Genomic DNA, 968,348 nt, shown 5'->3' on the forward strand with positions numbered 1-968,348 from the left:
TACTGCATCGCAACTTGCATTTTACTGGGATCACCTGGGGCTAGAGAGTATTGGAAAGGGGCTCCCAGACCATGCTGTGAACCCATGTGTAACTGCAGTTCCTTTGGGCTCAGTTGGCTGGGCAGCCTCCTGGTAAACAAAAATATAAATGTGCCTGACTGGCTGAGAGTTGCTGAGAGAACTGGAAGCAAATCCCTTAGGGTAGAGAAGGAGGAAGGTTAGGGAGCCACCAAGGACAATTTGGTTGGGGAATCCCATTTCAACCTGAGGTTGTGAAACTGAGATGATGTTCTCTCCCCAAGGTTAAAATAGAGAGAGACAACTTCATAACTGAGGAAGCAGAAGGGCCCAAGCTTCTCCCCCCGATCCTTCACCTGGTCGTTATCACCTGAGTTTGTGGTTATCATCCTCCATGACCTCTTCTGTGTTCCTAAAAACCTTCTTGTTTGAGGCTGTGGACACAATTTGATTCCTGAATAACAATGTAGAGACCATAGTAATGGGAAATGGGAAATGTTTGGTCAACCTAGGCTTGTCACCAAGCATAATTGCTAGAATCCTAAGTGCTAAAGTGTGATCTTCTACAAGGCAGCTGTATTCTTCTAAGTGTAAAACTATAAGGGAGGGAGGGAGAAGACGTGTTAGTGGGGCCAGCAGGGGGCACTCACCCAGTGGTCTGTGTGGGTCCTAATGCCCCAGTGTAGTGACGGGGACACTATACTGTAAACAGGCGCCGTCCTTTGGATGAGACGTAAAACCGAGGTCCTCTCTGTGGTCATTAAAAATCCCAGGGCATTTCTCGAAAAGAGTAGGGATGTTACCCCCCGGCATCCTGGCCAAATTTCCCATTGGCCCTTAACAATCTTGGCCTCCTAATAATCTCCATCTATGAATTGGCTTCATTACTCTGCTCTCCTCCCCACTGAGAGCTGGTGTGTGGTGAGCGTTCTGGCGCACTATGGCTGCCAACGCATCATCCAGGTGGATGCTGCACTTTGGTGGTGGAGGGCAGTTCCCATTACCTGTAAAGCGCTTTGAGTGGAGTGTCTAGAAAAGCGCTAAATAAGTGTAAGCAATTATTATTATTATTATAAGATACTGTTAATTGCTGATAAGCAGTATAAGGCTTGTCTTTTGATTGGAAATATACTGTATGTCAGCCCTAGGTTTGCTATCCACTATGGTAGCTACAGTACCATCACAGGGTATTAGAACACTGGTGGTTTATTATCAGTTCTGGAGCTAATTCACCAAATATTTCAAAGGTGATTTTAAGAGCAATGACTCAGTAAAGATGGGCTTGTCACAAAGTGCTGTTCAATTAACTTTCACGTGTGTACTGATAGAGGGGTATCCTGTCCAAGATGGGGTGTCTCAAGCTATAAGCCTGTACTAGGGGATTGGATCCAGTCTGGCACAACTCCTGCCAAGAATAAGTTTTCTCTTACTAGAGAGATAGAAGTCTGTTGACAGTCTTCAACAGATGCAACAGGAATAGACCAGGCGGTGTGATTGGAGCTTACTCATCGGATTTCTGCCCTCACAGCTGTGAATGAGATAAATCTGAATAAGAAATTGATAGAGTCGTCCTGGGGGAGGGGGTATAAGCACTTTAAACAAAAAGAGACCCAAAGTATTTTTACATTAACTTTTATCATTCGACTAATTTATCATCATAATTCTAACATTTCTATTATGAAAGTGAAATTACTTTGCTTGCTAAATCATGCACTAAATTATGCATTAGGAAACAAAAGACATTTGGATATGCAAATAAACAGAAGACAGAAGCCCAAAGTAAAAGAGATAATGCAATATGTGCTTAAATATGCAGAATAACTGCAATTTAATTGTTTTCCTTTGTGATGCTTGAATATGTACAATAGGATTTATACTTTATAATCCATTATTTAACCAGATAAATGAATTAAGATGAAATTCTCATTCACAAGGACAACATGGAGACATCCCATTTAGGTAGCAAGGCATTGTACTGGAACTGAGTACCTGCGTCACAGCAGCAGCAAGTTGAACTGGAGCCCACAAAGCTCCAATGAAGACTGCAGAACCCTAACTGCTACTCCCCTGAACAAAACAGTTGCTTAAAATTCACAGAGAAGTTGTGCCTGATTTTTTTTAATGTAATAACTAGTAAGATGTCACACTATGGTGCTCAGTTTTAGTCACCATACCACAAAAAAAAAATATCATGGCCTTAGAAATACTTACAAAAAGAAGACCATAAATTTCAGTCTCATGAGAATGAAGGAGTCAAATCTCTTCAGTCTAGAACAAAGAAAGTTAAGAGAATATTTATTTCAAGTATATAAAATCCTATGAGCTACGTTACAAATAGGGTAAATCGTAAGGACTATTTATCATTCAGTAGTGATACAAGGACACAAAAAAGTCACAAATGAAAATGTAAAGGGAGCTCACTAAGGACAGAGAAAAGGAAAATCTAATTCACTCAAATAGTTGTGGGTATATGGGACAGGTTTCTCAACCAGGTAGTTGAGACCCAAACACTGGACACTTGTAAAATTTGACTGGATGGCATTTTTCAATTTTACTTTCAGAGCTACTGAACCTCAAAATAAGCAATATGGATCAAATGGCTTTCTCTGGTTTACATCTTTTCCATTTTTAAATAATTTCAATCATTCCAGCAACACTCTGATTGGCTGCCTTAAAATGTATGAGACAGGTCTTTGAATGCCATTCAAATATAAAAAAAGGTAATTTGATTGTACTGTATGAGTCTCCAGTCTCCTGGAGAATGATTATAGTCATAGAAAAATAATAGTTTTACATGGAATAATAAGGACCTTGTCACAGTCGACTAACAGCCAGCCAAAAATGATTATTTTTTACTTAAAAAATTAAGTAAAAGATAATTCTTTTAATTAAAAAGACACCCATCTTTTTCTAAAACAGTCTAAGAGTTAATTGGGATATAATGAACCATCAGCAATTTTTCACCACACTCTGCCCAACATTACTCTTACTTTATTATGTTTTGCTTTACTTAATGCCAAGTGAATGTGGAGAAAGTCAGAGCACAGGGTGTCTTTCTGGAAAACCTACAGTAGCAAAGGAGGAATTCTCACATGGCACAATCTGATGAGGATGATGGATTAGAAATGATGGAGATGATTAGGGTGATATCTCTAATTTGTTCATGTCTGTTCCTTTATTTATCCTGTTCTGAGACCACTTTTGTCACAAAATCCATTTAATGAAAACAACCGTATTTATTGAGCCCATTATGTCACTGTCACTATTGTATATTTATGTTTTAATATGGCTGACTTAATGATGCAACATTTTTACACTGCTCATGGCACAAGGACAATAGTGTTAATGCCGCAAAACAATGTCCATTGTTTCAAATAATTTTAGAATAGAGTAATCATGTTGAGAAGACAAACCAGCTAATCCAGCTAAAACTCAGCTATACAACAATATCATAGACTAAGCACCGGACTTGGCAACCCTACTGAGGAATATTATCCATCTCTTGTACAGCAGATGTCTTCAATGATTTAAGATCATATCTATGTTGATTATTTAAGTCATGCGTTGTTTCAATTGAATACTGTAACTGCATATTTCACTCCTTTGAATCAATGTGGGTGACCCCTGTTCTACAGGTAGGTCATCTAGCGACTGTTCCTAGAGTTACCCTGTTTGGAGAAAACTGTTCCAAACAGGTTTAAGCAGATCATAAGCCCACATGCATGCTTTAGCTTTTTCATATTGTAACATGCATGCTACAGTGGCTAAAGATACAAACCTATTTAGCAGTGGACAAGACTCACTTGTTTCCGTGAGAACACAGCAGTCTGCTCCAGAACCTATTCTCTATAGTCCTTTATAGCTGATAATTAGTGTGTAAGCCTATCCCTTAGAAACAAATGACCAATAGTCTCATGTGCACCATCATTCTGTTTGTGAAGTCAACAGAAAAAACATGAAGATATACTGTAAAGGATGTAATTATTTGTTTGATGTGATGACGATTCAGTACATTTAAAGGGTTTTAACTACCAATTCAGGAGTTGGAGCCTATCCGGACAAGCATTGGGTGCAAGACAGGATACATCTTGGATGGGACACCCGTCCTTTGCTGAGGGCTACATCTATTTATTGATAATTCCTGTCTGTGGCTATACAATACCAGTTTGAAATGTGTGCCGGATCCAAAGTGATTTTTTTCTCCCTCCTTTTCTAATATTGGTGGATCAGGTTGCTAAACTGATGCTGAGACACAGTATCAAAATCACTGTTGATGTTATTGTCCCCGTCAGGAAATGGGCTGTTGAACTGAGAAAAGTAATAGGATTGAGAAACAGCAAATTGGCCCGTGGAATGAATAAATACAGTAAGTTGTTGTTTTTGCAGTTGTGAAGATGTAGTTCAGAAAGATGTGCAGAAAGATATTGCAGTCCACAAGAAAATTGATGATTTCAAGCTTGCCACCTTTTTCTAAAAAAATAATTATTAACGGATTAAAACATTAGTATGTTAAATGAATTATGAAAAAATGTCTGACATATAAATGATTGATATTCATGGACATTCAGGCACTGCTGTGAACAGTAGGGCAGGAGATGTGAGCATGGCACCTGCTGATCATGCTTGGCAGAGGTCTAGTAATGCCAGGAAGTCCACAGTAAGAGAATCAGAGGGCAGAAGGGAGAAAAGGGGGCTGAGAGAAATGTTGAAAGTGTTATCTGTGTACTGTAATTAGAAACCTCTAAAAGGCCCAGTATCTGCTGAGAACAAAGTGTAGTAGCCACTGTCGGTGTAGAACAGAAGCGAGGAAGGGGGAAGTATACAGCAAATTGCTTTAGAATAGAAGAGTAAATTAAAAGCACTAAAGTAGTGCTGTAAAATGTACTTTATTGTCTGAGTGGAACAAAGGAAATAAATTAAGGAATGGTGGCTCAGCATTTAAAAATTTGCAGATTTGCTCTGAAACGAGCACTATGGAGGACAGTGTGCAGTGATTTTGAATCCATGAGTTCTGAACTGCTTCCTAGTTCACAGAGACACAGAGATTCAAGTGCTCAGAGTATTTGAAACTTTCTGCATTGCATTAAAGGTAGATGGGGATTAAAGTAGTGTATCACATTGCCGATTTCCATCTGTTTTCTAGTAGTGTACAATAAGCGATGTGAGATGTTAAGTTACTAGAAACAACAGTGGGACAGGTTAAATAATCTTTTCAGTAAGGTTTGTGCCACTATGAGAAATAATCATGTTTAAGCACTTCAGAATACTCTTTTCTCCTGGTAACTTCTTTCTCTTTTTATATGTTCCGCCTGTTCATCTTTTTCTTTCCCTGTGAAACAAATTCTTCAAGCTGACATCAAGCTCCCATTGAATGTCAATGGGATGACATAGACAGGGTTGCAGGTTTTGACCACTACAGAGACACATCACTGTAGCTTCCCTACAGGAGACATACTGACAGTTTAAACAAGGCTGATTACTTTAATGCTTGAAAGAGCAAGGTTTTTCTTAGTCACAGTAAACTTTTTAGACATAAAGGTGCAAGGTGTAATGGTATGCTTATTATTTCAGAACCTCTGTCTGATAGAGATTATCAGATACAACAAGTTATCTCTTTGTTCTTGAAAAGGAGGCTGCACAGAATAAACCAACCTATTGTCTGAGGACGGCAGTGGGCCAGGTGCCATGTGTGCAGTGTGGAGATCTGGATTTCTACCCTCAATTGTTTATAGAGGAGGCTGTGAAGCTCAGGGGTTCCTCAGATTGGAGGAGTTCTTCCAATCTTCCTGAAGGGACAGACAACAAAGTACATAACGGCTCGTGAAGTGCCTCTGAGCTGCCATTTGCAATGTTGAGTTTGTTGGCAAAAGCAGGAGACTTGTGCAACACGAAAACTGGCAACTTTCAGTCATCTCTGCTCTGACTATAAAATTCTCTCCAAGGGCTTGGCAAATTGACTGAGATCTGTGTTGAGATTCATTGTGCAGACAGAACAAACATACTTTTATAATATTGTTTTAGTTCAGAACATTCTAGTAGCTTCTAAGTTCTTGCATTTTTTTTTTAACTTATGGCTTGTGAAGCCTGAGCATATGGACATCACAATGGTCAGCAAAGATATTTTACCAGTAGAGTTTATTCAGCCAAAATTTTCTACTAATTGGCACGAACTTAGTATGTTCATTTTCCTGTAGCTCTACAGTGAGACATACAGAAAGTTTTGTTGCTGTGTTATTGGAATGGGATGTATTGGATTATGCAAGGGATGTTATATTTACCTGCAGAGAAATGGAGGCAGGACTTAATTGATGTTAGCATTTGGACTTCAGACTCAATTTTCTGCAGAGGCTCCTATTTTCTAAAGAACCTTTTCCCTGGAGGGATATGACTTTTCATATTTTTTTTCATAAAGTCAGAAGCCTGGAATGTTTTAGAAATGTATGTACTGTATAATAAATAGGCATAACCTTAATTTGTCTGTAATGTCTGTTTTTAACCAGGGGATTTTTAAAGACAGTGATTTTTATTCTCTAGGCTTGAATAATCGTGATCATTATTGTCCAGTTTTAGGTTCTGATAGTTTTGTGTTTTTTTTATTATCCAAAGGGGTTTCTAAAATTTCTAGACATGAACAAGATAAACATGAACAAGAGAGACTGGAGAATACCTGAATGCTGAGCTTCTCAATATGCACTGTTTTTTTTTAGAAGGAATGCTTTTATTATGCCTTTTATTGTAGGGCTTGTTAGTTTTGAATCAAAATCTCCGGTGCTGGACTGCAGATCACACTAGTTGTGACAAAGCACTGCCTCATTTCTGAGAATCTTTTGCATTTTGGAGATGCAAAAGGCACATTCCAAAATTTTAGTGGCACAGGAAAAAGGGCTACTATAGAGTTTGTAGAAAAATAATGTACTGTATGAAGTGAAGTATTACAATGTTCTTAACGATTACACTAGCAAAATCATATACAATAGGTTCTAAAATCTCAGAATCTCAGCATGGTGGAATTTGTATAAGCCACCACTGCAGATGAGACTGGGTGAGTGGGTCTACAGTGGAGAATATTGCATGGTGTACTAGGAATTAATTCCTTTCTGTGCGTCATTGAGCCCATTTCAACAGATGCATATCTGTTCTATCTGGATAGAGAGATTGTCTTTCAGTGTATGATGTATTGCCCAAGATTGCAACTTCTCTTTTCGGTGCTGAAATACCTGTTCTCTGGGTTTGGGATTTTTTTCAGTTATATTGTGTTTATGTTTAGATAAATTACTTTAAAAACAAAAAGGGTCGTGTTACAAATTTTTTGTTTGGTTCAATCCAAATTAGCCATTATAAAGATTTGAAAGGATGGAAAACATAGAAAAAAATAAATTGATGCAGCATCTACATTAAGAACCTCTAAAGTGCTAATATCCTCATGGATCTATTTTGAATGTTCTTATATACTGTAGATTAATTGCAGCTATATAAATGCATTTAAAAATTTTGGGGGGTGGAAGATGTTACAGAAGGGAAAATTGAAATTAATTTTGTTAGGTTTGTTTTTTTTAAATATGTAATATGACAAATGTGCTTTGTGAAATTCAATGTAATAGTAACCACAATAATTGATTATTAAATGTTATTTTGAATTGCCACCTATTATGTGATCCTGCAGCTGCCAAAAATATATTGTAATATAAAAATATTACAATACCCTGGTAAATTGCTTGTTTGAATCATGGCAAGTTTAAAAAAACCTTCTTCCCTAATCATGTCTTCAGTTCGGCATCCATGGAGAATTTGACTAAAAGCTTAGGATACTGCCAATCTTGAACATCCAATCTGCCATTACCAATGTCATTGTAACTATACAATTCTAAAAAAAAGTACTAAATGTGGAGTATTAAGTCTTCCATCATGTCCTTCTGTGTGCCAGTACTCCATGCAGCTCTCTGAAGACAAGAAAATCCTGCTAAATGATAGCTGTATTCACGATGTCCCTCTTGGATCCATGGCAGTGACACAGCATCCAACTCAGATGGCGCCCAGCTCGGGCACCATCTGTACATCTGAGAAGGAGAATAGGATAGTTTGGTAAGAACAGATGTATCTACCTGGAAGGCCAACACTGAGTTACACAACGGCATGTACAGCAGCACCAGCAGCCATAGCTGCAAGGAGCTACTGTATGATGTAAGGTGTGAGCAGGCTACGCTGAAGTAATGGGTTTTCAGACTGGTTTTAAATCCTGAGATTGACTTGGCATCCCGTACATAGGCTGGCAGACTATTCCATAAACTAGGGGCCCTGTAGCTTAAGGCCTTACCGCCAGCTGTTTTTTTATGAATATGTGGAATAAGAAGACCTGCGTTATGTGATCTAAGTGGGTGACTTGGATTGTATACTGTATATTAATCCGCTCCATTAAATAGACAGGTGCCTGACTTCTGAGAGCCTTATAAGTAAGTAAAATAATTTTGAAGTCTTTCCTGTACCTAAAGGGAAGCCAATGGAGAGTGCTAAGTATAGGTGTTATGTGGTCATATTTTCATACTTTTACATACCTAGTAACAATTCTAGCTGCCTCATTTTGAATTCGCTGTAAGGTGTTGGAAGTGTGATAGGTGCTCCCTGATAGTAGGGCATTACAGTAATCTAATCTGCTGTATACAAAAGCATGTATTAGTTTCTCTGTGTCTTGAGTAACCTATTTACTTCACTGATGTCTGGCCTCCTTTTTTGCTAAATCACATTTATTCCAGTTTTGGAAAGATTTTGTTAACCAAAAAAGAACAGCATTTACACTATTATCCTTAACAGGGACACATAGACACTTTGATTTAAAACCATAAGGCTGGCTACATGGTCTGACAAATAAAAAGCTTTTATTGTTGATTTTCCTGTTTTTTGTTTTCAGAACTGCATAACAATGCTAGAAAATGAGCAGAACTGTCTACCAGTGCCCCTGCTGACTTCTGCTCAACAGCCAATGTCATGTTCTCACATTCACGTGAAGTAATAAAGGTTTCAAATTCATGTCTCTGTAATCACTCCTCCAACCTTTACTAAGTTATCTGTCAATGTAAGTGCCTTCTCACAAGAGTAAAACAATTCAGCTGGTGAAGCAGAGTGGGTTTGCTTGTTTACAAGCTTGCCTGCAGAGCTGAGCTCTTGCCTTAGTAGCTGGATGGATAATGTAGTACATCACTCCTGGAGGTGCATTTCCACACACAGATTAACACTGTTTCCCATTATCTTCAAAAGCTAAGGAGGAAGAACAAGAGCCCAGTCACAGCTTGCCATTTTCCTATTCACAAAATGATTTTCTCACAGTGTCAGGCTAAGGTTTGCAAAATCCTGTAACATGGTTCTGTAATTTATTCCATACATTGATAATTCTTTGTCAAGAAAAAAAATCGTATCACTTTTCTGCTATCCATGTTAAATGGACTTTTACCAAGTTTTCAATTACATATTCATATTTATTGCATTTATTATAATTAGTATATCTACCATGCATAATATCCCTCCATCTATTTGTTTTCAGTCCACGTTTCCTGAAAAGAAGCACAGTAATCACTATTCTTACATATTCATTCTATTGCTTGTAACAAATTTTAAAAATCCAGTATCATTTAAGAGTTAAATTTGTACATGTACGTGATGCCCCTTGATGTACAGATCACCATTTCCTGAATTCACGTTTTTCCATTAAATCATTGAAAGTTACAGGAAAGTGGCAATACTTGTGTAAATCAAATTATTCTGTTGCCTAGGAAGAACAAAACTAGTATACCCAGTGAATAACATTCAGTACAGCACTGAGAATAACATAACAGTAGGAACTGCTGTCTCTAATGTGCTGTAATCCATAATTATGATGGTCCCCCTGTGGATGGTATTTGAGTTAAAACAAAGCATGAAGGCAGACAACAACAGTCGTGAAGCATGAAGACATGAAGTGACCATGAGACAGCAGAGGGCAATTATGGAAAAAATAGGATTGAAGCAGTTTGTCATTCAGTTTTCTTTCATTGACTTCACAGCAGAAAGCCCTGAGCGCTTTATACTGTACAGTATATGTTCTGGTACAGAGCCTGTCATTTTGGTAACTGACACAAGTGCACCACCATCTTCTAATCTCTTTATATATAAAAAAAAATGAATTCTAAAACAAGGCTCATTACATCAGCTTTTCCAAGCCAAGCTACTGTTTACTACTTTTTTATTCTGATCTCCTCAAAGTTTAGGATGTTAGGCCTGCTCAGTCCTAGGATTGGAGACTTCAAAGGAAAACAAGATTGGTGCTATACTGTAAGTGGTATGGTATGAATGAACCAGTAACTGCTACTATATCCTGTAGACCAGAATTTATAATCATATGTCCCAGTACAGGAACTGTTATGCTGTTGGAGGGGTTGTACTTTTGATATATGGTAACATCTCTCATAATCTGTGTATTGGGGCTCCTGCGTATCAGTCAGTTGGCTAGTGATTAACAGTCATAGTAGTCGAAGTAGGCACCCTATTAGATGTAAGTACTGTGTGATCCTTTAGAATGAAATGTGCTGTACAAAATGCAAAGAATTGTAATTGGTTATTCAACCATAATCTCCTCAATCTTTTTGTTTTTTCTTTATTCATTGAATTTTGATCATCCAACAACTTCATCAGCACTGAGGGTATTTTTGACGAGCAACTGACAATCTGTCTTATTAATGTTATGCACAGAAAGTTATATTTCTTTCTGCTGGGTGTTCGCTAGTGAAGCTATTTTGAAACTAGCTAAATTGATTACCTTCTTAAGTTGTGTCATACTGTATGTGTGTTCCAAGTGTGGTTATTTAGTTAGACGGGAAAAAATGTATACCTACTTACTTAATAATGTGTGTCAATAATTTTATTTTTTTTCAGTGATGTCTTAAGTAATGGAGTTTTGTTTTGCATTAACAAAGCATTACCACCTTCAAAGTTTTATTTAATTCTGCAATGTAATATTAGGGGTTCCTGAAAGGACCATTCATGCTTATGGTAAACCCCAGTTAGTTTATTTTTTCAGTTTAAAAGACTTTTCTGTATTTTCTGTGTGTTCTGTATTCTTAATGCCAGCAGATGAACCATCATTCCAATGCAGTTTGCAATTAACTAATCAGACACACCTTCTTTCACCTGCCTCACCTGCTTAAACCAACCTGACCCACCACTCCTTGCTCAGTATTGGGTTTTAACTAGCTAGAACTGGGTTGTTTCCTGTTCCCTTTTGCAAGATCTCTAGGTTTTTTGGGCTCTGACCCCTGGCTTTGTCTCTGACTTCGTCTTTTGGATCTTGACTTGGTTATTGTGGATTTATTGTTGTTTTTGTTACACTGGCCTGACCTCCTGACCCACGTTTTGGATAAACTCCTCCTGAAACTTTTGAGTTCTGAGGATTCTGCTTAGGGTCCTTCTTCCGTAGCGTAACGGGTAGGGTACAAGGTGAGAATTCTGGAATATTTGTTTACAAAGCCTTGTCAGCAACAATTTCAGCAAAGATTGTGTAACAAGAAAGCCCCTTATAAACCAAGCATTTGCAAAGTTGCAAATTAAAACCCCAGTATGATGGTAAGTGCCCGTTGGATAGAAACGGGAACCTAATAAACAAAAATAACTGGTTTCATTATCCATGCCTTACAGGTTGGACAAAGATTTTATTTAGTCTTGGCCTAACATAATGGGGGAAAAAGAAAGACTATGCTAACTACTCCTTTAAGGATGGAATATAGTAAGAACAAAATAAATAAATGCATGTGTTGCTGCCATGGAAAAGAAAAGTATAGGCACAGAAATCATTAAAATTAATATACAGTAGTCAGGGGCTCTAGGGAATTAAGCTGAAATGCCACTGTCATGGAAATATTAATGACAAATGTAAGGCTCAATGGCTTTGACATTAATAAAGTGAGGAGTGATTTGCCATTCTGAAGGTATACTCAAAATCTTTTTTTTTATTAAATTTTCATATGGAATTAGCATGTGGAGCTGTGGAATATTTAAGAGTGTTCCAAGAAAGGGAAAGCTGTTGAAAACAAACACCTTTCCAAAGAAACCAGATAGGCTGTGTTCACAATACACATGTGGCAGGATACGAAAGTGACAGTCTCGGCACCCTGGCATGTGTGTCGACCTCCTTTCAAAAGAAAGTTGCCCATCGTTGAACAAGGTGAAGGAGACGACAAGATGTCCCGATTTTCTTTTGGGAAGTGGAACTGTGTCAAAGGCAAAAACTGCTTTGCAGGCAGATCTGCCTCAGAGGCAAAATTGATTTACAGAAAACCAGTGCATGTGAAGAACTGAGGTGGAGCACAAAAGGAAGTTATTTAGTTTTCCCAAAAAAGGAAAGAAGGGCACTCTTCTGTGAAAAGTAGAGACAAAGATACAGGTTTTTATCTAGGGAAGCAATACCTAGGGATCTAATATGCACTGGGGAATATACGTGTTTGAAATTTGATTTTTTTTGTCCTTCTCTTATCTGGATATTAATGGGCTACTGGACACCATCAACAAACATGCACATGAATCAAAGTAAGGATGATGAAATGGCATTAAATGCTTAGTAATTTCCAAAAACTCTAATTCATACAACTGTAGCAAAATAAAAATTGCAATAATAATGCCATTCATTTTTCATGCAGTTTTCATTACTTATGACAGTTAGATTTAGATAAAAGACTGTGTAAGTCACAGTATGTCTGAATTCTGAAAAAAATGTACATTTATTATACTGTTTTTTATAATAACTTTAATAGTAATAAAATAATGTGGCACAGCAGTCAAAGTGGATTTATTGTATTACTCAGCCATGCTTATCTGTTCAGAAACACCTAAACATTTCAAGACTCAAACAAATTACTTGCATATTCTTTTGTATTTCATGTCTGAGCTTGGAGCAGAGATACTAATGTTGGCACTGCTGCTACCTTCCAACTGTTACCAATTACTTATCCATTTCAAAAGAAAATCAACCTTAATGGTACAGCTACATAAAAGCACCTGGCTCCAGAGGAGGTTCTAGTTAAGTTTTTTTTCTTTCCTTATTCAGTAAAAATGGACAGTGCTGACACCATGCAAACTATAAAAACCGAAATTGGTGGAGAACTATTGCAAAATACACGAGTCAACAGCGCCCCCTAGAGACAGTTTGCCAATTCAACACTTATTTCTAATACTGGCAGAGCAATTTACTTTTCTAGATGGCAGTGGAAATTTTAGTAACGGCATGTGTAAACTTCATAAATAAATGAAAATCATTGCTTTCTTTGTTACCAGAGATAACTCAAACACAATGGTTTTTACACAAAAAAACACTGGTATGTTTATATTAAACAAACATTTTTCCTATCCCTCAAAATGTGTGGAAATGCAAAGAAAAAAAAAGTTATCCAATACATTACTATTTGACATTTGAAATAAAAGGAAAAATGAGCAATTAGAAAAGGTGGCAGACACATGCAGTATAACAATCCACATGTACTGTGAATGTATAAACTAATGTATCTATAAATGGTGGAATTCCATAAAATAAATCAGTGCTCCAATAGTCTTCTATAAAACCTTGTGAGGAAAAAGGCAATAGAGGACTTGTAGCTCATTATGGTTGCAGCAAAGAATATATTAATGCTTTAATATTACAATTTGAAGCGTATAGTTAAAAAGTGTTCTTTGAACAACAACGATTATCCTTTGTGGGCCTCCATGGTGAGCTCACACTCCCTGGGCTCAGCTGATACTGTATGTGTGAAGAGGGAACTGTCTATAATCTTGCTCTGGCAGGACCTCTGCTTCCCTGACTCAATGGAAGACAAAGAGGTATGTCAAGCTGCCAAGTCAGCTGGCTTTGACCAGCACAGTAATCCATCACAAACGCAACAATATAGTGGAAAAAAGTGACTTCTGTTTTTAAAACCTTTAGGGTGTGCAGACCTGGAGAGTCACAGTTTAATAGGTTTTAAAGGTATCTTTAGATCAGCAGAAATGTAAAAGCTAGAAGAGTCTTTTAAACTGACAGTAATGTAGTCATCAACATAGTTAAAAAGCTGAGCTGCATTGAAAACCTGCTGACATATTGACCCTCCAGGACTGGAATTGACAATGCTGGTCTATGAATGTTGAATTATCTTTCCACTAGGTGGCACCAGGATGTTTGATGAATTGGTTCCCCGATATCTCCCATCAACTTTAACAAGAGATGTCTGCATTTTAGTAAAGGTTACAATGTTTCTGTTTATACTTTCTAAGCTGGTCATTAAACTATTACTTAGAGTAACATGCAATTTAATCCTTGTACAGGTGGCTTAGTTTATAGAGATTTACTCTTTGTCACTCGTGAGTAAATATCTTTTATTGGGGTAGATAAAGAACAAAAAAAGTTTATTTTTTTAATATTTAACTATAAATGTTGCATGTCATATAGTGCAGAAAATTACAGCTTTCCAGCACACCACAAACATTTGAGTTTAAATAAGAGCGCCTTGAATGATGACAGCAGTTACTGTCAAAGAGCTGAAACTGTCTAATGTTGGTGTTTAGTGTCAAATCAGCACTTCCTTGTTAATAGATGTTGTTACATATTTAATGTATATTTGTTTAAAAATATGAATTACTTTTTAAGTTTGTGGATAACTACAGTATGAAACTTGGGGAATGCGAACCTAAAATTGATTCAGGTGGGTAGCTGGGTCAGCATGCGTAGGCTGCAAAGGAACAAGTAATAGGCTTATTCCATGCTAGGGGAAAAAAGAAGAAAGAAAACGCAACATTTTGGCCATGGAGCCTTCTTCAGGTGTGAGAAAGACAAGGCAGTAGGCAAAGGTAATGTAGCTGGAGAGCAAAGGCTGGGAGAGAGGAGGAGTGAGAGGTGGGAGCAGGGGACAGAAAGAGAAGCCAATCAAGAGGTACAGTATAAGTCAAAATAGGTGTAGACAGGTGTGAAATGAGCCTACAATGAATAGAGAGAATTTAGAAGAAAAGTAGTCTGTCATTAAGAGAAGGGGAAGGTGCGATCCTAGCTGCAGGATAATTTTGGTTTCTGTAGCCTTTCTGATGTATAAGTTTGGAAAACCATCATCAGACTCTCTCAAAGCTTACTGCCTTGTCTTTCTCACACCTGAAGAAGGCTCCACGGTCGAAACGTTGTTTTCTTTCTTCTTTTTTTCAGCGTGGAATAAGCCTATTACTTGTTCAATAATAATTATACAGGTTTCCGATTCCATTTATAGTAGCAGCATAATACAACAGCAGGACTGTCATTTCAAATGCCAATTAAAAAAACAATGTGATGCTCTGGAGGAACTGCTTTCCAGAGACGTGCTTATTGCAATTCAGTGTCAGCAATTAAAAACAGAATGGTTAAAAAAAACTAAAAATATGTTGAAGTGCATCTTTGCAGAACTTAATGTCTTCTCAAAACAGGGTTATTTTCAAAATTATTGAAGGCTTTAATGTCTGCATGTACAGTATGTTTGAACTACTTAATTCTGGCATGTTCAATGATTTTGTTTTGATTGACCTCAGAGGTGTGGAATGTAGTAATCAATTAAACATGTTTCACTTGAATAAGTTGTAACCCCACTTTTTAAAAGTGGAAACAACTTGCTAAACTGACAATACTTTTCAGATTTCCCAAGTGGTCTAAATGATAATGACACTCACCTGAGTTTAGGTTGAGCTTTTATGAACACAGGTACTGTATATGACTGGGTCTTGTCACTAACCAACTATAACCAGGATTCCCCAAGCAGCAGTGCAGAATTGCCACTGAGAACCTGTTGGGGTTAGTTGCCCGGATCTGTCTTGGCTGCCTGACAGTGACTGTCACACCTGCAGACTCCTTGACTCTTACAGACATAAAGGCATGGTGAATGACACACATCTCCTCCAATAGGCAGTGAACATCAGTATTGGCTATTTACTGCCAGTGATTTTTTTTAAGTTAAGTGGCTCAAAAGTGTTTGGGCTGCAGGAGTCAGTCTACATGTCCTCCTTCTCCCCTGTGTGCAAGTTTGTAATTGTGAGCTGAGCTGAAAAAAAATACCCTTCCTTATTGCAAATCAGGGACTGGAAAAGAACTATTTTAAATGGCACTTCAGTTCAAATAGCACTCTGTATTACTTTACTTATGAATATGTATTTTCTGAAAATAAAAAAATACAGATTTGGGATATTAAATGTTATTGGAGTAATTTTGACTAGCAGATCTTTATTGACTGACTGTTACGCTTTGACTTGCTGAATAACCACTAGATCCCTTCACTAGTGAGAGGCGCAAGCATTAAGGTGATTTAAGCCATTAAATGTCAAAACTGATAGAGGAGGGAGAATACAGAAAGGAACTAATCTGAGGAGATGGATGTTTTCATGTCATCGGTTGCTGCTATTAGCTCGGGTGGAGTAAAAAACCGCAACAGTCAAATCCTCTTTAGTGATAAATTTAAGTTTTCAGCAAATCATCCAGATCAATGTCAGTGAGTATACTGAGGACTCAGAAAAATGTTGTGTGCACTAGATCAATTCATGAGGAGGTCCCAGTATAATGGGCTGGGCAGAAGCATCTAGCTGCCACCAAATTCCACTTTTACTGATTGATGGCAATCTGACTGCACATTTCACATTGATTCAGTCCTGAAACCGCAGTTCCCTTTTTGTGAGCTGATGTGCCAAAAAGGTGCAACATGTACTGTACAGTAACAACAGCTTCCTTGTAAAATAAGGTGATAATTATGTTGTGGATGTGGCATGTAGGGTTCATAGATCAATACGTTTGCCCAGGCTGTATGAGAGGAACTGGACAGAATCTCTCAAGACAGTACGCAAAACCTGGCATACAGAATGTATCATAGACGCAAAGCTTGCATTATTCTGGTGGTGAACACACACTAGCATGTGACTTTTACAGCAGACCTCATGTTAATCAATTCTGTAACAATGTAATGAATTTATCTATGTCAAGTCTGTGCACACTACAGTATACTGTATATATATTTTTTTAATTAAAAAAAAGCAAATCTGTTGCTGGGTGAGTTGCAGTTGAAATCAAGTGGTTTATACATGACACTAATATAGATTGTAGGTTATTGAATATGAGATCAGGACAGCAAAAGTACTTTAGCTATCAGTTTTATTTTACTTTATTACAGTTTTTATACTTAATATATGTGCTGATGTGCCATTCTTGTGTTATTTATAAAATCATAAAGCTTCAACTCTTGACATGAAAATAATTATGTATACAGTACATACTGTATAATGGATTCATATGTAAAAAGTATTGTGTGTGTATACAGTATATAGCATATAGTTTCTGTTGTGTGTTTTTATTTAATTTTAAAAAAGGAAACAAAAACACTAAGTATCCAGATGACTTGCATGACCAAATTTTCTGATAATATTTTAATGTGGATAATAAGATCAATGCTTTAAAATTAGTTGAAGCCTTTCAGCACATGTGGCATGTTAATTCATTTAAATCTTATTAATAAACAGATTAGCTGAGAGAGTAATTACATATTAGGCTGAGAAACAGCAATGGGGTGTAAATGAAATTAAGAGAAGGTACAATTGGTTCCTGCATTATAGAACATTATATGAATAATTTATTGATTTATTTATTTATTAGATAAGAAGGTGAAATTAACGACACTGTACATACTGCCGATGTGTTAATGTTATGTGTTCGTGTTATCTACTGTATCATGGCACTGTTTTCAAGGTGATCTATTTTAGAGTCACAACTTTCCCAAACTGTTTAGGAAAGAAGCAATGTTATCTCAAGGTTAAGAAGTCTAACTGAATGCGAACACCCCTCTGTGGAATTTAAGAAAGGTTATTAATGTAGGAAATACATCCTTACTTATTCGTTTCAGACTGAAAGGTTCAGTTTCATCAGTTGGAGAGTTTTCCATGGTTTTGCTAAAATCCAATTCCCTCTCATGTGATTATTACTGTACATCCATCAGAGTTTTTTTTACTCAAAGGTTTTTTAAATAAACAGTGTATTATCCACAGTTGGGAGTGGTATTTTTTCCATTTCTAATGTAGAGTGTGTGTATATATATATATTTAGAATTCACTGGCACTGTCCGAAGTATCATTTGTTATTGCCATGACTCTAGATACGGTTACTGCTCAGCACCTTGGGAGAAAAAGGGAAAGATTTTTTTTCTATTGTTTTTTTGTGAGTATAACATCCCTCTTGTATACACATGACAACCGTGTGCATTTTTTTAAAATAATGCCTCGGGTACTAATATAAGAGTTATTGAAGACCAAATATTGTGAGCACTGAAAAAGAAGACAAATAAACACACATGGAATGGCCATGGTTAGTCTCTTCAATTATTTATTGGGGCTGTTGACTAATGCATACTGGTGTTCCTGTCTTTGAACATATTAAAAATCTTAAGAGAAAAGAGGCTATTTTTGTTCCTAATGCATTTTTGTGACTATGCCAGCTAAAATCACCTAAAACAAATTCCGTGTGGTCTTGATCTATTATGTTTTGTCATTAAGTAATTACTATATATGGATGAGGTTCACCAAAAGTCTCTGTAAAATAGAGGAACTTTTTTAAGGGTGTTTCTGTCAATGTTATGGATCATTCTGCTTTAGCACTGGGTACACGCATCCCCCCTAATGCAATGGATAAACAACTTAGTTTATCTTATACAGAAACAACTTAACTTAAGTTGGTTTCTGTATTAAACTGTTCCATTCGAAGGGAAATACTGTAATAAACTTGTTTCTTTTATTTACATTACTTACATGATTTACATTTTCTTTTATTTAAATACAGCTATTTGGATGCAAAATGAATTTCTCAAAAATCAGACAATCAAGTATTATTGGATCATATCATATTTGTTTAGGATGTTAATAATGGCACTATACAAAAATGAGTCAATAATGAGTGGCAAAACTCTGGCAAATTAATTTACCGTCTGCATCTTTCAGAAAGCTGCAACATCTTATGAAGGGATGCTTTAACAGTGCAACTGAAATTTGTTTTGGTTTCGTTTGTTTTCAGGACTTTTTCAAGTGTTTGTGCACCTTTTGTCCTCTGATAATTATTGCCAAAATAATTTGTATATGTGGTTTACTAATTTAATAATTCTTTATTAATATATTGAACATATGTCAGATTATTGCAAAGCAGTAGTAAATGATACTAATACCGTATCATTTACGGTATTCAAAAGTGTCTCATCGCTAGTCACACATTTTCTACTAATTTTGCAGTATAATGTATGAATAATATGCCCAAAATCCCACCAAATCCCCACTTGAATCAAGACAGTATTCTAACAACTAAAAGTTATTGCATCACATTATAAAATCTCAAAGTACCATGTTAATTAAGATAAAAACTCAATCTCCATGCATTTTATGGCCTTTTTAATTTACAAGAAGAAAATGTTCATATATTTTGCCTTGAGGTGATGAGAACAATAACTTGAAACAAGTAATGATTCATTTGTCAAACCTGATTAAAGGGCCGAAGGTCACAACATGCAATTTTTTTTCTTATAATTGCGTCTCCAAAGAACACAGTTACAAAGTGGCTTTGAAAGTCAATTAACTTATGCAATTATTATTCAAAGTTACTCATTTTGCTAAAATGTTTTTTATTCACAAAAAGGTCACCAAATCTTTCTTCAGTATCCAAGTAATCAGTATTGGGCTAAGGTAATTTGCAAAAGTATTACCATAAATTTGTCCTGAAAATGAAGAATGCTCTGGAGTAGAATTTTGTATTCTGTATTCTGAGAGTTAAATGTTACTTACTAAAAAGGCTGCTGAGCATATAATCTCAGAATAATATGCTGTATAGCATTATGTTTTTGTAAATGTGATTGCTACTCTTTCATTTATTTGTAATATATGGTACTTATTTTTGCTGCTGAGTTGGATGTAGTTTTTCTTCAGTTTGGACAATATGACTGACTCCTGTGGCCTGGAGCCTTATTATTGAGAGTCACATACAGTATCTTGTCAATCTGATTTATACTTTTTAAGATATGGGCATGCCCTGTGCATAGAAGTGGATAGTCAATGCACATTTCTTGGGATGACTACATGTAGTTTTCTTCGCTGTGCAAGTCTGGCTGTAGAAATGAGCCAAGTTGATTAACCGAACGTGTTTCTGAGCCAGGGCTACATGAAAGTCTATTGTCTTAAAGTTTGTTTCAAATGGCCAGTGTCTCCCCAAGGCTTGATGAGTTTCTCACCTTGTCCTTTGAGGTTCCCTTTGATCAAGGGCCCTCCTGGTGTACGCATCTGTGAATTACCACATGGTTCACAGGTGACGTGGGCTTGTGAGATGCCACTAACTGGGCTTCTGACTGAGAGGGGTCCTAGACAGGATAGAAATATAAATCATTCCACCTGGCCATCTGCATGCAGCCAGTTGACCAATGAGCAATTAACCAGTTAACTGTGCCCACATCTAAGACATCAAAGGGTCATTTCAAGAATAGAGGGGGGACAGATTGCAGGGGGGGACCAAGGAGAAGACTCAAGACTCCAGGGACTCTATAGAGGGCAGTGGAAAAGGGCCTTCCCTTCCTCCACCCCATCCAGATACCTGAAATTCAGTGACTCAGAGAATAAACAGGGTAGGAGGGGAGGTATAAGGGACCCCATTTCTTAGGACAGATGAGGCTGAAGATGATGCCTTAGAGCATTGAAGGAATCCATAGATGTTTCATCCCTTCCTTCTGTGTCTCGGAAGGATGCACTCCAGGAGAAAAACACTTCTGGCCTTCCATGGGGTTGTACTGTTTTGCACATATGACAAATTACATTATTTGATCTGTGTGTGGGGAAGGAAATTAGAGACTTTGTGTCAAGGGTCCTGTGTGATGGGTAGATTGATTTACTGGAATAAAAAGTTATTATTTATATAGTGGAGGGGGGAGTGTCCTAGCCCCTTTAAAAGTGCTAGGTTCCTATTCAGCTACAACAGATAACATTATCCTGAATTCAGGGATAATTTTACATACATATCTAACTTTAAAACCAGCTTTTAAAAAAGACACATCTGTCATGTTGAAGAATATTAAGGCTTTTTTCATTAACTTAATTAATGTCTCTACAGAAAATGCAAATGTACTGTACTTAAAAAAATATATAAAATATGAGACAAAAGTAAATGCAAGAATAAAAAAACAGTAATGACAATGCCATGTCAGCTATTCTCATTAAATTAAATTAAGATGATTATCAGGATCTTATTTATATATAAATCTCTGAATATCACCCCAGCTGGATTAATGAAGATAAACCAGGCATTATCTGTTTAATTTAATTAAATTAAGTCTAAAGAGCACTTGTATTTGATTCAGAATTTTCTAGAGCAGTCTCATTAAGGCTTTCATATTCATATGAAAAGCTGTAATTCAAAACCCTAAGTCAGTAGTTAAAATGCAAAGTATATCTTGATTTTAAGTATTCTAATCCAAAGGCTACTAAATAGTTATGGGTATTACAGATAAATTGCGATGAGATTACTGCATTTCCTTTAAGAAAAGCAGAGATGTGAAAGGGTTGATAAAAGCTAAATCAAAAATGTCCAAATTTGAGAACCTGCAGTAATGCCATTTTTTTGTCAGAGATTTAACGTGCTCTTTTAACAAGTAGGTGGCATTGTGTTTCTGAACTGCTAATCTAGAATCCATTCATTGAATAATGGACTAAGGAATGCTTTTACAATAATCATCAGAGTTAGAGTGACATAGGTTGAGACTGTGTAGAGTGACAACGCTAATAATAATAATGGGTTTTAGCATATATTTGTCCAAAAGTATTTACAAAGTCTAGAGCATATAGTCAGCTATACTGTAGGTCAGCAACATCCTTGATAGAATTTTTAACAATAGGTCCTCAGGTCTATACAGTATTTTCTGTACAACCATTTTCTTACTGTTACGCCCCGATGAGCTCCAGCACCGCCGCATTAGGTCCACTAATTACCAGTGCGCATTCCACACATGCTGAAGACTCATTGGGGCCATCCTCTACGAGATCAGGCCGGGCCGATCAGGCCAATTAGGATACCTCACACAGTATTTAAGTCCTGAGGAACCATTCCTCAGGGCTCAGACATTGAGTCACTAACCCTGCTTTGAGTTTGTCTCAATTTTAGGTTCACATACATATTTCTCACTGTTTCTTAATCCTTGGTTTCCAGTTCCTGCCACTAATCACCTCTTCATCAACTCAGACCTCAGCCTCTGCTCTGCCTGCTTCAGCTGTGCAGCTACTGCCTCAGCTGTTTCTTCAGTCTCAGCTCTGTTTGTCCTCTTCAGTGCTGTCATCAAATAAATTGTCTTGATTGCTGCATACTTTGGCTCATTGACTCCAATTTTTGCTGAGCCCGTTTCAACACCTTGTCGGGCCCCCCTGAACACTTACCACTTGAACACAGGGTTGTAGGGGAGCCAGAGCCTATCCCAGCAAGCAACAGGTGTAAGGCAGCACACAGCCAGGATGGGACGCCAGTCCATCACAGAGCAGACACACACACTACCAAACGCAAACACTCACTACCAGGGCAAATTTTGGGAGGAAGCCATGTGAATTTGTGTGGGATTAAAAAAGAAAGTCCATAATGTTGTTTTCTATTTTAGTGTTTTGTGTGTCTGCTATTGTCTAATGTATTAGTAGAGACATATGGTTTTAAATGTTAACTTGAATTGTCCGGAATCATGAAAATAATACTTTTAATAGTGCTTTATAATGTGAGAAACTTTATGGTCTCTTGCTGCATGGTAAGATTTATTTTGCAAATGCAATATAAGAAAGTAAAAAATATACTTTGAGTGCAATAACATAAAGCTGTCAGTGGGTGTAAGACATGAAACCGTGACTGCATATTCAAGTTTCTTTGGCCCAAGTTTTCTGATTTGTATGAGGAAAGATGTTATTCTACGGTTGGAAGTTTTAAAATTATGCCTGCTGATGAATTTGGCATGTTGTTCTGCTCTCCTGAGCTAGATATCAAAATTAAAAAGGACATGTACTGTACATGGAGCATTGAATTCAACAAATGAAACATAAATCCATTAGTGTTTCATGATTATTTATAGAGTATTCCATTCAAATACACATTGTATGGAAGTTTACATAAAAATGAAATAACATAAAAAATATAAAGCTAATTATTAGTTGTTTTGAATTATTGGGCAAAACACAAATTCATTCTTAAGGCAATGGCAAGATGTTGTGTTATATTTAAAAATTAACATTTCATACTGTATTTTCATAGTCACTTCTGAACTTTTTTAATAAAAAAGAGTAGTGTAGGTTTGCATGTTGACAAGTCCCCATGTGCTCTTTCTTCTTAATAGCTGATGATAGTGAAACAGATATGACTAGGTGTTTGCCAGCTTTTTTCTCTTAGTCTCTCATCTCTTACACTGAATTAGTTGTTTCATTTTGGTTGTTATAGTATATCCTATCACAGATGCAAAGGAAGCATGTTGATATACTGTAGTAGCATTAAAGTGCTGTGATTTCCAAAGGAGAAAAGAAATACAATATTCACACATGGTAAGCTGAGGCATTCTAAATGTTCAAATTTTTAGTGCAAGCCCTTGCACCCAAATCGGAACGTACAGTAATGATATACATTGTATACAGTATGTATACAATATAGCTCTGACTTGCAGTATGTGTCACGATCGTTACTCCTCCTCTTAAGGGCGCTCCAGCCCTTCCTCGTTCTGTCCCATTCTCCACACCTGTTCCTTATTCCAGCCCCTCTTTAGTTCCACCTTTAAAGCCAGACGCAGGCGATTGCTCGGGGCTTCTCATTGATTTCCGTGTCGTGAGAGCCCGGGGTCTTGCCGCGTCTGGCTCCGTTATGGTTTTAGTTTCCTGTTCCTGTTTCCTTACCCCGCCGGTCCCGACCCGGTTCTGGTTTTAACTACGGATGGATCCCCTGGTCTTGGACTAAACCTCCCGTTTTGGATTCCCCCTCTGGATTTACCCTTGGATTGTTCGCCCTGGATTCACTCTCCCCGGATACTAGCACTGCATGGACACGCCCCCCTGTCTCCTGACCGACTCCTGCATGATATTTTGCCCTATTGTTTCTTCACCTTTTTGGATCGTGTCGCCCGCATAGGGCCCGGAAAGAACTGTTCCTGACAGTATGCAAAGTCAGTGAGACTTATGAATAGGCTTTTTGCTAGGCCTGGGTGAAGGCAGACAGATGAGGTGGAGAATGCAACTGGCAGACAGGCAGAGCTGGTGATGCACTAAACTGACTGACAGAACAGGGGATGAGCTGGGCAGACAGAAGACAGACAGAACAGGCAATGTGCGATGCAGGCAGGCAGAACGGAACATGGAAGCCCAGCCTCAGATATGGAGTGGTGCACCAGTGACTTTCAGCAGTCCACTCTTGTTGCAGTGTGGCCCTAACTAGGTTGGCTTTTGCCTCGGGAGGAGAGACACTGAACAGATAGCCCGCAGGAGTTCGATGAGGCAGTCTTATTCCCGGTGCAGCGGAAGCAAAAGGGCTTTAGTGTTGCAGAAGATATCAGCAAAATCCTGATACTCAGTGTAGCATTACGCAGGGCATGTTCAGTGTGGAGGCGGAGCCCTTGTCTGGGGCTGACGCGTTGCCCTGATATCAACAGCTGAGGCGGTTAATTTTGGATTAGCCACAGCTATGGGAGCTGTTTAAGAACGCACTGGACACTTCCCCGGGGGGACCAGCTAGCAGGACCTTTGTCCTGAGTTAGTTGCAGCTGAGAGAGGACGTCTGTAACTGCAGTAGCTCTCCTATGTGAAGCTCGTCTATGTGAGAGAGAACCTGGTTGAAGTAGATGTAAGACACTGCTGGTGTGAATATACTGTAGCTAGTAGTATGTCTACCTGAAGAGAGAGGAAGAAGACGGTTCCAGGGCTGTAACTAACAGACCCCTACAAAGGGAAAAATTAAAGTTCCAGTTCCAGAGGGATTGTGGAGAGAGTGTTCAAGCCACATTTTTGTTTGTTTTTTTTTCTCCTCTCTTGTCCCGACATGAGAACACATGGCAGGACAGGAGAGGAAAGCTCAGTCTGCCCCGGCGAACTCTCACGGTGGGATAGGAGAGGATATGCTCAGTCTGTCCCACCTGCGCGAGTGAGTGACTCTCGCGTACTATCAGCTATAGTTGCACCAGCAGCGTCTTACATCTGCTTCTACTTCGACTAGTTCCTGCTACTTGGTTTCCCCGGGGAAGTATTCAGTGTGTTCTTAAACGTAATGCCACATCAACTGGAGGGTTCGTAGTGTTGAGGTCCAAGGTGACGAGCAGATGCAGAGTGACCAGAAAGTGTGGGGTGGCGAGGCAGCAGTTCAGACAGACTGATCTCCATGCAAGTTTCCTGGAGGTCCAATCCAGGAGTGGATTATGTTTTCTGGAGCCATGGGAATGCAAGAACAAGGGGGCTTGTTATCCTTTTGTCTACATAAAAAGGTTTAGTAAGCACAGTACAAGAAGTATCCCCAAGTCAAGGGCTAATTGGAGATCCATGAAATTACCTGCATCCCACCATCTATGAAAGCATAGATCAGGTGAGGACTGTGAGTGCCAGGAGAGCTTGACAGGGAGCATAAGGCACTGCAGGGTCTGAGGGAGAAGTTGTCAACCAGCTTGGTAAGCACTCCACCCTGGTTACCTGCGCCGGGGCATTCCCTGTACGCACAGGACAGATATTGCACCATTGACCCTTGCCCATGCAATACTGTAGCTGTACAAGCCTTCCTGGTAGTGCCAGAGAAGGTCAGCTGGCAAGATCTCTGCCTCTGTTGCACATCATCACAGTCCGGTGGTGTGGTGTCATTTGGACAGCTGGGAAAAATGGGGCACTGCCACCCTGCTGAGCCATTCTGACTATTTCCTTTGACAGCTTTTCATTTCCTGAATCCAGGAGTCCAGGCGTATGACCAGGGCAATCAGTGCTTTCACTGAGGTAGGGAGATCCTTAAATGCAAGCACTTCTTTGAGTTCCTCTGACAGTCTTGCCTCGAACACAGCAATGAGTGCCTCCTCTTCCCATCCACTTTCATAGGCCAGAGTGAGGAACTGAATGGTGTATCAGAAGGTTGATTGATTTCCCTGCTTGAGGTGTAACTGATGAGGTAATTACCTGTTAAGCAGGGGCAGGTGGCATGGACAGCTGCCCCAATCATGTTCTCATGGCACTAGAAGGCTGTTGCAATGGGGACTACAAGCTCGGATTTGCCTTGACGTAACAAGGACTAATCACTAATCAAATCCAGATTTCTATAGTTTAAATCACATGTCCAGGAATAATTAGCAGTCTCCATGCTAACATTTTAGTAAAGTATATCAACTTTCAATAAATCCAAAGCTACACTAAAACCGTTTTGGAAATAATCTTTGACAGTTTTGAATGGTCCAATATTCTCCGTGTTGATACATCGCGGATGATGTGTTTTGTGAAAACCAGATCCCAGTTTGTTTGTGGAGCATACCAAATATCTAATGCAAAAACAAATGCAACAACCTGCAGAAACCACCGCGGCTGTGACTCATCTCAAGGATAACAAGAAAAAGTGAAGAGTGAACTCTAGCAAAAAATGAGGTTGAAAACTGTAAAAATGAGCCACATGGTCATAAACTAAAAATAGAAAGTCATATGTCTGATGATTCACTGTGTGAATACTGCACTTCAGCTGAGCTTGCATTATATGTACCAACATCAGCCCCTCTCCCCCCCCACCCTTGCTTTTTCAAGGTGCCCTAAATACAGCCCTTGCAGTACAATGCTGTAAGATTTGTGGGCTTCATTTGTTTACTGTAATTTATTTGGCTGCATTAAGAGTCATTGAATATCAAAAGTTAAGACTGCCTGATTCTAAATCAATACAAAGTTTGGTCCCCTAGTAAATTGCTTGCCTGTGATGAATGGAATCATTCGGTATTTCATTTGTGTCGTGAGTAGAATAAGCCAATTTAATGCATCTAGCAGGGGCAAAGGAAAATGAAAATATATAGACGTGAAGTAATAGCAGCAAAAAAAAATAACCATTGTAATTGCTGTTCTCTCTTTATCCTCTTGCCCTCTTATTTGTCCTTTTATATTGTTAGGGTTTTCAATCTTGTTCTTCAGTGATACCTACATTCTGTATTCCCTTACACGTTCTTGTAAACGGTGTTTACATTGGAGAGAAATACAGTAGCTGTTTATTTTGTGCTTCTTTGTGATATTTGTCCTCACCACAAACAGCAGAGACCTTAAAGTTCTTTTGTTCCTTTTGTCTTTGTCCTCCGGCAGCTCATGTGTGCTTTAAAAGTCATATTCAGTGAAACGCATACAGGGAATAAAGAGAGGAATATTCAAAATGTTATCTTCAAAGGGCACAGTTAAACCTTAAATTAACCTCTGTAGATATAACATTGTGAGCCTTTTAATTGCTTCTCCGCATTGCCTTGCTGTCCATAATAATATCCCCATTACAGATTTTCTGCGAAGATCAATTAATTCAGATGAGCATTATTTTATTTCAGTATTTGCATCAGGTCATAAGGGAGCTGCCACCTGGTTTCTGGTGTAACCTGAGAAGCAGTTCAAAAGTTAAAATCTGGCGATGCCAAGATTCGAGTTAAAAAAGAAAAGGTTATGCACTTTTCCACTATTTAACTGTATAATAGATTAGATTCAAGGCTGAAAGCTATAGTTGCAGTAAGTTTCTGTAAATCAAATAATAGCCGTTACAATTGTAATATTTATCAATCTCTGTCATTTAAAAGTCACATAATGCTTTAAAGAGTAATAATCTTCCACCAGACTCCAGGCACCTAGCAAGGATTTGGGTGTTTGGTTGCTTAAGTGGCCCAAATAGAAAACCCTAAGGAATCAATGATGAAAGGTTAATCAAATCTAACCATTATCAGAAAGGATTTGGATGGTGGAAAGAAACTAGAGATGGGGAAAAATACAGATAGAACATAGGTATTCCTAGCATGAATCCAACTAGAGACCCAAGAGCACTAAGGGAACTATGGGACCTGTGCTGCTCAGTCACAAAAGTAATATTAATTTTATACAGTTCTTTTGATGACATAGGTTCTCAGATGGTATACAAAATGTAAAAGCAAAAACATTAGAAGACTTACATTTTATATGTTTATTTTATTAACAGTACCTCTTCAGAGTGTTGAAGGAGCAAACATCTCTGTGTTCTGATTCTTAAATGTTCTAAAGTGTATTATCTATTAAAAGTCTGAAACATCTGTTTGGAGTAGCTTCTAATATTTTTGTAATTTTGTAAATGTAATTTTTACTGAACTTTGTTCTCGTTTGTTAAACTGGGTCTCCTTAGCGCACATAAAATTGACTAGTCTATTTTTTTTCCTTTATTTTATTTTAACTGAGTCCCTGATGTAAAGGTATATAGAGCATATACAGTAGTACAAAATATGGTAGGATATAAACCATAGGCTTAGTAATGTTGAAATCAGGGAACAGGAGAACAATGACATATATTTTGTACTTCAAATACTTTCCAGGATGGCTGATGGGGATGAATAACAATCCTTTTCACAGTAATAACTGAGAGTGTTGAGGTAGTACTTGTGTATACAGTAGATGAGTTGGTACAAACAAACACACAAATACACATTTATGCAGGAGAAGGAAGTGTTTCTGAAACTTGGGCTTTCTCCTTGTAATTGTATTTCCCTTTTACAACAGCAGGCGGAGACAAGTGAAATTTTTGCAAAAACTTCAGAAACTGTTAAACAGTTTATGCTGGGTCTTTGGAAATGTTATGAGTAAAATGAAGGGTATTGCTTTCATTATTGCACTAATTCCTTTGTATACAGTATGTATTGTTTTCACAGCTTTTATCTCCTATTTTTTAAAAAGATTTCACATGCTTGGAAAAGGTCATGTTGCTATTGCTATCAGTAAATCAGTTTACTGTATCTACAGTATGTGCTTACCTTTTGTTATTAGTTTGCTTAATAGACACTCTTATCCATGTGTCTTTTTTTCCCATTTTCAAATTTTAAGTGAATTTTAAGAAATATTATGACATTATGTTCAAGTACAAGGAGTAATTCTACATGTCTAAAAAGCTAAAGATGGTGGATACTGGTTTATCTTCCAAAAACATTGAAAGTGTTACCTGCTTCCTGCCAATTAAATATTGTCTTTACTTTTCATAGTAAACTCTAAAACCCTGATAAGCACAAAAGGTCAAAATTTAACAGCTACTGATAGAATCTTTTCAAACCTACGTAATGGAAAAATATTTTTATTAAGGCTAATGAGCACTGTATCATAACATTATAAATCTACGCTCACCATTTAGTTCTTAGTATCAATATTATGTGTTAATTTTTCTTATCATTTATATGCCTTATCATATTCTAAAATTCATTTTAAATTTAGAATTATAGAAATATATTTCCCATGTTAAGACCTGTGGTTATTTCCAGTGTCTCAGTTTCCAGTCATATTTTTAGAAGATCTTCTCCTGGGCACCATTGTAAATTACATGCTCATTATGCTGAAAATGAGTTACCTGGACCTTAAAAACATTTTCTATACCTAGAGTTCAGGGGTGATATGTTATTGACATTTGTAAAGAATGTCTATAGAATATGTTAAATATGTGATAATTAGTAGAATTCCATCCTTCATATTTCCAAGAGGCACCAGAATGGCAAGCAACAATAATGAAGTTAATGTCTTAACCCTTTCATCAATAAGAAAGTCATGCAAGGACAAAACAAGCAGACATCAAATATCTAATACAGCTTATTAAATTCATCACAGAATTAGGCTTGAAGTTTCCCTTCTTATGTTTTTTTCAAGAGAACATGGCTAGCGATATCTTCCGCAGCATGTGTTACTGTATTTACATTAAGGATTTATGTCAAGGGATCTTCTAATTAATTTAACTTTGCTGATAATTTGTAACAGAAAGGTCAAACGTCATTGCCCACGAGAAAAAGAAAATGTGTTTGCAGCTTTCTTTTTGTGTCTTCCAAAAATTATTTATATGTCTTGTAAATATCTTGTCTTTGGATAAGAACAAAAGAAGACAGTGTGTCGATTTAAAATGTCTAAGCATGCATATTTTCAGTATGTGTGAGAGACAGTGTGGCTTAAGCGAATAATATCAGCAAAAATGCATTAATCCAGATCAGTTCCTACACTGATTTGTGAATCAGTATGGTTACCCTGTCTTTGTAACCAAATAATAACTTGAGATATGCAAGGATTTCGATTGTAAAAACTAAAATGCTTTTGAAAAAAACAGCTTATTTCTTAGTTCCAATAAGTGATCATTTAAGTCTAAATACCAATCTCATTACACTGTTTAGGAGCGATTAAGGTACTCTGTAATGTTCATGGTTCATTTATTTTTTTAATTATCACACAATGGGAAAAAAAAGATATGGTATTTAAGGATATGTTATTATTTATATTGCAATAAGCAGCAAAATGATTATCCACCATAGAAACATAAAGTGATTGATGACAAATAAGAATGCATGAGCAAAATATGAGAAGAGTATGGTTTGGTATATGGTTTTGGTTTAACTTGGCTTCCTCCACGTCCAGTAAAATAATAATTGCAGGACATCAATCCATAAATAGCCAAGACTGGTCCAACTCAAATTCAAATGCCAGTAGCCAGTAGCAAGTGTTAGCCTGGTTAGTAAGTGGGTGGAAGACCTTCTGGAAAACACTAAGGTTGCTGCTGGAAGTGGTGCTAGTGAGACCAGTAGGGGGCACTCACCCTGTGGTCTGTGTGGGTCCTAATGTCCCAGTAAGGTAAAAGGTACCGTCCTTCGGATGAGACTTAAAAGGTCTGACTCTCTGTGATAATTAAAAATCCCAGTTAATTTCTCAAAAAGAGAAATTTCTGACTTTTAACATTAAACATTAACAAAATTAGCATTTTCAATGCAGTTCACTTAAGATTATAAATACACATATCATGTAATTAAATATGAAGTGTTTATAGACAGGTTTATACAGTTTAAAGCACAGATAATCATGAAAAACCTGGTTTCAAGCAGGTGTACTCAATCTTTTGACTGGTACTGTACATCCAAAATGGAAGTAGACCTGATACTTACAGGCAACAACAGTGAAGAAATATTGTTGCTATGGCAATGTTCATAATGCTTCTACACTAATCTGCATTAAATTATATTTTTTTTTAGTCATTGATGAGAAAGGGCTTTTGCACAGAATTCTACTTGTGTTTTTCAATTTTGCTTTGTGTTCAATAACTCACCTCATAAATCCTGAGCGTGTGCAAGTACATTAGGAATTATGGGATATGTCCTAGTCAAACAGATTTTTTGGCAAATTGGGAAGGATGTGTGGTGGGATACTAACAAAAGTGTTTTTATCTAGATCAGTCTTCTTCAATGCACTGAGACTTGGGCTGATCAGAAAATCAATTTCTCTCAACCTATTGTTGGAGATTCTTAATTGCTGAAGTTTCTGGAGTCATATGAATGTGCTGTTGTGCAGGTGTTCAATTCCAGTTTCAAATATCCAGCAGTTCCAATTCTCTGAGATGTCTAAAAATAGTATTACTTGTGTTTGTGTAGTTTTAAACAATTTTAAGTTGGTCAGACCAGCCATTTCATATGGAACAATAACGTTTGTGCTGTGTAAGAAATATCAAGGTATATAGGTTATTTTTAGGTTCTTAAAAACATGGAAACCCCCAATAGCATTGTGTTTAGTGTGGTGAAAGCCCAGAAAAAGGCAGTCCTTCAAACCTGATTTCAGAAATAATGTAGCTTGATTTTGGTTAATTATAAGAGTTTCTGGGGTTACTTGGTATGTCAGCTCAGTTGTGGGTATTTACTGTAAGTAGTGCTATTCATCCTGAATTAAGTAAACTTAATCTGACAGAAATTACTGAGCAAAACTGTGATTTTGGAGGCATTCACCATGCAGCAAAATATGTCACCATGGTCTGCTATACATTCTTTTAAAATAACATACATTTCCTGTAATTGAAACAAGCAAAACCCATCTATAAAATCGTTGTCTAAAGAAGCATACAGAGACAAATTTGTATCTGCAGTTACCAAGAAATAACCTGTGAACTTTAAGAATGGCAAGTGCTTTGAGACCATCCCTAAAGGCACCTGGAAGAGCAAAGGTATTTTGTAGATCACATTCTTTCAAATATAACCCCTTGAAAGAACCAGTTCTAGAAATCTGATTTCTAGAAAGAATCGGCGTGAGGATACTGACAGATGTTAGCTGTATTTTTTTAGCTATAAAAGAAAGTTTGTGGTAGTGTAAGTCAAACATCCCAAATATGTTTGAGATGCTGTTATTTTAATCACTTGTAAGTTGTTTGATGCAGCATTTACTTCTTGCAGTTGAGACAAAGGATGTATGAGGAGGTCATCCAAAGAAAAGAGACCAGTTTTTGCAAGCTTCTGTAGTGTTGTGTTGGCACACAAGTAAACACATTACTTTGGTAATGTGCAATTAGATTTCAAGTAAAAATCAAAATGGTCAGGTTCCATTTATTTATGTGAAAAGAGCTGTCTAGAATGAATGTAATATGGCACCTGTAAAACAAAAAGATGTACTACTTCGTGCTTTCAACTGTAAAAACAGGTAGGTGTAGGTGTGGTAGGCTGGACACTCAATCGGAAAAGAGAGAGAAGAGGAGAAGGAAGGAGACAGGAGCAGAAGGAATGGCAAATCTACCCCAGCTGCTCAGAGCTTCTGGCTGGCTTGATGACATGAGGAGATCTAAAAGAACAAAGCTTATAGTATCATGAACGCAGAGCCGCTTGTTTTAGGTGGAGGGTTGAGTCTGAAGAGATGAAAAAGCAACTTTGGTTCTGGATGAATACGATGAGACCGAGGTCCCAGCAAACACAGAATAAGAAACAGAATAAATCTCCATCTACAACAAAGCTAAATGCAGAGGGCTAGAAGAGATGCACACATTGCGGTAGTCAGCTAAGGAGCTATCGTGTGCAGGAAGGGGATGTATGAGATTAGAAAATAACCTCCACCCGATCTTCTGTTCAAAAATGCTAAATTGAATTATAATATCACCTGGTTTCTAGCAACAAATTTTGCCATAATGTACTGGATGTTGGGAGGATGTTATGTTAACAGCACCTGATAAGGCAGCTTAGAACAAATCATATGGCAAAGACAGGCTATTCTTAAAGACCTGCTGTTTGTGGTAATGGACTCAGTCAAAGCATAATACCGAGGTTAGGGGAGCACTTATACATATGTTGAAGGCACAGTTGACCAGTTCTTGCAAATTCTTCTAACTGCTATTCCAGAGTTGCACTGAACTCTGAAAACAGATGTTACCTTAACATGGATAAGGGCTCTCTTCCAAAACTGTGGCCATTTATGTCTCTATATGGAGCTATAAATTGGATCATAGCGCATCGCATGATGCAGGAATCATAATGGAAGGTTGCACTGATCTGCCAATCTTCTACAGTATATACAGTATAGGGCAGTATAGTTACTCTGATGCATTGACATCCTTCTATTCAAATGCTTTCAACAGCTGTCTTCTCAAACTTTAGTACAATATACCATATCTCTAGACCTTACTAGCACAGTCAATGACTTTTTTTAGAGACTAAATATAAATCAAACTGGGTTGGTTGAGAGGGCCACCCTATGGCTTGAAAAATGTACAGTACTTGTATCTCAGTGAGAGAAATGTGCAAGAATCTGGGCCCAATGCTCCTGTGTGGCTTAACTAGTGTGGGGCTACTCCATGGGCAATGGAATCTTTGGAAGAGGTTTCCTCAGTTATTCTGCATACAGCAAGTCCTGTAATTTCATTCAATACCTTCAGGATTGCAGTGACCATGTGAGTAAGTGAGCAATGCACCACCCCTGCAATTAGTACTAGCTCTTTTATCAGGTGCCACAGAGCTCAGTGGAAATAATAAAGGTGAATGGCTCAATGAGCAAGTAAATTGGAACTGTTAATCTGCCTCCCCTCTTTCTCCCCATGCAGTACAGGGGTTAATACAGTGAAGCTAGACATAAAGAAAACAATTGATAATTTGAAACCTCAGCAGTAAGTCTGAAGGACCATTTACTGCAATAAGCTGATATCCCATGGTTATCTCTTTTTTAATATCTCACACTTTTTGGAATCATTATTATAAACAAAAAGATTATTACAATGATTATAAATCAATATATACTGTGGGCGACAGGCCCCCCTCAAAATAAAACTTCTTGGGGCCCAGGTCATGTGCAGCTCAGTTAAATTACATCTGCAAAACTAAATCATAATTCCAGAGCTAATTTATCACTTTAATTCATCTGCATCCTTGTTAATTTTTATTTACCTTTTTTTTTTCCTAACTGAATTCTGATTTTACAAATGATTCTCCTTCAAGGTAATGTCTATGCCAAAACCACAAGTAACAGAAATAAATGAAGCCAGATCCCAATGTCCCAATAAATAACCTCAAGTGATACATTAGCTCATTCAAAATTAACCATTTCTCCATATCTGAGGATATACTTTATATTACCCAGATCTATCCAAATATCTCAATATGTCCAATTGCATGTAAACATATAATTTTTCAGGTGTAAGCAATGTTATGTTTCTTCTTTCTCCTTTAAGAAGGCAATTGACCTTTATTTGTTCCTTTGCAGACAATGTATGCTGACATACAGTAGCTTCCCACTTAAACTTGATAACAATATTCAGAGAAGAGCTCTGTTCTGTGTTGCTCTGGACTTGCATGGGTCTGACCACTCCCTTCCTTGCAAATTTGACAAAATGATTTTAAGAGGCAAGTAAAGCCCCACTGGAAGACCACTTGAAAAACAGACTGAATAGCTGTTAAAGTACAAAATTAATTCACCTACCTGTACAGTGTATGTAATTGATAGTTCATTGAATCATGTTAGGCACAAAGTGTTAGTTATTAAGACATTACTTTATGTATGTACAGTATGTATTTTTATATACAGGTGCACTTTTGAATTTATTTTTTATATCTTTGTTATTATACATATTATTTAGATTAACTGTTGTGTAGCTGTCTTGTATTTCCGCAGTGCTAAACCATCACAACCAACAACAGGCCATCTAAATTCTTATAACGAGTTAACTTCACATCCTGCAGAAATATATATTGTCACAGGATGCTAACAGTGAAGACAGGAAAAGGCTTATGGGCTGTGTTTAATTGAATTTGCATGTAATGTCCAGTAATCTTGTCAGTTTTGGTGGGTTTGTTGTTTTCCTGTGTGGTTGTTTCTCACCCCTAATAAAAGATGTTAAATACAGATAGTGGGGAAGGAGGCACTTAACAAGGAAGGAGTCAATTGTGGAGTTTGCAAAGCATTACATCTGGTGCAAAACCAACACAGCCAAGCACAGACTCGGTCAAACATGGTGATGGCAGCATCGTGAAATAGGAAGCTTATTAGTACTGAAGGGAAAATAGGCTGAGCAAAATACTGTACAGGTAAACCTGTTTCAGTGTTGTCAAGACTTTGGGTATCGTGGCATAACGTGGGGGCGAGTTCGGAGCGGAGGTGGAGCCCTGGAATAAAGACGACACATTGCCTTAGCAACCACAGCTGTCCTGGCTAATTAAGGACGAGCCGCAGCTGTGGGGGCCCTTAAAGAAACCACATCTCCGGAGAGATGAGTACTCCACAGCAAGGGAAGAAGCTTCCAGTGATAATCCCATTCTGGAGGGGATTGTGTTGAGAGCATAAGGCCATATTTTTGCTTCATTTTATTTTATTTTCTCCCGTCCCACCTTGTATCCTCCACTGGGGCAGGTTTTTGGGGGTTTTCTTTTGGCTTTGTGCTCCTTTTCTTCCAGTCTGGATCCCACTAAATAGGGTTAATCCACACTGGATAACACTGTGCCAAGCGATTCTTTTTCCCCATGCTGGACTAAATAGGGACAGTCCAGCCTGGACACTACTGTGCAAAACAATGTATTTTTTTCATTTTGCTTTTGTTTTTTCTTTTCTTTTTTTATTTTTGGTGAATCTGCCTTCTCAGAGGGGGCGTTGACGTTTGCCACGGCTCCTCCCACTCCTGCACTGTTAAAGTACTGTATATATATTTGCCATTTAGCAGAATACTGATCCAAAGGACAAGGCTAAAGCTGTACTGGAGTAGCTAAAGAATAAGAAAGTGCATGTTTTTGTGTGGCACAGTAAAAATTAAGAGTTTAATCATATGGAGAAATTATGGAAAGACTTGAACACTGCTATCCATAAGTGATCCCTAAGCAACTCAAGAGAGCTTAAAAAAATTGCCCAAAAATAATGGTCAATACTTGTGTGCAAAGCTGATGGAGAGATTCCCCAAAAGATTTGTAGCTGTATTTTCAGTGGACTGGGTTTACAGGTCCGAATGCGCCTGTGGCTGGAAGGTTGCCGGTTCAAATCCTGCCGCCGGCGGAGGAATCTTGCTCCGTTTGGCCCCTGAGCAAGGCCCTTAACCCCCAACTGCTCCAGGGGTGCTGTACAATGGCTGACCCTGTGCTCTGACCCCAGTCTTCTCTCCCTGTCTGTGTATCTCATGGAGAGCAAGCTGGGGTATGCGAAAAGATGAATTCCTGATGCAAGAAAGTGTATATGGCCAATAAAGTGATCTTATCTTATCAATCAACATTTCTTTTTTTTTTGGCTGATATTTAATGTCACTCATGTTATGCCTAGACGTCTTCAGCTGGAGCTCTTAGGTTTTTATTAAAATATTAAGTTTAATACAATTTGCAATTTCACAAAAAGAGACACTGTAGGATAGATCTGTATAGTTTTATAAGGTACTAAAGGTTATGTCTGGCTGTAAGTCCATGGTGTCTTTATTCACTCATCAGTCAAAATTGTGTTGATTGTAACTTGGGGCAATTTTCTCTTTCATCTTTGACTTATATAATCTGTGTTACTGACCCTGAAAGGTGATGCTGGGGTCCTGGCCACTAACAGATTAATAAAGCATCTGTCACATATTTGTATCTGTGGCGTGACATTAGTATAACTGAACAAAATCTTCATACCTGAAGAAGACCCCACAGCCAAAACAGTGTGTTTCACCTATGTATGCTTGACCTATGTATTTTCAAATACATTGGTACAGTATTTGTTCCTTTCCTTAACTCCTGTTTGATGTCCTAGGAAGTTCCCAAAAGCTATGGTGAAGTTTCTTTATGCAAGCTGCAATATGGTCATTGGGCATAAGGGAATTCTTAATGATGTGAAGGGAGAGTGGGAGGAATTTTCACAAAAACGTTAATGTGGTGAAATATATCCTCTCATCACAAGATCACCTGCAGTTAGTAGGCCAATTATCCCCTAAAAATTCAAACACTGGTTGGCAGTCACGAGAACAGTAATATAATCAAAAACTCACCTGCATTCATTTAACCCAGGTAACAAAGTGTTGCTGCTGCTGCTTCTCTCATCTAATTCTAAATTGCCAGTTAAGTGGCAGAAACTGCTTGAGGTAATTAGACCGATTTGATACTGTTAACAGCAAGGTCATAAACCCACTGTATTTATCATGAAAATGTCATCAAATCATCAGATAATACCATGATTCCTTCTTCTTGCCATCTTCTAGAGAGAATGTCCCAATTGGGTCAATTTAAACCAGATCAGTTAACAGAATTGCTAAAAGAGGTTAGAAATGTTGTGAATGTTTTTTTGTACTGTATACAAGATAAATAATTTAATTAATTTTAGTTTCATTATAATCTTCACCCCTCAGAAATCCAGGTGCCATCTAAATTGTATAGGGCACTTTAACACTGCAAGCCACTGTTAATCAAGGAAGTGAGCAATATACTGAAACCCTACAGTAGGTCACTGAGCCATCACAGTGAGAGTAAAACCAAAAAGTACAATATAAATATCTCAAATAAATTTTAATACAAGATTCTCTTGTCCTCCTCTAGAGGGCACTCCGACCCTTTTGTGTTAGCTTCAATATCCCGTTCACCTGCCCCTTGTTCCATCCTTTATTTAAACCTGGTGCTCCAAAAGCTCAGGGCTCTGCATTGGAATATGGACGCTCGTCTTGAGGGCATAGGCTTCTGAATGTTGTCCAGACCAGCTGAGTCCAGGGCTCAGAGCACCTGGCCTTGTCATTCTGTTTTTAATTTCCTTGTTCCTGTCCCTGATCCCGTTCCTGGTTTTAATCCTGTGTCTTGGATGGATCTCCTAGCAATTGGACCCTGGACTGCGCCCTACTGTAGTTTCCCATTTTGGACTTCCCTCATTTGGACTTGTTTGCCTGTGCTCCCCCATTGACCTGGGTCATTGTCTGCACTGCCCCCTGTTCCCCATCCCTTGCATTCCTCTCCGTGTTTTCCCCATAGACCTTCCCCAGTAACAGACAGTTCTACTTTGTCTTTCACTCTCTTCTCCTACCCTGCCTGTCAAAAATACTTCAATGCTTTGCACTTAACTAACTTGTCATTTCTGGACACTCCACTCAAAGCGCTTTACAGGTAATGGGGACTCCCCTCCATCACCACCAAAGTGCAGCACCCACCTGGATGATGCAACGGCAGCCATAGTGCACCAGAACGCTCACCACACATCAGCTATAAGTGGGGAGGAGAGCAGAGTAATGTAGCCAATTCATAGAGGGGGATTATTAGGTAGCCATGATTGGTAAGGGCCAATTGGAAATTTGGCCAGGACACCGGGGTTACACCCCTATTCTTTTCGAGAAGCGCCCTGGGATTTTTAATGACCACAGAGAGTCAGGACCTCGGTTTTAAGTCTCATCCGAAGGATGGCGCCTGTTTACAGTATAGTGTCCCCATCACTATACTGGGGCATTAGGACCCACATGGACCGCAGGGTGAGGCCCCCTGCTGGCCACACTAACACCTCTTCCAGCAGAAACCTTAGTTTTTCCCAGGAGGTCTCCCATCCAGGTACTGACCAGGCTCACACCTGCTTAGCTTCAGTGGGTTGCCAGTTGTGAGTTGCAGGGTGATATGGCTGCTGGCCATGATGCTTCATTATCAGTGCTTCATTGATGGTACCCAATTCTATATGTCTTTCTGACCCTCTGACACACTTCTTCTCACTTCTGGAAAGACCTGTCCTTCTAGGTGACCAACCTTCATCTCTGCATCCCAGCCAGGACTTTACTTTATTATGACTGACATGAATGACAACCTCACATTCAAAGAATACATGTCACCTGCGACTGGCACTTGCAGATTCTTCTTGTACAACATCAGGAAGATCTACCCATACAGTACCAGTCCACTTACTCAGCTCCCCCTCTAGGCATTAGTCATCTAATGGCTGGCCAACTCAAACCTAAGTAGAAAAATTGTCATTACTGATGATAAAAGGGGTTCCAGTAGAGTATTAGATGGCCCTGTCTGCACAGAAGTGGATCAAAGAGTTTCCTGTTGTCTGAATAACGTTTTTGATTTAGATGGACAAAAGAGTCCAGAATAGAGTCCTGTGAACTCATTTAGTTTATTACAGTAAGCAATTGTGAAACCATGAAAGTGGGTTCATATCAAAATCATTGCTACACCAAAATTTCAGCAGAAATTTGGAATTAAAAGTATTATTAGATAAAGCTAGAGCTATTTGTAATAAAACTGAGGGCTTTTAAAACAGTTGTAATATACCTACTGTATCTCCAGAACCAAATACCCTGCAACACAGACATTATGTACTTTGTAGTCAAAGATAAGTTGCTAACAATTGTTTGCCATTATTTTAGAAAGGTAAAGCAAAATGTCTATACTGTAGGTATACAGCAGATAGGGTCTATCATCCTCTTTGAGTAAGACCAAAAATTCTTGTCTTCATTTTAAAAAAAAATCATAAAACAGATTGAACTCATTTCAATCTTTAGGGTCAGCAGTGCAGATATTAAACGAGTCATCATGTTCATGTTGTGGAACAGTTTGTATTTCGATGCAGACAAAAGAATTCACTAGATCTAAAGAACTCCCTTGATCAGATGATATGAAGTAAAAAAATATATTATGAAAAGTTTTTCTATGAACACCAGTTTTCCACAGCATTCCTGTTATAGCTCTGTGTGTGGCTAAGATCATGTCTGGGCGTCTATTTAAATTTATGTTCTGTATTCCCATTTTATGATTGACATCAGTTGCACAGTATAATCTCATGTTAGAGTTTTGCAATATGGTAATTATAATTGGAAACTGAGATTTTTGTTGAACTTAACTTTCTACTTTTATTATTTCATTCTAAACAACACCTGATCCCACACGTTTATTCTGATGTTGTTCAGAAAGGTATATATTTACACGTTCTCAATTTTTTTGTGTTGTTTTTCTCTTTTATATGGTTATTGACTAAAGCAAGTAGAGATTGTATTATTTCTTTTTCTTGTTCTTGTTGTTTGCAATAGGAGAAGGGAAGGAGGTAACCTGTTATTTATCTCTCACTTTGCACATACGTAGTAATTGCTACATGCTGTGTACTTCAATCATTCAGGTTAAAGGGATTTCGTTTTTAGAAGATATTTGTGATGGGGATTACTTACAATTTATTTACAGTATATGCAAACCAACTCATGTTTTTTATTTTATTTTAAAAGATAGACTAATAATTTCTGGTGGTAACAGTGAGAGATCAGTACGTATTGGTAATAAAGTAAATCCTAGCATAGCCAGAAGTATCTTAAGAAAATTTATTTTTAGACCTTGAATTCGGGATATGTCTTTATATTCTCTGGAAACAGTGAATGATTTTTAAAAAGGAAGTCCTGCTTTCTCTTGCTTCATAATAAATGTGCAAGATGGGTAACAATTTCAACTAAATCCTAGATGTCCTAGATGCCGGGGACTAGCCATGGAGAGAGACCAGTGAGATGGGAGGACCCTATGCGTAGCGGTAGGAACGGACCGAATGAGAGGGTTCGACCGGGCTCAAGGTACTGGGTGGAATCGGAGTGAGACATAAGCCCTCAGGTAGGGGATGTGGGGCGACCTGGTGAGGCAAGCCTCTTGACAACCGATCCCAATCCCGAGCGAGTAAGAAGGAGAGACCTGGAAATATAAAGCCCCAGACACAAGACACACTGGAAGTACAAGGAAAGCACAAGGCAACTAGGAACAGGACAGAGCAGGAGCGCCCTCCAGCTGTGGAGGGTGTGACACTACCAGCTCTTTAAAGACCTACGTTTCATCTCCACTGGAATACAGCCCAATTTCTAAATTCTTAGACGGAACAAGTGCACTCAATAGGATTGTGGGATATGTCAAAAGCAGAGAGGTTTTTTGGCAGCCTAGCAAGTATATTTTGAGGACTACTGTTTACATGTTTTTATCTAAATCTATTAACTTCAGTGAAATAAGACTTGGGTTCAAAAGAAAATCTATAGTTGATAATTTATTGATGGAGATAATTAAATGCCAACGTTTCTGGAATCCTGTGACCCCAGTGCAAGTGTTTAATCCCACAGACATTAAGGTATTCCAGCTGCATGAGGTTTTTAAAAATATAGGCAGAAATATTCCCCCAAAAAAGGATTCCAGACATCTTCAGTATCTTTAAACTTGTCAGACCATCCATTGAATTATGAACACTTAAATAGGTATTTGTGTAAGAAATATCAAGATATTTGAGATTTTTTAGGTTTTGTAGACAACCGTATTCCCCAATAGTATCAAGCTTTGAATAACTCAGATCCAGAATTTCTAGATATTCAAGTCCGTTGAAGGGTATGATATAAAACCTAATTTCAGCATTGTAGCTCAAGTTAAGGTATTTTAATTGGGGTGATCCAGAAAACTTTAGATTACAGCAATTTTTCATACTAAGGTGATTAGAGCTAATATCTTTTTTATTTAAGATTGATCATGTATGTAAAACCTGATAAGAATGTGGTCAAAAACTCATTATTTCTTATCACTTTCTCTAAGGTTGACTGGTTTGATATTTGTGCTGTAGGTAAGTCATTAAATGCATTCGTACTCAAATCTAACACTTTAAGATTCTTAAACTAGGGAACAGCTAAACTCTCCAATCTGTTGTGCAGTATTTTGATAGTAGCTTTTGCAAGACAAGAAAATACATCCATGGTTTCAAGATATTTTGGGAATTGTTTCATATTAAGGAGATGTATTTCCTGACATGTGATCATGCATAAGCCCTCAAAAAGGTTAGTCTGAGATGATATGAGAGTTTTATCATCTCTGTAGTTTCCAAGGACAGGTTTGTCAACTTTTAGGCCTGCCATTGCTCTTAGGCAGTTCTTCGTATTTTCAGGAGAGGTAAAGGCACTTCTCAGGTGAAGTTCACCAATGTGCATTCCATTGAAAGCTATAGGTTCAATGTCCGCAATTCTGTTTTTTGATAAAATGATTGTTACAGTTGGTTTGCTGTGTTCGTATTTCTAAAACACAAAGTATCTTTTGCCAGTACACTTAAAATGTTACTATTGCAAAACTCAAGAAGGGCAGTGAAATTTAATGTATGTGGCATTCTTATTGTCTTCAGATTGTTCTTGCCCATGTTCAGCTCCGTCAGTTTTGTCAAGGAGAAAATAGGCAAGTCCCCTATAGAAGAAATACAAACTTCCACAAATGTAAGCTGCTGTAGTATCTTCAGATGAGAGAAAGATCTATCTGAGATTTGTTTGATTGGGTTCCCAGTAAAAATTAAAATGGTCAATTGTTTCACATGCAGAAATACATTGTCTTCAATCAGGATGATTTTGCACCTGTATTGTTGAACATAGAGAAAAAGGGATACTATGAGATGACTTGTGCTATGCATTATGCATAGAAGTTCCTTTTAATAGATACTGTCACACTCATGGTGTGAAATAAACTCTTCTGCTGTCTGATAATAATTTACAATACCTTTTTTTTGTATCCCAAATGTACACATGCCAAATTAAAAGCTTTAAACTCATGCATCATTCATTAAATCTGAAGATTAAGACATGATATGTATATGAAATGTTATGGAAAGCATTGCATGTATCATTAAAATTGATTTAAAGTAAACAGTAGCTTTCATTGTTAATAAAACAGTGTTTCCCAATTTTATCAGGATTCTGCTAGCACATCATATTTTTCAATCAGCCAGGTGCATATAATGTACTCTACAGTACATACAAACATGCAATCATACATTATAAAATAAAAAGGTTGTCATTAAAAGTTACACCCAAAATAAGCAGTGCTGGAAAAATGGTCCATTGCCTATGCTAACCCAGCTCTTATGGTCCTCCCCTTTATACATTTTTAAATTAAATAATGTTAAAACTCTTGGCAAGTACTCGGAAGTTCCTTACTGGCTAAGGATGTATGGTACATGAAAGAGCATATAGGAAGTTTAATAAGGAGGTCAATAGAAACCAGGCTCATAATGAGCAAATTATCAAACAGAAGCAACTGGCATAAGATAAACTGCTGCACAGATGCTCATTCTCTATACGGGCGTGTTGAACTGAATCAAAAGATGCAATAAACAAATACACCACAAACTGCAACATCACTGCATACAGTAAGTGTGTTTTTCTATAATTATTTCATTAAAAAAGGAGAGTGAGCAATACCTTGTGTGGTCAAGAGCAGTTAGATCAGGAAGCAGAGTGAAGGAAGCTTGCTGTAGTATCTTCAGGTGGTTAAAGCTGAAGTCTAGACCTATGACAGTAACACTGGAATTTCATCAGGTATTCTGCTTAGGTTTAGCGCCATTCAACAGAAAGAGAAACCAGTGACAATCTAAAGAAAATGGAAATGTTTCTTGGTTAGTTATCCTAAAATAAAAAAAAAATATGCAGCTATGCAAACTTAATATGTTTAACTGTAAACATAAGTCTTACAAATTACAAAATATGGGACATTTTTCTCACTTTGGTGGTGTTTATCAACCATGATGAAGTCCTTCTTGACTTTAGGCTTAGTGCTGTACATGTTCTTAAAAATTGGAAAGAACAAAAAACCAAGAACACACAACAACTTCTCCTCCAAATGTTGTGCTACTTAAAGTAGAGTTGAGATTTCAATAATTTGTGGGAAGCCTATCTTTGACAGCTTTACTGTAAAGGTTCAGCTAACTACAAAACTCACCAGGATATTTTTAACAGAGGTGTTGTTGCTTTTTCTGCGCATTTATGTCTCTAGCCCAAAGATAAAGGAGCAGTGTAAGGCATCACAGAATATTTTATTTTAATTTTCCTGTATTGTTAAAGCCTCTGAATGCATCATCCCATACAGTATAATGATGTGCACAATAAAGGCTCAAATATAAAAAATATATAAAATCAAATATAATGGATACATTCTGGCTGCGGAACTGGTAATAAGCTTGAATAGAGTTAAATATTGTGTGATCATGGATGTGGTAACTGAAGCAAACAGTTTAGGGTCTCATTAATGTTTTTGAAGGTATTAATGAACATTGAAGATGGATGTACCACTGGATACAGGACATCAAAAGTTGACTTGGACTCAGAGAAACAAAGTAGGGGAAGCATAAACTATTACTTTGTTAGGGAAGGCAATGACTGAAGAGGGTGCCTAAGACCCATTATAAGACAACAAAATGTTTCTTCACTGTGGTGGAAGGGGCAGGCCAGGTCATCAACTGGAGCTCTATTTTGCAACATGGTGGGCTGCTGGACTGCTAATCTGGGACACTGGGTTTTGGGTAACTGGGGTCTATGGTGTTCATGTGTTTATGAAACTGTGTGTCCCTCAGGGATACTTTATTAAGTATTATTATTAAGTCATTTAAGTGCTCTGTGTTTTTGGATAGAAAGTGATATAGGTGTTTGAAGAATAAAAAGTGCAACTATGTGATTTTAATTAATGATATTAATATTACTATTACTGTCTTGGTCTAGTCTGTGGACACACTGGTGTCATTGGCTAGAAAGGTTCAAAATTTAGAAGGTTACTTAATCTTTCTATCCATTTTCTAACCGCTACTTTCAATTCAGGGTCGCAGGAGAGCTACTGTAGTGCCTATCCCAACAAGCGACGGTCACAAGGCAGGGTACACCCTTGATGAGATGGCAGTCCATTGCAGAGCAGACACACAGACACTAACAACTCACACTGGGACCAATTTTCCCCACAACCAATTAACCTACTAGAATGTTTTGAAAACCTTTATGAACATGAGGAAAACATAAAAACCTCCATGCAGATAGCATCCTGGGCCTGGAATTGAACCCTGGATTACAAGGCTGCAGTGCTAACCACTGCACCACCATGCTCCTTAATAGAGTAAAGTACTTCATATTCATTCCTGGCTGTCATATGAACTTAGCAAAATTAGTGGAAGCAGGAGCTTGTAGATTTTTTATACACCATGGTATTACTACAATTCATTCACTCAAGATCAGAATGGGATCCTTCCAGTCTGACACTTTTGAAAACATATGCTTTGGTTTATTTTTGAGAGCATTTGTTAGCAGCTGTTCTTTACTTTAAAACACTATGGGACACCAGCAATGAGAAGTGCTTCTTATGGAAAGTGCAAGCTGCTGTGCATCACAAAATACAGAGTATAAGGAAGCCCTGGTCAGATGATGCTCTCAGCAGCAGGTGATGTGAATTCAAATTGTGATGCATGACACTGAGTTCCATCTGACACAATTCCACACACCATTACCTATACAAGCAAAACTCGGGGGGTTTCCTACTCTTTTCCTGTTCAAACATTTTCAGAGGCATACCGTTATTCATTTAAGGGTCCTAATATTTTGGCCTATTAATGTCTTTTGTATTGTACTTGCCAGTTCTATTGTATATGTATAAAACTACAAGGAATTGAACCCTCTATTATCATTCCTGTTAAGATTCGTGGTAATAAGAAGAAAAAAGTAAAAACAAAAGTCATACAGTATATACATCTTATTTGCGATCTTAATTAATAATAAATCTAGTGACTTTAAAATGACCATAAAATACTCTCGAGCTGTCAAACAGGGTATTAATCACTCTAAAAAAACCTCTTTATTTTATTCTTTGTTTTCAGTTCTGTTTTTTTAGTTCCTCCAAAAGTAATCACCCAACTTACATAGCTACAATTTCTGCATAACTACAAATGCTAAAAAAATGTTTATGAGCTTTTCAAAGAAGAGAGTTTAGAACACTGCAATAATAATAATGTAGTTTAGCAGGTACAACTTTAGCATCAAAGCTGTTAAATGATTGTCTATTATTTATAAGAAGAAAATGATCAAAGAGTTCTGATACTAATATTAAAAGGTGGTGCTACCTGGTGGAGACTGAGAAAAATATGGGGACTGTACATTTTTTTTCTTTTCCTTCTGAATTTTGCTTAAAATGGTCATCTCCTTCAATAGAAAATACTGTAGCTGAGTGTTAGAAATGTTTATGATAACACTACAACATCATCTATAAGATAACTTTACTAGCCATGCACAATTTATTGTATTAGGAATTCATCTTTTCACATTCCCCAGCTTGTTCTCCATGAAACACACAGACAGGGAAAGAAACTTGGGGTCAAAGCGCAGGGTCATCCATTGTACAGCGCCCCTGGAGCAGTTGGGGTTAAGGGCCTTGCTCAGGGGCCCAACGGAGTAGGATTCCCTTCTGGAAGGCAAGCTTCCTTAGCCCTAAAGCCAGCGCACTGGCCCTATATGATATTAATATAGTTTAATATGTCAGTATTAGTACAGTATGTTGATCATTAGGTATGTTGTCAGTAGATTCAGAACATAGGTTAAATTCTTAATTTAATGTATTTCCCCCAAAGAGTTACAATAGAATAAAAATACAGCAGTGATATTTCAGTGACTCAGACCATTATTTTACTACACTAGTTTTTTTGGAACCACTTTTTCAATATTTTGTAATCATTTTAAATCATTACTTCCTCAGAACACATTTTAATATGTCCTGCTTGCCAGCAGATCTAAATTTAATAAATACAAAAAGCTGTTGAACTACATAATCTCTTCCTAGTTCTATCCCTTCCAAAAATATTATGTTATAAACCTCTCTGCGTCTTTTGTCAACTTCCACAGTTCGTGATCATGCTGCCAAACACAGAAGAAAAAACAGTCTGATTATGTTGTATAGGCATCTGCTTGAATCCATTTTTATACAGGAGATAAAGGAAAAAAAAAAAAGAAAAATAATGTTTCAGTGAGCCTGTAAAAACAACAAACAAAATTGTGTCCAAGATTGTGTGTTATTGAAAAGTCAGCCTGTTAGGAAGTAAAAATGACACAGTAGGAATGGCATAGCTATGTGGAAGTTGTTGAGACAAAATTTGCATGAAGGTTTTGAACTGTGATCTGTCAGTATTTGCAAGAAAAAATTGAATGGTTATAGCTGTGGAGGTGTTATTGCCCAAGCATCTTGGAACAATACCCTCATCTCATGTCTTGTCAATTCTGAAGTAAGCTGAAACTTTACCTTGTAAAATGACTTAGCTGCATCTGGTATAGAAATCACACAAAAGGCAATGGGTATTAGAAATTATTTTAGCATTTAATGGTACATTATCTTGTCATTTCTAAAAATGCCTTTTCTACTTTTCAGTTTAGGTAGAAGTTATATCTTTACTGTTCTTTAATTGTTCTTTGTATTTATTACATTAACTTTTATTGTGGGCTTATTAAGAAGCACACAACCACTCATTGATGAAACATGTTTTAGAGAATACAGTAATATGTAAGATTCATCCCTATATGACATGAAGTTATTTTAGACTAATTTGTAACTTTTCCAGTTGTTTGACTAGGGAAAAAGAATAAAAATAATCTTAATCCCTCTGAGTGTTGTACATTGTTGTGGAAGTGTAGACAGAAACATACTGTACAGTACTAATTTATAATTTTCACTAGAGTCTCTTAGACACACGCTCAGTCAGCATTTTGCCTTGTATTCAATTTGTTTAAAAACTCCAGTCATTCTCTTTTTAAAAAATAAACATTACCTGTACAGTATCATAAGTTTTCAAATTTTGTTTGTTGTCTCCTGGCTTGTGGTGTGAGTGGAAGCTGGCGAAATAGGGTTATTTGACAAAGCCCTGCAGTCTTGTGGTGTCACATTATCTGAAGCAGCAGCTGGTGTGAATGAGATTTTGCAATTTTTCCACAGCTAAGCTGAACACATCATGTTGCAGATGCCTAAAACATAACACTATTTAGGTTGTTACCTTGAAGCATGTGCTTTTGTTTTACTTTACAACCACAGCTGGCAAGTATGATCTTTCAAAAATAACAAGTAAGAATTAAATCATGCAAAAGAATTTAAGTTCCAGTAGCACTGTCAGTCTCAGTAATTTAAAAAAAAATTGAATTGTGTTTCCTCTGTATTATCCTGAATGTACTCAGTTGTTGAGATATAAACCTCTGTGTTGGTTTTGCTTATGATAAAGACAAAAGTTAGTTATGTCATTTATCTATTCCAGAGTTGCCTGCTGATTGAATAGAGCCAAGGTAAAATTAATTTCTTAAGGCACAAACCCAGGCATTGTTTTGAATATCAACCTTGCTTTGAAGTCTCACATCTGCAATTTTATCACTGCACATTTTTTGTCATTGTTGATCGTCCTAAAATGTCTCTTCTAAAATTCTGTCTTTCCCATGCTTTTATCTCCCCAAAGGGAGATTACAACATTGCATGGCTGTTTTGGCATTTCTTCTTCTGTACTTCATTAACTTAAGGATGTTCATTAACAAAAACAAGGTGAACCTGTTTTCTTTTGTTTTATATTATTTACATGGGCAACCTGCTAAATGTGATCAGGTTAGTTTTGTTGCTTACAAACACAATATTATATGCTGTGTGCCCCATAGTAAAATACACACAGGCACACACAGACAAACATGATATATATATACAGTATGCAAAATAGTTTACTCACATTCATAATCTACTGTACACACATACATGCTGTATATACATTTAAAGATTCCTACTAATTGATTGCTGGTTTATAAATGCTTTAGCAAACTGATTAGAGCATTTTGTGAGTTTTGTTCCAATATGAGTATAAGCATAATTTGTCAGTTTTGAATTCTATGTAGGAAACAGCCAGGAAGGTAAGGATTAGTTATACAATTGCACAACAGAAAAGCTGCTCATGTTAAAAGAATTCCTTGCAAGTTTGAAATCCTGTTGTTAATGTACCATACAGTGTTTCTATAGTGTCACTGACTAACATAAGGTTTGCAAGCCGTATCCCTTGACCTAACCGAAATTGATTTATTTTTTCTTTGCAAGACAAAAGTTCAGCATTTTGCAAATGATTTATTTGTGCTGCAGAAAGGGTGGTGATTTACCTCTAAGGTGCCATTTAAACATGAAATTGCCCAGACTCCTGATATAGTGAGTCTAAATGCTCACTGACATTTAAGGCATAACCGAATGGCACTAAACCCTAGTTATTCTATTAGACAATCCAGAGTTTAAATGTTATTGATTTTCTAACCCCAGAAAATAAAAAAAAAATATTTTCAAATTCACCTTTCTGTGAAGGAATTAGTTTCAGACGCAATAGATAATACATTTTACATTTTTGTTTTAGTAAAGCCAAATGGGTCCACTGACTGCTACAGTAGGTTGAGTATAATGAGCTCTGTTGAAACTAAACAGAAAAGTTTCCACAGCTTCCATTAGCAGCTTAGTTATTCTTCGCGTAGTATTTTCTTGCAGAAGCACCCGTAACTTTGTAACACAATTTCTTCAAACTACATACAACAGAAAGGAAGCAGAGCTTTTATGGAGTTTAAAACATTGTAACGACCACGGGGTTCGGCACGGAATGGAGTAGGCGTAGGACTCGGGAAAACGGTTTAAACAACACATTTATTAACCAGAACCGAGGAAAGGTACACACACGTCGACAAGGATTACTGCGCTCCATCTACACTAATACAGACACGGGAGGGAAGTGGTCACCTTACAACCCCCGCCCCTTTCTATACAGTCCGTTTCCCCCCAAGTCTCGCCCCTCAGCCGCTCTTCCCAGACCACCTTGCGCATGGCCACAGGGGACGAAGCAGCTGCTAAGCGTCCTACGTGGGCGTTACAATACTAATACCAACTTACAGTGATCAACGTTTCAGTTTCTTCAATATTTCAAGGTAAAAGAGAATTGCACAGTTCGAGCCTTTTTAATTAATAGTATATTAAGATGGTGTTGAATAGCCAGTTGCAGCTAAACATTGCAAAACAAGCAGTATTTGGCTAAATTCTGCTAAACAGCTATTTGCATTTTTCTTTCAAATCACGGGTAAATAAAAGTTCTTGTTTTAGTATCTATTATATTAACTCGAAAACTCCTAAATTTAAATTATACCTTCCCAGAATGTAATTAGTTATATTCATGTGAGAACTCATTTTACCACCTTGTTGTATCTGCAAACGAAAATACTTATTTCGGCGATGTTTAATATTTTCCAAATGCTATATAGCATTTGCAATTCCACCGTGAGAAAAATATGACTGGCTGTATTTTAAATCTTTGCAGTGAATAACATACAAACAAAAATTAAATTAAATAAGGCTATGCTTACACAGGATTTGTTTATTTTTTAGGTCACATGTCTGAAAGGAGCCTGTACAATCTTAAAATCCAAAACCACTGATGAAAAAAAACTAAACAGATTTCCCAAACATTTCTGTTTGGAAATAACAAACAAATATCCCCAAAGCAAATAATTATTGGACAAGTATTGTAAGGGTTGAATAAGTAATTGCAGCTTAATTTCCATAATCTTCCAATAAAGATTTCCTCTGCATACATCTAGGGGCATTATTATGAATACAACCGTTTGTGTTTCATTCTAGTAAGAAGTCCAATTAAAAAGTGGAAAGCTCACTTGAAATTGCAGTGTGTCATCTGAGAATTCTTCTGTAGTCTCATCTCAGCGGGTAGACCTGTACTGATATTTTCATGTTATCTTTGAAGAAACTACAGTATTATTCCTTTATCCTTTCTTGCATAGAGGGTCTGAGTCTTGGTGCATATTTCTCTTTTATTTAACCTGTCAGTTACTCAGATAAAAAAAAAACAGCACAGCAAACTGTGACAGGAACATGTCTTTATTGTATGGAAAATGACTGTACCAATTCAGCTGTACAGCTCACTGAGATGGTTATTTCCATCAAAATACATGGTTACCCAATAATTAAGCAAGCATTTTATGACCTAGGAAACAGATACTTTATAGAAACAAATCAAAACATGCAAAGATCTTGACTAGGGGCAGGATAAAACAACCATAAACAAATCAGTAATATGTAAGCAATATGTAAGGCAAAACAGAACACATTTTTAGAGGTGTTTTGAAGGAACGCTTGATATCTAATTGTAAACACCTTATGAAACCATATTACACTTTGGGAAGTTTTTTTTTTGCCTAGGAGCTCTCTGAATGTACATTCTGTTCAGTTGATTAGGAGCCATAACTATAGCCGCAGGCAGTCACTAAACAATAATCCTGCATTTTCGAATATGGCCCAGCTTTATTTGGACTGTCATGTTGCTCAATTTACAGCGCTTTATTTACAGATAACTCTTTCCTGGGGTTTATCTAAGTGTTACACTCGTACCCTTGGGCTTCTTCAAAGCTATCATGATAGAATGTATTTAGAATGTGTGGTGCTCAGAGTTCCTGACCTTGCACATTGGATTTTTTTTTGCAGAAGTAGGAAGGGGAAACATTTTTCAAAAGCTGACATAAACTTCTTGTTTTCATGAAAGGTGTTGTGGATTACAACCTGACTTCCCCCTATATTGCAGTGCCTTTACAGCGGTATCACGATAATGTATCTCATAAATGAGTGTGAAATGGACTGAACCAATCAGACCTCATGAATTCAGTACAAGACCACCAGGAAAATAAAAAGCGGTAGCTTAACTTACACCAGCTCCTGTGTGTTGTTCATTCAATGTATTACAAGTTAGAGCTTGGGTAGAATGGCCCATTTTCCTGAAGATACTATCACAGGCAGCATATTGTACTGGATCTGCCATGTCTTCAAACCTCCTTACCAATTTAAGATTTATGTTATAATCCAGAGGTTTTTTTAAAGAAAATCTTTAAAGCGCGACTACTGTGCATGTTTTACAGAGTAGCATATACATTAAATGAAGTCTAACCACTGTGATTACCCCCCACACATTACTCTCCCTGACTTGCGTCTTCCATTAAGTATAAAGGAATATACCAGAGATTGCTATGGAAGTGGTGGTTGCAAACCTAGCTGGCTGTTAAGTTATCAGAGACAACACTGGAGTCCCTGGTAAATTGTTGCTAAATCTAAATTATTTGGTCCCAGCAGCTGGAGCGCTTGTGGACCTACAGAGTTATGACCTCCTTGTCATGTAAGACCAGTTGTTACTTTGGCTGGGTTTCTGATACCAGCTTCTGAGAGCCCATTTGGTTTTTAGTCACTTTCTCATCAAGTTAAGCTAGTCTCATCCAAGCTCAGGACACACTGGGGTTGTGTTCTATTCCTCCAGCCCTTGTAAGCTGGTGTAATTCAACTGGTCTGAAGTCGTAGATTTCTGATTCTTATTTCTCCTTCCGCATGGAGTTAACATCAAGCACTACCCCAGACGTGAGTCAGAAGGTTGTGGGACATTCCAGCCCTGCCACATATACTTCCCTTAGCCCTTTTTTCCCTTAACCCTTAGAAAGGTAAACATGTCAAGGTATGTAGTATTGAGACAGTACAAGTCGTGTTCATCATCTTCACAGCTATCACACCAATCATGGTCACTCTCTGTATACTACGCCCAGTGGTCCCCAAACCAAGACCGCTATTCCCAAGGATCCTGGGCTGAGGGCCAATCACTCCAAATGGATTGCCACACTCCCTTACACGCAACCCTCCAGCACATTACCCTGTGGATGCTCTTTTGTCTCCCAAAGCTTACCTGGGTTTTGTAAGATGCTAAGGTCTTCCACTCTTACCTATCTGACCTGAATCACAAATGCTTCCAGTATCTGCCCTAGACCAATGTGCACGTTTTGTCAAGGAAAAGAAAAAAAAATAGTCTAGGGAGTATCACATCTTTTCTCAATCAGGCCACAAACCCAGATGAGCCTCCAGATGGGACAGACCCCACTCTTAACTAAGGCAGGTCAAGATATATGAACGCTTTAAAACTCACTCAAGGTAATATTGGAACTTGCAAGTTCTACAGCAGAAAAACACATTCCTCAGCAGCCCACCCACAACTGCTATTAAAACCCAACCAAAAACTAAATACACTGTGGGGACACTCACACAGACTCTTCACCTGTAATTCTTAGGGCGGAGCGGTGGCTCTGTGGCTAAGGATCTGCGCCTTTGGCTTAGAAGAGGAGTCCTACTCCATTGGGCCCCTGAGCAAGGCCCTTAACCCCAGCTGCTCCAGGGGCGCTGTACAATGGCTGACACTGTGCTCTGACCCCAAGTTTCTCTCCCTGTCTGTGTTTCTCATGGAGAACAAGCTGGGGTTTGCGAAAAGATGAATTCCTAATACAAGAAATTGTATATGGCCTATAAAGTGATCTTATCTTTATGTAGTGAATCATCCCTTAGGAATGTTCCATTAAAAAATAACAGTACTGACCATATTCAAACTGGAAGATTCCCTTTGTGTATGGCAAACTTTTCTTTTTGTCTTTGTTTAGACATAAAAAAAATCTTTCCTATCCAATACAATTTGTATTGTATTGTGAGTGCATTTCACATCACACAGTATAAACCTTCAGAAATTCTTTAATGTGTAGATTTATATTGTATACAAATGTGTTACTGGAAAAATAATCAATTTAAAATAATGGATTTTGTTATTTGCTACAGTATATCTCAACATTGTACATGTCATTTCAAAAACAAATGTTATATTAAAATGACTTTTATGGTCTCAAAAATAAAGCATGGGTGAATATTATAATAATGTTCTACGCATACTGAAAGTATGTGTTTTGAAAACATCCCCTTACAGAGCAAAATGTTTAAATTGCCTTGAAACAATAATATCAGACAGAATCATTATTCTTTAGGACCTTTTGGATGTTGAATTTACCATGACCTCATCCCATCATTAACATAGCAACTCTGAGATCATTAACACAAAGATGTCTTTGTGTCTATTTCTCCGTTTCATTTCTGAAGCTGTACTTTTTAAACAGCTTCATTTAACATTTAAATTTCATTTGTTCACTCACAGTTTCAAGATACAGTGTTGAAGGTTTAATTGCTTAACCTTCTGTAGCAAGTGGGTCTGTGAGGGGACTGTTGTAACAGCTAACACATTGGGTGATAAATAGATAATTAGATTATTGGTGTTTTTTAAAAATACTCATACTGTAGGGATAATGTGTGTGTATTGCATATAAATGGCCTCATTTAGTGCCACATTAAACTTCACTTTCTAAATTCCTCCCTTTATTTTCCCAGCTATGATTGGAACTGCATGAGTTCTGGAGATCAATTCTCTTCTCTGAACAGAATGACTTAGTGAATCATATGGAAAAAATAATCCAGGGGAAAGCGAATTGATAAATTTGATTCACTGACATGATTTGTTCCAAAAGTATGAATCAGATGCAAACTTTACCTCTTTAGTGCTCATAACAGGCCTACATGTAAGCAGCTAATGTAAGTGGTGTCTTTGCATCGTTACAGGAACCAGAGTGCTGGTGCAAGAAAAATACTGTACCAATGCCATAGAAAGAGGCTCATTCATTAAGCTTTATTCTGCTACTGTGGAACAGAAAACCGTTTGTCTCAAAAATACCGGTGCTAATGCTAATACTGGTGTTATTGAGCTTGCGTTAAAGTCAGCATACAGTATATTCATGGTTAAAAGCTTTCACTGGCAGAGCACTCCAATAGAGATGACAAAAGAATTTGGTGGGTCACCAAAGCCATCAAAACAAACAGAATATAGGTTCTTACCTACATGCAGATGGATATACTGGACTACATATTGTTTCAGACTATCCCCTATACTAAAATAAATGTTGACCTTGAAAAGTGAAAACTGACCTTTTCATGATTTTAACGTTATGTTATATTTCTTTGTTGGTTAGAGTTGGAGTGTATTCATCATCTGTTTCTTTACCCATTTCTCCATTTGTGCAGTATGTGTTCGAATTTAACAATAATCAGATTTCTACTTTATGCCAAATAGTATACAGTAGCATACAGGTAGCATGCCTTTTGACTGCAACATCTTTGGCACAGTTTGTTGTTGTGTCTGTGCATAGCCAATAAATTACAACAACGAACTTTGCATGCAAATGAGTTTAAACAAAGTAACATTGAAAAGGTTTTGGTAATTAATATATATATATACAGTACAAGAACAAAATAAACTTCTAAAAGGATCAAAGATAAAAAAACATAAAAAAACTACTGCTGAAACACACTGACATTGACAGTACTATATTATCTGGTCCTAGTAGCTAAAGGATCTGGTTTAAAACCAGTTAGTTGTGGTTATAAGCAGCTTTCAGACAGGTGACCCAACCCTATTTCTGAAGCAGGATTTTTCTTGCACCCTGAACAGCTCTATCATTAATAAAAAAATGTTGAAGTGTTGAAGATAGAGTCTGCATTTTGACAAGGTATCACTATTTTATACAGTACTATATTGCCCATTAGTCATTTTCAAAGAGTCGCAATTTCAACACTAAGCATACAACTGAGTGGTGGTGATAATTTAATTAATGATAATTCAAGTAAGATTATTACTATCCCATTACTCTATGCACTTATGTTTTTAGAAGAATAAATATACATGTTATGGATATTTATTAAATATATTGGCGACATTTTGATTAACCGATCATTCAGGGCTGATCTTAAGGCTGAGATGAGGCACTTGATTGCTTCAGTAGTGAGAGAGTTTGGAGGGTGGTTTAACCTGTTGATTTCCAAACCTGCTGAAAATCAATAATGAAAAATGGAAAGTAGCCACGATCTGCTTATCAAGAGAAAAGGCATCTTTATTCTATCAGTCTTGAATGTGAGTTTACCAAAAGATTCAGGGACACGGTTATAAGACAAAACTTAATTACTTACTGTACATGAGGCAAGGCACGGACAAATAATTACAGTACTTAAGGCCTTTGTGTGAGGTGCCTTGGGGCTACAAAGGAGACATCTGTTTCCACCAATGGTAGTTTCCAGGTACTGGAGTAATTTATGTTGAAGGCAAACTAAGCCAGCACACTGTTGCTGGGGTATTTACTCCAATTAAAAGCAATTAATAATGTGTTACTGTCCATCAGTGATATGATGGACAGTCCACTAATGGTGTTCTAGATCCACGATTAGTCACAAGATCTTATCAAGATTGACACACCATCATGTGATGGAGGTCCAAGTGTTAATATCTGAACAGGAGGGTCTACTAGCTACAGAACTAGCTATCGGCAACCTGTCTTATAGTATAGCTCTGCATTGTCCTGGGACCTCACTTACTTTTCTTCCTCCAGGATTATCCTCACATGACAATAACCCAGCAGGACAGCACATGTCCTCATGCTGGTTGTGTAGCATAACTGTTCAGTTATGCTTTGAGTGCTCTGCTGATTATTCCTGGTACCATTGAATATTTGTGGGATAAACTGGGATTGTGTGTGATATCTAGGATTCAGATACCAAAAAACAAGCACATGCTTATGTACAGTCGACTGTACAAAAGAAATAGAGCAGAATTCCACAAGACATTCTGCAACATTGTGTGAAGTATGTGTCAGAAATGTATAGTTTGTATTGCTTCCAACAGTGGTCACACGTGCTACTAGCTTGTTGGAAGCAATACATCTTTCACACTGGAGGCCATATGGATCAAACCTGTTGATAACGGATGTTTCTCAGCGTAATTAATTTACCAGAATCATTTCTGTTCAAGGGCGGGTGCAGTGGATAGCATTTCTGCCTGGTAGCATTGGTGCCCTGGGTTCAACTCTGATCCTAGAGTGCTATCTGCATGGAGTTTGTATTTCTCCCTGTGTTTGTGTGGGTTTCTTCTGACAGTCCGAAGACATACTGGTAGTTTAATGGTAGTTTAGACTTCTGGGAAAATTAGCACCTTTTGAGTTTGTGTCTGTATGTGCCCCATGCAACCTTACATTGGATAAAGTAGTTAGAAAATGGATGTATGTCTGTTCAATAACAAATCTGTGCACTGCAATAAAATAAAGGTATATATATAATTTTCCTGCAACATATTTTGTGAATTTGTTTTGGTTATATGTTTGTCATTTATGTTAATTAAGATGTTCATATTCTTATGTTTATGCAATGTGAACTGGCATTTTTGTAAAAGATAACAAATGACTTTGTTGAGGCACAAAATGGAAGATGCAGAAATGCACTGAATGATCTCCTGGATATACAGTACCTGCAGATTTAGCTAAATAGACAAAGCAGCATAATAATTGAGAATACAGTGTTTGTACTGAATAATGATACAAATCCTTATTATCTTCTGTGCTCCTGCTGTCCTGCACTGGTTTATGAATTTTGTCTGTATTTGCAATTTAATACTGAACAACTAATTCAAGTCAAGTAGAATGGCTGGATTTGATGTCTCAACATGGTATATTTATTGCTATATTATTAGTCTTTAATTTGTCGTCTGTCTTAGTGATCAACATTGCAGTTATAAATGTAATATGTAATATCCAAAATATGTGCAAAAATAAAAACAAAGACTGTGTGTTTCAGTAATTGACTAGAGAGTGCCATCTTCTGGCCCAATGAATTCTATCCCCTGTGAGAGATGAAGTCATTTGAGTTTCACAGTAAGCAGGCTCAACAATGAACCTTATCACACTGAATCATGAAATGCTTTTTGTTTTTACAAAACTATTGCACAATCAATTTTCTAATTCAAGGTCATAAGTCAAAATGGCACATATGTGTATAGGTTTATTAATTATGTTCTTTATATATTTTTATATTCTTCTGAAATAAGCACGTCAGCTTAATCTTCATATTCTCTTTGACTAAATAGGGATGCACAAGAAGTACTGTAATTACCTTCGACGCAAAACTACCTGAAACTAGAAATGCAAATGGAGTGAAAAAATTGAAGAATTATGTATTGAGAGAAGGTCAATACATATTATTAAAACATTAAAAAAATACCCAAATCAGCTGTCTAAAATAATGTCCAATACATATACAGTATATGCAGATCTAGCTTTTCAGAATGTGCGCCAAATAATGCAGCAATTTGCGGTGCACATGCCTCACCATAATATACTGGACCACAGTTTTTTTTTAATATTCTATTGTCGGACTGCACTATTTTGAATGCTTAATATGGCATGTGGATGTTGCCAGAAAACACTTAGTTTCAAATCCTGAGCCCCTTGAGACAACCATTTTCCAGTTATAGAATTAAGTTGAACTCTGTATTACAGTATGTTAAATATTAAATTAATTAATAAAGTAGGGCTATTTTACAAAACAAAATTACTCAGTTTGATATATAAAAAATAGTTTATTATTATACTGAAGCTTGTTGTGAACGAGATGAGCTTCTTTCAGGTTAACATCCGTATTAAGATAATTTATATTTTGTCTTAATTTAAATTTCAGCATTTAGTAATCACGAACCATTTTATCTTTTGGTTTATATTTTGGTTATGAAAAATATATTTCACACATACTGTACTCTAGTGGCTTTAAAACCATATGGTAGGTAGTAGTGGTAACTACAGTAAATATAAAAAACAAAGTACACAACAGTATTCCACCTTCTTCATGAACATTTAATGCATCAAAGTCTTTAACCCGGTAATTTTATGGTGGTTATTTTTTAAAAAGTTGATGTGTTTACTCTAACTATTGTATATAAATTTATATAGTTCAGATAAAGCTGTAATGTTTTATCCTTTCCTAAGAATATGTAATGAGAACACTATGTTAACCACTGCAAATTATGTACGTAACCTGCATTGTGATCATGTTAGGGAAACAACTTTTATTTGCTATTTTATTTTTATTATTTAATGTGTGTTTTATTTTGTGTTGAAGTGCTTAACTGTACAGTACTTATACATTTGATAAGTAAGTAATTCTGTGAGTTTACTGTACTGTGTATTTTTAAGTGTATGCTCTGTTTATTTGGCATTTAATTATTCTAATTACAAACATTCTTTTTTTTCTCTCCACTATAAATAGCAGGAGTTTCTTTTTCATTGTCTACCTTAAAGACTACTACTAGCTGCTGCTACTCTCTCTCTCTTGCTCTCTACAACCCTTTTTTGATTAGTATACACACCTGTTGACCATTAAAGGTTAATAATCCTCTGATAAGCTTGCATTTCCACTCTCTTGTCCTTTCTTCCTATCTTGCACATACAGGTGTAGCAATAAGGCATAATATTCACATAATATTAAGTTTTACTATGATTTTTTTCTGTGCCTAGCAGGTTGGGCTTGTCTATAAGCACAGAGGAATGTGGCTAAGAGGTCCTTTTGATAGGAGACATCGTAAAGCTATATCCAATGCAGTACAATGTAATGATATGTACTGTAGCGCAAATGGGCTCCATTGAGTCTGTAGTCTGTTTCTCCCCAAGGTAATGGGTCCTATTACAGCATTGAAGCGTATGCTATTGTGTAGTTGTACTATATTGTTTTTATGCAGCAAAAATCTATGCATTTACAGTAGCTAGACCACAAAGGGTGGAAATGGCAGCAGGTCAAGACAAAATACAAGAACATCATCCATAGTGGTCCTGTACAATACAATGTCGTGCAGTCCTCTGGAAGAAAATGTTCCCCATTATTAGGCAACAAGAAATGTGCACAACCAGATGCAAGTCACTCTTCACATCACCACCAAGTTCCCACCTACCTGTTTACGGCACCCTCTTTTATATTGCATATCCCGTCTTTCAGTTTGCATGCTCTCCCTTTTTAGAATGCGGGTCAATGTTTTTTAGTTTGCACATCTACATTTTTTAGATTGCATGTCTACTCTTTTCTACAACATCTGCTGAATTTGCATGTCCACATGTATTAGTGTACGCTATCCTTTTTCAGTTTTCTGCCACATCTTTTTTATTTGAGGCACATGTGATTTATTTGCTTGTCTTTTTCACTTCAGAACCACTGTACCAGTATCACTGTGAGCTACATTTCTATCACCGTACTGTGATTTACTTGAGCGTATCTGTTACCATTTCTGCACCTTTTCTATCCTGCAATCCTGTCGAACTCACTGTGCTCAGATGGACTGTACCAACTGTATTCTAATAATTTTTCAGTCTCACTGTGTTTTATTGGATCATACCATCTCTATTTAAAATTTCTCTCAATCTCAATGTGCTCTGATAGACAGTACCTTCTCTAGTCTAAAGTAGTTAAAGTAGGTAGCTGTGTCAGCATGTGTACGCTGCAAAGGAACAAGTCAAGGTTTATTCCATGCTAAAAAAAAAGAAATGAAACACCGTTGTGTTTTTTTCTTCTCTTTTCAGCATGGAATAAACACCTTTACTTGTTCTTCTATATTCTTCTCAGTCTGAATGTACTCTGATGGGCTATCAACTCTATATTACACTCCTTTCAAACTCATTATGCTCTACTACTGTATACCATCTCTGTTCTAAAGACCTTATTCTCTCTACAGTATGTTCCAAAGGACAGTACTATCTGTATTCTACATCCTTCTCTGACTGACCATGGTATGCTGAGTTTTAGCATTCTACCCTTTTTTCTGTGTAACTGTTAGACTGTTAGACTGGTCATTAGTCCCCTCACTATGAGCTGAAAGAGTGTAACAACTTTATTCTACACTTACTGTATACAGCCTCTTTGTACTCTGATGTATTGTTCCATCACTTTCATTCCTTTGAGTCTCATTGTCTTCGGATGGACCATACCAACTATAGTCTACACTTCTATCAGTGTCACTGTGTTCAGATAGCAGTTTTATTATGGGACTCACAGGACTTTTTTTTTTACATAAAATTAAACTTGTATTGCAGTTGCAGTTAAGAGCTGTTATTTTGTTTTTATTATGTCCACTATTATCAAAGGAAAACCCCATTATAATACCATTCTTACAAAAATACAATTTATAACAATGCTTGAGAAAGATGTCTTTATTCTTTTTGTGCACTGTTCATTGAGAAAAAAAGCAAAGGAATTTATATGCTGTCATTAAATATCTCCTGAAAATGGGCTGTAATGGTTTAACAGTGTGCAAGCATGGATACCCTAGATCTAGGATACACTATTTTGTGATTCTTATTTTTATTTTTCCATAGACATTCCTTTGAGATTATTAAAAAAGGATAAATTATAGCTGATATAAATTCAGCAAAACAAAGGTCACAGAGGTAAACCACACAATAATTAATCATGCTATGGTCAGCCATAATAATCCAACAAGGTTGCACTGGCCAGAGTTCATTTGTTTGAGTTATGAGATGTAATTCTTAAGCCTCTTATTCCTCTGTAAAGGTTTTATTTATTCCTTGTGTGTGAGCTTGTTAAGAGTGGGGGGTCTGTGAGCGAGGTACATTTAGGGCTGGTCTTATGTGACTGCCTTCCCTAGAAAAATGTTATGTAATCAGACTGTGATATACGGTATATGCTGTATATACAGATTATGAAGCATGATCAAGATATCATTCACTTGCTTTTATTTTCTGTTTTACTTCACCTGGTGGTTTTAGCTGTTTAATTATTTGTCTCTCGCTGTTTTTTTTTTGTTTCTTTCTCAAAACTACTCTATCAAAGTCTGGCTGTGTTAGAGGCAGGGTGTGGCAGATCAGCAGTCATTAGAAAAGTAGCTTCAGCTGACCTGCCACAAGAGGTCTTTTAGACCTCCATTGTGTGTAAATAGGTTCACATGTGATATATTATTGATAATTGGTGAAGGGATGAGAGTCATATTCTCATATGGGTTTAATTTAGATTGATTTAGTATATAAACCTATTCATAGCCATCCATCTTGTTTGGTTGGCTAGTGCAGGTTTTCTTTTTGTGTTTGTTGCTGACCTTTGGTAGAATCTCATTGCATGGTGTTTTCTTTTTTTTTGCTGTTATGGCCATGTGCTCAAGCCTTATGAGCCATCTGAGGAGAGGTAGGCTTCTTACAGAAGTTCAATTGCAATGATGATGTTGTGGCCTAGTTAATATGAAACAATCTGGTGATCATCTCAATATTTTTAGATCAATTACAATGTAAAAATGTGTAGAACAAAGCTGGACACCAGCTGAACCCGTGCTTAGTATTGGCTAAACATTGTTCTAATTAGCATGAACTGTAGGGGGCTCTGAATAAAAACATTACACTTAATCTGATTTATAATTTAATATGTAGGCCACATTCGTGTATAATTATTGTTTTGTTTATATATAACTGAATGTCCCTGACAATGTAATGTTGGTTTTTAACTTAAGAACTGTATTTATGCTACAATATACTAGATAGGGGTATATAACTACTAATACAATAGTCAATTGCAATTAGTCATGAAGCAAATGAGTACAGCAGTTGCAGGCTTGAATTTGACATCTACTGTATAGTATTAGCAGTGTTTATTTCCATTGTTAAATTATATAGATTCATATGGATATCCTTCAAACGAAGGTTTTATGTATAGGCTACATTTGTTGCACTTCATTTAAGTTTTTTTATCTTTTATGTACCCTTACATTTGCCTAGGCAATTTTATCCTCTGTACCTCTAATTCCTCAATATACCTGTTTTTCCCCGAAGAGGACAAAAGTAGACTCCCATCATGATTGATCGATATGCAACAAATCTATTCAACTGACATGCAGAATGTGATGGAACACATTTAAGACTTACTCCCAGTTTAAATATTTATTTAATTTCAGTTCTCTTCATTTCCCAAGATATCTGTAAATTCACTCTTGCATACTAAAGGCTTTATATTAAGCTTCATTTTAATGACACTTTTTTAATAAATGTGTATTAATAAACTTCATTATTAATAAATGAGGTGTGACTAGAAAGCAATTCTAGTTAAATATTACAATAATTTTCCATATATATTATATCCAATGCTCTGCTTAGTATGCTACTAAATTGCTGAATCCATATACTGTAAAGAGATGGTAACCTCTAGAGGGAAGCAACTATTTTTTGGGGTTCATTGCAATTGAAGGTTTAATATGGTGCTCCAGAATACTTTTAGCTGCTCAGCTAATTGCATTTGGTCTTAAGTTAGATTAACTAGTTTAGCACAGAGCTGCATGCTAACCATGTGTTGAACTCTATTGAGTACGCTGCTTTCAGTTTGTGTATCAATTGACCCATTTGAAGAAGCTTTTGTTTGATTATTGTGTGAATAAACTCTGAACCTTTCTTACATCTGTTACAATCTTTTAATGTGTACAGGTTCCTGTGCCATTCTACTTTCTTATTTTACAATTGTTGGTCTGTGTTCTGCTTTACTTTGTTTGGTAGCTCAGAAATAAGATGGGGATTGTCCAGCATTGTCAGCTTCATTTTAGCATGGGGAAAACAAGTCTGCATTGCTCCCAAATGTGCACAGTAAACTTATCCACTGTGTTCCATACTGCCAACTCCATAGTCACTCACAGAAGATCTAGTATCAACTGGAGAACTGGTACCAGAATGGCTACAGGCGCTGCCTTCATGTAGCAAAATAAGGGTAATATGCAATTCAGAATAACCTGAAAACATCAATATACAGCCACTGGCTTACTATTTCTATCAATATTTTACTTGGAGTAGTTGCCTGGGCCTTATCATACTATTGGTACTCTGTGATCTGCTTCTGTAGTATTTCAATGGTTAAGCCACTTGGGATCCTATGACCAATTATTTTTGCTATAGTTGTTATTCCATTGCTAAGTGATGTGGTTATTGTAAGCACACAAGTACTATTTTCTATTAATATTAAAATACCCAATATGACATTTAAAGGCAGTCTGCTGTTACTTTAAAAATGGCCAAAGCAAATGTGTACAGAAATATAGAAGTAAATTAAGTAATCTGGGCTATCACAGTGAGCAAAGTCTAATATTTAGCTTTTTTAAGCATAGCGTATTTCATCAGGATTTTTAATTTTTAAGGTCCTTTCTAAACAAATGAAATGTTATATTGAAGTTGCAGCCTCGAATAAATAATTGGGGAATTATAAATATTTACAGTAATCGACCTGATTATTCGCTCCAAGGATGAAACAAAAACAATTATTACTTAATTATTCACCAAAATAAAGACCACACAGAACTGTGAATTTTAAAACCGATTTCAGGCCATTGTAATAAATCTGTAGACCCCTAAACATACATTTTGAAGTATAATATATTTTATGCTTTGCTTTCCAATTAATTGCTGCAATGTTAGTACTTATAATTTAGTGGTATGTAAATATTGCATTATCATGCACCATCATGAAGAAAAATGGAATGCCATGTTTTTACAATACAGTCTAAGAAGTTAGTTATTCCTCTCAGATACACGAATCATACCCTGGCTGAGTATTCTAATTTTGTTTCACACTAAATTGTTTATTTTAGTGCAAATATATAGTAAATTAACCAAGTCATCACAATATTCATTTGATGGTAGTTCCTGAGTAAAATTTAGAAAGGTGTTTTCATTCTTATGCCTCCCTAATTATTAAGAGGTATCATTTTGTACAAGCTTTGGCTCAGTGAAATGTTTAGACGTTTTAACGCTTAATGTTATTCTGCATTGCACAAAACAGGAAAAAAATAAAAGCACTTAGTGTATTTTGGTGTATGTTTAGTTATTTTAGTGTATTTACAGTATATCAGTATATAATATGAAAGCATTCTACTTTGGTCTGAATATGATTTTAAAAGATTTGGAAATTTAAAATATAGATACTGTACAGTATGTGATGTTAATATTACTGTATACTTATTGTAAGCACAACCATTGTAATTTAACATTGCTATCAAAGATAGTATGTGTCCATTAAACTAACATGAGGTGGGTATTTGTCACATTCATATCCTTGGCACACTTCATGGTACAGTAGTTGCATGATGCACAGGTCTCAAGAGTTTGGTGCCCTTGAGATTCAAAGAGTCAGACAAGGTGCAATGATGTCCAGGGTAAACTGGAAATCTGGGTCAAGATTATAGAGGGATATGCAGGTGAAATAGAGATCATTTGTATTATTGCAACAAGGTAATGCTTAGAGTTAAGTATTCAGAAAGATTTCAATTATTTTCTCTGCCTTGATTTCAAAATAAGATTTCTTTGAGTCAACTGTTAAGGAATTTTGAGGGAATGACAGAATGTGCTGGCTTTCTGACACACACACAGGAACTCCTCCAGTGATGAACGGCTAAATTGATGCCTATCGACAAGAGGAAATGATATCTGTACTGTGACCTCCAGCTGGGGAGGTCCTCTGTCATAAATTACATGACAGGGCCTGTGATCCACCAAGAAGGAATAAGCCATGTGCAGATTCCTGCTGTCAATCCATGGTACCACAATTTAGAGATCTCTGCAAAGTAGTTTGCAAGGCTCCCTGTTGACAGTTAACAGTCAACTTCATCACATTCCTGTGTGACCAGAACTGTCTGAACTGCAACTGAGACAAACTTAGCTTCCATTGGACTTCTGTCGACACCACTTAACATCTCCAAATATTCAGTGTAGCAGTAACAAAATATGGATGAGCAGACTGTAAATTTATATCCAAGTCACAGCTCGCAGCTGGTCCAAAGTCCTGAAAACTTTGTACTTGAGTCATTGGAGAAGTTGTCCTCAGTGCAAGGCTACCGTAATTGGTACCCTTCTCTTTTCCTACACAGCCTTTGGCTCAGATCTATGAAACTAAGACTGGGCAAGCAGTGAACAGATGTAGAATTCCTCTCCTTTAAAAATCTGATCAGGACTGTGCCTGGCTAAGAATTTCATAATCTGGTGAGTACATATTCAATGTTTACATTATAATGCTAGTGAATTAAGCTATTATTATTCCAAATAGATGAGTTTAACAAAGATTAATTCACAAATGTATTGGATATCTTTCTTTCAAAAATATGAATGTCCATGTTGTATAAGACTGATTATTACACTTTTTACTACAATAAGTATTTTGTCATCTCTGAATGATTGTTCAGGTTTTTGCATCACTGCAGATTCATTAATATATACTTTCTTAATTGAGCATTTATGAATACTCACTAAAACGGGTGATACATATACATACAGTACCTATTTTTGTTATACAAGTTAATTTCCCCTGCTAATACAGGCTCCAAACATGCAGCTTGTTCTTCCATTTGTTGTTTTTTTGCTTCTCTCTGCTGTTGACTGTATTATTATTATCATGAATAATAATTTCTATGGCACTTTCACAGTATGAGGAAAAAAAAGTTAAGAAGAGTTAACAAAATTAGCACTGTTTAAAATTAGGATGTTTCTGCAAAGGGCAAATACAGAACCGATTAAGTTAAAAGCCTTTCTAAAGAAGAAGGTTTTGAGTCTGGATTTGAAAGCACTCAGGGAAGGTGACTCTCTGATATCCTTGGGGATATCATTCCAGAGCTTTTGGGCATAGCAAGATGTACAGTAACTATCTGAACAGTAATTGTAACTGTATTATACCATACTAGTTAAGTATAGTTAAGTAATAAAATTTTGAATGCGTAATTTATACAAATAATATTGATTCACAAATCTTAAAATGTTTTGCAAAGGAATGTTTTATTTTAATTATGTTCATGATAAGTGCACGGTGTTGAGATTACCAGACAGCCTGATGCTCTTATGTTTACAGTTATGGGTTTTGTTCTCTTTGACTTCACAAGATTTAATAACTAACAACAGAAAAAAAAAGTTTAGTGATACATTTTGATTAGTTTGTGTATTGTTTACAGTATGTGCAGTAAATGAGTCATGCAACTTTTTCCACATAACTGCTTCACAATACATTTAAATATAAAGGCTTGCATAAAAATCAATGTCAGTAAATTCTACTTGTTGCACAATATGCTTAGCAATTTATGCTGCCAAACTATTCGGATACACCAGAAACATGCCTTAACTCAACTGGTTTGTGTCAAGCCAAGAGCACTTGGAATGAATCAGGGACTTTTAAATGCATTTTAATGAGAATCTATTGTTGCTTTTAAAAGTTTTTGCTGATGAATGGAAATTGTGAAAGCAGTTGTTCTTGAATAGCTAGGGATGAGTATATTCATTTTTGTAATGTTTAGTTTGACATTTTATTATTGTATTTATAAAATTGTACACTGTGTTCATTTAATTCATGTGTTCAAGTTGCTGTTTCATCTCAGTGACTTGATTCCTACTTTAGTAGTCTCGCCATCTACATTGGAGAAACATGAAGGAGACTCTAGGACTTCGAGACCGAGAACATGTTAGGGCTGTGAAGATTAAAGATCGCTCCAGACTCATTGTTTCTCATTTCACCTCTGACGGCCACGACCACTGACTCTCCGTCTGTGTTCTCAAAGATGGTTTTCCGAACTCATACATCAGAAAGACCACCGAAACTAAAATTATTCTGCAGCTAGGATCACACCTTCCTCCTTCTCTTAACAACAGACTGCTTTTCTTCTAAATTCTCTCTTCATTGTAGGTTTCATTTCACACTTCTCTTCACCTATCCTGACCACACCTCCTGATTGGCCTCTCTTTCTGTCCCCTGCTCCCGCCTCTCGCTCCTCCTCTTTCCCAGCTTTTGTTCTCCCGCTACATTACCTTTGCTTACTGCCCTGTCTTTCTCACACCTGAAGACGGCTCTGTGGCGGAAACGTTGTGCTTTCTTTCTTATCTTTTCAGCATGGAATAAACCTATTACTTGTTCCTTAGTAGTCTCTGAGTTTACTATCCTCAACCCAACACACCACAAACATCATTTTCATACATTCTTATTACTCTTGTCTTGTAAAACAAATATGGATTATTTACATGGGTTATGCAACTCATAAACAGTGAGATGACAGTGTGATTATAAACAACTTGTAGTGTTCTTCACAAGTATTTGTGAATATTTAATGCACATTCCAGTAGATGGAAGTATTGAAGCAAAACATCAGTAATCTTTGCTCCAATGAAAATTATTAACAGTGCCTAGCTAAAATAAAAACTAAAACCCGTTATTTGCCAGCAGCTATCTTACAGAAAGTGAAAAATTGAAATATGCTGCTTGCATAAGAATTCAGACCCCATACATTAATATTTGGTAGAGACACCTTTGGCCGCAATAAGGACGTCAAGTCTTTTGGGGTAGGTGTCTACCATTTTATCTTTAAAGATTTTCTGTTTGAGTATGTGAGCTTGCAATAAGAATACTGATTGGGGGAAAAAGTACCATTTGTAATCCAGCAACATTTGAACACATTTGAAAGGCACTGTATTTGAAATTAAATTTGCAATGTATAATTTTGTAAATAGTTCCTTTTTGTGTGGGAATCCTTTAGATGAATATACATTAGCCAAATACAAGCATTTCTATATTTTTTGTTGTACAAAGATGGTTCAGAGCTTTCAAATTTTGAAATGTTATTTACACTAATGATCAATAATGTCACAGCAAATATCACCACCTCACCCCCATTTGACCAAAATAGCATTGTACAGTACATAAGAGTTGTGACAAAACTTTAAATACCTTGTCTGTTATCACTCTTGTAATGATTCAAATCCTGAAAAGTGTTTAGTCCTGTGTACACTCACTTCCAAGATATCAGAGCTCAGCATGGCACTAGTGCATGTTTCAGACTGCTGTCTTTCTGAGGTCACTCAACTTTAGTGTCCTGAGCATTTACAGTTGAACCATACTTATAATGCTGTGACTGTTTAGATAAAACCATCACACACAGTAAGCAAATTCTAAGCTAAATGTTTATCTTCACAGAATTCTTTGCTATAGGTCTGAATGTGGATGTTAGAATCTCCATGATTTTACAAAGCCCAACTCAAAATATGGTAAACTGGTGAGCTCCAGATATTGAAAGAGTGCTAAGTTATTTTAAGAGAGTAGAGTGGGAATAGGATATTCTTTATTCTTAATCACATCATTTTGCCCCAATCCTAGATAGAGGGTTTCTGGTGAGACTACTCATAACCATGCAGAGCGTGATCCAAAAGAAGACAAAGTGAGGTGGCACAGGGCATAAAATATGAACTGAGGCATTGAAGAAAGGAGTCTACAAAAACAGACAGCTTTGGTTGAGTATAGAAAGCCAGCATGATCCAAATTACTGCAGACTGTGCCAATGCATCACTCATGTTAGCTGTCAGTTTTATCGGTGACAGAATGAAAGAGGCTTCCACTGGGAAATCAACAGCCTCTTGGCAACTAATATTGAGAGCGGTTATACATTTTCATGAGTGTAAGTGGACAGAAAAAGAAGGCGGGTATCAATAAAGACTAATAGCATAGAATTCAGCTTGCTTTAATGTTTTTCCACCTTTTTTAGCACTCCTGAGGTCCTGAGGAGGATTATTTTAATAGTTCTAAATACCATGAAAAGGCAGAATAATAGAATAAAGAACATATTTTTAATGAACTTAAAATGTTAATACACAGTTAAAATATAAAAATACTCACACTGTCAGAGACTTAGTCATGAACACAGTTTTACTAACATTGTTTAGATATTACTGCCTACATGTGTATATTTGCTATCAATGCTACATTTTTCATTAACAAAAACATTTTTTAACATTTAATTGCTTCTGAAAGCATCACAAATGCGAGTGATATCCAACATTCTCTAAATGTAACCATTAAGTTTGTTTTCACAGCAGTGAAACAATTCTTTAATAAACAAATTAACAGCAGAACACTGACAACATCATTTAAAATGGAAACTGCGCAACAGGTGTATTATAAAGATTTACAGATGTGTCCAATGGAGGCAGTCATCAGAGAGGTGTGAGTTATGGAAATTGATGAAGAAAATTGGGAAAAGGTTCAATTAGCAAAACTGCTTACTTTAAGTTCAGTTTGACTGTCATAATTCAGATATCACATGTCTGAGTTTGGATCATGGTACTAGCTTACAGATTGGGATTCTGTTGGCATTGGTACATAACTGGACACAAGGATATCTAGTACTAACAGATCAGATCTCTATGTAATAATGAAGTAACACACTGAACGATGATCAGTATATTACACCAATCTAACTCTTTTCATCAAGAGGCAGGCAATAACAATCTGGTAGTCTGTTGGCACAGCAGGATGTCTTCTCACATCTGGACATCCTGCCTCATACTGGAGACTAAGCTGTAACTGTCTTCATGTCTCCATGTTGTACCTTTTCTGCTCCATGGAACTGATACATTGACTCTGACAGTTGCAATATGCAGAAGAGTGGATGCGTTCAACAGCTGGTGCTTAAAGCAAATCTCACGCATAATCTTTCTGCAGCCTGTCACGGGTATGGAAGTTAGATGCATAGCTGAACAGCCACCTGTCTCTGCTGTCATCAAAGCTGGACAGCTCAAGTTGTTTAGATGCAAAGCCAGTGGCAAGAGGAAGAATTACAGCACCAGAGCTAGCCAAGGCAACAGCTGTAGATATCAGAAATTAGGAGATCCTCACATAAGGAGATTACAGTAGAGACGGACCTCAGAGTCATGAAATGATGGCTTGTTAGTGGGCACTGAAATCATAAAGTCTAGCCTTGTGACCACCAGTCAGCTGGATATTCATAGTCAGACTGGACTATAGAAACTAACGTATAGTTAAAGCACACTGGACATTAAACTGATTATTCACTATAATGTTATTGTTAAAAGCATGATCACTTAATGCTTGTTAAATGTAAACATAGTGGGGTAGTTGGTTCTAAAGTCCCACAACCATTTCAGTAAAACTATCAACATGTATTTTGAGGTTTTTTTTTAAGTTACATATTTTAAATGACATTTTAAAATATTTAGATTACATTTACATTAGATTGTCGGCACATAATATATTAGCTTGAAATGAATAATTATGTTCAAGGGGGCAAAAGTGTGGCAGATTTTGAAATAAAAAAAAGAACTCTCCTGCTTTCATTGCGCACAATTAGAACATATCAAGAAAATATGTTCACTTAGGCTTGCTTTGGAGCTGTGTAAAAGAGAAATCGCAATGAAAAATTGAATGCCAGTCCTGGGGGAACATTTTTATTCTAATGGTATTGGCAATGCACATCACGAAAATGTTAAGTGAAAATACAGTGCCTACAGGTACTTTTTTATTGTTTTTATTCTAAATAAACTGTGATCTTTTTCTGTGTCCTATGGCAGGTGACTGCAGATAAGAATAGGCTGTGCTCCTGATCCCTGTCCTGACTTCCGTCATCAGTCCTTATATTATCAGCTCATACTATACTGTGGTTCTTCCAGCTGAGATTTAAATACCTTGAAATCCAAGTGAAGGCAAAAGCATAGCAAGCCAGGAGTTTTTTTTTTCCTTTAAATTTTTTATTACTTTCAAAGTAAACAAGTGCGGGACTGTGCGTAATGCAAGGTCATTGGTTGTCAGTTCTTAATGTTTGTGAGATGCTTTACAACATTTTTCTGAAAGTACAAAACTTATGTATCCTTCATTGTTTTGGATATGAAGATATGGTTTTTGCTCACCTAATTTCTTTAATTTTGAACGTTACTAGCAGTGTGGTACTGTACACTTGCATTTTAAAAGAGTGAAACCTAGAATAAATCTTAAATCTTAAAGGTATGAACAATAGCTTAAGGTAATAATAGTGGTGCTGTGTGCTGCAGTAACTGTTAAATATCTGTACAATCAGACAATGTACAACTGCGCTGAATCATTAAGTGAAAAGGATGGGAATGGTCAGTGAGCTACAGACACATGGAGGTCCCCTGCCTGGCTGTCTTTCCTATCTTGATCAATGATGCCAGCTTTCCAACGAATCAGCACATCTTCTCTATCCACGAAAGCTGACCTCCTTATGGATTGTTTATTTCAGACCTTTACAGTAATCCACTTACCAAACTCGGCTTTGTGTCCAGATAATTTACTGGAAATAGCATTGCTGTATTCCCTGTACATTGCTGTATAAATGTCTTTAGACATGTTTGTTTACCTCAGCAATTTTTAACTTGCTTCCTTATCAAAAAAATTTAAAATGCCGTCCTGTGAAGTCAGAACAAATAATGAAATCTTACTAATTATTTTTTGTTTTGTGAGGCATAAAATGTACGATGAAAGAACAGGTGTCAAATTGCAATATTTCAACCTTCTGCTCAAATTGCAATTTGTGGGTCAAGATGCCTAGAGCCTGACTTTTTCTAACAGTTTTTGAATCATCATCATCAGATAGGTACTGGACACAATGAGTTTTAGATAATTGGAAATTGTACTGTAAATCATTCCTTCTGAAAAAAATACTTATATTGCATTATACATTATTTCCAATTGTCTTGTACTGGTAATACCATGTGTCTCTAAGAGTAATTGCTTAAAATGAGCTAATCAGTGTGAAAAATGTTTTCAAATATTACAGGCTGGGAAAACTAAGAATAATTAAAACATTAACAATGGCAGTACACATTTATAATTTCCCTTACTTTGTCCATTCATATTTCCCTTGATTCAGAAAGTGTTCTACAGTATGTGACAATCTAAAATGATAAAATAAGCTGGGCAGCCTTCAAGCATTACTGTTCTGTATAAAGCGTCCCTTGTCGGCACTTTTAAATGTGGTACAATAGCTTGAAAATGTTGCACATAAGACCAATTACTGAGCTCTACCAGAAAAGATAGGAATTTCTACGTCATAAAATCAGTTTAGATAACCTTAGTTTAAGGCATAGGTTCCAGAATATATTAACAAATGCACTGAACAGGACAATGAGTCAGATAGTTGAAGCAGATATTGTAGTTATTTATAAGGGTACATATCACTGCATGTTTGCTCAGACATTTATTATTTGCATATAGTATTATTTACATACTGCATGAGCACACGTGCGCAAATTACATGGATACGCTTTAAAAAAGAGAACAAAAGCCACTTATTTGTCCAAAGGGTGAAATTGAGTTCAAGAAATGTTAAAGAGTTGACCTGCAGTTTCCTTCATGAGATTAATAAAGTATCTATCTAGAAGATCCTTGGATGAATTAACAAGTAACTGGCAAATGGGCTAGATGGACCAAATGACCTTCTGTGGTTTGTAAACTTATGTTTACAAAAGAATGTTTTTCTTATTCTTATGCTTGCTTTAGGTTCTTATGTTCTATAGAAACACAGCAGTGAACATTTGACTTTATTATGACTCTGCCATGGGTCTTTACATTTGTCTTTATCTCTTGTGATAACCATGCAGCAAAAGTCCAGGCTGAAGGGGATCACTTCTTGGGTATGGCAGATGCCTGTTATTGGTGTAAGAGTTCTGGGAGAAATTTAGTGGAGCTGCTTAATGGATACCTCTGTAGATCGACAGACAATTCCTTTTCCCAAACAACAGAGGAAATAAATGAATAAAAACTTTTTTTTTCTTTTCCCCTGGAGGTTGTAACAGTAGCCATTGCAAGTGTTTTATCATAATCCGCATCTTCAGAGCAGATGGGAAAACCTACATAAAAGTAGCATGTAAATAAGTGTGAATGGGTTTGATGGTATTCTACTGAATTGGCCACATTACAGACACAGTCATGTTCCTATGTCAAGATATTGGTTCTGCTAGCTAAAGTTTATATGATAACTGGCATTTATATGTGAGCTATTTTTTATATGGTGGTAACTATCAATATTGTCTACGTAAAGGACAAAATATATAAATACACACACCTTTTATGTACACAGAATGCAACAAATGAGTATCAGAAACATTAACCATTTAAATGCCCTGTATATACTGTAATCTACTGTATTATGTTTTGGGTTTCCTTTTCTGTCTATTTTCAATTGTTTTACTATAACATAACATAATGTAAGATGTCCCCAAATATTTGCTGTTAATTTCTCTAGCATTTGATTTACACGTTATTCTATGATTATTCTGTAGATCGACAGACAATTCCTTTTTCCAGACAACAGAGGAAAAAAATGAATGAATAAATGGGGTGAAATCAGTCTTATTTTCTAGCTACCTGTTCTTGCTATGCATTTAAGTTTAAAGAGCTGATGTTGGCATAAACTGTTTTACTCCAGACAGAGATAAATGATGTTCCTGAATTTGCACTGGAAAGCACCAGGGCTGCTACTGTGCTTGATTCTCCACCAGTGACTTGAGGCTCACACAAGGTGATAGATTTATTGCTAAGTTAGTATGCCATGGTCTAGTTTGGGCTCTAAAAAGCTACTGGACCTGGTGCCTTATTGCTTTTGCCCAGTAGAAAAAGCTGTTAAACAATAGTGCTCTATTGAACCTTTTCAAACTAATGATCTGTCTTGTAATCTTCACAGTCACCTTTCTCATTTCTGCAGTGAATCAACCTTACCTACAACGGGGACCGCTCTTTTCTTTGACTTGATCTGTTTTTACGATTACTACCTGCTGCCTAAAGGTGACCACAGGATGCGAGCAAAGAGTCTGAGATCAGACCCATTTGCTGTTCTGTTGATGCCTGGCTTCTGCTGTGCAGTCTAATGTCTCTGTGAACATGAGAGACCTCAATGATTCTGACCACAGTTCACTTTTTAAATAAAGATGATGGCCCAGTAGTAAATGAGATCTCATCTTGAATTTGGGGATGAAGGTCATGGAAGGGCTCAAGGCCTGTACACATCCTCTTACCACTTACAGCAAAAACTTTTCATAAACCTTCCAATTCAGATTAAATAAAATTTAATTAGCAGCAGAGCAGTAGCAGCAGCAGCAATTATTGCTTCAAAGGAAACACCAGCAAGAATTTTAAAATTTTCTGCAATTTTATAGTTTCTAGATTATTTTTAATCACTGACCAGCTGATTTAAAGATGAGCAGTTTTATTTCTAGTACTTCTCAATTCCTCACAGATCATTCTCTTTTGTTCAAAGACTTGTCAAAGACTTGTTACAAAGTCAAGTAAAAACCTTATGAACATTTACAGAATTTCATATACTTCCCATTAAAGTGGCAGTTACCTTGAGTGGGTATGCGGTTCATATACAACCTATTTAAACTCAGTAAGTTCCCATCAAAGACTCCTTTTATTTTTAACGTATCCTTTTCAACTTAGATCATGTAAATCTTACTCTTTCAAAGTATAACATCTGATAACTTTAATAGATTTAGAATCCCTAGTATAATTCCTTATACACAGTACCTATCACTATGCTGAAAACTCAAAACAGCTTAAAACTATGCTGAAATGCAATAATTATTGTGTTTAAACCCAATGTTATCTAATTTAAACTGTCGTTCTTTTTCTCTTTGGTGCTAATAGGCTTCGGTACATTTGCATCTCCAACAATATTGTTATAGAATTTGCAGGTTATGTTCTGCTTTGCAGCAAGAAAAAGTGCTGAGAAAAGTGCAATTCTGACAATGATGGAAAATATTTCAATGACCCGTGACTGTAGGAATAAAATTGAAATAACATGCAAAACAGGAAAATGTAGCTGTGAAGAGAAATGTGAAGAGAGCCATGTAGGAGGTCCAAACTTTGAGGTAAAACCAAGAGGATATTGAAACTCCTTTTAGAATTTGAGTGTGTTGTCCATTAATATATGATGAACAGGGACAGCAAAGGAGAAAATTAAGTGGGATATTTGCCTAAAATTGCTATTAATATAAATTACTTCATAGTTTCATACTGTATGTATGAAAGATAAAGATATAGCAAAGATAAGAATTACAACTACTATATTTCTTTCTAGCTTTCGGCTTATGTAGATAGACCTTTAGTTTGATTAAAAGACACAGTGATAGTCATTTAAGGTAGGAGGATTGCATACCTGGGATGACTTGCTGTCCACCCAGTCTAATTCAGGTACAAAATCAATCTGTGTTATTTGGAAATGCATTCATGTGTAAGGAAAGTTAATTAAGTTGGCTAGACAATTTACAATTTTTAAATCAAATTTAAATCACTGAATTTTTTATGCTCAGTCCTCATCGAGGGCACTCAATTATCTTTCAAATTAAAACTCTAATATTTTGTTTTGAAATAGAGCCATTTTTCAATTTGTATTAACCTGACTTTACTTTTTTAGATCTGGTTCAGTGTTTAGACCCTACTATACCTGTACTGCATATCAGCCTACAGTATATCTGAGGAGTACTGTACCTAAACCAGATGGGTTTAATATACAATGTTTCTGGCTGACCTGCTGAGCTCCTATAACACTTACCTCAATGATTGTTTTTTCAATCAAACATGTCTTGCCTCCTCTCAGCATGATAATAAGAGTCTTCCGTGTAGTCAATTTTTACTTCATTACCAAGAGCAGAAATATAATTTCCATTTCCTAAGAGAGGCCCCCACATACAGTAGTTTGACAATTTTGGTACTGATCTAGTACAGCTGTAGAAATTCATGTCCCCCATTTGTTGCACAGAGGGATAATCTTTTATGACATACTTTAAATCATTTTGGACAAATCTAGTGTGGCCTACATACAGTACATGGAAACGAACTCTCTAAAGCACAGGAGTACGTTTTGATGCATTTTGTTTTAAAATAGACAGAATATTTTAACTTTGTTAGAAGTATTGTTTTTAATCCTTTTTTCTAACATTAAAAATCCCAGGGTGTTTCTCGAAAGGAGTAGGGGTGTTACCCTGGCATCCTGGCCAAAATTCCCCATTGGCCTTTACCAATCATGGCCTCCTAATAATCCTGCTGCAAATAGGTGGTGGTGGAGGGGAGACCCCATTACCTGTAAAGTGCTTTGAGTGGAGTATTCAGAAAAGCGCTATATACAGTAAGTGTAAGCACTTCATTATAATTATTAACATTCCACTGTATTTGCTTAGATATTTGGTAGGTCTGCGTAATTAAATTGCTCAGTATTTAAAGGACTTAATGCCCTTTGGTTATAATCAACTGTGGTATACTGTATTTTGCAAATGGAAATATATGCAGCCAATGAAACAAGGCTCATAGAAACTGAACAGTTTGTTCATTTAGACCAGTGGTCCCCAGTCCCAGTCCTGGTGCCCCACATACAGTACCTTCTGGTTTTCCTTCCAGTCCACCTTAATCAGATAATTGAAGCCTTACTTGATCTAAGAAGTTGCTTCGATTGAATGTTTGTATTATGTTTCTAGACTGGGAGTTTGGGACTTAATTTCACTTGTAAAACTCTCTGGTTAAAGCTCCAATATGTTTAAGGGCTGGGAACAAACAGTTCAAATTAATCTCATTATCATGTTATTGAATTTGATTTTGTCACTGAGGGTTTGCTGGAACAAAAACCAACAGGTGTGTGGGTCACCAGGACCAGAAAATTAACAAATAAGCTTCCCCTCCCCCTTTAAATTACACATTCATACTGTATATGATTCATGTGCATTCAGTGCTATAATGTAATTATTTATAAATTGAATTGTAACTTTATTTTTTTGCTTTAAAAAAAACTCATCCAAATGTCAACCCACATGTAAAGCAGAATTTAAACAGATCTAAGCAGAAGGATTACTAAGCCAAATGCACATAACAGAGTCATCCTGAAGAATTGGCTTTTTGAGTTGTCTGCTTGAACTTCCACACAATTCAAAGTAATCTGTGGCTGAAGATATCAAAGTCAATATGTGATCTGAGACTAAATGACCATTATTATTTTCACTAGCAACAATGCTGTTCATGTTCCACTTCAAAAACATCCACACTACATTCATCTGTAAAAACTATACAGTAAGTCAAAAAAATTTTTCTGTAAGGTGTTTTCAGTTTTATTAATTTTAAGTAGAAATAGTTCCATGTTATGGATATAACAGATGATCAGGACTGAAAGATATTCAAGTTTCTTTAACTTACAATTTTCAAGTAATTACAATTAAAGAGTAATATAATGACATGGTCAGCAAGTTCAGTGAAATAGGAACACTCAGTCTGCAAGGAGAGGTGGGGCAAAATAATGGTGATCAATCAGAAGAAGAAAGTATTCTGTCTGAGTCAAAAACCCTTTACCTGCTCCTTGGCAGGTAATTTGGTAATAAACATTATGTAATCTATTGAGGAAGTACTTATCAGGATCTTTGTAAAAATGGGCAAGCATAGTTTTAAGTGCAGTTCTTTGTGTACTTTGTGTTCATAAGACTGGAAGTCATACTATCTTATATTAAAACAGTACGTGTGTTCAGGTCTTGTCAGCAACAAGTCTGCATGCCTCACTCACTTAGGGGACATCTCTGAATAAGAGTAGGCCTGTTCTCCCTGTGACTTCACAAATTGATAAGCACTGTGAATCATCCTCATTGGGGCAAATAAGATTCCCGTAGACAGCATCATAAAACCATTCTGCCACATAGGGACGAGAGACCTCATGTCCCAAGAGACAGGATAGAAGGGCCATAAAATTGGCAAGACATGCAAGAAAGCACCACTTCAAAAGGATTATAGTAAATTCGGATTTTATCGAATAAATTCATAGTTTCAGATCTAGAGAATATATTTGAAACCAAACTACATGGATTAAGGGTCAAAGAAGGGTCAAATACTAACTGGTCCCTCTAGAGGTGAAGTGAGGTACATCACCTCCCATTTTTTACATACTGTAGGTAATTGGAATTTAGAACCAATAAAATAGCATCCGTTATTCTTTGTTAGTAGCAGACTGCACAAAGAACTGGTGACGTCAGCGCCCTCACTGCGCGTAGCAGGTACCTCAGCTGCCTGGGCTGAGGGAGGTCTCCTTTAGCTCACTCGGCTGGTTCCCTGTTGCGTTACGCCGGAGACCCGGGTTCGCGCCCCAGGTGCTGCGGGACAGAACGGGTGGCGGGGGGCACGATCCCGCACAGAACCGCGGCGATCACATTACCACATCACTTCCCTTATTCCCTTATAAAAGGGTTAACTCAATCCATCCATTTTCTAACCACTTGATGTAATACAGGGTTGATGGGGAACCACAGCCTATCCTGGCAAACAAAGGGAGCAAGACACAAAACACCTTGGACAGGATATAAACAGTTATTCGTTCACTTTAATAGTTTTATTCGTTTTTGAAAGAATTTCTAAATTCAACGTGTTTCTCACATGGATAGAAATTTAAAGACATTCTAGAAGCTGTTTGTTTTTATTTTACTCTAATAGATTACATTGATTGCTACAGCCAGGGGAATGCCACATATTAAGCACTGAATACTTCTTTAAGTCAACATAACACATTGTAACAGTGCATTGTTAAATTAGATTAATTGCTTTATTTTCATTTCTTTGTTTCTTAACTGCTCTTTTCAGTGTTTATCCAGTGCCTGATCACAATAGAACACTTTTCTTGGTTAACATGCTGATTCTCTGCACTGATTGGACAAACTATATATACAGTACTAACACTACATGAGCTTTTTATCTGCAATACGGGTACATATTGTACAGCGGAGCTCTAAAGTCAGTTTACAAGAAGGATGGTTAGAAAAATGTAGTGCATATAAACCTACATCTTACTCGTCAGGCAAATAAACTCAATACAAGTATTTAACCTTCTTAAATGTGAGTGATTGCTAGGTTAAACTAGACTGATTTTTTTATTCTTTTCTATCTGTATCCTAATTCTATTAGAAGATCCAGCACTTTGAACAAATCCCTTTCTTCCAAGTACTTTGATAAGAATTTATGCAGATGACAGTTTCAGCTGTCAAGCTTATTCTCTGAAATGTATCCTCAGCATCATTTTCATTAGACTACAAGCCATTATAAAAAAGAAAACCTTTTAAATAACTTCTTTAATTGCTGACAGAATAACAGGCTGAAATGAAAGTTAACAGGAATTAAATTGTCCATGGATGAGAGTTTGATTTAGATAATGGCTTCTTAACAGTCATAAAATCAATCTGTTTAAATGTATTTCCCAAATGCAAATGTTATTTCATTTGATCAAAAAGGATTTTCATCTCTTTTGATAATTTATATGATGCGAACCTTCATCTATTCAATTTTCAAAAAGTGATGAAAAAAGAACTTTGTGATTTCTTTTTTCCCTGATGTGCTTATAGAGAATGAGCTTATAGAAAAAGAGATGGATGGCCAGATACACAATTGATAATACAAACTGACAGTATTTTGTATTTTTTTGTTGCCTATAGTTTTATCAGTTATTGCATTGCAAGTGCAAGAAGAATATTTTGAAATGTAATCAACTGTTACAAACAAAACTTGTACACCACAATTCAGTAGATATTGCCGTACATATATATATAAATATTATATTTAAATGTTACATGTTTCATCACATCTCAAAATAAAGGCTATACAGATTATTTTTGTGTTTCTTACTTTTGTTTACTGTAGGTTTCTTTCTTTACAAAACAGAGAAAACACTTTTTAACATCTGTATGTAAGATTCACAATTAAAGAAAAGCTCTGTCTCTTCAACAGAATAAATAGAAGATTCCAGTGGGGGGAAAAAAACAACTTGTGTTATTGTGCATAAAATAGATTTGTATACATGCCTTGCAATCTCTCTATTGGTTTCTCTCGAGTGTCGGCATACTTGATGATCGATATGTGTGCACTCCATTACCTACAGTACTGTTAAGATTAAGACATATTAGAAAAATTCTTAATTCTTAAAGTTCATACTTTCAAGCAGCTTTCTTTACCTTTAATTACTCAGAGTTTATGCATTTGTTAATTAAGCCTGCGAATATTTTCTTAATATCCTTAAGTTTTAAATTAATTCTGACCTAATATTGATGGTCATTTGTTTTTTTTTTTTAGATGAATATCTAGAAAGGCCATTGTGTATCCTTTGTAGTTGAATTGTTATTTTTTTTCATTTGTGACATTTACTTCTGATTTTGTGCTAATTGTCTTTGAAATCACAAGTTGAAATGTGTCAGGTTTAAAATAGCTCTGTTTAGAAGTTAAAAGAACAGATTTATTTTTGTATGCAAGGAAATCACAGCTGGGAAGTGTGAAGAACTGTCTACCAGCTCAAATAATTTTAGTGCAGTTGCTATCTGTAGTATCCAAATCAGTACACTTTTCCAGAAGCTCCACATTGGAATTCAAAGCATAGCTATCATCTATGTGTAAACAAGTTGATAAAGCTTGAACTTTTTTTGTCATTTAAGGACAGCAAGAGTAGTTTAAAAGTTTAATGCATTTCATTTTTTAAGTATATTAATAATTCATGATTTAAGTCTGTGTATACAGAGCTCAAGGTATCCTATACTCTCCAATGACACTAAATTATTCAAGTTTTCATTGTTTTGTCTTCTGTCCTTTGGCAAATTATGACAAAAAACACAAAATACAGCTTCGTTTAGATTGGGTTAAACACGTTATTAACAAAAAATGGTACTCTGAATATCACTTATGTTACAGTACACATAGCCAAAATGGAAGCACATGTTTTCCACAATCATCACATCACATTAGTATAAAAATCAAAGAAACTTGTACTGTACACCCCACAATTAAGTACAATACCCCTCCCTGTGAAATCTGTCCACTTTCAAATCACAATTTAAATGTATTTTTGTTTAAATTGGCATTCCTTTGCATGTAAGAATTATTGATGTATTTTGTTTAAATGTTTTGTTTTCTTGAGTTATTATATTATAAAATGTGTTTAATTTTTTCTGAGATGAACTGACAAGCCACACAGAGTATACCCTGCCTTTTGCCTATTGCTTGTCAGGATAGGCTTCATCTCTCTTGTGACCTTGTACTAGAAAATTTAATGAATGTTTTATTTTCCATCATAATCCAATTTTATTTATGAGAGCTTTACTGCAATCTGTAAAATATCACATCTAATACAAGACAGAAGCACAAAAACGTGGAAACAAGGAAAATAACCCAGCAAACTTAATTTCACTTAAAGAGAGGGTTTTAAGCAAGTTTCTAAAACCTCAGCAATGTCAGGCAGTTCAACTGCACATGGAAATGTTTTATGAGTTGTTTTGTAGGGTCTTGTCTTTGGCAGAGTAAGAAGACCATAATTAGCTGACCCAAGGTTATAAGAAGGAATATAGCATGTAATTAGTATGTAATAAGTGAAAAGCTGCTGTTCTGCAAGGTGAGCTTCAATCTGTCTCCTTACACCGGTTGCCACAGATCTTTATCTCCTAGGGACATGGAGCACTTGTAGTCAGTTTTTCACCACGTTTGTCCCGGGTGTTCTTGCAGATAAGCACTCAGATTTGACAGATCTCGGGGCTCTGTCATTGAGTTTCAACTCTGAGCTCTTCGAGGGCTCTTCAAGAGTTCCCCTCTGAATCCTCTCGGATGACCCCTCATCTTTGTTAGTCTGCAGGGTTTCTCGGATCTGACCCTGGCCATGTACTGACCCATGGGCTTGGTACTGTACATTTAGCTCGCCAATTGGCAAACAGCCTTCACCTCATCTCCAGAGCATGTTTCCCTCTTGGTTCCAGTAAAATGTAGCTCTGAGTAACTGCCTGTGTAGTTTCTCTAGAGTTCACTTGAAGTTCATAAAGACAATTCTGGAGGACAAACCCAGATTTCCTCCAATCATAGACCCTCTATATGATAATTCCTTATTTTTAATCAAATATCTAACAATAATATTTGTAATACCCCTCGCACATAAATCTTTAAAACCAAGCAGGTTAAAGCCAAACATGTAATTTCCACTTATTTGCTGTCATGCTCACCCTGGCTGCTGGACAGCAGGGCGAGCTAGCTGGGACATATCAGCCAGTGACATCATCATCAATCTGTCTCCCTTCCCCGGCTACCAAAGTAAACTGATCACCTAAATCACCAGGGGTGGGTTTATGACCACACCCTTCTTCAGGTAATCTTGTTTTTTTTTACAGTAAATGGTTAATTTCAACCATTTAACATACAAAACAGACGGTTTAAGTAATCTGACATTTTGTTTTAAATTTTACTTAACAGCTTTGATTGAATGCTGAATAAGGCTTAGCTCCCACACCTTAAATCTCTTGCTTTGGGTAAAAGTAGGATTGTTTCAGTAACTTGTGTGCTTTGTTCCATCTAGAGAACTGTATTGTGTTCTGCTCATGATGTATCTCTTTTGTATTTCAGACTTTGGATAATGAAACTAGTCAGCTAGGCCTGTGGGACAGCTAGGTCAACTGCAAGGAGGCTGGCTTGCGTCGATGATGGAGATTAATCATAAGCAGCTCTTAACTGTAGGAGACAGAAAGGTGATATCATCTCTGTGCCTTTCAGAAGGATTTGTGCCACTTACGGCACAGCCAGAAATACAATTTAGTATTTAAAAGGTTGTTTCAGTATTTAAAGTTTTGTTTTCAATATGGCAGAAAAAGGGGTTTATCAGTATCACATCAGCGAAAGAATGGCAAAAAGCAAGCAAAATGTTTCTTGGATAATAAAAAACATTTAGATAATAGGGAAATGACTGATGTATTCAAATTTCACTCGGGCATTTGCCAATGAAGAAATTAACAGCATGCCTCAGGCTAAGGAATGAGAATTCTATATTAAAATAATATTAAGGTATTCAAAATATTTAAAGGCATTCACAAAGTTAATCCAATTGAATGGAAAGTGTATCGATTGTGGGAGAATGGAACAAGAATAACTGGCCATATTGACAAATCACAGTTGTCAATATTGCAGCTTCTTTGAAAAAAAAAAACAATATTGGTGAGATCATTGAATCAAGCAAATAAACAAGCTAGAAGGGCCAAAAAGCATCCTCTGTTTCTAATCTTTCTTATGTTCTTATCTATATTTGAAACTATCAGGGAAGAGTTTGTGTTTGTAAGGAGCAATGGCCTGGAGCATAGCACAGTAGGATATTGTTCTATTTTACAGCAAGATTATACTGTAGCTCTTGGTTATATTTTATTAGTTCAGTAAACTGGAGAACAATTATTTTCTTTCTTCTATACTTTTCAATTAGACACAGTTTTAGCGGCAGTAATATGTTTCTTAGTTTAGAAGCCCTTTAGAATGTAACTGATCAAACAATGTGAAAGCAGGGAGAAAAATGTAGCTGTGTGGGCAAAAACTAACAATCTTCACATCTGATCCCATCGCTTCAGTACTTTTCTTTTTCTTCTTAAGTTTAAATTTTATGTCTAAAACCAAGTGTGGAATAAATAAGGTATAGATGGATTTTCAGTGACCAAATCCCATTTCCTTGAGTCTCATAACTGTGACTGTACTCTGATTTTACACTGAAAACTATTCAAGTAAGGTACATATTTCAGGCAGTTCCATGAAAAACTAGTCATCTTAATGAAGTGAAACTTTTCAGTAGAGTTTCCTGAACTAAATCATGCTAGAAGAAGTCTGGGTACACGTTAGATTGGAATCTTGCACTTTATCTCACCTACAAATAAATAAATTACATGTTGTCCACAACTCAGTGAGCATTTCACCAAACTTCCCTCCTTGCACAGCTGTACCCTTCACTCCAGTGGGTTGTGACAACTCTGAATTTCTGTCTTTTTTTAAAAGGGGACAGGGAGGTTAGGAACTGATTTATGATAAAGCAATGTCTACATCTTGCATTAAAGTGTAATAAAACGTATAAATACAGCACAAGGCAGCATCTCTAACATTGGGGATAAAGGTCTTATCTAAAGAGATCATCCTCTGAAAAATGCCAGCTCTAAATGCATTTTAATCCATCAAATGAGTCTTTCAAGAAAAACCTTGAATGATTCAAAATGTATTTTGCAACAATACAGTAAATTAAATCACAGCAAAAAAAAAAAACCATAAAACAGAACACAGAGAAGATTGCAGATTGTACCTCAGCACTTCCAGAACGGTTCAATTTAATATCAATAATTGTGGTACCCCTTCCTGGAAAAGCAGAAATATCAACCGCAGCTAACTTTGGAGTGTACTGCAAAGCAGGGTATACAATATACATATTGGAAAAACTGCAGGAAAAAAATGGAAAGTCTAATGCTGTCAAATCCTAAAGTTTTTAGCAGTGGGGGGCTAGCATTGTCCAGAAAGCACTTCTTAAAGGAGTTGCCCTTAAAGGCATGTACAACCATGATTTTGTTTCATAGTATTTTCAGCTATGGTATTACAGTAGGTCATTGAATTTTCACACTTTATTTCAACATAGATTTTTAAAACATACTGTATGCTGTAGGACGTGCTTGTCAATGATTGTTTCAATTATGAAACTGTTAAAGGATTAATAAAGCAGCTCTAAAAATGCAGGGACATGAACATGTAATTTTCTATCCAGTACCTATTATCTAGTTCCACATTATTATCTTTAAAAAGCTAAATAAAATCTAACACTGTTCTCAAAAGACTTATTCAAAGCTGATTGCAATTGTAGCTAAAGCAATAAATGTGAAATATTTTAGGAGCATAATTCATTTATATGTGTTTGTTCTAGACATCTTTGTTGTTTTTAACAGACAGTGTAAATTGTTACATTTGAATCAGTACAGCACTGTCTGCTAGTAGTACTTTGTGGAAGACATGGTGATACAGGATAAATAGAGACATTTTACAGATTGTGGTATCACCTTTTTCAATAAAAATATTGAAAAGATATCGGAGCTTTGTATGAAGGATTCTTCAATTACCCATCTGATATTGAAATTACCACTTTATCAAATCTCTGTTGGTTCTTGATGAATAGCAGTTGTTCGCACAGTTCTCTTCAGCATTAAAGAGCTGAAGCCAACTTTCTGTCTGGGAGGATTTGAGAGAACAATACAGTTAAAATAATTTGTGGAGCTAACATGATCTGAAGTCTTAACAAATGCACACATTTGCATCAGAACAAGACGTTTTTAAAAATATTTAATGCATGAATTGCTAGAATGTTCAGACTGAAGCTAACAATCTCTATTTATATTTCAATCCTTAATGATATGACACTGAGATAATAAAGATTTTTTCCAAGCAATTAAAGTTATTTATCCATTTCGAAGTAAAGTAATAAGAGTGGGTAATAGTTTGTTTATTTAAAACCAAAAGCAAACGTTTCACAGAATCATTCATTTAAAGAATGAATCTAATGTAACTTTACAAGAGGTTTCTTACTTGTATGACTTCATTTTAATAATTTATTATACAGCTGCCATTCAAATTCTAATGGCTGAGTTAAATGGAAAAAAAAAGTCCAGAAGGCTGTGTTCTGGGAAACCTTTCTGTTATTGTTTGCCTTTTATGCTACTTTCAGTATATGGTTTGATGTTATGTTTTATTCAGGTTCTTGAGAGAAATATCCAGTAGATGGAGGTAATAAGCCTTTCATATCCTCCCTGAGATTCCAGTAAGATACAAACAAGGAAAAACAAACATTTATATCAAAAGCAAAATAATGCTGTCTTAGTTCTGATAAGATCATTCATGAAAAGTGCTTCAAAATAAATAAAACATTTTATTTTCTTAGCTAGCGGGGAAAAAATATGCCTGTTATATTTCATAAATGTTAACCTGTAACCTGGTTTCCCTGTTAGCAGGAAGAAATATACCTGCTTTATAACTCTTATGCCATATAAAAATAACTTATATAGAATAAGAGGTCATTTTCTAAAACTATATATTACTTTTCACAGACATTCTGTAGATTGTATGTGTCATACAGTACTTACTTCAGAAATTGGTGCATTACAAATGCTTTGGTCACAAACTTTTATCGTAGGATAAACCACTGTTATTTACATTAACATGTAAGCTCACAGTAAAAAAAAAAAACCCTTCCCGCCCTTGATGAGTGAAGTAATCTGTGTTTACTGTTTCATTTGTTGAACCATCTGTAGCTAAACCTACTCTTCAAGTTTGAACTATGGATTAAATCTGCAAACATACAGTATATTAATGTTTAATTATGATCTTGATGATCAAGTACAACTCATACTAAAGCATGACCCATCTGGCTGAATTCCTCATGTTAGCAACCCCTCCCCCTCTCTTTTCACATTTCATCTGTGGCACCCCCTCCTCCATCTCACCTTCATCTTTTGGAGCTAACCCTTGGTCACTTTTTACTCTGCAGGGGGTCCCAGACTCCTTGTCTTCAATGTCGTCACTGCTTTGCAGTTGATCACTAAAATGATATTGCACCTATGTTTTTGAGTGGAGCATACTGTGCAGTACCTCAATGTCAAATTGCAATATCGAAAAATTCAATATACGATCTAAATATAGTGCACACTTGTATTAGCTGCAATAAAAGTTACTGGAAATTACGTACATGGAGTCATTCAGATTGAAACGTATTTTAATCTGGCCTGTCTTGTTTCATTTTTTACAGTACTTGTTTATTTGCTTTCAAATATATTACGAGACTATGGCTTTAAAGCAGAAAACAAAACACCACAAAGCTAGGCATGGCATCATAAAGAAAACAAGAACAAAAGGCAGCAAAACAACTGTATATAAAAAATATTTTAGATTATAAATGTAAGAAATATATTAGACTTATTGGCTTTAATACTTGTATATAAAATCAAATACAAATGTAAAAATTCTAAATGCAATTTTAGTTTAAGAGCCCCTTAAAATTCCTTTACTCTATCTGAGCATCCTTGAGATCATAGGTCTGGTGATCAAAATGACTGGTAGAACTGTTTTTCTATTTATAAGTTTGCTAACTCTGTACTATGGAAGTGAATTCATTGTTAATATTATTTTTAAAACCACAGTCATTTCATTTTCCATTACAGCAATAATGACAAAGTGTTAATGGGAAATGTACTATAGTTAAAACAAACTTGTCAAAGCTCTTCCTGAATTACTACAATAAGTGAACGAGTTAAAGAATTGATTGCATAAAATGTTAATGAAAAAGGTGGAGTACTGTTGTGTATGATTTTTTTTATTTTTTATTTTCATCTACTAACTACCAGATATAAATATTTATAGTATTTATTTATATTCACTAATACCATTTATTAAATTCAGAAAATATTATACTCTGGATATTTTTATTTTCAGCTGCCAGGATTTCCCTTTAGTGTCATGATTCAATATTAATATTCCATATTAAGTGGATTTAAAGTAGTACGACAGATTAAATGAAGCTACTGTTTCGCTCATACAGTATCTACTGCCCCTCAGGTGGCATCTATTGATCTTCAGGCAGTGAACAGCTAATTTCGTCATGCTGAATAATACCGTGATACAATGCAGCTACCTTACTGTGGACACACGTTTGGATGTGCATTCTAAATATCTGCATCGGTTTATAAGAACATAAAATCACTCATTAATGAAAGGAGGTCATTAGGACTATCTACGCCATTTGGTAGTTAGTTGGTAATTGACCGCATTCAGCCTTTTCTTGAAATAAGTCATAGTATCAGCTTCAACAACGTGCTTTTAGTTAAGGGAGTAGTTTGTGACATACTCCCTTAATAACCTGTTGGATAAAGATTTGCCTCCTCTTCTCACATTTAAATGCACTTTTAAATGCCCTTAAATTGTATCTCTTCTCTCCCCAACAATACACTTTAAATACACTGTAAATAAGAATGTGTTAACAAACACATGATTGTTTTAGGATGTATAGGGGTTCTCAGAGTAGTGGTTGAATCAGAGCTCTCCATATCCATTTAAAATATGATCAATAAATTAGTGGCCAAGATATTAAAATTATTGAGTGGATTGTGTTGCTAGCCTATTATGACTGTGATTGAGGTGGTGACACAAGATTGGCTTAGCATCTCTGGGGAACGTAAGGATTAGTTGGCTAGGGTTTGATCAGCTCTCTAGCTGTCACCTTTGTGACTGTGTGCCCGCAGCCTTGCAGTGACATCATTGATGGATGTGTCACTCTTCCAGTCAATGCTACCTCTCCTTTTAGGCACGGTGGAGCACGTCAAATGACAAATGTTTGTATAGGTGGACATGTTGGAGAAGCAAGTCTCTCCTGAATGGTATGTTAGTATTTGTCAGGAGCAAAGCCTGAATACAATTTCCTGGCTCTAATAAAAAATAGTTGGGGATTCCAAATTTAAAAGCAGATGCAAAAAAGGTGTCAAAATGAAAGTTATACTTTCTTGACTGTCTGCCAAAGTAAAACTGAAGTTGTTTTCACACAACTTTATCATCCCTTGGATTTGCTTATAACTTGCATCTAGTTTTCACTTCTGCATTTTTTATGTTCTATTTTATGCATGTGCTTTTCCTACATTGTTTTTTTTTCTCCACACTATAGCACAATAAACCATTGGAAAGGATGAATCAATATGAAGCAGGCCAAGAAAATGACAAAACTTGGGGCTTATAATTAAAAAAATAGAAACTTCCAATCAATACTAAAATCAGATATCAGGTTTTCACACCTACTTATTTTGCAAGCAAATGTATAATCGTTATTTTTTATCCATTATTCAGAAAATACTGAATATCACATGGCAATTGTTTTATCTGTTTCTCTGGCATAGCATGTTGACAAAGTAGTAACTAGGTGGCAAACGTATGTTTACAATAAATTACACAATACAAAAAACATAATGTTGCTTGGCTGTGTACAGATATTTACAGATCTGAGAGTCAAAGTCCTGCCTTCTATAGATACAGAAAATGCAGAACTCTCCCTGTGAAAAGAGACACAAGTAATGTATAGGTACAGTAAAGGTAGGAAAGGAATCTGTGTCTTAAAATATCTTATTCTGAAATGCAGAACTTCAAGAGGGTTACTAAGCAAAATGGGATCTATTCAAAATAATGCAAGAAGGATAAAACACATATGAAATCAGTACTGTGAAACAAGTCCCGTTCTTAAAGCTTACAATCATCTCTCTCTTAGTGCTCTGACGTTTCAGTCTCTTGGTCTGTTTAAGGAGCAATTTGGGCTCCTTAAACTGGGCAATTTCTTCTCAACCCCGGTCTTCTCCCTTCATTTCTTTCTACTCTTTCTGTTTCTGTATGCTTTTTTATCCTGACGTAAGGCTTACTTTGCCTTTGTCATGTCTCCCGTGTAGGCTAATGTAATGATAAAATGATTTTAAAAACCAGCAACCATATCAAACTGCAGCCCATTGAAGCTAAGCAGGTGTGACCCTGGTCAGTCCTTGGATAGGAGACCTCCTGGGAAAAACTAAGGTTGCTCCTGGAAGAGGTATTAGAGGGAACACTCACCCCAGGGTCTTTGTGGGTCTTAATGCCACAGTAAAGTGACGGGGACACTACACTTTGAAAAGGTGCTATCCTTTGCATGAGACGTTAAACCAAGGTCCTGACTCTGTGGTCATTAAAAATCCCCGGGTGTTTCTTGAAAAGAGTAGGGGTGTTACCCCGGCATCCTGGCCAAATTTCCATTGGCCTTTACCAATCATGGCCTCCTAATAATCCCCATCTATGAATTGGCTTCATTACTCTGTTCTCCTTCCCAGTGATAGCTGATGTGTGTTGAGCATACTGCTGCACTATGGCTGCTGTTGCATCATCCAAGTGGATGCTGCCCATTGGTGGTGTGGAGGGGAGTCCCCATTATGTGTAAAGTGCTTTGAGTGGAGTGCCCAGAAAAAGTGCTATTGAAGTATAAGGAATTATTATTATTTAACTGCAATTGGTTTAGTTCATGTTAAGAATTGATTAGCAACCTGCATCTTTGGACATTGTGACTGCCTCACTTGACAAAATAAGATAAGCAGTCAGTCTATGCAAACAATCAAAGTATGGCCATTGTTTCGTCTTACAGAATAAGGTATGTCAGTTGGGATGAGGCATGCAATAGTATGCTATCCCTTTTCTGTGATGTCAGTTATAAAAGCTCTTAAGATAGCATCTAAGTGTTTTATATCTCTGTCAGCTATGGGTCTACACTTTCATCAGTGGTCTATGAAGAAGTGATGGTGCGTCTAGATGATTTGGGTTTGGTGTATTAACGGACTTACATGGCATTAAACAGTATGAAATACCTTCTGGTTAAAGGGCCTTGGATAGCTGCAAAATTTCCTGGGCAGCTGAAAAGAGCTGAAGTTCTGGTAAATCTTATGCAGCTTCACACACAATATCAATGACCTTGATAATCTGTGGAAGATCTATGATGAAGCTAGTCCATGTGGCAGATATCCTAGAGTGTAGTTGGAAGAGATGTGTGGATACGTTCAGCTGTTGCTTCTCAAGCTGAGAAATAGTATCCTGGGACAACTGGCAAACACTATTGGGTATTATAGAAAACTATTCATATTCCTCTTTTTTAAAAACAAGGCTGCAGATGGTGAATAGCCTGATGTTCTTACAAAACACTAGATGGATCTTTGGGGAATATAGTTCATGCATGATATATTAGCAGTTGTTCTTCATTTTTATTTTCTTCTTGACTTGTACATGCATTTTTCTTCTCGTACAGCATTCATGGATAAGGTTTGCAATTTATAATTTCAGCTTTTAGTTTAGAAAATTTTAATACACAGCCTTCAGTTTTTTCTTCTTCTGGTAATTAAAAAAATCACATTTTCTACTTATTTTGTTTGGGAATTAATTCTACTTTGCAATGAAGTGACAGGGCTATTTATAGTATAGTATATGTGAACAAATGCAGTGTGAATTGTTTTTTTTCCCCACAATGTGTTTTTTAATCAAACTAATTATAATATTTTTAAAATACATTGGCATTATTGGTATTATACTGCAGAGGTGAGGTTTTCTCTGACACATTTCTCGGAAGAATTTGTAAATTTGTCACGTTTCATTTTACACATTATCTGCTTCTCAAGCAGTTGATCACACTTTCTGATCTGAGAACACAACTTACTGTCATGCTAAAATGCAGCCCTTACTGGATTATGTTCCTTCCTCTCCAGCCTTTCCTTTCTTCATGGTTTATGACATGTACTGTGAGTCTAGATTTTTCCTTTTGTACATACTAGTAATTTACTGTAGATTCTAGAAAGCAATCTTTGAATACTTTAATTTGATTTTTTATCATCTTAGCTGGAACAAGCTTATTCATTTGTTTCCTCAAGTGTACAATTAGTATGACATATATGAATTTTCGACAATTTAGTTATGTCAGTTAAAACTATCAATTAGCTTCATCTATGCAACACACATACCAGCACAAGTGCGATGAAGAATACACGTGCTTTCCTCCACATGCACTTGTTACGGCTATCTTCAAAACCAGTATTTCCCAGTTCTGGACCAGGTAACCCACACACCTGTTTTTGTCCCAGCCGAGCCCTCAGTTACTCAATCAAATCCTTCACTGACTTAAGCTTGTTGCAAATAAGCAAAATGCAAAATTCAATTCAATTGAAGCAATGTCTTAGATCAATTAAGGCATCAATTATCTACAAGTAGTTAGCGTGGGTAGCTGCATCAGCATGTGTAGGCTGCAAAGGAACAAGCATAGGTTTAGGTTTAAGGCTGCACAGCCGAAACATCGTGTTTTCTTTCTTCTCTTTTCAGCATGGAATAAACCTATCACTTGATCAGTTATCTACGTAAGGTGGGAGTATAAGAATCAGCGAGTGTGTGGGTCACCAGGACCAAGTCTGGGAACCACTCTTCTATATAGACAGTGCAAGTGCTATACCAACATTATTTGTTGCTTGGTGAGACACGGTCATTTTTGCATGGAAATCCATGCATACCCTTACAGCCTCAAGCCCACCCAAACCTGATGTCGCATGTACAATTAGAAGCCACCACCGGCAATGGCAATGTCTTGACTTAAAATGCCCCTCCCCCCCGGAGATGAATATTGAATTTTGAATTGAATAAATCTCATCCTGCATTTTAAGCAAGCATTACTCAGGAGCCCCAGTAGTTTACAAATTCTTATGTGGAACTCAACTTTAATCAATCTTCTTTCATGGAAACACCTTAACTGCTTTGCTTATTTGTAAATCTGAATGACAACAAATATTACAAATGCATCCTGTGTATAGTATGGAGAAGAAGAATATTCAAACAATATTTAACAATATTAATCAAATCTACGTTTTTTCTAAAAGCTTAAATTTCAAGGAGTGTTATAACATTTCCATACCTGCATTTTAGATGTTATTTTCTCTTTGACAGAACAGCCAAGAGCACAAATGATATTTTTGTTTTTTTCAATTGGTCCAATAATCCACAGTTCTTTTTTATTTCCAGTGGTTGTTTTAACATTTCCACTCTTTCCTATTGTTAATCCTTTTCATTAAGTAGTCTGGTGCATTTTCTATGAAATATAGTAATGTGGAGAAAGATAACTTTCATTATTTGATACATGCAGTACAGTATTAAGTCACCTGAAAAGTGATCCAGGTGTTTCATTTTAGATGCATATCTGTAATAATATCTGAAGTACATGTGCGTATGTATTTATAGACTTTTGCACTCACACTGCTTTAAAAAAATATATTTCAAGTTAAAATGTATTTTTGTTTTAATGTGTTAAATGTATTTTGTATTGATTTACATTGTAAGTAGCATTTAATTAGTGAATGTAAAACAGCAAAATGTAGGAATAAAAAAAATGTAAAATGAGAAATTAAAACATTCAGAACCCTTATTAATCTCAAGGAACAATCCCTGAAGCACAGTTAAAACTGAGATAAAAAAGTTAAGCTAAGAATTTATACAGTATGTGCAACTTGCATGTAAATCCTAGAGCAGGAGGGTACCTGAGCCAAGCTTGACAGAAAAGAGTAATGAAATGAAGTGCTCAGTTCCTTTCTTCATGGAGATCTGGATCAAATCATAGGCGACACAAAATATGCCATTGTGTATCATTGAGTGGTTGAAAGAAAGTGTCTTGAGAAAACCACATGAGCACAAAGGGAATATGCGCCTGTCTGTCTTCACACAAACAGAATTAAACTCAGGATCTGCAAGGCAGTCTTCTGTCACATCAAAGTAGAAATATAATTGAAGAAATAAAGAGTAATATCTTATATAAAATGATCACTTTTAAAAACATTAAAGTCCTTATGCTGTAAAGGATAAATGATTCATTTTTTCATTCAAGTTTACCGACATTCATTTAAGCTAAATTGAACTGCAATTGAGTCTTTCCTTCTTCCTAAAAAAAGTGGTATGCACTATAATAAACACAAAATATTGGATAAGCTTCACTGTCAAGTTCTCTCTATATGCTTCTCTGTGCTCAGTGGATCACAGTTATTTTCTGAATAATCAAGCAGCTCCTATTCTATTCATTAAACACCGCTTAATAGGAAAAATATTGGGTTTTTTTTCTAGAACAGTTTTGCATCTACTGTGTTTATTATGTTTATTCAGTTTATTCAAGTGCTGATTACCTGTTTGTAGCAAAAGAGAAACCGTAAAATAATAATGGATGGCTAGTGCATCATTTCTGTCTTTTATTTTCAGGCTTTTGTACATTCCCTTGCTTCATCCAGCCCAGCAGTAGCAGCATGTACTGTACATCTGTGGTTTGATAATACACCTGGAACCTGTAATCATCACTTCCAGAGTGATTTTGTACATTATTGACAATAATTATTGAAACATAAAGGGGAAATAAAGTTATCTAATACGGTAATGTTACCCAATGAGCATGTAGCTGCTTGTGCTAAGTTTTAAAATGTAACCTGAGATGAATTTGTTGATATGATCTAAGATCACTATGACTGTGCTGTTTCATGGATATGCCCTGTGGTGTCACAATAGAAATTAGTTTACGAAATCATTTGCAGTACAGTGTGGACATATCTATTTTAGCAATTCATTTAGAACAGCCTCAGCTCATTACACACTTACTATGTGTTGAGAGCCTTTTGGATCTCTCACAAGCTGTGTTTAGGCTGGCATTGGAACTGCTGTGATCTGGCTTGTTTGCAAACTTGGGAATGTCTTCAGCATCTCTTCTTTTAGGTGAGGATATTTTGCTCTTCTGTAATGAATTCCAAATTCCCTACAAAATCATGTCTAAATGTTATAGGTGAGGGCTATTACTGTAGGTTCCTAGTTTTTGTATATTTCTAGCAGTGCATAATGCTTGACATTTGAAGTGCTTTGAGTGAAGCCATTATATTTATCATTTGCTAAGATCCTTTAGGGCATTTTAAACTTGATTGATCCTTTGCTAAAATCCTGTAGGGCTTTTTAAACTTGATTAATTTTCCTTGTGCAGAAAATGTTTGCTGAAAGCAAACATATTTTGAATAAAATTGCCCCCAAAGTGTTTTTTTTTATTTTAAAGGTTAAAAAATAAGCCTGTAAATTAAAATGCCAATGCCATGCTCACACACAATGGTACATTGATTCACCTTGGCATAAAGAGTGCATGTACTGTATGCATTTCAGAAGACAGCACCTGATGCATATGAGGTAAATCCATGTTTAATTTCACTGAAGGTCAATGGCTGAAGTTTGCAGCTGCTCATTTCAGCTGTCCATCTGTCACTGTGTAGAGCCATTACGCCTTAACACTGCTCCACGAGCCACTAGCCAGAACCTGCTTGTCTATGGGTGACAAGTCATTTTTTCATGCTATAATACTGTATATTTTCAAGGCAAGGAGCATATGGAAGCCTAGCAGATGCACTTGTTCTGCAGTTCAGCCTAATGCAAATTATTTAAAAATTCCACACTGAATTCCAAGAAGAATATGCCACATCAGAACTGATGGCATCCATCTAATTTCATATGGCTGTATGCACATCTGCCATCTTAAATTCAGCAATCTTTCATCTTATTAATTTAAGTAGATTTCGTGATAAAAATATTGATTAAGCTTCTTGTGTCTCATCTTTAGTTCAGCTTTCCAACTCCACTACTCCAGGGCAGCAGTCAAGTAGACCTCTTTTAAACAACATCATAAGATTTAAAGAAGACAGTGAAATCAGCTTAATTAGACCAATTTACCCTCCTGCACAGGCTTGACTGTGCTGCTGATTTAAGGAGACTTATAAAACCTGCTGCAGTGTTGTCCTTGAGAAGTGAAGATTTTTGTTATTTTGTGAGTTTCCCGTCCTTTTCGTCTGCTGTGGTACTGTGGTGCAAAGAGCAGATTGGTTCATTAACTTCTCCTCTCAAGAGGATGACATTATAATAGAAGTATCATTTTGTATTCTTAGCTGACACACATACACACAGAAGTGTAAAAGATAATAAGACAGAGTACTGTTCAGTAACATGGGTGAAACCATACATTATAGGGACGATAATATTCATTTTCTGATTGATGTCAATCTCTGTCGCAACACTAAGAAAGAAAACGATACGGAATCACAGATCTTTGAGTGCTGCATGATAATGACTTCTGTTGGAGTCAGATGTATCTTTTTCTTCACATGATCACATTTTCCACTGCAGTGTAAGACATTCTAGATAGCTGCCCCTTTGCACCATTGATTTAGTTATGAAATCAATTGCTTCAAGTTTCTGCATTTGTATTGAAAACAATCTTAGAGGCTGTAGACACTTGGAGATCTGTAGCAATGAAAGCCTTTTCATATTACTGTAAAAATATGTAGAATCCCACTCGTGCAAAGCCAAGCCAATGTTTTTATATACTGTGTGTTATATTGTACAAGGACTCTTCACATTTTAGCATTATTATTTTTTAAAGAGAAACCTTTGCTTCATTCTATGTGTCATAGGTCAATACTGTACATGATTATCTCATTGTGACTGGTTGCCACGAACAGTTACTGTAGTTAGAGATTACACACCTGACTGTAGACTTCAAATGATTTCCATCATTCAACAAACAGACTATAATAGTATTGCAATAAATTTTACTTATTGCCTGTTTTTTCATGAAGCAATCCTAATATTTTTTTTTAAATTTATATTAAATTAATCAAAATCCAGATATCAAAAGATTGTTGAATGAAACATAATTAAACTGCCATGATCTGCATTTTTTAATTTTTGCTAGTAGGAAGAATTTAAAAGATTAAAGTAGTGTAATCTACTTACAAAAAATATTAAACCACCCTGTTTAAAAAAGGCAAATACTGTATATAGTTGAATATTTTTCCACGTTCTGTTAGTTAACCTAATCTATTTCTTTAGTGCTGAGTGCAGACTTGGAGGAGAAGAAATGTGTGGTGTTTTATGACATAACTAGGGCTCTAGACTCAAGGATCTTCATATATCAGCAAGTGACTGTCAGAGAGTAAACTTTAGTTTCTGCATGTGATGTTTATTGTATGTACTGTAGCTGTTTGTATGTCAAAATTACATTGTTCATCTTATGTATAGTCTTATAATCCTTTACCTGCTATATGCAAAATTAAAATTAACAACATATTCTTGATTTCTAGTGAGAAACTGTCTCATTATTATTAAATAAAGGTTTATAGTGTGAGATATCAGATGTACTTTCTTGTTCAAAAAAGTTTGATCATTTGAGAGCACATTCATGAAATGTGTTACCAATTTATGCATTCCACATGTTCTGGGAAATGTACAAAAGCCATTTAAAATGATCATGGCTGGAAAACTGCAGATTAGTATGAGTTTTTTATTGCTTTATTTTGCCTGATTCCTTAAATGTATGCAATGCTACGTGATGGCTAATATAAACTGACAGTGCCACTGAGATTGTGTGCCTCCTTAAACTATTGATAAACTTATTTAATTTGAATTGAAAATGGAATAGCAATTTGGAGAATAGTTTCAAGCTGGTCACTTGGGGCCAGTGTAAGGCTGTTGAACATGTATGAATAAATTGTGAAAGCATCTGTCTTACAAGAAACAAAAGCATTTCCATACCAGCACTCTTGTACAATTAATTTATATTATAATTCTGTTTTGACAGCGGCTTTGTTGTCAGTGTTTTCTGGAAGTTGAGGTGACAGGGGAGAGAATGGAAAGTGACTACACTACAGTATATGTGTACTGTATTTGGCATTTGATATTTTATTCGTACAAAAATCACTGTGTGAAGTGAACTCTCTATAATCTTCACATTTACACTGCTGGGATGTAATGCTCTGCCTATGTAACTCTAAAAAAAGCATGAATGAAAGAGCAAGTTTATTTCAATGTTTATGGTTAAAGAGTACAACAGAAAACCAAGGCAACCCTCTCTTTATAATTTCTGACTGAAGCAATCACACACAGTATCCTACACCAAACTCTAAATTTGGAGTCTGGTAAAATTCCGGTTTAAACTATTTGAACATGGGTAAACCCAGATATTAACTATAAAATGCTGACATTTGGATATCTTTTCATCACAGATGTACTGTAGCTTTCTGAAACAGCCTCACATAATCTCATTGCCATTCAGAAATTGAAAAGAAAACGATTAACGATTTGGGTGTCATATCATTTACAGAAAGAAGATTAAGAGTTAAAAAAATCTTATTTTAGCTTGGAGACTGACTCCTTTTTTTAAAGTAGAGAGACCCTTCAAACAATTAAAAGATTTACTATATTGTTCATACACATGTGCACAAATGCTAATGCAATTTGATATACCAGAAACACAGAGGTGGATATACAGTAGTACAAAGTCTAGAAATGATATGATATCATACAGTATATGTTTGTTCATTTAAAAAAATGTATTTTACTTTCTTAGCTGTTATGCCTTTCTATTTTTAAACTCTCAGAAAATAAGGGGGTAAAAAAAATATAGCATTTAAGTTGGCTTCTGAAACTTAAAGAAAAGAGCAGTAACTGTGCCCCACTTCCAAGGCATTATAATTATACAATAGTGATGATACAAAGCATCTCATACCATACTTCAGTGCATGGTGACCTTTCTGATATTCAGAAGGCAGACCATTCAGAAATACACCCTGCATAGAAAATGAATGCAGAAGCATATTGCGCCAGTGTGAAATGTAATGTTTTAGGTGCCTAGAATGGTTTTCTGATTTGATGACAGTGTGGAGTAAGGTCAAAAGGGAAAGCATGCTTCAGTAGATCCAGCCAATATTTAACATATTTTATATACAGTATACATTTTTGATAGCTTCTTAAGTCAAATATTAAGTTTGAAAACCAAGAAGCAATTAAATACAATTATGAATGTGTTGAGTGTCTATATTGTGTGTCAGGCAGACACTGGATTTGATATGGAGGTTTGAATATATTTGATTCTGTTCAGTTCATATTTGAGTCAGGCATTCTGGCATCATGCATGGGTAAGGAAAATTAAATTAGTGTGGAAATGTATTTAGTATTAGGGTACAAGTGAGATTATGCCATTTGGCCCATCTTCCTCATTTAATGTAGTGGCTAAGAAAAACTCAAAGTTTGTTATATCATATATTGTACTAATGTATTTTGTATATTTCCTATAATTTCAGGGAGATAAACAATTGAGTATGAAATGCTCCTGTGGGTTATCTATATACTGCACCTCTTAAAACCTTACATACATAAATCAAATCCCTCCTTAATCTCCTTTTGAATTGAAGAGATTTAGTTCCCTTAAGCTGTATGTACTGTATATGACAGTTCCCAGGCATTACTCTTCTTTGAACTCTAACAAAAGTACAGTAGATAGATAGATAAGACTTTATTGATCCCGAAGGGAAATTGATGTAAGGCTATCTACCTTAGAAAGCAGAATCAGTATATGTGGAGAATGTTTGTTATTTTTTTCCTTGTTGCAAATGGGAAGGTTGTTTCTTTCATGTTCCAATTTGCATATTGAAGAGAATAACATTATTTTAGCACATTTTACCCCTCAGGCAGCTCTTCATTACATTAAGGAAAAGAAAAACAATCAAACAGCACCACAGGTAAAGAGGTTGTTTCGTAGAAAGGCTCATCGCTGTCAATCATGAATTATAGATAGCTGGTACCTGTGTGAACTCTGTTGCTGAACATGATTTTTTTTAACCCAGCTTATTCATGTGATTTTTGATCAGAGATTAGAGTATTGCAATGCTGGAGCAAGCCCCCGGGAATGTCTCTTGACTCAATTATTGAACCGTTATAGCTCTGCCTATTCAATTTCTTCCTCATATTCACATAGTGACATGTTTGCAAATGCATTTTTTCCCCATCATTTGCGTACTGTATCAGGCTACCTGCCTCCCTCTGGACAATTTGGAAAATGAGTTTCTGGCTCCCAGGCGCATTTATCCTGGAGTGAGATTTTTTAAATTAAATTAAGACACAAGTGTAAAACCTAAAGCAGAAGGATTAAGGATTCTTGTCAACTGTATTAACTGTGCTCATCTTTACCATTTTTGATTGTGCCGTGATACTTGCTTATGGTTCAGATCAAGTAAACTGGACCGCTGGTATTTCTGGAAGTCGATTATCTTGTTTGGCTTTTTTACAACGCCAAACACAGTCATCCTTTTTTCTAGTGTTCACAGAAGAAATTAAACAAGTGTGGGTTTTCATTAGAAGAAATACCATTACTGGTATAGAAAAGCAAGAGCAGTTTCCAATAAGTCTTTAAAAGTAACAATAACAAACAGCATTTCATTTTTATCTTGTGATCAAGCGTGTGTAAGCATTAATTGGATGTACTGTACCATCTTAAGTTGAAATGTCCATTTTACAGTCATTCAGAATTAGCATGAGGTTAAAAGTCTTAGACAAGTGCATTTAAATACAAATGGATTGGATACAAGTTTCTTATCAAGTGTTCCTGTACCTGTTAAAGGTTCCGGGAGCAGTCTCTATTATTTTGCAACTAATCTACAATTAATATTTCTTTATTATTTTTCTCTAATTTTAAATTCCCAAACTTATATACAACATGGCTTACTGCTAAATCACTTACAGTATATGAGAACAGGCAGCAAAAAATAATTTCTTTTTATTCCAGCCTTTGTTAGAAACCAGGATAACACTCCAACAAAGGTTACATTCAATCCCACTTGATTGTACTGGGTACTGTCAGTTTGGGAATTCAGCTGCAATTGGTCAAGTGATATAAACCAGACTTGTGCAAATAACACCTTTACTGATGAAAAAAACTCAGGGATATATGAGGTCACAGATGGGCCAGTATTAATAACAGATGAGTAACCTGATGTTTCCGAAACCCTATAAGATAAAGAACAGAGTACAGTTTTCAGAGTGTGACAGAAGTAGTATTATGTTTCATAATTTTCTAATTGAGTAATTAGACTCAATTTTAGCTATTCTGAATATTGCTGCAATGCTTTTGGTGCTGAATAAATCACTCACATGGAACATCATCGTTTTCTTAGCCAATTATGAAAAGTATTGACAAGAGGCAAGTGTTCTTACAGAAACTGCTGTATCTGTAAAAAAAAAAGAAAGCTATCTTGCATTTTTGCAATAAGATTATTTATTCCTTTAGCCAAATGTAGTCTTGCCCAAACAAGACCAGCAGAGGTTACAGTAGATTTCATCGACCTACAGTATTAGTTGTTGTGAAAATACAATTCAGACTTGGGAGAAAAGTTTACTCTGATGTGTGAGGAAACTTTTTATATTGTTCACTATTCTTCTATAAGCGAAATCTAAAAGCATCATGTGTCTGTGTGTTTGTATCATCTGTGTGACTGGGAATAGGTGGGTGAGCTTAACAATTTTCTTCTTTAATAAATGTATTTCTTTTTGTTTCTATGTCATAGGGGTTTATACTGATAAACTGTTACCAAAAGAGGTCTCGGTCTGATAGGGATTTGCCTTACTTTTGTCAGTTTAGGATTGATAGTTCAGTGGGAAAACCAGTGGGATGTGAGTTTTTAAAAATTCAAAGGACACAAGAAGCTACAGTATGTATTTGTTTGATTGTCTTGTCTTGCTATAAAAATGTGTTGGCGAGGTAAGGAAAGTGGTGAGATGTACTGTAGTAACATAAGAACTGCTTGCAGAGTAGTTGAGGCAGTTGTTTTCTTAATTAAGTTGATCTCGTGTATAGGCTGATTAAGTTTGGAGTCATAATCAAAGGGGATCTGGATACAGTTTTGTAATTTTGCAATACTGCCAAGAAAAAATATTTGTAATGAACATCCTTCTGCTCTCCAGAATGAGCTTCAGAGGAGCTGAGCTCAGAGAAATTATCAGACACCGACAGATCATGTTGAAGATGTCAATGATCCCTTTGGGCTTTAAATCTGCAGAATTTAAACATTTTCATTCAGAAGAAAGCAGTCCATAATTTGAATAAATTCAATGGAGATTTGAATATGACATTACGGTTCAATTTCAAGTAAGTTATAATGCTGGTTTTGCTACACCAGAACAAATGAAATGTTTTTAATGGGGGCATGATATAAGACCTGAGACTAGAATCTGATGGGAAAACACAGCAACAGACTTTTAAGTTAGCAGGGCAGAATGGTCTGAATTACAATCTCAATTGAAAGGGGAATTGTTGATTCTGGAGAGGCATGGGGGTTCAGCGTTTGTTGAAGTGCAGACTTGAGTTTATGGTATAAAGACAGACATGGGGTCGTATAGATACAGGGGATGGGGTTTCTAAGTAGTAGACAGAGAAACAGGTAGTCAGTTCAGGGGAAGTGATGTAGGTGGGGGACATTGAAAATAAATTGCAATTGAAGTTGCTGAGCAAAATATAAGAAATGTATTAATGAAACAAGGTAATTTATCAGAGTACCTTAAAGCCACTGAAGATACTCCACTGGGAAGGCATCGCCTTTGGTTTAGCGAACCTAAGTGATTGAAGAGAGTGGCAGTGGTACCAATTCCAACTGCCGAGCTGTTGTCAGTAGGAGATGAGAGCAGGGTACAGCACAGTGACTATCTCTGCATATTTAGACAGGATAAAAGGTAAGTATTAAATTAATATAGTTAATTACTTTCCAGATTTGTTTTTAAATTTTAGTTTGGCTCAGCAGGTTATGCTCAACGCTAAGGTTGGGCAATTTTTTAGGTATAAGAGATCCCCCCCTTCAAAATATTGAAAATGTTTTAGTATTATCAATTGTTTTTCTTTAAGAAAGTTAAAGATAACCTTATTTCCTTATTTTATAAATAGTTATTTCCAAAGCTGCTATGTCCAATATATTTTTATGATTTTAGTCTTAAGAAACTGATATGTTTTGCTGCCATTTTTTCTACTTTCTTAATGATTCCAGTAAAAAAACAAAACGAAGTCCAGATTAAAAGTTTTGATTTGAGTGATTTTTTTTGACCCTACAGTATATTGCATTGTACCTAATACAAATCTGCTCTATAATACGATCAGTATATTTAAATTGTAAATATTGCAATTTGATCATTTTTTTTAATTTTAAAACATTGCTACTTAAATTAGCATTAAGACAAAAAATAAATTATGTTAATGTGTATGTTCAGTAAACCTGAAAAAAAAATCACTTTCACAACAGAATATACAATAAACTATTTTTATATATTTCCGGATGAGTAATCTTGCTTTGTTAAATAGCCCTAGGATGTCATGTTTTCTACACTAACTCTATACTTTACAGCTTCATACAAAGCTATTGCTATTTTTATTGTTAATATTAATTTACATATGATTTACATTATAAACATACTGTGATATATAAATTTAATAAAATGTCAATTTAGCATACATATTATTTATTGTATTTTACCATTAGAGAGAGAGTCTTTATTGTCCCCAAGGAACAATTTTTAATAGTGCAAATTGTGCTTTAGTTGGGATTTGAAGCCCAGTCACCCACAGATGTGCAGCTCCCTTATAGAAAAACCCTTTATATATAGTACTGCAAACTTATCAGCTTCAATGCAACTAACAGAACATGAAAATATAGTAAGTAATTCATTGAAAATCATTCAGGTCACTATTAGCCTCTTTTTATTTATATGTGCATATTTGTTTTTAAATGCAATATATTTTTAAAGCCGCTACATATAGTATAATTTAATCAATATTGAAAATAAAATTATCCGTTTTTAAATTATTTATATACAATTACAGTTAAATTACAGTTATATTACAATGTAGTTAAAATGATCATTCCATAATAATTAGATGATACAAATTAATACAGTACAGTCTTGTCTGAGAATGACATGCTGCTGTGCTACTCACAGTAAGTAGTACAGTCCTGCAACATATTTGAAAAGAAAATTGAAAAACAAAACCATGATACAGTGCTGTCTGGGATACCTCAGTGCCTAATATTATGTTTTTCAAAGTGGTGGCTTATGCAGAAAATGTAGCTGTTTTCAACTACATTTATACTGTAACAGCCACAATATTTCATGAGTAAGTGTCAGGATTTTTATCTTATTTTTATCTTTTTGTCTTCTGCTTTTGTGAATTGGGATATAAGCAGTATTCTCTGTTCAGGGATTGGAAATAAACCACACCACATCATGAGTTACCAGGAGAACTCTGGTGGAAACAGAATCTAACGGTCTTTTTAGGACAGGGGCTGGATGTCCAAGAGTGACAGAATATTGATTATCAATTATATCTCATCAATGCTTTGACTTAGACTAATGGTTTTGGACCACCCCACCAGCTCTTGTGAAGGTATTGCAAAGCCTATTTTACTTTATTGTCCTTGCTTTAGGGAGTCATTGAATTCCCCTTCCTGCACATTGTTGAGGAGATGCATTTAGAGTGGGTTGCCCTTCTGTTTCAGCACTATATTGAATTCATTGAGCTTGTGGCAAGAAAAAAAAACTTCTTAATGTCTCATGATAAACGCATTCAGTTTACACAATTTATTGACAACCTTGAAACATACAGTACAGTTTAGTTTGATAGAAATGGAAAATTTAAGTGATAATGCTGGTCCAGGAAAACTTCTGTTGAGATAATTCTTTCTGTTGCTTCCTCTTTTATTTGAGCCTGTGTTTGTACACTTTTTAAGTTAAAAAATGAAGTTAAAATCTGAAACACAACAAGGCTAGTATTGTATGTGTGTGGAATGGTTTATTTCTGCAAAACAAAAATGTTGAAAAAGTTTTTCTTGTATTTTTTCTTTTATATGCGGTTAAACACATAAAGAAAAAATGGCTTATCTTCATAAAATACTGTAGTGTCTTGTTTACTTTTGGTTAATCATGGGTTGTTTATTAACAGGCCTACAGTGACAGATCTGAGTCTGAGGCCTTATTGGCTATTAAATGAAGGTTAATAAACACTTTTGCTTTCTTTATGAAAATCTAGTTTTTAGTTTTTCTTCTATTTAAGTAATGAAATGGTCAGAAAGATTGATCATTTAATGGATAAATATAATAACTGGTAGAATGTTGTCTATCTGCATTCTACACTGGCAGAAAGGTTGGTGTGGTTTATTGACTGGGCAAATGTTACTTAAAGAAGCAGAATCTCTAGTTTTTGGATTGCAGTCTTGGGCGCTTATTAACACAAATGGTAATTAGTAAAGAAACTGATTAATTTTGTTAAGGGAGAACTTTGTTTTATTCTTTGAAGGAGGGCCTTAATGGACTGTGTTTAAAAGTGAATAATGATAAGGATCTCGGCGATCTTCCATTCACATTGAAGGGAGAAGTCAATTGTACTTTAAGCCCTACTGTATTAGCCTGTATAAACCTCCACTGAAAAAAGGAGATACATATTTACAAGGCAGAAATTCAGACACCATCAAAGTCACTAATTCCTTTCTGGCAGTTATTTAGCTAGGAGATGAGGATAAGAACCCCTTCACTTTACAGAGAAAAATGGTGTTCCGTTGCAAGGCATTCTGCCCCAGACTGAAACCACTGCATTTTCTTTATTGGTTTTAGCCACTAGAGGGCAGGTTTGGGACATTCTACATATGAAAATGCAGGAATGATCATGAGGTTCTAAGAAGAATTTAATGCAGCTGTTATCAATAAATGTTCAACAAAAACATTTTTTAAATAAGACATTTTTGAAAACACATGAGAGGGCATAAAGTCTTGTAGTGAGATCACACCAGTCTAGTCCTGTGACCAACCATGGTTTTGGAGGATCAGTGTCTTCTGCTTGTATTTGGTATCATCATTACCAGTTCCTGATTTTCAGAACTCCCTTATTCATTTGTGTTGCCTGAAGTCTAACCAACCGAACCTCTGCAGTAAGAGAAAATGTTCTTTGTGGGAATGTCTGATTCAGTGTAATTTGCATATGTGTCAGTTCATCATAAATTGAGCAAACAGTAATAACTCTTTAACCAGAAATGATAACAGGAACATAAAAGAGAGACTACATAAAGGTCTGAATTCTGAAAGTGTTGAAACAGTAGCTTAAATGCAGGGTATATTTGGCACCAAGATTGATCAAAGAAACTACTGTAGTTACAGATGCAACCATCTAGAATACACAAGGTGTTTAGTTGGTACTGTATCAAGCATCAATTATAAAACAAACGGTGTGGCCCTCCCCCAGTCCACTGCAAGGTGACAATGTAACCATCAAGTTACAAGACAGTTTTTATCATTATTTTTATAATCATTTGACTGCTTCGAACTCCAAAGATTGAAGTCTTTGTCTCACAGCACCTATTTAAGCATAACTTTTCTGATGTGACATGGGAGCGTCTCACACCCTGATGCTTGCATTGTCTCCTCACAGGGGGGAGGTACTGGAGGAGTCTTGCACAAACCAAAGCTCTTTATGGTATAAAAACAGCTACTGTATATGGCTTTGGAGCAGTTAGCAGCCATGTTTATTGTCTTTTTGATGCCACTTAGGGATGTAATGGAAAAGGAAACTAATTGTCAATAAAACAACTGCTTGGCCAGTTGCTTGCTCTCCTTCCCAGTTCTTGGCTCCTCGGTATGGGTGTGTGTGCGTCATACCACAAATCAGGACATTTTGCTGACTTTTTTAATCCACTTCATTCCACACATTGTATTGTACTGTAGATATTTGAAACAATGCTCTTCTTAGTTTAATATTTGATACTAAAGTCCCCAATACAATTTTGATGCCCAATTGTTATGTTCTCCCCAGTGGCTATGCTCTGGGCTGAGCTAGCACAGTTTTGTCAGCCATTTACAGTACGTCACTACCTCCTGACATCTCCACACCAATTTCCCTGGGAACAGAGCATCAGAGGTCTCAGAGCACCTGGTATTGCTTTTTGGTCATGCCCTGACCAGATGCAGTGCTCAATAAAGACTTGAATCCGACGTGGCACTGAACCTGGTTTCAGTGTCTCCCTGTCTGATCTGGCTGTTTATCTATCAGTCCCAGTCTGCTCTGGAATCAGGTCTAGAGATTAAACTGTAGACCTCTCTAGAACTCTCAGGTTAAGAGTTTTATCTTTAGCTTGTATTCTCTTTAATGTAGTAGGTAGAGTATCTCTCTTATTGACCTATGTAGGCATTATATATGATTTTGAATACTTGGTAGGACTCTGGAGTTTTTTCTTTAGTTAGGATGTAGGCCTCTGAGATACCTTGTTTGTAAATAGAGTGACTTGTAAATTTTGTTGTACTTTGTGTTTAGTTTGTTATTAGTAACTGCTCAAACCCCTATTTTTAACAATATGATTTATAGGTTTATATATATGCTGGCATTTGTTGTATATTTGTAGTTCTACAACTATACACCTAGTACTACTAATGTTACTATTGCTACATTTAAAAATGACAGCTTTCTTAACCTGCCACTACAAAGCTAAATCTGGCATAATTACGTAACAACAGTAATACAATATGTTGTATACAATTTTAAGTAAGCTTTGATTAAATTCTTTTGTTAACATAGTCTGCCTCAGCATATGCTTTTATCTGCTGGTTTGGCTTAATTGGAAAATTAATTGGACTTCCTTGAGGGATAAGTTAATGAAAATAAATAAATGATGAAATTGATTTAGCTTTTCTTTAAATAAATGACAAGCTGCTTTTAATAAATGTCAATGCAGACAAGAATGCTGTTGCGATGCTGAAAGTAATTAGCCTAATGACTCAGTGAAGGCTTCAGTACAGAAAGATCATTTTTGTACTTATTGCTCTAGTCTTTGCTTAGATGGCAATTTGTCAAAGACAGAACAATTCTACAACATTTGAAATAAAGTATGTAAAATAAATGATATGCTTAAAACTTATTTTACCCTGTTTTAATTATATAATTTTATTTATATTTAGGCAGAAGAAAATGCTAGTATGTTTACTTGTCGTAATTATTTTCACTTCGTGTCATTAGCCTGGTCTACATTTGGTCTGGTCTGCATTACAGTGTAAGGTTCCCTTGGAATAAGATTAAAGAAACATTTTCTCAACCTTTTTCAAAAGGTCAGCCTGAAAAAAAAACTGATATGTTTTAATTTACAATAATTTATACAGCTGTAATAATTCCATGTTGAAGTATTTCTAAGAGATTATGACAAAATCCTATTTAGTCTTATAGTATTTTAATAGTTATGTATTGAATGTGCATTTTATAATACAGTATGTTCCTGTGTAATGTTGGATGGAAAAATTTAATTGTTCATTAGAATTCTAACACCATACACAAGTCCAAACTATATGTCTGTGTAGTGTATTTTATATAATAAAATTCTCAGATTAATTTTGAATCTTTCTCAAAGCCTGCTATTATTGTCCTTAAGGTTTAGGCAGTTTTGAGGCTGAGACAGCTGGACTGAAATTGATTGTATTAACAACTACTTTGTTTATCTTTTTCTTCTTGGGGGAGTTGTTTTCTCCAGTTGTGTGGAAACTAATTTGTTGTGATCTCTGGGTTTGTTACAGAGTTTTTTCTGGTACTTTCTATGAGCCTCTGGTACAGTATGTTTACTGTACATCTGCCTTCTCCCCATAATGAATTGGCCATTCCTGTTTCTTATGTTTTCTTTTAGTTCATGTGATCAACACCTGCAATGTTGATTTGCTGGCCAAAAGGAATTATAAACCCTGACCTGTGTCAGTGGAAAGGGGTGTTTCCTCAATCAACCTGTTGATTTTGATGTAGAGGACCAAAGCAAGGGAAGGCCTTCAGTAACAGTATGGAGAAGTGAACAATTTCTTTGGGATCTAATAGATGAGAGTAGAAACTACCCTGACAGTTGAGATACTGCCTTCTAATGAGTTGTGTAGTTTATATTATGTTTCTTTTTTCAGATAAAATTAATATCAAGGATAGGGGAAGGGATAAAGAAAAGGATAAGGACATCTTCTCTGAGGTACTAGTTGAGACAAAACTATTCTGCTCTATTAGAGGTTAATTGTTTTCTACCCACAGTCTCACTGACTTATTCCATGCTGAAAAGAAAAAAGGAACATGGTTTTGGCTGAAGATACCTGAAGAAGGCTCAACAGCTGAAACGGTGTCGCATTTCTTTTCAGAATGGAATACATCTACTTGTTCTTTTACAACATAGGAACTATGCTAGTCGGAAGGAATATGATTTGAAAATATACTGGTGGTAACAGATACAGAGCTGGAACAAAATTGATAGTCTTACATTAAAGCTAATTGGTTTCAGTAAATACTCTGGATTAATTTTGAACAATTCATCAGAAGAAAACAAACCAAAAATGGCCCATTTCCCAGCAGGGGAGTTAGAGACCACAAAATCACTAAAATGGTCCAGAGGGAAAATAAATAAATGTGTCACTTTTCCCTGCAATTTAAAAGCTAAGAAAATGGCAGATAGTGCAATCATTTCTGCTTGGGAATCTCTGGCTGGCTCTTCCACTCCACCATCTTGTTTTGGCAGGGTGGGGAGGGTACCTGGGCAAGTCTTCTTCCCTGGGGGATGGCATTTTCACGCCGAATCTTTCTCAGGATGTTAGGTGCCCATGTCAGTAGTTTACACATAGGCCTTTTAAGGCTTTCAACATAAACCACAAAATTTAAAACTATTAAAAAAATAATAAATAAACTAGTAAAAAATTGACAACTTTTTTTCGGATCCAGAATTTTGCAAACCAAAACACGAGCGAAAGAATCTAACATTCCCTGCCCAACTCTTCAACTGGGTACTGTATATTGCATTTGAGTTTCTAACCACAGGACCCCTAAAATAGTCGAACAGCTGTGATAGAAGAACTATGCAATGAAGATTTGACCATGTGGGCAGCAGCTCTCCAGGTCTCTGCTGCATCACAGCCCCTCTCCAGGCATAATGTATCAGAGCAGAAAGGCACTCCGTATACTGTACATCGAGTCAGGCTATGATGACTTCCAAATGCCTGGGAACAAAATTTAGAGGCTTCCAACACAAACCAACATCATTTTAATTGTGGTAGGAACATCCAATTTGATATGTGTCTTTTCCTATTAGAAGACAAAATGAGTGCTAGATGAGAGCAAGGGATATTTCTTTTTTTGGGGAATTATGGACAAAGTCAAGGTTTTCAAAATGAAACACGGACTCTCCTAAAACATGTGAAATGGTGCCCATAACACTACATGGACAGAGAGTACACCGGGGAATAGGAGCATTATTCCCCAACGTTTGTTTATATGATAGTGAAATGATAGCATCTACAAGGGGTCCAAATCACTTTGTAAAGAAAATGTAATTGTAGAACAGGATTTTTAGAAACCACATTTATAATGTCCTTGGGAATTTCATATGTAACAAACAAATCCTTATTCCAAATACTAACAGCTGCTAAGGCTTTGTATGAAGCCTCGAACAGAAGCATATAAAAAGAAAGCCAAACTCTTTGTTTTACCTCTGAATTCCCCCAGATTATACAGGTTATGTAGATAAACTCCCCTCTCCCCCCAACCATCACCATCAGGGGATGTCATAAACATGCATCGCAGAACAGGAAAACAAGTTTTAATAAAAGAAGTATCATACTGATATTGCAACTTGCAGAATGGCTAAAGAATCTCCTTTAAAAATATCTAAAAGAATATGATTCCTTTTATTTTTCCAAAATTTTATACTTTGGCTCTGTTTAAATCTCCGTCTTCATAAAAAACTTCATTAAATCTCCAAGTTGTCCAATTAAGCAAATAGTCAGCTCAAAAAGACAATTAAGAGCTCAGGTGGAAAACAAAAACAGAAACCTTATGCCTTTCCAGGACAGGAGGTATGCACCTCTGATATCTAAAGGGAACACCATCCATCCCAATTTTCACACCAATGCAGGGCCGTGGTAAGTTGACACTTAAGTTCAAAGACTGTATCTACAGGATACGGTACATCCCAGATGGGATGCCATGCATACCAAAGAAAAGTTAGAGACACTAATACACCCAGGATGTCTTTCAGGCAAAGAAGGACCATAAGATTTATAGGACAACACTGCTAACCAGACTTCAAGTGAATGTTGAGATACAGGAGTTTCAGGATTAAACTAAAGTGACAATAATCACAATAGGAGTACAAGAAACATTTGCCAGAGCTTGGCCCTGTGCAGCTCTTTCATGCTACAGAATGAAGAATTTAATACATGGTCATTTCCCTTTCCATATGAATTTAGAAATTTCTAGAGTGCAATCTGATCCAATCCACTAACAGGGGAACTACAGTAAGCCACATTCTAACCAGGGAGCACTTTCATAATTATAACCAAAATACAAACTGGAAGAGAACTGTGCCCAAATGTTCAAATCTGTGTACAAGTTTAAAAATGTTAATAAAGCTGTTATTTTAATACATGTGAAGAAGAGAACATTTTAATACCAGGGTTTTCTAAAGTTTTTATATTGTAAGTGCCACCATCAGAGTTAGAGTGGTTTTGAATTTGCATTTTCTACATATGATATCTACATATACAGTATCTAACAGGGTTAGTTGGGGACTGTGTTTTTTGCAGTGGACTGTGAGCAGATGTGCTGAGATGCTACTGTATGTTATAAAGAATCCTTCAATGTACTTCTTAAGTTCTTGTAGTTCCGAACTGTGGTTCAAGTCACAGAGCAGCTCAGTGAAGGTTTGAGATGAGTTTAAACTGTGATGAAAATGGCCATTTCCAGAGAACAATGGGATTAGACAAACCACAAGGTGTATCCCCTACCCTGTCCTAAATTACAACAGCAGGTCTCTGTTTAAAATTCACTCAAGCAAGGTGAAAAGTCAAAGAGTCAAATTTCTACAGAATCCTCAGGGCCCCTTACTAGGTAGGAATCTGTTACATAGACAACTGGAAAGCTTACTGCCTGTCGTCATCCTCACCAGAGGATTGGCATATAACTTCTTAACAATGTTAATTACACCTTATCATGAATTTATATGATCTATCACCATTCGAGTCCGTCAAAAGCCATCTAGACATCCAGTGAAAAATCTTCAGAAAGCAGTCTCTGTACCCATAGGAAAAGTATGAAAGAAGTATTAAACACTATCAGAAGTAAGATATTGCTACAACTGATCATGTTGTACTGATGTATCCATATAGAGTAGGATAGGCCTCCAGCAAATGTGATCGCACCTTAGAAGAGAACTTGTTGTCGGAGCAAATCTGAAAGTTGGGCTGATCTCATGGAAATTATCTTTTTCAATAATAGGGATTTAATGGCTGTATTAACATCCCTTTTTAAAAATACATTTTCTTAGTGGCAATGTTTTTTTTTCAAAGAAAAGGGACCTAACCTATAACAAATGTCAGATAAAATTCAGGAGGAATTAAATCAATGTCAGGTGATTAACACTTTGCCGTGTCCTGAATCACTTTAATTTAGATTCAGATATCAGTGCTTTCAGTACAGCCTTTTCTGCTAGAGAAAGATTATGTAAATTAAGAAACGGATGAACACTATGCAATTTGTTTTCTGATTAAATTGTATATTTAAACCATATAACTCAGGAAAAAAACTAAATGTGGAGTCTATCTGCATTGGATCTGACAGTAATAACCCCCGGGTTGACCTAACAATACAAATACCTGCAAAGTGTTAAATTCTGTGGAGTCTTAATGTTAGAAAATGGCTGGATTGCCTTCTCAAAAATTAATAATTCTGCCTCAATCTAAATATAAAAAATCTGGCAGGATGACTAAGCAGAAAATGTCATTCTTTTCTTTCCTAGATGTGATTTCCAGTGCAGTACCCTCAGTAAAAGTGAATTGTTCAGCATGTTGTAGGAGAGACAATTTGGTCTGAAGGTTGCTATGATTGCAATTAACACTGATTTGCAGAAACTGGCATGGTGAAATGGTCAGTATCTATGCTTAGTGTGCTGCTGAAAAATTACCTTTGGCAAAAACAATCAGTTCTGCAGTATGATGTTTTCGTCAATTTGGCTGAAGCGTTACACACACCATGCATCTACCATACCCAGATCAGAGATAATTTATCTTATATACTGTATATTACTAAGATATATTATTTCTTAAAGCTGTATCCTTAGCCTCTTTGAAGCTCAGAGAGTTCAAGCATGAATTGATCTTTTTGTTTCATCCAAAATATTAGTTTTAGATAAAAATAAATTGAATTAAATTAAATTCAAGGTTCTAGCCTTCTTTTAAAAAAAAAAAAAGATTGGACTGCCTCCTTTTCACCTGGGATCAATAATTATGAATGTACTTGGTGCAACAAGAAAGACCAGATTCTGTTTTTTAATTAAAGTGTCTTACTGACACTGGGAACAATATTATTGCAGGAAAATTAAATCCACAACTTAAAGACCATTTTTTAATGTCAAAAGATTGTTTTTTTTCTTTTTAGTTGCAAGTATCCCAGCAGGTTATCACTATCCCTTGTATCCTCCCGTTTTCTCCATCAGAAATAAAAGCAAGAAAAGCTCCTCCCCTCAAAAAAAATCCAGGGGCTCAGACTGGCCCTCAGAACCAGAGCTCAGGTTCATGAAAAATAACTTAAAATACACAACATCTTTAAAATGCACAGATTGGGCTGTTACCTCTCTTGCTATCATGAGAGAGCTGGAGCTTATCCCTGCAAGCAATGGGGCGCAAAGCAGGATACACCCTAGATGCAAAACCAGTTCCGTCATGGGATACATGCAGACAAACATGCACACATTCACGCCAAGTATTCCTGAAGCCAGATAACCTGCCAGCATGATTTTGGACTGTGGGAGGAAACGGGTTCATCTGCCAGAAACCCTTTGAAACCCAGAGAAACAATTCAGACTCAAAGCAGATAGCAATTGCAGGAATTAAACCCAAGGCCTCAGCGCTGAAGAAGGCTCCACGGCCTAAACTTTCTTTTTTTTTTCAGCATAGAATAAACCTATTACTTGTTCCTTTGCAGCCTATGCATGCTGACGCAGCTACTCACCTGAACAGCTGTGAGTGCAATGCTAACTACTGGACTCCTGTACCACCCATGGTTCAAGTCATTTACTGTATGTATATTAAATGACTCAAATGACCACCAGTTCATCACTGAATACTCCCAAGGAGATGTTTAGTACAAAAATATTATTCATAAAATAAGTCAGCTTTAAAATGTATCTCAGTAAAGAAAACAATGCATGAAAACAAACAAACCTACTGTACAGCAATGCTATTGCAGTAACATTCAGTGTGATAGAATAACATTTCACCTCTCTTCTGCATTGTGTAAATCATTATCTATTGTCTGTTTCACATCAAAACTGACAAATTAATACTGTCAGTATTTTCATAGTTGTGTTAAGTTACTTAGTGTAAAAAATGTACTGATAATTTATCTTGACACTTAAATCATTTGAGTTCCAACTGTTAATTTCTGAATAAACAGCCATTTGTAGATTATCACTTTATGATGAACAGACACAGATGGGAATGACTTTAAACATTCATACACTCCAAAAATGATTTTCATTCCTTCTGAAGAGGTCAAATTGGTTACACTTTAGGCAACACACCTGTGTGAGGGCCATGGTGAAACTTAGAAGTTGGTACAGGGTTAATGAGGGGAGGTCTGATAATCAGACAGCTGAAAGTACATGATTCAACCAGAAAATTGAAAACAATTAGTTTTTAAACAATTATAAAAACTCAGACTAAATGTTTAGCTGGAGAAAATGAGTAATAAGTGTCCCAAAGACCAAGATTCAGAACTAATGGTTAATGAATAAGTGGTTCCCAAACCTGGTCTTGGAGGATCACTATATTCTGGATTTTGATCCAGTGGCAAAAGGAGATGAACATGACACTTCAAGTGACCCTCAAATTTCCCTCAATTTCCCTCAAATTCCCATTGAAGCTGAGCAGGAAAACTGGCTGCAAGAACTCAGCATCTATTGATCAAGTTCAGGCAGGCAAAAGAGTCTTGGAACCACAAGTGAATTGCGGAGAGTACAAAAGGCATGTTTGCAAAGACTGAAAAGATGGAATACCTTCAAAAACAGGGGGGGAGACAGAGCTGGCGTAAAGGATTAGCTGAATCTCCAAGCCGAATGGAAATCAATAATTTTGATGCAAAAAACCTGAGAGAGGAACTGTTTTTTGTCTCAGGGGTCCCCTGAGGTAAGGCACGAGGAGCTCCCTGTGTCCTAAGAGTAACCAGATGTGAGAAAGATGCTGCCCTTTTCACCTGTGCCTGAAAAAGATCTTCCCTGTTCTAAATAGCTTTAAGGGAAAGGTATGACAGTCTCTCAGGCATCTACTACGATAGTCCAAAAGGAAGAGGGAAAATGCATAAGTTTTGTATCATTACATTTGACATCTTTTTCAAGGGTTGTGGGTTTGAGTCCCACCACATCTCCAAAAAGAAATATGCAGTAGTCCAGTCCCTGGGGGAAAACATAATTTGAGATCAGGAATTGAAATGTACATTTTCAGTCCTGGAAGGGGCACTGAGTACTGAATACAAGGACGCAATAGATTCTGCTAGATCCAGCTACTTTTCCCACATCATTGAGGACAATTATAACAATTTTAGACACCTGTTCTCCACCATCAACAAATTGTTTAATTCAAACAGCCCCACCACATTACCTAACCCATCCCAACTCTGCAACACATTTTAAGTGTTCTTTAGCTCCAAGATTGACAACATACAGTATGGCATCACATTCACTCTATAATGCATATGACCTCCACACCTCCTCCCTACTTGCCTAGCTTTACCGGTTATCTTCTCTCTAGCTTGTCTTTACTTCATGCCGCATGCTTTTGTAAACTGGTATCACATATGAAATCCACCATCTGCCTATTAGAGCCCATTCCCTCTGCTTTATTTCTGTTTTGTTTCTCAACTCTCTGCCCTATTGTCCTCTACATAATAAATGAATCATTGAGTATTGGTGTGGTACCAAAAGCCTTTATAACTCCTGCAGTTACCACTGTGCCAAAAAAAATCAATGTCTCTGAAAAACCTAAACAAACTTCAACCTATATTTAACCTACCCTTTCTTGCAAAACATTTGCTGTTACATTTCAGTTAAACAACCAGTTCATTGCAAATTACCTCTTCAAATCTTTCTTCTTTCTATCTTTATTATTCTTGACCTTCATGCAGTTTTTGACACTGTTTATCATGATATTTTACTTTCTTGTCTTGAGACTGTATTTTAAATTTGTGATACTGCTCTTAAATAGTTCCAGTGTTACCTCACTGATTGCCATCACTTTTTCTCTCTCTTGGTGGTTTCAGTTCAGAATTCTGGTGTTCTGCAGGGCTCGATATTGGGCTCCATACTTTTCACATACTGTACATGTTTCCACTTGGCCAGCTATAATTAGTACACTGATGATACTCATACTAAACCAAGCACTGAAGTAGCTGACTCTGCTCTCTCTAATTGCATCTCATAAAAACATGAATGACTAAAAATGTCCTTCATTCAACTGCAGCAAGACTGAAGTCATGCTTCTTGGCACCCCCATCAAATATGTAAAGCTAATGCAGTAACCCTGTCTGTGGATGGTACTGTACATGAGTTTCATATCCAGCCTCAGCTACAGACAAAAAGATACCTGCATTTTATTTAAACCATGTGAACCAATTTTATTGCACACAGAAGTCACTCAGCTACTTGTGTAATTCATAAAGGTAATTTTGTGTACCTAAATTAATTTAGGTTTGGCACAGCAAAGGGTTTGAATACTTATGCAAAGTATTAAACTTTCATTTTATTTTTCAAATTAATATTCTACTTACTTCTTTCTTTTTGTTTTTTGTACTTGTATGTGTATGTAAAAAATAATAATATTTTAAAGTCTCATGTCTGCCACCATTACAGCAACAAAATACAATAACTGCATGGGTCTGAATATTTTTTATAAAAAATGATATTTTTATCATTGTTTTTAAAAAAATCTTGGTTAATTACAGTATGTAGTAAAATGCAAGGTATCTGTCATCATTTTAGTCCTGTTTAGTGGAGGCTTCAAGCACATTATATATGTGTTCTGGACAGTTTCTGGATTGAAAACAGCACAAAGAGTTCTGGCAGGTGCATATGAATGATTGTCAGATTTAAAATGGCTCCACTAAATGAATTACTTTTTGGAGACTTGATTAGAGCATGTGGAACAGGTTCTGCAAAGAGAATTTACATCTACATTATTTTGTGGGTCTTAGAGAACAGAAGAGACCTGAGGAGAGAGGCACAGTTGGTAACAGTAACCTTTAAACAGTATTTTTAGCATTAAGGGTTATGGGATTTAGGCCCTTCAAGATAGCTTTTGTGCTCCAAGGACTTTAAAGTTAATCTTCACTTTGTAAATGGCCCTTGAAGTGCACATTTGTATTGATTAGTTATCTTAAAGACCTACTCAGTTTAAACAATCTTGAGCTGTTGAAAGCTTTCCAAATACCTTACAGTTTTGGACAAAACATGTTTACCACCTCTACTCCAAAATGCCATTGGTTGAGCATGTGAAAGTCATTTGACCTTTTTGTTCTTTTCATAGAACACAAACTAAACACTTTGTCGGAGTGGCATGGTATTCAACAAATCCGCACACTGTAAGGTTCTCTTGGCTATGATTGAAGGTACTTTTCCTGGGGTGGATGACAAACCTGCAATTTTTGTCGCTAAATGTCAGGTACTTCAGTGCAGCTTTTTTTTTTCCCCTAAGCAATTCAGTTTCAAAAGAGAAAGTTTATGTGCTTGTGTGCTTGAAAGGACCCTTTTTATCAATTCGTTTCCTCTGGCAGGTGGCAAGGAGCCAAGAAGAAAATTGCTGTTATTTCTTCTTATAAATACAAGGCCTTGTAGGAATAACAACCCCCTTTTTTCAAATGACTGCTCTTATCCAATCCTCAAAAGTGATGTCTCTTTCTCTCTAGCAGTTATTCCTAGATGTAGAACATTAAGGAAAATGCAGTATAGTACAGTGTTTTCTATCTACAGCATTTTTTAGCATTGCTCTTCAAGAATGAACATTGTGCACTATAAAACTTTTGGGAACAAATATTTCCCTTTTGTTGAAGCAAAAAATAGATTATTCCTTATTTTTACTTTTAGGTCATTATCTTTTATCAATATCAGCTTTCTTTTCTATAAGTCAGTTAATTTTTTTAAGTAACCAAATTGGAATGCGTTTGAAGACACATAATGTAGCACCTTGCACAAATTTCCTATTGCAGAATATCTTTCTTAGCAGACACCTGACAGATCTGCTTGACATGCAGGGCTTGTGAATTCTTTTCCAGGGCAGCGCAGGGTAAAGTACATACTGTAATCAAACACTTGAGTGATCTTAAATATCAATTGTCAACTATGGCTTTTCTAGTCCTGTAAGCTGTGATTTCCATCCATTTTTATCACTTTAAAGATGGCATACCCTATCCATAATCAATGGGGAAAAAACAAAAAACAGTTTCTCTCTTTGTAAAAAGTAACAGCATCAATTTTCGACATTGAAGTTTGAGGTTGCTCCTTTTCCAATTGTAGTAAATATGAATTCTACCATTCAATCCACATTTTACACTTGTGTAAGTGGAAGCTCTTCAACTCTTCTATTGATTATAATTACATAGAACTGCTTTCCTGAGCAATTTGGCATGTTAAAAGGGTCAGTGGTAAAGAATTTAACAATTATCAACAACATTTCTTAACTAAACAGGTTGGCCTGACACCTTTTGCAAAGCCTCTTCAGAACAAAATGTTTTAATTTTGACTTCTTATTCCTTCTAACATGTCATTATGCATGTCATATGCATGCAGTGTGCTTTATTACATTATTAAGTATTTAAAACTGTATAGAATGTTTGAAAAAACATTTTAAAAACATTGTTACACAGGCTATATTAATTACCACAATTATTTTCTTAGGTCTAAAGAAAAGACAAGTTTTGTTACTGATTTTCAAATGTAAGGTTTGGTTAAGATTATTTAAGTCTTGGAATGGAAGTCAAAAGGCCGATCAAAATAGGATGACTAGATCAATATTCCTAAATAGCAGCACTATGTAGAGGTGTAAGTGTTTGGAAGAGACTACTTGGTGATATTCCAGGGAATATGTTCCCCTGGGATTCCTTAAGGAGCAACTTGATGAGATCATCATGAAAATACCTAATTACAGGGGTATGTTGAGCCAAATGCTGTTTAAATTCCCAAATCAAAATCTTTTAAACAGCACTGGTTTGAAATTTCTGTGTATTTTCCTTGCAAAGTTGTTGACATCTGAAAAACTGGGTGTCAAAAATAATCAGGCATTTAAGTAACAAAGAGAAAGATGTAAAGAAAATCACAAATCACCCCCAACAAAATGAAGGAGGTTTGACATCTCTAGATGGTTTTGTTAAGAAAAAAAATGAAAATCAAGTAAATATTAAACTTTGAACTAACTTAACTGCTGTGGATTTCAAACTTCTCAGCACCCATCCACTGTAGTACTGTGACTGGTATAAAAGCTGTCTAGTTTAATCTGAAAAGAAAACATTACAGCAAAATGTTGGAAATCCTGAAATCTGACAGAAAATTCTGATGCCAGTTCTTACACGTAAACTCCAAACTCAGCAATACAGATAGTTCATTGTTTTGAAAGTTCTTTAAGATGTTGGAAATAGTGGAAAGCTGAGGTGTCAATGCCCTGAAAACATTTGATGTTACAATGCCCGTAACAGTTTGATCTGCACCCTACAGATAGAGGTTGAGTTCATTCATACTATATGTGTGGTGATGTTAGCTAGAAATATTCGTTTTGCAACTCATTTTTCATCATGCATTTCAGGGTATTTTTGACCTTTTTCAGACAAAACAAAATGGTTTGATTTCATCAAGACAGTCCACATTCTTCCCCTTCCCCTTACCGTGTCTGAATTCATACTCAAGCATGAAAACTTTTTTCAGCCTCAGGGATTGCAAGTTTTCCTGTAAAAACAATAGGGAAGACCTGCTAAAATTGCAGTAAGTAAACCAAGTGAATAATTTTTTCTATGCCAAAGAGCCATCGTTTTTATCATTTTTAATTTAGTTTATTAGACTTTTATTGCACATGTGGTTAAAAATTCCTTTGCGTGCCAATGATGTCATCCAGTACATGCCATTGTTTGCCATTCCCTGAATTCTAGTAGATCGAGCTACTACCAAACAAAGAAGTAATTATAATAAACTTATGTTTTATATGGCGCCTTTAAAAGTGGCTTCTCAACATGCTTTACAGAATGATAACAAAAAATACACAAGATATACACAATGAGAGGAGACAGTCGATGGAGGTACTGAATATGGTAGGAGCAAAAGGTTATGTACTGTAAAGTACAGTAACAGAACCAGTTACTGTAAGTAAATGCCCTTCTAAAGAAGTAGGTTTTGAGTTTAGATTTTAAATAGTTTAGGGAAGTTAACTCTCTGATATCCTTAGGGATAGAGTTTCAGAGCTTTGGGGCATAAAGGAGAAGGTTCTGTCACCCATAGACTGTAGACAGGCTCGGAGGACAGATAAGGAGACCAGAATTAGGAGAGCAAAGGTCACGAGATGGGGAGTAGGAGGATAGTAGCTCAGACAGGTACTTACCATGCCAAACCATGCAGAGCCTTATAAGTGAGACTGTAAGACATGCCAAAGACGTTTGTGAAACAGTTTGAAGACACTCTTATTTGTAACATTTTGCCAGCAGCCATATGACCCAACAACTCAACTGGCAAACCACTAAAGCTAAGCAGGTGTGAGCCTGGTCAGTACCTGGATAGGAGACCTCCTGGGAAAGCTAAGGTTGCTGATGGAAGAGGTATTAGAGGAGTCAATAGGGGGCACTCACCCTGCGGTCTTTGTGGGTCCTAATACCCCAGTATAGTGACGGGGACACTATACTGTAAAAAGGTGCTGTCCTTCGGATGAGACGTAAAAATCAAGGTCCTGACTCTCTGTGGACGTTAAAAATCCCAGGCTGTTTCTTGAAAAGAGTAGGAATGTTACCCTGGTGTCCTGGCCAAATTTCCCATTGGCCTTTACCAATCATAGTATCCTAATAATCCAGCATCTCTGAATTGGCTTCATCACTCTGTTCTCTTCCCCACTGATAGCTGATGTGTGGTGAGTGTACTGGCACACAATGGCTGCTGTTGCTTCATCCAGTTGCGTGCTACACATTGGTGGTGGTGGAGAGGAGTCCCCATTACCTGTGAAGCGCTTTGAAGAGTGACCAGAAAAGTGCTATATAAGTATAAGCAATTATTAATTGACCCTAGTTTAATTTCTCATTCAAAAGACATTTTTGTCCATTTGTGTTCAGTGGTTCATATTTCATTGTTGATTCTGCATATGTCCACAGACTTTGTCATTGCCTTTGAAAATGTTTAATGCTTGAGCCAGGTGCTCTTGTGGACTCTGTTCAAGGTTCAGGATTAATGTCAGAACATTTAATTTGATCCAAGGAATGAACCTGGTCCATTTTATCCAGATGGATTCCATCCAGATCACCATCCCGTTTTAATCTCTTGCCAAAGCATTGTATTCCAAAGTAAGTCTTGTTATAGTCTTTGTGCTAACAATTAGGTATCACTAGTTTTGAAGTGTTAGCATCAGTCTACCTTTTACTTCATTTAATACGGTCTGATAAAAGTAATTCTCGGGGGTCAAAGTGTAGCCCATTCACATTGATAATTTTGAGGTAACACTAACTCTACTCTAATAATGTTTAACCTGCAATTAGAAAAAATGTAAAGCAACCAATCTTTGTGCATGGTCGAGTTTCTGCGAAAGTGTATAGTATCTTTTAAAAGCTGTATGTTCTTTACAAAGGGCAGAAGCACACTGAAGTTCAACAAAATAAAGATTCTTTCTGCAGGTCTCAGCGGACATCTGGAGAAGATGTAAAAAGATTAAAGGCTCTGAAGGTTGTCAATAAGTCTAAGAAAAGGGATAGTAAAATTGAGGCTTGGTATAATTTAATGAGTTTGAATAGTGTTACAAAACTGGACTATCAGAATCTTTTTGCCGATATGTGTGTCCCTCTGCAACATGATGCCTATGTAAATGTGGGCTAAATGTAATGTATCCAAGAGGGGATTATTGTTCATAGCTCTGTGAGCTTCATAAAAGCTTGGCACCACGATTACAATCCATATGCTCTCCAGGGTAAAAATCCTAATGATCACAGCAGCTTATAATAAACACTTCAGCATGATAGATCAGCCATACGTAACAAATACACAATCCAGCACAGAACAAAAAAGCACGAACAATTATGAATCACACCACCAATTTGGATGTTTTAGGATTTAAAGAACACATTTTTATTAAATTTTATTTCTTAATATTTTGGTCAAATTGTACAAATCCAATTAATTCAAACATTTGAACTTTTCCCTAACTTAAAATAAAATTCAGTTGTGTGCTGTTAATCTTCAATTGAGATGGAACGTGTGTGGTCTTTGTTTAGTCAATCAGCAATACAAATTTGCCTTCACTTGAATCATGCTGAACACTGTGAAGTGCATACTTTGTACGGCTATTTGCTTTTTCAGAAATTAAGACAAACGTAATGTATTATCAAATTATCAAAATTAGTAATGATTTTAAAACACATTTATCTTCTGATTCATATGTACATCGTTGTTTTATTAAAAATATTAATATTTTTACCAGTCTATGATTAGTCATGATATCATTGTACATTGCATACTGCTTTCCTGGGTGTGTTTTTATTTTTTCCTGTAATATACTGTATGGCTTCTTTTCACTAAACTGGACTAGATTTATCAAAAAAATCACCCGATGCCCCTCAAATTTAATTTGGAATTGTGCAATAAATTATGCATGAATATGATTTAAAGATTTATAATTGTATATAGTATACTGTATATAGAAACACAAATTGCATATACTGTATACATGTAAAGTGGAGAGTGAATCATCATTCATGGAACTTTAGTAATAGAAACATGCACTAACACTAAAATGTGGCCTTTTGTCTGAGGAGAAAAGCGAGAATCTTGTGCACAACATCTGTAGCAGCAAATGAACAGGTGCGTGTGCAGCCTTCCTCATCTAGTTCATATTTCATTTCAGCTCGACTGCTTTGATGAATATGCTTTTTCCGAGTTTCAGAACGCCGAATGTACCTTCTTAAATATATAATATTTCATATCAACAGTTCCGCACTGTTTGCCTCTTTTTGTAGAATATTAAAAGAAACTCAAGCCATGAAAACATGATAAGGTGTGCTTGTTTGGTTGTTTTATATAACAAAATGGAATTAAATGCCTGGAAACTTCATTGATGGATGGAGAAGCCAAGTGCTCTGGTTGACATTGACCTGATAGAGAGAATTAATGCTGACACCTTGCAAAAGAATGTAGGTCTGCACACAATTCCAGGCCCTGTTTTTCCCCTTCATTTTCTGATAGAGAGTAAGTAAAAGAGTGCTGTCAAAAGTATTGGGCTGTATCAATGACAGGGCTCATTATTTTTCTGTGCTGCAAGCCTGCTGTTGGCATTAGAGAATGTCTTCTTATTTGTCTTTTCCTGATTGTTTCTACTATCCATGATGCATTTACCACTACTGTTGAGCACAGATCAGATTGAAGGGGTTTACAAATCAAATGCGTCTACAGATCAGTTTTTGCAATAAACTGGAAAAAAAAAACATTCACTTTAATACATCCCAGGCTCAATTTGTTTTTTTTTTCTTATCATTTTAGAATAACTAGCTTGACGACTGGGCAGATGTTTTAATTTTCTTTTATCCATTAGATGCTATATGTTCTGTGTTTAGAATTAATTAAAAACAGTATTTTTGATCTGCTGCTGGGTCCTGACATCTTATATGATGTATATTGCATCTTCAGTGCAATGTTGGACATCTTTTAATGAAATTAGAATTTGTTTTATACACTAAAAATACAAAAATAAAAGAATTTTCCAAAAGCATACTGTATCTATCAAATTTGCTTCCAGTGATGTGGATGGTCAATCCTAGAACTTAGAGATTACTAGCTTACATCCATACTGTGACACAAGTTGATCAAAGCTGAGTTTCCACTAAATTGTGCTGAATACTATGTGAGAGTCCATAGCTACCCATTACTAGAAAGGAAGGTCATCTAGAAGATGTCTGCCTACTACTATGTTGGCACCACGTACTCATTGTGGTGTTCTACAACACCACTGGGGAGGAAATTTTAGCAACCTTCATTGAGTGAAGGTTATCTTCATATTGGAGCAATACAGGGGAAAATAAGCTATTTGTATCTTTATTTTGATTGATTTATTAAAAAAAGAAACTGTTGTAGAACTATGTAGTCAGTTTTTCAAATATCTTATGAGCCATTCCTGATACTACACTGTAGCATCAATGTGTAAAACAGTATTCACATATAGCTTGTCTTTGCATAGAACCTTCTCCCTGTATTAAAAATATAATTACCATGATAACAGTGAAGGGAAGGAACCTTTACTAACCCATTTATTTGGTAAACTTGTGTGGTACAGTATCTGTATCTCATACAGTTATCATGGCTTCTTGGTAGGTTATGATATAAGATTATAAGGCCTGAATGATCCCCATCCTTGTAAGCATGTATTGTAAAGACACAATGTTGAACACAATATCATAGTGAATTCAGTGTTCAACTACACAACAGAATTAGGCAACCAAGATAAATTGTGAAAATGCAGAGGAAAACAGGTAAAATACAAAATTCATTTATTGTGAACAATGGGAATTCCACCTCAGACATCCCTACGTTTTATTCCTTTCATCTATTTTACATGTACATTTATTTCCCTGATTTTCCAAATCTTTTACACCATCACTTCAAGTTACAGTATGTTACATATAGTTTCCTGGAATAAATGTATTTTTAAAACTAATGATGTGTCAGGTCTGTTTGTAATGTATCTTATGCTACAGTATTATTTTGTAGTAATCTCAAAAAGAAGCCAGATTTAACAATGGAAAGCAAAGATTCAAATTCCTTATGAGTCCCACATATAACAGAAAAGTGTAAACTCGTTTAGCTGGAAAAGGGCCTTTGCATTATTCATCACCAACTGTGCTTTATTATCAGAAGCAGTTTCCTCTGAGAAACCTGAGGAGTTCTGGAGAATACAGATTGTTTATAATTGAGAGGGGAGCCATAGGATTAAGGTCAGATTTACTTGTGGGGAAATTGTGTGAGTGGATGGATGTAATTAAGAAAAAAATCACTTTGACTCTCTGGTATTTCAAGAAAATGAGGTGCAAGACTAGGTCACAGGAAAGAGTGCCAGGAAGGTCAACTACAAGATCAATTTTTCTTAAAGATCTTATCCCTGCTCCCCCTCAAAAAATGAAAATGTAAATATCATTACCTACTCTTTAGTCTACTTATTTCCCTTTGCTTTCTGTTTTATAAATTGTGAATAGGACATTTTTAAATGTCTGCATCTACAAATACAGTCTTTCTCTGTCTTGTGAAGTAGAGTGAACTTGGATCATTATTTTCACACTCTAAATCTCCACTACACACACTTGCCATGTGTTAGTACATGAGAAAAATGAAAGAAACTACAACATAAATAATCTGATATTTTGATGGTTAAAATGATGTGGCTCATTACTATGTGTATGTATAGCCGGCAAAGGATCAAGTAAAGGTTAGAAAATAAAAAAGAAGAAAAGAAATGCAATGTTTCATCTGTGGAGCCTTTTTTAAGTGTGAAGAAAGCTCCACAGCTGAAACTTAGTGTCTTTTTTTCTCTTTTCAGCATTGAATAAGCCTTTACTTTTGGTTTGCAGCCTACACATGATGGTGCAGTTGCCTACTTGAACTACATACTGTATATATGACCTTGTACAGTACATATACCATAGACATAGATAATATAGCTTATTGTCTGAAACTGTGCAAATAATCTAATTATCCTCTGTAAGTCTAATACAGTGAGTTCACCTTAATATGTACTGTATATTAAGTCCATGTCAAGAGATCACATTTCTAGCTAAAATTTAAGCACAGTACGTGAACAGAGCTGCAGTCAATAAGCAGTATTTTTCTGTTGTTTGTCAAACAACCAGCATATTTGGTTTATCTGGCTTATGTTTCTCTTTGCTTTTGTTCTCAAACCAGGCTAATTGATTTCAATCACAAGGTCTTAAGCTTAAGAATTCCACTTTGTTTTTGTGTTCACTGATATTAAGTTTTTGTGATAAATGTCATGAAATAGAAGGAGGACACAAAAAACAAGAATCACAAAGGGTGTTTTCTTTTCAGTGATGTCTTTATCACATGATGTCTTTTTGTTTTGCTCTTCTACTTTTCTAGAAAATGTTTTTTTTCAGCCGCATATAGACATTGCCTTGTGGTGGCAGAAGGTTATTAATGGAAACTTATTTATGGTATTTCCTGTCATTGCTCTCCAAGTCTTGTATTTTGCTCTTTATGTTGCTGTAGAAACATGCCAGACTCTTTGTAAGGTGGATCATGTGTGGATGCTGCTAATTGCCTGCAAATAAGCTAATTTGACAAAGCACAGCAAGTGCATTTGGGAAGAGTACATATGCCTGACTAAGAACGCTACTCCATCTGGCAAAATAATTATATTTTTCTTTTTTCTTTTACACTATAGATTGCCTGAAATATCATAACTAATAATGAGACTGCATTGCCATAGAAACTCTTTGAACACAGAAATGGTGTCATTATGTGATAGACTCATATTATTCTTAGTTTTGGCATTATTGCATGGAAACATATTGAATATTGTAAGAAATAGGGGGTTACAAAGTTAGTGAAATATCAGCAGTTAGTCAAGCAGGTAAATCAATAATTGAAGCAATCATAACCCGAAACATGAAATGATTTTGGCAAGAATGTACCCAAGTTGTTGATGTACAGTATCTGGAGACACCGGAATTCCTTTTTCTCTGGTACAGCAATGACACACTAAACAGCACACAATATAAACATACAACATACAAGCTACAGTATGTACAAACTTACTAGGATGGTGTTTCAGGGGCCTACTGTACATCCTGAAAACAAAAACAGACTGCTACCAAGGATTCAGCTCTTATATAACACCTACCTGTACAATGACCAAAAAAGAAAGCTGTCTTCTAAACTAAACAGAATATGACCGATAGATAAATGTCTCTCTCTGTAAACTTTGATGCTAGAAAATGAATTGAAACCTTTTCTAAAAATGCATTCCTTAACCAGGAGAGGCCATTTTTAACTGAGGGATTTTTTTATACAGGAAATCAGAGTTTCTAACAACAACAAAATAGCAAGCTTTCTTAACAAAGTTCAAATAATTAATCCCAATCAGTTCTTGACTGATGATCTGGGCAAGGAGCTCCGACTTCCAACTTTGTGTTCCCATCTTCCCTCCTGTATTTCTTGTCTTTCTTCTGTTGGCCTGTTTCATTCTGTGGTCCTGGAGTGTTGCTTGACAATTTATAATTTACCCAGAACTTAATTAACTATAGAATTTTGCACCCTACATCATAGAAACATATCTTTGCTTTGACGTTGCTGAGAACTGGAAATGTTGACAGTAACCAGGTGTAATCCATTGTATCTAGATTCTTCAATAGTCACTTACAATAGCCTGTTACAATATAGTAAAGTAAGAGCCAGAGATGCAAAGTTCAGTACATTTCATCTCCATACATAAGTATTCAGTTATATTGTTGTAGCAGATGTAGATACCAGGAATACTGCTCCACTGAGAGTGACAGGGGTAAGTAAAATATTGATGCTGAAAGGAATTTTTCAGAACACTGTCTCATAATTCAAAATAAATAAATTCTTGCATTTATTTTGTTCAGACAAATAGAAAAAAAATCAGACATCATAATAATATATAAAAGAATATAAACCAAAATCCAAGAATCATAGCCATTTCTTAAATTAAAAGCCATACTCTATCTTCAGCTTCAACGACACTGATAGTATATTTGTTCATGAGTCTAAAGCAGCAATGTCATTTATTGTAGGATGAAGACCAGAATTTTACAAAGAGAAAGCCATAAGTTTCATAATATTCTGTTCCCCTGCAAAAGAACTCACTGTATCACCTCTAAATATATATATCCAATACCACGCACAGTCAAGGCACCTCTGGACAATTTCAGAACACTCAGATGACATCTTGTATTTCGAGCAACCTTATTTACTGCATCTCTTGCAGAAAATGACCAGCTGTTTACATTGGTGAGACAGGAAGGAGACTAAGAGACCATTTCAGGGAACATGTCAGGACTGTGAGGATCAAAGATCTCTCCGAACCCTTAGTTTCCCATTTCATACTGATCTTTCTGTCTGCGTTCTCGCAGAGGGGTTTTGGAGCTCCTATTACAGAAAGACATCCACAACCAAAATGATCCCGAAACTAGGATCGCACCTTCCCCCTTCTCTCAATGATAGACTCATTTCCTTCTAATCCTCTCTATTCATTTGCAGGTTTTGACTTCACACCTCTCTTCCCCTCTCTTGACTTCACATCACCTGAGTGTCGATACTGCTTCTCTCATGCTCCTGTTTCCTTTCCACTCCTGTCTTTTGTTCTCCCATTCCTTATCGACTGCCATTTTTCTTCTCTCCCCCACACCTAGAGAGAAGGCTCCACAGCCAAAATGTTGTCTCTTTTCTTTTTAACATGGGATACACTTTTACTTGTTCTTTTGTACACTAGGAGTCATTGACTTAATTATTGAGTTTCACAATAAGCAACTAAGGTGCTTACTAGCCACAAAAAACTCAAACAAAAAAGGCCATATTACAAATCCATTGCTCACTCTTGAACTCTGCATCCTGCACCAAATATTGGATTCCTTTACCAGGAAAAGGATTGTCACACCTGTGCAGAAATCCACTTCTGTTACTAACATTCTTATCACATATTTGTGGTGCATGAACCTGTCGACTGTGTTTACATAGGTGTTCTCATTTGTGTGATAGGGTTTATTCATATTACAAATGTTAAATACATATGAAGCGAATATAAATGGAATCACAAATTATCTCTTATTCCTTACTACTGTATATATATTATATATATAGTAACATAATATAAATATAGTATAGTAATAATATATTAAGATATAATATATATATTATTCCTTACTATAGATTAGTAGATATTAGTTTGATTGGCTAGGCCACTTTTTGATGCCTCAAATCTCAAATAAAAATGAATAACCGTTTATTTTTCAAGAGGCTGATCTCAGGAACATGGAGCATGTTAGGTCATGTGTACTTCTGTTTAATACCAGTGTAACACTAGTAATTTAGAAGAAAAAATATCTTAACACTAAAAATTAGTTGTAGTTGGATTTAATTATCATCTGATAATATTGTTGCAGGTATCAGTGAGATATTTTAATTAAATTAAGGAAGGTAATCTGGTCATTTTAGTTGCACCTGACGTGATAATTATTGAGCCCAGGTGAGAAGGAGGCGGTCGGAACCTTTTTTTAAAGAGAAGGTTGGAATCTGGAAGAAAGGGAATACTGTATATGTCAGAAAAAAAGCAAGGAGGACAAAAGCCGAGGAGACAGGCCAGTTCTTTCTGTTTATATTTCTTCAATAAAGTTCATGTGCTGGTAGAAAAACATGACTACACTGAGTCAACTCCACAGACTTTTGTCATATTCAAAATATGTTTTAAACATTCCAGGAATATTCATTTTTTTTGTAACATCAGAAGATCTGAAAGAAAAATGCAGACAAACAGTATGGTGGGCAAACAGCCACTGTCTTTTGAGTGAAGCATTGAGGCATTGAAGTGGTCTTTAATATTCTTTATATCACACATTCAGTGATTATACAATGTAGTGAGTAGTAAAGATTATTCTTATCCATTGGCTGCTTTGGCATTTGAACAAAAACTGATAAAGGAAACTATTTCTGTATGAAAAGAAAAGCAATTTTGGGGGGATGTAGACCATGTGGAGTATGGTCTGTGGGTTCAATAGCTGTGTAGAAGTGTTGCATACACAGGGTCTTGTAGTTATCAGGATGAAACTTTCTAAATTAAAGACATTGTTGTAATCATGCTATGTTTTGACCCAATAAGGTTATTTAAAGTGTTGAGAAAATAAGGATCTTACTGTAGAGATTTCAATTAAATGTTTGCTAAAAATCCTTTTGGCATTGACTAGCTTCATTCATTTGAATACATTTCTATCTTGAAGTACTGTATACTGTACTATTAGGTGAGAGGAATACCAAAACTGTGGCATTGATTTAGTTATTTCTTTATGTACTGTACTGTACACCAACAGGAAGAAAGTATGAATGCATAATCCCCATCATTGTCATCTTTTGATTTTCTTAATAACTGAAGGTGTTTTTTTTCACTATTTATTGTCCTTTCTTAATATCTCCTTAATGAAGGCTCTTCCTTTTTATTTCAGTCTAAAAGCTTTTTATCTATACCTCAGACATCCTCTCAGTCTATTCTTTAGGATAGCTTTGAATGCATTAGAATCTTTGGGTTTGAGATATTATAGACATACTGTACAGTACCTGAATTATCCCAAACCTGGTAAAGCCAGGTTTCTGTCAAGCATAAAAGACATATAAAATAGTAAAATGAATAATAAGGAAATAGAAACACACATTTTCTTCTGCACTGCATCCAGCAGAAATCCCAACTTACTTGCTCTTCATTTTGAATATTTGACCTGCAGAGGAAGTGAGAGTGCAGGTACTGTAATATACCCTCCAGAGCATAAAGCAAATGCTAATGTCAAAACAAATAGGACATTGTACAGTATGTCTAGTACTTTAGTTCAGATTCTGTGCTGTGCCACAAATTTGATTGGTCTGCAAAGGTGCACTATGCAGGATGTCCATAGTTAATTAGTACTATATTGTACATAATATAACTAATTGTTTTTTTATTTACTTATATGTAGCTTTTGTTTCTTCAGTAAACCTCACACATCTTCACTATGTGTTTTACCTAATTATGGTCATAAAATTATAACTGTGAGATCTACCATTTGATGAACTAACTTGTTGTTAGTTATGATTGTTTTTGCTGATACAAACATCTGTGCACTCATTTTGAGAATGTGAGTGAGAGCCATGAATAACAAATGAAGGATTGTAAAGTCTTGCAATCTTTCAGGTGTAGAAAAAAACTTTAGAGCTATATCTAACTTCTAATAATGCTCAGTGGAGTTATTGATTGTATCAATGATGAGTCATGTCACATCCATTGGCTGTTGACTGTGCTGAGGGATCTGACATAACACAATGGGCTTGCCCTTATCCTTTGCCTTCTGTTGGTGCTCACATTATCATATGTACTTAGCTAACCTATAGATAAAGCACTAAGATAAAACACTAAAAAAACTGTTCAGGGAGATATTTTTTACAAATGACCAGACTACACCTCAGAACTGTGTAGCTCCTTAAAACTGGGAATTATTTTCACAGCTTTTGATGCAATATTGAACAGCTCCTCCTTTTGAATATTTGGAAATCAAATATAGATGGAGTTCACATAGGGCTTTAGAAGGAATCAGGTTAGATCGCTTATATCTAAATCAAAACCTCCTAAATTATATATTAACACCATGTGTTGTAGATTCACTATTACGTTAAATATCCATATGCACTGAAATGACACTGAAACGTATTAAACTATTTTTTTACTTTGAACTGTTTCAAGACTTTATCAGATCTTACATTAAGGATATTATTCAGCAGATTGTCTGTTTCAGTCTGAAGAGTGCTGCAGAACAAAATGTAGTAATGTAAGCATTATCATAAGTAAAAGAAAACAAGAAGATTTTTGATTAAAAAAGAAACTAAAGATGTGTACTGCAGTGTGAAATATATGGCTGAGAGGAATGGAAGACAGCTAAGCTGATTAAGTAAAAGTAGGTAAACAGTGAGGTTGGTTTGAAAACTACAGTACAGTCATGTGCCTACAGAGATTCGACTTGCACAAAAGTATCTGTATTTTATGTGTATTATTATTATTAAAAGTATTATTTTTTTCCATATATAGATATTTGCACTGCATTGGTCTAAAGGGGACTGTAGCCTAAATTGTCCTAGAGGCGAGATTTTGAAAGAAAGTGATAATACTGTTCAGAATCTTGTCTTTGGCATTGAATAGAGAAGCATATTAACACATAAAGACACATTTTGGGGGTATTCATGACATTTACCCAGTTAAGCTTGAAAGCATGCTCATTGAGATCACCATCCAAAACAAAATTTCTAAAAGTAGAATACATGTCCAAAAATGGATTTTTTCCCCTTGTTGATACATTCTCTTTAGTTCAGTGTGCTTGCTCAACCATTTCAGACACATATTTTGTTTCAGTGAAGTCTATTTTGCACTCAAATGAGTGGAAGGTTGCATTAAATAATTTGTAGAAATTCAGAGCTCTAACCCTAACCTGGTGCAAACCCTAAGCTAGGGTTAGGGTTAGGATTCCTGAAAGACCTAGGCCTTTTTTGATGTCATGGCTGTGCTTTAGGTCAGAAATGGTTGTTAGGAAAGGTGTTATTACAGTGATATCTGCAGAATTATTTTTTTCCATATATAGCTATTTGCACTGCAGTGGTCAAAAGGGGACTGTAGCCTAAATTGGCCTAAAGGCGAGAGTTTGATAGAAAGTGATAATACTGTTCAAAATCTTGTCTATGGCATTGAATACAGAAGCATATTAACACATAAAGCCCACATTTTGGGGGTTATTCCTGACTTTTACCCAGTTAAGCCTGAAATCATGCTATTTGAGATCAATATCCAATACAACATTTCTAATAATAGAATACATGTCCAAAAATGGAATTTGACCCTTGTTGATACATTCTCTTTAGTTCAGTGTGCTTGCTCAACCATTTCAGACACATATTTTGATTCAGTGAAGTCTATTTTGCACTCCAATGAGTGGAAGGTTGCATTAAATAATTTGTAGAAATTCAGAGCTCTAACCCTAACCTGGTGCAAACCCTAAGCGAGAGTTAGGCTTAGGATTCCTGCAAGAGATAGACCTTTTTTGATGTCATGGCTGTGCTTTAGGTCAGAAATGGTATTTAGGAAAGGTGTTATTACAGTGATATCTGCAGAATTATTTTTTTCCTATATACCTATTTGCACTGCATTGGCCAAAAGGGGACTGTAGCCTAATTTGTCCTAGAGGCGAGATTTTGAAAGAAAGTGATAATACTGTTCAGAATCTTGTCTTTGGCATTGAATAGAGAAGCATATTAACACATTAAGCCCTCATTTTGGGGGTATTCCTGACTTTTACATAGTTAAGCTTGAAAGCATGCTCATTGAGATCACCATCCAAAAAAAAATTTCTAAAAGTAGAATACATGTCCAAAAATGGATTTTTTCTCCTTGTTGATACATTCTCTTTAGATCAGTGTGCTTGCATAACCATTTCAGACACATATTTTGTTTCAGTGAAGTCTATTTTGCACACAAATGAGTGGAAGGTTGCATTAAATAATTTGTAGAAATTCAGAGCTCTAACCCTAACCTGGTGCAAACCCTAAGCTAGGGTTAGGGTTAGGATTCCTGCAAGAGCTAGACCTTTTTTGATGTCATGGCTGTGCTTTAGGTCAGAAATGGTAGTTAGGAAAGGTGTTTTTACAGTGATATCTGCAGAACTATTTTTTTCCATATATAGCTATTTACACTGCAGTGGTCAAAAGGGGACTGTAGCCTAATTTGTCCTAGAGGCGAGATTTTGAAAGAAAGTGATAATACTGTTCAAAATCTTGTCTTTGGCATTGAATAGAGAAGCATATTAACACATAAAGCCCATATTTTGGGGGTATTCCTGACTTTTACCCAGTTAAGCTTGAAAGCATGCTCATTGAGATCACCATCCAAAACAAAATTTCTAAAAGTAGAATACGTGTCCAAAAATGGATTTTTTCCCCTTGTTGATACATTCTCTTTAGTTCAGTGTGCTTGCATAACCATTTCAGGCATATATTTTGTTTTAGTGAAGTCTATTTTGCACTCCAATGAGTGGAAGATTGCATTAAGTAATTTGTAGACATTCTGAGCTCTAACCCTAACCTAGTGCAAACTCTAAGCTTGGGTTAGGGTTAGGTTTCCAGAAAAAGCTAGACCTTTTTTGATGTCATGGTTGTGCTTTAGGTCAGAAATGGTAGTTAGGAAAGGTGTTATTACAGTGATATCTGCAGAACTATTTTTTTCCATATATAGCTATTTGCACTGCAGTGGTCAAAAGGGGACTGTAGCCTAATTTGTCCTAGAGGCGAGATTTTGAAAGAAAGTGATAATACTGTTCAGAATCTTGTCTTTGGCATTGAATAGAGAAGCATATTAACACATAAAGCCCACATTTTGGGGGTATTCCTGACTTTTACCCAGTTAAGCTTGAAATCATGCTCATTGAGATCACCATCCAAAACAACATTACTAATAGTAGAATATATGTCCAAAAATTAATTTTTTCCCCATGTTGATACATTCTCTTTAGTTCAGTGTGCTTGCTTAACCATTGCAGACACTTATTTTGTTTCAGTGAAGTCTATTTTGCACTCCAATGAGTGGAAGGTTGCATTAAATAATTTGTAGAAATTCAGAGCTCTAACCCTAACCTGGTGCAAACCCTAAGCTAGGGTTAGGGTTAGGATTCCTGAAAGAGCTAGACCTTTTTTGATGTCATGGCTGTGCTTTAGGTCAGAAATGGTAGTTAGGAAAGGTGTTATTACAGTGATATCTGCAGAACTATTTTTTTCCATATATAGCTATTTACACTGCAGTGGTCAAAAGGGGACTGTAGCCTAATTTGTCCTAGAGGCGAGATTTTGAAAGAAAGTGATAATACTGTTCAAAATCTTGTCTTTGGCATTGAATAGAGAAGCATATTAACACATAAAGACACATTTTGGGGGTATTCATGACATTTACCCAGTTAAGCTTGAAAGCATGCTCATTGAGATCACCATCCAAAAAAAAATTTCTAAAAGTAGAATACATGTCCAAAAATGGATTTTTTCCCCTTGTTGATACATTCTCTTTAGTTCAGTGTGCTTGCTCAACCATTTCAGACACATATTTTGTTTCAGTGAAGTCTATTTTGCACTCAAATGAGTGGAAGGTTGCATTAAATAATTTGTAGAAATTCAGAGCTCTAACCCTAACCTGGTGCAAACCCTAAGCTAGGGTTAGGGTTAGGATTCCTGAAAGAGATAGACCTTTTTTGATGTCATGGCTGTGCTTTAGGTCAGAAATGGTAGTTAGGAAATTTGTTATTACAGTGATATCTGCAGAATTATTTTTTCCATTTATAGCTATTTGCACTGCAGTGGTCAAAAGAGGACTGTAGCCTAAATTGTCCTAAAGGCGAGAGTTTGAAAGAAAGTGATAATACTGTTCAAAATCTTGTCTTTGGCATTGAATAGAGAAGCATATTAACACATAAAGCCACATTTTGGGGGTATTCCTGACTCTTACCCAGTTAAGCTTGAAATCATACTCCTTGAGATCACCATCCAAAACAACATTTCTAAAAGTAGAATACATGTCCAAAAATGGATTTTTCCCCTTGTTGATACATTCTCTTTAGTTCAGTGTGCTTGCATAACCATTTCAGACACATATTTTGTTTTAGTGAAGTCTATTTTGCACTCCAATGAGTGGAAGGTTGCATTAAATAATTTGTAGAAATTCAGAGCTCTAACCCTAACCTGGTGCAAACCCTAAGCTAGGGTTAGGGTTAGGATTCCTGCAAGAGATAGACCTTTTTTGATGTCATGGCTGTGCTTTAGGTCAGAAATGGTAGTTAGGAAAGGTGTTATTACAGTGATATCTGCAGAACTATTTTTTTCCATATATAGTTATTTGCACTGCAGTGGTCAAAAGGGGACTGTGGCCTAAATTGTCCTAAAGGCGAGAGTTTGAAAGAAAGTGATAATACTGTTCAAAATCTTGTCTTTGGCATTGAATAGAGAAGCATATTAACAGATAAAGCCACATTTTTGGGGTATTCCTGACTCTTACCCAGTTAAGCTTGAAATCATGCTCATTGAGTTCACCATCCAAAACAGAATTTCTAAAAGTAGAATATATGTCCAAAAATGGATTTTTTCCCCTTGTTGATACATTCTCTTTAGTTCAGTGTGCTTGCATAACTATTTCAGGCACATATTTTGTTTCAGTGAAGTCTATTTTGCACTCCAATGAGTGGAAGGATGCATTAAGTAATTTGTAGACATTCTGAGCTCTAACCCTAACCTAGTGCAAACCCTAAGCTAGGGTTAGGGTTAGGATTCCTGAAAGAGCTAGACCTTTTTTGATGTCATGGCTGTGCTTTAGGTCAGAAATGGTAGTTAGGAAAGGTGTTTTTACAGTGATATCTGCAGAATTATTTTTTTCCATATATAGCTATTTGCACTGCAGTGGTCAAAAGGGGACTGTAGCCTAAATTGTCCTAAATGCGAGAGTTTGAAAGAAAGTGATAATGCTGTTCAAAATCTTGTCTTTGGCATTGAATAGAGAAGCATATTAACACATAAAGCCACATTTTGGGGGTATTCCTGACTCTTACCCAGTTAAGCTTGAAATCATGCTCATTGAGTTCACCATCCTAAACAAAATTTCTAAAAGTAGAATACATGTCCAAGAATGGATTTTTTCCCCTTGTTGATACATTCTCTTTAGTTCAGTGTGCTTGCATAACTATTTCAGGCACATATTTTGTTTCAGTGAAGTCTATTTTGCACTCCAATGAGTGGAAGGATGCATTAAGTAATTTGTAGACATTCTGAGCTCTAACCCTAACCTAGTGCAAACCCTAAGCTAGGGTTAGGGTTAGGATTCCTGAAAGAGATAGACCTTTTTTGATGTCATGGCTGTGCTTTAGGTCAGAAATGGTATTTAGGAAAGGTGTTATTACAGTGATATCTGCAGAATTATTTTTTTTTCTATATACCTATTTGCACTGCATTGTTCAAAAGGGGACCGTAGCCTAAATTGTCCTAAAGGCGAGAGTTTGAAAGAAAGTGATAATACTGTTCAAAATCTTGTCTTTGGCATTGAATAGAGAAGCATATTAACACATAAAGCCACATTTTGGGGGTATTCCTGACTCTTACCCAGTTAAGCTTGAAATCATACTCCTTGAGATCACCATCCAAAACAACATTTCTAAAAGTAGAATACATGTCCAAAAATGGATTTTTCCCCTTGTTGATACATTCTCTTTAGTTCAGTGTGCTTGCATAACCATTTCAGGCACATATTTTGTTTCAGTGAAGTCTATTTTGCACTCCAATGAGTGGAAGGTTGCATTAAATAATTTGTAGAAATTCAGAGCTCTAACCCTAACCTAGTGCAAACCCTAAGCTAGGGTTAGGGTTAGGATTCCTGCAAGAGATAGACCTTTTTTGATGTCATGGCTGTGCTTTAGGTCAGAAATGGTAGTTAGGAAAGGTGTTATTACAGTGATATCTGCAGAATTATTTTTATCCATATATAGCTATATGCACTGCAGTGGTCAAAAGGGGACTGTAGCCTAAATTGTCCTAAATGCGAGAGTTTGAAAGAAAGTGATAATACTGTTCAAAATCTTGTCTTTGGCATTGAATAGAGAAGCATATTAAAACATAAAGCCACATTTTGGGGGTATTCCTGACTCTTACCCAGTTAAGCTTGAAATCATACTCCTTGAGATCACCATCCAAAACAACATTTCTAAAAGTAGAATACATGTCCAAAAATGGATTTTTCCCCTTGTTGATACATTCTCTTTAGTTCAGTGTGCTTGCATAACCATTTCAGGCACATATTTTGTTTCAGTGAAGTCTATTTTGCACTCCAATGAGTGGAAGGTTGCATTAAATAATTTGTAGAAATTCAGAGCTCTAACCCTAACCTAGTGCAAACCCTAAGCTAGGGTTAGGGTTAGGATTCCTGAAAGAGATAGACCTTTTTTGATGTCATGGCTGTGCTTTAGGTCAGAAATGGTAGTTAGGAAAGGTGTTATTACAGTGATATCTGCAGAATTATTTTTATCCATATATAGCTATATGCACTGCAGTGGTCAAAAGGGGACTGTAGCCTAAATTGTCCTAAATGCGAGAGTTTGAAAGAAAGTGATAATACTGTTCAAAATCTTGTCTTTGGCATTGAATAGAGAAGCATATTAAAACATAAAGCCACATTTTGGGGGTATTCCTGACTCTTACCCAGTTAAGCTTGAAATCATACTCCTTGAGATCACCATCCAAAACAACATTTCTAAAAGTAGAATACATGTCCAAAAATGGATTTTTCCCCTTGTTGATACATTTTCTTTAGTTCAGTGTGCTTGCATAACCATTTCAGGCACATATTTTGTTTCAGTGAAGTCTATTTTGCACTCCAATGAGTGGAAGGTTGCATTAAATAATTTGTAGAAATTCAGAGCTCTAACCCTAACCTGGTGCAAACCCTAAGCTAGGGTTAGGGTTAGGATTCCTGCAAGAGATAGACCTTTTTTGATGTCATGGCTGTGCTTTAGGTCAGAAATGGTAGTTAGGAAAGGTGTTATTACAGTGATATCTGCAGAATTATTTTTATCCATATATAGCTATATGCACTGCAGTGGTCAAAAGGGGACTGTAGCCTAAATTGTCCTATATGCGAGAGTTTGAAAGAAAGTGATAATACTGTTCAAAATCTTGTCTTTGGCATTGAATAGAGAAGCATATTAACACATAAAGCCACATTTTGGGGGTATTCCTGACTCTTACCCAGTTAAGCTTGAAATCATGCTCATTGAGTTCAACATCCTAAACAAAATTTCTAAAAGTAGAATACATGTCCAAAAATGGATTTTTTCCCCTTGTTGATACATTCTGTTTAGTTCAGTGTGCTTGCATAACTATTTCAGGCACATATTTTGTTTCAGTGAAGTCTATTTTGCACTCCAATGAGTGGAAGGATGCATTAAGTAATTTGTAGACATTCTGAGCTCTAACCCTAACCTAGTGCAAACCCTAAGCTAGGGTTAGGTTTAGGATTCCAGAAAGAGCTAGACCTTTTTTGATGTCATGGCTGTGCTTTAGGTCAGAAATGGTATTTAGGAAAGGTGTTATTACAGTGATATCTGCAGAATTATTTTTTTCCCTATATACCTATTTGCACTGCATTATTCAAAATGGGACCGTAGCCTAAATTGTCCTAAAGGCGAGAGTTTGAAAGAAAGTGATAATACTGTTCAAAATCTTGTCTTTGGCATTGAATAGAGAAGCATATTAACACATAAAGCCACATTTTGGGGGTATTCCTGACTCTTACCCAGTTAAGCTTGAAATCATACTCCTTGAGATCACCATCCAAAACAACATTTCTAAAAGTAGAATACATGTCCAAAAATGGATTTTTCCCCTTGTTGATACATTCTCTTTACTTCAGTGTGCTTGCATAACCATTTCAGGCACATATTTTGTTTCAGTGAAGTCTATTTTGCACTCCAATGAGTGGAAGGTTGCATTAAATAATTTGTAGAAATTCAGAGCTCTAACCCTAACCTGGTGCAAACCCTAAGCTAGGGTTAGGGTTAGGATTCCTGCAAGAGATAGACCTTTTTTGATGTCATGGCTGTGCTTTAGGTCAGAAATGGTAGTTAGGAAAGGTGTTATTACAGTGATATCTGCAGAATTATTTTTATCCATATATAGCTATATGCACTGCAGTGGTCAAAAGGGGACTGTAGCCTAAATTGTCCTAAATGCGAGAGTTTGAAAGAAAGTGATAATACTGTTCAAAATCTTGTCTTTGGCATTGAATAGAGAAGCATATTAAAACATAAAGCCACATTTTGGGGGTATTCCTGACTCTTACCCAGTTAAGCTTGAAATCATACTCCTTGAGATCACCATCCAAAACAACATTTCTAAAAGTAGAATACATGTCCAAAAATGGATTTTTCCCCTTGTTGATACATTTTCTTTAGTTCAGTGTGCTTGCATAACCATTTCAGGCACATATTTTGTTTCAGTGAAGTCTATTTTGCACTCCAATGAGTGGAAGGTTGCATTAAATAATTTGTAGAAATTCAGAGCTCTAACCCTAACCTGGTGCAAACCCTAAGCTAGGGTTAGGGTTAGGATTCCTGCAAGAGATAGACCTTTTTTGATGTCATGGCTGTGCTTTAGGTCAGAAATGGTAGTTAGGAAAGGTGTTATTACAGTGATATCTGCAGAATTATTTTTATCCATATATAGCTATATGCACTGCAGTGGTCAAAAGGGGACTGTAGCCTAAATTGTCCTATATGCGAGAGTTTGAAAGAAAGTGATAATACTGTTCAAAATCTTGTCTTTGGCATTGAATAGAGAAGCATATTAACACATAAAGCCACATTTTGGGGGTATTCCTGACTCTTACCCAGTTAAGCTTGAAATTATGCTCATTGAGTTCAACATCCTAAACAAAATTTCTAAAAGTAGAATACATGTCCAAAAATGGATTTTTTCCCCTTGTTGATACATTCTGTTTAGTTCAGTGTGCTTGCATAACTATTTCAGGCACATATTTTGTTTCAGTGAAGTCTATTTTGCACTCCAATGAGTGGAAGGATGCATTAAGTAATTTGTAGACATTCTGAGCTCTAACCCTAACCTAGTGCAAACCCTAAGCTAGGGTTAGGTTTAGGATTCCTGAAAGAGCTAGACCTTTTTTGATGTCATGGCTGTGCTTTAGGTCAGAAATGGTATTTAGGAAAGGTGTTATTACAGTGATATCTGCAAAATTATTTTTTTCCCTATATACCTATTTGCACTGCATTATTCAAAATGGGACCGTAGCCTAAATTGTCCTAAAGGCGAGAGTTTGAAAGAAAGTGATAATACTGTTCAAAATCTTGTCTTTGGCATTGAATAGAGAAGCATATTAACACATAAAGCCACATTTTGGGGGTATTCCTGACTCTTACCCAGTTAAGCTTGAAATCATGCTCATTGAGTTCACCATCCTAAACAAAATTTCTAAAAGTAGAATACATGTCCAAAAATGGATTTTTTCCCCTTGTTGATACATTCTCTTTAGTTCAGTGTGCTTGCATAACCATTTCAGGCACATATTTTGTTTCAGTGAAGTCTATTTTGCACTCCAATGAGTGGAAGGTTGCATTAAATAATTTGTAGAAATTCAGAGCTCTAACCCTAACCTGGTGCAAACCCTAAGCTAGGGTTAGGGTTAGGATTCCTGCAAGAGATAGACCTTTTTTGATGTCATGGCTGTGCTTTAGGTCAGAAATGGTAGTTAGGAAAGGTGTTATTACAGTGATATCTGCAGAATTATTTTTATCCATATATAGCTATATGCACTGCAGTGGTCAAAAGGGGACTGTAGCCTAATTTGTCCTAGAGGCGAGATTTTGAAAGAAAGTGATAATACTGTTCAAAATCTTGTCTTTGGCATTGAGTAGAGAAGCATATTAACACATAAAGACACATTTTGGGGGTATCCCTGACGCTTACCCAGTTAAGCTTGAAATCATACTCCTTGAGATCACCATCCAAAACAACATTTCTAAAAGTAGAATACATGTCCAAAAATGGAATTTGACCCTTGTTGATACATTCTCTTTAGTTCAGTGTGCTTGCTCAACCATTTCACACACATATTTTGATTCAGTGAAGTTTATTTTGCACTCCAATGAGTGGAAGGTTGCATTAAATAATTTGTAGAAATTCAGAGCTCTAATCCTAACCTGGTGCAAACCCTAAGCTAGGGTTAGGGTTAGGATTCCTGCAAGAGATAGACCTTTTTTGATGTCATGGCTGTGCTTTAGGTCAGAAATGGTAGTTAGGAAAGGTCTTATTACAGTGATATCTGCAGAATTATTTTTTTCCATATATAGCTATTTGCACTGCAGTGGTCAAAAGGGGCCTGTAGCCTAAATTGTCCTAAAGGCGAGAGTTTGAAAGAAAGTGATAACACTGTTCAAAATCTTGTCTTTGGCATTGAATAGAGAAGCATATTAACACATAAAGCCACATTTTGGGGGTATTCCTGACTCGTACCCAGTTAAGCTTGAAATCATGCTCATTGAGTTCACCATCCAAAACAACATTTCTAAAAGTAGAATACATGTCCAAAAATGGATTTTTCCCCTTGTCGATACATTCTCTTTAGTTCAGTGTGCTTGCATAACCATTTCAGACACATATCTTGTTTCAGTGAAGTCTATATTGCACTCCAATGAGTGTAAGGTTGCATTAAATAATTTGTAGAAATTCAGAGCTCTAACCCTAACCTGGTCCAAACCCTAAGCTAGGGTTAGGGTTAGGATTCTTGCAAGAGATAGACCTTTTTTGATGTCATGGCTGTGCTTTAGGTCAGAAATGGTAGTTAGGAAAGTTGTTATTACAGTGATATCTGCAGAATTATTTTTTCCATTTATAGCTATTTGCACTGCAGTGGTCAAAAGAGGACTGTAGCCTTAATTGTCCTAAAGGCGAGAGTTTGAAAGAAAGTGATAATACTGTTCAAAATCTTGTCTTTGGCATTGAATAGAGAAGCATATTAACACATAAAGACACATTTTGGGGGTATTCCTGACTCTTACCCAGTTAAGCTTGAAATCATACTCCTTGAGATCACCATCCAAAACAGCATTTCTAAAAGTAGAATACATGTCCAAAAATGGATTTTTCCCCTTGTTGATACATTCTCTTTAGTTCAGTGTGCTTGCATAACCATTTCAGGCACATATTTTGTTTCAGTGAAGTCTATTTTGCACTCCAATGAGTGGAAGGTTGCATTAAATAATTTGTAGAAATTCAGAGCTCTAACCCTAACCTGGTGCAAACCCTAAGCTAGGGTTAGGGTTAGGATTCCTGCAAGAGATAGACCTTTTTTGATGTCATGGCTGTGCTTTAGGTCAGAAATGGTAGTTAGGAAAGGTGTTATTACAGTGATATCTGCCGAATTATTTTTATCCATATATAGCTATATGCACTGCAGTGGTCAAAAGGGGGCTGTAGCCTAAATTGTCCTAAATGCGAGAGTTTGAAAGAAAGTGATAATACTGTTCAAAATCTTGTCTTTGGCATTGAATAGAGAAGCATATTAACACATAAAGCCACATTTTGGGGGTATTCCTGACTCTTACCCAGTTAAGCTTGAAATCATGCTCATTGAGTTCACCATCCTAAACAAAATTTCTAAAAGTAGAATACATGTCCAAAAATGGATTTTTTCCCCTTGTTGATACAGTCTCTTTAGTTCAGTCTGCTTGCATAACCATTTCAGGCACATATTTTGTTTCAGTGAAGTCTATTTTGCACTCCAATGAGTGGAAGGTTGCATTAAATAATTTGTAGAAATTCAGAGCTCTAACCCTAACCTGGTGCAAACCCTAAAGTAGGGTTAGGGTTAGGATTCCTGCAAGAGATAGACCTTTTTTGATGTCATGGCTGTGCTTTAGGTCAGAAATGGTAGTTAGGAAAGGTGTTTTTACAGTGGTATCTGCAGAATTATTTTTTTCCATATATAGTTATTTGCACTGCAGTGGTCAAAAGGGGACTGTAGCCTAAATTGTCCTAAAGGCGAGAGTTTGAAAGAAAGTGATAATACTGTTCAAAATCTTGTCTTTGGCATTGAATAGAGAAGCATATTAACAGATAAAGCCACATTTTAGGGGTATTCCTGACTCTTACCCAGTTAAGCTTGAAATCATGCTCATTGAGTTCACCATCCAAAACAGAATTTCTAAAAGTAGAATACATGTCCAAAAATGGATTTTTTCCCCTTGTTGATACATTCTCTTTAGTTCAGTGTGCTTGCATAACCATTTCAGGCACATATTTTGTTTCAGTGAAGTCTATTTTGCACTCCAATGAGTGGAAGGTTGCATTAAATAATTTGTAGAAATTCAGAGCTCTAACCCTAACCTGGTGCAAACCCTAAACTAGGGTTAGGGTTAGGATTCCTGCAAGAGATAGACCTTTTTTGATGTCATGGCTGTGCTTTAGGTCAGAAATGGTAGTTAGGAAAGGTGTTTTTACAGTGGTATCTGCAGAATTATTTTTTTCCATATATAGTTATTTGCACTGCAGTGGTCAAAAGGGGACTGTAGCCTAAATTGTCCTAAAGGCGAGAGTTTGAAAGAAAGTGATAATACTGTTCAAAATCTTGTCTTTGGCATTGAATAGAGAAGCATATTAACAGATAAAGCCACATTTTAGGGGTATTCCTGACTCTTACCCAGTTAAGCTTGAAATCATGCTCATTGAGTTCACCATCCAAAACAGAATTTCTAAAAGTAGAATACATGTCCAAAAATTGATTTTTTCCCCTTGTTGATACATTCTCTTTAGTTCAGTGTGCTTGCATAACTATTTCAGGCACATATTTTCTTTCAGTGAAGTCTATTTTGCACTCCAATGAGTGGAAGGATGCATTAAGTAATTTGTAGACATTCTGAGCTCTAACCCTAACCTAGTGCAAACCCTAAGCTAGGGTTAGGGTTAGGATTCCTGAAAGAGCTAGACCTTTTTTGATGTCATGGCTGTGCTTTAGGTCAGAAATGGTAGTTAGGAAAGGTGTTTTTACAGTGATATCTGCAGAATTATTTTTTTCCATATATAGCTATTTGCACTGCAGTGGTCAAAAGGGGACTGTAGCCTAAATTGTCCTAAAGGCGAGAGTTTGAAAGAAAGTGATAATACTGTTCAAAATCTTGTCTTTGGCATTGAATAGAGAAGCATATTAACACATTAAGACACATTTTGGTGGTATTCCTGACTTTTACCCAGTTAAGCTTGAAATCATGCTCATTGAGATCACCATCCAAAACAAAATTTCTAAAAGTAGAATACATGTCCAAAAATGGATTTTTTCCCCTTGTTGATACATTCTCTTTAATTCAGTGTGCTTGCATAACCATTTCAGGCACATATTTTGTTTCAGTGAAGTCTATTTTGCACTCCAATGAGTGGAAGGTTGCATTAAATAATTTGTAGAAATTCAGAGCTCTAACCCTAACCTGGTGCAAACCCTAAGCTAGGGTTAGGGTTAGGATTCCTGCAAGAGATAGACCTTTTTTGATGTCATGGCTGTGCTTTAGGTCAGAAATGGTAGTTAGGAAAGGTGTTATTACAGTGATATCTGCAGAATTATTTTTATCCATATATAGCTATATGCACTACAGTGGTCAAAAGGGAACTGTAGCCTAAATTGTCCTAAATGCGAGAGTTTGAAAGAAAGTGATAATACTGTTCAAAATCTTGTCTTTGGCATTGAATAGAGAAGCATATTAACACATAAAGCCACATTTTGGGGGTATTCCTGACTCTTACCCAGTTAAGCTTGAAATCATGCTCATTGAGTTCACCATCCTAAACAAAATTTCTAAAAGTAGAATACATGTCCAAAAATGGATTTTTTCCCCTTGTTGATACAGTCTCTTTAGTTCAGTGTGCTTGCATAACCATTTCAGGCACATATTTTGTTTCAGTGAAGTCTATTTTGCACTCCAATGAGTGGAAGGTTGCATTAAATAATTTGTAGAAATTCAGAGCTCTAACCCTAACCTGGTGCAAACCCTAAACTAGGGTTAGGGTTAGGATTCCTGCAAGAGATAGACCTTTTTTGATGTCATGGCTGTGCTTTAGGTCAGAAATGGTAGTTAGGAAACGTGTTTTTACAGTGATATCTGCAGAATTATTTTTTTCCATATATAGTTATTTGCACTGCAGTGGTCAAAAGGGGACTGTAGCCTAAATTGTCCTAAAGGCGAGAGTTTGAAAGAAAGTGATAATACTGTTCAAAATCTTGTCTTTGGCATTGAATAGAGAAGCATATTAACAGATAAAGCCACATTTTGGGGGTATTCCTGACTCTTACCCAGTTAAGCTTGAAATCATGCTCATTGAGTTCACCATCCAAAACAAAATTTCTAAAAGTAGAATACATGTCCAAAAATGGATTTTTTCCCCTTGTTGATACATTCTCTTTAGTTCAGTGTGTTTGCATAACTATTTCAGGCACATATTTTCTTTCAGTGAAGTCTATTTTGCACTCCAATGAGTGGAAGGATGCATTAAGTAATTTGTAGACATTCTGAGCTCTAACCCTAACCTAGTGCAAACCCTAAGCTAGGGTTAGGGTTAGGATTCCTGAAAGAGCTAGACCTTTTTTGATGTCATGGCTGTGCTTTAGGTCAGAAATGGTAGTTAGGAAAGGTGTTTTTACAGTGATATCTGCAGAATTATTTTTTTCCATATATAGCTATTTGCACTGCAGTGGTCAAAAGGGGACTGTAGCCTAAATTGTCCTAAAGGCGAGAGTTTGAAAGAAAGTGATAATACTGTTCAAAATCTTGTCTTTGGCATTGAATAGAGAAGCATATTAACATATTAAGACACATTTAGGTGGTATTCCTGACTTTTACCCAGTTAAGCTTGAAATCATGCTCATTGAGATCACCATCCAAAACAACATTTCTAAAAGTAGAATACATGTCCAAAAATGGATTTTTCCCCTTGTTGATACATTCTCTTTAGTTCAGTGTGCTTGCATAACCATTTCAGGCACATATTTTGTTTCAGTGAAGTCTATTTTGCACTCCAATGAGTGGAAGGTTGCATTAAATAATTTGTAGAAATTCAGAGCTCTAACCCTAACCTGGTGCAAACCCTAAGCTAGGGTTAGGGTTAGGATTCCTGCAAGAGATAGACCTTTTTTGATGTCATGGCTCTGCTTTAGGTCAGAAATGGTAGTTAGGAAAGGTGTTATTACAGTGATATCTGCCGAATTATTTTTATCCATATATAGCTATATGCACTGCAGTTGTCAAAAGGGGGCTGTAGCCTAAATTGTCCTAAATGCGAGAGTTTGAAAGAAAGTGATAATACTGTTCAAAATCTTGTCTTTGGCATTGAATAGAGAAGCATATTAACACATAAAGCCACATTTTGGGGGTATTCCTGACTCTTACCCAGTTAAGCTTGAAATCATGCTCATTGAGTTCACCATACTAAACAAAATTTCTAAAAGTAGAATACATGTCCAAAAATGGATTTTTTCCCCTTGTTGATACAGTCTCTTTAGTTCAGTGTGCTTGCATAACCATTTCAGGCACATATTTTGTTTCAGTGAAGTCTATTTTGCACTCCAATGAGTGGAAGGTTGCATTAAATAATTTGTAGAAATTCAGAGCTCTAACCCTAACCTGGTGCAAACCCTAAACTAGGGTTAGGGTTAGGATTCCTGCAAGAGATAGACCTTTTTTGATGTCATGGCTGTGCTTTAGGTCAGAAATGGTAGTTAGGAAAGGTGGTTTTACAGTGATATCTGCAGAATTATTTTTTTCCATATATAGTTATTTGCACTGCAGTGGTCAAAAGGGGACTGTAGCCTAAATTGTCCTAAAGGCGAGAGTTTGAAAGAAAGTGATAATACTGTTCAAAATCTTGTCTTTGGCATTGAATAGAGAAGCATATTAACAGATAAAGCCACATTTTGGGGGTATTCCTGACTCTTACCCAGTTAAGCTTGAAATCATGCTCATTGAGTTCACCATCCAAAACAGAATTTCTAAAAGTAGAATACATGTCCAAAAATTGATTTTTTCCCCTTGTTGATACATTCTCTTTAGTTCAGTGTGCTTGCATAACTATTTCAGGCACATATTTTCTTTCAGTGAAGTCTATTTTGCACTCCAATGAGTGGAAGGATGCATTAAGTAATTTGTAGACATTCTGAGCTCTAACCCTAACCTAGTGCAAACCCTAAGCTAGGGTTAGGGTTAGGATTCCTGAAAGAGCTAGACCTTTTTTGATGTCATGGCTGTGCTTTAGGTCAGAAATGGTAGTTAGGAAAGGTGTTTTTACAGTGATATCTGCAGAATTATTTTTTTCCATATATAGCTATTTGCACTGCAGTGGTCAAAAGGGGACTGTAGCCTAAATTGTCCTAAAGGCGAGAGTTTGAAAGAAAGTGATAATACTGTTCAAAATCTTGTCTTTGGCATTGAATAGAGAAGCATATTAACACATTAAGACACATTTTGGTGGTATTCCTGACTTTTACCCAGTTAAGCTTGAAATCATGCTCATTGAGATCACCATCCAAAACAAAATTTCTAAAAGTAGAATACATGTCCAAAAATGGATTTTTTCCCCTTGTTGATACATTCTCTTTAATTCAGTGTGCTTGCATAACCATTTCAGGCACATATTTTGTTTCAGTGAAGTCTATTTTGCACTCCAATGAGTGGAAGGTTGCATTAAATAATTTGTAGAAATTCAGAGCTCTAACCCTAACCTGGTGCAAACCCTAAGCTAGGGTTAGGGTTAGGATTCCTGCAAGAGATAGACCTTTTTTGATGTCATGGCTGTGCTTTAGGTCAGAAATGGTAGTTAGGAAAGGTGTTATTACAGTGATATCTGCAGAATTATTTTTATCCATATATAGCTATATGCACTACAGTGGTCAAAAGGGAACTGTAGCCTAAATTGTCCTAAATGCGAGAGTTTGAAAGAAAGTGATAATACTGTTCAAAATCTTGTCTTTGGCATTGAATAGAGAAGCATATTAACACATAAAGCCACATTTTGGGGGTATTCCTGACTCTTACCCAGTTAAGCTTGAAATCATGCTCATTGAGTTCACCATCCTAAACAAAATTTCTAAAAGTAGAATACATGTCCAAAAATGGATTTTTTCCCCTTGTTGATACAGTCTCTTTAGTTCAGTGTGCTTGCATAACCATTTCAGGCACATATTTTGTTTCAGTGAAGTCTATTTTGCACTCCAATGAGTGGAAGGTTGCATTAAATAATTTGTAGAAATTCAGAGCTCTAACCCTAACCTGGTGCAAACCCTAAACTAGGGTTAGGGTTAGGATTCCTGCAAGAGATAGACCTTTTTTGATGTCATGGCTGTGCTTTAGGTCAGAAATGGTAGTTAGGAAACGTGTTTTTACAGTGATATCTGCAGAATTATTTTTTTCCATATATAGTTATTTGCACTGCAGTGGTCAAAAGGGGACTGTAGCCTAAATTGTCCTAAAGGCGAGAGTTTGAAAGAAAGTGATAATACTGTTCAAAATCTTGTCTTTGGCATTGAATAGAGAAGCATATTAACAGATAAAGCCACATTTTGGGGGTATTCCTGACTCTTACCCAGTTAAGCTTGAAATCATGCTCATTGAGTTCACCATCCAAAACAAAATTTCTAAAAGTAGAATACATGTCCAAAAATGGATTTTTTCCCCTTGTTGATACATTCTCTTTAGTTCAGTGTGTTTGCATAACTATTTCAGGCACATATTTTCTTTCAGTGAAGTCTATTTTGCACTCCAATGAGTGGAAGGATGCATTAAGTAATTTGTAGACATTCTGAGCTCTAACCCTAACCTAGTGCAAACCCTAAGCTAGGGTTAGGGTTAGGATTCCTGAAAGAGCTAGACCTTTTTTGATGTCATGGCTGTGCTTTAGGTCAGAAATGGTAGTTAGGAAAGGTGTTTTTACAGTGATATCTGCAGAATTATTTTTTTCCATATATAGCTATTTGCACTGCAGTGGTCAAAAGGGGACTGTAGCCTAAATTGTCCTAAAGGCGAGAGTTTGAAAGAAAGTGATAATACTGTTCAAAATCTTGTCTTTGGCATTGAATAGAGAAGCATATTAACACATTAAGACACATTTTGGTGGTATTCCTGACTTTTACCCAGTTAAGCTTGAAATCATGCTCATTGAGATCACCATCCAAAACAAAATTTCTAAAAGTAGAATACATGTCCAAAAATGGATTTTTTCCCCTTGTTGATACATTCTCTTTAATTCAGTGTGCTTGCATAACCATTTCAGGCACATATTTTGTTTCAGTGAAGTCTATTTTGCACTCCAATGAGTGGAAGGTTGCATTAAATAATTTGTAGAAATTCAGAGCTCTAACCCTAACCTGGTGCAAACCCTAAGCTAGGGTTAGGGTTAGGATTCCTGCAAGAGATAGACCTTTTTTGATGTCATGGCTGTGCTTTAGGTCAGAAATGGTAGTTAGGAAAGGTGTTATTACAGTGATATCTGCAGAATTATTTTTATCCATATATAGCTATATGCACTACAGTGGTCAAAAGGGAACTGTAGCCTAAATTGTCCTAAATGCGAGAGTTTGAAAGAAAGTGATAATACTGTTCAAAATCTTGTCTTTGGCATTGAATAGAGAAGCATATTAACACATAAAGCCACATTTTGGGGGTATTCCTGACTCTTACCCAGTTAAGCTTGAAATCATGCTCATTGAGTTCACCATCCTAAACAAAATTTCTAAAAGTAGAATACATGTCCAAAAATGGATTTTTTCCCCTTGTTGATACAGTCTCTTTAGTTCAGTGTGCTTGCATAACCATTTCAGGCACATATTTTGTTTCAGTGAAGTCTATTTTGCACTCCAATGAGTGGAAGGTTGCATTAAATAATTTGTAGAAATTCAGAGCTCTAACCCTAACCTGGTGCAAACCCTAAACTAGGGTTAGGGTTAGGATTCCTGCAAGAGATAGACCTTTTTTGATGTCATGGCTGTGCTTTAGGTCAGAAATGGTAGTTAGGAAACGTGTTTTTACAGTGATATCTGCAGAATTATTTTTTTCCATATATAGTTATTTGCACTGCAGTGGTCAAAAGGGGACTGTAGCCTAAATTGTCCTAAAGGCGAGAGTTTGAAAGAAAGTGATAATACTGTTCAAAATCTTGTCTTTGGCATTGAATAGAGAAGCATATTAACAGATAAAGCCACATTTTGGGGGTATTCCTGACTCTTACCCAGTTAAGCTTGAAATCATGCTCATTGAGTTCACCATCCAAAACAAAATTTCTAAAAGTAGAATACATGTCCAAAAATGGATTTTTTCCCCTTGTTGATACATTCTCTTTAGTTCAGTGTGTTTGCATAACTATTTCAGGCACATATTTTCTTTCAGTGAAGTCTATTTTGCACTCCAATGAGTGGAAGGATGCATTAAGTAATTTGTAGACATTCTGAGCTCTAACCCTAACCTAGTGCAAACCCTAAGCTAGGGTTAGGGTTAGGATTCCTGAAAGAGCTAGACCTTTTTTGATGTCATGGCTGTGCTTTAGGTCAGAAATGGTAGTTAGGAAAGGTGTTTTTACAGTGATATCTGCAGAATTATTTTTTTCCATATATAGCTATTTGCACTGCAGTGGTCAAAAGGGGACTGTAGCCTAAATTGTCCTAAAGGCGAGAGTTTGAAAGAAAGTGATAATACTGTTCAAAATCTTGTCTTTGGCATTGAATAGAGAAGCATATTAACATATTAAGACACATTTAGGTGGTATTCCTGACTTTTACCCAGTTAAGCTTTAAATCATGCTCATTGAGATCACCATCCAAAACAACATTTCTAAAAGTAGAATACATGTCCAAAAATGGATTTTTCCCCTTGTTGATACATTCTCTTTAGTTCAGTGTGCTTGCATAACCATTTCAGGCACATATTTTGTTTCAGTGAAGTCTATTTTGCACTCCAATGAGTGGAAGGTTGCATTAAATAATTTGTAGAAATTCAGAGCTCTAACCCTAACCTGGTGCAAACCCTAAGCTAGGGTTAGGGTTAGGATTCCTGCAAGAGATAGACCTTTTTTGATGTCATGGCTGTGCTTTAGGTCAGAAATGGTAGTTAGGAAAGGTGTTATTACAGTGATATCTGCCGAATTATTTTTATCCATATATAGCTATATGCACTGCAGTTGTCAAAAGGGGGCTGTAGCCTAAATTGTCCTAAATGCGAGAGTTTGAAAGAAAGTGATAATACTGTTCAAAATCTTGTCTTTGGCATTGAATAGAGAAGCATATTAACACATAAAGCCACATTTTGGGGGTATTCCTGACTCTTACCCAGTTAAGCTTGAAATCATGCTCATTGAGTTCACCATCCTAAACAAAATTTCTAAAAGTAGAATACATGTCCAAAAATGGATTTTTTCCCCTTGTTGATACAGTCTCTTTAGTTCAGTGTGCTTGCATAACCATTTCAGGCACATATTTTGTTTCAGTGAAGTCTATTTTGCACTCCAATGAGTGGAAGGTTGCATTAAATAATTTGTAGAAATTCAGAGCTCTAACCCTAACCTGGTGCAAACCCTAAACTAGGGTTAGGGTTAGGATTCCTGCAAGAGATAGACCTTTTTTGATGTCATGGCTGTGCTTTAGGTCAGAAATGGTAGTTAAGAAAGGTGTTTTTACAGTGATATCTGCAGAATTATTTTTTTCCATATATAGTTATTTGCACTGCAGTGGTCAAAAGGGGACTGTAGCCTAAATTGTCCTAAAGGCGAGAGTTTGAAAGAAAGTGATAATACTGTTCAAAATCTTGTCTTTGGCATTGAATAGAGAAGCATATTAACAGATAAAGCCACATTTTGGGGGTATTCCTGACTCTTACCCAGTTAAGCTTGAAATCATGCTCATTGAGTTCACCATCCAAAACAGAATTTCTAAAAGTAGAATACATGTCCAAAAATGGATTTTTTCCCCTTGTTGATACATTCTCTTTAGTTCAGTGTGCTTGCATAACTATTTCAGGCACATATTTTGTTTCAGTGAAGTCTATTTTGCACTCCAATGAGTGGAAGGATGCATTAAGTAATTTGTAGACATTCTGAGCTCTAACCCTAACCTAGTGCAAACCCTAAGCTAGGGTTAGGGTTAGGATTCCTGAAAGAGCTAGACCTTTTTTGATGTCATGGCTGTGCTTTAGGTCAGAAATGGTAGTTAGGAAAGGTGTTTTTACAGTGATATCTGCAGAATTATTTTTTTCCATATATAGCTATTTGCACTGCAGTGGTCAAAAGGGGACTGTAGCCTAAATTGTCCTAAAGGCGAGAGTTTGAAAGAAAGTGATAATACTGTTCAAAATCTTGTCTTTGGCATTGAATAGAGAAGCATATTAACAGATAAAGCCACATTTTGGGGGTATTCCTGACTCTTACCCAGTTAAGCTTGAAATCATGCTCATTGAGTTCACCATCCAAAACAAAATTTCTAAAAGTAGAATACATGTCCAAAAATGGATTTTTTCCCCTTGTTGATACATTCTCTTTAGTTCAGTGTGTTTGCATAACTATTTCAGGCACATATTTTCTTTCAGTGAAGTCTATTTTGCACTCCAATGAGTGGAAGGATGCATTAAGTAATTTGTAGACATTCTGAGCTCTAACCCTAACCTAGTGCAAACCCTAAGCTAGGGTTAGGGTTAGGATTCCTGAAAGAGCTAGACCTTTTTTGATGTCATGGCTGTGCTTTAGGTCAGAAATGGTAGTTAGGAAAGGTGTTTTTACAGTGATATCTGCAGAATTATTTTTTTCCATATATAGCTATTTGCACTGCAGTGGTCAAAAGGGGACTGTAGCCTAAATTGTCCTAAAGGCGAGAGTTTGAAAGAAAGTGATAATACTGTTCAAAATCTTGTCTTTGGCATTGAATAGAGAAGCATTTTAACATATTAAGACACATTTAGGTGGTATTCCTGACTTTTACCCAGTTAAGCTTGAAATCATGCTCATTGAGATCACCATCCAAAACAACATTTCTAAAAGTAGAATACATGTCCAAAAATGGATTTTTCCCCTTGTTGATACATTCTCTTTAGTTCAGTGTGCTTGCATAACCATTTCAGGCACATATTTTGTTTCAGTGAAGTCTATTTTGCACTCCAATGAGTGGAAGGTTGCATTAAATAATTTGTAGAAATTCAGAGCTCTAACCCTAACCTGGTGCAAACCCTAAGCTAGGGTTAGGGTTAGGATTCCTGCAAGAGATAGACCTTTTTTGATGTCATGGCTGTGCTTTAGGTCAGAAATGGTAGTTAGGAAAGGTGTTATTACAGTGATATCTGCCGAATTATTTTTATCCATATATAGCTATATGCACTGCAGTTGTCAAAAGGGGGCTGTAGCCTAAATTGTCCTAAATGCGAGAGTTTGAAAGAAAGTGATAATACTGTTCAAAATCTTGTCTTTGGCATTGAATAGAGAAGCATATTAACACATAAAGCCACATTTTGGGGGTATTCCTGACTCTTACCCAGTTAAGCTTGAAATCATGCTCATTGAGTTCACCATCCTAAACAAAATTTCTAAAAGTAGAATACATGTCCAAAAATGGATTTTTTCCCCTTGTTGATACAGTCTCTTTAGTTCAGTGTGCTTGCATAACCATTTCAGGCACATATTTTGTTTCAGTGAAGTCTATTTTGCACTCCAATGAGTGGAAGGTTGCATTAAATAATTTGTAGAAATTCAGAGCTCTAACCCTAACCTGGTGCAAACCCTAAACTAGGGTTAGGGTTAGGATTCCTGCAAGAGATAGACCTTTTTTGATGTCATGGCTGTGCTTTAGGTCAGAAATGGTAGTTAGGAAAGGTGTTTTTACAGTGATATCTGCAGAATTATTTTTTTCCATATATAGCTATTTGCACTGCAGTGGTCAAAAGGGGACTGTAGCCTAAATTGTCCTAAAGGCGAGAGTTTGAAAGAAAGTGATAATACTGTTCAAAATCTTGTCTTTGGCATTGAATAGAGAAGCATATTAACACATTAAGACACATTTTGGTGGTATTCCTGACTTTTACCCAGTTAAGCTTGAAATCATGCTCATTGAGATCAACATCCAAAACAAAATTTCTAAAAGTAGAATACATGTCCAAAAATGGATTTTTTCCCCTTGTTGATACATTCTCTTTAGTTCAGTGTGCTTGCATAACCATTTCAGACACATATTTTGTTTCAGTGAAGTCTATTTTGCACTCCAATGAGTGGAAGGTTGCATTAAGTAATTTGTAGAAATTCTGAGCTCTAACCCTAACCTAGTGCAAACCCTAAGCTAGGGTTAGGGTTAGGATTCCTGAAAGAGCTAGACCTTTTTTGATGTCATGGCTGTGCTTTAGGTCAGAAATGGTAGTTAGGAAAGGTGTTTTTACAGTGATATCTGCAGAATTATTTTTTTCCATATATAGCTATTTGCACTGCAGTGGTCAAAAGGGGACTGTAGCCTAAATTGTCCTAAAGGCGAGAGTTTGAAAGAAAGTGATAATACTGTTCAAAATCTTGTCTTTGGCATTGAATAGAGAAGCATATTAACACATAAAGCCACATTTTGGGGGTAGTCCTGACTCTTACCCAGTTAAGCTTGAAATCATACTCCTTGAGATCACCATCCAAAACAACATTTCTAAAAGTAGAATACATGTCCAAAAATGGATTTTTCCCCTTGTTGATACATTCTCTTTAGTTCAGTGTGCTTGCATAACCATTTCAGGCACATATTTTGTTTCAGTGAAGTCTATTTTGTACTCCAATGAGTGGAAGGTTGCATTAAATAATTTGTAGAAATTCAGAGCTCTAACCCTAACCTGGTGCAAACCCTAAGCTAGGGTTAGGGTTAGGATTCCTGCAAGAGATAGACCTTTTTTGATGTCATGGCTGTGCTTTAGGTCAGAAATGGTAGTTAGGAAAGGTGTTATTACAGTGATATCTGCAGAATTATTTTTATCCATATATAGCTATATGCACTGCAGTGGTCAAAAGGGGACTGTAGCCTAAATTGTCCTAAATGCGAGAGTTTGAAAGAAAGTGATAATACTGTTCAAAATCTTGTCTTTGGCATTGAATAGAGAAGCATATTAACACATAAAGCCACATTTTGGGGGTATTCCTGACTCTTACCCAGTTAAGCTTGAAATCATGCTCATTGAGTTCACCATCCTAAACAAAATTTCTAAAAGTAGAATACATGTCCAAAAATGGATTTTTTCCCCTTGTTGATACATTCTCTTTTGTTCAGTGTGCTTGCATAACTATTTCAGGCACATATTTTGTTTCAGTGAAGTCTATTTTGCACTCCAATGAGTGGAGGGTTGCATTAAATAATTTGTAGAAATTCAGAGCTCTAACCCTAACCTGGTGCAAACCCTAAGCTAGGGTTAGGGTTAGGATTCCTGCAAGAGATAGACCTTTTTTGATGTCATGGCTCTGCTTTAGGTCAGAAATGGTAGTTAGGAAAGGTGTTATTACAGTGATATCTGCCGAATTATTTTTATCCATATATAGCTATATGCACTGCAGTGGTCAAAAGGGGGCTGTAGCCTAAATTGTCCTAAATGCGAGAGTTTGAAAGAAAGTGATAATACTGTTCAAAATCTTGTCTTTGGCATTGAATAGAGAAGCATATTAACACATAAAGCCACATTTTGGGGGTATTCCTGACTCTTACCCAGTTAAGCTTGAAATCATGCTCATTGAGTTCACCATCCTAAACAAAATTTCTAAAAGTAGAATACATGTCCAAAAATGGATTTTTTCCCCTTGTTGATACAGTCTCTTTAGTTCAGTCTGCTTGCATAACCATTTCAGGCACATATTTTGTTTCAGTGAAGTCTATTTTGCACTCCAATGAGTGGAAGGTTGCATTAAATAATTTGTAGAAATTCAGAGCTCTAACCCTAACCTGGTGCAAACCCTAAAGTAGGGTTAGGGTTAGGATTCCTGCAAGAGATAGACCTTTTTTGATGTCATGGCTGTGCTTTAGGTCAGAAATGGTAGTTAGGAAAGGTGTTTTTACAGTGGTATCTGCAGAATTATTTTTTTCCATATATAGTTATTTGCACTGCAGTGGTCAAAAGGGGACTGTAGCCTAAATTGTCCTAAAGGCGAGAGTTTGAAAGAAAGTGATAATACTGTTCAAAATCTTGTCTTTGGCATTGAATAGAGAAGCATATTAACAGATAAAGCCACATTTTGGGGGTATTCCTGACTCTTACCCAGTTAAGCTTGAAATCATGCTCATTGAGTTCACCATCCTAAACAAAATTTCTAAAAGTAGAATACATGTCCAAAAATGGATTTTTTCCCCTTGTTGATACATTCTCTTTAGTTCAGTGTGCTTGCATAACCATTTCAGGCACATATTTTGTTTCAGTGAAGTCTATTTTGCACTCCAATGAGTGGAAGGTTGCATTAAATAATTTGTAGAAATTCAGAGCTCTAACCCTAACCTGGTGCAAACCCTAAACTAGGGTTAGGGTTAGGATTCCTGCAAGAGATAGACCTTTTTTGATGTCATGGCTGTGCTTTAGGTCAGAAATGGTAGTTAGGAAAGGTGTTTTTACAGTGGTATCTGCAGAATTAGTTTTTTCCATATATAGTTATTTGCACTGCAGTGGTCAAAAGGGGACTGTAGCCTAAATTGTCCTAAAGGCGAGAGTTTGAAAGAAAGTGATAATACTGTTCAAAATCTTGTCTTTGGCATTGAATAGAGAAGCATATTAACAGATAAAGCCACATTTTAGGGGTATTCCTGACTCTTACCCAGTTAAGCTTGAAATCATGCTCATTGAGTTCACCATCCAAAACAGAATTTCTAAAAGTAGAATACATGTCCAAAAATGGATTTTTTCCCCTTGTTGATACATTCTCTTTAGTTCAGTGTGCTTGCATAACCATTTCAGGCACATATTTTGTTTCAGTGAAGTCTATTTTGCACTCCAATGAGTGGAAGGTTGCATTAAATAATTTGTAGAAATTCAGAGCTCTAACCCTAACCTGGTGCAAACCCTAAACTAGGGTTAGGGTTAGGATTCCTGCAAGAGATAGACCTTTTTTGATGTCATGGCTGTGCTTTAGGTCAGAAATGGTAGTTAGGAAAGGTGTTTTTACAGTGGTATCTGCAGAATTATTTTTTTCCATATATAGTTATTTGCACTGCAGTGGTCAAAAGGGGACTGTAGCCTAAATTGTCCTAAATGCGAGAGTTTGAAAGAAAGTGATAATACTGTTCAAAATCTTGTCTTTGGCATTGAATAGAGAAGCATATTAACACATTAAGACACATTTTGGTGGTATTCCTGACTTTTACCCAGTTAAGCTTGAAATCATGCTCATTGAGATCAACATCCAAAACAAAATTTCTAAAAGTAGAATACATGTCCAAAAATGGATTTTTTCCCCTTGTTGATACATTCTCTTTAGTTCAGTGTGCTTGCATAACCATTTCAGACACATATTTTGTTTCAGTGAAGTCTATTTTGCACTCCAATGAGTGGAAGGTTGCATTAAGTAATTTGTAGAAATTCTGAGCTCTAACCCTAACCTAGTGCAAACCCTAAGCTAGGGTTAGGGTTAGGATTCCTGAAAGAGCTAGACCTTTTTTGATGTCATGGCTGTGCTTTAGGTCAGAAATGGTAGTTAGGAAAGGTGTTTTTACAGTGATATCTGCAGAATTATTTTTTTCCATATATAGCTATTTGCACTGCAGTGGTCAAAAGGGGACTGTAGCCTAAATTGTCCTAAAGGCGAGAGTTTGAAAGAAAGTGATAATACTGTTCAAAATCTTGTCTTTGGCATTGAATAGAGAAGCATATTAACACATAAAGCCACATTTTGGGGGTAGTCCTGACTCTTACCCAGTTAAGCTTGAAATCATACTCCTTGAGATCACCATCCAAAACAACATTTCTAAAAGTAGAATACATGTCCAAAAATGGATTTTTCCCCTTGTTGATACATTCTCTTTAGTTCAGTGTGCTTGCATAACCATTTCAGGCACATATTTTGTTTCAGTGAAGTCTATTTTGTACTCCAATGAGTGGAAGGTTGCATTAAATAATTTGTAGAAATTCAGAGCTCTAACCCTAACCTGGTGCAAACCCTAAGCTAGGGTTAGGGTTAGGATTCCTGCAAGAGATAGACCTTTTTTGATGTCATGGCTGTGCTTTAGGTCAGAAATGGTAGTTAGGAAAGGTGTTATTACAGTGATATCTGCAGAATTATTTTTATCCATATATAGCTATATGCACTGCAGTGGTCAAAAGGGGACTGTAGCCTAAATTGTCCTAAATGCGAGAGTTTGAAAGAAAGTGATAATACTGTTCAAAATCTTGTCTTTGGCATTGAATAGAGAAGCATATTAACACATAAAGCCACATTTTGGGGGTATTCCTGACTCTTACCCAGTTAAGCTTGAAATCATGCTCATTGAGTTCACCATCCTAAACAAAATTTCTAAAAGTAGAATACATGTCCAAAAATGGATTTTTTCCCCTTGTTGATACATTCTCTTTTGTTCAGTGTGCTTGCATAACTATTTCAGGCACATATTTTGTTTCAGTGAAGTCTATTTTGCACTCCAATGAGTGGAGGGTTGCATTAAATAATTTGTAGAAATTCAGAGCTCTAACCCTAACCTGGTGCAAACCCTAAGCTAGGGTTAGGGTTAGGATTCCTGCAAGAGATAGACCTTTTTTGATGTCATGGCTCTGCTTTAGGTCAGAAATGGTAGTTAGGAAAGGTGTTATTACAGTGATATCTGCCGAATTATTTTTATCCATATATAGCTATATGCACTGCAGTGGTCAAAAGGGGGCTGTAGCCTAAATTGTCCTAAATGCGAGAGTTTGAAAGAAAGTGATAATACTGTTCAAAATCTTGTCTTTGGCATTGAATAGAGAAGCATATTAACAGATAAAGCCACATTTTGGGGGTATTCCTGACTCTTACCCAGTTAAGCTTGAAATCATGCTCATTGAGTTCACCATCCTAAACAAATTTTCTAAAAGTAGAATACATGTCCAAAAATGGATTTTTTCCCCTTGTTGATACATTCTCTTTAGTTCAGTGTGCTTGCATAACCATTTCAGGCACATATTTTGTTTCAGTGAAGTCTATTTTGCACTCCAATGAGTGGAAGGTTGCATTAAATAATTTGTAGAAATTCAGAGCTCTAACCCTAACCTGGTGCAAACCCTAAACTAGGGTTAGGGTTAGGATTCCTGCAAGAGATAGACCTTTTTTGATGTCATGGCTGTGCTTTAGGTCAGAAATGGTAGTTAGGAAAGGTGTTTTTACAGTGGTATCTGCAGAATTAGTTTTTTCCATATATAGTTATTTGCACTGCAGTGGTCAAAAGGGGACTGTAGCCTAAATTGTCCTAAAGGCGAGAGTTTGAAAGAAAGTGATAATACTGTTCAAAATCTTGTCTTTGGCATTGAATAGAGAAGCATATTAACAGATAAAGCCACATTTTAGGGGTATTCCTGACTCTTACCCAGTTAAGCTTGAAATCATGCTCATTGAGTTCACCATCCAAAACAGAATTTCTAAAAGTAGAATACATGTCCAAAAATGGATTTTTTCCCCGTGTTGATACATTCTCTTTAGTTCAGTGTGCTTGCATAACCATTTCAGGCACATATTTTGTTTCAGTGAAGTCTATTTTGCACTCCAATGAGTGGAAGGTTGCATTAAATAATTTGTAGAAATTCAGAGCTCTAACCCTAACCTGGTGCAAACCCTAAACTAGGGTTAGGGTTAGGATTCCTGCAAGAGATAGACCTTTTTTGATGTCATGGCTGTGCTTTAGGTCAGAAATGGTAGTTAGGAAAGGTGTTTTTACAGTGGTATCTGCAGAATTATTTTTTTCCATATATAGTTATTTGCACTGCAGTGGTCAAAAGGGGACTGTAGCCTAAATTGTCCTAAATGCGAGAGTTTGAAAGAAAGTGATAATACTGTTCAAAATCTTGTCTTTGGCATTGAATAGAGAAGCATATTAACACATTAAGACACATTTTGGTGGTATTCCTGACTTTTACCCAGTTAAGCTTGAAATCATGCTCATTGAGATCAACATCCAAAACAAAATTTCTAAAAGTAGAATACATGTCCAAAAATGGATTTTTTCCCCTTGTTGATACATTCTCTTTAGTTCAGTGTGCTTGCATAACCATTTCAGACACATATTTTGTTTCAGTGAAGTCTATTTTGCACTCCAATGAGTGGAAGGTTGCATTAAGTAATTTGTAGAAATTCTGAGCTCTAACCCTAACCTAGTGCAAACCCTAAGCTAGGGTTAGGGTTAGGATTCCTGAAAGAGCTAGACCTTTTTTGATGTCATGGCTGTGCTTTAGGTCAGAAATGGTAGTTAGGAAAGGTGTTTTTACAGTGATATCTGCAGAATTATTTTTTTCCATATATAGCTATTTGCACTGCAGTGGTCAAAAGGGGACTGTAGCCTAAATTGTCCTAAAGGCGAGAGTTTGAAAGAAAGTGATAATACTGTTCAAAATCTTGTCTTTGGCATTGAATAGAGAAGCATATTAACACATAAAGCCACATTTTGGGGGTATTCCTGACTCTTACCCAGTTAAGCTTGAAATCATACTCCTTGAGATCACCATCCAAAACAACATTTCTAAAAGTAGAATACATGTCCAAAAATGGATTTTTCCCCTTGTTGATACATTCTCTTTAGTTCAGTGTGCTTGCATAACCATTTCAGGCACATATTTTGTTTCAGTGAAGTCTATTTTGTACTCCAATGAGTGGAAGGTTGCATTAAATAATTTGTAGAAATTCAGAGCTCTAACCCTAACCTGGTGCAAACCCTAAGCTAGGGTTAGGGTTAGGATTCCTGCAAGAGATAGACCTTTTTTGATGTCATGGCTGTGCTTTAGGTCAGAAATGGTAGTTAGGAAAGGTGTTATTACAGTGATATCTGCAGAATTATTTTTATCCATATATAGCTATATGCACTGCAGTGGTCAAAAGGGGACTGTAGCCTAAATTGTCCTAAATGCGAGAGTTTGAAAGAAAGTGATAATACTGTTCAAAATCTTGTCTTTGGCATTGAATAGAGAAGCATATTAACACATAAAGCCACATTTTGGGGGTATTCCTGACTCTTACCCAGTTAAGCTTGAAATCATGCTCATTGAGTTCACCATCCTAAACAAAATTTCTAAAAGTAGAATACATGTCCAAAAATGGATTTTTTCCCCTTGTTGATACAGTCTCTTTAGTTCAGTGTGCTTGCATAACCATTTCAGGCACATATTTTGTTTCAGTGAAGTCTATTTTGCACTCCAATGAGTGGAAGGTTGCATTAAATAATTTGTAGAAATTCAGAGCTCTAACCCTAACCTGGTGCAAACCCTAAACTAGGGTTAGGGTTAGGATTCCTGCAAGAGATAGACCTTTTTTGATGTCATGGCTGTGCTTTAGGTCAGAAATGGTAGTTAAGAAAGGTGTTTTTACAGTGATATCTGCAGAATTATTTTTTTCCATATATAGTTATTTGCACTGCAGTGGTCAAAAGGGGACTGTAGCCTAAATTGTCCTAAAGGCGAGAGTTTGAAAGAAAGTGATAATACTGTTCAAAATCTTGTCTTTGGCATTGAATAGAGAAGCATATTAACAGATAAAGCCACATTTTGGGGGTATTCCTGACTCTTACCCAGTTAAGCTTGAAATCATGCTCATTGAGTTCACCATCCAAAACAGAATTTCTAAAAGTAGAATACATGTCCAAAAATGGATTTTTTCCCCTTGTTGATACATTCTCTTTAGTTCAGTGTGCTTGCATAACTATTTCAGGCACATATTTTGTTTCAGTGAAGTCTATTTTGCACTCCAATGAGTGGAAGGATGCATTAAGTAATTTGTAGACATTCTGAGCTCTAACCCTAACCTAGTGCAAACCCTAAGCTAGGGTTAGGGTTAGGATTCCTGAAAGAGCTAGACCTTTTTTGATGTCATGGCTGTGCTTTAGGTCAGAAATGGTAGTTAGGAAAGGTGTTTTTACAGTGATATCTGCAGAATTATTTTTTTCCATATATAGCTATTTGCACTGCAGTGGTCAAAAGGGGACTGTAGCCTAAATTGTCCTAAAGGCGAGAGTTTGAAAGAAAGTGATAATACTGTTCAAAATCTTGTCTTTGGCATTGAATAGAGAAGCATATTAACACATTAAGACACATTTTGGTGGTATTCCTGACTTTTACCCAGTTAAGCTTGAAATCATGCTCATTGAGATCAACATCCAAAACAAAATTTCTAAAAGTAGAATACATGTCCAAAAATGGATTTTTTCCCCTTGTTGATACATTCTCTTTAGTTCAGTGTGCTTGCATAACCATTTCAGACACATATTTTGTTTCAGTGAAGTCTATTTTGCACTCCAATGAGTGGAAGGTTGCATTAAGTAATTTGTAGAAATTCTGAGCTCTAACCCTAACCTAGTGCAAACCCTAAGCTAGGGTTAGGGTTAGGATTCCTGAAAGAGCTAGACCTTTTTTGATGTCATGGCTGTGCTTTAGGTCAGAAATGGTAGTTAGGAAAGGTGTTTTTACAGTGATATCTGCAGAATTATTTTTTTCCATATATAGCTATTTGCACTGCAGTGGTCAAAAGGGGACTGTAGCCTAAATTGTCCTAAAGGCGAGAGTTTGAAAGAAAGTGATAATACTGTTCAAAATCTTGTCTTTGGCATTGAATAGAGAAGCATATTAACACATAAAGCCACATTTTGGGGGTATTCCTGACTCTTACCCAGTTAAGCTTGAAATCATACTCCTTGAGATCACCATCCAAAACAACATTTCTAAAAGTAGAATACATGTCCAAAAATGGATTTTTCCCCTTGTTGATACATTCTCTTTAGTTCAGTGTGCTTGCATAACCATTTCAGGCACATATTTTGTTTCAGTGAAGTCTATTTTGTACTCCAATGAGTGGAAGGTTGCATTAAATAATTTGTAGAAATTCAGAGCTCTAACCCTAACCTGGTGCAAACCCTAAGCTAGGGTTAGGGTTAGGATTCCTGCAAGAGATAGACCTTTTTTGATGTCATGGCTGTGCTTTAGGTCAGAAATGGTAGTTAGGAAAGGTGTTATTACAGTGATATCTGCAGAATTATTTTTATCCATATATAGCTATATGCACTGCAGTGGTCAAAAGGGGACTGTAGCCTAAATTGTCCTAAATGCGAGAGTTTGAAAGAAAGTGATAATACTGTTCAAAATCTTGTCTTTGGCATTGAATAGAGAAGCATATTAACACATAAAGCCACATTTTGGGGGTATTCCTGACTCTTACCCAGTTAAGCTTGAAATCATGCTCATTGAGTTCACCATCCTAAACAAAATTTCTAAAAGTAGAATACATGTCCAAAAATGGATTTTTTCCCCTTGTTGATACAGTCTCTTTAGTTCAGTCTGCTTGCATAACCATTTCAGGCACATATTTTGTTTCAGTGAAGTCTATTTTGCACTCCAATGAGTGGAAGGTTGCATTAAATAATTTGTAGAAATTCAGAGCTCTAACCCTAACCTGGTGCAAACCCTAAAGTAGGGTTAGGGTTAGGATTCCTGCAAGAGATAGACCTTTTTTGATGTCATGGCTGTGCTTTAGGTCAGAAATGGTAGTTAGGAAAGGTGTTTTTACAGTGGTATCTGCAGAATTATTTTTTTCCATATATAGTTATTTGCACTGCAGTGGTCAAAAGGGGACTGTAGCCTAAATTGTCCTAAAGGCGAGAGTTTGAAAGAAAGTGATAATACTGTTCAAAATCTTGTCTTTGGCATTGAATAGAGAAGCATATTAACAGATAAAGCCACATTTTGGGGGTATTCCTGACTCTTACCCAGTTAAGCTTGAAATCATGCTCATTGAGTTCACCATCCTAAACAAAATTTCTAAAAGTAGAATACATGTCCAAAAATGGATTTTTTCCCCTTGTTGATACATTCTCTTTAGTTCAGTGTGCTTGCATAACCATTTCAGGCACATATTTTGTTTCAGTGAAGTCTATTTTGCACTCCAATGAGTGGAAGGTTGCATTAAATAATTTGTAGAAATTCAGAGCTCTAACCCTAACCTGGTGCAAACCCTAAACTAGGGTTAGGGTTAGGATTCCTGCAAGAGATAGACCTTTTTTGATGTCATGGCTGTGCTTTAGGTCAGAAATGGTAGTTAGGAAAGGTGTTTTTACAGTGGTATCTGCAGAATTAGTTTTTTCCATATATAGTTATTTGCACTGCAGTGGTCAAAAGGGGACTGTAGCCTAAATTGTCCTAAAGGCGAGAGTTTGAAAGAAAGTGATAATACTGTTCAAAATCTTGTCTTTGGCATTGAATAGAGAAGCATATTAACAGATAAAGCCACATTTTAGGGGTATTCCTGACTCTTACCCAGTTAAGCTTGAAATCATGCTCATTGAGTTCACCATCCAAAACAGAATTTCTAAAAGTAGAATACATGTCCAAAAATGGATTTTTTCCCCTTGTTGATACATTCTCTTTAGTTCAGTGTGCTTGCATAACCATTTCAGGCACATATTTTGTTTCAGTGAAGTCTATTTTGCACTCCAATGAGTGGAAGGTTGCATTAAATAATTTGTAGAAATTCAGAGCTCTAACCCTAACCTGGTGCAAACCCTAAACTAGGGTTAGGGTTAGGATTCCTGCAAGAGATAGACCTTTTTTGATGTCATGGCTCTGCTTTAGGTCAGAAATGGTAGTTAGGAAAGGTGTTATTACAGTGATATCTGCCGAATTATTTTTATCCATATATAGCTATATGCACTGCAGTGGTCAAAAGGGGGCTGTAGCCTAAATTGTCCTAAATGCGAGAGTTTGAAAGAAAGTGATAATACTGTTCAAAATCTTGTCTTTGGCATTGAATAGAGAAGCATATTAACACATAAAGCCACATTTTGGGGGTATTCCTGACTCTTACCCAGTTAAGCTTGAAATCATGCTCATTGAGTTCACCATCCTAAACAAAATTTCTAAAAGTAGAATACATGTCCAAAAATGGATTTTTTCCCCTTGTTGATACAGTCTCTTTAGTTCAGTCTGCTTGCATAACCATTTCAGGCACATATTTTGTTTCAGTGAAGTCTATTTTGCACTCCAATGAGTGGAAGGTTGCATTAAATAATTTGTAGAAATTCAGAGCTCTAACCCTAACCTGGTGCAAACCCTAAAGTAGGGTTAGGGTTAGGATTCCTGCAAGAGATAGACCTTTTTTGATGTCATGGCTGTGCTTTAGGTCAGAAATGGTAGTTAGGAAAGGTGTTTTTACAGTGGTATCTGCAGAATTATTTTTTTCCATATATAGTTATTTGCACTGCAGTGGTCAAAAGGGGACTGTAGCCTAAATTGTCCTAAAGGCGAGAGTTTGAAAGAAAGTGATAATACTGTTCAAAATCTTGTCTTTGGCATTGAATAGAGAAGCATATTAACAGATAAAGCCACATTTTGGGGGTATTCCTGACTCTTACCCAGTTAAGCTTGAAATCATGCTCATTGAGTTCACCATCCTAAACAAAATTTCTAAAAGTAGAATACATGTCCAAAAATGGATTTTTTCCCCTTGTTGATACATTCTCTTTAGTTCAGTGTGCTTGCATAACCATTTCAGGCACATATTTTGTTTCAGTGAAGTCTATTTTGCACTCCAATGAGTGGAAGGTTGCATTAAGTAATTTGTAGAAATTCTGAGCTCTGACCCTAACCTAGTGCAAACCCTAAGCTAGGGTTAGGGTTAGGATTCCTGAAAGAGCTAGACCTTTTTTGATGTCATGGCTGTGCTTTAGGTCAGAAATGGTAGTTAGGAAAGGTGTTTTTACAGTGATATCTGCAGAATTATTTTTTTCCATATATAGCTATTTGCACTGCAGTGGTCAAAAGGGGACTGTAGCCTAAATTGTCCTAAAGGCGAGAGTTTGAAAGAAAGTGATAATACTGTTCAAAATCTTGTCTTTGGCATTGAATAGAGAAGCATATTAACACATAAAGCCACATTTTGGGGGTATTCCTGACTCTTACCCAGTTAAGCTTGAAATCATACTCCTTGAGATCACCATCCAAAACAACATTTCTAAAAGTAGAATACATGTCCAAAAATGGATTTTTCCCATTGTTGATACATTCTCTTTAGTTCAGTGTGCTTGCATAACCATTTCAGGCACATATTTTGTTTCAGTGAAGTCTATTTTGCACTCCAATGAGTGGAAGGTTGCATTAAATAATTTGTAGAAATTCAGAGCTCTAACCCTAACCTGGTGCAAACCCTAAGCTAGGGTTAGGGTTAGGATTCCTGCAAGAGATAGACCTTTTTTGATGTCATGGCTGTGCTTTAGGTCAGAAATGGTAGTTAGGAAAGGTGTTATTACAGTGATATCTGCAGAATTATTTTTATCCATATATAGCTATATGCACTGCAGTGGTCAAAAGGGGACTGTAGCCTAAATTGTCCTAAATGCGAGAGTTTGAAAGAAAGTGATAATACTGTTCAAAATCTTGTCTTTGGCATTGAATAGAGAAGCATATTAACACATAAAGCCACATTTTGGGGGTATTCCTGACTCTTACCCAGTTAAGCTTGAAATCATGCTCATTGAGTTCACCATCCTAAACAAAATTTCTAAAAGTAGAATACATGTCCAAAAATGGATTTTTTCCCCTTGTTGATACATTCTCTTTAGTTCAGTGTGCTTGCATAACTATTTCAAGCACATATTTTGTTTCAGTGAAGTCTATTTTGCACTCCAATGAGTGGAAGGTTGCATTAAATAATTTGTAGAAATTCAGAGCTCTAACCCTAACCTGGTGCAAACCCTAAGCTAGGGTTAGGGTTAGGATTCCTGCAAGAGATAGACCTTTTTTGATGTCATGGCTGTGCTTTAGGTCAGAAATGGTAGTTAGGAAAGGTGTTTTTACAGTGGTATCTGCAGAATTAGTTTTTTCCATATATAGTTATTTGCACTGCAGTGGTCAAAAGGGGACTGTAGCCTAAATTGTCCTAAAGGCGAGAGTTTGAAAGAAAGTGATAATACTGTTCAAAATCTTGTCTTTGGCATTGAATAGAGAAGCATATTAACACATTAAGACACATTTTGGTGGTATTCCTGACTTTTACCCAGTTAAGCTTGAAATCATGCTCATTGAGATCAACATCCAAAACAAAATTTCTAAAAGTAGAATACATGTCCAAAAATGGATTTTTTCCCCTTGTTGATACATTCTCTTTAGTTCAGTGTGCTTGCATAACCATTTCAGACACATATTTTGTTTCAGTGAAGTCTATTTTGCACTCCAATGAGTGGAAGGTTGCATTAAGTAATTTGTAGAAATTCTGAGCTCTGACCCTAACCTAGTGCAAACCCTAAGCTAGGGTTAGGGTTAGGATTCCTGAAAGAGCTAGACCTTTTTTGATGTCATGGCTGTGCTTTAGGTCAGAAATGGTAGTTAGGAAAGGTGTTTTTACAGTGATATCTGCAGAATTATTTTTTTCCATATATAGCTATTTGCACTGCAGTGGTCAAAAGGGGACTGTAGCCTAAATTGTCCTAAAGGCGAGAGTTTGAAAGAAAGTGATAATACTGTTCAAAATCTTGTCTTTGGCATTGAATAGAGAAGCATATTAACATATAAAGCCACATTTTGGGGGTATTCCTGACTCTTACCCAGTTAAGCTTGAAATCATACTCCTTGAGATCACCATCCAAAACAACATTTCTAAAAGTAGAATACATGTCCAAAAATGGATTTTTCCCATTGTTGATACATTCTCTTTAGTTCAGTGTGCTTGCATAACCATTTCAGGCACATATTTTGTTTCAGTGAAGTCTATTTTGCACTCCAATGAGTGGAAGGTTGCATTAAATAATTTGTAGAAATTCAGAGCTCTAACCCTAACCTGGTGCAAACCCTAAGCTAGGGTTAGGGTTAGGATTCCTGCAAGAGATAGACCTTTTTTGATGTCATGGCTGTGCTTTAGGTCAGAAATGGTAGTTAGGAAAGGTGTTATTACAGTGATATCTGCAGAATTATTTTTATCCATATATAGCTATATGCACTGCAGTGGTCAAAAGGGGACTGTAGCCTAAATTGTCCTAAATGCGAGAGTTTGAAAGAAAGTGATAATACTGTTCAAAATCTTGTCTTTGGCATTGAATAGAGAAGCATATTAACACATAAAGCCACATTTTGGGGGTATTCCTGACTCTTACCCAGTTAAGCTTGAAATCATGCTCATTGAGTTCACCATCCTAAACAAAATTTCTAAAAGTAGAATACATGTCCAAAAATGGATTTTTTCCCCTTGTTGATACATTCTCTTTAGTTCAGTGTGCTTGCATAACTATTTCAAGCACATATTTTGTTTCAGTGAAGTCTATTTTGCACTCCAATGAGTGGAAGGTTGCATTAAATAATTTGTAGAAATTCAGAGCTCTAACCCTAACCTGGTGCAAACCCTAAGCTAGGGTTAGGGTTAGGATTCCTGCAAGAGATAGACCTTTTTTGATGTCATGGCTGTGCTTTAGGTCAGAAATGGTAGTTAGGAAAGGTGTTATTACAGTGATATCTGCAGAATTATTTTTATCCATATATAGCTATATGCACTGCAGTGGTCAAAAGGGGACTGTAGCCTAAATTGTCCTAAATGCGAGAGTTTGAAAGAAAGTGATAATACTGTTCAAAATCTTGTCTTTGGCATTGAATAGAGAAGCATATTAACACATAAAGCCACATTTTGGGGGTATTCCTGACTCTTACCCAGTTAAGCTTGAAATCATGCTCATTGAGTTCACCATCCTAAACAAAATTTCTAAAAGTAGAATACATGTCCAAAAATGGATTTTTTCCCCTTGTTGATACATTCTCTTTAGTTCAGTGTGCTTGCATAACTATTTCAGGCACATATTTTGTTTCAGTGAAGTCTATTTTGCACTCCAATGAGTGGAAGGATGCATTAAGTAATTTGTAGACATTCTGAGCTCTAACCCTAACCTAGTGCAAACCCTAAGCTAGGGTTAGGGTTAGGATTCCTGAAAGAGCTAGACCTTTTTTGATGTCATGGCTGTGCTTTAGGTCAGAAATGGTATTTAGGAAAGGTGTTATTACAGTGATATCTGCAGAATTATTTTTTTCCCTATATACCTATTTGAACTGCATTGTTCAAAAGGGGACCGTAGCCTAAATTGTCCTAAAGGCGAGAGTTTGAAAGAAAGTGATAATACTGTTCAAAATCTTGTCTTTGGCATTGAATAGAGAAGCATATTAACACATAAAGCCACATTTTGGGGGTATTCCTGACTCTTACCCAGTTAAGCTTGAAATCATACTCCTTGAGATCACCATCCAAAACAGCATTTCTAAAAGTAGAATACATGTCCAAAAATGGATTTTTCCCCTTGTTGATACATTCTCTTTAGTTCAGTGTGCTTGCATAACCATTTCAGGCACATATTTTGTTTCAGTGAAGTCTATTTTGCACTCCAATGAGTGGAAGGTTGCATTAAATAATTTGTAGAAATTCAGAGCTCTAACCCTAACCTGGTGCAAACCCTAAGCTAGGGTTAGGGTTAGGATTCCTGCAAGAGATAGACCTTTTTTGATGTCATGGCTGTGCTTTAGGTCAGAAATGGTAGTTAGGAAAGGTGTTATTACAGTGATATTTGCCGAATTATTTTTATCCATATATAGCTATATGCACTGCAGTGGTCAAAAGGGGGCTGTAGCCTAAATTGTCCTAAATGCGAGAGTTTGAAAGAAAGTGATAATACTGTTCAAAATCTTGTCTTTGGCATTGAATAGAGAAGCATATTAACACATAAAGCCACATTTTGGGGGTATTCCGGACTCGTACCCAGTTAAGCTTGAAATCATGCTCATTGAGTTCACCATCCAAAACAACATTTCTAAAAGTAGAATACATGTCCAAAAATGGAATTTGACCCTTGTCGATACATTCTCTTTAGTTCAGTGTGCTTGCATAACCATTTCAGACACATATCTTGTTTCAGTGAAGTCTATATTGCACTCCAATGAGTGTAAGGTTGCATTAAATAATTTGTAGAAATTCAGAGCTCTAACCCTAACCTGGTCCAAACCCTAAGCTAGGGTTAGGGTTAGGATTCTTGCAAGAGATAGACCTTTTTTGATGTCATGGCTGTGCTTTAGGTCAGAAATGGTAGTTAGGAAAGTTGTTATTACAGTGATATCTGCAGAATTATTTTTTCCATTTATAGCTATTTGCACTGCAGTGGTCAAAAGAGGACTGTAGCCTAAATTGTCCTAAAGGCGAGAGTTTGAAAGAAAGTGATAATACTGTTCAAAATCTTGTCTTTGGCATTGAATAGAGAAGCATATTAACACATAAAGCCACATTTTGGGGGTATTCCTGACTCTTACCCAGTTAAGCTTGAAATCATACTCCTTGAGATCACCATCCAAAACAACATTTCTAAAAGTAGAATACATGTCCAAAAATGGATTTTTCCCCTTGTTGATACATTCTCTTTAGTTCAGTGTGCTTGCATAACCATTTCAGACACATATTTTGTTTCAGTGAAGTCTATTTTGCACTCCAATGAGTGGAAGGTTGCATTAAATAATTTGTAGAAATTCAGAGCTCTAACCCTAACCTGGTGCAAACCCTAAGCTAGGGTTAGGGTTAGGATTCCTGCAAGAGATAGACCTTTTTTGATGTCATGGCTGTGCTTTAGGTCAGAAATGGTAGTTAGGAAAGGTGTATTTACAGTGATATCTGCAGAATTATTTTTTTCCATATATAGTTATTTGCACTGCAGTGGTCAAAAGGGGACTGTGGCCTAAATTGTCCTAAAGGCGAGAGTTTGAAAGAAAGTGATAATACTGTTCAAAATCTTGTCTTTGGCATTGAATAGAGAAGCATATTAACAGATAAAGCCACATTTTGGGGGTATTCCTGACTCTTACCCAGTTAAGCTTGAAATCATGCTCATTGAGTTCACCATCCAAAACAGAATTTCTAAAAGTAGAATACATGTCCAAAAATGGATTTTTTCCCCTTGTTGATACATTCTCTTTAGTTCAGTTTGCTTGCATAACTATTTCAGGCACATATTTTGTTTCAGTGAAGTCTATTTTGCACTCCAATGAGTGGAAGGATGCATTAAGTAATTTGTAGACATTCTGAGCTCTAACCCTAACCTGGTGCAAACCCTAAGCTAGGGTTAGGGTTAGGATTCCTGAAAGAGCTAGACCTTTTTTGATGTCATGGCTGTGCTTTAGGTCAGAAATGGTAGTTAGGAAAGGTGTTTTTACAGTGATATCTGCAGAATTATTTTTTTCCATATATAGCTATTTGCACTGCAGTGGTCAAAAGGGGACTGTAGCCTAAATTGTCCTAAAGGCGAGAGTTTGAAAGAAAGTGATAATACTGTTCAAAATCTTGTCTTTGGCATTGAATAGAGAAGCATATTAACACATTAAGACACATTTTGGTGGTATTCCTGACTTTTACCCAGTTAAGCTTGAAATCATGCTCATTGAGATCAACATCCAAAACAAAATTTCTAAAAGTAGAATACATGTCCAAAAATGGATTTTTTCCCCTTGTTGATACATTCTCTTTAGTTCAGTGTGCTTGCATAACCATTTCAGACACATATTTTGTTTCAGTGAAGTCTATTTTGCACTCCAATGAGTGGAAGGTTGCATTAAGTAATTTGTAGAAATTCTGAGCTCTAACCCTAACCTAGTGCAAACCCTAAGCTAGGGTTAGGGTTAGGATTCCTGAAAGAGCTAGACCTTTTTTGATGTCATGGCTGTGCTTTAGGTCAGAAATGGTAGTTAGGAAAGGTGTTTTTACAGTGATATCTGCAGAATTATTTTTTTCCATATATAGCTATTTGCACTGCAGTGGTCAAAAGGGGACTGTAGCCTAAATTGTCCTAAAGGCGAGAGTTTGAAAGAAAGTGATAATACTGTTCAAAATCTTGTCTTTGGCATTGAATAGAGAAGCATATTAACACATAAAGCCACATTTTGGGGGTATTCCTGACTCTTACCCAGTTAAGCTTGAAATCATGCTCATTGAGTTCACCATCCTAAACAAAATTTCTAAAAGTAGAATACATGTCCAAAAATGGATTTTTTCCCCTTGTTGATACATTCTCTTTAGTTCAGTGTGCTTGCATAACTATTTCAAGCACATATTTTGTTTCAGTGAAGTCTATTTTGCACTCCAATGAGTGGAAGGTTGCATTAAATAATTTGTAGAAATTCAGAGCTCTAACCCTAACCTGGTGCAAACCCTAAGCTAGGGTTAGGGTTAGGATTCCTGCAAGAGATAGACCTTTTTTGATGTCATGGCTGTGCTTTAGGTCAGAAATGGTAGTTAGGAAAGGTGTTTTTACAGTGGTATCTGCAGAATTAGTTTTTTCCATATATAGTTATTTGCACTGCAGTGGTCAAAAGGGGACTGTAGCCTAAATTGTCCTAAAGGCGAGAGTTTGAAAGAAAGTGATAATACTGTTCAAAATCTTGTCTTTGGCATTGAATAGAGAAGCATATTAACACATTAAGACACATTTTGGTGGTATTCCTGACTTTTACCCAGTTAAGCTTGAAATCATGCTCATTGAGATCAACATCCAAAACAAAATTTCTAAAAGTAGAATACATGTCCAAAAATGGATTTTTTCCCCTTGTTGATACATTCTCTTTAGTTCAGTGTGCTTGCATAACCATTTCAGACACATATTTTGTTTCAGTGAAGTCTATTTTGCACTCCAATGAGTGGAAGGTTGCATTAAGTAATTTGTAGAAATTCTGAGCTCTGACCCTAACCTAGTGCAAACCCTAAGCTAGGGTTAGGGTTAGGATTCCTGAAAGAGCTAGACCTTTTTTGATGTCATGGCTGTGCTTTAGGTCAGAAATGGTAGTTAGGAAAGGTGTTTTTACAGTGATATCTGCAGAATTATTTTTTTCCATATATAGCTATTTGCACTGCAGTGGTCAAAAGGGGACTGTAGCCTAAATTGTCCTAAAGGCGAGAGTTTGAAAGAAAGTGATAATACTGTTCAAAATCTTGTCTTTGGCATTGAATAGAGAAGCATATTAACATATAAAGCCACATTTTGGGGGTATTCCTGACTCTTACCCAGTTAAGCTTGAAATCATACTCCTTGAGATCACCATCCAAAACAACATTTCTAAAAGTAGAATACATGTCCAAAAATGGATTTTTCCCATTGTTGATACATTCTCTTTAGTTCAGTGTGCTTGCATAACCATTTCAGGCACATATTTTGTTTCAGTGAAGTCTATTTTGCACTCCAATGAGTGGAAGGTTGCATTAAATAATTTGTAGAAATTCAGAGCTCTAACCCTAACCTGGTGCAAACCCTAAGCTAGGGTTAGGGTTAGGATTCCTGCAAGAGATAGACCTTTTTTGATGTCATGGCTGTGCTTTAGGTCAGAAATGGTAGTTAGGAAAGGTGTTATTACAGTGATATCTGCAGAATTATTTTTATCCATATATAGCTATATGCACTGCAGTGGTCAAAAGGGGACTGTAGCCTAAATTGTCCTAAATGCGAGAGTTTGAAAGAAAGTGATAATACTGTTCAAAATCTTGTCTTTGGCATTGAATAGAGAAGCATATTAACACATAAAGCCACATTTTGGGGGTATTCCTGACTCTTACCCAGTTAAGCTTGAAATCATGCTCATTGAGTTCACCATCCTAAACAAAATTTCTAAAAGTAGAATACATGTCCAAAAATGGATTTTTTCCCCTTGTTGATACATTCTCTTTAGTTCAGTGTGCTTGCATAACTATTTCAAGCACATATTTTGTTTCAGTGAAGTCTATTTTGCACTCCAATGAGTGGAAGGTTGCATTAAATAATTTGTAGAAATTCAGAGCTCTAACCCTAACCTGGTGCAAACCCTAAGCTAGGGTTAGGGTTAGGATTCCTGCAAGAGATAGACCTTTTTTGATGTCATGGCTGTGCTTTAGGTCAGAAATGGTAGTTAGGAAAGGTGTTATTACAGTGATATCTGCAGAATTATTTTTATCCATATATAGCTATATGCACTGCAGTGGTCAAAAGGGGACTGTAGCCTAAATTGTCCTAAATGCGAGAGTTTGAAAGAAAGTGATAATACTGTTCAAAATCTTGTCTTTGGCATTGAATAGAGAAGCATATTAACACATAAAGCCACATTTTGGGGGTATTCCTGACTCTTACCCAGTTAAGCTTGAAATCATGCTCATTGAGTTCACCATCCTAAACAAAATTTCTAAAAGTAGAATACATGTCCAAAAATGGATTTTTTCCCCTTGTTGATACATTCTCTTTAGTTCAGTGTGCTTGCATAACTATTTCAGGCACATATTTTGTTTCAGTGAAGTCTATTTTGCACTCCAATGAGTGGAAGGATGCATTAAGTAATTTGTAGACATTCTGAGCTCTAACCCTAACCTAGTGCAAACCCTAAGCTAGGGTTAGGGTTAGGATTCCTGAAAGAGCTAGACCTTTTTTGATGTCATGGCTGTGCTTTAGGTCAGAAATGGTATTTAGGAAAGGTGTTATTACAGTGATATCTGCAGAATTATTTTTTTCCCTATATACCTATTTGAACTGCATTGTTCAAAAGGGGACCGTAGCCTAAATTGTCCTAAAGGCGAGAGTTTGAAAGAAAGTGATAATACTGTTCAAAATCTTGTCTTTGGCATTGAATAGAGAAGCATATTAACACATAAAGCCACATTTTGGGGGTATTCCTGACTCTTACCCAGTTAAGCTTGAAATCATACTCCTTGAGATCACCATCCAAAACAGCATTTCTAAAAGTAGAATACATGTCCAAAAATGGATTTTTCCCCTTGTTGATACATTCTCTTTAGTTCAGTGTGCTTGCATAACCATTTCAGGCACATATTTTGTTTCAGTGAAGTCTATTTTGCACTCCAATGAGTGGAAGGTTGCATTAAATAATTTGTAGAAATTCAGAGCTCTAACCCTAACCTGGTGCAAACCCTAAGCTAGGGTTAGGGTTAGGATTCCTGCAAGAGATAGACCTTTTTTGATGTCATGGCTGTGCTTTAGGTCAGAAATGGTAGTTAGGAAAGGTGTTATTACAGTGATATTTGCCGAATTATTTTTATCCATATATAGCTATATGCACTGCAGTGGTCAAAAGGGGGCTGTAGCCTAAATTGTCCTAAATGCGAGAGTTTGAAAGAAAGTGATAATACTGTTCAAAATCTTGTCTTTGGCATTGAATAGAGAAGCATATTAACACATAAAGCCACATTTTGGGGGTATTCCGGACTCGTACCCAGTTAAGCTTGAAATCATGCTCATTGAGTTCACCATCCAAAACAACATTTCTAAAAGTAGAATACATGTCCAAAAATGGAATTTGACCCTTGTCGATACATTCTCTTTAGTTCAGTGTGCTTGCATAACCATTTCAGACACATATCTTGTTTCAGTGAAGTCTATATTGCACTCCAATGAGTGTAAGGTTGCATTAAATAATTTGTAGAAATTCAGAGCTCTAACCCTAACCTGGTCCAAACCCTAAGCTAGGGTTAGGGTTAGGATTCTTGCAAGAGATAGACCTTTTTTGATGTCATGGCTGTGCTTTAGGTCAGAAATGGTAGTTAGGAAAGTTGTTATTACAGTGATATCTGCAGAATTATTTTTTCCATTTATAGCTATTTGCACTGCAGTGGTCAAAAGAGGACTGTAGCCTAAATTGTCCTAAAGGCGAGAGTTTGAAAGAAAGTGATAATACTGTTCAAAATCTTGTCTTTGGCATTGAATAGAGAAGCATATTAACACATAAAGCCACATTTTGGGGGTATTCCTGACTCTTACCCAGTTAAGCTTGAAATCATACTCCTTGAGATCACCATCCAAAACAACATTTCTAAAAGTAGAATACATGTCCAAAAATGGATTTTTCCCCTTGTTGATACATTCTCTTTAGTTCAGTGTGCTTGCATAACCATTTCAGACACATATTTTGTTTCAGTGAAGTCTATTTTGCACTCCAATGAGTGGAAGGTTGCATTAAATAATTTGTAGAAATTCAGAGCTCTAACCCTAACCTGGTGCAAACCCTAAGCTAGGGTTAGGGTTAGGATTCCTGCAAGAGATAGACCTTTTTTGATGTCATGGCTGTGCTTTAGGTCAGAAATGGTAGTTAGGAAAGGTGTATTTACAGTGATATCTGCAGAATTATTTTTTTCCATATATAGTTATTTGCACTGCAGTGGTCAAAAGGGGACTGTGGCCTAAATTGTCCTAAAGGCGAGAGTTTGAAAGAAAGTGATAATACTGTTCAAAATCTTGTCTTTGGCATTGAATAGAGAAGCATATTAACAGATAAAGCCACATTTTGGGGGTATTCCTGACTCTTACCCAGTTAAGCTTGAAATCATGCTCATTGAGTTCACCATCCAAAACAGAATTTCTAAAAGTAGAATACATGTCCAAAAATGGATTTTTTCCCCTTGTTGATACATTCTCTTTAGTTCAGTTTGCTTGCATAACTATTTCAGGCACATATTTTGTTTCAGTGAAGTCTATTTTGCACTCCAATGAGTGGAAGGATGCATTAAGTAATTTGTAGACATTCTGAGCTCTAACCCTAACCTGGTGCAAACCCTAAGCTAGGGTTAGGGTTAGGATTCCTGAAAGAGCTAGACCTTTTTTGATGTCATGGCTGTGCTTTAGGTCAGAAATGGTAGTTAGGAAAGGTGTTTTTACAGTGATATCTGCAGAATTATTTTTTTCCATATATAGCTATTTGCACTGCAGTGGTCAAAAGGGGACTGTAGCCTAAATTGTCCTAAAGGCGAGAGTTTGAAAGAAAGTGATAATACTGTTCAAAATCTTGTCTTTGGCATTGAATAGAGAAGCATATTAACACATTAAGACACATTTTGGTGGTATTCCTGACTTTTACCCAGTTAAGCTTGAAATCATGCTCATTGAGATCAACATCCAAAACAAAATTTCTAAAAGTAGAATACATGTCCAAAAATGGATTTTTTCCCCTTGTTGATACATTCTCTTTAGTTCAGTGTGCTTGCATAACCATTTCAGACACATATTTTGTTTCAGTGAAGTCTATTTTGCACTCCAATGAGTGGAAGGTTGCATTAAGTAATTTGTAGAAATTCTGAGCTCTAACCCTAACCTAGTGCAAACCCTAAGCTAGGGTTAGGGTTAGGATTCCTGAAAGAGCTAGACCTTTTTTGATGTCATGGCTGTGCTTTAGGTCAGAAATGGTAGTTAGGAAAGGTGTTTTTACAGTGATATCTGCAGAATTATTTTTTTCCATATATAGCTATTTGCACTGCAGTGGTCAAAAGGGGACTGTAGCCTAAATTGTCCTAAAGGCGAGAGTTTGAAAGAAAGTGATAATACTGTTCAAAATCTTGTCTTTGGCATTGAATAGAGAAGCATATTAACACATAAAGCCACATTTTGGGGGTATTCCTGACTCTTACCCAGTTAAGCTTGAAATCATACTCCTTGAGATCACCATCCAAAACAACATTTCTAAAAGTAGAATACATGTCCAAAAATGGATTTTTCCCCTTGTTGATACATTCTCTTTAGTTCAGTGTGCTTGCATAACCATTTCAGGCACATATTTTGTTTCAGTGAAGTCTATTTTGCACTCCAATGAGTGGAAGGTTGCATTAAATAATTTGTAGAAATTCAGAGCTCTAACCCTAACCTGGTGCAAACCCTAAGTTAGGGTTAGGGTTAGGATTCCTGCAAGAGATAGACCTTTTTTGATGTCATGGCTGTGCTTTAGGTCAGAAATGGTAGTTAGGAAAGGTGTTATTACAGTGATATCTGCAGAATTATTTTTATCCATATATAGCTATATGCACTGCAGTGGTCAAAAGGGGACTGTAGCCTAAATTGTCCTAAATGCGAGAGTTTGAAAGAAAGTGATAATACTGTTCAAAATCTTGTCTTTGGCATTGAATAGAGAAGCATATTAACACATAAAGCCACATTTTGGGGGTATTCCTGACTCTTACCCAGTTAAGCTTGAAATCATGCTCATTGAGTTCACCATCCTAAACAAAATTTCTAAAAGTAGAATACATGTCCAAAAATGGATTTTTTCCCCTTGTTGATACATTCTCTTTAGTTCAGTGTGCTTGCATAACTATTTCAGGCACATATTTTGTTTCAGTGAAGTCTATTTTGCACTCCAATGAGTGGAAGGATGCATTAAGTAATTTGTAGACATTCTGAGCTCTAACCCTAACCTAGTGCAAACCCTAAGCTAGGGTTAGGGTTAGGATTCCTGAAAGAGCTAGACCTTTTTTTTATGTCATGGCTGTGCTTTAGGTCAGAAATGGTATTTAGGAAAGGTGTTATTACAGTGATATCTGCAGAATTATTTTTTTCCCTATATACCTATTTGAACTGCATTGTTCAAAAGGGGACCGTAGCCTAAATTGTCCTAAAGGCGAGAGTTTGAAAGAAAGTGATAATACTGTTCAAAATCTTGTCTTTGGCATTGAATAGAGAAGCATATTAACACATAAAGCCACATTTTGGGGGTATTCCTGACTCTTACCCAGTTAAGCTTGAAATCATACTCCTTGAGATCACCATCCAAAACAGCATTTCTAAAAGTAGAATACATGTCCAAAAATGGATTTTTCCCCTTGTTGATACATTCTCTTTAGTTCAGTGTGCTTGCATAACCATTTCAGGCACATATTTTGTTTCAGTGAAGTCTATTTTGCACTCCAATGAGTGGAAGGTTGCATTAAATAATTTGTAGAAATTCAGAGCTCTAACCCTAACCTGGTGCAAACCCTAAGCTAGGGTTAGGGTTAGGATTCCTGCAAGAGATAGACCTTTTTTGATGTCATGGCTGTGCTTTAGGTCAGAAATGGTAGTTAGGAAAGGTGTTATTACAGTGATATTTGCCAAATTATTTTTATCCATATATAGCTATATGCACTGCAGTGGTCAAAAGGGGGCTGTAGCCTAAATTGTCCTAAATGCGAGAGTTTGAAAGAAAGTGATAATACTGTTCAAAATCTTGTCTTTGGCATTGAATAGAGAAGCATATTAACAGATAAAGCCACATTTTAGGGGTATTCCTGACTCTTACCCAGTTAAGCTTGAAATCATGCTCATTGAGTTCACCATCCAAAACAGAATTTCTAAAAGTAGAATACATGTCCAAAAATGGATTTTTTCCCCTTGTTGATACATTCTCTTTAGTTCAGTGTGCTTGCATAACCATTTCAGGCACATATTTTGTTTCAGTGAAGTCTATTTTGCACTCCAATGAGTGGAAGGTTGCATTAAATAATTTGTAGAAATTCAGAGCTCTAACCCTAACCTGGTGCAAACCCTAAACTAGGGTTAGGGTTAGGATTCCTGCAAGAGATAGACCTTTTTTGATGTCATGGCTGTGCTTTAGGTCAGAAATGGTAGTTAGGAAAGGTGTTATTACAGTGATATCTGCCGAATTATTTTTATCCATATATAGCTATATGCACTGCAGTGGTCAAAAGGGGGCTGTAGCCTAAATTGTCCTAAATGCGAGAGTTTGAAAGAAAGTGATAATACTGTTCAAAATCTTGTCTTTGGCATTGAATAGAGAAGCATATTAACACATAAAGCCACATTTTGGGGGTATTCCTGACTCTTACCCAGTTAAGCTTGAAATCATGCTCATTGAGTTCACCATCCTAAACAAAATTTCTAAAAGTAGAATACATGTCCAAAAATGGATTTTTTCCCCTTGTTGATACAGTCTCTTTAGTTCAGTGTGCTTGCATAACCATTTCAGGCACATATTTTGTTTCAGTGAAGTCTATTTTGCACTCCAATGAGTGGAAGGTTGCATTAAATAATTTGTAGAAATTCAGAGCTCTAACCCTAACCTGGTGCAAACCCTAAACTAGGGTTAGGGTTAGGATTCCTGCAAGAGATAGACCTTTTTTGATGTCATGGCTGTGCTTTAGGTCAGAAATGGTAGTTAGGAAAGGTGTTTTTACAGTGATATCTGCAGAATTATTCTTTTCCATATATAGTTATTTGCACTGCAGTGGTCAAAAGGGGACTGTAGCCTAAATTGTCCTAAAGGCGAGAGTTTGAAAGAAAGTGATAATACTGTTCAAAATCTTATCTTTGGCATTGAATAGAGAAGCATATTAACAGATAAAGCCACATTTTGGGGGTATTCCTGACTCTTACCCAGTTAAGCTTGAAATCATGCTCATTGAGTTCACCATCCAAAACAGAATTTCTAAAAGTAGAATACATGTCCAAAAATTGATTTTTTCCCCTTGTTGATACATTCTCTTTAGTTCAGTGTGCTTGCATAACTATTTCAGGCACATATTTTCTTTCAGTGAAGTCTATTTTGTACTCCAATGAGTGGAAGGATGCATTAAGTAATTTGTAGACATTCTGAGCTCTAACCCTAACCTAGTGCAAACCCCAAGCTAGGGTTAGGGTTAGGATTCCTGAAAGAGCTAGACCTTTTTTGATGTCATGGCTGTGCTTTAGGTCAGAAATGGTAGTTAGGAAAGGTGTTTTTACAGTGATATCTGCAGAATTATTTTTTTCCATATATAGCTATTTGCACTGCAGTGGTCAAAAGGGGACTGTAGCCTAAATTGTCCTAAAGGCGAGAGTTTGAAAGAAAGTGATAATACTGTTCAAAATCTTGTCTTTGGCATTGAATAGAGAAGCATATTAACACATTAAGACACATTTTGGTGGTATTCCTGACTTTTACCCAGTTAAGCTTGAAATCATGCTCATTGAGATCACCATCCAAAACAAAATTTCTAAAAGTAGAATACATGTCCAAAAATGGATTTTTTCCCCTTGTTGATACATTCTCTTTAATTCAGTGTGCTTGCATAACCATTTCAGGCACATATTTTGTTTCAGTGAAGTCTATTTTGCACTCCAATGAGTGGAAGGTTGCATTAAGTAATTTGTAGACATTCTGAGCTCTAACCCTAACCTAGTGCAAACCCTAAGCTAGGGTTAGGGTTAGGATTCCTGAAAGAGCTAGACCTTTTTTGATGTCATGGCTGTGCTTTAGGTCAGAAATGGTAGTTAGGAAAGGTGTTTTTACAGTGATATCTGCAGAATTATTTTTTTCCATATATAGCTATTTGCACTGCAGTGGTCAAAAGGGGACTGTAGCCTAAATTGTCCTAAAGGCGAGAGTTTGAAAGAAAGTGATAATACTGTTCAAAATCTTGTCTTTGGCATTGAATAGAGAAGCATATTAACACATAAAGCCACATTTTGGGGGTATTCCTGACTCTTACCCAGTTAAGCTTGAAATCATACTCCTTGAGATCACCATCCAAAACAACATTTCTAAAAGTAGAATACATGTCCAAAAATGGATTTTTCCCCTTGTTGATACATTCTCTTTAGTTCAGTGTGCTTGCATAACCATTTCAGGCACATATTTTGTTTCAGTGAAGTCTATTTTGCACTCCAATGAGTGGAAGGTTGCATTAAATAATTTGTAGAAATTCAGAGCTCTAACCCTAACCTGGTGCAAACCCTAAACTAGGGTTAGGGTTAGGATTCCTGCAAGAGATAGACCTTTTTTGATGTCATGGCTGTGCTTTAGGTCAGAAATGGTAGTTAGGAAAGGTGTTTTTACAGTGGTATCTGCAGAATTATTTTTTTCCATATATAGTTATTTGCACTGCAGTGGTCAAAAGGGGACTGTAGCCTAAATTGTCCTAAAGGCGAGAGTTTGAAAGAAAGTGATAATACTGTTCAAAATCTTGTCTTTGGCATTGAATAGAGAAGCATATTAACAGATAAAGCCACATTTTAGGGGTATTCCTGACTCTTACCCAGTTAAGCTTGAAATCATGCTCATTGAGTTCACCATCCAAAACAGAATTTCTAAAAGTAGAATACATGTCCAAAAATGGATTTTTTCCCCTTGTTGATACATTCTCTTTAGTTCAGTGTGCTTGCATAACCATTTCAGGCACATATTTTGTTTCAGTGAAGTCTATTTTGCACTCCAATGAGTGGAAGGTTGCATTAAATAATTTGTAGAAATTCAGAGCTCTAACCCTAACCTGGTGCAAACCCTAAACTAGGGTTAGGGTTAGGATTCCTGCAAGAGATAGACCTTTTTTGATGTCATGGCTGTGCTTTAGGTCAGAAATGGTAGTTAGGAAACGTGTTTTTACAGTGATATCTGCAGAATTATTTTTTTCCATATATAGTTATTTGCACTGCAGTGGTCAAAAGGGGACTGTAGCCTAAATTGTCCTAAAGGCGAGAGTTTGAAAGAAAGTGATAATACTGTTCAAAATCTTGTCTTTGGCATTGAATAGAGAAGCATATTAACAGATAAAGCCACATTTTGGGGGTATTCCTGACTCTTACCCAGTTAAGCTTGAAATCATGCTCATTGAGTTCACCATCCAAAACAAAATTTCTAAAAGTAGAATACATGTCCAAAAATGGATTTTTTCCCCTTGTTGATACATTCTCTTTAGTTCAGTGTGTTTGCATAACTATTTCAGGCACATATTTTCTTTCAGTGAAGTCTCTTTTGCACTCCAATGAGTGGAAGGATGCATTAAGTAATTTGTAGACATTCTGAGCTCTAACCCTAACCTAGTGCAAACCCTAAGCTAGGGTTAGGGTTAGGATTCCTGAAAGAGCTAGACCTTTTTTGATGTCATGGCTGTGCTTTAGGTCAGAAATGGTAGTTAGGAAAGGTGTTTTTACAGTGATATCTGCAGAATTATTTTTTTCCATATATAGCTATTTGCACTGCAGTGGTCAAAAGGGGACTGTAGCCTAAATTGTCCTAAAGGCGAGAGTTTGAAAGAAAGTGATAATACTGTTCAAAATCTTGTCTTTGGCATTGAATAGAGAAGCATATTAACATATTAAGACACATTTAGGTGGTATTCCTGACTTTTACCCAGTTAAGCTTGAAATCATGCTCATTGAGATCACCATCCAAAACAAAATTTCTAAAAGTAGAATACATGTCCAAAAATGGATTTTTTCCCCTGGTTGATACATTCTCTTTAATTCAGTGTGCTTGCATAACCATTTCAGGCACATATTTTGTTTCAGTGAAGTCTATTTTGCACTCCAATGAGTGGAAGGTTGCATTAAGTAATTTGTAGAAATTCTGAGCTCTAACCCTAACCTAGTGCAAACCCTAAGCTAGGGTTAGGGTTAGGATTCCTGAAAGAGCTAGACCTTTTTTGATGTCATGGCTGTGCTTTAGGTCAGAAATGGTAGTTAGGAAAGGTGTTTTTACAGTTATATCTGCAGAATTATTTTTTTCCATATATAGCTATTTGCACTGCAGTGGTCAAAAGGGGGCTGTAGCCTAAATTGTCCTAAATGCGAGAGTTTGAAAGAAAGTGATAATACTGTTCAAAATCTTGTCTTTGGCATTGAATAGAGAAGCATATTAACACATAAAGCCACATTTTGGGGGTATTCCTGACTCTTACCCAGTTAAGCTTGAAATCATGCTCATTGAGTTCACCATCCTAAACAAAATTTCTAAAAGTAGAATACATGTCCAAAAATGGATTTTTTCCCCTTGTTGATACAGTCTCTTTAGTTCAGTGTGCTTGCATAACTATTTCAGGCACATATTTTCTTTCAGTGAAGTCTATTTTGCACTCCAATGAGTGGAAGGATGCATTAAGTAATTTGTAGACATTCTGAGCTCTAACCCTAACCTAGTGCAAACCCTAAGCTAGGGTTAGGGTTAGGATTCCTGAAAGAGCTAGACCTTTTTTGATGTCATGGCTGTGCTTTAGGTCAGAAATGGTAGTTAGGAAAGGTGTTTTTACAGTGATATCTGCAGAATTATTTTTTTCCATATATAGCTATTTGCACTGCAGTGGTCAAAAGGGGACTGTAGCCTAAATTGTCCTAAAGGCGAGAGTTTGAAAGAAAGTGATAATACTGTTCAAAATCTTGTCTTTGGCATTGAATAGAGAAGCATATTAACACATAAAGCCACATTTTGGGGGTATTCCTGACTCTTACCCAGTTAAGCTTGAAATCATACTCCTTGAGATCACCATCCAAAACAACATTTCTAAAAGTAGAATACATGTCCAAAAATGGATTTTTCCCCTTGTTGATACATTCTCTTTAGTTCAGTGTGCTTGCATAACCATTTCAGGCACATATTTTGTTTCAGTGAAGTCTATTTTGCACTCCAATGAGTGGAAGGTTGCATTAAATAATTTGTAGAAATTCAGAGCTCTAACCCTAACCTGGTGCAAACCCTAAGCTAGGGTTAGGGTTAGGATTCCTGCAAGAGATAGACCTTTTTTGATGTCATGGCTGTGCTTTAGGTCAGAAATGGTAGTTAGGAAAGGTGTTTTTACAGTGATATCTGCAGAATTATTTTTTTCCATATATAGTTATTTGCACTGCAGTGGTCAAAAGGGGACTGTAGCCTAAATTGTCCTAAAGGCGAGAGTTTGAAAGAAAGTGATAATACTGTTCAAAATCTTGTCTTTGGCATTGAATAGAGAAGCATATTAACAGATAAAGCCACATTTTGGGGGTATTCCTGACTCTTACCCAGTTAAGCTTGAAATCATGCTCATTGAGTTCACCATCCAAAACAGAATTTCTAAAAGTAGAATACATGTCCAAAAATGGATTTTTTCCCCTTGTTGATACATTCTCTTTAGTTCAGTGTGCTTGCATAACTATTTCAGGCACATATTTTGTTTCAGTGAAGTCTATTTTGCACTCCAATGAGTGGAAGGATGCATTAAGTAATTTGTAGACATTCTGAGCTCTAACCCTAACCTAGTGCAAACCCTAAGCTAGGGTTAGGGTTAGGATTCCTGAAAGAGCTAGACCTTTTTTGATGTCATGGCTGTGCTTTAGGTCAGAAATGGTAGTTAGGAAAGGTGTTTTTACAGTGATATCTGCAGAATTATTTTTTTCCATATATACCTATTTGCACTGCAGTGGTCAAAAGGGGACTGTAGCCTAAATTGTCCTAAAGGCGAGAGTTTGAAAGAAAGTGATAATACTGTTCAAAATCTTGTCTTTGGCATTGAATAGAGAAGCATATTAACACATAAAGCCACATTTTGGGGGTATTCCTGACTCTTACCCAGTTAAGCTTGAAATCATGCTCATTGAGTTCACCATCCTAAACAAAATTTCTAAAAGTAGAATACATGTCCAAAAATGGATTTTTTCCCCTTGTTGATACATTCTCTTTAGTTCAGTGTGCTTGCATAACTATTTCAGGCACATATTTTGTTTCAGTGAAGTCTATTTTGCACTCCAATGAGTGGAAGGATGCATTAAGTAATTTGTAGACATTCTGAGCTCTAACCCTAACCTAGTGCAAACCCTAAGCTAGGGTTAGGGTTAGGATTCCTGAAAGAGCTAGACCTTTTTTGATGTCATGGCTGTGCTTTAGGTCAGAAATGGTAGTTAGGAAAGGTGTTTTTACAGTGATATCTGCAGAATTATTTTTTTCCATATATAGCTATTTGCACTGCAGTGGTCAAAAGGGGACTGTAGCCTAAATTGTCCTAAAGGCGAGAGTTTGAAAGAAAGTGATAATACTGTTCAAAATCTTGTCTTTGGCATTGAATAGAGAAGCATATTAACAGATAAAGCCACATTTTGGGGGTATTCCTGACTCTTACCCAGTTAAGCTTGAAATCATGCTCATTGAGTTCACCATCCAAAACAGAATTTCTAAAAGTAGAATACATGTCCAAAAATGGATTTTTTCCCCTTGTTGATACATTCTCTTTAGTTCAGTGTGCTTGTTAACTATTTCAGGCACATATTTTGTTTCAGTGAAGTCTATTTTGCACTCCAATGAGTGGAAGGATGCATTAAGTAATTTGTAGACATTCTGAGCTCTAACCCTAACCTAGTGCAAACCCTAAGCTAGGGTTAGGGTTAGGATTCCTGAAAGAGCTAGACCTTTTTTGATGTCATGGCTGTGCTTTAGGTCAGAAATGGTAGTTAGGAAAGGTGTTTTTACAGTGATATCTGCAGAATTATTTTTTTCCATATATAGCTATTTGCACTGCAGTGGTCAAAAGGGGACTGTAGCCTAAATTGTCCTAAAGGCGAGAGTTTGAAAGAAAGTGATAATACTGTTCAAAATCTTGTCTTTGGCATTGAATAGAGAAGCATATTAACACATAAAGCCACATTTTGGGGGTATTCCTGACTCTTACCCAGTTAAGTTTGAAATCATGCTCATTGAGTTCACCATCCTAAACAAAATTTCTAAAAGTAGAATACATGTCCAAAAATGGATTTTTTCCCCTTGTTGATACATTCTCTTTAGTTCAGTGTGCTTGCATAACTATTTCAGGCACATATTTTGTTTCAGTGAAGTCTATTTTGCACTCCAATGAGTGGAAGGATGCATTAAGTAATTTGTAGACATTCTGAGCTCTAACCCTAACCTAGTGCAAACCCTAAGCTAGGGTTAGGGTTAGGATTCCTGAAAGAGCTAGACCTTTTTTGATGTCATGGCTGTGCTTTAGGTCAGAAATGGTAGTTAGGAAAGGTGTTTTTACAGTGATATCTGCAGAATTATTTTTTTCCATATATAGCTATTTGCACTGCAGTGGTCAAAAGGGGACTGTAGCCTAAATTGTCCTAAAGGCGAGAGTTTGAAAGAAAGTGATAATACTGTTCAAAATCTTGTCTTTGGCATTGAATAGAGAAGCATATTAACACATAAAGCCACATTTTGGGGGTATTCCTGACTCTTACCCAGTTAAGCTTGAAATCATACTCCTTGAGATCACCATCCAAAACAACATTTCTAAAAGTAGAATACATGTCCAAAAATGGATTTTTCCCCTTGTTGATACATTCTCTTTAGTTCAGTGTGCTTGCATAACCATTTCAGGCACATATTTTGTTTCAGTGAAGTCTATTTTGCACTCCAATGAGTGGAAGGTTGCATTAAATAATTTGTAGAAATTCAGAGCTCTAACCCTAACCTGGTGCAAACCCTAAGCTAGGGTTAGGGTTAGGATTCCTGCAAGAGATAGACCTTTTTTGATGTCATGGCTGTGCTTTAGGTCAGAAATGGTAGTTAGGAAAGGTGTTATTACAGTGATATCTGCAGAATTATTTTTATCCATATATAGCTATATGCACTGCAGTGGTCAAAAGGGGACTGTAGCCTAAATTGTCCTAAATGCGAGAGTTTGAAAGAAAGTGATAATACTGTTCAAAATCTTGTCTTTGGCATTGAATAGAGAAGCATATTAACACATAAAGCCACATTTTGGGGGTATTCCTGACTCTTACCCAGTTAAGCTTGAAATCATGCTCATTGAGTTCACCATCCTAAACAAAATTTCTAAAAGTAGAATACATGTCCAAAAATGGATTTTTTCCCCTTGTTGATACATTCTCTTTAGTTCAGTGTGCTTGCATAACTATTTCAGGCACATATTTTGTTTCAGTGAAGTCAATTTTGCACTCCAATGAGTGGAAGGATGCATTAAGTAATTTGTAGACATTCTGAGCTCTAACCCTAACCTAGTGCAAACCCTAAGCTAGGGTTAGGGTTAGGATTCCTGAAAGAGCTAGACCTTTTTTGATGTCATGGCTGTGCTTTAGGTCAGAAATGGTATTTAGGAAAGGTGTTATTACAGTGAATTCTGCAGAATTATTTTTTTCCCTATATACCTATTTGAACTGCATTGTTCAAAAGGGGACCGTAGCCTAAATTGTCCTAAAGGCGAGAGTTTGAAAGAAAGTGATAATACTGTTCAAAATCTTGTCTTTGGCTTTGACTAGAGAAGCATATTAACACATAAAGCCACATTTTGGGGGTATTCCTGACTCTTACCCAGTTAAGCTTGAAATCATACTCCTTGAGATCACCATCCAAAACAACATTTCTAAAAGTAGAATACATGTCCAAAAATGGATTTTTCCCCTTGTTGATACATTCTCTTTAGTTCAGTGTGCTTGCATAACCATTTCAGGCACATATTTTGTTTCAGTGAAGTCTATTTTGCACTCCAATGAGTGGAAGGTTGCATTAAATAATTTGTAGAAATTCAGAGCTCTAACCCTAACCTGGTGCAAACCCTAAGCTAGGGTTAGGGTTAGGATTCCTGCAAGAGATAGACCTTTTTTGATGTCATGGCTGTGCTTTAGGTCAGAAATGGTAGTTAGGAAAGGTGTTATTACAGTGATATCTGCCGAATTATTTTTATCCATATATAGCTATATGCACTGCAGTGGTCAAAAGGGGGCTGTAGCCTAAATTGTCCTAAATGCGAGAGTTTGAAAGAAAGTGATAATACTGTTCAAAATCTTGTCTTTGGCATTGAATAGAGAAGCATATTAACACATAAAGCCACATTTTGGGGGTATTCCTGACTCTTACCCAGTTAAGCTTGAAATCATGCTCATTGAGTTCACCATCCTAAACAAAATTTCTAAAAGTAGAATACATGTCCAAAAATGGATTTTTTCCCCTTGTTGATACAGTCTCTTTAGTTCAGTGTGCTTGCATAACCATTTCAGGCACATATTTTGTTTCAGTGAAGTCTATTTTGCACTCCAATGAGTGGAAGGTTGCATTAAATAATTTGTAGAAATTCAGAGCTCTAACCCTAACCTGGTGCAAACCCTAAACTAGGGTTAGGGTTAGGATTCCTGCAAGAGATAGACCTTTTTTGATGTCATGGCTGTGCTTTAGGTCAGAAATGGTAGTTAGGAAAGGTGTTTTTACAGTGATATCTGCAGAATTATTTTTTTCCATATATAGTTATTTGCACTGCAGTGGTCAAAAGGGGACTGTAGCCTAAATTGTCCTAAAGGCGAGAGTTTGAAAGAAAGTGATAATACTGTTCAAAATCTTGTCTTTGGCATTGAATAGAGAAGCATATTAACAGATAAAGCCACATTTTGGGGGTATTCCTGACTCTTACCCAGTTAAGCTTGAAATCATGCTCATTGAGTTCACCATCCAAAACAGAATTTCTAAAAGTAGAATACATGTCCAAAAATGGATTTTTTCCCCTTGTTGATACATTCTCTTTAGTTCAGTGTGCTTGCATAACTATTTCAGGCACATATTTTGTTTCAGTGAAGTCTATTTTGCACTCCAATGAGTGGAAGGATGCATTAAGTAATTTGTAGACATTCTGAGCTCTAATCCTAACCTAGTGCAAACCCTAAGCTAGGGTTAGGGTTAGGATTCCTGAAAGAGCTAGACCTTTTTTGATGTCATGGCTGTGCTTTAGGTCAGAAATGGTATTTAGGAAAGGTGTTATTACAGTGATATCTGCAGAATTATTTTTTTCCCTATATACCTATTTGCACTGCAGTGGTCAAAAGGGGACTGTAGCCTAAATTGTCCTAAAGGCGAGAGTTTGAAAGAAAGTGATAATACTGTTCAAAATCTTGTCTTTGGCATTGAATAGAGAAGCATATTAACAGATAAAGCCACATTTTGGGGGTATTCCTGACTCTTACCCAGTTAAGCTTGAAATCATGCTCATTGAGTTCACCATCCAAAACAGAATTTCTAAAAGTAGAATACATGTCCAAAAATGGATTTTTTCCCCTTGTTGATACATTCTCTTTAGTTCAGTGTGCTTGCATAACTATTTCAGGCACATATTTTCTTTCAGTGAAGTCTATTTTGCACTCCAATGAGTGGAAGGATGCATTAAGTAATTTGTAGACATTCTGAGCTCTAACCCTAACCTAGTGCAAACCCTAAGCTAGGGTTAGGGTTAGGATTCCTGAAAGAGCTAGACCTTTTTTGATGTCATGGCTGTGCTTTAGGTCAGAAATGGTAGTTAGGAAAGGTGTTTTTACAGTGATATCTGCAGAATTATTTTTTTCCATATATAGCTATTTGCACTGCAGTGGTCAAAAGGGGACTGTAGCCTAAATTGTCCTAAAGGCGAGAGTTTGAAAGAAAGTGATAATACTGTTCAAAATCTTGTCTTTGGCATTGAATAGAGAAGCATATTAACACATAAAGCCACATTTTGGGGGTATTCCTGACTCTTACCCAGTTAAGCTTGAAATCATACTCCTTGAGATCACCATCCAAAACAACATTTCTAAAAGTAGAATACATGTCCAAAAATGGATTTTTCCCCTTGTTGATACATTCTCTTTAGTTCAGTGTGCTTGCATAACCATTTCAGGCACATATTTTGTTTCAGTGAAGTCTATTTTGCACTCCAATGAGTGGAAGGTTGCATTAAATAATTTGTAGAAATTCAGAGCTCTAACCCTAACCTGGTGCAAACCCTAAACTAGGGTTAGGGTTAGGATTCCTGCAAGAGATAGACCTTTTTTGATGTCATGGCTGTGCTTTAGGTCAGAAATGGTAGTTAGGAAAGGTGTTTTTACAGTGATATCTGCAGAATTATTTTTTTCCATATATAGTTATTTGCACTGCAGTGGTCAAAAGGGGACTGTAGCCTAAATTGTCCTAAAGGCGAGAGTTTGAAAGAAAGTGATAATACTGTTCAAAATCTTGTCTTTGGCATTGAATAGAGAAGCATATTAACACATAAAGCCACATTTTGGGGGTATTCCTGACTCTTACCCAGTTAAGCTTGAAATCATACTCCTTGAGATCACCATCCAAAACAACATTTCTAAAAGTAGAATACATGTCCAAAAATGGATTTTTCCCCTTGTTGATACATTCTCTTTAGTTCAGTGTGCTTGCATAACCATTTCAGGCACATATTTTGTTTCAGTGAAGTCTATTTTGCACTCCAATGAGTGGAAGGTTGCATTAAATAATTTGTAGAAATTCAGAGCTCTAACCCTAACCTGGTGCAAACCCTAAGCTAGGGTTAGGGTTAGGATTCCTGCAAGAGATAGACCTTTTTTGATGTCATGGCTGTGCTTTAGGTCAGAAATGGTAGTTAGGAAAGGTGTTATTACAGTGATATCTGCAGAATTATTTTTATCCATATATAGCTATATGCACTGCAGTGGTCAAAAGGGGACTGTAGCCTAAATTGTCCTAAAGGCGAGAGTTTGAAAGAAAGTGATAATACTGTTCAAAATCTTGTCTTTGGCATTGAATAGAGAAGCATATTAACACATAAAGCCACATTTTGGGGGTATTCCTGACTCTTACCCAGTTAAGCTTGAAATCATGCTCATTGAGTTCACCATCCTAAACAAAATTTCTAAAAGTAGAATACATGTCCAAAAATGGATTTTTTCCCCTTGTTGATACATTCTCTTTAGTTCAGTGTGCTTGCATAACTATTTCAGGCACATATTTTGTTTCAGTGAAGTCTATTTTGCACTCCAATGAGTGGAAGGATGCATTAAGTAATTTGTAGACATTCTGAGCTCTAACCCTAACCTAGTGCAAACCCTAAGCTAGGGTTAGGTTTAGGATTCCTGAAAGAGCTAGACCTTTTTTGATGTCATGGCTGTGCTTTAGGTCAGAAATGGTATTTAGGAAAGGTGTTATTACAGTGAATTCTGCAGAATTATTTTTTTCCCTATATACCTATTTGAACTGCATTGTTCAAAAGGGGACCGTAGCCTAAATTGTCCTAAAGGCGAGAGTTTGAAAGAAAGTGATAATACTGTTCAAAATCTTGTCTTTTGCTTTGAATAGAGAAGCATATTAACACATAAAGCCACATTTTGGGGGTATTCCTGACTCTTACCCAGTTAAGCTTGAAATCATACTCCTTGAGATCACCATCCAAAACAACATTTCTAAAAGTAGAATACATGTCCAAAAATGGATTTTTCCCCTTGTTGATACATTCTCTTTAGTTCAGTGTGCTTGCATAACCATTTCAGGCACATATTTTGTTTCAGTGAAGTCTATTTTGCACTCCAATGAGTGGAAGGTTGCATTAAATAATTTGTAGAAATTCAGAGCTCTAACCCTAACCTGGTGCAAACCCTAAACTAGGGTTAGGGTTAGGATTCCTGCAAGAGATAGACCTTTTTTGATGTCATGGCTGTGCTTTAGGTCAGAAATGGTAGTTAGGAAAGGTGTTTTTACAGTGATATCTGCAGAATTATTTTTTTCCATATATAGTTATTTGCACTGCAGTGGTCAAAAGGGGACTGTAGCCTAATTTGTCCTAGAGGCGAGATTTTGAAAGAAAGTGATAATACTGTTCAAAATCTTGTCTTTGGCATTGAATAGAGAAGCATATTAACACATAAAGCCACATTTTGGGGGTATTCCTGACTCTTACCCAGTTAAGCTTGAAATCATGCTCATTGAGTTCACCATCCTAAACAGAATTTCTAAAAGTAGAATACATGTCCAAAAATGGATTTTTTCCCCTTGTTGATACATTCTCTTTAGTTCAGTGTGCTTGCATAACTATTTCAGGCACATATTTTGTTTCAGTGAAGTCTATTTTGCACTCCAATGAGTGGAAGGATGCATTAAGTAATTTGTAGACATTCTGAGCTCTAACCCTAACCTAGTGCAAACCCTAAGCTAGGGTTAGGGTTAGGATTCCTGAAAGAGTTAGACCTTTTTTGATGTCATGGCTGTGCTTTAGGTCAGAAATGGTAGTTAGGAAAGGTGTTTTTACAGTGATATCTGCAGAATTATTTTTTTCCATATATAGCTATTTGCACTGCAGTGGTCAAAAGGGGACTGTAGCCTAAATTGTCCTAAAGGCGAGAGTTTGAAAGAAAGTGATAATACTGTTCAAAATCTTGTCTTTGGCATTGAATAGAGAAGCATATTAACACATAAAGCCACATTTTGGGGGTATTCCTGACTCTTACCCAGTTAAGCTTGAAATCATACTCCTTGAGATCACCATCCAAAACAACATTTCTAAAAGTAGAATACATGTCCAAAAATGGATTTTTCCCCTTGTTGATACATTCTCTTTAGTTCAGTGTGCTTGCATAACCATTTCAGGCACATATTTTGTTTCAGTGAAGTCTATTTTGCACTCCAATGAGTGGAAGGTTGCATTAAATAATTTGTAGAAATTCAGAGCTCTAACCCTAACCTGGTGCAAACCCTAAGCTAGGGTTAGGGTTAGGATTCCTGCAAGAGATAGACCTTTTTTGATGTCATGGCTGTGCTTTAGGTCAGAAATGGTAGTTAGGAAAGGTGTTATTACAGTGATATCTGCAGAATTATTTTTATCCATATATAGCTATATGCACTGCAGTGGTCAAAAGGGGACTGTAGCCAAAATTGTCCTAAATGTGAGAGTTTGAAAGAAAGTGATAATACTGTTCAAAATCTTGTCTTTGGCATTGAATAGAGAAGCATATTAACACATAAAGCCACATTTTGGGGGTATTCCTGACTCTTACCCAGTTAAGCTTGAAATCATGCTCATTGAGTTCACCATCCTAAACAAAATTTCTAAAAGTAGAATACATGTCCAAAAATGGATTTTTTCCCCTTGTTGATACATTCTCTTTAGTTCAGTGTGCTTGCATAACTATTTCAGGCACATATTTTGTTTCAGTGAAGTCTATTTTGCACTCCAATGAGTGGAAGGATGCATTAAGTAATTTGTAGACATTCTGAGCTCTAACCCTAACCTAGTGCAAACCCTAAGCTAGGGTTAGGGTTAGGATTCCTGAAAGAGCTAGACCTTTTTTGATGTCATGGCTGTGCTTTAGGTCAGAAATGGTATTTAGGAAAGGTGTTATTACAGTGAATTCTGCAGAATTATTTTTTTCCCTATATACCTATTTGAACTGCATTGTTCAAAAGGGGACCGTAGCCTAAATTGTCCTAAAGGCGAGAGTTTGAAAGAAAGTGATAATACTGTTCAAAATCTTGTCTTTGGCTTTGAATAGAGAAGCATATTAACACATAAAGCCACATTTTGGGGGTATTCCTGACTCTTACCCAGTTAAGCTTGAAATCATACTCCTTGAGATCACCATCGAAAACAACATTTCTAAAAGTAGAATACATGTCCAAAAATGGATTTTTCCCCTTGTTGATACATTCTCTTTAGTTCAGTGTGCTTGCATAACCATTTCAGGCACATATTTTGTTTCAGTGAAGTCTATTTTGCACTCCAATGAGTGGAAGGTTGCATTAAATAATTTGTAGAAATTCAGAGCTCTAACCCTAACCTGGTGCAAACCCTAAGCTAGGGTTAGGGTTAGGATTCCTGCAAGAGATAGACCTTTTTTGATGTCATGGCTGTGCTTTAGGTCAGAAATGGTAGTTAGGAAAGGTGTTATTACAGTGATATCTGCCGAATTATTTTTATCCATATATAGCTATATGCACTGCAGTGGTCAAAAGGGGGCTGTAGCCTAAATTGTCCTAAATGCGAGAGTTTGAAAGAAAGTGATAATACTGTTCAAAATCTTGTCTTTGGCATTGAATAGAGAAGCATATTAACACATAAAGCCACATTTTGGGGGTATTCCTGACTCTTACCCAGTTAAGCTTGAAATCATGCTCATTGAGTTCACCATCCTAAACAAAATTTCTAAAAGTAGAATACATGTCCAAAAATGGATTTTTTCCCCTTGTTGATACAGTCTCTTTAGTTCAGTGTGCTTGCATAACCATTTCAGGCACATATTTTGTTTCAGTGAAGTCTATTTTGCACTCCAATGAGTGGAAGGTTGCATTAAATAATTTGTAGAAATTCAGAGCTCTAACCCTAACCTGGTGCAAACCCTAAGCTAGGGTTAGGGTTAGGATTCCTGCAAGAGATAGACCTTTTTTGATGTCATGGTTGTGCTTTAGGTCAGAAATGGTATTTAGGAAAGGTGTTATTACAGTGATATCTGCAGAATTATTTTTTTCCATATATAGCTATTTGCACTGCAGTGGTCAAAAGGGGACTGTAGCCTAAATTGTCCTAAAGGCGAGAGTTTGAAAGAAAGTGATAATACTGTTCAAAATCTTGTCTTTGGCATTGAGTAGAGAAGCATATTAACACATAAAGACACATTTTGGGGGTATTCCTGACACTTACCCAGTTAAGCTTGAAATCATGCTCATTGAGTTCACCATCCAAAACAACATTTCTAAAAGTAGAATACATGTCCAAAAATGGAATTTGACCCTTGTCGATACATTCTCTTTAGTTCAGTGTGCTTGCATAACCATTTCAGACACATATTTTGTTTCAGTGAAGTCTATTTTGCACTCCAATTAGTGGAAGGTTGGATTAAATAATTTGTAGAAATTCTGAGCTCTAACCCTAACCTAGTACAAACCCAAAGCTAGGGTTAGGGTTAGGATTCCTGCAAGAGATAGACCTTTTTTGATGTCATGGCTGTGCTTTAGGTCAGAAATGGTATTTAGGAAAGGTGTTATTACAGTGATATCTGCAGAATTATTTTTTTCCATATATAGCTATTTGCACTGCAGTGGTCAAAAGGTGACTGTAGCCTAAATTGTCCTAAAGGCGAGAGTTTGAGAGAAAGTGATAATACTGTTCAAAATCTTGTCTTTGGCATTGAATAGAGAAGCATATTAACACATTAAGCCCACATTTTGGGGGTATTCCTGACTCTTACCCAGTTAAGCTTGAAATCATACTCCTTGAGATCACCATCCAAAACAACATTTCTAAAAGTAGAATACATGTCCAAAAATGGATTTTTCCCCTTGTTGATACATTCTCTTTAGTTCAGTGTGCTTGCATAACCATTTCAGGCACATATTTTGTTTCAGTGAAGTCTATTTTGCACTCCAATGAGTGGAAGGTTGCATTAAATAATTTGTAGAAATTCAGAGCTCTAACCCTAACCTGGTGCAAACCCTAAGCTAGGGTTAGGGTTAGGATTCCTGCAAGAGATAGACCTTTTTTGATGTCATGGCTGTGCTTTAGGTCAGAAATGGTAGTTAGGAAAGGTGTTATTACAGTGATATCTGCAGAATTATTTTTATCCATATATAGCTATATCCACTGCAGTGGTCAAAAGGGGACTGTAGCCTAAATTGTCCTAAATGCGAGAGTTTGTAAGAAAGTGATAATACTGTTCAAAATCTCGTCTTTGGCATTGAATAGAGAAGCATATTAACACATAAAGCCACATTTTGGGGGTATTCCTGACTCTTACCCAGTTAAGCTTGAAATCATGCTCATTGAGTTCACCATCCAAAACAGAATTTCTAAAAGTAGAATACATGTCCAAAAATGGATTTTTCCCCTTGTTGATACATTCTCTTTAGTTCAGTGTGCTTGCATAACCATTTCAGGCACATATTTTGTTTCAGTGAAGTCTATTTTGCACTCCAATGAGTGGAAGGTTGCATTAAATTGTAGAAATTCAGAGCTCTAACCCTAACCTGGTGCAAACCCTAAGCTAGGGTTAGGGTTAGGATTCCTGCAAGAGATAGACCTTTTTTGATGTCATGGTTGTGCTTTAGGTCAGAAATGGTATTTAGGAAAGGTGTTATTACAGTGATATCTGCAGAATTATTTTTTTCCATATATAGCTATTTGCACTGCAGTGGTCAAAAGGGGACTGTAGCCTAAATTGTCCTATAGGCGAGAGTTTGAAAGAAAGTGATAATACTGTTCAAAATCTTGTCTTTGGCATTGAGTAGAGAAGCATATTAACACATAAAGACACATTTTGGGGGTATTCCTGACACTTACCCAGTTAAGCTTGAAATCATGCTCATTGAGTTCACCATCCAAAACAACATTTCTAAAAGTAGAATACATGTCCAAAAATGGAATTTGACCCTTGTCGATACATTCTCTTTAGTTCAGTGTGCTTGCATAACCATTTCAGACACATATTTTGTTTCAGTGAAGTCTATTTTGCACTCCAATTAGTGGAAGGTTGGATTAAATAATTTGTAGAAATTCTGAGCTCTAACCCTAACCTAGTGCAAACCCAAAGCTAGGGTTAGGGTTAGGATTCCTGCAAGAGATAGACCTTTTTTGATGTCATGGCTGTGCTTTAGGTCAGAAATGGTATTTAGGAAAGGTGTTATTACAGTGATATCTGCAGAATTATTTTTTTCCATATATAGCTATTTGCACTGCAGTGGTCAAAAGGTGACTGTAGCCTAAATTGTCCTAAAGGCGAGAGTTTGAGAGAAAGTGATAATACTGTTCAAAATCTTGTCTTTGGCATTGAATAGAGAAGCATATTAACACATTAAGCCCACATTTTGGGGGTATTCCTGACTCTTACCCAGTTAAGCTTGAAATCATACTCCTTGAGATCACCATCCAAAACAAAATTTCTAAAAGTAGAATACATGTCCAAAAATGGATTTTTCCCCTTGTTGATACATTCTCTTTAGTTCAGTGTGCTTGCATAACCATTTCAGGCACATATTTTGTTTCAGTGAAGTCTATTTTGCACTCCAATGAGTGGAAGGTTGCATTAAATAATTTGTAGAAATTCAGAGCTCTAACCCTAACCTGGTGCAAACCCTAAGCTAGGGTTAGGGTTAGGATTCCTGCAAGAGATAGACCTTTTTTGATGTCATGGCTGTGCTTTAGGTCAGAAATGGTAGTTAGGAAAGGTGTTATTACAGTGATATCTGCAGAATTATTTTTATCCATATATAGCTATATCCACTGCAGTGGTCAAAAGGGGACTGTAGCCTAAATTGTCCTAAATGCGAGAGTTTGTAAGAAAGTGATAATACTGTTCAAAATCTCGTCTTTGGCATTGAATAGAGAAGCATATTAACACATAAAGCCACATTTTGGGGGTATTCCTGACTCTTACCCAGTTAAGCTTGAAATCATGCTCATTGAGTTCACCATCCAAAACAGAATTTCTAAAAGTAGAATACATGTCCAAAAATGGATTTTTTCCCCTTGTTGATACATTCTCTTTAGTTCAGTGTGCTTGCATAACTATTTCAGGCACATATTTTGTTTCAGTGAAGTCTATTTTGCACTCCAATGAGTGGAAGGATGCATTAAGTAATTTGTAGACATTCTGAGCTCTAACCCTAACCTAGTGCAAACCCTAAGCTAGGGTTAGGGTTAGGATTCCTGAAAGAGCTAGACCTGTTTTGATGTCATGGCTGTGCTTTAGGTCAGAAATGGTAGTTAGGAAAGGTGTTTTTACAGTGATATCTGCAGAATTATTTTTTTCCATATATAGCTATTTGCACTGCAGTGGTCAAAAGGGGACTGTAGCCTAAATTGTCCTAAAGGCGAGAGTTTGAAAGAAAGTGATAATACTGTTCAAAATCTTGTCTTTGGCATTGAATAGAGAAGCATATTAACACATAAAGCCACATTTTGGGGGTATTCCTGACTCTTACCCAGTTAAGCTTGAAATCATACTCCTTGAGATCACCATCCAAAACAACATTTCTAAAAGTAGAATACATGTCCAAAAATGGATTTTTCCCCTTGTTGATACATTCTCTTTAGTTCAGTGTGCTTGCATAACCATTTCAGGCACATATTTTGTTTCAGTGAAGTCTATTTTGCACTCCAATGAGTGGAAGGTTGCATTAAATAATTTGTAGAAATTCAGAGCTCTAACCCTAACCTGGTGCAAACCCTAAGCTAGGGTTAGGGTTAGGATTCCTGCAAGAGATAGACCTTTTTTGATGTCATGGCTGTGCTTTAGGTCAGAAATGGTAGTTAGGAAATGTGTTTTTACAGTGATATCTGCAGAATTATTTTTTTCCATATATAGCTATTTGCACTGCAGTGGTCAAAAGGGGACTGTAGCCTAAATTGTCCTAAAGGCGAGAGTTTGAAAGAAAGTGAAAATACTGTTCAAAATCTTGTCTTTGGCATTGAATAGAGAAGCATATTAACAGATAAAGCCACATTTTGGGGGTATTCCTGACTCTTACCCAGTTAAGCTTGAAATCATGCTCATTGAGTTCACCATCCAAAACAGAATTTCTAAAAGTAGAATACATGTCCAAAAATGGATTTTTTCCCCTTGTTGATACACTCTCTTTAGTTCAGTGTGCTTGCATAACTATTTCAGGCACATATTTTGTTTCAGTGAAGTCTATTTTGCACTCCAATGAGTGGAAGGATGCATTAAGTAATTTGTAGACATTCTGAGCTCTAACCCTAACCTAGTGCAAACCCTAAGCTAGGGTTAGGGTTAGGATTCCTGAAAGAGCTAGACCTTTTTTGATGTCATGGCTGTGCTTTAGGTCAGAAATGGTAGTTAGGAAAGGTGTTTTTACAGTGATATCTGCAGAATTATTTTTTTCCATATATAGCTATTTGCACTGCAGTGGTCAAAAGGGGACTGTAGCCTAAATTGTCCTAAAGGCGAGAGTTTGAAAGAAAGTGATAATACTGTTCAAAATCTTGTCTTTGGCATTGAATAGAGAAGCATATTAACACATAAAGACACATTTTGGTGGTATTCCTGACTTTTACCCAGTTAAGCTTGAAATCATGCTCATTGAGATCACCATCCAAAACAAAATTTCTAAAAGTAGAATACATGTCCAAAAATGGATTTTTTCCCCTTGTTGATACATTCTCTTTAGTTCAGTGTGCTTGCATAACAATTTCAGGCACATATTTTGTTTCAGTGAAGTCTATTTTGCACTCCAATGAGTGGAAGGTTGCATTAAGTAATTTGTAGAAATTCTGAGCTCTAACCCTAACCTAGTGCAAACCCTAAGCTAGGGTTAGGGTTAGGATTCCTGAAAGAGCTAGACCTGTTTTGATGTCATGGCTGTGCTTTAGGTCAGAAATGGTAGTTAGGAAAGGTGTTTTTACAGTGATATCTGCAGAATTATTTTTTTCCATATATAGCTATTTGCACTGCAGTGGTCAAAAGGGGACTGTAGCCTAAATTGTCCTAAAGGCGAGAGTTTGAAAGAAAGTGATAATACTGTTCAAAATCTTGTCTTTGGCATTGAATAGAGAAGCATATTAACACATAAAGCCACATTTTGGGGGTATTCCTGACTCTTACCCAGTTAAGCTTGAAATCATACTCCTTGAGATCACCATCCAAAACAACATTTCTAGAAGTAGAATACATGTCCAAAAATGGATTTTTCCCCTTGTTGATACATTCTCTTTAGTTCAGTGTGCTTGCATAACCATTTCAGGCACATATTTTGTTTCAGTGAAGTCTATTTTGCACTCCAATGAGTGGAAGGTTGCATTAAATAATTTGTAGAAATTCAGAGCTCTAACCCTAACCTGGTGCAAACCCTAAGCTAGGGTTAGGGTTAGGATTCCTGCAAGAGATAGACCTTTTTTGATGTCATGGTTGTGCTTTAGGTCAGAAATGGTATTTAGGAAAGGTGTTATTACAGTGATATCTGCAGAATTATTTTTTTCCATATATAGCTATTTGCACTGCAGTGGTCAAAAGGGGACTGTAGCCTAAATTGTCCTAAAGGCGAGAGTTTGAAAGAAAGTGATAATACTGTTCAAAATCTTGTCTTTGGCATTGAGTAGAGAAGCATATTAACACATAAAGACACATTTTGGGGGTATTCCTGACACTTACCCAGTTAAGCTTGAAATCATGCTCATTGAGTTCACCATCCAAAACAACATTTCTAAAAGTAGAATACATGTCCAAAAATGGAATTTGACCCTTGTCGATACATTCTCTTTAGTTCAGTGTGCTTGCATAACCATTTCAGACACATATTTTGTTTCAGTGAAGTCTATTTTGCACTCCAATTAGTGGAAGGTTGGATTAAATAATTTGTAGAAATTCTGAGCTCTAACCCTAACCTAGTACAAACCCAAAGCTAGGGTTAGGGTTAGGATTCCTGCAAGAGATAGACCTTTTTTGATGTCATGGCTGTGCTTTAGGTCAGAAATGGTATTTAGGAAAGGTGTTATTACAGTGATATCTGCAGAATTATTTTTTTCCATATATAGCTATTTGCACTGCAGTGGTCAAAAGGTGACTGTAGCCTAAATTGTCCTAAAGGCGAGAGTTTGAGAGAAAGTGATAATACTGTTCAAAATCTTGTCTTTGGCATTGAATAGAGAAGCATATTAACACATTAAGCCCACATTTTGGGGGTATTCCTGACTCTTACCCAGTTAAGCTTGAAATCATACTCCTTGAGATCACCATCCAAAACAACATTTCTAAAAGTAGAATACATGTCCAAAAATGGATTTTTCCCCTTGTTGATACATTCTCTTTAGTTCAGTGTGCTTGCATAACCATTTCAGGCACATATTTTGTTTCAGTGAAGTCTATTTTGCACTCCAATGAGTGGAAGGTTGCATTAAATAATTTGTAGAAATTCAGAGCTCTAACCCTAACCTGGTGCAAACCCTAAGCTAGGGTTAGGGTTAGGATTCCTGCAAGAGATAGACCTTTTTTGATGTCATGGCTGTGCTTTAGGTCAGAAATGGTAGTTAGGAAAGGTGTTATTACAGTGATATCTGCAGAATTATTTTTATCCATATATAGCTATATCCACTGCAGTGGTCAAAAGGGGACTGTAGCCTAAATTGTCCTAAATGCGAGAGTTTGTAAGAAAGTGATAATACTGTTCAAAATCTCGTCTTTGGCATTGAATAGAGAAGCATATTAACACATAAAGCCACATTTTGGGGGTATTCCTGACTCTTACCCAGTTAAGCTTGAAATCATGCTCATTGAGTTCACCATCCAAAACAGAATTTCTAAAAGTAGAATACATGTCCAAAAATGGATTTTTCCCCTTGTTGATACATTCTCTTTAGTTCAGTGTGCTTGCATAACCATTTCAGGCACATATTTTGTTTCAGTGAAGTCTATTTTGCACTCCAATGAGTGGAAGGTTGCATTAAATAATTTGTAGAAATTCAGAGCTCTAACCCTAACCTGGTGCAAACCCTAAGCTAGGGTTAGGGTTAGGATTCCTGCAAGAGATAGACCTTTTTTGATGTCATGGTTGTGCTTTAGGTCAGAAATGGTATTTAGGAAAGGTGTTATTACAGTGATATCTGCAGAATTATTTTTTTCCATATATAGCTATTTGCACTGCAGTGGTCAAAAGGGGACTGTAGCCTAAATTGTCCTAAAGGCGAGAGTTTGAAAGAAAGTGATAATACTGTTCAAAATCTTGTCTTTGGCATTGAGTAGAGAAGCATATTAACACATAAAGACACATTTTGGGGGTATTCCTGACTCGTACCCAGTTAAGCTTGAAATCATGCTCATTGAGTTCACCATCCAAAACAACATTTCTAAAAGTAGAATACATGTCCAAAAATGGAATTTGACCCTTGTCGATACATTCTCTTTAGTTCAGTGTGCTTGCATAACCATTTCAGACACATATTTTGTTTCAGTGAAGTCTATTTTGCACTCCAATTAGTGGAAGGTTGGATTAAATAATTTGTAGAAATTCTGAGCTCTAACCCTAACCTAGTGCAAACCCAAAGCTAGGGTTAGGGTTAGGATTCCTGCAAGAGATAGACCTTTTTTGATGTCATGGCTGTGCTTTAGGTCAGAAATGGTATTTAGGAAAGGTGTTATTACAGTGATATCTGCAGAATTATTTTTTTCCATATATAGCTATTTGCACTGCAGTGGTCAAAAGGTGACTGTAGCCTAAATTGTCCTAAAGGCGAGAGTTTGAGAGAAAGTGATAATACTGTTCAAAATCTTGTCTTTGGCATTGAATAGAGAAGCATATTAACACATTAAGCCCACATTTTGGGGGTATTCCTGACTCTTACCCAGTTAAGCTTGAAATCATACTCCTTGAGATCACCATCCAAAACAACATTTCTAAAAGTAGAATACATGTCCAAAAATGGATTTTTCCCCTTGTTGATACATTCTCTTTAGTTCAGTGTGCTTGCATAACCATTTCAGGCACATATTTTGTTTCAGTGAAGTCTATTTTGCACTCCAATGAGTGGAAGGTTGCATTAAATAATTTGTAGAAATTCAGAGCTCTAACCCTAACCTGGTGCAAACCCTAAGCTAGGGTTAGGGTTAGGATTCCTGCAAGAGATAGACCTTTTTTGATGTCATGGCTGTGCTTTAGGTCAGAAATGGTAGTTAGGAAAGGTGTTATTACAGTGATATCTGCAGAATTATTTTTATCCATATATAGCTATATCCACTGCAGTGGTCAAAAGGGGACTGTAGCCTAAATTGTCCTAAATGCGAGAGTTTGTAAGAAAGTGATAATACTGTTCAAAATCTCGTCTTTGGCATTGAATAGAGAAGCATATTAACACATAAAGCCACATTTTGGGGGTATTCCTGACTCTTACCCAGTTAAGCTTGAAATCATGCTCATTGAGTTCACCATCCAAAACAGAATTTCTAAAAGTAGAATACATGTCCAAAAATGGATTTTTTCCCCTTGTTGATACATTCTCTTTAGTTCAGTGTGCTTGCATAACTATTTCAGGCACATATTTTGTTTCAGTGAAGTCTATTTTGCACTCCAATGAGTGGAAGGATGCATTAAGTAATTTGTAGACATTCTGAGCTCTAACCCTAACCTAGTGCAAACCCTAAGCTAGGGTTAGGGTTAGGATTCCTGAAAGAGCTAGACCTGTTTTGATGTCATGGCTGTGCTTTAGGTCAGAAATGGTAGTTAGGAAAGGTGTTTTTACAGTGATATCTGCAGAATTATTTTTTTCCATATATAGCTATTTGCACTGCAGTGGTCAAAAGGGGACTGTAGCCTAAATTGTCCTAAAGGCGAGAGTTTGAAAGAAAGTGATAATACTGTTCAAAATCTTGTCTTTGGCATTGAATAGAGAAGCATATTAACACATAAAGCCACATTTTGGGGGTATTCCTGACTCTTACCCAGTTAAGCTTGAAATCATACTCCTTGAGATCACCATCCAAAACAACATTTCTAAAAGTAGAATACATGTCCAAAAATGGATTTTTCCCCTTGTTGATACATTCTCTTTAGTTCAGTGTGCTTGCATAACCATTTCAGGCACATATTTTGTTTCAGTGAAGTCTATTTTGCACTCCAATGAGTGGAAGGTTGCATTAAATAATTTGTAGAAATTCAGAGCTCTAACCCTAACCTGGTGCAAACCCTAAGCTAGGGTTAGGGTTAGGATTCCTGCAAGAGATAGACCTTTTTTGATGTCATGGCTGTGCTTTAGGTCAGAAATGGTAGTTAGGAAATGTGTTTTTACAGTGATATCTGCAGAATTATTTTTTTCCATATATAGCTATTTGCACTGCAGTGGTCAAAAGGGGACTGTAGCCTAAATTGTCCTAAAGGCGAGAGTTTGAAAGAAAGTGAAAATACTGTTCAAAATCTTGTCTTTGGCATTGAATAGAGAAGCATATTAACAGATAAAGCCACATTTTGGGGGTATTCCTGACTCTTACCCAGTTAAGCTTGAAATCATGCTCATTGAGTTCACCATCCAAAACAGAATTTCTAAAAGTAGAATACATGTCCAAAAATGGATTTTTTCCCCTTGTTGATACACTCTCTTTAGTTCAGTGTGCTTGCATAACTATTTCAGGCACATATTTTGTTTCAGTGAAGTCTATTTTGCACTCCAATGAGTGGAAGGATGCATTAAGTAATTTGTAGACATTCTGAGCTCTAACCCTAACCTAGTGCAAACCCTAAGCTAGGGTTAGGGTTAGGATTCCTGAAAGAGCTAGACCTTTTTTGATGTCATGGCTGTGCTTTAGGTCAGAAATGGTAGTTAGGAAAGGTGTTTTTACAGTGATATCTGCAGAATTATTTTTTTCCATATATAGCTATTTGCACTGCAGTGGTCAAAAGGGGACTGTAGCCTAAATTGTCCTAAAGGCGAGAGTTTGAAAGAAAGTGATAATACTGTTCAAAATCTTGTCTTTGGCATTGAATAGAGAAGCATATTAACACATAAAGACACATTTTGGTGGTATTCCTGACTTTTACCCAGTTAAGCTTGAAATCATGCTCATTGAGATCACCATCCAAAACAGAATTTCTAAAAGTAGAATACATGTCCAAAAATGGATTTTTCCCCTTGTTGATACATTCTCTTTAGTTCAGTGTGCTTGCATAACCATTTCAGGCACATATTTTGTTTCAGTGAAGTCTATTTTGCACTCCAATGAGTGGAAGGTTGCATTAAATAATTTGTAGAAATTCAGAGCTCTAACCCTAACCTGGTGCAAACCCTAAGCTAGGGTTAGGGTTAGGATTCCTGCAAGAGATAGACCTTTTTTGATGTCATGGTTGTGCTTTAGGTCAGAAATGGTATTTAGGAAAGGTGTTATTACAGTGATATCTGCAGAATTATTTTTTTCCATATATAGCTATTTGCACTGCAGTGGTCAAAAGGGGACTGTAGCCTAAATTGTCCTAAAGGCGAGAGTTTGAAAGAAAGTGATAATACTGTTCAAAATCTTGTCTTTGGCATTGAGTAGAGAAGCATATTAACACATTAAGCCCACATTTTGGGGGTATTCCTGACTCTTACCCAGTTAAGCTTGAAATCATACTCCTTGAGATCACCATCCAAAACAACATTTCTAAAAGTAGAATACATGTCCAAAAATGGATTTTTCCCCTTGTTGATACATTCTCTTTAGTTCAGTGTGCTTGCATAACCATTTCAGGCACATATTTTGTTTCAGTGAAGTCTATTTTGCACTCCAATGAGTGGAAGGTTGCATTAAATAATTTGTAGAAATTCAGAGCTCTAACCCTAACCTGGTGCAAACCCTAAGCTAGGGTTAGGGTTAGGATTCCTGCAAGAGATAGACCTTTTTTGATGTCATGGCTGTGCTTTAGGTCAGAAATGGTAGTTAGGAAAGGTGTTATTACAGTGATATCTGCAGAATTATTTTTATCCATATATAGCTATATCCACTGCAGTGGTCAAAAGGGGACTGTAGCCTAAATTGTCCTAAATGCGAGAGTTTGTAAGAAAGTGATAATACTGTTCAAAATCTCGTCTTTGGCATTGAATAGAGAAGCATATTAACACATAAAGCCACATTTTGGGGGTATTCCTGACTCTTACCCAGTTAAGCTTGAAATCATGCTCATTGAGTTCACCATCCAAAACAGAATTTCTAAAAGTAGAATACATGTCCAAAAATGGATTTTTTCCCCTTGTTGATACATTCTCTTTAGTTCAGTGTGCTTGCATAACTATTTCAGGCACATATTTTGTTTCAGTGAAGTCTATTTTGCACTCCAATGAGTGGAAGGATGCATTAAGTAATTTGTAGACATTCTGAGCTCTAACCCTAACCTAGTGCAAACCCTAAGCTAGGGTTAGGGTTAGGATTCCTGAAAGAGCTAGACCTGTTTTGATGTCATGGCTGTGCTTTAGGTCAGAAATGGTAGTTAGGAAAGGTGTTTTTACAGTGATATCTGCAGAATTATTTTTTTCCATATATAGCTATTTGCACTGCAGTGGTCAAAAGGGGACTGTAGCCTAAATTGTCCTAAAGGCAAGAGTTTGAAAGAAAGTGATAATACTGTTCAAAATCTTGTCTTTGGCATTGAATAGAGAAGCATATTAACACATAAAGCCACATTTTGGGGGTATTCCTGACTCTTACCCAGTTAAGCTTGAAATCATGCTCATTGAGATCACCATCCAAAACAAAATTTCTAAAAGTAGAATACATGTCCAAAAATGGATTTTTTCCCCTTGTTGATACATTCTCTTTAGTTCAGTGTGCTTGCATAACAATTTCAGGCACATATTTTGTTTCAGTGAAGTCTATTTTGCACTCCAATGAGTGGAAGGTTGCATTAAGTAATTTGTAGAAATTCTGAGCTCTAACCCTAACCTAGTGCAAACCCTAAGCTAGGGTTAGGGTTAGGATTCCTGAAAGAGCTAGACCTGTTTTGATGTCATGGCTGTGCTTTAGGTCAGAAATGGTAGTTAGGAAAGGTGTTTTTACAGTGATATCTGCAGAATTATTTTTTTCCATATATAGCTATTTGCACTGCAGTGGTCAAAAGGGGACTGTAGCCTAAATTGTCCTAAAGGCGAGAGTTTGAAAGAAAGTGATAATACTGTTCAAAATCTTGTCTTTGGCATTGAATAGAGAAGCATATTAACACATAAAGCCACATTTTGGGGGTATTCCTGACTCTTACCCAGTTAAGCTTGAAATCATACTCCTTGAGATCACCATCCAAAACAACATTTCTAAAAGTAGAATACATGTCCAAAAATGGATTTTTCCCCTTGTTGATACATTCTCTTTAGTTCAGTGTGCTTGCATAACCATTTCAGGCACATATTTTGTTTCAGTGAAGTCTATTTTGCACTCCAATGAGTGGAAGGTTGCATTAAATAATTTGTAGAAATTCAGAGCTCTAACCCTAACCTGGTGCAAACCCTAAGCTAGGGTTAGGGTTAGGATTCCTGCAAGAGATAGACCTTTTTTGATGTCATGGTTGTGCTTTAGGTCAGAAATGGTATTTAGGAAAGGTGTTATTACAGTGATATCTGCAGAATTATTTTTTTCCATATATAGCTATTTGCACTGCAGTGGTCAAAAGGGGACTGTAGCCTAAATTGTCCTAAAGGCGAGAGTTTGAAAGAAAGTGATAATACTGTTCAAAATCTTGTCTTTGGCATTGAGTAGAGAAGCATATTAACACATAAAGACACATTTTGGGGGTATTCCTGACACTTACCCAGTTAAGCTTGAAATCATGCTCATTGAGTTCACCATCCAAAACAACATTTCTAAAAGTAGAATACATGTCCAAAAATGGAATTTGACCCTTGTCGATACATTCTCTTTAGTTCAGTGTGCTTGCATAACCATTTCAGACACATATTTTGTTTCAGTGAAGTCTATTTTGCACTCCAATTAGTGGAAGGTTGGATTAAATAATTTGTAGAAATTCTGAGCTCTAACCCTAACCTAGTACAAACCCAAAGCTAGGGTTAGGGTTAGGATTCCTGCAAGAGATAGACCTTTTTTGATGTCATGGCTGTGCTTTAGGTCAGAAATGGTATTTAGGAAAGGTGTTATTACAGTGATATCTGCAGAATTATTTTTTTCCATATATAGCTATTTGCACTGCAGTGGTCAAAAGGTGACTGTAGCCTAAATTGTCCTAAAGGCGAGAGTTTGAGAGAAAGTGATAATACTGTTCAAAATCTTGTCTTTGGCATTGAATAGAGAAGCATATTAACACATTAAGCCCACATTTTGGGGGTATTCCTGACTCTTACCCAGTTAAGCTTGAAATCATACTCCTTGAGATCACCATCCAAAACAACATTTCTAAAAGTAGAATACATGTCCAAAAATGGATTTTTCCCCTTGTTGATACATTCTCTTTAGTTCAGTGTGCTTGCATAACCATTTCAGGCACATATTTTGTTTCAGTGAAGTCTATTTTGCACTCCAATGAGTGGAAGGTTGCATTAAATAATTTGTAGAAATTCAGAGCTCTAACCCTAACCTGGTGCAAACCCTAAGCTAGGGTTAGGGTTAGGATTCCTGCAAGAGATAGACCTTTTTTGATGTCATGGCTGTGCTTTAGGTCAGAAATGGTAGTTAGGAAAGGTGTTATTACAGTGATATCTGCAGAATTATTTTTATCCATATATAGCTATATCCACTGCAGTGGTCAAAAGGGGACTGTAGCCTAAATTGTCCTAAATGCGAGAGTTTGTAAGAAAGTGATAATACTGTTCAAAATCTCGTCTTTGGCATTGAATAGAGAAGCATATTAACACATAAAGCCACATTTTGGGGGTATTCCTGACTCTTACCCAGTTAAGCTTGAAATCATGCTCATTGAGTTCACCATCCAAAACAGAATTTCTAAAAGTAGAATACATGTCCAAAAATGGATTTTTCCCCTTGTTGATACATTCTCTTTAGTTCAGTGTGCTTGCATAACCATTTCAGGCACATATTTTGTTTCAGTGAAGTCTATTTTGCACTCCAATGAGTGGAAGGTTGCATTAAATAATTTGTAGAAATTCAGAGCTCTAACCCTAACCTGGTGCAAACCCTAAGCTAGGGTTAGGGTTAGGATTCCTGCAAGAGATAGACCTTTTTTGATGTCATGGTTGTGCTTTAGGTCAGAAATGGTATTTAGGAAAGGTGTTATTACAGTGATATCTGCAGAATTATTTTTTTCCATATATAGCTATTTGCACTGCAGTGGTCAAAAGGGGACTGTAGCCTAAATTGTCCTAAAGGCGAGAGTTTGAAAGAAAGTGATAATACTGTTCAAAATCTTGTCTTTGGCATTGAGTAGAGAAGCATATTAACACATAAAGACACATTTTGGGGGTATTCCTGACTCGTACCCAGTTAAGCTTGAAATCATGCTCATTGAGTTCACCATCCAAAACAACATTTCTAAAAGTAGAATACATGTCCAAAAATGGAATTTGACCCTTGTCGATACATTCTCTTTAGTTCAGTGTGCTTGCATAACCATTTCAGACACATATTTTGTTTCAGTGAAGTCTATTTTGCACTCCAATTAGTGGAAGGTTGGATTAAATAATTTGTAGAAATTCTGAGCTCTAACCCTAACCTAGTGCAAACCCAAAGCTAGGGTTAGGGTTAGGATTCCTGCAAGAGATAGACCTTTTTTGATGTCATGGCTGTGCTTTAGGTCAGAAATGGTATTTAGGAAAGGTGTTATTACAGTGATATCTGCAGAATTATTTTTTTCCATATATAGCTATTTGCACTGCAGTGGTCAAAAGGTGACTGTAGCCTAAATTGTCCTAAAGGCGAGAGTTTGAGAGAAAGTGATAATACTGTTCAAAATCTTGTCTTTGGCATTGAATAGAGAAGCATATTAACACATTAAGCCCACATTTTGGGGGTATTCCTGACTCTTACCCAGTTAAGCTTGAAATCATACTCCTTGAGATCACCATCCAAAACAACATTTCTAAAAGTAGAATACATGTCCAAAAATGGATTTTTCCCCTTGTTGATACATTCTCTTTAGTTCAGTGTGCTTGCATAACCATTTCAGGCACATATTTTGTTTCAGTGAAGTCTATTTTGCACTCCAATGAGTGGAAGGTTGCATTAAATAATTTGTAGAAATTCAGAGCTCTAACCCTAACCTGGTGCAAACCCTAAGCTAGGGTTAGGGTTAGGATTCCTGCAAGAGATAGACCTTTTTTGATGTCATGGCTGTGCTTTAGGTCAGAAATGGTAGTTAGGAAAGGTGTTATTACAGTGATATCTGCAGAATTATTTTTATCCATATATAGCTATATCCACTGCAGTGGTCAAAAGGGGACTGTAGCCTAAATTGTCCTAAATGCGAGAGTTTGTAAGAAAGTGATAATACTGTTCAAAATCTCGTCTTTGGCATTGAATAGAGAAGCATATTAACACATAAAGCCACATTTTGGGGGTATTCCTGACTCTTACCCAGTTAAGCTTGAAATCATGCTCATTGAGTTCACCATCCAAAACAGAATTTCTAAAAGTAGAATACATGTCCAAAAATGGATTTTTTCCCCTTGTTGATACATTCTCTTTAGTTCAGTGTGCTTGCATAACTATTTCAGGCACATATTTTGTTTCAGTGAAGTCTATTTTGCACTCCAATGAGTGGAAGGATGCATTAAGTAATTTGTAGACATTCTGAGCTCTAACCCTAACCTAGTGCAAACCCTAAGCTAGGGTTAGGGTTAGGATTCCTGAAAGAGCTAGACCTGTTTTGATGTCATGGCTGTGCTTTAGGTCAGAAATGGTAGTTAGGAAAGGTGTTTTTACAGTGATATCTGCAGAATTATTTTTTTCCATATATAGCTATTTGCACTGCAGTGGTCAAAAGGGGACTGTAGCCTAAATTGTCCTAAAGGCGAGAGTTTGAAAGAAAGTGATAATACTGTTCAAAATCTTGTCTTTGGCATTGAATAGAGAAGCATATTAACACATAAAGCCACATTTTGGGGGTATTCCTGACTCTTACCCAGTTAAGCTTGAAATCATACTCCTTGAGATCACCATCCAAAACAACATTTCTAAAAGTAGAATACATGTCCAAAAATGGATTTTTCCCCTTGTTGATACATTCTCTTTAGTTCAGTGTGCTTGCATAACCATTTCAGGCACATATTTTGTTTCAGTGAAGTCTATTTTGCACTCCAATGAGTGGAAGGTTGCATTAAATAATTTGTAGAAATTCAGAGCTCTAACCCTAACCTGGTGCAAACCCTAAGCTAGGGTTAGGGTTAGGATTCCTGCAAGAGATAGACCTTTTTTGATGTCATGGCTGTGCTTTAGGTCAGAAATGGTAGTTAGGAAATGTGTTTTTACAGTGATATCTGCAGAATTATTTTTTTCCATATATAGCTATTTGCACTGCAGTGGTCAAAAGGGGACTGTAGCCTAAATTGTCCTAAAGGCGAGAGTTTGAAAGAAAGTGAAAATACTGTTCAAAATCTTGTCTTTGGCATTGAATAGAGAAGCATATTAACAGATAAAGCCACATTTTGGGGGTATTCCTGACTCTTACCCAGTTAAGCTTGAAATCATGCTCATTGAGTTCACCATCCAAAACAGAATTTCTAAAAGTAGAATACATGTCCAAAAATGGATTTTTTCCCCTTGTTGATACACTCTCTTTAGTTCAGTGTGCTTGCATAACTATTTCAGGCACATATTTTGTTTCAGTGAAGTCTATTTTGCACTCCAATGAGTGGAAGGATGCATTAAGTAATTTGTAGACATTCTGAGCTCTAACCCTAACCTAGTGCAAACCCTAAGCTAGGGTTAGGGTTAGGATTCCTGAAAGAGCTAGACCTTTTTTGATGTCATGGCTGTGCTTTAGGTCAGAAATGGTAGTTAGGAAAGGTGTTTTTACAGTGATATCTGCAGAATTATTTTTTTCCATATATAGCTATTTGCACTGCAGTGGTCAAAAGGGGACTGTAGCCTAAATTGTCCTAAAGGCGAGAGTTTGAAAGAAAGTGATAATACTGTTCAAAATCTTGTCTTTGGCATTGAATAGAGAAGCATATTAACACATAAAGACACATTTTGGTGGTATTCCTGACTTTTACCCAGTTAAGCTTGAAATCATGCTCATTGAGATCACCATCCAAAACAGAATTTCTAAAAGTAGAATACATGTCCAAAAATGGATTTTTCCCCTTGTTGATACATTCTCTTTAGTTCAGTGTGCTTGCATAACCATTTCAGGCACATATTTTGTTTCAGTGAAGTCTATTTTGCACTCCAATGAGTGGAAGGTTGCATTAAATAATTTGTAGAAATTCAGAGCTCTAACCCTAACCTGGTGCAAACCCTAAGCTAGGGTTAGGGTTAGGATTCCTGCAAGAGATAGACCTTTTTTGATGTCATGGTTGTGCTTTAGGTCAGAAATGGTATTTAGGAAAGGTGTTATTACAGTGATATCTGCAGAATTATTTTTTTCCATATATAGCTATTTGCACTGCAGTGGTCAAAAGGGGACTGTAGCCTAAATTGTCCTAAAGGCGAGAGTTTGAAAGAAAGTGATAATACTGTTCAAAATCTTGTCTTTGGCATTGAGTAGAGAAGCATATTAACACATTAAGCCCACATTTTGGGGGTATTCCTGACTCTTACCCAGTTAAGCTTGAAATCATACTCCTTGAGATCACCATCCAAAACAACATTTCTAAAAGTAGAATACATGTCCAAAAATGGATTTTTCCCCTTGTTGATACATTCTCTTTAGTTCAGTGTGCTTGCATAACCATTTCAGGCACATATTTTGTTTCAGTGAAGTCTATTTTGCACTCCAATGAGTGGAAGGTTGCATTAAATAATTTGTAGAAATTCAGAGCTCTAACCCTAACCTGGTGCAAACCCTAAGCTAGGGTTAGGGTTAGGATTCCTGCAAGAGATAGACCTTTTTTGATGTCATGGCTGTGCTTTAGGTCAGAAATGGTAGTTAGGAAAGGTGTTATTACAGTGATATCTGCAGAATTATTTTTTTCCATATATAGCTATTTGCACTGCAGTGGTCAAAAGGGGACTGTAGCCTAAATTGTCCTAAAGGCAAGAGTTTGAAAGAAAGTGATAATACTGTTCAAAATCTTGTCTTTGGCATTGAATAGAGAAGCATATTAACACATAAAGCCACATTTTGGGGGTATTCCTGACTCTTACCCAGTTAAGCTTGAAATCATACTCCTTGAGATCACCATCCAAAACAACATTTCTAAAAGTAGAATACATGTCCAAAAATGGATTTTTCCCCTTGTTGATACATTCTCTTTAGTTCAGTGTGCTTGCATAACCATTTCAGGCACATATTTTGTTTCAGTGAAGTCCATTTTGCACTCCAATGAGTGGAAGGTTGCATTAAATAATTTGTAGAAATTCAGAGCTCTAACCCTAACCTGGTGCAAACCCTAAGCTAGGGTTAGGGTTAGGATTCCTGCAAGAGATAGACCTTTTTTGATGTCATGGCTGTGCTTTAGGTCAGAAATGGTAGTTAGGAAATGTGTTTTTACAGTGATATCTGCAGAATTATTTTTTTCCATATATAGCTATTTGCACTGCAGTGGTCAAAAGGGGACTGTAGCCTAAATTGTCCTAAAGGCGAGAGTTTGAAAGAAAGTGAAAATACTGTTCAAAATCTTGTCTTTGGCATTGAATAGAGAAGCATATTAACAGATAAAGCCACATTTTGGGGGTATTCCTGACTCTTACCCAGTTAAGCTTGAAATCATGCTCATTGAGTTCACCATCCAAAACAGAATTTCTAAAAGTAGAATACATGTCCAAAAATGGATTTTTTCCCCTTGTTGATACACTCTCTTTAGTTCAGTGTGCTTGCATAACTATTTCAGGCACATATTTTGTTTCAGTGAAGTCTATTTTGCACTCCAATGAGTGGAAGGATGCATTAAGTAATTTGTAGACATTCTGAGCTCTAACCCTAACCTAGTGCAAACCCTAAGCTAGGGTTAGGGTTAGGATTCCTGAAAGAGCTAGACCTTTTTTGATGTCATGGCTGTGCTTTAGGTCAGAAATGGTAGTTAGGAAAGGTGTTTTTACAGTGATATCTGCAGAATTATTTTTTTCCATATATAGCTATTTGCACTGCAGTGGTCAAAAGGGGACTGTAGCCTAAATTGTCCTAAAGGCGAGAGTTTGAAAGAAAGTGATAATACTGTTCAAAATCTTGTCTTTGGCATTGAATAGAGAAGCATATTAACACATAAAGACACATTTTGGTGGTATTCCTGACTTTTACCCAGTTAAGCTTGAAATCATGCTCATTGAGATCACCATCCAAAACAAAATTTCTAAAAGTAGAATACATGTCCAAAAATGGATTTTTTCCCCTTGTTGATACATTCTCTTTAGTTCAGTGTTTGCATAACCATTTCAGGCACATATTTTGTTTCAGTGAAGTCTATTTTGCACTCCAATGAGTGGAAGGTTGCATTAAGTAATTTGTAGAAATTCTGAGCTCTAACCCTAACCTAGTGCAAACCCTAAGCTAGGGTTAGGGTTAGGATTCCTGAAAGAGCTAGACCTTTTTTGATGTCATGGCTGTGCTTTAGGTCAGAAATGGTAGTTAGGAAAGGTGTTTTTACAGTGATATCTGCAGAATTATTTTTTTCCATATATAGCTATTTGCACTGCAGTGGTCAAAAGGGGACTGTAGCCTAAATTGTCCTAAAGGCGAGAGTTTGAAAGAAAGTGATAATACTGTTCAAAATCTTGTCTTTGGCATTGAATAGAGAAGCATATTAACACATAAAGCCACATTTTGGGGGTATTCCTGACTCTTACCCAGTTAAGCTTGAAATCAAACTCCTTGAGATCACCATCCAAAACAACATTTCTAAAAGTAGAATACATGTCCAAAAATGGATTTTTCCCCTTGTTGATACATTCTCTTTAGTTCAGTGTGCTTGCATAACCATTTCAGGCACATATTTTGTTTCAGTGAAGTCTATTTTGCACTCCAATGAGTGGAAGGTTGCATTAAATAATTTGTAGAAATTCAGAGCTCTAACCCTAACCTGGTGCAAACCCTAAGCTAGGGTTAGGGTTAGGATTCCTGCAAGAGATAGACCTTTTTTGATGTCATGGCTGTGCTTTAGGTCAGAAATGGTAGTTAGGAAAGGTGTTTTTACAGTGATATCTGCAGAATTATTTTTTTCCATATATAGCTATTTGCACTGCAGTGGTCAAAAGGGGACTGTAGCCTAAATTGTCCTAAAGGCGAGAGTTTGAAAGAAAGTGATAATACTGTTCAAAATCTTGTCTTTGGCATTGAATAGAGAAGCATATTAACACATAAAGCCACATTTTGGGGGTATTCCTGACTCTTACCCAGTTAAGCTTGAAATCAAACTCCTTGAGATCACCATCCAAAACAACATTTCTAAAAGTAGAATACATGTCCAAAAATGGATTTTTCCCCTTGTTGATACATTCTCTTTAGTTCAGTGTGCTTGCATAACCATTTCAGGCACATATTTTGTTTCAGTGAAGTCTATTTTGCACTCCAATGAGTGGAAGGTTGCATTAAATAATTTGTAGAAATTCAGAGCTCTAACCCTAACCTGGTGCAAACCCTAAGCTAGGGTTAGGGTTAGGATTCCTGCAAGAGATAGACCTTTTTTGATGTCATGGCTGTGCTTTAGGTCAGAAATGGTAGTTAGGAAAGGTGTTTTTACAGTGATATCTGCAGAATTATTTTTTTCCATATATAGCTATTTGCACTGCAGTGGTCAAAAGGGGACTGTAGCCTAAATTGTCCTAAAGGCGAGAGTTTGAAAGAAAGTGAAAATACTGTTCAAAATCTTGTCTTTGGCATTGAATAGAGAAGGATATTAACAGATAAAGCCACATTTTGGGGGTATTCCTGACTCTTACCCAGTTAAGCTTGAAATCATGCTCATTGAGATCACCATCCAAAACAAAATTTCTAATAGTAGAATACATGTCCAAAAATGGATTTTTTCCCCTTGTTGATACATTCTCTTTAGTTCAGTGTTTGCATAACCATTTCAGGCACATATTTTGTTTCAGTGAAGTCTATTTTGCACTCCAATGAGTGGAAGGTTGCATTAAGTAATTTGTAGAAATTCTGAGCTCTAACCCTAACCTAGTGCAAACCCTAAGCTAGGGTTAGGGTTAGGATTCCTGAAAGAGCTAGACCTTTTTTGATGTCATGGCTGTGCTTTAGGTCAGAAATGGTAGTTAGGAAAGGTGTTTTTACAGTGATATCTGCAGAATTATTTTTTTCCATATATAGCTATTTGCACTGCAGTGGTCAAAAGGGGACTGTAGCCTAAATTGTCCTAAAGGCGAGAGTTTGAAAGAAAGTGATAATACTGTTCAAAATCTTGTCTTTGGCATTGAATAGAGAAGCATATTAACACATAAAGCCACGTTTTGGGGGTATTCCTGACTCTTACCCAGTTAAGCTTGAAATCAAACTCCTTGAGATCACCATCCAAAACAACATTTCTAAAAGTAGAATACATGTCCAAAAATGGATTTTTCCCCTTGTTGATACATTCTCTTTAGTTCAGTGTGCTTGCATAACCATTTCAGGCACATATTTTGTTTCAGTGAAGTCTATTTTGCACTCCAATGAGTGGAAGGTTGCATTAAATAATTTGTAGAAATTCAGAGCTCTAACCCTAACCTGGTGCAAACCCTAAGCTAGGGTTAGGGTTAGGATTCCTGCAAGAGATAGACCTTTTTTGATGTCATGGCTGTGCTTTAGGTCAGAAATGGTAGTTAGGAAAGGTGTTTTTACAGTGATATCTGCAGAATTATTTTTTTCCATATATAGCTATTTGCACTGCAGTGGTCAAAAGGGGACTGTAGCCTAAATTGTCCTAAAGGCGAGAGTTTGAAAGAAAGTGAAAATACTGTTCAAAATCTTGTCTTTGGCATTGAATAGAGAAGCATATTAACAGATAAAGCCACATTTTGGGGGTATTCCTGACTCTTACCCAGTTAAGCTTGAAATCATGCTCATTGAGTTCACCATCCAAAACAGAATTTCTAAAAGTAGAATACATGTCCAAAAATGGATTTTTTCCCCTTGTTGATACATTCTCTTTAGTTCAGTGTGCTTGCATAACTATTTCAGGCACATATTTTGTTTCAGTGAAGTCTATTTTGCACTCCAATGAGTGGAAGGATGCATTAAGTAATTTGTAGACATTCTGAGCTCTAACCCTAACCTAGTGCAAACCCTAAGCTAGGGTTAGGGTTAGGATTCCTGAAAGAGCTAGACCTTTTTTGATGTCATGGCTGTGCTTTAGGTCAGAAATGGTAGTTAGGAAAGGTGTTTTTACAGTGATATCTGCAGAATTATTTTTTTCCATATATAGCTATTTGCACTGCAGTGGTCAAAAGGGGACTGTAGCCTAAATTGTCCTAAAGGCGAGAGTTTGAAAGAAAGTGATAATACTGTTCAAAATCTTGTCTTTGGCATTGAATAGAGAAGCATATTAACACATAAAGACACATTTTGGTGGTATTCCTGACTTTTACCCAGTTAAGCTTGAAATCATGCTCATTGAGATCACCATCCAAAACAAAATTTCTAAAAGTAGAATACATGTCCAAAAATGGATTTTTTCCCCTTGTTGATACATTCTCTTTAGTTCAGTGTGCTTGCATAACAATTTCAGGCACATATTTTGTTTCAGTGAAGTCTATTTTGCACTCCAATGAGTGGAAGGTTGCATTAAGTAATTTGTAGAAATTCTGAGCTCTAACCCTAACCTAGTGCAAACCCTAAGCTAGGGTTAGGGTTAGGATTCCTGAAAGAGCTAGACCTGTTTTGATGTCATGGCTGTGCTTTAGGTCAGAAATGGTAGTTAGGAAAGGTGTTTTTACAGTGATATCTGCAGAATTATTTTTTTCCATATATAGCTATTTGCACTGCAGTGGTCAAAATGGGACTGTAGCCTAAATTGTCCTAAAGGCGAGAGTTTGAAAGAAAGTGATAATACTGTTCAAAATCTTGTCTTTGGCATTGAATAGAGAAGCATATTAACACATAAAGCCACATTTTGGGGGTATTCCTGACTCTTACCCAGTTAAGCTTGAAATCATACTCCTTGAGATCACCATCCAAAACAACATTTCTAAAAGTAGAATACATGTCCAAAAATGGATTTTTCCCCTTGTTGATACATTCTCTTTAGTTCAGTGTGCTTGCATAACCATTTCAGGCACATATTTTGTTTCAGTGAAGTCTATTTTGCACTCCAATGAGTGGAAGGTTGCATTAAATAATTTGTAGAAATTCAGAGCTCTAACCCTAACCTGGTGCAAACCCTAAGCTAGGGTTAGGGTTAGGATTCCTGCAAGAGATAGACCTTTTTTGATGTCATGGTTGTGCTTTAGGTCAGAAATGGTATTTAGGAAAGGTGTTATTACAGTGATATCTGCAGAATTATTTTTTTCCATATATAGCTATTTGCACTGCAGTGGTCAAAAGGGGACTGTAGCCTAAATTGTCCTAAAGGCGAGAGTTTGAAAGGAAGTGATAATACTGTTCAAAATCTTGTCTTTGGCATTGAGTAGAGAAGCATATTAACACATAAAGACACATTTTGGGGGTATTCCTGACACTTACCCAGTTAAGCTTGAAATCATGCTCATTGAGTTCACCATCCAAAACAACATTTCTAAAAGTAGAATACATGTCCAAAAATGGAATTTGACCCTTGTCGATACATTCTCTTTAGTTCAGTGTGCTTGCATAACCATTTCAGACACATATTTTGTTTCAGTGAAGTCTATTTTGCACTCCAATGAGTGGAAGGTTGGATTAAATAATTTGTAGAAATTCTGAGCTCTAACCCTAACCTAGTGCAAACCCAAAGCTAGGGTTAGGGTTAGGATTCCTGCAAGAGATAGACCTTTTTTGATGTCATGGCTGTGCTTTAGGTCAGAAATGGTATTTAGGAAAGGTGTTATTACAGTGATATCTGCAGAATTATTTTTTTCCATATATAGCTATTTGCACTGCAGTGGTCAAAAGGTGACTGTAGCCTAAATTGTCCTAAAGGCGAGAGTTTGAGAGAAAGTGATAATACTGTTCAAAATCTTGTCTTTGGCATTGAATAGAGAAGCATATTAACACATTAAGCCCACATTTTGGGGGTATTCCTGACTCTTACCCAGTTAAGCTTGAAATCATACTCCTTGAGATCACCATCCAAAACGACATTTCTAAAAGTAGAATACATGTCCAAAAATGGATTTTTCCCCTTGTTGATACATTCTCTTTAGTTCAGTGTGCTTGCAGAACCATTTCAGGCACATATTTTGTTTCAGTGAAGTCTATTTTGCACTCCAATGAGTGGAAGGTTGCATTAAATAATTTGTAGAAATTCAGAGCTCTAACCCTAACCTGGTGCAAACCCTAAGCTAGGGTTAGGGTTAGGATTCCTGCAAGAGATAGACCTTTTTTGATGTCATGGCTGTGCTTTAGGTCAGAAATGGTAGTTAGGAAAGGTGTTATTACAGTGATATCTGCAGAATTATTTTTATCCATATATAGCTATATGCACTGCAGTGGTCAAAAGGGGACTGTAGCCTAAATTGTCCTAAAGGCGAGAGTTTGAAAGAAAGTGATAATACTGTTCAAAATCTTGTCTTTGGCATTGAATAGAGAAGCATATTAACACATAAAGCCACATTTTGGGGGTATTCCTGACTCTTACCCAGTTAAGCTTGAAATCATGCTCATTGAGTTCACCATCCTAAACAAAATTTCTAAAAGTAGAATACATGTCCAAAAATGGATTTTTTCCCCTTGTTGATACATTCTCTCTAGTTCAGTGTGCTTGCATAACTATTTCAGGCACATATTTTGTTTCAGTGAAGTCTATTTTGCACTCCAATGAGTGGAAGGTTGCATTAAATAATTTGTAGAAATTCAGAGCTCTAACTCTAACCTGGTGCAAACCCTAAGCTAGGGTTAGGGTTAGGATTCCTGCAAGAGATAGACCTTTTTTGATCTCATGGTTGTGCTTTAGGTCAGAAATGGTATTTAGGAAAGGTGTTATTACAGTGATATCTGCAGAATTATTTTTTTCCATATATAGCTATTTGCACTGCAGTGGTCAAAAGGGGACTGTAGCCTAAATTGTCCTAAAGGCGAGAGTTTGAAAGAAAGTGATAATACTGTTCAAAATCTTGTCTTTGGCATTGAGTAGAGAAGCATATTAACACATAAAGACACATTTTGGGGTTATTCCTGACTCTTACCCAATTAAGCTTGAAATCATACTCCTTGCGATCACCATCCAAAACAACATTTCTAAAAGTAGAATTCATGTCCAAAAATGGAATTTGACCCTTGTTGATACATTCTCTTTAGTTCAGTGTGCTTGCTCAACCATTTCAGACACATATTTTGTTTCAGTGAAGTCTATTTTGCACTCCAATGAGTGGAAGGTTGCATTAAATAATTTGTAGAAATTCAGAGCTCTAACCCTAACCTGGTGCAAACCCTAAGCTAGGGTTAGGGTTAGGATTCCTGCAAGAGATAGACCTTTTTTGATGTCATGGCTGTGCTTTAGGTCAGAAATGGTAGTTAGGAAAGGTGTTATTACAGTGATATCTGCAGAATTATTTTTATCCATATATAGCTATATGCACTGCAGTGGTCAAAAGGGGACTGTAGCCTAAATTGTCCTAAATGCGAGAGTTTGAAAGAAAGTGATAATACTGTTCAAAATCTTGTCTTTGGCATTGAATAGAGAAGCATATTAACACATAAAGCCACATTTTGGGGGTATTCCTGACTCTTACCCAGTTAAGCTTGAAATCATGCTCATTGAGTTCACCATCCTAAACAAAATTTCTAAAAGTAGAATACATGTCCAAAAATGGATTTTTTCCCCTTGTTGATACATTCTCTTTAGTTCAGTGTGCTTGCATAACTATTTCAGGCACATATTTTGTTTCAGTGAAGTCTATTTTGCACTCCAATGAGTGGAAGGTTGCATTAAATAATTTGTAGAAATTCAGAGCTCTAACCCTAACCTGGTGCAAACCCTAAGCTAGGGTTAGGGTTAGGATTCCTGCAAGAGATAGACCTTTTTTGATCTCATGGTTGTGCTTTAGGTCAGAAATGGTATTTAGGAAAGGTGTTATTACAGTGATATCTGCAGAATTATTTTTTTCCATATATAGCTATTTGCACTGCAGTGGTCAAAAGGGGACTGTAGCCTAAATTGTCCTAAAGGCGAGAGTTTGAAAGAAAGTGATAATACTGTTCAAAATCTTGTCTTTGGCATTGAGTAGAGAAGCATATTAACACATAAAGACACATTTTGGGGTTATTCCTGACTCTTACCCAATTAAGCTTGAAATCATACTCCTTGCGATCACCATCCAAAACAACATTTCTAAAAGTAGAATACATGTCCAAAAATGGAATTTGACCCTTGTTGATACATTCTCTTTAGTTCAGTGTGCTTGCATAACTATTTCAGGCACATATTTTGTTTCAGTGAAGTCTATTTTGCACTCCAATGAGTGGAAGGATGCATTAAGTAATTTGTAGACATTCTGAGCTCTAACCCTAACCTAGTGCAAACCCTAAGCTAGGGTTAGGGTTAGGATTCCTGAAAGAGCTAGACCTTTTTTGATGTCATGGCTGTGCTTTAGGTCAGAAATGGTAGTTAGGAAAGGTGTTATTACAGTGATATCTGCAGAATTATTTTTTTCCATATATAGCTATTTGCAGTGCAGTGGTCAAAAGGGGACTGTAGCCTATTTTGTCCTAAAGGCGAGAGTTTGAAAGAAAGTGATAATACTGTTCAAAATCTTGTCTTTGGCATTGAATAGAGAAGCATATTAACACATAAAGCCACATTTTGGGGGTATTCCTGACTCTTACCCAGTTAAGCTTGAAATCATACTCCTTGAGATCACCATCCAAAACAACATTTCTAAAAGTAGAATACATGTCCAAAAATGGATTTTTCCCCTTGTTGATACATTCTCTTTAGTTTAGTGTGCTGTTGCATTAAGTAATTTGTAGAATTTTTACCTAGTACAGATCCTAAACTAGGTATTGGAAAAGGAACATTTTACCCTTTTTGATACATTCTTTTTAGTTTTTTTGCTTTTTTAAAAATTTCGGACACATGTTTTGTTTATGTTAAGTAGCTATTTGCACTGCATTTGATAAAAGGGGAGTGTAGCCTAAATTGCCATAAATGCTCAAGTTTGAAAGAACATGTTATTACTGTTCATTTTAACCATCTGAATAAAGTCAAACAAATTTAAAGTATTTTTTTTCCTATGCATTATGTCTTTTCTCACATTAAACCCTTTTTTGTTCATATTGGAGTTATTCTGTTCAGCCAGGTCTATCCGTCCTTATCCATATTATTTTTAGGTTGTTTCTAGTACAGTAACTTTTTAGTACTGTAGCTTCTCACATCAAATAATTTGTGATTTTTTTATATTAATTTACCTATCCTAAATGTACAATGAACTCCTTAATGGCTCCCATGCAGTGCTGAGAAAGTACCATAAAAGCAGTGTCTCTCAGTCTTACCACTGCTTTAACCAAACCTTGACCTTAATCAGTTAGATCAACAAATCTTCGTTCTGTACATTCAGTATGCTCCCATTTTCATAAACGACATGAGTCGGTTAGGACTTTCATGCATATTAATTTCACTTATCAAGATAAGGCCCAGAGTTTGTGTTCTCAAATATAAAAATGTTATCTTACTCTTTGCTGGAAATTACAAAAGTCTAGATATATTGTTTACAGAAGACACCATTAATGTTCAGTGAATTAAGCATTTTTGTTTATTTTTTTTCACATTAAAATAAAATTGTAGTATCCTGCACATTTCCTGGTAGGTGAACAAAACAAAAGCTTAGTGGTATGCTGCAAATTGCATAGTCATTATAATCACCGTAGTGCCTAACTTTAAATGTCATTGCTTGCATGGAGGAAAAGGTCTTTTAATGGCTGGGGTACTGAGAGTCTCAGGGAGAAAAAAAACAAAAAAATGAACCTGACATTTTCTTATTCTAACTAACAGGTGGTGGGCAAAAAACAAAGAAATAATTCCATAACAAGCCTCATTATTGGCATATCCACAAGCCTCTGTTTTTGTTTCTTTTTCACAATAAATTACATGTAACATATTGTGTCACGGGAGGGGGATTCAGCAGCATAGGGAATTCAATAATGCCACAGCATTTAGCAGCTCCCTGTCATCTGATATTTCTTTTGAACTTCGCTGTTGGCAGCACAATGAAATACCACAAAGGAAAGGTAAAAATCTTTCTTTGGATGATAAATGTTGCTTAATTGAAATCCTGCAACCCGTTGGTTTCATATTTATAAAAAAAAAATAATGGGTCTTTTTTCCCCACCAACGTTTTGCTTCTTACAGTGCCCCTATGGATGTCTCCATTGTTATTGTTGTCTTTCTATAGCCCTTGTTAATATAAGAGAACTTACATTTTAACATATGTTTAAAGATTTTTCTCTGTGGGGTTTCTCATTCCCATGTTTATTACCTAAATCAATTAAAAAATTAAGAGTGCGGTTGCCTAGCTTTTCAACAATGTAAGATATATAAATACTGGCCATATGGGTCTACATTTTTACTGCTGTTGTAATGTGGAAATGACTGACATGCTTAGTCCATGGGCTGGACCAGATATCAAAACTCCTGTGGTGGCAAAATATCTATTTGTTTTCGGGGTTTTTTTGTCTATCGATTATATGTTGATATGCCATCGTATCACGTTTACATCAGGTAAATACAAGTTAGGACACAATCTATTTATTAAAAATCTTTGAGATGTTCTTGAACTTCAGACTTGGTTTGTGGTAATAAAATCCTAAAACTGCATCCTGTTTCTTTTCTAATTTATTCATTTTTGTATTTTAAATTGTTTTTCTATATTTCCCCACTTATTCTAGCCATTACATTGCTAATTTTTCTGTTGCTCTTCATTAAGAGTTCATTTTTGTCTGTTAAATCTGAAGTTCTGAAGTCTGGTGGGCCATCTGAACTGCCATCTCCCAGTTATTCAGAAGAGCAGCCCGCTCAAACTTGGCTTTAAAGGCGCTGCTCTGCCTTTATCGTCAGGAGCCCGGACACTATGGCCTGTACTCCTGATTTAATGCTAAGACCTGGCTTATCATTTTTGCTGTGGTGATTGTGACCACACACACATCTAAACCAGGCTGAATTTCCCTCTTTCTTCACCTAAGTTACTCTCTGGGTCTACAATTGTGATCAGTCAAGGTCAGGTGTTTTGACTCCCAGACAGCACTCCTCCAAGGACAGTATTTGATCTCTGCCCCAGCCCAACAACTGTCAATATTGTTCTGAGCAGAATTTGAATGCACTGAAATTATTTTTCCCCTTGATTCAAAACAGTTTAAGGGACAAATATTTTTATTTTGTAATAAAAATTTCTGGAAAATGAAAAAAACCCTGAAATGTGTCTTGTTGACTGAAATATTAATCCCCTCCGAGTCTGTAAAAACAATTATTGTTATGAGTCTTCTTGGGTATGGTAGGTCTGTATTTAGGCTTGCATATTGGGATTTGGGGATATTCACCCATTCTTTTAGATTTGCTGAAGTTCTGTCAATCTGGATAGAGAGTGTCGGTGAACCACAATCTTCAAATCCTTCGACTACATCTAGATTGGATACAATTCAGGGCATTGGTTGGGCTCAGGGAAATTCATCTTCATGTTCCGAGGAGCAAGTACAATTACCTTGGAGTCACTGTCCTGTTGGAAAATTAATATTCTTTCCACTCAAAAGTCTTTTGCAGTCTGAAGCATATTCTTCTCAGGGATTTGCCTATTTATGGCTCCATTCATTCATCCCAGTTCCTGCCACTGAAAATCATCCCCAGAAGATGTTGGTAGCTTCTAACTAGCCACATTCACATAGAAGTAAATCTTTGCTGTTCTGCACAGAACTGTGGCGGAACAGCTCAGTTGCTCAATTGCTGAAGGCCTGATCTAGGAAGATTCTAGGTGATTAAATATTCTTTCCTCTTCTTAAAGATGGACCTGCCTATGCTCCTGGGAACTTCCAATGCACTATATATGGTTTTATACCCCACTCCCAGATCTCCTCTCCTCATGGAGCTCTGCAGATGGCTTCTTTCTATAGTCAAGTTTCTGCTCTGACGTACACCGTAAATAAAGGGACTTTACACAGACGGGTGTTTCTTCTGAAATCATGTCAACCAATTGAACTGACTACAGGTGGACTCAATTCAAGTTTAAGAGTCGTCTCGCAAGGAAATTAGATGCACCAAGGCAGTAAAAACTTATCAGATGGTGTTATCAGTGTTTTCTTTTACATATAATATTTGAAAAATGTCAGAAAATGTGTTGCACATTGACATTACAGAGAAGTTTGCATATTTCAGTGAAAGAATTTGCACATGTACAGTATAAATGAATTTCTGTTTGAGTTTGCAACATAATAAAATTGTGAAACATCCAAGAGTGAATACTTTGTGAAGGCACTGTATTTCTGTGAAAATCCCGATCATGTATCATGGACTAATAATATCACAAGGATTTGATATAATGTCCGTAAGGACACTGATAAATGCATTTTTGCATTTTCATCAGGAAAATCTCAAGAAGTAAAAGTTAAGTGAAGCTGCTTATTGTGACCATGCAAAGCAGAAAACCACCAAAGTCAGCAGTTACAAATGAACAGTGAGAATTCCAAACTTACATTTTGTCTTCAAAAGTTCTTTTTTATGATAAAAATTTAAGTCTGAATGTCTTATTATTTGTGGCACAGGGACTTGTTTTCTCCCTTTTCAATTCACTGAAACAGCAGTGCAATCAGTTTCCTCAGCCAGATTAATAAGGCGATCGGCAGACAACAGTAATGAAACCTGCTTAACGTGCATAGCAGCAAAGGGGTCACATTTTCTTGTCGCCAGCCATTAATCCTTTATTAATGAAGATGAAGATGTTGATTATCAGGGGTATAATTAATATTTTCTAATTATTCATTTTGTGGCTTAATGATGTTTGTCTGGCACAGTGTTTCAAGTGATGGAACTAAAAATTATTTAATGCTAACCTTTATTTAGTCTTCTATAGAAACTCACCATGTTTGAAATACAAAATCAGTTGGTTAAGAGCAGAAACCAGGAGATAGCTGGTGAGGATCTTTGCTGTCCTGTGCATTTACAATATAGCCTTTCAGTTTCCTGGCAGGTATTTGGAAGACACAAATGCAAGATACTACCTTTAATGTCAACAAAATTGATCTGAGAAAATCTTGTGTGATGTTGTTCTGTCTAACCAGAAAAGGTCATTACATGATGGCTACCAGAAGAGGAAGAATTATTTGTTAGGTAAAGGTTATGTGCTTCATATTGATTGCACCAACAGTAGGCTCCTATATTTCCATCAAAGAGGAACCAGAAATGATTGCCAGAAATATGTTTTTATTTTCCATAATTGTATTAGTCACTAATGAAGCACAGCTACATATTTCATTTTGCTTTGTAACTGGCAGCTGTTTGTGCAGGATGGCAAATGGCAAACATACAGCCCAAGCTAAATTTAAAGATAGCATTCATTATGTTGACAGATGTTTATCTACATATCCAGTACTTTGTTAGAAAACAGATGTTCCTTGTCATTTAAAACAGGCAGCAACAGTATTTCTGAAAACGTATGGCACATTTAATTAGGGAAGACTGTTTTTCCTGTTAAGTAAGTCTTTTTCCCCCCACAACTTCGGAGGGTATGATTTTTGCATGGAAAAGGCTTCTCCACTTTCTTAGGAAGTTTGTACTGTCTGACAAAATATTAAGCATTGATGGTGTGCATTCTAAAATATTTCATTACATGATTTTAAAAGTTTAAAATGGTGTGGAGAGAATATAATCTATTATATTATAGACTTCTGAATCCAACAGTTTTAGGTTTTCTCCTTTTCTCTGTATTGAAGCTACAGGATTATGGAAGACAATTTTCAGAAGTAAAAGACATTGTAGCTGTCAGCAGTTTCAAATTTACTGATTATCACCCTGGAAGATAAGCTTTAACTCTAATCATAACCAATGCCAGAATACACAGTGTGTCACTTGCATGGACAGCATGCATTATAAGATTAATGTTTGTTTAAGCTGCCCTTATAAAGTTAAAGGTGGGTGTCAATGTAGTTACAGTACATATAATTATGAGTTTAGCCAAAACCGTTATCTCAATTCATCAAGATATGTCTTTATTTAATTTTTTTATTATGTTTTAAAAAGTTGCCTATGGAAAATAAATAGTTCTGCAATCTCAAGTATAAGGAATTTTAAATAGAAAAATCTATTATTTTCCATCATTGACTGTGACGGCACAAATTATTGTGGCCTGAACCGCTGTTATTTAATACATATTGCAAAAATAACTATGTGCACCTTTAACAATTGAGCTTTTCCATAGCAAAGGGTAGAAATAATAAACAATTTTATTTTATATATTTAAACATTGCTTCTCAAAGAGCTTCACATAGATAAATAGAATGCAGAAGATTCAAAGGAACAAACATCAATTAAATAAAAGCCTTTCTGAAATATAAGGTTTTGAGTCTAGATTTGAAAGCGCTCAGGGAAGGTGACTCTTTGACATCCTTGGGGGTTTAGATATTCAATTTGGATAGAATCCAGAGTTCTGGTGCAGGTGAAGGTCCCGTCACCCCTACATAGAACGTAAACGAACTTTGGGAACAAACAGACTGGATGAATGATGGTTGTGAGGTGGAGAGGGGGAACAAGTCAGACAGGTACTGAGGTATCAAGTAGTGTAGAGCCTTAAAGATGAACATGAACATTGTGAAGCCAACACAAAACCTGATAAAAAGCTGTGCAAGGACTCCAGGATAGGAGTAATGTGATCACTTATGTACAGTAGATCAAATGGTCTAACCTCCAGTTCATCATCTACATATTGTAAAAGAATAGCACATGTAGCTAAACCTTAGACGCTGTTGTATGCACTTTTGTACACGAGCACCATACAGTACCTCGTACCTCATGTCCTCGACATAACTGAAACACCAACGGAATGTATAAAACAGGTCTTACGATCTAGTGTTAATTACCACACCATCCCCTAAATGATGAAAACACAGTCTAATGTGATAATTGACAGTGCTTAACAAGTTCAAGATAGCGGTGAGGTTGATCTATGTGAATTCAAATCTGGACTGCTTCATTTTATTAAAATAGATGAGCTTGTTAGGGATAAAAACAATACAAACAAAAGTTTGAATAGAGTTCAGTAAGTGGTTGGGAAGTAGAACTTAGAAAAGTGAATGTTGCTAAGATAAAGAACAACTAAGTTTTAGTAAACTTCAAGTCCATTTTGAGGCAAAAGGAATGTAAAAGTTATGTTACATTCTTACCAAGATAAACATGTTTGCACTATTCTTATCAAGGATTTAACCCAAGTGCAAGGTGAATGCAAAGTATTCCTTTAGAAGGTACACATACTATAAAAGCATGGTGTATTCCTATCACTTATGTTCTGGATAGTGGGGAAGTAGGCATCACCTGATCCGTGAGTACTCATCAATGTGAGTAGCGCTGTGAACCGGCTTTGGAGCTGATCCAGCATTGCTGTGGAGTACAAGCAGATGAGTTGCTGGCTGGAAAGGATGGCTCAGCACATCAGGCTTTGCTTCCCTAGTCCAGTTGATCTCTTTGATACTTCTCCTTGGCGTACTAGCTTCCTTAATCGTGGGCTTAACTTTCTGTCCTCTCAGAGCTGACTTTTGAAAAATTGTTTTTCTTGGCTTGCCTTAATTGTTAACCTCAGAGACATGCCTTAATGTTTTGTTTGCAAGGGTTCGATTTGACCAGTTTTAATCTCAGATTTACAAATTTGAATTTTTACTTCTTCTGTCAGAACAGTTAGGGAAGGATGTCCAATATGTGTGAAAACCATAACTTCTGAGTAATACACACAGGTTTTATAATTAGATTTGTAAACTACTCACATTTTACCCTTTCTATTGATACCATGCAAGCATAGCCCACCCCTTCTTTGAATAATTATTGTTCCTTATAATGAATTTTATTTTTTAGTTTACACTTTTGTTAGGGAATGAAGTATTTAATGTAGTAACACAATATTTTATACAGTCTTTTAAATAGAATAAAGGATACTATTTTATTGGGTCAAAATTCTGCTTTGCTATACAAGCAATGGGAGGGGCTTGTACCTCATTTAGCAACTAGAGGGGTGACTTGGTATTCCAGACTTGGGCCCTCATCCGGAATGGTTGGATCAGAATAATCTATTATCTAAATCTAATATAAACAGCCTTTAATTCAAGACCAAATATGTGTTATACACAGGTATTGGCCCAGGAATCTTTTTTTCCTGAAGTTTAATATAGTTGGTTACTATATATACTGTATATAGTTGGTTCTTCTGAGAAACCACGTGATTTCCTCATTTAATATCAATGGAATGGTCAAACATTGAGTTTGCGGTACACAGGGTAAATATATGGATGATCTTTAAGGTATGTTTGCCCGTTTTCTTAAAGCTGGAGTTTGCATACTTACTTGTTAGCAAGAAATAAGCACACATACCTTAATATCAGATAGTATACACTTTCTTACACCATTAAGTAGGGCATTGCAATAATCAATTATTATAGAGAAGATGAGTATGTTGACCAGCTTTCCAGCTACAGTCAGAGACAGCATAGGATGTAGTCTGAGAGATATTTCTGTGATAGAAGAATATTGTTTTTACAATATTTTGCACATGTGAGTCAAATGACAAGCCTGGATCAAATATCACCCCAAAATTAATTTATATTGAAATTCAAGTGTAGTATCATCCACACATAGGGCTAGAGATGTACTTAGTGCAGAAACTGCCACTTCAATGTCAGGTTTAGTATGAATGTAGGTTTGAGTATCAATAGATAGAAATCAGACCATGTGATCTTAATAGCTGATCAAGTGGGAACATATAAATGCTGAACTGTACCCAAAACTGAAAGTGCTTAGTTTAAGCATTCAAGTTTTGATTAAATATTTACTCTTTTGTAATTTGTAATTCAATGCAAGGCACTGTAAACTTGTATGGCATCAATACAAATTGTTTTCACAATCCTTTGAAAGTAAATCCCATATTTATTGCGCTGTCTATGCTTAGAACAGAACCATTTGATTCTCATACCAACCTGATATACACTGTGCGCTTCACATACTTTTCCATAACTCTTTCCTGCTGACCTCCATGTTTGCTCTGACCTGCCTGCAGGGCTGTGGGAAAAACATGATGCTTTGGGGTACCAACCCTCAAGATCTCTGTCCCTTATGGCATCATGTACTCACAATCTTATATACTGTACATTTCAAATATATCTTCTTGGAGAAAAAAGTAAAAGCATGGTTTCCAAGAGCAGTATAATCCCTGTAGTCCAAATATTGTTTTGCTGTGCTGTTTGCTGAGTGTGATTAGAGTTTCTCAAATGGTAGTGCATGGCTGGTGTTGGGTAAGTTGGGATGCCTGTGAGCCATTTCACTGTTCTTTTTGATGGCAAACGCAAGGTGGCTCACAAAAATGCAGGTTTTGGAGAAAAGCCAAAATGAATCTCAATTATCTATTGCAAATGTTTTGGGGGCAAAAAACAAATAGCAGTTTTTACTTTTTGTGTCTATCTGTAAGTACCTCTGACAATTAATAACAGCAATGTGGAGTAGTGCTTAAGGTTTAGTAATTGCCATTAGAATTGTGTGTTCCAATTCAAGGTGAGGCACCACTGTTGTGCCCTTGAGCAAGATGCTTCACTCAGATTGCTTCAGTAAAATGCTCAGGTGAATACATAGATAGAAAATATAAGTTGCTTTAGTTATAAATTAAAAATAATAACATACTTTGACGAAAAAAAGTGCTTTTGCAAAGCATCATAATTCTAGAAATCTAGTGTCCAGTTTTGGATGTATACTTGAACATTTTTTCAATGAAAAAAATTGTGAAAACAGCAGTTCAAACTAAGCTTTTCATGTGAAATAATTTGCAACAAGATGACACATCGATGCCAATATAGTCAAAGAATGCACATTATGCAAGCAGCTGTTTACAGAACAAAGGAAAAAAAACAAAATAGTTTGTCTGTAAAGGTTTTTCTTTAGCTACTACTTTTGAAGTAGTGTTACTGTTATAGTCTCATTCACACTATCAGTGGTGTACTGTGGAAAAAAAAACATTTGACTTTTTTCTGACTGTTTTACATGCAAAAACTAAAAATTGGAAATCTCATTTTTTATTAGTAACAAACTAAAGATTGGACACTGTATAGATACAAAATGGAGGGTAAAGAACAATATGGAATGGCCTGCCACCTTCTATCACCTGACCATTTGGAAGAAGACAATAGGTTGGATGACATTTAAATCCAGAAAACAAAGGAAAACAAAAATTCTGGTGGGTTGTCAACCTCTGCTCATAGAGAAGGGAGCACAGAAGCTACTGATGGACAGGCTCATGGATGCATTTGAAGTGTTTCTTTTTGGACAAAACTGCTTTGTTTTTTGGGAACCTGTAAGCAGATTAGTTGCCCAACTGTTTATAGAGAGGAACCTTTGATGCATTCTAGTCTGAGCTTCAATGCGATCTCAGACATTTGTTTGTCTTTCATACTATTTTTTTAACATATGGTCTGAGATTTACCTATAAAAAGATACTTGTTGTGGCACAAGTGTTATAGTATCAACAATATTTTTTTTATATTTTTACAGTACATCTTAATGCAAAAATATTAAATGTTTAACATTGAGAAGATGAATTGTGGGTGCTATTTTACAGGACAGTAGAAATGTCTGAGATGAACAGGACCACTTTTTTCATGTTATTTCATACTATTGCAGTGGGCTATACATTTTGAGACAATTATTGTAGTGTGCTATATACAATATCAGATTGACTTTAAACAATAAACAGATTAATGCTGTTTTGAATATTACATTTATTCATTAAGGTTACAAATAGCAAAGGTAGTGTTTGGAAGTGTATACTGTAGATATATTTCTTCACATGAAGCATATTGTTTAACAAATCCTAAAAAAAAACTTTCATTTTCCACTGAGCATTATAAGAGCCTTCAAGAATTCAGGGAAGTTTTAATTGATTAGCCAATTTAATTTTTATTTTTTCATTTCATTAAAATATGTAGATTAACATCACAACTTGTTTGCATTTCATTCTTTTCACAAAGTTCTGCTTCTTACAAGATGAAAGATATTAACCTTGTTGCTATGGTGCTGAAATATTTCAAGCTTACTGTGAGTTCTTTAATTTCTGATCTTGCAGCCCCAGGGATATGTCTTTCTAATTAAGCTCAGGTGTAGCAAGTTAAACTCAGACTTCAGCCTGTAATTGCTTTCAATTTCTTTGAAGGGCATCTTTGTCTGTTAAAGTAGTAATGTACTGTACATGTGCGTAGTGTAAATCCATCAACACAGCAGTACTTTGTAATATATTAAAGACAGGACATGACTATTGTATCCATAAAAACAGCAGGATGAAAGCAAACATTAAAGTTCTTGAAACATGACATTGCCTTTAAAAACTATTCTCCTTCCAATTATGTCCCATTTTGTTAAATTACATACACATTTTTAAAGTGAATATTTTCATTCAAGACCCGAATGTTATACAAAATGAACAATTTCAAGAGTGAAAGTAATTGAATTTCAGAAAAGAAAAATCAAAAGCGGTTGATTGCTTAAGCATTTTTCCCCAAGACAATGCAATGTAGAAGCACCTTTTACAGATTACAATGTAGAAGCAATTACAGCTGAAAGTATTTTTAGTCTTTACGAATTTTTAACACTGGGATGGTGTAATTTTTTGCTCATTCTCCTTTGTAAAGTTGCTCATGTTCAGTTAATTTGGGAATAGGGTTTTGTATTATTTTGGTGATTGTCCAGGCCTATGTTGTTTTCTAGGGTAAAATCAGGAACAAAGGAATATACAAAATATCCCCAGTTACATAAATTTGAAGATGTCTGATACTAGCACATTAATATAAACAAGACGGCCACCAACCTTGAGGGCAAAGGTTACCTAGACATCAAAACTGAATGAAACGTTGATTCTAGTTGATGTCCTCCTAATTTAACTGGGCTAATTTTTGCTCAGGAATTTGGCGGAGGTGGTAACATTACTTAGTTCATTTAGATATACATTTATAGGAAAATTGTCTTTAGTTTTCTTTAGTTAAAACATAACAAGGCCCTTTTACTTGGGGGGGCTAGAGATAATGAAAAGGGGGTTAGGCATCAGTTCTTTTTAATGAACTTCAAAATTTAGAGTATGGAGTTGATCCTTCCGGAAAGCCAAAGCTGGTTACTTGGCTTTCACTCAAGATTTATGTGCCAAGATAAGGGAATTTTAACTTTTCTCAGTTTATCTCGTTCCTTCTATTGTCTCTTTTCTTTTACCCCCTATACCCCCATAGACCTCCAGTGGTTATTTCCTGGCCTGGAATTATGGAGTTATTTTCTAATAACTTTGTAAGTAAAGACAATAGTTTAAGGCTTTAATGGAGGCTAAAGGTTCTTTATTTATAGGTCCAGGTGCTTCAGTATCAGCACCCCAGATCTTTTTTTTATTCTTCTTTGATGGGGTTTATTATCCTTTCTGTTTTTGTAGTTCTCACACTGTTCTTCTCTCTTTTTATATGTTTGAAACAAAAGCAACTTAGCTAAAGAGATGGGAAAACTGCAGCTTCTGTGAGTCACAACATTTTTCCACTTGCTACTTTCCCTGCTTGAGTGTTTGTTGAAGTTCAGGGCCTGAAACTCTCTGTTCCAGAATTCTGTGTACCTCAGTGATCCGTGTGTTCCTTTTGATGCTTACAGTATGTGTACATCAGTCATCCTTTGCAGAATAACATTCCAGTGCTCCATGTTTCTACCAATCTGATCCACTTCTCCATTGCAGGCTGCAGTTTTGTAGTCTGTTTTCAATAAATTATCTCTTTGGTTGTCCCTATGGAGAGTTCATTAATGAAAGTTGAGAAAATATAATGTGCCAGACCTAGTGTACAGTATATCCAGTGTGGAGATGTGAGTTGGGTAGCATGCTCCTGACTGGCGTATCAGCAGCAATGATATAAATATCTTAGGCCTCCTCACCCTAGAGGCGGTGTAACTATTACCAATGGGAGATTACTCTGATCTTTTGTTTTTTCAAAAATGACCGGTCCTGCAGATTTTGGAATTTTTCACATTGATGTAGAAATTCCCAATGCAGTATAATGCATAAAAACCCACAACTAAAGCGATTTTGCATTGCAGGACAGACCACACAAGAGTTATGCCAGTTGCCATTACCAAGCATGCAATGTGTTACCACATGAAAGGCTTTAACAGACTTTGTCACACCATTCATGGGATCAAGTTCAAGTTCCAAAGATCTTAAAGAATCCCTTGCATCCCAGAAGTCACTACCAATATCACAGAATTGGTTGAAAGATGTCCCATTTTTTTAGGCTCATTGAAAGTTTCTTGCTATTTGGAAATTATTTAAAAGAGATTTATGACCTATGAAGACACCTTCTTCACACCATTATACAGCATTATATTGTTTAGGTGTGGGTGAAATCTTTGCATTTTGGTGCATGTCTACAAATGTTAATCCCCTATATAACACCTCCTTTACTTTGAAAGCGTGCATTTTTTTAACCAGTGTGAGAACTTCTTGTACAAACTTTGCACTTTAAGTAAAACAAGCAAGCAGCAGTTTTGTAAGAATCAGCACAAGAACTGTATATGGAATACACACATATTAGATTCAGAATCTATAGGTTGAACACATTGAAATATTGATGAGAAACAGATTCTAGACAGAAAAGAAAAACTGCAGGCTCACGACACATACACACAAGTGAAGTCAGTGGCATTTTCTGCCTGTAAACAAAAGCACATGAATTCTTCCCTATCTGTCAATGACTGCACAGATTTAGAGAACCTGGCCCTGAGGTTTTGTTTTTGTCACAGTACCGGTGTTTTAGAAAATCGTATTTTTGGAACTTGGACCCACAGAGCTCTTTAACAGCCAAATGCAAACCATGTTGGCGGAAGCAACTGATGATGCAACTCTCCTATATGACTTTGCACTGTGTGTACCTAGATAACGTATTTAGTTTAAATACATTTCTATATGGTCCAAACTGGTATCTCTCCTTTTCAATAGGCTAAAGCAGAAACTTGCTGTTTGAAATCAGTAGGTGAGAAGCAGGTTTCAGGTTCCCTTCAGGTATGTGGCTGCATTTGTATTATATATTGTGTTATTCTCCAGGAGAATCTGCTCACCTGTGCAATTTGTTGAATTGTGATAGGATTTATAATGATCAATTTTGTTGTGATTTCATCAAGAGCTGTAGATCGCTGCAACGTAACAAATTAACAGAGAGATGGGGAGCTATGTTCATTTTAAAACAAAGTCTTGTATCTATTGGCTCTGCATTTTATTAATTAAATATACTGTATACAATATAATATTGTTTTCAATGTCTTTCTCAAAAAACGTTCACTGAATTTCTTTTAAGCTTGGGGGAAAAAAACCTTTCTGAAAAACTTAAAAAGTATTTAGCAGTCAAAAGAAATTGATAATTTAGGAATTTCTTGTTTAATTTCTATATTGTCCCTTGCTGAGACTTGGCATTCTGCAGTTCCTTTCTCCTCAAGTGGTGATTCAGGCCCTAATACTGTAAATCTGCATTGTTTTTAGTTATCTAGGAGGGGAGTAAAGGTTCAATAACAGCCTAGAGTCTGTCTGCTGGTTGAGGGTCACTGAAAGACCAACAAGGGGTCAGACACAGACCAAAGACCACGGCCCCATTGCCAAGCCAAATGATTCCTTGTCACATTTAATCGTTATCTGCAAAGTTGCTGAATCCCTGTGCTGCTGGTCTTGACATATATAGCCTCATTCATGGCAGGCATTGCAAAGACCACAAACATGGAAAAAATGTTAAAATAGGTACAGAATTATTTTTAATTATTTTTTAATTCTGGGTTTTAAGTAGATCTATGGCTATGGTAGGGTCACTAAAGCACTTAAAGTAACCAGCTTGGATAGTTAACCTGTATTTAGTGAACACAAACAAATGCAAATTCTTTCTGATAAGACCGTCTGAAATTACATTTATTACAGTATATGTTCAGAATACAACATAAAATGGAAAGTCATATTAATGTGCTGCTTTTAGTTTGACATTTTATGCATACTCAAGGGAAGACATCGTAAAGTATTAACTGGATAGGTTAATTAAATTTAGTAATGACACTTCCAGTGGCTTACTAATATCCCAAAAAGCAAAGAACGCATAAAAGGTCCATTCTTGCTTCTGTTTATTAGCATACACTATCTGCAGCGTCTGTCCCTCCACTTTCTAAACAATACAAGGTCACAGGAGGAGTGGAAGGAAGCCTATACCGGCAAACAGGCATAAAGCAAAATACAGTCTGGATTGGACGGCAGTCCAACACAGGGCACACGCAGACAAAAACACACACACGCTCTCACACCAGGGCCTCTTTTCCCAAAAGCCAATTAACCTACAAGTACAGTATGTCTTTGGACTGTGGGAGGAAACTGCAGCACCTGCAGGAAACCCATGCAAACACAGGAAGAACATGCTGTACTGTACCCCAGGAATTGAAGCCAGGGCCCCAGTGCAGCAACGCTTAATACTGCACCACCATGCCTTCCTAAAGGTTCAAGTTCAAATTATAATTCTTGAGAATTTGAGTTATTCCAAACACGTTTAATTTTATAACCTTTAGTAAGCGACTACTTACTAAACTCTTTAAGACCTTGAGCAAAATCTTCAGATCTATATTTTATTGTATGCTGAAGCCAGAAATTAGACTCCAGCAGCTGTTTTGGAGTGGCTTTTTGTATCCACTTCTCTGACTTTGGCACTGAAATGTACCTTGCAGTATTCTGAAAAAGATACTTCACCATATAGTATTCCAGGAATCTACTGCTGTTAAAGTAGTAAGTCATAAAACCATGTTCTTTATATTGATCTAAACAACAAGAAGTAAAATCGGATGTACTAAGTAGGAGTATAAGGATTAAAGAGTATAAGGCTTTTAAGTCTTTAAAAGAACGGTAACACTTCAGGTGCAATGATCTTGATAATGTGTAATACCTTAACAGAACATCAATTGAGTGTTCACAAGGAATAATTGTTAGATCACTGCTGTCTGCAGAGCTCTGCCACAGTCAAACTGACAGGCTGATCTCCAAATCCAGTTCTTGGGATTCTCCAAGGAGAGTCAAGGATGAAAGGAAAGCTAGGCACGTAAGATGGACCACACGGCTATTAACTCGCAGGTGGCAGGTCACCAGGTAACAGGTTGGCTTGTACAGGGCTGCCTGGGGAAGAGGCATATTAGAACAATGCTAGCTGAAGGTCAGGTAGGTGGACTGACAGGAACGGGGTTCGCTGGGAGACAGATGATTATGGGCTTGACTGGATGAGAGCTCCAGGAAAACATGCAGGTAGACAGTAACGGTGAGGCTTGTGGAACAGGCAGTTGGTTGCAGGCAAACAGGGAACTTTCACCGTTGTGCTGGTGCTGAAAGAGAGAGATGGTCTTCAGAGTATTGCAAGAATAAGAGTTTACAGCTCAGAGCTCCTGTCTAGCTCTTCAAAGCTGAATATTTGAATAGGAAGACATAAGGTTTATATACCATACTATGAGAACATTGACATTATTTTTAAAGACACAGACAACAAAATAACTGAGAAAAAACCTTTTGTAGTTTTATTCGTTATAATGTAGTGTTTAATTGGTGTGTTGATTGAAAGCTTTGCTCCCTAATTGAAAGGGAGCTGGGCGAACAGAAAGGAGGCCTGAACTGGTCCTAACGAAGTCGGCTTAAATGGTTATGCTGAAGATGGAGCTGACAGTGTATGCTTGGGCTGGTCTCGGGAGGAGACCCTCTTGTAGGGCATGCACCTTGAGGCAGCCAGCTGCTGATGCCATCCACAGCCTGACTGGAGTTTCTTTCTGCAATAGGCAGCCTACTGGGCATGGAACAGCTGGCAGCTAGGGTGACTCAACCCATCCTACACTTTTCTTTTCTGTGCTTCAGCCCACTTTCAGTTTGTAGACTAGGGTTGGGGATCGCTGCTTTATGACATACTCCCTACTCTGTCTCTTTGGAATGCCTGTAGTCTTTTTTTTTTCAAAACATTTTTCAATGACTTTAGCAGATCCTCAAATATATTTTACGAACAAAAAAAAAGCTTTCAATAATCAGCATGTTCCCTGTGCATGCCTGTCACATTTAACAGCATCAACTTGTCAATTTTCTGTTTCCGGCTTCAAGAGACAAGACAGATTGCTTTGTGTCTCCAGTTTGAAGGAAAAAAATATTTTAAGTGTTTATTCTCAAGCAGGGCAGAGGTGGCTGTGCCACTTGAGTCTCCGCAAGGAACAGAGGCTGTCTAGTTCAAAAGAAAACCAACTGAAGAGTCAACAGTCAAGCAGTCCTTTCTAATCAAGCGGACTGTCAAGCGTTCATTGATGCACAGGCCAGGGGTGTGCTCAGGGAGCTCTCTTCAAAGGCAGCTATGGCCCAGTACATTTGCAACCTTGTATCTCGGCAACAAGTCTTAGGCACAGCTCAGTGTTAGAGTGGGGTGAGTAGGTCAGACAGAGAGAAAGTAGCAGTAATATGCCAAAGCAGACAGATCCACTCCACTCTATGCACTTGTGATTTGTGATTTGAAGCTTGATTCTTCACCTGTTTTAGCCCTTCAACAGATCAGATAGTGAAGTGGAGTGGTAGTAAAGTGAAGTGAACTGTCAGTATATGAAAGTCCATTACCCATGGATAATAACCACAAATTTGGAGATTTTATACATAAACAAAGTCAATGTCTTTTGCTCTAACTGTGTACTGGGTGTATTTTAGGTACACTTGGTACATAAGGTACCTTTAGTACACTTGGGACACAGGGTAAATTGAGTACATTAGGTACATTGGGTACACTGAGTAGCTTGGACACATGCGGACACATTGGGTACATGCGATACACTAAATACATTGGTTTAATTGGTTACACTGAGTACATTTAGTACATTGGGTATACTGAAAACACTGGGTGCAATGGGTACATTGGGTCCATTGACAAAACGTTTGAGTTCATTAGGTACGTTGAGTTCAGTTACTTTGGATACATTAAATTAATTGAGTACATTGGGTACTCTGGACATATGGAGTACTTTGGGTAAATTGGATACATTTGATACATTGGTGGGATATATAATTTGCCTTTCATTAAGTGTACATACAAATGGTATGCATTAACACAGCATTCCTATATGTAGAGTATCCTAAAATTCTGGGTTTATTAATTGATTTTAGTATTTCATTTTTGATTAGCATTTCTTAACTTACAAAGCAGCCTCACTTTTTATTTTATGACCCTTGAAACCTCAAATTTGTCACCCTTTAAACTTCAGTTTGATCTTTTCTGCCTTCACCTTTAAGATCCAGTGAAGAAGGTTGAATTGGACAATTAGGTTTTAAAAACTGACTCCAATTTGAATCACTTTCAGTTTGTGTAATACATCTTTAATTAATCGACTGTCTACGTTTTCCTCAACCAAACTGAAAATGAAAGGAACTGCATAATCTTGCAGCTGTGACCAGTGGGTGTGCTTTATTTTTTAAGTTTTCAAAATTGTGCTCAAACAGGTGTCAGGACTATCTATGATTTAGATTAATTACCTTTTGACTAAATATTAGAATGTCTTACAGTTACCACCCTTTTACATAACAATGTTAGTACATAAGTAAGATTATGTATGTACTTTACAGTATGTCATTGTAAGGCAAAACTGCAAATTACCTTTATTCTCAAATGATCCTTATAAGCAGGGGAAATATACTAATTTACTTCTGACATGGTTGGTTTTTGTAAATCTGGAAATGCTTCTGCCTTTAAAACTTTTAATCCCATCAGCCATTGATACCCTTAATTGTAATAGGACCTGCACTTCCACCCAAGGGGTATATTGTGAGGTGCTTTTGTCCATTCATGTTAGGAAGCATTGCTGTGTTTTCTTCATTGCTTAATTGCTATAAGGTTTCCATTTGATTTTGGTGTTTCACATACAATGCATATGCTATGTAAAAACTGCTTCAGGAGATTTACTGGAGTCATACATATAAAAAAATGGGTTTAGATCCTGTTCTCATCTTGTTGTTTTTAATTTGCTAAGGGTGAAGAAAGGTTTCTCTTGTGGCAAGGTCTAGATGGCGGTGATAAATGCCCTTTTACACAGAAGGAGGGTATAGTCATAATAAAAAGCCCTTTATGATTTGCATGCTTTTCTCTTAGGTTTAAATATAAATTATGCATATACAGTTAATATAATTCCTGTAAATGTCTTAATTATACTAAAATGTATATCCTAATGTAAAGCTGTGATCAGGAATTTGTTCTGGACAGCACCCAATCACACTCCAGTTCTATTCCACCCAAGGGAGAATCATCAAACATGACACACAGGTGATATGTTAATAGTACTACCACAAAGACACAAAAGCAAATGACTCTAGAAGGTTCAGAATTGGACTTTTTTACACCATGTTACTGTTTGAATATTAAAGTATAGTGTTACATGCTGGATACTGTCCCTTGATGGGACATTTTTAAGACCTACTATATAGTATCTGTTGTCATGGGAGGAAATAATAACTGTTCGGTGCCTTAGTACACTGTTGGTCTATTTAGTGTGGTTGGAAAATGGCAGAAAATGTCAGATTCTGGAGCTACTATGCTGGTTCACAGAACTTACAAGTAGCATACCATTTTCATTTCTGGTGTCAAGGGACAAATAAAACAAGTTCCTTTCTTTATTCTGTGGCCTGTGTCTGGAGTTATTTACAGCGAACCCAAGTAGACTGCTCTGCAGAAAGGGGACAAAGCTTTTTTCTGATTTTGTGGATCCATGGAAGCTTAATGATTTATCATTAACTATATATGCTCTACTTAAAACAATATAGTTGCTATAAATAGCTTAACAACTAAAGTCAGTATGATGAGTGAGGATAGAGAATTTGGCTTAATATTCACAAATACTGTAATTGTATGACATTTTTTCTTTCTTTCCAGCTAGGGAAGTACATCTTTAACCTTCTCTATTTTGAGGAAGTGAGTAAGTTGAAAATTAAATATAACTCTTTTTGTTAGCTTAGTGAAAACATTTTTTAAACTCATATAAAGAAGCTGAATCTGGTTCTGCTCTGAACAATACAATATACAGTATATTATGAAATGGAGTAAACTGGTTTAAAATATCCATAAGTAATAGTAAGTTTATTTGAATATTTTAGAAAACAACCAGCAACCAAAAAACGTAAAAGCGTTGACCCTCAGATACCAATCAGGAATTGTGATTCCCTTTTTTATAGGGGCCTCAAATGTAGTAATACCGTTTATGGAAATGTACTGATTAATGTTAATGCCTGTAAAAGAGTATTTATCTCTTCATAAACTTTACATCCTTGGAGAAAATGCTAGAGGTGTTTTTAACAATTATTGAATAATTTAGACTTGTTTTTTCTGGTAGAAGTTACAATTATTGATGGAGGAGAATTTATCACTTCAGCTGAAGCACAGGTGCTTTAATTTGTATTGATTTCTGTCAATTAGTGTTAAAGTTATTTCAATGATGTGATCAAACCAGAATGAACTGCAACAATTAAAAAGGGCTAACCAGTTGATTAGAATCAGGAAAACAGCCTGAAACATGCACTTCTTGTGATGAAAAAGTTTCCATTATTGCCAGGTAAATTAATTTAGGTAATTACAAGAGGTTCAAATTAATTGATCTAGGTTTTCACTTTAAAGTACTAAATAAACCTAACAGGAAGTCTTCAGTCCCCTAGAGGGAAAAGCAGATGTACTATTTATCTCATATTGTTCTGATGACAGTCTGTTGTTATGGTGTTGGTAATGAGAATGTTGCCTGATGCAGTATGGCTTATTGTATGTAATAACAGGGAATGCAACCCACTGGATTCATTTATTACATACTATAACCATTATTTGCCTTATCCTTAATGCCTATTGAAAGAATGAAGACCTCTTTTCCTAATTAGGAAAAACCTCTCTAATCGAGATGAAACTGTTATTAATTTGCTAGTAATAAATTATAATATAGAATAAAGACATTTCTGACATTTAATGAAAGACATTTACTAAAAGTACAAGTATTAATATAAGCCAAGTGTAAGGACAGCTTAACTATTCAAGTATTGTATCCTGTTCTTAAGTCAATAACATGTTCAATAAGATTTTTAAAAATTATATGGATTAAAACTGAAAGACAAACTGGCCGTCAGAGATCTCCCTTCCTGGCTTGAACTCGGACTTTGGACCTGAATTGTTGATTGGCCTGGATTGTGTTTCTCCATCATGCTTTCACATTCTGAGCTCAGAGAGTGGATTTAATGCCTTATGTACCTGGCTGGTAAGCACGGTGACATTGTACATCATTATGTACAAAGCCCTGATAAATTAAAACTTAAGAATGTGGTATTATTGATGTGTGATAAATGTAGCATGGAGTGTGGTGGAGTTATTTAGGTTTTTGGGAATTATGATCTCTATCGCCCTTATATGGGACATGAATATCACCAGTTTTACAAAGAAAACGCAGCATACTTTTTGTGTCAACTGGAAAACTTTGTGTCTCTCAGCCAATTCTTTATTGCATTATCGAGAGCTTTCTGACTGTCTCTAACTGTTTCATTTGGCACTGCACATGCCCAATCCAAAAGCAAACTGCATACAGTACAATTACAATATTAAATCATAAGAACAAATAGGATATTTTACTCTATATTAAGACCCCAAATTGTAAAGAGAACACTAAACAGATATACTATACACAAGAGTATAAAAGCTGGTCATAAGAACAATCTATCGATTTTGTTTTACCAATAAAGGCTTAGATATGTAGATATGTAAAGTGGGGGTACTATTAATGAATTATTAAAATTAATTTAACAAATTTGTGCTTTACTGTGGTTTTAATATTGTATTAATTGTTGCATATTTTTTAGGAATGGTAATGTCAAGCATGTCTACTTGTCCATTCGACCATATTATAGGCAGATTATACTGAAGTAAACAGGATGGCTGTTAAAGAACTCACTCATAAAATAGTACATTCCTCTTAGTTAGGTGTGAGACATTGCAAATCTGAAAAAAAACACTTTGATCCTCATTTAAATCCAGCAGTAGAAACAATTAAGGTTTAATAAGAAAGTCTGTTTCACTGGCAAATATAGCTACTTTTAAATTAAGATCATTAATCCCTGGACCTTTTATTTGTTTGCTGAGTCTAATCTTCATTGCCAATATTTCCATTGCAATTATGAACAGATATGGGGAGAGAGGACATTCTTCCTTCACTCCACTTAAGAATGCAGTACTCTTAGAGATATACTGTACCAATTATTTGCCATTCTACAGTACTTGACAGACTATTGTATATTACCTTTATCCATATCCTGAAGGTTTGCCCAGAGTAAAAATACTCTAGACATTAAAATACATAATCAAGGCATACTTTATCAAATTCCTATTTAAAATCTGCTATAAAAATCAGTCCGGAAGTATTTAAAAGTATGATAATATTCCATAATCTCTAAAATTGTCCGATATGCTGGCCATCCATGGATGATTTGTACAAATCCAGGGAAAAGAAGTGGGTAGGAAAGATTGCTGATGATCCCTCCTTCCCAGGTTACCACCAGTTTTATAAACCTCCCTCAGCAAGACACTATTAAAACCAGAATCACCCAGTATTTGAACAGCTTCTTTCCTATGTCTTTCTGCTTAACCAGAATTCATAGTTATACAGTACATGCACTATCTTAATGATGTCTATTGTCTTCTGTGTGTTTGGTACAGTATATGTAGAATGGTTTTGCAGTATCAATACACCAGACTAAATTCCTTGTGCATTAACTTGACAATTAAAGTTGATTCTGATTTTCTGTGTGAGACAAAGGACAAGTGGACTTTTGTAAATACAACAATGCAACATTCAAAATTTGGGGAACATTTGTTTCAAACATAACAAAATTCAGCAGAAAAATAAGCAATTTATTCACATCCAATGAATAAAAAAAAGTGGTTTCACTAATTTAGGTTTTATACAGGTTTTTTTTTTTCTAAATGTATCCATCTATCCATTGTCTTACCACTTTATCCAACTCAGAGTTGTAAGGAAATCCTGGCAAGGAACGTGTGCAAAGCAGTCTTCACCCTGAATAACATCAGTCCATCACATAGTACACACAGACAAACATGCAAATACTCACAATTTTCCCAGAAACCATTTAACATACCAATACATCTTCAGACTGTGGAAGGAAACCAGGGCACTCAGAGCACAATTGAAAAGAACATAGCACCCTGGCCCTGGAATTGAACCTACTGTAGTGCTAACCACTATGCATTAACAAACCCTAAACATAACATAACCAATGTGAGTGTAACCTAACCAAACCAGCAGGCATATGGACCACCAGGACTAGGATTGGGAACCACTGCTCCAGAGGGTAACAGCTGTTACTTTAGATTCCTTACAATTGCACTGCCAGCAAGTAATTTCAGCAGCCAAAATCATTGGTACTTTCCTAAATTTGTTTAGTACAGAGTTGCATATTAACTGTAGTTAGTCACTATGCTGCTTTTGGTTCATTGCAGTTAAACCAACATGCCTCTAGACTGAATTCAGCCTCACACTGTGCAATTCATAGAGTTAAGTGCTATTTTTCTAACGGTCTAATTTGTTCTTATGAACATTGATGCTTTTAAAATATCACAAGGCAAAATTGCTGAACATCCCTATGTAAACCAGTAAGTACAGAAATGAGTGGAACAGTCGTTTACTTCACTTCAAAATTATTTTCTTCCTAGAAATTGATCACAGCTGTTTTACATTTTCTCTGAAGCTGTGTTTTCTGCAACCTTTAATACAAAGGCTTCAGGGATAAAGGAAAATAGATGTGATCCATCAACTTAGTGAATTTGCTGGTCGGCCTTCAGTTGCCACACAGTGTCATGATATTTGTAGTTCTAGCCTGCAGGATTTAGCCGAGATCTACAAATATCATTGCAGCAAGATTATAAGGGGTATAGCCATTTCCATATCCTGGATCCATAATATACTCCTTGAATGACCTTGTTTCTTATATTATTACAATGCCAAATTAAATATTAAGACGTAAAAGAGTAAATTCTGTGTACTAAGGTTGTGCTATACACCAGGGAAACAAAAATGCCCCCAAAACTGAAGCATTATATCTTTCTCAATGAAGAGCACTTCTTGCGACTCAGATCTGGGATGTACTTTTGAAGTGTTGTTCTTAGCAGAATGTGGGAAGTTGTTGTGCTCTGAAGGATATGTCATTAGTAGATTGGTCTTCCAGTCTCTGTTTTAAGTAAGATATCGATCAAGGCTAAAAGCTCAAATGAAATAATTCACTTTGGAAATGTGAGGGATTAATAAAGGAAGTTTATTTGTTTGACCATAACCTGGGTGTCATTTTACCTGAAGTGCTGAAGGTGACTCAGTGCAGGAAACAATGATGACAACAGTTGTTAACCTTTTATTTTTGTTATTGATTTTATTTTGGTGTAGTACGTGAATAGTGTCTTAAAAATGTAACGGAAAAATAAGAATGTAAAAAATAATTATAGAATCAGCATTTACTGTATTAACACACCGCACATGACAATTGGTTGCCACTTATATAAAGGTAATGGAGAGTACTGAGCAAGAAAATGTGTAATTTTATTATTTATTTTAATCTAATCAATAAAGACAAAAATGATCAGATGTTAGTACATTTTAAATAATTTAAATTCTTTCAAATTTATCATTTGGATCTCAATTTTACGCCACTAAAACCAGGTATTGCTGCAATATCATATCTTGCTGAAAAGTAAATTTGAAAGTAAATAATGGAAGTTTCTGAAGCAATTTTCTATCAATGGACCTTGTGGTACAACTTCCTTGACCCATAATTGTAAATGAAGATGTCTTCTGTGTGAAGTTTGTGTATTGTTCTTACAGTATGTTGTGAAATATAAGATTTCTGTTTTTATCCTTTATCTTGACTATTCCTCCACACTTTTGAAGTCTGCAAACTGTCTTGTATTGAAGAGTCAAATGAATAATATTAGGTGATGTGCACTGAACTAAGATTAAAATAATGACTCAAGATGGATAATGAAGGCATTTATTCTATCAAGTGTAGTGTCATTGCTGGGTGGATCATTCAACCAATCATATCATATGAATATTGAAAACATATTCCCAGAGACCATTTCACACACTCCAGGTCATCTCAGCCTCTTTTTTTTTCAGAAAGTACAATTTAGTACATTGGTATACTATGTGTATAATTAATACTTAGTATACTATACTGAAGTATAGTTAGTATAATTTGTTTAGTATGTGTACTATCTGTTTAGTATAGTTCCTCTTCTTCACCAGCTGTGAGGCTGGTTCCCCATAATTGCCCAAACACAGCACTTGGTTGACATTTCTTGCAGTGATTGAACTACAGTACAGTAATTGGGCAGACATACATTAAAATGTATACATTACATTTATAATACGTGTATATATAAATTAAATATATTATTTTTAATTTGGGCTTAATACATTAAATTATATGAGTTTCTTAATTCACCAGGTAGTCTAAAATATGTCATACAGCAGTGGACAGAAATTATGTAAACTAGTGGAACCATTAAAATAGGTTTAAGATCACATAATGTTCATTCAAAATAGGACTAAAATTGTACTGTGATTTTTGGTTAATATGAACTGCTCAGCATCCAGATCTTGATTTTTGAATTAAATTGGTAAATGTGCGTCTAACCACTGTGAGTGATTGTATAGTTCAGCACTAATTGGAACCTTCAGAAAGGATCACTCTCACCTGAAATTCAAAGCTTTTTATGTAGAAAGCAAGCAACAGCTGGGGTACCTCCATTTGTAGAATAATAATTATATCTAGGTCCTAGGCATTCTGGTATTTGTTTAATTTAACAAGATTATTTTGTAATTATTTCCAGATAATTATGGGACAAGGATGAAGGATTTGTTATGTTGTGGCTACATGGTTTATGAATGATGGTAACCCAGACATGCCCAAATAAAATAAGAGCAGAAAGGTGTTTATATGTTCCATCCAGCTGGTTTCTAGTCTGTTCTGTCCAGAGTCTCTACTCTGCATATTCATGCTACATTTACTTGAACTACAAAGGAATATTTTATTTAAAAAAATACATCAAGGATTGTCAGTGTAAACTACTCACAAACTGCTGTTGTAAAAGAACAAAAGAACAATCTGCTTTTTTGTCAAACAAAAAGTATATATTATAGGACAGTACTTAATACATGATCTCACGATCTCTTTAGACAAGTTTTTGTCTAATTTGAAAAGAAAAAACGCTAATTCAATTTAAAACAAAATCTGCACGTTAATGAGTATTCTCAAATGAAGAATTAAATAATGCCCACATTCTAGACTAAAACACTTGCCAACATGACAAAAATGTTAAAACCAGAAAAAGAGGTTTCAACACCAGTTTCCCCCAAAAAGAGAATACGTCTCAACCGTCTACAAAAAAAGAATACTGCAAATCTGGCTTTTTTACTGAAAGCTGAAATTAATAGTTCTCTGGCATTATGTCCTAAGATAATTGGTGTTACTTGGCATGTTTTGTCACAGTGTTTGCCTCCCAATGGGGATTATTGAGATGTATACTGTAGATGAACAGAAAGTGAACAGTGAAATTTTCAATTTCCTTGGTAAATTATTCAGCCACTGTTCCCTATGTGATCCAACTGTGACCCCTACAGGCCTTTCAAAGGAGCATAATGAAACGCCTCACTGAGACAGTCTCTGGCACAGTAGCCTTTTATTTGCACAGTAGAAGATTACTCTGTGCCAAGAGGGGGTGTGAGGCACAATCAATGTGCCACGTGGCACTTAATCTATCGGTCTGTTGTGTTCCTGCAGGCTAATAATAATAAGAGGCATCTTTAATAAGACAGTGTCTGTACTCTGCAGCTAGTTTTTTGAAAATGAAGAAAAAACAATTCACTAACAGCAAAGGACAGACAATTGTTTGACCGCAAAAAGCTTCATAAATTGCGACTGCCTGTGTTTTGTTGAATTCAATGTAAACATCCTGAAGAGCCTTCTTTTGGCTTTGTGGGTGGATAATGAGCTTTCAGAGGTGTTTCACAAAGGACAAAGGATATACTGAAATACATCTGCTAGGCTTTTTGAACTGTCCTCAGTTCCCTAATTATTTCTCAACAGCTGTGTTTTGGGAATTATTCACGATTTGTTGGGGAAAGAAAAATGGAATCTTTCAAAGATTTGATACTTCTGTATGACCGATCCTGTCTTGTTTTAGGTGTGATTGTGTGGAGGGCTTCCTTAATTTCCACTCTCTGCTGAGTATAATTGCTATTAAGAATGTTGTGTGCTAGTGTAACAGCAACAGACATCTGACAGTGTTAATCTGCCACTGTCCTCTATGACTCCATAAAAAGTCTACAAAGATTTCTGCATATTAAAAATAACAAACAACCACGGCATTTGGAGAGACACATTTAATATTATCTGTATAAGTTGATAATGACCATAAAAATAACTTTTATTAACATTTTTTATTTTATCACACCTTAATGAATTACTATTATGCCCTCCAATATGCACTTATTTACTATATATACTGTATTTGTGTGTTTAACTATTACATTGAGGCAACAAAAAACACAACAAAAAGATTATGAACTACCCTAATATTACTTTGCTTTCTGTATCTTTTACAGTTGCCATATGTAAAATGTGTTCATACTAATCTAGCTACGGATTTCTTCCATAAATTCTGTTATAATATGAGGTGTGTTTGTCAGGAAGGTGGAACTCTCATTTTAGAAGCTTTTCTATACAACCACAGCTGAAGGGAGTTTGTAAACTAAGAGGACTCAGCAGGAGGCATGCTTATAAGAGCAGGCTGAATACTTCCCTGCAAGGAAAAAGGCCAGGCTATCAGTCCCAAGCAAGCTTCAGGGCGCAGAAAACATAAGATCAGGTCTGTTTACCATGCGTGGAAGTAAGCAGCAGACCCAGCACAGTGGAACGAGTGAGATCCTGGTATCTGTAGATTAATGTATCCAGCTAAGTCATGCTGAGGCATGGTAGTGAGAGTGACTGGGCCGAAGCAGGGGCAGAGAAAAAACAGGTCACTGTTTGGCTCCATGTTAGGCAAAGCTGCTGTTGTCGAAAATGTACAGTATGCATTGTGAAAGCAGATGGCCAGGCTGCAGACTCAGTACCCAGGAGGGGAAAAAGTGTGTGAATGAAGATCTTGGAGGAGATTGGGAAGTTTGTGGCATTGTGTACCCCAGAAGGGCCCTGTTAAGAGTGACAAATTCCTTGTGTGTGATGTAATAATAATGTGGCTCTGTGGCTAAGGATCTGCACCTGTGACTGGAAGGATGCCGGTTCAAATCCCTAGATGGTATAAACAACATCAAGGTGCAGGGAAGGCTCCTGAAGAGCAGCAGCCTTGGCCGTTAGTGGGTTGGGCCACGTAAAATAAAGTAATGAAGGTGCTAGACCAGGTGTGGCCAAACGGCAACAAATGAGTGGAGTCTTCTATAGCTACTTCTCGCAAGGGATGAGTGTGAATGTTAAAAGAGGTGTGAGGTTTGTTGAGCCAGAGTATTCACAAGGGAAGCAGATTTGAAATCACCTAAAAATGATCTCAGAGGAGGCCATGAAAGGACAGAGGTGTGGATAATAGCACCACTCTTGGAGAAGAAGTTATGTACAGTAAGTTGGAGAAAAGGTGAAAAGTTTCCCCAACAGGCAGTGAAGAGCACGTCAGGCACTGTGGACACACCTGGTTCGTGCCCTAAAATGATTGCCATTCCTAGGGGTGTCATGAAATATATATGTATATGTATAAGAATATACAGTATATAATGTCTATGTATTCCATTGGATTATACTCAGCAAATGTGTACTACACCGTTGTCAAAGGCACCTGAAGGGACTAAACAGTAAATGGAATTTAAAACACAAGATGAGGGCAAGGTCAAACCTTAAACTCTTCCCCTTCTGCCTACATACCTATAAATATTACTATTCTTTTTCACTCACTAATGCTTTTTTTTTTGCATCCTTCCATCTGCCCCATACAGTATTTGCCATTGTGGCAGATCTATTTTTCCTCACTCATTAATGGGGGAGCTGACTCCTTGCTGAGACTCAGGATCCTGAATCACCGCTGGCTTCTCCATTACATGTCCCCGGTCTGTAAAGAAAGAAGTGTCCCTATGAGAATATCAGAAATGTCACACAGGAGAGCAATTCATTCATTCTACTCAATGTATCAGTAACTATCAGTAAATACTTGTATTGCCAAAGCCAGCACATGTTGCACTTATATGTTGCACAATAATCAATGAAGTTGACTTTACCCCCTACTTTAAAAATTGCACAATTTAGAGTAGCCATTCACATCGGAATGTGACGGGTGGGAAATATCTGGACAACTCAGGAAAATCCCATGAAAAGACAGGGAGAACATGCACTCTTCAAACAGATACACAGCAATAATCGGGAGCCACTGAGTTTACTATATTTAAATTTAGTGAGAATGATTTTTAGTCCTCAAAGTATAGACCTGTTATACTTAATCCACCATCTACCAGATTTAATGAGTATTTTATAACTCTCAGTACCTGGAAACTGTCAATGGAAAAAGACCTGGAATTATCTGTGACACAGATCAATTAAGTGAACAGTTGATTCGAATGAAGTCAGAATGTAATAAAACTAGAAGACACTCTAGTCCTTCAGGATATCATTCTCCAGATTCTTAACCATGTTTATTTTAAGTATTGCATGGACACTAAATGCTAAATTTATTGCAACTGTATTATTTAATGTTATTATGCATGTTTTGCATCAACTATTAGCTGATTTGTATATTACTGGAGTGTAGGCAATGGAGATTTGGGGAAAAAATTATAATTTCATTCTGCACATGAAACTACCCAGCATTGTTTCAGAAATGTGTGTGGCATTGCAATTTCTTTAAAGTCCCACCTACTTTGGACCACAGAGGGAGTTACAGTAGGTACAATTTTGTGTTTAGGTTCGTTATGTGTGTGGGCTAATTATTGCCAAATACTAAAAAGAGTAACCTGCTTGTCATGTAGATTATCATTGACACATTGTAAAAACCAATAAAGGCTGGCACTAATTCTTTTTAAAAGCCCTCTTCTAAATAGAAACTGGATCTCATGAATGTAGAAAAATCCATTAATCAGCTTTATATACAATCTTGTGAAATGGAAGGTGGGTCAAGCAAAGGGGTTTTACTCCCCTGGATAAAGTATGCAGGCTAAAATCCAGGAAAAAATATCAGATAATCTTGTTTTTTTGGAAGGATTGTCTGTAAATCCTGTGAAGAAATGTGGTATTTTGGGAGATGTTAATCTTTAATCTTTACTTTTGTTGCCAGTTCTCAACCTCCAACAGTTACTCAGTCATTAGTAAAATGCCACTACAGTCTACATGCACTTAAATTTAAATTGGTTTTATATTTTCCTGTAATTATTCCCAATTATTTTAATGTTTGCCCCCACCTAGCCAGTGTCATTTGCTATATTTAAAGTGTAAGGGAATTTGGAGGATGGGAGTTACAGTAGTTTTTGTTCAATTAAACTAAAGTTTAACGACAGTGCTTATTTTAAATTATTTTTAGTTTTATTAACCAATGTTTTGAACTCATTTTCTTAGAGTGAAAGTCATAAAATTTTAATTGATTCCTAAATCTGTTTTTTTATTTTTGTTCTTTTGTATTTACTTATTTGCTTATCCCTCAAAGCTGAGCCCATGACGAAATCCCAGGCCTGGCAAGCTTTCTCCAATGTTCTATCATTTTTTTTAGGATGAAAATTCTCCTCAGTATGGTTTTCCAAAATTCATCAACATGCTTGCTTCATCATGGTACATGTATACGTTTGCAATAATCCCCAGTAAATAGCCATTTTTATGTCTGGACATGAAACAAAAGTGTACTTCTAAGTGATATAGTTCCAGCAGTCTTTGGTAACCTGAGGAAGCAGATGATTGAAATTTACAAGTTTAAACCTGAAACCAAACTGACAGTGTAGCTAGGAGTCATCAATCTAACCTTATTTTATCAAACTAACACAGGGTCAATATTCAGGAAAACTTTAAACGTATTGGAGTTATGTTGTCAAATTAATTTGTAGAAGACTTTACTTAACCTGTGGAAGGACAAATGAGCTCACATTAGTGCTCTCTCCCAAACTGTGGTCATTTGCCATCAGCTCCTTTGGGTCAGTAAGGTCATCCAGATGTCAAACTCAATGCACTGAAAATACATGTAGGTCCTCTTCTCTCAGCTCAGTAAAGCCTTATTACCAGAGGAGGTCAGGAGAAACATTTCAAAGGTATGATAAAACTAAACATGAAGATATAAAACATTCATACTGCATAAACTCCTGGGAGACTGTGACCCTTTACCTTTTATTATATTGACACGAGAATAGTTTGTTGATTCCTGACCTTTCTTCACTTGAGCATGAAGGTGTTGTGATGGCGAAAGTAGGTGAGCACAGCTGTCAAGGCTGATCCAGGCTGGGTGGCTGACCTGTGGCACAGGGTTGTAGGTATGAAGTTTGGATCTGTGCCACTGGTCTGGTGCTTGGCAGAACAGACAGTGTGCTGACAGGCATAGCGGGCTCAAGACACATGGAGAATCTCTCAGGCAGGATTCAAGTTGAGTGTCCTTCAGAGAAACAGGTTATGCTGAGAGCCCTACCCAGGTTGGAAGTAGGTCAATTGCACCTGATCAGTGGTAGAAGGTTAATATATGTTGGTCCTGATGAAATTAGCACCTGTTAATTGGAGGTATGCAGTTGGGACAATTGGCCCAATCAAGTCAGCTCAGCCCCAGGAGGTATTTGACTCCTTGTGTCAATGCACTTGGTTTCCAGGGAGATCAAGGCCTGCAAGCTCTGGCTCACCAGGACACAACAGAAGGGTGTTGTGTGAAAAATTAAAATGATAAAATAAAGTCGACTTTATTTTTATACTCCTCTCACTCATGAGGAAAAATAGGTATCATAGATCAAAATTTGTCAAATATTGCTGATGGCAAAGAATCCATCAAAAATATATTGTTTTCTCTTTTGGCAATGAGTCACATGCCAAGTCTAAAAAGAAATGGTTGAAGGGTTGAAACCTTCATTAGATAAACTTTATTATCTTTAGTCCAATTTATCAGGTTTCCTTCCCTTTGCCTCTTTAAATTGTGGAAATGTCTCCCTCTGATTTCACTTTCTTGGAGGTGTAGAAGAAAATTTTTATATTCCATATACACTTTGAAATTTGGGATGAGGCCACTGGTGTCATTGTTGTGTACTGTGGTACACACAGATGGATTATTGGAATGAGAGGGACAACGTACATTAGTACATTGTGTGGTGTGTAGGGGTAATTTCAATTATTTGGCAAGAGGCTGTGCTGTTGATTACACCTAGTTGAAGAGGGTTTGTCATGACCATCAAACCTCAGAACTGTGAATCTCAAGAAATTCAAAGAGGACACTGTTTAGAAATTGTAGGATTTTAGAAAAGAATAGCATGCTTTTTTCATTTTTCACAGCTTCAGATTTATATATGAATATAATCTATTATATTGGCAGGACTGAAATTTGAATTTTGATTGTAACACACATGTAAAAGTCAAATCATTTAAATGATTTTAGTACAGTAGGTGTCATTTTGGACTTTTTGCATTACGAGCCAAGCTGCTCAAAGCACATTGAAAAATAGAGAGATTAATTGTATTAATGATTGTATTTTGTATTTAGTTGTGTTTTGAGTGTATTAGATATGTGTATTAATATTTGTTTTCTGTGTTAGTCAAGCCAAGTCTGAAGTATTAATACTGCAGTGCATTTATAAGTCCCTCACGTAAAATAGCTGGTTATTGCTTCTTTTCATTCTTACCTTATGATGAAGAGATTCTTTGATCTTGTGCTCGTCTTGATCTCGGCTGATTTTCAACATCACCTCAAAAACATGTTCATGGCTTAATGATTTTTTTTCTTAATATCCCTGTCTCAAACCTGTCAGAATGCAAATTTGTTTGTTTCAAGACCTGGCAATTTACAGATTAATATGCTGTATGCTGAGAGGTATTTGAATGCAACAGATTCTATTAGTCCCAGTACTCATTTCTCCAGCTTTTAATGTTCCTTTCTATATAAACTATTCCACTTTATTAACATATTATGTTAACACTTTATTTACACATAAAATTAAATTGTTATACACAATGTTTAAATGATTCGAAAAATAGTTTCAGGACATCTCAGACAAAGGTTTTTCTTCAGTCTCTTTCTGTTTAGAAAATAAATGACCACACTGCGGTAAACTATGACCATCTGTGGAGAGCATCACTGTAATGGAATAAATCCCTCCTGTAAACAGAGTTGAAAAAGATTTTCAAACTTCATAGCATCTTAGAATGAACTTTCTATTCTGACATCATGACGACAAAGGTTTGAGCATCAGCAGGTATACTATACAGGGGTTGTATCTCCCTAAAAAGTTAAAAACTGTCTTCTGCTTTAAATTATTACTCAGTAATTTAATCTTTGTGCACAACACCAAAACTTCCCTTTCTTTCTCACATACTGTATCTGTACTGTACATTGCAGTTCAACAAAGCCATACCATTTGGAGGTTAGGGTGTATAGTATGTTAAGAGCATGCTGTTGCAATGAGTAATGTCTATGAAGTCTTTTCTCATCATAAAACAAGGGAGATTGAGATGCCTTATAACTTCTCCTTCTATATGCATATAAACAGATAATTTCTAGTTACTGTATGTGCTGTATCTCTGTTAGATGAGTATGAAGTCAAAGTAGCCACTGTCAGTTGCCAGTGGCACATACCCTGAACAGCAATCTGTGATTGTGAACTTAACAAAAAATACATACAGATATATTGAGCTTACACAGAGTGTGTTTCCCATGGTGAGGATTCTGGTGGTTCTATTATGGCGTGGGGTGCATTTTCCTGGCATAGTTTAAATCTTCAATCCCTTAGAGGGCACAGTAAAAGCCATGTATAATATACAGCATAATGTAAAAAAAAAAACAATGAAGCTGCCTATGAGGTATTGAGAAGTGGCCTTGTGAGAAAGCTATCATCTTCACTCAAAGCATAAGCCCAATGATGTGGTCTTGAATTAAGGTGGCTGCCTCTTAATTGGGAAAACCTGCAGAACACACTATTCCTAGATTTGGATACTCCAGTGCCTGGTGACTAGTGAAGACAGAGTGGAGCATATGAAGATCTTCTGATGTGTGTGAATAGAGCCGAGGTAAGACCAGGAGAATGAAGGCAACTGTACAGCTTTCCCTGAGAGGAGTCCAACGGGCAGTAATTAAGATTGTGGCAAAGGACTGAATGAACAAGACAGATCACTGAAAACATGACAAAGCAAGAGAGGGTGTTGCACTGGCAGCATTGGAATTGAGGTGGTGTGTTCAGCATGTTTTATACAATGTATTATCTGACATATGACGACACTCCACTTGAAAGCAATATCATAAGAAGATAATATGAGAAGTAACAACATGCAAAAAAAGGAGCATACAGTAGATATTATTTTCTGCTACTGCAATGATATTTAGCTGTCCTGCCTGTGTTATACTGTAGCTCCAATAACAACAGAACCAACCTGTCATCTCAAACACATAGATCCTGATTCTCCAACGCAGACAAGGCCCATCTCATCTTGGCCAACAGCCTGGCTCTTTGCCACAGTACGTTTTTAGGACTCTCAAAGACATTCAAGAGAGATATTAATTGAACACTTATCTTGCAACATTAAATCCATTTTGCAAGTGTTTGTGCCCTCACCCAGTTTATTGATCTCATACTATAATAAAGCTGAACATCTATTCTGCGTGCATTACTGGTTAAATATGTATTTCTAGATGTGTACGTCAAAATTGTATTGCTGTTAACAAGACAATTTATAGTATGTAATTCTCATACTGTACATGCAATTCACAGTAAGAGCTAAGGATCCTCTGAACCAAATGGATTTTTAAATCTCCAGGTATCATGTGAATTTTATTTTTTTATGTTTCCAGTGTTCATTTCGACCGAGAAAAGGCTAGCTGTTCTCAATTATATTTATTTTTCTTCTGAATGGTTTTCTTGGGATGGAGCCCAAAGTGAAAATGGCTGTCTGTAAATCTTACAGGAGCGATTAGTGCCTTTATTCTCATTTTGGAAGGCTGCCTTTTTTACAATAAATCTTTAACAGCAAATTGAGGAGGTTTAATCATTGTAAGGGAGATTAATACATTTGTTTGGCTTGTACTTCAAGTTGATCGGTATTGCCTACAACTTCCTTTTTCTTTGTTTGACCAAGGTTTGTGCAAATTAAATAAAAAAGTTCAAAGATGACCTCCTTGTTGATTCATAGAGGTAGGAATATCTATTAGTTAATGTCAATATTAAAGACACTTTTGCATATTTGTATTCCTGATAATCGGGTTTTAGGATTACGTTGTCTGCTCTGATATCTGGATAAGAAGGGAAATATGAAGACAGTTTCTACACAAAGATTAGGGGACTGTATTGTTAATGCCACCTATAGATACAGGTTTTTGTATCTCAAATGATTATTGCCTAACAGGTATATGAAACTTCAATACTGACTTTTAAATTTAAATAGAAAGTATCTCATACATGTAGTTACTTAAAATAACTGGAATTCATTACCATAAACATACATTTCATTTCATTTCATTTCATTGCAAAGTATAACTTACATGTTTGACTTCACTGTCCATGTAATTCTGAAGGGCACTGTAAGATTATGTAGTAACAGAGTCTATTATTTCACTCAGAATTAATTATTTAATGATCTTTCTATACCTGCTGTGGTACTGTATGTGAATGGCACAGGAACGTGGCTAAAGAGGCCCTTCTGATAAGAGACATTATATACCTGTATCAAACTGAATGTTGTAATGATATACAGTATAGCACTTGGGCTTCAGCATATTTTCAGGCTTGTTTCTTCCTATAATTACAGGTGTAAAGTCACTATCATCCAAAGGAAGATCCACCAATTGGGGATCTGTAGGGAGGGTACCAGAACTATCCCCGATAACATCTCAGCCAGTCACCAACTTGACTGTTTTTGTCAACATCCAGTATATCTGGCCATATACTGAATTGATGAACTGACTTTGGTTAGACCTTAAGAATACAAACTGTGCACAGATTGTATTTAAATACCAAAGTCAGCAGGAAACTACTTTGGCAGAGATGTCTGAACTCAATGCAAGGAAACGCTCTCTCTCCTGTATTTGCCACAGACGCAGCCAAGCTTTTAACCAGTGCAAAGTTTAAGCTCATCAAGGACGTTGGCCAAACTATTGTTGAGTATAACTTCATTAATCACATCGTTCTCGGGATTTAAAGATTCTTCCAGACACGTTTTAATATTAGTTCACAATAGTAAATGTATATTTACTTGAGTCTGAGAGTATAAATGTAATTCGCTAATGCAGCTGATAGAACCTATGGGCCTGACTGTAACATGTTACAGTTGACACAATTATATATATTTTAACTTTGAAGTTATTCATTCTGATCGTTGTAATCCCTAAGTAAACAATCAGCATTCGTGTTCAACCAGATTGTTCCACAGATATACTGTATATTCTTTTACGCTTGTAATGCATGTTTTAGTTGTCAATAAACTGTCATATTACTTAGACACTCTTTTACATTCAGCATTGGGGTCCAAAGTCAGCTTTTGTCACTTGGATGGTGCACTGCACAGCTCAATAATCATATCTCAAAATTTAGACAGATTGAAGGACTGAAGGGCTACAGAGACAGATTGCAGGACTGCTCAGTTGAAACCAAGACTAGGGTTAGGGTTAACATTTCCAAACTACATAGATATTGTTATCTTCATTGCTGGATTTTGGAGCCCAAGTGAAGTTTAGGATGAGTGATAATTTACTCCTATTTCCAATTTTTTTTCTGAGACCTTTGGCTACTTGGATGGTGCAGTGCACCGCTCAGTCATCATATCTGAAAACTGAGTCAGATTAAAAGTTGTAAGAACACCAGTTCTAATGGGTAAACACTTTTAAGCGTGTCATTTAAAGTCCAGCTAGAAGTATAACTGCAGTCAATTTTAAGTCATCAAGTATAAATTTAAACCCCCAATCTGCTACAATAATGTTGCTTCATCCTCCTGCCATATGAGTCTTTTTTTTCATGAATGACTAAAATTTTACCTTGTGCTAATGTGCATTTATTTTTATGGTTTGGAAAATATTCAGCTTTTGAGTCATTGCCATGCTGGAAAATGTATGAAATGAAGCATTTTGGCGAAAAAAAATCCAGTTGACAGCATTTTTGTAACCTTTGCAATGAGGCTAAAAAGAACTATCATAAATCTAAATGCTACATGTCATGATCAAATAACGTGCATAAAAGAAATATAACAAAATTTCACATAGGTATATCAGGATCACTTTTACTGAATGTGCACCTAATTTAAAAGTTTGTGAGAACAAGTTACCCAGCCATGTGGTATCTTGGCTTCCTTCAAGAAATGACTGGCTGAGTTCCTTGAATCAATAAGCTACTAATCACCAAACAGGGAAGAAGGGCCCATGATGGCGTTCTCTTGTTTATAACTTTTCTTTTGTTGTTATCTGCAGAAAGTACTTGTCATCTCTCAATTCCTTAATGGTGTCTTCCATCATTTTAACTTACTTCTCCCTACCTTGAGTTCTGTGCTCTTCACTTTCAGCTGGAAGTATGCCTCATTATGAATAATTATTTAATAATCATTTTAAATCGTGTGCAAGTAATATTGTATGCACAAATGGTTGTAAACGATTATACATGTTGATTCCTCCTGTTGTGTGCCGTATAAGAACACGTTATGACAGTATTTTTTAATCATATTCAAGTAAAACATAGCTTAAATATGACTCAGCTGGGCATTTTATAATAGAAACTGGCACGCCCAGCTTATAAAAAAATGAAAAGAAATTAAGAAAACAAGTAAACGTAATTCATGAAAATTCTACCTTGCTTTAAATATCTCAGCCATATTTTTATTCTTATTCTGTCAATTTTATGCTGCAATGAGTTCAAGTATCACTTAAGTCTTTTTTGGAAAGGATTGTTGCTTTTCACCAAAGTGCAAATCTCCACACTTCTTCAAACACATTATTCATGTATTTAGAGTAAGCATGAGTACAATAATACTCTAAAGAGGTAATTTTTCAGTGCACTTTAATTTTATATGTACTGATCTTAAACCAGGAGCAATAAAGAGAGTGTCAGTACCCTTTACAATCTTCTGCACTACAAAAATAAAAATTGGCTGGAGGTTATATCACCTCATTAAAGAAGATCAGACCATTTGTGAAGTCAATAGAGAGAATTAACCTCCAGTTCCCCTGTTTACTGTAGGGCCCTCCAACCACTGTGTGTCAATGCGTTCAAGAGTAAACATGAAGCTTGAAAAATAAACATTGTTTGGGACACATACTGTGACTTAACTATTTTGTTTTGTTCAAGGTTAATAATGTGATTACATGATTTAATCAGTGCAAAAAAAAATCCATTTTGTGTTCCCCAAAGCACCCCACACAAGCGACCCCACTATGGGAATTGTGCTTGGATTTGTTCAATGTTTGATCCACAAAATACCAAACCCCCACTCCCACCCCCACCTTTTTCCTGAGTTACCATAGCTACGCTCCCAATAGGTTTCAGCAATCAAAGCTGTTTGATGACTAATAAGGTAAGAAGAGTTATTTCTTATAGCAAATCTTTATCTTTCCTTACATTTTCACTGCGACTACAATGCCACTGCGAATAAAATATTTACTTTGATTTTGTTGCAGAGATACATGGTGTTTTACTGTAAATGCAATATTCTCCCATATTTTTACCTGTTTCTCCTGTAAAGATCACCAATGTAGAGGCCTATATCATATAGCATGGCTAGACTTCACAAATACTTTATTCTTCTTTTGGATTGTCTTACATTTATTGGCCACCACTTAAATATGAGACATCTGCTGCCTCATATGAAGATAAATGTGTTTGCCCAGAAGATCTGGATTCTGAGCCATGCTAGACTTTACTGTAAACTGAAACATTGGCTCATCTGTTTGCTCAGTGAAGCAACATTTGCATAGTATTGCTAATTAGATGTAACTCTCAAAAACTGTTGAGCTTAATGTAAGGAACATTTATGAATGATGGTAGGGACAGCACTAATTTTAGACTTGAGGGATGTAAGCTGGAGAAAATTACAGTGGAAAAATCCTAAAGTAAGATTGTCAGTTACTGTATCTAGTCTCTCCTGATGTTTGTTTTCCTCATTCTGATGTTGAAAACATCGTTTTTGTTTAGGTCAGTCTAACCAAAAAAAATGTTAAAATTAAAATAAAACCATTTCACATGCTTAATTTAATGGTTTTTAACCTGTGAGCTTATGTGACACTAATTAGATTCTCCACTAAATTTCCTGGTGATTTGCTTTCGAGAGGTCAAATTTTGAAAAATGTGCCAAACTGAACCCAGACATAGTAGTAGAGAGACCTACAGAGCACATACTGAAACTTTTGAGAAGTATTACTAAGAGACAGGAAAACTTACAGAGTCTTATAGTACATTTGTCTTGTAAGGGTGCTTATATACAGTACTGAGATGCATTAAAAATTCAACATATGAATATTGCAATCAAATGTATTTGCGGTCTTCCAGTATACAAAATGATTAAAATGATTAAAAACATCATAAAGCTGTACGTAAGGAGTAATAGTGCCAATAGTTTAAATTTAAATCAATGTGTAATTTTGGTCTCCAGTAAAATGATTTGGTGCAGATCCCTTCAGCAATGGCTAAACACTTCTAGGGATACTGCAGGCACAACAAATACTTCATGGCCATCCCAGTTATTCCTGGCACGTAATCTGTGTTGTCCCCAGGAAAGTGACAATAACTCTGAGCAATTATTTACCGAGAGGGTGATAAAAATAATCCATACTAATTTTCACAAGGGACGTCAATACGTCTTAGGGTGTTTATAAACATTGGCCCATTCCAGTAAATGAATTCTCCTCGAAGTGACCTTGTCCGGCGAGGCCTCAGGATAACATTAAAGTTAGAATTGTAATTCACTTTGAAACTGCAGGTCTGATTCTTGTGCATTTTTTTTCTACATTTTTTTTAATAAGTATAATTAGACACTGGAGATAATGCCTCAATGAGGATGTAGTGTTGCTGCAGCTTTAAGATTTGAGAAGATGTGCATCTTTTTGACATTGCCTTTTTTGCTGTTTTGTACCAGAGTCTGTGTGAAGGTCAGGAGTTTGTTTAAATGAAATCTGGATGCACAGTCTCTGTTTATCCACCTGAAGAGGCTCACTGTGCGGATTACAGAAACATGCCTAGCTGAGCAGTATGGTGTTCTTCCACTAATGATATTCATTAGGAACTTGAAGCCAAAGCTTTCAGTAGCATTGGTTGATAGCCTGACTCGCACTGATTTGGACACATTTGGGATGTCAGCCTACAATCCAACTATATATATATGTATTCTTCATTTTCTTAAAAATATAACATGCAGATTCTCATTGTGTGCATAAATGTTACTATTGTGTTTAACGTTTAGTTTTTGTAATACAAAAATAACTCTTTCCCACCTCATTTTCTTTCTTAGAATAGCTAGAATAAATTTTGGGATCAGGGTCACCTGTGTTTTTGCGATCTAAGTGGAATTTTAGCTAGTTGTCACTTCAATCTGTAATATGTAGTATTATATTCTTATGTTTGACTTTTCATCATTCCTAACAACAGATACCCTATGTGTCACAGCCTAATGCTCCATATGAACTGCAGTTTGTAAAGATCTCTTTAATCTTTTCCCTGCTAATGACCTCAAAAACTTTTTAGCTGACAAATTATTTTTTTTTCATTTATACTGTCATTTTGCACCTGTGAATAACCCCCACTTTGTTACTAATTCCTGTTTAAGCCACACTATATAACATCCTATCATTGAGTTTACAGGTTTTATTGTTGTTTTATGTAACTATTATATGCACCTTAACCAGATGTGATTGTAAGTGTCTTGACATAAAGGCATCTACCAAATGAATAAATGTAAATGTAATAGTATCACTAAAGAACCCAAAGTACTTTATGTATAGGATGGAACCCACTTCATCCACCACTGAAGATAAAGAGTCAAGGTGCTAAAGCTTCTATCAGGTAAGCTATTAAAATAAATCTCAGACTGGAACCCAAATGAAAACATCATTTTTGTTTAGGTCAGTCTAGAAAACAAGAAGTGTTAAATCATTATTCGACTTAGGATATCTGCATGAACAATTGGCTAAGGCTCTGGACTCCTGTCCAGTGGGTCAAGAATTCAAATCCTACAGTATGCGGAGTCATTGTTAATTAACCCTTCATAAACCATAGAGTTTTTCCCATGCAGTATGAAACCCATATAAACCTGTCCTAATATACAGATGCAGCCATTGTTCTGTGACGTGATTTGTTGATGTTCATCAAGCTGAATGTTTGCTCACACATGTAAGTAGATCGAAATAACATCAGTATCTTTTGTGATGCTTGACAAATACAGATGCAGCCATTCAAAGTTCGCGGTACAAACCCGTACCGCGGGCAACTACGTGCGCACCACCGCGCCGTGATTGGCTGGCCAAAATGACCGACAGGGGCACGAAAGGGGCTCTCATGGTGCATTGGTCGGTAGTGGAAAGATTTAATCTCTTTACTTTGCACGTTTTAATCTGCTTAGTATTGAATATTTAGATGGCATTTTACCACTAAAGGGAAATCTTAGTAGCTGAACAAGCATAAAAAGAATAGGAGCATAACGCATCTGAAGGTCATAAACGATATTAATTGAGAAACATAAACATATTATGTAAACTGCATATTGCTGGTATTGGTATTTTAAAGAAAAAATACACACCAGTATTCCATTTCTCCCCAAACATTTTAAGCATCAAAGTCTTACATGTGGTTATTTCTAAACGTTTTTATGTGCTCCTTCTGACCATATTACCGTACGTTTATATACTTTGTGAAAATTGATAGTTTTAACCTTTTCTGTGAATACACTCAATATCGGATTAAACAAAACATTCACATATCTAAATAAATTAATAACTGTTTAACTATATTCATATACTATTGCACAAACAGCAGTATAAGACTTTCCATTGATAAGTGTATTGCTGTTTCAGTGGTTGTCACATGAGTTGCCTTGGTGGCGTGATAGCTTAAGTGATTGATTTATAACCCTGATGTTGGGTGTTCAAACCCAACTGTTGCCATGAGTTTTCTTTAAACAAATAAACATTTCTTAGAAAAACTAAAATAGCCAATATTATTGGCATTATATTAACATTTTTTATATTTCTAAATATTCACAGATCATAACTTCTAACCATTATCACAATGTCTTTTAGTTGGGCACATTATTTTCATTCTTGTAAGAACCTAGATTGTTACCTTCTTGACAAACTGTTCAGTTATCCCAACCCCACCCCAGTTGTCATCCGAACTGAGTTCTATAAGATAATTTAACAACAGGTTCACATTATAAGCCATATAGGGCATGTTCATGAAACATTTATAGGCCATGCTAGTGTGATAGCTACACCTCTGCTCTAACCATGTTAGGATTCAATCACAGTTGCTTTCAGGCTCAGTCCCACATAGTGCAAATACCTTGACAGTAGTGAACTGTTCTATGCCATAGTATCAAATGTTCTTCCATGGGAGAACTTTATGGTGTCTACAGTCTACACAGTCATTCAGGGAGCTAACATCTGTAACATGCTTTATACCATTGTGCCTGGATATACAAGGTTCGTAATTCCCCTTGAACAATGAAATTGCTAATGCAGAATTTTTCCAGGATTCTATACCGAGTTCTTGAAAGCAAGTCCAATTCTTGCTTTTGTTTCCGAGATAAAAGAGTTTGTATTATAAATATGGTATACTTGCCATGGTGTACATTGTCATAAAATAGAATTCTATTAATTAGACCAAGTCTGACATTGACATTTTTCAACCTGGCCTGCATGCGGGGGTGGTGCAGTGGCTCTGTGGCTAAGGATCTGAGCCTGTGGCTGGAAGGTTGCCGGTTCATATCCTGCAGCCGGCAGAGGAATTCTACTCTGTTGGGCCCCTAAGCAAGGCCCTTAACCCCAACTGCTTGACTGGTGCCATATAAATGGCTGACTCTGTGCTCTGACCCCAAGCTTCTCTCCCTGTCTGTGTGTCTCATGGAGAGCAAGTTGGGGTATGCGAAAAATGACAAATTCGTAATACAAAAAGTTGTATATGGCTAATAAAGTGATATTATATGAATGCAGGGCAGATACTCTATCACTGGCTCCTCAGTGTCTTGGGTAAAGAGTTTGATTCTGGCCTGTGTTGCCTTCTGTGACATGCTGGAAATAGTCTAGAGACACCAGTTAATCTGAAGCTTGTTTGTGTAGGTCATTGTGTGTGTATTATGTTGGAATGTCAAACTGGCCCCAGGGTGCAGACCTGCACTGCATTTTGTGCATACCAGGTTTTGGGTCTGGCTTCCTGTGACTTTCGTAGGCTACACTAGTTATTTTAAAAAGATGGATCTACAGTATATTTCATTGTGTCGTTAAGTTGACTTTTTAATTTCTGTTTCTTCTCATGTTATAATAACACAACCAACAAAGAATACAAATAAAATGTACAACAAGTATTTAATTTGTTGAGAGGCAGGAAGAACATAACAAAACAAATAAGAACTATAAGAAGCTTTGCTTGTTCGTGACTTCTTGGGGAATGTGCTTCCATTCTACTGATAATAGGTCAAGGGATCAATAGCTGAGGAAAGGACTGGAAAAGCTAGACAAACACCTTCAAAAAATGCAAGGACACTGGAAAAACTTGAAGGAAGCACATACTCCTTACAATTATAGGGGAAACAATGGGCACCAAGGTACTAAGCCATGTGGAGGAATAACACTATTTCTAAAGGTGTTTTGAAATGAATGAGCATTATCCAGACCTCTAGGCAGTATTAACAGTGGGATATTAATCATATTTGTATTTTCAGTATATGAACAAATCCTCACTATGTTTGTTTAATAGTTTTAACATCTTTGCTGTGCTTTAGTACATTGAACTATGAATAAACAATAGGGCACTACAGCAAACCCTCCTTTTGAAACATCTTTTAAGGTATATTATAGTATCCTCATGGTCCCATATACTGTAGAACAGTGAAAACGTTTTAGAACCATGGGAAATAAGATCAAAAGTAGGTACCACCATGTGAATAAAAGCAAAAAGACAATTATAAATTTGTCAAGGTAAACTCCCATAAGGGAAAAAAAGTCCTCATTTTCTGGTTCTAAGGAGGACAAGTTATCAATATTTTATATTCAGTTACAGACAGCAGTGTTGGCACCCTGCATTTTAAATTAGTTGAATCACTGTAAGTTCTTAACTGCCATATAAAAGAATGAGAATAGAATGAATCAGCAGATGAGAGTTCAATAAACAGGCAAGGGTATTAACCAAGAGTATTTATTATTCTCATAAGTTAGTTCATAGCCTTACCTAAGGTACAGTACATGGTTCAAATAATGTTTGTATCTACTGAGCCTTGGGGATGAAAATTTTAAAATTTCAAAACTTAATTCAACATGTTTGGATATACAGTACAGTAAACATTTTTAATATGACAAAGATTTAAATATTTTACTTCACAGTAATAAATTATACCATGGTTATTAATAATGATTAATTTAATAAATTTCATATTCAAGAAAATTTGGGGGGTTAGTTTATTTACAATCGCATATATGGAAGCATGCTTAAACACAGAACTTGACAAATCTTACTTGCTTTGTCTTTGAGAAAATGCACTGTAAGAGACACTTATAAACAGCTGCTGTGATATTACTCTCTAAATGTCTATGAATAATTTTCTAAGTCTCAATATGGGTTGTACTGTGTGATTGTTTATCATAGGAAGTACTGTAAATACTCCAGGAGGGGGGAGGTCATTTTAAAAATTATAATCCCAATAATTTCCAGCCATTAAAAAATACTGTATCTTAATTTTAATAATATATTATTCTTTAATTTTTAAGGTTCAGTGAGATATGTTTCATTATACTGTATATGTAATGTTTTAGTCCATGTTGCCCTTTATAAATGAGTTCCAACAGAAAGATTAGAATTTCATTATTGGATAAACCTGACATGCATTGAGTGACTGTGCAATTTTTCAATTTAAATTAGTGTAACAATGGTGTGGGCTGTCCACACACACAGATATGTTACAATATGTCTCTGGAAAGCGTTCAAAAAAGAGCAGTCAGAATAATTCTGAGGCTGACAGTTACGGTGCTGAAGTGAGTTAAAAGAACTGAATCACTTTAAATTGTAACATGGCTGACAATGGAGAGATTTTATCTTAGTATTCAAAATATTGTAACTGATTGAAAAACGCAACACAGCAGACACAACTAGACTAGAAGACAGTTACACTGCTAAGGTAGGCTGACACGGTGCAGAAACCTCATTTTACCACTCACAGGCAGAACAGTCCATTCTAAAGACACTGTTTGAAACTTAAATTCAACACAGAGGGAAAAAATAATTTCATATTTATTATGTAGATATTTTTGATACAGCTATTTACTTTGATGCCATACTGCAAACAGCCCTACAAAGTGTTTCTCTACTTTGTGACCTCTTTAAATTTTTTTAAAGGTAAAGTGTACTGTACATCCAGCAATGTTGCACATCCTTTCTCACCAAGGATTTGGGGATCTCTTCTTGACTGCAGAAATTAAATACTTAGGAAATTCATAGATTAGACACCTCTGATGAAATATCGTCTGGACAGGACATTAGGTAAATTGAATTTTGTATATCAGAAATGATCATCTGTGACAAATGGCATAGCATTAGTTCATACTATAACCCCCGTCCTATGAGGATACAATATTTTTCAGAGTGCATCGCACACACTACAGCTCGTCTGAGACCCTTTTTCTTTGCTGAGCATTTGTTTCAGTAAGCTTTGGCACTATCGGGCTGCCAATATGTTAAACCATGTTTTTAAGAAGTTCATTTTTTTAGTTGATTTGGTTTGGCATCTCTCCTGTGAGAGCACTTTTACCATACGCTTCATCTCTCCTTCCCCTTTTCTGATCTCTGATCAAACAGCGTCTGTCTATTACTTTGTGTCTGCTTTTGTTTTTCATATGTTTTCTACCATCTGAGAAGAAGGAAAGGTTTCATTAGAAAATGGAAACATATAGTACAATATCAAGGAAACCCATGTGCTTAAGTAATAATAATTCCTTAAACTTATATATAACTTTTCTGGACAGTCCACTCATAGCCCTTTACAGGTAATGGGGATCCCCTCCACCACCACTAATGTGCAGCAATGTGCACAATGCACCAGAACGCTCACCACACATTAGCTATCAGTGGGGAGGAGAACAATGTGACGAATTCATAAATATTATTAGAAGGCCATGATTGGTAAAGGCCAATGGGAAATTTGGCCAGGATACTGGGGTAGACCTTTTTACAGTACAGTGTCTCCGTCACTATACTGGGGTGTTAGGACCCACACAGACTGCAGGGTAAGTGCCCCCTGCTGGCCACACTCACAACTCTTCCAATAGCAGCCTTAGTTTTTCCCAGGCAGTCTCTCATCCAGATACTGACCAGGCTCACACCTAATTAACTTCAGTGGGTTGCAAAGTGTGACTTGCAGTGTGATATGGCTGCTGGCCTTAAGTCATGAAACCCCACCTCAGCATTGTACCCAAAGGCCTCACCTTTCACCCATGCTTCTTCATGCACAGGCCTGGTGCTTTGTGCTTCCATGTATCCCAATACACCCCATGTGTCTCCCTACTCCTATGCACTTTGCAGTCCATGTCTCTGTGTTCCTCGATGTCTCAGTGAACTGCATACAGTATATCCCTTTAACACCTGTGACTCCTGCACATTTCTGTGGCCCCTCCATATACAGTACTTGTTACACCCCACGTGCTCTGTAATTAAACCTACAGTAGCAAGCAAACAAAGTAGGTAGGAGGCCTGGAATGCAGGTGTTCTGCAGGCTTCCCATGTGCTGTACTCTGTACAGTGTCCCATTTGTTACCTCAAGCATTTACTGGTGTATAGCTTGTGAAAACAAATTGCTCCTGAGCAACTGATCAGGACACCTGCATGATCTGCCTTGACTTGGAGCAGTGACTCTGGTAGACCTGTCTCTACCATCTTCTCAGTGAGCACTATAGTGACAGGCAGAAAGGGAGGCAGAAGACATCTACTCCTCTGCAAAGTCAGGTTAGATTTTCATTTCATGTGACTCTGGCCAGTGCTAGATTTTCATTTCATGTGACTCTGGCCAGTGCTAGGCCCGTCTTTCCCTAGCCAGTTCGATCTTCTGGAAGGCCATTCATCATGATCCCCTAATACCATTCAATTACCCATTTCCTGCTGCTCACAACCATGAGCAGAGACCAAAGAACAAAATGCAAAAAATGAAAATATAATTTTCAAATGTTCGCTTGAATAATTTATTTTCAGTGTACATGCAAGGTACACAAAAGTAATAATATTATTTTGATATGTGTCTCCACCTGCACACAATTGGAAACCACCGTTATGAAAGAAACAACGGAGAAAAAGATATGAAATATGAGATTTAATGTGTGTGCCTCTATTTTGTTTTTTTTTACAAGAAAATGTACTAGGTCAAGGTCAGATATGTCTTTAATTTGTGAAACCATAGAATATTAAAAGAATGCACTTTCATTTTCTACACTTGTTGGCTAGGTGTTAAATGTAAAATTTAAAAATATTCTTCTACTTTAACACAATTATTTCCATAATTTAACTACTAACAGAAGTAAGGCTGATATGTTGTAAGAATGGGTTTTGCATTTGCAAACAGTCTGTGGCCACAGCTCTCATACTTCATGACAGTTGAAATATCCTTGTTAAAGGCCTATGAATAACAGTCCTCATTTCCTTAAGTACAGTTGGGAAAAAGCTGTGGGGCCCTGGTGATTTATTAGTATATAGACATCCCAGTCCTGGTAATGTATCAGTTATGCTAAAATTACTCAATACTGATGGAGCTACTTTCATAACCTGGGGCATGTTATTGGCATATTCCTTTGTAAAAAAAACTGTGTGAAATATTCATTTAGCATTTCCTATTCCTTTTTCACCTTCTAGTTTTTCTCAATTGTTTCACCAACTTTTTAATAAAACTTTAACAGTGATTTAATTCCTTTGGAATTGAAAAAAAAATGTTTTGTGTTATTTTAAGCCTGCTGGGCAATATTTTTTCAGTCTTTCTGTTCTGATATTTTTATCCAGCTGCATGTGCCTTTGAACCATGACCCTTTTTATGCAAAGAGACCAGACTCTTCTTTCCATTTCTTTGACTGTGAAACCATATGGGCCATTTTCTCATAGACTTGAACTAATATTATTTTTTTAGATCCATCATTATGCTTTTTATATATAAACATACTGTACTTTTGCTGACTTAATTTCTGAAGAAAATGCTTTTTGAAACCATTAATTTTTAATAGCATTTGCATAGAATATCACTGGTGAAGCATACCAGAAATCATCATCTTCATTTTATACTGCGTTTTGGGCAATGAAATGGCAAATAAACTCCCTGAGATAACATGAAAGCAAACACTGTATTGATTAGGAATCTAGTAAGGTAAAATTATGGTTTTAACATGATCCATAATAAAATGTTAATAAGCAGCATTAAATTGTTTATCTAGGATTCGACTTTTGGGCAAGTATACACAAAACCATGTGGAAATGCAGCTTGTTCATTTTGTTTTCTCTGTAATGTATTTGTCTGTAATAGCATGTTGCAGTGCACCGTGTGTTCTTCCAGGTATCGAGGGAAAAATCAAAGCACTGTAGTTGATACTAAAAATGGAATTAATGTAATGGATTTGGAAATACTGGTATGACTGTCAATGCTACCTTGATATAAACTTCTAATCCATTCATTTGAAAAACATTTTCTAACACAAATCTTGAATTGGAGCTGAATTAAATACTTTCAAATATTTCAAAGAATATTAATTATTTTATCTGTTTTGCTTATGTTTCAATATTTTCCAAGATTGTGTATTTGTGAAAAATTGACTAATTGAAAATGTTAATAATGGACTAATTTTTTATGTTAACTTTATATAAAAATGAAGCATGTGAACTATTTTCTTTACAAAAAAATGATCAAATGTTACTACTTTTGGCCCTAGTATTTTTTTTTATCTTGTTATTATCACAGTTACATGTAAAGATTTTGATTGTTGCATGAGCTTTGTATCCAATAAGCACTTCCCTTTGAGCTAAGTGATTCAAATGAAGTTGGAACATTTTATTTGGTGCTCCTGACCTTAGACTGCTGGACAGAGAGCCAGCAGCACTATGGGTATGTGTTGTGACAATGAATAGGTATTTTACACGGCAAGAGCCAAAATCCATAGAGCTTTAAACAATGCATGAAACATCTTTGTTCATGTGAGTACAGTACCTAGCTGAAGGTTGAGTATTGTTGAGTTCAATAAACCACCATATTTGCCATATTGAAATTTATTATTAGGTCAAATTGCTAAGATATGTCCCAAGATCTTCACTAACTTTTACAGATGCACTACAGAAAGCACACTGACAGGCTACATCACAGTGTGGTATGGCAACTGCAGTATTGCTGACCCAAAGCCCTACAGCAGGTGGTGAAAACTGCCCAGTCCATCACTGAGGTTGCTCTCCCATCCATCCAGGACATTTATGACGGACGGTGCTTGAGGAAAGCTCTAAGCATCATCAAAGACCCCACACACCCCAGCTACAGACTGTTTGACCCTCTACCATCTGGAAAAAGGTAGCGGAGCATTTGGGCCCAGACTACCAGACTCAGAGACAGTTTTTACCCCCGCACTATCAAACTATTAAACTCCCAGATTCTCTCACCTACGAATCAGAACTCAAACACATTGAAATCTACCTCTACCTCACATGTCAAGAAGCTCACCCCCATAATTTTCTATCCTTCATTTCCTTCTGTTGATGTATGATTTTGTACATCTGATGTTGTTTTGCACATTGCCTGTTGTCTCTGTCTTTTTCTTATGCAATTGTATTGTTGTTTTTTTTGTACTGCTTACAGTCTGAGAGCTAGCTAAAGAGCATTTCGTTATACCATATACTGTACCTGTATATGAGTGTAATGACAATAAACTTGAAGTTGAAATTGCACAAGTTTCTAAATTTGGAAAGACTCTATTTACTGATACTACATTTTTGAATGTTTCACCATATGGAAAAATCCACATATTTCCAGATTCACAAAATTATGCAGAGCAGAAATTGCAGGTGTGTCTTCAACGGTCAGTGAGGTAAAAGCACATTGGCCTTCACAGACAAAAAAGTCCATGCATTTCATATAGGTAAAATGTTTAATAAATGGGAATAGAAATAATCTAAACCATTTTTAAATATTTGTCTACCTGATTTTGCTTCACTGACAAGATAATGTTTTGGACTACATTCAGCACTACAGTAGTTTAGGAATATACTGTTTTTCCAACCAAAAGACCACCTACTGTATATGATGTTTTAAAGAGAAATTAAGAAACGTAAGGTAATTCAGGTTAAATAAATTTATTAAAAATATTGAATATTTTCATTTGTTTTATTAACTTTGCAACAAGTGTTTGTTAATATCAGAAATGTGGCTAACCAAGCAAGCTGTCAGAATAAAATATATTTTATGCTATTTGTACACCATCATTAATAAAAAGTAAATATACTATTTTGGAATATAAAAACAGAGATAAATTAACAATATGAATGTTTTTTTCAACTTATTCTCTTAGACATACTATCTAATAATTAATTAATTTAAATCACAAGCAAATGTTCTTAAAAAATTTAATTAACATCGTTTTGTAACAATAAGGCATATCATGTAATAATAATATTACTAATTACCTTTATTATAGTACATGACACATGTTCAGAGTATAAGGATTTCTTGTTCAGTCTGTCTCTCATAACATTAATACGTTAAAATATAAGTGTAAATCTCTTATTAACAAAAAACACCATCATGTTATATCTTTATATAAAGAAAATACATTCACAAATATGGAATTACTGTTATAGTCCACAGGGAAGCAAGGTTTTTGGCAATGTACACACTATGCACTTAACAGACAATGTTCTTCCTTCTAAAACAGTAATATTTTAGTTTAAAAATTGCATGAAGTTCTTCATTGATTTATTTGTATCCATATTTTATGCATCATTATTTATTAATCAACATTATATTTTAAATAAGACACTCAAGCATTCAGTTATATTTTCTGTACAAACTTTTCACGAAGTGTCAGTAGAAACAGGGCCTTGATGAAGATATGAGATATGTGTAAATGGTTTAGCAATTATTATTCAGTCACTCATTAATTGTTCATTACAGAGGAGCACATTATGGTGTAAAACGAGAGTTAAGCTTCCTAGCAGTATCATTCAACAACAGAGGATGGCAGTGTTCTGTACAGAACAGAGACCTCTGGACAGCAGTGGCTCAATGCGCTGACCTGAAGAATGTAAGAAGTTGAGAGCTGTTTCTCTTTTTTACAGTTATGTCATAACGTTCTGCAAGTAGTTGAAGAAGGAAGAATGATTACTGAGCTCGGCAATGATGCTTTGTTCTAATCCCTTATTAAATCTATTTCTGGAGGTCAGGTTGAATGCATCATTATCTATGATATAATTATATATGATTGTTATCATCATCTTATTATTATTATTATTATTATTAATATTATTATTATTATTATTATTTTTTTTTTATTATCTAATACTTCTGTTAGATTTCCTGCTCATCCATTTTCCTCAATGAGAAATAACATGGAAACATGAATAATTTAAGATTAATCGATTAGTTTACTGTAATCTCGTTATCTGAGCTAATCCTCTAGTAAAAAAAATGGTGGCTTGAGAAGCATTCTTACTGACGTTGAGGTTAATCAAGATTCCCCAGCCTGCACATAACCCTGAGGTAAATCTGACATTGTGGATGGCACCCAAACCCAGGCATCACCTTGAATTCAATTTAAAGTGCAGTTTAATCTCCATGAGAATTTATTTTGTTTCGCTTTAATGGTAAGTGGGCACTAGAAGCGAAGGGAAAACAGCAATTTGTTTTTAATGAGCCTCAAACACTTGTTTACTTTTGTGCTAATTCATTCAGCTACGCTAAAAACATTTTTACAGTTGTCACCCTGTGGTGTTTTCAAAATGTAAATGCAAATCAGTGAATAATTCCAGTTTGGATTGGAGTCCTGGCTGTTTTCGCATAAAGAATTCATTGATTGGAGGGTTTTTCCCTGGGATTTAGCCAAGACACTGGCAGTGCTTTATCCTCTGTGAAAAATTGTCCAAGAATTTTTAAGGGTATCCGGTCAAATAGAATCCAATTTACAGGTATGTCATACTGCAGCTTGAACAAAATGTTGTATTCAATTTTGTTGCACAAATTCATTCTAATTCATTCCTGTGTTACGCTCCCAGGCAGTGTATGTAGAGAATTATCTGAACAAGAGTTTTTCTTTTTAGAATAAGGAGCAGAGATTTTGTCAAAAGAGTATGAAACTGAACATCAGAAAGGACATCATGATTTAATTATGATTTTTGTATTTATTTAAAGAAGTCTGTGAAACACAGTTTTCATCTGGTTATCAGAATAAGAAAATTGGCAAATACTCATTTATTTCTTTAAGCAAAACAAAGTATTGAAAAGAGCTAAGGGTTTATTGAGATATTCTTTTGACAAGGCAGAAGAAAATCCCTGCCCTCCTGATATCAGACAGGTAGCACTGTAGAAAATGTGGACTGAATATCGATGAGCATGTCTGGCTCATTTTAGAAAATAAAATTTATTCAAGTGTCTCACCTACTCCATAAAGCATGGCTTGACCCTTAATGTCATTGACCCTGTAAGAAAAAATTAAGTTTCTTTCATTTTACCAAAACATAATTTGCTGCTCTTCGCTCCAGAATGATGAAGAAAGTGGGCCCAAAAGGTTGCTCACGGATGCAAATGAAGAAAAAGCGAGCACATATTTTAAACGTTTTCTGCCTACACAGAATGTAATATTAGGTTTTATTATTCTTTAAATATTTAAATTATTTTTTTCTTCACATGATTTACAAAACATGCTGAAAGCTATGGAAGGCATATGACCTTATGGAAATTCTAAAGGGATTTTACTCATAATTTATGGATTTTCTGAGAAGTTTTTATAAAAATGAATTAACTGTTTCTAAAAAAAAGTACATACAGGTATTGTATGATTCATAGAAAACCCAAAACTGTACAGATTACAACACAGAATATTCTTTGCAGTGCAGGCATGGAGTCATCTGAAGCATATACACTTCAACAAAAATACAGTGCATCTGAGCTCATGTGCATATTGTATGTTTAATTATATTATATTACTTGAGTTCTTGAAATATGCTTTCAGTTTTATTACTTCACCAGGAGAATTTATATTGTAGAGTTTTGAAGAGTGCTACTTGAAATTAGAGTTTCGAGGCTTCATTTTTCCCCATGGCATGTTCTGTGGCATTTTCAGATATTTGCAGCCTATGTCACATTGCACACAACTGATGTGTTTATTTTCAGAAACAATGAAAGTAGGTTTCCTAGCGTTTTATTTTCTTTTATTTGGCTCATATCCAGTTGTGTGTACACTGTGTGATTCTCAGTGTTTGATTCTACTTTCTAAAGAAACAATTAACAATTCATCCTTTCTGAAAAACCAATTGGAAATAATAGAATACTATGGTAATACAATGCCCATTGCAACACACTGAAGCCTTTTCAATGCTATAATTTCCCACTGCATTGTCTCAAAAACACACACATTCCAAACACAATGTGGTATCCTGGATAGCAGATAGCCAGATTTTTCAAGTTTCTTAAAACCAATCTTTATCTGTTCAGATTTGTCTTGTGCAATAGCGGCATAGTCCAGGGAAATATAGAAGAAAGATCATGTAATGAGTCCTGACTCCTGACATAGAGAGCTGTTGAGGCCAATTAAGCTTTGTTTTAGATGCAGAAGAATGAATACCTACGCATGACAAGAGAGCAGACGGAGAGCAAGTAGAGGTAATGTGATCATACTCCTCCCACACTCTCCATTCTGGTATTCTCTGCTTTACTCTGGAGGGGCCACCTACAGTACATGAGCTGATAGGCTTCTGTCAGCTCTGGTCTTCTCTCCTTAAGACCACCTACAGAACTGCTCTGAACAGCATTTCCACTCTCGAGAGGTAAAATGAAGCAGTCCGCTGTTTACATAATTGAGGGCAAGAGCACATTCCTCTATTCTTAAAAAGAAAAAGAAAACATTTTGAACTGAAAGAGAATCATTAGTCTTTTTGACATGATAGAACCTGAGCACAATTCAAAATGAGCTTTTATCATCACCAAGGAAAATCGCATTACCAGGTCTGTACTGGCACAGGTGACATTTCAGGAAATCCAGGTTGAGGTTGCTGCTACAACAAGTAGTGTTGCTGGACCAGGAGGTGACACTTTCACATGGACCGGATTTTCTACATCAGTGCCCCAATGTGGTGAAAAAGTGTACCATAGGAGAATGAAATGTTAAACTGAGGTTATGACTATTGGATCAGTACATCCCATTTGATGACATCCCATTGGTAAGACCAGGGGTATTAACACAAATGTCCTGACAATTGCATAAATTGGCCTACATACACTTCCCTATTATTTGGATTTACTAGGAAATGTTTAATGCTAATTGCAAGTATTATGTAGAATGAGTGTTTCTCTTCAACGTTAGATGAAGGTTCCAAACAGACCTGGTCTGGTGACTGGGGACACTGTATGTACTGTAGAAGGTCATTAAAGATCATATGGCAGCATTTCTAAATGTAGGTGTTATTCCTGGTGTCCTGGCTAAACTCCACTCTGGGATGGCAAGTTCTGACATTTCTAAAGACCTCCCCCCCCCCCCCCCCCACTTACATTAATTAATGGTACAATGTCTTAGTTTTGTGCCTGATCTGTTGTGTAGTGAGGTTGCTTGATCATGGTGGCCACCACATGTCACCCAGTTGGGGCCTGTACTTAAAAAGTGGACAACAGGGGTCCCGTTTTCTTTGTTAAGTGCTTTGGGATGCGTGAGTATCCCAATATCATATATCAGATAATATCAGTAAAGTGGCTTCCTCTCAGAAAATCTGTATGTGACACAGAATGCAGGCAAGAAGAAAGGCTGCCATTAAAATAGTCTTATATACACCAACTTTTTAAAGCTGTGCTCTATAAACAAGGATTTGTGTGGGGTGTGGTTTATATCAACTACCTTTTACATATATGTATATTATATTTGTGCCATTTTGTGTATCTTCCTTGTATGATATAAACCTGTGGCTTTCAGTCTACCTATCATTCTAATGGAAGGCTTGGTAGTATGAATGGCTATTTCACAGCTGTAAAATCCAGGGCTTACTTTGGATCATTTTATGTGGAGTTTGCATGTTGTCCTGATGATTATATGACTTTCTCTGCATGCTCTGGTTTCATCCTATGTCCCACAGATATTCTGATAGTTCTGATTCACTCTGCTAATGTCTCCATTCCCACACCACACAATCGTTGCATTTGAAAAAAAACAATAATACTTGCTAATTACATCCCATTACACCAAAACTTCTCTTAAGAGCCACCTGAATTTTCTAGATTGCAAACAAACAGTGTATTACTACTAGTAAGGGTGAAATCTGAGGTACACCATTGATACAATTTGTCAGCACTTAATGCCCACTGTCCATTACAATCTCCTCTTCTGCCACAGCAAGTCTTTTTAGATGTTCTGCTCTAATAAGAAGGCTAAAAGGACTAATTTGATACAACTACAGAGATCCACAACAGTCTGAATTAATGTAATTTGCAGTGAGTGAGAAATAGCAGAACAAGACGATGGGAAAAGCACATTTTCAAGTTAAGATGTTCTGAAGATATTTTTTGCTTGCTGCCTATGCAAATGAAGGTTTACAGGCATAATGTCTCTGGGCGATAACACTCACTGTCACTGCCTGGAGTACTGCGAGGACTGTATTTTTAAAGGAGGTTTCTGTATCAGTTTAGAAAGAAAATTGGAACTCTGTCTAATTTGAATCTTATAACAGGGGTCCCCTTGAACGTTTGGTGCTTTACATACAAAAGGCCCAGATTGAGATGTTATTTACATGAATAGTGTTACATTAATTCCCTTGGGTCTCAGTGCCTAGGGTTGAAAATCCCACTGCAAAATCTCCATTAAATAAATTCACAAGCTATCCTGAACATACAGGGCATACAAAGTCACTGTCCTTGACAAACAACATTATAAGGAGGAAATGTTTTGTTCTTTTGTTTTAAATTAATAAAAACAGTTTACAAAAAAAAGAATATATGAATTAAACTAATTTGCAAAACGTGTGATTTGTGGATTAATTGAGCTCTTGGTAATATTAATCTTTACTATTTAAGGATTACTAATGATGACTAAGGATTAATTACAGTGGCATCCATATGAGTAGAATACATGTTTTTCAGAAATAATGAATTCAGCGGCTTATTGTGTCAAGAGTGAAATACTGGGTGTTGGATGAAATGTCTTTGGGGATGTATTGATCATAAGTAACATTGAATAGCAAATTTCATCTAAGTGTTGTTGTAGTTTGTGCCTAGTTCTATGAGCTTCCTCCCACCACACGCTTACCACATACTGTAGTTCAGTGATGACATGTGGGATTGTCACACAAGTATGACCAAGCCTTAGACTAAAACATGGACCCTGGAACAGGTATGTGGGTGTGAATACACAATGCATTGTTATACCTGGCCATCTGGTTACAGTAAATTCCTCAATGAGTCCTGAGCAGTTAGCTCTACCAGCACCCAAGACATCAAAGAACACTCCCACCCCCCTGAGAATGAGAATGCGTTTTGAGACATGGTTAAGAAAGTTTTCAAAAAGTCCCAGTCAGGAGAACTCTGGGCAACCTTTGAGAGAAGAAGCTGGCAAAACAAAGAGTGGTTTTTCAGTGATTCAAGCCAGAAGAGGATTCAGACACTAGGGACTGAGAGCAGAAGAGGAAGGCTCCAGCTCAGCTGCAAAACTGGACTATGGGACAAACAGGGTGGGGCACCAGGAATCCTGAGGATGCCAGAAACGTCAGAGCTTTTTAGATGTAGCATAAAGAGAAACCCTAGATTATCTATAGGAACTGGCTCCAGAGAACAATTGTGCTGGACTTTTCCTTTGAGATATTGGGTTTGGTAACTGGGGTCCATGGGGTGCGTGTATTGGTCCGGAATGTATGTCCCTTTGAGTTAGTTTTTTGTTATTGGGCTCTGGGTGGGTTAAATGTTACTATTACAGTATTAAATGATGAAACATAAAAAGGACACATTATTTTAAACAATACTGGTGTCTGATGCTGGTCTGTGGGTGTAATGGTTGTTCTGAGAGATTGCTACAGTATGTGGTGGAGTTGGCTAAGCAGTTTGTGCATTTAGACGCACCTACCTGTAACGATTGCATGCAATATTCTGTGCTTTTTTTCTTATTATTTCCCCACTGTCGTTTTAGCAACACATTTGAAATAGAAGAAGCACCTTCTTAATACCATACTGCATCTCTGTGATTGTCAGATAAATATTGAGGGTGAAAAGGAATAGTAGAAATTATTTATAAATTTAATTAATTTTAACAAGAACATATCCTGAGTGTCCTTGTTTGGGTTTTGCTGCTGTGAAGTAGAGATTGAAACTTCCATTGAAAGGAATTGATTGCTAGTGCACTCATTTGAAAGGACAAGCAATCTGGAAGAACAGCGGTAAAATGTCTTAAAATTTTGTTAAACTAAATTACATCAATCAAAAATGTGACTGTGCACCTTGACTTTCTGCACTTGACTACAGAAAGTGGCATGTCATGTAACTGCAAATGAGCAAAACCTCTGATCCTATGTACTGGTTGCATTGTATACTAAGATATTATTTTGTTTTTTGTTTTGCAAGCCATGTGAATACAGTACCTTTTTCCTCTTTAAGAGTAATTTGATTCTTCAAAAAACATGCTTTATTATAGCAAGAATTATTTTTATGGGGGGACCTACTTCATCCACCACTGAAGTGCTGGTCCCATTAAGTGTCAGGTACAGTAGCAGCCATTTCATGCCAGCTGCAACATTAGACAGTAGATCAGACAGATCAGACAAGTTAGAAATTACTTCACCAATTGAATTAATGGGGAACAAGGTAACAGCGATGTTGTTGAAGCTGATGCGCTTGCTTCTTTTAAGAAACAGCTCAACGAAATGCTCACATTAATTAGCTTCAGATGGTCTAGAATTGCCTCCTTTCATTCATATTTTTTCTTATGTTCTTCCTAGAATGCCCCTAAGCTGAACAATTCCAAAAGGTTAGTGTTCATACCCATTAATAGATATGTACTGTATGCATGGAATATATAGTATATAAGCTTTAGGATATCTGAGATATTTATCTATAACTTTATCTATAAGTCTACTCACTCTGCACTCATTCTGCTTGTCATTTTACTTGTCAGAGTAAGCGGGGGAAAACTTAGTTTGCTCCTGGTGTAGCAGCTATTCATTAATGAGATATTGCATGTCAACAGAAGTCCAACTGCTGAATATTGCTCTGGATAAAGTGGATGCATGGTGGTAGCTACAGTAGTTTGTTGTAAGGCCCTGCAGGCTAGACTTTTAGAATTAGAATTCTGTCTGATGTACGAGCTCACTTTCTAACTTGGCTCTTAAGCTATAAAGTTTAGACAACAGTTGTGGCAGTGACATGGTTCTGTTGTCAACCAACCAAGTTGGTTCAGCAGAGAGAAGAGACATGCACTGCTTTTTAACTGGGGCAAATCCAGTTGGTGATTGGTTAAGATGTTACCATGTGGAGTGGGTCTCCATGTCCTGTAGGTCCCTGATTGGTTGGTCATCTCTTGGATGATTGAACACGACCTGTGACTTGAAGATCATGTCTAGATGTGCCTTTGGCTCTCTGCTAGACATCCAGGTGACCGAGGTGGATATCCATCATAGAGAGTATTGTAGTGGGTTGTGTCACTGACCTAGGAAAGATCATTATAAATAAAACACTCATTATCCTTCCATTCTTACATACAAAGACCACTAGGTCATCCTGTGACTGAGACCAAAGACAGCATTAATGCTACAGCACTAAGCATTTTACCTCTTTATACCATATTTGTCACCTTGTTTCATTATTATTAGAATTTGACTGAACAACTGAAGTAGACTTTAAGGCCAGACACACTTAGCCTCTCAAAGCATATAGAAAAAATGTGCAGGTTGGTGTAGTACAATTGTATTTGTAGTTTCCTACAAATTCCTCAAATTTTATAGTAGTTCAAGCCACGGCTGCCAAGTTTATAGACTTCTCCAGTCTGAAGTGTAGTGTCAGTCCGTGTGCCAGGAGTGTGTGTGCCACTTGTGAACCGCTTTCTGGCTAGCAATGAAAATGCAAATTATAAAGTTTCCTCACCTCTTTTTTGCATGTGTTCTGATCCAGAAGATATATTTTTTAAATAATCATCTAGTGATCTTAGTGGACACAGATTTTACCAGATGTAATTTTTGCATGTATTTTTATTTTTAATTTAATTAATACCCTTTCTTAATTTGTTGCCATTTATTTATTTTTTTAAGTAGTTCCCTGTCATATATCAGCACGTGGAAAACAATCAAATTTTAATAAGTGACACAGCTGGAAGACAGATTCTTGTTGCAGAGTTCTTTTTGCATGTCTTCAAAACACTAATGGAAACATGGAGCAAGAGTTTCTTCTCGCATAAAAGAAAGACAGAGTGAAAAGCAGGTGAATTACAGTGAGGGTAAGAAACACATGCATTAAAATGAAAGGAGCTTGACTTGCATAAGTCTTACAAACATAACAAGGCGTGTTAGTACTGTCTTCTGGAGAGATAAAGTACAATCAATGGTGGTAATATCAGTGAAAAAAATAATGACTTGGAAACTGACCAAGATTGCAAAACCCCAAATTCTTGATAAATGACAATCATATTGATTGTTTTATATCGTATTTTATGTCAACTAGTTTTATATCATATTAACTGTCAGGGAAGTGTATAGTTGTAAGAGATATGCTGCCTCATTTGTGATCTTTGAGTTGTACTGTATTATACAGTGAAATGCACCCAACTCAAGTAGATAAATGTAGAGTTCAAACAACAGAGAATGGTGCAATCTGAGGCCAAAGATGTCTCTGATCTGTGTTATGAAACTTTTTCATAATATATTAGTTTATTGACTTGCCATGTGATGACAACAGATCTAGCCATGACCCCAAACGCTGGCCACAGTGACTTGATAATAATGTCACAATATCAGTGCACTAAATAATTGCACTTTTACATCAGTGAATTTTGAACAGTAAGATCTAATCATATTGTATTTTCAAATCGGTTAAAGGATAATCAATCTTTCACTCCATTTGAATAATTGTTTTTGTTATTGCATACTAATTTGGCTGAAGATTTATTTAAAGGGACATTGTATATGTGTGACATGTATATAAGTACTGTAGGTACTGTAGCTGTGTCAGAATATATAGGCTGCAAAGGAACAGATAAAGGTGTATTCCATGCTGAAAGGAAAAGAAGAGAGACACAATGTTTGGGCTGTGGAACCTGAAGAAGGCTCTAGGCAAAATTGTCCCCACAATATCATCACATACACTTTCAAATTGTGGTATCCTTGAAAACAACAAAGTCATTCAGTTCATTGTTTCAGAATACATTTTTCTACACGCTGTTCGTGCATTATATTGTAAGTTAGAGATCACATCTTGATTCATAACTTTAATTTTGGGGCATCATCGTTCATAATTCATTACTCAAAAGTCATAACAGCATTGTTTACAAGAAGAAGAATTTGCTGCTTAAAACTTTTCATTTCCAGAATAAAATAATCAATGGTCCCCCTACAACTGCTGGAGTTTGGTGCCTTGAAAAATGATGTAAGTGTAAGTGATTTATGGCCTAATGCCACTATAATTTTTTTATAAGATCCAAATCTATAAAATCTTGTGTCCAAGTGGCTTTGTGGTCTATGTTGATACAGTCCAGACATCTTCATTAAACCATTCAAATTGGGCAATGATTTGATCCTTAATCATGTGTAATTCCCTGTTAATTTAGCATTTTTGTCCCTGTATGTTTTTTGTTTTCCATTTTAGATTTGGTTATATTATGATAGAATATGGTGCACGGTAGTAGAAGCAGTATGATATGGACCTAAAATTAGCTAAAATTAACCATGCCATGCCAACAATTTGTAGTCCTTGGCCACAATCGTTCGGCTGACACTTCAAATGCAAGGGACTTGTGGAGCTCCATAATTGATTATTCACACCCAGTTAATTAAGTGCAGCTGTCATCTAGTGACAGCTAGCGTGTTTGTTAAAAAAGGGTGTGGCAAAAAAAACAGCTTTTGGCCTTTTGTTTGATCCTCTTCTGATGCTGTTGGAACAAGAATTTGGAAGTAAAAAAAAAGATCCAAAAGAGTTATGTAGGTGAGAACTGCTGCCTCGAGGTGTAAATGAAAACCTTCTGCTAATGTGAAATATTTTAAATGTTGCTTTGCATAGTCAAAAATAGATTTAGTCCTCCAGCTCTTTAGACAGCATTTACAGATCAAATTTAAGAGCTGCAGTGAGAGCGGTTTTCTTACCACTCTGCCACAGGGAAAAGAACTGAATCTGTGAAAATAAAATGTTAAAGAACTCAAAAAAGGAGTTCAAAACTCCAGTAATTCTGTCCAGTCACTTTTATATTAGGGGACAAAGTGCATATAGCCTTTCTGTGGTGACCCACAACCCCAAGATGTCATGATATCTGTATTTCTAGTGTGTGTGAAATTAAAGTAAGTTAACATGATTGACTACACTTAAAAAACATAAGTGGACATTTTCTGTTCTTTACAGGATTTGCTTAAGCTTCCCTTTTGAGCACAAAATAAAGACATTTATTATTTTAGAAGTCATTACTTGAAGGACTTGAAAAAAAAATCACACTCCTTTGGGAACTAATCGAAAGGGTTTACGGGCTGAAATTATGCAGAGGTGCAGAACGGTTGACCTTGTCCTTATTACGCAGGTGTCTTTCTCTCAAGAAGATTTTTTTCCTCTCTGTAATAATACAGAATTATAGAATTCTTGTGTAAAGAAAATTATTATTTAAAACAGATGCCATAGAAATGTTTCATTTTCACACCTGGAAAGGATTTTAATAGTAAGGAGATCAGTAGTGCATAGAGAACAAATATATTAAGATAATTTATTAATAAAAAATGAATTAAAGGAAATGGTTAGGCAATACCATTTTGAACAAATGACTGTTTAGGTGGGATGTAACAGGAGTGCCATGTTTATTTTGAAAGGGAGTTTCCAAAATTTAGGACCTTAAGAGCACAAGGCCCTGTCATTCATTCTGCAACGTTTTGTAGTGGGAGCATCAAAATATTAAAACGGCAAATGAAAGACTATAATTAGATATTTAAACATAAAATACCTGACAAACACAGGGACATCAAAATCCACAGCTTTAAAAGACAATAAAGGCTTTTAAAATCAATAAAAAACCTGACTGCAAACCAGTGTAGAGTTACAAAAATCGGAGTAATGTGATCACTAGTTGCTACGTTTACACTTATTGCAATTTGTTGAAGTAACTCTTGGTCACCCCTGCAAGCAGGGCACTGAATGTAAGCCTAAGCCATTCTAGAATAGCTGAATAGATGTTTAGTGATTAATTCAATCTTATGCATTTTTAATGTAAACCCTATCACTTACTGAGCACAACCAGTCTCACAATAGTATAAATCTTTTACATTCCATAAGCATAAGCAAGATGAGAAAAGACCAAGGCTTAAACCAAGGAGATGTATTTGCATCTGTCACTTCTCTAAACTATGATTCCTTGATTTTTCTAATGATGTGCAAGGTACAGTCATTGAAGACGTGTGAACAATGGTAAGGTCTATTTTATTTCTACAAGATGACTTTCTTGCACATGCGTATGTAATGTGATGTTCAGCCAGGTATGACTATTTCTTTGAGAATATGTCTTGTGATTAGCATGGAATTAGGCAAGTTGCATTGTGAATGAAAGCATTCAGGAAAAACACCTGAACACTCACAATGAATTAATTCAAGTGCTTTCAAGTTTTGATGGAAAAGAGGTTACACTGATTGATTAAGGAAATTTTGCTCCTAAAGTATTCTCATTTCAGTCTCTAACTCTGCCATTGACCCACTGTGTGTCGCCCAAGAATGTTGCAGTTGAGATTTAGGACCGTTGTCATGCTTGACTGTAAGTTGTTCTATGACCGCTTTTGTAGATGCATCATTCCTTAGTCTTTTTAAATTGGTCACTACTAAATTGCTATTACAAACATATTGCTTAAGGTATAATTACACTAAAGGAATAAGTGACATTAGTCTAAATGCCACATGACAAAAAGGAAGTTGCAATGTAGCAGACTTAAATAAGCGAGACTCTTAGTAACTAAAACATAATTTTGATGCAGCTTTACATGTGATGTGCATGTGTGTTACTAAACCTGCCCAGTAATTTTCCATTGTAATTGTATGAAGGTAGTAAAGTGGTCTGTGCCTCCCTCTGTTGGCAAGTATATATTTATTTTGTCTGTCTGGCCCCACTATGCTCAGGGGTGCTCTTTTAGGCTTCCATTATTGACCCTATATTCATGAGAGGGTGACACAACGCAAGGAGTGAAAGAAACCTCGGCTGTGTGACATATGAGGGGTCAAGGTGACCCACTCTTTCTGTTTGGTCACATCCTGGTGTTTGTCATTGGGAAGAAACTCAAATATTATCAAAGCCTACAAAAAATGTCAAGTTTGTGTGAATGCATTCTAAGACGAATGCATGCAAGCAAATAGGATCTTATTGACAATATTAATAAAACATGAATCTAAATATTTATCTCAATAAAAAATTTCAAAATGAAACATGTAGAGTACTTGTGTTTTCCCCCTATAGAAAAAAATATCGAAGAACACCAGAGTGATTCATGTCATTGCAGGATTGTGTGCTATGAGATATAATACATAGAACAAAACCCAGGCTAAAAGCTTTAAGGATATGAATTACGACATCTTTTAAAAATTACTGTCAATTTAGCCGTTTTGTCTTTATGAACAGCGAAAGCAAAGAGGCAATTTTTACCTTCTCTTAAATCAGAAGAGATTAAAAAGCTTTACCTATTGATTGCATGGCTCTTATAAAAGCAGTACTGAGTTATGCCTTGATATCAAAATCACCACACATAAATCTTTAGCAAAAGCTTGAGAAGCACAGCCAGCATGACTCAGACTGCTGAAGTGAGAGAAAAACAGTAGACCTGGAGCAGCGTTAAGCAGGCTGTCTTCCTTTCTGTGTAAAGAAATAGTCTAACAATCATGGCCTTTCACAGTTACAGAATGGGAAAATCATTTTTTTTTTCTGATGAGAAGGAAGTTTATTGTAAAAGTGGGTGATCTTGGAGGATAATGTTTAAGATGTCTGATTCAGACAATCGCAAGATGTCAATTTTCTCCAATCTTTAAGCCATTCCTGTTTTCATGATAGTAATGAATGTAATGAAACACACAAAGTTATGAAAACATCATTGCATAAATGGGATCACCTTTATTTTCTGGTTTTTCGATTAGCTTGGATTTTCGGTCATGAAGAAATGCTACCATGGTAATACACGGTACTTTTAGAAATTTAAATTTATTTGACCTTCTTCTTCTTTGTTGATTTAGTCCATGTTGGAAGGACATCCTGTCTTGACTAGTTCTACAGCAAAATAACTTACTCACATATTCCCTTAAAATCTGTTTTCTTTTTAACAAATTTATATATAGCTACAATTTTACAAATATTAGGAAAAAAACAGCTTAAGGCTGAAACACTTTTTTGAAATGCAATCCTAGGTTCAAGATATAAATTAAAACTTAAAATTACCTCATGTAATGTATCTTTTTGCTTTAACATTATTGATTTTAATCATGGTGCATTGAAGTCAGTTACTGTACATCTGTTTGAATGATCAATACCTTAAAGAGTCCAGCACCAGCTTGCACCCACGAAAGCAAATGGTGTAACATTGATGGGCTGAGGAATTCTACACAGACTGCAAGAATATTCCCTCATTTGTCAAACAGTTACCAGATTAAGGGGGCCTATTTGAGAGTGATGGACATTGGCACGTGCCTCTATAGGTCCTGCAGGTGCTTGATTGAGTTAAAATCAGGTGATCAGCTCTGCCATTCCCAAATGAGGCAAATTAATCACCACTTTTTTCCAGGGTTTAGGGTGGGGTTTCTCATTGCAGCCAATGAGTCAATGGCCCAGTCAAGACCTACAGGATTAGTTGTAAGGTCACCTGGACACTGTAATCATAATTATGGGTCTTCCAAGCTATTAGCAGCCAGAAGAAAGCAAATACATGTGTCAAAACGGTTATTCCTTCCTTACCCTCACTCTCTTGCTGATCTCTGACATTGATGCAGTGTGATTAAACTTAATATCATCATTATGTGTTAGCACACATCTTTATGTCTGTCACACATTAGCTGATACTAAGAAGGCAATGAAGACTGCACAAATGTCAAAACCTCTAATTAAGTCATATTCTAACAGTCAAGTCGGGTAACTTGCTTACTTAATAATTAGTGGTGAAAATGTGTATTAAGAGTTTCAGTATTTGGAGAGGATTGCCAAATAACAGGAGTGTTAATTAACAATTTGAAATATACCAAAATGGCATTTTCAGTAGGATAATATGTGCATTTTGTCAAGAAATCATGCTAAGCTAAAGTTTTATAACTGTGTATTAATGATCTATGATATTTGCAATTTCAGCATTTGTGAGTATTTAAAAAAAAGCTGTTCATTTCCTGAATATTTTTAGGCATTGATTTGTTTTTGGAAAAGGGTCCTTTTTATACTTTATTGGAAAGGGTGTTTCTCCTTTAACAAAGGAGTACTGTATGTAAGCAAATTGCACTCGATCAATTTACTTCAAAGAAAAATAATATATCTTTTGGGAGCCACTGGTGTTCTTTTGGTGGTTTGAGGAGCTCAATGACATGAGTGAATTGCCCCAGTGCGGACCACAAAAATATAGTGAAAAGGTACTGTAGGTAGAACTCTGTATTTTTTTTATTTACCCAATATGATCGTAAATTCACATGTCTGGATGTAGTTTTTGTGGTCTTCTGTCAACCACTACAGAAAAATCTTAAGTATGATACTTTTTATATTAACACAAAATATAAGAGGATATACAGTAGTAGCAATCAGTATACTGCAGTAAGTTATGACTTCAAACAGAATGTATTAATCAACACAGTTCAAAAATGGTCTGTAAATATGTGCTGTATTTGAAGTTGTTACAGGATGAATTGTACTGAAAAAGTTTGACTTGTTTCCATTGCACTTTTGTCTGCACTGCATAACAGGAATCATTTGAATAATTTAATACAGAAAAGAATTTTGTAAATTCCTCTGTTAATGTTTGGATTTTTCTCTAGCGCTCAGCTGGACCACTGTGATAAACCCAATATTATTAGAGGTTGCTACTGAATATTACAGATAAGTATGCAAAAAATGTCAGTGATCCATAGCCTGACAGTGTTTTGCCCTGGCAGGCCGGAGAACGCAGCTCTTGGTCGGTCTCCATGGAAACCGTGTTTGCATGGAGATGAACGTCTCCCAGGGTTGTGAGGACTAGGTCAGGAAGGTTGTCCCAACCACCTACCCCCACTTAACAGATAATCATCCCTTTTTGTCCAGGATGTTTAAACCCTCACCTGCTTATGGGCCGGTGCTCTGTCATTGAAGTGGGCTGAAGGAATCTCAGTGTCTGAACTCAGCCCATGTATCTGTCCCATTCCTGAACCCTGCTGTAGGCTGGCGCCCTTGTCATTCATCCATCTCCACTTCAGCCCAGCTGTACACCAAACCAGTGGCATTGTGCCAAACCCCTGCCTTCTGTCCTGCTTTGGCCTGTTAGCTGCAATTCGCCCTCAGTCTCTGATGAGTCCAACTGCTTGGAGAAATTCCTGCTCCACAATCTTCATCTACCTTTGAGGTGCAAACCCTACTCTGCAGTCTCCTCTGCTTCTCTTATCCCATTTGGTTATCTCCACCAGCACTCGTGTCTTTCTGCCTTCCCTGAGATGAAGCACGATCTGGATTTCTGTCCAGCAAACACAGCTTCTTCCATCAACTCATAACAGACAGCCCTTGTTCTAGCAGTTTGCTTGAGAGGAACCAGGGAGTTGCTTCAGCAGAACCTCTTTCTTCCTCCCTAATGTCTCTAGCTGCACCAGGTGTGGATGAGCATCAAGCCAGCAGAGCACGAATTGGACAACTCTGCAACGGACCCCATCAGCTATTGTATTATCCTTCTGCTTGGGAGTTATGAATCCATGGTTGAGGATAAGTATAGTTCAATATTCAACATCGTTGATCTCAATAATTCAGTTTAATTAATCTAAGTAATAGTATTTACTTGTGAGTATCTGAATGTTGAACATGTTTTAATGAGAATGATTAACAAGATAATATAACCAATGGTATACTAAATGCACGATACTTGTTTTTGGATCTCTCCTTGATATATGCTTTAGCTTAATATTACTCGCGTAAAAAAGCTGCCATATGTATCCAGGCAGACTTTCATGTTCATGTTTCAGCACTTTTATGTAACATTTTATATATCAATTCAAGTATTCCTTGTGCAGACTGCTCATTATTCTGTTGATTGATTCCTAATAGACAAGGTAAGCTTGTACTATTACACCTAAAATGCATACAACTCTTACAGCTCTAACAGCTTATTATCCTCAAACTGTCTCAGCTTTGCGGTTCTAGATCACACTTTGCACTGACTGGGCCAAACTTGCTCAGCTTCTAAGATCTAACATACATTCATATTTTTGCTTTAAATAAAACAAAACTGTACAGCAAATCACCATGCAGATTAATATGCCAATTCTAAAGCAAAACAATAACATTACTCTAAATCATGTAACAAATGGCAAATTGATTTAGAAAAAGAACTTGTATACCTCGAGGATGCTATCTAAAACAAGTAAACAATTTCAGAATTTGGATGATTTTTAAATGCATTTTATCTTCTCTAGATGTAATGTTTAACCATTGCCATCAATACCTGATTTGGTACCTGAAACTGATTGAACACAAAGAAATGTAAAAATATTAGAATCATTTTTCACATATTCCAAATGTATGATGCAGCACAAATGTGCACATTTAGAAGCGACTCATAAGAAAAAAGGTTACAAATGAGAGCCAACTATTTGGCCCATGTGGCCATTTGGTAGCCAATTGGTCCAAGGATCTCATCCAGTAACATTTTTATGAAGGAACACGGCTGGGTAGTTTGTTCCATATTCCCAAAACCCTTTGGGTAAAGAAATGTCTGCTGTTCTCAGTTTTAAATACACTTCCATGCTTCCAATTGTCTGAAGTGATTTGGTTCCATCAATGTCAGTGTAACACATTCCCTTAAGCCCTAGAATGCAGCTGGTTTTTCAGCAATAATGTTTTTTTTTTCTATTACATGGTAACCAAAATTGTTCACTGTGTTCTAAATAAGGCCTTATATTACATTAAAATTTTAATAAGTTGATTTTCTGCGTTTATAATTACCTAACTCATTGTCTAGAAAATGTGAATGATGTAAAAACTTCCATCTTTTTCCATAAGTACCCCATTCTATAACATTTTCCCCTTGTTGTATATTTTTCTGTCTTCATGGGAAGCTGTTATTGTGTACATGTCATCATGTCATCTACAAAGTGTTTCTGTCATTCCTGTTTTTATATTTGATATAAAATATGTTTTATTTGCATGGTCTAGGGGCATCTTGAGTTCAATCTGTGGGCAATTGATTGAATCTGAAATGACAATAGAGGCAAACTTTAATACTGTAGACAGGGGTATGTTATAAACCCTTTTTTTTGTAGGAAATCCAGGGTCCTCCCACAATGTTTGACAGAGGTCAATAATAGATGTCCTATCCAAGTGCAATCAGGATTTCAGATCGTAATCTGGTAAATTAAAAATTTATATCCTGCCCTGTACACCCTTGTCATTGCCACCATCTGTCAATCTGAAGCACCTCAAGCTCCAAAAAAATGTTTGCAGCTGCAATTGTAGCTACTGGAAGCACAGATTATTTTAAACCAACACACATAGTTTAGCCTCAAGACTGGTAATACCTCTATTCCTTAATTAAAAACTCTTTTTTTCCAGAATACCCCTGCAAATAAAGGTTGGGACCATACCTTATGTAATTCTGTCATTGCAGGAAGATACAGATGAATTAAGTCTACCACCTCTGTCACAATCCCACAGTTTGGCTACAGTGTTAAAAGGGGCAAAAAGGTGGATTTCCAAATTAAAATATCATTAGTAATCATGTGGAATTTACCAAATTATTTCCTCAATAATTAATTATATTAACTCGTATTATATGGTCTGCTGCAAAAAGGGATGATTTGACTTGCAATGATCAAGCTTTTCTTCCCCCTTCAATTCATTATGTATTTGTTTTCAAACTATTATTGCATTTTCAAAGCATTATTCTAATATTCTTTACCAAATTGTTTAAAGTCATCATTGGGGTGTCACATACTGTACTTATGGAAAAAGTGCTTTGTAACACAAGTTCCACCATCATAGTATGACATAAATTAGAAGCCCACAATGGTGCTATTAAATATTTCCATTAATTTCAAGACTTTTATGCTCTTTAATGCTTGTCCTGGACTGGGATGGATAGGAAGAAGCCGCTGCACTAGGTATCTAAATTAAACCATGTCATGGTCAGTCAGGCTTTATGCTATGTGATACTGTACGTCCCATGTTTTTTTTTTCTTCTTTTACACCTGATCATAAGCTGATAAGATAATTACATGCTCACATTTCATATGTGTAGTGTATATATATGTACATACAGTACTGTATGTACTGTGTACTGTATATATTTCAGTTTTATATGTACAGTATACTGTACATAGAGGTACTGTATATAGTTTATCTAAACCCTCGTTGGAAGTTTGAATGGGCCATGAACCACTACAGGAATTATTTTACTTTAAGCATGGTGGTTATCAACATGATTTCTGTAAAGGCTAGTCAACATGCTTAAGATGCATAATTAAAATGAAAAAGGTTTTGTCCAGAGGTCAAGGATACCTGCATTGCATCTCACACCAACAATTTCCTCCTGCTTCATAGTAAATAAAAACCTAGTGGTGGTGTGTAGGGGAGAGGGGGAGGGGATGCAGAGAAATGATCTATCTCCTGTGCATAACACTTCTTCATGCATTTAAATCCAGATGTTATCACTTTGATGCATTCTGTTGACCCTAATATGCTCAGCTAATTGCTCTCGTACCAAAGTAAATTATAATAGAGAGACTAAGCAACCTTGTCTGGGGTCGTGTTTACAGAAGGTAAGCTCTAAGTAGAAGGTGATTTGTGTGCAATTGTTATGTGAGTCATGGCGAATTATTCAAATCTGTCTTGCTGAACAGAAATTGTGTACCCTGTTGTAAACAGTAGAGTGTAATTAGAACAATGTGAGTAAATATTTTCTTAGCATGAGTTGCATAATCAATAGGAGGCAGTGGGCATTAATACAAAGTATGCCGACAGCTTAGCAAGGACAGCAGTATTTTAAGACTGTGACGGGTTTTAGAACGCCTAGGGAAGGCTTAAAATGAAGGATCACTCATGCTCTTTTTTCCTCTGGTAAACTCATCTTAGAAGTATCTTCCATCATCCTTTGAAAGTGTATCTTTAGACAGAGGCTATGAAAAAAAGACCTTTTCTACACGCTGGTGATTTTTAACTGGTCTTATCGTTCGTCTCCAGACACGTTCAGAAGGCTGTTAGAATCTGAATCACCTTCCTATCAGTTTCCCAAGAGTGCATTTTAAATGCAGCTAACATTTCTGAGTATCACCTTGTGTGTTTCTGTGTTAGGTGAAGTTCTGCAGCATTTGGAGACTATATTATTTCTACTGCCGAGGAAAGTGTGGTTCCCTTGTCTGAGGACTACGTTTGGAGCAAGATTAGCACCATAGCTGAAAGTACAGATATTGCTGAAGAAAACCTCCAATATAAATGGTTCAAAGAATTACTCCTTAAATTTAGGAAAGGAAACATATGACTAACTCTTTCCCACAAAACTTTTGAATTGACATGGATGTTTACTTGATAAATCTGTAAGATTTCTTTTAGGTCTTACAGTTTGTCCTAAACTTTTCATTTTTCTTATGAAAATGTGTTTTCAAAAGATGCATTCAATATTCCCATATACATATGCAAATATATGGAAAAAATATGGTCAGTTCCAAATTCATGCATGTGTGAAGTATTCTTTGCAAGCTTTGTTGCCAGATTAATTTAAATTTTTCAATGGAAAAGTGCTGCTCTGCTGCTCCGTTCACCCTGTTTATTTGGATAATGTGTTAGTAAAGTGAATGGGCAAGGTCCTATTCCCTTGCGTTGACAGCCAACACAATTTGTGACCTTATTCTTCACCTCTATCAACACTGGAAGTTACAGGTTTACTACCACAATCAGTACATTCTAAATAGCTTTTACACAATTAGTTTCCAATGAGTTACTCGCCTCATGCAGCAGAATTGCTGTCGACAAGTAGTGATGTTCACAAACAATATATCCTTGACGCCATTTAGAAGTTACTATAATCTCAATATTTTACCAGCATATTTCTGATAATTTGCCATACTCGGAATTTCAAAATATAAAATGATATAGTGAGAGGTTGGTGTCCAAATATGGTAGGTCATTACAGACCACTAACGCCCTCAACAGTGGTAGTAGATAATTGATCTAATGATTTCATTTAGTAGTTTCTTGAAGGGAGCCAAGGTTTTACAACATCAACAACATGGCTGAGTAGCTTGTTACTGTAAATAGTCCCAAAACCCTTTGGGGTAAAATGCCACTTTTTCACATAGTTTCCATTTGTGTTTTCTGGTTCATATTTCTCTGTCCATTCTGAAGGAAAACTACGATAGGTTGACCTTGTAAATGCCCTTAATGATTTTGAATATTTGTATTAAGTGATTGAGAAGTTGTTTAGTTTCTTCAGCCTAGCAGTGTAGAACATTCTCTGAAGTCCTGGAATGTATTTGGTAGCTCTTCTCTAGACTGATTCCAATGTATCAATATCTTTTCTGTATTGTGGTGACCAAAATGGTACAGTACACAATATTTTAAATTTTAACATAACATTCCTTGATTTAACTCCTATTCTTCTAAATATGTATTTTTTGTGTCTTTTAATTGTTTCGCTTCCTTGTCTATGAGATGTGAATGATGTATGAACATAAACACATAAATCTTCAAGCTCAGTTTATAGTTTACTTTTATCTTGTAATGTTCTACCTTGTCTACATTTAATGCAAGCTTTAGATTAAATGTCATCTTCCCAGTCCTTAATTATAGCTAATTATTTTTAAATATCACTTGATACTTCTACAGTGTTTGCTAATCCTCCTAATTTTGTATAAATTGCAAACTTAGTCTGCAAATGGCAAAATTCCATAGACCCCTTCCTTCTTTCAGCTCTTTTTGTAAACGTCTGTCTTCAGGGTGAGGTCTACAAGTATCATGTTTAGTACTGTTCAGTTCCAAAATAGCACCTATCTAGAGATCATTAGGCACCTCAATATGTCAATATTTAATGTTGTGCGTATTATGAATATAATAAGTGAAAAAGACTTTTGTTTAATAAATGTATGTACATGTAAGTATAATATGGTATTTGTATCGTTTGTTGTTTTTCATCTGGACTGCACTGGGACCAATTTCAAACAATTTTGTTGATGTGGTATTAAAGTAATGAATCTTGAAACTTATCTATTAACTGTTTAATAAATATACGAGAATCTAGCTCTAGATCCCTAAAGGACTCTATAAATGACATCATCACAATCTGAGTATTCATCCTTTGTCTTTACCCTCTGTTTTCTATTTAAAAAACAATTCACAATTCAAACACTCGCATCTCCCTGGATGCCTATAATTTCCTGTAATTTGAGAATTGTTTTATTAGGACCTTTATCAAAAGCCTTCTAAAAATCTAATTACACTATAATATACGTTCTGTGTGTTTGGATCAATTAAAACCACCATGGGGCTATTCATATCTGTTGGTTCTGTGGGACATATAAAGAACATTTACTATTTAGTAACTACAGTTTACGTTTATGGCTGTGTTTGGGTTTAGGATTATGGCTAAAGAGATGTATGGTCTAGATGTGCCGTACTAGGACTCTATGTGGATCAATTGGATATTTAGTACACTCAGCGAACTGCTGTTTTTAAATTGTCACTTAGCTTCAAAACATTTCTATGAAATAATGTTAATGACAAAGCTTCTCATGGGGTGCAATCTCAGTGTTTGGGCGTCAGCACACTTGACTTCAGTTCAATAATAGAATATGACTTTTCTGCATTAAAGTGAAAATGAAATGATGTCAAGAATCCTTAAAAAGTATCACAGCAATTATATCGATTAAAACCTCACGCTATGATGTTGGTACCACACTGAGAAGCAGATCCTGTTTAATGTGTTTGAACTAAGACATTCTCTTTCAGGCTAGTAAGAAATATTGTGGGGAGGTGCTGCAGAGAATCCTGAGGGCAGCACCAGTTGGCTGGCAATACTTTTGCTGAGAGATGCAGTGTGGAGAAAATGGAGGAAAAGATTAGGGTACCGCAGTAATAGTGATTGACACTCTGCCGTAAATCTCATTATTAAGCATTGTGAAGACTTTTTGTTTTAACTGGCTGAAACACAATTGAATTTTGATACTTGATTGACAGGCATCACTGAAAAGGAGAGGAAGATACCTGGTGACACACTTCATCATCATCAATGTGAGGGCAAAATCTAAAAAAAATGTATACATACAAAGATAGTAACATCTTACAAACAGCCCACCAATGTACTGTAGATTATTTTTATTATATTGAAATAATCATGATATGTTTATTCATGTAAATAGCATCTTTGTTCAAATCTAAAAGTGCTCAAAACATTATTTTAGGTTATTCTCAGCTTGTGTGGAATTGTATTTAAGACGAATTTGAAATAGTAAATAAAAATAGAATGAAAGTCTGTGGGAAATTCTTACAACGATAGAAACACCAACATGTCAGGCTGCTTTCTAACAAAGATTTGTCAGCTTTGCAGCAGTGTTCTTATCAACTTGGATCAAGACAAACCATATTCTTTCTTTGCCATGAAACATGACATTCTCTTGAATTTGCTGGGTAAAAATTGCCCATACTTAAAGTAAGTAAAAATGTATGGATGGTAATACTGGATTATGAAACCATTACAGACATGGGTATTTTTTAATTTGTAATCAGATATTTTATTTAAAAATATGGCAAGGTTTTATGCAGAAAGATAAATGCTATGAGCAGCAAATATTATTTTAAAGGTATTAGAAATTCAGATATATTGAAATTCAGAATACTGCATGAAGCCAACAACATTTGTAAAATACTTTCACACAGAGATAATGCAGTTTGTAATGTTTCCAGAAATAGTGCATGTCCAATCAACAGTTAATTCACAAGACAGTCATTCATTAACAATATCACTTTCAGAATATAATTATTGCAATTTATTCTGGTGAGCAGGGAACACAAAAGCGAACACAAAATGTGAAGCTCTCATTTGTTAATGGAGATTAGTAATTCAATCAAGCACACATCATAATCATTTTAGTGGAAAAAAAGATTTCTAATTTGTAGTGTTTCATTTTTTTTCTTTTCAGTCCTTTCTCGAAGGCCTGGCACTGCCAAAGATGGTGGAATAACTTTCAAACTTTTTGTTTTTGATTGTTAAATGCTATTTCTATTCTTTGTGGACAATACATTTTCAGTAGAGCATTTTTTTCCCTTGACACCATAAAGCCATAAATACCTTTCAAGTGCATGGCTGCTGTCTGTGTTTTTACCACTTTGTGTTTACATTTGACATAATATAAATGGTAAATCAATACAGATTTTATAACAGATACCAAAGCTAATTAATTATGACAGTAATTCAGGCACTGAACTCACCAGACAGTTTGAATGATTCTTTCTATGATCTCATCTCTTTATTTTTTTCCCCAATTTTAAGTGGTTTATCGCAGGAAAGCAAAATCAGGAAAGATTGTTTGGAACAAAGCAAGGGATACATTACATTGTGTACTTGAGAGCTGAAAATGGATAATAAATGAATGGGGGGAAGGATGAAGAGTAGCACCCCAGCTTGAGCATGTTGATAGGACTAAAAGAACAGAGTGCCCTCTCTTGGGGTATGGGTATAAGAGGAACCGTAACTGACAATTTTAAATTATATAAAAATAATCAGAAGGGTATGAATGAAAGCTAGCTACCCAAGAGGCTTTATAAATCTAGGAACAGATGCATTGGTAACAGTGTATGTGTTTCAAAGAAAGTTGTCTCAGTGTTGCAGCATACAATATGTTGGGAACTGTACTTCAGTATGTCTGTGTTTTTTATTTTATACCTTTCCACTTTAAAAGTGCCAATTTAAAGTAGATCATGAACTTTATATTACCACAAGCTCTGCAGTTTCTTAAAAGAAAATTTGCATAATTTGCACAGGAGATGTGGATCCTCACTTTGCAAAATTGCCCAGTGAGCACCAAAGTCACTGTTACCCAGTAGGCTAAGGAAACTCTGGCCAGCCTGCTGGCAAGCATTCTGATAATTAATGGCCAGTTCTGAGCAGCTGTCACAACAGGTCTACAAGGCAGCACAGACTTCAACTGGCAATGACTGTCAATATTAATAGATGTGGGGTTTTAAGAAGAGAGTCCCTTTATAGATGAGGTTCTACTATACAAACAGCATGCACTTTTGATTTTGTAGAAAGTGTTCCAACTGGATGAGACAAAAATGCATGGAGTCCATGTCAGAGAAATAGACTTCATTCGGTAATCTTGTTTTTCCATCCGTTTCGTATATATCTTGTAAGGAATGACCTTTCTGAATATCCCTCATTAATGCGAGACTGCTGATGGAAAGCAGGATTTCAGGCAATCAGCCTTGTTTCTAAAAAAAAAGGAGCAGGGCAGACAGGAAGGATACCACTCTCTGATAAGGTAGTGAATCCAATACCTAATCAAAACCAAATCACTTCTCCCTGACTTATGCACATGAAAAAAAAAAGATTTTTTTATCAGAATCCCAAGTCCTCAGGGGGTTGTGTTTGACCAGATTTCCACTTCTATTATTGGTAGGCTCACCGATGGTTACAGAAACATCACCTTTAACAGGAATCCTTCGGGACTCTCAGTATACCCACCTTTCAGTTCTGTCTCAAGCCTGTGTCTGCTGTTGCTTCTCCAGCTGAGCAGCCCAGCATGGGGACATTAAGAGCCTTCTTTCACTATTTTCTGTAGCTAGACTTTTCTGCACTCATTGACCACAGAGCTGCAGGCATTTTCTTTTTTTCTTTTTTTCTTCAGTTGCTTGTTTTTCATATAGATGCACACATTTAAAGTGAAGTTTTAAATGGACAGAAAATGAGTATTTAACATAGTGTGATTTTTTCCTTTTATATTTCTACCAATATGTAAAGGGTAAATAACTGACCTTGTTGTAGATTGCAGCACCTCCCTGTTTGTGGTTTAGGCCAAAGTGTTTATAGTTTTACAATATGCCTTCAGGAGTATGAAGTTGTCTGAGATCAATGCTGTTTGAGAACTGCACTTTGACAGCAATCTAGTGGATTAGACATGCTGTGCAAATTCTTAATATGGAAAAAATTGCATTCCTGAATTGCATTAGCCAGTGAATTTTTTTTGTCCTGGCTTTGGTAGATACATTTTAATCATTTCAAAGAATATCCAAGCACAGCTCATCTTGCAATTGTGCATGCTTTTGTATCTCTTTTTGGGGGACCTTGAATTTTGTGCTTTGGCTGAGAGACTGATTTTCCTATTATTGTCTTGTGTGTGTTGTATTGTACATCAAATAATACTTTCAGAACTTGTAGAATTGATGTACATTTCTAAAATATATTAAATAATTTGTTATTAATATTTACAATTTAAACATTCGATTGGATGTTAATTATTTTAAAGAATATTTACTTTTTGAGTAATATATGTACTGGAAGCTTTCTAAAGACCAATTTTTGGAGTAAACATAAAAGGCACATTTCCTTCAATTTTTTCTATGGAATTTTCTTTGTGTAATATACAATACTGCATATAGTTTCTGAAGTGTGAAATCATAATATCTCAATCGTTCATGATATCTCAGAAAGTTATATAAAGTCCTTGGGTAACCTCAAGATTTAAAATGTGGCCAAGATCAGCCAGCAAAGCAAGTAAACTAAGCTCTACACTTGGAGAAGTCTGAAAGATAGTTCTTATTCATCTGACCACTAACTTAAAAAATAACCACTAAAAACAGTAACAAAATATTAGATTTTACTGATTAAATTTAAAGATCAAGACCAAAAAAGTAGAAACTGTAATGAAATAGCTTATTTAAAGTACAGGAAATGTGATCTGGTTCAAATTATGATCTGCTCTCAGGCAAAACAAAAACAAAATTAGTTTGACACCAAACACATTTAAACTTAACCTGGAGGAAGTTAAGGGATATAAAATTATAATAGATGTCCTAAATATGAAATAAAAAATCACAAATAAGTTTATTGGTGTGATTATTGGTGTGAACTTCATCTAGTTTCTTATTGTTATTGATTTAACAAAGGCTGTCCAAGTACATACAGTATATATACAGTATATAAAAAATAGCTACAGTACAGATAAACAAGTGACCAAAACTTAGTAAGAGCAGCTGGTGCTAATTATGATCTACGTACTATTCAAGGAGAAGAAAGAAAATGACAAAAAAGTCTCATTTTCTTATTTGTGAACTAAATATAATATTAAAATAGTGAAAATAAACACAATTTTTCAAATTTATTTCCATATGTCTTCCTAAAGAGTATTACTGAATCCTCTTTTTTAATAATTAATCTTTACTCTGGCTATAATGACCATAATCAGAAGCCAATTTGACAGTGCACTTGTCTAAACTCCTTCTCCTTCTTTTTACTGTTCAAGCAGCTCAGGTATTGGATTAAAACATCAAATCAGTGGACCTTGACCAGCATTGACTAGTGGAGATTATCCTCCAAAATCAAGCTACAGTTGACTCACTTTTGTTTGTCTAGCCTGTAGATAGGGCAGGATCTTGCATTAATTGGATCATACTTCAGATGCAAGTAACTATACTGTGTCCACATCAACTTTTCCAGCTGTATGAATGTCTACAATTGGCACATGTGTGCCTGTTGTGATGAGTGAATTCACTGGGATGTTCTATGAAAACATGAGCTGTCCCAGGTGGAACGTTGAGATGAATTGTAGTGAGAGCAGCTGGTTCCCTAGCAAATGGTATTTTCCCACATTCAGAATGTGCTACATAACTTCAGATTTGCATTTGACATATTACTAGCTTTTAATCTACAAAGGGTACAATATGACGTTCTCTTCAAATTCCACTTGTTCAGATGAGTAAGATTGCACAGTTACTGATCCTACCTTTGACCTTGAACTTGCACCATCCCATGGGTTTAGTCACTTTTAAAAGAGCACCCGTTTAGGTCTTTATTGCCCTGTCCTCTCAATGGGATAGTCACAGTTTAAAGAGTGGGTTCTCAAAGTTCAATATTTTAGGGCTACTCAGTAGCTATTCCTTGTGCGTAGAGAACTCATAGATGAGCTTTGAGCAAATTCTCCTGAAGCTCCTCCATTTCATGGACCCTATGTCACACATGCAGTGCTTCAATAACAATAACACAAGCAGACCTAGTTAAAATCCAGACAAGCCATCAACTGCATATACTTCTTATTTGTTGCTGTTCCTTTTTGAAGTTACTATGCACTAAAATCATGTTTGAACAATATGGCTCTGGGACTTAAGAGGACGTTTTAAGGTCTTATAGTCGTGTTGCCATTTCTGGAAAAAAGGCAGTATTTCTCCTATTTAAGCATTTTGTTTTATAGTATCAATTACTGTTTACATACAGTATGGCATGCTACACCAACCTGGCCTCTTAAAAAGGGTAGCCTTTCCAAACAAATGTTTGCTTCCACTTCAATTACAACCTCTTTCCATGCGAGTTGCACCTGGTTTACAGTGCATGTTTGTTTCCTTTTTCTTTTGTTGCCACATAGTTTTTGAAATTTCTAGCCCTGTTTTATTATGCCAGACAATATGTGTGGCCTTTGGTAGAGTAAGTTCTGCAGCTAACTGAAGGGGCTCCAACTAGATAATTGTTAAGTATGATCACAGCGGCTCTGTCCCATATTCTCAGCAGATTCCCAAATTTGCAGCATTATGCCATGGTGTAGGGCCGTACATGTTTCTACATTTTCACCTTGTTTCTAGTTTCTCATGCTGAATTTAAGTCTCTCATACAGAAGATCACTTTCCCCAAAACGTTCTGTTAAAAGGTTTTTTTCACTATTACATATTCCATTTACTCTGTTTCACTCAAAGGTAATATTGCAGAAGATGCCAGTACCTTCATTGCTTTATACACAGTGAGTTAACTTGACAGTGGTTAGGGTTCTGAACTCATAACTGTAAGGTTGTGGGCTTAAATAACAGGTGAGACACTGCTGTTATACCGTTGAGAAAGGTATCTCACCCACATTAGTCCAGTAAAATAATCAGCTGCATAAATGGGTGCAAATGCAAATGGCTTAGACAAAGCTTAATGTAATATTAGTGTAATATTCTCCCTTGTGTTCTACTGGAGAAGTGCACATGCTACACATTTTAATGCATGTGCACAGTTGTACTTCTTGACCAATTTTCACAGTTAAAACCATTCTCATTGGAACCGGATACCATAAACGTTTAACATGAAGTCAAAGAAAGTGGGGACAGCCACATAACTGAACTTTTCACAATACAACAGCTGGCTGTTGAGACATCTCTCTGTGACTCACTGCTGGAGACCAGGATTTCTCATGTATGATGCACACCAGGGGTAGAAGTTTATTTAGTGCAGAAGGATGCTCTCACAAGTCTGCAAAACTGTGGTTCTGTTGATTGCGTGGATCAAACAGGATAGAGAAACCTGTGCAGTACAAGACTTAAATAAAACTTTAAAACATTATGCTTTGTGAAAGAAACAAAAGCAGATGTCCTATGGGGACAGAAAAAGAGACAGTTTAAAAACTAGTCTCATTAAGTAATGTAAAACTGTTTAACCATCTTTGTCTAGACCACTGGCCTGTTCTTTGCTGTCTGTCAAATTCAATTTTGGGAATTCAGTGGCTGCCATTGCAAAGGGGTCAAGGCTATTTCCTCTGCAATAAATCTCATATATCTTACTAGGGATTCTGTATAAAAGCTTTCCCTTAGCTATTAAGTGCTCATAGTTCTCCTTAACAGTCTTGTGGAGTCTGCACTCAAAACTATGTTGCATTCCATTCATCACCACCCTTTGTGTCAGTTAAATGCATTGTATACAGTATGTAAACAATGATATCTGTTTCACAACACAGCAGCCTCTGGTTATGAAACATTGATTTCTGTAGCATACAATGCGTTTTTATTTGAGTGTTGTTGTAATACTAAAGAAAAAATGTTTAGTTTCCTGGGAATTATACTTTATCTTTGTTTCTTGAAGCATGCACTAAAATATGCTCAGTTATATATTTATTAAATCTTACTATTTTTAATTGAGCTTATGTACAGAACTAATAGGATGACTCATTACAAACAACACTGTAAAGCTTACATACTTAATGTACTTAAAACATAAGGTTAAAGCTGAAAGAGTACATGTATTCTTTTTGGGGTTACAATGCAATCTACCTATATTGTGAGGATACAAAGTACCATTGCTCCATTGATTTAATTTTTGTTTTTATTTGCTAAATTTAAGGAGGATCTGCTTGTCTCTAACTATTTCAACACATCCATTTGTAAATCTCATGTGTAATCGCTACACTATACTCTACATTATCAAGTGTACTGTGTGTCTGAATATATATATCTATTGTCCAAATAGAATGGCCTTTTCTTTCACTTCATGCCAGAAACTATTTTCAACTGTCTTTCTGCATTTTTCTGCAAAGAAAACAGTCACACATTTCGCTATGCAATTGCTTTCATCACAGCTACAAAAAAGAAATAACACCTGAATCGCGTCTCTTCTTCCAAAACAATAAATGTTCCCCACTAGAAGGGGATTTATTTTAGTATGCTGCAATTGCTGCAAACAGTAGCCATATTGATGCAATTGAAGTCAATACAAAACATTGACCTTTGACTTCCTCACTTTACTTGGTAATTGCAAGTTTGAGTCTAACATAATCTCTGCAGTATATCCTCTCCCTTTTCTGTTCCAGAGCATATAATTTTTGCAGTATGTCTCTATTTGTCTTTGTAAGATGCATTTATACAGATGTCACAGGTCAACACTACAGTAGCTATGCCCTGCTGATAAGACCCAATATTGGTGAAGAGGCTGTCTTTAGCTGTTAATGCTGCCTTTGTATCTGAAAGGCAGAATGAGAAGTCATGTAATCCAGTCTCACCTCAGTTAGTATATATTTTGGATGAACATTAATTAATATTCATGTCAGTAATTTATTGCATCTCTGCTGTGTGTGGCACATAGGACAGTAATTCTGTGAGTACTGAACTTTTGTTCTCTTGCCATGTAGGGATTTACAGTCATATTTTTGTAATTGAAAGCAAGTTGAGATACCTGTATGACTATGTTTCTGGAAAATCCCACAGGTTGCAAAAGCTCTTGAAAATCTTACTTGGAGAAACTGCAGTAAGATTATTGATTCCATTTTTTCCATTGCACTATGAGAGGCTGAAGTTCGGACAGCTGTAGGTTGTGCAAATATAAAAACTACTTCTGGAATGAACAGACCTGTAGTTCATTCAAGAACAGCTTCATTTCAGAACTAGATGATACAGCTGATCGATCAGGATGGGGATCTCAACATTAATTTTAAATTTAAAGCAGATGGAAGTGGCTGTTGTGAGTTCACATCTATACTGTATGCGCAAAGCACATTGTAATCTTTTGGGGTATGAATTAAAAGAGTTAAGGTTATCATTTGGGTCTCTAATTGGAAAAACTGACAGTACTTATATAATAATTTGTCCCTAGCTCCCATAGTCAGTGTTTTAAAGTTATGGTTTAAGTTGATCATATAACTAAAACAAATGCTCTGGAGACTTTGGTGGAATCAGCTTGTGTTCAGGTATCTTGGGGGTGTACCTAGAAAGGTAAGGTCAAGGACAAGATAACAAGCAGGACGTGATGTAAAAGGGAAATGGGAGATGTCAGAAAATTGATCATTTTGATATTAATAAAAAATGTCACCTTCTCAATGTTCTTTAAAAAATGCATATAGATCCTCGTCCAACCATTTTAAGCAAATTCAATGAAAACTATTGGGATTAAATTTCTTTTGGGTTGGATTTCACTGGGGGACATATAGCACACACTATGTGCCTGTAGTGGAGGGTTGAGGACTCATTGATATTCAAAGCAGGATGGCTGTTTTGAAACTATTCCTGAATAATCGAACTCAGAGATGATTGTACACTCCTGGGCATCAACCATGGGGGGGATATCAGCTTTGTTTTCTTTCACAAGGTGGGACAGATTGTCTGATAGACAGCTGTCATTAATGAATACTGGCTGACAAGTTCTGTCCAGGTTATTTGCTTTTTACTGAGAGGAGGTGTTACTTACCTGACACACTGTACAGTAGCTGAGTTTATTAGTCAACTGTGCTGTTTTGGTGCGGCTTTTGGTATATAATCCTGCTATAAATTGCCTTTAGATTATAACTGTTTTATATTGTTGATTATGAATAGGATCACTATAATTGGACGATTAATAGATATGGAGAAGAGAGACTGGGCAAGTACAGCCTCATGGGATACCAAGCTGGGCATGAGGCCAGAGTGTTTTGTTAGTTTGTTTTAATGCGGTGGCAAGTGGCTCCGAAGGGAGTCTGATTGGGGAGGCACATGAGTGGTTATTTTCAGGGGAAACTAGATAACCAAAAACAACAACATATAAAAAAGTTCTATCATGGTATAGAAACATTGTAGGATGTTGAAACGGTATAATCACAGTCAACAGAAAAGGAAAATACAACATTGCTGTAAAGTTCACTTGTCATGCTGGTATATTGAAAAATTCCGACACCTTAATGTGCATAAAACATCCAAGGGTAACATCTTATTAAAACATATCCAACGTGAATTTCGTAAGTTTTTGAATTGGATACAATGCAATGTCTGAGTAACTGACATAACCAAACTGCTAACTTGCAGTAGTGATATATACTGTAAACATATCAACAATTTTTATGTCACAATATATATCTTTAAATTCAGAGAATAAAAATTCAGTGTGCAAATAGCTAATACTTCTAAACACCCTCTAAAATGAGGCACAATGTAACATATGTGACATGGATGTTCACGTTGGCAGTTTTTTCAAGTCTTTTTATGAGTACATTTCATGAAAAGGTGGAAAAATTGTTATGGAGTGATAAAAGAGGATGTAGGGCTTTGTTTACTGTTTACTTTTGTTACTTGTTTATGAATATAATGGTCAGTGTGTTTGTCCAGTGTGGTGTTTTTTTTTCTCTATTCAGTGTGTTTTCCTCTCTCTTTGAGTTTTTTGTTTTGCCCTGTAGCATGTAAAGTATGGCAGGCAACAATAATCATGGATTGAACTGTTTGCCCATCAATGGCCATACAGTCAGAGGTGACATAGTAGACATGTGGGGGTGCTGTGCAGGCTGTAACCAGACTTGGAACAGAGGGACAGAGAGAAAAGACAAAGGAAAGAGGGACAGTGCACCATGAAACTTGGTCATCTGCATATAGTCAGTTCCTCCAGTAAACCCCTCATGATTACACTGACACTCCTGCCCCTCATTCAAGTCCTAGAGTTCTGGCCAGCAAGAGGATATGATTATAAGCTTTTGCCAATAGAGGTCAACTGAGGCTTGGATGCTCTTTTCTCCCATACCCTGTATTTTTTGCAGACACAGGGTAGGGGTGCATACTGTATAATGGAACTTTCTTGTGTTTGACTGAAGAGAATGCTATAGACAAAGCATTCTTTTATTATCATAAAGAAGAAAGTATGTCTGGATGATAGGACTAAGCTGATTGGGGAATGCATGATTTTTTTTCAGGACGTGGTAAGGGACAGAGAGGGAAGGGAATTTATGGTATGTACTGTAAGAGCTGTTTCTTGAGAGTTCTTCAGTTATCGGGGACTGTGGCTTTAAATTGTTTGGTGTGTGTGAGTCCCTTGTGGATACTTATTTTTATTCTGTGATAGCATATTGTGGTTCCTGGAGGAATATAAACTGCAATTATGTAATACAATGTCTTATGATGGACTGTGGGTGTGCTGGTGGTTCTTGGGGTAGGACATTTTGTGCAGGGAGAAGTTTTCTAGCACCTTAATATTGTTATGTGGTGTAGTCAGCTATGGGACATGCAGTATTTCAGGTGGGTAGCTGTATCAGCATGCGTAGGCTCCAAAGGAACAAGTATTAGGTTTTCCATTCTGAAAAGAGAAGAAAGAAAACACACCATTTCAGCCATGGAGCCTTCTTCAGCTGTGAGAAAGACAGGGCAGTAAGCAAAGGCAGTGTAGCATAGGAGAACAAATGCTGGGAGAGAGGAAGATCAGGAGGCGGGAGCAGGGGACAGAAAGAGTGGCCAATCAGGTGGTGTGAAGTCAGGATAGGTGAAGAGAGGTGTTAAATGAAACCTACAGTGAATAGAGAGAATTTAGAAGAAAACTAGTCTGTCGTTGAGGGAAGTCCTTCTGTACAGTATGTCCCATAGGTCATGCATATGGTCATTACAACCATATTGTGGTATGATCACAGCATTTCCATGGTGAACATGATTTCTCAACTGATTTAATGAACAAAACAAAAATAAAACAAAGTGCAGAATTCATCACAATTTGGTGGAGACTTTTGCAGATGTGAAATGTCACACTATGATGATGTACTACTAGTGGCATTCTCACATATATTTAAGTACCTACAATTGCATTCATTTGTAACTGTACAGTATGTGGGGGTATAATACTGAAAGGAAGAAAATCATACAAGTTTTTTTTTCTAAAATTGTTTAGGGAAATGTACAGGTAGTTGACAGGTAATTCACTGAAAAGGAAATTAGGATCAACAGTAAAACTTATTGCATTTGGTGAAATGTAGATATTTTGGGTGTGTTTTTTTGGAGTTTGGAGGAGGGTGTATATGGTCTTATCTTGGATATGCTATGCTGAATATAGAGTGCTGTTATTCTCTTAAAGGACAGTCTTTCACCATAATGGAAACTGCAGAGGCACAAATGCTTAATTAGTTTATATTTTAATACATTGTAAGAATTCCTACAGGTAGAAAATAAGGATGGATATGATTGTTTTATTACTTTACATTGAGAACACAAATATGTAATTATTGAGAAGCATAAGCATGGCATTGTTAAGATTATAAATGGTAGATGTTAGGAGGATTTTTTTTTCAGTTTGATTTTTTCAGTCTGTTAGTCACAAGACACTTTGAGTGAGCCGCAGGTGTTAGCTAAATACACTATTTCAAGTAACCAGTGTTGCAGGAGAGCACCTTTTTTAGGATTTGTGTTCAGTCATCATTCCAATTTATATACTGTACTGTATATGTATATACAGTACGTATACAGTATGTAAAGGAACAAGTAAAGGTTTATTATATATTTGCAGCTTACACAAACTGCCGCAGCTACCTACCTGACCTATATGTATATTTTTACTTTGTTAAGCATGCATAGGCAGGATTGTTTTTTTTTTAGGATTATTGTTTAAATTTCATATATTGGAGGATAGTGAAAGGCTTGGCCTGCTTGTTTGTACATAGAAGAAGGATTTATTTTCCCGTTTTATCACACTTGGAAGAAATTGGACTAGAAAGTTTAATAAAAAAAAATCATTTTCTGAAACTTTGTTGATTTACTGCCTATTCTGCTTGTCACAACCGGCAAAATCCAGTAAATCACCTGGACAACAGACATCTTATAATGCAATTACATCCAATTTGAAATTCCAAAGCTGAGAGATTGGATGGTTTCGAGGATATAAACTCAATGTTACGATCCCTGCCTCCCGGCAACGGAAGAGGCAGAAGAAAGCGTAGCCTTACTTCATCAGTCTACCTATCAGTTTACTTATTCACCACCACACCCCCGTCTCATCCTGTACTTAAACACCAGTCTTTTCCTACCTCCTCGCTCAGTATTGGTTTTCCTTTCGAGCTTCCAAGTTGTGCTACACCTTCTTCCGCTTTGTGTCTTTCTTGGTTTTCGGATTACGGTTTTTCCCCCTTTGACGACGGTTTTTCGTCAGCTTGGCTTCGGTACTCACTCCCTGTTTTGGATCTCTGGCTTCCCCTGGACTCTCAGATTGCTCTATCATCTACGGTTTCAGATCACGGTCTGGCTTCAGTAACTCTTTCCCTGTTTGGATCTCTGGCTTCCCCTGGACTCTCGGCTCGTTTCTTCGACTACTGTTTTCTTTGGATCAAGGCTAGGCTTTATCAGCTCCTGCAAGTGGGTTCATTAACTGGACTCTCTTACCGAATCCCTAACACACAAGAAAATGAAGCAATGATAAGAACCTACTCAGGCCATATACTATAGCTTGGAGAAAAATCTCCCTTTTAAGGACTTTATCCAGCCATTTTCTGAAAGAACCTGGGGTATTAGCTTTAAGAACACAGTTGGGTAGCTTGTTCCAGACACAACCCACAACCCTTCATGTACAAAAGCCCTTTGGTTCAAATGTCACTATTAATTCAGAAGATATCCATTGCGTTAGAATTGTTGAATATGTGATCAAAGCATCTGACAGAAACTGTATCAAGAAATAAGTTAAGCTGCAACTTCTTTGTAATATACAGTATGTGCTGTGGAGTGTTTCCTCCCATAGGAAGAAAAATCTCCTCTCCCTGGAAAATAATGAAAGTAATCTGGTTAAGTTATTGAGCTTTTGTGGCTTGTTTATGCCAAATAAACAAAGGACTGTACACAAACTAAGTTTTAAATATTTCTACATGGATATATTGAATGCTTTTGGACTTTTGTTACCCTCCAAAGAACAACAAAATGTGGATTATAATAAATATCTCTGTCAATAAACAAATCCTGCTGCTTGGCTCTGGCTCAGCAATGCACTCCTATCATTTGTTTTTCTATTGATCTGTCTCTTTATACACGACTCAGCTGGGACTCGCAATAAAAGGAAGTGCCATTTCTTAGAATTTGTATGTTTTAAGCAATAACTACACCGTAGTTTGTGAATAAAACAAATGTTTTCCACACTGCAGGAAATTCACCTATTTAAACCTAACATTAATAATCTCTTAATGTTCCCATGACTATTCTCTCTGCCATACAATTTGATATATTATGGTCTCCATTGTGAACTAAATATATCCCTACAAAATCTATTTCCCCAAAAGAAAGCTTTTTTTTTCCTATCAGTAATGAAAAGTACAGAATGTTTTGAAATCTGAATTGAAATGTTTCCTCATGTTAGAATAATTTAAACTATAATGCCGAGAAATAAATCAAATCAAAAGGGACTCAATCTCTGATGAAAATCCCTGAACCCCATGCTTGTTGGCTGATTACACTGTGTATCTTATTTATCCTTAAAATGAGTAAGAAAGTAAACTTCAGCAAGTGCGTACCAGGTTGCTGAATATGACCACAATGTATGGTTTCAGATTTCTTCTATGAAAACTGCCCCTCCAGAGTTATTCAGTTTTAAACCATTTAGTTCATAATTGATTATACATGAATGTTTATATTATGGAATATTTACACATATATAGACACACAGTAGCCTTCAGACTCCAAGCAGCCTTTATGGATGGAAGCTAATTCTAAAACAGACACATTCATTTCTAGTCTTCAAAGAAAGAATGGCATTCCTTTTTCATACGAGCTTCACCATTCTTTGCTAAAAGTACTTCTTAATTTGTTGCAAAACAACCACGGCATAAGATCCCATTTGAAATGCTGAAAGAGTCTATGTAAGCATCATAATAACATGTGAAGAATCAATATCCTGGACATTTTGATGCAAAATAATGTAAATAGGATTAGAGAAAGTCATTTTACCAAAGGAAATGTCTTACGAAGAGAGCCTGTGATTTTTGGGTTAAATTGAGGAAATGCTTCATATTTACTTCAACATTTCAAAAAGAGGAAAGTTAATTAACCTATCCTTCCCATTTAAACAGAGGTAGGCTCTATGGGCATGAAGTCAAAGCCAGTTACATTGGGTGGAAAAAAGAGGAATTGCTGAAAAGGAATATGTATGTAATACTGTATGTTGGCAGAAAAGAAGCAGATACTAAACATACAGTATCTGCCTCGTCAACTATGATATATCGACAAGAAGGTTGTGTTTTGATTGAAGAGGCTAAAGCTGTGTAAATTGCTTTGAAATATTATTTTTAAGCTACATTGTAAAGTTTACATGGTTTAGTGAAGCGTACAGGTTAAGAAATATTGAGAAAAAGTGAACAGAAAAAAACAAACAAATGTTTTGAATCATATGGTTTAGAGAAATACAGTATTCCATCACCAGCTGCTGGAGTAACATTCCTAAAAAACCCAGAACACCATAGTTGGCAAATACTTGAGTATGTGGTTAATAGAGGTTTAGGTTCCCATGATCTAAGTGATACTAATTTATGCTTAACATAACTTGCAGGTGACTCCTTTAAAAATTACAAATATAATAAGGTGAATTCGATTTCAAAATAAAGTAATAAAATGTTGGAATTAAATTACCATACAAATGATAAAAAATAGCAAAAGAATTAGTACTGTTACTTAATGTGGAAATCCTGAATGAGTGAAGTCAGATAGTGGTTTTGCATCACAGCTCAGGAAGTTAAAATAGAAATATTGGCAACCCAATTTCTTCCCATCATATCTTTTCAAGATCTGTCCCTATCCCCTCTTCTGATATTGGGTGGCCAAGGTACTTGACTTGGGTTTTCAGGAAGCTGTGCTTTTTGAGCTTAAGCTTCAACCCATGTTCTTGTAGATAGCAGAACACCATTACCAGACATGCCAGATGCTTCGGTTAATGTGTAGTTACATACCTGTACAATGATGTCATCAAATAGCTGGAGACTAGAGAAATTCTCTCCCAGATGCATCTTGTCATTAGCCTTTAGAAGGTGTTCTGAAGCCCAAATGGAATTCTATTACATTTAAATTATATTTAACAGGAACTACCTTTCTATGTAGTTTGGTTGGCATGACAAACATTGGTATGTCCTCCCCAGGAACATCAACAACTGTCTGGCCCACTGCCTCTTTAACCTTGATGTGTGAAACTTTTCCAGTTTTGGTGAATGGTAACTCTCTGTGTGACCGTAATGGACAAAATCTTGGAACTAGAATAAATTAGGGCTCGACAGGGGACTCCTCCCACTTGGATGCCATTCTCATTTGCTGGGCCAACCAGCACAAGCCAGTGCTTTTCCTGCTCCTGTGGCCTGTCTGGATTGGTCTGCTGTACGGCTATATGCATGCTTACCAGGGTGGTGTATGCTCTTTCGGTTGCACCCACTACCTACTGCTCCACGATAGAGGTTTTATTTAGTTTAAAGGGTTAACACCAGCCCTCCTCTCTGATACTTGCTTAGGTGAGTTACTGCAGCTTCTTCAGAAGTGTCCCTTGTGGCATAATGCGGGGGCATGTTCAGTGTGGAGGTGGAGCCTTGGATTAAGGGTGAAGTGTTGTCTTAGCAACTATACCTGCCCTGGCTGATTAAGGATGAGCCGCTGCTGTGTGGACCCTATAAGAACACACTGAACACCTCCCCAGAGGGGCAAGCACACCCCCACAAGGGGAGAACCTTCCAGCACCAGTCTCAAATGGGACTGAGACGCGAGTGTAAGGCTTCTTGTTCTCTCACTGTGTGTCTCCTACAATACTGTATTGGTTGAGTTCTTTTGATTTTTGGCCTTGTGGTAAGGGCACGTCCAGCCTGGATTCCACTGTACCAATTGGTTCTTTTTCTCAGGCTGATAGGGTAAGTCCAGCCTGGATGCAGCCGTGCAAAATGGTGCATTTTGCTTTTTCCTTTTTTCCGGTTTTTGGTAGCCTCATACTGGTGGCTCTGCCTCCTCAGACGGGGCATTGACTTTGACTGGCATTCGCCGTGGCTCCTCCCACTCCTGCACTGTTCACCTTTTTGACCACAGTTGTAGCACACAATTAATACATTTGGAGACAGGACAAGCAGACATGCTCCAATTGTCTCTCCTCCTCATACCCTGAAAAAATGTATGAGCTTAAAACCAGTCTACATTGGTTTGTTATCAACTCCTGAATAAGCTACATCTTTCATTGGCCCCCTCTTTACCTTCTGCAACTGTTGACTCACTGGGCTGGGAAGGCATTTGAAGGCAGCTTTCAGGGTCAAACTCTGTGAGGGGTGGAGTCAGGCAGTCTTCACTACTGTTGACTTCTTCCTGGCAATCTGGTCCTGGATCTCCACGTCTCACAACCCCCTCATTAACTGCTGGGCAATCTTGTAATCCTTTTCTGAGAATAAGCAACCCTGGTGGATCTTCCCTAGAGGACAGCCTCTAGTTCAATGATTTATTCAGTTGTAGTCCCCTGGGGTCGCTGTCTGCATTCATAAAAGTTAGCCATTGGATCAAAAGATATCTGGCTGTGACTGTATCCTATATATAGTTCTTTGATGGTCTTGGCCACACATTGGCCACTGGTGGTATGTTGAGAATATGATTTCTCTTCCTACCCCTTATGTGACTATTGTAGTGAATTGAAGGTTTACTGGGATATTGGAGGCCTCTCATAGGTCCTGTACATCTTTGATCCTGTGCTCTACATCAAGATGGCAGTCAACTCTTTCACTAAAAATGGGAACCTCCATTGGTGGTGGATAGTGGTTGCTGAGCCTCCTGTGATGGCCCCATATTGGATAAGAAATTACAGTATCATACCAACATCAGGAGGCAGTAGGTGGGACCAAGTGGCCTTTGTGGCAGCAGTTCCTGAGTATTGCCTGCTTCCAGGGAAGAGAATCTGCCTTGATGTTGTGTAGCAGTTAGGTTTTTATTTCGGTTTTCACACAGGTGGCTTGGGTTCGACTCCTGTTATTGGAAACAAGTCAGAAGTGTTAACCCTGTCTTAATGCTTCCCCATAGCACATTGTACTGCATGCCAGAATGCATGGGTTAACATCAGTCACGGGGAGTTGATTACAGAAACTTGCTATGACAGCTCAGAAGCGCTGTGTTTGCAATAGGAAATACAATTCCCATAAGCTCAATGGGTGATTTCTAACAACATGCTGTCACTGTGTCACAAATGCATACACTTAAGACTCTTTAAATAGCTTTACAAATCACCTTGCAAAAATTATGAATGTTCTGCACTACAATGATGCAGTATGCATGTGTGATGTACTGAAAAATACTATTGATCATTTATGTCAGCGAATTATTAGTTACTAGTTCTAGGAGTGTTCAGGAGATTTGGCTATCAGCAATTCCTTTTTAAAATTTCCTCTGAGTGTTTATATTTTAGATGTTTGGCCTAAACTGCTGATGCAAGACTGGGAAAAAGAAGGCTGGGAGAAAACCTTCCTTATCAAGTGGTGTGCTTGTATTGATTGGAAGTTCTCAGAAGCACTTTCAAATGACCCTGACTACATCTCAGTCATGAATTCAGTTATTTAACCAAACACAGAGCATAGTTAACATATTTTATACTGGAAAATAAAGGTTTTTAACACCAACCATTGCCTACAAATTCCTAATAAAGAATACAGGGTACATATCCAAGGCCTAGAGTATTTGAATTGATCAAAAACAAAACAAATGGAATTCCCTCAGCCACCTATTTCAAATAAATGGCATAACACCAATTAAAATGGAGAAATGAAAAATAATCTTTTAAAAGTCATGCACTTCATCTCAATTAGCCAAGAACAGAATTCTTAACTGAACTGCTGCCACCCCTACCCCCTATATAGAGGAGAAGGTTGTTCCTTTACCAAGTACGGTATATTGTTGCTTTTTTGTAGATTTCGGTTTTTTAACATCTGAACATAGTACATTTCTGTTTTATTTTGCCTTGCTTCTCTGGTTTTTGACTGCAGTTTGTGAAGCATTTTCATTTCTATTGTTCTTATCCAATAAGGTTTGTACTTTGCTTACAATTGCACAATGATAGAATTCATCATTATCTATGCATGTGATGATATCACTGCAAAATTAAATTGTAAGTAATACATTTTACCATGCATCAAGTGCCATGCTATTAGCTGTAGTATTACTGGTCTTAAAATTGTTACAAGCATTATTATATTGACGACTACTGCCTTTCATAATGAAATGTGCATAATTCCCCTGAGATGCGATTAGGAGGATTTTGCCTACTTAAGCATCACTTTTGGTCCAACTCAATAGCTTCATTATCGAGCAACAAATACATTTTATGCTGCATTAATATAGCTGTAAATTATTTATCATAGGTAACGATTCCACAATTTTGATTAAACTCCATTTTACTACCAATTTCTCTTTGTATTGCAGCCATATTTCTATAAGCACTTCTCTTTAATAAATGTTTTTTTATGTAGTAACATAACTGTCTTTCTACATTTCTTGGGCGAATCATGGAGCAGAGTATTTTTTTTTAATTTTTTTTCTTAACATATTGTATTCTCTTATCTAGGTTGCTTAGACATTATAAAGTTAGACATTAAAAGTGTTCATAAAGTAAAAAAAAGAAAGTGCTGTTTATTGATTCCTTTATCAAGAATGTGACTTTTTGAAGTTTTGAAGACCCGAAGGGTGGGTGGCTACTAACAGCTAATGGCTTCCTCTATGACACCTACAATGAGTCTTCTGTATCAAGAGAAACAAAAAGACAGAGATTGAGATTGAAATTTGAAATCTATATTGAGAAACAAACCTTGGGATATGGATTTTGCTTCTGAGCTTTTTTAATTTATAGCAACAGACATATTATTTAAGATTTTAAATATCAGTCAGAATCAAAGTCTCATCAAAAATGTTCAAGTGAAATCAAAACAATTACAGAGCATGCAATATCCAGTATCATCACACAACTCCTACAACTAACATCTCCTCCCACATGGAGCTCCTTACAAATGAAAATATATAAATTATTTCAGTATGTTGATCATACAGAGAACAACACATACTGTACAGTAGTCCAGTTCACAAGAGGGGCACAAGTTCTTAGGTGGGTCTGTGTCACAGACATCCCAACACAAATCTGAAGACCAAAGTATGTTTTATTTACAGTGCAAACTATTTACAATAATGGCTTCTGTTCTAGCACAGTGATTTATATCATAGTACAATGACTTGTAATCAAAAACAGCGGCTTTATTGGAGAACAGCTCTTGTATCTCAGCATGGAACTTGTCTTCCAGCACAGTGGCTGATGTCTTAGCACAGCCGATTGTATCTTAGCATAGAGCTTGTCAGCACAAGCTGATGTCTCAACTTGGCCATTTGTAATCCAACACAGCAGCTCGTACCCCTGCAGCACGGCTGGATTCAGTTATTCTTCTACTCCTCTCGCTCTCTTTTCTCGTTTCCTGGTTCAACACTCTACCTACATATATAGGCTGAAGCATGGTGCACAGCTGATCCATGCTCCAGTGGCATCACATTCGTAAAAAGCACAAAAATACTTAGATTTTGGGGTATGTAATCTGTTCATCCCACTATAAACTTGGGTAATAACTTGGGTAGTAACTCACTTAGAAATCTTTAGACAGTAGACAAACATAATGATTTGTAGAAGTCCTCCTGGTTTAAAAAAAAACAAAGTCACATACTGTAGTTTACAGTAGTTGGGCTATTTGTATTACAAGCAAATGTCTCTAAGCAAATGCCTCCTTTTACAGACATGTTCCTGATGGATGTGTGCTCTTCATAGCTAGGTTCAGTCACCAAAATAGTTAATTGGTTGTTTGTCAGATGGTTTTGTGGTCAGATATGACATCATGGGAACTTTTTGGTCAATATAAAAAAAGATATACTGTACCTGGCACAAACCAAACTTAGTACATAACTCAGTCAGAACAGTCAAGCATGGTGGTAGCAGTAAGGCTTTTCATCAGTAGGGACAGGGGAGCTTGTAATACAGACAGGAACATAAATAGAGCAAAGTACTGGCAAATCTTACAAGAAAACCTGCTTCCATTTGCCGTAGACATCTAACTTGCGCAAAGAAATCACCTGTGTGATTTTAATAAAAACCTTAGAAAAAGACTTACCCAAAACGATTTCTGCTGTAATTGATGCCAAACATGCTTCCAATAATATTGAGATAACAGTTCTGAATACATACTGTAAGTAATCAGCATATTTTAGTTTTATCTTTTTAATATACTGTATGCTGACATTTACTGTAACCTATGTTACCCTTAGATGTCTTCATTCAGCATTCAGGTTTTGAATAAAATATTAAGTTTAAAAATACGCGTACAGTATGCATCATTTGCATGAAATGGAACACCATAGAAGGAGTCTGAATATTTGTGTAAGGTATTACAATAAATATTTTTTTCTAAAAGTAAGTAAAGGCTCCTAAATTGCATATAATACAAGGTGAGAAGTTAATCACTCTCTACTTCTACATTTTGTAGATCACAGAACACAGGGCATTTCATATGTCTTTTCCTGATTTTTCTGTTAATTTTGTCAAAAAGCAGAGGCATTGTTCCAGAAAATACAGATGGCGAGTTCTGCATGTGTTGTTTAAAATGGAACTTATTTTCAAAGCCATCAACAGATTGCAAATGGGTTTTGAATACAGCATCTTGCATGGTTAGTCATCATAGCTAAAGATACAAACCACCCTTGTCAGAGTAAAATCAGAGTTAAAATCAGAATCTGAAAAAAAGTTAAATAATTTCTACCAGCGGTATGTATTTGATTTCACAATTAAGCTTTTATTGTGGTATTATGGTGTAAATTACATGTCTAAATGCTTTACAGATGCAGGGGAATGAGTCTGAAAGTGTATCTTTCTCTGTGGAGTTTGCATATGCAAGCTGTTTGTGTGGGTTTTTGCTGGGTACTCCAGTTTGGTCCCAGTCGTGCTGGGTGGGTTTGACTGGCAGTGCCATGCAAACTTCTACCTTATTCTAGGTCCCTGCAATGGACTGGCATCCTGCCTTGTGCCCTTTGCTTATAATTATACTGCTCTGTCCCTCACCAGGATAAATTGACTTTTATAAATGGATAGATAGTACATTTGTGTGGTATATACTGTATGAATAGAGCAGGAAGCTTTAATGCAGTTTTCAATAGTTTACAACAGAAAGACTAAACCAGTTTCCCCAGTCTCCTGCCACAACTCCAGACACTAGTTAACACTTTGAAGCCTTTGTTTCTCCAAACATACTTCCAGCCCCATGTGAGAATACCTACCTAATCACCACCAAATAGAAAACGGCCAACCTGGGATCCTAATTCCAGGCTCTGGAGGCACCTTGAGGGCCTCTAGTGGCAGGCTGACTGATAATACAGTCTCTTTATAGTCCAGTCTGCTACTGTACTGTACATATACAGTGTAAGTTTAAATACCTTTATTTTCCAACATACTGTAAGAGTGCCATGTACATCAGCTCTTTTTAACTATTAATACTTTTGCTATTTTCAGATTAAACCTAATTTATTAGAGATATGTGCAGATATTGTGCCCTGCAAAACAGTAATACCCTGTCCAGGATATATTCTGCTTTGTGCCCAAAACACTAAGGGGTAGGCTCCAGCTCACCAAGACACTGTAATGGATTAAGTGGTTCCTGAAAATAGATGGACAATCAGGCATCCCCCAAAAATAAAGATTTTTTATAAACTTAATCTTTCTTGTACAAACTGTTAAGATTGATAATTGAAGAGTGAAATGCACTGAAAGGTCTTTGCCTAGAGCTATACTGCTTCAAATTCTAAGCATGTTTTTTAGATTAATTGGTGAATTAGTTCAATTTGTGAATCTCCCCCTGTATTTTCTTGGCTGACCAGTAGTGCAGAGTATCTGCCACAGGTCACAGATGCATCTTAGTGGATGATGAAGTGATTCTCCACCTACTTGTAAAACATCAAAAGAAACTTACAACTATGCATGTAAACTATGCATAAAAAATAAGGTATACAAAAATTGATTAAAGGTTTTTGGCAAAATTTTAATTAAGTGATTATTCATGACTATGATACACTTGAGTGAATGTAAGTGCTTATGCAACATTCAATCACTTTAACAGTGAAAGATTAGATGTGATACAGATGATAAGGCAATTTAAACTGCTGAATGCCAAACACTGTGAAATCAAGAAAGAAATGCACCCCATTTATCAAAAGAAGAATGCCATTGTGCCATCAGATAGGTGGAAACTAGTCATTGCATTTTTCCTCTCCAACTAGGGTGTTCAGTGAGCACTTTGTAATCTAGCATGATATTCAGCTAAACCATCTGGGAGAATATGAGTCACAACACCTTGCCAAGGTCCAAATGGGGATGGTCTAGGTACTGTAGGAAATTAATCAAGTCCTGGGACATCACTTGATGTCCTTTTGGGCACATCCATGCCAACATTTCTGGTCATGTAACAGTTGGCTCTCTTGCAGGAAAACAATGTGGCCATTATGTAGAAGATAAATCACCAGACTTGATCTCCACTGAACTTTTGAGAGATGAACTGGAACCGCATGGTATTTAGGGCAGAGACTAGTAAATAGGCACAGGCTTGTTCAGGCTCTGTAAGATGAATGGGACAAAATCCCACAAGACAGCATCAGTAAATTGCACAAAGCACAATTTATATTGCTTCCATTGGTGGCCACTCACACTACTAGCCTTTGAATGTCCTAGTACACCCTCTTTTGATAAACTCTGTAGATACAGTAAATGTTAATTTGTATAATAAACATTCCAATATCATGTCTGTTAATTATAATGTCAGGGAACTTGCTACAAAAACCATCATTGCCCTGATAACTTCTATGACTATGATACAAACACTAATTTCATTGGTTGCTCAGTACAGTATATCACAAATCAAGGAAATGATTATCTTTCTTAAATTAAACTCCACTTTGAAACAGTTATTTTTCTCATGTTCTCTCTGCCCTAAGTGTTTTGTATGACAGCACATTGCTGTTTTGTACCTACAGTATTTCATCAAACCCAGGTGTCAAGAGTTTTTGTCATTCAGGGAAGTTGTGTTTGCCGTTTTAACACACTCCAATTCCAACATTCATTCATGCAACATCTGTTTAACACCATGTCTGTAAAGGTACCCTTTCCTCTTTTTTTCCCATTCTACAAAATTGGCCACTTTCTAGTTTAAAACCTATTTGAGTTTTCAGCTTAACTCTAAAACCCTCCTGCTGGGAAATCAATAGCACCATTTTGGTGAGGTTTTTTAAGATTATTTGGTGCTGAATGCACATTTTAGAAAAGCTCCTTATAAACAGCCTGATGAATGAAAAAACATTTTATGCAGCACAATTTGTAGTTACTATACAGTATGTTTGGTGAATTTTCACTACACGGTGCAAATGAAGACAAATGCATTACAACTCAAACAGATAGGGCATTCAAGTTGTGCCAGTTGACACTAAGACTGTTTTCCAGTTGTGGTACAGACATAAATTGAATAGGTCTCTTCTATTGTTTCCGCAACACTAACCTTCTATACATAAAGTACATCTGCACATTCTTGAAAGTTAGTAAATAAAACTATAATTTGCCATGCATTGATATTATTATTGAGTGTTGAGAAAGATTGCAAGTTCTCACTGAAAGAAATACCGTCTATACAGTATGTACAGTATCACTCTTTTTACTGCCTCCACAGAATAAAGCTGAACCAGTGAATGTTTTTGAAAATTAAATTCAGTATACATACAAAAATATGTGGTTGGACAATCACGTGCAACAACAACAAAAAAATATTTTTGGGGAATTAACCTATTACTTGTTTCTTTACAGCCTACGGATCCTGATGCTGCTACCCACCTGAGCTGTGGGTATGTCACCTGCTACCCACCTGAGCTGTGGGTATGTCACTATGTGACTTACAAACCTGTATATGCTTATAATACTCTATCATTGAAATTCCAAAACACATCAGAATTCCAAAACACATAAAAGAACTACATACAGGCCATGAAATGAATAAGACCTTCTGAGATGTTTTCAGAAATGTAAAAACAACATTTTTTACACTTTAACCCTATTTAAAGGATTTCCGTGTAAAATGTGCTTATACATCTTAAACGAATAGGTTTTTATTGAGAATGAGGCCCATTTGAAAAATATCCTGAAAGCAGTTGAGTCTAAACGTTATCTTTCTGTGGCAAAATATGGTTTTAATAAAGTAATTTTGTCGTCATGACGTAGAACAGCTTTGTCCCGTTCAAAAAGTCTAAACAAGACAGAAAAAAACAGATACTGACTGTACAGCCAGCACGTATTCACACCTAATTCTGGCTACTATTAAATGTGAAGCTACCGCATTGCAAATCTGTTATTGTGACTAACACAGCTCAATGATTTTCTGTTACTTTTAAACCAGTACCGTCATTTCATATATTCTAGAATACAATACATGATTATGATTAACTATATGCGTCAAGAAAAAAACTTTCCAGCCCATCCCCACAATTATGTTAAGAGGTATTTTTCTAACAAATATCTAATATTTTTTTGACTTCATAATTTTGCGCATTGGTGTGTGCGGTAACTGTGTTCTTGGCGCTCACCTGTATTGTGCGTACACCCTGACACCTTTTTTTCTATGGTTTTTAACGATTTTCTTTTAAACGTGCCACATACGCCTACAAACTCACTTTTTCTAGTTTACAAACTCTCTATATTTTTAGTATTGGTCTACGCACGACGTCCGCACCCGACACCTGCTGCCGAAGTCCTGCAGCTGAATATTATCAGTGGCATATTAAAACCATTACTCGCATTCCCTGAATTTACCTGCACTGCCGCCTCCTGGACAGACATGTCAGCCATGCAGAGGCTGTGGTATAAGCTCGCTGGCTCTCCATGTATCTCATCCAAAGCTGGAGAGGAGCGCACAGGCATCGGCATGGCTGCGAGAGTGGTGCTGAGCCTCAACACCTTCCTCCTGCTCGGGCTTCTGCTAACTAGGACCTGTGAGGCAGGAGGAAGCAGGGGAACTGGGATGCTTGCAGAGGAGAGGGATAGGGCAAACGACGTGGAGTCCCCATGCGAGATAAAAACGGTAACGGTGTCCACCCTGCCCGTTCTGCGGGAGAATGAGTTCAGTTTCACCGGGGGAGGTGCGGGGAGTCCGGCCGGGGGAGGAGCAGGGGAGTCCCGGCTTCTGCTCTTCGTTAGAACCGACCTGCCTGGAAGAATTTCCGTTTTGGATGACCTCGACAACACTGCTCTCCCGTACTTTACACTAGGTAAGCTGGAAACAACAATATAGCACATACTGCACTTAACTGTATTTACAAGTTCTACTTCACATATGCTGTTTGCAGTCCTGTGGTAAGCCTAGATGCGTAGCGTGCTGGACACAAACTGTTATTACGGCGTCTTGGCATTAGAGATGATTGTGTTTACGATTGGTTTTCCGAGAGTCATGCACTTTGTCATACATTTCAGCAGCTATTCCAACCTCTGTAACATAACCTGTGTTAGACTGCACTATACTCCTTTCCTTTCCCGGTGTGAAGCAGCCTGTCTGCTGTAAGAAATATTGCACATATCTCAAATTTGTACCCGCGCTCTTTACAAAGTAGTTCGCCCCTTTCTTTGCGGAATATGTCAGATTTGTGCAGAATGCTGTCAACACAAACAAACCCGTTGTGCATGTCGCCTTTCGTTAGAAGAATCGGCTACAATTAGTAGCAGTTTCTCGTTATTGAGGAGGTTCACGTGAAAGCAGAGCGAAAGGATGGCACTGCAACTAATATACCTGCGAATATAAAAAGACAAGAGCAAAAAAAACTTAAAATTTTACGTCATAAAATAGTTATTTTTAATTGGGTTTTTTCTTTAACTTTGGGGTTGCATATTTTGTATTTAGTACGTAACTAAATCTGGGTACTGAATTCCCAATGCGAATAATAAGTGATACAGTATTTTGCAAAATCCAGCCCTTTCACCTCAGTGGTAAAAGATGATTAAGAAATTTCTCTATACAGCTGAAGAGTGCTCTAAATGAATAGAATGTATATCAAATGCAAGTGATTAATTGTTGTAAAGCGGGCTTTTTAATTGTCATACTGTGTGTGAAACGCTTTTAAGAAGCAATGCCAGGTTCTGCACCACAAACTGACGATTACGTGAATTTCAGATTCAGAAAAATGTGACCTAAACCGTTAATGTAATGATGCAAGGTGTGTGTTAAAGCGAGCCAGTGAAACGGAGAACGTTTGAGTGTGGGCATAGGACATATATATTTAAAAACACGAGTCAAATAAGTTAACCTTGGGCAACAAGAACCGTGAATGCCAGTCTTGAAGAGTTAGCTGCCTCCTCTGCCTTTCTTTCCAAGTCCTTTGGGGAAATTCTTGAGAACATTTTTATAAGCATCTGTAACGCAGGACACTAACTATGAAGTGAAGATAAAGTGTCTTGTGTTGAATGTTCTGTGCAGATCTGTATTGTTTGTTATTATAGCTTAGTTAAAAAGCACATTTTGTTTTACTGTAAAGACTATGGCGCTTATTCTTCAGAGCCCAGTCCTGTATAGGACTGTATAGCAATTCAATATACAGTATGCTCCTCTTGTAGCTCAATGTTCCCTTTTACCTTAGAATTTTTGGTGTGTTGTTAAATGTCTTAAGAATGACAACAGCAAGCATAGCCTTTTTTCTTTTCTATAATTTCTATAATTGTACATAATTTCAATTTCAAATTTTCAGGTGTGTGGAGCTGGTATGCATTAAATAATCTGGTATTTAACACCTGACATTTGTTATGGGTGTCCTTTGCTGAAATTTGTCAAGGTTTAGTAAATTAATAAAATCTTCAGGTTTAGAAGAACAGAAAACATACAGCAGTCTCTGCTTTTTTCTTTTATCGGCTGTCCCTCTCGGTTGAGGGTGAGGGTCTTCCTTGAATCTATAGGTGACTGACATAACCAACAGAAAATCAGTACAGCTGGTTGATAGGGTATTGTCTTGGGAGATATCAGACCATTTATTGTGCAAACCAATTGTGGTGAGCTGTCTTTGACACTCTCACTTTCGTTCCTAGTTTTGACATATATGGGTCTCAAGAGTGTTAGGGTCTTCAAAATATTCTTCATCAACCTGGTTAGGTTAAAGGCTAAAACATCTATACTGTAGGACCTGCTGGCTTGTGGGTTTCCAAGATCAGTAGTGTTGGCCAAGACTGGTATGTGCAAAAAAGGGTGCCAATGTGCTTTATCAGTACCGATTTTTGCATTGTGTTCTCTGTTTTGCTTTATCAAATTGTTTTAATGTTTGTAGTAGTCATTGAGTTTCCTTCTGTTTTTATATCAGGCAACCAATTAAACTATGGCAAATCAAGACTTCTCTCAAGTGTAACAGTGAGTGGTACGCTCGTTATCTGTCCTGGATCATAGTTCCTCTTGGCTGATCAGTGCCTTGCTAATCAATCACAGAACACAGGATTTGATCCATACCAAGTTCCAAAATTGGATTGTTTCCTAAAATGGTAGAAATATCTTTCAACCAGGTGTGAAATGTGTTTTCAAACTCAAAGAGGTTTGAAATCATTTCTGAACTAGATAGAGAAGGGTTATTTACTTAATGTATGCCTTTTATAATGCATTTTATTATTGGTTTGCTGTGTCTGATAGCACAATCTGTTTCTAAAAACAATAGAATAATATTTGTGCTTCTATAGTCATATATTTGCATTATAGACTTGCATAAAAGGACCTTTGAATTACTTTGCTTTTTGAAATTGGTTTATGCGTACAGATTTGCCAGCCATCATTCATTTATAATCGTGCTCTGTGTGTGGAGAAGCTACAGCGCCAGGCAGACGTATGAGTTAAACTCACGCTACTGTTAGTACTGAATGCAGTATTCAAATGTAGAAGAAAAGAGGTTTATCTCCTTTCTGTCACCTGTGCATTAGGGTTGCTTTTCCTTTTTTGTGTGCCTCATTGAAGCATTAGGAAACACAGAGATAGCTTTTTCTCGCCCGTCATTTTTTTTATCGCAAAAATGACGCGGTTTGTCGGGTTTGCTGTCTCTTAAACGAATGCAGTAGGAGTTAGCTTTCCCGCAGCAGATGTGCGAATGTGCTGTATTGTGTAGCCAAATGAAACATTTGACAGTCGGTTGAACCATCCAGATTGACTTTAATCCCAATTGCAAGTTTTGTTTGGTATCTTTTATGTGTCTGAATCGGAGCTGGATCAAACAAAACATATTGTGTGTTAATGTAAGGTTTTGCGTGTGCTTGAATTAAACTCTACTGCATTACCCAGAGACCTGGGAAGAGTTCATTTCTGCTTTACCCATGTGTTTTTATTTAAACAACAGTTCAACCCTGCTTGCAAACTGACAATTTTATTTGACCTACTTATTATACCTATTATATGTATTTGACCTATTTTTCATTAACATCTTTTAATCATTTGTATTTTGTCTCTTCTGTATTGAGTAAGGAACCAAGTTAAAAATATTGTAATACAGTTCACATTTTCAAGCCCTTAAAGCTCTAATTTAAATCCATTCAATATAATCTCTCCAGAAGTCCTGGAACTCTGGTAAATTTTCTGTTTTGACAAATAGCATATGTCTGCAAGCTGGAGTCTCCTGTTTTCTGCTTTTTCAATGTACAGTGGTTCTGACTATGCAGTCTAGGGTGCCTGTCTCCTAAGGGTGTGTGTGGAATTAACATAACATCTGTGAGTGGACATTGCATCTGGGGTAGGTAAAGGGGGTGATTTAAGGTTAGGGTTGGCCTGGCTTAGGTAAGGGTGAGGTACACTATGAGTTAAAATCAAGGATGAGGTTAGGATTAAAGGCTAAGGTTTTAAATCTAGGTTTAGCTGTGTTGTATACAGTATAGGTGGGATTAAAGGAAGATCATTTTAGAGGGGGTTGTGGGAGATGGCAGACATTTGTTAGTTTGCTGTTTCCATGTGAACATTTACAAAGTAGGTTTTAGGTAACTTTTCTGCACACACATGACTGCACAACTGAAGCTACACCCTAAGGTATAGGACTGGTGCCTTTGGTTTGCAAAGGTACCCTTGTCACCTTGAGAGACCAAAAGAAAACTCAAATGTTCTTCAGGAGGAGTAACATCAGGTAGCAGTTGTAACATAGAGACACAGGGGCAAACAATTGTTGTAAAACAATTATTTTCTTTGCCATATTAAGATGAACAATATACTCAAAAACAGAAAGCTCACCGTGGTGAAAAACATTAAAATAGAGACAAGATGGTATTGCATTTGTGGACTTTAACACTCTAATTTACAGTTTTTGTAAGGATTCTGAAATATACTTTGGAAATGGACTAGGTGTCTTTGCTTTCTACGATTTATACTGTTTTAAATCTTAGGTCTAGAGTAGTAATCACATCACACTTTTTACTTTTTAGTACCATTCTTCTCCTTCTTTTTAAAAACCTACCTTAATGCATATCTATGATCATTACTTGCTTAAAAGGTAAAGTTAATGCATGTATTTGACCTGGATAATGCTTTTTAATAATAGTAGGATTATTAAGAGGTTTGAGTGGAGAGATCTGTCAAGGAGCAGGCTGCAAAGGAACACGAAGAGGTTAATTCCAAAACTGAAAAGTAGAAAGAAGGAAAAAAAAAAGTCATTTTGGCTGTGGAGCCATCTTCAGGTGTGTTATTTATAACAACATCACTTCAAGCTATGGGCTGTATTGTCAGTGAGTGAGATGAATTCATCAAATATCCCTCAGTGAGAAAATGCACTGAGTAGCCAAGCAAGAGTACCATTAGATTTCTGTGTGCCTCTTTTAGTAGAACAATGCACTTGGTTTTTTGGAGACATGATATTTCTAAACCTTTCCAAAGTGTAGCTTTGCTAACAAGATATAAAATAACATACTTAAACTGAGAGGCAAGTATTTACTAAGACTTTTGTTCCTGTGTTGGCCTCTTTGTAGCCCAATAGCTGGCTGTTCTCATGGTTATATGGTTCTGAGTCTGGTGTATTGTACAAACCGCAAGGTTGCAAAGGTTATACTGCTTGCAAAAACTGTTATGTGTATTTCTGTGGCAGTCTGCTTTATTATCAAGGCTGTTCTAATGTTGGTTGACTTAACTGTGAGAATTTGCTTACAATGTGGTAAGTCAAAAGATAAATTACATACAGCGCATTTTCTTAAACATTTTTTTCCTTGGGACATTGCGTAGACTTTGATCCAGTGATCTATTTCACATGATAGGTTATAGAATTAGGTATTTGTATAATTAAAACCTCTTTAGGTAAAGGCCCATTAGTCAGTGTTTCTCCAAGGCACATTTGCACAGTGCTTCATTATGTGTTTCTGACATCAGAACTGCTGCAGTCAAAGGATTTAAAAGCTCTATTTACACAGATGGGTTTCACACTCCTCCCAAATTATTCTCTCCTAGTTGAAAAAAAATGTTTTTTATGAACATAACTCAATGTACTGGAGAAGCGCAGACACTTTTTCTTCTACTGAGTCTTGCCTAAGCCACATTTGTGTCATGCCATTATATTTATTTGTGATGGTTTACGGATATCTGACTTTGTAATGAAAACTTATTATTTTCAAGAGTCTTGGGCACTTTACGGTATATGTATTTTTTTCTTTGTTGCTGCTGGTCCTTAATGTATCAAATTTATCCAATGTTGTGTCTCACCCGAAGACGGCTCCACAGCCAAAACATTGTGATGCTTTTCTTTTCTTTTTCAGCATGGAATAAACCTTTACTTGTTCCTTATCCAGTATTTTACTTGCTGCAATGCTAAAGCTCTGGGCCAGGACAGTATTTAAAATAGGAAATTATCAACTCACCAGGTGTGAATACTGTGAAGAGCTGCATTTCCAGATTGTTTTACAGAGGTGCAGTTTAAAACCCTCAGTACAGAAAGCTTTGAAATTGTTTGGTGAATGATATTACATGGAACTGTCATTTATTGCTGACATTTTCATTCTTGCCAATAGAATCAGTATTGTTTTTTGTTATACAGTATATGATTTGATCTTCCAAAGCATTGAATCAATCTATGGTGTGTTGATTAACTAAAAGTCATTGAAAAGCTATAGTCATTGTTTTGAAGGCTATAAAGGAGGAAACTGATTTTAAGACCCTTGTAGGGCTTTAGAAATGGAGGTGATCTTGCTGTAAGCATATTGTTCTGGAAAGAGAGGAGTCCCAGTAAAACATTTTTAAAAATGGTGACCATGAAATAAAATAGTGAGTAGGATACTGTGTATCGTGAGCACTCTTAGTTTAAATAGCTTGCTTAAGATTTATAATAACCTAAACAAAGCTCCATTCTCTTTGCTTTCTAGATAAACTTGCTGGAATTGTTCAGATAATTCCTCAAGCCTGGGTACAGCTACAGATTGAGGTTCAAATGCATTGGAAATCACAGTTTAATAGTTTTAAGATTCATCCAATCCTGTTCAATAGGATGAGACTTTCACAATGATACTCCTACTGATTACCACACATTTAACTCAATTAAAATTAAATTATTGGTGATCAGTTTACCCTTTGAAAGTGACAGTTTACAAGTAGTTGAGAAGGGTTGAACAGATTAGTTGAATGGATAGTAATCAATGAGGATGTGATAGTTCACACTATGATAATGACTGGACAGAATCTTGATGCTATCTGAACAGTGTTTGCAAACGCATTTGATCCAACATCTAATGGGATCGTAAACATTTATCAGGCATGACCCAATTGACAGCATTCAAATAATATTTCTTACAGTTGACTGTATAACTGTCATTGTGAAAGTTGAGGCAGCGAACATCATTATGTGGGTAAGATTTAAAAATGACGAAAGCCTCAAGTTTTCTCTGTTTTATTTTTGCATGTTTCAATTATCATTTTTATTTATTTTTCTCTTTAAAATATTTTTTTGTAAAATTATACTGGACAAAATTCCTGAAGAATGGAGTTCATTTATGTTCATAAAAAGAATTAAAAAAAATACAAACGACTTGTTGTGAGTATAAAATCCCTGACGTCCTTGTCAATTGAAACTTGAGTGCTGAAATCAACATAGCTAGATAGTTATGGTAGCATATTCTTTTTCATGGTCTTATTTGTTAATTTCAGTGAGCTTTTAACAGTCTAGAGACACTACAAGAGAGAGAACTTCTGTCATTTGTAGCAACAGGTCTGTTAAGCTCCCCTATGTGGGGACACGGACGATGTAGGAGGGGGGTAGACAACCACTTTTTCACTAATTTGCATGGACGGATGCAGTTTATTGTTGAGAAGGCCTATAGCACATTACGAGTGGAAGAGAAAGGAGAACAGGGTGACAGTAGGCAGTGTTTCACAGACAATTCTGAGCTAAAAAGTGCCCCTAGCAATAAATATAAATGTTTCTAGTCAAACTGACCATGTACGTATAAAGCATAATTTATTACATTTCAATGGTAAAAAGAACTATCGAGAAACTCCGTGGGATTAATGTATTGGATGCATTTTGATTTTTTAAATGAATGTGCTGGTTTGGTAAAATACAGTAGAACATGGAAGCATATACCATTTGTTTAATGAACTTCTGAGCAGCTGTGATGTGTTTGGTTCTGTGTGGAAGTTTTCCGCAAACCAACACTCAGAGCAATAGCAGTTGCATTTAAGATTGACCTGAGCTTTGCCCCGTGATAGGTAGATAAATCTTGTATTATACCCCAGGAGATGAATCTGTTCATGAAATTTAAAAGTAGTTCTATTAAATCATTTTTTTAGAGGTTGACATAAATATTTAATAACCTGAAATCATTTATCAAGCCATGCTCTGCTTTTATAGCATGTGGTTCCATCTTATTCCTGTAAGAACTTTGAAGCAAATATTAGAAATGCATAAAAAATGATGTTTTTGGAAAGATTCCCGATGTGCACTGAACACGCTCTTGACCTCTTTTAAAAGGATACCCTCAGTCATTCTGCAAATAAAAGCAGAAAGCCCTGTCTCGTCTTCTAGTTGTATCTGGTACCATTTATGTTTTGAGTGATAGCCTATAAGAGGCAGAACTCTCTACAGTGTTATTTGGCAGATCTGCGATTAAAAAAAACAAAGTTAACTCTACAAGTAGGGTATACTTCCCCTGTGGTGCCACGTGTTCGACGTGTACTTTTCAATCATTTTGTCATTTTATTTTAATAGCTTCATTACAGCAGCCATATCACCCTGCAACTCACAACTGGCAACGCACTGAAGCTCAGCAGGTGTGAGCCTGGTCAGTACCTGGATGGGAGACCTCCTGGGAAAAACTAAGGTTGCTGCTGGAAGAGGTGTTAGTGGGGCCAGCAGGGGGCGCTCACCCTGCGGTCCATGTGGGTCCTAATGCCCCAGTATAGTGATGGGGACACTATACTGTAAACAGGTGCCGTCCTTCGGATGAGACGTAAAATTGAGGTCCTGACTCTCTGTGGTCATTAAAATCCCAGGGCGTTTCTCGAAAAGAGTAGGGGTGTAACCCCGGCGTCCTGGCCAAATGTTTTCCCATTGGCCTTTACCAATCATGGCCTCCTAATAATCCCCCTCTATGAATTGGCTACATTACTCTGCTCTCCTCCCCACTGATAGCTGATGTGTGGTGAGCATTCTGGCGCACTATGGCTGCCGTCGCATCATCCAGGTGGATGCTGCACATTGGTGATGGTGGATTGGAGTGTCCAGAAAAGCGCTATATAAGTGTAAGCAATTATTATTATTATTATTATTATTATTCATGTTTAAAGAGTTTCTCTATGGAGAGCAGGAAAGGCAATGCAGCAAAAAGCCGTTTACGCACATCTATCTTGGAGCCTGGCTGTCAGAGCTGACCAGCTCTGGGGCGACTCATGCAACACTGCTAACCTGTGTGTCAGTCTTCTATGAGCCCAGTTCATTGTTGAAATGTGCAAATCCAGGATTGGAGAGGTTCAAGAGCAATATCCCTTGGCAAATAGAGGACTTGCCTCAACTGTATTTCATAAGAGATCTAAATTTGAATGCAATAACCTGTTAAAATCAATGTAAATGTTATTAGCAGTAACAATGTTCATGGTAGAAGTAATTATAATAGTGATAATAATATAGCAATGCCAGTAGTGTAAGGAATTCCTAGAAGTTTTAGCCGTAGAAAGATTAATAATTTCTGTTGTACTTGAAAAATCTAGCCAGTCCCTGGACTCTTCTCAGCACTGTCTGCTGCACAGTTGTCTATTCTGGTGGGAACATGTCTGTTCTTCTGTGTTGTGTTCTGAATCTTGAATCCACTTAATCACTTCTGGAAATAAGGACTTGGACCATAATATGAAGCTGGCTGTCCTTTAATGCAGGATTCGACGAAGAGTCATAACCAAATGACCTGCTTACACTTTTCTAGTTTTCAGAGGAATAACTTGTGCAAGCCTGCCGCGCATTAAAACTCAATTCAATCCCATAGCTGTGGTGATCAATACAACATGATATAACAACCTGCCGTGTTACTTTTTGTGCTTGATTTTAAATGATGGATATAATGAATTATGATAAAGGGGTTTTAATCAACATAATCTGTCAACTGAAAGCAATTAGAAGTACTGGGTTCCAGTTAGACTTACAGTATCTGATGTGGACGTTATTTGAAATCTAAAAGTGATTGAGTGTGTAGGTTGTTATATCAAATATTTTTACATCAGTCATCTTCTGGGCCTTCATTTCCATTACGTTGATTAGGCAGAGTGGATAATTTGAAGATACTCTTTTAATTTCCCTCGAGATCCACCATGAGGCTGATAATTTGACAATTGAGATGTTCTCAGAAGTGGCAAGAGAAAGATAACAGAAGTAATCACCCAGGACAAAACAGAAAATTGCATTCTGTGACCCTTAAGAAAAATATTTTCTTCTGTACAAGCAGTTACTGGGGGGTTTGTCTGTATGGCTTTGACCTACTGTAGCTTCTTATTGAATCTCATGAAACTTTTGTATATGTGCATTAGCGAAGACAAATTAAGCCTTTTTTAAATTATCTTAGAAGAGGAGCATTGATTCTATAATGGTTTTATTCTGTACTAATTGCAGTTTCAATCCAAACAAGAGAAGCATTCCCTATCCCTACCTGGTGTTGTGTACAACCAAACCAGACATGTCTGGTACAGTTGAAAAGTGGAGCCAATCCCAGGAGGAAGTCTTTTATTTGTTGTGCTTTCTTACTTTATTCATACATTATTCAAGACAAGGTTGAGCATTTTATCGTGCATTACAAAGCTCTGTGCAAGAAAAGACTGAGTCAGGTTTAAGCTTTCGGAAAGTGCATTGTGATACTTTTTAATGAAAATCTGTATTGCTGCTTCTTGTTGAGTTTTTAGGAAACTGAGATTGAACGTGTTGGCAGTATACAATGTTTAAGGCACTTCAGATATTTGTTGCCATCTAATTTGCTTTTCCTTTTTGTAAATTAGGTCAAGGTAAACACTTCTGTTAATAGTGATGACAAAAAGGTGCTATTGTTACAGTGAAATAGAAATTATTCTGATTTAGTAACTGCACTCCAAAGTGTTTGTGCTGCAGAACTTGTCATTGCCATGTACTTAAATGCAGTTTGGGATTTGGATCAGTTTTGGTTTAGATGAAATGTGAAGAAGCAAGCAAAATGTCAGATTCTTCAGGTTTGTCAAATTAATAGAAGAGCTGAGTTTATGCATTAGCTTTTTAAGTAATTGAGCTCCTCCTCTCCGTTTGTAATGGTCGTAATTGTGGTACTGTATGTGTTGTTAATCTAGCCGTGTTTTTTGATTCATTTTTTTCTGAACTATTTATATGAATAAAAAAGACAGATGAATTTGTGATTTCTTTTCAATTGTTAGAGATAGCTTTTAGTCCTTAATATTATCCATAGGCTTGGAAATAAATAGATGTATAATGGAAAAGTAACGGTTCAATTTTATTGTAAATTGTTACTTCAGGGTTTAAAGTTGTTTAAATAAATACAGCGCAACATATCTTCACTGTGTGTTAACACTTTCCTGCTGAAGATTTTCAGAACAAAGAGAGAGAAAACCTTTGTAGGAGACATTCCAGAAATCTGCACATCTTTTCCAAGTTTTGTACAGTTTTACATGCAGAGAATTAGCTGTTCATATTGCTCTAACCCCCTTCAAATCTGTCATCTTTGACACTATAGACAACCACAGACAGGTGGCTTTGGTAGACTTGTATGATATTTTGTGCTATGTAAAAATGTATTATATTTTTGGTGCTATGATTAGCATCTGAGGTGAATAGGTGTGAGTACAATATTAAAATTATTTAAACGACATTCACAAATGCCTTTGATCTGATTATTGCCGAGTAAGTTACTGCTTCATTTCCTATTAGCAGAATCTTGTAAAATATTTGAAAAATGCCTTTAGCTCTTTGGAAGACAGAGGCCATAGGTTCCCAGTCGTGGTTTTGGATGTGGTCCAAGTGTGAAAGTCCATGCCGATACTGGTTTTTGTCCCCATGTTATGTACAGTAAAAATTGAACTCTAAATTGAGCTAGCATTTTTTGTTGTGGATTTGAAGTTACTTTCATTTAAGTTAAAGTTAAAATGTTGAACCTCTAAAACCTCTAAAATGTTGAAAAGCTAATAACAAGGCAGATACATCTAATTATTAGGTTAATCAAGCTTTCATCTAAGTAAACAAGACCTTAGCTGGAACAAGAACCAACTGGTGGACCTCAATACCAGTACTAGGATTGGGAGCCCTGGTCTTAGGCCATCTGTGACTGGCATTTTTACGGAGTGGAATTCTTCGCAGTTTTAACAACCACTTACTTCCAAGGGAAGTAAAATAAAAGTGCCTTGACCCCTTGTCCTTGCTGATCGTTTAATTGACCAGATTTAAGAAACCGAAGTCATTAGGCCTGTGTGAAATGGTCTATAAAATGACCCATAAGCAGTTTTCCAGCTCCCATTGCCTACTAGCGCTGAAGAGACATGTTTTCATAAATTAATTCTGCAGCCTGAAGACCGTGGGCTGATTTACTGGTAATTTCAAGCCTTGTACCTTTGTTTATAGGTAGGATTAAATCAGGTTTAAGAAGGAATTGGCTAAGCTATTACAGCCTAATTTGTCAAATTATACTGTGCTTTCAAAAAGTATTAGGGCAGCAATTACTTTTAATTCAGTCAAGCGACCTGTGTTTTTGATCATGTCATTAATATAGTGGTAAGTACACTATATGTTTTATTTTTGGGTGTTTCCAACATAAAAAATGTACTGTATGTGGGTAATAATCACATCCAGAGATGACCATGAATGCCTTAGCTATGGCGTTATCTCCACTGTCAGATTTGCTCACAAGTGTAAAGATTAACCAGGAGTTTGCACCCATTGTGGACAGTGGAGAGCATGGTAAAATCTTACTAAAGCTTTGGTGAAATTAAAGAGTGGAGAGATAAAAGAACAGAAGCTGCTACAAAGAATAACTCATCTGTGACCATGGCATTGCCTGAGCACAGGGCTACCTCTGGAACCAATTCACTCATCTTTATTGCTGCCGTCTTTGCAATGGGACTTGGACCAGCATTCTTCGAGACTCCAGTCCTGAAGCGTTTCTTAGAATTTATTGTCCTGGTCAAATTATCAGGTTCCCAGGGCATGCCTGGGCTAGTACAGGGACCATGGTGTGAATGTTGTTCCATTCCTTGCCCTACTCCCTGTCCTTCCGATGACTTGCAGTAGCCCACAAAATGCTCTAAAAGGTCCAAAACGCTCATCGCCTGTGCCTAAACGAAGACATATTTAATCTGCCAAGAACACGTCTGCCTTCAAGACTTCGATTGTGGCTCAACCAAGGCTCTAGAATGGGAATCCCTGGACTTAACAAAGAAGCAGCCAAATTTCATTCAAAGCACATTTTAGTGTGTAAAAGTAAACATTTTCTTTCATCTCCCAAGAAAAGAGTGGTCTACTCTAAACTGCTCTAGGATTGGTCATGGTCCATGTTTTGCCAAGTTCTACAGGTAGGGAATCAGTGTAGCCCTCATTGTTCCTGTGGGTTGGAGCAAACTATACAGTCCATCCTCGAGGACTGCCCAATCTACAGACTCAGTGGAGGACCACACACCCTCAACACAACCAGATCAGTAGTTTTTGCTTGGCTAAGGAACACTAAAATAAATGAATGAATGAATTAATGCATAAATGTTATAAAAATCTCAAGGACAGCAGGATAATTTTACAGAAGCATTTTGTCTGTTTATGTAGAAGAAAATGGTTCCCTGATTATGGTATGGCATTTCGCAATGGCCCAAAACATATGGCCAAATCAAGTCAGGAGAAAAATTTAGACTAACAAAGTAAATTATGATATTTAAACCCAATCAAACAATACAAGAACAAAATAGGATTTCTCTTACAATAGCCAAGAACTAAAAGTGGCTGGAGCAAAGCATCTCAAATAATATACACAACGGGTTTGATGAACTCAGTGGGTATTCATGTAGTTATTGCCTCAAATGCCTAAAATGTGCTCTAAATGAATGTCATTTTACTTATGGTCACTTTAAATCCTTGGAATCAATACTAATCAAATGTATGTATAATCTGTGGTAATGAAATGATCACAACTACAAGTCACTCAACTGTAAAAGCAAAAATAAATAATTGGGACTTTGTAGGGCACTGTATTCATTTTTGAAAGTTAAAGTGACCTGGCACCAATCTCTTGATGGTAATTTAAATGACCAGGCCACAGAAACTTGAGTTACCAAACACATTTTAAATAGACTCTGATATGACTGACTTAATTGTTTTTTCCTTTGGCTGCCTCCCAGGCCTCATCACCTCCCAGCTAAATTCAAGACATATTATTTCACTTATGTACAGCATGACATGATTCCTTGACGCATGGTTGCTTCACTGGGACATTTAATGAATTAGCTTTAAGGTCTCAGGGACAGGTTCTGACCTGATATTAATTTTAATGTCTTGATCCTTCACATAAATAAATGTGTGTATGCATGTCTACAGAGGACATGGAGGTGAGATTTTGTTCTCATTTATTATGGCAGTCATTTTAACTACAGCTTTTTCACCGTATTGTTCCTGAAGTGCACCTGTCTCTTATGTTTGGTTGTTCCTCTTGAGGTGTGAATAAGGTGAAATATTGGACCCTTCATTTAAGCAATATTAAAAAGCTCATTTTTACTTTCTGCCCTCAGATCTTAATTTTAGAAATATTTTTTTTAATGAAGTTTAAAATACAAATAATGGGTCAAATAAATATGGAATCAAAATAAAATGGATGTCAGCAGTACATTGTGCTTGAAGCACAGATTTACTTTACCCCAAGAGTAGGGAAATCAAAGGCTAGAACAATATCCAGTAAAGGAGTTACAAGAACTGCAGGCATAGGTACAAAAAGATTTTTGAAAGATACTGAAAATACTGTAGGCTAAAATGTTTTTTTCAGTATTACGACAGAAACATAACAGTAAAGGATGAAGGAAAGCATCTGAGAGATAAAAAATGGAAATGTTAGATAATGAAAGGGAAATGTCTGACTTGAATATGAATGAATATTTCAATCAGGTATTTAAGAAATCAACATCATGCCTTAGGCTTAGCAAAATTCTCGACAAAAATCTTATTTAAATAATACTAACACAGAAGAGACAGAAGTGTTATGGATACTGGAAGCACTTATGATAAAAAAAATCTCCAGGGTCTTATGATATTCTAACAAATGTACTTAAGCAAAAAGATATTCATAGACCATTAACAAAATTAGCTGGCACTCAATGGGGGTAACACCCATTTACTGGAAAACTGCTAATGCTGATCTGTTAAAAAAAAGGGTGACAAAACCAAGTAATTATATATCAATTGGTCTTATGTCTTTTACTAGCAAGGTCATGAAAACAATAAGTAGACCTTAAATAGTGGCTTATCTTTGTGGAAGTAGAATATTCTAGGGCATATTCAACATACATTTAGAAGAATCAGGTCTTACTTACAGAAACGTAACTTGTTAGAGGTCTTTGAATGAATAACGGCAGTAATGGGTACAGAATATACTTTTCAGTAATGAGTTGAAATCCTAAAGCAACATCCACCAACAAAGAGGAGACATTATGAATGCTCTGACATTTGATGTGCTTTTCTCCAACACACCTGTTATATATTTGCTAGCTTTTGTGAAAATTGTCCTGGATGGGTCCTGAACTCCAGAAATGAGTGGTCCAAGCCAGGGATGTGGGATTTCTCCGGACAATTTCAAAACGGTGGTGCATGATTGTCTTGCCAGCTGCCTCCAGGTTTGAATCATTATTCATAACAGGTGCATCTGAATTACCTCCTGGTGATTCAGTGCCTATGCTCTTCCATTGCATGGCTCATACTGTTTAAAAAGGAACAGTATGTCCCTGAATTATGAACGTTGTATTTAGGTCTTCATTTCCCCCTGTCCTGCTGTAAAGGCTGTCATGGCAGACTTAGTTGAATTATTAGAAATGCTGAAGTGTGGGTGTAAAGTGGAAGGATGCAGGCAAACAAAAAATGGGAAGTTCCAAATAAATTGAGTTCTACACAATAACCTTAAAAAACAGCTGCGCGTGCAGATAGGAATAATTCTCCTTCTGGCAAAGAGCAGGCAAGGGGAAGGAGACCTGTCACATTTAAATTAGATGGATGGTGCTTATTGACATGATATGTTGCCTGCAAATGTGTTAACAGCAGACAAGGTGTTGTGATCAGTGAATGGGCATCAGTTATCATACGTTTTGCTGAGAAAGTGGAAGAGCTAGCTAAATGCATATATAAACTCAAAGAAGCACATCAGAATCCATGAATTGTAATTATTAGCAAGCCTTCAGGTTTTTATAATGCATCACACAATGAAGGCAAACACATTTTGAAAGGACTCATATTGGTTTTCAGCACTTTGGGAAGATTTCTTTTATATATTTGTGTTGTTCACTTTCAAATCTGCCTATAGGGTCTGTTGCTGCTTTTTTCTATTTCAGATTGTCGTGGCGAAGTGTCACCAGTAATGCATTCCCAGAGTCCAGATTTAATCCCACATTTTTAATTAACTGTTCTATAACTGAGCCAAACACTGAGACTGACCTGCAAGTGGCAAATTCATTTTATGCTTTTATTCCCAGGATAATATAAGTACGCTCTGTAAAAAGTTGATTAAGTAGTATTTGTGCTATAAATAAATATTAATTTACTTGCCTTACTTGTCTTTCTATTACAATGTATTTATTAATCCAAAATTAAAGTCTTGTTTTTCTTTCATTTGTAGTCTTCTAGTTTCAAATTCCAACCATAATTCCTTCTTAAAATGGGCAGAATTAAAGGTATATGTGGAACACACAGCTCATCTCTTCCTGGTATTCCTTCGTGGTTACTCAGAAGAACACAATGATCATTTAATGTATTAACACATAGTAGTTAATATATAAAATGATCTCATCCAGTTATTTCTTGAAAGACACTAGGGAACATGGCGGAGTAACTTGTACTATAATAACATTTGTGTAAAGAAATGGTTCCTTTTTTATTTCAGCTGCACTGCACTTCCTTGTAGGTTTCACTGTTCATTCTGAAAAAAACCTTGTGGGTTGCCATTGTCTTACCTTTGACAATTGTGAATGCTTATGTTGGATCCAATCATAAAATCCTCTGTATAGACAGTCTCTTAAGGAATGTATTTGATCTTCTCTGGAATGATCTAATATGCTGTCTATAATGTGACAACCAAAATTATACACAATATTATAAATGAGGCCTTCTTAATACATTATACCATTTTAACATACACCTCTTAATTTAAATTGTATAGTTTAAAAATGATCCTAACATTTTGTTTGCATCCTCAAATTATATAGAAGATTAAAATGGTGTCATCATTAATACCTAAATCTTCATCATCAGTAGCTACCTAAGTCTTCAGAGCCATATAAGACCATTCTCCAGACAGCATAATGTTCTGCTAGGTCTGAGATTGCAGACTATTACCCTTTGAATGTTTTTTTAATGTTGTGTGATTGTGAAATACCTGCAACATGCTTACTAGTGAGTGCCATCACAAAATTGTGCACAGAAGTATTAGAACATAAACACATTTACAACACTGGGTTGTTACACTGCTGCAGAATGACATTTGCATGAAACTAGTGGGTTTTTTTTGTGTAGAACACAAAAAGTATTTTTCACTTCAGTTTTTGATTCCTTCAAGTACACAGCAATTGATCGAATTAGTAATTAGTTGGCTTGTGCAAAATCTAAAGAAATTACATTTAGTACACATACTACTGTATTAATAATAATGAGGAAATTTCCATGGATATTAACAGGCAACAGTGAATTTTGAGGATGAATACCAAGCACCATTGTGGGTGTGTACCAAATCCTTCTACATATACAGGGTATCAATGGACATGATTGCTGGCAGCACTGATGTGTTAATCAGACTGTGCTAAATCTTTTTCCATTTCTGCACCAAATTGCACTGCTCTGTTTTTGTGATGCAGACTTTCTTAGTAGGCCCACTTAACCTTACGAGCACCCTGTATAAAATGATACATGTTGTGAGTGTTCTCCAAGCCAGCTGTGAGCTGTCATGGCCACAGGCTAATGGGGAAAAAAAAGAGTTTCCATCTTTCCATTTTAAAATACCCTTTCAATGTAGGCATCTTCCCCATTGCCAGTTTTGACACATCACTCTGCCAAAGTAGCTCTGAGAAGAGAAGGATGAGAGACAGAAACATCCTGGAATTGTAAATGAGGTAAAACTATCTTTTTGTACATCATGGAGAACACCAATCAGTAATGGTTGTTAAGATCTACTGTATCTGGCTATAATTTGTGAGATTAATTTCTTTCTGGCTAAGAGTGCTTTGTCATAACCTTAAAAATATTTGACTGGTTGCCCTGAAAAAGCAGTTTCTTTTAATTTTATGTTATGTCTTTAGACAAATTAAAAAAAAAAACACCCTTCATAAAATTCACAACTTCGTAGTGATGGTAAAGATCTATAAAAACACTACATTAAATATATATTTTGCTTAAGTTGCCCACATGCTAACATAGACATAACATTGCGATACACTTGTTCTTGTCGGAGGCTTGTTTGAAGTTACTGACACTGCCTTTTCTTAGTCTGTCAAATGCAGTCTTCATCATTTGCCATCCTCCAGTCTGATAAGTTAGTAATACTTTACTTGAAAGATGCTAGGCAACCACCATCATAGCTCCTTCATAAATGCATAAATGTATAACAATATGTTTAATCTGTTACAACCATTTTACAGGCACGCAATTATTCATAACAAGGGTGTACTTTTCAGCCAAAATCCAAGAGCCGAACTCCAGTTAAAGATAAGGAAGGTGAAAATGATCGAAGACCCCATTAAGGACTTGAGAGCTGATGAGAACATCTACAGATGCAGCTCAATAACAGTGATAATAGAAGTTTTACGTGGAATTTTATTTTAGTCTCGACTTTTAATATCATTGTTTTATTGCTTTATGTGGTATTTGTACAGGAGTGATGACAAAGCTTATACAGTATGTAGGTCAGGATGATCATATATCCAGACAAATCTGCCAGAACTCCTCAGCGTTATTATATTTATCAGACTGTTCAAAAGGCAATGTTTGGGCCGTACCAGTCCTCATCACACTCTAAATGAAAATTCCCATAAGCTTTTATTTTATAGCAGCTGTTTTGTATCCCTTTAATTAGGTATCATAACAATAAATTAGATATGCAATGTTTATTTCTGCACCAAATGTACGTTATAAAAATCTGTAGGATTCAGGTCAGATTTAAGGACCAGGGTTAACAATCCTGCAGTTTGACATTTTTCATTATATGTTACCTGTGCTGTTCGTTTTGAGAGTGTGGCAGTTGCTGTATTTTGAGTGACACAAAGGTTCCCAACCCTAAGGAAGTAAAGTCGCCTGACATAGAGGTGGAGCTGCTGTCACGCTTCACTATAGGAACAGGGATTTTCTTTTACTTAAGCCCTTTCCTTTTTGTTATTGTATGAACTCTGGTGGCTTTTCTGAAAGAGCTTAGACAATGTGTGCAGGAAACTTGCACAGTTTGTCTTATGTCCATTTTGGTGTTATTTTCCAAGGTTGAAACATAAAATGTTAAACTATTCCATCTGAAATATTTTTTAAAGATTTCTGGGAATGGAAAACTGGCCAAATGGGTCTCTGGGTCTGTTGTTCTTTTAAAACCCTGCGAAACAGCTACATACAGTGGTTAGCGTGGAAAGCAATCCAACCAGACACCACAATACCATCACAGAGAACAGGATATGCGACGCGTCAGACATGAAATCACAGAACTGTATTTGTTGCAACCAGCCCTTTTAAGGACTCTTGAGAACAGCATTAAAACATGAATAACAAGTGACAGAAAAAAGGTTTAGCTTCAGCTGGGAAACAGCTCCCTGATGGATTGAAATGTATGAGAGTGATGATACTATGATCTGGTAATATGCCACACATTTCCTATTTTAAGCATGAGCAGAGAGAGTTTTCTTATGTCAGTGTGCAGTTCAGTGTGAAAGCATTATATCAAAGGAACTGGATAATTGATCATTTTCCAGATTGCATACATGTGTACTGTGTGAAAAACACTTTACTTTAAATCACAGGGACATACAGTGCAGTCCGTAAGTATTTGGACAGTGACAGTTTTTACTGTTTTGGCTCTGTAGTCCAGCACATTGTGTTTGAAATGAAACAGTAACTATGAGGTTAAAGTGCAGAATGTCTGCTTTAATTCGAGGGTATTTACTGTATGTCTATATTGGGTGAAACACAGGAATCACAGCCCTTTTTTTATATAGTCCTCCCATTTTAGGGGGCCAAAAGTAATTGGACAAATGGCTGCTCAGTTGTTTCTTGGCCAGCTGTGTGTCATTGCATCATTAGTTCATGCACAAGAGAGCTAACAAAAGATCTAGAGCTGATTCTAGATGTGGCAATTTGCATCTGGAGTCTGTTGCTGTTTTCTCTCAACATGAAGACCAAAGAAGTGTTAATGCCATTAAAGCAGGCCATCATGAGGCTAAAAAATCAGAATAAATCGATCACAGACATAGCCAAAACATTAGGTGTGTCAAAATCAACTGGTACATTGTTAAGAAGCCAGGACGCAATATTGAGCTTAGCAATAGCAAATGTCGTGGTAGACCACGGAAGACCACAGAAGTGGATGACCGAAGAATACTTTCAATCATGAAGAAAAAAAATGTTTTTGACTGTTGAACAGGTCAGGAAAACTCTCCAGGTTGTAGGCATAGATGTGTCAAAGACTACCATAAAGAGAAGAATATACCAGCATAATCTCAGAGGGTTCACCACCAGATACAAACCACTGGTGAGAAAAGCCAGGTTACAGTTCGTTAAAAAGTACATAAAAAAGCCTCTGGAGTTCCGATACAAAGTCTTATGATCAGATGAGACAAAGATTAACCTGTACCAGAGTGATGGAAAGAGAAAAGTATTGAGAAAAAATGGAACTGCTCATGATCCAAAGCATACCACCTTATCTGTGAAACATGGTGAAGGTAGTGTCATGGCGTGGGTATGTATGACTGCCCGTGGAACTGGCTCACTTGTCTCTATTGATGATGTGACTGCAGACGGCAGCAGCAGGGAATTCTGAAGTGTACAGAAGCATCTTATCTGCTCAGATCCAACCAAATGCTTCAAAACTCATTGGACAGCACTTCACCATGCAGCAAAACAATGACCCCAGACATACTGCTAAAACCAGCAGGAACTAAAATGACTGAATTACAGGCCTGGCAGAGCATCACCAGGAAAGATACCCAATGTCTGGTGATGTATGTGGGTCGCAGTCATCAATTGCTAAGGATTTGCAAAATATGCCAAATTTTATTTAAAATTATATTAGTGTCTAGTTACTTTTTGTTCCATGAAATGGGGGGGATTATGTATAAAAAGGGCTGTGATTCCTGTATGGTTCACCCAATATAGACGTAAATACCCGGGAATTAAAGCTGACATTCTGCACTTTAACCTCATAGTCATTGTCTTATTTCATTGTTTAATTCAATGTGCTGGAGTATAGAGCCACAGCAGCAAAAATTCCAAATACTTATGGACTGCACTGTATATTTACTGTGTTGTGAGTATTTCTCATAGTATGTTAGGTATTTCCATTTGACATTTTCTTTTTTGCTCTTCCTGGGATACTTTGCAGTGATCAATGTGCAATATGTTCTCTTAGTATTGAACCTGAAATTAAGGAGATCACAGGATACTCATGTCGTATCCACATCCATCCAGGAATTTCAGACTTGTGAAGCAGGACTGTCACACACATAGGAATGACAAAGTAAATAGTTTAGAATTTTAAGATCTATTTGTTCAGAACTGGGTACATCGAAAATAATGCTTTGGGTTTTTTAAATTCTGCCAATTAATGACTGATTTTAGTAGGTCACAGCTACAAAACAAACTGAAAAAAATGTAGCCTGTGATCTTTTTAAAGCTTGCTTTGATGTTGTCAGAATAATAAAAGATGGATCTCTGATGTTTGACCTGCTGCTTTGAGGAAAGAAGTCTTATTTATTGAAATGTTGCAGCATTAACTGTGCACATATACGCTTACATGTCTACAGTATTTTATATGCATTTATTTATCTTTCAAGTCACCTTTTGGGGTTATACTGTTTTAAGAGCCAATTGAATATAAATTAGCTCTCATGGATTTATGAGATCTAGGTGGCAGAATCATCTAAACTAGTGTTATTAATTTCTGTTTATGGAAGGCTGCAGTCCACCAAGTTCGATAGATACCTGTACTTATCATTCTTAACGAGTAAAGTCTAGAAATAGTGGGGAAAAGAGACCAATTAAGAGCACAATTGATTGAAATCACGTCATTAAGATTTAGTATGAGTCTATGGTAAAATGAAAGACACGGCAGTCCTCCAGGACCATGAGTGAATATCGGTGGTCTAAACAGATTTCTGATTCCATTGTTTAATAAATACTGACAGACATTAAAATGCAAGAACTGTGTGTTGGAAGTAATAGCTTTAATTCTGTGGCATCTTCTGAAGGATATGGCCTAATGTGAAAGTGTGGATTTATCCTTTGGGAAATGTCATTAGAATAGGCCACAGGAATATTGTTCCCCAATAACGGATGACCTTTTGTTTTTTAAATCTGTCATTGATTGCCCAACTGGCATTTCGCAAGTCAAACCAATACTTCAGCCATACATGTTCCAGATGCTGTTCCCTTTCATTTAAGTATATTTAAAGTCTTACATCCTTGTGTTTCATGATGATAAAAATCCTTAGAGCTGTGTATGTGTATCTGCCCTTGAAAACCCTAAGAATCAGAATGATATTTAGTAGATTAAAATTGTTATCTGAATTTTATGCTCCCAGGACAGTAAAACTGGATGTTTTGGCATTTGGCCATATTAAAACATTACTATTACAACCTTATTATGCATCATACGTTTTACATTCTAAAGAGAGATATACACACTCATTTTTCCTTATTGTTATACAATGATTTTATCCAAAGAGCATCAAGGACATTGAGAAAATACTCTTCTACCTTGAAAGATGTTTTAGTTCAGCATGTGTAAATGTGTTGAACAGTGTGAAAGCAAAGAAATTAGGACTGGCATTACACAATTTATTATTCAAAAAAGGGACATGTAAGGTCAACAGCCACATTTTAAACAAAAAGACTCATTATTTTGTTTAATGTGGCGTTATGTCTTAGGATTCTGAAGTCAGATATTTAAATCATATTTCATGCACAGCCTTTTATTTTAATTAATTACATCAAAAACCGTATAGTATGCAGTTAAATAAACTGATCTGTCATACCATACATCTAACTGAAACGGAATCAGTACATTTGAATTTTAGCTTGGAAGTAAGTGGAATAGCAATAACAACAATTGCCTGGAATTAATATACTGTATATATAATTGTCTAAATATTTTATACAAATCTTAGAAGTCATTAATTTTAGAATAACATTAGAATCCGTGTGAAATATAACTAATAGAAAACTCATTATAAAGAAGTATCAATGACTTTGACTTTGGTAATTGATGACTTTTGACAAGTCCGAGAATTCATCATATTTCAAATTAAATTTGTTTCAAAGTGGTTTTAATAGTTTATGCTTTTTGTTTCTTTTGGTAATGTAATTTATTGTTTGCAATTACTTGTATTGTCTCATATTAGAGGAAGATTAATAGAATGTATTTACTTATAAGCTGGTTCTTACTAATGATTAAATGCTTGTTAATTGCCTGAACTTAGATTGTTCTACCTTAATGCCGCTGCAGTGTTAATATATTTTATTGCTATGCATTAATATGGTATAATTTGTAACCACTACACAAAAGTCTTACTATTTTTTAATGGGCATTGTTGTGTCTTGGCCAGATTGTGAAAATGTGCAAGACAGCGCAGCAAGTGTGAAGAGGAATGCCCATAAAGTAGAGGCCTTTACAATTGCTGTCAAAGACTGTTCCTCTCTCCTCACCTGACTCCCCAATTGCCATTCCATTCACTTCCTAGGAGAGTGTGCCTGTTGAGACCAACAGATCATTCCTCACATGTCCTAGCAGGTTCGCAGCCCAGGTCTTTGACATTCAGGGCCCAGAAGGCCTCCCTACAAACTGTTTCACAAGTTGAAGAAAATGAAAGGCTGTGTGCACTGGGCTTCAGTTGCTCTTGAGCACATGACAGCCCTTTGAAGGTGACTTCTGTTAGTCAGCTTTTTCTTTCAGCCTCATGGGCACATTATGTACTGTATCATTTTATAGCTGACTGTCTAAGGTGTTGTCAAACAGTGCTGAACTAGAAAGAGATACTTGAACTCTGAAAGGATACCTTTTTTGAAACGGGATTTTTTTTCCCCACTTTCAAAGCTTAGATCTACTTCAGGTCCCTAGGGAACTTAGTTTTGTAGTGCTTCCTCAGCCCTACATACTGTATATCCCTCTAACCTATACAGGAAAAGAAACAACACTGTTTGGAATGATTAAAGACCTGGCAAGAATAAAACACGTCAGGGGAATTACGTTTCCAAGGGGAAAACTGTCCAATCATTATTTGGCTAATGAATTATTTTGCATTTCAGTATTTGAGATATAACAGGTTAATGGATTTCAGTCCCGTTGGTAATGCAGGATTATTTTTAAATTCAAATACTCAGGTCTTGAATTATTTACTAGAACTGCAGAGTGTTTTTTTTTTTCCTGTTTTCTATACCTTTTGCCTTTTTGGTTTACTGCTGATCGCATGTGAAAGTTCTCTTGAAATGTGGTGTAAAGTATAGATAAGACTTGGATACATACAGTTAGTATTCCTTCTGCTTTCATGTAGTGTCATGAGGTTTTTGAATTCTGTCTCAGTTATAGTCTCATTAAATTTTTTACTATTTCTGAGCCACTAAAAGATGGAGGCAACAGCATGTTAACAAAACTATGTTTAATGTGGTCTGTAGACTTTCAATTCGTGTGAAACTAGTTTAGAATTAAGATACATTTCTGTGCCTGTCAAATTTCTGGTAGCATATGCACTCATGTTTTATGTAACAAGACATGAAATAGGTAAATTCATTATGCTAAATAACACATTTCATCATCAGGCTTAATCCCAAACAACAGTCAAGAACTGATAGTGTAGCCACCTTCTAGAAGCAATGCAATCTTTCCATCTATGATACATGCTTTGAAACAGATGCTGTCTTGTGGAATTCTCTCCCATTCCTCTCATTCAGTCTGGATACGCATATACTGGTTGTATCTGAGGTCTAGATACCACATATTGATAATAAATAACGCTTGCAGTGGATTCAGAATTATTATTATAAATCATTAAGCACTGAAATATATTTCCAACATAAGGAATTAATGATCCTGAATTAATGATTTAATGGAATCAACCATGAAAAAAAATATGACATTATAAATTATTTTTTCCAAAATTAAACACAATTATTGGCACCCCTGTTTTAAGTACTTGGTGGAGTCTCCCATGGCAGGAATAATGGCAGTATGTCTTCCTGTAATGCTTTATCAGGTTGGTGAACACACTGGGAGAGATCCTATACCATTCCTCCATGCAGACCCTTTCCAGACCCATGAGGGTTGTAGGTGGGTGCTTATGGACTCTTCAGCTTGGACCACAGGTTTTCAATAGGGTTTCAAGTCAGGGGACTGAGAGGGCCATGGCCAAATGCTGATTTTCTTTTCTGTCAGCCATTGCTTTGTTGATTATGAAGTGTGTTTTGTATCATTGTCATGTTTGGCTGATATCCTGGTACTTTTGAGAATTCATGATGCCGTCGATCTTAACAAAGGCCTCATGACCACTGGCAGCAAAGCAGCCCCAGAGCATCAAAGATCTCCCACCATATTTATTTTTCTTACACCAAGCATACCTGTGATGGCTGTGGCAAAAAAGTTCAATGTTGGTCTCATCTGACCACAGCACCTGTTCCTGGTCAAAATTCCAATAGTGTTTGACAAACTCCAGGCACTTCAATCTGTTCCTCTGCAACAGTAAGGGCTTTCTTCTGGCAACCCTTCCAAGCAACTAATTGGCCTGGAGGTGTCATCTAATAGTCATTTTTGAGACGAGATAATCCCAGATTGCAACCAATCCTTGTGTTTCTTTCACTGAAACTTTTTGATCTTTCTTTGCCACCCACCATTCTTCTCACTGTGCGTGGGGACAAGATGGAGTTTCATCTACTTCCTGGGAAATTAATCACTGTTCCAGTGGTGTTGTATTTTTTAATTATTGCTCTGACAGTCGATATTGGTATTTATAAGGTTTTACCTATTTTGTGTACCCATTTTTTGCTTTGTGAAGATAACCAATGGTTTGCCTCATTTCTGTTAGTTCCTTGACCTTTAAGATGCTGATGGATGACAAAAGGTTTTTCTGCGCATGTTTCATCATTGTTTGAAACCCTTGGGAAACAGGAATCACTGAAGTACAGGCATTAGTTCGAAATTGAACTCAAACAAGTACAGTATAAATATATTATTTTTTCTGATGTGTTTGATTGTATTGGAAGGGATCTTGAAGCGTGCCAATAATTTTGGCACCTATGTTTTTCAGGTAAAACAGCATTACTTGCTTACAATTGAACTTTGAGATAAAAAAATGTTTTGGGAAAAAAAAGCTAGTATCCCCCTTAAATATGAGTATTAAATATCTGTCATTATCTATGTGGTTTATTTTATGATGACCTTTTTCAATCAATACAATCAAGGGGTCCACTGTATATAACGCTTTTTTGGTCATTCCACTCAAAGCATTTTAAAGATAATGGGGACTCCCCTCCGCCACCACCAATCTTGTAGCACCCAGCTGGATGATACGACAGCCAAAGTGTTTTAGTTGGCTCAACGCACATCAGCTGTCATTGGGGAGGAGAAAAGTGTAATTAAGCCAAATCATAAATGGGGATTATTATGAGGCCGTGATTGGTAAAGCCCAGGGGCATTTGGCCAGGACACTTACTCTTTTCGAGACATACACTGGGATTTTTATTGACTGAGGAGAGTCGGGACCTTGGTTTTATGTCTCATTCAAAGGAAGACACCTTTATCATCGCCGTGGGGCATTAGGATCCGCACAGACTGCAGGGTGAGCGCTCCCTACTGGCCCCACTAACACCTCTTCCAGCAGCAACCTTAGCTTTCCTAGGAGGTCCCAGTTGTGATTTGCAAGGTGATATGTTATATTATGCCAGATCATCCCACAGATGTTCAATATAGGTCTCAAATCAAGTGAGTTGGGCACAGTGTAACCATCATATTTACACAAGTACCACTGGGGTCTATACTGCCTGTAAAATAGGATGAGCTCATAGGAATGGGTCCCAAGACTTCAATAATCTAGAGCCCTGTTGTCACTACAAGTAGAGTTCTATAGTCCCTAGATACTTGGCCCTCCCCATCGATCTTGGCAAGGTTTCGTGACTTGTGGACTTCCAGATCATGCCCTCTTATTGACAGACTGTTTAGCTAAATGCCTTGCCAAGTTAGAATCTGCCGAGTGAGAGGAACCCACACAGTGCACTGACTTGGTCCCGGCTTCACTGTACTGTATGACATGAAGGTGTTTTTCTCTTGATTCATGTGACATATCGGCCCTTTTGGATGTTATTCTTTATTTTTACCACACTTGACATTCATCAGATTTCATCACCTCATCACTAGTGCCCAATCGACTTGTGTCACTAATGAGGTGATTTACAGCTTATGTAACAAAGTCACTTCAATGTGATACGATCAATCACAAATGAGCAATGAATCAAAATTATGCCGATAACGTATTCAATAAACAAAATTGTACATTGTTGAATTTCCTTTGAAGGTCAGTATATTGTTCTAAAATAAGGGAAGGAAATAACCGAGCATATAGCAGCAGACAATTTTGTTATTGTCTTGTATAGCTCGGGAATGGAGTAATAACCTGGCATCAAGCTTAAGACAGAAAAATATTTATTACAGCAATATTCAATTGAAAACACAAAATGTTTCACAACTGTGTTGTACAACTGTGTAGAAAATACATACTACCCTACTCTCATAAGGAGACGGTGAGGAGAGCTTGTCTTTTCTTGTGTGATAACCTACACAAAATCTCACTTCCCATCTTCTAGAAAGAGAGACATTTACTGTCAGTTCAGTCTTTCCCATTCCCTCCAGTGATTGCTTCCTGGCTACTTCCTTACTTTAACTTGTCCTCACTGCTGTGTTGTTTTTACCCTTCCTTAAGGCTTGCTTTGTCCTCTTGCCTATCGCAATGAAGACTTAATGACATCACTAGGAATAGTCTATTCACTGTGTAGAACTGTTAAATATTGATGTTCTAATATGTGTGACTTAATTATTTTAATAGAGTTTTAGTCCCAGGCAAGAGGTCATACTGCTATTTTGATAATCTGATGTTTGACCATTGAGGCTACCTCAAGGACCCCAGTACAACAGCTGTACTAATACGCCAATGCTGAAGCCTCTGTCAACACAGTACAGTTTATGGTATTTCTTATGGGAAGTGCAAAAGTCAAAGTAAGCCTTAAACTTTTAACATTACTTGCATATTATCCTCATGTGTTTAGTGTTATTTTCAGCTAAAAAAGTACACTTTTCCCGAGTCGTGTTTTTATTCATTCATCCTTAGAAGGTTGTGGTGAACTGGAGTCAAAACCATTGCAGGTTAGGCTCGCATTCACTCACAGATACAGGCGTGGGAGCAGTTTTGGAGTTTCCAGTTAACCTGTGGGAGGAAACCAAGGCACCTGTGTTCACATGGATGCACATGCAAACGCCATGCACACAGAGTTAGATTTAAAGATTTCAACCCAGGTTACTGAGCCACAGCTTTATGGTCTAGTGCTGAGTGCAAATATGGAGTGCTTACATTGCATTCAAGTAGGCAAATAAGTGTTGCTTTTACTCCTCTGTTCAATTCGTCCTTCTGCGCCACAACATTCACTTCATCAGCCTGATCTTGTCAGATGTTTCAAGCTAAACAACATGCTTGGTCAGTACTGGGTTGGGACAGAGAAAGCTAGGTCACTGCTTTAATGGATGTTGGGGACCAGTAGGTGGCACCCATACTATGCTGTGGAACGGAATTTCCAAACCACCCTGTATGGTGATAGGGGTCACTGCGCTATACGAGTTACCAGATGAGGTCCTGACTCATTAGGGGTCATTAGAAACCCCTTGGCACTTATTGTAAAACTAGATGTGTTATCCCTGATGTACTGGTTAAATTCCTCGAGCATAGCTGGTGTTCCAAAGGTTCCCCTTAAATCATTTGACAGAGTAATTTCATTTCTAAATCCGATCTGCTGTGAAGTGGGGCTGCTGGCACATAATGGTTGCACCCATGTGTATGCTACACTTCAGTGGTGCGTACCCTCCTGTATTTCGAGCTATAAAATGCTTTTCTAATGAAAAGCACTCTATAAATGAAATGAATTTATTACGATGACACCCATGTTTTCAACACTCAACTGATTTATTCCATCTGTATTCTGTTAGACATTATCTTGCTTTGATTCCAGACAGATAATACAGGACCATTTTTGCGGTTAAGTGTGCTATTTTGGCATCCCAGTGGATGTTTTAGAATCGCCTCTCCATTGGTAATGCTTTAGCCAAACTGAGACACCAAAGGACGGCTTACATTGATTACTTTTACTGCTACAAAAGAGCTGAGAGGTGACCAGAGGTTTAGAAGAAGGATTGTGTTGGGATTTTTTCAATTCTAGATATGTTCATCTTTTTAACATGAGCACTTTGCAATAAAAGGGATGTTAGGAGGACGCGATACGAAACTGGGAACATAACAGTAAGAACTGCCAAGAGAGTGAATAATAGAAAGTCAATTAAAATGATTTATTATTCATTTTTGAAGATTTGCCATTGCCTGTGTAGTTTGCCCAGAATTGTTAAGGCCTCTTCCAGGCCTCAAGTATTAGCAATAATTCACTTTTAATTGTCAAAGAAATTAGACACTTGTTTTTGTTGACAAGGGGTAGTGTGTACTTCTGCATTTCAGAAAAAAAAATAGATGTCAGAATCTGTCACTATGAAGAGGATGGAAAATATTTAAAGCTTTACTTCTGTCCATGTTATATATTGTCTAAATACAATGATGAAGAGGAGGAGGATTTCCCTGTGGGTCTAATACTGTACATGCGCAAATCTCCTGTTTGCAGCTGACAATATCTTTTCCCAGTGAAGGACAGTTGGGGCCTATTTGATGTGATTCCAGTACTCAAAAATAAAATATCTGTTACTTATTTCTTTGAATTGGCAGTTTGGTAAACATGATTGGCTGTAGTACTGCAATGTTTTTGTGTTCTTATGAGCAGTGGCTGTCTTGGCATGGAGTGTATGCCAAATCTCTGGAATTTGTCCACTGTGTGTTGAAAATGCCTTTAGTGGTTAATGTTAATGAGATGTTAATGTTTTGTTTTTGATGTGAGATCTAGAGGAGTTTTTTTGTCATCTTTTAGATTATTTTATTAATATTAAGTTCACTGCTTTTTTCTGCCTTGTTCTCATGTTGAAAATAAAAATAGAAAAAGAGTCCATAATTAGCTGGAATACTCCAACAGACAGATCTTAGATAGTGAGTGATCTGTAAATGTGTTGAAAAGATGTTCAGTTATTTAAGTCTGATTCTGCAACATCTATTAATTCCTTCAGAAAATGTTCAGAAAGGACGCTAATTGTCTTTTGTCTCATGATCAAAAGTTTTACCCCTAGCAGTTGTAATTGCAGCACATTACTCATTTACTGCTACCTATGCAACATTTATATTATTTGATATTATTTGTGAGGTAAAGTTAAACATGAGAAATGCAAAAGTTACTGTTGATCCGATATTTCTCTTGTTGTTTGAATGTTGTAGTATTGGAAACAAATGTAGTTTTCTAGACAAAAAAAAAACTTTGCCAAGGTGTCAGAATTGAAATTGGTCAGAGGGCATGACATGAATCATAGGTGTTGTGGTTTGGTAAATCTGTGTAGACACCTGCTTCACAGTCTCTCTGCATTTCAGTTTAAATGTAAGTTAGTAGTTCTTTGAAATATTAACCTACTTTTTGACCATTCATTCTGCTTCTTATGCTTTGTTTTATTATATTCTTTAACCCTAAACATCATTCCTGTTCCACACTTTTTAATTATTTGTATTTGAGTCTTCCTGCCTCTGAGTTGCTAATTTTAAATGATTTATTAGACATATTTACCGTATACACAGTATTATTATAGTGTCCTGTCAAGCCGTCCTAAGGGTAAGATTTTCCAATGATTTAAAAAAAATATTGTCCTTCTTTTTAATTTCGTTTTCTTTTCCTCACCTGGTTTGCAAATGTAAACAGATGGAGAGGAGAGCTCAGACTAGAATGAAACCTTGTGTGTCTTTTTCTCATGTCCATGAAATGACTTTTTCCATTCTTTACATAATTTATTCCCGAAATTCTAGATCAAGGAAGTGCTATAAAGAATGTATTATTGGACTGAAAACCATTTTCAACTAATAGATTTGGATTACGTTATGCGCAATTAAAATAAATCAAAGCATTTGCATTTGGTTTCTGAATGTTCTAAATCTGTTTACAATCTAAACATTACTAAAGACAACTGACAAAAAAACAGTAACACAAATGCTTTCTAGAAGAACCTTTTGCTTGTTGTATTTCACATTCTGTAGCTTTTTGTCAGCTCAAGCTACATATGCTTTTGGAGTCTGGTGCTGTGACAGTTTCTTGCACATTATACAACATTATACATTTTGCTCTTGTGTGCATTTTGTCAAGGAAATTACACTTACTGCTGAAGTGCATGCAGCCGGTCCCTGAAGAGTTAACTCTGTATTTAAACCCTGTATTCTGGCCTGTAGGAACTTGACAAGGTATTCAGTTGGCCCTTGCAGAATTTAATGCTTACAGTCTGTTGTTAAAAACAAGTCTGCTGACTAATGATTTGATTGCTTCTACTGAAATTCTTAACAGGGGAAGACTTGCATAATGAAATTGTTAGAGAGCTGGTCACCAGTTTGGTGAACTCCTGTTACCTTTAAATGCTTAGGACGTGCATTTTAAGTTTAGTTTTTTCAATATCAGTTATTTATTTAATCAGAATAATTCCATCTGTATTCTATGATACACATCATTTACAGTATAGTGAATTCTTAAAACCCTTTTAGTGCTTCCAGTTCAGATGTTGTCAGTTTTAAAGCATATTGGACCAGATATACTTTATGAAGCAGATTAAACTACTTAAATATTCCAAATATTACAGATTGAAGCTTTAAAATTCCAACAATTCAGATATGGATTAGGTTACAGACTAAACATAAGGCAGTTTGCAGATGATAGGAGGCCTGTCAGTCCATCTTAATCATTCGTTAGTAGTTAAAAATAAGCTGGATGATGATCTCACCCAGCAATTTCTTGAGAATAGCTTTAGCTTCAACAGCACAGCTAAGTAGATTGTTGGCGTCCTTGTGTCAATATGTTTCTCCTTTTCTCCAGTTTATGTGTACTTCTTCTCAGATTCCACTTTGTCTTCTGTTTTCTGTTTCACTATTGCATTATCTTCTTATCTGCTTGACTGTAAAAAAGATTATATTCTTTTAACCTGTCAGAGTCTGTATCTAGTTGCATTTCGTTGGACTGATTCCAGAGTAGAAATATCTTTTTTTTGTATTTTGGGAAGCAAAATTGCACTTAATATAAGTGTTTTACTGTGCACATTATAAAACTTTAGCGTAACATTTTGATTTCAATTTATACTAATGTCTAGAAAGTGAAAATGATGGAGCTATGTAAACATCTAAAATTTCTCATATGGTGCAGAAGTATCAAGACTTGCATAGTTTTCACATTTTATAGCTTTAAACACAATCTACTCTCCACTTACTGTACAAATCAAAAAGCAAAAAGAAAGGGAACAAAATGACTCAATAAGCATTCAAATCCTTTGCTGTAGGAAAACTAAATTATTTAGGTGCACGAAGTTAACTTAAAGGCCACTCATCTCATTTTGTCATTTGTTGTTTGTGTTTAATAATAGTAGTTCACATGATTTCTGAATACATACAACTGTAGTAAATTGTTGAGAAAAGCATGATCTAGTCCTGTTGTTTAGTAAGTTTCCAGTGTATTTGAATTTGTTATGAAATAAATGACTATTGTTTATGCCAATTAAATTATGTCCCAACTTAAACAACACTTCATCTGCATTTGCTATGTACCTGTCTGCTCCTTAGAAAATATTAATCACTTCAGCTACAGGAAGACAGCTCGGGATCCTTGATGCATATGCCATGAGGGGTTATCCAAAGGACACCCAAGAAATGAAATACTCAAAACAGCCTCACCCAAACACAATTAAAATGAGATGTATTATAATAAACAAATTAAGCAAAACTAAAATATTAAACTAAAATAAAACCTAGTTCATTTTGAGCTTCTAACTTAATGAGTTTCCATGTCTAAAGATCTGGAGTAGCTAACCTGATCCTGGTATTTTTCCTTCTCAAAACTGATAAAACTGTTCTTTTTAATAAAAAAAAACTTCTCTTCTCACAGATTCAAGTAGTCTGTCTGGTCCCAGGGTTCACAGTTTTTCTATTTTTTTAAAATCTTCAACTGTTCTTCAAGTATTTTCTTTCTGATTTTTATTATAACTTTCTTTATTTTATTATGCTTCTTTCTGTCTCAGCCAGATGGCAACGGCTGTTTATTTTCAACCTGTCTGCCAGTTGCCTTTCTTCATTTTTTCTTATTCTACATTCCTTCTTGGCTCACACAGCCATAGATTAGATCTCAAGATATTATATACATGAGTGGTTACTCAGTACACTGCGTAGCTATTCGGGCTTGACAGTCGTCCTCTTCAGCTTGTCTCCTTCTCCTTCAACTCTTGTAAAACTCTCTCTGGGGCCAATAGCAATTCAACAGTTTGCTGATATCCTCTGGAACAGAGTATATATTCATACAGTATGGTGGTAATACTGGTAATACTGTTCTGGTAATTGTGCACCTCTGCCATTTTATTTTCAGCCATTCTTACATAGCCATCTTACACTGAAGGAATGTTATGAAGAATATAGGTGTTTCTGGGAAAATAATTCTGTTTGGGAAGATTACCCCATGTGGCATTATAATTTCTCACTTGCTTGTTCCTTGGAATAGAGTCTCCAACATCTGCTTCTTTTTTAAGCTTTTGGTGGCAATGGCATTGTTTGAAGCTGTAGAGACTGATGTCTGGACTCTGATAGAAATGTCTGGTTCCTGCAGTCTTCCTCCTTCAGGTGTTTGTCATCAGTTCAACTGTATATTTATTTTCTTTGATTATTAGTGGTCAGTTTCTATCATTTGGCTTCTCTTTTGTGTTGCTCCATCGATCTGAGGCGCATACGTCCATGAAGGTGGGGTTTGCCTGTCCTACTATCTGAATGTTTTTCAGTTACCACAGCTCTATCTCCACTGCCTGCTCCATTTCAAGGCAGAACTGGATTTTGTGGCAGTTTCACAGATGTAGTTTGGCTTTTGGAATTCCTCCAGGTACCTCCACACGATGCAGAACCCATAAATCACAGGCTTAAAGGCAATTTTGAAGTGGATGTTTTATAGGATTTTTTTTGTCTATAAAATTTGTCTATAAAACCGTGTAATGTTTTGATTTAATGAAGTCGGCTTTTTATTTTTGGGGGAGGATGAGGAACAGTGCATCTTTTCCTCTACTGATGGTTAGATGCAATCAGCCTGTCTGGTTGCAACTGACACCTTAACAGCTCGCACCTCTGACTCTTTGGCACACAACCTAGTCATTCGCAGTTGCCAAACTTTCTTGCTCCTACAGAAAAGATCCAGCATCAATAAAATACAAGTAGCCAAGTTAACTTTTATGCTCTTTGGAAAATGGTAAATCACTGATTGAAACAACTACTTAGTTATATGGGAAATACTGCCTCCTCTATTTTTTGTCTTACCCAACTGATACCTACTTCCACTATTGACTGATCTTTATCTTCAGAGACCAGAAGAGTTAGAAGACGATGATCATCATCAACAACAATAATGATCAGAACAATGAAGAATTTACTGTTCGTATGTTTTCTGCTCTTAGTGTTTTTTCTTTCTCTGTTTTTCTAGTATTTTATCATATAGCTAGCAGTCACAGATGAAAGAGTAACAGATTCCATTAAAAATATGGCTTTCTGTGTTCTTATCATAACCATCAGATATGTAAAACATGGGGTCTTATCGGAAAGTACCAAAAGCTTCCAATATTTCCTTCTTTTGTTCTAAACAAAACTCACCACTGATAATGGCTTCTTTCATTAAGGTAATGTTCTAATCATTGGGTTTTTATCCCTGTTTCAAGTTCAAGAAGTGCCTCCTTTTTTTTAAAGTGGAACTGACATACATGATTTATACTGTAGATGTTGGCAGGCATTACCTTAACATCTGGAATGCCTTCCTGTAATTATATCTCTGATTAAACCATTCATTATTTCTCTCACCTGCCTTTAGCTTTGCATTCTTATTGCCCACGGGCAGACTGATCACAGAAGATTACTGATTGCTTGTGAAGGTTTCCAAGCACTAAGCCGGTTAAGTCCACCAGCATATTATCTCAGGATTAGGAGGGCGTGCACTAAACATCCAATTCCAATATTTAATTTGCTCATGAGAACTCATGCAAATTGATGTCTTCTTTTATTTTTCATTTTGGTCCAGAACGTCACTTGTTGCTGTTTGTAGTGATTAATGATGGTCATATTCTATATAATGTTCTAATTGTGATGCTGAAATTGTATGATAGTGGCATTTGCAGTTGTTCTTTTACTAATTTCCTTCAATACTTCACTGTACTGTGAGTTTGTCTTTGTTAGAACTTGTATGTTCTTGTTCTTAATCTCATTAGAATAAATCATTATAACGCAAAAATATCTCTGCCTCATTACCAGTTTATGGTTTAGGGGTCAGAACTCATTTGAGATCTTATCATTTTGTCTTTTCTTCTCCTCAAATGACCTGCATGGAATTCTGATTCCCTTTAAAGAACTAGCACTTTGAAAAGCTAGGAGAAGTTGAAATGGATCTTATGAAGCCAATAAAGAGTTCATTTAGGATATAAAATACCAGGCTGAAGTGATAACTGGCAATTAACATCAGACAGAAAAAGGATTGTATAATCTCACTTTAGAGATTGTCAATGATGTCATTCACATCTTAATTACTTAATTAATTCATTACACATATGTAGCGCTTTTGTTGACACTCCACTCAAAGCATTTTACAGGTAATGAGGATCCCCTCCACTACCGCCAATGTGCAGCCCCACCTGGATGATGCATTGGCAACCATACAGTAGTGTGCCAGAACACTCACCACACACCAGCTACCAGTGGGGAGGAGAACAGTGATGAAACCAGTTCTTAAATGGGAATTATTAGGAGGCCATGATTGGTAAAGGCCAATGGGGAATTTTGCCAGGACACTGGGGTAACACCATACTCTTTTCGAGAAACACCCTAGGATTTTTAATAACTACAGAGAGTGAGGACCTCGGTTTTATGTCTCATCTGAAGGATGGCGCATATTTACATTTATAGTGTCCCCGTCACTATACTGGGACATTAGGATCCACACAGACCCCAGCGCAAGCATCCCTTACTGGCCCGACTAACGCCACTTCCAGCAGCAACCTTAGTGTTCCCAGGAGGTCTCCCATCCAGATACTGGCCAGGCTCACACCTGCTGAGCTTCAGTGGGTTTACAGTTGTGAGTTGCTGGGTGGTATGGCTGTTGACATCTATCGGTGGACTGTCATTTGTGAGTCTTTGTGCTGTCATTAAGGGATTTGTCTAACTTTTCAACACACAAACTTGATTGTGGTATAAGATATTGTGGTTGTGGTGGCAAAAAATAATGAGATGGCTAGCCAGTGCACATGGTCTGGTGAGTGTGTATGCTGTCCTCATTTCTTCCAAGCTTCTTGATGCAGGGGGTTGTAACAATTAGTCATGGGTTTGATGAGAAAGGCTCACCAAGACCACTGGCCTCTGTCTTCCAGTCTTCCAATATAGTCATGGAACTGTACATTGAATTGTGTTCTGTACTGAAGGAAATAACTCTCTTACATTCTTGGGAGTCGTCAACAATTATAATGGAAATGTCATCTGCTTCAGTGATTTCTCCAGTATTATAATGACTGACTTGGAGATCTTTCTTGCTGATTGTGCAGTTACCTCTGTTGTTTACACTTTGTAAAACTGAAATATTTATTAGAGAGGTAAAAATAAGTCCGTGTTTATTCCTCAGTACCACACAGCTTTAGTCCTAGAATGTTATGTTTTTTTAGTTTTCTTTAATTTAAAATCGGAGAAAAAAATGTTCTTTTGGCTTGTTCAACCAGATAGTAAGTTCACATTTCATTAAGAGTACAGGTACGGTGTTCTTGGTTTAGTTTGAACTGAGTGATCTGCGTCTCGCTTTACTATCTGTATTAAGTCCCCTCTTATTAAAAAGATACACATAGCTTTGGTGTATGTATAGCTATATTTGAACGAAATGTATTTGACCGTTGCTAGTGTCAGAACAATGGCAATCACTTGAGAGGACTTTAAGTCAAGTGTGCTCTAACAAAATGGAACTGATATGCTTTTCAGGGATTTTCTTTCCTGCATGATAATTTGCTTACTTAGAAAAGCGTGCTATCTGTGTGGATATCATTTATCCTTATAAAGTGCAGCCTCAAGCAAAGCAAATATCAATTGCAGTTATCAGAGGTTTGCAAGTAAGCAGCTTATGCAGAAGGTGGGGGAACTGACATTTCACACATCAAGGCTACAACATGCAGCCCCGTGTCTGTTTTCCAAAGGCTGTCACTTGACAATAATGTCCCTGATGGCCTGTCAGGGGCCTGATTCACATCCTGATTATGTTTGAGTTATGCTTCGATATAACTACTTTAAACCAGAGTTATACATGAGAACCTTGAACAGGCAAGTACAACAAAGGAAACAAATGCAGCTATTGTCTCTTTCACTTTTGCAGCTTCAACATGTCAAGGTTGATGGTTAACCCTCCGTAGTCTTTTTTAAGAGACACATTTTAGAGAATCTCGCATTTACGATATGAGAAAGACAGAATGGGGACAGAATGTAGGATAGGGAAAAAAAACAAACAAGACAAATTGGACAAGTCTACCGAGCTCTGTCAGACAAAAACAAGCTTCGTCTTTTAATGGACCAGCACTGTTTAATTAAATGTGTCGGTAAGTCTGTAGGCTACATTGTGACAATCGCCACACATAAATAATATGTATGCTGTCAGCTATACTTAATTGCACTGCTGTAAACCAGGCCAAGTTACCTGTTCTTTAACTCCAGTTTAAACCATCTTCTAAAATTCTTGTTTCACAGGTTTGTAGCTTTAGATCACTTGTCCTTTCATTCAGAAATGTTTCTTTAAGAGACAAATCAGTCCACCCTTTAAAAAAAGCATGTCCTTTGTTCACCAGTTTTCGATCTTCAGTCTGGTTGAGCTATAGTATATGCTTTATTATACAGAGGGCCTAAGCTTGGAGAAAATTAAGTTATTTTACTTTTTTCATGAAAAAAATGCTTTTCTTTTATGTATTTGTTACGGGGAAAGATGGGAATTTTTGTTGATCCTACTCTGGATTGGAAGCTTGTTGTGGTTTTTTAATGGAAGATTTGATTTCTCTATTCTATTTTTCATGAAAGTAGAAAGTTATTCGGGATTTGTCAGGAAACTCATTTTGGATAAGAACTGTTTTTTTCATGCTTACTCCTGAAATAAAGACTCCTGTGTTTGTGGTTGATCTTTTGAGAGCATCATACAAAGGATGTAGAGAACTTGCACAAGGGAAGGAAAACAGTGTGGATTTTCTATTGTGTTTTTTTTTTCACATTCATTTTGCCAGTGTGTCATTCTTGGTTTACTTTGGTATTTTAAGTTTTCAGTAATGTCTATATTGTTGTTTTATTCCTTGAGTTTATCACAACTCTTACTTGTAAAGAAGAACAAGAATGTTTGTTTTTTTTCAATATTGAATATACAGCATTGTGGGGAAGGTTACTTTTGAAATGTAAATAGTAAATCTAACTGTAATGGATTACATTAACTCTTAACTTTTTTCCCCAACTACATTAAGTTAAAATAATAAATCCCTTCTTTAAGTATTTTGTAACTGTAATGGATTAGTAAAGAATTCATTTCTTTTGAATGACATGACTTTGTTCTGTACAGTTTTATTAAGATTGGAGTGGATTATTTTTTTTAGCTTTCCTTTCAAGTAAGACAAGGAGAATGCAGCTCACTCATAAAGAATGTAAATTTGTGAACTTTAGGTATGTTTACCCAATTTGTTAGATAAATTTGTTGAGGTGTTTAGAATTACAATGCTTTTACCCCATAATGTATGTTTTAACAAATGTTTACAATTAATCATAGGGAAGCCCAGCAAAAGCTTATTTTTGAGAAGTCACAGCAGTTTTACTTGCTCTTTTCCTATATTTAATTATAATATCCCATCCAGTTTATTGCTGGATTTTAATGTTCCCAAACAATGAAATCAGGAAAAAAAAGTGTATTTAGGTCATGATACTTCAACTCTGCTGAGAACAAGATTGGTGCTGTGTGCATCAGGATACTGCCACAACAATGTGGTTGGTAACACAAAGCAACTAAGCAACTAACCATAAGAATTAAGTAAGGAGACACTTTCAGCTGACCACAGTGCTGAACTTTCCAGTTGTTTTGTACAACATTCTTATACCCAAGCAACATACTGTATGAATGGATAATTAAGGAGAAATTGAACTTTTAATTCCTTTTTCTACAGACCATTGGTTCCAGAATCACTGTGAGTTTTGGTTTTATAATAATAATAATAATTGCTTACACTTATATAGCGCTTTTCTGGACACTCCACTCAAAGCGCTTTACAGGTAATGGGGACCCCCCTCCACCACCACCAATGTGGTGGTGGTGTTTTGATTATAAGAAGTTATAAATGCACTATGGCTGTTTTTAACCATACTCAATTTCAAATCCTTATCATTCAGAACACATGAACAATTTGTAAAAACATTTTTGGTTACAGGTTACTTGTTCTGTCTACTGTGTCACTCTGAAGACACCGCCTTGTACACTGTCCACTGAGCTGGATGCTAATGTTCACAGTGCTTGCTGTCACTTTCCTATCTTTTACGACAGTGTGACATAAAGCACAATTCTGCAGCTTGCAGAGATTATTATGTGCACCTTCACTGTGCTTAGCCAACATTTTCTCGAGATTGTTTGCTTGCTGTCATCAGTTCTATAGCTGTTGTACTGTGACACAACAGCAACGTGCACAGTCCTGAATCCGGAAGAGTCACAGAGATTTGTTGTAAATCAGTTTATTTTCAAGGAGACAGATCTGCCTGTGAAGCAGTTTTTCCTTTGATACCTTTCACATAAAAACCAAAAGAAATGTTTAACCACTGATTTGTGCATCTTTTAACCTCCCTCCACACCATTTAGTGTAAACAGATGCAATAAAGATGAGTGGTCCACCTACAGGCATTAGATATTAGACTCCAAGGCCCTTTCATCTACCTTCGGTTGCAAATTCTAAACCCATTTATGATACTAGATAGAAATAAGAAATCAGGGTAGTCTGATGCAATCAAATATCCCTTTTTGTCATTTCTGTTTGATAGCTCAGTCTTGGTATTGATTAACTCCTCTCTACAATCTGTTTTGAGGGGAGAACTGCTTTAGAATAAACAAACCCCATATGCTCTCATGAAAGAACCATCTCCTCATGCAGTATCAACCTTTCGTAGGTGTTTTGGAGCAGTCTGATTTTTAAAATTCTTCCTGCAGTTTCGTGTTTTCAAAATAGTCGTTTTATACTTAATTTGAATCACATCTTCATTGAGACACAAATTGTCTTAGATTGGCTGGTTGAACTCGTCTAATGTATAATGTTCCACTTCTGTGTGTCAAAACAGATGCTGCTGAGATACTACAGGAAGTCTTTGTTTGAATATAGAGTATGTGCATTCATTATTACGAAACTGACTTTTCTCAGTGTGGGTTTCTGGGTGGTGAGAGGAAACTGGCACACAGAGAAAAAACACCTTAATTATTGTGAGATCATGTAAATGATAGAAGATAGAAGTCATCTCAGGCCAGGATCGAACCTAGAAACCACAAGCTGGAGTTCTGTCCCGCTGTGAGTGATTATTAAAATGTTTTATAAACCAAATGCAAATACAAAAATGTCTGTTTTATTTCAGTTCCAGTTTCACAGAGACTATTTGCAAAACGCAATATATGTTTTAATGCAAAAAGTTAAATAAAATAGTAATGGATCAGGTAATGAGTATACAGGGTACTTGTAAAGTTAACAGGCCTTTTTAATAGTTTTGGAACACATACAAATGGGGCCACATAGAACACGTCAACAATGGAAGTATGCAGAACAGAGCACTAACATCAGTGTCCAAAATAAAAATCTTGGGAAATAACATTGAGACAAGTATTTTACTTATACCCTCTTATCTGTTCTGTTGTTTGGATAGGTCAGCTAACTTTTTAAGCACCATGTATTTCACTCAGCAGTATAGCTCATTAAACAGTGTAATGTACTTAACTGTGCCAAGCTCCATAAGTTTGTTGGAGAACCAGATGATTTTCACTGTATGAATCTCGGTTTTCAAATGTAGTCATATTATAAGATATATTTATACATATATAGATGCATGTATTACAAAAATGTTACAAATATATTTTATAATATGATTACATTTGAATACCGAGACTCATAAGTGGTATATACTGTATATATTTAACCTTTTATACAGTTATTTTTAAATGTTTTTTATTAGCTAATAGACAAACATTAATCAGTTATTTTGTTAATTGACACTGTAACTAAAAGGGTATCTGGCTGAAGGCAGCTGGCTTTTAGTGGGCTAAAATTAATAGGATCAGAGCCTCTTCTATTTTTTAGTGCACTGAGAGTTTTAGAGAGTTGTTTAGAGTGTTAGATAGGAGTGATACTTCCGCAAGGCAGAAATACACTGATTTGCATATCTGCATATGCTGTGTTATTTTATAATAAAGCATATTCCCAATAAAAGGGTTTCTTGTAGTGAGAAGATTGACCAAAAGTACTGAACTTGCAATAATTGTGTTAAGCAAAGGGATAGAACAGCACAGGGGTCTGTGTGATGCCCAATTGAGTGTCTTACTACTAAATGGATACAGATATGTTGTTGTTTATACTGTACGAGAACAACAGAATCACTGGGAACAAGTCAACGCCCCTACAGAGGGCCGAAAGCACCAGTGTAAGGTTAGCAAGAGCCGAAAATAACACAAAAAAGCTGAAAAACCAAACAAAAAGCTAAAAAGGTAAAGTAGCAGGAGAAACCAAAATTATTCTGCAACTAGGATCACATTCTCCCTTCTCTTAACGACTTAACTTTAAATTTTCTCCATTCATTGGAAGTTTCATTTCACACCTCTCTGCACCCATTCTGACTTCACACCTCTTGATTGGTAGTGGTAACTAAAAATAAAATATACACAATGGTATTCTACCTTCTTCATAAACATTTTATGCATCAAAGTCTTTAGCTTGGTCACTTACTGTGGTTATTTTGGAAAACATTTGACATGCTCATTCTGATTATATTAAGTTTATATACTTTATGAAAAGCTATAATGGTTTAACTTTTTCAATGAATACTTGGTGTTGTACTTGTTGTAAAAAAAATATTTTTTAAAATCCATTAATAGGGAATATGGAACCACTTAACTAAAGTAATTAAAAACTATATTAATTTCAGGATCTAAATATATTTCTATATCTGGTAGTAGTACTGTATTCCACTTTCTGCGTAACCAGGTGTTTTCTGGCAACAGCCGAAATACTTCCACACGCCACATTAAGCATTCACTGCGCCACCTGGAGGTTATACAAAATAAATGACAACAGAATTATTATTTTTTAAAAAATGCAGAACAGTACATTGAGCTGCAAATTGCCACATTATCTGACACGCATTTTGAATGGCTGCATCTGTACAATGCCTAGATCATCTAGATGCAATCATTTACAGCACTGTTTGGCAAGCGATCATTAAAATAAAATTAAAATGTTTCATTGGTGCATAGTGGCAAATCGCAGTATTAACAGTTTCAGTTGTTTTAAATAGTTTGCAGTTACTCTGCAAAATTCCTTTTCTGAATTTTTCAGTGAAACCAGGCACGTGAAATGATCAAAGTCTGATCCAAGCTCCATTCAAAAAAGCAAAGCTAGTGCCATCTATTGATCTGTTGTGAGCAATGGAAAGGCTGTTTTCGGCACACCAGCCGAAACTGGGGCAGTTTACTTACCGTTAACACAAGATTAATGCACATTCAAGATGCCTGCATCTGTAAACCCAGTTTCACTTGAGAGGAGAAGTAGAATAGGTGTTTTTACTGCTATTGTTTCTGAGAGGGGCGGAGCTACCCTATTAATTAATCATTCAATTTTTATGCATATGGAAACACATTTCTTTAAAGCTCTTTCCTTTATGAATGTCTAATGAGGTAAATTTATATTGTATTTTTGTGGTGTTCCTATAGATGGTACCATGCTTGTTTGAGACTCCTGCTCTAGGATATTAGGAACTGTGTTCTGCGTGATGTGGTTCATTTTTTTAATTAAAACTAAAGCTATTTAGGATTTAAAGTAATTGTGACAAAATTGTCATTTGTGGTAAACATGGTTCATGTCTTATAGGTTACATTGCAAAAGATAGTTCATATTTAAGGTTACTGCAATAAATACAGTAGCAATGTGAATCCTGTTTGTGTTGTCTCTCAGATTAAAGCCAATGGACCCTCAGTGACATTAAAATAAACAAGTATGTAAACTGATGAGTACCAGCTATTTCCTCATTATAATACTGGTGCTCTTTGGGAGAACTCTAAATTGTGTCTAGACCTGTTGCAACAGACGACATAAATGTAAAATTCTTAGTCCACATCCTGAGGGAAGCTGTCAGACATTCTAATGAGTGTGTTGACTTGGCAACCCTTGTAACCATAGGAATGCAGACAGGGTGTGTGGGATGGGGTAGCAGTGGTTCCCTATTGAGAAACCAGGTGTGTCTTTTACCACTTGTTCTAGGGAAAGGGATAATAATGAAAAATGATCCAGTGACCTTGAAACAACTGAATATGCAATATATATACATAATTCATCTGTAAGTGTTACAGTGCATGCAACATATTTTTTCCCATAGCTAATAGCTTGCACTCTTACTCAATTTCTATTATTAAAAAATAATTACAAAAAACATCTAAAATATGACTGATAATTGTTAAATAATATTGCTGTATGTAAAATTATAACATGTAAGTTATGTAATATAATTCTGTGAGGCTTCACAGAAATGCATGGCAAATTCATAAATTAGTTCAATGTATCACTGAACTACGGAATAAGAAACAATTCAGTTCATCTTTGTATAGACTGTTACATGAAATCACCTGGAATGCATTGATTCCAGGTAACAGGTATAAACAGGTCTGGTGGTTGCTTGTGTCCACAAGTAAACAAACGCAGTTTTCTCACAGCTTCTTTAGGGAGAGATGCTCCAAGGCATACAAAAAGTTATTGAACATGATGACCCAAGAATAAGTCTTCATTATGGGCTATTGTGCAGGAAATTCAAACAATGGGTGATGCATATCATGGTCCTGTCTTATTGTAGGAGCACTTATCGTAAAAGAATGATCACTAAGATGATCAGTCTTCCTAAATACAACCTGAATGGTAAGAAATAGTTCTGGTTGGACAATTCTCCATAATCGTAGTCATGGCATCTTGCAGCTGAATGGTAGAACTCATTAATGAATTGCTTGTATATGTCTGAGATTGTGAGATTGTGCATGATGTTATTTTCATACCAAATGGAATCCATCTCCATCCATTTCCCCATTATCATTATATCTTGTGAGTTATAGGTTTATTCCATTCTGAAAAAAAGAAGAGAGAAAACACAACGTTTCGGCCGTGGAGCCTTCTTCAGGTACCTAGTACCCATACCTACTGTGTATTGAGACTACTCAAAGCCTATCCCAAATGCATGTGGAGCAAAACGAGATTACATCATGGACAGAGCACCAGTCCATAACAGGGCACATGCATTAAGGGATCATTTAGAGACACCAATTAGCCTCACATTAACCTTACTAGTGTGTATTAAGAAGGTGGGAGGTACAGTAGCTGAAATATTCATTTCCAATTTATGAAATCCGTGCACTTTCCCAAATACAGAAACCACACTGAGAAAACTACACTAAGAAGTATTTTGAATGCGCCACGATGTTCCTTAAGCATGTGTTTTTCATTCAAATTCCTGAAAGAAGTGGCCTGAAAATGTATCACTCAAATTACCTTAATAAATTCAGAATAAAACTATTGGTTAAAAGAAAAGCAATGACCGAGTATTAATATTCAGCATGGTACTATGGTCACTGTAGGTACACAATAATGTTGGTGTGGTAGAAAAATCTCTTTGTGTGTTGATTCATATAAATCCAAATGACAGGAGTGATTAATATTGATATGTTTGCAGAAGCATGGATTGTGCCATTCAAGTGTCTTTGTCCCTTCTGGAATAATTAAAACAAAACATTGCAGATGAGTGTTTTTTCTTCACATGCTGTGTTTATTATTGACATGCTCTGTTGAATTCATCTACAAATTACAAGTCTTTGTCATATGCGGAACTGGCTTCTTCCTAGTTTAATGGCAAATCTAATCCCTTTCCGCCAGTCTTTTCTGTTTACTGAAAGTATTAGTACTTTGAAATTAACAACTGTAACTTTGCAACAGTATATAAACATAACTAATACAACCAATCTGGTATTGACACAGTCAGTGCAAAGGACTACTTGACAATCAACATCAAAATAGGGGAATGCATTGAAAAATTAGGCACTTTACACAAAGCATTGAGCAATTGGACAAAAACACATTTACACCACTTCTGAAAAATAAGATTTCATCACAACCTGGAGTTTCTGAAAAGTCTGTTATGAAGACTTATCTAAAACGTTCTCTATGTTGTTTAAGTACTCTGTAGATTTATTCAATAGCTCCATCTTGTTCAAATTTTGTCATGAGTGTAAAGCTTCGGTTTTGCTCTCAGCATCCAATAAAAACTACAACCATATTCTTTGAGGAATACGTTATTTTGAGCAGGAACCAAATGGTTTATTAAAACTATCCATAAATAATTAGAGCTATGGGTTTCATACAGTCTGCTTGAGAAACATGTGCCTTGAGCTAATCCAAGGCAACACAATTATGAAAAACACTAATGTCAGTTTTTTAAGAACCTGGCTTTCAATTCAACACAATGAAAAACCTAGCATGTGGACTCGCAAAGTGACCTAATGAATTATAATTGTCTTAAAAAAATAAGTTATTTTTTTATTTTAAAGGTGCTTTAATGGAGCAAAATAATATTAGTTTTTCATGGTTGTACATTGTGAAAGTGAATGCTTGTCTGAATACTGTACAACACAAAATGCTGAAATGAAGTACAAATATCCCTTTCCATGTCTGTAAACTTGATATTATTTTGTTCTTCTTGTAATTATTATATCTTACTAAAAATCCCATATCTGAATTGCATTAGCATGAATGTGCAATAATATTACTAATCCATCTTAAGAATTAATTAGAACTGCTAAAAGAGTTGAGAGATAAAATGTACAACCCTGTTAGTTTGGTCAGAAAATGAATTACTGTTTATCTTTTTTAAATATAAACATGCCAATCGTTATTTGCCTAGATGAATAATTTACCTCTCAGTACAACCTCCTTAAGTCACATTTCTGAGACAGATACAAAATAGGTGAGTGTCACAAGTCTATTAAAAGTGGTCATTTGTCATGTGTCAATGGAAATACTAATTCAATATCATTAATCTCATCTCATACTTTGGTTCCTTAGGGCTTTGAAGTGCTACATAATGTTTTCCATTTAACACATTGTGAGCAGCGACTGCTTTGTACCACCAGCTGACAGCCATGAGTAGCTAGTTTACTTTTAGGATAATAATCCTCTTATTATTTAGCTTGGTGCATATGCAGTTTTTAAATTATGAATTGCATCTAATCAGATCTATACCTACTGTAAATGGCTGCATAATCTTTTGTAAACCTCTTGTGCCAGTGTTCCCACCATTATCTCAAAATTGTTCTGTCCAAGGTTGTTCAAACTGAGAGCTAGGCTTTCATAACACTGTTGCAGAGGCACTAATTTATATTGAAAACTCCTGGTTCTTCCACCTTGATTGTCCATCACAAGCCTTATAAGTCTCTCATTAACATTGCTCTTCTTCCCTGTATTCAATCCTTATTTCTCTGGCATCTGCAAAGCTTAACATTCCAAAAGAGGACAAGGCACACATGCATTTTCCACTGTCTGGTGGAGCTGTCATCTAAAGAAAAGCGGTTTTGTGTAATGTTTGACCAAGCCTGGCCTAAGCCTGTGTGATCCTCTGTTTAATTTCTCTCTGTCACATGTATCTCACACAGCTGCAAAACTGAGTTGTGATCCGTTTTAAAAAAGGAGAGCATCCAATCCATTTTTCCCCAATCTCTTAATCACTTAATCACTTCTTAATCGCTCTGTTAACTGCTTTACACATACTTGTCCTTAGTTATTGTTTCTGTTCTGCTTGTAGGACACATGAGGCCTCATTTACAATTTTTTTTTTTAATATCAAGCCTTATCTTGTTAAATGTGTATCAGCCACAACTACTGTAAGTTTGCATTTGCAGAGCTGATGCCCCAATGTAATGGTAATGGTTATTAGAATGCATCTCCTTAGCACATTCCTTAGCTTTACGTATTTGGAGTTATTAGCATATTGTTAGCAGAGCCCCCAAGAAGCACAGTGGTTAGTAGTGCTGAGGCCCTGGGTGGAGTTTGTATGTTCTCCCAGTGTTTGCATAGGTTTCCTCCCACCGTCCAAAAACATCCTGGTAGGTTAATTGGATTCTGGGAAAATTGACCCCGGTGTCAGTGTGTGCCTGTGCCCTGTGAATGACTGGCGTCTCATGCACAGTGTGTCCTGCCTTGACCCCATTGCTTGCCAGACTTTTAATAAAGTGATAGCACATCCACACATGGTATAACTTGTGCACAAGTCTAATGAAAACACATTTCCTATTTGATGGTGCATATTATAATTTTCAATTACATGGTCAAGCCATTGCTATAATGCCTTTTTTTGAAATGACAAATTATTTGTATTGATTTAAATGAACCTGTTACCTGCATCGTTGTCCATTATTCTAGGTTTTAACTACATTTTGTGTAGCTGAAAGAACACTTTCACATGGATGTCTCTTATGCCGTGGTTATATTCTAATCAGAATTAAATTGCTGTCTTTTTTGACAGCATCAGTCTGTCAAGTTAACTGCTTCTGAAACCTTTGTCACTAAGCTTCCAGTTTTAATTGGCCTTCCAGTTTGAAAATTCCTGTCCATTTATGAGCATACAGTATCTCTGTCATTTATCTGGTGTGGTGAAAATTGCCTAAGGGTCACTACATCAGTATTAATGTAGCTGGTTCTATTTATTAGCCTGTCCTGACATTTACCTAAGTATAAACATTTACAAAGGATAAATACAAATCTGATAATCATTAGTCAGGTAATACCAACAAGGTCATGTGGATTTTTAATCTTCCTTGGATAACAAAAACTAATGCAGAAAGTAAGATATAAAGACTTAAAAGTTCTTGAAAGTCCAAACCTGCATCTTACATACTCCTACACATTCCTTAACTCTTAGCTAAGTAACACCTCTAAATAATATAATATACATATTTGTTAGGATAAATAACACTCTTCTATAAAATATCAGATTTGCCGCAGATGATCCTGCTTTCCAAAATGAAGTTAAGGAGTAATCTTTGGTTACTTAACAAAACTCCATCCAGCTAAAGGAAAGCATACTGTTCCCGGCATATTTAGAAACTGGAGGATAATTTTGTTTTTGCCTAAATTTAATCAGCGGATAAATTGAGTTTTAAGTAGCCCTCAGCCCTCGAAAACCCATGGGTTTTGGTTTGTCAAGGAAGAATCTAGTAGCAAAGGAAGGTTTTTAAGCTGTAACTTGCTTGCTTTTGTCTCTTCTGTCCTCCTTCTCTGTTTGTTATAAAACTATTTCTCTGTTTCGTGCTGTCTGTTTTTTCTAAGCATATCACAAAATCACATAAACATTTGCTCATCTCTTGGAAAGTTACCATCTGATACATGGTCCATACTGATTACTGGTGTTGGTGAGGGTATTCCCTTTCTAAGATAAGGGGCACTGATTATTACAGAGATTGTAAAGACCCCAAGCACACAACACTATTAATATAGCTTGAAACCCTGTAGATATTTGTTAGCTGGATATTCACTTTTCATGAGATCAATTTTTCTGCAGTCCAGAATAATTTGCTTACAGCTGCCAGAAATTGCCGCCTGTCTTCTGTGCAGCTATTTAACTATATTTTGCCCCAATATCCTGTCTTCTAATAAATACATCAGCACCCATCTTTTTTACAGTGTAGGTTCAACAATGTATGTTTTGAACAAAAAAATGACTTTCAAATTTTCTGCCAAAAGAGAAAATTTAAAACTGAGTTTTTGAAAGATATTTAACACAAGGGAAAACAGTAATTGAGATCGTTGTTAAGGTTTGGGTAAGCAGGGGCTTATGTACGTTGGGTGTCAATGTGAGTACCATTACAGTCATGGGATTATTAAGATGCTCTGCAATCACTTTTCCATTTTTTTAAATGGGCAAAATAAAAATAAAAAGATTTACGTGGTACAATATTGAACTCCTATGGTCAACTACCGTCAGGTTGTCAGATTAGAGAGTCTTCTTATCTTATTATTAGTGAATTAAAACAGACACAAGATGGTAAATTTATGTAGAAACCAGTTGGATTCTGAAAATATTGAACAGCTTACTCAACAGTAGTGTTTCAGATTACTTTATAATTCATTACTACAGTATATTGTAAATACAGTATATCATGTTTATCTTAAAGTGTATAGTTGTGTGACTATACAGTACACCACTATACACCATAATCCATTGTGATTGTCTAGATGGTTATCCAGTTTCACGATAGGTCTCTCTTGTGTTTTAGAAATGTCATTCATCCAACTCTAATAATGATAAATGCACTCTACCAGCCTGTCTGTGGATAAGACCTCTTAGAAAATAATCTTTGCTCTCAAGTACATTAACATTTGACGGATTAGTGAGGAGCTCCAAAATCTTTACATACAATTTTTCGTTTTACTGAATGCATTGATTGAATTTATTGATATGCTTCCAAACAGTTAAAAGGTGTCATCTGTCAACATTTGAGTTCACAGGACCTTTTTCGCAAGCCCACAGGTTAATTTTGGTGCAAACCCAGATGCAAAACCAGGTTTAAGGGGTCTGGTTTTACTGCAGTTCCCAACCTTAATTAGGGTAGGAGTTATTTTCCAGGCTCTGTTGGACCTTTAAACATTCTGGACTGAAAACAGAGTAGTATGTCATTTGCTTTCAGTGCACAACTGATGTCTACAATTACACCCAGAGAAGGCTCCACAGCCAAAACGTTGTGTTTTCTTTCTGCTCTTTTCAGCATTTAATAAACCTATTACTTTTTCCTTTGATGTCTACAATTCCTCATTTTTGCAGCATTACCAAATGTGTGCAGCCCAGGTAAATTGTAAAGCACATGCAATACTCTTGGTTCTGTATTTTTACCAGTTTCTGTTGCTTCTCTGGCTTCTCTGGCTTTGGCTTAGCCTGCCCACTTCCTTGATTTAGACCTCTCTTGAACAACATTGCATTTTGGGTAAAATTCCCTGTCATCTGCCACTTTTATCGAGATTTAAGTTTAATACAGAAAGCATGCTCACACACCGTATTAGGTATTTTGGTAATATTAATAATAAAGGAGCGTTCCATGTGTCTCCTGAAAGAATTCACTGGCTGACCTGGTGACCTCCCACATCACTTCAGCTGAGTATTGATTTTGCGTCACCTCCCCTGCGTGCTTGGATGAAAGTTCTGGCCAGCAGCTGCTGAGAGGGATTCTGATTATGTCTAACTTGTCAGAGAAGATGTGCTAAATCGAATTTTACCACTGCCTTCTGAAGATGTAACATATGTTCCTCTTGTTTGCTTTTTTTGTTGCAATAAGCGAAACCTTAGACGTGCCATTCTGTTTTTATTTTCTGTGGAAAATAAAAGTAGTCTACATTTTTTTTTCTGAGACTATGTTCCTTTCTTTTGCCATAGAGCATATCCCCCTTAAACCCGCTAAAAACCTGTTTACGTGAAAAAAAGTAATTGTGTTGGTCCACAGGGGTAATTTGCCTGGTCATTATACTGTTTAAAAGGAGGTAATCTTTTTAGTTTTACACGAGACTAAGAATTCCTAATACTAAGCCCGATTACATGATTACATGATTAAACTTCAGAACTGTATACGCAGATTAAACTTTTGTATAAAAATGTATTATTACCTTTTCCTTTAGCATGACAATGAGAGCTCAGGATCTTATTTAAATCAGATCTTCTGCTTATTGGAATGAGATTTGCTTATGCTCCTGGGCTTTCTGAAATCTCACCATAGCACAAGACTTTTTATTTTGAGGATTTAAAGCTGTAGCACTAATCCCTGAATTAGGTACCAGACCAAGAGAAATACATGCCCACCTTCTTTCTTACTTAATGATTTGTTAATCTTTGAGTTGGTGTGGTTCTGTTTGTGTTTTAAAAAATAGTGTTGGGGACCACCTGGTTTCAAATTCATCCCTTCATATCAGCTGTCTACCAATATTCAGGAGTCAGAGGGACACACAATACTCAGGAGCCTTTTAAGATTTGGATGCTTAGGTCAGGCAGGTCCTCCTTAGCCTGGTAGTGTGGTGTGGAAGATCTATACACATGAATCTCCTGTTGTAAGTAACCTGTACACTATTTGCCACAATCTTAGTCATAACACTGGAGAACTGCGAGACCGGGACTGCCTGGATAGCCTGTGTAAAAATGTTTCCATCCTGACTTGGTCGGTAACCTGCCTGTGCAAACCCTTGCAAAACTAATTTTTAAGGATGGGAGAGCTGCACCACACTTCTCCTTTCTAATCTAAACCTTCAGAGAAAGAGATCCCTGCTTTATCCTTTTAAATCCTGTGGGAAAGCCAACCCACATCTCCCTTTAAACAATTGGAAATATTAATCTTTTCCTTCATCTAACCATATCCCTTTACAAGTTTAACCTCACAACTAGACGATTAGACTCCTAGACCTCTGTTCTGAATCTTTTTATAGAGAAAGAAACACAGCCAATCTAAATTTCTGCTCCTTGTAAAAATGCCTGCACCTTTTCTCTCTCCAGCTGGTTTCTAACTTGCACACCTGCAGTGCACACTGTCACAGGTGGCAGAGAGGCACAGTTGCCCCATTACACTAGGTTAATGTAATAGTTAAGAAAAATTGTTGCAATGTGTTTTACGCAAATATTGTTGTTTTTAAAAATGTAAATCTATTAAATGCACCACCTCAAAACATATCAGTGTTCAGATGTTTGCCTGTTTTTTTAAGTGCAAAAGGAAGTGCTCTTTGGTTGTACCATTGTACAGTGTAATTTATGCAGTGACAAGTTATTATCTGCATGCAAAACCCTGTCAACATTTGAAAGTCAGGCTTGAATTTTATCTAAATCATGTAATTTTATTTGCTCCCTGTACAGTGTTTGCTAAATCTTCTAATTTGGTAGGATCTAAAATCTGTACTACTTTAATCAGAATCTAGCTAATCAAAACCTTCTGAAAATCTAAATATATCAATCATGTGTTCTTTGTGTGTCTATTCGAATTGCTTGTTGAAGGAATTCCTACAATTTCATCAGACAAGATGTATTTGTTCTAAATCCATTTAGACTTCTCTGTAGTATGTTATTTCCATACAGTTGATCCTCTGCTTTAATGATGATACTCGTGCAATGGAGGTATTTGTGTCAAGTGTATGACATGGGTGTTGAAAGAGCTAAGCAATGCTGGAAACGAGGAAGACTTCTGCTTAGTCCTCCTTGAAGTGAACAAACGAAAAAGCTGTAATCCCAGAGGCGATACAAAAGTAGTAATACAGTCAAATCAAGCAACTAGCTACAGGAAAAGAACATGAGATACAGCCTTTAGCCTTAAGTGATAGAAGGTGAGATGGTACAGTAAGTGGCTCTTTGCAAAGGTGTCACAATACATAGAACACTTTTTCTGTTTACATACTGTAGTTATACGTTTAGAGCTTATTTAATATTGGTGCTGACATTTCTTCAAAAAATAGTTCTGCTGCGTGGGCTCTGTGTCTCAGCTAGTGAATTTGATGAAGCTACAATTACAGGAATTACAGTGCTTGCTGGGATATGAACAGTCTTCAAGGCGGCAATCTCGAGATTGCTGGCCCTGGTAAATTATGCTTTAATCATGGCAAGACAGTGAAAGTAAACTCTTTTGCTTTACAGTCACCGTTTTGTTTTGTTTTGTTTTGTTTTGTTTTATTGTTAATCCCTGGATGTGCACCAGTGCTGTTACCAGTGCTACATCGCTCTGTGCTGTGCCTTTGTGACGTCTCTGATTATCAGTGCTGAACAGATTGCTGTTTTGCCCAACATATAATTTGGTGGCTGAGCATCTGCCACTGATGATGTGAAAGTTATGTCTTCAGCAACATGTCACTGAAAGCACTGAAGAGTGCTTTCATAATGTTCACTTTTGACTCACGAAGTTGAATCGTATTTAAGTTTTGCAACTTAAAGGTGGTTAAGGAGTGAATAAACCAGGAAAACCCTTTATTGTGATTAGTCTTGGCAGGCTGTGAAAGATGTTCTACAAAAATCACAGACAGTTACCTTCTTTGGTTGCAGTTTTGGCAATATGGAATGAAGTACAGTACCTCTATAACTATATTTGTGTCTACATTTTGATGAAACGGCAACTGTTTTTTTTTTTAATGAATAAACATGGTTAAATGTAGCAAACTAAAAAGAAAAACTACCATCTGTTTTTGTTTTCGGATATGATTAAGTAGGATTTATATTCTGTGTTCTTTTTAGAGCTCATCACAAATCACTGTTTATCCTAATCTTACATTTTTTCTCCCTTTTAGAAATACTTTCAATTTAAACTGTCTTCACTTCTTTAGACAGGGTTATCTGAGAGCCCCTTGAGTTATTTTAAGCTGTGGCTGTTGCTGGTTTACTTGCTGACTAATAACAAGCACTTTGTTTTAAATAACTAAATTGGAACTCCTTGACCTGGTTTGAGGTTTATTTTCTTTTCTCTATGCCATTTTCTTTTGCAATTGAAATGCTAAAATGTGTTTTCTTTTACATAGAAAAGACATTTAGCTCCTCCATACCATTTCCAAATTAAGATGATAGAATGTGTGTTTAAATTTTCATAAGTAGGCTAAGTAGGTTTGTCTAAACAAAGCACAGGGAATAAAATGTATGTATTGCCGAAATGTATCTACAGTCAACTTTATTAGATTTGATTTGTTGGACTAAGCCAAAACCACACACCTGAACGAGACTATGTTGTTTTTCTTTTTTTCATAATTTAATTCACCTCTTCTTGTTCCTGTGCAGACCATCCATAGCTTTGTAGCTCCCCACTAAAACCTGTACCAGGCATGCCTTCTTAATGCCTTAGCAGAAATAAATGCAAACCTCATAAGCCTGTCTTTTAGATGACTGAATACAAATTTTATTTCCTTGGAAATTACTCTATGCTATATTTACTTCAAATAATCAATTAACTGACATAACATTAATTGCTTGAGGGTTTTAATGAGGTAAATATTGTGGTGTATATCCAGTGACAGTATGGAATGCACATAGCTCAGTTTGAAATATGAATTAATAAAGAGAAATATGGTGAGAAAGAACAAAAGACTGCTACTCATCAGATTATACCAGGGGTGTCCAATCGTGGCTGTCTGCAGGATTTCATTCAAAGCGTTGCTGCTTTAAAGTGCTCTTGAAAACATTCAGACACATCAGCTTTACAGATCTGAGATTGAACACCCCTGGATTAGTCAATATGTTTAGAAATAAGTTATACTGTAAATATCATAGATTGATACAGCTAGGATTGTGGGTAGATATGCAAAACACCTATTGCACCTATTCTATTAAGCCTGCTGAATGAGTGCTGTATCCACATAGATTTCTTATTCAGATGTTATCTATTGTAATTGGGACTGCATCTCAGATAAAGTCCTGAATGAGAGTGCACAGAAAAGAAGGGAAAAGGTTTTATCATTACAATCATATGTAACTGGAAGACACCAGATAATGGAATCGGTAGTTATCGTTTTGACACGTCAGCTACTTGATTTAGACTGAGAATATATTTTTGGTAAAAAATGTTTCCTCTTGGTTGTATTAAAAATGATATATTTTTTTGGAACTGTATTTTTTGAGAAGTACAGAAGAAATGGCATCATTTTTAATTTCAGTGCATGTTACGATACTTTGAGCTAAATTAATCAAACAGGAGTATTCTTAGAGTGGGAATCTTCCCCTTTCTATTGAAAACATAAATCTTCATTACTGTTTCTTAATCAGTAATCATTCCCATTAATGAATATCCATAATTTAAGACTAATTGTTTTTTTTTTTATTTAACTGATGTTCCATTCAACAATGACAAAATAATGAGATACTGGAATGTTCAACACAATCAGTGGTTAAAAATGAACTAAAGACACAAATTAAATATAAGGGCAAGTGATGTTAAAATGGAGGACAAGAAACACTTTTGTTGTGAATAAATACCCAGCCAGTGTATCAGCTTCAGATTCACAACTTCCTTCAACAAACAGCAAGACAATATCCTTGAATCAAATAGCTAAACAACAGCCAAGCAGTAGATGGGGAGATTGGCTTCTTATTTCTAAGGATATTACTGTTAATAGCAGATTTTTTTGTGATTGTTGTTTTATCTATAAATCAAGTAATCTAAAGATTAGGTTCTGGGAGGTTAGGATGTTAATGCTGTGTTTCATTAGTCTCATTAACTGATTTAAGTGAGTTAAAATGGAGGAAGAGATATCTGTGTGCAATTAGTGGAGGAATTTGCCAGCTTAAAACAAGAAATTAAGTAGGAAAGTGAGCTAGGAGAACAATATTAGAATGAAATATAAGAATGAAATTGCAGATAAATGTTTATTTTTGAGTGATTAATAATAGTATTATGATAAAAGCCATGTACACTTATTAAATTACAGAAAGCTGTAGTAGTGAGGTAGTATCTTGTTACTAATTTCACCTGGTCAGATATATATAAAATTCAAGTGGTGTGAATATTTGTTTGTTTGGCTATTGTTTCAATACTTCAGTATGGTCTGTCCAAATATAGTAAGTTATAAAATAACTGTATATACATATAACTATAAACTGTATAATATTCAGATTCGTATATGCATTTTATATGTATATTTATTTTTTTATGTATAGATATATATATGTTCAGGTGGGTAGCTGCATCAGCATGCGTAGGCTTCAAAGGAACAAGTAATAGGTTTATTCCATGCTGAAAAGAGAAGAAAGAAAACACAACGTTTTTCTTCGGCCTCGGAGCCCCACAACTGAAGAAGGCTCCACGGCTGAAACGTTGTGTTTTCTTTCTTCTCTTTTCAGCATGGCATAAACCTATTACTGGATATATATATATATTCAGTATATTCAGACAGGCCTGCAAAATTTTTAGATATTGTGCCTAATTGAAGTTCATCACAAATTATTTTTAGTGGAATGTTTCTTCTTCCCCTCCTTATTGTTCTTTCATTGTAATGCATATCGTTGTTCAGTTTAGTCCCTTTTCAGTTAAATGAGAATTTCAGCACTGGACAGCGCTTCTCTGCCCTCAGTTCACACTTGCTCCAGAATCAGCACCACTCTGTAACCCTGTGAGTGGACAGCTCTTCTGTGCTCTTGCCTGTATTTGGAGGATGTGTTTAGGAATTGCATTTATGTTTCTGTCTTCATGCTAGTAGGAATCAAACTGCATATATACATTATTTAAAGGTGAAGTTAATACAAAATCCTGAAAGTGATCGAGGAAGTCAACTCACTAAACATCTGCAAAAATAAGGCCCAGAAACAGTAAAAATTAAGCTTAAGAGCATTACAAAATCAGAAGACACTTCTTTACACAATAAATTTAAGTCCACTTACCGTTAACCATATCACAAGTCATATGGTTAATGCTGATTCTGTGGTATCCTTTGAGAAATTACTTGATGTTATTTTTAGATAATTAAGCTGCTTGTGAGAAAATAGAGGATTGAATGTAAACCTTGTCAGATACTTTTCGTATTTTTCTTTTCATTTTTTTTCACCAAGAAATGCAAGCCCAGAAGCATTCTGTGAGACTATTCTTCATTTCTGATTGACAGTCGCATCTATCCTGTATGGTTGGTAGAGCATTAAACCACTGTACTTCCTAATGGTCACTCAGCTGTTAGACTTGTTTTGTATTGGTTTTTGGACGTTTTGTTGAGACTTTGGTGTTTATCTTCCTTGTGGGCAAAGATCCCTGCCCATTCCATAATAAATTTACGAGATGAACAGTTTGACATTGCATCTTCCAGATTGCCTGCATTATTAAGGCCTCTTCTTTTGCAAGGAAATATGTTAGAAGGAAAAAAACAAAAAAATATTTTGGTCAACTTTTCTGTGCTTTCAGTTCAAATACCCAGAGTGCCACAAAACAGAGGAGTATCGAGTAAGTGAACAGCTGTTCCCAGAAAGTGGGATATATTAACTGCAAATCTTCTCTGCCAACCCACTGATAAATGCCTTTATCAACAGAGATTCTGTGAATTCTTTAAAATGATAAATTTTCCCTCTTTTAAGCATTTAAATTTATTTCAATGTTCAAGGTACTATGATAAAAATCTAAATTACTGCTCTGTTAATAGTTGTACTCAATTACTGTAGGTTTTGCTTGTGTGAACATGAGGCCTTTTCTGGATGGATTCCTTTGTAATACTGAGAAATACTACCATGATTGTTTAATTGTTTTCATAATGTTGTAAATTCCATAACTTGTATTATCATGTTTCATTTATAAAATGCTAGATGTAGAAAGACTGTAGTTTAGTAATGTGTTTTTTTTGTTACAATGTTCATTATGTTTTAGACACAGAACACTTTGATCTATAACCAGACAGTATTTGTGAGTGGTAAGTATAATAATAAACACTCAAAACAGTGCCTGATTTTTATCAGGACACTTAGTACCCACCTGTACCATTTATCTTTTAAAATGAAATGTGGTTCCATTTCAAAAGGTAATAATTGACATATTAAGATAATTTGACTGCAGGGAATACATTATTATTTCATTTAATAATTATGATACGATTCATTAGTATTTTCAGTGTGTGTTTGGGATGAAAGTCTTTCTGTTTTTTTCCTAGTGAAAATTCCTTTTTTATTCTATTTTTTAACATTTGGAAATCACGCAGGTCATGTAAAAAAAAAACTTCAGACAGGGTTTTCACTTTTTGTCCATGAAAAATAATAGTGGAAAAAGAACAAAGATATTTCCAAAAGGACACACGTTTTATTAAGAATTTAAGGTCCTAAATCCTACATGAGGAACAGAGGACTATGGTTCATTCTTGGAGCACAGTACAGGGAGTAAAATCTGTAGTCATACCATTCAGTATAATAGGCTCACTTCCTTGTTGAAAAAACCTTAGTATGTAACATATATCAAGAGACATCCAATACAGAAATGCTTAAAGAAACACGTAAAACCAAGAATCATTGGAACCACGATTTTCAGTGTCATTAAATGTGAAGATATTGTTAGAAAATAATTGTAAAAATAAGTGCTCTTGATATCCTCTTCATCAAATTATTATAGGAATATTAGATATATGTAGATTATTCCTTTCAGGCATTTTTGAAATTGCACCTAATTACCCATTACAGTCAGTGCAGAAGACTAAAAATAGTCTGCCTATGTAAACGTAATCAACAAAACCAGTATGGGTTTTATTCTTACTGAACCCTAACAATATATAAAATCTTATGGATATCACTTGTACAACTGTTTTGCCTATAGCCTAATTATGAATACAGTTTTGTTCTGTTTGTGAAAGCAATGCACGGACCCATTTGTTATAAAACAAAACCAGCTATATGTATTGTTTGCAATTCAGTGACTGGGGGAGTGTGACTGAATACTAATGTCTACAGGAAATGAAGCATTCTGCTAATGAGACTTGACAGATCTCATCCATTGAGGCCATGTGATATACTACATAGATGGGGCAGACCTGCTCAGAATGCCAGCATTAGTCTCACACAAAAACCACATCCACTTTCTCTTCAGTCTTGTGTCCAGTTTTCTACTCCACTTTAGAGGCATTTGTCTCTATGGTAGTGCTGACTTCATTTTTATTGATCTCAACACAATTCATGATGACAATTGAAGAGAGATGAGAATTCAGAACATTTTAATAAACTCTCTTGTGTGCATTATTTAATGCAGATACTGTATGCAGACCTGTTTTAAATGCTCGGTTCGGCTAATGATTTGCAGGTAGAGGATGTTAATTGCTCACATTTATATTGCTGATTGTAGCTTTTAGAAATTCAACAAATTGTACGAGATCAAGCAAAAAAAACGAATCTAAATGGGAGAATTTAGATCAATCAACCTAAGCAGCATACATTTGGGAGGTGGAACTAAGAGGTAAGAGTACTGGACAAAAACCCATGTGAATATGGGAAACATCAAGCTGGGAGGCAGAGGTACTACCCACCACACCTGTGTGCTACCCTGTTGAATGCATTTTTCCTTAAATTATGGTCACCTCTTATTAAGTATTTGCCAGTGTAGTTGTTGCTTAAGGGCCCAATATGTTTTATAGTGGAATCTCTTTATTATTATTGTTAGTATTATTGGGACTTTCCTCCACCACCAATGTGCAGCACCCACCTGGATGATGTAACAGTAGTCATAGAGCATACTCATACACCAGTATGCTCCCCTCACTCCAGCTATCAGTGGGGAGGAGAACAGAGTGATGAAGCCAATTCATAGATGGGGATTATTAGGAGGCCATGATTGGTAAAGGCCAATGGGAAATTTGACCACCACGCTGGTGTAATACTACTCCTCTTTTTGAAAAGATTTTTAATGACCACAGAGAGTCAGGACCTTGGACTCGGCCAAAGAACAGCACATTTTTTACAGTGTAGTGTCCCTGTCAGTGTAGTGTCCCAGTAACAGGGGAAGAGGCAGGCCTAGAAAGAGATGGATAGATTGTGTGAGAAAAGATATGGAGGTGTGTGAAGTGAGTGAGGAAGATGTGCTCGATAGAGACAAGTGGAGAAGAGCAACCAAAGCATCTGTCCCCAGGACAGTCTGGGACTAAGGCTGTGAAAAAGAAGAAGAAGAACAAGAAGAGTGTCCCTGTCGCTATACTAGAGCATTAGGACCCACACAGACTGCAGGGTGAGCGCCCCCTACTGGCCCCTCTAATACCTCTTCCAGCAACAACCTTAGTTTTTCCGAAGGTCTCCATCCAGGCTCACACCTGCTGAGCTTCAGTGGGCTGCCAGATATGAGTTGCAGGGTGACATGGCTGCTGGCCATATCACTTTAGGTGTTCCACAAACTAAGGGAGGAGGGGAGTTATGCTCTATGGTGAAGAGTCAGGATGGATGTTCTGTAACTAGAGTGGTAGAACACTGGAGATTTCTGTTTATGTGTACTGTATCTTTATAATATAGTTCAGGTGGGTAGCTGCATTAGCATGCGTAGGCTGCAAAGGAACAAGTAATAGGTTTGTTCCACGCTAAAAAAGAAGAAAGAAAACACAACGTTATGGCTATGGAGCCTTCTTTGGGTGTGAGGGTATTATCTTTATAATATTGTATATTTTATGGTGTTGTTTTTGTTCTCTTTTATCTTATTGCTCTTTAATGCTTGTATGTGAACTTTATTTAAAAATTATTAATACATGGAAAAATAAGAGAAGAAACTTGAAATCTGTACAACCTGGCCCTGACTTGATCTATTTGGATTCCTGTCACCAGTCAGGACTGGTTTACCCTGACCATGTTCTTCACTTTCAGAGCCAGCATGTTTTGTGTCCTATTGGAATGGCATACTTAATAAAAATCAACAAGAGAGAACTTCTCAGGCCATATCACAGTTTATACGACACGTAAGAAATTAAATGACAAGAAAACACAGATGGCATAAACTGCTTTAACTAAAGGCTTGCTACTCTGTTAATACTCATTTGGCAAGCTGTCTTGTTCATGGTTGTTGAGTTTATAATCCTACAAAAGTTATAGCAGCCAGGACTGGCTGCCAGTGTGCTGGTTTCAGGCCCTGATAAATAACATCTTTCCTTCCTGCCTAGAATATGTACACAAATGTTGCATGGAATCTCACTTTAAGAATGGTAACAGACTAACATAGATTCACTAGAGAAAGCCTTCAAGTGTTGACCCAATCTGCACAGAACTCTTTAGTGGCCAATAGCTGCTGGCTATCATGCTGTATCAATGGCATATGCAATGCATAGGAAATTTGGTGGAAGAGAGATACTGTAACCGGAAACCAGTTCTTATATTTTCTCACTTCTCTTTTACTTTTCAACTGGTTTGTTCTTTATTTGTGTATTTTCTATATTTTATATCAGTGTATATTTGTATGTGAAACTGAACTAAACTTGTTTAATAGGGTCCTGCGAAAAACATTAAAACCAGTACGCTTTGAAATGCTGTTTGCACAGTAGTTCAGTCACCATTCAGTGTTTGTAACCAGTTAAAATACCATACTGTTGTCAAGCGATGTGATGTAAGAACATTGGCTTTAATTTGTGAGCAATTCAAATCTAACAGCAGTCTTTTATGAAGCAGCCATATCACCCTGCAAATCACAACTGGCAACCCACTGAAGCTAAGCAGGTGTGAGCCTGGTCAGTACCTGGATGGGAGACCTCCTGGGAAAAACTAAGGTTGCTGCTGGGCCTAATTTCCCATTGGCCCTTACCAATCATGGCCTCCTAATAATCCCCATCTATGAATTGGCTTCATTACTCTGCTCTCCTCCCCACTGATAGCTGATGTGTGGTGAGCGTTCTGGCACCTTATGGCTGCTGTCGCATCATCCAGGTGGGGCTACACATTGGTGGTGGTGGAGGGGAGTCCCCATTACCTGTAAAGCGCTTTGAGTCGAGTGTCCAGAAAAGTGCTATGTAAGTCTAAGCAATTATTATTATTATAATATAGTTATGGACACAACTCCATAACTATAATCTTTATTAGTTTTTCTCTGTCGATTCATTTCAGTGATATCTGTTTTACAAATTCTGTTTTAATTTTTTGTAATATGTTTGAAAGCTGTATAGTTCATTTGTGAAGAATTCACCAGTATTCAGGTTGATTAAGATGAGCAGTAGTCAGGGGGCAGTTTTGAAACACAAACCACAGTATGAGTAGTTTCTTTAGTTTCTATGATGAACCACTGTCTGTAATTGGTGAAAATTAGATCAGTGAGTCCCAGTGGTATATGCTGTGAGTCACAACAGCAGCAGATATTAATCCCATGTGCTTCTTTTCTGCTAAAAAGGAAATATCTCCTAAGTGTTAAAAGGCATGAATGCTACAAAATCCAGTTTTCTGGGTTTTTGATTAATAATTTGCAAGCAGCACAACCGAAGCAAAAATAATCAAGTTGTTAGTTTATTTGGAAACATCGTTCTCTTAAGGGTGCTCTTCTAGAATGAGACCTTGTGATGCATGTCCCATTTTCCTAATGAGAAGATCGTAGCTGTTTTCTGTGCCCCTCAGAGCCAGTTGTGCATCTATCTTTTTTTTAACTCTCCCACTCTATAGTGCTAGCCCAAATTGCATCATAATTGCATTCGTGATTTTCATCATTGACATTAAATTGACAATATCGCTGGTGTTTATTAAGTGTCTGCCTTATAACCTTGTACAAGTATGGATGCTTTTTGGCTTTCCTGCTACTACCAAAATTGCAGGTTTAATTGACATGGTACGATACCTTTTGGCTTGATTCTTACAAGAGCAAAAATGTGGGGCTTTGTTAGCCATTCATTTCAAAATAAACAGGAGCTGCTCAGCAGATACAGTGAAGAGGGACAAAATTAGCACAAAGGTGAAGAAAGGGGGAGGGCTTGTCATAATAAGAGCATATACATTGTTGCACCTGAATGATAGCTTTTTTTAAAGTCACTGTTCCCAAGCACTGCAAGATTTCCTGAATCATCAGGCTTCAGGCATAGTTGTCTCTGTCAGCACTTCTGCCCAGGCCTGGCCTTCTCACACTGTGTCACATTAGCATGTTGCTGTACTTGAACTTATTATCTCCTCTACTGCCCTCAGGGGTTGACAGTGGGGGCTCAGGTGTCAAAAGCATTGGCTAATAACACTACAGAACATTTCACACACTGCAAACACATCACACAGCAGACTGACAGCGTGGTGGTCAAATCGGTTATGAACGGCTCAGAGTGCCTGTGCTCAATCATCAATGAAAAGAGTGGTGCATTACAGAAAAAAATCTTACCTTTAATGGACGCACTAGTTTTACTGTGCTCTTTATCTCCAAAATGTTTATTTTATTTTGAAAGTGACATACCATACGGATGTTTTTGCTCTGCTCATAAAATAATATTTGACCTCCTGTCCTAAAACAAGGTCTGATGTAATTGTTTTTTTCCGATAGGGCCTCATGATGTCAAGATATACCTAATTTACCAGACTAAAAACTTAAGAAAGACTTTGGAAGAGCATGTTACATGTTTAACATTTAATGCTGTGCAAACACAATTAATCACTGTAAAAATGCAGAATGTAAACATTTAAAATTAATGTTTATGAATTAAAAAAAAACATGAACAGTAAACAAGTAGTTGTCTTGGAATGTTTCTGTTGAAGCTGTGTTTATTTCACAGGCATGTCCTAACTTTAGGCTTAAACACACTGGTATTAGGTTTTAACCAATCTTTGTATTTGTTAATTAGCAGAACTCAATTGTTCTTCTTAATTGCAAGAAAGGTAAAGAATTTACTTGGGTTTTGAAAAAAAAAATGTGCGTAACTGTTGTCATACAAATGACAGAGTCCAGGTGTCTGTGTAGGAGAAGCCCCTTATTACATATGCATATGGGAGCCTAGCTCTCTTGCCAGCCAGACTTGAAAATAATAACTAAAGATGGTCTTTAATACTGTGGAACAAACAAGCTAAAGTGACACTCCCCCTAATAGTTAATAATACAGAAATATGTCTATATATGGATATACATCACATAAAGTCCATGCAAAGATTAGTGAAGCAAACTGTTTAGCGCACCGCCCATATAACTGTGTCTCAAAGAGCTTACCTAGTGATACATGACAAACTGCTCATATCTAAATATAAGCATAATTTCCCTGTATTAATGCCTGAGCGAAACATTAATAATAAACATGCAGAATAAGCATCTTATATCTTAGATCATATCTCTTGGCCTATTGACAGATACAGGTTTCGCTTTATGTTCTGGGTGCAAAGCCAACGTTAAACCACACAAGTCTTGTACATACTTTGTTCCTTCATAACTTGCTCCTTTGTTTCCAGATTAAATGTTTTTGGTGTGATGTATATCAAATACTTATTAATGAACAATTGTGCACATCACGTTTGTGTTATTACTTGTGTGTTAGGAAAGAAATAAGTGACATAAATAGATGGTTCAAATATTTTAATATTTGAGCTCTTTTCTAGTATTCTACTGTGCATTAGACACATGTGTGGAATAACATGTGGTTCATTCCTGGGAATCAGTCTGCTGTCTCATCTGCTCCTAGGATTCCTGAAGCTATACAGCATAAAGTCCAGTCATGTGATCCTACAGGTTTCCATCTCATCTCAAACTCCAAATGATAATGTCAACTCCAGTCCTTTAGGGATAGAATATAGCAGGTGTTCTAGGTATGCTTTAATTATCAACAGCCAAAGACCTTTGAAAAATGTTAAACTTATCAAATTAAGCTACAGATTAGCTTAATTAAGTAATTAACAGCATAGGTGGGATGAAAACCTATAAATTCTGCAAGCCTCAAGGACTCCAGTACTGAAGTTGTGTAACCCTGGCTTATTCATCCTCACACTGAATTCTCACCCTGTTTCAACCTCCGCCACTAAATTTATCCTCTCATTCCACTGTATCATTATTGCCAAATAGCAATCTATTGTCCTTTAGTTTGATCCCTGAAACTCAATTTGCTGTCTCTTCAGAATCTCACAGCCACCCAGAGCCTCACACACATAATCTAGTGAGCAAATCCATTAAGTCAAACGATAGTTATGTGATACAGTGAGTCTGCAACATCTTTCAAGCTGCAGTGTGTATAAAGTTGCATCATTAATAGAAGCTTATACTATTTTGTCTTTATTTTAACTTTGAATTTAAGTATTTGTCAAACTTTAAACTGCATTTTACATCAGTACTAATAGTTTTGTTTTCTGATTCATTTCATATTGGAATAATTCATTTCAGAACTGTAAAGTATTGGTAATCGGCTGTTTATTCTTGAGATTGGCATTGATTTAATTAGCGAGAAGTGAACTGAAGTTTTTCTTCCATTATCTTCAAACCCCTCAAATGTGGAGCAGCTTGGCTTTTCATCTGAAGGAAAGAAACCCAAGAGTGTTCCCATTAAACTGAGGTTTCCATGTCATATACCTGGAACTGTTTCAAAAGTCAAATATCTTTGAGGTTTGCACTAAATGGAACAAAGCTGAAGTACTGTTTTGTATACTGGTATTAAGCAGGATGTTGCAGAAAATGAGAAAGGAAATTGCAGGAAGTTTCCTGGAAATGTCTTATTGAAAGTGATGCTCATTTACAAAATTGCTCTATATAAAACAACAAACATTTTTGTTTTCTGAGCCATTTTCTCTTTCTTTTGCAGATTATAAATGTGTAAAAATAAATTAGATGTATGATCATCTCAGAATTTTGGCTTTTTGGCTTATGTGCAATGTACAGCACAGTATGACTTTAGAATGATTTATTTTTGTCAGTCTGACTTTTTAAGGTATAGTTCAAGTCTGGGTAAAACAATACTGACCTCTAGCATTGGAAAAGAATGGCACTGCTTCTAAAAATCCTTTATAAGACTGAATAATTCAAGCAAATCATTTTCTTGTTTTTTGTTTGTTACTGTATGTTGTTGTAAAGATTAAATTCTGAAACATGTACAGTTGTATGCAAACGTTTGGGCACCAATGGCCAAATTACATGTTTTGTTGATTTTCTAAGTGAAAAGTAACCTCTGTAGTGAACAAACGTAAACTTGACATATTTCCGCAAATATTAATGCACAGTTGCTAATTATTTGCTAAATTTAACCAATTGAAAAAATAAATAAAGCAGTTAACATGGATTGTGCAAAAGTTCGGGCACCCTTACAGTTGATCCACTAGTGGTTTTTTTAACTTAATTGACTTGTTAGGACTTAATAAATTCTCTGACTTCGAACCTCTCAGGGTGTTGTGCTTACACTTAACAACCATGGGCTCCTCTAAGCAGCCGAGTGAGGATCAGAAAATTAAGATAATTGACGCTTACAAAGCAGGGGAAGGCTATAAAAAGATACCTAAATGCTTCCTGCTTGTAATTTCCACTGTCCAAAATGTCATTAAGACATGGAAGTTAAGAGGAACTGTTGAAGTCAAGACAAGATCTGGAAAACTAAGAAAAATCTCCTATAGAACTGCTCGTACACTTGTCAGGAATGCAAAGCAAAAACCCCATATCACTGCAAAGGACCTGCAAAAAGGTTTAGCTGGCATGGGAGTAGTGGTGCACTGGCACAAATATGATATGCATGGAAGCATCATCAGAAGGATACCTTACCTGAAATCTCATCACAAAAGTCAATGTCTGAAGTATGCAACACAACACGTAGATAAGCCAGAAGTGTTTTGGAACCAAGTGCTGTGGTCTGATGAAGTAATTCAGCACTTTGGCTACAATCACCAAAGGTATGTTTGGAGAAAAAAAAGGAGAAGCTTTTGAAGAAAATTGCACTTTGCCAACTGTTAAGCATGGGGGTGGATTTATTATGCTTTGGAGTTGTTTGGCAGCCAGTGGCTTGGGAAATATTTTGTGGGCCGAGGGAAGAATGAATTCTACTAAGTATCAGCAAACCCTGGAAGCTAATGTCCCACAGTCAGTGAAAAAACTGAAGCTGAATAGAGGTTAGATATTACAACATGATCCAAAACATACCTCAAACTCAACCATGAACTACTTCAAGAAATAAAAGATTAAGGTTTGGAATGGTCTTCACAGTCCCCAGACATGGATGTTATTGAAAATCTGTGGGTAGGTCTCACACATGCAGTGCATGCAAGACGACCTAAGAGTATTTCTGAACTAGCAGCATTCTGCAAGGAAGAGTGGGAAAAAGTTCCTAAAGCAAGAATAGGTAGCTGGCTACAAGAAACGTTTGGAGGCTGATTTCTGCCAAAGGGGGTGTTACTAAGTACTGACTTAGGGTGCTAGAACTTTTGCACATGCTGCATTTATTGTTTTATTTTTTTCAATCCATTAAATTCAGCAACTAAATAGTAACTGTGGATTAAAATTTGTCATTTTATGTCAAATTTAAGTTTGTTCACCGTTGTGTAAACTTATTTTTTTACTCAGAAAATCAATAAAACGTAATTTGGTCAGGGGTGTCCAAATGTTTGCATAAAACTGTTTGACAAATAAAATAGATATCACAGTAATAATGTATGTCTGACTTGCGGAAGAGATTGTCATGGGAATACGGTTTTGATTGCTTTGGTGCTGAAAAGTAAAGCATGTTTCCTTTTAACAGTTTCTGTAATTGAAGACAGTTTTGCAGGCGGAATATTAATTTGGGGGTATGAAAGAGGAGCTTTACTTTCTTTTTGAATTCTAAGTGCATTAGCATGGGAACAAAAAGAGTCTTAATTCCTTGCTGAAAAATAAAGAGGAAAAAAAGTTTTTTTATGTGTTATAATAGTTGTGTAGGGGAAACAAGGGAGAGCAGGAATATAAGGCTAAGAGGTGGAGTAAGCAGGACTAATGAAAAGGACATGAGAATAAGTAGGGGTGAGAGAGTGAAACAAAAGATGGAAATCTGGGCAACCAATTCAAGCATAAATGGAAATTCAGCAATATGCACTTAAATGGAATCTAAGAAAACAGGTGATCATTGAGTGATGGTGAAAGGTTAAGCCTACTTAAAGGATTCCTTTGGCTACTGATGTCTTTCAAGTACAGGCATCTTTGAAGCCCTGTGAAAGGAAACAGAAAGGTCAGTGTAATCATGGCTGGAAGAGGTAAAGATAAATATTGGCGATCTTTGATCCTCACTATTCATTGAAACGGTTGACCAGGCTTCCAATTTTGTCAATGTAAATGCAGCACTTTCTTCAGGTGCTGCAAAAACGATACCGTTCCTTGGTAAAATGACCAGACAGCTCATGTATATGGGTATTTTTGAATTATATACAGGCATGAAAGTACAAATATTACTCTGTTTAAGCAGATCTGTGTATAATTTTCCAAAAAAACAAAATCTGTTGATTTAGGATAATCTTTTAATGTTTTTGGTATTGTTTTGATTTATTGACTGACAGTCATGTACTCTACTGACTGTAGCATTAACACTATACATCAACGGATTACCACATTACCACATCATCGGAAGAGATGATTGGACACATATCACTTTGTATAAAGTTTAATGAAAATGAAAAAAAATCAGGTGGCCAAATGTATGAAGTAACTGGGTCTGGAGAATGGAGATTCTTTGTTCGTTGGAATTGGGATTAGCAAGGGTTTTAGAGAGGAAGGGAAGGAGAAGTGAAATGTGATGTGGGGATTTTTTTATGGGGTTGATGTTCCAAAGACTATATTTGGCTTGGGTGAGGTGAGCCCAATGTGAAGCATATCCCTTGTCATTAAAAATACTATATTGAGAGCTTGAGATAAAAGTTGACTGGGCAAAGCCAGGTTTTTTACCAGTTTCAGCTGGATTTCTAGACTTCCCTCTACTTCCTCCAATTCTTTAGAATTGTTGTTGGGTGAATGAGTTTCATGCATGGCATTCATCTGTGTTTAGTCTTTCATTTCAGTAATTTGAGTTTAAAGTCCACTTCAAACTGCCTCACCAGGCTAAAGACTTGTAAGTGCTTGCTAGTGTATCTGCAGTAGATTCTTCAGTGGTTGCCAAGAAAATGAGACATGTTTCTGGGACGATAGAAACAACTACACTTTTTATTAGCTCCTACTCCCAAAAGTCTTAAATCAGAATCTTTTATTCATCCATATTCTCAGGCAAACTCCCCAAACACTGAAGAAAGAGGATCGGCAAATACAAAGTACAACAGCGTATATACGTAAAGAATAATGCTGTTTTATTGTGTCCAGCATGGTCTCCTGACCTAAATCGAATAGAAAATCTGCTGCGCTGCATTGCCAATGCACCAGCCATGTTTGACCATCATATACTGTATCAGCTGGCTGCAGCAAATCAATGAGCAGTGGAACATCCCACAGCAGTCTGTCAAGAGGCTGATCAGGAGCATGCATTTATGCTGCCGGGATAGTGTTAATGCTCAGGAAAGTCAGTTAACATTTTCTTGCTTTGCATTGGAATGTGTACTGTGTGTGGATCTAATGTACTGTGGGTGTAGACCCCCCAGGTTATGCCTGTTGGAGTGTGCGCATTGATATATGTTGTGTGTTTAAGAAAGTTTCAAATATAGTTTAACTGGAGCTCCACTGTGCGTTTATTGTTTTATGTTAAAAGGGTAAAAAAATAATAACAGAATGCTTAATGTTATTCTTTGGTCGGCATTTTTTCACATTTACTGTAGATTCTTAGAAGTTACTTAAGGGTTATGTTTCAACATCCTTACATAAACTGAAATTCACATACTGTAAGTTGGAACAAACTCTTACACTATATGTTCCCACTGACAACTATTATTATCATTATTGCATGACTGTAATAAAATTATGCTATTATAATATTATTAGAGCATTGTAATATACAACACTGTAGTGTTCTTACCCCATTAGTGGACTGCTGGGACTGTTCTTTAACCTTTTGCCCTCTCTCTCTGTTAAAAGGGCAGGTGTAGACCACTTCCTGTCTGTGCTGTGCTCTTTCTGTCTCTCAACCCATCTCAATGATTACCCAGCACTTGTTAATTAATAAGGGCAATAAACGACAGTGAATTTGCAATTCTGCTATCCTGCTTCTTCTTCTCTCCATGACACACTTTCTAAAGAAAAGGGCTGACCACTACAGCACTTTAATAATAAAATTGTCATTCAGGCAAGGAGTGTTGCACAAAGTATGTAACGGAGCTCTACAGTACCTACCTTAAAAAGGGCAGGTTGATGCAAAAAATACAAAAATGTATACATTTGGACAACGCACATGAAAGAGCAGAAACACATGAGGTAATGGAGAATAAGGTTAAGGTCACTTCCAACCTGCACCTGTATGTGTTAAGTATTAAGGGTGGTCCGGTGGCTCTGTGGCTAAGGATCTGAAAGGTTGCCGGTTTGTATCCCGCGGCCGGCAGAGGAATCCTACTCCGTTGGGCCCCTGAGCAAGGCCCTTAACCCCAACTGCTCCAGGGGTGACGTATAAATGGCCGACCCTGTGCTCTGACCCCAAGCTTCTCTCCCTGTGTGTCTCATGGAGAGCAAGTTGGGGTATGTGAAAGCACAAATTCCTAATACAAGAAATTGTATATGGCCAATAAAGTGATCTTATCTTAAATTATGTCCATTGCACATGAGTTTTGTGCTCTAATAATGGTTTTGTGCATCAATATATAGTAACAATTGACAGTTTAAAGATTGCCTGATTATATGTGGCCTCCTTTAAATTAATCATATTTAACATCTCCATTTGAAAGTTTATTGTTTCTTTGAAGGAATGTGCAGTTATCAGGTCTCTGCTGCTACACCTGAGAGCCAGCAAGGATGGATTTTTGCTGACAAAGCCTGTTCTGTAATTTGAGTTCCAGCCCTTTTTGGTCTTGTATTTTAGCTCCAAAAAATAGCTACATAATCAATTTGATTAGTTTTTCCTTCATCTCTAATATATTTTCCAATTAATATTTTTAAAACAAAAATGAAGCCCTTGTTTCTCCAGTGGGAAATAAGATGCAGCATGCTTTTAGATGTACTTGGTATCCAGCACAACATATTAATCTAACACAATTCAACTGCTGCATTTCCAGCTTGAAAAGAGGGGGCAGAGGGATTAATGTCAGCACATTTACCTCTGTACATTTTTTCCAACCATTCATGCAGAACAGTTGTCTTCTTAGTTTGACTAGTTCTATGTGCAGTTGCAAGCATTAATCTGCCAGATCTGGAACAGTTCATTCAGTCTTAAAGATTTGTAATAAAAATTATAATGAGCAAAATCTGTTGGGAATGATAGGGAACATAACATTGTTAAGGCTGTAAGGGATGAAGGTATGTACAGTTTTTGTGCAATAAAGCAGCAGAAAGTGATTACCTATATTAGAGTCCATTAAAGATATATACTGAAATCTAAGTCAGCCTTACAAATCTGCTACTTCTGTTCTCCGCCAGGTTGGATCCTTGTTCTGTATGAAGCTACTCCTGATACAGTGCCTTTTGCAATCCTAACATCTACTATATACTGTAAGTGTCTTATACACTCAAACACGACCAATGTTTCAAGCATGAAATCTGTTTCACTATCATTATAAGGTACTGTACAATACCCTTCAAAACTATTGGGACATAGTCAAAGCTGTGTTTTTACTTTACATGACTAAGTCATGTGTTTTTGTGATGATGTGAGGAATGTAAATGATAAGCACAGAAATACGTGTTTTAATTTCAATGTTTTAAGGTCAATATCTCGTTGCATACTGGGTATTTTTGAAGCAGTAACTGCATGAAGTTCACAACATATTGGACTCAACAAATTGTGTAATCACTTGAATCACATTATCAAACTTGCAGCCACTTTGAGTTCTCTTGGTGTGTTCTGACCTTTTTTCTTCTACATGTAATATGTATTCTCGGTTGGATTAAACCTGTTATTTAATCTGAGAGTTTCCAGTTTTTCTCCTGATGAATCTCTTATTTGCAGTGGCTGTATTTTTTGGGTCATGATCATGGTGCATGGTGAGAGACAAAAGGCTTCTGTGAACTACAGATTTCTTTCTCTGCTGCCATCATTAATTACATTATCAGTATAGATGAGTAAGCCACTTTCAGAGGTACTGTAACCATGCATGCTAGGGCATAACTTAACTCTGCCTTGCTTCACGGATGACGTGGTGTTCTTTGGAGCATCAACGGTTCCTATTTTCTCCACACTTTTAACATTTCCATCACTTTGGTAAAGGTTAATCGTGGTCTCTATTTCCATAAAACTTTATTCCAGACCTCTTGTGGCTCATCTTTGTACAAAGCCCTGATGCATTATTGTTCCTTATTTTGTTTAAAATGAATTTGTATTCACACACTTTTAGTAGCCTTTTTATTACTTTAAGAAAGCACTGATTGCTGGCATATTTTCAGATTCTTAATCATCTTAATGAAGTCAATCAAGTTCACAATGCTTTGCTGCTGTCAAATATAATTTCATTTATATTTGAATGAAAGAAGAAAAGTAGTTGAGACATTCTTTATTTTGATTTTTATGGGTGATCCTTTAATTTGCCATTAAACTTTTTTTCCATTCCCAAAACAAATACTAGCTAGAATGTCATTTAGCATGTAATGGAGGCATTGATAGATTAAATATTCTATAACAACTGCAAACGGATGCATATCATTAATTTCAATATTTTAGATAAATTACTCTGCCAGAGCATCGCACTGCTCTTCTCAGTCTTTCATAAATTACTTCCTCCTGCAGGATGAAAAAACAGCAGCTTTATTTAATTACACCTCAATTTGCAGTACATAATGATCTGAAAGCCAGTACAGGATAATAACAGTGCCATTATTTTTTGACTGTCATATTGAGTGTCCTCAAGGACCAAGGTCTTCCGAGTACAAAAGAAAGACTAATATTGACAAAATATCCATGATCAAGGTCTCCTGATTTTTTTAACTGGTAAAATGCTTAAATATGCAGGATATGCTCTATAGCCAAGAATTAACTTGATTCAAATCCATACTACTGTACATGTCTATCCCTTGCCAATTCTATCAAGGAGCTCCCAGAAGATGTACAATTGGGCAGAAGTCAGTTTATAGGTTTCAATAAGTGAGCAGAACTTGGAGGGTTATCACTGGAAGATGTGTCTGAACTCGGGCGCATAAGCTCTGCTTAAAGTGTTGAACTCTTAGGAATGTTGTGATAAACCAGTGTCAATAGTAAAAAGGCAAAGGCTTCAAACACGTATCCCATACACCACATCATCCAAATCCAAGCCTGTCAACACAATATCTATAGTAGGCGCTGCTTAAAATAATGAATAGTAAAGGATTATGAAAAGTTGTGGAGCGAATCTCACTATATTGCCATTAAAATGAATGGCATTTCAAGCCAACAGCAAGAATCCAAAATGTAGTTTTGATTTAGTTTTTAAAGTGACAAGTACATATTTTCCTGTGCAGTTAGTTTTTAACCTGCTTCTTTATAGAAATATTGAATGGTGTGAGCTTGAGTTCAGCAAATCGTCTTTAAGGAGTCAGTTTAATAGTCATTACAGATACATTGTAATTGTAGTTACCACTTGGAGGCTCTTTTGAGATAATTATCTGTTGTATATAAGTCAAAAGCAGTTTTGTATTTAAGCTCTTAGATCTTTTATGTGAATGTAGACTGATGCCAGTGAGCAAAGCCCAGAACAAACTCAATTACCCAACAGCTACATTTAAATTTTGTGCCTAGGCCATGTTTTCTGTTCCATACAGACTGAAAATGGAAACGAATAGGCAAACAACTAATAGAACATAAGATATGTTTTTAGTACAAAACAGTGACTTGAGACACAAAAATATTATATGTTTAGATTTTCAACTCAAAGGGAGTTACTGATGGGGAGCCTATGTGCTGTGTTTAGTTTTATTCACAAGCCAAACAATTGCACAACAGATTGCTTTTTTACTTTTTTTTCTTTGCTTCCAATTGTTAATTAGCTTGGCGCGTATCTTTGGCCACCGTAGCAGAGCAGGTGGATAAGATCCTTTCAGATGCTTTTGATATTTTGCACACTTCATGCACCGTGGTGCCTACAGGAATGGTTGCAATGGTTGGACGGCGCCAGTCATTTTTATTGAATGTTTCTGTTGTTTCTTTCGACACTTATTATACAGAACATTTGTGAAACTAAATGTTTCTCTCAAGGCTGTGATACACTATGCAGTTTCTCTGCTGCCCGATTGCATGTAATCAGATTCTGCTGGACTGCATACAGTGCACCTGTTTGTGTTGCTTTGTGTGGTAAAATACTGTGCAGGAGAGTTTGTGGTCTTATGTGCGATTGTGTATTCACCCTCTTCCAATGTCCCATTTTGTCAATATATCGAGGGCCTTGGAAAGGTATTCACATTTTTTTAATTTTCCAAAGTGAACAATTTTTTATTTTTGACTTTTCTGTGCAGATTTTTCTGACATTTATCTGCTTTCACCAGTAAAGGTTTTGATTAAAAAGATTAACTTTCAAAATCTGTTCATTTCAAACTCCAAATAGACTGTGTGCGATTTTATTCAATTTCATGAATAAGAATGTAGAACATTGAGGATTCCCTAACATTGTATCTCTGCAAAGGAAAACAAGATGACAAACAGATTTTCTTTCTGTGCTGTAAGAAAAGTGAAGGCTTAGATCTGAATAGTTGAAATTTAGGCTTCTCTTGAGGATAGCCTGTTGGTGAAACATTTATTTTTTTAGTCTTCTTAAATAGCCTTTATTCCCAACATTAAATGTACATCATAGTCAAAGGTATAATCTGACTGTTTTACTGCTTTTATATGCAGCATCTCATTTCAAGTAGTCCTCTCAAAAGTATGTTGATCCAAGAGGGACAGTTTTCAGTCAAGAACCACTGACTGCAGTATTTACAGATAAGTCACACATGGTTGTTTATCATATTGTGGTAATGACAGTGTCAGTTTTATTTAAGTGATCTGAATTTCTGTATTGTGTGAGTCACTGGATTTAAGGACTTGGTCTCACCAATTTAGACAGCCATTGTCACTCCATTAAAAAAGTCATTTTTCTTTTGGGCTGTTATATTAGTTTTAAATATGTTTTTTATGAATGCTTCTGAGATACTGTTAGCTTGTTTTTAGTGTATTCATTGTTTTTTTACTGCTGTGGATCAGTTTCCTAGTTTAAATTGACGTCATGCAGCTTTTGTATTATATTAACATAATATAAAACAATTTTGGTTCCAATTTAAAGAAATATTTGATTACAGTTTTTTATGTAATTTGCTTAATTTCCGTTGCTTAAATTATTGAATAAAGCATAGTTTTTAGATGCAAATGTCAATATCGTTACTTCTCAGTACACAGCACTATGTATAGACATTCAGTATCTATCAGTAGAGTAACTTAAAATAATCAGTGGGGCAAAAAACACACCTAAAGGTTACAAAGTCTTATGCTCTGCACATTACATTTGTGCAATGGACTGAAAAACAGATGTGTTAAGATGAAGACTAAAACTTGAATGAATCTTGGGTGGGCTTTTATTAAGCTGCAGCCCAATAAAAGCTGATGATTGCGTACATATGCACAGGTACTCCTTTCAACAGCCATGCAGGACTCTTCTCTTCATCTCTAAGTTAAGTGAACGAAACAAGAAAAAACTGTTAGCCCTGCAGATGCTTTGCCTTTGAACTAGGTATCCTCTTTTTCTTCTGGAGACCCAAGAGGCGCTGCCACCTCTGCCCTTTAGAAGAAACATTAAAAAAATATTTTTGTTCAAAGGAGACCATGTTCAAAGGAGGAATAAAAAATATTTTGAACGAAGTAATCTAAAGGTGTATTAGAAGCTAGAAAAAATACATTTTAGTATTTTCTGTGCAATTGTGCAGTGCACATTAATCTATGGCTCTGACTATAAGTATACATTGCCAATGCACATTTTTATGAGGGTGAAGTGTGTAGGAAATGTCTGTGTTTTTTAAAAGCACGAGTTTTACAGTCAAGTCAATATTTTCGTTTCAGACTTTTCCACATAGTCATATCTTTATGAACATTTCCATCTTGATTCAACTGCCAGGTTCCCCTTATGTGAGTCAGAGAATGTGCTGTGAAAGTGCTTAAACTGCATCTAAATGAGCAGCATCTGAAGTAATACTTTAGTAATTGAATATTAGGCAAAGCCAATTATTTACGACAGCAACTGCTGCCTTGTGAACTTGCTTTTAAACAGTGTGAAGAATGGAATAAGAGTTCTGTATGTAGATATATTCATCACAAAAGGGAGGAAAGATGAAAAATGACAAGGTAAAAAGAGATGACAAGGAAGTCATGGAAACAGTCTGGAAAGAGGAGAGAGAAGAAAGGCTGTAGTGTTATCTATTCATTAACCCACAGAGAGCAACTGATTTTCATCGGTTTCAGAAACTGCATGATAGCTCCAATCTATACATTGGGCAGGACAGCACTGAAAGCCTTTACACCTGAATTGAGAAAGTACATGTTATTTGTTGTAGAATTTCTGAGAGGTGTAGAAGTGGTGTGAATTTACTGGCACACATGTTGAACACTTTTCAACTACATTTATCTTCTGGTGTTGTATGAACACTATGCAGATTGCAGACCAGAAACTGAATCCAGGGCCCCAGCCTTACAAGACAACAATGCTAACCACTCCACCACTGTGCTGACATTTTTTCGTCATTTATCTAAATGAAATATTTTAACATCTATTCCATTTCTGTAATCCATTTTTTCCAGTGAAATCCTGTTATTACATTAATATTGTTTAATATTTAGTAATCCTTCCTCTCCTGAAGTAAGGCTAAAGAGCAAGTGAGAGATATTATAGGAAGTCTCCAATCCTCCCCTCCCTTTATACGATCCTATCAGTAAGGGTTTGACAGGGTCCAATTTTGTGAGTCTGTACGGTGCATTAGTAATTCTTAATGTCTGTAATAAAGCTTTCTGTACATAGCTTGGCATGAAGAAGCTGTACAGAGAGGGGAGATATATAATTAGTTTGAGTATAGGTTCATTAATAGGATTTGAGTGTCTTGCAAAATCTATGTTCTTTAGAGATAAGGGAATTGTTTATCCCGTTAATGTGTCACATTTAAGATATTAGTCCTCTTTGGCTCGCATCCTCTAATCCTGAATAACACTAGACAAACCATTTATTGAATCACACATTAATTACAATGGCATTGTTTTCCTTAATGATGGTAATTTCCTTGTAGAAGGGTTTTGCCTAAACTGGATTACATTGTGGTTCCATTGCTCATTAGATTTATAATGCAGAGAAGTTTATTTCGTTGCAAGATAAGGTCAGAAGAATGATAATGTGATGCCAAGCAGAAGTCACCTTGGGCTGTGGCAGTAGAATCTTTGAGCTCAGCCTCTGTGGTTACTAAGGAATTAAATATATGTGCAGAATAAGGAGTAGCATGTCTTGGTGTGACCATTTGTCATTGGAGGGAAGGAAATTAATTTAAATATTTCAAAAATTCAACAGAACATTAATATTTTGGCAGTGCAGAACCATTTAAATTTAATACCAGATTAAATCAAAACTTTAACATGATCGGCAAATACAGACAGCACTCCCAATACCAAATAAAAAGTTGCTTTTCTGCATAAGCAAGAAACCCCTGGAAAACAAAAAGCAATCGTCAGTAACTGAATTTGAACTTTTCCTGGCAGTTTACCAACAGTTTTTTAATTAATTTTTAGTTGGACTTTTTCTTCTTTAGGGTCCTGACTAGTTTGATTACCTTACAGGTAATGACTGGGATAACTTCAAACATGGTCCTCCCATCATCCTGGAGAATCTTGGCATTTGTATTTCATACAAGATCTTGATTAAGTCCCTGGCTGAAAATACCAGTTTGCTTCTATTGTCAAAGTTGTGGTATTTTTGTTTATTTCTTCTCCTTTTTCGGAGTGAGTTGCCATTGTAAAAAGGGATGTGAAGGGGAGGGAAGAGTTGCTTCGTCTTGTTCCTATTTTTCGAATGACTGTTTCTTTTATTATTTATAAACAAAATTTGGAACAAAACTTGATTTAATCCGGCTTAATTTTATTATAGCAGTACATATTTAATTAGAAGCAAAATGCCTACAATATATAGTGGTGCAGTTCTCAAAACCTATTCAGAAATAAATAATTTATTCTGTATGTCAGACCTAAAATAGGTTGCTATGCTCAATATCATGCAATATTTTTTTTTTAATTTCAACTACATTTATCCTCTAGTACTGTATAACACATTCCTAGAATTGAGCATAGTAATGAATCTTAACCCAGCAGTATCTTTTTCCTTTAACGTTATTCACTAGATCTTCTCAAAGATACAACACTTGCATGCGGTACTCATATGTAAAATACTTTTTTTTGCTCTGAGAATTTTATGCAAAGATGAATTCAATACATGAAGTGTTCTTTTTTATTAAACAATGTATGTCTGATCCAAGAACAAAGACTCTTATAATATGTGAAAGGAATAAGCTGGAAGTGGAGTCATCAAAAAAAGAATTAAAAACTGAAAAAAGTCTGTGAAGCCTAGTACTTAAAGCAGTGTAAAGTGTACATTTGCATAATGTTATATATTACGTTATCTTCCTTAAATAATGTTCCATTTTGTTGAATTACAAATCATGTAATTTTTATTCTGGATCGATTTAGTTAAAACCTTAGTGCACAAAAGTAATATTTCAATGGGTGAGACAATGTTAATTGTTAGCAAAACCTAGAAAGATAAATTAAAACATGCTAAGTGCATAGGTATGCAAACCTTTGGTATGACAAACATAAGTAAATTCAGGTATATTAAGTTACTCAAATTAATTAACAAGTCACACAGTGTTGGTGTGCATGGTGTTTCACATGATTTCAGAATGAATGCACCTGTGTTTGTAAGGTTCTGTAGAAAGTTCACTATGGACAACATCCAGGAATTGAACCCGTTTTGAATGTTTGAAATGTTTATTGAGAAAAGTTTGGCTTGACTGGCATGGTATATGAGTGGCTCAAACTCCATTCACAGAGGAGTGAACCAAGAAGAGTAGTAGCTGCAAGGTGGCGATGATATGGAGGAAGGATGTTTGAGCCAAATGCAAAAGGAGGCGTTCGAGTTCAGTTTATGTAGCTAATTTCTGAAATGATGGTAATTAGGATCAGCTGTGTGAGATTGAGTTGTTATTGTTATTGTTATCCCTCCTGAACTTCAGTTAATAACTTCCCTGCAGTGACTCTCAATCACATACAGTAGACTGATAAATACAACCATGAAGACTGAACATTTTTCTAAGCAACTCAGGCATAAAACTGTAGATAATTACAGAACAAGAAAAGGGAATAAAATGCTTTTTTAAGACACTTTAAACACGGTGAAGTTGAACATTAGCAATTGAAAACGTATTGAAAACACCCAGACATTGGGGTGTCAGGCTGAATCTAGTTGTCTCTCCAAAAGGAGGAAATGGTTAGGGATGACACTTTGAGCTACAGTGTTCAATGGCTGAGGTAAAGAAAATGTCCATGAGTCAACTGTATCTTGGTCACTCCACAAGGCTGGTTACACTGCAGATTGGTAAATTCATTATATTTTTTAGTTTGGAACAATAAAGTTCCATGATGCCACAAGCATGTGGCAAAATGTTCTGTGGTCAGATAGACAAAATCTTCATAATGTTTGTGAAACATTATGTGTGACCAACATGCACTACTGTCAAGTATGATGGTAGCAACATAGAGACTTTGGGATGAAAATGTACTTTTTCACTAATGAAATAGCACAATGCACAAGGTCAAATTTAGACTAAAGTGAATGTCATTAAGTGGCCCAATGAAAATCCCAATTCAAATGGGATAGAAATCTGCACTATGTACAGTACAAGTCTTAACAAAGTTTACAATCAATGATCCATCAGTGATCCCCAGTTCCAATTGAATTTTACTGAAACAATAGGTGAAAATTCTACCATTCTGGTGTTTAAAGTTGGGACTTGTCCAAAAAGATTTGCAACTGTAATTGCAGCCAAAAGTGCTTTCACCAGGTATTGACTCAGGGGCATGAATATGCAATGAAGTTATTGAAGTTTAGTATTTTCTTTTCAGTTTTTGTTAATATTTAATTTTTTCCCTCATAAAAACTATGTGAGTGTGACATCACTGGAAGGAGATGCACTAAATGCTTTGGTCTATTTATCTATTCTCTTTTGGTGGTTTTACATTTGGTAGATTTACATTGTAAATCTTAAGTATTTGTTAAAGGAACAGCGAGACAGATTATTAGTATTGTTGTTAGAAAAGAGACATGAATTTGGCAGCATTATAAGAAATTTAGAATGAGTTGAAATTTAAGTACACTTTGGAAGTTTTCAATCTAACTGGCCAGAGGTCACTCACATCACTGTCATTAGCTCACACTTTTTGCTTTTTGGTACTGCTGACCAAGCACTGTAAAAGCACTCACCCCTGACAGCATCTAAGAGGAAGGCCGTGTAAAATGTGTAGTTGCAAAGGGACAGCTTTTAAGTTTACTTGTATGCAGGTATAATGGATTGGCAACCATTAATTTAGAGGAGAATAGCATGGGAAGAAAAGACATGCTGTAATGGGCAGAAAAACACAAAATGAGGTTTTAGTAAAATTGCTGAAATGTTCAAGAGTTGAAGAATTTAAAATAAAAGTGCCACCTACTTTGTTGCAAGTGACTTGTCAGTTTGTTTTTTGAGGACTTAAAGATACAGCGATCTTTTAAAAACAAATACTAATTTACAGAACGTTCTAGTAAATTTGGATTACTTCTTTCATTTCTTGGTATTTGCTGTGCATTTATTCTACATTAAGGGCAATCCAGGTATCTTATTTTATGGGACACCCGTTATTTTATGGTACACACTGGGCCGTAACATATGGGCATATCATTTTTTCATTATTAATGGTAAGAGAATAATTACTTGTACACAGTACTGTTTACATAAAACTGTGATTGAATATGGAGTAAAAAGAAAAGTCTTAGCAAAAAATATGTTTGAAGCCATACATTTTAAATAGTATTCATGCTTTGGCATGATAACTACAGCTTTTGGCTTCTTTATGTAAGGGGCTATTGTTCACATTGTTCTAGTAGATGTTAACTGTGGCATATGAGAGTAAAGAACAATTTATGGCATATACTGTACATCATTGGGTGTTTACCTATTATGGTTAATTTACAGTTTCTATACCATGTCAAAGATAAAAACATTTCAAATGGGATTTATAATGAAGCATATATTCTTAATCTCTAGTGGTGATAACTGTCAAAAAATGTCCACGACAGTGTCAAACAATTTTTGGATTGCTGAATTCAGTGAGGTCCAAGATGTGATGGAGGTTATATGGCATGTTCATTTTTACATGGTAAATATCTGTTAAACTGTAACAAAGTAGTCCTGTTTCACACTTGATTCATTGGTGCATTTTCCATTATTCAAAATGAAACCTGGCTTCATTATTGAGTTGTAAGGGATTTGTCCTGCCTGGACTAGATGTGTATGAGAAATAAACCCTTATAATAATTCAATCATGCTATTATTATTACAGAAGGATACATTTCTTTCATGTATCCATGTAGAGAATTATGAAGAGTAGGAAATTGCTTCTATAGTTAACGCACACTACAGATATCAACACATAAACAGACAGCTATAGTTTTTTGCAACACTGTGCTACCTTTAGCTTCTGCAAAATGTTTTTGAAATTATGTTTTCTTCTTACAAATGGGACCCAAACTAAAATAAAATATATTTTTTTGTTGTGCACATTTCCTAATTGGTAGGGGTTTATGTTTCTCTTCCATAAATAAACCTTCCTCTCAATAGAGGGAATTATATTAGGCATTATTGCTTCTCTTTGTTAAAAAGCCGACATCTGTGTGTGTGACATTTTAAATGAGTGAAATTAGAAATTTAGACAGTAAATATTGCTTAAGTCTGTGAGATTTGGAATTAAACGCTGCACAAATTTCATTTTAGAACTTTCATACTAGACAATAATAGGTATTCTCCCTAGATCATAGCTATAAATGCCCTAAAAATTCATGGGCAGGAATTCAAATCATAGCGCTTTTCAGCCTTTAAATCCCAGCTTGGAAATAAATTGAATATATTGGTTTGATGCATGTCCTTTCTTTGTGGCAGATGATGGGGAAAAAAAGATTACTGAGTTTGAAGGATTCTGTGAAACAGCCTGCGAGAGTCTGGAATAAGTGAACGGTTTAGCTGGATTAGGACATATGAGTCTTTGGATAGCTAGTTCAGATGAAGGTTGTGTTAACTTTGTGTGCTTCACGCACCAGCCAGCGCTGTGGACTGCTCTTTTCCATTTAAAGGCCCCTTAGGATGCAGTAGATAAAACTATTACATCTTAGCTGTGCATGGTGCGTAAGTTATAGGAAATACAGTGCGTAATATATTTACAATAAAAGCTATTCTATTTTATTTTTTTACTGTATTTGCTGTACAGTATATGTCACCAAAAGGTAATTATCTAATTATCTTATCTAATGTATAGGCTTTAAAAAAAATGTAAAAAAGTGAAATGTACTAAAAATAATCTCTTTCCATGCCAGAAATTGGAATCCAAAAGAATCCAGTAAATGTTCTGCAGCAGATACTAAAACAATTCTGTCTTTATAATTGTTTCTTTATTATTAAAAAAATATTATTTTAGTGTTGCCTGGTCTAGTGTTTGATTCTGTTGTCTAACAAGCTGTGTGTTTTAATCTTGATAAGTAGGAGGAGGATTTTGAGGGACAGAGATAAGTGGGGTTAAAAGGCCAGATAAACCCAGCTTGTAAACTTATCTGCTACAGAGGTTGAAGGTCAGAGGGCAAAGATTAAGTGTTGTTTGTCAATTCTGCAATGAGCTGGACAGCCAGACCCTAAAATATCTATAGAGTTGCAAAAAACTATTTGTGTGTTGTGGCAGGTGCAGAACTGTATTATTTTCTAAGGAACAACACATTTGCCTAGGTAAACCTCAACCAATGTTCACATTAAACTGTAGACTAACAGTATTTTATGTTCTTCTGTTAACTGACAAATAACATTGTCTGGGTTTAGCAAAAACAGAATACTTCTGAGAAGTTCAGAACATGGATAAGCTTTTTATCTTCCACCCATCAATGTCAAAGCTCCATCACTGGGACCCCGTTGTGTGTCAAAAATGTCTTGATTCTGGAAGGTCCTTTCCTCATATAACACTGCAGCCCTTCTGTTTCTCTTTACATGAAAACATTCAGCATGTTGTCATGTGAACCAGTTGTCCAGTCCTAGAATTTTAGAACAGGCATCAATGTCTGCAACAGCTTTCAGACATGAACTCTTCTAACATCTCTCTTGGATGATATTTTGGAACTGACACCTTTCCTGTCTTTCCATATCATAACATGTCAGGAACAAGGTTGAGTAGGAGACCAAACAATGTTTTTATCGTAGTCACATCATCTCATCCATGTTATTCCATTACATGCGTTTTACCATACCAATCATTTCATTGAGCACTATGTGTATTTCTGTCATTTGTTTTCCATTTCTTTAGAAAGTCTCGTAAACTATGCTAGATGAGGTCTTGACTTCAACAACGTGACAGGAAATTGAAATAGCCAAGGTCATAAGGAAACGTTTCAGGACTTCATATGTTGAGTCAAAGCAACATAATTATGTGCATTCTAAGTTTTTGTTTCAATTGACAGAATTGGCTGCTTTTAAAAAAAAAGTTAATACCATCATGGAGATCAGTAGGAAATGTTGGTCAGGTTGCTCCTTGGCTAGTTTCTATTAAGACTACTGTATGTGATCCCTGCTAAGTTAAATATTTCTTGGGATATATTTAATTAAACCAGATCTATAAATAACTGTATTATTTAATTGATTTAAGCATTTAAAGTGTCACATCTACTTCTAATTTTGATGACCCACTGTTAGTCAGGGATTAGCACCAGTAGATTTGCGCTTTCAATCAACGTACTGTAGTAGCTTGTCTACTGTTCTTATTCATTAACGTTGGTTTGTATTCAACAAAAAAATTGCATTTCTTGTGCCTTTATATTGGCCCAAACTAGAAAAAAATATAATAATTTATTGTTCAGTAACCAATTTTCCTATCTTAGTATCTTCAATATAGAAATATATATATTACTATTAGGATTTTTTGCTGATTATTGTTGTATAAGAACACCCATACTAGATAGATCTTAATCAAGAGGGAGAGGGAAGAGGGAATTAATATTTTTAACACACATTTTATTGTGCTTTGTGTTAATAGTTTTCCTCTTGTCAGAAGAGCAATTAGGAACTTGATGATAAAGCCGCCCAATACACAAGTTATGAATTATTAAAGTGGCACTGTCCGTTCTACTTAATAATGTTGTGATGGAGTGGAAGTGCAGGCTGTAGAAAGCTACAGCACGAGCCCTGGGAAGGCAGTGTGCATGTATAATGACAAGTAAAGTGCCCTTGCTCTGCCAGCTTTCATCAGGGTAAGCAAGGATGACACCATCTTGTTACTGAGCTATTTAACTGTCATAGGATGTCAGCTTGCTCTGTGTCACTCCTGGCTGACCTGATCACCTTGAAATTGATGGGACTGACCTTTGATAAATGACAGCCCTCAGGTTTTTCCTGTGTGAATGTAGCCATATGTTTGAAAGCAACCCAAAAGGTTTATGTGACTCTGTATTTGTAGTGTAGAGCACTAGATGAATAAACCAATTTATGATGTGATTTTCTGTTTTAAGTTAAACTAGAGCTGCTAGTACTATTCAGGACTGTTATGAAGAGATCCCTCTAAATTAGATCTAAATCAGTTTATGCCAATGGCAAACAGAAGCCATTGTACTCAGCAATCATGTACATATAGAACATGATTCTAAACAATCAGTGGGTAGCTTAGAACAGTCATCTAATTTTGAATGAAGGCACAAGACATGAGATTGATAACGTTAATTTAATTTTAACCAGTATTAGGTGCGAGAATGTTAGTGTCTTTATTGATCTTTTTTATAAATTACATTATAGGTAATTGGAGAATGGAACATACAGCTACTGTACAAATTATAAAATACTTTGCCAGCCTTTAAAATAGAAGTGACAATTTGTCAGGTCTGAAGCTTTTCTTGGAGAAATGTTCTTAAGCCATGTTTCAGAGTTCTGACATTAAAAATGTAAAAATAAAAAACAATGACTCAACAGTTGTTCTCTTCTTGGTCGTATTTATATTGACGTTTCAGCAGGTCCTTCTCTTTCTTTAACTCCAGTTTTAAGTAAAATTGACAGAGGGTGGGGGTGGTACTGTACATCAGAACTTGCTCTCTTAATGCTTTGTGGCATTAACTGATTACAGCAAATCAAAGAGCTTAAACCTTTGAACCCTGAAACAGATAAATACATTATTACATTTCATGACCTCTCTATTCGTCTGTTAATGGATATAGTTTGCTGTCCCTCAGTAATAGCCACTGCTACAATTCTTTATTAAGCACAGAACAGTTTACATTATGCAAACAATGTGAGCATTTAGAAAAACAATTCTGTTAGATTTGCAGATAATCACACGTTACACCACCCTAAACACTTTAAAACTTGGCCAGGATGAGAATAACTTGTGTCACATGTTAATTCAACTTTTTTTTTTAGTATATTCAGATTACTCACAATACAAAATACTGCAAAGGTCACTGTGTGCTGCATGCTTGTGTATTGTCACTATTCAAAATGTTTAAAGTTATTATTATTGATTTTCTGACAGTAGGTAATCATTCTGCATTATAATAATAACTTAGATACAATAGTATAAAATAGTATGGTGAGTAGACAGAGGCACTGACTTTCTGTCACAGTTAAAAGGCAACTTAATTAAAGGACACTGACGGAGTACGTACAATGTTGTCATCATTACCTTTTCTTCTTTTATTCCATTCAAAGTATAGTAATGAAAATTAAAATTCACCGCAACTTAGAAAACGAAGTATCATTACTGAAATGTGCTTGAAAAGAGACCCTAAATAGAGAGGCTGGGAAAGACTGTTATTAGACTTCACATACTCTCCTGACTGGCGCTGATGATGTAGAACTAGACCTAAATCGCTTTGATATTGGATACAATTATGGTAAACATTGAGTTTCCATGGAGGTTACAATTATGGTTTCCATAGAAATGAGATGAAAATTCAAAAGAAATTTTTATACATTGTACTGCACATGAGGTAGGACATAAGCCCCAAGAGTAAGAGATGTTTTTTTTTTTTCAATTTTGATATCACAGCCTAGGAGCATTGTAATGGTGTTTTTCTTTTAGCTAGAACTAGTTAAGTAATTGTATAATCTTACGTTTCTGCGGTAAAAGATGATCAAAATTAAAATTTGAGCTTGAAATAAATGGAATTTTCGCTACCAAGGTGTAATTCTCGTTAAAACCTAAACCATTCAACGATGATTACCTGCTTTGAGTGAATGACATTTTAATACTGACTTTTATAGTTTTTTTATACTGTTTAGAGTAAATATGAGCTGTAGTGTCATGATGTTTCACGATGTTTAAATTGGCAGGATGATTTAATGTGGTTTTAATTTGGAAATCTGGTCAGGGGGCCAGATTAATGTGTTTACTTTTCTATTAAACCTATTATCTATGAGATCATACACTTTTTTATTGGTCATTATCTTCGTTAGTAGACTAACTCTACGGGGCTCACATTCCTTGGGGTCTCAATTAGTATTTATAAACACTGTGGGAATGATTTATATTGGTGGAAGGCATCATTATGCTTAAAATTTCCATGTTTGCCATTTCATATTTAATTGATCTTCCTTTAAAACAATGGAGGCTGAACAGATCAAAGATTAATTCATATGTTCTTTCACATATTTACAAATGGCTTACCAAGAAATTACATATACTTGCAAATTCACTTTTATTACATTTAAGGGGTTCATTATTAAGACTTTCTAAGTACTAAGCTTCCCTAATAACATGCATTGAAGCACTCGCAGTCTACTTTAATTATGTAAAAAAAGGGCTCTTAAAGGATTAGGTTTCTATCCTTTGCATTTTCGTGTCATTTCACAAGTGTGGCAAATTATAAGTTCTTTGTGACAATATGGTTTTGCTTCTTTTTATGCCAACTTAATTAATTTGTAGCTTTTATAAAAGACTTTTCAAAGCTTATTCTTAGAAATATGCAGGGGAGTTGAATTAGTTTTGATAGTCTGTTGGTGACAGTAATTTGCTCTCACTACACAATTTGTGTAGGGCAGAACAAAAAATCAGAATGGACAAACCTTAAACATTTAAAATGATCAGACAAACCTCAGTTGTATAAATTACATATTTAAAATGCTTCACTTTGACATTTAATTTTCTGTTCCTAGCAAACATGATAAATTGCTTTTTTATTAGCATTAAAAATTACATGTTAATCATACTAAACATTTATTAAAGCTAAAAGTTGATTTATTATTGCATTTGTATTAATGAGGGTGTTCAAATCTGTGATCAAAGGTTGGTACATTATACATTTCTTGCGCCACTAAAGTATATTAAAACCAAAAAAAACTGTTTTTTTCTCATTCAAAAGACTTTCATTCTATAAGAAGGATAATGTACACACATATACCATCGTATTATTCCCCAGAGCGTATGCACAGCACAGCTTCACATTCAGCTGCAAAACTCATTACCAACACATTGAAAATGTGGGCTTATGGCTGGAGGGATATCCTGTCACCACACTCTCCTTGATCCAAGAATCCTCCAGACTCAAACCTCAACAGCAAACTGTCAATATTTGTTGTGCCAGTGGAGTAGTAATATTAAACACAATTATTAGGATCATTACTGCTATCTGAGCTATCAAATAACTTTTTACTACTCATCATCCGCTTGGACATCTTTGACAGCATAATGTGTAAGAAAGTAATTGCAAGCTCTCTTTTTTATGACTTGTAATAAACATATCCATAAAATCTAATATGGACACCATAAAAAATCAATTTTTGTAATTAATTTTGGCAGTTGTCAGGATTCTCCACCCCAAGTTTGAGGTTGAATCTTATCTCCTGTGAGATAAATTAAATTGATTGCTTGGTCCAGTAAAAAGAAAATGTACAAGCAACATACAGTATAAAACATTCTCCTGAACTCATCCCCAATAAATAAGAATAATAATAGATGGCTGTTATCAATCATTGATCAATAGAGTAATTAAATGCTGCGGTCTGAAATCAATCTGTAATTGCTTAGGTATGATAGTATGGTTTAACATTACCTCAAATTAAAGTCACTGCACCCTAAGGCATGTCTGGGCAAAAGAAGCTCTATTTCAGCATTGTTGTGCTAATGGAAGTGCTGCTGACAGGGGAGGTTCTTTTGACTTGATCTACTAGATGTTAGTAGCAAATACATCTAATACTATGAGCGTGGTAATACATCTAATTATAGAGCGCTGGTTGACAAGCAGTGTTTAAGCTCTGCTCTTTTGCTGTTTGCCTATGAAAGGGGTGGATAATAATTTTGTCATAGTTCTGTATTAAAAGTCTCATTAAATACTTATGACTGTGAAGTAGAAATTTAGGTTCTTTAAAACTACATTTCCAGGCTTCTATACTCCTAAATCGTCAGCCAGAAGGAAGAAGAGTGAAAAGTCCATTCCCACCAAAAGTATTTAATAGCTAGTGGCTAATTAATATCAGGAAATGATCAAGCTATTTCTTGATAAAGCAGTGGTATCAGTTTCACCAGCAGGGCTGAGTAGCATGTTTCATTGTCCCACAAATCTTTGGGTAAAAAACAACGTCCTGTACTCAGTTTTAAATCTACTTCTACATAGTTTCTATTACAACACAGCACTGAGCGGAACAGTGCCACATCTGAATGACAGGATGGGGAGTTCACTTGCTTGGTACTGGTGAAGGGAGAGGAGAGCCAAAAAACATGGGAATGCATGGTGCAACCGAGCTGGACACAACAGGCAAGACATGGTGCAGTTTAGCAGAGCGGATCAACAAAGCTGCACAGCCAGGCAGGTTTGGAGAATAGGGAAGCCATTGCTCTGGTTGGTTGCAGTGAAGGCATAGCAAGTATGAGGCAGACAGGGATCTGGCTGGTAGTTCAGCTCCAGTTCGGAATCAGGTAGTCAGACTGGTTATCCTAAATCAGTAGAAAGTTCAATGACAGAGCGTCTGACCGGACAGGCAGGGTTTAAGTAACCTGGAGCTGATGAGATGAGTATTCCCGTTAAGTGGGGGCAGGTGGCACAGACAGCTGCCCCTGTCGAGTTCTCGTGGCACCGTGAGGTATATAACTCTGAGTGGGAGCACGCCAGGTTTCAGTGGAAATTTAGAGCTGCAACCTCTGGGTCACCTGGGCATAACAGTTTCCAGTTGTAGTCTCTGACTCGTACTTCACTGTTCATTCTGAACAAGGCTGATGTTTGTCTCTTACATTACCTGTGGCGATTATGGAATAATTGTGTTAGCTCCCCTCTAAGCCTTCTTCCTTCAATGCTAAAAACATTCAGTTTTTCAAGCAGTAAGTACAATATGTTTTCTATTACATGGTGAATAAAACTTTGCACAATATTCTGAATAAAAAAACCCTGATTTCAGTTCTACACTTTTGACTTCATATTCAAACATTTTTTTATTTTTTTATTTCTTCCCCATGTTATCTATATTTAAAAAATGTGTCAACATAAGACTTTTTCAAACTGTACGTAGCCTCTTGCAACTCATGTGTAACAGTTCTACAGCTCTGACAGTTCTGTCTGTATTTTTGTATCATCTGAAAGCATGACAAATGTAATAACTGTACCACAGTCTAAGTCATTAATTTAATTTAGGATGGGCAGTGGTCTTTTTTAGAAATCCCTGTGGTACTCTGCTAATTACTTACATCACTCCAATTTCAGCTTTCACCATTTAATTTATCTTTGTTAATTTATCTCTACCCTTCTGAAAATCTAAATACACTGAAGTCCCACAACCACTAATTACTTGTATCACTTACTCATAACCATCCCCACAGTCTGTTACAATGTTACAAAACAATTTAGGAAACAAAAGAAGAATTAAACCCAAAGTATAGATTATACTTTCTAACCTTTGTTACTGAATTATCATACTAATATACTCCAAGGTCAGTGGCAACTCATTAGAAAGTGCCTTGCCTCCACAAGACTCAAGTGATGCAACTACTGTTTTAAATATGTTGTGAACAATATGGCTCCTGGGAAGAAAGTCTCATTGGTAAGAGCACAGCAATGAAAAGATTTCCTTCTTACTAATGGACATTTATCCTTTCTGGCCTCATGCAAAACCTTAGCATTAGTAACTTTTTAAATAATATCAAATGACCCACTTGATTTATGTTCACAGAATGTATTTGATCCCTCTTAGACAATATCAAATCTCAAATGGGTTGAGTTGTGTCCAGAGTTTGTTGAAGATACGTTTTTTACAGGTGTTTTGGAAGTGTCTAGATATGTTTAAGTTTTAAAAACTGATTTCTTTTTTCCATATGATCTGTGTAATAGGGATATTCATTCTCTTGCTAGATAATGACTCTCATCTGGGTGTCTCACAGATCTTTATAGTTTTCGTTGGCAGGTCTGCTAAACTGCTAGACAACTGCTAAAGAGATACTGGGGCTGTGTTGGGTGCCTCCACATTTGTTGCATGTGCATTAGTAGCTTCTGTCATGTGTCATTTATATGGAGGATAACTACCAGTCCAAGACACCAGGAGAGGTGAAGGGAGATGGTGGGAAAAAAAAAATGGTGGATTTTGCTGATGCAGTCAAATTCTTATTTCATGATGCTTCTATCACAGCTGTCTAATTGTGTTTTGGCTATCCTTTGGTCAGTAACTTACCACTGGAAGTGCTGAGTCCATACCTTTTTTTTGTCTTGTTCAAACTACTGAATCAAGAGCACATTAATAATGGTACTATAGTACAGATATGGTAACATAAGCCGAACAAGAAAAATGATATTGCTTATTACTGAAGTCAAACATAAATTTGTTACTTCTTAATTCTTTCTAGAGTTCTCAATAAGTTATTTTGGATAATAAATAGTTTTGTAAATTGTTTCAGCTTATAGTCACTGTTAAGTCATTGTGCTGAAGATGTTGAGGCAGATCTGGAAGTGCATTACTCAGAGAAATAAATCTGTGTAGCATCAGTACCTGACAGCAACACAGTACCCCAAAGACTCCTGTACTGACTCAGTGTCTTGTTAATCATGTTTGTTCTAATGAATTACAAACAATGCCAGAGGCTGTAGTGCTCTAATCACAGCAAGAACACAGTCCTGGAGGGGCAGAAAGAATTTTGTGCAGTTGACACCAAACCATAAGTTATAAATGTGAAGACTATAATGTGGAGATGTTCTGTGTAAGGATTCAGCCTATTATTTAAACTTTTTATCTAAAAGTCTGTTTTACAATTGAAGGTAAAGATGCAAAAAACAAAACCCAGGAAACTGTTTTGGACAATATGTAGCACTTTACTGACCTCATAAGTAGGTTACAAATAAAGTAAGCTAATTTTTCCCTTCTACTGTATCTAATTTTCTTTCTAGTAGATAATTGATCTATGGATCACAGATCACAAACCTTTGTGTAACACGGTTCCTCTTTCAGTTTCTCTTTATCTTAGTTTCTGTTTCTGATATCTGGTTTCTGCTTCACTGTTGATTCTGATGAACAACAATGGATTGATGAGTGAAATAATCTGTTTTTGTCCGTCTGATTAGGAGATTCCATTAACGTCAGTACTGTTCCTGGTCACTCTTGTCTGGACTTACTCTAGGGCAGCAATGTATTTTGTGTAATGTGGTGTTTAAAATCGTGCACAACCTGATGATTATACACCATCTAACAAATATTCTATGTGGGTTGTATGTGTTTGTTGATCTAACACAGCCAGCAATGAGGGATATTGAGGTAGGGGAGATTTAACTTGGAATTGTAATAAACTGTTCACTTTGCAATGCAAAAATCACTTCTTCACTGTCTATTCATGTTTTTTGCTCAGAATTCTGCCAAGATCTTACTTGATACACGTGTTGCATACATAGTGGCTAGAGTAAAATCTACCAGGCATTTTCTATGGAGAAAAATCTAGTTGAAAAGATGAATCAAGCAGACATATACTTAACACTACTCAATGTTATATTACAGTATTATTGCTCTTGATTGCCCCAGTTAAAATGTAGACACTTGTTTTAGCTGTGATGCAATAGACCTACTAGCACATTCAGCATGTTTGTAGTAGATTTGCCTTGCCTTGTGTACTGTATTTAAAATTGTTCTGAGATGTTTTTTAAGTCACTTTTTAGAGTGTACACTGGCCTTTTTTCACATCTTTCTTTTTCTAAAAAGAGTTCTAGCTTCTAACTAAGACATCCACTCATTCTTGGCTAACAATATGGCAACACTCTTGGCTAAATGCAGTAATACAGTAACCTCTCATAGATAATAAGGGTTGGTTTTATAGCTATTGTTAATCTTTAAAAACTATGTTAAACCTTCAGAGAGAGATTTTATGACAGGCTCATTATGGTACAAGAAGTTAAAACACCAGGTCAAAAGAGTATATAAATGGGATATGAACAGATATGAGGACATATATCTGTGAAAGTACTGCATCAAAGATACAGAAAAAATAGCCAATGCAAGTAAATTGTACAACTGTATGAAAACATTAAATCTTTTACACCATTATTTTTCAACTGCTTAACATCACAAATGTCTAAATCATATGAAAATATTTAAATTTAATTGGAAATACTTAAAGGTATAGAGAAAGGACAGTAATGTACATGGTGAAGTCCAGGTCAGGGCTAAAAATCAAATAAAAGTTTCTTATAAAATCTCAAAATTTGTGTAAGCCTTTCATAGACTAGAAACAGATAATTTAACTGGGTACATAAATTGATGACAAGCACTTAATAATGCTAAGCATTGCTATCAAATTACTTTCAGGATAACTGATAGAACCATTGATGGTAATACAAACAAGTTCAAGGTGCAAAATTGTGTCCCAGTTTGAAATCTGTAGTCAAGACATCTAAAGTTGCTCATCTGTTTTTCCTTGAACTTAAAATTAATAATTGGATATCAGAATCCTGGAGTATACACTTTTGCACACTATTGATCTTTGCTAATCATGCATTTTCCTCAGATTTCCATTCGAACATCATCTCAGACACTTGCTCATCATCAGCACGTCGAGCCTGCTTGGTCACTGAAGCTCCTGCCAGCCAACTTAAACCAACAATCTTGCCTCTTTCAAAATCACTGAGGTGTACTCTTACAGTCATGCTTGCCTAATAACAGACAACCATGCCTGTCCAGTATTATAATACATGACCTTGAACATACTGGGATGTTTATGCTTACTGGATGCATGAACCACACCTTTGTGAAAACCCTTGTTTCCAGTTTACTTGGTGTTCTTCATTTAAACAACTGTTTCGAATTGTTTTTGTCTACAACATATATGTACTTACAGTGTAAACATGTCTAAACATTTTTTTTTGTGATAGGTGAGTTCATCCTGTGCACATTCTAGGTTTGACGTGAAAAAAAGCTCTAAAATGAATTCTGTCCTGAGTGTAAAGGCATTTGAGCTTTGATGCCGTCTAAGACCATTGAAAGTTCTCCTTGTAAAACTATTTTTGAGGGCAAAAAAACTTGTGGAAAAATAACCATAAGCAAAGGAACTCCACAAAAAGCAGGAGGAGAATGGCAGGGCTATGGAATTAAAATAGGAAAGATTCTGAGTAGCAGAAGTATGTAACCATTGGTGTGAAAAGTGCCCAAAAGATGCTAAAAGGTGATTCAGTATAAGAGTGGCTGTCTTTATTGCAGTAATTGTTTAGATAGCAATGCAGAGGCTTGAAGCTATATTTTTAAATTCTATTGTAATGTTTTCGTTTACCTGTTCAGTTTGTCATGTGATGTGTAACATGGAACTTGCTTAATGTTTCCAGCCTTAATGTAACACGGTTAGGAATTGCCTCACCTTAAAGTTAGTGTAGATCAGCTGGGGTGTGTAGTTCCTGCGAGGCCTATTGACTGGCATGACAATGCAGATGCATCATGGATGTTGTTGGAGCTTGCTTAAAATGGCCACGTATCCTATTTTGGGGCTCGCCTCCATTTAGATCTAGCTGTCTGTTTGGGAAAGAGTAAGATCAAAACTAGAAAGAGACTGCAAGGGTGGAGAAGTTATATTTTGTGCTTGAACTATTCTCTTTAATTAAACCCTAATTTTTAATGCTACTGTATAATGGACCCCTCCTCCTTTCTAGGCACCTTTGGTTCCATCTACATTGGCTCATTTTAGGAAGTAATGTTGCCCTGCTGTTTCTCTTCATGTTGTAAATTACTGTTCATTTTACTCTGTTTTGCTGGCTCTTTTAAATAATGCATGTGTTTTATTAGATAAAGTAGTGATGTATAGATTGTCTGAGAAGGTGCTGAGGTTGAATATTTATTTACCTCTTGTATTTGCTCATTCTAAAAAGTGAAAGCATCATGTTCTAGATTTTATTGCAGTTTTGGCACAGGTTCTTTTTCCACATTGATAGATGTGTGTAAATATATTGAATAGGTCTGAATGAGAGGCTGGTGGTGCAGTACAAAATAAAAATCTAAAGCCCTTTATTTCTAGGTCACTGGTTCAATCTCAACTTTGCCTGGCTGTGAATAAAAGCAATTCTCATATGAATGCTGCTCTATGTTTCACAGGCAATAAATTTAATCATGCAATGCTCGACAAAAGCTAGAGGCAACTGTCCATTTGTTAGGAAAAATGCAGAAAATGACTTGTAGAGATGCAATAAAAAAAAGATTACTATATGGGTATCGTTTGTGACGGCAACGTTCGTGATAGTGAAAATAAATTTAAAGATTTAAAACAAAATTGATATAGACACAAAACATTTAAGGCATTGTAAATGTGATACAGTAAAACAAAGCTTATAACCAATTTACTAATGGTAAGCGACAGATTTTGGGCAGAATTAATGGCTTTTCTCTTTGCATTGCTTTGGATATTTTCTGTAAGATTTAGTTTATGTATGTTTTTATCATTCACCAGAAATTAAGAATTACAACTTCTTTCTGTTTTCTTGTTTCTTGTCTTACCCTTTATTGTTCTAAAAAAGGAATGTTTCACTATCCAATGTGACACAATACTGTATATCCCTGCATCTGTCACTTCTTGAATTATACAGTCATTGGATCCATAGAAAAATTTCCAAACTGAAAGAACAACTTACTCTGTGCGCACAGCCTACTGAAAAGAGAATAAATGGACACAGAAAAAAAGAGCATATGATAAAAAAGTGGAAATTGCCTATGTCTAGGGAAAATACATACAAGTACAAGATTTGCTTAAATGCAGGGACAGGTGACAGATGAGAAAGCATTTTTTTAACTTAATTTTCTTACCTCCCTAGAGCCTTTGCCCAAGAATATGACTGAGAGAATCACATATCTCTTGGTGTTGTAGTGCATCTTGGACAGTGTAAATGTGACATTTATTGTGACATTCAGACATTTGTTTAAATCAGATTATGATGCAGTCTGAGGAAGTTACTGTGTAACTAGATAAAATACAGTGTCTTAAATTGTCCCTACTCTGTTAGAACAAATCATCAGCTAATGGAGAAAAAATCTTAAATGAGCTGTTCCTTTCAGAGATGAATAAATTATCTAATTCACAAATCAGTAATAAAATACAAATTCACTTTCAGTTATACATATACACACACTTGCTTGTCATAATATTAGAGAATATGTCTAATAAGAGGTCATTCCACACATTGCTGATGCAGGACATTGGTCCATCAGTTAAAACAGATCATCACAAATTGCAATACTGCATATGAGAAGTTTCAGAACATCCCCAAATACAAAAATTGTTCAATCATTTTTTAAAGTGCATATTTTTAATAAAATCTTGACTGCCATGAAAGAAAGTCATTGGGAGAAAGAAGGTTATCTAAAAGCTCTAAAGAGTAACATGACAAGAGTAAATCCTCTTGCTTTTAGTATTGAACTTTTTTGGGGGGGTGAATTTAATGTTTTTTTTTTATTCATTGCACTTTTATTGTGCTGGAGGAGTAGCACTGGAAGCTGATAGCTGTTCAATATAAGCAGAGTTCTTTCTCCATCTGTTTCACTGCAGTATTCAACACTTATATAAAAATATCAGCCTTTGAAGTGAAGTTTAATTTTCTGTGTTTCAGTTCAGGTATTGGTGAAAAGAATTTAATCACTCCTAGCATTTCTGTATTCTCAGTATCATTATGCACTATATTATTTGTAATAGCGGTGCAATGTAAAATATATTCCTTAAATATATCATATCAAGTCCATAAATTCCTGAAGTAATAGTTTCTCTATTTAAATATTATTCAGCATTTTCTAAAACATTACAGTAGAAATATATCTACTTTTATCATATTTATATAAACCATACCTGTATATCATATGTCATATATCTCTTGAATATGTTGTTGGGCCTATCGAGAGATACTGTATGTTTATCACTAGTTTAGAAGGCTTGAGCCCATGCTCAAACATCCTGAAATCTTAAATGTAAAATATTTGATAATTACATTCAAAATTAAGTTACAGAAGCTGTAGAAATGCTGTGGACCTGTTTAATTTGACAGAGAATGTACATTTTTAGAAACATGTTTTATTAAAAATTGTGTTTTTCTGTTTTTTTTTTGCATGAATTTGTGATTACCATTTGGGCTGCAGTGCTGCAGATACAATATATATATATAAAGGAATCTTTAGAATTTCAAGTGACTTGTGTTGATTCATGATTACAGCACAAAGATAAAGCAGTCCTCTACCTAAAGGAATGAAATGTAAATAAATATTCAGGGTTAGAAAATAATGTTTCTTTAATGAGAAAATGGTGGATGTTGAGAATCAGACCAAGTTAAAAGGCTGTTTTGTATTTTTTTTCCCTATGAATTTGATGACAAATGAAACATTATGTATGGGTAATTCAATAGTAGGGTATAGCTTCGTTATTTAGTATTTGGTATTATGTGCTCCTGAAGATTTGTGATGGGAAGAGTCTGCAGAGTCACATAGAAGTAGAAGCACCTTTTAAATCTACTATAGGTTGGAAATGAAGTTTTTTTTTTTACAATTGCTGCCATTGATTTACTATTTTTTATGATCATTGTGGGCTCTACAATGGGCAAATGAAGAAATGCATAGTGGTTTCTGTAAATCTAGCAATACATGTTGCTATACTGCATTGTAAAATGCATTTTTTCCTAATATATATTTTAGCAAATACTTCAGTAGCTCCATTTTTGTCCAACATGGTATATTATTCTCCTCCCATGAAAAGCGATAAAAACCAATTAACATTCTTATTGTTAAGAAATTACCCCAAATTCAATTTCCTGCAAGCATTTGCCTGTAATCTCTGTGCGACAATAATTGTGTGTGTCAACAAGCAAATGCATCATAAAGTTGTTTGAAGTCTGGAACAAGAGTTTTTAAGACTGAAACCCATTTCACAGCATCATTGAATAAAAGCACATTACGTTCTTATTATATATTTCTTAAATGTTAGGTGTAATTGTTTTCACAGAGGCATAAAATGAATGCTGTCTGTAAAGATGCTAAATATGCCTGCAATACCCAATGTAAACAATGGCCTAAGAGAATTGCAGTGTGATTAATGGTGGTAAATTCTGCAATTGTTTGCTTTGTATGGCATTTATGAATTCACATTTATGTTTGTTTTAAATTGTATATGTGTGCTTTTTTTAAGGAGGAATAATCACAACACTGCAGTGTCACCTTCAAACCTTTCACTGTCAGACACACTGTTAAAGCCTCAGATTTCATTGTATGGGGGACTTAAAAAGCTTTCTTTTATTATTTTTTTAATGGCACCCATACTGCAGCTGAGTGATCATTAGCCTCATTGTTTAAAGATAATACACCGTTTTCAAGATGTGCCTGATTAGGAGTACAGCCATAAAGAGCACATTGACAAGGAGAAAGAAAAAAGGAGAGATGTTCCATTGGGTTAATTGGAAATAATAAAAATGCCACACATATCTATAGACTCATCAGAATTTTAAATAGCCTTTTTAAGTCCTTTAATCCTTTAATAAGGTAATTCCTATCAGAATTGTGAAAGGATGATTTTTTTTTTTTACCAGCCTTTTACTGTTGCCCTGCAAATTTATCACTTACCCATATTTAATTGTGACACAGGAGCTTGCAGAAAGGTGTTGTATATCGCTGCACTCGTAATTCTATTGCATGTTGTGCTGTAGCAATAGTTTTGTGATGCCCTTTTCCGGCAGTGTTTACATGTATACAATAGAAGGCTGCTAAAGACATCATAATCTGTTTCTACATACAACTATGGACAAAGGCTTTGTACTAACCAAGCTCTGCTGATAGTTGCCAAAGGGGGATACACACCTTTTGTCCTTGGCTGTGGCTGTACATTTTAAAAATAAACTTTGCACCTCCTTATGCCTACTTTATTAATAATTAATTTATTTTCTTGGCACTTTCATCCATAACGCCTTTAATTTGCGCTCATCTATAAAGCTAGGCATATTCCTGTAGAGATCAGTGAAGTAATATGCCCTCCAGAAGCACTGAGACAGCAAAGTCACAACTGTTTACAGTCAAGCAGTTTGGAATTATGAAAACAAGATTAATAAGAATAAGTACATTCTAATGTGTCTGTTTTTCTGGGGGTAATTCCATGCATATACTTTATCTTATTAGAACAAGAATATACTGTACTTTGCCATTTCAAGTAATGATACATTCATTTTAAGTATTACCTACAGTATACTGTGCTTCAAAGAAGAGGTGGTCTTCAATGGAGCATCTGCAGTTCTTTTATACTTTAGCATTTACATCACTTCTACATTTCTTATTTCTTATGAAGGGTGGTTCTAAATCATACAACATGACAATGATCAGAAAACATAAGTCCAATGCAACCAAAATGCTGGAGAAAAAGTAGACTTGGTTAGACTGGCCAAGTCAGTAACAACCTTAAATCTAACTTGACTGCATTGCACATTCTATTGAAATAAACTGGGGAATGAAAAACCCCCAAATTGGAAAAAACTCAAAAACAGCTGATGCAAAGAATTGGCAGAGCATCTCAAATTATTACATAATGTGGATAGTGATCTCAATGGGTCATGGACTTCATGCAATTGTCTCAAAAAGATTATCGACCAAATACTGACTTTATCTCATTGTGATGTGTCCCAGTACTTCAGTTTATGCCAGATATTGTCACTAGAAATAATTGGACTGAATACAAAGTGTTCAATATGATCAAATGTGTGCCAGGAACTACTCACAAATAAAATGTGTATTGTACTTTTTGTTCGTATTAATCTTTTGATAAAAAAAAATACAAAATGCTTGACTTTAAACCCAAAAATAAGTTTAATCTTTTCTGTCCCAATACTTTTTGTGGACACTTTCATTGGCTCCATGGCACAGACACCAGTGCCCACCTACATTTTCAATTCTTCCAGTTAAATACCCAACTCCCTAGTGACTGCTCCTCACTATGTACTGTATAATCTTAAAGAAAAGCAAGATTTTGTTAATTTAGGGAAGAGTTTTAATCTAGTTATGTTTATCTGATATCCACTTTTTATGTGTCTCATACTTCTGTGTTTCTCAATAATAAATACTTTAACTCCGGTTATTGTAAAGGTTTGTCTCTGCTGAAAAGAAAAAAAAACACTGGACACAAATCACTGTAGGTTGCAATGAGACATTTCAAGGTAACCAATCTTTTAGCTCGATTCTAACATCCTTTGATTTTGTTGCAGTTATTGTGTTGTAATTTAGGCATGAACATGAAAACACAGCTGCAATGGTCCTTGCTATCTTGATTTGTTTTGAATTGGGATTTTAGCATGGGATATGAAATTGTCCAGTATTGGTGAAGTATTCAATAACTTGTTTCTTTGATTGCAGAAATGTCAGGAACGAGTGCGGACATTTCTTTGGTGCACTGGAAGCAGCAGTGGCTGGAGAATGGCACCCTCTATTTCCACGTGTCAATGAGCAGTGCTGAACACCTGTCCCAGGTGACAGAGCCCACCATCCGGGAGCCATCAGAGATCATGGATGAGCAGCTGCACATCCTACACATATCTGTCATGGTAAGTGCCCAGTCGCAGATTTGAATTTTCTCTTGGCTGTTCTGTGACTAGAGGTCTTTTTAAAAAGGTCTGTCTTTATGCTGCTTGAGTATCATTTGTCAAAATGTGTTTGTGTCTCAGAGAATAATGTTTCTTGTAAGCAAAAGAGAAAAAAAAATACCCCAAGTGTATTTGGCTTTACCCTTGAGGAACGATACAACAAGGTTATACCATCCATCGTTAATAATGCAATCACAAATTAATCACAAACACATATGAATATCTTTTCATATACTGTATATACTTTTGTATTTCTATGTTATTTGCTCGAAAGGTGGTTCATTTTAACTACAGTTTACTGGATAACAGCAGGCACTCTTGGGCCAGAATATGTAGTCATCTGTGAGAAGCTGAAATATGTTTTAATACACATATAGCCTTGGGGATATTCCTGTTGATTACCTTTTAAGCAAGGGCAGTCAGAACTGCTGACTGATTGGCTGTACCCTCCAAACCAAATGAAGACAATATCACAGAGATTGTTTACTTTATCAAGCTTTAATTGGTGCACTCCAAATTGAAATGAAAAGAGCCTTGCTCTGATGTTGAATCCATTAGTCTGACAGCTCTCTTCTTGATTAATCATTTAAAGCAATTTGCATTATATAGACAAACCCTTTCACAGCCTTGAAAGGGTTTTTACTGAGCTTCAGATCATGCAGTTATAAACATTATACAGGAGAGGAACTCAAACGACAGACACTGCCTTTCACACCCAAGGATACTGAGATGATTTTTTTTTCACGTATGCCCGTTGTCATAATACTACATAGGTCTGGATAACAGAAGAGAGGATCTTGCAAAAGAGATGCACTGCAACTGTTCATTGAATAATAAAGAAATGCACAAGTATTTTACTGTCATGCAAAGCTGTCCAACTTTTTGATTTGGTACAGTTTGGTGTAAAGGGGGTAACAGGCTCCATACATGTGTGCCAAACCTCATCCTTCACCAGCCTGGTATGTAGACACTTTCCAAGCACACTAATGACATTTTCTGAAGAGATCATGTTCATTCATTCTTTTTGTCAGCTCTGCTGTAGCTCCAGCATGGTCTTTGCCTGTGGCAGTGAGCTATTGCCTACTGTAATTGCTTGCTGCGCTGAGTGGCACTACTGAGATTAAGGGCTATTTCTGGACATTTTGGAATTGCTTTTGAGTTCTGTGTTGGACTTCCTAAAACAACAACATGTATTAAATTAGAAAATAGAATATTTAGTAAGGTTTTGTCTTTTGTAGTATTTTAAAATAGTTAAAAAGTTAGGTGCACTAAATTTCTTCAGAGGGAACCCAGTTGAATACTGTACATTCTTTGGAATTTGTCTAAGTTATTGTTGGCGTTATCCATTTGGAAGTTTCTCTCAAATGACTCTGGATTAAATGTCTTTATAAGTGTTGGTTTAGGTTAAATAGCAGTAAACTCATTATAAGAGAGAGTTTTTTGGAAGTACTATTTCCCTAATGAAAGACTGGAGAAAGATGTGGCACTGGACTAACTGGAAAGGTGTCAATTCAGATCCCAGATGGGACACTTTTGTTGTGCTCTTCAGCAAGTTACTTGAGACACATTTCTTTAGCAAAATGCCCATCTGTACAAATGGAAGATCTTCTGAGTAAAAGCATCAACCAAAGAAATGTTATTTTGTTGAAATATTTCATTTGTTCACATAATATCTATTACAATAAAGTTCAGTAGATATGAGCATTTAAATTCCATTAAAATTCATGCTGAAAACACTATTTACATGACACATACAGTATATGTACTGCCTTAACCATATGTAGTACAGTATATACAGTATATGGCATATGTGCTCAGTTAACCAAACCACCTATGAACAGCAACATCCTCAAATATAGTTTCAGGTTGTCCTTGACCTGACATTTTTTTGATTGACAGTATGTAGATTTTATATACTTTCACGTTGGCCTAAATGCTGTTAAATCATAGGTAATTGAATGTATACATAATATGTTAAAGATCACTGAAACATTCATGAATCTGTCTACCTGCATGGCCTGAGGTAGTACTTACAGAGTGAGGCTCATTAGTAGTAATTCCATCAGTTCTGTGACAAGCTCACTGCTGCTCTCTCTATTTTGATAGCTTTTGTGTGTAATTCACCTGTCTGCACATTCTGAGTTACTGCAAGGTTTCTGGTTTTACGGTATATGCATTATATATACTTTCTACATTTATCCCTGGTAAAAATTCCCAAGTGTTGAATTTGGTATCATGGTATTTTTGCAATTTTGTTGTGGTTTTACCTTGTTTTTGCACCATTTTCCAATACACAGCACAGCATGCAGCTCACTGAGGTTTATACCGATATTCCTTAAATTATCTATATTGGTATAGTAGACAGGCCTCACACCACTTGATAAGCTTGTTTTAGACCTGTCTGTACATGATTATCCCACTCATAACTCACTTCCACTGTTTCTTTTTGTCTTTCATACTACTCACTCAGCCTCCAGCCACAGTTAACACAGCTTCCAAGCATTATTCTCTTTCCTCATTTTACACGCACAGCAGCTCAAAGTCTCACACATCCTCATTCCTGCCAAGTTCTTTCAGTCCCTGTATTGGAGATATGCCAGATGTTTCAACAATTGGACTGGCATCTCCTGGTAATCTTCTTCCACAGAGTTAGATTCCTTCCAGCTGTGTACCTCCTGCTCTCTGGTCTTCACCCAAGGTACACCAGCAGACCCACACATGAGCTAACAAACTGCCCTCCTACCCTGCAACATCAGGGCTGGGAGAATACAGCTGTCCCACTCTCTGGTTTCCCAGCTGCATATGCCCAATGCACTTGGCTAGACAGGAGAGGAGACCTGCTGTAGTCCGAAAGCCCTTTTCAGTCAGAACTGCACTGTTGGAATATTCTGTCTGACCGTCAGGACCAATCCAAGCTTCTTGATCTCATACATTGCTCTCCTTCCAGAGAAGACTGCTGGGTCTTCTCCATCTGCTTTCTTCTTGCATGCTGTTCCCTTTCACAAATGAGCAAGCTGGCGTCAGTATCCATGACCAACAGCACTGGTCTTGTTCTCATAACAGTATTTCTCTCAGAAGTAAGACTTATTGCTCTTTTTAATTACTTGTTTTGGTTTTGTACCCATTTTTATGGCTGAAAGCCACATTAAACATCTTCAAGTCAATGGTTATTACTCTTATCTTGAGTAACTACTTCATTAACCCAGCCCTCCTTCTCTTCTTTTTTTCAGCATGGATTAACCTATTACTTGTTCCTTTGCAGCCTATGCATGCTGACGCAGTTACCCACCTGAACTATTTTCTTACTAGCTGAGTTCATCTAGATTTTCACAATATCTTGCTTTCTGTAGTACCATCCTCAATGCTTCTCTGTGGCTTTTTGTAGCACCATTTAATAATAATAATAATAATAATAATAATAATAATAATAATAATAATAATTGCTTACACTTATATAGCACTTTTTCTGGACACTCCACTCAAAGCGCTTTACAGGTAATGGGGACTCCCCTCCACCACCACCAATGTGCAGCATCCACCTGGATGATGCGACGGCAGCCAACAGTGCGCCAGAACGCTCTCCACACATCAGCTATCAGTGGGGAGGAGAGCAGAGTAATGAAGCCAATTCATAGATGGGGATTATTAGGAGGCCATGATTGGTAAGGGCCAATGGGGAATTTGGCCAGGCAATTATTTAACAAGCAATTATTCATTTAATAATGTAAGGATAATTATGTGGTGTTCCCACATTATTTGGACAGCGCTACTTGTATATTTTATCATAATTATTAGTATTTCTGTCATGATAATAGTATCTAGGCAAATCAGTTACACTGAGGAGAAAGTGTGTCCTTGTTAAAATCTGGCATTGATAAAAGAAACTGAAATCAAGTTTTATACACAGTAGGTGATTTCTGGAAGGCAGTCTAGTTTTACTGTATCACTGTTTGGATTACAGCAGGGTGAGGTTATTAATAGAAACAGAATATCCGGAAGTCTACATTTTTCTACAAAAAAAAATCATGACACATTTGCTTATAGTTTGCCCAAAGGAAAACTAAGGACCGAGATCCTGTCTAACATAATGTTGAAAGGCAAAGCAGATCTTCTCAAGAGAATATGACACTGTCATGATTAGTGGTGAATCCTCAGTCTACAGATCTTTGCATTTAACAGGTGTGTGCATGTGTTGCAGTGGCAGCTATATTATGGATAAGCATGTGAAATTTGAGCATTTAAACTCTTTGTACTAAAGGATGTACTGTAGATATGGCTGGAGGTCTGAGGCTGTTTTCACAGCTAAAAAAAAATGACGGCTTGACTTGCCTAATGAAGAAGCTTTGTGTTTTATTGCAGAATACAGGCATGTTCATGAGTGAAGGAACTAAGGGAATTTGAATTGCTGATATTTACTGATTTATGTTGAATCAAGTACATAAAGCTACAATAGATTGGTGCTTTTCACTTTCTATTTAAGTAGTTCACAGAGTATATGTGACAGTCTGCTCCCACTGTTTCTGTCCACGTGATTTAAGTTTCCAAAACAGGCCCCTTTTCATCACCTTGCCTTCAAAGCCACTGATTCTGCTGGGACTGTGAAAAACAGATGCTGTTTTCAGCGATGGTTTCTCATGATCACCTTGGGCTGCGATTTGTTGTTCACGCTCATCTGCATGAAAACTCCAGTGAGACTCATGTCCATAGCTTCCTTGATTATGATGTACACAGTCTGAACTAGCTGTAATTTTGATCTGCACTAGTGCTGAATGAGTGATACTGTATAATGGATCCTTTTTATATAAATCTGTAGGATTAGGATTTGTTTTGAAAAAATAAACGTTATAATGATAGGGTGGCAATGATTATTACTGCTGCCTCACAGCACTGGGGGCCTGGGGAATTCTGGACCTGGGATGCTAAATATATAGAGTTTCTCTGTTCTCCTTCTGCTCATGTGGGTTTTTGCCAGGTGCTCTGGTTTCCTCTTACAGTCCAAGACATACTAGTATGTTAATTGGCTTCTGGCTATATTGAACCTGGTGTGAGTGTGTCCATGACTGTGTCTGTGACTTTATGTATAGGCATGTGTACCCTGTGATGGACTGGTACCCTGCCTTGCATCTGTTGCTTGCCAGGATAGGATTTCAATTATCCTGTGACCCTGAATTGGATGAAGTGGTTAGAATATGGATTGATATAATATACATGTACTGTATGTTATTGTATATAGATACCATGGAATTGTGTTTTCTGTGTTATTATTTATTTTCTGTAAAGAAGTAACATAGAAAAAACAGATTTGAGTTTCTATATTTAAAAACCAAACACACATGCAAATCATACACAATAGATAATACAGGTAAATGGCACACAGATTTTTTTTAATTTTGATTCCTCTATACACTCTTGTTTAGCATATCCAGATAAAATATGGAAAACTTAATTGACAGACTTGAAGTGCTTAAAAGTTCTGCCTTTCACTGTAAATGTGAAGGGCTCCAATGTGGTTATTAGTGATGCGCAGACAGTTACTGTACAAGGGATTAAATTAAAGAAACAGATGCTCCTGTATATGTTATGTGGCTGTGAGCCAGGATCTCCCATCACTGAAGTTCTCATTTGCAAACCAAGTGTTTGCATTTCAAATGAGAGATCTGACTATACCTGAAATGTTTTACTACTAAACTACTAAAATGCTTACAGTAGTGATGCTTGTGTAGTATTTGTATGTAGAGCATTTTAATTGACTTAAGAGTCTATCACATACGGTAGAGAAGCCTCTATTCCCAAGTCACAGCACAGATTGTTTTTGGCTTAAGGGAAGTGTAATGTAGTGCACAGACAGAAGCACTTTGCTCAGCTACTTTGCAAAATCATGTTTACCTTCATCAGAGTACACAGATACTTTGCTTTGAAAGCAAAATTATTCTTCTTTCTTAATGTACTGTCCATGCTGCTTCCAGAACTGAACAGATTTCAACGTCAGGCCAAGTCTTGCAAAGTTTTTGTCATCCATCTTATCTGAGCCACTAACGTATCCTAAAGTGTCTTTTTGTTCAATCCAGCAATGCAGTGTGTGATATTTTGTTATTGATTGTAGTTCTTGTACTGCATGATCCACTTCGGGCCACTTTGAATCACATATGCCAGGTCAGAGCCTGAAGGTGTCCATTCCTACTATTTTAGGTTGCCAGTGGTGCATAATTTACCCCTGCAGAATGTATTTTAAATGAAGCAGAGTGTACCACACTGCAAAGTGCAACCACCCACAACTTGCAAAGTGCATCCACCCACAACTTGACTAACAGATGCTGTCACCCACAATTCTGTAATTAGCAATTAATTGGGATCATTCTGTAATTATACTTCAACTTTAGCAGTCTTTGGCAATCCTAATTATGATGTGTAATTAACATAATTTATAAATTATGTTCTTATTTAGAAAAATCTTGTATTCTATTTTGTAACTTTAATAACTGAAGCAAAAGTGATGTAAATTGTCATTGCAGTTTGAGTAAACATCACTGTATGGGCATTGCAATATTGGGGAAATACAGTACATAGTTATAATTGGCTTGTTTGAGAGACCCCGACAGTGTTTGAAAAGGCAGTAGCAGAAAACATATGCTGTTAATTGAGAAGAAAACAAAAGGACCTGCTCACCCCACATTTTCTGAAACCAACTAAGCAGATATCAATTTTAATGGAATGGATACTAGTGAGGCCACACTGACAAAAGTCTTCACATTTATTCAGGGAGGATAAGAGTGCAGTGTGTACAAAATTGTTTATACCTATCACTTACCACTTTGCTGCAGCAAAGGATCCCAGCAGCTCACTGATCAGGCTCAGGCTGAGCTGTGCAAAGGCACTGTGCTGGCATATTAAAAAAAAAAAACGTTGTGGGAACAGAGAACAATTTCCTGACTGAAGCATGGACTGGAATACACATAATATTGGTCATTTCAATGAACTAAAAGTCTGCAAACGAATATACAGTATGTGGTTTTATTAGGGAATCCACATTTAATCCTAATAGTTCATTGTTATTATTGATGGCAGTCTTGCAGTATTTGAGGTAAGTAGGAATTTGAGCTGGTAGTACTAGCTGTGGAAGAAGTAACAGTAACAATACTTGTAGATACAGAACCATTCAAAATACCAATGTGTTCTGTTGACTGGAATTGTTCTACTAAAAACAACAGTTGAGATAAGAAATATGGAAATCAGTAGAAGACAGACATACTAAATGCTTTTAAAATCAAACTGCAAGCTGCCAACAAACAGTACACTAATCTGTCATAATTCCTTTTTTGGCTCTTTTTTTTTGGCTTTTAAAGGTGACCATTTTAACTTGCACATCATTTCAGAATGATTTTTTTCATGTACTGTATCAAATCTAAAATTGGTGAAAAGTCTGGTGAACATACTTTCTCTTTCTTTCAGTGAGAACGTGTGTATTTTGTCCATGTGCACTGAACTTCAAATTAAAACAAAAACAATTGTAATTAGTCTATTTCCAGTACTGCCACACCAAAATAAAATAATAATAATACAAATAAATAGAACACTAGTACCCTAGAACTCCGACAATCTGTTGGATGTCATTAATGAGAGTTTAGAGTATGTGAGTTCGCACTTCACACTTACTTGAACTCTTCGGTGAAGTGTTTTTGAATTTCCATTGGTGGTGTTGGAGGGGAGTCCCCATTACCTGTAAAGTGCTTTGAGTGGAGTGTCCAGAAAAGTGCTATATAAGTGTAAGCAACAACAACAACAACAACAACAACAACAACAACAACAACAACAACAACAACAACAACAACAACAACAACAACAACAACAACAACAACAACAACAACAACAACAACAACAACAACAACAACAACAACAACAACAACAACAACAACAACAACAACAACAACAACAACAACAACAACAACAACAACAACAACAACAACAACATTAAGGGGCTCTGAAAAAATGCAGTTCCACACGTGGACAATATCACACTCACCACATGCTGCTTGATGGCAACAGACTGAAGTTGCATTTGTACTTTTTGCCTAAGGTAAATACACCTATAGTGCTTTTCTGGACACTTTCACTCAAAGCGCTTTACAGGTAATGGGGACTCCACTCCTCCATCACCAGTGTGCAGCATCCACCTGGATGATGCAACAGCAGCCATAGTGTGCCAGTACGCTCCCCACACATCAGCTATTAGTTGGGAGGAGAACAGAGTGATGAAGCCAATTCATAGAGGGGGATTATTAGAAGGCCATGATTGGTAAAGGCCAGCGGGAAATTTTGGCTAGGATTCCAGGGTTTTAATGGTCACAGAGAGTCAGGACAGTGCCTTTTTACAGTATAGTGTCCCCATCACTGCAGATCTGGAGAAAGGCATTTTCTAGTTATTTCAGTTGGTAGCATGGACACTTGTGGTGCATTGTCTCTTGCCAATATTTCTTTAAACCAGTCATGGTATGTGTTGCTCAAATTCTATACAATTACAATAGCATCTTTATGTTTTCCCATTGATTAATCTTATCTTATCATTTTTGCTGTAGCTTTCTCCTATTTAATCAGAACTCCCAGTGTAATGTGGTGTTGACTGCTTCTGAACTGCACTGTGAACCTGGTTGCGGTTTCTAACTTAAGATCCTGCTGTGATATTTAAACTCAACAGGAGTTTTACAGATCATTTTAGCTATGAGAAGCAGCTAAAAGCTATGCACCTTTCATATTGGTTTTCATAAGTTTTTGCTATCTTAAGACTGAAATGTTTACATTTTTGACATTGTGATTGATGTGCTTTTCTGTGTAAAGAAGGTAGATTGTGAATTTCAATGTATTATATAACTGTTGACCTAATAATGCAGTTGATTTTAAAATCTATTTGTCTTCGTTATTAAACTTCCACTGTGTACTGGGACTGATGATTTAGGACATTGGGGCCCTGTGTCAACCAAAATGGCATCCTGACCTGTCTTTTTGAAAATTAAAAAAAAAGTCTATGAACTTGTGCACCAAATGAATTAAAAAAAAACAATCAACCAAAACAAAATCTAAAATGTCTCCTGAAAAGTTACTATGAGAAATTTCTAAAACTATTTAAAAAATATGGCCTCTCACAGAAACAGCTGATGTTCAAAAAGTGGATTGTTTGAACTGGTGGCTTTAAAGGCATAAACCTAGCACAAGTAGAATAAGAAAATGGAGTTCCTGCGTAAACCAAGATTTTGTTGAGATGTTGCCTAACACCTGCTGTTTGAAAAACTGTTTAGCCAATTAACTCCAAAATTAGTAAGCATCATTGCAGTTCCAATGCAATTAACACTGGTAATGACATTTCTTTGTAAGCAATATGTTTTACACACAATGAGTCATTTGTCATCATTTGCTTGGTGAAACATGCTCCATACTGCTAACAGGTTTTACAAACTGGACAATGACCTTCATATGTGATATTGCCATAGTGGGAATACAGTTAACATACTGTATGATGAAATGAGATTCAAATGACCACTTTCTTAGGAGCCAGTACAATGAGTGACTTGAAATTTGGAAGATTTCATCACATTAAAATCTTCATTACTTCAGAATTTTTGGGTAAATATTTCACAAACATTTTTATCTAGTGAACTCCAACCTTGTTAGGTATCATTTTATATTCTACTTAGTTTACTGTTGAAGTAGGAGGGTAACAACTTGCTTGGAGGCCTTTAAAATTTCTTGTTATTTTACATAACATATCTTCATATTTTATTGTTGAAAGCTGAATTTATGATTCATATAAATAGGAAATTGCTTTATTTGTATAGTCAATCAATATTTTAAGACACAAAAAGAGAACATAGTATATTTTCTATTCGTTTTAATTAAACATATATACAGTAGATAGTTAAATTAGCTTTTTGCAATTGAAAAGTTCATTTAAAATGTTAGCTGATCTTCTGGTGATAGAAAGGCAATGTTTTTACAGCACTTAATGAATTTGTTCAAACAGTAGAATTCTGTTTGCTGTATTTGTCTCATGTTCACCCCATGCTGTTAGGATTTTTTTATATTTTAAATTAAGCTAATATGTAATTCTTAATAATGTGAAAAATTATATTATGTGTTCATTATGCTTTCCCAGATGTAAAAATAACACTATTTACAGTACTTTTGTATAACCCCCTTTATGCAGTCAGCTATGGTTATTTTAGAATTTCCTAGCTGTCGTACAAGATCATGTTTTTTTTTATTTTTATTATCCATCATTCTCTAAGTGTCTTCAGTGGAGGCAGCATTGCTGCTGAGTAGGTGTAGAACAGCACCACTCATCTTGCTAGTGTTAAATGTCTGAAAGTTTGCTGTGAGAAGCAGTAGTGATATGGGTTGTTTGGTCTAAGCCTTTACTTCTTTACTTGTTGTGCTGTATATGTGGTATCATAAACTCAAGTGAGAAAATTGCTTGTTAGAGTCATATTTCTAAACTTAAACATCTAAAAGTCCTGTTTTTTTAATGTAAAGCGATACATTTTTATGTGTTGTAAAAATTCTGCATGTAGAGAGTGCTGTGATACCCACAAATTCTTCAAAGACTGCAACCCCTTTTAAAGTTGAAGTGAAAGTGAAGTAAAGCTAATTGAAATACAGTAGCTGCAAACATGGTGGCCTATGATGAACCATGATGCCACCTCTGGGAATCATTGGAAAAACAAACTAAATCCGTATTGTACTGTAAATAAGAAAACAGTAATGACATCACACATTTACTATACTAACCCTCTATGAGGGTACAGTTGTTGCTCTTTGTTAAAACGACTTTGGGAATCAAAAATGTTCCTTAATTTAAAAAAATGTGACAGTGCTGCAGTTGAATGTGATCTACTATACTATGATTGCCTTACTTGTTTTAAAACATCTCTCTTTGGACCCATCTGCGAGTAATTAAAATGTTGTCTCAAATTGAAAGCATTGGAACTAATTGAAGGAGAAAAACGTGTGATTCTGAAATTGAAATCTGTACTAGCTTCATAAGAAAAAAAATCTGTGAAGGTCAAAGTAAGCATTTTTTATTGCGTTTTTAGTCCCAAGCAATTTATTCCTATTTGGCTTTGATAAATTGATTAAGTCAGCAGCAGATTTCTGGAGCTCATTTGGGGAAAACCATAATTCTGAAATCAATGATCTCCAAAAACACTGAGTACATTGTCAACTCTTAAGTTCTGTCATCTGTTTATTTCTGTCTAAAAGTTTAAGTTTGCATAATGTTTAATCTGTACTGCAGTTGCCTTTGCTGTAAATCAATGTCTTAATTCAATTTTATTAATCATAAAGAGAAAAGAAAAGCTTGACTTATTCGACTTATTCTTTTATGTTGCTTTTTATGGGTTCTCCTTGAATTTATTGGGTTCCTTTAAGTGTCACATAAAGGTTATAGAAGTAATTTACTTATCTGCAACTTTAAAGTAGCAGCATTCAGCTTTCAGTCTTACTATTTATTGTATGATAAACTAAAGTTACAAGGCCTTAAGTGTCCTCTCTTTAGGAGCCATTTTAAGAAGTGTTAGTAAATGTGCAGTTAAGTACAGATCTCAAGTGTTAATCTTTCAGACCCATATGAGGTTTGTTTTGTTTGTGAATCCTGAACATGTTTGATGTGGTTTTTGGACAGCATAGAGTAACAGGCAAGTTGGCATATTCAAGTGCCTCCTGCAGTTTTCATATGTATGAGTGCAGTCATACTGTAAAATCAGGGAAATGAAGTTTTCTAAGCTCATGAAATTGAACGTCAAGCCATTAGAGAAGTAGTTTGCCTTTAAATGTCAAACCTCTAATCATGCACCCATATTAAATGTGCCCTTCAGAACATATACAATATGTTGCACAGTAATTAAGAGACAATGCTTTCCCTGCTGAAATAAATATCTTGGGTTTTATTTTATTCCAACTACAGTACTTACTAAGAAGACATCTGTTGCAATTCTGCTTTTATTCGGTTCAGTAATTTGTCGTTCTGAGAGGACTTGAAGTTTCAAATAAGTTCTGTACACAATCCATGCAGTAACAAGATGTCACAGGTAACTTCACCCCTTCGAAGAGGTTTCCATATGTATGACTCTGTAACTGCATATCGATCATATACACTCTTTCTCTTGAGTTTGTCTATTGGTCTAGAAATATTCCTACGTACCATTAGAAATTGATCTCAGCTAAGGGTTGCTGATATTTCAGCACCATCATCTTGAGCTTTTATTTTCTCGAATGATATTGATCAATACCATCTCTCTGGATTTTTATCTTTCTCATTGTAGTTTTGTGTCAGAAAGAAAATAATGCTAATGTGAATGCATCTCCATTGGAAATTGCTTTCTCTTTGCTCTCAAACTAAAATATGTTGGATTTCCCAACAAAAAATGCCGCTCAGTGTTTCTGTTTGGGATGCCTTTTTTACATTGCAAACAGTGATTTTGCGTTCTAAAAAACAGTAACACCAGATATAAAAGCATTATGTTCTGTATCACATATGTCTGTCACCTCAGGAAATGTCTTGTACTCATGAAAATCCATTTGTAGAATTCAAAATGTTTATCTGTTTTAGCAACCACTGTTTGATAGTGTAAGTAATGTCAGACTTTTAGCTTGACTGCATTTTTCAGAGGTACTTGCGACATCACAGTGTATCACTGTGATTTACCATGTGTTGTTAGATTGTTATTAAATGGGTGGTCTGAGTGTTAGTTGAACCTCTGTTAAATAAAAGCTAATCACTTTTTTCAGCAGTTGTTAATTAAACTAATCACAAAGAGCCCCACCCTTACCCCCAGAATATTTTCTTACAGTATATACTGTATGTGACAATGGTCATGTATGAAGATGGAGGAATTAACCTTTCAATAATGTGTTCACCTTTCAATATGTATACACACAAAACTACGCCTAAAGAAGGCTCCACGGCCGAAACATTGTGTTCTCTTTCTTCTTTTTTTCAGCATGGAATAAACCTATTACTTGTTCCTTTACACACAAAACTGCTGGGTTGGGGAGGATCTTTAATTGATTCTAATTTCCAAAATCCAAATTTTCTTATGTTTAAAAGGCTATGCTAAATAACTGTGAATGTTATATTTAAGTGTGAACTTTGTGAGTGTTTGAAAAGTTCACTTTAGAGAAATGTTTATTTCTTGTTTGTTTATTAACCCAAGAATATTCTACCACACAATTAAAGCATTATCCACAAGAAAGTACTGACTTCTTCTTGAACAGCCTTGCATGTGCTTGCAAGGTACAGTAGCTTTACAGTGTGCTGGAGGCTGGAGTGCTATGGTATAGATAGGAAAATGGAGGCTGAATTCAGAGCACAGATACAAACAGGCAATTTTTGGTTAGGTACTGTATATCAAAGGACCAAAAATATACATATACAGTATATTATTGAATTTCATATTGCCGATGGAGCAGGGTGGGAGACAGGATCTTCTAGTGACAAAAGGCAATTACAGGTGAATTTGAGATCTGTGTGTACCTAGAGAGACATAGAATCCGGACATTAGTGAGTTATGAACACACTCCAGACAGTGGAGGGTGAACCTGAGGAACTCACTTTGTTATGCGCATTGAGGGAATCACTATGTGAATTTGCAGCAGCTGGCTTAATCACCTGGGGGACAATATTAAGCTCTTTTGTTGAATTTCATTGAATCAAGACATGTGGTGGATGTCCCAGGAGATCAAGGTTTCAGTTTAAAACTAGATAATATCTACTGCAAGCTCTGTTGTGAAATTCTGCTACAGTGCATAAGGCAGATTCTCATTACACATACATGGGAATGCTGGCCAAATTCATCTGCAACTGTTTTGCATGCCTGGCTACACTAGTCGTAGAGGTCCAATGATATATGACGGCTTTTTCAGCTGCATCAAGAATTTTAATATTAAAGAAAACGTGTTCTTCTCCTTCTTGAGGTCTAAAATACATATGCAAACCTCAGCTTAGCACAGACAGCAGTGTCGTTTCAAATAGAAACACTTTATTTGTGTTATGTCTAACATATGTCTTAAGGTCCTTTCAAATTTAATAATCCTAGACTTCTGTTCTGGTCTGTTTCTCAGAGAGAAAGCATGAAAGAGTACCAACTGCAGGAATTTTTTGATAATGTTGCGGCATCATTGATTAAAGAGTGGCATGTGTTTCTGCTTCTTCAGTATAATACATTGAGATGAACCTGTATCAGATGCCTGATGGAATCATGATTTATTAATGACTGCATGAATATTCTTAGTTTTTGTGTTTGTTTTTTAATCATTGTGTTTGTATCCTATAAGTGCAAACTGTTTATCATGGCTGTCATTAACAGTTTAAAACCAAGTCCCAAAAATATGTTGGTTAGGTTTTATTATTATCTCTTTATGCATGTGTGCCCAACAACACACTGTCATCCCTTCCATGATGTATGGGTCTATTCTTTCAGCTCTGTATTGCTGTGACTTTGATAACTGTTGAATGAATTGACTGTATGGTAGTGTGTACAGTACATACTGTAGCTCACAATGAGACCGTTTAAAATGTTATATTAAAGAGGCATTCTAAATAAAAGCAAACATGGAAAAGTCAGATTCAGTTTGATCTAGACAGAACAATTTTCTTTATTTATGCAAATGAAGATCTGAAACCTTCTCCTTGAAAGTGATCACTTTTTTCATTCATGCTGTCTGCCTATACTCAACATTAAGATTCTTAAGAGCATGTTTCTACTGACCTCTTAAAAAAATCAAATATGCGGTCACACAGCACAGTATTATGTATATCCTAACTACCCATACATCTTCATTTTGTGAACATATTATAGTTGCTGTTTAGTCTCTCTCCACATCTAACTATATTGGACAAGATACCCATGGAGAGGAAATGACTGATGATCAAGGGCACCTTGTAGGCTGTTCATTTATACCCAGATTGAGCCAACCCACATTAAAACAAGGTTGCAACCTCTGTTTAGCAGTTTCTTCAAGGAAGATGTTGGAGAGGGGGGGGGGGGGGAGGGGGTCTTTTTGTGTCCTACAAGACATGAAAAATCACAAATTAAATCACAAAGCAATTACAGTATATAAAGTGTACTGCACTAGAATCAACATTTACATGCACTAAAACAACAGTCACAGATATGTCTAGGAAAAGTTCATAGGTTAAGCATTTAAAGCCGTTGGAATAAGCCACAGAGGAAAAGTCAATTTCTTGTCTGCAATGAATAGTTTATTCAGTTTTTGCTAGGAGAACAGAAATCACAAGCTTGAGACAGACAGGGAAATGAAAGGTGGAAGCAATACAGGAGTAGGAAATTTGAAACACACCAATGACTGGTGCTCACATAGCAGCAATATAGTGGTAACAAGGGTCTTGGCCCGGCTCATTGACGCACAAGTTACAGATTGCTAAACAAATCCCAATGCTATTCATTTGTATAGTCTATTCAGCTTAGGTTTTTCAACCATAAGTAACTATAATAGCATGTAATAAACAAATGCAGATATAAAGGCAGCGTGAGCTTCTGAAATATGCATAGTTTTCAATGCAAATGCAGGAAATACTGTGTATTACCCAGGCTTCAGTAAAGTTCCTGATAGATTTTGAACCACTACAAAGTGTAGAAGCATCAGATGTTAAGCAACTCAAGCACCGGAAGGGCATATACAAATGTTAAGTACACATATATATATTGTAATGCTTCGGGGTTTTGGCGGGCGCCCTTGCCATTGCCGCTTACAGTCGGCCCCACACGGTCGGGGACGCAAACCCGGGCCTTCGGCATCACTCAACAGGGACCCAGCCTGGTGAGCTAAAGAGAGATCTCCCTACAGCCCAGTGGCTGTGGTCCTGCTATTACAGGGAAGGGCAGTGACGTCACCGCTCTGGTAAGCCGGCTCTTACACAGTGCCTGTCAGCCGTATGCATTACACTCTCCCCCGCCTAACTCGCCGTCCTCGGTGAAGGGCTATCCCATCCCACTCTGCCACCAATGTAGCGTTTACAGGTTCTTCTCAGGACAAAGGACCAGTGGAGACGCGATTTAGATAGTTTTTTTCATTTACAACCACAAAACCAAACACAGGATATACACGCACATGAGGAGACTGTGAGTACACATCTTTAGGGTGGTAATTACTTAACAACATGCTATACACTTATAAGACTACACAGGGCACTAGAACTACTATGACATTATTTACACAGGTAGGGTCAGCCGCTGGTCATCGTGCTGACCCTCAGACTCTCCCTGGCTACAACTCCCAGCATGCCCAGCGGTACTATGAGTGCCTAGGGGCGCTTCCTCCTCACCACCAGGCGAGGGCGTTACAATATATACATGCATGGGAGATGTAACTTTCAATTTAAACATCTCAAGTTTTTGTTTCTAAAAAACATGAAAAACTGACTGAAGACGTTTCCAAGTAGAGCATATAGATATCTTTCAGTCAGGTGTTCTATTTTCCTAGGTATAGAACCTTCTAATCTTTCAAGGAAGCAAACCTAAAAGAAAATTCCTCTTGTTCTTTCCTTGGTATCTTACAGATGGTATCATCGCTATCAAGATTACCCACTTAAAAGAATAACGTGCCCAATAAGAAAATGCAGAAGCAGTGCTGCTTTAATAACCTGATCAAAACTGTACAGCAATACCAGCTAAAAGGAAAGACATATTGTATCTCTACATCATGTCATTTAAAACTAGCGTTTTTTTTAACTGTACATTCCAGTTAACCTCGGTGAATGCATAGCATTCATGTGCCATGTTAGTTTTACATGGTTGGCTGTTAAAGAAAAAACTAAAAATGTGTTTAGAACTTGTGACTACTTCACATGTGAAATGTTTTTCAATCATTTATAGCTTTATTTGTGATTACATTTTTAATACATATTATTTCTATATGTATTATTTTGAACCTCTAATCCATTAAGTTCTAGAAAGTTGTGCAGGGATTTTGGTAGCCACTGTATATATAAAATGTGCTTCCCTGTCGTGCTCCTTAATGTGAAATCTGAGGTGCAGGGACTTGCAGGAAAATAAAAGACTTTAATGTCTTGTTAAATGTGCAGATGTGTAAATTATTAAAACTGGTTAATCAAGAGCGTGTGTATTGCCGTGAAGTGGAAATTTAATCATGTAGGCTGCAATCTACTAGGAATGTAGAAATTTCTTCAAGACCATTTCACGCTATAAAAATAAACCATGACTGGAAGATTGTGTGACCTTTATTGTGACTGTGAAAAGTGGCAGCAGGAGACTGAGAACATAACATTAAGTAGGTTATCCTTGTATCATTAGAGAGCTTTTGTCACTTCCTTTTTCCCCATTTTGCTGATGAACCACTTTTGAGGGGTTAAGCATGCTAAACCTGGGCTAAAATGCAGTCAAAATAAATATTTTAATAGTACATGACACGTTTCTGGTTTCTGTCGCTGTCAAAAAATAGCAGAATTTTCACAAATTCTGCACAAATTTCTAAACTGCCTTTACAAAAGGAAATAGAAATCAATTAGAGGAGTCTATGAAGTTTGGTTCTTGATAGAAATTTTTGTTAAGAATGTCAAATTACTTACCATTTAATCTGAATCTGAGATTAGTTATGAACCCTTAACATATTTCATGAGCATGTAAGACTTTTCCAAATCACATTTAAATATTGGATGTAATTACAATCTTGTCCTGCTAAATAGAGCTATTAAAACAAGTGAAGACATCACAACACATACATTGTAAATGGTAGAAAAGTTGCTGAATATTAGTAAAAAGTAACAAAGTTAAAAATATACATTGAACCAATCTAGAAACAAAGCTCTGGATCTCCGTTCCTGAGTCTGAAACAGTAAAATAAGTTCAAGTAAGAGCAATGTGCATGTACAAAGGAACATACTGTATCCCTCCTTCTGTTATCTCATTCTTCGCAGAGGTACAGTATGTATTGCACTGCACTATTGTGCTCAAGTCTCTTGTGTTTTAACAATATTCAAAACCCATTCCACTAAAATAGTTTCTGCAAAAGCTTTTTATACTGGTATGTGGTGGTAAATCAATGTTAATTTTAAGCAAAATGCTTCCTTTTTAACGCATTACACTACACAGCTGATTTGTATCTCCTACAAAACTCCTTGAATGAGTGCTGACATATCAGTGTGAATACTGACCTTGCCAGTTTCTCTGGTAAGGATTGCAGATAATAGTTTGAACAGAAGCAGCAATGGAGAATCATAAAACGTGTACTATATTGTATAGCGAAAGTGTATAGGAGGAAAGAAAATAAACCAAAGGGGAGTCACTCTTTTTAATAGATGTTGTAAATTCCGTGGTTAATTAGACCATTTGAAAAGCAGATAGTGAAATTATCATAGCAACAAAGAGCAACAAAGAGATAGCAGGCAAAAACTGGTACTATCCAACATACTGTACCATTGATACTCCTAGGATTAAAATAACTCTTACTTCAGTCATTAATATCATCAATAGTAATTGCTGTCAGCATCATAATAACAATGAACCCCTAGAATGAAAACCAACATCAATGTAATTCACAATGCATTTGATAAAGAAATGTAAAATTCTTTCTTACTAATACTCAATAAAAAAAGCACACCGATGCTTGAAAACAAGGGATCTTTAACAGTCTGCACCTATAAATACTCTACTATTGGTTTAGCACAAGAGCCCTGGAACATGTTTTGCCACCCAGGCACATTCCAGATTGATAGATGAGAGTGATTCATTCTGCCCGCAGCACTGAGCAATGTAGGACTTGCATTAATAGCCTGCAATGAAAAAAAAAACATAAAAGGAGGTTTCCTTGCACTTGCAGATTTGATGTTGTATTATTATATTCATGGATCACACACAGCAGCACATCTGCTAACTTTTCCTTTCTCCCTCTAATGTGTGATTGTTTGACTATGTAAGCTTGCAGAGTAAGCATTTTACACCCTGTAGCATTGTTTGGCATCACAGCCCAAAAGTGCAAGGCTTCCTGCAGACAAGGCTGCATTACTGTGAGGCCATGCCATTGACATGGGAGCCAAGCGATTGAAGATAGCTGGTTATGATTAATAGCAAGTTAATTGTGCCTACTGAATGGACGGTTTGGCAATATAGATTATGTTGTTGTTAATCATTTAGGGATGTTTTCAACGACGTCTATGATATGTAATGTCATAAAATAAGAGAAGAAACTAATATGATGAGTCATGATTTTATGACCTAGATGTGGAATACAGAGGGATTTAAGTGCTAATAAAAAATAATTAGGTTTTCTGTTGTTGATTTCTCCATGGGTCTGTGTTCCTCACTTAACAAATTAGAGTAATTCTGGTTGAACCATTACCGTTCCTTAATTAAACTGAAAAATGTGTAAATTGGGGATAGTGTTGAAACAAACTGTGTTTTTACATATAAAAAGTTAAACTATCCTTTAAATTAGGACTGCTATGCTGTTAAGACTTACGGCAAAGGACAGATATAGAATGTAAACCTAAGATGTTTGTGTATTAATAGCAAGTTGTTCAAAGCACAATTCACTGCTTTAGATGTGTCATTTTTCTCATTAAGAATGAACGAAATTGGTTGAAACACCCCCATCTGGAAGGAAAAAGAAAAAAAAAGTTTCTGTATTCCTGAGGCCAGGAACAGGAAACATCAAAGAAGACCAAATTTCTTCTTATCCAAGGATAAGATGGCTATATTCTTTTAAAACTGTGGCGCATACAGTATGAAGTCTACACAGAAGGTACTGTACAATGGGGGGGTGAAAATATGAACTACAGATTAGGTATGGTCTTCTAATAGTAACTGCCTCAGTAAATACGTTTCTGCTAATTCATCTTGGGAGGGTTACATTTTGTATTTCTACAAATTTTTTCAAATTTCAAGATGCGTAACATGAAATGTAATGTTCTAAAGAAGGGGGGTCAGAATATTCAGGTGCCATGAGGATTGAAATTGCTGCTCTGAGCCTCAGGAGATGTCTCAAGTATGGGTCCAGCAAACAATGATCACCCCTTTCTCAAAAGAACTGCTTTGCTTAATGGAGAGGTAGAAGCTTGCTTTAGGCAGAGCTCATTAAACATGCAAATTGCTTAGCTTTCATGGCTGAATAATTTCTAAAATGTTTTCAAGTGTGAAAACCAACTCAGCCTATTATATGAGGTCATTGGACATACAACCTGTCTTGACGGTAAAATAAAAGCTTTACAAAGGCCCTCACTTACACACCTAACAGAAAGGTGCCATCCAGGCAAATTCACTTAGACGTAAACAAGTGTATCAGCAAACAGAACACCTTCTTTACCAGACCTTTTTGTATTATTTCTTAATGACTGGTTGTGCCTGGAGCTTGCTATCTGTGGGAAGTTAACAGCACTTCCATGACAACAATGAGAAACTTGCTGAAGCAGACTGGAGCAAGGGAATGCCTGGGTTTCTTTCTATAATGATGAAATCTTTCTGACTGATCAGTTACATTTCTCAAAGTGCTGAAGGATATGTTATATTTGTCATGACCGTTATCTGTAGTACTTTGTACTTAGTGCTTTGTATGATTATTTTCCCCAGTGAACACAAAATACAGACTTATTGTGCTATTGTGCTTCCATGCTGTTCTTCCCCTGGGAATCTCAAGGAAATTTAAATCCTCCTATGACAGTGGAGCATGCTTTTGGCACAGGAGCCTCGCATTTACTGTATGTATCTGGATTCTGCATTTCAGACATAAGGAAATATTTATTTTAAAACCAGCCTGCCACTAGAGACCCTTACAAGCCTCTAATCACTGTAAATAGACACACTTGGCAAATATTAATTAACTGGATAATTGGATAATTGATGAAAGGATCAGAAAGGTGTTATTAAAGCAGTGCTTGGAAAATATAGTGTCACTGTTCTTGGAATAGCAGACTGTAGCTTTTTTTCCCCCCACTGTTATCATGATAAATAGACTCCTTTGCTGCACTCTTCAAGTCACTGTGAGTTTTTAATGTATTCAGACCTCTTGGGCCACCTTTGTTTATGTAGTGGCCTGTTACCAATATTCTAGTCACACAAGATTCATGAAGGGAAAAAAAAGGACATGTGTGCTTTTTGCTTTGCTGACCGCATCATAAAAGGCCTGTTGTAAGTTGTAAGGCCATACATAAACTGTATACTGTACAGTTATTCATGGCTAATGAGTGAAGATGTTTTGGTGTTTTGAATTAGCATTTCTTACAAGGTCAGTTCCACAGTTGATGAAATTCAATTGAAAACTAATACATTTCCAACAATGAGAGTTTCTGCTTGTTCTAATAGCAGTGTGTCCATTTCATTTTTAATTTTCTAACCTCCTTATAGCCCTCACCAAACATACACTATAATTCAGGTGTTTTAGTATTGTCTCATATTTATTTGTTAACATGTTTCTGTGTAGGGACAAGTAAAGGTTTTTTCCTGCTGAAAGGAGAAGAAAGGAAACACAACGTTTTGGCTGTGGAACCTTTTCAGGTGTGAGCAAGACAGGGAAGTTGGCAGCTGATATTGAATAGGAGTGTAGAGGAGGCGGGAGCTGGGGGAGGCAGAGTGCGTACTCAGGTGGTGCAAAGTCGAGAGAGGTGAAGAGAGGTGTGAAGTCGAAACCTGCAAATGATTAGAGAGGATTAGAAAGAAAACGAGTCAGTCATTGAGAGAAGGGGGAAGGTGTGAACCTTGTTTCAGGATAAGCCAGGATCCGAAACCAGAATTATCAGAGAAAGCCTCAACTGCTATTACACATAGGAAAGTTTTTGAACATCCTAAGGCTATTCTATTCTTTGATTTGTACTGGAGTACTGCAGTGTGCAGATTTTTGGCATCCATCCTGCACCATTTTCTTTCCAATTATTCACTAACAAGCAGCCTTTGAGTGTGTTTTAAATTGGTGGATTTGGCAGCCAGGGGTCCAGTCATAACACTTTGACAGGGTTAAGGTGAGGCAGTTCTGACAGCGGGTCATCTTCAGAGAGAATTTGGCTCAATGCCTCAGATCGCTGTCATTCTAAAATGTAAAATCTGCTGACATAGACATCCAGGTACCCTAACAGCTAGAATCAGGGTTAGGGGTAGGATTAGGGTTGGGGCTTATGTTAGTACTGAGCTTACAGTTTTGCAGTTACAGTTATGATAGTATGAGGTTTAGGGTATAAATAAGCATTAGGGTTAATGTCTGTGCTAAGGTAAATTCAGAGGGAGGGATAATGCAAGTGAAAGTGTTAAAATTAGGATCAAACCCTGGACTCAGTTGAGGTTTGTGGTTGGTATCTCTGGGTACGTTAGAACATTTAAGTTTTCCAAATGAGCTACCAACTTCTCCAATAGTAGGCATGGTTATTTTTTATTTTTATTTTTATTATTATTTTATTTTTACCTCCAAATTTACTTTGGTCTTTGGGAATATTTGTGTTTTTCACAGGATGTTCAGAACATCCTGCTTTGCTTTCCATCGTTTAGCTAATGCCGAAGTGCGAATATTTCAATGTAGCCACATTAAAATCTAACATAATTAAAAAGTCTACCCAAGCAAAATCTCTGCAATCATATTGACAGTAAGCTGAAAATCATTGGCAATGTGGGAAAAAACTTTTTTTTTAAAAAGAATACTTCAAGTTGTGAGAGGAAATATTGCTTGATATTTATTATTATTTAAATGATGTTTAAACATCTGACATCATTGACAAATGAAATTTGTTGTGATTTTGTGTAGTCTTACTCTTGGACTGCATATACCTGTATTTATTATTAAACATAGACAACTCACCTCAGCAAAAAGGAAATCAATAATTTATAACCAATGAAAAGGGGAAAAAAAGGTCACACCTTATTGATTTGTGTACAACCAGCATAGGTTAGAATCTGAACCCTTGCAGGGGAAGTCAGCTTGCAGATAAGGATGAAGGCTACATACTACTCAACAGTTGAAAGTGATGTAACAGACACTTGGCTATTTTGAGTACAAGAGATGATATTTTTAAAGATAGCCTTCAAACCGGCCCTGACTTTTCAGTAAAAAGGTACCATATGATCTGCAGAAGGTGTCTCCATTGACAGCATCAAGATGCAGCTTTCAGATCCTCAATTTACTTCTCCCTATTCAGCTTTTTCCATTTGCAAGGCTTGACAGACAGCTGCAAAAGCAAAGCTGTCACTTCAGGCGTGAACAGCCTGAAGAGTGAGAGCTGAAACAGCAAACAAATAAATCACCTGAATGGAAAAGTGGAAAAGAAACGCGATGAGATGACAAAAAAAATTACACTAATGCCTGTGCTGTGAGGGTACAGTGCTGCAGATTTTTGTTTCCCTTCATCATGTAATAACTGAACAAATTTAAATATTCACTGTTTCTGTTTCCAAGGTCCTGTTAGGGATTTTCCATTTCTGCTTCATACCAAGAGAACATAAATGAGACTGAAATCGTCTATGAATGCCCACTGGATAACTTTTGTTTTATTCGTTTTGGTCTTATTGGTAAGCATGGATTTTTTTCAGAAAGCTGCTAAAGGAAGTGTGTTAAGGTTAGTTCTACCTCAAAACGCTTTATCCAAAGAGCCACCTCAACAGTTATTATCAAGTCACCATGCTTTGAATAGAGAAACTCTTTCTTGTGAAATATTATTGCAGCTGTACAAATAAACCTGCAGCTAGTCTGTAGTCTGTGAGTCTCTAAGACACCAACAACAACTGAACATTTGACCTCAAAGTTCTTTCCTGAATATCCATGACAGAGATTTGGCTTGGACACCCATGTCACCTGATCAGACCAAATGATTTTTAACTGCAGGGATGTCTGAATAATCAAACACCAGAGGCAGGCCTCTGCATTATTGAAAAGAAGAAATCATCTCAACGTATATGATGGAATCTGATGTTATGTGGAAGAGACATACTTTTTGAAGAGCCACACGGAATATGTTCAAAACAGGATATGAATGATTGTTTTTTGGGTAATTTTCATACTAATTTGACACATCTTATTTAAACAAATAAAATAGTACTTCCATGTGTGATGATCTTTGGTTGTTATTTTAAATAAATTTGAAAGTAAGAAACTTGTGTTTAGAAGGGTTTTAGCCACTAGGAAGGGAATCGTGAGACTGAGCATTGGAGCATAGCAATCTGTATACTTGAGCTGTGAGTGAAATGACAATGCATAATTCCCCTCCATTATTCACCCTGACTTAGATACTTTACATATGGTTATACTGCTAAACATGTCACTGTTGTCTGAGAGGATGTGGCAGTTTAACAATGCATATTTATAAATTTGCCTAAAACTTTGCAATGACTTTGTCATGATATTAACATATACTTCTCATTATAAAATGTTATCCCTATTAAAGGTCAGAATAAAATATCACTCTTTATGTTTCAATTACTTCTTTGTGCAGCTGTGTTTGATGTTATTATAATTAATTAATAATTGCTTACACTTATATAGCGCTTTTCTGGACACTCCACTCAAAGCGCTTTACAGGTAATGGGGACTCCCCTCCACCACCACCAATGTGCAGCATCCACCTGGATGATGCGACGGCAGCCATAGTGCACCAGAACACTCACCACACATCAGATATCAGTTGGGAGGAAAGCAGAGTAATGTAGCCAATTCATAGATGGGGATTATAAGAAGGCCATGATTGGTAAGGGCCAATGGGAAATTTGGCCAGGACGTGTCAGTGAGAAACTCTGTTAAGAAAAGGATATCAGTATTTTCCTACAGTAAAGACATCTGCTTTAAAATCAGCTTGCTTATGCACGAAGATGAGGAACTGTGTACAGAACATGTGAAAAGAAAAAAGTAAATGTGTTAAAACTTCTGGGAACCTCTTCTCTTTGCAAAGGCACATTTGTGTCATCTAGAGGGCTTGGCCATTTCAACTGGGAGCTAACAACAATTAGTTCAATCAATCATCAATCTATATCAATTAAATGTAAAGAGATTGTTAGCTAGATGCCATAGTTTGTTAAATGGGCCTGGAGCCCACCACTAATCATTGTGCTAATGCATTGTGGCTACAGAGTTTAGCTGTATTTTCATCTTCATTACCTACGGTCTCTCACAGTATCTGAGGCAGTTTGCCTTCCTCTATGTTCACTGTTACCAAGGTAACTGTAGCCGAGAGAAACTGAAAGTTAGAAGAGTATGAGGACTAAGGGAAGACACTGGAATTGTCAGGCCCCAATGGTTAAAGAAATTGTTGTAAGAATTGAAGCTATTGAGGCTCCTGTATACTCTACAATATGCCATGATCATGAAAAATGCAGGAGTGTTCAGGTATGACACCTCAGGAAGCATGTGTAAGGACAGGAAAATATGTATTTAAAATTGAAGATTCAGCTATATCTCAGTTTTCTACTGTACATTGTTTGCATAACAGGAAATAAAGTCTTTTGATAGAGAAATGCATTTTAATTATGCACGATGTACAGATAACAAATTGAGAAGAATGATGTACATTTAAACTAGATCTGGAAAAAAACTCATTAAGAAAAATACATAGACGATTTAGTCCGTGTCTTGGATTAATGTAGTCTTCTCATGAATGACATGAGAAAAAATTTGGAAAATGTGTGAAAAAGTGTAAATCAATAAATGCATTTGTTTTTAATGTTATTATTCATTTATTTAATTTTCTGGATTTTGTTTTATTTTAAAATGTCTTAAAGAGGATTGTGAATATGTGATTACTGCAGCTCTTCCTCTCTTTCATCCTGCATGCTAAAACTGGCTGGCCAATGGAGATATTTTGGAAACGTAGTTCACTTCTGTGAGCAGATGTGCATAAAAGAGTATACTCTGAGGAACTAACACTGCCCTTCTCTGAAACCCTCTCTCACAGTCACACTGGGAGCACAATCTGTTCATGAAGAAAACTGGCGCACACTATATAGGTCACACAGAGAAAGACACCACTGAATGACATGCTTTCAAACAGGAGCCCATCAACTAGCTCACAGCTCCTGTTATTGATGAGTCGGATTCATTCCTAAGTAGACTGTTGGTATATGTGTGCATTTATGAATGCGTCATTCAAAGCTCTTGAACAAGGTTTGAATTGTAAAACAGGTTGTCAGCTTAAGGCTTAATATATCATTCCTAGTCTTTGATGTTTTTTTGTGGATTTATTAAAAAAAGACAGAAATGTCTCAATGCATGATTGTCAAGTTTTAATATACAGCTAAGACTTAAAAAGACAGATTGGGTGAATAGTTTCAAAGGTGTTCACAAGAAATTAAATGTCTAATGAGGCATACACCGCATTTTCTGAAGCAAAAGTAAATATTTTCCAAGAGAAACAAATATTGGAAGCATTGCAGAGAAACAGACCGATAAGCATAGAACAAGACATTTTAATATGCTATGTTTAAGTTGTGAATGCAATTATACTGTATTTGATCAGGTCTGTCACCGGCAGTATGTTAAACATGGTTGTACTGTATCACTGTTCTTGTGTCTTGGGTTTGATTTAAGACCCTGTGTCCTGTGCTTCCTGGAAAGACATGATTGATGTGATTTGACCCCATCTGTCCACATGCTTTTTCTACATCCTTTAACTTAATATTTAAATTATATATGAAGACAATATATATTTTACACAAGGGAATGAACGACACATAATCATGTACATAACCCTGATTGTCGTACTTCAAGTCCCTGGTGACAGGGGGATAGCAATCATTTTTGCCAAGAAAATGTTAACATTTGCTAAAGGATACATTGCCTGTAATAAAATGTAGATCTGGGCTGACATATTTTGTCCATAATTGTATCTAGATGTCATAGTTAAGTGTAATTTTGTAGTTTTCAGAAAAGGTAACGCAAAGCATAATTGGAAAATAGGCACATAAAACACAGGAGTCCTATACTTTTTGTTATTGATTTATACCACAGTACTTAGACCTGTCCCTGGAAGCCTGGAAAAAATTAACTATAGCCAATTAGTTCACTCATCCTGGTGCCCAGGTATAACATGTACACTTTGCGTTGCGTTTAAGGATTTTAAAGTTTCCCAAATGACTGGATCATCTGAACTCTCTTTATTGACTAGTATAATGACCTGCTGCTGATCCTAAGGTTGAGTAAGCCCAAATGCTAGGGGAGAGGCATATGAGACAGGGAAATCTGCAGACAGCACTCAGAGGGGGAACACTCGCAGGAAACTGCGCAGGCGGCACAGTGCTGTAGCCTGCTTGGGATTCCGAAGTACAGCAGTGTGCGCAGACAGATGGTGTGCTGTACCAAGACAGACAACCAGGAAATGAGCACAGTGTGAGATCATGGTCAGGCAGGTGGGAGTGAGTTCCAGCTGGTTCATTAGATGGTGTTAAAGACATTAAGTCCAGTCCAAAACACTAGGGAATCCAGGAGGCACTGTCAGAGTGAAGGCTAGACTCAGGTCCAGGAGAGCATGGTAAATCACAGATCAAAGCAGAGCAAGGTCCAAAGTTGAGAAAACACACAGAAATAACCAGCAAGGGGGGTGATTTGAGAGATGAACAAACAAAAAACAAAACAAAGCAGAGGTCAGGATTAACGAAGCTAGAGAAACTCAGGAGCAAGACATGAAGGGCTCAGAGACAAAGCTCCGTTGCATTTAAGTAATCTTCTGAATCACCTGGAACACACATGATTGTGAATTGTCTCCAGGTGATACAGGTCTCCTGATAATTGGTTCCCATGGCAACTGGTGCTGGGAGGCAGTTTGTATGGTGAGGTGCCTGGCTGCCAATTTAATGCCTGCACACCCTGTTGCTTGTCAGTGAGGGCGGACATGACATATAGCACACAAAATATGAAAAAAAATAAAATCGCATCAGAGAAATTCTGCTTTCACATCCACCTAGGTGATGGTTAAGAAGCAGAATGTATTCTCATTTGAAGACATAGAGTAATAACTCAAACCTTCCCACTATAGCTCTTCTGTGCACCTGGAGCACAGTGACACAGTTAGCATATATTCTCAAACCACACATGCAGTTGAGAACACTTTATATTTATTTTTCCACGTGGTACTGTAATGAACGGTATGGTACACTGTACATACCCTCTTAATTGAAATGGTTGAGCTGAGGGTGCACTTACTTTTTGATGTAGATATTGAATGCAGCCTGTTTTGTAATAAATATTGACAAAGAAGAATATGAGTTATGTGTATAATGAGGTTGCTTTTATCTAATATTAGGACTTGCTGAGAACTAGGTGAAGGTCAAATAAGTCTAAATATGGTAATCCATAAAATATTAAGGGGCTTTTTCACCACACCATATACTGTATATCCACTATACTGTAGGTATCTATTTTAAATGTAGCATATATTGTATCTGACTATACAATAGTTTTTTTTTTTTCTATACACCAGCACTACATCACTAAATATTTGTCATACAAGAATTTAGCATATAGTGAAAGAGAGACCAGGGCATGTAACAGTTTCCACTTTCATGCAGAAAGAGAAAGAAAGAGAGAATGAAACTTTGGTTTGGTAGCACACAGCTTTTACCACAATGTAATTAAATATTGCTTTAGTCTTATTTACCTTGATCACTTTATGTGGAGATTGATAGACATCCACAAAAGTAAACAAAAGAGCAGCAAAGTATTCCCTAAGAATGTTTACTAGAACAATAATACAACATTATTTTAGAGGTCATTACCACCAAAATACAATTCTCGTTCTAGTGAGATCAACAGCTTCATCCAACAAAGAAAGATATAGCTTTATTAATACTTTAGTGAAACCATACATCCCCTGCTACGCTGGCTTTCTTTAGGAAACATCTAAATGATATTCTTGTATCAGTTAGCTCCAAAAAACCAAATGAACTAGACGGGCCTAATGGCTTCCTCTGACTGGTAACCAATCTCAGGACTAGGATATGCTAATTGAAAATGGATGGATTTTTACCACAGGGAAGAACCTTCTAAGATACTGTGACAGAGCATATTAATGAGACCTGGTCATTTGAGTCTTTAAACAATTATCAAAGAGAAAACCAGTCAAGTTCTTATTATAAGCTTTTGAGATCCTGATCATTCCTTTTTCTATTTGATTAATGTGCAATATATCAGCTTTTGTCATATTTTAATCTGCAGCAGTGCTGGCTCGCCAGCTCATTTTCTCTCATGTTCCGCCTTAATTTACAGCCAAGACCACATGAGAAGCCATGCTATCTGATTGTAACCCAGCAGTGGATAAAAATATGACAGAAACTAACATGATAGACATTGATCAAATGAGTAAAAATATGAGCAGCCTGTATAAGATCTTGCTCATGCATGTCCAGAAATGAACAACCCATTATTATATTTGTGATTATTTATGTCATTCAGGTATTTTCAAGGAAAGAAAAAAGTATTTTCCCTAAAGGCATGCATTGTAGAGCAAGCTTCTCAGGTTACAAGTATATGACCAGAAATCACAGTTGTATCTGAGCATCTCTAATTTCTTAAAATAAGAATAATAGTGGTATTTAGGTTTTGATTAAATCCAGAGATCTTTTGTAATGCTTGTGTGTGAAATAACATCCTCAAAAATGCATATTTTTAATGCATTTCACAATCTCAGTGAAATAAATTGTAATCCAGTAGTGTCTATTATATCATTTGACTAAATATTTCTCTAGTTTTACACTAAGGAATATTAAATGAAGCATTACAAATTCCATTCTAGATGGTACTAAGGACTTTGTGTAGATTTTATATTGTTTTGTGTGTTGCAAATTACATCAGATAGCTATGAACCCCAATATGATTTACTTGCAGGCTATTGGAACAGGATTACCTATAATGGGTGCCAACTATAATAACATATGAATGTTAGCTCATAGAAATTGTAGGAAAGTTTGCAGTGTGAGTGTTAGCATCTTAGCATGCATTTTTTATTTGGCAAAATGTAGAGGAAGATTTTGAAAGTTCTCTTGGTACAGCATACTGGCGCTATGCAACTTGGTTAAGCTAGGAAACGTAAACAAAAACGTAGCATATTAATATACAGAATCACTTGGGCAGCAGTGTTAGCATTGTTTCCTCACAGCACTGTCTGCGTGGAGTTTGTATGTTCTCTTTGTTTGCATGTGTTTTCCTCCAGGTGCTCCAGTTTCCTTCCACAGTCCAAATACATACTGGTAGGTTAATTGGCTCTGGGAAGATGTATTTGGTGTCAGTATACTGTATGTGTGTTTGTGTCTGTGTCTGCCCCATGATAGACTGGTGTTCCTTCCAGGGTATATCCTGCTTTTTTCACAAGTTGATGACTGAGATCGGCTCTGGCTTCCCCGCAAACCTGTATTAGATAAAGCGTTCAGAAAATGAATGAATGGCTATAATTACTTTGGAGCTGTAGCTCAAGTTTTCTACCCATGAGAATTGTGTCCTTCTGTGAAAGTCTCCCTCTGAAAGAAACAGCAATCTGGTGAGAGCTGCTCCACATTAAAGCATGATAGCAGCCCTTGGCAAGATTTGTACTGTTTGTGTTGACAGCAACCACTTATTAGCTGATGTGAAATGCTGCAATCAGAAGACTACATTACGGATGGCACTGCCACATCAATTGAAGTAGTTAGTTCTGTGGAACTTTGAGGATTAATCCCTTGCAGCCTTACAGCTTCAAGTCTATACGTATCATTCCATTAACAGTGTTGACCTTTCCATTGTGCAAGCTGAACAGCTTTCTGAAGGATCTGCATGTAGAATTCTCTGCCTCATACTGGCCCTACAGTGTTTCAAAGACTGACTGTCTCTTGTGCACAACACAGTAACAGGTGGTTGGTTTGATGAAAAATAGGCAGGGAAGGCATTGATTTAACTTATTGTAATTTTTCCTTACTTCACTTTAAGAGCAGACAATGCAATGGACTTTCTGAATGCTTACAGTACATTCAGTTCTATTCAGAATGTTAGCTTGTGCTGATCCAGTGGCTATTGTACAGTGTCTTCTCCATTTTGCACAACTTTCATTCAAATCTTTGAAACAATCAGGATTCCCATATTGTCCTCTGTTTGTCAGTGTCTGTCTGTTTGTGTCCTGCAAAGCTTAATTAAATGTTAGATCCTGTTTGAAACACTGTCTTGTGAAAGTGTATAACTTAAAACAGTCAATATACTTTTTTTTGTCCATTGTCCAAAATTACTTTCACAGTGTATGTAACATTCTTGTGTATAGTTGTCAGAGAACTCCAATGTTATTATTTTATTATAATATATATATTTATTTTAATAAATAAATAGAATGATATTTTATAATAATAATCAAGTTTATCAGAAATCGGGCAAATTTCAAAAGCTGAGGAAAGATCTCACAAAGGATTATTATCTGTAATACCCTCTTAACGCTTGAAAAAAGTTACTTCTTCTGATCTGCTATGTGGGAAATGGTAGTGTTGCACTGAAGTGATTAGGTGCCATGCTTCAGTGGCGGATGATATAGGTTTCCTGCTATATGTAAAGAGCTTTGGGATCCTTCCTAGTGATAGAGTTACAGATATTTAGTAGCAGGAGTAGAAATGGCAGAAGCAGCAGTCACTGTAGACCATTTGGTATGAAGTGTTATATCAGGTTTGGTAGAAAATGTCCTCTGCAAGAGCATACCTTCGACATTCTTAACATTCCCTTGTGTTGTGAGTCCTTAATTAATCTAGAAATCTTGGCTCTTAATACTTCCACAGCCTTTAGTCCTAATTAGATGTAGGCGTTACCAAACAAGCATCTGGTGTCCAAGAAGGCACACTGCAGTCTTTCCGTCATTGACATGTCCTTTGTGTATCATCCCTAGTGAGTCCTTGAGCATTTGTGATATTGTTAAGGGATTTATAAACGCTGCTCAACTGTGCAGTTTCACACATTCATTCTTACTTTAATTTACTTATCACACACCAGGAATGGGGAGCTCTGAGTTGTATTTTGTCTCTTGGCTATGCACCAGTCCACCCACACTCCTGGGTCACCTACGCCCCACTCCTCTCAGACAGATGGGCCAGGTGTGAAAAGGGGATTGGATGAGATGCAATGGCAGCCTTTGGAGCTACAGAATGATGGTTATGATATTGGTTATGATAGGAAGTAAAGTGCCCGCCTCATCTCATTAAATCCAAAACTTAGATTTACTTTTCAAAATAGACCTTTCTTGCTAGTAAGTTTGTGTATTTCCAATTAATAATTTTTCCAGCTTCTTAAAAAAAAATCATTTGAGAAAACTGTCCATTGCATTAAATGTACAGTACATTTCTATAGCACATATTTTCTTTTAACCTTTTTATTCTGTGTTCGTTGTAGTTCTTATGGTCTTCCTAGGAGCTGATTTTACATCTTGAAAGATTATGAAACATTTCTTCCATCATATGCTTATCACTGTTAAGGAGCCAATTACAAATCCTTTATTAAAAATAGAAAATCCTTTAATGAGCAGAAGTGTTGTTATAAAATTATTGTAAAGAGAAAGAAATAATTCTCTTAACAGCATGATTGGAATCTTCCTGTGAACTTCGCATTTCATCTCCTGCCATATAGTGTCCTGTGTAAAGAACACCAATTAGGTTAATTTGATTATTTAAAATTTCCATGACAAATTAATGTAAGTGAACTATGCTAATTAGTTCAGTTTTTACTTGCCATTTGAATTTAATTGGAGCCCTATTTGATCGGTTTGATTTTGTAAGTAATTGAGGGCATTGCAAGCCCCTCAGTCAACCTACTCTTTAGAAAACTTGATTTCCCTAAGTTTATTGTGTGTTAAAGTCAAAAGCAAGAATAAGTGACAATCAGCCCCCCATTGAGAAAATCATCAACCAATAAAAGCACATAATTCATAGGTATTCATTGTGAGAAAATGCTCACAGGTGCTTTTGATTAAGGAATGTCTACCAGAGCTTTTGTCTGACTCAATTGCACTTCAGTTATTTGTCACATCCTTTGTGATTTCTTGTGACTGCTCTCGCAATCCAGTGCCCTGCTTTTCATATAAAAGTAAGTGTTTACTGTGTGATACATCAGCACCTCCATAGAAAAAAAACATCATAGAATTGTATGGAACAGGTGGCATGAAGGGGCGAGTTATTGTGATGACTATTTAACTAAGAATAAACTGTGAAGGTGAAATAATCATACAGACTTGTGTAGTACTGTGTACAGCATTGAAATGGACAGCCTTTTTAATTGCTCTGAGCTGTATCACATCATCCCTAAAGCACAGGACTGCATATTTTATGGGTTTCACATTACAAGAGACTTGTATATGTACAAGCTGTGGGCTTGGGAATTGATTGCTGTGACCTGAGCCATAAAGCTGTGCTGTGACTGTAGAACAAGTGAAGTAAATCATGGGTTACTGTGATGCTCTTAAACACATCAGACACAGAAGCTGTATTTCCGAAGTACCTCTGAGATGAAACAAGCAAAAGTTAACCAAAGAATACTTTTAGAAAGCCTGTGACTAAACCAAAGCCTTCTTCAATACAGCACTGAATGCTAAAGTCAGATGATGACATTAACTCACAGTCAAACTTTCTACTTTTTTCTGCTGTTTTTTTTGTTTGCTCCCACATAGCATGGGTTTGCATTATCTGCAGAACCTTTTTCCTCAGATGATAAACAATGTACACCTCTTTACAATCTGTGAAAATTATACAAAACATGCATCTATCTGCCATAAGTAACTTTTTATCATCTGGATAATTGTCATAGTGTGGATGGGAGAAGAACTGAGACAATTGTATATCTTTTATTTCTTACAAACTCTTGTTGGGAGAAATGATTTCTGTCTGTGTCTCATGAAGATGAGCTGTGGACTACACAGACATTCTGTGGTTAATCAAGGGTCTTTGTTCTGTCTGTAGTTCATAGTGTCATTCCAATGATGTAGAAAGATCTTAATCATGCATGTCAGGTAATTTCATGTTAACAGCAGTGTGAACTATTTCAGGTTTTACAAGTCATATGCATTATGTGACATAATGCTGGATGCTGGATGCCTCAAATTGTTACATTATTTTTAGTAACATTGCAAAGGTGAAATGTAATTGCATCACTTGTATTTGCATTTCTGCTTTACATATGCAATTGTACAAGAGCCTGCAGGTAGTTAAACACCCAGATGAATCAAAGACATCCACTGGAGAACTTCCCCTGTTTTACTATACTATATCATTGCTACATGGATCGTCTGGTATGTCTCTAAAACAAAGGGCAGAAGCTCAGGTTATTGCTGTGTTGTGAACCAGCTTTACCAGTCTTAGCCCTAAAATCTATCTGAAAACACATCCCACTTATACTGCATGGTATTTTCTGAAATATTAAAGAAGGATCATGCATGTTGTAATTTGTAGCCGATATCCCATTTTGTTTGTTTATCAACAAAGATGACACCTCAGTATTGCAAAGGGGGCAATACTAACTAATTTTCTCCTAGGGCCACTTGTTTTGAACATCAAGACAGCAGCAGTCAATCAACTGCAGACAGAAAGCTATACCCAGAGGCATAATTTTCATCAAAATCACTTCAATTGGTTGTCACAACTAGTACTTTTTAATCATTTTTTTCATTAAATTGGTTACATCACATACAGTATAAGCCTTATTTTCTTTGTCTACTTTTTGTATTAGAAACTAAGCTTGTATTGCTGAAAGTAGCTTTACTGTATTCCCTTTCAACAACTATATCTGCAAATCACTTAAGCAAATTTTATTTTCATCCCTTAAAGAATGTAAGCCAGTTCTGTGCTCATGGAAGATTGCTTTATATAAACAAATGCTGTACTTTTGTACCTAAGCAGGATTAAGGCCTAAATATAATGTTCTGCTGGGGGATTTTAAGGAATTGTGTTGTTTTCGGTGCTTTCAGTTTATAAATGCCATAGTATAAAAACTGTCTAACTTTTCCCAACACTGTACAATCTTTAGTGTTTTTGGAAACTTTGATCATAGTTTTAAAAAATGTAAGACCGTTAAAGTCTGTAGTTGTCATGATGGTGTGATGTCCTATTTCTGCTATACAGCACTGAAAGTAAGTGTAGCAGGAAATATTGCCCTCCTGTTGTTCAGTCTGTTCACATCAATTGAAACAGCAATGTAGCGGGAATTCACTGATGAGATTAAATTAGTCTCATTGGATTTGTGCACAGATATCATGATGGAAGCAATAAAGCGGCAATTATTTTCACTTTTCTTTAAGATACAAATTAATTATGTCTGAGTGAGCCAACATTTCACTTTTTTTTAATTTACAAAACAAGTTGTTTAAAGTACTGCAAATGTTAATTTAAAAACAGTTGTTATTTCTAAACACTAATGATAATAGCAAAGTCAACCATTTTATCAGTTAGATAAGCTGACAATTGAATAATTAGTGTAGTAATTTCCCAAATACATTCAGGCATACAAGCACGGTATCAATTTTTAGAATTAGAGTTTTTTTTTTATTCACTGGACCTGAATTTTAACCTTCTTACAGTTGTTGATACCTGGTATGGTACTTAAGCAAATTAAAAGTAACGCTTTTTAAAAATAGTTATTCTTTTCAGAGAGAAAAAAAATGACTTTGTTCACACTTAAGGTTTGACTGAAAACTTCACAGATATCTCTAAGGTCACAATTGTTTATCCTTCTTTGAATTGGCTTCATGACTCTGCTCTCCTCCCCACTGATAGCTGATGTTTGGTGAGCGTTCTGGCGCACTATGGCTGCCATTTCATCATCCAGGTGGGGCTGGACATTGGTGGTGGTGGAGGGGATCCCCATTACCTGTAGAGAGCTTTGAGTGGAGTGTCCAGAAAAGCGCTATATAAGTGTAAGCAATTATTATTATTATTATTATTATTATTATTATTTATTATCATCCTGACATGTAAGTCACAATTTTTAGGATAATTCCTTAGCAAATATTTCCAAAAGCAACAGGAAGAGCAAAAAAGATTAAATGACTAATTATAAAGATCTGTATTCCAGTACAAATTTAAGAAGATACAAGTTAATAACAAAACAAACAAAAGTCCACATAAAGTGCGGCTTTCTTTAATACATTTTATGCTGCTATATAATTATATACTCCAAAATATCTCAGAATAAGAATGTCAATGTCTAAAATCGGTTCTCTCGATGTGGTTAAGCCAAGAAACATGTTTAAACATGTTTGCGTTTGGACTGACTGAAATCTGCCTATTGTAGTCTGTGGTGAAACACGATCGCAGATCTGTGAGTAACACAGGACAAATGTGTTCTCTGTCTCAGTCACTAGTAGGCTGCAATTTTTGGTATTTTTTAATTGTGGTATTTATTCCTCGCTCCTCCAACCTTGATCATTGAATATGGCTAGATTAACAGGGATTTACAACCCTGGTCCTGCAGGTTTTACAGAAGACTTGAAATGGTCAATAAACACAAGTCTTCTGTAAAGCATGTTTGTTCCTGCTGACTAACTAGCATACACTGTAGAATGAATTCTTCTGAGCTCAGCTAGAATGAGAACTATACTATAACTCTCTAGAACAACAGGATTTGAATAATCATGAACAAATAAGAAAGATGAATAAATTAAACACCAGTAATTACTGTAGACAAATTAGATAATTATTGTGCAGCGCTCAGAAATACACCAGCATGTTATACATCAGACATAATAAGTAGTTCATTATTTTCTGATTTCTGTTTTGTTTCATAGCCCATATCAGGAGACAGGTGCTGTTTAAAAGCATTTTCCTTTCTTAGTTTATTAAAGGGGGAGGCTAAGAATGCTGGAGCAGGTGAAACCTAGGATCCTTTGTCACTGATTTCTAATTAGCAGTCAGGTGAGTCCCTGTATTTTTTTAGCTTCTTTTTTTTTTCCTTTGGAGAAAGGCACTATGTTATTTTTTACCTTCTACAACTGCAGAGGAAAATTGCATCGAAACCCACAAGGATTTGCTCCTTCACTCTCTCACAAGTAAAAAAAAAGCAATAATACACTGGACTGAGAAGCCGACGGATTAAATAACAACTTGGAGTAAGTTGGGGGAGATTCGGGAAATGAGAGTACTTCAGCAGCAATGTGAGCTGGGAAGACAAAATTTTCCCTGCAGCTGGAAAGTAAACACAACTCTTTTCTGCCTAGCTGCCATGTAACACTTGGCAGAAATCTCGTAAACATGTCGCTGCAGTGGATAGACAAGGGCTGTAATGAGGTTTGAGGTGCCAGGTGCCAAAGAGATGCGTCTGCCAAAAAAGTGTTCTGCTCAACAGCTTAGCATTCCTAAACATTTCCTGAGTGCGCACATCCAAGTAGGTCCTAAGAAAAGCCAGCAGTTGAGACAGAGGCTTGCCTGCAGCCTGGAGATGTTTGGGAGTGGTGGGCATGAGGAGGTGCCTTGTACTTGTGTTCCAAAAGGTTTATGCCTACATTTTGATGTTGAATATCTTGGCAACTAATGTTCTTGGTTCTCTGGCAAAACTAGTTTATACGTCTATATATATAGAGAGATGCATTTGTGCTTCAGAGAGCGGTCTGTTACCTGTTCATTAGCCCAATCTACTGTAAAGCACAAGTTTGCAAGGCAATGGCACAGTGCTTTCCTCCCTCTCAAAAGCATGACTAAGGACTTATATCTGATACTAGCTCTGAAGGTAATGTTACAAGGACTAAATCAGTAAGTCATAGGAGTGATCTGATTTTATTTAGTTTTTAATGGTGTTAGCTTCTTTACAAATGAGCAAATACAGGAGACCCTCAGACATTCAGTACAAATATTGCATTGTAATTAGTGTGCAGTGATGCATAATTGACGTGATTATATTTGGTTACTCTGCAGTGGCAGTATTCCGGAGACATTATTAAAAAATATCAGTGCTAGTTTATGATTGCATTTATGATCGAGATAGTGCTAACAAGCACATTGCAAAGGCAAAAATAGTCTAAACTGTTTTTTTCTTAAACAAAAATAAATGCATTGTTTTTGGAGAAAAAGGCAGATAATGTTAGGATAATTGAATGGAGCAAGCAGGTGTATAGCTCTTTATAAAGCAGGAGGCAAAGAAATGCAATGTCTTTCCCTTTCTGTAGCTGTTGCAAAGCAAAATGATTAGGTACCTAAACATAGAATATGTGCTTCAGGATTCTATTCATATTAATTCTATTGGAAATTACACTTAATTGCTTAATAGAAAATCTGTTATGTTTTGGATTGTTTTAAAAGTGGCAAAATGGTACATTAGGTATAATCACACAGTATATATATATAAAAGGATTTCATTTGCAACTGTTTTTACCAAAGATCTCTTCAAGATAAAAGTGTGCTGGTATAAGTCAATTCCATGGCATGTTTACCTTTTCAAAAATGTAAGTGAATTTTGGTTCTCTCTCAAGATCTATGAGAACATTTTTTTTTCCCAAAATAATTTATAAATCCCATCTAGTTTAATTTAATCAAAAGTAATTTCAAGATGATAGTAAGATGCACGAAAATCCAATCAAATAGATAGCTACAACTGCAGATATTTCAATAAATATGAGTTAACATTTGATTAGTTCTTGACTATATCAAATTTAATTATCATCATAATTGAGTCTCTAGAGCATTTGGCATTGATTCTTTACTGAAGAACTGCCTGATCATGGTGTTTAAAGTGGTTTATTGTGATGGATTTTTGTCAGTAATTTATATGTTTATTAAAAAGCTTTTTAATGAACATTTTGAATGTAGCTGATTGCATTTACCAGAGATGAAGTTACTGCGATTATCACTAGCCAGTATTTTGTGATTATGAACACCTGTCCATTTAATTTGTGTATGGTTTGCTTTCATCTGTGTTAAACGTCAGTTTGCTTTTTACAGCTTACAGTATTCCATTTTAAAGTCCCATTTGAGCATGGAGCATCAACATACTGTAAGCATTTGATCAGTAATTAATAGCAGCTACTGTATATAAGATTTATAAAGTTGGTTGTAATGTGCTGTTATGTTCTGGATAGGAAGGATGGACATTGACATGTAAGAGAGGATTAAGTAAGAAGTGCCATTTGTAACTGTGTCCTTACTAAGCAACTTCATAGACTTTTCTATGCAAAATGTTTATGGTATTTTCAATAAACCAAAAAAGTTTAATATATTCCCTGTTACTGAAAATCTGCAAGTATTTTCTGCTCCTGACTACCCCTGCTGTGAAACAAATCAGGCTGTAGTAAACATTTTATTAATATGAGCTATTAAGTCTTATTTTATATAGTTACTTGTGCTTAAAATAAAAAAAATATACTATTTGCAATAATCTCACTTTGAGTGGAGTGTCCAGATAAGTGCTATATAAGTGTAAGGGATTTTTATTATTATGTCAAGTGCAATGCCATTGGATTTCACTGGAAAGAGACATCTTTTTATAAGAACAAAGCAGGGCTCAACCTTTTGGCCACTCAGTCCCTTCCATCAAGTGACTTTTATAGAGTTAATTTTAGGGCACCATTTGGGGCCAGGGGTTCAAGAAGGTAATGAGTATCAAGCCCTTTAATAATGTCACCCTAATACCTTCCGTCCCTGATGCTTCCTGTTTGGTTATTGGCATTTGTGTTAAAAAGTTTTTGAATTAAAAAAAAAAGTAAAATCATTGTAGAATAAGAACTGAGGATTTTAATATCCAGTTCAGCAAACCATGCTGAGTATCAAGCTTGCTCTACTAATGATTAAGCCTGGGGGTATGCTGTAATTCTGACTATTTTTAATGACATTTCTTAAATAATACAAAGTTTGTTTAATACATCTTTTTTTATGAGCCACATGTTATTGATTTCAAGCAGCAGGAACTCCATCCCTCTACTACTGTGCCCCTCTGGCACAATGGATCCCATTAGTAGAGAGCTCCATAATGCTGGACTAATCCTGGAATGCAACAATTCCAGAGAGAGGGAGTATAGGGGCTTCTGATCCACTTCCAACATCCTTTTAACCATGGTGAGTCCAGCCACCATCAAGCAAGCTATGTTTTTACCAAGTAAGAGGATTAAGGGAGAACAGAGTGCATCCTTGTTTACTACAGTAGGCAAAAAGAGGAAAACAGTTTCCAAAATATAACTTGTCCCTATATTCCCAACAAATGGTTTTCTATTTTCCTCTATTCTATATATGAACTGTCTAACAGAAAAAAAAAACATACTTCAGCTGTTCCAGGACTACAGTAAAAATATGTGCTAGAATATAAATACCTTTATTCTTCCCAAAATAGGTTAGACAAAGGGGAGTTATTTATAAAGTTAAAATAGGCATGGTTGTAAAGATGAAATTATGGGTCCAAAATGCAGTCTCCAGTGTCTAAGGAGAATACTAGAATAAACTTTAAGTCCAAATGAAGAAGCTGGTGTTCACGTGAATGTCAAAATGTGTCACGATAAAGCAGACAATTATTGAAAAGCAAAGAAGTAAAAATAAGGCTCAACAGATCTTTCATGCTGCAGATTAGAGAATTGCAGACTGCAGAAAGTGGTTACTTCTCTTCCACGTGAAGTCAGAAATCTATCCCAGCATGTAATCTATCCCCATTCCCTAAAGACCGCAAACAAGGATCATAGAAATAAATTTTGAGTGAATAAAACACATTCATTTTTAATATGGAGACACAAACCTGAGGAAAAATGTGCCCATCTGTTCAAGTCAGCATCTAGCTGTTAAAAATGTTATCAGAGTTCTTTATTGTGATGGTATATAAAGAAGAGTAAATTGCAATACCAAGCTATCTGAAATTTTTGACCTGCGGCAAAATCATATGCTGAGGTAGGCCTCTTTTCACCATTGCAAAATGTAATGCACTAATGCTGACTTAGACCAATTATTCTTATACCCTGACAAAGTACTGAAAACATCAAAATATTTAGCATATGAGGCAGGGAATTGTAGACAGTCTGCACATAACAATATACCATCAGCAAATAAGGATATGTAATGTTGAGTGTTAACAGACATAGAAGTAACAATATCAAATTTATGGGCAGCTTGCACCAGAGGTTCCAAAGATCAGGTAAATGACAGGTGTTAACAACTTTTCCGAAAAGTTGGCCTACTTTGACAAAATTTGACCATATTAACGAACATGGACTCAAAATGCCCAAGGTGTAGAATTGCCTGTATTTATACCCACTTAAGGTGGTCAACATTGAAAGCAGAACAGAGGAAAGATGTGTTTGTAGTTGTGGGTATAATCTGGAGAAGGTAGCAAACATTATCAGTAGCAGAACAACCTTTTATAAAGCCTTTTAAATGTGGTGTACTAATTTATCTTGTAAATCAGTCTTTGCATTTGTATATATCTTGAAAAATCTAAATTAATTGAATTGGGAGAACGAAAAGACTTTTCAAAGAGCACGTTTTCTGTTTCCATTGTGCCACTTGGGAGGCAGGGCTGATATAATCTGCTGGCTTTAATCTGTCGCAGATCACAAGTAAATTAACTTTAATGGGGTAAGATTAACATTTGTTCCCATTGTCAGACTAACATGAGTTCTTCTGGTACAGCTGAAAAATAACAAAACAACAAACAAACAAACCAACCACATTTGAAAAGCTATTAAGAAAAAAAAAACAGAGAAGTCTTTAATCATGCCTTTTGGTTGCTCGCCAGATTTATGGCAGTATAATTGTTCTTCACCTTTCTATGTTAACACACAAGGAGCAATCAGACAGATGCTCCCAAGTGGCTCCCAGCAAAATCCTCCATTTAGGGAGAAGGCTGAATCCCATGATCACTGGCTCAGGTCTGGCATTAGCTGAGTGGAATTCTCCAAGGGACAATACACCACATTTGGAACACAACTGACGTTTGTTAGGTTCAAAGTCGGCCAGGGATTTCTCCTGTTTCATAAATGCCCCATTACATTACTTGTAAGCGTTGTGGTGTTAATTCTGGTGTCCGTATTTCCACTCTGGCCTACCTACAGTAAATTTCCCACCTTGATTCATTTGGTGAAGCAGACTGTTATTACTCTACCCAATTTGCTGTGAAGTGAGGCTTGTGACTTAATGACTGCCACATGTGTTTCATGTAGGTGGTATATTTCAGTGGTGGATGAAGTGGGTCCCTATTCGAATGTGCTTTGGGAACATATTCTATATATAAATTATTGACAGTGGGCCCCAGTGGGCTCTGTTATTTAGCTCCATTGTTGCCATTGTGATGCCTGTATGAAGACTTTATCTCTCTTGTGCTGTCATACAGTATAGCTGGCAATATCCAAAAATAGAAGTAAGAAGTGAATAAAGGAGTTTGTAAGTGTAATAAAAATAGAAAAAATGCTATTTTAGGGTAAAAGAAAAGAAAAACAGACAAACACAAAGCTGGCAGCCGTATGTTACTTATGTGGAAGACTCTCCACATTTTAAGGACTTTGCCGTCTTCAAATAAATGGAAGTCAGACAGAGCAGTGAAAAATGGAAGTACAATGTCTATCAACAGCTCAAAAGATACAAAATATTTTCCACAGTCATAGAAATACTTGCGTGAATTATTCATCATAAAATATACTGTGACCCTTTTCTTCTTTTTGTGTTGCTTCATATTTATATTTTACATCTTTAGAAATGCACTTTCTGCCATTTGATTCAGTTTCTATTTTCCATGGTCATGGCGAGTAAAAGATTATTATAATTGTTATTCTGCTCGTTTTCTTAATCATTATTTCTGATATTAATTAAACTGTAAACATTCTACCCAGTATGTAATAAGAATACAAATGTTAAGTGTTACAGTTTTTCATTAATCTATCTAAATATTTATCTAAGTCTAAATGATAAAAACAAATTACAGGGCCTGTCTGAATTTTCTTTTATTTATGGTTGTTAAGTAGTCAAGTTACAGTACCATCACATTGCTAGAATACCTTACTTGGGCATGCTGTTATTTAAATGTTATGGAACTGTCATACTCTTTTAAAACAAACTTGGCAAAATAAAGGAATGCTCTATCTCTAAAAAAAATCAAATCAAAGTTTATCAAATGCACAACAATAGAGCGTACAGCAGTAGTTGCTGGCAATGAAATATAAAATATAGAATGATCCCGTTCTTCTTTTACTAAAGTTTACCACATAATTTAAAAAGCTTTGCACCAAGTGACACAAAGAAGCATCATCTTTCTTTTTAAATCAAAAATCTGTCCACTGTAAAAAATATAATTATTTGTTAAATATACTGGAAAATGTTTCTTTAAATTCTCCAGTAAGACAGATAGCAAGCAAGTAGACCTTAGCATCACAGTCTATTTACAGCACTACAGGAGTATTACAGTAATGGGGGCTGGTTTCAGATCATTATCTGCTTTCTTAAACCCATTCAGCAGCCTTTCAAAGAGTTGGTGAATACATCTAGAGATTAATAAACTCTTAATTAATTCGGGTAGCATATATTCTGTGCTGCCACACAAAAATGCAAAAAAGCACTAGGATTTAATTAATGGTAATGAGTTAAAATGTAAAAATATTTCAACCTCTGTCAGTATTCCGTAATTCAACCTCTGTCATTATTCCGTTCATTACTGAATACATTTGAGATTTAAATAATTTCAGTGCTATGATTGTATCCTTCAATTTGCATAGCACCCTAAAATTGTATACACCTGCATTCTACATACAGAATATTTCTGTAAATCTTATCTCTGAAATTTCACTATTCTGCTGTTTTGGAAGAAATAATAATTTGTACATTTTCATCAGAATGCAATATTGGCCTGACTTTTCCCACTCTATAATTTATTGCAGTATTTATAAGTTTTATTATATCAAATCCTCAACTCTATACATGTTGTATTATTTCCTAAAATATTTTTTTCAGACTCATAAATGAAAGCTGATATACTAATTAAAATGCCATCTTCTATGAACACGCAAAGATGACAGTGCACAGTACTTTGTCAGGTTATAGAACTGATCCTCTTAATTACTCCTGCTTCACTTTCAACTTTTAATTGCGTTTATTTTAATATTTCACTTCTACTAAAAATTGTTACTTACCTTAAGTTACATGGTGCTTTTGACACATTACAGAACTAATTGAGTCAATTAATACATTTTACTGCACTCTTAGTTATCCAGCTCTAAGCTTTCTTTGTTGCAGTGTTGATGGCATGCTTGGAAGCAAATAGGGATGAATCCATTTCTTTCAAGGCACATTTTCCAGTACAATGTATTCAGAGGATACATGTTGATAACTGTAAATGTTGATAACTGTAGAGCAGACCACCTTCTGTTGTGATTTTAGCTGCAAGATAATAACTGTACTGTATATACAGTAAATGTCTGTGGTAATATGGGGCCACTGAGATGTCTTCTTACAAAATGTGAAAGCTGCTCTCTGTCCTCTTCTTCAGTAACTTCATGAGACCAACATTGCATTTCCTATTTTTTCATTTAACAACCCATATCTGAATACCCTTGAGGCTTTCGTAATTGGCCCATCAGCCACGTTTGCTGTTGCTTTCAGTGATAAAACCAGAGCCACATGCACCAACAATCATGACACTTGAGAAGTCACATATGTCAGCCTTCTTTCCTATATCACAGCACACCGAGGAAGATGTTTAATCTGCTGCTACTTTACAGTCCTCAGGATTCGTGGGACTAAGGTCTCGGGCCATTGCTACTACTTTGAAAGGAATACATTTGAATGTAATAGATTTTACATGCCTGTGAAACATGCCATTCTCCAAAGGTTTGACAAAACTTTACATATTGCAGTTTAGAATTAAATAAGTCTGTAGTTCTATATTCGTACTAAGATGTTAACATTTTCTTCCATAAACAATATGGGCACATGATCCTTGAGTTTTAAAATACGCTTGTAGTATGAAATTGTTTAGTGTGTTAGCATTCAGATATACAGCCTTGTCTTTAACCTGTTTTGCTGAGTGATCAGACTCCACTAGCTGGAATAAGGCAAGCAGCTGCTGTAGTGCAGCTAATGGACAGATATGAAAAGAATACAGGGGAAGAGAAATTAGGAGTGTATTTAGATTTAGGTGGGCATGGCAATGGTTTGTTAGTTCTTTGCTAAGAACTTTGATCCATCCACAAACAGCACTTTCTTTTGTTCATAGAGCCCTTTTAGTGTTTGGGCACTGGAAGCTCACTCTCTTGTAAAACTTTCACCATAGTGATTCATTTTTGACTAAGAACAGAGTCACAACAGTGGAATCTGCTGGAGTCAATTGTAGTTGACGGTTCGGGCACAGCCATGTATGTTCCTTAAGTTTAATAAAAGCTGGGGAGGCATCCCAAACTGAAGCTTAATCACATCAGACCTCTGAGGTTAGGTTTGGCTTGGACTGGCGAGTGCTTGGGTGGCTCGCTACAGTGCTGGAAGTGGTTTTGCTGGAGTAGTACTGTATGGTGGCTCTTTTTCCCTCTAAATGAGAAATTCATGATTGGTGCTTCAGGTGGCTTGTGGTGTAAGAGGTGGAGTTTTTCTGATATATTACCTCAGGCGCTGGAAATTCCAGCCCTCATGCACAATTCATCTTAATTGCAGATCTAACCACAGACCAAAAAATACAAGGAAGGCAAAAGCTGAGGCCGCTTAAATTCTATTGGTAACTTGCATTTTCAGAAATTGTTCTTATTTAAAGAACAACAATTGGTTAGCTTGTAATTATGTTCTTGTGTTCAGATTAGCCCTCATTTCCGTTAGCTTTAATTGTATTTTGATTTTTGTTTTCAAAATGAGTAAAACAAATGTTAAATACTAGAAAGTCAGGACTCAGTAGCAGTTTTTGCTGCAAGGTTGAGTATGGTGACCTTCATACCTCAGGAATGTATGCAAATCCATGCAGTTGAACCTTCCAAATGTTCCCACGACCGTGTTTCAGTAAAATATGTTACTTGCTCTAGTCCACTAGGCATTATAATTATAATTTGGGATTCTGGTTTGTGGATTGTGGAAGTCTAGATTGTTGCAGTAGTTTATGTCAAAACTCATAGGGACCCATGGGGGGATCTGCATGCCTTTTGTTGCTGCTTCCAGGAGTCATTTGCTGTGGAGTTAAAGCAGGTGGCCTATCTTCTGACTAGGAGTTTTTTTTTCTGCCAGTGATTGTGTGCAGCCAGCCAGACTCATAATGTCCTCTTGTTTTACCCTGACACTGCCATTACAGCTCTGCTGCTTAATTTGGAGTACTATGAGCTCCTGACTGATATTAGCACACACTAGAGCTTTGTGTACCATCTGATCAGCAGGGCAGCAGCTGCCAGAGCACATGGCACTTTAATGCCATGCTGGGGCACAGGGTGAGTCCTGGCACAGATAGAGGAGTGTGGCCTACCCAGCCAATGACACAAGTCCATCAACTCCAGTTCATAATGCACCTGTACAGCAGTTTTCACAGCACACACATTCTAGACAGGCACAATCTTCACATCAGGAGCTTGTGTCCATTGGACAGTTACCATATGCATGACAATATATAGTAGTTGGTGTTAAATTCTGTGCAAATGTGAATCTGCAGTAACCATTCTGTGTGCTAAGATCATGTAGCATTAAGCAAAAGTACGGTGCCAATGAAAACTAGCTTTGCCAGTGTCCAGATGGCACTGCCAGTGCTGAACAGGTGCAAAAAGGGTTAGTTGTTGTGCCTATATTTCCTCTGTAATTCAGACCCTGGGACATACTATACTCTAATCCAAAGAACTGATTATTGTAAATAGTGTACAGAATTGCACAATAGATAGTGTACTTAAGGAGATTGTGCTAAACAATATGTATGATTGCAGTAAGAGGCAGAGTGCTTGATTGAGGCAGGTCTCTGTAAGCAAAGGAGGTACTGTAGGACTTGAAAGCTCTGGACTGCTTAGTACTGTACGTTACGTTTCGATTGTAGATTATAAATTCTCTTTTTCTTTTCACAGTGGAATGAATTTCTGCTTGTTCCTTTGGCAGCCTAAAATATAATGAACTCTAAACTGCCTTTTGAACTTAATTGTTGTATTTTCAACTTTTTAATGAGAGTAAAAAAAAATAAATAAGCATTTCTTTCTACTGATTCTATTAAACAAACAATATTTATTAAGAAGACTGATACTATCTAAACACAAATTTTAGCACCAGATTTAAGAAATTGTTCAGGGTCTGACTGGAGATGCTCCCTCTTTTTTGTTTTTGGTTATTGCAGCACTTTGACAGTGACTTCAGTCTGATGATTAGTACAGGAGAGCACACAGCGTGATCACTTTTGTATTAGCTCAGGTGAAACAAAGAGAGGTTATTGGTTTAATTTCAGATTTCTACTTCATAAAGTGGACTGATTTTGCTGAATAAATAAGATGAACTATTGTAATTTCATCTTTAAGAATTTCACAGTCTAAACATTCTAGGCCTGTGAAGGCACCTCAAGTGAACACAAATGATTTATGTCCCTAAACACAAACCCTCTTTAGTATCATACAGATCTGTGACAGAAACGTTCTACTCCCTGTAGTGTAGAGTATTTTTAAAATGATTCTTCTTATTTTTCTAGGGGAAGCTATTAATTCTGTATGTTTCAGAGGTCTGGAAATGTCATTCTTAAATTATAATGGTTTGTTATGGGTAATTGAACTTCGTTTTGGCCTATCATTGTCAATATATCATTCTGCAATTCCCATTGAAAAAGTATTGTGACTCTTGTCAAATCAGCCACACTGCTCTGCCTTGAATGCCACTAACTGTCAATCTAAAACTAATTTTAAGTTGTTTCATTGATCCATTAAAAAAAACTGTCACCCAGCATAAAACGGTATATCCACATAGAGGAAATATGCTTAATTAACTGTAAGCAGCTTCAGAAGAGCTGAACTTTAAGGAATAATTGTTTGTGAAGAATCTTTGCAAGAAAGTGTCCTATGACGATACAAATATTTAGACTATAAAGTACGGGGATTGATGAATGTCTTTAAGAATAATATGATTGTTTATATTTTTAGAGGGGATTGTGAGAAATTTGGAGACATCCTCAGGCACAAACAGTGCAGTATCAAGAACTGCTTTTATGGCAAAATATGTTTTTATCTTCTTAAGAAGGCAGTTTACAAGTACACCCACTCTTTACTGTACCATTTCGGTTGAGATCAGAGGATGATATGAGCACCCTCTTCTGGTGAGTCCTGATGGCTGGGCTCACAAAATGGGCAGTGCCCATAGTTCCACAGAAAAGCACCCCAAACAGCATTTTAGATCTCATGCACTAAATTATCATACAAACATGGCTTGAATCAAAAAGCTATTCCCCATCCAATCTCAAGTCAACACTGACTACACGTTGAGTGAAATGTATCATACATTTTGAACCTGTTGTGACAGTTACAATTCTTCAGTGCAACCAAAGAGCAGGTATACCAGAACATTCATTACAAAACCAGGTTATTAAAACAGATAAAGAGTAGCACTGTATATGAATTACAATAGGTGAAATAAATTTGGAAATGCTGTGTGGTGTTTAGGAACAGTTAACTGTAAGAACATTATGGAAAAAAAACTAAAAGATAATTACCCCAATGTTCATCTGAAAACTACCAGATTATATAGTGTAATAAGAGTAATATGGATAGTGGATAATGTGTGTTTAATATAATAATTTTAGACTATACTATAATACTAATAGCATTGCACAGAGAAAAAACATGTATATGTCATAGTCTAGAAAACAAGTTATATTTGTCTACAAATGTTGTCATTTTGTAAGATTTTGTCAATCTTACTCTAGTGTGGATAACAATAACTATGCTTTCTGCACTATGCTATGGGGTTCTGTCAATTCTGATGGGAAATTTTCATTTATGAATATGTCTGGAGCGTGCTGTATATTACAAATAAAATATATACATATACTCTATACATATGTACATTCTATACCTGAAAAATTATATTCAGAACGGGTCTTATTCTCAAATTTGCTGTTTTGTTTTCTGATAAAAAGCTCTTTAATTAGAAACATACTGTAACATGATAAAAACATGTCGATCACATTTTCCATATTCATACTCAAGAAGATCTGTAAGAGAATTTAATACAGCACCTAACCCCAGACCAAGAACAAAATGTACAGTAGATCTTAAGTTTTGATTATTTCTTTTTCCAGCTCTGAAGCTAATACCTTTTTCTTTTACTGTAGGCTGTTCAGTTGTGTTTAAGACTTTATTTTATAATGACAAGTAATGAACATTTGCTTCTTGAATATCTTTATCATGTCCCTGGTGTCTAGCTTTTGATTAATTAACACTCATAGTTACTCTAATTTATTAGGAATTTGTTTTCAAGAGCATGCTCCAAAAAGACTACATTTTTAATGACTTATTAATGAAGTCCTACTGAATATCTGCGATTAAAAAAAAACAACACTTTTTAGTAGACAATGCAGGGAGATTGTCTGTGCAGAACCAGTAATTTGTAGTTTATTAACCCATAGGGAGAACAGGTAAAGTTCACTGGGTTTAGCCCCTAGCAGCACTGAAGAAAGCTTGAGTCTTATGTATCCAAAATTAATGTGCCCAGAAAAATATGCAGGATTGATCCTTAATTCTGCAAAGAACATTACAGTATACTCAGTAGAATGAGTATAAAATTAAACTCAGAGATAAACATTATAATCTCTGAGTATAACATTATACTCAAGAGATTTGGTTCGTTTTGTAAAAATGATTATGCATAATGACAAGAAAATATCAGGAACAAAAGTAATAGAATAAAGGTAACAGTGAAATGGGTGTTATTGAAGTGTATATTATAAACAAAAATTGTTATCGGTGCATTTATATACCACAGTATAAAAATTGGTTAATAACTGTTGAAACATTATATCGCAATAAACAAAATCCTTGAAAAATTGTCTAAATCCCCAGAACCTTACATCCAACTTGAGCAAAATATTTCTTTAAATTAAAATGGGGTATTGTTTACATTTTATTCTTGCTTCAGAGTGGTTAGTCTGTGTGGATTGAAATCATTCCATCATCAATCTACTGAACCTGAAAAATCAATAATTGGGGCTTCTTCAGGAGTTTCAAATCACAGCAGACAGTGTGAAAAAATATCCTTCCAAACCACAGAGTAAGTCAGAGTACAAAGAAGAAAGAGATGCTTTATCTAAGAAATAATGGGGTTCTTCTGAAGCTCTGAAAAAGGTATAAAAATCTGAACTGAAGCTCTATAATTGGCCTTATATAATACAAATTGGTAGTTATACGACGACTGCGTGGGCGACTGGGTTGTAGCCATACTGACAACCAGAACTTGTTTGCCTCTTGTCCCTCCAGGGAGGCCTAATAGCGCTTCTGCTCCTGATTCTCATCTTCACCATGGTTCTCTACGCCCGGAGACGCTGGTGCAAGAGACGGCGTGTCCCCCAGAAAAGCGCCAGCACTGAGGCCACCCACGAGATCCACTACATCCCCTCGGTTTTGCTGGGGCCCCAGGCCCGTGACAGCTTCCGCAACTCCCGTCTGCAGCCCCACAACTCTGTCATCGGAATGCCCATCCGCGAGACGCCCATCCTGGATGACTACGACTGCGACGAGGAAGAACAGCACCACCCAGCTGACTGCAAGAGAGAGGACGACTTTGGCAGCCAGGTGACTCGAACTCTGGAGAGCCTGGGAAAGGGAGAGGAGGACAAGCTCGGCCAGGAGAAACGAGGTTGGCCTACTTTTAAATTTACTTCAAAGGTCCTAAGCTCTGATTTTTGTGCTGAGACAGCTGAAAAACGGGGGCGGGGGGGGTAGTGCTAGCACATTACTTATAGATTGTAATGAAAAACAAGTGAAAACATGAAAGCAGCCCATTAAAAAAATTGCTGTTCATCATATTTAACATCTCAAGTTGTTTTTCACACGAGATTGATGTTTAGTTAAACTTCTAGCTTCTGGAATACTATGGCAAGTTAGATACATAGATACAAAGTTACAGATCCCACAGAGTACCCTGAGTCTCTACACTGTACTTGTTCGGTGTGATATTCAGGGTAAAATAGTCAAAGATTTCATTTATGTCCACTTTGGTAACTGCTATAGGCATAGATTTTGTCAGGCAGCAGAAACACAATCTTTGAACTGCGTTTTAATACAGCAAGGTTTGCTAGCTTGTGAAAGTTCCTGAGATTTTTAAATTATGCATTTCAACTGCAACTTTTTATTTGTGCTAGGTTCCCAGCTGTGTATAACTTGTATAAAGGCTGTACATGTGAAAACTAAAACAGCACAGATTCTGAAATACAACATTGCCATCTGGAACAGGACATCTTTCTCATTTTATTGCAATTGTGTGTGTTTTCCTGATGATTAATAATTCAGTACAATAGGAGAAGAATAAATTGTTCACTTCTGTGGACTGGCTGTTTTCTTGGTGAATGGTGGGACAGAGCACCTTCCAAAGAAATGATTTAAAGGTTCTTCTGTTTGAAAGCAGCAAAAAAAAACAACAACAACCCAATCAACCTGTTTCATATTAAACAAAGACTTGCCAATTCCTTTTCATCATTTACTCAGTTGCAAATGAATGAAAAAATTGTGCTATTTCCTTATCAATCTCTTTGAATAGAATATACATGATTTCTCTAGAACAATAAATATCTAGTAACTCTATATTTTAGAGTTACGGTACAATTCATGCAAAACATTGTAAAATACATATTGAGAAAATTATTATTAACGATATATTAAGATGTATTAATATTATCTTTAAGGAGGTCATGTTTTTTCAACTCCACAAGAGTTCCCTTGTTAGATTACATTAAAGATAATAATTTGAACTGACTTCTATAAAGAAAGCTTTCAATGATGGGTAATGCTAAACTGTTATACCAAAGAATCCATGATCCTGAAGCTAAGCCTTTAGGCAGCATAGTTTATATACAGTACTGTACAAGACAGACAGATTGTTGTCAAATCATGTTCTGTGCTTAAAACATGTATTTAAACTAGTCTGTAGAATGTAATTAGTCTACAACATATTGTGATTTTCACCCCATCACCTTAAAAATGTGCTTATAAAGCTGTTTTTATTCTGGGTATGTCTGGTCTGTTACACACCAACACCTACAACACAGTGTTATAAACAGCACTACATATTCTGGGAAATACACAATGAATGATCATGATAGGAAATACTGCTAGTCACTGCTACTTTCAGTTAGTTAGTATGTTTGGTATATAAATATTCAAATAAAAATTTGAAAAGAAAAGAAAAAAAACTTTATTATACTATTAATCTATATTTATATTTCATATTTAAGTAAATCTTGCACAAAACACCTTAGGAGCCTTCTGTATTTTCTGTACCAGAGTGTACTGTGCAGTGGAATGCATTAAGTCAGTGGGACACAAATGAAATGTGTTTTGATTTAATATATAATATTACTTTTTTCAATGTATCTATTTTCTTTTTACTATTATAACCTAGGACCGTTTTCCAGCTATTCTATTTTCTGTGCTTTAATGAGTTCTATTATATTTGCCAGGGTATTTTTTAGTGAAAAACAAAATATTAAAACAAAGGAAATGCTTTCTTTAGAACAATCCAAAGAAAATATGGTCCCACAAATATATGGGCTGATTTTTATAGCTTCTCTGAATACCAACTAGAGAAAACAGTTGCGAATAAAGAGCCTTTGACACAGTTAAGATGATAAAATGTTCTGGTTTAAATAAACAGGAAATTGGCTGGTCTGGAGATTAGCCTCTTGAGTTTTCTTTTAGAGGAAGAAGGTGAAATACAAATGACAGGGTCTTTATACATTCCATGTCATTTAAAAAGGGTCAGGAACTGTGTTAGAGCATATGACATATTTTGTTCTAAAACAAATTCTGTAAGGTTAATTCTGTCTGACTTTTACAGGGGAGAAAATAATATATAATCATTTCTCTTTATTGCTTGGCTTAATGTGCAAACAATATAAGATCATGTATTCAAACAAAGACTGTGCAAAACACAGAATTTATAATAAGGGGATATTCAGTGAACATTTATGTCTTATGGACATGATAAATGTTTTCCATGCATCAATTTCCAATAACCACATAGTGTAATACTTTAAGGAATGAATCAAACATAAATTATATTCTCACACATGGATCTATATATAAAATATACAGTTAAACCAATTTTTAGAATATAAAACCAATAACATGCATAAAAACAACACTGTAGTAGAATATATCTGTGAAAATATCTGTAACTATACTTTTCGCTTATATGTAATGTGTTTTAGTCTACCTTGTAGGTTTTATTACTTTGATATAATAAATATCACGTTCATATACTCAGATACAAGTAAATATGCAAATGTGTTTGGAATAAATTCAACAGTCAAGAATAATAATGTGAATAAAGATGTTTTATACTCAAAGATGTGTTGACCAAAGGTCCTAGATGGGTTCAAGCATCCCAATGAGAAGATGGAATTGAGTTGGATTGGGTTGTGGTCTGACTTAGAGGCTTGTGCTGCTAGTGTCCAGGGTGCAGAGCGACAGAGATAGAAGACAGCATTGTCTAGATTTGTGCTTAGTAGCTAGTACTGTCTCTCAGGCACCTCTGCCAAAAGTTAGCATCTTGTTGAACTTCAATGTTGAAAAACAGTCTGTCCACAGTTGTCTTCTTGAGTACAGGCCGCAATATAGACAAGTGGGAGAACTTTGTTTGTTGTGGCTATAGCTTAGTTCTGAATATGCTTGGATAATCAGGATGTCAAAAAAAAACAGGGTCCAGCTATCTTATTTCATTGGATTTCAGAAATGATATCTTGGGCAGAATTCGATACTTTCTATACTTTATACCCATTCCTCTGCACTTACACACTTAATAACAATTGTTCTAGTTGCTACAGCATTAAGTTAGAGTTTCACTAATTGCATTCTGAGCACAAGGTAGGATACTTCCTCAGTAGGACACCAAACACCTACACTTACACTTAACACAAGGGACAGTTTGGACTGGACAATTAACCAAATCCAGATTTATAAAAATTATGGACAGTTACACCTTTTTCTAGATGCAGTTAGTGCACTGTACATATAAATTATTTTTAGTTCTCTTTTATTTTTTTCTGTACTAAGACTTATATCTCCTGCAGAGTCACAGAAATGCTGGCTGTTTTATCTCCGATCTGTCCTACTGTGAACCTGCAATGTTCTTGTTGAAAACCCCAAATTTTGCCAGTTCTCTTTGGAATAGGAACAAAAAACAAATACATATTTTTTTTCTACTGGTGTTGTCTTCCATATGTTAAATTCACTACCATTTTCAGGTGTTTTCAAAAGGAGGCATTACTAACAAAGATGTTTCTGAAGCTTGTATTAAATTTCTGTTGAACATCTAATTTAAACACTAACATGACATTGATTAATTACAAGACATCTTCAGTGCATGTAGCAGTCAGAAAATACTATACACCAAGCAATTACTTTATGTGGATTGCCTAATGAATGACTATAGTTTATGATCACCTTTGCAAATGGTATTCTAAGGATAAATTATGGAAGTATACATTTTATTCACCACTTTGTTACTCTGGCTTAGTTACAGAATTACAATTTACTTATCCAACAAAACCTCAGTAAAAACACTTTGAACGTTGACTGCTTGTTCCTTTTCTGACTTTATGGGCTGCATTCACTAAAGGGTAGAAGATTTCCATTATCACAGTGTGGTGGAGAAAACCAACACCACATGAGAAAATAAATTTTTTCTACTGTATTCACTACACTAATGACGTGCCCAGTTAATGTGTGGTAAATGTGTAATCCTTATGTGGGAAATGGTTTAGTGTTTGCAGACAACAAAGGCACTTTAAATAATGCACAGTTGAGTAAGCCCTGGATGCTGCTCTCACTACCAACCTCTGTTGAGAGGTACAGCCCACATTTTCCCTTTGTTTACAGGATCACAGAATGCTGTCTTAGACTCCACAGTAAGTCCAGTATAACTACTGCTAAGATTAACTTACAGAATCCATATCTTCATTTTTTTCAGGCCAGTCTATCACATTAAAGCCAGTTTAATCAACATATGCCAGTTATAGAAGATACAGGCAAAGCCCAGATTAATATGATTGTGGGTAAAAGGCTGTAGTGTTTAGGAACAAGTAATAGGTTTATTTCATGCTGAAAAGAGAAGAAAGGAAACGCAACGTTTCGGCTGTGGAGCCTTCTTGGGGTGTGAGGGTGTTAGGGTTACAGTTCACCGAAGTTCATCCAAAATTACAGTATGTGCTCACACACGAAGAAGGCTGCACAGCCGAAACATTGTGTTTCTTTTCTTCATTTTTCAGCACGGAATAAACCTATTACTTGTTCCTTTGCAGCCTATGCTTGCTGCGCAGCTACCCACCTAAGGTATATATATATTTGGAATGTTTTGAATATATGATAGCTTTTGCTTTATATTTTCTATGGGATTCAATACTTGTGTATACTACGCTTGCGCCATAAGGGCCATAAAGATCTTATCGAACCAAAACATTTTCATAATGTAACAAATATAATCACTTTGTAATCCAATAAGAGGCAAACTAAAACACAAAAACACCATACTGTATGTCAGGGGCACTTTGATGTTCTGCTTTTCATTTTGCTGTCCTCTAAATTCTGTGTTCAGCACTTCCGCCATCATTCCTCCACACTGTCCTGACTTGTTAATACCACCATGTTTCAGTTTTCCTTCGACTTACTGCTCTCTGAGGTGTAGTGAATTTAGCGACCATGTGTGTTAGGATAGTGCCACTACTGTCAGCCAATAATGTTAGTACATATATTTGGTAAGGTTGCGTATGCAGAGCACATTTTGCCCTCCTTTCATGAATGAAGCTCTATGGATTTGAAAATTGAAAAGAGGTCAGCACTCATGACAATCATGGTGGTCATATCTTTCCACTGAAACCTTGGTTTGAGAAAGTGGGGTTTGTGATTTTATTTTTTCTGCTTCGCAGAGGTTGGGGATTTTTTAAAGTGATGGAGTAAGCTGTCAAATCGGTTTAAAAAGTTAGGTGAAAAATGCAGTGTGGCTCATTCCTCAGTAGGGATGCCGGGACAGGAAATTGCATGTTTGATATCTTAAGGATCTTTTGCGTGCATCGGTGTGCGTGACTGGGTACAAAGGCATTATTTTAGCATTAATCCATCTGAAACAAAAAGCACACAGGCGGAGTGCATGGGGAAATCTGTTTTTCACAAGGTAAAAAAGATAGTTTGTGTGAATCAGACTTATTAAAAAGGGTGTAGTTTTACTCTATAATGAAGGGAAAACTATTTATATAGGCAATTTCAGGTAATAAAGGGACTTTGTCATTGACTGAATTGTACGAACAGATGTTCTACCGATAGCATTGAGCCAAATCAGTAATCTCACCTCTGGGTTTGCTTCTAATTTCCTTATTAATCAGTCTGATCACATCTCTATTTTTTGCCCTCAATTCCCCGGCATGATTAATAAAGTCCTTCTCCATCTTGCGTTTTTTCCCGGCAAAGTCTGTCTGGCTATCTTGGCTCTGACAAAAATTGTATTTTCACAAACTTTAAAAGTGGCACTCAACTTGCTTTGCTCAGACTGTTTGAGAGGCAGTAATAAAATGATTTTTCTTGGCTGCTTTGCAATTTTGCTGTAGTGTTCAATGCTAATGCTTGACTATTAATATAACATTATTTGTATGCTACAAATAGAAAACATACCCATCATTTTTTTTCTCCACAAAGTACAATGAAGGAACACTGACCTAAGTGACTACCTCATGCCCTTGTTGTGCATTTATAATTTACAGTTTGTGTATGAAATGTTATGAAGGCAGGGCTGTGATATTGTGCATGGAAAATATTTCTGTTCCAGACTGACAGGATGTGCTGTGCATCTGTACAGTGAATCTTTACTTTTCAGATCATCTTCCTCTCAAACATCAATTATTTGGTGTGTTTTACATGGCCCAGTTTAGAATGGCTGAAAGTTTAGTCATTCAGCTCACCGCTACATTGTACTAGGACAAGGAGAATGAAAAAGCCCTAAGGCTACCCAGTTATTCTCCTTATTATCTCAATGTCTTCTGAATTTCTATGCTTACATTTCCTTAAATTAGATTTTTTAAAATATGTTCCTCTCCTAAAATAATCACATTTTACTTTTGGATACTGTTGGGTAAGCGAAATGAATATCTCTGACAGCTGCAGAATTTAAAACAGTTCAGGAAAGCACAGTTAGTAAATTGTCAGTTAAAACTGAGGTTTAATGATATAATAATGTGGAACAAAACCGTGGACATTTAGGTGATGAGGACCTAGAATTGAAAGCCACAATCTTCCCTTTACTCTCAAAATCCCCTTTGTCATAGCTATTCACCATTTGACTCAATATGATTCCCACAGTGGCAATAGGAAAGTTCAACAGGAGAATCAACTGGAGAATGCTAATGAGCCCACTCAAATGCTTCTGGTAGGTTAAAGGGGTGTCTGTTGTTTGGCAAGACAAGAATACTCAGGCCAAAAACTTTTTTTCTGATCAGGAGTTGCTTTTATTTAAAACTAGACTTGATCAGGTATACTGGTGATGGATGGACTACAGGGCTCAATCTCAATCCAGGCTAACTTTGGCTAGCTGAGTCAATGTTTTCAAATGTCCTTAATGCCAGCTTATCACACAGTAGAAAAAAAAACAATCTGTAAGAATAAGAAAATGTCTATATAAATTATCAAAAAGATTCCAATTCAATTTAGTTAATGCATGAAAAGCAAAATATATGACAATACATATACAATATACTGTAGTAAAGCAGACAGATGGGCCTGTCTCTGAGAGAAACTTCCTGGAAAAAGATATGTCCTGCTTCAGTGATCTAGTCTAGTAAAATAAGAAAACTGGCTATGGAAAGGACAGGCCACATTCTGGAAGGGAGAGTGTCACCACATCTGCTAAGTCGGCATCACATCTGTCTTACCCATCTGCATAATTGTTTTCAGATTGCAAAGGCTACATTCTAAAAATCTCTAGGAAGAAATAGTCTTCCAATCACTAGAATCACTATATCTATATCCGCTTGAAAATGATCCGCATACTTGGAAGTCATTCATACTGTAGGTAATGTTGATATCTGAAAGATCAAGTCACCTTGTTTTTTGGGCAAGAGGACATCTGAAGTATTAGCAGAGAAAGTAATGGAGTGTTTTATTCACTGATAAATAGGGTTTTGCCCTTGACAGATCTGATTGAAGATAATATGTGTGGAAAAGTCTAGTTGTTGCATTCCTTAAACCAAATGATTGAGCGGTGGAAGTGTGATGAAGTTGAGGGGGGGATCTCATTTAACACTATAGCATCGCCAAAGTCCTTGAATGAAGTTTTTCTGCTCTTGAAAGCCAGTCTGAAAGAGTTTTGCAGACAGTTAGTGCAAGAATCCGCAGTGCTAAGGTTGCAAAAACAATGATAACATCTTGTAATTAATAACTTTTGCTCCCAACATCTGTGAGACCAGTCCTATGAAGAAATCAGCACGAGACAACTGCAACTAGCTTAGCTAGAAAAGTAGCAGAAAATCATTCTGTGCAGAAACTTGTCAGTTGTCATTGTCATTTATGCATTGACACTGGGAGGACTGCATTTTTTCATAATTGTATTTCATTTTTATATTGAAAGGCAAAAATATAATCTTCAATATTTCCCTTATTTTGGATGATACCTAAATTTATGTATTACATACATGTAGTGTTTCTTTTATGTAAGTATGAACAGTTTATAGTTTTCTCACTTCACATTTGTACTTATTTTTTAACAAGACATTTAAGCATGTATTTGAAAATTATTGCAAGAAATATAGAAATTGAATCAGTTTTCCTTTTAAATTGCTTGAAACATTTGGCACCACTTATGTAGTTATTTTAATCTATTAAAATACTAGGCACAATTTTAAAGGAAGAGTGATTAATGTTTGGTCTGTACTCTATTTTAACTTGACATCTGTTTCTGAGTAGTTAAGTTGCTGCAAGTATGAATATCTGTGCATTGTGTATAGTTTGAGTCTGCTGTTCTTCTGGCTCTCTGTATCTTTGAATCAGGACTACCTGACAGGAGAGTCAGGCATGACCTGTCAGATACCTATTGATATGGCATTATTTTTCTGTGCTCTGCGTTATTATGAATATAAATTTCACTCATTCATTCAGCTGTTTCACATCTAATATGTATTGGCTGAGAAATATTTAATCACAGTGCAGCAGTTTTGTGATTTACAAAAGTAAATGGTCTATAACTAATGTCAAATTTTAATTGTTTTCAGTCAGTTGCTGAAATATTGAAAGGAAATTCAAGTAAACCTTTCTAAAGAGCATATATGAGTAATGATAACTGACATTTCTCTAGCACTTCTTATGCCCAGCAAAATTATACTGTATGCTGCAGTGATTTCTGACAACTGTAATCTGAAACATAATTGTGTGATCACAGATGTGGAGTGATTGAATTTTCTGGTGAATTTAAGATAGCAAGATTATTTATTTACTCATAAAGAGCAGCAGTCTGTAATGCAACAGCTTTCCATTAAAGCAATCATATACTGTACAGTATATGACTGTACAGTATCCACACACCCACACCCTGGTACGCCTTGCAGAATTGGTCCTCACACTGAACGCATTCTCTTTCAATAATCTTTTTTACCAACAGGTCAGTGGAGTTGCCATGGGCACCAGAATGGGACCCATCTATGCCAATATTTTTGTCGGCTGGGTAGAAGAACGCTTCTTCGCTTCCTACACTGGCTATATCCCTGACCTCTACAAACGATATATTGATGACTGCGTCGGTGCTGCCACATGCTCCAACGATCAGCTTGAATTCTTCCTGCACCATTTCACCAACTTCCACCCGTCCCTCAAATATACGGTTAACATATCTTCCACCACTCTTCCGTTTCTAGACATCCACTTGTCTATCAACTACCCCCGACTGTCCACTTCAGTTTATTACAAACCCACGGATTCACACAGCTACCTCCTGTACAGCTCATTTCACCCCAACCACACTAAAAACTCTCCTCCTTTTTCACAGTTCCTTAGGTTACGACGATTATGCAGCGACGACTTCGACTTCGAGAACCAAGCCCTCGAAATGTACTCATTTTTCATCAACAGAGGATACCCCAGCAGTGTGATTGACAGGGCCCTTGCCCGAGCCAAAAACACCCCCCAGACCATCAACCCGATCAGGAACTCCCACTGTAACAACCGCATTCCTTGGGTGCTTCCTTACCACCCTAACACACTTCCTATCCCCAGGACCATTAACCACAACTTTTCCATCCTACAGGATGATCCCTCCATTGGGGCCCTCTTTTCTGATCACCCTATCATCTCATATCGCCGACCACCTAATCTGCGTAACCTCCTTGTTCACAGCTCCCTTGACCGCCCTCAACAACCATCCACACCAGGTACTTTCCCTTGCAACAGAGCTCGCTGTATCACCTGCAAGTACACAGCCACCACCACACTCATTCAAGGCCCCTCAGGACAATTCCGGATCACCCAGCCAGCATCTTGTACCTCCAGCTACCTTATTTACTGTATCTCTTGCAGTAAATGCCCAGCCATCTACATTGGAGAAACAGGAAGGAGACTCGGAGACCGCTTTAGAGAACACGTCAGGGCTGTGAAGATTAAAGATCTCTCCAAGCCCATTGTTTCTCATTTCACCTCTGCCGGCCACGACCACTCTAATCTCTCCGTCTGTGTTCTCAAAGACGGTTTTCCGAACTCATTCATCAGAAAGACCACCGAAACTAAAATTATTCTGCAGCTAGGATCACACATTCTCCCTTCCCTTAACGACAGACTACTGTTCTTTTAAATTTTCTCCATCCATTGAAAGTTTCATTTCACACCTCTCTGCACCCATTCTGACTTCACACCTCTTGATTGGCCTCTCACTCCTCCTCCCTCCCAACCTTTGTTCTCCTGCTACTTTACCTTTGCCTACTGCCCTGACCTCTACAAACACTCTTCTTCACACCTGAAGAAGGCTCCACGGCTGAAACGTTGTGTTCTCTTTCTTCTTTTTTTCAGCATGGAATAAACCTATTACTTGTTCATATACTGTACAGTATATTACATAAGGCCAGATCATTATAAATACAGTATAATAAAAAAAATCAATTAATTTCTAATTTTCCAATTTGGGTGAGATTTTTATGATGTTTAAAATTGGTTTTAGCATTCTGGATGTTGTTCCACAGGTTAAGAACACTTTTAAAACTGATGCCTTGGAACCACCTATAGATCTACATTTTGAGATTGAACAGATTAAGAATACATAGGTAGTGGATAAAAAATACAACCAGTCAGGTTACAGTAAGTCACTTAATTAAGGTATTGGACTGCCACATGCCTCCTGCATGGCCTGTATGCTCCGTGACATAGAGTCTGCTAGCAATTGGACTTCTGGTTGATGGAGGTGGAAAACACTCTCTTAGGCATCTTCCCAGGATATCCTATACATGTTTGGTTGGGTTTACGTCTAGTGACTGAGAAGGCCACGATACATGATAAAATCAGTGTTATACCCATCAAACCATCTGCTGCTCAGGTAGATGGGGGCATTGCCACCCTGGAAGACACTCCTCCTGGCAAGAAAGAAATACTGCAACATAAGTTGAAAAGGATCACTCTAAGCCGTAATGTAGAGATGAGTGTTAACCCTACCTTTTACAGAAATGAGCGATCCCAAATCATTCCAATAAAATGCACCTTACAACGTTATAGAACCACCAGAACCTTTGGCTGTTGGAAACAAGCACATGGGGTTGTAGAGTTCTTTAGGATGCCATCCATTTGTCGAGAACACTGTTTGTCTAATTATATCATTTTTTCACTGCTCAGTAGTGTATTGACGTTTACGCTCTTTACACTACTTGATTCACGAACATGCATTATGTCCAATGCCAGATGTGATTGGTGGTTTGTGAACTGCAGTACAACTATGCCATCCCTCTATGGAGTCCTCAGCAGACTGTTTCTGATTAAATCGGTTGCTCATGTCCCATGCTGAAATTTTAATTAAATTGCTTACACCTCAAATAAATGCACAAATATCACGATCCTGCAGTATGCATATCCTCCCTCTTTAGCCATTTGCTGATAATGCCTTTGCCTCTGACTCCAATCCTGGCATCACTTTAAACACTTATGCTCAAGAGAGATCAGCACGTTTAGCTGTGTTGGTCACCCAGGCTCCTGCCAAATGCACCCCAATAATCATCTATCATTCAGAGTAATTTAGGTCTGCTCTTGCAGGCATGCCAGCCATAACATACAGGCAACCAAGCCTGTCCAGCATTTTCATAAATGACCCTTAGTATGCTGGGGTGTTATTTTTAACTTCCACATGAACCGCACCCATGTGGAAGAGATTATGTTCAATATATTTGGTGTTCCTCTATAACCCAGGTGTTACCTACCATTTTTTGTCTACTACCTGTCCTGATAAAAAAAAGTCCCCAGGGTTTGAAATACCTCAGTTATTGTAGGTATTTAACAATATTTTTTATACTCTGCTAACAAATAAGGAAACTTTAACATTGGGGTTGTACATTAAAAGGTATGTCATCCAGTAATGTTGTAAGTTGTGGCTTGGGATGTGGAGAACGTTTTTAATTTGTCTTCCTTTTAAAACGTCAGGTGTTAATACAAAACGGAATGCGACACAAATCATTGAATTACAGAGGGATGTGAGATGGCTTGTTCCTTCCGTTTTGAATCTATGCAGTGTTTTAGCATCATTGGTGATTGAAAAAGCTTCCTGACAGCTTGAATCGTAGAATGTGACAGTGAGTGTTAATTGTTAATTCTTCATGTCTTCTTGTTGTAGTTTACCACACATATGCTACTTAGGAGTAAATAACTCAGAAGATGTTTTTTTTTTTTTCCATCTGTCCATGACTGGCAGCGAAAACAACCAAAATCTATTAATAAGCAACAGTTGTCTTTTGGATAATGTTATATTTGACAGTTTAAATGATGGTGGCGGGGTATGTGTTTTCACAATTACCATTTAAATAGCTTGCCTTAGACTTTTCAATCACAGGTCACTAAATCTCGAGTTTGCTGTTCAGTGTGCTCAAATTTGTTGTCATGTGCTTTTTTAGCAAATCCAGAAAACTTAAAAATTTAAATGACATTACTGTTCTATATATTTACCCGATGTGTGGTGTGCTGATTTCCATTGTTGCCTCCTAGCACTTACAGTACTGTACTTACAAGAGCATATAGTTTGAGTTTACATGTTCTTCACATTTGTAGGTGGTTTTGCACCGGGTGTGCATGACTCTTACAAGTTATGTTACTTGGAATCTGTAAATTGCCCATTTGTGTGTGTGTGTGTATTTGTGTGTGCCTTCTCCAGGGTGCTGTACTATATAGAGCCCTGCGCCTGCAGGGTGATTGCTGTAATGCTTGCCAAGAGTCAGTGGCTTTCTAATAATGGATAAATAGTCCGTTCTTGTGATGATATAAAGTTCAACCTTTGTCTTATTAATTAAAAGGGTATAAACAGTAAGTTACAGTAGAGTTACTATCTTACTGAAAGGACTAGTTAGATGGACACTGGGAGTCCTTTCAGGTTTCCACAGGGTTACACTCTGCAGGCTGCTGTGATGTAAATAATATTCTCCTCTGCTATTCTGAAAAGAGCAAGAGTCTTGATCTGACCTTTTGTTGTTGAGCTCTGCTACTCTGGGCTGTAGCTGCATTGTATAGGTGTGTCACAAAAGATTGAAAATTTTGTTGATGGAAAAATCAAGTATATACTGTACATGCATGGAAACATAACTTCAAGCTAGCTCTCCCTTTGTAATAATATATTTAGACTAGGTAGATTAACTCATTATTAATGGTTACCTCTTTATAATTACTATTACTATGTATAAGATTTGTAATATTACAAATGAGTATCAGATTGTGGGTCTGGAGATCACAATTTTAAGAAAATTAAAGGTCACAATGCAGTTGTTTCAAGGGTACAAATTAAAATCAGAAATAGGAATTCATAAGTTAAAAATAAGGTTTTCACTACCTTACCACATTGGTATGACCTTCTTTTTAGAGTCACTGTCATGTTTCTGTGCAGAACTGAGCTTTCTGAAACTCTTAAGGGTTTCTCTGCTATAAGTTGCTGATGGACAGAAATGTCTTAAACTCATTTCTGGGACCAAGGTCAACTTAATCAGATCACAGTGCCTCTCTTCTTATAAAAGGATTTATGCAGCAGCATATCTATCTCCCACTCTAGCAGTAATAAAAGGAGTAATATGCTTCTGAATAGGCAGTCTGTGTTTGAACAAAAAAGAGATTTAGAATAATTTAGTGTTATTCTAACACTTCAGATAGGATAATTCTAGCAAAGGTGCTCAGTGAAATAAATTTGTTTTCTGATGAATACGTGGTTGTATTCCAGGTGCATTCTGTGTTATCACAGGACAGTTAGTATTGATTGCAGCAGTGATGTAGTGTTTGGAAACTTGGCAAGACGCAAAGGTTACTGTGGCAACGCATCTTGAGTGTCCCTAGACTGACTCTATTAGACCCACATCAAACCTATCAGTTAGCTACCATATTCCTTCATCTGAGGAATGTTTGTCAAAGTCAGTTAATACCATGGCCCAGGTTCAAATCGGGGCTTCTGCACATTGAAGCTTCCCTGTGCCTTTATGGGCTGAGCCATATTAAAACTACATGTTGGTAAAATTGAAAATGAATAGATTTCTCGACTCGGTATGGCCTTTATCACTCTATGCCTTTGTTTAGGATTTGACAAGACTTTTGGATTTGCAAGAGTAAAGAATTGTCTCCTGAACTGATTGATGTTAATGATGTCTTCAGATTATGCTGTTCATTTGAACACTGAATGAATGACACCCATATAAATGGACTGTTGTTAACTCTTTGGCCACAATTAGCTAAATCCCATCTATTCAGTGAAGATGACCATAATGTCTGTCAGACAAAAATAAAACGAATTAAATGTAGTGCTGGTTTTTTATACAGTACATCAGACTCCAGAAATGAAAAGCGAAACCACTGATGCAGGTTTTGTTGACAGTTCTCCTTGAACAAATTAAATAAGCATTGAACAAATGATACAACACAGAGCATCTTTTATTCTCGTTTTGAATGCACTTATGAAATTTAATTCCAATCTGTTTTTTTTTATTTAATGCTGAAAGGTATTGTGTGAATAGCAAGTTGGGACCCTCTTCATCCCACAGTGTGGTGCAATAGTCACTTAATATTCCTTTTTAATAGGGGTAATATCCCTGGTTAACTCTGTTCATGCTCGCAGAAAGAACTGCTGTAGCAGTAGTCTGCTTTCATGTTGATCAGGAACAAAACTCAGCTCCTTGGGTTGGGAGTTTCCTCTGCTTTGGAGAATAATACAGCTGGGATAGACAGTGGGCAATAAAACAAATCATATATTTTTTTAATTTCTTTTAACAGATAACTAAAATGAACAGCTTTAACCATCTTTTACCTTAACACTTTTCATAAACACACACTACCCAAGTCACCCCTTCTTACCACAATCCTCCAGCCAACATTATTATTAAGCTTTCACTGATTAAACATACAGGAAAGGGTGTGAATACACACTGAATCATAACCATTTCTTATTATCTATTTACTTGTTTAATTTTGTTTTTGCTTTGAATGCATGGGGTTGGTTGTGTATATAAAAAAATGTGTCAACAAAATGTGAAAACTCTGCAAGTCTTTTTGCAAGGCACTGTATATATAAATATATATATAGTGTTTACTATTATGAAATATTACAATGAAATCTAATGTATCACATTTGTGTGTTGTAGTGTTCCAGTAGTTGCAGTAACTTGATGCCCTCAGTAACTGGACATGTAAAAATACACAAGTAATACAAAACTAAAGCTGAGATCATTACAATAAGATCAAAGACAAAGCAAGTGTGACATGTTAGTGTTGTGGATAGCGCTGCTGACTTGCAGTTTCAGGATCATAGGTTCGGTTCCAGCTTAGTTTCCCTGTCTATGTTACTTGTTCTCCCAGAGTTAACAGGGATTTCCTGGGTGCTTGAGTTTTATTTCACCTCTTAAAGGCATACATGTTAAAGTTGATTGAGATTCTAGTGACACATTGGGGATTCAAGCTGAATTCATACTTGGGTGCTTTATCTCCAGTACAACCAAAGGTGGCTATGGCACTAAGGAGAAATAAAAGCAAAAGGACATGATGGGCCAAATAGTCTCTTCATAGTTTTGGCCTTTCTGGTGTTCTGAGAAGATGACGACACAACAGCTCAGTCCAATCAAACAATTTGGAAAACACTGCTGTAGCATATAAAACGAAAACATTTCCTGTTTTTAGAATTAGGATGAATACTTATACAGTATACACTCACACCTGAAGAAGGCTCCACGGCCGAAACGTTGTGTTTTCTTTCTTCTCTTTTCAGCATGGCATAAACCTATTACTTGTTACTTATACAGTAGTTCACAATGTTCACTTGAGAGGTTCTGGTACTGTTAGTGTGCTACATCTAAAATTTCCTATCAGTATTGGAAATATTGCTCTACAGACATGTGAAGGAATTGATATTTTTTCTGCCGTATCTGTAGTGTTTTAAAGGTGTCATAAATGTATACAAAAAAAAATTGCTTTCTGCTATATATACTCAAATCCTTAAATATAAACCAAGGGCTCTGTATAGGTCTGAGTGTGGGATAATACCTTGGACACATTCATTATGTGTGTTCAATGGAGAGGGCTTGTTGCATTCTCGGATCCACACGTATTTCAGCTTACAGATATTACTGCTGCGTGAGTAACATTCACAGTAATAGCGTTTCTGTTCAAATAAATCAAAATCAAAATAATGATAGTAAGCTGCCAATACAACAACAGAGGCATTTTTGTGAATAAGGTGGTCGAGCAGGGTGCACCTGGAATGTGATTAATACGTTTTCAGCTCCAATGATCCCAGCTCAGGCAGAAACAGCATTCGTGGGGTAGAGTTGCTGAGGAGAAAAGACAGCAGCAGTGAGGGTATAAACTGACAATCAAACTTTCATGATAATGCAGTTCCTAGCTGTAGGCTACAGGCAATGTTGGCTATATACAAGATGTGCTTTTGTATACATGTCTGCATGACGTTGATGTGTTACAACATTTGGAAATAGGAAAACAGGAAAACAACACATCAATCTATTGCTGAGTGCTGTGCAAGCAATCTTTTTATCTTTCTGTGTCTCAAACTATATTCCTTAGTTATACTGATTCCATAGTAAAACTGATAAGCTTCCATAGTTTAATATACTATAATTATCTCATTGATATTGAAAGCCAGCCTTAGTTTGCAGAAGTCCTTGGCCAGGGACTGGAGGTAAGGACCACACAGAGAATTGGACTGGGTGATAGCCTGCTGGAGTTGGCTGGGATGCAGGAAGATGGACTGAGGGATGGAAACTCAGGAATGGAAAGTGCAAGCAGGGCTGGTGCAGGATAGGGGAGAGCCACCATAGTCCATAACCGTGCTTCATTCCAGAGCACAGTGCAGGGCTGAGGGGTCTGGAACTAAAGCCAGGCAGTATTCTCCTGGTCAGGGGTGGTCATCCATTAGTTATGTCTGATACCAGGTTGAAAAGGTTTTGGGGGGTTTTCTCCAGAGACCAGGCTGGCAGGCTGTGTCAGGGCAGAGTAAGGAAACACCATAGAAAAGGACAAGTTAGTCATCTGTTGGGGTCCAGGTGTGAAGTAGGGTCCACACTCCGCAGCCTGATGAAACCCTAGACAGCACAGCCTAGGCGGAGACCAAGAGAACTGGAAACCTGGAGCAGGAAGGACTTTGCTAGGATGCTGGAATGTGGCTCAGAATTGGAGCGAAGAATACGTCAATGCAAGATCAGTGTGAAGGGACAGGCAGGGTTAAAATACCCTGAGAACACCTGCCACTCTGAAGGTTCTTACACCAGCCAGGTGCTCTGCATCAGATGTCTCCACAGTGATCAGAGCAGAGCAGAGGTGTGGCCACAGGCCACTACAGCTGCAGCATGCCCCACTGTGACACAGCAGGATAAATGAAGCACCCCCCACTGAGCAACAGCAGGGTGAGCGTAAAAGTATGTAGTAAAGTATGTAAATAAGGTAGATTTATAATAATACATTTTGCAAAAAGGGCTTTGTACCTTATACAAATATATATACACATACAAACATATAAAACTCTATACATTATATAAATTCTCGCATTATAACATAGTACTTTCAGAGCTCGTATGCTATTGGAGTTAGATTGAATTCCCTGATCATGTATGTGATGTTTATCTTAAGCTAAATCCCGTGGCTTGCTATGAAAGAGAAAAAAATAATGCTGGTTATGTTCATAGAAATGGGGAACTAGATGAATGAGTAAAGAAATATGATTAAATGTCAGCTCCAATTTAGATGAACAAAAAAATGATATTCTTAATAATTTACTATGCCTGGAATGAAAGACAAAGTACGAGCAACCCTCTCCACAAGTACTCAAAACTGCAGTCCTGAGAGAAACTGCAAGAGATTTACACTTGATATCATGGTCAAATGTCATCTTGTGTTTGTTTTCTTTCAGCGTGATGACTGCTAAACTGTAGCTCTTCTAAACTGGTTCATTTAAGGTTATTTGGTAGAGCTCACTTGTAGGAACACCATGCCCTCTGCGTGACTTCAAAAAAACAGAATAACAAGCAGTGCCCTTCTGACTTTCTCTGTAGTCAGCGACTTCTCAGGAAATGTCACAAAGCTGCTGGAGTAACTCCTTAATGCAATGCAACAGTGAGCACCGATTTCATTTCAGTGAAAGCAATTCACTGCATGATACACCTCTGTTGGCACCAGGTAGCTATCATTCTGCGGTAGGGGTCTTTTTATAAGATCCAAACAGAAAATAATAATAATGATAATCGTCTCCTGAAAAGCTAGAGACATGAAATAAACAAAGCTCATGTTAGACCTCAGCCAGTAATAAAAAGCTAACTGTTGCTTATCTTTGGGACACAGCTTGGATTCGGGTAAGCAAAATGATTAAATTCCCTGCATTGTCATTGATTTATACTGCAGTGGCAGCACTGCATGATTACAACATGTGGTACATGAACCTTGAGAGTTGAAACTTAGATCAAATGCTGTGAAGTGATCAGCCAGAAGTGTTTCTATTTATCGCAGAATGTTCTGTAAGGAATCCAGAATTCGTAATCAATGAGAAAAATTGTCATCACCTTTATTTAGAATCTCACTAGTACTTTTTATACCTATATAAAGACCCAGTTGGTAATTACCAAAGGTTGAATCAGAAGACTTTAAGACCAAAATCTTCTCCTGAAAAGCCTGGAAGAGACTTAACACCTACATGTACGTGTCACGATCGTAAACCCCTCCTCTTAAGGACGCTTTAGCCCTTCCGTGTTCAGTATTCATTCCCTGCACCTGCCTCTGGTTCCTGCCCCTCGTCCTATAAAAGCCGGGTGCTCACTCTCTTCCAGGCTCTGCATTGGTTCCCGTACCAGGCGAGTTCAGGACCTGGAAGCACCTGGTCCCGTCAAGGTTTTAGTTTCTGTTTCTGTTCCCGTTCCCGTGCCGATCCCAACCCGGTTCTTGTTTTAATCTCGTCTGTCTTGGATGGATCGCCTGGCTCTGGACTTTTGCCCCATCTTGGATTCCCCTTTTGGACTCGGCTCTGGATTGTTTGCCTCGGCCACACCTCCCCTGAACACCAGCGCACCATGGACACGCCCCCCGTTTTCATTCCTGCAAAGCCATTCATCAGTGCAGGAGAGGTACAGTTCAGTAAGAAAGTAATCACCCCCTTTCAGATTTTCAGAAGTTATCAGAGATTCATGTGGGTCCAAGTGATATATAATGGTAATGGTTAATGCTGTAGCATCAATTAAAGGAGCTGTTTATTACTCGCTGCAAGCTTACTGGTGCCCAGAAGGCCACAGGAGTCTCTTTTTGAAGAGTCTTCCTTGGTCAACTAATCCTGGCCCTGCTCAGTATCCCTACTTTGTTTTTGGAAATCCAGGTTCTGGTCGTATGACGTTAAAGCACAGTTCCATCTCCGTGTGTTGAAGACATTTTGTTTTTGTTTCAGGCTTCAGAAGAACTAATCCCGAGAATGAAACGAATCAACAAGTAAAACGCAAGATTTTTGATTGACATTTCTTCCTAATTATGTAATCATTTTATCATTTGACAGTATTCAGAAACTAAAACTAAATATTTGCTTTCAATTGCTGTACATAATTTTAAAAAATCATGGGATGTAAAAAAAGAAAGTTATAGATTGTGATAGGGATTTTTACTTTTTTGCATTTTAAATTTTAATTTAGAATTTTATTGTCTTGATGCATCAAGGCAATTAATCAGTTTAATGTAGCTGTAGCAATTAATTGCTCCCTGTTTTAAAACAAATACAAAAACCCATTCTGAAGGTGTCCAAATTTTCTATGAGCCACCATAATGATAAATTCTGTCCTGCATATAGCACTGTGTCTTTACATAAGGCAGCACCTTTAAGTTTTTGTCATTCACAGACGTTTTTCAGGATGTGTGCCACTGCATGTGCACCCCAAATTTCCAAAACCAGAGTCCCATGTGGTGTCTTCATGGCAGTAAAATTCTACTGCATTTGAATTCTTGTTTTTCAATTAACTCCGTTGAACAAAAGCAAAAGCATCAGATGAATGATTCTCTTGTGTGACCTGCAAAAGAATGAAATAGCTTTAGCATATTTTATGCCTGTGATGTTTATGTTAATGACTAAAATAATTTTAATGTATAATTAACTGATTCATTCAATATTTTTAAAAATACCTACCCTGGAATCAAACCCTACCTGTAGGTCATTTGAAATGCTTTTGTCTAAGCTTAATGCCTGATACATTATCTTCTGTTATCCATTATCCTCCATTTTGTATTACTGAAATGTTTTTGTTTGTATCCTGACATTATGCGAGGATATACCAATTATAGACTTTGAGTTTAAAAAGTTTCTTATACCTTAGCAGATGTTTGACCAATCTTATCATGAGTAAAAGTAGCCTTTATTACATAAGAACAAAAGAAAGGTTATAAGAGCTTGCTCAGATTTTTACCCTTAAAAAAATAGAGGAAAAAAAATCCATTGAAGTGCTGTAAGTATATGTCTTTGTTTTTGCCAAAGTAGAGAAACATTAACGGGCTGTATTTACTGTATACTGTATGGATGGTCACATATTTGATTGGACCATGCTGTAATGGGTCACAAGTTAATAGGACCTGTATTGGAGTGGAGATGTTAGAGAAGATGTTAGAACAGTCTTTGGGTAGTGGAGTAGCCGTTTCTTTAATTGCTTTCACTACAGATAGTGAACTGTTAAGACCTTCATGAGAAAAAATATGGTATATATTCTATATTTCTTTACTGCTGTAAGTAGTCCCTTGTTTGTAGATGCGATTGAAACACAATGGTGCTTTGAAGCTAGAAGTTCATTAAAAACATCAGAGAGTTTTGGAGCAAATAGAAAAAAAAAGTTTCTTACAAACAAATCATGCTGCTGTCAACCAAAATCAGTCTTGCACATAAACTTTAATGGAGGTAAGAAATAGATTTTTTATTAAAAGTCTTGAATAGATTGGAGCGCTGTGAAAAATGAGCAAACAACACCTTGCAATAGATTGTTTTTTTATTTGCATTCAATTTGTTTTTAATGCAGAAAATGGTGGACCATCAATAGACATTCTCTCAAAACTTTAAATTGTTTAAGAGTCAAGGTTTGAATAAAGCTTAAAGGCACTGTGAAAGAATATGACCAACTTTTTAGGGTATCTTTTAATGTAGTTAAAAGACAATTTACTGTTAAGACATTTCTTAAAATTAAGGTTCTGTTTAATCCATCTTAAATCTTAAATTCTGCTTGAAGTGACCACGCACTTCCTCCCACATTACAATCTGTTGAGACCATGTCCAAGCAGTTTTAAAAAATGAAGCAGTCCACCATCAGAAAGTCCAAAACGCCTCTGTTTATTTAAAAAATAGTAACAGCAACACAAATAACACCAGAGAGCAGGCAACTAAATCTCTACAGAGCCACCTTCCTCTTTAGCTCCCAAATGAAGACTCCCCTACTGAGCTTAACCTCTACCTTTTATTCATGAGGCTTCACCCCTTTTAAACACCCACAACACTCTTAAAGGACCCTACTACCAAACAGACACATTCACCTCAATAAAAACACAAACATCAAAACAAGCATCCATTACCAAAGTCAATTACATTTCACATTTCCCTAAATAACAATATTTTAATACCTTATGGTAACATCTGAGTTATTATTTTAAAACACCAGTGTTTTTAATGGACGGGGAGATCATCTCCCCTCCAGTCCACAAGAGGGCACAATGGGAAACAAGCCGGCAGTCATCCGACGATTGCTTCCCAGGCTTTAAATCCGGCCTTGCCTCTGAATGTGGTTTTGACTGTTAAACCAAAAATGAGGTAAACTGGCTGCAACCAACTAAACTATTCACAAAAAGGTAAGAATTATATTTACCTCAAACATACACTGTATGGGACAAGGCCCATCACATGATCCATTTTGTATTATATATATAAATATATTATATTCTATTAATATGAAATTGTGTCAAAAACAAAATGATACAAGAACACAATATCACCACCACTAAAGATCACATCAGTATTACCCCTGTCTGTGGCTAAAGAAATACATACAATTACAATATAAAGTACTTTGAAATAACAAAACCAATTCATCAAGTCAGCAGCATAACTCTACACCTCTATTATCCCATCTCTAGCATAAAAAAATAGGGACAAGATTTGGAGGGGAAGGAAAGCAAAGTTCAGTATCCGTATCCTTTTAGCCACAGTGAGAACAGCTGACCAGATCTTTTTTTTCGGTTGCTTTGAGAAGCCACGATCTGAGTTACCATTTATCAAGAGTACAAGGGGCAATCAGGGACAATGCTTATTTAAGACAGTGGACAAAGAATTGGAGACTTGTTTCCAGAACATTATCACATCTTAAAAAGGTATACACATTTCTCTTTACATGAGGTTCTAGGGACAGGTTTCTTGTGATATCATCTACAGGTTCTGAAGTACAGTGCTAATATGACTTACTTGATAATTCTGGTTTTCAGAAGCTAGCCTTATATTGAACCAGGAAGATGTTTTCCTCTATAACATTCAAGTCCCTATTTCAAATAATAGCCATGAAAGGTTTGTATAGGTCTTCTAACAGGAATAAAAATATAGAGAAAGGCTTTGCTTTTCCCCTGAAATCAAGCAGATTATGCACAGTCTCCCAAGGAAATGCCTCAGGCAAACATTGCAGATGAGAGACATACATTAGATACAGAAATAAAGAAGAGCCGGGCAGCTTGTATTTAAACTACAAGTTCTGATACAAGAGACAGCCATCCTCATTAAAAATGTGGCAGAATTTGAATCTATTTATTTGTCCAAAAGGATAACATTTTCTGTGAGGAGTTTGACTGTAGAAGCTAGTTTATTGAGAATGTGATGTCTTCAGAGATTTCATGAAGACTTGGTGATCTTACTAATAAATGCCAAATTGTAATTAAGTACAGCTGACCATTATCCTACTCAGGGGTTACATTTCTCCAAAGTAGTGTGGAGTTGGCTAATCCTTGGCAGCAGCCAATTAATGCCTAAAGTAATAAATAGGGATATGTAAATAGAGTGAAGTGAAGTCAGCCTTTAATACCTACATATATTACACAAAAATCAATGTTCCTACCTATACTGAGCTGTGTATGAAATTTAAATCTAATAATAAATACATTATTCAATAAAAGGATAAACATGACATTTGTACATGGTAAATCAAAATTATGAAACACTTACCCTACTAGCTGAGGAAACTCACTTCCACTCTACCTATCTAGAATGTTTACTTTTTTCACTAATGTTATAACCTTGAGAGTTTTCTGCTCTACATTTCAACTTCATACTGCTTTGTAATGGTATAAACCAAAACAAAAAAGACAATAACAGCTTCACTGAACTTCTTAAGGTTGATAACAGACAAAACAGAGAGAGAGGATTGGGTATCTTGGTGTAGGTTTGTTTGAGCTATAGTGTATATTTCTGAAACATTCTAGAGCCCGTACTGTATAAAGTATTAAATACTACTTGGCAGAATGAATATTGGCACTTATAATTAAATATTTCATGTTTGACAGGTATTTTTCCATTGACTTTTCATGTATAACCAGATCCGCATTGGACAAACCCACATTTGAGAAGGGGTTACTGTTTGTAGTTATGGAATTAAAAGGCAATCTCTCGTTTCTAATGGGAACACTTGTATAAATTAATTTTTAAAGTCTTTCTTGAGAGACCAGGTCTTTTTGAATTACATGCCAGAACACAGGATGTTCAGAATCAAAGCAATCCGACAGAGATTGCAAAACGAAAGAATTGAAATAAAATTGAAAACTTAGCGAAGTCAGGCTTCCTGCAGAGCTGTTTTGCTATAGAGCGGCAAAATGTTAGACTGGTCTTTTCCAATTCTATTTAAATTTAAAACCCTACAGTGCAGTCATGATACTCTAAAGGGCACAGATGAGGAATCCTTGAAATAAAAATAAATCAAACAAGGAAGCACTTTCCTTTCTTATTATGAAGACAGAAGCCTGAAGAGAATTCTAAAAATGTGTCCATCTGCTGTAGTCAGTGGTTTAGCAATGTTTCAGCAGCTGTTTATTTTAACTGCTTGTAAAGAGGAGTACATTTCTCGAGGCATCGAAACAGTTTAAATGGGTATAATCAGAGGTAGGCTAGTTTTCTCCATTGCAAACAGTAATGGCAGTAATGCTGACCCTTACAGATCATTGAATTAACAAAAATGTTAGATATTGAGGCATAGATTGGTAAATGACATATACTTGTAAGAATATATATATATAATTAACATGGAGTAAAATGCAATGCTGAGTATTCTTAACAAAAACAGGAATGGAAACAGTGGGTTGACAGTTTGAGCTACAGGTTCCATAAAGGCTACCATTAATAATCAACTGGAAAGGATACTTGCTCTCTGATAATATCATTGCTTAAATGTTGTTAAAACTTAAATTTATTTTTCAATCAAATGAATGAAACCTGAACCTAAACCATTGCAATCCAGAGCTGAATATAAATATTCCCTCTCAAGATAAACACACAGGGACTATGTCTATAGCTGTGTATATAATCTGGAAGAGGCCCATTAACGTGATCAGTTGCAAGACTCAATTTTATAAAGCCTGTCTTTTTTTTGTTAACAAATTTGGCGATATAGGCCCGTATACAGCATACCACCTTAGCATGCTGTTTTACAAGAGAGAAAATCAGAGATCAGATAATAGCTTATACATACGGCATGCATTTAAAAAAAAAATCCATAATATTAATATTAACATTGTAAATTAACGTTTGGCAGATTTAACATTCAAAATGAATTCACAATAGCAGTATGCACAATTTCAAGTTAAGAAGGCAAAAATATAAAATTCAGGAGGAATACTATCAGTTCCAGATCATTAACTTTTGGAACTCATGTCCTGAACTGCCTTCTCTGTCTCTGTCAGGAATGTAAATTCCTCAGGTACTGTACATGCAGAGCTGACAGCAGTACCCCATGTGCTGATCTAATGTCAGGAATATCTGCAAAGCAGTCTCAAGGGTAGTATTGTACGTGGCTTGGCCATCTACAGTTAAATTAATACTTTTGCTTAGATCACTCATCGTGATGCATAAGCAGCAAATTTAATTCTTTCTATCCTGAATCATTCCCAGAAAAGCTAGCATTTTTTTGCTACAATGAGATGTAGATGTGAAATACATCAGATTTTTTCAAGTGACCCTTTACAACTTGTGGACTATCAAAGGCATATTAACATGTTTTCTTAAAAACACTCTTCCAATTGAGCTTGAAATTGTATTTAAAACATTTCATTTTGAAATAGAATCAAATTAAAATTCCAGGAATGTGCACAGGAAGATTTATCCTTTTGTACATGTTAAAAAAGTGGCGTTGTTAGATGACACAGAGATAGAGATGGATAGAGACATAGGGAGTGTCTGTGTGTTGTAAATCAGAGGAAAAGGTTGAGAGGAAAAAAAGTAAAATCTTTACTTGAGTGTTTAAATACAGACCACAAGTCTACCATACTAGATCAGACATGTAATTTGTCTGAATGCCTTAGATGCCACAGACTGAGCATTTTTCCTCCTGTCTGTCATTTGTTCATTAATCATGATAGTATTCATATCTGCACCTAGAATCATATTGAACTTGAAAGTTTTCCAGCAAAAGCTGTTCCAAATGTGGCAGGGTTATAAACTGAAACAATTCTTTTCAAACTAAACTATTTGTAAATATACCAATTATGGTATATTATGTAAATATTCATCAGATAGAAATCCAAAATTCCCTTTATTATACTGTTAAAGCGCTCTTTGGTTTGTTCTTAGCTGCCACATAGTAATACGTATTAGGAAATCTACAAAAATTTTGTCTTCAATGGGATGTGTTTCTATGTAGAAAACCTAAAGAACTAGTATGTTCAATAGGAAACTTTAGCCTGTATGTATTCTAGAGAAAAACACAAACATTAGTCATGGTTATCAGAGACAAAACCATGTGTCAACTAGGAATAATGTTTTGAATGAAAAAACGAATACACAGGAGGTACAAGGCAAGCATAGAGAGAGAAAATAATGGAGAAAAATGATATCCTTAACCTTGTTCTGTAACAGTAAAAGATATCTCCACTCCCCTATCCCTAACAACAGTGAAATCCGAAAGTCGCTTCCTCATAAAAACTGGGAATTCCCATTCCCCAGTTCATTCCTCTTGTCAATTTCACAATACCGGCATGACAAACTTCAAAGAAAAAGTACTGATGGCCCACCCTGGCCACTCATGTAAATGTGAACGGTAATAATAAATAAAAACCTCCCTTTTAAAAATACCTACCGAATATTACAGTATTAAGAGAAATGCAAGGGGTCGCTTTGGATGAAATAATAACAGAGAGACAAGTTAAAGATATCAATTCCTAGTGTGAATTACTGCATAACAAAAACAAACTGAAATCAAATAAAACTCAAGGGATTATTGCACACACACAAACAAAAGGAAAGATCTGGGTCTCATTTTACATGTATGATTGTAATAAAGGACACTGTTACTCCATCTAATCTGGAAAGTAGCAAACGCTTCAGATTTTGTTAACTTCTGTTTCTGTCAACAGACTAAACAGATGCAGTAAAAGTCACATATATTGGACAAATAAAAAGCCTCTTGTGGTGATGTGTACACTCCCAAACATGAATTTTACTTTTGGGGTATTTGCTGAATTGTACAGTACAGCATGTAAAAAAACACAGCACAGACCTCTCAGTTCAGCAAATGATGTCAGATGGTCAGACTGCCTGTGTTCTATCAAACATATTCCATCAGGGAAGTAAGGAAAGTTGAAAATAAACACTCAGGGTTTGTTGTAGCTTCCATAGATTCTTCTCTACATTTTGGTCCCACTTTGCCAGAGCTGGAAGACAAATCTGTCACACCCAGGCTGGGAGAAGTTAGAAGCCTGACGTCGCCATGGGAACACAGTGCATTCCCACGGGTATTCACCTGTTCACCAGCCACATGAGAACACGCTCGGGCCACTTATCGGTTCCACCTCTGATTTTTACAGTCAGGCAGCTAATCTAATAATCAGGCACCTGATTGATCTGCCTGGAGGCATGGTAGCTCAGACGGCGAGGGTGTCTAGCTCCTGAGCCGAAGGTCCCGGGTTCAATCCCAGGTTGGGGCAAGTGATGTAGCTTGCTCTGATTCCTTGCAGACGGCTCCTCGGTCCACTCATCTTGCATTCCAAATGAGTACCGGGGGTTAATCCTTCTGGGGTAATAGGCCGGCCGGAGCTTTATGATACATATCACCTCAACCTCCAGTGTCGGATGGCTGAGAAAAATGGTGGCCCTTGCCCCTCATTCCCCCATGGGCCTTTATGTCCTGAAAAGGGAACCTAACCTACCTGCTGTATCTACCAATTGATCTGCCTATTTAATGCTTAATCCTCCAGTAGTCCGGCACTCTGACATTGAGCTCCCTAGAACTAGTGATAGCACTCGCTCTGTTTCTCTTTCAACTGCAGGCATTGGTTTACTACCATGTCAGTCTTGGGCAGATCACTTATCAATTCTCTACGTGCTCGTCTCTCTGCACTAGTCACCTGTCTTGCTGCTTCCTTGGCTCTTCTGAGTTATCCAGAGATGCTCAAAGACTTGCACTTGGGTTTTAGCCTGTCAGCCTGCTTCAGTGCTCCTCAGGGTAGTGTAGCAAAAACAGTTTTCTCAAGAATGTGACTGAGGGAAGATCAAGTCACCAAGGGTCCATTATGGCAGCCTGACACTGACGGTCCTGCCACTGGCCCCTTTTTGCAGTTTCTAGCAGTTCCCCTCATTTTAATGGTGGGGTTTTATTTTTGTACAGCCCATAATGGCAGGGGAATCGAGGAAATTAGACTCCATCTAGAAGCTTGCTATGAATCATCAAGTGCATTTTGTCAGGGTGATTATTGCAGCAGTGTCCTCTCAGATTATGGTAATGACCGAAAATCTGAATGCCCAGGTAACTATTTACCAAATGTTTCTCTTAGCTTGACTGTTGTGTTTAAACAAAAGGCACCAATAATATCCTGAATGCACACACAGTTAATTAGGGAAATCTGGCATTCAAGGTAATTTAGCTTTGTGGATAGGTCAGGACGAAGCAGCTGGAGCTGTAACCCTGAGCCACCAGCCCCAATGTGATGTCCGTGTGATCCCTGCATGGTTTATTTTTAACCTCACCCATTTGTGTCCTGGTCATGACAAACTGATGACCTTGGGAGGAGAATCGAGCATCGTGAGGACAGAGGGAGAGAATGCATTACTTTTGATTGCCTTGTTATGTTGTACTATAGGAAGCATCGCTTTGAAAGATTTATTGTGGCACAGTATTTTTTATGTCCAGGTATAGTACCAAGATCCAACTACACAGACGAAAACGCTATAGTAAATTTACCAAGGTAAACTTTATTAAGAATGTCCAATGAAATAACAGGGGGAAGCATGATGCGCGCTATCAAAGGTGTTGTAAAATATACCTTTAATAAAAATATCTCTGGATTGCTTTCTTTCTGCCTGAGTGCTTAGCTTCCGTCATACAACAGTCTTATTAGAGACCTTCAGACCAGGAACAAAGCAAGGTGTGTCTCTCTATATCTTTGTAATTAACTCACGGTAATTTTTCAAAGAGCTTAGTTGACACACTTGATTAGGTGTAAATCATAATGTTGCTCTCGGCTGCCAGGAGGTTGGCGCGTTTGGTTCTCATTTCTCTAAAGTCATGTCAGATTAAATGAGCTTGGAATTAAACGGTCTCTTTCAAAACCTTGACCAAATACCTCAGAGTCCATGACCTCAGCTGGGTTGCATCAATAATCTTGTAGTCTTAGCAGTTCTAAAGTAGAATATGAGATGACACCACCTACATATTTTATAGACTTTTTTTAAAGCACAACAGCATGAAGATGTCATCGACATTGAAAGTTTTTTTCCATTTAATATTTTAATTACTGAGCATTTCCCTCTTATTCCCTCATTTCGCTTTTCTCCAGTTTTTTTACATGAACAAGTTCATTGTTCATGTTAAATACAGTTCCAAAAGTAACTATGTCACGACTTGGCTATGAAATAAGCACTCTTCAAAATAGCAAGTCATTTAGTTTCTACACACTACTGCAATACTAACAGCACTTTCATGCTTTGAAACTAACTGTGGTATGCTGCCAATATACCATTATTATTAAATATTTGTAAAATTGTGATTACTATAGCGAAGTATATTCCATGTGTTCTATTTTGTTTAGAAGTCAAGATGTAGCTATTGTATTTTTAGCAAGGGTTAAGAGCTTACTTTTCAGTGCGGCAGTTTTTTTAAGTGTTCCTGAGTAGGCAGCTTAAAATGAACTAATCCAATACATTCATTGTGGCCGTTTCAGAGAAACTACTGGTACAATAAGTCACTCTAAACAGAATGCATGTCCTACAGCATCCCTCATCCAAGGGAGTGAGGACGACTTGTCATCTTCTATTTAATTTTTAAAAAGGAATTTTTTAGTGATCTATACTGATGCACAATGGAAAGTTTAAGTCTAGCTTTTTATTTCACGACATGAGCAGAGATATTTGTACCTTGAGTATTGCTGTTCCTTCGGACAAGGAGAATAGGAAACTGAGGTCATATGATATCAAAATAACCATGGACATGAGTTAAAATTACCAAAAGATAGTTTAGGATATATATAAATTGCTGTTCAGAGACGCATCAATTTATTGCATGCATTAACTGTGACATGTACAACCATACCCTGCTTGAGTAATGAAGAATTGCCTGGTTGCTCTCTCGACATTTGAAGGTGACTTATCCATGAGAGAATTTGCTCAGAGAATGATATTTTTCAGTTCAACAGTCAAATAAACCAGAAAACTGGCATTGTGAGGTTTAGGCCACATCTTCATAGGCAGAGTGTCACCCCGGCTGCTCAGGACCATATCATGTCCTTCTGATCCGTCTGTATGATGTTTTATGGACTGCAGAGGCTACAGCCCAAGAAACTCTGAGAAAAAATAACCTGTATATCAGCAGAAGGACTGTAGTTTATTAGCAGAATGAAAATTATCTGCTAAATCTTATTGATCAATGAAATCTTCATCTTATGTGGGACAGAATATCGGGAGGAGTTATCTTCCAATGCAGGGACTGGTGGAGTGTTTGATTCACTGGTGTTCTGTTTTTGACAGACCTTTCAGACAGTGTGCTGTATGTGGAGACATCATAGTAAGCATTATGCTGATTGTTGCACTGCTCAAGTAAACCAATTGAGCAGTGAAAATGAAATGTCCTTTTACAGAACAAGGCTTTTGGTGCAGATTGAGGGCAACCTCACTGCTACTGTAGGTGATACATTAACAAAACTCTTGTGCCAACAGTTTTGTTATGTCCTTGCAATCCAATCCAATGTTTCAAATTTTCATTAGGACATTGCAAAACCACACAATACTGGGATTAAGTTCCAATTTCAAGAAAACAATATTGTAGTTTTAACAGCCGGCTTTTTGTCCTGGGTCCAGTAGTTCCTCTATGGGAACAGTTCATCAGTGCCTTCAATAGGAGTGGCCAGCTAATCTGCAACTGTAAAAGATGAAGGCAGAACATCACTCAGCTGTCTGTCAGGAGGATGATGGTTCTGTGTGTCTGTGGTGCAAGGACAGAGTTAATGCTCGGGAAGGGAAGACCTGATACTAATGTATTAATTTCAATTATTATTCATGTATTCATTATTCATTGTAATGTATTGATTTTTCCCGTGTCACTTTTCATACTGCAAAATGTAGATGTATTTTTCACATTTGGTGTTTTTTTTAATAAAATATTTTAAGAAATACATTCAGCAACTAATTTGTGCATTGATAACACCTAATATTGATATATATAAAGAGAATTTAAATATAATTAATAAACAATTTTGAAAATTAAGTGGATATACAAAAGTTGCCCTTCAGGAACCATTGAATGCCTACTGTATGTGTGATGAAGAGAGCAATCCATTGTTAATTGTTGGTGGATAGGCTGATTGCATATAAACTACTTGACACATCTCTAATCTCTTCAGAGTGTGATCCTATATGTTTAATTTCATGTTGTATAGATTGCAAATATTAGTCCTTATACAAACCCACCTAAAACATGGTTTTCAGGACTGAGATGTGTAGTTCATGCAACCATATAAAACATAATGCATGTCAAATCCTCTTTTAAAACACAAATGCCTTTGAGATTGAACTGAGATGACACCATGAGATGGCTAAACTGGCAAATCGCTCATTCATAGCAGATAGCACCCCTGCTTTGTACCAACGCAGAGAAGCTAACAGAAAGGCACTGATCCTAGTTTGTCAGAACTAGAAGAGCCATGTAGATTGCATAAATCATCATCTACAGTCACATTACTAGACAAGTTTGGTCCATTCCAGGAAACAGTCAATAAAGACATCAAAGCTGTAGACTTGAGTTTCCAAGGCATCCCACTTAGAGATAAGTCCACACTAGTCACAACAATGATGTCAGTGCCACAAAAAGCCCAAGAATTACGAAGCATTTGTTACCGACTCTACCTTCAGAAGCATTACAAATAACATATGCATCAAGGACCCCAACTCAACAAATACAATAAAAAAGCACAATTTTCAAAAGAAAACCAATTCAGACATCTTGTGCACAAACGGAACAGCCTTCATCATTGCTGAATGAAAATGTTGTTGTGATTCTTCTTTTTACTTTTAAGCATGGAATAAACCTTTACCTTTTCCTTAACGGTCAATTCTAATCTGTAAACACTTTCTCAGCTGTACAAATAAAATGAATTGCACCTGGGGTAAGTATCTACAGAAAGAAATTGAACATTTTAAACTAGGATAGAATGAGAGTAGTTTTAAAGAATTTATGGGAGACAAATATAAAGGGAATGGACGGGGGAAAATCATCAAAGGACCAGGTAATTAGATCCCTAGCTTTGCCTGGAGTATTAGGAGCAAAATACAAGCAATGGAAGCTACTACATTAGCAGGAGCTTACAGTTTAATTGGGATCAGTGAAACATGACTAACAGACAGTGATGGTGATGAATACAATATTAGTGGATATACAATATTCTGACTAGACAGGGGAAATGGACGTGCACTATACATCAGAAATGGCAATTAGTCCCGGCACAGAAACTTAATACAGATTAATCAAGGGTCTAAGAATCTATATGGGTCAGGTTTATGAAAAAGAACATTCCAAAGGCTCAATGTTACAGGCCAACAATACTTAGAAATTAAAGTGTAGTCCTATATAATGAAATAGGAAATGCATGTGTGCAATGACAAGGTAGTTATGTTGGAAGATTTTAATTTTCTTCACACACTTTGAGAAAAATCGCGAGGGAAGTCAAATACTGTAGCCAGAAATAGCTAACAGCTGCTCTCTTTCTCAGTCTGTCAGAGAACCAACATGATGAAGTGACTAGGGGCATATGTAAAACATAAGAGAATCATTAAGGAGCTTTGAATTACAGTTTACAGTTGTATAGGTAGAGTCCACAACAAATGTTAACAATTTGACTATGAATGTTGGAATCCAATATATTGTGCTTGAAGCACAAAACATGTTTGTTCCTTGAGTAAAGCTAGAATGCAGGTACCTAAATGGTTTAGCAAATCAGTTAAAAATTGCAAGGAGAAAGAAAAATGAGAAATGATACAGAAAGATACATTAAAAACACAAGCACAATAAATTATAAAAAGACATAAAAATAGTATATTACATAAGTAATAAGATATTACAATAGTGAGAATGTGTAAGAATGCAATAATGAATAAAGAAAAGATTAAATTAACATCACGCCTTGAGCTCAGCAAAGAAAAAATTCTGTATGAAACAGACAAGGCAGAAGTGTTACAGGTACTAGAAGCACTTAAGATAAATGTTTAATTTCAAACTAATCAAACATCAAATGCTGATAGTTTGCATTTACTGTGACATATACACTTAAGGAAGTTTTAATAAAAGGTCAAAACACTTCCAATAATCACTCAAGATTGGTAATTACCATAGATTGAAAAAATTGCTAATGTAAACCAAACCAAACCGAGTATTTCTAATAGGCCTTAATTCAAAATAAGACTTAATTCAGTTACTTATAATGTTGTGTACATTAGAAATAAAATAGCAAATCATCTGTGTAAAAACTAGATTTTAGGGGATAATCAATATAGATTTCCAAAAGTCAGAACTTATTGAACTAATTTGTAAGAGTTTTATAAGCAAAAAATTGCAACTTCAAACAAACAAACTGTAATATGAAACAATCTAATATATAACACAAGCACATATCATATTTAATATTTTCAGAAGGGTTTTTATAGAGTTCATCATAGAAGTTTAGATTGGTATTCAAAGTAGTCATGTCTTTGGATTAAGAGCAAGTTATTGGATAGTAAAAAGAGAAAGGGGTTAGGCCAGATTGCTCTGAGGTGAAATGGTGAAGTGCCAATGGGGTCTGTACTAGGACCACTGCCCTTTCTAATTCTTATCCAAGTTCTGGTATGTTTAGTTAGTAGTCTATTTTTTCTTTTCACATTACACTGAATAGGAGCAAACAAGAAATTTAAAAAGGTCGCCAAATCTGAAAACTGGCAGACAATGTAACAAGTGAAGAGTATTAGATAGGTAGACATTATTTACAACAAAGCTGATTTAATGGTGAGTTAGAAACAAGATGGGAAACACTGAACTTGAATCAGAATGAAAAGGATCTGCATAGTTGTTCAGAGGTAACATCTGAAAAAAAAAACCTAATTTTTGAGTCATTATTTTCATATAGGCAGTGTTCGAAGGCAATAAAAAGCTCTTTGAATGGCAAGATATATGGTTTAAAATATAGAATTTAAATAAATGAATGTTATGACAATGTTATGATTTAACTTTGCAGAGCACAAGATCTCAGTGTATTGTGTAAAAGTTTGGTCAACATGTTATTAAAAAATATTGCTGCTCAGACTGGGTAAGATCCTCAGTTCACTTACTACCAGACAAATGAACAATAACGGGCTGAATGGACTCCTCCCATTTGTAACTTTCCAGATGTTTTTGCTTTTTTTCTATCTCACTGTAGATTATACATGTCACAGTCAGGAGCACAGTGCCATTCCATAACATTTTCTTATATAGTTCTTAAATTAATGCATTACAAGATTTGTATTTGTAGAATTTCTCTACCTAATTTGTTTTCAACTGACGCATAGTACAGGGACTGGACCTGATTAAATTTTTCATCTATAAAGTCATTGCTTTTCATCACTGCAGAACATATGGCTTTTTGTTCCTTTAAAGATTAACTTCCCTTTGCTCTTTCATCATGTTTGGTATTGACTATCATCTTGTTTATGCCAAAAAAGCAGACACAAAAAAGGCATACCTAATTTTATAGTAGCCAAATGTCTATAAAAAAGAAAAGTAGAGACAAGTCTAATTAGAGCTATTGATTATTCAGGGAACACCTTGATAAAAGCTCTGTCAAGAAATATAAATACTAATATGTCAATGACATAAGAAATGATGCAAATCAAGAAAAATGTTTTCTTATGTGTGACAATGTTTTAAAGTAAAAATCAAATTTGACTAATTAAAGTAACATTGTAATACAGTATCAGTAGCAACAAATAAATCAGTATGTATTTTATTATATTGCATAGAATAATTATGTAAAACATGCTTTTAACTATTTAAGCTATGTTTTTACCTATCAAGGTATTTTACCTTTATGTAAATAAATAGGAACAAAATGTCCTACAGCTGGTGGACTAGTGGTAGTAACACTGCATCCCTGTACCTGTGTGTGGGTGTTTTGCCTGTTCTTCCCATATTAATGTGGGTTTTTTTTGCCAGTTGCACCAGTGTCCTCCCATGTTACCTAATATGCAGGTTAAGTTTGATGGACCACTAAAAATGATCCCTTTCAGGGGGGGAGAAGAAATCTTTTCAAGGATGATTCTCCTTTGGAAGGTTTGTTTCTAGTGGAAACAACAGGCCATGTGACTGTTCATGAGCAGAACCAGATCAACACAGTGGGTTGAATGGTCTCTTCTCGTTTATAGTCTTTGTAATATAAATAGATTTGTTTTTCTTTCAGCAATGAAAACCTTCTGTAATATAAGCTACAGTATATCAAACATATCACGTTCTCTACAGTTCAGTGTATGATTTAAACTCACTCTATGAGATTTAACTTTAATGCTTCTAATGCGTGGCCCAGTGTAAGCCAAACTAAGTTGCTGCTTGTGTTAAATGTGTCTTGTATTTTGACTATACTGAAAAACAAATGTACTGTATATTATGGCCAGAGTCAATAAGTAAGGTTGGAAAAGAGACAATATTTAGGATAAAAATCTAAGAAGTATTGTGGTCTTTGTAACCTTTCCATGGACCAGGTATTGGTATTGTTTGTGCAGTAGTTGCTTCTGGGACTACATTTACTATGTAGTAAATGTAGTCCCAGAAGCAATGGGTGGCACATTGGGCAATGGGTGGCCATTGGAAATTTCTGATTACTAAGTTGTTACTAAGATTGTGCTTCAGCCTGCGGATATGGCAGATACAGTTAATTTGTCTTTGTGGAGACTAGGGAGTCTGTGATGGTAACATCTCAAGCCTTTTTTACAGATTGCGCACGGTCATAGAGCTGTGGCTGCCACACACCATTAGTTTAAGTTTTTTAGAGACTGAAAGATTGCAATTTCTGATTAAAGACTGTGCTTAAAGAGGAACCTGTGAAGTAAACTGATATGTGCTTAGTATCACGTTGACTAGATAGGGCTCCAAAGAGGAAGTTCTCTTTATGTTGTTGTCCAACGAAAATGCTTTATTTCACATTTCTGAAATACTGATGAAATATTCATTAACATTATGTGAATATAAGACTTCCCCACCTTCATTTAATATCCTCATGTGACTATCCCTCTCTCATGCTACAGAGTAGTTATGTCTAAGCTGTTTTAATAGCAGTTCTGATAGAGCTACAACCTAATATTGGTAATATTATTCAAACTAAAGTTTTAAATGTGATGTTTTTGAAGGACCCAAGTGCTGTAAGATTGTAAACCTAGTCTGAACCTTGGCCTGTGTTTCTAAAGCTTGCGAGACTCAGATAGGAGCCTGTGAACAGTAAGCACGTTATTCTTCTCATCAGCTGACCCTTTCTGAGATAGAGTGTGAACTATGAAATTGGGGACGATGACAGCGTGCCCTGTAGACAGTCTAGCAGGACTTCAATTTCACAGTCGAACAGCACTCAAGTAAACGAAATAGAGCTCTTTAGAGCAAGGCATGCCTAACATACCTCCATTTGCCTTTATTAATATTATTATTCAAGAACTAGGCAAAGCTCAGCTAAACAAAGAGCGGAATTTTAAATAATCTTTGGAGCTTGGTAATATAACATACGATATTTGATTATCTGTTTTGTTTATATTTTATTAGTCAACAGACTGACATAGGGTACAACATGCTGTATTGTCAGTCTCTATTTTTCACACCTGCTCACAACTTTTAACAGTTCTCTACACACAACTGGAGAACCCCCACACCCTTCCTCTCTCTTCCCCTCTTAAACTTGGGATCAGGTATCCACTCTCAGCGTCCAACTATAAGGGATCATGTTGAATCACAATATCTTATTCATCTTTTGTTAGACATCAGGCTTTTCAATGAGCACAAGTTCTAACAGTATCTTTTACTGAATGGCTTGACATTAAATAATTTATCGTGTATGTAAACCGTATTCAACAAAAGCAAAAGAATATGGGTACCTGAAGTCCTAATATAGATTTGTATAACAAGGGAGATGGCTCACCGTTCGAATTGGATTAGAGTTTGGATATTCCTGGGTATCAGGATACCCAAGGTACCATACAATGTGTAGATTAAGGTTCTGAATCTTTCTGAGGGTCTGAATCTATTCGACCTGATGCTACAGTACCTGCAAAAAATGTGTGTAAAAAAAAGTTAACATTCTGAAGATCAATATAATAGCATCTACAAAAGGTAGGCATATTTTCATCAGAACTAGCTGGTCTAGAGTATTATAACTTCTGCTGTCCTCCCATAATGTCTTCTACACTAGTCCAGTGTCAAGGGTCTAGATAGCTTAATTCTTGTCATAATTGCTGATTCTCCATACATGTTCTAGGCCTCTTACACTAGCTAAGACTTTTACTAAGTGCTCTCAGAATGAAAAACACTGGCTGCGTTTTATGCATCAAGTGTGTGCAGGGCCTTCAATGTACTTACTGTGAAAGAATTAACATTAATGTCAAATGCAAACAAGAGCTGAATTGAATCAATAAAAGTTTCAATTTGACTTAAAAGGTTGATCCTGACCAAGAGTGAGTAATATTGGAATGATCAACAGACATTTAACAGAATTAGTACGTAGACACATGAAAAGAGTACCTTGTTAGACCTGTTCCACAGTGAAATTGAACTTGTTATATTACTGGGAAATAACAGAAATGTTAGTGTAATAATATTATAAAGTATACAGGTATGCCTCATATTTTCAACATGAGGAGAAACACTCAAATTCTGTGTTTTAAATCTAAAAACACTTGTCATAAAGCACAGCAGTTTACTTCAGAGTTTAATAATTAAAATTCATTGTATTATTTATGAACTCCCTGGTACTGTGATGGTTATAGAAGAAAACAACAGTGAGAACTCCTGTGCTGACTCAAAGTGGCTTTTAAATCTGTACGGTGCACAGTTTGAGAGGCTGCCTCTCTGCAATCAGCGTTCCAAGAAAATGTGCCATTTCTAACAGTGATGGTGAATAGAGCTGTGTACCTGAGGGGATTTCTGTGCACATCTATAAAACTGTCTTTCTAAACACCCATGGCTTCATTTGTAATTCTCTCCTCAATTTGTACTCCCTCCGAGGTAATTATTGATTAAACCAGGGGTACTAAGAATGAGCTGGTCGCCAAGAGACACTGTGATCTCTACAGAAGTGCTGTGCGATAAAACAACCTCCAGGGTACTTGAAATTTTCTTGTCTTTTTGCTATCTTTTGAAACTGCAAGCACCCTTGAGAGATCTCTAAGAGGACTTTTGTCTGAAGCATGCAGCAGCTGCCAAAACATTGTCCTAATCGTTAACTGCCACATATGATGTTTCCTCGTGATGACTTGGGTGTCACAGGATTGTGGAACCTTTGCTTTTTTCAAAGGTACAAACAAATTGAGAGGTTATTGTCTCACCCAGATTACAAAAGGGAAATGTTTACCTATGTTCTGCTTGAAGAAAAATGTTATCCATTTTCCCTACCCTTAGATTTTACAGAAAAATTGGATGGTTGTCACTATTTCATTTGTATTTGGTATAAAAGAAACCCTAGTATTTGGCTATGGATGACACTAGGAAGGTATTTCAAGTATTAAATACATGACCAATATCGATAATAAAGGTAATGATAATACTATGCCTTTGTTAAATGGCATACAGGATATCGACAACAGTTGGCAAATGATTTAAATGTGCTTTATACCTGTTTTGAAGGCCCACCACCTAAGATAATAAGGCTGGTTTCCCAGTATCCAGAGAGTTTATTTAAATTTACACAGAAGAGGTGCATAGGAAGTTTAGAAGAATTCATGTAAGAAAAGAAGCAGGTCCAGATAGTGTAAGAGTTCTGCAATCTTGTGCAGATTATCTATGTGACATTTTAGTCTGCTTTTTCAGATGTCCTTAAAATTACAATTCTTCCCACCATATATAGAAATATATTATATATATATTGCATACATAGAAAGGAGAGGAGTAGATGTCATAATATTCATTTTTGTTAAATCTGGTACATCGGCATATGAACCAAGCAAAGACAATTGTATGAAATTGATTTGATTTGGTTTTTCCTCTGCTTTAAATACAATACAACCACTGTTGCTAGCACAGAAAGTCTCAAAAACTTCTTATTAAACAGTAACTTGTTTGCTGATGACACAGCCCTGGTCAGCTTATTAAAGGACCTAGAAAATCATCATGGGCCCATTCTACATGATTTTACTAAATAGTGTGATGAGTTCTGTTTGAAATTAAATTCTTTAAAACAAAGGAAATGGTCATTGATATTACACAAAAATGCATGCCCATCCAACCTAATGTAATTAACTATCACACTGTATAAGTTGTGAGTTTGTACTATATAAGGCACGTATTTCTGCTATAGCATGACAACTGTGTTCATATGAAAATACACAGTAGTAGCTTAACACAAATACACAACTTAGTTGCATATGGAGGCTGGACAGACTGACACCAATGTTTGAGAGAATATGCCAGTAACTCAAATCTGTGTTGCTGCTGTAAGGGTGTTGCACAAGCATTTTTAATCTATTTGTGTGTGACTAGTGTCCTTGATTCGCGTTATAACCAACATGCACCTGCATTAAGGAAAAATGTCCAATTTGCATTATGGAAATACACTTAATTGCAGAAATGACTGTACTTATGACTGACTATAGACAGAAATCTGAGATGGGACATTATTTACAAATAAGGCCAATTAAGGTATTTATTTCTCAGGAAACTCAGCTATTTTAAAGTAGAACTATTTTGATAATTTTCTACAAGAAATTTATTTAAAGCGACTTAACATTGGGTCTCTTGTTGCATTTGCAACATTGGTACCTTTATAAGTAATACGATGGGAAAAGTAATGAAAATAATTAGCACAAAATCAGGGTTACTTAAATATCGTCTACAAAGACAGTGTTGTAAAGAAGGCCAAGAGTGTTTTGGAGTGTGTGGTCCACCCCCTACACTTTGAATTTATACTACTACTACCAACTGTAAAATGCCTCTGTGTACCCAGAAGTAAAAGTAAAAGTCTCAGGAAACTGTTCACCTTTTCTGCAACATCACTCTCAAGCAAAGCAAATGTAAAGTAAATGTAAAGTAACTATTATTATATTAACACAGTTGTACTGTCTGCTTTGTTGGTAGTGTTTGTCTGTGTTGTATTGCTGTATTGGGCTGTACTGGAAAACCCATTTCTCCCAGAGGAAAATAAAGCTTGAATTTAATTAAAGATTTTTAACTGATACAAGCGACAAATGTAAACATGCCGAATAATATACATGAAAAAGAACAATATTGCTCATAATACACAGATTAAATTAATTTGTCAATTTTCTTCACAGATCCTTCTATCACATTTTAATAAATGTTCTCCTGACATTTCAGTTTGTAAAGTAACTTTTCTTCAATTGACAAATACTAATCTAGATCAACACAATTAGCAAGTAAGCAGTTTGAGTTTGTCGACAGTGAGTTATTCTGTTCATGTACTAGCTGCCATGATACAGTATATTAATTCTGCATGACTTCAGAGTTTTGTTGATGTCACAGTACAGTAACGGTATTTGAGTAGCTGATCTGTTATGAACTCTGAGGTCATGCAGAGTGACAGGAGAATATATAGGAAATTTGCCGCATTAATCAGATAACTGCCCCAGTGTGACATAAACCACAAATGACGTACTGTATGTGTACTTCTACCTTCTTTGATGGATGGCCAACTTTCTTTAAAGGAAGAGAAAATGGGACCAGTCAGAAAATGGTCTTAGAATACCATACTTCCGTACGAGTCAGTGTACTCTGGCTTCCAACTTAAATCTTGTCAGTGGAAGCTGCTGAGAAAAATGAGACCATTTCCCGATGGGGATTTCCTAAGGTCAGACTAGTCAAATTAACCAATGATTTTGATTTTAACCTCCCTAAGTGACAGTAATAGCTGACGACGATGCTTTGACCCTTGGGTATTGCCATGGGAAGATCCATAAGTTTGGCATGAGCAAGACTTAATTCAATCTAATCTTGGGACATGTAATCTTGGGAGTTTCTTCTCATTATAGGGGGAGCAGATCAGATTTAAGAATCCATCTTAAAGAATGTCGTAAATGTAACACCTACAGTCCTGTCCTGAAACATATTTGTAAAACTGTAAACACCTGTGTATATGAACACTTTTTAAGACTTTGAGAATCCCAGAGATTATGTGAGGACATCAGGTATTATGTGTGTTTTTAGCTGTGTTTAACTTTTAATATATGAAAAAAAGTTAAATGGAATCGTGTAAGGGCTGTTTGAAAATCAGGTCATTAACAATGCTTTGATGGAATTAAAATAAGCCCCGCCGATCTGTTGTGGGCACACATTTTTCTATGTGTATAATGTTTTATTTCTTGTTTCCTGTTTTAATTTGTTTCAAACTACTGTTATTCCAATGGAATGTAATATGATTGTAATCTAGAGCAGCACAGCTTCTTCGAGGTCTTGTACTGTATAATGTTATACGCTATATTAAGAAAATTCTGCAATGGTAGTGATTTATCCACAAAATGACAGCTTGTATTTACACACCATAATAGTATGATAATGTCAGTAGCTGAAAGACACATTCTATCCAATTCTAAGGTTTGTGTTACTTTCTTTATTCCCTGTTTATGCTTCACAATAGCTTTCCAGAAACACTGAGACCCGTTCCACCGAGTGTAAATCCCTATTATTTTAAGCTGCAGAAGAAAATTAAGTGAAATTGTGGATTGTCTGTAACATTTTCTCTGAGTTTTATTGGTATATGAGTAATGCTCTTTTCAAGCATGGGAGAGAGTTAAAGGGCTTAGAAGCAACTGTTCGCCTCTGCAAGCATGAGGAGACCTGAAACAGATATTCTGTAATGAAAATGGGTCCTCAGTAATGAAAAAGCATAAAGAGAAATGTTGCTCAAATCACAGGAACTGGAGATCTGTGTGAGGCAAGGGTGATGGAGTAATGAGATCACTCCTTGTGAAACCAGGGGAGGAAAACAGGTTTCTTTTTCCTCAGAGGTTTCTAAGTAAAAGTGGGAAAAATTATGTTTCCTTTTGCTGAAGTTAGAGCAAGGTGTCACATTTCTAATTACATTTTAGACAAATATGTCTGAATGTGTGCTTTTGTGTTTTCAAATGTGATTTCTGTAACCACCAGGTAATACTGTTTCACAAGGATTTAAAGTGATGTGGAAGCATTCTCGCATTCATTGAAACTAATGATTTCATAACAAGGCATCTGCAAACAATCTAATTTACCTTATATTTTACAAATCACACATTACACTGTCACTGGCACTTTGGAAATAACTGTGGAATAACAATTTTCCACCTTTGAGCTGATGAGTCCCACACAAAAAAGCTTCTAAACCTTTGCATTTAAATAGTTTCTAGTCCAATTGACATGTCTCGGTACAGTATACACAGTACTGTATATTTCAATTATAGCCAATGACTTCAATGGTATAACATTTCTACAGTACATTTCCAAGTTCCCTTTTCACATAATTATATTATAATGCATAGTCTTGTTATCTTTATCGTAGATCTCTGTTAGTATTAAGAGGGCTAAAAGAAAGAATATTGTCCAATTGTCCAAGTCAGAAAATTGATACTCAGTTTGGAGTTTCAGTTCAATTTTATTTTCTTGGTTGTGGAATTGCCGTTCACAACCAATTGTTATTCACGCAGACTATACAAATAGGGCTTGTATAGCCCTGCAGTACAATAACGTGGTGTACCGTAGTGTGATAGTGAAGCCATCAGGTACAGAGGAGAGAAAAAAACACAAAAAGACTTCAAAAGGAGAAGAATAATCTGGATGTCCAAAGCCCAGTAGTTTGCCTTCCCTGCAGACACCAGCTTTACTGGTTTAGTATTTGGATAGCAGTATATTGGGAGAGGTTGTGTTTTATCTGCTAGGGCTGGTGAGTGAAAGCACATGTGCAGTGGCACTGTCTGTGTTCCAGTCTGGAGGGATAATCAATCAGGGATCTCTGATCTTCTAATGGAATGTCCTGGTCGAGCTAGGGGATTCATATCAGCTGACGCTGGTGCTGAGGAAGGAGTAGCCCAAGTTTTATTTGGAGGAGGGAGCTCAGTGCCAGCCGATAGGACGACAGTGAGAGGAGTTGGAAGAAATGACAGGAAAAAGTGGATTAGTATAGGCCACCGGTACTTTAAGTGGTAGATGGTAATATAGCCTTCTCGCAAACATAGGGCATCAGCATCAGTTAAGAAATTCACAGACATTCAGGACAAGAAAGACTAATGAGATGTATCTGCAGCCTGGATTTAAAGGTTGAAGCAGCGGGAGCAACTTTAACATGGTGAGGCAGTTTGTTGCACAGTTTTGGTGCCCTGTCACTAAAAGCTCTACTGCCTGCATTTTCAATGCTTCTAGAGATTTTGAGGTAGCCTGCATTCTGAGACCAGAGTTGCCTTGTTGGTATTTAAATGAAGAAAGACATAGAGATATGAGGGGTCCAGATCCCATGTAAAGATGTGTTTGTAGTAGAACTTGATATCTGTTTGGTATCATAGAGGAAGACAGGGACTGGATTTATGTGATTGTCTTTGTAAAAAACCCTTTTGGCAGTGTTTTGAATGAGTTTAAGAGTATATGAGATCCTGGCAACTGGATACTACTGCATTACTGTAGTTGAGATTCGATGTGATAAAAGCATATGCTATTGTTTTGGCATGCTGTGTCTTAGCTATGTTTCTGTGGTGAAGAAAAGAAAGCACATGTGCTTGAAATGTAAATCAAATTTAAGGCCTGTGTTGAAAATTATTCCCAAATTAGGCACCAATGCTCGGGCCATCCATGTTGAGAGGCGATGGCATTATTTTGTCATAGACATATGTTGGCCTTATGATATGAACCTCTGATTTATCTGAAGTATTACAAGTATTTACAAGTACAAGTTTTTGAAATATTACACAGTTCATTGACATGCTGCTTTAAATATCTTTTAGACACATAGTTAGTCCACGAATGGAAGAAATGTCCCCTGGTTTAGCTGTGTGTCGTCAGTGTAGCAGTGGAAGTTAACGTGTCTGGGGATGATGTCACCGAGGGGGAGTACATACAGGGTGAGTAGTTTAGGTCCAAGAACTGATCCTTGTGGCACTGTGTGTTACTTTGGATGTAAAGGAGGAGTTGTGTGCAGGAAAGACTTGAAATATAGAAATAAAGAAAAATAATCAACCACAAACGAATCTAATTATAGATCCCTTCATCATAAAGTCTCAGGTATTTAATGTTCTTAGTTTTTTTCATCTGTTTACTCACCTGTAAGAAGTATTTTCCCATCTTGTGAATGAACAGCTGGTAGACTACAATTTTTTAGTTTGTTTTCACCTGAATTTCAATTCCCTCCACTTGAAGACATGCATTTTGTTTGCATATCTACATTTGTGTGTTTTTTTTTCTCATGATAGCTTTAGCTTTAAGAAATGCAAATGTTAGCCCAGGAGGATAGGGAAGATTGATTACAACTCTCCATGTTTTCCATTATTTGACCTAATCAGCCTTTGTTTTCTTGATATTATGTGGTATTTTAGCTGATATATTAAACTTCTGTCCTTTGCTGTTTGATCTATGACCACAGTCCGCAGAAGCAAACTGAAAGTTGAAAAAATGAAGAAATTGAAAAACACTTTTTTATCTTTCTCTTTGTAGTGTTAGAGACAGTGCAGAGCTGGAGAAACCCCACCATGTTAGACATCTGTAAGTCATGTTTTCTGTGTAAAAGAACCTCAGTAAATCAATAACGACCAAAGAAGTTTAGTCAAAATATTTTTTCTGTCAAGATGTCATGTTTTTTTTCCCTTTAACGAATACACCGCATCAAATTATGACGTGGATTGCCATGTCAAACTTCTTTGTAACAGCCTGTTCCAGTGAAAAGAAGTGTCTTTGAACTTCCAGCAAATCATGTCTACTCAAGACGACATCTTTGAATGGGCTAGATTCTGTAACATCTGTCTTTGCCCTTGACTTCGGCAGACTGTTCAAAACTGTTTAAGCTGAAGTACAAATTCATATTCAAAGAACTACCCAGGAATATTTGAAGTAAACAATCAAATATAATCAAGTTAAATGAAGGATACTTCTACTGTAAGAGTATGTGTGAGATAGCTCATCATATCTTTCAGATATGATGATGATGTTGCATTTCAAGTACGTGACCTCTGTTAAAAGCTAGCTGATAAAATAAGATAACATGCAGAATGTTACATTTGAATGTAATTTGTAGATTTTCATACAATCATAATTATTCTATTCAAGCTTATATGTATATTTTAGCTTCTGAGCTTTTGTAGCACACTAACACTCACCTATCCACTGAGTCTTTAGAGGAGGCTATATAAGGAAAGAAAGGTCTTGTTTTTAATTATTTATGAGGTAAGCAGTTGCTTTACATCAGAATCTTTTAACCAGAGAAACAGTGATAGCCTGGAGCAATCCAGGCTGCTCTGAAACAACTGTTATCTAAAATCCTCTAATCCTTTGTCTGGCATTCTGATGTTGTCCTCAGAAAGCATTTAGGGGACGAATGTAATGGTCTGATGATTTTAAATGAGCAGTTGTTCCTCTACTGTGGTTCATATATTGAAGGTGCAGTTTTGGTTTTCAGGTTTTTTCCATAAGGAAAGAAATCAAGTCGCAGTTGGTCAAATTACATTTTCTCATTCAGAACCTGCAGATATTGCACCATCAGGTGCAATGTTGTCCAGCATTTTTCATTGTGTGGCCTGCAGACTATTCATCACGTACCTTTATAGCAGTAGGGAGTGTGATTGGTATGTGTTATAAAAGAATGGCAAAATACTGTGAGAGAAGCCTAAACAGAGAAGTTGTGAGACTTTAAATACAGTAAAAGCTTTGAAAAGGCACCCCCCCCTCCTCACGTCCAGTTTGTAAGACATTACTTCATTCTGTGAAAGAAATGCTGTTACAAACATTTCGTGGAAACATGAAAAAAATCATCTTCTGTTATCCTCACCTTCTGACTTTGTTAATCTACTGCCCTAAGATTTTGACTTATCTTTTTTAGTTACAGATATGTACAGTATAGGGTAGTACGGATAAAAGTGACCCCAATAAGCAGGAATCAGCAGGACATTTTTCAACCTGTTGCCAGTTATGCCACATAACAATTTTAAGGATGCTAGGACCCATGTTCCTCGCTACAGTTGCTTTATATCTCCCAGAACCACTACGGCACCCACAAACAAGACATGTTATTCTACATAATCTCCCTTTTTATTAGTCTATCCATCTAGCAGTTACAATATCTATCCCCTGCTTCCTGGCACACAGAACACATGACACAAAGTATCCATAAGAGAGACACACTCACAGAAACACAGAGTTCCCTTCTGCTTTCAGGGCCTCCTCCCGTGTCCAGTGGTGCACTGTATTCCTTCACGGTCAACTTCTCTGTCAACTGTGCTGAGTCCACCTGATTGTAGCCTACAAAGTCCCTGCCTGTCCAGGGCTCAGGGCTCACTATAAGGGGGTAAAAGTGTTCTTGTGATGTTCTGGGTGTAGGTAGGGCTAATTAAAGTAGTGACTGTATGCAGTGGGCCACGTTTGGTGGAGCTGTGTCTTTTCTTTGTTTTCTTCCTGTCCTCCTTTGCCCCAGGTCCAGTCTAAAACGGTTCAGCACCACCACACACCTCAATGTACCATCCCTTACTGTGTAATAATTGAGTGTCCAACAGTGTGTCCTTCAATCCTTATTGATTGGCACCTGCCTTGAAGATTTTGATTCATGGGAAGAAACATGTTGGCTAAATAATAAATTATATGTGCATCCGTAATTGTGTAGCATTTTTATGGTTATCTACGTTTTAAAAGACAGATTTATTTGTGCAACCATAACCTTTTATCTTTATAGTCAAGTAATAGAAATGTGTAAGCAGTTAGTAACTGATAAAAAAGTGTTTTTTCTGCTTTGGCTTCTATATACTTCACTTTGCACAAACCCTAGATGAAAGTCTTGATTTTATTTGACTTTTACATTAGAACAGAAGTTTATAAATGAGCGGAGGCTATTTTTGTTCACCTAGCTGTTCTGTTGTCTCCCATTTATGTTGATCTTTCTGCCATTATTAATCAACTATGTAGTATCAAAAGAAATAAACCATGCCATTTGTTTAATTTTGTAATAAAAATAAAGCATATGGAATTTGGATATTAAATATTTTCATTGCCATTTGGATTCATCATTGTTTATGTTTTTTCTACAGTCACTTAGACTGTTACAGAAGCACTAAATACCACCTCATTAGTGGAAAAAATTGATTAGTGACAGGTCGTGGAGTGATTTAATCTGTAGAAAATCATTACAGATAAATGTCCCACTTATCAAGAGAACAAGGACTTGGAAAGGAGATCAAAATCTTTCTTTGTCTTCAAAATCCTACAGCCTATGATTGCTTTTAATTTTGAGGCAAATTTGTGAGGTAGTGTTATCACTACAGACCTCAACATCTGGTAAATCTCAGCCATTTTTGTAATCTTAGAAAGTATTCAAACTGTTTTTCTGCTCATTGATTGTTCCTTTAGGTCTTGAATATCCTTAACCAGCTGTCAAACTTCATTATTCACTCGTTAGACATCTTCCTCACTCTGAAGCAGTTTCAAGTTTTTTTTGCCGAAACATGGTGATTTGATGTGGAAAGTTAACCTAAATGTACACTGAAGAAAAAGGAGATATTTATGTTTATAGAAGTAAAATACTCACTTGAAGCAGTCTGGAGATGACATTTAAGTTGTTAAAACTAGATAATTAGGTGTCGGAGAGACTTTGATGAAGTCATCTTCAGGTACATTTCATGCACATCTATTATAGTATGTAACCCAGTATTAGGCGGATTCACACTGCAGTTTTGTAATGGCTCCCACAATGGCCACAATATTGATGCTATTTTCCATCACAAAAACTAACTTATAAAACATACCATCCAAATTAAACATCTGCAGTGACTGGTTGGTACCTGCCATTATGCTCTATGCAATCTTTTTTTTTTAATTTAGTTGTACACAGAACCTTTTGTTTCAACAACCACTTGTCACAGAGGGGTAACTGATTTTGCAGTATTCAGCCATCTGCATATTTAAAGTAATGGCTCTATAATCAGTTTCAATTTCAAGAATGATACTTTGCCAAATTTCTTCAGTGTTTTGTTTTGAAAACTAGTTGTGTGATCAGGCATCACCATAGCCCTTAGGCCTTGTGCTAATTCTCTTAATACATCTATTTTAACTGATTAAAATACTGTATATTACATCCTTACAAACCTGCTTATAGTTTTGTTAGTTATTATTTCAACTTTTCCAGGAGTCTTAAAATGATATATTTGATTAATTTGCTCTATTAGCTAAAAGGGGGCTGCACTTTCCTTTCAGAGTGATACATTTACATCTATGAATATGTTGTATGAAAATAAATGTGTTTACATGCTTTACAAGAAACTATCCCACATAATAATAATATTGTTTCTTTATTGGTCCTGTACAATTTCTTGCATTAGGAATTCATCTTTTCGCATACCCCAGCTTTTCTCCATGGAGACACAGACACGGAGAGAAGCTTGGGGTCAGAGCGCAGGGTCTTCCATTGTATGGCGCCCCTGGAGCAGTTAGGGTTAAGGGCCTTGCTCAGGGGCCCAACGGAGTAGGATTCCTTTGCCGGCTACAGGATTTGAACCGGCAACCTTCTTGCCACAAACACAGAGCCTCAGCCACAGAGCCACTGCTCCACCCCATGTCCTTAGTCATATATGAAAAACTAATGAAAGTGTAAGTCAGCCCTTACCAGTCACATGGTAGAAATATAATCAGTTGGGTCTTGCTTTATATGTTTTGGAACACAAGTATCAACATTTTCTGATATAGTATTAGCCAAAAATAAATTGTTATGAACTAGTTCATGTTCAGACCTGAATCTGCCCTGTTCCAGGACTATAATGAATGGTGTCTAAGACTGGTGAACAGGGACATGCCTGTCAAAGCTCTAGGAGAAGAGTAGAATCTAATAAGACAGCATTTGCAACCAACTAATGTATTGATGATCAACCTGTGGATGATCAATTCTAATCAGCATAACGATTTTGCCTACTGTATATTATAGCTTTTTCAATAAATTGTCAATGCATCTGCTGTAAAAATATAAATTTTCCTCATAATAACTTTTTGAATTTGCTGCAGTTACAATTTATACATGTATTTAGGTACTCTGTGTATTTATATTCAGAAAGAAGCAGAGGAGAGAAAGGTGTGTGAGTGTGTATATATTTGAATGAAATATGTCTAAATGTAGCCATCCTATTTATCTTCATCCTCAGGAATTGCAGGGCTAGTTTCGACTCCACACAGAAGCACAGACTCCCAGGCACCAGCTTAAATTTCCCAGCAGTGTAGATTTACACCGCTGGTGATATTTAAATAAATTGGAATAAATCTATCGACATTCACAGCAGGGAAATCAACGTCTCTCTGGAAGAAATATTTATGTCTACCTTACGATCATTTTGTGCAGGTGTATGCAAGACCCAACTCACACTTTTAATTTATGTCTTAGTCTTGACAGTCAAGCTCTGGGCAAGTGTGGGTTTTGTTAAATAACACTTGGGTGAGTACTGCATGTATGATTTTAAAAACTCACAATAACAAAAAGTGTACCAAACTATACTCTTAGGATATCCTCTTGAGGAACTCCATATTATTTTTACCATGCTATACTATTTTACCATTTTGGATTGTTTTGTTAGATGTAATTTGTCCCTTTGTCACAAAACCTCAAACTGTATTAAGCCCCCACTGAAAAGTAACTGTCCAGATCTGTATGCATAATGTATCTTATTAGGATTATACAAATGAAAATAAGATGTGAGAGGCCCTGGAAGCTGCATGTTGCCTCAAGGTCATAGACTAACCATCATTCTCATTCATTTACAGCATTGAAAGTAACTTGCTTGCTCTCATGTCCAGCTTCAAATGAGAAAAATTAAATATTAAATAAGTAGTTTAGATTGGAAAACTTGAAGTGCACTTTAATCTGTGATGTTGTGACAAATATGTTTCAAGACTTCAATGTCATAATCCCCAAACTGTGGCATACAATCAACCTACTGCTGCCCGGTCTTGGTAGGGTATTGTTGGTTTTGTACGTGGCACTGCCCTCTATGTCTTGCCTTGATTGATGTCAATGAGATTGATGCCACATCAAAACTGCAATGCTAGCGCAACTGTGGATGCCATACAGCTCAAAGTGGAAATCAGAGAAGAGCAATTGGCAGCATTGGCAGTTCTGTGTATAGGAAGATGTGTAATGGATGTGGTCACTCCTTCCATCTTAGTAAAAAAAAGTCATTCAACTTCAATTCAAGTTTCTAAAGTATTTAGTAATTCTTAACCTCTCTTGCTCACTATGTGCTTATTGGATATTTTCTCAATGCAAGTTCTCCAAGAATCAAAGTCCTTGTAACTGTACAAACAAAGATTTGCCTATATACAACTACACATACTGCACAGAAAAGTCATAGTTGTCTAAAGAAATCCTTGACATTATTAAATTGCAATCTGAGTGGTTTATTATCCATCCATTTAAAATGTATATTCTGTATAAGAAGGACCTAGATGACATGAAATGCTTGTTTTTTGTTATTCTCTAGCCATTATATTTCACCTATGCATGCAAGCATTGCAAGAGCTCTCATATCTTAATGCATATCCCCTATTGTATCAGTTTATTTTAATGTTTCTTTACAGTGAGGTTAAAACCAGACCTGGAAAATATTTGCATTGAAGTGACGTTTTGAATATAAATTGCCATAAAGGTTCTTTCAGTAGTGTTTCACCTTCACAAACTTCACAACAAATAGATTACAATGCAAAGCAAAAATACAACATCTTAAATAGAAGTCTTAACAGCATCTAGACTGTTTCTTGCTAACCTTTTACCTTGATTAAGGTTTTATTCATAAACGGTGACTATGCCCTAGCATTCAGAAGTGTCCCTGGAGCCTGTACAATTGATCTGTACAGTGTTGATAGTATTGCTTCCTATCACTTTATCACAATAAAGCTTAACAGTACAGTGTTTTAAAAGGCAGTTTCTGTTCCTGTGTGTGCTTCTCGTTAGCAGCTTTCAAATGAAAATGTAAACCTTGAAAAACCCTTTTGTAACATTTTAAACCTCAGTTACAGCAACTGGTTCTGTTGATAGCTATTGATCAGGTTTTATTTCTTCTTATTTAAGCTACATCTTGTATTTCATTTATTCTATATTAAGGTCTTTAGTGGTAATGAACTTTGAGCTCCCTGTTTCTCCATCAAGACACAGAATGTTTCATAGTGTGTCCAGGGGGTAAATCTCCTCTAAAAGATTTACTGCTCTCATATCCACAGAGCTTAAACCTCCAAGGGAGATTGTCTCTTCCAGCCCAACCACAGCAATAAATTGATAAGTAAATAATAAATGACAGTGACTCTGTGGTAATATAGGAATTTTTATTTTGAAATGATATACAGATTCTAAACTGGCAAAAGGCCCAGCAAACAAAAGGCTCAAAAGAAAACATCACAAATGTAAAAAAAAAAGATTTCTTCATCATTCTCAAAATATCCCATAAACCTTTCCTTGACACAGTTTATGTAGAGCATTTGTTGGTTTACATTTCTATTAGACAACAGACCCTTCACAACCTGTTTCATGTGAAACAGATGTCTAATTTTTAAATGCCTGCTAAAATGTCCATTATGTTGATCAGGTTTACTATTTGTCTAAAGATCCGTTTATTGTTTTTGAATATAACAGTTTTAAGTGTTAGTGCTTATATCTGGATCAATATCTTTTTTTGAATCTTTTGCTTCCACTGTTGTGAAAATAACTGACATTTTGAAATTCCAGAGAGCCTAAAAAGATGTAGGAAGGGAATTAGATGAGTACAAATTGTTTTTAGACTTTAGAAGACAGACTGGGAATTTTGCATGGTTATTAATCAGAGGAGTACATATTTTACACTGTCTTTGAAAAACAAATCTCACTTTTATACAAGCCATTTTCCTAAAAGCTATCAAATTATTACTCAGATCATCTTGGGGGGACTGGTTTGCACTGAGAAACAAATTCCAGCTACTGGCATAAATAGGTAACCTCGGCATGAAAACAGGGTACCTGCCAAATAAGTGCCGAAGAAGCAGATTTATTTTAATTTCTACAGCACATTAGGCATGTGCCATTTCAAAGTGCTCTAATAATAAATGCAGTAGTTTGTTGTGGTTCAAAGGTTAAGTAGTAAAATGGAGGACTTGCCCCTTTAGTCATTCTGAGTTGAGCTGGATTTTCTACCTATTTCAGCAGGGTGTCACAACATGTCCTGTTTTACATTTTGTCCTTCGTCTACAATTGCTATTCACAAAATCTGTTTTTTAAAGTAAATCCTGTTTTGACTCATGGCTATCTTTGCTTTTGTCCACTAACTTAACGCTGGTCTCTGAAGTAGAAGATGTAGAAAATGAATCCAGTTCTTTAAAATTAAAATGTGTGGTGAGCATTTTACATGATGCCCAGGATCTAAAGGATCATCTGCAGAAGCTTAGCTTGTTAGAGCAACTGCAGGCACAATCAGGACACTGCAGAAGAGGCCTGTAACACTCTCAGAGCTCAGTTCAGAGGCTTGGCTCAGAGCCAGTGAGAGACTTACCCTTCCACTGTGGTACCACTAAGCAAACAGCACACTACACAGGGGCTTTAACCTGCTGCTACACAATCCAACCTTGGCTTTGTTCTTATTGCTTGGGGAAAAAGGATGTTGAATTTGTGGTGCCAATGAACAGCCAGTTACCTACTTCAACTTAGGCATTCAAAGACTAAATGAATGCACATAAACTGCTCCTGTTTTCTTTTGTCAATCATCTGGAAATCTGGGCTCAAGCACTTACAGGATAGGTGAATTCTATCTGTGCGTGGGGAGTCTTTGCAACTGACGTCAGTTCAATTACATTAGCCAGCTGTCCTGCCAGCTATATGGAGAAGTGCGCTGTCCGCTAGCTGCTGTCAAGAGGATGCTACGATCCTTTAGCTTTCCTTGGTTGCCAAGACACAAGTGCACATACTCATACAATGCTTTCCACCATGAAAAATGTACTATACCTTAATTGAACGTGTTCAGAGAAGAGCAACACAAATAACTGCAAGTTGCAACAGAATGACGTGCAGACATGTTGGGGGTGGAGAATGTTTTCTTTAGTTGAGGGAGCTATGAGAATGATCGATAAAAAGAATTCAGTATTATGTATGATAGAGTCGACTTAAAATAATACTGTACAGTACTTCAAGCTCAGCAATGAATGGAACAAGGATCTGAGGACATAGACAATATGAACACTTTGATGAGATGCATTTTCAGAATATCAGCAGGAAATATGTCTTTGTACAAATATTGTAGGTGCTCAGAACAAGCTGCCCAGTCACATCTTTGGAGCGAATTATAGGGACCCTCATAAAAATTTCCAGGTCAATAACCACCAATAGGTCATATATTCTCTTCTTAGTAGTTCAGGTGTGTAGCTGCATCAGCATTCCTAGTCTGCAAAGCAACAAGTAATAGGTTTATTCTATGCTGAAAAGAGAAGAGAGAAAACACAACGTTTTGGCTGTGAAGCCTTCTTCAGTTGTGATTAAGACAGGGGAGACAGCAAAGATTAAATAGCACAGAAGAACAGAAACTGGGAGAGGGGAGGAGGCAGGAGGGACAGAGAGGCCACTCATGAAGTGCGAAGTGCTGAAGGGTGAAGAAAGGTGTGAAGTCAAAACCTCTTCTTCTCTTCTTATCTTATATATATATATGTCCATTCATAAAAAACAACTTGTACTCTTCCTTCAATTTAAGTAGCATGTTTTATAGTTTTCAGCAAGAAGGGGACCTGTTATTTGACATTGCATTAGTTGTGTGTGAGACAGGAAAGTCACACACCAGTTTTATTTTTCATTTTGTTTTGCTTTTCACTTTCATGGTTAAGGTAAATAGGGTAAACAAGTTTGGGGGGGCCTTACATTTTTACTGATTTTGCTATAACTTGGATTTGTACTGAGGATGTGTCGCCCATACTTTCAAATGCCACTGTGAGCACTTTTATTTTATATCTTAATAATTGTGAGAAATACGAGAAACACTGACAACAGCCATTTCTTTAAGATGGAACATCCATTTTGTCCTCTCTGCATTTTGAACTTGAAAATTGATCGGTATTAAGGACATGAAAAGAAGTTAAATTGGTTTTGTTCATTGACAAGTGTGGATATCAGGAATGAAGGTATTTATTCCTCCACACCACCTGTAAATTTGCTAGTGAATTAAGAATGTATTTTGATAAAAACAAGACTTGATACAATTACACAAGTCTCTATAAATTGTCTCCTTCTGAGAAAAAGAAAACATTAATAGCTTACAGTAGTAGAAGACCAGATACCAGTTCTACATTAATAAAATGTAGTGAGTTTCTAGTATTAGTTAGTCTTGCAGTGGGAATAAATAGATCTTTTGAAATGTGTTATTGCTCTTTTGAGAGCTGAAGTATACATTTATTACTTTAATGGAACTCATGATACATTGAGACCAAAAAGGAAAATAATACCAATTGATGATGGAATCAAGGGAGGAATAATTTGTGCCTGTTTTTATGTGACTGTTCTGTATTATAATATAAAATCTAGTTATATTGTTTAGGGGAGAAAATGAAAAGAACAAGTCAATGCATCCTTTTTCATTTTAAATGATGCATGTAATGGCGAGATCGGTCATGAGATTTTTCTCAAGGATGGTTATTTTCTATCAAAAAGAAATAAAAGACAAGTATAATGGGTGCAGGTTTTTGTCATTTATAAAACACTTTGAGGTCGTATTTGTTTCTAACTGCTTGCCTGTCAGATGGTTAGTAGTTCATTCAATTGCTTGACTGCTCCATGAGCAGATGTAATTCTGAACGTTTTTTCACTATAAAAATGTTCCTTTTTGTTGATATACTTTTTCATTTTGGTAATGCTTTTTTTTCTCAGGTGCCCTGTGATTTTCTAAACCTTTTGTCATTTCAAGAGGTTATGTATGTTCGATGTACTGCAATTCTTTTTGAGTGTTGCATTGTTTGTATATTCTATATATACTTGTACAAGTATGAGGAGTGTTTCAATGTTACATAAGCACCAGTGTAAAATAGGTTGATGTACAGATTAATGCATTTTGCACAAATAGTTTAGCATATTGCAGCATCTGTATTCAAGAAAGTAATTGTAGTCAAATGGAAATTCTTTCACATACTGTTAGTGATGGGCGATAATTCAATAACGATAATTTTCGCGATATAATTTTCCTCGAAATAATTTTAACAAAAGTTCGATAAATGTTCGATACATATGTTTATGCTTTGCACGTGATATGCGCATGCGCACAAAATACTGCGCGAGTGCGTGTGCGTGTTGCAGACCGGGCAGCTAACGTGGTGTTGTTAACACACACAGTGGTGGCTGACAGGATTGTAGTTAGAGTGGAGAAATGAGCGACACTGAAGCAAATGTAGTGCTGCCAACGACCAGCTCAAAGAGTTGTTAAATGGTTCATTGGTTAGATAATGTGACTTCTTATCTGGATGGTCCTAGTTCAAGGCTGTATCCTCAGTGTGATAACTGGAACAGGTAACTCAACCTGCTTATCAACTCCACTGCCCATCAGATGGGATATGCAACTGGTGCCCTATTTCAAAGCCTACACCCCATAGTCACCGACTCCACAACCGATAATGGATTAAATTATTATTACTATACATTCACCCCAACAGTGCACTAAATTAAAATGTCACTGGCAATGAATTGCTTGCTTCCTGTTTGCTTTGACTGCCAGGTTCCTGTTTGCTTTGACTGCCAGAACAACTTTAGAAAAAAATATATTTTTTTAATTAAAATCTTTGGTTTTTGTGAGACCTTTCCTTCTGAACGGCAGATTTGGGCTAGTGACCCCACAGAGAGTGAGAAAGATTCAGCTATGCATCCCAGCAGTCCGTGAGGGAAGCTGGTGTGTGGTAAATTCACCATGCTCCTACAAGATGCCCTACTGAGCAGGCATCTGGCAGAGCCTACTGGAAGTCACCAGGACTTAGTTGAGCCCTTTAGAGCTCGAAATCTTGGCAGCTTCTACCGATGAGGTTCCTTAGGAAAAAGAGGGGAGGATGGGAGGGGTATGTGGGCACTCTCCTTGTGCCTTCAACCCATTTTAGTCAGCTCCCTGATTAAGCAACAGTGTGTAAAAATGTAGTGTATCATTTGTTTTTAGATATTCATTTCCATTGTAATATAATAATCACTATTCCAAAAAATATCTGTGCTGTAAATTGCTCTTAATTCTAGTCTAGTAGAGGATGAATTGTATTCTGTCATTTAAATCAAAGGCAGGTCTCTCCATTCATATTTATGTCTACATCTAGTCTGGTACCAATGTATTATTAATTTAAATAATTGCAAATAAATGAATATTTTTGAGTTATGCTTTAAAAGAATCTCATTAAAGGAGAAAGATAGATGCATGACAATAAAGGCTAACCACATACTGTATACATCAACAGACTAACCCTGCAGGGCTCTGTCTAGACTAGATGATATAGAACAGGCTGTCCTGCACCCTATTTAAATCTTGTTTTTAAAATGTTAAAACTGCTTTTTTCTGGTATTACAGGAGCTATATGTGTTTTTATTGACATGTAGAACTCCTCCATTTGCCGGCAATCTTTTTTTAACGTGCAAACATTGACATATTGTAGCCTTTGACCCCAAACAAGAAACGGTGGAGTCCCTGATGCAGAAGTTTAAGGAGAGTTTTCGCACAAACACCCCCATCGAGATCGCCCACCTGCAGCAGGTGACCCGCAGCTCATCCACGGGCCGGAGGAGACGACGGAGTCACTCCCGAGGTAGGACCGTCTGTTTCCACACCTTGAGTGGAGAGGTGAAAGCAGCCCTGCATGAAACACTTTGGGCAATATTCATTGACCATCTCATTAACAGCAGGCTAAGATCACCACCCCCGCCTTATTTTAAATAAGAACACATCTTAAACGATCACAGTGGAACATCTAGTAGCTCAACTTTTGACACTCTTACTGATATTAATGACAGTTGACAACTGTTCTGGGTTGTTTTCTCATTAGGAATATTAATAGCTTTAATTTAGCCTATACACAAATTGTAGTCTTGGCTATACTTGTGTTAAACAAAATCAAAAAGAAGGAAAAAAAACCCACAAACGTCACCTAAAGGACCTGAATGGGTTTTCAGTGAAGGAATCTAAAGCTGGGCTCATCAAGATGAGCATCTCTTAACCTACCGAAATAAAGTACCTTAATGCAGCAGACCATCTGCGTTTTTTCTTATTCTGTTATCAGTTGAATGATTAAGCAGGTGTTTGCTACAAAATTGTCCAAAGACATAAACTGAAAGATGTGCAGATTTACCTATTGGTTAAGTATTGTTCTTTAACTTACGGTGCTATGTTGCACATTGTTAATAATGCTTAGTTTTTGCTTCTGTTAAGATTTTAGATTTTGATTATTTTAACACAAATTCAAAGTTTCTTGAGGGCAACTGTGACAAAGAGAAACGGGCATTCTTCATTGTGCAAACTTTATTACACCGTACTTCATCAGTGGGCTTCTGAACTGTTGTTAGACACTGAGTTCATTGCCTACCACATATACAAAACATCAGCCTTGAGGGGCCTTTTCAGAACAGCTCATTAGAAAGGACAGAGCAATCTGAGGAAAAATACAAATAATTATTCTGTGCACATGCACAAACTGCAAATGTGTGCAGTGACTACAGTGTGTAAGTGACATTAACCTGAAGCAATAATTTAACAAAGTTACCATTGCAGCTCAGCCTCTCCTGTCTAGTGATTAGTAGTTGTACCATCACCTAAACAAGCTGCTTCCTCAAACACTTTCTTGAGCCTTCAAACACAACTAAGCTTGGCATTTTAAGTTTCAGACATACACCTTGTTTTATTTTTAAGAACAGTCATAACCATGTCTTCTGTCTATAATGTATTTGTGCTTGATTTCCTTTTGAGCCGTCTGGAACTGGACTCTGCACATCGTGTGATATTTTTGTCAAACTCCCTAAGGAAATCGGAAACTTCAATCACAACTCTAGGAAGCATCTTGTGTTTTGTTGTTTCAGTTCAGCCAGCCTTTCTTTCCTGTCACTTTTCAGCTGCTCTTCTTGACAATACATTTCTTTTTTCAAATGTAGCACATGCCTCCTGACAGAGAGCTCTTTAAAATTCAAAATGTGTAAGTGAGCGGTAGCTTTGTTTTATTGTTGCAATTATTTTTGCTTCCTTTCGTGTCATCTTGAATGTACTGTATGCAGCAGAGATGTGAATTAACTCTTCTTCTGTACTGATTACAGGGGAAATGGTATTCTCCTCTCTGAAAGACTGTAATCTGTGATTATTTTTGAGTATTGTCACTGTTTTGCCTTGATAATTGCGTGTATGTAGTGCTTTTCATGCCAATAGATACCACAGTGATTTGACATAAAGGAGGGGACCCAATTCAGCCCCCACCTGGGTGGTGTGTGGAGCATTGTGTACCAGCAGCCTAACTAGACAGCACTGCAGGTGAAAATTTGAGAAATTGGATTAAGGGGGTAATTTTGGTTGGCAGATTTTTTTAAATCCAGGGTGGAATTTAGCCAGGACACAGCAGCTGAAACCCCTACTCTTTTTAATAGTGACATGGAATTTTTAATGCATCAGGCAGTCAAAGACAAAAAGGGTTATTAGGCTTGCGCTTGTAGTCTCATAAACAAAGACTTCTCTCTTTTCTGTGTGGAAGGACGTTGTCCCACAGAGACTCAGATTTTTACTAATCCTGGACTGCCTGAATCAGAGGTCTCCTCTGTTCCTCGCGAGGCCCTGTTCTGCTGGTTTTAAAGGAAGCCATCAACTCATCAAATTATAAAATCCTGGATCAGTTTAGGTGTAATGGGTTAAACAGATTATTTTTTAAATAAAATCATTTACATTATTTGGAACACAATTTAGTAGCACTTTCAGTGCTTAAGGATCAAAGTTCCCTTTGAGACCAAAGTTCCTTAATTGATCCTCAATTAGCAATTAGCAACCAAATGAGTTAGATGGACCAAATGGTCTCCCCTTTTTTGCAGATTTTATTAGATCTTTAAGTGTTTCTCATCGTTAAAATAAAAAAAAAAACAGATGATTTATCCAGGGGTTCTACTTAGACTTCAGACCTAATGGTTAATTATCTGAGGCCACTTAAATAAGTTTAAATACTCCTTACAATAAAAAAACAGCAAAATTTGTGTTAATGCTGCCAATGTTACTAAAAGTACAGGAAAACAATATCAGCTGAGATATATAGTAGTTGCTTTTCGCAAGGCTGTGAGTTGGCTTCTCTTATGTGTCCATCATAGTATCTAATTATGATATGAATGGAGTTCCTTTATAAAACTGATTTAAGCATGAGAACCTTGATGCTTTATTAAAGGTGAACATAAAAAACTGTTTTATGATTGTTAAATCCCATATGAAAGAAAATAATAATTCCTGTGTGCGCCAAAGGCATCTTTACTACAAATAGAAGAAAAATATTACCCTGTATCTCTTATATTAGTAATAATGTACTGAAGAACTCACTTTTGTTTGAAGTTATAGCATCAGAATTCTCCACCAGTTTCTCCAATTTCCATTCTCCATGAACCTAGAGATTTACTGAACAAGTTTCTTCAGAGTAGTACGGTATGTCTCTAACAGTTGGCAGAAACACATTATTTCCCACATTTAATTTTATTTCATTTACCTCCTTCATTTCTATCAGGTCCACAGGTCTTTAGGACCACAGTAACCTCTGGGGCTCCATTGTAAATCTCATTTCATGCCAGAATAGCAAAGCAAGAATGATTTTTATTTTTCTTGTCATAACCTTTTACTTGATTTGATCTCACTTTCAATGGCCAGCTGAAGAAAACTCTCATGAGGTCTAACATTTATTGTAATGAATTCCTCCTTTTCTGAACTTTATATATAGTATAATATAGACTCCAGAAAAGACAAGACACAAGAATTGGAAGGTGTGGATGACCATTTGTTCTTCTCTAGTCTCATCCCTGGGTTAGCAGTATACTGGCAAGCCTAAACTGTGGGTATAGACTCAAAAGCTGAAATGGGAACTCATTTTGTCCTCTTGTTCTCTTATTCTAGGAAAGCTACACAAATAGAAAGGGCATGTATGGTGTCTCATATATTGATAGAGAAAAGTAGTTGTTTTATTTAGTCTGAACAGAAAGCTCCTTTTTTCAAAGTTTTGCTTTTTTTTGTTAAAATGATTCTATGATTAAAAAAATAGTTGTTGGTTTGATACAGTAAAGTTCTGTTTTTGACTTCCAATTGTGTGAAGGCAATCACCAGTCTCAGAACTGAACTTTCTAGAACTCAAGATGGAGGAAAACTGATAATCTAGTCAACTTCTCTGCATTTGTCTAGTCTTATCTCTTGGCAGTTATTAAAAGAAACCTCTACACTGGATGTTAAATAAGTAAGACACTTCTATATTAACTATTATAATGTCTGCCAATTGCTGCAGCATGGTGCTACTTGTACACTGAGTGGATTTGGTGAAATTGGCAGCTTCTTTATAGTTCACATTTGAGAATTAGAGGGTGTTTGGAAAGAAGGAGGCAGTCCCGTCCACAGGCCTGATGCAGATGTTACAGAACTAGAATTCAATCATCTCATTTAATTTCCAAAGTGATTAAGGTGATATGAACATGATCAGAGTCCACATGAAACAGAAACATGTCAGGTCTTTGTTTAGTTTTTACAGTACCTGCATTTAAAATGTGCAAATAAGAAACAGAAATATAGACAAATTGGAAAATATGCTAAATTGTCTACCTTTCAGTTTGCACAGTACCATGTATTTGTATCATGGTTGCCTTAGGCTTAGGAAGTACATTTTATGTTGGGAGTACTTTTTCAGTGACATTTTTAATTAAGTTGAAATAATATGCTTTTTATGACATACGTCCTAGGTCTACAAAGATCTAGAGAGGCATACTGAATGAAAGTATGCATTTTATCTGAAGTATCCCAGGAGTAAAATTGTGGGAAGTTTTCCTTCTTTTTTGTATAACAGAATTGGAAAATATACTCTTTAAACTAACGTAAGCACCAGGAGTCAGTACGCAGTAGTTGTCATCTATAATACAAATGTAGTGGACATTTTAGTGGTAGAACTGTAATGATTGAATTGGAAATCATCCCTCTAGGTTCTCATGTGTCTCCATTTTTAGAAAAGGGAATTTATTTGGTTTACTTAATTTCACCCTATACTGACTGCTTTGATCGACTGTTAGTGAAAGATGAGATTTGGTAAGTTTCCTGGAAAACTGGATCTATACTGTACAAGCATTTACAGAAAATTATTAATAAACTTTAAAAGTGTCCTAATCTGTAAGGAGTACATATATTTATATGAAGTAATTTAATGACTTACAGAAAGTGATAATTTCTGAGTAGTGTACCATATAACAAGGTGTTTTTTTAAATGTTTGAAAATAAAACAATGTTAGTACTTACTGTAGCCACTTGAGGCACTTTCAAATTTGTTGAAAATGTTGCCAAGTTGTTTTGTTCGCTTGATATGGAGTTTGCATGTTCTCGTTATGTTAATGTGGTTTTTCCCTGACTTGAGTTTTAGCCACATTACAGTGCACCTCATTGCCTGATCATTTGATTTCTTAGTCAGTCTCTCCCCTACTCCCTTTTCATAGAGTAAGAGATTAGATGGATAAGGTATTGAAATCTTTTCTACTTATGTAATGACTAATGCATTTTATTATTTTTTAAAGACTTAAACTTAATCATTCAACGACTGTATCATTAAGAACCGCTATTTTTTTCTGTAATGTGATCTGCCATGCTCTTTCATTCTTTTATAAATTCTGCAAAGTGTTAATCTTTTGTGATTACCACCTATAATTCCTACTAGATGAATTGCAATGAGAACATTTCCCTCGTGTTGCACGAGCTGTCGTGCACAGCGTGGGACTTAGTGTCCCAAGATCGCACTATCCACCCAATTCCTTTCAGCAACCTTCAGGAAAGAACTTCAGGAAAGAAATATGAAGGCACAGAGGAAAAGACATATCTGATCCTTTAAACAAGAACATAGATTATGCAGCATAGCAGATTCAAATAAAAAGACACAATAGAAAAAGAAAAACAAAGTACTTTTTCTTTCTTCCAGTCAGCAATTCCCAATTAATCTACAGTGTGTAGTACCCTTCTGATGGCAGCATGCACACAGTACTTAGTTCTTACATGAAACAGTAACAGCTCCTCATATTTCAGAAGTCAGAACCACGGGTTTTATTCTCACATTCAGTCAGCCAAGTGGCTGTTCCCCTGAGAAGAACTCAATTTGCCACATTGATCTGAAAGCATTTGAATGCAAAAAAAAAATATATAGAAAACTGGACACTTTGTTTGAATATGGAAATCAACTTGTGTACTTGCTTGTATGCTTCTTCTGCTAGAAGAAATCCAAGAAGGAATAAAAAAAGGCTTCCACATTTTTAAATGTGACTTCTGAGAACGTGGAATAACAATAAATGAAGAAGAATCACATTACTTAAGACTAAGGACCTCACGCATTATAAAAACAACATTTATTGTGCAAAGAAAGAACACGCATTGGCACACCAACCATTCCTGTTAATGACACCAGGCCATACAGTATGTATTACAATGTTTTGATGAAAATGAAGACTGTTGGTGGTGCATTGCAAAGATGCACTGTATACCAAAGGCAGCCTTTTGGTACAGCAAATAATGGCCGGTGCTCAAGACACAAGCATCGCTGCAGAGTAAGAAACAAGTATCTGATCTGTCAGGAAGGTTATTAGCAAAATGGCAAACACATCTGAGCAGGAATCTGGATCATATGACACCGAAGAAAGTGAGCAGGAAGTCATAAACTGTAATATGAGCAGGCATTGTGGTCAAAACAGGGGAAATAGCTTCTTGCAGAAAATGCTCACTGAAGTGAATGCCTTGAGAGTGTGTAATCATTACACAGTAAACCATTAGTAAATCGTTGATTAAAAAAAAATAATGGCATGACATGCAAAGGTGCAGAGGGCACTTTTTTAATTATGCACTTACTGTAATATAATTCTAATCTACTTTAACATTTTCCAGTGGAGTGTTTATTTAGTTATTTTGTCCTGTGGTGTAAAAAACAGTAAAGAATTCAGTGACATTTTTCAGAGATAAAAAAGGAAAATATATTAATATAGATAGATAGATACTTTATTGATCCCGTGAGGGGAATTGCAGTGCAACAGCAGCTTAACACACACAACACAGCCACAGTGTAACGAATTATATAATAATAGTACAATACATACAATACAATACAAGAGTTACTCACAGTCCGGACACACAAGATCAAACTAGAACAGAACAGTACACAGAAAATCGTATCACACGTATGAATATAAATATAGATGTAACCATAGTTATAATTATAAATATAAATGTATTGCACAGGTCCCTGGCATATATTGCACAAAAGTGGTTGTAAACGGGAAAAAGAAAAAGAAAAAGAAAGAGAACAGATGTAGCAGTAGATGTGTATATGCGTTTAGTCCAGAAACAGGTCACTGTCGATGTTGCCTCTGCCAAGACGCGTTGTACAGATAATATCTAATATAGATATTTTTAATGAATATACCTACTCAAGTTTAAGTGAGAAAAAAGTGACAACATGCCCCAGGGTGAGTAAAGACAAAGTTCTATTTTAAGGTCTTATAGGATAGAAAAGAGAAACGTAGTTCAGGTATTAGAAGCACTAAAGCTTAGCAAATCTCCAGGGCCTTGTAGTATTCTACCCGTTAGCATTAAGGAAGCAAGAGATCTTATTCATAAACATTGTAGAATTGCCAATAACCACCCATCAAAGGGGTGATACATATTGCTAATACAGTGCCCTTTGATAAAAAGGGGCAAAACTGAACTAAGTAATTAAAATTACAGTCTTTAAGTATACAAGGTAAAGCATGATTTTGAAACGAGACCTGTATAAGGGGGAGAAAAGACAGGGATTGGGGTAATGGGTGAGTCCTCCAGCTGAAGTGATTTGATTAACACAAATAGTACTAAAATAGGGGGGTTAGCAAATAATACTCAAGATGCAAACAACATTAAAAAAATAGAATTGAAGACTGGGCAAATAGATGACTGATGGCATTTAATGTAGACAAGTGTGGGATGCTACATGCAGGAAGCAAAAACATAAACCATATATTGTTTATGTTTTTACCCCACTTCTAAGGCATGTTTTAATGGGATCTTTTAAAATTGGCTGTTACAAGCCAAGGAAAATGCCAAACACACAGCTGTAAGTTTTGTTTTTTTAAAAACTGCCCTTTTATTTACACTGTGGGGGGAAATCTAAGTAATAGACCACAAACACCAAAACAAAAGCCTAAGTTCCTTTTGTAAGTTTCTCACTTACTTCTTCTTAAAGTCCCAGTTTAGCACAACTGAGCAGTTAAGCTGCTTACCAGCCTATACAATTCTATCAATAAATATATATTTTAAATCAAGGAATTTCATGTATATGTAACATATATAATGTGCTTGTAAGATCATATATGCAATATTGTCTACATTTTTAACTGCCAAGTTGTAAGATATTTCTTGAGGATGATAAGTCCAGGTACGAGCTACTGTACTAGACTGTATTTCCGGGCTCAAAATAGTCTTCTCAATCTTGAACAAAGAAAACTGAGAGAGCTTTGACAAAGGAGTGTTATTTCAAAAGTGTACAATGCACTAGCGCATTTATAGTGTAAAGCTTTGGTTACTAAGTTAAACAATATTTCCTCAGTTTCCTCAGCTTTAACAAATGTCCAAATCTAATTAGGTACAATAACTTTTTTTTTTAGTTTTGAAAGCAAAACATTTTCAGGGAACTGATATAAAAATCTCAACAGCTTGTATGAGGTCCATCAAAATGACCTCAGAATAAACAGTGGATTACAAACCAGAGGAGAGGAATAGATACTACAGGGAAGCAAATTTAGATTTGAGAACAGCTTGTTACACAAAGGGGTTGTGAAAAAATCTGGATTTTATTTTGTCCTCATTTAAATTAAATAGTTTGATGCAGTAATGAATGATAATTTCTCCCCTTCCCATTTCATTAAATTGTGTTATTGGCAGCAGTAAGGCCTACGTTGTTGATCTGTTGTTGTAGGCATACCAACAAATTATTGCTTTGCAATCTGTTGGAAGAGTGGTTGAAGAACTGTTGTTAAATATTTCACTATTGAATGTGACAGCTACAGGATGATTTTCTCAGATGTGCACTAGAATGATTTTGTTCATTTCAGCTGAAGTCTTCATGGTAGCAATAGTAGCAATAACCTCTGTTGTTACTCAGAGAAATAATGAAGAGAAGAAAGACTTCCTCCTTTTTATTAGCAAACCACTCTTCTGAGTTTGTGCCGAAGTATGAGATCAGATTAAGTCATTTCTATTAAGAGGAACAGAAACAGCTCAGCAGGTTATATCAGTGCAACTGCAGAAAACTGAAAGAAATTTGTTCCGGAATCTCAGCTTGATATTCATTGCCAGGCTACTTTTGCGAATTGAAAAGAATGATTTTTCCAAAGGAAATTGTAATGTGTTAATATATAATTGTTACAGTCAATATGTAGATTCTGAAATGAGATTTTTACCTTATATATGCTAAATGATAATCTTTTCGGTCAGCATGGTAGCACAGTGGTTGGCATTGCTACCACAGTGCACTGGGGCACTGGGTTCAATTTTGGATCTGGGGTGCTAGCTGTGTGCAGTTTGTATGTTTTCGCTGGGTGTCCCTGTTTCCTTCCACAATCATACTGGTAGGTGGCTTCTCAGAAAATTGGTCCTGGTTTGAGTGTGTGCGCATCTGTGTCTGCTCTGCGATGGACAGTTGTCCGGTCCTGAGTGTATCCTGCCTAGCACCCATTCCTTGCCAGAATAGGCTTGGGCACCCAAGCAACCCTGAATTGGATTAAGCAGTTCGAAAGTAAATGGATGGAAAATACTTTTTACGTAATTCCGCTCTACAGATAAGGGGTATAATTTGAAATGAAAATGAAGTGTAGGACACTTTGTATCAATTTACTGTAAAAGCCAGGCTGTGAGTTTATCATATGCCCAAAGACAAATGGACTGCTTTGGGGTCAATGTATCAGTTTAAGAAATATTTAGGTATATAAATTAGATCTCAAATATAATAATATAATACAGTGAGTTTGTGATAAACGTGACCTGTGATCAGTTTTAATTATGTGTAACTGGCCTAGTTTTAATTGACAACAAATCAATTCATATTAAGTAGAATTTAAGTAAGCTACAAGGGCAGTATAAACCAGAGGATAACTATGTATATAAATATAGAAATGAAAGGACACAGTAAGTCAAATATTTGTTTGTAAAGGCAATCGACATGTTATTAATTCCTTATTCTAGGTGAATGAGGGCTACAGACTTGTGCCAAAATGTGCAGAATTGATTTTTGGTTTGAAGACCATCTTGTGGGTCCTTTGGTAGAATCTAATGCCCTGTAAGGTGAGCAGTTCTAAAGATCAATAAGCCAGAATAATCCTCCATTAAACTTTTTATTAACAACATTCAGCGTGCTGAAGCATTCTAGAACAACACGACTTGGAGACTAAACTCACTGGTGAAGGAAGGGGTTGGTGAAGTTTAATTGTCTCTGCCATTTATGTGTTTTTGTAGCTGTATAGATCCTTTGGGCTTTCTGTAGGACTTTAAACACCACAGCTGTCAGCCTCGGTGCAACTCTGGGAGTGTTGGTGCTGAAAGAATTGCAGAGCCAGGGTAGAATAGCCGCTGTCCATGGTGCTGAACCACAAAACCGCCTGTTCTGTGCTGCCCTACATATACAGTACATCTGAGAAACTGCACTTTGCACCATATTCAGAGATACAAAACATTTTGAGATCTGGAGTGTAGACTTGTCAACTTTTGTCTGTACCTTCAATTAATTTTCTCTACCATCGCCTCAAAAGTCATATTTTTCTCAATGCAGAACATTCTTGTGTTACTGAGTGTCCTGTATTATAAAAGAACATTGCATGGACATGTATTGTGGGAATGCTGAACGAGGGAAGTTTTACAAATGTTGTACTTATAAGTCTTTCCTGGTCTCGGGTAGTGCTTAATGCCATTAACTCAATTACATTTGTCCGTGTCTATATGTTTAAAGGTCTAATTCACTAAAGGTCCTTATACAATTTCTTGTGTTCCAGTGATAAAATGTTAGATAAGGTGCAACTAAGACATAAGAAACTTTTGTACGCTTTTCTGGACACTCCACTCAAAGCACTTTACAGGTAATGGGGACTCCCCTCCACCACCACCAATGTGCAGCACCCACCTGGATGATGCGACGAAAGCCATAGTGCACCAGAACGCTCACCACACATCAGCTATTAGTGGGGAGGAGAGCAGAATAATGTAGCCAATTCATAGATGGGGATTATTAGGAGGCCATGATCGGTAAGAGCCAATGGGAAATTTGGCCAGGATGCCAGGGTTACACCCCTACTGTTTTCGAGAAACGCCCTGGGATTTTTTGTGACCACAGAGAGTCAGGACCTCGGTTTTACGTCTCATCCGAAGGACGGCGCCTGTTTACAGTATAGTGTCCCCGTCACTATACTGGGGCATTAGGACCCACATGGACCACAGGGTGAGCGCCCCCTGCTGGCTCCACTAACACCTCTTCCAGCAGCAACCTTAGTTTTTCCCAGGAGGTCTCCCATCCAGGTACTGACCAGGCTCACACCTGCTGAGCTTCAGTGGGTTACCAGTTGTGAGTTGCAGAGTGATGTGGCTGCTGGTCATTTAGGTCATTTATGCACATTTGTGCATAAATGACCTAAATGGAGTGAACAATTACACACAGCGCCTAATTGTCTAATTCAACAGGTTCTTCCAGTTGGCAAATGAATATCTTGGTCCAAAGCGCCATCAGTTGGGCTACATTGTGAGCAAAGGTGGGCGCTCTCTCACACAGTCATCTCATGTAGTGTTCCTCAAGTCAATTTAGTACTCTGGAATATTTTTTCTTTAAGATCCCTTTGTTACTGGATGTAGGTGATACTTTAAACTATGGTTATGCATTGTGTTTTCACATTAGTATCTTGCTATCTTTTTCTTAATACGACAATTAATTCAATATTTCTGTGGTTAATATTTTACAGGATTTTGTTCAGAAAATGTCATTGTATTGTTCCTCTCTCAAGGTAGACTTTATCTATTAGCAAAGCCTTTATCTGTACCCAAACTGCTTTCCAAGTCCATTGATCCTCCTCCAAAATATATTTGCATGTCTAAGTGCCTTTTCCGAATTAAAATGGTAATTTTAAGAACTGACAGGCAGACTTTCAGAATTTTATGAAATCCCCTTTGATAAGTCAAACATACTTTACAGAATCTAAAATCTATAATTAATCTTGGTGATTTGATAAAACTAATAACTGTAGCAATTCCTAATACAGGGAATGTGGCTTACGTCTGAAAGAAACTTATTATATATATATAATATATATAGTATACAGGTACATAGAAGTTTTATCAAATACATTCCCAGGATATTCAGCAATGAAAAATCTGTTCCCAGAATTATTAATACTCAAAGTAGGATCAGATCTGCCCGTTGATATAAAGTCTGTTAGAAAGTTATTTTTCTTGTCTGGCTTCGTCAAGCTGGAATAGAATTCCCCTCTCAGTCAAAACGTCTGTTGTCCATTTTTCCACATTCTGTCATTTCCATATTTAACAGAATCCTGCTGTTACTTAATTGTGTGCATCCGAATGTAGCATTTTTTTTTCCTTTCAAGTTCCTTTGCTGTTGTCTGAAGAATGGCAAATCTATCTTGCACTGAAACCCTGTGGAACAGCTGGAAACTAAATTCTCAAACTAAATTATGATAACCTGGATAATTCCCGAAGTCTCTTGACTTCATAATTGGGTATCTAACAGTTCTAGATATATTTGAACCAGGAATGTTTAAATCATATCCAAAAGTGGATGACCTGTATTACCTTCGTTACAAGCTCAAAAAGAACAAAATATTTTACTGATTTCAAAGAGCCATATGGCATTTTAATGCATTTTCCCCAGTGCGTTTTTCATGGAAATATTTCTTTGCACAATGAGAGGAAAATCCTAAATAAAACTTGCTTACAATGCAATGTAGTTCTGATTTTGTCATTTGATTTATTTTCCTTTTCATAATGTCTATTTAAGTTTCCCCTGAAACTCCAATTTTAGAATCAGTCCATTGCTATCAATCCAAACTGTGCCGCTGCACATCTGTGCTGCACAAAGTAGAGTTGTAGGTGCAGAAATGCCCATCCTCCACAGAGTGAGCTCAGACTGAGGGTAAGTTTGTGAATTGTGATCTTGACAAAATCTGGGGAGCTTCTTTAGCAATTGCTCAGAATATGAAACAAAAATGTTACATTTCAGATCTCCATGCTTTGCTTTCATAATTAACACACTGCTTTTTTTGTGATAAAAAGTTAAAATAATTCAGCTATATTTGTCCCTTGTGTGCATGGACCATGGGTGATACTGATCAATTCATTTTAACACAATGAATGTTGTCCTAAAATATTTAGAATAAAAAATAATCATGTGAAATGTGGAGCTCTTGAATCACTTAGTGAAATTCATTTTAGTTTTCCCATGGTCACAAACCAAAAGATTCCAGAGAAACACTACAGAGAAAGGGCATTCTGCAATGAGCTATTTTTGCCTTTCAGTTCTGACTTACATGCTTCTTTGTGCTTCAAGATTCTCATTTCACGGTATTAATAGAGTTTGCGCTCGTTTCTATAAAGAAAATTTGTTTTGATCTGTTAAACTTTATGCACCTTTTATAGATTCAGTTATGCTTCTTTTTTTTCTTAATTTAAATTAGAATGGCTTTGCTCTTTCATTTTTTTTTAAGTTGTCCTTTTGAAGTCATGCTCTGAAGACACAGCTTTCAAATTCCCCTGATAAACAGAAGGCAGTGGCACATGTTGATCATGTGCAAATGTATTTTCTGGTTCAGTGCACAGCCAGCGTGCCTCAATCCTCTTTGCTTAAGCAGTTTCCAACGTGTGTAATTGCAAAATAGTTTTGCATTTAGTTTTTGGTGCAATATACAGTAAATGCAAGTCTCAACTAAGAGTTCTACCTAACCTCTCCAGAATTACTGTGTTTAAAGAAATCGAAGGTTAAACATTTTTTAAAAAATAAGTAACATTGTTATAAATGTGCTTGTTCTCTATATTGTTAGATGAGCTCTTATGAAAATTTGCAAAGGTTAATTTTAGCATTGCACTTCTTCTATTTTCCTGTAATTTTAAAGCATGACTTTGCTTTACCTTATTTTTGCAGTGATATACCATACCTCTTACTCATTTATCATGCTTTTACCATGTTTTCCCTATGCTGTGCTACACATTGCACTGCTGTGACCATGATATACCACAATGCACGTTTATACTTCTTTCATCATCACAAAAATGGTTGTTCAATAAATGACCTTAATTTAAGCATAACATATCATTTTATGCTAAATATACAGTTTGGCTCTTTGACTCACTAGGCCTCAGGGAAGCTTTTAAAGGCATTGTTGTAAGAAACACAATATAATAACGACAGCGTTCAAACAGATAACATTAATCTGCAAAGTTCAAGAGTGCTTTGACAATATTCCATTGTGTTTGATTGTTGCATATCACTTACATTATCCTGGTTCTCAAAGATTATTCTACAGAAATGTGTTTGGGTACATCAGTACATCAGTACAATTTCTCTGATCATTTTTATTTGATATTCTCTTCCAATCAGTTTAGCTGGACCTCCGTGATGAATAGACTTGCTAGAATTGATTGCCAAATTAATATTTTATATGCACATTCCATAAATACTCCGCATTCCCAACTCCACTTATGCCTGCCACTAGACTGGCATCGCGCTCAACCCTCACCCTTCATTTTGCAGGTGGTGAGCCCACCACCACCACCGCCACCCCTCGGTCGGCTTCCGCTGGAGCTGTTCTGGGCACGTCCCACTGGGCGGAGACCCTGTGCCAGACCCAGGACAGACTGGAGGGATTATATCCCTCGGCTGGCTTAGGATCTCCTGGGGATTCCCCAGGAGAAGCTGGAATCTGGGGACAGGGAAGTCTGGGCTGGTCTACTCAGCACTGCAGCAACCATGACCCTCACCAGGAAAAAGCGAAGGGATGATGGATGGATGAATGGATGGATGAATAACACTCTCCATTAAGTTTAAGCCAGAAGTTTAATCAATTTTAAGAAAACCACTTAGCACAACAGTATGTAAGGTACAAAAGCATGTTGCGATGGTTTATTTTACAAAATGTTTTTTAGCTCTAGAAAAAATGTTTTTCCACAGTTAAGGGCAGGAATTAGTCTTAGGACTCCTTATTCTTCGTGGTGGAGTCTTTGCTTGAAATTCCCTACCTAACCATGGAACCCTGCAGAGACAGGTGTTTTTTTTTATTATTCTGAAATCATGAGAAGCACTATTTTTGCACACAGACAGAAGCCACTCAGCTAATTATGTGGCTAATTAGGATAATTTTGTGCACCTCGATTAATTAATATAATTAATTTAGGTTAGCCAGAGCAAAGGGTTTAAATACTTATGCAATCATGGCTTTTTATTTTTTTTTTGCTAATTATCAGTTTCTTTTTATTTTATTTATTTTTTTGCTTTGATTGTGTGGAGAAGGTTGTGTATAATCAATTGCTCCTTCAAACTGCCATGACTGCAAGCTATAGGCCAGGAGAATGTGCAGGGGCCTCAGTACTTCTGTATACCATGTACAGTATACAACTGTATACCATGCTCTTGACTGATGTCCTGACAAGGGTGCAGTTTCACCTTTTGTCTGCCAGATTTGGCTGTGACTCACTGTGACCTTATCAGAAGAATGGATGGATATACAGTATAATTAACTTACTTCAGAATGAACGAGGTTTTGCAGTCCTCCAATTTTAAATGGCCCATTATTTATCAGTTTGGCTTACGACTACAATATTTCTAAAAGTGCATGGGGGGAATTTCAAGACATTTCATCATGAAGTAGCACTTGTCAGGGTCACTGGCTATTTGATCCACAATCCCACAGTGATGCTACACTGTAGCGTTAATTGCTTTATTATTAATTGTAAACTTTACGGGACAAAAAAGAGAATGATGATAAAGGGTCTGATAGTGCATAGTTCATCAACTGTTGTATCTCAAGGTTGTAGAGCTTGTCCCATAGTATCAAACAGTAGATAGCTCAATAGGAAGCATATCAAGAAGGACAAATGCCAAAAAAATGTACCTTTTCTGATAGCATACTGAAAGGTTAAGTGATCTGCTTTTTGTTTAAAAACAAACAGATGAAGTTTATTGATACTAATTTTCTGTAAATTATGTACAGTCTATGCCCCTGCCCTGTGAGTTTAAGCTCACAGCCTAGTAAGATTTTTTTTGCAAAAAATCAATACTGAGACATAACACATTCCATGATATGTATTTGATCTGGCACAGTTTGCATTAACCTGTAGTCTTAGCAACGTTTACTGCAAACATTAACTTTGGAAACTTGCACATTCTCATTTGCCTTTTTTGTGGTTTTATGGGAGGCTTCCACTGTAGGCACATCCATGGACTGAATGCTGAATTTAATTCAGCATAACGCATACGGCTGATATTGCAGGTTGTGAGAGCCGGCTTACCAGCGTGGAGACGTCACCATCCTTCCCTGTGAATAGCAGGGACCTCAGACTCAACTGGCTGGTTTCCTGTTGAGTGATGCCGGAAGCCCAGGTTCGAGTCCCCAGCAGTGGGGGCCCGACATGAGGCGTCAGCGGCGATGGCGCATACCCACGCGAACCCGAGAGCACTACACACGTGAATGTGAATTTTACCAATAATACTGCAGTCATTTTCCAGGCCATTTTTTGCAGGATTTTGGTCCACACATGGAGTTACACAACTGATTCATCTGAAAACGAAACCCTTGTGTAACCTTGGCCCATTCAGAACAGAGAGCTTTAGAAGTAACCTTGTTATTTTTGTTTATTCCCAAAGGAGATAAATGAAAAACTAAGAAAAAATGCTGATGACTTTTTGAAGTCAGAAGATCAGTCAGGGGAGTATTTGCAGAGTTAACTAAATGTAAATTAGTATAATTACCATCGCAGCAAGCTCGTCTGTGAATGATGATTCTAGCAAGTGATTTGGCCAACGTGGAGAGAAAAGGAGACAGATTTTTAAGCACTTGTGCATTTATTGACCAAGGCTGAATGATTAAGAACTTAAACAGACTAAATGAAATATAACCATTGCATTTTACCTGGACATATCCTGTAGGAAATTGTTTTTAATATCAATTAGACAGCATCTTCACGGTTGAAGTCCACTTAAAAACAGGTGATTGAGTACACAGATCTTAATAAATTGCTATTGATATTGTTTCAGACAGTTTAGTAATTCTGTAATTTGTAGCCTATTCTGTGTTTTGTTTGCTTAAGAGCACAATAATGGTTCAAATGAAAGAAGTTAATTCTCCCTGTCCAGCTAGTGTAGTTGTCTGTAGCTAATTGATTTGACTATCTCATCCAGCCATTTCTTGAAAGACACCCCATACTTTCCATTTGCATTCTCTTTTCTTTTGATTTTTAGAAAGTTTATTGGGTTGAGGTAGAGAGTTGACATTGTCACTGCATTGGCAATAATTCAATCAGGTCCCTTCATTGTCTTCCCTGGCCAAGACTAAACAGACCCGTTCTTTGTGTGTGATAAATAATCTTTAACATGAGGAACTCTTTCATATGAAGATCTCAGTGCATGTTTCCCATTTTCCTGCATTTCTAAAATAGTCCAAATCAGTGCTGTTTACCTATCTCAGCCCTGGAGGTGGACTGATACGAAATTTAGAAAGATGTTTGAAAATTGACCTTGTATATTTACACATTACTTTTTTGTGTTTTTCAAAACTCGTTATACAAAACCTGTACCATTTAATTTGTTTTGTCTTGATTCCACAAAGTTTGCATCATGCTTAACAATGGTCATTTTACTGTGGTTTATTATGCCTTGCTCTGATTTTCCCATGGTATTCTGTAGTTAGCTTTTATAAGTTTACTCATGACCAAAAAGGAAAAAGTAGGTCTGTGTCCTTTGGGTGCCTGTTCACAATATGCAATGTCAAAAGCACAGGTTTTTATATGATTAAATAATTAAAGAAGTACACAAGTAAGCCAGAGGAACAATGATCCACACTGACTGGACTCATGATCACTTTTCAGCTCCAGTAGTGTGAATGGCAGGGAGCAGTATTTTTTCAAGTCCCACTCCACCTGCTTTTTTAATGTTTGTTTAGCATTTTTAAGTCAGCCAATATAATTTGAACTCAAGTATCTTGCAAGACTGAGGCTATGCAGTACAATTGCAACAGTTTTATCCTAAGATCTTAAAGGGTAAACACCCCGTATTTCAATTAAAACACTATATATGATGCAGTAAGCTGAAGTTATATTGAACTACCTCAAAATATGGTCAGATTCAGAAATAGATTATTCTGCATAAACTTAAGCTATGTCATTTGAAATAACCTTCTCTATACCCTTTAACTGTCCCCATGTCCAGCAACCTTATATATGGAACAATTTGTAAATTCGGTCTTTTAGAATCAAGTGGCAACCTAATGAAGCATGCTTGTCAAGGGGTGTGTACAACAGAACCAGAAAAAAGCAGCTGTTCTTTACAAATTCAGGCTTCTCCTGTCTTGGTACAATATAGACAAGCAATTTTTTGAAATTATTCAGTTTACAATCTCCTTTGTGGAAGAAAAGATAACTTTATACATTGATATAGGTAAATGTTTATTCCACGCTGAACAGAAAAGAAAAGAGTAAACATATCCTATTCTGTGATGCCACAAAACAAAAGAAAAACAAACATAGTTTGCTTTGAATTATGCAGGAAATTATTATTATCCTGTGAGGTGTTAATTCTGCTTGTTTACGTGTGCTATGGTGTTTAAGATGTTTTAAAGGGCAATATATAAATATGAGAATCAACTGAAAGACCTCTTCTCACACAATTTGTAGAGGAATTGATTTCTGCCTTTGTTTTTTTGATGAAAAAACATTTCAGCTTAAAAAATATATATTTTAATGTGACTCAGGACGGAGACGGCTAAATTTAAATTCTTTTTCACCTGCTGGCAGCAGTCGCTTTGACTGTGAAATATAAGAAGTCTGTAAATGACGCTAAAAATACATTAAAACATTTTACATTGCAAAAGGTGATCTCTGTATTGCTGATTTGCTTGGCATTTCTTGGTGACGACTGTGTCTTGCAGAAAGTGTCACTTTTATTAACAGGGAGCTGGACTGATCTCAGCCGTGTGTGGGAATTGCAGTAAAGAAAGGATTAATAAGACATTGAGCTGTAAGGAACTGTTCTCCAGGTCCCACTCCATCTGCTAATGTGCATGGTTTTATTGGCTAGGACAGTGCAAAGATGAAATGTTATACGTGTTATTAAATAACAGCTAGGCCACATTGTTAAAGGAAAATAAAAGTATGTATAGGGAGTGGACATTTTCAGAGGCAGGAGGGATCAATACTGGGAGATGCTGTGGTATTAAACCATGCTGTTGCCTTTCTCTCAGTCAGGAATTTAATCAGTGGGTGATGGGACCTGTTCCATCGGAGGCGATTTCATACAATTACAGTTCACCATGGTTGTTGATAACACTGAGCTCTGGTTTTAAGTTATTTGTTTCTTAAAGAGTTGTTTGTTTAGCCCAATATAAATCCTTTCACATCAAGTTTCAGTGATGAATTGGGTTCTTTTCCAGTGGTTGGCATGGTCAAACATTGGAAGGATTTCCTTTTGTGTTTTGTATTGCTCTGCTTTTATTTCATCTCCATACATTTTGTGTGGTTTAGAATCAATAACAAAAATAAATTACCAGTGCTTTTGGCCTCTAAACCGTTTACAAGAAATAAAACAAGGTTACATTAGAAGCAGAAAGATTCGTAACATGAAAAGTAACGATATAATAGCTGAAAAAAAACATTTTGAAATTGTAACTTAAAGGCACACAAAAGGAGAGTCATTCATGAGCTGTTAAAGACAGTCTCAAGGGGAGACAGTCTTGGATGTTCAGTGTACAAATGGAAAAGTATACTGTACACAAGGAGTCTCAAACTCAATTAGTAGTATGCATAAGGTCTTCTGTTTTTTAACCTAATTATTTTTGTAGTTACATCTATAGCATTTTTCTTAAAGTTTTCTTCAAAACATGTACTTCATTAGACATAGTTAGCTATCAGACAATGTGAAATCTGGCTTAATGTAATTCAGTTTTTCAGGTAATTAATCACATTATGTAACTAAAAGTGCACTGAAATAAAAACCAGAAGACACTAGGAGATCCAAGAATTGAGTTACATATAACAAACACTGATTTTGTAGGCTCCAGCCACACATCTTTTGAATCACCTTTTTGTTATAATGATCCAATTTGTTGTTAAGCCTGTAGATATTGTTCCATTACAAAGAGGTAGTTCAGAGAGAAGTATAACCCTTAAGGTTTATGAAACAGACAAAGGGGAAATCTCATTGTTAATTCAGGATATGCCAAAAGCATGATACACATTGGAACTCAATCCTGAGTATGAGAAAGGGTTTGTGACTGCAAATTTTTCTGAAGTTGGGTGTCTTTAGTATGATGTTTTAATTGAAACAGGACCCCTCAATTCTTTGCAACCAGTGTCAAGAAAAGTTTTTTTTTGTTAATCAGAATTTGGCAATTGGCATATGTCCCTTATTCTCATTATACGAAGCTAAAGTGGTATAATGAGTTTGCATCCCTACAATTCCCTGAGACAGGATGTCAGACTTTTGAAGTAATCACCTTTAAAAGACAAATGCAACCCAATGTCACCTGTATAGCAGTGGGAATTAAGACCCTGTCTGTGAATAAAATTACCCACTAGGAACTGATTGATATTAAACAGCCTCGTCCCTGGAACTGGACCCTGTGGAATGCCAGAGATAATAGTTTCAGTGGAGGGTTTAAATCAATTAAATCCAATGCAAAAAAGCTTTTGGGCTTTTGGGCCATTGACTATTATTCTCACGCAATCCAACTCAAAAGCTTCATTAATACACATGCCTGCGAGGAAATTAACATGGGGTGACAGCTGATTGCTTCTTGCAGCACAGATCCGGAAATGGACAATAATTAGCAATTTAAAAGGTCATGTCACACCTGAGAATCTGCAAAGAGACTTTTACTACGTCCTTTACTACAACAGTTACAACCTGCACTTGACCTATTCCTGAACTGCAAAACAATTTTAGCCCACCATCTTTCTGCAATTAACAACAACAAAATCTTACATCTTCCTCTGTGCTTAGAATAGATTTGCTATTCAATGATGTGGCTGTTGTAATTCATCCAGCACCTAATTTTTTAAACTGATCCTATAATGATCGGTTATCAATTGATTAAGGACCTCTGTGTAGCACCATACCCTGTGAACAGAGTGTAGAGAGATACTAATTTCTCTTTGCTAGTGTTTGGTTAAAGTGCTTGGAAAATGAGCAATCTTATTCTGGTTGGATATTCTGTAAGGTACAATTTAGAGTAGTTTATAAAAGTATACTTGCACATCTCTGAATTATGGGAGGAAATTTACCTACCTAAAATGGAAACAACATACAAACTCCTATACCTATACCTACTGTATACCTATAACAGGTATCTACAACCAGAATCAAACTCAGATCCCTGGAGCTGTGAGGCAACTATGTCAATGATAACATATAAAAGCTAACATGTTTTTGATGAATGCCAATGTTTACTTTAAATAACCTGATGCACTGATTAAAAAAAGTATTATGTTGATTGAAACTAGTCTTAAGTTAAATTTGGACTAGTAAACAAATGGTTAATCCATATTTTTTTCCATATTTCTAAATAATTTGTATTCTTTTTAGTTTTCTTATAAAGTTTAGTCTGCTTGAGAAACATAATTGCTTGCTTTTTAGAAGCTTGTTAATCAGTTGATCATTCAATAAAATAAAGACAAAATAGCTTGGAGATGGTCAGAAATGAGTGATTCCTCAATCTCTGTGTTTTGTACTTTCCCTTTCAGTTCTTACAATGATAGTCATTAGAAGACATGAATATGTTACATTGATTACATCAGTTCTACAGTAGCTCCTGTATTACTGCTGTTTGTCAAGAACACTCCTTCCAGATCTTGATTTATAAACAGAATCAAGAGCACAGCAGAAACCCATCTCTCTACAGAGCAGCACTACAGAGCAAAAGGTTGCATATAGCATAGCACAATGCACAAATAATAAAGCCTGCTTTTCAATCAGTCTGATTTAAACCTTATAAAAAACTGTAACTCTAGAAGAAGTCTGATTTTTTGTACCATGCTAATAATGGAAGAAAGGTAATAGATCTACTGAATGTGTACCCTGCTTCTATATCACAGTCTGGTGTAATTGAAATTTCTGCCACAGACAGTCACTCACCCATCAAGCAATCGAAGGCTGCATTATAGTTACAGTTATCTATGTTTCTGGAACAGAGGGATATATCTGCTCAGCTTTATTTTTTGTTCTTCTGACAGCTGCATTTGCTTGATGATACCCATTGTCAGATTCACAGTGATTTAGCAGTGTGCTTGTATGGCATTTATCAGAAAGTGAAAAGGCAAGAAAAAAAAATCACTTTTTTCCTGAAGGGCTTGCAAAGACCTTGTAGGTAGTGAACACAGATATGTAATTATGTCCATTGTTAATGTTTTTCAGTATTTATTTGACATGCACAGACTACTCAAATACTTTTTCTGAAATTTGCCTCATATGTTTTAGGTTTGGGTGATCGTTCATCTTTGAATCTGGTGAACGTTTTGCAAATGGAGAAGGCTAATTGTAAAGCTGGCTCTTGTGTTTGAAGTGGCTCTCTGGAATAAGAGCCACATCCTTGAAGCAGGTTCTCCGAGATCCTTCAAAAAAATGGATCGGTCCTGTATTAGAAGGGTAGCTCTTAAACCTGGTGCTCTCGCAAACAATAGCAAAAACAATCACTTGTTTCTATACTTTCTAAAATACAGAACTTCACAGTCTCTTGTCACATCCCTGTCACAAAATAAAGGTATCCAAATCAATATGTGATCAAATTTCAAACTGCACAGGAACAAGAAAGGGGACAGGACTTTTAAAACTTACTTCTGGTTCAGCGACCCTTTGTCATCCAATCATACCTTATGTGAGTGAGGGGTACAGTAGGTGTTTCAGAGCCTTCCAAGGATCTGCACCCGTGCCTGATCAGTGTGCATGTCCCTGGCTTGGCTCCGTTATCAGCTTCAAACTCGGAAGCAACATGGTTAGGGGGGCTGTTTTTTGTGTAATATTCAAACCCTGGTCCTAAAATTCTAGATTTGTTAGATTGTTTTGTATTTTTCAATTGCAAAATCTGCTATAAACCAAATGAGCAAGATGGTCTAAATAACCTAAATACATGTATAATCTTTGTTTTTTTTTTAAATAGATGCTAGAATTCATCCAACTTTTTGCTTTTAGCCTTAATCAAAGTGTGTGAAAATGAATAACATTTCTGAAACCTGTTGGTCCATCTGTTTAATTGATTTCTGCAGCATGTGTTAATTCAACTCATTCATTCGCCCAGGATTCATTCATCTTCACCCTGTTGTTCCAGAATTTGTTTCCATCCAGGAGGTTGGTTGAAAAATCCATACAGAGCACTTGTGGTTGCATGATGGTTTGATCAGCATGATATTGATAGTATCCCTATGCCATGGCCTTCTTAGTCACCAGATCTGAAGATCTGATCTTTTCAAATCAGTCCTGAAACAGTGTTTTCCACCTTAATCAGTGAGGCATGAGTTGACTTGACTTTCTCGGTTGCAGGCTGTGCAATCCACACATAGTGAAACAAAAAAAAAATCCTTGACATTGGTTTCCATTTTTTGTGTAAACTACCTTTATTTCAAATGGAATTATAATAATTGCTGAGAAGTTAAGATATTCAGTGTCTTTGCATTGACTGTGCAAAGCCTGCCTATGAAAGCATATGTGTTTCTTGTTGCTTTTCTTTGAACTCTTTTTTCAGCACAACAACATATTTTTTTGTAATAATAGTACCCTAAAGTACTGAACAGAATATGTGGTACAGTAATACCACTTAATCATAAAGAGCTCCATAAATCTAAAGCCTTGCATCATAAATGATGGCATGCTGCCCTGAGTAGACATATAGACCTGTTCATAAAACAAGTATGAACTTTTCACAGAAAAGGCTATTTCCATTATTTTTCTACTTGAACTCTTGAAGATAAATCCCATAGATTTATTAACATATTAACAGGAGGCCCAAGAGACGTAGTGAAGATGAATCTTGAAGTAATTCACAAACTTAAATAAAAAAGACATCCCTGCAATGCTTAATTTATTTTAATATGACTCACATCAATAGTCTACTTAAATGGAATGTTGCATTTTAAACTGATTTACCCCAGGCTGTAATTTATAACTTCTTGTTTTTTTTTAATCAAATGTTTTCAATTGTAGGGTGTCTCTGAAAGACAATTAATAAGATGTTATTTGTAAGGATTTATGGACTCCACAGCTGATGCAATATTTATACACTCAAGTACTTAGACATTAAAAGATTCGATAAGCACTGTTTATTTTGCAATACAGGAAACACAGTGCATCTCTATTAAGTATATTTAGTCTAACTTTAACTCTAAATTTGCTATTGTGCATTTAAAATATTGCATGACCTGTACCTTGGCATGGCTTGAAAGGCTGAGTGCTTTGTTCTAACTCATGCTGAAACATGGAAAGGGAGCATTCTTAACAAGCTCATTTTTCATTGCTTTCAGCCTGTGCCACCAGCTAGCCCTGCCTTCTTGTCATTTATCACCCTTAGTTCCCAGATCTGCTCACATGTTCTCTGTATCTCCAGATCCGAATTGTTTGCTACAGATACATGTTGAAGGTGATGCTATTTGGAAACAGATGTCGGTACATAATTATGACTCCTGCTGTTTTGGGTAGATCATGCTTAACCTTTTCAAATTTAAATGGATGTGCCAGAGTAATCAGCAGGAGACTCCAATGGGAGAATTACTTCTGTCCATCAAGTAAGTCACAGTGTGCACATTTGAGTCCCAGCAGGGGCTCCACTGATTTGATGAAGGAAATTGAAATGCGAATGTGTGGGTCCTTATGATTTAAGAGTTTTATCGTTGTTTATTGCACACAATGAACCTTTTATACTTCCTTCGTTATGTTATTACACAATATTAAAAGCAGACCTTAAAAAAACATTTTAGCTTCTATTTTTTGTAATTTTATCTTTTATTAGACAAAAGGCTACACATTCTGTATACTAAGATTAAGTGCCAACTCTGTCATCTTACTCCCTATTTAGTCAAATGCTATGCTTAAAGGAGTGTATTGCTTAATTTTCTACTTGTACTGTATGTCCTATAATTTTTGTAGTCTTCTGTGATTTCTGTAAATTTTAAAATGCACTGTGCGAACACTTCTCAGGGGATTCATAGGAAAATGGGATATACCAGTATTGGACACTCTTGACTTAGTTAAGGAATTTCATACCAGAACAAACACAAATGATCCACAAGCAGGGATTGGTATATCCTGTATAAAATACTCATACACCTTTACTTTCATGAAACGTCACTTTATTTCTCCAGCACCTTTGTGCTCACCTTATACAGCATCATTTAAGGACACAGATGTTCATGTTTTTATCTATTGCTTCAAAACAGGAGAAGCAGTGAATATGGTAAAATGATTATGTTAAATGGTCTTTAAGTGGATGGAGGGTACATTTATGAGGCTGGACATATTGTGAATATATTGTGGATTACTTTTCAATGCTTTATTTTTTTTAGGAAGAATATTTGCACAGTGAATAAGAAAATGGTAAGAAACTATAGTTTAAGGTAAATTTCTCATTACAGAAGTAAGCAGATTTAAGTGGGAATGGTTGGTAGCTCCCAAAGAACAACTCACTGAAAATTAGAAAGAAAGGAGAAAAAGATGTTTGTGTTCTTCACTTTCCAGCATGGAATTAACCTCTGCTTTAATCATGTGCCTTATATTTCTCTGTACTTTTGTACTTTTCAGGATCTGACATTTGGTGTTGGTATTTTGTGAATATGACAAATGGGTTTCACCTTGGTGGTGTTAGAGGGGAGCCCCCATTATCTGTAATGCACTTTGAGTGGAGTGTCCAGAAAATTATTATTATTATAAATGTATTTGTATTATTTCTGACTGCGCATGGAACAGAGGAATATATTTTCATTCTCATACTGGTTAATCGATCAGTCACCATGAGTGAATACCACATGCTCCACTTGACCGTTTTCAATTAGGACAAGTTTGCAGCTGAACTGCCACTGTCGTACTGGGCTGAATATCAATATAAAGCAGAGTTTGCTCATCCTTGGCATCACAGGAGGTATTTGGTGGTTTTGATGCCAGCTGGACTCTTTGATTCCTTAATAGAACCCATAACAGGATTAATAATGCGATTGGTTAGACTTTTTAAAAGGCCTAAAAGAGTATAGTTCTCAGTTTTGTAGAAACATTTTAGGTAACTTTAAAATGACTTTTAAAATGTCCTATGGCTGCAAATCTGAATACAATGGTTTAATTAGTAAATAATCAGTTCAGTCTGGGGGTCAATTGAATTAAGTGAATTAAGAACTCAGACTAGTCAGACTGAGCTGATCTTTTAATATAATGAAAATTTAATAGCTATGTTCAGTGGTTTGGAACAGAGAAATGGCATTGGTAGTTCCATGATAGACACAGGATGTCTGTGCATCCATTGATTTTCTCTGGAAATCTTTAATTGGAACATTTAACTGGTGTATTTTAGCTGAATATTTAGTACAGTAGGCATGAATTTTCTCAGTAGCATGTGTGCCAGCAGATTGCCTCCTGAATGTGTAGCAAACCATCACATTTAAAGCATAGAGCCTTCATTAGGCTCCTCTCTTGGTGGTTCAAGTTAAGGACAGAAGTGAATCATCTTCACTAATGAGAAACTTTATTGCTGTCAGCACTTTCTCTCTGCAGATTCTACATTATAGAGTTCAGTGCCAGTGGTACCCTTAGTGGAGGACTTTTAAAATTGCTTATTTAAGAAAGCGGAGGTGCAGCAGTCTATTTATACATCCAGAAAAAAAAAACAAATATGAGAAATGGAAGGTGAAGATAGAGGAGATTTCCATTTTGAGCTTGGCTAAACTGCCTTGTGACAAGGGAAAACTAGAACAGAATATGCAATACTAAAATTCAGTCAGATTTAAAATAGTTGGGATATAAATGCATTTTTGTGTAAAGTAAATGGTGTGAAACTTAGTGAAGATAAGTAAATTAAAAATCATCTTAAAAATATATAGGCAAAAAATAAACAGGAAGAAGTAACTGGCTGTGAGATAATGAATAATTTCAAAATATAAATTGCCTTTGTACTTTACAATAGGCTGCTTGACCACTATGTCTGTACAAACATACTGATGTGAAAATTGTTGACAAAAGCCCCAGGTATCATGCTGTAAAGATTAAGCATTGTGTAATAAAACTTTATATTGTAGCTGCTACTTCTTAAATTTTTTTTTGCATTTCTTTAGTTCATTTTGTATGCCATCTGAAAATAACTTTGTTTTTCATATCAACAATGGACATTGAAATTAATATCCATTTTAATACTCTCATTTAGACAACTGTGACATTTCCAAACACATTCTCTGAACAATCCATAGAGACACAGAGCTCTTTTTATCCCCAGTCAAGAGAGAGGCACAAGACCTGTTGTAGCGTGCTCTGTGCCTCTGGGGTTCCATTAAACAATCAAGTCAGAACTCTTCCCCTGTGATCACGCTAAGTAATGGGGAATGGGTTCTGCTATTATAATGGCCAAAAGCAAATGGGGAGTGACTTTTAATTGATTCATTAAAATGCAGATGACTTAAAATAAGCAGCTGGGCCAGGACAGAAAATGAAACAGCAAAAGACACCTGCGACAGAATCTAACATAAAATACTCTTTCAGGCACATAGAATGGTTTGAGGCACTGCGGGCTTTGCCTTTCTTACATTTTCACCAAGACAGCTATTGGAATCATGGAAACATGGTTTAAAGAGAGGAATGTAACAAACAGTAAAATGTTTCCAACAACAAGATGGAAGAAGTGAAAGGATAGGACCAAATATCAAAAAGAGCATTCAGGAGCAGGAACATACCCTAAATGAATCAAATAATATGGCAATGAGAAACAAAACATTCACAAGGTATAGTGTTAAAAGTATACTATACTGTATATTACCAAATTCAGAGTGTAAAAAAGAAGGTATAATCATTCTTGCAAGGATTGTGAAAACCGTCAGGGATATTTGCCGCTGAAACTGAAATGTTAGACTTTACTACCGACGGCTTTATTCCTGTTTGTCAGAGCACCTACCAGGGGGAATGCCTGTATCGATCAAATGTTTTCAAACAATCAAGACAGAGTAAGAAGAACAAGAGACAACCACTTAGAAAATGTCATCATAATGTGGGTGTGCTTTGAAATATACAGTATATTTTTAAACTGTATAGTTATACAACAAAAGGTATATAAAGCACATTTTGAAGAAATAATTAGCACTTAAACAAGATAGGGCCAAAACAGGGAAGAATGTTGCATTAGAGGCTAAAATAAATAAAAATGTAAAAAAAAAAAAACATCACACCAGCAGCTACATCGGCAAAGGAAAATGAATTGCCTTTGTGTGCTCCAGTATATCATAATGTGAAAACAGAGAGTGGGCATATAGTGTCTTCTGTGATTTCTTAAGTCTGCTTAACATTAAATTTAAATAGATAGGGGTTAAATAGATTCTACATATATCAAAGAGGTCAGAGTATATACAACAGATATTCAGGTGTATTTGGCGAGTGCCAGCATGATAGGGAGGTGTCTGAATTAAACAGGCATAGGACACAGACACAGGCATAAAAAATAAAACTGAAAAAATAAATCTGGAATATTCAGATCTCCCATAGACAGTTAAAATGCTGTAGAGTGCATAATTTAAGATGAGGTTACTTCCCTTTCCATATGAATTTAGAAACTCCTGAATGTAATCTGTCCAAATAACCAAAGGGTAGAAAAAGCCAAATCAAAGAACCCACAAATAATTCCATTGAGGAAGCACATTCATTTTAGTTATAGAGACATATGCCCGAGGAGAATTAAGGAAATGAGTCCATCTATTCTAGTGAATATCAGCCTGTTTAAAGGTGTAATTAAAGTTGTTTACTGTGAGCTTACAAAAAGAAGTAAATATCAGTATTAGTGTTTGACTACTGGCACAGTCAGATTAAGGCTAGCTTTATCATTTGATTTATACCCTGATTGAGCATTAAAATTACTGAAATATCAGATGAGGCAGGGAGTAAGAGACATTCATAGTCCAATAATAATCTTCAATATTATTACCTGTGATAATGAGAAAAGTAGTACATTGATGGAGAACCTGTCTTAGAAGTACCAAGAATAAGCCAAACAACAATGAAAGTGCCTCTAGATGTAGTTAGTTTGGAAGAATACTTGATACCTGAAAGCAGAACAGAATATTTCCATTTAGGATAATCTAAAGCTTTCTGAATCTCCAAAGGTACAAGGGGAAACAGTGTCTATATGTCTGTATTCATGAATGTAATAAGGAGAATACAGAAAATGTTATCAGAAGCCATATGCTCTTAAAATAAAATAGAATTTGATTGTGGTGAAGTAATTTAGTCATATAAATCTCCAACTGAAGTGAAAGTGCATTTATGAAACATTTTATGGCCAAGAAAATCAGTGAAATGAGATGACAACTTGCAGAAAGTACAGAATCTTTTTTTTCATTAATAGGATTATAATGGTAGTATTAGCATCACTTCGGAAAAATAACTTCTCAACTGCCTTATGTATTATGTGGAATATAGGAGGATCTAACTGAGCCCAATAAGTCTAAAAGATAAAATTCAGGAGGAATGCCATCAATACAATAAATTATACACTTTGTCATGTTCTGCTCCACCTACAATACTTTAACTCAGATTGAGATATAGGCACTTTTAGCAAGGCTGACTCTGCACAAAAAAAGACTAAGCAACTGAAAAATATATTGTACTCCATTTCAGATCAAATTGAGCTTTTGAACTATATAGAGTCAAACATCTGAAATGTATAGTTTATCTGCACTGGATCTGACAGCAATGTCCCCATGCTAATCTATTGTATAGAATATCTGCTGTTCAGTTTTTCATTACACCATCTCTACAGCTAGTAAATGGATGAGTTGACTACAATTAGAATAATAATTCTGCCTAACTTTTGTAGACAAAAGAGCAGTTGAGAATATTCTAGAAAAAATAAACAACAGTTTACAATACAGTATTTTTTCTAGGATGGAATCTGTGCAGTTGTAATCCAAATAAACTAATGATAAATAAAATATAAATATAATAATGCAAATAATAAAGTCTTTGAAGGTGTTTATCTGAAATTGAGTGGCGTTGACTGAAACACGTTTCAAATAAAGAATTAGTTTTGTTTTTTGTATTGTTGTTTTGTAACAGTGAGGTATTGAAAATATGAGCTGATGGCAGGCAAAGGCTTTAAAAGATAAAACCTGCTAAATTTGTAGAGTGATCTGATAGCAACATCTCTTCATTTCACCCACTAAAGAACTTCTGAGTTATTATATTATATTAAAATATACTGTAACCACCATATACTGTAACTACCCAGTCATGTTAGCCAAGTTATAAGTTAGAACCAGCAGGAGGTGATTTCTTCTTAATTCAGTTCTTCACAATTTCTGGTCATTGTAACTGTTTTGTTTTCTGAATAATATTCAGTTTAAACATAACTAAGAACTGCAATACAAGTAGGGAATATCAATTTTTCCTAAGAAGCATTATACGGAAATGAGGCCTGTGTGAATTTGATGTAACCGATTTGCTTCATGCCTGTTATCAGCTGGAGTTTAATAATAATCTAATAGTAAGTAAGACTAGTTTTACTCTTCTGTCTGCACTCTCCTTTTCTTTATGCCTTGTTGTAGCAGGATATCTGTGGATTATCCTAGTACCTGTTAACTATTCTGCCTGTCACAGTCTTTGCCTTCTTTTTTCGTTTTCTTTGTTTTTTTTAATGGATTATTAGTGCATGATTCTCACTTTCTGTGAGGACTCCAAGTACTCAAAGCCTATAGTGATTGTAAGACGTTTTTCTTACTATTTTTAGAACTGCTAATATTTTACCACAAGTTCTTGCAGGTGTAATGGCAAAGATAAGCCATTTGATTTTTTACAAAATCCCAGGTTCTACATCAACCGATACAGTGTTTAATATTCAAAAACACAATCAGATTGTTTGTAATGAACTGTAGTGACTCAACAAAAAGAAATCAAATTTTCACCTGAGTGCTTGCCATGTCCATTATACCCTTAATACCCAGATAAATACAGCAGAATGAGTGTGTGAAAATGGAATTAGTGCATAGACCAAGATAGCCACTTCTCTGGCATCTGATTTTCAACATGCTGCCCATAACACAACCTGAGCTACCAAACTGATGTCTGGAAGGCAGCAGACCATGAAAGATGGAAGAATGCCTGCATATTATTAAGTAGAAGCACCATACAATAAGCCCTTGACTGCATCAGTGGCAGTGCTCGAACCTTCTCTGTCCTTCTCCCAGCACCATGGACACAAGTAAAACAGCTCCATACTACACACAATAGGATAGGATAGAATCCAATGATGCCAGGGAGGAATTCAAAGGCTCCCAGTACAGCACCTGCATCTTTTTAACTACAGTTCATTTAGTCAACCATATTCTATTCATTCTCTGCAGGTTGCCCATATTAAAGTTATCATTTAGCAAGCATTTTGTTTATCTTAACCCTATTTAGAATACTGAAGAAGAGACAGTTTTACAAGGCTTAACAATATACAGTATGGACATTTCAAAAACACGTAAAATAATGTTCACAATGCACTGTGGAATATACAAAATGTACATATACATATAATATTATTATATTAATATAATATACTGTACATATACAAAACAAACCAGGAACTAATCTCCTATGATATTTTCTACAAAGGGCAGACAAGGGGAAAGTATTTTCTACTGTTAAATAGGCATATCTTATTTTTGAATGTGAAATGAGTTTTGTAGAAGTGATATTTTGCATGTTATAATATGAGTTATATGAGCAAGAATATAAACTATCATGTGCTTTTAATGGTGAGAGTTAATACTTTTCTTAATAGTGCCAATAATAACAGTACTAGGGATTTAACATTTCAAAATATCTGGTATGTATTGTGGAATGCTTTTTATTATGTTTTTTTAATTTATATAATTATTATTTTAGATGTTTACTGAGTTATTCAATTACAAAATAATATCAAAATCAACAGAATGTTCAATGAAATGAAAGTCATAATTTCTGTGTTTGCTTGTTTAAGTGTTTGGTTGGCACAACTCAACTACCTTTGACTTGGAAGGCAACCAAGCACAATATGAATACAAATGTATGTGTAATGTCTTTCCATCTTGTAGGTTTGTTTTTATCAATTAAAAATCATTGTAAGTCATTGATTAGCTAAATTAGAAGAACCTTAGTGGTACTTCATCTTCTTAAATGTTACCATGTACTCATCCTATGTGTAACTTTGTGATCATGGAGATTGTCATGCTTTGCCCTGATGAGCATTTTGAGAATCTGGGCTGCCTATAGATGCAAGTCAGGCAAAAAAAATATGAGTACACTTCTAGAATAAATCATTTTAAATTGTATTGTGTCAGCTATAGGATAAACTCATAAGTATTTGAGGAAAAACAAAAATATGGTCTGAGACAACCACATAATAAGTAACTGAGTTGTTAAGATCGATTAAGATGAAACAGCTGACAGTCCCAGATAATAAACCAAGATAACGTCAATACAAAGTCCTAAGGGACTCCTGGTTTCCCCATCAGAAATGATAGCAAGTGTATTCTTTTTCTAATCAAAGTTATAGCAGCATCCTGTTCAAGCTGATTGATAACAGGAGCTTTATTTGCACACTGCACTGTGAGGAAGAGGCAGATCTCATTAATGCAATACTAGCTTTTAGAAGCTACCAAAAAAAAAACACTGTGCATTTTAATTGAATGATACATGATGGAAACAAACATATATATACACTATCAAGCAGCATTAGCTTGCAAAGAGTTCCTTGGTTGGGATTCAGGTGAAGACAATGTTGTATATTATACGTCTTAAAATGTAATTGTACATCTGGAATATTGGAATGCTATTCTCCATGTTTCTGGAAAGCCCCAGCTGATGTTTGGAATTTCTGAATGAGTTATTTTTTCATTTGCAGATCTAAAAAGCTCTTTCCAAGAATGATGCACTATGTGGAGGCTTAGGAAACACTTGAGTCTAGTCTCTGTAAAAATCTGCTTCATTCATTAAAGAAGCCCTTTAAAACACTTGAGGAAAGGTTAAGCTCATTGATTTAACAATGAACATCACTGAAGTACTTTACACATACAAATCCATCTGGTTGCTCATAGACCTTATCAGTGTGGAAATTTTCCATGAAATGTGGATGTGGATTATTGTGACTTTCACAGTTCTTTGTATCTGTCTATGTGAAATCCCCTTTTGAGAAAATGTGTTATGACATATATCCACTGTAATTATACTGGTCTAGGGACAATTTATGTGTATTAACTTATATAATTCTCTGCAGGCTTGTTAGAAAATGGAAAAATACCCATAAAATGTCAACCACTTATACCGTATATAATATATAAAGACAACTGCTTTCAGTAATAACCAAAATGTATTATAGGTTTCATTACCATTGTTCTTTATTAAAATGTATTTATATAAAATGTATTCTTTAAAAACTGCAGCCCAGATAGCCCACTAGCAGATGGCAAAGTTAGTCCAACATCACTTGTTTCATTGGGCTAAAGGAATATTGTTTAGAGGCCAGCAATGTGGGCCTACTGTATACATTATAATAAATAATTTATGAGATTGTAGAGACAAACCATTTCTAGAAGCCTTGGGCTCCACTTCTTTTTCACTTAAGATAACTTATTTTTAATCCTTTAATATTATTTTCTTTAAATCACCCTTTAAAATGTTGACTTCTTAAAGATCATAATCTAAAAAATACAAAAGGTTACATAAACAAACTAGAGTCACAATTTCATTTCATTAAGGTTTCTCACGTGGCCGTTCAACTGGCTCAACCAACCACAACCAGTGTTCCACCTAACTGGCTTACTGCCATTGATAAGCTATTAGTTTATGTGAATTCTCACTATGAATTTAGATGTGCAGTTAAGTATTACATGGACCAGTGGAATCGTTTTTTAGATATGATGCAAACTTGCATAAACAACATATCCAGGTAATTAATAAAATATTGGATAAGTGGATCTGCCAGTGTGAGCCCAGAGTCAGTTACCATTTGACTTTTATTTAGGAATCCTGGTAGTACAGTACATAAGTAGACATTTTGGTTAGGCTGAGAAACCTTTATATGCCTTACTGCAGCAAATACCTAAATTAATCTTTGTTTATGTTTTTTTTTGTACGTGTACGGTCTGATTATTTTACGTTATTTGGCAGTTTAGAAACATTGCTAAAATCCACTGGATACAGGTGTTTAATCCTGACCATTTCATTGCTACAGTATGTTCTACTGGAAGGTTTAAATGTAATAATTCTGTTCTCTGTCAAGTATAAATTATGTTTTGCTTGTTTTTTCCAAATATCAAGCTGCAAACTAAGTAATGCTGTAGGATAGATTGAATGACAGACAAAAATTAGTATTTCATTATTTTCACTTTGCATCAAAACCTTCTTAATGCTATATTGTTAATAGCTTTTGATATGTGGTACCTACAATAATAAATTTATGAATCATATATGAGAATGTCAATCCAACATCAACATCAGTGATTAAAAAATAGAATTACCTTGTATTTAAATTGTGCTTTTTATTTAAAAAGATTCCAAAGTGCTTTACATATACAGTATAAGGCAACTCCCTTCATCCATCACTGAAGTGTAATACCCACCTGGGTGACATTTCACACAGGCATCCCCTACACATCAGTTCAGGTAGAAAACTGAGTGATTACTTCAACAGAATCATAGCCAGGTCGGAATTTAGCCTGTACACTTTGGTTAATATCATTACATTTTTTAAGAACATTGCCCTTGTAATTGTAATGACTAAGTAGTCAGGGCTTCAGTTAAATTTCTCATCCAAAGGACAGCACATTCTACAACAGTGTCCCTGGTCACTGTTTTAGCCAGTTCTCACCATTGACACATTTAGCCAATTTCCTCCCCCTTAAAAATTTGTTATATCTCTGCAGCAGAACATAGCAGGAGCCTGGATCAGGTCTTAAATTGAAGGTAACCCCCTTGGCTTTGAGTGTGAACAGTCATGTTTCTTATATTTCTTAATGTGTCCGCTCAGCAGACAAACATATGAAAAAAACCAACAAAAAACAGCAGGCAAAAATGGTTTTTTGGTCTTCAGAAGTCAGATTTTTAAACTATATGCATATCAAGGGCCTGGGAATGATTTGAAAACCTTGTTCTCGGGGACTTCTAGCTTGGATAAAAATCTGGGACAAATTGATCAATTAGAAAAAAATCTAAATTATGTTTTGTGATGGACCTGGAATGAAATTTCACGCCTACAATAAAAAATCATAAAAATATTGAAAATAAGAATAACCATTGCAATTGCTATAAAAACCTTTAGACACTGCTAGAGAGCCTTTATCTGATGTTATGCAATGAAAAAAAAACTCAGAGTTGCCTTCTGGTGTGAAAAAAAGGAGCACTGATAAGAAACTGATCAGATAAAAAACTGATTGATTACCCCTTCTGAGTCAATGATTGACAGCTAAAAGGCAGGCGAGGAAGTCTTACCCCCTCATTCAGGGCTCTGAATGGCTGAAAATACAATGAATGACAGTGGTTTTTACCAATCAGATAGCCTTATTTCTAGCTATCGGTCTTCAAATATTTACTACAAAGTCAATAACGTTCAATAGTCTCCAGGTCTGGAGTTAAACTAGTCTGGGTTATTTTGGATATATGTCATGCTCCAGAATAAGGTAAAAACATGGGATATATATATATATATTTGCTGGTTTTTGCTTTTGCGGTTTTGTTGGTAAAAATTTATGATATTGAGATGCTGTGCTGGCTGGGTGTTTTTATTGGGATTCTGCTAGTTCATTAATTTATTGGTTTATTGCATAATAGTGTCATATCTGTGAAAACAAACTTTATGGTTTTGTTTTGACGATATTGGAGAATACGTGCATGTGAGAAAATTTGTGGAGCGGTTTCAAAAAACATTGTTTATCTTGCATTTATCTTAAACATAAAAAGTGTCAACTGGGGAGACAGGTGTGGTCACCGGTGACCACGATCCAGGCTAACAGGATGGGGCTTTGGTCTGTAATTCCTGCTCCAGTGGAGAAAGACACCAGCTACAATATGATTTATCTAGATGGTGGTAATGATATATTACACAACTTGGGTTGTGACTTTCACATTGTGTATATACAGTAAGCATGCTGTTTTGTTTTTCTTGGATGTACAGTTTATGCCAATAGTAATCCAAAAGCACTGTTTGCCAGAACTTTCATGTGATCCTCTTCAATTAAGCCCACAGTGCCTTCATCTCTTTTCTGAAAAAAAAAACAAAAACAACGTCTGCCTTTCTTTTGAAATGTGTCTAGTTGAGCTTTTTTCTTCTGCAGATTTTTCTGTGCCTGTGGTATAAATCTCAACCTTTCATTCAATAGACCATTAATGAAGTCTACTTCAATCTGTTATAGTGATAGTGTAAGGTCACAAGTCTGGCCATTTAGCTCAGTGGAGTTATTCATCTACTTACAGTATGTGACGCACTGCAGATACTTACTGAGGACAAACGTGCATGGAGCATTTATAGATACAGTATGTAACAGTACTTTAATGTATTGTGAGATTTACGACAGGGGGCTGAAATTATTTCAATTCAGTATTTCAGTTAATCTCTTTTGATGTTTCTTTTTAAAATGATTATAAATGCAGTTTCAGCATTTTAAGAGCCATGTATTTGTTTTATGACACACCTGCTCCCTTTAAATTATCTATTTTCTAGATAAATTGATTTCACAATGGGAGCACTAGCTCTATCCATTGCCTACTGCTTTAGGAAAGTTGAAACTGTATCTACCTGACAGTAGTGTTGTGAAGATGTTTCTTAAAACCTTTAGAAATTTGACATTTAAAGATCACAGTAATATACTGGAGCCTGTAATAAAACATTAAGCCAGAAGGCTGAATATACAGTTTGTATTTCTATTCAGTCATCTGGTATAGTCAGCTGTTATCTGATTTTGAGAATCAGAACCTTCTTAATGCTATATTCTCAATAGAGTTTGATATATGGTATATACGAGAATGTCAATCCAACATCAACATCAATGATTAAAAAATAGAATTACCTTGTACTTAAATTGTGCTTTTCATTTCAAAAGATCCCAAAATGCTTTACATATACAGTATAAGGCAACTCCCTTCATCCATCACTGAAGTGTAATACCCACCTGGGTGAGATTTCACACAGGCAGCCCCTACACAACAGTTCAGGTAGAAAACTGAGTGATTACTTCAATGGAATTATAGCCAGGTCAGAATTTATCCTGTACACTTCGATTAATACCATTACATTTTTTATACCATTACCATTACATTACATGCTCTTGTCAGTTACTTTAAAGATTGAACTCAAAATAGAGAGAGAGGAATCACTTTATTGGCCATATACAATTTCTTGTATTAAGAATTTGTCTTTATGCATACCCCAACTTGCTCTCCATGAGACACACAGACACACAGACAGGGAGAAGCATGGGGTCAGAGCGCAGGGTCAGCCATATACTGTGCCCCTGGAGGAGTTGGGGTTAAGGACCTAGCTCAGGGGCCCAACGGAGTAGGATTCCTCTTCTAGCCATGGTATACGAACCGAAAGCCTTCCAGCCACAGGTGCAGATCCTTAGCCACAGAGCCTCCGCAACACCCGTAGAATCGCTTTGTCAATGATGTATGAAGGATCTCCCCCGCCAAAGAAAGAAAACCACATTGGGAAAGCCTTGGTTTTTGAAGTTGGTCTCATCACTGCATAATCTGAGAATGAGATTTAGCTAACCAGCGAGTGCTGTGTTGAAATCTATGAATCAGGTTGAAGGATAAAATTTGGTTTCTGTATTTTTCTGATATTTTCTCTGAGTCTTTGTATTCATTTAATAGGACCCAGGCAGAAAGATAAGCGTAATCATGATGAGGAGAGTTAAAATCGAGGAACTATTCAATTGAAATTATCTTCTCTGCTGTGGTATGTTTTCTGTAGCTGTCAGCCTGTCATCTCCCTGTATAAATTACAGTTAATACAGTACAGCGAGTGCAGGAAATCAGGTTGCTGAACAAGCATGCCACTTTTTGAAAAAAGATGAAATGGCCAGAGGGACTATACTGTATTTATGATCTATATGTGCTGTTGGCTTTATGCTGTATATGCAGGAAATGCATTGATTTTGGTTGTAGCGAAAAGTGCCTAACATGGATGGTGACTGGATACTGTGAAATTAACTTTTGACAAGACGGTTGTATCTGTTAGAAGGTTGTTGATACCAGATTTATTGTGGGTCTGTAAGAAGAGTTCAAGTTGAAACATTTAAGTTGTAAAATTGAGAGGTTTTGATTGATGACCTTGGTGAGAAAAAGGTTTTAAAGGTAAAAGGGAAGGGCAAGTGGAATTTGCCTCTGGGTGTGAAAATTCTTCATGGGGCTGATGTTCTGAGGGCTGTAACTCAGGTGAGGGATCTATCAATGATTTGTGAACGGATCACGATTGTCAATGAAAATAGACCCCAGTGGTTAGGTTCATCACTGAGCAAAGGACAATATCTAAGAAAATATGTGAAAAGAAGTGTTTTTTTATATGTTTGTGATAGAAGGAGCTGTAAAGGAGATAACTGTGTGAATGAGTATTAGTATGCATAGCTATTTTCAGTCTTGGTTACTTAATGATGAGTCTTAGGAAAGATTGATGGGAGGCAGAAAATTAACAGAAAACTTCAGAAAACAAACATATATGAATACAGTGCACAATATTTACCAATACGTTTAATTGTCATTGGTTCTTCAGTTGTGCAAATTTGTCAAACAGCTTGCTTTCATAAATGGCATCATGCAATCTGATTAGTAATTGCTTTGTGATTTGTTGTACTCTGTGCCTTTTAAGTTCTTTGCTCTATAAGCTCCTTTGAAGAGTGCTTCAGGCAGGCAAGTTAATCAAGCAAACAGCTCTTTGCACCTACGGAATCAATAATCCTGAATGACCATGCTTTAAAAAAATAAAACTTCAAAACTACTCCTGGCTTTTAAAATTCCATCCATATGGCACTGTTTGTTCTTTGCAGTAATTAATTCTGAGGTTCAAAGTGAGAATGTTTGCATATCATTTATGGCTATAAAGAATTTTAAAGTTTGAGATTCATTTAACAGCTTGTGATTATTCAATACATATTTTAATAACAGTTTCTGCATTCAAAAGCTTAACAATATTTGGTACTAGTTACTCATAAAATCTGAAATCCTGTATTCTTATGCAATTGAGTTCTATATGTGAAGTCCTTGAAAGAGCATCTAGTCTTTTATTTCTTTGGTGTTAGGGCACATTAAAAAGGTTGTTGCTGAAGGATTTTATCTACAAAGCTACACCAAAGTGAAAGAGATGGAGTGGTCAGTGGAGCCGTGGAGCTTCCAATTTCTTCTTCTATGGAGAGCTGGACTCATATCAAGCCATGGTGCTTCCTAAAAAAACATTTCTCATCTCAGTCCAGGGTTCAGTGCCTATTCAGAAGTCTAAAACCCACTGTATGTATTCACCACCCTTTTGGGCACTTTTAAACAGTTAACTTGTGTCAGGTTTAGTAATTGGTGTTTAGATTGGCCAGATTCTGTAACTTTCCTTACACCCAAAATAGCATCCAGATCTAAAGTGTATATTTAATCAAATGTGTTTTTAAATAAAAGAGGTATGTTTCATTTTATCCAACATTGTTAGAACACGTTCATATATAGCGTTTTTTTAGACTTGCTCATTTTCTCATCTCCTACCAGCTCTAATGGGTTTGTGAATGTCTCCTCTCTCCTCCGCTTGCATCTCACCTCTTCTCTGCAACATCTGTTGGTTTTTGTTTACTGTTTACAGTGAATTGAAAAATATTTTTTCAGTGTTATGTGCTGCTCAGTTTTACAAAGGTGGATCTGTTTAATTCGAGTGGATGTTATTACCTTCAGAAGGGGATTAAAGAGAAGTAACAATGTCTCTCTGGACACTATTTTCTATAGTGTGTTCTGACCCCCCTCCCCCTCCTTCTCCTCCTCTCTGCAGGTGGCACAATGTTTGGCCGCACTGGAGACTCTGGATCAGAGGCAGATGATGAAACTCAGCTCAAGTTCTACACAGAACAGCACAGGGGGCGGCGCAGGAGTAAAGGTGGGAAAAGGCTCTATGTTTCTTAACTTCCCACTGCTTCTGAAAGATTTTCTGCCCTTATGTTTGCCTAAGCCTGACGTTCCTTTACTGTAGTTATGATACAAATGCTTCAAATGCAAAGTCCTCTCCTTTGCCTAAACCAAGGGTTTTTTTTAGGTTGATTCTCAGGATTCAGACTTTGATTTGACCACTTTTCTTTCTTTGATGGTGGCATCAAGTACCATTTTAAAGATCGTTGATCTTGCACTGTCATGTCACAGAAGCAAGTTCTGTATGTCTTGTCTTTCCTGATTACACCATTAGTTCTGCACCTACTACTCATATCTCTTTACATGATCTGACGTAAAGTCTGTTTGTTGCTAAGTTGGTAATGAATTTCAGACAGTGTCATGGTCTTTGTGTGCAAGACTTGAATTATGCTGCACCCTTTTAATGTTTGACCACATATAAGAAAGTTATCTATCTTTTAACTGTTATTTGGAGTTACCATGGCTAGGTAGTACACTCCTGTGGGGTCATGATAAAGCAGTTGATGGTATTATGACTCTCTTATCTATGAAAATCCCACTTGGAAAATGTGCATTCAATTGTGAGAAAAATCTTGTTACCATATTTATTGAAATACCTTAATATCTCACAGACACAACATGTAGTAGAGATAAACAATGTTGGCTCCTTTATAGCTGTCGTTTAGAGCTTGTCACTAATACTAACAGCAATATGGAAAATTTATCTTGAACAGTCTGGTTTTGGGAGAGGAGAAGATAACCTTGCTCCTGTAAGGACAGTAATTATGCTTCCTGGAAAGTATTCTGGAGTTAGGAAATATAACTTTGAACTTCACTTTGCCTATTCTTTCTTCTGCCTTCTCTTATTTTCTTTGCTTTTTTCATCAGATGATCCACCTCCGTTTTCACAATAGATAAAAAAAATGCACTGTGGCCTGCCATTTATTTTACAAAATCAGACCATGCTTTAACAAAGCAAAATATTAATAAAATATTAAATTAAATTGTTATTTACGAATATTATTTTGCAAAAGAATGGTACAGTAAACATGGTTTCATGGACTTTTACAGATTTTACAGATTTTGGATTTAATGGACAAAATCTGCTACAGGGAAGTTCTGTTTATAAAATCAAAAATCAAAACTGGACTTTCCTCACAATAAAGTAGATTAAAATATAAAAAAACAATATAGGTCTCAAAAGCTTGAATATCGATGGTTTCCCATACGGTCTGGCAATTGGTATTGGGCGTACTGTAGGAGGAACATACTGTACATTGATTTTTTCCTCATGGGACTTATTAGGTTTGAACAGGAATAATATAGTGTGGATGGATGGAGTGTGTTTGTCAGAGTCTCACCAGTTTCTATTAGTTGTGCCATACAGTTCTAGTAAAGAAATCTAAGTCAGGTGGTCATTATCATGGAAGTAACCCTGACTGGAACATTTTATATAATATATTTATGATACATTAAATAATAATCTTGTGTGTTTATGATAAAAAAGACTCAGGAACAGTTGTCATTGACTGTGTTGATTACAAATGTTAAAAGATCCAGAAAGCATGTAGTGTATATATATTGTTATAGCTTTAGGTGACTGAGAAGTGTCTCTTAGATTTTAGCTAAAGCTTGTGACACTGGGAAGAGTAAACACTTCTAACTTCAAAGTCTAGGGGGTCCCTTGAGCAAAAACAATTGTTAAGTTTACCTTAGTATATCTAGGTAAGTTTTGGATTAATGATTGTCAAGAAGCAGTACAGACACACACAATATAAGATCACTTTAAGAGAAGAGGAAAAAAAGGAAGAAACAAGAAGCAGGCAACAAGGAGAAGAGAGAGGAGTCCAGATGATTTGGGTGAGAGCCCCTACTTCGTGGTCATTCAAATCAAATTTGACTAGAGAAGTATTTGAACCTTATTAGAGAGGGCGTGCTATTCTGTGTTTTTAGGGAACTTGGGTTTCTTGGGTAAAAGATCCCTCAGTTAGAAACGTCTTTCCTGCTTAGGGTGCATTTTTATGGAAAGGGATATAGGCTCCCATTTATTTTGTGGCATCTGGGGTGCAGAGAGAGCGATTTAACTGCAGGTTGCATTTAGTTAGAAGGCAGCTCATCACTTATGTTGCCTCTGTAGGCATTAAGAGTTTAATGGTTGGTGCATTCTGGGGTTTTCTGGGTGACCAGAATGTTAGGCCTGTGAAACGCATTGTTTGTAAATACTGTACATAAAGTAGCTTTGTGTGTATGTATGATATGTGTAGTGTAGTTTGTGTTTTGTCATTGTAATAAATATTTGTTTAACCAAGCGTGCCTGGATTATTACTCCTCTCAACAAAGCTGTGCCGGGGAACAAAGAATTCACATGCCTCTAATTACTGTATACCACCCGCTCTGGTATACTGCTAGAAGTCACTTAAAAGTTGGGGGTTATATATAATTATTGAGTAAATCGCTTGGTCAAATCCTGATTTTTACCATTTTAGTAACCCTCCATTTGTAACAATATTTCTCATATAATAGTGTGAAAAAACATCATTTTTTGATTTAATGGACATTTGGCAATAATGGATACAGCTACCCTTCTGTTGGTCCATTAAATTAAGGGTGTATTGCACATTGCATGACTTGTTTCTTTATTTGAATGATTATTGACCAAAACTAAGATCCAGGTTGTTGATTTAGGGGGAGATTAAATTATTTTTCTTACACTAATTTTAGACTGTTTATTTTTACTGACATTTAGAAAGAAAACACATCATTCACTTGTGCTAGTCTTCATAAAGCTTGCTTAAACTGTTTTTTTTTTCTTGGTTCCTCCATGTTGGATCTGCATTGGTGTCAATGTGTCCTCTCCTTGCTGTTCTACAGTGTTAGCACTGTTCTACAGTGACAGTTATATGCAGGTGTTTTGCTACTATGTCCTACGGTGGCTATCAAAAGTATTTACCATTGATTGATAGAAAACACTCTATAATGTAAATGTGAAAATACAATTCTGCAGATCCTCCCAAATTCCTTATAAATATGAAAAAGAAAATTACTGATTGCATTAGTATTAATGCCCTTTGGTATGACACAGTAAAATAAGTTCTGGCACTACCATTTGTTTTTAGATATGCTCAAAAACTGAGTTGCTGGATGAGAAGGGCACTTGTCGGGGAGGCCACAAAGAGGCTCTGTAATGTCTCTAAAGGAATTACAGTCTTCTACAGCTGAAACAGGAGAAATTGTGCATATGACAACAATTGCCCAGGTGATTCACAAATCTCAGCTGCAAGTGAGAGAGAATCTGAGAGTGTCAAAACAAAAACCATAGTTGGGGGAATAAAAAAGCTCACATCAGATCCTGACTACAGTTTGCCAGAAGGCTTGTGGGAGACTTTGAGTCCGAGGGGAAGAGGATTCTTTGGTATGAAAGGTCCACAATTGACCTTTTAGGCTTCAGTGTTAAGTACTATATCCACTGCAAATGTAACACCACTGCTCATCTTGAGAGTATCATGCCTACCTTGAAGCATGGTGGTGCTTTACTCTGTAAGGGGCCTGGAAGACTTGTGAAGGCAAAATGGATGCAGCAAAGCACAGAGAAATCCTAGGACCCCAAAAAAATCTGCTGTGGTCGGCAAGGGCCTTTGGAGAAGATTCATCTTCCAGCAGGACAGTGACACAAAACATACAGCCAAAACCCCAGTGGAGTGACTTTCAAATTAAAAGTAATTGTTCTGGAGTGGCCTACTGTAGTCAAAGCTTGGACCTCAGTCCAATTAAGAATCTGTGGCAGGAGCTGAAAATTGCTGTTCAACAAAGGTTCCCATCCAACCTGAGAGAGCTTGATCAATTTTACAAAGAAGAATGGGTGACAGTGGCAGTGTCCGGATGTATAGAGCTTGGAGAGATATATCCAAGAAGATGCATGGCTATAATTTCGGCCAAAGGTGCCTCAACCAGATATTGACTCAAGTGGGTGATTGCTTGCACTCAGATACATTCTTCTTTATTTTAATAATTAAGGAGGATCTGCAGAATTTTGTTTTGACTCTGTGTTGATCATTGGGAAAAAATCCCAAATAAATGCCTTCCATGATTCCATATTGTAACACAATAAAATGTAAAAAAGTACAAGGAGGTGAATACTTTTGAATGCCACTGTACTTATTACCTGATCAGGACATGCTTTAATTATTGTAAAGTTTAATTTAAGTTAATCTTAAAAATGTAATGCTCCTTTTATTGTTAAAATAATCGGATTTGTGTGTGATAAAGAAACATTCTTATACTTATAGATCATTTCTCTTATCTATAAACTGTGTGTTTTCTCCACAATGATCAAAGTGCTGGAACAGAAGACAAAGTGTTGTGTTTTACAGCTTAATTAATGTTCCCCAGTATGGCTGTTTTAAGCACAGAAATGTTGAACTGTGGCTTCATAGTGACAGAGCTTTGTAAGATACATAGGGTTTCCATGAGAACAGAATGTTGGTCTTATTGATTTCACTAAGAATTGTGTCTGAAAGTGAATCATTTTGGCTTTAACTGGTTAAACCTCATATTATGTATATTTAGAAAAAAAAACTTTGCCAAGAAAGCAAAAGTTAGTGAAATACATATATTTCATACTGAAATATGCTCTCAGTTGATAAGGTTTCTATAGTGTTTTTTTTTTCTTCTTGGTGAGTCATTGAATCCAGCAGGCTACCTTGCAGTGTTAGCCTACCATGTCATTTGGAGAATAAATGAACCCTTGACTGTGTAAGTAGAGATGGTGGAGCCGATTCTAAAAGAAAATAAAAGAAAGCTAACTACAAAAGTCACTTTATATGGTTTCAATTTTAAGGATAGATTAATTCTTTTTTAGAATTAGGGCTGGCTGATTTTTCTTTCTGGGATTTAACGTATTTAAATACTAATGATGTGGACTGAATTATGTGAAATCATTTAGTATGTGGTGTACAACAGCTGGGACCACTGATTAATACATATAATTCATTTTGATGTAAAGGGTTGGATTGTCGGAGTTCATTATCTTTCTGCCTGACACTGACTTGCTTCTTTTTGTGTGAATCTTGATCAGTGTCTAAATGTAATAGCTCTTGACCCTTCCTTTGAGGTTAGTCATGTATTCTTGTTCTGAAGCTGTCATGTACTGTGTCTTGTAGGAAGAAAGACTGATGAAGTAGTGGTGCTATAATTACCCAAAGGCACTACCAAAGGGAGAGTGGAGCAACAAAAAGACTCATATTTAGCCTCAGGGTGATGGTGCTGGGAATTGGCAGCCTGCTGGGGACATTATTTCCATTTTTGCAATGCCATGAGTAGACAGCCAGGCATGGGGGTGCTTACAAGAATAAACTAAGCAGGAAAGAGAAACAATCGAATCAAATAACTGCGAAGGAGCAGCATTACCAGCACACAGAAAATGCTTTAGTGTGGTAGGGATCTTCTCAATTAATTGCTATTAAATTACTATCGTTCGCTGGAGAGTGATTGGTTAGTATGTAGTAGAGTTGAAGGTGCACTGGTTGATTTCCAACCCTTTCTGTTTGAGTCATTTTAAAATAAAATCAGAGTCAACACAGCATAGTTCTGAACAAAAATGTGTGGGGGTTTTTTGTTCTGAGCATGTCTGTTAACTCCTTGCTTCACCAGTTATTTCTGTATTAGCCTTTCCTTAGTATTAAAAATGAAATGAATCTAATATACAGTATATTCACCTACATGTTAGATTTCTGATCTCTTTCATCATTAAAGGACAAGATTTGTAAGCATTTTAATCGAAGCATAAAGACTATATTTGGGTATTGTAGTAACATTTGTTTGTTTCGCTCTCTCTTCAAGTGATTTAATTTGCTGACAAATGAATAGGATTGATTGCAATTAGAGCACGAAGGGCAGGTATCAATTTTACCAGCCTTTAAACAACAGGAGTGGGAATTACATTCACATTCATATTGACTTAATTAGCACGTTGGCTCACCATTTTGTATTGAATTAATTTAAATTGCTCATTTGAAAATTACATCTATTAGTTTTTGGGGTAATTGATATTTTACTATTAAATGTTAATTCATTTTTAATCACTTTACTTCACTATGTCTACAGTCTGCAGTTGGAAGCTGGACTTTGCCTAGGCTCTTCGACCTGTTTCAATTAAACAAAAACATGCATAATATATTATTTTCAATGACTCAATATATGTCATAATTATGTATGTATATGACTTTCAATTACTTCAATGACTTTTAGTGTGCACACGGTGCTTTGTTGAAACTGGATGTCCATTATTGGTATTGACAGTATAAAATAATTGCTTATCGAACAAATATAGAAAAAAGGGTTATCATATTAAAAAAATAAAGCAGAAAATAGAAAAAATTCAACAAAGAAAATTGCTTGCAGTCTCGTCTTGTCAATTCTCAGAATCCAAGAAAGGCTGGACTTGGCCATTATATCCAATCCCTGGGTTACATAAAGGTTCAGTTTCACAAGTGTGTTCATAACCCAAACCTTCTGCAGGTCAAAAGTAACCTTTTCTTAACCGTTGCATGAATATATAGTACATAAAGATCCATTTACAGCATTACAGTACATCCTCCCTTATTTTCCCTGGCTGTGTCAGCAAATGAGGAAAGAGTGACAGGAGAGCAGAATTGCAGGCTCCCAAGGGTTAATTTTCCTTTGGTGCAGTGGTCAGCATTGCTTCATTGCAGAACTGTGGCCCTGGGTTCACTCCTGGACATGGGGTACTATGTGCATAAAGTTTGTATGTTTTCCTCATGTTCATGCGAGTTTTCTTCAGATGCTCTAGCTTGAAATACCATGGAACTCCACAGTCCATTAGCCAGCAGCCATGTCACCCAGCAATTCAAATTGGAAACCCACTGAAACTAAGCAGGTGTGAGTCTATCTAGTAAGGCTGCTGTTGGAAGGTGGAGGTGTTAGTGGGACTATTAGGGGGCTCTCACCCTGTGGTCTGTGTGGGTCCTAATGCTGTCCTTCGGATGAGACGTAAAACTGAGGTCATGACTCTGTTTGGTCAGTAAAAATCCCAGGGAGTTCCTCAAAAAGAGTAGGGGGGTTACCCCAGTACTGGCCACATTTCCCGTTGCCCTTTACCAATCATGGGCTCCTAATAATCCCCATCTATGAACTGGCTTTATCACTCTGTTCTCCTCCCCACGGATAGCTGGTGTGTGGTGAGCATGCTGTTGAACTATGGCTGCCACCGGATCATCCAGGTAGATGCTGCACATTGGTGGTGGTGGAGGGGATCCCTATTACCTGTAAAGCACCTTGAGTGGAGTGTCCAGAAAAGCGCTATATAAGTGAAAGAAGTTATTATTATACTGAGAGGTTGATTGGTTTTGGGGGAACACTGAGTGCCTCATATCCATGTACAGTGTCCTTTAGTCCCACAAAATACAGGTTCACAACATAAACCTGTGCAATTCCATTGGATTCATTTAAATGAATTGTTCTTAATAGGTCCTGTTAGTATTTTAAAAAGTCCTTGCAAGACGTAAATTGTCTTTCAACTGAAATTTCAACTGAAAACTCTGTCATACTTTATCAAGTGGTCCATTAGCTGTTCGGCAGGAAGCCGCCTTGGGGATGTAGCGGCAATGCTTGTTAATAAGACAGAATTAAGTGTTGCTGGGCTTTCCCAAATGAGGCCCCATCTCTCTGTTCATCTCTGTGGTGCAGCCACAGAGAAACTATTCATGCAGGCTGATTTAAAGATGTTTTCTTTTGATAAGGGACAGCTCCCAAATGGGGATGCACTTAGCTAAGCCTGGCTATCATGATCAATGGTCATCCATTGGCGCCTATCTGTCTAAGGAGTGCCAGATGGACATCTGGACTGCATTCCTTGGTGTCAGGAGTAAATGACTTACAGTATATCTCACCTTGATCAACCAATCAGGGACTGGTAGGGCCGAGAACCCACGTGGGACTCTGATGCCCATGGAACTTTCAGCCAATGAATGAGCTGAAGTTCCTCCAGGTAAAAACAGGCAACACAGAGCTCCAGGAGACTATTCTTTGGACAATTCTGAAGGGAATTAAAAGGAGAATTCCAGGGCAGGACAGCCCAGGAGCAGAAGGCTCCCTAGGGCAGGACATTCTCGCAGCGCGCCTCCTGACCATCCTGTGACTCAGCCCGGACAACCACGGAACGGCCAGTGTGTCCGAGTGCCAGAACTTTCCTTTGTTCTAAGAGTCTAGAGCAGAGGTTGCCAGAGAGTAACCAGAGGATCCACCCGAGGTTAGCACCAGCAGCAAGCCTCATGAACAGGTCGGAACTGTGGACAGCTGAATCACTATTCAGAACTAGCTCTTCATCAGGAACGAACCGGTCCTCTTCCTGACCTGCTGGGACCCACAGTCATCTTTTCTCCTGTGCACAAACTGTGCTAGTTAAAGCCAACACTAACTAGCCGATCAGTGAGCATCAGCAGCGCACCGTCGCAAGCCGCACAGCACAGGCTGGCACAGATCTGAATCCCCAGAGATTGGATGAGTATTCAACTTCACTGCATTACTGCTCGAGAATTCAATTGTTATCCCAACCAGTTGATATCAATTTAATTCCTAAGAGTTATGTACTTGTTTTGAGTATCTAATGTAGAAGTTATAACCAAGTTAATTTACGAAACGGTCTAAATGAATGATATACTGAATGTATGTCCTCTTGATATATGTAACTCTTTGTAACTGACTGAATATATACCTTTTGTATTCTGATAACCCTCTCGATAAGATCTGTTAGGTTTATATGCATATTCTATGTATTAATAAATGTATCCTCGTGTATTAGTACCCGTGTGTGTGCGTTGTTTGAGTTATATCGCATGGTTGGATTCTAAAGCCTTCAAAAGAATCAATTTCGTGATTTACTGCTACAATTAGTAATTGTCCCAGTAAATGCCTAAACCCTACAGAACTGGTGCCTTCAGAGAGCACACTACAGGGACAAGGAAGTCACGTCATTTCTCTGTAATCAGAACTGAACATTCAGTATGTTTGACAGCAGCTTTATTCCCTTTCTGTGGTGACTCTCATCTTTAAGAAACAATGTGGGAGAACACTCCCTTTACGGGCATATTGTAAATGTGCTGTTCTGACTGCACCACATGCCTTTTCTTCAAAATAATGATTGATGCAGTAGCTGTATCAGTCTATTCATGCTCCTCACCATTTGAGATATGTTGCAGGAACACGTGTTACTCCACTGCATTTTCAAAACCCCTGAAGAGCATGAAAAATACCAGGTGCTAGCTTTGACTTAAACATTTGAAGTGCTTCTTGAAGTCACATATGGTGCTAGGTTAGAATTACCTTAATGAAATCAGTGCACCTTTTAATCATTGTATCCTTGGCAACAACACACTGCTACAGTATGGGGAAGATCAGCATTGATCTAATACATTGGACCATGGTGTCTGTAAAAGAAAAATAAGCTTCTAGTTTTTATTGTTAAGGCACTAGAATCTGTAGCATTATTCAGAGTGTATACACAGTACAAAATATACTGCTGTGAAATGTGTTGGGTGTTTTACATTAGTCATTTCTTATAATTCATTGTTCTTCCTTCTTTATGCAGTGTGACATCTTAGGGTGCTAGTTACTGCAGCTAGGCTTGTCTTCTAGTGTAAGTATGAGATTGTGGATGATTTGTTGATAAGACAGTTATTTTGAAAATAAGTGATGTTTATTTGCAATGAACTTCTTTTATTTGAACTTTTATCTCAATTAACTGTTTTTATTTGACAAACGACTTTCAAAGACACATCAATTGAACTCCACCATTGGAAAACAAAACCTTGTTACAGAGTGCTAATTACACTCATCCCTCACTATTTGAGCACAGTTACTTCCAAATTTATAAAAGGGACACTAAATCCCCGTGTAAAAAAGTATCTGATTCATTCCAAGTGCTTGTAACTGGACATAAATCAATTGAATTTAGGTACATTTTGGATAGATTTGAATACTATGGCACCATAAATTGCTAAGTATATGTTACAACAAGTAGAATTTAACAACAATTAGTTTTTATGTTAGCTGTTTGAAAGTATTAGAATGCAGTTATGTGGAGAAATAAAATTTGCACGGTCTCTCTAGTTCACATGAAAAATAAATTATACAAACAAAGCAAAATGTCTTCTTAAACAAAAAATTGCTGGTTGAATTATTTAATAAATCTTGGGTAGTCAAAGACAAAATAAAACCCATAACTGTAACAGTAAGATAGAGCATCAAGCTGTCTGGTGATATTGGTACTGTGTGCGTGGTCAAAATAAAACCTTTCATTGTATTAAATGTTAAATGGGTGAATCAATAGTCTTTTTATAAATTATGCATTCAAAATGTTATTCTACACCATAAATTGTATAATACAGTTTCTGTTAATATAGTTTAAGACAACAACAGCTAAGAGGAGTGAAAAATAAAAATGAAGGAACGAGCTACGTGCTTGGAGCTTGTATCGACAGAAGACGATTACTCATATAACAGAAATAGGTATGCATGTGTATTACTCATTTTAGCAAAATACTTGTAAGTACTCATATAATGAGAGATGCGTATACACTTTGTGATCCTGTCTAGTCTGTTATGTGGCTGTCTCACCCCCTCCAACTTCCTAAACAACACTAAAAAAAATAACCTAATATCAATAATTTCCCTTTTCCAATCCAGTGATTTTTCTTCTTTAAGCTGTAGCAAAAACCTGGTATCAGTACAAGGCAAGTCAATGTGTTGTGCTGGTATACACCTTTATATACGCTGAGCAGAGCCCATTGATACCTCCGGTGCTCAGTTAACTACAGGAACTCTATAATTAGCTGTAAATATCCAAATGGGAAGTGTAGTACTAGTCCCTTCTTGGCCCATAAAAGATGCACTCTACAATTTTGCCGTATATTCTTTCTCTGCAGAGTTACGATGTAATGTTAGTCTTCTACAGAAAGTTTGCCCATTATGTTTTAACAGTTAATATACAGAGGAGCAAATTCCAACAGTGTGTTAGATGTGTTGGTTCAGCTTCATATAGATCACTCATAAATATTTTACCTCGAATCATTATAATCACCAGATTGAAATTTCAGATGGGTTTTAATTAGAGATTATTTCCACTATACAGAAAGCATGGATCCTAGGAAACTACTAAAAAACTAAAAAAAAATTATCATACAATAGTATGCATCTTAAATATATAAAGATAAAAATGCAGTTTTATGTTACTTATGCAATTATAAAAGAATAACGTTGCATTTTCAGCAGCTGTCCTGCAGGGTGTCAATAGCCTTTCCAATCCACAGGTTAAACAGTGATTTCCCTTTAACCATTGTAATCTGCCTATCTTCACAATGCTCCTTTTCTTTGCTTAGGCTTTTCCCTTCTATGTTCCCTACAACCCTCTTAAACTTAAAATTCAAGATGACACAGCATTAACTTTGAGTGACAGTGAGTAAGTTGATGCTTCTGCCTGGCAGGCACTACTCTTTATAACCATTTGCCTTTTGCATGTTTCTCCATTGTCCTGTAGCATGCTAATTTGACAGTACTTCAGTGAAGAGGAACATTAATGCTCGCATTGCACTGAGGTGCTGTGAAGGAGAGCTGTGGATTTGAGCAAGAGCAGCCATTTAAGAGCCGACAATATCTCATTTCATGACTATCGTCTGCTTGATGTCTTTACATATTATGATCTATAAGCAAATGACATGAATTTGAATGGATCTCAAAAACAAACATCAGTCATACTTCATAAAATTGATGAAAGAAGTATTTAGAATGTGTGAAGGAAAGAAAAACAGTAAGGAGGAGTTGGGGATAAGGAGCTGAAATAACTGTGCAAAGAAAGGAGTTCTTTACAATTGCAGCAATGGACAATCTTTAAACAGCTTGAAGTAGGTGGACAGTTGCAATCATTTCAGTAGTGACATTGTTTGTGAGCTAATTGGCTAGTGTTCCCCAATAATCATTTGCACTTTACAACAGCTGGCGTCTGCAGTGCTTCCGAAGTCTGCAGACAGCAGCATGCTAGCTGTGTCCTGTTGTAGTGTAACCTGTGTTCAACCCAATAGGTAAAAGCTGTAGGCTTTGGAAATCCATACAAAATCAAACTAAAAGCAGTGGGTGCAGCATGTTCTTCAGTTAAATTAATAAATAAAACACCATGCACGTTAGATGTTGCTAGGTCTCTTGACCTTAGACCTAGTCAGAAAGATGTACGGAACACGTTTGATGTAAGCATCTAATCAATCCCACACCCTGGGAGCCCAGACCTCTATTATTCTGCATTACCCCTGGGTTTTTACTACTCAGGCAACTAAGCGCTCTGTAATACATTAGGAAATAATGTTTTTTTTTATAAGTTCGACTATTTTTGAGGAGAGAGCTACACATGTATGTCAGTGTATGAGAATGCGAAGGAAAAAACAGAGGTTAATTAACACTGAAAACCAGAATGAAAGAAGAAAACTACAGCATTCCAGTTGCTGAACCTTCTTTAGGTGTGTTGGAGGATTAAGATGTCGACAGGAATTAGAGAACTGGAATCCTTCACCAAAAATGTCATTGACCCTAATTAGCTCTTATCCTGGATTATTATAAACTCATGTTATTTAAATATAGATGGACAGGACTTTCACTAATTTTTAGATATGAAACCAGCCAATACAGTATAGAATTGTGTTATTTTTTAATTTTAATGCCCTGGAGGGCATGATTTCATATTCATGCTCAGACTTTCTTTGGATGTTTATTTACAACTCGCTTTCACTAATTCTGTATATATAGTAATTTAGCAATGTTGAATAGAACTGTCCATGTTAAAGATTATTAATTAATTTTAAAAACCTGATGATACAAAAAAGGCCCCATAGTAGCCAAATGCCACTGGAGACACATAGTATCACCGCATTAATTGCATGGAAAAAAATGTACAGATATTTTATAAGCCTTTTCTAATAAAATTCCATTATTAAAGAAAAGGCTAATTTTGCACTATCAAACATTGGTATTTACCATTTTTTTCCAGGCATTTCAAATTATGAATTGTTATAGAAAGCTCATTAATCTTTTAATGATATTCATTGGTCATGAAAATTGTACCATCAACAGCTTTGCAAGATATGAATGAATTACTTCTTAGCTGGCATTGTACTGACAGAAACCCACACTTTTCACACACGCCATGGATAGTTAATTGATTTTGTGAAGCCTGCAGGTCTTAAATGATCTCATAATGTAATTAAATCTATCTTAAAATGTTTAATAACTTGACAAACAACTGTGGGGCTGCAAACAACTAGATTATTTGTTTTTTTCTATGGGTTGAATCTGATAGCAGTTTTGATATCTTAGTAATACTGTTGCGTTGTCCCCAAAATAGTAAATGTCTGCGCCATGCATTTTGGTGTGGAAGTCTATATTTTGTGGATTGGCGGAAGAGACAGGTGTTGGGAAGTGTCAGTCGCTTCTTTTACATTACAGAGAAATACCCCTTCTAGTCTGACCTGACACCTGTGAGTTGGTAAGCACACACACAACTGTCAGACACATTCCTCAAACCATCAAAGAACATATAATTAAATCTGAAAGCCACAGAGCCAACCATCCATCAGAAATGGGTGTCTAAAGCAGTCAACAGAAAAAAAAGTCACGTTTACAAAACACCTACTGTAGTTACTGTTTGTGGTTTGTTTCACACACCACTCAAAGTACAACATTTAAGTGCCCTGCCTTTGAGTTTTATGCCTCAATAGTTTCTGTAATTGCATGGTTCAAAGTTTTCTATTTCTTATTTAATTTTCCCCTTTTCTTCCTGCTTCTTTAAATTCTTTAAGTCTTTGCTCTCTGCTCTGACTTCACTGTCGAAATGATTCTGCTCAAGGGAGCTGTGTTCCTGTGCTTGAAGTGTGATGTTGCATAAAGAATGAACGCTTTTCGTCCTGTAGAGCTGACAGATAGAATCACTGGTGTGATCACAAACTCTGGCAGAACAAAGAGGCAACTTGCCTTTTGAAAGACAGCCACAAATATGAAAAGTGCGAAACAGGATGTCGGGGTAATAGGCTGACAAGCTTCGCAGTTGTGAGGATGCCATTCTCCAAAGGCATAACCTGAAGAAATATTAGTTGTCGGAGATCTATCAGGGTTAATGTTGTTATCCCTTTATCTTCGGCACTTCTGAGTGCTTATGAATCTTATAGTAGGATGAGAGAAAGATATCATCGTTAGGAGACAGGAGTAAGGATAATTAACACTTTTACTAACAAAATATCAAGCTGTAGCTGCGACAATTCATTGGATTTGCTATTGTGAAAATGAAAATTGGTACTGAATTAATGAACATGATGTAAACAGCATATCCAGCCTGGTCTTGTCAGATCTCAGAAGCCAAGCAAGGATGGACCAGGTCAGTAATGTTATTGGAACTTCCAAGCAAAATTCAGTCTACTGTACGGTTACAACTGGTATCGTATTAGTGGATCAGGTGGATGAGACATGATGAGACAAGATCCCATGGTGCTTAGATCCATTCGGGCATATTCAATCCTTCCTAAGGTTCTAGGGCTTCTGGAAATAATGACTACTCCATCCTATATAGAATCCCTTTAGAATCAGTTGGAATAAAAAAATTATGTTGTATAAATGTATGGAATTGTTATTATTATTATTAAACCTGGTTAAGTGTAAGGTTGTTATGATCATCAGGGCACAATCATTAACCTTTCTCTTAACTGCTTTTACCTCAGTAAATATGATTTATTAGAGCTTGAGAAAATATAATTGTGAGTGCACTTTCATTTCTTCAGAATGCACTGCTCCTACTTCATCCTCCACAAGCACCATTAGGTTTCTTGTAGGCCTTTTATCAGCCAAGTTTCAACAGACTTAATTGTCTGATAGCTTTAGTATAGGACTGGGAAGAAAGACAGCCAGAAACATGCTGTGTGAAGCTAAACACTTGTCAGAAAGGCTTTCCCAGAGTAAATATTTAAACTGATACATTAAATAAATAATGCAAATTAGACAGGCACTTCATTTGGAGCTTGGGCGATGAGTAATGAAGAGCAAAGCCCTTCAGGATGTAGGAAGTACCTTCTGTTTTCAGAATATCTCTGTGAGCCTGTACAGTACAAGTATGAAATGGCATACACTGCACATTACAATGCTGCGATTTTCTCAGTTTAATGTAAAGCATATGACTACAGTATCAAAGAAAACCCCAGTTCCAGCGCTGCCTGAAAGTCACCTTTTAATTTGTGTTTTGTATTGGTCCTTTCTGGGAATTTCCTCAATATCTTTTTTAAGAAATAATGGGAATCATGAATTATTTTGTCTTATATCTCCCACCTATATACAGTAGAACTGTAATTAAAAAAACCAGCTCATCTCTATAACTCACAGATCAACAGAGGAGCTTTGAGAAATTGTCCATGTTTGCCCCTGGAATGTACCCTATCAGTATTACCACATTTGAGCCCTAGAGTGCCCCTAGCAGAATGCAAAATGATTGATAACGTTAACTAGGTTAATTTAGGTAATAGAGATCATCCTGTGCTCAGTTAACTGTCTTTACTGCCACCTGGGACTCAACTGGTAGCCTGGTGTCACCCATTTAATTTGTACATCCTTTGCTGACATATTATATGGCATTACTATTCACATTTTAGAATGATTTGCATATAACTCCTTTTGAGTCATGAAGTTCAGACCACAGTCATTAACATCACTCATCAGTTACTTATATCTGCATGATAACGATGCTTTATTGAAATGTTTTCATTGTGTTGTTATGATTTATTCTACTTAATGATGGCTCATACACTCATTTAAAATCCCAGTCTATCATGAAACCAAGAGCTGTAATAAAGCTAAGAAATCCTTGGAAAAACTTGTCAAGGCTAATAGCAGTGGTAATTAACCAAACCGTTATACTTCATTGAATATGACAGTTTTAAAAGGTCAACGTAGGTATTTTTGGACAGGGTAATTGAGCCAGTGATGCTACTGAAAATTATGCTCAGGCATGAAAGAATGGATAAAAATTACCAAAACATGCTACACAAAACATAATACATGTATAATTATATGGGGGCACTACTAATTTATTTGTATATTCTTTCAAGCCATTCGTATTGTCAGGCTGTTCCTAAGGAGACAAATGTATATGTTCTGTTTCATGCATATGGCCATGATAAGCAAGATGGGAGTTTTCAATAACCACAATCACACTGGCAAACAACTTAACGTGTTAATATCAGTTAATACAGTGTGTTAATTTAGGCATCAAGTAAATACATAGAAATCCAGTCATCAACAGGCTATGTAGCAGTCACTCAGTGGTTTGAAAGTTCTTCTAAGTTGTGTAGCAGAAAAACAACAATCATTTTCACCAACACACAGGTTTTCAAAAAGGGCTCACAGTTGAGGTTGATGGCTTTTTATAAGCTTTTGAATAATGGAGATGCTGTAATTATTCTATATGACTCAGATGAAGGCTGAGGGCCTGAAAGCTGTTTCAGTAGATATGCAGTTCATTTCTGAATCAAGAGCATCAGATAAGAAGCCTCAGTCTTCCACAGGAAGAAAGTTAATTTCTTCTAAACCTTGACCTGATTCTGATGGCCATCCTCACCCACACATTTATGAAGATGTATCGTTTCGATTCCTTAATCCAGCAGCTATCACCAGTGATTGGAATAAATAGTTGGCTTCACATGCATTTATTAAATTTTTCATGTTGACTTTGTTTTATTAACTTATTTTAACTAATGTAGTTAAGATCATAGTCATTATTCATTGGTTCTTTCTAATTGCAGAGAAAAGAAAATAATTGATGGTACACAATCACATACAAAAACTTTCAGATATCAGATATCTCCAGTGTTGGTGTTGTCTGAACACAAGACAAGGCATTTTATTGACATTTGTGAATGCTATATGTTACTTTAATAGTATTTTACATTGTGGAGAACCCACAGCATTTTTCTGCTGATGTTAGGGCTGGTTGCTGCCAGTGGCACAGTATGTAACGATAAAGCTCTACTGTATGTTGTGGAGATTTTGCAAAGAGAGCTGTGGTCACTGTACATAATTAAATTAAAAATATAGAGAAAGGGAACAAGTTGGTTTCACTGTGTTGCAGTGGTTGGCATTGCTGCCTCACAGTTCTGGGGCTCTGGATTCATTTATTGAGGTACTATCTGCATGGAGTTTGTATTTTCTCCCTATGTCTACATAGGTTCCCCCCTGGTGCTCCAGTTTCCTCCCACAATACAAAGTCATACTGGTAGGTTATTTGACTTTTGGGAAATCTGGACCTAGTGTGAGTGTCTATAGTCTGTGTCTGTGTCTGTGTATGCCCTGTGATGGTCTGGCATCTCATCCAGGGTGTATCCCGCCTTGCTCCAGTTCCTTGCTTGCAAATGCTCCGGCTCCCCTGTGAGCCTACATTGGATAAAGCAGTTAGAAAATGGATAGATGGAAAGTAACAATCATTTGTCATTATTTGGATTCCCAGAGGTGAGAAAAATAGGCTGACTTTAGAGAAGAGCAGAGAAGAGCTCTTGTCTTTACACAAATGCATTAGAAAGGCAGTTGAAAAATACAAAGTAAAACTCAGACAGGAAAAATAGTTTCTCCAAAAATATCTCCTGATATAAATATGCTTTGTGACACCGCAGATCATGTAATTGTTGTTCATCCTTTAACAAGTGATAATGTGTCTGTGCATGCCATTATCTGATATCTCACCCACAATTACATGCAAAGTCTTTACTTCCAAGTTCCTTTCATTGTGCTCATATACCACATACTCTATAAATGTATATATAATATTATCATTTACTGAAAAAGATGCCCATTTGTAACATTCTTATCTTTACTATAAAATGACATCTATAGATCAGAGTTCAAAGATAAATAGTTTTGAAGAATATAAAATGTTTTCCAGCAACTTTCCTAAACTAAAATGCCCTTTGGGCCCAGTATGGAAAAACTTTTAATTTAGTCATTTATAGTGCAGGGGTTTCAAGGGTTCTTGTAGCTTGCAAATCTGTAATTTCATTTATCCAGAGACTTTGGCCGGCATGTATTGTACAGTATAAGCCCTTTAATATTACTACAACCACCGCTGGTACTACTGCTCATTCATGTGGCCACCACCACAAATGACATAAGAAATCTAAGAATTCCTGTTTTTGGAAAGTAGTAGGAAATGTGATTTGGATTCTGTGTTATATACCTTAACACTGTTGACATTTTCACTTTTTTTCTTCCTTCACTTTTAAGGTTTGGTTAAGATACTCCATATTTCGTTTCAATCTATTCTTGAAGGCACGGTGGCCTTTTTGCTGATAAAGGGGGGCTGTGTTGCTCCTCAGTGGTGACTTTGGTTTAAGGTTTGTTGCTAGGAAACAACACAGCTCCATTTCTGATTCACAGGTCGAAGAATGATGGGGAAATGGCATCACTGTACTGCATACCTAAATATTGGCAATCTCCTCTTTCTGACCTTCTCAAAAAAGGGGGAATGGATTTAAGAAATTAAAATTTTGACTTAAGGTTTTGCAGAACTTTGTCTTGGCTTTGAAATTCCACTCAAAATTAAAGGATTCTAGCTGAAAGATATGATTCTGAAGTGAGCAAAAGAAAAACGGAGGGCCCAAAGCAGGACTACAGCCTGCAAAGGACTGCAGTCCATCACAGGACACCCACAGTTTAGAGGCCTCAATTAACCCATCTGCTATATCTTTGAAAGGTGGATGGAAAGAAGAGAAACTTGCAAAACCCCATGTAAGCGCAGGAAGACCATAAATCTCCACACAGGGGGTATCACAGTCCTCCCTCTTGAAAGTTTATTTCTTTCTTTTTGGAACCAAGAGGATGCTTTTTTTCAGGAAAAGAACAATTTAATAATGTGATTCTGTGGTTATGATTGCAGTCTTCAGGTCAATGTGTACAGTACTGTATACCTAACATGCTAAAGCCTTCTGCTCTACAGGAAGAATCACAAAATAAAAACAATGGATGAATGATTCACTTAAAGTTTTTGAAGTAGACAAGCCCAGCAGTGTTGTACATTCTGTGTATAACTGTACTACTATTAAATAATTTAACTTGTACTCATATAACAGGCAAAGTATAGTACCTATCTATGATAATATATATTGTAATAGTGCTAGTCCATATATTTTTTTTTTCATTTTTAGTCTAGTGAACTTGACTGAAAAACTAAAAAGAATTGCCATGTATTTTTTTCAGAGATGATATGGTCATCCATCATTTAGTAAATATATCAGATAACAGCCATTGTTTAGTGAGAGCCATCTAAGGGAGTGTTCAGCTCAGAGAGTACATTGTCCTTCATTGAGAAGACCTATTGGCTGACATGCTGTATTGTCCCAAGACTGAATTAATTCATATTACATCTTTAATGTATTAAGTTTCCCAGTATCATAATTCACAATATTGACAACAAACTGAGACAACTTAAATGTCCCTGAACACATAATGAAAAGCTATAGATCTTCTGTTCCAGTAAAGCTCTGCTCTTTAGATATTGCAGAAAACTCATGACCTCTTTAAGTATATGGTGTTATTTCTTTTAGATTCTAAGGGAAACGTAGCTAATGTCTTATGTTAGCTATGGGTAAAAAATATCTGGAGATTCCTTAAAATAACCTCACTCTAACAATGTCACATAGTGGACATCCATCTCCTGCAGCATCAAGTGGCTGAGCTTATTACTGTATGTTCTTATTCCCCTTTTAGCTTCTGGATGAATTGTTTTCCCTGCATCTTTTGCCTCCTTGCCCAGTACATAAATCGTATTCCATGAACCTCCGTGTCAGAGCTACTGCCAACAGTGTGTTTCTCATCACTTAAGAGGACTTGAAGAAGCCCTTTTTGAATCCCATGTGATCTCACAACAAATTTACCTGTAAGACCAAACTTAATGTACAGTACATCCAAATTCTTCTTGGAAATTCATACAGTAGTGTAGCAAAGATTGAAACAGAATAACTAAATTACATAAACATTTACTGTAGGTTACAGCATTCATAAGAAGGGAGGGAATTGTGTATCTACGCAAGGAATAGACTGCTTGACTTAACCCGAAAGGCTATAAAACATACAGTAACAGTAAAATAATTAAATTCACCTAGCTGTGATCCCCTTTACTTCAGGGAATGTTTCCTTTCTGATTGCACAACGACTTTCAGTGCTCATGATTGTATTTGAATTTCTTGTGTTGCCTGCTACTTAAGCAACAGGAGCTTGTAAAGAAAAGGGTATGTACACAGGCTTTTTAAGTTGTTTCCTCGGGCAGTCAATGAGAGTTGACGTGACAATCTGATATGTACTGTATACAGTGTACTGTATATACTCTGTATATGTAGAATTGCACAGAAGCACTCTGCAAAACCCATAATATTGTGCTTGGATTAAAATAGGGCAGTTACTCTCAACCAGAAGAAACAAAAATGGGGAAATCTGGCTGCCCTTGCAAGAATATACAAGGGAAAACTCCAAAGCTTATAAAGCCAACAATTTCATTGATCCATTCTTTCTTTGCTTAACCTATACCCTTGCAGATTTATTTTTATGACAATAGAAACATCATGTTTTTTTTTTATTTTAAGTTTGATTTAGACTAAACCGACACATTGAGTTTCCTAACCATTGGTTCAAATTTGGGTTGAAGCTGATTGTAATTGAGATGTCCCAAATACTGGTGCTCAGGCAATTGTGGGGAATGGGGAATCCCAATAGGATCCTAAGGTAGGATTATTCAGAAAGGACTCTTTTGATTCCTAGCATCCCCTGTGAACTCTCTCTCTCTTGCGTGCTTTTGGTGTTTTCAGTGAGAGACATACCACTTTCCTTTTGGTACTGAACCTTTGGTGAGGAACTGTGGTGCCTGTGACATGTTAAAAGAGGTTCAGATGTGAGTGGGTCAGAGTAGTCTGCTTACACTCCCTATGTTGTGGTCAGGAAGTTTGTAAATGTGAACCAAAATAAGGAAACACACAACTGGGTTTTCCACATCAAGTGTGCAAAAGAAATGGAGCTGTTCCTGTTCATTTTTAGAGAGTATATTTAATGATGCTAAAGTATTCTAAGAAAAAAAATGGTTGTTAAAAGCCTTTTAATAGTGCTTTAGGGGAAATGAGATAGGACAGTATAGCCGTCTTTAATAGTATTGTCTTAGCACTGTAAATGATTCTTTGGACGCTGCATTAACACTTTCATCAATTATGACATTTCTTGTATAAGTAAATCAGGAACAGCGCTGTGATGTGACAACAATCTTGTAACATTATATTCCATTGAGTATTAACTTTTCTTAAATGTAAGACTTCTTTTCTCACTTATTCCTAAACATTTAACAGGCATAGAAAAGAACAACGTGAGAAGCAGAAACAAAAGGGATAATGTGCCATGCACATGATATGAAACAAGAAATTACATTTAAGGAAATCCAGCTGTTAAAAGATATTTTTAAATTCAATAGCTATCTCTTCCTTTTTGATATGCACAACATGTGATTAAGTGTGATTTTATTTAAAAAGAAGGGCATGTATTATCTTATTGTTTCCTTTGTGTGAGTCAGTGTGTCATGTTTTTTAAAGTGTTTTAAATTTCTTTTTTTAAATGTCAAATTATTTTTCGGGGAACCTGTGGATCGAGAGAGATGTGAGAGCTGCAGAGACCTAATGATTACAGTTTTCACTATTTTGAAGTACCCTAAATAAAACAACAAAAGGAAAATGAGATTAACTGCTTTTCCTAATATAGATTATGCTGAGAGGATGCTGAAAAAATGTAGAGCTATTTGCATAATCCATATTATATTGACTATGAATACGAAAATGCAGTCGGTGTTTCTGTGTGGGGGCTTTTCAGATTCAGATATGCTGTTTCTTTATGTTTCTAATCACTAGTTATTCTTCATTCAATAACCACCCCTTTCCTTGTCAATTTTGCTATTGTAACATTGCAGTCCAGCACATTTTCCTTTGAAATATGCAATGTTAGTTAACATTTCATGGTCCAAGCCTTTCAGTTCCTGCAGCAGAGAGCTTCAGATACTGTAGAGTAGTGATGCAGTTCTCACTGGTAACACTAAAAGCTCTTGAGCGCCTGGCAGGTCTTTGGGGTTACTAAGAAGTCCTATCAGTTCTCTATCACTTGCATGCCACTATTTGGAGATTCTTAATCACAGCCATTTAATGAAACGTTGATGTCTGGACTACAAAAGCAGTAGTGAAATACACTAGCATCAATATCAAAATCATATACACAGTGGTTATTCTCATATACTGCGTTTCATATCAGTAAAATTACTTTGAAATTATTACCCATGATCTAGTTCTCAAGGTCTGTAAGATTTTCTGATCTGAATTACTACATTACTCATACTTGCCTTACATGTTTTTTAATATGTATATTTACAGTAAACATCATTTATTAAAAGAGCCATTCAATCCACTAATATCTAAACATTAATAAGGCATGTTATTATTATTCAAATGAGGTTTCATTCTTGTCATTTTGTACATTGGCTCTAATTAAATTGAATTTTGCTCATATGACTATAAGCAGTAGGATATTCAGATGGATCTAGAGAAAAAGAAGTAGGAAAAAGTTCTTCCTTCCTAGAATATTAGGGCACTATGGCTTTTCTTTTTTTTTACATTTCCTTACACAATGTCATTATACTGTATGCACACAAAATGTCCATTCAAAATCTTTTCATCCATTGTGTACCATTTTGTACCCATATGTCTACATAGAACTTACAGAAACTACCGTATCAAATGTCTACTGAACATATGCCAGTTCAGACAGTCTACTTATACTGTACTAAGTCACTCTACTAAACACACATTTCACATACAGTACAAAACAGAATTAAGGACTGTGAGACTGGCCAAGCTTATATACCACTAACTTCATGTGAAAACCCCATCCAGTCTAATTCTACTATTACATACTGTATGAAGTACTTTCAAGTACGGACTATTTACTTAAGTCTTTGGGGGTGTCTCTTTGGTGCCTCACTGACACCACACTGCTAGAATCCAATACCAGAGAAGATGACAATTCACCACTGTACAGTTAGCACCCCCACTGATGGCAGGGGGTGGAAGCATGGGAGAAAAGCCACATTTCATGCTACGCATGTCAAAAAGTATTTCTCGGGGAATATATTATTCAGGTAATACAATGAAACAAAAGAAACAGCACCGTAAAGAGAAGCCTGACTTTTGTCTGGATTTGTTTTGCTTTTGGGGTGACTCTTGATTTAACTTTGTATCCCTCTTATCTTTCATTTCCTCTCAGGCTCCCCGAGAAGTCCAGTGAACAAAGCCACTCTGACATTAATCACAGTTAGCACCTGCATTCTGGCTGTAGTGTACAGCAGCCAGCTCTCCTGTCCTCTCACTGTGAAGGTGACTCTACATGTGCCGGAGCACTTCATTGCTGATGGTAAGAGTTTTCTCACAACTCCTCTCCTCGCATGTGGACGCAGAAGCACACGGCTTCTGAAGCAGAGGTCACTGTGAACGTTCTTGTTAAGCTCCAAAAGCACTGGGTGGGGAAGAACTGCCAGGAACAGATTTTGAGACTTCTGATCTTTAAATGATGATCTTAATCTTTTGACCAAATTAAAATAAAACACGAAATTACATACAGTGCCTTGCGAAAGTATTCGGCCCCCTTGAACTTTTCAACCTTTTGCCACATTTCAGGCTTCAAACATAAAGATATAAATTTTTTATTTTATGTGAAGAATCACCAACAAGTGGGACACAATTGTGAAGTGGAACGAAATCTATTGGATTTTTGAAACTTTTTTAACTAATAAAAAAATGAAAAGTGGGGCGTGCAAAATTATTCGGCCCCCTTGCGTTAATACTTTGTAGAGCCACCTTTTGCTGCGATTACAGCTGCAAGTCGCTTGGGGTATGTCTCTATCAGTTTTGCACATCGAGAGACTGAAATTCTTGCCCATTCTTCCTTGCAAAACAACTCGAGCTCAGTGAGGTTGGATGGAGAGCGTTTGTGAACAGCAGTTTTCAGCTCTTTCCACAGATTCTCGATTGGATTCAGGTCTGGACTTTGACTTGGCCATTCAAACACCTGGATACGTTTATTTGTGAACCATTCCTTTGTAGATTTTGCTGTATGTTTGGGATCATTGTCTTGTTGGAAGATAAATCTCCGTCCCAGTTTCAGGTCTTTTGCAGACTCCAACAGGTTTTCATCCAGAATGGTCCTGTATTTGGCTGCATCCATCTTCCCCTCAATTTTAACCATCTTCCCTGTCCCTGCTGAAGAAAAGCAGGCCCAAACCATGATGCTGCCACCACCATGTTTGACAGTGGGGATGGTGTGTTGAGGGTGATGAGCTGTGTTGCTTTTACGCCAAACATATCGTTTTGCATTGTGGCCAAAAAGTTCGATTTTGGTTTCATCTGACCAGAGCACCTTCTTCCACATGTTTGGGGTGTCTCCCAGGTGGCTTGTGGCAAACTTTAGACGAGACTTTTTATGGATATCTTTGAGAAATGGCTTTCTTCTTGCCACTCTTCCATAAAGGCCAGATTTGTGCAGTGTAAGACTGATTGTTGTCCTATGGACAGACTCTCCCACCTCAGCTGTAGTTCTCTGCAGTTCATCCAGAGTGATCATGGGCCTCTTGGCTGCATCTCTGATCAGTCTTCTCCTTGTCTGAGCTGAAAGTTTAGAGGGACGGCCAGGTCTTGGTAGATTTGCAGTGGTCTGATACTCCTTCCATTTCAAGATGATCGCTTGCACAGTGCTCCTTGGGATGTTTGAAGCTTGGGAAATCTTTTTGTATCCAAATCCGGCTTTAAACTTCTCCACAACAGTATTACGGACCTGTCTGGTGTGTTCCTTGGTCTTCATGATGCTCTCTGCGCTTTCAACAGAACCTTGAGACTATCACAGAGCAGGTGCATTTATACAGAGACTTGATTACACACAGGTGAATTCTATTTATCACCATCAGTCATTTAGGACAACATTGGATCATTCAGAGATCCTCGCTGAACTTCTGGAGTGAGTTTGCTGCACTGAAAGTAAAGGGGCCGAATAATTTTGCACGCCCCACTTTTCATTTTTTTATTAGTTAAAAAAGTTTCAAAAATCCAATAGATTTCGTTCCACTTCACAATTGTGTCCCACTTGTTGGTGATTCTTCACATAAAATAAAAAATTTATATCTTTATGTTTGAAGCCTGAAATGTGGCAAAAGGTTGAAAAGTTCAAGGGGGCCGAATACTTTCGCAAGGCACTGTAAATGTTCATTTTTCCTTTGTATTGGGTAGGAAAAAGATTTAAAAATATTGTTTATAATAATTATTCTAAAGCCATTTAATGTGAATGATTATGATTTCTGTCATCATCCATTATGAGACCTGAATTGCTGTGAAATGTGCTGAATTTAAAGCCTGAGGCATACTTCAGTATCATAAAAAAAGTAAAGTGAAGCAGGTCCTACCTTAGCACTTGGATCAAAAGTGTTGAAGAAAAATTTAAGTTACACTACATGAAGACTTTATGAGTCTTTAATAGACCAGCAGCACTAGGCTGGTTAAAAATTCTGGTTGTCCTGGAGACTGATTTATATAATTACCTTCTACCAGCCCTTAAGAAAGATTATATTTCTTTCTCTTTCTTCTTATAAAAAGAAGTGTGCATAGATATATTTTGAATCAAAGCAAATTAATGTTGACAGTAGGATTGATCCTGAAAAAAGATATGTGCTTGACTCAAAGTCAGAATTCAACTGTTAAGTATTTCTCTTTATCTTGATAAATAAACTTTTTTTTTCATTTTATACTTGTGATTTTTTTACAGTGTAGTTTCCACTTTTAAAATAATGTCTTTTCTTGTTTCCCACAATTTATTTCTTTTTTTCTGCTGGACATAACCAGGGAAAAAACACTTCTACTGCCTTTTAACCTTGTCAGAAAAAAAATAGTTTGATACTCTATACTGTATAAACAAATATATTCTATATGCTGTATATGCAAATCTTATGTGTTTTTAGGTGGTACTGTACTTTACATTTGAACTGTTTCTGTAAAAGAGCCAATGGTCTCTAATGTGATACTTCTAGGTGTTTAATCAATGACAAAGATAGCTTTTTGTAAAAGGCATTCATTTTTCAGTTATTTGTTATGGACCTGTTGGGTCAGGTCAGCACAGGAATGGGAGACTTCAAAATGAAACTAGGTTGGTGCTGTTAATGGTGTTGGTAGACCAGTAGGTGGCATGTATCCGTCTGGACCAGAACTTCCAAATTAATTTCCCGGTACCAAGGACACCCTTCTGTAGGATGTGCTGTTCATCAGATGACGTTTTGAACTGAGGTCCTACTTAAACTCCCACTTGACTCAGTATAGTGAAGCATTTTCTCATTTCTCTGTCTAACACACTGTGTAGTGTGGCTGCTGGTGCAAAGCCTGCTGACCAGCACCGAGGTGGTGAATGGATTCGGTCTCACTCTGTGAAATGCTTGGGGATGAAAAGACCTATATAAATGCAAGGAATGATAAGGTCAGGGTAGATGTAAAGTTCAGAACGATGATGAAAATAGACAGTAGTAAAAATGCGTTTCCTGTGAATGCATGATTATCCACTGTAGCAGACATGCACAGTGTTAGAATGTGGGTGCTGCAGTGAGCTGACGGGTTGAAACCCAAGTGCGAGACTTTGGGATTCTTCAGTTGTGTTCAGAATGCTGAGGAAGCAGTGAGGCAGTCTTTTGGGAACGCAAGCAGGCAGACTGGATAATCAGAGAGCTGGTAGAAGAGAAGGAATACGGGGTAGCAGGACAGAGGGTGTTTGGAAGATCACGTAGCGGGGCCAGCAGGATGATGGTTGGAGAGGCGAATCTCCTCTGGAATGGTGCTTGAAAGATTTTTAATCCTGAAGCAGTCGGAAGGCAAATGCTGTGCTGATTGCCTGAAGACTCGTAGTAGCTCAATGTTGGAGGACTGGTCTAGTGGAGAGTCGAACCTTTAAAAGGCTGTTTAATTGGGAGCTGGATTGATAAATTGCCTACCGGATTGGGAGGTAGCCGGACAGAGAGGCACACAGCCATTTCTAGTTCTCATGGACCCAGCTAGAGGGGTGAGTGCTTGTGAAAATGTCCTGGCCTCCTTTAGAAATGGTGGTCTGAGAGTCTGATCCCAATTTATAAAACAAAACTTAACTGGGGGAAGTTTGAGACAATACCATTAAATACATGTTGTCAAATGGTGACCTGAAGAAGTTATATATCTTGGGATAATTCTAAAACCTCAAATAGAGGTTATTCCCATCTTAACATGTCCTTATTGGTGAAAAGAGATAACAGAAGATGGCTTAACCACCTCTTGCTTTGGGGTAAGATTAACAAAATTAAAATTAACATTCTACCACTTATTATGTATTTCCGTAGTGCTGTTACTCTGCTTTTTTTAGAAGATTCGTTCAAAAAGCTCAATGTTTAGTTCAGAAGGTTTTTGTGGAAAGATAAACCCCCAAAATAAGCCATCTTAAAAAAATTGGTGACAGAGACAGAGACTGATCCTTTTGACATTCAAAAATATGATCTGACATTTAATGCAATATCCTAAGTGTGCATACTATATAACAGTGATTCTACTCTGACCTCTTGGTAGATAATAGAACAAGAAGTCCTAGACAAGAATAAAAGTTCTCTTTCACTGAAGGCCCTCTGGTAAAACCCCAAATACTGGGAAAATGTTATACAGTTTTCCTGTGAAATTGCCACCAGTCTTCATAAAATTATAGGTTTCTTTGGATTAAGTGCCCTGAGGCACTGCTTTGGATGAATGCTTTGGTATTCACATTAACAATAATCCTTCTGTTAATGAGGAATCGAAAGTTAATGGCATAGTCTCAATCTGTTATTTCAAACAACTCAAAAAAAATTCTGATTTCACAATGACTTCTTTATTTCAACACTAATAAAATTATTTGGAAAAACAACAAAGACATTTTAATAGTATCAGTTGTTTAATTAGGTTAAGGGTAGAATGCAAATGACATAATTAACAAATATTAAATATGTATTAAAAATTACACATTGTATTAATCAATCATGTATTTGTCATGAGCAATTACAGTTTTATTAGAGGTCAAAGTGAAAATCCCAGTTTAGACTTTGCAGTCCCAATAATATTTGAGGGCAATGTCTCTTTACTTATCATTCTCAGTGACCCCTGCACTCTCGTATTAAATAGATAAAAGACAAAGGTTTCACTGATAATGCTGCAAGCTCACAGGAACGCGTCTATCAACAGGCTCTGCTGGCGTACAGGGAGCTGAGAATTCTCCATGAGACAATTACGTTCTGCCCCCCGAGAGATCCAAACTGGAGTCCTTTTTTGCTGCAATCTGAATTTGAACCAGTTATCTCATGGCTGTTGAAAATTCAATACTCTGAGTGGATAACTAAGTCAGGAAGCCAAGCAAGACTCAATTCCTGTGCTACTTCATATGACAAGTCTAATACTATTTTTTAGGATAAGCCATCTGACAGATCAAATTTACTGATCAATCTTTAAGTTTGGTGCACCATATACTTGTACAAGCATTAGGGATGCAAGATACCAGACTTCAGGCTCATAATCAAGTAAAAGATAGTGGAGGCTGAATGATTGTAAACACTGGAACAATTTAATTAAAACCTCTTATCTTCTGCCACTCAGAGAACATGCATTTAAGGAACACATATGCCAGGAAAATTGTGCAGAGGAAAGGTTAATTTGCTGTGACTTTTTAACAGTTAGGATTATTTGATAAATTACCTCTGGGCTGTCCACTACTTGACATTGTGGATATCTCTTAAATAAGGCAAACAAAAGATAACCTGAACCCCATGTTGTACAAGTTATAAAATAATTAATTCTTTAACTTGGTACAAATGATCTATACCAGCTAGTTATCTCTTTAGTGAATTGTCTCAATTGACAAAATGATTCATATTTATATTCTACCTATTTGATTTCTGAGTGCCTCAAGTCAAAATACATTGTCCATTTTGCATTTTAAGGCATTGCAAAGAATACAGAAGCTTTAAGAACGCTTTAAGCTCTTTGCTAGGAACAAGAATATTACTGCTGATGAATTGTCATTTTTTCCATGTTAAAAAGGATGTAAATCAGTCCATCCAATATCAGAACACTGTTTAACCAGGTGAGCGTTGCAGCAAGCATCCTGCACCTACTGTAATTATAAGATGAAAATCTAAGAAGATATGATGACCTTGTTAGAATTGAGGCAGTATGCGTGTCAGCAATGGCCGCAATGCTAATAAAATGTCCTCTTTTCCTTTCACATTAAAAAAAACTCTCCTTTACCATGTGGTACAGTTAATTGTTTTCTTTGGAATGCCATTTACTTTCTTACTTCCAAATATGTATTCTAAAATGTTCCAATAGACAAGAAACTGTAACAAGGATGACTGTTTCAAAACAAACATATAATTTAGAAGCAATAAAAAGGCAGAATACCACATTTAACTGCAATGCCAATACAAAATTTCTGTTCATCCGCTAGAGACAGTATTTTACAGTCTTATTCCAGCATTTTACCAGATGTGCAGGGCACTTCCTCTGAGCACAGGATATGAGCATCTGTTTGTGGGGGTACTGTGAATGAAGTCTGGGGAAATAAAAATGAAGAGGTAGTTCATAACACCTGATTGCAAACCAAGATAAAAACGTGGAGATCAAAAGTCAGAAAAAATGAATGAATAGAAAAGAAAGACAAACTATAGGATATTATGCTGCTGGTAGGTTCATACTTATCTGTTCACGTCACCAAGAATTAGATGCTGGCCGTGAGTACAATCTCCACAATCTGTTCTATTTCTTATAAAGTATTTGCACACGGTGTTGATGATCCTTCGACTGCTGTCTTTCGTGTAATTGATTACTGTAGATTGTTAAAGAATAGAGGTGTCCATTTTAAGTGTCAATGTGAGTCCAGTCACAGTGGGTGGTGCTATTGAGTTACCTTAGGTTTCGCTTCCTGCTCCAGCTTGTAGGGAATTCTGTTTCAGAGCTTTGGGCTGATTTTTATGTGCCGCAGTGCCACACACTTTGATACACTCATTTGCTTCCTGATGTCATTTTCATGACTGAGTTTTGATTGTTGGGTGTCCTTTCATACAACAAACCTGGAGCATCTCCAATAAAAAGCTGAGAAAAAAGACACTTTCCTCATATCTCAAGTTTTACAGGATCACTATACAAATTCTTCCCGTCAGCTGTCTAAGGTAGACCTCATTCTTCAACATGCTGCATTCGCCTAACTCTGTGATTACCGCAGTCAGGAACTCACTAAATTATGGGAAGAAAAAAAAAGTTTCTTTTGCTTGTTACTTATTTATTTGTGGTAAACTACCTAGCATTTCACTTGAGTGAGAGATAATTAGGCATGTGTGCCAGCTTATCTGAAGACCTCAGTTTTTAGCTGAGTTGACATATCCTTTGCAACAAGAATACCTGATGAGTGCTCAACCACTATTTCATTAACATGACATCGACATACAGTATTTAAATGGGGTTTCTCTAACCCAGTACTGCTTGAAAACAAAACAGCATAATTACATCAGAAGACCACCCTAAGTTCATTGTGATAAAAATATTTCTTTAGAAGGAGAATCAAACATTGGTTTTGTTTCTTAGATATATTTTTTCCTTTTTTATTGGAGCATGGGGTGGAGGGTGACATAAGAAAACAAAACTTTGTTTTCCCTTTGAGGAGTCCTCTGTAGTACATCATCATGGTCTACAGCTGGTCATTCTCTGTATGTCTCCAGTTGAATAATTTTTGCTCTTAAAAATTTCGTAAATTGGATGTACACCGAATGAAGAGGAATGTTTTCTGAAATCCTTTAATTCACTGGCAATTTAATTTGCCAAAATATAAAATCCATATAAAATTTTTAAAAGTCATATAATTGCCAAAGACCTTTTTCTGAGCCCTATCTGTAGTGTGTAATTACTCTAGTGGCTGCACAAGGAGAATCTGTTTTAATGACTGTAATTGAAACACTTTCCAGCTTGATCATTTTCAGTTATTATTTTTTAAAGGCTTTCAGATGGCCATAAAACATCACTCAGATTCTGAGAATAGTCTCTAGCTTGTGTTCTTTACTGACACCTACTAATTTTACAAGAGGTCTCTCTGGTTTTTCTGTGATTCTGTGATTTTTCTGTGGTTGTTTTTCTGTGAGTTGCCAGTTCTGTGTCAAGGTTCAATAAATGGAAAGAGAGGTATTCAGAGTCACTTACCTAAAGGGGAGTATTTTTTTTTGCTCTGTTTCATAAGCCAATTCAACATTGTATGAATCTGAGCAAAAATATATTAACACCAACAGCAACAATAATAATTACACTCATAATTTCTGTTGTGCAAAATGTTGAGTTGATTAAATTCAAATTCCAGAACAAAAATGTTTCAAATCCTCACTTTGAAGAAACAAAAAATACATCACAACTTCTAAAATATTTTTTTTTAAATTTGACTAATAGTCTTTAAAAATCCAACGTACAGAGGGCAATGAATATATTTCTCTAAATTGGTCCCAAGTGAAGATATCACGATTGCTTATTGCCTATTACAGGAGGTATATGGTTGTAAATAAACACTTAGAAAGTGGAACACTGCTGTGATAAGGCATGCAATCAGTAAGGGAGGTGATATCTTCTTTCAAGAGTTTTCCTCATCTTAGCCCTCCAGGGAGTTGCCAGCTGTGAAATAATACATGTTTTAATGAATCCAGCAATGAAGATTAAAATCACTTTACAGAAAGTAAAGGGAAACACAATGGGTGCCTTTACCATAAACAGGAAGTGCCTTTCAAAGTAATGGAATCTGCATATAAAAGCTACTACTTCTCCCTCAACCTTGAGCCTTTCCATTAGAATGTGAATCAGAGTGCCATTGACTGAACTCAAAAACCCTGACCTGCCTCAGTTACTCTACAAACTCTCCAAATTACAGAAATGGGTATTTGTCCTTTTCCTGCTTAATTCCTCTTTATTGTGAGATGTTTTCTCCACATTGTATATTTTTAGATTGAGAACTCATTTCCTGACGGTGATAATCCTCTTATACTTATCCCTCTTCTTCTCAATGCTTCACTGCCTGATGTTATTAAGGACATTAGGATGGACAAGTGCTGTAAACCTAGTTGTTAGATTCTATTCTCAGTTTCATTATAGATTTGACTGATTGCTCTACATGTCCTTTAACGGTTATTGTAAATTATAATCTGAGAGGAGATCATAAGATCTTTGCATTATATCACTTAAACATGATATGTGTGAAGTGAATACAATACATCAGATATTTAAGTAATCACATGCAGTTTACATTTTATCCATCTGCAAAAATAATTCATAGTATTTTAGACTACAGACAATAAAAGCAAACCCATATGTGATTTTCCTGATTCATTTAATTTAATTTGGGTATAAAGCTACAAAGTTTAGATGCAGCTTGTTTGACAAATTTGTGTTTTTAAATTTCTTGGCTTTACAAAGGAAATTGACGAAATCCTCTGTGTTACTTTTGCTTCCCTTACATCAATGGTGGTTTTCTGAGTGTATTAATATTCTGCAGTAAATTCTTCCTGTCTGTATTTAGGACTGTATAACCTGGTGGCAATATGGACATGATCTACCAAAACTAGCTTATTTGAGATTAAAGTTTATGGTCAATGTTTAATCTTTGCAACATCCCTGATCATTTCTTTTGAGTAAATGAAAAAAAAAAACTTCTACAGTTGTATGTTGTATGTATTGTCACCACCCCGGGCATGAGCTCCTCACCCCACTGCCCTCAGGCAAGAGATATAAGAGCATACGGACACTTACCACTAGATTCTTCAATAGCTTCTATCCACAAGCAGTGAGACTGGCGAACACATTTAGCCATCCCCCTCGGACCACACCTACACCATCACCATCTACCTCTTTATGATTTATTATCTATTGCACATCTCCAGTCATTGTTTACACGTCTTTATTGTTTACATTCAAACTGTCTACGTGTTTACTTGCACATTGTCTATTGTTTGTTTGTACATTGTCTTGATGCACTATTTGCACTTTGTTTTGTTTTTTACACTTGTTTTACAATCGAGAGACTTTCTGTAAGTAAGAATTCCATTGTACCAGTACCGGTTACATATGGCAATAAAGTTCAAGTTCAAGTATTGTGAAATAATACTTAAAAATAGACAGGCCCAGGCCAACAGACACACCAAACACACAGCTGTAAGGTTTAAAACACACCAGGGCAGAGAACAACAAACACCACTAACTAAACATACACCAAACAAAAGTCTGAGCTCCCTTTTGAGCTACTGACTCACTTCTTCTTGTAGTGTTTTTCTAGCTTAGCCTAGCAGCTAAACTGCTAACTTTCCTTGAACAAACAATGCACAAAAGAGTCTCCACTAAGACTCTTCTCAAAATCGTCCAATTGTTCGGTTCATTTTCATAAAACTCAAAATTCCTTTGGTCCACTGGCAGTCCTTCTGTCCTGGCACACAGAGATGGCAAACATCTGCGGGCCACCCCAAGAAGCCTTCCTTCCTTTTAAACAGTAACCTGACCAATTGTCTTCCTATAACAGTGCAGCAGCCCATTCCTCCATAGGTTTCTGGGGTACAGTATGTGGTTCACACATACCTGCACTCTCACTTATAGCTGAATTTATTAATTATGTTTGTATAGTGATTTTCATCCCAAATGCTTCCAGTCATCTACTAGCAGCCATCTACAATCTACCTCTGAAGTGCACTACTCAGCTAACTGAGTACTGAGTAGTGCACTGCAGCTATTATATGACGGGAGCAGGAAAATGTGTCGACAATTGCATTAAGTGAGAACTTAATGGTACAGATTGTACAAGCCTACAGTGGAATTGTATCCTGATTCTGGGGTAATACTCATGGACTAAGGAAAGTGATGTTGCACTTCTAGTTTAAGGGACCACTGATAACAGTTCTTCTCTCCCTCTTGTTGATGCAGGAAGCAGCTTTGTGGTGAGCATGGGAAGCTATTTGGATGTTTCTGATTGGTTGAATCCTGCCAAACTGACGTTGTATTACCAGACGAACTCTACGTCCCAGTGGGTAAGAGACTACTGTGGCCAGAGAACAACAGACCCCTGTGAGCAGCTCTGTGACCAGCAGACAGGTAAGCCATGCATCTCAGTCAGACTCTTTTACATACATCATTGCACATTTGATTATATGTGGAATCCTGCATTTGTAATTTACTAATTTTCCTAGACATGCTACTATGACTTTTTGTGTATTATTTTTAGTATCAGACCTTGTTAGTTTTTTCAAATTTAATTTTGAAATAAAGACATTGATACCAGTTAGGAAAAAAGAACAGAGGAAATTGAAATTTTGAGAATCCCTCAATCAAAGCAGATAATTTGGAATTTTGAAATTATTTCTTCGTGTCCGAACTTTGGCTTTGTAGTCATTTTATGGGTTGATGTCAAAGAACATTTTCTTTCATATTCTTTCCTACACCTCTGGCAGAATAGCACTGAACAACAATTCAAGAAGTCTTGAAAGACTGCTTCTGTCCCACAGTTTTGTACTGTACCTTTCCTCAGATTCCCACTCCTTAACTTGCTCTGTAATTTCCTCATTCACCTGTGTTCACAGTCAAAACATTGTTTTTTTTCTTCCTTTTAGGGTGGGATTATTCCTTACTCTTTACTATTTTTTTTTCCAAAACCACATTGTCACTTTTCCACAATTACTTCACATTTGCTTACTGAAAGTCAGAGCCAGATAACTTTTAAAGCCAAACCATTTTATATAGTTTTGAGAACTCTTGGTGTGAAACTGAGCCATGTTTCCATATATAATATTTGTTCAGTATCTTTGTGCATGTGAATCCTTTCATTTGGTTTTAACAAACACCCCTAAGGGTTTTAATTACATTTGAAGCAGCATAGAAAAAGTGAGAATATTAAGAAAAGCAAGCTGTGTTGTTTTGATACCTTTCAATTGGCGCCAAATGTTTCAGATTATGGATGTAAGTGTAGCTCAGTGTGTTGTAAAAGAGCTTTGATAACACTGAACGGAAACAATAGTTAAAACAAATTTCTAATTCACATCATAATCACATTCTCTTCCACTAGGGACTGATTAAGTAAAGCTAAAAATTTCCAGAATTGGAATGACTTTTAAATATATGTAGAAGAATTCAAATTACTTGAAGATAGACTTTGCAGGATTAGAATTACATTTTACATTATAAGATTCACATAATAATGGAAGTATCCTTATACAATGTGTACATTGTATTATGGTAGTAGTTATGGCTACAAATTAACAGCACTATTATTTTTTCAACAGTGAATTGAGGGCTAATGAAAGACTTTCTGGAGAAATTATTATTAGCTGTAGTAAAATTACTATGGGTAATACATTTATGTAGTTCAAGTGAGTAGCTGCGTCAACATGCTAAGGAACGAGTAATAGGTTTATTCCATGTTGAAAAGAGAAAAAAGAAAACACAACATTTCTGCTGTGGAGTCCGTGGAGACACCCGAAGAAGGCTCCACAGCCGAAATGTTGTGTTTTCTTTTTTCTCTTTTCAGCATGGAATAAACCTATTACTCATACATTTTTGTAGTGGACTCATTTTGTGAGAGCACAGCTATACAAGGATCACGTTTCCCAGATTCCTCTAGGGGATTTAGCTACTGCTCTCTCACATGACCAGTTACAGAGGCCAGTTGGTCAGGTAAATGTTTAAAAAAACAGGAACAGGAAGCTTCCATTGTCAGTATGGGGTAGTGGATGGCTGTGTTGTCTGAGTGGCTGAGGACAGAACCCCTGTATACACCACTCACCAGAGTTAGGAAGGACTGACTGGTGACTGAAGATAAAGGAATCTGTGAGTTTTCAACTTGTAGAGGTTGTGCTTTGAAGCATCCTGGGAGAGATGTTATTATTTGCATGCAGGCCGGAAAGCTGCTTAGCTGTGATAGTTAGGGACTTTAAGAAGAAGTATAGGCAGAAGCTAAAGAAGAGCTTAGGCTTTTGTTTTGTTATTGGGTTATGTTATTTTTACTTTTTTTCCTTGCTCTGTGAAATAAATTGCTAGGTGATTTTGAACCCAACAACTGTCCGTTTGGTGTTTCTGTCGGCCTGGACCTGCATAGACACTGTTACGACATTTCAAGGGAATGTCATATAGCGTAGGATGTGAGCATAGGTTGTGGTCTGTAGAACGGCACATTCGTTTTTAGCTGTTTGGAAAAATTACAAAGGGATTTTTTTGGGAAAAAAAACATTTTTGTCTTGTAGTGAATAAATGATCTCTGGACTCCATTATGGAGAAAATGGAGGGCACAAGGCACCTTTTGTCAGGCAATGGTTTGGAAATATTTCCAGTGGGAGTCCTTATAGAGATGGTCATGGAAAATGGCCACTAAGCACAAGCCTGCCCTTATGAGAAGGAGGGATAAAAGAAGTTGCAGTCGGTAATGGGAGAACTGCAGTACAGCAGTGTGGACCTGAAGATGGTGAGGCCTGAGCTCCTAGTGAGGTCTGAAGAGAGGAAAAGGAGAAAAAGAGAAATACAGAATGGGTCTGCGGAGTGGAAGATGTTCCTGACTGTGGATTGGAACACAACCCAGAGTGAGAGTAAGAATACAAACATGGGCTGGAATATACTGCTGCTAGAATGTATTAAGTAGACTGAAGTGCTGGAAGACAAGAATGAGGCCCTGAAGCTTGAACAGCGCCCAATAAATGTGGACACAAAGATTGCCGCCTGTAAGGTTCAGAACAGCCAAGAAATTTCAGGCAACTGTGGACCAGAAGCAGGTGCGTGCACCAAGATGACATGACTGACCTTCAGAAGTAGTTTTAAATGGCCATGAAAGATACACAGAAGCAGAATGGGAGTTGTCTTTAATGCCAATACAACTGATCACAGCACAGGAGCAGAAAAAAGATAGAGAAGCACCTGAGAATCAAAGATGGGCTCAGCTGAGTGAGTTACGGTCCCAGCTACATGAAAGTGTAATAGTGAACGTTACAGAGGAAGCCTTCAGTGCCAGTCTGGGGCTGCGGGCAGAACCGCTGTACGCACTACTCATCAAAGAGATCAGCACTGACTGGCAACCTGAGATAAAGGAGACTTGAGCTAGTGAGTGTGAAGTTATTTTGAATAGTCTGAGAGGGATTTTATTGTTTGTATAGCTTCCAGTAAGTAGTGTAGCTGCTTGGCTGCGATAGTTAAGGACTTCAAGGAGAAGCATAGGTAGAAGCTTAAAGAAGAGCTTAAGGTTTTTGTTTCAGTATTTGGTCGTGGTATTTTTTTCTTCTGCACTGTGACTTAAATTGTACTGGTGATTCTGAACCTTACAGCTGCGTTGATTGGCTTGTACCAGACTATCTTAAAGATCCCATTCCGATATGAACATGTTAAGAACACACAAGTTCCGATATGATATGCAACACGGTATAGAAGACTACACACTGTATGCTAATAAAAAACAATAAATTGTCAAGTTTAATTCAAGCTACAAAGTACAAATTCTAATAAAAATGTTATAAAAAATTAACAACATAAAACAAATACAGATGCAGGAATAAACAAGGTTATAGGTTTTGTAATTCTATAATTATTGATTAATGAGGAACAGAATGTATGTAACAAGATTACTGAGGCCATTTTCCACACTAACTAGCATACTGTGATAGAGAACACAGAAAGTGAAATTTAAATAATGAAAATGGTTAATGATCAGTCTAATTTGATGACGTCCCTCATAAAAGGTTAATCTTCAAATGAATAGCTGTAGGAATCCAAGGTATGCTATTTATGCACAATGAACAAGAAATGAGAAACAAAAAAGAGGAGCATCTCTAATTAGGAGGATATAAACAATGGATATAAACACCAAGAATCCGTTCTGCTAGGCCCATTGTTCCTGATTGACCCATAGCACTTAGGAAAATTTGAAGATGGTACAAAAATAGGGGGAGTGGAAAACAAACTGTGGCAAAAGGTAATCAAAAAGGCTCAGAGGAAATTATATATTTTGCGTTATTTGCTTCATGAAATTTAATATTGAGAAGTGCAAATTGCTCCAGACAGGAAATAGGGACAAATTCAATACAACAATCACATTGGCGACTTACAAATACTAAAGTACAAATGAACAAGATAACAGCCTAACAGCCCCTCCACATTTCCAACTTTTCATGTTTTCTTGACTTTATTAGCATTTTATAGCTAATATGCCACTATTAACTCCTGCTGGAATTCAGCAAATTTATATATTCCAAGTCCACAGACAGATGTGGTGTTTGAAGTCTGTGTTGAATCAATAGGATACAAGGTAAAAATAAGCAAGCAAAACTAATATCTGTCTTTAATAGCTTAGAGCACAGGTACTGCTGTTATGAAAAGCTTTATCCTATATATTTCCTGTGACTTTTCTAACAGGTTCATTTTCACTGTCCTTTTAAATTAAGTAGTGCTACTTTTCATCTAAACATCTTATTAGGCCTGTGGTCATTTTATTGTTCATTATATACAGTGTACTGTATGATATACAGTATGATATAGAGTGGTCAAAACTGCCCAACACATCATCGGCAGTGCCTTACCATCCATCCAGGAAATATACAACACCAGGAGTCTGAAAAAAGCCACCAAAATTATGTCTGACCCCACTCACACCAGTCATAACTTGTTTATTCCCCTACCATCTGGCAGAAGGTTCCGGTCACTCCAGTCGCACACAACTAGACTCCAAAATAGCTTCTTCCCCAGAGCTGTCAAGTTGGTGACGCCCCCACTCCCTTCCACCTTATTATGATCTCTCCTAACATCCTCCTGTACCCACAACCACTGTACTCCTACACCACCACACACACATGTAAGCCAAAATTGTACTGTCCCCTCGATAGCCCAGTAAAATTGTAACAGGCATAATAGTATTTAATATTTATTAATTAACCATACTACTTTTAACCATACTATTTTTTTTGCACTGTTCCAAGAATTACCTTGCACTGTTTTTGTCCTGTTAAATTTTCTCTGTTTGCGGAGTTTTGCACAGTTTTGATTACTTGATTACATGTTATTTATGTTATGTTATTACATGTTACTGTTATTGCTATTGTGTAACTGTCTATTGTCTTATCTTCTGTCCTATTTATATACTGCACCTGAGTGACTAATGAGAAACACTTTTCATTATACTATACACCTGTGTAAGTTTAATGCCAGTAAAGTTGAATTGAATTGAATTGAATATACTGCTTAGTAACAAGAGTGCATGTCACTTCTATAAATAATAAAAATCTTTTCAACAAAATAAAGGGAGTCTCCATATTTAATGTTGTTAATGCAAAATTCTGGCAGGATTAACTATGATAAAGTTTGTATCAAATCAGTCCTAATTTAAATATCAGCACAAGATTACAGGACAGGCTGTTTGGCACCTTTGTGTCTTATATTACTTATTACTCAACTGCTGCATATTTCACTTGATATGCTCTCACTTTGCAGACACCTTTGTAGTTTGAATAATTGGGTCCACTTATTAAGCTATGGTTCAGTATAAGCTCTTTTTATGGTATTTAACGAATCGTGCAAATATTTTGTACACTCCTTTGCTGATTAACAAGTAATGGTGTATTGGAGTCAATGGTTTGGAGAGCTATCAAATAACTGTTCCCTCTATTTAGCTTTATGGTGTTGAATTAGTGACTTGCCAGATGTTCTAATGTTTCAATTAACTTTCATTTAGAAACTACTGTAATATAAAGGACCATTGTCATGCAAAAGAAATCTCATGCACTCCTAGAAAATGAAGAGTTTAGTTTTTTTTTAAACTGTGTGTGTTAGGTAGACAGTAAAAAGAGCAATCAACTGTGACTGTATGTCATAGTTGGCTATTTTGTACTGTATGTTGAATTCTAGTTGGACGGTGTTCAGAGGCTCTTTCTTTGGTTCACTACACTAGGTTTCATTTCACACTATATCAAATACATTATATAAGAGGCTCAAAATACTGTTCTATCCTGTCCCAGTGATATGACACTCTGGCAGCCTCAGACAGTACTTGAAGAGAATACAACTATTTATGTTCAGATAATCAATCCAAGAATCTGATGTAGTGTCATCTTTAACAACAGTTTGGTAGCTTGTCTTTTGTTCCCATTCAGAAATACACATTCTCTCATTGTCTTTGTTCCAGTGGTTTGTTTTTAACAGTTGTTCCTGAAGAAGTCCATTGGCTCAACTTGAATTTGAGGATTTTAAACACTTGAATCAAATTCCACTGTTGGTTTCTGTGTTCATGTGTCAATGTAGGACATTCTTTTAAGCTGAGTAAAGTACCTAGGCATTCTTCTTTGGCCTGATTCTAAGTGACTGCTAATGTTATGCCTTGGAAAACATCTATTATTTTTCGTGTTGCTGTACTGATACTATATAGGTGTGTTAAAAATGGCCAATATTGCCTGTTGTATCCATGCATGTGCCACAGTGAGATTAACGTTAGAAATCAATGTTTCTCTGAATCTCTTTTTTTCTAGGATCATTTGATATTAAAACTCTGCCCTGTTAAATATCCCTTAATCTATAACCAAGCAGATACTGCCAATTAAAAAGTTTAGTGCATCAGTAGTAGGGTAATTATTCTATTGCATCAAGAATGATTTGGTTTTAGAATGATTCAGGAATTATGTTGAAACGAATAATTTTCATTGCAGTCACAATTATAATATGTTATAACTGCAGTCAAGGTTATAATATATTAATTAAGCTGAAAAAAGCAATTCGTAGACAAACTTACTGTGTAATATTACTTAAAATGCCTAAATGTAAAGAAAAGAAAGTTTAAAAAATTAATTCAAGTCACGTGACAACATTGTGTCAGAAAATTTCAGAGACCAGAACAATACATGAAGTAAACAATATTTTATGGTAAAACGTTAGACCTCAGAGCAGATACCAAACAAATTTAGTTTGCTCATAGTTTCTCAGTTTCTTTTCAGAATTTTCAGATGAACAGTGAAACACGTACCAGAGCACACAAAAGAAAACTATAGTGCATTTTATACTAAGAACAGAATGCACTTCTTTACCCAGAGGGATGCGAGGAGTTAGAACAAGCTGCCCAGCTACGTCAGTGAAGCTGATAATCTGTCTTATTTCATGAAATCGTAGGATAAGATCAAAGAATCAATTAACTATCAAACAGGCTATAGTACGTGGGACTGAATTGCCTTTTCTCATCTATAGCCTTTTTATGTTCTTGTGTTCTGTTTGCAGTTTGGGTAAAGTTAAATTCTTCCATTGCATGTTTTGTTTGCATAATCAAAACATTCACTCTGTGTTGGCAGCTGCTAAACGGGTAATTTTTTTAACAGTTTACCCATTGGACACCAAGAAAATCCCCAGGATATATCATTGCCTGTTTGGATTTAAAACAAAAGATCACATTTATACAGTATATTGATATAACTTCCAGTAGGGCTTAATTAATCGCTATTTGTGGGGGTGTGATGATGGGCTCGTGAATAGAAGAGCAGGTGGAGATTTGCAGGTGACAAGGCCAGAGCTGGGAAACTGCCTATTTTCATGGTGCTAATTGGAGGTCGCCTTAAGATGTTTCTCCACGGCTTTGAAAGTATGAAATAAAAGAACAGCCTGTGCTGTTTTCAAGCAAAGGCATCTTCAAACACAATAGAAGACCCATCAAAAGCAAAAAAACTCCCTTTCTTAAAGGTATTTTTATTCGTATGGTTTCATTTTAGTAACTTCACATCGTGTGCCAGAACTGGCCTGGCTAAACTTGAAAATGCTTTGTCGTGTGCATTTATAGAAGAAGGGCTTGGAGAGACATAAAAACTACTGAATGGAAATTTGTCTTCTGAAAACGTTTTGAGGACTTCATTGAAAATCAGCTTCAAATTGCTTTTGGATCAAACACTTTCAAATCAATTTGTCAGCAGTGCATCTGCAAAGATACAGTAAGTCTGGTCTGTTTTGCAAATGCATTTTTGGAGATCCTTGTCATTTTGTGAATTCATCATAATAAAAGGAGTTCAGGTTCCAGAAAGGATGAAAAATGAAGAAAAACATGTCAGTCGCAGGACACCAGTAATTAAGAAATGTGTCCATTTTCTAGCCTTTGACTGCACACAAAGAAGGAGCTTTTCTCAAGATGATAACCTCTGAGAAATGCCTAAAAATAGTCTATTTAAATCACATTTTAAACGTGTTTAATTAAAGAGTAGAAACAAACCTCGGAAAGTATGTTTGCACACAAAACCTTTTCACTAACAAGGCAGCCACAGGACCTAAGAAACACTGAAATTGAATGCCTACTGTAGTTACCCTTTGGGATGTAAGTACCTTGTCAACTGGAGTCCTGTGTATTTGACTTTACATTTGATTGTTATCATGGTAAAAAGCCAATTCAAGTATATCCAAAAGACAGCAGGTCATGTGTGTCCTGGACATCCCAAATAAAAAGGAGATATGTTTTTTTTTTCTGTGAAGAAAGATGAGAGCACTTTATATTTACTCTCAGTGTGATATGCACTGTATTATATTAAAGTTATTTCCAGCTAATAACCCAACATTCTCATATGTCTCTGACATTAAGTAATTTTTCCCATTGCTGTTCTCCAGGCTGACAAAGACACACAAATAACATCATATTTTAGCCTATTGTATTATAAATGTCAACACAAGTATGTGGGAGGACATTTGATAATGTCAATGTGCACTAGAAAGGAGTAATAATGAATAGTCAAAATGAAACAGATTTTATGCTTAATTGTAGAAAAAAGCCATTGAACAAAATCTTTTTCCCTGTGTGTGTCATAGTTTTGTTTCGTTACTTCTCGGCAGCTAGTTCAATCTGTAGTTTGCTCAGTTAGTATTATGTGTTTTGAGGTTGTTACATCACGGTTATTTTGTTCTTAAAAATGTCTTTATATAACCCTCTTGCCTTCTCCAGCACAATATGATTCTTTGATCCAGTGCCGTCTCTCTGCATTAGCGATGTTTCTGAGTTTCTCTATATTTGCCTGGAGGGAAATGTGTTTTCTTGATTTGGCAAAAACTGTTGTTTCATTTTGTGTCGAATGATCTCTTAAGGAAGCTGTTAAGCGATGCTGAGTAGATGAAGTCATATTTTCCCTGTGAAGTCATATTTTCCCCACTGAAGTGAAAGTGCTTCAGTGGTTATGGAAAAGAGTTTGTTGTCAGGTCATACCCATCATACAGATTCAAACTAAGTTTCTGATGTCACTGTTAGTTTAATTTCTTCCCTCATTAATGAGCTTTGATTAAAATAATCTGATATATGGCATATATTTTATTTCTTTTTATGGGAGGAAGGTTATGTAATTGTTTTTAAACTAGAAAAATAGCATTATGCTGTATTAAATAATTCACATAGAGATACCTACCTGTTTGGAATAAACTGTGCAGATCATTATTTGGCAAGCTTTGAACAATTCCTTGAATAGGGAGATGATGATTAAAAATTATTTACTTAACTGGGGATATTAAAATTACAAAACTTAAAGTATCAGTCAATTCAAATATTCGGTGCTGACACCAATTCCGTATGCAAGTAAATTATACAATTTAAGAAAAATTACACCCCCTTTAATCGGGGAATACTTAATGTCACATCACAGTTGTTTACTTGAGTTGTCTGGCACAGCTTGGTAACACATTTCTAAGTTATAATGTCCTTGGATTACGGGCAAAGAAGTATTTATTTGCAAAAAGATACACCTACGCAGAGCATTTACTACTATTATTTACAAATATTTACAGGTCTGCAAGTCTGAATTCTGTTTTCAACAGACACAGAAAATGAAGATCTGTTTCCAGGATCTTTTATCTCATGTAATAAAAAGATTTTATTCACGAGTAAGAAACTTTCTAAAAGGAATGTGATTTCCCTGGTCAGAGTAATGAATCACTACAGAGAAAGATTTGTTGAAGGCTTAATGATCAATTCAAATAAGAAATCAATTTTCAATACATACATGTATAAATTAACAAGTCCCATTCTGGCCAAACAGGCTGTGGTTCCCACACATTTCTAGCCTGTTTCCTTTTTCTCTTCAGTATTTCCCTGTCTTTACTTTCTGTTCTGAGTCTTTTTAAGTATTTAAGAAGCTTTGAATTTTTTTTATAAAACAAAAACGAACAAAAAGCACAAAAAAATGAACCCAAGTCTGTTTTTTTAACCTGTCTTTTCTGTCTCTCAATGTGTGCTTTAAAAACTTTAAGTTAAAACATTTTAAACATTTTCATAAACTATCCCCTCATCTGATCAGTTCACTTCAGGCAGTCACAATGACCAAAGATCCAGGTGGCCAAATAGTTTTTTTTAATTAAACCAGAATAAAAAAATTCTTAGTTCAATCTGAACTAAGTTGGCATTGTTAATTTAAAGGATCAAGTATTTTGTCGGGAAAGATAACATTTGATACAAAATAATACATAATGTTACATATTTTTCTGCACTTACAAATTGCACGTGTAGGAATTTTTTTTTTTCCAGGCTTTCTACATTTTTGAGTTTGTCAGTAAATTACTGGCCTTTACCAGTAACATACCCTCCATTAGAGAAAAGTCAAATGCCATTCCTGATAAGCAGCAATGGAAAACACATGAGTTCAGCAAAACTGGAAGAAAACAAAGCACCTGTAGAAAACCCATCCAATTAAAGGGAAAACCCACTTCACACATTCCTAATAATGGGATCAACATGAGGTCTTCAAGGTAAGAAGCTGCAGTTCTAACTCTGATGCCATCATGCCTTCCACAGGCACAATGTATATCAAAATGTATCAATTTTAACACACTTTTATTCAAAGAAAATCAAAATCTGCAAAGACCAATTGAAAGCATGTTGGGTTGTTGTAGACATACTGTAGTAAAAATCTGTGTTCAATTCTTAATGAGAAAAGAACTGTGTGATTCAGGAAGGTGTTTCTCATGCCAGTGCAGAAGTGGGCAGAGCTCAGAGGGAATGCTCTAGACACTAAAAACGCTAGAGCAGTCTGAATCTCATACTATACTCAAAAGAGCCCATAGAAATCCTATGTAACAGACCTAAAAAAAACAAATATCTGAATTAATCTCATTCAGTGGATTGACATTCTGTGCTGCTATCATTAGCAGTTTTGTTAAACTTGAGTAAATTCAGTACATTTCCTTTTACTTCATCTCTGGTGTCTTAAACTGAGTTATTTACCATTGTCATGATGAATTGTACTCTGGGGCCTGATTTAAACACTTTGTCTAAGCATGCAAAAATAAATCTTAATACTTTTCCCAACCAGAGATACAGCCTTGATAAAACAAGAAGTTTTCTCCATACTAATCCAGATAGTTTTGTGAGGTTTGAGACTAAGTTACTGTACTTTAGCTGTCCAGAAACTAAGCAAATCTGGTCTTGGTCAATGCTGGGATGGGAGTCCTGCATTGAAAACCATGTTGCTGCTGATAGTGTTATTGGCAGACCAGTAGGTGGCACTTTTCTCTGAACCAATTTCAGATTAAGCCACAGGAGGGTGCTGTTTTTTGTTGTCTTGACTAGCCTTTGACATGAAACATGCTGTAGCACTGTTTGTTAAAGTAGGGTGTTATTCCTGATGCCCTGGCTGAATTCCACCTGAAGCGTACCTATAATTCCTCTCCTTAATTACCAAGAAGAAAAGAACTATTAACTACTGTTCCTTAAGAGCTCTTATTTTCCTTTGTTTGTAAGGAGGGGTTGTACCCCTCTGTGTGGGCTTTCACAATCTGACCTGCCTGGATAAAAGTAGTGAAGACATTTCTCACTTCTCTACTCAATGTACTCAACCATTTTCAGATGTATTTGCAGTAGCTCACAGTTCAGAAGCTTTTTATCTGTACTTTATTTCATGAACATGGATTTTGCATGGAATTCTTTGTATTCTGCATTTAACACTATACAGTGGAAGAACCCTGTATTCTAAGGAAAAATGTATTAGTTATTGCTTACTTTATTAATACTGTATGCCCCATTAAGAGGATATTTTACCTCTGATGCTAATTTCATTTCTTTGAAAGTATGTATTACCTGCCCAAAAGTGTTCTTTTCATTGCTAATGTAAAGATTACTGTTATATATGGTGAAGAAACAAGTATTCTTGTATCTGATTACAAATAAGCACAAGGCCCATTTAACAAATATTTCTGCTCCCGAAGCTTGTAGTGATAACTGTTGTTTTAAAAATCATTGCATCCAAGTTTTCAATGCTAAAAACTGCCTTCTGAAAGTTATGAATTTTTCTTAATTATACATACCAAAATCATGTTTATTGTTTTATTGCACAGGGTCAAAATAACTTATTTTGTTTTTCAGAAATGCCTCTAGCATTCAAATAATTAATTTCACTGGCGGGGCTCTGTCATTGAAGTGACTTGCAGAATGAGTTCAGTGTTTTGACACTGTTTCTTATCTGCGATCACTGCTCAGTACTCATCTGTGTCAGAGAAAATAAAAAGTCTGTCCTGGAAATCTGTATTTATCATTTTAAACACAGTTTGAGTGTCATTTTGACCTCAAGATTTTCACCGCATCCTCAATGTCAGCCTCTTCAGTTTAAATAGAATTAAGCAGCTTTTGAGTGGCCCATTTAAAAGACTTCTTCCTCCCTTTTGGAAATGAAGGAAGTTAATGTGGCTGAACCAAAAAGTTCTACCGTGGAAGTAAATGATGTAATGATTTGACTGCTTGGTCTGTGTATAGACCATTTTTATCGGCTCCTTGGTAGCAAGTGAGTCTGGCCGTGAGCCAGCTGAATCTGACTTCCTTCATCCCCTTGATAAAAGATGACAGTATTCAATTACATGAAGTGTGGAAAAGTGCCTGTCACCATTTGCTTGAGTGGTGATGTTGTGAGATTATTAGTAGAGATAGTGCTTACCTCCCCAGTGCTCCTTAGTGTCACATCCTAACTCTCTGAATCACTTTTGCACATTTTTCGTAGAGTAAATAAAACTCCAGCTCTTTCCTCAGTTCTAGTATTGTGTGTTAACACATGCTTTTCCTGGACACTGACATAAATCTTGTGCTAAGTTATTTCTTTATATCATTAGGCTCTGGGATTTATTTATTTATTTTCTCAGAGGGCAGTGCTTTTGATTTATGTATTACACTGTGAAATCCGGCCACTAAAATGTTCTGAAAGAATAGTTATCTCTGACATTAAAATATCTTTTGTGTGTCCTGTGTTGTGGCCCCTTAAAAAATGCAGAGGCTAAAATCCAGCAGGTGCCCTTTCAACACAGGAAAACAGTTCTATGAAGTTCATTTCAAAGTTTCTCATTAATCATACTGTGTTTTGCTGATTAAAAAATGAGAAAGAAAAAAATGAGCATTTGAAGCTGATAATAGTGCTGATCACTGGTAATAATGTTTTATTTTCCTAGAGGAGGCAAGGGCAGTTTGACAATGATAGTATACTTCTAGCATTTCTCTTTTACTAAATTGCAGCCACGTTCTCATGGTTATTTATGAATCATGTCATGGAATTTTAAGTATTATGAAAAAATCATTATAAAGAATAGAGGAGAAAGCAGCTCTCCAATTAGAATCCATTTAATTCCAGGTCAAAACAGTGTTTGAGTTATGGCATTTTTCGTTACAGATATATCAGGATAGCCCCATGAAAGTATCTGCCCAATTATGATGGTTTGAAATTTTGCAGAGAAACGTAACCCAGAGAGATTGATCCCTCTAAGAACAGATTTAAAGCCCTTTTGAAGTGATAGTATTCCAGAGTATAGAGAAGGCAAATTTCAATGAGTAAATAAAACAATAATTTAAAGGGGAAATAGAACAAAACTCCATAATGTGCATGTGCGTTTAATTTTTCAACCCGCTAATTTAATCATGAAGCATTAAGAGCTAACCAGAAAAAAATGTAGTGTAGTGTACATTATTAAATATTGTGGTTTACGAATGTTTTAGTAATGACTATTACTAGAGCTTCCTAAACTTTAATGTTGATCTTAATTGTTTTACCTTTTGACTGTCTTTGACTGTACATAATGTTCAGTAACACTTTAAAAGTGCCTTAAAGCCAATATGAGATGTGATTAAGCCAATTTGCAAAACTTCAAGTTTAAGTTTCCTTTTGCTGATGTTTCGTCATCTATAATGGTACGAAAAACATGCGTGGTGACCAATAAATAAAACTGACAAATGCCATCAATTGTTTATGTTCTAACCTCTTCTCCCAGTTAGAGGTTGCAGGAGTACCAGACCCTGTCCTGGCTCACTAGTCATATCAAAGGCCAGACAAACACAAAAACACTCACACCAGGGCCAATTTTCTTAAGAAGCAGTTAACCTACCAGTATGTGTAACGACAGCAGAAGGAAACTAGAGCACCCAGAGGAAACCCACAGAGAACATACAAACTCCACACATACAAACATACAAACTCCAAACAGATGGCATGCCAGGCCAAGAACTGAACTCAGGGAAGCAATACTGACCACTTAGCCACCCTGTCACCATTGTTTCATACAAATTCTATATATTGCTGATGATTGAAAATGAAAATAAAATTCACTGTCTCAACATGTTTGTTCTACTGATGCTGTGTGTAAGTGTTCTTAATTTTAGCTGTTTTACAGTAGGTTATCTTATGTCTTTGTTAATAGGCGTCAGAAAGGAAAAAATAATGTCAACACTGTGCAGAAGTAGTCTTGAGAATGTATTCCTTCTTTACCTTTTTTGTTTTGTTTCTTCTTTTTATCAAAGGTAAAATCAGCTACATATCCATTGGGAAACCTTTGTACAAATATTTATCTTTAAGAAACATGAATTCTTCAGAGGAATTTCAGAATTGGGTGTTTTAAGAAGTTTCCCCTCTTACAGTAGAGATTTACTCTATCCAGTATCTTAAAATGTTTCATAATGCAACTCAGTATGTCATTGTGAAATCAGAAAAGGAGCACCATATTTTCACATCATTATGGTAATAGTTGTTGGTCCATGAACCACAGTATCCATTAATCTTCAATTGACTTGGCTCATAAACTCACTTAATGAAATATTAAAGAACTTGCATGAAAAGTGTGCTTGATGTTTCCTGGTCAACCTTTATGATTCTTCACAATGCAGTCTAAAATTGAGCAGACTCTCTTGGGTCTACATTAACATGACCACATTAACTGAAATGTGTTTTTTGGCACATAGGTCAACTGTGTTATGTAAAATCATTTTGCTATAGCTTATAAAGGACAGTGGTTAACAACATCTTGTTAGTATTCATTTTGTAAGGATTCATTTATAGAATAGGACTATAATTGTTCTATTTTTTATTTTCAGTGATTCTGTATTGATATGAATTATAATAGTGGAATAGGTGCAGTTCTGAGAAATAATGTGCCTTTTTGCACAACATCTAAATGGTTTCCCTTGATGTAGTAGATAACATTTATCATTTAACATTTAACATTTATTACAAAAAAAAGTGTAATGCAGTACTGACTGGGTGTGATTTTAGTTTGGTTTTAATCAGTAAAGCTTGTATTCTCCCCTTCCGGAACTTCATTTCATTTGCGTATTGTTCCTTGTGAAACTCTGGAGAGTACTTTTAACTTTGAACTGACATTGCCTGTTTGATGTTTTTTGTGAATGGTGTTTTTGGTCATGATTATTCTAGGTTGTGTGGAAAGAACTCTTTGTTAGCCAAGGCACAGACCTGCCAGTTTAGCATTGAAAAATAATCCAAGAAACTGTTCTATCTCGCTCAACAAGCTAAAAACCCTAAACCTAATCCTTGACAGCATAATATAATTCAGTATCCTGGTTCAGCACATTTTTTTTTAAACTCAAGACGTTCAAGATGTTTCCTTTAGTTTTCTCTAAACAGCATGAGTAAAGTTCAAAGGAAGCAAAAGGGCAATATCATCTGGTAAGGTTTGTAAGATCATACCCCGTTAGAGTGCACAAATTCCCAATTACTCTCATGTACCCTCTTTAGTACCTACAAACCTGATTCGGCCATTGATAGAAAGACACTTTCTGAAGTCTGAACCTCAGCGTCAGACCTTTGTTCTTTGTACCTCATCATTTCTGGAGCAGGTGGCTGACTGTTCACACACCGCAGGCAGACTGTGATGTATTCTGCTGCCCTAGAGGAAGAACTTTCTCCATAACATGATTCATTTCACACTTCCCAGTTGGGTAAAAGGGCATCCAGTGTTACTTTCAAAATGCTGTTATAAGCTACAGCAAAAGATGCATGGGCACATTGCACATGCTTTCCAATTTAAAGCCTCAACTTCCCTTTTCAGGCAGACTGCTGTGTGTGACTGCATTATTTTTATAATAAAAAACTACAGGATCCACTATTCATCATTTGTTCATCTAGAAATTAGATGTAATAACTACAAAGAGCATTAGGACTTGAGCAAGAGGTAATCAAGCTGTTTTAGTTGTGCAGATCTTGTTAATGGCCTAACTGGATTGCCTCATAAAGTAAATGTCTTCTTGATTGTGTTTAACAGGTTTCAATTTATAAAAAGGTAAAATATGCTGCATGAATAGGGAAATAGAGCAGAGGTGTAAGGAAGATAGCTTACAAATTAGAAACCTGCCACTGATTTATACTGAGCATTGGATTATCTGAAAAGTGAGAATCCAATGCCAAGCATGACCAATGTACAACTTTGACACTGCTACATGACTGATATTTTCAGCTACTCATTCTTAAATTTCGCTTGTTGCCGATAGATTAATGTTTAATATTTTCTCCCATTTCGCTGGCTGGGCTTACTGATCGTACTAAAGTATTAAATTATTTTATTTATAGTATAGTATCATTATAGTATCTCTTCTATATACCATAACATTCTTTTATGTTTTTCAGTGAAGTCTTTTGTCTTTTCTCAAGACAATGTGGGGAGTTTTATAAGAAGTAGTTCTTAAGAGAACTTAAGAAAAACAGAGTCTTCTTAATTCATGCAACAAAACCTAAACTTTATTTTTCAAGAGAAGCTTCTTCAAGCTCAGTGCTTCCTAATTTTTATGAGTTTTAAGCTATTTAAATTATTAGGAATGTTGACAGGCAATTCTGTATTCTCAGCCCAACCTCAACATGGTGGATACTGGAAACCTGAGTGTCTGAAATTCAGGTGGCTTTGTGCAGCCTGTGGAAGTCAAAAAAGGCACAGTTCAAATACAGTATGAACAGAAGGGTGAAATAATATCTGATAGATTTTAGGTTTTAACCAGCGTCTGTAAGAACAGGGGGCAGGACAGAGTGGAAAAGGCCACATTTGCTGGAGGGGTGTCAGTACACTACCACACAGGCAGGGAGGAGTGAGCTCTCAATCTGGCTTGCAAACACTTGCTTTCCTATCAGAGGTTACCTCAGAGTTCAGGCTCCAATTTCCTTTTGTGATCTGGCTACAGACTTAGTAACAGATTAGTACAAGAAAACGGAGAAGCTCAGAAAGTCTCCTAGCATTGTGATGATACTGTTCAAACGTGTGCCTTTGGCATTGAATGCACATGCATATTAACACCCTAAAGCCACATTTTGGGGGTATTCTTGACTCGTACCCAGGTAAGCCTTTAAACATGCTCATTGAGATCACCATCCAATACAACATTTCTGATAGTAGCATACATGTCCAAAAATGGAATTGTGCCCTTCTTGATAGATTCCCTTTAGTTTAGTGTTCCTGCTTAACCATTTAAGACGTGTATTTTGTTCTAGTGAAGTATATTTTGCACTCCAATGAGTGAAAGGTTGCATTACGTTTTTGAAGAAATTCTGAAGTCTAACCCTAACCTTGCGAAAGCCCTAAGCTAGGGTTAGGGTTAGGATTCCTGTTAATGTAGACAATTTTTGATGTCATAGCTATGTTTTAGGACAGAAATTATATTTAGGAATGGTGTTATTTCAGTGATATCTGCAGAATTTTTTTTTCTCCATATATTGCAATTTGCACTGCATTGGTCTTAAGGGGACTATAGTGTTTATTGCCTTAAGGAAAAACGTTTGAAAGAAAGTGCTAATGCTGCTCAAACTCTTGGCTTTGGCATTGAATGCACATGCATATGAACACATAAAGCCCACATTTTGGGGGTATACCTGACTCTTCCCCAAGTTAAGCCTGTAACCATGCTAATTGAGATCACCATCCAGTACAATATTTCTAATAGTAGTATACATGTCTAACAATGGAATTTTACCCTTGTTGATATATTCTCTTTAGTTTAGTGTGCCTGCTTAACCATGTAAGACACATAGTTTGTTCCAGTGAAGTATATTTTGCACTCCAATGAGTGGAAGGTTGCATGATGTTTTTGAAGAAATTCTGAAGTCTAACCCTAGCCTTGCGCAAGCCCTAAGCTAGGGTTAGGGTTAGGATTCCTGTAAATGTAGACAATTTTTGATGTCATAGCTGTGTTTTAGGACAGAAATTATATTTAGGAATGTTGTTATTTCAGTGATATCTGCAGAATTTTTTTTCTCCATATATTGCAATCTGTACTGCATTGGTCAAAAGGGGACTATAGCCTAAATTGCCTTAAGGACAAAAATTTGAAAGAAAGTGCTAATGCTGCTCAAACTCTTGGATTTCGCATTGAATGCACATCCATATGAACACATAAAGCCCACCTTTTGGGGCTATTCCTGTCTCTTACTCAGTTAAGCCTGAAACCACGCCCATGGAGATCACTATCTAATACAACATTTCTAATAGTAGCATACATGTCCAAAAATGGAATTTTGCCCTTGTTGATAGCTTCTCTTTAGTTTAGTGTGCCTGCTTAACTATTTAAGACACATATTTTGTTCCAGTGAAGTATATTTTGCACTCCAATGAGTGGAAGGTTGCATGAAGTTTTTGAAGAAATTCTGAAGTCTAACCCTAGCCTTGCGCAAGCCCTAAGCTAGGGTTAGGGTTAGGATTCCTGTAAATGTAGACAATTTTTGATGTCATAGCTGTGTTTTAGGACAGAAATTATATTTAGAAATGGTGTTATTTCAGTGATATCTGCAGAATTATTTTTCTCCATATATTGCAATCTGTACTGCATTGGTCAAAAGGGGACTATAGCGTAAATTGCCTTCAGGATAAAAGTTTGACATAAAGTGCTAATGCTGCTCAAACTCTTGGCTTTGGCATTGAATGCACATGCATATGAACACATAAAGCCCACCTTTTGGGGCTATTCCTGTCTCTTACTCAGTTAAGCCTGAAACCACGCCCATTGAGATCACTATCTAATACAACATTTCTAATAGTAGCATACATGTCCAAAAATGGAATTTTGCCCTTGTTGATAGCTTCTCTTTAGTTTAGTGTGCCTGCTTAACTATTTAAGACACATATTTTGTTCCAGTGAAGTATATTTTGCACTCCAATGAGTGGAAGGTTGCATGAAGTTTTTGAAGAAATTCTGAAGTCTAACCCTAGCCTTGCGCAAGCCCTAAGCTAGGGTTAGGGTTAGGATTCCTGTAAATGTAGACAATTTTTGATGTCATAGCTGTGTTTTAGGACAGAAATTATATTTAGGAATGTTGTTATTTCAGTGATATCTGCAGAATTTTTTTTCTCCATATATTGCAATCTGTACTGCATTGGTCAAAAGGGGACTATAGCCTAAATTGCCTTAAGGACAAAAATTTGAAAGAAAGTGCTAATGCTGCTCAAACTCTTGGCTTTGGCATTGAATGCACATGCATATGAACACATGAAGCCCACCTTTTGGGGCTATTCCTGTCTCTTACTCACTTAAGCCTGAAACCACGCCCATTGAGATCACTATCTAATACAACATTTCTAATAGTAGCATACATGTCCAAAAATGGAATTTTGCCCTTGTTGATAGCTTATCTTTAGTTAAGTGTGCAAGCTTAACTATTTAAGACACATATTTTGTTCCAGTGAAGTATATTTTGCATTCCAATGAGTGGAAGGTTGCATGAAGTTTTTGAAGAAATTCTGAAGTCTAACCCTAACCTTGCGAAAGCCCTAAGCTAGGGTTAGGGTTAGGATTCCTGTAAATGTAGACCATTTTTGATGTCATAACTGTGTTTTAGGACAGAAATTATATTTAGGAATGGTGTTATTTCAGTGATATCTGCAGAATTTTTTTTCTCTATATATAGCAATCTGTACTGCATTGGTCAAAAGGGGACTATAGCGTAAATTGCCTTATGGACAAAAGTTTGAAAGAAAGTGCTAATGCTGCTCAAACTCTTGGATATCGCATTGAATGCACATCCATATGAACACATAAAGCCCACCTTTTGGGGCTATTCCTGTCTCTTACTCAGTTAAGCCTGAAACCACGCCCATTGAGATCACTATCTAATACAACATTTCTAATAGTAGCATAGATGTCAAAAAATGGAATTTTGCCCTTCTTGATAGATTCCCTTTAGTTTAGTGTGCCTGCTTAACCATTTAAGACTTGTATTTTGTTCTAGTGAAGTATATTTTGCACTCCAATGAGTGGAAGGTTGCATTACATTTTTGAAGAAATTCTGAAGTCTAACCCTAACCTTGCGAAAGCCTTAAGCTAGGGTTAGGGTTAGGATTCCTGTAAATGTAGACAATTTTTGATATCATAGCTGTGTTTTAGGACAGAAATTATATTTAGGAATGTTGTTATTTCAGTGATATCTGCAGAATTTTTTTTCTCCATATATTGCAATCTGTACTGCATTGGTCAAAAGGGGACTATAGCGTAAATTGCCTTAAGGACAAAAATTTGAAAGAAAGTGCTAATGCTGCTCAAACTCTTGGCTTTGGCATTGAATGCACATGCATATGAACACATAAAGCCCACCTTTTGGGGCTATTCCTGTCTCTTACTCAGTTAAGCCTGAAACCACGCCCATTGAGATCACTATCTAATACAACATTTCTAATAGTAGCATACATGTCCAAAAATGGAATTTTGCCCTTTTTGATAGATTCCCTTTAGTTTAGTGTGCCTGCTTAACCATTTAAGACTTGTATTTTGTTCTAGTGAAGTATATTTTGCACTCCAATGAGTGGAAGGTTGCATTACGTTTTTTGAAGATATTCTGAAGTCTAACCCTAACCTTGCGAAAGCCCTAAGCTAGGGTTAGGGTTAGGATTCCTGTAAATTTAGACAATTTTTGATATCATAGCTGTGTTTTAGGACAGAAATTATATTTAGAAAAGGTGTTATTTCAGTGATATCTGCAGAATTTTTTTTCTCTATATATAGCAATCTGTACTGCATTGGTCAAAAGGGGACTATAGCCTAAATTGCCTTAAGGACAAAAGTTTGACATAAAGTGCTAATGCTGCTCAAACTCTTGGATTTCGCATTGAATGCACATGCATATGAACACATAAAGCCCACCTTTTGGGGCTATTCCTGTCTCTTACTCAGTTAAGCCTGAAACCACGCTCATTGAGATCACTATCCAATACAACATTTCTGATAGTAGCATACATGTCCAAAAATGGAATTTTGCCGTTCTTGATAGATTCCCTTTAGTTTAGTGTGCCTGCTTAACCATTTAAGACTTGTATTTTGTTCTAGTGAAGTATATTTTGCACTCCAATGAGTGGAAGGTTGCATTACGTTTTTTGAAGATATTCTGAAGTCTAACCCTAACCTTGCGAAAGCCCTAAGCTAGGGTTAGGGTTAGGATTCCTGTAAATGTAGACAATTTTTGATGTCATAGCTGTGTTTTAGGACAGAAATTATATTTAGGAATGTTGTTATTTCAGTGATATCTGCAGAATTTTTTTTCTCCATATATTGCAATCTGTACTGCATTGATCAAAAGGGGACTATAGCGTAAATTGCCTTAAGGATAAAAGTTTGACATAAAGTGCTAATGCTGCTCAAACTCTTGGCTTTGGCATTGAATGCACATGCATATGAACACATAAAGCCCACCTTTTGGGGCTATTCCTGTCTCTTACTCAGTTAAGCCTGAAACCACGCCCATTGAGATCACTATCTAATGCAACATTTCTGATAGTAGCATACATGTCTAACAATGGAATTTGACCTTTGTTGATAGATTCTCTTTAGTTTAGTGTGCCTGCTTAACCATTTAAGACAGATATTTTGTTCCAGTGAAGTATATTTTGCACTCCAATGAGTGGAAGGTTGCATGAAGTTTTTGAAGAAATTCTGAAGTCTAACCCTAACCTTGCGTAAGCCCTAAGCTAGGGTTAGGGTTAGGATTCCTGTAAATGTAGACAATTTTTGATGTCATAGCTGTGTTTTAGGACAGAAATTATATTTAGGAATGGTGTTATTTCAGTGATTTCTGCAGAATTTTTTTTTTCTCCATATATTGCAATTTGCACTGCATTGGTCCCAAGGGGACTATAGCGTTAATTGCCTTAAGGATCTAATACAACATTTCTAATAGTAGAATATTTGACCAAAAATAGAATTTTACCCCTGTTGATATTTTTTATCTCTTTTTCAGAGGTGACATGACCAAGAAGGAAAAAATACAATATAAAATCAGAATACAGTGCATTTATATATTGACATTAGTGATAAAAGCATTAATACAACACCAACATCCTATTATAGTAATATCTTTGTTCATCTTGTGATAAACTACTACAGCTACTAAATTTGATTGTAATGGAAATGTCCTATGGTAAATTAACATATAAACTTGATGTGATGGAAAGAGCTATTCTCAGGATAATACAAAATAATCACTGACTACACATTGTATAATAAAAGCTAATCATATGTTTTGAAACTGTACTGACAGTAACAATTGTTCAGAGGAATTCTACAAGGCATAGTAATTACTGTACATGACCAGGATATTAACATGTAACACATGTTATCAGATTGTATTATTATGGAATAAATGTCTCTGGAATGTTACCAAATAATTAGTAGCCTAGAACTGATCTACAGGAAATGTTCTATGTTGTAACAGTTTAGTACAGAGACAAAAAAACATAGGGTAATCACTCATATTAATAAAAGAACTCACGTGTGTAAAATATCCCAAAATACAGGATGTTGTATTTTCCTCTTCTGACAGTAGCATATTACTTTTTCATGAAGATAGCAGATACAGCCCCACATATATATCAAAAATACTACAACAAAAAATACATGATTAAGACTCCTAATAATCAGTTCATCAGACTCCAGTATTGATTATAACACTGATGAAAACATATTGGAGTCCTGGTTCCCCATGCAACATCTAGTTCACTAATTTACTTGGTGATGTTTCAGCATGCAGTAGTTTTCTCACAAGTTGTGATATTGATTCTATGCCTTTGGTTCAGTGGTGTGTTGCAGGCATAATTGCACTTTATTCTCATCCCATGGTCTGCAGACCCTTGAGACTGTGGGAATGAGCACATTAGCCAGATCTACTCTTGCTTTCAGCAGTACAACCAAGGAGTATATACCAGAACCTGTGTGAGTTCAGTGACACCACTTCCTGTTGGGTTTTTTTTCCGCATTAATTATTTCAACAGTATTTACTAGTTTTTAGACAGATTCGAGATATGAGTGCAGTGTTGATTAGACAGAAACAGTGAGTGTTTCTTTGGCCAAGAAAGGCTGTATGTTGCCATATGCCTCATGATTGGATGGATGAGCAGAACCAACCCTAAAGCTGGCCCCAGGTACTTTACACAGGACACCTGGAGCATCACCTTTGAATTATTCAACAAAGAATTCAGCCCTGTAAACAGAATGAAGACACAAACAAAAATGTCTGTCCTTCTGCTTAATTCACTGTCACAAAAATGCTGCTTCAGCAAGATCCTTATTTTATATGCTTTTGCTTTTTTCTGTATTACTGTCAATCAGAAGAACTTAAATTTGTTCAGCTTGACGGTTTGTGGTGAACTAAATATTCTTCAAAATCATGTCACATTCATTCAACGCTTAATATGTAGTTGCGGAGCTGTAGTATGACTGTTTGTTTGCTGAGTGACACTGAGTACACCCGGAAGTTGCCTGGATAATGAAATATATCGTTCCTTTTAATTGAGTTATAACACCTGCCAGATTGTAAGAGCTGAAAAAGATGGTCAGTAGCAGTAGCCTGACAAATACTCCATTCACTATGCAGTGTAGCAGGAGATGGAGTATCCCTGCCTATGACTTCATATGCTGACTTGGCATTTTTAGGTCATAATAATTTTCTGATGTACAGTATTACCCAAACCATGTGGTAGTACAACATATAAGAATATTCTCATTACTCTCAGTAAAGGCTTGATAAAGTATATCCTGTTACACACCAAAATGTTTCTCCTGTCAGGTATGCTTTTTTAAAAATAATAGTATTAACACTATCATTGTGTTGAGAAACTTTTATGATTAACCCTTCTGTACACCGTGATCCCATAAGGGATTAGTGATCAATTAACCATTAAAAATGAGAACTGTTTGATAGACTGAATGGTCTCCTCTTTCTCAAGCTTTTTTGTCTGCTTATGGTCTGTTATACTACAGGAGTTTTCCTTCAGTTGTCAGCGAATTCTTTTTTCTCCTTTCTAACCTAGTTAGCGCTATAAAATAATCTCAGGTTATATCGACAAACATGATTTTTGTCCACATCGATTGAGAATAAACTAATGCAATTTCACGTTACTAACACACCTTTTCAAATGGGATATTTAAAATAATAATAACTTTTGATTTTTGTAATTAGTAATAACCTTTATATAGTACCTATCATTGTACATCAGCACAAGACAAAAACCTATGTAATGAAAGAGACAGGTACGCATAAATTAATACAGTCAATTAGATAGAATTAAGGGCTAGAGTATAAAAATGAGTTTTAAGACTTAAGAGTTTGATGTGCAGACTGACTTGCAAGACATGATATTGCTAGGAGATCATTCCACAGTGTCAGAGCAACAGAACAGAAAGCACAGACTATCTGTGTTCACAGCTCATTATGGGGAATTAAAAGAAGAGTGCAAATTATGGGTGGGTTGAAGTTCATTGAACGTCAGGAGCTAAACTGTTAAGCTCTTGAAGGTGAACAGCAGTATTAGGAGTCTAGGGTCCAGTTTTGAAGTGGAGTTTTTCCAAAAACTTTAATAACTAATCTAAGCACATTTCTAGAGTTAATAAGAGTCAATACACATACCTGTAGCTTCTATCTTGACAGAAATCAGATTTAAAGTTTTTGTTGTATTGTTTTTAACATAATCTAAGCAGTGTAACCCGCATTTACACTGGTGGATAGTGTTTAATTAGTGTCATGTTTTGAGCAAAAATACATGTAACTGTCGTCATTATATAAATGAATGCCGATACATGCAAAGACTGTGACCCAGTTGTAACATATACTGTATACTAAAAAGTACTGGAGCAAAAACAGAACGTTGAAGAGCATTCAATGTGACCAACTTTGTTGAGGAGAAACAGCAACCGATTTGAACAAAGTGTTTTCTGTCATTTAAATACGGTTTCCATCATGCCAAAGAAGTTCCAGTAATACTATTATTTCTAATTTAAGAAGATTGTACTTGATCAGATGATCAAGTAAGGACCATTTGTATTACAAAACAAATCTAGGAGTCATTAACAGATCGCTAGTTACCCTAACAACAGCTGTTTGTGTACTATATATTAATTTGACTTTGAGTGGGGAAAAAAAAAACTCAGTTTCCAAAAAGGTGAGGTTTTAATTGAAAATGAACAGTTATGTATATATTCTACAGTATATTGCGTAAAGTGTACTAATTTTTCCTGATCAAACATGTTATAGACATAACTGTTATCTTAATGCAAAAGCAATCAAATACAAATAGTAGTTCCTTGCAACTATTTAATTTGTATGTGAAACTGTACATACTATAGCTATATGGACATGTGCACTAGATTTTTCATGTTTATATGATGACAGTTTTAGAATACGGTGATATACATTTAAAAGGCTGTTGGTGGGAGTGGTAGTATTTTAAGAGTAAATTATTCATATTTATTTCAGATTAAACAAAAATAAAGTGAAGAAAGGACACATGTAAGGCTGTTAGAGTAAAAATATCTAAAGTAAGATAGTAAATCTTGTTGGATTTGCTGGTGATGTAGCAGTTGCATTAATTCTGGATTACAATATTTAGGCTAAATATGGTTCACTGTAATATGTTTCTATCGCCTCACAGAAGTAAAGAATACAGGTTATGAAACCATTAGTTTTCAACCCTAGTTTGTGGTACTTGTTGTAAAGGCACTGGTGATATACCTCAGCAAAACTTGATGTCAGAGACTTCTGACTTCATCTGCAGTTAATTTGTTTTGCAGCATTGTTATGAATCACTGTGGCTCATTGTAACTGATGTACAGTATGTTTTGAGAGTGCTCCACAGGTTTTTTAGAAAAATCTATTTTAATGAAACTAAACTTTGCCATCTACTGTAGAGAGAAACTGCTGTGATATAAGGAAGCATTGCTCAAGGATATTCATCAACATAATAATCTCTTCATTTCAAGAGGCACAGAAGTAGCCTTTGCAACTAGTAAGCAAGTGAGCTTTTTGGTTTTATGAATTGAACAGCTCATATCTTCTGACAGATCATAAATCAGTTTTACAGGGTTTCAAGAACAAATCCCAGAACTCTTTATATATATATATTACTGTGCATTAAGCAAAGTGAATATTCCATTAATGCTCTGTGAAGTACTGTGGACTGTTACTGTCATTTGCAGAAAAGGCCACCCCTGCATTTTTGTAATTTCCCAATACTCACTACAGATTTTTTTTCCTTCTTTTACCTAATTGTACTGTCTTCTTTCTTTCCAGAAGTATTTATTTTAAATGTCTTTTTTTAATATAAATATATCTTCTGATGGTATGTTTTATCTGCAATAATTGAGATTCTAAACAATGACAAAAGTTTGTCCAGGCAGTTCATCAGAGAAATTTTATTTCACCCCCATGGAGTAAATTTGAAATGTACTATTACCCATATACAAATACAGTGTACCTCTCAATACATACAGTAACTATATACTGTAACACACAAACGAATACCACATGAATTCAGGGCTAAGCTGGAATAGTTGTGAGGAGAGGTAATGTCAAAGACATGTGTAAGGGAGCTGAAAGATGGGATGAGGCAACAGAGCTTAACTGATGTTATACAGTGATTTAATGTAATGGTGGCTACTAAGCTTCATAATACAAACATAGAGTTCCTCCCAGTTTTTAGACAGTTAGCCATGCAGAGGACTGATGAAGTCATTCTTTGGTATGTCTTAAACTGAGGTCCTTTCTACTTAGATATTGAATCTCTTCGCATTGTTTCTAAATGTAGGTTTCTTAACACCGGTGTCTCGGCTAATTCTAATGTGAGGTTGCTCAGTCTTCCCAAACCTAAAATTCCCCTTTAATTCAATTATTCTCCACTTGATCTGTAGTGGTGCTGCTGTCCCATCAAAGCAATTGTAGAGTATGTTACCCAGGTGGGCAATTTCACTTTAGTGGTAGATGAAGTGGATCCCTCCTATATGGAAAGCACTTTAGGATGGAAGGTGTGCATGGTGAATGCAATTAGGAATATGAACGCAATAATAATTATAATTAAATTATATTTTTCTTTTGGCTAATTCACAGTATTTATCTTGTGGTTGATTGTAAAGAAAATTGATTTTTATAACTTGTCTTGAAATTTGAGGATAGTTCCTGTCTGATCTTCTTGTGTTGACATTGTTTTAATTCCAATATATGAAGTTTCTCTTTATTATCTGCATGCACAGTGAAAAACACTACTTAAGTAGAGAACATTTGGAAATATGCAACAGCTTTTGAGTTTTTATGTCCTTTACAGAATAGTCTGTATATGTGCAGAAGTGACACAAAAACAGACAACACAAAGAAGTGTGGGATTGAATATGCATAGAGTAGCCTAAAAAAGAAGAGTTTTGTGCTTTCATTACAAGATTAAGATTAGAAAGTTCGTGTGAGAAACATGATCATAGCTGGACAAAAGAAATACTGAAGACTCCCTGGAAGACAGGATGATGAAATCAAGACATTTTCTGAAACACATTGTGGAAGAACATTGGCAATGGTTATTTATGTTCAGTATTGCTAATATGCAGTCTCACGCCATGCCTGACACCTCCACAGACTAAGTCCAGGAGTGGATTTCAGATTTTTTAGTGGAGAATTGTTGGAGGGTAGCTTCCTGCAAATCAGTTTCATACCAGAAACCAAAATGATATGTATGGAATTTCCTCACCTCAATCCTATTATAAATTTCATGTTTGCTGTTGCTGTTACCACCACATGCAGAGCCAAAGATGACAAATGGGAGTCTGGTAGGAAATATACTGAGGTTTATTAGCCCTGAGGACCAAGGGAGAGGTCTGGGGAGAGATAATAGCTGCCAAAGTGAGCAGCTTCTGAGATGATTACTGCACAGAACTCCCTTATGATGGATGAGAAAGGCAGTCTGAGAAGACACTTTCGATTTATTTTGGGTTTTAGATTAATGAATATTTTTGTCACTGCTCCCTTTTCAGGTGAGTGCAGCTGTCATGAAGGATACTCCCCTGACCCAGTGCACAAACACCTCTGTGTTCGGAGCGATTGGGGTCGAAACGAAGGGTAAGCACTTGAGGCCTTGTGACCTTTCTGTTAGAAAGAGACACCCATGTCTCTTTTATAAAGTGCCAAGTGAGAGTGAACTGGCATCATAAAAAAAAAAATCCCAAGGATTGCTTTAGAAAAATGTATAATTGTAATTAATTAATAATCAGATCATCAGTGGATCCATTTATTTTTGATGATGTAGTTCTATAATGTTTTTTGAACAAACAATTCACTCTGGAAGACCTGAATACAGATTATCCCATCCAAAGGCCTAACACACAGTGTAGGTTTGTTTGAACATTCCTCACCCCCTCCTGCTGTACACTGGGTTATTATTAACATACTGTACACCACAAGGCACTGCCCTTTCTCACAGTAGATAAGATATATTCAACTGGTCTAATACACACACGATCTGGAATGCTTCACCGCTTCCCAGGTGTCCTTTTGCATTTGAATGATATTCTTAAATAAATAAGCATCATTCAGCAAACATACTTGTTTACTGAGTACATCTATTTCTTTAACTTAATTAGTTCATGTGTTTATCCAGTACAATTTCATGTCAAAATAATGAAGCACCTTGCACAAAACCTCAGTAGCAGTGGACCCTCAATCTTCCAGTTAAAAGTCCTATCCAATACTCCACACTACTGTCAGTGTGATGGCACAACTGATCATACAGGTACGTTGTTTCTCGCGGACACCTCAAATCAATATCTTTGAGGAAGTTTCTACTTTGACATGAATTTAAGTTTTGTTTCTTAGGTAATTAGAAATCCATTTTTCTTTCTGTTTCTGGGTGGTTAGGCAGTTGAGTAAGTAAAAAGACACATTCCATCATGTGTCATATGATATGAAAACATATAAAGGTGCAGCCATCTGGAATGTTCATCAAAATGTGTATTGGTTGAAAGTGCATCGCAGTATACTATGGTTCTGTACAGGATGCCAAATTCAACACTGCACTGCTTTTAGAAGATCAGTAGGTGCCACTAATGTAGCCTTAGATGTTACTGAAATGGTGGTTTAATCTTTTTTCTTAGTCTAATAAATATTTGTTGAAAATATAGAAACAAATAAACTACACAGCCAAGCTACTATTTTAAAATCTAATGTGGCTATAAAGTTTTTTTTTCTGTAAAGGGGATTATATGTCATGAATGGAGATTGGATCATACTTTAGTTTTATAATATGCCTGGTTTCACAGAAATTCTCAGAATAACAATGATTTTTATGGCGTGACTATAAAATAATAAAAAAAATGAAATTGTTCAATTGTTAATTTACTCTGCAGTGAATCCTTAAAGGATTTGAGCTGCATGTGGTTGTCAGATAACTTGGTAAAGTGTTAAATCTTTATTAACTATAGTATTAGCATGATTCTTGAAGAACTGTCTTCCTCTAAATGCCATTAGTTACACCTCTGTTTTGCAAGTGATCATTAAAATTATGGAAAAAAACATTTCAAGTGCTGCATACTGTACCTCTACAGCAATTTGCAATTAACAATTAAATAATTAACAATTTAAATATACTGATATATAGTGCAGTAGTATAGCTAAAATGTGGCTTTCAGTAAATGACAAAATCATTCAAATCACTACTCAAAACATTTATTTTAATCTGGCCTCTTTTTCTTTTTTACACATTTATTTGCTTTTAAATATGATATGTTTTTAAAGACACAATGCACATTTTTATCATTACAATTTAAAGTAAAATTGGTTCTGATTTAGTTTTCTAATTTTTATACAAAATTTCTAATATTTGTGTATACTGTATGTAATTAAAACAATGATTGTGTTAGAGTTATACAGTAACATCCTATTTATAACTGTGGTACCAACATAGTAACAACATCCTCTCTCAACAATGTAATCATTGTAGATAAAATTGTTTGTCTGTTACAGTATAATTAGCATACTATGTATGATTACATACATTTACAGTATGGTTAGCACATTGAATCCTTTCACTTTGTTACATATTCGTTGTAGTATGCTATTATGCTCTTTCTGTTGACAGGTTCAAGTGATGCATCTTCCAAGTAACCTTTACTCCTTGTGTGTTGCAGTCCCTGGCCGTATACAACCCTAGAGCGAGGTTATGACCTGGTGACAGGAGAGCAGGCGCCAGAGAAGATATTCAGGTGTGTTAGTGGGAAGTGAATATACTATATATATACATTTTTTACTCTTTTGAATGTCAGGACTTTCTTCCTGCCCTATATAAATAGTGTACATTTTACTCAGCACACAATTTTCTGAAGACATACAAGTAAATAGCCAAAAGTGATTTACAGGTGAAGACCTCAGGATTTCTTATTGGGAGGATCATGACAGCTTCTAGCTCTCTCGTTGACAGTGACATACTTTTTGACATGTCATGTTATGTGGACAAAGCACTTCACACATATGAGGGGACCCACTTCAGCCACTATTAAAGTGCAGCATTGATTTTTCTCTGTAACATGCAGTGACATTTAACATCTTTGATCCATAAAGGTAATCAGTTTGAGCATTCAGTGTTTGCTTAAAATATTCACTTAAAAATATGTGGACATAATTTGTAATTTAATAAAATAGAACATCACTGGATACTTTTGCAAGGTACTGCAACAATGTAGTGCAAAACAAAGTTCAATCATGTTTATGATTTATGAAAGTATTCGAAGTATGTACATTATTGAGTTATATAAAATAAAATTAACAAAGGAGAGGGCAGCTCACAGTACCAATGCTGTATAAGTACTGATCTTGTGCGTATCACATTTCATACTAATGTTAACTATGTAATTGTGAAGGTTCAATGATTTCCTGTTTATTTTTTCCTTATTAGTTCGTTTTTCATTCAGTATCTTTCACTTTAGGTCATATTATTATATTTACCAAAAAACATGCTGTTCTATTCTTAGCTCAATACTTTTATGGTAAAGACAAAGCTTGAATTATAGAACCAATTCATTAAAAAAAAATATCTACACACAATCAAGACAGTTAAAGGTTTGGTTCACAATGCAGTTACAGGTATTCATCTTTACTTCATGGCATTACAAATGACCACTTTTAGTGTACTATAAAGTTAATCTAATCTAATGACAGCATTCTGTCCGCAAGCTAACTCTGCCTTGTACTGTATCTATTTGATTGGTACAAGAGTCCATTTTTGTTTCTTTTCTTTTGTTCCAGGCCCTAGTTTTGGTTCTGACACAGTATAGCTTCTAGGGGGATTTCAAAACTCTTACCGAGCTTGCCACAAATTGGCACGTCTTTGTCTTTTTTATTTAAATCCTGAATGGTTTGATAAACTATCAACATTTAACATGCTATTGAATCTATCAGCATAACTCAGTGCTATATTCTGTTTTTAGGTCTTTATTTAAAGATTTGTTATTTTTTGAGACAGGTTAATGTACTCAACTGCTTTTTCTCCATGGAAATAGGTGACAGATTTATACCCAGGCAATTACTGTACTACACAACCTAGTAATGTGTACAAAAGAAATTTATGGAAACACGAAAAGCACTTGGATGAAGTTACAGTGTGAAGGTAAATTATGAAGAGCAATAGGAAAGCATATGAAGAGTATACTTTCAGTTGTTCAGAAATTCTTAGCACTGGAACATTCACAAAATTACATACATTTTACTGCAGTTACTACATGCTTGAAGATGTCTGTACATTCTGTAAACATTTTTTTCAATTGCATTTGATGGACAATTTGAAGTTTTCATATAGGAAAAAAAAACAGGTCTTTACTCGAGCAATCAGGGAACAGTTCCTTCCTCATCTGTCATGAATACAGAGCCTCTAACAGCTATCTATTCCTGTTAATTTCTTAAGCATATTAAATATATTTAAAAAAAACTCTGCCAACACCTTAATATTGCACATAGTGAAGGCATAAGGTTTAGATTCGAAAATATGTGTGCCTACTTTCTAAGCTTTGTTTAATGCAGATAAAGTGTGATGTTTGTACTGTGTATCATGTAGAAAAAAGATACATGTACTTTGCATAGTAAGTAAGATTACATTTTTACCATAGTACTACCAGTTTATATATTGTATAACTGATAAGTCATGGGCACAATAGCATAACTGTTTTAGTATGGAGATGTTTAGGAAAATATTTTTTCACTCTACATATTACTAAATGATTTGTAAGGAATTTGTAAGGAAAATCAAACATATAAACATTTGCATTCTCATTATTTTATAGTGATTTAAGTACATTAACATTTTGAATACAGTGCCCAGATGGGTTTTTCAGACTTTTTCACGTTTCTGATTAGATAGGTCAGATGAAGATGCTGCACTGTGTATAGTAGATAAATCTGTCCAATTGCTCATTGCAACAGCCAAATGTTGTGAAACATCAAGGTTATTGTCCTCATGATCCTGACATATTGCCTCATATATCTGTTAAGGATTGGCTTTCTCTGCAAAAAAATGAATTCCTCTGTTCCTTTTCTATCTTTGAGCAAAATGGCAAAATGTTAATCTTTACATCTGTAGTGGGTATTCACAAGAATCACACACCACCCACCTAGTGCAGAAGGTGTTTTGTGAGCCTCTAGTAATAAACTGAAGGTTAGTCTCCCTTGCTTCACAAGGTCCTAGCAGATCAAGGCCAGACATCTCCTCAGAATGTAACCTGAGCTGTTTCTGTTCACCATGTGATGCACTCCCATGTGGATCTTCAGTAATCCTGATGTTGAGGCACATACAGTACAATATTACTCCCATTAATGTATTTAACATTTGTGTAGTTCTACATACTACACAAGATCCCCATCAATACCTAGAACAATTTTATAGATATCTAATCATATCTTATATAGAGTACAATATTACTAGTAGTAATAATAACATAGGAAGCTGCTAAGAAGGAAATGATTATCTCAAAGATATTAAAATGATAAATAAAAAGAAACACTGACAATTCTTTATCCATATTACCCCACACACACTTATAGGGGAATAGTCGTGACATTTATAGGCAGGTGTTTTCTTTGCTCCCTGTACTGTGAAGTAACATTACAATGAGTAATAGACAAAGCATGGCAGGAATGATAACAAAACAAAGATTTATTTACAGATACAAATACACACATGCTAGTATGAGTGTTGGTTATTTGCAAGAAATGTAAGTACCTAGGCCCTGCATTATATAGAACCTGGAAACCTCATCCCTGATAGTAATCCTTAGAATGGATCCTAAACAAAGCTTTTTCCCTACTCTAAATAGTGCATTAGCATGCAGCTCAGTTATTTATTTAGCCTGGTAGATACCACAAATAAAGAATATTTTCACAACTGTAACGCAAATGTCTCTTACCTAAATCATAAAATTGGTCTCTTCTGGGCACAAATTACCAGGCTTGTCTGTTAGTCTGACTTCCTCTTCTTCCTCTTCCATCCATTTTCAACTGCCTCTTTCTATTTAGGGACACAGGGAAGCCTGAGCCTACGTTGGCAAGCAAAGGGCGCAAGGCAGGCTATACCAAAAATGAGACATAATGATAGAAACATATCTAACTTGGGGCTCAAAGATTATGAGTCTCATGCTTTATGGACTGACCTAGTCAGATATCACTTAATACACAACCGTAATATTTTATACTGAGCCGGCGTCTTTAAGGCCGAAACAATGCAAAGCACTTGAAAGGACTTCATTTAATACGTGTGTAGCGGTGAGGCTTAATAATAAGGCAGAATTAAGTGTTTCTGAGCTTCCCAAATGAGGCCTCATTTCTCTGTTCATCTCTGTGGTGCAGCCACAGAGAAACCATTCATGCAAGGTGATTTAAGGTCCAAGGACAGCTCCCAAAGGGGGATGCATTTAGCTAAGCCTGGCTATCATGATCAATGGTCATCCATTGGTGCCTATCTGTCTAGGGAGTGCGAGTTGGACATCTGGATTGCATTCCTAAGTGTCAGGACTAAGTGACTCATATCTCACCTTGATCAACCAATCAGGGACTGGTAGGGCCGAGTAACCCACGTGGGACTCTGATGCCCATGGAACTTTCAGCCAATCAATGAGCTGAAGTTCCTCCAGGTAAAAACAGGCAACACAGAGAGCCTGAGTGATTCAACAAGATTCAGACAGATTCTAAAGGGAATTCAAAGGAGAATTCCAGGGCAGGACGGCCCAGGAGCAGAAGGCTCCCAAGGGCAGGACATTCTCGCAGCGCGCCTCCTGACCATCCTGAGACTCAGCCCGGACAACCACGGAACGGCCAGTGTGTCCGAGTGCCAGAACTTTCCTTTGTTCTAAGAGTCTAGAGTGGAGGTTGCCAGAGAGTAACCAGCAGCAGGCCTCCTGAACAGGTCGGAACTGTGGACAGCTGAATTACTATTCAGAACTAGCTCTTCATCATAAACGAACTGGTCCTCTTCCTGACTTGCTGGGACCCACAGTCATCTTTTCTCCTGTGCACAAACTTTGCTAGTTAAAGCCAACACTAACTAGCCGGACAGTGAGCATCAGCAGCGCACCGTCGCAAGCCGCACAGCACAGCCTGGCACGGAGCCAGAGAGCGCGGATTGGACAGCAACAGCCTGCAACTGTTTCTTTGTGCCCGCAGGAGATCTGAATCCCCAAAGATTGGATGAGTATTCAACTTCAATGCATTACAGCTCGAGAATTCAATTGTTATCCCAACCAGTTGATATCGATTTAATTCCTAAGAGTTATGTACTTGTTTGAGTATCTAATGTAAAAGTTGTAACCAAGTTCACTTTACGAAACGGTCTTAATGAATGATATACTGAACGTATGTCCTCTTGATATGTGTAACTCTTTGTAACTGATCGAATATACCTTTTGTATTCTGATAACCCTCTCGATAAGATCTGTTAGATTTACATGCATATTTTATGTATTAATAAATGTATCCTCGTGTATTAGTACCTGTGTGTGTGCGTTGTTTGAGTTATATCGCATGGTTGGATTCTAAAGCCACCAAAAGAATCAACTTTGTGATTTACTGCTACAATTAATAATTGTCTCAGTAAATGCCCAAACCCTACAGAACTGGTGCCTTCAGAGAGCCACTTTTCTTACATATTTGGCGTCCCTGAACCGAGTTTTCCCTACACGTGTAATAAAAATAGAAAACATGCACATGATTGCAAATCAAGCAAAACTACAAGATGAAAAATAATTCAGTAAGATAATGCCACATTTTATTTTAAATGTGTTTTCAAATTATTTAGAAAATTCCAACTGAGGGTGAATCTCTGGTGAAAGGCGTTAAAGAGTTCCAACATCGGGGGATGCTGTAACAAATAGCAGCTTTTTGCTTCCTTTCATCTGCAGTCCATTCCAGGAATACACAACATAAACCAGAATTAAGACTTTTTAATGTATGCACGGGCTGATAAAAAGTAGACAGACCTTTCAGTTATAGAGTTGGAACCTATACCATTCAGTGCTTTAAATGCGACAGAGTTTTAGAATTTCAGAATTATATACTGGCAGGCAATGCAGTGATACCCACACAGGAGTGAAAATCCCCTTTGGTCTTTTTTGTTAACATTCTAACATTTCCATTCTGCTTTAAGTTCTTATACAAACATTTCTTTTGGAGAAAAAATATTGGTGCATTTAAAGTGTGACAGAGCTAGACACCAGTCCTCTAGTGGTTATTACACAGAATCCAATGAGCTCCTTAACTCCTGTGGAAAGTATAAACCTAATGTAATACTCCATTCTCCACAGGACACTTGTGTATTTCATTATAACGGCCCTGTCAGTAATGGGGTTTATCTCATTTGAATTCAACCAAAATTATCTCTTACACACACACACTACTGTGTAATTTTGAAATAAAGCAAGACCAATAATATATTCTCCCCAGTCTTATACTAACGCTGTCTACATTTCTAATTGGAAAATATATTTTTGGGGGCTATATATAAAAATTAATACTCTTAGGATTTCTTTCAAGATTATTTTTTTCTAATCCAAACATGCTTATTGTGTTTAGATATGATTGTAAAACTAGGTATACAGCAAGAAAAAACTCATATTGGACACAGAAATGAAAATGATTTTTAATTTTCTATGTATTGTTCACGGTACTGTATCAGTGCATTAAGTACAAGGTTATTACAAAGTTAAATTATGCATCCATTTCCTTGAAACTCAGTGCATTTTAAAAATCTATTAATAAGCAGATTTAAATAGAGTACTTACCAGTTTTTAGTGAAAGCATTTTTTTTTGTAACAGCTATACAGTATTTGAACAGCTTTTATAACTTGATGTTAACTATAATGTCAGCAGTGTCAATTATTAAAAGTAATAATAGGAAAAACAGGAAATACTATAAAATGGTAGCTGTAAAAATGTTCACTCTAAGAAAGCCCCAGCAAATCAAGGAAAAAAGGAAGAGGGAGCAATGCATTTTACAATTGACTTCTGGGCTCTGTGCTTTAGCTTGGTGACCTCATTACTTATTTGTTTGCTCATATAGCTTTGAAATATTTATGGACATCAATGTCTTCACAGCAAGTTTTCATTATTATGCTGTAGTTATTGTTCCCTTTTCTTTCTAAGTGACTATTTTCATTATATTTTATATAATATATAATGTATATGTATATTGTACTAAAGTCATGTGCTTTAAACAGTCAGTAACTAAACCTGGCAGTGCCAACGTTTCAGAGAACAAACAAAACAGCATATAGATGCAGTTTAAATACTCTTAGTCAACATTTTCTTTTTATTCTTCACAACTTCTCATTTATTATTCAAATGCTGTTCCATTTTTTTGTTATGGTAATATTTGCTCATGTAAAATATGTCATATCCTAAAATTTGCAAAACTAGAAGTTTGACCTTCTCATTTTAAGGTCCAACACTGTGGGAAAATGTTCTTACTGTACTGTACTTAGTGTAACTTCCAAGTATACATTTTTTTACTATTCAAAAGTATTTTTATCTTCTGTCTGTACAGTTATGAGAACATAAAAGAATTCTGCTTTAAACAAAGTGTCATTCTACATTCTGCAGAGCAAAATGTCCTTGAGCTGTTTTCATTTGTAGGGAACTGAAAATTTCTGACTTATTTATTTGCATAATGTGATTTTTGGACTAGTTAAGATGTTCATAGTTTCAAACAATGTGCACAACTCTCATATGGCATTTTAGAGTTATTTATTTTTTACCTTCATAAAGAACAAGTAAAAAGAAAACAAAGTTATACAACTTATAATAATTGTAAAATAGAAAAATAATCAAAGACCCCACATTCCATTAATATTCTATAATATTTTTTCTAGAGAGCTCTAAGGACATTTACAAAACTGGAATTGCTTAAACGTCTAGTTATTTAAATTATAATAGTTATTTTGAAAGAATACTTTGGAAACAATAATTCAGACATGCGTTTATTAAGAGTGTATTATGTTGTTGAGTCAAGTTACTTATAAAAGCATTCCCATAATACATTGGAAGACCTTGTGCTTCCAGTCACTATGAGTTATAATTTGGTCCCTTATAAATTATGGTCCGTTTCATGTGAACTGACATCTTTTAGAAAATAAACTCTATAAATGAGACTCTGATGCCTATTTATGATGGGACACCTGTAACTGTACGTGGTTATTTATACCCTGTACATCTTTCCAATCCCAATGTACTTTGTGTGCTCTTTCAGGTCAACATACAGCCTTGGCCAAGGCTTGTGGCTTCCTGTCAGTAAGAGCTTTGTAGTTCCTCCAGTGGAGCTCTCTATCAACCCCCTGGCCAGCTGTAAGACTGATGTGCTAGTGACAGAGGATCCAGGTGATGTAAGGTGAGTCTGCAGCACTCCTAATTGTTTTACAGTTGTTCTGTGGGAAGTTCTAATCCCAAATTGTCGATAAATACATATGTAATCTTAAATGTCTGTTTCTATACATTCGCATTGCCTGACTGAATACATGGATTCAACAGTGATTTTTTGTGGTGGAATTATGACATGGCAGAGAAAATGACTCTTGAATCTACAGCCGCTGTAAAAAATGACTGATTTATTATCCACGATTTTAGCAGTTTTTGCTTTCTGTTCGGTTTAAGCCTGGCTTTTGAGTTTTACATTTAGCTGATATTGCCCTTAACAGTCTTTTTTTCTCCGTTGATATAGAGAAGCCGTTATATATGATTGCTTTGCCCAGCACTGATTTCTATATTAATTTACTTATATGTGCCCTTGGAAGACTATAGAATTTTTAGTGCTTGGTCTGAAGATGAGATTTTATAAACCAGAGATTCACATCTTTTTGGACAGTGGACCAGTCAGGTCAAAATATAAGAATAGTATGCAGACATCCCAGGTCCTCATGATTGATTGGACTCAGCCATGTAGTATATACCAACCAATACTACCTGTACTTGGAAAAATATAATTTACAGTAAGTAATGAGATTGGTGATGTTGTTTTGCAGACATCAGATTCTCAACATTATGTTCCATCAATGACCGTCTCAACTCAATTGGACATCTGGCTCATCATGAAGTTTACACTAATATTTAGTTTTCAGTGAGACAAGCACTAGACAAGCATTAGAAACTTTACAGCCTTGTCCGACAATGCTGGCTAATCAGAAGCAATTTAAAGCCAGACTTCGCTGTAATATTGATGGAAAAGCATGGCTTTAAAGCACTGTCACAGGATTGTTTTGCATGACTTCTTTGCTTTGTAGAATTCGGGCTTGAGAGGATGTCATCATTGGGGCTCGCAAATGAATTTCATATCCAGTTAAATTTGTGTTGGGTACTTACTGTACAGTATGTTGGGATTTTTTTTTTTAATTGTGGAGGTGCTCTCTGATGCTATGGTTCACACTACTTGGAGTCTCTTTTGTGACCAAATCTCTACTTTTTTGATAATACGGTAGCTTCTGTTTTTTTTTTCCCTGCAGGTGAAAGAATTTTCCTTATGTTAGAAAGTAGTTTATGGTGATCTAGGCCAATCTCGTCATATAGAGCTGCAAAGGTTTCCAAATTCAGAGGATGGAATTTGACATAATTGATAGTTTTAAGTATTCCCAGTTTTAGGTCTTCACTACAGTTTGTTCTCCACCCTCTTCCCTTTCTGTTGTTGTGCTGGGTTTCGTCTATTGATGCCTCACGATCGTTTTAGATTCTCGGGCTTTTTTCTCTTCAGCATGCCAGTTAAAAGTCTCTGGTCCAGTTAGGGATTCAAAAAGAGTGTTCCAAGCACGTCATGGCGAAACCCAAGAACATCCCTTCACACAGGCACCACAAAAAGCTTCCAACTATTTAATTTTAGAAAATGATATATTACACAAGGATGTTTGTCTGCAAATTACAATGTGAATAGAAATGTAATATTGTTTCGTGCCATTATTGATAAATTTGATATATGGACGAGGTACACATGATTATATTATGCTTACATTATGATGTTCATTATTACTATTTTTATCTCTGTGGATTATTGCCATTACCCTTCTAGCCACCAGTAATCTGGATACCACAGGTTGGAAACCACTGCAGTAGACTCCTGTCCTGGCTTTCTTGCATATATTGTCATTACGTTTGAGAATGTTATTACAATTCTGCCATCAAAATGAAAGGTGTCAGCGGGTTTTGCTCTGCCCAGCCTTCAAAAATCGTCTTCTCATGCAGTGTAGAACAGACTCTTCTTCCCAAATAGAGTTGTTCTTGGTATGTAGTTCTATTATGTAATGCTTTTCCAAAAGCCATATGAGACTAAAAGACTGACTTCAGTATTTAGATTATGTTTAATCTTCACAAATTGACTTTTCTAAGTTTTAAATTTGTTTAAAAATGTTTAAGTGGCATACCTTTAAAAGCCATTTTTTTTTATTTTCTTTTAATGGTATATAGAAATTTTTGTCATACAGCAATACTGGGCAGTTTTATAAAAGATGTAATGTGAAAGGTGTTAAAGTGGCCACAACAAATAATTTTACCGAAAGCTATTTATTTCTTTTCAGGAGTTATTAACAGTTTGATTAGATTTGTTGACAAAATTTAACACATTATGATGAATTGTTGAGAAAGAACTAAGGAGATGCTACACGTTATAGAGCTTGTAGATGTTGTTTTTTTCAAATGAATACAAACCTTATAGAATCTTGTAAGCTTTATTTACAAGCTTTGAAATACAAAATCTAAGTTTCGATATTTGACTTAGAAAAACAAGATAATTAAAATGCCTAAAAGTAGTTAATATACAGACCTAATGCTCCTAACAATTATGTTTGCAAAGGAGTGTGGGTGGCAACACTCCCAAATTTAAATGCAACAATAGCCCAGTACATCAACAAAATCATTTAACACTATACTAAACTATATACTACATGTAGACTATCTCTCTTGATTTAATCCTTTGCACTTTTCATGATGTTCCATACAGATGGCGACTTTTATTACTCCCTTCCCATTTTCCTTCATTTGCGAAACATGGAATTATAGACAATCCCAGGAAAATTTGAATATATAACAATTCTATCTTTATTTCACATAAAATAAGTCTTAAGTTAAGAACATTACACGTGGAAACTAAGCCGTTAAATACTGTAGGTTGTGTTAGATAACCACAGAATATAGACCAAAAAATATGTTTTTAATAAAGTGTCCTCTATACTGCGAATAAGCTGCTAATCATAGAGAGCTGTTTAACTGACTAAATAAAAAGTATTGTGTTGTGGTCAGAAAGGCTGTCAGAAATAATACAAAGTTTCATGGAGCAGAAATACATTTAAATGTCTCATGGTTTAATTAAATTTCAAACATGTTCTTAATTATTTTGCTTGAGTAGCTTTCTACTGGTTCAGGATTTACTTGTGAATTAAGATTTTTAAGATTTCAGTGTGCAAAGACAAAAACAGTGAAGTATTTTTGCATTCATTAAAATTTCCTAGTTAGACTTATGAACCCGTAATGAATAGCACAAGAATTTCACACTGTGTTAGTCCCACTGACAGGCTTGAATGTGAATGTGTTGTTTCATGATGATAATTTCAGTGAAATAGGCCATGCTTCTTATTTTGCCATGACAAGTTGAGTATCTACATTATATGAACCTCATTTTTCATGACCTTCCTCCTGTGGAAACTACACTGTGGCCATTCCAGAAACACAATGCAATCACTTGTTCATGCAAGCATGAGCAATATCAGGGTTACAAGAATATCAATGACCTCAAAATAATTATTTTCTGGAACAATGGAGGACACAACTTATTACATGTCTTAATTAGAAAGATTGATGCATCGGCTGGCATGAGTCAGGGTGAAGGAAACTGGATTATTCTCAAAATGTGCTAATTTCCTACAGTTTTTCAAAGGCTTACTGTAGATGGATGTATTATGCAGATGTATACATACATGCAGATTTCTTTTCACTGATCTGATACACTGTATTTATTTTTAAAAAACATTGAAAAGTGATGAACAACATATGGGTATTTTCTTCAAGTTCCATTAATCCTTTTTGATTTGATACAGTTACTTTCTTATGACAGGAAACCAATCTTCTGTTTATCCAAACTGGTCAAGGAAAGGCATTAACACATCTGATGACATATTAAACAACAATGGTCTCTATGATTTTAGGATCTCAAAGGTAACTAGCCCCTTTCTAATTCTTCTTATTTCATGTATCTAGGGTTTAGGACAGCCACATACATCCTAAACCCTAGATACTGTACATGACACCACTGTATATGGTGTAGCTGATTGGATTGGTTCTAGAGTTTCACTAGAGTTACAAACAGTTTATAACACCGTAGGTGTGAGAGAAATCTGGAATTTTGAGCTGTGGACCTTGGGATTTAACTGATTGCAAACTCAATTTTACATTGTATTGATATCCTAATCCCTGTTTCAATTCTACCTAATGATGAGACACTATACATTTTTAATGCAATGCAATATAAAACTTCAATTTGAGAATAACAACTACTGAGCAAAGTATCCTTAAACTGTGGAATGAACCCATTATGAACATATTACATTGCTGGCTAATTGTGTTTAGGGATATAGTTCATCTTGAGCAGTCAACTAACAGTTTAAATAGTACAGATTCATGAACATTAGAAGCATAGGGTGAGGTCTCTGCTTTCTTGGGCTTAAGTGTCTGTTAGAATGAAGTATTGGCATTGTTATGTGAGCTCTTTATACTGTATGAAGTTTCTTGTGATGATGCCATTTTTATGTTTATTTATTTCTTCTTCTCTTTCAAAAAAGAAAATGCTGATCACAAAGAGGGGGAAAGGAAGAGCCAAGGCAATGTGTTGGCATTCTGGGCACAGAACATATTATCTCCATCTCAGCATGTTGTTATCTGTATCTGCCAGGGCTCACTGTCTCATAGTCTAGTGATATGCATGGAAGATCAGCATAATTCTATGGCTCTTCAGAACTGAAGTGTTATTGAAGGTGTTTGGAACACATTAAATGAAACTGCTCATGCTGCAGAAGGGTGGGACTGCTAAAGTCAGCGCTTATCTAAATTTAGCTTCCGATCTGAAGCAGATAAGTGGACCTGTTTTACCAAAGATTCTGGTGACCTAGAATAGAGTGAGCACAAGTGGTTTGTTCTGCTTTTTTTTGAAGAACACTCATACTAGACAGAGCACATAATGGGCCGTGAATAGTATATATGCAGAAGCTAACTCACTCGACACAGTGTGATGGATCTTCCCACTCCACAGATAACTACAATTCATTTATTACGAACACACAAGTGGAGTTTATTAAACTGTACATTTGAAAGTGTTTCAAAATGTCATTTTTCTTTCCACTGCTGAACAGCCACCTTCTTTCTGTTCCAACATTGTAAACAAGGTGAAGCTAGGTCTTAGGGAAGTGGGGTTAACATACAGTATTTAATGTTGTGAAACTTAGTATTAATTGAATAGTTTTAAAGGTATCACTTAAAGAGGAAGTGACCACTATAAATGAATAACTAAGGGTCATTCTTGATCAAACTTGTTACTTCTAATTAACTATTGTAACTAACAAATGTTTGTTACGTCTAATTAGTTCAGAGTTCTGTGCATTTTCAATATAAATAATAAGTGTTGCGATGCTGCGTAATGCTAGGAGTTTTAAATCACTAAGCTCATAACATCAACATATTTAAATAACATTTCTTAAGTTACGAAGGCTCAAACAAGTTACTTAATTGACATGGCCCATTTTATAATTGTGTGGAAGAGAGTAGTTGCTTGAGCTCCATAATGTATTGTGTGATATGGAATTTATTGATTGCCCTTTTGGTTATTGGGGTATTATTGAGGTCTTTGACATACCAATTACAGTAATACAAATGCAAATAAACATCATTTAAGGTTAGCACTCTGCTTTATTTAGTGAATATCTTGTGGTTACAGTTATTGTAAACACAGATATTCTGACTGGAAGAATGGAAGAAAAGCAGTCGTGGACGAACTGTAGTCATTTTGCCACATGGTACCAATGAGACACCCCAAAGGGTGCTATGGTGGCATTCATACAGTATAACTGTTTGCGAAATGGCAGAGTTTTCAGATCATTCAGTTTCTGTAAAAGCAGTGTGGCAAATGGGTTAGTGTTCTGGCCTTAGGAAATTTAAGGTCATGTGTTCAAATTCCATGTGGGTTAAAGGTTTGATTGTTTCAGTAAAGCACAGATTTTTTATTGTATTTTAAAAATGCAATTGTAAGTCATTTTGGATAAAATGCATTCAAATAATGTTTGAATGGCTGCTGTTAAAGCTTGATAAAAGTTCCATTACGCGCTTTTAATTGGCCTTTTTGGAGTGGCTAGTGATCACACGTGTAGTTCTCAATTTATGTATCTTAGGTGCTTAGCACTGTTCTGAAGACCTAGTGGTGAACAGTGAACTGAAACATTATTTTCCATTCAACAATGAATACTTCACCTCGGTTCTTCATGAAACAGATGATTTATAGCATTCCCTTGCAGATAATAAGTTAAGAAATATTAAAGTAGTAGATGTAATCATTATAATGAATAAAACTAAAAATCAGAAAAAAAATATTTTCTTCACCACCAGATGTATTTTCATATGAGAAGCATAGAATATCAGTACAGTAGTATGACCACTTATTTAGTTTTAGCGTTATGTGTATTTTTACAAAATGTTACAATTTTGTTTCAGTGTATTTGTACCCGGTTATTTTAACTTCAGCTGAGAAGAATTCTAAATTTCTACTGTGACATATCTTAATGAAGCCCTTCACCTAGACCTATAGAATGCATAGATGGTCAGCTCAGCGACAGTTCAAATCGAGAAACTCCAATTTAAATAGAAAATGTCTGAAACACCTCATTTTGTGGCAGACAAATGCCATCTGGGGACATGCAAAGATTTAAAAGTTGAAGGAAATATGTACAAATTGGAGTGGTAATCTGATGGTGAAATGGGCAGTATCTATGTTTAATGTACTATACAACAGGAAAACTGTGATTTATGAATAGGTGAAAAGAAATTAAATGAGGGCCGGGGGTTTAAACACTCACCATAAATGTACCACACCCAGAATGACAGGAATTGAGAAATTATCTCCTTCAGTTTCGATTTGTTGAATATGTGATTCATGACGGTAACTATATCTGTACCTGGAATAATACCAAACTTGAAGAATTCCAGGGGTAATTTGGTCAGGAGATTAAATTAATCTGCTGCGAATGATTCAGGGATGTAAACTGAAATAAAATATTTTTTGGTCCGGCCTTTTTTCTAAAAAAAACTCAGGGAATCTGTTTCAACAATGTCGCTAATTCACTTATGTCAGGCACCCACAAGCCACAAGTGTTCCCTCTTTTCAGTTGTAAATACACATTACCTCAATTTGTTCTTATGTCTCCCATTCTTTGCTTAACCTGAAGAGGTCTTTTGTGAGATGGCATGAGTTTCTTTTTGGTGATGTACCTGTGCTACTAAAACTGTAGACATGACCATGTACAGTAGTAATATCTCTGCCAAGGAACATTTCATGTGTCATCACATGTATTTACAAATTACAGAATAATTGCTCTGAACACATGTGGAAACTCAGTCCATTTTAACAGTGCCTATTTGTGCAGAAATAAATATTTTAATATTTTCCTGACTCAGGCAGCTGTCAGCTGCTGAAGACATCTGGACCGAGCAAATTGACTCCTGGTGGGAGCAATTGAATTTCCAGCATTTGAAATCTGTCACACCATCACAAAATGTTAAAAATGACACTTTTCTATTGTTTTGCTTTATGGGAATCAACTTTGGTATTTAAAGGGAAATTATGTCATGTTATTTGCTAAACCGCTTTATACCATACGGTGTCGCGGGAAGCCAGAGCCTACCCGGCAAGCAGCGAGCACAGGGCAGGGTACACCCTGGATGGGGCACCAGTCCATCAGAGGGCAAGAGCAAGCCAATCATACATGGGGACAATCTGGAGGCCACTGTAAAGGTCAAGTGGGGGAAATTTGGCCCACATCCCCTACTCTTATCGAGAAATGCCTGCGGATCTTTAATGACAACTGAGAGTCAGGACCTCGCTTTATCGTCTCATCCGAAAGATGGCGCCCACTGCAGAATAGTGTCCACGCCACTATACTGGGGTATTAGGATCCATACAGACCGCAGGATAGGCGCCCCCTGCTGGTCCCACTAACACCTCTTCCAGCAGCAACCATAGCTTCCCAGGAGGTCTCTCACCCAGGTAGTGACCGTGCTCAACCCTGCTAAGCTTCAGTGGGTAGCCAGTTGAGAGCTGCAGGATGATGTGGCTGCTGGCCAAGGGAAATTATCATTCAAAGAATAAAGTTTATTTTGAGCAGATCGGAGCACTTTGCATCATAAAATGTGCGCACGGATTTCACAAATGTAATCATTTTAGTATTGTTTAAGAAAAGTATCAAATTAAAAAAATAAAAACTTTTAAAATTCCTTTACTGACATATATTTGTGTTATCAGATTTTTTTTTTTGAAGTAGTTTAAGGATTGAGAAGAATTGAAATGACTGATTGGCTATTTGAAGCAAAGAACCTAATAAAAAAAGAGAAATTGCTTTAATCAAAATAACCCTCAATGTTAATTGTTGAATTGTAGTCTAGAGGTGAGAAAATAAATTATTCACAATTTATTAATGCAGAATCAATATTTGATGCTGGATTATGAACGAAATAATAACCTTAATAAAAGGCATCAATTGTAGTGTTGAATAATTGAGTTTATGTGTAATAAAAATGTACCATCTTATTAATGTATTTATAAGCCCCACTGGCACTACAATTTTGAGTCAGGTAAATCATAATGTTTCACATGCAATGTATGCTCTTAATTATGCAGAGTATTTTCACGTTTTACAAAAAAGCTTTATCCGTTTACCTATATACTGTAACTGCCCCACTAGACACAAACTGAAACTCATTACTCGTCTTTACTCGTTACTGAGCTGATACTACACTATCTGCTGATGTCTGGAATATGAATAGAATTAATAACTTCAGCTGTCTCTGTGGGGCAGAAAAGAAATATATTTATTATCTTTAGAGGCATCCGTTAGCAGTAGATGATTAGAGCACAGTCTGCAGAGACATGTGAAAGCATTTGACCGAATGAAATGTGTCAGAGCAAAACAACCAGTGGTTTGAACTCTATAAGTGTGCTGCTGCTGTATCTCCAGATTAAGGTTACAAAACACTATCATTTTTAGTTAACCGCATGACGTTCAGAAGCATATTTGACAGACAAACAATTTTTTAAATTCAGTTTTCTGGGCACAACAGGCATTGTCAAGCTCAAAGAGATTTTGCTATGTTGTACTAAATGAATGAAAGGTTGATTGGCATCTAATGTCGCAATTCCTAGAAATTCCTTAAATCATTTTTAAAAATTATGTTACCATCCACCCTTAATAAATTTTATGCAGGTAAATAAACTTTGCATTTATGTACTTTTCCATAGTTTTACATTGATTACCTGGAAACTGATAGGTCTGCTGTTTTACTCCTGTTTCATCACCATGCTTTACAAACACTAGACCATACTGTATACAGTAACAGATGGAATACACCATCTACTATTATATACTGTACATTCCCTAGAATCATGGTATTGTATGTAATGTTATTCCTATAGTCTCTATATAAAAAACAACATAAATCAATTATTTAGTTTAACTAACTAACATATATGTTTACTCCCTTGCACTTGTTTACAGTTTTTGTGATACTGATTTGGGAAATTATTAAACTCTTATATATGTTTCATTATGCATCATCTGTTGCATCTCCTCATGTTTTAAGTTGCCCACCATAGCTGTCCCCTTTTCTGGTTCTTCTTCCGAATTTCTGCCACAATTTGAGTTGCTTTTGTTTTTTTACCGCAAAGTGTAATGCAGGATCTCGTCATTCTATCTCTGTACTTCCACCACAGTGATGAGTGGTTTGAGGATCCAACCCTTTTAACAGCAGTGTAGCCTGACTTTGACAAGTTTCATAAACTAGGAGATGAGAAAATATACAGTATCTTAATACAATACTATACAGCTATCTGTGGCTGATAACTGGGTGATTTTATATATTGTATGTGATACTAAATAGGGAGCCTGTTTAGATGGTTCAGCATTGTGAAACAGCAATATCTTATATTCAGATTCCCGTATTTCATATCTGTCTACATTGTGCAGGAAAATGTCTGGATAATTCAAAAGAGATGTTTCTTTGTATAACCTCTCTTTAAAGATTACAGCCACATCGACCACTCTCTTCACCCCGTCAGAACAAGTAATTGAGGATGATTTAGAGCGTACAGAAGATGCTAGCTTGCTTATGCATGGGGTAACAAGCAAGACAGAAGCAGAGGTTGGATTCAATTAGCTCTGAGGAACACATTTCTGAAAAATCATTCCTTTCTAGCACTGATAATTGTGTCCCATTTACCAAAAACCTAGGTAAACCTTACTGTTTATATCTAGACATTTTATTGATGGAGAAAAAAAAACATCTAAAGGGGAAATAATCTTGGGAAAATATAAAGCAATGAAGAGTGAAATTATCATTCAGGTGCTACTGTATGTACTTAAAGTATTTCAAAACCTAACATTTTTAAATGCTAAGTAAAATAATAATAGGAAGTAATTTATAGCCAAGCCTGGAGTGTTGCTTAGCAGCATTGTTAATCAGTTAAAGAGTGCTGTAATACTGTACGTAGGAAAATATGTACCTTCCTTTGGGTTAAAGGTTCCATAAAACACAACCAAAGGGGATATTTGGGTCAATTATATGCACCCACATATGAAACATTTTGGGCATTTAACAATGTTTAAAACTGTACAAAGACAACACACATGACAATATTACAAACATAAACGGCGATACATCTTGTGTACTATATCATGATACATTTTCACAGTGAAACCTGCACAAACTGCCAGAATTAAAAGATGATAAAGTTAGTATTGGTTATCAACTTCCTGAGCATTACCACAGCCCTGGCTGTTGATATTAAGTATAGCCTCAGAATAGTCTTTCGTGAGATATCCCACAAATCTTCCTGTGTAGTTGCAGTCATCTGCAACATCCAAAACTGTCATGTTTTGGTTATATCCTCTCCTCTTGATGTTCGTCTCGGATATAAATTAGGAGAAAAGACTGTGGCATTACTTCTTGAAGTTAATATAACCCTAGCACTGCGCAATCATGCATTATCCTGCTGCAAAATGACATTTTCTCACCTGTCTTGCAAGAATGCAAAAACGTTTGCCAAAAGGACTATGTCAAAATATTACTAAGCAGCGATATTGGCTTCAACAAAGTCATTCTTATATTTAAGAAGATTCCTTCCCACATCCTGACTTCTACCACTGCACTGGTTGGGATGATGATGACTATCCACATAAAGTTCACCACAAATGTATTCATACATCTTGACACCTAACATATTTGGTTAGGACTTCCAAGTTCAAATGGCTTAACCGCTTTCTTTTCCGATACACAGAGATGTTTGATTTAGATGATAACATAAGACAGTGATAGCTACCCCTGACCAGTCTCCAACTGAGTAGATCATTTTCATGTGTACAGTGAGCTACAGCCATTCTGCAGGTACAAGCATTATTTTTTTTCCTGGGCTTTCTGTTTTCTGGTTTATCTGAATGAGCCTATTGCTTCTTGAAGCTAATATCTCATAGACTGGGCAAATCCTGTCACATGCAACTCATCTTGCTATAATTTATGTCAATAACAATTGAGTCGTTTTAATTCAACTCAGATAAAGCTGAGTGAATGGAGTTTCTGTGAAATCATATGACCTGAGTTCTATATTATGATATTCAGAGGAAAAACAGTACTTGAGTAACAAACTTATTATATAAGATGTAAATTACACTATTTATGTAAATAATTAGTTGTACAAACCTAGACCCTTGCATTTGCATTGTACATCAATATAAAGGACAATTGTGCTACTAAAAAATAAACATTATATATTAATAAATAGATAACATAATATGGACAAACACTAATTTAATGCTTTGCAATAAGTACTTGCTTAATCCAGACATTACACATGCCAGCCATTTGTCACTTATTACTGACAAGTTCACATTTGGAAGACACAGGAGTTACAGTAGCAGTTATCATATTTGGTGTTTAATAGTAATTTGATGCTGAAAGGAATCTCACTCTCCTCTGACTTCTGCAGCAGTTCCAGCACCACAGTTTCATTAGCAAGCATGCATCAGTGCTGAACGACTTTTAACCATGAGCGTTCCATCTCTTGTACAGAAAAAAATAAATACAGCAAATGGTGCATTTACCACAGTGAGCATCCATGTCTGTAAAAATATATACTCTGTAAAATTGTATGCGATGCTGAAAAGAGAAGAAAAGAAACACAATGTTTCAGCTGTGGAGCCAAGAAGTTGTGTTTCTTTTCTTCTCTTTTCAGCATACTGTAGAATAAACCTGTACTTGTTCCTTTGCAGCCTACGCATGCTGACCCAGCTACAGTACCTACTTGAACTACTTTGTAAAATGTCAGGTGCTAGCTAGTTACTTGCTCCCTAAAAAACAAAAGCAAAAGTCTAAATACAATTTAGAACTTTCACATCTCTTTTTTCTAGCAAAGAATTAAATTATTGGATTTAGTTTCTGCCAGGATAAAATATGTCTTGTGATTGCAGTACATTTACTTCATGGGAGGTACTCTGTGGCATTGACTTTGTAATCTTAAAGTCAAATTTTGGTATAATATGTGATAACACAATACAGCAAATGGGTCACCCAATTAAGATTTTCAATTGTATATTTAAGATCACTGACCAAGTTAAGCTGAAATTCTATCACCAACAAGCTGAGCTCTTTTTTTCTGGTTCTAACATAGTCAAAATAGATGTATTCTTTTGAAATAAAATTTGATAGGAGAACTAGGAAAAAAAGGCAGCATTGCTTTTGTCAGAAATGAAGTTGTTTTAAGAAAAAACTTTGAGGATTCTAGGATCAATGTGCTACTAATAGCAGGATGTGCATAATTGGGGAAAATGGCCTTCTACCAAACATACCGTCGTGGTTTAAAGTAAGAAAACAATTTCTGGAACATAGATTGGATACCTGCTTTGTTACCAGAGAATGGGCTACAGTTCATCAAAGCTAGTGTTTGTATGGCCCTAAACTAAAAATCAAGAGGAATGCAATTTGACTAGGATTATACAAAGTCAAAGGTCTTTTTTATTAAACATTATATGACGGGGACACTATACCATAAAACAGGCGCCGTCCTTCGGATGAGACGTAAAACCGAGGTCCTGACTCTCTGCGGTCATTAAAAAATCCCAGGGCGTTTCTCGAAAAGAGTAGGGCTATAACCCTGGCGTCCTGGCCACATTTCCCATTGGCCCTTACCAATCATGGCCTCCTAATAATCCCCATCTATGATCTTGGCTTCATTACTCATCTTGGCTTCATTACTCTGCTCTCCTCCCCACTGATAGCTGATGTGAGGTGAGCGTTCTGGCACGCTATGGCTGCTTTCGCATCATCCAGGTGGATGCTGCACATTGGTGGTGGTGGAGGGGAGTCCACCAATGTACAGCATCCACCTGGATGATGTGAAAGCAGCCATAGTGCGCCATAGTGCAACAGGTTTTACATTACCTGTAAAATGCTTTGAGTGGAGTGTCCAGAAAAGCGCTATATAATTGTAAGCAATTATTATTATTGTTATTATTATTATTATTATTATTATTATTATTATTATTATTATTATTATTATTATAAACAATAGAGCTAAAAGGTTGCATACATGTCGTCAAACTTGTTTCCGCATCTACAGTATAGGTTTTTAGATACTGCTGCATGCTGGACAGAATTGATGGGATGCACAGGAAAACAATGGATGACTGGCTTGCTGCAGTTCACAGATTCACCTCTCCACATGTGTGTGAGCTTCAGCCTGTGGGGGGCTTGGCTTTGTGCATCACTAGCCATAATTCTGCATCAGAGGCTGGAAGACTACAGGGAGTAAAGCTTAACTTGCCTCTACTGCAGGAGAGACCAACACTGTCTAAGCACTTCATAAATCTCCCAATCAATGGTTCTCTCTGCAGAAGAAACTGTGTTCAAAGGGCATTGTTCTGTCAATAAGAAACTGCCAATAAACCAGACCAGGTTCTGACAGCCAGCATAGATGATGAATGGCTGACTTAACGTTATGAAGCAAATTGATTATTGCATTCTTGGGCCACAACTTATTCATTTTTGGGGAATAAAAAATGAGCAATTCATTACTGGGTTTCAAGTCAATTTTTTGATACCTTGCGGCAAGAACATTACATATTCAGGACCAGTTCATTTTATCACTCTTTATTTTTCATTTAAGCTTTACGTTAAATGAATAGCAATTTACTTTGAATGGTGAGATGTGTGAAATGCTGTATGCTTTGCAAGTTATATCTGTGGCATGCTTTTCAAAAAATAATAATCTGATACTACAGAACTTTGTTACGTGCTTAATTATGTCTCAGTTTATATTGTGATGGCCATGGTGAAAAAGTAGTTATAGTACTGTACCATTATCCTGAGCAGATGTATTAGAAAAGGCTTTCAGTTTATTGCAACATGTAAATAGCTGTGTTACACTACAGTATGACCTTTTACATAATTCAGTGTGTTTCAATGGAGGCATCTTCCAGTATTTAGAAGTGTCTTAATGTTCGGATCGAGATGGAAATGGGCTTGAATGGATGTAAGAAAAAGCTTTTCGTGACATCCACTGTAAATAAACCTAACTATGGATTGGAAAATGGCTTGGCAAATTTGAAGTGAGAGTAAAGTTTGCAAGTATTAGAAGTATTACAGAAACACAATCCGGAAGAGCAGCATTCATCAACTTCAGAGCAAAGCAATAACAAGTTAGTAATAGTCAAAAGCAGCATTATAAGTTTTAGTTTCCTTGAGAGGTAATTAATCTCCCTTAAGGAAAAAGACCAAAGAGATTAATAACAGGCAGTTTAAAGTCAGTGCTGAGATCACGCAAGAGACTCTAACGTCTGCAACATCTTTTAATAGTGGGACATTCCTGATGGTTATATTACATTAATACAGGGGCCAGTGTGCATTACAGCTACATTTATATTTGCCCTTTTCATGAATACTAAGCAAAAAAGCCACAAGGGAAAGCAACCTGCATAGTTTGACTAATAACTCCATACCTAATTATACATATCCGTCTAGTTGGGGTAATGAGTTTCATAGACCATTAATCTCTGACAAATCCTATTAATCGTGTGTGTTACTAGAAGGCTACTTCAGTAAATAAAGAGGAACCCAGCCCAGAAGCTAAGAATATGGAGTATTTATAATGTTTTTGACATGTTTTCTATTTCTCCCCAGGTCATTTTTTAGAGGAATAATCTGTGTGCTGGTTTGTTGAGTTTTATGATTTTCCAATGCTTGTGCTCTGCCCCGCATGCCTGCAGTATTTTAGAGTAACCATTTCTAAACCATCCTAGCCTGGTTTTCTTTCCTATACAGATTGATGTGTCAATTTACAGCATTATCAATTTTTAACTAAGTTCATGCCTACTGTACACGTACACAATCTCTCTGTTGTGTCCATTTGTGCATAGTTATTTATCTAGCCAAGGCATCAGCAATGTTTCAGCTGTAGGAGTAAAGAAGCATGATATGCTACCAAACCTGAAACCTTTCCTTCGTGAACCATAAAGGGGCTGATCCCCTTCACACTCATACAGCAATACTTATCGATCCCATGCATCTACTGTATCAAGACATTAACAGCACAATAATGTAAGGTCTGGAACCATTTGGTTTTTTAGTAGTTAAGAAATTTGAGGAGCTCATCCGGATGTTAAAACTTGTCTTTTTGAATCCAAATTAGGGTGAATGTAACATTGAACATGAGAGTTTTTCCTCAAATCTTTTAGTACAGTCATTGTCCGAGGAAGCATGTTCCTATTTTTATGTGTGCTGCATTTCAGTGCTCCCTGGAGCACAGTTTCCACAGAATAGTTTTATTTTAATCCTTTATTTAACCAGATAAAGCAATTGAGAACAAATTCCCATTTACAGTGATGACGTGGAAAGTATTATGGAGCATTATTATATGCTTTTAAACAGTGGGCCACTTACTGGAGCTATTTCAGTAAGTACCTTGCCCTAGGGTACAACAGAAGTCCCTCTCAGAATTTGAATCCACTCTAAACAGGAATCCAAAGCCCTAACCACTGCTCCATTTCTTGAATAGGTCGGATAGATTTATAAGTATCCTACTATATTTTACTGATTATATGACAAGCCTTTAACAGCGCAGCCCCATCAATGTGCAATGCACTCTTAACTGGCCATGCTGTGAAGCCCACTGTATTGCTCTGTTGATATAATATTTGGTAATATTGCTTTTGTAGATCTTGCAGAAAAGGCCCAGGCATTTTTTCTTGCTCCTCACCATTCCCTGTTTTTTTAGTGTTAATAATAATAATTGCTTACACTTATTTAGCTCTTTTCTGGACACTCCACTCAAAGCGCTTTACAGGTAATGGGGACTCCCCTCCACCACCACCAATGCGTAGCGTCTACCTGTTAAGGGGTCATTAGACACTGTGCCGAGGGACTTTACACACAGAGCTATATTTTGGATACTGTATTATATTTTATATTATATTTCTTATATTTTATATATATATTGTATTTTATATTATCCTTATATTTTCACAACATTTGTAAAGGGAGTGTGGCCATAGCTCTGTAATGCGTGCACTCGCTAAGAAGCTATAAAGCATAACAGGAGTTTAAACCATCTGGATGGGCAAAGACACATGGCTATTACTTCTTTATTAACTTTAAAGTCATATTTGCAAGGGCAGATAAAATTAGCTGGGGGCCTCCAGGGACAGTTTCCAGTTAGTTCTATTAAAAGAGGGAGTGGGGGCCTGGATAAACGTGACTAAGCTGGACTTGGACGGATGCCTTTTGAGCACTAGACAGGTGTGGAATTAAGATCTATATTTAGTGGTGAGGGCACATTTCATGAATGATGCTGTAATCTTCGGTTTTCTAGGACAGAGTAACTTGCTCGGGGATAGTGCTCTGGGCTGATACTGAGGTGCAATAGAGATCTACTTCCTAGTTGTGTAAGAAATGTTTTATTATTGCTAGTATCTGTCTGTCCCTCTAACATAGTTTATTAAAGTGATCTTTTTAAACGTAAGTGCAGTATTTTGCTGTCTTAAATCATGTTTTGATTAGACACAGTATGGGTTATGGGAGTTGGAATGCCAAGATACCCTGTAATTTACTTGGGCAAATTACAATAGGCTGTGGAATTTTGTAAAGGAACAAGTAAAGGTTTATTCCATGCTGAAAAGAGAAGACAAGAAATGCAATGTTTCGGCTGTGGAGCCTTTTTCCAGAGACTGCCGGAACTCTGTAGCTTTGCTCTTTGGTGCTCTTCTCATTAATCATAAATAACAAATACTATTAAAAGAATAGAGTTTGACTTGCTTTTTATTTTCATCTTAATGTATTATTCTCTTCTTGCAAAACCAAGTATTTGTATGGTGCAGTTTTCCATTGTATTTTCTCATAATTTTATTATATCCCCCTATCAGTTATATAATTGTAATCAAAACGTCTTCTGCAAGGACTTTTCAAAGCTAATTACCAAGATGTGCAGAGGGAAAGCATTGTAGCATCCATTAAGGTTGAAGAAAGGCAAATAATAACTTTAGAACATAAAGACTGTATGTGAATGTGGCCTTTCAAGATTGTGTGATGCTAATTTGCTTCCACAGTAAATCTTTTGGTAATCAACTTGTAAAAGTCTTTGAAATAGCTCTTTTAACGTGAATAATTAATTAGCATAACACATGAATGATACTCTTAGAAGAAGGAACAGCACTGGATTGAGCTGTTATATAATAATGCACACAAGTACAAAACTATTAACAAGACAGACTTAACCTTTACATTTGTCATAGTTATTGATAATAGTTTGCTGCAAATTGCATTTTTCCCAAGAACCTCTCCTTTCCTGCATAGAAAATTCTTGTCAACAGGCAGTTTAAACATAATTCACAGTGTACATTTAAGAATCATCCAGTTAGACAAAAGCAGCAGAGGAAATCATCTGCCAATTATGAGCTTTTTTGATAAACATTGTTGCACTTGTTCAGATATTTGCAAGAAAAAGTAAATTACAAGCTAAAAAGGCTTATATTGAGAACTAGGTATGAAAAGCCTTGTTTTGGGAGAGTAAGTCAAAAATTGAAAATCCAATTCTGGGGGGGTGGTGAGTTAAAAATGTAAAAGCTTTAAATCCATTTCCACCCTCAGCAGATAAAACTAAAAGCAGCTTTTCTAATTCTAGCATTAAAGAAAAAATACAAAATGTAACCTGAGATTTGAATAATGACTTTCCATTTGTGGTTAAGTTTAAATCTAGGTCATTCTTAGTTTTTAACATTGAATTATTTAAAAGCTAATATTTTATTTAGTATACTGTACAGTTACAATGTTTTGTTTATTGTACAGAGGTACAAATACCCGTAAGCTATATTTTTATGGTAATACATATCTTAGAAAGTCCATTTTCAAAAACAAAGTCTTCTTGCAATTTTATAGTGCATAAATAAATACATTTCAGTTCTTCTGGTTCATTTTTATGCAAGCTTGTAGTCTCAGGCACATTCTGTGATCATCAAACATTGTGAAAACTTTTAAACATGTACAGTATACATTTACATAACAAATATACTTTAGAAGTCCCATTACTTTTTCTATTTATTTACATCTTCCTTAGGGTAACCTATTTTTCATTCTAAGGCATAGGAATGAATGTTGAGCTCCAGCAAAACCCCCTAATAACACCCCCAGTGGATGCATTGCAGTTCTGAGTGGAAGGGCATCACACCTCATATAAAGGACACCAGTGAATAATGATTTGCCTGTGTCTTGTCTACTCCCAGTGATCTATTGCACTTGATTCTGCTGCTGGTATTTTTGAACAGTTAACAGCCAGTCACTTTTGGAGGGCATAACCATTGTCGTTGAGTTTATGGGAACAATGGGAAATCATGAGGATTGATGAGCTCAGTTGGAAAACCCAAATAATTCTGAGTGAAAAATGGAATATAGCCATTTCAGTTTGAGCTGGGCTTAAAATGTTTCAAGGTAGTGAGAAAATACTGCTTAAGTGAAAGAAATTCCTTCATAAATAGCAAAAGTTCCTGCAAAAATAGTGATTTTCGTCGAAGTGGAGAATGTAAAAACCCAACAACAGTACAAAGATTGTACTGTACTATTGTGAATTGTTGCATATAGCCTACAGTAATAACATGATACAAATGTCTTTCTGTTGCGGTCTTTCTACATTTCCTTCTTAGTAGCAGTATGTTTAGAACTTTTTAAAGTATTAACATAATTGCCACATGTTTATTTAGGTACTGAATTATTTCTTTAATGAGTGCTTAACTTTAACTGCATGCAAACTACCTACAGCTGACACTTTTCATGATTTGTTTGAATTTCAAATGAATGCAGTTGCCACTTGTGGTGTAGTGAGAAGCCACTCCTTTAAGGAGTCATTGTCTTAGCTGAGAACCCAGGGCCAGTGGTATATCTGTGAGTTGAGATGTCTGCCTGATCATTGCTGAAGAACGAGACACAGCTGGACTGATTGAGTCTAGAGCACTTGGAGGGAACTAGAATTACGTAGCATGGAAAAGAGCTGTTAGGATATGCATTCAGTGAAATTAGCCACACCAAAAAGGCTCACCTGGAAGGAAGAGCATCAATTTATGTCTAGGCCAACACTGGATGACCTAGTGCTTTCTGGTTTTTGTTTCTTTCAAGCTCTCAGCTGCATTGTGGATATTGTAGCGCCCTCGCCCGGTGGTGAGGAGGAAGCGCACCTAGGCACTCAGGGTACCGCGAAGCAGTCTGGGAGTTGTACCCGGGGGTAGTCTGAGGGTCGGCATGATGACCAGCAGCTGACCCTGCTTATGTAAATAGTGTTATATTAGTTTAAGTGTCCTGTTTAGCTTTGTAAGTGTATAGTCTTCTGTTAACGAGTTACCACCCTAAACCTGTGTACGTGTTCCGTAGGTTCCCTTATGTGTGTGTGTTCGGTTTTGTGGTTTTGATAGGAGAATAAAAGCAGCCGCTTGTTTTGCTATCTCATCTCCACTGGTCCTTCGTCCTGTGTGAACTTGAAAACGCTACAATATATTTGACTGCACAATTGTAATAAATCTAACATGGCTTTAAAGAGTTTGGTACATAACTGTACATTTAATTGTGTGACCAAATCGAGTGACCAGCTGTAAGATACCTTACGAAAACATCCTGTAACTCTCCCATCTGAAGGGGGGTCTTTCCAGAGCCACATTGAGGTGGCTAACAGGCCTGGGTTTCTCAACAAGGGGGGATGGCTTGAATAAGATGCAGTGTATGCTTTACTGAAGTGTTTCACTGGATTTGAGAAGCGGGCTGCATAGGTTCCATGGTTTCCAATTAAAATCCAGTAGAGAAAAGGAGCACAACTGGGAAACGGGAATGGCTGGCTGAGCAGGAGGAGCATAGCATTTCCTGGTAAGGTAGCAATGCATCTTTTCAACACAGAGGAGAGGGGTACTGTAGGAGTCTAGACTGAGCAAAGTATCTCAATCTGCTTTTTAAGAGCTGTAAATAGGAGGTCCAAGCACACGATAAAGACAAGAACGAGAGTGATGAAGAGACGGGGAATGAAAAGAGAAGCCAATGGCAGGTATGCCAGGGTTTAGTATAGAGAAGCATCTCTGGCCAACCAGCATGAAGTGGGAGAAGACCTATTAAAGAAGAAATGTACAGTTAAAAGAGCCTTAGTGAAGTGAAAGTAACAAAAGGAATACTCCATTGCCTAATGCAAATATCTTTGATGAATAAGACCAGGAAAATCTAAAGGAGCCAGGACATAATTAAGTCTCCTCCTCAGTGGGTTTAATGAGAGTGTGAGGTTACCAGAATGACTACAAGCATGGTAATACAAAGGCAGGCCATTAATAATTCCAAGTGATCATATGAACATTGAGCAATGTAATAGTAAGAGCTGGTATTGAGACACCACTGTTTTGGGTTTTAAATTTAACATTTTTTCCAGCATCTGTGGCCTTTACTGCATGTCCCAATTAAATATTGTGCCCCTTAAGTTAACTTTGTGTTTTCTGTTTATTAAATAGTTCTTTATCTAAATAGGCATTACCTTGGAAGTCTCCTGCCCTCAGTGATAACAGAAACAGTCTAGCTAGTGTCCCGTAAATAACCCGGAAAGTTTATATCTTTAAATATAACTTGGGAAAAAGCCTTTAGATCCCAACACTTTATTTTAAGTCCATTTTAACGTCTGTAGAACCTCTGTGTAAGTTATGCTAAAATTACCCATAATGATGGGGCTTTTCTATAGCAAAGGACATGTTATTGACAAGTTTTAATGCATGAAATATGCATTTGGCATTATCACTTTTCCTTTCTTATGCAATTAATTCCCTGAACTGATTACTTCACCTTTTTATACAGCAGTTCTCTTACCACTTTAGTACTGACAAAAGTTTTGCATTATTTTTTTTTGCCACCTCTGCATTATTCTCTTCTCTCTCTTGGCTATTCTAATATCTTTTTTCCCCCCTGCACCCACAGTTTGGTATACTCTTTTTTCTGTGTTTGAATTTTGAGATATTTAACACTGTTTGTAGAGGGCTCTTTTCTTATTATTTTTTTATGGTTTGTATCAGTTACATATCTTGGAAATCCTTTTTCTGGCATAGATGTATTGTTCAATATTATGGTCACACAAGAAGCAAAAACTATAAAAGAGATTCTTTTCTTAACCTAGCCATGTCAGCTGCCCATTCAAGTCACATTTCTGATCTTATTCAGAATCCAAAATATTTTGCAACCCATTCTCTGTTAAAGTTGACCCTCCACAACTACACAAAACTGAAGATTTTGAATGATTGAGACAAAACATTAAATAGACAAAAAAACATTTGACCTATCAAGAAGCTACGAGTAGCTAAAATTACCAATTGTATTGCTTAATTCAAATCACATTTTGTACTGTATATAAAAAGCATCTTAAAAGTTTTAGTAATTCTAACTAAAATAATCAATATGAAGCTGCTGATATTTGACTTTATCTTATCTTTAATGTGATTTGTGAAATAATATGTGATCAATCTACAGTATTTTACATTAACGACTGCTGTTCATGTCCCATTAATGAGATCCGCCATACTTGTTTAAATTTATGTTACTAGTGAGAACAAACAGCTTCATGAATAAATATTACAGAGAAAATAACAGTGGAGAAGAAAGTGGCCCTTAATCAAATGATTATTATAATATAATGTGTTCATGTATTTATAGGAACAGTTAAGCATCACTAGAGTTGTATATCAATTAATATCAGTTTCTCAGAATACTGGGAAAAAATGTCTGCTCATTATGAAGAATACTCTTGAACTTGATTTTTGCAGTTACTCACAAAGATGGATTTCCATAAATTCATGCCCTCATTCCATTCTTTCTCAATGCATTTACAGTCTTGCAGTGTGGATCAAACTTCCAAGATTTGCTGTGCTGCAGTAAATAAAGTTTTACACAGTACAGTATACAGTATACTGTATCATACAGTGGGTCTATATTCTTGAATGGCAACTATACATTAAGCTATACATTAAACTATGACAGCTACGCTTGTCTGTAAATGTATGAATGTAAAGAATACACAATTCTATCTGTAATTTTGTAAAAAGAAAAATGCTATGATCAGGTTAAATGTTTAACCTAATGCCACTTATGTCACTGTCTGAGTGATCAGCATCAGCTTCTTACTTTTTATTTATTTTGCAATTTAAGCCTTGCTAGTGTTGGCTGATATGATGAGGTGTCTATGTTTAAGGTGTTTGTGTTTATGTAGAGTTCACCTGAACCACCTATGGGTGCTGCATATTCTGATTACCCTTACAAGACTATCCCCATTTGTTATCTAGGCACCACCACTCTTATGATATGTACTTTCCATTTTAAGTCACATTTTGTTAATTGATATTGTTGACTGTGAGTACTTAAAAAAGCATAAATTACTGTCTTTGTCTTGCCAGTGCTGGAGGTGTATTGTCAGAGGTAAAACACCAGCTTCTTGGGGAAGCTAGAATTGACGTTGCAATTTAAGAAAAGTGTTCTGAAAGTCTGTGAAGCAGGATTTATCGAATCCAGTATTTTTAGTCATATTCCTTTCCTTTAAGGTGTAGAATGGGGTACTGTAAATGTCTTAAATGTAGTTCTGTGTTTATTACAGGCAGTTAAATTTTAGAGCCTACCACTTGTCCGGGACCACCAGTGATATTTTCCATTTTCAGATTTAAATCTCCTCTTTCTAGTTCCTTATTGTTTTCTCAAAATGGTTCTACAGCATGTGTAAACATTGCCTCTCCCTTTTCACATTCTAATCCTGTAACCTTTGACTCGATATTTTAAAGGTGTGGTATTTTAATCTTTTTTTATGAATAGAATAAACATTTACCTACCTTAAGTCCTAGGCCAGCATTTTGTAGATGCACTACAGACCACAAGCACAAGATATACAATATCTGAGTGATAATTCCACCCAGAAAGAAATATGAAATAAATACTAAGAAATACCTTATCAACAGTATTGGTATAGAGGCCACCAAAAGAAAAAAAAAGACAACAACTAATGTAGTATTGTTTATTTTGGGGCATATTTGTAAATTATAAATTTCTTTAAAGGTCAAATGGGATTTGTAATTGTTATCAACCAATTTCAGAAGCATCACAACCGCCCTCATTCAGGTGTGTTGCCTGAAACATAACAAAATAGACCTCTATGGAAAGAAAAAAAAATACTGATAGTGTCATTCCCGTCTGTGTTTCTTCATCATAAACTGATCAACTATTTTATGCACATTAGCCAGAAATTACTAAACAGCTAGTTGAGAGTATGTGTAAAGTTCTGTGTCCTGAAAGGTAATTTTTACACTAAGGAGCTGACCAAATAAACAAGTTAAATGAGCCTAAACAGGTAAGCATGTCAATAAAGTTATTTTTTAGGGTTGGGGTTTTAAATATCTAAATGAAAACCAGCAGACATAGTGTCTCTCAAGGACCAGGGCTGGGATCCACTGGCGTAGTATGCCACATCTGCAGGGCATATATCCATTATTACAAGACCCATATACTGGTGACTGTCCCATCAAATCAGAGCCTGTCCCAAACAGGGCAACCTAGTTGTCAGTCCACCTCTGGGTCAAGAGGCTAGGAGTTAAACACAGCTGTAATTGGAAAATTAAAAAAAAAACACAAAGCAAAGGGAACCTGTAAACAGGCCTGAGGACAGCATTGAACCCTGGAATCAGATAAGGACATTGGAGGTCTGTTGTGAAATTCAAAATAAATACAAAACAAAAGCAAAGGTGTGCTACAGCAGCAAATGGAAAGGAGGATGTGTGTCACTTCAAAAATAACTTGTGGTCCAGGTTGCATTTTTTCAATGACAACAGTGGATCCAAATCCTCTTTAATTGCAAAACAAGGATGTCAGAGAGTGTGGTGCAGATATAAACAGCCTTTGGAATATTCTGTTGTACAACTGACCGATCAATGTTAAGATGCGATTGTGATAGTCTGGGCAGGAGTGCTACAGACTCCCACTTGTAGCAACTGATGTAGACCTGCAATGGACCCTGTGTTGTGGGACCCTTGATCTGAAGAGCAAAAACAAAGGATAAATTCACAATACTCACAATTGGGCAGTGAGTGAGATGCTATGAAAGAGATATGAAACGGGACAAACACTGTTCTTTTAATGCTGAAGGAAGCTGACCTTGCTGGCATTCCAGGCTAGTGCTCTGCAGGGGCAGGCTGTCAGGATATGTGCTCTAGTGTTAACCACCATAAATAAACTAATGCCAGTCAGGCTCCATGAACACACAGCATCTGTTTGATAAGTGAGAAGTACCGACATTGACACGGAAGCAGAGAGAGGTCTGGGCTAGTCATAAAAGACTGCTCTGCAGAAAATGATGTCTTACCAAGTTGGTTGCTAATGCTTACAATTATTCATTACTGACTCCTTGGAAATGATCTCTGTGCCAGGTGGTACTATGAGCCATCTGTGTTTTTGAGTCTTGTTAAATGTTTTCTTTTGACTGTCTGTTTGTAGACTGTGCTTTAGTACTTTAAAATAAGTAGAATTTATCTAGTTAATAAGAGTGTTTCAATAAAGTTAACATTCTTAGATGCCAATTTTCCACATACTACAGTTACAAATATTCTCTTTAAAATTAGCTATAGTGCCATAGTCCCTTCCTAGTCTTAACAATTGGATGATATTGCAGTTGTGTTTTCTTGTCACATTGACAGCTCAAGCAACACATAGCGCCTTTGTTCTAATGAGATTCTGCGCCTCTTTGCCATAGACAGTGCCTGTTATAATCTCAGCTCTTGAATGCTTGGATTAAAACAATGGGGTGAGTCGCATGGGTATCTAGAGGAACTTAGAAGTCACTTGAGATATTGGTTCACTTTATCACAGTGGTGACAGGCAAGGTCAGGGCAACAGCGCTCTCTGTAGTTTAGCCCACATCTTCAGAGAGGAGAGTCTCGGAGCTGTAGAAGAACAGGAAAGCTTTTAGAATGAGAGACCATTAATAACTGAGGAACAGCATGGATGATCAGCACAGGATGGATTTATGATTTGGAGGGTTTATACTGCAATTGTTCTGTGCAGCGTAAGCCATATTTTACACTGAGTATAAAGCATGCCTGCAGAATTTTTATTTCGAAAAAGTAGATTCTCTTAACACTCATGCACTTATACTGTATCTCTTGCCCAATTTTATTTCCTACTCAGTGGTTGATTTGAAGCCTAATGCAAAACATGCTTTGCAATGATATGATGTAATAAAATATGGATGGCGGTATTGTAAACTCCCTTAGTAAAAACATACATGCTAACACTACTTTGCTCAAAGCAGTCGGCCATTGTTTTCTTTTTGCAGTCAATTGCTCTCATAGTGAAAAACCTAAGTCTAGCCAGCTTCTGAGAACAGAAATGGAAAATAACCTCTCAAAAGGCTAAAGTTTAAACTTTCAAGGCTCCCTAATTGTTTAATATGAATGAAGTTTTCTGTTGGGTGAATATGGAAAATGAATCTCCATTAGAAAAACATGAAATGTGCTTTCAGTACCCATTTGTCTGAAGACCAGCTTGCATTGAAGCCATTCACCATTCATTGTGAGATGCGCCATAGCTCATACCCAGGCTGCTTTCATTTTCTCCATCTCTGTATTATGTCCTTGCTCTAAACTTCTGAATCCTTTTATGATTGTGAACTGTAGTGTGGGTGATTGCTGTTAACAGTGTGATGTATGAAGATTTAATGCACTTTTGATATACAGAAAGGGCTATTCCCAAACCGAACTTGTCACCGACAATAAAAAAGTAGCTGCTGGGCAGTTCTGGAGCTAGCACCACACAAAGTGCACCACTCTCCTTAAGCATCCCCCTGCCTTTCCTGAAGATTTTATACCCCCAGTGTGTCTCCCTGCCAAATGTTTGGCAAGGAAACGGCGACCACTATCTTTTTAGGAATGGTTTGGGGACTGACAGCAGTGTGCTGGTCAGGTGGTCCCCTCTACATGGCCTCACTGGGGGGCTTCAACTCCTCTTCCTTGGCGTCCTCCCCTCAAGGTTTCTGGGTTGGGTCTGGTCGAGCTTGGCAGGTCGGCAACCGATTCTAGGGGATCACTCCTGTTTCTTGTGCACAGGTGGACCCAGTACACCACCTTCGACAATCTTCGACACAGAACAGGGTCTCTCTCAAGAAGGGCCTAACTTGGGGCACAGCCCCTACTTATGGCTGGGACAGTACACCCACACCTCATTACCTAGCCCAAAGGACTGCCCCTTAGCCTCTAGGTTATAGTACCTCTTCTGCTGAACCTCCCCATCAGTACGGATCTCAGTCATGAAGTGGTGGGCTCTCCATCCTTCTCTGGAAGACCACCAGAGAGTAGGGGTCTGTACTTGGCTAATTATTTCCACTGGATGCCACACTTAATGCCACATCTAGAGGGGCTCAGAGCTCTCTGCCAAACATGAGGGCTGCTGCAGTGTAACCAGTGAACTCCTGCAGTGCTGTTGGATGCACCGGCAGGGCCAGAGGGTTGACAGTCCTAGTCCTTCTGGTGGAGTGTGGTCAGAGTGGCAAGCCAAATGGCCAGAGTGAGATCAAAGTGCTCCACTAGCCCATTACTCTGCAGATCAGAAGGGTGTTGTGGGTTCAGTGGACTTGATACTGCGTCACTAATTTAGCCTACTAGTTGTAAACCTGCAACAACTTATATATTTTAACTAAGATACTGTATCACAGAAAATATCAAGGTCTAATCTCTCCTCTTGGATATTATAGGTGTGACACCAGTAATCATTGTATATGTACTTAAATATTCTCTTTTAAGTTTGTTAATTTGACTATACAGTAGTCCTCAGAATTGTTTTCCCTCTAAACGATTAAATTAAGAATTTAATAAAGTCTCTGTCAATAAAAAAATGGAGTAATAACATTTTGTACTGTGAAAGCATACCACGTACTGGGAAAAACTTTGAACTAGCTGTTGTTTTCTTGATAATAATTTTATATTGGCAAACTATTGGATCTCCTGACCTGAAAACAATGCTTTATTGATAATGTGTTTGCCCCTAAATTAAAGTCCTTTAATAGTACACATCACTAAAACCCAATTTAACATCCACTGTGAAGAGAGCAGCACTGCTAACCCAAGTAAATTGGCTAACCACTTTAAGAGTTCCAGCCCTAGTAAGCACTAAGAAACAATCTAACCTGTCATGATTTGTATGTAAGCAAACGTTTGTATTATCTTTAAATAACAATGAATTTTTGTGTGAGGCATTTGGCTTGAATATGACCTGATTTCAGTTTGTCCTTTTGGCAGCTGAAGCGCTGTTACTGTATTTAAAAATGGGTGACACATATATTGAACATTTACATGAAGCATCATGGACATAAATTACTCAGACCTTACAAGAACACAGCGGCAGGGCTGCACAGCAGTTTGGATGGATTGAAAATGACTAAGAGGGGCTGGTTTAATAAGTCATTCTACTGCTGTGGAAACAAACTTTACAACAGCAGGTGTCCTCAGACACCCCAGGATGCTCTTTGTTTCTCGTTTGGCGATTGATGATAAAGATGCAGAAACCATTCAGATGAAGATGAAACCGGTTCGTAAACACATCACCATTGACTCCCCTACTGAGTTCCAATGTCTTTATTTTGCAGTGCAAACATTTTCAAGCTTTTTTTCCCTCACCCAGTAGTGATTCAATATCCTCAAGACAGGTATTTTAATATCTTTTGGTGGAGTTGTTGCAAAGTGCTAAATTATTTTTTTCCCTTTCACAGTTAATGAAATTGCTTTTTATTTTAAATGATAATTTTATATGCTATGTGAAGTAGATGTCAATGGTGTGTTTCAGCAAATAGATGTTATATAAACTATTTATACTGAAAGAGCTAAGACCCTAACGTTTTACTTGACATTAAAAATCACCACAACATTACATTTTCAGTTCATTTTAAACTGTATAATAATGGTATGCACCTAAATGCAAGCTATAGAAGTTCTTTTGAATGGACTTGCATTTTGATCAAATTATCTTCTATGTGCAATGTAAACTGTTGGATTTTCTTGCTTACTTTTTACTTACTGTGGTAAGAGTCTGTATCTGTTTGATGGCTTCAGCAGACTAGAAAGCAAAGTTGAAAGCATCCTAAAGGAAACCATGTATTATCATGTTGTTTTGCCTCTAAAACCAGTCTATTGTGCAGCTTTTTTTACGTCCGACAAAACAGATCATATGGAACTGAAAGAGAAGCAGACACAGTCTGGATAACAAAGGATAAGAAGATCTGTGAGAGGAAACAAGGTTCAGTTAGACCGTGACAAACATCTGGCTTTTCGGTAGTGCCCAGCTACAAGGAAGTATTAAGGAGTGAGAGAAGATAGATCCTGAAAAGATATAACTGTTCAGAGCTGTAGAACATATCCTTGGGCTTGCAACCATAAGGGTTGATTTGTCACTTGTTGTGGCAAAGTATGGAAGGATCTGTAACAGTGACTGTTAGGAAAACACATAATGTCCCCTGCAAAGAATGATATGAAAGTTTTTATACATTTGGTTGCAGTCCAGCAGAAGGTCAATAGGATAAGAGTATACCAGTGGCCTCAAGAAATCCTTGAGTGCATGTACAAGAGGATTCCGTGTTCGAACAGCTGATAACCAGACAAGATGGACTGTAATCTGGGAAGGAGATGGGACACTATTTTAGTGAGAATGATATTGTGCAACGTAGCAGCTCTTCCCAGCACCTTGACCAATTTGAGGACGCAACCATAAGTAATGGAAAAAAAGTGCAAGTCCTTATTAAGATGAGGGAGTGGTCACTAAGGATATAATTGTTCCCAGTCAGGAATAATTAGGTAAGGAAAGAGGGACTGCCATTTAGAAGTAGCTGTCCCAAGGGTTAACTAGAAAAAAGAAGGAAAGTCTATTACTCCCATATTGTTTAGTCAATGATGATGAGCCTACTGGTGGGCTTCCTTTAAAGGCTGAATTAACAGAGCAAACAGGTCCAGAGGATGTAAAGGTAAGATCTGCAGAAAACTGGCTAGGAAGAGCAAGGCTAGCATCCTTAATCCAGACATTAAAAGTAAATCACCAGGTCAGACATCAACTTTTGTGATGGAAACTCAGCTTCATAGAAGTATGAGGAGGAGGGCATAAATAATTGCTTTCTTCTGTAGAGCTGTTTCTATGTGAAGCTGTAGATCATAACTCTGATCTCCAAGTCATCAACCTCCCACATTAAGATTCCATATAAATACATAGTTACATGAGTGACTGAGATCATTAACGTAAATAGGGGTCAACTTCTCTCATTTGAAAATATGATTGCGTATTCTCTCCTCTAATCATTTCTTTTCATCTGTGCAGGATCAATGACGAACAAAAAAGCCTAAGGAATTGTGAGAAAAATAAGTACATTTAAACACAGAACATGTTGCTGTGAAACATGAGTTAAGTAATATGATATACTGTACTGTATTTATACATAATATATAGTAGGTACTCTATATGCATGTAATATACAGTATATATACACATTTCTTTCTGTAATACATAATGCTCTACAGTATATGGCTGTTACAAAATGATGGAATCACCTTGGTGATTTTAGTTTTCATACAGTACAAATGCCTCAAAATGATTCTGTAAGAATTAATTAGTTCAACACATGAGGCTAATTAAGGGTATCTTTGGCATTTGAAATTGAACAAAACCTTTTTGTTATAGTCTTTACATCTGGGGTAGATGGAATCTCTCTTCCAAACGAAGGATGGAATAATTATAATAATAGAATAGTCTGGTCTAGCTATACTGCTATGTTCTGTATAATGTCTCAACCAATTGTTTATGTATGAGAGATAATGAAATCATGTCTGTGATTTCAATTTTCATTCACTTATAAATCTAATTAAAGACAAACATACTTGTTTTTTTAAACCCTTAAGCTGAAGTAATTTTCTTTTTATTTCTGCTAGCTACCTTATTTCAGATTTAAAAATTGTCACTTATAAGTTATTATTTTCAGAATTTTACAGCTCTGGTTTGTTTCCTTTCTTGGAACTGACAGCGAGGTTGTCTTTGTTTCACCTGAATAGTGTAACATGTGGGGCCACATTGTAAATACAGTATATAACATGATACCCCACCAATGCAATAAATGAGATGAAGTACACCTGCTAAACACTGCTTTTTCAGCAGTAAAAAGTACTGAGAGTGGATTTCGTTCTGAAAGGACCTGCCTAGGTATCTCTCAAAATAAATGCTGCAGAAAAGCAGCTTTGAATAGCTCATGGTCTAAAGATTTGAAATTGATTTTCTTTGAAGCACCAGGGCAATGAAAGATCAAATGTGTAGGTGAATATATCTGAACTCCTAAGCCAGTATTGTTTGCTTTACAAACGTTGCTTTATCCTGTGTATTTTAACCAATTAGAAATTAATGTATACCAGCTTTAAACATCATATTCTGTACCTGAAAAATGTATGTTTCTCAGAAGTTACTTCCTCTTAGCTTTGTATCACAGCAACAGCTATTTTTTGCATTATAAAAAATATAATTTTCTATAAATATTCTTATAAAATATTGTAAGAAGTACAGGGCTCTTTTAATTACAGTATATTCTGAAATGTTTTTCAGTTTATGATATAAGCTAAATCCTGAAATATACAGTAGTCTTTGGGTGTTTCTGGACCTGTTTAGTCTGTTAATTCAGCCTTCAAAGAGAGCCCAACAGTAGGCTCATCATCAAAAATGGGAGCAAGAGACGTACTGTATTGTTTAATACTTGTGATATTTATTTCAAATTTTCTCTCTGTCTAGTTTTGTCGGTCTGCTTGTCAGTGGCGTTTGTGAAGGGGATTGACGGCAAAGAAAATGTATCAAAGCTTCAAAAAGATAAATTATTAGAGCAAATTAAAATGAAAACCATTAATAAAAAAGATTAATTCTGTATAGTTCCACATACAAAACCTTGCAACCTGAATAACTACTCATTTACATAAAATAATTGCATAAATGTATATAAAAAAAACATGAAGCATGTAAAACTATTAATTGCATTTTGTTATAATTGTAGAGAGCTTAAATTCATTCATTTTAGTTCCAGGATGAACATTACATTTCTTGTTCAAGACTTTAATATCAATTCAAATATTCATTATTTTGCACAAGATAATTAAAGTAATTCACTCTGATGTGAAATCCCTACATTAAATTAAAGATGTGAAACAATTATAGAACTTTAACTTTTAATTCCCAAGGTTAATATAATACCACATTTTGAGTACGTGATTTCAGTACCTCTTAATCAAAGTTAAGATTTAAAGGTAAAAACCCTTATCACAATAAATATCAACTTGATTCCTTTGCTCATTTCAAAAAAAGCTAACAAAGTACAATATTGAAGACAGGTGATTTTTCATTTTAAATGTTTTTTCATAGATTAAGTGCTATATCTCCTATTTTAATTAAACATATAATTGCCTAAATTCACACATGCTTGAGAAATTCAACAATTGATACTGATCAGGTGCTCCCTGAATGTTATTGTCGTAAGATATCCTCTGTTCCTGTTATTAAGAACTCCATCTAAATTAATAGTTAAATTAAGTCGTACAATACATTAATATTGTAACAGATTCGGGTTCTCAGACTTGTGCCCTTAGCTGCTCCTTCCTCAGTTCATCCCTCACCACATGGGCGCGAACCAGGGTCTGCAGCATCGCTCAACATGGGTCTTGTCGGCTGAGCTAATGAACACCTTCCTCAGCCAGGGCAGCCAAGATAGATCCCTGTGATGCGCAGGGGCATATTTGTTAAAACTCTCCCCCGCTTAATTCGCCATCCCCGGCCAAGGGCAGTCCCATCCCACTCCTGACACCAATGTAATGGATTCAGGTTCTCGGGCTTCTGCCCTCACCGCTCTCACCCCTGTTTGTCCCTCACCACATGGGCACGAACCCGGGTCTCCGGCATTGCTCAACAGGGGTCTTCTTTAGCTCCACCGGCAAGACCCCTGTTGAACAACACCAGAGACCCGGGTTCGCCCCCATGCAGTGAGGAACAAACATGGGTGGGAGCAGTGAGGGAACAAGTCCAAGAACCTAAATCCATTACAATATGTATTAAAATCCTGATATTTTCAGTGGTGATATCAGTTAATGTTTATAAGAAAACGTGTTCTTACAGTATATGTTTTGTAATAATGCAATTGTGTCCAGCTTTCTGCTTTAAAGCAGTTAGAATTCCATGAAGCCAGAACTCATCAGAACTCAGCAAGGTTGCATCTTTTAGTGCATGGATGGGAGACATTGAAAAAAATAAATTTGTTGCCAGTGGCTTGGTGGACTTGTAGGCGGCGATCTTGACTTACCAAGAGTTGTGCTGCCATTCAGTTGTGATGCCAATCCGCTGGTACTTTTCCAAAGAGCACAGGTGTTAACCATGTTTTCATTGTTTTATCCAAAACTTGGTTTTGAATTTCTACAGGGTTAAAGTTCCCCAATTCCTGCCTTTAACTTGGTTCAAACAAATAAATATTCAATACACGTTTTATGAGGTTACAGTATGGTTTAAATAAGCTTTAAGATAAAAAGGACTCTCAAATAACATTGCTCTTTTGCTCCCTCTCAAGCACAAAAAATCTGGTAGTTGGTCTTGCTATTTACTGTATTGACAAGATCAGAACATAAATTTCACAGTTAATCAAAACCACAAACTAATACTTGCCATCAACAGATACAAGCAACCATACCCCACTGAGACACAATACCATCTTAAAAGTTAAACAGAGCTTTAGAAATATTTTTTGATGTTCACTTGACCAACTTACTGTTTGGGTGTGTGGATTTGTATACCGATGGAGAAACTATAGTGTTATGTTAGTACTGTCTGCATACATTGATTTTGATAAACGCACCTTTTCCGTAGGGTTTAAATTGCCTATCTTGAACAGATTGGTGATGCTCACATGCACAGCCAGAATGCGAACTCAATAAAATGCACCTCTGTCGACAACCATTGGTAAATATTTCACCACAGAAAACGCAGTCAAGGTCAACACGTTCAATTTTTACAGGGTTGTGCCTTCAAACTTCAGTATTCACAAGTAATGAGCCAAAAGAGGTGTCTGGTTTAATTTTTTTATACTTTGAACCAGTGGATATATGAAATGTTAAATATTAGCAGGTTTTGGCCAGACATGCTACTGTAATTCCCTAGAAACGTTAAATTTATCTAGCAGAGCATATTTTAATTTTATTACCTTGATTGCTACTCTAAGACGTGACAAGTTTAATAGCCAGCTGTTTGCAACACCCATATTTTTCAGCATCATATTTCCCCCAATACCCCCAGTGATGGTATTAATATTCCAACCGTGCCAGGGAGAGATTGACTGCCTCGTTAGCAAACATCTTGCAGATCTTTGACAATAATTAACAACTCACAATCCCATTTGCAGCCCAACTGAAAAGCGTTTAATCAAAAAATGTAATTTCGTTGACAGTTCTATTCAGCATGCATAGAATATGGGTTCATATTTCAGCACAGGCTAATTAAGAGGGTAGAGTCAGTTCTACATTTTTAGATTGTATGCATTTCATTGAGCAAAAAAAAAAATCACTGTTGCATGCCTGAGACATTATATCTTTGGAAAATAAAGCGTGTCATATTGGAGGGATTGTTTAAATTAAATTTTACAAATGATTCAGTTGGTGGTGGATGCAGTAAATTAGGACAGGGAATTTGCTCCCAAGGAGCTTTGAAGTTTGAAACCCTTTCAGATTGATGTACCATGTGTCTTATTGTGAGTAGTATTATAGCATTAGAAGAAAACAGTCCCAAACTCCTGTTAAAAGTATTCAGACCCTTCTTCTGGTGTTACACTTTGTGTGACTACAAAATGATGTATACTCATCTTTTTTAATATTTTATTCAAAACTGGAGGCTCAGCTGAAGACATTTGAGGGTAAGATAAATTACGATAAATGTCAGCTAAAACGAAAGTGGAAAAAAAATAAATATATTGATTACATAAGTATTCAGACATATGATCTCAATATGTGCTGGAAGCACTTTTGTCACAAGTACCAACTTTTTATACTTGCCTGTATAAAAACAGGGATCTCTTTTTCAATTACGTTTCAATTGATACGTGTTCAATTCTTTCCACAAATTCAATAGCATTCAAATCAGGACTAGGCCGTTCAAGGACATTCAAATTTTATTTTTTAAACCACTGAATTGTAGCTTTGGATCGTTTTCCATTGGAAAGGTGATTTTATTTCCCAAGTTTTAGGTCTGAAGCCAGTTTTCCTTTTAGATTTACACTATGCTAGGTTTGTGTCAGATGTACAGTAACACGTGGTATTTAACCAAACCTTCGATTTTTGTCTTGACTGACAATAAATATATATAATATAATATAATTAACAATTTTTGAACAGTTCTGTTTTCTAATGTGAAATATTTATATCCCCTTCATAGCAACAGCTTGTTCATAAAACACAACGTAACCACAGAAAGGTCCTTTAAAAATTACTATGTTAATATAACAGTAAGACTGGCTACTGTAGGTCTTATTTGTAAAAGAGCTTCTATTCTCTGTGTACTACCTCGAACGATAAAAGTGAAAAAAATAATGACAGACTTCAGGACTTCTTTTTGAAGAAACCTATTTTTCCTTGTTTATTCTTAGTCTTCCCTTTTAAGTTTTGGTTGTAAACAATGTAGGAAACACTGTTGAACTTAAAATAAGAAAATATTAGACATTTCAAGCTTTTTTGTTCCAAAAACAAACTTTTCTTTTCTGTGTTAACACTGAAGCAGACAAAGCATTCCTCCTTCACACCACTCGCCTTAGCATATTGAAAGGCATTAACTTTGATGGCCCTGAACTAACCTGGCAGTAAACCTTGAGCTATAAATTCTTCTTCTGGGATTCTGAATTTATCACCACAGTCATGTTAATTGGTGCACAACACTCTTGTTTTTCAAATGCCACATTAAATTGGCTCATGCAGTTGTAGCAGATACAGTATGTCATTATAACACTGTTTTATAACTAGCTAGCAACTTTGATTGATCATCTACAGTATCTACAGTATATATATCTATTGATCTCTGCAAGGTATTTCTCAATTCATTTTCAGTTTTCTTTAAGGTAAACTATTGTTGAAAAGACACTGAAGCACTTCTGATCTAAACACATTTCATCAAAGCATTGAAAACACTCAAATCATTTTAATTGTATTTACAGTCATTGTATAGGTAGAGAGTCAACATTATGTATTATGTACAGTATAGAGTCTTTTCCTTTGTGTTTAAAACATTTAATACAGAATCCTATCGCCCATTTGCAGAATGTCCTCCTACTGATCAGACAGAATTATCTTTGCCCATTGTGAAAGCAGATATTATACCTGACTGAAAGGTCTGGACCTGCTTAATGTCTGAACCTGTAGGAACTTTACTTCAAATGGAACAGGAGGGAAGTGACAAAATATATATAAAAAAACAGACTGTTGTATAGCAGATATGGCAAAAATATCATTTGCACTTGAAATCCATTTAATCATAAAGTCTGTTTTATCAAGCATGTCCCTAACATTTTTTTGACAATGCCCCCTGCGCTATCTTTAGCCCCATACAGTCATACCTGTAGGAGCTTATGGAGCCATCCAACAGGAAAGATTGGTAAATATAGCTCAGCATGTTTTCAAAAGAAAATGCTGCAGATAAAAGACATCATGAATGAACATTACCCATTTTCATTTCAGTTCCTGGTTAAAATGTGCGTTAACAATGACTTCTTAAATGACATATACACAGGGGAATGTCTGTAAACAGCTATGGTTACTGCTTTTCAGTTCAGCGGTTTTTCTATCTATGCATTCCTCATCAATATGTAAAACGTATGTATCAGACCCTGATGCAGTGGTGTTCCACCGAGACAATATGATGTTCACTCAATTACTGTTAAAGTGCTATAGGAGCATTAGGCACAATACCCCAATTCAGAAAGATCAGCCCCAGGAAGATGGTCCAATAATGTCCTCAAATTATTTGAAATATGAGCCCATAACTTGCAGCCCTTGAGGGCGCCAAATTGATTTATGTATCAGGACTATTCTGGCCTCTTATAGACAGCAATTATTGGTCCAGGCACAGACTTGAGCCTTTTGTTAAAAAGAAAATTCAATGAAGTTACTGTGTTTGGTTTGACTGTATCCAAATAGGTAGCTGTGTCAGCATGCATGGGCTACAAAGGAATAGGTAAAGGAAAGAAAAGAGGCTCTTTTTGGCTGTGAAGCCTTCTTCAGGTGTCAACTCTTGAAGAAGGCAACAGACAAAAACTTTACCTTTTACTTTATTTTGACTATGATATCTCAAAAGGTGATTGTACAATAAAAACAAAAGAATTTGAAAGTAGAAAATGCCTATAGACAGAATAGAAACATATATGTTTGCCTGATAAAGGTACTGGTGTGTGTACTGTATAGAATGCTTTAAAAACTAAATATGTAATAATAATAATTATAATAATTGCTTACACTTATATAGCGCTTTTCTGGACACTCCACTCAAAGCACTTTACAGGTAATGGGGACTCCCCTCCACCACCACCAATGTGCAGCATCCACCTGGATGATGCGACGGCAGCCATAGTGCGCCAGAACACTCACCACACATCAGCTATCAGTGGGGAGGAGAGCAGAGTAATGTAGCCAATTCATAGAGTATGTACTGTATATTATATTTTAAAAGTACAGACACAAGGGCTTCCAAGTGAGTTTGCTCCAATTGCAGGTTTTGCTCCATCATCCCAACATTGTGTGACCTGGGTCATGTCACAAGCTGACTGTAACTGGAATTCCCCATGGTTGGGAATAGTTTATCAGGGCTCTTTCAGTTCCTGGCACAACTGTAGCCCCTACAGCTTTCCAGGTTTGCGGAGGCTTGTGATGACAAGAGTGAGGGACATACCTCTCCTCCAGTTGGAGCTGAATCTCATGTTCATCACTGCAGAGATTAAAGTGGTTGACGCAGGTGTGAGATTCCTCATTGTTTATTTTTGGAAAATGTACCTTGACATTTCCTTGACAGGACAACATTGGGTGTCATTTTTTGTTAATTTGTGCATGTTAACAAAGAAGCATCCTACACCCTACTGCTTGCCACTGTTCAACAAATTCTTATCAGTGGACCTCTCTTGCCTTAGGATTGGTGTGTAAATTAGGAAGAGGCTTCTTTTTGTTTTTTATAACAATAACGCAATATCCAATCAGATGCCAGTGTCCCAGCACAAGAACATTGTGGCACCATTGATCTATGAGTGATTGTCACCATCCATACAGTAGGTATAGGGATTGTTAATGCATAAAGTACCGTTGATGATTCTACATTACATTGGTATTGTATGTAATTAAAAAATATATATCTTTAGACATATTGTTAACATCTTGACTCATTAAAAAAAACAACTCCCTGGGCTTTTCTGTGGATTTCTTGAAAAATCTCAGAGGACCCTGGAGTTCTGTCTGCAAATCTAGAGTTGTTCACATCTACCAGCAATGCCATTCATCACAGAAACAAAGAATTGTACATGAAAGAACAGAAAGACAGTGTTCCTGCAGGCATGGAATTTCTTTTTGAGTAGGTACTGTAGCTACAATGTTTTAGATCATTTGCAGTGTCTGTAATAACTACAATATGCATTTGAATATATTTAGATACAGTGGAGTTTATTTACAGAAGCTTCTATAATTATAAGGTGCACTATTTCCTTAGGGTTATAAATGTATAATGTGAACCTTATGGCATAAGTACCTTGAATGAAGCCGGGTGTGTACATTTTCCTTATTGTGAGATGAGAAAAAGACTATCCAAAGTGTTCAATTATTCCCTGTGAAGCTCCCTTGCCCATCAGCATTTGCTGTGCTATTCATGTTTTCTTCTAAGCAGTGCTTCAAAAAGAATTTTAAATGGTCTTAAATATGAGGACAAAAGAAAGATGAGTGTTAAAATTTAAAACCTTTTGTGCAGTTTTCATCAGCTTGCCATTTCGCAGATGTTTATAGTAAAGGCTAATTTATTGCGTATCCAGAACAGGTGCAGTGAATTTCTTTTTAAGGAACTGCAGTGTTGCTGTATGTGATATTCATATCATGCACTCTCTCCTTTGGGAGATCTATTTCTCAAGCGGATTTGACCTCAAACCAGTGTCTCACTGGTTTAAGCAAGAAAGGTATGCTTCTTTCAACTTTGCCCACTCGTTTCTATTCAAAAAATGAATAGAAAAAGATCAAGCAAAAGAAAATGTAAGTGCTTCTGTTTCTCCTAAAGAGGATATGTTCAGTTTTAGGGGCAAAGAATCTATACACAAGCACCTGGATGTGTTATTTATGCTTTAGATAGGTTTGTCATAAATGAACATCTTGAGCTCTAACACAGCATTTCCAGCACTGATGATTTGAAGATCTGAATTTCCCTAGAGTTCAAGTCCACTTTCCCAGGGGATACTAAAGTGAACTTAATTTAATCTGTGAAAATCATCAAACAGCCATGAATTTATAACTCGACAGTTTATTCCATTTAATGGATTGTCCATACCTACTGTATGCACAGGGGGCATTATAGTTCCAAACAGCTTTATATACAGTACGTTGCATAGTGCTCACACTCTGAAAGCCTGCTGACTTTAGGACTAACTCCTTGAAAATGTAAGTCCTTACTATAAAATGACAGAATAGCTCTTTATCATGCCTCATTGCCACTTATTCACTCTATAATGGCGGTCAAGCCCATAGCTGTCTAAAGCCGCTGCACGATATTACAAATGGCAAAAAGAGAACATTCCCTTGAGGAAGAAATACATGATATGCTTCAGTCATCTTTGCCTATTGATTTTACTTTTTGAGGCACATTAACTTGAAAGTGAGTGCTAAATGGCAACATGTATTACGCTGACAAAGCCTTCCTGCAGCCCAGCATACCGAGGGATCTTTTTAGCTTTCCGATCACCTGGTTTCCCGGGTTATAAAGCACGAAGATAGCTCAAGTACCGAAAACATTAACTTTATAATATTTCATTTTTATTCGAATGCTCTCTTCACAAGCGCTCTAAAATAGAATTTAAGTGGACTAAATTTCTGCATGGCTTAGCGTGGCTTTTCTTTCAGATTACTCACTGTCATACATCCACATACAGAGGAGGTGAATATGATGTCCATTCACTTCAATCTACAATAATAAAAAAAGAAAAGCTGCGAGCAAAAGGATGATTTTTTAAGACATGCGATTTTCAGCTTGAGTACATAGATCTCTCCAAGGGATTTGTTTTAGTTTTGTCTCAACGTTTTGAAATTAAATTCCCTTAAATTTCTCATCCGTCAAAGTTAAAAGAATATGATAGACATTCAAAGCAGTTGCTCACCTTTTGCTATTACATTGCATATTGTTTGTAGGGAAGAAACAAAATAGCTCACAATAATCATGTAGTATTGTTTTTTTTATTAAGGGGCCTGAGAATCTGTTCTCATCATGCAGAGGTTCAGAATGTCGTACTATGTAGCTGTGTGGATTATTTGTGTTGCCACTATTTCAGTTGTCCCTTCACATTAGTCTCGTTGATGAATATCAGAGCCTAGTTCTAGGTGTTGATGTCCATGTGACTGAGGAGCCACGTCTGTGTGCATTGAAACAATAAACACAGAGGTATTATCATAATGCCATAGTTTGTTCAGATTTATACAGATAATTAGGCATTTCTTATCAATGGTGGACTCCACGTTTCTCTGAGATACAGTAGAATGGATGTCTGGAGTGAGAAAGCTTTGCCTTTGCACTGCTCTGAAGCTTAGTGTTATATTGATATTGTTATATTTTTCTCTGCTTATTTCCTCAAACTCAGCCCTGACAACAAGGATCAAGGACTGTGGTAAATAATATTCTTATCAGAATCTGTGAGGTAGATTTCATTAAAATTCAATTAATGTATAACGTAAATAAAAACATCTGGGTTCTCTGATGCTGCTTAAACCCAAAGTATATAAAAAAAGATTCATAATGTTTAAGAAGCATCTTTTCTTAACAAAGAATTACATTTAGTAAAGTGAAAAACAGTTGAAATTATAAGAAATAAATGAATTAGATATGAGCAGTGTAATAATGACAAATGTAGGTGGAAAAAGTATTGACTTTAATTGATCACTGCTTTCAATGGTCTTATAGAAAAGGGAAAAATCCTGAAATAGCTCAGGAAATGTAAGCTGTATATACAGTAAATGAAAGATTGAGAAAATGCTGAAAAATGTTGGCTTTGAGGAGGTACAAAAGGGTTTTGATACATCATGACATTTCTATGGTTACTACAGCAACTGCAGTTATTAGGTCCTATTTTTTTAATCCCTGAATCATATAAGCATGAGTCTCTTTTCTGTTAGAATCTAACCTTGTTTCTTTAGTACCAGAAGATGAAGTACTGTACACGTCATTTGAAATAATTAGTAGAGAGTTAATACTTGTATCACACAAGACAAGAAGGAACAGTCCCTTATTCATTAATACCTGTATTTACCTTTTCTTATCAAGGCTAAGTAACATTTTCCTAAATACTTTTATTCCCTGAAAACAATAGTTGTAAACTCTTAAAGATCTATGACAACCCTGAATTTTATTGGAGGCTACATTTGTTTGTCTGAAAGTTTACCTTCAAATGTGTTATTGTGTTGCTAGACACTAACAGACTGAAGTCATTTTGTTGTGTTAGCTCCATTCTACAGTATGTCTGTTGGAATGAAAGACACATTTTGTCCTGTTTTGTAGAGGCTGGAGATGGGCCTTCCTAGCAATCCATCTAATTGTTTTCCTTTCCTGGTGAGTGGTTGTCATGGACATCTCAAGTCCTCCATCAACTTCAAAGCCAGGTGAACTTTTGTTTCTGCTGGTTTGTCTGCATTCCTGGTTTACCTTTTAAATAGATTTTGAGTCAGAGTTTTTATTCAAAACACAGGAGAAAACTTGATAGTGAAGAATCTGTCGTTTACACAATGTGATCGGTTCCGATTTAAATGAGACCACTGCTGCGATTCCTAAGCTTAAGCCAAGCATTCCTTCTACAGTCATGTCCCCACAAGCAGAATAAGATGTTTTATTTGCCTCAATGTCCACTTCATTCAAGCTTTTGCACTGCTGTCTGATGGAATGCCAATGGGGAAGAGGCAGTCAGTCCTCTACATCCAACCCCTGACCTCTTTATCAGACAGCAACTTCATTAGACTCCCAGCTCACAGTCGCATTACTGGAGTGTTCAGCCAAGCACCATCTATTATTCATACAGTGCATTAATTACCAAATCACCCTCTCCATCTCCCCAGGCAGATATTACACAGAATTTAGTATCTTTCCCTACTGTTTACAGAGGTGAGGCTCATGTTGCTTGAGGTTGCATACAAAAATTCCCATACTGTTTCTCCATGGTGCATACATAAAATAAAGTACATTGTAATCATTATCTTAGCCAGGAGTGTCCCTGGTGATGGCCATATTCATCAGTTTCCAGGACCTTGGGTTAACACTGATGTTAAATGGCTTTGTTTTGTTTGTTGTGCTCTATTATGTTAAAATGTAAAATTGAGTGCCAATGTAAAATTTTGCATTAAAGATTTATGAAAGTTAAGCTTATTTGTAAAATTTGATTTTTTTTTTTGAAAACCTGCCAGGGTCTTAGCTGCTTTAAAGCACAAAGGAATTTGCATTATTTACTTATCTCCATCTACTGACCCAATAAAAGTGGAACAACACTTCAGAAAGTTTTCAGATGGAACACAATGCATCATTAGTGGTTTCCAAATCATGTTTCAGATCAAAATTTCAGTTTTGGCACTGAAGTAGATGATTTGTTCAACTAATTAGTTTAGACATATTTTGAAATGCAAATCCCAATACCCTGTAGCTCTCAATGACCACTCTATGCAGTTCTTGACTTAATTGGTTATGAACTTGATCAAAACACACCTGTGATTCAAGACTTTTACAAATTGATGGCTTAAGGGAAACCTATAAATAGGGCTAGATTTGTCTTTGATCTCTAACCTGTTATTCAGTCCTCCAGTATGAAGAGGTCGATATAGCCTCTTCTAAAGTAACTTATTAAAAAACCATACCATTGCAATACCTTAATCATCTCAACTGCTGAGATACTGTTGCCTCACTGTTTAGTATGCTTGTTGACAAATCCATGTCTCTTGCAATGGTCAGTGTTTAGCAGGGGAATATTAGTGCCTACAAATGCTTTTTCCAGTCCTACACTGTGGCACATTGCAGACATTCCAGAGTCCCTCTTTCAAGAATCAATCTTTTATTTAATTTTTATTATTTTAATTATTAATCTATTGTAATCTTTTGAATGTGCTTCAATTAACTTGCAGTTTGTGAAAAATAAGTTACATGCAGTATGCTGGTATCCATTACAGCAGGGGAATATTCTTGTGCTCATTCACTCTGTGAAAAGCTTTTTGATGAACACTTTTCATTAATTGCATCAATGTATGGAATTGCACAAATAAATCATCACATTTTTCTTCTCATTGCAAAATTAATTACAGTTCCCCTTCTTATGTAGTGACTGATGAGATTACCAATGCAGCACACATGGACTGGGCTGTAGGATCACAATTGAGCAATTTGTTAGGAGTCTTCTGACCAATAAGTCATGATGGTTTTTGTCTTTTATAAGAACTGATTGGGCACCTTTACTATACTGAGTACAGCACTACAATATTTTACAGATTTAGTTGTAGATACATTTGCAAGTTCCTCTTTAATGGGGGGATGAAAGATAGAATGGAATTAATACGGCTGTCTCAGAGTTTCTGGGTTCTGATTTGTGAGAAGCCTTCTGTGTGGAATCTGCATGTTTTTTTCTCAGTGTGGGTTTATCCATGTGCTCCATGTTTCTCCCACTCTCTACAAACCTGCTGTGTGAATTACTGTACCTGCTATCTCCAATCTGTGGGTGTGTAGCCTGTGATGGATGTCGTCCGATTCAGAAATTAGTTTTGCCTTTTGTGTTACTCTCCAGCTCACCAAATCCTTTTTTTTTAGTTTCTGAAAATACACCAATGCTTCCTGAATTTTATGTTTAGAACTATCGAGTTACCTATTTAAATTTTACAGTCTTGGCAATGAATGTAGATTTCTTGCATAGTGAGCACAATAGTTTCTACAGTCTTTTAGGACTGCTTTTGAGTTACGGCTTGATTTGGAGACTACAGTCTCAAAGATCAGACTTTACTGTTGGAAATTCCTCTAGATATTTTAATTAACTGGGAGATATTTGGTTGGTTTTTGAGCTTTTGCTAAAGGACCTTTAATTTAATCAGGATTTTTGCATGTTGGAATGCAAGTTATTCTCTCCCCTTGCTTCACAAAGATAAGTGTTTGATAAAGATGTTAAAAATATAATTTGTAAATAAAATACATTTGTGTTCTATTAGAATGATGTACAGAAAATAACACATAAAGATATATATGTGTGCAGAAAGAATATTACAATGTAAAAAATTGAGGAAAAATTATTAAAAAGACTGCTCGTGCATGATTTGGGAGAGGTGAAGAGCGCATCATAAATATTGGATGAAACAGCCTTCTGGGTATTTCAATCTAACTGTGCTTTTGTAGAAGGAGATGGCATTGAAGTACACAGGGAGTGATTGTTAAGCTTGCCTCTCCTTGTTCAAGTTATGCTTGTGTTTATTGGTCCTTCAAGGACTGCATTCTGCTGAAAGGAGAACCTGCACAAGGTTGAGGTGCAGTAGGAGAATTTTTAAGTAAAAAACATCTACTGCCTTCTCTTTGGAACATCCTTCCTGCATAATTATCATACATAATTATTGTGATAATTAGTCGGTAACTACACATGAGTATTCTGCAAGTTTTAGAAAAATAGAACAGGTTTAGCAATCTGTTCCTCTCACATGTTTGGAATTCCCTATAGTAACCGACCCAAACATGAGTCACTTGTCAAGTATACTTGTAAGCAGACCAGAAAATGATTAAATACATTAAAATCATGTCACTTCATCCCTCACTGCAACAGATATAAATGCGTGTCAGCAACAATTAAAGAATAATAATGTTGCCAACAGAATTTCAAAATGTTGTGATATGAAAGATGATTATGGATAGATTTCTGTGCTCTGTGGATAATTTATATTTCTCTTGCATTTTCAGAAATCTCTGGTGATCACTTCTCCTGTGCAGGTTACTTATACAATAGTTTTTTTTAATGTTGTTTTAAACAAGAAAGCTTAAACGTCAAATCATTCCTGGCACACAACAAGAATGAAAGCCATTTAAAGCGAGCAGTGGGCCGAAACTTGATCTTTGTGACAGAAGCATCATTCATCATTGTGGCTAAGTGCCAGCAGGCAGAATCGTGAGTCAAGGTGTTTACGTCGGTGTCAGAACCTTACAAGCTCTCTGGCTGCTTTCTTGGCACCCAGTAGTAATGAGTGGATTTAGAGGCTGTAAGAACTGGAGGAGCCTTGAAAGGCAAAACACTGGAAAGTAATGCAAACCTGCACTTTTGGGAATTGACTGTGCCTGGAAAGAAAATAAAGGGATTCAGCCAGAAAACACAAAATTGCAGAGTTCCAATTCACAAGGCATAACACACTATAGCAATGTGCAGCCCTGCAGAATCACAGTGAGATGTAGATTAGGAACCTTCTTCTTGTTCTTGCTATTATGACGTATGAACTGTATTATGCTTTATCAGCAATGAATATTGATACATTTTAGTTATTCTTAATATAATCTTTAGATTAAGGGAAAAAAAGCATGGCATTAAAAATGATAGTTTCATGTAGTTTTAGATGTTTCTCAATTTGTCAGGTGGTCATAGTAATTTAACGATCCTTATTAAAAATAACAAAGTGCCTCCAATGTCACGTACTGTGTAAACACCATGCTTAAGATTGTTGCTAGTTTTAAAATGTGGAGAACCTGTACTTATCTCTCCCTGGGGGTGTGGAGTCATTGGGAGTGGGGGGGGACCCCATGTGCTTTGGCTGAATCAGCCCACTGGATGTCCCACCACTCACAGCCTGTGGGCACTACGGGACATTTCTCTTATTAAGCCAAAAGTCTGTGTGACATCTATCTATGGTAAAGCTATGTGGTGCTTGCCCTCCCAGCTGGCACATTTGGCATGCTCCTGAGCGTAGCTTAACAACTTGCTGTTACCATCATAATGGCTGGTTAATTCCCCATGAATAAGACAGTCACCTGTGTAGAGACGCATATCAAAAGACCCTTAATAAGAGCCTACACAGCCGTTGGCAGTGCCAGTTTTTTCAATGGGAATCATGGTCAGATATGTCAGTAGCTTATAAAAGAGTCACCTGCTCACATTTGGCAGAGGCTGTACTCTGATCCTGATCATTCCTTAATGAATGGTGTGTGAGCTCCAAATAGTAGTCTGTTTTGTTTGCATTAGCTATCAGGCATTCAGTGTGATGCTGTAGTTTCATACATTGCTCGGTATCGAGCTCTGTATCTTACAGATACTAACCTTTCCTGCCATTTTGTTAAAAATTAAATACCCTTTTTTATATTGTTTCTCTTTTCGTCTTAATATGATGTCTGTATAGATTAATTAAATGGTTAGACTTAGCTACCTCTTTTCAAATGCAGTGGATTTCTTTAACATGTGTATTCCATCATTTAATTGGCTGGAAAAAAAATCAGCATTCTGTTTACTATTAATGGTCATTAATTTTTCTGGTATCACATTTCCTAATACAAGAATGCATTCCGATAATAGATGCAGAAGCAGACGTTTCTTACCATCAAAGGTTACTTATTTTAATTTCCTGCTGTGAAGTTTTACAAGGGATGGAACGTTTACAATTACTGTAAGTTTTAAAAACATATGTGCGGGGGAGGTAGTGGTGTGTGGTTTGATCTCTGGATACTTGTACAGTACTTGATAATGATGCTCCACAGTTTCCAGTATCATTGAGGGGTATTTAAACTCGTATTAATCTGAACAGCTCTCTGTCTGTTTTCACAGGGAAGAGGCCATGATGTCCACATACTTTGAGAGTGTGGATGACCTTCTGGCTTCGTTCGGCCCAGTGAGGGACTGCTCCAAAGACAACGGGGGATGCAGGAAAAATTTTAAGTGCGTTGCAGACCGAAGGGTGGACTCAACAGGCTGTATGGTAAGTGAAATGCAGGAAACAACCATACTGGGATGCGCTTTTCAGACGCTGAAAATAATGGCCTCCTGTAAAAATATTTTTAAAACTAATACTAGGCAGGTTCCATTTTGTTTTGTAGACAACCTGGAACAGAATGATCAAACACTTCCTATAATCTTCTAAACCTGTGTGATTATCTTCCTTCTTGGCCTTTTGCGTTTTTCTCTCCATGTTCTGTACCTTCAGTTTCGATTTGGTTTTGGTCTTGTTGCCTCTTCTTTGAAAAGCAAGTAAAAACATGAATCATAAATCCTGAAAAAAAAGTTCTAACCCTAGTTTCTATTTCCAATTAGACTTTCAGGTTCATTTCAGTGAGTCATCTCTAGGTATATAAGTGTAAAATGAGTTGGGATTGAAGAACCTGAAGTGCCCTTAGCTGTTGTGGTGAATTTGTACTCTATTGTCTACTGAAGTGATTCCGACAGCTGATTATGTACAGGCCAGAGGTCATTGGGATTGTGGAGTCCTGGTTATTACCTGAATCTTGTATCGACCTGTGTTGTTCCAATTGCACGTCGCTGTAGATGTATTAAGCTTTTGTACTTGTAATGTAATATAATGCAATGTACTGTAGTATTGACAGTAGCAGTGATTAGGCCTGTGATGCCATATTTATTTTTCCTGGATTGTGATTTCACTGTGAATGCATTAGGCGGCTACTGTTCTCTGAGATGCTTCCAGTTTTTACTTTTACTCCATGTACAGTATAGTGTATTGCTAGTTATTCATTTTCAATATGCCTATAAAATGACCCTCTTCTCTCAGTTTAAGAGTTTTCCTTTATGGGTGTTGCGATTTCTAAATTCTACCCTAGTCCACTCTTTTATTTTTCCCCAGTATAAGAATAGACTGCAGTTTAGTACACTATATGAGTAGGAATAGGTGAAAATATGGTCAACTCATCCTAGAACAAATTTTTCAATGTATTTTAGGCTCAGAATCTCCCTCTATAATGAACTTCAGTCCATAGAAAAACTACAGAAAGGAAAATCAAGAATTAAGATACGGCCTCAGGAATCCGGCTTATGTAAATCATTCTGTTGACTTTTGGGCATTTCTCCAAAAAGCTGATTTAAACTTTGTTCTGTTTCACCCCAGACTGCATCTGAACAGGGCAGATAAATAAAGGCAGGCGGTAATGATGCATACCCCTTGATTGGGAATTTATAGTCCCAGAGAATGCAGATCAGTAGCTGTAGAGCAGAAGAAGGCGGGTGTGAGTCGTAAACCAGTTAAATTGATGAGACTGAAATCCTGTTTTTGATAGACAGCTCAATTTTTCTAGCTCAGGACTGGATGAGCACAGCCTGACATTTTCACAACAACTGTTTCTGCCATAGGCAAGTGAGGGAAAAATGATTGATAATCTTATTAGACTTCCTTTTTGATTTAGAGGTATAAAAATAATCTCAGAAATAAAAAAAAATACAGCTGTCATATAAACAGTATAATACAAAGAAGTCTTAATATAGATGCAATATTGTGCAACACAAATTCTCCCAAACCTCAGTTATTTTTTTCTCCACATAATATATTTTGGGAAGAAAATATATTCTGTCGATAAAATCTGTTTATACAGTATAACCTTCAGGAATAAAATTTAGAAAACCGTCAATGAGTAAAATATCATGATCATGTTTCAAATAAAATTGAAGCTGTCTAGTATTACAGCCCTTATTTTACAAGAAAATCTGATTATTTTAGGCTTACATCCTAAAGGTAAAATGATCAATGAAAGAACCTTGACTACCTCATGTTGCTGAAACGCTGTAAAAGAGAACTACATATAAAATGGTTTATAGTATCCTATACCTTGTGACATAAATAAAACTATCCCTAAATTCTAATTTACCTTACAGAGCACTGGACACATATAGAGAATGTTTCCAGGAGAAGCACTTCAGATGTAAAAAGGATTGCTCTCAATATCCCACACACCTAGTCTCTCTTAGAACAGCCCAATACTTATTGAATAGCACGCATGATCTGCAGACCCTCTGGGCAAAGATGTTTAAATCCAAGAGGAAATCCTTTGAGTAAGTAAACTGAACGGGTCAGGAAAATGTGTTTGGCTTAGTGCAATGGGATTGACCTGTGTGTGTGATAAATCCGTCTCTTCTATTACTATTACTGGGTTTTGAGATGATTGGAATGCTAAAATTAGCAATAGACCGTCTTGTCATAAAATAAAAATGGATTTGATATTGAACAGGTCATTTGATTTGAATGGGAGTTTCAGCACTTTGTGGGAAGTATTTCCCAAGATACTGGAGTAAGCCTTCTTTATTGCAGTTATTTGATCTCGGGCTCTCTTATAGTTAGCACAGATGGAAAGGTACAGCCACCTGATGCTCCTAGGTTTACAAGAGAGGAGAGCATTGTTGGGTCAGCTACCTTCTTTTGGAAATATATTTGACCATTATTTACAGTATTTAGATATTTGACAGCATTTGACATTAAACCAAGTTGTGAAAAGAAAAAATAGGGGAACAATTGATGTGTTACAAACCAGAGCATCTTATTTCTCTCTAACGTGCTCCTCCAGGCAATTTTTGAACATTTCCTTCCTGTCTTCATGCTTGACCGAACATCTCCTGAATTGGAGATAAAAACGGCACATCTTTTACTTTCCCTCTTATGTGATCAGCCCTGTTTTTACCAGTGCGCAGAACTCAGTGAAAGCCAATGTACAGTTTGATACTTTTTTCATGCATTGTCTTATGACTGTAATCCATGGCCAGATTGCTACTGTACATGTGAGTGAGATGAAGGAAAATGATATGGCAGAACTTTTCTTTTAGATTGTTTGGCAAATACCAACAGCGTAGGGGTGTGGTGTTTCAGATTGTTACTCACAGTTCTAGGGCATGTTCTCCTTATGTCTGTGTGAAATTTCTCTGGTTTCCTCCCACAGTTCAGAGTGGCTGCCTGGGTTAGTGGGTTCTCTAAGTTGTCCTTGTGTGTGCATAGTTGTATCTGGTAGCATTCCAGCCACTACATTTCCCACAAGCATAAAAATAATTACCGGAAACCTTTTGTATATATAATCTTCATGTGGAAATGAAGATAATTTGTCCATAGCTTTGGCTGTTCTGTCCTGTTTTGTGCTGATAAAAAGTATTAACAAAAAGAAATATATACATATTGGAACCACTGTTGGTAACACCCCAGCTTCAGAAATACTAAAGTTGTCGATTTTTAAATACTCCTTTGCTTAAGCTTGTCAATTAATCAAAAAAATATTGTGATATAAGAACCTAGTAGCCAAATATGGCAAAACAGATTTTTATTACTTGTATCAGGTTCCTTCATAGTCTTCTCTTTTCAAAACTAAAGAGTTTTGGTTATTTTACAGTAGCTTGTCAGTGTAAGAGCCTGTCACTCTCTGGTAGTTTCACTAGCTTCTGTGCTAAGAAGTGTGATTGTTACATTAATTAGATCAATTAAGCCAGTACCCAGAACACATTGTCTATCATGAGAATTTGAACAAGGCGTCAAAGACTTCATTTTAATGTAAGTAGGGAGCTGCGTCTGCATGCAAAAGGCTGCAAAGGAACAAGTAAAGGTTTATTCCATGCTGAAAAGAGATGAAAAAATTAACATTTTGGCTGTGGAGCCTTCCAAATGTTGTTTTTTTCATCTCTTTTCAGCATGGAATAAACCTTTACTTGTTCCTAGTTAAAAATGTTAACAGTTCCCATACTATGGCTATAAACAGTCCGTGATGACTGAACTGAACTTACTGTTCCTGTTGAATTCATAATCAAAACCAAATGTTTTGAACAATAAACTAAAGCCTTTTATTAAGTATATCTAAATAAGATATTTATTTTAATTAACAAGCCTGAGCCTGATCTTTTTATTAGTCTCACAGTTCGTGCAAAGCATGACAGGACATTGAACTGTGCTATTCTGTCTTGTGAAGCACCTGGCTGAAATCTGGACTATGTGAACTAATGCGTCTGTGATAGAACCTGTGGTTTTGCCAGGATTTCATTTTCAGCTGTGATAGGCTGGAGGGGTAATGGTTCAGTGCAAATCTGTTGTGTCAGCCTAAAACAACCAGCTGATATGTAGCAGACCTTGGCAGTCAGTGGTCTCCAGGGAAATGTGAGCCTTTGTAGATCAGGACCAGTTTGCCAGGCTTGATAAAATCAAGTCCCAGCTTGATAATGTGGCAGCCTGTACCTGCCCTCCGGTTCAGAGGAGAGAGACAATCTCTTCTGCACTCCAGGCTGAACATAAAGGAGCTGACCCGAGGTGCCAGTTAGTGCAATTTCCATATGAGAAGATTGTAGTCTGCTGTTTTCATTCGAATCTATACTTTATTTTTAATAATAGAGTCTGGTAATAGTTTTTCCATTCGTTTGGAATATTTAATTTGATCTATTTTTCTTCTATTTATGTGGGGATGCATTAAAGCACTGAATCAAAATTTCAATTGCAATGACCATTTGAGAGTGGAGTGTAGGTGATGGCTGACTGCAGAGTGTTTTCACAGTGAAATCAGAACATGCTTTGAATGCCCTGCAGGACAAATCAGCCTGTCTGATCTGCACAGGCAGAAGGCACCTGTCCTATACTAGTGTGTATGCCACTATTTTAATAATTTCAAACAATTTTATCTTTTTTAATTTAAAATAGAACCACTTGTTTTATTGGTATTTTTTCATCATGTATGAAGCAAACTGGTTACAAGCCATGATATTTTTGTCATAAAGCTGGTTTATCCTGAAATATTTTACTGAAGTTTGGTATCTTACAGTAGTTCAGATTTAACCTGTGCCCTGGGACTGACTTGAAATAAATAACTCAAGATGGACACTCCATACCTCCTGTGAACCACCTGGCACGTTTTTGTTTTTAATTTCACAAGATCACTATATAAAAAATAAACAGATCTTCAGGGTAGCCAACTTTAGAAATGGGAAGAAAAAGAATAAAGGAGAATAATTAACCTCTGTTAACTTACAAAAGAAAGTGCCCAGAACACAATAAAACAATCCCCACATAGAAACCGTACCACCCTCAGTGCTGGGCTTTAATACCCTAGGCTCCGCCCTCAGCTCCCCTTGATTGACAAGCAACCTCTATTTAAGCCAAGAGACGGCCACGTTCTGTAACTCGATACAAAATGGAGCCACAACAAACCAGGACAAACTGTGGATTCACATAGGTAAGCCAAAACAGGACCATTGAACAACAAATGACATGGGATGGAGGTATGCACTGCCTTTGTCACACCTCCAACAGCTATACCTGCCAAGCTAAATTCCTGTTCCGCTGTGAATGTAGACAAGAAAGGGAAGCTCTCAGTGCTGTAACAGAGCACCTAGTAAATTCTGTCCTGCAAACACTTGCTAAACCTCTTAGAACATGTAGGTACAGTAAATACTGTAGACAACTGCAGCAAACCATCGCTTACATCAGATATATTTTTTCCCCAAGGAGTTTGTAGGAATACTATTGAGTGACCTCATAAAGTGGCATTTAATTCTATGGAAAAAAAAGATACTAAATTATGCATCCCGCACTTCAGGACTCCTGGAACCATCTTATCCACCCTTCTTCTGATGTTTAAAGCAAGCTGGTAACTTCCTTGAGAGTAATTTGTATATTAGGTCACAGTAGTGCAATTCAGAGAGTAAATGCTATCTGTAGTCTGCAGTTTAATCCTCTCAACTCTATTTCTAATGGCTTTTGGTTTTTTTAACCTAGAGCTAGCAGAAAAGGGCAAGTGCAAATCATTTCTAAAATAACAATGTTTTAAAAAAACATTTAAGGCAACATAGTGCATTATTGGAGATTTTGTATCCAGTGTCTGAAAGTTAAAATAGGCATTGTGTCCTCTTAACATGATGGAGACAGTCAGTAGCTGGAATTGTGCTTCAGTGGAGCAGGGTCATACTGACATGTGGAACTTTAAAAAGAGGATGTCACAGGGTCTCTGCAGCTGATACCCTGATGTTGTTTTTGCAGGGGAGTGAGAGAAGTGAAAAGAAGGAAGTGCTACTTTCTGATCAGTGCACAGTTGAAAAATTAGATACACAAATGACAGGCGTAAGGGTGGCAACATGTGCTGTTACAGTGCTCTTACTGTCACGTGTGGCACACTATTGCATAAACCTCTTAGCATCACAGTCCTCCAGAGAGGCAGTTTCAATTGAGAATGATGGGCCGTTGCATTATCTTCTAAAGTATGGATGGTAGAAACCTGGGAGAGGGCTTGAGTTGAAACTAATCAGCTCATCACATACAGAATGTTTACTTGGCTCTTACACCTCCAGTCTCTGGGACTGAATCCTTGTGTAGTTGGGATAGATTGGATGATTGTGTGCCATGGGAAATTGGCCGGTATACTGATATAACCTGTGTGTAAATGGCTGAACAGGCAAGTCCTGGAGTTGATAATTATGTGTGACTTCAAACAGACACAGTACTTGCTTCATTTAAAAAAAACATTAAAATATGTTTTTTGTACAGTGTGGAACTATAATGTTTTCTCTACTGGAAAATGTTGTGCAGCATATACAGTAATGTTTTGAGGAGTGATCTACCATAGAACCTCATTGGAATGCCCTTATCTCTTCCTATTATTTTTTGTAACATTTTAAAACATGCTACTTTTCATTTCTCTATTGCTGTTTTATTGTCAGCTATATTCATGTCTTTCAGAAGTAGGTTAAGACCTTGAAAAGGAACTTTATGTACAGTTTTTCATCCAGACATTTTTCTTTCTTTTCTGTGAGCAGAAAAGAGCATATAAAGCATTTTATATGTTCTCTAGGTATTTTTGGTATTTCATTTTTGCACACGTATTCCTTATCATGTTATGTTACAGCAACTTTGCTTTGGTTTTAATGGATATCTCTTTTGAAAACGTGACTACAGACATGCCCTCTTGTTTTGCTAAAGAGAGCTCACTGTGTGATTTCAACACCACACTTAATATGTTTGCATTTGTTGTGCAGTTACTGTTTGCCCCTCTGAAAATGAACATACTACTCTAAATGGAGGTTTGTTGGTATGACTAAGGGTGTAGAAAGATTGATCATGCTTAAAGATTGGATAAGTGAATTCACTCTTAAGCAACAGACCAACTAGACATTAAATTACATGTACACAGAAAAGTTAAATATCTTTATGACATGCGTCTTACTCTTCACTCATTTTCAACATTCCAGTTTGCTTTCCAGTATGTGTTCAAGGCTGTCAATCTGCTTGGTTTCCTTGTCTTCGTCTCTCCATGCTGCTGTAGTCTTTAGAACTGCATGTCATAGTCACCTCTTGACCTTCACAGAAACATAATGGCAACTGTAAGTGTAACATCCTCAGATGTGTTGGATAAGATCATAGCCCTTTCTGAACTACATGGTCTGCTGACTAAATCTCTGTTTACTCGGGTTCAGCACTTTCGCCAGCAAAGGAAATAAGAAAACAGAGGTGAATTGTTTTGGATTTTCTTCACAGCGATTTTTTTTCTCATGAAGCCTAAAATCCCACAATGCAGAGCTGGTTCACATGCCCCTTTACAGTTTCTCTTATGTTTGTGCAGATCCTGTGCCAAGGAGTTCAGCTCAAATTGAATGTATACCTCTGGGCAATTCAACTGGCAGACTTGCACAGTGACATTCACCTCTTTTAAGTTTCAATTATGCCTGTCAGACTTTCATAATAACTCCTCCCAATCCCTCTCTGCATATTTACATAAAAGGTCCTTGAACAATTTCATTTTAAATTGTAAATCCAATGATAAATAATTCCTCTCTGTGACTGATAGTGTGGGGTCAAATTGTTGAAAAGCACCAGCAACTCAATTTGTTCCAAGGTTAAATTTGTGGCTCCTGTGTCGCCTTATTCTGAAAGCCAATTTTCCTTGTCCACTGTCAAAGCTGGCCTGCACATTGATCTCTCTGTGGAGAAAGGTGGAGGCCTGTACGATAACTGATCAGCTGTCAAATGAATTCAGAAATGTGAAGGGTTTTAAGCTCCCCAACAAGTTTTCATTTCAAATTGCTGGAGGATGTTTTAGAAAACATTTTGTGTGAAAAAAAAAGTCACCACTACACGGGATCATTATTAATATCACAAGTCGGAAACTGAAAGAAAAAAACTTTATCTTCATGGAGAACCTCTGCAAAAGAAGGCATTTTAGTGATAAGATTAAAGGTTCTTAAAATAACTCTGCTGTGTCATTCCAAAGCATTGCAATACCTAATGTTTTTCCACTGGCAAGTTGACTACTTTTTGCAGTTATCTTTCTTTGATAATTGTATTTATTTTGTCTTGTTTGTTTAAAACCTTCTAACACCCTTAATAACCACACCAGTGTGCTGTAGGGTGACTGAGAGCTTAATAATTGAAATATATTCACAGAGGACCATATTTAAGATGCTTGTCCATCATGACTGCCAGACACAGACTCTTTGCATAATACTATGGTGACTGTAACTCACTCCCTTAGAGGTAAGGCTACCCATTCACTATGAACCTATTTTTACTTGAAAACTTAACAGTGTAAATTTAATTTTATTGTTGCATGCAGTTTGTATTTTGTTAGCTACTGAAGATTGTCGGTACAATTTATAAGATTTGAAACAGAGGAGATCTTGTTGGAGGAGCTTGGCGGAGCGTTGGCTCTGTGGCTAAGGATCTGCGCCTGTGACTGGAAGGTTGCCGTTTCAAATCCCGCGGTCGGCAGAGGAATCCTACTCCGTTGGGCCCCTGAGCAAGGCCCTTAACCCCAGCTGCTCCAGGGGTGCCGTACAATGAGAAAAAGCTGGGGTATGCGAAAAGACAAATTCCTAATGCAAGAAATTGTATAGGGCTAATAAAGAAACATTATTATTATTATTATTATTATAAATCAAAATCTTGTTTCAAAATAAAAGCAGTATTCCACATTGTAGCCTGTGCACCAAAATATTCATAAACATTGTGCACTATCCTGTTAGTCCCACCACTGTGAAAGGGACCATATTCTCACAACAGTCCCTTCCTTTTTATTCGAGTATAACCATGGCAACTCCCTGTCACTGTGGATAATGATATGGATATGCACTTATTGGCTATCTGGTTCATAAAGCAATTTGATGAGAGAAAATGGCTTTTACCTGCTCAAAGCTTACCACATATTCAGCTGATGCTGGTAATAATGCAGGCTTTCCAATGAGAATTATTTAAGGTTATTTTGATATTTTTCTTTTGCTTCATTTGCCTTGTGTCTTTGCTTTCGTTTCTTGGCTTAGAAGTTTTAATTTTATGTATGTGAGCCATTTTGAATCAGATGAGACTGAAGGTAATTTACCTCTGATTCTTACATGAGTACACAAAGCACTTTGCAGTTTAATTTATTTTACACTTCCCAGAAACAGGCATCCCTGCTGTGAATCTTGCAGGACCCCAGCGGGAGGGGTTTGGGTAATGATGGTTTGGGTCTTTCTTAAAGCTGAGAATAGAATAAGGTTACTACTCTACAGACAAGTCTTTGAACATCTTAGTCAGCAGCTAGCAGGGAAATTACAGTCAATCTCATAATTATCTAAAGCCTGTATATATATGGTGATATGGCCCATTTTTTTAAACCTTCATCATCATGGAGATATATGGCATGAATTGATGAGTGAAAATTGTTTTGGATATCTGCTTGAATGTGTAAAGACATTGCCAGGCATTCTTAATCTAGCACATACAGCCATTTCTGTTTGTATGCTCATATCTGTAGTCCTTCAATAACAATAATAATAATTATGCTGGCTGACTCCAGCCCATCCAACCCTGACTGTGCTTAGCCAGTTATTCGCTGTCTTATTGATAGCAGTTCTAGGTTATGGTTTGTGCACACCACACTGTGATTTCAGAGGGGAGAACATTAAATTTGCATCTACTGTATGTGGTAACACACGAGATCCTGTATAAAAAAAGAATGTAAGAAAAGGAAAAGTGCCAGATTCTTCATGTAACATGTACAGTAGTGACAAAAGAGCTGAAAGGGTAGTCTATAAGATCTAAAAGCTGCTAAGCCGCATATTTTACAGAAATATAAACACACATTAAGACTTACATTAATCTATTTGTATTGCTGACATCCCTTTTCACTATAAATAAGGTTACCAAAAATACATGCTGTGGCCATTTCATTGAAAATGAACTGCTAGGCTCCACATTTTGATTCTTTGCCTAGCTAAACACATTTATAAAGCTAAACACAAAGGCAATTCTCAGGTTGCTCATTTCCTTAGTCAAATAGATCTCAGGTCTGCTTTTGTTTTATCAGAGTGAAAGGTGATGTTCAAAAATACATATTCCATTTGCTTTTTTTTCCACCTCTGCACATGTTCACTCTTTCCGTCATTTCTCCTGAAAAGATCTTTTATTTCAGTAACTGATACATTTTTCTATGCTTGAGGTAATGCCTGACTGTGGTTCACTTTAGCTTCCCAGCTGTCTTAATTAACTGAGGAACTGTGTCAGCCAAACTTGTAATTTACAGATGGGAAGGTTGGATGATATCATTTCATATCAAAAAGATCATTTTCCTCTTTGGTTTATATAAACCACATTTTCTGAGTCATTTAGGCTGTAAAGACTTTCTTTGTGCTATAAACAAGTCTGGAATTTTTACATGCAGAGAATAATGTCTCTAACCACAGACAATAAGGTTTTTGTTTACTTAACCCTTGAAGGTTCCGAGAAGGAATTTAATTAGTTAAAAATTAACCAGATGGGTATCCTCATATTTGACATGGCTGAGGTAAAAAAAGGGTTGTTATGTGTTTGCAAGGAGTTGTTTTAGACAGATGCAAATCTCCAGCAGTCTTCTGTTCCTTTTCCAGCACTCTAGGTAAAAGCTTGGCACTAATTTCAATCCACCTATTTTTCTTAATGCTTTATCCAATATAGGAGTTACCGGAAAGTTCGAGTCTAGTCCGGCGAGCAATAGGAACAAGGAAGGAAATACCCTAGATAGGATACCAGTCCCAGACAGATACAAACATGTGCAAACTCACACCACTTTCTCTCAGAAGCCAGTTATTCTACCAGCATGTCTTTAGACGGTGGGAGGACACCGTAGGACCTGGAAGGAACCCACACAAACACGGGAAGAACATAAAAACACCACACAGATAGCACCCAGGAATTGAACCCAGGGACCCAGTACTGCAAGATAGCAATACTAACCATTGAAGAAGTTCAAGTACGGAGCTGCGTTAGCATGCATTGGCTGCAAAGGAAAAGATTATTCATGCTGAAAAGAAAAGAGACACCATGTTTCAGCTGTGGAGCCTTCTTCAGATGTCACACCTGAAGAAGGCTCCACAGCCAAAACGTTGTGTCTCTTTTCTTTTCGGCGTGGAATAAACCTTTACCTGTTCCTTTGCATACTAACCATTGTAACATTGCGATATCTATCAGACAAATTTTAATTCTAAATTAATCTAGAGCTCATCTCTTGTCTATTAGTTATTATTATGTTTCATAATGCCCTTGTTACAGCTTAGCTTCAGTTGCTAATTCAAATTGCTATTTCCAATTCCCATTAAGACAAAAACACAGAAGAAAATGTGCTTAATACCCAGGTTATAATTGGGACACCATGGACAGACTGTATACAGTCTTTAGATTTTTTTTGTTCATTTCTTCTGGAAGACAGCAGGAAGTAACAAGGAATAAAATGTGAAAATGCGTAAGATTTGTGTTACCTCCAAAGACCACCTTTCCTATTTTGCTCATGTCATATACGGTACCTGAAAAGAAAAGTCCCTGACACTCAGTTGAAATCAACTCTACATTTATTTTAGAATAAGTATACAATGTTGACATTATGGGACTTTTGGATATTATAGTGCCACTGTTGTTGTGTTAAAGATCGGTTCATTTTGACACCTATAAATTGAGATATAGTTCCAAAACCCATTTACAGTATATCAACGTATGCAAAGAAAAAAAGGTTACTGTTTAACTAAGAAGAAACTTTCAAGGTGCCGTAATTATGTGTATACCATACTGGCTTTTGGCTTAGAATAGAAAGCCAGCATTTCGATGTACAGTACTTGACTTTGATGTCTATTATAGACTAATTACTGTTTCAAAATTCTTGTTTTCAGCTTTGTGGTTTTACCAATGTTCAGTTAATTATAATAATAAATTCTTTAGTTCAATGAACAGTATATATTTTAGGAGATAAAATGCATTAAAATGTCCAATATTGGAGCCAGCAATTTCCTGCCATATTATCCAGTAATATTTGTGTTACCTTTTGAAAGTTGCGTGTGTAAGCAAAGAAACAGGAAGAGTCTCACAGCAGAATGTCAAAAGCCCGGAATACAATAGATAGCTCCCACAGCTTAGGGGCAATGTCTCAGCCAATACAGCCAGAGTGTAAGGACATGATGCCATCCTCTGTGCCTCCCAGCCAAACAGTTAGAGGAGCCAGCCTACCATTCACACAGATAGGGACACTGAAGGTCTGTATGGTTATTCGCCTTGACACAAAGATTCATTGCTTTCCCATAGATTGCTGGGACCCTATTAACTGGGGCTGATGGGACAAGATTGTCTGTCTAAAAACAAAAGCCAGCAAGCAGTGATTGATCACGTTAACCGTCAGAGGTTCTCCAAAGATCACAACTGCCGAGTTCCGTGATGAATAAAACAATACTTTTTATCTGTGCATGTAGCACTCTGCAACAGTCCATTCTCCCATCTCTACTGCTGCTTGCATCCTTACTTTTGTTTCTTCTTTTGTTTGGTATTGTTTTGTTATAAACAGGCTAAATTAATGATTTCAAAACATATTAGCTTCTTTTTTTCCATCTCCTAGTTTTAATGTATTGCATTCATATTCTTTCTGACTCAGCTCTTTAATTCATACAATTCCAGCTTCAGCATGGCTTGTTCCACTTGTATCTTTTGATTAAAAAATAATAGAAAAGCTGGCTGATGCTAGCATCAGCACACTAGCTGTGAGGAACTGAGCAATAATAAAAAGCTGCTGAAGAGGAAAGTTTGCAGGCGACAGTTTTTTTGTTATCATCTTCCACAAAAGCCTTTTTTTTTAGTTTAGTTTGTGTTTTATTTTCAAGACAATAAGCAAAGCATCTCAGATTGCTTGTTGAAACATTGTATTGATTTTGAGGCCCACAGACGTCTGACATGGCCTGGAGGAAGCCTGTATAATAAAAGAAGTCGTCATCCAAACAAAGAATAGACCCAATGCCAACTCACTCACTAATACAAAGAAGTACATGTGAAGCTAGGAATTTGTGAAGTACTTTAAGGACTGTAAGCTTTTATTTTCTTTTATGACTGGTATGGGATAATGTATTTAAATTCTTAGAGGTATGGTTACAGGCATTTTCATAATGATCACCAAACTCTCGTGAATGTTTTTTTTTAATCCTAGACATAATATACAGTAGTAGCACTGTCTATAGTTCACAATTTCTTCATTATTTTATTGTTTTTGATTTATTTAATTAGTGAGCCATATAGTGTATTTTAAAAGCAGGAGCTGCTATGGCTTTTGAGTTGTGTTATATTTTTAAAAGAAGACCGTAATCCAAAAGAGTGTTTCTTACAAGATTCATACGAAGCCTGTTTCTTTGGTCAGGTAGTACTACCGTATGTCCAGCACAATTCTGCTTTCTAATACCGTGGAACAGTCCAAGCTAAACAATATTTGAAAGGAGCTTCTGCTCTTCTGAGCCAAACCACTAGCAGAAAATGCCTTATAATATACAGTATATTGATGTATTTTTAAAATATCAAAAGTTAATTAAGCTTTTGTTTAGATCTGTCTTGCCTTTCTTGTTCACTCTGCAGGTGACAGACACATTTATATTTATTTTATAAACAAATTAAGTTCTTGAATTTGTATAGCACCTTTCATCCAGAAGGATCCCATAGTCTTGTGCATTTATGATTGGTGTCAGTTCATCCATCCCTGAAGTGCAGAAAACAAGTTCACACCTTTTGGTATTCTGAAGGACTGAACTAGTAAATGATAATATGTTCCTGTGTAGTTTCTTGCACTGAAACGATAATATTGATGTGACTGTAAGGATGAGGGAATTCATTTGGTCAATGAAGAGGTGCAGACAGAAGTCATCAATCAAAGATGTCAAATATCATTGATGTCAATGATGTCATAGGAGTATGAAAAGGTAAAATGAGGTGAAACGCAAAGATGATGTCATCACACATAGTTAAAAATGCTTGTGTTGCTCTTGTGAAACTCAATGCATTTATCTTAATGTTGAGCAGTGGTGTAGTCCATCCATTATGACAATGCCAGGACTTGTGGCAACCTGGAAACATGCAGAACCACAGAAGCATAGGACACAAGACATGACTTCACTCTAGATCAGATGCCAGTCAATCACAGGGCAATTTAGACAGTTTATAAATATTGATCAGCCTAGTCATCAAGTCTTTGGGATGAAGTGTAGGAACTAGAGCACCAAAGTGAAAAGGAATGACTGAGTGCAGTGAATATACACGCTTCACACAAATGGTGCCCCAGTCCAGAATTAAATGCAGGCCACTGGGCTCTAGAGCTGTGAGATGACAGCATTAATACAGTTCCACTATGCAAATTTTGTGGTTTAGACATCAAAATAAAAGTAAAAAAGGTTTGATTCTATTTCAAAACAAGTCATTGAATAGGTCTTCAATCATTATTAGGATACTTATTTTGTGTACTGTATGTATGCTAGCAGAAAATCTGCCAATGTTATTTAATAATTGCCAATTAAAAAAAAAATCATGAATCTCTTTTGTATACATTATGAAGCAGCTTTGCTGCGATATAAAACCCCATTAGAATTTCAAGCACATATGTAGAAATTAAGTGTTAAGTCATTACATTTCAGCAACTTACAAATGTCTGTTCTGTTGCATCTGCTTTCCATATATTGGAAACGCTTCTGGAAGAAAGCTTTGCCTTCCTGATCTCAAGGGAATTTCCTCATTCTCCCAGACATTTCATTCTAAGGTTCGAAGTCCCTGCTCTGTAAAAATCGCACAAAATTGGTTTTGCCTGCTGTAGAACTAATTTTCATACATTTAAATAAATTAGAATGTTTTATAATATATTTTCATAACTTTGGCTGTCTTCATCACTTTTGACAGTCACATTGAAGTAGCTTGTATTTTGGGTAATTAAATGGAAAAAAACAGGTTTTATGAGTGTAAAATGAAAATACCACTGCCTGTCAAATCATGCATTCAGACTCTAATGTGTGGTGGCATACCTCCAATATAGACAAAGCGTGGTTGTAAAACCATCAAAAACCATCAGAACCACTAGATCACTAATATGGATTCAAAAAGTCTGTGTCTGCCACAAAAAATAGCCTAATTTACAACTTAAAAAAAATCTGGATTGATATTAATTGATTTATTGATATGTATATAGGATAGTGTAACAAAGTTTGCAGTGTGCAGGAATAAAAGTAAAAGCCTTAGCGTTAGATGACTAAAGAGAGAGTGTTAGAGATGAATTAAACATTTCAGAAAAAAAATACATGAGCTGTACCAAGTGTTTCTACCTCAGAATACAGTACGTTGTTTTTGAAAGACCATATTGGCAAAATCACTGTTTCATCTATGGTATATAGTATAAAGCAATAAAGGTTCAGAAATTGGCTAAACTTATTTTTTTTATTTATTGAGACGTTTATCGAAACTAATTTCTGCCAAACAAAAAGGAGGAAATCTTTCAAAAATTCAAATGATGACTGAATTTTAAGAAGAAAAAATCAGTGTTTTGTGAACCTGCGATTTCTTACCCAGGCTGGTAGTATTCACATAAGACATTTAAAGGATGAGAGGAAATCTCCCTAGTTTATGATACAGAACACCCTTTAAAGGCATTTTTGCTTGGAGAAATGATTGTTTTATGAAACGCTCAATTTCTTCTCTCACATGTAAGATTCTTCCCCAGCTCCTCCGCTGACAATCCAACCTTTAGTAGTCTTATTTTGAAAGAAATGATTGCTTTGGGACTTTAGCAGGGATCAAATTACATGGCTTTGAAATGTAGCTCAGTTTCGCAGGAGGAATGTGACACAGATTTTCACATGTCATCAAGAGTGAATGAGAAGAGTGACCTATTAACTACCAACTGCCGATGGTGCAGTTCAAGTAGCACCCCAAAGACAGCAACACTGCAGCACCAAGCTCTGATAGAAGAAGGTCCCACCAAGTGCATTGAGGAAAAGGGTGGCACTGTAAACATTAAATTAAAATAAATATGCTGACAGAGAAACTTTAATGAAGAATGAATGGATGGTGAGGACTTCAATGTGTCCCATCGAAAGCTGGTTCCACTGCCTTGTCTTTAGGGTACAGCTCTTAGTTTAAAGTGCTTGACTTGCAATGCTTTGTCGTTGCAAAATAAGTCTGTATTAAGGAAACAGAGTTATTGTAAAGACTGACAGCTGGGTCCCACTACTATTATTACTTTGTCTTTATTGCTTTTCTTTGGATCTTTTATCTTTTGTTATGACAAAACATGACTGCCATAACATTATTGATGTTCTGCTTTTTTACATTTATTTTAGTTTTGTTATTCTCCTGTGTCCTGCTCTAAGAAATGTATCTCCAGAAGCAAAATGTAGAGCTCACTGTATTCTATATACAGTATATATTTCCAATATTATATTGATAACCTATGCCTTTTAATTCAATATTGATAGCATATCATACCTTTCTGAGTGCAGAAGCAGAGCATTAAAATAAAACCTTCTCTAGACATAGTGCTAGTAAAACATTTTTGTTGAAGATTTCCAGGTTTCACTGTACTGTCTATGTAAGAAGTTCCATTAATATTGGTTTATCATTTCACATATTTCCACTTTTTCTTATGGTTGCTCTTGCATGTCTCCCTGGGTATGGTGGTTCTTTCCTGGGAAAGTTGGTAATAATATTGTTGCCCTTGCTTGTGTGCAAACATAGTTCTTGCTTAATGACTGCATACCCCCAGACGTTAATTACGAAGCAACAGTTGTCTGGTTTAGAGAGCAGAATACCCATTATAATGACAGGCAAATGTTTATACTGTATAGTAGACAAAATGCCTGTCAAATGAGCTGGAAATGATAGGAAAGAAAAGGCTGAGCCATTTGTTGAACAGAGCTTTGCCTTACTTAATAGGACAAGATGTTAAAAATTACACCGTGAGAATGAAAGCACTGCAGTTTTTTGTGTCGGTATGCATTTCATAGGCATCCTGCAAAATTATTATTTTTGTATTTTTGTTTTAACTAACTGAAAAGAATATGAAGAGCATTTTGATTTTGGATTACATGCTGTATGAAATTGCTTGGCACAGTGATAATGGCTGCAGTATAATAACTAGCACTGAGAGACTAGTCTGTATTACAGTGATGCTACTGTACCCCATTGAGTTTGTGTGGGGTGCTCTCATAAGTCATTTACAAAATTGCTTGCAATCTGGGCTATCATTTAAAGCTAGCAAAACACACAAAAGCACATGCTTAAAAAAATACAAGCAGTGTAACATATAATGTATATACTGTATAGCAGGAGTCTCCTGAAGAGATGAAACCCCTAGAAAATGAATGCTTTCATCCTATAGGGAAATTAAGCTATTCAACCTTATTTTGTGATAAAATTGGAAATCAGACATTAAAATGAAGACTAGTTTTAGCAGATTAAAGCTTCCTTGTTTGTCCTTGGAGTGCTTTTTATCTAGCTGCTTTTGTGAGTACTGCAAATGTCTTAAAAATCATTAACTCCTTGCTGCACAATCCATGTGCTGAACATGGAACTTTGCCTAAAACTGTAGCATTGCATTGCTTTGGAAGACATTTTCAAACATTTCACGAGTGACAATTGTGAAATTCACGTCTTTAATGAAAAACCATAAAAGGGACTTTCAAAAAAATCAAGTCAAAAGAAATCCACTTCAGCCTTAATGCGGTATGAGAAAGGGCATCCTTTGTCCTGCAGATCTTAGAAACCGATAGACTGCCACTTTGAAGAGCCGTTCGATATGCTGCTGTTAACTGATGAAAAATGTGCACATATTCAAAGTCTCCCTCCCTAAGACAGATAACAGTCTCCCGTAACTGTTGGTGAAAAGGTCAAGGAGTAAACTATACCTAATTTAATGTAAAAATCATATTTTAATCTAAGAGCCACTGAAAGTGTCTTGTCCCAGTTGTAGTTCATTTTATGTATTTGCTGATAAGATCATGTAGAAAAAAAATTCAATTTGGCTTAGTCACTGCCCGAGTGCACATTAAACCTGAATTGTATCAATGTTCTGTTGCTGGGTCCCAGTGGAGACCAATGTTATAGGCTCAGGCTGTTTGAGACAACGTTTGCATTCAAAGGTTGCGGTTTCAATTCCTTTATCTTAGCATTAACAATGTGGAATATTTCTTATTCAATATCTTAACCTCCCAGAGGAAGATGTGCTTTTATGCTGTTCTAAACTTTAATAAATGTACACAACATTGTTGTACATGCATTACTGATGCATTACTGACAGAATTCTGTCTTCAGTGAAAGATAAGGTGAAGAAGTGAAAATAGCAAAGTCCCTTTTTATCTTTATCACTTATTGCCTGTGGAATTTCAGATGACACCAGTTTTCCGTTGGAATTACATTTGATATATAACTGACACCAATATGAAGTGTTGGCTGTTTGAACACCTTCTGGGCAGAATATAAACTTCTTTTATGGTGAAAGAGGGATAAGCAACAGTTTAATGCATTTTCATACGTAGAACAATCTGTATTTGCAGTGTTGGTGAAATATGTTTTGATGCAGCCAGAAACAATTCACATTTTAAGACTGCCATAAGGAATGAAAGTCAAGCTGACATTTCATTACTAGCTCATTAAAAATGTCACAAAGCAATTATATTCAATTAAGCACTTAATTGTTTCTTCCTAAGTCTTTCAAACTAGAAGCTAGAGAAATTATACTATCACTTATCAGCAAACTAGAATGATTTGTTAATTGAGATTCAGTTCCAATGCTTGCTTTAATGCATGTGCTCGGCTCACAATACAAATTTTAACTTTAATGTAACCCAGGATCATCTGCTCCTCTCTGTGGAATTTGATGGGCATTTTTTTTCCCGTTTATTCCTTCTCCCACTTCTTGGTCCTATGTAGTATACAGTTTCTCTCTTCTTCAGACTTCAGCATTACAGTGTCGAATCCCATCAGAAGGGGGCCTCTTTCTATCCAAGCTCTGTCATGCTTCCCAGCTCATACCCATCTTTTTACTGTAACACATAGCAGTATGATAACTTTACATAATGAAGAGCATATTGTGGGGCATTGATGAGCATGATTTAATATAATAAGGAAGGAAGTAAAAAGAGCGCTCATGAATGGAGTCTCAGCACTGAAGGCATGTGAATATACAGTATAGGAGCACCCACTTGATGCTTTCTGTGTTTTCTGCAGCATTTCAGAATGCTGTACTATGTTCCTCACATTTTATACAAATATTCCACAGCACAGTTCAGTAACAGGTCAACGTATTCATAAATGTCCCTTACAAAAGACAGTATAAAAGATGCAACACTGAGAAAGGTATTAGTTTATAATACTATTCCTAAGTTAAAGCCTTGTTTAATCTTTGAGCCTTTTTAGCATGTGGCATAAACAAATGCTTTTTTTGTGTGTGTACTTTCTATGATACTGTACTGTATATAATAATTCCCATAATTTACCCAAGAAGAAGAGAAAAATGAAACTATTAGACACTAGAGTTTTCTAGGGGAAGAGGTCAGAGTAGAAGGAAACACTGTCACGCTGCATAGAACCTCAAAGTGGATTCACACAGCATATACAGTACATTTCTGTGGCACCGCAGAATGCGGTAGACATTAGTACAAATTTTATCAGTTTATTTCTCCTATTAGGGTGTTAGCTTTCTATCCATTATATTTATCTAACTCAACCTTCTCCTCTTAGTGCTGGGGCTAAGCCATTGGAGCTATCAAGGACAAGTCTGCTCCGATGTCTTTGTGCTCCGCTGTGTGCAGTCCAGTCCTATCCTGGTTGCGTTGTCCTGGGGGGAGTCTGCCCAAGTGGCCCATTTCACAGGTCCTGTTAGTCCGTCTTTGAAAATAAACGAAAAAAGTAAATGTTGTAATTTCAGGACACCAAGAAGGGGCCATAGTGTTGTTGGCAATATGCAGAAAGAATTCTGTGTTCCATAAAGTGTGCCAACCCCTGCTTTTTACATACAAAAAAAAGATGCTGGCAGCTCTGAACCCTGTAGTCCTGGAACAGTAGAGTCAGACAGCGAGCTTGAGGAGATATGGAAGACGGAGCTGTTTGTATAATATCATCCATACTGTAGGTGTTCGTTTCAGTGAGTTTGTTTTATGTCTAGTAGCTTTATGAACATTTCAGTAATTAATTTACATGTCAATGTATAATATTGCCTTTTCAAGAAATAGAACAGATCTGCCCAGCTGGAGGGGTCCCGAAGGGGCTAGCATGGGGTTAATTGTTCATTCTTTTCCAAGTGTCAATGGGAATGTAAGGCACAGTGGAATGCTGTGATGAACAGATACAGCTGATTGAGATCTACTGAAGACGGTACAGCAGGCTGACAAAGGGAGGGAACATCGATAGCTATTGATCTCAGATGGCACAATCTTTCAAAGGGGAAGTCACATAACCTCCCTTGTCAGGTGTTTATCACTCGAGTGCTTCTGTTAGACAACCCCTCAGGTCTTATTTATTTTACCAATTGGAAGAAGGCCGGCCCTTCATTTTCTCTGCTGGAAGCATCTGCGTTTGTGAAAGCCAGGGTTTGAAGCTTAAGCCCAAGCAAGGTTCTTCACTGTGTATTTTGAATATACTACACTGTATAAAACTGGTGCAGATATGGGAGACAAAGTAAAAGTGTAGATAGAAGACCAATAAGTAAGTGAACACAGCATAAGAAAATAAAAAAGTAGCTACATAACACCATTACCATTTTACAGTCCCTTCTAAAAACATTTGATGGGCTTTATAGTCTTATAGTCACGTCCAGTAGAAAGATGCATGCTTTCTTTGCAGTGCAAATGTCTATTTCCCAGAAGAAAGTCTAATATATTTTTTTCAAAAGTATATTTTACATTTTAAGAAAAACATTAAAATTTTTGGTCATCTTTCTCAATATCAGAAATATTCAAAATCCTATTTCAAATGCTACACAGGTCTTGTAAAACTATTTGGATTAAGAAATGAATCAAGAAAAACTCTGAATCAATAATGCATATAGTCACGAACTGAGGAGAAGTGGTGCTGTTACGCATTTATTGGCACAATCATTTTTAAAACAAATCTCCTTCCTCTGTTATTTTACTTTGGCACACTGCCTGAATCTCATACTATTAATCACTGGTTTCTTAATATTATATGCACTAACCATTAAAGATACAGCCATGTCTGGGCACAGAAGTTTCTCATCAAAGAATAATATCTGCACCCTCTTTCTTATCTGTTCCAACACAGGAATATGCTTCAGTTATATGAGAAATTACATTTACGTTCGGTTTCATGTTAATTGCAGTTAAAAGACACAAAAGTTAACAATATTGAGACTGTTAATACATATTCCCTTGTCAGAGTTCCTAACAGTTGTTCATTCATTTAAAATTATTTCTTTGAAACTAATGTGGGAGCCTTCTTTGATATAGCAAAATAGGAAGTTCTTCTAATAAGCATCAATGAATTTATGATTGGAAAGGAACAGCATTGTGAAAACCTTTAAAGAGAATGGAATGTACAGAAACACTATTTCAATTGAGATTATAATAGAATGGGATATTATTTGTAATGGTTTAGAGTTAACGTCAAATTGAGGAATGTGTCAGGTATGTCCTTAGGAATTACAGAATGATCAGAAAATGTACATATTATGTCATATTGCATAAAATGTATTGCAGTATTTAAATTGAAGTGCTTTCTCTATAGGCTTGATGACTGTAAAGAAAGATCTTAGAAATCTTTCAGGATTTTCCATTTCCCTCTGTTAGATCTAACTATAAGGCTTTTAATTAAACAGGCCAGAATCCTTTCATCTGTGAAACTAGTTTCAGTGTTTCTGCTGAGTCATCTATTTTATAGGTTGTTTTCTATATTCCTTGAAAATACTGGAGTCTGCAACATCAGCAAAGACGATGGCAAACTGTCCAGAACATTCAGTTAAACTATTTTTCCTTCTACATGTTCTGTGCAATGTGAAATTAGAAGAGACATTTAAAGCAGGACAGATGATCACAGAATGTAGACTTGCTAACTCTCCTCCTGTATTAAAACCTTTTAAGAGCAGCTTTTTATTGCATGTTCCTGAAATTTAACAAAATCGCTCAAGATAATTGGCTGGCTATTTAATTGTGTTATTACATACTGTTTCTTGATTTCACAGGTTCTATGAACATAATGTCATGTACTGTAATTCCTAAAGGTAAAAATACATTTCTATATAAGTACTGTCCATTGTATATTCAGCTGGACACAAGTTCTAAATGAGTGAAACATTCAAAGAGTACAGAACGCAAAGCAATGACAGATATCCTTGTAATGTCTTAGCTTTCTTTTTCTTTAGATCTGGAGTGTTTAGGACTGGATTTCATTGGAAATCAAGGCATAGTGATTGTTTTTATAGTCCATTCATCCTCTCAATTGCCTTATTGTCTTCCTATCAGTTCTTACTGATCAATATCACCTCCTGATAATGACGTTTATCCTCCTGCTGGAAATAAGACTGGTTCTTTCACAGTAAAGAGTTTTCAGAATTGCCCTGGATAGGCTTCTTTGTCTCTTCAATTTAATTCAGTATAAAATTGCATCTTTCATAAAGTGTCACTGTACTTGAAATGCAATGTCAAGGGACCTATTTGACATGACCAGGCCTGAATATAAAACATTGATTTTAGTGTTTTCCTGTTTATTGAGCTAGTTCTTATTTACTTATACGTTTCTGATCATGTCCCTACAAGGTATCTGGTAAAATATTTTGAAATTCAGAGATTGTTCTTGGTTATGGAGTCTCCCACAAGAAACTTGTCATTTTGTTGAATGAAATTCTGTTACTTTTAGTCAAGCTTGAAAACTGCCATTTTGTTCTTAATTTTCCACAAATAGTTGTAAGCCTGCATCTATAGACAATAGGCAGTACATTGCTAATAAGCCTTGTAAGGTGTAAAAAGCTGGTTAGGAAAATAGGACCACCTTTCATAGCGTCTTCAACTTAGTTCTGTCTTTGGAAATTAAAATGTTAAATAAAGGTACAAAAACAAAAGTAGATTAAGAAAGGAAGTAAATTTATATTAAAAACAGTATTTACAGTTTGATTTTACCACGAGGATGTAAGTTAAACAAAAACAAAAAGAATGTGAGCACTCACGTAGGAAAACATCAGAAAATTATGTACAGCTATTAATTTAAAATAATTGTTACATACCCCTATTTCTCCTTGATGCAAAGTCTGTCATTTATTGATGAATGTACTGCAGAGTTAGAGATTTGTTTTTTTGTAAATCTTTTTGTTCTATATAATTCCAACTGAAAGCTGAGAAATGTGCCTGCTGTCTTTTACTTTTGTGAAATTTGGAAATGTGTCAAAGTGTCACTGTTCCATGTGGAAAAGTGTGAAGTGTTCAGGTACAGGATTCTGTCGTGTTAAGATGATCTGCTCCACACTACTATTAAATACAATACAATTTGCTGCACTGTCTTACCACAGTGTTCCAAGAGTGAAAATAAAACTTTAGAAGTTGTGACAGAACTAACATATGGTGCAGTATATCTCATGATTACTAAGATCTGTAAAGTAGCAGCAGACCAAACTTCCTCCCAGTATGCTGTGCGATGGATAAGAAGGCTGATGCAAAGCACGTGATATGATTATGGAAAGAAATACTGTGCGGATTATGCATCATAGGTTTGTAGCTTTTGAGTAAAAATTAAATAGTACCTAGTGCACTACTATAGTGACATGTTATAATGCCATCAATTTAAAGACAAGCCATCAGCCATCACCCCACAGACATCATTGCATTGTAGTCACACAGCTACAGTTTCAATATGTGATGAACAACATGTTTCATGGGAAGGAAATCTTAGAAATGTTTGCTGAGGAGAGGAAACAAAACAAAAATGATTAATTAAGTGCTAACTTCTATCTGGAACGTTACGTACTATGTTTTCAGCAAGGCTTTTTTAAAGATTTCTGCTGGTCATATGGAGGATTTACACGGAGGAACCTGAACAGTTTGGGAAGTGGGTTTCTTTCACCTCTTTTGTTGTCCACAGCACAGTACCCATCTCAGTAGTCCCTGTACTTCAGGTGCAATGTACTGTAGGAGTCAATAATTAGAGCTGGTTAATGTATGTCAATTGAGATAATCAAGAATTTATAGTCCCTGGATCTCATCTTTATTAAGACAAATTACTAACTACCAAAAGGACTAGATGGGCTGAATCATTTGTAACCATTGTTTCTCTTATGACATGTGACGTGGTCAGAATCATTGAATCAGATGATGTTTATCAATACCTACATTGCTTGTAGGGCTACATTAATTCTTTTGGGCTAAGTGGTCCCACATACACACTTGTGTACATCTGTGACTATATAGTGCAATTGATTCTGTGATGTGTTTCAGCTGTAATCCTTTCTGAAGGTGGAGGTGTTCGTTGAGAATTTGATAGGGCACTTTCTTCGTGATTTGTTCCTTCTCTGTTATTATTTTAAATTCTCTACATTGAGAGTATAGTAAAGACTAAAAAAGACTTGCATAATCAGCAGTTTACCTCCCAGCAACTATTAGTATTTCTGAGTTTCAGCTGTGTATGCACAAAAAATGAAACTACAGAAACAGTAACATATTCTAATACAATTCTACACTACTGGTGTATTTTGAATGGCAAAATAATAAACCTCGACCATTCTGTGTTTTTCTGGCCATGTCACTTCTCAGTTGACAAAAGCATTTCAGACTTAAATGTGTATAACCCCAATTAAATAAAATTAGATTAACAGTAATGAAAATGCAGATTGTGTACACTACAAGAGACACCACCTCAAGAAGGTGAAAGAAAGTGGCCTCATTAACAAAGCAGTTAGAAGCTAAAGCAATTGGATTTAATTAGCTCCCTTTATCACTGATGCCATGAGTCCCATTGAGAGATGTGTTATCCTAATAAATGTTTCTATCTACTGTAGTCCTTCCCCTTACTTTACGCTGCAACTGTTGTCAAGTACAAAATGTTCCCCTAAGAGCTAACATGGTTGGTTTTACCATTTTATTCATGTTAAGTGAATGCACAAATATTCCTGTACATAAATGTAATGTATTAATGTTAATCTAAATTTACAAATGTAATTTGATTTTGAACTAAAAAGCAGTTGTTTTTTTTCTCCCACTGTGACACTTGTCCTCCATAAAATCCATAACTTTGAAGTTTAAAAGACACTGTAAAGGGTGTCCTCTACAAGCTTATTAACATGGCAATCTTGTATGTCCTTCTATACATGATGAATATTGTTTTACACTTTAGCAGACCTCATTTTAAAACTTTATTACACCATGTGCATATGTGCATTTTATTTATAAAAAAAAGTCCATGAAACTTTATTTCAACATTAGTTTAATGTTCCTCAGCCTCGTGGTTTTCAAAGTATATTTCATCAGTCAGCTTACAGAAAAGAAAACCTGAGCAGGTGCACCATAAGAACAGTTCAATCTGAACTAAATGTGATTCCCAGCTGAAGTTTCTGTCAGTGAAATATTTCCTGCTGCTGATAAGCAGCAGAGGTTTGAGTACCGTTGATGTTATTCACTCTGATTTCAGGACTGAAGAAAGCACTTTCTTGTTAATTGTGATTAGCATTAATTGGTAGTGCACTGCTAAATCCAGCAGAAGTAATGGAATTCTGTCATTCTCAGTACAAAAATATCTTTGAAAACAACACCTTTTCCTTTGTTGGTTCCCATTTATTTCCCCAAGTAAGTAATTTATCAGGTGCACCCAATGATTATCACCTGTCCTAGCGAAGGTTAAGGTGATCCACAACTTGTCCCTGAAGCTTAAAAGCTCAAGGTGGGAGCAGTTGATAGAAGTGCACATGACACAAAGTAAGTCCATCACACCACCATTCAAATAGATCCAGTTTGGGATAGCCAAATTAATTCTCACCAGTCTTTTTGGAAGTTGGAAGGATCTGCAAAGTCTACACAAACAGATGCAACACTGTCAGGAACCTAGAGCTGTGAGTCCGTAGAGCTGACCACCACACTAATGCCTCAACCTTTACCAAAAACAGTAAAAATAATAATTCAGATGGAATGAATGGAATGTGATATTTCCAATGTTGAGCCTTCCTCATGCTTTTAGAATTTGTTTAACAGGAATTAAAATTGTGAAATCAATATTATATTAATAATAATACTGTATGTGATCATAAATCACATTTTGGATGGTTGCGATGACGAATTATGATTACTGTGGAATTCAGCTGTTCTCAGCTTTCTATGTGTGTGCATGCATCAGCTCTCCTTAAGTGTGGGAGTGCATGAGCTGCTGCATTTGTATCGGTATATGTGCTTTGAAACTGACCTGTGGCCTGAACTGCTACATAAAATTCTTTACACGGCATGAAACTCCAATATACATGTGAATACACAATGGTCTATCTCTGCAGATACAGTAATATATAATTCACCTTAGTAGTAGGATTACCGGACAAGTCAATAGTCTTTTAATATAAAGAAAATATATACGATTTAATGTTAAAATGAAACTATTATACAATGTTGCATTAGTGTAGAACTGGTGCTGATTTATTGCCCCACTTAAATGCTCATGCGGGACCTTTTCATTTAGCTCATGCTCGCTTTGTAAAAACATCCTTCAGAATGTTGATTGCAAAGTCTCCCTTCTGAGAGCCATCTGTTACACTACCTGTGCAGCTGCTGGGTCACTGTGCTGTAGTGGATAGGTTTGATACAGTTTATTGATCTATTTGATGTGCCTCTAAATCACAAAGTAACAGTCTGTCTGGAAGCATTATTTTACCTACATTTCCATCAGTGCACAGCAAAAGACTTGTGATCTGTGAGCTGTTTCCCTGGATTATGTTGTCATTATCTTAACCACACACATCTGATCATAAAGAACCTTCAGTTATACTGTAGTATAATGTTAAAAATGGGATATTTTATACTAATTTGGTATTATTTTGCTTCAAAAGAGAATACAGTATATTTGCGAGACTTTTGTTTATTTCATTTAATTTGTTTCCTGATACCTTTATAGACAGCTTTGATCTATCCCTATAATATATTCAAACTAGGAAAGTGTTATTATTCTTTTAAAATGTTTAAAGAGTTTCAACAAAGTTACCATCAGCCCTAAGGCTGGGGGCTTCTCTGTAACCTTCACCTTTATTACAGCATCTCACGTCTGGTTTATAAAGATCTGTTCTGAATATTACATACATTTGCTAAATGTACCTTGTCTTCTTACATTCTGAGCCCTCATGTTTGCAGTGACTGAGTTGCTCTAGGCACAAAAAAAACACACCATTGCAGGCATTGAGCTAAGAGAAAACAAAGTGTAAAACTAGTTTGGATGAATAATTCTGGAAGTGTTGAATCCAAACAGCTCTTAAAGGGTCTGGGTGAGTTAGGGCATATTATACGACATAAACCCACAGAAGGTAGTGTATAACATTGAATTCAGTGGTAACAGTTGTAAATTCCAAGACAGAGAAAAGACTAACACACTCCTACATTGTTGAGGTGCTGTTAAAAATAATCAATGAAATTAATAAGATGAGCCTTATGCACTCTAGAGTTCTAATGTTTTTGTTTTTATTAGAACTTGTCAAGCACGTTAACATTTCTGTATACATTCGTGTCACACTTCTGTCTTAATTGCTGACTATTCCTCATGAGAGGAAACCATCATTTTTAAAAGAAACAGTCTTGGAATAAATGCATACATCTGACCATTAATAATAATGTTTCAAAAATAACAGCAATACTTGTGTATACGAAAATCCAAGGTAAATGCACATAAAATAATATGTAAACAAACCAAAACACAAAAATATAACATAGAATGATCTCCATATAAAAATAGACATGAATATAGACATAGACATAAATAGACATTTTAAGTGCATTTAAGTTTTTTGTCAGCTTTTATTTAAATAGAATATTAGAATACTCTTGAAATATATTTCTATGTTCTTTTTATAAGGAGCTCAAATAGTGAGCCGGACTATCCAGGATGCCTCCTTCTTTAAAAATATAGTTAATATCAACAGATCGCTTAGGGGTGTGGATTTTTACAGTATATCTAAGAAAGAAAATCACATGATTAGCCTCAGCAAAATTAGCATTAGCGGATAAGTAAACTTAAGACACCTAATGGAACCGAGATTTGATTTCTATTCTTCTTTGAGTTCTGTTTTTTTTATTTATATATACTTTTCCACATGGACAATTGATCATATAGATTACATCCAACAGTATGTAGTGCATGAGGTACTTCCCAGTATGCAAATTGTTTATGTGTATGGCACACCTTTACTCTTCACCAATATTCCTCCTGTATTTGACAAGATGACAGAGGATGGCTGATCATTCCCACTGCTCTTTGAATAATTTGGCTCAGACAAGAATCTTGTCTCGACCTACCACACTTGTACAACTACTGAATTATCATTATAATGATGTATAAAGAGCTATTCAAAGTATAAGCAACCATTGCTAAGATAAGAATATTATTCCCTTCCTGATGTTACCTTTACTGCTAGCTTATTAAATTACCTAACATTAATTAGGTAACTTGCATTAGGATGTGCTGTTTCTGTCATACCCAGGTAAACAAGGCAAACTTTGGTTTCCTTGCCAACCACGGACAGTCTCAAAAGGAGTCACATTACACCTACTGTACGCCATTTTGGACTTGGCAGGTTTCTCTGCCCCCTTGACCAATTAATGAGTGCCTTTTACACTACATATACTCTGCTACACCACTGGAATGGTGCTCTGACATTGAGCTGCTCCCAGTTGTGCTAATCACAGTCCTGACCTAAGAGACTCTTCCAGCCTGTAACCTGATGGTGGAAGAGTTTGTCTTTTGAGAATTTGTAGTGAGTAGCATGTACAAGAAATCTGATCCATTCGTTCATCAATTGTTCATCAAAGGGAATAGCTTTCACTTGGCTTGCAAACTGTGCTGTAAACTGATTACAGAGGATCTGGTCTCTGGTATTCTCATGTCAGGTGTATTTTTTTCTTTATTGCCAGTTCTAATAGTGCATGATAGGCCTTTCTACTTCTGAATATCACTCAAAGAGTACTTCACATATTTGTAGTGTTTATCGTAAGAGCTGTGTTTTTCTGATTGCTATTCTACATCAGCTTTGTAACAGTTGTTAATCAATTAAAGCCCAATGATACTCCCAGAAACAGTAAGAAATACACTTCTTGATTTCCATTAATACATAATTGTAGGCTTCTAAAATGTTTAGAAGAAATCTATGGGACTGTCCAACGTGAAATCAACTAAAATCAACTAACTGCCTGAGGGTGTGTAAGTGCTGCTCATTCAAATGTACATGCAGCTGTCCTGGAGGAAGTGCGTTGATATTTTGATGGTAGCATTTTTTCGTGATTCCTTCAGCAGTAACACCTTTAGCATAAACTGTAAGTGAAGTATTAGCATTTTATTACTGAAACACAGCTTGTTAAGTGCTTATAAATAACTTATGCATACTGTAGTTAAGTGGTAGTACTCATTAAGACATAAACACGTGAATTATGTGTTACTCCTGATACTGTATACTGTATCATGATGCTGATTCAGGTTGTTTTCTGTGATTTCAAGAGCTGTTAAAGCGCTTAAAATAGAATGATAATTTTTTGTTGTGCCTTGTAATTCATGAATCTCAGTTGTTGCATGGAATATCTGAATTATGAAATAAGGATAGCTTTCCTCTTTACAAGACTGTCGATATCAGTGTGATCAAATGCTCTCTGTAAGGCGAATCTATTGTACAATGTATAGTATGGTTAAACATAAAAACTAACATGTGCCAAAGGCTTTTCTAAGTTAATTAACTTAATCCCCACAAGGATACAGGTGTTAATTGTGCCCTCTTCCATCAGTGCCCTGCAGGTCTCCGGCCAATGAAGGATGGCTCAGGTTGCTATGACTACACCAAAGGTACAGACTGCTCCGATGGCTTCAATGGGGGCTGTGAGCAGTTATGTCTACAGCAGTTGGTGCCCCTGCCAGATGACCCCACTTCCAACAACGTTCTCATGTTCTGTGGGTAAGAATGAAGGAATATAGGTCATTTGCAACTAAAATCGCTGATGTTTTGTGAAACCAGTGCACCACAGAGTGTAGTACATTCTACAGATTAAGACATGAGCTGGCTGAAAATTATATACTCTATTAACACACTCTGCATTTTTCTTAAGGCACAAACATTGTTTTCTTATGTACTGTATAACATATATGCTACTATATAGGGGGTTGTACTACTATATACTGTATTCTACTACTAACATACTGTATGATAGTATCTTTATTTCCAACAAAAGAAAAAAAAACACATTTTGAGCAAATGACTTGGAAGCATTTGGAATTACACTCCTTCTGAAAAATTCCCAAGAACATCAACATTCAGAGGGCTTGTTTCATGGCCTCAGCATGCTGTTCAGTGAAGCATCCCTGTGGTCGACACTGCAGTTTCGCTCAGCTGGGCTCCTGTCCTCCTCCTGCCTCTGGTTACTGACAAAATTATTGTTTAAAACCTGACACGTGAAGAGGAGCTGATTGAATTTCAAACAGATGCCTTTTTTTCCCGACTTTCTTTTCAGTCTCCTAAAATCATTATGCTTATATTCTGAAGCGAGCGTTGATCTCCTTTGTTTAAATTCTGTAAGGCAAAATCTGTTAAGAATAAATGTTTCTGTACAGATACTTTGACAGATGGAGATTCATAAGCAGACTGCGTTTTACTTAGTGCTGTTCCTAGTTTGATCATATACAGCAACATGCGTTGTGTAATGTGGAACCATATATCATTTCTAGATTTTTTCCTGTAATCAAAATGCTGATTTGCAAGAAGAAAGCAACCGTTCTCTCTCTATCTTATTTGCAAGAGAAAAAAAAAACTTTATTATAATAAAAAAGCAGTTTGTAAAAAAAAGAAGTAAAGGCTGTTTCATTGAAATGCCTGGTAGCAAGTAGAGCAACATGAAGTGATTATTCTGTTATTCATCCTGAGATGCTTTAGAGGTACAAGTGAATAGAGATTTGAGGAAGGTCAAAACAGGATTTTATTTTTAAATTAGGAAAAACATTGCAACAAGTCAACAGAAAAAAAATATTTTGTAAAAATAATTTTTGTTTGTTACAAAAGTATGTAAAAACTGATTTATTTTAAAAATGCATGTCTAGTGTTTTATTATTTACTGTATAAAATTGTCAAAGTAATGCAACGGCAATAATTTGAAGAGTCATAGCTAACTCATTCTTCCTTAACACCAGTAGAGAAGAAGGAATACATGTATTTTAGAGGTCAGCCTCAGTTAATAGGTGGAAAATATATTAATTTAAGTATAGGTAATGCATCTCTGTGGTATTACTCAAGCTTTTCATTTCCCTCTGCTTCTTCACTTTCAACTGGAAATTTGCACAGCTGGACTCCTATACCATGAAAGTCTCACTGACTCACAACCCCATTGCCTCTCTTACATTATACAGTGCCTCTTTAAATTTAAGTTGGGGAGTGAGTCAGAAGCTCTAGGACTTAAAAGCTATTGCCAACATAGATATATCCCTTGGTTTACTCCACCTTTGGCCAGTGAAGGCATGGTTCAGCATCTTTACATAACATCTGGAGTATGACAGTCATCCTGGCAGGTTTCAATTGCTGGACTGCCCTGATCTGGTGAATTTTCCATCTCAACCTGTGAGTGTCCACTCACTGCCCACTCAAGTTCTCATTCAGTGACTGAGATGTTCAGTACCCAGCTACCCAACCAAGTGCATGCAGGCTTATAGGCAGTATTTTTGTCTGTATTTCTCTGGAGCAGGTAGCAGACATGTTATGCCTTCATCCAATGGTTCTCATGAAATGCCATATACAGTATACTGCACATTATAATATTACTGTACTTTGGTGGAAAGATATAGCAAATGATACTATATTAAAATGGAATCAAGAAGACTTTAATTTAAATGTTGGTGTGTTGAGTCTTAGTATGAGTTCAGGATTAATTTTAATATGAATATTGCATAGGTTTAGTACGGTTTCACTGTATTTCTACAGCTAGTATTTAATGGTAGAGCTGCAATACTATACCACAAGTGCCACAGCACACTTTTAATGTCCAGGCTGCCAGAGGATGAAATACTCGTGTAATGCTAATTAAATGTGGGTAGAATCTTGTAGATAATTGAAACCAGAAAAGTTTAAACAAGGTTTCAAGTCTGATGTGTGTGAATTGGGGGGGATATTTCAGTTAGCAGTGTTTACTTTGTCTGTGGGAGGCTTCAGAGCAGCTACTGTGAAATTTTCTCTTTTAAACTTACTGTACATTATTTTGCACATATTGCACAATTAATACCTATTTTATGAGAAAGAATAAATCTGTATATAACAAAGCAAGTGGTAAAACACTGCTAGCACTCGGACCCTTCTCAAACTGTACCTGGTATGCATAGAGGAGCTACGTTAAAAATGTAGTAATTGAAATCAATGTGTGTCCTGTAGGTCTGAGTGTTGACAAACATCAGCTGCTTTTAATCTGGTTTCTTAAGATAGCAAAAGCTGAAGATGATTTAACAGTAATCTGAAGATGTTATACTGAAAACTTTGAGAAATATAAACCTGTATAAATCTTCATTATGATGCACTATGTTAAGACACGTTAAACTGCATTTGTAGGAGAAGACACACACAAACCTGAGGCTGGATGACCTTGAGAAAAAGCTTTCAGAATAATATTCTTTCTGTCAGGGAACACAAGCCCCCCCCGCTCTCTTTCACGGGCAATAAAACTGTCAGATATAGATATTTATCTATCCCACAGCTAGACTGCATTTATTTTTGTATGTATATGGGTATTATACAAGTACAGTATGTGTCAGGCATGAAGGCAGTTCAGTTTTTATTTGTATATTTGTTGTTGTTTCCTTTGTTTTATTTTTAAATACATCCTTAACTGGTCCTCAGATGACAAAAGCTATTTTAATCTACCAAACACATCTGCGTTTTTGTTTCTTTATGTTGGTTAAACAGTCTCCTATCCTCTGTGAGACAGTTTTCCTACTGGAAATTCTGTCTGACCCTGCAATGAATATATTGCTGCTACACTTTGGTTGGTCCTAATTTGTGATTAGCCAAAGAGTGTTTGCTGGCAACAGTATCCCAGACCTGAGTGCTGCACTTCATTAAAGGGATTACTGAGTCTGCTCGTAGTCCAAAGCAACACCTTCATCAGGTTTTGCATCCTTTATTTGGCAGGTGTGTTGAGGAATACAGACTGGCACCAGACGGGAGGTCTTGCAATCTACTCTCTGATGCCTGTGATGGGCCCAAGTGCCAGAGACTTGATGCCAAGCTGAATGACACACTTTTTGGAGAGATGCTTCATGGCTACAACAACAAATCCCAGGAAGTCAACCTGGGGCAGGTTTTCCAAATGACATTCCGGTAAGTTCTTGAAGCTTTCCTTATCTTCACAGAGCGTTACTCCTTCAAATCACCCTATGTACAGTATAAACTGGAGTAACAAGCTTCTTCTGTTCTTCTTCTCCAATACTTCTCTGTGAAAAATAAATGTAGGCAGAGCCATATACAGTAATACCTGATCGCCACTGGAATCCATTTGAACATATGTCTGTTGGTGGAAAAAACAGTAAATAAGCAGAGCAGAAAGTATATATAAATTAAAAGGAAATAAAACAAGTTTAAGCATCGCCCAAGGATACTTGAAATGTTTATTATCCATTTCCATAACTGTGCTTACGTATTTTTAGTGAAAAATACCAATTATATATATCAAAAATGTTTTGCCGGAAGGATCTTAAGAAAAGTCAATAAAAAATGTGTGGGTCTTTGCATTTGAAGTTGATTTATATAAAGGTATTTCTACTGTATTTAGTATTCTTTTTGTTTTCCTCCTATTTCTCTTTTTAATTGGCTGTGTAATTTGTATTATTTGGAAAGTCTAACAATTTGCATTCGATTTTTTTTATCTCGAAGCTCACTTTCATATTCAGTGTCCTGCTAAAATTACCACTGGGGAAAGCAAATATACTGTATATAGTACCTTGTAAAAGATTTCGCTCCTGAATGATGTCGCATTTTATTAAATTACAAATAACGTATATGTGTTTCACTTCTCTGAGTGAAAGTGGGTATTACTCAGAAGAAAACCTGCAAAGGAAAATCAAAAACTACAATATGTTGATTGCATAAATGTTCACCCCCTGAGTCAATGCATGGTGAGAGCACCTACCGTGTGTCAGTAACTATAGCTGCAAGCTGTTGAGAATGTTTTCCATACCAATTTTGCACATCAGAATGGTGCTAAAGCTCTATCGAGATTGTTAGGAATCAATGATGGGTGACAATTTTCATGTGTTGCCACGGATTGTCTGACAGATTCAAGCCAGGATGTCGACTGGGCCACTCAAGAATAAACATTTCTTGTAAAGTCACCACAGTGAGCCTTGGCCCTTGTGTCTTGAACCATTGCCGTACTGAATAGTTCATTTTCAATCTAGTCTTCCTCTAATATTTGCCTATAAATTGGTCCATACTATATTTTCCTCCTAATCTTGACAAGATTCTCAGTCCCTCATATGAAAGGGTACCACAACTATGCTTTGCAGTATACTGTAGATAGTGTAGACTAGATGTTTTGCTCTTTTGAGTTTGTGCCAGACATAACGCTTGGCATTCAGACAGATTTTGTCAAACTTTTCCAGTCAACAAAACCTTATGCCACATGTCTGCATTATCATCTGAATGCTTTGTGACCAGGGTATTGTTGTCTCATGCTCAGTTTGGATGGATAGCCTGCTCTATGGAGTGTGAAAAATAAATAAGGGGACAGCACAGTGGTTAGCATTGCTGGTCATTGCAACAGTGAGGACCTGGGTTTAATTTTAGACCTTGGGGGCTATCTGCATGGGTCAAGGTGCGGAGCCGGGTGGCACTGTGGCTAAGGATCTGTGCCTGTGGCTGGAAGGTTGCTGGTTCAAATCCCGTGGCCAGCAGAGAAATCCTACTCCGAGCCCTGAACCTCAGCTGCTCCAGGGGTGCTGTATAAATGGCTGACCCTGTGCTCTGACCTCAAGCTTCTCTCTCCCCAGCTGTGTGCCTGTTAGTCTCATGGAGAGCAAGCTGGGGGTATGTGAAAAAGACAAATTCCTAATGCAAGAAGTTGTATATGGGCAATAAAGTGATCTCTTCCTTGGTTCTGCCTATTTTCGCCAGGGGCTCTGGTTTCCTCCCACGGTCCAAAGGAAGGTTAATTGGCTTTTGAAAAAATTAGCTGTGGTGTGCATGTCTGTGTTTGTGTCCAGGGTGTATCCTATCTTTACCTGTTGCTTGCTGGGATAGGCACCGGTTCCCCTGCAACCCTGTGTTGAATAATGCGGTTAGAAAATGGATGGATTCCTTCTTTTGGAGGAAGTCTTCAGAAAATGCATGCAGTGTGCTTGTGCAGAGTCATTGAGGATTGCATCAGCCAAGATATCAATGATGTGTAAGTAATAGACAAATCAGATGAGGTTTACTCCTGTTACAGCCATTGATGCCAGAGAGATTTGTTGATAATGGATTTGGAATCCTATTTAATTTACTCCTTATATATCCACAAGAACTCCTCAAATCCAGCATCAGCTTTCAATAGACCACAAATATGTTTCTTTGATTTGAATGTGCCTGGGGTCATCCCACGTTTTGTTGAGCTTGGTTACATAGCATATGCTTAATGTAAATATTATCTATTAATGATTGAGTGTTCTTTCTGTTAAGCTATTCTTCTGTATGTTTTATGTTTGTTTTATAGTCTGCAGTCCAAACCTTGTTCTCTTAATTGTTTTGTGCTGACTTAACACCTTCGCTAAAAATAAGGCTCCTGCTAGCATTATAAAATGATCAGATAATATTAAAAAGACAAATATGTCACAGGAACAAAGTAGGGAAACCATCTTATTACAAGCATATGTAAGTATAAAAGAAAGTCTTTTCTGACATGCAAGAAAAATAAGTACACATTTGATGTAAATCAATATTCTATTTTATTTTAAATATCCATAATTTCCAAAATTCTATTTGATTCTTTCCAATGAAAGAAACAGAATATGTGCTGGGGAAATGGGATTAAGCATTAGAGGCATGAGAGGCAATCTGACAGGATATTTAGGTTGTCTGGTTCAGTCCTTTTGGTGCTGTTACATGAGTTAGGTGCAGTGTTAGTGCCCAGCCTCTTGGGGGTTGTGAGTAATATCTGTCTTGTGATCATTAGCAGGAAGGGTTTAAGGGTTTTTAGGGGTAGCCTCAGGCTGTGTCATTCATCTATCACAGTATCCTCCCCAGGCACAAGCTTCATGTCCTCAGAAGCAGAGATCTCTTTCTGTAAAACAAGAGAGCTACTCTCATTAAGGACTTGATAATAAAATGAGAAGGGTGGGTGATTCATCACGCTACACCATATGGAATAATATTAGGACACCTTTCAAAATGTCATGCTATAATGTATGAGATTTAATGATGTCCATTAAGTCTTCAGGCCATCTTTTACTGTTGTTGCTCTGAGATGGCAAAGGAAATTCTATGAAATCTATAAATATGTATGTAGATCTGCAGTGTGGGTAGTGTAAGAGATATGCCATCGTAAATTGTGACGTGTCTAAGCATTCAAAGTATTGTTAAACATGTTACACTTCCCAGTGTTTCATTGCGATAAGCAGTTGGTTTTGACAGCCACCATGAGCGTTTTAGCACCTCATGAAAGTACGATCATTTGTAACACCTTGTGATTATTACACAAAATTCTTTTTTAATATTAATTATGTGATTTTTTTTTTATTTGGGGACACAAAATCAAAAGATCTTTTAAGAGATAATTGGAGCCAAATTCATCTCTGTAGCTGTGTGAGATTAAAAAAGAGTGCGAAAAGTCATCTGCTCTCTAACCATTCTCATAAACCAATTCAATTAGTGCCTTCATATTACTTTGTTCCTGACTTCAAGCTTGTCTTGCCTGAAAGCAAAGTTATAAAATAATTAAAGTGCAGTTGTAGCAAAGCACACAGTGTTATCTGAGGTTTTCTGGTTATTAACAAGCAGTCCATTTAAGTAAGCCTTGAGATGAGATTGCAGGGTAAAATCTGGTTCCTACTGCCATCATTGCTCACTCTACTGTAAGAAACACCTTTCTTACAGTACATAAACATTTTCTGATACCATACCAGTGGAAGAGCCCCATCCAATGACATGGCAGGGATTTTAAAAGCTAGAAATAACAGGCAATAGTGCTGTGAATGTGAATTTGCCCACATCTCCCCTCCCCCAACATCCATCAATGTAAAGTAGCAGTGATGCCAAGTGTGAGCCTCTAAAAACGGCAAGGATGCATTGTAAAAAATGCATTGTAATACACATTTGTTTACAAAAGTTATTTCAAGTGGTCTGTGCTTATGGACTTTTCTGCTTCATAAAGCCTATGATTCCTCTGATCCTTTCTGTGTCCTGAGTACAAGAGAACAGTCTACTGTATATACCGTAGTGCATTTTAAATAACTTTATTAAGACTGGTATTTCAAAATCTTGCTCTTTGGTAACCAATTCTTTTTGAAATGGTCATTGAATTTCCACACTGGGTATACACTGTAGATCACTATGTAGAAAATACTTTGAAGAAATCTACCAAGCATTGCCCCGTACAGTTCAGAAAAGCCTTAACTTAATCACACTACACTATGAATATACTGTACCCGAGCTTTACAAAGCTCCAAGCCTCACAACCTACTGTATATACTTCACAAGAATAAAAGGTATTCAATTAAAACCCTTCTGAGTCACAAACTTATCAAAATTAGGAGGTGCATTTGCCTTTGTGACCTTTTATTCTGTTAGACAGAGTGTGAAAGGAGATCCCTGCTTCACTTATTCTAGCTGATGATTTAAGGTGATGGGCCACAAAGATTTTCAGGTATGTTGGCCAAGGCACGAAAATTTCTACTTGTTTAACCTTTATACTTTTAACATCTGTGGTAGTCCTCGTGAGGTTTTGCTGAATTGGAGATTTTTTAGTGGAAATGCCAGTGATGTCCATGGTTTCAAAAAGACTTATAAGATGAAAAATAGAAAGCCTTTACAAAATAAACAATAAGAAAGACATGGGGCTACTTACTGTAGTTATACTTAATGTGTACAGTTTTATTAAAATATTGATAGAGTCTTCTTTCCAATATGACAGTAAGTCTGGTGGAATATAAGATGTTGGTTAGGAAATATTGGATTCACTTACAGTACATTTGCCTGCTGAAGAAAACCACGAGGCTACTGCTGAAGTCATCTGACTCCGTGATTACATTGATTATTGCCAAGGCAAAGGCTCTGGCCGAACATCATGATTTTAAAATTGTCTCACGGGCTTTTGTTTTTTATTAATTGGGTAGGATGAGCAGAATTGTGAAAAAAAGCTTAATAAGGAATTAACAGTGCATAGGAAGATGCATTACTAAAAAACACATGCCTTTTTTGCAGGCTATTACTTTACTCTGGATCATAAAGTGCTGTGCTGTGTATTGCTAAACAATAGAAGCATTGACATTCCTTGACTGTGTTTCACATTCTGAAATGAAATCCGCTGAAACTGCAGCTCTTGAGTTATGGGGCTAGCTGGTAACCATTATTATACTGTACAATAAGACTGGTAATTAGCACAATATATCCATTTTGCAAAGCTTGTCGGGATAGGCTCTGGATCCCCTGCTACTTTGAATTAGATAAAACGCTTAGAAAATGCACAGATCCATTTAGCAAAGGTTTAATACTCAATGGGCTCATTAATTTTTTCCAGTTTCAGGGCAATGTTAAAAACTTGCTTTACCTCAAAAAGTGCAAGAAATATGGGTCTAGCTGGCAGCAAGCTGTGTATGTGTTGGTCATCTTGGGCTTCACTGTTTTTCACTTTTTCAAGGACGTCTATAGCTACTGGACATTTTTTCTTATTTGTACCTATTGAAAAGCTTAGGTCTTTGATTCATGCTGGAAAGTTATGACTTAAAAAAAAACAGTGATTAGTAATTGAAACTCACCCTAGGGTGGGTGTCTTAAAATGGTATTTAGTGACGAATACATTTTGACTGAGTCGTACAAATGCACGTTCCCGAACCTATGCTTTTTCGGTGTTCCCAGTTTTGTTTTTAATATTCAGGAAAAGTGACTCAATACTACATAGTCCTTTTAGAGAAAACCTTGCTGACAGCACGTTCTAGACTACAGTACATATCCATTATGTTTATGTATTCAAAATAATTCAATGTGTAAATAAGCAAAGAAAAATTAGGGTCAGTCTTGGTAAAAGAGAAAAGCCTGAAACAATACAACTAAATAACTGGAACAATTATCAATGTTTTCCATTTCACTTAACTGTTTTTTTTTTTCATTTAAACGGAAGACTAGAAGTGAGTAACACACACTAATCTGCTATCTCCTTTTATAGGATGCTTAATACATAAAAGCATTTTTTAGCTGGCTTCAGAGCTGCGATAATGTTTTGTGTAATTGCATTTCTGAATCTATGTCTTGACAGGCTTCCTCAGAAAGACAGAAAAAACAGAAATGCCTTTTTTTTTGCAATAAGCAGTCCAGGGTAGTTTTCTCACTAGGATAAGAGATGATAATGAGAATTAAGTTATTTAAAAATCTGTCACAATTTGTTTTGCAATTTTATTTCACAATAAGGTGTAGAGTAGACATACCGTAAATGTCCCTGCTAAAACATCTGGGGACAATTTATATTGTATGACTTGGCATTTGAAAGCATTTTCTTACAGTCAGGACTAGATTTAAAAATCATCATCCCTTTGATACACATGAAATACTGTATATAGGTATCTATTCTCCTACGATTTATCATAAGACCATTGATTTAATTCACAGGTGTTTAGCAGCAGCCCTGAACTCAATACTGTGGGCTTAGTGGGCTTGCAGTCCCAGTAACACTTCAACAGGTGGTGCACAAACCACAGTACCAGTGACAATCCTGTTGGACATGCACATACTGATGTTACTTGCCACAGGTAGATACACACATTAAAGTGACATTGAACACCCAGCAGAAAGTAACACTGTTCGTACCACCCGATCAATGTGCACTCCAATTCTGCATTTACACAGACCCTCCAGCAGGATATGCATTCGTTGCCTCAGTACTGACTGACCAGCCTTTCTCTGACACCTGCAGAATCTGTAGCCATAAATTCAAATTTAACTCCCACATAGGTCTCACATTGAGCTGGAGAACAGATGGTATTTGAGCCACAGATGGCTTCTTAAGCTAAAAACATAAAGTTTTGATTGTCTAATGATAGTTCAGTAGTTCATTTCTTTTAAATTGCGCACTGTGTGGGATGTAATTTACAGGCTTTAATTATTAGATTTTTTTCCAATGATTTTGAACAAGTCTGCTTGAGTCAAAATTGGCAGCAGACCTTACATTTCGTCTTTAATTTTGTAAAATTCTACAGTGGCTAACATTGCATTTTGAACAGCCCAGGGTGATCTTCGTCTTTTGATGCTTTAACCGTTATACCTGGACTAAATTCATGTTGACCAATTTAATCTGGGAAAATTAAAAAGCCTAGGCAAGAGTGTACAAGAGAACCTATTAAAGCTGGGATTCTAAACATTTTCTACTGAGGTATCACCCTCAGTAAAGGCTTAAAGTTCAAATATAAAATCAAAAGTAACTTACAGTAAGTATTGCAAGTAGCCATTACCACCAATAATAAAACATGCAGTGGACATTCAGAGCCAATACATGGTGTTAGAGCATTAGTTCTGAAAGCTTCTGGATTTAGGATGAGAAATGTCACTCTTTATCTGAGGACTCCTTTTTTTAATACTGTTGAGGCTTTGATTAAAACTAAACATCATACAGTAATAGTTTCAATGCCATTGTTGTCATTTTGGTTGGAGAGGTTGTGACCCAAGCCTCTTAACTGTGCAAAAGCAAAACTGGAGCAACCGTGAGCTAATGGATCAATGCAAGGCACTGTAGAAAGAGTTTACAGAATTGCAACCATTGCTAACAAGGGAAATATGTTCAATTCTGGGAATTCATGTTTCTCCTGATGGGTCTATCAGCAAGATTGTGCTTATGTCATTTGCAGAAGCTTGCGCAATAAAACTGATTACATGTTGGCAGGTTAATTTCCCTTCTGTCGCCTGCATCTTCCTCCAGTTTTCAGTTCTTAAAATGAAATTCTAGAAGGCTTCCTGCACATCAGTTGATGAGAATATTAATATTTGTTTGTCAGTTACATGCTGTGGTACTAAGATAATCTCTTTAAATGGATATGGGAAATATGGGAATGGTATCTGTAACGAATCAAAGGTTTCATATGCATTGAAGAAACATCTTCCCTTTTTATTTGTAACAAGATATACTTTCAGATGTCATCTCCAAATAAAGAACTTAGCAGCATGCAACACGTCATCTTACTAGTTCTCTCTCAGACCACATATATGTTTATTTTGGGATCATTGCAAAACTTATTAAAATTTAATATGCATAAATATGCTAAAGATTTGGATTCCATCTGCCTGCTAAGCTGTGGACAGCCGCCTTCTTTTGAAATATTGGTGTTACTGCCAGTGGCTAAAATCTTTGCAAATATGGAAAAAAATATTCATCTTGTTCAGTGTTCACACAAATGAGTAGTAAATTTCCATTTTCCGTGGATAATGATGCTGCACAAACAGACCTTGACACCCAGCTGAATTAATTAGCTTTAAGCTGAAGTTGGCAGTAATGAGAGGAGAACAACTGGGATTGTTTAGTTCATCTCTTGGATGGTAATTACAGATCAGCCATGAAGCAATGTGTAGTGTTTGGCGATCAGATGAACTCAGTCTGTGGACAGATCCTAAAGATGGGTGTGCATGCGTCAATGGGCAAGATGACTAACAGGCCAGGCAGTTCTGGTCCAACACCTTGCAATTAAATCACACTTGGCTCCATAATTCATACCAGACAAAACTCTGAAGGACTAGTTTCAGCACAACTTGCATGGTGCAGACTAGTGTTTAAGTGAGAGATGCAGACGCTTGTGAAAGCTTACTCTGCTAAATCTGCACACAAATTTTTCTGTAGGTTTGCAGTGCTTTTATTTCACCATACAGTAACTTTCTCAGGTTTTCATCATACTGTCTTGTCTCTGAATACTTTGTAATGTTTCACTGTGCTTATGCTCATTTTAGACTGATTTTACTGGACATACTGTAGTTCTTTTTCAGTGTTATTGTTATGTACAGTATGCAAGTTAATAATAATAATAATAATAATAATAATAATAATAATAATAATAATAATAATAATAATAATAATAATAATAATAATAATTGCTTACACTTATATAGCACTTTTCTGGACACTCCACTCTATGCACTTTACAGGTAATGGGGACTCCCCTCCACCACCAATGTGCAGCATCCACCGGGATAATGTGTCGGCAGCCATAGTGCGCCAGAACGCTCCCCACACACCAGGGGAGGAGAGCAGAGTAATGAATACAATTCATAGATGGGGATTATTAGGAGGCCATGATTGTTAAGGGCCAATGGGAAATTTGGCCAGGACACTGGGGTTACACCCCTACTGTTTTTGAGAAAGACCCTGGGATTTTTAATGACCACAGAGAGTCAGGACCTCGGCCACTGAATTCTGTATTTCCTTCAATTGGCCTTACTGTAGTATTCCTAACCAGTTTCGTCTTTGCTCAGTTGCACACTTTGAAGGGACAACCCAGTCTAGGCAGTAGCTGGGTGTTTTCCACTTCTAAATGATCAGCTTCCCCATGCTCAAAGAGACATTGAGGGTCATTGAAATATTCTGTACCATTCTCCTGCTCTGTACATTTATTTTAATTGTATCCCTGAGTTGTTCTGAATGTTCCTTGGTCTTCATGGTTGAATCTCTACTTGAAATTCATTGACTGAGGGACTTTACAAAGATACATGTATTTATTCTGAAATCATATGAACCACTACTGTTGCACACAGAGGTAACACAACTAATTACGTGGCTCATTAAAGTAATTTTGTGCACCTAAAAGAGTTTAATTTTGTCACAGCAAGGGGTTTGAATACTGATATAATCAAATGACGTTTGCATTTTTCATTCATACGAATTATCTATTCCTTTGATGTCTTTCTTTTTGTTTGTTTTTTTTAATATCCCAAGTAGATTGTGTATATAAGAATAAACACTTTAAAACAACTAAATGTGATAATTTTGCAAGGTGTTGAATACTTTTGCAAGTCACTGTGGGCCAGGTGCAAAAACAAGCTGCGTTCTCTCTAATTGACCGCTGTATTGTCTCCATGACTGTTTCAAATTGTTTGTATTCTAATTCTTATCTTTTGCCATGTGTGTGCATTTGAAAAGTGGAACTGCCTGTTAGAAAAAATAGTGTTAATTTGCCTGTGCGGTAATCCAAAAGTTTTTTGTTAGATGTGTTGGACACCTGCATACTGTTAGAGAGAAAGATCTTTTCTCAAATAACCTGTTGCTTTATCTGCAGTTGGAAACCCACTTGTTCCAGTGCCAGTATTTGCAGAGTTTCTTTTGGATTAATCAATATCACTCAGTGCCTTTTCCTTGTTATGCAAAACCGCAATCTAGATGGGAACAAAAAAACTTCTAAACCAGCTCTCTGTCAGCCTAGAATTGTATAGTACAGTACTTAGAATTTTACAGTATATGCGACAATGTGTAGGTGGTTTCTCCATTTTTTTGTGTATGGAATTTTATGCTATTTCAATCATTTTTAATGTAATAATCCATTTCGCAAAGACAGAGGGAACAATCTTTTTTCTAGTTTTAAAGTATATTTGTGGAGTTCCACAACAATGAATGTAAGCAAAAATGCATGCATACCTAAGCTTTTTCTTGCCCATCCTGAGGAATGCAACCTCTGCATTCATTATACTATAGTAGAGTATCTTTTCCAGAAATGCAAGTGTCAGAAACTTGGCAGAGGCTTTTAAGCCCACAGCAAGTGATATGGTGTACAAACCCTCCTCTGGGAATTGTCAGAGAGACCTAGTTTTCAGAATGGGTCTCATCTGCTGGTGTTTTTCAAAATCTGATGCTTATTTCAGCTGTTTTTTTTTTCTTTCGAGTGCACAAGAAGATGTAAAACTGGCATCAGAGGTTTTTTTTTTTGGAAGCCCCTTCTCTGTCATATGGTATTTGCTGTTCTTTCAACTGAGAAATTCCTCTTTTCTCTATTCAGAACAAATCTCTTCTATTATTTTTCATCTGAATTTTGGTTTTCATAGAAATTACAAAATTGACAGTTTAAGAGAAATAGGCTTGTTTTGCTCATCACTCCACTGCACTGGAGCACTGAATTTGAAAACTTTTTTTTTACTGAGACTTCGCAAACCTACCTCCAAACTTTTTAAAACTAGTGGTTCAGTCTAAATCAGTGAGCTGGTGTGATACAGTATTTTATTTCTACAATTACAATGGACTTGTCTAATGACTTGTCCAGGATTTAGTTCTGCCATGTGTATACTTCTGGGCTTTGGGCTTTCCACAACTCTTACCAGGAATAAGTGGCTTTCTGATAATGAATGGATGTCTCTTTTTAATGTGCTTCACATTATATGTCACTTGTTGTAAGTTCTGGTTTCCTTATATATGGAGACCGTTCCTCCATATGGAAACATTCTCTGGAGCTAGTCTGTAGGCAAATACGGGGCAAGGGCTTATCGTTGTCAGTGTTAGCCTGAAGTCTCTTATTCCTTTCTTATGTTCATGTGTTCCACACGTATACATTAGCTGAGCTGGCTGATCTTACTAAGATGAAACTGAAGGGCATTCGTACAGTATAAAGGTCCAGCGGTGCTGCAACACAGAATCATACCTCATACTATCCTCAACTGATTGAGGCTAATAACCGGGCTTTTTCTTAAAACAGCTGGATGACTTAAAACGAACCTGAAAGTCCTACTCTCATTTGTAATCTTTATGATGTTCTTTTTAAACTCTGTAACAAATATCAAACTGTATGTACTCGGATTAGACAGGTTTAATGGCTGCTTAAAATGACAAAACACAATATTTTTAAAACAGTTCAGAAAACTCTTCCTTAGTAAAAGACGACAGATAAATATAAGTGGATAAAATGAAGAGAAAACTGAATGTTTTGGGGACATTTATAACCCCTTGGTATCATGAAGGTCAGAAAATAAATTATCATATAGGTCGTTAGTAAAGCAAAAAAGAAAATTGGTTTGTTGTGTGCTTCAAAGATTTTATCCATCCTTTAATAAACAATTAGTTTAATGTCTTCTTGTTGGTGATTACCTGCACTGCAAGAAACCAAGGGAAACCATTCAAGGTCTGAATCTCTTGTAATGGAGAGATTCAATTCAATACATTTTGATACCTTTCCTGAAATAGTTTATTTCTAAAGTATAAAAACGTTTGTATGCTATTGATAATTTGAGCCAATGATTTCTTCAGTTCTTGTCTTTGGAAGCTGAGTTGTATGTTCCTTTTTATTTAATACCTGCAATAGTGCATAAGTACATCTTTCCAAGTCTGGACATTTGTAAGTTAATTGATTACCTGTAAAACACACTGGGTTGGGGCCCATCAAAAGCAAGAATAGGGATGTCAGATATAGACTCTCGTGCGTATTTACAATCTGCATTGGACCTTATCTATTAAAATGTTATATTTATACGTGAGCATGAGTGATTTGTATGCTAATTGATTAGTTATTTGTTTAACATTTTCTGTAGGAGAGGAAAAAGAAACTAAGTTCAACACTAGACTAAACAACAGATTAAAAAAGTTATAATGTAGCTTGTGCACATTAGAATCATATTCATTTATTGACAGCTGCTACCAGTTTCTAGTACAAAATCTTGTACTAGGGATGCTTCCTAGGGATATATAAAACAGAGATGGGTGTCTGGAAACATGGCAGAATTATAGAATTTAATTTAGAGTGATTTTATTTTGTTATAATTATCACATAATTCTTCCTGTCTGTCCTTATTTTCCCCCCTGACTTGTAAGGCAGGGAATTTGCTGTGTCATTGTTTTTTGCTACCATTTTAGAAATGAGGAAGACATTTTTTTTTCAGAGCAGGAAATAACAGGAAAGCAAATAAGTCTGATGAGGAGAGGTGTGTCTGAAGTGTATGATAAACTTCCAGGAGAGGAGAAAAAAATGCAGCCAATGCAAAGCTCCAGTATATTAATATGCAGAACAACAAGAGTAAAACACGTTTGGCTTGAGGGTGTGTGCATTCTGCAAAACATAGATTTATGTCTAAAGAGACTCTCTTACCAGTACAGTCCAAGGCCAGTTTTGAATCATCATATAATAGGTCTTATGAATGCACAGTAATAGAACAAAGCTCTTAGGTAAATAAAAATGCCAAATTAACTCAATTTAACAACAGGCAAACTGGCAGATAACCTTAAAACTAATGTATACTGTTTATTTTGATTTCAGCATTACACTGATGTTGCAAAACAAGTCTGTTGTATTTTCACCCTGAATAAAGCTAAAAGTAATTGAAACTAGATTGTGTTTAGGTTAGTGAGGTGGGAAGTGTAACTGTGTGCTAATTAGCGTGTCTTATTGCAAGTAAAGAATCACCATTTCCTTTGGACTCTGCCAGCCACTGTGTACAACTGCAGTGCTCACAGAAGTTACTGTGAAACATTGCATTACTTGTCTGGAATCTTTCCAGTGACCCATTTATTTTATTAGACCTGATGGAGATCAATTAAGTAATTAATGACCTTGCAAAATATAGTCAGTAAAATTAATTTAAAAAACTAAGGTTGACAGTCAAGACTTTATGACCGCAGGTTCTTCTGTCAGGCTCAACCTCGGCTGTGATAAATGCTTTTTAGAGTATGGTGATGTGTTTCTTTTGCAGCTCTTGGCATGGATATTCTCTCTTAGTACTCCTTTCTAAAAAAGACACCGCTAATTAACTGTTATCCAATAGGTGGATGTTGTTCTTGGGGATGGCACTATTATTGTCACTATTACAAAATGAATAGCTTTTCTTTGTTTGGTGAAAATATTCCATCCTTTATTGGGATGGAGGGATTTGTTGTACAATGTGCATGTTGACCTTCAATTCAATATGACTGCCTATAACAAGATCTCTTAAGGGCTAAATGAAATCTTTTTTTCTTACTGCTTGAGAAACGTAAGTACTGTACGCATCATTCATAGTTGTTGATCAGATTTCAGTGGGAACTGAAGCAGATATAGCATTCTGGAAGCCTCTTGACCTTATTTTCTCATATTTATGTCTTTCACTGTTATTTCCCCTAAAGAACATCCAGTTAATTTTTAATACCCACTAGTGAACCATTTTTGATTTGTGATTTGATTTGAGGTGAGTATTTGTTATTATTTCATTTTCGTTAGGCAAGGATGTTTCTTTAATCTAAATTCAATTAGTAAATCACTACAAGCGGTCTCTACATCAAGTGTGAGTCTATCTTGCTTAGATGTCTTTGCCCTGAAAGACAGGATCAGGTCTTTCATGACATGATGGGATAACAAAAGTTTGAGACAGCAAAAGTTGTTGTTGTTGTTTTTGCAGTTTCTAGTTGCTATTTTTATACTCATAAGAGTATAAAGATTCAAAGCTTCCTTTAACAAACATGAATGAAAGAAGCTTCATAGGGATTAAGGTGAAATTTAGGTCTGTAAATAAAGAGGCACAAAGACAGTTGTGTATCTGGAACAAACCCTTTCAAATCCTGGGATACTGCTACAGTAAGTAACTTTCTGGACTGTACTCAAATAGCCTCTTCTCATCTCGAATCCTTCAAGTGATTGTAATTTTCTCTTTAGAACCTTAATGGTTAACACTTGTGCTAGAAGAGCACCTTTCTGACCTAATAAGTCATGTCAGTAGTGAAATTTGCATCATTGACACATAAGGTGCTGCCCAATCATGTGTATCAGTCATCCGTAGAACTGTACAGTGCATAATGTGGAAAAAGCTGAGCCTGCAGGTTTGTACAGTAAATCACAGCGACACTAATGTCAACACACAGCAAAAAAATAAAAATATAGGGAATGGAATGTAAATGTGTTCCACACGGACTACAGTCGAGTCAAATCCCAAAGTAGACCCCAGCCAGGTAACATTCTTTTTCTTACATGGTACACTACATCCCTACATAATGGGTTGTACACTGGCATCACAGTGACAAATTCTGTTCCATCAAGGCTCCTGGGACTTAGTTTAACTTTGGCCTGGGGCAGCCTTTGTGTGGAGTTGGCTTTGTTTCTCTCATGTCTGTGTGGCTTTGATCCATTTTCCTCCCACCTCTGAAAGATGCTGGCTAGGTTAAATGATGGATAGATATGTACCTGTGCCTGGCAATGGACTAAAACATCCTGTCCAGGGCATAGTCCTGCCTTGTATGTGGTTGTGGGGTCAGGGTTTTCACATTTCCTACCCGGAATTAGCATATTTCTGTTAATGAATGGATGTCTGTTGGAAAATGTGTCCACATACTGTACATCAACTTTACAATTGCTGATTTAATCAAGATCTTCGTCTGATAAATGATGTTCACCTTTTGTCTCTTAGAGGGACATGCTGTATTTAGTAAGATCCCCCCAGTCACGCAAAACAGAGTCATTTTTAATATGTAATTTGGATTTTGTTTTATCTATGGGGACTTGTGAAGCAAAGGAAAGGTGGAGCAAATTTCCACGTTTGTTCTTTGTGACTTATTCTGTCCGGAGCTAATTGCTTACATCTGCGGTACTGTACCTGCCAATTAGTTCACAATGCCAAGACTTTTTTCATGAACACGTGAAGTAACATTGGAAGCTACTTCTTTTTTTCCCACACCTAGCGTGGGGCAGTAAATACTGCAGATGGCAAAATAATCGCACTAAATGCAGGATGAAATCTCCCCTTTAAAAGGAGCTGTACAACTCTAGTTCTTTAGGGGCATATTGTTTTCTGGTTTTCATTGCACTTGCAATCTTAGTTGAACTAATTCTTTACTTAATTGAGCCAAATGCATTATGCCCCCCTACCATAGAAAACCGTGTCCCTAGAAATGTAGCCTGTAAAAGAGACTGTGTCCCATTGAAATAGAGCCCCGGTTTGTTGACATAATGACCAGCTGACTGGAATAAGCAGTAAGATAATGGAGCACAGCTAACAGTGACAAGGTATTGGGATTGGCAATGAGAGACTTCAACAGCACTTTCACTTACTCCGACATACTTCATTTTGAGTCACTGCAGATATTTTCCCAGGGAATGGCAGCTTCATACAGATGGTCCTTTCTATTCGGCAAATGTACTGTACGTGGCTTAAAAATGGCACACTCACTGGAAAAAACAATATAAGATGCATAGGCACAGTGATCAGATAAAGAGTACTGCATTTCATTTTGGTAATTTTAAGATATAACATTAAATTCTGCTAAGATTAAAATATTGGAAATTCCATGTATGCTCCTGCACACGACATTGTCAATGGAGCTGCTGACAATCTGAGAGACTGTGATTTTAGGTTTGGTTGATATTAAAGCAAAAATAAAAGGGGAATAACCTTCCTGCAATTATTTCACTGCTTGATGGATGTAAAAATGACATTAATGAATACTTCTGAGATGAATAAAGGCAGATGAGGTAGCATTATAGATCCTTCTAAGGAAAATCACACTCTCTACATATTTCTTTTCTAGTTCTTGTGCTTCAATATTTGAATGTGTTAAATGTCTAACACTTTGGATCACGTCAAAAGAGCAGAGCTGTTATTATTTATGGGTGGGTTTAGCAAAGCCTGCTGTACTACGCAGAAACCAGTCAAAAACATTATTCAGGATTGTGTACGTACAGTATGTGAGGCATAGAGGTATGCTGTGATTGTTTGACTGTATCAGGACCTGAGATCCAGGACTGGGCATCTGTCTGTGTGGAGTTTGCGTGTCCTTTGAATGACACCATGCGTTTTCTTTGTGTCCGTTTGTGTCTCTCTTCCCAGGGTCATGTTGGGTACGTTTGATTGACATTTGACTGTCATGATCAGGGTTTGATTACTGGTCTCCAGTGGGAAGGGAGCTGTTTACCCCCTTACACTAGCCTCGTGAAGCGTGACTCTGGTGCCTTTCAACCTAAACTTTGTGTGTAAGTTTCATAGAAAGATAGATCCATTTATTTAATTTACTGCACTGGAATGGATCTGGTAGTCTTGTTTTTGCGTTATCTATATGTGCCTGTGACGTTATAAAGTGCTTGGTTTACATTCAGAGCTTCATGATTCAGGCAATTATAAATCCTGTTTGTATGAACGTTCTTCTCAGGCAACCCCTTGCACAGTTGGAGTTGTATTTCACAAATGCCAGAAACTGGCACCCCCGATCTCCAACCTCTCCAGTCGGACACACTTGAGGCGGGGAACGTCTTCACACTGGTCCACTCAGTAACACCCTAGACACAAAACTCCTGCCAAAGCTGTGCTACTATGACAATCTTCTACTAAGATGCAGCTCATTATTCTTTTCCTCTTGGAAACTCTTCTGAGAGACAAATTACAGTCAGAAGTGTATATTTAAAGGTTGGGAATCTTGCTTTTGCAAACAAGCACTGTGATCTAAAAAAAAAATTCTCCATTAAGATATAAGCAATCTTGTAATGTCTTTTTGTAAAGTGGAGACGCCCGGGTGATACTATGCATGTGTTGCAGAATATTTCATTTCTTTAAACAGGACACATGAGATACTGTACAGCAATTTCTAAAAAAAAAGGTTCGTCTTCATGTTTTGTGGAAAAGATTTCATTAAACAAGAGCTGTCTAATCTTGTCCTTGGCAACAATCCAACAGATTTTGTAAGTCTCTTTAAATTATCTGCAGCTTTGGTCAGATTATGTCATATTGAGATAATTGAATCCTGTTCTTAGGCTATTTTTGTGCTTAAATAGCGTGTACTCATGTAGGACAGAATTTGGAAAGACGTGTATTAGTCTAAGAGGGTCATCTATAGAGCCTTCAGGGAGAAAACACTTTGAGGATAGTGGGATAACACCTTCCAAAATGCGAATTGATACCAAAGTGTTATACTGTACTGCACATCATTATTCATTTGTACACAATACAGTATATTATTGTTTCCCATTGTGGTCCAAGATCATGGCTCAGTGCACTTACGCTATTACCAAATGGACAATTAAAAACCTGTAATACAGTAAGTTATCGGCGCATTGATGTGTGGAAAAAATGGTGATAAACAGTTCTGACTGCAGTCTATTACATTAGTCATAGCTGACTGACTGATCAGTGTCATTTATCAAGTTGCTCATTAGTTTCTTTCCTCTAGGTAAAGGAGGCATTTGATCGTTAAAATTAATTATTGTTGGTATGTATATTAACACACTGTTTTATCATATTTACCATATGTATTCTTCTATAATGCCATGACATATTAATAGTGCATATTTGTTATGCTAAGTACTTTTTCTTTGTAAACCCAGTTTTCCTAGTGTACTGGAACATCTATTGACAATGACGAGAGCTGGACCGTCAGTGCCCTCTAGTGAAGTTGTAAAATACTGCATCTTCTGAGCACAGTAATGAACTCTGGAATGAGACATCAGAAAAGAGAAGACTACATAATAAGACAGTTTTTTGTAAAAAAGGCAAAAAAAACAGATCAGATTTAAGAATTGTACCCTCAGTTTGCTCCCTAACAGTGTCAGTTTACATTCAATAAGGAAATAAATTACTGCATACAAACAGTGCACTACGAATTATTTCTTTGAAATTACTTCTTTCATTACAGACTGTTCATATAACTGTGGCTGCTTATTCATACAATGAATAGTTTACAAAATACACATTTTTAAGCAATCGATTTTACATTCACCGGTTGGCACCCACTTTCCAAACAACTTTTTTTCAGCCTTCATCTTTTTTTTCCCCTCTGAATTACAAATATGCACTGTGCTCTATAGAAATTTGCTCTCACCATGACTCTGATGATGCTTGCTATCTCTTCTCAGCCTGATAATGGATACATTTTCATCAGCTTCTTCAGAGAAGTCATTCTCACCATCTTTTCCTAGCAGTAAAAGAGTAATAAGATTAACAACAGCAGGTGTATGAAATTCGAGACAAGATTACTGCCTCAGCAGAAGCCTTGTGAGTTGAGGGATAATATATACGGTTGGTTAAGGGAAAGGTTAAATTTCATTTTAAAAGCTGACAAATGACATGAACAAGCCATTACTTTTGGTCAAAAGCAAGGACTTGCTTAAGGGAAGCCATTGTAAACAGAATCACTCTCTTCTCATGGGCAATTACTTTACCATCTGTGAATAATGCACCATTGCTGTCAGTGTGAGGTATTCACTCTCATCATTTTAACTTGCTGAACAAAGCCAGTTTGCTCTTTGGGAGATGGTGCAAACTCCAGCATGCAGGGGCCACACCTCTCAAGTCTTGTGTGTTCCAAGTGGTTTCCTTTTTCCCCCCAGCTGCGTTATGTAGGATCTAAATGTATATAAGTAGAGGTGCACCTTTAAATTGTAGTATAACAGACGTATTGTGAAATCAAACCAAGCAATGAATAAATAAAAGATGCCTGGGGTTGGAGTTTTGGATGAAAGTTCCCTTTGGCAACATTAGTAACTCTGACACTTGTACTTATACTCCCTGCTAAATTTTGCAGTAGATCTAGGAGGATGGTTTTGCTCTGATACTTCAGCAATTTTTTTTATCTCAAAAGTTTCCCCCCTCAGGCCACTTTCTGGGAGTTCCACGTATACTTTGAACTGGTTTAAAACAGGTCTCCTGCTCCGAGATGGAATATCTTAAGTGCCAGTTGATATTAATTGCCACCTCACAGAGAAGTGGAAGGGGGAGGTATTTATCTCTTCAGAGAAACAAACATATTTCATTTCCAAGCACCTGCAGTAAGCTTAGCAGACAGCACCCACCTTCCCAGCTGCGCACACAGTCTAGAAACAGGAGGATGCGTTGCTCATGTTGTGAAGCTGGCGTCTTCCGAATGTGTTTAAAAATGACAGTGTTATCTGTTCTGTGCCAGAATGCCAAGATACATTACAAGTGTCCCTGGAATAAGAGCAAAGTGTCTGCTTCCATGCCTCCATTCACTCAGTCTATCGCTTTGTTACACATTATACAGAGCATGTCACAATGTAGTGAGAAGCCCTTGATAAATCAAGCTCTTTTTGGGTAATGCATCCTATGTTATCATCAGTCTTCATCGGTACCCCTGGTGTTTCTGCTACAGCAGTCACTGCCACGTCTGATGAAGATGAGTGGGTATTTCACCGCTTGGCAGTTGTAGTATTCATTGAGATGTACATGCAATCTGTTTAACAGCCCACTAAGGTAAACATGTACATTGTTTCATTAAACCATGAATTATTCATTTTCCAAAGCTTGCCTAATAACACTTTAATTTCTTAGTTAGTGCTTATTTGCCTGTTATGAGCTCCATAACGTGCTCTCACTGCAATTTCTCATTACGTCTTTGACTCGGGGGTGAGATTGCAGTTTTATCACTTAATTGTTTGTCACTGGACCTTTATCATTAAGCATTTTTTCCGTAAAGAAAGTACTGGTATTAGCAGAATTATATTTTCAGGAAAATTTCTTTTATTGAAATCTGAACAGATGTAAGCTTGTGCCCGATGTGTTGTAATGTTTCAGTCTGCTATTTTAAATTAGTCTTAGAGCCATCATAATCTCCCAGGCACAATAAGTTGCTTCTCATGTCCAATTATCGAGGCCAAGAACAGCCTTTCACCAAGGGAACATTTCACATCTCAATCAAGCCTGTGTGACTTGCAGGTCTCCATTGAGACAAATTATCAGACGGTATAAGAGAGTACCTTATTTTTGACTATATATTGTGCTTGCTTTGTTTTCATGTGACTTCTAGGTTTTTGTGAGGTTAAGTTAAAGAGCTGTTTGTTTAGTGAGCAATAGATGTTGATGCCTAGAGTGTCACTATTCTGTTAGTTGCTCTATATAAATGCATCTGTTTGGTGACTTATTATAGGCAGTGCCTGGTCCTGCAAAAAAATGTTTACTGCTTCTTCCCAGATTGCATTTTAAATGTAATTGGTGAGGTAGCACAAATTGTTAGAAATCAATCATTTTAAAATTAAAAACAATAAAATAAAAGCTTTAACCTGAAGTACACAATGAAGATCAGAGTCCTCCCACACCTGCTCATGTCACGAACTGTCATGGGAAATATAGGATTCTACGCAAAGATGGGCTTGGGGGTCTTGCGTTGTACTGAATGTCATTTTCACAAATGATCGAAATTGACCTTGTCCCTTTCTGAAGCTCTATTTTGCCACATACAGTACCCAATTCTCCTGAGCTACTCTCACACGTGGGTCTTGCCACTGCATGTGTAGAAAAGACGAGGAGATATTCCCATGAGTTCTTCTCTTTCTTGCTATTAACCGGTTACGAAGCCAAAAAAAAGATCAGCTATTCACATGGGGGAATTGCAAGAAAAATACACATTAGCTGAATTACATTACTTCTAGAAGTGAAGGGTTTTAAATATTACAGTGATGGGAAAAAATGACTAATCATTAAAACCATAATCCATTAGCTCTCATATCTCAACTGACACTAGCTTCATCTTTTCTACACTAGCATTTCTGTCTAGATCAAAGAGACATGGGAATATCCTTTTCTGGTTGTTCCTCAATATTTAACAAGCTCTTCAGTAGCACATCTTTTCCTCTGTAGAAGGCTGTGCACCCTCACCCTTGTTCTTCAGTTCCACATCACAGGAACATGTCAGAGTTGCCCATTGGCACAATCGGACAACAGGGGCTTGCCCACTTCACTCTTCACACAATCTGTTCCTCTTTAAATAACTGCGTTTTTAATAACACCTTTATCTCCCGTTCCTGGGCATCACGCCCATATTGTCTAAACCTGAAGACTGAAATACTGTTTAACAAGTGATCTGGCCCTTATTTAAGCCTTTATCATAAGCTACACAATTAATAATGTAGTACTATTGTAACATGTTCAGGGGTTGCTAGGTCACAACCAACCAGCAGCTCAAGGTTGTACTCCCAGAGAGAAAAAAACAGCAAAGTACTTTGGCCTCAAGTCTTTTACCTAAAATCTTCAAAAAACAACCAAGCTACCTTTTTTTAGAAGAGTACTTTAAGCAAATAGAATCCTTAAGATAAACACCAAACTCCAATATTACTCACTTTGTCCTTTCTAGAGTCCAAAATAAGCATCACCAAAAACCAGACTTTTCAAACAAAACACCCTAACTTGTGTTTTATAGACAGCATGAAGGGAGCAAACCTCTCACAGCTGAGACTAGACAGAAAATGAGCAGGCCATTTCCAACACAAGGCATCCTGGGATGTGTAGTTATCCCCCTGCCCATAGGAAACTACACATTTTTAAAGAGACAGTGTCATAGAGGGTAGTGGCTTCTTAAAACTCTAGGCCCAAAGTACATTCCCTCTATGACCCTGTCCCATATTGTGTCACATTATTCCCAGGAATGCAATGCAAAGATGTACAGTATATGCATGGAAAGGCACTCAACGTTCCTTGTTAAATTTCCTTCTTGTACCCTATCCTGTACCCTGTCAGAAAATGTCTGTGTCAGCATTTTCTTGTCAGTGTCTTGTCTGTATTTGCACCGTAGACCTGGAGAACGATATTTCGCTCCTCTATATACTTGTATATGGCTGGAATGACAAATAAACTTGAGCTTGAAATGCACACCACTTACAATCAGTTTAATAAAAATACATTCAAAGATGTACCCTATATGAACGTGTGCTATAGGCCTAGAGCCTACCCAGGAGGGTGTTGGATAGGTGACAAGTAGTGATTAAATATTCTACTCCCTCAAATGGCAGAAGGCAATGTCTTGGAATGTTGATCGAATGTTGATCGAATGATCGAATGTGCAAAGTTACTTTCTTATGTAACTTTGTACATATTGAACAAGTTACTCCTGAAGTTCAGATTGGAGATTGGAATTGTTGGTACAGAGCCAGTCTCTGCCATTAGTGAAGTGTGGTTGAGAGCTCTTAATGAATACTTAGCCAAGCACCGCTAAAACAGGATTGGGAAAATATGGCAGATTCCCCTGATCAGTGTTCATCGTTCCCTACTCCTGTGGTTTAGTACCTGTGAGCTTGTGATAATATTACTCAAACTGGTTTGTCCTCTTCCAGCTTCCTGGTGCACAGTTCAACACTTTGCTATTTTTAAATAAGCATGTTATTGCTAACAGCATCATCTTCTTGATGATGTATATTTGTATATTTGTATATTTATTATGTTGAAAATAAAGCAGCTGTTTTGTTTTAAAACAACGCTATGATTGTGTGGAACAGTGCAACAAAGAAGAAATGCCCCAGTGTTCTTCTGACTCTAACTAATATTCAGAATTTCAGGATCTTTTTTTTTATTCCGTTCTGTGATTTGTGCTTCTGTTCACCCTGTTTACCAGTTGGAAAAAGCTGGAAAAGAGAATTCATTTTTGATTTGCTCTCAGCTTTAAGCTCCATATTTAATTCTAAAACATTGTACTTGTAAGTCAAAATGTGGATAAAACCTAGGCTTAAAGACATAAAAGCTGTTGAATAAAGCTCCAGAAAAACACTAGCTTCTGGCAATTACATGTTTCTGATTTCCATTTACTGTTATTTGTGCATCTACATAATTTGTGAATGTCAGTTTTACATTTCCACATTTAATAATATATACTGTGCATCAGATGAAGCATGTTCCCTCTGATTAGCTGTTTACACTCTGCAACTGAGGCCAATTCAAGAAATTTTATTTTAGAATTATCAGTATGACACCATGATTTTCCAAAGTATTTGCCATTAATTTATTTTTACAATATTTTACTATGTTTTGATAGCTGATAGCTGATAGCTTCGTTGTATCAGCTTTCCACTAGTAATATGTTTTTAGAGCGACACTGAATTATATCCAGTAGTCCTTATGGTAATGTCCTGAAAGGGATACTCTCTAGTTGCTTTCCCTTTCTGAAACAAAGCTTTTGGCTTGTACATAGAGATAAATGGAAAACAGACAATGTTGGAGCTGTACTTTAGTGGTAAAAAGAGCTGCATCTACATCCTTAATCGGTTATCAGTACATTGTAGTGGATTTCAAAAGATCTATATCTAGTAATCTACTGCAGATTGCATTTACTTTGTAACAAGGAAAGTACTTTCCCATGGCAACAAGTTATGTTTTTACCTATACAGTAACAAGGGGTTATAGGTATAATAAACTGGAATCGGTGATAGTTATAGGTAGGGCTTGCACTGCTTTTCAGAGCACAGTATGAGACAGGATCTAGCAGTCTTGTCTAAAAGTAATGAGGTATCTATTTTCTCCTTTCCTGAGCCTTTTACTGACATGTAATATTACAAATTTAATTCTCACCAACAAAACCTTGTGTTCCATTATCACTTCTGAAGTCTGCATCATGATGTGAATAAAAGGGTGTGTCTGTATTGCTGCATATGCCATTTTCATGCTTCCTTGTCTATTTGCAGGTAAATGTATTCATTTGTTTATTTTTCTCACTGGGACCTTCAGCATTGGAATTCACCAGTTTCAGAGTGTCGAAGCGATAACTTTTCAGATGTTTCCGATCAAAGCGTCTCGGAGACACAGCCTGAGGCGCCTGGTGAGATGTGATTAAGCAGGCCGTTTCCTTTCTTGAGAGGATCACAATTACAGATCAGATAACTTTGCGTCATTTCAGACAGAAAACCTACAAGACAGGCTGAGGTTGTAAGAGCTGTCAGAATGCTGTCTGGGCTGAAGTGACAGTGCTTCAATGATACTGACTAGCTCAGTTTGTGTATAGCCTGTTAACTAGCACATTTCCTAGAAGTCTTGGTCATACTGTCACATAACGCTGTCAGATTTGATTCCCACTACAAACTACTGTATCTGCCTTAAGGTTTGTCTTCATTAAGTATAGTATACGCTGCGGAGTGGACTATTAAACCAGAAACGTACTTTTTTTGTAGGGATTTTACGTTTTTGATGTTTTTGAGGTGATCTTTTACAACTGTGAGTGCATTTCTGGAAGCATCACATTTACAAATCAGGAATTTGGGTGGAAAATAAATTTACTTTTAAATGAATATTGATGTAAAAACAGTACTAACAAGGTTGTGCCAGGTTTTGTGTTTTTCCCCCGATTGTAAGGTGTTTGATTGGGAACAGATGGCAAATGTGCTGTACAGTAGGTAATGTATTGCTGTCGGTCTTGAAAAAGATAAAGAAGTGCAAAGAGAAAAAAACAAAACCTATGGTTATATAATATGCAGTAGTTTCATATTTGTATACGTTGAGGCCACAGAATGAATCAGGGCTTTCTACATGGCTATGCCAGATTGACCCACCACTTGCAGAACAGCTTAGAAAAATACAACCTCCTGGTACAAACAGAGTTCACATAATCCTGGACTGCATTTACAGTAGGTTGGTTGCTCTGTGGTAGGCAGAGAGCCACATTTGAAAACTGCTACCAGAAGCGCAGTAACATCTAGACCCACATTGTCTATTCAGCTCCCTCAGGGAAGACAGCAGTGGTCTGGCACTAATCGGCAGTGAATGAAAAGATGACCCAGAAATTAAAAGAAAATGTCTTTAGTTCCAAACATTACACTTCTAAAAGGCTAAACAAGTGCCGGTCTCCTTAGAGGACATTTGATTTGAATGTACTTTTAAGAAAATAGGTGTGAAAGTGCATGCTAGGAGTGAACATAAATCAAACCTTATTAAAGATGTTTAAGACATTTGTTCCCATTTTTGACTTACAGATGCAATTAGTTTTATATTATGATGGAATTATTATTTAAATTAGGTTTTTATTTTCCTTATATTCCGTTATATTACATCTTCTTTATAAATTAGATATGAGTTGTGTCAAAATTAGAAACCTCCTATTTTGTTAGTAGGGATATTTAATATTTCAGGCTCAGACATTGTGAATATTCATTTTTCCTTCATTGGTTCAGACAGGTTTAAATAAAGGCTTCCTGTTTTGATCACTCCCAGAAGCAAATGGCAGTGCTTACTTTTGTATTTGGATTCAAAATAAAAATATCTCTCTGTGTCACTGCTGTTCAGTATTACAGAGACTAGCATTTTAACAGGGAGAGAGAGCTTCTGCAGAGTGGTGACTTCAATAGCAGGTGTTGGCAACAAACTGTAGCTGGGATGTCCAATCCTATTCTGGGCTGCTGATGTGTCTGTGTGTTTTCATTCCAGCTCAGATGGTTACCGGCTTATTTTCAGGTGCTATTCCTTTAAAGAGACTAAGAAAACCTCCAAATTCACTGGCACTCTAGGAAAAGGATTTGAAACCCCTGGGTTAAAGGATTGTCATACGGAACCTTTAATCCATGGGTCCAATCAATTAGAGAGCAAGTCTTCACATGAATCGAATGCTGAGGTTATCAAGCATTAAGACGGTTCCTTTTAAGACTGAAGTCACAGATTTTAGCTCTTGCCATGTGGTAGACTATAATAATTCAGCTTGTCTTTAAACACAGTGTCTGACTGAAATTCACAATCCATTCATCCCAAAATGAAGTCTCGCAATTTGATGGGCTATCTCCTTCCAGCTGGTTATTGACTGATGGATTTATGGTTTTCAACACAGAAGGGGCTTTGTATATTCTGTATTTTCACTTTCACACTTGTTCACTTCTGTAAACTGTGTTCGTGATTCAGAGCTCATTTTGTTGTCTTAATTTAAAGCTATCGCTCTTCATAGTCATTGGTTACAAAACTACAGCGTAGTTGTGGTCAAGAAATACAAGGCATATTCGGGATGAAATTTCTCTGTTTAATCTCCTGTATGTTAAACCTAAAAGGTTTACATTTAGAAGCTGAACAGTCCATTTTCTTTTTGTTACACCAAAAATTGCTGCAGCTTTAAGTAGCAAAAAAATACTCACTAATCTTTAATATGCACTTGCTGCCAAGCTTAGAGAAAATACAGTGTATTCTTGTGTTTAGAGCTTAAGGCAGTGCAAGTAAAAATACACCTGCTTTGACTTTTAATTTTCATGCAAAGTGTGGGGAAAAGTAAATAGATACAGTCTCAGGAGTCAGACGAAATGTAATAAGAAGGTTCAGGCTCTTGCTTTCGAAAGAAACACATTTTTTTAAGACTGTAATACTGTGCTGAATTATGTATGGCAGCATCGTAGCCTAAGGATATAAGAAGCTAATAGTGACACAGTATTATATTCAAGGTAACTATTACTGCTTTCAGTGTTTGTACTGCAACAAAATGTAAATAGAAACATACTATCTGAGTATGTTTGTTCAGCTATGTGTTGGATCTCATTTGTAGGTTCATACAAAGTGCAGGCAGCTTGTCTATTCTACACTCCATTGCCACTATTTCCACACGAGAAGCATTTATAATTGCTCTTTTTAATTTAGGTTTTTTATTTGTGTAGGCTGTCTCTACAGAGGCTGGGAAGACCTCTTCTCTTTTGTTAGAATTCCCTTGAATCAGTACAGTTATCTGCTGAAATTTTGCACTGCACTGTTCAGAAAATGTGAAGCATTTTCACTTATTACCTGTGAAGGAAACCCAATGGACTGAGTGGGCAGTGATTTTAATGTTGGAGCAGCATGTCAGGATTCATTTCCTTAGTTTAAATACTTTAGATGAGAACCCTCTAGCAGGCGTTGTGTGAAAAATGAATCCCAGATGTCGGTTAACTGTCAGCTAAACTTCAATACGTTTGCTCCCGTTAAATATTGATTTTAAAATTCTGACGTCATGAGCATTTGTATTTACCAGTTAAATGTTCTGCATATTATATACTGTAGTAATATGTCATATTACTTTGTGAGAAAATAATGCAAATTTGCTCCACTTGCATCTTAATCCAACAGTAGTAAATTAAGTGACAGAACCGAGAGTAAATTTCATAGTTGCAACTCTAAAAGTGAGGGATGATTTTCTGTTCCAGTAAATCCTTGTGTTCAAATATATGTTTCTCCCTATTTTCAATTGCAAGCTAAACATGACTCTAGAGATCAGTGCATGACTGTTGATGTGCAGTATAATGAATGTACACTTTGTTTGGTGAAACATTTTTAATTATTAGCACTCCAGGTCTCTCTTAAACCTCTGCTAACAGTTGAGCTCAGCTTGAGCAATAAAGCTTAAATAACAACCCCTATTAGCTGTGTGGTAACTGTCAAGTAATACAGGTCATTTTTTAAAGAGTGAATTTGTGGAAAGTGTACAGCAGACAGCATTGATTCGATGCAGATGCACTGATGGAAAAGCACTAAAAAGTCTAAAGACTGGTAGATAAATGGAATTATCAAATAGGCACGCCTGTCAGCAATCAATTTGAAATGAGCCAATGTAATGTCGAGAGAACCTCACTCAGGCCAATGCAATGCTTTTGCAAGTGGAACAGACAAGGATAGATTTAGCAGTATTGAGCCAGTGTGTACAGTATGTCACTGAATTTGGGACTCTCAGTCTGAATTATGTGGTTATAACATAGCAATACAGCTATTACTAGGGGATATTATTTGTTTATTCTCTTTTTCTTTTTCTTTTTCTTTTTCTTTTTCTTATTCTTATTCTTATTCTTATTCTTATTCTTATTCTTATTCTTATTCTTATTCTTATTCTTATTCTTATTCTTCCTGGCTAAAGCATCGTGAGAGAGCCCTCTAGCTGTGAATACTGGTTAACATGGGATCTGAACATCCTAGTTTCTTTGTGAGCAAAGTGGACAAATGTCATTCATTTATTCTCAAGTGGGCAGTCTACACATGGTCAATTAACAGGGAAAATAAGGACATGAATGGGAGGACTCATTGCAAACTGTCACCTGGCAGCCCTGAAAATGATAGATGATGATACATGTGCATGAAAAACCGACCAACAAATGAAAAATGTTCCATCTCTCCATAGAGCCAATTAATTTAGTATGTATTTTATATCTGTTTCTTGAACATGCTGTATATGGTTAGAACATTTTTACATAAATGGTATTTATGTGTATGGTAAGGTATTATTTTGTAAGATATTTCTGTGGGTTTGGTAATTAGTGCATATTTATAAGACATACTGTAGTTTGGCCTTTATTCAGTTCTATCTTGAATTTCCAAGACCACTAAACAACAGGTCAGAAGGAAAGGAGAGACCTTCTGCAGAAAAGTGAAAAATCGCTTTACCTCTTCAATTAAGAGGGAACTTTAGGAAGAATGGATTTTACATAGTGCCATTTAGCCAGGACACTGTTGTTAACACTCCTACTCTTCTAAAAAGTGTCATTCATGATTTTCATTTACCAAGTGGTCAGGACCCAAGCTGAAAATTTCAAACAATGATACTTCCTACAGCATAGTGTTCCCAGTCACTATTCTGCAGAACTGATTTTGAAATTCTGGTGTAAGCAAAGAGTGACACCTTCTGGTCCACTAACACCACTTTCAGCAGCACAACGTGTTTCCTTAGAGATACCTATACCAGTATTGACCAGACACAGCCCTTATGTACTGAGATCAGAAGATGGTGACAGTGCTACAGTATGTAATATGTGGGTTGCAAAATAAAGTTCAAAAGCATTTTCTTTCCACAAGGAAAATTATTGAGTTTTTTTTAATGAAACCCACTTTAGCTGAATTTATGCTTTGGAGAAATTGATAGGGTAATGACATAAGATTCCAGATTTCTACAAGTAAAATTCGAGATAAAAATATTATCTAAAAGCCTCAGTATAAAATTATTTGGTAAACCTGGCAACCCTGATTATGATAGATATTTGATAGATATATAGATATATATTTTCATCTTTTGGAGAATATGTTTAGAGAATACAGCCCCACCAAAAAATGATTTACAAAATACAACTGATTTAAAAAAAAAACTTAATGTACATTAAATTTAGAATAAACTAAATAACAAAATACCTTATAATTTAGAAAGCTAGACAGAGAAGTAACTGAAACATAAGTCTAGACATCTGACAACAATAGTTTTAAATAACCGGGTTTATGCCCTCTGCCACATACATAAACTCTGCTGTTCCTGTTCCAGGATCCAAGTGCAAAACAAAAAATAAATATTGTGGAACAGATTTTCAATCTCTGAGATTAAGTTTATTGTTTATCTCTCCCAGGCCACTGCAGTATTGCAGCAATAGGTTGATTTGCATACCGACAGGCAGTCATATTTAGAGGTGTAAAACGGGAATTAATTACTGAAATAATACCAGAAATATTAACAAAATTGCTGTTCACTGACAGAGTGCTTATCAACATATAGTTACAATTTATGATATAGTTACAAAAGATATAGTTACAATTTATGTTTAACTGTTAAAAGATATGATGAAGTAAACCTCATATTTTAAAGACTTGTTAGTCAAAGTTTGATTGCTTTTTAGTTTTTGTTTCTGAAATTAAAAGTGGGCTATCATAATCAATGTTTTGGTATGCCCATCTGGACAAGATTAATTTGACTTAATCAAGATTGATAATGGCTGTACTCCTACCTACTACTAAGACAGTATCTTGTAGACAAAACTTCACTCAAGATGCATCAATTACCCCCCTATGTATCATTACCTTATTTAATGAAGAGCTGAAGGGGGAAATAGGCAGCAATTTATCCCGGATTCTTTGCAAATTGTTTCTGTCCACTGAGGTCTGGAGAAAATGGATTTGATGGATTGGGTGGCAGTGACCTGACTGCAGGCACAGGTTCGAGGCAAGCTAAAATTATTACACCTCTCAACAGTTCATCTCCAGATATATTTCGGACCTTGTAAATTAAAATGGATTGCTTCGACAGGCAGTAAACACTAGCACACCAGGCTGAAGTGACTATGCTGAAACCCTATGTGGAATTACAGGTTGAAATTATGAGAGGGCAGGTTCAAGTGTTTTATAATCACAATGAAAATCAGTTTTGTGGGTTGGGTTTTTGCTTGTTTTTGTGTTGGGCAATAGTGCAGTATCTGTGAAGTAGTCTTTACTCTTAGGTTCGAGGAGACCACTTTATTTTCTATCTAAAACTGTTTCAAGGGGGTATTTAAAGTAAAACCTTTTGGACTATTTTGCAAAATGATTCTAGGGTGTCTAACAGTGCATTTATATCTGAAATTTAAGTAAAAGCCATTTGCACAAATGCTTCTAGAAAAAAATGCATATATCATTTATTGATTCATTGTGAAATTTTATATAATTGATTTAAACCTTGTTATTGCACTGAAAATGTACTTCCATGCATCAATTTTGTCACAACAAGCCTGTTTCTAAGGGCCTTATTAAAAAATGAGTATGCTTATTTAAACAGTCTGCTGTTGCTGATCGAAGCTCTCAAAAATTAAACAATCAGCAAACGCAGGACCCCTTAGTTGATCTAAATGAATCATTGTGCTCCAATATTGTATGAATAAAAACAAATCTATACCCTGAGATCCGGTCTAATTAGAGGCTAGCTTAGAATGTTTTTAGCCAACTTTCTAGAGTGCGTGGTAAAAACACAATTACTGTATCATCTAATACAACTACTAATGATAATTTTGTTTTTCATCTCAGATGATGCATTTCACACACAGGAAGGGAGACATTTCTCACCCACCCTTGAAGTGCAACACCTACTGAATATGGTGATGTACATTACTGTGGAGCAGTCATTGGAAATCAGCAGCTCCACTGATTGGCTCATAGGGTGGAAAAGTTGATTCATCAGTTGAATTAATGGGGCCAGGCTGTACAAACCCAAGATCTGCTAATAGAATTTAGCTTAGACACTGGGGCCACCTGCTCTTACAAACTGTGCTGTGTGATTTTTAATGCACAAGTAGTCAGGACACCAGTTTAGCATCTAATCTAAATGCTACCACCTTTAGCAACATGTCCTATTTGATAGCAAGAATGCCACCTATTTGTCCAGAATTAATTTAATTAAAAGTCTCCTATTTCAATATTGACCAGATTCAGCCTTGCTTAGCTTCTGAGAGCTGATGTGATCAGGCTATAGGGTGGTAACAGTCCAGTGAACATGATAACCTCCACTTATTTTTTTTAACCTTTTTAGATTCTGAAGTTCTCATATAATGTCTTTTTCAATCCTGCTAATCTAAAGCAGACATAATCTGATCCCTCTGTTGACAGGCCCAGTGATCTTCTTTTCCACTTTTAACAAGGCCTAGCATCGCTTAGCCTCTGAGTAGTGATGCGATCAGGCTGCATGACGGTAACACTGCTGTCAAATGTCAAATGAGGAGCTCTCCGAACCCTTTCAGATAAGTTTCATACAATGTCTGAAATAGCTCTGCTGAAGGTGGCTAAAGATCTCCTTATGGATTTAGACTCGGATGAGTTATTTATTCTTGTTTTATTGAGTCTTAGCACTGACCCCGGCACCATTAACCATGCAATCCTCCTAAATTGACTAGGAAACTATCTTGATCTTTCTGAAGCTGATTTTACTAGGTTTGGTTCTTATTTTCTTAATTGATACTAATTTGAGAAAATTGGACATACAGTACAGCCTCTGAAAGGTCTTTTTAGCTATTTCTGGTGACCCACAAGGCTAAGGCTGGGTCTTTTTTGTTTCAGATAATCTGTAATCCTGGTAATAATTTTTATTCTTATGATGATTCAAATATTTACTTACAGTATCAAACAATTCAGTAGAGACAACATAAAGATGTCACTGTTGGGGCCTGCATACAACCTGCATATGATTTAAACATAACAATGGGGGGTAGTCTGAACTGGTTAAATGAAAAATATCTGTGTAGTATTACTAGAGTGTCCTTTTTCACATGCACAATATTGCCTGTTTAAGTCCCTATCTTGTCCCGACAGGTGAGAAACTGGTTCATACCCTTTTTACTCTTGACCAGATTGCTGTAATGCACTGTTTCTTGCTGCCTCTGAGTATACTGACATAATTCTTCTGTGTACTCATATGCTAGAAATCTAACTAGATCTAAGTCCGGCAAGTACATCACTCTTGATTTGGCCACTGTTTGTGTATTGGAATCCAGTAAAGTTTAGGATTGATTTTAAATAAAGGATAATTAAATCCTTCTTCAGGCTTATAGAGCCTAAAGTAATCTGGCTTTTTGCTGCCACAGAGACAGCTTAACTATTATACTTCATCCTGACTTCACCATTCTTTGGATTCTGGTTTGCTATATTGTACATCCCTTTCATGAAGCTCTGTGCTTTGGGCAATAAGGCTTTCACGGGTCTCCATCAAAACTGTGGACTGCTCCACTTGAGGCATAAAATATTATTTTAACCTTCTTTTTAACAAAACATCCTTTTAAATTATTTTTCACATGGTATGCTTTTATACGTTTATATATGCCAGTGTATTATTTCCTTTGGATCAATGCTTATTAAATTGTAGAAGCTGAAACGCCTTAACATGAAATGCATTATATTAAATAAAATAAATATTCTTCAATTAACATACAATGGGGACAAAGAAAACTAGCTATATCTGTGTGTGTACATATATATATACTGTAATAGTGTCGGGTTTACGTGTACTGAGCACCGGCAAAGCGCGTCTTCTTCTTAACCAGGGAGCGAGCGCTGTGGCGGTGGGTAGTCGTGTCGTAAAGCGATTCTCCTTCGTTATATACGACGTCGGGTTTTTCATTAAAGGGAAAAAATAATACTATCGTAGCTATTCCGCTACTACGCTGGTTCAGAGCTTGAACCCCGTCCGTGCCCTCGTGGGGACCTTAAATAGCAAACCTGATGAGCCTCAGGCGCTGTAGCCGCGCATTCCCACATAGTAGGAGTAGGAAGTGCATTGGGAGGTGTGCTCCACTGTCACACTTATTACATTTTTACATTTCTGTTTCATGCTACATTACAGCCTGTGTCCGACATACATCAACCTTTGAAGTCTGTTGAATGCACATATACTGTATGTGATCTGGGTTAGTGAGAGGTCAGATAATGCAGTTAAGATAATGTCAATACCCGTCGATCGGTAAAGTGCTAATATAGCACTCAACCATTAAATGACAAAACCAGATTTTAAATTTAAGACTATTAGACCCTAACTCTGTTACACGTAAGGCAGAAGAAGCAACAGTTAGAAATAGAAAAGAGTAATAGAAAATAAGAGAATAAATAAAAGAGAAGAGCAGAAAGATATAGTCCCTAGTTTAAAGGAATACCCAACTCTAACAAGCTAAAATAACTATATTTTCAGACTTGAATAGAGAAGACTCTGAGAGGCTCAAAATCCTCAAGGGCATTGAAAAATTCAGTCCATTGGACTTCTTCAGAATCGGCACTGAAACATGAACCAGGTGATAATCGTGAGAACTATTGAGGACATTTTATAAAAAGCGAGTGTCTGGAAGAAGATAGCAGCATTGTTACTAAAGATGAAACCCTACTGTAGCTCATTAAAAAATAGGTGGAAGAGATCCTCTGATAATGTCGCTACTAGCAACAAAATGACCTTGATGGACCAAATGGCCTCTTCTTGTTTGTAACTTTTCTAATGTTCATATATTCTTTTTCAAAACTAGTCTCCATTAGTTCTATTTACTGTGTAAGAGCAGATTCCTACCACATTCCTGCTAGCGTTTACAGTTTTTATCCATTCTTTTTTGTCATTATAGTTCACCATACACATGATATAGTATGGTATTTGCTGTCAGTCTTGTTTTCTAGCAATCAGCATATGGTTCCAGCATCTCTACAGAATTAATACAGACTACAAAAAATAATTTCATTAATGTGTAGTATGGCCATTCGTGAGGAAAAGAGAAAGTACCTGCCCTTCAGGTCCATGTACTGTATATTTCACATCACAATTTGTATTTGACAGCAACATTTTGTTTTATAAATTATTTGTACAGTATGTGAGCAATTATGTCTGTTTCAAGAGAAGTGGTTTGCGGTCAGTATCTGAATGTGCTGAACTTCTGGAATAAGGTTAAGAGCCACTGGATATGACAACATTTTAAGAAAATGCCAGGTGATTGTTTTTTGTAAACTGGAAGTTTGCAACGATGCATTTTAATCCATGAGATTGGTATAAAGAGAGCTGCGTATCCAAATAACTTTAAACTTGGTGGCACTGCGATGACAATATAAGCTGCAGCACCAGAATTTGAGGTAAAATGAGCCCGAACAGGTCTGCCTGTTAGGGACTCTAAGCAGCTGGAGCTTGATTTCACTTGGCAGAGCAAAGGCTGCTGAGCTGGCCAGAAGTTACCAATGTTGATTTAATTCTCTGTAATCAAAATTATGTAAAAAATAGATTTGTACATAAAACATAAGGTATTAATGTACAGATGTAACAATATTATTATTAATGTACGATGTTACACACGCTGTGTCCGTGATGATTATGAGAGGTTCGATGAGGTAGTTGTGCTAAACGTCCTGGTTAAGGGTCATAAGAGTTGTCTAGTTTTCAACAGAGGCAAAGTCAGAAGTAGGCTTGTTAAAGAAAGCTGTAGTCTTTGGCTGATTAGATATCTTGAACACCTCTGTACCCATTCCTGTAAAGCGAGATGGCACTTTCGATCTTTCTGCTGAATTTCAATCAGTGCACCTCAAAGTGCTGGTGCACCTCAAAAATATGGTGGATGAATTTGTTTTCCAACTTAATGCCATTTACAGATTAGAGTAGCTGTAAACTGAGGACAACATCGTCCAGGTCCTCCTTGTCACCAAACCATGCTAGTTCTTTGAGTTGGAGAAGCCTTGGAAGTTGTTGACCACGTCAGAGCAAATGGTCAGTGCACCTTAATAGTTACAAAGCAGTTGGCAATGTTAAACTTGTGAAGGTGTCTTTTTAATTTGCTTCCAAGAGGCAAAATTGTAGAAGGTATTGTGAGAGAGTGTAATGTGATTAAATACACAACTTGACTTCTGTGTGAAGCCATTTCCTTGGTAAGGGCCAGTGAGTGAATGGTCCTAGTCGATTCAAGGGAGTCAGACCATCTCAAGCATGTGTTGCAACAAGTAATAAAGTGCGTGAGCAGAGGAATCAGACCCATGCAAGAATGTGTTGTGGCAAGTACGCAAGAAAGGGAAAAATGAAGACACTAGAAGGAGCGAATTCCAGCAGCAGTTCCAGAGGGGATGGAGCAACTGAGCAGTAGGTTTGGTTGTTTCTATGTCAGCATGCCAATAAAAAGGAAGACAGTGAAAGTGTGACTGGCCAAACGAAATGACAAAGAGGAGGTTCTTACCACTGCTACTTACTTAAAAGGGGAGCTCAGACCTGTGTGGAAAACCCGTAGCTGTGTGTGGAGTATGTAAAAAAGTGTTTGGTTATATGAGGTGGCTTAGTTCCCCGAAACAAAACCCCACTGTCAGAGTGTAATAGCTTCTGAAAGTAGAGATGTACCTCGATCAAGATGCTGCATAAATGAGGTGGCAATCTTGGGCAAATACGCAATTTCAGCATTGGGATGGGTTGGTCTGAGAACTTTGGGGTGGCCTAGCGCATTATCCAAGATAAGGAGAAACTTGAAGGCCAAATTCTTTGACTACAGGTAGCTCTCAACACTGGTAATAGGCTCTTATTCTGGCTTTTCAAAGCAAATGAGAATCATTGGTTGCACCAAACTATCATCCAAAGCATTCAAACATGTGTATGGATTTAACCTATCATTTCCCGTTTTAAAACCTGGAACTGATTTCTCCTCCTTAGAGATGTCAGTTCAACTCACCACTAGCTTCCAAAACATGCCAGTCTCATCGCAATTAAAATCTGTCTCTGGCTTGTAATCCTGTATCCTTGGATTACCACAGTTAAAATTATATCTAATATTTGTCGAAAGGTCTCCTCCTGTTTAACCTGTTAATCTCCTGTTAATCTGTAAAACTCTGATTAATCAGTGCACTCTGTATGCAAGTCACTAGTTCAATAAGGGTGAAATGGATGAAATGTGACAACTTTGGTACATGTACTGTGTGTAGGAGAAGTAAAATTCTATATTAACTTATTGTCTTTAACAAATTACTTCAAATGGGCTAACGTCAAATCACATGAGTAGAGTATAATACATTATTTTAAAGCTTTGACACCTTTTATCCTTACAATTCAAATTCAGTGGAGTTTTCTAAAATAGCATATGCAGTAAATTATTTTAAATTCCTCGTAATCCTTTCTGCTGTTGAGAAATTTAAGGCTTTAATCTTGTAACCTCATCTTTGAAAGAGGAACTCTGTAAAAAAAAATCAATAGCCAAAAATGCTGAATATCTTGTGTGCACAATGTGCTGTTATTTTCAGTTGTCATTTCATATTGCCTTGATGTTATGGAAATAAATCAACATTGTATTTACCTCCTTTTCAATTAATTTTGGTACCATGTTAACCTAGAAAATTAGTTAATGTAAAAAGCCTCTAGGTGACAATGATAGACTCTTAATTTCATGGGAGATCTATAAGCACTTACTGTATAACTCAAACTGGGGCCTTTACAGGATTTTCAAATGGGTCCTCTTATTAAATTTAATAATCAATATTTTTTTGTGTGTGGGAGAGTAATCTCTTTCTATCTTTCCCCTCTGCCCTTGAATTTCGCATTCAAGCTTCCAGCAAAGTAGCTGTGATTTAACATTGTTTTAGGATTGCCCTTCCTTTGCCAACAAAATCCTGTTTGAACATTGCAAAGAAACCAGCTGTCTAATCAATAAACAGGTATGAAGCAGTGCTCTTTTTCAGAAATGACAGAGCTTAATTTCCTGAACAACCTAGAAAAAAACAAAACTCTTCATAACAGTGGCTTAGCAGAGCAAAATCTGGACCCTGATATACTTAAATTTTGGACTGGGTTGCTTGCTGAAGGGACAAAGAGGCATCTTTTTGTAAATATTTGAGATTCAAAAGGGGTTTGCTATTAGAGATACAGAGTCTAAACAGATGTATGAGCAGTAATCAGTGTAAAAATTACCAGTGCTTGGGGAAAGCCAGTATCATTAATGAAATATTAGGCAGGTGTACTCTAAGTGTTTCATTGAAATCCAATAAAATGTCCTCAGGCTTCAGTGAAAATCCATTTGACGTTAGTTTTTGCACAATGCAACAGAGTAGTCTATATCTAAAAGCTCCAGAGAGGGTAGATCTCAAACTGTGTGTTATAAATGAAAGCACTGAACAGTAAACCTGTTGTTCTTATGAACTAGAAATGCATATTTTTCCAAGCTACTATTGTTTCCTTTCCGGTAGATGACTGCTCTAGTCCAAAGATTATAAATAACTCTTCATTTTTTCCAGCAGTGTAATCCTTCATCTTAATGGTTTGCACTCATACAGAACAGGATAAACATTACCAACAGAGCAAAAAATTCACTAGGCTGAGCCCACAGCACTGAAAGCTTATCCCAGACTAAGGATAAAAAGAACATTGTTCCACCTGCTGCAGGTTATTTCACCCCTGCTAACAAAAACCGCAGAGCTTTCTTTTCTGACCTCAGAGAAGTCATGCATCTAGGATGTGAATCAAAACTGTCTCAAACTTCACCTCTTCTTAATGAGATGCAAACAGAAGGAATAATTGACTCAGCCCCTGTTGTTTTAGATGTGTTGTGCAACACTGGAGCAGGGTGTCTGATTCCATTAAAAACGTTTTCATTATCCTGACAATAAGCCTTTAGTCATCTGACTATAAGTCAGTCAACAGATGAATCAAATGATGTCTGCTTTAGCTTTGGTGATCATTGAAAAAGACATTGTTCATGTACCCACATTAGAACATAAGAGGAGACTGTTCCATCCATCACACTCACTTGAGTGTTACCACCTTGACTTCAGATCTCAGAAACCATCCAAGGCTGTACGTGGTCAGTCCTGGGATGTGAGACCTTCAAGGAAAACGTGGTTACTGTTGTGCAGTAAGTGGTTCCAGTGGACCAGGAGGTGACACTATTCCCTGTGGACCAGAATTTCTAATCCAATCTTCTCTTTTGACACTGCCGTAGGAAATGACATCCGTCAGATGAGATATTTATTGAGGTCTTGATTATTTGATTATTAAAGAATCCATGCTGCTGTTGATAGGTACTGTTACACCACCTTTCTGGATAACTTTCAATCTGTAAATGTGTCTACCTTTCCTCTTTGATTTATCTATTTATTTGTATCTATCTAAAACACAGTGGGGAGCTGCTGGGGCAGATTGGCTGCTCATTCACTTGGGGGCAGCACATCAGTTGTGGACAGTGTGGATCCCCTCCAATATTGAAAGCTTTTTAAGATTGAAAATAAAAGAACTATATTATTTTTTGTGCAATTACTGTAATTATTTATTATTTTATTTGCAAACAAAATTGTTATTAGTAATAATTTATTGAATATAGGACCTCATTCATCCATTTCTTGAGAGATCCTAAGGAATCAGTTTTGCCTGTGATGGTTGGTCAAGATACTGTACAGTACTTATTGTCCTTTGTGCATAGTAATTCTTTGTTTATATAAAGCATTTGAAAAAGAGTGAAGAAAGGAGAAGATAAAAATAAAGACATAACCCGTCTTTTTTTTGTCTGATGTTTTCAGTTTTATAATGTAGGAGTTAATGCTTTAATCAAAAATTAATACTGTTTACTGTTTGAAAGAGGTATGACCTGCTTCTATTTTGCTTTAAGCACTTTAACATTGACATTACATAGAAAGGAATGATTTAGATTTGTGTTGAATCCTGGGAGAATGTATGTCTGTTTTTATTTACAGCTCCTGTGCCTTGCACAGCAGAACCGTAGCCCTTTAGGGACTACTTGCCTGACTGTAATTTAAGTAGCTTTATTCCATTTTACCTTCCTCCTCCCTACAGTATGTAGGCTTGGGAATAAGCAGTTTTGTGATTGTAAAGCCAGGGGCTTTTACTTGAATATTTTGTATTGTATATATTTTAGTTCTGGGCTGTCAAGGGAACAGTTCTACACAGCTGAAATTAAAACAACAGGTTATCATCATAAGTTATATTTACTACAAAAGGTGTATTGTCTTTAGCTATTCTGGAGTATCAATCTGTAATGTGATGCACATGTGTGGACCTTTATCAAGAATTGGTGTAATGGAATGAGAATGGAAGAGATCACAGAGTCTGAGCACATAGAAAGTTACAACCATATAAAAAGTAGCAACTAGATGATGTTCTATTCATTATCTCATATATACTGATGGAAAAAAGAAACACAACACCTCCTCCTCCACACTCTGGCCCTCCCGTCTGCGTGGAACAGGCTGAAGAGTCACTAATCCGTGAAGAGGACCTGATGCCACTGCTGACGAGTCCATCGCAGCCTCTGTCTGACCCAAGCCAGTCGGTGTGACATCTAGGAGCTGTGAGCAGAGGGCCTCTGACCTGTCGCCTTGCTCAAAGGGCAGCAGCATGGAGCCTCATTGTCCTGTCACTGATGTGGTCATTGTGTCTGCTGGCAGTTTCAGAAGCAGTACGGATGGCAGATCTGAAACGATCTCTCAGATGGACCAGTCTGATGTGTCGGTCCTGCTCTGGTGTGGTCACACAAGGGAGACCAGATCTTGGATGGTCATCTGTCCTGCCGGTCTGCCAAAACTTTCTCAATGGCCCTCTCCCTTGCTTCTGGTGACATTCAAGGCATTATGGAATGCACAAAAAACTGACTAGCGTGGCCTTTTTCTTGCAGTGACCTAAGCTCTGAATTAAGGCCTTTTTAAAGATGACCTGATCAGGCCTTGTTCCACCTGGACCTCGTTGGGTAAAAGTGCACCTAACGAACTTTTGTGTGATTGGCAAGTTGCAATTCCTCACTGCACAAGTTGTATTGCTGGTCAGAGGGGTTAAAACAAATTGACAACTTTTTTGTGAAAATACATAGGCTATAACTATAATATTCTCATTCCAGAAAATGTTGCATTTCTTTTACCATCAGAAGATAACTTAAAACAATCATCATCACAATGAGATGGGCCTTAGGCAAAACCTTCTAGACATTTTAGAAAAATTAGACAGGTACAGAAAATACATAAAAACTCAGTTTCAGGGCAGTAGTATGGAATAATGTGTAGGACTCTATACTATAGACTACTATGCTTTTGGGTGGAATGCTGCTGTTGTACATTTGGGGCAAGGTACTTCTCTCACTTGTTCCATGAAAAATGGAAATTCCTTGCACAATCTACTGCTGTATAAACGCTACTCTAGGTCACCTTTAGAACTTGTTCTCAATTTACACGTCTAGTGTAATAAAGATGTAATAAATGTATTTGGAAATACCTCACGACAATATTTAGCAACAGTTCATTTCTTTTGGCTGATAACTGCTGTGAAACTGCACTTACTGTACAGTCATGTCTGGTGTCCTGTGTGTGTTTCAGGGATAACAACTTCATCAAGGACTTTCCCCAGCTGGCGGACGGGCTGATGGTGATCCCCTTGCCTGTGGAAGAACAGTGTCGGGGGATTCTCTCCGAGCCACTGCCCAATCTTCAGCTGCTGACAGGTGGGCTAAGGAGAATATTGAAGCCCGAAACTAGGATTTCAGGCTGCCTACTGTAGTCTTTATATCTGTTTCTGTTTCCTTTATTTTTAACGTCAAGATGCACATGCGGTAATCTACAGTAGTTCAGTATTTTGTCAATTCCTTAATTAATAATTAATTTCAATTCACCTTACTTCCTGTACAATGAAAATATAGTGATGCGTTCGTTCAAAGAACGTCTTCAAACTGAAGATGTCTTCAGTCACAGACATCTTACTTTGTGGTCACGTGAGCAATTAAAGTTGATATAGCTTTCGCTTACAAGAAAATCTATCCAGTACAGTTCTCTTATTTCATAAGAATATGTTAGATTTTAAAAAGCTATACTACATTCTGTTGGCTGGTTGAATTCACTGAAGCACTTGCATTTTAGGTAACTTCTCAATAGGTCCCCGTTCATAACTAAAGGCAACTAAAGGAATTGATATAGATAATGCTTAACTTGAATACATTGTGACTTATTTGCATTTCAAGGTAATCCTGCAAGCAATTATGCATTATTTCATGTCTAATTTATAGGATGAATGTAGCCACTTATTGTAAAGTGTTACTGTATAGTAATAAGCCAGGCAGGAGGTCTAACATAACTTGTGAGCTTTGGTTAAAATGAGGGATCCTCACATAATTCATTATTATTGCTTCAGAGAAGACAGACATTCATTCAGTTATTGTTGTATGTTTTCTGGGGGAGTTATGGAAGGTGTTTAGACTTCAAGAAAATGACAGAGGAGTTTCAGTCACTTGAAAGTGAAAGGAACACTGACTGAGTCATCTTCTGCTTGTCAAATGTTTTTTGCATACAGAATTGAGCACAGACTCTTTTGGTTATGCAGAGATTGAGGGAGGGGGCACTAGTGACTTTGAGTTTGGCATTTATCCAAATACACGTTCTGTTTGTTATCTGAGACTTTCAGCTTGTTATTTTACCGTTTCGAAAAATGATTATTTTAATAGGGGGATTCTCAAGGAAATGATATAAATTACAAGTCTGACATGGCAAGATTTGAATAATCGAAGGGTAATTTTAAAGTGGAATATGTTGCTTTTTACCCAGACAGTTGACATCTGGTATCCAGATCTGTTGGACAACTTGTGTTTTTCTGTGTTGAAATTGCAGGAGATGCAAAGTACAATGAGGCGATGGGTTACCCCATGGTACAGCAATGGAGGGTCCGCAGTAACCTGTACAAGGTGAAGCTCAGTGCAATCACACTGTCCACAGGTACAGTAACCCTTACAGAGCTTCAGGCTTTATCCGCTTCAAACTACTGTAGGTACTAGAAGAGTGGTGCAATTTCATGAAGCATTCTAACTTTCCAAAGTTTTGGTGGAAGCCAAACAGAGTCCTTCTGAATGTGGCACTTGGTAATACATTTATTATGACATAAACAGTGTAAACCAGTTTTAAGGCGTTCTAAAATTTAAAAATACAGCTGCTTTGATATATCAGGATTTATATATTCAATATTTTATTTAATTTTATGTAACTCTTTAGCATGGGTATTGAATTATCCTGCAGGGAAAAAGCACCAGTCGTTTGGAATAGAAGGGTTTGTAATTTACACAGACACATTTCCAACTAATTTTCCTGGTAATTACCTCTCCGAATGTCTGAGTATTTGTTTTTCACTTGGAGGTTGTGTGTTGCAGTGTGAAAATAAAGGTAAAATAAATTCTGATTGAATGTGTCCTGATTTCGGGCTGTTAGGCCACTAAATGTATTACTTTGAAAGGGTGTGTCAACTTTCTAAAGGCACTGTAGCTGGATGAAGCAGATTTTTTATTTTGTGGTATTTTAATAATACTGCTTATGACCATGCTTTAGGCAAAACCTATAACCTGTAGTAGTGCAGGAAGCTGGTGAACATCTTCCTGCCCCTGGATACATTTTTATTTCTAACATTAAGTATGCATTTTTTTTCCTGGAGCTGTTCCTTCAGCACCACATATTGATTTGTGGGAAGAATGTAATATATGGTAATATCAGGGGAGCAATTTTTCCAAAACCTGTTACTAATGACTTATTGCTTTCATAAAATAAGGAGGAGGTGACAAATTTGATTAACTTGAAGCTTCCATCAAGACAAAAGTTGAGTAAAGCAGAAATAAAATGGAATCTTAATTAAGTTTACCAAATAACAGAGGTTCTATTGCACGTTTAGATTTTACTCTAACTAATCAGGACTAATTCAGCAATGTTACTGTGAAATCTGTGATGTTTTGTGGGGGGGAAATGCTCATCACTAAATTATTTGTATTGATTGTTTTTATTAAGCCTTAAAACACTACAATCTTTTATGAAAGTGCTTTTAGTGTTGTTACTGTCTGAACAGGTTTGAAAAATGGAGTTGGAATTGTTTTTGGGGAGATTGCACATTGTTAAAATTCATAATCATAAATATGTTTATGCATCGTTTTATAGTGTGTTGTTTTACAGTAAAAACTAAATTGTTAAAAAAACAGACCTGACACAAATACAAATCTATACAAATAGAGGCACAGATGCTAATCAACACAGTTCCCCTTTAAAACTAAATGAGGAAAGCACATTACTTGTGTGACCTTAGATGAATAATATCTGTAGCTTTAAATACTGAAATGCAAATTGTTGTGTTGTACCTAAATAAATGTTGCTACTGAAAGTTAGCAAAATCTCTGAAATATCAGTTTTTCTGCTGTCCATAATTAGGTAAATATAAGCCAAGAATTATCTCCTAAGGCCACAATAGTAAACTTTCCTGATGTGTGTGTGTTCCACCACTGTGAGGAGATTCAACATTATTGCATGCCTCAGATGTTCATGTTTTTTATGTGACTGACATGTTTTGAATGGCAGATTAGGAATTTCAGACTGAAAAGTTCATAAATGGTTTTCATATTCATATACAGTAGTAGGTGAGAGAAAGAGTCTTTATTATCCCCGAGGGGACAATTAGTTTTACAGCAGCAGTGTTGGTGTACAGCTGGACAGAAAAAAGAACATGACATTAACAACAATATACAAACATATTTGTATAGAGTGTTAAGTAAGGATGTGGCTACTAGTATGAATGAGAACTTAAATCTATTGGTTTTGGAGTTGTGGAGTAACTTGTGCATTCTGATAGGAGTAACTGGAAATCATTTAACAAGGGGTGTGAAGGATTGTTACAAAAGGATTTTACTTTATGCAAAACGTGTGAAGATAGATGGTGGAGAGGGCTGGAAAATCTGCTGACATATTTTCACCAGGCTGCGCAGTTTGTTCTTGCCTCTCAGATTCAGGCTGCCAAACCAGCAGATCGGGGAAAAAGTTAGAACTCATTCGAGGAAGGGCCGATAGAACAAAATCAACAAGGAATCATCGAACTTAAAATGCTTAAGCTTCCATAAGAAAAAAAGACACTGTTATCCCTTTTTGAGGATCAAGTCACTATTGGCTTTGAAATTAAGCTTGGAGTCCACAACAGTCCACAAGTACATGTCTTGTTTTACCAGCTACACTGAATTGCCCCTGATTTAGGTTAGGGTGGGGGTGTGGGTTTTTCCTGAAGTCAATTATCATACAATATCTTTGGTCTTGGACGCATTTAGCTTGAGGGAGTTTTGTTCACACCAGGTAGCAAACTCATCAACAACGGGTGCTTGGCTCCTCTCGTTTGCTTGCAGCGGCCTACCATGTTAAGGTTCTCACTTTTATTTCTTTATCAATCATTTCTATTATACAGACGTGAGAGGGCACTGTGCGAAAGGGCTGTCTTGCCAAGGAGGAAATGTTTTCATATGCTTGTCTTATAAGCTGGTTTGTTTGTCCCCTACCAGACTTCTCTAAGATATTGAAGATGCTGAACATGGAGAGCACACGAGAGGAACTGCTGTCCTTTCTCCAGCAGTACGGCAGCCACTACATTGCAGAAGCTCTCTACGGCTCTGAACTCACCTGTGCCATCTACTTCCCCAGCAAGAAGGTGCAGCAGCAGCTCTGGCTACAGTACCAAAAAGGTAAGGGTAGCATTATACTGTATCATTATAGTCAGTCCTGCAGTACTCCAAACATGTTAAATCTGCCACTGGGTGTTGAAGAGACAAACACAGTAGTATGTTCTTCCTATTGGTAAAACGCTTTTGGTTTGTCTACAATATGTGACATTCTACCACAAAGGAGGGTTTCCAACCAAGCCGAGTCAGGACTAAAATGCATAATAGTCTTGGTGTCATATCATTTTTTTTTGTCAGGTATGAGCCAGAAGATACGGTTCCTTAGGCTTATCCTTGGATTACCATCATCATTATTTTATAGTGCACTTTTAATAATCACCCCAAAAGAATTAGAAGAGATGAAACAAGTAATATAGCCCAGTTGTTAGCACTGCTGCCTCACAGTGCTGGATGCCTGTGTTCAGTTCACTTCAGTGGAGTTTGTATGTTCTCCCCGTACAAATGTTTGTGTGTGTTTCTTCCGGGTGCTCCGGTTTCCTCCCACAGTGAAAAGACATGCTGGTAGGTTAAGTGGCTTTGGGAAAAACTGGCCCTGGTGTGAGTCTGTGTCCCAGTGTTTGTTTCTGTTGTCCACCTTGCGATGGACTGGTGTCCCACCCAGTGTGTACCCTGCCTTGCTCCTGTTGCTAGCCTGAATAGACTCCGGTTTCCCTGTGACCCTGAAAAAAGCAGTTTGAAAATGGATGGATGGAAAACAACTAATAACTGAGAAAAAAAACATCATACTAATAACACATGATAAAAGCATGATAAAATTCAATCTGAAGTAACAGACATCCAGTTTAAATTTAAAAGTGCTTTCTGGTTTTTCCCACAATGTATGAACACTGAAAAATCACCATTTACTTTCTGTAAATCATTACATGCCAGAGATATACTGTAAGACTAAACAGAGTAGTAGATTGTAAAAGAGGATTGCAAAAGTAGTCTGTTCTGTAGTAAATGTTAGGATGACAATGCAGAGATGCTAAGACTTCATTTACATCTAGAAGATGTTGTCAGACTTGCATGTAGTTAACATGCAGGCTGCTTGAATTATTTTATTATGAACACCAGCTTTTCTTAGCTATTCTACATCCATCTGAGAGAGAGAAGAAAAAATGAGGTTGATTTTATGCTGGTAAAATAATACACTCTAGTGGTATCACAAGTAATTGCTTCAAAAGGCAGATTGTAATCAGAAAGAACACAAAGATTCTTTATTTCTGTGCTAGACTGAGTAGCAGTTACAGCACTGAAGAAGTAAACAATTTCATGCATCTAAGCAGGAGACACAATCTGCATTTGCAGATTTTTTGTAACAACAAAAATGAGAGCAGAGGATAAAAACATTTGCACTGTGATTCTGCACTCTAGTGTTGAGTTTTGTGGGCAGGGATGTGTATAGAGTAAATCGATATTTTTTTCCGGACCTGATCCAAATGACTCTGGCAGTTCTACAACCCAACTTGTAACACCCTTAAGAACATGAAACAGAGAAGGATTACTAGCTAAAGGAAGGTGGACAGTTAATCTTTCCTTTCTGGACTGATAGCAGCTGATTGATCCCACTATTATGTGCATCTGCTTCTTGATGATCCCTGTGCCAGCTTCTCCTGTCTACTCATATTGCAGAACCTCAGCCCCACAGGGTATAGAGCACACGTGACGTTCTTAATACTGTAGTAATGGCAGTTTAGGCCAGTTAAATCAAATAGTTTAATTAAGTCATTGAGAATTTATGTGGCACACTCCTGTAGCTCTGTAAGAGTGAGATTCGGTGCTAACTTTATCATGGTAACTATTCTAGTTTGAAATAGTTTTATGATGATTCAGATACACATTAAACAAAGACATTTTTTTTCTTGTCAAGATTGCACCCTTCAGAAATACTGCGAAAGAACAATGAGAGCATGATTGCTGTGTGGTTCAGATTCATCTGGTGCAGTAAATAATGCTGTATGAACAGTATACTAGGGTAGTACATTATAAACTGTCCTATTTAAAATATGGATTCAACTCTAAGAAACGTACATAAAGCAATCACTTGTCTACAGCTTGTAATTGTGGCATAAAATGATTATGGATGTGCATGACTGTTAATACTTTGTTCAGGGTGAGATCAGCTTTTTTTTAACAGTTATTATCAGTAGTGCGTGGAACACAACTATCTCACTCGCTCTGACAGAAAGCTAGCAGAGATTGATTTTCTCACAGCCAAGATTGATACATTTTGAGACAATGATCCAGCTAAGCAGCATCTGCCAAACCCTGGGGCTGGTGGGGGGGTGGTGAGACTAGGGGGAGAGTTCCTCACGCTTTCTGAACTAATCATAACTCAGTTTTATAGTTTGTTGCCGTTCAGTCTGAAAGCTTGTAATTTGGCTGTCACATTCACAAATTTACCATTCAGTCATCATTGTTGGCATGCTCTTCTTGATATCTTCTGCCTTGTTTTTTTATGATAAATGCAGAAAATGATGTGTGTATAGATCAACATCAGTCACATTTACTACAATAATTTTCAGATTATTACAAACATAAACAGCACTGTTTAACCTCCTGCATTATTACTTACTCTAACCACCCCTTGGTATGAATATACACTGTAGTACAGTACATACAGTATATACATATTTTTACTACTGGTTTTTGATCTATTATTGGGCACAGTTCTTTCATATTTACTAAATCTCCAGGATTACATGCTGTATAGACCAGCCACCTGCCCACGACTGCGGTGATTTCATTGTTTTGCCTAGTAGTTTAAAAAGAGCACTGCTGCGGCACTACACAATAGATAGAGAAATGAGAAGAGGCCTCAGCAGTGCATTAAAGGGTAACTTTAGATAGGCCAGATAATGCCAACCCAGCATGGAATTAGGCCAGGACAGGAGAGTTAAACCCCTACTCTTTTGAAGAATGCCATGACGTCTTTAATGACCATGCAACTTGAACTGTCCTGACACTGCTCTTTCAGCATGGTATCCCCTTTTGCTATACTGTGGCATTAGTCTGTAAAGTCCATTGGGAAGAAAACCTACTACTTGCTGACCATCACCACTTAAAGCTGAGATCTGACTTTCTTGGTCAGGTCCCATCCCTTGAGCCTCCAACGCGATTGGGCTACAAGGAGGTAATGCAACATAGCACTTTTTAATTTTTTATTTGCCATAGCTCATTTCCTATACGGTTTGGGATTTACTGTGAATCTCAAGCTCTCTCAAGAGATTTCACAGGGATAAGACAGTTTTAATGTCTTGCAAAAACAGCAAACACCAGCTTTGGTGACGGGGTAAAAAAAAATGAAATCAGATTCTTGTATGCAAGTTGAAGAAACAAAAACTATATAAAAAACAAAAATAAATACATTACATTAACAATGCCTGGGAAAAAAAAACAAAGGCATTTTCACGGCCTCACCAATTTTGGTTCCTGTAATATCACATATTTTATGCTGGTATTTATGGTTGTGATTTGGAAGATTTTCTAGTACAGTATGTACTGTATTCTGTGAATCACTTTCTTGATCCTTTATTATGGCTTATTTTCTGGAAGTCAGGGTCTTAGGTGACTCTCAGTTATCAATATCCTCCTGAATTATGGTCTACATTTTTCCATACAAGCAATTGTATGTTTTCAGATTGCTTGTTATTTTCAGTAGCTGTGACCTTTCAAAACTCCACCCATAACAGGTCAGTAGGATTCAGGTCCCGTGTAGCCAGTCCAGTACTTTTGAATGACTTTTTCAGAGACATTCTGCAATTATCCTTTGTGTTTCAGATATCTCTTGCTGAACGTTTGAAGCTGTATCTGATTAGCTTTAACATACTGTAATGGAATTATTTTATAGTAAAGACTCCTTTGAATTTACATCTTTCTTTACATGCTTTTACACAGAAAATATCTACCATGAAAGGCCATATTGAATATATAATTTGGTAAAAGTTAGAATCTTTTACTTTGAATAGTATATAACACTTAGGTTGAAAAGTTAATGGTATCTCTATATTTAAGTTACTATGTTAAGTATAAGGACATCATTATTATAATGTTGAAAAATTATTACAAAATTAGTTATTGAAAATGTGGATATTGTCACCAAATACTCCAACGGATTAGAGCAACAATACTTGCTTTTGGCCTTGCTTTAACAGAACCAGGTGCAGACACATTTATACTGTAGCAACACAGTTACTCTTTTACTTTAAAATTAATTGGTAGCTTATATGTAAATCTGTTATGTGCATGTACTCCTAAATTTCTTCATTTCTTCAGAACATGACACCAAAATCTAATAAATTCATATTGTGACTAATATGCGTCTACAGTACATGGGCATTCTACAAAGCATTATAATAAGGCTCTGAAAGTTAGGCAATTATTCCAATTGTGAGGCATATAACAGATCTGCAGTTGAGCTCACCACCTGGAATATCCAATGAAATTCAATGCAAAAAGACCTTCAGTAAAGGGTCATTTGAGGACATTTGTTCTTAACTCTGCACCACTTACAAAACAGTTGTAAAGTGTATTTAATTTACAATAGAAAGCATTGAAAATTTATTTCAAACACAAATCAAAAATGATTTTATATTCCATGACATTTTCTGTGTATGACGAAGCTACAGTGTCTCTGGTATGAGGTTTGAAACATTCATTGAATTAAAGTACTGCTGTCTACCTATTCATAGCACCAACCATTATACTAACGTATTAAAAGTATTACTTTGTTAATTAACAAATCAAAGCCTAGGATTACTCAAAACACACTGCAGAAATGTATTCAGAAGGTAACCACCGAGGAACTGTGTAGAATTACTTTATTTATTCAACCACACTGTAGGTATGCATCTGGAAATATTTTCAAAGAGAACCCAACTTGAAAAAGGGTACAGGGCTAGTTTCACTATGAGACCTATTTTTATGGCACCTTGAACAGCACATTGTTTTCAGAAATGTTTTCGTACTCCGGTTTCTGCAGTTTAAGATTTATTGCACTCAGTAGGTATTTATTAATACAAACAAGTGAATGGAATCATGTTACACAGAACATTGACTGCAGTAACATAACAGCAATGCCTTATGGCAAGATAACATTTACACGTAAAACAACAGGTAATTGACAGTGATTGATAACTTTTGTGATCAGAATAAATATAACACAGGGTTTTCAGACACTTTGGCTAGCAAAACAACTTAGAAAATATGTTTTATATTAGAAGACTCCAAAGGCATACCCAAGTTCAATAACACACATACTGTAGAATAAATTACCAGTAAAGGTGAGTGAACTTTTACCTTGTATTTTATACAGGAGCCTGAAAACCTACAGTATATTTAAATGAAACAGATTTTACAATTTACCAAGCAAACCAAGTAAAAATCACTAGGTGAATTCTCATTGTTAGTCTTTATGCAGTATCTTCCTCTATTCGGAGACTATACGTAAACACAATGACACTTAACATCAATCACCATGTTCAAAGTAAATCCTACTGTACAAATGACTAAGGTGTTGGTATGGTATGTGGTCATCATAAAGCTCACTATACAGACGATATACAGTTATAAAGTGTGTTATATTTATGGTTTCATACTGTATAAAAAATGAATCAGTCCATTTTAACAGTCATAAAATATATTTTAAAAAAGAATCACTCAGAGACAAATGTATTAATACTATATTTTGTAATCCTTGGCTCTTGATAATAAATAATTATTTTTTTCACTAGGAAATTAAAGGATTTTTGTTTATTTAGAGCACGAGAGAAGCCATTCATCAAAAAATGAAATGGCAGCTCAATTATTTTACTGAAGAGCCGATAATAAAGTTCCCTGTATTTCACTCAAGTAGTTGTGGAATGGCTTTATTCCAAATGTAATATTGTTATAAAGACAATTTGAATCATACATTTTTTTTAAATAGGGGGTGCTACATTGAGGATCTACAGTAATGTGTGCATGTCAATGTGCAGCAAATCAAATCTAACAGTTAGCTGATATTTTAATTTAGATGTCACAGAACACCTCCCAAATAAAATGGTCATTCGGTGTCAACTCAGCTTGAGCTTTGCCAGAAGGTGATTTTGCTAAATGGTTGTGTCCCATTGCATCTCGGCCAGTGTTTCATCAAACCAATCCTGCCTTCCATTCCTTGATCGATGGTAAAAGCATATAGCCTAATATCTTTTATACAATATCTGTCTGCATTGACCATAGGAATGAACTGAAGGATAGAGTTGTCAGTAGGTGAAACATCTCGATTTTTGCCATCATGCTCCACAATGCTGCCTTGAAACCAGGCTTGATAATTGCTGCTATACATGATAACTGTTGGCCCTAGTGCATGGATTATTGGATTAGGAAGAGTTTGTGATCCTATGATAAGAACACTTGCCTCAAATCTTTCAGAATATCTTCCAGAATGAAAATATGAGGACCACTGTATCCCTGTGACAAACCACTTGCATAAACAAATTACTCACCCTTTATGATTTTGTTGTTATATACAGTATTTATTTATGTTTCGTTTGGTTTAAACTCAAGTCTAACTCCTAATATTGTGCATTATGTTCATTTTATAGTGATATTTCCTTTACTTTAGGCAAGCATGTACAAAATCTCTTAGAGATTGTCAATTGGGTATTTATTTCAGTTGTAAGGCCCCTAGGTACACCAGAAGCAGTTGTAGTTATTTGTGATGACTTTTAGAGCAGATCTGCCTGGATACCATTACATATATATTCATAATGGTTCTCACTTTCTACATATCCCTTTTTGATCCTCAATGACAACCCTAAAGGTTTTTAAAAGTATCGCTCCCTGCCTACTCCAATAAAAGGAGGTATTTCAGCAAATCTTCAAATGTAAATCTTCTTTTACACACGGTATAAGCAAAATCGTTATGGCTGATTTGACAAAGAATGAATCTATCTTAACAGTAATCTCATTGGAAATGAGCCGTTAAAATGGGACTGATGGATGTAAAAATTGGGTTTTTAAATATAACAAACCTGTTTTCTCAAAAAAACACCCATTTGTATTGCTTGCTGTGCTACCGAAAAGCAGCAGAGGTGCCTGAATTGCAAACGCGTCTCCTATCTATATGAATTCCCATGAGGAAGCGGACCAAAGTGACTGCGATTCTAACAGGTTGATGAACGCCTTCTCTGCAAGTAGTTGTACACCTTCACACAGTGGTCCCAGCAGTCCAGCACCAACAGCTGCCCTTTTGGAGTCACGGCAACGCCCACTGGGCACGTAAGCCCTTCCCGTATAAGAACGTTGAAACCCCCATCCTTGGGGAACTGCAGGACTTCCTTCCGGCCGCTGTCTGCCACCAGGAGGTCCCCATTGGAATCAACGCACATTCCGGTTATGCAACGGAAATCCTCCGTCTCGGAAAAGAAGTGGCTGAGCTGTTTGCCCAGCTGCCCGTCAGTGCCCACCGACCCAATGGAGAAGCCTCCTTCCAGGTGGTGCTCGTTGTGCCGGTTCTCGATGTTGAGCCCCAGCCCCTGAGTGAAATACACCGTCCCGCTGGTGTCGCACGTGACAAATTTCGGGCGCACAGCCGAACACAGCCGGTTATAGTTCACCACCCCAACATTCCGGTCTACCGCGAGACACCACAGTTTTCCCCCCTCTACATCCGACACTACAAACTGTCCTGAGGGCATGGCGGCGATCCCCCAGGGCTTGATCAGCTGGTTCTTGTGGCAGGCAATGCAGTGCCCGTCGATTGTATACACCTTCACTGAATTATCATAGTTGTCCGTCACTCCAATTAAGCCCTGAGGTGTGATGGCTATCGACAGCGGGATAAGATTGGGAAGCTCCGCACCTAGAAAACTGAGGACGAAATTGTCAATGCTACTGGGGTTCCGGCGTATTTCCTTTTGGAAGCCCTTGCGGTTGAAGATCTGAATCCTGTAATTCCCCCGGTCAGCCACCAGCACCTCTCCCTGCATGGTGGCACATATGCTCACCGGGAGGTTGAACATTCCTGGCAGGTTCCCCTTGCAGCCCATTTTCTTAATGAACTGACACAGGTGGGATCCAGCAGCCGCCGCTTCCACTGGCTTGGGTTTGATGCTAGGCGACGCACAGGCAGCCTCCTCCGTCGCCATGTCGACGTCACGGTACACATCCAGCGACAGCGCAGCTATGTCATGGGAGCCTTCGTCTGTGTCGACGGTACACTGCTTGCTCACCACCTGCCCCACGTCCAGAGGCTCCGAACGTTCGACCTTCGCCAGCTCCGGATCCTGCAGCTTCAAAAGCGCGGGCAGGTTGCTTTTCAAGTCCAGCTCCTCGTCGTCGCCGGCCTCCTCCAGCAGAGCGATGTCAGCCTGCTTGATCTTCATCGTGAGATAGTCGCAGCGGGACACCACCTGGACCTCGGCGATGTTCAGCAGGTAGGTGTGCTCCTCCAGGATCTGGGTGTTGAGCTTTTCGATTTCGCTCAGCGAGGAGGCGAAGGCCTTACGGGACTTCGTCAGCTCCTCCTGGAGCCTGAGCTCCGCTTTGGCGTACTCCTGCTGCACGGCCTTGTATTTCAGCCGCAGGGACTTCGAGATGCCGTCGATCATGGCCTTTTTCTTCTGGATATTCCCCATCGTCTCCCGCAAGATGGCGAGCTTGGCGCCCACCTCTTTCCTCCGCTGCTCTGCAGCTGAGCGGACAGTCAGGACTATGTGCCCTTGGTGCTGGTGCCCTTCTGCTTTACAGGCATCGCAGAGCACCAGGCCGCAGTCCTTGCAGTACTGCCTGGGCAGCCGGTTCTTGCAGCCTTTGCACATCAGGCTGGTCGCCGAGCCGGAGCTGGCGCAGTCGATGATTTTCAGCACGGTCAAGTTGTCCGCCAGCTGGGAGATGCTGCTCATGCGGGAGACTTTGCTGCAGAAGGGGCAGCGCACCCCGTTGATGGTGCTCGCCAGCAGCTTCTCCAGGCAGAGCCTGCAAACCGTGTGGCCGCACTGCAGGAGTTTGGGGCGCAGCTGCTCCCGGTTGAAGGTCTCCAGGCAGATGGGGCACTCCAAGACCTCTCTCACCACGTCTGGGTCCAAAGTGGCAGCCGAGGCCATGATCCTGTAGCCAATTCCACCTGGCGAGGAGAGGAGCAAATGAGATAAAGCATAATTTCCCCGTCTGTGATCTGATGGAACTCAATAATAAATGCACTGCACTGTGGAATAAATCGTCCTGTTTTGGTAATGCATTTGTATCTTTTAAACTTGGAAGGAGACTACGATGCACTTCTGTATAATGAACTGATGCGTTTTGTAATGTTCCTAAGAGTAGCATTAAGCATGGTTTACACAAGAGGAGGCCCATTTTGCTTGTTTCGTTTTTCTGTAGCTAAATTATCCAAAGATTTCCTACAGCCTTTTCTTGCAAAAGAAAAAACCAGATTGTTTGCTTGAGCAGCTTGTTCCACATTCCCACATCCCTTTGTAAAAAGAATGATTCCCCATTCTGTCTTAAACGCACCTGCACATACAATAGCTCCCCGCTCATAGCCTCTGTAGATTCTGAAGAAACCTGCAAGGTTGATTCTGCTCTGCCTTCGCAGATTTTAAATACTTAAATCAACCACTATTCAAAATGAGATGGGTAAATTCAGGCTCAAAGAACTGACTTACATTGTAAAAATCGCTCTCAAGCCCCATACTTTCTCAGCTTTTTTAAAATTCCAAAGTACCTAGTGCTCATGCAAAGTGGAGACTGCAGGAATGATAGCAACTACCAACAACTAAACGGGCTACATGTACCGAATTGCCTCCTCCTTCATATCCTTTCTTATGTTTCGTACCTTGGTCCAGACCAGTCTGTATTTGCGCGGTGCGACTACTGCAGTGGACAGCACTTTAATCAAAAGGCCGTAAACCTGAATACTTCAGACTCTTCTAGGCTGGACTGCAGCTATATTAGCAAGAGGGTAGGGGCTTAGTCTAGTGACTGTCTGCACCACCCTGACTGCCTGCAGTGCCCCTTTAAATTACGCTGCTGAAAAATGCCAACCAGAATGATTTTGTGATAATGAGGGTACAGCGACTGCACCAACGAAAAAGCATATCAATGGCTATATCAGTTAAATGTCTTTAAAGAAAGACGCAATAGGCGGGATGAATCGCTCAAAAGCTGCGGATATTTTAAGCAATTCTGGAGCATTCCGTTTTAAAGTATATTAACGTCTAATATTGTCATTTAAGAAGAGGATTTAGGGATAGTGCACGGATTTGTAGAAAGGGGTAGTCGCAAGCAAAAAAAAAACCAAAACAAAGTAAGATAAATACGAAACCAAAGGTGTTGATGGTGCAAATAAAACCATGACGTCCACTAGCGACAAAACAGCAATTCTAGTGCAAACAGCGGCGAATCCACGCCGGTGTTAATTTACCGATAAACTAGCGAGGTATTTGCATGAAACGATGTTTCGACTTAATCGTACAGTAACTGGGATCGTGTGCCTTCTGTGCCAAGAAGCAGTAAGCGACACCTTGCTTAGGAGGCCTCTGACGGCAGTATCATCTTTACAGCACAGAAAGCACACATACCCCGGCTGCTTCCGCAAAGCGGGTTGCATTAACGAAATGGAGATGCTACACAGCTGGGGAGCTGGTTGTGCTCTTACCTGCACTTTCCGTGCCAATGTCAGATCCCCAGGCCGAAAACCCCGCTCCCGGTTGTGCCAGGCAAGACTGCGGCTCGGGCTGTGACGTCTCCTGAAACTTTATTCCCTCCTTCAGAGGTATTTCATTGGCCTCTCCGTACGCAGTGCGACCCGTTTCTCAAGACGATTGGCGGCGTCAAGCATCAATGAAGCAGGAGAGAGCAATTGTCAACAGCAGTCACAGTGCGACTTCCTGGGATTTGAAGTTCCTTGTGAGGAATTCCTCGGGTCCCAGACTTTCTGTTTTTCCCCCACACCGAGAATTTACTTGACACTGCTTTTAGATGTTTCATATATAAATATGTCCAGAGCACATCCTTCGGTTGTCTGTTTTTTTTTTGTTCTAGCTGAGTTCTCGATTACTTACCTTAAATTCACAAGGGACATTTTCCAGTGTCAGACCGTTCTCGACCTCTTCCAGCTCGTAAACAGGTGCAGCTGGTTCAGGTTGGTGTTTAAGTAACTTGTAGCTCAGCTGGAAAAGGAAAACAAAAGAGAGAGTTTCAGAGTTTTGCAAGTCTTTTTTTCTTGATGAGGTGACGACTTAACGTATTCATTGTATTTGCATTAGTACAGAATAACGCTTTTCATCCCAAAGAATCCTGAAATACTTCATAGGTAGGATGAGACCGATTTTATTCACCACTGAAGTGCAGCAACCACCTGGCTCATTTGTGCTACATTCTGCAGTCCCACAAAAAAAAAAAAATACAAATGGATCTTATAGGTGTTCAAAATCCCCAAAGGCGTTAACAAACTCAACCCGGTGGACTTTTCAGAACGAACGGTGAAAAACCGAGAAGTAAAATACGTACTGTAGCATGTAAGTGTATTTCCGAGGATAGGAAGCACTTTCTTACCCAACGGGTTGAACTGTAGGAACACAGAATGGCCTCCCCCCAGCTGTAATTAATTAAATTAAGGAAAACCTCAGACAGAAGGTCCAGAGTGGAATTTAGCCATGACACCTGTTTTGTTTGTGGGAAGAGTTTGAGGACAGACTCGACGCAACGAATGACAGGACACACACGTACAGGTATTCTGAAGGTAAATGCATGGGTTTAAGAGAAAAGTAATTCGTCCGTTGAAGGAAATTAAGCAATGGTGGGAAGCCAATGATATGCAGTGAGCCTTTTACATAATGCTGTAACACATCAGATTCCCTTTGGAATAAAAAAAAAATGGACGAAATATTGCCCTTCGCGATTTGTCTTTAATCTGTATCATTGACATTTTGAGGTTGCCCCGTGTATTTTGAATTCAAAGTACAGTACGTTTTTAGGTATTTTAAAGCCAATATAACGTGTTGTCACTAGATGGCGGTAGGAGCACATATTTTGGTAGCATACAGTCTTGCAGCCGTAATAAGAGATTGAGATATTAGCGTCTGTTGGAACGAATTGATAGGAGTACTTAACATAGCAAATCGCGGATTTGTAGCTTTTTAGACATAACGGCAAGCTGTACAATTGTAATGTGGGACCTATTGGTAGTATACACATTTTTGCATTGATTTGTATGCGTGTTAAAAGGAATTATTTAGTGTATTTGCCTTGTTTTTGTGGAACTGGTGCGTTTTGAGCACGTGATTGTATTGTATTCAGTCATCAAACTGATCATTCCCATGTAGCAGTGTGTACTTTCAGGTTATAATACAAGATTTATGTCTAATGAAGTTGAAAAAATGCTTTGGGTTAGGTGACAAAGGCTGTGTATGGGATTTGTTGTCCATTGGTGTAGATCCTGCTCATGAATTCCTCATGAGAATTACTGAATACCATATCATCCAGATGAGTTCATCTGAGCGAAAACAGTGTATTTAAAATGACAGCATGTGTAGCTTCTGAGTAACGCAGCCAGTAAAATGTACTAAAAAAAGTACCATATCAAATTAAATGTATTATTAATCTTTATTATAAAAATGACTGCTTAGATTGCATCCTGAGACCTACAGTCCAGACATCTTTAGTTCTAGTCCAGTATACTCGATTAGCTGACTGTAACAGCTCTGTTAACTTGACACCACCGCAAACAGCACAAATAATGATGGTTTGCTGGTCAGTGCCATTGAAAGTAGCAGCATTTGTGCTGCTTTTCCCCCCGAGATATAGTGCCTTATTTCTTCGGGGTTGTGACACTTGCACAATCTGTGACCTGTAGGGGGCCCGGGAGATTGCAGAGGAGTCTGTGAGAGCTGCGTCTCTCCTTCAGTCTTGCCAGATGCCCTTTAGAAGAAGCATGGGCTCCTGAGCATGAATAAGCCAGGATAGCTGTGGAAAGGGCATTTATCAGTCATAAGCAGATGGTGCCCAATTCAATGCTGGCACAAGCTTTATTGGGGAGAAACAGGGCTTGGTTTAATTGGAGGTTTATGTAAAAACAAAAACATGCTCAATATTTATTGAAATTATTGAAAATAATAAAATCCCATTCCCTTTTAACTTGACCTTACCAAATATCTCGCTTATCAGTTTACTCATTTTCCTTGTAGGGTATCTGGCTTGTGTTTACCCCAGCCAGTGCTAGGCTACACTTACCATACACGTCGGGATTATAGCTAACTGATTACAATCTGTGTTCTGCGTTTTTTACTTTGCTTTTTCTCTCTTTCACAGAAAGTTGTGCTGGTCAGCATGTGTGAGTAGCCTATAGAGTAGAGTAGTGAATCCCTGCTTCTCGATTGGTGGAGAGGATTCAAAAACATCCTGAAGTTTATGCTCCAGCTGAAATGTTTTAATGTTTCAGACAAATTAAGTTATGAAATTAGACAGACTTTCTGAAATTGACCTACTTGGCTTTGTTGGATTTGCTGGGCTGTAACCCAGACAAATATCCTACTCCTTGGTCATTATCTTTTTTTTCAATAATCTGTTTGCCCTGGAGTTAATGGATCATTGCATACAGTCCTACTGTTTTGGTAAAATTCAGCTGGACTGTGCCCTCAGAGGTCAACAGCTGTGAAAATAGGAAAAATTTTTTTTCATACCAAGAGTTACTATTAGGAAATAAAGCTGTTTCAGTTGAATTATGAATATTACTGTACCTCATTCTGTTTGATTCACATTAAATGCCACTTTTTAAAATGGAAAATGAAAGAGTATTCTCAAAGAAAAGTACAAACTGTATGCTAAATGAAATGTAATCCCATTTATAAGGTACTCAAAACTCTTTCAGGGCTAACAGAAACTTTGGAGGTGGGCGAGCAGTATTTCTATATGCGTCATTTGAAAGTGAAAGCAGAAATGTAGAGGGCATCGTCAAGGGCAAAACACAATTTTGGCGACCACTGATTCCGAGCACATTCCAGAGTTGCAAAATGAGGTTTACTACAGACTGTAGACGTCAAGAGTCATTTATAAAGACCTAATGGGATTTCCTACTTGGATTTACATTTCAGATATTAACAGAAAAAAAAATCTTTCTGGTAAAAATTATACAAAATTATGAATCTCCAAAATGTATAGATACACCAAGAATAACATATAGTATATAAAGGAAGAGAGATATTATAAAGGTCTTTCTATCTGTATGCTTTTCAAGATGGGTTTACAGCTAGACCTTGCTAGAAAGATACAATATGCATAGTTTGGTCAATATTAGCTAAGTAATCCAAAGATCTCATCCAGCCTCTTCTTTAAAGAAGCCAAGGTATTAGATTTGACAGAATTACTGGGTAGTTTATTCTGTACTACTACAACAATGTTTGTGCAAAAGTACATCCCCATAGTTTCTAATGTTTTCCCTTTGGTTCATATTTTTACTGTTGAAGAAGCCCAAAGTGTTGACTTTGTCAGTGTTTTTGAGGATTTTGAAGCGTTCAGATGAATCCACTTGTGTCCTTTGTCCATCCGAAACTGAAAAAAAAAAGTTTTTAGCATATCAGAAGAGGGCATTCCTTATTGCTCTCTTCGAGCCTGAGAATGTAACCGGTCTCTCTTCTATACTGTATACTTATTCCAGAGCAGCAAGATTATTTTGGTAACATAGTGATCAATATTGTGCAATTTTTAACATAATTGAACTTTAAATTCTACACTTTCTATATATAATTATATTATATATCCTAACATTATGTTTCCCATTTGTATTGCCCACATTATCTAAAAAATGAAACTGAAGTGTCAACATACAGTAGATACATTAGTCTTTTTCTCAAGCAGAAGAGCTAGTTCTACCCCAGGTACATTTTTTTAAATTATTTTAGACAAAAGTGAAGGTTTTAAAAAATCCCTTAAAAGCACCTGCCCCTACACCTCTCTACCCCTCCCAAAACAGTGCCTACTGCAGAAGAAACATTGAAACGATGTTTAGTACTAAATATCTCGTGTCATTCTTGGTCAAACATTACATTTTGGATTTATTTCAGCTATGTGGGAGCCTCATTCCCAAGCAAATGGATATTGGATTTAATTTTTGTTACAAGCAGGAATAATGAAGAAAACTTATGAAATATGAGGGTTTTCTGGATGAAGCCATTTATTTTTATTGCTTCCATATTTAGAACAGAACATCGTGTTTTTCCGTCAGGCTCAGGCTAGCACTATGTAAGAACCTCCGATGCAAGTTTCATTTCAGATGCCTTTTAATATGCTCCATTTCAAAAAGATCAGAGTTTCCCTTTTAGTCCTGATAAGCCTTGACTCAACACTGAAGCATTCCCACACAACTTAACCTGAGCTTTTCTGAGCTATTTTGCAAAATGTGGTTTCTGCCAAATGTTTTGATTATATCATCAGAACTTTTGCATCAAAACTCTGGTCACTGCTTAAGCTGGCCAAGGTTAAGAGATAAAGTTGAAAAAAAAGCTACTTTGGAGGAGAGGAACGTTTAATTCTGGAGGAACAAAGAGAGAGAACTCAGAGGGAACAATAAGAATAATTAACCAACTGAAAACACACATCAACTCTCTTATTGCTCTCTTTGTTGATAATTCTTTTAAGAATTGTACATGTGTATGTGAAATAAGCAAAAAACTAAGCAGGTTTGCAATGTTATTACAATGTTTTGAGGAACTGTAGAACTATACAATGTTAAAGCTAGAGAAATGAATATTGTAACGCAACGGGGGCTCAGGCGGGCGCCCTTGCCGCATCTGGTCGGCCCCATCCCGACTGGAGGCTCGAACCCGGGACTCCCGCGTCTCGCTGCAGCGACCCAGCCCCGTGAGCTAAAGAGAGATCTCTCAACAGCCCAGTAGCTGTAGTCCTGCTATCACAGGGAAGGGCGGTGACGTCACCTGCTCTGGTACGCCCGCTCTTACACACAGTGCTTGTCGGCCGTAAGCGTTACAATATAATACTATAGGAAATACAGAAGTTCAGTTTTATTTTATTTTCTTTACATTGAAGAATCTTAAGCTTTACCATGGTGGGAAAATGCATAGTATCTTTGTAATAGTAATACTGAAGAATGAATAGCGCATGGAACAGTATGCACTGTGTCTGTATTGCTCTAAAGGCATGCTGAAAGTTATAGTGTGATAGTAAGTGTTTAAGCAGTTGTCCTTGAGGTGTTTTCTTGGTATGCTTTACTTTTGAAAATATGCATATCCTTTTTAATGCAGTGAATTAAAAATTGAAATCTTCTGAGTGCAAATTGAGCAGTACTTTTAGTGCTTGCAATTATTTTTGTATTTTCTGGTGATATGAAAGTCTCTGGTACTGTCTTTCACCCTGTCTTCCCAAGTTTTCTGTTTTGATTTGTTGGCGTTTGAAAAATGTACTGTCTGCGGAAAATTAATAAGCAATGTGATCCAGGCCATCTGTTTATGCTGATAGAAGAAATTCAGATTGTATTTCAGAAATGTTCTGAACAGAAGGAATTTCCAAAGCAATAATAAGAATAATAACAACTCTTGATGGAATATGATACTAGATCATCTCCACACAGTGAGTCTAAATACCACGCTTGTGTTACCAAGAATATGGTGCTGTGAGCCTAAGGACTTTTCAATATCTGAATTCAATGCGGTTTCCATCTTTACAGATGAACTTTAAGTTGATGAATCTGATCCAGTCAGTGCTCTGCAACCACATGAACACTGTTGTCTTGCTAATTGAGATGCTAAAATGTCTTGTAAGTTTCTTTAGAAAGCTTTAAAGTCTGGGAGCCAGTATGGAACACATACAGTGGATTAAACTGAAGTTAAGAAATTACATTACATTCCAATTATATTGATATCTTTATTATGGCTTCAAAATACTTAGTAAATTCATATTGCTACTTTTGGTGAATTCACACAGACAAGGTTGGTGACAAGAGAGTTAAATTAATTGCTCTCCTGTTCCAACTTTATAATAACTGCAGAGGGCTTCTGATCACAAAACTCTAAAGGGGTTTGAGGAATTTTCTGCTACAGAGCCAAAAAGTCTAATGAACACTTGACTTATTGGGGTAATGTACAGTACAGTACTTACAGTATCTGTGTAGTCTTTATCTCTCCTAGGAATTTAAGAGTAATATTGCTCTACCAAATGAAGCTTCTGTCTTCTGAAATAATACAGTATACTGTAGCAGTTTGGAAATCTGCAGGTTTAGTTTGCCACAACATGCACAATTTCAAGTGCTCAAAAGAACGGACAAATCCCTGGTTAACATATTTCCTGCCCATTGAGCTTGTCACATTTCTCTTTCAGAATGTTACAGTATATGTTGGGGTGTACTGATAATTGTGATAAGCAGAATTAATAAATGGTATTGGAACAGAGGGGGACAAAGATTTAAAAAAGTTTTAAAATGTAATTTTTAACATATAAAAAGGAATCTGAGATTATTGATTATACTTTAAAAATGTTTAATCACTGTTCTTCATTTTTTTTCTGCACAATTCTTCATTAATATCTGCACTGGGGTGCACCCTTTCAGGGCTGCTGAAGAGAATAGTATTCCCTAGGCTTTGTGTGTTGTTTTGAAAGATTAGGAAGTTGGGAACTGATCAGGAGTTGTGCGCTTTGATCGCATATAATGCTTGTCTTTTTATCTGACAGGTAGACAGATTGGACTTAGCTTTCTCCATCATCTTCTCTCTCAAGGACATTCAAATTAGAGGGGGTTTATTTCTTTTTCCCAAAAAACTGAGCTCATGTTAATGCATGCAGATGAGAGCTGTTGTGGGTTTGTTTTGGAAAAGTAAAACAACAAACAAAAGCCCTGCTTTTATTGGGTGCTTTCATGTAAGTTGAAGAGCAGTACTAATTGCTGGATTTTGTTCTTGTTCGAGAACTATCCTAACAAAACTTTGGTGCGTTAGGGCTTCTACAAGGAATATGCGAATGATTCGAAGGCTTCTTGACATTGCAGAGGGGCATTTCAGTTGAGATTGTTCCACAGAATAAAATGGCGCTTGAAAATAATTTCTGGCTGGGCTATAAACACTCATCATTAACAAATTCACAAGTTTCCCAATTGTATTTGTTGGCTCTAAACTGATTTTCTCTGTCCTGTAGATAAAACATAAAAACATAAAATGTAATTTTAATAGATGTATAGCTTGGGTCGTATGTGCTTCTACCGTACAAAATGGTCACACAAGTTTATGTACTGTACTAGTTTAGCTAAATTGCTACATTGTACGATACGTAAGGGACTTGTGTGTGCTAAAGTGAGGGTACTGAGTTAGGCTGAATAGCTTCCTTCCATTTGTAACCCTTCTAGTTCTAAAGTTCTACAGCTGGCTCTGTGATCTTGCTGAAAGCACTCTTGTGCCCTTGATATTTCCATGATATGCAGGGAGAATTATTTTGAAGTCGGACATCAGTCATACCTCTGCAGAGTAAGCATGAGGAAAGACCATAACCTTTTTCACAAAGGCTTTGACAAAATCAACCCTGCAGAATGAAGAGTGAAACACAAATTGAAATGACATGGCAGTGCATTTAAAATTGATAGCAGGAAGGCACTTCTAGACCCCAAGCTTTGTGGGAGTATGGAACAAGCTAGCCAAGCCATGTTGTTGAAGCTGATGCCCTGGATTCCTTCAAGAAGCAGCTGGATGAAATCCATGCATCAGTTAGCTTCCTAACTACCAAACAGGCTAAACGGGCCGGAAGATCTCATCTCGTTTGTAACCTTTCGCACAGTATGTTCTAAAGTTCAGCTAATGATTCTGAAAGCCCAGCAGTGTCGATAAGGTTAATGGGCTGAGAAAAAGAAGTGAGAGACTTCCACAACGAAATGGTTGAAATACTGTTAAAATAGGATAACATATTTCTTGAAATTTCATTATGTTTATCTCTTAATTTTTGTTTATAGTTTACTTGAATATCACATTTATTGACTAGTTCCTTATTTTAACCTAAGCTCTTATGCTTATGACTGTAAAAACAACAATTTCTGTTCTCGCTTAAAAACGTACATGGAAATAAAATAAACGAAAAATATATTTTCAACATTAAGTGTTGCATAAAGTGGAGTACTGCCTTCAGGGGAAAAAAGAAGATTTTTTCATATCTATTTGAGAAAGCACTTTGTGATGGTAAGAAGAACCTGTGTGAAATGAACACTGTATTATTTTTCAGGCTGCAGTAGAAATTCAGCATCATGTGTCAACAGCTATTTCTGTGAGTGTATGAGCTAAAGGAACATGAATTTGTAAGGGCTCATATTATGCTTAACAGGCAAGCTAAGCAGACATATAAAATGATGCACTTTGATCTTAAGGACAGCAAGAATTGAGTAGAATATACAATAACTGTATTTATTACTGGTATTGCTTTAAGTCTTAGTTTACCTGACTGAGAATGTGCCCTCCCCCAAAAACAGATTGCATATCACTTTGAACCCAAAGTCATTTCAGAAGATTCTATAGCACTTGTACTGTATATGGTATTTGATTAGCAGCCCTGAGACTCTCCACAAAGCAAACATGCCCATGGCATTGAAATAAACTGTGCCAAAAGATTATATATGCAATATAATTATAGGTTTAGAGGTAAGAATTAAATATTATTTAATATGTTAAATTGCCTAAATAACTGATTTCCAATTTCAGCCTCAGAAAACAAGAGGAAGCCCTTGGCTAAGTTACTTAGAACAAAGGGGTCATTAAGGAAACAAATCCTCCTGTTTCATTTAAAATTATACCTGATTGTTTCAAATATTTACAGATGTCTCATTTTGTAATAGTGTGATATTCAAATGCCAGCAGAGGGCAAGACAAGACTCAAATCTCAGTGCACATCTGCAGAAATTGGCATGATGATCTGATAGTGAACCTGGACAGTGTATCAGCTCTGTATACAACAGAGAGAAGCAGCTAAACAGTCAAGGCTGTAATCAGTTTTGTAATATGATTTATGTCTATCTGAAAAAGTTTAAATTCTCTGGCTTAGGAGTTAATCACACATTTACTTAGGACCGTCATCGCCTTTGACTTTGACCTATCGAGTTTATGGTTCTTGACTAAGCGTTAGTAACACACTTGTCTGAGGTACAAGATACCAATGTGGATGTGAAATTAAGTTTTTGATCAATTGTTGGTTGCCAGAAAAAACAAAATGTGTTTTTGTTCATATTTTGGTGCAGCAAAAATTAAAGAATGGGACCTTCCACCAATCTGAAAATGTACATTATCCACCTTATCCCCCCCTAAAATAAAATAAGAAATTTAAAATCTTTAGAAAAGGCATCAGACACATGAAGGAGTGGTTAAAAAGAGGTTCAGAAGGAGCTCAATCTTGAATCTCTCTAGTGTCTGCTCTCCTATGCATATGAACGATAGACCTTACCTTCCAAATTCTCTATTTCCAAAAATAGAGATAGCTTCTCTATTTCTGACTGTCGTTCCTTCAAATTCCTTGCACATCTCACACTTACTCTTCTAGCACAGCTGGACTAAGCAACACAACTACTATTTTCCTCCTCCAGGCCTCCAAGCTCCAGGCTTTCCAGGCTAGGGTAGGGTTGCTTCAGCTCGAGCAATCAGCTCTGCTATCTCTATCTCTTCATGCTCCATGGAAAGCAATTGGCTTCCTACAGATCCTCCTCATCTAGTTCCTTCTGATATACTCCTCCTTGGTCCCTTTCTGTCCCCCCTCTCCCTCTTTCCTGCTCTCTCTTCTTTTCCACAATCCCCACTTCATGCCCTATCTCCCTCCACCCCCACCAGTTCAGATTTGTGTTTCGTCTCTTGGCGACAGGTAGACAAGATGAATCAGGACTGCTGCTTACAGTATGTGTCAACTAATCTGCAGTTAAAATATTCTAAGAAAGTTTATAAATGAGAGGGGGGCATTTAGCTCTTTGGTTCGAGATTATTAAAGATGTTTTCACAGAGAATTTACTTAATATGTGACCCTGCATGCTACAAAACTGAAATTTAATTTCATAGTCTTTGCATTGCTAAATAATCTTCAAAGTTCTGGGTGAATGAAAATCATTTGCACTAAAATGCCTGATTAGGACCAGTTATTCCTCCAGTCTGGTTCCTCTCTTTTGTATAACATCTACAGAATAGGTTCCATGTAGTTTGATAACCAAAACTGAGAGCAGTTGCAGAAATAATTGCTTCACTTACTTTTGAAAGGCTGCATATGTTGTCAGCATATTTTTTAGTCTTCTGGGATTTGTTTTAACTGGATATGAATGTTTTTATTGCCTTATTACTGTTCTTACTGTTCTGAGCAAGTAACAAACCACTGACTGTTGATTTTTTTTTATCTAGTGATTAAATTATTGAACTGGTGGATGTCTTTTCATGGGTGTGTCCATGATGTTCTTTATATAAACCTTTTTGAAGTTAACACCATTCAGACACATTTTTAACGCAGGAATTACGACATCTGTCAGAGTTACAAACCATTGATAGACAGACTGACGAAGGCAGATAATTTTTTCTGACTTCACGGTGTAGAAAAAAAACATCTCTGACTGGAAAACATTGTCATACTGCCATGTATCAAACCTATTCACTTCTCTCTATTGTATTTCAGGGTTTTATACCCACCTCCTTTTCTGTGGTGGAATTAAAGACAAACACGCTGTGATATATTCTGATTATTTTGATAATACATCATAATCATTTTTTTAAATTAAAAACAGCTTGTTTTGTTTGAAGGGGTGGAAGCAAACTATTAAAGAGTTTAAGAACCTTAAACATTTTGGTTCAGAGGAATTTTTTACTTGCTCAGATGATGTATGTCTGATACACCATGTGTCTCCATGTTAATAGCTTGATGAGGAAGAATTGACATTGGTTTTTGGAATCAACAAAGCTGCAACTACTATCTCTGAAGTCTTTGAAAGAGCCCGAGGCTTGATATTTTTGTGACCGCTCCATCAAGTGAACTGTCTCCTTGTGCTAATATTTAGGTCATAAATCTTCTTTTGTTCTGTCAAACATTTCCATCTTTCATTATCAAGTTCCCTCCATGTAATTGCGTATGGAATATCGTGTTGGATGCCCCACTGTGTGATGAAGTATTCTCAGTTAGAGGAGATTATCCAGCAAATGCAGATCCTTTGAAATTTTGCTGAAGCTGTTACCAATTAGCAGAGTTATTTCACTGGTTCTGAGAGGCTCTGAGGTTGATTGCTTGAAGCGAGATGTTGAGGGCATTTTTCAGTTTGGATAACATATGCAGTGTTACAGAACATATAATACTATAATACAGTGACCTGAGGTGAAACATTTGGTTTTGGTAGATTATAAGAAACACATGATGGAAAATTGTGAATGTACATGACTGAGTCCAGTGCATTCATAGCAACATTGTTCTTCTATTCAACACAAACAGAGCTCTTAATGTGTCAATGTCTGCTCAATTGAGGACAAACATATATATCAAATACTTTAATCACTCCATGTTTCACTGCATGAGTGGTTATAGTTTGGAATAAACTGTATGCTTAATGTTTTATGGAATGACGTCAGTCCCTTTTAACACATATGGTAATCTTCATTGTTTTATGTAATGCTGATAATTAAAAATACTTTCAGCATACTAAAGTGTGACCTGCAGTTAACTCAGGATGGTTCCACTTTGTTGTGATCTCTACAGAGTTTGCAAGCTTTAAATTATTTTCTGTCTAAATCCTTCCCCTGATTGAGAAATGGTGGTTTGTAATCAGCTCTACTTTGCTCAAACCAACCTCTGTGATCCTTTACCATAATAGAATGGTTATATTTGTACCTCTTGTTAAAAAGATTAAAGCTGATACAAGTGCAACAAAATGTTGGGCACACATTGGACCGCACAGACATTTATACAAGGGAGGCTGACCTTGTCAGTCATGCAGATACAGATGATAATGCACAGTAAGACCACTCTATGTTATGAAAGGCACGGTGTTGTTAATGTGAACACTGGATCTGTAAAGAAAAAGCAGAAGGAGTCTACATGGGCAAGAAGTCCATTGAGGCCCCTTGTTCCCATTTTCCATCCTTAATTGCTGCGTCACCACTACTCTGTAGCTCACTGGCCTTGCCTCCTTGTGTTGTCAGAGACTACCGAACTGGGCAGCAGGAGAGAGCTGAAGTCCATGCCTTTCATCACCTACCTGTCGGGGCTGCTCACGGCGCAGATGCTGTCCGACGACCAGTTAGTCTCCGGCGTGGAGATTCACTGCGAGGAGAAGGGCAGATGCCCGTCCACGTGCCACCTGTGTCGCCGCCAGGGCAAAGAGCAGGTCAGCCCCATGCCTGTGCTCCTGGAGATCAGCCGCGTGGTGCCCCTCTACACTCTCATCCAGGACAATGCCACCAAAGAGGTAGGGTCACTGTACTTCCTCTGTTTTCTCCTTTGAGAGTTACCGATTATTTTGGCTAAGTTGCAGTGTCTAGAAGACATTACAAGAGCTAAGGGCCATTTTGTTTCCCAGGCATGGCCCAGGCAGGATGCCTTCTGACTGGGCCCCCTTTCATTACGAAATTCCCTCCATATAATTGCGTATTTTGTTGTGTATTATGTTGGATGTCCTGCTGTGTAATGACGTACCCTCCTTTAGAAAGGGCAGAACATCCAGCAAATTCAGAATAGCTGGTGTTGCAGTCAAGCTCTTCATTAACCTACATGTTCTGCTGTCTGACCCAATACTTAAAACTGAAGTAGAACATTTTACTTACTCCCAGGAGCTGCAGCAATTACATATTTCAAGGTACTTTAATACAGTAATAACAGTGTTTCTTGAAATTGTTGTCTTGCTGTTAAATGTCTTGAGCAAAGTTACAAGTTCAGCTAAGGGTAACATAGTGCTCAGTTGATATCAAAAACCCAAGATATAGGAGCTGTTCTCCAAAAGACATACAGTAATACTGCCGTGATTGATTGCTGCTTGATGCATCTTACTTGTTGTCCTAGTCCCAGGAATTAAAATGACCTTCTTGTGATATATTTTTTATACAAAACGGAAGTGCAGGTTTCTGTTATTCATTCTAGTTTATTTAGAAGGTGTTCTGAAAGAGGTACGGCTAAACCACAGCATTCTGTTTCAGTGCAATGACAGCATGACCTCACTGTCACCTGTGGTTTAACCTGAGCTGTCACCCAGTGCTTGAGAATACGAACATCCATCTCCTAAATGGTGCATGACTTTAAAATCAGGGCCCTTTATATTTTTGCATTGCATTTTACTGTTTCTATGTACTTATAGTTGTTCTCTAAGACATTTATATTTCTACTCGACTCTCTTAATATGTACACTTGATCTCAGTCAGAAATAAGACTTTTTCTTGGAATTTGATTTCAAAGAAAGCATGCCAGAAAAAAAAAACCTGTTTATCCAAAAACGATTTTTGTGTTGTACATCATAAACATTGACTTAAGGACAGTTAGAAATGAGAAGAGGCAGTTCTGCCCCTCTTGCTCATTTGGTAGTTGCAGTTAATTAATCCAGGGATCTCATCCAGCCATTTCTCCAAAGAAGCCAGGGTATCATTTTCAACAACATGACTGGGTATCTTGTTCCATACTTCCACAAACCTTTGTCTACAGAGGCTCCTATTCCCAGCTTTAAATGCCCTTCAAAGTTTGCACACGTATCCACTGGATCTAGTTTTGCTGCTAATCATGACATGTAATTTAAATGCAATCACCTTAAGAAACAGTGAATATTACCACTGTGAAAGATGGCAACATAATGATAAACCTTTTTTAAACATAATTAATTTTAAAACGTCCGTGCCCAGATCCCCGACATTAAAAATCACCAATTTGGAATTGTGACAGAATTTTTCAGATCCCAAAACCCACTGCACTGATTTGTCACAAAGCATCCAATTCAGTTATTTTTGCATGGGGGAGAAACAATGTTTGTGGTATGTTTGGTGGTTCTGTGACTTGTCATTTGAGTAATGGACTTTGTGTTGAAAAAAAACATTTGATATACAGTATGTAATTACTGTTTCAGATGTTTGCACCAAATAACAACCTTAATACTGTGCACTCAAAGAGAATCAATGAAAAAAAATATTTTATAACCTTTTTATAGCTTTTACAAGCAGTAGTCAGTTGTACTCCCACAATCATTTTTATTGGCAGGCACTTGCACTTTTTTTCTCAAAACTTTATCAAGCCTGGCTTTCCTGTGCAGTTAAAGCTTGTTCCTGTAGATGGCACAGGTGATTTGGCAATCGCTTGGACAGAGCAGAGGTACAGTACAGCCGTAATCCAGAATCACCAAAGGAGTCTAGACTCTAACGCTTATCCTTCATCAGCAGAAAATAAGTTATGTGTTCTTCCACTGTTTATTGCGAAATAATACATTTTGTTCTACTCACACTGCTGGTGATAGACTGTTGCATTTTCAAAGCATCATTTTCAAATGCTTTTTTCCCCTTTTGTTTTCATTTTATACCCTTAATGCATCTAATATCTTTGTGCTCTGGGTTTAGGTCTCTTGACACATATGAGGTTGAGGAAGATCGTTTTAGTAAGTGTGTAGAGAGTGTTATTCAATTATTTGGGGATTCTACAGTGAGGTAGCCCTGTATTTTGTACCAACGCAGAACAACCATAATGTATTCCATGGTACCACTGTACACCCACTCTTTTGTGTGTAGAAATCATACACACAGGCTTTATCAATAACCCATCATAAAAACAAAAAGATTTACGTATAGTTAAAAAGTGTCTGCCTCAGCATAACACTGTCTCAGAGATGGAATTGTATAAGTTGTTCTAAACTGAATAATAAAAGGTGAGGATAGTGATTTAAATAAATTTTGAGTATAAAACACTAAATACTTTTTGGAATATGCTGAAGGTATTTACTTTTACATGCCCTCCAGTTTCAGGAGTTGTTTAATCAGAATGAAAATTGACTTCGAGTCATTTTTACTTGATCCCAACTGCAGTCATTTTTTGTTTCTTTTGCAAGGGAATTCTTGAAATGATAAATGTCCAATTTTTTCTTGCAATCTTAAATCCAAGTATTTTTACAGAAACACATGTCCACACACTGCTATAGTGTGTGTCAGGACCCCTGACTCAGATTGCCATCTATCAGTTATCTGTGCGTGACTGTCAAACAACGAGCAAGCCCACTATGTCAAAAGGCCAGACCACTGCAGGGGAAGTTCATAAGCTAATGGGAGTGCAGGGAAATGATATTATAACAGCCTCATCATGCATCATACACTGTGATTATGTGATCACTGTGACCATCACTTCCAGGTGCACCTGGTGCCTGATTTTCCTTGAATCCTTCAGCCAGTACTTAAGTCTTTTTAAGATACTATACTAGAAATGATTGATAGTGGGACAGCTGTGAGGGCATTCATGTTAAATGCCAGTGACTACACAGTAGTGTCCACCCCACTGAGATGGCATCTGAATTAAAGGGCATTTTGTGCATTTGCTTTTACATGTCATTCCCAATTTGTAACAGATCTTCTGAAATGTAATGCTCTACGTCAAATGCTGTAGAATTTCAATTAATTTTAAGGAATCCAGTACTATCCAGGATGGCATGACTCATTCCATAACAGCAAGTGAGAACAAAAAACAAGTTTGTCATATTCTAAAAAGGTCGACCTTTTTAGTCTTCCTGTTTAGCCATTCCTTTGCATCCTTTGTTTATGAAATTGTATTAAAAAGCAAATAACTTACGTATAAACTGCTGCTGGTTTAAAGGAATTCTTGTCTCAAGAGTTATGTGAGATTTGACATGTTTATCATCCTCTAAGCTCCTGCTTAACAAATGGTATTATTTTATCCCAGGCAAGTGGCTGTAAAACCATTTGTATTTAATTACATCCTCCCAAGGGTGATAGAAAAAGCCTTTTGTACTGTGACATTGATTAATAATATTTTAAATTTTGAAAACCCAGATGAAATTAACACAGCTGTCAGGCTACAACTGGACTTAAAGCCAAACAGGAGATGGGCTTTTTATTGAAAACGTGTTCTTAAAACACCAAGATTATACCAGTTCTAGTTATGAATTTCAATACAATGGCAGGTTTAAAACAATTGCAGCTGTCCAGTTTTACACAGCAGTTCAAATGATCTTTCTTTTGTTCCAGTGCTTACGGAAAACATCTAGTTTCGTAGTCTGATCTCATCAAATCTCAGAAACCATGCAGGGCCTGGTGAAAACTAGGATGAGAGACCACCAAGGAAAACTAGGTGGCTGCTGTAAGTGCTGCTGATAGACCAGTAGGTGGCGCTCTTTCCTCTTGGCCAGAATTTGCACTCCAATGCTGACAGGGGACACTGCTATAGGAGGTACCATCTTTCAGATGAGATGTTACACTGTGGTCATAACTACTGTACATGGTTATTAAAAATTCTGTAGTTATTAATTATGAAATGCCAGGTGATTAAAAACTGATGGGTGAAGATGTAATGTCCATGATGGGAGTCTCATTTAATCCATCAGGAATGGTTACATAACTGCATTTGAATGGTTCTGTAATCTTTAGAAGATAGAGGTTACTACAGGTAGTAATGAATGGCACTGTACCAGCTCTTGGAAAATCAGACTCCCCTGTTTTTTAATGAAAGGGCCCAGATGCCATGAGCATGCAGTCACAGCTGGGGATTCCTCCACATGCTCACCTTTTAAATATGCATGCTCAAGCACCCCCTCTCAAGAATGGCCGATAATGCTCTCTGATGCTGTTCAGGTATCTCTAGATATACCATGACCCTCATTCATATCTCCCAGGCAGATTGGAAAGTGTGTTGATAAATGAAAGTGCCTTTCATTCTTAGTCATCTGGGAACAAGGAGTTTTGGGTCACGGGAAGAACTGCTACAAAGGTAGTGAGGTTTATTAGCTTATTATTGAAGTGAGCGACCTGAGGAGTGAACCAGTGCTGTCCTGGCTGGGGTTCTGAAGGAGCCAAATTCCATTAGCATAGCAGACAGACCGGCCTGTTATTCACTCGACCCTTGTAGTCCTTTTATCCAAGGACTTCTCTCACATCCTGAGCAGTAAATCTCAAACTATGTAGGACCACAGTTGCATAACTGTACACCATTGAAGAACATTTTTTTTTTTTACGTTTTAGAGATAAATAACGAATAATAACAATGGTTTGTATTTGTATAGCGGGGAGGGTATGTAATAAGCTAACAGTATTTGTCGGTTTCATGTTCACATCCACTTCATTTTTCCTCCCACCCCCCCCACATTCAGCGCCCCTCAATAGGCCTGTTATGGAAGCCGACAAGTATCACATTACCCACTGGAAGTCTCTGTCTATTGCCTGTAAGCACCATACAGAAGGCCAGAGATCTTAACGTTAATAAAAAAATCCTGCCAGGGTTGCTCATGTTACAAATTTATCCTGTTTTCATCATTGGGCAAAGGCTTTTTACAAATCATTGACATCTTTATAACTGTAAGGCTTTGTCCCATAAGGCCCCTCAATCCTGATGGATTAAACATTTCTGAGCACTCCTGGTCTGTCTGTTCCACAGGGGGCTCAGATAACTTCTGATATGAAACTCAATCCCATACAGCAAATTCTGGATAACACAAACATCATATTCACTGCCCTATCCCCCTTGTTCAGAGCAGTGTCATTTGCATGATGTCTTCTGAATCACAGGAAATGTCATTGTGCAATAGATGTTTTTAAACATTATTGGATGTGCCTTGTTTTCTGTTTGATAGATTTCCAAAGCCAGTTTTTGACTTTTAATCCTGAAACCATGGAGACTATTGGGGGAACTTTAATGACAGTTTTCAATAGAAAAGATTAAATCAACCTTCCAGACCTTTTCAAATTTATCAGAGACCAGGAGTAGGGCAGAGATGCCTACCAGTGTCTTCATTTTTTAAGAGAGCCAAATATCCCCTGATGGATGTCTGTGTGCTTTTATACCAATATAGTACTTTTTGAAACTAAGCCCCTTTGCTTCATAGAGGAGGCACTCATCTAGTCAAATAATAGAGGAATAAACTGCCAAGTCTATTTTAGAAGATGAGTCATTCATATCTCGCAGTACTGAAGAAGAGTCATGATGAGATTCAAGTATCATCAGCTACTTACAATCAGATGAGAAAGACTGACTTGTCTGTCTCCTACCATCTGTAACTTTTCTTATGTTTCTCTTAATTGTCTGACAACAATGACATCATGTCATATGAGTTGTCAGAGTTGACACTAATGAGTCAGTCATGTCTGGAAGAATGCATTGCTACAGGTGACATCAAACTGTTTTAATGAATATTAAATATTTTATTTTATAAAATAATTTAATTTATTCCTAAAATTATTCAGCATCTCTTAAATCCTGTTCTGTATCTCAGTCTACGTCACTTACAGTAAATGCTTTACCTCATTAGAATTGTTTTTAAATTGGGCCTTAAAAACATGCACAAGGCAGCACATTGACCATTCAAGTTATCAAGCCACACTTTATGTATTTCAAGATTTAAAAATAATGTGGATTTCACTTGGAAAATGGATAGCCATTAAAAACTTTTGTGGATTTTATATGACCTTGGAAGCAAATGCTGTGCTTAAATAAATAATTTGAAAGACAGTTTTGCCAACAGGTCGCGTTCTGCTTCAACGGCCTCTGATTAAATTGTAGCAGACCTTTGAAGAAATTGGATGTGTTGCTTATGATTCATAACACCATATATCTTGCACTGTGGCTGCTTCAAGACAAAATCTACATTTATTGTCTGCTTTGCTTTCATAAATATACCCTTTGGCACAAAAGGAAGTGAACCACAGGTTGACTCATTCCACATAATAAGATTTGTTTGTTTTAAATTAAATGCTAGCCTAATGGAGAGTGATGTCTTGTTTTTGTGATGCCTGTCATTGTTCTCCAGTTTGCTTAGGTAATTGGGATGAGCATTGTGTAACATCAGTAATTGAACACTGTCATCTGTTCAGCGTCCTCCCTTAAGTAAGCCCCTATTTAATCCCATAATTAATTTATTAGGTGGCATTTAGAACAATGCAGTTTAAGAAATCGGGCCTGTCTTTTTTAAAGAGCAAACATGACACCACTTTTTAGAACAAAGCCAGAAACTCTGGAGTGAGTTGTTTTCTATTATTTTTGTCTGTGGATTACATCTGTCCCAAAAGCCAATGTAAAGGAGCATTTCTCTGGAGCCCTGATTTATTGTAGTGACAGAATTACAACAGATTTTTCCCAATTAGACATTTTATTATTGCAGCTTTTCTGCAGTTTATATTTTTGCTCCAATTACAGGCACATGTTGAGCCCAGCTCTAACCAATTAAGCATTTAATGTCAAGCTTTCAGAGTGGATTCTCTGAAGCTATGGTTAATTTTTTGGCCAAAAGAGGTCACACAATCAACTGCTACTACCTTTTTTGACAATATGCTGTAGTTGTCTTAAGTTCCCAAAGCGATTCAGCCATCTCATTGCCATATTACCTGCAGGTGAACTACAAAACCAATAACCTGTAATGTGAGTTTTCTAGAAGCAACACCTTTATGGAGAAAATTCCAAATGGAACAAAGAGGCATTTCTCTGTTTACCATGTACAGTAAGTCTGATAACGAATGCCATTTTGCATATTTTGGCTGTGTACTGTGTAAAAGAACTGTTTAATCCTGTTAAGAAGTTAAACACATTGCCTAATACATTTAGATGAAGGTCAACTAGTTTTAGATAAATGTAAAGGAAAAGCTAACACTAAAGATGTTTCTATTCATTACAGTTTCCAATAAGAAAAAAAAACGTTCCAAGGGCTGTAATAAAACATTGCTATATATTCTTATGATATAGTTGGAATTGTTATATACTGTATTCTGACGTGCAGGTGTGTGTCTCACTGTGTACTTGATAAGCACGGTACAGCTTTCTTTGTATTAAATCACTATATGACACATTATCCTAAGAGTAGATCAGATGAAAAAAAAATTGATGTAATGCACTGAGTCATTTCATAGGGAATGGATTACACAATATTGACCTTACAGAAAAAGCAAACGTTTTTTTGTAGAATCTTGCTGCTTTACCGCAGACCTGACCATTTTGTTTTGAAGTACCCAAGATAAATGTAGTAATGTAAGCAAAATTAGGGGTGTTTTGTGATTCCTTCTGTTAGTGCTAAACATAAGATAATTTACTAAAAGTCTTTGATCTTCAGGAATGCATGCATTATGCGTTAGAATTTATAATTCATAGCAAAGTATGTTTATGTATAATAAGAGGTGCCTGTAACATAGCCAGGGGAACCCCCTAAAGTTTATAGTTGGAGGGGGGTAAATATTTAGAAAAAGGCTGGAGGGAACCAAACAGAATTCAGAGCTTTTATCAGCTCCTAAACCAGTTACTGTACCTCACACACTGTAAATTAACACATATGGTTTTCCACTCCATAAATGCTTTGAGGAAAGTAGTGTATAAGTTCAATAGATATGTTTGTGAACAATTTGCACCTCCTTCAAGACACAATACACTTGCTGCTTTCAATATTTAAATACTCGAAATGGATGTGTTTTCTGTGTAGATTACAAGCTTTACTGTAGGCTGAACGCGTGAGTGACTACAGTTCTATTGCAGGAGAGCAGTCCCAGACAGGGCCTTGTTTCTGCATGACTTCTCTTAGACTTCAAACAGAGACATAAGATTTGAAATTTCTTAGAAATGTAAAAAAAAAATCTTCATTCTTGACCATTAGACATGATTTCCTCTGTCTATCTACGCTTTTGAGCTGTGGCATGCACTAGGTTTCCTGTTGTGTTTTCTGATTGTTGGTTTCCTATAACTTGATAACAGCATGGGGGCTGGGTAGTTTCAATGTTTAGCCAACAATCAACCACATGGCCCGGAAAGCCCAATTAATGTAATTTATTTGCCAGTTTCTTGCAGGAAAGTCATTATATTAAAAAGGGTATACTTAATAGATATTAATAAGTTGTTAAAATATTGCAAATGGTTGTAGAAAGCTCAATTTCAGTACATGTCTTCATTGAGTCATTATGAAAATGGGAAAGAAAATTAGTTTGGGTGTATGTAATGGGGAAACACATGGGAAGCTGGTGGCCTTTTTAATCACTTAGCTGGCTTACAATGGAACCTAATTACTGAATGTATGGAGCAAGGGGTCATGCTAGTTCCCATGGAAGACTGTCAGTGTCATTAACACTACCTGGTATCATTAGCTGAGGTCAACTGCACAAGTGCGTCTTGGGAACTTCAGCTGCATATGGACCTCAGGCAACCAAAGGAAAGAGGTCTGGGTCTGCACATCAGGTGCTGGAGTGTATGACATTCCATAAAAGCTCAGTAAGAAGCACTGTTCCTGGTACTCTCTGCAAAGACACTGGCAACAGCCGCTGACCAATACAGTTACTCTAAAGGAGAAAACCTACTGAAGACAGAACCTGGATTTAGATATAGATATAAATCTACTTTGCACAAAACAATACTCAAGATCACAAATGTACCCAATAAAACACTCTCACTAATCCCTAAATTCCATTCCCAGTTTTCCCATTTGATCTACCTTTTAGCTTGATCTCACCAGATATCAGAAGCTAAGCAAGCCTTAGGGGAACGTGGCCAGTGCTGAGACTGGAGACCTCCAAGGAAAGCCAGATTGCTACTGCAAACTGTGTTAATGCTCTTGCAGGTGGAACTCTTGGTGCCATCTGCCCCAGAGACTCCAAAAGTCTGTGCCTCCTTCTGATGACTGGGGACACCGTGTTGTAAGAGGTTCCATCCTTTAAATGAGACATTTAACCAAAGTCCCGACTGCGAGGAGTGGTAAACCTTGTGTCCTAAGTAAACTTTATTCTGGTCCTACAAAATGGAGCCTACATAAAGTCCCAACTTAATTCAGCTGGTGAAACAAATTCTCACTTTGGGTGGAGCAGTGGCTGTGGGTGGAGAGGTGTCACGGTGGCACTGCTCCTGTGGCTGGAAGGTTGCCGGTTCAAATCCGCGGCTGGCAGAGGAATCCTACTCCATTGGGCCCCTGAGCAAGGCCCTTAACCCCAACTGCTCCAGGGGCGCCATATAAATGGCTGACTAATAAAGTGATCTTATCTAATCTGCTGTGTAGTGGTGTTGCTGATGTTCATGGCTGCCTTGTATCAGCCAGGTTGGGGCTATGTTTCAGTGGTCAATCAACTTTGTGAATTTCTTAGGGATCCTTTGAGATGACAGTTGCTACAGGTATATCATATCAATTCACTGATTCCCTTACTCTCCTTCATCCCCTATGATTGTGCAGTGAAGGAAAGGACCAAATGGTTTTCCAGTGTTGTTGTAAGGTGAATGGGACTGTACAAACACAGGTTTCTGGGTGATTTCTGTAGTGGAAGAAGAAGCTTGGGACAGGGTAGTTTGTATGTGCTATGTGGGGGTGGGAGGGATCATGGCATACTGCATGTGTGAAGGGTGCGTTTTCAGCTTGTGCTGGTCAGGATATCAGTTCAGTCATGTGGGGGATCTCTATCTTACTCCTTTTAAGACAGAGCTTTTACAGCTGATATAACTGGATAAAGTGGTTGAAAGTTAAAGGATCGAGAGGAACTCCTGCATAGTTGATATTCAGAGAGTAATGCAGTAACATGCTACGTTCTGACAAACTGTACATTGCATACATCCAACCATGTTCCTTTTATTACTGCATTATCTGTATCATTGTTGCTCACCGATTTTGTTGTAGTTGCCTGCTGGCATTGGATGAAGAGAACTTTGCCGTAGTGGTTCCTTATGGTTCTTAAAGAAACTGCAGCAGAAGTAGATGTGTGATAGTAGGTATCGCATCATATGTGCTAAGTATTCTGCATATATTGTAATTATGAGTTTTACATTTTACTGTAGTAATTAGAACCACGGGATGCAGAGACAAAAAAATTATAAAATTGTTGAATTATGTCTTTAAAACAGCCCTAATCAAGTAAAGAACATTTTAGGGTCACATGTCATTATAATTATTCACCAATTTTAGAAATAAACATTGGAAGCAGAAAAAAGTAATTTAGAGGATAGTATTCTTTGAGTCAGATTTCCATTTCCTCATATTTAATTAACCGCATCTCTTAATAATTATTTTTTTAATTTATTGCCTGAGATGTTGCTTTTATGTATTTGTACCCATTTTACTGAAGCAATCCGAGTGACACATGTTGCTTAAATGCTTAAAAAAGCAGTATTTGGACCCAAAACCTTCAAGTTACTGTACAAGTCCAGATATTATGACACTATTTTCTCCTTAATATTTTGCCATATTCATCTCAATTTACAGTACTTCTCTTTTTTCTCTCCTAATTTATTGTTTTAATTTTAGTTAAGCAATCTACCTGATGTCTCTTTTTGTCAGTGCCATCTGTCAGTCAGCTTTTTATGCTTAAAATATTCTGCAATCCCTTCTGATTGTTTCAGATTCATACACTTTCATAAATCTTTTTTGCCTCTCATCCATACTTTTTCCTTTTTTCAAAGCTCTAAGATGTCATCATTGTGCAGGATTCCCATCTTGTTTAAGGAAAATAGCTAAGATTCTCAATGCTCTGCATTCTGATCAATTTCGATTTTTTTGTCCCAGAAAGGAAAGTACTGTATACCAGAGAACATAATCTTCAAAACAGTACTTTAAGAAGGGTTTTAAGTTAGTATTTTACAATACCTGCCTTGGCAGCCTTTCAAGAGCTGGATGCTGGATTATTTTGACTGCTTATCATATAAGAGCAAAGAATGCTCCTATATGCTCGTCTTGGTCAACTATTAATCAGAGAACTCAGATGAGCCAGTATACCCAGGTACTCTATACGTGTCTCTAGGTGAAATGCGAATCTCTAGTAATGAGCACATGGAGGTGTGGAAAGAGGCTTGTGCTAGTCATTTCTGAAGAAAACTATTTAGCACCAACACCTACAGCAAAAGCTCCATTGGGACTATTTTAAATTATAGCTGAACTTGACTGTAGAGACTGTAGATACTACAGAGCGAAGACCTCTGAAGGTTTAGGACACTAAGCATCCTTGAGCTGTTTTAAAAACAGGAGCCCACTGTCTCAAGAGTAATGTTTGCTTCAGTGACCTATTGCAGACCTTTGAAGCAGACAACAGTAGAGACCTGTTACTTGACTATTGCTTTGTATACAGTGGGCAAAATTTGTGGGTATTTATTTACCCATTATGTTCACCAATCAGAGAGACTTGGGCACATCTGTGGTTGAGTGTCTTAAACTTGTTCTCTAGTTCCAGTCATGTAGGATTGTTGTAAAATATGGGCTGTATTAACACAACAGTTTTGACATATCCAGCTTCAATTAAGTCCTTGTTTTGCAGTCAGTTTTATAATCCTTTAGGGGGGGGGGGGGTACAGGCTTTTTTGAAAATGGGCCTCATTTCTGAGTGTTTTTTTTTAGACTGTAAATTTTTCCACTACTGTACACTCAAGTTTTCTTTAATTTACCACACATTTTTCATTTAAAAAGATTCAGATGAAAAAGCATCAACATGCGATTTGAATTAAAATGGCCTATGTCTGTCATCAGTTGTCCTAATTAGGTCTCTGACATTTTATCTATGTGATTCACTTACATTTCTTTGGCAATTGTAAGCTAAATAAGAGTTATCTTAGGTCTTCTCATTTGTTGTTCTCAAAGTGATCTAACTGAGTATGAGCAGAGTAATAAACCTTCTCTAGAATGTGTTGAAGCTGCAAGATTTTCCCCTTGAATCAGTTTCCGGGGGTCTTTCTGATGTAATGTTTTTTTTGTTTGGTGACTGTGGTCCTCATCGTCTTTACAAGTTGCAAAGGAACAAGTAATAGGTTTATTCCTGGCTGAAAAGAGAAGAAAGAAAACAACGTTTCGGCCGTGGAGCCTTCTTCACAAGTTTCCTGACATACAGTTTTGGAAAAATATTTTAAGACGCTGCATTTGCTATCAAGCCAAAAACACAATGAGAAAAACTTCTGACACAATGAAGACATGCAACTGTGCTCTATAACCGAATATATTACTTGTTGAAGAGGTTAAAAGGAGCACAAGCTGCCTGGTTTATAGTGTGCAGGCCTCTACTGCACAGGATGATTGTTTCAAATTGGTCTCTGGTGCTTGTCAATGGTTGCCCTGTGTTTTGTGTTGTCATCTGCTTGCTCTTTGAGTGTTTCCCCGTGGAGCTGGGAGGGAGAGATCAAAACTACTCCGGACTCAGTGTGAGTCAGAGCTGAGGTTACCCAACTCTGGCTTTTCATTGCAGCAGCTCTGATTGAACTTTCACGTGCATTCTCTTAGCAGATGATTAGGTTGTAATTGACCTAATGGGAAAACATTCATGGATGGCAAATGGACATATTTGCATTCTGTAATGGTTATATCCTCTGGAAAGCTGTTTCTTTTACTTTATATGAAAAGGTCAATATTGCATCCAGATATGTTGCATGGTTTCGATACTATTCAGGCCACTTGAATGTAAAAATACAAGACCGAAACTGTTCACATCACATTTTAATGACTTGATCCTAATACAAAATCACAAACATTAACTAAAAAATTACCATGAGCTGAATGCTGCAGTATTACAGACTTCATAAATTTCCTTTGCATATTGTCATACCCTTTGGAAAAGGTGCAGGGTAGAGAGACACTGCTGCCACTCTGCTCATGGTAAGAAAATGAAGACTCACAGGTCTGTGGGGGCAAACCTGAGCACCAGGCAAACCAGTAGAGAACATGCAACCTTTACACATACTGTATGGGTACCTGAGCCTGAAATCAGGACCCTGGAACTTTTAGACAGCACTGGAAATCTCCACACTACTGTTTCCCCCAACAATCCCCACTTAAAAAGTCTCTTATAAAATAGCAAGTATACCCTTGCTGCAATACCCTTAAATGAATCTTCAGCTGTAGCTAATTTTAATATGACTGATTAATACCACTATTATTCATATCAATGCATGTTGAGAAAAGAAAAGTAAAATATCCAACTGCCTCAAAACCTCTCTGATCAAATGTCTGCCTTTTCCTATTATAAGGACAGTAATGTTTTTATAACAAGATGCCAAAAGGTGATAGATTGTTTGGATTTGTTGTTGGTGATATACAGTACTAAAAGAAAGTGTCATAAAAGGTGAAGTAATACAGTACAGTATGTTCAATAAACAGATTGGACTCCTGACAACAGTGATAAATTCAGAAATATTTTCAGCTGAGAACAAAACTGGTCCCATGGGGATGCGATTAGGTTGAATCTGAAATACTTACTGTGCATGGTATCATCCATTTTCTAACCGGTTTATCCAATTCCAATAGCCTATCAGACAAGCAACAGGTACAAATCAGAATACACCTTGGATGAGACAAATCGCAGAGCACACACAAACACAAATATGTATACCTGGGGCAATTTCTATAATGGTATCAAACTTTTCTTACTGTGGGGATTTTATGTTGAAAAAAGAAAGTACAGTAAGCAGACTTTTATAAATGTGAGCACTACATTTTCCTAGTTTTTTTCCGAATGGACACATTGTAATTAAACTTACACCTGTCCTGTACGGGGAAATGTCCACTTTAAGAAATTGTACTATATCCGATAAACCGACGTGGAATATGCAAGAGACCTTTCATCAGTTCTGAGACATTCAGTCAGTGCATTAAAAAAAACAGTTTCCTCGGATGTAATTCTAGAAATCCTGATTAGTTAAGGAGATGATGGTGAGGAGCTGAGGGGTTATCCACAGGGGGTCATTATCTATTATCTCACCTTTTCTGTCCGCAGGCTTTCAAAAGTGCCACAATGAGCTCCTACTGGTGTGCAGGGAAGGGAGATGTCATTGAGAACTGGTGTCGCTGTGACCTGAGTGCCTTCAGCAAAGATGGGCTACCCAACTGCAGCTCACTGCTCCAGCCTGTGTATGTACACAGCACATCCCTTGAGAGACTTTATTGCGGTATGCCATGGTAAAAGCAGAGTATGGTGCAGTAAAGTGAAGTGAAATGAGTGTAAACTATTAAGACGTTTGTGAAGAACGATGTGAAGTGTGGGAAGCCCCTACCAAAACAACATGGAGTATTAACATATTTCAGTAATAAATACTGTGGATATACAGTATGCCTCCAAAGCTTGAAAATTTTAAAATTGGAAATTAAAATACATTGCCAGTTTATTCAGTTTCACCCTTCAGTCCATGTGATTTGATTCGTTCTAAACCTCTCTAAGGAAAACGCAACTTTGCTCTCCTGAACGCCGGTGAGATTCCTTAGTTCACTGAGGGTTATGAAAAGCATCATGCTGCACTGCTGAAAATATTTTTAAGGAGATGCCACTTGATTCACCCCTTTCTGGAGAGTTTGCCGCTCTCAGCAGCGGGAGCTGGAGGATGACATAGAGTCGTTTCCTTCACGCTGGTCTCAAACCTGAACTGACATCTGGTCCAACTCTCCAGGAAAATGAGTCACATGATATTCACAGCAAACCCCATTGTAACTCTATAGGGTTTCAGCATATGTTAGCTGAGGCAGGTCCTGGGCTTATGTTTAGTGTATCAGTCGTTGATGCACATTGGATTTGGTATGGATACTTTGCTTGGCTGTTTTTGTCTTATGACTCAGTAGTTAGTTTGATGCAGTGTTTTCTTATACCAGCTTGAACGTGGTCCATGGTTGTCAAGGCGTACCCTGTAATAACCATCCACTTCGCAAAATTATTTTAAAAACATGACAGAAGTGATCTGAGTCAGTAAGTCATCATATACATGGTCATTGACAAAGCCATTATGGAAAAAGAATTATACAAAGACATTTGAGAACTGCTTATTACCCTTGCACAGACTGCAAATCTGAAATGTGTACCACACTGACAGATATAATTTTATTATGCATGTGTCTATGTTGAAGTGTGATAGCTTAGGTATGCCTAAGCAAAGGAAGAGTAGAGCATTTTAACAATTATTTTATTTAGGTGTTCATTAAATAACATTTTATTATTAAATGTTCTTTATTAAATGCTCCCCGTTGCTTGTCACACCATAATAAAAGTCAGTTTGTATAAACAAAGATTGTGAAAGCATCCACAACTCTCAATTTCTCCATGTATTTATGTCACAATAATGGAATCTAATAAAAATGGATATCAAAAGCCATCTGTGCTATGAATCAGAAGAATTCAAATAGGTGCTTATTAAGCACTGCATTTTTCACACTGCATCATTGGACTTGGGCACTGTCCTTCAAGGTGTCAAAGAAAAAAAACTGACTCTGAAGCATTATCTGTTTTTTGTAACACAGATTTGTCTTCTCTTTGCTTTTAAAATAATAGTAAAACACACAAAATGTTTCCTTGAGATGTGGTGGTAAGGTGTGACTGGTTATTATAAGTTATCTCTTACTCTGTGGTCTTGGGATGGACTGGTCTCCAATCCAGAGGGAGAACAATGTCACACACACAATGTGCGTTATGTTTCCAGGACAACCTTTTTTACTATGAACCTCTGCAGGATATGTGGCTTTCTGATAATGGATGCCAAACTCTGTCTTTTAAGGTAAAGCATGCACAAGATGTCACCTAGATGTATGTGGCATGTTAAGTCTTCCTCGGCTTGGAAGTTAAAGCCAGTGGTTGTTTTCAATTGCTCTTCAGGCTTCGTCTTGCTGCCAGTCTGGAGCCCTCCAGCACGATGGTGGCTCTGGAATGGGTGGACATCGAGCCAGTGATTGGATGCAAGATCTCAGACTACATCATCCAGCACAAGAGGGTAGAGGATCCTATGGAGGCCGAAATATACACAGGTAGGCTCCCTCAAAAGAGGGCTGATGTAAGAGTTGTGCAAGTGTGTGCTGCAGTTGTGGCACACTGTGTCTTGGGTCTCCACTGGAACAGAGCGCAGTCTTCCTCTCAGAGAAAAGGTGGCAGCAGCAGGGATATTGAAGCCATTTTCTGGAACTACTGCAGTGCACTTTATTTAGAGGATCCACAGTAAAAAGAATACAAATACGAGGTCTTGGACACTACTGATCTTAACCGAGGGAAAATGGGTTTATGTTACAGGACGCTGATATTATGTTGTCTTTCAGAATACGTCTGTCAAAGCCTTATCCTCTGAATTTGACTGTTCCTTCTTTATTTCCTCCTCCCTTTCCCTCACTATGCTTTGGAAGGTGAAGTTACTCACACAGCAGTCATGACTTCTGCTCTTGCATTTTTATTCCATACTGTACCTTCAGTAGTACTAGATTGTGTGCCGTGTTTTCTACTGTAGTTACACTAACTTAGCGGCCTTATTGCACATTTCTAGAACTTATTTTGTTGGATGTTATGGCCTTTTCAGTCTTACATTGTATTATTAAAACAAATGCTATATTTTGTGACAGGTAGTATGAAATTAGGTCTGCTGCCTCACAGCTCTCAGGTCCAAGGTTTGATGTCAAACTAAGATGTCTTGTGTGTGGAGTTTACTGTACATGTTTTTCTCGTTTTCATAAGGGTTTTCCCAGGTATCTAGTTTCCTCCCACCTTTCAAGGAAATGCTGGCTATAGTAACTGATGTCTCTGCATTGCCTTTTGCATGCATGTCTCCTGGAGTCCCATCCAGCATACAGTTCCATATTGCACCCTGTGCTTTCAGGGTAGGTTTCCCATTACTGTGATATTTAGCAGAGATGAGTAGTTTTCTGATAGTTAATGGATCCATTATAGCTGTGTTTACAGGTATATAAGATCCCTTTACATAAATATCAGCGCTTTGGTCTGCTGAAAGTGGAATAACAGCTCAGTGTCCCAGGGATCATCAGATATGGAGACTACAGGAACATCCAGGACTGTAAAACTTACTTAGGTGTTCAGCATTGACAAAAGTACCAACTATAAAATTTGCATGTATATATTTCTCAAATAATTTGGTTCAGATACTTTTGACCTGTAGCTTTTCCGGTCCCTTTGAGGAAGCAAAGCACGAAAACCATAGGCATAAAGAAGAAAACCCATGTTTATACACGCCAGAAAGTTTGTGTTACACTTTTAGTTTGTTTACGTTACAAAAAGAAATGAAACCATAACGTTGTTTTGTATTATTCCTATTGTTGCTTTAATTTTTTTGTTTATATTTTTATTTCTTTTTTTATTATTGAATACACAATGTAGTGTTACATGGTTTACGAATTATACAAGAACATAAAGACTAATGCAGGAAATCATGCCAACAAAAGGGGGCTGATTAGCCCATCTACTTTGTGTTTTGTAATTTATCTGAAGGTTTGATTCAGCTGATTCAGTTTCTTGAAAGAACCCAGGGTACTGCCTTCAACATCATGGCCGACTAGCTTGTCTAAGACTCCCACAATCCTTTGTGTGAAGTAGTTTCATTAGCACTTTCCCTTAGTTTCTGTTTTTATCCTCTGGCTCATGTTCATTGATTGTGGAACTTGGGTTGAATATGTCACTGTCTTTGGAGTCAGGGTCTGTTGTGCTCTTCTCTGTTCATGTCTAAAGCGATTTAGTTCTTTAGCCTATTCAGTCCATCCTCTCTGTGCTTGTGATGTCCGAAGTAACATTAAGGAAGTTCTACAGTTGCTGTTTAGCCACCTCCCTTGGCGCTGTTTTCCAAAGTCAGGCCAATGCTTTTGAGATCTTTCTTTGGTGTGCTTCTTTTTCTTGCCCTGCTGTGCCCATCAGTGGGCTAGCTTCCGTATTCCATTGGATGGGATTCTATACACGCCCCAGTGATCTTTAACGGCCTGAACTGATCTGCAGTGCCATATTTGCACTCTATGTATGGATTCTTCTTTAAGGGCCAAATAATTCATGTTTTCCATGCTGTTTGGAATTTGGTTTAGGATGTTTCCGACCTTTTGGCAATGGAAGCTGTTGTTACCCAGCAATCAGAGGAATACAGCTGCACAGTGAGGTTGTTACTTTTGAAGACTCTTAACTCGGTTTGTTTGCCTCCAGGTAGTTTGAAGGCATAGGCCTGGTTTGTTTTGCTGATTCACATTTTCACCTTCCTCCCGCAGTCACCACCTGTTGACTCCTTGCTGCTGAAAAGGTGAGTGCTCCCACCTCTTGCAGTGGTTTGTTGTTCACTGTAAACGGTTGGTTGTCCCTGGAAAATGAGCCTCATTAAGGTTTGTCTTCTCAATGTTGACAGTGACAATGCTTGCTTCTTCTGTCACAATCACTGTCTTTGAATGTCTTGTGTCACCTGGAAAGACACGTAATATGATGAGGCTAATGTAGGTTTTCTAGCATTGATGTCATCGTTCCCTGTATGCCACATTTTCCATTTCCTGTTGCTCGTTTCGCCGGTCAGAACATCGAAAAGAAAACAAGGAATGGCAAAAGATTACAGCTGTGTGACACTCCCAGCATCAACCTGAAACCTTGGGTGTAATTTTGGTGGTGGCTGTATAAAACTTGGTTGTGTTTTTAACACCTCTCATGATTCATCAGCTCAAGACAGAGACAGGTATACACAATACAAGGTTTTTAAAAGTCAAGAACAAAGTGTGTTTTTAGATAGGATTTGAATGTGCTGACTGATTTGGGAGATTTACTTTTAATTTAGGTTCGGAGATTGGTCCACAACCTTGGAGCAGCAGAACACTGCAAACATAGTTTCCATATACAGTAACATACAGTATATACAGTATGTGACATACAGTAGCTGTATATCTGAAACTTCTCTAGTATTTTTCCAGAACTAAACTAAATTCTAAATTACCAGGTGGAATTGTAAAGCATAATGAAGTTCTTAATCCTATGTTGTTTAATAGCAGCTGACTGGAAAACATAAAATGGTTTGAAAAAACTAAAATCTCTACAACCGATGAAAAACATAATCATACACTTAGGGTTATATATACAGTATATGCTGGAACCTCCAGGTAGAAAAAAAAGCAATAACTGATCAAGGAAGTGCTATTCAATAATATTGTGGCTTAAGACTGGCATGTCACAGGTGATAACAAGGTCAAATATGTATTCTTTTTCAAGAGTGATTTTTCAAGCTGATTAAAACGTTGCAAAATCCAGGAGAGTACAAATTTCCATCCAGAAAAGAAGAATGTAGAGCCACAACGTGAATATTAAAATCTCCTTGCATTAAAACCCTCATAAATCCATACACTGAAAAACAAAAGTGACTGATACTTTCCAGTTGTACAGAATTCTGCTTTGGTGACTTGTATACAGTCACAATTACGAGTCAGGTTGAGCACCAGACTTTCAACTGATTCAAACAGCAGACAATGTTCTCAGAGAAGCATTATAATAGGTCAACGTACAGCTACCATTGTCCAAATAATCTCACCCCTCTTCTGGAAACACTGGTTTTCTCTGAATCTTCCAGTAAAGATAAATAATTTAAACATTTCTCAGTAATAAATTTGTTCAACAGTTGTGTTGGTAAGGGAGCTAGTAATAAGTAATGCAACTTTAAAAGCAGTCAGTGGCATGGAATGATAAGAAATAGGAAAAGTGTACAAACAGCTTAACCTCATAAGACCAATAAGAATACCGTGAACCCTCTACTTAAACGGATCACCAAACTGTACCAATCTGACAATATGACGTTTGTTTTCAAAGCTAAACCGGAGATGTCACAGCTGTGTGGTGACAAATGTTGAGTTTATGTTCTTAGAACATTGTTTGCACTCAGTTTTCTGCTGTTTATGTGCTTGTGAATAGCTGCTGCTACCATCTACTGAGTTTTTTGGGAAACACTTGATATGTTGGGGAACAAAGAACTGCTGTACAGAGATCCTGTCTGCAGTTGGCCAGTTTCTGGTGTATGGCCCAAGTTCAGGGAAAAAATGGCATGATGTAATGAATTAGTTCATTGTTTATTTTCTCTGAATTTGTAGCGTCATTCCACTTATAAACAGGAATGATATAACCAGTATCTGAAGATTTTCCAATCCATTGTGACCATTGTTATTACTGTTAATGATGCTACCTCAGCTAATATTTCTGATAACAGTAATACAAATTGAAGGAACACCGATCAAGATGGTGGTAAACAAAAGAGGGCAAAGCAAGGTCTCCCCAAGATCTGAAACCTAAATGATACTCTTCCCCCCCACCCCCAGTAAACTGGGTAAACCTAAGTTCACTAAGAGAGCTGGTCATTTGAGTTGACACAGCGCAGAACAGCCCTGATGAGATTGTGCAGTCTTATTAAAGCTTATCTGTGTGCTAATTTGAAAGAAAGGTTAAGCATGTGGATTGTATTAGCAGGAGTCAGTTGGAGACTCTGAATGACGGGGGTGTTGAGTTGCCTGTTACAATTGGTAATTAGACGGGATCGACACCACACACTCACCTGCGAGGGCGAATGAGTCAGAGCTCCTGTGATAGGCGGTCGAAAAAGGCGCAATGGAAGTAATGAGAGTTAGTCACCAGGCACAGCAGGGGTGATTGAGGACTCCAGCACAAACAATAATTCGCACGGTCTGGCCAAAGACAGCCGGACTCCAGACCACACTTGCGCGCTGCGGCACGGTGGGGAGGGGATAACACTGATTTTGTCTCACTTGTATTCTGTCTGAATAGATCTGTCGCTGCAGCACAGTTCAGTGTTTTCTAACCCCAGCGTTAGAACTGGCATTAGGGATTTGAGTTTTGCTGGCTGCTGTCTTTCATAATTGCACAGTATCTCTGAAACTAGAGTGGTCCTTTCTTTGAAAAAAATGAAGGGGATATTCATTTCATTGTGCTTAAGAGGTAGTGAGGGCCTCATATCTTAAACCTTATTAGTACAAAAAACTGGCATTGCTTTTGTGTGGCTGAACAGCATATAAAATAGTGTATGTGGATGTCTATGCAGGGTAATCAGATGCTGAACATTAATCTAGACTGTAATTTTACAGATCACACAAAAAAAGATTTGTCTTGCCTCTTGCAGAGAGTGGGTCAGATAGCCAGCACGTTTCCATATTATCTCTTTATCCCTGAAACGAAAATAAAAAAAGAGTTCCCCTTATATGAATTCAAAAAGAGATGATAAAGAAATGCAAACTTACAGTAGGTGCAATGCGCTTGACAGAAACAGGGCTGGACTGTATTGTGCCTTCTATTTAAATGAGGTCGTTATCCCTTGATCTTCCTTTTTACCTGATATAGGCGTCAAGATGGTGGCATGTTCCTACTCTATCAGCTAAAGCTTTCCTGTCATGAGCTTGTCATGATTGTTTTTCATTTGAATTTCATGAGTTTACTGTTGTTCGCAATAAACCATTTACAGTTGCTTTGAATTACGAACATGTGTTCACACACACTCTTGGCCACAGATACCTTGGGATTTTGACATTCTTATCTACTGCCACTCTCCCTAAGGACTTTATTGCTCTGTTGGATTTTCTTAACTTAATACAGTGCCTAATGGCTCCAACTCACATGGAAAATGAGAAAAAACTGGCTCATATTGCTGTATATAACAGAACTTGTGACGTGTAATATAAACAATAATTATACAGTAATTTAGGAATGTGTACATGCTCAAGAAAGCAAGCCAGTGACAACAACAGAGTAGCAGGTTATACATATGATTGGATGGACTGTGAAAGTGAGATTCTTTCCCCAAAGACTTTGACAATATCAATACAGAGATTCTATTAATAAATAGCATGACACAAACCACGAGTCCACAAGTGCAGACTACTGTACTGTATGTGGAAGTGCATTTAAAATGGAGTAAAGAGGACACTTGTTTATCTTAAGGGTTGTGAGAGTACCCAGCCATGTTGTTAAAGGGGATACCCTGCCTTCTTTTAAGAAGCAGCTGGATGACGTCCTTGGATCAATTAGCTACTGACTCCCAAACACCCCAGATGAACATGAATATTCTCTTTTCATTTGTAACTGTTTGTATGTACAGTACTTAAAGATTTTGGCAGCCTAACTCAGAGCAAGGTTTTGGTAAAGCAAGCCAAATGACTAAAAATTCACTTTTTTTTTACTCTAAGGGACTTCTAAAAGTGCAGTGTACAATTAGGTACGGTTATGTCATTTTTTTTTAGTTTGACATTACTGAAAACGTACAGTACATGAATACCGTTAATACCCTTCAAAACGGATATTGTGGTCTTTCTTCTTGAGACTGCTCTCCTTACTGCTGGTTTGTAGTCAGCAGCAACCGAAGCAGATTCTGGGGAGGAATGATGCCTTTTTTTTTTTGTCACTACATATCTTATTTGAAAAGTCATCAGTTCAGTCAATGCACAATGCAAGTGACTGTCAGTGTTTGTATTAGGCTCTGGAAACAATTCCACACTGGCTGCCCCTCTCAGTCACCTCAGCTGTCTGTAAAGTCACTGAGCTTTGTTCCCCAAATTGGTGATGTTGATTTATATTTGGATGAATCAGTAACGTGAGTTTTTTTTTGTTACTTTGGATCCATCCTGAAATTTAAAAAAAATGCAATCTTTCTGAACAGTTCCCTGTGTACTTGCAAATATTTCAGGTGAGGCCAGGGACAGCACACAAATCTCTTCTTCCTTTGATGTGGTTGGACACCAGCCTGGATGTCAGTATATAAATCCCTCAGATTTATATGCCTGCGGTCTAACTGGCTTCACAGACAGTCACTTAGGTCTTACTACAGGTATCGTTTGTCTGCTGTAATCAGAATGCATTGTCTGTTCCAGTAACCTACTTTAAAAACATATTTTTTATTGGAGTTTATTTTGTCATATTCAGTTTTCATAGATTTCACATCTCAGGCTTAAAGTCCTGTCACCCTTTTGCTTCTTCCATATTTCGGGATATTTCCAATTTATAGAGCGCAGAGATCCTAAATGTAGCCTTTTACAATAAAACAAATTTTGAACAAATAAGAAATAGCACATTGGATGACTAGCTACAGGATACAACCTGACTGGTTCTTTAAAGCCCCAAACTGGGACACGTTGGGTTTAGGGACTCTTAGCTTTTAGATATGCCAAGATCAGGCTGTGGAACATGTAGTATAACTTAGAAGCTTAGTATAAAGATGCACATGACAGTGAGCATGCTGACCTAGGAATTAGTTATCTTCTTCTGAAGTTACTCCTTGACTCTCAGTTAACCTAAAATTTATAGGACTCAGCTGCAAATGTTGAGGTCCCAAAGGAGTGTGAATAGTTAGCAGATATGTATCTCCCTCCTGACTAAGAAACAACAGAGGAGAATCTGAATAAACAAAAAAAGCCTAATTAAAATAGCCAGACAGCGCCTTGTTTTGTTGTCCTAATTTTCACTGGAAGGGGTTATAGATATAGCCGTTTATATGCATATATCAGCTTTTGAAAAGAACAGGGCACAGCATATCATCTTATTAATGTTTGGAATTGCCTTGTGAGGAACATTGAGCTCTGCAGAGGTACAGAACACTTGGATTTACACAAACATTTCAGCTAAGTATAATAATATTTTTTTAAATATTAACTGTGCAGGAATGTTGCACTTTGCTTTGTTTATGGAGTTACAAGGGTCTGCTTAGATTAAGAAGATTAATTTCTCTCCTCAAGGAGTGTACTGGTATGTGTGCAGGATAAAGCTAGTGCCACTGACTAACGTGGGTAACATTCGTTGCTGGAACAGCTGGAAGAAGGAAAATCCCTCTTTTTTATTTTCCTGTCTCTGTCCATTCTATTGTTTACATTTCTCTCTAGAACAAAGTTTCACAAGAGACCACAACAGATTCACTCAGGGCAAAGTCTTTCTGCAGGGATGTTCATTGTTTTAATTTATCTTATAAAAACATTGCTTTCTCTAAGGAATACAAGTTGCATTTCCTTTTAACAAACTTCTATAATCGTGACTTTTCTCTTTTTTTTTTTCCTCTCTGTCTTCTGGCTACTGGTTTTCTCCAAGGAACTTAAAATAATTTTCACTACATTCTTAAAACATAAGAATGAAAAACATAGTCTGGCTTAGCATTACAATTGCTACTTTTAAAGTGACCATTGTGGTATGGTATCTAGATAATGAGAAACTAAATGACAGTGATTCTTAAAGATGTGTGTAACGTCATTATTTGTGAACCTTTTTTAATTATAAATTCCACAATGCACTTTGTTGCCCCTTGTTTTTATTTTTTTCCCAAACAAGAGTCCTCTCCTCAACAGTTCAGGTCTATACTAGCCCATTCATACAGTACATACAGTAGGTATAGTCTCATACCAGGGCTGCAGATTTAAAGCACTAGAGTTCACAAACACAAGCTGTGGAACTCATTTTTTTTGAAACCTTCTATCAACTAGGTCAATAACAGACAGGCTTAGAAAGGGACATGATGAAACCACAAAAGAACATCATGAATATTTCAGAGGTAAGCCCTCAATGTGGAACTGATACCAAATCAATAGATGCCTAAGCTTTGTGTCGGAAACTGTGTACCTTCATCTGAGCTTATAGCTTATAGCACAAGCTTTACAGTGCTTTTAGAGGACTGGAGATATGCATTCTCCTGAGGTAAGCTCAGCCTACATGTTTTTTCTAATATTGATCATCTCAAGTAAACTGGTAGGGAAAGTACAGATGGTTGTATTTGTTTTGTACATGCAAAGCTGAAGAATTTGGTGTTAGAGATAAAATAGGGCATCCAACCACTAGCAGGGACTCTGAATCACAGTCACGTATTATTTTTCCATAGGCACATTCATTTATAAAGAAATATTCAGCTCCAAAAATGTCGCAGGTCCTAAAATAGTGGTTTCAGATACAAACATAACAATGCTAGTGAAGTTAAACAAAACTGATGCTTGGCTTCTACTATATTTCTGCAATAACTCCATTATCCTATTGACCTCACAGGGTCCATTCTCTTCATTTGTTGTACACGGTTGCACTCTTTAACAAACTAAGGCCTAAGGTGAAATCCCTCATTGTCCTCAAAGTTTTTACTCTGCTTCCAGCAACAGCTCCTGGGCAGAAGTACTGTAGATCCAGTTTTTTAATTCTCTCATTATTCGTAACTGAAAGATAAAATGGCTGTCTTCTTGTCCAATAATTTAAATTGAAAAAACGATGATGCGTTATAAATTTCTACCTTTAGGTTTAGAGAAAAATAACTTTATAGATTCTTTCTAGATTTCTAGAGTAAATTTCTAGATTCATAAATACCAAAATTGTCTCTGCTTTGCATGGCTCTAGAAATGTAGTGCATAGGTAATGAGTGCCTTTAGAGGGATGTTTGGATACACCGATACATTGGCCTGAATTGCCAGTGAATGAATTTCCACTGGGGGGTCTGACACTGATTCTTTAGCTTATTTATGAATTTTTTAATACTACAGTCTAATGCGCCATGGGTTATAAAACACGTATGGAAATTTTGGGAGTGTTTATAGACCAAAATTAAAATGATTTTGTAACAATAAGGCATGAGAGTGAGTTCAATGTTGTCCACCAGCACAGTACAGTGATAACTCAGTAGTTCTCCCATCGTACATCTGTCAGCTTGGTACTGGAGCTCGAATCATTGTAGTAAATAAAGATACCGGAATAACTGAAAATGAGTATCAGACAACGATATACAGTGCCTTGCTAAGGTATGTAGGTTCTTCACATTTTGTTGCTTTAAAGCTTACAGTCATTACACTTTGAGGTAACAATTAATGTGTTATGTACACAGCGTACTGCACACAAAGCAATTATTTTCAAAGCAAAAAAAGAAGGATGTATAGTAAGCAGATAATCTAAAATTAAAATAAAAAAATATTGCATAAGTATTCACACTCTTTGATGTGACAAGCCCTTACTTAATTTAGGTGCACAAAATTGCCTTAGCAAACCCCACATACTGTACTTAGTTGAGTGGACAATGTCTGTGTGCCATCTTAGTGGTTTAAAAATGATTTCAGAAAAAATGCACGTCTCTGTAAGGTCTCTTAATAACGTAATGAATTCCGAGCAAAGATTCAAATGAAAATTTTAAAACAAATGACGGAAATAGTGGTATAAAGTTGTCAGGGGAAGGATATAAAGCATTTCAACAATACCCGTGAGATCTCTGAGCAAGAAGTCAATTATGAAGTGGAAGGCATCTAGGCACCCAAACAGAAACTGGGGAAGGAGGAAACTGATTAGGAACACCACTGTGAGGCTAACAGCAACTTTGAAAAAGGTTCAGAGTTCAGTGACTGAAATAAGAGGAAGAGACCATGGGTGAACAATATCCTGGTCACTTTACAAAGGGGGTTTATATGGAACTGAGAAAAAAACATCTCTAATTCCTCATGGGGTTTGCAATAAAGCACCAAAGTGATGCTGCAAGCATGGCAAAACTGAAGCTTTTTGATCTAAATCCAAAGTGTCACAGCTGATGCAAACCCAACATATAGTCCATCATTCGATCAACACCATTCCTACTGTCAACGTGGTGGTGGCAGGATTATGTTATAGTTCTGCTTCTCATCAGCAGGGACTGGGAAGCTTGTCAAGACTAATTGCAACATCAGCTACAGTGAAGTGGCTTAAGAATACGAAAGTAAATGTAAGTTTTCAGTTAAAGTCCTTTCTTGAATCCGTTATTGAGAATCTGTGGAAAGACGGGGAAAATGTGTCCTTTAGTGATCCCCTAGCAACTTGAGACAGTTTGAGCAAATCTGCTAAGAAGAAAAGGTTACACCAAGGTGGTGCCCCCTGCAGACTTGCAGCGTCCACTGTATATTGAGTCCATGGGTCTGGATAATTATAAAATCAAAATATTTCATTTTTTTCTTCAGTTTTTGCTTACATTTACTGTAACTTATTTCATTTTGAAAACAGTTTGAGATGTAAGGATTTGATTGGAGGTTAAAAACACAATATGCATCATGTTGTCATTTTACAAAATTGAACACCATGGGAAAGGTACAGCAAGGTACAGCGTTTATATTTCACCCCATAATTCATCCACGTTTGCTTAATAGAATGTTATCGGTTTTTGCAATGTGTTTCTAATGACAAAGAACATGTGTGCTTACTTACAATCCTCAGCTGAGTAGCAACGCAGTGCACATTTAAGGCACTGTACCATCCTGCTGCATTCTCCGACTTTGACTATATTTCAGTCTAGGGAATATAGTACACCAGGACATACTGTAGGTCCAGTGAGGATACAACAACCATTTCACATTTGTCTACCTGTGCAAGAAATAAAGGATGTTGATGCCATGTTCTATTCCATACATGTATATTCATATTACGCCAATAAATAAAAGACAAACATTATGCTCCAAAAAGTTTTTTTTTCTTCATCAAAACAAAATAATTGCTTGCAGATTATCAGAGGCAGCAGCAATATTTTAACTGGTTCCACTTCAAAGAGAACTTTTGCGTTTCATCAGTTGTCATTCCATGATGTCAAAGTTACAAATGTTTGCTTTGATGTGTTAAAAGGTTATTGAGGCAACCAGTAAATATCTCCTGTTCACAACACTCCTTGGTTTGGGTAGGAATGAAACCTCTATTAGTTTTGCTGAGTCTTGGGGCGGATGGTAAGCAGGTTTCAAGAGGGAACAGAGTGGTTTCTTTCCCAGATTCTGCCTGTGCAGTTGCCTGTGAAACACATGAGACTTGAGAACATTAACAACAGGTTAGGCTGGAACACAGCTGTGATATCTAGTAAAAGATCCAAGTGCCTTAGCTGAAAAAGACATTTTTAAAATTGCTTATCTATTAAAAACAGATCCTGCATCACTGTTAGTGCAAGGCTTGTGTTGGTTAACAAAGTAGCATGAATAACTTTTTCCTCATATATCATGATGAATCACTTTAAATAAATGACTTTATGTGATGGCTTCATCACTTCTGATTTATAGTTTATTCACCAACTACAGACCTGTAAAAGTAGGCATTTTGTAAACGTTATTGTAGTGTGGTATAACAAAAATCTGTAGAATACAACAAAATGCAATTGGTTATACAGTAATTTAACAAAATGCAGTAATTATAGCCATCACGGTGGAGTTTGTATATACAGGATAATTATTGTAGTTTTGTGCTTTATAATATGGAAAGAGGATGACTTTACATATACTGTAAATCTCTCATGCCATTCCCAGATAAAATATTTATCTTTTGTTTTCATGAAATACATTGTGGTGTGAGATAAATTGACAACAGTTAATACCAATCTCTATTTCAGTGAGACATTGAGGACATTCCAGAACTTGAATACCAGTGGTAGATTTTTGGGGGAGATATACTGTGGTTGTACCTGTTTAATTTATTCTGGGTATATTGTTTATATAGATATACATTTTTACATATGTAGGTCATATGTTGGAGTAGTCAGTGGTGATTATTCCAATTGGAAAAATAAAACTGAAGTGGAAATATAAAACTGCATTAAAAGGGGGCTTTAAAGCTTGGAGTCAGTTTATGGATCTCTTTCTGAAATAGCACAGTATCAGAAACTAATTTTAAAGCTTTTCTGAAACTCAGCATAGACCAGAAAACAATGTATTTAGTTCTGGTCATAGGAACTTTAAGGGGACAAAGTGTAGCCTAGTTAATTACATGGATTGTAGCGTGGTAGGCTTTAAGAATGCTGAACCCTTTCCAGTAAAAATTAAGGAGGGGGGGGGCTGAATTCAGATTAGATTGGTTTTATTTTTGCACCACTGTGTTTATAAATCCTTCAGGGGTCATGATAGTGAAATCCTTTCCTGGCCAGTTCAGACAGAGGAAGAAAGACAAAGAGAGTGGTGTATGGAACATGTTAGTAAGCCATGTTCTTTGGATATGATTGCCAGGGTACTTAAACAAGAGTAAATTGAGATCTGGGATCAATAATACACTAGCATAAACATAGCTGATAGCTTACCTAATCTTATAATTCACCACATTTTCTGCACAGCGCGTTTTTGTGCTCCTTTTCGTGCCAGACATACAGCAGAACCATCTGTCTGCCTCCTTTCATTCCTTTCCCATGGTTTTGCACTTGTTGAAATCCTGCTCACCAGTCTTGTACCAAAACCACCTATCTAACTTCCAAACCAGTTTTCAACAGTGGAGCTCAGACCTACTGAAGAGTAATAACAGCTTCCATGCAGTTGGTAATGAAGTGCTCGGCCCCATGTAAACAACGTCTTACCAGAACCCGCACTCTTGTACTGAAAGAGAAGTTTGTTGAATATTTTTGGTCTTTCGTAATGCGCACTAACTCAAAAGTCAAGAAGAATATCTCAGATTTCAATCATGTTTCTGTTCAGACCAAAGAAATGAGGCAACAGTAATGTTTGTCAGACGTGTTTGGCAAATTACAGTCTTTCTTGGATTTCTAACATTATGCAAAACAAATACCATTTGCTGCATTTGCATTGTAAAACAAACCCACCTTTGTAAATTCTATCCACATCCAAAAGACTGCAGTATAGTTAATTGGGAGCATGATGTTAACAATGCTGGATTTGTTTACTCTACCAGAATAACAGAGAGAACCCACTAAATGAAGGAAGGTCTAGCTTGAGCAGTGTTCACAGCTGCATATACAGTATATTGTAGCATTAATTCTGATACTGTAGCTATTCAGTGGAGTCCATGGATATATGGGTCACTCAGCCAAAAAGCAAACTCTGCATCTGATGAAATATGTCAGAATATTCCATGTGTGCTCTACAAAGGCTGAGATAAGTAGATGGTAATGATCTGTTGTTGTTTTCAGTGTTGACCTAGGATGCATATGGACCAACAGTTATATCTTTTGTGAGGTCACATACTTCTCCCTTAAACCTAATCTGCTATGGTACTTCTGTAAAGTCATCAGTTATGATGGGACATCCAGGACCACATGCTCAGCCTTTCCCAGTACCTTGAATCGGATGAGCTTAGCCCATGAAACATACATTTTGTTTAGTTTGCCCAGTTTGAATTGTTTTTTTTACAGTTTCTTGTTAAATCTGGAGTGCTTACGTTATATTTTGTATCCACATTGCTAAGGGTTTATGTCACACCATTTAAGTAGTGAGACAAAACATCTGTTAAAGATAGACCTCCAGCATATTAAAAGGAAGTGAATGCAGACTCTTAAAAAAACAATACTTAATGACAGCATGTAATCTTACATTTATTAGATAAGCAGTTTAATGCCCAATTAATGTGGCTGATCTCATTGTGTCTTCTTATTTTTACCTTTTTCATAAACTGGTCATGTACAGTAGACTTCACTGTACACTTTGTTCCTTCTCAAAATTTCCACAAGATATCCTTTTCCTGATTCTTCCTGTAGCTTCATGCATGTTCGCCTCATTTCAAACCTTAAGGAAACTGTGATCTACCAACAGAAAACATCTTCTGGCAGTGACTATAAAAGAAAGGGTGTAGGTTTGATGCTCTCCTGTTAAAGGCACCATTCTGCAAGTGCAAGTTGATCCTGTAGTCCAGATACTGTATGTCTAGTGCAGTAAATGTATGCAATAGGTGGGCTGTGCCTGGTCCCAGCAGTACATACACAGCAGTACATCAGTCACTGATAGCTGCAAAACTTCTGCAAGTGTTAACTCTCCTTTAGGGACTGAGGGGAGATCGGAGCGATAAATGGTAATGTAGTTTCATTAAGATTAAAAGTGCATGAATACAACTAATCATGGTGGGCATTAATATTCTAAATTTCAAAACAGATAGTGTGACTAACAGCACTGCCTTGAGGGAGCATCTCTGGGCATAGATCTGGCCTAAAAAAATTAGGTCATTTATGACTTTGTTGATGAACGTGATTTGTTTTCTTCCAGAAATAATTGTGCAGCAACAGAGGAAAAAACACAATGATAAAACTTTACAGACCAACAATATACAGCTAAAAGCAAATTGCCGAAGATCTCATGAAATTGAGATGTCATTTTTGCTGAAGATTTACATTAAGTTGTATTCATAAGGGGTTAATAAATATCATCTATCCATGCTTATCCAAAACAGGGTTATGGAGAAGTTGGTGCCTATCCTGGCAACCTACAAGTGCATGCAGGATACACCCTGAATAGGATTTAGTCATTTGCAGGACACACGCTCACAGCGGAGACAGTTTTCAGAGACGCCAATTAACGTACCAGTATGTCTTTGGACTGTGGCGGAAAATCTGTGTGAACATGGGGAGAACATGCAAACTCCTCTCAGATAGCACCCTAGGCATTGAACCCAGGGCCTCAGCACTGTTAGGCAGCAGTGCTAACCACTGTTCCACCCTGATAAATATTATATTAAGGATCAATTTGCTATCAGTTATGGTTTTATTGAATGTTAATATAACAATGATAGATGCACAGTAGTATTCATATTAAAGCTCAATTCTGAGGATCTGCAGGCGGTTGACAGTAAATTGATCATTAATAAGATACCCTTTATTTGCACAATATAAAATGTGAAATGTTCTTTGTTGTTGTTTCACAGCTGGTAAGTGACTACCCATTTCTCCAAAGGTTGCTATTTTTCTTATCATGACTTTTAGACCTTTAAACACTTTGGGCAGAATGTGGCCTTTTTCCTGTTTTTGTAGAATAGAAGGCTCTGGATAGCAAGTTCTTCGAGTTTCAGAATCCCTGAGAATATATTAATGCAACGTCTGAGCTATAAAAAAGAAAATGCATTATTAGTTAACTACATTTTTGCTTTTATTCAGTAGCTGTTTTGTTTTTGCTTGCTGTGAACCATTGTATTATATTGAAAATAATGTCCATCCAGTATTTGCAGGATGCTTCTCTGATTGGATGGAGGTAAAGAATGCAGGTGGCTTGCTATTAATAAGAAAAGGTCTTAGAAAATCTTTCTGGAGCTCTCATATTTTACAATGAAATAAACTTGTCTCTTACTAGTCTGGGACATTTTTCACATTGTGGTAGAAGCTGGAAGCCATTGATGTCACGTAGGTTCATGCTGTAGATGGGATTAGACATTTTGTTTTCCGTGACATTTCAGTCTCATGCCTCCATGGTTTGTCTCAACCATCTGGGGAACAGACACTGTTATTCGCTTCCCAATTATAGACACTTGCTATCTTTTGTCTCATTGCTGCCCTGTGTTGACATTACAACTTAGGAGCCCTCGCATTGGGTTATCCGATTCATGATAAGCTCACATCAAACAATCAAATTAAACAATTCAATTAAAATGAGATAAACTGTGTCCTTGAGGATGATTTGAGATAACAGATCCATATGGCCTGCTTCCACTGTTTTTTTTATAAAAGATGACCTCATTGCTTAAAAAGGATTCTTGCTTCCTCACCATTAGCAGAGTGAAGTGCAGGATTCCTGCCAATCCTCCAGATCTCCACTGTTCAGTCTGTCACACACACAGACACTGACATGCTAAAAGGAAATAATGTCAAGCTATCTATAATGAATGAAGCCTTTTTGTCCATTTGATTTTATTTTGTTCTATACAACAGTAGCCAGTTTACATTTATTTTTCCCACATGTAGTGTTTGCTGCAGTGACAGTCAGGTTGCATTTTCTTTTAGTGCCGTGCATGTCTGCCTGTGCTCTGGTGTCGCATCGTGCTTTCTGAGGTGAAAAAGCAGTATCACTTTCCACTTTCCAAGAGAGCTGCATTTTTGAGAAAGCTAGGCAGTTTTTGCTTTAGTAAAAGATACTCATTAACACACAGAACATTATAGATTTACATCACTCCTGTCTATGGGGCTCAGTGTAGTCTATCAAAGACTAATGCAAATCATTTTTACCTGTGTCAGAAAATACTGACTGTTAATGTGACAGGACATGTAAAACACAATTCAGTCTGAAATCTTTACGTTTTTATTTTCCTTTACAAAATATTGCAAGACCTCATTGAAACAGACAGGGAACAGGATCAGCCCTGCCTGTTTTATGTATGTCATAGATCTGCAAGGTTTAAAAATTAATCAGTTCAGTTCAGCCCACAAGTCTCCATTTTCATCCGACATACAGTATGTATATGTCAAGGAGTATGACATTTTGGGTCATGCAGTTCAAATCTTTCTAATTAAAGGCAGACAAAATGATTGATCATTCACTGCAAGGTGTATTCATCTTAAAAATGCAAAGCTTTACAGTGAAGGTTTCATTTTAAACGAGATAAGACGTGATTAATTACATTGAAGTTAAAAACAGAGGAATGCTGGTACAGTATATAAAAATGCATTGTATGTAATACTGTGTTTATGAAATGATAAACTGAAATGATATTTCAGTTACACAAACACACTTTTCAAGAAGTGTCAAGTCTCTGACTCCCCACTATGTTAACACATGTATCTATTACGAATGTAGGAAATGATCAAGATCGCAGTGACATGATCTCTGTAGAACTGAATTACATCCCTGCCTGTGGTGACCTGCAGCCACACACCCAGCAACCTGGCATGTTCACCTCTACTTAATCATGAGACCTCTCATTAATCATGCTGACCTTTAAATAATGAGCTCAACCATGGAGTGGAAAAAAAAACCTTCGAGCATGTCATGTGGAAGGACGTGTCACGCTTCCTTGTAACATTTCTTCACCTTCATTCCTATAGAGTGAGTGTCTTTCCCGAAGTGCTTTCTGTAAAATCTGTAACATACATGTAAAGAATACAGTATGTTGATAATAGCCAAAAACAGACATGTAAAATGAAGGTATTGTAGCTTCTTTAAAATTATCAATACCATAAACTCGCACAGTGAATGTGTGATATATAGCACAATATAGGTACGACACTATACATGGTCTAAAAAGACATTACTTTCATTTCAACGGTGGTAAGGCATTGGTGAGATACTATACAGTACTGTGAAATTCATTCAAATGCACAGTACATACTATCACACTATGAACTGATAAACATTTATTCGTCATTTAAGACACACATAAACATACAGTCCCGTGAATACTGGTAGGTCAGTTTCAATAGCTTATAAATTATGATAAATGTGTAGAGTAGTATAATAATCCTGAAAGCCTATAATAGGCTGCTATATCCACAAAGGATGTAACAAGACTCATAAAATTAATGCAATGATCAACTGTGATAAACTGAATAAGACCGGCCTGCATTCATAAGGAATTAACAGGAATTTGCAAATACTGAAATAAGCTGTAACACATACACTACAGTTTTTTATTGATATTTCATATGCGCATGCTGTCCTTAGTTAAGTTTTTGGCTTATACTCACATTTGCAGCCTTCAGATAATAAATATGTCAGTGCTGCTGTATTAGTGCAAAACACTTTTTGGACACAGGCTAACTGAGACTGGTTTCACATACAGAAACAGTACAGTAACGGTAGGTTCAAAGGCAAAGGAGCACACCTTCACAACCCCACAATGCACTTCTGTCTGATCAGTGTGGAAATCGCCCTGTTGTGGCCTGTAGCTAAGTGGCATATATTTTCCTCCAAAAGGAACTGAACAACATAGATCAGGTCAGACAGCATTCTCCATAAGGAAGCTTTTAATCAATAAGCTTGAGTTTTGGCTACAGTTCAAATCCCTAGGTTATAGCGATAATGGTGATTGTGCCATGCAATCAATGAAATGGATGTGGTGATATCAGAATAACAAATTGCTCATTGTAATTCGGAGCAGAGAACTGTGTGCTGGCTGGACGTCTCTGCGCATCTCTGTTTTACGTTTTAAGACCCATTATGCTCTCGGAAGCTAATTGACATTGCCCTTTAAAAGTATTACATCGTTTTTACTGAGAATCTTGACGTGTTGGAAATGGAGAGAAAAAAAATTGGAACGAGAGTGCAGCTTAAAGATCTATATCTTTAATATAAAAAATAATCATATAAAAAACTATATCTTTCTATAATTTTAAATGCTTACCATTGCATCGTTTTTATACTACAATTACAATTGTTATACATGATAATTGTTTAAATTTAAGAGAAAAGTAAAAACAATTACAAAAGACAATTAAACAGGAAATGTTTCGGACTACATTATTTTACTGAAACAATAATCGTCTGGTAAGGTTTATTCTGTTTCAAGATCTTTACTTCTTTGAGAGACAGAAGTCAGTAGTATTTGTCCGATATCATGTTTTGAACATTTTGATACTGGGTCTCTGGGTCTTTCCATATGTCACTGGTTCAAGCACTAAGTTGTGCACCTTCAGGTCTGGTTTGTGTATGAGCCACTAATCAAGGCAATGTACTGTAGAGCTTGCAGTGTGTCAGACACCAGAGGCTTAGGGAAGCAGATGTATCCACAGATTCCATTTTCCCTGCGCTGTGCTGTGGTTGCAGCCATAAGACCAAGTCATAAACACTTCACAATTTCAAACTGAAGGAATATAAAGAACAAAATATATAATCAGTAATTCTATATGTTGAAGCAAAACTACATGGAAATAGAAATAAGTCAAAGAAATATAATTTAGAGAAATAGGGCTGCATTTTATTTCTAAGCTTATCCATCCATTCATCCATTCATTTTCTAGCCTCTTCATCCAGTATAGGGTCTTGGCACAGCCGGGACCTATCCCAACAAGCAATGCAGGATACACTCTAGATGGGATGCCAGTCCATCGCAGGGCACACACAGACACAAACGTACAGTAGATGCACGTGGACTCACATCATAGCCACTTTTCCCAGAAACCAGTTGACCTACCAGGATGCCTTTGGACAGTGGGAGGGAACAGGAGCACTCAGAGGAAATCCATGTGAAAATGGAGAGAACAAACTCCATGATGTACAGTAGCACTTCCAGAACTGAACCCAGGGCCCCAGCTCTGCAAGACAGCAATGCTACTACTGTGCCCCCATGCCACCTGTTTTAAGCTTAAGTGAGATGAAAAGTGTTGTAGAGGAACGTCATGCCACCATATTGGCTACAGAAGGGTCAGCATTAATGTCTAAACGAGTTTGTTATTTCTTTGTGGTTGGGGTTATTATCAGGAATTTCAGACACATGGTATCGGTTTTGAGCAGTAGACCATGAAAGACCAGTATCTTTACAAAAACAACATGTTGGTGAATGTTGATGTAGGGTTCTATTTCCGTTCATGTGGCAGCATCCAGGAAAATAAAAAGGTATTTAAAAATGTAATTCAAGATCATACAGTATGTGATCTTGCAGAATTATAGAAGGGATTCTATATGTTCCAGATGAAGAAAGTTAGTCCTTCGTTTAGTCCACTTACTGTAACAACAGCTAAGCCCTCTGTGGAAAATTATTAAACTCTTCCCTGCATTACCTTCACAATGTACAGTATAATCACTACACTTGAAAATTATTTGATAACATTCTATAAAGATATCAAATGGGAATTGTTTTTTTTTCTTAATTTCAATACTAATTAATGAGCGTCTAATAATTTAAACTTGTAAAAATGTACAGAGTGTTTTTAAAACAGAGCTTAATCATTGGGATATTTGGAAAGTGATCAAAGTGTAAATATTTTAAACTTGCATAATTTCTGTTTTGTTTGTATTGATGAACAGCAGCTGAACAGCTGTCTGTGGGGCTGTGTCAGTTGCATCTATTGGAATTGTTTATTTGATGTTGTACATTGTGAGGTTTTATGTTTATGGTGTGAGTTGTGCTTTATTTGCTACAGCCTGGCAAGAGTCTTTTGAATGAAGCATTTCTGTTTCAATTATACTGTTTGTATGTTCCGAAGGCATTACCCATTGATTAAAGAAAAACTAACCCAGGGGAAATGTGCAATACAAGCTGTGTGGTTTGAAATTTGAGTGAATGACAGCCACGTGGTTTAGCCTGATTAAATGAACCATCTCTTGGGTTTCTGAAGTATTTCATAATGTATCTCTTAATAACCACTCTGCACTGCTGGTCACCTATTTCTTCAGAGGAGGCGATCTGATTTGTTTCCCCTCTGATTCTAACATGGAACTTAAAGGTACTATAAGATATGTGCCTAAGCTGAGAATGGCTTAATACGTAAATGGGCTTCCATTGTGCTTGATTTATGTTGGTGATTGGTCTGGAGAGAGCTCGGTTATTTTTCTTCATCACTGTTAACAAGGAAATTGAGGAGTTCTAGTGTTTTTGCATTAAGTCATGGGCAAGGAGGACGTGTGTTTTGGATTGTAATGTGTCTCCCATGCCGAACTCCCAAGACAGAAGGGCCTCCTCTTCCCCTTATGGTTGTCACCTCCAGCCTCCACTTCAGGATTTTACATTTTTTATAATGAGGCTTCTGTGAGGTCTAGTTTGTTCAGTCTTGGCACTGTCTAATTATTAAAACAATAGTGTATCATATTTTACTCACACAGGAGGTAGATAGCCCAGGGGCACTTCAGGCTGCCCCTTGTTTCACGTTTTGTGTTTTCATTTCCCTCCAATGTGTTACAAATGTTTCCTATTACAACACTACTCCGTTTCCAACTGTAAATACAGCACAGAATGTTCCTTTCGCCAATGTGTCGTTCTTGTTTGAGAGCCTCTTGTTTCTGTTTTTTGTATCATTCACCTCAGAGGCACACTACGTTCTGCCTTGTTCAAACACAGTGATCAACGGATTAAAAACAAAGTTAATTATGTACAACCTAGCCTTTCTGAAAACCCAACAGGGCCAGGGATGGCTTGTCTAACTGTATTCAGTTAATCAGCATTTCTTTCATGACTTCAGGTGCCACAAATGTCCCATAACAATAGATTCTAATTAGATGTTCCTATTTGCAGGTTTGAAATGATGAGTGGCAAAATTAGGGTGTCTGTCCAAAACAACTACAAAAACTAAACCCCCAGTCCAACTTAGAATGTTGGCAGCTCCCGCAGGATTCAGATCAGAAGCCGTTTTTAACTGACTTGACTTGGAAAGTTATTAGGGAAACTAGGTAGGCATCCCTCCAAATAAAGTGTTGAGTAAAAGTAGTGTGGTAGGCTGTAAACCTGAAGAATTTGTTGACTACTGCCTGCAGTCTCAGTGAGGTATTTTAAAGACAGTTTTCAAGGAAACACTGCAGACAGCTTTCTGCAAAAAAAAACACCTGAACTAAAGAGAATATAAGCAAAAGACTAAACAACCCAATGAAAAGGAGATGCCAAAGACAAAAGTCCAAATGATATTACCAAATTATCATTATTGCTGTCGTTATTAATGTATTTTTTGACATTATTGGGGTTTAGATTAGTAATACAAACTGTGTGAAGAGCAAGTAAAGAACGAAGTTCAAAAGTAAACTTCACACTGTGCACATATTACGTCATTTATGCTAGAAAGTACTGTGGCCATTGTATTCGAAAAATCATTTAAGAAGACTTGACAAAAGCTAGTGATAGTGCTACTGTAGCTAGTTCTTGACCCAGAAATTTGCGAATCGCACATGTAGGGCCAGGGGATGGATACTGAAACTCTGATAGAAAACATTTTTGCATTTTTTGTTTGCACACTTAACTCTAAAATGCAATAAAAGAAGTATAAAAAATGTAAGCTGGCTCAGCTACTTGGGTTCCCCTGATATCTTTATTGACTAACCAGATATATACAGTCTGAACCGCAAGCTATAAAAGTAACTCATGCAGTGAGAGCTGGCAATGAGAATTTATTTTGTGGTGGGGCCTCCAAAAATTTAAAGGTTTGGGATGGGAAAACAATGTCTACATGCATTATTATTACAGAAAACAAATGTGGAGTTGTGCCATACAGTACAGGGCACTAAGTCTCAGTGTTTGTGGTGGTTTGACTCAGACCTGAGGATCGCAAGGAGAAGCAGAGTTCTTGAACAGCATTCAAAGCAGTTTGGGTAAAAAAATGTACAGATAGCACCAATGACTAATACTTAAAAAGGCTTTTATTTTGAATCTGGATGTTGTTATGTAAGCTGTCTGCTGTTGTTAAAATGTAATTTAAATGTGAAAAACTGCCCAGGATGGTGGTGCAGTGGCTACTGTAGCTTTTTTGCTTTGCAGCATCAGGGCTCTGTTTTCAATTCCTGGTACCATCTGCATGAAGTCTGTACGTTCTCCCTCTGTTTGGGTGTGAGTTTCCTCCAGGTGCTCCAGTGTCCTCCCCCCGTACAAAGACATACTGGTGGGTAAATTGTATTCTGGCAAAATACAATGTGTTTTCGTGTGCCCTGCGATGGACCACTTAATGCCCATTGCTTGTCGGAATAGGCTTCAGCTCCCTCACACCTCTGTATTTAATAAAGTGGTTAGGACAAGACTCAATCTCGCCTCCACAGAAAACCTTCTTTAGTGCTGTAATAATAACAATGTATTTGTGCTTCAGGAACCTCAAAGAGTCGTACAGTAGCATAAGTGTGAAGCATAACAGAAGTAAAAACAACAGAAAACGGAAAAGCAGAGCAAAATGACAGATTAAACCCAAACGTGCAACTAAATTATACATTCAGTTCTGCACTTGTAAAACATTTTAAGTCTCTTAGTAAGTATTAAGAATGTTAACAGTTACAGAGTCCCTAATGGTTTGGGGCAGTGAGCTTCACAGATGAACTGCACAAGAGACTGCTGTCCAGAAAGCAGAGTGAAATAGACTGATTCATCAGCTCTCAGATGAAGAATTGGATTATACTCATGGCTATAAAGCCCTTAATTTGAAGGACAACCTGTCAGTGCCTTATACTGTATGTGAACAGGAAACAGTACAACAGTACACTTTACAGAGGATAGTGCAAATTCAACTAATGTAGAGTACATTTTGTTTGTACAAGAAATGAGTAATTTTGGACATATTGAACCTTATCAGAAACTTCAGATACTCCAGTAAATAAGGAATAACTAAAGGTTTGTATCACTATTATGTCATGTATCATATAGACAGGAAATGCGTCTTAACCTAGCAATGTTATGCACATGGAAAAAATATGTTCTTGCAGCATGCGTGTGAATGACTACACAAGGTCAAAAGTGACACTGGGTTTCTAATTCCCATCAAAGTTTTGATTTTAGCACTGCCAGCAAGTATATTGAAGTAACCAACTGTGAGAAGCTAATGTTGGGAGCCTATGAGAATAGTTTGAGACAGATTAGCTTAAAATGTTCTCTTACATGCATGTTTTAATATCTGACAAACACTTGTGTAGGTTAGAAATTGTAGTAATGGCATTCTGAATCCAAGTGCCACATGAAACCCGAGGCAGTGAATAACCTCACCAAAGACAAAATATAAATAATAAATAGTCAAAAATACAGAACGATGTGGAACATCCTGAGTACATAAAACAACATTTGCTCTAGATTGCTGCACCAAATATGCTATTATTCTGGTCCTTCCCTTAGCTCTCTATAGCTATGATCTATAAAGTTTCAAAACTGTAGTTGTTGTCTACCACTATCTTAACTAGTTTATTGCCAGTTCCTCATCTTTCCTTTTATCCCCTACAACCTCTCTGCTTCTCCTCATTCACCAGACTCCACCAATCTGTCTGTTTACCCTCTATGCTCGTCCATTTCGAAGTCCCACTCATTCCTGTCCACATTCCTGCTGTGGTGGAATGGACCCATTTTTTAAATGAAAAAAGCTCTGTCTCTGAACACCATCCTGCATCTCCTTAAGATACTGCTTTCATAGCTCCTGGGATTTTTCTCACACTGCTGTGGACGTTTACCACACATTTAGTGCTACAGCTCTGCTAAAAGCCATACCTACTATACTTCACTGAAATTAGTAATCAGGTAGTTTTTAACTAACTCCCTGGTCATGGTCGTTCAATGGTCACTTTGGCTGAACTTTCCTACTCTTCAGGAACTCTCACCATAGGTTGAGCTTCTCTTCCACAAACTTAAGGCACCCTGTGGTTAGGTTGTGCTTTTCCTGCACTTCCTACATGTCAGTTGCTGACTGGTTTCCTAATTTGGACTTCCAACCCTTCTTTCCCCCTTTCTCTTCCCAAGGCAAGAGATCTCTGTCACCACTGGTTCAGCCACTCCTGTGAAGGTCTGTAGTCCGGTTTGAATGTTGTCATTTCAGTCCAAAGAAAGGGCAGCAAGTGATTCTCTGGGCTGACTCGGTGTCTAATAGCTATGCTATTCAGTCATGTTGCCAACAATCACTAAAAGTGGAGTTCTGGAGCTACTAGACATGTCTGCCCAGAGGGTCAGAGGCTAACAGCACATTTTTCTGCACCACTCCTGCTGATGGCCATTAGAATGGCCTCCGCAAAATTTGGATTCATTTTTGAAGAACACCTGTGGCCGAGTCCCCCTGAGATTCTTCTCCTGTCGTACCCCTGCTTCCAACATGCCAGTGACACTAAGGTCTTGTGTCTCTTGATAAGCGGAGAATATTGATTGCTTTCCATTTTTCTTTTGTTGATGGTCAAGTTTTCCCACTCTGATCTCTCACTAGTGAAATGATTTAGTGCTTACAGAACAGTGCATCATGGTCAGCATGCATGATCAATTCATAAAAATGATTCCAAAAGATTTTATCAATATCCTAAACTGTTGATTTTTCAAAAAGAATATATACATAGCTTGTTTTGTATCTTTTGATGTTTAGTATATTATTATATTGTGCTTCCACAATCATTTTCCTTTGCACATTGCACTTTATTGTACCCTGTAAAGTACTCCTGTACTTTATGTCTACATTATCTATAGCATTGTCTTTTCAGTGTCTCTCTGTATTCGCGCCGTAGACCTGGAGAACAATATCTCTCTCCCCTGTATACTTGTATATGGCAGGACTGACAAATGAACTTGAACTTGTATATACATATAATATAAACATTTAGATATTGTAATTGGCCCTGGATGAGGATATTTGCCAAGCAAAAACATAAATTCATTACTAATACTGATCCATTCATTTTCAGTAACCACTTAGTCCAATACAGAGCCACAATGCGCCTAGTTAGGACTTAACCCTGGACGTGATGCCAGTCGAATACAGGGCACACACAGGGGACACTTTAGGCATGCCAGTTACCCTAGTGTTTGGACTGTGAGAGGAAACAGCATGAGGAGAACCTGCAGATTTCACACAGAGGGCACCCCAGACCCTAGACCTGTCAGGTAACAGATGCAATTATTGTATCACTTTGTTTACTCATCAGGATTTTTCAGTTATTTCCAAAAAATACATTACTGATGGCAAATGTGAATTAGAGTTACATTAGAAAAGTTACAGTGTAATATGGAAATATACTATGCCGTAACTGCCAGCAGATACAAAGTTGCTTAGGCAGCCCAGAGCAAACACAGTATTCTCCTCAGTCAGCAGGCAATTCCTCAGTTCAAATCAGTTATTATACCATTAAATAAGCTTTCACAAGGATTATAAACTCAACACGTTACTGCAGGAGTTATCCAGTCATTTATGTAATTTGTGATAATTGAAAAAAGTAAATGATTCTCACTGAATGATGTTTTCAGTGGACAGCAATTTTAAAATAATGCCTTTGCAGTGATTGTGGGGAGTCAATGTCCAAATTGCTTGAAACAAAACCTTTTATTTACACAAAAAGAAATTTTCTCAGAAATTCATTTTTAATTGAGGGTCATGAAACTATTATGGATTATGAAAGAGCACGATTTAACAATCTTATGCAAGGTTTTTAACAAAAGGGTCTTGTAGCAACTAAAGCTACAGTAACTCTCATACAGTGGATCAGCGCTGGTATTACTCATGGTGAAACACTTGCTCTCTAGTTCAGCTTTTAATATTTTTATAATTAATAGTAGCATTACCTATAGTAATCATGTAGATTTACCTATAGTAAAGATGTAGATACAGTAGCATTGCTATATGTATTTTGTTTAACTACAGAATCCTTAATAAGAGAAGATTTCTTATAGAGTGTCAAAAACCCCTGGCCTAATGCTTTCAAATAACATTCATGGTTTACCTGGATCCCCTAATATTCCCTAGCCTTGACCTGAAAGGTAATTGTGCTTAAGACTAACCTGAATCAATAGCCACCCATCATGTCTGTAATAGTCTGAGGAAATACCTACTGAAAACAGCAGAGAAACATTCTGTGGGTTTTCCTTGTACAGTGTGGGACCCCTGTGTGCAGTGTGCCCTTTAAAATGGTTACCTTCAGTGTTGCCAAAGTTAAATGCAGTGAAGTATATCAGGGACATAGATGGAATATACTGTATGAAGCCAGAGACAGATGTGCATATTCATGATTAAAAAAAGAAAAACAACAACATTTAAATGTATGCACAGTTCAACCTTTATTTTATTATATATATAGTTTATGCTGTATATCTATAGAGTTCCATTCCCAAGGTCCCTGAATATTTTTCAGCCTGTCCCTTCCATGTGTTTTATTCTGCGATACAATCATATTTTCTGAACTGATGTATATACAGTACTACAGTGCATCTGTTGGTCATTGCCTTGGGATTATAGACCTCTGCTGGATTCCATTTACAAATATAAAATGATTGACCATCTTCCAACTGGCGCCAAAAGCATTCATTTTCTTATGAGTGTAAATGTTACCTGAAAGGCTCATGAAGACTGTATTGGATATAGTTCTCTAAGGGATCCATCTTTTACTCTGTGAAATGCTGAGATTTCCCCTTAAGTAAAGAAGTATATTGCTCAACAGAATTTTCTTTTGCATTCTTCCAGTTGTCATGACTAATGCATAGATCCCAACTTAATAATGCATTAGGTGTTAGGTCATGTGAACTATATTGGCTCCTTGTGCCATTATTTTTCATTTAAATTGCACTCAATTTAAATATTTAGAAAAGTATAGTCAGCTGTTGCTAGGAAGACAAAGCAAGATAGATATGCTTATTGTGCTTAAGTCATTTGATATTGAAGGTAACATATACCTTACTTTATGCAGCAGAAGTATAACTAACCTACTGTATGTGTGCAGTTTAGATACAGAAATTTCACTTTTTGTGATTGTGACACTATATACATGTAAAGCAGTGGTAATCGCTATGTATAAACTTCTGGAAGCAGGTGTGGTAAATTCCAAGAAAAAGAAACTTGAACATACAGTATGAGGCACGACAACCCCACAACAGGGTAAGATGAAATATTACAGTTTTCAGGTTAAAGTCATACATGGATTGCTGATAAAAATGCTGCCATGCAGCAGAGCATCTTTAAAGCCACAGAGAAATTTAGAGCAGTGCAATTTGACGGTTAAGGCTGTTTCTTCACAGCTCTTATTCTGGATTCAATTCTAGCTTGAGGTGTCTGTGTGGATTTTGTGTGTTCTCACAGTGTTTGGTGTGCCAAACATTTCCCCAACCTCACAAAAATATGCAGGTCAGGTTTGAGTGTCCTTTTCAAGGGTGGGAAGATCAGGAATTCATCTAAGGAGATTTGTTCCCAGTACAAATGAAGTGGAAACAGCTGAGTGGGTTTGGCTCAGTCGGGCCCTGATGTGTGAACTTTAGAATGTTCTGAAATAAAATCTGTCGTCAGCACAAATCACGGCAAGTACAAAACTTACCTGTCCATAAAGCCACAAATGCTCAGCCATTACTCAATAGTTATTGTTCACATTTGCATTTCTGAATGTCAACTACTTTTATGATAAAAGTTTGGGCATAAAAAAGTGATTGAAGCCCCACTGTTCATCAAAATTGAAAACTGTGAATATGGTTTCTGAACTGAGGCAGCACTTGTAAATTTGACAAGTTTCATACTGTAAATGCTCTCCTTAAATACAGAATGGAGGAATGTCTGTTTCAGAACTGCAGTGACAGTTGGAGAGCCACTGGGGGGCGCCAATGAGATCTGCTGTACTGTATAGGCCAGAATAAGCAGGTTAGTCACTAGCATGAACAGCATCCTTTACAAAGTTCTGTGCACTTCTAAAAAAAAAACTGTTCAGGGTCAAAATGCCAACCTTACAATATGGTGCATATTTTGTATTGTGAGTAGTCATTTGGGAGAGAATTAAGTAGTTACCTCTGCTATTTGCAAAAAATTACTGTACATTTCATGCCAACAGTTTTACGCAGCACCATTTATTTCTTAATATGCTTTACAGCAAACAAAAACAGTACACCTGTATATACTATATATATATACATGTGGTTTTTATATTGTTTATATTATATATATACACACAGATGCTTTTCTTTCTTAGTCTTCAATATTATTCCAATCTTCCATGAGTATTGACAATATTTATATCCTTTGAATAAAATATCAGAGTAATGAAAAGAAAGTTGAGCTTTCAAAGTGTTTACTAACTTTAGATTCTACTGTACAAATCTATGGAAGGAACAGCAGTGTTTTTTCTTTCATTTATCTTCCAATTTAGAATATGCATGCTTAACGTCACTTTCTCCTGCTTCACACATGCAAAACGAGAACTGGAAATATATATGACCCCATTGCTTTATTCCACCCCATTCAATCAATACATGGAGGGAAGCCCACCCGAATTTTCCCTAGAGTTCAGGATAATTGTTCATTGGTCATTGTAGAATATATTTGCATTTACATTGTACTTTGCAAACTGTTCAACATCCCCCTCTCTGCCACAACACTTCATATGCTTCTAATTCTAAAATTCAAAAAAGAAGGCTGTTGTCTGTTTTAGCCACGAAACCCGTGTAGTGGAGTTTAAACATGTAATCTCGTTTCATGCATGGCAGGCTTATGTGTAGAATGTCTGGGCTTTCTTTCTGCTTTCTTACTTGGGGCAAATTAAAACAAAGTCACAACCTGGGCTAGGAAGATAATGCAACTGCTTATGTTTAGTTTAGGTGTCTAAACTTAAAATAATCCCCTTTTAATAATAATTCACGGCTAACCGTATAAAAGAAATGTTGCGTGTTGATTTCTTTTGACTGTCATGGGATGGTCAAGGACATGTTTTATTAATACTGTTTGTGTGCTGTCAAATAATGACAAATGGTGCTTCTAATACTAAATGAAGGATATAAGAGCAGATAACACACTAAAAGGAACAGTTATATCATTTAAATATAACTAAACTAGTTATAACTATATACTATAACTATAGTCCAACAGATTTGGAACTTCTTTTTAGTTCCAAATTTGAACAGATTTGGTGCTTCTTTCTTCAAGTGTTATGACCTGTAGCAGTAGCAGAACTCTGGTGTAATCACTTCATTCTTGCCCACAATATGTAAAATTTGTTTTCTTGGGACAACTTCGGCTGTTTTTAAGACTTCTAGAGGATATATTTGTGAAACAACACATGGATAATGGCATACATATCAAAACCATATGATAGATAATACCATACCGCTTTTAGGCTTCATTTATATCAGTTATAGATCAAGGACACCTAATTCTCATTCTATTGATTTTGCAAAGCTGTCTGCAATTGTACTATATTCATTTTTCCACAGATAATAAGTTTCTATGTCTGCTGATGCCATTATGTAATAAAGTGAGTTGAATTCCTTAGATTGTTTCAATTTTACATGCTCCTTGAAGAGCTCTTTGTTTCCATTGTGAATATTTTCCTGAAGAAAAAAAAATGGACTGTTTCTCGATTTTCACCCAGGGATCCCGTCTTCAGGGATACAGAGTGACTTTATGGTCATGTACAGTTTTTTGCCCAGCGTCTATGAAAAGTGCAAACAATATTAGGAAGCCTGCTAGCCTTCAGGTTTTCACCTGTTGCTCTTTGACAGACTGATTAAAATCATTGCCCTTTGATTTACCTGACTTGTATTTCCTTTCTGCAGATTTGGTATAAACTGATTGCCGATGTGCCTGGAAAGTTAAAGGTGATCACAGGGGATGAGCTTATAGTGTGTCAGTGTGACTGACATGAAATTTGGAGGCGTTTGTTCCTTCATCACACTGCAGTGACTCAGCAATGATGTCACCTCTATAAATAGGATTTCTCCTCTTCCTAATGACGGCGGTGTCAGCACAGCAGTGTTATAAGAGTTGGGGTTGTATTTCTAAAAATCTTATTCGTGTTCATTCTCAGACACAGTACTGATCACTGGAGAGAGAGAATTCAGAATTACTCTACTCTAAGTCAGATTTCAAGGTGGAGAACCCAGGTCTCCTCCCTTATTGAACCTGACAGAAATGGAGATACCCTGGAGCTGTTAGTGTCATACTCAACACACATGAACCACTTGGGTCTTCTTATCTGTGATTAGAATATATGATATACAGTACATAAACCCACACCCAACTCCCATTATAATACATATACAGTAATAAGATCCTGTATACAGTATACAGTATGAACCCAAATTAATAACAGATATAGTTTTGAATGCCAGAGCAGCTTAATATCTTGAATGTGGTCAAACATTTAGAATCCTGTTATGTTCCTTTCCTGAAACCTTTATTTACAAGGCTGACAAATTCTCAATATGAAATGTTCTGCGCCTAGCAAAATATTTATCATGTTTACCAGACAAATATTTTCAGTGGTTGTATTTCATTAAAATGTGAAAACAGAGGAGAACCAACATATGTTTCTGTGAGCAGCCATTGTTCTTTAACAGTGAGGTACTGTTTTTTTTGCTTTTTGTATTTTTTCGTGTTGCGAGTTTGTGTTCTGAGCTCTGACATTAAAAGATTTCATCTGTGCCATGTGTCTTTCTCTCCATTGAAATTCAAACATTGAAGCCATGTGATGGGGAATGGACCTATTAATAATTGCACAGCAAATTGTGATACGTGCAGTTCAGACCATTTATTTAAATGTTCTGACAAATATATGTTAATGTTTCTTTTTCATAATTATGTCACAGTGACAGTATTTTTTCCATTTAGATAAAAGAGAGAAAACCAGAATTGTTTGTAAAAGCTTTGCATTGTGAAGTTTCATTTCATACTCATCTCAATAGTACCAAACAAACAAAATAAATTGTATCTTCACTGAAATGGTTTGGCAAACACAGAATTCAAGGAATGCTCATAATGAAATAATGCCTGTTTGTTTTTATGGTATGTTTTGATGAACGGGATAAAATTAAACATTCCTGAACCTTTCCAAACCTGTATTTAACAAAACCAGCAACTGTCTATGAGCATTTATAAAACAAAAGACATTACTCAACTTGTCAAAACACATTGAAACAACAAATAGGCAAAGAAGTGTTGTTCTAACTCACAAGTCAGAGCAAGGCAAGGATATCAACGTCTGGGTAGATTTCAGTGCTGTAATGTTATTCTCCAAGGATCTCAGTATTGTTTTAGACAAACTGTGCCCCGTGTTACTTGGTAAGTGAAGACTGAGACCAGCTTAGAGTGGTGTTGTTCAGGTTAAAGGGAAAGGAGCAGTCACAGCTGAGTTCATTGACTGTGTTAGATTGTCCCACTGGGGGCAATTTGGTGTGTTGGATGGCACGGCTGTCTCACAGCTACAGTGTCCTGGGGTTAACCTGGCCTTCAGCATCTGGATCAGTGTGATATTTCCTTGTTCTGTCTGACTTCATGAGGATTGTTTCCAGGTGCTCTAATTTCCACAAACCTTGCAGCGACGCACGAGATATTGTTTTAAATCATCCTTAAGGACTTGTTGAAGAAGGAGGCCTCTATACAGTACTTCATTACTTAACCATATGCAAAGACTCTTCGGTGCCACTGTCCCAAACCAGTTATGATGGGACAGAAAGGCTGGTCCATCATCACTGCCGAACCTTTCGGTATTACAGATATCCATTTATTCTTCTTATTGCACTTTTGAGCTACAAGTCATACTTTCAATCTTCATTATTTTGCTTCTATTACAACAACACCTATTGTACGTGTTAGGGTCATATTTATTGGTTTTATTTTCATACCGAATGCTGCAGTTCTAACTCAATTACTGTACATTTATTTCATTGATATCTTAGATATCCAGAGGTATTCTACAGATTTATTCATTCCCCTGAGGAACATTAATCATCAAATAAGAAAGATTTACAGATAAGATAATGTTACTTATGTCTAATTCTCAACAAATTAAGCCGTAATCTCAACTGCATTGCACAGAAAATGTCATATTTGTCATAAATAATGCATGAACATCTAGAAAAACATGGTCAATTTATTTTCACACCCCAGTATTTAGTATTTTGTAAATCATCCTCTGTCAGGGATTCCACTGACTATATACCTCCTTTAGTGTACTATGACGTTCTTGAACTTCAGAAGGAAATTTTATGAATATTTCTCCATGTTCTTCAGCCCCTTTGGTTTCTGTTAGTAAACTTTAATCTTGAGTTAGAAACACATATCTTCAACTGGTTTGGGGTCTGTAGATTGAGATGCCCGGTCTACAACATTTTTGTTGTGTGCAGTTAACTATTCCTTTGTCATTTCAAATGTATACTTTGGATGATTGGCATGCTGGAATGCCCTTTTTCAGCCAGGTGTGAGCTTCCTGGCAGCAAGATCTATAGTAGATGCCTAACCAGAATGTCCTAGTACATGTTGGAGTTCATGATCTCCCCTTGACAATGTTGACAATGTCTCCAGTACCAGTAGATGCAGAGGAACCCCAAAACAAAATCGTTCCTTCAGTGGGTGTTTTATCTTTTTGGGGTCTTCCCTAAGAAGAGGCTTCTTCTTTGCAACCTAGCCTTGAATGTGAAATTCAAGCAGGTGTCTTCAGATGGTAGTTTTGGGCACTTTATGTCCTGAAGATGTCAGCCTCTATTGAAGATCTCCAACAGCTGCCATTAGATGTATGGCTGCCTCATAAACCACGTGTTTCACAGCTCATGGTGGTGAGATCCACCTGTGTCCTCTTCTTGGCCTTATGGTCATTGCACTAATAACTTTAGATATAATGGACACTACAGCAGAAAGTGACATATTCACTTGGCCTTCAATAGCCATCTGGCAATTCATGGAGGTCAGTGATCATATGGATCTGTCTGACCATAACCATGATAATGCATGCTACTACTCAATGTCATAGTATTACCTAATACTCTTTTATTCCCCCAGGAAGTCATGAAACCTTCAGTGGACAGAATATAGTTACTCTAAAGAGCAGAGTGTTACTGTAGATTTGTTTTTGTTGAATTTTATTTAAAGGAACACTTTGGGGACTGAATAAATGTGGCCCCTTGTTATCAAGAATCCAATTTATTTTGCTTGTATGCTAGTACTATAATGCTAGTATGATTATAGTACATTATTAGATATTTTTAAGTGAGACACATTATTCAGTCCTTAACATATTCTGCTGTATCATGTTTTTTTTGTTCCTGTTTCATCACACAGTAGGTAGAAACAAAGCTGGAGGTCACTCTATAAAAATCATATTAAAATATTTTCAGCCAATATTACCAAGAGGTTCAAGCTTTTCCATCCCTAAATTATGTTTAGAGATGCAAATATCGTTTTTGAAGATAGTATTAAGAAGTGATAGAAAAAGCTAACTTGTTGTTTGGATACATTATGTAAAGGCTACATTGAAAGGACTTCAAATGGAAAAAAAGGTATATACAGTACCTGTAATACATTAGTAAAACTGAAAAAAGAGGGCTCCCAAGTCAATTCCTGGACGTACAGGTCATACACATACAGTACAAGCCAAAGGACCCAAATCTCTTTAGACATTAAAAAGAAATGTGAAGCTCAAATCTGTCATATGGGCTCATGAAGGAAATCACTTTTAACAATGGCATTTGAAGCCTTCAAGCCTTCGAGTTGAATTGTTTATTCCTGTCTGTAAAAGAAAAAGAAACACATTTCAGGTTACAAAAAAGTGGGACTTAAATTTCTTTTGCTTATTGTTATTATGAAGGTGATGATATATGAATTGGTTTCCAGGCATGTTTGATATGAATATTCAGCCAAATCTATATCTACAGCCAAATCAAACAGTGGTGAACACTCAGCTGTTGCTCTAGAGATTGAAACAAGTTACTGAGACTATTAAGATTGTGTGCACGTACTGTACAAGACGTTTATAAAAGTGCCAAGTATCTATCGGATTTATGTCTTTTTTTATATGGTTGCTTTTCTTCTGGTCTCTAACTAAATGTGGGCTCAATTACTTTTGATGATTTGTCGTGAAGCTTGTATAGTTTTAAAAAAATACTCATTGTTAATGCAGGACAATATTTTTTTCCTTTCCCTTCCTTTTCATATTGTTATAAATGGAGGGTTACGAAAATAGTGAAAATCAGGGATTGACTGAGCGGTTTAGTCAATAAGTGAAATAATCAATCATAATCAATCATCCAGGTGGATGCTGCACATTGGTGGTGGTGGAGGGGAATCCCCATTACCTGTAAAGCGCTTTGAGTGGAGTGTCCAGAAAAGCGCTATATAAGTGTAAGCAATTATTTTTATTACAATCCCCAACTTGTAAGTGTTTTCTAGCAATATACCAGAGTGGCTGGTATAATTAGAGGCATGTGAATTCTTTATTCTCTGGCACAGCTTTGTCGAGAGGAGTAATAATCCAGGCACACATGGTTGGACAGATATTTATTAAAATGACACTGGGGACCCCCCAGACCTCAGCAAACATCCTCTCTGCTTTGAAGTTAGAAGTGTTTACTCTGCCAAGTGTCTGCAAACTTAATCTAAAATCTAAGAGACACTTAAGAGGTTCTTTTGTGGCATTTACAGTACATCACCTTCACTGTGCCCAAAGAGCCAGTTCTTTACCCAAAGTATTGTGTTCATATGGAACAAGATGCCCATTCATGCTGTTGTAACCAAAACCCTGGAATCTTTTTTAAAAATCTTGGATGAGACCCTTGGAACACTTAGCTACTAACTACCAAACAGGCTAGACCAGTCAAATGGCCTCTCCTCATTTGTAACCTACATGTTCTTATCTACCTCTAAAGGAATTTGAGCAGCACTGACGTCATGACCTTTGATGCATGACAGCTATTTAGTTTAAACAACTCCACCTGAAGGAATCAATTTAGGCATTCCAAAAAAAAAATCTAAGTCAGATAATTCGATCATTTTCAAATCTTTTTATACAATACAGGGTCGCAGGGAAGCTGAAGCCTATCCTGGCAAGCAATGGGATCAAGCCAGGGCACAGTACATCCTTAATGGGATGCCAGTCATGCACAGGGCACTGTACAATCACACACACCCTCACACCAGAACAAATCTTCACAGAAACCAATTAACCTACCGCATGTCTTTAACTGTGGGAGGAAGCTGGAGCACCCTGAGGAAACACAGGGAGAACATACAAACTCCACACAGATAGCACCCCAGGAACTTAACCCAGGACCCAGCACTGCAAGGCCGCAGTGCTAACCACTGTGCCACAGTGCAGTCCGAAGTCATTTCAGTTTCAGTTGACTGGGGTAAGAAAAGGCTGTATACAGGAGTAACATACTGAATCAGGACACATTGAACTCTGTTATTTCTGCTCAATGTAGAATTGCATAATTTAACACAGAGACGACTGATATACTGTAGAATTATGCCAAATGATGCCAAATCTCCCATAAGAAAAATGTCTCCTGTATGGATACAATTATACAGCTTCTTTTCCTGTTGTTTCAGCAGGAAAGCATTCCAGATGCCTGGCAAAATCTATCTAAATAAACAGTGCACTGTAAGTTTTTTAGATTCAGAGGGCTGTATTTTACATTATTAATTTCAGAGAGGATGGGAAAGGGGTCTTGAAATTCCTTTATTTATATAGAAATACAAAAGAAATAAAGCATGTTTTTATCAAATTGAAATAAGTAGCTGCTGTTTGGTTTGCACATTGCATAAAAAAACATACAGTACATGTTCAAACATTCGACTAAGTATGACTAAGTAGCATTATATAGTAGGATAATTTATGTGTCTCACTGGGAATTTCTGCTCATTTAATCTTTCCCAGAAAGTTTGATACCAATAATGGAGTAACTAGTTTGTGTAGTGCTAATTGTTTGCACAGGAAGCAGGCAGGTAATGTTGTGTTAAATAGGAACTTATTTGTGAATTGAGTGTAATCTATTTTTTGTGGTCTCATTAGACAAAAGTAAATACAGACAAAAGTAAAACAAATACTGATAGTGCCCCCAGCTCCTTCTGTGTAAAATTGCTTGACCCATATGGGAAAATCTGTTGAGTATTTTGCCACCATCAGCTCTGCTTAGCTCTACTGATAGTCACCTGATGTTTACCAGTAGGTTTTCTCTTTCATGTCAAATGAAAAGATTTTGCGTATTGACTAATGGTGGAAAATACATGTTTAACATTGAAAAACGATTTCCTTTTCCTGAGTAACCTTGATAAAATTATCTATAATAGCAGAGCTTATTCTCTGCATCGGTGCTGCACAAGAAATTCTCATCTACATTGAAATCTTGGAAGTGATGATGCATATTATGGGTAGGCTTTGATCTGACATGCTTTATTCTGGAGATCTGCTGTTCTTCAATTCTACAATGGGAAAAAAAGTTAACTACTGCTCTGCAAAATAAGCGAGACAGAAATGGCTTATGTTGAGGGTTCTGCATTTTTCTGTATTTTTGTATCATGTAATGTCTATTTAAAATTATTCTTGTTTTTCTTGTTTTTGCCCAGTTAAAAAAACAGTAAAATCATGTGCAGCATCTACTAATTATTTAGTTCTATGATTTCATTAAGTAATGATTAATGTTAAATATTCTTAAATGTTGTCTCCCCCACACTTAGACCATACTCGTACAAATTATGAGCTATATATACAGAACCTAGAAAATAGAACAAGATTATCTGTGCCGTTCAATTGAAGACTCCTTGGAATTGAAATGTTGTTTTTTTTTCTGCTATTCACCAAAGAAGCAAATTAGAATCAGATGCTTAAAAAAATAGAATGACTCAAGGAACTTTGGCTTCCTTTGACTGATTTCAGTCAATTTCATATGTTCATGGTATCCCTAAAGCGAGGCTGTATTTCCCTGAGGTGTCATTCTTAATCAAAACTTAATCTGATTTCAAAGGCTTCTGCAACACAGAAACTTTTGTTTCCTAACTGTTTACAGTGACTGATGGTGGAGGTCTCTCCAAGCTGTGGTTCATAAGACATTTGTTTCTGTGTCTTACCAAAAAGCTTTGTTGTATTTCAAACGCGCATGTACCAAGCAGCAGTCCAGCTGCTTGGTACAGTACCTGCTTTACCCATGTGAACCTTTGCTACAAAACTGGACTTAAATCACTGTTTTTCCCTTGAAAGAAATGTAATCATTAAGATTAAATACTTGTTCTGAACTTTAAGTTTTACTTCAAGCTTTTATTAAAATTAAGTAAGAATTAAAATCCCTAATAAACATTTTGTAAATGGTAAAAATAAGGGTAGCAAAAAGTACCCTTATTTGGGGTGTTGCGGTGGCTCTGTAGCTAAGGATCTGCGCCTGTGGCTGGAAGGTTGCCGGTTCGTATCCTGCGGCCGGCAGGGGAATCCTACTCCGTTGGGCCCCTGAGCAAGGCGCTTAACCCCAACTGCTCCAGGGGCGCCATAGAAATGGCTGACCCTGCTCTCTGACACCCAGCTTTTCTCTCTGTCTGTGTGTCTTATGCAGAGCAAGTTGGGGTATGCGAAAAGACAAATTCTTAATACAAGAGATTGTATATGGCTAATAAAGATCTGATCTGATCTTAAGTAGGAATTTTTTTAGAAAAGACTGGTAAAATATGCAGGAGTACAGTAAGGCATTATAACACATAATTCTTCTGTTATTGTTGTTGCCGTCGTACAAAGAGATGTTGGGGTTCCTCTGTGTCTGTTTTGTGCTGGCTGTTAAAAACTGAGATTTTTTTGAGAAGTCTGAAGCATGAAGATGAATAAGAGGATCTCAACCATATTACACATCGATGTGCCGTCAGTATCCAGTTAAAGTGCTGTAGAACACAGTGTTAGGTGTGGAACCAATTAAGTAGTGCAGTCTGGTATGATGCGCATGTTTGCTCTAATGTTTCCTGACAGAATCCATATTTGTTTACAGTGTTTCAGTTTTCTTTTAGATGATGAATGATGTAGGGATTGTCTTATTGTTCACTCCCTCCTAGATGTTTGAATTTCCCCTGTTCTCTGCTGTTTCTTTTTTATGTTGCTTTGTTGTGTAGTACTACAGGGATCTACTGTATAGGATCACTGCTTTTCTCAAATTAATTTAATGAATTTGATTCTGGTGCAGCTGGCAAAATTCTCAAAATTATGATACCACATTAAGAGGAGTAGCACATACTGTAAGCGTTGTGAATAAAATTAAAAAGAATATAGTAATAATTCAGGAAAGGGCAAACTCCTGGCAGATGACAATTTTTGTAAACAAGTTCAGGATGTTTCATGCAGATAGAAAATACTATGAATCTGAACTCTGTGCTTGAGGAGGATGCTTATTTTATATTGACAGTGTGTGGAAACAATAAAAAAGGCAAGCAATGTTTATAATTTAAATGTAATTTTATATTTAATTTAAATCAGTGCTAAAAGTGTGCAATTCACAGGTAAAGGTTGTAGCATATTGTGAGCTGTAATGGAGAGTGTGATACAAGAAAGATATTGCAGCATGAGATGCATTCTTGAGCTCAAAAGGTGGCGCTGACAGATTAAAATAATTTAACCTGTGAATATTGAAAGCTTTGAAGGGACACGGAAAAGTGGACTGCACTACAATGTGGAACTACTGTGTACAGGCAGGATGTGTAAGTCATGCAAATCGTTGCCAGAAAATCCTAAAATGTTATAGTAACATATCATTCCATCATATGGAATTTAGTTAATTTTCTAAAAGTCGTTTATTTGTGATTTACTGTATGTTGCATTGGAACAATAACCTGGTTCATGCTCCTGTTGTATTACTGATTCTCCTGCTGCATTGCTTCAGTAATAATAATAATAATAATAATAATAATAATAATAATAGCTTATACTTATATAGCGCTTTTCTGGACACTCCACTCAAAGCGCTTTACAGGTAATGGGGACTCCCCTCCACCACCAACCAATGTGCATCCACCTGGATGATGCGACGGCAGCCATAGTGCGCCAGAACGCTCACCACACATCACCTATCAGTGGGGAGGATAGCAGAGTAATGTAGCCAATTCATAGAGGGGAATTATTAGGAGGGCCAATGGGAAATTTGGCCAGGATGCCGGGGTTACACCCCTACTCTTTTCGAGAAGCGCCCTGGGATTTTTAATGACCACAGAGTCATCACCTCGGTTTTACGTCTCATCCAAAGGACGGCTCCTGTTTACAGTATAGTGTCCCCGTCACTATACTGGGGCATTAGGACCCACACAGACCACAGGGTGAGCGCCCCCTGCTGGCCCCACTAACACCTCTTCCAGCAGCAACCTTGGTTTTTCCCAAGAGGTCTCCCATCCAGGTACTGACCAGGCTCACACCTGCTTAGCTTTAGTGAGTTGCCAGTTGTGAGTTGCAGGGTGATATGGCTGCTGGCATAAAACCAGTAATCAGCACTTCCGATACTCTACTGTTAAACATTTTGTGATTTCAGCCACACCCGCCAGTAACACAACTGAAGTCATCCCGAGGGAAAATATCACAACAGGTAGTACAGTAGATTTGCAGAACAGCTTGATGTCTACAAATTCAAACTGCCTACTGCCTACTTAATAATCTCAGTCGTGATTAGCAGAATAGCTAATAGCTGGAAGAGTACTCATGTCAACTGAAAAAAGTTACTTCACAAACTAAAATGTCAGAACGGCTTTTGTAATATGTTTGATTTTCAATTATGATGCAATTTGTGAATGCAGATTGACAAATCGATTACATCTGCAAGTAACGTGAGTAAGGGTGTTTTCTTCCATGTACTGTATGTTATACAGCATGTTAATGTTTTTAGCTTGTATCAACTGTTCCGACATGACTGCACCACATGCCACTTACAGTATATAAAGTATATCGATATTTCCTGAAGGGTCTCATACAGTACCATCAGATTTAACAATACAGTTTTTGTTCCAGATCTCCACCTCACTTTGTGTAGAGTTACGCATCCTGATTTCCAACATATAATATGCATTATTTTAATTTCTGTGTGTGTCCTAGTTTCGTGGTTGGTATTAAAGTAGTCCTCTGCACTACTTTAATTTGTTTTAATTATTTCACACCTCCCAATAGTCTCCTTTCTTCAAGACTGAAGAAGTTCAGTCTATTTTTGTCCTGTGTGGGTAAGACAGACCTGGCATCATTCTGTTGTTTTCCTTTGTCAACATCCTGAAATCTTGCAGAATTCTGAGGCCAGAACCCCTTCAGATTCCTGCAAGTATCCAGGAATCCTTTATTTTTCCTCTCTCAGTTCCCTGAAGGAGTTCTTCAGGGTATTTGCAGGAATCTATGAGGATTTTGGCAGACATCCCAAAATCAAACTATGTGTCCACATGTGTGTGTGTGTTGGCTACTTCTAATATAACAGGGAATCTAAAAAAAATCAGCGATCAGCGCCAGTGACATCCTTTTCCTGTCCTGGCTGACACCAGTTGAACACCCCTTTCACTGGTACAGCAAAAGAGCTGGGGGTGAAATCAAGAATGTGGTGGCTGTGCTTGAGCTGTTTTGAATCTTGCTGTGCAAATGAAGGCAGGGACTCTCCAGAAATGCTAGTGTTTCCTGTGCAGTGGGCAGCACAGTGAGGCTTGGCCCAAGCCAGGTTTTACCTAAAGGAGTGATAGGAGGTGAGCATGCATGCAGTCAGTCTTTCCAGCCTCGGTCCATCTATAGAGGCAGGTACTGTAGAAGCAGGGGGGAAGAGGTCTAAAGGAGAAATGCATGATATCACAATGCCTTTGTCCTGTGATGTTTTTGTTCTTGCCTCACAGTCAAGCGTCTTCAAACCATTTACTGCACCTTTATTTAGGAGCAGACCTTTGCAGGTTTTTGTCAAATTGCGAGCAGAGTCATTACCAGTCCTTTTTATTGATTGTCAAATGGGCCATAAATCAAATTAGCTTGCTTATACGTTAAGGACGGTTTCCTTCAGGTTCATTCAATTGTGTGATAATTACATGGAACACTTCAAACAGGCATAAAGGGAGCAATAAATAAGTATGATCAATGGGTCGACAGATAACATGTCAGTACAAGAACTGTATTTCATTAGCATGCTGAGGAGAATAAGCTGTAACCAGATGGTCAGCTAATAATTGCATTCATTAGGGTAGACCAATTTTTATTTCCATTCACTCCTCTTGTGGTATTACATGAGGATGTGAGTCAGTAGTATGAATTTAAACACGAGAGTGTGTTTATGAGTCACGGTTTCACTTGCATTCGACATTTCTGTTGTAAGTGAAATCGTCCACTGTACTGCATCCCAGAACCATTCTATAGCAGGCGGGCAGGATGAGCTCATTTTTCTAAGATAAAAAAGAGGAAAGAGGGAAAGCCTTTGTCTGTGTCAACCTTTGCTAGCGTTGGAAAAGAAGCTAAATAAACACAGTTCTGGGGGAAATGTTCTGACGAATGCATTTATCAAAAATGGAGGATGATGCTGCCAGTACAGCACAATGGAAAGGTAACATCCTTACAGAGAACAAAGTATAGTGTTACGAGTATTCCACAAAGGTAGTGAGTGATTTACAGTGATCTAGTAATTTCCAGCAGTTCAGAAGGGGCAACCCGATTAGTGCTGAGGTGTTTCTAGCAGAGCTGTGAAAATACAGCACTGTCATCACTGTTATAGCGAACAGCAGAAGGGCTGCTTTTGTTTACCGACTTGGAGTCAAGGGGAAAAAAAATCTCCACCGTTTCGAAATGAACATCATGTAGGGGTGCTTTCTCTCACAAAAAAAAAAAAGCAGACATACTGTACCCTTTTAGAGATGGATAACCTTCGATAAGCAGGCCATATTGCAGCAGAGTCACTCTTCAGATGTTTGATTTATTCTGATTATCAAAACACACAAAGGCATTCTTTGGATGTCTCGACCACATCCAAAAACATAAAACTTTAAAGAGTTGAAATGGCATTTTTGCTTTTTTTCCTCTCTCCCTCTTTCTCTTCATTTGGCATCGGTGAAGCAGCTGAAGCCTGGCCTGTTGGGTGCATTTTTACCATTCCTGAGCAACTGCCAGAAAAAAAAACAAAATAATCTAATTCAAAACCCTCGTTTAAAGCCTTTTGTTACTTAGACTGTTTTCAAAGACAGCAGAAGATTAGTGCATTTTAGCAGTACTCTGGTTCATACAGTTACCTTATTAGTGAAAAGGTTTAGAAAATAAAGGGCAGAGGGAATTCAGCAGGATCGGTTGCCTATCTGTCTGTGGAGTTTACATACTGTATCTGACACTTTGTCTTTTTGAAAGCTTTGTGTGATACTGTACTTGGTTAGAGAGAGGTGTCTCCTTCCCCTGAGGTAACACTGCGAACAGCTGTCTGAATGAACGGCACCCCCTTGACAATGAACATGAGTACAAAAAGCTTTGAGGCAAGTGAACTATTTAAATAAATCCAGTTTGTGTTTTATTTGTCTTTTCTATCTGTGTGAATATAATGTTGTCTACACTATATTTAACAATACCTTAATAAATTCTGATTTGCTAGTAATAAAAAAGTAAGCAGAAAGCAGAAAATATATCACTTTTACCTATTGCACTATTACCTATTTCATAGCATCTTTCATTCCAGGTAAACATCCTCAATAAAGCGTAGAATCTTAGCACACTTAGGATTTGAACTTGAAACCCTAAGGGACATAGCTTATCTTACACGCAGAGTATGGTACTAAAACAGATTAAAACTAGCGGATGAAGACAAGACGGCACATCAGACCATAGAGGAGGCATGGAGAACGGGGCAATTCAAACATACAGTACACAGGAAAAAGTGTGACATGGACAAAAAGCAATACAGTCACTGGGAGAAAATTCAAACTCCATGCAGAAGTTGCTTCAGAATGTCATCAAATCCAGGAATCAAAAGCTGTGAGGAATCATTGCGCTGTAGCGCTAATCACTATACCATCCATCTTCGTTCCCATGAAACATAAAATCACCTTTCTGGATGATTGCAGCGATTGAATAGGTCCACACATTGTACTCAGTTGAGCTGTGTACAAAAACATCATCATTCTTGCCAGTACTTGATCACGTAGCAGTTGAGATTAACTAAATTTGTTTAGGTCAGTTAACTAAATTGGGCTTCCCGGAGAAGAATTTCAAATGATACACTGTTGTTTAACATATTTATAGAACATTTATAGTTCTTACCTCAGAATGGGGATCCCCTTAAAAATGTTAAAGATAGCTTGCTCTATAACATTGAAAGACTGTCAGAACGTCAATTAAATAGTAAAAATCTCTTTGCTGCAGTTCTAAGGCCAGCCATAAGGTGACGTCATAATATGGATGTTTATAGAATTGTGCAATTCACATTTAGACCACCGCAAGGCTGTCTGAAAAAGATTTCTAGGTCTGCACTATTTCATGAAAATATGAGGTGTTCTAATGACGCTATAAAAGAATATCTGCTGATGAATTTTAGTAAACGTGCACTTAAACTTTAAAAATGTAAACAACTTTAATCGTTCTGTTTATCCTTTCGTTCCTTACAGTATACAATAAGCATTAAGACATTTCACTGGAATATCTGGATGATACACAGTTTTGATATTGTTTATATTAGTCTGCAACATCTCAGGCTTTTGATAGTTACCCATTGTCTTTAGGCTTACAGGAATTAATGCAGCTTTTCACATGACAACTTTCAGTGACCTTTCCAGCCAGTAGGTGGTGTCTAGACTATATTTTTTATCACACGCTACCGTTGGTGAACCTGTCGGCACTGTATTGCAATACAAGCTAGTAGAAGATGGGTGTTTCTGTTTACTTGATTAAATCTTGTCTCTCGGGTCAATGTGTCAGAATGCAGGCCAGAGGCAGTTAAGAGATTGAGTTCTGTAAAGTTTTACCAATTATATTAGTTGTTCATGTGGACCAGCTTGGTACAGTATTTCTAAGTCACAGTGTGCCCTTTTTATGTCCTAGATGTCATTAGTTACCTAGCTCTACCAGAGATTTGTTCATGGGGTTATTTAATACACATTTGGGAAGAGGTCATTTTGCCTTCACACCTATAAAATATTCACTCGTTGCCCACAACTGGTTCCGCATCTTTTCTATCCCCACTCCCTCATCCCTGCTGCATTCTTGCAACTGGCTCCCTCGTTCATTCCTTGTGAGGGAGGTTGGCCAGTGCTGTAATTACCTGAGCCTGGCAAGTTATCACCAAAGTATTAACTATGTTATCCCTTTATTTTCATTGGTTTGTTTCATTGTTATCAGAATTTGACTGAACTACTAAGTCACATATGTGATTACGTGGCTGGTGTTGGCAGTATAAAGTATACACTACACTAAATATAGAACATTTAATGACAGTGATGGAAACATGTACTGTAGCATCCTCATTTCAGCTGTGGTCTATGATACATTTATGGACAGTGTATTTCCCTGGTTGGTGTGGCTGATTAGGCTAACCAGGCATGCACGAATGCAAGATCACTCTCCTGAACAAAGAAATGACTTCATAACCATTAATGAGCTCTATTCTTCTTGAAACAGCAACAGTAAGTAAACTGTGGGTTCCGTGGAGGTGTTAAAAATACCGAGTTAAACCTACCCCATTTTTTCAAGACTGAAAGAGTTTATCTGTCCTCAGCTTTTTTTGAAGATTGCATGTTTCATAAAAGCTCAGTGCTGCCTTTTTTAAGTGAGTTGGCAAAAACAAATTTCAGCCAAATATTTCTAGATTTTTATCCAGACATTTGCATATGGAATGATTTAAATAAACCTGTGTCTCTCCATGTCTAAACAAACATGATTTAATGCTATCAGTGCTCTAGTTCTGTAGTTTCAGTTTCAAATGTTCTCCTGGGAGAACCAACCTCTAAGGGAATGTTGTATAATTGTTCTTGTGATCAACTGCGAAACTGTAAGGCAAGAGTTTATTTTGGAAAATCAATCTACAACCACATTCATCAGAATATAAATAATTATATAAAATTTAGGTGACTTTTAAGGATTGCAGACATACAGTATACTGTATGTTGTTGATGATGATGATGATGATGATGATGATAATAAGAATAATTCCTTACACTTATATAGTGCTTTTCTAGACACTCCACACAAAGTGCTTATATGTAAACTATTTAACAGTTATAAACATCATACTACACATCTGTTTTTTTTACTCCAGTAAGTGCTCTCACAGAACTTGACCACAAACACAGTTTTGATGAAGGAAAGTGATGTTGAACATTCTGAAGGAAGCCACTATAGAAATCGTTTTCCATTTTTTTTTTGCAGTGGAGCACAAAAGATTCAGTCTACATTTTACATCACTAGCTTACTGTTTGTATACAGTACATGCATTTACATTTTTAATAGGGAGCAGATGTTTGTTGATTGGTTGAGTGGTACAGTATTCTTCCTTGTGATTACAAAATACACAGCTCAGGTATTTTGAAAAACACTCAAAGTACTCAGTGTTTGGTATTTGATGCAGACAATTTAAGTTGATAAAGAAGCAGTATAAAAACCCATTAGGAGCAGCTGGATTTATTTCATTCAAAAACAATGAAATACTGTATATGACCAATACTGGTTGAGTAATGAAGATCATGTCATCGCTATCTGCATGTTTGAAGGTGACCTATGTATGACAGAAGTTCTCTAGAAAATAAGATGTTATGCTTCAACAGTCATCAGATTTGTGCATAGAAACCAGTAAACCAGCTCTCTGAGGGACAAGCCACATTCTGAAAGACAAAATGGCTTCCCAACCAGGGCCATTACATACATCTGATCTATCTGCGTAATCATTTGCAGAGAGCTTGAGAACTTTCGGGAAGCCCTTCAGCAGAATTGCTACATCTGTCTACATTGTATGTTCAGAAGTAAATCAGGGGTGAAGCTGACTGGTCAGAGGTCAAATCTTCGTCTTCTGGGAGACAGATAACACCTGACATTCTAATACAGAAAGCTTTGGAATGTTCCGTCCAAAGATGCTGCAGCTATGCCCTTGGCAGGCCTAATAGAATACAAGCTGTGCAAAGATGTTATGGCGAGTCCAGTGCTGACTATCACAATGTTCAGAAAACAGAAAAGAAAACAGCTTCAATATCCTGCCGCAGCCTGTTTCTTCTCCTAACCTGAGTCCAACAGAACATTTTTGAGACCAGCTCACCAGTGCCACCTACTGGAGACCTCCCCAAACAGCCATTTTTCCTCCAACTGGCAGCAGCTGCACAGGAGGGGCGGAGCATGCCAGAGGTTGATCAAGTCCAAGGGTCAGTATTGACAGGATTTGTAAAGCACAGGGAAGTCATACGCGATACTAATTTGTAGCTTTGTAGCACATGTCATGTTAAAAAAACATGCAGTTCACATTTTCTGTGATTGTGTTTGATATACACTATGACTGAACTATTAGCGTTAATCCATTACAATTGAGAGCTGTGGTTTTTTGTGTATCATTATATTTGTTTTGCTTGCTTTTTTTAAACAGGAGTGAGCACAGCTTTGGATTATTAATGAGGAAGACCTTTAAAGTGTCATTTGTCAATGATGTCATTCTGTGAGTCTATGGGATTGGAGATTGGTGGTCACTAGAGAAAGGCACTGCAGAGTGTCACACTGAGAGACCACCCAGTACTCTCTGACTGATCAAAGGTGACTCACAGATGCTTGCTCAATAAATATTTTCGTAAAGAATTTGAAAACACTTTTGATTAATGAATATTAAAACTCGAAAGAAGTCTTATCCAAATTACTTGGCCTGTTTATCTGAAAATGCTTGACATGTAAGGATAAAGGAGATTACATTATATGTATGAAACATGTCTGGCTGTTTTGGGACAGAGTCTCCTACTGTTGCTGTGTGTGTAGTACATACCTTTTTTAGATGGTATTTTATAGGGCAGCTATTCTCCAGATAAAACACAGATAGTGTCTGTCGTGTCTAATACTCTCCATGCATGGAAACTTAGCAAAATGTATTTTTTATAGCAAAATTGAAACTGTACCATTGTTAATGACTGATCACATATAACCCTTAAAACAAAAGGAGCTCTATAAAAACCTATAGAAACCTTCCACTATGATGTAATTTTATTAAGTTTGTCACAGAGATTTTGCATTATTAATTAGGTCTTACTCTCGGCTTTGCTGTGATTAACAATGTCTTCAAAATGCTGTTCAGAACCACAAATCTATAGTAAAACCAAAGTGTAAAAGTCAAAGTCAGGCTTTCATAAGAGAGAATGTTATAACCACCAGTAGTTGCTAACAAGTATTAAACAGTGTATATGCCTAGTGTAACTGGGTGACTAAATAAAATGTAATGATCTAAATTATATAGTGTCAGAAGAAGACACAGTCAAAATCAAATCCTGATTCAAAACATCAGTTGGAAGGTGCTAAAAAAAAAAACTTATGGGAGAGGGGAGAATTTAGTTAGCTCTTCATTTTCTTTTTTTAACCAGATTTGTTCCTTGAGATTAAGTTATCATTTACAATAACAGATTCATGGGTGATTTTATGCAGTCAAAAAAACAATGCCAAAACCTTGTGTCAGGTAATTCATGGAATCAGTTTCACTCATCTGAACAATGCCTGAGAAAAAACACCAGGTGTTGCTAAAAAAAAATAGGAAGCTTGCTGTAATCATATTATTCTTACAGTGAGGTTATGCCATTGTTTCCTTTTACAGCAGGGCATATATATTGTAATATACTGTAGGCTACTCTGGGATAGTTTGGTAATTAAACCTTTTACAGTATAACTGTACCAGGACAGTATATACACTATGCTAAAGATTGCACATCAACAGCAAGCCTTAAGTTTGATTGGTAAAATAGAAAGTATTTTTCATGCACATTACTGTAGCTATTGAGGTGATGCAATGTTGTAAACTGTGAAAAGAAAAACCTGCTGATTACCAGGACTTGTACAAGGCAAACAAAAAGCTGGGCCGATTAGAACAGTCCATTAAGAAGCTTCCAGTGTGTCACTAATACACTTCCCTATCACATTTAATCTAATTGTTTTGTTAAAATTCTCTAACCTTTTTTCACCCACAGTTTAAAAGGATTTTCTTTTCCACTATGCTGTTCGTTCAAATACAATGATGTATTTGCACTGATTTAATGTTGCTCTCAGGAGTATTCCTGCTCATCGCACCACAAGTTCAAAGTATGATTAATATGTTGGTGTTCCTGGCTGTCCCGATTTTACTTTAGCACAGCTGTCTCAGACACAGTCTCCTTGGAGGCCAGGACTGACTTATTGAATAAGTTGCATGTCTGACTTTGAAGTATTTGTTCTTTTTAATTATACCTTGTTTTGCCAACAGACATCTTATTTGCAACCATACTGACTGATACATTTGTAATATTTCATTAAATGGAATTGAAAATGATTTGTCTTCTTATCCTCCTATACCCTTCAACAATTGCTAACCATCTTGGCATAACCACTATAAACAGCCCAGGAGGGATAAGAACTGTCTGCTCTTTGCTCTGAAATATGTACAGTGAGAGTCATCTACCATTTTCCCACTGTTGTGAAGGGAGTCCAGGTTGTAATTAGTTCATGACACAGCCCAGACTCAAACTGCTGATGTCTGGATTAACAGGACTCTGTGTACTCTCTGCCTTTACTGACTAGGATTTTTACATTTGACTTTTGTTGAATTGCTTGAACATTTTGGACTCAGGCCTTTGTTTGTTTTGATATTTTTGATGTTTTAGAACTCGATTTTCGAATGTAAGATATAGGTGTCGGCTACCTTGTGTTGAGTTGTTTATTTGCTCAGGAGACACCCCTTAACATGGCAATTTACAGAGGTTGAAAAGCAGTAAATAGGTGCATGTTGAGGAGGCTCCGGAACATGATTAGGGATTTTGAGATGGAGAATGGGTAGAATCAAGGGGTAGTGAACAGTCTAAGGGAAAATGGAAGGAACCAGTAGGAAAATACAGTGATTACTGCCTGCTATATAAATTAAAATAAAAACAGATATTATAATTCTCTGCTTTTTATTTTTGTTGAGCTCTAACTTTGTTTCTGTTATTTCTCCTTATCGTGGATAACGGTATATAACAGTCCTTACATTTAAAAAGGCTTGCCAAATGTTCATTTCATTGTATTGTAATTGATAGTGGATTTTACCATCTGTTACTTTACATCTGTCCAATGCAGTGTGCATATTGTATTTTGTATTGTTATTAGATTATTTTTTTTCTTTAACTCAGCTGTTCCAGTGATACAGTATGTGCAAACAAATTGGTCCTGCGAAAGAATAAGAGAATGACATGCCCTGTAAGAATGTCCCTTTTGTCCAAAGTAGTGGAAATGCTCCACATCCTTTTATTCCTAAAGGATATAAGGTAGTAACAAACTAGACACTGTCCCTAGGTGTTCTGTGCTATGAGTCTTCCTAAGACTTGATAAGATTCTCAACATCTGGTCGTAGTGAAGCACAGGCTGTAGAGAAAGCTTTTTAAAGCAGGACATAGAGAAGTGTTAATTATAATCGGAATACCGAAATGAAGAAATATGTTCCCAAGAGGCAAGTGAGTCACATAATTGTTAAACACAGGGCTGCTTACAGGAAACCCTTTAAACATCTCACAGTAACCTATCAAATGTCAGAGCAGTTAATGCCCATATTAAATTGATTTCTTGGTTTACCTGCAAGCACCAGCAGGAGAAATCAAGACTCAATGCATTATCTCCAAAACATGTCTAATAATACAAAGAAAGCCTTCTTTCTTGCATGAGATGCCCTTTATCCAGTGCAGGTTGGCTCAGTCGAGATACTGCAGATCTGTGTTCTCTTATTGCCTTGGCTATGCTGGAGTTTGGCTGGTGGTTAAATTGTGTGAAATTGCAGAGACAGGGAATAGGGAATTCCAGGTTCCAATAAAACGTGCTCCATGTCACAAATCACCTTTATAAAATTACATCCATCACCCAACCTTAACTTTCCATTGACAATGAGCCATTTTGGCTCAATAAAAGAACGTAAAAAGGTCTGTGTGATACCACATATGAATAAAGCTCTATGCAGCAGAACCTTAATAAGCGTTTGTGATAGTGGAAATAAGGTTTCCTTTCTGTGCCCATCAAGCATGGGAAAGTACATTTATCACCACCTGTTTCAATGTCAAAGTGACTCCCGTTGCAGTTCACGGTAGACCTTTGACAGGCACTCTCCTCGAGCACCCAGCAATTCCGCCATTTATTAAGCCTGCTCTCCGATCATAATGAACTTTTTGTTTTCATCTTTCAAGCCAGGAACAGGGTTCATAAAAGAAACCTCCAGCCTGATGAAAGCCGGCAACGGGCAGCATGGCCAGGATAAGCTGAACTGCCTTCTTTTTCAAGCTGGATGTTCAGAGATGTGCCGGGGGAAAAAAGAGCCGCAAGAGCATACAAAATTGTTTCTTCCTTTCTGAGTGCTTTAGTAAAAAGGATTCCTTCACAACGGAGAGCATGGCATAAAAGTGAAGCGACTCTGTAATCTGATTTGAGTGATGCTGGCAGACAAACAATGGGCAAGCTGGGAGATATGACAGACATCAGGCAGTTAACTCTGTTAACCAAAGTCCACCTGCCAAGGGTCTTTATTTTTGTCACAATCAGGAACTTTGAAGATACATTTCAATAACAATATAAGGCCGTGCAAATGAGCCTCAATTATTATTTTTTTAATTCTTGCCTCTTTGTGTGCTCGAACTTCCCAGAAGGCAATGTGTTCTCTGCCAGATGTCTGATTTCTTTCAAATTGACACCCACGAGGGAAATTGGGATGGGAAGAAAAGTTGCAGAAAAGAACAAGGTGTTAGGAGATAAGAGAGATTTCTGCTGGGAAAAAGGCCTAGTTGACTTTGGTCTTCAGGATGACAGCAGGATTATTGTTCATGAAGGAGACTAGACTTCCTATCCTGGATTTTATTTTAGGGGTGAGGGTGGGGGCAGTCAATATATAATACATTGAAGAAGAAAATGAATACGAAGGATGTTTCTTCTCCCAGTGAACGTTTTGATCAGATAATAGATTACTATACATTTGCTTGGCTCTTTTATAATAGAGTGTGGTGTCTTGTTTTGAAAAGATCAACTTCAGTCTAGCTCATACTGTGACTGATCTGTTGTTGTCACTTTCATTCTCAGCTTACAGACTTACTCCCCCATACCACGGCCTCCTGTTCTTCAAAATATTGTCAATAATGAGTGTCTTGAATCGAGGCCCGTATCCTACTCCTCTCCACATTGTGCCTCCCATTGACCCATAAACATGCTTCATTTTCTTGCTTGTTGATAGATTTCTGTGGTCACATATTAAAGATCTGTTCTGTGTTTGGAGGCGAAGTAGAGGACTGAACTGTCATTTGTCTTGCACATCACGTCCTTTCTTACGTAGAATTAGCTTTGAACGTGCAAATGTGACTCATTTTAACCCCCAACTTGTAAGTGTTTTCTAGCAATATACCCAAGCAGCTGGTACTGTATAAATAGATGCACGGGAATTCTTTATTCTCTTGCACAGCTTTGTTGAGAGGAGTAATAATCCAGGCACACTTGGTTAAACAAATATTTATTGCAATGACAAGTCTACACTGCACACAACTCAACATACAATGCAAAAGTTACTCTATGTACAGTATTTACAACCAAGCGTTTCAGAGGCCTAAAATTCTGGTCAAGCAGAAAACCCCAGACTACTACTAAGCATTAAACTCTTAATATGCCTAAGGAGGCCACATAAGAGATGAGCTGCCTTTGAACTAAATACAATGCAAACTACAGTTGAACCTCTCTCTTTGCATCCCGGATGTCCCAAAATATATGGGAGCCTATATCCCTATAATTCCATGTTTCTAACTGAGATATCTTTTACCCAGGAAACCCAAGTTCCCTAAGAAACACAGAAAAACACGCTTTCTCTAACAAGGTTCAAGTACTGTACTTAGCTCCAGTCAGGTTGGATTTGGATGATCATGAAGTAGGGGCTCTTGCTTGGTGCAAGCTTCAAGTCCTAACTCCTGCGGGCTCCACTCTTTTCCGCTTCTTGTTTCTTCCTTCCTCTCCTTCTTTGCTCTTAATGTGTCTGTACTGCTCCTTGGCAATCATAAATCCACAACTTGCCTAGGTATACTAAGATAAACTTTACAGTTGTTTCTGCTCAAGGGATCCCACACTCCCAGACCTCAGCAAACACCCTCTCTGCTTTCAAGTTAGAAGCGTTTACTCTTCCCAGTGTCACAAACTTTATCTAAAATCTAAGACTTCTCCATCACCTAAAGCCACCATCACACTACAGGACTTTTCCTAGGATTTTCAGTCGTAGCCTTCATTTACATAATCGTAAGAAAATCGCAGTGAGTCATAGAGATTCGCAGTGCAGTTGTATAGTGTGACACCCCCAGTGACTCAGTCATAGTGCTCTTCATAGCTCATAGCTCCTATGACTCTCTGCAACTCACTAAGATAAAATCAAACGGGTCTGATTTTCTCGTAGTGAGTCACAAGTCGTAGGGGTGGGCTCTTGTGTCTGCGACAGTCATCAGCCAATGAGCGCTCAACCGGAAGTACACTGCGTACAATGCGGCTGCAAGTTAAGATGGAAAGCGAGTGTTTTGGGGCTGTGCAGATAGAGGAGAGGCTCATCAAACTTTGGAGCCAGCACAGATATCTGTTTGATGTTTTGTGTTTGTCGTTTCATGTTTGTCGTTTGTTTAGTTTTGTGCGGTGCGGTTCTCCTCCTCTTTTTCCGGTGTGCTCCATGTTGATTGGCTGCCAAAATGAGGTGATATCGCGGTACTTTCAAGGCGCAATACAAGATACAATACAATACAGCTCTGTGGCTAAGGGTCTGCGCCTGTAGCTGAAAGGTTGCTGGTTTGTATCCCGTGGCCGGCAGAGGAATCCTACTCCGTTGGGCCCCTGAGCAAGGCCCTTAACCCCAACTGCAATTATTTTTCAACTTGATTTAGGAATTACTTTAGGAACTGCTACAGAGACTCATAGAAGGACATAGAACCAGAAAGACATAAAATTACTGAAACAAATACAGATTTGATTAGATTAGTAATCGGTTTTGGGGGGTGTCACAAAATTGTGTCACAATATCAAGCAATAAGCTTTTACAAGCTTGCAACACTTGGGACTTATAGTATCTTTGTACTTTGGGATTTCCCCCAAACCACTCAGTCTGTTACAGTCCTAGTACACAATACTGGGAATTCTGAAAAAGTATGCAGATTTTAATGAAATCTGATTATAGATTATGTGTTTCCAAATTAAATTAATTATATTACTTTTACTAATACATTCATTTAATTATTTTGCAATGACTTAAATTATTGTAAATACAGTATTTTGGACAATATTGATATTGTCCAGCTTATAGCATTGGTAGTTCAGCACAATTAATTGTATGTATGAATTGTACTTTGTCTGCTATGAAAAACAGCAAATTGAATTCAATCTTGATGAAGGTTTTCCAGAGATGGGGCATGCAATTTCACCATGAATGTGTATGCATCTGTGCTGACATTCTTATTATTGTGCATCTTGACTGTACTATTCATTTCTGGACAATGTATACATTCTGAATGTAAACATGTCACAAACGTTTATAAAAAAATGTTTAGAGTACATACAGTATACAGTAGTACAGTGTATGTGTTATAAATAGAAATGGGTAAGCAAACAGTCAAGGCAGAACAAAAAGATCTTACAGTACATTAGCAGTCATCATTATGGGATAATCTGTATATAAATAGACTTGCATATAAAATGGGAGATTTCTGATTTATGTGTATTTGTACTGACCGTGCAAAAAATAATGTTTGGCTGTCAACAGTGCTTCATGAAAATAGCTCCCTTCCTTACCAATTAAAATTGCTTATACAGCACCCTCAGAATCCCTTTGCACTAATACTCTGTCACCATCAGATGTTTGTATTGATTATTTAAATGTGTCTGATTATTTAAATTTAAGGAGCGGATAGGTCAGTGGGTGAAGATTTAAAGAAAGGTCCTGCTCATTTGCGGTGGATTGACTCCTATAGATCTAGGGCTGCAGATGATTGACTGTATGTGATTGACGTGGGTGTTGACTGTCTGGTCAGCTGATTAAAAGCTATCTTTTAAACATTATTAAATCAAACTATCCATTCAGTTTCCTTTTTGTTTTGAACGAAGATGTTATTTTTTTCCCTGAGTTTTTTTCCTCACTAAGAATGAGGAACCCTAATATGAGTCATCACACTGGCTGTGCATCCATCAAGCTCACTTGATAATATCAGCCTTCGAAGAGATATGAAGAGATCTGATGGCTGTTATCAGCATGTCTGTTTTCTTTTTAGTTACTGTATTTCTGCTTTGAAATACCAAAGCTCCAGTACCTTACTTCCTACCAGCTGACAGTAATCTCTTGTAAAATAGCTTTGTGAGAAACAATCACAGATTTCATCATTTTCAGATTTTATTTTCTTCCATGGATCTACATTTACTACACATTCCTCAACTTCTCTATTTCATACTATGCACTGATATCTCCTATCATTTAGTTCCCAAATTGGTCTGTTTACCTCTGACGATAAAAGAGATTTCAGTTATATTACAAAGGATAATAGTTTTATACCAATATACTGTATGAGGGAGAATGTCAATGAAATATCAAAATTCCCATGTGAAGCCTTACTTTTGATGCCAGTATGTATGATATTATGCCAGATATATTTCTGTGGTTTGTGTGTTTCTGTCCTGAACTGTTTTCCACATAAACAAATGTACAGTAGTTCTTTATGTACTGTACAAATCACTCTGCTCCTACCCGTATGTTAAATGTCTTCTGGTATGGAATTGCTCTAGTACTCAATTTTGTGTTCTCAAATTGATTTTCATTGTGTTTCACTGTATTTTCATGTGGACACTTGGAAAATTCTGGATTTCAAGTCAGAAAAAAAAAAGTTGCCCCAATGTATATCTGGTGGGTTGGAGTCATTCATCCCAAATGAACGTTTCCTGACAAGCAGCTTCATTACGGAAAAAAATAAAATAATTTTTTCAACCTTACATTTATGTACATTTCAACACAACAGATGGTCTCTTAAGTGACTTAACTCAAGAGTGATTTGTTTTTATTGGGGGGCCCCTATTAAATTTAAATCAGTATAAAGGGTAGACTTGAGAAGGAGTATCACCGAGATCTAGCTTATTAAGGAGAAATGACTTTTCTGGGGAGCATAGTTTTAACTTTATTAAAACCAGAGCCGGCTTTCTGGGTTGTGCTCACTGATGGGCAGCACAGTGAAACCATAAAAATAAGAGAAGAAATAAAAACATCCCCTTGTAGATTTCTGCTGTAGTATTTTCTTAATTGTCGGTTGAGTTTTGGTATTTGGCAAAGGCTTGCACATAATATTTTTGCCACAAGTCAACCTCTGTTTGGTATTTTACAATGGCCAGGGAACTACAGGAAGTGTGGTGTAAACAGCAAGTATTCAGCATGCAAAGAACGAAAGCATCTGATTTCATAAATACAAGTACTTATGTTTTAACTATACTCAGGGGCCACTTTAACACAGCTCCTTATATGGATTTCATTCTGATGTTTTAATTATTATTTACAGCTGTGGGAATTTAGAATATACTTGTGAAAATGCAAAGTAGGTATATAGTCATTCAAGGTCTGGTGTTCTGCAAATATTTTAACACTTAGGTTGCCATTTACAGTATTTAAAGAGAAGGACAATCACTGCTTTCATGACTGCCTTTAGGATAATGCGCACATCACAGAATACCATACCGGTGAAAAGCCACATTTATTTCATTCAACTGAAAAGGCTTAAATTACTAAACACCACCTTTATTCAGGGCCCATTATACATATTTGCTCTAGGGCATTTAAAGAGGTGCATAATTAATGGTCACACACTACAGTTTCATAAAAGACCTTCTCCATGATCATAAAAAAAGTAAACTTATCAAGTTATCAACACTGATAACACATGTACAAATAAGAGACAGTTCCATGTTGAAAAGCAGAAAGAGGAACTGATGCAGAAAGAAAAACCAACTTGCAAGTAGACAGCTCAACAGCCAAAACATTGTGTTTCTTCTTTCTATTTTTCAGCTTGGTATTAAACTTGAACCTTTGAAGCCAACTCCCTCTGACACAACTCCCCTCTCAAACGTTATAAAATCTGTGCCATGCAGTGTGCAAGTTTAAATGCAGACATGGTTTAAAGACAGAAGAGATCAAATGAAATGCTGCACTGACCGGGGGGAGCTTTAGAATGAAGAAATTAGTTAATTTCCTTTGTTATTAGAACATAATCATAAGGAAACATACAGTGGTGTCTCAGTTCAGCCACATTGTTTTGAAGATATTGAACTCTAGTGAAATACCTTCTACCATGGACAGCATGATAACAGTATAAGTAATGCTTCTGCCTCGAACCTCTTGGGTCCTGGCTTTGATTCCACCTTATGTATGGAGCATGTTCTCTCTGTGTCCATGTGGGTTTTCCCTGCATACTTTGGTTTCCTCCCACTTCTCAAGACATGCTGACTAGATTAATGTGTGTCCCTAAATGTTCCCTATCTGTTTATGTATGTCCTGTCCTGGTGTTGTCCCACTTACTCACTGGATAGAAAGTGTAACCCTTATCCAGCATTGGCTGATTACTGATAATGATAGGGTGGATAGTTTCTCTCAAGTTCAGATCATTATTTTCTTCTGCAGGTTTCACAAAATATTAGTTTAAACTGTTTATTTCTTCCTGGCCTTTGGTAAACTAATGTGAACTGAGCCACGTTCAGGGACTCCTCCTGGTATATTTACGAAATGCAACTGTACCATCGTCGGCACCTTTTGTCTTTTGTAAATGATCAGGACAGGGGCAAAACTGAGGCAGCCCTTGCCACTCACAGGCACGTCATTCAGAACCTGCAAGCAAACCTCTCACGACTCACATCTCCGTGGCTTCTTTGAAATGCTCCATTACTAGAAAGCGAGAGAAATTCAGTCCAACATTAAACAAACCTTGTTATTGTGAAAAATGTCTTGGGCTTTATAATGGAAAAGGAATGTGTGTGGGGAAGTGTTTCTTTCACAGACCCCTCTTTCTAGGAAAACATCAAATTATTCATGTCAGAATCTTTTTCTTTGTTTTTCCTCCCTTTGCACACATATTCCCTCTGTTTACATCTTGGCCTATGAAAAGTAAGCTGAAGCTAAGTTCTCCTTTACGTCTCCCAGCAAATCCAAAACCGCGTGATTCTTTAAACTATTTTGACAGCTCTTCGTAGGAACTCCAGTGAGTACAGGGACTGTTTAATACAGTATGTTTTTCCTGTAAGCTGGGTTGACTGATATTTTACAACTGTGTTTTGCATTTCACAAGAGTGTACAAGTTCAACTAAGAAATGAGATACTAATGCAATACAGCATTTCACGAGAAGAAGAATTGTTTCACTCCACTTTTAATGCAGTAAATATAGATCTTAATCTGCAAAAGCTGATGTGTAGCACTGCACTTGGAAACATAAAGTTGAGAATATCTGCTATGGAATGAGAGCACTGCCTTTAGCTAAACTTAGGTGGATGAAAAGATTATCTGATAATGAATTCAAGTAAAACATAGTTTCCAGATGAAAAAAGCACCGTTTTATATTTTAAAATAAAAGCTTTTTATGTGCTTGTTAAAGATAATGCCAAGAAAAGAAAAATACAAATTATAAAAAGTGTAAAGGAATTCCTCAAATAAAGCCAGAACTTCTGTATATTTATGTACCTGTGTGCAATTTTAGATGAGGAGTATAAAACTAAACACTGCAGTTCACTATCAACGATAATTTGTTTATATCCAGATTCCAGCAAGGGCTATGGTCTTTTTTCTCCAAAGTAACAAGTAAAGGTTTAGTCCATGCTGAAAACATGTGTTTCATTTAGTTTCTTCTCTTTTCATTTTGGAATAAACCTTTTAATTGCTCCTTTGCAGCCTATGCATGCTGACACAGCTACCTACTTGAACATGGTCTTTTTTCTATCACTATTCATTGATATCAGAATGCAGTTTTTCTTTATTGGGGAAGACTCTGGACAAATCTACATTTAGAGGAGCTAAAAATTGAATGTGGTGTAGGGAGAATTCAAGACTAATATACTGTATACACAGTAAATAACAGCCACAGATTATGAGAAAATGAGAATGGGGAATACCTGTGGCTTAAAAAGGCAGGTGATCTAAGGATTAAAAGTAAGCTCCAAAAGGGCACATTTGAATAGTTTAAGGTCCAGAATCCCAACATGTCAATAAACATGCACTTATTTTATTTCTATTACATAGAGCACTGGTCAGATGTAGTACATTAACTTTAAATACATGGTTTTTAAAACGGCTGATTGTTATCCCTTGTATCCATTTAATAGAGTGGCTTGTCTGACATGTTGAGGTTTGGGGCAGATCTCCAGGGTTTTCCATCATACAGATTGATCTGCAAGTCTTGAAGGGCTTTTACCCTGGCCTGCCTGAGGTGTTTCCTAGAAATGTAACTGTAAAAAAAAAAATGTTAGACTTGGCTGAGGCTTTTGGAGCTCAAATAGTTTTGACCTCTCTATGGCTGCCTCTCTGCTGGCCCATGTCGGACTTGATTATAAAAAATTAAGAAGGAAAACCTGGCAACCGTTTTCTGTTTTTTTTTTTTTTCAATGTGATCACGCTGTAGTGAAATTTCACAAAATCACACTCGCGACTCGTGAGTGATTAAGGGAATGTTCTGTTCCCTTAGCTCAGCTGGGGAATGGAATGAAAGCAAAAACCCTCCCCCATCCCTATCTGACACATTTTGTATATACAGTATGGCCATAACGTCTTCAGTTTTATCCAGATTTTCGTGAAAAAGTATAAATTGTGAAATACAGAGTAGTAATCCTCCTGCTACTGTATGTGTTTTCTGGCTCTGATGTAACATACAGTGCACTGTATTGCAAATCAGGAGAATGACAGTTTCTGTGAGGGCATCTGACAACCTAATAAGGTCAGATAAAATAGGTTTGGTCAAGGAAGAACGTCTCTCTGCATTGGTTGGTCCTCTCTGTTGGTTGTTTCTTAGTAATAAATGATTCCATATTATTACAATACATCTTAAATGATTGTCTGCATTGCATTTGCCTTCAAGACCCTATTCATCTTTTTGGGTTAAGGTAGAATTAAAGATTGGCTAAAACTAACTGCTAAACATGTTTTCTTTTTTGTTAGATTGAGTAATATCATGAAATGTGCATCCCCACAATTTAATCATTATTATTGCAACATTTTATTGTTGTTGTTTTTTTTCTTTAAAGGTATATGTTAGTGTCTTTTGGCAGGTATGTGATGTGCAATCTTATGCTTAACAAGTCAATAGAATCACAAATCATGTCTGTCTATCTAGGTGGTCAAACAATTTAAAAAAAACAATGGATAAATCAAACTGTTATCTGGCTGTAAAGCTCTGTGCAAGAACATAAGTCATGAACTGATAAGATTGTGCCAGCACTGTATGTTAGATGATCAGGCAATTAGCCTTCTTGTTGTTTCTTACCAAAAAAGGTAGAGTAGTGTTTCAGACTGTTCAGCTTTTTATGGATTGCCATTGTGTACACTGTTATTTTATGTTTAACATTTACATGTGGACCTTATAGCTCAAAGGTTATATGAGCTGATGTAACAGGAAAAAAAAACAGACAGATGAAAACAGTCCAGACCTTTTATTAATGGACCAAGTGAACCGTGACATTTTAAACAGACTGTCAGTCAGTCCCTGGCATCAAAAAGGTTAACAGTGCTTGTAACAAACACTGATTCACAATATTTCCAGTACAAATCAATATTTGTGGTATCAATCTGGGCATCTAGCTGCTGGTTTGGAATGGATTTTTTTGGGGGGGGGCTTACAGACACATTCTTCATAGGACTAACAAGGGGCTCAACGAGTAAAATTTCTCACTGGCTAAACTTTAGCACCCAGAAGCTACTGATTCAATCTACTGTAGGACATATCACTGGCCAGCTGTGACCAGGATTCCTCTAGTGGCAGTATACTGTGAGCCAATTGCCACAAATGCTGGGTGAGCTTTGGTCAAACAGGAATCACTCCGTGAAAAAATGACTTCTGGAATTGCCTGGGCACCTGTAAGCATAGAGTGGGAGATGTGGCATTTCCCCAATTGGCACTCTCTCTTCTGTAAGGCTCCACTTTGACAGGTGGGCATATTGGTGAATGTAATACTCTCTAAATTAAACAGGGTTGGTAGTATTAAGTGTAGCTAGTAATTAAATTGTTGATTCTTTCCAATAATGAATTGGATGGATATATAATACAAAAGTTATTGGTAGAAAGTGGTTCAAAATTTGAATATAAACAACTTACTGGTCATTGAAGATATACGCATTTTAATCCCCTGTAGTTGTGAATTTCCTTCATTGACGGACATTTACAAAGGTTGAGGTTACAGTAAAAGTCACCTATACCTATACACATACAGTTCAATACTGTCCTCAGAGAACAAGCCCATATCATTTGCACTTGAAAGGCTTTGTATAAAAGTGTGAAAATGTCGGAAAATGCAAACATATACTGTACAGTATATTGAAAAACTCCATGTGTCACCTGAAGAAGGCTCCACAGCCGAAATGTTGTCTCTTCTTTTCAGCATGGAATAAACCTTTCCTTGTTCCGTTGCAGCTACTGTACCTACTTACAGTATACTGAAAAATGTTTGTATAAAGGATGTATTACACATTTTGTAGCGCTCATTCAGTATTGAAAACCTACAGGAGTGACTCTGACAGTCAGAAGAACAGTACCTCTGGAATTTTCCATCCCTTGGACAGTGATCACACAGTGTGCATTCTGACAGTGCATTCTGATGTCTTTTTCCTTTTCGCTAGGGGAGGTGATGAGCTTTGCTGACGACCTGCTGTCGGGATTGGGCTCGTCCTGCGTGGTGGCTGGAAAGCGACATGGGGATCACATCCACTCCACCATCTACTCATTGGTCTTCAAGTGCCTGGAACCCGATAGCCTATATAAGTAAGTCCCGCTGAGCTCTCGGGAATTTGCCAGATGGAGATTGGAGAGATTTTTTGGAAGTCCAATGCAGGAAAAAAAAAGTTATACATCATCTATTTCTTTTAAGTAAAAAAATAAAATGACAGTATATGCAAAATTATATCTGGATATGATGTTCACAGATGTGAACAAAGATGGGCTCCTTCAAATAAATCAATTTGAAGAGTTTTGAGGCTACAGCCTGTGCTGAGATGGTCATAAACAGTTCAATTTTCTATAATTCAGTAACTTGACCATTATAAATAATAGTTTTTTTTTCTTCATTTAAGGACCTTTCTTTTGCAATATGCAGAGATTGCAAGGCATGGCTATGGCATATTTTTCTCATCAAATGAGGTCTTGTTTTGTCTCTCGTTAGGCTCTGTGTGTCATTCTTGTTGTTTCTGGTTCAACTCCAGAGTGGTCCTACTTGTCCGATAGAGTTTTCATTTTGTCAAAAACAAAACCATAACCCATCGACCTGGTAGATATCATTTCAGAAAAGCCATTATTTTTTTGTCCATGAGCTACAGCTCAAAAGTATGAAATGGGAATCATCATAGTGATGGATGGAAGAGAATCCAAGAGACCTGTCTTCTGGAGTTTTGTGTAGAAGGAGATGCAGTCCCATTTTAAAAAATATATTTTTTCTTTCTTTTTACTTTACAAAACAAGGACAGATGAGAACCGATCATTTTGTGATTGTGTACCATGTTCAGAGGTGTAACAATGGCATTTGGAACAAAGATGCAGATTGAAAAGAGAGAGACTGAAAGACTGCAGTTTGATCAACGGTCTAGACAGTAGAGGAACAGACTTCGATTTTGACATGAGCACAATAATTGTATTAATCTAACTGTAAGGGTTTGTGGATTACTGATTACAACTTAAAAAAACTGTCTTTTTGTTTAGATTTTGTATTGTAAATGTCACAACTGCAAAATAATAGATGTGTGCACAAAAATAAGTTTGCTTTTTAAAATGCAATTCAAAAATCAGATTTCATGGCCTTATATAACTAAATGTGGGGAATGTCTCTGGTGTAGAACTGGCTATGTTACCACACTGACTCTGGAACATGTCTCTCAGATAGTGATTAACTTGATTTCAGTGTACAGTTAGCCATTTAGCAATGCTAAATACTCATTAAGCAGATTTTTTTACCAACTTTACAAAAAATACTGGAATGCTTTTCAAAAAGCTATGTTGCAATCTGTTCAAAAGCGCAAAATACTTCACATACAGAAAAGAAGGAATGCTAATGCATCATCTCCTTCTCACATCGTGATCGATTTTCCTGGTTTTTGGAACTTGAGTGATGTACATATTTGCTCTGAAAATAATTCACTGCAGGTCTGCCAGAAAAAAAAAATGTTTTAACACAAGGAATCAGATTTATGCTTATAATCACTGACAAAGAAATTATCATTCCTTGAGCTCTATTCTTGCATTACTACTGAGGACCACACATTACCAAACACCCTCTTGTGCACTGTACAGAATGTAATGGAACTAGCAAACTAAATGCCAATGAAAGCTGTTGGCTATCCTAGTAAGGCCCATGGCGTGCTTTTATTGGTGTGGTACAATGCACGGCAGACTATACAGCTGAAAACAATGGATCGCTTCCTGCATAGACACACCAGCACTTCATAAAAACCCATAAAAGGCAGCTGATGCTGGACTCCAGAAGAAAAAGCAGGGTCTTCTCGATGTGTTCTGTTTACCCCAGTTGAACTTGAGCTAAGTGCTTGTCTAACACCTCAGGCTGTGAGTCTGTTGTTTGAAATTGCCAAGACCAGAGAAATGTGCAAGGAAAACAGTACTATAAGAAACAGAATTTGAGCCTCGGAAGCCAAAATTTAAAACATGTAGGAGTTTGTGATACCGCTTCAAGCATTTTTTTTGTTTAATAACATTTCACTTGTAATAATTGAAAACATGTTTGCATCAAGCGCAGCAATTCTTTTTTTTTATTTTGGCCTCAATATCAACAGAAGTGACAAATCTGGCATTTTTTTGTGATGATATAAATCATCAAATCGTTCGTTAATAATATGCATCTCAAAAGGCCAAAGGAGTTTGAAACAGTACAGCCCTGGATTTACGAGCATGTTATGTTATGTGACTTTCAAAGGATGCTTCAAACATTACTTGCTGGAAAGACATTCAGTTCCATCTTCCAGCTGGATGGTGAGATAGTGTCTTATTATGTGTTCTTCAGATTCTGTCTTCAAACTCTTTGAGAATACCCATGCATTCTGGAGCAAGAATAGGAAAAGAGCTGAGGGGGCAATGATTTTTTGCTGCCATTCAAATAAAAAAAAAAAATTGTGTGGCTCTTATTTTTGTCAGGAGACATGAAAAGCATGGTTTACAAGTGACAGCAGAAAAAATAAAACAACACAGTTGCAATAGGCAATATGCTATATTCCTTTATACTGTACCTATCACAGTGTTGTAGAACTTTCCAGAAGTTCTACAGCGTGACAGTTGTACCATTGTACCCAAGAGGGTAAAGCTGAGGCGGGACTCTTTCTGTCTGCTCAACAGGGATTGGCTTGGGCTCAGCTCATGTTTTTTTTCCCCCCTTGGGGGCACAGACCCCCTAGTGAATCCCAAGGCAAGATCAGGAGTTCACATTCCTTTCTGCTCAATTACGTTTCCCATTCCTATTACATAAGGGATGGACCACCATAAGATTTTTTGCACACCGTTTCAAACAATAAGCTTGAACTTCAGTTATAACAATGTCATTGTAGGACTTGAAGACAACATCATCTGTTCATTTCTACCATTCTCCTTCTAACGTTGACAGGTTTGCAGACTTACAGTACATTCCTTGGCTCTGAATGTTCCTGTCCAACAGTGCTACAGTAGATGGAGTAGAGACTGGAGTTCTGTGCAAGTGTGGTGACCTTCCAGTGTTTTGTCTTCTGCAGAAGCAAAGTATTTTTAGGTTCTTCAGTTGTTTCCAAACATGTCCTCACCTTTGACATTGGCAGGGGTTTAAGCATCTTCCACTCACAGAGCCTAAACAACCTTTCACGCTTCAGTCAGAGGTGTCGCTAGTGGCTTTCATTTGCCCGTGCCAGTGAAGCACCCGTATTCATGCCAAACCCTCTGTAATACAGAAGCTGTACAAAAGGAATCACAGACCTCATGGACAGGTTTTTTCAGCCTTGCCCCAGCTGTGTCACATTTCTCATGCTCCATCAGAATTGCTGGGTGACCTGAACATAGTCTTGGCACAGTAGCACCTTCTAAACTGTATAACACCCTCGACAATGTTTAATTAGGAGGTTTTCAGGCAGTATTTCTAAGGATTTTCTAAATTCAAAAAGTAGTCTGAATACTTTGTTGAACTTTAGTATAACTGCCCAGTATGAAAAAAATGGGGATGTCTAATGTTTCCAAGGTTTTATATGGTATATATAAAACCATTATTTAAGTAATGCTTACACATGCCTCACGGCATCATTTTTATTGTTATTATCATTGTCATAAATTTCGAGCAGATTTTTTGTATTGAGAATTTAACTGCCTCCTGATGTGTCAGCCACTTGACTGTAAATCTTACCCACTGAGCATCCAACTCACTGAAGAACATTGGCTTTTAATTCTGAATGTCACGGCATTTCTAATTTGAAACATTTCATATTTTCGTATCGGTACAGACTCCTCCTTTGGGGATTCGCAAAGGAAATCGAGCACAGCATCGCATATCGACAGCTTTCTGGAGAATTGAAATCTCTTGCCTTTTTAGTCTGACAAATATCCTCAGCCTGTTTTGTTTGACCCTGATTGTTTCATTGGCTTTGCCCGAACATTTAGCCAAGCAATAATAGGATACAATATGGGAGCCAGCCACTGCACAGTACAGCACTACTATTGTAGAAAGTTTAATAAGAATTGCAATGTACTGTATGACACTAGACTTAGTATGTATGACCTAGTTACCTTGTCCTATTTAGACTTCTTTTGAATGTACAAACTCAACATATTTTTGTTTTTTTAGGAATTAATGGTTAAGAAACAAAATAGACTTGTGTGACTACCCAGCACAGGTAATAATAGCAACAATGGTAACAACATTAATGGTAACAAAACCTTTGGGGAACCTCAGATGTTAACTGGTGATTTCATTCTCCAGTCAAGCAGGATTTAGGCTTAAGCAGTGGCTCAGTACTTGTAGGTGGAGAAAGCAGGGTCATTTCTCCCAGGTATTCTGTACTTATAGATTAATAAATCCTCACAAAGGAAATTAGGGTTGATTGACAAAAGAGGTACTGTAGCTGGCTAATAGTTAAATCAAAACATCCATTTTACAGTATGAAATTATATACGAAATAATCAGGTCAGTCCAGACGCCACCTTATGTACAAACAGTTTATAAACGCTAAATTACAACACCCCTTCTGTTCAGGAAATATAGAGTAAAATATACTTTTCCTTAATCTCCAGTGATCTAGCTGGTGGTGGAATCACGAACTGGGAATAGTTTAAAAGATGTTTATTATTCAAATAGGCATATAAGCAAAACGTCAGACACACTCCAAAAATTAAAGACCACTATTAAAATAGGAGTGAGCACTATTCTTATACTAATAGTATAATATAATAGTCAATATATTGAGTAGTGGACAGTAGTAGTAGTGAGTAGTATAAAATCAGAGTCTTAGATTTTCTGTTAGATCTAAAAGGTCAGATACAGTAGCTCTTTAAAACATAGACCCTTTCCCTAAGTTTACTTCATTTTCCTTCTGTGCTAAACACCTGATTTCATTTTATCAAGTTCAAGTTGAACTGCTGTGTTATACAGTAGGTCATAACTCACCTTTTCTTGTGTCTTCTTCTGATACCCCATTCCTTGCATTTTAAGTATACAATAAGGTGAAACGGGCTGCTGGACATCTTATGGAAATTTCCTTTCTGATACATGGTTCAGCCAGCTGGTCTCCACTCAACATTCCACTGCAGCTGTGCAAACATCTCAATAGTCTTCTATCCTGTCCCAGACATACTTGTGTCTGGGGTGGTGATAGTTCCTTTCTAAGAGATGGGTCAGTAGTTATTATAGGCATTTTAAATAACCTAGTATGCAACAATATAATTAATATTTTCTTGGGGGATAAAGTTTCATCAAGCTTGTGATAATTTTGTAGAGCAAAGAGGATGAATTGATTGATCTAGGTGCAGAGGATACTACATATTCAATGAGAAACAGAGGAAACATTTTTTAGGCTATGATCTATTATGGTGTTCTATAGCAACACTGAGCAACAGGTCACCTTCCACCTTCATCTGATAGGATATCATTTTCCAGTCATTTGCTTAATGTGCAAGAAAACTATTAGAGCGCAGAGCAGCGTGACTAACCAACTGTAAGTTTGTAAAACATGTTTGTATACCCACATCTCTGATATGCCACAGGAAAGCATTAGCCTCTTCCGACAGGGTTTATGGCAACAGTAAATGCCTCACAGAACAGAAGACATTTAGCCTGCTATTAAACACAGGGTATAATCCATTATAACACCAGCCACTGTGAAACACTGATCCCATGGTCTGGCAGGTGCCTGTGAGTGTTCAGTTTTATGACTTACAACAGTGTAGGGCTGATGGTGTGGTTGGCCTACCAGTCTATACATGCTTCATCTCTCCAGTACTAGCACAGGGGTGTTGTAACTCAGAGGAGTTACAGTACAAAGAGTTGGCATTAGAAAGGTCACACCAAATATAATATTTTTTTCTAGCCTTGAGGAAAACCTATGATTGGTTACGGTACTTTTTCAATTTTAAAAATGCTGTTTTATAAGATGCGGGAACTGGACTGCATACTATGAGCAGGTGATCTTGAATCCTAAATACATAGATCGCTTCTCCCTCAGGCTCAGTAATGGCTATGCCCCTTGGTGGTTTTTGGATTTGACACGCAAAAACAATTACTTTGGGAGGAGTACAAAATCCCATTAAACAAATGTTTATCTATTTCAGGTTTTAAAAGCTATTGACTTGTAAGTTAAGCCACCACCGTGTACTGGAAATTTCATCCTTATTCTTAGAGAGATATCAGATATACAAGTAGAATGAAATAAATTCTGTTTTCCTTGCTTCAGCATCATGCCTTTTATCAGGGTCATCAACTTGGTGGAATGGCTAGACTACTGTTTAGTTTTCTGTTCCTGTTTCAGAAAACAGAAATCCTGGTCCAAATTTACTCCTTTATTTGTGGAATTATGATGTATAATCACATATTTACCTTTATGTTTTGAAATTTAAGGGGAACCACTGAAAAACATTACGTTTTTCTGTTTCCAAGTCAAACTGCCTTCAAACACATTGCCATCAATGAAAGTACTGTAATCCCCTGGCTTTTCTCTTCCTCCTTATGGCCACACTCATGAACCACAGACAGTCTCACTGACCCCTGTAATTAATTCCAGTACATTAGTCAACACTCAGTTTTATTTAATTTTCACTTAAGAAACTATTGTCATTTATGTCCATATGATTATGCAGAATTCATCAGCAAAACTCTGACAAAGTGTTATAAGATGTTTTAACTAATGATACGGTATATATTTAGAACTTTATTATTTAACTTTGTGGGTGGAATTCTTTAAATCCCAGCCTTCAGAGGAACATTTGTTTACTCTTGCGATTCAAAAGAAACCTTAACTACAGGATGTTTTAAATAGCACTGATTGTACTCTTTTTATTTCTACAGTATATGTTTAAATGGCAAAAACATCAGCAAAATACTATGCAAAAGGAGCAATGAAATTTAAAATAATATCTATTGGCTTTACAGGTGAAAATGGAATATACAAAGGAATCCAGTTTTCTGAAGCATTTAATTTTACTTCTTCATTTCATTAAAAAGAGAAAGGCATCAGCTTGGTAGAGTTTAGTCACTCTGCTCCTGTGGGGCTGATGGAGAAAATGTTATTTACACTTATAAAAGTTTTATTCAGTAATACAACCCCCCTCCCCACCAGTATTACGTTCGTAGTCAGAGCCTCTGGGAATCATCTCAGCTCCACCTCTCCACCCCTTTCATAAGCCATTCCACTTCACTGTGAACAATGACAAAAACAAACAGAAGGGCTTACAAGCATAGTCTGGAGAGAGCCCAGCTCACTGGGGACAGAGGAACACACACTAACTGGCTTGGTCTTCAAAGACCTTGCAGGAACATATATTCATATATTTTGGATAAGCGTTTTGTTATATTGGAAAATTTACTGACAATGTCTATGAAGTATTTTAATCATATCTTATCTTATACAGTGTATCTCCCCCCAAAGACACATATGCATTCGTTTTAGGGAATGGAAAGATCAGAACCTCAGATTGCAAATATGATTCAGCCTGATAAGATGGCTGATGTGTACTGTACATATAATGCGTATTGTGAGGCCACAGAGCCTACCTTCACTTAAAGGTGTGATCCAGGCAAGTCCACAGTGACTGACATGCAATTACAGTCTATTGGGGAACTTTTCGTGCAGGTTTGCCCCTATCACGTTTTCTCCTCCGAGAGTAGTGTTCACTCGCGCCCCCTTATTGGTGTAACTAGGTACAAGGTGTACACTTACGAGGTGTAATAACCACGTTTGTTTTTGCTCACTCCATTAAAGCTATTTCACTCACTTAGTTACTCGGCTCGTGGACACTCGGTCTCCGAGTCCCATAGTCATTGCACATTTTTCTATCCTTACTGCTTTTCGGGAACCTTCCACTACTCTCAACTACCCTTTACTAGGGTAGTTGCTCCTGTTCTTTGCTGTCTGTCTTCTGTCTAGGAGTCTCCAAATCTGGAGTCCAGTCCTACTCCCGGAGCCTCCCTCTCCCTGATGTTCCTCTCTCTCCATGGATACTGTCTCCCTCACTTTCTACCTGTCAGCCCTCCGACTTCCAGTTCTGTTTCCAGCCACTGACATCTCTACGATATACCACCTGGCTGGGCCCCACAACTCTCTCTCCAGTGCCTCAATCTCACACTCACATCCTCCCAATGCCTCATCCTCGTGGCCCAAGCTGTGACTTGCAGCTGCCAGTGCATCTCTCTCTTGTGCCCAGCCACCACTGCCTTTACTCACAGCTACCACGTTGCCAGCCAAATATGTCCCTTTTTCCACTACTCAATACCTTGTTTTGCCAGGGTGAGGGCCCCTTTACCGCACTTCTGCTCGCCTGACATCTTTTACACATTAGTCACAGCTTCCAGCACTCTGTTAAATGTCCACGGTTGTTGTCTCTACTGAACTCACACATACAGCGTCTGGAGCATACTCCCCGTGCCCATACCTCGTTGTCTTCTCACATACATGCTGGGAAGTATCCACCTGCCAATATACAGTACATGTATTATTCTGCTGTGCTTCAGCACATGGTAGGCGGACAGGTTAATCTACAGACACTGGCACCTCACTTACTCTGCTGTACCAGGTCAAGTGCTCACTATCATGCATATTAAATGGGAGACCTGATCTTACATCTTCTCAGCCCTGAAGTTAACCTGGGACTAACAGCTGGTTTTGTTCTTCCTGCTGGGAAGTATCCTACCTGCGCTTATAGAACCGTCCACGTTTGTGACTTGTTAGATTATAAACTTCTTTCAGCTGAGGACACATAGCAAAGCATGCTTCTCTAACATATCAATATATATGCATATGTATATACAGTATATAGTGTCTTGCAAAAGTATTCACCCCCTTCCACTCATGTCCCATTTAATTGACTTGCAGATGACTTAAAAATGAATATTTGAATGTTCAAACTCAACACATATGCGTGAAAGAAGTTAAATGTTAACAAAAACTACAAAGGTAAGAAAATCCTAAAAAAAAAAATGTTGATTGCATAACTGTGCACTTGTTTGAGTTAATATGTGGTGGAAGCACCATTGACATCAATTACAGCTGTGAGTCTTTTTCATTAAGGTTTTACCAGCTTTGTACAGTGGGTTGGCACAGTTTCCTCCCTTTCCATTATGCAGACTTGCTTAATCACTTTCAAGTTAGCTGGGAGCATTGAATCAAGGCACAGAAATTTTCAAGCCTTGCCAGAGATTTTGTCTTGACTTGAAATCACAGATGACAGAGCCCCTGAAGGATATTCACGTTTTTCTTGTTAAGTCACTCCAGTGTAGTTCTAACCTTGTATTTTAGATCTTTGTCCTGTTTTGAGGTGAATTTACACTCCAATATTAAGTCTCCAGCAGACTGAAGTGGGATCTCTCTAACATTTGCCTATATGTTGCTCCATGCTTTTTTCCCTTGAAAAGGTTCCCAGTCCCTGCAGATGAAAAGCAGCCCCATAATTTAATCCTCCTGCCACCATGGTTGAGAGCAGGCATGGTGTTGGCTGGATTTGTGCCAGACGTGATACTTTGACTAGTCAGAGCCAATAGATATTCAGACCAAATAGTTTTGATTTTGTCTCATCTGACCATAAAACCTTTTGCCACATGTTTGCAGTATTATTTAAATGCTTTTTTTTTTCTTAAAAGCTGCATTTGGATTTTGACATTTCAATACAGCTTTATGGAGTGATGACATTGTTGACCTATTAATATGACCCATGGACATGTTCTCCCTTCTTAGCTTTTGATCTCTGCAACTTTTTCATAGACATTGTTGCCCTCATGTTGGCATTGGTAACCATTTTTTTTCTTCCTTGGCTGTTCTGTTGGACAGATCGGGTATAGGTAGTGTGAGGGTACAGTGTGCCTTCTACATCTTCATGAATAATCTCCGTGCTCAAAGGTATATTCAAAAAGGAGACTCTCTGGCACACCATGACCTTTCAGTGTTCTGATGAAGGATTTTAACCAAATCCTCTAGAGATTATATGCAGGAGTTTAAAAAAAAAACATATTAAACTGTAAGCAATTATATTTAGGAATGATAATATACTACGCTTTAGATTTGAAAGGAATCTCAAATAAGGGAGTTTTATATGAGAACAATTCATTTTGGGGTCAAAATGCCAGGACAGAATGTGAGATGTGAGAATTTTAGGTGTCATTATTAAACAGCTTGACTTTATGCACTCTCCTGGGTGCCCATGCCTTGATCTCTGTTCAATCAAGATATGACCTGATCTTAGGCTGGAAAAATCTGTGTTGTGCTAATGTTCACTATGGTCATCTGCAGCCCATTTACAAGACGTTTCCATGCTGTTGTGGTATCTGGTGGCTGTTTTGTGCAGATTGTGCAGTTCTCTTGTAAAGGGCCTGATTCAAGTCCAGTCATTCATGCTGCTGCCAACGGATTTGTGGACTGATCTGCTTTAACACTGAACATTCCAGGCAAGATCTCACTACTTTAACCCCAGTTAGGGCGATCTGTCTCTCTAACAGAGAACGTGACAGAGACAATCACCTGCACAGCACCTGCTTCTTGAAAATCAGCACTTTCCTGGCAGTCCTGGGTAGCAGATTAATCAGTGGAACATCTTAGTGTGTTTGACCTTTCCTTGAGCCTCTTTTTTGGCTTGGTAATAAATAGTGGTGTGTTTTATCCCATCCTACTACAGAGGCTCTCATTTATCATACAGGAAGAAAATAGTATCTCATGTGCTCCTTCACTGTGACTCGATTTCCATAAATTCCCTTAGCATAAGTGGTATTTCATATCTACTCTACTAAGATTTATTCTTTAACTTGTTAATTGCCGCAACCTGAAAATCCAGGTAATGCTGCTTTAATAATACTTTAAAACCAACTAAAGCACAGAGATGTCCCCCAGTGTAAACTAATAAGATCAAACTCTTGTGGGGCATGCTACATCTTAAAAAGATCCTGTGGTTATTATTTTATAATTGATGCTGATGTTTTTTTTGTTGTTGTTTTTTTTTTGGTAGTTTTTTTATGCAGATGGTTTGTATTAGGCTTACATTTTTGGCTTACCAGAGTGGAAGTGGTTAACTGATGAATTGTTGTTGAATTTGGTGTTGGATTTAGCAGTGGGAAAAGTAATGACTGTGAATGAATGAGATCAAAAGAAGCGATATGTTTTGTTTTGTTTTTCAAATGCTCATGCTGGACAGTGATTAGTGGACTTCCTCTGGCTACGCTTGACTGGCTTTGTCAGGGAAGAGAACAATGGAAGATGTCTCTTATTCTTCTGCCAGGTCCCTAGAGAGGAACTTACAGAAACTGAGTCCTAACTTTTCAGTTATCACGGTTATACTCTTTCAGTCTTGAACTGACTCACAAGAACAAAGAGGCAACCTAACAATTCAAGTCAAGCACCTGAGGAAAGTCGACCAGCTGTGAGTTGTGAATTGTATTCGTTTGTGCTTTACCGAAGTTAATACACATACCGAAATACAGTATTCTCTGCAGTGTGTTTGAATGGCTAACCCTCCAAAAATAGGAGTCACTACATTGTATTCTAGAGCATCAGTTACGTTTCCTCAAATCTTGAAATACCTTGCTTTGGCCCAGAGACATGCACTAAAATCATCATGGTATAAATCATGGAATCATGGAATAAATCATTTGTTAATCATTATTCTAATAGTGATTGCAATCTCCTGTGTGAAAATACTGTACTTCGCCACTCTGAGGGTTTGCAGCATTAAAACAGTGTTCGTCTTCCAGAGATCTTCCCGGAAGAAACACTTTTAAGGGGTATCCAATAAAATTATTATTCCAGAACTGTTACTGCTGTCACGTGATCACTTTGTTCTGGCTTCTTGGCTATCCTGTCAAACTTCAATGCAAAAGTTCTCCAAAGGTTAAGCGTGCCAGGCAAGGGTTTATGAAGCCATAGATCACCACTGTTGGAATCATTTATGTAAAGCAGTTTCAAGAGGAGCTCTCAAACTATCAATCAGACCTCTGAGACCTACACCATAACATCTCCCAGGATTATATTTCAGTGAACTAGTAAAATCTGTCATCCTTCCTGGGATTGCAGTGTTATCTCTTTTATCTGAACATGTTGTGACAAAGTTAAAGAGGTGAAAAAAAACTGAACTAAAGTGATCCTAATCTTTAGCAACTCACTGTGCTTTATAATATTTTTTTCCAAAGGGTTCTTAATTTTACGATTCAGTTTTTTAAAAATGATTTTGGTCTGAAAAAAGCCCCCCAAATGAAATTATTGTGTATCCCCACTTGTCCTGAGGCAGTACCGCAGTTTCAGTTGCTTAAGCTTTTTGAGAATCTATCAGAACAGACAAGGCAATGTTCATGTTTCTGATCTTCTTCTTCAGCTTGAATGCATCTCATGTCATAATATTCCTTTAACATGCTTTTCTTATGCGCTTTACTTAACTGCCTGGTTTTTCATGTCTTTGTGGCACCATTCCTTTCAAGAAGATATAAATAGGCATTCAGTACTGGAGGTACTGACCTAAATATAGCATTATGAATACTTAAAAGGAAGCTTCACTGTGTTTAATATTGTCTTTCGCAAATCAAGCGTATGAGATCATCTTTTTTAGAATACTCTTATTTTAGTATCCTACATCAGAAACAAAATATTGTAAAAAGTTTTTTTTTCACACATACATATTCTATTTAGTATAAGCTAGAAAAGAAGCAAAAGACAAGATATACTATCGGTATTCAAAAGAGCATAAAAAAAAATAACCAAACAGATATTTGGGTTAACAGCTTTTCCAGAATCTCATTGCCATTGCCAAATTATGCCTTACAGACTTTATTTTGTCATTCTAATAACTTCCTGTGCCCCCTTGACCTGCTTTTTGTCCAGGTTTAATTTCTTTTTAGAAAAGCTCTGGGACATCATCCCCAGCAACGTTTCTTTTTTTATTAAAAACTAAATCATGTATGTGCCCCTTATTCGCAAATTTTACATTTTGGGAAACAATTCAGTTTTTGTCTGCAGTTTATATTTAGTCAATATATATTTAACACCTGTCGGTACTGAACAAAACACTTCCCAAAAACATTCTACCCTTTCAACTGAACCGAAATGCCCTTTATTTCAGAATGTAATCTTATCTCCTGTTCACTCCCCTGAAATATGAAATGCCAACCGGGAAATTATTAGTGTCAGCAGTTATTGGGCCCATTTTGCTTCCTTATTCTTAAAATAGAATCTTTGCACCCCAGCGTGTTACTGTACATTCTGTGAAGATCAGACCTAGAGTGCTACACAACTGTGGGAAAGGAGGCGCGACATAAGGAGAACAATATCTGTGCAAGTGTAAGAAACCCCGGCACCTTTATCGGGTTGAACCCCGCTGTTTTAACCTTGTTCCTTTTTGATAATCTTCAATTTACGTAAAGTATTACGTCTGTGGGCAAACTTTTTACAGAGCAATTCTAGTCTCTATTATCTCAGCTAGATAATTTTTCCAGTAGGTTTTTGGTTTACTTTAGCTTTTTCCAAGGTTGCCAGCCAAATATTTCCATTCCAGCATGGTGCTATCTGTCTATTCGTGGGGGCTGTTTTTTATATTAATGGCTATCCCCTTCCCTAGACACAATGTGTGTAGTAAACCTTTCATGTACTTCTGGGAAAACACTTTACCTTCTTGAACCCCAGGGAGCAATCAAAGTATGCCCAAGGTATCAAGGTATGCAATTGTATCTGATCATCCTTAAGCTTAAATTAGCATTTAATGGAGATATTCATCTGGTTCACATCATTGTGACTGAAACATTTTTTTTTTTTTTTACTGGAGACACAGTTTCTAGTTGATGTGCATATCACAAAAATGTTCTTCGTAGTATTGCATAAGTAAATGTAGACTTAAGTAGTCTCTCTTTGGTCTCTGTTATAAAAAGTTGATTTTTTTCAGTTACTGCATTTTTTTAAATTAAAACTGTAAATGACACTGCTTTACCCAAATGGTGTGGGAATGTGGAACAATCAACTGAACTATATTATCTTAACTGATGCCTTCACTTCCTTCATAAGAGAGCAGGTCCCAATCCTCAGATCAGTTACCTACTGAATACGTTTATAAACTCCTCTTTTTACAAACTCTCCTTCCCTAATGTTTCATGAATGAGGTTTTTGTGGATACACAGTTTCTCCTTTCTTGGTAGAGTGTGTCACTGGCTCACCACTAATCAGTGGGTGTGGTATTGTTCACTACTTTCGGTTTGGTACTGCAGACCTGTAGCCAATGTCTCATGATTTCCCAGCTACCTCAATTGATTTTGGATCGATTCTCGTCTATGGGCCTGGAGAACTCCATTAATTCTAACAGACTGTATGTCCATACAAGCCACCTTTCCAGTGCTCCTACAGAAGGCCATAATGCCACTAAAAGGGGTGTTCTGTTTCCCCCTTAATAGTCAACATATTTTTGCAGTGCCAACACGGTGACCCCTGCAGTACTACTGTATGTCCTGGCTGGGGTCATGGCAGAGAGTTCTAGAGTGTAGCTCACTTCATACTTTCAGCAGCACTGCTCTGCTGCTCAGGGTAGAATCACCCTAGTCTGGTGTGAACACGGAAGTGTGGTCTTCCCATCCTGGCCTGATTCTCAGCTTAAGCCTAAACCTGAACTGGAATGCTTATTGCATGCCAACACATCCAAACAATGCATTTCAATGTGCAGATTTGTTTAAAAACACGCAAAAGTACATTACTTCAGCCCTGAATACTGCTACAGTATAGAGGATTGTCTCATCTTTAAGTCACTGGATATCCTGGATGTAGTTACTAGGGTATGTTTTCCTTCAGTTATATAATCATATATATTTTTTCATCAAACTGAGGCAAATAAATTGTAAGGTATCAGCTCAATTTGAGATATATAATGTACACACAATATGCAGATTTAGACTGTTAAAATAACTCTTAAAATAAGACATTTTGCTCTGTTTAAATGTGTATATACTGTAATAATACTCCTAAATGTTAATATAAAAAAAAATAGCAGTCTTAGTTTCTTTCCACATAACTCCAAGAGAATTAAAAGGTTACCTTAAGGAGCAGAGCAATCTTAACTGCTATGTCCCGGAAGAAAATAATTGTCTGATTGCATTTTGAACAAGCAGTCAATTAACTCTGCTATCTTGCATTCTCAGAAATAGTTGTTTTGCCTTCAACCCGTTCAAATGATCACTTGTGCTGCTGCCTTATGGTAGGGTTTGCCTTCTGGCGATCTTTCTATCACCATGTAGGAAAAAATTACACTGTCCTCTGTCTCCATCAATAGTAAAGATAGGAGTTTCAACACAAAAATGAAGCATTGTTAAGTGGAAGGCAGTAGTTCTTAAAATACTGATGTATAACATCATTTTAATAAAATGTGCTTAAAATACATGTTTTTTTTTTGTTCTGGCTCAGATCTGACATAGGATTTAGGCTAACCACCACACTATTAGCTAAGATGCAACAAAAACGCATTAACTGCTGCTTCAGAACAGAAGACATTTTCATTTTATGATACAACAAGAATTACCATTGGTATTTGAGCATTAAATAATATGAAAAAGAAATGTTTGATGTTTGTTCAGCTACTAGGGGAAAAAAATAAAAATACTGCCAAGTGTATATACTATCAGTGTGTGGTTGCCCAGACCTATTATAGAAGATGTTCTTTAACACAAGTCCAAAGAATTTAACACGCAACAAAAAAACTTCATACTGCATTAATTTCATTTTTCAGCCTAATGCCAGGAAAAGATCAGCTCTGTTAACCCTCATAAGTAAAAACCTCTGTTCTTAAATTAAATCATTGACATATTATTTTTTAAGAGCTGAAATTCTTGTCTGTAAGTTATCAGACATGCATGACTTTCCAAAAACTTTAACTGCATTGTTTTTCTCTTTTAGTCCTGGTGTACCTTTATAGTAAACCCAGACCAGCTGTTTCTGTGTCTCTTTCATCTCCCCAGACATTTAAAAGACACTAGTAGCTCAGTCTATAGTTTAACTTCATGTTTTATCAAGTTCTGAGACACAGAACGCAAAATGAACAGCAAAACAAAACCATTTGTGTTTCCTGATGAGCCACCTGATCTATAAAGAACCTTCATAATTTAGAGGTTTCCAAATGATGTAGAAGGGCTCACTTTAGTTAACTTGATCATCCTAAAATGAACAAGCTCTGTTTTACTGTAGCTTCTCCTGTGGTTTCCTTTGTTTTTAAAATGGCTTGACCAGACAATGGCAATATCAACCGAGACCCTTTTATCATGATATATTGTGGTTTTCGCATGGTGCAGTGAAATAAAGCACAGTTAAGACATGTTAAAATCATAAAGACCCACAGCGAAACTATAGAACAACCGTGGTAAAAACATGAAAAGCCTGTGATAAATTCACAAAGACCAAATTCCACAAGGATAGCAATTACAGATTAAATAAAAACTCATCCTAACAGGACAGGTACTGCAAATGTGACAGAAATGAATGAGTCATGTACTGTACATGTAGGCATGCTACTGTAATGTTCTTCCACTGGGATCTCCAAGTTCATTATCTGTCCCCATGTTGGAGAACCATTCCTTTGGTATAGCAGGATTGATGTCCATTATGGACTGTACAACTATGATATTCAGAGCTTTTCCAGGGATGGTATTTCCAATCCAGGGTGATTCTACAACATAGAGGTGAATCTACAGTATTTCTTACTCAGCTGAGCAGAATCAATGGAAACGTATCTGATAAATAGAGTGAATACTATGGTTTGTAATGAGACTGTGTTCAGATTATTTCATGTTTGCTTCCCCATTTGTTTTGGGGTCGTTTTCTCTTTGCATAGTAGTAAGTCATTTACCAGGATGCAGTTATGTTCTTGGGGTTAAGCACACAATTCTACAATTAACTCACTGAATCCTGGCATCCATGCTGCAAAACTTCTATTGGAAATCTATTACTGTCCAAACTGTTTTTGCCATTGATTCTTTACCTAGGCTTTATACTCTTATGTGTTTTATGACTTTTATTTCCAAGGCTAATATTTTGCATTACTCTATTTTTATGGATCCAGATCCAGATGTTTCCCATCCAATCAAGCTGATCTTTGATTATTTCAAAACAACACAGCTATAATTATTATGGAATCATACTCACAAAAATAGAATCATAACATATAATGACAAACTTGAAAACATTGACAATCACATTACGAATAAAAATATTCCTCCCAGAACTTGGTACATTCTACAATAATTTAATATTGAGTATAGTACACCAAGTAATTTGGGAATATTTAATTTAAAGAAGTTCTGAAGTACTGAAAGCTAGAATTGTTGAAGAGGTATACAATATTGTCAGGCATTAGTGTCTGTTTTTTTTCTGAGAATTGCATTAAAATAATAAATAAATAACCTATACTCCTTTGGTTCCGCATGCCACACTGTAGTATGTTTTGCATGCTACTATAAATTTGGGACTTTAGTTATATACAGTATGTGTAATCCCTTGCAATTCATTAATGAGCAGAGATGTAGTAATTTCCTACAGGAGAATCCATACAAGGTCATGCATGATATGACATGAACGTAGTCATGTGAGAGTTTGTTTATTGCCATTCGGGTTTTCAAACACATTGCGGAAAAACACCTGTAGCACACACACACAAAAAATAACATCATGATAATGTGGGATATTATTATCATTTGGAATGTTAAGTTTAAAGTCCCTGTCAGCAGAATGTAAACCTCCATTTAAATGGAACAAAAATGCTTTAATCGCTTAGTAACTACTTTCCTTAAGTCTGCTTTTATATATCACTCAAGTGATCTGGCCCCAAGGCCTGGAAACAGCTGCCAAGGCCTTCAGAGTGATGTGTTGCCATCTTTTCTTCAGGAGATGCCAGAAATACTTCCAGAATGGCTCTCATTTTTGTAGATCATTCAAAACTCAATTAAAACTGAGCCATGTTTCCTATTACGAAAGGAAAAGGCAAGCGTTCAAGACTTGTTGTCGCTGTTTTGCAGCACAAACAGTCTGAGCTGAGCTGTGTGGCAAAATGCTCTGTTTTGACCTACCGGGCTGCTTTTTCAGTACTGGACTCCAAAGAGGAGAGATTTAAAAAGGCAGTGTTTCCTTCCATCTATGGGGGTTTGGTTACTGTTTGTTTTGTTCGTTTTTGAAAGAAGATGTCTTGATGGGGGGGCAGTGTGGGGGTTAACGCTATTAGCATGCCTCACAGATCTTGAATTCTGGGTTCAGTTGTGGCCTAGGGTGTCTGATCTGTGGAGTCTGCACACACTCTCCCTGTCTGTGTGGACCTCCTCAGGAGTTTGCTCCCACCCTCCAAAGACATTCATTGGCTAGGTAAACGACTATCTCTCACATGGTGTGGTCCTGCATTGCACCCGAATTCGAGGATAGGCTCCAGGTTGGCCTTACTAGGTAAAAGGGGCTGATAATGGATGCTGTTCACGATGATTAGAAAATCTTATTAGTATCATCATTTTTTTTTCTTCTACAATTAAATGAGTTGTGCATCTCCGTGGTTTTTAACTCATAATTTACCTTTGTTGTATCTTTTGCTGTTCACGATTCACAACAACATCAAGGAATATGATGCTTTGCGGATGTTTTTTGAGTGTTTAAGTATCAAGTTTTGGCAAAACCTGCTTGCTTAAGAGGTACTGTAGGTCCTGGCTGTGGGGTGAGAAGGCTCAGCCCCCTATTCAGAGAGGAGAGTTAACTAAGGGCTAGCTTCAAATGTGAAGATGGGGTGGAGGCAGGATGAATATTAAAAAATGCGAGTAGATGTACTGTATGTGCAAGAGTAATATGCAGTACAGTACACGTCAGATTGCGAATCAAACAGCTGGGTGAGATTGGCTTGTCTGTTGTTATCGCTCCCTAAATTCAGTTAAGAACTTCCATTCAGCATTTTTCTTGACGCTATTCTTTAAGCTTAGGTCATTTTGCACACTAATGCAAATTTTGCAAAAAGGAACGTTTTTGAGCAGGTTCCCAGAGATGTAAATAAATTACTATTGCTTCTCTTCCTTTCAACCTGTTGAAACAGCAGGCATGATGTCTCACTCAGCTTTGAGATGCTCTTTGAGAACACAGTGTTTTTCTGGAGTTAAGATATAATGAGATGCAGAACTAGACAACTCTGAATTTAGCTTCCTAATAGCTTTACCCCACCTCCTAGTGGTGGATTATTTTTCACCATTATCACCAAAATCATTTTCACCAAAATCACCATTAGCAAAAATAACATGTATAATGGAAAATGTGATAACCTTCTGCTCACATTTGATGTTAGATGTTTGGTGTGATTAACAGTTATGTACAAGTCTGGCCTTTTACATAGTTAAGTGACATCTCTAATTATCCACGAATGCATTTTGGATTTATGGATTAATGCAAGCAGTACCAGTTATCATTAATTAAAACTAGTAGTACTAGAAAAAACATTAATTGTATGAGGTCAGTAATTCAGAGTTTGTTTGTTTCTATTGTTTTCTACTTTTTTGAGAGGGTGGTGTTAAATAGAAGGTCCATTCCTGAGTTGCACATGTCATTAATGGCAGGACAACACCTGTCATTGGGTTATTTTTAAAAAAACATCATTTTTACTTTATACAAATGTTTGAATTTTGCAAGAAAGTTTCGGGAGAATGACAGTTAGTTCAGTAAGATATTAAGAAAGGCACACAAGAATGCACACAGTAAACCAAAGAAAGTCAGGGAGTCTTCCCGAGAAGCAAGAAGTAGGTTTTAGTTTTATGCCAATGTGTTACCCTTTGTTTTGACATTTTCATTGGCAAGTCAAACCGCGGTTTCTCTTTGTTCACCCAAGTGATTTTTATCAAGGCCAATTAATCCCAGAGCTCTTGAGAATGACAGTCTGTACACATTTACTGGCAGAAGGGCAGTACACTCACCAACAAGACTCTGTCCTCTGTTATTTGTTCACTCTGGCTGGTTTCTGGATTGTGATATGCCATTGGTCGCAATGGTTATATGTACCTGTTTTATATGATATAAAACAAAGACTTTTGGAAATAAAGTTTGGAGCGCTCAGTGTGTTTTAGAGCCGCCTTCTGTTTTGACTGAAACAGTATATTGGTTTCCCAGACATTTGTTTGGGGTCATGCTGATGTCTCTTGTTTACGGAACTCTATATAGAATCTTTATAGCATTTTACTATTAGTAAAAATCAGAACTTGATACACTTGATTGCATGAAATGAAGTATTTCACGAAATTCTATGTGTTAAAAATAAAATCAAATAAAGGCCACCAGTTCCAACTGGATTCTTACTGAATTCCAAACCCCTACATGTCTTAAGCGGTTCATGACCCCTGCTCTTAACCATAGCCCAGATCTATCTCCAGCCACAATCTTACTAAATATACAGTATGTTATAAAAATCTGTACTACTGTGTTTTTCCATTTAACTAATGTAGAACTCATTCTGATCATATGGGCACTTCTAGCATGGCCATTAAAACTACTGATGGCACTAAATCTTAACTTATTTATAGAAATTGCAACAAATAAAAAAATCCACTGTATACATGTATTCAAATATTAACAACTAGAAATACATCTGATGTCCAATTACCACTTTTACAGTTCCCTATACAAAACTGAATGCTAACATCAAATACACAGAAAACTTTTTGAGTGACCCATCCCTGAATAAGATTGGTTCTCTGAGGTGATATGATTCATTCAGAAATTTCAGCTCGACTTGGAATTGAATCATTTTGTCTCGCGATGACAGATTTAAACAGTGATTAAAATTCACAAGCTTCACTGGAATAATTCGCAAGTCTACTCTGACTAGGGCCAGATTATATCAGATCTTCACCCCAGTCGCCAATTGCTAACTACAGTCCCAGATGCTTGATTGCCAAAGGTTTAATTTCTTTACTCAATGGAAATCCACTATTAAGCACTGAATTTGTAATTTTGTAAATTTCACTTTAATCCAGGCGTAGGTTCATGTGGTATAGTTTGATATATATCGTATATATATTTCTAATAATTCTTGCAGCATGGATAAAATGGTCAATTATTTTCTGACATTATTTGTATCTGTTTTTTCTGTTATACATTTGATTACATCAGAAAACATCAGAAATGTTCCATCCTGAAGCTGGCTGGCAGCTGGCTCTTCCTAACAGGCAAGCAGGGCAGGGCACTGGGTGGGGTGGGTGGGTGATGGTGGAGTATCCGAGAGCATAGAAGAGACCATAGGAATGACAAAAGACCAGTCCTAAGGCAGCAGTGAGAATGGAGAATTTAAGAAAGACAAAACCAAAATTGTGTAAATTCGATAACGGCTCTTTGAATGAACTATATGTGTGTGTCTGAATTTTAGAAGTGACACAGAAATTTCAAGTTTCTTTTTTTTGTTTTCATTTTTTCATTTGTTTTGCCAACTCCACCTGCAACCCTCCCCCCCCCAAAAAAAAACAACAAATAGGGCTTACTTTGGAATCTAAATTAGCGTTAAGGTCTGAACTATTGGGTGTTGTAAGGTTTTGAAACTGCAGCATGAAAGAGACATTTTCTCCTGATTCTGATTCCTTGATAAACTGCAACACTTGGTACACTTAGTGTACAGATCTCCCCAGACCTTGCTTGGTCAAATCCTGCTCAGATCACCAACATCATTCCAACGGAAAGCAGTGATATAGTGTCAAAATTTCCAGGTAGAGGCTTCCTGGCTGGATTGTGTGAGGTGAGCCAGCGTGCAGCTCTCGGTTGTGCTCTGTAGCTAAGGAAGTCTGTCTATGAAGTCCATGTTCTTTGATCTGTTTCAAAATCCACATCATGTAATACAATGAGCCCATTTTGTTTACTATAGAGCCTCTAAGCGAATGAATGACAATTAGAGTTTCTCGTTTTGTCTGCAATGCTAACCATTCGCATTTAGTTATATTTGGAACTGCTTATTATATTCCCGGTTTACCCAGTTCAGTGGCTGTTCTGTTTACTTGACCCTCAATTCAGTGTCATAAAGAATGTATATGAAATACTCTAGATGACAATGTCAGGTTTTATTTAGTAAGGTTATGAGAAGTTATACCCCATTATTAAAATGACAACAGTGTTACCACCCTGATCTCAAAAAGATCAGAATCTATGCGAAACTGCACCTAATCAGTCCTATACCACTCTTTTCTCCTGAGGAACTCCTAATGTTCCTTGTTGATACCACCTCTGGAACTGACTCACTTGTGTTTATTGTTTATTGCTACCATTCATGATAGCAGTGGACGATCTATAAAGTGCCTTGCCAGGCAACTAACTTTGCAGCATATTATCCTCTGAAAACAACACCACTCTTTCAGTTCCTTCTAGCTGTGATGAAGCCCCTGTGGAAATAAGAGACCAGGAAAGGGTGGGTGGGAGACTCGAAGGAGCAGTTATTGAAGTAAAGCACAGTCCTCATCCTCATCATGCTTCTGAACAGACTGGATCGGTGAACCTGGTTGAATACGAGTTTCATGTTCCAAACAAGGATAATGAAAAGAAAATAACTGATGATTTCAATTTCCTTTAGAAAAACAAAAATGTCATAGGAGACAAAGAATGGAACATTGTTTTGGTTTGATTTTGGTAGAAGAGCTTTTTTTATTTATAATGGCAGTGCAATGCCAGATGTACAATACCTTTAATCATGCCATCTATTTAACCAACCATAACTGCAAGGGGTTGACAGAAATTTTTGAAAGCCCAAGCTCCACTTTCTAAATTGCCTGAAAACCCCTTTAATTGTCTGGATTGTAACACTACCTCCCAGTTTTTAACAAATGTGATATATATGGTATTGTCGAATGGACAGAGAAAATAGCAGAAGCTGTATGGATTTTTGCTGCTTCTTTGAGGTTCGGGAATGCCAAGCATATTTTATAAATAACAAGATCTAACCAAAAATGTGAACAATGTACAAAATGGGCCAAGTTACAAACAAAACAATCAGTCAGTGGTATAACGATGTGGTTTGTAAGACCAGCAGAGACGAAGTCAGCCATTTGAATGACCTGCTATATAAGCGCAGTGGCCATGCAGAAAAAGAAATCTGTACTTATTGTCCCTCTCTTTTAATGGTTACTAATTTTAGTTATTCTGTTGTTTTTTTCTGTCCTACACTTGTATTGTTCTGATCAGTGTAGCTTGCAGTTCTTTTTTATTTGTATGGCTATATTTAAGTTTTAAAAGTGACAGATGTGTTGAGTGTGCATGCATTCTTTGGGACGGAAAAGCCGCACGGACAATAAGAGACGAGAAAAAGAGAATCAGCCTTTTTTTAATGTAAAGACAGACAGAATGTTCCTGTCTGAGGCATTAGTAAGATTCCTGTTTATGACTGATTACAATCAGTCCACCAGCAATGGGCCAGACAACACTGTGAGAAATACATGGTCATTCAGTAAAAAAGCTGTGGTTCCAAAATTCTATAGGATTTGGAACTATAAGTATAAAGAATCTGATGTGGGCTTTTCAGACCAGGTGAATTGAATGTTCTTTGTTAGGCCAGCCAGGTATAAAAGGCTTCTTCCTGTCATTCCTGTCTAGAATTAGAGAGTAAAGTTCACCTTGTTCCGTTTCAGAATTGTTCTGTTGCTGTTTTTAATTTAATGGATCAATTGTATGGCTTAATTTGTATTGGTATGTTACATTTTCTATACCGCATTGCTACAACTGCTTTTTCATGGTTCCTGAGGCCAGGTTGGATCACACCCCCCAACCTTAAATCTGTTCGCCTGCAATGCGGAGTTCAGTGTGATTACAGTGCCTCAGATTGACACAATGTTGGCTGTGGTGGCAGCTTAACAGAACCAGCCATTGTGCCTGAGAATATATTGTTTTCAAAGGCTTGAAACATTAGTATGAAAATACTACACAGGGCTTTCCGTGTGTCGGCCTTGAACCAAGTGTTTGTTTTGGCAGCGCTGGCATAATTACAAAGCCGTCTAGAGATTTTAGATAATGCTGTGCGGCCAGTGCCCGCAACACAAGGGGTGAATTCCTGTGGCAGAGAGGATGCCCTTTTGCTTCGTGACACCGGCTTGGGCCTCCAGCGGGGCATATTTTTTGTTTACGACTCATTCAACGAACCGGGACAATGTGGTTCTCATTTAGGAGGATGTCTCAAACATGATCACGTTAATGATAGAGTAATTAATATTATCGTATTGCAGTAGGAGAGGGCTGCCAAAATAAATATTTGTTACAGGGGGTGGCTTTTTAATCTGACATGTTGGATAATCGAGCACAGATTCCCTACAGCAGCCCTAATTTAAAAAGGCGCGCTAAAGTCAGTTTCAAATGAAGGCCTTAACCAAAAATTAGCTTTTGTCCGGTTTGGTATTATTGCTAGATGAAGACGTTTTCCGGCTTGTTGCATGCATTGATCATTGGCCACACAAGAAGCAAAGCTTGTTGGAACACACAAGCACGCTTCCATCAAATTTACAACTAAAAGGAAATCATAGTCGTTTTATGAAGAGGAAAATCAGAGGCTTTAAACTCATTTGAAATAACTAGCTGGAATCCTGTAGCTTCTTAATTGCTAATCAATTAAATTCTCTTACTTTCCAGACAATCGGAAATGTCAGAAATTAATTAATCAAGTTGATGTACAGTATATTGTTGTCTCGCTCAAAGATGGATTTAGGCAGTCTAGAGGGAACTCCACTGCTACTGCTTGAAACTCAGAAAATATTTCTGCTGTGTCGCTGTTTGAGTAAACATTTTGGAATACAATAGTATGATGGGATAACCAGGAGATATCAAGTGTGTTTTTTCTGCAGAAATATTCATATACTGTACCTACAGGAGATTGTCCACAATTTATACTAAAGAAGTACAATAGACTAGATTAATCTTAACCATTTTTGCTCAGACTAGGTTTTGAAACTAAGAGAAACTAAAAAAATGTCCTGCTAGAGTTGGAGAAATTTAATTAGTATAACGGTTTAATCAACTTCTTCGGAGTAAAACCTCATTTTACATATCTATGTGGTCTGCAGGCTTTATACTGTAGTCTGAGGAAAGAACCCAAGATAAATATGAAGGAAATAGAGATGAACAGTGTGTGTGTGAGAAGCTGGGAGAGGGCTGCCGTGACATTAACAAACTAAACTCAGGATATTGCCACAGCTATTTCAGTTATGTAGGCTACCGCGTCATTCTAGTGTTTCTGTACAATGCTAGATTCATGCTCTATTTATTATTTATACATTGCGAGGTGGAGAAATTTGAGAGTGGGGTGGAAGTACAGTAGGCAGTAGAAAGAATCAGGCAGATGGAGTGAGGGGATGAGAGTGGTGATACAGTACGTTTATAGTTTGGCTGTGTTATAATATTCTTTTGTATTATTATTATTCAGACATCTTGGGAAGGTTGTGGACATAAGTACAGTGTGTATTCAGGAATGCACAGAAGTAGATTTACAATGCATCTTCCAAACAGCCATTATCAGAGAATCACTTACTTGTCCCTGTTAAGCGTTGCAGGACCGCAGTGTCTATCACAGGAGCCTCCCAGGATCAATGGGACACACCAAGCACAATCCCATAGATAATAATAATAATAATAATAATAATAATAATAATAATAATAATAATAATAATAATAATAATAAATACATACACTTATATAGCACTTTTCTGGACACTCCACTCAAAGCGCTTTACAGGTAATGGGGACCCCTCCACCACCACCAATGTGTAGCATCCACCACCTGGATGATGCGACGGCAGCCATAGTACACCAGAACGCTCACCACACACCAGCTCTTGTAGAATTTTTTTTGCCACTTGGTATGACTTTGTAAGAGGTGCTAAACTGGCTCTTCCTGAAGTCTGAATTCAGCATTCCTTTATAAGAGAGCCCATTGCTGCTACGCTAATAATATTTGTAGTGGATATTATCATTTTAATTTGGTGATATGACAGAAATTAAAAAGTAAATAAGCTTTTTAGAAATGGTGAAAGCTGTCCACTAATTTTAGTCGTCATGATACGCTGCTGGGTACACTTTAATTCATTGCCTTTTTAACTCAGTTCGTCTGTGATGTGTTTAGTGGTCATTTTAAAGTGAAACACTGTGACACATAAGGCAGAGAGAAGTGACACTCCTGTACACGTCTCTAAACAATAACACTGAAGTGATACTGCAGCAAAATAAAATGTGAAAAACTTTTTCAACAAAATGATGACTTTGTGATCTCCTTCCCATGCCTTATGTTGTTATCTTCTGGTCTTAGAATCAAGGATGTGTATCCATACAGAGTTCTGATAGTGACGTCTGTTCTGTACCCTTGCTTTTATTATGTTGGTAATATTGAGAATTATGGGTCTGACTCATCAATAAACCTTATAATGCTATACTAATAGGAGTATACTATACATAACCCAATACAGATGTTTATTATAATTCAGCACTGCATCATGAAATTATGAAAAATAAGGAGTTGGGAGACTGCAATTTTATAAGCATAGATCAATAGGAATACCAGCAGCAGAAGTCAGAATGATATAGGTGGTTTATGAATGCTTTGTTACTGTGTCCGAGAACCTACAAAAGGAAATGCTTTATCAAATAAGACAAAAAAGGCAAACAGAAGAGAGAGAACAAATTGGGAATGTGATCATAATCGAGTATGAAATACACTTTATGGTATGACTATAATCTGTACAGATTGAGTTCACATAAATTCATTTTAAACGAGAATGACAATTTCGGGAAAGCAGATTTTGAAGGAATGAGACTGATCTTAAAATGGGACAAATATGCAAGACACATAACCAATCAATCAATCAATAGACAATGGATGGTAACAACTTAGATTCTGCATGAAGCAGATTTATGCCAAGAGTGGGTACAGTATAAGAAAGGAAAGCTAAAAAAACAGTATCTCACATAGTTAATCAAATCAATTAGGAAAACTGAAGAGGGGAAGAAGGGAATTTATGAAATTATTAAAAGTCAGTAAGATCCAAAGAAACCGAATATAATTAATTCTAGGCACAGGTAAAAAAGGGTATTTGAAAAATCAAGAGAGAGATGGAAAAAATATAGCAGTGGAGGTTAAAGTAATGAATACGATCTACAAAAACTACAAAAACTAAATTAACATTTAGAATTAAATGTATCTAGGACAAAAATGGAAAACCTGTAGATAATGAAAAAGAAATGGCTAGTAAATTACAACACACTGCTCAAGAAGCTGGAAAGTGTAATTTCATTCAAAATGTAAAATGCCAATAGGGGAATACTTTGCTGTGCATTGTTTAGGTTTTCAGACTAGAAACTTTTCAGAAAATAATTCTTCATTCCCTTAGTTTTTGTGATATGTTGTTTACAGACATTGATAGCAGCCTGTCTGCAAACATGAGCTATAGAGAATTTCAGATTTCACCACAAAACACTGCTACTTTACAGGTTCTTTGATTTTTTTGGTTCTCACGGAGCAGGGTAGTTTTATACTGTAGTTGTGAAGCAACCTTGTTTCATATACTTTATTAGTACAGCCCTTAATCTTGTAGTTCATGGAAATTTATTGTTGTTTTTTGTAAAGAAATTAGATTTTGTGCACGTTACATTAATAAGATGATTGTATGAAAAGCAGGAATGATACTCTGATATACTGTACAGTATATGCTAATTGGTAGACTTGAAATAGGTTATTATGTGTCTCCAGCCCTTACTCCTTTTCAAATATAAAATAGTTAGGTTGACATGAAAACTTCAATAATGATTCGGAGAGAAATAAAAAGTAACCAGCATAGGCATAGAGCTATTGTAAGCTACAGTATAAACTATTTTACTCATTAACAACATGTTAGAAACAATATCTCTTCAGGTATTCTCAGTCACTGAAAATTGTACTGAACCATGAAAAAAAATGTATATCCTAATGGACTGAACAACAATGAACTGCGTATACTGTAGTTTTTCTTTGTTTTTGCTTGCTGGAAACCAGTTAAATTCTTAATTATTATAAATTAGGGAGCTTATAACCAATGTTTTTCATTAAGTACATTCATTTGGTTTTGTGGTTGGAGATGGGTTCTTTGTAACAAATTGGATCGGTACACACTGGTCTCACAGAGACGACGCACACATTTCTCTGAAGAAATGTTGCCTGGCACTGGCAATACTGTAACTCTGTGCCTGAAGTTTTCCAAGAAAGAAGCATATCTGAGTATTTCTTCTCAAGTGATCCTGGTCTTAATTTTTCTTTAGGATTTTAACTTGCCAAAACCAAATAATTCCTCAGTCATTTCACACATTGCGTATTGTTAGAATAGTGAATATTCAACTTTCTGGTCCACATTTGTTTTTGTTTTCTGTTGTTACCTTTATATCTGACTTTCTAACTTGTGTTTCTATTTCGCATTAACTATCCACTCTTCCCTTTTCTTTCTGCTTTTTCTTCTTTATTTCTCTGTCATTTTACCACCTTTTTCATTTCCTTTTCGCTACACTTTATTTTGTATTATTAATCATTTCATTTTCAATCCAAAGTACTTTATATACAGTATGCAGCAGGAAGCAGACCCACTTCATCCACTGTTAATGAGCAGCACTAACCTGTGTGGCCATTATTTATCATCAGCCAAACTACACAGCCGATCAGGTAGAGAAATGAAAAATTGCATCACCAGCTGAATCAAGAGGGAACTTTAGGGAGGCCAGATTGTGCAAGACAGTGGAATTTAGCCTGGGCAACAGGGTTAACAATGCGAGCCTCCTGAAAAGTGGTGCGATAACCAAGTAGTGACTGGCAGAAAAAAAAATTAAAGGAATGGCAGAAGTGCTTTGCTCTGAATCATGTGAAAGGATAAGGGATTGGGAGAGGTATCTTGTTCCTGTGGTTTACCATAGTGAAACCAGTAAAAGTGTAGTAAAGCACTGTGAAATCACATTAATTGCAAGGTAAATCACAGAAAGGATTTGTGAAACCTGTACCACTGTAAGACATGACAAAAAAAGTGAATGCATAAGTATTAAGTCAATGGAAAAAATGTGAAAATGTCATGCAAGTTTGCTTTGGTAAGCCTTCATAAATTGTTTTCCATTTATTATAATTAGGCTTCCAGGGAGTGACTGGAAGCCTTCTTGAAACCAGAAGCATTTTTCCCCCTTTTGAAACTCCTGGTGTTAAGAAACCGGATAGCCTTAGAAATTGGTAGTAGGAACAGACAAACTATTCGATTTGTGACAAAAATTTGGATCCTGCTTTTAACAAGATGGCAATCTGACATAGGCTTTTTTGAAATTCTCATGCACTGCCACACTGAAACTTGGCTTCAGACTTCAGGAACAGCCAAAGCTGTGTAATATTTGTATCTGAATTGCTGCTACTGTATCTTGATTTTTCACCTGTAAGACATCATAATCAAGATAAGTGGTCTGTGATGAAAACCATTCCTGCTCTAAAACGGTTTGGCCAATTAACTCCAAACTTTGTAAGTATCATACTAGTATCACTAAAATTAATATCTGTGAAAATGGGTGTGTGACTGATTCAAAGTGGATGCTAGACCACCATTTATTTTTCTCCCTTGTCAGTGCCTTTCCTGTAACACTAAACCTGCTGTTAAAATGCTTGCTCACTTAGCTCCAAACTTCATTTATAACTCTCTGGGACTACTGCCATTAACAGTCAACATGCCACCAGCCTTGGGTGTACCAAGATGGACACCCAGCCACTGTTTTGTTCTTGCACCTCATTCTGCTTCTGTCCAGGTAATCACTATACCAAATGAATCATTCTAATGAAAAAACAAAGCTGTTTCTAATGTGCGCATCACACATTGCTGTGATAATACTTTGTGCTTGATGAAACGCGGCCTCTAAAATTAAAACTTCTACTGTAGAATAACTGATTGCCCGATTAGGTCCCAATTTGATGTTAAGATGTGGTGAATAAGTATTTTATTAATTATACAGAGCATGATATACTTTGTAGTTCAGGTGGGTAGCTGTGTCAGCATGCTTAGGCTGCAAAGGAACAAGTAATAGGTTTATTCCATGCTGAAAAAAAGAGAGAAAAACACAACGTTTCGGCCGTGGCCTTCTTCAGGTGTCTTTGTACGTGATATACTTTGTATCTCCATACTGGGTAATCATGGGCAATTAATTCCAATCTTTAAAGTAGTACCCGAATATTGGTAAAAAATAGGGTATGTACAGTATATAATAAAGTGAATCAAATGTTGAAGTCAGAGGGTTGGACTTTGAAGTACAAAAGTCAGTGTAAGAAAAGTACAGTTGACCTACAGTCATAGATATGAAGTGATTTACAATTTTAGGACTGTGACCCATATGTTTGTTTCAATTAAGAAGAGCTCTGAGGCTTCACCACCAAAATGCATCTGACTAAAACACTTTATATACAGTATATGCAGAAAGGTATATACTGTAAGACCATATGAAAGAGAAATAATAACAGAAAGGTATAAAGAATAAAATAAAAATGTAAAGTACAAAATTATTGGTTACACTAAACCTTAAGCCTTGTACACTAAACACCAGTGGTGGCTACATTAAACACTGCTGGGGCTGGCTCATGCCTATAGTACTGTACGTATATTCCACTTAATCCTATAATAAGGACTAAAAGGCAGTGAATGATGCAGCACATTAGTGTTGTATTGAGTCTTAGAAGGGAATAGGTGGTACTGAAGGTGTGTGCATTAGAAGTCTGGTTGTACTGTAGTGTGGTAAAAATAGTATTACGTTTGCCCAAATTGCACCTTCTAGTTTTGGAAAACTGAAAATAGCCTCTACAGTTAAGCTCAGTACTGTATCTCTGACATTATACTAAAGTCAGTGAGAGTGAAACCGAGAATGTCATGGCCAAGAACGATATACCATTTGCAGAGCTGTTAGCATTTTTTCATTACTACATACATCTAGGCAACAATATATACTGTATGTACAGTATAATGTTTGACGCATGATGTACTGTATAACCACTCAGTTGCTGGTGTTATTAGTACTGATTCGGTTGAGTGGCTGCTGCTGTGTTCCAGTACCAATTTATTTGTTTTTATCAAAATGAGTCCTCATCATTTGAAATAATGGTTCACCATTTGTGCATCTGGGCGTGATAAGTGTATTGGAACTGCATTTTACTAAATGTGCTTTTCTCTTTGGGATATATATGCTCCATTCGCTATTTGTCCTTTATTGGGCCACGTTTGCCATACATTGCTTTGTCTTTCTGACTAATAAAAAACAAACTCCTAGCTTAAATGAGATTTGAGCTGAAAGTGATCCAGAACATGCAGGAGCATGATTTAGATTTAGCATTTACAAAAACAGGCAAAAACCAACTCCGTGAGATCCCAAGATCTCATGAAGAAATTCACGTACTTTCAGGGGTGACAAGTTCACACCTCTTGGGTCCTGGGTTCAAGGTAACTTCTATTTGAAGTCCATATTGATTTTCCATACAAGTTTATTCCCACCCTCCACAGACATACTGGCTAGGTTACATGGTGTTTCTAGACTGTCCCTCTGTGCACATGCATGTTTTTTGTGCCCTGCTATGGACTGATACCTGTCAAAGTTGTAGGCATGGCTTCTTGACAAGCTCTGTGTTGGCATAATGCTCAATACATTGTTAGCTTCTCTTTTAGAAAAAATGTAATACATAATCCTTATTTATTTTATCAACAGCATATACGAAATTGATTTTTGTATGTGATGTTAGAATATCCAGATCTGTTCACAGGTTTAAAAACCGCAGTGCTCCATAATTTGGAAGAGCTTTGGCAAAACTCATCTTCTGTCTGAATATTCACTCCTGTACATGGATTCAGTGAGTGCCTACAGCAGTTTTAAATTGTTACAGATAAGCTAGTACAGTGTATACGGACCTGTAAATACATTTTTTTTTCTTTTTTCAAGTTAATACCTGGGAAAAACATGGGCATTTCTATTTAGAAATGTCTGTTAGATATGAGAACTTGGGGGTTCTTTTGATTGATCTGAATGACAGACACTAGATGGCACTGCAAGTTGAGCTGAAAAACAAACACACAAAAAAGGCTTCGGAACGGTCCTGCTCGTGTTTCACACCTGCTGTGAATTTGATGAATTAGATCCAGGGAGATCAGCTTCTAATGATTTTGCCTCCTTTTTTTCCAACGGCATAGAATTCAATTCAATTCAATTTATTTTTATAAAGAACCTTTCACAACAAGGTTGCCTTAAGGCGCTTAACAAAGCAAGTGACCATACATGGTGTGAATACAGAACAGAAAAGAGCAGAAGACAATGGAGGAGAGGAATCAAAAACTCCTAAGTAAGGAGGAAAAAAAACTCTAGAGGTCCAAGGTCAACTATACAATGCTAACACTATACAATAGAAAAACGAAAAAATTAATAAAGGAATTCACCCATCCATAATTCTGTATGTCAGTATTCCATGCAGGTCTCTGTGGACCAGCAAAATCCTCCTAAACAATAGCTATATCCATGATGTCCCTCTTGGATCCATGGCAGTGATACAGCATCCAACTCAGATGGTACCCAGCCCTGGCACCATCCGGACATGTGGGGAAGAGAATAGTATAGTTGGATAGAAAGCACTGAAATGTTTCATTAGCCATACAGCCATGATGTGAGAAATAGCAGAGGTTCAAACCCTTGACCATATCAATCAGAGGACTAAGTGAGCCCACCACAAAATGTCATTTTTCCATATTTGATAGAATAATATTTTTAACAGTAATGTGTTAAAGTGGAGAATAAAAATAAATGTTTTCTGCAAATTCAGATCCACCATCATTGTCAGAAAGTAGCAGCTTTACTTTGACTTATGTACTACATAGTTACACATATAGTATAACAATAAAAATAATAATAATAAGAAGAATAATTTAACAGTCCTTTTCTGGACAAAGTGATTTACAGATAATGGGAATTCACCACATGTTACATATCAATTCAGGAAGGGGAACAGAATATCAGGACACTGGCATAACATCCCGTACACTTTTTATTAATTACTCACCTGAAGGAAGGTGCCTATTTTAAAGTATAGCACCCCCCAGTTGACTGCTGTTTGTATCGGGAGCTCACCTGATTACAAAACCTCTGTTACAGATTGATAAGCCCAGTGTCCCAACTTAACAGTACCTACAGAAGAGAACAGATGATCTGCTGAATGTTGTTCTAGAAATCTCCATACACAGACATTTACTACTTGATCTAAGACAGCACTTGCTCGTGGAACTGGTGGTGCTTTTTCTATGTGAATTAGATTTTCTGTCTGGGACAAGTTGATAACTCTGCTAGTTCTTAGAATTTACTAAGAGTACAACTGATGTTTACATCTTTAGTAACACCTTGGAACTCAGAGGGTGTCTTTAAGATTATGACTACACACTATGTAGAGCAGGTTCAGTCCTGGATAAATAGAGTCCCATATAGTTTCAAGTTATCTATAACTTAAGAGTTTTTAAACTCTTGGATTTAGCAGTCAAATAATTACAGTAAGTAATGACTTTAAAAAATGGCAAGTAAGATTTAAGCCTAACCTCACTTATCCTCTTTGGTCCCTTTTGGACAAGCCAGCCATTAACAGAAATTTTATGCCGATTATTTAGGCCAGTGTTGGCTAACTCTAATGATCCTTTTGATAAATTTGCCGTTCTTCTTCTCAAGTCTTGAATAATTGAGTTGTTAAAGATCCTGGAATCCTGCTTTACGGTGGATATTATTGGCCATAACTGGATAAAACTGTAAAAATGTGCTGTGAACGAGGATTTTAATTTTATCTTTTGACCATTAATTGCATGTGCTTTGAGATTATTTAAACTGCACAAATCAAAGAATGCTAACTTTAGTGTTTTCTGGCAATGTCTCTTGATAGGCCATATGTACTGTATGTGTTTAAAATATATCAGAATCTCCCACTTACAATATAACATCAACATCACATTTAAATCTGAAAAGGAATGTATAGTTTAGGTAAGATTAATCACATTTTTTAGTACTGCATCACTTTAACTGGAAATTACACCCTTAAAAAGTATTTAAATTATGCTGATAAACTGATATGTTTTCCTGGAACAAAGAACATTTTGTTTGTTTTTTAAAAGGCCCCTGAGAAAGTTTACTTTTCATAATTTTTAACATTATTTGTACTTTTTTCCTGGTATAATTGTATTTCTTTTACATCCAGAAAGATATGAAGTGAATCTTGTTAGAGAGAGGAACACCACAATCCTTTAATACTACTGCTTTTGTGTCTTGTTTGTTTTGTTGATATTTAGTTTCCAAGGATATAATTGTGTTTGTGTTTAAGAGAGCCCCCGTTGAATAGCTAGTCACAGAATAATAGCCATTTCAGCTGCCAGTAATTACTCTTAATTCAGATAATGCCAGATGAAAGTATCTACCAGAGTCTTTGTCAAGTTTATAAGACCCGTGCAGTTTGGAGATTTGGTTGGCGTTTTGTTGTTAGTTGATTTTAACTGCGTGGCAGAAACCAAATAATGATTTATTTCCTTGAAGTAAGGTATAGCGGCATTTTTGTGTAGTTGCATTCATACACTGCTCATTTCTTGTTTTAAGGGATCGCTCTGACTGAAGATTTCTCTCCATGTATTTAGTCTCACCATTCTATTCTCATCTGATTATCCTCCTCCTATTAAATGCTCTTGTTCTGTATTGTGTTGCAAATGCCTACATTATTATCTCATGTACTCTTGTGTCTGTGACACAAGGTAGAATTATCATTATCATATGATTTTGTTAAGGCACAGCAACTCCTTTCTGTTTTACTGTATATGTAACTGGTCCTAAAACTGGTGAAAACACAATATGAGATTTAATTTCACTCAGAGTCAGGTTGTACAGAGTAACAGGATAAAACAAGAGGTTTGATTGTTTTGGCTTTGAGCTTACAAGCAAGATAGGTTGGGTGGATTATACCCCATTAATATCTCAGTGAATGCATGTTTCCTAGCTATGCTGTTGAAGCTGACTCTGTGGGAACTTGATGGAATTTCTAGTTCATTGAGCTTGTAAAACCCAAGCACGCAAATTGGGCCCAACATTTTCCTCTTTTTTCTACCCATCCTGTTTATTATTAGACGGATAAAGGTTTTGATGAAATGAATGAAAGTTATGGATGGTTTGCTACATCACAGCACTGGGACCCTGGGTTCAATTCCTGGGTGCCATCTGTGAAGAGTTTGTATGTTCTCCTAGACTTCATGTTGGTTCTGTGGGTGTTCAGTTTTCTCACACAGTCAAAAGACACACTGGTAGGTTAATTGGTTTCTAGGAAAACTGGCCATGATGTGAGTGTGTGTGTCTGTGTATGCTTTGTCATGGACTGTCATGGACTTGTGCCTGTTGCTTGCTGGGATAGGTTCTGTATTGCATAAAGCCATTACAAAAATGGCTGGAAGAATTACAATTAAATGATGCACTGGGGTGTACTACGGTTTTGTTGAACATGCCGAATTCAACCCTTCACTGCTCAAAGAAGATTGATAGTTAGCATTTGTGTTGCATTAGATGTTACTGAAATATAATTTCATTTAACGTTTTCTTCCTAGCCTAATAATCATATTTCTTGAAAATATAACACATTTTATATGTTGTATAAATGCAAAAAATATATATCACCATGTACCATTTTAAAATAAAATAACATGCCTGTACAGTTGTTGTTTTTTCTGTGAAGGGTATGACATGCCATGAATGGAGCCTGGTTCAGACATTGTTTTTTAATATGCCTGGTTTCACAGAAGTTCTCAGAAAACAATTAATTTTCTGAGGGCAACTATAAATTAATTGAAACAACTGAAACTGTTAATACTGCAATTTGCCAGGCAGTGAATCCTTAAAGTACCGCAGCTGTGTGTGATTGACAGGAGATCGGTACAGTACCAAATGTTTATTAACCCTTTTGTGCTTTCCTGTGCTAACCATACTGCATGAATACTAGCGACAAACAATTTAATTCAATACAGTGATTACATTGTTGAGACAGAATGCTGTGAATACAGTATGATTAGGGAAGGAAAGCACTAATGGGTTAAATAAATTAAATAAACATTTCATACTGTACTAATTTTCCTGACAACCGCACACACCTGGCATAAAGAATTGAATGTGCCACCTTGCAGTTTTAGAGTAGTGCAGTCCAGCCTTGATACACTGCTGGCCTGGATACTGCGATGCTTAACATGGTATATCGACTGATACCACATTCTGCATGGCTGCATCTATATATACCCTTATTTATCTTAGACATTTTCACTGTGTACAAAGTACAACGATATAATCACTTAAAGTTAAGACTTTTATTTAGGCTGTTATTCTGTTATTTGTCTAAAGGTAACGCGATCACTTTTATTAGTGTATTTATTAATATTGAGAAAAATTAAAAAACACAACAAGGGTTAATTGTAACTAAAAAATATTTTATTTTGAATGCCTCTCAGTACGTATTGCTTGCAGTCTTAAAATGAAAATAGCTTAAAATCACTTTTTAGTCACTGTCTTTTTAGTCACAAGCCATTGTTTAGATGCATATATTGTTTTCTGATGTTTTCATCTTACAATATATTTCAGGGATTACACTGAAAGAGCCATGACAAATTATATTCTATTGAACAGTTCCATTATTCGATTCAAATTATAAAAAAATATATATATTTGTTGTTCATATTGGTAGGAACTGTAACAGACATTCTACCCCTCTGATTAGGAATGAGAGTTGCCTTGTTATTGTAAGAGAAAGTTCTGTATATTTGTATTGTCATGCACTTGAAATAGAAACCTAAGGAATCTTCAGCATGTTTTTAGTAAAAGTAGGACCGCAGTAACATGACATATCTTGAAACTGAAAAACAGGGTCACATTAACTATAACATGTGACCTTTTTTCCATGTGATATCCCACTTAATAATCCAGAGATAATGTTGGGAACCCTTCATGGCCATTGCCCGCCACATTTATCATACATTAAAGTGGGCTTAATGAACTGTTATTCTCGTCCAGCCCAAATGCCTGAGCGCCTGTTGAGTTAACCCTCAGAGGACCGAGGAGTGGAAAGAGACAAATTATTGTGCTGTAGTAAAAACAACACACACACAGCTCTAGACTGAAACAGAAATCAAAATATGAGACTTCACCTGATGTGAAGGAGATCAAGCATACCAAACTTTGGAACATCACCAAGGTAAACACGAATCTTGTTTAGTGTATATTAATTTAGACGATTGTGACAATATTTTTCAATTAAGAACCTCTTTCTGATTTTAAGCGCGCAGCTCTTCTTTCTCTGTTCTGTGATCTCACAAAGATCTCTTTTTACTGTTCACACTGTTTTCCTGAGTTACTACAGGTGTCTGTACCTCTAGGCCATTGTGGGTCTGCTCTTTTAAAGTAGAATAGTGCAGAGACAGCAGTTAACCATCTGTAGTTCAAGAGACAACAGAGAAAAATAAAACTCTGACTGGAATTTGTGGAAACATCCTCAATTTTCCATGGGTAGTTCATGGCCAATTTAGTTTCTTGTCTAAAATAGAAACTGTGTTAAGGGAAAAGTCTCTTTTCATCATTTTCATAATTACATCATTTCATAAGTAAGTGTCCAATGTGTTATATTTATTATTTTTTAAATTCTGTGCAGTATTGAGAAGATGGAGTGAAAAGAAAGGTTTTAGCCGTGAAATTGTAACTACGTGTGGGTGACCTTGTTTGATTGCTGAAGTTTAAGAAAAAAAGCAAACACTCTTTTAATTACTGCCAACATGACTACAGCAGTTAACTGGTTTCAAGGCTTTCATTTTCAAAGAAAGAAATATCCCTAAAACTCTTATCTGTTTAGGGCTAATGAAGGGTTTGACATTGTGTTTATGATTGGCAGAGCTATCTGGGCTCTGATGGGAGTCTGTGTCAGTCCTGCTGTTATGTTGCACAGCAGTTGGTTCAAGCTTTGCTGTTCAATGTCAGAAGTCAGGACAGTTTTAGTTTCTCTATTGCCTATTGCTGAAATAACAAAGTGATGGCTTCATACTTGAGGCTGCAGTGATTATCATAGTATTGCTGTCCTCTAACTATGAAGGCAAAGGCCTTCATCAAAGTCTTTGAAATTCTTTGCAGTCAGGGGTCAGGAAGGAATTTCCAACCACAACTTCTGTCTTTCCTGGAGGTTTACTGTGTGCCTCCTTGTGGGATCCAGTTTGCAGTTAATACACGGTAACTTTGGTATTAGAGGAACATGTTTAAATCGTTAGACTAAAGAAGCACAAATCTGTATTCTGTGCAAGTGGGGCATGCACAGCCTGCATTTAAAGGTATGACCTTATAGCTGGCTCTCCTTTAGGACTCAGCGAGACAGCTGAGTGCACAATATCACCTTTAAATACAGTGATATTGAAGTGCACGTACAGTATAGATATAGAAGAACAGGTAAAGGTTTATTCTATGCTGAAAAGAAAAGCCTACACATGTTGATGCTGTTACCTACTGTACTCGAACTTCTGTAGATAAAGAAACTATTCAAATTAAATTATTAAATAGAGACCTATACAAATTCTCAGCAGTGATTGAATATAAACCAGATTGAATCGTCATTTAATTTCAGCCAAATGCTTGCTATCTTTCTCCACAGTCATGTCCTGTGCATGGCTTTTACAGGCATTGTGTGGCCACTTCAAATATGCTCACTGTACATGATTGCGCAAAAATGACAATGTTGTTACAGGATGCATGGACATTCATACCACTCTCCTTGAATTTGAGGTTCCCTGTGCACATGTTGTCAGTCCATTTCAGTGTGATTGTAGGCTGGTGTGGTTGTCTGTAAGAAAACGTCTGCATTATGTCCTTGAACATCTAGGGGTTAGATCCAACCATTTCAGAGTGCTGCTTCTATTCCCTGACAGCAAACATGGATCATAATGCAGAGGTTTTTTGGTGACTTTCAAACCCCCTGATGAGCCGATGAGAGACTGAGTTCATCTGATCTCTGGATTTCGTTGTATTTAGTCAGGAAACATTAGGAAGGAGGCAAGCATCTCACAGAAATTAATTCCAGCTTCCTCTGAAAGCTGATTATAGGAGAACCTGTGAGGTTCCCTTCTAAACTGTCACGGCTGACATTCCTCGCCTAGAGGGCGCTCCACTACTCCTGTCATTAGTTCCATGACTGTTATGCCTACCGCTATTTAAAGTCTAGCACCTCCAGTCCTCGAGGATCAACATTAGGGTATGGATGTTGCAAGGCCTGCCTAGCACCAGGATACCCTACATCTGTCTCCTGAGGGCACAGGCCTCATCCTTAACACCTCCCATTTCCAGAGCCCGGGGTCTGGAGGAACTCGCCCCATCATCCTGGGACCTCCATGTTTTGCGCGTGTTCCTGTTTTCCCCCTTTCCGGGGATTTTAACCTTGTCGCGTCAGAGGACGGATTAATTGTTGATGGGCTCATGGACTGTGTCCTGACCTGCCTTTGGACCTGCTCGGATTTGGATGCCATTCTTTGTCTCCCCCACTCACTGTCTCACGGGCTGTCAGTTATTTTGTGCACCATTAAACCTACCACGCCTCCCGTTTTCTCCAGCTCTTACTGCATTGCATAGGGTCTACAACAAAACCCGACACGGACCGCAGACCCTGTCCGTAACACAAATCAAGCATAAGTACTTCATGAGCAAGATCATTTCAGCCCAAGTTGTACCCAAGCAGTCATGTTGAGCTGTAGGTTCTCCACTCCCAGCCTTCAAAGTCATTTTCCTTGATGATCTGATTAGACTAAGCTCCAAGTCTTTATGGGCTTATATATTCCATCTAATAACATTTTATAATAAAACTGTGCTTGTGTGTCTTGTAAATTGGATATGCCTACAAGACATAAGATGAACTTTAGAACCTAGTAAGATGTAATAATAGAAAGAATGATCACCGTATTAGCCCAGCTTTATAGCAGGAGTAAAGTTCAGTATAAAAACATGTATGAGTGGAGTAAAAGGTACTCAAAAATAAATCCACAGGCTACAGCAAGTTGCTATATAAATTGTTTATTCAATTTGTTTACTCTGAAAAGAAAATGTAAAAAAACAGGACATACATCTGTTGTGAAGACTCCAGGACATCAGTATGCCTGCAGAAATCACATCTACAGTTACTACAACCTGCATTGCTAGTGTAGTGTTTCTCTTCACTTGCTTCAACAGACATCCCACATACACAAATACCAGGAATTCAGTGCAAGAGATGATTTTTATTTTGAATGTAAGAACATAAGGAGGACCACAAATAAGAGGCGGCCATTCAGCTTATGGAAAGCTTCACAGTAACCAAGTGCTGATTGTTGGGACACAAATTCCTAGAAGTTCTTTACATAGAGACAGGGTGTCTTTTCATTGTTATGACTGGAGCTCACAATTTAAATTCTTAACTTTGGGGACTGGGTGGTCTAAGACAAAGTATGGGGTAGGACTACTTTTTTTTCACAAATCACTGTCATTACAGAAAGAAAGTCCCATTCAAGCAGTTATTTGGGTAAATGGTTTTAGTGCTTTGATATCGTGCCAGGAGAATTTTTTGGAAAGTAATGGAATCCTTCTGAATTCCCAATACATGCCTGCTGTGAATTATAGGTATTTTTAAATGTGAATTGCATTCCAGCTAGCTGGGCGCACGAATATCAGAAATATGAGACCCATTGCCTTTTGTAAGCAAGCAAGAATATTGTAAAATGTCACAAAATTTCAATTCTTGAACGGGTTTTATTTTTCTTATTTCACTTACACCTCATCCCCCCGGGTGACTGCTTTGATTGACCATTTTTAAAACACCATTTTACTAAAGTCCTGAAGCAAGCTATTTTGAATATCTGTGTTTATGAAACTATTGGATTGCACAGACAAAGGCGATGTGACCTTGTCCTTACAGAGTACTGCTGTTTGAGTGAACGATGCTGTAGCTGCAGCTGGGCAGAGACTCAGTTACACAGACTGGCTGTGAGTCAACAGCTCAGGCCACTGCCTGATTGGAAAAGGCAAAAGGTTTTTGGGGGAATTTACTAGCTTGCAAAAAATAACTGTTTTATTAAGGAAAGTGCTATATCTGCTGAGCAGGTGGCATTTAGTGGCTCTGTCGATGTGAAATACAGTACATTGAAATCTGTAGGTTATCTAAAGGAAATGAAAATATGTCCTGAGTCCTCTTCCTCATTGAACATTCTGCTTTAAGTCTTTTAGTTTTTCTGCACTCTTATTACCCTTAAGTTGCAGCTACTTATTCTTTCAAGCACATAATAGGAATATGTATCCGAATACGAATATGAATAAGAATAGTAGTAGTCCTGGCATTTGTATAACTCTGCCCTTCCTGTGTGTGTGGCAGGAGAGAGAGGAATGTTTATAACATCTTTAATGGAAGTGAATCTGGAATGCACTCTATTTTGACTCTTCATCAGTGAGCAGAACTATATTTTTGCCAGCCTCTCTGTTGGGATGTACCTGTAACCAAGAACAGTAATTTAGAGGATCCTCAGGTCGTAGGACTGGCAGAGGAGATGTACTTAACTTTCTTTTGGTCTGCCCTCACAGCGTGAGCACCAGCTACGCCACAGGCTCCAGTGTGATTCAACTTCACCAGCTTCTGCATCAGTCTCTCCTTTCTTCTCTGGGCCAGGTTCACTCTGTTTGCGGTGGACAGCCGAGGGAGGCGATCTGAGTCAAGCTACGTCTCTGTGAGGACATCGTGCCCCATAGTGGATGACAACAAGGCTGAAGGTATGAGAGACATTAACTTCCCTCACCCCCACACCCCCACCCCCCCCCAAGTGGTCCCCTTCTGAAGTCTCGCTACCAGCTTTACTGTGACAGACAGTGAAACTGCAATTTGTTGAGGGCAATTTGCCAAATTAGGATTTGAAGGAACATGTAAAGGTTTATTTGATGCTGCCAAGAGAAGAATAGAAACACAATGTTTCGTTGGTGGAGCCTTCTTCAGGTGAAGTAACCTTTACTTGTTCCTTTGTAGCCTACAGTACGCATGCTGACGCAGCTGCTGTACCTACTTGAAATAAGGCTTGTACCAAAATACTATAGGATAAGGGCAGTGTCACTGAGAGTAAAGCTGTTGCCTGGATACCATGGCAGAGCTGTGCACAATGTGTTTATTTAGCGCCTGCAGCACAAACAGTTTATGTAGTCTTTTTCAATATGATTTTGACTATGCAGGTCTATAGATTCTGTCCAAGAATCTTAACCGATTTGTAAAAAGTTAATTGTAACACTCATTTAAAAAATGCAAATACTTTAACTTTTTTAAGGTCTCTGCATTGTAATAATGTTTTCACTCTATTCCTGAATAAATGTTGTTCCTTTAGTTGCGTTTTCTCATGGGACACTACAGGACATATTGTTGCAACTTTCTCATTCGAGTTTTTGTCTCTGTGAATTTTTATTTTGGTCTGATCAGTGTGGGTATGTACCATAACAGAGTGCTCGTTTAAACCTTTACAGACCAATCAAATGAGAGAACGAAGAATTGCAAAGGAACAACAGCTTTGTTTAAGCTTAAACATTTGTGAAACGTATGTGTAAAAGAAAAAAATTATATGAAGGGAGGAAATTGTATACGAGGGTAAAAAGTTTTTACATAATAAATACTGTAGTGAAACAAATGGAAGATCAATCTGAACTTTTAATTTACAAAAAACAACAGTATTTGTATAAACTATACATCAATACTTAGCTATTCTCTGCTATAATTAATTTATCTATGTATGCTTTGCGGTGATGTTCAAGAAGAACACTTACATACAGGAATGTCGATGATCAGTAGTCGCCAAAATAAACAAGTTTCAAAATTACCCTATAATCTCTCAGTAGGGCATGCTTGCTGAGGCAATGATTTCATTGGCCTTAGCTGTTATGAAAAGATTGTCCACAAACATACAACTAAATAAGACAATTCTATCATTTACAGTACTGAGGAAAAGCAGTATCTGTCAAAAACAGATATGCAAAAAACTGTGCTTCATTTCATGTGACAAAATTTACTGACCTTTTTACCTTAGGCAGATTGATGGGGGGAATTGTTAGAATCTAATTGTTTTGATAATGTGGTTGCACAGGCTCAAGAATGAAATAGTGTAACAGACACCATAACTGCGTCCTCAATGTTAAAAGGATTTTGAAATAATAACAAATATGCATGTTAGTGGATCTCGAAACCCGCATGTCCCACCCTCATTTTGAAACCTCTGCATTTAAAAGTAATGTATGAATTATTTCAGGATGTCCTGATTTGTTACTGTATGCAGCAACCCTGAAAAGTTTTTGTGGGAATAACACTGATTCTGATTATGAACTGAGAACATTAATGACCAAGCAACTGGGTTGAATGGGAAAGGAGGAAAGAGATGCTGGGATGCCAGGTCTTCCTGAGATTTCCTGGGCCAGTTCATGAAACAGCAATGAAACCATGAAATAAGGTGACCACTTGACAATCCCTGTAAAATGCCCGACTCATTTCCTTGGAGCCAGCATTGCAGCTCTGAGACCACACACTGATGTGCCAGAGAGGCCACAAAAAGCTTGACCCCAGAGTCTAACTCTACTTTATCAAGGCATTACTTTGGGCCAAAGTAAGGAACTTGTAGGAAAAAAATGCTCAGAGAGTGCATTTATTCACATTTATTAACTGTGAATAAATGTCTTGGCTTGTCTGCTTTGTAGCTCAAAAGCCAAGTATTATACGAGCATAAACTGAAAATAAATTTATTTCGTGTATCCGATCATAATTTAGGCTCTTGCTTTCAGTGAGGACACAACATTTACAATATTTTAATTAGAAACCCATTCACAGTGTTTTATTGGGCATAGAAATGTCATACTGTACATCTCGAGAATATTCTGATTTGAAATGAGGCTGCAGCTGTAGATTCAATGTCTAATTATGAGATTTGCAGCTGCAAGTTAGGTCCAGAATTTACCTTCAGAAATTGTTGGGCCCTGCAATGATGGTCTGAACTTAGTGTTAGCAATGCTAAGTCTCATTAGAATTGCTACTACTACTAAGCAATACTAACTGTTAGCGCAATAGAGCCAACAGAGCTTCTCTTTATGTAGAGGAGAGAGAGTGATGGTCTGCTCTTTGGTGCTTGCTTCACAGAGATTGCCGACAAAGTGTACAACCTCTACAATGGCTACACCAGTGGGAAGGAGCAGCAGACTGCCTACAACACCTTGATGGAGATCTCCCCCTCTATGCTGTACCGGGTCCAGTATCATTACAACTCCCACTATGAGAAATTTGGGGATTTCGTCTGGCGCAGTGAAGATGAGCTGGGGCCCAGGTAATGTCTCCATCACAAACCCTCCTGGTCTTTAAAGAGAAGAATCCCCTGCTGTTATGAAATACTGTATATACTGTGCAAAACAGTGCTTAAGCTGAGTTTAGATAAAATAAGTTCAATTTCCATTTTTTTCGTGTTAGCATTTATTTTATTTAAAAGAAGGTCCTTGGTATTTTAAGATATGCAAGAGGACACAAACCTTAACAGTCCAAACGTCATAGCATGGGTGTCACCAAGATTATGGTTTGATGATGGAATCCAGGACAATAGCTTGTCACCTCGAGTAGAACCATTTTGCTTTCTCTGCAGCTGATTTCTTTCAGTCTTAAGCAATATCACAACATTTTTTGCATCGATGTCTCTTGTCTTAAAGACTTCTGAACAGTTTCTAATTAAGACTGCTAATGATGAGGATATTAGTAGCTCTCTTCACCCAGAAAAAGTACCCATTTTCTGTGCTTAGAGGTTCATTCATCCCTAGCTTAAGAAAGTTAATCAAAATGCTTAATTCCTTAAGTATGTCCTAATAAAAATATTATCTGTGAGATCATGGGTCAAACATTGATAATCAGGCTCCTTAATCCAGCATCTGTGGCCACTTGTGTGGTTAACAGCAATAAAAGTTGGGTCATGGTGTACTGCTCTGTTGTGCTCGAAAAAAAACAATTTATAAAATCTGGGAAGTGCTTTGGCATGTGTCTTCCCAGTGATATCATGCTGTTTTTTTCCATTCAGAGACAAAAGCTATAACAAGAGAATAATATATATTTTTTTAATTATTCTTCTGGGAGGTGCCAGATCATATGATCCCAATAGTAAAAGCAATGAAAGATATCTTGAATAAATGGACAGCCTCCTTTGAGAGAAATTAAAGTGCTGTCAGAATATTAATCATGGAGATGTAATACATAGCACTGATAGATGTGTTGTAGCACTCTGAGTGCAACTGTAGTGGACAGTACCAGAAACTGTACTTTGGTTAGCACACTGAGATGATTGAGGAGTCAAGTTTTTTAAATCCAGACTTAAAATATAATTTGAATATAAAACCAAAGGTTTAAATGCTGTAAATGCTTTACAATTATTTTACCAACCTCACCACACGTGCCCTACAATGTATCAAACTGACCATTTGCTGTGTTACATCTTGTTCTCAATGTAATTAAAAAATGAGTGCTGATGCACAGATGTATCTGATGCTGGCCCAGATACATGTGGTAAATGTTTAGTCGGCATCTTTCTGATGTGATGAAAAGAGGCTGTTAGTATACAGTGCACAAAGCCTCCACTGTTATTACCTGGAAGCACTAACCTTGTTTAACAATACAGGTTGGATCAGACCACAATAGTTTGGCTTGCATTGAGTCCTGGCTATTTAAGAGCTGAGACTTAAGTGCTCTTGGCTTTGTTTGGGACAATGAACTGGCAGGGGCTGTTGTTACCGTACGGAAATGGAAACTTAGATCTCTCAGCTTAAAAGAAAATAAAAATAAAAAGAATTGTCACCACCCTCTTTGAAATGCTGTAATTACATGTCTGAAATAGGATCTTATCACAAAGACCTTTATGTGTAAATCATTCTTAAAGCGAATGAAATACTGCCTTCAGAAGTAAGGCTTGAACCTTCCTTATACTAAGAGTAAGACAATGCCCCCTTTGGGGACTTGAGTTGAGTTTTACTTCAGTAAAGCATAATGAAATCTAAAGTTATAGGAAACCGTCACTGCCAGTGTTTTGACTTGTGTTTATCATAAAAAATACAGGCTGGGGTACACAGTGTTCCTTTAGATCAATGTGAACAATTGCCAATATCCAGGTGAACAAAGAGCCAGCCAAAACACATATGAAATGTCAGTTTTGCGAGTTGCACTGTGTTGTTGATGAGAAAACAGATGTGAAAACCTGTTTGTTTAATTCCTCACTGCTCGCTTCTCATCATGCTTTTGACAATCTTTTTGGGTGGGGACTTCCAGTGATTTTTCACTAAACACCAGTGTGAATGTTAAGAAATTTAAAGAACAACCTGGGGACCTGTTGCAAAGGTTTGAAAAGTGTATCCATCAGGTTCAATTGATTACTTAGTCAAGAAAAACAAAATTGTAAGGAGGTATTATTAAATGAAGTTCAAAGGTCTTATTTTCACACTGATAGAAATCAAATACTGCATGTATTTGTCTTATTTGGTAGATTTTGGGTGAAGCAGATTCTACCTGAAAGTGAAATGTAACTGAAGTAAGATCATTACTGGTTGCAATTCAATTTACATTTTATGAATTCATCAGATCTTCTTTGGTGATAGCTACACAATAGAGAGTTCTGCAAATAAATAGGGCTTTTCAAATTACACACAGCGGCATGAATCAGATTAGCCACACCGTTTGAGGAGACAAGATTGTGCTTTATGTTTTCCTCCTGCCACCTCGTTTAACACTACCGTTTAGATGTTGCTGTGCAATTGTAAGATTAATTGCTCGCTGTGTTGTTTAGACATTAACCTCAAGTGGAAGGCTATTTGCTTTCTCGACTCAGTGGAGGCGTCCTTTTTCACTATTATGAAAGACCCGGGAATTAATCTTATCACCTCCAGCATAAATTTCCAACCCTTAGATGAAAGCAGCGAAGGGAATAATTTAGTATAAACGATACCAGATTAATTTTATCTGGGGGCCAAAAATAAGAGCTTACAACTTGGGTGGAAAATCTATGAACCTTAACCCAGTAATAATTTGCCTCTTACTTTTTTGGCTCTCAGCTCAACTGTAAATCACTTCATTGGTCATTAGCCCATAACATACAACCCATTGTCCACAAAGAAGCAGTAGAAACGTATACTATAAACTGTGTATTTGTGATGTGAGAAGCAGGTATTTACAACTCTCGGTGAATGTAAATACATACTTCAGTCTCAAACAGTAGAGCTAGCTGTTTGAGACTGAAGTTGGCTTTGAACTGGCTTGTTTGTAGAGGGCATGAGAAAAGTGTAAATAACTAAAGGTTCATCCAAATCCCCTGTGAATAAAGTGACATTATGCTGTTTCATCTTTATTATCTCCTTGCTTATGTTTCTGAACTTCAGCCAAAGCCTCAGTATTCGAGCTGTCTTTACAATAGAAGATGACAGAAAATTATTGCTGTTTATTTGGCTATTGAATCACATTTGAAGCCTTAGGGACCGATCTATTAGAATCTACAATAATTGTTTTGTAAGAAGTCTCATCAACAAGCTGTACAATATGGTGATAATGCTACTGAATGCCGTTCACCTTGGTGATTTAAAGAGAGCCACTGAATTCTTAAGTACAGCTGTAGATGATGGATTATATGGAATGTCTGCTCCATTAATTTAACTCTTTTTTAATCTCTTTAAACTCCCTTATTTCAGGAGTTCTATCTATTCTTTAGTGTTACACTGAGAATGTTTCTAAAGATTTGACTGCTAATCATTTTCAGGTTAAGTAGTGCACTATAGTATCTGGATGTAAAGATATAGTACATCATATTCTTCCCTATTTCACACTGACAGTCCAATTCATTTTTCTTGACATGTTCAGAAACCCACTTTTATCCAAGTATTTCCATGTATGTTTTGGGGATTATTTTTTTCTATTTTCGTGCTCCTCATTTTGGCATTACGTTTTCTGTAACATTTATCGCCCCTTTAAAACACGAGAGCCAAACCACGTTTGTCATTTGATATGAACAACTTGACCTACAGACCTCGTGCTGGCAAAGGTACAGTGTGCACACAAGCCCTAACTGTTCTGTGTGTGTAAATTTTACGACTGAAGTCAAATGTGCGAATTATTCTATATAATTAGGATTATGTGCAAATTAAAGGTTAGACATCTTTTTAAGGCACAATCCAAAGGCCTTGTGGTGCTGTGGCAAGAACAGAGGTCAAAGATACAGGAAACATAGTCCTTCCAGTTCCAGCCACTCATCGTATTGCTTGACCCATTCAAGGTCACATGATATGGTTTCTTCGCCTCACCCACTCGTAAAACTGAGGAACACGATTGACTGTTTCATTCAATTTCCTCTGGGCAGCTCAGCTGTCTCTGCTTTCATGAGCAAGAAATATTGGGCCACTATTGTGAAATAGTTCAGATGCAGTGCAAGCATTTTTTACTTTTGTTAGAGTTTTAGTTAATGATTTAAATGTGTGAGTGAAATGTGTGCTGCACGTGAATTCTGTTAACCTCAGGGTTGTGCAATGTAATGCAACAACAGTATGCTTTAAATGACATTGATAAACATAGCTGCAGCCCACAAAAATGAGGTAATGATTATTCTATAGCTGACATAAAGCCTGTGTAGTTCTGTGTGAAGTTAAATCACAGTAGTAAAATATGTTGAGATCTAAACAGTGATACTAATCTTTATTTAAATGAGTTTAGAGGGTTGTTCATTTTCGTTTTCTGATTTTATTAGAATATAGAAAATGGTGTCTTAAGGGCTATTTACTGTACCTGTGTTACAAAATAGGAAATGCAGCAGTCAGTGTCAGTACATAACACAGTTCATTGGGAAAACTAAACTTCATACACCATCACCTTGAACAATTCTCATTGCCGAAAAGACATTGGACCTGAGAATTGTTTCTGTGTCATTTTTTAATTCTGATAATTTAAAGATTTGGATATTATGAGATACTTTTGAAATGAACTGCGTTAATCTGGATATTTCTGAGCATCCCACTTTTGTCATCATGTGCTTTGAACATTACTCAAAGATGCAATGTGGCTATAAATGAGTCACCCTAACTGGATAAACCTTCTCGGTTTCACCATAATTTCTGGATATTTTTATTAAGTTGGCATTTTCTTTTTTGGATCTTTCTATATGTTGCTTCAGCAGTTTTCAAAATATCCCTGCATTTTTGCCAGGCTTTTAGAGCAGATTACACATTGTCCTTGTACTTCAGCTATAATTTGATTGTTTAAATCTAGTGTCAATACGGTGTCTGACAGAAAGAAACTTCAAAGCGTAACAGATCTCAGTGACACTTGTTCGGAAAGAGATGTCGGCTGCTTTGAAAACCTAGACAGTGTAGAATTTCTCCAGGACAGGAGAGCTGGTCTTTTGATGTGGCAAGAGTTTGTTGTCTTGGGAGTGGTGCTGTGTGGCCTCTGAGTCCATGAGTGACCCTAATTGAATTCTGATTGGGTCAGCGCAGTGCTGCATGCATCAGGTTAGCTAACCACCATGTTTCTTTGTCCTGAGAAGCTCAAAATGATCTTGAGCAAAAAGATCCACTAGTCTGACCTCTGCCCTCCTGACATCTGATCTGGCATAAGGACATTTGTCTCTGTCACAGAGACCAGCAACGACTGTCTCCTTGTCACTAACACATTGCAGCACTGGTCACCAATGGGTATAGTGAGATATGGATGAATATGCTAAATAAATGTGGATAACAATTATTGTTAGCATGAGACCTGCAAGTGTAAGAATATGAGATTATGGTCCCATGTAGCAAGTTCCCAAAGCATTGGTGGACAGTTCGCAAAATACAATCAGGTTTACTGTACATGTGGGCAAACAGATTTCACAGAATAGCTGGAAGGGTAGTAGTTAATGCAGTAAAGGAACACCAACATTGTCAACAGCTTTAGTTGGCAGGCGTGCAATAGGGTCACACCCATTTGACAGCTAAGCCAGAACTGGCTAGGTGCTACAGTAACAGCTGGAGGCGAGAAAGAATGTCTGAGAGGGACTGACTCAGAAGGAGCTAATGGTCCTGGCGGTTGATAACTCGCACACCTACGAATTGCAACAGAGCTAGGACCACACTTTAAAAAAATCCTTAGTGCCAGTGACAGGTTTAACGAGAGACCAGAGAACTCAGTAACCTTTCCAATGAGTACAAAAGCACAGGCAATGCCTGAGTTGTTTAATATGTGATCCTTTATAAGTGATGGACACCGTTTAGCCAGTGATAGCTCTCATAGCATGAAGGACTCTGCGGATAGGCAATGTGGAATCTAAGTGTCCACAGATATGGGCTGAGCAGATGCAAAGTCAGTATTGGTCACAATGAGCCATCTCATTTGGGGGTCATTTGTAATGAAAGAAGGGTCGTAGGTCCCAGACAGGAGTATTTGAACCTCCTTGGTTATCGGAGTTGTTTAAAGTGGTCCACCTAAACCCCCCAGGGGAGATGTTGCTGAATTGTAGGTACTGTAGCAGTCCTCTTCGACTGTGAGGAGTGCCTATTTTTCCAAACAATGTATGAACTGGCTCTGTGGGAAGGGGGATCCAGGGCCGAATAGAAACAGATGTCATTTCCTAAAGGTTTCTGGGTAGTACAGCAATGGCACTAAGCACCATCTAGTCTCCTCATACCACCCAGTTACAATATTTAGAAGCCTTTTGACTTTTCTGAACCTCTCAGCTGCACAATATATGCAGAAATTTCACCTCAAAAGAAAAACAATCACCAACATCTGCCAACAGCTTTGTGTTGATCTGAAAGGAGACATGTGGAGACCAGACTATTTGCCTGTAGCATTAAGTGTCTCCGCTGTACTAAAAGTTCATGCCACTACCTCATTCCAGCATATTGTGGCTTATACTGCAGACACGAGCCAGTCCAGTCCCGTGTATCAAAATGCAACTGCAGATTTAGTCAAGTTGACAGGAGGATTCGTTCATTTCCTTTTCTCTCACAAGCTGCAACAAAAGAAGAAGCATGGTTTTCTTTTTAAAGGAAAACTCTGTATTGGGTTTTTTATAGTGTCCTGGTGCCATCAATTGCACAGGTAGCTATGCACACCAGCAAGAGAACAGGCACCTCTACATAAATTGCAAACTGACCTATTGTATAAAAATACAGATAATGTGTGCCACCAGCAACTGCACCAAAAAGTTTTATTTTTTTTATTAATTCTTTATTTTCCATTTCTTCAGTCTTGAGATTTCCTCTGTTCACTGAATACCCATGAGATACGATGGTGAATTTTGAGTCACTGTGTTTTTCTATTGACTTTGCAATTTGTTTTAATGTTCTGTTTTCCCACACACAACACTCGATGTAATGAGCAGTTGCAGTAGTTTGTTAGTATTCTGATTTTAGCAGTAGCAATAACATGTGACCACATTATTGCTAAGCAGGGCGTGAAATGTGTGTTTCTGCACAGACACTGTGGAAACCTCACAGTGGAGCAATGAAGTTTGACGCACATATGCTGTAGTTGTTCTCTGGTAGACTGAAGTGATTTTAGTGCCCTCCGAGATGTATTGTACTGTAAGTGTCCATGGAAACTCATTCCCCATGCCTCCATGTACAGCACGTGTTTATTAAGATGCTCAGTACACATTTATTGTCTAAATAATAGCAGTCATTAATATGTGCCACCTAATATCACAAGTATCTGTACAGTAAATACCGTTCATTAGAAACTCTTGCATCTATCTGTTACAATGAAAGCATTGCAACAGATGGATTCAAAATCCACGTCAATTGACAAGAGAAGCTGTTGATCAGCGTGTGTTATTGCTGAGAAGGGCCCCTTGCCAGGGCCGCTTGCATGAGATATCAAGCAGAGCCCACCTAGAGAGAGGGGAATAACCCACATGGACCCTGGTAATCACACACTACCTAGGAGGTCATTCTAAATTAAAAAATTGTTGGAAACAGTCTTTTTTAATTCCATAAGTTTATGGAATATGATTTCCCAGAATAGTTTGCTATCAAATTGCAAATAAATACTGAAGTGTGATCATTTCTAACTTGCTATACTGACACAATTAATAAAATTGGAGAAAGTGCTATATGTATCTATATTTAAATCTGACTTAAATTTCTCAGCAATGAAAGATGAAACTCTAGTGTCATTTTTCATTCATACATTTACATTAATTAATATTAATATGTATGCATGTTATTCTCAGATCCTTTAAAAAAAATACATGTTTTGGTTGTTTTGGCAAAAATAATTCTTTACCATTTTCCTGGAAATCTGATTTCCAGAATGACCAGCTATTTAACAAAGGGTGAACCAGGGAGTGCCATCTGTAAGTGCAGTAGGTGTAAGTGGGAGATATTAGCATTTGACCCCTTCCCAAACTGTTGTGTAAAACTCCATTTCAGAAGTTCCATCAAATCCAAATGAAGGCGGAGAAGAGGCATGATTGCAATATCAAGTTTGATTGGGGTAGTTTGCATGAGTAAGGAGAAGAAAACAGAAATTAAAGCAACACCATAACAGTGACGCATACTTCTTAAGATATGAAACTAAAGAGAGAATATGAACGAGCATATGCCAAGCAGATCGAATGTATGAGAGGGAAAGGAAGGTCTACAGGAAGAAAACTGGTAAAAGTCTTTAAAGTGTACTGGGCTCAGATCTGATGTGAAATCTGTTACTTCAGAGGAGAAGCACTTAATGATTAAGCAAAGTGACCTCCTCGAGGAGCAGTGAAGAACGCCAATTGAAGGAATGGCCAGAAAGTTTACAGTGCTAATGCTGGCTTTGTGGAAGTGGGCTAATAACCAGAGGCAAGCCCACACGCTCTCAGTTTGTTGAAGAGTATTCTATGGGTCAGAAGGAATGGCTGTCCATGAGTGTAATTGGGTAATTGGTAGTAGAAATAGGGAGGTTTGAAGGACTGTTTGAGTAGACTGATTTTGAGTGATGAATGAAAGGAAGGTTTGAGGTGTGAAATTCTGGACATGTAGTCTGCGAAGCTGCCCTGGTCTTTGGAGAAGGATCGGAAAACCTTCACCAGCTCAACAACACGCAGGTTGCTGTTCGAGACAGTATACATCTGGAATGCTATACAGCCAGAATTAACAAATTGCATTGCCTATACAGGCCATGGAGCACTTCTGCTAAAGACACACTGTTGCTACACTAATGTGTGAATCACTCGGACTTTCCCTCCCTCCCTTGTGATTTTGATTAAGTTAACAGTTAGACTGGTTATGATGTAGAGACCAGTATTATAAATGCATATCTTCAGTTTTGTTTTTGCCTTTATTTAATTATTCATTATTGCACGCATCGGCCAAGTTGTAAATGATTCAAACATCTTTAACTGCTCTTTATGCTTTTTTGTTCTTGTTGATTCTTGTTGCGTTCTTTTTTAAAAAAGAAATCCTAAGAGTTAAAAAAAAAAATGGAATCCAGGTCAATATGACAGTGCAGAGATTTAATGGAGCATGCGAGGTTGCAGAGATAAGAGTCCACGAATCCCAAGGAACATAACACACAGAACATGGTTTAAGTGACTGAGGAGGTTTAAATAAATAAGAGTGGAAGGAAACAGTTAGAATCATCTTAAAACAACCAAGCCTGGCCTGTGGCAAGAAAGCATAAAAGGTTAGAATCAAAGAGGATCTCTAGAGCACCAAAGGGGGGAAACGACTGTACTTGAGATTTCTCCATTCTAACGATGATGATTAGAAGGCTGATCTTGAGGTGAGTGAAAGGCAGAATGAAAAAGGAGTAAGGGAAACAAGCCTCAGCGGTCAAGAACTGTCCTGTAATATTGTCTTGTCTCGTTAAAGCAACAGAAAGATTATTAGAACCCTTTAACAACACTTACCTCTTAGTGCATAGTATGTCTTGCAACACCTCTGTTACAAGCTAGTAAGCAAGAAGCATAATACTGTACATAGGTGGTGGAAGTCAATGAAAATAGTTTTTTTCATAACAATATAATTACTTATAATTCCACAAGCAAAAAGCCCTGCTTTCTTATAATTTGTTTCCTCAGAAAAGAAGGTTTTCTTATTCTACTTTTGTTCATGAAATGAATTGAAATGCTTTTTCAGAGGGAAGGCTGTGCTGACGATCATTATGAAGCATTGCGTACGAGTTACCGTATGGAACATTAAGCACACCTAAGAAACCATACTGGACATTCTGATGCTTTACACACAGAAGATTCTGTTTTGTAAAAATCTGTTTGGCCAAAAGATATAATCAGCTTGCATAATAACTGTGGAAGCCATGATGTCAAACCTGCAGAAATAAATCGTCCGTAACCTGGGAAAGGTAACACCATGTTGAAAATGGTGAGTTTGCATTTCTCGTAACCTCTCCAGCCTGATTCCTTCCACTGATATGTTTTTAACCTTGAGTGCAGGAGCTATGGCATTAGAGTAGCTACTGTACAGTATTTCCACTGCACCATCAACTCCTTGCATTTCTTAGAAAGATTTTCTTTGAATTCAAAAGCACATTAGTGCAAGATGGGTATCTAGTGCATTTAATGTTGTTACAAAGCCATTGACTTTATTTGACCTCTGTGTCACTGTGCTAAACTGCTCTTTTAGGTTTTTTTTTATCATGACTGCCTTATACTGTTCAGTGTTCTTCCATTAGATCAAACTGACTTTTCCTGTTACTATTTAAACCAGATTGATATAATTTATTAATTATCATGACTGGCCCAGATTGAATGCCTGTTACCACTCACCCTCCAAAAAAAAGCTGTTGTCTTTATTGTTGTCTTTCTTTTTTTATTACGAATTGAACTTCCCTTCCTAGGCTAACATTTTGCCAACGAAATTCCATGAGGAGAAGACCTGGCTCACCCTCGTTTTTGCCGAGTAGGTTTCTTCAAGTGAACAAAGTGGATTTTCAAATTGAATTTGCAATTTGTTTTGTAAGTTTGATTACCCATTCCAGTTGCTGTTGTTTTAATCTCTACTTAATGAGAAAATATATAGTATACAGTATACCACAATTTCTAATCACCATAGGAGCATTGGTCAGTACTGTACTGTATATCAAAAGGTTGAAGGACAACAATATTGGATTTTATTGTTTTCTGCTAAAAGACAGACTGAGCTGCAATCAGGCATCTTTTTGCGTTGGCTCTTAGAGCTAAATGATAGAGCGCAGTTGATTTAGTATCGATGCTTGTCTGAGATATTATGTAATCTGTTGTGAGATTTAAATAAATGTTACCGGTACTGGGTTTTGAATGGCAGATTTAGATTGTAAATAGATTTGCCACTAATGATTTTAAGGACAAACAAAATGATTAACGTTGTACTAAGCACATGGAGGTAGTGATTGTGATAAACAGGATGTGCACAAACTAATAGAACACAAAGAGATGGAAACTGAAATCAAGGGGGTGGACCCATGGTATTGAAAAAGAGCAATACAGGCATATTTTCTGATTCTGCCACCTTATATTTCATTGCCAAACCCATCTGCCATCCTCCAGAGCAAGGGAAAATCAGACTCCAAGTCAACAAAATGATGTTGTCTCCCTGGAATCAAGGTAGCTAATATCATCCAAAAAATAATTCAATGTCTGCACCTTATTGTCTAGAGTGTGAGGTACATCATGCAAGAAATTAGAAAGTACCACTTCAAATTTCTAGAGGTACAGAACTGTACATCAAAAAATACATAGAAACATATCACAGATTAACCTAGATGAAAAATAATATGCTTTCTTCATGTATTTTTACAAACGTGACCAGATGAAGAAAGCATGGTGGTAGGATTATCATACAGATCACTATCACTCTGATGCAAATTATAATATAGTCTTAACTAATAAAATCAAGAATGGATATAAAAAGGAAGAAATGGTTATCATGGGAGATTTTTATTTTCCTCATTTATATTGGGGGGGGGGGCAATCACTGATGCCACATATGTACTAACTCTTAAATGTTACACTTGATTTATATCTGTTCATTTACTTCTTTGCCAGGTCACATACTAGAACAGAGACTCTGGTCCACTTGCTGTTTTATATGCTTTAGAACACCCACTAGGGTTGCTGCTGGGAACACAGAGAGGACAACATGTAGCGGAGCTAGTTTGGACACAGTGACGTCATCACCCTCCCTGCGCCCTCTCTTTTAGCTCATTTGGCTGGTTCCATGTTACGTTACGCTAGAGACCTGGGTTTGTGCCACAGGTGTTGCGGGACGAACCAACAGGGTGGAGCTGTGAGGGCACAAGCCCACGCGGAACCGCGATGGTCACATTGGTGCCGTAACCTGGACGGGAGCGTCCTTCGTCGAGGCAGAGTCAGCAGGGGAGGGTGTAGCGGAGGGAGTTTGAACACGTTGACGTCATCTTCCTCCCTGCGCATAGCAGGGACCTCAGCCGCCTGGGCTGAGGGAGGTCTCCTTTAGCTCATTCGGCTGGTTCCCTGTTGTGTTATGCCGGAGACACAGGTCCCCGCCCCAGGTGTTGCGGGATGAACTGGCGGGGTGGAGCGGCGAGGGCACGAGCCGGCAGAACCGTGACGGTCACAAACAGCAAAGGAATGAAAGGGAGGAGAATGTTATCACGATTTCTCAGTAAAGGTTATGCCTCATTATTTCTGCACCGCTAATTACACAACACACAGGTGCCACAGTAACATAATACAACCCCTCATTGACCTAACAATAGGATTTATTTTATTGGGAATCAGAGCTAAGAAACCCTGTCCTAGAGAGAATGCTTGTATTGATCTTGTGGTTTAAAATAATCAACACAGAGCAGTACTGCATTTCCCAAACCCAAAGGGTCTTCTGATTTTTATTCTATCATTAAGTAACTTGGTCAAACACTTAACAAAGTTACTTTTATTGAACAGATCTAGTTCTTAAATTGTTGGAAAACAGCTTGAACCCTGTGCCAGTTGCCAGCTTTCAAAACCCTTTCCTGTCTATGCATCACTATAAATAACATTTCTAATATGTGTGATTTCCACACTGTCACTCCCACCTGATGTTTCTGTCTGTCTTTATTTTATAATCAGTAATGAATTGTTTAAAAAACTAAGGGAAAGCAAGAATTTAAACCATGTGTTTAAATTCTTGTTGGATTTATGTGGAAACGGATATCAGTCAGATACAGTTCTTGGAAGTAATGCACATAAAAGATCATATTTTGCAACCAAGAGTAAAAAAAAAAGTTAAAATTCGAGGAACCGATTAACTTAAGCGGGGTCAATTAATTTAACTAAGTGTGACCTGGGAAATAATGAAGCAGATTGAGGACAACAATGGCCAGAGAACTATTAGGGAGCTGAAATTATAATGGGGAACATATACAAGTATAGTCCAAAACAACTGTCTATAATTTCAGGAAAACATAATATAGTGGAATGATGCTTAATTTAAGAGAAGTTAAATGGTATAGGATGGATCTAAAATTAATAGAGAATGGATGGCAATATTTTTTAAATATTATGCACAGTAAGCTCCATTACAAAGGTAAGTAAATCAAAGTCTAGAATGCAGTGATCCAAATGGTTTAATAAATCTGATAGAAAGAAAGCACTTTATGGAATGTTTTGAAAAGTACAAAAGCCATTTAGAGGAAGGAGTGAAATGAATTGCTAGAACTGGTCGAAAACAAAATTGGAAGTAGATCATTCTCTGCATTCGAAATAATATAATAGCATAGAAAAACAACAGTATTAATGTATTATCTCAGAGACAATGGCTGTGTTTACAAAATGAAAGGGGAGCAGCTGACCTATTATATGTCATATGTCATTCAGGTGTTTACTATGGAAAAAAACTGGTACCATGGCCCGGGATAAGAAAACAACAGTATTAAATAATAGTATTAGTCGAGAAGAGGTAGTTCTGTTCCAAATACTAGAAGCATTTTAGATCAGTAAAAATCCTAAGGATATGTGACCAATTATACTAAAGTAAATAAGGAATGTTACAGTATGTACTATATAGACCCTTGGCAAACTATCATTCAAGACAAAACTAATACTTATTCAATAGAAAATTGTTATATTCTTGTTATGTAGCACCCATCTACAAAAAGGTGAAAAAGGTGAACTGAGCATGTCCTGTCACATATAAAACTATGGAATATTTAGATATAACTGATAACTTGTATGGTAACAGGATTCAAGGAAATAGTCAGTAGGAGTTTAGAAAAAACTGTTTATTGTTTCAAGAAGGTGCTATGAGGTCTTTAAGCAAAACAACAGCAGTAATGGATAGGAACAGACCGTATGAATGCCATTCCTTAAATTCTATAGAAGAATTTTGATCAAGTGCCTGCAAAATATTAATTTCTTATGTTGAGGACCATAGGCATTCAGGGTATTGCATTTGGGTTGATAATGGTTAATGGATAGAAATCAGAGAGCATATGTAAGGGGCAAACAATTGGAGACATGTAATGAATGGAGCACCACAGAGAGATTCTCATTCAAAATCATATCAGTCTAACATCAGTGAAGTTATACAGTAGCAGAGTAAACTATGCTGTGTTCACAAATGATAACAAAATAAGAGGAGTAACAAACACTGTGGAAGTAAAAAAGAAAAACTATAAAAATAAACTATGCATATGAGATATGAAACACATAAATAGATAACCTTAAATTTGCATAATGCTTCAGTTTAAAATCTTGTGGACAATTGGGATGACCACATGAAAACTATGGTCAGATGTTGCATATCTTGAATCAGTCCAAACAATCAATGAACAGATCCCTGGGCTTAAAGGAATGAATAACATTGCCAGTCTAGAAGAAGTGGAAATTTAATTCTTGAAGAGCAAAGACTTCAGGGCAGCCTAATTCAGGCAATCCTGTCATTCAAAAGCAGTGAAAAAATTCAACTTTATTTGTCCTTATACTTACACGGGTGCATAGTATAGTGAAAAGGGTTGCTCATTAGTCTCTCAGGTGCAGTATATAAAGAGAACAGCAGACAAGACAATAGACAGAAATAAAATAACAGTAACAGTGTAAACAACAGTATGGTGCCAGTGCAAAATTGTCAAAAACTGTGCAAATACGCAAACAGAGTAAAAGTATACAAACAGGACAAAAGCAGTACAAAGGTATTTTGGCGAACAGTGCAAAAATAATAAAGCATTAATAAAAAGTACATTCAGTTGTCGTGTATGTAGTGGTGTAGGAGTACAGTTGTTGTGGGTACAGGAAGAAGTGAGGAGAGACCATAGTATGATGGGAGGGAGTGGGGGTGTCACCAGCTTGAAGGCTCTGGGGAAGAAGCTATTTTGGAGTCTAGTTGTGTGGACTGGAGCGTCCGGAACCTTCTACCAGATGGTAGGGGGACAAACAGGTTATGACTGGGGTGAGTGGGGTCAGACATGGCTTTTTTCAAACTCCTGGTGTTGTAGATTTCCTGGATGGATGGTAAGGCACTGCCGATGGTGTGTTGGGCAGTTTTGACCACCCGCTGCAGTGCCTTGCGGTCGGATGTGGTGCAGTTGCCATACCACCGTACATCTGTAGAAGTTGTTGAGGATCCGTGGATGAAGGCATATTTTCTTCAGCCTCCTCAGGAAGCACAGCTGCTGTTGTGCCTTCTTGAACCCATAGGATACAAAGGAGCCAGATAGGTCCAGATGGGTTCCTTTTTTTCTTGTTCCTAGACTTCATGACTTTCCTAGACTTTACTCTTTGTTTGTGCTTCTAGTTGTCCGTCAGCTTTGCCCAAGCCACTTTAACAAGGAATGTTTCACTAATTTTTCAAGTTTTCTTATAGATCTTAAAACTTCATACTGTATACCTCATATTTGTTCACCACACGTGTCCTGGTCAAAATATATACATGGTATATATTACTGTAATTTCTCAAAAAGATCATACATACAGTAGGATCAACATGTTCCTATTAATCATTAAAATTTTAACTTTGTTATTACAGTAAGTGCTACATTATGCACATGACATAAAATACTCTTTTTTTTTCTTCTACGCAAAACCTGCCTCACTCTTCAAAAGCCATTCTGTGGTTTGAGCACTGGTTAGCACTCAAGCCGCAGAGCTAAGGACCTTTTCGTGAGCCAGTTTTACAGTGAATACTGTAGCACTGTTTGTGAAGCACACCTGAAGCATAGCCAAATATGACATTCCCTAATAAAGGGCCAATAACAGGTTCCCCTGGGGTTGTTGTTGTTGTCCTGTGTTTTCCAGTGAATGTCTATGAAAGTATGTCATATTTTGTTGGTTGATAATAAATGGTGAAAACATCCATTAGGTGTAGTTAAATTGACCATGACATTCGACTTCAGGAAACTCACCTAGCCATCCAGAATTGGACCACCCATGTACAGTGCCTCACTTATTGTCAGAACAGGCTTGATTGTTATAAAGGTTGAAGCATCAGAAAGATGACAGAATAGGTGTGATGGAAGGAGAGGGGTACTTCTGCAATAAAGGCTGGCTAAGCAGTGACATTGACAATAAAATGAAAAACATTAGAGGCTGGAACAACTGGTAGTTTCAGTTTTTGTTTTATAAGAAAGGTTTGCATAAGCTCTGGGGACATGATGCAGTTGATTTCATGAAATAAATATTTGTTCTTTCTTAAGTTATTTTACCATAAGTATAACCTTACTTTGAAATAGTTCTTTCTAGTTGTTCAACTGGAATGGGCACTGTTTCAGTGTGCTGGTTGAGCCCTGTAGTTCTGGTTCATCTCCCAAGTCAGATGTGATTGAGATTGCTGAGGTTGACATGCCATGATTTACCATCTTCACTTTGCCACACAGCTGTGGCTGTTGCATTCAGGGCTTAGGTGGGTTTGAAATGTCAATGAGATCTGCCTCAGTTCTGTATCCTACTGCAGGTACTCTGGAGCTCATAAAATGTGTGAAAAAAATAGCTTTAACAAGGCACAGTTCAGAGGAAGATATACTGTACGTGGTCCTTTCCAAATTGAAAAACGCTTGGTATTTTGAAATTCAAGACAAAAGCATGAGTGAGCTGGGCAAAGCTTGTTCCCAGACAATATTCAGTCAAGGTCTGTCAGTTGTCTTCCAAGCCCTGCATCACAGAGTAACAGCCTGCACTCGTGAGAGAATTCAACAGTTTTGGAGATCCTTGGAGATCATTGTAACTGATCCACTGAATGAGCCATATTACATGAGCATTGCACAAACATTACAAGTCTGGCAATAAGAAACAGTCTAGTTTTCACCAAAGAGAATAATTTCTTCTCCTTCAGACTGAATGAACAGCATGAACTCAAATACACACCCTCTCTGTCTCCTCACTTGTTAAAAGAGACATCCAAGTGACATCAGGCTGCCTACAGTACTTAGACTCATTGCACTGCACAACTCCCACTTCTCAGTCGTCCTCTCCATATAAGTACAATCCACAGTCTGCATGTGTGAAGGCAGACAGCCCCATGGGAATGGATTTACAGTACTTTGAATTACCATTGGTAGCAGGCTTGACATCCAGGTAATGTTTGCGTGTGACATACACCAGCCTAGCATGTTCACACTTTGTTCTGCTTTCCGTAAGGCAGTGTGGTCCTTGAAAGCATAGAAAACCTTTGCTGTTCAGCAAAAGAATTGTTTTTCTTTTCACATGGATTGCTTAGTTATGGCTGTTGAAGCGGATTCGGTAGGATCCCTTGAAAAAACAACCTGATTCTGGATTACTAGCTACTAGCCACTGACTAAGCAAGACAAGAAAAAATCTTGACTGATTTGTAAATACTGTATTCCTACTGTATGTATACAGTATATTTATGTGTTTGTATGTGTATATACAGTATATCCTAGGTATGTCCTACAGTATGTAGATACTATATGTATACTATATTTTGTAGCCTTTCTGATGTAGGCAAACCATCTTTGAGAACACCGACAGAGAGATTAGTGTGATCATGGCCGTCAGAGGTGAAATGAGAAACAATGGGCGTGGAGAAATCTTAAATTTTCACAGCCCCAACATGTTCTCTGAAGCGGTCTCCAAGTCTCCTTCCTGTTTCTCCAATGTAGATGGCTGGGCATTTACCGCAAGAGATACAGTAAATAAGGTAGCTGGAGGTCACCTTGAGTGATCTGGAATTGTCCTGAGGGGCCTTGAATGAGTGTGGTGTTAGATGTGTACTTGCAGGTGATACAGTGAGCTCTGTTGCAAGGGAAAGTGCCTGGTGTGGATGGTTGCTGAGGGCAGTCAAGGGAGCTGTGAACAAGAAAGTTATGCAGATTAGGTGGTCGAAATATGAGATGATGGGGCGGTCAGAAAAGAGGACCCCAATGGGCCCCAAGACTCCATGGTCAAAACATTGTGTTTTCTTTCTTCTCTTTTCAGCATGGAATAAACCTATTCCTTTGCATAAACTTGTTCCTTTGCAGCCTACGCGTGCTGACGCAGTTACCCACCTATACTGTATGAATATTCCTATATTCCTTTGTATTGTCGTATTTTTTGTGTTCAGTTAGTCTTCATGTCAGATAGAGTCAGTGATAACTTAACCTCACCACACATAATCAATTTCGGGGTCCCCGATTCCTGTTGAAAAAGATGTGTAAACTGGCATCATTTTTCCTTTATCATGTTGAAGTAAAAATAAAAAGAATTAAAATAAGGTCACAAAACATAGCGTTGGGGTGGCCATATGACTTTTGGTTCACCTGGAGGAGATTTTAACATTTGAAATATATGAATGTGTAGTTTCAGCAGTCTAGCTTTGCTAATCTGACAATAATATTGAGCTGTATAATATTGTAATACCAGCTTTTCAGTATAACTGCACACTCAAAATAATGCTTTCTAACAAATTAGTAACAGCAGTCAGTTATTGTAAAATAGTGTCTTATTTTTGGCAGGAAATGTGAAATTTAGTCCTGTCTCAAAAAGTCATGATTAACACAGTCATGTGGTCTCTATAAATAAAGCGTAGAATACAACAAAAGCAATACCCATGATCAAAGCAAACAAATATACTATAATTCAATATTTTAAGAATAGAAAACGTATATCGTAGACCCTTCTAACATAATTAACATAATTTTTAAAAAAGAAGCAAATTCAATTTTCTCTTACCAACAGTACATACAGTAAATACAGTATGTGAGTGCAGTGGGTCTGTGGCTAAGGGTCTGCTCCTGTAGCTGAAAGGTTGCTGGTTCGTATCCCGTGGCCAGCAGAGGAATCCTACTCTGTTGGGCCCCTGAGCAAGGCCCTTAACCCCAACTGCTCCAGGGGCGCCGTATATATGGCTGACCCTGCGCTCAGACCCTAAACTTCTCTCCTGCCTGTGTGTCTCATGGAGAGCAAGTTGGGGTATGTGAAAAAACAAATTCCTAATACAAGAAATTGTATATGGCCAATAAAGTGAAAATAAAGTGATCATATACAGTATGATCCCAAACCCAGTAAGTGAGAGAGGCACCAGAGTCACTCTTATAAGAACTGATGTGGTGCAGTGCTCAACTTTGTCATAGGGAATAGATCATTTGAGCATTGGCAGTATCTACACCACACTAAAGCCACTTGAGCTACTGAGACTTCCTTATCTACATGTAATACTGTATGTTTGCTAAAGTATTACTTATTCACTTTCTTATAGATAATCAATCAAGGTCTTATCAAAGGCACTCAAAGAATGCATACGTCCCTAAAACATCTTTATGTTTTAGTATGTTGATGAGTCACAGAGAAACTTTTGCATCTTTGTCAATCCCGTAACTTTTTAAAAGTGCTTTTATGTGGAACAGATGCATTAGTCTGGTAGGTACTGAATATGCAAATTTCATTTTTTAACATAAGAGAAAAAACTACATAAAGCAATCCATTTTGCTCTATATTAGACGCATTATGGGGTGTTAAGTAGACGGTCTGAACTGTCTCTTACAGTCAACTGTATTGTGAGTGCCAAGCTGGGTGTTAACAGTACCACCTCTTTGGTGAGTGCGTGAATGTTAGCTCCGATAGACATGACCTTTTACAAAACAACAGCTCGCAAAAATAGAAAATCAGGGAGCTCACTCAAAAAAGGGAAAATTGACCAACGTTTGAAGAAGAGAAAGCAAATCTGTCCATGCTATCACAGTTCTTGTTCTAGCAAAGTATAATCTAACTGGACATTTTGCCATAGGAACAATTGCTGCAAATAAATGCCACCACGTACGATGTAATTATATCTCTGTTTCCACCCAAGCCTTGCAAAATAGATTTTTTTTTGCTGCTATTAGACCTGCAAGCAAAAGATGACATGCTTGAAGACTGGTAATAACCTAGGCTTGACTTTTGACAGTTCATATATGGCCTCACCGCAGTCTGTGTCACCAGATTACAGATGGCTTTGAAAATAGCTGGTTACACTTGGAAAGGCAGCAGTTGTAAACACACGAACTCTTAATTGGTTTTATTGCCCTTTCATCCTGTTTATGTTCATCTCCATATGTTTCTCTGTGTGAGAGGGTGTGTTTTGTTTTTTCCTGTTTTTTTTTTTTTTTTAGATGTGCTGCTTATGAATATTTTGAGAATGGGGGATGGCACATGCTACTGTCAGGCATAGAACCAGTAGACACCACAGAACTGCTGAGTCCTGCAGGCTGCCTTAGTATTGTTTTTGCTTCATGTCCAGTACCATGAAGATGCTAAATGATTGTTGCTTTCATTTGTGTTTAGAATATACAAGGTATCTTCTTTAGGTATTTTTATCAGAATATAGGAGATTAAAAAAATTATGAGGGGTCATTCAGTCCTTCTTTCTTATCCTGTTTCCAACAAACAAATGATGTACAGTAAGAGCCTCCTAATTTCCTCAGAAACCTGTTTCTCATTTTTGTCCCATTTTATGTTGAGAAATATCACATTCATTTCAGAGAGGTAAGGTTCTAAAGACTGGTAAGAAACTCTACAACAGGCACTACATAAAAAAATATATCTAATAATGAATTTCCTTCTCTTTTCAAGATAAACCCCCCAAAACAAGATTGTTTTTTTTTAATCAACCTATCATCGGTCCAGCATTGGGTGAATGTAGCACAGAATTGTATACTGTATATACATATATACAGTATATGGATAGAGACCATTTCTTAAAAAAAAAAACTTTACTTTTTTGTAGATTTGCTTTGTTTATTTGTCAAGCATCTTATTTTTGACTCAAGTTTCAGTATAAACTGATGTTAAAAAGACACTAACTAATCATCCTTTTTAATTGAAAATATGCAGGAGGGTCATATGTAGTATACGAATAGACAGCAGTGAATAACTGTAGCTCCTCAACCACAACCAGTCTTCCTCTAAATTGACTTATTGCCATCACCTGCCCAATGCTGGGTATCTGAGCTCAGGTGAAAAACACACAAACTATTTACATTCTTTGCTGTTCAACACACACTGTCCTTTTGTTAACCAATCATAGAAAAAATGCTTAAGACATTTAAATTCCTTAATTTTCCTGGCAATACTTGCCATAAATTTTCAAATGAATTCAGGTCAGGAGAATACAGTTCTAATACTAATACTAACACAAGGCCAGCTGGAAAATAGGAATGTACATTTTTAAAAACATTACGTATTGCACAGTTGGTCTTTATGCCACAACATTTTATATTAGTTTTATGGTATTCTGGAGTTAGTAATCACTTCATAACTTTTTTTTAAATCATAAATATTTTTTTCCTGAAAGCCTAGAAACTTACAGAATTTCGGTTCTCCGTGTGTAGAGGTCTGTGATTCACAGACAGGTTTATCTTGTGCTTCTAACACAAGAGTGATAGAAAACAAAATATAAATCACACACAAGAAAAGAAATTGAAATGAGCTACTTCAAAACATAAGATATTTCTTTTGTTAAACATTCTACATATTTTTAAATCACTGTCAGGAGAGGTCCCGTTAACAAATGGTATTTTTACCAGAGCAAGTTGTACCTGAAAGTGGTTGGCCGTCCAAGTTGACAGCAACTTGTGCTCTTGTGTTACACTTCCATTTTTTTCCATCTCTTTGCCAGGAACTGTTCTCAGCTCCCCCGTGCTTGTGCTGTGGCCATAAATAATACCATAAATTCGGAGAGGGTTCGTCTTAAGGTAGATTCCATTTTCCGCATTTGAAAAGGTAGTCACCAAGATCTCGAGAAAATCCATTGGGAACCGTTTGGATGAAAGACAAAATATTAATTTACGATCCACCATTGGCAGGGCCAGCCTTGTTGCTGTAATTTATAACGCAGCCCTACCAGAGATGCTTTTTAAAAGGGAGCTTTCTGGCCAAGTGAAATGTGATCACTCAGCATTACTTCATGCAAACTGTGACCGCTCCACAGTTACATTGAGCATACTGGACGATACCCTTATTTAAGTGCAATCTTCATAAAATTTCTGTGCGTTATTAATGCACGTTATGTTTTCCTAACACATGAAATGTAGGTCCTCCTGCATGTTGTTATGTTGTAGTGCTAGGAACTGATGTTATTTTTACAGTTGCTATTCTTGTGTCAGTTGTAGTTGCTCATCTTGCCTGTTGGCTGCCATTTCTTTATTGACCCACGAATCTCATTAAGCATTTGTTTGTGAAAAGGTGCTTCCTTTTGTGTTTTCAGCTGTAATTGAAATTGCTGTGTGCCATGGTCCTCTTTCCCTGACTGAGTCTGAATTGCCGTTTGAGTTCACTCATTTCCTTTCATTTGCTGTGGAGGAATAAATACTCAAAGACTACAGAAGACTGTAGTCTTCTCTGTTAGAGAATTAAAAAGATTTAGTTCTTTTAACCTGTCAGAGTAGGACATTCCTTTGAGGCTGGGAACATACCTGGCTGATCATCTTTGGATCTTCAGGTACTGGCGAGACTCACAACAGCTGGGCTTCAGTGGGTTGCCAGTTCTAAGTTACAGTGAAATAGCTGTCTGCAACCATATGCCAGGAAGCTTCATAAAGATGAATTAGACAGGCCACTGTGAACCAAGTGTTCCCTGGTCAGATAATCCCACCTCCAGGGGAACCCAGAGAATTGTGTGCCATCACTTAGGGATTCCAGGTCATCGGCTAGTGACATGACCCAGGCTTGAACGTGCAGTCACAGGGCTCAACTTGTGCTTGAGAGAGCACCTGTACTGACAGAGCCACGTAGAATTAGCCTATTTGTAATCCAATTTCATGTATGTCCTTGTTTGCCACACACCAGCTATTTGAGAATTCCTACACATTACTACAAAATAAATGTGTCTCTGCGAGTGCCCTCAGATATTGAATTTCAAGCCACATTTCACATAGTGATATGACAGACCAACCATGAAGACCAAGGAGCCTTTGCAATAAACAGGGATAAAGAGGAAGAGGGGCACATACTGTTTCAGAAGAAGGTTACAAGAAAGTTACTGATAATCATTAAATAGTGTGTCAGCTTTCCAAACTAAACAACTGAGTGATCATGAAATGGGTTATTGATGCCACTGAGAAACCAATTGAGACTTTGAAAGTGTTGCAGAATTCTAAGTGTGAAGTGGTTGGCTGTGTTCATACATCATGAATATTTCATTTCCCTACACAGTGTTGTCTGGGCAGGTTGAATGGCACAGAAAAAGCCATTGCTAATAAAAGCATGTTGGGAATCTCATATGCATTAATATAACATACAGACACCGTATGTAGCAGAAAAGCTAAAGAAATGCTAAGTGTTACTTCTGGCGCGAAACAACTCAGGCGTCATCATGTGGGATGCCTTACAGCATCATTATCTGGGAAGCTCGTCAGCATTTAGGGGGCAATGGATGGATCAAAGTTCTTGGGAAAACAGTTGACTTGAGTCTGTAACTGGGTCAAAAAGTCACATGTCAAGAAATCTCAGCTGGACGATGACCTAAAGAAATGACTTTCAGAAGTCTGAAGCTACACTGACTTAGTTTTACAGGAAGAGAGTGAATGTTCTTGCTGGGCTAGTCAGTCCTCTCCTGACCTGAATTCATTTGAAAATTTATGGCAAGGCTTGACAATTGCACTTGATTTACTATCTCCAGTTACCTTAACAGAACTCAAGAGTTTGTCAGGAGGAATGAACAAAATGACACCATTCTGCTATGCAAAACTGGTAGAGCCCAGAAATTGTAGCAGCAGGTTTAGTAATCAAAAACTTTAGATATTCTTTTTGCAAGGCTTTGCTTGCATTCAACCTCCTCAGCATATAACAATGTTTAGTCTGCTCATTACAGTTCAGATTCAAAAAGCTAATTTGAAAATTATATGTATATATTGTATATACATACACATAGCTGGTAATTCATCAAAATGTGATATTACTGCCATGAGGTGAATAATTTTGAAGGGTGCTGTAGTTGGCCCCAGAAGTGTATTTAATCAAAGCTGAGCTGCAGTCTGTGCCCCTGCCAACCCTGTCATGCACCTTATATGTTAGTAAAAAACAACCTTGCTTTGGCACACAAAGACAAGCTGAGTCTGACTAATTTTAAATCACCATGCAAACAGCTGCAGAAAGACATACTGTGTACCAGTAATTACAGTAGTGCATGGTGTACATAGTCCAGATGTTTCTGTAGGAACTTTAGGCTTCAGTGAGACCCGTACTCTGTGGTTTTCTTTTTTTAGTTTTATGGGGTGATATATCATCACATTGTACACTTGGAAATAAATGACCATTTGACACTGCTGCTACAATGCCGCTAGCATCGGTAGGGGATGTTCACCTCATAGGACATACATCACAGTTAGATTCATCTTTTGTTGAGTGGCCATGCTTCAGGCAGCAATTTCTCTATATACACCTATAATAAGATTATTTCACATTCTGTCATCACCTGGGGAACAATCTACTTATCTATTTTTACACTAATTTATATAAAGTACATTCAAATATTTAGAAATGTACGTATGAAAGATACACTGTATAAACTATATTTGGAAGAGATATTTTAGAGCAACAGTGTTAAACATTTTCTTGTTTACCTTTCAAATTCTCATGTTTCAATTCTGCTTTCTGCTAGCTTCAGAATAGTACACACTCGCCAAGGTCTGTCTGCTTTCATGGACATTAAAGATCCTGTTCTCATTTCTTGGAAGACAGCAGTGCCCCCACTGAAGTGAGGGATATGGGGAGATCCAAAACAAGGAATTAATTTAAGTTCAACATGTCTTTTGGAAACATGTCTTCACTAGGTGCTTTCTTTCAAGGGAGTAAAGTGTGTGTACTGTGTTTTCTCATTTATTTTGATCATCTGTTTTAAACCAGAAATCAAGAACAAACTTCCTAGTCAAGACAGCTGGGGCTTGCTCTGTGGGATTCTTGTGGGAATAGTCTGATGGCATCTTGGATCTGCTAGCAACTCAATATAATGGGTCAGGTAGCCTCCTCCTGTTTGTAACATTTCTTGTGTTCAAACAGTTAAAATTCTAGTTTCATTCTTTCTAACCGTGATGTAAAGGAGACTATTATTGGCTGTTGTTAAAATATTTCCTACTGTCTCTGTGTCACCTCTTATTTTGTCTTTTATCTTGCCCCATGCTCAGATCCTAGTGTGCAACTGCATGTACTTACACTGAATGAAAGCCATGTACTGTACCACTCCAAACAAGACTGCATGTACAGTGAGATCATGGATGATTATTTGCTTCCCTGAAAGTTGTATTGAAAGCACTTTGAGAGGCCTGTTTAAAGCACCATGCCTGGCTCAGTCACTGGTGTGTTTGTGGCTGTTGTTTGTTTCACAATAGCGAGGTCTAGAGGAAGATGCTGCCATGAAAAGAAAAATGTTAAGTGCCTTTGGTAATGTTAGTTACTAATATTCTAAGGAATTAGCTATTCTAAAGAATGCAAAACCGGAGGATCCCACACTAAATGAACTCCACCTGTTCAGGAGGACTTAAAATTTGAATGTCACATTTCTGTTCTGAGTGCATTTTTACTGGCACCCTGCCGCCCCTTCCTCCACCTCAATTTTAACTTTTCTCCCTAGTTCAGTCGTTCTATGTGAAGGGGTTATGACAGGGCTTTTCTTCGGCCAGAGCTGTCATTCCCTCAGCCAGGTGAGTTAACGCCAAAGTATTCAATGCATTATCTCTTTATATTCATCGTCTCATTTCATTGATATTATAATTTGACCAAACTATTGGATTAACCGTGGGGGACTTTGACATCAAAGAAGTAACTGAAACATGGAACAGTGGGGTTGATGGGGACAAATATAAAATTAATTGGTTCTAACATTTTCAGAAAGACAAAACAGAAGAGCTGGTGTTGTGAGGCTCTATATCAAACGTAACCTGCAAGTTAGATAACTGAAGCACAAGGGTACAGGCACTTTAGATTCTATCTGGTTTAAATTGGAAAACAGAAATTCAAAGGGCTTACCAACAGATGTAAGCTGTGTACCAACGTTAGAGTTGGGCGGAAGTAGCTTACTGTTCGATGACATCAGGAAAGTGTGTAGTAATTGTGATTTTATATTTGCTAGGAGTAAACTCTCAACACATTAATTAAGGTATTGAGACAGGGAATATATAAGCTGGTATTTGGATGGTTGAAATGCTTAATGATTGCAAAGGAACAAGTAATAGGTTTATTCCATGCTGAAAAGAGAAGAAAGAAAACACAACGTTTCAGCCGTGGAGCCTTCTTCAGGTGTGAGCCTCACAATGTTGCGTTTTCTTTCTTCTCTTTTCAGCATGGAATAAACCTATTACTTGTTCCTTTGTAGCCTACGCATGCTGACGCAGCTACCCACCTGAACTACATGCTTAATGATTGATTTTTAACACAGTTTGCAACCCAACCAAGTACGCAGGATGCTCTAATTGACTTTATAATAAATGGTCAAATATAATTAGCATACCAATGAACATTTCACACATGTTTCCAATAGAATGCATCAATAACTTGCCCCATGTACAGTAAGATATCAAACTCCAGCAGTATTGGGTTCTATTGTTATCATAACTGATACTGAAGTTCTAATGGGGCTAGGATGGTTAAAGACAAATAAATCACCAAGGTCTGGTAGTATTTCTCCAGTCACACATAAGGAAATGTTAACTAAAGGGATGTTGTTCATAGCCCGTAAGCAAGAATATTTCACATCCCACTAAGAATGGGATCAGGACCCACAATTTGGAAATCTGCAAATGTAACACCAGTCCACATAAAGGGGGTCAGAACTGAACCTACAGACCAATTAGTCTCACTTCTATTACTGGTGAAGTTCGATAACTGGTGGTTACAGCTAAATTAGAAGAATAATGGTGAAAAGAAAGGGAAGGTCTTGTCAAAACAACATGCTATAATTCTTCGAGCAAGCAACAAGGACAGTAGACAAAATTAAGCCTATGAAATTATATATTTAGGTTTCCAGGAAATGTTTGTGATGGTCCCTTATAAAAGGCTGATTCTCAAAATTAAAGCCTTAAGAACAGTTTGTACAGTACATGGATTGATAACTGGTTAACAGACAGGAAATATGTACCCTAGGGGGTCCTCTAACTGGAAAGAAGTGGTATGCCACAGTGATCCATTTTAAGCCCATTGCTCTTCCTGTTCTATATTAATAATGTAGTCTGTGGTATAGTTAGCAAAACGGTCAAACTTGCTAAGAATATTAAAACTGGGGAACTGATAGACACAAAAACAGGAGCAATAGAGTTACAAAAAGATTTCAAAATAATAGGTTGGGCTGACACTTGGCAAATTAAATTCAGACACCAATAAGTGCAAAGTGATTATTTCAATGGATGCTTTTGAGATTCAGGGTAGTTGTTTACAGCGTGTAGATTTTTCTATTCTTTTCTCCATCAATAAAAAATCAGCAGAATTCTTGGGTCCGCAGCAAAAAATCCATCTATTTTCTAACAGCTTCTTCCAATTCAGTGGCGCAGGGGAGCTGGAGCTGGCAAACAGAGGGCACAGGGCAGGGTACACCCTGGACAGGACACCAGTCCATCACAGGCAGACCCACAGACAAAAACACACTCTCACCCAGGACAGTTTTAATATACTGTAGTTCGGCTATAGAAGTATTCCCTTCTATTCTGTATCCTCTGTTTTTTAGTTAATAACTAATTCGTAACCAATTCTCAATCGATATTCTCACAATTCTCCGAATGCCTACCCCTTGCAATTTGAAAATTATTGATTTATGAAGAACTTTATCAAAATACTTCTGAAAATCTAAATATACGGTCTCACATGCCCTGTGTGTATCCATGACTGTTTTTGCTTGACAAGTTTGTTAACAAGACATATCTTTTCTCTATGGTGACTATTTCCTATGATATTATTTTCATATAGGGGATCCTGTAGTTTAATTCTTACAATTATTTCCATAACATTACTGTGCAATAGAAGTCAGACTAATTGGTCTATAGTTACTTGATTCAGGTTTCTCAGATGGTTTTTACATAGATACATCATTAGCAATGCCCCCAGTCCCTGAGCATTTCCCCTATCTTGAGTGACTACTGGAAGAATTACATCAATGGCTTCTGAACTCAGGGTTCCTTTAACAAATGGTTAAGCAGTTTTAGATTCACTTAGCACCTTATCTACCAAACTAGCAAAACGTGCAAAATAGAAAATGTGCCCCTCACCTAATCTGCAGACCTTTCTTATTTTCTTAATTTAATAAAGTGTTCTATAATTTAACAGTTTTGTTTCCACTCAGACGTTTAGTGGTATTAAATATAATACTGAAAATACGTCTTCTTTAGAAGTGTAAATTTATTATGCATGCAACTAAGACCTTCTTATGCATCCTGACTCATAGGGTCAGACTTCATCTCCATTTGTGTAGCATTAGGCTAAATGGAAGTACTGTACATGGATCTCCTGAATGGGACTCTAGTCCTCTGCAGATTAATCCTTTAGCAATGCTGGCACACAGATAGATGGATTGGAGCAGTTGGAGAAAAGAGCAATGTCCATATTGGGGGCTTAAACCCACAATGCTCTGAAAAATCTTTTTTTACATCTGCTTACTAAAGCTTACTGTCCATTGCTGTTCGATGCCTCCATACCCTCTTAACGTTGGGATCATCTATCCACTTTCTGTCGTCAGTACTAAGGGACTAGTATAAAATATAGTCAGTTATTAAAAGCATCACACCAATGTTTTGTTTTTTTAAATGGGGGGTTGTGTGGAGTAAGTAAAAATGAAAGCTTAAACAAGATCATTTCTCTTTGCGTGTCATACTTGAAAGTCAAGGCAGATGAATTCTGTGGTACCTCTTAAGGTCTTTAATATTGATGTGTTTTGTAATGTGGAGTAATGAAAAGGATTAATGATTTATAAGAAAAAAAAACATTTGCAAACAATGTAGCTTTGTTACTCATAATAGCAGTAGTACTTTAATGCTGAAATGTAGTAAGATCTTTAGGCTTGAGTAGTAGCCAGTACACAGTCTGACTTTTTGTGTTATGGCTCGCACACCTGTTTGGAAATGAATTTTCATGGCATTAATCCATTTACCTGTCTGTGGATAGCAGTAACTTTGCTGTGTGGTGTGTGCACAGTATGTCTTTGGGTGTACAGTAGTTCGCATCCCACATTTTGAGATGATAGTTTCCTATATTAGAGTACTTTATTTTAGTCATCCTAGCATAATGTGGTCCAGGTGGAGCATGCATGATCCATATACTGTATTGCTTTATTCATTAGAATAAATAAAAAATATTAATTGAAAGAAAAATCCAGTGTTCTGTTCTACATGGTTTAAAACTATTTGTGGGGAAAAAAAATGTTTCCTGTATTCAATAATAGTCAATTTATTATAATTTGTAAACGAAGGTTTCCTGAAATGAACAAGCATTCTATACATGTACAAATAATCGGATTGGAGATTATTTACAAAAAATTACAATTTTGTGTGTTCATGTAGCTCTGCATTTAACTGTCTGGAATAGCTAATTTAGTAAACTGCTGGTGTGTTGGTTAGCACCAGTGCCATTCAGCTCTATGGGTACAGTATGGGTTTTATTCTAGACTGGGCCTTCTGTGAAGACTGAATGTAATCTTGCTTTCTCAAACGTCCCAAAAATAGATGTTTGAAGGCTACTCTAGATCTCCTATTTGTAATAAAGAAATGAGCTAAACATGTCACTCATTAGATGACAGGGCATTATTAACAGTAATGAAACTGTTACTATTACTATTACTATTACTACTAAGACAAAGAAAAAATAAATACATTTTTAAACACTGATTTTGACCACCAGAACATTTTCTTTCTTGTATTTTTCATCTAAATTTTTTGTTTTTTATTAGTGTTCATAAACAGTGACAGTGACATTGGCTACAAACAGGCAGTTTCCACCAGGAGCCATTAAGGTTTTTATATAGCTTTCTCTCCTCTAATCTGAATGTTCTTTAGACATTAATCCTTAACATTTGAAAAGCATGACTGCTCATACTTGCCAAACTATACAAAATTCTGTCATGCTGTCTTGAGGTTGAGTTGTGACTTTTATCTTGGGCATGACCCAGATCACATTGAAAACTAAACACATGGGGGGAAAATATTCATAACTGACTCATTTCTTTTTCAATTTCCATTTTGCTAAAATGGCTTTATATTAGTCAAAATGCCTTAAAACTGGAGTTTCATATCACAAAAAGAACTTTATGAAAGTATGCCAGAAAAAGATAATTATGATATACTGTATGCTACTGTATAAACAGTACCAAATTTTGAATAGGTGGTTTCATTTCTTTTTATAAAACCAAAGGACATTTAGCTAAAATATACTGGAGCACAAGATTATTTCATCATGTATCGCTATATCCTATAAAGTTAGGCACTGATCATTGTAACCTTATAATATTAATAATGTTATTGGTTATTTTAGTTTCCTTCATCATCAAGAGGTGTTCCACACCAGTACTAGTGTGCTTGGAACTGATGGACTGTTTTGATGAACTTTTATATCTCATTGTTATCTGTTGAAAGAAGCAGTTCCAAAATCAAATCTTCAAATTGGATTGGGGGGGGCAGCATATCTCATTAACAGATACTGTATATCAACAGAATGATTTATCACGCCAGACAGTTTTCTCCACTTAGAGTCCTCATTAATGAACATAAACCTTTCAGGTATCTGACTCTTTAGGGACTCAGATTTAATTTAAACAAAGGAGATGTGATTGATGTCCCTTGTTAACTCCTCTTAGCAAGGTTTGTCATTCTTCTTTATATGTGGTTGCTTTCTCTTAGAAGGATAAATGACTGTTTTCTTCTGCCACCTGTCTAGAGTGTGGGTTTCCCTGTGGAGGAATAATTACTTTATGACAAAGTCTTATTTCGTTCCAAATATAGAGTGGATTAGGGCTTGCCATGGTGAGTAATTAAGAGTGTGAAGTTTTAATGTATGTTTTGTACTCTGGAACCTGTTCCAAATACACAGGGTAATTTGTAAATATTAATCTTTTTTGTATTATTCTAAACTTTGTTTAATATGTACATGCATTTCAAAATCTCGTCTATGTAGCTAATCTGTTCAATGGTAATTGAAGAAGCCACATAACTTTATTCGTTTTTTTCTGACAAAAAGGGTGGTTTATTATTTAACTTTTGGAGCCTGCTTGTACATAAGATGGTGTCAAGATTGACTAATATTTAAACTTTATAAAGTGGAAGATGATCCTACAGGATGGATCTTGGCCCATTAAACACCTGGCACAAACAAAAAAATCCACAGGATTAGGAAGGTCTTCATGGTGTGGTGAGTTCTTCATACAATCAAAACAAAAACCCAGGTTTTATGGAACTACCTGTTCAGACAGTACGCTGTTCAACCCCTAGGACAGCTATGACATTTTAGAAGCACAAACACATACAGTACATACAAAAGTACAAACAATTCCAAGATTCTTAGCAAACACCAATAAAAATCTTTTAACTGTTTGCAAACACTAGCCATTGGTAACTGACACCTCCTACAGTATAACAGACCTTTCTGTCCGCTACATTGGTGCATACAAGTTGTTAACTCACCACCACTTTAACACACACAACAGCAATCTGCAGCAATATATACATTTAATATACTGTGCATTATATTGATATATAAAGGTAGAATCTTAATTGAGAGATACAGTGCACTTATGAAGCTAATTCTTTAAACAGCTAGACCTTGAAGACTACCCACAATGGAATTTGTTACACATACTAATGGGACAATTGGGAATATATTCCTGTGAACAAAAACCAAGCATTAGAGGTTGCAAACATCACTGGTATTCAGCAGATTTTATATCCTAAAAAGACACTGCCGACCCTCTGTGAGTTACCAGTGTTTTTCACTGTACTGTACTGTACCATTATTGTTCTTGGCAACATGTTCCACTTGTTCCATTTCCAATGTGAGGCAGATTTAATTTCTCCAAGGTGCACAGCTTTTCACATAAGAGCTGCTTGAGTAGTTCGTCTAATTTATAAGCACCCTGTAAAGAATTGGTTATCTTTCATCATTGTGTATTCAATAGAAAACACTGATTGAAAATACAGTATTTCTTGAAGCTTTTCTCATTTCATTTGTATGTTTGTGTGGGGTTTTTTCCCAATGGAAATCACGTATCATCTTAGAAAATCCTCTTACTTGTGCTCATCCCGTTGTGAAATAAAGCTCCTAAGCTCCAGTGTGTTCAGGTAGAGGCACTTAGACATGCAATATATAAACTGCGGCTCCCGTTCTGTTCATAACTATACAGTATCTGCAAAGGAAAAGGTGTGAGTTAAAACCCTTGCCTGCCCAGTACAGAAAATGAGTTGGATCTTGTTCCACACCAAGAGCAGACGACCCTCTCTTCCTAGCTTGGCCACATCTCAATTCACGAGGGTCTTAATCAAAAAGGCACAGAGGGGGAGCTCATATCATATACGTTTATTACTGTAACTCTGACATGGGAAAGCTTTTCTGCACAATTTTGTCTGAATTTCATAGGCCTCTGTGGGGCTGTAAACTTTTTAATGCCTATTTTTCTCACTGTAGTGTTGGAGTTTATCGAAATGGCACTTGTTTTTACATTAAAAGAGGTGTGGAACGCTTGTATTCCATCACAGTTTTGAGACGGAAAGTCAATACTAAAATAACGTGCACAGAGAATTCATAATGATTCCCAGCTGACGTCTTTGAGCTGAAGCATGAATGCATGGCGTTTTTAAGAGTGTTATTTACCATACTGTAGCACACAGCTCCCACAGTATTTTTAGATTGCAGTAAATTTGTTACTAAATGCACCTGAACTTGAAATCATAGAAAATATTCTTTATTAACTTCCGATACGCATTTAATACTATTCATCCTCACTTCCTGAAAGGAGTGTAAAGTCGAACATTATTAAACATGTAGAGGCTTTTGCAGACTGCAATAAGGCACCATGAATTTAATTCAATCAGCAGTTTCTCATACTTTCAGCAGGGTTCCACAAGGCTGTTATTTCAGTGAGATTCCACTCCGCTTTGTTAGTTCATGTATTATTTTTTTAAACAAACGAGTGCAGGACAGAAATGTTTTATTTTTAAACGTGAAGGCCAGATAGCTTTGCATAGCATTTTGTATCGATTTGGAAATGAGTCATACAAAAATGTAATTTATAAATGCAAGGCATGGCGTGAAGGGAACATTTTGGTTTAAAACACAAAGAGAAATAAGGCAATATTAATGTAAGCGATCGCATGCTCTTAACACAGCCTAACCTGGGATGGTGTATAATGAGACTGAATGAAAGCAAAGAAAAGTTCACTTCATTCCCCCAGCTGAAAGAATAAAATATCCATTAATTTCTCCAGAAAAAAGTGATAACACAAACCCAGGAAAGTTGTTTTTATTGAAAAACAATAGGGTTTGTTGAGGCATTGTAACAGTTTCCAAAAGTAACCCTCATAGTTATGGCTTCTCATATTTTCTTTTCATTTTTTTAAGGAATTGGCCCAGAACAAGAAAAAAAAAGAAAAACGTCTATGGTATTGCTTTGATTAAAAGTACAATAAACTAAACAGTTTGACAGTGAGAGCCAGTAATGTCCCAAACAGCTTTTATTCCATACCATTTTTTTTTTCAGGATTGCAGTCAATGAGCTTTTTTGTTATTCTTTTCTGGGGGGAGTAAGGGGGGCCCCGAGGGACAGTTCAAGTAATTATAGTGGGAAACATTACTGGGAAACATCAGTATACAGTATTTGCTCATATGTGTGTGATGAAATGAACATTACGTTTCCAAAACCAGTAATAACTGTAGAGGAAATGCAGCAAGGAGGAATTTTTTTAAGGCTTTGGTGATCAGATTTAGAGTATTTTTATGATATTTTGCTCTTTTCTTTTCCAGAAAAGCCCACCTGATTCTCAGGAGAGTGGACAGAATCAGCAGATACTGTACCGCTCTGCTCCACAGTGCCTACATCCAGAGCCGGACAGACACAGTGCCCTATATCTTCTGTCGGAGCGAGGAGATTCGGCCGATAAATATGGTCTGGCACAGCTCTTTACAGGATACAAAAGTTACCTGCATAGAAAAACTGATGTCAATACCTCGGAACACATATGGAGACTTTAAACTGCGATGAGAGAAGCCACCTTTGCTGTACAGACAGGTCTTCATTTATGCGGGACTGTTTTCTACCAAAAAAAAAAGTGAGAAAAAAAGATTTACAAATGAAAGGCAGAATTGTCAAAAAAAAAACAACTTTGGAAGACTAAAGACTTTCTAATGGAGAACTGGAATATTAACTTTAATTATTTTTTAACTTATTGGCCTATAAGTAAAGAGCTACAGGTGTGAGTTCAGAGCATGTAAATGATTTCCTAAAATGGGTGTGAGGCAGTGGGATGTGGGTGCTGAAATTAAGACTTTTGTGTGTAATGACATCATAACGGTGCTTCTCCTTTATGTCCATAAAGAACAAAAAAATAATGACTAACTGAGAAGAAGCTGATGAAGTTTAACCTGGGGAAATCAGTTACAGCACTCTTTCTTTTGAAATATTCACACTTGAACCTAGAGCAGCAGAGAGGACACTTATGTCCAAAGTAATGTACAGAATGTTTCTGCTGGTATATGAAGTGGTCAATGTGTTATTTGGTGGTGGTTCATCTCTTGTAAGTTTAACATCTGGATACCCAGCAGTCCAAGAGGTTAAGTAAAGAACATGGTTTCTGTTTCCTTTTGTCTCATGTTTGTTTTTGTAACACATTATAAAAGTTTAACACTATGTGGGCAAAATATTAGGAACAATATAGGATAATTCATAAACTCTGTAAGTGGCTTGATGAATCTGAAAGGCTCCCATCACCCCACCCTGGCCAAAGCAATAGAAAGATCATTATTCTGCTAAATATCATATGAACCACAGCAATTTGCAGTCCAATCCCAGACCATTGCCCTTCTTACAGCTCCATCTGAAGGTGAACCTGTTTGGAGAATAGATCGGGTGTACACAAAAATCAAAAGGAGTGGTTCAAGCTGTTCCTGCTTTTTCTGTGAAGGGCTCATACACTGTGTGCTGGGAATACCTAATATTTTGATGAGTGAAGGAACAGTATGGATGAAAGCAGGGGTCCTGTAGCTGGATAGTCACAATCCAGAAGAGCTTATAGGTGACTCATACAGTAAATCCTAACTTTCTGAAGAGATTGAAGTCAAAAAAGGTAAGTTGTTTTTCTTGGATGCTTCAGAGTTACCATGTCAGATGATTTCTGAATTATTGAATTCAGTTTGGGTGGAACTCTGGTGCCGTGATCAGTAGGGCCCTGGGTTCCATTATGGACCCAGAATGCTGTATGTTAACCCTGTGTTTTCCCTGGGTGGTCTGGTTGCCTCCCACAGTCCAAAGACATATTGGTACCTGTAGGTTCATTGGCTTTTGGGAAAACAAGCCTTGTATGAATGAGTGTGTGTTTGTGTCTAGGTGTGCCCTATTTTAGGTAACACTGCTTATAAGAAAAAAGTTTAAAAAGTGAAACTGCTTGTGTTGACGGGTCTAGGTAACTGTCAGTGATTCAGGAGGATCCAAAATCGAGTGCTGAAGTTGCACTGAAGCTCCTCTCTTGTAATTGAAGGACGTCCGACTGCCTCTTTTTACATTCTCTGCCCAATTTCTTCTTGTTTAAGAAGTAAAAGATGTGATTGATTTTGAAAAATAATTAAATTGCAAGTACACATCTTGTGGTATATTGTTTTGGGACATCCAGTATTGGTGGACCTAGACTCTTGGAGTTGAACTACTGATCTTATATGACATCCAGTTGAGATTTCTTCCAATTATTACATATTAAGTCTGCCTTTGGCACACAAGTAAAGTACCTCAAACTGCAGACTTCCTCTGCAGGAGAACAGCATTATGGCGGACTTTAAGCAATAATCCTGCCAGGCATATTTCAAGATGGTTCAGAAAGTGTGTGCATCCAAGACATTTAAGCCTAAATTTACACCGTGCCAATTTTCCAAGACAACTTAAGCTCAAACATTGGCGTGTCATTTCTACTTTGGTTAAAGCCTGGAAGAAAGAAGCTGAGCTGACTTTTTTTTCTTTTTCTGGGTTCAAATACCTGGTAGTACTTCTGTATAACCTGCCACAAGCATGACATGTATTGCTCACCATAATGCCACTGTAAAAATGAGAAGGAAAGAGAAGATAAGGCTCAAAAAAAGAAAGATTCACTCATAGTGTTTGAAAATTACTCTGCTGAACACTGACAGTGAGAACATGTGAGACTGTAAAACCCATGATATTCTGCAGGCATTGGGTTTTTTTGAGAAGTGCTCTTTCTTTCCCCCCGCCAGCTTCTAAATAACTTGTTACAGTTCCTAATTTTGCTTAATTAAATAAACCTGGGCTAAAAAAAAACATCCCAAGCAATTAAGAAGTAACAAACTCCAGGGCCTAAACACTTTGGGTTTGGAAGAAACACTGGGCAGATAATATCAGGCTAGTAAAGCTTAGCAGAAAACAGATGAAAGTTGGTTGAAGTTGATTTAAGATGTCTAAGATGTTAGGAGATTAGTCCAAGAAGTTTAAGAGCTTGGGTTAAGAGATTGGTTTCACCTCGTCTGGTTTTGCCTCTGTTTTTTTTTACATGCATTTTTATTTTTACAAACATACTAATTAAGTTTTTTTATGCTGAAACATGAAACATGCTTAAGTTATGGGACTCATAATATGATACTGAGGAATACTGTAGCTATATGTGAACATAATGTCTCAGTACACTTATGGTTGTTTGACCAGAGCTTGAGCACTTTCCAAATGAGCACTTGCAATGCCAGGTTTCCTAGGATCCAAGATTCACAAAGTACTGTACAAAAGGCAATACCTTCATGTTTCTTTTCTCTTCATATTTTTTTGTGTGTGATCTGGCCAGCTGACAAGAAACTTATTGAAGTTAATATTTACATATCTTTTCCCATTGTGAAAATTCTTAACATGATACACAGTTGGGATATTAGGACTACTGCCAGTGATCTTAATATCAAAGGAATTATAAACAGACCACTTTAAAATAAAAAAAAAATTGGTTAGAACACCCTGGATTAAAAGACTATGTAAATCACATGCATTGTTAAGGATAGCCTTATCAAGCCGAATAAACCAATACCAAAAATGCCCATCCTGTCTTGTAGTAGCAGACCTGTATTATGCTATTATAAGTAAATGATATGGACACAGCAACTGTTACCTCTTCCTATGAAACAAAGGGACGCTTTGTGCAGCCTTAATGGTACCGTACATAAGAAGACCTTAAAGAAAACTCTACTTCACAGACAAGTTACATCACCACAAGGTATTTGGCCATCTACAAAGATCTACAAGAAGCCTAAGGTTAAACCAATACAAAGGCCTTGAGACGCCCTTATGCATGAATTTGAATGGTGAAACAAGTGTGGGCTTTAAAAGTAATTATACTAAGGCTATGACTTTTGTGGGACTCAGGAATGTATTTGAGATATGATACCTGAGGACTGAGACTGTGCCAATTTGATTATTTAATTGAATTATTTAGTGAGGCAAATGCCTATCTACTTATGCATAGGATAGTGATCTCCAGATTGCTACATTTTAATTGGTTGTAGGTTCCAATCCATACTGCAGACTGGTTGCTCCAGTCCATGAGCTGGCACCAGCAATACTGTGGGAACTCCCTGTGAATGCCTGGCATTCTACTGACGGGGTTTTGAAAACTCTGTCATCCACAGAAACCAGGATAAGCTTTGACCTTATGAGCTTGGATATGGAAATGACCTGTTAAGTACAGTATATTTAAAGTCCACATTCTGTATATTCTCAGATATATTGACAAACTATTCGCAACCACTAATCCATGTCATATACCTATATTTTATATATGAAAAACGGTCTAGTATATATACTAATATGAGCCGATAGGCACATAAAATAGCCTTTATAAAATAACAACTTTTCACAAATGTGGCTACAAGCTATGTTTTCATGCCCACAATGGTGTCTGGACATAGTGGTGTTGTACTTTTGTTAAATGTCATTAATGAAATGTAGGTTACAATCTTTTACATGGTATGCACCATGGTACATAAAAATGTACTGTAGATGTAAACAAATAGCATATTTGCTTTCCATCCACATGGTAAGTTAATTGGCTGCACATCACATGACTTCTTTACTCGTGGCTATTGGTCAATTTAATGCTGTCGCTGGTTTTGGGATAGAGTTTTTTGGTCAAAGCTTAATGGGTGTATGACATTTGTTTTATTATTCCCCATAGCATGATGCTGATTTTACAGTAGTAGCACTCAAAATGATTCATCTGCTCCTAAAAAGGTAGAACATGGAAGGAAGATTTGTTTTTCTAAATTTCTAAATAGAATGACATCAAACCACTTGAATCCAGGATGTGCAATTTGTAAAAAAAGAAATTGATTAAATGAAACAAAGAAATTGCAAAGGCATTATAACATGCATTCCACGATAACTGAAAAATCAAAGACATATGATGCAAAAGCCATAAAAACAACAGTGAACATTAGGAGATTTTATTTAATACATTCTTGGCTGCATGACTATTTAAAGAAATAAAATAAAAAAACTTAGAAAACCATTCAGTTATGGTAAACTATTTGACATGACTGTTATGGAAATACTTTCTATTAAAAAAAATGAATTTACAGCAGAATGCTGAACCAGTTCACAGTAATTTCAATACAGCCCAATTCTTTCACTAAAATTTTTAGAAAAGATGAGATACTGTACCTACTGCTATTGTGTATAATAAATAGAGATACAAATCTTAGTGTTTTATTTTCATGAATCTGGGAAGAGTATTTTCAAACTAAGTCGTAAACTTTCATTTTTTTGTACATTGTTGTTGGCTAGGAATGCAAGAATATGTGTTAATGCAGCCACTGAGAACCACCAAACATGACATTCCTAGTCAGATCATCAGACTTGGACCTCCCCATTTGTTGCTCAGCTGTACACTACAATTAGTGTGTGTTATTCTACATTTCCATACTGCATTCGCAGTCTACAGCCCACAATACCTTGATTCATCAATGAGGAGAACTTGACCCCACTGCTCCTAAGTCCACCTGAAGTGTTGCTCCAATATTCTGCAGCAATTCGCCTTTTTCCCAAGCAGTGTTGGAGAATGCAGAAAAGGCGGTATTGCAGGCTCACTGGGCCCTTATTAATTAAAGGTGGGTGTGCTAGTCACATAGATTTGAAGTTGAATTTGAAAAAATGACCCCCCCCCCCCATATATATATAAACTGTAGAGAGGAGTGAGCTTGCTGTGAGAGTTCAGAGAGCAGTCCCATCCCAGGGACACTACTGATGGCACAAGGACATTGTTCTCTTGATTCTTAGCTCCCGTTTGGGATTCTCTGTCTTAATTTTCACCATGCATGCAATTCAGTAGGTTTAAATTACATCATCACCTGTGCACTGTCAATATTATTCAGCAGGTTTCATTATAGCGCATGTGGAACTGCAGTCTCAGTTTCTCACAAATTGGTTATTAAATCTCGGTAACAACAGAAATTAATTGACAGTACCGCAAAATGTTTCTTTTCATTCCGAATGAGGCACAAAATCGTCAACTCCGTGAAAGTACTGCGCGGTCTCCGTTATGTCACAAGCTCGTCACAGGCCAGAGCAACAGTTCGCGAGAACTGTAACCCAAAAATCGGGCCTTCCGGCACCTTGTAATTACGATTACGAGCGAATAATACAGGTTGTGCAGCAGACATTTCACCGCGGGAATTTTCCAACGTGAACTGCATACGGAGGTTACAGGTAAGTTGCATTTGTCTGCAAATCCTTCTCGACGCCGGGGGCAATATTTCTATTGGATTGAAGGAGATTCACAAGCCTTCTTGTTAACGATGTAATAAGGTCCGTTCTTGTCACCGGAAGTTCGGTTGGCGTGGCGCATACCTGGAAAGGTCGTCCATTTTGTGCTGCAAATTGCAGTTGTTACTGCGCACGTTTTACTTTCATTGTAGTTGGCGCCCATCAATGCGGATTCTTTCTAACCCCGAAATATCACAATAGCGTTGCAGTACATAAAATAAGCAAGGTGACAAGATTACGAAGTAAAAGGAGGCCACCTAGTCTTTCGGTTATGTGGTTAAAGGTGTATCATTAACAATAAATCAAAATGCCACCCAAAACACGATCAATAATACCTTAACGCACGCAAAGCATCGCTCTTTTTTAAAAAAAAGTGTGACACGAGAATTTATTCTATGATTTTTTGGTGTGTTTGCGGTGGAGAAAGCATTTTTGGTCGCAAACAGCAAAGGTTAAAGTCTATACGTGGGGTGGTATTTTAATAGAGGAAAGTGCGTGGGAGTGATGGAGGCAGTATAGAGACAAGGCTCGTCCAGAATGACTCGGTGAAGTTACTGTATATTCCTGTGAGCTCTTCCTCGTTTGGGGGGAAGCAAATGTCTGGGCACACTTGAAAATGATTTGTTAGACAATGGGAAAGAAATGCTTATTCCTGGAAGACTTATCAAAACAAAAGCAGAAAATTGCACAGATACAGTTCATTATACAAAATTGCATCTGCTTGAAGAGGAGCAGGCAGTTTGGCACGAAACAAGTTAACCAACAGCCGCCTTTAACAAATTTCAAAAGACTGAGTAGCCTATTGTGCAATGCTGATTTAAGTACAACACTAAATGACTGGGGCGTTTAGGCAACGTGCGCATTTTTTTTTACAATCAGACCTCTTTCCCCTCCTTTGGATCCAGTTAACGTCGTCGCACAATAAAAATCAGCATGTAATGCAAGTGTCCGTATAGACTGTCAGGGTTAATTTAAGTTTTATTAAGTAAAATACATTTTCTATATCACGCATGCATTTCGTACATTTTCCCCTCAAGTTCAAAACCTTTATTTAAAAAAAAAATGATGTTACAAAAAAATCCACACACACGGGTAGAGGTTAATCCCACAAAAACACTTTTGGTACGTTATGAACAGCACTTGAAATATTTTTCCCTAATGGTATTAAGCTCTTCTTAATATTCCCTAAACACAGACTACACACCTCTGTTCGCGTCCTGTTTTGCACTAACGTTATGTATCCATTAATCCATATGTGTGCGCTACAGTTTTTTTCCCCCTTGCGATTGATACTAATTTAGTGCACAAGTGCCTGGGGAGTTGGCCGGCCTGTCCAAGAGTATAAAGCATACGCACTTGCAGTAAAAGGTGAAATGCAATCATTGGAATTCAGACATTTAAATTGGACTTCCGTTTATTTTGGGGAAACGGTGAAAACAATGTAAAAAGACACACTTCTCACTTGTTACCCAGCAAATCATTTCAGGATCCCAAATCATAATCGGTGCGTGGCTTATGTGCATTACAGTCCCTAAAATAAAAAGGTTATAAAAGTCTGCAAGTGGTGGTATTGTTGTCCTTAAGCGAACCCTGACCGGCAACCTTGTGCTTCTCGAGAACAGATTCTCTTCAGTGATTCTCTTGCAGTGACGCTTTTTTTTTCTATGTTCTCGGAGAGCATTCATTTTTCACACAAAGTAGTGCTAAACAAAACAAATGCTCCACAAAGGCAGAGACAATAAACGTGATTGATGACGCAGGACACGTCGTGATGAACTACCGTCGGAAGCCTTTGTAAGGCTTCTCTGAGTGACGCAATGTTATGATAAATGTCACGATTTACTGCAGCTCAGACTGCAATTGTTCTTTCTCTTAATGTCACTCTTAACGATGGCGTCTCTCCCAGTCAGTGATCTCATTTCCATTTAATGGTAGCTGGAGCAAAGCTGGGGAGACAAATTTGTCTGTGCTGTGATTGTGGAGGGAATAAGTTACTACATTCTGTTGTTTCCAGTCAGAAAACATTACAATGCGTTCTATCTGGTATTTTCTCATTTGTGAAGAGCAGCGTGTTTTTTATGATTGTGTACTTTATTATTTATGCCTGGTGGTCTGTAACACCAGACAGCATGATAGCAATTCAGTTTGCCCCAGAAAACACAGGACAGGATATGTCAGTTTCCCTTCAGTGCTTTTCAAACCCTATCAAGCCTTTTCCGAAAGAGAGTGACAAACCTAAGTTGTTAATCTTGTAACACACGTGACATTAACAATGCAGATGAAGACATGTCACACAGAATCACCCAGGAAAGGAAGTGTTTGGGAATATGCAACTCTCCTGCTTGAATTTTCCAATGTTCTAAAAATGATTTCCACATATACAAACGTGAAGATAATTTCTGTCCTTTTTCATGCCAATTCGAGGATGTTTTATTGACCAAAAATACCACTCAAAAGTTTAGTTGTATTAAAAAAGGCATTAAAATATACACTTCTGTGTATACATTAATGATATTTGTTAAGGTTTTTCTTGACCCTTTTTCCAGCTTTCATCAATATGATTTTAAAGTGTTAGTTTGTGCTAAAAAAAAGTCTTTTTATATTGAAATAAATGACACCAAGCATTTAGAATAACTTAGATATGGTCATAATGAGTTAATGCCCGCTATCATCAATAATGTCTTTCTACACTAGCCCCGTAATATTAACTGTTTGCATTATGTCGATAAAATAAGAGAATAAGCGGCTAAAATATTCCAAATATGTTTCTCTGGGGGACATTGACTGAGAGCAACTGTTTTCTTGAGAGCTGGAAGTCTGAGAGACTTTTAAAACTATTGCACATCTGCTGCCTGTCAGAATAAAATAGTGTAAGGTGGAGCCAAGGTTGCATCTGGAGCTGTTCTTCCCTGTGGTTATGCAGTATTCAGTGCACGAGCCCATTCCAGGAACACCAGAGAGAGCCTGTCTTTGTGGGCCATGTTGGTTAATGATGCAGTGCATTTGGGGACAAGCACGTTAGGAAGGCAACCACTATCTTGCCCTTTTGATCTGTTGAATTTTCTTCTTTCTTCCCTTATTCAAATATACTTTGGATCACTGAGGAGGACTATTGACAGTTTTCCATGGTGGAAAAGATGAGAATGCCTTCTCTTAAGACAAGATGCAATATATGTACAGTGCCATATTTAGTATAATTGGTCACACAGAAATTAACAGAGAAAATGTGTATCTCTGACTGAATAAGTGCAGGACTTGAAAATGTCTAGTATGATGCATTTACAGTTAAAAAGTCCTCAAAGTATATTTTTGCAAGCTGCTTGAATTTAACTATAGCTTTATTTTGCTCCTTAGAGCTTCAGTATTAAGGAAGAGGAGAAAAAATATCAATTTGTGTAATGTTCTTGTAGATATTACTGCTGAGGACACAGAATGATCAGAGGCATTTGAAAGCAAACTAGAAATGTATTCTCCCAAAGAGCTTCCTAATGGTGTGATATTTCAGACCTCCTGGATGTATTCAAGTCACCCTTGGGTAATTTCATGTACAGTAGGAAGCAGTCACTCATGTCAGAAGAAGAAACCATATGTAAATGTATATTAGAGATGCAGGAAGGTGTGCAGATGAAAAGTTGCTGTTAGCTCCATCACCCAAGACAATTGTGGACATGGTACAACTGTGGCTGGCACATTCACAACCTTAAAGAAATTGTTGTATGTAAAAGAGTTTTGTGGAAGAGCTTCTGCACACAAGGCATTGACTGTGAAGGATGGATGACCATAATCTGATAAATCTTGGTGCATGAAGGTGTCTGGCATTGGCTCTGCATTCATTTGCTGGATATGTAATTTGACCTGTGTAGATCACTTGATCTTCATACAACGAATGTTAGGCTATTCAATGCCAAACGAAGGTCATCCTGTTCCCACTGAAGATGCTACTCCTTGTCCGATTTGCCATGTATGTTGAACAGTATTTCATAGTCCATATGTACCCTGCCACAGATCCATATGAATCTGACAAGACAAAATTATACTCTGTAGGATATGAGGCACATTTGTAAACAAAAAGATCTTTTTCTTGTTTGCCAAAACTGGATTAGTTTTCCCTTTCCTAGATGGAGCCAGAGATGAGATCAGAACTTCCTTTTTTAAATACTTTTTGATTGACATGTTACTGACACATGGGCCGGTAATGCACTTTTAATCGCCTCCTGTGCTGCTAATTGGATTAAAATTCAGCTTGCAGAGAGTCTGGGATCATTTGTCTCTGTCAGACCTTTCATTCTTTACTAAAATGCTATTACCTTAAATTAGGGGGACCTCCTGACCCATCCGTGTGCAATGCATGGCAAAATACAGTACAGGCTGACCTCCCACCTCAGAAGCCTGGGTCAAAATACAGATTAAGTGCAGTTTTGATGTAATTATGGATTTATTCAGGAAAGGCAGGTTATTCGTTCATGACAGGAGAAATACACACAGGGGGTTCTTAGTAGTCAGAGGCTGAGTTTATGCAATCCCACAAATCAAATAATTGCAACTGTAGCTCCAATTCATAAGGGGGTTGGTGAGGAGGGGGCAAAACTGAACAAGGAAACTTAACAGTAGGCCACACTTTTGAAAGCAAAAGTGAGAGTAAAATGAGAACAACATTTAAAGAACAATGTCTTTTTAAGAACTAACTTGCATGGATTTAGAAATGGAAGGTCTTGTTTAACTAACTTGATAGAACTCTACACATAAGCTGCATCTCTTATGTATTTTTATTAACAACAATAAAGATGTAGATTTTAAGATGTCCCTCATAAAATATTAATCCTCAAGAAGATTTGACACAGACTTCAGGGTGCTTGATTCTCATTAGGACTCCTTGTTCATGTGGCTTTTAACCCATCTAATAACTTGGATTTCTGTACAGGTTCTGCTTTATTGGTCTAGCCCCATTGTGTAGTGACATCTTCTCATTCTATACTGGTGGGAAAATGTTCCGAACACACTTCCTTTGAGGAGGAGCTGTTTTCGGTGATCTAGGGAGCCGTTGCATCTCAGAATAACCATCTGTGGTCCAGTTGCACAAATGCTGACCAAAGTCAATGCTTTGGATCAGCTCAGCAAAGCATAGCAGGACAGCAGCACAGTGCTTTGCTCTCTCAAACAGGATTACACCTTACACGTTTTTAATGAACATGTCATGACTGCTCTTGAAAGAAAAAGTGTGAGTTGATTACTTGAATATGTGGTGGCATCATAACTTCTGTTAACCAGGCCAGGAATCCCATGGTTTTACTGTGAATTTCACAGTGGGAGGTCAGTACTTTATTTAACCTTAATATCTTACTGTATTCAATTGTGTACATAATCTGCATATACTGTACATTGACTATTTACAGTATACCCATATGTATAAATATATAGGAGAGTGAGCTATAGGGTATTACTCAGGGATTACAAACAAAAATTGGATAAAAAATGAAAAATAGATATGAGATTGAAATTGGATCTTTAAACTGACATTAAAGAGCACACATGTTTTAATAAATGATCTATTGTACAAGATGGTTATAATCTTTTACCACATTAGGAAAGATGTAAAATGTAATATTCCTTGATTGATTCACATATACTAACCTATCTGGCTGAGTTGTTTTGCCACTAGTCTTATTGAAGTGTGAGGTGTATTTTTTTGGCAACTGCTAAAAGAATTGAGTTAATTAAACAGAGGTTAATAAACAATCTAGTTTGAAATACAGTCATTTAATACAGTCATGTAATAGGTGCTGTGTAGTTCACATGATTAAGCATTTAGTAAATTGGAGCTGTGTATTTCACGGACAACCATTAATTAAAAAAAAACAAAGATATATAATTATAATCCCATTACTGGTCCCAACAGTCTGGTTCTTAGTGCAGTGCACCTCATTTGCATAATCATAGTGACCTTTTTAATATTTTTTTATTCTCATCTGATAGAAAAAATGGCAAGAGGTCTCATCTACTGTACCTCATGTTTTTTACTCAAGATTACTGTGCTAATTTCTGGGGAGTGGGCGAATATGTGATGTTGAAGATGTTGAAGATATGTGATATATGAAGATGTTGAAGATATGTGATATCTGTCTCAATAAACACGTGTTGGTATTTTGAACTTATTTTGATGAAGTTTGCTACTGGCTTCTAGTATGTATCTAACTGCTTACTTGCTAGTAAGTCAGGATTTGTTGTATTCAAAGCCTACAGAGTCAGAGGAAACAGACAGGACTAGAGACTGTTTAAAGACTTAGAATATCCCAACATTAAGACAGATTATGTTTCTTGCAAGATTTATTTAAATTTAAACTTCTGTTAAGGGGCTTGAATGCAGAAGTTACATCAACTTCTGGTTTCTTCTAGCATAATGAGTAATCATGAGAAAGTTCCATCTTCTGTAGCATTCTAATTGGATAAAGAGCCAATTAATATCCACTCATAATTCATTGTAACTACTTCCCTTAACTCTCTCCCTAACCTGGAAGAGTGGTCCTTCTGATCAGTAGGGAATGGAGAAGCCCAGAATAATGTTTGCGGTATTGTCTGTGGTGTGTTCAGTCAATGTAAAAACCATAGTGTTTGTGCTGTGCCTCTTCTGTGCAGATGCTTTTCACAATTTATTTGATGAGCAAACGTGTAACTTTTTAATAATGTTATGGCTGTATTAAAATCAAGGGTCTCTTAGTGCATCACTGTTGAACAAAGATAAGCTTTTATAAATTTGGATATCCACCATAAACACCAAGAGATAATAGAAAGAAGTTAGAAGTCATAGGAATGAAACCCTAAGTAATTACAGAAATCCACATGCAAAACAGTTTCATAATCTCATATTGCCGTTCATTCAATTTATTGAAGAACCCCTCAACCCTTCTCCTGTTATTGGAGGTAACTGTATAACTGGATTTATGGTCTTTGTTTTCCCAAGGAGATCGGCACTAAAGTTGGCTCATTTGGCCTATCGAACAATTCCTGATCAGACCTGATCTTATTACACATTTTGGAGATTGGACCAAAGTTTTCAGTTATATTTTAATGTTAGTAGCCGACTGAAGATTCCTAAATCATTCTTTCCATCACTGTCACTGCAGTTGCTTGGTGTCTTGGGGCTCTGGATTGAACGACTTTGTCATGTAATTGGTCGTGGGTTTTTCTCTGGGCCCGTTTAGAGATTGATAGTATGTTACCTGCAATATAACTTTTCAGGTATTGTCAATTCACTATTTTGTGGGCCCTGTTTTGATTTGTGTTGATGCATTATGTTCTACCAGTTTTAAGGGAAGGTCAGTATATTAGTTTAGTACCATTTTTTCTATTGCTTTTAAGCGTTGCAAGTCACAGTTTGATAAAGAACAGTTTGAAGTAGGTTGGTTAGGGAAGTGCTGAAAACATCAAACCCACCGCAATCCTAGTCATGTATATTGCAAAATATAGTATTAGGAGCAATCCATCTTACAGTCACTGGTATCTCCCTCACATTGAGCCACTGAAGGTGTGGATAGATCCCCTGAAGAATATTAGCAGGATCTACTGCAGCTGAATTAATACAGGCATTTTGAGGTAGACAGTAGTGAGAAAATATATGTTACTAGAACACCATTGCTTATACTGTATAAGTTCTTGATAGATATATGTACATAGATATATAGATATATACAAACTTGTATTCCTGTTATTCTACTCATTCCTAGGTACCTTTAGAGTTATATGTTACCCCTATAGTAAATCTGAAATGGTCAGAGGAAAGAAACACTGTAGACATTAAAAGATGCCTTATTAAAACCTAGAGAAAACGTGAATTGCATTACAGCAGAGAGAGTACATATTAGCAACAAATGCCAATATCATAGGCTTTTGTTTCTCCACTATATGTCATCATTAAAGGCCATTTTCCATTAGTTGTGTTATCACCTTTGAGTTTCATTTAAGAGGAGCAGAAAATAATGGTGTTATTAAGGCAGAATGATCAGCTGTGCGCACAGCTGACTGCAGGGATGCTGGGGAGGGGATGTGCATACTGCCATATAAGATGCTAACCTGTTGTGCAACTGGGCCATTTAGATGTGTGTGTGGGGAACATTTGGTAGATGATGAAAAATTAGGATGTATTCCTGCTATTGTGTACCTGATGCGGTATGAAAAGTCATTGTTGTGGGAGATGGTTATAAAAGCTTGTGTGTACTGTACATTACTAACCGCCGGGATTCCTCTCCCTGTCAGCTGAACTGAACAGCAGAGGGGTTAGATGCAATACTTAATAAGAAAAAAGTAATCGGGCCAAACAATCTTTGTATTGTTTAGTGTGAAGGAATTTTTAAAACTTTTTGCAAGTGGATTGCAGGGCTTGTGACATTGCATTTGAAATTGCAGTGGAGGGGCCATATCAGACACATTTAGTAGCTCAGAATCTGAAGGTAAATGTTAAAGTCATCAATTAAATGGAACAATGAGTAGGTAATAGAATGACAAAATTTGTTTTCATTGTGCTGAATAAAGAAAAATACAGAGGAAGTGGAATGTGAAATGCACTTACTTAAGTTGTGCGTAGAAGGCATCATTATTAATGATACACAAGGAAACTGGCCTCTTACTCTGAGCAGCCAGAGCAGTGAGCAGTGAAGCCATTCATGCTGTTAAGACGACAATAACTTCTGCAGTCCTCAGGTCTCAGATATGAAATAAAAATTAAATGAAAACAGCAAGCAGGTGCGTTAGCGACACCAGTTACACCCTGATACCCATGGCTGCAGTGACCTGGGTGTGAAACAGGGAAAAAGTCAATGAGAACTTGTAGAGAACACTTACATGTCTAGATTTCTGAAGATTTCAGGAATTCCTGCCCAAGACAATGTCTCAAGTCTACTTCGAGATCTGCACCTGACTACAAGCTGCAACAAGAATTAACAGCACAATGCCCCCAAGCTTCCCTGCACACATGACAGCATCTGTGAGACGAACAGCAGATCTATGAAATGAGGAGACAGGCAGACAGGGAGAGAGAGATAACAGGATCGTGTGCAGTGATTTCAAGTTTAAACGCATACAGAGATACAGCTTTTCAGGTTGTTCAGCAGCTCAGACAGTTCCTTTAACATTAGCAGCACAAGTAAGAAGCTGTCATTCTGTAAGGCAGTAATTCTTTTACCTGAGAAACACAGTCATATTTCTCTATTACCCACTGACTCAGGACAAAACAAAACTGAGTTATTACTTGTTTAAAAGCAGTTCACCGCCCACCACAGACATTTAATATTATAATAATTCCTTACCTTATATAGCACTTTTCTGGACACTCCACTCAAAGCTCTCCACAGGTAATGGGGACACCCCTCCACCACCAATGTGTACTCCCCACCTATTTGATTTGGCAGAAGTCTCTTCCAGTAAGTCTTGAGTTAATTTGGAAGGATTCTCTGATATTCATATTCTTTTCTTTCTTGGTGTATGTGCTCAGTTTTTCATTGCTGCTCCTTTTGTTTGTGCTTGGTTAATCTTGGTCTCTTGGCGTTTTACATGAATTCATCATACTGTACTTCTAATGGGTAATGTTTCCAAAGAGAAATCAGGCATTTCATTATCCTCAGCAACACATACTGTAACAATTTTTAAAGGAAAGAGAGATATGCTAAAGATAGATTTTTCTAAGGATAGAATTCAAGTTATTTATAGTTATATATAGAATTATTTCTATAAGATTAGAGTTAGTGTCAGAGCTTGGGTTAGGACTATGGTTGAGGTTAGAGTCACCATGAACACTTGTGTTCTTATTATGTCTTTTGGAAAAATGTTTTGACAGAATGCTGAATATTTTTATAGTGTGGTTATGTTCCGATAATAAGAGCCAAAAGACATTTCATCAGACAGTATCTCATCAAGCACCCACCTCACTTTTTTGTTACTTCCAGATCTTCAAAACATCACCACCCATTTGTACTCATTTGCTAAAATGAATTACCATCTTTTACACTATGTTGTCCACAGTTTGTAGGCTGCGATGAATTTAGAAGAAAAAAAAATCCAAACCAAATGATACAAAATAATATAATATTTCAAACTCATTAGCATATGGACTTTTTGACCTTCTTCTATGCTGTAGCAGTTTTCACAATACACAAACTCTCATTTTAGGACAAACAGCAGAGAAATTGATGGACGTGTATAAGTTAAGAATAATACAATCCAGTGTGCAAACGGGAAGACCTCATTTTGTTTTTCAAGCATACCTGTTTTGAAACGCATGCAAATTCAGTGTAGGTCAAAGTTTCCATCTAGTTCATGGAGCCTCTTCACAGTATCCTCACAGTAAGCTGTGTCCTTTCAACATTCACCTTACCTTACCTTTCTCTTGCTACATTCACTGGTATCTTCATCTCAAAATAGCCCACAATGTGCTTTGACCCTGGTCTAAAGGAAGACACAAGATGAACGCTTACCACGAGACAGTAAATCTCGAAAGCAGCTGTCTTAATTTGTTGTAATACAGATCAAAACAATCGCAGGTATGGTATCTGCCGTGTCCAGACCGGACAACTACAACCACATTTTCTTTTGAAGTATTAGTGTTAAGTATTAGTGCATCACATCAATACTGTATGAGTACAAGAGCTTGCTACACAGAAATCTGTTCTTTTACTGCATACTGTACTGTACATTGCTTCTTCCTTGCAACTTCATGTTGCATCTTCTCTTTATAGGATCGCAATGTGTATTTGTATTGCAAATAATGAATTGCATTTACATAGATCTTTTCATCCCAGAGGATCAAACAAGATATATTTATATAGGGAGAGGCCAGTGTCATCCATCACTGAAGTGTAGATCCCATTGGGACCAAGACTGGCAACCACTGATGTAGCTGCAGTAAAGGTAATTTAGTAGTCTGGTAAGGAATGCAAAAGAGGAATGAAATATGTAGAACTCAGCTAACTGAGAGAATGGAAGTCTAGCCATGAGTATAAGGTTGCCCAAAACACCTCACTATTCCAAGTTATAAGCTAAGGAGTAGCTGCAAGGTTGTAGGTGAGGAGGCAGGAGGGGTACAAGAGAGATATGTGAAGGGACGTCCTGTAGAGAAGACCTGCAGTGTATTTGTAGGCGAGAGGAAGTGTTGGAGATTTGGATCTAACCTTCCTCCAAAACGTCTGTCAGAAGCTCTGCTTTCCACCTTTGTCCTGAAAAAAGGCACTGCGAGATGTGAAAACACAAATTCCATCCTCTTTACATCTGCAAGCTGCATCCTAATTTATGTGCTCTTCAGAAAAGTGCTTTGCATAATGTTTCTGTCCATTGCAGTTCCCAAAATGTGAAACAGAACAATCTGAATCCCTTCAGATACTGCAATATCACTAATCATCATAATCAGCAAGGAAAATTAGACCCCACAGTTTACACTGAAAGGATATGTTGAACCTGTGACATTAGGATTAAATAAATTAACCACTTGTAAGGGCTTACAATAACTTCAGTACTGAATGCGTTCTGTAACAGATTAAAAGAAATCCACTTTGATGTTCATACTTTTACAATTTTATTTACAATTCCTTATCTTCAAAAGGACACAATGTACCAGGTAATAGCGACAGAACACTGAACAGTTTGACAAGAACTAGCTTTAATTAATGGGTAATGGATCTCCATAAAACTTTCTTCTTTTTAGTTGTACAGATTGTTTTTCACAGTTGAAGTTGACTGCAGATAATTTAATTCAAACACAGACCAGATGCTTTGATTTCTTGTATTGATTTCCTGTGTTGAGCAGTCTTGGTCAACTTACTTCAAATATGTGATCAATTTCAATTAGCAGAATAAATCTGGATGTTGTTAAGCTAATTGAAAGCTGAAAACATGATTATCTGTGACGTCTTCCTCTAAAGCAAGGCTAACCTCAGTAATAAAAATGGTTACAGAAGCATTTGTCAGTAAGGGATTCATTTTTCTCTCAGGAAGAACAATAATAAAAAAAGTGGTGGAAAAATACAAAAAGCAATTGTAGATATAATAAAAGGAAACATAACAGAGGCAAAAAAGTCAATCATTTGGCCACGAGCAATATGTGATGAGTTCTATGAACCTGAGAAATTAGACGTCAATTCTATCAAACTAAATTTAAAGTGAAAGGGTAAAACATACAATACAGAACGAGATTACATTTGAAAAGAAAAGGGAAAACCCAACCAAATCTGGGAGGAGTTTTCCTTCTCCTTTTATAAGCATTATGTCTTTACTGATACAGGTGTAGATACATCTTCTATGAAGCTGGACTACTGCTTTCTGTGCATGTCAGAGATGTAAAAATTAGACAGTGGACACTCATTTAAACTATGATGATGTCAGAGAATGAACACCAATTGTTCTACTATTCGAAACAAGATCTACTATTATATAGATATGTTTTGAAGTTAATATCAAATACTGTATGGCTATTTCTAACCTTTTTATACTGCCCATTCCATCACTGTTATTTGATTAAAAGACTTAAAGACGGACAAATAGAGAAGTAGCAGAGATGTGTTCATGGAAAAAAAAAACTTGAATGGTGATGAACTTGCACAGTTCATTATTTAAGTCTCTTTCTGCATCCTAAGCTCTCAGCCTCTTTAGGAATATATGACCTGGCACTTCTTTTACAGTTTCAGCTTTCTGTCTTAACCCTTAGAACTGCTGGAGTCTTGCATGCACCACTAGTTCAGGGCTGGGCAGAAATCCAATCCAGTATTCTTAATGCTGGTACAGCACAACGTTGACATTTAAATTATACAAAACTTATGAAGGGAGTGTACTGCCAAAATTAAGAAGCAGAAAGGAACATTGTGAAGTACAGTTCTGTGTTGGCACCCCTCCACCTTTGTAATCAACAGTATCTTCGACCCCTTTAAAAGCTCCTTGTGTCAGTTGTTCATACACATTACTTATACTTATTAAGCTCCTATAATTAGGCTCTTTCCAAACCTGACATATTGTAATAGAACTCCAGCTCCACTGTAAAGAAACAGGTTTATTAATATTAATATCAACATGCCATAATATATACTGAGATGTATTAATATTGCAGCAAATGGTGTTTGTTTTTGTGCTGCTGTCTTTCCCTCCTCCTTCTACCCTAACTTTACTGTTACAGCTGCTCCCTGGCTCATTCCTTATGAAAAGCGGGCCTATCAGCCCTGTCTTCGTGTGCCGGTTGTTGTTTCCTCAGCCAGTTACATTACACTAAAACTAGTGGAATATGCTTTAGACATTTAGTACGTTTTTTTTTCTGTCACGTGAATTCGAATTTGGTTCGCATTTGGGTGTGGAGATTAGCCCTGGCTCACCAACTTTGTTTACTATAAATACATCGATCCATCTCAAGCCATTTTATCCAAGACAGGGTTGTGATGAGATCCGGGGCCTATCCCTGCATGCGCTGGGTTGCAAGGCAGGACACACTCTTGAAGGGATGCCAGTGACACACAGGATGTACACATTCACAACAGGGCCAATTTTCCCAGAAGCCAATAAATCTACCATATAGTATGTTTTTCGACTGTGGGAGGAAGGCTACAGCGCTAACCAATGTACCACTGTGCTGCTCCATGTAGTATTCCTTTATAATTTTTTTGTAATCAATTGGAAACTCAGTAAATACGTACTGTAACCATTTTCCATTATGCAGCAGAACAATGGTTATTAGTTTAATGGATTTACTTTTTAGTCCTGTTTGTCATTTCACTTAGTATTACAATAAGGAGAAATAGCAGCACGTGTTTGATGTCATAACATTACTTCTAAAAATAGGAAACATAGGGCCTGATTCTTAGGGTTCATTATAAAATGCTTTTTTTCTCCTCACGTTAACATTTGCAGCTTAAAACAACACAAAACAATACAGGCCATCGTTTGATCCTGAGAGACACAACAAACAAAAATATGCAAAACGCCGCACAGTGTCCACTCTGTTCATTTCTATTGGCTACATAGCTGTGTCCAGAGCGATTATCTTGCTACATTCAAAAAACACGATTGAGTGTTACAGTTTGGGACCTGGAACATCAGTGCCCTCATATACTGTATCGACTTTCCAGAACCAATTGTTGAACTTGTGGCTTATCCTGGCACCCCTATGACCCTAAGCACCAAGCAAGCAATAAGCACAAGGCAGGATACACCCTGGACAGGATGCCAGTCCATCGTAGGGCACACACTGATACAGACACAGACATGCACACACTAGCATTCCTTAACTTATTTTTCAGATGTCTAAGTCTCTGGCATGGCTGCATTCGTCTTTCATTCTCAAACTAATACTGGAAAAAAAAACTCAGTGTTTCATGTTTTTAAAATTGTACATTTGATGTACAGAGCGCAGTAAATAGCACAATTAAATGCATGTTACAGTTTATTGTCATGTTAGTCTGTGAAATGAGTTGCATGGTTTTTCTACTCAAACTCTGTATAAGGGTAAATGAAATGGGCAAAATGGAAGTTATTAACAGGAGTTCAGGAGGGATAATGATAACTTAGACTCACCCAACGTTTCCTAATCATAATCATTACCAAAATTAGCTATATCTATCTGATGGAAACAACTCTTTTCCGAATTTCTCATGCACCTTCCTTCAACCCCAACTCCACTTTGCAGTTACCACTTGGTAAACTCCTCTCTCTCAGTGGGGTTTGAGCTAAAATATTTATTAAATAAACATTCACAATGCAGCCGATTCTTGGATGTTGTTAATGCTTGAATATTTGAAACTACTCTATGGTGTTGAATTGGCATTACTGAACTATAATTTCCAAATTATAATACCACTTAAGTAATACTCCTTTGTTAGGTGGGAATTCTAATAAAGTATATTCTTAGCAACAAACTGAGGTTGAGATTAATACAGTATTACAGTATATAAAGAAGTATTGATAAATTACCTTTACCACAAATAATGTCGGAACAAGTAGAGCAGTTTAATCCTACACTGCAAAATATGAAGAAAAAATAACATTTTGTTGCCAAATCATTTGGTGCTGGATGCTAAAACAGTTCTGCACTCTAACCTTGTATACATTTAGAAT

The 968,348-nt window shown here is 36.7% G+C and overlaps 3 protein-coding genes and 1 long non-coding RNA gene across 7 annotated transcripts; 2 read left to right on the forward strand and 2 right to left on the reverse strand.

The window, feature by feature from the left end:
• Positions 1-40,920: 40,920 nt before the first annotated feature.
• On the reverse strand, positions 40,921-43,967 carry LOC102693850 (toll-like receptor 4). Its single transcript, XM_069183148.1, is given in 5 exon segments — positions 40,921-41,087; positions 42,175-42,415; positions 42,418-42,763; positions 43,607-43,694; positions 43,907-43,967. Coding segments are annotated over 5 exon segments (903 nt in total).
• Positions 43,968-50,024: 6,057 nt separating this feature from the next.
• Positions 50,025-83,459, forward strand: LOC107079854 (uncharacterized). Its single transcript, XR_001480760.2, has 3 exons — positions 50,025-50,128; positions 65,815-65,926; positions 83,109-83,459. It is a non-coding gene; the product is annotated as an uncharacterized lncRNA (long non-coding RNA).
• A 236,759-nt stretch (positions 83,460-320,218) lies between these two features.
• Positions 320,219-948,112, forward strand: LOC102686174 (astrotactin-2). Of its 4 annotated transcripts, none has more exons than XM_069183294.1 (23): positions 320,219-320,293; positions 421,411-421,598; positions 471,892-472,270; positions 529,023-529,172; positions 569,026-569,130; positions 592,506-592,652; positions 603,254-603,421; positions 631,800-631,884; positions 633,948-634,022; positions 641,540-641,677; positions 688,157-688,307; positions 718,523-718,689; positions 721,897-722,085; positions 763,072-763,196; positions 764,353-764,457; positions 767,037-767,216; positions 790,310-790,575; positions 804,992-805,125; positions 806,852-807,000; positions 868,887-869,028; positions 910,618-910,718; positions 913,108-913,291; positions 947,279-948,112. In XM_069183294.1, the coding sequence occupies exons 2-23, from the start codon at positions 421,413-421,415 to the stop codon at positions 947,514-947,516; spliced, it is 3,564 nt and encodes a 1,187-aa protein (XP_069039395.1). In that variant the 5' UTR covers positions 320,219-320,293; positions 421,411-421,412; the 3' UTR covers positions 947,517-948,112. The 4 variants fall into 4 exon arrangements, with proteins under 4 accessions (XP_069039395.1, XP_015222638.2, XP_015222639.2 ...); XM_015367152.2 differs by lacking the exon at positions 320,219-320,293 and adding an exon at positions 321,231-321,678; XM_015367153.2 differs by lacking the exons at positions 320,219-320,293; positions 529,023-529,172 and adding an exon at positions 321,231-321,678.
• Positions 772,168-778,337, reverse strand: trim32 (tripartite motif containing 32). The gene is made up of 2 exons (XM_069183295.1): positions 777,832-778,337; positions 772,168-776,301 (listed from the first exon to the last, which is right to left on the reverse strand). Exon 2 carries the CDS (start codon positions 776,279-776,281, stop codon positions 774,341-774,343), a length of 1,941 nt encoding a protein of 646 aa, XP_069039396.1. The 5' UTR covers positions 776,282-776,301; positions 777,832-778,337; the 3' UTR covers positions 772,168-774,340.
• Positions 948,113-968,348: the final 20,236 nt, after the last annotated feature.

Source organism: Lepisosteus oculatus, chromosome 24 (genome assembly GCF_040954835.1).
Source record: "Lepisosteus oculatus isolate fLepOcu1 chromosome 24, fLepOcu1.hap2, whole genome shotgun sequence".
NCBI classification, from domain to species: domain Eukaryota; kingdom Metazoa; phylum Chordata; class Actinopteri; order Semionotiformes; family Lepisosteidae; genus Lepisosteus; species Lepisosteus oculatus.

What these genes read in the sequence shown, in the direction of transcription:
- trim32 (XM_069183295.1), bottom strand. Translation starts at nt 776,281, where the DNA reads ATGGCCTCGGCTGCCACTTTGGACCCAGACGTGGTGAGAGAGGTCTTG.
- LOC102686174 (XM_015367152.2), top strand. Translation starts at nt 321,249, where the DNA reads ATGTCAGCCATGCAGAGGCTGTGGTATAAGCTCGCTGGCTCTCCATGT. An exon ending in GATTGGGGTCGAAACGAAGG is followed by an intron (nt 631,885 to 633,947) that starts GTAAGCACTTGA and finishes TGTGTGTTGCAG; the next exon opens with TCCCTGGCCGTATACAACCC. An exon ending in TGCAATCACACTGTCCACAG is followed by an intron (nt 764,458 to 767,036) that starts GTACAGTAACCC and finishes GTCCCCTACCAG; the next exon opens with ACTTCTCTAAGATATTGAAG.